We start from the raw sequence: 1,153,433 nt of genomic DNA on the forward strand, positions 1-1,153,433 counted from the left end.
AGAGGTAGGAAAATGGACAGGCCATTTAGGAAGGGAATTACCGAGAAGGATACCCTTCTTCTGCCACAGTTACTAAGCGGAAAGAACTAAGGTTCTACAAGCCATTCTAGAGACACAGAGTGGAACAGAAGCAAGGGACACAGCTACTTTCCAGAGGATACTTTGCAAAATCCTAGATGCAGATGTGTTCATAAAAACCCTTTGGGCCTAAGTCAGTTTGAGTTGGTATTCTGTCATTTATAACATAAAGAAGTCTGGAGATCACACTGTATTCAGTTAAATAATTCTATAGACATTTTCCCTTCTTCTTATGTGCTGTGTCTGATATTCTCACCTGATATGCAAGTTTCCTGAAGCCCTTTCAAAGGACTCAGTCTCCTTTGTTACTTATTATAACACATAGCACTATCCCTGGTAATAAGTGCTCAATAAATAACTGGTAATTAATCCTCTGTCCCTCAACCATCCTCTACCATTTCTGCATTTGGGTCTCTGAGGTTCTAAGTGGAGGGTATACTAGTGGGTGTATCCAATAGTTTATTTGTTTGTTTGCTTCCTTTTTCTGAAACTGAGTGTGTGTTTTGAGAGAGACGTATTAAGTTTTTGTCAACAGATCGAGACCATCCTGGTCAACATGGTGAAACCCCGTCTCTACTAAAAATACAAAAAATTAGCTGGGCATGGTGGCGTGTGCCTGTAATCCCAGCTACTCAGGAGGCTGAGGCAGGAGAATTGCCTGAACCGAGGAGGCGGAGGTTGCAGTGAGCAGAGTTCGCGCCATTGCACTCCAGCCTGGGTAACAAGAGCGAAACTCCATCTCAAAAAAAAAAAAAAAAAAAAAAAACCAACCCTTCACTCCCAAACACACACAAACACGAGAACAAAAGCTGCCTCTTCAGACATCTCTATATCTCAGTAGGTTCATTAAGAGTGTTAAATTATACGCTGCTGAGGTGTGAATTACCACTCATTATCTACATGACTTGAGTAAAGTATGTCACCTCCCTGTGACGTAGTGTTCTTATATGTAAAGTGAATTCATAACAGACTTTACTTCATCAGGTTATTGCAAAAGTCAAGTCATTAAATACATATGGAATATTTAAAACTGCACAGAGTAGGTTCTCAACAAATGCCAGATTTATATTGTAGATAAATGTAAGGATGAATAAAGACTTTTCTTCATAGGCAAAGAAAATCACACCAAATAGTAGATGAATAGAACAAACAAGCAAAACAAAACAACAAACAAAAACATTCTCATTTTCTCTCACAGGTGCCATGTTTGTTTTTCTCTGCTGATCACTTAAAGGAATTGTAGAAACCATTATTGGTAGAAACTGAATACCTTTTTCTCATTTATCCGGTAGCAGAATGCTACTCACTATGGTTTAGAGAATACTCTTTTAATTTTAACACGAGTGACTCTCATGGACTGCCCATTTAGTCAAGATTGTTACTCCATGAGCACCAGCTCCATGGCTGCCAACAGACTAGGAAAGTGTCTGCGTCACTCAGAACCTAACTTGGCTCAATCTTGGGCATTGATCATTTATCGCAGTAGACCTTTGCTGCCTGAACTCATCCTCTTACCAACTCACTAAGAAGGAACCAGTCTTTGCCTTTTCCTGAATGGATCTCATCATCACTGCCTCTTTTTATTTGCCCCCAAACTTGCACTTTCCTTTCTTGCTGTCTCCCTACTTAGTTTCCAAACCAGTGCCTAAATTTCCATTTAGGAAATTTAGCCTGATGGCTTCCTGTTTTAACAGGGAAAAACCACTTAAAAATTGGAGAAAGAATGTAAGACTTTTCCAAGAGAGACCATAGAATAGGCAGTAGTGTTCAAACTTAAAAACAGATTACTTTTTTTTCAAAGGGGAGAAAAAGCCTGCCAAATCTCAGAGAAAATATCTTATATCCTAATGCAAGAATCATTGACTGGTAGGAAAATTTAGGGATATAAGAGTAGTCTAGTAGAAATTATGGCTTTGGTGATTACTTGGGGTACAGCCTTGGGAGAGTGACTTAGCTTCCTTGAGCCTCAAATTCCTGGTCCATAAAATGAGGATATAGTAAGGACTGTCTGAGAGAATGGTTGTGGTGATCAAACGTGTTAGCATGTAAGAATGTATAAGTTGCTAGACAAGCAGCATTTTTCCCTCTGCTCTTTCCTTACACATTTTCTCCTTAATAAAAAATAGTAATTTACCTAAGAATAAATTTGATTAATTTCAAACTCTGCATTCTATCCTCAGATTCTCCAGAACTTCTAAATGATTTTTTTTTTATTTTTACCCATTGTTTCGTTTTTTTTTTTTGTGCAGTAAAGTTCAGTGGGTTTTGAAAATTGCATACTGTTATTTATTCACAGATATAGTGTCACAGCATAGTTCCAATGTCCTATTCAGCTCTTCTTCTGTTTCTTCAGAACTCCTTGCAATCAGTTTTTGATGACAATGAAATAAACTACCATAAACATTTGTGTGCAGGTTTTTGTGAGAACATCAGCTTTCAAATCATGATTGAAATACCTAACAGTATGATTTTCAGACATATGACAAGACTGGATAGAGCTTTGTAAGAAACTGACATTCTTCCAAATGGCTGTCTTATCTAGTGCCCCCTCCAAGGAGTATACGATTTCATAGGCGTCTGAATCTTTGATTGACTTTGGCTGTGTCACAGACAGACTCTAAGGTATATCACACTAATATACACCTCTGGTATTTATGTCCCTGTGTTATTCCTTCCCCTTGAGTAATCATGGATCTGTGACTTGATTCTACTTTCACCAACAGAATAGAACAAAGTGATGGCATGTCACTTCCACACTTACTTTATGTTATATACATCTGCATCTTGCTAGCAGACTTGCTCTAGAGGATTTCCTTGCAGGATTTATGAAGTAAGTGACCATATAATTAAAGCTCACATGGGAAGGAATGGGGATCGGCCTATAGGAATTACAGGTAGCCTTTTGGAGCTGAGAACAGCCTCTAGCTGACAGCCAACAAGAAGCAAGATCCTCAGTCCTACAACCATAGGAAGATAATTCTGCTGACAGTCTGAGCTTGGGAGTAGATTCCTCTCTGGTTGATACTCTATGTGATAACCTGGCCCTGGTCAACACTTTGACTGCAGCCTGTTAAGACAACCACATGGAGGAACTAATTATGCCCATATTCCTGGCCCAAGGAAACTATAGGTGCAATTTTCATTATCATCTGTCTTAAATGTTACTGGTGTACTCATTAATTAATGAGTTAAGTAAAATATTGACACTTGTTAATTTGATGTTGTATTAGTTAGGATTCTCCAAAGGAACAGAACTGATAAGACGTGTATAAATATGGAGGGAGGTTTATTATAAGGGATTGGCTCCTACAATTATGAAGTCTGGAGAGTTGAAAATCTGTAGTGTGAGCCAGCAGTCAGAGACCCAAGAGAGCCAAAGGTGCAGTTCCCAGCCGAAGGTAGTCTGCTGGATAATTTCCTCTTGCTCAGAGAGGCCATCTTTTTATTCCACTCAAGCCTCCAAGAGATTGAATGAGGGCTGCCCACATTTTGAAGGAGAACCTACTTACTGAGATTCACGAGTTTAAGTGTTAATCTCATTCCAAAACACTCTCCAAGTTGATGCATAAAATTAGCTGTGACAGATATTTACATGAGAATGAGGATTTTTAATAAATTATCTTTTAACAGAAGGATAAGATGTGTTAGCAGCCATGTGGAAGTGTTGTCATTTCAGAAGGCTTCACTGTGATGTGAGAGGACAAGTCCTGTGGAAAATCAGAACATTCCAGGAAGAGGTACCAGTGAGGGGAGGGGCCTGATGTAAGAGTACACTTCTCTAAAATAAACAGGCAGGAGGCCGGTGTGGCTGGCACAGTGAGAGCACAGGACAGGGGCAGGGATGGAGGTTGGAGCTGTAACGGAGCAACAGACCATAGGCTACAGCAAAGATGAAGGATGTGGGCTTGTAATTAGAGTGAAATGGTGAGCCATTTCATGGTATGAACAGAGAAATGATTAGTTCATTTTGCAATATCTTTTTGTTGATATTATTTCAATTAAAATAGGCCTTAATGGTAGAAAGTTACCTTTTCAGGCATGTCCAAGATGCCATTTGAACTGCAGTTCAAAGTATTTAAGTGAATTATCGAAGATCACAAAGGCAGCAAGTAAAGGAGACAGATCTGTTTCTCTTTTCCCCATGATATGCTGACACCCAGTCACTCTCAGAGGGAATAATCAAATTAGTCTAAATAGGAAAGACCCAACTCCTCGTTTCTTTTTGGTGAGCTCAGGACTAGGATTTGTATGCAGTGATAAAAGCCACTTCTGCCTCCTACTAATGCTCTTTGACTTAAAAATGTCAGCTTGTTCATTTTCCCAGATTTCAATCTACTCAGTGATATAACGAAATATGTTTTTTCCCCCTTTCCTCCAGTCAAGAGGATAAGAAATATTTCCCTGGATGATGCTGTTACAATATTCAACAGCAGCTCTCTGGAGAGAAAGGATAATTCACAATCTTAAATAAGATATTCAATTTGAGATCAGTTAAGTGGTTATTTGACTGAAAGGGATTTGACAAACAGGAAGCACTTCTCATCTTCGGGTAAAGGAAATATTCAGTTGAATTTAATTAATAGTGGGATTCTAAAAACTGGAAACTCTAAGCTCAAGTGTGAAATACAGGTCTGTGACTCCCAAGTGCATTTTCTCAGAGATCATGGTTAATATACACACTGTAGTCATGCATTTTATTAACAGTTATGGTCTTGATCAATTCACTTTAAAATCACACAGCTTTCAAGTCTGGTAATTTTAGGTGTGGAAAAACAAACATATGAATAAATGTTGGCACTTAGATTCTTTAGAACTCCCCAGTAAGCATATCATGCCCTGGCACGGAAGAAATGCTTGCAGGTTCAAGTGAGCCCATTTCTTTGGATTGTCTTTGTAAGGATTTCTTCATGGGGCCTGGTGGCTCAAAAACAAGATGGCATTGACCAAAATCTCCATGATGATGAAAAAAGGTATACAAGTTCTAGCAGTGGGAGATAGTGGGTAGCTAGTTTTGCACTGTGAATATTTTACGTGTTCTAAGTATGGGAAGACCCAGGTCACTTCCCCATTTGTCCTTTTGTTCCCCACCGTTCTTATCCCTGGTGCGGAAGAAGGCTTTCAGCAGGACGTAGCAAAATGCTACTCTGAGAGAGTGTGGGCATTAGAAAGTAAGAAGCTTGCTTGTTTTTGCTGCACTTCCTCCATGAAGAACGTGAGCATTAGAAAGTAAGAAGTGGGCCGGGCGCGGTGGCTCAAGCCTGTAATCCCAGCAGTTTGGGAGGCCGAGGTGGGTGGATCACGAGGTCAACAGATCGAGACCATCCTGGTCAACATGGTGAAACCCCGTCTCTACTAAAAATACAAAAAATTAGCTGGGCTTGGTGGCACGTGCCTGTAATCCCAGCTACTCAGGAGGCTGAGGCAGGAGAATTGCCTGAACCCAGGAGGCAGAGGTTGCGGAGAGCCAAGATCGCACCATTGCACTCCAGCCTGGGTAACAAGAGTGAAACTCCATCTAAAAAAAAAAAAAAAAAAAAAAGATTGCTTGTTTTTTGCTGTACTTCCTCCGTGAAGAATGTGAGCATTTAACACAAAAGATGCATAGTGGAAAACTGTAGCTGCTGTGAGGCGAAGTTATCCCCAAGAAAAAAGTGATGGAAAGGAAGAGGGAGATGAAGAAGGGACATGTGAACTCTGAATGGCTATGTGAACCCCGGGTGCCCATGTAACATTAAAGTGGAGGCACAGAGGGTAAGATAAAAAACGATTTTCTCTGGCTTCTGAATATTACGGGGCTCACACAAAGGTTTCTGAGACAATATCATGCCTTTCCACATTTATAGGGCATAAGTATACGTTAATATTTTTATTGTTGTTGTTGTTGAGATGGAGTCTCACTCTGTGGCCCAGGCTAGAGTACCATGGCATGATCTTGGCTCTCTGCAACCTCCACCTCCTGGGTCCAAGTAATTCTCCTATCTCATTCTTGGATTACAGGCTCCCACCACCACACCTGGCTAATTTTTGTATTTTTAGTAGAGATGACGTTTCACCATGTTGGCCAGGCTGGTCTCAAACTCCTGACCTTGGGTGATCCACCTGCCTTAGCCTCCCAAAGTGCTGAGATTAGAGTTGTGAGCCATCATGCCAGGCCCATATTTTTTTAAGTTCAAAAGAATACTTTACATATAATATAAGGCTTAAAAAATGAGTATATTCATTTATCTTTCAGTTCTTCCAGTGATGTCATGTAGCTGGCTCATAAACGCTTGTAAGAACTGATGGCTAAGTTTTTCAGGAACTCGTGAGGCAGTTATTAACCACAGGTAGCTTGAAACTGGCCAGGCAGAAATATTTACACACTGGAATCCAGCAAATGGTACACATCAGGGTTTCCACTCACTCACCCATAGAGTCAGCTGTTAAGCTCTTTCAGCACACTACTGAGGTTTTCCTCTCAGTGCTCAACTCCACGCCATGTGTTTTTTCTTCACTCCCTATCCTGCTGATAACCACCTTCTAGATGTCACAGACAGCTTCACTCCTATTCTGCTTATAACCTTCTTTTAGATGTCGTAGACAGCACAGTCTCTGAACACAGTTATCCCCACGCAGTCGACCTCCTTCCTGACATTTCACAGCATGTGGCACTGCAAACTGACCTCATCTTCCCTTTCCTCCTGCTGTGATGTCCCGTGCACTTCTGAACTCTTTTCGGGATTCCTTTCAAAAGTCCTGTTTTTTTCCTCCTCCTTGTGAATGTATGCATTTTTTAAGAGGCTAAACTGAACCATCTTCACTCCTTCCCCTTTGGCCAAGTCATTCCTTGCCTAGTTTATATTATTGCTTGTTTATATTATTGTTCATCCTCTATTTTTCATGGTTCAGTTCCAGGTTAGTATTCAAACAGCCTTCTAGGTGTTTGCACATGGGAGGCCCACTGATACCACAAAGTCAACCTGTCCAGAAGCAAACACATTATCTGTCTCCTCAACATGTCCTCTAACTTCTTTATTCTTGCCAATGACATCATCCTCTGACCAGTCCCATCTACCATACCTGATGACCACAGATAATTTATAAATAAGAAAATTTTGAATAGTTCTTACCATGTAACTTACTGAAAGTCTTGCTAAAAACAACCCTCATAATTTATCCTCAGTATGCTCCTCCTGACGTTTCTCTTGTTTAACACACTGCCTTAGCTCAGATCTCCTTATTTGGCCTCTTGACCCTTACACCAGACTTCTGATTTGTTTTCCTGCTCCAAATGTCTGTTGGAATGGGAGGCACCAGATGTAAGGTAAAAATCCATAAGACATTCCAATGTTGTACCATCTATGTTGGTCTTATTAGTAATTCATGTCCATACATTCTCCCCCTTTAAGAGGTGGAACCCAATTCCTTCCTCCGACTCCTGTCCCTGTCCCTGCTTGAGAGCGAGCAGGACTTAGTGACCCACTTCTAAGAACAGAGCAGAAGTGACGGGGTGCAGCTTCAGGAACTAGGTCTTTAAAAGCACGAGGCTTCCTCCCCATTCACTTTCTCTTGGAACACTCTCGGGGAAGCTTGCCTCTATGTCATGAAGACATTTAGGCAGCCTGTAGAGAAGCCCATGTTCTGAGGAACTAAACGTTCCTGTGAAAGCCATGAGATTGAGCTATCTTGGTGGATGCTCCAGCCCATTCAAGTCCTCATATAATTGCAGTACGGGCCAACAGTGACCACAGCCTCATAAACCCTGAGTCAGAATCACCTCGCTTACTCACTCCTGGATTTCTACCTCTTGAAACTGTAGAAATAACAATGTTGTTTTAAGCTGCATAAATCTGGTGCCATGCCTTATGCAGTGGTAGATAACAAATATATCATCCATCTTATACTCTGCTCCAAAGTAAACTTTAAAAGCAGAGTTCTGAGCATACCACTTCACTGCTAAACAGTTCTAAAGGCTTTGCAATTGATTTTCCTCTCAATAAAGACCTATCTTTTTAGTCTGGTAGTTAAGGTCTTCCATGATCTATCACCAACATTCAGCTTTATATCCCAGAATACTCTATTGCCATTGCTGTTTCAGCCAGTCTGGAAGATGATCTATTCTCTGTTTAATATGCTCTGTATTTTCTATCTTAATCCTGCTCCCAGAAGAAATGTAAACATTTTCGTGATGATCACAGAGGCTTTTAGCTTCATCATTATTTAAAACCTTTTTTCTTAAGTAAATACAGACATGAACGCTTCTCTTAAGTACAGCAGAAAGATAAGGACCTACAATGAAAGATGAAGATAAGAATATATTTTGAGCTGGCCAGGCATGGTGGCTCACGCCTGTAATCCCAGCACTTTGGGAGTCCCAGGTGGGCAGATCACTTGAGGTCAGGAGTTTGGGACCAGCCTGGCCAACATGGCAAAACCCTGTTTCTACTAAAAATACAAAAATTTAGCTAGGCGTGGTGGTGTGTACCTGTAATCCCAGCTACTCAGGAGGCTGAGGCAGGAAAATCGCTTGAACCCAGGAGTCAGAGGTGGCAGTAAACCAAAATTGCATGCCATTGATCTCCAGCCTTGGCAACAAAGTGAGACTCTGTCTCAGAAAAAAAAAAAAAAAAAAAGAATCTGTTTTGGATCATCTGGTATTTCTGCAGATGAGGACACTGGAAAACTGTTCTGGTTGTTCAGGAGTGTGACTCTGTCCTCTTTTCTGCTCCCTCTCTCTATGGACTTTGGCCCATTTCTTCCGGAGCTGCTGCTCTCTGAACTGCCCTGTCAGGATGTCCACCACTCTGGCTGTGCTTGACCATATGGAACCTCCCTGATATTTAAAAAAAAAGTGCCCTATTTCATTCCTCACGTGGCTAGAGAAATTTATCTCTAATCCTTTTATTCTTTCTCTTTTATTTGTTATATGTATAAGTGCTGTTCTTCATTCTTTTGCTCTGAGAAAAGTATGCTGATGCAAAAACAGTTAATATTTTTAATTTTACCAAAAAAAGACAAAACTCTATCGCAGTCCTTAGACACTAGTAGCTGCTTTAGCAAAGGCAGCATTTTGACTTCTCCTGCCCAGTGCTTTTGGGTTTATGATGGCGGCGTCTCAAGTCCTGTTACATTCTGTCCATTTAAACAATCTTAATTTAGTCATGTGAATAAATTAAGGCCTGTTCTGACTAGCCTTTCCCATGGGAACAGAATAGTTAAGCATGCATTAGCCATCTGACATGCCTTTAAAGTAGGCAGACCTCGTCCTGAGGTGCCAAACAATACTCGTTTTTTTTTTTTTAATCTGGAAAATAGTTGTATTTTATTCTTCAAGATCATCACATATTTGTGTGAGAATTCTTAGACAATGACAATCTACCAGCTTTCATATATATATATATATATATATATATATATATATAAAGTTCTACTGGCTACCTACATTAGAAATTAGAACAATGTATTTCAGCAGAGAAACTGAAGCTTAAGAGAGAGAAGTGATTTGACCAAGGACACTAGGAGAAAAGGGGGAAGGAAAGGGACAAATGCCAGTTACTTACCTGCCAGGCTAGTGTAGAGTCTGGGGTACTGATGACGTGTGCTGGGTAATTCTATGTGCCTACTTGGCTAGGCAATGGTGCCCAGTTGTTTGGTCAAACACAGTCTAGATGTTGCCATGACGGGATTTTGTTTTAGATCTGATCAGTAGACTTTGAGTAAAGCATATTAACCTCCATATTGTGGGTAAGCCTCACCCAGTCAATCACCTTACAAGAAAGACTGTGCTCGCAGGAGGAGGAATGAATTGTGCCTTAGGAATCGAGACTGCAACATCAACTCTTGATGGGAGTTGTAGCCTGCCAGCCTGTTCTGTGGATTTCAGCCTAAGGCACCATTATCATGTGAGCCAATTATTTAAAATAAATCTCTCTAGGCCAGGAGTGGTGGCTCACACCTGTAATCCCAGCACTTTGGGAGCCGAGGTGGGTGGATCATGAGGTCAGGAGTTTGAAACCAGCCTGTCCAACATGGTGAAACACCATCTCTACTAAAAATACAAAAAATCAGCCAGGGTTGGTTGGAGTAGCTGACCCCTACCTGTAATCCCAAGTAGCTGAGATTATAGGTGGGCGCCTGTGATCCCAGCCACTTAGGAGGCTGAGGCAGGAGAATCACTTGAACCTGGGAGGTGGAGGTTGCAGTGAGCTGAGATCATGCCACTGCACTCCAGCCTGGCGACAGTGCGAGACTCCGTCTCATAAATAAATCAACAAACACACACATCCTATTGGTTCTGTTTCTCTGAAGAATCCAAACTAATATATGACAATACTGCTTTGTGCCATGTTTATCATCTATTAATCAGGTATAAATATTTGTACTATTGTACTGCTACTAGTATTGCTTACTACTGCTATAGTTCCTAATCCGCATTTATTGAGTGCTTACTACATACCAGACCCTGCACTAAATATTTTCTTTAGATTATATTTTTAAACCACATATTAACCATTTGAAATTGCTGTATATTACATGTTGTGCAATTGGGTTGAAGGAGAAGAAAATAAAAATTAAAATAGAAGAGGAAGGACCAGGAAAAAAAGGAAATAAAACCTTGCTGGCCCACAACAGTCAGTAAGAGGGAGACCCAGGACATTAATTCAGATCTGACTCCGTAAGGCATACTGGTACCAGTATCCTGAACTTTGGTGCAGGAAAATCCATTAGTATCTTGTGAATCGAGGCTCTGCTACTAGGGACTCCATGCACATTGATAAAAATCTCCTTTTGTAATCCCATTGACTAGCCTTACTAGAGCAATATCTAAGTAGCTTGCCATGATGAGAAATACAAATAAGGATGAAATACAAATAGTTATTACAAAAGGCAGTCTAGGAGTCACATCTACAGAATGGCTTGTTTCTTTAGAATAATGGAAATACATAAGAGTCACACTCCATTTGGTTTATTTATGTGGCATCATTGGGCCGTTAAGGGTTTTACAAAAATAAGCCTTGGTTTTTTTTTCCATTTAAAAATAACTGAAGAATTTCACTTTAAATGCCAAAAAGCATATTAATAATTGTCAATGGATCTTTAGAAACTATACCCTTGGCCCCTTCCCCCCCAAAAAAGACTCAACATAATTCAAATGATCTTTCTGAAGCAGAGTCACCATTATGATCATATCCCTTTTGTTTACAGCGACACCCTTCAGGACTGCGTACGAATTTAAGACTTTTTATTGAGACAGAGTTTTGCTCTGTCACCAGGTGCCAGGCTGGAATGCAGTGGCACAATCTTGGCTCACTGCAACCTCTGCCTCCTGGGTTCAATCAATTCTCCTGCCTCAGCATCCTGAGTAACTGGGACTACAGGCACGTGCCACCATGCCAGCTAATTTTTGTATTTTAGTAGAGACAGGGTTTCACCATGTTGGCCAGGATGGTCTTGATCTCTTGACCTCATGATCTGCCCGCCTCAGCCTCCCAAAGTGTTGGGATTATAGTTGTGAGCCACCATGTCAGGCCGTTTAAGACTTTTTTATTCCTTCATTAAAGTACCCTCGATGTCTGGGATTTTTTACATTTCTCTGCCTCTTATAACTTTTTTTTTGTTTTTTTGAGACATAGTTTTACTCTGTTATCCAGGCTGGAGTGCAGTGGTGCAATCTTGGCTCACTGCAAGCTCCGTCTTCCAGGTTCAAGAGATTCTTGCTTCAAGAATCCTGCCTCAGCCTCCTGAGTACCTGGGACTACAGGCACATGCCACCACGGCTGGCTCATTTTTGTATTTTTAGTAGAGACAGAGTTTCACCATGTTGGCCAGGCTGGTCTGCAACTCCTGACCACAAGTGATCAATCCGCCTTGGCCTCCCAAAGTGCTGGGATTACAGGCGTGAGCCACTGCTCCCAGGCCTCTTTTAAGATTTTAATTTTCTTATGCTATCTGCTGGCACCTCTCACAATGTTATCATCAGTCCTTATTGCTTCTTCTATGCGATTTAAATCCCAAACCATTATGTTTACCAACATCCTCTTTTTCAAAGAGAATTGTTATTCTTCAGGCTCCACATACCACATTTAAGTCTTCTTTATTTCTGGTTTCTCATGTTTAACATATTACCAAATTGTCCTGATGCCATGTCCTCTAATTATTCTTTTTTCAAAGTTTTATTTTGTTTTTAATTGAAACGTGATTGTACACAATTTAATTCTTAATGTGATGTATTCATACATATAATTTTCAGCCAAGATTTATTAAAGTGTAAGCATTCTCCTGTCTTCCCTTCTAGTTGTTTAAAAGGAATCTTTTGGAATGAAGAATCAGTTGAATGAGTAGAGACTAGACCAGAGATTAGATTTATGCAGTAATCTAAACCGATTTACACAATAAAGAACCCAGGGAGGTGAGTGCACCCCCAAGTGGAAGATAAAGAAAAAGCAGGAGGAAAGCAGGTTTGACTGAGACTCCCAAGCAGTTGTGAGGGGAAAATTGGACGATGTAAAAGAGGTACTTTTGAGAATTGTTGCTAGAGTTATGAATCACGTCCCCAGCAATATTCCTTGAAAGAAGCAAGTGAGGGTTAGAATTCTTTTTATTACTAGTTGATGACTAGATTTCTACTTTAAAATCAGACACTTCAGAGACTGTCCTGTGATTCAGTATTCAGACTCAGTTTGTTGGATGAGTGAATGAATAGATTCATAAAGAAATGCTTTATTTTTTTTCTCTCTTATTTAATTAATTTATTTATTTTGAGACAGGGTGCCACTTTGTCACCCAGGCTGGAGTGCAGTGGAACAATCACAGTTCACTACAGCCTTGACCACCCCTGGCTCGGGTGATCCTCCCACCTCAGCCTCCTGAATAGTTGGGACTACATGTGTGCACCATCATGCCTGGCTGATTTTTTGCCAAGGCAGGGTTTTGCCATGTTACCCAGGCTGGTCTCGAACTCCTGGACTCAAGCAATCAGACTTCATCATCCTCCCAAAAGGCTAGAATTACAGGCATGAGCCACTATGCCTGGCTTCAAATGCTTTATTTTTCGTGGCTTGAGAGAACCCATGGCTTTGAAACATGGATTTTGTGGAAGTTATTTTTCTCACAGTTCTTGAATTTTTTTCTGCTCATTCTAAGGATCTTGGCTACATTCTGCCCGGATGGGGATAGAAGAAGGTGCCATGGAGAAAAGAACCAAGACTAGCAACATGGCTTAGGAAAGAAGATGCAAGAGTCTTTGCTTTGCTGTTAATTTATGTGTCCATGAGGAAATTGTTGAAACTTGGTCATATGAGGTGACTGGTCAAGTCGATGGTCTAGCATGATGCATAGCACATAATCAGCATGCAAAAATACTTAGAGAATAACTTCTAATTTCCCTTTAATCTCTAGAATTCTGTGCATCTATAATTCTGGTGAAGCAGTGCTGACTTGATTCTTAATATAGATCTCTCCTGAACTCTGAAAATTTAAACTCAAGCTGAGTTACTTTCTGCCTCTGCTTCCCAGAAGTGGATGGCAGTTCCATTTGTAACGCCTTTGAAATTATGCAGAGTGGGCTACTGCAATATACTTGATAAACCATCCTGGCATTGCTTTTGTTTTGTTCCTAGAAACTGCCTACCACACATTTTACCAAAAAGAGCACATCTGCATATACACAAAGTACACAAACCTGCTGGTTCACCAAAAATTTCATCAGCAAAAGAGTTCAAGGCAAGTTGGTTACTTGTTCACTTGCTTTATTTGTTGTTCCCTAAAACTATCCAGAACTGGGACCAAGTCATGGTTGATAAAGGAAAAGCAGTAATGTTGAGGATGTGGAGGGAAAGAAAGTGCAGATAAAAATTTATTTGAGACTGATAACAAATGGAGTTACTTTTATTTATGTGGCCCTTCTTCATGCCAGTTTCTAGGGACTCTCAAGGAATCTCTGAAATTACTACATAATCCATCACCAGAGAATTTGGAGGAACTGGAAGCCCCTGTGTCCCAGAACCAGTGCACCAAGGATTAAGAGCATGTTAGGAGTCGCCAGTCACTTCAGTCTGGGAGGTTAGGATGCTTTTAGATCTAGGTCTGGTGTGTCTGAGATTAGCTCTAAACACATATTTTTGGTGAATCTCAGCTATTAATTTGTCTTCACTGCATGTCTCAGACGTGGGGACCTAGCCTTCATCTCAGAGTTTTGCTGAGACTCCAGATACCTGACAATGGCCCCTTGAACCCAGATGTCCTGATTTGTCTCTGTCACCTTCTGTCCTACAGAGTTAGCCTTTGCCTACCTCCCATTCAGGTCCCTTATTCATAACAGACTGAAAATGATTATTGTGGATACTCAGGGGCCAACTGGAATATGACCACCAGCTAAATTCCTGACATAATCACTGATTGGAATCAGAGGTAAAGTGTTTCGCCTATGGGCTTGGGCCTAGCGCAGCCTAAGTTTTGTATGCCCCTTCAGACACTACATTAAATTCCAGTGTCTCTCAGATTGGGTCAGTCCTGCCTCCCCAGTCCTCTCCTGTCTTGCTTTCTTATTCCTTCCCACTTGAGTTCCAAAATGCCTCGTTACTTATCAGGACATCCCAAACTAGTTCTTTGCTATTTGCAATAATACTGTAGGCTCTCATCAGTTAAAAAAACAAACAAAGCCAACACAACCAAAAAATGCTTGGTAAAATGTTTTCAGATATAATAGAGCCACAGGCTTCATTCTGTATTAAAGAAATGTCCTACTCATGGGCCAAAGTGAATAAGGAAGGTCTTGCCCTACAGTGAGACCACTGAAGAGAAACTTCATGCATAATGATGAAAATTATGTAGGGGAGCCCATCTCCAATAGGCTAAGCCATATCTGGATAAATGACTTATATGCAGCACTCTGGGTGCTGTATGAGCTGCTGGGTTTCAGATGACTTAGTGCTGGTATTTGGAAAATACTTATTCTATATCCGCTTGTTTACCAAAGTGAGTAGCAAATATCATTTCTTTAGTTCAAGAGAGCTTAGATGGTCCATCTCCCCTGTGCATCATGTCAACTAATGTCCAAAGGAGTAAGTCTCTATTTGTGTAACCCCAAACTAGGGCTGAGGAAGAATTTGGCATCTGCATTTAGAAGAATAACTCCTTTCCTCATGCAAACTCTTTCCAACAACCACATCTGGAGCAGAGAACTGCATGAACGTGGAGTTTTGTTGTGAACCGTCTCTTATTCGTGGCTTACCTGTATAAGTAGAATGAAAGAGGATTAGGAATCATGGGCTGGAATTCTGACCTTACTACTCCCTGGCTATGTGATCCTAGACAAGTGAACTGAACTTTCCAGACTGATACTTCCACATTATAAAATGGGCATAATTACCTTAAAGTGTTTGCAGGTTTTAAATCATGGATTCCGTTATTCCTTATAACATAGTGAGTGTACCATGAATCACCTACCTTTAACTCTTCCTTCCTATAGCCCATTGACCTCTACTTGTATCAAACTTCATTCTTCTGTCTCAACACCATTGAGACTACGTTTGCATAAATTCAAGAGAGCTAAAAAGATACAACATTTACAGTACATTTGGAAATAACACCTAGAATGATGTACTAAACAAATGAAACATCTTTCTGATTTGCCTGCCATATTAAAACGAACAGAATCTGCCCTCCTGGATTTCCTAGAAGCCATGTCAGATAATTTCTATAGAAAAATCCCATCTCAGGTTAATTATTTCCCATATGCTTGCCAGTGTAGTACTTTGGTCAGAGAGATCTTACCAACTTATATCTATCCTCCCTCTCCAGATGCCCAGATTTGATTCCATAAATCCCTAGGGGCATCTATTAAATCCCAACCAGGAGAAAAGCTCTGTAGAGCAAGAAGGAAAAATTGAATCTTTTCTAGGCATTCTTCCAGACAGAAACTTGGCCATGCATGTCACTAAGAACAACTGTGTCTGCCTTGCTTTTACACCATCTGAAATGCAGCCCACTGAAGAATTCGGTAAACAGTCTATGTTATACTGAGCAGTCTTCTCAGATTTAATGGAGCACATGAGTGGACTTTGATATGGAACAGATCCAGCGGGGTTTCTAAGTTTCCCAAGCTTCAGGCCCACCTAGTTTTGAAGGCTTCTTGACTCATTCTGTGAGTTAGCCCAACGCTTCAATTATTATATGCCCTAAAGGTGAGACTGACATCTTATTCATCTTTTAGGAAGAAATACAGCACAGAAGGAAAGTGAGCATCTTGGTGTCATACAGACCTGCTACTCCATGATCTTCTTGAACAAGTGAGTCATTTCAGTTCTCTGAGCTCAGTTTCACTAAATGTGAAAGAACACCATTCCTACTTTGGGAGTTTATGTGGATTAAATGAGATAATGGGTACACAGATGACACATGATGTTCAAAATGGTGGCTGTTTTTTACTGTTTTTTCCATCATTAATATATTTTTCACTCACAACTTCCTCATTCTATACTTTTGCTTCATTCACATCTTTTATTTTTAGGTAATGTTTAACTGTTTGCTTGGGAATCAATATCTTGGTAGCCTTTGGCTCTTTGGACTTAGTAGTCACAGGTGCTCACACTGGTGTTTGGCCCTGGACTTTTCACTGCGTCTTTGGTTCACTTACATCCTATCAGCATTGCTTCTGTGTCCTAGCCTTGGTCAATGAGAATCTCCTGCCTCCAGTTATTCACCAAATACTTGCAAGTGTGTATATGTATGTGTTTGCATGTGAGGTATTATATCTTGGTGCTATTACTAAGTAAGTAACGTTGGCATCCTTCTTGTGGCTGAAAGTAAGAGGCTGCTGGTTGGGCAATTAAGAAGGCTGCTACGGCCAGGTGCGGTGGCTCAAGCCTGTAATCCCAGCACTTTGGGAGGCTGAGGTGGATGGATCATGAGGTCAAGTGATCGAGACCATCCTGGTCAACATGGTGAAACCCCGTCTCTACTTAAAATACAAAAAGTTAGCTGGGCATGGTGGCATGTGCCTGTAAACCCAGCTACTCAGGAGGCTGAGGCAGGAGAATTGCTTAAACCCAGGAGGCGGAGGTTGCGGTGAGCCCACACCATTGCACTCCAGCCTGGGTAACAAGAGCGAAGCTCCATACCCCCCACAAAAAAAAAGAAAGAAGGCTGCTACACAAGTTAAGGCAAGGGTATCTTCCAGCAGCTTTTATCTTCTCCCCTAGAAATAACTCTGCTGCCTTCACTTCTCTTGCTTACCCCAGTCATGATTACCGAAGAACAACAAAATCTTCAGACAGCATTGATTTGCGATACTCAACACACAGCCAAGCAATGGGTCTAGGCTCATTAATAGTACATGTTTCTGTATGTTTATGATCCATAACTAACTACTATTATTGTATTATTGTTTTACATCTATGCAAGAGTGTTCACTTCTATGTGCATGTTCATATATCTAAATAATGTGTAAATACCTATGCATATTTACATTATACTATAAAATTTTATTAATCACATACATGCATATGTGTCTGTATATATATGTGTGTACATATACATTACATATATACACATGGAACACAAAGTTAAACAGTTTAAAACTTTTAAACAGTTGAAATCTCATGAGTTAACCTGCAGGTGCCACAATTGCAAAATAATATTTGTCTTTCAATATGAATTTAAATTGATAAACAAGGTTAAAAAAATTGTCTTACCTAGGGAAGTTGTTTTTAACTTATTGAAGGAATTTAAGTATATGCTATCAACAATTATGAATTTTCCTATAAACGTTACATATCATTAAATATATTATTTGCAATAATTACAAAATTTATTAGCAAATACTAGAATAACTTAAAAAATATATAAACAAGGATGAAGGGATTGAAATACACATAATTTTACAAGTTAGAAATAACTTGTGTTACTATTTTTCATCATCTTCTGTCCCTATTTATTTTCTGTACAAATTATAATACTATGTAAAGTCTTACATGCTACTTTCTCTTAATATCATGTGAAAAATTTCTCATGTCCTTAAATATTCTTTAGAGAATTTTAATGGAAACACTGTATTTTATTATATGCATATATTATTGTTAACTAGTTTATATAGTGCTTACTGAATCCTTTTTCTGCATCTATAAGCTGTTATTAATATTCACATAAACAGGAAGTATGAAAATAAATATAAATGCATACATTGAAATATTTACTTAGTATTATTTATAAAGTGTCTTATGATTATCTAGAGGCCTTGAGATTATTTTTAAACATTTCAAATCTGTAGCTGTTTTGCTTTTCTTCAAATACTTTATAAATGTCTTTGTCATACCACATTTTTTTGTTTGCTTGTTTTCAGAGACGGTCTTGCTCTGTTGCCCAGGCTGGAGGGCAGTGGTGCAATCTTGGCTCACTGCAACCTCTGTCTCCCAGGCTCAGGCAGTTCTCATACCTCAGCCTCCTGAGTAGCTGGGATTACAGGGGTGTGCCACTATACCCAGCTAATTTTTGTATTTTTGCTAGAGAAGGGGTTTCCTTAAGTTGCCCAGGCTTATCTCAAACTCCTGGCCTCAAGTGATGCACCCACCTCGGCCTCCCAAATTTCTAGGATTACAGGTGTCAGTCATTGTACTTAGCCAGCCATGCTTTTCTTTAAGAAGGGGTTCTGACCACATCTTAACATTCTTTGGGCCAAAGCCTGTTTCTAAATATTTGTTGCTGGTGTAGGTGGAAATTGGATGATGTTCCAAGGACTGTGTAAGTGAATAGGGCTGCTGGTCCCTACCACAAAGGCCTCAGTCTGAGGTGACAATTTTAATGAGGATTGGCAGTATTTCCTCATCTGTTTCCTCTGCTGTCAGGTAGGGCTTCTTCCCTCTACCAGTAGTTTTAAACTACCACCTAAATTACAGTCAGTTCTGCTATCAAGCATTTTTTGAAAATGTAAATTTGTTCTAATGTAATTGATATATTAAGGAAGAATTTGAGGATAATTCAAATGCTGTGTTTGCTTATGTGTGATTTTGTCAATGAGAAAAACTAAATGAATGCAGAAAATTACACTCAGCCAAAACCAGCTGTGTAAAAACACATAGCGCATGTGCGCGTGCACACACACACACACACACCCCTCAAACATCTACCAGATGCTTCCATTTGCCTTGTGTATTGCAGTCATATTATCTATATTTGATATTACAAATTTCTGTCTGATTTTAGGTAACTTCCCTTCTACCACTTCATAACAACTCACATGAAGTCAGGATTCCAACACCCACTCTTCTAAGCAAACTTCAAGTATTTTCAAGGTAAGTGTTTTATTTGCGTATTTCTTCACCATTCAGTGTGTGTAAAACTATGCTACCAGTTTTATTTGGTTTGTTCCTTTTTTAAAATTGTGTTCACAGACACATTACACTGAGATATGACTAAGTTTTTGTGTGTTGTGCCCCAGCCCCATCTTTTCCCCTAAGGTTTATGGGCTTCTTTATGCCATTTGGCATAGTGAGGTGAATTTGGAAACACGTATATTACATAATAGTACAACTGACTGTATATATGATCTCTGGGGAAGACCCCGCATACGTGCCATGGAAGACCTATTTTCCCTTAAACTCAGAAACATGTCTAATTGCTGTTTAGGTTCAAACTTGTTTCCTGGGTGCGGTTGTTCTAAGGTTGCTTTTGAACATATTGGGACAATGCAGGTGTCTAAGTGGAGAGATACAGGTATCACCAGGTATTATGCTAGTTTCTAGCCAGTGTCTAAGTGGCTGTTTCCTTTTTAGCCTTCAGATCCTGAAAAGGTTTTCATTCAGCATCTAGACATTTTTCTTTCCGAGGACCAATTCTTTCTGTCTCCTGCCCCACCCCAAGTCACTCTGGCCAACATGTCACCTATCACGTTTAACATTTTGATATGTTAAAATTATCTTATATGTATGACAGCATTGCATATATTATATTAAATCATACTATTTGTTCACTGCTCCTATTCGGATATTACTTCATAAAGGCAGACACGTTATCGGCCTTGTTCACAAAAGATTCTTAATACCTAAAGCAGCAGCCACAGCATACTGATCAATAAATATCTGTGTTTAACATGTGTTTAACATGAAAACTTTATAACAGCCATTTCCTTGTATTTGTCCATCTGGAATTATTTTGCACTTCCTTACTATGCAAGCCTCAGACTCACATGCATTTTCATAGTACTGTTAACTCCTTGGGAAATAGGTAAACCAATTATATATTAAAACAGAAATCAAACTTAGACCTTTGTTTTTTAAGCTAGTTTCTAGTCAGTTTTTTCTTCTTATTCTTCTTCCTAAACTACAATTATTTCCCTTAAATTAGTATCTAAGAATAGCTCCGGGAATACAGCAGCTTGAGTGGTAACAGAATATGTTGATTCTTGACAAGCACCAACTGAACATGTAATTAGAGGTGCTAGCTGTGAAGCCACCTCAGAGATCATCGCTGAATAAAATGGACTTGCTCACAACACGAAGCTGAAAATCAAGGGCTGAGTTCCAGCAGACATTTATCTAGTGCCCCCTAATGGCAATGCCCAGTCCTAAATGCTGAAAGAATAAAATGAAAAAAAAAAAAAAAAAAATGATCCTCCTTTAAAGGAGTGTAGAATTTGGTGAGAAAGGCATAAGTGCCACATATTTGCATACAGCCAAGTTCTAAATATGTGATGTTTAAAGGGAAGTAAGTGAACAAAGTGGCAGAGAAAGAAGCACCTACTATTTATCGTTTATTTATTTATTTATTTATTTTGAGACACTCTCACTCTGTCGCCCAGGCTGGAATGTGGTGGCACAATCTCAGCTCACTGCAACCTCTGTCTCTTGGGTTCAAGTGATTCTTGTGCCTCAGCCTTCATAGTAGATGGGATTATAGGCGTGCACTACCACACCTGGCTACTTTTTGTATTTTTAGTTGAGATGGAGTTTCACCATGTGGCCAGTCTGGTCTCAAACTCCTAGCATCATGTGATCTGCCAGCCTCGGCCTCCCAATGTGCTGGGATTACATATTAGTTTTTAGACATAAGATCCTGCTCTGTTGTCCAGGCTGGAGTGCAGCGGCATGACCACAGCTCACTGCAGGCTGGGACTCCTGGACTCAAGCAATCTCCCCCAACCACTCGCCTTGACCTCCCAAAGCTCTGGGATTACAGGTGTGAGCTACCATACCTAGTGCATTAGGGTTGGGGGAGATGCAGTGGTTATGATATGGGCTGGTCATGAAAGGGGTGCTGTGCCAGTCACCTGCCTGTGTACTATCAAATCCATTTCCCACTCCCCACTGGGAGTATTCCAGAAAATATTTCCCAGGCTCCACTGCTGACTGGCTTGTGATTAGGGTGTGCAGTTAAAAGGGTTGGCAACAGCTGAGAGGAACAGAGCAAGGGAGAAAGCAAGCTACTTCTCCCTACTCCCCTGTTTAGGCAGCATCACAGGACAGGTAGTAGTCACATCTCCTCCATGGCTACAGCTCCTGCCAGACAAGTCCTCCGTGACTTCAGCTTCAACCTGGTGGTGCTGGCTCCAGGGCTCTGGTAATACCTGTATCTCTCCAGCACCAAGAAGTGAGAGGCATCCTACTGAAGAAAATCTTAGGGTTGCCTCACCTGCTCTGATTTGGAATTTTTGTTCTTCCATTAACCCAGCAACAAATTTTCTGCATTAACTCCCCTCTGTTTGACATGTATAGGGATGCTTTCTGTTTGCCTGACACAGGTGATAAATTGCCCCTGATAGGAAGGAGGTGTGCATGGGATCTGGCCTGGAAAGGAATAAAGATTCAGGAATTTAGTCTGTGGGAATGGAAAGGTTAAGGGTCACCTAGAGCAACAGGGAGTTTCACACATGCCAATGATTGAGCCAATGAGGCAACACCACTCTGTCTGGCAGGCCTTTAGGAAGACTAAGGAGGGTTTTGTCTGTACAAATGTTTCAGCCAAATATTTGGGACTCTTGGGAATGACTCACCCACTCATAGTATTTGGAAAGGCAGAGCTGGAAGGGATCTTCTGTGTCCAAATTATATGCATCAGAGCCCTAAAGCTCTTATATGTTAAAATGATTTGCTCAAGGTCACACAGCTGGCATAGCCAGAGGGGAACTCCTCCTCCCTGCTTCCAGGTCCACAGCTGTTTTCACTCATCTGCTGTTTTACCACTCCCCATGTTTCAGTTCATTTCATGCAGGGTTGGTCTTTCGGTAACCACAAGGTTATGAACAAATTTGAATGGAATTGTTCCTTCAATAATATCTAATTCTGAACTAATAATAATGAATACATACTCATTCTAAAATAACTATTTTGGACTAGTTTTTAAATCAAAGTAATTTAATAAAGTAACAGACTGTAGAGTTCATTGAAGTCCAAGTAGAATTCAGGTAGTAGGTACATTCTGCCCTGTTAGGGAGAGAAAAAAAAAAAAAAAAGCAAAAACCCTCGAACCTGTGGTGTTTACTACTTAGGCAATTAGCGTTCATGAAATCCTGTAATGTAACACTTCTATATTTAGAATGAACACCAAGGGTTTAGGATTAAAAAAAAAATACCTGAGACAAAGACTTAGAGACATTATCTGTTTAATAAATATGATTGTAAAAGCAATAAACAAGAGCAATTATACATTACACTACATAGTATTTAACAAAAAATACATCAAAAAAGTCATTTTAAAATTAGAAGTAGTTCCAATACTATAAGAAAACTTTTTTTTTTAAATTGGCTTCCTATAAAAATAAGTTGGCAAATGAGAGATTTCAATGCTCAGTTGGATTCCTGGAAAACACAGAACAGCTGCCAAGCACCCCACTGCTCTCAAAGTTGCTGTTTGAAACTTCTGAAAAAAAAAAAGCAAAGCAAACCTCTGCATTTTGGACAGTGAATCCAATTAAAAATAAGGCAAGGGAGAAAATGTTGGTTGGGTAGTTCAGGGTAGAACATGCACAGTTTGCCTTCTGGGATTTTGGAAAACGTTGCAGAATTGGATTTTTAGCTTGCCCTGAATCTTACCTTCCAAATACATACTTCCCTACACACTCCTCTGACCTTAAGCCCACCTTAAACACACCCCTTGTGTGTTTGTTTGCACCTGCTTTTAGTGAGTAGGTAGGCACTTAGGTCCCTCCCATTTGTAGGCTCTCCTTACTGCCTTCTCTTTGAGATTCAGCTGGAATGGCCTAGGACAATGGTTCTCAAACTCCAGTATGTATCACAGTCACTGGGAGGGCTTGTTAAAATTGATGGCCAGGCTCACTATCGCTTAGCAACAGAGAACACCACTATTTATCCCCTAGAGTTTCTAACTCAGTAGGTATGGGGTATGGATGGAGAATTTGCATCTCTAACAAGTCCAAGTGATTCTGATACTACTGGTCCAGGTACCACACTTTGAGAACAACTGGCCAAGGTCATAAGAACAATGAGGTCCTCTCTGAGCAAGTACCTTGCCTCACTAATCTCCTACAGATGGGAGGGAGCTTTGAGGAGAGGCACATGAGGACCCTGGAAATGCTGAATCTTTTGCTGGCCATCTTTGGTCACTTTTCAAAATGCCAGGCATCTCATGTCTACCTCTATTTTTAATTAGGATTTACAGCTTATTCTTCCCTGTTATTCTTCCCTGTGTCTTTCCATTCATTTATTCAACAAATAATTTTCATACTACTACTCTAGGCAAGGCACTGTGCTAGAATAAGACTGTTATTCTTTTTTTCATACTTTTCTAATTATGATGAATTGAACTGCAACTCTGAGGATTCCCTGTGCTGGTTTGAGTGAGCCTCTTTTAGTTTTCCAACACTTTGTCCTCCAGATTAAATTTGGGAGACTCCAACTGAAGAGGATCAATGAGGATGTTTCCTATGAGATAGGAAGCCTGGCAGGTTAGGAATTAATCGAGTTCTACAAATAGGTGGCTGCCTCAGGCGTGACCAATTTCCCAGATTCATACGGGGTCTCCTCACCCATAAACATCTCTGCCTGATCCCCTTCTGACAGCAGCTTTGCTATTCTTTCTGTGCCTGAGCTACATAAAGTCATGGACATCCGGATCTTCAGGACACCTCATTATCACCAGGGCCTGTGTTATACTGTTGGCTTAGGGACAAGGCAAAGGAGGAAGCTGAACTCACTAAAAGGTTTATCAGAACTTCTTACTCCTATAATTTATAGTGGGCTTTGCCCAGACCATAATACTAAAGGGACCTCTGCTGGACAGGCTTTTGTTTCCCTCTTTCTCTGAGCCTTCTTTCATGATAACCCTGGGAAAAACTGGGATTTCTTCAGGCTTTGCGCCAGTCTTTTTTTTTTACCAATCAGCTAACTTTTTTCCTTTAATGATACTATGATACTCAGAGGTCAGAGAGCACACATGAAATCACTGAGATCATCCTAAATATCAAACTCTCACCCTAATGTAAGACAAAACCCCCTCATTTATTCTCTCAGACGTTTTGACACTCTTAAACATGAAGTCCATTAACCTGCTTCTCCTTCCAGTTAAAATCAATTTCACAAACATTTCTATTCTATTGTGAGAGTGAAATGTTGGGTAACAGCAACCATCACAGGAGGAAATCGCCCTGCAAAATCATCACACATTCAAAACATTTCTCGCAAGAATCTTCTAGAATCAGGTCTCATGAGATTTTGGTTGTGAGACCACCACAATTCATCTCTATGCTTTCTTTTCCAAAGTACATGGCCAGGTTTGAATAGCTTTGCATAATATCAACTCTTTCACATACAGTATATGTTTCCAGGTGGGAAAAGGCAGGTTCTAGAGGAAGAGACAAGGATACATGAAACTGAACCCTGCTGTGCAGGATACAGCGAGGTCCATGGGCACAGACACTGGCATGCTTGGGAATGTACAAAACTGACAGAAGGAGCCGAAACTTGCAAGTGGTGGAGGCAGGGGTGGCAGAGGCCAGGCCGCTATTTAGGAAACGTTAGGGTTAATGTCCAGAATCTAGCAACATGTTTGGGAAAAATAATTGACAACAGTTGAAGGACAACTTACTTGGGGTTTGGAGGGAAGAGATTCAAAGACATCAACAGATCATGGCCACACAAGGATGATTGATAGACACATGTGAAGGCAGGAAAATGGACTAATGGGGTTCCATTTCCTACTGCAGTGGGGCAGGAGTAGGGAAAGCTGCAAGTGGAAGCAATCATGGTGGGAAGAGGTAAACAGAAAACCAAGGTCCGTTTCTGACATGCTTTGCCTCCCTTCCTTCCCTATTCTACCTGCATACAGGGATCTTGAACTCCCATCTTTGTTTTTGTGGCCACAGAGAGTACAGAAAACAGCCTTGTGGCCACTGCTGACCAACAGAGCTACAAAAGCTAACTTAGAAGGGAGATGACAATATGGAAAGTGGAACAGAGAAACAGCTCAGGGTTTCAAACTCCTGTGCATGTCTTTGTGTCTTATGAAAGGGGCTGGGGTAGCTAATCCACCCATCAGCCCTTAATGCTAAAATAGCTGATAAATCTAGAGCCAAGAATATTTCCAAAAATACATGCAGATTTCCTTGGCCTATATATGTTATGAATTTTCTACAAACACGACCGATCAGAAAAAAGAGGAGAAGAAAGAGGGAGAGGGGAGTGTTTTCCATTAAAATAGAGCACCTGTACACTGCCCCTCCACACATGTTCTCAGAGTATCGTCCACATGCACAGGCTTAAAGCTAAAAACCCTTGTTGTCTGTGTCTGAAGAATTAAAAAGTCCCGATGCAGTGAGTGTTTGTTTGGATTTTGATATTGTTTATATTTTATATTATTTTGTTTTTGTTTTGTTTTGTTTTACTGGCGTCCTCCATTCAAACATTTACATAGGGATTTCTTTTGTGCTTTGATTCTCAGCAACTATGGAAATACTTCCTGGCAAAATAGGAAACAGAACAACAAAGGAAAGAGAAAACACAAAGTTAGTGGTCATGAAGGATGGTGTACTTGACAAGAGCGAAATTCTTTCCTGATCAGCAGGTCGCCTGTAGCCTTTGGGGGTTTTCCTTAAATTGCAAATTGTGCCCCAGCAGATCCCCGCTTTGGCGTTGAAGGCGGAGTGGCGTGTCTTGCTCTTTGCAATCGGAGAGATGAGTCACCAGGTTGAGTAGAAGGGGAGGGAGGGGAGGGTAAAGCTACTCTCCTAAGAGAAAACGTGTAACACTTACTCATTTAATGACACTGGAAAGGGAAAGGTGTCAGAGACTGCAATGTGCTGAGATAGCTTCCTGGTGAAGGAGGAATTGCTACTTTAATAAAACAAACACAGGCTATGCTTTATACCCTACAGAAATGCAACTGAGAACCAAATGATACCAAAAAATGCACATAGACGCTTCAGGAATGAGTAGACAGGGTGAATGCCTCTGTGGACTTGAAGACAGAAAAGGCTTTTTTCTTTTTAACCCTCAGCAATTACACTTTTATTACCTTGTCTCCCCAAATAAAAGAAAGTGCACTGTGAAAATCGGACACCAGATGTGGCTGCCACTGTTATCATTACCTATGATAGGAGCCAGTTACTGCATTTAAATTTCTCCTTAACACAGCCACAGACCTTTCTCATTTTTGTTTAAAGAGGGTCATGTTTCCATTTATACACTCATTTTTTTTCCAAGTAAGATTAAAAATGTTATGTAAAGGCCAGGTGGTCTGGCATGATGACATTACAGTGGAGCAGAAATGGTTATACGGTAATTTATCCACTGTTGTCAGCAATGCAGGATCTGGCTGTGATCATACATACAAGTCTTAGGAAGAACCAAAGAGAGAAGCAGATCAGCACTAGTGGCTTCATGGGTTTGTCTAACTTCCTGGAAAATTCTTTCTGCAGTAAGTAGCAGGATCTAGCAAGTGAACGTCAGACTCTCCATACCTAGTTGTTGGATTCCTGTGCCTACTTCACAGGCAGAGAGGGCTCCGTTGAAATATGAGTAAGTCTATTTTACAATTTCTGCTAAGGGACAGTCAAAAAAGAGGAAGAAATTTGCTAATCTGCTATGTAATAGTCTCACATACCAGTGTGGTCTCTCTGAGGTTGCTCCACTCCCTGGATGTCTGCAAACCTTATGACTCTTGTCCTCAAGTTCTTAGGTGCCATATCTCCTGAGAGAAAGTTCCTAGCTACCACTAGATGTAAAAAAAAAAAATTGCCCTGGATGATGAGGCTGGTCATTCTCATTACGTCACTCCTCTACTAGCGTTCTGAAGCAGTTTGCCCTCTTTAGAGCTGTATCCAGTTGAGGCCACCGTGTTTCGTTCTAGTCAATACTAACCATGTCCTGCAAACCCTGCCCAGTTGTCTGAGCCACCAGCTCTAGCCTCTGAGGCCTCTCCTTCTTATATATTATTATAGCAAATGCTTTGCTCTTTCCCCATAAACATGTAACATTTTAACATTGTAAGCCCAATATTTTAGGGAGGGTTTTGCAAAAGGAGGAATAAACTAATGAGAGGGGAAAAAAACTAGATAGAAGCAAGAGGTTTGTTATTATTTTTCCCCATCCCAATGAGAGGAAGCAGGGAAAGAGCCATCTTAGCTGTTTCTCTCAGGGGTGTTAGAGCAGAAGAAAGTGGTTATGTCAAGCCAGAAAGGGGTTAGAGAGAGAGTCAGCCATTGCCTACTCAGCTGAACAGCTGATGGCTACTGGGAATCATTTACCTATGAGTTGGGATTCCACCTTCTCATCTATAAGCTGGCCAGGCCTCCTTAGTTCACTCTGAGGGACACTGGGCCTGCTTTCAGAGTGACTGACTGGACTGATCATCTCTTGTTCTTTCTCATTCTGCATCTGGGCATAAGCATTAATGCCCGGGATCTTCCTAAAATATTAATAGAAACCATCACTGCTATGCACATCACTGTAACACATGCTTCTGGACCTGTCAGGGAGAAGGAAGAGGCTGGGGGTGAGGAGATGTGGATGGAGGGACACGCACCTTTTAAACTTGTAGATGACAAATACTGCTAGCCCCACAAACACCACTGAGAGCAGCATCAGCATGGCAGATCCACTGTGGGTTGGAGTGAGGTCCACCAGGGGGGCTGGGGGGAAGACAAAACACGGTCATGAGCAGAGAACTGGGCAGGTGAGACTCTGAGACGCTCAAACTCTTCACGCACAAGCACGGTAAGTCCTGGAAAAACAGGTGGGGTATACACACAAGATGCATGTCACATGGCTGACCTGGGATGCATCTGAGCCCACCCTGCGCCCACCCCAAATATTCCTGAACTACAGCAAAGCAATAAAAAGCACAGACCCCAGGGCCAGGCTGCCTGGATTCAGTCCCGCTCTACCTGGCCATGTGGTCTTGGGCAAGTTACTTCACCTTAATGTACCTTATGTGGTAGAAAACAAAAATTATGGTACATACTTCATTGGGTTCTGATGAGGATTAAGTGAGCTAATGTATGGTAAGCATTGAGAAAAGTGCCAGGCGCATATTAAGTCATAATAATTATTACATTTTTTTTTTTTTTTTGGAGACAGAGTCTTGCTCTGTTGCCAGGCTGGAGTGCAATGGCGCGATCTCAATTCACTGCTACCTCTGCCTCCCCGGTTCAAGCGATTCTCCTGCCTCAGCCTCTCGAGTAGCTGGGACTACAGGCGTGCACCACCACAGCTAATTTTTATATTTTTAGTAGAGACAGGGTTTCACCATGTTGGCCAGGATGGTCTTGATCTCTTGACCTCATGATCCCCCCCATCTCGGCCTCCAAAAGTGCTGGGATTGCAGGCATGAGCCACCGTGCCTGGCCTAGATTTCATTTGTACTGCTGCTAGTATTATTATTAATCAATATTTATAATATATTTTATTATGCTCTGAGTGTAAGCTTTTTCTACTAAGCAAACAGATGGCCAATAAAACCACCTAAAAAAATATTTTTGCGAATTCAACCACCCCCTCACCCCTACTCCAGCAGTTGTCATGTGAGAAAAATAATTGGAAAGTTGTCATGAGAGAAATAACAGTGAAGTAACGGAACGTGCTTATATTTTTGTACACAGGAAACTGACGTCCAGGTGAATATTTTACAAGAGCAGCCACTCAGACGTTGAAGGAGGGAAATGCAACCTGGTTGTTTCCACACTTCCCAAAAGCTCCAACAGCCCACACCAAGACACTCCAGCCTCTCAAATACCGTGAGTTTTTCTCTCAGACAAACCAGAAGCCTCTGCGTCCATACAAGAGTCTCCCTCCCTGAGTTTCCTCTTAAAGTGCAGTCTGGAAAACACCTCTGTCCACCTCTACACCTTCCCCCATCTCACAGTCAAACCTGTCATACTTGTAAGACTTTGCAATTAATTTCTACCCTCTTAAAATCTGACATTTTGCAAATGTAGCATAGTTCATGCATAAAAGACAAGTCACATGTACTCCATGGAAGCCTTGGTGCTGACCTTTACCTTCCATCAACTTAAGCAAAGCCTGATACCCAGAAATACAGGTGACCTTTAATCACCATTTTCTGTAGTTTTCTCTGGTGTGAGCTGAGAGGGCAGCGCATTAGTCACCCAGGTTAAAAAGTTCAAGAATAAGACTATAATACTGATGGTCTCAGACAAGACTCAGTGGCTTCTGCTCTGGCTGAGTTTTTCAGGATTACATCTCAGCCACTCTGTGTTGATACTGGAAAGCATCTTCCAACTAATCATACAGTTTTGATAAAAAATGAAAGCCACCCTTCCTTCTCAGAAAATAGTCATTTCAGGAGAGTTGGTTTTCAGGAAGCACTGAATAAGAACTCCCCACTATTTTCTCTTCCCTGTAAGCCAAGCATCACCTCAGTTTTGAAATGGGACTAGATGAGTTTGTGTGTAAAAGATGGTTGGGGTCTCACTGCCATGAAACATCCAAGGCAAAGTTTCTTTCAGTTCAGAATTAGAAGAGAAAGCTCTCGATGCCATCGGCAAAGAGGTCCAGAAATTCTTCAGAACTCACGCTGCAATTAGTAGGATGTCATCGGGGGAAGAGAACACCATCCGTATGTTGTAGACATTATCACAATTGATTTCCACAAATGGAAGGCAGGGACTATGATCCCCATCAAACAGATAACAGTGAAGTTCTCATTGATTAATGTTATTTTACAAGGACTTAGAACTAGTAAACAGAAGAACTAAGACTTGAACTTGAATCATCGCGTGCGCGCACACACACACACACACTTTCTATATACTCAACCCTGGGCTAATATCAGTAAAAGACATATTGCTGAGGATGGGGATTAGGACTAAGACTATAACACAAGAAATAAATTAACAAGCGGCACAAGTTAAAATGCTAAGTTTGAAAAGGAGCAGTAGGACTAATAAATCATGTACTCTTAAGTTTGGAAGATAGGTATCTGTACACATTTATGCATATGTATGTATAGGTGGATGGATATTTATATGTATGCATGCAAACACACACACAGAGAGAATACAGAAATGAACCTACCACCCAGCTTCAACAACCATCAACTGACAGCCAGTCTGATTTTATCCACTCCCCACAATGTGAAACCACTGGATTATTCTGAACTAAATCTTGGAAAACCTATAATTTAACAACCTGTAACTCGAAAAGATCTCTCTCTCTCTCTCATTATGATCATAATAACATCACATCAAAGAAGTTATAGTAGAAAGATGTTTTAAAAGCAATCTTCTAATGCAAACCCTTAATATGTCATGGAACAATGGAGGCTCAGAGAGGGGCCACAGATGATTAGGATGGTGAGAGGTTGAATCAAAGCTAAACTTTTCACTCCTAGCTAAATACTCTTTCTGCATAACCCGAATACCAGGGATATGAAGCAACTAAGAATACTGAGCTTGCTTGAAAAGGTTGGCATTTGAAATACATGAAAAACTAAGAGAGAAAATTACTTTGTCCAAGCCCTGTGCAGCACAGAAAGCAAACCTTCATATGTGTGCACGCGCACACACACACGAACTCTTTTTCCTTCTATTTCCTTCCTCTTATCGCCCCATCCCCAGGCTAAACCTTTCCATTCCAAATCATTTACACTTAAGTAATTAGCATATTATTCTGGGAAAATGAACTTCTGTATCCCAGTTCTAAAATGTATGTTATCCATTCGCCTTCCCCATCTCTGCCACTTCTCAGAGGCAGGAAGCAGGAAACAGCAGTGGTGAGAGACTGACTGCCACTGCCCTCTGTGTTCCATAGGTGGCTTCTGCTTGCTGATCTGTGCCTGAATATAAACAGACCTATTATCGCTCCACACTACAGCAGCACATTTCTTAGTTTGCCCAATACTTAGGTGCATTTGTGTGTGTTTTGCTGAGGAATGGAAACTTGTGATAAATGGGCTTTAGCTTCTTCTGTGGAATTAGCATAAATTAACCCTCTCCAGTTGCAGCTTAAACAAGGTAGCAGTGTAGGGGAAAGTGCTGAGCAATTTTTTTTGCCATTATTCATGCACAAAGTAAAACACGGATACAAGCAGTATTCCAAATGACTCAACATTTCTAAGCTTCACACATGCACATGTCATTTCTAAAATCCTTTGAGAAACTTGGAAATGCACTGAAATTTTATATATTATTCATGAGGATCTGGGATGGTGATGATGGGAACAGTTACAATAACAACAACAGTTTTCTTGTGAAAAGTGATTGCCACATAGAAAGTGCTAAATAAATGCTCATAGTTGCATGTATGAGAACAAACCCAAAATTCCACATGTGGGGTTAAGTAATGATATGATCCCTTTTCAGAATCAGACCTGGCTCTGTCACTTACGGACTAAGTGCTTAAATTAAATCTCAGTGGTCTCATCTGCAAAAATAGTATTGGCACAGAGTACATGCCCAATATTTCTAACATTGTCATATTATTCCTAGCATATTTCTGAAACCGTATTCTTCTACAGAAAAAAAAGTCCTGAAAGATGAGTTTCATGGTGAGATAATTTTGGGCAATGATACATATGACATTCCTCATATGGAGATTCACACTGCACATCAGTATATTAAAGGGTCACAGCAACCACTGCAGAAAAGAACACATTTAACTCTACCATAGTCTATCATAAACTCATTAGACCACAGATCCTTTGCAGACCTAGGATCCACAGAACACTCTAGGAAATGCCCCACCCCAGGCACTACATTCCCCCTTCCTGCAGTTTGGCTTTTTTGTTTGTTTTGTTTCTTGATGAAGTCTTGCTTTGTTACCTGGGCTGGAGTGCAGTGGCACGATCTTGATTCACTGCAACCTTCTTCTGGGTTCAATCAATTCTCCCACCTCAGCCTCTCAAGTAGCTGAGATTACAAGCACCCACCACCACACGACTGTTTCTGCACTTTTAGCAGAGATGGGGTTTCACCATGTTGGCCAGGCTGGTCTCGAACTCTGACCTCGAGTGATCCATCCACCTTGGCCTCCCAAAGTGCTGGGATTACAGGCATGAGCCATCACACCCAGTCCCCCTTGCTGCTGTTTTGCCCTTTGCCTGGTTTATTTCCAAGTTTTAAAGTCAATAACATGGTAGCATCACCCAGGGAAGCCATGCAGAAGACCCTTATTGCTGTCCTGTGTTCATTTTCATTCTATCAAAAGGACTTTCCTGGAGAACTGCTACTTGCACTATAATCCTGAAACTTTGAACTATAATTCTAATCCAGAAGTTAGTGTTGTCAGGATATTGCAGAAGTAATTTACCATACCTTGATTTTCTTTTTTCCTTTCCTGTCCCCAAAGTAGATTCAATTCAGGACTGAGTTACATGCCTTGAATATCATGAAATCCATGTAGACTGAATTTTTTTTTTCAGAAATTACAGTGCTATGGGAAGCCCAAGAACTTCATGAAGCATTCAGAAGTTTCAATAGTCAAATCAATCAAACAGAAGAACGGATATCAGAGACTAAAGATCAACTCAATGAAATAAAGCGAGAAGGCAAGATTAGAGAAAAAAGAGTGAAAAGAAATGAACAAAGCCTCCAAGAAGTATGGGAATATATGAAAAGACCAAATCTATATTTGATCAGTGTACCTGAAAGTGACAGGGAGAATGAATGTTGGTATGCCTTGCGAGGTGTGGAAGTTATCCTGGATAATATCCTGAAGAATGTTTTCCAACTTGGTTTCAAATTTAGGAAATACAGAGAGCACCACAAAGATATTCCTCAAGAAGAGCAACCCCAAGACACATAATCATCAGATTCACCAGGATTGAAATGAAGGAAAAAATGCTAAGGGTGGCCAGAGAGAAAGGTTGGGTAACCCACAAAGGGAAGCCCATCAGACTCACCAGCAGAAATTCTACAAGCCAGGAGAAAGTGGGGGCCAATATCCAACCTCCTTAAATAAAATAATTTTCAACAGAGAATTTCATATCCAACTAAACTAAGCTTCATAAGTGAAATAGAAATAAAATCCTTTAGGGACAAGCAACTGGTGAAAGATTTTGTCACCACCAGGCCTGCCATACAAGAGCTCCTGAAGGAAACAGTAAACATGGAAAGAACAACCAGTACCAGCCACTGCAAAAAACATACCAATTTGTAAAGACTATGGACATTATGAAAGGAACTGCATCTATTACCTTTGAGCTCCACATTAGCCAATTTTTGGTGTAGGCTTCTATCCCCACTGTCAGTGTGGCAGAGTAAAAGAAGACCATACATATTATTTTCTAAAATAAGACACTTTAAGAATGAAAGGGGGTGCTATTAAAGCTTGTGCTGATGTACCACAGATAACCCAGGACAGTCCTGATCACTCTGGGTATAAGATATTTGGTGTCAAAAGGGTAGCTTGTCCTAGGTTCTGACATCTTCTCTGTATTTTGTATGTGTTATCCTTTCCTGTTTTTTCTTTTTTTTTCTTTTTTTTGACAATTTCTCTTGACTATCTGCCTTGCCTTCCCCTGGGGAACTGTATTTCTGATGCATGTTTGTGCCCCTGTTTCTGTTCATGTGACTGTTCCTTGCTGGCCATTCTCTAACCAAAAGTTTCCAGATACATCCTCTAGCCTGGCTAACTCAATCTAGTTATCCTTGTGTTTATTTCAGCCCCTTTTATGGTCCCCCATAATCTCAAAAAAAAAAAAGAAATAGTGAAGAAATAATTTATTAGAAGCTAGGCCAGGCATGGTGGCTCATGCCTGTAATCCCAATGCTTCAGAAGGCCAAAATGGGTAAATCTACTGAGGCCAAGAGTTTGCGATCAGCCTGAGCAACACAGCAACACCCTGTCTCTACAGAAATTAAAAATATTAATTGGGTGTGGTAATATGTGCCTATCATCCTTGCTACTTGAGAGGCTGAGGCAGGCAGATCACCTGAGCCCAGGAGTTCAAGGCTATAGTGAGCTATGATGCGCCACTGCCCTCCAGACTGGGCCAGAGAACTGAATCCTGTGTCTGCAAGAAAGCCAAAGAGTAACCTCATTGCTGCTCCCTAGTAGGCACATGAAAATATCACATTTACTCATATTGAGGAGGGATATATATCTATACGATAAACCCATTATTGTTTATCATAAAACCATAAAGATTAAATAACTAGGAAAATACACTGGTTCTATGTATCTGTGCAACTACCTCATTATTTGAATAGAAAAAACATATATTTGGGGAAAAAATAAAAAGAAGAAAAATAAAAGGAAGAAAACCTATTGGTACCATGGTTTTACTTTCAAAAGACTTGTAAAGGATTATAATGTACATAACACAGTGACCAGAAACGAACGAGAAAGACAAATGTATTGGCTGAGGAAGAATTTTACCAGTACTAATTTCATCCCTAAATGGAAAACGTTATTGCAACAATTTACTTCACTTTACAGGTCAGAGCTCCAAAACTCCTATTCGGCATCTGCATCTATAACGTTGGCTTAGATTATATGGTAATTTCTACAGCTTCTTGAAGAATGCTAAGTCTTTTTCTCAATGTGGAACTGTAGTGCAGAATTCATGATGTATCATGACCTAGGTAGAAATTTGGAGTTTCTTATTCCCTCCCAAACTGACTCATAACATATCCGGTTGTAGCAACTGAAGCCTAGAAATATTAATTCTCTAATAGCTTTATGATAATATCTTTTCATTACACCTGCAAAAGAAGTTAAACCAGTCAGCAGCAGCCATAGAGGCCAAGATAAAAAAAGATAACAGTTTTATTAAAAAACCCACACATACCCTTGACAAAGGACAGTTTATCTAAACCAAGCAGCTTAAATGAGGCAAAGGATAGACAGACAGGAGCAAGTGGAAGCAATATTCCTGTGTATATATTTTTTGCTTATGTTTTTTTTATTTAACCTGAGATTTGAGGCTCTTCCTTTGATAAATATTAACCCTTTACCATTTTTAGCATGTGTGTCCAGAACTCCTGATGAATAGTGACCAAACTGAAAAGCCAAGGGTAGGGCCACCTCTGAATTCTGAAACATGTACAGAAATATAGTGAGGTATAGCGGTATCATTTTATGCTCACACTAGCACATGAACAGCATCAGGATAATATTATTTAACTCTCATAAAACTCGCAGCTGTTCAATTACATCTGCCACTAAGATTGCAGTTCACCCTTTAATCATGTTTCAGCTGCTTCATGGCCACGGCTCTTGGCTGCCCTTTGCCATTCATCTAGATTATGGATATAATATGTCCCAGATTCAAAGGCATGTTTCATTTTCTCCCCTTACTCCCACTGTCATTTGCCCATTCTGCCAATTAGGTTAGCTCCAAATATGCCAAGAAATTAGATTTTAATGTTTATTACTAATTTCCTCCCATGCTTAATATATCAGGCTCTTCTTATGTAATTCATGCTTCTGTTTTAGTAGATGCCCTGAGTTGTAAATCAGATTTACTACTGGAGATAGTCGCTCACCTTTCCTTGTTATACAGATGGATTTCTGTCTCTGAAAGGCTGTCTAACAACAGTTGTTGAGGCTGGTGAAGAGGCCAGCATCATAAGCATCATCAGGGGAACTTGCTAAAAATGAAGCTTCCTGGCTTGTCGGGATTCTTCACTGTGTGTGGTGAGGCTTGGAAAATCTCTATTTTTATAAAGCTTCCTAAGTTAATTGCAATGTAAAGTCACGTTTGAGAACAACTGCTATTTATAACAGATTATCTCCCACCCTGAATTGGAAAGAGTTTTCTAACTCTGGGGCAGGGTTTCACGTATCTCAAATGCTTTGAGGGAACCACTCAGCTCCAGCTCTTCTAGTACTTTGGGCAGAGTTCCCACCACCCAAACTACAGTTCATTTGCCCAGTAAATAAATCTTATGAAGTGCAAATAATCCCTAAAATGTTGTTGTTAGCAATTTAGGAGGCATCAATCTAGTAAGGCTTTTGCCTTCTCAAATAAAAGGTCAGCGTTGCCCCTTGCTTGCTGTCTTTTTACTTTCTATTCTCATAAAAAACCTTACATATTCTGTCTTAGAAGAGTCAACAGGTTTTCAGGTAATTTTCTATTCCCTCCTTCTCCCCACCAAATATAAGGACTAAATTTACTCATGACCAGGGGTTCTCATGAGAACAAAGATAGAGTTTGACAGAGCTTGAAAGATTTGAACCAGTAATTAAGGCTTTAATTTATCACCTGTCAGGAGATTACCCCACCTGATTATCTGCTATGGGATGGTAAATTAAAATTCACAGTGAATGTATATTCTGGTCTTGGTCTTGTCACCTGAGTTTCCACTGCCTATTTCCAGCTTCATAATGGGGTTATTCATTTAAATGCTTAATGACATCCAACCCAAAATGAACCATCAAATTTATCCTAACAACAGTAACAACAACAAAAAAGCTCCTTATCCTAAGATTTACCAAGCAAATGTAGAGCAAAAAAAAAAAAAAAGGCAGGGGTTGCAATCATAGTCTCTGATGAAACCAACTTTAAACCAACAAATATCAAAAGAGACAAAGGCATTACATCATAGTAAAGAGACCAATGCAACAAAAAGAGCTAATGATCCTAAATATATATGCACCCAATACAGAAGCATCCAGATACATAAAGCAAGTTCTTAATGACCTACAAAGAGACTTCGACTCCCACACAATAATAGTGGGAGACTTTAACACCCCACTGTCAATATTAGACAATGAAACAGAAAATTAACAAGGACATCCAGGACTTGAACTCGTATCTGGACAAAGTGAACCTAATACACATCTACAGAACTCTCCACCAAAAATCCACAGAATATACATTCTTCTCAGCACCACATCATACTTCTTCTAAAATTGACCACATAATTGGAAGTAAAACACTCCTTAGTAAATGCAAAACAATAGAAATCACAACAAACAGTCACTCAGACCACAGTGCAACCAAATTAGAACTCAACATTAAGAAACTCACTCAAAACTGCCCAACAACTACATGGAAACTGAATGACCTGCTCCTGAATGACGAATGGATCAATAATGAAATCAAGGCAAAATTAAAGATCTTCTTTGAAATCAATAAGAAAGAAGACACAACATACCAGAATCTCTGAGACACATTTAGAGCTGTTTCAAGAGGGAAATTTATAGCACTAAATGCCCACAAGCTAAAGGAGGAAAGATCTAAAATTGACACCTTAATGTCACAATTAAAAGAACTAGAAGAGTAAGATCAAACAAAAGCAAAAGTTGGAAGACAAGAAATAACTAAGATCAGAGCAAAACTGAAGGCTATAGGGACACAAAAAAATCCTTCAAAAAAATCAATGAATCCAGGAGCTGTTTTTCTTTTAAAATATCAGCAAAATAGATCATTAGCCAGAATAATGAAGAAAAGAGGGAAGAATCAAACAGATGCAATAAAAATGACAAAGGTGATATCACCACCCACAGAAATGCAAACTACCATCAGAGAATACTACAAACACCTCTATACAAACAAACCAGTAAATCTAGAAGAAATGGATAAATTCCTGGACACTTACACCCTCCCAAGACAAAACCAGGAACAAGTTGAATCCCTGAATAAAACAATAACAAGGTCTGAATTGAGGCAGCAATTAATAGGCTACCAACCAAAAAAAGTCCAAGACCAGATGGGTTCACAGCCAAATTCTACCAAATGTACAAAGAGGAGGTGGTACCATTCCTTCTGAAACTATTCCAAACAATACAAAAAGAGGGAATCCTCCCTAACTCATTTTATCAGACCAACATCATCCTGATACCAAAACCTGGCAGAGACACAACTAGAAAAGGAAATTTCAGGTCAGTATCAATGATGAACATTGATGTGAAAATCCTCAATAAAATACTGGAAAACCGAATCCAATAGCACATTGAAAAGCTTATCCATCACGATCAACTTGGTTTCATCCCTGGGATGCAAGGTTGGTTCAACATATGAAAATCAATAAACATAATCCAGCACCTAAATAGAACCAAAGATAAAAACCACAATTATCTTAATAGATGTAGAGAAGCCCTTCAACAAAATTCAACAGCTGTTTATGCTAAAAACTCTCAATAAACTAGGTATTAATGAAATGTATCTCAAAATAATAAGAGCTATTTATGACAAACCCACAGCCAATATCATACAGAATGGGCAAAAACTGGAAACATTCCCTTTGAAAATTGTCACAAGACAAGGATACCCTACTCACCATACTTATTCAACATAGCACTGGAAGTTCAGGCCAGGGCAATCAGGCAAGAAAAAATAATGGGTATTCAAGTAGGAAAAGAGAAAGTCAAATTGTCTCTGTTTTCAGATGACATGATTGTTGTTTAGAAGAACCAAAATCTTTATCTCAGCCCCAAATCTCCTCAAGCTGATAAGGAACTTCAGCAAAGTCTCAGGATACAAAATCATTGTGCAAAAAGCACAAGCATTCCTGTATACAAGTAATAGAGAGTCAAATCATGAGTGAACTCCCATTCACAATTGCTGCAAAGAGAATTAATACCTAGGAATACAACTAACAAGGGATGTGAAGGACCTCTTCAAGGAGAACTATAAACCACTGCTTAAGGAAATAAGAGAAGACACAAACAGATGGGAAAACATTCCATGCTCATGGTTAGGAAGAATCAATATCATGAAAATGGCCATACTGCCCATAGCTATACCAACCAAGCTACCATTGACTTGCTTCAAAGAAATGGAAAAATCCACCTTAACTTTCATATGGAACCAAAAAAGAGCCCACATAACCAAGATAATCCTAAGCAAAAAAAAAAAAAAGCTGGAGGCATCATGCTACCTAACTTCAAACTATGTTACAAGGCTACAGTAATCAAAACAGCATGGTACTGGCCAAAACAAAGATATAGAACTGGTTCTGGTACTGGTACCAAAACAGAGATATAGAACAATGGAACAGAACAGAGGCCTCAGAAATAATGAAACACATCTACAACCATCTGATCTTTGACAAATTTGACAAAAACAAGCAATGGGGAAAGGATTCCCAATTTAATAAATGGTGTTGGGAAAACTGGCTAGCCACAGGCATAAAGCTGAAACTGGATCCCTTCCTTACAACTTATACAAAAATTAACTCCAGATGGATAAAAGATTTAAACATAAGACCTAACACCATGAAAACCCTAGAAGAAAACCAAGGCAATACCATTCAGGACATAGGCATGGGCAAGGACTTCATGACTAAAACACTGAAAGCAATGGAAACAAAAGCCAAAATAGACAAATGGGATCTAATTAGACTGAAGAGCTTCTGTACACAGCAAAAGGAACTATCATTAGAGTGAATCACCAACCAACAGAGTAGGAAAAGATTTTTGCAATCTACCTATCTGACTAATATCCAGAATCTACAAATAACTTAAATTTACAAGAAAAAAACAACTCCATCAAAAAGTGGGCGAAGGATATGAACAGACACTTCTCAAAAGAAGAAAGTTATACAGCCAACAAACATATGTAAAAAAGCTCGTCATCACTGCTCCTTAAAGAAATGTAAATCAAAACCACATTGAGATACCATCTCACTGCCAGTTAGAATGGCAATCATTAAAAACTCAGGCAACAACAGATACTCGAGACGATGTGGAGAAACAGGACTGGTTTTACACTGTTGGTGGGAGTGTAAAGTAGTTCAACCAGTGTGGTGATTCCTCAAGGATCTAGAAATATAAATACCATTAGACCCAGCAATCTCATTACTGAATATATATCCAAAGGATTATAAATCATTCTATTATGAAGATACATGCACACATATGTTTATTGCAGCACTGTTTATAACAGCACAGACTTAGAACCAACCCAAATGTCCATCAATGATAGACTGGATAGAGAAAATGTGGCAAATATACACCATGGAGTACTATGCAGCCATAAAAAAGGATGAGTTCATGCCCTTTGCAGGAACATGGATGAAGCTGGAAACCATCATTCTCAGCAATCTGACACAAGAACAGAAAACAAAACGCCACATGATCTCACTCATAAGTGAGTGTTGAACAATCAGAACACATGGATACAGGGAGAGGAACATCATACACCAGGGCCTATTGGGAGGTGGGGGGCTCAGGGAAGGATAGCATGGGGGTAGGAGGGCTAGCAGAGGGACAGCATTAGAAATACCTAATGTAGGTGACTGGGTGATGGATGCAGCAAACCATCATGGCACGTATATATGTATGCCACAAACCTACACGTTCTGTACCACTAAATAAATTACCATATTGTGCCACTTGAGTTGTAAATTTCTGTGTGTACTTTGTTAAAGAGAGAAATGATAATGGAGTTTTGCCCAAACCTGTTGTTTAAAAAAAAAAAACACCCAAATATTTCTATCAGCTATTTTTTTTCATTTTCCAAATTCATTATACATTATCTCAAATTTGCATTAATAAAATTTCTTCATTAGCACACAGTGAATGATGGACAACAAAGTTTATATTATTTTTCATGAATTTTACCTCTCTTCCTCTGCTCATAATTTTACCATCAGTAAATATACTAATTATTAATATGTGAGGGTACATATCTAGAAGCCCCAATCCATGTCAGACAGCACATAATTTTATACATAAACCATATACATAAACCATCTTTCTGTGCCTTTGTGCAACCTGGCCCTTCAACCTGCAATGCTTATTTACTCTGTTTCCCATTACTGAGTATATACCCAAAGGATTATAAATCATTCTATTATAAAGATACATGCACAGGAATTGAATAGGTCAATTCCTATTCAACCTTAAAGACTCAGCTTTATCGAATCTTCTGCATGGAATATTTTTCATTCTCCTCATTTAGAAATTAGTAAAGGTTCATGCAACTAGTATTTTGTGCCTCAGGTCTAACCAGCTGTGAGTGAGGGCCCTCATTCATCTCATATCCCCTGATAAACTATAAGTTTAAAGGAATAATTGCAAAGTAAGACAGAGTCATGTGACAAATAAGATGATAAATCTGAAATGGATCCTGCCCTTGAGTAAATTTCAACTTACTAGGGGCAATGAGAAAACTTTTGGCATTTTGGGGACATTTTCTTAACGGCTCAGGTTTGTTGTTCTACAAGAAACTATACAGATCCAGTGGTTTGCATTAGATTCAGAGCCTTTCAGATTCTTGCTAGAAAAATGCTCCCTAAAACGACAACACAGCTGTTTTTTGTTTTTGTTTTGAGATGGAGTCTCACCCTGTTGCCCAGGCTAAAGTGCAGTGGCATGATCTCAGCCACTGTAACCTCTGCCTCCTGGGTTCAAGTGATTCTCATGCCTCAGCCTCCTGAGTAGCTGGAAGTACAGGTGTGGGCCAGTAACCTAGCTAATTTTTGTATTTTTGGCAGAGATGGGGTTTCACCGTGTTGCTCAGGCTGGTCTCAAAATCCTCACCTCAAGTGATACACCTACCTTGTGCTCCCAAAGTGCTGGGATTAGAGGCATGAGCCAGTACAGCTAGCCCATCATAGCTCTTAAGTAATCAAAACAGCATGGTACTGCTACCAAAACAGAGATATAGAACAATGGAACAGAACAGAGGCCTCTGGGGCAACATCACACATCTACAAACATCTGATCTTTTGTAAACCTTACAAAAGCAAGCCAATGGGGAAATGATTCCCTGTTTAATAAATGGTGTTGGGAAAACTGGCTAGCCATGTGCAGAAAACAGAAACTGGACCCATTCCTGACACCTTACACTAAAATTAACTCCAGATAGATTAAAGACTTAAACATAAGACTAAACACCATAAAAACCATAGAGGAAAATCTAGGCAAAACCATTCAGGACATAGGCATAGGCAAGGACTTCATGACTAAAACATCAAAAGCATTGGCAACAAAAGCCACAATAGACAAATGGAATGTAATTAAACTCCAGAACTTTTGCACAGCAAAAGAAACAATCATTAGAGTGAACCAGTGACCAACAGAATGGGAAAAAATTTTTGCAATCTACCCATCTGACAAAGGGCTAATATCCAGAATCTACAAAGAACTAAAACAGATTTACAAGAAGAAAAACAAACAAACCCATTCAAAAGCGGGCAAAGGACATGAACAGACACTTTTCAAAAGAGGACATATATGAGGCCAACAAACATGAAAAAATGCTCATCATCACTGGTCATTAGAGAAATGCAAATCAAAACCACATTGAAATACCATCTCATGCCAGTTAGAATGGCGATCATTAAAAAATCTGGAGACAACAGATCTGGGAGAGGATGTGGAGAAATAGGAACACTTTTACACTGTTGGTGGGAGTGTAAATTAGTTCAATCATTGCATAAGACAGTGCGGCAATTCCTCAAGGACTTAGAAATAGAAATTCCATTTGATCCAGCAATCCCATTAGTGGATATATATTCAAAGGATTATAAATCGTTCTATTATAAAGATAGATGCACATGTATGTTCACTGTGGTACTGTTTATAATAGCAAAGACCTGGAATCAACTCAAATGCCCACTGATGACAGACTGGACAAGGAAAATGTGACACAAATACACCCTGGAATACTATGTAGGCATGAAGAAACGATGAGTTCCTGTCCTTTGTAGGGACATGGATGAATCTGGAAACCATCATTCTCATCAAAGTGACACAAGAACAGAAAATTAAACACTGCATGTTCTCACTCATAGGTGGGTCTTGAACAATGAGAACACATGGACACAGGGAGGGGAGCATCACACACTGGGGTCTGTTGAGGGGGCCTAGGGGAAGGACAGCGGGGGTTAGGGAGGTTGGGGAGGGATAACATGGGGAGAAATGCCAAATATAGGTGACGGGGGATGGAGGCAGCAAACCACATTGTCATGTATGTACGTATGCAACAATCCTGCATGATCTGCACATGTACCCCAGAACCTAAAGTATAATAAAATATATATAATACAGAAGCCCAGGGCAAATGCATATGCAAGAAATGGGGAGGGTGAGGGAGATGTCACAAAAGATTTGGCTGGTTTGTTAAGGTGAGGAGGGTGCAGTACCAGGTCTGTTACCCAGAGCTCTGCCATGAAGTGAAACTGCTCTTATACTGAAAACATGTCTTCCACTGACCAGAGCAATAAAAAAGGACCTGTGATTCAGTCTCTTTTTCTAACAATCTCCTTCCATTCCTTCTCCCATTCTCTCTCATCTCTTATTCTAAGATGTAGGACTCCAGGAAGGATGGGCCCAATCTTCCTTCAACTGCCCATCCCCCACATGTATATATAAAGAATTAAAATGCATATTTAAAGAACACTTGCTGTAAGGAAAAAAATTTAAATATAGAGATTCCCTAGATGCTTCTTGTAGGCATCTAGGGAATAAATGCAAGTATCCACTCACCAGTGACTTGATTAGAAGTAGCATGTCATGGAGACAGGTTCACAAATGAATAAACTCAATAAATTGTATCTGAAGGTTAACTGCAGGAATGGGATTTTGAATGTATGTCCACAGGCTATAAATTATGCATACAATTATTCATAAAAACAATACTTGTTGAGCACTTGATATGTGCAAGTTCTCTGTAAGGTATAATGATTAAGATGATATGAAGATACGAAGAAGGTGACATAAAGATATGATAAACCATATCCACAAGAAATCAAAGTGATGCGTAAGATGGTGGTCAGATCATCATCCCCAGGCAGATAGAGATCTAAAAATTCATGTGATTTCAGGCAAGGAGAAGATGTTCAGGCAAATGCTGGCACTGAGGTGAGCCTTAAAATACAGATGGACAAGGGGAAATAGGTGAAGAAGCGGGGAGAAATATTGCAGTCTGGAATATCATGAGCAGAGAGATACTTTTGTCAAGACAGCGATGCTTCCAGTCTAACACTAGCTTGATTGCTTTCTATTCCCTTTTCCAACTTGTCATGTTGTTTTTGCAACATCATAGCCTTGGTCTGCTAAACATGGATGCCAGCTGCCATCAGGTACTAAAAGTCAAAGGAAACCACTCAGCCCATGACCCTCCGTCAATCTTCTGAATAACATGCTTTTCGTTCTCCCTTATTCTCATACAGGTTCAAATCTCTCCTTTCTGCAAGAGAATTTCATAACATACCTGTCAGGAGTGGTTAGAATCTTAAGAAAAACTGTATGAAAACCAAGAAGCACAGAAATGGCTAGGAACAAAACAAGGCCTACATTGAAAATTTAGCTCAGCTTAGATACCACAGTTAATGAATTCCCAAATGGAACATGTTGGTGGATGGGGGGCAAACAAAATCCAGTCTCTAATGGCATTCGGATATCTGCAAATACTTTCCTTGTTCCTATGAAAGCAAACAGGGAACTGAATTTGAAAACCAAGATAAGGCTAGTAAATTCTTAAAAAGAGACAGTTCTTTCTCCTTGGAGACAAACCAAATTATGCATTTGCTTCTCTCACCAACAGCATACTCTGGCTCAAACATTTTTAAAAGAAAGCTGCTGAACATCTGCTGAGCAATTAATGGGATGAAGCAGCATGTTGTAATGGTCCCTGGGAAGATATTAGCCATCCTGCTTATGAGACATGAAATGTTGCTAACAATGGTTCTTTCTGTTTTCCCTTTTTAATTTTTATTTTCCTCTGCCTTCAGCGGGGATGAGAGAAAGGGAGATAGAGACGAGGTGGAAGTTCTGCATCTAATACTCCTCCCCACTGTTTCTCTCTCTCTTTTCAGGCTTCCTACTCCTTCTTTCTCTTGCCACCAAAATATTACTGTGTTAATTTCAACCTAATAAAAAAAACTGTGGTAGCTCACACCTGTAATCCCAGCACTTTGAGAGGCTGAGGCGGGCAGATCACTTGAGCTCAGGAGTTCCAGACCAGCCTGAGCAACTTGGTGAAACTTCATCTCTACCAAAAATACAACAAACTTAGCTGGACATGGTGGCATGCATCTGTGGTTCTAGCTACTTGGGAGGCTGAGGAGGGAGGATGGCTTGAACTCAGGGGGCAGAGGTTGCAGTGAGCACGGCACTGCACTCCAGCCTGGGTGACTGGGTAAGACACTATCTCAAAAAATATATATATATATAGAAAGAAAGAAAAGAAAAGAAAAGAAACTGTGGCAAGTGTCTCAGCCCACTGATACCCTACCAAAGTGCCAATTTTTCCATGAGTGAAAGGTCCCTCCACTGCTTTTGTATATGTAGGGTCTACCATCCTGTGCAAATAGTTCTTTCAATCATTTAGCTACAGGTAACTTAGGAGCAATCTCCAACAAGGAAAGGATCCCTCACAAATTTTACTTCCTTATCACAATTGTTGTGCCAGTTGACACAATTTGTCTTTTGCATATGAAAATCTATCCCAGAGTGATGTTCACCTGTGGATACTGCCAGTTTTAACACATTATAATCATCAGAGCCAAACTCAATATAGCAAAAGTTTCCAAGACTCAGTTACTCCATGAGATTATCTTCATTTACTTATCAAATTGGAGCTGATTATCCACATATAAATCTATATCTACTCCAGTTGCTGAGCTTAGCCATGATAAAAAACATAGTAATGCCAGTTGATCAGGCTTGGACTTGTACAGCCAAAGGACCCTACTATTGAAAATAACAGGAAAGGTTTCTACAATGGTTGGAAGTCAAATAATTTTCTCACTGTCTCCAAATTGGTCCAGGCTACGAATGGGCTTTTACTTGGAAATGGATTTTTTCCCCCTTTGGTGACCTTGTGTTACACATATCTATACTGCAAGCGGTTCTTCTTCAAATCTCAGTGTGCATATCTAGGTTCCCAAAATATACCTCCCTTTTGCTAGCCCTTCTTCTTGGGAATCTGAGTCCTGCTTTCCAAACTCCTAGTTATAGAATAAACTACAAATATGAATTGGAAACATGTTTCACTTCTTCCCAACTTTGCATTATTTTCGCCATCTGGAGTTTCTACCAGTGGGATTTAACCTCTCGTGGTATCAGGAATTGACTTCCCTTCCCACAAGGAGCTATAAATCCAAGGGCCTTAGGATGCCTTTGCTATATTCAGTTTCTCTGGCCAAGCCAACTGGCCAAACCAGTCTCAGCTAATTACCCACGTTTTGATCTCAATATTTCAGTTTCGTCCCAGCTCTAAACCATTTGTCATTGAAGAAAGTGTTCTTAAGTAACATTTAAAATAAGATTTCATTTTTTAAAAATACCACTACTCCCTAACGTTATGGTAACATATCAATCTTTTAAATTGTTTTAAATTTACACATAACAATTATACATATTTATGGGATACATAGTGATGCTGTGATACATAAGCATGGTGATCAGATCTGGGTAATAACATATCCATCATCTCAAGCATTTATCACTTCTTTGTGGTGGGAACATTCAATATCTTCCAAAATAATCTGAACCAACTTTAGAGCATAATGCAATAATCAGTCAAATAAAAACCAGGCATAGATAGAGAAGAAGTATGGAGGAAGAAAAAGAGTGAAATGGGAGTGGCCTCCAGGAATGAAGAATGGGAGAAGTAGGGTTAGTTCCCTGCCTAGCTTGATCTCCAATGCTCTCCTGTTCAATGGAGGGAGGTCTCTGGTAATCCAAAAAGGGACTGTGTTCTGATATACCAAGCGTAAAGATAGTGTTCATTCAAAGACTTGTTATGTTGTAAAAGCAAATTTTGCATGACAAAGAATGGACAAGTTGGCCACATCTCTTCAAAAACAGACTTCAGTGTGGAATATCAAGCTTAGTTGTTTTTAATTTCTAAACTCAAAGGGACCAAGTAGTGCATAATGAGGTTCAGGCTAGATGGTCTGATAAGATTAAATAAGTTAGTAAATCTTTTTAAACCAATGTTCAACGGTTACTTTCTACTCAATTGACAACATTTGTCAGTGGCTTGGCTATTAGGAGGACTACAACTCTTGTTTCTGAAATTTGATCATTCTCCCATACAATGAGTCATATGTGACTCTGCCATATGCTACTCCCATTCATCAAACACCAACGCTCAACCCTCTGGGTAGGAAAAGGCCAGTCAAGATCATCAAATGCCTTGAGATAAGTTGGCAGCCTTTTCTTCAAGAATTTTCACTAGCATATGATTCAGAAAGCGGCTTTTACCAGCAAGAGTAGTTTATGAGGGCGGAGATTCTGTCCTTAGTGCTGACAACATTGCTTGGCCCAGCATAGGCAGCCACTTGGTAAGTATCTGTTCAATGGATGTTAGGATGACAAGATGCAGAACAGGAAATCAGCCCTACTCAATCCTACTTGCTCCTTGCAGTCATCTTTTCCAAGGACACTCAATCAGTCACACTTCTGTTCAAAGGTCTCAATGGCTTCCCAGACCTTTGATGGCTTACTCACTAAAGTAGGCACAAATGGCTCACCCTGGCATGTTTTCACCCTCCACACCTCCATACCTCATGCTGAGGAAGAGTGAATGTTAAATATTCATTTCTTTAAAATAGTGGAATTGAAAACAACAACAATAATAATAAAATCTTATATGCAATCCAATAAGGAAAAAAGATAAAATCCAAGAGGGGGAGAGGTCAATGGCCAGCCTGCTTGGCCTTCCACTCGACCTAGCAGTGCCTCGTGAAATCTCAAGGAAACCAGAGAATGGTGCTGATAATAGCTACCTTTTGTCCTCACTTGTTCAGCATCCTCAAATCCCTTTAGACTTTCCTGCCTTGGTGCTTTGGTGCTTAGAATGACCTCTTGCATTTAATCCTATCCATCCTTTAAGGTTCTTCCTTATAACCTCCTACTCCACAAAACAATCCTGTATCATTTTGACAGCATATAACTCATCTCTGCTTTAAATTTTCTATACAACTTTAGGTGATAAGAGTAAAAATAAATATTACAGCTATGTTCCAGACACTATCCTAAGTGCATTACCTGAATTAACCGTCACACAATCCCACTAGTATAGATGCTATTACGATCTCTGAGACACACAGAAGTGAAATCTCTTTCCCAGAATTACACAGTGAGGAACAAAGCCAAGATTGAAACTAATGCTCTGACTGGGAAAACAAAATCCAAGTGCTTAAAGATGCTACATAGCCTCTCTCTATAAGAATTTATGCAGTTTACTCATTGACTGCCCCCCACTGCCTACTCCTCCCATCCCACAGTACCACTGCCTTTGTAACACCAAACTTCCCCACACCACAACCAGGTTGTAAGTTTTGTGAAGACAAAGACCATCTCCCACTGGTGTTTTTACTCCATAGAGCACCAGCATGGTACGCTGCAAAAATAAGTACTCAATAAATACTCTTACTTTATGTTATTATTAATACATCACAACAATATATATTTCTAAATGCTTGTGTTATAATCAAAAACTATTCTAAGTTACTTGTGTTATCATCTATTCTAAGTAACTTGTGTTTTCATTGAAAAACTCTCCATAAGCTTAGATGGAGAATCCCCCATCCTTACCACCACCTTTTACAGGTGAAGAGATAGAAGCTCAATGACATTAAGTAAATTGTAAGATCATGACCAATTCCAGGTTCAGTTCCTGGGTATGGCCCTGTACCACTCCTAAGTTCCTGCTATTTCTACTGCACTAGATTATCCAGAAACTTAAAGAAAGCAAATTTTTTGTAACATGAATATACTGAAAATAAAACTTTGCAGAAAGCCCCCACAGTGAAATGTATTTGTATGGTTAATGTTATTTTCAAGATTGCTGTTGAGATAAATGAAGCGTGCTTTCATGTGAGATGTATATATGTGGTTCACTGACAGTTTTTGCCAGACACTAAGTAGAAAGTGTCACTTTTATTTTTTTGAGACAGAGTTTCACTGGGTCATCCACGTTGCAATGCAGTGGCGCAATCTCAACTCATTGCAACCTCCGCCTCCTGGGTTCAAGTGATTCTCTTGCCTCAGCCACCCAAGTAGCTGAGTCTACAGGCATGCACCACTATGCCCAGCTAATTTGTGTACTTTTAGAAGAGACAGGGTTTCACAATGTTGGTCAGGCTGGTCTCGAACTCCTGACCTCAAGTCATCCACCTGCCTCGGTCTCCCAAAGTGCTGGGATTACAAGTGTGAGCCACCACGGCCAGCCAAAAGTGTCACCATTTTCTGTTGTCTAATCAATCCTCCATTAAGGCAGAAACACCAAGGAAGGGAACCTTCAAGATCTGATGACTGATTTCTGATTAGCATTGTTACCATCTGGCCTTTTTATGAGGAAGAAAGCACAGACTGGGATTCTCTTTACCAGAGCCACCAGCCAGAACCCAGGGACATGGACACTGACCTGCTGTTAAGTGAGCAGCATGGACCAGGACTTGGACCCCTGGCTTCAGCTCGAAGTGTACTGAGTTTTGGTTGAGCTTGTGGATCAGCAGTTCTGATATCTGAAAAAAGCAGCATAGTTAGTGCCACTGAACGCATCATACTGATTACAAACAAATATGCTTAGAAATATTTACCATATTCACCAAGACATCACAATTATTATATCTGCAAGTTATATAAATAAGGTTGATATGACTTTGATTTTTTAAATTCCAGAATATTCAGATACAATTATTTTTAGCATGACCTGTCTTTACGTGCTAATTGCTACAAAATAGGAGAAACTATTAATGAACGAAAACAATTATACTCTTAAAAATTATTCTGTATGATCTTAGAAAACTTATCCCTAGTATTTTGAGAGAACATTTGTTATGCATAAGGACTTAAAAGAAGTAGATATATACAATTTACACATTCTAAGATTCACATAAATTCATCTTACTTCCATTCTCTTTCCCAAACCATGTGATTTTCACAAAACATTTTATGAATATTTATTGTATGGTAAATAAAGGTCTGCTAATTCGGAATTGCAGCAAAGTAAAGCCATAACATAAGTAACAAATTAGCTAACCTTTATTTCATGCTTATATTATCTAAACTGCTTCTCAGGCTGACACATGTGTACTGGGCAGACCGATGGAATTCTCGACTATGAAATATTTAACCCCAACCATGGGACAAATAACTTCATTTGGATAGAAATAGTATAAGGTAAGGTTTTATTGATGAGGTAACATTTTGTTTAGATTAGAAAACCTAGCTCCATTAGCTGCTTCTTTTATAATTTCAAGGAATTTCTGAAAAGCTACAGTGATAATCATACTGCTATTATTTTTATCTGGTCTGCTAGCCCTATTTTTAATATTCAAATCATCAATTTAATATTTTACTTAACATGTTATGTTAGTCTAATTAGATGCTTTCTGACCGTCATTCTTCTAATTAAGTTCTTAACTTTTGTCTTTTTCTATTTGTCTAGTTTTACTTATTCCAGTGAGTTGCCAAAATGACACCTTTAATCCCTTTACTTGCTAAGTAGGTCCTGATGGCTTCATTTGGAAGCAGAAAGTCACCTGCAGAAGCCCCTGATTGGCAGCAGAACTGAACTGCCCCACAGATAAACTTCTCTCCTGAACAACAGGAACAGAGGATGACCGTCACTGCCCAGTCATTGAGCACCTGGGATCCTGTGCAAGCCCAGCCTTTCAAATGCTGTCATTTAGCAAACAATGCAGAAAAACAAGATGGTCATAAAACTACGTTGAAAACAAAACCGACTTTATTCTGTATATTAGGCTACTTCCTTTGTTGGGGGCTGGGAATCATCCAGAATGATCCAGGCTCACAGAAGTGGATTTCTGGTCAGGCGCGGTGGCTCACTTTGGGAGGCTGAGGCAGGTGGATCACTTGAGTTCAGGAGTTTGAGACCAGTGTGGGCAACATGGTGAAACTCTGTCTCTACTACAAATACAAAAAATTAGCCGGGCATGGTGGTGCACACCCGTACTCCAAGTTACTCAGGAGGCGGAGGCTGGAGAACACTTGAACCCAGGAGGCAGACGCTGCAGTGAGCCAAGATCACGCCACTGCACTCAAGACTGGGCAACAGAGTAAAACTCTGTCTCAAAAAAAAAAAAAAAAAAAACCCCACACAAAAAAAAGAAGTAGAAAAGTGTATTTCTAACCCAGACTGCATAGAATAGTTTTCCTCTGTGTTCTTATCTTCTGTTTATTTTTATTTTTTTTTTCGTTTTTGTGTGTTCTTGTCTTTTAATTGGCAGAATCTTTATAGGAATCAGACAGTGGAATTTGTTAGAGAGGTCTATCACAAAAGTTTTAGCTATGAAATAGACACACATACATGCACACAGACAGATACAGAATTGCATTAACTATTTGGATTTGTTTCAGTTTGCAACATTGTTTCATTGGCTCTATCTGTATCATTTACAAAATTTTAAGAAAGAAATTTAAATTTAAAAATTATCTGGTAACAGAAAGTATGTTTCATATATTTAACTTTCATCAAAGGACATACAACAAGGAACACACACTTTGTGGCAAAAATATGCATAAGAAACAAAACTAAATGAAATTTACACTGCATACAAGAATAATCTCAATTAGAATCATGTACTTTTCTACTGAAATGAGTATGAAACTGTTGACAGATTTTGACAATATTTTAAATGTTTTCCGTAATTCTTGAAGAAGTGTTTATCCCGTGTTTTTTCCAAAGATTACAAGTTGTTACTTATCTTCTAAGGTATATTACACATGCTGTGAAGACTATTTTTGTAAAGGTGATTATTTCTTACTATTCTTTCTAGTAGAGCACATCTTAGGTGTTAGTGTTGGCATCTTCCTGGAAAGGACCATGGAGCTTAAAGGAAATACCAAATCTTGTTCAGTTAATATTTGAAGAGTTGAGACTAGACTTTAGCTTTGTTTGACTTCTAATCCTAGGGTATCTCCATTAAAAATATTTTCCTTGAACAAGCTGACAGAGAGACAGCAGGACATAGCTGAAGAGAAGTCTAGCAGAGTAGGTTTACAAGATGGGAAAATACAGTATTTTTATTAATTATGCTGCCATTTCTCATTCATCTGTGAAACACCCAAGTTAAAACATCAGCCCCAGTGATCAATACGGGCTATAGGAGTAGCCATTTCCTAACACCATCCTCAGAGGGCCACATTCTGTTCACCAGTTATGTAACTGGTAATACCTGGGAGAGTCTTTAGCTATGGAAAGGAGCAGAATAAACTGCTTTCTACTGAAAGGTACAGCAACAGCCTAAATGAGAAGAGCAAACACTTGCCTGATACTCAAGTGAAATACTGTGTGATTTCTAGGAGAGAGACTGAACCTGCTAAGGCAAATTGAATTTATTTCCTTTTCTTTTTCTGTCTGGTGAAAAGCGTGTTGGCTTAACACATTTTCATTGATCCTGTATACACTCATCCCTCTTCTGCTGCTTTCCAGCACAGTCCATTTTCTATTCCACATCAGCTAAGCAAGCACGACAAAGAAACAACACATTATTCTTGGTATCTGTCTATGTTGTGGAATATGCCTATGATTCAAATGCAACAACCTACATTTCATGTAAACTACCACTTAAAAGGACAGTGGAGACTCAATTCGAATTTTAGAAAAGCTAACATCAAAAGGGTGTCTTGGGAGGGACCCACTACAGGGAAAACACCAATGTTCCTCATTGTCTTGTGCACAAAAGATGAAGACTGAATGCAGCACTCAGAATCAACTACATGTGGCTGTGGTCACGGCCTTGAATGAAGAAAGGCCATTTTTTTGCTTACACATCATATCCATTGCAGCTATGCAGTGCTGTTGGGCTCACTGTGGTCACACGGGGACATTGGCTGGTGGAGTGGCCATCTCAAACATTTCCATTTGCTACTTATAGCAGAAGAGGGAAAAGGAGCTAGCAAAATTCTACAATGTGCATTTGAATACTTTAGCTTGGAAGTAGCACATACCACTTCTGCTCCCAAAGTCCTGAGGCTCTGCCCCAGCAGAAGAGACTCGTGTCTACAGCCCCATCATGTACCCTGAAAGCAATGGGCTGGAAATATTTAGTCACCTAGTGATGGTTACCACACAAAAAAACACATTTAACACCCAAAGATTTTCTAATGAAACCAAGAGGGCAAAACACTGTCGGACGATCAGAATGAAAGTGGCAATTATTGAAACATGAAAAAGAAGTTCTAAGGACAGTAGTTTATAAATTCATAGAATATGTAACCCAAAGAAGTGGCACAAGGTAAACATACAGATTCAAATGGGCTTAGGCAAATTTATTAATGGCAAAGCTACACTGGACCAAAATACTAATATTTATTCTGAAGGTGGTAGGATGAATGCAAATCTTACTGAACATAAGAGCATTCTGGTGCCATGTTTAGAGAGTTGCCTGGGATGACCTGGGAGCAGATTCAGTTGGTCCATCCTGATACTATTGCACTATTAAAATCTCTTCAAGTAGCAGTTGAGGAATATTCCTTTAGGGTTAAACAGAGGAAGATCTTTCCCAATTCATACAATACAATTTTTGCACTGAATGGCAGGGAAGCAATGAAGCCAAATACTAAGTTTTAATCAACACTAGCTCACTCAACCTCATTCCTTCATAACATGCACACACACATACAACCACAAATTTAGCCTGATTAGTTGCCTTAGGGGTCTCGTGAATGATGGTGCATGAAGAAACAAATCAGCCATAAACATGTGTTTCCTTGCATTTCCCATCACCCACTTTAAGCTTTTCTCTGTCTCCTCGGTCTTGCCACACTGGTTCTGGTCCATCTCTTACCTGCTCCACTTTTGGTTATACTTCTCCTGCCTCAGTGACCTTCCTTGTAAACACCAGAGTATAATTCAATTTCCCATGTTAAGAAGATCTGGACTGATAAGCAAAATATGTGGATACACAAAAAACAGAGAGTATTAATTCCATTTCATAATAAATGTCTAATTTCTTAAAATGCTGTCACCCTGCTCCATGTTCACATCTGCCTTTCCTTCCTTCCTTGGTTCAGGTTCTGCAACTGCCAACTGTGTAGAGGAATAAAAACAGCCAAGGAGGGAATATATCTATACATTTTTGTGGTTGACATCTTTTCCACATCTTTTTGGTTTTGTTTCAGTGTTCTAATGTCCTTTAAGGATTCTGAAAGACAACACACATAGGCTCCTTATCTCTTCAGCACAGCATCACAAATAATTGCAATAGAGCATGGTGGTCTTCTCTCCCTCCAGGAGAGGCAGAAACAAATTTTCTCACCCCTGAGGACTCTGAGGGGAGCAAGGGAGTGGGATGCTTGAGGGGCAGGATTGGCTCCGCATCTGAGCAGCTGGCCTCAGGACAGCAGCATGAGCTACCCTTAATCAGGCCAGCTCAGGGCGAGAGAGCTTTTCTTCATTCACCAGAGATCCTCAGTAAAGACTGGTGGAACCCTCCCAGACAGAGGTCACTTGATTAACCCAGCCTGCCTCATCCTGATAACAGGGTCAAGTACTTCTCATTGTGAATAATTTTCAATTTATTTTACAGACAAGAGAACTTGATGCAAGACAGCACATCTGCTCCCCAGGAAGGCTTTCAGAGGAGGCTAAGGAAGAAGGGCTGAGAGTCCTTTGCTGGGGCCCTGCCCTCCATTCTTTAGGGCACATCTGTCTAGAAACCCAGTTCTTTCACTGCAGGAGTATCTGTACTGCATCTTTACAAGAAAGGGGCCAAGGCGTGAAATGAGGGGATAAGGATGACCCTTCTAAAGTCTCAGCTGAGATTTAGAGAACAGCTTTCAAAGGAGGGGGTTCATTTCTGTTGTTTGATTTTGCTTTGCCTTTGTCTTAAATGTCTGTATAATTTATGCGACAATGGACGTCAGTCGCATTTTCCTCCCAGCATTCCTTCTCCCTTCCCCACATTGTTCTTTGAGGAATCCATGTCCTTGTCTAGTCTTGGTCCATTTGGTTCAGGGAGGGCATAAAACATCTGAGTTGTCACTGACAGCACACTGTCGCCATGACTGCAGGGATTGGCTAAGAGATGCCCACTTTATACACAGTTAAGACCAGTGAAAACTGTGAACCTGCAGCTCTCACTGTTGCAATCAGATGAAGGTACTGTCTCTGGATGGGGTTGATACACTGGCTAAACAGTAGGTGGGGATGCCTGTGGCCATCTTTTCTTTCCTAAGTGTTGGCTGCATTCTCAGGCCAACTTCCCATATGGTAGCCAGGAAAACAGATGGAGAGACAGGAAGAGAGGAAAGTAATTTGGTGACCCTTTTGAGTGGTTCTGAATTTATCTATGCCTCAACTGTATCTCTGGACTTCTCAATTTAATAAATTCAGAAACTCACTTTTTTCCCCTTAAAGTTACATGACTGAGTCAGAGCAAAGAATTAAAGGAACCCTCCTGGACTGAAAACTATGGGTCCCCAGGAGATGCTCCTGTCTCACAGGGTCTAGACATGTGCCTTGGTTTAATAAGTTGATTTCATGAGCATTTTTTCATCGGGGTAATAATGTTCTCCACAACTAAGACACTAATTTCTGATGTGCTCTGTTTGGCATTTGTAAAGTCACTGTGTCTACTTTGGTTTGAGTCCTGGAATAGGCTGATACACTAGTAATTTCCTTAAACAAATTTACAGTCTCCAGCTTGGTACTTTACTTTCTTTTCATACTATAAATCTGCATAAGTTGCATGAGCTCATGCCATTCATGCACATTCTTTCCCTATTGTCCTTGTTTTTCCCATTTTGTTAATTGCCTTCATTAATCTTTCTTCCCTTACTCCCACCATCCTCTCTTCGAATACCTGCCCTTGGCTATCCCAGTCTATTTAATAGGCCTAACTGAACTTGGTTTTTTCATTTTCCACATCTCTTCTTTCCAAACAATAAGGATGAATGTAACCATTGTCTCTATACCATCAGTGAGCATTCACTCAAGGCCAAGTACTTTGCTGTATCATTTCTTTAATCCTCTTCAAAACCCCATGAGATAGGTGTGGACTTTGGCTCAATTATTCAACTTTTCTTTCCTCACTTTCCTAACGTATAAAATGGGCATAATAAATATCAGAGGGGAAACTAGAAACTGGTTGATATTTATGTAAGCCTGTGTTCTTTCTAAGCAGACAGACAGACGCCTCTACATGTGTGCCAATTCTAAGTCACACACCTTCAAGCAAGCTAGTTGGTTTCAGATCTCTGATGACCTGGTTCACCAATGACTGATACGGGCTGCCTCAAGGGCCATACTCAGCTCTCTGAGAATGCCTTTGCAGGAAACACCCAGAAGAGACAGAGAATGAAGGGAAACAAGAAGTCTAGACAAAGCAGATGGTCAAAGCAAGACACAGCCATACATAAGGTTAAGGAGTTTCACAGAACAGACCCTCTTCTTTCCAGTTTTCCCCTCACAGAATGATGCAGATAATACAATACTTTTAGAAGAAAAAATGGAAAGTGTGAGAAATAAAAGTGCATAGATGATATGGTAACTGGGAATAAAGGTGACTCTAATTCTGTACCCTCTTCCATACTTGAAAAGATCACAATCTGGATTTCATGAAAAACCAGTAAGATTTAGAGGAGGTACAACTGCAAATGTTCATATCTAAAAGCCTTGGATGGGGATCCAGTTCCCTCTAGGTTCTTGGCAGTGCTGTGATAAGAAATAATCTATTCTTTCTCCCACCAAAGTGCAGTGCAGATAATAATTTGTAGAGTATGATGGGGAGCTGAGGTGTGGAGTAAGGTTAGATGCAAATCTGAGGGGTTACCTGCTGCCCACCCTTCAACTCCTCTTCATTGGGAAATGGGGTTCAACAGGGCTTTCCAAGAGAGCTCTGCTCTTCATTACTTGCACACAGAGAAAATTATACAGGTGAGCCTTCCGCAAGTGAGAAATTGGCAGCTGAAAAGAGGGTGTATGCTAGAAGGTGGGCCATGCCGTAATTTCAGGGTTCTTGTTAATAAGACTGTTATAGAAGATTACCAAGTCATCCTGGTAGACTAGAGATCATGGGGCTAGATTATGGGTTTATTCAAAGTAAACAGAAAATCTCCAAGTACTGGAAGGGATATAGCCAATATTTACTCAGTGGCTCAGAGAAATCTTACTGTTAATCTATTTACCTTAAAACTGAGCAATCGAAATCATTTGGTTTCTAAAAGGGCAACTAGACTAAGACTGATCATTTTAACTGAATGAATGAAGAAGAATAACAACATAATAATCTCCACTACAGACATGGGAGAAGTTTTTAAAGTTAAATGGAGGAAAGGGAATAAAAAAGAAGACTAAATGGGTCAGGAGAAAAAGAGAAACACACAGAGAGATACATATACACACACACACACACACACACACACACACAGGGACACTCACTCTTGCTCTCTCTCTCACACACACACATACACAGGGACTCTCTCTCTCTCTCTCTCGTGCACACGCGTGAATGTTCCAGAAGTTAGTGGAGATGAGAAGGAAGTGAACCCCACATGGGCAGTAGAGGTGCTCTGGAGCCAATGTTACTCATTACAAACACAAATTAGATCATAACAGGATGAGTTATTTGTATAAAACGTGTACCTTTAAAAAAAGATATGCATGTCATGTCATTTGATTCTCATGGCACTGTTGTAACAAGAAAGATATTGTTCAGCAAGTTGCTTTTTTTTTCCCATGTGATATCATGGACAATTTTTCTCTGTCAGCATACAGAGATTAACCTAATGCATTGTAAACTCCACTGAGTATGCCATACTGTAAATAATTTAGCCATTCCCTGTGATATGGTTTGGTTATGTTCCCACCCAAATCTCATCTTGAACTGTAACACCCATAACCCCCACTTGTCATGGGAAGGATCTAGTGAGAGGTAATGGAATCATGGGGGCAGTTACCTCCATGTTGTTCTCGTGATAGTTCTCATGAGATCTGATGGCTTTACAAGGGGCTTTGTTCACTTCACTCTACACTTCTCCTTACTGCCACCATGTGATGAAGGATGTTTTTGCTTCCCTTCCACCATGATTGTAAGTTTCCTGAGGCCTCCCCAGCCATGCTGAACTGTAAGCCAATTAAACCTCTTTCCTTTACAAATTACCCAGTGTTGAGTATGTCTTTATTAGCAGTGTAAGAACAGACTGAGACACCTACCATGAATGCTCTTGCATGTGTCTCTGGTGAAGCTGTAGTTAGGATCACCAGTTTATGGGTGAGAAATGGAGGCTCAGGAAGTTGAAGACTCCACAAACGGTTGGTGCCCTCACTCAGACTAGCAATGGTATAGCTTTGACTGCAGAGAGAAGCTGAAAACATCTCCTGAGGACTCACCTGCTCCAAGTCGTCAGCTGACCTTTTGTTTTCTCCCGCTGGATCCTGGTAGGGCAGGACAAAGAGTTCAGCAGTCGTGGGTAAGCCGGGGAGCACCGCCACCAGGATGTGCTGGCCTGGAACCCCTGTGGCCTGAGGGACAGACACAGGGGCTCACATAAGTGCTGCAGAGAAGAACACTGAAAAGGGACCAAGTATTTGGTGGGGGGGATCAGGGGTAGGCAGAAGACATGGAAGGGGCTTGAAAGCAGAGGTCTGGCAGCAGGTATGTGAGAGGCAGTGCTGGGCTATAGGTGCAGGCTCCAGAGTCAGGTTGTCTGCGATTTAATCCCAGATTCAACACCATGAGACCTTAAGCTCATTGCTTGTGTTCTCTATGCCTATATTCCTTTAAATAGAAGACAGGACAGTCATAGTACGTGCCTTGTTCATAGGAGATTTTGAGGATTCAATGAGTTACACCTGAAGTATTTACAATAGAGCCTGGGATTGAAATGTTAGCTCTTCCTCCTAGAGGGCATCTCCAAGTGGGGAACCATGCCAGTGAGGAAGCCCTTCACTTTATCATCTGCCCCTCATGCCTTAGCCCTTTCTAACCTAACTCTTCCTTCATCATCCCTCTGGAGTCACTCTTTAAACAGACCCATCACATCCTAACCACCTAACCTAATAGGACATCCCCATATCATAATTCTCAGGAGGTCCCTGTTGACATCTCTGCAGCATCAGACCTCATGACCAGCCCTGTTTTCTAAAGCACTCTGAGCCTTCCACTTGGCCACACTGAAGCTTCAAGTGTGTGGACTTCTTGTTTATCCTAGCTCACTCTTCTCTCTCTAGAGCTTATACCCCAGGTTTTACCCTGAATCCTCTCTCTAGATGCTTCCAGAATCAATAGCTATAATCCCAGCTTCTCTCTTCAACAGTCCAATTCAGATCATGTTCCCTTGTCCAAAACGCTTGCAAGAATTCCCATTGCTAACAGGATTAAGGACATATTCAAGCTCTTCACCAATATGATCCCATGCTTCCTTTCCAAACTACCCACAATGCTTATGCTTTTGCCAAATGGGATGATATACAGTTTCTTAATATTTCAGCCTGTTCCCACAAATGTTTCTATGCCCACCAGAATGTCTTTTCCCTGCTTTTGCTATTTAAAGCTTATTTATTTTGTTATTTCCCAAGTAGGTGATTATTTGTTTTTGAACTCCACTGTGTTGCATTTTTTTTAAGATATAAGAAATTCCAGGTATTAGGTCCTCATCAAATGTTCTAAGCTACTTAGCACAATGCCAGGTACTTCCCAGATGTGTTGCGCTAAGCAATTTATATTATTGTCTGTGACCTCCAACAACATTACTATTATAAGTAACTTACAGTATTATTTTATGCAACTTCCAACAACAACCCTCTGAAGTAAATATGATTATATCTCACTTTGCAGTGAGGACATATCACAGGCTGGGGTCCTCAGAAAGGTGACCCTGAGTTTAGAAGGCAGGATGTTTATTAAGAAGTGCTCCTGGGAACAACACCTATGAGAGCAAAGGGAAGGAAACACACACGGGCAAGGGAAAAAGTTGAGCTACAATGTAGGCCCATGACAGCCTCAAGTAACCCTGGAGGGAGAAAGAACGGCCCTGCAGAGTTCTCTTATGTTGGGCTGAGATGGCCAGGACTTTACATACCTGCACCAGCCTGTATCAGACAGGAGCCACCCTAAAAAGTGACATGACTTGGAACCAGGCTGGTGAAGACTCTGCCCATAGCCCTCCCAGAAAAGACAGCAAGTGTCTGCCTGAACAGAGACCTGGCGGTACATCTCAATTTCCACTCCAGGAAAGATGGTGGTTGTAGGAATACTGGGATAGTGGCTCAAGGCCACTGAAGTGACTGTTGATGCTTCTGAAGGCTGGTCTGACTGTGAGGCCTGTGTTGGGACCCAGAGCACTGTACCTCCCTTCTCCAGACACAGACCAGCTCCTATTATAGCAAACCCCATACTGTTTTATGCCCTTACTAGACTGTAAACTCAGAGATTAGGCCTGTATAATCTTCACTGTACATAAGTGTTTATAATGACACTCAATTAAGATTTCATTGTGAAATGTCAATAGAAAAAGCCATTTTGATGACGAAAAGGCAAACAATTTTATGCCAAATTTTGTTTGGTAATAAATAGGAAGAAAATTGCAAATAAGCTGACTCTCAGTTATACCTCTTATAAGGTTTATTAGTGGACACTTGGTAATGCGGACCCTTGGGACTTAAGAAAGTGGCCAAGTGCAATTACTGATTCCAAAGTCAGTGTAAAATGCTAGGAGCCACGCTCTGTGTCAGCTCCCTCTTGGGACTGGTTAACTAGGGAGCCTTGGAAACTGGAAGTTAGTATCACCACCACCACCACCACTGCTGCTATAACCGCGCCCTGCCCTAAGGGACATTAAGTCAATCTGTTTATTCTGCGTATACCTGATTATGCTATGCAGCAGGCTGGAAATAGTGATGAGCAGTCATTTCTAGCCTAATGGACAGCTGGTAGGAAAGGTGGAGGTACAGGGTGTCTGATCTCTTGGTAATAAATGTGAAGAGAGATCAGCCTGGAAGGCGGGACATTGCTGAGCTAATGCTTGGGTTGATAAATCACCTGGGGCAGTTGACCAGATGGAGGACCTATGAGGACACAGGTACATAGAATGCTGCAGATAAGAAGACGTGGGCAGTGGGTTCATTAAAAAGCATAAGTCATCCTTCTTGGACAGCAGAGGACAAAAACCAGTTGTTACCTTAGAGACAGACGGCTCAGGGCAGAAAGGCCTATTCCTTTTAGGGTTGTAGTCTAGCAGTTGTGCCTCCTGTTGCTGATAATGGGTTACCACCAATTATGTCACAGATGCTGAGAGCCATGGAGTGGGAGGTGGGTGGCACTGCCCACGGGCACATGAAAATACCCTTTCTTTACCCCATTATTCCATCTATCCCTGTTTCTCCTGGGAATAAGGCAAAGGATGGCCCTAGAGTGAAGTGGTTAGGAAACTACAAAATCAAGATTCAAACCTTGATGGTATGACTCAATAATCTGATTTATTTATTTATTTTACTTTTTGAGATGGAGTCTCACTCTGTAGCCCAGGCTGGAGTGCAGTGGTGCGATCTTGGCTCACTGCAACCTCTTCCTCCCAGGTTCCAGTTCAAGCAATTCTCCTACCTCAGCCTTCCATGTAGCTGGGATTACAGGCACAAGCTACCATGCCCAGCTAATTTTTGTATTATTTTTTTTTTTTAGTAGAGATGGTATTTCACCATGTTGGCCAGTCTGGTCTTGAACTCCTGACCTCCTGATCTGCCCACCTCAGCCTCCCAAAGTGCTGGAATTACAGGCATGAGCCACCATGCCTGGCCCAGAATCTGATTTTTAACTGTATGACCTTGGGTGAGTAATCTAATATCTCTAAGTTACATTTCTTCACCTACAGAATGGGAATAATCACAGTTTCAACATCATAAGCTTCTTTGTGAGATTAAATGTGTTAAAATAATGCAAAGCACTGAAAAGAGTACCTAGAATATCTGAAGTGCTAACTATTAACAAAGGTAATGAAGACAAAGAAGACCAGCTCCTTGCAAGGGGCTGGATGTGAGATCTGTTTTCTGAGCAGGGGTGATCTGAATGCCTTTATCTCATTGTCTTTTTGTATCCTCCAGCACCATGTCCTGGGATATGAACGAATGTTCAGTGAACCTAAATTGATTTTCGTTCTGAGCTAAGAATATGCCCTCGGAGTAGATAACTCACCTCTGATTTTCCACATTTATACAATAAGTTCAAGCTGCCCCATGAGCGGCTACCCCATTCCTCTGCTCGTGAAAGTAGAATAAGGGGCTGGGCATTGTGACTCATGCCTGTAATCCTCGCACTTTGGGAGGCCAAGGCAGGTGGATCCCTTGAGGTCAGGAGTTCAAGACCAGCCTGGCCAACATGGTGAAACCCCATCTCCATTAAAAATGCTAAAAAAAAAAAAAAATAGCTGGGCGTGGTGGCACACACCTGTAATTCCAGCTACTCTGGATGGTGAGGTGGGAGAATCACTTGAATCTGGGAGGTAGAGGTGGCAGTGAGCTGAGACTGCACCACTGCACTCCAGCCTGGGTGACAGGATGAGGCTCCATCTCAAAAAAAAAAAAGGTAGAATAAGGAGGAGGGGGTGTGCCTAAAAGAAGATGTCTTCTCCAGTTGTCAGTGACATTGCTGAACGAGGGCTAACCCACAGCCACGTTGGTATTCTGTCAGAAACCTAAGGAGGCTTTGTTAAATACACAAAAGCCCAGACACTGGACTCGGGCCCTGAATTTCAGTTTTTTAGTTTCATCCTCTGTTAGCTATAAGAGTTTAGGCAAGATAAGCCACCTCATATACACAATGTGGGTAACAGTTCCTTTTGGGGGCTGTTACAGTACAGAAATATCTTTTAAAAACGGGAGCACTGTAATCCCAGCACTTTGGGAGGCCAAGGCGGGCAGATCACGAGGTCAAGAGATCGAGACCATTCTGGCCATCATGGTAAAACCCCATCTCTACTTAAAAAAATATAAAAACTGGCTGGTCATGGTGGTGTGTGCCTGTGGTCCCAGCTACTTGGGAGGCTGAGGCAGGAGAATTGCTTGAGTGCGGGAGGCAGAGGTTGCAGTGAGCCAAGATCATGCCACTGCACTCCAGCCCGGTGCCTGGCGACAGAGCGAGACTCTGTCTCAAAAAAAAAATGGGGACATAGAAATATGTCTAACCATCATATACTGAATACTCAGTGCACTGTTAGGCTCACAGCTGTGGAAGTTGGAACCTGAAACCACTCTTACTAATTGTAGTCACCCAAGGACACTTACATGCTGAGTCCCTTCACTGGCGTGTACAGTAGCTGGTTTTATACTTCTCAGTGGCCTAATTGAGAACTCTGCTACAGAAATGTGGAAAAGTTTAGGTTGTCCCGTCCTCCTTCTCCTAGCAGAGTAAGAGTCACAGCGGGCAAGGACCTCATGTTTATCCACAGTTCCATGGCTGTATCTCCTTTCTGGCCTTTGATGTGTCTGCATGTGTGGCCTTAGCTGTGGAGATATCAGACCCATAAGGTGAACTTCCCATGGCCTCTAGCTTCTTCTTCCTGCCATTCTTTTTGTACGAAGCTCCCCTTTCTGTGAAATTCTTCAAGGACAGAGAAAAGGCACCTGGGCAAGAGAAGACACTGTGTGCACTCACTTCCACCAGGGACTTTTTGATGACTCGGCCGATGTCCCTCCTCCACTCAGGGATGTCCGGGTTGTAGTCATCCAGGTTTGGAGAAAAGGACAAGCGAAGGGACCGGAATTCCTCTGGGGATACAACAGTAGATGGAATACTGTAAGTCACACAGTCTCATCGAGAGGTTTGTCAGACTTTATATTTTATGCAAAATAGAGGGTCCTTTCCCTTGACACTTACCATAGAGACCTTTTAAGTCACTACCTTGTGAATATCTCACCAGTCCCCTCTTTCCTTCTACTTTTTTTTGTTTTAAAAAGTAGAGAGTTTAATAGGCAAGAAAAAAGGGAGAAGAGGGAAGAAGCTCCCCCATACAGAGACAGAAAGAAGGGGGCTCCCAAGTCCCCTTCAGAGAATCCTGGCTCCGCTTTACCCTCGGAGGGAGATAATTGAACCAGGTGGAGGTGAGGAGGGACAGCAGGTACAGTGGGGTGCCAGCCTCCCCCTTCCTGCCATGTCTGGGGATCCCCTGCACACCTCAGCGGGCATCTCTGGGTCTCTGCTCCTTCCACTTCAGCAGGGAAAGGCCTCTCTTTTCCATATCAGGCACACCAAGTGCACCCGACCTGACTCTGCTTTCTGGGTTTCTCGGGGCTGGGGCTCCAACTGCAGGCTGCTCTGACTGGCTCTTGCCCCAGTCCCCAGTAACTCTACTGGGGGAGACCCCACGTGTGGCAAATACCAGTCAGTTATATGAGAAGTCAGGAGAAGATACGTCTGATTTGCATAGGGCTCAGGGGATTGGTTTGACCAGGCACGTCATTCATGCAGACCAGGAAGAAAATGGCCCTCCCACCCTAGCCTTTTAATATGCAAATGCAGGGTGCCATGTTACTATACACAGTTTGGGATATGTGGGGGCAGCCAGGCTGACAGATACATGTGAGGGCAAGGGCAAGAAGAGGACAGGGAATCACCATGTTTGGGTGAACCCAGTTATGAATGGCCAGCATTTGCATATCAAAGGTTGCCTGCCCAACTCGAAGAGCCGGTAGCCCCTTATTTGCTAAACCAAACCCCTAACTTTGTTCCATGCCTATATTTGCAGGCTTTGCCTATTATTCCTAGATCTAGATTCTGGACTCCTGGATAGCAGATGGTCTGGAGCAACCTCAATGCATGGCAGGTTTATGACCCTGGACCTTTGCACATACTGTTCTTCTGCCTAGAATGCCCCCTTCTCCCCACAGTCCAGGTACAAAATATTCAAGCTCTAGTTCAAGCACTCCCTGACTCACTATCCTCCCACGTCACATTTTAGTTTTCTTTTTTATGGCACTACTCTGTTTGGTACATACTTTTATTACTATTACAGGATTATGGAATATTATGATGACGAGTTATTTATCATTATCACTGAAATCATTCTATTGCTATTGTTTGCATGGAAGTTTCATTTAATGAAATTTTATGTTATTCAGGGATTTTCTTCATTGTCTCTGTAGCACCTGAGTTAGTTCAGGTTCTCCAGGAAGAAAGATGGTGATTACACAAGCAAGGATTATGTGAGGGGAATTCTCTGTGCGAGAAAGTGTGGAGGAAGCCACAGGAGTCATGGAGAACCATCAGACCACTGTGCATACATATAGAACAGTCAGAGAGGAAGAAAGAGTGGGTGACTACTCTGTAGTCTGAGGACAGCTCAGCAAGCCTGTTCAGGAGTCTCAGAGCCAGCGTCGGCTGGTAGAGGAGTCCCCTGTGTCCCAGAAATAGTTCAGCCTTAGTATCCCTGCCATACTCTATCACTGGTGGGTTAGGTAAGTCCCTAGAAGGTGGAGCCTTACCCCTAGCTTGGTGATAAGCATCAGAGCACAGCACTGGCCACCTTGGTCAATTACACTCTCCAAAGTTGGAGGTCTGTGAGGGACATTCTTGTGGCCTCCACATCCCTAATCCAGCACAGTGTGTGGTACATGGAAGACTGAGATCATATGGCTCCCCTGAAACCTTCCAGTGGCTCCACAATTGCATTTAGAATAAAATCTAGATTCTTACCACAGCCTTTCCTTCCTTCTGTCCCACGTGGCTTCCCTGCACTCTCTGTGCTCCAGGGCCTGTGCTTCCCTGTGCTCCTCAATCCTGCTGGCTCCAACCAAAGCAGCCTTCTCCACTTTATGGAACTGCAGCAAACTCAGCTGCCTCTCATCACTCAGTCTCACCCTGAGAGGCCTTTCCAACCACCCAACCTCAGGTAGCCTCCCTTCCACCATCTTATGCACCCTTCATCACTGGACCCTTTGTGTCTTTTTCACATTCAGTGCTATTTAAATTATTTTGCTTTCATTGTTATGTCCTTCAAACTGCAACAGAAGCTCCATCAGGAAGATGGCTCTGTGTTCCTGGTCCTTGGACAATGTCTGGCACATGGTAGGTTTTCAGTTACTATCTGTGAGTCATTTAATTAATAAACATTTGTTGAATGAATGTAGCTTAACTTACAGTGGAGGCTCCTTGAAATGCATGCATTTATTTATTTAATACACATTTCTGATGTTAAGCATGCCCTTTTGTTTCACTAGGGTCTAAGCGATATTGGGGATGCCAATTTACATTCAGGAAGCCAAAAGCTCTCTAGTAGATTTCCTAATAATGCTAAGGAGTTATCAAACACATGTTTAGAAGACTCTGACAGTATATGGCGTATATTCATGGCAGTTACTATATTCCAAAGAGGTACTGTTCAAAGCTTGACCATTTTATGAGTCACTGGTTACCTATGTGAATATTACCTGACGGAGAACAATGAAATGTGGGTTAAATAGTGTGGTAAACAGCAGTGCCAAAGAATCACCCACTGAGTCCTCAGTTTTTTGCTATGAAGGTATAAGTTTGTGTCATTCTCACTTTCTCTATACCTCTTACCAAACTGCAAGACTTCATCTACAAGGGAGAATGTTTTTCTTAGTAAAAGGACACAAATAAGAAAATGATGCAGCTCCCTCTGTAAATACTTAGCATACTAAACAGCATGGCAGGGAAGGAGAATGGCAGGGAACCATTGTACTTAAGTTGATTCAAGAAATAGGGTATGTGTGTGAAAGGACTGAAAAGGGTAAATACCAATAATATATATTTTTTGCAGCTGTTGAGAAAGATTAATTCTACACATTTGCATATTTTTATTTATAAGCAATCCTGTGCCCTGGAGCAAATGAAAAGAAACAATGCAAACTAGATTTTCTTTGTTTTGATTTATTGTGTGGCTTTGGGTAGACAAACCTTCCCCTATCAATTTCCCAAATGGGATGCTTTTTTCAGTCCCACCATGACAAACTTCCATGTTCCCCTCAATTTGACTAAACTTTAAACAAGTTTCTGTTTTTCCTGACTGTAAGCCCCTGTACTTGATTTTCTTAGAGCATTTAGTCTAGAAAACTTACAACTGTAAATTCCTTCTCTGTCCCTTGAGATGTAAATCTTCTACAACTCATGAATGTCTTTCTCCAGGACCTGGGAGCCATTCCTTTGAAATATAATCATCAAGAAACATAGCACCCCTCCCTTCTCCACGGGAGGGTAGGAGACTGACTTCCCTAAGTAGCTATTAACTCACAGATGGTCTAATCACACCGAAAACCCAAATGCTTCCTGAAGTCCTCCGGTATTTTCCCACTAGCTATCCCAGCATTTACAAATATTCCTGCCATTTCTTTCACTTGGGTTTAATCTTTCCTGTTTATCTTTGCCTGGTGCAACTTTTGTTCAAGGAGTCACGCCTGTCATTAAAACTGTCTGATCATGGAGCTAGGTGTGGTGACTCATGCCTGTTTCTCAGCACTTTGGGAGGCTGAGGAGGGAGGATCCCTTGAGGCCAGGTGTTTGAGACCAGCCTGGGCAACATAGGGAAACACCCCCCAACTTTCCGATTATGTAGATGAATCTCTGGATAACTCATCTGAATGAAGACAAATTAACAGTAGCTGAGGGTACAGGAATTTGATTAGAAAAGGAGGAGAACCTTGTCCAATCTCTTAATGAAGAGATGTGGAATAACCTATTTTTATAAAGGGTGATTCACTCTTGGGTGATGCCTTTATTTATTTATTTATTTTGAGACGGAGTTTCGCTGTTGTTACCCAGGCTGGAGTGCAGTGGCACGATCTCGGCTCACTGCAACCTCCGCCTTCTGGGTTCAAGCAATTCTCCTGCCTCAGCCTCCCGAGTAGCTGGGACTACAGGCACGTGCCACCATGCCCAGCTAATTTTTGCATTTTTAGTAGAGATGGGGTTTCACCTCGTTGACCAGGATGGTCTCGATCTCTTGACCTCATGATCCACCCACCTTGGCCTCCCAAAGTGCTGGGATTATAGGCGTGAGCCACCGCGCCCGGCCACGATGCCTTTAAAGAAACTACGAAAGAGGAAGTAAGCATAGCAAGGCATGCGAGTTCTTACAAACATGCCCTCTGGATTCAGAATCCTTAGGCTCTGTTTATGTTTCCTCATCTGTAAAATGCATAATCATAGAATATTTCCCATATATCTGAATGGATTTAATAAAGCAGATCACATATACCAAGTGCTTAGAACAGATGCCAGTGACCAGTAAAGTCTTCATCAGTGTTAATTACTACCACCAACAACACTGTTATTACCATATCTGTCACCAATGAGCAGATGACTTTAAGCAGCAATTCCCTATGTCTGGGCCATAATTTCCATCTATAAAGAATGATGGGCTAGACCAGATAAGGCCAAGATTTAAGGTTATCTCCATGATCCTAATGGCATCACCAACATGCATAACCAAGAGGATATCTGTTGGGCTAATAGGTCAGCGTCCATTTGTGCAACTTGTGACATCTGAGATGGAGAGAAAGGGGAAAAAAAAGCATCAAGTGGAAATAAATGAGAGTCAGTTAAGTAGGATGGTTGCAGTGCATAGGCCCTGAGTCTAGAGGGGCTGGGATGCAAGCCCAGCTGCACGACATGCTAGCTGGGGCAGGTTATTCACCACTCTGAAAAAACGGGGATCATAATACTGCCTGCCATACACTAGGCAGAATAAATGCATTCCCAGCACACAGAAAGGAGATGGAGAACGGAAGAGAAGCAGACTCTGCCCCACTCCCTCCCTGATGGGACACTGTGAGGAAAATCATGGCCCTGGCTTACTTCCTATTATCTGGGCTGATCAAGCCTTTCAAGAGTAAAAGAGAGAGAAGAAATTATAAAATCTAACACCCAGCCATCAAAGGAAAGTGTCCCTAAGGCCTTTTGATCTTTAGATGTGCTTCAAGTTGCTTACAAATTATTTTCTGACTTAGAAGGTCAACTTGGGAACATGAGCATTAACAGAACCTGACTCCTCACAGGAAAATCTAGTCCCAGGTATTCTCATAAAAATTATGAGAACTGGACAATTGATATTATTTGGAACACAAGCTAGGCTGTCTCTCGCTTTTTTTTTTTTTTTTTGATATGGAGTTTTGCTCTCATTGCTCAGGCTGGAGTGCAATGGTGTGATCTTGGTTCAGTGCAGCCTCTGCCTCCTGGGTGCAAGCCATTCTCCTGCCTCAGCCTCCTAAATAGCTGGGATTACAGGCATGCACCACCATGCCCGGCTAAATTTTGTATTTTTAGTGGAGATGGGGTTTCCCCAAATTGGTCAGGCTGGTCTCAAACCACTGACCTCAGGTGATTCACCTGCCTCGGACTCCCAGTGCTGGGATTACAGATGTGAGCCTCTGTGCCTGACCTCTCTTGCTCTCTTTCTCATCCTTCCTTCCTCCCTTCTTCTGCCTCCTCTCTCTGCACAGCATTTCCTTTTCCCATCTGTCTAATTTTCACTTCTCATATTTCAAACGCTATTTTTTCAGGAATCATATGTGCCATTTCCATACTAATAATGTACTAGTAACACTTAATGCATATCCAAATGACTATCTTTCTATACAAAAAAAATTTACCAATATGAAATCAATCCATCAAGTGCTTTTTTCTTTCCAGTTTTCAATGACTCCATCTTTTCATTTCAGGACATTTTCATTCCATCTAATACCCTGACCATATTCAATTTCCCCAACTGATCACAAAATTGTTCTTTATAGATCCAGCCTATGGCTATGCACCACATCTGATCATTATGACTCTTCCATAACTCTGAATCTACCAGTGATTTTTTTTTAATGATACAGATTTGTGGAAGAGATTTTTCAAGTATTTAGACAATGGCAGATTTCTCTTATTAATCAAGAATTTTAAAGTTGAACTTTAAAAAGAGATTCAACATTAGCTATTTTAATTTGTAACTGGTATTCAAATACCACTAACATTCTAAGTGAAATGAGTTAGCCTCACACGTCATAAAATCCACTTTATGAGCAAGTATACAGTCCCTCTCCCTCAAAGAAAGCAAATCAAGCCGTTTTTGGATTCTGTGACACTGTTTTACTAGTGATTCAAATTTCCCTAGAGGAGGACATAAGACTTGCCTCAGCTCTTTCTCAGCTACTGGCCTCCATTCTCCAGGTAAAATATAATGCTGGGGGATGGTCTCAGGCATCATGGCACAAGAGAACCTCCTCTGAGCACAAGGACAGCTGTGGATCCATGAGATGGGCACTCACCGTATACAGCGATGGTCTTTGTGTCTTGTAGGATGGCATTCCCAGCTGAGACCTGCACTGTGATGGTATTCATTCCTTCTGAAGTAAATCTGAAGGATATGCTCCCCTCCAAGGTGATCAAAGGCTAAAACAAACAAGGGCCCAGAGTGAAAGGAAAGCTATTTAGAGTTGAGACAGCCACCAACTCTGAGCCAACAATGGGCTGTCCTCTAACTCAGGAGAGCCTCTTCCTGATGGACCACAATGGAACTGAGTCCACCTATACCTCCCCATCCTCTCAAATCCAAAACAGAAAAGAGGTTATTGGAGCAATGACTCCCAGCAAGCCTGCCTATTCATTGTGAATTCCTGGTATCAACCTGATTCAGGGCTGGGGAGATGGGTAAGTCTTGCTTGCTGGTGGGATATATGTCTCTCTTTCTGCATAACCTACTCATATAAGCAGATCCCAAATACAAGGAAACAGTCAAATCAAATGAGAACAGGGGGCTTATATGAATCCAGATTGAAGCAGCAGTCACTGAAAATCTATCAGCTGTCAGGTGTTCATCTCCAGGGTGTGGGATTTCTGTAGAATTACAATGGAACATGAATCCCATACACCAAAGCCATACAGTAGTTAAACAGCAGTGGCCTTGTGTGCTGGCCCTCTCTGAGAAGCCCCATCAGCAGTTTCCTGGAAGTAGCTGCTGCTGTGGAAACAAGTACTAATTGGATAGTGGTTTGAGGATTCAAAACAGAAGAAAAAAAAATTGGAGTGATGCCTGCAATACAGTTGAATGCTGGGGTCCTAGAGGAAAAAATATTAGCCTACTGACCTCCCTCGACATACTCCTCAAACATTAATTTCCCATCTTTTCTTAATTAATTTAAAAATCAAAATTCATTTAATTCTCTATAAGGCAGATAGAAGACTAAAGCCCAGCATGGGAAACCTTTTCGGTGGGTCCCTTGAGAATCTGGTTTTCTTCTAAAAGGAAAGATAAAAACTGATAATAAGAGATACAAAAGAAAGTTGTTCAGTACTTTCACCTTCTAGTACTGCTTATCAGGGAAATGATGTAGATTCCTTCTCTTCCACTGTGGATAGAAAGCCCCATGTGGGCTGAATTAACATGCATATTTTCAGATGAAATAAAAAAGAGCCTCTTTTCAGCCTAGTTATGGTTGCAGTAGAGGTGAGAGGTTCTTTCCTCTGTTGAGGTTCAGGGGAGGCTTCCTCCTGGGCCTGTGCAAAATTATGTCTCCAGCTAAAGCCAAGTTTCAGCTCCAGAGTAGAAAAACGTTTTTATTAAAATAAGAAACATCACATTTAAAGAGCAGTCATCATGTGAAGGCAGCTCTGCTGGAAGAAGATGGAGCGTTTCAGTCCAGAGCAGTTCATCCCAGTGTCTTTTGGGACTTCAGCTCTATTGTCTTACTTACATTTGGAAGCACTTTAATTTCTGAGAATGGAATGAGTTCAAAACTGAAATAGACCATGCAGCCTGGTGCAGAGGAAAGAAAAATGAATGGAGGCATCAGAAGGCCTTACATTTGGCCTCTTATGAAGTAGCGGGAAGAGATCAAAGGAAACCGCTCCAGCTGCGTCACCCTCACTTTCCTCATGTGCAAAATGAAGGACTTACATTAAATGAGGTGTGAGGGCTCTGCGAGATTTAAAATTGCCACTGACTTTTGAGCATAGGGAATATTTGGGAAAAAAGCATGAAAGTTAAAGCCGACCTAAATAAGTAAGAGGTTTGATTTGGGGTGAGGAGGTCATTGGGGTGGGTCGTAATGGATGGAAATCTGTCACTTGTGCCTGTCTAGCAACCGGCAGCTTCATTTTTTTGTTGCTCTTTTTTTCTTTTTTTCTTTTTTTCCAGATGGAGTCTCGCTCTGTTGCCCAGGCTGGAGTGCAGTGGCGTGATCTTGGCTCACTACAACCTCCGACTCCCAGGTTCAAGCGATTCTCCTGCCTCAGACTCCTGAGTAGCCGAGACTACAGGTGTGTGCCACCACACCTGGCTAATTTTTTGTATTTTTAGTAGAGACGGGGTTTCATCAGGTTAGCCAGGATGGTCTCAACCTCCTGACTTTGTGATCCACTCATCTCGGCGTCCCAAAGTTCTGGGATTACAGGCATGAGCCACCGTGTCCAGCCCCAGTTGCTTTGTGTTCTTTCGGTCTCCCTTCTCCCCTTCTGCAGTTCATGTGGTTCTGAGGAAACTGAGTTGCTCACCTCCCTCTCCACCCCTAGCACTGTGATCAAGGCCTGGTCAATAAGACTTAATTTCAGGACTGTTGTTACAACCTTCAGAAAATAGAGTTTAATTTCTCTGCTAAGCTAGAACTGCCAAGAGTCACTGCAAAGAGAAGTGCAGCTGGGGAAAAACGTCCACATAGAGGAAGGCAGAGATGAAATTCAGGAGGTGGAGAAGGGCCAGAGAGAGAGAGAGATAAAATAATGATAAGATACTTGAGCACCAAGGGAGCTTGTCTTTGAAGCCAGGACTGCCCGACACTCTTGGGTTTATAAGCCATTTCATTCCCTTCTCTGCTTAGGCGGTGTGATGTGACTTTCCATACCTAGACCGCATGTGGAAGGTGACTCACCTCCGTGTTGTTCCCGTACCACCACACATAAGTGAGGGTGCCCACTTGGCTGGGCCACAGCACTGCCGTCGCGTTGACCTCTTTGTTCTTTGTGGTGACAAAGGGAAGAGACAGGTGCACATGCTCCAAGGGACCTGAGGCACAAAAGAAAGAGAGGCCATGGAGGGGAAGAGCTTCCTCTGCTCTGTCCTCCCTGCTCTGAAGAGAACACACATTTACTCTTGAAGCCTCCAAAACCTGGCTGCCATATTCCCTGAAAGAAGGGCGCAGATGCTCCCCTACTTTTGGAGAAAGAATACACTGAGCACAACTGCATCTTGACATTTTCCACTTACCAGTTCTAAAACCTGAGTGAGCTGTGTGGAAAAGTTAAAAAAATAATTAGAGGTAATTTAGGAAGTCCTCAAGTAACAGGCATCATCTGAGATTTCACAAGGAGATGTAATCTTTCCAACAGGCTATATCCTCGGCAGTGAACCAGAGTCGTAAAGACCTCATAGAATCCATGTTGGTGAAGAGTGGGTGGACAAATCTTCAAACCACTCTCCATGTAATTACCCTTCATTGTCTATTGGGTTTTTTTTTTTTTTTTTTGAGACGGAGTTTCGCTCTTGTTACCCAGGCTGGAGTGCAATGGCGCAATCTCGGCTCACCGCAGCCTCCACCTCCTGGGTTCAGGCGATTCTCCTCCCTCAGCCTCCTGAGTAGCTGGGATTACAGGCACGCACCACCATGCTCAGCTAATTTTTTGTATTTTTAGTAGAGACGGGGTTTCACCATGTTGACCAGGATGGTCTCGATCTCTTGACCTTGTGATCCACCCGCCTCGGCCTCCCAAAATGTCTATTGGGTTTTAAAGGTCTATGTATGTGTAAATGTGTTCGTGCATGTGTCTGCAAAACCGTCTAGTTAGGTAAGCACGGCACACACACTGTGTTTGGGGTTGAATTGAGCTCATTGAGGACAGAGGTGTATGAGAGCAGATAGAGAGCTCTTTGGTTCTCAGGAGATGCTCATCTAAAATGCAGAATGATTTTTATCTACGGAGGCCTATAAAAACTGTAAACCTCAATTAGATGTGCCAACCCTATTCAAAGATACGAATGCCCCCTTCATAAAGAACCACTAGGACCTTTCCTTTGACCCCCAATCTTCTCTATGGGTCACTGTTTCCAGGCAAAATGCAGGTTCCTACGCATTTGCCATCCCCATCTTGGTCCCATGAGGTGGAGGAGAGAGCAATACCTTGGGCCTATTCACCCAGTTTAATTACCTCTTCTTCTGCTTGCCCTTTAAATGTGTTTCCCAGAATCCTGTGTTGAGACTCTACATACTCTTCCACTAGGCACCACCACCCACACCTTAACCTTCAAATATCAAACATATGTGCAGGGCTCTCACACCCCTTTCTGGGCTCTACCCTTTCTGATGGGCTCTAGACTTCTTCGGCTCCAGAAGTCAAATGTTCTCAAGGACCTGTTATTTCCCTCTCCCATATTCTCTACCGTTTGGTGATTAACGCTCATATTTATCCAGGGCCCACTGCAGAAACAGAATCTATTTCAATTTCTTCTTTGTCATTCACATTCATTTAGGAAACTAACAATCTAGCTTCATAAATATCTCTAAGATATTATTTATCTCACCCTCCGCTGTCTGGCGTCCTGGTACATATTCTAAGCACCTTTCTCACTTCCCTTCCAGATTTTCCTGCCTCTAACCTTTCCTCACTCGAATCTATCCTCCAAATAGCTGCAACAGTGATTTTTCTACATAGCCAAGTTGATCATGTTACTCATACTTGTTCAAAATTAAGATTTCCATGATCTGGCCAAGCGCAGTGGCTCATGCCTGTAATCTCAGCACTCTGGGAGCCTGAGGCGGGTGGATCACAAGGTCAAGAGATCGAAACCATCCTGGCCAACATGGTGAAACCCCATCTTTACTAAAAATATAAAAATTAGCTGGGTGTGGTGGCTCATGCCTGTAGTCCCAGCTACTCGTGAGGCTGGGGCAGGAGAATCACTTGAACCTGGGAGGTGGAGGTTGCAGTGAGCCGAGATTGCACCACTGTACTCCAGCTGGGCAACAGAGCAAGACTCCACCTCAAAAAAAAAGAAAACAAAAAGATTCCCATGATCCAATTATGATAATGATGGTAGCTAACACATACTGATTTAAAATTTGTGAGACAGAAGAGAGAGGCTGAAAATGTCTTGAGGGTAATAATTCTTCATATTTATCTTCACACACAAAGACTAGCAGTTTCTAAGACATAGGAGATGCTCAACTACTCACTGGGTAAAACAAATGATGTAACTTTCTATGTCTGCCTTTGTTCATGCTACTCCCTCTTTCTAGAATGAAAAGTCTGGTGATCAGCACACAGAATAAAACTGATCTTCTGGCTTACAAAGCTTATGTTGAGAAGCAGTAGATTATAAGTCAGAACAGTTCAATGAAATAATAAAAGGGTAACATTTACTGAGTGATGACTATAACTAAATGTTCTGCTAAGGACTCTGTTTTTCTTATTTTATCCTCACAAAACAATCTTATGAAGTAGGCACTAATATCCTTCCCATCTAGAAATGAACAATGTAAGGTGACTTTCCCCAGGTCATACAGCTAGGAAACATCAATTCTACGGTGTGAAACAAAGCAGTTTGGTTTCAGAGCCCTTGTTCTGGCCAGATAAAAAGTGATTGAAAGAGCCTTTCCAGTCCTCTTTTAACTAAGTAGCTGTTAAGAGTTGATGCTTTCTGTAATCCCAGCACTTGGGAGGCCAAGGCGGGCGGATCGAGACCATCCTGGCCAACATGATGAAACCCCATCTCTACTGAAAATAAGAAAATTACCTAGGCTTGGTGGCATGCACCTGTAGTCCCAGCTACTTGGGAGGCTGGGGCAGGAGAATTGCTTGAACGTGGGAGGTGGAGGTTGCAGTGAGCCGAGATCATGCCACTACACTCCAGCCTGGCACCTGGAGACAGAGTGAGACTCTGTCTCAAAAAAAAAAGAGTTGCTGCTTTGCTGCTTTCTGATAAGGTAAATATGTCCCAGGCATCGGTTGGAAAATGAACTTTCCACTTGCTTTCATTTATTACAAGTTTTGCCATTTTCCCATCCAATGGTTTGTTCCAGTGAGCCATGTCCTGGTCCACCTCATAGCCTTTGCTTCTACACACCTTTCTTATGGCACCTGTCAGTCTTCAGGTCTCAGTTCCAGCATCCCCTCCTCTTTGAAATTCTCCCTGAGTCCCTCCATCTGAGTTAAATTAATCCATTAGAATATAATGTCTAGATAAGCTGTGCTAGAAATGCTAGGTTCCATTCTAAAGAGGTTCATTTTGTCTCTTACATACAAGCATTTTTTTAAAAGTCACAAACCAGAGTAAGAAAAATGCTTATATGTTATTGTATCAATGAAAAAAAGTTGAATATTGTTAGTAAAACATGGTAATTCATTAACTCAGGATTTTTTTTTTTTTTTTTGAGACAATGTCTCGCTCTGTTACCCAGGTTGGAGTGCAGTGATGCGATCTCGGCTCACTACAACCTCCACCTCTTGGGTTCAAGCAATTCTCCTCATCCTCCCTAGTAGCCGGGACTACAGGTGTGCACCACCACACCTAATTTTTGACACCTGGCTAATTTTTGTATTTTTAGTAGAGATGGGGTTTCACCATGTTGGCCAGGCTGGTCTTGAACTCCTGACCTTGTGACCCTCCCAAAGTACTGGGATTACAGGTTTGAGCCACTGCACCCAGGCTCCACTCAATAGATTTTGAGTCCTGTGATCTGTTGGGTATTATTCTAGGTGCTGGGGATATCTGACATTTGGTGGAGCTTAGGTGTTTCTGAGTGAGGAGGGCACTGAACGCATAAAGCAGAGGTAGGTGATGAAGTGCTAGTTTTGAAAGCGTGGTCACAGAAGGCCTCAGAAGAAATGGCATCTGAGCAGCAACTTGAATAAGGAGAAAGATAGCACCAAGTGTCTATTTGGAAAGTTCCAGGGTGAGGGTAGAGTAAGTGCAAAGACCATGAGGAAGAGGGGAGCTTGCCATGTTTGAGAAATTTTTTATTTTCACATAACCCCATTTTGGTCAATGATTTTTCTTTTTGAGATGGAGTTTCGCTCTGTCGCCCAGACTGGAGTGCAGTAGTGCAGTTTCGGCTGACTGTAACCTCTGCCTCCCAGGTTCGAGTGATTCCCCTGCCTCAGCCTCCCGAGTACCTGGGATTACAGGCACCCACTATCACGCCTGGCTAATTTTTGTATTTTTAGTAGATACAGCGTTTTACCATGTTGGCCATGCCGATCTAGAATTCCCGAACTCAGGTGATCTGGCCTGAACCTCTTAAAGTGCTGGGATTACAGGCATGAGCCATCGCACCCGACCAATGATGAATTTTCTAAGAGAAATTCAAGACACATAGTATGTTGGCCTCGAAGCCCCTAAAATATGTATGTGTGTGTTTGTATAAGTTCACGCTTACATGCATATACATTATATATGCATACACATATGAACTGTATCTTTTAGATTCCCACAGCCTCTTATTCATTTACTTTTCACAGGTTTAAAATACCTGGATTCTACTATCCAAAAGCCTATTCTTTGACCATCTCTGTTCATCACAGAGGGTGCAGTATGCCCTAATGGAGCTGCAGAGGTGAAACTCCAACCCCCGGAGGCCCCCAGCTGGCTGCATTTAAGCAGAGAGCTGACTGGCAGATGCAGCTCCATCAGACAGGTGCCTGCAATGCAAAAAAGGGACAGTAGGTGGCGCTGCATCATTCTACATGAATCTTCCTGAAAAGGTGGTTGAGAGAATTGGGGAATTACTTGTGTGAATTGGGTTTCCCTTCTCTTTTCTTGTTTATAGCCCTCCTGTGCTGCAGGAAACAACTGACACCTGTGAGGCTGCACACTGTGTGTGTGTGTGTGTGTGTGTGTGTGTGTGTGTGTGTGTGTCTGTGTGTACTGGCTGCTGGCCTGTCTGCAGCATTTATGTTCTGGAGACCTTTGAGCACCTAATTAAATATTGTGTATATATCATATTGCTATTCGTCTGCAATGTTTAAAAAAGCTACTAGAAGAGATAAGAGTGATTCAAACTATAAAGCTGAGACCCTAAAACAGTTTCTCACACTTCACTGTACCTACAAATCATACTAATCTGATCAAAGCAGATTATGAGGTCATACTTCCAGGAATCCTAATTCGGTGGTCTGGAACAAGACCTAAAACACATATTTTTATTATTTAATTTTGGGGCAGGCTGCTCATTAAATCACACTTTACAAAATCCTAGTCTGACGTCTGCTGGACAATAAAATGATGGTATAAATAGCTGAAAAACTATGTGAGTTTTCAAGCAACATGGATCATTTTACTCTTAAGATGGGGCCAGAAAGACACCTATACATGGCTCCTATGTAAGGGAACAGCCAAGAAAAACGGGTTAGGAAGGACTAGAAGATCTGTCTTATCTTTTTGGTTTTTTTTTTCACTTCCGGTTCTGCAAGTCTGCAGTCTTCAATGACTTTTTTTTCCTGCAAGACTGGCTGCGACAGGGCAGCCTTCTGAGCATAAATCTGCATGCTCTGTAAATCCTCTGCCCCATCCAACTGAAACCAACACTGGCTGTAGCACGTGTCTCATTAGTTTGCAAACTAGCAGAGCCAGTGAATACTATCCCCAAGGAATTTCCAACTGTCAGGCTACAACAGATTACCAGGCGCCCGGCAAGACTGGCCCACTGCTGGAAACGCTACACAGGAACATCGGCTCCCTTTGTTTCAGATGACCTCTGCAAACACACCTTTTTTTCAAATCTTCTGGTTTGGAATCAAATCACCTTTCTGCACTGGAGATTGGTAGGAATGTGTGTGTGAGAGACAGGCAAAGGGCTTTCAGGATTGCCCCAGAGGGTAGGAATGGACGAGGGGCAGAAGACAGGCTTGGGGAGCTAAGAGTTGCTAATTCTGCTCTCCCTCAAAATCCAGTAAGTCCAAATGTATATGCTACTTTGTGATGACAGAAAAATCAAGTTTTACTAGATGCCAGGGTACCACATATTTTGTTTGTTGGGACTTTCGGGAATGAGATGTGCATCTACTTGACAGAGGAGAAAATCTAGGCTCAGAGAGATAGCATGACTTTCCCAGGAGTTTGAACCAAAATCTGGACCGAGTCAGAATGCCTGACTCAGTCCAGTGCTTTTTTCCCCCTATAAAGCCACCTCTCACTGCCATATCATGGCACTTGGGCGCCAAATAGTCACTCATGACACCCTCCAGCTTTAAGACGCCTGAGAGTGTGACTCAATTATGTTCTTGTTCCGACTTCCTTTGAGCATAAAGTGATACCAGAGTCACAGTGCTTCTTCAATCCTTGATTTCCATCTGAAAGAAAAGGCCAGAAGTCTATTATGGGATAGATGTAAAGATGAGCAAAATGAGTTTGTGTGCATAGCAAAGCACCCTGGCTCCTTTAGGAGGGAGGTGCTAACCAAGCATGTCAGAATCTGCTGAAACAGGTATGACATGACTTTTAGATGTATGTGAGTGAGCAAACAGCTTCAAACACGATGGCTTTCAACACAATGAGTACCAAAGACCCAGGCTTAGAAAGAAGATCCGATATATGCGGGATGCTTATCCAACCACTTAACCCAAGATGAGTCTACCAAATTAAAGTCAGAATACGAAACATTCCATTACAAAGTATCTTCCTCTAAGGTTAAGGTCAAATATTTTGTCCAATCAACTAGGCTAATGAAATCAAAGAATTGCAAATGAATGCAGAAACTGTTTTCTTTTAGAAGTCACGGTTTCTGCAGCCAGTAATCTTGGGCAGGGACAATCTCCATGTTGTTCTCCTTTCGAGGACTTCCTTAACGAGGGAGGAGTCTTGCAGGGGGCAATAGACACCTCCAGGCGTATGAGCACACACACAGGAATGAGAGAAAGCCTGCAGAGTGACAAGGAGGTAAAGCTATGGTATTAATGGGATACGCTGAAAAATTTATCAGAAGCTGATACTAGCTTTTAAATCAGTATTTACATGGTAGATGTATGACCAATTTGTGGTATACAGAACACGAGTATAATCTGTAATGAAGCTAGCTCTCCAGCTAAATTCCCCCTTACAGAATAAGCTGTGAGGCATGATACGATCTAGGTAGGAGCCATTCTCGGCAAATGTGCCATCATTTTTACTGCAAGTTATTTTTGCTACTAATCGTTAATGTTAGTGAGGTATTGTTAAAGATTTAAAGATGATCATTTCTGTGATACCATCACTGTCATTTCCCTACATACTAACGTATAGGGAGGTGGTATGTCTTTGTAGGTGACACGTCTAAGTAAGTGGAAGCCCATATAGGATGACTTAGGGATGGCAGTTAGATGGAAGGGAGCCCACATGATGAGTCCTAACCTATGTAGTTGTATAACAAGCACATTGCCTCTAACCAAAACATTTATGTTTCTTCAAGATGATCTGTAAACAGTAGGGAACAGATGGTAAAAGCTGAGGGAGACAGTTCCTTCATTCCCAAACCACTCTTGGTACTGACACTGACCTTAGTTATTAAGAGCTATGGTCCTTGCGGCAGGTGGGCCTGAGTCCGGAGCCTGGCTCTGCTAGGCAGTCGGTCCACCACTTCAAACAAGTAATTAAGCTCTCTGAACCTCAACACTTTTCGTAAATAGGGTGACTAATAGTGCCTACTTCACAGGACCATTTTGAGAAGTGAGATAATATACATTAAGAGCCTGTTTAGCACACAACGCCTGGAATATACTGTAAACCGTAGCCAAAAATGGGCAGACTGAGTTGGCATACAGAGAATCATGTGCAACTTTGTTTAGAACCAAATAAGGGAGTGCATGTTTCTTTGAAACACCTCTGTCATGAGAGTTCAGGAGACAGAGATCAGAATTACAGACACGTTAGAAAGACTGAACAAGCAATACATCTCTTGGTCATCTCTTAATAGTCTTGCCCTCTCACTGGACCACAGCAGCTAAAACAGAAAATGTTCTAATTGATACTTTCTGTACTCAATTTTGCTCCATGGGCAGTTTTGTTCCAGAAGAGAAGCATAGAGTCATATTGCCTGGCCTTAAGACTCGTGGACTAAAACTTGATATTTGAACAAGGCCATTCATACAAAGGAGCTACTTTCATTTAAAAGAAACAATTTCCTTAGTAACCAACACAAGTTCGATGACAGGGAAACCCCTTACACCTAACATATTAATGACACATGTTTTAAGCACACATCACTTAGAAGTTATTATTGTCTCATCATACTCACTCATAGCTTTAGAATCCTCCATGGGGGAAAAGCTTTAGCATTTCTTTGAACTGTTTCCTACCATAGTTTCCTTAACACATTTTTTTTTTTTTTTTTTTTTGAGACAGAGTCTAGCTCTGTTGCCAGGCACCAAGCTGGAGTACAGTGGTGTGATCTCGGCTCACTGCAACCTCCACCTCCCAGGTTCAAGCAATTCTCCTGCCTCAGCTTCCCAAGTAGCTGGGACTACAGGCACATGCCACCACGCCCAGCTAATTTTTGTATTTTTAGTAGAGACAGGGTTTCACCATGTTGGCCAGGATGGTCTCGATCTCTTGACCTCGTGATCGGCCCTCCTTGGCCTCCCAAAGTGTTGGGATTACAGGTGTGAGCCACCACTCCCGGCCTAAACACTGTTTTTATACTCTCTCTTTACACCACTTTCTCTCTAACATGAAGTCATCCACAGACAGAAGCCCAGGAAACACATTAAAAAAAAAAGAGGAGCAAAACTCTAAAAGGATTATTAGCAAAACTCTAAAAGGATTATAGCAACATATTATGAGAAGACAGAAATAATCAGATAAGGAGAAATGTCTTTACTTGTGCTAATTCTCAATGCATTGGATTGAGTGGTGCATGTGGAATTGCTTTCAACAATTTCTGACACCCACCCCCCAACCAAATTTCTTTGTTTCAACCAAACAGTTCTGCAGGTTGCTCAGACCCAGCCTCCAAACCCCAGGGGAGGCAGAGTCAGTGCAATCCAGAGTCCAGGATTATTCAAATTCTACTCTTTGATTTTCTTCTCTTACTTGTTTCTTCCCCATTCCCCTTCTGCTAAAAGATAACTAGTGTACCTCTTCTAGATATAAAATTCTGAATTCAATTTGAAAAGGACACTATTTAAGAGAGGTCATAAACCAACAACAGTAATGACATACAAGTTACATGTAAGTACAGGACGGCGCTGTCAGAACCCAGACTGTTGTCCACCTGCACGGTCACACGGAAAATGCCCACGTTCTGATAGACGTGTTTGATCCCATCTTCCATGGAGCTGAGATTCACGTAAGACACCGCGATACCATCGCCGAAGTCCACTTGGATAAGTGTCCGCTGAACGTCACCCTGAAAAACAGCCCAATGTCAGAGGGAAGGAGTCAGTTTCCGGCTGTTCCTGCCTTGGTGACTGGGGACTGAGGCTTGGGCTAGTCCCCGGCTCAGGCATGATGGCAGCCCTGGCTCACTCCTATTAGCTAGGAGCATCTGCCTGCCTTTGACAGAATCCCTGTGACATTCCCTGGCAGGCAAGCGTTTGCTGTGATGGATACACTCCAAATCTGAAGGACACCAACTACTGTAAGTTTCAGGGGTTTGAAAATTAATAGTGCTTATCGGTTGCAACATGATACTCAATTCCTCCAAAGGCTTTGGTAACAGCACCCACAAAGATAAAAGGTGTACACACACAACTTACTGACTTGTACTGACAAGGTCATGGACCACCCCTCAACCCAAATCCCCCTCATTATTTCCTGTGCCCTAATCGTATGATAGGAAGGATGGAAGACACCTTGTCTGATATCTGATATAACACTGGACTCAGCCCTCTTATTAGTTAAGATAATAATGGTTAATTCTTTTATGCTTTAGCATTTCAAACTATCAAAATGATCTCATGCTATTCTTCACAGATTCTTAGTCTAGTCTGGAGAGAGGGGTAGGCAGTCTTCCCCTACTTTACAGATGAAGACACTGAAGTCAAAAAAGATGTCATCACTCGTTCAAGGTTAACACAGCTAGTAAGTGGTGGTCCTGGGATTCTAACCCACTTTCTGGACTTTCAGATCATTCATTACAGAGAGAGTATAGCACTGTGGGCAATAAGGATCCCCTGGGCATGAATTCTCATGTGCCATAAACAAGCTGGATGACTTTATGCAAGTCATTCAGCTCCTTCAGTCTCAGTGACATATCTATGAGTTGGGCTTAATAATATCTGTCTTAAAGGGTTGTTGTAAAAAACATGTGGCCCGGAATGGTGGCACACGCCTGTAATCCAAGTACTTTGGGAGGTCGAGGTGGGTGGATCACCCGAGGTCAGGAGTTCAAGACCAGCCTCGCCAACATGATGAAACCCCATCTCTACTAAAAATACAAAAAAAGTTAGCAGGGCATGGTGGTGGGTGCCTGTAATCCCAGCTACTTGGGAGGATGAGGCAGGAGAATCGCTTGAACCCGAGAGCTGGAGGTTGCAGTGAGCGGAGAATGTGCCATTGTACTCCAGCCTAGGCGACAAGAGTAAAAATCTGTCTCAAAAAAAAAAAAAAAAGAAGAAGAAAGCAGGTAATTGCAGATGTATTAGTAATCTGAAACATGCTACAAAAAAAATACATGACTATATATCAACATAGCTGTAAAAGACCTACAATGTCCTTTTAAAGAGTAATTGAAATTGTATGATTTCAAACGTGCTGTGGGTAGGCAGAAAAAGATACATTCTGCACTGTAACATCCCAGACCTGTAAAAAAAGAAATGGGCTTCAGAACAAGAGTTTAGATTCTTAAGGAACAAAGTTGCTTAGACCCGGTTGATAAAAACCAGCTTCCCCCGCACACAGTCCCCCCTTTAACAATTTGTTGCTGTTGTTGTTAGCCCTTCCACTTTCAGAAAACAAAAACAACAAAAACCTTTGAACTGGAGATGTATTTTCGATTAAGTTGGGTTCATATGGTATCATATTTTTTGAAAAGGCCAAGTTTAAAATGTTGACATTTAAAAGATTAATTCACAGGGAAAAGAAAAGCAGTTCAAATCCTATGAATCTGTGTGACCTACTCCTCTGCTCTATGCCCAGCCAAGCATTGTGTGTGGGGCCCACGGCAGTGGACTCTCGGTTAGTACACAGGCACAAATTCTCCCCTCGGGTGAAAAGAGAAATTCCATTCAAAATTACAAAATAAATATCCACAAGCCCAGACATCATGCACTTACTTGAATTCCCTTCACTAATAAATATAAATGTCAACTATTCTTGCTGACATGTCCTTCATTTAAACAACCAAAGTGGACTGATGAATTTCTCTTCTGTTTCCAGTTAGTTTCCACTCCTAGGTTTTCAACAGAGTTGTGGGGAAGCCAGCCCTAGGTGTGGGCATGGGGAAAGAGCCCTCTTTTGAAACCAGTATCTTTGGGAAATAGCAAGGGTACCGAGGTTATCCATGGAATAAAACATGGAAGGCAGTTTTCATTAGAGGCGGAGGTGGACATGAGGGAAGAGGGAGAGAAACAAGTTTAATGTACTTTGCGGCAACAGAGTGAGTAGAGGCCATCTTTTGCAAGAGGACAGGGGAAATTCACACCTTCAGCAAACTCTACTTCAGTCTCCACTGAGAGAGCAGACACTCACACTGCTGGGAAGAATACAACTTTTGGCTGCCATTACTGAGTCTACCTTGCCTTGCCCATTATGTCTGGTCTTCATCACTTCCCTTTAGTTGCCCTGGATCGAGACCATTTACATAAAAGCCTTCCAATTTCTAACTCTCTTGATGTCTGCTGTCTGTCTTGCTGCATTTTTTTTCCCATGATAGGATTCTTCATTCTCCATTCATGGAATGTTCTCTGTGTATTATGTTTGGACTAGTGCCTCAGTAAGGCTTCCATTACAGAGTCAGGCTATTAGGGTGTTAGGTAAGGTATTTTACATATAATTATATAATAGATCATAATTTACATGATACAGTCAGGTATTAGATTTAACATGCACGTGACAGCTCCTGAAGACAAAGGCATGGAATACTCCAATCAAATGTGACGTCCCCAGGACCTCCTGATGTTGGGACAGGCCTCTGGGCTTGGACTCTGCACCAGGAGATAAGAATGTCAAGGGGCCATGTGTGACAGCAGATTATATTCCTGCTGTCACTTTCCACTAAAGGGGAACAAATTGGATTCCATGCCTCTCCCTTCAGGAGCTCTCAGGTGAGTGGTAAGACAAATACCATTGTAACAGCCTCACACTGCGGCTCATCTGTCATTAGATTCTGGTGTTCCTGGGCTCAAATGACCACTGGAAGCAAGGATGCCAGCCTCTTTCAGAGAATAAGAAACCCAGCAAAGGGATGACAACCTAAGTCCTTATAACTATGTGACTGGGCATACTCACCCCACTGGCTCTCTGATAATTCATTTGTTCACACAACTGTCAGATATTTACTGAGTGTCTATCTCATGTCAGTCACCAAATGGAAAACTATTATTAAGCAAGCAATAACCAATCAAGCAAAACAAATATGGCCTGGGCTTTCATGATCTTACAGACCACTATTGAAACACATGTACTTTATTTAAATAATCACACAAATAAAAATTATTGCAGGGGTGACATGAAGGGAAGATACATGGAGTTCTAAGCTTTTGCAACATACAGGGATGGAGAGCTGAGGTGATTGGGAACTTCAAAGAAGGCTTCCAAGAGGAAGTTATGTCTGAGCTGAGAAGACCTGAAAGAAGGTAAACCAAACGAAGGAGATGAGTAAGGGGGGCACAAGTGAGAGACAGCAGGTCAGGGGAACAGAGGAAACAGATGTGCAAAGGGCCTGTGGTAGAGGGAAATAGTACAGATGAAGAAATTAAGAGAGACAGAGGAAAAAGAGAGAGAGAACAAGCACATGTTACCTGGCCAGGTGTGGTGGCTCACGCCTGTAATCCCAGTACATTGGGAGGCTGAGGTGGGCAGATCACAAGGTCAGGAGTTCAAGACTAGCCTGGCCAATATGGTGGAACTCTGTCTCTACTAAAAATACAAAAATTAGCTGGGCATGGTGGCACACCCCTGTACTCCCAGCTGGTCAGAAGGCTGAGGCGGAAGGAAGAATCGCTTGAACCCAGGAGTTGGAGGTTGCAGTGAGTCAATCGAGCCACTGCACTACAGTCTGTGTGAGAGCAAGGCTCCATCTCAAAAAAAAACCAAACCCAAAAACAAACAAACAAACACGTTATCAAATGAGGTTAAAGATAAAAATACCTTTTAAGACTTGTGGTGCAAATTCTTGATTTTTATCTTTCTTCTAAGAGCAATGAAAAGCCATTAAGGTGCTTTAATTTTTAAATGTTTTAAAAAATTTAATTGATAAGAATTACACATATTTATGGGGCATATGTAAATTTTCAATACATGTATATAATGTGTAGTGATCAAATTAGGATAACTGTGATATCTACAACCTCGAACCTTTTTTATTTCTTTGTTGGAAACATTCAAACTCCTTCCCTCTAGCTATTTTGAAACATATAATAAATTGTTGACAATAGTCACTGTGCTATAGAACACTAGAACTTATTCCTCCCGTCTAACTGTGATTTTGTTCCCATTAACCAATCTCTCCCTACCCAGACTCTTGTAGCTACCATTCTACTCTGTTTCTGAGATCAACTTAACGATTACTGAGTTCTAAGGATTTAAGGAAAGATGGCATGTTATTTTTAACTCAAAATGATCACTCTGGCCAAGATACAGAGAAGAACTAGAATGGGATCCAAGTGTGCTGGAAAGCCAATTTGGAGGTGTCCTAGGGTAGAGGATAGATTTAAAAAATTTTTTAAAAAGCTCCAGCAGAAAATTATGTGCACTTTTCTGTCAAAATTAACTCTCATAGTTTATTGGTTTTGAAATCAGTGATTCTGAGCCTTTGATAACAACATCTCTTTTAGAAGTTTCATTTTTTAATCTGGATGCCCAAGTGCTACCCAAGACCCAGCCACTGTTTTGAGTCCCCTGGGAGGATTCCCAGTCCTGCTGCAGTCTGAGGTCTGCAGCTGATGCCGGGCTGTAGCAAAGGCCAAGACTCTCTAATTCGGATTGTTGAATGTTAGGTTTTCTTGCGGTCGGATTCATCTTAAAATGAACAGTATAGCACAAGCTAATGTTATTCTTATTTGATTTTAATATGATGAAAAAGCTTTACCAGGATGCCTTAGGATTGTAAGTGCTAAGGGTGGGAATGAAAACACTAAACTCATTGTTTGCAGACTGGTGCAAAATCACTAACAAAGGTTTCATGATCCATGCAGCCAAGATGAGCAAACTTCCCTAGGAAAATGAGTTGCTGGGTGGTACTAGGGCTCTGTCAACTCCTCGGGGCTGGGATGAGTCTTGTTAATGGCTGTATCCCCAGTGCCTTAAGGCAATGCCTGCAAATGATCCTTTTTCATTCCATAAAATTTGAAAATTGCACATTTCTATTGTGTGTGCCAAAATTCTTTCTTATATATTATCTCACGTGGATGTTAGAACACGTAGGAGATAGATAGGACAGATACTTATATTTGATATACCAGAAAAACGAGCACAGAGGGGTTAAGTAAGATGCAAGAAGTCATGCAGCTAGTTAGGGACCTAGAAAAGGGTTTAAGATGATCTGTGGCTTGACTTGACCTATTCAGTTCAGTTCTCTTCAAATTTAATTGGAATTACTTGCAATATTTCTTTCAGACCAAGAAGAAGGTGGTAAGAAAGATAAAGCATTATTTTCTTTTCTTGCTTGACTGTATTCCTGGCTTTGACTCGCTTTTCTTCTCTAACAATAAGTTGGCATTTACTCAGTACTCTGCTTCTGTCTCCCCGCTAGTAAAACGGTATCACGTTTAAGCCATAAAGAAGATAGAGACTATGAGAAACAATTGCTATTCACAATCAGTAGTCAGGAAAGCCTTGTGTATAATTAATTGAAAAAATACTTCAATCTAATAAATCAAAAGAAATCATTTCTGAAACTAAATCCAGGCTGGCAAACATCAAGACTATTATAAAATTCTTTAGATCTAATGCTCTTTAGTCACATGGCTTAATACAGACACAGAACTGAGAAGACTAGTTCAAAAGAAGTGCCTGAGAAAGGCACAAAAACCACATGAAATCTACCTGATGATTCTATTCTCCAAGGGCATCGCTGACTTCTAGAATAGAAAAACAAATATATCAAATGGCCACCAGGAAGCCAAAATTAACCTGAGCAATGAAAGGTGTGTGAACCTATCAGTTCCTGTAACACAGATTCAGATAAGAGTGGGAAAATAAATGCTATAGAAACGCAACATGGACAGCCTCAGTGCAGAAATGAGACTCTAAGATGTCCCTTAAGGCATCAGAGACCCATTGCAGACTGAAGCAGGCTCTTATATCAGAGCTTGGTCCATGCAAGCATGACAGGGGCCTCTGACTCAAGCTTCATCAACATTTTTCTTGGAAGAGAGCAAAAACTACACTGCAGAAAAATCACTAGCATAACCCATTTTTATTAAAAAATAAGCAGCAAATAACACAGTAAATATACCATAAATCTGTGTGTGTTTGTGTGAGTACAGAGAAAGGTGACAGAAAAGGTAACCTAGACTGTTAATACTGATTACCCTGGGAGAGGGGTGAAGTGAGGGGCAGGAAGGAATCAGCACGATTAAAAGAAAGGAGGAGTTAATGAGAGGAAATAAATATTCCTCCAAAGTTAAAAGGGGGTAGAGTACCATATAACACAAGGAACATTATAAAATACAACACTATACCTCTACTATTACTGTAAATAAGCAGTGTAACATAGACTTCGTTTTGATTGATGATGGAATACAACCAAAGGATTTTTGTTATTTTTGTGTTCTTTTGGCCACAAAGTAAGATTTTTCAAACATCATTAAGTGGCATTGAGTGACAGAAAAGAAACCAGATATTTCAGCTATTTCTTCCTATGATGAAGGATAGTTCGGCAGAGTAGAGAGTATGAAATAGAAGTAACCCATCATTTGCCCTGCAAACCCTACTCTAGGGAGGTAGACTCAGGTTAGCAGGGTCTTGACAAGGAGTGGGAAAGGAAGTAACAGTTCGATGTACTCTGGCATTCAGAGAAGAGACTTCTTCAGCCAGTGTAATATATACATGCAGAGAAGAGCAGTCCTGTGCTTATTCAATAACAGTAAACTATGGCATGCGACTTTGTACACAAAGTGAGAGTGCAAGTAAGACTGATCTAGTTGGGTGCAGTAGCTCATGACTGTAATCTCAGCACTTTGTTAGGCTGAGGCGGGAGGATCACCTGAGCCTAAGAAGTGAAGGCTGTAGTGAGCCATGATTGCTACAGTGCACTCCAGCCTGAAAAACAGAGTGAAACACTCTCCCCTTAAATAAAAAAATAATATCGAGACCATCCTGGTCAACATGGTGAAACCCCGTCTCTACTAAAAATACAAAAATTAGCTGGGCACGGTGGTGCACACCTGTAGTCCTAGCTACTCGGGAGGCTGAGGCAGGAGAATTGCTTGAACCCAGGAGGCGGAAGTTGCGGTGAGCCGAGATGGCGCCATTGCACTCCAGCCTGGATAACAAGAGCGAAACTCTGTCTCAAAAAAAAAAAAAAAAATAGAAAAAAAAAAGGAAAAGGAAAAATGATTGTTCTACAAGATCCCCTAAGGGAGAGAGAGCACTTCTTGAAAGCTTACTGTGTCAGAAATAATAGCAACTACTTTCCATATATTTTCTTATTTAATCTTTGTATTAGTCCATTTTCACACTGCTATAAAGAACTGCCTGAGACTAGGTACTTTATAAAGAAAAGAGGTTTAATTGACTCACAGCTGCACACGGCTAGGGAAGGCCTCAGGAAACTTATAATCATAGTGGAAGGGAAAGCAGACACACTTTACCAGGCAGCAGGCCAAAGAGAGTAGGAGGAACTGTCAAGCACTTATAAAACCATCAGATCTGTGAGAACTCACTCTCTACCATGAACACAGCATGGGGTAAACCACCTCTATGATCCAATCACCTCCCACCAGGTCCTTCCCTTGACACATGGGGATTTAGGATATATTTCAAGATGAGATTTGGGTGGGGACACAGCGCCAAACCATATCCATCTTCAACCCTAAAAGAACTCAGACCTGTTCAAATTTGCCTAGAGACAAAAGACTCATTTGAACCAGCACTCTCCAAGTCCAGCACTCTCATAATGTGTTCACAGAAAACATTCAGACTACTCTGTGGTGCTCATTCCCAGATGGGTATTAAACAACGAATTCACTTATGTGTGAAACCAAAGAACTGTTGTAAGCTTCACTAACTACAATCCTTTAGAGTAATGCCAAGCCAATGTGGATCTACTTGAAAATAGCGATGTAAGATGATCCCACTGTAATATGCCAGGCTCTGTAAAATACCCCAGAAGCTGCAAAATGTGCTTGTGAGGATTCCTGGTGGTGTGAATGTTTGACAAAGCATGAGATGACTCATCAGGAATCAACTGTTGTAACTGCGTTGGACCTCCTCATGTGACATTTTATAATAGTAAACTGAGCTTTTCTAGAACAGGACAAAAGAGTCTAGGATAAAAGGCAGCTGCACATGCCCTATCTTCTGTTCCGAAGTAAGTTATGTGTCCTCTCTGACTTCTCTTCCAGAAAGTTTCCTCACCAGAGCAGCTGGGACAGTGTTCCCAGGATGTCTGGTTTGAATTATGCCCTAGAGGCTTTTCTTCAATTTCAAAACTGAGCTCTGGACAACAACTCCAAGATGTCAAAATCCCTGCATAATTACAGAATACTGTCAGCCTTTTTCCCGTGCCTGTTCAAAAATGGTTTTGTAAAGCACGTGTCTTTCTCCAAATGTTCAGACCTCCTGAGCTTCTCTACAAGCAAAACCCACAGTGAACTTAGATGCTCCGACATGGAGGATGAAGAATCACCAGAGTGAAGAGGATGGTGCAGAGGGTTTTTAAATTTTTCTGGAGAACTCAGATCTGTCAAGGCCAGGAATGCCAGAGACCACACTTTGAACACACCAAATCATTTGCCTAGATTTATGACATTTCACATTTTCTAAGATGAAATGAAGATGGCTGATTTTTCAGGCCCTTCTATGAGGACTCAGATCCTTGGGACTTGCCTAACTAAATACCCCAAATAATTCTGGATCTAATGTCCAAATCAAGACATTCCAATAGGAACATCACAAAGCGGTTTAATCCTTCCTTTGAAAATGGGCAATAGTACCATGTATCTGACTCAACCCCAAATTTCCCTATTATGTCTTCTGTACTTAGTGTCTGGCTTAAAATGGAAACGAATGCATAAGACAGTAGTAATACTTAGCTTGTATAAGCAGATAATGACTATGAGCTGGGGCCTCTGTACTCGGTCTAGATATTGTGGTGTAGAGAGGGGTTCAGAATTTTGACCCACTGCACTTTGGAAGCACTTTTTAGATAATAAGGGACATTGCTATATTGCTACCACTGCAGGGTGGCTAGAGGTTACATCAGCAGGCTCTGGCTGGACAACTAGGGGGCTGCCAAATGACATAAATCTTATAAATGTTTTTGAATGACTTTTGAAATGTACTCATGAAGTAAAAACGTTCAGCTACATAATCAGAATGAAATTATATATATTTTTTAAATAGTAGGAAGTTTCCTGTAGGAATAAATCTCTAGACAGCCAGGTTTTCCTAGTAGTAAATTATGTAACAGAAATATGTTAGCTTTATTAGAAGGAAAAAGAAAGAGAAAAAAGACATGGTATATTCATTGGGAAATGCAGAAATACATAAAATGATGACAAAGAAAATTAAAATCACCCATAATTATATCACCCACAGATTACACTAACATATTGGTGAATACCATTTTAATCAACGTGCACATGGACACAGATACCACCCCTATAACACTGGAATCACTATACTGTTTTTAGCATCATGCAGTCAGCATGTTTAAATAGCTGAAATTTTTACACCTAGGATCACTTGGTGGTCTTAGCCAAGTAATAAGACCTCTTCTATGAAATGGATATATGATCTCTTGCCATGGAAGTCACTTCATCCCCGTTCTAAATTATTAGGTTGTGGTGAAATTTATTTTACAGAGGTGCTGCCTGTGAAAGAGATGCCCTACAAAAGTCAGGTGGCAACTGGGAATTAGAAGACCTAGTTTTATGTCCTTCGACAAACACTGTTTATTTGGACCTCTATTTCTCTACCTGTAAATTAAAGGTGGGAAGACATCATGATCCTAATTGTCACTTCTGAGTCAGATAATCTAATTTTTACAGTTCTATTATTCTTGTCATTGGCATTATTGTGCATCCAGACATATATATTCTAATGTCAGTTGGAGCTGATGAGATAAGCTCAGATCTCAGGTAAAGAGGCAGAACTCATTCAAGTGCTGCTGTCATAAGGTGGAGACTTTCCCTTGCAGACCAGCTTGAGGACTGAGCGGCTGTGCAGAGGGTCATGGAATAATGAATGGCAATATGCAAAACCAGAAGCCTGAGGAAGTTACTCACTCAGGCAAGGATCGCATGGTGTGGTAAAGCCCTGATTCAGGGGTGGTGACCACCCATGTGGATGAAGTGGGACATTAGTGTTGTCCGGGCCTAAAGCAAGCAGACTAGGAGACTGAAAATCCAAACTGAAGACTATTTCATGAATCCTGCCTCTGGAATGTTTGCTGAATGCTCAGTAATGAGCCAGGTATCTCTCTCTACGTATCAAGTCAGACTAAAGTTCTTAGCAAACATCTTTTCCTTGAGACCCTAAAAAAAAACAGTACCCTTGGATTAGTTTTGAGGGGAGAGAAAAGTGGAGCCTTAGAAAGTGTTGCTAACCAATGCAACTTGAACTTCAGACATTAGGTGTCTAGCTAAAGTCAACCTATATTGACTGCCTCATTTCCTTCACCAACAACAAGCGAGAAGAAATGAAGTGACTCAATTATCTTGCCAGAGTCGAAGAGAATAAAGCTGAATAGAGCAAGGAAAAACACATGAGAAAGCCTCATATCTCCATGGCTCATTGAAATCAGCGTCTGCTCCTTTGTGTGGAAGGAGAAAACAATTGAGGTATCTATGTCAGAACTAAGCAGGCTTAGAAACTGATACCTGCCTCAACATAACACTGCCTATTAACTCTTTGTGCTACCACTAAAGGCTCCAAACAGCCTTTTCTCCAGATGAAAAAGTAGGTCAAATTCTGTCATGAATTCAGACACGTGAGTATCTTGCAGAAATTTTATCAACAGCCATTTTCTCTACCATCTGATGGCTGACATCATCCTACAATATTTATGAAGTGTTATTACACTCTGGGTACTTTAATGCTCCCATAAGTCTTTCAATGTATGTGAAATTACAGACCATTTAAATCTGTCTAATGAGGACACAGTCCTCACATTTTGGAGTTAAATCTCACAAAAGTAATAATCATGAATTTTCCTTATTAAGTTTCAGTCTTTGTATGTAAATTAAAGTATTAAGACAATGAGACACAGATCAAAGTTTTAATTTTCGTCCCTTGCCTCAGATTTAATTTAAAAGTCTTAAATTATGCAGAGAATTGCATCACTTTATTCTTACAGCTGTTGAAAACAGATTTAATTATCTTCCTTAACATGCAGACACTACTTCTGCCTACCAGTTTTCTCAAACAAATGCCTCCCAAATCAGTTTTGTTGAGTTCTTCAGACTGATTAGGCCCTTTGCCATCTATCCTGTGCCTTCAGGTTCTCGCATTGGATTTCTCTGGGAAGCTGAGTTATCGTGTTGAAAGTCTACAAGCTCATTAGGTGCTTATTAGTGGTCCAGAGGACATCCATCTTGAGTGGGTCTCCAAGCACAGAGATGCCACCTCTCACTGCATGCTTGGATGTCAGTGCAAAACACCTCCAATCAGCTTCCTAAAAGTCATGCATAGTTTGAAAATGTTCGGCATCTTAGACTCAAGTTTATAGACTCCTCTACTCCTCTTCCAGTTGGTTCTTGGATTGTTCTTTATTTTTAAGGCAATAATGATTCCTAATGCACTGTGTGTGTGCTTGTGTATATGTGCACACATCTGTATTTTTCGTGCATCTGCCACAATGAGTCTGGGATGGAAGTGACTGCTCCTTTGGTTGTGCTACTAATGAAGGTTCTGTCATGAGGATACACTTGGAGAGAACCCTAAATGCAGCAGGAAATGAGGCAGGGGTGGTGCTGGTGACATTGAAATTTTTCATTGACCTCAACATCGTTACGTAGCTCTCTGAGTAATTCATCAGGTGAACCTATCTGTGGGATTTTGGAGGAGTTGTGTTATGGAGGAATTTCTGTCATCGAGGTTTTGAGGATGACCTCATATGCTATTTGCAGGAAAGAATTCCATATCTTTCACATATCAAATCTGTAATATTACGCTTGAGTACACACAACTGTATATGAAGTTACAAACTAGTATCAGTGTACCTAGCCTTTGATTATTTTCTGTCAATAGGAAGTTCTCCTCTTTGCCCTGGTTTTAGCAATGTTTTCATTGATATTCTCATGCTCAAATTAGGACATGTACTAGGAGAGGATTAAGGAAGAGATTTAGATTTCAGATGAAGACTTTACCATGTTTTGATTGTTTTTCAAATGTTAAGAGTCTTTTCCTTTTAAGTTTGAGTTTTATCTCTATGCTTCTTGGAGAAGGCCATGCAAATCCACATACATTTATTGAGTTTCTATCAATGTGTTAGGCACATTGTGCAGAAATGTCAGAACTGCAATCAGGAGTGACATGAATTTGACCTTAAAGATATGTATAGTTTATTGGGGAATGCCAGAAATAGTATTACAATAATAATGCAATAAATTATTGCATTATAGTTTCTTATATTCAAATAATTTGTTATTAATCTTTTTGTTTCCAATTGCTATAAGATACTAGGTACTTTCTACTTCATGTCATTAGGTTTTTATTTAAAACTCAATATAACAGAGGTCCTAATTAACCCAAAACATATATGCCCACAAACTAAAGTACATTAATGAATGAAAAGTATATGACATAAAATTGGCACTTAGTAAAATATTTGTCAAAGAACAAATAAATAAAGACAAATATCGAACTATTTGCTGAGACAGTAGATTCCTCAGGTCTCTAGTACTTTAGATGAAATGCAAAAAAGATGGAGATTACATGGAAGGGTTTGTATGCAAGTAAATGGGACAAAGAAAAGAGGCTTAGATCAGTCCCTAATCCAACCTCGACCCATAAAGGGAGACAAGACTGTAGGAGAAAGTTGAACCGTGAGTTAACATGGATAGAGGCACAAGCTTTGGTACTCAAATGACAAAAATATTGTAACAACTTGGGGAGGTACAATCTTTTGCCCTCTCTGCATTAATCATACTGTAATGTCATATCAGAACCTAGCAGGGACCTCTAAGTTTTTTTGGTACCTGGAGGACTTGTTGTTTTACAGGCATCAGAAACAGGACTTTAATATCCCTGTTTTTATAAAGAAATGGTACCAGAAATGGGGCAAGAGTCAGACACTATTTTCAAAGTAAATTTAGAAGCATCAAATTCAAATAAAAAATGTACTCACATAAATTTTGAGGAGAACAAAGACACCATGTATTCCACTAGGGGCACATGCCAGGGATTTTTTGTTTTTGTTTTAGATATAATTTAAAAATATTATGGCCTAATTTATACCCAAGCCTCTAGAGAAATACATGTATTCTAAATTCCTTGGGTGCTGCATTCATATCTTGTGTTTTTGCAATATTCTTTAGAATAGATAAAACAGTGTCAGGCACACTAGACATTCAACAAAGGCATCATTTTCCAAAGACGGGAAACACAGAGAGGATTTAGCATCTGTCTTTCCTGAATGAAACGTTCTGCCACAAAGGGATCCCAAACCATTAATATTCTCAGAGAAGCCAGAAGGAAAGTTTTGGTACATTTATTGATTAGTGTCTAAGAATGCAAGAGCCACAGGCCAAACTGGCTTGGTCTTTGATGATTTGGCCTTTTCTTTCTACTCCTTGATCTTTATGACTACTTACAATCCCAGCCATGGGTTTCTACAAAGGCTTAAGAGTTATATGAAGTTCTTCCTTAGAAAATGTTTCCTTTACCATAGAGAAGCAACAGAAAGACAAGATACCACAGTTCCTGGATTAGACTCTAGGCTCTTATAGTTAGCAGTTGTGTGATCTCAGGTAAGCTACTTGCCTTTTTGTGCCTCAGCTGTGCCATCTTATAAAATGACAATAATGGTAACACCTACTTGCATAGAGCTGCTGTAAGATTTACATAAGATAATTCAGGAAAACACTCACGAACTGGAACAGTGGTACTCAATAATTGCAGGATAACCACATTATTATCATTGTGTTGAGTGTCAATTCTACCCAACTTTTCAGAACTAATCTGTGTCTCTTCATTCTGCATTGCTAATCACGTGCACCTTCTGTGCCTACATATGTAATCCAGAAGGTCACAGAGAAACTGAGGGTTTTTTCTGCAAGGAGGAGTCTGAAATATTAGCACAGCATCCCACAATCACATGTGAGGTCTCCAAGGCCTCCTGATACGAAGAAGGTGATCTTGGCTCAGTGCTCTGCAGCAGGAGAAAAGAGCGCCCAAGAGGCCAGATCTGACAGCTGGAGGCAGCAGATTTCATCCCTGCTATTGAAGCTTTGCCCACTCAAGTGGAATGAACTGACTTGTTATCTTCTTTCCCTTCTTGTGCCCAGAAGGCATGAATTCACACATCTTGGAACCAGATTCCCCAGTCTGTTCCCACATCACTCAACCCAGTTTGAGATGCCTGGTGATGATCTTCGTTACATGGAAAGCAGAGTTGAACAGCTGAGAGCCAGGCCTCTGTCTCTGACCTGTGTTCTCTATCATCTGCATAAAGGTTGGAGCTGACCAGAAGTGAAAGTTCTTGTTTCAGATCTTCCTATACTGTGTTCCTAGAAATGGAAAAACTTTCCGAACTCTGCCTTAGTATGAACATCGGCTGCTTCAAAAGATGATTCCCCTCTGGGTATCATGATCAGGTCCCTCATGTCTCTGGGAAGAGAACCTTCACATTCACCAGGCAGGTAAACACAGGGTGGAAGTTTGGCCCTAAGAGTACCAGAAACATTTTTCTTAATTTTCCTTTTTTGCCCAAAGGTCTAAATATAGAGTACTATATTTTATATGGATTTCCAAAATCATTTTTAAGTAAGCTTTCTGTTGAGTAAAATATACATTAAAAACATACAAATCACTAAACATACAACTTCTCACGCCTGTAAATCCCAGCACCTTGAGAGGCCGAGGTGGGCGGATCACTTGAAGTCAGGAGTTCAAGACCAGCCTGACCAACATGGTGAAACCCCATCTCTACTAAAAATACAAAGATTAGCTGGCGTGGTGGTGGGCACCTGTAATCCCAGTTACTCAGGAGGCTGAGGCAAGAGAATCCCTTGAACCTGGGAGGCGGATGTTGAAGTGAGCTGAGATCATGCCACTTGCACTGCAGCCTGGTGACAAAGGTAGACTCCATATCAAAAAATAATAATAAAATAAAATAAAATTAGTATAATTATAAAGAAATGTATTAGTATAATTCCTTTATATTTAATGTGTTTTGTTTGCTGTTTTTAAGAAGTCTTTGCATAACACAAGGTCATGAAGATACTCTTCTGTGTTTTCTTTTAAAAATGTTAGTATTGGCTTTCAAATTCTGATTGAAACTCCAGTTATGTTTGTATATTATGTGAGATAAAAATCCATGTATTTCCATATGGATATTCAACACCATAGCAGCCATTTATTGAAAGGATTATAATCTCTCCACTGTACTGCAGCATCTCATTTGTCATAAAGTGTGTGTGTATACATAAAATATATTCATATATATATATACACATATATTTCTTGACTCTCCATTTTCTTCCTTGTTCAGCTTGTGTATGTAATATATATATATATATGTGGTAATGTCAGTCATCCAAGTTTGTGGGTCACCTTCAAAATTATCTTTGCTTTTCTTCGGGTCTTGACATTTTGTGTAAATATTAACATCATCTTGTCAATTTTAATACACAAAACATGCTGTAGATTTTTATACAGATTGCTTTGAATTCAAGTAAATATGAAGAAAATTGATGTATTTTTATAATACTGTGTCTTCCAATCCATGATCAGGGTGTATCCCCCCATTTGTTTAGGTTTTTCTCAAAATTTATTTCCAAATGTGTTGTTTTCTAGGTAGCACTATTGAAAGTAAGATTTTAGATCTGAGTATAAATATTCATTGTATTTTGATGCTGTTATAAATTTTACACACACACACACAATTTTCTACTTGTTTTGAGGATTTATATGTCCAGGTATCAAGAGTTACCCTAATTCTAGTGAAAATATAATGTGTTTGAACTTAGTCATTAACATAGGTTTGAAATTCACACCAAGGGAACAGAAAAGAGTGCCTAGAAATGGAGGCACACATAAACAATCAATTGATTTATGACAAAGGCTCATAGCAATTCAGTGTGAAATGAATAGGCTTTCAACAGTGTTGGGACAATTGGGTATGAATGTGGATGAAATATAGAAACCTGAAACAGTCCTATTCAAGATGAATCATGCACATCAATGTGAAACCTAAAGAGAAATCTTGTGGTATGACGTTTCTTCACAACGTTGGTTTAGGTAAAGACTTAAGCCTGACAAAAAGCACTGAAGTGACAAAAATCACTAATTTTCAAAATGTAATTACTGACAATACTTGAGTATATAGCTATCATTTAAAAATTTTAATTTTAATGTGTTTGAGATAGGGTCTCCCTCTGTCAGCCAGGCTGGAGTGCAGTGGCGTGATTATGGTTCACTGTAGCTTTGAACTCCTGGGCTCAAGTGATTCTCTCACCTTAGACTCCCAAGTAGCTGGGACCACAGACACATGACACCATGCCTGGCAACTTCTTTAAAACTATTTTTATTTTTTTGGTACTTGCCCAAGCTGTTCTCAAACTTCTGGACTCAAATGATCTCCCCTCTTTGGCCTCCCAAAATGTTGGGATTCCCCACATCACACTTATACCTACCATTTCAGTATTTTTTTTCTATTTGTCTCAACTGCATTATGTTCTTTTTTTCTTTTACCTGCCTTACTTTGGATTAATGAAACCCTTTTAAAGTTACTGCAATTACCTGTCAGCAGCTTGATGATAAGATTCTCTTACTACTCTTTCAGTTGTTACTCTAGATGCTGAAGCACACATTCTGGATATGTTGGAGTCTAATGTAAATTAGATTTTTTTTTTTTTTTGACAGGGAGTCTCACTCTGTTGTCCAGGCTAGAGTGCAGACACTGCGTGGGGTAGGAGCCCGCAGTCTGCCCCTGCACGTTCCCCTAGAGGTTTGAGCAGTGGGGCGCTGAAGAAGAGAGCCACAACCCCATCACATGCCTGCGAGGAGGACAAGGGAACATTTCCCGTGTTGATATCTCCATTAATGTTTATCTGACAAACCATCTGTGTTTTCTGCAGCACTTCAAAGATGTCATTCCATTTTCTTCTGGGCTTTTTAAACACTTTTTGATTTTAGACTTCAGCAGTTGGAATGTTAATAGCTAAGTTATTTTTCTTTGCATATATTCTTCTTGAGTTTGCTGATTCTGTTAAATCATGAGTTAATATGATGATATCTTTCATAAGGCTTAGAAAATTCTCAGCCTTTATCTTTTCAAAAATGATTCTGGTTCCTTATCTCTCTCTTCTCCTTCCGGGTCTACAGTTGCAGCTGTGGTAGACCTTTTTACCATTTTCCATTTGTCTCTTATTATTTTTCTCCATGTTATATATCTTTCTTTTATGCTCTAGATAATATATTTCCTGCTGTCCTTCCTTTCATTTAACCTCTATTCACATGTGTTCAATCTGCTATAAACCTAGGTTTCTAATATCAGTTATTATATCTTTATTTTTACAACTTCTAGTTTGAATTTCTTATTGATTACTGCTCTGGGGTTCAATTTTCCACATTTTATTACATTCATGAACATATTAATAATTGTTATTTTACAGGATATCTTAAATAAACACTGTTTCATCCAACTGTTGTTCTTTTCTGGTTTGTTTTCCCCATTGGTCTTGCTTCTTGACATACCTGGATTTTTTTAAATTACCAGCATTTTACATGAAAAATAATAGGTAAAGCTCTGGTTTATGTTATTTTTCACTAAAGAAAGTTTACTTTGGTTTCTAACAATCATTTCAGAATGTAAGAGAATCACTTTAAGCGATTCAGAGACTGAAGTGATTTCGGATTGTATTTCTGGGTGCACAGGGCCTGTTCTTATTCAGGTTTGCCTTTACTCCTACAATAGAGATTTCCAGAAGTACCACAAACCAAGTCTTAAAGCTCATTCACCAGGGCGCTCTTCCTTGATAGGTCTTGAATTCAAATTTTTATCTCCCCAAAGGGTAATACTTCTAAAAACTCATTTCCTGTATTACTTAAGTCACATGAAATACCTCAGGGAAAAAAAAGGTCCTGGATATGTGCTGCTCCCTAGTGCTTTCCTTCTCTCTGGGATATGACCTCATCAGTCCCAGTTTTGGAATATCCCCAAAGTCAATTTTTTTTATCTCCCAAGCCTTGTGAATCTATTAACACCTGTTTAGCCAACACTTTCTACTTGGCTTTGTACTGGAAATCTGAAATCTGAACCTCTTCTATAGCATGTCATATGAATTGGTCAAGTTCTTGAAAGAAAAATACAGCATAAAATGTTGCACTCACTGCAGTAAAGAATGGCGATCATTAAAAAATCTGGAGACAACAGATGCTGGAGAGGATGTGGAAAAAAAGGAACACTTTTACACTGTTGGGAGTGCAAATTAGATCAACCATTGTGGAAGACAGTGTGGCGATTCCTCAAGGCCTTAGAAATAGAAATTCCATTTGACCCAGCAATCCCATTACTGGGTATATAGCCAAAGGACTATAAATCGTTCTACTATAAGGATACATGCACACGAATGTTCATTGCAGCACTGTTTACAATAGCAAAGACCTGGAACCAACCCAAATGCCCATTAATGATAGACTGGATTGGGAAAATGTGGCACATATACACCATGGAATATTATGCAGCAATCAGAAATGATGAGTTCATGTCGTTTGTAGGGACATGGATGAATCTGGAGAACATCATTTTCAGGAAACTGACACAAGAACAGAAAATGAAATACTGCATATTCTCACTCATAGGCGGGTGATGAAAAATGAGAACACATGGACACAGGGAGGGGAGTACTAAACACTGGGATCTATTGGGGGGAAAAGGGGAGGGCCAGCGGGGGGGAGGAGCTGGGGAGGGATAGCCTGGGGAGAAATGACAAATGTGGGTGAAGGGGAGAAAGGAAGCAAAACATACTGCCATGTGTGTACCTATGCAACTGTCTTGCATGTTCTGCACATGTACCCCAAAACCTAAAAATGCAATAAAAAATTTAAAAAATAAATAAAAGAATTTTAGTTTCTCAATCCTCTTCATAGTTCTCTCAGCTCCTAGTTCTCCTTTTCCTCCTCCTCCTTTTTCTTCTTCCCTCTCTCTGTCTCACTTGCTCTAAATATATACGCAAATATTTGGTTTACTGCACGCTAATCTCTCATAGCCTCAAACAGAAATCCCCAAAGATTATTTACGTGAAATGTGAGCAACTCCAGTTTGCTTAAGTTGGCCTGTATCTTTCTAGTTCCAACTGAAGACTTTTTGGGCACCTTAGTATTTAGAATACTATTAGATATAATTGAAGGCGCTCATTAAGGAGATAATCAGGAAAGGCATATTGGGTTATAGCAGTGGTTCTGTAAATGGCCCTTGGACCAGGGACATGCACATCGTTTGAGCTGAAATTTCAAATTCATTATTTCAGTTATTTTTCTTATGAGAACTAAAATACTAAAAATTTTCATCAAACCTGACAAAGCAATTATAACTGCTTCATCTTTCCACCTTCATGTCGCACTCCAGAACCTCCAACTTTTCTGTCCCTAGCCTTCATTGTTTTTGCTTTTCCTGAAGCACAATGCACAACCTGTGAACTTGTTATAAATGTATATTCTTGGGGACTACTCCAACGTACTGAACCAGAATCTTTAAGGATGTGGCCAAGAAAACTGTGTTTCCACATGCTCTCCAGGCGATTTTCTTATACATGGTAAAAACAGAGGGTCACTGAACTATTGGCAATGGAAGCTGGAAGTCAATGTTATATATTTTAATACTGGCGTCATTACCCCTTAAAATCCCTTCATATTCACAGGGCTTTACACAATGGTAACCATATATTAAGTACCCAGAAAATGTGGTTGAGGATCAAACTGCTTGGTTTAGTAACTGAGATGATTTAATGTAAGTATTTATCCTTTAGAGACTATCTTTCTCATTTACAAGATGACAGAATTCCTGTGTATATTCTAAAATATGTAAGATAAATTTCATCTTATCCACCATCTAAATAGACATTTCAGACAATCATAATCTGGCAAATAATAATTTGTTTTTAATGATATACCTGAAGTGCTATAAAATACAAACTCTTAACTGCCAAAGAAATTATACTCAATTATGTTTAGATTGGCCTCAGTGCTAATATGAATGACCATCATGTTGCCCTTGGAAAAGAAAACCCTGAAGGCTGAGAGGATGAAAGTATTAGCATCTCTTAGGTTAGCTGAGTATGTGTATGTATTAAATAATTTCAGAAATATTACTTATGTATTCTGAGAAAATGGATTTTGCTAAAAGTGCCAATAAGGCAAGGTTAAATGCAACAGATCCTCCAAAAGTAAGAGATTAAGTATGAGTGAAGAACAACTTGTGGTGAAATGTCAGTAATTAAAGAAATAGATCAGGGAAGGTGAAGTGATAACAAAAACTAAGAAACCGGAAGTAAAATAAAAAAAATTAAATAGCATCTAAAATTGACAAAGCTGAAAAAGATATGTAAGCTAAACTGTGGTCTATTAAGAAAAAACACTGGCCCTAGAAAGTAGGGGGGAGATGGGAAGCAGTCCTACCTCTTCTAATTGCACCATGAGAGTAACGTTGTGTCCTTGTTCCGCTGTCAGCTTTCCATCAGCTGTGACTATCCGCAGCCCCCGCGGGGCTTTTCCTGGGCACTTCTGGGGTTTGGCAGTGTACTGTTCCCTTACTCCATCAGTGCAATTATTGGAAACCACCTTCCTGTACCTAAATGGAAAAAAGCTCAAGTCATAAACCAGCTCATTATAATGTGAATCATTCCCACATTTTTAAATTAGACAAAGTGCCTAGCCCTGAGGACCACGAGTAAGCACCTAACCATCTTTCATGCTACTATGAGGAGTAGCATTAATTCATATAAAGTGCTCAACAGAGAGATAATCACAGTCACACATTGTATCTATTTCTAGCATTTTAGTTGACTTTCATGCATCTATTAAATTAATGAGTCACTTCATTCTGGAGTTGTAGGAAATACACAGAAATAGAAGATATAGCCCTTTCTCTCACTAGGTTTATAAGATAGTTGGAGAGACATTAATGGCTAATCTAGGAGATAATTCAAAGGCCATATAATTAAGGACTAGCATGACTAATAAATATTGCAAAGGAATTTATAGTTCAGAGAAAGAATAGGTTATGATGGATATATGACTCAACATTCATAGATCTCATAGAGACTGCTATAGTAATGGTATAGCACAGAAAATACTGGCTTAATTTGATATTTCTACTCAATAATTCATGAGAGATTATATGGGTTAAACGATCAAACCTCACATTAAAGAGATTTCAGCTTTTGCAGATTGATCTCTTTTGCTTATTTCTTCTTTTAGTTTTAACAGGAAAAAATTATTCTGCAAAATCAACCTATATAATTATTCAGATTCATAGTAAATTAAAATTTGCAATTATAGGATGACAAAGCTTTAAGATTTTTTTTTTTTTTTTTTTTTTTTTTTGAAGCAGAGTCTTTCTCTGTCACCCAGGCTGGAGCTCACTGCAACCTCCGCCTCCCAGGTTCAAGCGATTCTCCCGTCTCAGCCTCCTGAGTAGCTGGGATTATTGGCAAGTGCTGTCACATCCAGCTAATTTTTAAAAATTATTTTTAGTAGAGACATGATTTCACCATGTTGGCCAGGCTGGTCTGAAACGTCTACTTTGTGATCCACCTGCCTCGGTATCCCAATGTGCTGGGATTACAGGCATGTTCCACCGTGCCCAGCCAAACTTTAAGGTATTTGAGGTTCAGTGTTATCTAGTCATTATCATTTTATACTGTTGGGTCTGGAGCAACCACTTTATATATGTATATATTTGATTTCCCAGGTTTACTTGCCTGGAGTTAGTGGTAGAATCCAAATGAGAAGCAATCAAAGCTTACTTTCCACTCTTCTAGACCAGAGATCAGAAAAATGTTTGTTATGAAGAACCAGATAGTAAATGTTTCAGTTTTGCAGGCTATGTAAACTTTGTCACAACTACTTAACTCTGCACTTACTGTATGAAAGTGAACACAGACAACACATACAAGAATGTATGCACCTGAATTCCAGAAAACCTTTATTTACAAAGCTGACATAGTTTTCCAATGCATTTAAGTATAACAAATGCCCTTTCCTCTGCAAGAAAGTCCAAGGAGACCCTGTCTAGAAAAGTGCTTTGACACTGTGGGTCACTACAGTGTCAATTATTAATGCTTAACTCATTTCATATGTTAAATGTAAGAATTAAATGGGTTAATGTACAAAGAGTACTTAAAAGTATTCTAATACTTAGCAAGTGCTCACAAAATATTACTGATTATTACTATTTAATATTATTACTATTTCTCTTCTCTGTTCAAAACCTTCATGGACTTCAAATGACCTTAGGGTGAGTTGTAAATTCTGTAATCCTGGGCATAAAGCCCTTTTTTTTTTTTTTGAGATGGAGTTTCACTTGTTGCCCAGGCTGGAGTGTAATGGTGCGATCTCAGCTCGCCACGACCTCCGCCTCCTGTGTTCCAGTGATTCTTCTGCCTCAGCCTCCTGAATAGCTGGGATTATAGGCATGAGCCACCACACCTGGCTAATTTCGTATTTTTAGTAGAGACAGGGTTTCTCCACGTTGGTCAGGCTGGTCTCAAACTCCCAACCTCAGGTGATCCACCTGCCTCGGCTTCCCAAAGTGCTGGGATTACAGGTGTGAGCCACCATGCCCAGCCTCCACTAGCTAATCTTATTCTATTCTCCTGGACTCTTTCTTCCTCTTAGGCCCATATCCATTCTCTTTTTAATCCTCTTGAGAGTACTTCTTTTTTTCTCTCTCTTTCTGCTTCAATGTACCCCTGCATGCCCTATCAGCTGCCTAAAATTTACCCACCCTTTAAGGTACTGCTTACTTCCTGTCTTCTCTAACACAGTTTCCCCGAATATAGTAAAATGGCAGGAATTTCATAGAGTGCTTACTATGTCCTAATTATTATGCTAAGTTCTTTACATACATTAACTCATTTATCTTCAAATATATCCATGATAAGGAAGATGCTGTAATGATTCTCAAAAAAAACAGATGGAGGAATTGACGTTCCTAGGTGCCAACTAGTTTTCTCAAGATCAAACAGCCAGGACCCGAGACAATTTGTCTCTAGAACACACCTCCTCTTTATTACTGCACTGTACTGTAGCTTTAAATGGAATAAGATTATCCCTCCTCTAAATCCTTAAAGGACTCCTTATGATTTACTTGATAGGAATTCCTCATACCTTGTATGATTTTCTTCCTGGTGTGACTTTGTGAACTTCAAGCTCCTTGAGGGCCCCCTTGTGTTTCAGATATATAAGGCTGGTAATCAGAAAGTCTACACTGGTAACTAGACCAGTTTAAATGTGAAACTATCTGCATAGCAATTGATTATTACATCCCCAAACCCTCCAGGTATCTCACTCACGAACCCAGCTATGCTGATCCCTGTCGTTAGAGTACTTGCTTCTCACAATTTAGCAACCTATGGGTTAACACCTAAGCCCATGGGGGGGGGTCCTCCAAAACTCTGCTCCAGAAATAAGATCACTGCCCATTATGGTTGATCATTGTTATGCCTAAGGAATTTGAACATCATTCCATCTGATTTTTTGTTTTATTGAGACAGTCTCACTGTTACCCAGGCTTTACTTGGCTCACTGCAGCTTTATCCTGGCTTACTATAGCTTCCACCTTGTGGGTTCAAGCAATTCTCTTGCCTCAGCCACCTAAGTAGCTGGAATTAGAGGCATGTGCCACCACAAATGGCTAATTTTTGTATTTTTAGTAGATATAGCATTTCACCTTGTTGGCCAGGCTGGTCTCAAACTCCTGGCTTCAAGTAATCCACTCACCTCAGCTTCCCAAAGTGCTGGGATTAAAGATATGAGCTATCACACCCAGCTTCATCTGATAATTTTTAAGAAATCCTTTGCTTATGAGTGTATGTATATTAAAAGAGAAAATAAAGGCAGTTGAGAGAAAGAAGGAAATAAAAAACAAAATGCAGGCACTGGAGAATGATAGCATCCTGGCACCAGCAATGGTAGCAAGAAAAATGACCAGTGATGCCACCCAGGTTAATTGTGCCATCTCAGTTTGTTTCACATGCATCACAGACTGCCTACAGGTTTCAGAGGGGAGGCTCTATGCAAACTGAAGTCAGGTTATGACTTTTAATCAGTCAGCATCCAAGCACATCTGTGACTCTCTCTTGGTGAGCAGCTAGAGAAGCATTGGCTCACCATCACCACTAGCATCATCAGCTAGAGAACATTCTTCTGTTTGTTACTGTCCTGATCAATCATTACCTTACGCTTTCCTGAATCCTGCAATAACAAGAGTTCTGCTTAAATCCAAAGCACGAATCTATCCCCCTGGGACTCTGCCACAGAGAAGACTGTTGGTAATTTTTTTAAATGCTCATTAAAAACCATTCTGAAACCATTTTATTTCCTGTATGAAAATGGCATCACATTAGCCTACCAGACCTGTCCCTGAAATTTAGTAGAAAATTGTGCCGTAATACAGAGTTCATTTACTCAAGAAAGCACACACCTGCTTTTTGCATTACAGAATGGTTCTATTTTCATCCCGGCAGCTGTCCCCGGGTCTGAGTTACATAAATGAATAATGCATTTAATATGTTATTAAATGGGGCTGCTACCTCCGTAATAACAAGGCAACTTATGATTATGTTGGACCTGCGCTCTGAATATTACTGGGATGCATTTAGTTGGTAAAGCATTTTTCAATCTGCCAAGAAGAAAAGTGCTTTGTAATGACAAGGGAGTCTTTGTACAATTACTGAAAAGGAAGCATTCTGCAAATGTGCCTTTGATATTACTGATGGCTCATCAGTAGATAGGAGCTTACACTCCACCCTAATTTCAGCTATTCTCTTCCCTCCTATCTTGATATACCTCTGTAACATTTTCCTTTTTGCCCCTACCCTTTTTGATTTTGCTTCTGTGCTGCCTGGCAGTCTTAAAAAAGATGAAGGCTATAATTATCTTTGTGAAAATAAAACTGGACGAAAGCATTAAAAGTCTTTGTAATCTGTGACTTTTCAATTTACTAGGATTTTTTTTTTTTGACATTTTGAGGTGGTGATGGCCAAATACAGATGTGTATAAGTATTCAGTATATGTTGAGGTGACCGTATATTCTAGCTTAGATCTCAACCCTGTCTACCCTTTAGTATCAGCTGGGGATCCTTTTAAAATAAACGAATATCCAGGCTCTGTAACCAGAAATGCTCATTTGAGAATCATGAGGATCAGTTTGTTTTTGTTCTTAAGTTCCCTGGTGATACTAGTTAGCAGCCAAGGTTAAAGACCACTGACATTTAAAAAGTCAAAAAACAATAGATGTTGATGTGGATGTAGTGAAAATGGAACACTTATATATGGTTAGTAGGAATGTAAATTAGTACAAAGTAGCACAATGTCTATGGAAAACAGAATGGAGATTTATTAAAGAACTAAAATTAGCTCTACTATTGAATCCAACAATCCCACTACTGGGTGTCTACCAAAAGGAAAAGAAGCTATTATATCAAAAAGACACCTGCACAATTCATGACTGCAAAGATATGGAACCAATTTAAGTGCCCATCAGTTGATGAGCAGATAAAGAAAACATGGTATAGATACCCTGTGGAATACTATTCAGTCATAAAAAGGAATGAAATATGTATTTTGCAGCAACTTGGATGGAGCTGGAGGCCATCATTCTATTTGAAGTAACTCAGAGATAGAAAAATCAAATGCCACATTTTCTTACCTGTAAGTGGGAGCTAAGCTATGGGTACACAAAGACATAGACAGTAGAATAACGAACTTTGGAGACTCACAAAGGGTGAGGGAAGAAGGAGGGTGAGAGATTTTTTAAAAACTACATATTAGGTAAAATGTATGCTACTTGGGTGATAGATGCACTAACATCTCACCTTCATTACTACACAACCTATCCATGTAACCCAAACCACTGGTACTCCAAAAGCTTTTGAAATTACACACACACACACACACACACACACACACACACACACACACAAACATATATATATGTTATATATCCCAACAATGTATAACATTTTGTGTGTGTGTGTGTGTGTGTGTGTATTTTTTTCAAGAAAATAAATGAACACCACTGACTTGAAGGTTAAAACTAAATTGCCTCAGTTTAAATTCATGCTCTTACCCTATGAATTTGGGCAAATTTACCCATCTGCTCTCAAATCTTTGCCTATAAATTCCGGATAATTGTGGAATTTTTTCCTAAAGTTCTTGGGAAGATCAAATGAGACAACGTATTGAAAAAGGCTTACCAAAGAGTTTGGCACATTTAGAACTTAGTAAATATTAAAATATCAAAAGTTATGAAAAAGCATTTACATATCAAATATTAACTTGCTATTATATTTCAAGTTCCTCCCAAAATAAAAGTGACCTCCTTATTGCCAAGATCATTTTAAGATCAAATTCAATTATGTCAATTCCTTTCTTAAAATCATTCACAATTTCCCATGGGTTTATTCTGAAGCGTAAAGTTCAGGTTTAAGGTAGAGATCCACAACCTGACCTTGATGCATTTTTCTAGCATCAGCTCATTCCATGGCCTGACATGCTCCCTGAGACAGGCCGTTCTGTCTACTAAATGCCTTCTTTTACTTGTGCTGTTCTTTCTGCCTGGGATGCTGTTTCCTACTGTCAAACTTCTTCTACTCATTCTTTTAAAAAACAGCTTCAAAATCATGCTTTTTGTGAAACTGCCTCTTCCCTTTTGTCACAGTCATTGTCACATGTAGGTGAAACTGGAACTCTAGGTCTTCTTGTACCCCAGGAGTGTTACTGTCATTAAGCAACAGTGTTCCTTATTTGCACTCACAATAAGAAAAACATAAATAGTTCAATTTCTTGGCTTGTGCTATGTGCATTTGCTTTGAAGGGAAAATACTACCTTGTTACAATGATACTGGACTTAATGAAGCAGGAGATGAAGGAAGACTTGGGGATGGAGAAGAGGGCTAGTTCTGGGTAGAGTGGGTAGCTAAGACTTAAAAATCTTCCAAATCTACCACCTTAGCAATGTAGGTGTGCAATGACAAAACAGCTATATGTGTATGTTCATGTGTGGGTTTTTTTTTTTTTTTTTTTTTTTTGAAACGAAGTCTTGTCCTTTCGCCTAGGCTGTAGTGCAATGGCACGAGCTTGGCTCACTGCCACCTCCATCTCCCAGGTTCAAGCGATTCTCCTGCCTCAGCCTCCTGAGTAGCTGGAAATACAGGCATGTGCTACCACACTCAGCTAATTTTTTGTATCTTTTTAGTAGAGAAAGGATTTCACCATATTGGTCAGGCTGGTCTCAAACTCCTGACTTCATGATCCACCTGCCCTGGCCTCCAAAGTGCTGGGACTACAGGTGTGAGCCACCACACCTGGTCCATGTGTGCAAACTAAAAGGGCTATGTAACTATAGATCTCCAACATGAAGATACAGGGCTACAATGGCATGGCTTAACAATTAGGGTAGAGAGAGATTCTTCTACTCCTGCATCCAGAAAAACTGCTTCTGAAAAAGTAGTCGTGGTGGTGGCCTCGATTTCCTGACCTCCAGTGAATAGCGATTATACCAGATGTGGCTGACAGACCTCATTGGTGGCTGTACCTTAACCATTGTGACTCTTCATCCGTAGACACAGGCAGCCCAGAAATGGCCATTATTCTTTAACTGGGATCCCATGTGACAAGGTATGCTCAGGGGTGGCAGTGTTTCCACATATCCACAATAATCTCTACGTAGCAGCCATGGCATCAGCAATCAGGAAGAAGAGAGCTCCATGGGTGGCTAACCAGGTTTTCCAAGTTTCTCTCTTCAAGGCAACAGCTCTTTGGACTATTTCCCTCCACTGAGTAAAGAGAACTAGGAATTAGGGGACAGGGATAAGACAGAAGACTAGGTAGAAAGAAGAAAGCTTCTCTTGCATTAAACAGGATGGAAGCACACGTCATTTAATTTGAATAGTATTAGGAATGTAATTTCATTTTGGACTTGAGCTTAATGAAATGGGACATATGGCCACACACACTTCACTAAATCACTTAATATCAAGAATCATATTGAGAATGGCTCACAGAATCCACTATCTGGGCGTACCAGTTGTACAACTAAGTTATATGAATTTGTTTTCTATCTTTTGAGCACCTTCAGTCCAAGGAATTCTAATACTGAATCCTTTCAACTGGTCACGTAAATGTCAAAGCTCGATGGGGTCCTCAGGATCAACCAATATAATCCCTTTGTTTTTCACATAAGGAAAAGGACAAAGTTTAGAGAGTTGCACATCACACAGGGGATGACCAGCAGGTCTGGGACTCTGGACTAAGTTTGGTGTTCTCTTGCCACTGTGCCGTAACACCTGGATAAGAATCGTGAATGCCAATGCCATTGAGGTGGGCAAGAATCACCATGTGAGAAAGCAGGTCTCCACGTACATACACTGATATTCACCTTTCTCTTCATTTCCCAACCCCAATGTCATCCATGAAATGATGGAAAACCTCATTTAAGAAAAATGCTCTGAAGAGTCAACCCTGTAGCAACAAAAAATTATTGAGTGTCTGCTGTGAGGCTGTATGGTTCTTGGCTATGAAAACAGCTACACAGTCCCCTGCAGAGATGAGTCTGTAAATAATGCAAGTGATTTCCTTTCTGTGGACTTTAAACACATGCACCACTTTTAGGGCCAACTATTCTCCTTGATGCACACTGAAAAATATCCTTGAGAGGAGATCTGACCAAACATCCAAATCCCCACAAGGCACCCAAAGCAGAATCACCTGGAAAAGCCCAAAGCCCCTAAAGACACTGGGAATCGCAAATCTAGGAAATGGCAGGTTAGCAGAATGTTTTATGGTTTATGTAGAGAGGAAGCTTTCAAATTTTATTTTTAATTGACATTCGTTATACATATTTATAAGGTACAGTGTGATGTTTTGATACATATATAAATTGTATAATGATTAAATCTATCACATCCAACACCTCACACATTTATCCTTTCTTTCTGGTGAGAATATTCAACTTTCTCTCTTCTAGCTATTTTGAAATATATCAAATAATATTATTAACTATAGTCACCCTACTGTGAAATAAAATACCAAATGTCATTTATAAAAAGCATCTTTTAAAACATTCCAAATGTATGTTGATAGTATAAAGAGAACTATTTTGCTAGAATTTATGTGCGTATTTTTTCTTGGACCCACTATATATCTGTATATAGATACTGATTTTAATCTTTTTAGAAATGTATTTATTGTATAAATATACCCATTGAAATTGCTTGAACCTGGGAGGCGGAAGTTACAGTGAGCCAAGATCCCACCACTGCACTCCAGCCTGGGCAACACACTGAGACTCTGTCTCAAAAAAAAAAAAAAAAAGAAAAGAAAATCCCAGAAACTAACCCTGAAGAGCAGTAAGAACTGTCTTTGTACCTTCTTCCATGAAGAATTAATGCCCCCATAAAGACACTCTACAGACAGAAATTTCTATACATAATTTTTAAAGCACATCTAGAAATATCTCTAGCTTAATAGCAAGAAGAAATACTTCCTTTGAGAAGACTATCCTGGTTTCTTAGAATAAACCAATATCCACTTTATTTTATATTTACAGAATCTTTAACCACTGGCATGAAACAAGCATTGCCCTAGTTAATCTCGCAACCTAAATTTTGCAGTATGTTCCCTGGTTCCAAAACAGTACAAATAAGACTTAACCATATATAAGTATAACTAAACGAGCTTGTGCTTGTGGATGTGCATGCTGAGATATTTATACACCAAAAGAAAAACAAAGAGGAACAAATTTGGGGTTATTTCAGCACTAACATGAAACAAAATACAATGAATACTGATTTCATTTCATTTGACCAAAAGGAACTCATTCAGTAATCAGCTAAACACATTAGCTGGCCTGAGAGGCATAAAGGGACAGACATGTCTTGGTGTACAATGCTTTCATCTCTTTCTAATTATGTCACTTTGTGAGTCCATGTAGGTTATTACGTTTGTTTTATTAATGAGAAAACAAAGACTTACATTAAATATGCCCCAGATATTAGTAGTGCAGTGACAATTTAGCATCATATATATGTCTGGACTGTGGATTCATAATAAAAATAAGTTTTTTCCCTCCTTTCTCTTTACTCTAGAAGAGCCTTCGGACAATAACTATTGGAGATGGCACACATTTTATAAGGTGATGACTATGTGCTAGGCATTGTGCTACATGCTTTACATACCGTGTCACATTTAATCATATTCTGAAGGCAAACAGCAAAATGTTGTAGGTTAAGGAACTAATGTTCAAAGAAACAGAGTCCCTTGCTAAACATAACAGTAAATTGCAGAGGTTAGACTGAATATCCTTAATTGTTTCATTCCAATTACTCTCTTTTTCACCAAACAAAACATCCCTAATTCTATTTCACTCTCAATCCATAACAGGCTGAGGGACCAGTACCAGCCTCCTTGCTTTCCGTCTTCATGGAAAATGCCATGTAGAAGCTGTAAGGGCGGAGGGTGAAGAGAGGCAGGGAGCCAACTGTGGAGAACACAGCAGGCTCTACTGTTCTACTGTGTGAATATGAGAAACCGTGATACCACTGGAACAAGGAGCCAGAGTGGTGGTTACAGCCACCTGAAGGGACATCCTGCATCTAGTTCACTTCTTATTCCATCCATCCTAAGTCCTAGCCAACAACTCAAACAAAAATTGTGCAACCATTCACTTCTACATAGTGAAGCTGATAAGTATTTTGGCATCTCATCAAAATAGCATTTCTATTGGGCACAATAATTACGAATGCCAGGATTTCTCCATCCTGGAGAAGCAGGTAAACCTGAGAACACTGCTATATACACAGGGTAATAAGTGGACAGTGAAAGTAACCATAGACATTGATAAAGTGAGGTATTTAAGAACATTTTTTTAAAAAAAGAAAGTCTTCCTGCATGCTTCCAAGTAAATTCTCAGAAAGGTGATGCTGGGAGGTTTGGTCAACCACCCCACTCAATTCACTTTCCCACTGCATGTCTGTACCATGTGCTATGCTGTAAGAAAAGGGTGAGACAAGTCAGGTGCCCAGGGAGCACCATTTATGAAGGCACTTACAAATGGCCAACCCTACACTTGCAATTCCTCTGTGCTTCATCCCAGCCCTGAGGCTAATACAGATTCTGCACTAACTGAGCATGAGGTGACCATGGATGGCTTATATTCGGCATTAGAGACAGGGTTCACAGTGGCTGCTTAACTCTATCAGCAGGCAGACATTGGCATCCAGGCTTGCCCTTGAGAAAGCTACCATTGTGACCCTTCCCCAGGGTCATCTCTTGTTCTTTTTGCATGAAATGACCTTCCTCACCTTATTAATTTGGCTAAATCCTACTTCCCCTGCCCCCCAGCTTTCCTTTACAGAATGTACTGGCATTTGAACTTTAAAGGAGGATGGTAGTTAATACAAATGAATCTCTAATTTGTGGGATTCACTGGCAGCCTGTTTTAACCCTTACAAGGGAGAGACGTGGCAATGCCTGCTACTCAGGTCTGAGAAGTTACAGTTGGCTGAGTGGAATTTGCATTATGAGCTAGCAGAAACACCTCCAGTTGCCAAGAGACTTAATTATCTTTGTATTATTTGTATAAAAAGTATTATGGGATGAGAATATTAACTGCAGCAACTGCAGCATTATTTACAGTGGCAGAAAAAACAAACAACCCAAGCATCCATGGAGGAAGGAAGACTGGTAGTACTGTAATGATACTTAATACTATGGAATGAAAGAAATGAGAAAGTACCCTTATATATCCTGACTTAGAAAGATGTTAAAGACACATGTTCGCATGAAAAAGGCAAATGGAAAAACAATACATCTAGTAGGAAATCACATGTAAAAACAACCAAATTAGTTTGTTTGTTTTCTCTTGGCACAAGTATTTGCTAGCAAATGCAAAGAAAAGTGATTAGAAGCCAGCATATCAAACAGATCACAGTTGTGTAGGGAAAGGGGGCCGGGACTTGGATGATATTGTAAATTGGCTTTGAAACATATGAAACATACACATTGGTTTTGTAACTAAATATTTTTAAGTAAAAATCTGAATGTATAGTGGCAGTATTATTAGTGGCTATGATATTATATACTGAATCTGCTTAGAAAGTACCACTGAATGAACACATAGCCAAATGACACCTGGGGTGAGGGGCTGGAGTGACATTAAGGAAGGCAGAGTTTCTTTTCCAAGTTCACCTACATTTTACCTTTTGCCAACTCTTGAATTGGCTACAAACACTGCAAATGGGAATTCAGTGGTGTGAGGCCTTCTTTGTAGATGACTTCAGGCCCTTGTTCCAGCTAAGGGTCTTTGTGTTCCTAACGCAAAACATGTAGTTTAGACAATATGCTGATCAGTGGGGTTATTATTGATATCCATTCCCTTGACTTCAGCGTGTAAGGCCCTATTTGGGAATCCATTCCTCCACCTATGAGCACCTTACTTATGAGAGCAGGACATTAACCAAAACTCCTGATGACTGGTATTTATCATATGTTCTATTTATGCCAGCTTGCTCACAAATGCTGATGTTTTCTGCAAAATGTTCAAGTGGAACAGGCAAAACCAGGGGATGTGGCGACTTAACAAAAATCATTTGGGGTCAGATGCTATTGTGTAACACCCACTGAAGTGAACAAGCCCCTGAGAGTGAAGGTGGAGTCCTAGAAGGTAGTGTTGTAATTTTGTGACTACTAAACATAACAAATGCACTGACAAACATGTATATATCTGAACACTTACTGCTAAGTCACATTTTAATTAACATTATAATTCTAACTTTAGATGGCATAGATGGTAATTCCCCTTTGAATATAAGATCACTTAATCATCTCTGATGCTTTATTTGATATTAGTCAGGATGTATAAGATCTCAGTGAACTGGAGAGTGAGGGGTCATGGGCGTCATTCGGACTTAGTCTATGATTAAAAAGCATCTGGAACAATTTCATCCCTCTGTTTCAGCCTCCTATCATCAAACTAATATAAATTTCTTGACTGACTGAGTTGGTAAAAAAAAAAAATCCGTTTTTAAATTACCTTGAGGAGTTTCCAATGCCCTTTACAATGTCTAAACGTGCTGGTACCTGCAAGTAATAAAACTCCTGTCTTTGACATTCTGTCCCTACTAAGTGTAGTTATTTTATCAGTCCTTTTCATTTTCTTCCCCGTGGTACTATGCTAAGACCTCGCTGACCCATTGCTGTGAAGGTGTTGTTTGTATTTTCCTTGGATGTTGTGTTATCATTCAAATAAGTGATAGCTTACTCCTTTATTCAAAGGTTCTAGGAATCCCTAACATCAGAAACAGAAATCGTTGCAATCATTTTCGGTATCTTTTCCCTCCTTGAAAAGAGTAGTATCTGTTATTTGATAATCTTTTTAAAAAAATATTAAACATATTTAAAATTTCAAATACAGAGTACATAAATGGAAGTCTCACCTCCTCAAGTGGATTCTCTGTACTGTAGCTGGCATGAGAAAGGAGATGAGGCTTTGTCAAGTAGAACTGGCAGACTGGTAAGCATCCTACCTCCTTATTTCCCTTCTTCCTTCCCTTTCTCTTTCTTGCTCTCTTTTTTTTTAAGATATGGGGGTCTCTCTATGTTGCCCAGGCTGGTTTCAAACTCCTGGACTCAAATGATCTTTCCATTTCAGCATCCTGAGTAGCAGGGATTATAGACATGTGCCATCACACCAGCTTCTTTATAACTTATTATTATCAGAATTGTCAAATATGAGTAAAGAAAGAAAAATAATGTAATTAATTCCCATGTGCTCATTAACCCATCTCCAAAAATTATCAATACTTATCTGTTTTTTAACATGCTAAAACAAAACTCACACAATATGTATCTCTAAAAAATAAGGCTGAGGGATCCCAAGATGGCCAAATGAGAGGCAGCTCGGGAAAGCAGCTCCCAGTGAGAGAGACACAGAAGCTGAGTGGTCTCCACAATTCCAAACGAGGTACCAGGTTCATTTTGTGGGTCTGGTTGGACAGTGGGTATAAACCAAATAGGGCAAGGTGAGGCAAGGTGGGGCACTGCCCCACCCAGGAGGTGTGTGCAACTTACCTGAGGACCAGGGGATATAGTGGTCCTCCAGTCTTCAGTTCTGGGACTTCAGTTCAGATACAGTGCTCCACCCAAGCCCTCTACTAACCCGCAGAACAGGAGATCTTCACTGGGCTGAAAAGCCTCAGTGAGCTGCCTGAACAGGGCAGAACAGCAACTTTGGCCATTGCCAGGACTGTCAGCATAGATCTAGGCAGAAGCACTGGCTGACACGAAAACCAGAAAGCAGGCAGGACGGAGCCACCTGCCCCGTAGAAAGAAGGGGAAATGAACGCAGGGAAACAGCCCATACGGCAGGATGCGTCACCCTCCCCCGCCCTGCACAAAGCCCAGCAGGCTAAAAAACTCTCCCTCCAGAGTTTCACACTCAGAACATCAGTTAGACAGCGACCAAGAACGATCCAGCTCTGCAGGGGAAGGGAAGCCGCCATTGCAGAAGCCGGCCTAATTTTCCTGAGTAAATAAAAGACACAACAGCTCCACTGAATCTGTGGCAGCCCAGCAGCGCCTCTGCAGGCAGACAAAGGAAAGGCCACCTCCTCAAGCAGCTCCTTGAGATAAGAACTACATAAATCCAAGGAGATGGGAAGAAAGCAGAGCAAGAAGAATAAAACCATCAAAAACCAGAATGCCTCCCGCGACCACGAGATCACAACTCCTCATCAGCAAGGAAACAAAGCTGGACGGAGAACGAATTTGACAAATTGACAGAAGCAGGCTTCAGAAGGTGGGTAATACCAAACTTCTCTGAGTTAAACTAAAACCTTGAAAAAAAGGTTAGACGAAATGCTAACTAGAACAATCAGCTTAGAGAAGAACATAAATGACTTGATGGAGCTGAAAAACAAGTTCTTCACAAGAACTTCGTGAAACATGCACAAGTTTCAATAGCTAAATAGATCAAGCAGAAGAAAGGATATCAGAGATTGAAGATCAACTCAATGAAACAAAATGAGAAGGCAAGAAAAAAGAACAGAGTGAAAAGAATGAACAAAGTCTTCAAGAAATATGGGATTATGTGAAAAGACCTAATCTACGCTTCATTGAAGCACTTGAAGATGATGGGGAGAATGAATCCAAGCTGGAAAACACTCTTCAGGATATTATCCAGGAGAACTCCCCCAACAGTGAAGGCAGGCCAACATTCAAATACAGGAAATATAGAGAACACCACAACGATACTTCTCTACAAGAGCAACCCCAAGGCACATAATCGTCAGATTCACCAGGGTTGAAATGAAGGAAAAAATACTAAGGGTAACCAGAGAGAAAGGTCAGGTCACTCACAAATGGAAGCACATCAGACTCACAGTGGACCTCTCAGCAGAAACCCTACAAGCCAGAAGAGAGTAGGGGCCATATTCAACACCCTTAAAGAAAAGAACTTTCAACCCAGAATTTCACATCCAGCCAAACTAAGCTTTATAAGTGATGGAGAAATAAAATCCTTTATTAACAAGCAATTGCTGAGAGATTTTGTCACTACCAGACCTGCCCTACAAGAGCTCCTGAAGGAAGCACTAAACACAGAAAGGAAAAACCAGTACTAGCCACCACAAAAAAACAAAAACAAAAACAAAACAAAACAAAAAAACAAATGGTAAAGACCAACAACACAATGAAGATATTATGGCAACCAAAGAGCAAAATAACCAACCAGTAATAAAATGGTGGGATCAAATTCACACATAACAATATTAACCTTAAATGTAAATGAACTGAATGCCACAATCAAAAGACACAGACTGGCAAACCAGTTAAAAAGCCAAGAACCATCAGTGTGCTGTATCCAAGAGACCCATCTCACCTGCAAAGACACATATAGACTAAAAGGGATGGAAGAACATTTAGCAAGCTAATGGAAAGCAAAGAAAAGCAGGGGTGGTAATCCTAGTCTCTTACAAAATGGACTTTAAACCATTTTATCAAAAGAGGCAAAGAAGAACATTACATAATGGTAAAAGGATCAATACAACAAGAAGAATGAACTATCCTAAATATATATATGTACCCAATATAGTAGCACTCAGATACATAAAGCAAGTCCTTAATGACCTACAAAGAGACTTAGACTCCTGCACAATAATAATGGGATACTTTAACACTCTAGTGTCAACACTGGACAGATTAATGAGACAGAAAATCAACAAGGAAATCCAGGACTTGAACACAGATATGGACCAAGCAAACTTAATACACATTTACAGAACTCTCAACCCCAAATCCACAGAATATACATTCTTCTCAGCACCACATCACACTTCTCTAAAATCAACCACATAATTGGGAGTAAATCACTCCTCAGAAAATGCAAAAGACTGGAAATCACAACAGCCTCTCAGACCACAGTGCAATCAAATTAGAACTCAGGATTAAGAAACAAACTCAAAACTGCACAACTTCATGGAAAATGAACAACTGGCTCCTGAATGTCGACTGGATAAACAACGAAATGAAGGCAGAAATAAAGATGTTCTTTGAAAACATACCAGAATCTCTGGGACACATTTAAAGCAGTGTCTAGAGGGAAATTCATAGCAATAAATGCCCACATGAGGAGCAAGGAAAGGTCTAAAATCAACACCTTATCATCAAAATTAAAAGAGTTAGAGGAGCAAGATCATACAAACTCAAAACCTAGCAAAAGACAAGAAATAACTAAGATCAGAGCAGAACTGAAGGAGATAGAGACACAAAAAAACCTTTAAAAAACCAACAAATCCAGGAGCTGGTTTTTTGAAAAGATCAACAGATAGATAGATTGCTAGCCAGACTAATAAAAAAGAAAAGAGAGAAGAATCAAATAGATGCAATGAAAAACGATAAAGGGGACATCACCGCTGATTCCACAGAAATACAAACTACCATCAGAGATTACTACAAACAACTCTATGCACATAAACCAGTAAATCTGGAAGAAATGGATAAATTCCTGGACACTTGCACTCTCCCAAGACTAAACCAGGAAGAAGTTGAAACCCTGAATAGACCAATAACAAGGGCTGAAGTTGAGGTAGCAATTAATAGCCTACCAACCAACAAAAGCCCAGGTCCAGATAAGTTCACAGCTGAATTCTACCAGACGTACAAAGAGGAGCTGGTACCATTCCTTCTGAAACTATTCCAAACAATACAAAAAGAGGGAATCCTCCCCAACTCATTTTATGAGACCAATACTGGGAAGAAACACAACTAAAAAAGAAAACTTCCGGCCAATATCCATGATGAAAATTGACACAAAAATCTTCAATAAAATACTGGCAAACAGAATGCAATAGCACATCAAAAAGCTTATTCATCATGATCAAGTAGGCTTCATCCCAGGGATGCAAGGCTGGTTCAACATACTCGAGTCTATAAACATAATCCATCACATAAACAGAACCAAAGACAAAAACCACATGATTATCTCAATAGATGCAGAGAAGGCCTTTAACAAAATTTAACAGCACTTTATGCTAAAAATTCTCAATAAACTAGATGGAACGTATCTCAAAATAATAAAAGCTATTTATGACAAGCCAACAGCCAATATCATACTGAATAGGCAAAAACTGGAAGCATTCCCTTTGAAATCTGGCACTAGACAAGGATGCCCTCTCTCACCACTCCTATTTAATATAGTATTGAAAGTGTTAGCCAGAACAATCAGGCAAGGAAAAGAAACAAAGGGTATTCAATTAGGAAAGAAGGATGTCAAACTGTCTCTATTTGCAGATGACATGATTGTATATTTAGAAGACCCCATCATCTCAGCCCAAAATCTCCTGAAACTGATAAGCAACTCCAGCAAAGTCTCAGGATAAAAATAAATGTGCAAAAATCACAAGCATTCCTATACACCAATAACAGACTTAAAGAGAGCCAAATCAAGAACGAACTGTCATTCACAATTGCTACAAAGAGAATAAAACACCTAGGAATACAACTAACAAAGGAATGTAAGGGACCTCTTCAAGGAGAACTACAAACCACTCTTCAGTGAAATAACGGAAGACACAAACAGATGGAAAAACATTCCATGCTCATGGTTGGGATGAATCAACATTGTGAAAATAGCCATACTGCCCAAAGTAATTTATAGATTCAATGCTATCCCCATCAAGCTACCAATGACCTTCTTCACAGACCTGGAAAAAAAACACTTCATACTTCATATGGAACCAAAAGAGACCCCATATTGCCAAAGCAATCCTAAGCAAAAAGAAAAAGCTGGAGACATCATGCTGCCTGACTTCAAACTATACTACAAGGCCACAGATATCAAAAGTGCATGGTACTGGTACCAAAACAGAGACTTGACCAATGGAACAGAACAGAGGCCTCAGAAGCAACACCACACATCCAGAGTCAACTGAACTTTGACAAACCTGAGAAAAGCAATGGGGAAAGGAGTCCCTGTGTAATAAATGGTGTTGGGAAAACTGGCTAGCAATATGCAGAAAGCAGAAACTGGACCCCTTCCTGACATCTTACACTAAAATTAACTCCAGATGGATTAAAGATATAAACATAAGACCTAACACCATAAAAACTCTAGAAGAAAATCTAGGCAAAATCATTCAAGACATAGGCATAGACAAGGACTTCATGGCTAAAACACCAAAAGCAATGGCAACAAAAGCCAAAATAGACAAATGGGATCTAATTAAACTCCAGAGCTTCTGTACAGCAAAAGAAACAATCATTAGAGTAAACCGGCAACCAACAGAATGGGAAAAATTTTTGCAATCTACCCATCTGACAAAGGGCTAATATCCAGAATCTACAAATAACTAAAACAGATTTACAAGGTAAAAACAAACAAGCCTATTCAAAAGTGGGCAAAGGATATGAACAGACACTTTACAAAAGAAGACATCTATGAAGCCAACAAACATATGAAAAAATGCTCATCATCACTTGCCATTAGAGAAATGCAAATCAAAACCACATTGGGATACCATCTCATGCCAGTTAGAATGGTGATCAATAAAAAATCTGGAGACAACAGATGCTGGAGAGGATGTGGAGAAATAGGAACACTTTTAATACTGTTGGTGGGAGTGCAAATCAGTGCAACCACCGTGGAACACAGTGTGGCTATTCCTCAAGACCTAGAAATAGAAACACCATTCAACCCAGCAATCCCATTACTGGGTATATACTCAAAGGATTATAAATTGTTCTATTATAAAGACACATGCACATGTATGTTCATAGTGGCACTGTTTACAATAGCAAAGACCTGGAACCAACCCAAATGTCCATCAACAACAGACTGGATAAAGAAAATGTGGCACTTATAGACCATGGAATACTATGCAGCCATAAAAAATGATGAGCTCATGTCCTTCATAGCGACATGGATGACTCTGGAAACCATCATTCTCAGCAAGCTGACACAAGAACAGAAAACCAAACACCACGTGCTCTTACTCATAGATGGCTGTTGAACAATTAGAGCATGTGGACACAGGGAGAGGAGCATCACACACTGCGGTCAGTTGGGGGGGATTAGGGGAGGGACAATGGGGGGTGAGGAGGGATAATGTGGGGAGAAATACCAGATATAGGTGATGGGGGTAGGAAGGCAGGAAGGCAGCAAGCCACCTTGCCATATATGTACCTATGCAACAATCCTACATGATCTACACATTACCCCAGAACCTAAAGCACAATATTAAAAAATAATAAAATAAGGCTTTTTTCTTCTTAGACTAACCAAAATGCCTTTATCATGCCTAAATATGTAAGTATAATTGTTTAATATTACTTATGGTGGTTAACTTAATATGTCAACTTGACTGGGTCACAGTATGCCCAGATATTTGGTCAAATGTTACATTTCTGTATTTCTCTCTCTCTCTCTCTCTCTCTCTCTCTCTCTGTGTGTGTGTGTGTGTGTGTGTGTGTGTGTGTGTGTTTTCTTTTTTTTTTCTTTTGAGATAGAGTCTCACACTCTGTCACTCAGGCTGAAGTGCAGTGGCACCATCTCGGCTCACTGCAACCTCCACCTCCTGGGTTCAATGATTCTCTGCCTCAGCCTCCCAAGTAGCTGGGATTACAGGTGTGTGCCACCATGTCTGGTTAATTTTTTGTATTTTTAGTAGAGATGAAGTTTCATCGTGTTAGCCAGGCTGGTCTTGAACTCCTGACCTCATGATCTGCATGCCTCAGCCTCCCAAAGTGCCGGGATTACAGGTGTGCGCCACCATGCCTTGCCTTCCCTTCAGCAGAATAACTAAAGCAAATCGACTTCTCTAGTGAGGGTGGGCCTCATCCAATCAGCTGAAGGCCTGAATTCAACAGGCCGACAGTTCCCAAAGTAAGAGAGAATTCCTTCTGCCTGATGGCATTCAAACTGGAACACTGGCTTCTTTTTCTGCCTTCAGACTTGAACTGAAAGGCTCTTCCTGGGTCTCAGGTCTTCGGGCCTTTGGACTAGAACTACAACTTTGGCTCTATGGTTTCAGGCTCTTAGACTTGAAGTAGAACTACAGTTTTAGCTCTCCTGAGTCCCCATCTTGCTGACTCACCCTGCAGATCTTGGTACCCACCTATCTCTGTAATTGAATGAGGTAACTCCTTTCAATAAATCTTTCTTTTTTCTTTTTCTTTTCTTTTTTTTTTCTTTTTTTTTTTTTTTTGAGACAGAGTCTCACTCTGTCAACCAGGCTTAATCTCGGCACACTGCGACCTCCACCTCCCGGGTTCAAGTGATTCTCCTGCCTCAGCCTCCTGAGTGGCTGGGACCACAGGTGCATGCCACCGCCACCATGCCAAGCTAATTTTTTTTTTCATATTTTTAATTGTGATGGGGTTTCACCAAGTTGGCCAGGCTGGTCTCAAACACCTGACCTCAAGTGATCTGCCTGCCTTGGCCTCCCAAAGTGCAGTACTGGGATTACAGGCATGAGCCACCATGCTATGTCAATAAATCTCTTTCTAAATAAATATTCATCCTGTTGGTTTTATTTTTCTGGAACTCCCTAACTAATACATTACTTCAACCAATATATGTTCAATTTTCCTCAATGGCTCAAATGTGTCTTTTTTACAGATCATTTGTTTGAATTAGAATTTAAATAGGTTCCACACAATATTTTAAAGTTTATAGATAACAATTACATTTGAGACAAGTTTATGAGTTTTTTCTTTTTTATAGTATTTCTTAAATAATATTGAATAAGCCCCATGACACAGATTATTAAACACCAAATTTCAGAATGTGGTTCCACATTTACAAAGATCAGAATGCATGCTTTAAATGGGTCAAGATTGAACATAGAGAGAAAGCAAAATACATTCCTATTAACCATAGTATACTCTTAAAAGTCAATGAGCTCCTTTTGTGATTCCAGGTTCCACATCTATAAACCAGGAAATGCACGTATGAAATATCTATTCTATTTGGCCTTCCTCGTAGATACCATGAGGGTAAAAGATAACTTCACATAAATAGTTTGAAAACAAAGTATCAAAAAAATGGAGACATTTCTATTTTAATATCATCATCATCATCATCATCATTTTCATCCAAGAAACATTTCTCTTTTTAATTTGCAACCGGGATCTTATTCTCATATGAAACTTGCACTATTAGTGCAGTTGTGCTTCATTGTTAAAATGAACAAAAGCAATTACACTGTGCTGTAAGAAAATAAGCTTGGTCTTTGATTAGAAGTCATTCTGTCAGTATAACATGTGCTCCAAAGCAGCAAAGGTTGGCCTCTCAAGGTCACTACTCCAGACACTTACCCAGTACTGTTGAGGTAACTCTGTCCCAAGCTACAATCCTTCGACAGAGAGGATGGGTTGAACCAAAATGCCGGCAGGCACTGGCCATTGCTGTGTCGCTCGTAACCATAATCACTGTTAGGAAAGAGCAGAGAAAAACCTTTCAGTAGGTGGCAAAACTGCTGAAAACAATCCCATGTCTGCCCACAGCCAAGTTCTGCACTCATCAATTAGTCAAAAAAAAAAAAAAAAAAAAAGCAGCATTGCCAGAGTCAATGACTTCTCAAAGATAGACCTCTTTTTCATAGAATATCTATCAATTATTCAGGAAAATATCCTACACAACCAGTCATTGCATTTAAACAGTCTTAAGCTGAGAGAGTAGATGTGTTCTCATTAGAAGGATACACAATACAGATGGCTGGGCCCACAGAAAGCTATACTGAGAAAACGGGTAGTGGTGGCACTCAACCCTTGGTGAAAAATTCATCACAGAGTTTAACACGGCCACATGTGGCACAGTCCTCATTACTGGTGATGCCTTTGGGATGCTCTTCCAAGACATCTGGATCTAACAAGCAGAGCTGAGCCAGGTCCCTCTGTGTAAACTCCATATGCTTCAAAGTTACAGCCAAAAAGGCAATGTCCTTCAGGAGTGTCTCGAGCATTCCCCTAAGGAAAGGTTTCATCTCAGGCAGTTAGCACTGCCAGTTGGGACTAAGTGCTGTAAATCCCCTCTCTGCTTTGGAAATAGTCAAAGACTTTTCCTCTCAGCCTCCTCTCCTTCCTGCTTCTAGGGTCCTTTGAGTTGCCTGATATTCTTGGCTTCTGGCAGATGAACCTGGGCGCAGAGAATGACAACAAATTGCACCTCCACATGCACAGACAAATCACAGGCAGCAATCAGCAAGCATTAGTATGAATTGGCCCATCTGTGTAATGGAGGTGAGATGCTGGCACACAAGGGTCAGGAAGGGAGAAGCAGGCTCAGCTCAGGGGCCTGTGACCAGGCAGCTGGTACTTAGAATTTTGCACATATCAGCTGGATTTGGTGCTGGTTCAACGCAGCATGGGGAGGAAGACTTCAGAACCTATAGGACAACCAGTGTTCACTTCAGGGAACTGCTTTATGAATGCTGGAGAGGGTCAGGCACGGGCATATGGGGAACTGTCCAGGAGAGAGCCAATCCAAGGAGAAAAACTCATTGACAATCACCTTTCATTACATTATAGCCAGGTGTAATCATCAAAACTCCAGCTACTGGGAGGAGCCCAACAAGGTCATGATGAGCCTTTCCAAATATTTTCAGAAATCATGCAGTTACAGAAATCCCACTGGACCAAAAAACCTTACAATGGCTTCCTTCATGATTCACTTCCCATTTCAGCTAGTGGGATGAATAGCCGATTCCAATCACAAATGAATGCAAAGATTGGGCCAAGACAAGGGTATTAGGGATGGGGGAGAGAAGAAGTCTAACTGCTTTTCTTATCTGGTATTCCTTTCCCGTTGACTAGCTTACAATTGAAAAAGAAACATGACAACCACCACAACAACAAAAAGACTGGCTTATTTTGGATCCAGTCTTCTTTGGAAAGCAAATGTTTCAAGGAGAAATCAGGAAATTGGGACATCTCATTTTTTTTTCTCTTTGGTTTTCTACTAGAGAATAAATTTGCCTCCTGCTAAAGAATGGCTGTTTTTTTTTTTTTTTTTTTTTTAGACGGAGTTTTGCTCGTTACCCAGGCTGGAATGCAATGGCGTGATCTCGGCTCACCGCAACCTCCACCTCCTGAGTTCAGGCAATTCTCCTGCCTCAGCCTCCTGAGTAGCTGGGATTACAGGCACGCACCACCATGCCCAGCTAATATTTTGTATTTTTAGTAGAGACGGGGTTTCACCATGTTGACCAGGATGGTCTCGATCTCTTGACCTCATGATCCACCCGCCTCAGCCTCCCAAAGTACTGGGATTACAGGCATGAGCCACCGAGAACGGCTGTTTCTTAAGGCAAAAGCTATACCACTAATGTAAGATGCTAACTTCCTTTGCAAATCTTCCTTGAATAGGGTAGATGAAGAAGCATTAGTCGCTTCAGAAAGAGGGATGTGATGAATAACTTAAAATCTCATGGTAGTTTTCCCTGTGAATGCATTTCAGGGTGTTAGTCCCAAAGAGTAGTACAAGATAAAATATTTTTGTCACTGTCATAATGTTGCACTGACTAAAACAGAAGTCACAATTGGGGCAGCCCCTGAAGATCTCCTTTTGAGTTCCAATGTAACTGAAGCTCTGTTGCCCTCTGGCTGAGCCCAAAGAGATATTGGCTCTGGGCTTGGCCAATATACACCAAAGGGGTACAGCTGTGGGTTATTGGTGGCCACTCTTCTCAGACCTTCTCAGTACTATTTATTTAGAGAATATCTACAGATGTCTACCATAAAAGAAGGATTAACTTTTCTAAGATATGTGATGCGTATGTGCGCAGTATCTCAGTCCAATCACTGATATTTTAATGATTCAGTATGTAACCTGAGATTGCTATACAACTAGAACTAAATTGTTAAAGAATGATTAGTTCTTATGCGGGTCAAGTATAAATTCTTTAACGCATTTGTACGTATTTAGTGATCACATTCTCTAAATTAAAAACAAATAAAGGAAAAGCAAAAAAAGAGGAAAAAAACAGTGGAAAATACCAAGGGAGTTACCACCTACTTGTCCTCAATAATTTGTAAGCCTTACTTGAACAATGAACATTGACAATAAGGGAAGGGCTTCACTGTGCCCACACGCTAGCTTTCTGCTTAGCAAATGTCTCAGGAAGAACTCTATGGCACTCTGAGTTTAGTTTAACCTCTCAGTGTCTCAGTACTTCTCCAGTTTAAACTAGCTTAATCCTGGTAAACAAGAAGTCTTCTTTATCACCAGGTTCACCGAGTTACAGATTTGCAATGCCATTGCATCTATTCTTGCCCTGAGTTCAGAAAGGTCTTCCACGAATCTCATATGCTGTGGTCAGCTATGAATTGAAAACTTTCAGGGACAGAAAATTTACTGCCTTAAAAGGCCATTATTCCACTACGGAAAATTCTAGATTCTAGAAAGCTTTCATCTAGAGCACAAATAGGTTTGTTTGCTTCCTAAAAAATCCACTCTGTTTGGCTGGGCGCGGTGGCTCAAGCCTGTAATCCCAGCACTTTGGGAGGCCGAGGCGGGTGGATCACAAGGTCAAGAGATCGAGACCATCCTGGTCAACATGGTGAAACCCCATCTCTACTAAAAATATAAAAAAAATTAGCTGGGCATGGTAGCGTGTGCCTGTAATCCCAGCTACTCGGGAGGCTGAGGCAGGAGAATTGCCTGAACTCAGGAGGTGGAGGTTGCGGTGAGCCAAGATCGTGCCATTGCACTCCAGCCTGGGTAACAAGAGCAAAACTCCGTCTCAAAAAAAAAAAAAAAAAAAAAATCCACTCTGTTTTCACTGTTGCTGTTTGAAGGAGCACAGAAAGAATCTGCTCTCTTTTTCTTTTGTTGAGACATAGCCTCAGTCTGACACCCATGTTGGAGTACACTGGTGCAATCTCGGCTCACTGCAACCTCCGACTCCCAAGTCAAAGCGATTCTCCTGCCTCAGTTTCCCAAGTAGTTGGCATTACAGATGCCCACCACCACGCCCAGCTAATTTATGTATTTTCAGTAGAGACGGGGTTTCACCATATTAGCCAGGCTGGTCTCGAACTCCTGACCTCAAGTGATATGCCAGCCTCAGCCTCCAGAAGTGATGGGATTACAGGCATGAGCCACCACTACTGGCCAAATAAGCTCTCTTTTTGTCCTAGGAATCTATCAGTTATATGAAGACAATTACCAGCCATCTTCTGAGTCCTCTTTCAGTCTAAAGAAACTCTTGATTTTTCCATATACACATGCACATAGCTAGTAAACTATAAGGTAATTTTATAAGAAAATGAAGCTAGCCACTTAGCCCTAGGCATGATACCATTATTTCAATTCTAAGCTTTCATTAAGGCCCATGTGGATTTGATACACTGAATGACTCCACAAGATAATTATAGGAGCTCACCAGTCAAAATCAGCCTCCGTGCAGACACAGGGTTTAGATTCCATAGCTCCGGCATATTTTCCTTGCATACATTTCCTCTCTGATTTTCGCTTCTTATATATCCTTTTCGCTCCCATGATACATGCTTCCCCCTGCAGGGAGAGAAGGATCACAGACACTTGGGCACATAGCTTGGACTTTCCCTGCCCCACATGAGGGACATTTAGGGAGACATTGACAAATCTTAGTGTAATGTAAACTTTAGTAGCCCTCTTTGTGCTAACGACACTTTCCTTTTGATGTCCAGAACCCTATTATACAACTTCACTATAAAGGCAATCCTAACGATCATTGAGGATTATTAAATAACATCCTTAATTTTGTGTGTATTTATCAAACCTTTATTTGGCAAAGTGTTAGGTGCAGTGCTATGAAGGACACACAGATAAGTAAGACTCAGACTGTATCTAGTATATTGCCAACAAATCTGTAGTAATTAAGTTCAATTCTCCTATAATAAAAGATTTATACAGTTGGTCATTTATGAGAGCATGAAAGAGGAGCATTGCTAAGAAATATAAAGATTCATTTTGCCTCGATTTATTATGCCTCTGCCCACACAACTTTACAGCACAGATTTTATGTTCCTCTACCAGACAAGCAAGAGAGCTAAATTCAGTGTTTTCCCACAAAATAAATAAAAGCTTCGGATATCACAATGCTTGTGCATCCTAAAGGAGAAAATATCAGGAATGTAAATGAGTGATTTCCTTGTTGAGCCTCTGAACAGCGTAGGTGTATCCAGCTAATGCCGAGCCCACTATCAGACACACTCCTCCTCTTGTGTTTCTGAAAGACCAGAGTAGAATGTTGCTTCATCTACTGTATAGTGTCTTGCTTGAGCAAACTCCCTTTAACTGGCTTCATTACACGTCTACATTTAAATATATGACTTAGTCTAGGTTTGGGGTGATATGATGTTTTTCTGCCTGAAGATGGTGATGATGTTGCAGCGAGTACTTCCACCACATCCTTGGAGAAAGCTGCAGGATGACTTGTACCTTGGGAAATCAAGGGAGAGACACTTCCATCTAAGCATTTTGATATAAGCTGATTAGGTGAGAGGCCAAGACAAAGGAAAGTTTCCTGTTAATAATGCTGCATTCTCATACCAGGAGTACCATGCAAGGAGGCAAAAAACACTACATAGTTCCAAGGAATCAAGGTGAAGGGGAAGAAGGACTTCTCCAAAACACTGCCCCAGCATAACTTTGTTATTTTATGTCCCTGTTTGCATCCCTGCCCCCACCATGCAACCATATGACATTCTCAGATGAATTATGTGTGGATCTCAGTGCTGAATTGCTATTTCATTTTAAGTTATAAGTCTAAGCCAGCACATTTGAATTTTATCCCATTATATCCTAGCACAATAAAAAACAGAAATGACATCACAACAAGCTATAAATGGTGAGTTTGTTCACTGCTGTGGAACACAAAATGTGTAAGAAAACAGTAGATGGACATTCTGGCATAGAGCATCCTCTTTCCTATACCTTAGCGACTAGCTTTCCCCCAACATGACCTATGCTTCCTGCCCAGGGCTCAGTCTCAGTTCTTTTCCTCCTACCTGGCTGTGCAGCTGCCAGGGTCTGTAGTCCTCTTCGGCACACCGTCTATCAAAAATGGACTTGTAGTCTACTTTGACCAGCTGCCATTCAGAGCGGTGGCTGAAGTGTCCAAACACTCTGCAGAGTTCATGGTGATAAAAATAATCACAACGATAACAGTGCGATCAGCAGTAACAACAGAGAGCATTTGTGGAGTGTTCACCCTGAGCTAAGCATGTTACATGAATCATATCATTTCATCCTCAAAATGCATTCATGAGGAGGGTACTTTTTATTTTATTTTTGAAACAAAGTCTCGCTCTGTCACCAGGCTGGAGTGCAGTGGCAGGATCTCAGCTCACTATAACCTCCAACTCCCTGGTTCAAGCAATTCTCCTGCCCCAGCCTCCTGAGTAGCTGAGATTATAGGCACACACCACCATGTCCAGCTAATTTTGGTATTTTTAGTAGAGTTCACCATGTTGGTCAGGATGGTGTTGATCTCCTGACCTCGTGATCCACCCGCCTCGGCCTCCCAAAGTGCTGGGATTACAGGTGTGAGCCACTTCACCCAGCCGAGGAGGGTACTATTACTGGATCCACTTCACAGATAATATGAGGTTCCATGAGTTTTGTTAACATTGCAAAACACAAAATCAAGTCATAATAACAGGTAGAACCAGAACCCACAGTGTTTGATTCAAGAGCCCACTTGTACATATTGTGCCACAGGAGTGGCTGGGAAAATATGCTTGAGAAACAATCATAAATACTGTATTCTATATGGTCCAAGATTAGACTTCTAGGTTATCTTGCTAAGATACATAATTCCCATGGTTTCCATGCAATTTTACCTTCCCACCAGCCCCTAGTGAAAATGATCAGGAGAGCCAAGTACTTATAATGCTTTCCTACACTGTGCAGTCTACTCTCTTTATTCAGAGAGACTCAGGTATTTACTGAGATGTTTGAATCACCAATCATAGGTTTGAAGAAAAGCCATGAAGTGGCCTGTTGGGTCATCTTTATAAAATCCCTGCTTTGAAAATATAAAAATTGAAGACAGACAAATTATGGAATGTATTGCTAATTTAGGTATGATTCCCATTGACAAAAGTGTAGCCATTGGGCATATTGGATTTCTGTTGTTGTTGTTTTCTATTATTAAAAAAGTAGTAGTGGTAGGGGAGGGAATTAGAAAGTGTACTAAGTATTCACTTTGGCTTGAAAGTTTTCATTGATGATCAGATCAACTATTTTACAACCTTCCGTTCCTGTTTTCTATGTCCAATTTTCCAAAGGAAGGAAATATCAGTTTTATACTTTAAAGTCCATGTATTGAAACCCATAGGCAGCCAAGTCACTAATTTTTCACAAATTAATGATCATCACATTCCAGACAAAAATGAGTATAAATGCATTTTCATAAGAACAGAATGTTCTCATGGTTTTCCTAATGTGCCTCACAATTGAGTTAGGTAAAAAGCTCAGGAAAAATACAATGCTTTGTAGCATTTTGATGAAGCACTATGTTCTGAATTAAAGTGAAATCATTCCTATATACCTGAGATTTTCTACATATTCAGGTTCATTATTATTAAAGTTTTAAATGCACAGCTTTATTTCTTATTGAAATAATCACTTGTAATTTCTCTAAACACCTCAGACTGGGTCTCCAAAAAACTATCAAGGAACCAAGAAATAGCTGCCCACATTTTTCTTTCCTATTTGTTGTACACTCTTGCAGTAAGATGCAACAACCTCAAACCTAATAGATGCAAATCAAACAGGCATAGCTATAAAACATTTTTGTGGACTATTCTTTTCTATGAAGGCTGGAACACATCATAGCTTTCAACTTACGTCATGATGAGAGTCTCTTCTCCAGGCTCACCCAGAACCCCATCCACAAAAAGTGGTATAGATGTGAAACTGTATTTGCTCCAAGATCTCCCTTCATCAAAACTCAACCTAATGATATAAAATGCATCAGTAATCAGATCTCCAAAGGGAAAGAAAAGTCATTTCAAAGCAAAGATACTGTCAACCAGGAAATAATACATTTTAAAAGTAGCTGGGGGCATCGTCAAAATGAGCCTTTCATATGAATAACCATTCTTAATTATATTAGAAGATAGAAATAGAGTTAGCCAAGCTATCAGGACGCAGATGTATTAAAACATCAATGAAGGGAGAGCTACATTAAATGGGAATAACTGTAAGTTTTTAATAAACTTTTTGAAAGTTTGGATATTTTATTATTTCTGAGACTTCAAGCTCTCGACCCTTTCCAAAACCTCACTACCGTCTAACAAGTCTTCCAGGTGATCCTGACGAGTGATGACCTTGTAAGATTTACTTAGATTTCAACCAACCCATCTCTAAGTGACAAATTCCTAAGTGTGTCTTTCTTATGCCCTTAAATCCGGCTGACCTCACTGAATGAATGAGTACAAGACAGACTTTTGAAAGGAAGAGAAGATAATTCTTCAGTCCTGATGGTCACTGAAATGATCTAATTGCGCGTCCTCTCTAAAATTCAAATGTTGAACATCTAATTACCAACGTGATGATATTAGGAAACGGAGACCTCGGGAGGTGATTAGATCATAAGGGTGGACCACCCATGAAAGGAATTAGTGATCTTATAAAAGAGGCCTCAGAGAACTGCCTTGCCCCTTCCACCATGTGAGGACACAGAAAAATGGTACTATCTATAAACGAGAGAGTGGAGTCCTCCTTAGACACTGAATCTGCCAGCACCTTGATCCTGGATATCTCGGCCTCCAGAACTATGAGAAATTAATTTCTGTCATTTATAAGCCACCCAGTTTATGGTATTTTGTTAGGGCAGCCCAAATGAACTAAGATGGTCACTCAGGACCTTTACTTTTGCTCTGCGTTTCTTTATGAATGCGCTTGCCCAAGCTAAGCCTTATTTTTCTGTTTTGCATCTTTCCCTTCAGTCATCAAAGTAACTAACAGTAGAAGGAAAATCAGGCTTTTGATCTTGGACAAACTCATATATGTGGAGAACCACTTTCAAAAACACAGATGAAAGAACCTATTGATAACTCCTCTAGAAGTTAGGCCTTATACATCCATCAGTGGGACAGGCACAGGCAGAATTGTGGATTATCTCCTCAAAAAAAAAAAAAAAAGACAAGGAAGCAACATCAAGAGAAATGAGACTCAAGCAGAATTGTCATGAGTCATCAAACTGACTGTTTTTGTAGTAAATATGTTACTAAAATGCCAAGGGTTTAGTCCAGGTCCTGTTAGGTTTGAAGAAAAGCCATGAAATGGCTCTGCGTGGAATACAAAAATGGATACAGATATTAAACTCCAGGAGATGTTATTTGCAAAAGGTTACTGCAAGAAGTCAACCTATTCAGAGACTATACCTGATCATGAACATTGTTCTACATGTGATCGTGCTGAGAGGATAATATACGGTTAAAGGTGTGAGTGTGAAAGTATTGTCACATTTGCAAAGTATAATGCAACTTCTCTCTCAGGAAGTAAAACTTCTCACTCTCTCTCTCTCTCTCTCTCTCTTCCCCTTCCTCCTCTCTGCACTCCCTCTGTTCTTCTCTCCCTCTCCCTCTCTCTCCTACCTCTACTCTTAACATTCTGAAACTGGTCCAACTGTCCCACAGAATTGATGATTATAGTTTTTTTGAATAAACACAGAAATTGATCGTCCCCATCTTAAAACTTGAAAAAGATATATTTTTCTTTTCTGAGTTCCCTTCTCAGGAAACCAACCATCAGGCCTCTCAGGTAGTATAAAGGAGCTGAAACTCACCAGATAAAGGCATCTGGCCAATAAGAAACCAGACTACTTGCCCATCATGATTGCCTAATTGACAACTTCCTTCCTGTTGACCACCTCCTCTTCCTCACCTCCTCTTCCTTACCCCTCCCTAATTCCTGTTTTCCCACACCTAGTTACATTTCTTCCCTTTATATAAACCCCTAATTTTAATAATCAGAGACAGACTGATTGCCCTTCTCCTTGGCTGCAGCACCCAATTAAAGCCTTCTTCGCTGGCAATATTTGTTGTCTCAGTGGATTGGTTTTTTGTGTGGAGAGTAACAGGACCTGGACCAAACCCTTGGTCTGACATCTGCTACATTCTGTGCTGCACAAGGGTTTAAGGACTTAAGAGGGAACAATGGGGATAGACACAGACATACAGAAAGCTGGGCCAGGGGGTTCAGGAGGTGAGAATGCTACTATCTCCAGCTCTGACCTGTTTTGGTGTATTTTATTTTATATGTTTATAAAGCACATAGCAGAGGGAGGGTGAAGTTACTTAGAACAGCCTGTGGTTATTATTCTTATACTTTAATTAACATACTTAAGCTAAAAACTATTTTGCATCAAGGTTAGTGAAAGCTGGTTATATTTTAGGCCCATTTGTTCTCTCCAAGACATACACATCCTCCCACTGTGGTTTTACTTCCCTGAAGTTCAACCAAAGTTCACAGCAGCCTTGCTGCTGATCCCCCCCACCACCCCTAGGGAGTGTACTACTTCACCTCCCTACACCCTGGCATTTTGGTAACAGATTTACTACAAAACAGTTACAGTTTGATACCCTGACTCCTAGACTGATCTTAGCAGTGTAGGACCATCAGGTACAGATCTCACAGGCAGCAGATGCCCTTACCAAAGATGCCGAATTGGGAGAGATGTGTGTTTCATAGCAACCAGGACTCCACCTTGATCCAGGTACAAAACACTGTGCTCTTCTTCAAAGATCTGGATGAGGAAAACACATACATAGACCCACATCCACATCCACACATACCCAGGCTTCAGAGAATCAGTATTCATACGAGAACAAAAAATCCTTCCCATGATATAAATAAGTTTCCCTAAAACTTCACAAAAATAAAGTTATAGAACAGTTCTTCCCAACATGGGCTACTGTACCACTGGTGTTATTTAAAATAACTTTAGGTGTGCATAAATTTGAAGAATGAATATTCATGGGTTCATGCTTATATTCTTTCATTTTCATAATTTCTATTAATTCCCAGTTATAATGATGTCAGAATATTGGTTAACTGTCATATATTATACAGCTCCAGATAGAGAGAAGCCTACAGATCATTTACTCCAACAGTCTCATTTTCATAGATAAGAAATCTAAGGTTTAGAGAGATGTGGTAACTTGCCTGAGATCATGCATATAGTAATGGATGGAGCTTGGACTTGCTGCATTACAGTGACCTCTCCAGATCTATTATTTTGAAGTTTCCAACTGTTATCAATGAAAAGTGTTCTTGTTTAATTGACAAAGGCTCCACCAAAATCATGGTGAGTTCTGTTGTCATCTTTGGGTACATGTGTCATTGTGTCTTTCTCCAAAGGTAGAGAAACAAATTTGAAGTCAAATGGAGAAAGACTGGAAACAATATCTAGATCCTTTCTATGTAAGATGTATGCTGTCTTCTCAGTCAGATTATTAATATAGCCTTGCCTGAAGTTACATTGTAGACAATCTTCTTCCAATTTGTTTATTTCTTATACTCAAGATGCACCCCAAGACTACAGAAGTAGAGACCTCTTTGCCTTGTGTGGGGTGTTGGAAAGAAGAAAATGGGATCCTGGATCTCTAGCAATTCTCCAGAGGACATTTATTTAGAATAGACTAAGTTTCTACATACCTCCAAGATCAAATGCTCTGAGGTTTCTTATGCAAATTTCTCCCCTTTCTCCTTCTCTCAAAATATCAGAATCCCACTGAGGATCTATAAAGGATCTGAAGCTAAGAAATGGCAATTGGACCATAATGTGGACATCTCTGTCTAAAATTTAAAGCAGAGTGCTCTCATTGCTAAGTGTGATTACCTGTACATTAAATTTCAATTTACAGTGCTACAGTTATTGTATGATAATTAAACATCAGTAGGTTATTAAAACATATTTATTGAAGTATAACAACCATGCATTTGGCACATATCTTGTTAAGATTGCTAAACCTCATTAAATGCCTGTTTTATAAGCTATGGGTAATCTAATTTTCATTCAGAAGAAAGGCAGGAAGCACTTAAGCTAAACACACTGGTTTAAAGTATTCCACTTCTACTTTCTCTGACATTTGCATCCTGATGGTTATTACTATGTCTTTTGTACATGAGATTTAAACAACTCAGAACACCACCTGGGTAATGGCCATTTTGATATTTGCATTCCTTCCTATTCCGACTTCAAGGCAAGGGGAATTTATGGAGCCAACTCAGCATTAGGGATGTAGTCTACCCTTAATGCCGCATATTTCCTATATGATAAACCCTTAGGAATTCTAGTTTTCATTGATGGGAAAAATTTGTCAGACTTAATTTGGTTTCATTGTGACTTATACACATCCTTACATACAAGCTCTGAATAAAGAACAACTTTATTAAGTGATAAAAAACAAACTGCATAAATATCTGCTAAACTCAAAGATTTAAGATTTTTATTAAAAAGGGAAAAATAACCATATTCAGTCTTCAGGATTTATGTGCAGCACTGCTGAAAACATTCCCAGATTTGAACCAAGTTGGACAATTTTATGCCGCTTAAACTTTAGCAAGTTGGCCCAGGGTATTTTCTTACCTGCCTCCAAGTGTTCCCTGCATCTGAAGAGACAAACATGCTGATGTCAGTGTCTGATAATTCAGAACCTATATTACCTAGAAAGAGAAGGCCACCATTAGTGCAAAGAACTTTCTGCAACAGCAATAATGGACTATACTGGCAGGCGCTTTGCCTGAGAAAGATTTTAACTGCAAGCATTCTGTCTGTGCAGGGTTTTCTTCAAAACTTGCTTTAGAGCCAGTGGTTTAGGTGCCTTTCAAAAATAATTTTAGCTTGCTTATTAAGTTCCAAGTACAGATATACAGCTTCTTAAAATAAACACTATATACCACAGCCAGCAAACCAGGGAAGTTTCTTACCTGATGCCACTATAATGCTTGGAGCTGTGTCTTTGCTGGCAATGATCCCTGATGTGTAGGGATTCTCAGAGACCTTCAGGTGAAGGTGTAGTGAGCAATAGGGCTGAAAAGACAAATAGTAAGTGTCATAAAATCACATAATCAAAATGGTCATTTGAAGCTCAAAACCAGGTCATCCATCCATCCATCCATCTAACCAACCATCCCATTTACCATACATCCATGCACCACTCCAACAACCCTTGCACCTATACTTGTACTACCCACCATCTTTCATTCCCCCAAATATCTAGTGTCTACTAAGTGTAAAACAGCCTTCAAGTTAGTAAAGGAAAGACCACCTTCATTTTAGGTATAATCGAATTTGATCTTTGTCTTATCAGACCTTACAATTTATATAGAGGACATGAGATCCTTCTACTAATTACCATAAAGAGAATACTTTAACAGCCATAAAAATGTATAGAAAAAATAGTATGAGATTCTAGAAGGTGGAAAGACCATGCTGAACTTTGAATCATGAATGACTCCAAAGGGAAAACAGTTCCTGAAGCAAAGATAGATAAGCTATGAACTGTAGGTAGATGTTCAAGAGATTGAACAATGTTTCAGGCCTGAGTAACAGCAATAACAAAAAAATAAGAAGCAGAAAAGCTGAGTAGCACAGAAATGGGATATGAATCCAGAAAAGAAGATCAAGTGAGGCCTGGGAGGATTTTGAAAAAGTCAGTTGGCATCTCTTAGTCACTTTCCATTTGAGACCTTGGTCTCTGTTATACAGAAAAGGCAAATGAAACTATCCCAAAGCCCACCAAACAACTGATCCAGTATCTCTACCAGGATATGATCAGAATCAGAATTATTCAACATGAAAGTCATACTTGTAGACAAAATGCACTAGTTGTAAAAATTTAAATGAAAATATAAGGGACTTGTTTATCTGTGCAGAAACCTTGATCAAATTATCTGATTGAAATATCAATAGTTTTCAAGCAAAAAATGGATAATAAATATTTTATGAATTTTGTTTAAAATAGTTCTTACACTGAGTTGTCAAAAAATACAAGTTTGTGTTTGAACCTACATTTCTTTTCATCTCTCAGAAAGATTACTTTCTAATCTTATCAACTTGACTTTTTGGAATCACCAATGCATCTCTGTTATTACTTCTATGCTGCTCTGTAAGTTTCAGCCAGCAGACATTCAGAGATCTACAGATACAATGATTAAATTTATATAGGATGGAGTAAGTGACAAAGTGAAAATGAAACTCAGGAATAAAAGCAGCCAGAATGCTGGTGAAATAAAACAGCAGATCACAATTTCATATTTTCTTTACTGCCAACAAAGTAAAATTCTCAAGGCGTAATAATAGTAATAAATCATTGCTTTTGCATAAAAATTTCATGTAAATCTTTCAATAAAAGGAGTTTTCACTTTATAATGTTCTGTGATAGTAAAAAAGACAGCCGGTATAAGAAAAAATATCAGGCCTAGCTGCTTGGCTTTTATTTGTCCAAGTGGAAGACTAGAACTGATACAATTAAATGCTGTGGATGCTCCAGAACAGCATAGCACAACATTCAGATGATGCTAAGACAGGATAAACCAGGAGTGCAAAACCAGTTTTCTATTAAGTCTTCCTTATAACTGCAGTCTATCAGGGTCTCCCCTCTTCTAATCTACAATTTATTTCACTGTGCACAATCTTGTATTATTTATTTCAGGTACATACAGTTATATCACTCTAAGAATATACTCTATAAATAAAGATAACTCATTAAACACTGCTTTGCATCTTTTGTGAAACCTAACATAGAATCTAAACAAGATAATAAATAGAAGCTTGCAAAATCAAGCAATGTTTTTTTGTTCAGATATGAAAGACATCACTTTACTATTTTACTCAGAGCAATGCCAGGAGTATGTGGGCTTGATTACAAACCACGTAATCTGAATAATGTTGTGAGCATCTGTATGGCATTCCAAGAAGTAGACTACTGCTTGGGGATTATCTCTAGACATATGAGCTTAACAGAGGAGTTTGCACCACCAAATGGAAGACATCCCTAGCCAAAAGAGTACCCAATTTGCAATCTTAAGCCAGTTGCTTGCCACAGGTGAAAGATTTTGAAACTTGTTTGCACCAGACCTAAGGATTACTTGGTAAGGGGCACTTGTCATTACAAAGGAAAGATGTCAGGCTGAGCATGGTGGCTCACACCTATAATCCTAGCATTTCAGGAGGCTGTAATGGGTGGATCACTTGAGGTCAGGAGTTCAAGACCAGCCTGGCCAACATGGTGAAACCCTGTTTCTACTAAAAATACAAAAATTAGCTGGTCGTGGTGGTGGATGCCTATAATGCCAGCTACTTGGGAAGCGAAGGCAGGAGAATCACTTGAACTTGGGAGGTGGAGGTTGCAGTGAGCCTAGATCGTACCACTGGACTCCAGTCTTGGTGACAGAGAGAGACTCCATCTCTAATACAAAATGAAAAAAAAAGCCAAAAACAAAAACAATGGAAAGATGTCTTTTTTTCCATTGGCTATCTCAGCATGCCTCTGTTGCTATGGCGTTCAGAGGGCTGAGATATATTAATTTGAGAAGAAAAGACACCAGTTCACACAGCAACAGCAACATTAGAAATGATCTTTTGATGCACGTTTTTCTTCACTTCACATTTGTGGTACTGGATTGCCCCCAGCTGGTATAAGGAGAATATTCTGTGGCTTTTTGTTCTTTAATTTTCTTCAAGGAAGTTACATAGTCTACACAAATGTTTAAGGAAAAACAATGTGAGGTGATTCATCTTCACTTTTTTAACTTAAGCTGCTGTACTGACCAGGTTTGGATATTTGTCCAAGTTAAGTCATAAAAAATTAATATTGTTTATATTAGTATATTTTATTACAACACTTATCAAATCCCTTTAAGCCCCTGGAGGAAAAAAGACAAAGAACTCCCTTGTTTTTTTTTTTGTTTTTGTTTTTTGGTGATGGAGTCTTACTCTGTCACCAGGCTGGAGTGCAGTGACATGATCTCCACTCACTGCAACCTCTGCCTCCCGGGTTCAAGCAGTTCTCCTGCCTCAGCTTCCCAAGTAGCTGGGACTACAGGTGCACACCACCATGCCCAGCTTCTTTTTTTTTTTTTTTTTTTTTGTATTTTTAGTAGAGATAGGGTTTCACCATGTTGGCCAGGACGGTCTCAATCTCTTGACCTTGTGATCCACCTGCCTTGGCCTCCCAAAGTGCTGGGATTAAAGGCCTGAGCCACCGCACCCAGCCTAGCTCTCAGTTCTTATGCACATTTTGCCCAGGCAGGGGGCACATTACAGCCCCCTTCTTTCTCTTATCTTCCTGACTTCTTTTCTCTCATTAGCAAATATGTGCTGAGTACCTATACATGCTAATAGTCACATAGTTGCTTTTTTCTTTCCAGGGTTATCTCCAAGTCAATAGAGTCAAAGCACAGCCTGTTGCAAGGGCTGTTCTCTATTTTCCTGCCCTTGCCACATTAAGAAACTATACGAATATACACCCAAACCAATGACAGCAGCTGACCTGCAGAGGATAGAATGGCCAGCACACATGCTTGGAAGCTGCCCTTAACATCCTTACACAGTCACTGGCCATGTCACATCATCAATTGGTAAATTCTAGGAGCAGCTAGATAGTTAGTCTATAATTTTTCTGGGTCAGGTACAAAGTTCGAGCATCTGATGCAAATTAAAGACCAAAATAAAATGCACACAGAGAAGTACACAGAGTTTTTCACTTATTTTCAGGGAGTCTGCAAACCCCTGAAACCCACAAGTGGACCTCTAGTTACTAGTTACCTTTCTTTGCCACATTCTTTTAACCAACAAAGGATTTTGGCTATTGCAAGTGTTCAGTTAACGTCCGTTGAATTTAACTGATCCACTGTTTTTCACTTCGAATATTTATCATTTAATCATCTTGTCTAACTGAAACATTGTACCCTTTGACCAACATCTCCGCATTTCCCCCGATTTCTAGCCTCCAGTGACTACCATTCTGTCTCCGCTTCTCTGAGTTTGATTCTTTTAGGTTCCACATAGAAGTGAGAGTCGCAGACTTGGTGTTTCTGTGCCTGGCTTATTTTTCTTAGCATAATGTTCTCCAGGTGATGTTAATTATCTACTGTGTTTCTAGCATTGTGGATGCCCCCTGGGGAATTACCAAATGACAGAAGACATTTTCCCACCATGTAATAGATCAACTTTAAAAGGTGTTATTTTATTTTATTTTATTTTATTTTATTTTATTTTATTTATTTATTTATTTTGTGACGGAGTTTCGCTCTCGTTACCCAGGCTGGAGTGCAATGGCGTGATCTCGGCTCACCGCAACCTCCGCCTCCTGGGTTCAGGCAATTCTCCTACCTCAGCCTCCTGAGTAGCTGGGATTACAGGCACGTGCCACCATGCCCAGCTAATTTTTTTGTATTTTTAGTAGAGATGGGGTTTCACCATGTTGACCAGGATGGTCTCGATCTCTTGACCTCGTGATCCATGACCTCGTGATCCACCCGCCTCGGCCTCCCAAAATGCTGGGATTACAGGCGTGAGCCACTGCGCCTGGCCGAAAAGCTGTCATATTATTTAAGGGTCAACCAGCTTCAAATCCCAATTCTTTCTCCCCGGTCCTTGTATCAACTGCCTTTGGATCCTGTCTTCATGGTATCTTTATCTCCATGGTGTCTAATCTGAATGTTGTACTGAAAAGACAAATCAGAGCTTTCATAACAAACGAGCTCCCAAATAGTATCCCCAACACTCTCCCTCCCAAAATCCACACTCATCTGTATAATTTCTAACTCTGAATTGGAACTTGAATTTATTAGCTCTTCCATAAAGAGTCAACGGCAAAAGGAAGAAGGCCCCTGGATCAACTGGCTGGGTATGGGAAATTCAGCTCCAGTCCAAATCAGCAAAATATATACAGTTACAAACAATGCAAGAAAGGTGAAAAGCAGATTCTCCTGGGGCAGCTGCCTCCCCAGCCCCAGTAGAAAACTGCCAGATGAATCCACAAAGAAGTCAGCACCTCTTTCCAGGAAACGCTGTGCTTTCCCTTAGGGCCCAAGCATTTGTCTCAGGCTCAGTTCAGCTCACATCTTGCCTCCTGGGAGCCCAATCCTGAGGCCTGGGAGGCAGGTGGACCATGACCTATAATACTCCATCTAATTGTACAATGCAGTCTTCAGGGGAAAGAAATCCCAGCTGGGCCCTCCAGGCAATCAGTCAAAAAGTCCTAAAAATACAGCCCAAATTACCCTAGATGTCTTATTTCTATAGAATACATTTTTACCAGGAACATTCCATTTGGGCTGTAATTCTGAACTTATTCCACATCTGTAACAGCCCTGCTGGAAAAATTTCTTTTCTAATCACTAGGTTGTGCTTTCGGTGACACTGTCATTTTCCAAGTACTCACAATCTAAAATCACTTTTTATCTCGTCTCTGCCACCAGCTCCCAAGCCTAAAGAAGGTTTTTAACAGTCTGGGTCTCCTGTAGCTCAAAGATTTTCTTTCTTATTTTATGCCTTTGGTAGATTTTTGTAAAATGATTTTGGTCTCTCATCCCTGCTGCCTTTGTCCTTTTCCCCTTCTTACCTGCAGCCTGCTTTCTGACACTTGGGTTGAAACTACATTAAACAACAGGGTTAACAAAGAAGGAAGACTGGAAGACTCCCAAGTTCCATACATCTGTATCTTAATAATCCATCTTTCCTTCATCTTAATGAGCCTCTTGCTTTGGTTAACTTTGGGTCCAACTTGAGCCCATGAGTTTCAGAAGGTAGACACTGGGACAAATCCTCCAGTGGACTCTCAGAGGGAATGAACAGCTTCCATTAAAGTCCCAATGTGAGACTGAAACACCTTTTGATGGAGTGCATACCCCAAACATGGCACCCCCAACAGCATGTATGTTGAGCCCCTATACCATGTGGCAGGTTTGATACCTGGAGCTGATTCTTTGGAATGCCGAAAAAGACAGGCACCATCCCTGGGCTCATGAAGCCCACACTTAGGTGGGGAAGATGGGCAAGAAAATAAAGCACTACATGTGCTGATTTCAGATAACAATAAGGACCATGAAGAAAAAAAGTCAGGACAAATAAACTTTAGGGGGTGCTCAAGAAAGTTCTCTTAAATTAAGATAATGAAGCAAGGACCTGAATGCCAAGAAAAAGCCAGACAAAGAGAAGGACATTTTGAGAGAAATAACAACGAATGCAAAGACCCTAAGACATACATGAACATGGTGAGCTCATGGTACAGAAAGAAATGCTCCCTTCTCCACCTTGGCTTACATATAAGGAAGAAAGGAAGGAGGGAGAGGCTGGAGACCAGGGAGGAGAACCAGAAGGGGCCAGATTACATGGGGCCTCATTGGTCATGATAAAGTATTTTTATATATTCTACAAGTATTAGAAGACATTAGAAGGTTTAAATAATGAAGGGATACCATCTGGGTTTTCAAAAGTTGAAGTTGAAACGATTTACACACAATTTTAAGAAATAGCAATCTAATATATAGTAAAATGAAGTGGATCATTGGTTGTGCTGGGCTGAGAGTGTGCATTCTAACTGCAAAGAGGCACAAAGTTATTTTTTAGGGCCATGGAAATGTTCTGTCTTGATTGTGTGTGTCAAAATTCACTGAACTATACTCTTAAAATTGTTATGTATATATATTTTTTCCCTCAAAATAAAGTTGATTTTTTAAAAAAACATGGTCCTACTGGCTTCTGTCTAAAGAGATTCCCAGGTAAAAGTGGGAGGACCAGTTAGAAGCCTGTCGTTGTGGGAGGTGAGCAACAATGCTGGCTTGGATTAGGACAGTCCCAGTGGTGACGGAGAAGTAAGTTGACACCACATTTATATTTTGGAGGTACAACAGTAAGAGTTCTTACACTGGGTTGAGGGTGAAGCAGGGAATACCTTGCTAAGCACTTTAAGAGCCATTTTTAATGTTCATTTATGATGCCAGAGTGCCTAGGCAAGCCCATTAAGTGGCATGGTTAACTCTCTCTCAAAAACATTTAATCTCCAAGGTGTGGGGTAGAGACCACCTTAAGGAATTGGCATAACCCAAGCATCTTTGGTTAAGCAGCACTAGACTCCAGCTTGCTATAGAGGAACTAGGAAGATGGCCTTGTTTTTTAAAATGCCACTGAACTGTGCCTTGCATATTCAATAAATAGCTGCTACATTTACTTACTCTGTCACTGGCATGGTGCACTTACTGTTAACAACTGGCTTTTCCCCGCTGTTTGTTGCCAGCAAAAAGGATAGAAGCTGAGTGGGAGGTTGAATTTTAGACTGCTTCCCTGATGCACAGTGACAACTGTGATATCCTCTGCAACTAATAAGGTCAAGCTATGGCTCCTGGCACCTTCTCAACTAGGAGGGTGACCCACCTACAGCTGTGAGAGATGAACCTGCAAAGTGACTGTCCAGACTTTATGAGATGGAAGGAAGCAAGCTGAGTGTGGATAACATCAAAGTCAGAACTGCATGAAGAGTGTGAACAACTATATACGTGTAGTACACACACACACACACACACACACCCCTCCCCTATAAGCCCTTCTTACTCAGATGAAGTGGTCTTCCCTCTAGGTTTACATGATCCGCTCTCCTTTTTCTAAATTTAGACAGAGCTTCTGAATTGTTTTACAGACACTGAGAGTATTATTAATGTTTTGCAATTTGCCTCTTCCTCACCTCCTTCTGCATTTACTCGGTACTTTTCTGTGTGTCAAAGTTGGGGCAGGCATCAGAGACAGTAGGAGGAGTAAGATGTGGCCCTGCAATATTCCCTTTATTAATTCAGTCACATTCAAGTAGACTGACTGCACACTCCTTGAAAGCAAGATTTATCTTTGATCCTCCTTTGGATGACATCATATACCAAATATATAAATAAATTCATACTAATCTATGTACTACCCAAATGTAAGGCAAGTAAAAGAAAGCCATACTTTAAAGCAGGGGCCAGCAAATCTTTATAAAGGGACAGATAATAAATATCAGGCTTTTTTCACCATGCAGGCAATAAATACCTTTGGCTTTGTTCACCAAACAGTCTCTGTCATGCTCGATTCTGCCTTTGTAGAGTAAAATCAGCCATAGACAATACGTGAATGAATAAGCGTGACCGTGTTCCAATAAAACTATATTTAGAAAAACAAGTGATGGGCCATATTTTTCCCACAGGCTATAGTTAGCCAACTTCAGCTTTAAGAATAAGACATAAATGAAAAGAACATATTGTAAAGAATACCAATAAGGGTATAAATCAGTGGTTCTTACCTTTTTTGAGTCATAAACTCCTCCGAAAATGTGATTAAACATCTCCACAGGAAAATACACCTACACAATTCTGCATTCAGTTCATCAATTCTACAGCTGGATTTATGTATTATTAAGTTTTGTAACAGGTTACTCATGAGAAAGTAGGTTGTTCAGGGTGTATCCTCACCAGGGATAGAAACTGTCATATTCTCCCTCAAACTACCATTTGAGTCCTCATCAGAACTGGGGCAGGATGCAAGGACCCTGGAAAGGCACAAGAAATGTGCCCATGTTCTCCCATCTCTGTGGCACATCACACTAGGCAGTGCTGTGAGTTTTCTATACACTTTGCCTTCATGCCCTTCCCTGCCAGCTTTTGTTCACCAACTGAACAGAAGTCCCAGAACTCTCCTCATCCTCTGTTAAACATCCATTTCCATCCCTCCACCGTGAGAGGCATTCTGCCTCAATATGAAGACTCACCAGCAAGCAGTGCACGGGGTCCCCCCTTAGATCCGTGTCTGGTGCCTGCAGCAAACGCCAGTCTCTGCCTTTGTTATACGTGATGAAAGTCTTCACTTGGTTGTCAATCTTCTTGTTAGCCAAGAACATTCCCTTTATCCCTGCTACCTGGGAAAAATTGACATGGCTGAAAAATACATCAATTTGAGAAGGGATATATTTGTTTACTAATAAAAAAAGCTGTCAAAGTCAGCTGAGAGCACTAGTCTTGGAAGAAAGAAAGACTGCCGATGGGAGAAGCAGGGGACACTCAGGTATAATGACTTCCCAGGCTACTGGACAAATAACAATAGATTGGTGATCCTTATCATATGGAGGTCACAATAAGAGTTTGACAGGGACTTCTTATTACCCCGAACATAGGCTGACAGGAGCCTGCAGTTACCAAGCGATAAATTCTCATACTTTCAGCTCTGTTGCTCGGTAAGTAATAATAAATAATTGTATGCTAGTGTAGCACCGAGTCTTAAACACATGATCTCACATAATCCTTAAAAACAGTCCTCTTTGGCATCATTTATTCTATTTCACAAGTGAAGAAAGCTCAGGCTCATCCAAATAAAGTGACTTGTCTAAGGTCACACTGCCCAAGGGCACACAATAAGTATCGGACTCAGGATTATAAACCCACAACTCTGTGGCTTCACAGCTCATTCTCCTAATGCCTACCTCAATTACCAAGCTATCTGCAGGCTTTGGCAAGTGAAAGAGGTCAGTTAAAGCTCCTAATCCAATTCCTGTTGCTTTATTTCTGTGTCAGATTTCTCTGTTAAGCCACCAGAATACACTGAAAATAAGAGGACAGCTTTAAATTTAAATAAGTGGTAGTTTCCCTAAATCTTCAAATCGTCCCTTACTTTGTTTTTACAACACATTGTTCTCACTCTAAACAGATGCTATTAGTTACTTGGCTCTGAAAATATGATTGCTTCCTCTCTTCTGTATGTCAGGAAAGAAGTAATAATTAGTAAGCTGTCAAAAGTTTGCAAAAGCAAGTAATTTTGCATGAGAAATTTTTCTTGTGTTTTGGAGTTTATCAAACACATTCAGGCATATTTTACTCAGCCTGCAATTATAACAACCTAGGAAAACTGGAGGGCAGCGAGGAAAAGGACTGAAATGTGCTGCGTAATGTGTTGCAACATTGCACATACATTACCTCATTTAATACTCAGAATAACCATGGGCTAATTATTATTAGCCACATTTCAAGAATGAGGAAATAAACACTTTTACTGGGTGGCCTTCTGGAACACACCTAGGGAATAAGTAAGCTAGCAAGCATAGTTGAACCTACTTAACTTGGGCCCTTTATATTAAAACATGAAAAACTTCTAAGCAGAATAGTGAAGCAATAGCTGTCACCTCTTCAGACCTCACCAAACACCAAGCACTATGCCCAGTACTTTACTTATAAAACCTCCAATACTCACTACAAACCTGTATCTGCAGCTTTTACCCCAATGCTACACGTGAAGAAACTGAGATCACAGGAAGCTGAGAAACACCCAAATCTGCCTGACTTCCACATCGTTTCAACAAATACAGCTGTGAATCTGTCAATTCTATGAGGCTGGGTTTCAATCGATAGAAGACACACATTTCGCCTTTGCTTTCGACAGCCAGATCTCATTAGTGTGTACCTGCTGATCTGGCATCTGGGATAATTTAGAGTTGGGCCAAATCCGTACTCTTTTGAAAAAAGTATGTTAAACAAATAAATGGTATAAATGAGTTGCTGAGAGGAATACTTTGAACTATTATACTCAGGAAACAAGGTGCATTCTGGGCAATCAATAGCAGCCAGAGCAAATTTCTTGTGCATTGTCTAACCTCAACAAATATGGAAGGCATAAACTCCAGGAGCACTCTGCCTCCCAACAACAGTGTGTTAATTACAAATAATATTTAGTCATTCGCTACATCGCTACACCAGCTCCACAAGGACTGCTCACCAGGGAACTCCATATTGGTTTTGCATATGTTCAAGAAGCTGTTACATACTTAAATAGGAATAAACTGCCAGTTCTTTAAAAAAATTAAATTACGTAAATCAGAATTGCACAAAGTCATACTGGCCTTTCCTCTATACCACTCCCAGAAATGAGAAATGACCCTGTCTTAGCCATTCAACACTCTACAGGGTTACAATAAGTGCAGAAGGAATAAAAATGTTACCAATCCAGTCGTTTCATTGCCCATTTTCCTTCCTGCCCTCTCCCTCTTCTGGCAAGGGTGCCAGTGCCAGGTTATGCAGGTTTGGGAGCTGGTTCATTTGATTTGCAGAAGTGGTGACTTTATTGGCCCCCGACTGCTTGGCATTACCAAATGCCACTTGAGCAAAGAGCTGTGCTTTGTAATTCATCTCTGGCAGCTTGGCCTTCAGGTTTATCTTGAGGAATAAAAACTTGGCAATGTAAAGGGAATGTGTATCAACAGGGGATAGAGCTGGAGAGGGTCTGCTTATTGCTCATTTTCCTCTTGCAGCCCAGACATTTTATCCATTTAATGTTGGATTTTTTGTTGTTTTCTTTTGCTGCTTTGGTCTGGTCTGCAAAGGTAGTCAGCCCTACTCTGAAGTTTTTGTGCTATTCACTGTTCCTTTCCCTCTGAGTTTGTTCTCTGTGTCTCATGGAAACCCCTAGGCATGAGCCACTTCCCTCCAGTGCTCTTTTCTAAGGTCTGATCCTATGTTTCTCAAAACCTCTACCCTCTCACTGTAGGACTTTGGATATCAAGAGGGCTAATATCAAGCATTAGTGCCCCAAATGTGGAATGTGTGTGGGTGTACATGTGTGTACCTGTGTATCCATGAGGTATACGTCTCTCTTTGTGTGAGTGTAAGGTCTGGGGTTCCATTGAGGATGAGGGGGCATGTTTATGTTTCTAGATTACCTCTCTGTATCCACACTGCCTGCATACTTATAGAATGGACTGGGGCTGAGGGATGGGGTAGGGAGGGGTAAAGTAATATTCCCAACGGAAGCCATGTCTTTCCATAGACACAGAATATCTGATGACGAAGCTCCCATGGGAATGGTACATCCACTGTTGGAAGTCTGTCTTCCTTTGGGAAAAGAATTGGTGCCTTTACTGCCCTTCTGAATTCTGCATAAACATCTTTGAGAATGCTGAGTGTGCTAGAAAGCTACTTTTGTCTCTTTGCTTCCTGTACAGAGAAATTTGCTACGTCTCAAAAGTAACTGTTATTTCTTATTATTTAATATCATATACATCAAGACATCATTTTAATTAGAGTTTAAATATGAAGTGTTGTAGCGCAAACCTTAAGCCCACAAAGTACATCAGTGCATTTCCTGTTGCCAACATGACGGTCTCAAAACACTTCCTTCCCTTCTCTTATCTGACGCTCTTTGTTCACAAAGGCCACCCTCAACTCCCTTGGGCAGCCTCCTGACATGCCTCCATCTTCTCATCTCACAAGATTCAGCTCATTAGCCTTTTCCAAAAACCGGAATCTATTTTCATCCTGATTATCCCAACACTACTTCTCTCTCCTTTGTCTCTTATACAGATAATTCCTGTATCTTGGCTGTCAACAATAGTGGAATCTTCTTATGGGACTCAATCTTCCCATAAACATCTCTAGTACTTCTTATACTCTTTATCATCTATTAATTCCAATTTTGTCTTATGCTGTGTCCTCTCACATTATGGTCTCCCACTCTAATATAACCATTGGATTGTCATTCACTCCACCAAACTGCTCTTTAAAATAAGTAACAGTAAAGTAACCCTATACAAAGAACCCTATTTGTCTGTTTGTTTGAAACAGGGTCTCCCTCTGGCATCTAGGCTGGAGAGCAGTGGTGTGACCGCAGCTCACTGCAGTCGAGACCTCCTGTTCTCAAGCAATCCTCCCACTTCAGCCTTCCGAGTAGCTGAGACTACAATTGCACACCACTGTGCCCAGCTAAGTTTTTTTTTTTTTTGGTAAAGACAGGATTTTGTCACATTGCCCAGGCTGGTCTCAAACTCCTGGGCTCAAGCAAGCCACCTGCCTCAGTCTCCCAAAGTGCTGAGATTATAAATGTGAGCCACCATGCCAACCCCTGTTTTTGTTTCTACTGAAACAGGTTGCAAAAGTTCTGCATTAGAAGATCTAACCCCAAGCCTCTGGTAACCATGACTGGGGAGAAGATGCCAGGAGGGGAAATGGGCGTGACTACTAATGGTTGTGGAGTTTCTGTATTAGACATTGAAAATGTCCTAAAATTGTGGTGGTGGCTGCACAGCTCTGTGAACATACTAGAAACCACTGGATTTTACATTTTGAGTAAACTGTATGTGTGAATTATATCTCAATAAAGATGTTTTAGAGGAAAAATATAACAATAACCATAACCCAAATCTACTGACTATGAAGTGTCAGGTACCACAGGTTGAACATCCCTAATCCAAAAATCCAAAATGCTTCAAAACTTAGAATGCTTTAGGCACTGACATGATGCCATCAGTGAGACATTCTACACCTAATGATATGTGATGGGTTACAGTCAAAACACAATCAAAACTCTAAAGAAAAGAAAAATATTTAAGGTGATGAATAATCTCAGGTATACTAATTTCCTATTTACTAATCATATAAATGTATTAAATTATTATATACACCCTGAAAATGTGAGCCTTTTATGAATTGATAAAAAATAAATTTCTAGAATACGAAAAACTGTTTCATGCACAAAATTATTAAAGATATTGTTTAAAATTACCTTCAGGCTACATGATAAGGTATATATGAAAAATAAATTAATCCTGTGGTATACTTGGCTCCCAGCTCCAATATATCTCATTATATGTATGTAAATATTCTAACATCCAAATATATCTAAAATCCGAAACCCTACTGGTTCCAAGCATTTTGGATAAAGTGTACTCAACCTGTACATGAAAGGCTTTGCAAACATGAACTTGTCAATCTCTCCATGCATTAGAGTTCAGATTATCCTCATTTTACAGATGAGAAAACTGAAGTTCAGATTTGGCTGAACTCTTGCCTAAGGTTTTCCCCCTAGAGAATCTTCGATGTGGACTCCAAGTCAGTCTGTCTAACTACAGGGTCTATACCCTTAAGCCTGTGGCTGTACTGTCTCTTCGAACTTCTCTCTCATCCTAGAGTGTCCTGAGAGAAATATCATATCAGAATGTTCTACTCAAAGAAACTGTATTTTATTCATTTATCAGTACATTTACTCTAGTCATTCAATAAATATTTTCTGAGCATCTACTACATATCATATGATCTTCTAGGCACTTGAGGATATAATACATAGAATATCTAAGCAACTATTTTTTTTTTTTTTTTTGAGAGTTAGAATGTGCTAGGTGCTGGGAATTCAAATTTCTTTGGTGATTTAAAGTAAGAAACACAGCCAGGCCCACTGGCTCATGCTTGTAATCCCAGCACTTTGGGAGGCTGAGGCAGGTGGATCATGAGGTCAGGAGTTCAAGACAAGCCTGACCAACATGGTGAAACTGTCTCTGCTAAGAATACAAAAATTAGCCAGTGTGATGGTGTGCACCTGTAATCCCAGCTACTCAGGAGGCCGAGGCAGAAGAATCACTTGAACCAGGGAGGTAGGGGTTGCAGTAAGCTGAGATCATGCCACTGCACTCCAGCCCAGGTGACAGAGCGAGACTACATCTCAAACAAACAAACAAACAAACACAGATATCTCCCTTGCTTATTAGGTTTACTTTCTGGATGATTCTGTCCTGTTCTTATGGGATTAGTCGTCCCATAAACATCTTCAGTACTCCTTATACTCTTTATCATAAATTAATTCAAAGGAGCTTATATATTTGTGTAAGAAAACACTTCACAAAATCCCTGCAAAAGCTAAGTTGAGAAGACCCCAGTGCAAGAGTTTTTGCTTATTTCTGCCTTTAGTGCTGACCAAAAGATGAATACTGCCACCCTCTGAGTCTCAGACTTAAATTACAAATCCTAATTGCCAAAGTCTGAAAAAAACATTAAAAACATGAAACAACAACTGTGGCAAGAAAAAGAACATTTTCATGACCATAATTTCTTTGGGCTTTCTGATGGGATATTTTTCTCTTCTCAAGAGCGGATACCAGGCAGGAGAAACATGAGGCCAGGGGTGCCTTCACAATCAGGGAACTCATTGGCCAAGAAAAACCTCAATGTTCTTTCCTTCTCCGTTGCCCTAACCAAACAGCACCCTCCTCCTCAAACAGCACTCTCCTCCTTAAGAGACAGTAGCCTGAAATCACAGTACGTTCTTTTAATTAATTTATTTATTTTTTGAGAAGGAGTCTCACTCCGTTGTCCAGGCTGGAGTGAAGTAGCACCATCTCGGCTCACTGCAACCTCCGCCTCTTAGGTTCAAGTGATTCTCTTGCTTCAGCCTCCCAAGTAGCTGGGACTACAGGTGTATGCCACCACGCCAGCTAATTTTTGTATTTTTAGTAGAGACAGGGTTTCGCCATGTTGGCCAGGCTGGTCTCAAACTCTTGACTACAGGTGACACACCCACCTCAGCCTCTTAAAGTGCTGGGATTACAGGTGTGAGCCACTGCACCCAGCCAATAGTACATTCAATATCCTGTAATAAATGTATCTTGAATGGGAGAGCATTTTTCTTCCTTACCTCCTATCCTAGATTGTAAGAAGCAGTCTTTCTCCAAGAAATCAAGGTGTATGTGATATTACCATGACCACTGAGTTTTCTCTTTAGATAGAGGGTACTCATAATGGACATAAGACACTGTGTGTAACAGAACATACCCTGGTCACTGGCTGTCCTTCATGACACCCACCAGGGCTCACTCATGTATGTACACAGTCTTTTGCTTCTGAGTTTGTCAGCCAGGTGGCTTCACTCCCAACACAACCCTTCCCACTCAGCTGCGGTGAACTGTCATTGTCTATTAAGCCAAAGTGCTCTTCATCATCATTAATTAATATTCCCTTCCCAAAGGAGAGAAGGTATCATCCAAACCTGTCAGACTCCCCCTCATCATCCACCGCACACAAATATATCAGGCATCACTCTTCTCAGATACACTCAGCACCTTTCCTTTGCTCCGGCCACTGTCAGACATACGGTCTCCTGTTCCCCAACTCACAAGATGCCACTGGAACACTCATTCTATTCAGGTATGATGGAGTTTTAGGACACTTGTTTCCAAGCTTTCTTACACAAATACATCCACCAGATAAGACTGTGAGCCATGCGTAAATACAGCCTGAACTTATCTGTAACTTGGTACTAAAGCTGCTGCATAGATAGATCTCAGGCAATCAAACTTCTGATTCTCTGTTTTACATTGACTTTTCTCCAAATCATTTTTTTTCTTCCGGTCTTCTGTTTTCCACTGGAATGCAAAGTCTAACCCTGTTTACTCTGCCCTTCTCTGTTCTTCAATCTTCATGCTATTACTCCTCCAAACCAAATATAAGCTCAGATGCTGATCCTTCAGGGTAAATATGACCATTTGTAGTTAAGAGTTTGCATACTCTAGCGTTTAGGTCCTAACTCCGCCACCTACTATTTTTGGGGTCCTGCAAAAGTTGCTGTATTTTCTCTGCCTCCATTTACATATATCTGAAGTGGAAGTGACAACAGTCCCTACATCATAAAGCTAATGTATGCATTGAATGAGACAGTTATGAAAGGTTCTTTACACCATGCCTGGTACAAAGTGGCCCCAAAATCAGCCATTATTAATGATATCAACAAAAAGCCATTTCTAGTATTTTTGCTCTGATGCCAACTTTCCTGGCTCTCATTTCTTGATTCTCTTGAATGGAGTCCAATTCACACTGATGGAAAACTCTGGTATTTCAATAACTAAATCACATAAGACTTTATCCCCAACGCTTTGTCCCCAGCATCTCTCTCTCATTCCACATATACACATAGTCCTAGAGTAGAGAACACAGAATCTGTAGCCAGATTCCAATATACGTGCAAACAAAATGCTCAATGTTAATGAGCACAGTGCCTCCATCTGCATTTTTACAAAGACCCATCAGCAATGAACATCCTTGATACACAGACCCATCCACACGTTTATACATTATACAATTCACCTCGGCTAAAATAGCCTGAAGAACTCACAAATGCAGGAATAGCACATAATTGGCATGCAGAAGCATACAAACAAAGAACAAAGGCCATCCTCCTCAGCTACCCCAAATGTGAACGGACATGCACTCCATGTAGGTTATCTCTATAACCCCCACCTCGTGTGTTCTCATCTTTGCTCCTTAGTAATTCATTGATGGATTTTCTTACTTTTCATTTATTTCTAAGCTCTCATCATTCATTACAATTCTACTGGGAAATTCATGCTGGATGGCTTTCAGCTTCCTGCTAGCCAGAACAATCAGATTTAAGGGAACATTTGTGCCAGGCTCCGTGTCAGCCAATATTCTTTCTATCTAGGTAATCAGCAGACACGGTGCTACCATTCTGATCACATCAATTTCAATTCAAGTTGCTGTGAACTGTCAGGCTAATAAAACAAAGACTCCTGTCTCCCAGCCCCAGGATGCAGAGCACCTTTACATAATACAGTCATACCACTGCTCAAAATGATGATAAGAGCCAGAAGTTTCCCTACAGATAGTGAACTGCAAGAGAGGCACAAAGGGGAAACACAGGATCAACAAAGCAATGTATGGCATGTCCAGAGGTTGCCCTGTTTCCTCTTTTCATTCCATACCTGTTACAGATGGTCTGAATTCAGAAAAAGTCACGAAAATAGTTGCAAATAACAAGACACTGCAAAGCCATTCCTGTCTAAACATGTCATTTTTTCCCCATCATCAAGGAACCAATTAAAATGGTTTCTATTCCTGGCAGGAAACAAAATTTATCCAGAGAATCAATTCTATATTGACTCAAAAAGAGGGAAGAGGATAAGCAGGAAGGGGAAAATGGAACCTGAAAATTGGAATACTTTTTTTGGGAGACCAAGGATAGAATGAGGTTCGGGAAAGAAAACTGAATGATTAAGCTGGGGCAGCTGCTTTGACACCTTGCCAGTGGATGCTCGGCGCAAGAATCCTTCCATTTAGGCTGGTCACGGTGGCTCATGCCTATAACCTCAGCACTTTGCGGGATCAAGGCAGGCAGATTATGAGGTCAGAAGATCGAGACCATTCTGGACAATATGGTGAAACCCCGTCTCTTTATTTTTATTATTTATTTATTTATTTTTTGAAACAGAGTCTCACTCTGTCACCAGGCTGGAGTGCAGTGGTGTGATCTCAGCTCACTGCACCCTCTGCTTCCTGGGTTCAAGCGATTCTCCTGCCTCAGCCTCCCAAGTAGCTGGGACTACAGGCGCACCACCAAGCCCAGCTAATTTTTTTATTTTTAGTAGAGATGGGGTTTCACCATGTTGGCCAGAATGGTCTCAATCTCCTGACCTTGTGATCCACCGCTTTGGACTCCCAAAGTGCTGGGATTACAGGCATGAGCTACCGCACCCGACAGAAACCATGTCTTTACTAAAAATACAAAACAAAATAGCTGGGTATGGTGGCACGTGTCTGTAGCCCCAGCTACTTGGGAGGCTGAGGCAGGAGAATCGCTTGAACCCAGGAAGCAGAGGGTGCAGTGAGTGGAAAGCACGCCACTGCACTCCAGGCTGGTGACAGAGCAAGACTCCATCTCAAAAAAAAAGAAAAAAAAGGAAAGAAAGAATACTTTCACTGTAAGTGCTGAATCAAGGCAAGAAAAAACATGGCATTTCAACAAAACACACTTCAAGTTAAAAATATGTATAATCTATTTACAAATGAAAAAAAGAAATGTGGTAATTTACACTTGTTTGTAAGAAGACAACTACTTGGTGTAAAGAATGTCATATGGCCACACTAACTGCGATATGGGAAGATGCAGAAATCCAGAATAATATAAATGTTTTCGGGCATTTAAACAATGTGGGTAGCTTTAAAGGCTATGATAGAACACTGCAGTGGTGCTTGAACATACTGGAACATAATATTAATGATGCTATCTATAATTTGTTGAGCATTATTGTACTTTAGGCACTGTGCTCAGTGTTTTAAAAGAATTAACTCATTTAATCCTCAGAAAAATCATATCTAGTAGGTATCATGTTTATCTCCATATTTTAAACAAGGAAAGTGTGGCTCAGAAATTACAGGATTTAAAAATTAGCCAGGTGTGGTGGTACATGCCTATAGTCCCAGTTACCTGGGAGGCTGAGGCAGAAGAATGGCTTGAACCCAGGAGGTGGAGGTTGCAGCAAGCCCAGATCACACCACTGCACTTCAGCCTGAGTGACAGAGCAAGACTCCACCCCCAACCCCCCCACAAAAAAAAAAAAGTTACTAGATTTGTCTCAAAAATACATATAAGTCGCGTCGCTACGATTTAAGTTAAGGCAACCTAAATCCAAAATCAGTATTCTAAATTAAATTTTATTCAACATGAAGTTGAAACTAAATCATCACAGTATGTAAATTTCTTCTAGAACACAGTTTGAGGCTATATGACATTATATTGATCTGAAACATGGGCAGGAGAAGAAGTGGAAAAACTTATGAAAGTATACCATCTCATGTCAGTTAGAATGGCGATCATTAAAAAATCTGGGGACAACAGATGCTGGAGAGGATATGGAGAAATAGGAACACTTTTACACTGTTGATGGAAGTGTAAACTAGTTCAACCATTGTGGACGACAGTGTGGCGATTCCTCAAGGATCTAGAAACACAAATACCATTTGACCCAGCAATCCCATTACTGGATATATACCCAAAGGATTATAAATTGTTCTACTATAAAGACACATGCATATGTATGTTCATTGAGGCACTGTTTACAATAGCAAAGACTTGGAACCAACCCAAATTCCCATCAATGATAGCCTGGATAAAGAAAATGTGGCACATACATACCATGGAATACTACACAGTCATAAAAAGATGTGTTCATGTTCTTTGCAGGGACATGGATGAACCTGGACACCATCATTCTCAGCAAACTGACACAAGAACAGAACCAAACACCGCATGTTCTCACTCATAAGTGGGTGTTGAACAATGAGAACACATGGACACAGGGAGGGGAACATCACATACCTGGGCCTGTTGTCGGGTGGGGCAGGATAGCAGCAGGTTGGGGGACTGGGGAGGGCTGACAAGGAGAAATACCAATGTAGATGATGGGGCATGGATGCAGCAAACCACCATGGCACATGTATACCTATGTAACAATCCTGCACGATCTGCACGTGTATCCAAGAACTTAAAGTATAATATAAATACATAAAAAGAAAGTATGGAAAAGCTTGTAGTGCCTTTTTCTAAACACATACACATAAACCGTACCCTATCCTAGTCTGCCACAATTTCTATTACAAATACTTCAGCTCTAAATTTGGCATATAGTTTATGAATATGCTTTTATACATACAGAGAAGTTTAGATAGTAGAAGAAAATCACTAAGAACCTCCGAAGGAGAAGGAAGATAGAACACATTAAAAATAACTACAATGATAGGTTAAAATTTCTTAAGTGAAATGAGTTTCTTTCATGCTGGATATACCCTTACTTCTTGTACAAACAACCTCTTGACTTACTGCACCTATTCTCAACTAAATGATAGAGTCCTTATGGCTGCACATATTTAAATCCACTTCAGATTTTTTCAGATAGAATATAGGTATACAGTTGCACTTCCCAAATTCTGAATGTTTTCAAATAGCTTATTTGAAATATAAGGATATTTGAAATATAACCTATTATAAATCCGTCATAGCGCATAAGACTGATAAATGGCTAAACTCCATCCCAAAGCTGCAGTGTTCTTTCTAGCTAACTGTGTCTTCAATGGCAATTAAAGCATTGGTATTTATCATGAAAGCTAACCAATCCAACAGACATGATTTTCTTTTGAATCTTGGACATTCTGAGAAACAAAGAGTCTGCTAAGCTCTGCTCCTTTTGTTGTCGTTGTTTGTTTTATTTTCCTAGATTAAGGAGAAAAATACGTGTTAATCTGATCTCATTCTCTGACCCTGTGAGATAAAGGCCATTACCCAAGGGAGCTTATTTAACCAGAAAGGTGTTCAAGTCCAAAAGGAGTGTCTTCTGACTGGATGCAGGAGACCCTATCACCTTCATTCTTTGTTCTGAGAGACAAGGGAGTGCCATCCACCATCCCTTTACTCACTGCCCTGTCTGCCCTTCAGAACTATGTCCAAACCTCAGATGCAGACCACTCTCATCAAACCCTGCAATTGACTGCCTCCCCAGACATTCTGCAAGTCTGCTGGGCCTTCATGTCCTGTGGAGTTTATCAAAAAAGAATCCCTCCCAGAGATGTTCTGTGGATTGCAAAATAACTAGTAAAAATGTTCTGCAAATCTCTCCACATCCCAAGAGAAATGAGGCCACATAAGAAACTGCATGAAAATGAGCAGGAAAACAGTCCATGCCAGGCTTCCATCAGCCAGTTGGACACTGCTGTGGCTTAGGACCACATATGCCTCATGACATACCTCATAGAGGTCGATCATGACATTGCCCTCAGGGCCTCTGCTGCTCTGGACATTCTCCAAGGCCAGGGTGAAGTAGACACCACGTGTGTCTGAGATGTAGAGGTTGTACGTGTCATTCTGGTTCCATTCTTGGACCGCTGCAAACACTTGATTCTCATCAGTGCTGATAACATGCATGTCCTGCAAAAAGACACAGGGTCATGAAGAGCAAGGAAGAGTTTTATACGTTAACCTGGCAGACATCCAAAGAGTGTGGAAGCAAATGAGAAATACCAGAATAAGCACGTTAATGAAAGATAGCTTCCTTTTGCATATGTGATAAATAATAATTAGTGAAGTGTTAATCATCTATTTCTTTTGTCACTTGTGAGGTGAGGCAATACAGTCATGAGAAAAGAGGATGGAGGGATGTTTGGGAGCTGTTTTAATTGCCTCATTACATAATTGGAAAAATTCTTTAATATGTATGATTTGGAGAATCAATTGTCCTGATATTTTTGCCAAGCATAAATATGATACTTGCTCAGAAGGCATATATGGGGCAGATACGAGGAAAAGCTGGGGGGATCGAGAGAAAATACACAAACCCTGCATCTCTCAGCGTGGTTCATGGACCATCAGCAAGGACATTACCTGTAAGCTTGTTAAACATGTAGAACCTTGGGCCTCACCTGGTGAATGGAAATCTACATTTTAATAAGATTGCTAACTAATTATCACGCATATTAAAGTTTGAAAAGCACTGCCCTAAGGTTCAGCAACTCCCAGCCAGTCTCCTCTGCCCTCAGCCCTAAGAAAGCTCGCCGGAGAAACCCAAAGTACCCTTCATGTTGTGTGTTCAAAGACTCAGCTGCTCATCAAAACCTAAACTGAGAGGTTCTGCAGGAATCCTCCAGTGAAAAAGGGTAAAAGTCTGCATAACTGACAATGTTTTCAGGCCCTGGTGGTCCTGGAAGATAGAATGAAAGCAAAAGTAGCAAGGAGGCAGTGAGCACATGCTCCTGGAGTGGGAATTTCAAATTCTTTCCCGCCCCATCCATAACTCTAGAGAAGTACAATGGAAGCTACCACAGACCAAAGCTTGCTGACTCAGACCAAGGCCTGCTGTCCTCTTTAGGGGATGTCTGTTCATGTTCTTCGCTGCATTTTACCCTCTGCTGAAGAAAGTAGACCTAAAACAACTTCTAAAATCCAAAAATTAAAGATAAGTAACCAAAACAAACAAAAACAAAGCTTGCATATAACCACAAAGGCAGAAGAGCAACGTAGGACGATTCTTGCTTTTTGCACAGCTTAGTACTCAAATCTTCCCACCGCACTGTATTCTATTTTTGAAAAGCTTCAGGAGATCTGACAATCCTCCTAACAATTTCAGTGTGGGGAAATTCTACCTAACTGCGAACCTAAATTTCTCATGGTCACATATGCCCATGCTCTCAATCAAGCAGCATTTCAGCTCAGACCCTGCTCTAGACGTATAGGAACAAGACTCCCTCTCCTCTTTACCCTTTATCACAGTAAACTCAATATCCCAGAGGGAGATGTCCATATCCAAAGGGCTTCATATTTCTCACCTCTACTCAGGTTCCGTATGACATATTCGAGTTTCATAACAATTTTTGTAGAAAGAACCGCAAGTGGAGAAGCCAAAAAATGAATCCTGCCCATTAATCTAATGTGCTTCTATCTATTGAATGTCTGTTTACATTTCTTCTGATAATTACAGCTCTCTCTAGGTATCTGCAGGGGGACTGTTTCCACGGTTGCCCTCAGATACCAAAATCCAGTGAGGCTCAAGTTCCTTATATCAAGTGGTGTAATATCTGCATGTAACCTACACATGTCCTCCTGTACACTTTAAATCATCTCTGGTTTACTTGTAATACCTAATACAATATAAAGGCTATGTAAATGGTCGTATCAATTATTTAATATGTATTACTTTTTATTATATTGTTATTAATTTTTTGAATATTTTCCATATAATACAGAACCTGAGAGGCACAGGTCCTCAGGCACAGATGTATGTTTTTTTTTTTTTTTAAAAACAGCCTCATCCTTCTCAGATATATTTCTGTGTTAAATCTAAACATTTTCTACTTTATTCTACCAGCAGCACCAGAAACGAGCTTTTAGAACTGGCATTCAGAATACTCCATTTCTCTGGCAACCGCAACTGAATAGGTAATGGGCATGTGACCCACATAAAGTCAATATGACTTGTTTCTAGAATGACTGTGGAGTTACTAAGGAGAGACAAAATTAGTATCTCACTATTGGTTTATAAGCAGTAAGAATAAAAAGGAAAACTCCAGATCTGCTGGAGACATATCTTGGAAGTAAAGGATGATGCCAACCCTGATGAAAACAGGGTCAGAGCCTCATGCCTGTAATCCTAGAACTTTGAGAGGCCAAGTCGGGTGGATCACCTGAGGTCAGGAGTTCAAGACCAGCCTGGCTAACGAGGTAAAACTCTGCCACTATTAAAAACACAAAAATTAGCCAGGCACGGTGGCAGGCACCTGTAATCCTGACTACTTGGGAGGCTGAGACAGGAGAATTGCTTGAACCTGGGAGATGGAGGTTGTGGTGAGCCGAGATCATACCATTGCACTCCAGCCTGGGTGACAAGAGCAAAACTCCATCTCAAAAAACAGAAAAAAAAAAGTAGATGAAGAGAGATGGCCCAATCCTGTAACATCTTTTGGTCCCTAAATTTGGACATTTCAGAAGCTGATCCTACCTCCAGACTTTGCAGTTAAAGAAGACAGTCTAGCCAAGTGGCTGAAGAATGGACTGGAGTAAAACTACTTAAGTTCAAACCTTGGCTCTGTAACTTAGCCGTGTTAATGAAACTCTGTGTCTCACAATTTCAACCTGCAAAACAGATAGTAGAATTCCCCATGGAGTGCTGAGGATGGAATCAGTTAATAAGTGTTAAGCTCTTCTAATACTGCCTGGGACTTAGCATATGCTCTAGATATGTTAGCTATCCTGTTAAGTGAGCCCCTACATCCCCTTCGGTGATTAAGCCAGGTTGAGTTGGCCTTTCTGTTTACTGCAAATATTCAAGTCCTAACTATATACATGACAAGAAGTGGTTCACTAAAGTGTTTTTGTTGTTGTTTAAAATAAAATTTAAAATTCTTTGAACCAGGAGAAGCTATACCCGAGTGTTTGGTTTCTTTCTAATGGAGAGACTTGTCTGTGGAAATTGGCTTCAGAGTTGTTCCTGCATTGAAGACCAATCCTCCCATGGCTCCCCATCCTACAGGGAAAAGACCTCACTCTTTACCTTGGCATTGAGAAGCATCATACAACTATTCCCAATTCATCCTCCCTTCCTTGTCAGTAAGATGCATCATAATCCCTGAAGCCAAGTTAAAATATTTCAATAATAACCTGACCTCTGCATAGCTAATTCCCACTTCTGTGATTTACAGTGAATTTCTGCATTGGTGTACCTCTGAGTTTCTCACAATAAACATTTGATTAAATAATCCTAGGCTGGAAGAGTAAAGTGTATCACCTTTACAAGCCACTTCTCCCAAGCTTTTATTTTGTAGAATTGGAAAGGAAAACAGAGATGCATCAAATGTTGTGGTCTCAGTCACTTAAAGAACTGGTCACACAATGATAACAGATTTTAATGGCCATCTCTAGATATGGGCTGAGTTCCAATCCTTCCTTTGCTACAGATAATTATGTTGAACAGCCATTTTCAAATGATATTGGTGTTAAATAATTTATTTTATTATTTTTTCTTTTCTCCAAGTCACAATCCTTTGCTCCAAGAACTAGGTCTTAAGTATTTTAATTGAACAGTTTGAAATATTTATATATATTCTTTCTGTTTTCTCCTTCCCTAAATCCTCTTTCTATGGGTAAAAATGTGCTTTTTCTCCCAAAGTGGCACTTTATGTTGAATGCTTTAACCGAATCACAGGATTTGAGAGCAGGATGTGATCTTACAGATTTTGTATTGAAGCGTTTTCTAAAGTCCGCTCTGTAGGATAACAATGTTGTTAGAATTTTAATAGATTTGAAAAGGAAGAAGGAATCCTTTGGTAAAACATTTTAATGAATGGGGAATTAAAGAGTTTTCTTGCTCACTGGACATTCCAAACCTTCAACATACCAGCAAGGCACTGCTACTCTCTCGGCAAGAAACACCATGCAGTTTATTTCTTTTTTTCAGATATATTTGACCACAGAACCAAATTCTTAGAAAGGAGTACTAAGAACATTTTATTCTAAGGAACACATATGAGAAAATATTGTTGTGAATCTAAGCTCCTTATTTAAAAAAAAAAATGAGGAAAAGAGAAACTGACAAACTAGCCCAAGGTTTCAAAGCAAGGTAGTGACAGGTCTGGGTCCCTAACCCGGGTTTCCCACTGCAAATCAAACAGCCTTCACATCACCTGCATCCTGGTCCACATCCATCTTCCCTGACAACTAGTCCGTACTAATAATATTACCTTGCCTTTAGTATCTGTCCTCCAAAAGGCTCAAAGCACTGTCATATGTATTCCCTCATTTATCTCACTTGAGTAGCTCAGAATGGGTTTCAAGCAAGTTAAAGGAAGGAAGACTGTCACTAAGGTTCCCTGTCTGGAGGGCTACATGCTCTTAATGGCAACAGCAATATTAAAATCTCCCCACCCGCTATCATTCTTTACTACTATATTATTAAATATGTCTTTAGCACAGCTCAGGGTGACTACGGTCTTTCAAGAGCTGATACAATGGTAGTGGGTGATTAAAGAAAACTGAGCATAGCTCAAGCCTGTAATCCCAGCACTTTGGGAGGCTGAGATGGGTGGATCACGAGATTGAGACCATCCTGGTCAACATGGCGAAACCCTGCCTCTACTAAAAATACAAAAAATTAGCTGGGCATGGTGTGCGTAACTGTAGTCCCAGCTACTTGGGAGGCTGAGGCAGGAGAATTGCCTGAACCCAGGAGTTGGAGGTTGCGGTGAGCCGAGATCACGCCATTGCACTCCAACCTGGGTAACAAGAGCAAAACTCCATCTCAAAAAAAATAAAATAAAAAATAAAAGAAAACTGAGCATAAACATGCCAATTTGTCTCGATTCCTTTGGTTGGCCTGAAGCTTTGTTCATTTCCAGTTGCACCAGCCCTGACTCTGACAGAAGGCCATGAAATAGATGTAACTTTGTCACAGATCACTCCACCCCAAGCTGGGGCTTCGAAGGTGTAACGGGACCGTAATAAAGAATGTCGTTGCCTTAAGTAATAAACACCCATCTGGACCAAATAATACATTCATTTGCTGTACTAGCCCTCATTTTTTCTGGGAACAAGCTAAATTAATCACTGCATTCTACCTTCAGACCCAGATGAGACTGAGTAATGGACCACGGTCTTCTGGGAGAACAGAAGGAAGAGCACAGATGCAAATTCAGGTTCAAAGTAAAACGTTTTCTTTCCATACTGGCTAGATGCCACCGGGGCCAACCATCAGCAGTGATTTGTGTGATGGCTATGAACAAGCAATGCAAAGTATTTGTTTCCCAAACTTCCAGCAATGAGTCTACAAATGTTTCTGTGATTTTAAACTATGATTTCTAGGGTACCTTAAGTCAATGAAATTTTCTTCTTCTTTTTAAAATTTTTAAAATTTTTTTAAAGACAAGGTTTCACCATGTTGGTCAGGCTGGTCTTGAACTCCCAACCTCAGTTGATCTGCCCGCCTTGGCCTCCAAAGTGCTTGGATTACAGTCATGAGCCACCATGCCCAGCCAGGAATTTTCCTCCTAATGCTCCTGACAGTATATGGAATTTTGAGGGGGGGGGGCAGGTGATGATGCTATGTTTTAATAACATACACTATTAATTTACCTTCAAGATAAGAAAATATAAAAGTACTACCTTGAGAGTCAGGAGACTTGATTTCTAGCCTCAATTATGTAACAAATAGCATTTGATTTGATCAAGACTTATTCCACTTAAACAGTTTATTCTCAGCCGGGTGCAGTGGCTCATGCCTGTAATCCCAGCACTTTGGGAGGCCGAGGAGGGTGGATTACGAGGTCAGGAGTTCAAGACCAGCCTCACCAATATGGTAAAACCTTGTCACTACTAAAAATACAAAAATTATCCAGGTGTGGTAGCTCAAGCCTGTAGTACCAGCTACTTGGGAAGCTGAGGCAAGAGAATCGCTTGAACCTGGGAAGCAGAGGTCACCCAGTGAGCCAAGATTACGCCACTGCACTCCAGCCTGGGCAACAGAGTGACACTCCATCTAAAAAACAAATAGTCTATTCCCAAGAGTACGCATGAGATGAGTGTCTCCAATCGGCTGTTTCCTGATATGGTCTCCATTCCCACATACCTCGTGAAAGACAGCAGCACGCCATAATTCTTTTTTTCTAAGGTGCAAATCCTGCAAGCCTACTACTTCATTTATTAGTCAATCAAAGAAACAACAATTTATTTCGGTGCTCAAGAGGAAAGAAAACCCCAGCTCTGTTGTATTTATTGAGTTAACATGTTCATTTTTCTGACAGACCTTCCTAAGAGATTATCAAGGGTAATTTGAACAGCATTCAGTTTTCCTCTTACATAGTGATGCTATCCAATTCTTATCTAAGGCACAACCTCAGTGTTGTAAATTCTTGTCTTATTGGAAAACAAAACACTTCAGCCACGTCAAGAACAACAAGAACTTAAATGTATACAGACACAGACATACATACAGTTCCAGATAATTACCACAGCCATTAATCTCTCAGCAGCTGAAAATAATAACTATGAACACAGCTATCGTTCTTTGGAATTAATAGTGTAACTCAATGTGTGTTATTACCTCTAATGGGCTGAGGCTAACAGCCCACCTTTCACTATGTTAGGATCAGGTAAGGGTGGTAAGAAAGAGAAATTCAGCCTGGAGAAGCCAGAACAATCTTTTACCACTGCCTCTCCCAGGAGAGGAGGCCTGCTGTGCCCTTGTGTTATGTCTAGCATATGACTTCCCAGGCAGCTATCTGGTGTTGGTTCAAGACAGCATACTACAAAGTCACAGATGAAAATATTAGAGAAAGAGGCATGGAAACTCAATTAAAAAAAAAGTTATGTGTGTTATTTGTGCATCCCAAAGGCTTCAAAGTTGAGCTATAACTCTATTTAAACCTGCAGAGTCCCTTTCTTATAGCCACATATGTCTCCCTTGCTCTAGGATTAAGGCACAATACATTTACAGTTTCTAGTCACTTTAAATACATCATGCTGGCAGCAAGATGCCAAATGCACAGCTCTGAGCTCCGAAATCAGTTTGACCTCCACTAGGTGGCACTCCATATTAACGCAGTTCAGCACTTCTGGAAAGACAGCCCCGGGATGTCCGCAGCGGAGGGGGTTTAACTTTTGTTTGCCACTGTTTTCCAAAGGATATGCCTTTGGGGAAGTCTAAAAAACGAACTGTGCCTCAGAACTCTACAGACAACCAGGCTCATAAGTTTACAGGGAGCTGATTGGCAGAGAGGGAAAGCAAAGGCTGGTGCCACGCCACGGCATCGCCACTCAGTAAATAACTGATAATCAAACGGCACAGAAATGGACCGCAGCTGTTGCACCGACACACAACACATCCAAAAAATATCTTCTGTCTTGTTAGAAAACCAATAGATACGGCTTGAAAACCTTTACTATTGAAAAGCAAAAGCAAATCAATTATTAATTCATAAGAATGCTCCTATAGCAACAATGAGAGGAAGGGAAAAGAAGGGAAGGGGAGGGGAGGAGAGGGAAGAGGAGGGGAGGGGAGGGGAAGGGAGGGAAGGGAAGGTTGGAGCTGAGACTACAAGTGGGGGAAGGAAGGGAAGGTTGTAGCTGAGACTACAAGTGGGGGGGGAGGGAATGAGGTGGGAAAGGGGGAGGGAACAAGAGGAGGGTAACGAGACTGACCAAAGACAGCAGGGCAGAGTGAACTTGTGAAACAGAGATGAGAAATGTAAAGAAGAAATGACTATGAGAGTCTAAAAGAGTCCTTGGGAAAGGGGATGGAGAATGGCTTCTGTGAATAGCAGGCAAGAGTGTAATGAAGAAAGGGATTCAGGTCATACCTTGGGCAAAGCATATTTCGGAAGCTTCATCTGGGCAAACGCGTTCCTTCGGTAGGACACGTAGTAATGTGGCCGCCCTCCTGATGTCAGCTAGATCATAAAAGCAAGACTGTGAGAGGAGCTACTATAACAGGTACACGTCACAGAGCAGCCACCTGAATGGAAAAAAGTAGCTTCCAACACAACAAATGGCACTAATGTCTATTGCGGACAAGTGTAAAGTTTGGCATTCAGTTCAAACACAACTTATAAAGAGTACGTGAGCCACTCAGAGGCCCAAACTGAACCAACTAGACAAAAACACAATTCTTAAGTTTGCACTGTGGCTCAGATGCCAGAACGCATTTTGAGTTGTTTTTTGTTTTTTTTTTTTCAAATGATACTAACCTTGGGGCACACTGGCTCATTGCTATCACCGGCCCAGGTCTCTGGATCCAAGTCTATGACCCTATAAGCAGGTCCCTGTGCTGTATCAGAAGGAAATGGCCCAGCTCAAACAGTGGCAGAGCTGGAGCCTCACATCTCTGGGCACTGAATTCCAGTGTGATGGTGCTACATTGATGATTACGAGCATATGGCACAGACAGGAATGCTGGCACCTTAGACAGAAAACCAGGCTAGGACTGTTGTCCAAAGTCACTCTAGGTCTCTTCTATTTTATTATTATTATTTTTTAGATGAAGTTTCCCTCTTGTTACCCAGGCTGGAGTGCAATGGTGCCATCTCGGCTCACCGCAACCTCCGCCTCCCAGGTTCAAGCTATTTTATTGACTCAGCCTCTGAAGTATATGGGGAGAGATTACAGGCCCCTGCCACCATGTCTTGCTATTTTTTTTTTTTTAAGTAGAGACGGGGGGTTTCACCATGTTGCTCAGGTTGGTCTTGAACTTCTGACCTCTGATGATCCACCTGCCTCGGCCTCCAAAAGCGCTGGGATTACAGGCATGATATGGCCTGATAATAGCCATACCAGGCTTATTAAAAATTTTTTAGAGACAAGTCTCAGTTTATTGCCCAGGGCTAGAGTGCTGTGGCATAATCATGGCTCACTGTACCCTTCACCTCCTGGGCTCAAGTAATCCTCAGCAGCTGAGACTACAAGCAGGTGCCGCCACAGCCAGCTGTCCTCCAATCTTATCCAAAGCATGCAGCCTAATGAATCCTGGTGGGTGTGAGAGAGGGCAGGAAGGGGTGTGGTCTCCACCCCAGCATAAGAACAACATGCAGGGCACAGTGTCAAGGGCACCACCACCAGTCTCTCTCTCTCTCCTTCGCAGCCACTCTTAACCCTCATAAATGCCTGGAGTTTGAATGGCAGCTGGAGTTTGCATACTCAGAATGTCAATAAATGTGAATGTTTATCACATTAGGAATGTGACTTGGAAAGTTATCTTCACCATCATGTGGCCAGATCACCTCTTGGGTCTAATGAGGGGTTATGGGATGTTCATGGTGGCATGGGTAAAGACTATGAAATTCTAAATGCAGAATTTCTAACTGTTATTAGAAACCAGCAAAGGTTCCTGGGAGCAGCACTGATATATAAATGAATTATAGACAGAACCAATACGTGTAACTATTCAAATGTCACTTGACAATTTGATGCTGAAAATTTCACAGTATTAATTACTAATTTCCCTGAAGAATAAAGAAATGGGGACTGTGTGTGTGTGTGTGAGAGAGAGAGAGAGAGAGAGAGAGAGAGCATTTGTAAAACATTTTAAAAGTACACAGGCTGGTGGGCATTTAAACAAATTGCTTCCTCAAAGCATGTAATTAAATATTCTAAATCACAATTTATTGTCCAAATGAATATAATCCTGTCTAGAATGGGTCTCAATTGTAGTGAAATTTTATATCTATGTATAAGCTATTTAGCAATTGTCCCTTTGTCATTTTTAACATGGAAGGCAGTAACTAAATTTTCTAACACATTGCCCGCACAGGCTTAAATTTTCCTTGAATGCTGAAAAGCAGTGCAGCATATTTACTTCTTTTCTCTACTAACAACTCAGAAAACTTCAGCTTCTCACACTGTTCCCCACTCTCTCGGGGTGAAAACCTGGCTGAATACATACGCTCTGAAGTGTCTCTATTCCAGTCACAGTTGGTGCACGACCATAAAAACTGATTACTCTCCCCCTGGCCTCTGCCTCCCACTCTCTCCAGCCACCCCACAGCTTCCCTTCCCATTCTTGCTTCTCCATTTTTAAGGTGGGTATTGGGGAGGGGGCTGACTGGCTGACCCCTCCCCAGATAGAAAGAGACTGACATAGTTGTTCAGTCCCTTTGATAACTGGGAGCTTCTTTGGAATGCAGGTGTGGGGGACAGATGGAACTGCACATCATCCTAGAGACAATCTCACTCACTCTCTATGCGGTGCCTTCGTGACCCCATGTTGATAAGATCCTCCGGACACAGCCCAAAGAAACTAATTACTATTCTACTAGTATAGAAGATTCCACACTCAGTCATTATCCTTTTGTTGAAAAGACAGTGATTTCCCCCTCTCTCCCTCCCTCCTTTCTTCCCTCCCTCCCTTCCTCTCTTAATGGAGTGTAAAGCAGGCAAAAGGGACTGCAACAGGGATAGACAAGGGAAAAAAAAAATGTTTTTGAGACAATCAACAGAAGTGGATCTTTCATACCTGAACAAACACATAATCATCCTGAACAATCAAAGAGTCTGGGTCAATGTAGCCCGGAAAAGGTTTATTTCTGTTGGCCTCTGTACAGTTCTGCATTCGGCAAGTTAGATAATGTGAATCTGAAAAAAAAAAAATATATGGGGTTGAGGGGGATAGACAGTCAGAGCTTAGAGTCCGAATGGATATTTGCTATTTCCCTTACCATTTCCAATTCTTTAAACAAGCCTCACAATCTTTGTTGAATACGTTATTGTCACTGTTATTGTTATTTAAAGTATTACCATTATATTTCTTACTTACTTGCTCTCAATACCACCTACATCATCTTCTGGTGCTTCCATCAAGTCTTGATATCCTGGAATACTACATTCTTGCTAACTATTTTTTTCTCTCCCAAACCCAGGTGAAAATATTTTCAAAAACTGGCAGTAATACTTGTGATTTCATAGTCAATTGTTTCACATTAGTAGGTTTCACCTTCACACTTTGATCTTTGACAAACAGGAAAACACACATACATCTGATCATTCATCATCTAATGATAAAATGATGTTGTTATAAGTAATAAGAGTCTAGGTTAAGATAAGGGATTCTCTTCCACAATTCATTCGAAGTAAAACAGAATTGGGAGGAGTTCCTTGAGCCAAGACTTTGTTTTATTTTACAGTTGTCAATTGAGACCCTGGATGTCACCTGACGATAAACACAGTATCAGTAATGACAACTCTTACATCAATTTGGTCTCTATTGCTGGAAATATATTTTATCAGGGAGGCTATTTCTGTGTTTTGACCATACTATCCTGGCTTCTATCTAATCAGATTATCTTATTCCCTTACTTAAAGCTCCTTTTGACTGGGCACGGTGGCTCACACATGTAATCCCAGAACTTTGGGAGGCCAAGGTGGGTGGGTCACAAGGTCAGGAGATTGAGACCATCCTGGCTAACATGGTGAAACCCCATCTCTACTAAAAATACAAAAAGTAGCTGGATGTAGTGGCACATGCCTGTAGTCCCAGCTACTCGGGAGGCTGAGACAGGAGAATCGCTTCAACCTGGGAGGCTGAGGTTGCAGTGATAGAGCCACTGTACTCCAGCCTGAGCGATGGAGCAAAACTCCATCTCAAAAAAACAAAGCAAAACCACTTTTTGACTCACTGCATTTAGAATAAATTCAAACTCTCTACCACCCACCACACCAACCCTCCAACCTCCCCAACTGCCCACCATGCTAATCTTCTCTACTCTCTCTCTGATTCTTCGAATCCACCCTACTTTATGTTCAGGACGTTGGCCAAACGTTCTACCCCTTTAAAGACTCTCATTTGTATTCCCTCTGCCTAAAATTCTTCTCCCCAGGCTGTTCCCAAAGCAGGTTCTAGATTTCAGCTAGCTCACTGTTACATCTGAGGATCTTCCATGATTCTTCTTTATCACACACCATCCTATTAGTTCTCTCTATGGAATTTATCACACTATGAAACTACCTTGTTCATTCTTTCTTTCTTGCTGAACTCTGCTCCCATTACAATGGAATCTCCATTAAGACAAATGCCTTTCTTGTTGTTGCTGTTACTCATTGTTGTGCACTCCAGATGCTAATACTGTTCGCGGCACATAGCAGGCAATAAATGAATATTTGTTGGAACATGCCACATATTGAAATATATCCTTTTGAGTATAAAAAAGTTATTTTACTTGTTTTTGATGCTTAACGAGGAGGTGGGTTTGATTTTCAGATATCAAAGACTTATGCAGAAATCCACTTTTAGAAATGAAAATATAAGAATATGATTATTTACAGGAAATGGATGTGGGCAATGGTGTGTTGAGACAGCTAAGCTAGATACGAGGATTCACTAAAGACTTCTCTTAAGAATATCAGGAAGGCAGAATTGTCCAGGACCACCTTTACTTAAGGAACTTGTGTGCACCTGTATTCTGCAAAGAGTGCCAATGGGGGGGGGCATGCACTCTTGCTCCCTCTGACCAATGACCAATGGTTGCTGATAAACTCTCAGAAGATAATGGTAGAGACTCTCACACACCATCTTCCTTCACCCGGCTGCCATTTCCAAAGACAGGAATAGCTCTCAAGTGCTTTAACCTAATCTAGTCTAATCCTAACCTAGTCTAATCCTAGTGAAACCACCTCCAAAATTAAAGAAAAGTTCTCTGTTCTTCCTTCCTCATCTCCTTTTTCAGGCATCCCTGTAATTTCATTTTAGAGCAGAACATAGGATCCTTTTCCTTAAAGATCTTTTTCCTTAAAGACTCATCCCTTTCCAGAACAACCCTCCCACTGGCACACAAAATCTTTACCTCACAATTTTACGGTCCACCAGAAAGTTTACAGATTTTAAGTGACTTCTCTTTTCCAAAATGTAGCTTGGGGGTCATAGAAACAATGGAGATTGCGACAATAAGAACTAGGCTTGAAATCTGATGTGGTTATTTATTAGCTGTGTAGTTCATAGGAAATCCTTTCATCTTCCTGAGTCTTGCTGTTATTGCAATACCAGGGGTCCTGTCTTGGTTCTTCTGCTCATCATACAAAAAGCCAATCACTGAGACAATGGGTATTGCTAAGAAAGAAGACTATAATCAGGTGCCACAGTTGAGGAAATGAGAGATAAGTCTCAAATCTATATCCCTAACCAACTAAAATTAGGAATTTATACAGCAGGGAAGAAATGTAACCACGTGTGGGAAAACAGGTATTAAAGAGGTGTAAGGAAGAAGAGCTGGTCAGCAGGAAGCAAGCTGTCAGTAAGGCAATCAGGATGGGTGAGACGTCTAGTGTCTCACTGTCCAGATGCAATGATCTGGTAAGCTTCAGTTCCTTGATGCGATCTGGGAGGACTGATGGTTGGTTTTCTGAGAAAAGAATGCAGATAAGAACTTGGATAATAAATGTAACTTTCTCAAGTTTTAAGACTGGGATGATCAATTTCTGTGTTTATTCAAAAGAAAGTATAAACATCATGTTCTATGGGACATTTGGGCCAGTTTCGCTGCCTCCTTCGTCCATTAAAAGAGAATGTCAGTATCAACTATCTTGTACTTTAGCTATAAGAATTAAAATAACATATATGCTAAATGTTTTGAAACTCAAACTCATACAAATGTTATGATTAAGAATAATATTTCTGTTTTGCTACCTTTTATAATGATAAGTTTGGGGAACACACTAGTCCTTAAAAAGATTAGTTAAGCCAAATTTAAATATTCCAGTTACATTTCTGACTCAGGTACTCTTGGCAAGCTGCTGAACACCCATTCTTCTCTGCCTTATTGCTGAAAAAGGCAATTCTGGATCTGTCAGATCATCTTTTCTCCATGTGACTCAGAAGCTCCCATAGGCAAAGACGGATGTTGTCAGTCTAAACCCACTCAACCCTTCCTTCTCTACTTAACATTGGTTGTTTTAGAAGAGGTCATTTAAACCTGCTACTGGTGCATGAGAAGTGAGGGGAGAGCTTTTAAGAGGCGTCTGAGAGATATCAGAAGATAGAGCAGAAGATCTCCTGCCTCTGTAAACACTGTGTCTTAATGTGAATGGTTCTAGGCTTCCGGTTACCCAGAGAAGCCAATCTTACAGTCAAGCTTACATAATGAGTATGACAACCAGATGGAAAGTACACTTTCCCTAATGACATCATTGAGCTGTTGATGGTACTGAACCTAAAGCTGCCCAACCTCTGTGGTTCTTGTTATGTGAGATAATGAACAAAAACAAGGGTTAACACGGTGGGAATTTGATTAGGAGGTCTTGAGCTTCAAATTACAAATACAATTTCCAACTAGAATTTCTAAAACTAACATAATGAGGACTTGATGCATATACATTTCTTATTTTATCTGTATTAGTGTCTGATGGCTCTTTTCTTTTCCTTAAGACCTAAATCTCCTCTTCAAAGGTCCCTGTACAAACTTAAGATGGAAAATATTAACACCCCCTTTTCATGTTTCTAACTCATCTATACAAAAATTATTGATCTAAGGGATTTAGGGGGAAAATAAAGATAGAATCGAACATTTGTTGAGCATCTATGAGCCAGGCAGTCTGAAGCATGTTCATACAGATCTAGCACATTTAATCTTCACAGCACTACAGGGTATACCAACTGATTTTGCAGATAAAGAGAATGAAGCTAAAAGAAATAGTGATTTGTAGAAATGGTAGTATGTGGTTGCAACGGGGTTAGCCTGACTCCAACTCTGGTTTATTTCTACTATACTATATTGCATGAAAAATCCCTGCGAGTTAGGGGTCAATTTTTGTTAAATATATTTTGGCTTCTATCCAAGAATCAAACGGATACCCCTAGATACAAAACAAGACCACCTTAATATTTTTGTATGGTAATTTGCCAAAATGAATCAAGATACTTAAAAATGCAGGACCAGCCTGACCAACATAGTGAAACCCGTCTCTAATAAAAACACAAAATTAGCCGGCCATGGTGGCATGTGCCACTAATCCCAGCTACTTGGGAGGCTGAGGCAGGAGAATCACTTGAACTCAAGAGGTTACAGTGAGCTGGGATTGCAGCACTGCACTCCAGCCTGGCAACAGTAGCAAAGCCCCATCTCAAAAAGAAAAAAAAAAAAAATGATATCCTTTGACCTAGAACTTATTTCTGAGAATTCTGAGGAAAAAAATCTAAGATCAATGCAAATGTTTTTAATGTTAAAATTTTAGAACTTGCATATTTATCACTGTTATTTATAATAAAAATTTTGGAAAAAATGAAATGGCCCACAATAGAAAAAGAACTTAATAAACTATGGAACATTTAGAGTTTGCTATTAAGATCCTGCTTTTGTGAGGAAATGCTTAATACATTTTATATTGTGGAAGTCGGTTACCAATTAGTAATATTACACCAATGTTAATTTCCTAGCTTTGAAAATTATGCCATGGTTATGTAAAATGTTAACATTAGAGGAAGCTGGGTATAGAGTACATATATTCTGTACTATCTTGGGTAACTTTTCTGTGTATGTAAAATTATTCCAAAATAAAAGTTTTTTAAAAAGTAGGTTACCAAAATATGTGCATTATGGACCTGAGTTTTTCTGCAAGTTGTATATATAGATATCTATAAATATATGTTTGCACAGGAAAAATGAATAAAAGATACATATGAGATGTCAACAATAGCAGAGAGGCACTAATGTGAAAGAGCTGGACAATCTGTAATAACAAATCCCTAGTCCAGCCCCTCACAGCTGGGCAAGTAGAGGAGGGGATAGTCACGGTGGGCTTGTAAGATCAACGTTCTCTGATTTATCTTCTTGTTCTTTCACTACTTCCCATTCTACATACTGCTGTTGAGCTGTGCAATAAGCCTATCTTTGGTCTGAGAATTACCAAGTATAAAAGTAGGTGACACAAGAAAAGCCCGGGAAGAGGTCTTCAAACCACTTTTTGCTCAGAGTGGCTCAAAGTGAAATTTGCAACCTGAAGGGGAAATGATCCATTCTGAACAGCCTGCCCCTGGTAAAGTGTTCCTGGTTTGTTCCCTTTCTCCTCCCAATGGAAACAGAAAGAAATTGGCTGCGCTTCATAATGAGGGACCAATCACTCTTATTCCCCTTGGGGCTTGCTGTAATAGCATTAAGTATGATGAACTCTTTCCATATTCAATTCTGGTGAGTGTGTGATGTGATTCCATAGGAAGTATCTTGTAATTTGGCATTAATTAATGTCAATTAATGCATGGAACTGCTAGACATTAGAATTAATTTCATTACTTTTCCTACACAGATGTTTTCCTTGCCATAGGTAATTAGGACACTAGGCTGTTCTTTTCAAGCATCTTCACTCTGCAACAGCTGCTGCTTAGAATAATGCAATCCCCATCCACCCAAAACCTGTGCTGATCTAGGGAGCGGAAGCTCTTTTAAAAAGCTAAGCTCTGAACAGAGAATCAGAAGTTTAAATGCAGGCTCAAGGCCTGCTAGCTTGGTAAACCAAAGTAAATCACTCCATGTCTCCAAACTCAGATCTAGAAAATGGGAATAAACAATATCCATCTTGCCAGAAGTTATGACGTTTGATGACATTAGTCCTGAAATGTATTGAGTCAAGTGCCTGGTTAGGCTGTCCTCACATAATGGCAGCTATAGCTGGTATTTAAGTTCTCTCTCTTTAATCACCAATACTACTCACTGTGTCTCAAGCTAACCACCTATAAAATACTAAGGATATTTCTACCCGAAGCAGCAGTGGCTTCCTCCCTCCCTCTTTTTATTTTATACAAATCTCACTGGGTCATTCAGGCTGGAGTACAGTGGCAGTGATCTCGGCTCACTGCAACCTTCACCTCCCAGGTTGAAGCGATTCTCCTGCCTCAGCCTCCTGAGTAGGTGGGATTACAGGAGCGTGCCACCAAACCTGACTAATTTTTGTATTTTTAGTAGAGACGGGGTTTCATCATGTTGGCCAGGTTGGTCTCGAACTCCTGACCTCAGGTAATCCACACACCCCCGCTTCCCAAAGTGCTGAGATTACAGGCATGAGCCACAACTGGCCACTTCTTTCTTTTTTGGTTCAATTTTTGTTTGGGTTAAAGTTTTTTTTTAAGTAAGTTTTTAAAAACACCACGAAAAAATATTCTCCTTGTATAATAATTAATACAAATACAAACATTCTGCATAGGCAGCACAGGGTGTGGTAGTGGTCAGCAGACAGCACTGCAAAATAAATAGGCCTACAAGGAGAATGTGGAAGTCATCTTTGCACCCAACACACAGGCCAATCAGTGGGCATTCCATCTTCCTGTTGGAGTGATCTTCTAGGTCCTAGCTCCATCTCCAACATGGCAGGCAACTCTGAGAAGGTCATTTACCATGCTTGGGTTTAGACTATTTCCTTACATAATAAGAGTTATTAGAGTTTTAGAAACAAAAAGAATGTTAAAAATCAGACTGTGACTTTAAGATCCAACAGATCTTTATCATAAACGATCCACTGAAACCTGTTTCCTTCCCACTGCTGTCAAAACAGAACACAGCTCTGTGATGTTGCTGGCAAGTCCCTGTCTTGAGGGCTTTGCTATTTCTAAATAGCATGCTTATTCCTGGCTGACACCCTATGTTCATTCAGAGAGTTCTGCTGATTTGAGTTGCCTTTTCCTTTCCTGTTACTCAGTCCAAATACTTCCTGGACCTTCTTCTGTGGAGTTTTTCCTGGGGCTCAGATAAACCTTTCCTTCGCTAGAATGTCTTCACTGATAACAGCAGCAGCAGCATTAACCTCCAAAATAACCAGAGCAACCTCTCCTCAGGGTCAGGAACTGTGCTAAGTGGATCACATGTTTTTTCTCTCTTAAACTTTGTTAAAAATTCAGGCCGGGTGCAGTGGTTTATGCTTGTAATCCCTACATTTTGGGAGGCCAAGGTGGGTGGATCACTTGAGGTCAAGAGTTCGAGACCAGCGTGACCAGCAGAGCAAAAAAATATATTACAGATCTCTGGGATTCAATCCTTCCAGTCTATCATTCAACAAGTATTTATTTAGCACCAAATACTTTAATTTACCCTAATATTGTAGAAGTTTAAGCAAAGCTAGAAACTAGGCAGGCAAGCATAAGCACTTTAAAACTCACCTATTCCCATTGTTTCCGTTTGGAAACCATTTAAATCAACAATTTAAGCAATCTGTTTAAAAGCAGAGCAGATTTTAAAGCCCATACAAGCACACATAACTTATCCTTTTGTTCTTTCTATTGCTCTGTTGTTTTGAAACTTTTATATTAAATGTTCTCAACACACAGACATGCACACACACAAACATGTACACGTGTCAACCTACTGCTGTTCATATACACTTAATTGCTATCAGGATTCTAGTGCCTTCTGTCACATGTACCAGCTAGAAATTGAGAATGTCAAAAGTGAGATTCTAGTCTTGGCTCCAGAAATTCTACACAGAGGATAAGACACTTCTGTGAATATTGTAAACTTCCATCAAATGTTCTAGCTTGGCATGATGAGCTTGTGACTTAGCACTGCTTTCTTCTATGACATTTATTGATTTGAGACCAGTGTAATTGATTAAATTTCGTATTTTATTGTTGGCCTTTGGGCATTTAGGAGGCCATGACTACTACAGGGAAAATTCTGGGATCATAAAATTTTGCCAAGCATGAAACTAAAAACTGGGAACATGGCAGAGAAAACAGAAGCATATTACTAGGTGGTTCCAAAAAGTAACTGTGGTAATTGCCAAAAACTATAATTACTTTTGCAGCAACCTAATAATATAAATACAGAAAGATCACTGTCCAATTACAACGAAGCAGGGTGAGTATATTCTAGGAGAAGTGGAAGTGCTAGGGGCTTGCCGGTGAGACACAGCCACCCCTCATACCTCTGCACAGATGTTTTACTCTGTGCCGGAAACTTTTCCTGTGACACTGAATGTATTTGACTTTGCATCACACAGAGCTGTGGACTTGTTATTCCCCCATGGCCTATATCGTTTTCTTGAGGACACAGACTAGTCTACTATTCAGTCTATGTTATAGAGGGAATTACTTTTGTCAGGGATGGGGACATTATGGAAAAGCTAAGGAAAGCCTACAAGGCTGCCTGGAATGGTGACGAGGATAACTCATCATTCCAGAAAGAAGGAGCACTGGGCAGGAGCAAAGAGGCAAGAGAGAACGGGAGATGTTTGGGGAACACAGGCTGTTTGTTTTGCAAGAAAGTCCTCCTAGAAACCCACACTAACACCTAGTTTAGTTGGGTAAAGACAGAAAAGTATCCACAACGTCACACTGAATCATGGAGAACTGAGAAGCGTATCGCGTAACTTTGCAAGTTAAATTTACAAAGACAGTAGGGAGCCGTAGGAGAGTTAAAGAAAGACAGAGACAGATAGAGAAGGATAAAAGGAAGAAATCAAACAGGAAAGAAAGTGGAAAGGGCAGAGAAAGAAATGAAACCATTTAGCTCATGGAGGAGAAAGCATACAGTTTCCAGTTTCTTCTCCACATGTTTAATTTTTATCTTTTGAAGGGGATTGAGGGAAGAGGGTGTGCAAATTTACTCAGATGTGTCTACATGCTATAAGATTAATTTCAGAACAGAGACACACTGCCTCTAAGACATGTGCTACATTCAGTGAACAATTTCTTAATTACTTTTATCACCCTCCATACCAGGTATCATACTTGAAACATAGGAGGTGCTCAACAAAGAACAGTATGGAAAAGTCCTCGTCTCAGATAGTGGAATAAAGACAAATGACACATCTGCCTGCCCCTCCCTCTAATCCAGCCACCTGGCCTTCTGTTATGCCTCAGCCATGCCAAGCATGCTCATATCCCATAGCCTCTGCATGTACTCTTCCATCTGCCTGGAATGCCCTTCCACCAGACAGACACGCAGCTCTCTCCCATACTTCCATATAGACTTGGCTTAAGTACCAAATGCCACCTTGTCCAAGACTTCTTCCTGATGGTCCTCATTCTCTCATCACTCTCTATTCTCCGTACTCTGTTTCTCTCATACATTTGTAGATCCACTTCTCATGCAAGTGCATCATGCATTTTTTAATAACATTTTCCCTAACTAGCAGGTAAACTTTACGAGAGCAGAGCCTGCAGTTCAATTCCTTATCATCCCTCATTCACGCCTAGAAGAGCGTCTGATGTGGCGTAGATGTCCAACAATATTTTTTGAATGAATGAATAACAGGTCCAGAGTGAAACAGACCTGGCTTTAAATCCTAACTCTGAAACAATGGAAAAAAAAAAAACACTTAATCTTTGTAAGCCCAATTTCCCCATCATTAATATGAGGAAAATAAGAGTAGTATCTACCTCCAAGGGTTGTTATAAGTAGGGCAGCTGAAAAGTACCTAGTGTGCTCATAGGAGATAAATAACAGGAATATAATGCATGATCCTAGCATCACTGTTACTTGAGAATTTAGAGAAAAAAGGAAGGAAATAGATGAATAAATGCCAAGGTCTTTATGATACTACTTTTTTAAAAAAAGCAAGAATCAGAAACATTAGAAATTTTTCAACACTTGGGGATTGCCACGTCTGCATGTGGCATGGCTTGCTGCTATGGTATTCTGAGGGATCCCAAGGACCAATCAGATGCCTAGATCTTTGTCCTAAAGTTAAGGGCTATGAGTGAGCAGCTTTTCATACACCTCTGTTCTCTCATCCTCAGCATGGAAGATAAGGGCCCAGATCTTCTTGCAGGTGGGTGGGCAACTGGGAAGCAGAGGAAGTGGCCTATAATGGCTACAAAGAACCCAATCTGAAAGCCGCCCAGCTGAGCCTGTTGTTGTACTGTCACTATCAGGCTTTTCAATGCTGTGCTAGGAGGCCTGTGTTATCTTATTTCATGCTTTTCTGGTTGGTTGGTAGGGTTGTCTTCAGGCTACTAAATCAGAGGCCACATGGATATCACTAGTCATTGAAATCAAGATCCTTTTGCACTATGAAACATGGTGTCAGAATAACACTGCTAGGAAAACAAAAGCAAAGTACTAGATTCTGGCTATACTAGCTAAACCTTGATGCTTTATTTGGGGATAGAAGAGAGGTAAGAATGTATGCATTTTCTTAGCATGTTGTGAAGTGGTGAGGATCTATCAGAATCTGAAGCTGAGTTCTGACTTCTGAGGGGCAGGCAGATGGAAACTTCTAAGATCTTCCAAGCTCTACCTTGGAAGCTATTAATAACTTGCAGAAAAAGGAAGATTAATGAAGACTATGAAATGCAGGGTCTAAGAATGGCAACTGTTGTGCTAATGTTGGGACTTTGGCTGAGGCGGGGGTGCCAATTTGATATTTTTAAAATTTATATCAATGCCAAAGGTTTTGTCTTCTCTATTCAAAAGATTTGACTTTTTGAAGTTCACTGAAGAAGAGATAAAGGTAGAAAAGAAAAATTCTCAACCCCATTCCTAATTAAATACATACAGATTAAAACAATAAGGATATGCCTTTTTAAAATTTGCTCTCTGGTGGATTATATTTGAAGTCTTTGATAATGTCCAGGATTGCTGAGAGCTTGCAAACACAGACATTCTCATACTGAGAGACCATTCACTGTTGCAAATATTTCAGGAGGCAGTTTGACAATATCTACAAAAATTAGAAATGTATAAACTCTCTGACCCAGGAATTTTCCCTCATGAAATTCTCTTTCAGTAATGTTTGTTGCTTACACAAGCTTGAATGCTTACTAACCAAATAAACAATATGAGTGTATGTGTATATATTTGCATAGTTTGAAATAGCCAGAGGTATCTATATCTACAAAGATCTCTATAATTTAGTAACAACTAAATTAGATTTGTAAATTCAGTAATTACTAAATTATAGTTGACTTTATAGTGGGGTTCTATATATCAATTAACCATGAAGTTGCTAAATTTATATGTGCTAATAGGGAAAGATTTTTAACTTGCTTTTATATTCACAAACACTAAATTTGGCATAACAATTTTTCAACAAGTTTTTGTGAATATATGTGTGTGTATACATATACATTTTAATCTGTATAAGCCTAAACAATTTCTGGAGAAATACAGATATAATATATACAAATTATATGTGTATATATTATAGCTATATATACATATACGTGTGTGTGTATATATATAACTTCTTACCTTTTCATTGTTATCACTGCTATTTTTGTTGATATAAAAGTAAATCTGTTTTCACAGTGAAAACTCCAAAATACTCTGTAGCTGAGCTATTGAAGACTTTGAGAACTGAGGTCTCTATTACCTCCCTAAAGCATTTCAGCAGTGCTTACCTTATCCAGATTTTGACATACTTACTGTTCAATATGGAAAGTAGGTTGGAAAGCTAGAGGATAGGAAGTAGAAAACAAGATTTCCAGTTCTCACCCAAGACCAGAATGAGCGGGATGCACAGTTACATAAAGTTGTGAGCTTCTTTTATTTGATTTCAGCCTGTTAAAATGCTAGTTTCAGGTTCATCTCAGAGTTCTTGGGCAGTCATTTCACAAGTCATCTTGGGCGGATGGTTAAAGGGCCAAGGTTTGTTGTTCCCCAGTGAATGAGATTAGTCCTTGGGAAAGTAGTTATGAGGTTACTCAGTCATGCAAATAAACACTGAGACCAGTAATTGTGTCCCCTGTTCCATGTCCCTGCTGGCACAAATCACCACCAGTACAGACACATTCAGGTTACAGGTTGGGCCTTTTATTTTGGAAATAAGAGGAAAACGCCATAATGGCCAAAGATAGTATTGCAGGTTCTCTTACAGAAGACCATAATATACAACTATATGCCCATGTGTAATTGTCGTGAAAAATTTTCATAGAAGTTGTTATTTTCCTCCAAAATCAAATATGCATAAAATGTGGCACCCCATTTCAGAGAGTTATTAAGTCTCTTGCACTCACATCTGTTAGTGCTACAGGACTCCACTGACCCAGTGGTTAAAAATTCTTCTTTCAGTAGGTATACCTAAACAGTGACACACTAATATATTTATTAATTCGACAAATATTAAATGTTTCATCTGGGGGTGGTGGCTCATGCCTATAATCCCAGCAATTTGGGAGGTCAAGGCAGGAGGATCACTTGAGCCCAGGAGTTTAAGACAAGCCTGGGCAACATGGTGAGACTTCATCACTACTAAAAAGGTAAAATAAAATAAAAATAAATGTTTTGGGCTCTGAGCTATCTTTTGGACATAGAACAGAGATTAAATAAGATACAACTAGCCAGGCATGGTGGCACATGTCTGTAACCCCAGCTACTCAGGAGGCTGAGGCAGGGGAATCACTTGAACCCGGGAGGTGGAGGTTGCCGTAAGCCAAGATCTTGCCATTGCCCTCCAGCCTGGGCAACAAGAGTGAAACTTCATCTCAAAAAAAAAAAAAAAAAAGATACAACTTTTCACACAGCTTTTAACCCAACAGTTTGGTCCACATTTTCTCTTTAACTATATGGATTACACACACATATACACAAATGCACCTATTTTAGGCAAATCAACAGAATACAGGTTTCCTTTTTAATGTACTGGGCTCCAACCATGCACACACATACCCACACACACACACAAATGAATACTTAAACAATAAAATATTTGCTTCCTGATTGAGGACCTGTCAATTTGTTATCTTTGAACTCAGAGGCCAATAATAAACGTCATATCCAATAAATATGTTCAAAAATGTCCAATAATACCTCCTATGATTGATTGTAATTGAGTATGCTTTTTATCGCACCTCCCAAAGCAAAAAGCAATACAAGAAGGAATAACATCCTTGTCACAGATGTAAACTATAAGATATCCACATATTAGAGGATAGTTGGTAAGACACGTCAGTGCCAATCATAGACTCTCACAGAACAAAAGCTTTCTAGAGGATCTAAGATAAAGTACTAGTTTATGTAAATAAGCACACATTCCCACACAGACACTTGTCATTTGGGGGGCAAAGGTTCAGAATCTGTGCCAAGGACCCTATCAGCAATCTGAGAAAGCCTGTGGACCCACTTTTTTCAGAATGTTTTTAATGCATAAAATAAATTAACCAGAACAAAAGAAAAACTAATTCAATTACATTTAAAGTTATTAAAAGATTAAAAAATAAATATATAATACCCTTATAGGTACTTTTAAAATTAATATATTACATAACAAGATCTATTGGCAGGTCTGATAACTACAATAATTTTGAGGAAAGAATCAGCATAAATAATATTTTCTGATATGACTGTACTATGATATAAAATTTGTGATTTCTATTGCGACAAAGTCACTCATATTGTTAATACTACTCCAGTTTATTTCTAACTCTTATAATTGAAAGTAATCTTGTAAGTTACAAGGTTTGTAAAAATAAAGATATATTTTTTTGTCTCATGTAAAAAACTAAAGCTTTCCAGAGCTCACCTCCCCTCACATATGGGGACTTCAATGGAAACAGAAATTAAGTGTAACATGTAATCTATGGACATCTGAAATGAGACCAAGGTGAAATTTTGAATAAGCAATCCACTGAGGAGAGAGATAGCATGGGGAGAAATGCCAGATATAGGTGACGGGGAGGAAGGCAGCAAATCACACTGCCATGTGTGTACCTATGCAACAATCTTGCATGTTCTTCACATGTACCCCAAAACCTAAAATGCAATTAAAAAAAAAACCACTGAAGGACTCACAACAAACTCCATGGGGAAGAGCCCAACTGGCAAGTGTGTCAAATATCTTAGTGTCTTGACTACAAAATATGTCAACACACTAAAATCAGAAAATAATTTCTTGTTCAAAGTCAAGAACACGATGGTCAGGTGCGGTGGTACACACCTGTAATCCCAGCACTCTAGGAGGCCGAGGTTGGTGGGTCACTTGAGGTCAGGAGTTTGAGATCAGTCTGACCAACATGGTGAAATACCATCTCTACCAAAAATACAAAAATTAGCTGGATGTGGTGGGAGACACCTGTAATCCTAGCTACTGGGGAGGCTGAGGCAGAAGAATTGCTTGAACCCGGGAGGCAGAGCTTGCGGTGAGCTGAGATCCCACCACTGCACTCCAGGCTAGGCAACAGAGCGAGACTTCATCTCAAAAAAACAAAAAAAAAAAACCATTATATTATTGTAGAGTATATCTGGTATACACTCTACAAGATATACAACCTAGAATAAAATCAATGGGCTCATATACATAAACAATAATGATGGGGGCCAGGTACAGTGGCTCACCCATGTAATGCCAGTACTTTGAGAGGCCAAGGAGGGTGGATTGCCTGAGGTCAGGAGTTCCTGAGCAGTCTGGCCAACATAAAGAAACCCTGTGTCTACTAAAAATACAAAAAGTCAGCTGGGCATGGTGGCGGGCACCTGTAATCCCAGCTATTAGGGAGGCTGCGGAAGGAGAATCATTTGAACTTGGGAGGTGGAGCTTGCAGTGAGCTGAGATCAAGCCATTGCATTCCAGCCTAGGCAACAAGAGCATGACTCCATCTTAGGAAAAAAAGAAAAAAAGCAATAATGAGTGGAGAAAAAAAAGAGAGGATCTCAATTAGGAAATGAGAAGAAAAAATGCCAGGAGGAGTGGCTCCTCATGCCTGTAATCCCAGCACTTTGGTAGGCAGAGGCAAGCAGATAATTTGAGGTCAGGAGTTTGAGACCATCCTGGCCAACATGGAAAAAAACCATCTCTACCAAAAACACAAAAATTAGCCTGGTGTGGTGGAGCATGCCTGGAGAGCCAGCTCCTCAGGAGGCTCAGTCAGGAGGATCACTTGAACCTGGGAGCAGAGGTTGCAGTGAGTCGAGATGGTGTTACTGCACTCCAGACTGGGTGACAGAGCGAGACTCTGTCTCAAAAAAAAAAAAAAATGAAATGAGAAAGAGATAACACAGATATGAAATTCCCAGTGCAGTTGATGAGACGTAGCCTGATTTTAATTAATATACTGCCAAGTTTTGCCAGCTACATTTGCCAACACCTTGCTACCCTGACCTCTCTATGCTACTTCCTTCCATCCTCCTCCTCCCTGCTTTTTTTTTAAACTGGAACCTTGGTTGCTAAGACAATCTCTCTCTCTCCTTAATGCTGTGACAGGACAGCTGTTATGCTTAGACCCTCTCTATCAACTGGTAGGAATTTTTTTTTTTTCAGTTTTGTTTTGACAGGGCTAACTTTTCAAATTAAGTCCCTTTATTGAATTTTCACCCTTGGATAGTTTCTGAAGATGCTGCCTTTGCAAAAAAAAAAAAAAAAAAAAAAAAAAGTAAAATAAATAAAATTAGAACTGATATATTTCATGCCTTGTGAAAGCTGAGCCTGAGATGACAGTTTGGCATTATCAACCGCTGTGCCTTCAGGGAGCGCAGGAATAATATTGGGTGCTGAGGAAATGTGCAGATCACGGAGAGTGATGGCCTCATTGTTTTTAGGATACAGGGTTATGTGCACTGCATGCCACAAGTCAGAAAACAGCAGCATGCCCAAAAGCTTGAAAATGAAAGCAATCCAGATGCTACCAATTCCATCCAGAGCTTCCTAAACTAGGGGTGCAATCATGGGAAACAGACCCTCAATTGCTTTCACTAATTTTCTGTTGTGGAACTTTGCTAGTCAAAGCATGTTTCACAGACCAGCAGCACAGACCAGGGCATCATCTGGGAGCTTGTTAGAAATGCAGATTCTCAGGCCCCTACTGAATCACAATCCAGATCTTAACCAGGTCCTGAGGTGGGTAGTATACATGCTGAGGTTTAAGATGCAAGGCTCTAGTATTTTCAGATAACCTGGTAAGTGAGGTGAGGTAGCCAACTGGTAACCTTGGCAACTGGTCAGCTAAGTATGCAGTCATTCAACATATGTTTAGTGAGCACTCTCTATGTGAAGATGCTGTGACATGTGCTGGAGATGTTTTTGTTTTGAGATGGGATCTCACTATGTTGCCCAGGCTGGAGTGAAGTTGCTATTCACTTCACTATATGTGTTCGTAGTGCACTACATCCTTGGACTCCTGGGCTCAAATGATCTCCCTGCCTCAGCCTCATGAGTAGCTGGGACTACACATGTGTGCTACCATGCCTGGCTCTGGAGATACAATACTGAACATGATATACATGGTCCCTGCTCTCATAAAACTTACAGACTGGTGGGGAGAAACAGTTGTGATCAAATAATCATGTAAATAGAAAGTATAATTTCAAACAGAAAAGGATGTGATTAAAAAAACAGTTGTATAAAAGCAAGCAAAATAAGAATATTTAGATGAGTTTAGGAAAAGCTTTCCTAAGAAATAGGTGATGAACCTGAGGTCTGAACCATCCACAGTAATCAATTATGCGCGATTGGTCAGGGTACAGGTAAGAGAGAACAATATTCCAGATAGAGAAAACAGCATGTATCAAGGCTTTATGGCAAGACAGACTCCTGTATGTTCCAAGAATTGAAAGCATGCCTAAAGGTCTGCAGGCAAGGAGTGAGGAGAGGGTAGAGGAGATTAGGCTGAGGAAATGGGCAGGCACAGGTTATGCTGGGGCTATAGGGCGAGATGAGAACCTAGCTCTTTATCATCAAAGCAACTGGAAGTAAGCAAGACTTTTAAACAATGATATGTTTACTTTTCCCTTAAGAAAATGTTGATCTCTGTTATGTAGCAAGAACTGGAACTTGGAATCCAAGATAACATCGGCTGGTCCAAGGAAATGAAGTCACCACCAGAGTGAGCCTACCGAGGAGGTGGGAAAGCAGCTCTGACCTGTGGAGCTCATTCTGTGACAGGCACAGTGCTGGGCATGTTGCATGTGGCAGCTTTGCCCGGGTTGCAGAGAAGGATGGCCAGCCTTGCCCCCTGACCTGTGCCCACATGGACTCTGTCAAAAAAATAGATTCATTCCCGCAGAAGGGAAACAAAAGCTTTAGAGGTGAGAAAGCTCACGGAAAATGCACAGTAATGAAAAACTTGTGGTTTCTGGGGAGTTTGGGTTGTAGGGGTGACCTGCTTTGTTTGGCTGTAACCTGGCAAAGTACAAGATCTTCTGCCTTTGTGTTCAGAAGAGCTAAAGACTGGTTGACAGGCACAAATGGCAGCGATTTGGATGCTTGAGAATTGTGAGAGAGATTTTAGAAACTGGGAATGTCTTGGAAATGAGATTATTGCTCTCTGGGCAGCCTACAACAGCCTCATTGCTCTGTGGTAATTGTGGATAGTCCATTCTCTTCCTCTCCTCCCTATCTGAGTCCCGTTTCTTTCTCCCTGTCTTTTCTCTCCTCACTCTCTTCTATGTACAGTTTCCCCTTTTGCTCAGTTTCTTTTACCCCTCTCACCTGGAGTGCTCTATCCTAGGCCTACCAGTACCCTCGCAAATGCTTAGCCCTTCTGAGGATCCTCTGTACCAGAAAAGGGATCCTCTGTACCAGAAAAGGGAAGGAACCATCCACTGTTGGTGTTCAACTGGTTGACAGGTCACGCACTGTGAGAAATGTTATATGCATCGGTTTCTCGAATTCTCACCTGGACGGGCTTTGTGAGACAGACATCACTCTCCTCTATTTATTTACCATAAGAGCTTAGGCATATTATTATTTAAGCTTTCTACGCCTTTGTTTCTCCATATGTGAAATGAGAACAACAGCCGACAACGTTGTCATGAGGCCATGGAGCGTAGTCCTGTCCTTCAGTGCAGCACACCCATCCAGAGTTGAGGAGAACTACTGAAGGGGGAGCAATGCACTCAGCTGCCTCCCTCCTGCTGCTTCTGATGAGGGGGCAGGGGGGGTACCCAGAAAAACTCTCTCTTAATTCTTTCCAAGTGTTTTGTGAATCTCCGAACAAGAGAGTGAGGCACAGCCTGGATGATGTCTGACAAAATAAGGAGACTGAAGAAACAACTCAACACAAAACAAGAGCAGTATCAACAACAACAAAACACTTCAGGAAGTAGGAGTTTGGAGATTTTCTCTTTACCGGGAAAGACACTTTGATTGGATGAAAGGGCCGTGTGAGTGTCGCCACTATCCAAATAGACATATTTCTGGATAATCTATATATTTATAAATTTAAATATATATAAAATATATATTTATGAAAAATTATTAAGACTATTTCACATCACTGAAGACAAGCCTTCATGCCAAATCACGTGATTATTGCCACTGCGCCATTCATTGTGCCTGTGGACCTATCCTTAGCTCTTCTGAACAGAGGATACCTGCACTTCACTAGCGTAGAGTCAAAAGGAGCAGATCACCCCTGCAATCCCAAATCCCCAGAAAGCACATATCCACTATGACTATGCATACATCCTGAGATTATTACACAGACTCGGTTCATGACAGATTCATAGAACTAATATCACTATGAACATTGCAGCAAAGTTGATTTACTTACGACCATCCACAGTTCTGGCCTCAAGATGCACAAGGTCTGGTTCTTTGTTTGACCCCATCACAGACCTAAAAAATGGAGAAATATGAAAAGAAACATCCACATTAATGACTTCACCTGTCCTTTAGAGGAACTCGGCAGAGCCCCCAGACTTTTAATATCCAGAGGCATCTAAACTCACAGTCCTTCGAATATATCTACTCTATTTATGTATCCAGCCTGACAGCAAAATTTCCACCTCAACTAAAAACGATAATGAAAACGTCACTTGATGAAAGCCAGGCTGCACTCTAGCAAGGATGTTGCGTGTTACTAGCTGGGACTTGCAAACAGGCCGGACACATGTTGTGTGTGTACTCTTGCAGCAACCCCAGTGACAGTGTATTAAACCTTCAGAACTTATTAGCAGATGCCAGGCATGCTTGTTTAGCTGGGTGACTTGAGCAGTAATTTACATAGCTCACTAATCTAATTAATTTTTTCATTTGAAACTTGCCAAACCACCTCCTACTGACCTATGAACAAATCCCATGACTCCATCAATGTAGCAGCAGTTACAGCAGAGTGACCATTCTCTGTATTGTCAAATCAGTGTGAAGAGAAATATATAGATGCCCCTCACTTTGATACATGCCTGAAACCATACGCATAAGCAAAATCAACGCCTATTTAAAATGCCTTGGAGACACGTTATTTTGTGTAATCTTGCAGTGAGCTCTATTAAATAGAAAATAATTATTATTCTGTAACATAAATAATATGGCAATCATGCTTTAAGATTTTTATACAAGATTAACTAAACTTGGGAACATCTGGACTTTTTGAAAAAAATCAGGTTTTGCAGAACTTCCATTTCTACACAGAAAACAGGCTTTGGGGAAATTCCATTTCTACACAGAAAACAGTGAAATGCCTCTAGATTGATACCTCTGCCTGCCCCTTGCCACTTAGCCCAGGCACTCAATCAGACTAGAAAATGCAGATGTTAAAAGGACTTATCCCTCCAGGGCCTAGTGTGGTATCCACCACTCTACACAGACCGGGTCCATGTCACTTTTGCTGGCCCATCTCCTGCCACACTGAAAAATGTTGCCGTTCTCTGAAAGTGCCACATTCATTTCCTCGCCCCTCTGTGAGCCTCTATAAGCTTCTGTTTTCAATTTGAGATGTTCTTCTCTGGCTTCACCTAACCCTCTGAACTGTAGTTTAAGAAACAATTGAAAAGTCACTTCCTCTGTTAAATATGTCTCATTTACGACAGAGAAAGCCTTTTCCTCCTATCAGCAAGTGTTTGTTATAAATCCTGTAAGATCCTTATTAGAGTTTGTTATAAAGAATTTTTTTTGGCCAAGGGCCTGGCTCATGCCTATAATCCCAGCACTTTGGGAGGTCAAGATGGCTGGATCACAAGGTCAGGAGTTCAAGACCAGCCTGGCCAATATGGTGAAATCCCATCTTTTCTAAAAATACAGAAATTAGTCGGGTGTGGTGGCAGGGGCTTGTCGTCCAAGCTACTCAGGAGACTGAGGCAGGATAATCGCTTGAATCCAGGAGGCAGAGGCTACAGTAAGCCAGCAGCATGCCACTACACTCCAGCCTGGGAGACAGAGCAAGACTCTGTCTAAAAAAAAAAGACTTATTTTTGTTTTTTTCCAATGTGAGGACATACCCTTCCACTAACACACAAACACAAAAGATACACACACAGAGATACCCAATAAAGGTACTGGAGGGTCTTCTCTTTACACACTTTATATTCATAGGTATAGTTCCTGGTATATAATAGAGAGTCAAATGAGGAATGAAGGATTAACAAAAGGAAAGAAGTTAGGAAGAAGCGCAGGGAAGACAAGAGAAAGGAGGTAAAGAGAAAGAAAGCGAAGGAGCTAGAAAGGTCTGGATTTTCTGAAGTTAATCGTTAATCATTGTCCTGGGGGTATTCCCAGAACTCTACTTACTTAAACTCATTTTCCCAACTCAGAGAATCTTAGGGCTAGCTAGCTTAATCACTCTTCATCTGGAGAGAAGAAGTCTCCTTAAGGCCCTGCTGCGGCTGTCAGTAAGTTTTCTCTGATTGATACATGGCCTGAAATCCAGAGCCTCAGCTTGGAACATTAAATCCTACTTTCTTCTTCTCCCAGGAAACAGGTATTTCCTAAAAAGGGTTTCATAATTTCCCTCATATAGACATGGGACAACCATTTGGACATTTTAATCACTGGAATCTTCTTGAATCCAAGCAGCAACTAATACTAATACTGCAGCGACTAGTAGGCTATGGGTGGTGACTCTTCCCACACTGAGGCATTAACTGGACCTGCAGGTGGTGACTTCTGACAAAACCACAGTCATGAGCATAGAAAATGAGGCCAGGTGTGGTGGCTCATGCCTATAATCCCAGCACTTTGGGAGGCTGAGGTGGGCAGATCACAAGAGTTTGAGACCCACCTGACCAACTAGTGAAACCCCATCTATACTAAAAAAAAAAAAAAAAAAAAATTAGCCGGGTGTGGTGGTGGGTGCCTGTAATCCCAGGTACTCAGGAGGCTGAGGCAGGAGAATTGCGCGAACCCGGCAGGCGGAGGTTGCAGTGAGCTCAGATTGCACCATCACACTCCAGCCCGGGTGATAGTGCAAGAGTCTGTCTCAAAAAAAAGAAAAATCAATGAGCTGCTTGAAAAGCCTCTGCCCAGAAAGCTCAGCAGTTAACTGTTTTAGCTCAAAACGGACGGTTACATGTTGTTCAACTATAAGTCTCATCCTTGAAATGACTACCACCATTTATTCTCAGGAGAAGCCCAGCATCCCAGAAACACAAGGTTAAAAACCAGCATGCAAGCCTATCTGCTTGGCTTATGGCTAGTGTCAATGGGAGGTAAAATAATTACCCCGGATTCAGTGTAGCTTTCCATGAGCTTATGGCCTCCAATAAATAATAGCAGTAGTTTCTTAAAATCTTGCATTACCTTTAATGGCAAAGCTATTGTTTCCAGTGACCTCCTCCGCTGCCTTATCAACTAACAAAAAAGAGGCAAGAGCAAAACAGGGTTCTTTGTTCTCCCCAAATCTACCGTGGCTAACAAACCTCCTTACTCATTTGTTCATCTGTAGTAAACAATAACAACAACACAGTAAAACTTTACATATGAAAGGCAAACCACAGTGTTTCCAATAATTTTTTTTTTTTTTGAGACGGAGTTTCGCTCTTGTTACCCAGGCTGGAGTGCAATGGCGCGATCTCGGCTCACCACAACCTCTGCCTCCTGGGTTCAGGCAATTCTCCTGCCTCAGCCTCCGAGTAGCTGGGATTACAGGCACGCACCACCATGCCCAGCTAATTTTTTGTATTTTTAGTGGAGACGGGGTTTCACCATGATGACCAGGATGGTCTCAATCTCTTGACCTCGTGATCCACCCGCCTCAGCCTCCCAAAGTGCTGGAATTACAGGCTTGAGCCACCGCACCTGGCCATTTTTTTATTCGATGATGTGCTCACCCTTAGACCTGTGATCCAAGAGGATCACAGGTGATAAAGAATGATTGCTCCTTTTACTTTATGGCCCTAGTGAGTTCTTAATTGCTGAGGCCAGTCAACGCTGAACATCTGTACAGGTCCTGATTTTAATGGTCCTGTCATTGACAAGATACCTTGGAAAAGCATATCACTGCAGTTGACCCAAATGTTATCATTACTATAGCCTATATATGCTCCTAAATTTTTGTTGGAGCTACAGAGTTCAGTGGTTTTCTGCGTGTTTTAAAACCAACTGTATTTCCTCATCATCGTTAAACATCACCATCATCATTATAATCATTAAAGAAAAACAGCATCAACATAGAAGTTAATACAAAATGAACTCTGCATGGCCTTACTTGCAGAATGAGAACTTGAGACTGATATTCAAGCAAAGATGCTGGCAAATCTGACTTCTGGTATTAAGCACAAGGGATTAGGCACCTTTGCTTTATGCCTCTAGGTTATATGGCACACATCACTGTCATAGTTGATAATGATTTGCCGCACGTCTGCATAAATGACTCGTTTACTACACTGAGCTCCCAAAGGCAAGTGTTCTGTCTTTTATCACTGAACTCTTTATGCTTACCGAAGTACGAAGAAACAAGTTTTCTCAGTAAATATATACACAACATTTTTCACCAGTCAATATTTACTCATGTCCAATATAGCATATTACTCATTTCGGGGACTCAGAAAGAACCTCTCTATAAATATACAATAAAAATTTTGTCTAGGAGATTTTAATTATTAAAAAAGAGGCAATGGGTAGATGTATCTTGTATGCCTTTATATTGCCTTTCTGTTGAACTAGGAAAATGACCTCCCTACTTGAACTGAATTTTATGGAGGGGAAAGGGAGTCTTCCTGTGCACATCCTGGTGTCTGCCTGGGATCTCCTCTCATCCTTCTGCCTTCATAACTCTTATCACTGTGGCTCAGCTGCAGATGACTGAAGTTGAAAATAGGCTTCTCAGTGGGGATGCCACTGAAGCCAAGTTAGTTATCCTTTCTGAGGCTTCCAGAATGATGCACATACTTTTGCACAGAAAAAAAAAACAGGCCATGTTATAACTGGTGACTCATTTGTCAACCTCCTTTACTGACAGACTCAAACTTCTCTGTATCTCTGTGCTAGGCACCTGCATGCCACAGCCAGATTATCAAAAAGCATTAACTGAATGGTTTTGAGGAAGGAGAAGTGCGTAAACCAGCCATATCAGCATGTATTAATTTATCTATAGATGTAATTTTTATTAAGTTAATAACTCCGTGCTGTCAGTTTTTTTTTAGTCTCTAAAAAGAAGTTAACATAATTTTTCCTATAATATACATCTTTAAGTACCAACAAGATCGCTGGCACAGAGCTAGGGATCAATAAATACAGATAATCAGATAACTCCTTCTCTTCTTTCCCCCTTCTTTCCTTCCTTTTCTTTATTTCTTTTTTTGTTTTTAAGACAGAGTTTCCCTGTTTTGCCCAGGCTGGAGTGCAGTGGCACAATCTCGGCTCACTGCAATCTCCACCTTCCAGTTTCAATCGATTTTCCTGCCTCAGCCTCCTGAGTAGCTAGGACTACAGGTGCATGCCACTACTCCTGGCTAACTTTTCTGTTTTTAGTAGAGAAGGAGTTTCACCATGTTGGCCAGGCTGATCTCAAACTCCTGACCCCCTGATATGCCTGCCTTGGCCTACCAAAGTGCTGAGATTACATGCATGAGCCAACGCGCCCAGCCCTTTTCTCCTTATTTCAAGAAATGGGCAGGGAATGTTAATGCTCACCTAAGAAATTAAAACTTATGTTGGCACTAAAAAATTCCTGACATATCATGGATGCCTTGCTAACAGAAATGATTTATCACAATTATTTATTTTCATAAGTCAATAGACAAAAAATGAGTCAATGGCTTAGATATCAATTATATAAATAAATAAAATTCACTGACTTATTTATTCATTTATTTCGGCAGTGAAACATTCCAAAGCCCTATTATGCAACAAGAACCAGGGCTACAAAACTACTGCACTTAAGCACTTTAGAACTCCAGAAGAGGCAGTAACCCAATGGAGCAAGGGTTCTAACATTCAAGGTGCTATTTGGAGACACAGGAAGAATCATCTTTCACCTGCAGATGGAGACCTGGAGGACAGGGAAGGTCCAGGAACCCTTTGGAGTAAATGAATAGAATCTTCAAGTATATGCAACAATAGAATCAGTGGACAGAAGGAGTGAAGAGCATTCTATTTAGAGACAAAGAGCAGGTACTAGGGCCTTAGCGCAAAGAGAAGATGACCCATAGAGGCATCCATTGTAAATCAATAGGCTGAATCCAGTGTTTTCAAAGTAGATTAGTAAAAGAAAACTGAAAAGTTACCAGGGGCCCAAGCAAAAGGCAGTTTCTGCATAATGCTAAGGCTCTGTGTTTGATCCTGAAAGTCATGAGATGGCACCAAAAAAAGGTAAGCATGTTAGGTTTTAGTTAAAGATCAGATCATTGAAGATGTGTGGTATTATTTCTGAGGCCTTTGTTTTGTTCTATTGGTCTATATCTCTGTTTTGGTACCAATATACCACAGAATACTATTCAGCCATAAAAAAGGATGCGTTCATGTCCTTTGCAGGGACATGGATGAAGCTGGAAACCATCATTCTCAGCAAACTGACACAAGAACAGAAAACCAAATACCGCATGTTCTCACTCATAAGTGGGTACTGAACAATGAAAATACATGGACACAGGAAGGGGATTATCACACACTGGGGCCTATTGGGTGCTGGAGGAGAGTTAGCATTAGGAGAAATACCTAATGTATATGACAGGGTGATGAATGCAGGAAACACCATGGCACATGTATACCTTTGTAACAAACTCTCGTGTTCTGCATATGTACCCCAGAACTTAAAGTATAATAAATTAATTTTAAAAAGAAAGGTAAGCATACATTTATAAGCAGCTGAAAAGAACTTCAGTCCTGGTCTGTGTGTGGTCCTCACTATTGAAGGAGTATGAGGGGAAGCTGCACAGGTCATGCCAAATCAGCTTTGTGGATGAAAACAAGACAAAGATCACTGCAGCCTCCTGCATGTATGCTTCTAGTATCTTAAGTAGGTGTTCACATAGGAATCAGAATAAATCGCACTCCGATATAGTACACCAGTGATGTGAGCAGCGCAACATCAGCCTTCTGAAATAGAATCGGCCAAACGCAGCCTTTGTAGACATTTTCTACGGAGAAACTCAGAAATGTCACTAGTTTATCATTCGCCTGGCATTTTGTCCAAGTTTATGGCAGCTGAATATAGTGCTGAATAAATGCTGCAGAGCCACAAAATGTCCTGACGTAGATAACTGCAGAGAGAGTATTGCAAACTAAATATCATGATGGGACAGCACCTATTTATTCAGATTTAGAATTGCAGTTAATGGCGTATAGAAAGGAATGAGGAGGACCTGCAGAGGAACGGAGGCTGGAAGGATGGAGACCCCTGCCTTCCTCTTCATGTTCCCACAGCCCCTCTTCATAAACAAAGCCCATGAGAGCAAGAGGGCCTATCTGCTACCAAAGCACCTGGCAGGTATTGGCAGTGAGATACCTTGGTTTCCTCTCCTACAGTCGAGGGTTTCCCTTTCACCTGCCACTATAATTAGGCCCTCATGCAAACATCATCAGAATACCCTGGTTAAGGCCACAGCTTATATTTTTAAAGAGAACATCTTAGCCTGAGGTCTCATCTGATGTCCAGGAAGGGAAAATGGGCCAGATAATCTACAAAGCAGCCTCAGGTGCCATTTAACCTCTCATTTAAGCCTAAGAAACATGTCTGCTTTCTGCTTTTATTCCTCTGGCCCCTCAACACTGTCACATTGGTTTCCCAGAACCAAAATCACCTATTAAAAATAACAAATAGACAGATCAATCAATAAACAGATGGATAAAAATGATGTTTAGTCCCCTGAATGCATAATGGCCTATCGAGAATCAGCACTGCCAGCAACCTGGTCTTCCACATGCTGTATTTTGTCATCCTTACTCACCAAGCCAGAAGCCCAAGTGTTGATTTCTATGATGTCTGCAGCAAAGTGTGTCTTTCTGTGTGTGTGTGTGTGTGTGTGTGTGCATGTGTGTGAGTATGTGTTTGTGAGAGAGAGAAAGAGAGAGAGAGAGAGAGAGAGAGAGAGAGAGTGTGTGTGTGTGTGTGTGTGTGTGTGTGTGTGTGTGTGTGTGTGTAGGGAAGCAAAGTGAAGTATGACAGTCTTACCCAGAATGATGAAATACATAAAGCTCAGGAGGGCAGTGAGGGGGTGAAGATGTTTATTGCACAAAGGGCTTGATAAATAGGACTTAAAGTTGAAACAACAATGTTTAGAAACAAGCAATTTGTTTCTGGAGACATCACAATGACCAGGTCTAAACCAACCAAGACGAAGTTTTCTGCAGCAGGTCTCCCTTTCCTTTCCCAACTTCATGACTGCTTTTTCCATCAGTGTCTATATTTTCTTGTTGTTTCCTTCTTATTTTCCCACTTTCACACCCTCTCCCTTTGTCTTTGTTGTTTCTTAAAGATGTGTTATTAAAAAGCGGGGGGAGGGGGGCGGGCACAGTGGCTCACCCCTATAATCCCAGCACTTTGGGAGGGCGAGGCAGGTGGATCACTTGAGGTTGGAAGTTTGAGATCAGCCTGGCCAACATGATGAAAGCCCATCTCTACTAAATACAAAAATCACCCAGGCATGAGGGCGTATGTCTGTAACCCCAGCTACTCAGGAGACTGAGGCAGGTGAATCACTTGAATCCAGGAGGCAGAGGTTGCAGTAAGCCTAGATCATGCCACTACACTCCAGCCTGTGAGACTCTCCTCCCCACCCCCAGAAGAAGAGATGTGGGAGTCTATAGAAACACACCAAGGACCATGCCCAGATCAGAGCTCCTGATCTCCGAACAAAAATCACAGCACCAGTGAGATACAGAGAAATGCATTTCAGCTGATCAAAGAGCATGATATTAAGGTAAAGGAAAAGCTTAAAATATTTTTAAGAAGATCTCTTTTTATCTTTTTAAACTTTAGTGGTATCATACCCTACGTATTTTAAGCAACTTGTTAAATTTACTCAATAATATATCTTGGAGATGGTTCCACACCAGAACATAAAATTAATGAGATAAATCTCTAACTATTTTATTGCAACCTATTAAATGAAAATATCCTCTTTATTCAGTTGTTGTCTATTGATAGGCCAAAGAAAAAATATACGTAAATGGAAAAAAAAAAAACAACTGGAGATACACATTAAACATTCATAATTGTAGCTCACTTTTGGTAGAGTTTGTGGGTTGTGGGTGATAGTCAAAGGGATCCTTGTACTTACCAGTAATTTGAGAATTTTTATAAGGAAGATGTATATATGCAATACTCTAATAATTAATACAACTGTACTATTTAATACAAAGAAAATATACTCCATTTGGAAAATAAAGTCAAAGTGGGTAGTAAATGTGGGCAAATCACAAAGGGAGAGAAAAAAGGATGAGTGAATTTTGTGTAGGGAGGAGATGTGGGATTTTCTTAAATCCTGAACACTTACAAGTCTGACACCATCTTGGTAAAAGGCCCAGGAAGGTGAAAGCCTGGAAGAGTTTTGGTCAGAGAAGCAGTGCTAAGGACCTCCTGGAGGGGGCGTGCTTTTGTTGATGTTAAGTGCAGAGTAAGAGGAAGGAGGCTGGAGATCCCTGCATAGGCCTGGAGGGACCACGGTAACTGAAGACAAGGAGAAGACAGAACCTCTCCACTTCTCTTTATCCATTTCTGTTAAGGACAAAGAACTTCAAACTAGAGGGAAGAGCAAATATAAGTTTAAAGGAACTGCTCAGCATGGTGGCTCACATCTGTAATCCCAGTATTTTGGGAGGCTTACGTGGGAGGAGTGCTTGAGTCCAGGAGTTTGAGACCAGCCTAGGCAACAAAGCCAGACTCCATCTCTTTCAAAAAAATATTTGGCTGAGCATGGTGGCTCACGTCTATAATCCCAGCGCTTTGGGAGGCCGAGGTGGGTGGATCACAAGGTCAGGAGTTCAAGACAAGGCTGGCCAACATGGTGAAACCCCGTCTCTACTAAAAATACAAATATTAGCTGAGCATGGTGGCTTGTGCCTGTAACCCCAGCTACTTAGGAGGCTGAGGTAGGAGAATTGCTTGAACTGGGACCTGGGAGGAAGAGGTTGCAGTGAGCCAAGATCATGCCACCGCACTCCAGCCTGGGCCACAGAATGAGACTCTATCTCAAAAAAAAAAAAAATGTTTTTTAAAGGCCAGGTATAGTGGCTCATGTCTGTATTCCCAGAGTCTCACTATACTGCCCAGGCTGGTCTTGAACTCCTGGACTTAAGCAATTTCTCCTCTTTGGCTTCCCAAAGTGCTGAGATTGTGGGCGTGAACCGCTGTGCCCAGCCACGGACTGTTTTAAAAGCCAAAGTTAGAGTTGGGCGTGATGGCTCAAGCCTGTAATCTCAGCACTTTGGGTGGCTGAGTCGGGTGGATCATGAAGTCAAGAGATCGAGACCATCCTGGCTAACATGGTGAAACCCTGTTGCTACTAAAATACAAAAAAATTCGCCAGGCATGGTGGCATGTGCCTGTAGTCCCAGCTACTTGGGAGGCTGAGGCATGAGAACTGCTTGAACCCAGGAGGTGGAGGCTTCAGTGAACAGAGATTGTGCCACTGCACTCCAGCCTGGGTGACAGAGCAAGACTCTTTTTAAAAAAAAAAAAAAAAAAAAAAAATGCAAGGTTAATGGACTATGTATTTGAACTATATATTTCTATGGTTGGGTAAATATTAAAAGTAATAAGAATAGGTCTTATTAGAATATAAAGAATTATGAGTCCAAAACTGAGAGAAGATGGAAATTCAGAGAAGCAAGTCCAGAGTTTGGCTCATTTTTCCCCTGGGAAAAACTGTCAATTACAAAAAAGGTGTCTTAGCTGGACACGGTGGCTCATGTCTGTAATCCCAGCACTTTTCGAGCCCAAGGTGGATGGATGACTTGAGGTCAGGAGTTTGAGAGCAGGCTGGCCAACATGGCGAAACCTCATCTCACTAAAAATACAAAAATTATCCGGGCATGTTGGTATATGCCTGCAATCCAGGGAGGCTGAAGCAGGAGAATTGGTTGAAACCAGGAAGTGGAGGCTGCAGTGAGCCAAGATCACACCACTACACTACAGTCTGGGTGACAGAGAGGAAATCTGTCTCAACAACAGCAACAACAAAAATTGAAAATTGGAATCTGAGCATTTTGCTGCTGGAGATAATGTGACCCATGGAAGTTATATTCCATAAGGGAATTCCAGAACAGCTCTCTCCACGTTTTGTTTGAACACATCAAGCAAGAGGGGAAAAGTAGACACACCCAATAAATGATGGTTTATTAGACACAAGTTGTGAAAATGCAGTACAGTGAAAAATACTGACTTTTGAAAATATACACACAATAGAAATGAAAATAGTAGCAAAGAATAATCAGAAAGTGAATATCTTTTTCCCACACCTCAAAGAATCACCAACTACCCCCCTGGGGGAAAGGTGCAGGTAAGTTACCATAGAGACTTTGCTCTAAATGGAGGATTCCTGGAATATCCTTCATATTTAACACCAGGCATGGCAGATGGTTGATTCCGAATTAAATTTTTAATGAATAAATGAACAAAATTTTAAATATGTTTACTGAGTACCTACAAATGCTAGGTGTAGTTCTAAGCATTAGGGATTAGGGGTTTAGCACTGAATAAAACAGAAAAAAATCTCTGCACCTCATGAGGCTTACAATTCAACAGGGAAGACAGGCAAATTAAAAATAAACATGTCAGGTGATGCTCATATCTTGAAAGCTGTGTGAGGAAAAATATATAAAATACAAGGTATTAGCTACATTAAAAAAAAACCCATTGTTCTAAGGTGTCAATCAATGGCTGATGTCCATCTATTAAGTGTGAGATTGATGTCATACAGGGCCGCAAGGCTGTGCTCTTGTTGCTATCCTGCTCATCAATTGTCAACAGCTTGGATGAAAATACATGTTGTGTGCCTAGAAAATTCATACATGACACAAATTCAGGAAAAACAATGACAGGATAAGAGAAAGAAAGTGTTATCTCTGAAAGCGATTTACTTGCCTAAAGGGCATATAGCTAATAAAAGATACCATCAGACTGGAACCTAAGCATTCTCATTTCTCTAGGGCTCCATATACCACCTAGAAAAAGGATAGTGATAATAGTACCTAATAACATGATTGTCGTGAAGGGTAAAAAGATACATGTGTAGCTACTACTATTGTCAACAGTATAAATTAAGGAATCCTTTAGAGACAGAAAGACTGTTAGAGATTAACTAGTTCAACCACCTCCTGTTCCAATTAAACAAGCCCAGGTTTCCAAAGAGTAAATACCATGTCCAAAGTCATACTGCTCACAGTGTGTCAAGGTTGGAATTACTAACCCTGGTCCTTAACTAATCTCAATGATTCTTTTCATGGAAAAAAAAAAAAACATTTACGTTTCAGTGTCTGAGGTAAGACAGTGTTAACTAGGAAGGTAATGTGTGTGTCTTACATACTAAAAAGATGAGAAGCCAGGCACGGTGGTTCATGCATGTAATTGTAGCATTTTGAGAGGGTAAGGTGGGTGGATCACTTGAGGTCAGGAGTTCGAGCCTGGCCAACATGGTGAAACCCATTTCTATTAAAAATACAAAAGTTAACTCGGGGTGGTGGCATGCAAATGTAATCCCAGCTACTTGGGAGACTGAGGCAGGAGAATCACTGACCCCAGGAAGCGGAGGTTGCAGTGAGGCAAGATCATGCCACTGTGTGATCCTGCCTGGGTGACAGAGAAAGGGTCTTTGTCTCAAATAAATAATATATTATAAAATAAATGGATAAATGGGAAATCCTGACATTCCAACATCCTGCAAGAATTATATGTATTGGAAGTCATGAGCCTAGACATATTTGAGGGGTCCCACATCCCAAAGATTGGAAACAGACTAGATATTAATTTCTTCAGCTTACACCTTAAATAGCAGGGTTTCTAAGTGCAAAGGTGGCTTTTCTGCAGTCATTTGCAACATGACTCATAAATTCTAGCCCTTCTCAGATAAAACAGTGTCAGTTTCTACATGGACAGCTCAGGTCCCTGGCCTGCAGGTGAGGCGGTTTAGCTATCCTTGTAGTCGCTTCTCCACGCTACAAGCTTTCTCTTGCTTTATTGCTGGGTATTGGTACTTCCAGAAAAATACCCTAAAAGGCTACTGCCCTCAAGTACTTCAATTGAGAAGGAAAAGAGATCCAGTCAGCAAAGCTTGGAAGGAAGGAAGAATGAACTTGGGTTAGATACAGGAGGAAAGCAGATTTATTTTCATCACAAAGACAATTTCTCAGATGTGAAATGGCAGCTGTTGAGTATCCCTTAGCTGAAGTACTTGGGGGACCCAAAGATTTCAGATTTATTATTTTTTTTTCAGATTTTAGAATGTCTGTATTTACATACTGAGATATCTTAGGGATGGGACCCTAGTCTAAAAACAAAATCCATTTATGTTTCATAACACTTTATATATATAACCAAAAGATAATTTTATATAATTTTTTTTGAGATGGAGTCTAGCTCTGTCACCCAGGCTAGAGTGCAGTGGCACAATCTCGGCTCACTGCAGCCTCCATCTTCTGGGTTCAAGTGATTCTCATGTCCCAGTCTCCCAAGTGGCTTGGACTACAGGCACATGCCACTACACCCAGCGAATGTTTGTATTTTTTAGTGGAAATGAGGTTTCACCATGTTGCCAATGCTGACCTCAAACTCCTGACCTCAAGTAATTTGCCCACCTCGGCCTCCCAAAGTGCTGGGATTACAGGTGTGAGCCACCACATGTGGCCAGTTTTATAAAATATGTTTAGTAGTTTTGTGCATAAAACCAAGTCGTGTCTGCATTTCAACCAGAACCCAGAACCCATGGCACAAAGTATGATAAGAAATTTCCCACTTGTGACATCATGTCATCACTCAAAAAGTTTCAGATTTTGGAGCATTTGGGGCTTGGGGTTTTCAAATTAGGAATGTACTACCTGTACTTTTTATGCTGATGAAAAATTTCTGGAGTTTTTAGTACAAGGTGTGAAGGGATTTGGAACTGGGTAAAGACAGGGATGCTATTTTGTGAAAATATTTTGAAGGCTGTGCCAGTTTGCTTTTGAACTCACATTAACTGCTTAGCCAAGGAAACCAGTGTGATTACAAAAAATGAAAACACACCTTTTAATTTATCTTTTTGGTCTGTTTTCAAGTCCGTAGTCCACTCTGGATGTGAATTCCTAAAGTTGGATTTGAAAATATCTCAATGTGACAGAAAGAAATGAGAGAAAAAGAGGAAGGAAAGGGAAAGAGAGGGAGTAAGAGAGAGCATGGGAAGCCGGGCGCCGTGGCTCATGCCTGTGAAATGCTCATGCATTTCATGAGGCCGAGGAGGGCTGATCACGAGGTCAGGAGATGGAGACCATCTTAGCTGACACAGGGGAACCCCATCTCTACTAAAAATACTAAAAGTAGCCAGGCGTGGTGGTGGGCGCCTGTAGTCCCAGCTACACGGGAGGCTGAAGAGGAAGAATCACTTGAACCCGGGAGGTGGAGGTGGCAGTGAGCCGAGATCGCACCACTGCATTACAGCCTGGGTGACAGAGTGAGACTCCATCTCAAAAAAAAAAAGAGAGAGAGAGAAAAAACATGGGAAATAGAGGATAGGAGAATGAGAAGTGCAAATGAAGTCATCGCAGACAGAATGAGGATAAAAAGAGAGGAAAGAGAAGCCAGGGAGAAGAGACTATTCGCTGTGACTATTCCACAGGGGTCAGCATGCCCTCCTGCTGCTTGGCTACCACCAATCCCACTCCACTACCACCCGTTTGGAAATATGTTTCACTCCCTTATTATTATTATTTAATTTGCTTACTTATTTTATTTATTTTTGAGATGAGTCTCATTCTGTCACCTAGGCTGCAGTGCAGAGTGCAATGGTGTGATCTCTGCTCACTGTACCATCTACCTCCCAGGTTCAAGGGATACTCCTGCCTCAGCCTCTCAAGGAGCTGGGACTATAGGCACACACCACTATGCCCAGCTAACTTTTGTATTTTTAGTGAAGACAGCGTTTCACCATGTTGGCCAGGCTGGTCTCAAACTCCTGACCTCAAATGATCCGCCCACCTTGGCCTCCCAAAGTGCTGGGATTACAGGTGTGAGCCACTGTGCCTGGCCTGTATAATTTATTTAAATAGCATGCTTTAAAAATAATACTGCTTTAAAAAATACAACTGAAAAAGGAATATGTATTCATTGAAAATATAATACTAAGTATACCAAAGTACAGAAAAGAAACTAAAACGTTCTCACAATCCCTCCATCTAGAATTAACCACCTTTAATATTTTGCTGTTGATCCTTTTTTATTTTTTTGAGATGGAGTCTTTCTCTTGTTGCCAGGCTGGAGTGCAGTGGTATGATCTTGGCTCACCACAACCTCTACCTCCAGGGTTCAAGCAATTCTCCTGACTCAGCCTCCCTAGTAGCTGGGCCTACAAGTGCACGCCGCTACACCCAACTAATTTATTTGTATTTTAGTAGAGATGGGGTTCACCATGTTGCCCAGGCTGGTCTTGACCTCCTGAACTCAGGTGATCCTTCCACCTCGGCCTCTCAAAGTGCTGGGATTACAGGTGTGAGCCACTGCGCCTGGCCAGTACTTTTTCAGTGTTCGTGTAGGCATTCCTTTTTCTTTTCATGACTTTTGCATCATATCATGAACACAGCATAACATGTAACCTAATGTTAGAATACACTGTTTTGCCCATTGTACAATATTCTATAGTTGACCTAACTTGTTTTCTGATCACAGAGTATTGGTAATTTCTATCGTTTTACTTTCAGACATGGTGCTGCACTGATGACCTTTGTAGGTAAATATTTTATGTATCTCTAATCTCTCTGGTTTTTCAGCAGGAAGAACTGTTATAAGAGGAAATACTGTAGTCTTCCCTTATCTACAAGGTGTAAGTTCCATGAGGTATAAGTCCATAAGGAATAAGAGTACTTAAAATATTTAGAATATTTATCCTCTTACTTTACTGCATTCTTCACATATTTTTTAATTGGTCAATTTAGAACCTGCATTCTTTGTTTTGGGAATTAAAATGACTTAAACACTGGTTAGCACCCTTCTCACATGTTTGTTTTTTGGGAGCAGCCAGGCTTGCTTTTTTCCTTGGCTAAGACGGAGGAGAGACAGGGAAAGGTAAAACTGAGTGAGCACGTGCATATCTGTGACGCATGCGTGCATGCATGTGTGTGCATGTGCGTGTGTATGTGTATAACATCTTCCTTTTGGAAAAGATGTGTGATTTGCTCAACTGAACATAGAGGAGAGCTCAGAACTACTGAGTGAGAACCCAAACCTCCACGGTCAACCAAGAAAATCAGTCAGAGAACGGCATTTTCTTCTGAGGTCTCCATTCCAGGTCAGACTCTAAAATACTCCTTAAAAAAAGACAAACGAAAACATTACTAGACCGAAAAGTCTTGCCCTTAATTAGTAGGTCAACAGGGATCATCTGGACAATAGCTCGGAGCCAGGGCAGAGGGACACCTGAAGTGAGAAAGGGACATTGGTAAAGAAACAACAAAACACCATCCAGAAACGAGCTTATTCACCATCTTTTTTGGTCTCTTCATTGACTGAGCAACTAAACAATGGTATAATAAATAAAAGGTCAAGAAGGAACAATTACTCCTTCCAGAAGAATTCCAGTTAATAAAAAGAAATGATAAAAATAAAGACGAACTTCATTAGAAGTACTACAGCAGTAATCATTACTAAAGTTAGTGGGTAAAATGCATGGTCTCAAAGTATCTCTCTGAAATCCTGATCAATGATCTGGATATATTAATACATGTTCATGAAATTTTTGATACTTATCCTGCCAGGAGTCAGAACTTAATACTTCTGCCCTTGAGTGTGGCTGAACTTAGCTACTTGCTTCCAACAAATAGAGTATGGGACAAGAAAAAGAGTAACTTTGCAATGGAGAAACCTGGGAGACACCACCTTCACCAAGTAATCAGAGTTAACATCGTCAGTAATAAGACATATTGATGGCCGGGCACAGTGGCTCAAGCCTGTAATCCCAGCACTTTGGGAGGCTGAGGAGGGCGGATCACAAGGCAAGGAGTTTGAGATCAGCCTGGCTAATATGGTGAAACTCCATCTCTACCAAAAATACAAAAACTAGCCAGGCATGGTGGCAGGTGCCTATAGTCCTAGCTATTTGGGAGGCTGAGGCAGGAGAATCACTGGAACCTGGGAGGCTGAGGATGCAGTGAGCTGAGATTGCGCCACTGTACTCCAGCCTGGGCAACAGAGCGAGAATCCAGCTCAAAACAAAAAAGACATATTGATATCTTGTACTCCTTGATATGAAGTGATGAGAAGGGTGCATCATTTCTGTGATATTCTTCCCAACAATCTATAACCCAGTAATCGTGAGAAAATATCAGACTAACCAAATTTGAGGTGCATTCTACAAAATATCTGACTACTACTCTTTAAAATTGTCCAGGTCATCAGAGACAAAGAAAGACTGAGGAACTGTCATGGGTTTGAAGAGATTAAAAAGACATGAAAAATAAATGCGATTTGGGATTCTGGATCGTATCCTGGCTCAGGAAAAAAAAAAAAAAAAGGTGGGGGCATATTAGTAGAAAACCTGGAGAAATTCAGATATTCTCTATTTTCATTCATTGTCTCCTACCAATGTTAATTTTTAAATGGTGAACATTGTACCATGGTAATATAAGATGTTAACATTAGGTAAAGCTGGGTGAATAGCATATGGGAACTCTGTATTATCTTTGTAACTGTTTTGTAATTCTAAAATTATTATTAAATAAAAGGGAAAAAATCCTATGCCCAAATCTTGTTATGGACATGATGAATTAGAGCAAAGCTAGAATTTCCTATAAACAGGAAAGTAATCTATTTTTAATAAGTCAGTGTCATCCCATGGAATGGACTGGTTATGGTATCATTGAAGCAGGCAAACAACTATATCACTTCAGCTTTCCTAGATTTATGACTCAGGTATTTCAGCAATCACAAGAAAATACAGCTCCTTCATTTTTCAAAAAAATAAATGTTAAGATTGTTACAGTGGCTCTTATTTCCAGGATGTTCTTATTTTTTATTTATTCGTAAGCAGAAAACAATGCAGAGAGCCAGAGTTCTTATTTGTTCTAGGGCTTCCCTGGTTGCCACAGAAAGAGCCTGATTACCAGATGACAACATAAAGATGTTGGGTCTGGGAGCTGTTGAAATGTGAGATTCGACGTGAGGCTGTGCCTGATGTGGTTGTCTGCTACGTCTCTGTTGGATTCCTCTCTCTTAGGCATCTTGCTTTCCTTGGCTACTGAATTACTCAGGAAGGCTAACTGATCATAGAAGGCACATGGAAGAGTTGGTTTGCTCCGTGAGATGGTGAAGCAGAAGCTATCCCAGGCGCATAAATATTCTAACAAGTTTCATCCTGTCACAAGAGCCATAAAGTTGCTCTGTTCAGCACATAATGGCTTTGTAATTTAATTATTGGTAGTATTTGTCTTCTGGGATTTATCTGCCTTAAACTTCATCATTCATGTAAAACCCTTTACCATAAATCTCACAAATGCAGGTCCTGTCCCCCACCCCAGGACACATCTTGCTATGCCTGTGAAAACCTTGACAGTGTTCTCTAAATTATGGAATTGTTCTGTTTAGAGGTGTTGATGTTTTAAGTGCCAAAGTCAACAATAAAATATAGTGAGATGGGTCCATTTCCTCTAGTTATTCTCTTTAGAGAAAGAAAGATCCTGACAGACCACACACCATTCTCAACCCAAAATGTTTTCATTCATTTCTCCAGCACTTTTTAGAAGAGATTCCTGTAAGTCTATAGGAGGTCAGATGAGATGACTTCTAAGTTCTCTTTGATCCTGAGATTCTGATGCATAAATACGTCAGGGCTGGTCACTTACATAGATTCAGTAGTCTAACAGTTGGTTTTAGAATTTTCCTCTCTCTACTCTGCCTTTCTTTTCTGCTCAAATAATCAACCTTCAGTTTTTCAGTCTTCTCTACCCTTCTGTCTTGAATTTAGCATTGCACAGCTCAGTAGTTATCTACTATGACAACCCTATTTAACCTTCAATTTGAAAATGTACTGAAAGATACAAAATGACAGCTAGATAGGAGGAATAAGTGCTAGTGTTCAATAGCACCACAGGATGACTTCCATTAACAATAATCTATTACCTATTTTCAAATAGCTAGAGGAGAGGATAGAAAATGATCCCAGCACAAAGAAATAAATGTTTGAGAAGATGGATATGCTAATTACTCTGATCTGATAACTATCCATTATATGTATCCCATAAATATGTACAATTATTATGTCAATTGAAATATTAAAATAAATAAAATAAACAATGCCAACTCATTCCCATTATCCATCATTTTTCACTCACTCAGAAAATATTTGTTGAGCACCTATTCCACCCATTCCAAAATACTAATATTTTTCTCATTTTAACATCTTTTACATCAGTAGGTATCTTACGATTGTTAAAATGTGATACAGGCATACTTCGTTTGATTGCACTTCCATTTTATTGCTCTTCACAGATACTGGGTTTTATTATTTTTGTTTTTTTTAAAAAAAAAATTGAAGGTTTGTGGCAATCCTTCATGTTGTAATTCTATCAGTGCCATTTTTCCAAAAGCATTTGCTCACTTCATGTCTCCATGTCACATTTTGGTCATTTTTGCAATCTCGCACACTTTTTCATGATTATAGCATCTATTATGGTGACATGTGATCAGTGATCTTTGATGTGACTATTGGGATTGTTTTGCAGTGCCACAAACAACAACCATACAAGAGTACCAAACTTAACTGATAAATGGCGTGTGTGATGTGACAGCTTCAGAGACCAGCGACTCCCCTATCTCTCTCCCTCCCCTCAGCCCTCGCTGTTCCCCCAGTAGCAATAATATTGCACCATTCACTTCTTTGTGGTGGTCTGGAATGAAACCCACAATATATCTTGAATATACCTGGAGTTTAATTGGCAGCATTTTTTTTTTTTTTTTTGCTGATACAAAAAATAATGATGCATCTTTATTTGATGAAAATTTAGACTTTCTAATATACAGTATGTGCCAGGAACTAGGCACTTTTCTGTCTCAGCTCTATAGTCAATTTCTTCTCACTTGTGTGTATGTGTATATAGATGTGTGTGTGTGTACGTGTGTGTGCACACGCACACATGTGTAAGAATCCTTTTGTCTTCTCTCACATTTACCTAAATTTTCTGCAAAAATATGTCAATATTGATTACATTGATTAATTTCAGTATTTTGCTTTCAGGTTGTAGAGGAAAAGAAAGTATGACTCAACCAGAAGAGATAATGTGGCATATGCAAATATTCTCATTTTGGGGGAAGTTATTTATCACATTTAAGTTATACTGGGGGGGACAGAAATGCCACCACGCTAGGTAGAAGCATAATTTTGCTTTTGTTTTTATTTCGGAGTTATATATGGTTTAAAAATACCCGCACAGGTGACATTTTTTCAAAGGGTAGACTGTGATTTAGTTCTGCCTGAACTATATTTCTCAGAGTCTCTGTATGGTTTCCTATTAGAATTCGCCAAAAGGAAATGTGAGATTTGGAAGGCAGGAGAGGAGTAGCAGTCAATTCCTTCCAAAACTCTTTTTAGTTAGAGGTAACAGGAGGCAGATGCAGATGTCCTGACAGGGTCTAGTTTGCCCTTGCTCTTCTCTTCCCAATTCCATGCCCAGGTTTACTTGAGACTGCCTGCCTTGTGACCTCATCCCCAAACCTATTTGGCTGCAAACCCACTGAGCAGTAGCTAGGCAGGGTCAATATCCTTCCTTATGCTTCTGTAGACATGCCCTTTGTCATCCTACCTGAGCAGCTGCAAGCCCCTTTAGGGAAAGGACTGTGTTTCTTATGTCTTTGTAGCCAGAATTTGGCTTGTAAAATTACTCCACTGATATTAATTAAATGAGCTGGATAATACAAAATTGAGAAGCTACACATAAAACTGTAAGCTGATTTTCTATCCACTATTTCTGATTCTGGACAACAAAGAAGTAAAATACAACCACATATTAAAAATTCCCATTGAAAATATAAATTATTCATTCAATGGAATCCAAATGACATTGCCACGTTTCAGAAACAGGTTAATACCCAACTCTTCCCTATTCCTCTTCGCAGAAGCAGTTAACATTACTCATCACATATGCATCCAGCCTGAATGACCTCGTTTTAATCCTTACAATGAGTATACAAGGAAGACACTCTTATGAGAACTATTTTACTGATGAATACTGTACGGCTTAAAGAAGTTAATTAAAGAGCTCAGTGTCATACCCCTTGAAAACAGGATCTGGCAAAGGTATTCTGACTCCAGAACTCTCACTTTTACACATTAAACACCATCTCCTATTGACTATAGGCAACATTCAAAGTCTATGATTAAATGAACAAGGATAATCATACAAAGACATGATGCAAACCCAGAGACCCTTAATTTGAAAGCTAAGTGAGGTGTGATAACTAGGACCAAGTCCATTTCTTCTAATACAATTCTAAATTAAGAAGACACAATTAGGAGGATTTTTTTCCCCTCTTACCCTCATTCATGGCAATCACTCACATTGTACCATCATAAGAATTCTTAGTGAAGTCTCTAGAAGTGACTGAGTATCTATTGTTCAAAGATAGAGAAGCTGCAGTCTATGGGGACAGGCATCATCAAGATAAGGATGACAGGAATCAATGATGGACATTAGTGAATGAAGGTCGCATGAAAAGTGATGGGCTCACACTGCAGCAGGGGAAATTTAATTTAATTTGAAGGGAAAACTTGCTAATCACAGGAAAAGATTAGGAAGTGGAGGAGGTGCAAAAGGGTTGGCAAGCACCATTTATGTGGAGATCATCAACAATAAAAAAAGAAGAAGAAGAAATCCCACACCTCTCAAGGTAATGAAAATCCTCTTATCTAGCAATCCTAGTGCAGGCACTAGAAATGCCTCAGTATAGACCTTGGGATGTGATCTCAGGGAAGATTCTCTGCCACTTCTCTCGGCTCCTTACCCAAACCATACAGGATTCTACTCAGAGGGCAGGGTCTCAGAATCAGAAGAGACTGCCTGGGAGAATAAGGGAAAGATAAAAGAAGAGCAAATAAAGTCCATTTTCTAAAGAAAGGGGCTTTCTGAGTTCTCCTGAACTCCATGTTCTGAAATACATAAAGACCTATCAATATCAGCAGTAAAGGACAGACTCGCACTGTGGAGCAACCTAGAATGAGTCATTCTGTTTTTGCTTGAGTTTCTCTGCTTACAGGGATCTCATTACTCCTTAGGACAGCCTAAGGAGTTAATAAATGGCCTAGTACATAGAAAAAAAAATTTTATGGATCTAAAATTTTCCTCCCTTCAACATATACTTCAGTGATTTAGAATTCTGGCATTTTGGTGTAGAAGGAAATACAGAGGTTACCTATGACGGCTCTCTAATATAACTAATGAAGTCTACTCAAGGTAGTACAGTCTGTGTGTTGACGGATGTATGTGTGTGCACATACAAACATGTACGAAGCTGATCAAATTTAGTACCCTGTGTGTGTGTATGCACGAGTTTCTGCTGCTCTATTTACTGCAGTACACAAGGTAGAAATACATTAAAGGCAGAGTCTTGAAGCTTAAAGAACTTATCTTCTAGAAAGAAATGAAGACAATAAAGAGATATATTTGGGGAACATACTAAGTGCTAAGTTACTTAATGGTAATAATGATAACATGATTTTTAATTCTCAAAATAAGACTTCATAGCAGGAAATTGAAGCTTAGGCAGGTGAAATTGTTTCTTAGAATCACCCAGTTAATTAATAGTAAAGCTGGAAATTTAAACCTGAATGTTCATCCTAAACCCACACTCTTCCTACCAATCCTATATGTAGACCTGCAATACAGTACATGGTATGATATATTACATTTTTTCTGTGACATCATCACATTTAAATTCAGAGAAGAAAGAGATTTCTTTTGTCTCTAAAATCAGGAAGAACCAAAGAAGGCTCCATGGTAGAGGTAGGCATTCGTATAAGGCCATAGGGTCCACTGTGGGTCCTAATAATGACAAAGATCCTCACATAGCATCTTTGCATTCAAAGACTAAAACTGTCCTGGCTCATATTAGGTGCTAAAAATTAATCACTGCTAAAATAAATAAGGACTGCTGTAAGAAGTACTGACAGATCCATAGACTTAATAGTGCTTACTATTACTTAACCTGCCTCCTGGAATTTAGCATATGAAATTAGAGTGGGTAGTAGGTCAGAAAACATACAGACCAGCCCCACTGGCAAGAATCTAGTAGTTAGATTCTTCCTCTTCAATTTATGTTGCAAACAATGAGAAATGAGACAAATACTTGACTGGGGAGACACTAGAGTCTTTAGGCAATAGTATGATATAGGGAGATGAACTGAGGGGATTTTTTCATGATTTCTAGGTGGGGGGTTGGTGGTGGAGCTAAACCAGGGTAATGCTAAGGAGAATGGAAGAGGAAGTGGTGAGGGATAATATTAAGAAGGTAGAACTGATGCAACGACTTGGAAATCCACAGATTTAAGAAGAGGTAAGAGAGCAGAGATAAATATGACTCTAGGGTGGTCAGGCTGGGATATGAGAAATAAGGAAATATGGAAGCCTATTTTTAAAAAACTGATTTGAAATGGTAAGATATTCCACTGCCACCTCAACATAAAATTGAAAGTGAGTGATGTTATTCATTTTGAAGTTTTCTGCAGACGATGACCTGCTTCATAGCTTTGAGTAAGAGATGAGGCAGAGTATCTTGGGGAAAAAAAATCCTACTTCCTTCAGAACATATTATCAGTGTATCTGGTCATTTTTATATAATAGAGTTTTACATTTTTTCTCTCCTTTTTCTGTAACCTTATTAGACTTCATCCCATTTCTAGTTTGCAGAACGTGGAGAGAAAAAAAAAAACGAAGAGGTTCAGACTCTTGCTACTGACTCCACTAAATCCACTGGGTGCACTGAGCGGGGGCTTGCCGGAGGGAGGGGTAGAAAAGAGCTACAGCCATCTCACCCCACATTCTCGAAGTCTCTTTGATGTGGGTGGCTTAGAGAAGTCGTGACGGTGCTGTGCTGAATGGCTGGTATATCTGAAGGAGGAAGAGTAATGGCTGTGGTGACCTCGTGTATATAAAACAAACTATCAAACACCAATAAGGGGGAAAAAAGCCTGTAATTGGCTCGGCAGCAATATTCAACAAGGCCTTGAGAACGAATGGGAACAATATGAGTCAGAATCAGAGAGGGGCTATTTTATATTGCGGAGTCTTTCTGATCATAGACAGGTATGCTAGCAAAAGTTTATGAAGCTGCCTCTTTTGCGTCAGCCTTGACACCCAAGGGTAGAGGAGAAAATTTTGAGTAGTGATAATAGGCCAGATAAACAAACAAACAAAAATCACTTCAAGGACTAGGGGTGATGCCCAGTGGATGAGGATAAAGCATCTGCCAGTGCAGCAGTTTTACATAAAAAGAGAGCTCAAGCTCAGCCAGGCTTTATTGGTCCATAGCGCAGTGGGGGCCATGAAGATACAATGGAGGTAGATTATAGCAGGGTATCTAGTTATCACAGGCTCTCTAGCCAGACATACCTGGGTTTAAATTTCATTACTATTGTCTACTAATGTGGGACATTAGGCAAAATTATTTAACCTATATAAGGTTTTGTTTATTTATTTATCTTGTTTATTTCTCATCTAAAAAAGAGTACTGAAATATCTATGGATAATGGGTACCTCTTGTTGATGCTTTCTCATTATCCTCCACCCTTCTTTTGGTAAAAACCCCTTAGTCTCTCCTGGGGCATCATATTCCTTACTTTCTGTCCATGTGGTTTAGTAAAGTTGATTCTAGTCCCAGGTCTATCTATGGGTATTTTACCTAATTAGAGCCCATAAGATTTCATCCTAGGAGTTTTTCTGGAACAATCAAGAAGTCCTTTTCTTTTACATTGGAGTGAACTGGGAAGATATAAGCTTCTAGAGGCCACTGCAAAGAGAAAGTCTGCCCTAGTAAAGCTAAAACAGAGGAAAGGAGAGTGGAGTGATGGAGAGAGATCAAGGTCTGATGCGTTTAAGAAGCCTATGGATGTAGTGGAGTCTAATAAAGTTCCTTCTGACTTTCCAGACCCATGAGCCAGTATCTCTTTAAAATTATTTTTCTTCTTAAAACAGGATGCATTTTTCTATCACATATCTTGAAAGAGTCTTGATCAATAAACTATTTCACATCAATTGTTTGAGGGCTGATTTAAACAATATATGCAAAATACTTAACTCAAGGCTTGGCACGCAGTAAATGCTCAAAAAATGGGACTTGTTGAAAAAGATGTGAAAGGGGAAGTCACTCACATTGACTGGCACTGAACTGTGGTGAAAAAGAAGAATGTATGCATGCCAAAATGCATTGAGTGTGGCATAAGGCTAAACATTTATCCTTCTGCTCTATAATACAGATGTCATATGACCCCCAGAGGGACATCACTGAAACAAAGCTGGCATTCCAAAATAACAAAGGTTCATTGCTAAACCAACTCTTGATTTTCCATGTGTGAATCAGTCACAGAAAATATGTAACGCTATTCAGCTATCCCTATTTCCAGCCAGCTGTCCGTATGTCAGAGCAACGTAATCAATAAGATAATGCTGAACCTATTTTTAATTAAGTGAAACAGCCCCAAGATTGCCTTGTCTTTTCCATAATTAATAGATTGCTGAAGAGTTTCTAATGAGAACTGCCTTCCATTGCTTTATACTAAACTTGATTCAGATCCTAAGAAACCACAACAATGATCCTCAAGTAGAGAATTTGGCTTTTGGTAGGAGTTTACCTTATTTAAAACATTTGGATATCACTGATCATCCACCTCCATGTTGCTTGTTTACTGTCAAATGCAACACCTTAGCTTTTACCTAATGAAATGCTGAACTAAAATAAAATTTTAGAATTTAAAGCTTTTTCTCCTATCTTTTATTGGAGGATGGGGAGAGAATAAGTCTTGAATTAATGGTTTCATGGCCCTCAGATAAACCAAACACCAAGTTTCAAAACCTGGCTGTTACATATTATGTGTTACGTTGGATAAACTACATCACTTCACTTTCCTGTTTCATCAAAATGGGGATAATAACTGCTACCATATAATCTTGTTAAGAGGATCAAATAGCATGATTTATCATGTGCCTAGATCAATGTGTTACTCGACAAATACAAATCCCCTGATGGAATTTTATCCTGATGACACTCAGTTCTCCCATCTGCCTTTCTTCCCCTAATAAAAGAATCCATCTTCTTTTATAGTAACATAATCTTTTTTCAGTCTTTTTTTCCCTTTTTAGGAGTTACATTTTCTCCAATCTTGAACCATGCAGTTTGACTGGGTCTCAACCCCAAACCCTACTTCAATTCTTGGGGTAGATGTGTGTCTGCCCTACATGAGTAATGAATCATCTTGTCTGTCCTTGATCTAAGCCAGACCTCTCAGATTCACTCCCTGGAAATAAAGAAAAAGAGACTGGCTTGATGGAGCTTCTAAGTTGTTAAAATGTAAGCCTAAAGCTGCTAGTGTCCACTGCTGTCACAAAATGGGGAAAGCAAACACAATAATGAAGACAACACAGATAAAACAAAACTAGTAGAGATAGAAAAGCAGCCACTTTTAATAATTATTAATATTATTAAAAAGCAGCCATTATTAATAATATTAACACTGTTAGCCAGTGGGCATTCAATATGATTCTTAGACACAAGGCAAGTAACCAACTCACAAAAAGCATCCCATTTGATGAAATAGGTATTAATTATCTTACAGAGGAGAAAACTGAGTCACACAGAAGTTATGTAACTTCCCCATAACTTTTTTACTTAGTAAATAGCAAAGCTAGAAATTAAACCTTACTGTCCCTAAACCCCTTAACCCACAAGTTGTACTGCCTCCCAATATAATTGATTTTCTACATAGGAAAGAATAAGACCACTGTTACTGCCAGTTAAATTAAAAGAACACCAATTCCATTAATGGTAAAATTATGTTGTCTCTTAAATGATGTCCTATATATGTAGATCAGTTTTAGAAACAATGTGAACTCCTTGGAGGAAACTTCATATTTATGGTTGCTCTGGTACTATTAATAAAACCAGCTCAATATTCCCATATACTGTTCTTTTGGATAAACATAGAAATTGAAACTTCTCTGCTGTTAAAGCTCAAAACTTGTATTTGTTTAATCTGAGTTCCTTCCTCAGGAAAGGATCTTCAAGCCTCTCAAAAAAAATAGTATTAAAAAATAAAGTATTAAAGAACTGAAATTCACCAGATGCCTCCTTGCCCCTCCCTAATTCCTGTTTTACATACTGTTACATTTATTTCCTGATATATAAAACCATACTTTTAGTCAATCAAGGAGATGGATTTGAGACTGAGTCCTCACCTGCTTGGCTGCACCATCTGATTAAAGCCTTCTTCCTTGACAATACTTGTTGTCTCAGTGATTGGCTTTTTGTGCAGTAGACCCTTGACCAAACCGCTAGTGCTTTGGTAACATTACCAGAAACCAATATGATAACATAAGAATAAGTTGTTACATGCCATGCTTATTTCACAATCAGAAATTATTACTTCTAGGGGTGGCATGACCATTGCTATTAGAAATAAAAATAATTATCAGTGTGTTAGGTGATGAGAGAAAAATATGACTTTGTCTTCAGTGTGTTAGGTGATGAGGGAAAAATATGAATTTGTCTTCATTTCTTCTCTAGGGAAATGTTATATTATTACCCATGATAACTTAATAATTTAACACTAGAGAAACCCTCTTTTAGTCCTATACACACTCCCAATAGCCAGGCTCCAAGCAGAAATGATTAAAGGAGGTTTCTTTTAATTATACTTGCTGAATTACCCTACATAGCCCCGTAGTTCCTACATAAAGTACCTGGTTTCCAGAACTTAATCTAATAAATATTGCTTTGACTGACAACTTTTCTGCCAGCCTAAGGTAGTTTCTCAGAGTTAGAAAATACAGACCACATGGGCAAAGACCAAGAGATTTTCGTCGACTGTCATGGTACTGTGCAATTTACGAGTTCCCATGCCTTCTCTAGAAAAACCAACCAAGCTTAAGGAATCCGTATGAGCCATGTGACAAGCCCAGTTGGCACTGTGGTCAAAAGAACTTTGGTTTCTCATCATTCATATGCCTGAGTGGGCTAGATTTCCAGGGCTCACAGTCCCAGTCAAGAACATAAGGCTTAGAGGTAGAGACAACAGCATTTGCAAATTTAGTAGAGCATAGCTTTTGGTGACAGACAGCCTTCATTTGAATTCTGGCTCTGGCATTTTACTGCTGTGTGACCTTAGCCAAGTTACTTCTCTATTCCATAGGTTCCCTAACTGTTAATGATAATAATGAAAAGTGTGCTTCAAAAGGTTTTTATGAGGATTAAATAGCTTGCGTTTAAGTAGTGCTTGTTTCACTATTAAGACTTGAATGGGCAAGATGCCTCTCTGTCCTCAAAAACAAAAGGAGGTTTTATTTCTTTTACATAACAGATCAATTAGAATTCATATACAAGAATATGTAATGTTTTTATAAAGGTAATTTTACGGCATTTGATTACAAGAGCTTTGCTAATCAAGCTTTCACATCAAAGATCTCTTCTTCAAGGATTAGGTAAGGAAATACTGCAATTAACACTGGCGGAAGCACTGGCAAAGTCTGCTCAGGTTATCATAATGCATGAATAAGACCTCTGGTGAAACAGAAAACATTGTATATATGTACCACTTACATGGGAAATATTCTGATCTCAGTTCCTTTTTCCTGACCATCCTTTCAGTCAGTATTTTTCATTGTTTCTATTGGTAGGAACCAACTTCTGCCAAGTCCTCTGAATGGCTACTTCCTACCCTCTAGTTCTGGGTATCATGTACAGATATTTGCAGTGATTTGAAAGTAGAACCTGAGAAAAGATTTGTCCCTCAGACTTCTTCATTAGCAAAGTGCTGACTCCATTTTCAGGACAAACCAGGAGGACAACATTCATTTATTTCAGTCCTTCATTTGCTTATTTTCTGAGGCCTTTCTAGGTACATATAGCACCACCAAAATAGGAGAGAATGAAAGAAAAAGACATGAACCCTCTCTTCCATAAACTAACTTTATACTTTATAAACAAAATACACAGAGATGAAGGTTTCTCATGAATATGATATAAAATTAGTAAGGGAGAGAGAAAAAAAACTCTGACCAGAAAAGGAAGATTCAGTAAGAGACAGAGTTGAGTTTCTGGGACGGAAGTTGTCAATTTGGACATTAGAAGCAAGGCTCATGTAATCCTGAACAACAGCAGTAGAGGGAGAGAGGTAAATAAGCTTCTCATGCAAAAAAACCTTTAGTTATGAATGTCTCATTATGATAGGGGGAAAAAGTGGTATCTTGCCATATAGAAGTCCCTATGTGTTATCCCCTAGCCAGTTTGTTTGCAAATGGCTTGTCTAACTTTCTCAGGCAGTTTTGCTAGCTTTTTAAGAGATTTCTCTAATGTAGTTCTCTGGCTTTCAACTCCCACAGGGGTTTTAGGGCAGTGTTTGAAAATGAGAAAGATAAAAATGCATTCCTCTTAGAAGTTCATATAAAAGCGAAAGAATTGGAGTGAAGGTGGGAAGCTATTATATACCTTGGTGATCTATTCTGCCTGTAACTCTAAAGGCTGATGAGAGGCAGTGTGATTTCAGGAGGAATCAAGAGGAGATACTTCCACTGCCTTCCTTGCAGGGAGCTCATTGGCTCCAAAAAGGTCACTGTCACAGTAATTCTGAATGACATGAATAAAGGATATTTAAACTCTTGTCTGAGCTAGGTTCTTGTAGCACAGTTTATAGTAGTAAAAGTCTGGAAATAACCTGAATGTCTTTTCCACAGGGAGATTAGAGAAATTAGGGTAAGGTAGAAAGAATCTTGTCTTTTGGAGGAGGTAGGATGTATGTTCAAGGATACTGATAAATATTAATATAAAAATCCACCAGAATGTTCTGTGCTTTGTTCTTTCATTGCCAGAATCTAAGATCTTAGAGACTTAAAAGCCAAAGTTAACTTCTAATATATTCCTTGTTTACAATTTTACCCACCCATTTCCACGAACAGAGCCACCTCTAGTTAAATTAGGGGGACGAACTGAAGTGCTGCTATTTTCTTTGTCTCTTTCTTTCTCTTGCTGCCCCTTCTCTTTCTCTTCACATATTTCTCTTTTCCCATACACACATCCCACTAACATATATAGCTTATGTTTTGCTTTAATAGGCATAAGATTTACCTCTAACCTATATTCTTAGAGAAAAATGATATGTAGCCAACTAAAAACAATGATATGTTCATAATAAACTGCATCCCCTCAAAAAAAACAAGGCATAGAACAGTGTGCATAGCTACCATTTATATAAATGTGAGTATCTCTACCTATATATATTAGGGACTGAATATTTGTGTCTCCTCAAAATTCATATGTTGAAAGCCTAACCCACTATGATATGATGGTATTTGCAGATAGGGTCTTTGGGAAGTGATTAGGTTTAGGTTAGATCATGAGGATAGGGTCCTCATGATGAGGTTAATGCCCTCATAAGAAGAGGAAGAGAGATCAAAGCTCTCTCTTTCTACCCTGTATGGACACAGACAGAAGGCAGTCATCTGCAAGCCAGGAAGAGGATCTTCAGCAGAAAACAAATCTACCAGCACCTTGATCTTGAACTCCCTAGACTCCAGAACAAGGAGGTATAAATGTCTTTGGTTAAGCCACCCAGTCTCTGGTATTCTGTTCCAGCAGCCCAAGCAGGATTAGACTACACACACACACACACATACACACACACACACACACACACACGTCTGGCAAGACACAGAACATTTCAGAAAGATCACTGAGAAGGTAGCAATGCTAGTTGTATCCCACATGACAAGGAGAAGGCTGGCTGGGCACAGTGGCTCATGCCTGTAATCCCAGCACTTTGAGAGTCCCAGGTAGGTGGATCACTTGGGGTCAGGAATTCAAGACCAGGCTGGGCAACATGGTGAAACACAGTCTCTATCTAAAATCCAAAAAGGTAGCCAGGTGTGGTGGCATGCACCTGTAGGCCCAGCTGCTAGGAAGGCTGAGGCAGGAGAATCCTTTGAACCCAGGAGGTGGAAGTTGCAGTGAACTGAAACTGCACTCCAGCCTGGGCGACAGAGTGAGACTCTGTCATAAATGAATGAATTAATGAATTAATGACAAGGAGAAGCCCTAGAAGATCTAAAATCAGGAATTGGAGGAAGATCTACTTTTAGAGTAAATAAAACCTACTTATTCACACTAAAAATCTTCATATGATTATGCAATATATGTATATATGTTTTAATAATAAAAAAGTCACTATTAGAATTTTTTAAATGTCTGTCTCAATGTCTCCACCAAAAGTAACAAAGCAATTCTCATAAAGTCCCTGCAGTTCACTAACTTCCATCATCTATTGGGGGTTTTTCAGAAAGACTGTGACACATTTTTTTTTTTAACATTCTCTTAAAATGTTCCTTACTCTAATATCACATCCTGCCCTGAGGGGGATGTGAGCATGTCCCATTAAGAACAGACCTTATGTGAGAACATGGGTGAGAACAAGACTCCAATGGCCATTTACTAGGTCATATCTGACTAGGTCATGTCTTAATGTGCTACAAGATAAAGTGAGACTTACCAGTAGAACCTGTTTGGTACAACCCCTTCTTGGATAAGCTGCCACCTTCTCCCAAATTCAGCAGAGCTGTATAACTGCAAAGAACAGAAATTACTCAGCACTATGGTTCTATAGTACATCAAATACACAAACGTCAGTTCATTGGATCGATACTAATAATAATACCTAACATTTATTGAACACCTGCCATATACAAGGTGGGTGCTTCACACATGTACTATCTCTATTCCTTACACAAATTCTGCACGGCAGATTCATATCTTCATTTTATAGTTGAAGAAACTGAAGCTTTGAAGGATTAACTGACTTGTTAGAAATTACATGTCGAATAAGTAGTTGAACGAACTGGAATGCACACCCTGTTCTGCCTGGTGATAATGTCAGCTGTGCCACTTGATCTAGCATGTGCAAAGAGTGCAATATCTAGACCTGGTTCTGAAGAGCACGCAATGTAATCTGAACCTGGTTAACATCATGAGAAATGCACAAGGCAGCCAATGATAAAATAATGTGGGAGCCAATTCAAGGATGCTTCCCAGACACTGTGGTAAAACACCTGGAACCTGAATGAATACAACATTCCAATGGACAAAAATAGCATTATTCACAAAAGGAGCAGCATGCGTCAAAGTGATAACATAGACAGGGACAAGACAGAATAAGCATAGCTTATCTAAGTAAGTCTGGATAGACAGGCTTAGGGCAAGTTGCAGAGGTAGGAATTGATTCTGCAGAAGCTAAGGAACCAGTGCTGGTTTTTCTAACAGTAACCAGAGGGACCTCAGACTAGAAAACAGCAATCTACGTTGACTATGCTGTTACTAAAATCCAATTTCCAAGGGCTTCACACACATTACCTTATTTAATCCATATGCTATCTCTGTGATCTATGAAGTTATTATGTCCATTTTACAGCTGCTACAATTTCAAATCCATTTTCTACCTTGCTTCAGTACTTTCCAAGGATAGCTGCAAAGAGTCACAGTTCATGAAATAGAGACTGACCTTTTGCATACTCCACACTTAAAATGCCTTCTCTGGTGTACTGTTCTTTGTTGTTCCTTGTCATCCTGCTGCTGGCTGATAATCTTTACATCACCGTGGGACCCCCTTCTGCCTCTAGAAGTGTCCCTTGATGACAGCCAGAGAATCCTGTTGCTGTAGGAATTCTAGTAGTTGCTATGGGCATCTAGCTACTGATTTGAAAAAATATGTACCATTTACAACAACCCCTTTCTATGTGCCTCATCTGTAACCCACCTGTACCTGATTCTTCTCCCATTGCATTTGCCACCTCCCACAGTGAATGGATGGTGAGTCACACTGTACTCAGTACCACGATGGCTCAGCTTTTCTCTCTTACTCCCGCCCAACCCTCAATGAAGGGTCAAAGGACTCACCAAGCAACTCACCAAAGCTGCCACATGCACCAGGTATGTCGAAGGAACAACTCAAGTGAGTATTTACTGACTCTTTTTTTTTTTTTTTGAGATGGAGTTTCGCTTTTGTTACCCAGGCTGGAGTGCAATGGCGCCATCTCGGCTCACTGCAAACTCGGCCTCCTGGGTTCAGGCAATTCTCCTGCCTCAGCCTCCTGAGTAGCTGGGATTACAGGCATGTGCCACCGTGCCCAGCTAATTTTTTGTATTTTTAGTAGAGATGGGGTTTCACCATGTTGACCAGGATGGTCTCGATCTCTTGACCTCGTGATCCACCCGCCCTGGCCTCCCAAAGTACTGGGATTACAGGCTTGAGACACTGTGCCCAGCCTTTACTCACTCTTGAAACAACCTGTTACAACATTGTGTCCATTGGATCAGAGCACAGCCTGAAACCAAAAAAATCACTGAACTATCTGGATACCAAAGTGAACAGCTCAATTGGTTCCAATTACACTTCATTCAGACATCTAGCCAAGGAGAATCTGTAACTTTTTCTAAGTCTTTCTTATTATTCATTCTTTGGCCATCATGCCCAGGGGAGAATGCTTTCCCGGGTACATTTCGTGTTTGATGTATTTTATGAGTGCCAAGGAGAGACAGGTGACAACTCCCCTCATAGAGATAACAGGATGGGACAGGTCACATGTTCCTAACTCAGAACCCAAACAGCCAGTGTATGTATAGCCTGCTTCCTGTTCCCAGCATGTCCTCAACACCTTGTGTCTCAACACAGGGGCTTGTAAAACAATAGCAAGCACCCAACCCAAAAGTATCCACTTCTCTCCCCACTTGTCTCTTTTAAGCCCAGAGCCCTACTTCTCTCTGTAAGTTTACAAAAAACAGAGTTCACACCACTGTGCTGTGCCTATGTCACATAGATCTATCTATATTTACATATAAAGATTAATGCAAATGTGAAAGTATCAGGACAGTTCAAAATAATATGTCTGTGTACACAGGCTGAATCATATCCATGCTGCAAGGATGATATATAAACTCTACGTGCTCCTTCGGCTATGCCAAGGGATTGCTATTCCTGTTGCCATAGAGAATTCATCTCTGTGAGGAACTGTTTGTGGTTCTTTTTTAGTTTTTTTAAATGTATCCCCTAAGCTTGGATCTGGAGCCTGTGGACCACTCAGGTATGTCCCATGACACTTGTTTATATCTTCAAAGATCAATTTTGTTATTTGTGAGCACCTAGAGGCCCCTCCAACAGTGGGTATACAAAACAATCCCATCAACCAAGCCTCTCTTATTCAGCTCAGTCAGATTCCATTCAATTTACTTTCTCCAAAGGTACCTTTCTGTCTTGGTAGGCTGGCTCTGTCGCCTTCCCACACATGCCCTGCTCTGCCTTCACTGAGGCTGCCCACTCTGGCAGACGTGTCTTTAAGACTTTCCTTCTTCAACACCAGTCTTGTTGTCAGAGCCAGATGAAAGGCCACCTCCTCTATGAACCCTTCTCTACCTACTAAGATTCCCACTGGTCTTGCTCCAAGAGCAGATGCTATCAAACTACCAGCCAGGTATTTATATTCAACTCTCTTAATGGCCTTTCAAGAGAATCTTCCACGAACAGAAGGCAGAAATTCCTTTCTATCTAAAATTACTCTAAGACCACTTCTTGCCTCTTTAATGAGACTGCAAAGCTTTTAGATGTTGGAAATCTTATCCTTCTACGTGAACAGGTGCCTCAAACACAGATGATAAAGGAAAGAGATAATGATTTTGCACCACGTGAATTTCCAAGACATGTTGCTACCTAATAAAGAATCCAGGTTTCACAACTGGTGGACAAAGGAAATTTATCAGAGGAATACGTTCTGCTTCCATGGATTTTTAACCAAAGGTGTACACCTAAAAATCAAACAAAACACACATACACAAAATCCTATAAATGTCAGTATATTTGAAACTCCCAAGGATTTGAAATCAGAATCTTGCATATTCACTTTTAGACAAAACAGCTCTGTATTCTCCACCTACTACTTCAAACATTTTTCTCACTAAACAGTTAATTGTCCAGACTAGTATTTTACCAACTAAAAAAGAAAACAACAACTCTCTGCCATTCAAGTGAATGTGTTAATTAAACCTACAGAGTCTGGCAGCAAAGTTCTCCTCCACAAAGAAGGGAATGGTATCAAAGCATTTTACCCAATGACTATCTCAGCCACCCGTGGAAGGCTTTCCCTGTAGAATGAGTCAATGTCCTTTAATAAAATTCATAGTGTTGGCAGCACCTAAGTAAGATGTATTTCCCTCCCTGTCTGTTTCTGGCTCCAAGGTTTCTTCTGACTGTCAGAACACAGAACTGAGAACTATTATTACTATCTGTCACATCAGAGAAAGCAGCAGCAGCTTTCTCTAGCTATGCCAAGCTTGGAGAAAGATAGAAAGATGAGGATGAGGATGAAAGAGTAGTCAGACTAGTTTTAGGAGGGCACTGTTCCCCTACCAGTGCCATGTCATGAACTTTAAAATGCCATCCTTAGAGGGTTTGATTTTGTTTAGCTAACCTTAGCATAAATGTTGAAAAGAACTGAAGGAGCAGAAATTTTAGAGAATGGGGAAAGATTCTGGTTATATCTGCAGTAAGAATGCAACACAGAAAATCCTTTCTAAAATCATTCTAAAATATCTGTGACCACTTGCATTATAGATACAACTTAGTGCACACAAACCAACACTCACCTGTGCTCAAGATCTATTAGCAGCCTTAGGCCCTAACCCTCCATACTGTCTTTATGCTGGTCTGGGGGCTATTCGCATTCCTCTCTCTTTCCTGACATGTTCCTCTTCTGAAGGTTTTCTTTTTCTTTTCTTTTTTTTTTTTTTTTGCGACATCTTTCACATTGGCTTGTCTCCTTGCCATCTGTCTTTGTTTTCTTTAAGAAGAATGCAGATAAAAATACACTTAATTCCAAAAGATGAAATTGCCAGGGTTAGTTTCATCGAGAGCTTTGAGCCAACTGTCAGGCATCTCTGGCACCATCCTCTGGATGTCTTTAGAGCTGAGAGATTCTTCTCAATTTCCTCTCTCGAAAGGTACCTCTTGGTCCTGGTGGGCTGGCTCTGTCACCTTCCCACACACGCCCTGCTGTGCCTTCTCTGAGGCTGTCCACATTGGCAGAAGTGGCTTTAAGACTTTCCTTCTTCAACACCAGTCTTGTTTTCAGAGCCAGATGGAAGGCTACCTCCTCTAATAACCCTCCTCATTCATAGTTGGGTGATTGGCACTGGCTATCAGGAATGACAAAAAGGGATGCCACATAGGGACAAAATAGCTTGGGGGAGGGAAAGAATGGGATGCACCAGTTTTGCTCAAGATTCCTAGTCTACAGCAGATGAAGAAGGGAGGAGAGAAGGGTGCAGCCATTTCCAACTTTCATTTTCCATCTTACCATTCACATTTTGGCTAAATCCTTAGAAGAGTGACAACTTGCTACCAGATAAGAAATCCAGCTCCTTGTGGTTATCCACAAGCTTGCAATTGTCAGTGTCCCTACAAAGGCTTTTCAATACTCCTAAATTGGATCAGTGTGTCCTCTCTTTTCAGATTGTTAGACAGGTGCACGTGATGGAATTTTCTTTTGCAGCTAGGAAATGAGTAAAAGAGCATCCATTTCACAGAAATTTGTGCTAGGAGAATTCCATAGAATCTAAGAGTTGCGATAACGTTTTAAGTCTTTGGTTCATGGGACCAGATGTTGTTCACCACAGTTTCCCATGGCAGCTTCCCTGGTCAGGGGGCAGTTTCCTGGGGCTCCTGCACACAAACTCCTTAGGAGGCGTTGGCGTTGGCAGAACACATCCTGCTGTCAGCTCTTTTCAAGGTTGCCTGCCCACTCCTCTTTCCTTCTCTGCTCTTAACATTATGGAAGCAGGGGGCCTGCAAACTGTGCTTCTTGAAAAGGCTGACAGAAAATCCTGCCAGTTCTATTTTATTTGCCTCATCTTAATACTGCCCAGGGGATGGCCTGGGTACAAAGCACTCATCCACCTCATGATGCTCTGGTTCTCACTGCTATTCCTGCATCCTTTTTAAGCAAGAAAGAGATGGTACCTTAAGGACTTCATATAAATTCCTAATGCCAGGCCCGAGGCATCACAAATATCAAGTTCTTTTTCCCATCAGCCTCAATAGGAAGAAAGAGAATCAGTCCAGAGAAAAATGCAGTCCTCAGAAGTATGTTCGCATGTTCTGGTTCCGCAGCATAGGAGGGGCCAGAAACACGCTAAGGGGAGCCAAAATCTGCAGTAGTTAAAAGGATTCCACAAACTTCACCAAGAGGTGACTTGACTCTTTACCTTGGCTGTTCAGTACAGGGAACAGACAGTGAGAGAGCCATGATGCCCAATCCAGAACCCACACCCAACCCTGCCCCAGTAGATTAAAGTTTCTCAAAGAAAAAGTTAGCGTATTAGTGACATCACAGATAACCTACAGTAATGTGTAATATTTTGTTCACAGTGTTGTAGTGGCTTGTGTTGAAGAGGAAAAGTTTGGAATTTGCAAAAGAATTCACAGTGGGCTTTGTAGTACAATCAACATGTTTTAGAATGCAGATGTACAGAAAGAGTGCTCCAGGGAAATGGGTCTGTGCAAATAAATAGAGCAGCAAAACTCAGGGTGATGGTCTCACATGTGTTTGGTCAATAGCAAGAGACCGTTTGGCTGGGATGCATGACAGAGAGAAGTGGAAGCGGGGGCTATAAAGAAGCCTGGAACCAGGCTGGGTAGGTGTAATCTTACCAATACTTTTGGGGAGCTAATATAGACTGGATCCAAATGTCATTAAGATCAAAAGATGAGCGTATCAAGGCTAAGCATTCAGATTTTGCTGATGAAGGCTGGGCAGGAATGATGGCCTATTGCTGGTTCCATCAATGTCTCCTGCAGCTGGATTTATCAAATTTGTCACCTCCCATTCTCTGGCTGTCACTGAAGTCTGTCACATGCCCTGCAGTTGAGGGTGGTGCTCTCAAGCTTGGAAGATAAGACTTACAGAACTGGGGCTGGCTGGGAAGGGAGGGTCAATATGACTGTGGGCAAGTTTGATTTGTGAACGCCTCCTGTGCATCCAGGTCTGGAGGCGTAGAGAAAAATAATAAGATAAAATCTTAGCCTTCAAGTTTTTCTTTTTCTTTCTTTTTCTTTTTTTTTTTTTTGAGACAAAGTCTCACTCTCTTGCCCAGGCTGGAGTACAGTGGCACGATCCCTGCTCACTGCAACCTCTGCCTCCTGGGTTCAAGCAATTCTCCTCTCTCAGCCTCCTGAGTAGCTGAGATCACAGGTGTGTACCACCACACCTGGCTAATTTTTGTATTTTTAGTAGAGGCAGGGTTTCATCATGTTGGCCAGGTTGGTCTCGAACTCCTGACCTCAGGTAATCTCCCTGCGCCTTGGTGTCCCAAAGTGCTAGGATTACAGTCATGAGCCACCGCTCCTGGCCCCTTAAATATTCTTAAAGAGACAAGTGTTGGTGGCATAGAACAGATGAAGAACTAGCTAAACCTTTGGACACACAAATCTCTTTCAAAGCCCAAAAACTACCAAATAGCACCATTGTGCCTGATCAAACCTCAAACTCAATCACTTGCTTTAAAATGTTCATTTCTCCTTATTCCTGTAGGTTCCCCGCCCCCCACCAAATCATTAGAAACATGCAGATCAAACTGTTCCAAGTAGCAACTGAAAAATAATCATACAACCTGTTTAAACATGGTATCTAAGGTGAATGCAGCTTGTTTGCATATGATGGCATTTCAGCTGGAGAATCTGTTTTATAAACAAGCGTTAGGGTTGACATTTAGCAAGCTCCCTGGTTTCCACTCTAATTGCCAGTTTTGTACTTGGAAACTTAAATTACTTACATATTCATGAGATTAGAAATCGGCTCTGAGATTGGGAAGTTTCAAGCACATGAAAATCCTGCCAAACCAGCATGCTATAGAAAGCTCAACATATTTCTTATAAAAAAAACGGAGTGCCTTTTAACTTAATGCAGTGCCTTGGGGAAACGTGAGGGCATTAGGTAGATATCAGTTTCCAAAGTGTTTGTGCTTGTGCAGAAATCATTTGAATATCCCCAGGGGGTTGAATTTCAAGGATCAATTTGTCTTTATCTCAATCTTGCCCTTTTGACATTAAGGGGCTGCCAAGTCTATTCAAAAACAAATAGAGTTAATGTGAAGATAAATACTGTAATATTTAATGGTTTACTATTATTATAATCAATAATATTTCTAAGTTCTACATATCCATCTGTCCTGTATCATTCATTCTGCTTCCGCAGGACCTTTTAGTGATTTTCTAAAAAGGTATTTAAATTAAATTGATTTAAGTGCCTGTAGCTCTATGTACCGGAAAGACACTGAGATAAGACAGCCTCTGACGAAGGCAGGCTTTGTCTAATTCCAGCTGCACCACACCAGGGGTGCCCTCTCTCAGGTCTTTGGATAATACATTGCCTGGTATCTACGCCGTGTTTGCTATGCGCCAGGCTCTGTGAGAATATTTTGCATGCATTATCTCAGTATCATTAAATAGTGCCATGAGCCAGGTATTCTTATTTCCACTTTATAATTGGAGAAACTACATTTAAGTGACCTGCTGAAGGTCACAGAGCAGTGGTAGGACCTGACACAGCAGAGATGACCCTCTTACCAGCTTGCCCTATTGTCAATCAGTGTTGAGAAGCCTAAAAATGACTGAGATTTTGAAAGCACTGGCCTCTATTTCCTTATGAAGTAGCCATTATTTCCCAGGGACTGCCCGGCATTCAAAGCAGCCATGATAAGTATTGCCCTTCTGTGAGGGCTCATGCAGGAAAAGAAAGGAACAATTAAAAGGAATAAAGATAAGCTCTTTTATTTATACATATGTTTACAAATATACATATAAAATATATATGAAACTTTAAAACCATTGCAGAAGCTGGGCGCGGTGGCTCACATCTGCAATCCTAGCACTTTGGGAGGCAGAGGTGGGTGGATCATGAGATCAGAAGTTCCAGACCAGCCTGACCAACATGGTGAAACCCCGCCTCTAGCAAAAATTCAAAAATTAGTCGGGCATGGTGGCACGCCCCTGTAATCCCAGCTACTCAGGAAGCTGAGGCAAGAGAATTGCTTGAACCCAAGAGGCAGATGTTGCAGTGGGCCGAGATCACGCCACTGTGCTCTAGCCTGGGCGACAGAACAAGACTCCTTCTCACCAAAAAAAAAAAAAAAAAAAAAAAAAAAAAAAAAAAATTGCAGGATTGGTAGAGAAAGAAGGTAAAGAACTAAAATTAGTTCTTTTCAAATAAAATTCACTTTTATGCATGTTATTAAAATTCTGTCATTGGCTGTTTATCAAATTGGCAGTCCATGTTTCCTTTTCTATCAACATGATTTTAACTGATAAAGTCAGCCTTCATTTATGTAGAGAATGCTGTTAATATTTAATATTTCTGGCCAGGCACAGTGGCCAGAAAACTGCCTGTAATCCCAGCACTCTGGGAGGCCAAGGCAGATCACTTGAGGCCAGGAGTTTGAGACCAGCCTGGCCAACATGGTGAAACCCCGTCTCTACTAAAAAAAAAAAAAAAAAAAAAAAAATTAGCCAGGTATGGTGGCAGGTGCCTGTAATCCCAGCTACTCAGGAAGCTGAAGCAGGAGAATTGCTGGAACCCAGGAGGCAGAGGTTGCAGAGAGCTAAGATTGCACCACTGCACTCCAGCCTGGGCAAGACAGCAAGACACTGTCTCAAAGAAAAAAAAAAAACTTAGATTTTCCATTATTTGTAAACAGAATCTCCCTATCAAAGCCTGTTTCCTGACTTTAAAAGCATGTTTTGGTTTTGCATGTATCTCCCGAGGCAGGAGAACCACTTGAACCAAGAAATGTTGAAGGGAAGGCCAACATCCAGGCCTCAGGATTTTCTATGTATTTCATAAACTGTGCTCCTTTGGAATTTACAGAAGATCAAGACTGAGGCAAGTTTCCCTCCTGTTCTTACTTGGACCCCTGACTCACAGAGCTCCAAAATATGTGACACGATATAAACTTATAAATATTCTAGAACTACCACAAAATAAAGGGTGGCCCACCAAACTGTCCTAAAGGTTTTATTCTCCTTCTACAAAACTGATCATTTGTTTGAATGTCCTTTTTTCAAAAAAATCACAAAAAAATATATTTAACATCTTCTCAAGTAAAATCAAAAGGGATATCTGTGAACAAAAGAAAAACAAAGAGAATGGGAAAGATGAAAAGACAAACACAGGGCAGCAGAAGGGGTTTATTCATCCTATGCAGTGTTTCCTTTTAAATTTTTAAGGTCATTGTTAAACACATAAAACTAAGAAAACATTGGCCAGGCGAGGTGGCTTATGCCTGTAATCCCAGCACTTTGAGAGGACAAGACAGGTAGATCACCTGAGGTCAGGAGTTCAAGACCAGCCTGGCCACCATGGTGAAACTCCGTCTCTACTAAAAACACAAAAATTAGCTACTTGGGAGTATAAGGAAGGAGAATCGCTTGAACCCGGGAGGTGGAGGTTGCAGTGAGCTGAGATTGCACCACTGCACTCCAGCCTGGGTGACAGAGTGAGACTCTGTTTCAAAAATAAAGAAATAAAAACAAAGAAAGAAAGAAAACATCACATTAAAAACAAAGCAGAATTACTTCTCTTAAAAGAACACATTCTGAGGGTCTGGTGACTTTGGACCCACCTTCCTACGTGGCAAGTACACCAGGCTAGAGCTTGACAACATCCCTCCCTTCTTCTAAATGAACACCTGGCCCTCCACCTTGCCACAGTCTGGACCCAGCCTGTTTTATTCAGTTGTACTTCTTGCCTGTTTGTGTAGGAACTGCAGTCTGCCCTAGGTGGTCTTGGCTGCCCACGAGGATGGGAACTGCACAGGACAGGAGAAGAGCAGCCCTTCCTGCTTATGGTCAGGGGCAGCAAGCCCTTCTCCAGAGCCACCTGAAGAAGGAGCTGGGATTACGGACAGCAAGGGGGCCTCTGCTCTCCAGCCACTCAGCACCGGAGTCCTGACCATGTTCATGTTGGTTTCACAACCCACTCACCATTTTACAAACCACTTCTCCATTGCAAATCCTGACAGAGGCACCAAGAGCCCTGCCTCAGCATAGACAGCACAGCTGAGGTATATACAGTTTCTCACACTTCTCTCCTTTTCTTTCTTTAATTTCCTTATAGTCACATCTGTTCTTTGTTTTCTCTTATTTCAAATGTTTCCCAACACATCATGTTTAGTGAGGTGTTTAAGACAGACTGAGAGATGCCGTTGGAGGCAATGTTTCACAGCACAGTTTGTACACTAGTTTATTGCCAAATTAAAATAAAGATGTAATCTGGCAGACTCAGCCTTCTGCTAAGCCTTCCTTGGGTGGCTTCCTGTATCGAGGCAAGAAAGTCAGGAAAAGCTAGCACTCAAGTGAAGGACTGTATCTCCTTTCTCTGATCTGCTCAGTTTCCAAATGCAAAGAAATTTTTAAAAATGGACAGAATGCTTGGTTTGACTACTGCTTAAATTACAGAAATAAAAAAATAAATAACAAAAGCAAGCCAGATTTCAGTGCTCCTATAAGTGCCACGAAATTCTTCATACTCTCCACAAGGATCCACTGTTTTAAGAAACATGAGGGGTACGACTTTATACAGCCAGTAGCCCCCTGTCCATTTGAAACAGAATCTCTGTAATACCTATAAATCTATACTGTTCCCTTTTTTGAAAATTTCAGGGCTTTCCAAAGGCACATCCTCACAGAGGCCCTTCACATGCCAAGTCCAGCTCCTATTTCTTTACTTGGTAAGTCTGAGGGCAGGGTTTCCTGTGTAGCCAGGCTACTTATTTAAGAATTTCAGTGAATGAAAGGGTCCATACCTTTTCCTCTCAGTAATTCAGCAGTACCTGGATAGCCACATCACCAGACAAGATAGCATTTACCTCTTGGCAACTATGGCAATCGTTAATTTTATGTGTCAACTTGACTTGGCTAAGAGATGCCCAGAGAGCTGATAAAACTTATCTGGTTGTATGAATAAGGGTTTTTCTAGAAGACATTGGTGTCTGAATCAGTGGGCTGAGAAAATCCACCCTCCCCGGTGTGGGCAAGCCTCATCTAATCGTTGGAGTGTTGAATGGAACAAAAAGGCAGAGGGAGAGTGAATTCCCTCTTTCTTTTTAAACTGAGATACCCACCCATCTCCTCTGGCGCTCAGACATCAGAGTTCCTGGTTCTCAGGCCTTTGGACCTGGACCAGGACTTACACCATTGGTTCCACCCCCATCCAATTCCCAGGCTGTCCAACTTGGACTGAATTATACCACTGCTATTTCTAGTTGTCCAGCTTACAAAAATGGAGATCTTGGGACTTATAAGCCTCAATAATTGCATAAACAAGTTCCAATCTCTCTGTCTCTCCCTCCCACTCTTTCTCTGCCTCTCTCCTTCCCTTTTTTTCTCCCCTCCCTTATCTGTTCTGTTTCTTTGGAGAACCCTGACTAATATAACCACCTAGATGTTGAATATTACAAATAGATTTCTCCAAGTAAAAAGGAAAAATATCAAAAAAAAATCCTGGTTTTGTGAATTCCAAGGATGGCCATACACATATTTCCCTGATTAAAGCTACCTTTTAAAATCTTAATATTGCCTCCCATAGAACTGATATCCAGTAAAATTCTGTCTTGAGCCAGAAAGGAAAATATGTTCAACGAAACTCTTTGAGTCCCTTAAAATGCCCATATTAAAGAGCTTCTTATGGGATTTAAGCATCCAAGACCAAACACAGTTAGAGTAGAGTATCATAGCTCATATGGGGTCCATCTTGCAGGCCAGAGCTCCAAACTCTGTCCTTAGGATCTTAAAAGTCTTATTCACTGAAGAAGAGAAAAAGCCACGTCAGGGACATAAGGGAAAAATAAATGTGTGCAAAAGACGGAGAGTATGCCTTAAAAAACAAGGAAGTCAGCAAATTAAGAAAAAGAGAAAAGAAGAGGACCCTGTTCATAGGAGTTGCCACCTCATTAAGACATTTTCTAAGGGAATGTTCACCACAGTTTGATATAAAACACCATCCAGCAGAGATAACTAAGATCCTAGCTAGGAGAACTGCAGCAGCAACATTAGCAGCTGTCACAGAAAAACTGACGAGCAATACTTACATGAAAGAATAAATGCACCTGTTTCCGGAGCAAGTGAGGTCACCAGCCAGCCACCACCAGCACATGTTCCTCCTTGTTACCACATCTCATGAGCACTAAAAGCTTCATGACGCACGGTGACTGTCAGCTTTTATTTCCATATCACTGACCCACCTGAGTGGCCACAGATCCTCTCAACTTGATTTCCAGCCAATGCCATCAGCTAATGGCTGCAGCTCACTCCCTTCCAGCAAATGCCCCACTCCCTACTCTGTGATTTAAGCCTAGAGATATGGAAGTCTTCTTGGATTCCTACTTATATAACTGGCTATCCACAATTTGTCTTTTTCAGTATGATTTATCCTTCATTCTCTCTTAAAAAAGCAGAGAGGTCGGAACAGAACAGAGGTCTCAGAAATAACACCACACATCTACAACCATCTGATCTTTAACAAAGCTAACAAACACGAGCAATGGGGAAAGGATTCCCTATTTAATAAATAGTGTTGGGAAAATTGGCTAGCCATAGGCAGTAAACTGAAACTGGATCCCTTCCTTATACCTTATACAAAAAATAACTTTAAATGGATTAAAGGTTTAAACATGAAACCTAAAACCATAAAAACTCTAGAGGAAAACCTAGGCAATACCATTAAGGACGTAGGCATGAACAAAGACTTCATAACTAAAACACCAAAAGCAATGGCAACAAAGGCCAAAATAGACAAACGGGATCTAATTAAGCTAAAGAGCTTCTGTACAGCAAAAGAAACTATCATCACAATGAACAGGCAACCTACAGAGTGGGAGAAAACTTTTGCAATCTATCCATCTGACAAAGGGTTAATTTCGAGAATCTACAAAGAACATAAACAAATTTACAAGAAAAAAAAAACCAACATCAAAACATGGGCAAAGGATAGGAACAGACACTTCTCAAAAGAAGACATTTATGCAGCCGAGAAACATGGAAAAAAGCTCCTCATCACTGGTTATTAGAGAAATGCAAATCAAAATGACAGTGAGACATCATCTCATGCCAATTAGAACGGCACTCATTAAAAAATAAGGAGACAACAGATGCTGGAGAGGATGTGAAGAAAAAGGAATGCTTTTACTTTGTTAGTGGGAGTATAAATTTGTTCAACCATTGTGGAAGACAGTGTGGCAATTCCTCAAGGATCTAGAGAACCAGAAATACCATTTGACCCAGTAATCCCATTACTGGGTATATACCCAAAGGATTATAAATCATTCTACTATAAAGACACATGCACACTTACATTTATTGCAGCACCATTCACAACAGCAAAATCTTGGAAACAACCCAAATGCCCATCAATGATAGACTGGATTAAATGAATATGGCACATATACACCATGAAATATTATGCAGCCATAAAAAAGGATGAGTTCAGCTGGGCATGGCGACTCATGCCTGTAATCCCAGTGCTTTGGGAGGCTGAGGTGAGTGGATCACAAGGTCAGGAGATGGAGACCATCCTGGCCAACATGGTGAAATCCCATCTCTACTAAAAATACGAAAAAATTAGCTGGGCATGGTAGCACATGCCTGTATTCCCAGCTACTCAGGAGGCTGAGGCAGGAGAATTCCTTGAACCCACGTGGTGGAGACTGCAGTGAGCTGAGATCATGCCACTGCACTACAGCCTGGGCAACAGTATGAAAAAAAAAAAAAAAAAAAAAAGAGTTCACGTCTTTTTCAGGGACATGGATGAAGCTGGAAACATCATTCTCAGCAAACTAACACAGGAAAAGAAAACCAAATACCACATGTTCTCACTCATATTGTGTTGTGGGAACACAAGGACATGTGGAGGGGAACATCACACACTGGGGTCTGTTGGGGGATGGGAGGCTAGGGGAATGATAGCATTAGGAGAAATAACTAACGTAGATGACGAGTTGATGAGTGCAGCAAACCACCATAGTACGTGTATATTTATGTAACAAACCTGCACATTCTGCACATGTCCCAGAACTTAAAGTATAATTTAAAAAATTTTGAAAAACAGCAACCACCACAAAAACAGTTCAGTAGAAAGCCTGGCTCTTACCCATCTGTTCATCTCAAAATATCACCTTCAAGAATGAGAACCCTGGCTGGGCGCGGTGACTCATGCCTATAATCCCAGCACTTCAGGAGGCCAAGATACCAGTGGATTACCTGAGTTCAGGAGTTCAAGACCAGCCTGGCCAACATAGTAAAACCCCGTCTCTACTAAAAATATAAAAATTAGCTGCATGTGGTGACATACACCTGTAATCCCAGCAACTCGGGAGGCAGGGGAACTGCTTGAGCCCGGGAGATGGAGGTTGCAGTGAGCCAGGATCACACTAACTACTGCATCCTGGCCTGGCTGACAGGGCATGACTCTGTCTCAAATTAAAAAAAAAAAAAAAAAGAATGAGGCATTCCGTAAGTATTCCACATAGGTATTCCAATACCCTGTGGAATGTCAGGTAGCCCTTTACCCCATTTGTAGAATATCCACGAGTTATACTAATTAGTGATTTTGCCCATTGAGTAAATTTGTTAACCTCTTGGATATTTAGATCCTTAGTCTCATACAGAAAAAAAAAAATAATAACAACAAACAGAGGAAGACCGCTTCCAACTCTAAAATGACAGGATTCATTGGTTCTGTGGTCACAAAGGATACCTTTTGGTTCTTACTCTTAGCATCTGGTGCCAGGAGTGTTATAATACCATCCCAGCTAGTCTTGTTGTTGTCCTCATAACACCACAGTTTATACTCACATTACTCTTGTAATCTATAGCTCTAAATATATCATTCTCTGGACCAAACTTTCTGAAGGCTCCTAATTAAGGAAACAAAAATTAATTTTCCTAGTAGACAGAGACAAATAATAAAGATTAGGTTCCAAAATGTGTGTGTGTGTGTGCGCGCACACATGCACGCATGCATGTAAATTATAACTAGCTGTAACAAACTTTAGTTTCAGCCAAATAAAAAAATTTGCAATTTTATAAACATGTTTTTTACCATTTGATGTTTCTGACATTGATTTTGTAAAAAACTGGCCTCCCCTACTCTTAAAACAGAAATCCAACATATTCATCAAAGTCCAGCTGAAGTTATTTCATAAGACCTCTGGAGTAGAGATCACTAGATCTCCATCTCCTGAACTCCGGACTACCAATTTAATGTAACTCATCCAGTCACTTGTATATATTATGCATCAGTGACAGAACTGCCCTTTTGGCCTCTCTTAAACTATTGGTCAACTCATGTGTGTCAGTCATCTATCTCTAAGATGGATAGAATGTAGTTATTTCGTATCAACACCATATCATGCATGGCACTTAAAAGAGATGGAGCATCTAATATTTGTTTCTTTTTATATCACTTTAAAGGGTACCTACAATCATAATTATCCATATAAACACATTTAATGAAAAAGAAACTAACGCTAAATACTATTCACTATATGTAGCTGGGTTGAGGTCACAGCCCAGGTGTCCTAACTGGTCTCGTATCATCCACTCTGCCACAGGGACCAGGGGGAGACACTGTTTGAAGTGCTGGGACGTAAAGGGTTACATATTTAGGCATCTCCTCCAGCATAACTGCAAAGATGCAGAGTTTTTACTTAGGCAGGTAAATCTGGCCCTCACTGTGCCTCTGGCATCAGGGGGGGAAATTAACCAACTGTCGAATAAAATACAATAACCCTGTGGATTAAATGACTAATACTCTGTCTGAGCTGGTCAGGCTTTGCCTCTGTTAACTGCACCATCCTGGACCAGATGCACTGTGGCTTGACTCCAGAAACAAAATTGTACATTCTGCTGAAAGGGTAGCCAAGCTGCTCAAGAGGGAAAAAGAAAAAAAAAACTAATTGTAAATTCTTTCTATTTTTAGGCTTAATGTGCATTTTATTTGGCAGTAGGGGCAGCATGAATAAAATTCCAAACTTAAGAATTTAAATTTGCTTCCTTTAAAATGCTCCTGTCAGTAGAGACCTTGGGAAGTGGCTTACACCATTCTCCTACCTCCAAAAATGCCACACATCTATGTAAACCCAGACAAATAACCCGCCCCCAACATCCTCCTCACTTAGCTAAGTCCAGTATTTCTTTCAATATATGTAATTTCTAATTCATGATTCCTCTAAGGAGAATTTTCAGAATGACTTCACTGAATAATGCATTTCACAAAGAGTATTCTAGTATTTCACCAATTATCCCTCTGGCTTTTATGGCTAGAGTCTCTCTCACATTTACCTGTGTATATGCTGTTTCTTTTCATTTTAATTTAATTTTACTTGCTATTGCTAGCCTTTTATTCTACCCGAGAATGCGAGTTCTTTAAAGGCAGGGACCATAGGTACATATATGTATGTATATGCCGTATTGAGTATATAATACATTTTACAGGATGACATTTCATGGGATGTATGCACACATATACACACACAGGTAATACCAGCAGCTCATTTAATCCTTTCTTTTGAAGTGGACTTTTTCTTCAACGTTATCACCAAGTGAAGAAAAGTTCTGAGATGACTAGGTTCTGCGTAAGGTTAACTATATACATTATTATTGTTCCTCTGGCCATTTCTCTCAGTGTTTTAGAAAATCCCTACTTCATGTTCTTAATCTTTTCAAGGTTATGCTTCCCTTTAAGAGTCTGAGAAAAGCCATGGGTCCTTCACCTAGAGAAATGATCACCTGTCCACAAACATAAGACACTGTCTCCAACTCAGTGGCGGTCAGAGGCTCCTGACTGCCTGAAGCGTCTATGCTAGGAACTGCTTCTCTACCATGCCTTACTTAGCACACCTAACCTTTATTTGGTATGTGGTTTCAGACATTTACATGATTTAATCATGCAACCGGAGACTCTCCTTGCGTTCCTTTGTCCCATAGCACAGAGGTCAGGCTACGGCTCTGAACAAAAATGATCATTGAGGTGAAATGGAGAGATGATTAAATTAACACTATTTTCCCCAGAGAACCATGCTTCATTATCTCAAACAAGGTAAGCATGCTCACCTTTTGGTCTTGACTGTATGCCAGAATCCAGTCTTCTTGCTTGGGGTGAAAAAGCAAGCTTTGAATGTAGAAGTTCAGACGGTATTTTTGATAAGTTGCCCCTTCATCTGAGCTGATCAATAAGCTGCTCTCAATCTCTGGGTCTGTGAGTAACATTATCTGCAGCAAAGAATTGTTGGAGAAAGAAACAACAAAAAAATTAAGTTTACCAAATTGCGAAACTTGAAAGTTAGCTCAATTTTGACAAGGGAAGGACAGGGCCAGGACCTTGACTCTGTCAGGTTGATTCTTCCATCTTGGACCAGTGCTACAAAAATACATGCACAAAGAAATGAAGGAAGTAGAAGAAGCTGGAAGAAACAGGGATGAAATAGATAACTGTATTCTCTTCTCTTTTAGGGGACTCCTTGTTTTGTTTCAAAGGTTATTTCCTGAACCTGGGACACTTACCCTTGTTCCCTTCTTCCCACTGTGCCATATCTACTTTCCATTTTGGGAGACTTAAAGACTGGTTAGATAGTCTGTTGTGGGAAAGGTAGAAAAGAAAGAGGATGGAGTCCACTGTTTTTCTTCCCTAACTCAAATCCTTTTACTCCATTTCAAGAATATCCTGACATCCTAACTTAGCTTGATTTTCTGAGTCGTAAGTCAAAGTCTAGACTCTAAAGCTTTCTCTAGGAATTTTACAAAGGCTATTTTACCCCACCATCCTCATCTCCTTCTAACCTACTACATAATTTACTTATTTATCTTGTTTCTTGTCCATATGCCTTCTACTAAAAAATAAACTTCGTGCCAATAGAGAGAGCTGTCTGTGCACTTCACAGATGTATTCCCAGCAGCTGGACTAAGGTCCAGTATGTATTGCACACTGATAAACATTTGTCAAAGGAAAGAATGAATAACTGACTGCATGAAAAGAGTTTCAGAGAGTCATGTGGACTTAGAAAGATGCCCAGAACACTCTGAGATATGGATGGAAGTTTCACAACTTCTAAGTCCACATGACTCTCTAAAACTCTGAAAGAAAAGTTGGTTGCCCTTCACAATCTGTACCACAGAAGAAGCTATAAATATGTAAAAATTCACAGCTTCAGATGTTTTACACTGTCTCACTGGGATGCCCAATTTTGTCCAGAGCAATGGGATTAATCATAATGGCATCAAGATGGAGGAACTGCCCTCGAAACTGCTTTAAATCCTCTGGTTTTATGCCTCCGGGAATGTGTGATAAAGTACTTCATTCCTGACTCTGTGAGTCGTCTTTAACTCAGTTAAAGTGTGCACCTGTGTCTCCAGACAGGTGACTTTAATGCCACCCACTGACTTCTTCCCCATCAACTTACTAATTGGCACTTTCTGAATTTGGTTCAGGGAAGCATGAAATATGTGCTTAATGTGTTCCTATATGAAGAGAAATCACTGCGGCCCAGGGTTTAAAGATTACCAGCTGAGGATGCTGCACTTCCAAGAAACAGAGAGAGAGAGAGAAATAGAGTTATATCTTAAAAGAGCAGAGCGCCAGGCAAACACGTGAAGATTTCTCAAACATTTGGAGACAGTCATATTAAAGCCTCTGAACAGTCAGTGTCATCTTTGAAAGTGGTGTCCTGTCGCTGTAAATGGCACAAGAGGATTGCATACCCGACACTCTGCCCAAACTCTGTTTATGTTATCCAGGATGAATTTAAGGTTCCTTGCTGTCCTTTCAAACTCCCTTTCTTGAAGAGGAGAAAAGGGATGTAATGGGGTGAAGGCAATGCTGTGGCTGTCAGCCGCGCTCCAGACAAGATGAAAAGCGCACACAAAATTGAAGACTAATTGCCTCTTGTACCATGTTCCAGGAAAGCCACTGCCCACCAACCATAAATTCTGACAAAGTTATGGATTTCTGTGTCTCACATTCACCAAGCAGACAGTGTTCCCTCATCGGATGGCTGACAAGGAACCAGGTAATCTGCTAACAACAAACTCACGTGGCTTCATCAAAATGTAGTGTACGCATTAAGCACATACATTTAGATGGCTCCTAAATCCACAGGAATATTTCCAGGTGAGTTCATATTTATGTGCACATAAAAGCTGTCATTTTGTGAATAACAAATAAGCCATCAAATGATCATATTACTTTGTGTCTCCAACCACAATTAACAATAATGTAAAACAACCTTTTTGTGGTACTGCCAAAAAGTAATTTCCATAATAATAGGAAGAGGCTCAATTTTATAGAACAACTATTGTCTCAGGCAAGGTAATGTTCCCCCCTTGATTTTCTAGTTCCCTATTAGCCAGAATACGGTTTCCTCTTTCCACATGAGTATAGATTTCAGCACCTGCTTCTCCTGGCACAACACTTAATCAAAATAAAATTAAACACAATTATCAACTAGGCCTACAGAATATTCCCAAAGCAAGCTGATTTTTATCAATCACTTTAAAATATTTTTGATGCTCATTTATATTCCAGGTGATCAGACTGTATAAGACATCCTGCATCAGGTAATATTGGGTGCAAGTGGCACAATAATGTAAATATTTCCCAACAGATGGAAACATAATATTATAAAAATAAAGCTACTCATATCCTTGGCTTTCTTTCTGGATATTGAAAATATGGAGACCAATATCCCACCACCCCACCTTCTCTATGCAGCCCTCACCTAAAACTCTCCATTTGAGAATTTGACATTTTGGAAACAGTGGAAAATAGTCAGAAATTTCCCCGTGAGCTTTACAGGTATGTCTGTGCTACAGAAGCATTCCAGTGGTTGCTCTCTCAAATTTCTGCTCCATTCTACTCAACATGAACAGGTCAATCTGGATCCATTTTTCTATGGTCATTTTTTTTATTGCAGAAACAACTCCATAAGATGTCCAGTAGAATTCAAAACAAAAGAACAACAACGACAAAAAAAAAAAAAAAAAACATGGCCCTATCATTGCACGTTAAACCATGTTTGTGTTTCTTTCTGCTTTTTTATCCATATCTCTATATCCTATCATGGATTGAGGATTGTATTCTGTGTGTGTGTGTGCGTGTGTGTGTGTGTGTGTGTGTGTGTGTGTATGTGTTGTTTCAAGTTTGACATTATGACTCATTTTTTTTTTTTGAGACAGTGTCTCACCCTGCTGCCCAGGCTGGAGTGCAGTGGCACAATCTTGACTCACTGCAATCTCCGCCCTCCACCTCCCAGCTAATTGTTGTATTGTTAGTAGAGATGGGGTTATGCTGTGTTGGCCAGGCTGGTCTTGAACTCCTGGTCTCAGGTGATCCACCCACCTCAGCTTCCTAAAGTTCTGGGATCACAAGCATGAGCCACTGTGCTCAGCCCTCAAAATATTCATTTTTAACTGAGCCATAAACATATATAAATGCACACATTAACACACATGACTGTGTATAATGTACTCCAATTAATCACAACCTTCACAATAATTAAATTATGATTGTCATAATGGCTGAAACACAGTATGTACTTAATTATTAAGTGAATAAGTAAAACCTTATTATTTTAGTCTTAAATTCAAATTCTTTAATAATTTTGCTTCAAATGAACTGATGTCTGCCCTATCATTTTATCAGTTATAAAATGTAAATAAGCTAATAAGTAAATAAAACTTACTGAGATCTAAATAGATCTACATAGAAAAGGTTTAACATACTTTAGAATTATGTACATTTTTTATAAGAAATGCAATCCAGTCTTTAGACATAGATGATACTGTTTATAAATAAATAAGTCTTGTCTTCTCACAAGATTTTTCTACTCAGAAATATTTTCAAAATAGTCAGTTCAAAGTAGCAAATATTTTTCAAAAACAATAGATTATATTTCTTAAACATGCCTAACAATCCCTATTTTTGAATGACCCTTCATATCCCCTTCACACTCTTCATGTACTTTTGAACAAATAATGTTTTCTTGTGTTTACTTCTCTGTATTCTGGAGTATGTTCTGGACAACAACATTTTAGGAGGCCTTTGTAAAAGGCATGAATCCAAGCTTTGCACATTCCTAAGGTAAGCTCTCTAAAAAGTGAGGTCATTGTTTGCCTGGAACAAAGCTTGTTCCATAGTAGGTCCACATATCATTGTAAATTCATAAATGAACAAATGAATGAATGAGTCCTTTTCATTCCTGCCTTCTGCTGTCAGCCAGATAACCCTCTGACACTGGGAGTTCCAGTCCCCTTGAGTAAATCCTCACTGTTCTACTTGAGGCCAGGAGGGTGAAGATAAAAGGAAAAGACTGCCTTTAACAGGAAGTAATTATTTTATTCAGATCCACCCATGAGTGACTAAAACCAGTTTACTTAAGGCTTGCAGGGTGTGTGGAGTGCCCCCCCCAGCACTGACTGCATCTGCAGATGAACGGCTTCCATGGAAAGTCAATAATGGCAACACAGGATCCTGCCACCCAACTGCAAGCAATCATTCATCACCCACCTCAGGAGGAAGAAGAAACCTGATTTGCTTTTCCTAGAGTAGACAAATGAACAGGAAATGCAATTTATGGATTTCAAATACATCACTTCTGTTATTATTATTATTATTATTATTTTGATATTAGTCTTTTTAACAGCTTGGTGTTGTCAAAAATTAAATTCACTTTCACTGTCTTTGGCTTGCTCCAGATTCAACATATGGCTACAGGAAGTAATTCTACAAAAGGTTGGCAGGCAGCTTTCTGATCCTTCCAGTTGTCTACTGTGGACCTTCTTCCCAGAGGAATGCTGTACTATTTAGTTTTCCAAATTCTTTTCCTAGATACATTGTTCTAGGAGTTCCACCATTTATTGGTTGATGTGAAGTGGAGTTAAAGAGTTCCTCACCACCTCTGGGCATACGCTTTCTGCACCATCTCTTTGGTCCCAATGGAAAAGGTATTTATTTTAATGGAAAAAGTTCATTATTTGTTTGCTCATTTGTCTGCTCTTTGTCATAAATGGGCTGGAATCCAGCAGAGGTAATGTGCTGCTGTGCGGATATCTCTCTTGCTTTGCTCAGAGCTTAACTCAGCTCCAGATGCCCATATCACAGGTGCATAATAAATGCTTTTCATAATGATAATGACAATGGCAAAGAAAAACAGCAAGAGCAGCAATTAGGCACTCCAGTTATCTACTACGACCCACTTTATTCGAACAGAAATATTTCTCTCTATAAACAGTATAAAAGGCTGTTTGCAAACCTCTGGTCTCAACATTAAAAACGAATTAAGCAAAATGTAATCAGCAAAAGTAAGTCGCCTGCTGACCAATGAGAGTGGAAAAGCTACTTATTCCCAATGTGGGCTGAGGATGTATCCTTCACAGATGAGCTGAGGGGAAGAGCAGTAAGTATTTATCAGTTTGCAACTGTTTGGAGGACAATGTTAGAGAAAGTTGAACAGGATCCCAGAATGATCCATGGAAAGGAAATCACAGAAATACCAACAGTGAAGGAAGGAGAGCAAGGTGATTAAAAAGAAAAAGGCTCAAATTAAGCACACAGATAGAAATGAGTCTGTAAAAGGATGGAAATGACACAACCAATTGCCCTAAATCCCATCCTTCCGAACTTGGCGAAGCTCACCTATGTGCCATCTTTGTTTATTAGCACAAAATCATGTCATTCAATACTAAGGGATGAAGAGCACATTTGGACAACAGACCATCTACTTGTGACCTGGAAGGTAATTCACTGAAATAACTGGGAAACTTTGGCATTGTATTTTAAAGGATTTTTTCTGTCCTTTAGCTTTCAAACAGGTTTTCTAATGAGGATCCACAGACTTAGACTTTTTAAAGGGAAGAAAACAAGCATAAAACAATTTTTTTAAGACAAGATCTCACTCTGCTGCCCAGGCTGGAGTGCAGTTGCACAGTCACAGTCCAGGCTCAAGGCATCCTCCCATCTCAGGCTCCCAAAACACTGGGATTATAGGCATGAGCCACCATGTAGGGCTAGGGAGAACCATTTTTTTAAGGAGCATGTAATTTCAGTCCTTCACATGTGTCTTAATTGCCTTGCCAGGAGACCCAACCCATTAATTATTATTTGTAACAATAATGAGGAGTCATTCAGTGCCTCTTGCTCAATTCCACAGAGTACACAGGAGATGAGTAAGGTTTACCAGCAATGACAACACATGGGTTACAGTCCTTGGAGATGATTAAAAAAAGCAAAAGGAAAGGACATCTCTCTTATTTTGCTTGGGACTACTGAACAGAATCCTCTCCTTTGAGATAGTTTAGAGAAACCCAAACTTACAAACACCATTTTACCATGAGACTCTGCTTCCACCACTGTGAATGGCACTGAACTTTTATAAAGGAACTATATATCCATGTATACACGCCCATGTCGGATTGACCTGCAGGGCTGAGCATGGGGCTGGTGCACCACAGACTTGTGTTCCACAGGAAGATACATAACCTAATCCTAAGCCTGACTCTAGTCAATGTCTTCATAAATGTGTACTTTCCCTGACAAAAGAGAAAAGAAGGGACTGTGCTTAGTGTAGATCATTCATACGACGAAAAGAAGGGTGCACTACTATCACAAGAAATAGTAGGGGGCCTGGATTTAAAAACCTGGACTTGAAATTCTTCTCTGTCATTATCAGTTGTGCCACTTTGAGTGCCTTATAGCTCATTTAATCTTTTTTTGAGTCTCAGCTTCCTATTGAAGGTAGTGATACTATAAACAAGTTGCCATTTATAGAGCTTCTGTTGTGTATCAGGCTCTCTGCTAAACCTTTAGACTCTATTATTTCATTAAATTGTTTATGAAAACTACTTCAGGTAGGTATCATCATGTCCATGTGACATCGGGCTTAGAGAGATGAGGCAATTTGTTCAAGGTCGCACAGCTAGTCAGTGGTAAGGTTATCTATGTCATGCCCTGCATAGATTTGTGTGAAGATCAAATAAGATTATCTGTGCAAAAGCACCATTAGGTTTTGTGCAAATATTACTATGTTTACCTCACAAAGGATGGCATGTTTAGTACTTTATGTTCTGCTAAAATATGATAGGTGAATTCCAAAAAAAGAGAGGGAGAGAGATATAAATCTGGCATTGCAAATATCTCATAAAATATTGCCTAGATGAAAAAAGAGGCAATAAGAAGTGGAGTGCAAGATAATGAAGAATTTCAGTAACAGGTGTTATTTAGATAGTATATTCTTGAATAAATCATTTCTTGGTTTTAAATATACAGTTATAAGATCAAAATGGCCCGTCATGGTTCATACCTCAGATTTTTCGCAATGGCTCTGGTTTCTTTTAGCCTGTCCTCAGGCTAATAATCCGGTGTTATTCCTCTACAGATTTGATTTTATACTTTATCATAAAAATGGATGGGAAAAGGACAATAGAAATGGGCTAGAATCTCTGATGTCATGTTATTATTGGTGGAGAAACAAACATTTTCCCACATGCTAGTTCACAAAGCAGTTTATGCTAAAGCAAATAAGAACTATTACAGAGTGACTGTTTTCCTAATAAATGCATACCATGCTTGTCATTTTAAAAAAGAGACTCATTTTTCTAGAGAAATAGCTATTATTAATATCATACTGAGGTGATAGTGGGGAATATGGAATATTCACTAATGCTTAGCATTGGGTCATCTGGTTTAAAAAACTAAACATGGTATTTTAGAGAGAAAGAATGATATACACATTCAAAGAATGTTTTTATTATTGCAGTCACTATGAGAACTGATTAAATGCCTCGAGAATATTTGAGCCACCCTTAACAATCCCATCATTATCCCATAGCCTCATCTCCAACTCAATCACAACAGACTTCCATTGTCATTACAAGTCCCAAAGTAACTTCTCTCTTAAATCCTCAAAGATCCATAAATGCCAAAAGGTTACATCATTTAAAAATGTTAGCTGCTATCAGAAGGAGCCATGATGCTAGGATAAACAGACATTCATCTTCTTTGCTCACGGGACTTTACAAGAATTGATGTTCATTTAATGGTAAGAAATCTCTTTATTCCACAAGAAATGATAAAGACATTCAGGTGAGAAGGAAGAGAGCAGGAAAGACAAGCTAGCAGTGTATTTTAACATTAAGTGATGGAAACCCATTTTTGGTAAAATCTGTAAGTTGTGCACTTGATTCTAGAGTTTGAATAAGTATCAAGTTGAAAGTCAGAAAAGTAAAATGAAAAGTCCATAGACATTAACCACCTCTAAAAATCAGTGCACAGAATGCACCCACATTCTTTATCCCTTACTGTATTTGTATCATCATCCTAATGATGGAGTTCGGGAAACGCCACCCAGTGCCGATTTGGTATACTGATTACTTCAAACTGAGGGCACTGAGGGTCCAGCCACTGCAGGGGAGAGCTTTCTCTGAGCTCTCCTTATCTGTATAAAGATTGATCCTCCTAAAATAACTCAATTGTCATAAAATCCTTCCCCAGGAATCTCATCAACCAAAGATGAACTCAGATTACAGAAGAGACTAGAAGATGACATTACACCCAGACTGGCTAACACCTATTCTTCTAAGGGCCCATTCATCTTTCCCAAAATTCATTTACTTTTCCCTAAATTGCCTGCATTCCTCCTCTCCTCCCTCCCATGAACTGGGTATATAAGCTTTTAGATCTCACTGGGTTTTTGCTATTCACTTTTCTTACATGTGATGCCTTTGTACATGCAATACATATGTATACCTGTTCTCTTATTAATGCATCCAGTGATGGCTTATTTCCTGGACTCAATTATAAAACACTCAGAGGGTAGCGGGAAAATGTCCCCTCTCCTACACTAACAAGTACATTTAATTTTACTTATATTAATGCTTCATGATAAACTGACAAATATACTAGGGTATACTGGGGAAGATTAATGAAGTCTCAGCTGCATGAGACCTTGCTAATGTATTTGATTATTAAAGCTTTCCAGAAAAGACTATTAAGACCACCAGGGGTTTCTCTTATACAGGATCTGCAGATTAGTGAAGTGAGAATCGCCTGTGCAGCTCTACTGCAGAGCTCTTTGGAAGATGGGCCTAGAAGGGTCTTCCAAGCAGAAGTCTCTGATGTTAACAATGAGGTCCATTTCATGTAAATTTTTCCTTCTCTCTTCAGTTATTTAATGACAAACATTGATCATCTCAAGTTGCTGAGAGGTGGAAAAGGGTCAAATGTGCTTAATTGACATGCCAGAGCATAATCACATCATCTGCTGCTTTTCTCTCTTTATTCTTTTCCTTCAGTCACAGCAGGAAAGATAGTAGTGCAGTGTTTTATGAAGATGACTTTTTTTATGACTGCATTTTCTAGGCAGTTCAGTTTCTTGGTTTAATTCCACCTCAGTACACATACCTCAGAAGCAGTAGAACCGATATAGTATACTAAAGAGAAAAGGAATTCTGTTCCACTTATGCATAGTATAACAAACTCTCTCAGAACAGTGGCTTCAAATGAGCATTGTGTTTTATGGTTTTGTGGGTCAGGAATTTTGGAACAGCTGAGCTGAGTAGGGAGTCTCAAATCCACATGATGTCAACTGTGGTGGCCAGAGCTAGACCTTTCACTTCCAAGATGGCTTCTTCATTCCTGTATCTGGCGTTAGCCTCTCTTTCTCTCTGCATGGCATCTCATCCTCCAGGGACCCCCATGTCGCTGAACACCACATAACATGGCAGTTTCATAATAGGTGAATTTCTTATATAGCAGTGGTTTCCTTCAGTGTGAATGTCCCACAATCAAGTGATCCAAAGGACTAAAGTGGAAAGTGCAAAGCTTTGCAATGATCCATCCACAGAAATCCCAGGACATAAATTTTGCCATATTCTTGTGTGTTTGTGTGTGTGTGTGTGTATGTATGTATATGTGCATGCACACACAGAAGGCAAGCCATACTGAAGATATGTGAACACAACTGTCTTCTGTAAAACGTCTCACTTATAATTTTCTTAAATGAGAAACTTTATAAGTTGCAATTGTTAAATTCAATATGAATAAAAATGTTTTCCTACATAGTATTCCTAGAATATAGGTATCTTGAAGTTGCCAGATTTTTCATTGGTGTTTGGCTATGAAATAGTTCTTACCTTAAACTTTTGAAGGCTAAACGTTTCTAATCTTATGTCAATTTAAGGTGAGTATATTTATTGAAGACCTAGTGAACTGCATTGTTTAGTCTCTCTCAGGGACATTAACAGACACAAGGTTGAGTAATTTCAGTGTGTGAATTTTCAGGGTACATAAATTACCCAGGTTAAATTATATAAATTATAGAAGAATAGACCAGTTCGATGTTCATTAAAGTGTGCATAAGTAACTCTCTAATAAGAGAACCTATATCTAAGCATTATAATCCCCTCATTTAATTAAGGATCTGATACCATGAAATATGGGTTTCTTTTCTTTTTTGAGACATAGTCTTGCTCTGTTGCCAGGATGGAGTGCAGTTGCACAATCTGGGCTCACTACAATCTCTGCCTCCTGAGCCAGTTCAAGGGATTCTCCCATCTCAGCCTCCTGAGTAACTGGGACTACAGATGTGCGCCACAATACCCAGCTATTTTTTTTTTTATTTTAATAGAGATGGCGTTCCACCAGGTTGGCCAGAATGGTCTCGATCTTCTGACCTCATGATCTACCCACCTTGGCCTCCCAAAGTGCTGGGATTACAAGCCTGATCCACTGTGCCCGGCTGCAATATGGGGTTCTTAAGAGCAAAATAGGCTGGGTACAGTGACTTACACCTGTAATCCCAGCACTTTGGGAAGCCGAGGTGGACAGATCAAGAGGTCAGAAGATCGAGACCAGCCTGACCAACATGGTGAAACCCCATCTCTATTACAAAATACAAAAATTAGCTGGGCATGGTGATGCGCACCTGTAATTCCAGCTACTCAGAGGCTGAGGCAGGAGAATCACTTGAACCCGGGAGGCAGAGGTTGCAGTGAGCTGAGGTTGTGCCACTGCACTCCAGCCTGGCTGACAGAGCAAGACTCTGTCTCAAAAAAAAAAAAAATTAAAAAAAAAAAAGGAGCAAAATAGTCCTTGTTCCTCTATGCTCACAAGAAAAGCATCAATATCATTTACAACATAAACTAGAAATTGAAAATCGGATACTTAGTGTTCCCTTCAGTTTGAAAAATGGATCTTAAAATAAACCTACTGATTTTTAGGTAGCCTTGGGCTAACAACAACAAAAGGCCATTTAGGTCTGAAAGTAAATGGTAAATGTGTTATAGAAACATACAGAAAGTTTCATTTTTATCATGCCCAGGCCCATGTAAACCCATCTAAAATGTTTATCATTTTTTAAAACTGTATTTGCATCCTGTTGCATAGCTCGATTCCTACTGCCCCTAATGCCAATGCTATAAAACACTCATCTGCTCCAAGTTATTACCAACAGGGAATCCGCACTTTAAGAAAATAACCACAGAATCAGCTCTCTTGACTTCAGTGGTATTTCTCAGCACCCCAAAAGTATTTTGTATTTAAAGAGAACAAAAATTTTCCCTTCTTTAAACCTTTGTAAACAACACAATCTTTTATGTATCTGGGCTGGTATATTTTATACAGTTCGTCACCACAATGACTTATAGGTTAGGATCCTCATCAAGCAGAATAATTCCTAATCAATTATTTGATTAGCTACCATGGCTACCACGCAGTCCAATTATAAAAGCCCCACTTCCGTTTTGTGACTATACAAAAGCCAATTTCAGACCCAGGTTCATATTCATGATGGATCGAATAAGCTCATGAATATACTATCATTTTAGAAGTTGGCTGATCTTGATTGAAGAGTTGCCTTGATCTTTTGAGAGACAGTACATAGATGGTTTGGCTTTCTTTGAATGTGTCACAAATAGGGTGAACATACATTACAGGTTGCCTTTGAAAGTCTTGGCTTATTCCTATTGCACCATCATATATATTGAAACTGACACTCAGATATGATTTGCATGATAAATTATTCGGTCATCCTAATGATAGGAAGAGTTCTTTATTCAGACCCTCAGAGAATTTCTTCCAAATGTGAATTTTCCAGATAACTGATTTTTTTATAAGTAACCACACTTCATTAAAAAAAAGATCCTCAAACTTCTAGATAAATCCTTAATGGAATATACTAGCTATCATTTTCTTTCTCTGAAACTCAGGATAAAGAAAATATACCTCAATTAATTCATTTCACTACAATTTACTGATGCTTTATGGAATTACTGAGGTGTTCCTTTGAACATAAAATAAATTTTTAGTTCTAGGAATTCTCCTTCCACACCTCCCACCACCATATTTTTCCAATGTCAAGCAGGTTCTTTCAACTTGAATCTAAATAATCTGATGATGATGTATTTTATCAAACTAAGACACATTTTCAGAGTATATCTGTCTTAACACCAATTTAGCGTTTTTTTTTCTCCTATAAATCTTACTTAAATGTCTTCATCACTAAATGGATCCTTGCCTGTATAACACATTAGGTGGCTACTTCCCAGTTCTTAGCCATTCTAGACTTTGTCTTGCAGATGCATCCTATATGAATGGCAGGATCTTCCTCATAGCCTCAATCATCATGCCCTTTTCTGATGGCCACACTTCACTCTGTCAGGATGCAGCTCGGTCCTGCTCCTGGTGAATCGCTTAAATGGGGTGTGTATTATAATAGTTCATTCTCACACTGCTATAAAGAACTGCCCATGACTGGGTAATTTATAAAAAAAAGAGGTTTAATTGACACACAGTTCCACATGGCTAGGGAGGCCACAGGAAACTTATGGTCATGGTGGAAGGCACCTCTTCACAGGGTGGTAGGAAAGAGAAGAAGCAGGTAAGAGAGGAACTCATCAAACAGTTATCAAACCAACAGATCTCATGAGACTTCACTCACTATTATGAAAACAGCATGAGGGGACCACCCTTATGATCAAGGTCTCTCCCTCAACACCTGGGGATTACAATTCAAGATGAGATTTAGGTGAGGACATAAAGCCCAACCATATCTTTCTGCCTCTGGCCCCTCCCAAATCTCATATCTGTTCAAATTTCAAAACCAGTCGTGCCTCCCCAACAGTCCCCAAACATCTTAACTCATTTCAACATTAACTCAAAAGTCCACAATCCAAAGTCTTATCTGAGACAAGGCAAGTCCCTTCTGCCTATGAGCCTGTAAAATGAAAAGCAAGTTAGTTACTTCCAAGATACAATGGAGGTACAGTTAATGGGTAAATTCTCCCATTCCTAACGAGAGAAATTGACCAATAAAGGGGAGCTACAGGCCCCATGCAAGTCTGAAATCCAGCAGGGCCATCATTAAATTTTAATGCTCTGAAATGATCTCCTTTGACTGTATGTCTCACATCCAGGTCATGCTGATTGATGCAGGAGGTGGGCTCCCATGGACTTGGCCAGCTCCATCCTGTGGCTTTGCAGAGTATACCCACCCTCAGCTGCTTTCATGGGCTGGTGTTGAATACCTGCAGTTTTTCCAGGGGCACAGTGCAAGCTATGAGTGGATCTACAATTCAGGTGTCTGAGGACAGTGCTCCTCTTATAGCTCTACTAGGCAGTGCCCCAGTAGGCACTCTGTGTGGGGGCTCTGTTGCCACATTTCCCTTCTGCACTGCACTAACAGAGGTTCTCCATGAGTACTCTACCTCTGCAGCAAACTTCTGCCTAGACATCCAGGCATTTCCATATATGTAGGTGGAGGTTCTCAAACCATAAGTCTTGACTTAGTGCACCTGCAGGCCCAACATCACGTGAAAGCCACCAAGCTTTGCGGCTTGCACCCTCTAGAGCAATGGCCTGAGCAGTACAGCAGCCCCTTTAGCCATGGCTGGGATGGAGCGCACCAAGTTGCTAGGTTGCACAGAGCAGCAGCGCTGCCCTGGGCCCAGCCCAGAGAACCATTTTTCCTTTCTATGCCCCTGAGTCCCTGATGGAATGGACAGCTGCAAAGGTCTCTGACATGCCCTGGAGACATTTTCCTATTGGTTTGGAGATTAACATTGGCTCCCGGCTACTTATGCAAATTTCTGCAGGCAGCTTGAATTCTCTCCAGAAAATGGGTTTTTCTTTTCTGTTGCATCATCAGACTGCAAATTTTTCACATTTTATGCTCTGCTTCCTCTTGAATGCTTTGCTTCTTAGAAATTTCTTCTGCCAAATACCTTAAATCATCTGTCTCAAGTTGAAAGTTCCACAGATCTCTAAAGCAGGGGAAAAAATGCCACGAGTCTATTTGCTAAAGCATAGCAAGAGTGATCTTTGCTCCAGTTCCCAACAAGTTCCTCATCTCCACCTGAGACCACCTCACCCTGGACTTCACTGTCTATATCACTATCAGCATTTTGGTCAAAACCATTCACCAATCTCTAGGAAGTTCCAAACTTTCTCACATCTCCTGTCTTCTTCTGATCCCTCCAAACTGTTGCAACCTCTGCCTGTTCCACAGTTTCAAAGTGGCTTCCATTTTTTGGTAACTTTGTATCAATAGTCCACTCTCCATAGTACCAATTTACTGTATTAGTCTGTTCTCACACTGCTCTAAAGGAAGGCCAAAGATTAGGTAATTTGTAAAGCAAAGACATTTAAATGACTCACAGTTCTGCATGGGTGGGGAGGCCACAAGAAACTGACAATCATGGGCATCTCTTCATGGGATGGCAGGAGAGATAAGAGGCAAGTAAGAGAGGAACTACCGAACACAAAACCATCAGGACTCTTGAGAACTCACTCAGTCATGAGAACAGCATGGGGGTAGGGGGACAATTCCCATGATCCAGGTCTCTCCCTCAACACCTGGAGAGAACAATTCAAGATGAGATTTGGGTTTGGGACACCGAGCCCAACCACATCACGGTGTCTCCTCAATCCATAAACAATTGGTATTGGACTTAATTCCTTTAATTTGTTACTGAAACACCAGAGGTTTGGTCTAGGTCCTGATGCTTACCACACAGAAAGCCGGACACTGAGATGATGAGTATTACCAAGGAAAAAGGTTTTAATCAGGTGCTGCAGCCAATGAGTGGGGAGCTCAGTCTCAAATTCATCTCCCTGACTGACAGATATAGCAGGGAAGAAATGTAACAGTGTCTAAGAAAACAGGAACCAAGGAGGGGCAAAGAGGTAATCATAGGGAATGAGGGGTCCATGGTAAAGATGTGATAAATCTGGTGAGTTTCAGTTATTTGATAATTTTTTGAGAGGCTTAAAGGTTCTTTTCTAAGGAAGGAACTCGGATAAAAGAAATGGAAGCGTCAAGCTTGGATTGACCAGAAAGGTCAATTTCTATGTTTATCCAAAAGGACAGTCTATGGGACTACTGGGTTGGCTTCAAATTCAAAATAGAAGAATAAAAACAAAGAGCACTCCTAGTGATGAAAGGACAGGTTTTTAAGCTACTTGTCTGATGTCTAGCTCTTGCTATGTATGAATCTTTTGGTCAAAGATATAATAATTTTGTTTCTTTTTATTTAGTAATCTTAGTTGCTTTAAAGTTTAGGTGTTGTATTCAAATAAAAACAAGAAAAAATATGTACTAATATAGAAATTTTTGAAAAATGTCCGTAAAAATGTACTCAGAATAAAAGAACAATCACTTAAGTATCACTATGCAGAAATTATTGTCACTGACACTTTGGGACTTGTTTTCACAATCTTCGTTTTATGCATATATAGACACACACACACATGTAAATGTTTGCGGGTGTCAAAAAGAGACAAAAAGAGAGAGAAAGAGAAATTTATATCACAAGAGGGTATCACATGACACTTCCTGCTTTTTAATGTGCTTTTCCCATTTTAAAGCCACACTATAAAGATTTTTTTTTTTTTTTTTTTGAGGCGGAGTTTCGCTCTTGTTACCCAGGCTGGAGTGCAATGGCGCTACCTCGGCTCACCACAACCTCCGTCTCCTGGGTTCAGGCAATTCTCCTGCCTCAGCCTCCTGAGTAGCTGGGATTACAGGCATGCACCACCGTGTCCAGCTAATTTTTTGTATTTTTAGTAGAGACGGGGTTTCACCATGTTGACCAGGATGGTCTCAATCTCCTGACCTAGTGATCCACCCGCCTCAGCCTCCCAAAGTGCTGGAATTAAAGGCGTGAGCCACCGCGCCTGGCAAGATTTCTACTGTATTCAATATTCCTTTGCATTATCATTTTTATTGGCGAATAGAATTGATCATATAAACATGCCACTATGTAATTAATCTCTTATTTACATTGTTTCCAATTTTCACTAATATTATGCTTCATGTAGATTAGTATTTCTGCATGTCAATTACTATTTCCACAAGTAATTTCCTAGAAGTGAAATGTATGGATAAAGAATATGAATTTTACAACCACTTTTGATACATACTACCAAGTATTTTTCAGAAGAGAATACCAATTTATACTTCCTTGGTCAGGACATTGGAAGTTCCAATCACAACACTAGGTTTTGTCTGTCTTTTTATAATGTTTTCTGAGATGACTAGAGAAAAAGATGTATTTTGTGTTAATACACACTGCCTTCATTCCTAATGACCGTGAAGTTTTTCATTCTTTTTCCCTCCCTTTTATCCTTTGGTCACTTATGTTTACTCACTTGAAATCCGCATTTGATACACTGACTGTTCATATTTTTCTCCATTTAAAATTATGGGTATTTCTCTTTTTCTTATTGATTTACATAAATTGCCATTCTTCATGGTCTGTTTATAGGTCTGCTAATGTATACTTTTTATCTTCATTTACGTTTCTGGAGAAAGACAATATAGTAGCATGCTGCACGTATTATACACACATCGACATGTGTAATCCCAAGTGAGTATTTCAGGCTCAAAGACACAATAAGAAATTCGAAACTAACTGCACAACATTTCAGTAATTGTGTTTTCTAAATAAAGGAGCTATAGAAAAACATTATTTCTCCTTTTCGTACAACGTCATCAATTCCCAAAGACTTTCTTGTCATCCATGTATCACAAATTATAAGATGTTAAAAAAGAGTGCATTGCACAAGAAACTCGAATTCATTAAACTACTGTTTAAGAAGATTTTATACTCTCATGATGTTTTTCATTTAAGCATTACATAGCACTTTACAAATGTTAATTAGGATATTCCAACTGGAAATTGAAGCAAACCTCAAGAGAGTGAAATTAGGCATGGAGAGGCAAAATAATTCCTCCACGATTATTCCAGAGCTTCCTTGGCAGTTCCGTGGCTCATACCCAAGCACCTGGTTTTCCCGGCCTTCATTTTAACCATTAGAGCACATAATAAGCAGGTTTTCTGAAGGATAAGCTTGGGCTCAGAGAGTAATTAACTAATATTTGTCTAAAACATCTGCCTTATCTATAAAATATTTTAATTAATATATATAAATACTCAAAAGTTAAAACTATTAGATTCATTTTTTTAGGCCTTTAAAGGAAAATTGAAAAACATGACTTTTAAAAAATCATGACATTTTGAGAGGAAAATTTCATTCTTTGTGGGATTACACCATTTATTTAAAAAAATCTAAGTAGTTTCTGGAACCAAGTGACAGTCCCTATGCTTAAGACTTGGGTTTGAATAATGAAAAAGCCACTAAAGGCCTTATTACAACAGAAAACAACACAAAAATAACAGATAAATGAACATACAGTTGCAGAGCTATTGACACGTGCAAAATTTTAGTAGAACATGGGAAAGTACTTTTTTTCTGTTGCTGGAATGAGAGAAGAAACCACAGAACATCTGACACAAAAATGAGTTTTGAAGGATGTACAGGCGTTTAACAGAATGAGTAGGAAAGATTAATGACAGGTGAATCACGTATGCAAAAACAGAGGAATGCGGGCATGCATTACATGTTTTGGTAATGGCAAGTTCCTCAGTTTGACTAAAGTTAGGCAGTCTACAGCCAAGTTTAAAGAGCCTTATTTCACAAGTAAAGGAATTTTGACTTAAATAGCAACAGAACCTATTTATTCTGGGGCATACATACAGAATCAAGATTTTTAAGCAGAGGAATAGAAAGGGTATAGCTCATTCACAATGATCACTTTGGAGGTAATACGGAGATTGCGTTAAAGACAAGAGAATGCGGGGCAGGAAGCTCAAGCTAAGAGGTTATTACAATGGTTCAGCTGAGAGGAGTGTTTCAGAAACACACAATAACCGCCTTAGACAAAATAAAAACACGGTTAAATCACAGCAGATGACCAATGAAGCATTACCTAAAATATGTCCACCAGGATTCCAAGCCTACTGTATAGTTATTTGCAGCCACATTTATCAGTACTGGTGATTCTGAAAATACTTTTCCAAAGCATACTACTTATAAAGCTACAGCTCAGTCTGACAACCAAGCCTCTTTAAGGATCTAACAGGAGGAGAGAATAAACAAATTATGTCTCCCCAATTTAACACTTGCCAATGTAAATGAGCACAGGTGCCTTTTCAATGTTCAACAAATTCTTCAAGCCACAGAATGTGAAACTGACACAAAGGAAACCATCAGGCTAAAAAGAACGATTTCAATGAGATTTCAGTGAGAAAGTTTTTTGCTTTGGCAAGTAGCATAGTGAAACACAAACATTAAAACCCATAGTCCATGGACTGACTCTGACCAGCACCCAAGTTCTGTTTGATGCAGATAATATTAGCCCAAAGAGCGTTGTTTAACAGATTTTCCAATAATGTCCAGTATTGGACATTATTCCCATATGGCCATACTCTACAAGAGCTCTAGAGCTGCTATCCCCTATAGAGAGGTCATAAGCTCTCAGGTTACCACCGCCCACATCATCTTTTGTTATTCTGTTAAAACTAAAGCAGGTCTCTGTTGGCAATTTTTATTGATCTAAGAGGAAAAGGCAAACATTCTGAGCTAAAACAAAGTACTGTATCCTTCTGGCTGTTCAAATAGAACAGCAAACAGCAGACTTAGCTGGGAGAGAGCACATTAAACGCTGGAGATATCCCTCACTTCCCACAATTCCTATGCCCACTCTCATTGTTTTCCTTTTCTTAAAGTTTCAGTATCCACAGATCCCTAGCCACTGCATTCATCTATATTATCTGTGCAAGTCAATAGGTATTTGAGTTGAGACTCCTGTAGGGGCTAAGATCTTAAACTTAATTATGAGTCCCAATCTGCTCATTCATATGACCTTAGGAAATCACCGACTATGTCAGATCCTTTATTTCTATAGCTTTGAAATGGGGCTAACAATACACCATTCACAGACTAGGTGTTCATTATGATTTAATGGAATGAACAGAATCAATGTAGCATTTTCTAAGTGAAATTAAAAGTTATAACATCATAAGAATTCAGTAATGATGTAAATCGGAAAAGTATCAGAACAAAGAAAATAAAACAGGTTCCGCTGGTTTATTAAAGTCTTTGAAAAGTGGATCCTGAAGCAAGAAGAGGAAGATACATTTGCCGAATGTATTCAAAGATAGAATCTGTTTTTGCCCAGGAAGCTTCTAGAGAACTAAGGTTCTTTGGGATACTAATGATTGAATAGTATCCTTTTTTGGGATATAGCAGATACTCGAGAGTTATTAATTCATTCTTAGAACTGGATCTAGAATTTCTGTAAGGTTTAGATCAAATTCAGTTTCTTCAAGTTTATCTGTGAAAACAAGACGCAGAATAGTAACAATAGTCATGCTGGGACTAGACCACGTGATGTGGGGTTGCTGGCTAAAAGAGAGGTAAGAAGTTTGGCTATAATGATCCTTTCTGTTTCACGAGATGATCAAATCCACATCATTCTGAGCCACTAGAATAATGGATGTTTGTGCTATCTTTGGTATTTATGGGGATCAAGCTATTTACTACATATTCTGAAGTTATTCAATATAATCAAGGAATTTTGCTACAACTCTAGAATTAAGGAGATTCAATGGAAATATTCTGTAAAGATGGGTCAACCTCTAAGAGACAGCAGGGGGAGGCAGTGTGCTGTGGAATGAGATACGGGGTCTATCTCTGCCACTGTCTAGTTCTGAGACATTGGGAGAAAACCAATTATCATCTGTGAGTACAAATTTCATCATTGTCAAATGCTGAGTTGGAAAAGAAAGGTTCTAGTGATCTTTCAGTTCAAATGTGGTTTCTCTGGGGTGAGAGATACATGCTAGTGAAGTTATGAGCAAACCTAATTTTAGTGAATCAAATGTTATATACCTATAAATTAACATTACATTTTCCAAAAATGCCATTTCTTGCCATTAATTGATCTTCTTGTGGCATCGGATCTTAGCATTTGAGTCTTAAGTTTTGCCCTTATTTAGCAAAATGTACAAGGACTGCCTGCTATTTTTTAAAATGCCTGTGTCGCTTCTTTGTATAAAGTAAAGAATTTCTACATTTACACGGTGACAGTTCAGATTTTCTAAAATCAAGGTAAACCTAGGGTAACAAGGACACAGCAGACAGAAAGTCTGTGCTAAATGGAAGCTCTAAATTATAGAAACTTCAGCATGTTTCTAAATCTAAGATCAGAAATTTTCAAGAAGATGTAGATCTTCTTGACACACAACGTTTCTCACCAGTCCTTTTATCAAATTTGTTTTTTTCCCTGAAGGTAAATACTTTCAGTGCTGCATTATACTCATAAGTCCTATCCCAGGAAGGCTCAATTGCTGATGATACTTATAAGATTATATTTACTTCTTTGAGCTAAAATGTAAAGGTCTTTTTCTTTATTTAAGCTCAGCTTTTAGGCTAAATTTCTTCCTTTTTCCTTGGAAAGAGAGAGAGAGGGAAGAAAGAAAGAAAGCTAGGGACAGGGACAGGGATGGGGGAGGTGGGGAGAAAGAAATGGAGCAGAGTTTAAGAAATAGAAACTTTTACTAATGGATCTGAAACTGGTTCCCTGAATCCTAATCAAATTTAATTTGTCTCATCCATTATTGAACTAGACTTTCCACTTAAACCAAAAGTAAATCATCTTACCTAGAAATGAATGGACCTTTATCAGACAGGATAACAACCCCTGTTTTTACTTATCTTTCATCTTTATTCTAAGAGATTTAGTAAGATTATTTACCGGGGAAAACAGTGCCATTTTGCTCCGGCTCTTTTTATTTGCATCAATGTGTTTCAAAAATCTCTGAGCATTTTGGAATTCCTAGACAATGGCATTTAACCCAAATAATCATTTTTTTTTCAAAGATCCCATTTGGCTAAATTTATCTAAGACTGAAAAGTAAACTACATGATACTGTTAACTCTTGGAAATCTTGACCTGTAAAACACAGTCCTTTTCAGTTCAACATCTATACTTAGGTGATTTTCACAAAAACTGCACAGGTTTTCTTCTAAACTGTGAATACAATCCTTTTCCAATTTAGTCTCTTGCTGAGGAGTGTTTTGGCTGCACTAGAATATGTGAAAACAGAGGGTAGAAACAACCAACCAGGTGCATCCATGAATTTTTAAACCAGGTCTGCTGAAAAACATGCAAAACAAAACCTCTCCAAGCACCCTTGGGGTAAAACACCAGTCTGAATATTATCCAGTATCATCTTTGTGTTTATACCAGCCCCAGCAGATGGCCAATTTGCTTTCACCACCTTCAGTCCATGCAGCCAGATGTTCCCGGATGGTGGCTTTTTCAGACTGCATCTCTGATTGTACAGTCCAGGCACCCAGGGAACAGGGCAACCCCAGAGTGGCACACAGATGTAACAAGTAAAAATAACTCACATAACCCTCTAAAATATGTTTTTAAAATTAACAGTAGGCACAGATGCGCTAAGGTATAAAGCAATCTGATGCAAAAAGTTTACAGGACCTTTCCTTGAAATATGAGGTACCACTTCTTATAGGCCTTGATATGGTTTGGCTGTGTCCCCACCCAAATCTCATCTTCAATTCCTACATATTGTGGGAGGGACCTGGTGGAATGTAACTGAGTCCTGGGGGACAGATCTTTTCCAGGATGTTCTTGTGATAGTGAATAAGTCTCACGAGATCTGATGGTTTTATAAGGTGGAGTTCCCTGAGAGGTGACTTTCCTCTTCCTCCATGATTGTGAGGCCTTCCCAGCCCCATGGAATTCTAAGTTGATTAAACCTCTTTTTTTTGTAAATTGCTCAGTCTTGCCTGTGTCTTTATCAGCAGCATGAAAACAGACTAACACAGGTCCTAAAAGGGGAATTGTCTTCTGTCAGTTTATTCATCAATTTCCTGCAAGAAGCCCAGGATGCCTAGATTCAGAAGTGATTGAAAACAGAACTATTATATGCATGGCCACAAATGTAGCATTTGGCTATAGGGATCAAGCAGGAACTATTACAGGGAGTCAGGATTGTCTGCCTGCCCTATTTTTCTACAACTTAGACAGATCAGGCTTTTGATTTTGACGCACTGCTACAACTGGATACGTTGTCTCATTTGTAATTGACCTATAGAGGGTGATACCTTCTAACACTAGCTATAATATCTCAAGCAAAAAATAATAATCTATTAATAAATAAATTAATGTACCAGTAGGACTCACCCACCATATAAAGTAATTGCTCATGTCCATGAATCATTTTGAAAAATAAAACAATGGCCAGGTACAGTGGTTTATGACTGTAATCCCAGCACTTTGGGAGGCCAAGGCAGGTGAATCTCCCGAGGTCAGGAGTTCAAGACCAGCCTGACCAACATAGTGAAACCCTGTCTCTACTAAAAATACAAAACCTAGCCAGGTGTGGTGGTAGGTCCTTGTAATCCCAGCTACTCGGGAGGCTGAGGCAGCAGAATCACTTGAACCTGGGAGGAAGAGGCTACAGGGAGCCAAGACTGCTCTACTGCACTCCAGCCTACATGATATAATGAGACTCTGTCTCAAAAAAGAAAAAAATAAACAGAAAGGAAAAAAGCATATGCTAAATGATACTTACATAAAACATACGTGTGACTGTGAGACTTCCTAAAGGCTGACACCTCTGTTTAACAGAATATTTCTAAGATTGTACACAATACCATATACAAGGGATTGCTGTGTCTGTGTGTTATAGTTCACCAACACACCACCAACAGTAGGGACTGGGGGCCAAAAGTTACATAGTTTCTAGGTCAATCTTAGAAAGAAATAGAGAGTCTCCTAGGCCTTCACAGGGCTGGATTAGGTGACCCTCCTCTGTCCTTCAAAAGCACCCTGGGGTTAATGCTATCCCCAAATCAATTCTATTTTGTCATTATTTTCTCATTTGTGTATCTCCTCTTTCAGACTGGAGTATCAATACCATACAATGAACCTTTCCATCTTTTGTTCACTTCTCTAGGGCCTGTACATAGTAAGTTATTAATCAATGTCTGATGACTGAATGGACAATAACAAATTTTTTTAGTTTTATATTTATTCATAAATTAACTCATTATGTATATGAACATCTAATGTTCACATACTATCATATTAAATATGTGGTATTCACAATTTTAAGGAAAGCAAGAAGGACAAGGGAAAAAACAGAAGAAAATAAGGAAGGAATAAAGGAAAGAGAAGGAAGGAGAAAGTTTCTAAATAGTATAGTTTGGGGAATTAAAACTTTCTAACAGTGCTTTATATGTTAACCATAATTGGTCTATTTCTTTTTCTTACTAATTCATAAAACATCATAGTCATAACAAACACTTAATAGCCCTTACTATGTGCTAGGCTCATTTTAAGGGATTTGTATATATTAACTCATGTAAACCCATAATTCTATTGGGCAGGTACTATTAGCATTTAGGCTAGTACACTGAGGCACAGAAAGGTTTCATGACTAGCCCAAGATCACATAGATAATAAGTGACCAGACCAGGATTGAATGTAGTTAGTTTAGCTCCAGTGTCAACACTTCGACCCATTATGCTCTATGGCTTCATCTTGAATATTCAGACATTTATTGAGCACTTTCATTCTCAAAGTTCAAGTCATTTGGTCAGGCACAGGAGGGATATACAAGTCTAAGCCATTGTTTTATATTATTAGATCCTTTGCCAAGTACATATCAATCTTCTAAGACAGCAAATAGCATATGAAGAGTAAAGAGAGAGTCCCAAAAAGAGCATATATACTGTAGGAGTACAGAGTCAGAAGAAATGTTTAAGGATGATATAACCATGGAAAATATTATGAGGGCAAGAAGATGACCTTGCCTTCAGGGAGACTTGCATATACAAAAGGGAGAGAAACACATATACAATGGAATAAATGCTTAGCAACATTTGAGTAGCAGGGACTACAGGCACATACCACCAAACCTAGCTTTTTTTTTTTTTTTTTTTTTGAGATGGAGTTTTGCTCTTCTTGTCTAGGCTGGAGTGCAGTGGCATGATCTCGGCTCACTGCAACCTCCACCTCCCAGGTTTGAGTGATCTTCCCTCCTCAGCCTCTCACATAGCTGGGATTACAGGCATGTGCCACCACACCAGGCTAATATTTGTATTTTTAGTAGAGAGTGGGTTTCACCATGTTGTCCAGGCTGATCTCGAACTCCTGGCCTCAGGTGATCCTCCCACCTTGGCCTCCCAAAAGGGATTATAGGCATGAGCCACCATGCCCAGCTTGACTTTACACTATTTTTAAAAACTCCATTAAAATGCTGGTTTGAATGCTAATTATGATAGAAAGGAAAGAACCATCCTTTACTCAGGAATTATCTCCTTTCTGATTAGGGAGACTGGGCTACTTCTCTTTCACTTGATCACATGTGATGGCCTCATAGTCAACATATGTTGACACCAACCTAGAATGCGAACCCTGAGCCCAAACCTCTGCTCACCAAACCAAAATTAGCCAGCTTACAATATTTATAAGAAGCTTATGCAATGTACGAATAAGTGAAAAGCAAGAATGAGGGTAGTATTCTTGATCAAACAGATTTATGGTAACACAATTATTCATCTAAACACCCATGTCTTTACAAAGAAGTATATTCTGTGTTACAAAAGGGACATACACTTATATGGAAAATGTAGCAGAGACCTAACCACACTTAGGAGAGTATTTATTGTAAAGGCTACTTTTTATCCAATAATCATTCACCTACAGATAAATGCAGAAACTTTGATGCCCAGCATTAGTTTTCATTCTCTCAATACTTCGTATGTTTCAGGGATTAGATTCTGTCCTCCTGATAGCAGAGCTGAAGTTTGCTGGTCAGACTCCAATCTGCTCTTGGTACTGGTCATGCTCAGTATCTTCTCTCCAACATGTATCAGCTCTTTAGGTCTCATTATCTCAATGACACATTTTGGTGTCTCTCCAGCTTATATATTGTTTACTGACTGATGCGAATAATGCAGAGAGAGTAAAACATTCTTTGAAAGTTATGAACAACTAATACAAGAGTTTCTAAATGTAGTGTCTGTCAGAACACTACAACCAAGGAATGCAATGAGATAGATTAATTACTGTGCATCTTCTCCCTGGATCCCAACCTTGGCTTGCAGCAGAGAATTGCTGGGAAGTTTCCTATCACGGCTGATTTCTGCAAGGACATTTTTCATATCAAAATCTCCAGACATCTGCTGTACAGATGACTCATGTGAACAACTCTGACATGTGGCCATTTCACAATCAGCCTATCTTACAGGTTCAATTCCAGGAGAATATGGGGCCAATATGTGGGAACAGTATCTGAAAAAGAAAGGCATTTCAAACCTGAGTGTTTCATTAGTAAGAGGAAGTCAGCTGGGCAAGCCACAGGTAATCTAAACAAATTATGGGAGAGAGTGAAAAAGTACTCATCATAATTATTGTATTGAAGGAAATCTCTTCATTTTCAACAACGAGGACAGTGTGCTTGGGGACAAATTTGGCTATTTGCCATATCAGCTGTAGTTTGGAAACATAATTAACAACTGTGTATGGATATGATCTTGTGCTCTTGGGGAAAATTTATAGTGAAATGTTGTTTTTCAGAACAGAAAACTGAGGATAATGTGGAATTTGGACATCTGTAAACATTGGTTGGGAAGGAGAAACTTCTAGGTCAGCAATATCGTGAATCCGGTTTACGTATTTCTTGGATGTCTTCTTGGACAAGAGATGGGCAAAGGTATTCTAGCAACACACATCCAAAAACTATGAAAGAACTCCGTTCTAAAGAAGCAAAACAACCAGAAAGATCCCTGAAATCCCTCAGAAACCTACAGTCAAGTAATACTATTCTTCAGTGTAGAGGACTTTGGGTTTAAACCATCAAAGTGAAATCCTTTCACAGAAGTATCTGAGTAAACTTTTGGTACTTAAAGAGTTTTATCAAGGGGAAAAGGGTGCTTATTTCAGCAACTTAGGAATGTGGAAATTCTTTAAATTCTCAGGTGCAGATTCCATCTGCCTCTTAGCCTCTTACAACCAGGACAGTACTGATATAAAAAATTGGTTATTTTATTTTTTATATTCCTGAACCTCAAATTTTCATATTTTAATATGCTTGACTTATATTTGTTTTTGTTTTTTTGAGGTGGGGTCTCGCTCTGTCACCCAGGCTGGAGTGCAGTGGCGTGATCTTGGCTCACTGCAGCCTCCACCTCCGGGATTCAAGTGATTCTCCTGCCTCAGCATCCTGAGCAGCTGGGATTACAAGTGAACACCACCACACCTGGATAATTTTTGTATTTTCAGTAGAGACAGATTTTACTATGTTAGCCAGGCTGGTCTCAAACTTCTGACCTCAGGTGATCTGCCTGCCTCAGCCTCCCAAAGTGCTGGGATTACAGGTATGAGCCACTGTGCCTGGCTTAATGTATACTTTCTGATAAACTGTCTTGTTTCAATTCTACAACTTCCGTTACAGATATGTCTTCGTGTCTCATTCGTGGTGAACAATGTAGATCTTACATTTCTACTAGGTAGTAGGTTTCATTTGCTAATTTCTTTCACTCAAAGTCAGCTGCCTGGTAAATAGAAATGTATTCTCTCTTTCAGCGGTTTGCTGCCTCAGACGCCTAAGTATTTGCACTGCCTCTACTCCTGCTCCTCTCTGACTTCCCAAAATGGACATTTAGTCCATTTTCTGCTTAAAATTTTCAATGCATTCCAGTTGTTCAGCATAATATTCAAACCCCTCAGCAGGCTGGTAACAAAATCTTTTATGATCTTACTCCTGCCTCCCTCCTCAGCTACTCATAACTCTATTTCTCATATCCACAACTCCAGGTTCCCCTCATGAACAGTGTATGAGCCTGCAGATTCTCTTTCTCATTGCTGTTTGCTCAGCCAGGCATATATTTTTATTCCCCTCCGAAAATAGCTGAATTCTTCTTTATGTCCTTAATCTTATTTACAGATTACTTCCCTTGGAATGTCTTTCCCAACTGTCTATCTCAAATCTGGGCCAGGTACTCATCTCATGGGCTTTTAAGGAACCCTGCCTCTTACATGTCACAACCACTGGAAGTAAAACATTTAACACGTAATATGCATTTTCCTCTATATTGGAAACTATAGAGAAAATGTATCTGTCCATCTTACCCCTTAGCTAGAATATTGCCTCACATATAAATATTCCGTAAGTGCTGGTTGAATCAGTTAAAGAACATGACCTTGTTGGAGACAGGGCTGGGGGCTCAGGATGGGACCACAAAATTTTGGTAAATATTGTCGAGTGGCCTACAAGTAATCTGAAAACTCATGGTGGAATTTGACTCCCTCTTCAGATATATTTTGTATCACTCTTCCAAGTCCATTCATCCCCATCCCAGAATGAAAACTACAAGACACCTGGTTCATTGTCACTAGTACAGGGTGTGAGATTGGGTCATATTCCTTCTTCAACAGAAAACTCTTAACCAGCTTAGGAATGCCGCACCAATAGAAGCAAGGTCCACCTCTGTGAGGCTCTGCCATTCACTTTGGAAGTAAAGGTGGGGATGGAAGTAGGCACAGGAAGCTGGTTTCGTGTCCGTTTTTGGGAGGCCGAGGCAGGTGGATCATGAGGTCAAAAGTTCAAGACCAGCCTGACCAACATGGTGAAACCCCATCTCTACTAAAAATACAAAAATTAGCCAAGCATGGTGGTGGAAGCCTGTAGTCCCAGTTACTCATAAGGCTGAGGCAGAAGAATTGCTTGAATCCAGGGGGCAGAAGTTACAGTGAGCCAAGATCATGCCACTGCACTCCAGCCTGGGTGACAGAGAGAGACTCTGTCTTGAAAAACAAGAAGGAGAAAGAAGGAGGTTGGGGGGAAAATAAAAGGGGAAGAAGGAGAGGAGGAAGGAGGGGAAGGAAGAGGAGGAAGAAGAAGGAATAAGAAGAAAGAAAGAAAGAAAAGAAGACAAAAAAGGTAACCATTTATTTTCTCTGCTTCAGGTACATTGAGCTACTGTCCTCTGCAGATCCAATATGGAACTTCACATATAGATACTACTCTGGCAATTTCTGCATCCTAGACATTTGGGTTTATTAAGCTACAGTTTCACAGGTGAGGCAACAGGTGAGGAGCAATACCACCATCTGAAAGCTACAAGATGGGAATCAAAATCAAGGTAGGGAAAATGTACAGCATTTAATAAGAATGGCCCCCTTGGCAGGGCACAGTAGCTCACGCCTATAATCCTAGCACTTTGGGAGGCCGAGGCGGGTGGATCACAATGTCAAGAGATTGAAACCATCCTGGCCAACATGGTGAAACCCTGTCTCTGCTAAAAATACAAAAATTAGCTGGGCATTGTGGCACTCACCTGTAGTCCCAGCCACTTGGGAAGCTGAGACGGAAGGATCACTTGAACCTGGGAGGCGGAGGTGGCAGTGAGCCGAGACTGGGCCACTGCCCTCCAGCCTGGCGAGAGAGCAAGACTCTGTCTCAAAAAAAAAAAAAAAAAAAAAAAAAAAAGAAAAGAAAAAAAGAAAAAGGAAAAAAGAATGATTCTCTTTAATACAGAGAAGCTGTAGGTGATGACGGAAGGCACTTGTTTTTAGAGGTCCACAGAAGTCTTTCACTTTAATTAGAAGCCAATTAAAAATGCAATTGTTTCAAATTAAGTATGTGTAAGACATTTGTTTCTAACTTCAGATTTTAAAATTCCTTATTAGAAGTACCAAAAATGAGGCTAGACATGATGGCTCACACCTGTAAGGCCAGCACTTTGAAAAGCCAAGGTGGGAGGATCACTTGAGTTCAGGAGTTTGAGACCAGTGGGGGCCAAGTTCTGTTTCGACAAAAAAAATTAGCCAGATATGGTAGTGCACATTTGTGGTCCCAGCTACTTGAGAGGATGAGGTGGGAGATTGCTTGCGCCTGGAAAGTCAAGGCTGCAGTGATCCACGATTGTACCACTGTACTCTAGTCTGGCTGAAGAGTGAAACCCTGAGAAAGAAAAGAAACTAGCAAAATGAAAATCCTAACAATGTAGTTTTAAGAATATTCTTTCTACAAGGTAAACGGAAGCAAGAAACATTGCTTAACCACAACAAAAATTAAAACAAACAGACACAACTTAAATTCAATCAATAAAGTAAAAATAGAACCGTTACAAAGAACAAAAACATTTAAAATTCATAAAATAAGAGAAATGCTAAATATAAAATACTTTAATAAGGAAGGTGATAACGTAATCTAATTTTGAAATATTTTTAAGTAAAACATAAGGCTCAGTCTATGGCCATACCACCCTGAAGCAGGGTCGGGCCTGGTTAGTACTTAGATGGGAAACCACCTGGGAATACCAGGTGCTGTAGGCTTTAAAAAAAAAAAAAAAAGATAAGCTTCAGTTACCTAGGAAATTCACCTAAATAGAGCACTGAAATTTCCTAGCATAGTGTACTTGCAAGCGATAGTGAAATATATAGACCTCTTAATGAACATATATCACAGCAACTCCTGGTACAGAAGTGTACTCAGAATTAAAGCAGGTGGTTTCAGAAAGAATATCACTGTTTCTGAAGATACATAACCTATTACATAGGATATAAATGCACTAAGGACATGGTATTCATTCATATTTACTTTTGCAAACTAGCTACTGATTTTGTATTTTCAGAATTACCATCCATTGATGCCCTAAGATTATGTACAAACTATAAATATGAGAAAGTGAATTTCAAAACCATTTGTATCAACCTCAGAACCCAATTGTAACAACCTTTTAAACCTTCCTGAGCACTACAGATTTATCATTCCCCAGACCTTCCAAAGGACTTGAGAAGGTATTTTATCTCAATATACAGCAGTTAGGTTCGTTCACTGTAATCACTTGCTAATGGACATCGTAGCTGCAAATTAAACTGAAATGGTGTTTAGAGATAACACATCAATGGGTTAGATTAAAGGATATTATCAAATAAGTATCACAAAGCCTGATAAGGGTGGTAGAAAACTAACCAGGGAGATTTGAAAGGATTAACTCACTCCTTGAAGAGGTACCTCTGATGTTGTGAGGCTATGAATGTATTACCTTTGCGGCCCCCATGCAGAAAACCAGCAGCTGCAAATTACTACTTAGTTTTATGAAGTAAAGGTCAAGTAAAGAGAGCAGACTGCAGTAGACATCAAAGGAACTATAATATGTTAAGTAGAAAGGACCCCATGACCTTGAGATAGGAGAAAGGACCCCATGACCCATGATAGGAGATCTTAAGGTTACTATCCATTTAACTCATTTAAAAAAGATTCTATGATGCTAAATGCTTTATTCCCAATGCCAAGATTAGACAACTTGCCCAAGGCCACTCAGCCTGTTGACTCACTTGCCATTTGTAGCTTCCAATACTGAGCTCATGTCATGAGAGAAACGATTTATTTGCCCTACAGTATCTAGATGTGGCATTTATTATTCTTTTTCTGAATATATATATATGTATATAAAATATATGTATATAAAATAATAATCTAAAGGCAATAGCTTAAAAAAAAATCCATGGAGGAGCCTCTGCCCATGGGTATTCAGAATAATAATAAAACTACAAATTAGCAATCAAAGTCCTGAGGGACTACATCCCATTTGATGAGAGAGAAAGCCTTTCAAATAAAGAAAACTCCACCTTCCCTATTATTCATGACAAATGCATAATTGCTTGGCTCTTTTCAACATCCTGCCTTACTCACTTACTATCATGCTATAAGTGGAGCTGAGAGTCTGTATTTTAATTCCCACAGTCCCGAACACAATATCAGTAAAGGCATGGGGAAAAAAAGCACATATGTTCACCATCCTACTTCTCTTCATAATTTAGTATGAGATTAATTCAGGGAAACCCAACTAGTTTTCCATTTCTTTCTTATCCTTCTCTTTAGATTACTTCTGTAAGTAAGTACTTAGCTTGTTGGTTAATGACACTATCAAAGGTTTTCTGCTAACATAACCATCTGCTTTGAAGAAGGGAGGAAGGAAGGGAGGAAGGGAGGAAGGAAGGAAGGAAGGAAGGAAGGAAGGAAGGAAGGAAGGAAGGAAGGAAGGAAGCAGAGAGAAAGAATCTGTCAGTCTGGAGAGTGAAGGGACTGCAGATAAAGAACTTTCCTTCTGTCTTTTTTTTTTTTTTTTTTTGAGACTGAGTCTCACTTTGTCACCCAAGCTGGAGTATAGTGGCGTGATCTCAGCTTAATGCAACCTCTGCCTCCCACATTCAAGGGATTCTCCTGTCTGCCTCCCAAGTAGCTGGAACTAGAGGCATATGCCACCACACCTAGCTAATTTTTGTGTTTTTAATAGAGACAGGGTTTCACCATATGGGCTAGGCTGGTCTCGAACTCCTGACATCGTGATCTGCCTGCCTCAGCTTCCCAAAATGTTGGGATTACAGGCGTGAGCCACTGCACCCAGTCAGAACTTTCTCCTCCTAATGTTTGTGTATAGACAAAGACCACACAGCAGCACTGAATGGTAAAGTGTCTTTGTTGAAACTTTAAACTTCTACTTAAGTGGCATTTAAGACATGATAAGATAAATTGTTTCATTGACTAAACTCTGGGACCCCCCGATTTCATCTCTTCTCTAGGAGCCCCAAGGCCCTATTGCCTGCCCCTGCTTTTTGAGCTCAAATGTTTGTAAATACATGCAAGAAAAGTACTTTCTCCTGGTTGGTGATTTCTGGCTGTGGTTTTGCAGGTTTTTTCACTGAGATGTAAAACAAAGGTCCTGACTACTCAGACATTTAAGGAAGACTCCCTGGGTACTTTCTGCAAAAGGTAGTAATATTAACAGCAATTGCCCTGGCCAGACTCCATTCCAAGTAATTGCATTCCACCAGGTAGTTTGTAACAAAAGCCTCTTCCCCTGCAGTCTTCTGCATCTCTGCCAGGGATATAGCAGCAGCTGAGCTTCAACTATGTTTGGGTCAAAACAGTTTCTGGAGTGAAGTCGTTTAAGGAATACATAAAGTCAGCCCCACCTGCCACAGACTCCTTTAACGTCTGCGAGGATTGCTATATTAGTTTGTGATGTCAATGCATTCTTTACCTCTTCCCATTTGCCAAGTTTCAGTTCAAATCTTGTCTCATCCAAAGAGTCCTTCAAAAGCCTCTCAGGTTGAGATCAATTGCTCCCTTTTCAGTTTCTTCTACACGGTATTAGTGCCGGGTTTTTGTTTTTTGTTTTTTTGCGATGGAGTTTCGCTCTTGTTGCCCAGGCTGGAGTGCAATGGCACAATCTTGGCTCACAGCATCCTCCACCTCCCAGGTTCGAGCGATTCTCCTGCCTCTCAGCCTTCCAAGTAGCCGAGATTACAGGCATGTGCTACCACGCCTGGCTAATTTTGTACTTTTAGTAGAGATGGGGTTTCTCCATGTTGGTCAGGCTGGTCTCAAACTCCTGACCTCAGGTGAGCTGCCCACCATGGCCTCCCAAAGTGCTAAGATGACATGCATCGGTGATTGTGCTTGGCCTAGTGCTTTTTTTTAAATATTAAATTCAGAGCAATAAATGCACATCCTTTTTTTTGTGACCTCCTGGCCCTCACTCTCATGCAATGAGCTAACAGAATATGTGTTATGATCAATATTTAGAGATAAAGAAAGAGTGGCGCCCAAAGCTGGGTGGTTTTGTGTGCACAACAGAATAAAGTGTATTTAAGGCAAAGTGATTGAATGCCTTTCGTTAGCTGGGGTGGTAATCAAAATCAGAGGACTCTGCTGCCTTCATCCCATTTAGAGATCTTTTTTCTCATTCTGTAACTCCCTCCACTCTAGAGGTGGCAATTTCTTTGCATGTGTTTGGATAAACCAAGTCAAAAGAATAACTAAAATAAAATCCCCCAGGAATCAGGAAGCAGTTGCCTCTTTTACCGCCAGCTTTAAAGTAAATAAGACATGGGATTCAAGCCAAGTCATCAGACGAAGATTCAGTCTTTGCATGATGATTTTCTTTTTCCTAGACAAGACTTTTTTCTTTCTTCTTTTTTGTTTTGTTTTTGTGGTTATGGGGGGAGGGATGAGAGTGAGGGGTTTTAGATATCCAAGTTAAAAAAACAAAACAAAACAAAAAACCTTCCCGACTAAAAGTCTCCAACTTCCTAGACTGGAAATGAAGTTGACCTTGGGCTTGGCACAGGGACAGAAGATGCCAGGGATGGAGGAGCTCACTCTTTTCTTGGCTGAGATGCTCTGCAGCCAGGCTGCCCTTTTGAAAAGACAGCATGATCCAATCTGTACTGGGCTCCCAGGAAGGCTCTCTCATAATGCCAGGATCCCCCTGCTAGCCCTGTTCAATTCTACTCATCATGGCAGGATCTTGTAAGACACGGCAGCCAAAATGCAAAACGGAGATTAGTGACAGCCCAGCTTTGGCAGCACTGGGGCAGAGGAAGGCTGAGCTCCTAAGTACAAAAGGAGGGGCTAGGAAAGGGGACATCTGGTGGTATCTGGACCATTTATTCTTCCATTAGTTCTACAACCTTCATAGACTCCCCTTCACTATTAAAAAAAAAAAATCTCCAGAACCTGTTTGTAGGCTATGAGCACCTGGCTCTCTATTAAAGTGAAATAACCCTCCTCTGTGTATTTGTGTCTGTTTCTTTTCAAACAAGAGTCCTTTTCTTCCCTTGTGTTTTGTTATTTCACTTTGAGGCGCATCTATTGCTTGTGAAAGACGGAGAGGAGGCACTATAATCATGGAATAAAGCATGCCCATGATAATAGCGTCTTCCTTCTATGAGGAAGTGAAAATGTTTTAGTTAGCCGGAGCAGTGGCTCATCCCTGTAATCCCAACACTTTGGAAGGCAGAGGCAGGTGGGTCACCTGAGGTCAGGAGTTCAAGACCAGCCTGACCAACATGGCAAAAGCCTATCTCTACTAAAAACACAACAATTAGCCAGGTGTGGTGGAACGTGCCTGTAATCCCAGCTACTCCAGAAGCTGAGCGAGGAGAATCACTTGAGCCTGGGGAAGCAAAAGTTGCAGTGAGCCGAGATCGTGCTACTGCACTCAAGTTTGGGTGACAGAATGAGGCTCCGCCTTGGAAAAAAAATGTTGAAGTTCAGTGACAGGCAATCGCCCACTAGTCCAAACTGCCTTCAAACTACATCAGTACAAACTCAAAGCAATGATAGCCCCTCTTCACTCATCCTGCAGACAAGGATGCAAGTTAGAATTTATTCCCAAATTAATTTTTTTGAAATACCTGAATTTTTTTTTTTTAAGTTTTGCTTTTAAAGGGCTGTTTGAACAGTAGTTTGTATCTAATAAGCCTGTGTGGAATGCTTGTGTTTCACACCAGGACCGAGCCACTTGCTGTGCCAAGGAATAAAGTTAGAACTCTGGAATAATGGAGTGGAACTTTCAAAAAACAAAATTCCAAGAAGCTCCCCTCCCTGAGCTTAACAAATGCCTTTGAATACACCATAATAGTAGCCTCCCAGGGCTCTGGCAAGTTCAATTGCTAGTAAGCATTCTGTGCCATAGAGTAACTAAGAATATGAATTCCAGTCCCTACTTCATTCCTAGGTGGAAGAGCAGAGGGGAAAGAGCTGCCTGCATGCCCTGCTCTCCTTCTGCACTCCTAAAAGCTGTGGCTACCCATTCCCTTAAATTTCAAATGCTCTGACCATGTCTATGTACTCTCTTTCACCCATCCAGCGGCCAAATGCAAAATACAGCTGTCTTTCCAGGAGAGAGATCATGAACCCTAGTTTTTATGTCGAAGGGACAAACGGAGAGAAAGGGTATAATTTCAAATCAAAACTTCCACCGTCCAGTAGTGGATGCCTAGTTTCAAACGCATAACTTCAATACTTTATCCTTGCATCACCAACACCAAGAGCCTTTTCATTAAAAAATATATATATAACCAAGAGTTTCACTGAAAAATAATATCTTCCTGTTGGCACAACTCACCTCTGTTTAGTAAAGTGTAGTATTTGGCCTACGTGCAGTAGAATTGTAGAGAGATGGAAAAGTGGCACATGCTTGTTAAAATGCAGATTCTCAGAACTAATAACCTAGAATTTCTGAGAACTAGGCCCCCAGAATCTGCAGTTTAACAAGCTCCCTAGATGACTTTCATAATACGCCGAAGTTTAAGAACCTCAGTAGTAGTGTAGCCACTTCACCCCACTAATCCCTTGGAAGGTAGCTGGGCATATCTTTAGGATTTTCATGTATACTGGGGAAAGCAAAAGGTATCAAAACATTCAAGCAGCAACACTCCGCTATGAATGGCTAAGAAACAGAAATTACTGATCCTGCTTGCTTCACTGGGCAGTTGCTATTAACTCCCATGCACCCTTGAGGAAATAATTGTGGCCCTAGGGAGATTATACTCTTTAGTTACAATGTAGAGAATGTGAATGTTAACCGAACGCTCCAGAGAATCTCCAGGTTGCCATAACCTTGCATGGTTACCAGCTACATGACCTGGACAATCCACTCACTGAACCCTCATTTCCTCCACTTTAAAATGGAGTTTATCGTACTTACCTTGATGATTTCAGAGTTCTGTTTTGTCTCTGCATCGACTATCGCCATACATGCGAATGTTCTCAGTACATTTCACATATGCATGTCTTACAGCTTACAGCTTATTATAATCACCGATTTGAGAAGCAGGAGCCATTGCTGTTCTATTTCTTCTTGAAAAAGTGTGAATGTGGGTTACTTGAAATACCACTTAGCTCAAAAGGCAAAGATAGATTTCTAGTTCCAATTTAGGTGTAGTTGTAAAGAGTTTTCTTTCTAATATTTTCTTTATATCTTTCCCTGTGATCATTTTAATAGTTTCTTTTATAAATCTGATATAGAAAAAGTGGGAGAGGGTTATTCACTAGGGTCCTTTTTTTCTTTTTCTGTTTTTGAGACAAAATCTCACTCTTGTTGCCCAGGCTGGAGTGCAGTGGCACAATCTAGGTTCACTGCAACCTCTGTCTCTCAGGTTCAAGTCATTCTCCTACTTTAGCCTCCCAAGTAGCTGGGACTACAGGTGTGTGCCACCGCACCCGGTTAATTTTTTGTATTTTTAGTAGAGACGGAGTTTCACTGTGTTAGCCAGATCTCCTGACCTCGTGATCCTCCTGCCTTTGAAGTGCTAGGATTATAGGCATGAGCCACCACGCCTGGCCTAGGGTCCATGTTTTTCATGTTTAATAGAGTTAATGCAATATACATGTATGCATATTATGTATATTTTAATAGCTATTTATACTACAGAGGAAATTTCATGGAATAATAGGATCTCTCTTTTTTAGGAAACTGAGAAAGACTAGTAGTTCCTACAGAAAAAGCAAGTGCCTTACAGATTTAATGGTAGTATATCTCAAAGGTTAAAGGTAATGATAGAGTCACAAGATTTGATCAGAGCCTACAAATAAAGTTGCACAAGGGAAAGAACAAGTCCTTCCCAGCATGCACATGCAATAATGCAATAACCATTTCTCAGTCGTGCCTTCTCCAAAAAGCATCATTTAGAGCAATGGAATCTAAGCAGATCCCTACACCAAACATCGGCGAATTGGATTGCTCCTCGTGCCACTGGCCATAGATACAGTGAGTAGGATAGGTGCATTTCTGATAAGCATTTCTCCAATGGAGAAAAGAAAGCCAGAGTAAACGAATGTATATTTTGAGTAAAGAGAGGCAGCTGTAGGCCACCAGGAAATCTTAAAGTCAGAACAAGAAATAATGTCGTTACAGAAAGGGCATGACAGAATTGAAAAGTACATTTCCCTGCCACTGAAAATCTATCTTGATTATCACTGGCAACTCTAATCTTAGAACTATCAAGGGCCAGGAGGAGTGGGCTCACGCCTGCAATCCCAAAACATTGGGAGGCTGAGGCAGGGGTCTCGCTCGAGCCCAGGAGTTTGAGACCAATCTGGGCAACAGAGGGAGACCATGTCTCTACAAAAATAAATATGAAAAATAGCTGGCAGAGGGGACAGTCAGTGGTGCCATGTGCCTGTAGTCCCTCCTTATACCAGAGGCTAGGGTGGGAGGATTTCTTGAGCCCAGGAGTTCAAGGCTGCAGTGAGCTATGATCACACCACTGCACTCCATCCCAGGCTACAGAGTGAGCCCTTGTCTCAAAACAAAAACAAAAGAAATATTAAGGAGAAAATCCATCAACTTTCTTTTATCTATTATAGTCATTCATCTATGCATTTATTTATTCATTTATTTATTATCAGGTATTTACTGAGTCCCTCCTAGAAATCAGTACTGAGACCTGGAGTTACAACAGGGTTTTCTTGGGATCCTCAGTATAGAATCTTTTTTAGACTTCTAAAAGCATCAAGCTTATCCTATAAATCTGTCAAGGCTGTTATCCAGAAACGATAAAACAGGAGGCTGAGTTATTTTACAGAAGGCAACTTAAAAATATGACATAGGGTTTGCCTTTACATATTTTCTGTGCTTTGTATTTTACCTGAGATTATATAATTTGTATTTAAAACATGAAATTATTCAAAGATCTACAGAGAAATCAGCCTGAAGAATATTAGTAAAAAGTCACCTTCCATACAAGAAAACTGGAGCAGTGTTAGGAAAACAGTAAACTATGACAGAACATAGACCAGAAATGCAAAGATGGGGGTTCTAGTTAAAGGCAACCAGTCACTAACTAGGTCTCACGCATAAAGCAGCAATGCCTTACTTAACCTCTCCTATCCACCTCATGGTATTTTTGTAAGGATGAGTTGATTACACATTCATACACACAGCTCTGTAGTTCTATAATCATTCTGAAAATATACATGTGGTAAATATATAAGGTGGTCTTATTATTCTGGCCTTCTTTTTTTTTTTTCTTGAGACAGAATCTTGCTCTGTCACCCAGACTGGAGTGCAGTGGTGCTATCTCAGCTCACTGCAACCTCTGCCTGCTGGGTTCAAGTGATTCTCCTGCCTCAGTCTCCTGAATAGCTGGGATTACATGTGCATGCCACCCCGCCTGGCTAATTTTTGTATTTTTAGTAGAGATCAGGTATTTCCGTGTTGGTCAGGCTGGTCTAGAACTCCTAACCTTGTGGTCCTCCCACCTCGGCCTCCCAAAGTGCTGGAATTACAGATGTGAGCCACTGTGCCCAGCCTCTGTCCCTCTAATAAGTGATATTTGGAAAGAAAAAAAAGGAAGGAATGAAAGGAGGGAGAGAGAGAAGAAAATAAATGAAAGAAGCAATAAACTAAGCAGTTGTAAATAGGTAATATCCAATATTAACAAGGCCCTCTCCCACATATTTATTTCAGAGTTATTTACAATTCCCCCAAGTTAGGTATACATGGGAAGAACATAATGAAACATGGGCAAAACTTTGTATTTATAATAAATGAAGTCAAATGGTTTGGGTTTGATAATCTTCTGGGCTTTATTAAATGAGCTTGACCAGTTTCCATTGGTGCCTAGGTAAGAGAATGCTGGCTTGGATCTCCAGGGAGCCAAATGTCCTCCTACTCGCCATGTTATACTCCCAGTCTATAACACCAAGGCCTGTGGGATGGGATAAGTGAGATGCTGTGGGTCTTGGAAATTTTTAAGCCCTCATACAAGTATAATCTTCACAAGTCATAAAATTTCAAATAGTAAATAGAGAGCAGGAGCAAAGAAATATAACTGAAGAAACCACTTCCTCTGCAGATCAAACAATTAATTGCATTTTCTCCATGTGATCGTCGGCACAAAAAGTGCAAGGAGGAAGTGGGTGGAAGAGGCCAGTTCTTTCTCTCAAGCTTTAACTTGCTTAGATCTGGAATTTTAAATCAAACAGGGAAAGGCAAATTTCAAGCTCCATTTACTTTTTAGCAAATCAGGACTTCTTGTCTCAATCTGAGTATACTGACTTCTTTCTGGGCCACTGTGTTTATATTATGGCCATTTCCACCAAAATAACTTGGTTGGTAGAATTTGGCTTTGAATCCCATTAAAATGTCAGCAGCATCATATCCTTAGCACAACAGAAGGTAGTGGAAATAGAAGAGTGAAAAAAGTTACAAAGTTATAAACCTTTCAATACCTTTCCATTTTTATTTCCCTAAATTAACACGTCTTTAAGGCTACTGGTCAGAAGTACCAATCTTGCTGCAGTGAACATCTGTGATTCAGACAAACTACTTTTGCTTCTAAATGGCCTAATCCCATATTTGATTATAGGAAGAAATTTATGTTTAACTAAAAGGTTACCACCTTAGCAGTGTGCTGGCTACTCATACAATTTGACAGGTAGAGGGCTCGGTGTCTAATGTCCCACATGCTGGGACTTTGGTCTCTCTGTCAGCTTGCCATAGAGCATACCCAGCTATGCCTAGGGCAGAATAGCCCTGCAATTAGCAACAAACCATCATCAGGAAGTAATTAGAGAGCTCTGCTGTGTTTTGAAGCTGGGATAATCCTACAGGCAACTTCCCAATTGTTTCCTAATTCTTTTATTTATTTAGGGTCATTATATACGTTGACACAAAAGGTCATTCAACTGAAAATGATTGGTAATTCTGGTGGTCTGCCCCTTCTTTTAAAGAAAGCATACATTTTCATTTGCAGGTCCCTCTCTTGTTTGAAGAAAAATAGTAATAATGAAAAGAAGACTAAAATGAATGTATTCCACCAGTTGCACTGGGCATTGAGCCAGAATTACAGCAAGCACTGGCACTGCAGGGGTAAGAGGCAATGGATGTTAATTGGTGCCTAGGGCTAAAGGTCAGCTCTCTTGAAACAATGGGCATCTATGGTAGTAATTGACTGAGTCCTCTGTGGGAGTCTGTAAATGTCAGCAATGTACTTCCAAATGGAAGCACAAAGGGCTTGGACCCAAGGAACAAAGACAGTATTAGCCAGTGGAGAAAATATGTAAATCAGTTGGTTAAATAATGCACTAATAAAGCAAAAGTGGTGGACACACACAAACACACCAAATAACAGAGATTCAAAAGAAAACAGATTACTTCAATTGCAAATACGTGCCTTCCTATAAGATCCAACCTCTTTCCCCAGCACATGTTCAGCTGTTTTCCTGAACAGCCTCAAATCCAAACACTTAAATTATCTGAGTCAAGTTGGATGGGTTTGTCTCCTAAGAAAAGCTACATCCATCCCAGTAAAATCTGGATGCTGATGGGGATAGCATCTGCATTTAAAGTTGCAGTTACTCTCGTTCAAGGGACTTTGGGCCCTTTTTAGAAAGTAGTAGAGAAAAAGATGAAGCACTAGTCATTGGAACACCAGACGCCTCCTGCTTCCCCACAAATGCTTGGCTGCTGCTTTTATTGCCATGTTTTACTGCATGTTTCTCATTTCCTCATCTTTCCCAATATGTACCCACTCCTCTGATCCAGAGCACGTCCCCAGGGTCCAATGAGTTTACAGAGACTGTGTTCTCTAAATCAACGATTTGCATAAACGGTCTGTCAAAGGCACATTTTATAAGCTTTAGGAGGCAAAAGAGTAGAGTGTGTAACCGATTAAAATTTTAGAGAATGAAAAATACAGTAACTTTACCAGTCTAAACTCTATGCTCATTTGTTACCACATACTTCTGTCAAAGGAACATTTTATAAGCTTTAAGAGACAAAAGAGTAGAATGTGTAACCGATTATTAAGATTTTAGAGAATGAAAGATACAGTAACTTTACCATTCTAAACTATGCTCGTTTCTAACCACATACTTCTTCCTTCCATCTGTGAGCTCTCTGCAGACACCACTGTGTTATACATGTCTGTATCTCTACTGGCTAGCAGACAATAAATATTGGTTTAACTAAATTTTATTTTTCTGTTGTGAATGTCGTGACTTTGTGTTATGCTGATCTGCTCCACTGGTCAGCTTAAGCCCTTTTATGCTGCTTCCCAGACTATTTGAGATTACAGCCCTCTCTGAATTCTTAAAGCCTTTGTCATCTATACAATCCACTCTCCTACCTTATGTTATTTAATTGCATCCCTGCACTGGGATGGTAAATTCCCTAAGAGTAAAGCAAGGTTCATGCTTCTTTTACATTAACCTTTGTACTTACAGAGAACAAGGCACAAGCCAGGTGTTCAATGAAACAAGTCAATTAATTTCTTCTTAATATTCTACCTCCGAATTTCATCAATAGTTCTGACTGGCCAATAGTACCTAAGATACACACTGAACATATCAAATCTATAATAAGATGAATTTTAGTTCTATTAATTCAATATTAATAATGTCACCATTGCCCATTTACTGATTTTATAAGCAAGACAGAAAGAAAGTTTATTGCAATTGAAAATAAATTGGTTGGGCACAGTGGCTTACACCTGTAATCCCAGCACTTTGGGAGGCCAAGGCAGGCAGATCACCTGAGGTCAGGAGTTCGAGAACGGCCAACATGGAGAAATCCCGTCTCTACTAAGAATACAAAACAATTAGCCAGGCATTGTGGCAGTCACCTGTAATCCCAGCTACTTGGGAGGCTGAGGCAAGAGAATTGCTTAAATCGAGGCGTCGGAGGCTGCAGTGAGCCGAGATTGCACCATTGCACTCCAGTCTGGGCAACAGAGTGGGACTGTGTCTCAAAAAAAAAAAAGAAAAGAAAAAAGAAAAGAAATTACATTATTACATCAAACCTGTAATTCAAATGCGTCATGAGGACTTTCTTAACGTTTAATTAGTATAGTCAGGTATCAGTAGAAATTAACATGTTTTCAGACTCAAAATAGACACTCTTAATCATTTAAACCCCAAAACTCCAAAATATGCAGTGTGCTTTTGGGAACACTAGTTTCTCGTTGTACATACACTGAAAGACTGTTTTCATCTTCCTTTTTCCTTCTCCTTTGACAAATATTTTCATCTCTGTGAAACCTTCCTAGTCGCTAGAGTTCTATGTACATAGCTATCATGATACATACGTTCCGTGCTGTAAGAGATTAGATATTCATCTCCTCCACCAGACACTACAATCATTAAGAGCAAGAACAATGTCTTGTATTTCTATTTCCTAGTTCTTAAAAAAGACCTGGAACAAAACAGGCATTTAATAACCTTCTGGTTGAGTTGACAAAAGACAGCATAAGGCAGGGCCGTGTAATTTGGAACAATTAAGAAGAGTAACAGTGAAACTAACATGTGTTGAATGCTCCCTAGGTCTTAGGCACTGTTCTTTGCTGGTTTTGACTCTTTATTTCTCCTAACTACCTTAAGATGTCGACACAATCATTATATTTCAGCTGAGAGAGGAGGAAACTGTGTCATGGAGGAGTTTACAACAAACAGACCAACAAATACAACGTTCTCTAAGGGCACACAATTAGTATGTAGCTTAGGTGGAATTTAAGGCCAGGCCACAGGTTCCATTATATTAAACATTGCACCACAACTAATGATGCCCTCAGCCAAAATTCAAATGACCACCTTCAAATAACAGCGACAGGAAATAGACACTGAGTTGGTATACGTGACAAGTGCAGAAAATACAAGGTATACTTATAAATATGAGCAAGCACTGCATAGTGCTATGAGGGAGTAGCTGAGAGAGAGAGCATTAAAAGGACAAAAATCCATTATGTGTGGGCAGCAGCAATGGTATTTGAATCTGCTGCAGGGGAGCTAAGGAACCTAGACTTAGGCCTGCCACAACCCCACGCTTGAGTCATAATTGTGTTTTCCTTCCTGGCAAAATCAATTTCAGCCACAGCCATCAACATTTTTTACCCCTTTGAAACCACTCAGGAAGAACAGAAAGATAAGAGTGAATTGTACTCCCTCCGAAAGTCTTAGTATGTTCCTGGTAAATTAACTCTCCTCTCTCTGAGAGATCTCAAGAGATTCTGAAACTTCTACTGCTGAAAATATTTAGAATTTCATTATTTATTTTTCTTCTACCCTCTGTCTTCATTGTGCTCTTTCTATTAGCATTCTCCCATTACTCTAGTTATTTTAAATTCTTCATAATAATCTCTGCCGTCTTCTCTCTTGGCTTGACCTCTGTATCCTTCCTCCTGTGCCTCTTCTCTTATCTGTGAGAGGTTGTGTATTTCAGGTATTTTCTTTTTACGTATCTTTTTTTTTTTTTTTTGAGATGGAGTCTCACTTTGTGGCCAGCCTGGAGTGCAGTGGTGCGATCTCGGCTCACTTCCCACTCCCCGGTTCAAGCTGTTCTCCTGCCTCAGCCTCCAAGTAGCTGGGATTACAGGCATGTGCCACCACACCCAGCTAATTTTTGTATTTTTAGTAGAGATGGGCTCTCACCAATGGTCTTGATCGCCTGACCTTGTGATCTGCCCACCATGGCCTCCTAAAGTGTTGGCATTACAGATGTGAGCCACTGTGCCAGGCCACATATCTTTTGGATTCATTCACACTGTCATTTTTCCCCACTACAAGCATGTTCACTTCCTGGTGGCAGATGCTGTCAATCAAGGCAACACTTAGTATTCTGTTTCCCAAACACACATACTGCTTCAGAAAACCAAGAAAAGATTTTTCTCTCCCAGCTGTTACATCATATATATCCCATGCAGCAGACCTTTTCACCTATGAGCATCAAGCCTCCTTGTTACCTACAAGCTATAGGTTTTGTTCAGCAAAACTTAATTTAAGTAGTCGACTTGAAAGGTTAAAAAACAAGATGCACATTAGAGGGCGAGGATCCCTTAAAATAGGGAAGTAGATGCTATGAGGAACAGAGGGACAAAATGAACAAAAGATTTGGTCAAGGGAAAGTTCAGGTCAGCAAAAGAAACATTTGATTAGAAACCATTTAGCCCCTGAGGCTGGTGGTGCACTCTTAATTTCTCCAGGGGAGAAATCGTGGTTTTATTAAAGATTCATCCACATTGACTTTGTTTTCATGAGAGCACCAGGAGAAAGCTTGGGGCAGTTCTGATACATTGGAGTGAAACATCTCCACCCTAGCAAATATGGCAAATTTCCGGTAGCGGCCAGCATTCATCTCCATCCATCATAAAAGCAGCACCGTCTATTAACTAGAAACAAGTGTTCTAGATACAGTATGTCAAACACTAGATGATGGAAACCCCTGAGAAACCACAGGGAGTGTGCTGGAAGCAAACAGACCAGAATGTTGAAAAGACCTCTGACCATTTCCCACAGCAGAGCATAACTTGGAACCAACCAGAAATAATGCATTTGACCTTCATAAAAGGGTAATAAATGGGCATTTAATATTTGGCCAGCCAGGCTTCAGAAAGCATGAGATCTAATAAGGACAGACAATGAGACAAAAATAAATAAGTAAATAGTTAGAGGTAGATAACTTAAAAAAATTGTTCTCAAAGAAGATTACGCAGACAGTCTATCATGCTTATTTGAAGAATGGTCAGCCTTTGAAAGGTTTCATTTCTGAGAATTTCTGATCACTCGGCCACAGAGGCAACCTATTTTCCACGCACTCAGTGACATGAAAAACACGCAGTTTCCAGATCAATCCAACTTCGTAATATTTACAGAGTAATTTAGACTGTCATTACCTTGGTTAATTTCATTTATTAAAAAGGTATAAAACCAAAAGGTAGAGTTCTATTTTTTTAATTAAAAAAGCATTATCTAAACATAGAAAAGATTTATAGGTTACCTTTCTATTATCTACCTATTTATTGATCTAGCTAACTACTTGTATCTTTTAAAAATACATAAATATAGCTAATACAATTTTGAATTGTAATATCAATAACATAAACTTGATCAGCATACAGATATAACTTAGTTCCTAAAGTCACCAATTCATTATTAATATGTAATGTACTGGATGCTTATCCTATGTGACAGACATAACACCTTACAAATGAAGAATAACAAATGTGCTATGTTAATAATGCAAGAAGCTTCTTTCTATCAAAAAAGTGCTTAGTACTACTTAATGCCACATGAAGTAAACAGTAAACTACCAGGTAACCTGATAAGTTCTAAGAACCCAGGCAGATTAGCAGATATGGGGAATGAGGAAAGACAGGAGGAAGGAAAAAGTAAGTTTTGGAATATATGCACTGATCAGAATTTGTTACCTGAACCTGATTTATCATTAATTTTTTTTACGTCAGTATTAGAGAGACACAGATAATATCTCACAAAAATCAACTAGGTACTTACTGTGTAATATAACACATTGTACTAAAATGTAAGAGCTTAGTTTTATTAGCATTTAAAAATTTATGAATGTTATAATAGGTGCTTTGATTTATATAAACTAATATAGGATACATGGCAATTTCAGATAGGTCAGTGTACAGAGAGAAGAATATCCTAGATCAGTGTTGTTTTTCTCTATGTTCCAAAGAGCCCAGAAGTTCCAGAGGGTTCCCCAGGGTCTTCTTAGAGTGAGAAGGGGTTGTCTAGTGGGCACCACTCCTAGCACTCCAACCCTGTTTCAAAGAGAGCATTCTGCACTTACTATTCTGTAGCTTGTTTGAAACCCAGGGGATAACTGTTGGAAAATCACTCAGAGAAAAAAAGACAGATGCAGCATGCTTTCTTGTACTTTATGTTTTTAATGCACAAGAAGAAAACAGAACAATGCTTCATGGACTGAAACATAAACACTCAGCTACACCCAAAAAAGGATCAAAGGAGAAGACCTTTCCCTATGGCCATGATTCCTCAGGTTATGTGTAGGGAATTAAGTATTTATTCACTAAAAAGTCACTCTTATTAAAGTTTGGAAAATGCCACTTCCACTATGTCTCAGAATTCACAAATGGTATTTATTTTATTTATTTTTTTTTTTTTGAGTCGGGGTCTCACTCTGTCTCACCCAGGCTGGAGTACAGTGGTGTGATCTTGGCTCACTGCAACCTCCTCCTCCCAGGTTGAGGTGATTCTCCCACCTCAGTCTCCCAAGTAGCTAAGATAACAGGTGCCCACCACCACACCTGGCTAATTTTTTGTATTTTTAGTAGAGATATGATTTCAGCATATTGGTCAGGCTGGTCTTGAACTCCCAACCTCAAGTGATCTGCCCTCCTTGGCCTCTCAAAGTGGTGGGATTAAAGGCATGAGCCACCTCACACATCCCATTTTTTCATGAATGAAACATACATTCTTTTTAAAAAGATTAGAGGCAAATGGATGATCTTGTGTACAAAGGGACAGATCAAAGAGGGTGGAATGAGCAAGTGGTGCTTGTCCACCGAGGGAATGTCATGCACCCCCTTTGATGTATTATACAATATGCTGGCTCCCCTTGGCCTCACTAGATAACGTCAAGTGAGCGCTATGCAAAGTCCTGCTATTTTAAATATTAATCATGTTCTTCTTGGTTAGAACAGACAAAATTATACATTATGACCTAGAAATGACTAAAACCTACAGAGATTCTTCAGTGTTCTTGTTTATTCACTTGAAATAATTAATTTTATAATTAGAGAAAATAAATGAGTCAAAGCTGACTTCACAGAGCACTTCATTTTTTAAATTTCAGCCTTGGAGTCCAAAAGCCAACCAAAGTTCAATTCAAATACTGAGTCATGTATTAGACATCTACTGTATACCAAAATCCTATGCTCAGCACGTTGAAGGATACATAGCTGATTAAGGCACTGTATCCCATCTAGGACCTTGCATTCTAAAGGGAGGATCAGACATGGTCAAAAACAACTATAATCAGAAGTGAGAGTAAAGCGCTAGAAAAAAAGGAAAACAGATGTGTTGGAGATGAGAGGAAGTGAGCAAGCCTCATTAGGGAAATTGATTAGAGTTTACAGAAGAGGTGGCATTTAAGGTTTACTTCCAAGGTCTAATGATCTTAGTTTATCATTCCCCAGTTCCATGTAACTTCAGAAACGTCACCAAACTCCCTGGGACTCAGTTTCCATATCTGTTAAAGAAACGAGTAGAATTTTAATATCCCAACATCTTTTAGGCTCAGATTCAATGAGTATAAATATGAGATTCTTCCTAAGAGAAGATGGTGGATACTATCAACTACCCTTCTTTGCTGTCCTCAAGTCACATACATAGGTCTGGCATGATGGCTCACACCAGCACTTTGGGAAGCTGAGGCAGATGGATCACCAGGGGTCAGGAGTTTGAGATCAGCCTGGTTAACATGGTGAAACCCCATCTCTACTGTCTCTACTAAAAATACCAAAATTAGCCTGGTGTGGTGGCACATGCCTATACTCCCATTTACTCAGGAGTCTGAGGCAGGAGAATCACTTGAACCCAGGAGGCGGAGGTTGCAGTTGTGCCACTGCATTCCAGCCTGGGTAATAAAATAAGACTCCATCTCAGAAAAAAAAAAACAAAAAAAGGCTAGGCTCAGTGGCTCACACCTGTAATCTCAGTACTTTGGAAGGCCGAGGCGAGTAGATCACCTGAAGTCAGGAGTGTAAGACCAGCCTGACCAATACGGCAAAACCCCATGTCTACTAACAATACAAAATTTAGCCAGGTGTGGTGGCGAGCACCTGTATTCCCAGCTACTTAGGAGGCTGAGACAGGAGAATTGCCTGAACCCAGGAGGTGGAGGTTGCAGTGAGCCAAGATCACACCACTGCACTCTAGTCTGGGTGACAGAGTGAGACTGCACCTAAAAAAAAAAGTCACATACATGACATACAAACCACCCAAACAAATGACAAGAGGAATTAACCATGTTCAGATATAAAGAGACAGTAAGTCAATAATCAAACCCTCATTTAGAAAGTGTCACATACAAAGTGGTAATTAAAACCTAAACATCTGGAGAAAACGCAAACAGTAGTTAATGCTGGTATGTACCAAGAGACCTGTAGGAATGATCAATGTGTTCCTCTTTATAGAATGAAAGTCTTGCAAGAGTCTCTTAGCAGGAATGATGTAAATTAAGTGGTGCTAACACAGAAATGAGAAGAAACTGGAGTGTGAAGGGGGTGCAGAAAATGTAAAGAACAAATACTGTCTACATTTTTTCTTTGCTACAATATGTGTGCTGAGAATTCACTAAGAGAATTCCACTTGGGGGTTTTGTTTTTTGTTTTGTTTTGAGAGGGAATCTTGCTCTGCTGCCAGGCTGGCATGCAGTGGCACAATCTCGGCTTACTGTAACCTCCATCTCCCAAGTTCAAGCAATTCCCCTGCCTCAGCCTCCTGAGTAGCTGGGACTATAGGTACACGCCACCACGCCTGGCTGATTTTTTGTATTTTAGTAGAGACAGGGTTTCACCATGTTGGCCAGGATGGTCTCCATTTCCTGACCTCGTGATCCTCCCATCTTGGCCTCTTAAAGTGCTGGGATTACAGGCGTGAGCCACCATGCCTGGCTGGGGTTTTGTATTCTTTAATCCTTGAAGATGTTACAGGATCCCTTGTGAAGGGATAAACGCTAAGGCTGGTTGGGGGTGATGGGAAAGGTGTTGCTGATGAAGAAACACAGAGTATATGGAAGTCTTCTTTCTAGGTAGAATACACATAAACTCAGAGACAATTTAAGAGTGAAATGGAGATTTCAACTTTTTTTCTTTGCTACATTTGTATTTGTTCATCCCATCACCTTCTGCATCCCAGCTGTTCCTCTCAGGTACAGGTTAAATCATCTTTTCTTATAGCAGACTGTATATGGCCAATAAACCTCTGTTGACAAACAAGCCTTGGGATTTATCATGAACTGGAGTCGGGGGAATTGTTCTCCCTCTGAGACATGGTGACAGCCAGCCAGACTGCCTTTCCTGTGGCACTAGGACCACTCAGCCTTGTTCTTTTGGGCCAACATCATATATCAGAGGCCAGACGCAGGGTTCCTTTGAAAGACAGTGTGAATGATCTAGGCTAATACCTAGGAGCCCTCTTTCTATCTCTGAATAAAGATTCCTTACACCGACGTACATTGAGATTACAGTTTTTACTGTAACAGACACTAGTCAAGGAAAGCTGCTGTAATTTACAGCAGGCTTGCAGGAAAACAGCCAATGGACGATCATTAATTTAAACTGTAAATAAGATCCTGTTTTATTCTGGACTCTGATCCCCGGTAGTGCCCCTAACAAGCTGCCTGCAAAGCCAAGGCATGAAGCCTGCTGCTTTAAACATGATGATCGAAGAACTGCTCTTGTCCGCATAAACAGCTAAAAATAGCTACAAGAAAGTGAAGGCAAAACAGGTTTCAGGGAATGCAGAGAGTTACCCTGATGCTGTCAGTTTTATTCCAGCTGCTCCCAATAGTGTGAAAAGCAGAGAGAAGTACCTGGTACAAAAGATTTTAACTTGCTAGATGGCACCCTGGAGACCTGAAAGAATTATACAACTTTTTAAAGGATCCTGCCCTTTTCACTGGAGGATGGCACAAGTCCCAGGAGAACTGGAGCAAATTTGAGCACTGTCTTTGTTCTGCATAATTAACAGAGCCTGAAATTCCTTTCTTTTCTCTTTTTAACATAAATTCTCATTGATCGGAGAAAATATATTCACACTTTAAAATGTTGTGCAAGTACTATCTCTTTGATTCAAATATGTCCATTGGGTAGGCGGCGTACATATTTCATGGTGATAAATTCACCTCATAAGTAGAAAAACTGTACAAATATACTACTATGTCAACTTTATTGATTTTTGTACCGTTGTTAAGACCTTCATTGTCCTCCAATATTTCTTAAATCTATCAGCATCTCAGAAAATGACTCTGAAGGCCTCATTTATCTGTACAGGAAAATATCCCTTCCTTTAGGTTCACTTATAACATTGTGATTTAAACAGCTTAGGACCACCTCTGCTCTGAAGGGTAACAGTCCTAGAGAAAGCCATTCCCTCACAGTCACACACAGGGACTTCCCTTTTTCTAAAACAAGGGTGTGTCAAGTCTTAAGATCAGTAAAATGCCCATGGCTAAATGCCCTTTTAAAAGTCCTTCAAATAACTATGGACTAATTATGCAGTCTGATTAATGGTGTAATGACTTGAGTGGATTCAATGGTTAGCCTCTGCTGTATTGCCTCTCTGTTTTCCTTCTAGTCTCAGCAGTTACATCTGGACTCGAGAGTCCCACTGCTTAAGTCTTGCTCCTGAAAACAATCCTGGAGTTTCTAGGTCATCACCGCATAATCTCCAGCTACAGAAAAGCTTATACTCACATTCGATATTTGGCATATTTTTATTTTTTCATTTTTCTCTCTAACAGCATCAATAAAACAGAGACTATCATTAGATTATTCTGAGGTCTCTTTAAGCCGTAAATTTCTTCCATTTCCCTATATGACTTTACAAATGGAGAAAATGTAAATGATTCACCCAGAGTCACCTGTTAGGTAGAATTAGATTCAAGGCAGAAACTTGGATTCCTGAATCTCAGTTCAGGGGTCTTTCAATTACAGAAAGTCATACCACATTTAGTATAGAATACAGGACCTTTGAAGATGAGTCACTGGCTTATTTCTCTTTATATCCTACAGTGCATAGTGCATTGCCTAGCATACAGTTTGTTGATTATTAAATTAAATTTGCTAAAAATGTGAACAAGAAGAAAAATCAATAGAGATTACAAAAATCGATTCAAAGCCAACAAACAACTAAATCTCATTATATAAATAAAAGATATTAGTTCAGTTACTCAATATGGGACTGCATACAGCAGATCAAAACTGTTTAGCTGTAATTGTTGATGAAGTAACCAGCCAGTAAAAGGAAGATAGGAATGTTCGAGGTATAATCCTAAATTTGTGAGGTTGACATTATTGGCTGTGTGGTACTCTGGCCATCAGCCACACATGGCTATGTCAATTTAAATGAATTAAAATTAAATGAAATTTAAAATCCATTTACTCAAATTACACCAGCCATATTTCAAACACTCAACAGCCATAAATTGTTAATGTCTAAAGTACAGGAGAGCTTAGAAGAACATTTCTATCATCACTGAAAGTTCTACTGGACACTGCAGAAAGAAAAAAGAATGAAGAGAAAACATTAATTAAGCTTTTACTATTCTGTGCTAAGCACCTGAAATGCCTAATTTCATACAGTCCTTATGACCTCCCGCATGAGGTAGGTACTATGTAATTGTCCCCCTTTTAAAGGGAATGCTGCTGTGCTTGGAGAGACTAGGTACATCACCATGCTTATATACGTAGTAATTGGTTTAGCTGGGTTTTTACTGGTCTTCTGACTCCAGAGTCTATGCTCAACGGAAAAGTTATGCTGCTTCTACTGAAAAACTTGAAATGCCTACAGCCAGAGAGAACATGTTACACTTTATATTAGTTATTTTTAATCCTTGATATCTATCAGAAGCATCTGGGGAGCTTTATCAAGATACAGTTACCTGAGCCCCAATCCAGAGCAAGAGTGGTGGGACTAGAGCTTGCACATTTGAAGACCACTAAGTCTTTTTGATATGCAGCCAGAATTGAGAGTGATTGCTTGAGAGACATTTTTATCACCTTCCACAGTCCAGTTGGCAAAACGTAGACCCTACCCAAGGTCACTAACAGTAGCTAATGAAAAATCTGAGATGAGAACATATACATCACTGCTACCTTCATAACACGTCGTGGTTTAGGGTATGTTCATGAATGACACATTTCTTTTCCCTGATTAATATTACTCGTTCATGTAATGTATGTAACACTTAGCAGTTTTGTCAGAACTCAGAATTTGATAATGCAAGTTTATGAAAACAAAGGTATAGATGTAGAAACACTTCTCTTCTGAGACAAATAATGTCTTTCTCATTTAAAAGTAATATTTTCTTCCTAAAAAATGACGTATGTGAGGAGTAGGTAAGCAGTCTTAACAGGAGACATATGGCACAGAGGAAAAAGCAGGACTGACTGCTAACGAAGATACCTTAATTCTAGTCCCAATTGTGGCTGTAACTCTGCAATGGGCACAGACTATTTCTTTTCTCTGCATCTCAGTTTTCTTATCTGCAAATAAGGGTGTCATATATGATGTTCTCCAAGGCTCCTTGCAGCTAAGATCCATGCTCAGAAGGGACTAACCTTACCACTCTTTCCACGCTACCCTATTCTGCTAAGCACATTGCATTCATCCTGACATTTGTGTGCAGACTAAACAAACATTAAAAATGAAACTTCCTATCTGCTGTAGGACAATGCATTCAGTTAAATTCTACTTAATCCGTTTGTTCCATGTTAAAGAAAAACTGGGACATCAGAGGAAAAGCCATCTTTCCTGCTGTCTTGTCAAGGCTCATTCTAATTCTTATGATTGACTGGTCGGAACTCTTACAAGAGAATCTGCAGCATCCACTCAACAAGACTCATTCTTTGTAGCTGCCTTTCGGAAATGGTAATGATCTACCTATCTCTCGCCCTCTGACATTCACAGCTGCTGATCTGAAAATTATGATGTGTCAGACATTTTACAACCTTAACATCCATCAACTCATCCTAACATTTCTAATCCCAGCTTAACTGTAATGGATTTTTAGGTAGCTAGAGAGGTTAGCCACCCAAGAAAAAAATCACATCATGAATGAGTAGCATGCCGAATATACATTTCTTACCTTACGCTTGTTGGTAGGACACACGTAGAGATAGCTCAAAATGGTTTTCAAACCAACTTTATCATTCAGCTTCTCATAGGTTGTTCCATAATCGGTTGACCTATAATTCAAAAAGAGCATTAATGAGGACAGACATATACATCATTTGGCTGCTTGTTGGTATAATGCATGTTTTACATTGTAGAATGGCTCTCGGGCGGTTTCTAAATGATTCATGTAGTATATAATGATGCTTAATTATGTACACAGTAGCATCATGTGAGTGGTTAAAATTTGCATTTAAATTGAATTGGTAAAAATTAAAACTCCATCTCTCTACTGTTCCTTAATGTATGCACATTGCATAAAAAATGTGGTTAATTTAAAAAGATTAAGAGATGAGGGTGTCCCTTGACTTGACCAAAAAATTAAAAGAGTTTTTAGGTAGATATGACACTTCCAAACTTTTACTTTATGTTTGGCACCGCAGAAAAGCCGGTTCTCCTGATTCACCTACAAATTGTGTTTTCTCTGATGAGTCAGGAAATATATGGTAGGTCAGTCCCTTGAAAGGTCAGTCAGTCTTTTCTTACTATTTTAGAGCAAGAAAATGTCTCAATAATAAGAGAAATTTTACAAATTTCTTACTCCATGGACTTTTCCTGTGTTAAGCAATCTGGAGTCAGGAGGACATCACTTCTTGTCCCTGACTCTGTTTTTCCTATAGAGCCTCTCATCTTTAGCCATTGGTCAATACATTATTCATTCAGATTAAATAAACTGACTTTAATTACCTTCTCTATGAAGGTCTACTCTAAGAATTTTAATCTTATATCATCATGATAACTATGTATAGTAGGGATTATTATTTGTATTTGATGAAAATGATTGAGAGAACTTCAGCAATTTGTTCAAAGAAATTAAAAACATTTCCTGATAAATGGGACAGCTAGATATTGAATTCAGGTATTTCAGCCTAAGCCCTATGTTGCTTTCATTATATTTCAGCTTTTTTTTTCTTTTCTTTTCTTTTCTTTTTTTTTTAATTCAAAGAAGGTAGGGCTGGGCACAGTGGCTCGTGCCTGTAATTCCAGCACTTTGGGAAAGCAAGGCAGGTGAATTCTTGAGGTCAGGAATTTGAGATCAGCCTGATCAACATGGTGAAATTCCATCTCCACCAAAAATACAAAACTTAGCCTGGCGTGATGGCACGCATTTATAGTCCGAGCTACTTGGGAGGCTGAGGCATGAGAATTGCTTGAACCCAGGAGGCGGAGATTACAGTGAGCCTAGATCATGCCACTGCACTCCAGCCTGCACCACAGAACAAGACTCCATCTCAAAAAAAGAAAAAAAAGAAAGATAGATATAAAATTTCCCCTTAGCTTTCTTTTCTTACTTAGGAGATTGTCGATAAAATTCATTCATTCATTTACATTTGTAGCACTTCAAGACATACCAGACAGTGTTGCTGAGTGTAAGAACAAAGCACACAGCCCCTACTCTCAATTATGTCACAATTTGAAAGAAATAAACAAATAGTTAGAATGTGTTAAGTGCAAAGACAGAGATATGAGTTCACACTGCTTAGAAATTAATGTTGATTTAATTAGAAAAATACAAAAAATGTAACCATCTTAATTCATTTCTGAACCTGATGAAAGTTACAAATTCCTACAGGCAATAATGACCAAGTAGAAGGGTATGTTAACAAGCTCAGGATCATCCACTCAGTATGAACGGTGGACCAAACACTGGCAGAAAGCTGCATAAAAGTGATCCTGGAGCTAGGAATTAAGGATTTATTCTGGCTGGAGACTCAAGACATTTCTTCCTAAAATTTATACATAGATGGCAAACAGAAAGAGTCAACACTTTACAGGATTTAATGCCATTCCCAACATCACTGAGGAACAAAATACTATGCAAAACTTCTTGAAAGAGCTATGAACCTTGAAAATGAATACATTTAGAAAACCAAATTAGAAAGAGCATCACAGACTAAATGTTACCTTTATAACAAAAATATGTCACTGGCTTATTTCAGGATGAGTCTCTGTACTACAATCAAATATTAGCTTGATAGTTAGAATATCTGAGGAACGTTCCAGAACTATTTCATAGGATATCTTCTTAATGAATCATAACAAAATGTCTTAAAATCTTCCTTCCATATCGATCTTTTTCTCCAAAATTCATAGCTTATTGGAGGAAATTCCCTGCTATTCTCTAAGAAACATCTTAGCCTTGTTTCCTAAGCCAGTCCACTCTTTTGTTTGTCTGTTTTTAAGATGGAGTCTCACTCTGTCACCCAGGCTGGAGTGCAGTGGGGTAATCTCAGCTCACTGCAACCTCCACCTCCTGGGTTCAAGCAATTCTCCTGCCTCAGGCTCCCAAGTAGCTGGGAGTACAGTCACACACCACCATACCCAGCCAATTTTTGTATTTTTAGTAGAAATGGGGTTTCACTATGTTGGCCAGGCTGGTCTCGAACTCCTTAGGTGATGTACTGGCCTCAGCCTTCCAAAATGCTGGGATTACAGGTGTGAGCCACCGTGCCCGGCGCCCAGTCCACTCTTGGTATATATTTTTCCCATTCTTATCTTAGCCTCCCGAGTCGACGTTCTCTCTCTAGTAGGTCTTATGTGTCTCCCAAATCTTGCTAGCCTTATTTTATCTCCTTTTATTGTACAGTTTCTTTTATATTCATTATTCTGAATAATACTCACGAGTTCCAGAACAAAAACAGATACAAAATCTACTGATGGGTGGAAATCAGCAAGACTTCATTAGAGACAAGGGAATAGATCAATTTTCCTAGTGGAATAATGAGAAAAGAGACTAAAGAAGTAGGAACTAGTCTATAGAGGGTGTGATGAGTTTCTTATAATTTCTATTATAAGAAACTCATCACACCCTCTGTAGTTTCTTGATCCCTGAGCATCAGTGAATATTTTTACATTTAAAAAAACATGCCATAGAAAGGTAAATGAAGATTATACTATAAGGATTCTACATACAATCATCCTTATTTGCATGCGTGTGTTTCTGAGTGGGTGGGTGAGTGGGTGCGTATCAAACTCTAATCTCAAAATGTGACAAGATGACAATAGAGTGACTTAGTCAGATTTACATTAGCAACATTTTTTCAGAAAGATTACACTACGTTATCAGACATTTTTATCATATTGTAACATAATTCACCCCTCAATCCAGATGCTTCAAGGTATCTGTCATTATTTTTTGGTGCCATCTCGTTTTTTGATTCTACAAAGCTCAGAAGTTACCCCCAAATTTGATAATTCTCCACTTGAGCAGAACTGCATATTTAAACACTATGGCTTTGTAATAAGCAATTGATAGAGAAAATGATGCATTTTCACACATCCAAGTGGTATAGATTAGCAGCTGTCCAAGGGTGTCCCACAGAACTAGAATTACATGGAGTGTTGACAAGTTCCATCGGCAGAACCAACAATCAGCTGGGGCATACATTGGTACAGTGGAGGAGAAAGAATAGTAAATACTTTCAAACCAGTTGGTAAATAGTTACTGCACTAAGTTCTCTGAGTAGTTGTTCCAGTAAGTCTTATCACCATAGCCTCTCACTCAGGAACCTCTTAAGTTTCTTCACAGTACAGCAACCAAGAGATTGAGGTCTGGCACAGCAGAGGTCCCAGAAACTTGCTCCAGCACCAAGACCAACACCTGTGCTATCTGTCGATGCCTTTGCCAATCAGGCTGCACCCCAGTAGGGGCACGGTGACCCTGGGTTGGCACTGCATCATGAAGGCAATTTCTAGTGCCCATCTGTAAGCCCCGATTCACAGCTAAAAGATGCTTTCAATTCTACTTGCCCAGTCATTTACGGGAGCTCCAAAAGAGCAGAGGAAACAAAGAGATGGTCAGCAGATGGGCTGGTGAGCCAATGTGCTGGTTAAATATTTTAACTACCATCCCCAGGTATGGGAGAGAGGGACATTTTCCAAGAACAAAAAACATTGCAAAATTTGTGATTAGGCAACATTTAATTTTCCTTTACTTCCTAACTTTTCACAAACTGTATTATTCTAATATACAATGAACCTCTTAAAAGCACATTTCATACAACATTTTCCAAATATATTTGAAGATAGGATCTATTTCTGAGAGATATATAATGAGATTAGTGTTCTGAGCAACACATTTCGGGAAGCACAAGATCAAAGGCAAAGAAAGAAAAAGAAAGGCATGGATCTTAATTTCCTAAGAAAGAGGAATTATAAAAATATCTTAAATGCAAATTGCAAACAGAAGTGCCAGCCTCTATTAACCATAAAGTGACTACTGTTGTTATCTTAAATAGTCATAATTAAGATGTGACATATGCAGCCTTGAATCCTTGTACGATTTTTAAAAAATCATTTCAAAGCAAGCATTTTTATTTTCAGGCTTTGTTTACAGGTTGACTTATCTAGAAATGAAAAAGAGAGCTTCTGTCAACACCTATACTGTGCCAGAAGAAGCTAAAAGCTTAACAAAATAAGCATTCTATGAAAAGAAATATGCAAGTGATTAAATTAAGGCTTGCTTTCTTTTGCTTTTGATCTTTAGTCCTTATACTACTGTTTTTACAAAGATATCTTAGTGACTTTTAGAACTTTTGAAAGTATGTCTCCATTTAAGTATTTATTATACACACAGAGCTGAAATAAGTTGCTTTGCAGAGTGAAGAAACCACATATGAGGCAACCCACCTGCCTTCCAAGAGGTTATGATCTTTTTGAGATAGCAAAATCTCCTACCACACTTGAAAAAAGGATCAGTATAGGACACAACTAGTTTCCATAGGAGTTGCAGAAATGTAATGTGTGACTGGATTTCCTTCACTATAATTTTATGCCATCAAATGTGATACTAAATACAGAATCACTGTAATCTAAATTAACCTATAAGCACAATGATTGGCACATAAGCAAATGATAAATGATAGCTTTCGTTATTAATTTCTAACATTTTTTTCTTGATTGTTTTTGGCGGTCTTTGATTAATACTTACTAAAACCTATCACATGAACCCTCAAGGAAAACCCCAATCACTGAAAATAATTTTGATTTAGGTTGCTTAGAAGAAAAGATATTCATAAACTATTATAACATTTTTAAAACATAGAATAACTTAGTCTATCATATCTTGAAGAATATGTGCTAGTTTTATATGGTACTTGGATCAGAGAGTTAATGGTAAAAACTGAAATATGAGAATTAAAGATTCCACATTCTGCTTCTATAATAAGTATGTCAGAATTCTACTGCTGCATAGACTATTGTGTTTAAAAATCCTAATAGAAAATATAAAAATGAATGTCCATTGGGTACATACAATGTGATCTGAGCTCTTCACATGCAGAATACTACGAGATAGACGCTGATATTAATATTGCATTTACAAATAAGGAAGAGTAAGAAGTGTAACCAATCTACTTAAGACTAAAGAACTTGGAAGGTGCTGAGTGCACACTGGCCAGCATCCTTAACTCCATACTGCCATGCCTCTATCAAAAGCCATGAAAAGAAATTTACAGGAAGTTAAGGAGATGTATTCAGAAAACCTAGTTGAGCAATTTTTAGTAAAAGAAATGTTAATTAAAACTCTTTGAGATTTTATATGCTGTAGACCAAAGCCTGACTTTTCTTTATACCTACTAAAGGACAGGTCTGCCAGAAAGAATTGATTGGAAAAAAAAAAAAAAAAACAGTTTATAAGCAGAAACTCTCACAAGGATCTATGAGGAAAAGAAGTTATATCCTTTATCTGACCTAGCATGGCTCCTGTGAAGGTTGAAAATATGGACCAAGTGATTGGGGTCAACCAGTTAATGGTTGATGATACCTCATTAAGAATAGCAAGATGTCTCAGCCTAATAGAAAAAGCAAGTTATTGAAGCAAAACACAACTGGAGTCAGTCACTCCCTGTGACCCACTGCAGTGCCTACATGACTTAGTTGGATTCCTAGCCCACTTTTGTTGTCCAGTGCAATGCCAATGTGTCAAAACTAGATTCCTATTCAGCTTTAACTCAGCTTATATTTAGCAAACAGGATGTCTGTGGTCAGAAGTCCCTTCTTGGAAAGCAACCAGCTGAAGCTAGCAAAATCCACAACTGCAGCTTACTCAACCTCTGAAGAACTTCTAGCTTTATTATAATCCAGTTTCCATGCTGAATGACACTCCCACCAGCATCATGACAGTCCACAGTCGCCATGGCAATGACTGGAGGAGACCAAGAAAAAAACAGAAAAGATGCAGCTCCTTGATTCCGGGAAAGTCTCAGTCCCTTCAAAAGAAAAGCACAAATATTCCTCTCCTTGCTCTTAATGCCCAACCACTATGTTAAAGTTACCCTGTATTTACAACTGCCTGGTTCTCAGGAGCTGAGAAATTAATTTGTTAGCTCCTTTGTCCACTTCTCCAATTCCATAGTCACTGAGTAAAGACAGTACTGCTTGACAATCACTTTGTTTTGTGTATTGGCTTTGCAACAGCGAACAGGAAAAAGCCCCCTTTGGGGTAACTGAGAGCCCCAATAACATCATTACCTAGAAAGCTGTCAGTGCTCTGGTTTCTATAACAAATCAATCTCTCAGTACTCCACAGAATTTCATGTTCATTCCAATTGTCACCTAATAGGATCGTAAGATGCCTGATACCCAATCTCTCTCTTCTGCCTGCCTCCTCCCCACCCCACTCCCATTCCAGCCCTTTCCTTTCACTTGAAAAGCTCTTTCCTCAGATTCGTAATAGACAACTGTCTTATTGCTTTCTGAACAATGCTCATGCTATATGAAGTAACAGCCTCCCTCACCCCACCCCTCAGCACACTCTGCCCTTCCTAGGTGCTTTTATTTTCACTCATACTATTTATCCCTATCACATAGATTTTTACTTATTTGTATTGTCTTTCTCTATGGGAACAGGGCTGAAGTCTGATTCGTTCAGAGATGCCTTCCTAGCAGTCAGAACAGCACCCTGGGCACAGTAGGTACTATTTGTTTTTGACTACTTGCTAGCCTGATGGATGCTTGCTTTTCTTGTGTTACCCAGATGACTTCCATGAAATAAAAACTGAGAAGCTCATATAGTTTGGCAAGCACTTTCGGCGATGATAACTCCTGCTGTCAGAAGATACAATCAGCTGTATGGAAAGAAAGGAGACTAGGGTGGTGACTAGATGCTACGCCCTCTACTTTTTCAAATTAATAAACTTGGTTTTTAGAAGAGATTGAGGTCCACAGAAAAACAAAGCGGAAAAGAACTAGTTCTCATAGACCTGACTCCCACACATGCACAGCTTTCCCCATTATCAGTATCCTCCTTCAGAGTGTTACATTTGTCACAAGCAAAGAACCTACAATGAAGCATCATTATCACCCAAAATCCATAGTTAGCATTAGAGTATATTCTTGGTGTTACACATTCCATGGGTTCTGACAAATGCATAATGGCATGTATCTACCACTTGATATCATAGAGAATAGTTTCACCAGGTCAAAAATGCTTGATCCTCTTCCTATTCATTCCTCCTATCCCCTAGCCGATACTAACCACCGATCTATTTACCCTCTCCATAGTTTTGCCCTTTCTAGAATGTCATACATAGTCATATCTTGTTTTATTGCACATTACTGTATTACAGTTTGCAAATATTACATGTTTTACAAATTGGAATTTTGTGGCAACCTGCCGGGAGCAAGTCTGTTGGCAACATTTTCCGACAGCATGTGCTCACTCCATGTTTCTGTGCCACGTTTTGGTAGTTCTTGTAATATTTCAGTCTTTTCCATTATCATTATATCTGTTATGGTGATCTGTGATCTTCAATGTCACTATTGTAATTGTTTTGGGGTGCCCTGAACCATGACCATCTAAGATGGCAAACTTAATAAATATTACGTATGTTTTGACTGCTCCACCAACCAGCCATTCTCTATCCCTCTCTCCCTCCTTCTTTTTCCCCTAACCCCTCAGGCTTCCCTACTGCCTGAGATAAATGATATTGAAATTTGGCCAACGAATAACTTTACAATGTCATCTAAGTGTTCAAGGGAAAGGAAGAGCTGCACATCTCTCACATCAAATAAAAAGCTAGAAATGGTTAAACTTGGCGAGGAAGGCATGTGAAAATGCAAGACAGGGCAGCAGCTGGGACTCTTGTGCCAAACAGTCAAACTGTGACTGCAAAGGAAAAGCTGTTGAAGAAAATTAAAGGTGTTACTCCACTGAACACAAGAATAATAAAGGGAAACAGGTTATTGCTGATACGGGGAAAGATTCAGTGGTCTGGCTAGAAGATCAAACAGCTACAACATTTCCTTAAGCCAAAACACAATCCAGAGTAAGGCCATAACTCTCCTCAACTCTCTGAAGGCCAAGAGGTGAGGAAGCTGCAGAAGAAAAGTTTCAAGCTAGCAGAAGTTGATTCTTGAGGTTTAAGGAAAAAAGCCTTCTCTATCACGTGTAAGTGCAACGCAAAGCGGCAAATGCTGATACAGACACTGCATCAAGTTATCCTGAAGATCTAGCTAAGATCGTTGATGAAGGTGGATACAGTAAACAACAGATGTTCAATGTAGATGAAACAACACTCATCAAAAGATGATTCCATATAGGATTTCAAAGCTAGAGAGAAGTAGTCACCGCTGCCTTCAGAGCTTTGAGGGAGAAGCTGACTCTCTTGTGGGGGGCTAAAGCATTGGGGACTTTCAGTTGAAGTCAATTGTCTTTTCTCATTCTGAAAATCCTGGAGTTCCTAAGACTTACCCTAAATCTATTCTGCTTGTGCTCTATATATGCAATGATGAAGTCTGAATGGCAGCACATCTGTTTACAGCATGGCTTACTGGGTATTTTAGGCCCATTATTGAGAGCTATTGCTCAGATAAAAAGATTTCTTTCAACATATTACTGCTCACTGATAATGTACCTGGTCACCCACGAACTCTGATGGAGATGTACAAAAAACATGGATGCTGTTTTCACGTCTGCTAATACATTATATTCTGTAGTCCATAGATCAAGGAGCAACTTTAATTTTTAAGTATAATTATTTAAGAAATACATTTTGTAAGGCTACAGCTTCCATAAATAGTGATTTCTCTGACAGATCTGAGGGAAAAAGAAACTGAAAACCTTTTGGAAGGGATTCACCATTCTAGAAGCCATTAAGAACATTCATAATTTATGGGAGGAGATGAAAATACCAACATTCGCAGAAATCTGGAAGAAGTTAATTCCTAGACTCGTGGATGATTCTGAGGGGTCTGAGGCTCTGGTGGAGAAAGCAACTGCACATGTGGTGACCACAACAGAGATAGAAGTGCAGCACAAAGGTGTAAGTGAACTGCTGCAATCTCATGATCAAACGTGAACTGCTGAGGAATTGCTTCTTATGGATAAGCAAAGAATGTGGTTTCCTGAGATGGATTCTACTCCTGGTGAAGGTGCTATAAACATTGTTGAAATGACAACAAAGAGTTTAGAATATTAAATAAACTTCGTTGATAAAGGAATGGCAGAATGAGAGAGAATGAACTCCATTTTTCAAAGAAGTCCTACCCACGGTACACTGATATCAAGACAGCATTGCATGCTACAGAGAAATGTTTCATAAAAGGAAGAGTCAATTCGTCTAGCAAACTTTACTGTTATCTTATTTTAAGAAATTGCCACAACCACCCTAATCTTCAGGAAACATTGCTGTGATTAGTCAGCAGCCGTCAACATCACTGAAGACTCAGATGACCACATTTTTCAGTAATAACAAAGTTGTGATTAAGATATGTACATTGGTGGCCAGGTGTGGTGGTTCAAGCCTGTAATGTCAGCACTTTGGGAGGCTGAGGAGGGACGATGACTTGAGGTCAGGAGTTTGAGACCAGTCTGGCCAACATGGTGAAACCCCGTCTCTACTAAAAATATAAAAATTAGCAGAGTATAGTGGCACACGCCTGTAATCCCAGCTACTTGGTGGCTGAGGTGGAAGAACTGCTTGAACCCTAGAGGCGGAGGCTGCAGTGAACTGAGATCACACCACTGCATTCCAACCTGGGCGACAGAGTGAGACTCCATCTCAATTAAATATATATATATATATATATTTAGAGAAAGAGAGAGAGAGAGAGAGAGAATCCATCTCAATTAAATACATATGTTTGTGTATATGCACACTTTTTAAAAATATACATATAAATATAAAAAATATATAAAATGTGTGTATGTTTTTAAAATATATATATTGTGCGTGTGTGTGTGCATATATATATATACACACACACATGCACTTTCTAAACATAATGCTATATGTATACACATATATGTGTTTGTGTATATATATATATACGCATCCACAGTTTTTCTAGACATAATGCTATTACACACTTAATAGACTGCAGTATAAACATAACTTTTATATGCACTGGGAAACCAAAAATACATTCACTCGCTTTATTGTGATACTTGGTTTACTGCATTTGTCTGGAATCAAACCCACGGTATCTGAGGTATGCTTGTAGTTGAAATCATACAGCACCAACCTGTTCAGACTAGCTTCTTTCATTCAGTGATATACATCTCAGCTTCCTTCATGCCTTTTCAGGGCCTGAGAGCTTTTTTCTAAAGTGCTGAATAATGTCCCGTTGTCTGCATGCGCCATAGTTTCCAGGCACCTACTGATCTCGGTAAATCTCAGTTGCTTTCAAGTTTTGACAATTATAAGTAAAACTTCTATAAACATCCCAGTGCAGAATTTTGTGTAAACATGTTTCCAACTCCTTTTGGTTTCAAATCCTTTGCTAGATGGTATATTGAGTATGTTTTGTTTTGTAAGAAACTGCCAAACTGTCTCCCAAAGTGACTGTATCACTTTGCACTCTGACCAGCAATGAATGAGTGGTTCATTGCTTGCTTCACATCCTTGTTGGCATTTGGTGTTCTCTGTGTTTGAGATTTTGCGTATTTTAATAGGTGTATAATAGTGTATCATTGTATTTTTTAATTTGCAATTCCCTAAAGACATATGAGGTTTAACATATTTTTATATGCTTACTGGACATCTGTTTATGTTGTTATTTTATTATTTTATTATTTATTTTTTTGAGATGGAGTCTTGCTTTGTCACCCAGGCTGGAGTGCAATAACATGATCTTCGCTCACTGCAACTGCCGCTTCTCAGGTTCAAGTGATTCTCCTGCCTCAGCCTCCTGAGTAGCTGAGACTACCCATGTGCACCACTATGTCTGGCTAATTTTTGTATTTTTAGTAAAGACAGGGTTTTGCATGGTGGACAGGCTGGTCTCAAACTCCTGACCTCAGGTTATCTGCCCACCTTGGCCTCCCAGAGTGCTGGAATTGCAGGCATGAGCCAATGTGCATGACCTATGTTTTTTTTTTTTTGAGGCAGAGTCTCCCTTTGTCGCCCAGGTGGGAGGGCAGTGGCATGATCTCAGCTCACAGCAAACTCCACCTCCCAGATTCAAGCAGTTCTCCTGCCTCAGCCTCCTGAGTACAGGAGCATGCCACCACACCCAGTTAACTTTTGTATTTTTAGTAAAGATAGGGTTTCACCATGTTGGTCAGGCTGGTTTCAAACTCCTAACCTCATGATCTGCCTGCCTTGACCTCCCAAAGTGCTGGGATTATAGCAGTGAGCCGCTGCACCTGGCCCAGATAATAATTTCTTACTGTTAAGGTTTTTTTTTTTTTTTTTTTTCCCGCCCAGGCTGGAGTGCAATGGAGTGATCTCAGCTCACTGCCTGAGTAGCTAGGATTATAGACATGCACCACCATGCCCGGCTAATTTTGTATTTTTAGTAGAGATGGGGTTTCATGATGTTGGCCAGGCTGGTCTTGAACTCCAGGTGATCCACCCACCTCGGCCTCCCAGAATGCTGTGATTATAGGCATGAGCCACTGTGCCCGGCCCTTATTGAGTTTTAAGAGTTATGTGCAAGAGATAGAGAGAGAAAGAGAGAGAGAGAGAGAGAGAGAGAGAGAGAGAGAGCGTGTATTTCCCCAATTTACTGAGATATGATTGACAAATGCAATTGTATTTATGGTATACAATATAATGTTTTCATATAGTGTACATTTTGAAATAATTACCACAATCTAGTTAACTGTAGTCAATATGTCAATTACCCCAACCATTAACTGTGTGTGTATGCAGTGAGAACACTTGACTTCTCTAGTAGCGTATCTCAAATATACATTACATTAATATTAACTAGAGTTACTGTGTAATAAATTAAGTATCCTAAACTTATTCATCTAATAATGGAAAGCTTTTATGCTTTGACTCATATTTCCACTTTCTCCCAACCCCCAGCCACTAGTAACCACCACTCTACTCTCTGTTACTATGAGTCTGGCTCTTTTATAGATTCTACATGTAAGTGAGATCATGCATCATTTGTCTTCCTATGTCTGGCTTATTTCACTAAGTACAATGTTTCCCAAGTTAATTCATGTTGTGGCAAAAGGCAGGATTTCCTTTTTTAAGGTTAATATCTATTATTATTTAATATCCATTGATTTATCAAACACTGAGGTTGTTTCCATACCTTAGCTATTGTGAATAATGTTGCAATGAACACAGAAGTACAGCTATCTCAAGATAGTGACTTTATTTCCTTTGGGTCTACACCCAGGAGTAAAATAGCTGGATCTATATGGAGCAAAATTTAATTTTTTAGAAACCACCATACTGTTTTCCATAATGCTACATATTTACATTCCTACCAAAAGTGTACGAGGGTTCCTTTTTCTCCATATCACTTGTTATCTTTTGACATTTTGATAATAACCATCCTAATCGTTGTGATATTTCATTGTGGTTTTAACTTGCATTTCTCTGATTAGTGATATTGAATATTTCAGATACTACTGGATTTTTGTATGCCATCTTTGGAAAAATGCCTATTCTGGTCCTTTGCCCATTTTTAATCAGGTTTTTTGTTTAATTTTGCTATTTACTTGTATAAATTTCTCACATATTGTGTTGATTGTTTTCTTTGCTATGCAGAAACTTCGATTATTTTAGTCCCATATTTTACTTTTGGTGTCTGTGCTTTTGGTATCGAATTTTAAAAAATCATTTCTAAGACCAATACTGAGGAGTTCTTCCATGTTTTCTTCTAGGAGTTTCATAGTTTCAGGTCTTATGTTTGTTTTTAATCAACTTTGAATTAAGTTTCATGTATGATATAAGATGAGGATACCATTTCATTCTTTGTAGGTGAATGTCCAGTTTCCCCAATATCATTTATGGAATTTCTTTGTATATTTCATATGACAGTCCTTTATCTGATAGGTCTTTATACATTTTTCCCAGTTTGTGGCTTGTCTTCTCATTCTATTGGTATTGTTGTTCTCAGAGATTTAAAATTTAATGAAGTTTGGATTATCCAATTTTTTCATAGATTGTAACTTTGGTCTTGCATATAAAAAGTCATCACCATATCCAAGGTGATTTAGGTTTTCCTCTAGTTATCTTCTAGGAGTTTTATACTTCTGCATTTTACATGTAGGTCTAGGATACATTTTGAGCTAATTTTTGTGAGGGCTTTAAGGTCTACATTCAAATTTCCTTTTATTTGTATTTATTTATTACTGCCTGTGGGTGTGCAGTTGTTTCAGCACCATTTGTTGAGAAGACTTTCTTTTCCTCATGGTATGGGCTTTGGTCTTTTGTCAAAGATCAGTTGACTATATTTATGTTGTTCTGTGTCTGTGCTCTCTATGCTGTTCCATTGATCTATTTGTCTATTCCTTCACTATAACTAATTATCTTGATTACTACACTCTATAGTAGGTCTTGAAGTCACATAGTGAGTGCGCCAATTTTGTTTCCTTCCCTACTACTCGGTTGACTATTCTGGGTCTCCTACCTTCTCCACGTAAACTTTAGAATTATTTATCAACATCCACAAAATAACTTGCTAATTTTTAATTGAGGTTGTGTTGAATCTACAGAGCAAGTTGAGAAGAACTGACATCTTGGCAACATTTAGTCTTCCTGTCCATGGATATGGAATATGCTTTCATTTACTCAGCTTTTTAAGTATCTTTTATGAGAGCTTTGTAGTTTTCCTCATATAGATCTTTCATGCATATGTTGTTAAATTTATGTCTATTTTCTTTTTCACTGTGTTAATGTAAATGGCAATGTGTTGTTGATTTCTAATTCTGCTTGTTCATTACCAGTATATAAAAGTGATTTACTTTTGTATATTAACTTTATATCCCATATTCTTGCTACAATTACTTATTAGTATTTTTTGCATTGCTGATGACTCTCTTTTATACATGGGCACTTAAGTCTCTGCAGCAAAACAACTTTTATTTCTTCCTTTTCAATCTGTGTAACTTTTATTACTTTTTCTTGTCTTATTATATTAGCTAGGACTTCCAGTGCAATGCTAAAAAACAGTGGTGAAGGAATATTCTTGCCTTATGCTGATCTTAGTGGGGAAGTTTCTCACCACTGAGATGCTAGATGAAGGTATTTTGTAGACCTTCCTTGTCAATTTAAGAAAATTCCCTCTATTCCTAGGTCACTGAGACTTTTTACAATGATTTGGTATTAAATTTGTTCATTTATTTTCCCTCATCTATTGGTATGTGATTTTTCTTTTTTAGCCTCTTGATGTGGTAATTACATTATTTGATTTTTGAATATTAAATCAGCTTTACATACCTTGGATGAACCCCACTTGGTCATGGTGCACAATTCTTTTTGAATATTATTGGATTGAGGGGTTTTGCATCTTTGTTCATGAGAGACAATGGTCTGTAAGTTTGTAATTTTCTCATAATGTTATTGTCTAGTTTTTTATATTGGAATAATACCAGCAGCATAAAATGACCTGGGAAGTATTCCCTCTGCTTCTGTATTCTGCAAGAGTTTGTAGAAAATGGGCATAATTTATTTCTAAAATGCATGGGAGAATTCACCAGTGAACTTATTATGCCTGGTGCTTTATATTTTGGAAGAAAATTAATTATTGATTCCATTTCTTTAATTGTTACAATCCTATAATGTCAGATTTCTACGTTTTCTTATGTGAGTTTTGGAAGATTGTGTCTTTCAAGAAATCGGTCCACTTCTTCTATTTTATTAAATTGTGTGCAGAAAAGTGTTCATAATAGTCTATCTTTTTAGTGTCCATAGGGTCTGTAGTGCTCTCTCCCCTTTCATTTTTGACATTTGTAATTTGTGCCCCGTATCTTTTTTCTTAGCCTGGCTAGAAGCTTGTCCATTTTATTGTTTTTTTCCAAACAAAACAGGTTTTGGCTTTGTTAATTTTATATTTTCAGTTTTGTTGACTTATGCTCTAATTTATTATTATTATTATTATCTTTTCTTCTGCTTATTATAGATTTAATTTGTTCTTCTTTTCCCTAATTTTCTGTGGTGGGAGTTTATTGATTTTGTATTTTTTTCTTTTTAAACATATACTTTCAACATTGTAAATTTCTAAGAATGGCTTTCATGCATCCCACAAACTTTAGTTTTATTTTCATCTTCCTTTCCTTCAAATTATAGTTTAATTTCTCGTGAGATTTTTTCTTTGATCTATGTGATATTTAGAAGCATGTTGTTTAATCTCCACTCATTTTGAAATTTTTAAGCTATTTCTTTTATTGATTTCTAGTTTAATTTCATTGTTGTTGGAGAACAGACATTGTATGATTTCTTTTTTTTTTGTTTTGAGATGGAGTTTCGCTCTTGTTACCCAGGCCACAGTGCAATGGTGCGATCTCGGCTCACCACAACCTCCGCCTCCTGGGTTCAGGCGATTCTCCTGCCTCAACCTCCTGAGTAGCTGGATTACAGGCACGCGCCACCATGCCCAGCTAATTTTTTTGTATTTTTAGTAGAGACAGGGTTTCACCAAGTTGACCAGGATTATTTCTATTTGTTTCAATTTGTTAAGGTATGTTTTATAGTTTAGAAAGTGATCTGTCTTAGCAAGTGCTCCATGTGAGCTAGAGAAGAATGCATAATGTGTTGGTTTTAGGTAATATTGTCTAGAGATATCAATTTTACCCTGTTGGTTGATGGTGCTATTAAATTCAACTGTGTCTTCATAATCTCTGCCTACTGAATCTGTCCATTTTTGAAAGATGATGTTAAGGTCTCCAACTATAATAATGAATTCATCTTTACACTTGCAATTCTAATCAGTTTTTGCCTCATGTATTTGAACACACTCATGTTAGGCATGTGTATATTAAGGACTCTTATGAGTTCTTGGCATATTGACCTGCCTCCCTTTATCATTATGTAATGCTCCTCTTTATCCCTAATTTTCCTTGCTCTGAAATCTGCTCTGTGTAAAATTAATATAATGACTCCAAAGGTATATCGTTCTCTCTCCATTTACTTTTAATTTGAATGTATCTTTATATTAGAAGTGGGTTGCTTGCAGACAACATACAGTTAGGGCTTGTTTTTCTGGTCCACTCCAACAATCTGTCTTAATTGGTATATTTAGACAACTGACCTTTAAAGTGATTATTGATGTAGTTGGGTTACTACCTATCACATTTTTACTCTTTCTCTTTGTTTCTTTTATTCTTTGTTCTACTATATTTCCTGCTTTCTGCCTTTTGTGATTTTAATTGAATATGTTATATGAATTTATTTTCTTTCTTAGCTTGTTATTTCTTTTTGACTCTTTTTAGTGATAGCTGTAGAGTTTGCAATACATATTTACTACTAAGGAAGTCACTTCTAATAACACCACACCACTTCATGGGTAGTGCCAGTCATCTATCATAACAACATATTCCTAATTCTCCTTCCTAATCCTTGTATTATTGATGTTTTTCATTGTACCTGTACATAAGTATACTTAAGTGTGTATATACATATATACACACACACAGATATACGAACATACACCATTGAATACATTGTTGCTATTATTTTGAGCAAAGTGGTATCTGTGAGATCTGTTACTTAGAAGAATAAAGTTCTTTTTCTTTTTGTTGTACATTCATGAATTCGTTCTGATGTTCTTCTTTTCCTCACATAGATTTGAGTTTCTGTCCTATGTCATTTTCCTTCTTCCTGAAGAACTTCTTTTAACATTTATTTCAAAGCAGGTCTACTGGTAACAAATTTCCTCAACTTTTGTTTGTCTGATCAGTCTTTATCTTGCCTTCACTTTTGAAAGATAATTTTGAAGGGGACAGAATTCTTGGTGTTTTACATTATTTTTTCCTCTCAACATTTTAAATATTTCATCCCACTCTCTTCTTGCTGGTATAGATCTGAGAAGTCAGATGTACTTTTCATCTTTGCTTCTTTAGAGATAGGAGTTCTCCCTTCTGCCTTAAAAAAAGTTTTTTATTTTAATCTTTGATTTTCTGAATTTTAAATGTGATATACCTAAGTGGGATTGTGGTGGTTTTTGTGGTTTTTTTTTTGACATGTATCCTGCTTAGTGTTCTCTGAGTTTTCTAGATCTGTGGTTTGTTACATTATTTTGCAGAAATTCTGTTATCATTGCTTCATACATTGCTTGTTTCTTTCTCTTTCCCTTCTGTTATTCCCATTACACATATATTACATTTTTGTAGTTACCCACAATTCTTGCTCTGTATTTGCTTTCTCTTAGTCTTTTTTAAATTGTGGAAGTTTCTAATGCGATATCATCAATTTCACAGATTCTTTCCTCAGCCATGTCCAGTGTACTAAAGAGCTCATTAAAGGCATTCTTCATTTCTATTACATGGTTTTGATTTCTAGAATTGCTTCTTCATTTTTTTCTTAGAATTTCCATCTCTCTGCTGACATTATCCATCTGTTCTTGCATGTTGTCTGCTTTTTCTGTTTAAGTCCTTAGCATGTTCATCCTACATTTAAAAAATTATCCATTTTATAATCCCAACATTCATATTACATATGACTCTGGTTCTGATTCTTGTTTAATCTCTTGAAACTGGATTGTTTGCCTCTTAGAATGCTTTACAGCTGACATGACGTACTGGGTAAAAAGAACCATAGTTGATAGGCAGTTAGTCGTGTGGTGGTAACATGAGGAGGTGAAGAGGGAGGCAAAACATTCTTTAGTTCTCTGATTAACTCTCAGATTTTTGGGGAGCCTTTGCCCCTGGAATGTGAACTTGGCCAGTGCTTCTCAGATCTCTCCCCTGCTTAGGGACAATGTAGTAGCTAGAGGACGTTGCAGTTGCGTATTTCCCTCCCCCAGTCACTTATGGTCTGCTAAATCCCCAGCAGGTGTGGCTCTGTCCACTAGCTTCTCCTGAGAGCAGGTCTTGTTAAGACAGAATGCTCTGGCACATTTCAAAATGGTTACTTTTGCTCTCTCGCTGATGGACGTCCAAAGGGAAGTTCCCCTCTCAAGAGTCACTGTGGAGAGCTGGTAAAGCTCCTGGAGGTAAAACTCACAAAAGCATGAGGACCCCTCTATGACTAGGTCACCAGAAGGTTCTTAACTCTCGGACATGTCCAGGCTGAGCCTCCAGCAAACCATCAACTGCTGTTTAAGTTTCTGTAACTAAGCACTGGTTCCTGTGGAAGTTTCTGCTTGTGAGTTTCTGCTTGGGTAAACTGCGATTTGCTGGGTCTGCCTGTTGCTCTCTCCAATTCGGGGGACAACATTTGTCCTGTGACTTCACTTCTAGGATGATCTAAAGCTAATTGTTCAGTTAATTGTTCAGTTTCTTCAGCTTTTAACTTGCTAGGAAAATTGAGAAACTGTGAACTTCTTAAATGCTGGACCAGAAACAAGGAGTTCACCCCTCTTCCTTTTAATAAGAACATCTCTGCCTGGCACCTATTCCCCGATTACTCTAAGTGCCTTGAAAGCAGTGAACATATCCTTGTTCATCCCCAGATCCCCAGTCCCCAGGACGGTGCTGGCACAATCAGGCACCTTCTCCACATGACGGGGGAATGAATGCATGATGCCTAATGGGCACATCCTGAACCAGGGAGGAGCCAAGCTGCTCCTTCAGTAAGTCTTTAGAAAGCATACAAATATCCTGACCACCTCTTTCTCTACCCAAAGTCCCACAGAGGGAAGACGCCTTATTCCAGACAGACAGAGCCATACTGCCAAGGCCACAAAGCAAAGACTCAGGCTATAGAGGGAAGCTTGGGGACAGGAAGCATCAGGGCATTACTCAAATCACTGCCAACAAGATGTCCTGAAAGCGGAACAGTCTTCACCTCTAAATCAAGCAGCTGCGGCATCTGTGTTTTGTTTCTTCCCTAAACTCATTAAGACCAGCCACTTTCGTTGCTCCTACTCCATTTGGCGGCATAAAAATAGCTCCTAAAGCCAAGGGCTCAGTGGCTGCATCACAGGCTCTGCTCCTTGGTAACTTAGGATGCATGAGGTTAAAGCAGTGAGAATAATTTAGGGTTTGGAAAATGTTTGCGAGTGAGTCGACATTTAAATAACTTCATTATCATTCATTGACAGATTTTTTTTTAACCTGTCAGTGCAACTGATATTTCTATTACCATGTTATAACAAACCCCTGCACATTTTAAATACAGTCACTGGATTCCATCAGTCTACCCACTGTCAAGAAAATATCTTCAAATCCATTTTTCATAATACCTCAAGAATATAATAGGCAATCTACATCAAACGATGACGTGGAGCTGAAGGAAATTGTCTTTTGCTTTCTAAGGATTCTGCCCTGAAATACGTTTGCCTGTCAGCCTAAACATATAATTTAAATGTGCTGCTGAGACATTATGGTGCATCCTGAGCTGAACGAGCTTCCCTCTCTTTCCTGGATTCCCTAAGCATTTCAGGTTAACTTGCAGAATTCGCTAAGGGAATTAAACAGTAGGTTCAGGGGAAGTCATGTAGAATTAAGATAAGAAATCTGGGTGTATTTGATTGGGGCTGTGTGCAGACAGTGATTTTCCTGCTGCAGGTTACCCTTACCACTGACATGTCTGCTGGTTGGTTGGTTGACTGGTTGATTGATTGAGATAGAGTCTCACTCTGTTACCCAGGCTGGAGTGCAGTGGCACAACTTTGGCTCACTATACACTCTGCCTCCTGGATTCAAGCAATTCTCCTGGCTCAGCCTCCTGAGTAGCTGGGACTAAAGGCACCTGCCACCATGCCTGGCTAATTTTTGTATTTTTAGTAGAGACAGTTTCACCGCATTGGCCAGGCTAGTCTCAAACTCCTGACCTTGGGCAATCTGCCCAGCTCGGCCACAAAAAGTGCTGGGATTATAGGTGTGAGCCACCACGCCCAACCAGACTGCTTTAAAAAAAAAAAAAAAAAAAAAAAATCAGCACTTTTAATATGAGAATTTGAATTTCAGATCTCATTTTCTAAAGGCAGGGATAGAAAATATTTATCCTTTTACTTTCCTTTCAGTCTATCACAATTCATTCATAAACTTCAAGGCTGGACTCAAATATACCTTCTTTCACTGAACCGTTTCACATCCCTCTCCTGAACAGAATGCCTCTCTCCTTTATACTGTATGTGATTCATTTGAAGCTCCCCTTATTGGTCTTTATATGCTGCCATGTATTACATTTACATGGATCTGATCTCACTTACCAGCTGGCCATCTACTAGGAGCGAAATGCATTTATGCTTACTCCTCTGCATCTCTCTCCACCATCCAGTTGCTTCCTACAATCCAGAGGTACTCAGTGTTGCTGGATTGAACTGAATACACTATCCTGTAAAGAGGTCTCATTTATCGTCAGAAAATCTAACTTGAAAAATTTCACATTTGGATTTTGCATTTCTTTTTGGAGGGTTTGGAAGCAAGGAAACTTCCAGTTGAGTTTGTGTTGAGTGGGAATAATTACGAGACATAAATATAGGAGAGATTAGTGACTCACCAAAGAAGAATTCATACAAATGCATATGCAAAATGTATTATATATTAGTTTGTTCAAATGTCTATAAATATAGCTATGGAAAATAAAATATGCATTTGTCAGTTATAAGGGTAAAGATACATTTGGGAGGAGAGGGCCATATCTTGCCAGCTTTATGATAGGTTCTATTTTTTTGATACAACCCCCATCTCCAGGTACTTCTAGTCTGACAGGTAGAGCATCCTTCATCACACTGAGGCCAAATCTTCATAGGCTGCAGTACCCTACACTAATAAATTATGTGGCTTATGAAAAACAGTGAACATTTATTCAATGCTTAAGATACCACACACTGGGCTAAGCACTTCCCAAGGATTACCTCACTGAATTCTTTAACATCGCATGAGTTTAGTACTGGTATGATCCACATTTTACAGATGAGGAGACCAAGACTTAAGGAAGATGGTCAGCTTGCCCAGTGCCACACAGGAGTGATGAGCATGGCCTAGGTTCAAACTCAGACAGTTAGACTCCAAAATCAGCATTCTTAACACAGAGGTGTGGTGACTTGTCCATTCAGATGTGGTACTGTTCATAGAAAGATGGAACAGTGTGTCTGAAAAAGAACAGATTTTTCCTAACGGAGCTCCCAGAAGTCACATCATCTGACTTCTGAACAACAAACCACTGCTGTTTGTAATATTGGCCGGCTGTCATCCTAAATTCAATATTTTACTAGAATGAGGACCCTTAGTCCAAGCTTCTAGTAACCCAGGACTCCAACTGTTTTGAAGGTAACAGGCATTACTGCAGACTTCCCCCACAGTTGTAAATGCACTGTACTTGAAATGAAATGACATACATATACATATGCTTTGTCTTAGAGCCCTGGTTTGAAAATGAATTGGAGCTGCAACTGCCCGTTGTCACCTGCTGTTTCTACCAGTGTGTTTCACTCTCTCACATGGTACTCTTTGTTGTCTGAAGTAGTGTTATTATCTTGCCTTAAGAATATGCAAAAATAAAGAAAATACTTACCAAATGAAGTCAATGTTACTTGGTTCTCCTAGATTTTCAATCTAAACATACATATGCAAATTATAAAAAATATATTCTAGAAGGACAAGCTACTAAACATATAGCAGTGACAATGGAATCTGCTTAATTCCTTAAATTTAAAATGATTCAAATATTCTCAACTGTGTAAGATGTTCTCTAGGTGTCATAATCTAAAACCAACTTGTGAGGGTTTTTCTTTTTTTTGCCATAGATGATAGGATTTTCAGTCTCTTATGATGCAGGTTTAACTGAGCTTTTACTACCTTTCGTTTTCTAGAGGTTAAATGAGGTGAAAAATGAGTAAAAAAATGTCCTTATCTGTAATTGGAGACAACTTGACCAGCAGCTGATCTCTAGCCTTGACGCTAACATTTAAAAATTCCAGCATCAAGGAGTTTTAGGGAGCTGAACATCTATAGTGAAACCTATTACACACCTGAAAAGTTAAGCTTATGGATAAATATCATCCCCAAATCACTGGAGACATTTAGGGTCACAGTGTCAAGGTGGATGTACATCTTCTTTGTTTATTACATTCTGTTTTCTGCTTAATTTCTTGAAGGGTGAAATAATTGATGCTATCCAGAAAACACGATTTGCTCATTTGTGCATATTACAATGTCTTTTAATATTACCATTTATTTTGTCCCTACCCATTACTTGAGGAAACCTAAAAGTCCTAGTAAATGAGAGCTTCAGTGACATTTTAGAAATAATCTCATCTCTCTTCAATGCTATTTTTTTTAAGTGGCAGAAGAGTTTAAGCCAAAATCTAGTCCTCATTAAAACACCTGCTCTCCATTTCAACCCCTACCCAACACACACAGTTTATCTCCCCTATTAACTGTTTAACACTTTCATACAATTTTACGGCACCAATAAAATATAGTTTTCATATAATACAATAAGTTTCAGCATTCTGATTCTGCAGGCGAAATAGCTGAGACATAGATTAAAGTTAAGTCAAGCATTTGTTGAGACCAAAGTCACGAAAAGAGTCCAGGTTTTCTGATTCTCATGGTAAGATATTTCTTAGAATTATACATTATCAAATATGCAAAGGAACTTTCAGCTCATCGATTAAAAAATTCTGTAGCTTCTATCCATTTTAGAATTAACTATTACTATAAGACATGTGACGATATTTCTGTAGAAGTTTATTTTCCCCAAAACAGAAACAAAGAGGGCTAGAAGTGTAAAAAACTGGACTGACCTCACGCAGGCTACATATCATGCTGGTTGTGAACAATCAAAGTCTTGGGCTTTGGGTGAACATTTTGCAGCATCTGTTACCAATGATTTAGGTCTTGTCTTTGCCACAGAAAGAACCAAAGCCAAGAAGAATCTGAGTGTCTTCGTCTATACTGTGTCCTGCTACAGTTAAGAATCACATCAAACTGAAAACTGTAGTTACATTTGGGAAAGTGGCAAGGTCTAAGAGGATATTAAAAATAAAAATATTGGCTGCGTGCAGTGGCTCATATCTGTAATCCCAGCACTTTGGGAGGCCAAGGCAGGCGGGTCACCAGGTCAGGAGACTGAGAACAGCTTGGCCAACATGTAAAGCCCCATATCTACTAAAATTCAAAATATTAGGCAGGCATGGTGACACAGGCCTGTAATCCCAGCTAATCAGGAGGTTAAATCAGGAGAATTGCTTGAATCCAAGAGGCGAAGGTTGCAGTAAGCTGAGATTGCACCACTGCACTCCAGCCTGGGCGACAGAGCAAGACTCCATTTCCAAAAAAAAGTTTACAGAGAATGCATTTCAGCATCCCTCACGAAATAGAGATTTTTTTTTTTTTTTTAGCCAAGATACCCTTCAGTAACTGATCTCTATCCTTCCAGTCTGTATGCAGGGATTCCTAACCAACTCAGAGGCAATAAATGTTTCACAAAATCTGGATGGTACAGCTGACAGGGGGTGGAGATCTAACATGCACCATTACACTAGACACACTGGCATTTGCCCACAAGTCCCAGGAGAATTGCCAGATTCCTACTGCCTTCAGATTTTCTTTTTAGAAAAAAAAAAAAAAATCAAAGTAATACAAAAAACGCTGCCAGTCCCATCTCACTATTTTTCCAGAGTTCTTTCCCTGAATTCTTGAATGCTTTGAGATGAACATGGTATAGACGAAAACACTCAGATTCTTCTTGGCTTTGGTTCTTTCTGTGGCAAAGACAAGACCTGAATCGTTGGTAACAGATGCTGCAAAATGTTCACCCAAAGCCCAAGACTTTGATTCTTCACAACCAGCCTGATATGTAGCCTGCGTGAGGTCAGTCCAATTATTAGAAACTTAGTGTAGAAAAAAAATCAAAAGTTGGCTGACTAGAAGCAGCTAGTGTGCCTGGCTCTTATGGAGAAAAATGAAAGTGGTGAGTAAATATACCTTCAACCAAAACAACCAGGTGCTTGCATTGGGACTAATCAAGGAAACAACTCGACTCATGGAGAACAGGGAAAAGCAAAGCAGAATGACAGCCCACCCGGGAGCAAGACAAAGCCAGGGTAACCTCCCCCACACAGGGAAGCACTGAGTGAATCTGTAACTCGGGAAAGCCTCACTTCTCCCATGGATCTTTGCAACCTCCGAGTCAGGAGATCATCATGTGAACCCACTCCACCATGGCCTTTATTCCAACACACAGAGCTAAGTAGAGTCCTGACAGAGCAGCCACTCAGGCACATGCAGAGACCCAGAAACCTCAGATACTCTGGCCTTCTGTGGGAGGTTAGACCCTCATACACACCTTTAGGAAAAGGCTTACTCCAGGGAAATGAGTAGCATCAGTCTGCAGGTCTCACTTCCACAACACCTCACCTGCTCACTTGGAACACCAGCCAGCCACTGGTAGCAACAATTGCATCTCACTGAGCTAGAGCTCCCAGGGTTAGGGGTGGGGGTAGGGGGTGCCATCTTTGCTGTTTGGCAGACTTAGCCTTTTAAGCCTTCGGGCTTCAGAGAGACCAAGGTAACCAGGGGTTGAAGCGGACCTCCAGCACAGCACAACTGCTCTGTGAAAACGTGGCTAGACTGCTTTTTAAAGAAGGTCCCTGATCCTGTTCCTCCTCACTGGGTGGGGCCTCTCAAACCAAGGTCTCCAGCCACCCTCAATGGTGTTCACTGGCCAAGAGAGGCTTCAAACGTCCCTGAGACAGAGCTCCCAGAGAGAGGCGTGGGTCGCCAACTTTGCTGTTTTGGTGACTTAGCTGTCCTGCTCTTTGTGCTTTGGAGAGACACAGGTGACCACAGGCTGAAGCAGATCCTTGGCACGCGGCATACAAAAAGGTGGCGACAGCTGCTATACAAAAACATGGCCAGACTGCTTTTAAAGCAGGTCCCTAATCCAGTTCCTTCTCACTGCATGGGGTCTCCCAACCAGAGTCTGCAGCTACCTCCTACAGGTACATTTGAGCTGACAATGGTTCCATACCTTCCTGGGACAGAGCTCCCAGAGGGAGGGGCAGGCAGCCACCTTTGCTGTTTTGCAGCCTTCATTGTTGATACTGCCAGGTACTAGAAAATCTAAGGTGGCTAAAAACTGAAGCAGACCTTCAGCATACCACAGCAGCCCTATTAAAAAGTGGCCATATTGTTTGGGAGCCCAAGGTAGGTGGATCACCTGAGGTCAGGAGTTCAAGACTAGCCTGGCCAACGTGGTGAAACCCCATCTCTATTGAAAACACAAAAATTGGTCAGGCATGACGTAGTGCGTGCCTGTAATCCCAGCTACTAGTGAGGCTGAGGCAGGAGAATCGCTTGAACCTGGGAGGTGGAACTTGCACTGAGCTCAGATCACGCCACTGCACTACAGCCTGGGTGAAAGAATGAGACTCTGTCTCAAATAAATAAATAAATAAAATAAAAAGTGAGCAGACTATGTGGATGCCTAATGCCTGTTCCCATATCTCCTCACTGGGTCCTCTAGCCACCCCCAACTAGGGCTACTGAGCCAATAGCAGCTCTGCAACTTCCTGGACAGAGACCCCAGGGGTGCCTGAAAGTCTCTATGCCACTGACTCTGCAGTGGGACTGACCTTGCTACCCTCAAAGAAACAAAAAAGCGAAGACCCTAAGTGCCTTATCCACACCTCCAACAAGCTCCAGTCAACTCAAGGAGAGGTCACTCCGTCTTCTATGGGTCCCCTCCACCTCTACTCATAACCAGACAGGGAACCTCCAACTTGGGCCCATAGCACAGACTCTCCATCCTGGGCTGATTACACTGAGCGACTGCTGACCTGTATCTCTCTGGGGTGGAATCCTCATGAGAAAAGCAAAAGTCCTTTGGCCATGCCACTACTAAGGTCTCTTCCTCTGCTATCTCTAAGTTGGAGAAGGAACATAAACCTTGAGATGGCCCCAGAGCTACAGTGAGTGGGCAGCCCAGGAGTGCCAAGCTGAGATCTACAGCCAAGACTCAAGGTGGAGAACACTTTCAGAGCACTGAGAGAAAACAAGGTTGCAACTGTGAGGAAACATGGGGGAGCCACACAACCAAGAAAGGGTCTACCAACTGGCAAATCCACCTACACACCATCTACTGGATCATACCTCAAAGCTTCTGCACCAAAAATACCTTGCTAACATACCCCACTGTGAAACCAAAAACAAGGAGTCAGCTTCAAATAAAAACCATGCAGAAAGCCTTGACCCTGGAGAATATTTAGAAAAGACATCCAATGACTCCACTTAATCTATACTGCAGTTAAAGGACATCCACATGCAGAGATGAGAAAGAACCAATGCAAAACCTCTGGTAACTCAAATGGCCAAAATGTCTTATGTCCTACAAATGACCACACCAGTTCTACAAATGACTGCACAACACTAGTTTTCCAACCAGAGTTCTTAACCAAGCTGAGCTGGCTGAAATGGCAGAAATAGAATTCAGAGTATGAATAGAAATGATCATTGAGATTCAGGAGAATGACAAACTCCAATCCAAGGAAAGCAATAATCACTATAAAACAATACCCAGGAGCTGAAGGAGGAAATAGCTGATATAGAATGACCTAATATATCCGACAGAGCTGAAAAACACAATACAAGAATTTTACAATGCAATCAGAAATATTAACAGCAGAACAGAACAAGCCAAACAAAGAGTATCAGAACTTGAAGACTGGTTATCTGAAATATGACAGTCAGACAAAAAGAAAAAAAAAAGTGAAAAAAAAAATACCTCCAAGAATATGGGATTAAGTAATGAGGCCAAATCTACGAATCACTGGCATCCCTGAAGGGGAAGATGGGAAGTAAGCAATTTGAAAAACGTATTTCAGGATATTATTCATGAAAACTTTCCTAATTTTGCTAGAGAGGCCAAAAGTTAAATTCAGAAAATACAGAGAACCCCTCTAAGATTCTACACAAGAAGATCATCCACAAGACACATAAACATTAGATTTTCCAAGGTCAAAAAAAAAAAAAATGAATGTTAAATATAGCCAGCGAGAAAGGGCAGGTCACCTACAAAAGGAATCCCATGAGGCTAACAGCAGAACTCTCAGTTAAATCCTTATAAGCTAGGACAGATTGGAAGATTATATTCAACATTCTTAAAGAAAAAAAATCTGCAACAAAGAATTTCATATCTGGCTGAATTAACTTCCTAAGTGAAGGAAAAATAAGTTCCTTTTCAAATTAGCAAAGGTTGAGTGAGTAATGGAACACTAAGTATAGTAAGGAAAGATCACTACCAGCTAATACAAAAACACTCTTAAATACACAGACCAGTAACAATATAAAGCAAGGACAAAAACAAACCAGAATAACAACCAGCTAACAACACAATGACAGGATCAAATCCACACATATCAATGCTAACCCTGAATGTAAACTGGCTAAATGCCCCACTTTAAAGGCACAGAGTGTCGACCTGGATAAAAAAGCAAGATCCAATGAAATGCCGTAAAGGTGCATGTTTATCATCCCAGCTACTCGGGAGGCTGAAGCAGGAGAATAGCTTGAACCAGGGAGTCAGAGGTTGCACTGAGCTGAAATTGCACCACTGTACTCCAGCCTGATGACAGAGGGAGACTCTGGCACAAGGGGAAACAAAAAAAAGAAGATTCAAAATAAAAATTAGGCCAGACACAGTGACTCACACTTTGGGAGGCCGAGGCAGGCAGAAGGTCAGGAGTTCAAGACCAGCCTGACCAACATAGTGAAACTCTGTCTCTACTAAAATGCAATACACACACATACACACACACACACACACACACATATATATATAGCTAGGCATGATGGCAGGTGCCTGTAATCCCAGCTACTTGGGAGGCTGAAATGGGAGAATCGCTTGAACCTGGGAGACAGTGGTTGCAGTGAGCTGAGATCATGCCACTGTAGTCCAGCCTGGGTGGCTGAGTGATACTCCATCTCAAAAAAAAAAAAAAATTAGAAATGATGAGGGAGGTGTTACCACTGACACCACAGAAATAAGAATTACCATCAGAAACTACTACAAACACCTTCATGTATACAAACTAGACATCCTAGAAGAGATGGATAAATTTGTAGACACATATACCCTCCTAAGATGGAACCAGAAAGAAATTACTCCTTGAACAGAGCAGTAACAAGCTCTAACATTGAATCAGTAATAAACAGCCTACCAACCAATAAAAGCCCAGGACCAGATGGATTCACAGCCAAATTCTACCAGATGTACAAGTAAGAGCTGGTACCTTTCCTAAACATTTCCAAAAATTTGAGGAGGAGGGACTCCTTCCCAAGTCACTCTATGAGACTAACATCATTCTGACACCAAAACTAGCAGACACAATAAAAAAAGAAAACTTCAAGCCAATATCTTTGATGAATATCAAAGCAAAAATCCTCAACAGAATACTTGCAAACTGAATCCAGCAGCACATCAAAATGCTAATCCACCATAATTTAGCAGGCCTCATCCCGATACAAGGTTGGTTCAACACAGACAAATCAATAAATGTGATTTATCACATATACAGAACTAAAGACAAAAGCTACAGGATTACCTCAATAGACGCAGAAAAGGCTTTTGGTAAAATTCAACATTCTTTATGTAAAAAACTCCCAATAAACTACGTATTGAAGGAACATATCTCAAAACAATAAAAGCCATACATGTAAAACACACATCCAACATCATACTGAATGGGCAACAGCTGAAAACATTCCCTTAAATACTAGCACAAGACAAGGATGCCCTCTCTCACTGTTCTTATTCCACATATTATTGGATGTCCTAGCCAGATAAATCAGGCAAGGGAAAGAAATAGAGTGCATCCAAATAGAAAGAGAAGCAGTCAATCTATATCCCTGTTTGCAGATGACATGATTCTATATGTACAAAACCCCATAGTTTTGGCCTAAAAGCTCCTTCAGTTGATAAACAACTTCGGCAAAGTTTCAGGATACAAAATCAATGTACAAAAATCATAATGATTCCTATATAGTAACAAGCCAAGAGCCAAATCAGGTACACAATTTGATTCACAACTACCACAAAAAGAATAAAATACTTAGAAATACAGCTAACCAGGGAAGTGAAAAATCTCAAGAATGAGAATTACAAAATACTATTCAAAGAAATCAGAAAAGACACAAACAAATGGAAAAACATCTCATGCTCATGGATAGGAACAATCAACATCTTTGAAATGGTCATACTGGCCAAAGCAACCTACAGATTCAATGTTATTCCTATCAAACTATCAAGGACATTCTTCACATGACTAGAGAAAACTATTTTTAAATTCATATGGAACAAAAAAGGGGGCCAAAATAGCCAAGGCAAAATTAAGCAAAAAGAACAAAGCTGGAGGCATCACATTACCTGACTTCAAACTATACCACAGCACTACAGTAATCAAAACAGCATAGCACTGGCATAAAAACAGGCACATAGACCAATGGAACTGAATAGAAAACCCAGAAATAAAGCCACACATCTATGACCATCTGATTTTCAACAATGCTGACTAAAACAAACAATGGGGAAAAGACTTTGTATTAAGTCTTTAATACAAAGACTTTAATTGAACACCATTCAATAAATGATACTGGAATAACTGGCTAGCCATATGCAGAAGACTGAAGCTGGACTCTTTCCTTACACTGTATACAAAAATCAACTCAAAATGGATTAAAGACTTAAATGTAAAACTCGAACCTATAAAAATCCTGGAAGACAACCTAGGCAATAACCATCGTAGACATAGGAACAGGCAAAAACTACATGATAAAGACACCAAAAGGAATTGCAACCAAAACAAACATTGACAAACTGAATCTAATCAAACTTAAGAGCTTCTTCACAGCAAAAAAGAAAAGAAAAAAAAAACAACTATCAACAGAGTAAACAGACAACCTACAGAATGGGAGAAAATATGTGCAAACTATGCATCTCACAAAGGTCTAATATTCTTTATCTATAAGAAACTTGAATGTATAAGAGAAAAACAACCTCATTAAAAATTGGGCAAAAGACTCAAATGAACCCTTTTCAAAAGAAGACATACATTCAGTCAACAAGCATATGAAAAATGATCAATGTCACTGATCATTAGAGAAATACAAATCAAAACTACAATGAGATACCATCTCGCATAATTTAGAATGGCTACTAGAAAAAGTCAACAAATAACATGCTTGCAGTGTTGCAAAGACAAGGGAACACTTACACTCTATTGGTGGGAGTGTAAACTAGTTCACCAATAGTGTATAAGTGTTGTTGTGGAAAGCAGAATGGCGAGTCCTCAAAGAGCCTCAAACAGAACTACCATTCCACTCACCCGCAAGGAGCTAAAAACAGAACTACCATTCCACCCAGCAATCCTATTATATATACCCAGAGGAATATAAATCATTCTACCATAAAGACTCATGCACATGAATGTTCATTACTGTACTATTCTCAGTTACAAAGACATGAAATCAACCTAAATGCCCACCAACTAGAGACTGGATTTAAAAATGTGTGGTACACATACCCCATTAAATGCTATGCAGCCACTGAAAAGAACAAGATCATGTCTTTTAGGGGAGCATGAATAGAGATGGAGGCTATTATTCTTAGGAACAGAAAATCAAATACCCCATGTTCTCATAAGTGGGAGCTAAATGATGAACACTCATGACACCAATAAGGGAGTAATGGACTCTGGGGTCTACCTGAAGGTGGAGTGTGAAATGAGTGTGGAAAAGAAAAAAATAACTATTGGCTACTTGGCTTAATACCTGAGTGATGAAATAATCTGTACAACAAACTCCCATGACACATGTTTACCTATGCAACAAAGCTTCACATGTACCCCCAACCTAAAATAAAAGTTAAAAAACTTGGTGTAGCAATGTAGTGTTATAGTTCATTCATTTATTCATTGAAAAATTATTTATGGAGAGTCTCCCATGTTCCATGACTTGTTCTGGCCACTGATGAAAGAAAAGAAAGAAAGAAAGAAAAGAAAGAAAGGAAAGAAAAGAAAGAAAAGGAAAGAAAGAAAGAAAGAAAGAAAGAAAGAAAGAAAGAAAGAAAGAAAGAAAGAGAATAAAATACAAAAATTATTTCCTCATGGAGCTTAAATTATAGTGGAAATAGAGTATGAATGATAAACAAATGTATAAATAATTTTTAAAGGAATGGGATATACCTGGAAGAAAAAGGAATCAACGTTATGGAAAATAGATAGTAAAAATGGAGCATACTACTTTATACGGCATAGCAAAGAAGGCCTCCCTGATACGGCATTTGAGAATAAATCTAAATGACATAAGTGGGCCAGGAGCATGTGTTGAGGAAGTATTTAACAGGCAGAGAGAAGGTCAAGTGCAAGGACACCAAGACAGGCCAAGCTCAGGGTATCTGACTTATGACCAGGTGGTGAGCATACCTGGAGCAAAGTCTGTAGGTGAGTAAGAGAGTTACAGCAAACATGGTCATTCACCAACATAACTGTGCCTAGACTTCAATAAGCCTTGCAGACCATATGAAGTCACTGAAAGGTTCTGAGAAGGGGGAGGACATGATTTTACTAAGGTTTTAATAGGATAATGGCTCTGGAGTTACACTTGGGATCTTAGCTCCCAAAAGCAAAATGGGGATAGGCATGGCTATTCTCATAAGGGTGTTCAAAAAGTTAAATGAGATACTTCCTAGGAAGTTCTCAGCATGTAGTAAGCTTTTACTAATATAAGCAGTTACTACTGTGGTTGCAATAGTTAGTCATAATAATTTGCTCCCAGGGAACAGAGCCAGGAGACATAATCTGAGGTTCCAAAAGACAAAATAAGGTAGGACAGAAATTTATCCCAGTTTTGTACCTATTCATCTTAAATCTCAAAGGAGGAAACAAACAAAGAAAAAAAATGGAAAGTGAAAATGCATCACGATTTCTTAAAATTAATTTCCTTGATATATATTCTTAGAGGATATTTAGCAGGGCATGTTAATCATAGTGCAACCTATGTTATTTACATGTTGGGCTTCAAGGACCAAATGACTCCGTACTTGAAGCCAGGTATCATTTTCACAAAACTTAAGAAAACACTGTGAATTGGTGAGGAAGGTGAATTGGTGGTATATAATGTTAGAGAACAGACTTTCTGACACCATGGTCTACATAAACTCTTTCTAAAACATTTTGGCCCTATGACTTATGTATTACCCCTGTTAAAGTCACTTACTTTAATTTTCTACATATATTTTGGCTTTTTAGATTCCTGTTTTTCAAACTATATTTCTCTCATACTCTCAAAAAGTAATATATCCTCCAATTCTCCTCCATTAGGCAGCATTTCCAATTTTCAATAGCTGGCTCCAATTTCTAATTGCACCAATAACTCCTTCACCTCAAGGCCTTTGTACTTCTCTCACTTTAGAACATTTAGTGTTTATATGCATACCTTACAAGAAAAGGGATTAGGAGTCACCCTTCCAAAAAGAGTCAGTGCCAGGGCTTGTCACAGTAATGGACTCTGAAGTTGCCAATGCAGGTTTTGCCAATGACCTGCTGAGTCACCTTGGGCAAGCTGCCCAACCTCTCTGGGCTGTGCTTTAAAAATTCTGATTGACCTTACAAGGTTGCTGGGAGGAATTACTAATCAATCTGATTGTGAAACAGTCAATAGAGAGTGCTTTACAAATATTTACTAATATACAATGAGCTCACTGCATCTAAGAGCTGGGAGATTTGCATAATCACAGAAAACTCCGTCTGGATCCCACAATAACAGTCAACATTGTGCCTGAAATATTTTTTTTAAATGTTAAATATTACCAGCATTCTGGGATGATTTCAGTTTCTTATCCTAAGCGAGGAGGATGAATTAGATCAGGGAAGCTTTAGCAATCACTTACCAGTCAAGAATACAATGATTCTAGTCCATTAAAATGGCAAAATTATATGCAGAAAATAAATTATTACGATACTCATAATAAGGTGTGTGTACAACTAAGCTTCTCATTCAACAAACCAAGTGAACTGAGGACAATATATAGCAGATACTGTTTGGGGTACTTTGGATAAATTGCTCAATAAAACAAGCAAGGATCCTCCTCTTCAGGAGCCTGCATTTTAGCCTAAGAGATGATCAATCCAACCAATATGACTATTGACATTTTCTTGTTTACATAAGTACTCAGATGAAAACAAAACTGTGTTTCAGTGAAAAGTGACAGTACTTTACATTGGATAACCTTGGAAAACCTCTCCCAGCAGATGACATAAGCTGGGAGGCACACGACTGTGCCCTGGAAGCAGAACCAACTACAAGTACAAATGCCTTTAAGATGTATTAGAGGAACCACAAGAGAGTCATATGCTTACAGTTGAGACAGTGATGAATAGAAAGAGACAGGCAATTGCTAGATCATATATGGCCTTTATTGGAGTATAGGATAAGACATCTGGATTTTATTATGTGTAAAGTAAGAACTTACATGTGGGATTTCAGCAAAAACATGTCATGAACCAACAACATTTCTGTGTATTTTTTCTGCTTGTTTTGTTTTTATTTTTAATGTATTATTTTATTTATATAGCTTTTGGGGTAAAAGTGATTTTTGGTTACATGGATGAATTAGATAGTGGTGAGTGTACTCATCACCTGAGTAGTGTACAATGTACCCAATATATAGTATTTTTATCCCACACCCCGCTCCCATTCTCCCCTTCGGAGTCGCCAAAGTCCACTATATCACTCTGTATGCCTTTGCTTACTCATGGCTCAGCTCCCACTTCTAAGTGAGAACAAATGGTATTTGGTTTTCCATTGCTGAGTTATTTCATTTAGAATAATGGCTATTCAAGTTGCCACAAAAGATATTATTTCCTTCCTCTTTACAGCGGAATAGTTTCCCAGGACATATATATACCACATTTTCTTTATCCATTCATTAGTCAGTGGGCACCTATGTTCGTTCCATAGCTTTGCAATTGTAAATTGGGCTGCAATAAACATACATGTGCAGGTGTCTTTTTCATATAATGACTTGTTTTCCTTTGGGTAGATACCCAGTAGTGGGATTGCCGGATTGAACGGTAGATTTACTTTTAGTGAAGGAATCTCCATACTGTTTTCCATAGAGGTTGCACTAATTTCCAGTCCCACCAGCAGTGTATAAGTGTTCCTACACCAACATCTTTTGTTTTTTGACTTTTTGATAATGGCCATTCTTGCAGGAGCTAGAAATTTAAATGAGAGACTCCCTAGGCAGTTCTCAGCATGTAGCAAGCCTTTATCAATATAAACAGTTACCACTGTGGTTGCAATGGCTAGTCATAATCCTTTGCTGGATATACACTATACACTGAGAGATAATGGCAGGAGTAAGGCGGTATCTCACTGTGGCTGTAATTTGCATTTCCATGATGATTAGTGGCATTGAGCATTTTTTTCATATGTTTGTTGGCTATGTGGTTATCTTCTTTTGAGAAATGTCTATTCAGGTAATTTCCCCATTCTTCGATGGGATTATTTTGGACAACATTTTTGAACGGTAATTGTGGTCGTTGAATAAAATAAAGAGTGACAGAAATAGAAAAGTTGGGAGGCCAGTTAGGTGACATTGATGGCTTAGACTAGGGACTTATGTTAGGGGTCATTTCTGGGTTTTATTTTTCCGTTAGGAATATAGGCTATGATCAGTTATCATTTGCCTCAAAATAGAGTCATTTATAATTATTTTTATTTATAAATCAAAATAATTTCCATTTATTATTTTCTAGTTATATCTTTCAATATTTCTTCAATTTAAGCTCTTCTTCAGAATAATCCTGATTCAGTGCCTGAACCTTCCTTTTCACTTAGAACCAGGCCATTCCTGAAGCATTCTGGTTAAAGATACACTGTAAGGAATGCAGCTTCTCTGACATTGAGGGTGCGGTTTTTATAATCAACATGAATAATTCAGCAGTGCATTATTTGTGCTTTATTATCGTTTACTTCAACTTGAACTGTAGTTAGAAGTTATGGACATTTTTTTTTAATCAGCAGAAGCTCATCCATCACTCTGCATCCCTTGCATCTACCAGGTTATAAAATTCGCTATTTATAGCAACAACTGCAATGTGAAATGAGAATCAGTATTTTGTTCCTCTGACATCTAACCTTAGGTCAAGCACAGGACCTAGAGATAGATTTTTACAGGAAGTGAAATGAAAGCACATTGCTGAAGATTAATGCCAGTCTGGGTGCCCAAGGGAATGCCCTCTCTGGCTACTTCCCAGAAGAAAAATGATCGATAATGTGGACTGTGTGTCAAATCTATGCAGAGCGGTGGCAGTGGAATGATGGACAGGCTGCCCAAGTGATCTGGCATCAGAGTGCATGAGCCTAATTTTCTCAAAATGAGTTATGATCTCCTAAAATCCTGTTAAGAGATTGTTTGGGAAAGAAGTCTCCAGGACTCATTATTTAATTTGTTCAGTCTTCAGCTCTTTATTTTATCGTTTATGTGGTTAGCTCTGCTCTAAACTTCTTTCCCACATCTCAATATAACTTCTTGTGTCTCTTGCAAATACTCCCAACATGAACAGCAATTTTAATCAGTCTTTCTCTTCTGATAACTAAAGATGTGGCATTTTCATGTCATTAAGAGGTTTTTCCAGAGTAAGCCTCTGGAGGACAAAGAGTGTGCCTGGACTGTTTCCTTTGCAAAGTGCCTAGCATAAATTCTTTACTAATTAGACATTTACCTAATGATTCTGATAATTATAGGGCTAATGAGAATCACTGGCTATTTTTAGACCTTAAAAAACATTTCAACTCTTTTGAGTTTGAAGCTGTTTGAAAATCTTTAGGGAGAACTTTTCTTTTGCTGCAGCTTGATTTTTACACAAATTAAGAATAATAAAAAAATCTTCTCAAAAATTCAGGGATCAAACTCAGTCTGGTTAACAGGCTCTAAGAGAAAATTCAGGTATCAGTCTACTTTTGAAAAAATAGAACTCTATTTAAAGAATAAAGTGGGGATGGGCACAATGGCTCATGCCTGTATTCCTAGCACTTTGAAAGGTCAAAGAGGGAGGATTGTTCGAGGCTAGCAGTTTCTATAAAATTAAAAAATAAAAGTTGGGTGTGGTGGTACATGCCTGCAGTCCCAGTTTCTCAGTGAGTTATGGTTGTGTCACTGCACTCAAGTCAGGTGACAGAGGGAGTCCTTGTGTCAAAACAAAATAAAACTAAGTATAAGCCCAGCAAAACACATGGGTAATGTTTAGTGACAGGTGGGAAATAAAATAAGTATTTGATCTATATATCTAAGATTTGTGGGATTAGAATTCTAGATTAGGACTTGGGAACATGCATGTCCTGGCAGAACCCAGTTCCTCTGGGAAGCTACGCTCAGGGTACAACTTCAGAGAGCAATTACTCCTAAAGATGAATCACCTTCAAAATGCAGAACCGTGTTCTGGTTCTGTGGTGCAGAGAGGAGAGGCAAAGGGAGGAGACACGCCACAGAAAAGCAGAAAGATTCTCCCATAATGCCTGGTGGGGTTCTCCCAAAGACATACCCTCGCAGACATACCCTCACAGACATACACTCTTACAAACATGCTCATCTAGGCATGCTCACAGACATCTCCTCACAGACACGCTCTCACAGACATACCCTCACAGACATACCCTCTTACAAACATGCTCATCTAGGCATGCTCACAGACATCTCCTCACAGACACGCTCTCACAGACATACCCTCACAGACATACCCTCTTACAAACATGCTCATCCAGGCATGCTCACAGACATCTCCTCACAGACACGCTCTCACAGACATACCCTCAAAGACATACTCTCTTACAAACGTGCTCATCCAGGCATGCTCACAGACATCTCCTCACAGACACGCTCTCACAGACATACCCTCACAGACATACTCTCTTACAAACATGCTCATCCAGGCATGCTCACAGACATCTCCTCACAGACACGTTCTCACAGACATACCCTCACAGACATACTCTCTTACAAACATGCTCATCCAGGCATACTCACAGACATCTCCTCACAGACACACTCTCACAAACATACCCTCACAGACATACCCTCTTACAAACATGCTCATCTAGGCATGCTCACAGACATCTCCTCACAGACACGCTCTCACAGACATACCCTCACAGACATACCCTCTTACAAACATGCTCATCCAGGCATGCTCACAGACATCTCCTCACAGACACGCTCTCACAGACATACCCTCACAGACATACCCTCTTACAAACATGCTCATCTAGGCATGCTCACAGACATCTCCTCACAGACACGCTCTCACAGACATACCCTCTTACAAACATGCTCATCCAGGCATGCTCACAGACATCTCCTCACAGACACGCTCTCACAGACATACCCTCACAGACATACTCTCTTACAAACATGCTCATCCAGGCATGCTCACAGACATCTCCTCACAGACACGCTCTCACAGACATACCCTCACAGACATACTCTTACAAACATGCTCATCCAGGCATGCTCACAGACATCTCCTCACAGACACGCTCTCACAGACATACCCTCTTACAAACATGCTCATCCAGGCATGCTCACAGACATCTCCTCACAGCCACGCTCTCACAGACATACCCTCACAGACATACTCTCTTACAAACATGCTCATCCAGGCATGCTCACAGACATCTCCTCACAGACACGTTCTCACAGACATACCCTCACAGACATACTCTCTTACAAACATGCTCATCCAGGCATGCTCACAGACATCTCCTCACAGACACGCTCTCACAGACATACCCTCACAGACATACTCTCTTACAAACATGCTCATCCAGGCATGCTCACAGACATCTCCTCACAGACACGCTCTCACAGACATACCCTCTTACAAACATGCTCATCCAGGCATGCTCACAGACATCTCCTCACAGACACGCTCTCACAGACATACCCTCACAGACATACTCTCTTACAAACATGCTCATCCAGGCATGCTCACAGACATCTCCTCACAGACACGCTCTCACAGACATACCCTGTTACAAACATGCTCATCCAGGCATGCTCACAGACATCTCCTCACAGACACGCTCTCACAGACATACCCTCACAGACATACTCTCTTACAAACATGCTCATCCAGGCATGCTCACAGACATCTCCTCACAGACACGTTCTCACAGACATACCCTCACAGACATACTCTCTTACAAACGTGCTCATCCAGGCATGCTCACAGACATCTCCTCACAGACACGCTCTCACAGACATACCCTCACAGACATACTCTTACAAACGTGCTCATCCAGGCATGCTCACAGACATCTCCTCACAGACACGCTCTCACAGACATACCCTCACAGACATACTCTCTTACAAACGTGCTCATCCAGACATACTCTCACAGACATGCTGGTCCAGACATGCGCTCAGACATACTCTCTTACAAACATGCTCTCACAGACACGCTCTCACAGACACGCTCTCAGACACGCTCTCAGACACGCTCTCAGACACGCTCTCAGACACGCTCTCAGACACGCTCTCAGACACGCTCTCACAGACACGCTCTCACAGACACGCTCTCACAGACACGCTCTCACAGACTCTCTCTCACAGACACGCTCTCACAGACACGCTCTCACAGACACGCTCTCAGACACGCTCTCACAGACACGCTCTCTCAGACACGCTCTCACAGACACGCTCTCACAGACACGCTCTCAGACACGCTCTCAGACACGCTCTCACAGACACGCTCTCACAGACACGCTCTCAGACACGCTCTCACAGACACGCTCTCACAGACACGCTCTCAGACACGCTCTCACAGACACGCTCTCAGACACGCTCTCACAGACACGCTCTCAGACACGCTCTCACAGACACGCTCTCACAGACACGCTCTCAGACACGCTCTCAGACACGCTCTCACAGACACGCTCTCACAGACACGCTCTCACAGACACGCTCTCACAGACACGCTCTCAGACACGCTCTCACAGACACGCTCTCACAGACACGCTCTCAGACACGCTCTCACAGACACGCTCTCACAGACACGCTCTCAGACACGCTCTCACAGACACGCTCTCACAGACATACCCTCACAGACATACCCTCTTACAAACATGCTCATCCAGGCATGCTCACAGACATCTCCTCACAGACACGCTCTCACAGACATACCCTCACAGACATACTCTCTTACAAACGTGCTCATCCAGGCATGCTCACAGACATCTCCTCACAGACACGCTCTCACAGACATACCCTCACAGACATACCCTCTTACAAACATGCTCATCTAGGCATGCTCACAGACATCTCCTCACAGACACGCTCTCACAGACATACCCTCACAGACATACCCTCTTACAAACATGCTCATCCAGGCATGCTCACAGACATCTCCTCACAGACACGCTCTCACAGACATACCCTCAAAGACATACTCTCTTACAAACGTGCTCATCCAGGCATGCTCACAGACATCTCCTCACAGACACGCTCTCACAGACATACCCTCACAGACATACTCTCTTACAAACATGCTCATCCAGGCATGCTCACAGACATCTCCTCACAGACACGTTCTCACAGACATACCCTCACAGACATACTCTCTTACAAACATGCTCATCCAGGCATGCTCACAGACATCTCCTCACAGACACACTCTCACAAACATACCCTCACAGACATACCCTCTTACAAACATGCTCATCTAGGCATGCTCACAGACATCTCCTCACAGACACGCTCTCACAGACATACCCTCACAGACATACCCTCTTACAAACATGCTCATCCAGGCATGCTCACAGACATCTCCTCACAGACACGCTCTCACAGACATACCCTCACAGACATACTCTCTTACAAACATGCTCATCCAGGCATGCTCACAGACATCTCCTCACAGACACGCTCTCACAGACATACCCTCACAGACATACCCTCTTACAAACATGCTCATCTAGGCATGCTCACAGACATCTCCTCACAGACACGCTCTCACAGACATACCCTCTTACAAACATGCTCATCCAGGCATGCTCACAGACATCTCCTCACAGACACGCTCTCACAGACATACCCTCACAGACATACTCTCTTACAAACATGCTCATCCAGGCATGCTCACAGACATCTCCTCACAGACACGCTCTCACAGACATACCCTCACAGACATACTCTTACAAACATGCTCATCCAGGCATGCTCACAGACATCTCCTCACAGACACGCTCTCACAGACATACCCTCTTACAAACATGCTCATCCAGGCATGCTCACAGACATCTCCTCACAGCCACGCTCTCACAGACATACCCTCACAGACATACTCTCTTACAAACATGCTCATCCAGGCATGCTCACAGACATCTCCTCACAGACACGTTCTCACAGACATACCCTCACAGACATACTCTCTTACAAACATGCTCATCCAGGCATGCTCACAGACATCTCCTCACAGACACGCTCTCACAGACATACCCTCACAGACATACTCTCTTACAAACATGCTCATCCAGGCATGCTCACAGACATCTCCTCACAGACACGCTCTCACAGACATACCCTCTTACAAACATGCTCATCCAGGCATGCTCACAGACATCTCCTCACAGACACGCTCTCACAGACATACCCTCACAGACATACTCTCTTACAAACATGCTCATCCAGGCATGCTCACAGACATCTCCTCACAGACACGCTCTCACAGACATACCCTGTTACAAACATGCTCATCCAGGCATGCTCACAGACATCTCCTCACAGACACGCTCTCACAGACATACCCTCACAGACATACTCTCTTACAAACATGCTCATCCAGGCATGCTCACAGACATCTCCTCACAGACACGTTCTCACAGACATACCCTCACAGACATACTCTCTTACAAACGTGCTCATCCAGGCATGCTCACAGACATCTCCTCACAGACACGCTCTCACAGACATACCCTCACAGACATACTCTTACAAACGTGCTCATCCAGGCATGCTCACAGACATCTCCTCACAGACACGCTCTCACAGACATACCCTCACAGACATACTCTCTTACAAACGTGCTCATCCAGACATACTCTCACAGACATGCTGGTCCAGACATGCGCTCAGACATACTCTCTTACAAACATGCTCTCACAGACACGCTCTCACAGACACGCTCTCAGACACGCTCTCAGACACGCTCTCAGACACGCTCTCAGACACGCTCTCAGACACGCTCTCAGACACGCTCTCACAGACACGCTCTCACAGACACGCTCTCACAGACTCTCTCTCACAGACACGCTCTCACAGACACGCTCTCACAGACACGCTCTCAGACACGCTCTCACAGACACGCTCTCTCAGACACGCTCTCACAGACACGCTCTCACAGACACGCTCTCAGACACGCTCTCAGACACGCTCTCACAGACACGCTCTCACAGACACGCTCTCAGACACGCTCTCACAGACACGCTCTCACAGACACGCTCTCAGACACGCTCTCACAGACACGCTCTCAGACACGCTCTCACAGACACGCTCTCAGACACGCTCTCACAGACACGCTCTCACAGACACGCTCTCAGACACGCTCTCAGACACGCTCTCACAGACACGCTCTCACAGACACGCTCTCACAGACACGCTCTCACAGACACGCTCTCAGACACGCTCTCACAGACACGCTCTCACAGACACGCTCTCAGACACGCTCTCACAGACACGCTCTCACAGACACGCTCTCAGACACGCTCTCACAGACACGCTCTCACAGACATACCCTCACAGACATACCCTCTTACAAACATGCTCATCCAGGCATGCTCACAGACATCTCCTCACAGACACGCTCTCACAGACATACCCTCACAGACATACTCTCTTACAAACGTGCTCATCCAGGCATGCTCACAGACATCTCCTCACAGACACGCTCTCACAGACATACCCTCACAGACATACCCTCTTACAAACATGCTCATCTAGGCATGCTCACAGACATCTCCTCACAGACACGCTCTCACAGACATACCCTCACAGACATACCCTCTTACAAACATGCTCATCCAGGCATGCTCACAGACATCTCCTCACAGACACGCTCTCACAGACATACCCTCAAAGACATACTCTCTTACAAACGTGCTCATCCAGGCATGCTCACAGACATCTCCTCACAGACACGCTCTCACAGACATACCCTCACAGACATACTCTCTTACAAACATGCTCATCCAGGCATGCTCACAGACATCTCCTCACAGACACGTTCTCACAGACATACCCTCACAGACATACTCTCTTACAAACATGCTCATCCAGGCATGCTCACAGACATCTCCTCACAGACACACTCTCACAAACATACCCTCACAGACATACCCTCTTACAAACATGCTCATCTAGGCATGCTCACAGACATCTCCTCACAGACACGCTCTCACAGACATACCCTCACAGACATACCCTCTTACAAACATGCTCATCCAGGCATGCTCACAGACATCTCCTCACAGACACGCTCTCACAGACATACCCTCACAGACATACTCTCTTACAAACATGCTCATCCAGGCATGCTCACAGACATCTCCTCACAGACACGCTCTCACAGACATACCCTCACAGACATACCCTCTTACAAACATGCTCATCTAGGCATGCTCACAGACATCTCCTCACAGACACGCTCTCACAGACATACCCTCTTACAAACATGCTCATCCAGGCATGCTCACAGACATCTCCTCACAGACACGCTCTCACAGACATACCCTCACAGACATACTCTCTTACAAACATGCTCATCCAGGCATGCTCACAGACATCTCCTCACAGACACGCTCTCACAGACATACCCTCACAGACATACTCTTACAAACATGCTCATCCAGGCATGCTCACAGACATCTCCTCACAGACACGCTCTCACAGACATACCCTCTTACAAACATGCTCATCCAGGCATGCTCACAGACATCTCCTCACAGCCACGCTCTCACAGACATACCCTCACAGACATACTCTCTTACAAACATGCTCATCCAGGCATGCTCACAGACATCTCCTCACAGACACGTTCTCACAGACATACCCTCACAGACATACTCTCTTACAAACATGCTCATCCAGGCATGCTCACAGACATCTCCTCACAGACACGCTCTCACAGACATACCCTCACAGACATACTCTCTTACAAACATGCTCATCCAGGCATGCTCACAGACATCTCCTCACAGACACGCTCTCACAGACATACCCTCTTACAAACATGCTCATCCAGGCATGCTCACAGACATCTCCTCACAGACACGCTCTCACAGACATACCCTCACAGACATACTCTCTTACAAACATGCTCATCCAGGCATGCTCACAGACATCTCCTCACAGACACGCTCTCACAGACATACCCTGTTACAAACATGCTCATCCAGGCATGCTCACAGACATCTCCTCACAGACACGCTCTCACAGACATACCCTCACAGACATACTCTCTTACAAACATGCTCATCCAGGCATGCTCACAGACATCTCCTCACAGACACGTTCTCACAGACATACCCTCACAGACATACTCTCTTACAAACGTGCTCATCCAGGCATGCTCACAGACATCTCCTCACAGACACGCTCTCACAGACATACCCTCACAGACATACTCTTACAAACGTGCTCATCCAGGCATGCTCACAGACATCTCCTCACAGACACGCTCTCACAGACATACCCTCACAGACATACTCTCTTACAAACGTGCTCATCCAGACATACTCTCACAGACATGCTGGTCCAGACATGCGCTCAGACATACTCTCTTACAAACATGCTCTCACAGACACGCTCTCACAGACACGCTCTCAGACACGCTCTCAGACACGCTCTCAGACACGCTCTCAGACACGCTCTCAGACACGCTCTCACAGACACGCTCTCACAGACACGCTCTCACAGACACGCTCTCACAGACTCTCTCTCACAGACACGCTCTCACAGACACGCTCTCACAGACACGCTCTCAGACACGCTCTCACAGACACGCTCTCTCAGACACGCTCTCACAGACACGCTCTCACAGACACGCTCTCAGACACGCTCTCAGACACGCTCTCACAGACACGCTCTCACAGACACGCTCTCAGACACGCTCTCACAGACACGCTCTCACAGACACGCTCTCAGACACGCTCTCACAGACACGCTCTCAGACACGCTCTCACAGACACGCTCTCAGACACGCTCTCACAGACACGCTCTCACAGACACGCTCTCAGACACGCTCTCAGACACGCTCTCACAGACACGCTCTCACAGACACGCTCTCACAGACACGCTCTCACAGACACGCTCTCAGACACGCTCTCACAGACACGCTCTCACAGACACGCTCTCAGACACGCTCTCACAGACACGCTCTCACAGACACGCTCTCAGACACGCTCTCACAGACACGCTCTCAGACACGCTCTCACAGACACGCTCTCAGACACGCTCTCACAGACACGCTCTCAGACACGCTCTCACAGACACGCTCTCAGACACGCTCTCACAGACACGCTCTCACAGACACGCTCTCACAGACACGCTCTCACAGACACGCTCTCAGACACGCTCTCACAGACACGCTCTCAGACACCCTCTCACAGACACGCGCTCAGACACGCTCTCACAGACACGCTCTCAGACACGCTCTCACAGACACGCTCTCACAGACACGCTCTCAGACACGCTCTCACAGACACGCTCTCACAGACACGCTCTCAGACACTCACAGACACGTTCTCAACATGCTCTCACAGACACGCTCTCAGACACGCTCTCAGACACGCTCTCACAGACACGCTCTCAGACACGCTCTCACAGACACGCTCTCCGACACGCTCTCACAGACACGCTCTCAGACACGCTCTCACAGACACGCTCTCACAGACACGCTCTCACAGACACGCTCTCAGACACGCTCTCACAGACACGCTCTCACAGACACGCTCTCAGACACGCTCTCACAGACACGCTCTCAGACACTCTCACAGACACGTTCTCAACATGCTCTCACAGACACGCTCTCAGACACGCTCACAGACACGCTCTCACAGACACGCTCTCACAGACACGCTCTCACAGACACGCTCTCAGACACGCTCTCACAGACACGCTCTCACAGACACGCTCTCACAGACACGCTCTCAGACACGCTCTCACAGACACGCTCTCAGACACGCTCTCACAGACACGCTCTCACAGACACGCTCTCAGACACGCTCTCACAGACACGCTCTCAGACACGCTCTCACAGACACGCTCTCACAGACACGCTCTCAGACACGCTCTCAGACACGCTCTCACAGACACGCTCTCACAGACACGCTCTCACAGACACGCTCTCACAGACACGCTCTCAGACACGCTCTCACAGACACGCTCTCAGACACTCTCACAGACACGTTCTCAACATGCTCTCACAGACACGTTCTCAACATGCTCTCACAGACACGCTCTCAGACACGCTCACAGACACGCTCTCACAGACACGCTCTCAGACACGCTCTCACAGACACGCTCTCAGACACGCTCTCACAGACACGCTCTCACAGACACGCTCTCAGACACGCTCTCACAGACACGCTTTCACAGACACGCTCTCACAGACACGCTCTCACAGACACACTCTCAGACACGCTCTCACAGACACGCTCTCAGACACGCTCTCACAGACACGCTCTCACAGACACGCTCTCAGACACGCTCTCACAGACACGCTCTCAGACACGCTCTCAGACACGCTCTCACAGACACACTCTCACAGACACGCTCTCAGACACGCTCTCACAGACACGCTCTCACAGACACACTCTCAGACACGTTCTCACAGACATGCTCTCAGACATACTCTTACAGATATGCTCTCACAGACATACTCTCACAGACACGCTCTCACAGACATGCTCTCACAGACACGCTCTCACAGACATACTCTTACAGACACGCTCTCACAGACATACTCTCACAGACATGCTCTCACAGACACGCTCTCACAGACATACTCTTACAGACACGCTCTCACAGACATGCTCTCACAGACACGCTCTCACAGACATGCTCTTACAGATATGCTCTCACAGACACGCTCTCACAGACATGCTCTTACAGATATGCTCTCACAGACACGCTCTCACAGACACACTCTCAGACACGTTCTCACAGACATGCTCTCAGACATACTCTTACAGATATGCTCTCACAGACATACTCTCACAGACACGCTCTCACAGACATGCTCTCACAGACACGCTCTCACAGACATACTCTTACAGACACGCTCTCACAGACATACTCTCACAGACACGCTCTCACAGACATGCTCTCACAGACACGCTCTCACAGACATACTCTTACAGACACGCTCTCACAGACATGCTCTCACAGACACGCTCTCACAGACATACTCACAGACACGCTCTCACAGACATACTCTTACAGACACGCTCTCACAGACATACTCTTACAGACACGCTCTCACAGACATACTCACAGACACGCTCTCACAGACATACTCTTACAGACACGCTCTCACAGACATACTCTTACAGACACGCTCTCACAGACATACTCTCACAGACATACTCTCACAGACATACTCTCACATACTCTTACAGATATGCTCTCACAGACATACTCTTACAGACACGCTCTCACAGACATACCCTTACAGACATGCTCTCACAGACACACTGTCCTGCTTTCCGGAGGGTGTGACAACCCTCAGGGTAGTAAGGAGGGTTCCAAATGTCAATTTGTCTGACTCCAAAGTCCTATTCCTACTCCTAGTCTTTACCAGATACTATCTAACATACAATCCAAGAATGAATGAATATTGCTGGTTTTTCTACTTCTTAACTCCTAGTCTATGAATATCTCCTTGGTATGAATGGCTGGGTCATATATGACTTCAGGTCTCTCCTTCTAGCAAGGTAGTAAATTTTTATGAGCAGACAAAGAGCAGACAAGGTTTTTGTTGTTGGTTTTTTTTTTTTTTTGAGACAGAGTTTCACTCTTGTTGCCCAGGCTGGAGTGCAGTGGCATGATCTCAGCTCACTGCAACCTCTGCCTCCTGGGTTCAGGTGATTCTCCTGCCTCAGCTCCCTGAGTAGCTGGGATTACAGGCACCCACCACCACAGCCTGCTAATTTTTTTGTATTTTTAGTAGAGACGGGGTTTCATCATGTTGGCCAGGCTTGGTCTCCAACTCCCAACCTCAGGTAATCCACCCACCTCAGCTTCCGTAAGTGCTGGGGTTACAGGTGTGAGCCACTGCGCCTGGTCTTGTTTATTATTATTATTTTTTAAGATCCAGATACTACAATCAATATTTCCAAACTAAAAAATTCCCTCACCTTGCCACTGTTTCTCAGCTGGGGTACCACTGCTTTCTGGGGGACTCCTTGTGGGAGGTTATAAACTTGTCACAATAATTAGGGATATATACCACAGGGGTCCTGGGGATATGCTATGTTCTGAATGCTTGTGTTCCCCCTAAAATTCATATGTTGGAACCTAATTACCAATTTAATGAATGATATTAGAACCTGGAGACCTTGGGAAGGTGATTAGGTTATGAGGGCAGAGACCTCACCAATGAGATTAACACCCTTATTAATAAGGGGCTGCCTTGTCCCTTTCTGCCATGTGAGGACTAAAAGTTGCCATCTATTGACCACAAAAGGGGCCTTTGCCAGACACTGCATCTGTCAGTGCCTTGATCTTGAACTTCTCAGCCTCCAAAACTGAGAAATGTTTGTTTTTTTAAAAAACTACCTAGTTTATACATATATATTTATAGCAGCCAGAATGGACTAAGATAGGAAGTTGATGTCATCACACATAATTTTTATATGTCTCTCTAAGTTTTTGTGTAACTGGGAAAACATCTCTAGAAACAAATTCTATTTTACATATAAAATTCTTTATATTTTTTTGCTGTTTTTACGTATATTACAATTTACAGAATATGACTCTCATGTAAGTGAGGGAATACTGAATTCTTTTTTTAAAAATTTCAGCAATAACTTTATCAAGAGTAGCAGTGGTGAGCATGACATTTATGAAAGTCACGTAACCGAAGACCACACTGCTCATGGAACTTGCCAACCTACTAGCTTGTATCAGTCTTCATAGCTCCTCTGACAACTCTATTACTTTTGGCGATATAATGTCTAAACACTCACACACTAAAATACCTTTTTAATCCATTCAGTTATTATATATTACACTCCTTTTATCTCTACATTGTATTACAGGTAGGGGATTATTTTGTTATTTTTAATCACATGTGTAGGTGAGTGTAAGGAGACAGAATTTTCCCTCCTCCTCCCCTAAAGATGTTCTTCCCTAATTAATAGGTTAGATTATATGAGAAAAGGGACTTTGTAGATACAAGTGTGGTTACTGATCAGTTGTCCTTAAAATCAGATTATCCTGGATTATCCGGGCAGACCTGATAGACTCTCATGTGCTCCTGAAGGCAGAAGAAAAAGGAGAGAATTAAAGTTTGGGAAGAACACCCTCTGCCATTATTGAAGATGGAGAGGACCAGGTGAGGAGAGCTGTGGGTAGTGTGCAGGAGCAGAGAACAGGCCTTAAGCGACAGCTAGAAAAGGCACAGTGAACTCAGACCTGCAGCATTTGGACCTGGATAGCACAGAAGAAAATGCTTCTCCAGAACCCCCAGATGGGAGCCCAGCTAGCTGATATCTTAATATCAGGTTTGTGATACCCTAAGCAGTGAGCAAGCTGAGTTCATCTGGACTTGTGATCCACAGAATTGTGTGAGGTAATATACGGATGCACTTTTAAGATGCTACATTTATGGTAATTTGTTAGGAAGTAATAGAAAGCTAATACAGTTTCATGTATTAGCAATAGAAAGCTAATACAGTTTCATGTATTATTAGTTCCTTTAAAGCTAATAATGACAGCACAAGGTGGTTGGTGGCTGGAATGCAAAGTGTTCACAGTATCATTATTTGGAACCTGGGACAGATATTGATCAAGCTCCAGTAAGTTCAAAATGAAGTCTTTAGGTATGAGAGTTCCATTTTACTTGTTGAATAAGCATCTCTGTTCTTCCTGATAGTCAAAGGCATAAAAATAATTGTTATACTTTGTCTTATTACATTTAAAGATATTATGAAATAAAGACTAGCTTTGGTGCTAAAAAAACACTACAATATCATTTTTTGTGTTAAAAGAAAAAAATACCTATGAATCTATTTAGGAAAACAAAATTTTTCAGTTGAAGAGTTCCTAAATATGTTACTGAAAGGCATAAATGGGCCAACTTTATAAAGGACAGTCTCACATTTATGGATCCAGGAGAAGAATGGAATCTTGTTAAAAAAATTCAGATTCATGGGTTTCTTCCCCAAAGCTTCTAAGTCAACAGGTCCTGGAAGTACTCAGAAATCTATAGCTTAATAAGCTTTCTAGAATTAGTTCAATCTACTTTGAGAGAAGGTTTAGGTAAGGGAATTATATGAAGGATGTTTGAAACTCCATAGGATAAACAGGTAAGCTAAAAAAAATAATAACAATGAAGAAGAGGAGAAATGGAACAAAAATAGCAGTATACCTTTTTGTGCAAACTCAGCGACTACCCTAAGAAACAAGCAGTAGGCCCAGTTTCAAAAACAGAATAAATCCCCTCAAAAGACATGACGAGCAATTGCGTTTGAACAGAAAGGCTATGCCATCCAGCAAAATGACTTTGGGCTTTAGGGACAGCTAGACCTTCATTAACATCCTTCCTGGTTCACTCACAAGGCAATGACAGGAATTTTCTCCATCTTTTTCAGTTTTAGTGTTTTTCTCTGCACAAGAGGAACAACAGTGCCTAATCCCTAGGTAAGTGTTGAAGATGAAAACAACCATCATAATTTTAGCAAACTGTAGCTATTTAATAAACATCTATTCTTTTGTCTTCTCTCTGTTAGAAACAAAGGCTCCAAAATATATTCCAAATTGACTAATCCCACTCTTGGTCTTTAACCTTTTCAGAGAAAAAAGCTTGCATCCCATTATTTTTTTAAAGGCCAGAAAAGGAAATTCATTAACATCTCTTAGTCATTTGTTCCAGTAACATCATTTATACCAGAAATGCCTTCTTCAAATCCCACCTAATAAAACTCGAACCTATTATCTATCTACAACATGTACTCATGAAGAAGAGAAGAAATTAAAATGTCTAGAGACAGCTAATGTCGCTAGAGACCAATGGACTTAACAGCAAGAGCTGAGAAGATTCAAATTTGTTGCCACCTTACTAAGCTACTATTTTTAGAATAGATTTCTTACCCGGTATCCTATTTATCCCATGAACTGGTAATAATTATGGTAACAATCCCCCTTTCACATGCTTGCATTCATTCAACCAAGAGGTACCGAACATTCTATTGTATCCCATAGGCCCTGTAAAATAAGTGGGCACAGAAATGAATACAAATGTGTTGGTGCTTCCTAGGATCTCTGAGGGCAAGCTTAGCTAGAGCAAAATCTAAGTTACTACCTCTTTCAGATGCTCCATGGAGACAATAAATACCTAAGTTCTCCGCCTCTGGATTTAGTACAGCTGCTTCTGAGTTATTCTTTGTCATTCTCAGGTTCACCAAGATACCTGCAGAATGAACTGCAACTTCCCTGGCTCTACCACTATATTGTGAATCTGAGCCTACTATTGGGAATATGATCTACCAGGGGGTGTCCAATCTTTTGCCTTCCCTAGGCCACACTGGAAGAACTGTTTTGGGTCACACACAAAATACACTGACACTAACAATAGCTGATCAACTAAAAAAAAAAAATCACAAAGAAACTCATGTTTTAAGAAGGATTATGAGTTTGCATTGGGATGCATTCAAAGCTGTTCTGGGCTGTGAGTTAGACACGGCTGGTCTAGATCAACATTTGGAAAACTTTTTTCTGTAAAGGTCCAGGGTCTTGGACCTTTGGTTATGTGGGTCATACTGTCTCATTTGCAATTTTTCAACTCTCCCATTATAGCATGAATGCAGCCATGGACAACATATAAACAGACAGATGTGGCTGTGTTCCAATAAAAAATTATTTCTAATCAGGTGGTAGGCAGAATTTGGCTGTTGTTGACCCTGGTCTAGATACTTTAGGCTAAAATTCCTAGTTGCTGACTTTTAGCCCTTTAACCTGTGATTAGAGGCACACACACTCACACATACACAGTCTATTTATGTGGAGGGGGAACAAAAACACAAACACAAAAACAAAACAGTGGTTGTCCTGACAGAGGAATTCACTAGAGAATTTTAGTAAGAAGGGGATTAACTACAAATTACACTGTATGTAGATGCAGCCCAGGACTGTATTGGAGCTCTGGACTAAACAACCTCCTGATGATGGTTGAGATGGAACACTGAATGACTTCCCTTAAAAAAAAACACACAAAAAACCTAGCAAAACTTTTATAGAATCAAGTTCCATTCTGATTATACTGAATGACCATCACCACATACATATGATACAACATTTCATCTACAGAAGCCATATGATTGCAGAGATAATTGTCGAAAGACCTGAAGAAGTTCTACAGAAGGAGCCCTAGCATCTTTGGAAGATATCCACCCCATATGTTTTCCTCACCATTTGTGGAAAGCCACTGACATTTCAGAGTAAGATGTTGTTCAATTTGATTTTAGAAGAGCCACTTGTAGCCAACCTGAGATACATGTACCATCAATATAAGATGTTATAAGCCTTCAGAGTGCCTCTGAATGACAGGTGAGGTTGATAAGTTTAGAATATATTGTCAGGAATTTTTATAACATCTTCAGGTTTTGGTTTTTTGTTTTTTAATCCATTGATTTTGCAGATTCTATGCCATGCTCAAAGATTGAATGGGGGACATAGGAGCCACAGTGCAAAATCATTTAAACATCTAATTAGCAAATCTATTAACCAATGGTCCTGGTTGTATATCTATTGCCAGCTCTACTCATTTCTTTGACTTAAGCTTCTCTGACTCACCAGGAAAAAGAAAATGATGATGTTTCTGACCTTGGCCAGGTGAGATGACCTTTCATACAGTGTCGCAGCAGGAAGAACCTGGCTTGTTCACTATTTTTATATATTGGCATCTGCAATCCAGCACAGAGTCTTGCTCAAAATTCACAAAGCACCCATAGCTGGAGTTCTGAGCCAATAGACTGTTATTTTCTTTGCTGAGAATGTTAAGTCATATCTCAAGCCATAACATGTATCTACAACCTTGCTTCCTCTCCCTAATTCTGTAAACTACTTGGCATCTAGGAAAGTTGTTGTAACTTACTCTGTCCTCTCTTATTTCCTCTCTTCCTTTCGCTTCCTTTTATTACTCTTATTCTAAGCATATTTATGGCACTGTGAGACTTGAAGTTCTTGGATTCCACTGATATGAAAATTTAAGCATTAAATTCCTTTTTACAAGATTTTGAATAGTCTAGCCACCGCCGATTGTAGAAAAAACAACTTCCTCTCAAATAGAGTGCTGAGATAATGTGAGATTATCTAAGCTATAACCACCTTTCTCTGGAAGCATCAAAGATTGTCTTTTGTATTATATTCTGGAAAAGCTCTCCCTCTCAGCAGATGAGGCACCTTAACCTTCACATTCTATTTTCTTTTCTTTTAAATTTATGGACAGCATTTAGGAAGATTTCAATTCCCATTAATAATATGTGCAATTGATCTACACTTAAGAGAATGTAATCATGTCTTGGTGACAAATTTAGCTTAAAGCAGAGCTTCACTTAGGACTTCCAAGTAAATTTCCATTGAAAAGGTCAGTTTCTAACATTTGTCAGTTAAAGCCCATACCAGATAAATTAAATTTTCCTCCACTTGTCTGCAGCATGAACACTTTCAACGCTGAATATCACCAGTCGCTGTCAGTTAGGAAAACTGTCACCCTGTCCAAAAAAATCACAACTGAGAATATTTTAATAGATCTGAATATTTATTTATCAAAGAGTTAGAATATTTTTTCTTATTAAAAAGTGGTCTATCTCATGGTGACAATGAAAAAATAAAACACTATCTTACTGGATGCTCAGAAATAAGTTCAATGGTATAAGTATGTGAACATCTATTACTGAGGAAAGAAGTCAGGGTAGGGCCTCATCCTTTACTACAGCTTATGAGTTTCACTGGGACACAAAAGCACCTGAGCAATTAGAAATTAACATGTAATCATCAAGGATAAAGCTTGATAAAATCATGGATCCCTTATTACACTAAAGACTGTATGCTTTTGGATAGCAGAAAATCTATGCTGTTTAGAATTTTTGTTCAAGGCTTTATAAAACAAGGGGGATATTGTAAATAGCCAATTTAGACAGAAGCTAAGATAGAGCTACAGCAATTGTATAATTTTTTTCCTCTTGCTTCTCTATATTTTCTAATTTTCAACAGTATGTAGGGATTTTTATTAGAAATATAATAAAGTCTTTAAGAAGAAAGAGGGGATATTTGAAGAAAAGGGAAATAAAAAATTAGTTTTCAATTTCCTCTAGTCAGCCTCAGATCAAATAGAACTGGATGTTCTGGTTTCTCTCCTTTTCAGATCTCAATAATTGAATGCTTCATAATTTCCTCTGAAGAAAAGAATTCATGGCCAAACATCTAAAAATGACTTTTGCCCATGAGGTCAGCAGCAAAGGAAAGAGATTTGGCAGGTCTTACAAGAACCCTTCTTTCACTGTTGCAGCAAATCTGAGCAACTAACAAAGCTATCTGGAGGACACTGAAGGAACAGACAGCCTCAGAGTAGGGGAAGCAAGGATACTCATTGTATAATTTACATACTTGTCTTCTAATATAGTGGAAGAAAGGTAATGGTAGCCATCTGATATGGGTTGGCTGTGTCCCCACCCTAATCACATCTTGAATTGAAACTCCCATAATTTGTACATCTTATGGAAGGGACGGGGTGGTAGATAAGTGAACTATAGGAATGATTTCTACCATACTGTTCTGGTGGTAGTGAATAAGTCTCAAGAGCTCTGATGGTTTTATAAGGGGAAACCCCCTTTGCTCGGTTCTCATTCCCTTTTTTGCCTATCACGATGTAAGACATGCATTTCACCCTCCCCCACGATTGTGAGGCCTCTCCAGCCATTGAAACTTTTTCTTGGCTGGGGATGCTAGCTTACCACTGTAATCCCAGCCCTTTGGGAGGCCGAGGCAGGGGGATTCCCTGAGATCAGGAGTTCGAGACCAGCCCGAGCCAACATGGAAAAACCCTGTCTCTACTAAAAGTACAAAAATTAGCCAGGCGTGATGCCACATGCCTATAATCCCAGCTACTCAGGAGGCTGAAAGCAGGAGAACTGCTTGAACCCGGGAGGTGGAAGTTGCAGTGGGCCGAGATCATGCCACTGCACTCTAGCATGGGCAACAAGAGCGAGACTTCATCTGGGAAAACAAACAAACAAAAAACCTCTTTTTTATTATAGATTAACCAGGCTTGAGTATGTCTTCATCAGCAGCATGCAAATGGACTAATACACCATGGTGGATTATTTCCTACATTTTTTTCTGGATTTTTAAAGTAATTCTTAGAATCAAACATCACACACACACACACACACACACACACACACACACACACTATCATCTGTATTGAGTGACAAAGCTAACTGAGCTGTCCCAAGATTATAGAGGAGGCTGTCTTTTCCAAGCACCCTGTGATTACTATCGATCTGTTTGACTCATTGCAACTCAACCTTACCAGGCTGGTCATGAAAGAAGGACGGATGTTATTAAAGATCCTGAATCCTACTCTGCAGGTACCACTCATTGAAAGTAAACTAAATGTACCAACATTCAGGCATACAGAAAGATTATGCAGCAGATCCATTCCTTTTCTAGAATCTAGAACCTATAGTGCCATATAGTTCAGATAGATTTAAGTGGAAGCTTCTACTGTAAAAGTGTAATATGGAAGCTCAAATGTATTGGACTAAACACATAACTGAGCAAAGCAAAGGCTGCAGTAGTTGTCTTCAACAATCAGCAGTTATTTATTATTTATTAAACTGTCATGTGCCCAGGACTATGCCAGGCACTAAGCAGAGAATGTTTAGAAAAGGATGACCAGGGACCTAGAGACTGTGACCTTGAAAATATAATGGTTTGATAAATTAGAGTCGATGGCTTCTAAACAAAGTGGAAATATCAATTACAACAGGTCCTATCAACAGATTCACAAACACCAAGAGAGTACCAATGAAAGCACATATCAATCACATGAGAGAGTATTAATGTATTATTACTAATTAATATTAATACAAATATTGTTTAACAACTGGCCATGATTGCACTATTTTAATACATTTAATAACATTCAGCAAAGTGTTAGAACTAAGCAACTGTTGATATATTTAAATGAAAATTACATTTAAAAATGTTAATTTATACTATTTTGAAGTAATATCACTATTTGAACTTGGTAATAATGCACATCATCTTTATAGAATTTTGGTTTAAAAAATAGAGATCAAGATGGCAAAATCATGCCTGACATTTAGTAATCTCAGATGGATTAGAGAGTTATTAGAAAATGAAAAATGTTATTACTTTGGCACAGACTATAAGTTTAAATATAACCTCAGGAGGCTGAGGCAGGGTAATTGCTAGAACCCAGGAGGCGGAGGTTGCAGTGAGATGAGATTGAGCCCCTGTACTCCAACCTACACGAAGGAGCAAGACTCTGTCTCATAAATAAATAAATATAACCTCCCAATAAAGAAGCACATATAAAATGCTTAGAAAATAGAAGGGTTTTAATAAGTGGTATTTATTAGCAGAAGACAACTAATTAGCTGAAAGCATACCCATACACTGACAGTTACAGAATCACTCTGAAAAGGACGTAGGATTGAACACTTCGGAGATTTGCTCTCTTAAGCTACATGCTATAATGTTTACATGACTACATTTTTCATTACAAAGGCATTGTTTTCTAACACGTGGGCAATTTATTGATTTACACCATATTCAGTATTCTTTCTCTTGCATACAGATACACTCTAACTGAAGATAGAGCGGCTATGTAGACAAGCTGCAAACTGAATGCTCGCCTGGACAGGGTTTCACTCTTCCCTCTAACACTGACTTATTGTGTAACATGAAGCAAATTCCCAACTCCCTGGGCCTTAGTCTTGCCAACTATAAATGGGGATAGTGCCGGATCCTCTCTGCAATCCATGGTGTCATGCAGATAAGTGAAATAGAATCTGAGAATGTTCTTTGGGTTTTATAGAAAAGTGTGAAACTATTTTTCCGTTCTTCAGAAGCTGATTTGAGGTAATAGTTTATAGAAAAGATGGAAAAGAAAAAGAAGTAACATATTATTGGCCAAATAAAGAAGTTAAGTCTCAGGCCTTCCAACTTCATAGTCTCCTTTGTAAGATCAAACCAACCAATGCTGCTGAACAATTGGAAGGTATTTGGTGCTGGCGCCTGTACATTAAGGAAGTGAGTGCCTTTAAAATTTTTTTCATGGTAGAAATAGCACTGGAAAGGAAGAAAATACCAAGACTATCAGTGACACAAGAAAAAGAACCATGACAGCCCTGTTTACCTTAAAAGTAGGATCACAATTTTGTTAGTACCTGAAAACCATAGATGACCAATAAATATTTCTTGAATAAAATTCTTTAATCCTGGTTTTACTAATGCAAAATCAATTAGCCTTGGTGACATTACATAAAACGAGGGTGGTGATAATGCGCCTTGTTGGCTTCACAAGTTTCTATTCCATGACCAATTTAAGTGTCACTTCAGTGACCATCTCAAATGGAAATAACCGACTCTCCAACTGGACTGAATATCCTATTTGCACAGCAAAAGACAAATATAACCGACAATGCAAAGCATGAAATGATAGCTTATCTCCTCAAATAGACTATAAGCTGGAAAGAGTGGGAGAATCGACATCCTAGAACTTGCCCCAAGCATCGTGCCAGCCACTGCAGGAATGGAACAGAGTTTACAATGGAGAAATTAATTAACCACAGATGTGAAAGCATCTGTAAAATTTGAAAGTATTTAAAATCACAAACTGCAGTTTTAGAAAGGTTTATGTGACACAATAGTACTGGGAATAAAGATGTGAAAAACATCAAGGTCATTCCAATAAATCCTTTTTCTAATAGGAGGTTAAAAACAATTAAGAAAAAATACTTATTTTTGTGTTATGTATTCAGAGATTAGAAATGATTTCTATAGGTTCAGAGAATTCTGGGGAAAGGCAAGTTGTTGCTTTTTGAGATACTAGGTTGAATATCCTCATCTCTGGTTCCCCAGGCAACCAAAAGCTTGACAGAAAGCCCAATCTCCTTGCCTCACCACATTTAGTGCCCTAATGGACAGACAACCCAACCACTGCTCCTGCCAACTGTCTTTTCAGCACAGCAATGAGGAACCAAGAAAGACAGACAGCAACTGTAGAGCCTTACCACCCCAAATGGGTTCCACTAACCCGCCACAATGGCGTCACCTGGGAGCTCGTTAGGAGTCTAGAATCTCACACCATATACCATCGATAATGAAAGAGAGCCCCAGGTAATTTGTGTGTCCATTAAGGCATAGAAAGCACTGCCCTAGACCTAGCTTGATATTAGAACATCCTGCTTTTCTGAAGACTTTACACTACTGTTTCTCAAAGTGCAACAGGCAAGGGAACAATTTTCTAGAGTAAATTATCTGGGGTGAATTATTTTACAGAAGTCTAAAAAATACATTCTTCTTGCCGGGCGCGGTGGCTCAAGCCTGTAATCCCAGCACTTTGGGAGGCTGAGGCGGGTGGATCATGAGGTCAACAGATCGAGACCATCCTGGTCAAGATGGTGAAACCCCGTCTCTACTAAAAATACAAAAAATTAGCTGGGCACGGTGGTGCGTGCCTGTAATCCCAGCTACTCAGAAGGCTGAGGCAGGAGAATTGCCTGAACCCAGGAGGCGGAGGTTGCGGTGAGCCGAGATCGTGCCATTGCACTCCAGCCTGGGTAACAAGAGCGAAACTGTCTCAAAAAAAAAAAAAATATATATATATATATATATATATATATACATACACACACACACAGACACACACACATACACAACACATACCTCCTGAAGTTACTGGGATGGCAAGCAGAAATCTGCATTTTAAATAATCACTCAAGGTGATTCTGATGCACAATTAATTCTGTGCACTACTTTTCCTTGGAGACTGAAGACCCTTGGCTATTTCCCCCTCATTTCCCTCTCTCACTTTAAATTCTGACATTTCAGGTTATCTTTCTCTCTCTCCCCCCACTCACCATTTACAAACATGGAACCTTTTTTTCTATCTCTAAATCATCCAGGGATTGTTTTCCTTTAATAAAATGGCTACGCTCTTGATTAAGGAATGTGATAAGCCACCATCAATTACCTTAATTGATCTGACATCCTGATTAGACCTAGAAAGGAGAAAATCTCCTCAGTGGAGCCTTATTAAAAAGGAGAAAACAAAACAAAGGTCTATGTAATTAAAATGTGATCGCTGGCGATGAGTATGTAAAATCAGCCCTGAGAGGCATTAGTGATGAGAAAACTTTTCTAAATGACAGCTTAGGAAGACAAAGGAATACAAACTGGTCAAATAAATCAGTGGGCTACTGGGGAGAACGCTAAACGGAGACATAAGGGACCATCTCAATTCTTAAGTTACCAGAAGTTTTGAAATTAACAAATCCACTCTTGGCTTAAGGTGTAGAGAGCCCTAACACTGGCCCAATTTGTACCTCTATGAACCCAAGTAGATTGTCAGTTACTGGCACCATTTGTGTTTTTACACACACAGACACAAACACACACACACACACACACACACACATATGTGTATATATATATATATATTTTTTTTTTTTTCCCCTGAAAAATCATACTAAAAGTAGAAGCTTGGGACCACATCTCAATAGGAATTGAATAAATCATCCTAGGAAGCAGGGTTAGTTCGGAGCATCAGTTTTGTTTTATAGTAACCATGACTGCTCCAGCAAAAAGAGCAGCACTCAACATGTGTTCCTGATCCAAGGGTAATTTCTCTAGTGGTATTTATGATACATTTTCTTCTCTGACTCACTCTTTGTGGAATATATCTTCTGAATTTATCCCATACTTGAGTAACCTCCAGGACTTCAAGAACAGGAAATCAAGGGTTCCCGTATTACTTTATATAACAAAAATACCTAGGTCCTAAGAGTGCTAGGAAACAAAATATTATTAATTAGGATGAACCGTCACACTGGAGTGTTTGATTAAATTAATCAAACTGATGATTGGTCTGGAGGGGATAGGAAGCTGTTTTTATAGTGCACCTAGTAAATTGTGCTATTAACCAGTGGCCCCTTAGAAATCTGAAAAAAAAAAAATATTTTTAGATGAAGAAGTTAGCAAAAAGTTGTAAACTAATCAGAATGAATGAAAATGCCTTTTGTACAGTAGAGATCAAGTAGGTATCAAATATATGAATGAGTGGACAGATTTGAGTTTCCTGTTCTCTTGACCTGTATCAAGACAACAAAGTAATTAGAAATTTCAGTTGAATTTTTTTTTTTTTTTTTTTTTTTTGAGACAAGACTTTCCTCTGTTGCCCTGGCTGAAGTGCAGTGGCATCACCATAGCTCACTATAAACTTGAATTCCTGGGCTCAATTGATCCTCCCACTTTGGCCTTCCAAGTCACTGAGATTACAGGCATGAGCCACAGCGCCCTACCAGGGATCTTCTTTAAACTAAGTATGATGATCCTCTTTGACAATTACATAGAATAAAGATTAAAACAGACCAAGGGGAATCAACATCAAAGAAGATTTTTGTCTTCATTTAGGACTTCAACTAAACCAATCCATTTTTTTAATGGATGTTAAAGACATACAGGGGCATTAACAGATCTGTAGTCTTATTTGACAATCTACTATTCCCATGCCTAAATCACTTAAGAGATGTACTGTGCTTTCACTTTGCATGAGGGTCCAGAGCTGGGGAGCAGGAGATAAACCATTCCTTCTACTAACACAGCATTCTAAATTGAGTACACATCAAAATGGCCTTAATTCTGACCAATTCACTTCAAATGTAACATTCTATTGAAAACTACATTTGCATGTGACCCTGAATATGCTTCATACAAAGCCTTCTCTAACTCAGAGCAAAGGTTCCTGGCACTTTACAACCTACATGAGTTTGCTATTAGGCTGATCTGCAGATGTGAAATTGAATGAAATGGACCAAGATTTCTCCTAAAACTAAATCAACTGGAAACATGTGTCAACAAGTCACCAATACTCCTTGGCGACCCTAGAGTTAAACAACAGTTCAAACAGGATTGCAACTGCAATCTACTTCTCTTATTTGTAAACAACCTTTTATCCTAAGTAAACCGGGAGTTTGACTTAGTATAAACAGATGTCACTATTTACCCACCACTTCAAATAGTCTCTGGACAATGCTCTCCATCACAGCATATTAACTGGAAAGCTCAGCGACTATGTAATTTTTATGCTCCACAGAACACCTAGCACATTTCACTCTTCTGTGCAAGCACTTACCTAACTTTTTTCACAGTTCAAAGCTTTAAATTTGAATAACAAAGTTGTACATACATAAGTTGGGACTTTACTAAGACCCATGATTTATCCATCTGTTTATTCATTGATTTATACATTCATTCTACTTATTTCACAATTTTTCATGGAGTCTCCTCGAGGCCAGATATAAATATAAATGAGGATAGTTCAACCCTTCCGGAGTTCATAGTGTGTAGTATTACTGGTCAAATAAAGAAGTTAAGTCTCCAGCCTTTGTATTTCTACAAATCTCCAGATAAATTAAACTCCATTTACCAAAAAAGATTAAGAACTCCACATTTCAATTAAAAATTTTAACTGTCTTTTGTATAGTGTCTGAAACTTACTCAATAAAATCACAGGGGAAAAAAAGGCATTTTGAAAAAAATTTTTTTTGAGATAGAGTTTCGCTGTTGTTGCCCTGACTGGAGTGCAATACAAAGGCATGATCTTGCCTCACTGAAACGTCCACTTCCCAGGTTCAAGCAATTCTCCTGCCTCAGCCTCCCAAGTGCTGGGATTACAGGCAGGAGCTACCAGGCCCAGCCTTGAAAACTTTTATCAATTGCCATTCCCCTATCATCCTCCAAGCACAGGGCTTTTGGTCACCTTCAAATGCTTTCAAAAATAATAATGGATGAAGCCAACAAAAGGAATGAGAAACATTTGTTTTGATCTAAAATATTTAATTTAGCTCAGATTTTATAACAACACATACATTTAACTATATTTAATTATGTTTTCCCTATTAGTCTATAAGCTCCCTGAGGGCAGGGGATATGTACTTCTGATAATTAATATATTACCTGCACCTAGCACAATGCCTGGCATATATTACATGCAATAATTATGGAATAAATAAGTTAATGATGAAATAAATCAATGCAGAATTATTTTACGCACCAAATATTATAAACAAATAGCTTTCAAATTAAAAGATGACATCGCCACATGCTGCATGCAAAAAGTTATTAGACGATTATTGCAGATCATTTTAGAGCACCAGGAAAGGTAATTTCCTTTTCTTTTGTAGAAAATTCACAGGGAAAAAAATGCAAGTTGAAAAAAATAGGAGAAAGAGTGAAGGAAGAGTTCAGCTCAAATGACAAACTAAACATTTTTATTCAATACTTCATAGCCTTCAAAAATGGATAATTATCTCTCCAGCTCTTTGGGCCAGCAGCATGAGGTTGAATACATCATCAGTTCTGATATAAACCATGAGTTTGCAAGGAAACAGGAAGTTTATCTTATAAAATGGAGCTTTTTATTTGCACAGAAGCTTTTCATTAATAACAGAGATGGACTTTCAACTAGTTAATACAGCTGTGGCTCTCTCCCTGACATATGGAGCTCTTAAAAGGAAAAGAAAATACAAATAAGGAGGATTTTTCAGCAACTTCAGTTCCTTTTATCTCCCAGAGGGGTGCGTGGAAGCAGCAGGTGGCAAATTCATTTTTATCTAATAACATTTGATCATACAACATATTTTATTTCCACAGTTGATGTAACTTAATGAAGAGCAAATAGGGAAAATACATCAGCATGTAGGAAATTAGTGGGGCATGTGTGCATGTGTGTGCATGTGTTTAAGTGTGCATGTGTGTGTAAGGAAAATAGGAAGGTAGAGATAAGAGGAAAAGATTGCTGTTACATGTCTGGGTAGAAAACTGTTTTTTAAGTCATTAGTTCCAAACCATGCTGACAGCAGTTAAAAGGAATTATAAGGGCTGGAGACACCATCTTTATTAAATGAGATCTGGTGATCTCAGGCCAGGTCCTAAAAGGAATACACATACAAAAATAAACATCAAGACTGATAACAGAAATTTTGGAGACCTTCAAGGTAGACTTATAAGAGCTGTGTAGAATAAACCTGTGTAGCCAATGAAGGAAGACGAGGAATTGAGGGAGTCATCAATCTGACAGTTTCCACCAAGTAAAGCAGATGCTCATGAGTTTCAAACAAAGTTATACCTAGTTTTAGGTATATGTAACACCAGAAAAACAAGGCTTTCTAAGCAAGCAAAAAAAAAAAAAAAAAAAAAGACTTGGTATTTTATCACATTACCGACATCGCCAAGGATCCTAAATTCTAGAAGAAAGCCAGGAGCTCTTGCTAGTTCGGAAACACTCAAGGAAATCTTGAGTCAACAGTTTTGTCACAAGCCTTGGATTTCTCAACTCACAGAATGGAGATAATGAGAGTATATACATCATATGGCATTTGAGAGGATTACTTGAGTCTTTTTTTAAAAGGACCCCAATATATTAACTTTTTTATGATAGATATAAACCAGATGTTCACTGAGAGAATTCCTGATGAAGAAAACCAGCTAAATTTGGCCTAGTCAAGCTTTCATATCACGCTCACCCTATTTCATTTGTCAGGTCAGTGTTAAGACCTCAAAGCTAGATGATTTCCTGCCTACCTTGCTCAAGTCTGTTTTGTGCTTTCTCTGTCCCTTCCCTTTGTAGCAGCGGTTTTGAAACATCTATAATTCCCAGGAAATTATATGAAACAGCTGTGCTAGACCTATCTCACCTACCCTAGACCATCACTAACTCTGTACATGACCTGTGACTTTTAGGTTTTGTTTAAAAGGTAAAAATAAATTGAAGATGGCCAGGTGTGGTGGCTCATGCCTGCAATCCCAGCACTTTTGGAGGCCACGGTGGGCAGATCACCTGAGGTCTGAGGTCAGGAGTTCAAGTCCAGCCTGCCGAACATGGTAAAACACCATCTCTACTAAAACTACAAAAATTAGCTGGGCCTGGTGGCATGCACCCGTAGTGTCAGATACTTGGGAGGCTGAGGCAGGAAATTGCTTAAACCCAGGAGGCAGAGGTTGCAGTGAGTCGAGATTGCACCACTGCACTACAACCTGGGAGACAGAGTGAGACTCAGTCTCAAAAATAACAAAAAAAATTGGAGAGGATGTGGAGAAACTGGAACACTTGAATAATATTGGTGGGATTACAAAATAGGTATAACCATTATGGAAAATTGTATGAAGTTTCCTTAAAAAATTAAAAATAGAACTGCCATTTGATCCAGTAATTCCAATTCTGGGTCTATGTCCAAACAGGGCCTCGAAGGAATATTTGCACACCCGTGTTTGTAACAACACTATTCACAATAGCCAACAAGAGCAACCCAACTGCTCTCTGATAAACGAACAAAATGTCATCATACATTTACATATATATCCACAAACATATATATGCATACACACATATATTTAGCCTTAAAAAGAAGAAAATTCTGAAACATGTTAGAATATGGATGGAACCTGAGGACATTATGTCAGTGAAATAAGCCACTTACAAAAAGACAAACACTGCATGATTCTATTTATATGAGGTATCTAAAGTAGTCAAATTCATAGAAATAGAAAGTAGAATAGTGGCTCTCAAAGATTAGGGGTAGGGGAGAAAGTGCAGTTGCTTAATGGATACAGAGTTTGAAATTTACAAGATGAAAACTTTGTGAAGATCTTCTTCAAAATAATGTGAACATATTTAACACTACTGACTGAACTGTATAGTTAAGAAATTAAGATGGTTAATTTTAGGCTATGTTTTTTTTACCACGTATTTTAAAAAACAGATTAAAATGAACTTTGAAGACATACTAGATCCGCTCTCTCTGGAAAACTTCCCCAACTAGAGCCCCAACCCATCACAAATTACAAATATTAATACTTTATATAACTGAAACTCAGCATTGGATTTCATAGGGAGAGATGAAATGACTCAAGGTCACAGGTTCAGATGTTCTTACATATTACTCACTATTTCCATAACTTATGCCCAAAATACTATTCTTGTTTGTTTTTTGAGATGGAGTCTTGCTCTGTCACCCAGGATGGAGTACAGTAGCATGATCTCAACTCAGTGCAATCTCCACCTCCCAGGTTCACGCACTTCATCTACCTCAGCCTCCAAAGTAGCTGGGATTATAGGAGCACACCACTACGTCCAGCTAATTTTTGTATTTTTATTAGAGACGGGGTTTCACCATATTGGCCAGGTTGGTCTCAAACTCCTGACCTTGTGATCTGCCTGCCGTGACCTCCCAAAGTGCAGGGATTATAGGCGTGAGCCACCGTGCCTGGCCATTTGTTTAAGGCAGGGTCTTGCTCTGCTGCCCAGGCTGAAGTGCAGTGGTGTCATCATAGCTCAGTGGGCTCAAGCAATCTTCCTGCCTCAGCCTCTCAAAGTGCTAGGATTACAGGCATGAGTCACCATACCTGGCCCCCAAAACTGTTTAGTTTATGTACTTTGGTCCAGAAATGACTACGGTTTTAAGAATTTATTGTCTATGATCAATTTGCTGTTGACTTTTATGACCCTCTAACTTTTCATTTACCTTTAATGCATGTCCGACATTAAAAAAAAAAAAAAAGATGTACCTTTTCCATTCACGTCTCTTTGGCCTGAAATCTTAATTATTTTACAATCCTAACATAAAACAAAAAAAAAGCTTTTGTGGCTGGGTTTTTTCCATACTGTTTCCACACTGGAAATTTGCCTCTGTGTATGTGCATGTGTACATGTATGTGTGCTTGTGTATGTGACTCAAAAGCCCTTATTCCTCCCCAAGATTCAAATTTCCTTTCAGGAAATTAACCTCTCTACTACTAAAAAAATGTTTTGAATAGGATGGTTAAAAACAGGGGTCAGAACTAAAGGGGCTAAAATCCTCCTCCTTCCACTATGGAAAGTCACAGAGTGAGACTGTAACCAACAGTCAATGGGACACACATGAGTTCAGCACTTTGAACTCTTGAAAACATAATGGAACAAACATTGGGAGTTTGGGTATTTGCTAAACAGCATCCTGACTTGTTAAGGTTCCTATTTTTTCAGTCGTCTGGTGCAGCCTTGGCCACTGGTCATTCCTACACTGGGACCCATGTTGATTCAGTGAACACTAGTTATCCTGCACATAAATTCCCCTTTAGTGAAATTAGCCAGAGGTGATTGTCGTTGCTTTCAACCAGAAAACATTGCCTGACAATGTTTATTTGCACAGCTCTTTCAAAAGAGCAATTCTTTGGTTGTAATCTCAAGCTCCTAGGGCAATGTGAAATCCCCTTATTCTCCTGGTTCCATATGGAAAGGTTTTGAAAATGTTTCCATGTTTCCAATTCCAGTCTTGTCATTTTGCTCTTCAGATTTCTTTAAATCCATTCTGATCAGATACTGTTCTGCCCAATGATGTCCTACAAACATCTATTAAACCTACTTACAGCAGAGCCTGCTCATCACCACCTAATTAGATGTCTGATAGCCAACTGCAGCGGGATTGCTGTCCTTCTGCTGGGCTTTCCATGCAGGAGTTTTACAGGTACATTAGGAACCAGTTAACCACCTGCTTCATAATCTTCTTCCTCTGTTTACTCATGAAAGAACAACCATTTCAACCAATGAGCGTGGCACAGGAAACTTCCCAGTGTCAAACAAATGGCTGCTGTCAGTGATCAAAAGATAATTTTTGCGTAGGGGATCGGGCGTAGTCGTCAGGGTGCAAATCTAGGAGACACTGCTGAGACATAGATGGTGTGGTTGAAAGCAGCCGGAGCCAGACTTGTGGGGGAGTGGAAGACACAGGGCTGCCAGCCTGATTACATCATTCTTCTTATTCCCTCTTGGGTTTTCCTTCCTTATTTATCTCCAAAGAAATAGCTCCTAATTTTGATGACCAATTCTGATGGTTCTTTTTCCATTCTAAGCCATTCATTGTTGCCTTTATTATCACCTTTTCCCACAAACCCAAAGGCCCATTTATTTATACTCTGTCTCCATCTCCTAAGTAAAGGAACTCACTGCCTGATCTTGACTGCTTTCATCCGAATAGTACTGCATTTTGGCCTAATTTCTTTCTTCAGTTTATAGATTAATTGATTTTAGATTTACATGGTCCTGAGTGGTTTGCCAGGAAGATTTTTACTCCATAAATCATTCATTTCTCACAATGATCTTTCCAGGTAATGAAGGACCCATTTCAAAGTCCTACTGGTAGAACGTGGTAGTGTTGAGAACAGAGACAAAGTCATATTTTTTCTGTAACAATCATAATCCAACCCTGTTCTAACACATTTGCTCTTCCTGGCAGTCTACACATGAATCCAAGTGGCAGTCATGAGGTTCCCTCTCTGAATTCTTCACTAAGCCCTGGGGATTTAACAGTATGGGTTTGGTAAGAAAAGTAAAACATTCTCTAGGTAGTAGACTGAAAACTAAAGTAGGCATTAATAAGAAAAGTGATGGAAGGAATGGTGGATCCTAAAGAAAGATAAATAAACAACATCCTGCCCTATTACATGTCCCAGTTCTCTCCCCTCAAAACCAGCCAACTGTCTCTCCAGGACCCGGTGTGGATGAGCTGTGAGATTATGAAGTCAGTTGTCTAGTCTGAAGTTCTGAAAGTCATCCAGGGCTGCTCCAGTTTACTCACTTCCTTTTCATTCTACCTCTTTACTAATACTTAAATCCATTCTGCCACCAGGGCTTACTTTTTTTTTTTTTTTTTTTTTTTTTTTTGCAAAAATTTTTACAGCAGCCTCTGAACTGGTCTCCATGCTTCCAGGGTCGCATTTCCACAAAATATCTTCCAAACGGCACTCAGAGATCTTTCTGTGTGTAGTCTTTTAAGGACTTTCAAGATAGATTCAAAATCCCTTAACTTCCTTCATAAGTTCCTGGCAGCAGCATGGATCTTTAGATTCAACAATTATCACCTGCCCAAATGAATGCTTCCTTCCAAGTTTACAGGACTTCATGTAAATAGCAGAATAAGCCACGTTATTTCACTATTCTATCCTTTTGCACTCCATTTATAGTATGTATGTATATTTATATCTACACACAAACATACACACATATACATTTTTTTTCCTCCTTGAGATATCCATCTCTTCCTCCTATGCCATTTCTTCCTTCTACCACCTACTCCTCATACCTCAAGGGACATCTCCCCTGACACCAACCCTCCCAAACTGCACACCAAAGAGGCATACTTTCAGTTGTGAATTCCCACGATTGCTCCTATGAATTTTCATCACATCCTGTTTTTGCATTTGAAACTGTGTGCACTTAACACACTGTTGGCTTACTTCTCTGCTTGTAAAAACAAAACTATGAGCTACTTGAGTTCAGAGCCCGTGTCTCAGTCATTATATCCCCAGTGCCTTTCCCTGTGTCTGGTAACAATGCCTGTTGAATAGAACAGAAATCAAAAGCTATATTGCTTTTGAGACAGGACATCGCGGTCACAGCAGTGTGTAGGTATGGACTATCCAGGGATCTTTAGTCTCTCTGGTATTAGAACCGCAGCAAAGTTTTCAATCTTCTACCCATATATCCTTGGGTAGGACACAATATCCACTTACATTGTATTAACAGCCCTACTGCTTTCTGTGGCTTTTCTCTAGTTGCAAAAGTCTCCTTCCCCTTCAGTGATTACAGAGTAAGGCAGCACATGTGGTAGAATTAACACTCACTGTAGCAGCCCTAAACCAGTGGCCAAAAAGAGGTTCTATAAATACATAAATCTTCATCCCTCATATCGGATAACTCAGAGGTGTGCTCTCCTCTGACTCCTACACTCTCCCAGTGAGATTAAGCTTCCAACATTCCCAATGGTGAGTGGCTCCAATGGCTCCATAATATTGGCTGACTTTCCATCCCTAACTTCCCCACTCTCCAAACTTTATTTTCAGAGATCATCTTGCAAATAAATGACTTATACCAGAATCCTACCCTCAGAATCTGTTTCTGGTTGAACTCAACTAAGACAGTATCCAATACTATGTTTTAAGTTTGAAAACAATTATAAAACTCAGAAGTAGAAATTCATATCATCCTTAATACACAAATGAGGAAACTGAGGCACAGAGAGATTAAACTTCAATACATTTAAAGCATGTAATTGAAGGGACAATCTATCATAAATAGGTCTGCACATTTCGGTTTTGTTTTTTGTGTGTGTGCTTTTTTCCCCGCTAACTTTCTTCTTCTGATCTCTTTAGCATCATTAATGAAAAATGCTTACATATCAGTGTCTAATGGTGCCCCTGATTCAAAAGGCAGCCCTCTGGGGAAGGTTTATAGCCCAGCACATAAAATAGCTGAGCCTGGCAACTCAGTAGAGTGTAAACTAAATCTCTCCCTAAAATAACACAGAGATCACTCAAGGGAGTCTCAGGAGCAGTGCTGCCATTGCGATTACGCAAGGTAGGAGGGATTCATTCAGTTATTAGGAAGCAGCCCTGCAATGCACAAAGCAAAATTACATTTCTACAGTTTTGTTTTGTAATTTTTATGTAAACCAGACATGGTAGAGAGCTATATAAGAGATAGAAATTTGCCTACAACATAAATAATGGAGAGGAAAACACATCAAAGTGTTCAACTTTATAAGAAATTAAAGGTGTGCAAAGCTGTTTGTTTTTGTTTAGAAAAAGGGTCCCACTTTGTCATCCAGGCTGGAATGCAGTGGCATGATCTCAGCTAACTGCAGCCTCCTACCCAATTCAAGTGATCCTCCTGCCTCAGCCTCCCAAGCATCTCAGACTATAGGCACATGCCACCATGCCTGGCTAATTGTTTTGTACTCTTTGTAGACATAGGGTTTCACTATGTTGCCCAGGCTGGTCTCTGACTCCTGAGCTCAAGCTTACTGCTCACCTTGGCCTCCCAAAATGCTAGGATTACAGTCATGAGCCACTGCACCTGGCTGCAAAGTTGTAAAAATTAGAGTTTACTATTCCATCACAATATTAGCAAAGATTAAAATATGATAATGTACAATGCTCAGGTAATTAGTAAAATAGGCACTCTGGTATAAAATCATTGAGAGTATAAATCGGTGAACTCCATTTGAAAATGTAGTTGGCATTTTATAACAACAGGTTTCTTGATACAGGCCCTAAATTTTGACCTAGCAATTTTTAAAACAGTCCCTAATCTTTAGTCCATTATTTTTCCCCATGGATTTGCCTTAAGAATACAACCCATACCCACTACATACACACAACAAAAATTGTCCCGAAAATCATCAAAACATTATTTGTAACAGCCAATTAAAAAGAAATCATCTACATACTCACCAAAACAAGAAAAAAAATAAATGATTTAACCATGCATTAAAATACTTAAATATTAAGGTTTAAGATTTTGAAAACTATAAAATGGCATGATAGAGAGCTTAAAAACTGTAGAATAGGCCAGGTGCAGTGGCTCATGCCTGTAATCCCGGCACTTTGGGAGGCCATGGCAAGCGGATCATGAGGTCAGGAGTTCAAGACCAGAATGACCCAAATGGTGAAATCCCGTCTCTACTAAAAAAAGTACAAAAATTGGCCGAGTGTAATGGTATGAGCCTGTAATCCCAGCTACTCAGGAGGCCGAGGCTGGAGAATCGCTTGAACCTAATTCATCCTCCGAATCTGAAGGGTTCATGCTTCCTTTCTCCTTCCATTTTAATGTTTCCAACCATAACATCTACCATTAAAAACTCTTGGGGTTGTTGGGTATGTGCTAATTTTAAGGGTTCAGGGACTCTTATGAAAGCATTTATTTTTGCAGTTTCCATTAAGGTGGCAATTGACAAGTATACAAAGCAGTAAAGCCAAGGCCATACATCTGGTAATGAATTGCTTTCCTGGCTAAGAAAAACAAGGTTTACTGTGAGTGCCAGTTGCTTCTTGTCCTAAGAGTTGCAGCAGAATAAATGTTACAGAACATAAAACTACAACCCAAGACAATCCTGTTGTCACTTCGCTCTGTGTTAATGTCCCATACCATCGTTTCTCCATAATCAACAAATTTGCCTGAAATTTTGTAAATGAATGAACATTGTTTGTTTTGGAAAGATCAAACTGACTCAGCGGGACATTTTCAGAGAAAAGAAAGAGTGAAGATTTTGAAGGGAAAGCAAAAATAAATCAAATGTATTTTTAATTACTTTTAAATGACATTAATAACAACATCCTCAGTAGGACAAAGAGATAAAATTCTACCTACTATGAGATTTTGCATTAGCTTCGGAAAAGGTTTTCTTTCTGCTTTGGTTGGTTTTGCCTTAGGGACTGGTCTGTAGATATTTGCAAATCTCTTAATTTATATCCCTGTTTGTATGCATGGGACAAAATAGTTTTATTTGCCTATTTATTGTGGTCTCTTTGAGACAAATGATGGCTTGCATCCTTACCACTGCTTTCCTTATAATGACTTAGAAAAATCATCCTTCTTCCCTCAATCCTCACTTAGAGTCCAGAAATCAGAACTCTCAACTCTTGAAAAACACAGATGTTTTGTGCTTATAGATGAAAGAGATAAATTAATTGACATTGCCTAATTTTATGAAGTTGCTACTGAAATCATGGATATAATTCAGCCCCTTTAAATTTCTCTCCAGAATATTTTCAGTAGTAGATACCAGGGAAATCCTCCACGCAGTACAGATACAGATCTGGTATCACCATCTGTCTTATAGGTGGTCATGGAATTTGCCAAATTAATCAGACTTATACCAAATTTAAAAATTAGACTTGGTCTAAACATTTGTTTAGCAAACCTTTATTTAGTGTCTATTATGGTCATGGTATTTCCTCAGTTCTAATCAAGACACACAAGGGCCTTCTAGGAATTTACCATCTAACGGAGAAAAGGAAATATAACTATCAATGGCTCAGCCCCAAGAAGAGGAAAAACAAAAAAATGCCACAGAGAGGAATGCATGTAAGTACCATGGGCGTTTACTGAAAAATCACAGCTTTGGGTGTGTGAGGCTTGTAGAGGATTGTTGAGGAGAGCTAGCCTGGTACCTGAACTGAGACTTGGCTAGATCATTAACTGTTTATGTTATAACTTCAGAGCATCCAGATCTCCATCCCATACTTTGGACAAACCCACAAAGTCATGAAAAGATGCACAGCCATAGGGGCGAAATGCAGCCAAACTGTCTAGGTAAAATTTTTCTAAACATGGCATAGTTTAGCTAAAATCTACTTAATTATCCCACAAATAGATCCAACCCATTTTGGCCCGTTTGTATTGAGATACTCCATCTAGAACAAGAGGAAAAGATGGGACCCAGAAATTCTGTACTGAATAATGTTAATTTGCTAACTTTAATAAGTAAAATCACATAATTAAATATATTTTAAATAAAAACAATGTTCTACTCAGAAATCAAAAATGCCCTCCAAAAAGTATTGAGTGAAAGAGAAATTAACAACTGTAATTAAAGACCAATCTGGAAATAATGAAACTGCAAACGCTGCTGTCAAACATGGAATATAACACAGCTCTACTATGCAGATAAATAAATGTTTAACTTTAAATACTTTCATAAAGTTAAAAAGTAACTATTGAATTGAAGAACACAGAAAAATAACCATAATCCTAAAACAGTAGGAAGAAAGAAATAAAAGGAAGTGCAGAAAAGGTTGATATAGAGGAGGAAAAACAAAAGATAAACATTAAATTGCTCAACAAATCCAAGAGTTGTTTCTTAGGGAAACATAATTAGTATATTAAGCATTAATGTATGAATCTAGTGAATTTATTTAGAAAATTACGTTGGAGAAGGAAAAATACATGTGTAATCTTTATAGTTTTTTTTTCAATTCCATGTTGATATATTTGAAAATCTAGGTGGAATAAGTACATTTCTAAGAAAATAGATATCAAAACATAAGAAACATGTAAAGACGTTATCAGAATTATGGAGCAAGATTAGAAAACTATTCCTTCCTCCTCTCTACATCACCCTGGTCATGAAAATTTTGTAGTAGATGGGTGTTTTGCAAGTGATTTAAACATATATAAATCTAATTTTCACTCCAGGTAATTTTCTAATTAAAATGGTTATAATGGAAAGGAAAGCATATTTGCAAACAAGCTGAGGGGGTTACAGCTGGTTTTCAATATTACTTTTTTTTTTTTACTTTGGTCAAATCCCCACTTTTGTGAGCCTCACCTTCTTCCTCAATAACACAAGCAGAGGGTGCACGTTTACAGACGTGTGCCTGTATGCATTTGTGTGTATATCGGAATAAGTGTTATCACATGTCTGTGAACTATATCAAACATTGAAACACTGAATTTTAGAAATTAAAAGTTCTAAAATGCTTTAAAACAATCCCACAATGTATTATCAGCCTCTCTCATAATCTACTGCAAACTTTTCATACTATCTTTGAGGTCATAACTAACTTAATTTCTAACCTCTTGTAACTCGGTCTCATCTACCTCATATCAACATCCTTCTATCCTTTGGGAAAACTTTTAGATTTAACAACTTGTATTAGTCTGTTTCATGCTGGTGATAAAGACATGCTGAAGACTGGGAAGAAAAAGAGAAAAAGAGGTTATTGTTTGTTTGTTTGGAGACAGAATCTCACTTTGTTGCCCAGGCTGGAGTGCACTGGCACGATCTTGACTCACCACAACCTCAGCTGCGTGGGTTCAAGTAATTCTCCTGCCTCAGCCTCCCAAGTAGCTAAGATTACAGGTGCCCACCACCATGCCTGGCTAATTTTTGTATTTTTAGAAGAGTCAGGGTTTGGTGATCTACCTGCCTCAGCCTCCCAATGTGCTGGGATTACAGGAGTGAGCAACCCTGGCCAGTCAGAAAAAGAGGTTTAATTGGGATTTATAGTTCCAATGAATGTGGAGGCCTCAGAATCATGGTGGGAGGTGAAAGGCACTTCTTATATGGCAGTGGCAAGAAAAAATGAAGAAGCAAGAGCAGAAATACCTGCTAAACCCATCGATCATGTGAGACTTATTCACTATCAAGAGAATAGCACAAGAAAAACTGGCCCCCATGATTCAATTACCTCCCACTGGTCCCTCCCAGAACATGTGGGAATTCCAGGAGATACAATTCAAGTTGAGATTTGGGTGTGGACAGCCAAACCATATCACAACTACAACTCAGTTAGAATAATAGCAGGTGAGTCTTGTTTGAAATACAAACCTAAGAATCCAGAATACATAAGTTCAATATTCTGCTTGGATTTCAAAGCACCTGTAATCAATAGTGTATAGAATGTTCAACTGTAACACCCAGAGGAAGGGGCTGAGTACTTAGTTGAGAAAATGTGCCATGGACTAATTGCCATAATGTCAATAAATCAGCATTCAGACACAATAAAGGTATTATTATAGGCCTAAAACAATGCTATTCCACCTTGCCTTTTCTTCCAAGTTAACATATTGACAAAGATTGAAAAAGAATGGTAATACCCATCACTGCCAAGTGTGTAGGGAAACAGGCACCAGATAACTTGCCAATAGACACATATTCAGTGCAACTGTCATAGAGAGTAATTATGTATGTGATTTTGCTTGAATCTTTGCAAGGTTTTCTTATTATTTCCTAGCAGTGACCTTGCTAGGTCAATGGGTTTTATCCCAATATTTCATACAATAATAGCACACTGGAAAGAACCTAATGCCTAACAGGAAAACTGCTAAATATTTTATGGCAGATCCATTAAATATTGTCACATATTAAAATAATACAGATTGATACTGACTGACAAGAAAATGATTAGTACACACGGATAAGAGAATAAAGGATACAGTTCAAATATATTGTCATTGAACTCACTATCTGTGTCCATATATACAGAAAAATAGAAGTATATATACCTAAATATTAACAGTTTTTATCTTAAGGTGCTAAGATTACAGTGGATTTTATATGATTTCAACTTTTTAATATTGAAATTGTAAACAGTAAATGTTACCGATAATCAGCAAATATGTTCTTATTTTGATAACAAAAATGAGTATCCATGAATAAAGTTAAAAATTATGTCATATATACAGAAACTCTATTCATACTCTATTCATTCTCTATTCCAGTCCTATTTCCAAATCTCTTGGGAGAGTTTTATTAATAGCCGCAGACCATTATCATTTCTCTGACATCTTAAAAGTATCCATTATTTGTCACTCAGCATATGGCACCTTAAGTTCTTACTGACCATTTTTCTGGGTAGAGGTCTCTCTGCACAGGTCAGAACTGTATGTCATTATTTATATGTATGTACTTACATGTCCCTATATGTATTTGAATCCCTGGCCTCTAAACGGCAGCTGATGTAGTGTCACAATCAAGCATTTTCATTTTTTCCCCTAATGGTGTTGGGTAACAGTTCCACAGGTTATGAGCTGTAGGCATATGCAAACAACCCTGTCCTAACTTCCTAACTGGTATATGTCTTAAATATGGTTTAGGAGTTTTTACCATTGACCTGTACTAAGTTGTTTCATGAGCACATAATTATATAGAATATAGATGTTGAACTTGAAGCTGATGTAATAGCCTGTCAAACACTGATAGCTTCCAGGAGCCCTCCACTGAATCCTCTTTTATTCTAATGAGCATTTACGTCCCTTCTCTGAGCTGGAATGAAATACTTCTGTCCCTTCTCTGCTTGGGTGAATGTGACCCCTGCGAGGCTCAAGCTGGATGCATCTTCAGTGGGATTTGTTATCCATTCTGTCCATTCTTCCCCAAGGGCCCAGTAGCCCTTACACACAGCATGCCCCGAGCAATGGAGGAAGCCTGCCACAGAATGGCACTCTTTGAGGCAATGAAAATTACCATAGGTCAGCAAGCTGCACAGCTCTGCTTTTCCCAGTCAGCCTTTGAACAGTTCATTTGTGACTTCAAGAACAACTCCAACCTACATCTATGAAAGCCATTAAAATTGGCCATAGGCATCCTTCAGCCCCTACTACTCAATTTCTGTTTATTTAGCCATCTTTAAAGTGTCCATTTACTTCATTTTTTATCTTCATGGTTCTTGTATCCTCCTTGTTTTCTCTGCTTCTTCAGATGCTTTGGAAGAAATGTTTGTCTGTCTTCCAAGGTCAGTTCATTCTTGAGATGCACACCTCAGCTAACCACACAACAGCCAATAGGCAGGCAGTTCCTTGCTCTCCCCACCTTCCTCCTTCACTGGGTGCAGTATCCTAGGCTACTTAATGTTTGGGAGAGGTTCTGAAACAGGCTTTTGAAAATCCACAGAACACATGGTCTTTGAGGACTGCATTCAATTTTATGCTGGCTGCCTGGCTGCCTTGCTTGCCCTCAATCTATTGCTCTCATGCTGAGGACCCTTGCTGATTTCACTGGGGTGAAAAGAATGCATTTCCTTTTGTCACAAGTCACCATCTTTTCCTTGCAAAGTAGCTATAGGTATAGAGTGAAAGGAGAATACAAATGACATCAAGAGAGAGGGAGAGAGAAAATATACTCAGGAATAGAAATTGAGAGAGAGAAATGCAAACTCACACCCAGATGGTTAGAGAGAGAGGAATTCTTTGCCCCCAGACCATGCATCAGTCCAGCTCTGAAATTCACATTCTCATTTCTCTACTTCATCTCTGCGAAACAGCATCTGGGCATGCCTTTACTAGTTACTATGCATTACTGTCTAAGTGGGGTGGGGGGTGTCCTTATCTACCCACTTGACAGCTTAAAATCCCTTTATCCCACTTCCCTCCCAAGAGTTTTGTGCATTCTGAGAATGATTAATTTTCAAAATTATTTTTGGCTCCAACCTGGTTTCTCCATCTCTTTTACAAGTCACCTTCAGTGGACCTCCACTGGTCCATGAAATTCATTCTCCTTTCCTTAATATCTATGCACATACACACACACATGTATATATACACTGACCAAATGATATCTATTGCCCCAATATGATGGCAGGTATTGCTATTCATGCAGTTGCTGACATGGGGGAAATGGTTAAGTCTCCAGAGTTTGTCACAGTGGGGAGGAATCCATGTTGTCTATCATGGCAAGAAAAATGACTTTAAAAGCCATCTTGCAATTTTCACTCACTCCTACCTACATAATGGAACTTTTAAAATAGCCATACCTCTCTGTTTTAGAAAGGGAAAATAACTTACCTAAATATATAATGAAAAGCAATCCCATTCTCTGCAGCCTCTACCTCTATATTAATATCTGATTTTGCTCTCCTTGGCACATGCAACAAGTTTTAAATATAGTTGAGGTGGAAGATAATTGGGCTCTGGATACAAGAAGTCTGATTTCCTACTGATGTGAAATTTGGGGTAATCTACTTAATAATTCTCTGCCTCCATCTACTTCATATATATATATATATATATATATATTAAAATATATATATATATAATATACGCACACACACATATATATATTTATTTATACACACATATATATAGAGAGAGAGTTCCACATTTTATATAGCTAATGACAGTACAGGATTGTGGGGTTGTATGAGGCTTAAATGAGAGGAAAAGGTGCTCATCGGCACCTGGCACAGTTAATCCTCTGAAATGTTTGCCTCAGACAGGAGGTTATGCAAGAGGTCTCATCCAATCAGTCGCTGAAGAAATGTACAGTACCCAGATAGATTATTACCATCGATATCAGTTAATATAACCGTCTCTCACAGAAGGCAAACATAGCTCTAGTAATTTGTCAGTTGTTTTTCAATAGCACAGTTTTCCTCCACTGAACATATCAAATTGTTATCTACTGAAGAATGATACACATACAATGATGAAGTGACCGGAGCAGTACTCCCAGCCGTGGTCTACCAGCAGGTAGACATTTAGAGTGCTACCAGCAGGATTCTACCTGATCCTGGACCATGGCATGTGCTATTTATTTATTTATTTAATTCAACAATCTTTCTGAGCTTTGTTCTAAGATAATAACCATTAACATCATAGGTCTAATGAACTGTTAATCATTGCTTAATGTGCATAAGTAGCAATAACACATTTTACATCTGTCTATGCACATTTCAACTATGGTAACTTTCTGGATTTGGAAGCAGACTCATAAGACTTGAATTACTGTCCCATCTAGGTCTTATATATTTTTGATACCTGTTCTTGGATAAATCACTTGGACTCTCTAGGTGCTTCATTTGGTGCAGTTCACAGATCTCTTGTAAAGATTAAGGAAGAAAATACATGTCAAAGTATTTTGTAAACTATAAGGCACTGGGCAAGTAAATGGTGTTAATTTTCAGTAAATGTCCAAGAACTCTTTCTTGCAGCTGATGACACCAGATTAGCTTTCAACAACAGAAAAGCTGACTTTTCGAAGGGAAGTGAACATCCTTCATTCATAAACCCCCTCACTGATGCGTCTCACTCAGGATTTATAGCACAGTGTACCACTACCTGGTGAAACACTGGGACTCCCTTCTGTAGCACCAGTGGGGTCACTGCTGGTACAGATAACACCACCTTGTGTCCACTGAGGAGAACAAAACCTGTAAATATCCGTTTCTTCTCCTCTTGAATTTTGTTTCTTTCAGTCACTTATCCTCAGCCCGATCCTATTTATAGATTAGCTGCATGCATCAGTACCAGAGAGCCAGGATCATGAACTCAGTTTTGGGCAGTGTAGTCCCCACAGACGATGCCACTGACCCCACTAAATACTGTCAGCACCTGCAGTCACAGCATTGGCACTTGGCATTTCTCAGCTGGTCCAAGAACTCCTGTGGCTTTACATAGTATTTACACCAGTGGTTCTCAATCCTGGTTGTACATTAGATTCACATGGGGAGATTTTTTTTCTTAATGCCAATAGCTGGAACCCTTCCCAAACCAACTTATTAATCAGGATCTCTTGGTGGAAGTGGGGGACTCAGGCATCAGTTTATATTAAAAGCTCCTCAGAAGTAAAGGCTTCTTGGGAACTGTTGCTTTAGGTTAACTGTGGCCAGACGGTAAGGCTGTACCTACTGAGCGTGGAGAAAAGTAAGAATGAAATCCAATTATTGTGCTTAGTTTGGCCAAATCCTGTAAGTCAGAATAACCGAACAAGAAACAAAACAAAAGGAAGCAAAACACAATTGTGCCAACCCGAGAGTCCACCTGTACTGTTTCCTCTTATGACATGATTCTTTTATTTCTTACATGGGAAGATCTTACTAAAGTGTGAATTTCTGATTCTCACTCCCAACGTAAAGGTAGCAGAATCTCTGTTGGCCAGGGAATTTGCATTTCAACAGGTACCCCAGAGCATCTAAGCCCACAAAAGTTTCAGATCACTGTTTTCTAAGTGATTGCATCAAGGATCCCTGTATAATCCTTCTGGGGTTTTCTGCCCTGGTTGTACAACAAGAAGAAATATAAAATATAGATTGCTGGTTCTACCCCATGCATCCTGGTATGGTACCTGCTGAATTTTTAAAAAGATTCATGTAAAGTTCTGATTAAAAGATTGTGAGCCTGTGTGATAATGGCAATGTCCCTGGACTGTAAAGAGAAAAAAAAGAAAAAAAAAAAAAAAAAGCAAGGCTTACAGTGCTAAAGCATCTTTTCTTTGACCAGGTGTCATTTCCAAAACAAACTCCTCCATGTCAATTCTCTTCAGAGTGAGAAAGAGAGTCTCTTTCCTGTCCATTTGTCTTTTACACACAGAAGGGAACACAAATTTAGAAAGTATTTAAAGCAGTGGGCACTTCGAATGTTCATTATTCAATGCCGGAAGCAAAGGCTCCCCGGGCATTATTAAACACATTGATGAACACTGTGACTGGATTTAGAGAGAAGAAAGATGCTGCTGGAACTGCAATACACCAATTCCTCATTTAAATGTCTTGTAAATAAAGACCCAGGAACTGACTTCATGGATTTTCATGTGGAGGCAATAGTATTTACATCTCAAAAGCCTACTGGACAGCTTTCTCAGTTATGCTGGCTATTGGGGATTCCTGAATGAGCACAGGATGAAATACAACTTAATTCTATCTATTAAGGAAAGAGGGGTTTCATAGCTGGGTGCTGTGTATGGTGAGGTTATTATGGCATGAACAAATGCAAACTCAAGCCAATTACTGCTCTAAATGTCTGGTGTGCTTTTCAGTAGGATTTTAATGCATGCAAAATGGAGTACTGGTTCTTGTCTCAGCTCATAAAGTAACACAGAAGGATCACTTTTTCTGTAAATGTTGAAGGCAGGGTGAAACCCCCAGAGCAGGCCTCTCAAATCCCACTCAGCAGGTGGCCGCTGGAATGGGACATCTGAGGGACAGAAGCCTAAGAAATGTCCTTTGGTTGCCATATTCTTTTAGGGGGCAAAAGAGAAAAATAAGAGCCCACCTGCCACTCATAGAGAAAAGAAAATACAAGTTGAGTCCCTTCTGTGCTTGTAAGTACTCCCCAAACCCAACCAACCAATACAAACATCTAGCTAGTGGGAAGATGGCTGTGAAGTTCCTGCCTCTCCCAAGTCTGTGATTGACTTGAAAACACTGTCGTCAATCATCCTAATAAGCACTTATAAAGTAAATCAAAGGCTATTAAAACACTTTTGACATTCAGCTTGCTTCCTCAAGCAAACCATAAATGCCCAGAATTTACAACATTTGCTGAAGGGAGGGAGGAGGATGCTGGGTTTTAAAAACAAATTTATTGGCTTGTTTCTTATGCTGGTTTTTTTCTCCTTTCTCCCCTTGGGACAGTGATAAACTAAAACTGCTGGATGCTGTTACAGACCACTAAATTCGTAGTTAAGGTTCATATCATTATCCAAGCGATTCTGGATTTCATGGGGGTGATTTATAACTATGTGCTAGCAAAAAGCCACAAAACACTGTGTCTTTTAACTAAAGGGGCCTGGGGCTATATGACCAACATCTATACACAAAGTGCCAGACAGTAAAATAATACTGTATGTCACTCCCCTCACATTCAAAATACTGGACAGAACCAAGTAAGACTGTGAAATAAACAAAGATCAATAGCGGCCATGCTCTGTCATTAACGTGCATGGTGACTTTGGATAAGTCATTTATCCTCTCTGGACTTCAATTTCAATTGAAAAAGGCATGGATTGATCTAGATAACTTTTAAAGTCCTATTCCAAGTTACAGTTCTATTATCAAATTATCCAATTAGCTCAGGTCTCACATGAATGACTAGTGTCAAATCTTAATTCTCATCTCTGCAAATTATGGCAGGTGAAAGTGGTGACCCCTCATGCTGGCAAATCTGATTTCTAACGATTCACTTTCTTTCTCCCTTCAACACATGCTCAACATTGGTCTTCGATTTATACTCCTGTTGGCTCCCTGCTCAGTTTCCAATCAGTGGTGCTTTCAGCAGGATGTACCACAATTTTAAGCATGTGGAGTAACAGGAGACTGTGACTGGGGCAAGCTAGTATCCACTAACAGAGGGATGAGTGTCAGCTCTTCATTAAGCAGGAGCACAGTGGTTGCTTATCTTCAGCTCAGTTCCAGACCTGCATTTGGTAATTATACATAGGTGTCTCAAACTGATCTCAATATCAACTTTTCTAAACCTGAATTTGTGATATTTTCCCCCAAAATGGGTCCTGTTCCAGAGTTTCCTCTCTCAGTGAATGGTACCACTATCCATCCTGCTAGGCATGCTCTGCACCCAGCCTTCATCTTTGATATCTCTATCCCTTTAACTGGTTCCTCCCCAAGCCCTATAATTTACTGCCGGAAAATTTCTTGAATAGAAACAAACCAATGCATTATTATTATTATTTTTAAACAGAGTCTTTCTCTGTCACCTAGGCTGGAGAGCAGTGGTGTGATCTTGGCTCACTGCAACCTCCGCCTTCCTGGTTGAAGCAATTCTCCTGCCTCAGCCTCCCAAGTAGCTGGGATTACAGGCGTGTACTACTATGCCCAGCTAATGCATTTCTACCAATACCGCCTTAGCTTACGCATTATCCCTCCCCTCTTTCTATATTTTCCTACATGATTTGGCAGCATTTTCTCTCTAGTCTTTCAAATGCATATTTGCCCACTTCTCCCTCTCCTCATTCTACTCCACTGCCATCCTGCCCATCTGCCACCTCCTCCTCCTCCCTACCTGTACGGCCTCATTTCACACTCTACTCTCCCAGGCCCACTCTACTCTAGTCATCCTGTCATTTCCATTCCTCTTTCTTGCCATGCTTCTTGGATCCACATGGTGATTTCCCAGAGAACTTGATATGCATAACATATTTGGGGAACACAGGAGACTCACACTGGAAAAAAGCCAAAAACTGAGAGTTCATGGCTGTTTTAAGTGGAAAGAGTGGCCGCATTACAAATGTCTGACTTCCAATAATTTATTGCCCCCTTCCAGTTTGTTGCACTCCCTAGAGGATTTTGGGACACTTGGAGCAAGTGAGTCACAAAGTAGGAAGAGCAAGCCATAACCTATTTTGAAGGCACCTGGCTCCAAATCCTCCTCCAGGAGGAGCAATGGAAACTTCTAGGAGGAAGCCAATTGATAAGCACGTGGAAGGAAAAGATTGCTTGCCATGAAAGGTATCCTAAAAAGCTTGATCCCTCTAAGGAGACTTCTTTCCAACCCTACTTCACCCGGTCAATTTCTACACCCCTCTTGCTCTTCACTTTGCTGAAAATATCTTCCCTGTCACTCCTGCCTAGGTAGAGTCTTCTAGTCATAGGCTTTCATAAAGATAAAGATCTGCCCATCCCAGTACTTAAGCCCGTGAATACTTTATTCAATTATTTTATTTTAGTGCACTCCTTTTCATTAGAATATAAACATTCTGACAGGTGAAATCATTTCTGATTTTGCTCAGTAATACATTTCTAAAGTCTAATACATCATTGGCACTCAAACTAATGAATGAATGAATGAGGTGGAAAGTTGATGGAAATTTTTTTCCATTATACTATTGGCCATTCCAGGTCCAAGTTTTTGTTTCTAATTGTGTATATGTGTGTGTGTGCATATACATATATATACATATACATATATACACATACATATGAGTATATGTAATATACAATTATATATTATGTATAGATAATGCATGCATATATAATGATGTACATATATGTATAATTACATATAATGTATTATATGTAGTTATGTGTATATATGCATATAATTACATAATTATATATAACTATGTAACTATAACTACATACAATATATAATTATATAATTATATATAATTGTGTGCATGTATACACATAACTATAATTGTGTGCATACATATACACACAAGTACACACATATAAACAATCAGCAATGAGAAACTGGACCTAGAAAAACTATATAATAAATTATATAAATACATATTTTTTTCCCATGAGCAATTTCTTTTACATAAAGTTGCTTATATCAGCTAAGAAGAGGGTTTACTTTCCAATTTTTCTGTTTTCCTGTCATTTTTTACCTGGCCAGCTGATTCTCAGCTGAAGTACGATGTCCTCAGAGAGGTGTCCCAGACCATCCAATCTAACAAAACTCCTTCCGTTCATCTCTCAGGGCAGCTCTCATTTTCCATTCCAAATATGATTACCCCAACCTACAGTGAATTTTGTTTGTGTTTATCTCTTTAACATTTGTGTGTCTTGATAAACTCTAAGCTTCTTGAGGACACGCACTACATCTATTTGCTATAATTGTCATTAATACCCAAACCTTGCAGAGTTCCTGGTACATAGTTGGTGCTCAGTAGGTACTGTTGACTGAAAAATTACTTCAACTAAATGCCCTATAATTTTGGTATGCTCTGCATCCAGCCTCTGTATCTCTTGAGGAAAGACATGATATTATTTTCCTTGTTTTGTATCCCCCATGGTACTAAACCCACAGTTAGATTAGGCTGGGGATTCTTAACACTGGAGGACAGGTGATGCTTTTCATTTTCTTTTTTTTGAGACAGAGTCTCACTCTGTGTCACCAGGCTGGAGTGCAGTGACATAATCTTAGCTCACTGCAACCTCCGCCTTCTGGTTCAAGCAATTCTCCTGCCTCAGCCTCCTGAGTAGCTAGGATTACAGGTGTGCAGCACTACACCCAGCTAATTTTTGCATTTTTAGTAGAGACCAGGTTTCACCATGTTGGTCAGCCAGGATGGTCTCGATCTCCTGACCTTGTGATACACCCACTTTGGCCTCCCAAAGTGCTGGGATTACAGGTGTGAGCCACCGTGCCCAGACAGATGATTCTTTTTCCTGCATGGCTGCCCATGTCCTACAGCATGTTTAGCAACATCCCTAGCCTCTAGATGCCAGTGGCATCGCCCACACCCCGTGTGACAACCAAAAATGTTTCCAGACATCGCCCAATATCCTCTGTGGGCAAAATCCGTCCCCTGACACCCTGCTGAGAAGCAGTGGATTAAGTGCTTAATTCAATCAATGCTGATTAATAGATTGTAAGGTGCCCTGGCAATCTCTAGGTTCTAAAGAGTCCCTCAGACTCTGAAGAAATTGTTCCACTACAGCCAAGGTATAGAACAAATATCTAAAAATAAGTGACAGCTCCTACAAGTGGTGCGCGCTTCAAGTGCCTGAAACTGATGCCAATTTGGCCAGGAGCCTATGCTAACTTCTTCCTTGGTAATTGTTTTCTCAATAGCTGCAGCTCATTTTCAACATCCTTGAACAGTACATAAATTTTTATCTTATTTACTATTCCCTGAACTCGCCAATTAAGTTTCCATCACTGTACTTAAAAAAAGAAATCTCCCGGCCCGGCAAGATGGCTAATGCCTGTAATCCCAGCACTTTGGGAGGCCGAGGTGGGCGAATTATGAGGTCAAGAGATCGAGACCATCCTTGCCAACATGAAAAAATCCCATCTGTACTAAAAGAATAAAAACTAGCTGGATGTGGTGGCATACACCTGTAGTCCCAGCTACTCAGGGGGCTGAGGCAAGAGAATCACTTGACCTGGGAGGCGGAGGTTGCAGTGAGCCAAGATCAAGACACCACACTCCAGTCTGGCGACAGAGCAAAACTCTGTCTTAAAAAGTAGATTAAAAACCTCCTGTCCAAGGCATCCTCCTGAGGGCAAGAATATGCACCTGTTTCCCTGTAGTGCCTTCTGCCAGACAGCAGCTGAGAATCCAAGCAAAGATGCTTCTTAATAGTGAATATCCTGGTTGAACTTTGTCATTTGCTATGTGCTCTCACATACAATGTCTCACACAAACAGTATGTGTGTGAACAGGAGAGAGGGGAGAGGAGGAGAGCAGAAGAGGGGGAGAAGGAGAACAGAGAAGAGGGAGAGATGGGGAGGAGGGGAGAGAGGGGAAGGGAGAGTATTCAGTGGTCAAGGTAGTGAAAAACAAGCAATTATCTCCCCACCAGAAGTGTCAATATCTGTGTTCAGATGAACAGAATAGACAAAGCTGAAAAAATTTCATACTGAATTTTACTGAAAAATGAAATAACTACTGGATTACTACTGGGAGCTTTCTTCTTTCTGTTTGTTTTTTTCTGGAGACAGAGTCTAGCTCTGTCACCCAGGCTGGAGTGCAGTGATGCAATTTTGACTTGCTGCAACCTCCGCCGCCTGGGTTCAAGCCATTCTCCTGCCTCAGCCTCCCGAGTAGCTGGGACCACAAGTGTGCACCACCACACCCAGGTAATTTTTGTATTTTTTTTTTTAATAGACAGAGTTTGCCACATTGCCCAGGCTGGTCTGGAACTCCTAGTCTCAAGTGATTCACCCACCATGACCTCCCATAGTGATGGAATTATTGGCATGAACCATCACGCCTGGCCTGCATATTTTACATTTGAATATCTTCTATAGTTCTGACTACTTAAACACTTCTATATAAAGAGGTGATGGTATAGCTATGCCCTTCTCACTGAAGAAAGGTAAAATATTTGCTAAGCTCACACAGTATCAGTGTGAGGTACTTCAACCAGGTCTTCTGATTTTAAATCATATGGGGTTTTTCCCCTTTTGATTCCAGTGTCTCTTAAATGAAAAACATCCAATACTCCTACTGATTTCTCATCTCCTATCCTGCAAGTTGTCATCTTTTTCAGTCTCGTACTCTGGAATGTGGTCTGCCTGGGAACATGATATTTACTGGGACCCCTGTCCAGGAACATGTAAGGATTCCTAAAGAGATACACATTGCTTCATTTTTAGACACCTTGGTTTAAGTGGCATGGCTGGATTCTGATAGCTGCATGTGTAACCCACAATACCACAGAGGATGAAGTGGAGAAAAATGCAAATTCCCTGAGCTACTTGGTTCAGAGGATGCCTAATGGTACAACATAGTAAATGTCATGAAGCTACTCAAAAGCAGGATGTGTTTTTAGTTCTCACTTCTAGGAAAAAGAAAATACATAAATAAAGTCACGCTTTCTTCTATAGATTGGGAGCAGCAGAATATGACTGGAGTGACCATGTATATCCTGGTTTGCTCAGGACAATCCTAATTTATTCCCATCGTTTTAATAATGCTCACTCTTAAAAGGGTTCTAGATTGATGGAGATAAATGATACAGTCATGCTATATATGGCTTGAGTTTCACAATGTACCCGATTGGTTTAACGTATTATCAGGTTTCAGTTTTAGTCACTTTTAAAATGGGTATGCTTCCTCCTCATTGATGATGTTAGAAAGCTGTATCATCACTTCCCAAAAAAGCAGCTTTGGACAGCCACCACTGTTACCCCTGAGTCACCACTTTATGCCATAACAATGACCTCAGCCAAGAGAAAAGCAGAGAGTGAGCATGAGCTTCAGGGTGCCACCACGCACCCACTGGGACTTAAGGCCAGCATCCACATTCAAACCGATGTCTGCATCCACAGTGGTGAGCAAACATGACCAGGGACTTAAAGCATGGTCTTTCTTTAGGTCTTATTTGTCGGGAGCAATCTCCCTTGCTCCCGCATATAATCTCTGGCAGGCCCCTGGGCTTTCTACTTATTCTTTTGTCATAGATAGTCCCAGAGTCACTTTAAATCACAAGCACTGTCTTAATTCCGTAAATAAAATGTCCTGCTGAAGACAGTAATCAAAATCCTGTTTACAATCCACGCTTTTCCCTCCCACCTCCTCATCCTCCCACCCACCCTGTCCCTGAATTCCTCTACCCATTTCAGGCTGACACCTGGACTGTGGAAAGGGTGTGTGGTCATATGCTCTTAAAGGAATCTAATGGAGTTTCTTTTTTGTGTGTGTGAGACAAAGTTTCACTCCTGTCACCTGGCTGGAGTGCAATGGCGCAATCTTGGCCCATGGCAACTTCTGCTTCCCTGGTTCCAGCAATTCTCCTGCCTCAGCCTCCTGAGTAGCTGGAATTACAGGCACACACCACCATGCCTGGCTAATTTTGTAATTTTAGTGAAGACAGGGTTTCACCATGTTGATCAGGCTGGTCTCAAACTCTGGACCTTAGGTGGTCCATCTGCCTCAGCCTCCCAAAGTGCTGGAATTACAGGCATGAGCCACTGTGCCCTGCCACTAATGGAGTTTCTTGACTAAACTTGCTGCTTTGCACTACGAAATCAGGAGAGAAAAGCAGGTAAAAAGTGAGGGCCGTTCTTATGTGGCTGGGTGGTTTCCAGCACTCTGGGCCCGGCAGATGGTGAAAGTGACTCTTTCTCTTGGTGTGCTCTTTAGACTCTCTGGCTGGATCTCTGCCTGTGGTCTTGTCACCTGGGTGGATGCATCTCCAGTTCAAGTAGCGGTGGAGACACCCTCCCCAACTGCCTATCACCTGGCAGCACAACTCCAGTCCTTTTCACTGTGAGGCCTGCTTGTCCCTCCAGGCAAGTCTGATAAATGAGACCTAAGAGGACCCCAGGCACGCTCGCCACTGCATGCTCCTGGGAAAACACTCCCATGTTTATGGCTCCAAGGCATCACAGCAAGAATATCTCTCTCTGGCTCACTGTCTTGGAGGTGGTCAGCTCTTGATTCTTCCTCTTGATTTCCCAGGCAGGCATCAGATCTCAATCTACAAACCACTTTGATTATCTCAGGCAACTGTTATGTTCCAGTTTTTATAGCCCCAAATTTGGAGAGATACAGGTGATGCGCTCTTGAAGCCCATGCATTCACTTGGCTCAAACTGAGGTGAAGACTCCTCCTACCACTAAGTACTGGGGACAGAAAATAGCCTAGAACTCTGATGACTCTTTCTCAAGTTCTCTGCACTCAGCTCCTTACATACAAGACCTACAGAATGTCTCTGCTTCCCCGGTCCTTACTAGCCTCCACTGATGCAACAGGAACCAAATTCACAAAATAGGGAAAATGGAGTTCAGAGCATAACTTTATCTGATATGCCAGAATTACAATATTCTCTCACCTTCTCCTCTCTTAATCATTTCAATATTCTTTATCTGATTCCTGTATTTGATTGAAAAGCACAAATGTTATCAAATAGGTTCCAAGAATCATTTGCCTAATAAATCAGTGCAAGGGCCACAGGGAGTGGGGAGGAGGGAGAAAGTCTATTTCACACATGCCTTGGAACCAAGACATCCATTGCATTAGTACCCTGTAGAAACAATAAGGACTCAGTAGAAACTGTAACTTAAACTATAAACCCTCTGTGGGTATGAATGCTAAGGGTCTGGTGCCCCAAAAGGCAAAAACAGGTAAGCAAGCCGACATCTATCCTCCACCCATTAGGAATTCACTCTGAACAATGCTTATTTCTTTTCTATGTTGCCTGAGTTTCCAGAAAAGCTCTCTCTAGGGTCTGACCTCATATAATTCACGGACCTTATTCCCATAAGGGAAATCTAAGAAATTGCTTTCCAGTGTGCTGCATCTTATACTGACTTGAGAAATCCCTTCTGATCTGCTGAACTTTTGAAGTCCCAGAAGTAGAAAAACATTCAGAAATATAAGAAAGGTCAAAAATCTGAAAATGCCACTTGTAAATGGACAGTCTTATTGAGTAGACAGGTCTCCTCAGGTGGTGAACAGAGCTTACATTAGAGCTTAGGAAGGAATGAAAGGGATAAGTTTCTTTCCACTTTAATTTTGAGCAAAGGCAAAGTTATGAATTCCGAGGGCTCCAGGTGACATGTGCTAAACATACAACTACCATGGAGCACTAACATAGAACCTCAACAAAGGAAGAAATTACAGGGTTGCCTTGCTGGGGATGTGGGAGATAAGACCAGTTGACTTCTCTACATGAAGACTACAGCAGACTCTGTCATCTGGCTAGATCTTCTGTCATCCCCTCAAGGGCTTCCAACAATAAATAAACACAAATAGACAAAGAAAGAAATGCCTGTTGATAATAGGGTCAAAACTTTTATACCATCGAAAAATGACACTATTAAAAGACTTTTTTTAAATAGGCTTTTTTAAAGGGTAGCTTTAGGTTCACAGCAAATTTAAGGCAAAGTACAGAGAGTTCCCACATAACCCCATCCCCCTTCCCTTGTACACACACAGCCTCCCCCACTGTCACATCTACCCCAGAGTGGTACTTTCGTTGCAACTGATGAACCAACACTGACATATTATTACTGCACACCCACAGTTTACATTAGGGTTCAGCCTTGATTTATACATTCTACAAGTCTGGACTAATGTATAATAATAATGTGCCCACCATTTTAGTATCATATAGAATAGTTTCACTCCCCTGAAAGTCCTCTGTGTTCAACCTATTCATCCCTCCCTTCCTGCAACCTGTGACAACCGTGGACTTTCTTATTGTTTCCAAAGTTTTGTCTTTTCCAGAATGTCATATATTTGGAGTCGGATAATACAGCCCTTTCAGATTGGTTTTTTTTGCTTAGTGATATGCATTTAATTTTCCTCTATGTCATTTTGTGGCTTAATAGCTCATTTCTTTATAGCTGAATACTATTCCATTGTATGGATGTACCAAAGTTTGTTTATCCATTCGCTCACCAAAAGGCATCTAGTTGCTTTCAAGGTTTGAATGAATGTTGTATGAATATGTAAGTCTTCATCAGTTCAGCTGGGTAAAGGCAGCTTGATTGCTAGATCTTATGGTAGATTATGTTTAGTTTTTATAAGAAACGGCAATACTGTTTCCAAAGTGGCTGTTACCACTCTACCTTTTCATGAGAATGAGAGTTACTGTTGTGCCACATCCTCACCCAGCATTTGGTGGTGTCAGTGTTTTGGATTTTAGCCACCCTACTAAGTGTAAGGAGCATATCATTGTTTTAATTTGCAATTCTCTTACATGTGTGTTGAACATCTTTTCCCATGATTATTTGTCATCTGCTTATCTTCTTTGACCAGTTATCTGTTCAGATCCTCTCCCCTTTTTTTGTTTGCATGTTTTTTTGTGTTTGATTTTTCAGAGAGCTTTTTTTATTATTGAGTTTTAATAATGCTTGTACAGTGTGGATAAAAGTTCTCTTTCAGATATGTCTTTTACAAATATTGTCTCCCAGTCTGTGGACTGTCTTCTCATTCTCTTAACAAATGATTTTTAAATAATAATCCACTTTTTAATTAAAAACAATTTGCTTTAGTGAGAAATGCATGATGATGATAGCGTCTGAGGAAATGCTCAATGATTGAAAGGAACATTTTATTTTATTAGATAAATGCCCAATATGGCTAAAAAAAAGAACATAGTAAAGTTAAATAAAAATTTTGACAGTTTTTAATATTATAAAAATTTCAGTTATCTATGTACGTATGTATGTATGTATGTATGTACGTATGTATGTATGTATGTATGTATCTAATTTGCATTGGGCAGGAGCTAATTCAACACATAGGGAGGCAAAAGAGGAAATTGAAAAGGAAGTTTAAGAACAAGAGGATGGGTGGTAAGAAAGGACATTGTCAAAAATAATTGTCCACAATCCTCTCTGTTTTTATAGATGTTGTTGCTGCTACTAGTGAGCCCTGAGAAACAATCAGAATCGCAAATCTTTTTTTCTTTTAACCTTACATTTAACTCCACAGATTTCTTTTTATTTTAAGGCAACCTGATTGCAGCGTAAATTAATGCTTTTTATTTTGATAAGAACAGACAAACAAGATGTATTCCTTGTGTAACTTTCTTATCTCGGGTCTAAATATTTTCATTGTTTTCAACAAACTTCAGATGCCCTCATCTATGCAAAATGACAATTCTTTTTTTTTAATTGCATTTTAGGTTTTGGGGTACAGGTGCAGAACATGCAAGATAGTTGCATAGGTACACACGTGGCAGTGTGATTTGCTGTCTTCCTCCCCTTCACCCACCTCTGGCATTTCTCCCCATGCTATCCCTCCCCAGCTCCCCCCCAAGCTGTCCCTCCCCTATTCCCCCCAATAGACCCTAGTGAGTAGTGCTCCCCTCCCTGTGTCCATGTGTTCTCACTGTTCATCACCAACCTATGAGTGAGAATATGCAGTATTTCATTTTCTGTTCTTGTGTCAGTTTGCTGAGAACGATTTTCTCCAGATTCATCCCTGTCCCTACAAAGGACACAAACTCATCATTTTTGATTGCTGCATAATATTCCATGGTGTATATGTGCCACATTTTTCCAGTCCAGTCTATCATCGACAGGCATTTGGGTTGGTTCCAGGTCTTTGTTATTGTAAACAGTGCTGCAATGAACATTCGTGTGCATGTGTCCTTATAGTAGAACGATTTATAGTCCTTTCATATATACCCAGTAATGGGATTGCTGGGTCAAATGGAATTTCTATTTCTAGGTCCTTGAGGAATCACCACACTGTCTTCCACATTGGTTGATCTAATTTGCACTCCCACCAGCAGTGTAAAAGTGTTCCTACTTCTCCACATCCTCTCCAGCATCTGTTGTCTCCAGATTTTTTAATGATCACCATTCTAACTGGCATGAGATGGAATCTCAAGGTAGTTTTGATTTGCATTTCTCTGATGACCAGTGATGATGAGCATTTTTTCATATGTTTGTTGGCCTCATGTATGTCTTTTTTCATAAAGTGTCTGTTCATATCCTTTGCCCAATTCTGAATGGGCTTGTTTTATTTTTTCCTGTAAATCTGTTTGAGTTCTTTGTAAATTCTGGATATCAGCCCTTTGTCAGATGGGTAAACTGCAAAAATTTTTTCCCATTCTGTTGGTTACGGATTCACTCTAGTGACTGTTTCTTTTGCTGTGCAGAAGCTGTGGAGTTTGATTAGGTCCCATTTGTCTATTTTGGCTTTTGCTGCCAATGCTTTTGGTGTTTTGGTCATGAAGTCCTTGCCTACTCCTATGTCCTGAATGGTTTTGCCTAGATTTTCTTCTAGGGTTTTTATGGTGCCAGGTCTTATGTTTAAGTCTTTAATCCATCTGGAGTTAATTTTAGTGTAAGGTGTCAGGAAGGGGTCCAGTTTCTGCTTTCTGCACATGGCTAGCCAGTTTTCCCAACACCATTGATTAAACAGGGAATCCTTGCCCCATTGCTTGTTTTTGTCAGGTTTATCAAAGATTGTATTGTTGTAGATATGTTGTATTGCCTCCAATGCCTCTGTTCTGTTCCATTGGTCTATATCTCTGTTTTGGTACCAGTACCATGCTGTTTTGATTACGTTAGCCTTGTAGTATAGTTTGAAGTCCAGTAGTGTGATGCCTCCCACTGTGTTCTTTTTGCTTAGAATTGACTTGGCTATGCGGGCTCTCTTTTGGTTCCATATGAAGTTCAAGGTGGTTTTTTCCAGTTCTGTGAAGAAAGTCAATGGTAGCTTGATGGGGATAGCATTGAGTCTGTAAATTACTTTGGGCAGTATGGACATTTTCACGATATTGATTCTTCCTAACCATGAACATGGACTGTTTCTCCATCTGTTTGTGTCCTCTCTTATTTCGTTGAGCAGTGGTTTGTAGTTCTCCTTGAAGAGGTCCTTTATGTTCCTTTTTAGTTGTATTCCTAGGTATTTTATTCTCTTTGTAGCAATTGTGAATGGCAGTTCGTTCTTGATTTGGCTTTCTTTAAGTCTGTTATTGGTGTATAGGAATGCTTGTGATTTTTGCACATTGATTTTATATCCTGAGACTTTGCTGAAGTTGCTTATCAGTTTCAGGAGTTTTTGGGCTGAGACGATGGGGTCTTCTGGATATACTATCATGCCATCTGCAAATAGAGACAATTTGGCTTCCTCCTTTACTATTTGAATACCCTTTATTTCTTTTTCTTGCCTGATTGCTCTGGCTAGAACTTCCAGTACTATATTGAATAGAAGTGGTGACAGAGGGCATCCTTGTCTAGTGCCGGATTTCAAAGGGAATGCTTCCAGTTTTTGCCCATTCAGTGTGATATTGGTTGTTGGTTTGTCATAAATAGCTTTTATTGTTTTGAGATACGTTCCATCAATACCGAGTTTATTGAGGGTTTTTAGCATAAAGGGCTGTTGAATTTTGTCAAAGGCCTTCTCCGTATCAATTGAGATAATCATGTGGTTTTTGTTTTTGGTTGTTTATGTGGTGAATTTCGTTTATAGACTTGTGTATGTTGAACCAGCCTTGCATCCCCGGGATAAATCCTACTTGATCATGGTGGATAAGCTTTTTGATGTGCTGTTGCAATTGGCTTGCCAGTATTTTATTGAAGATTTTTGCGTCTATGCTCATCATGGATATTGGCCTGAAGTTTTCTTTTCTTGTTGAGTCTCTGCCGGGTTTTGGTATCAGGATGACGTTGGTCTCATAAAATGATTTGGGAAGGATTCCCTCTTTTTGGATTATTTGAAATACTTTCAGAAGTAATGGTACCAGCTCCTCTTTGTGTGTCTGGTAGAATTCGGCTGTGAACCCATCTGGACCTGGGCTTTTTTTTGTGTGGTAGGCTCTTAATTGCTGCCTCAACTTCAGACCTGGTTATTGGTCTATTCATAGTTTCAGCTTCCTCTTGGGTTAGGCTTGGGAGGATAGAGGTGTCCCGGAATTTATCCATTTCTTCCAGGTTTACTAGTTTATGTGCATAGAGTTGTTTGTAATATTCTCTGATGAGGCTTTGAATTTCTGTGGAATCTGTGGTGATTTCCCCTTTGTCATTTTTTATTGCATCTATTTGGTTGTTCTCTCTCTTCTTTTTTATCAGTCTGGCTAGTGGTCTATTTTGTTGATCTTTTCGACAAACCAGCTCTTGGATTTATTGATTTTTTGAAGGGTTTTTCATGTCTCTATCTCCTTCAGTTCTGCTCTGATCTTAGTTATTTCTTGTCTTCTGCTAGATTTTGAGTTTTTTTGATCTTGCTCTTCCAGCTCTTTCAATTTTGATGTTAGGGTGTGAATTTTGGATCTCTCCACTCTTCTCATATGGGCACTTATTGCTATATATTTTCCTCTAGAGACTGCTTTAAATGTGTCCCAGAGATTCTGGTATGTTGTGTCTTCGTTCTTGTTGGTTTCGAAGAACTTCTTTATTTCTGCCTTCATTTCATTGTTTATCCAGTCAACATTCAAGAGCCAGTTGTTCAGTTTCCATGAAGCTGTGCAGTTCTAAGTTAGTTTCTGAATCCTAAGTTCTAACTTGATTGCACTATGGTCTGAGAGACTGTTTGTTATGATTTGTTGTTTTGCATTTGCTGAGGAGTAATTTACTTCCAATTATGTGGTCAGTTTTAGAGTAGGTTTGATGTGGTGCTGAGAAGAATGTATATTCTGTGGATTTTGGGTGAAGAGTTTTGTAAATGTCTATCAGGTTTGTTTGTTCCACTGAGTTCAAGTCCTGGATATCCTTGTTAATTTTCTGTCTGGTCAATCTGTCTAATATTGACAGTGGAGTGTTAAAGTCTCCCATAATTACTGTGTGGGAGTCTAAGTCTCTTTGGAAGTCATTAAGAACTTGCCTTATATATCTGGGTGCTCCTGTATTGGGTTCATATATATTTAGGATCGTTAGCTCTTCTTGTTGTATCGATCCTTTTACCATTATGCAATGTCCTTTGTCTCTTTTGATCTTTGTTGCTTTAAAGTCTATTTTATCAGGGACAAGAATTGCAACTCCTGCTTTTTCTTGCTCTCCATTTGCTTGGTAAATCTTCCTCCATCCCTTTATTTTGAGCCTTTGTGTATCCTTGCATGTGAGATGGGTTTCCTGGATACAGCACACCAATGGGTTTTGGCTTTTTATCCAATTTGCCAGTCTGTGTCTTTTGATTGGTGCATTTAGCCCATTTACCTTTAGGGTTAATATTGTTATGTGTGAATTTGATACTGCCATTTTGATGCTAGCTTACTGTTTTGCCCATTAATTGATGCAGATTCTTCAGCAAAATGACAATTCCTTCCCTCACTCACAAGATTTAAAGAAACACATACTTCCTAAACTATATCTACTTCAAAACGTATTTTTAAAATTGTATTTTTATACACTGTATCATATATACCTCGTATACTTAAAAATCATTTTGTAAAGATTGAATATTTGCAAATTAAAATATCAAAGCTCTGGCAGTGTTGCTCATTTTGAGAGGAGGAAGACACACAATTCTGCATAAGTGACTGTCCTCTCTTTTATTTTTATTTTGTACAGCAGTTTTGTACAGCCCTTTCTCCTATCCTGTCTGCCTCTGTCAGAGGCCAGAGCAGCCTCAGATTTTCCTCCAGGGTCCACTGTGGGCCAGCACTCTAGCTGCCCTCTCTGCATGATTACTGCTGCACAAGGTATAGCATTTGCTCCATGCTTTGGGATTCCTGGATGGGACCCACACTAAACTGGATGTCCTTGCAGCAGAAACTTACCGAAATTATACTGGCTCCCTGCTTAGCATGAAATTGGCTTGAAACACAGAGGCTAAGGAGCAGCCCCTCCTGATGGCCTCAAGCTTGCTTACTGAAAAGGAACCTCTTCATACCCCAAGACAAAGTCAGACTGGGTCTCTCCAACCCCAGCGGCAATATCTTTCCTCACCGTTACCTCCACTTAACAATTGCTTTTGAGAAGTGAGAATGTTTCAGCTCAAACAACAAGCTTTTACTTTTATATCTAGATAACCAGAAATTTTTTCATGCAGCATTTGTATATAATTGTTCAAGTCTATTTCTGTGTTTTTATGATGAAATTGTACCTTCCTAGCCAAACAACACAATAGAAAACAATCACCCTGTATATTTGAAGGTAACACTGAAGCCCCTAAGGGAGGGTCCATTCTATGGAGCGGTCAGGCCAATGATGTCGGTAAGAATTGGAAAGGCGCTGCAATTACAGGTTTATTGGGTTTATAACATCGGGAAGAACCCACACCAAGACAGTGGATCACTCATCAAGGCTAGTTTACTTTCTGCAGAAAGGGTGCAACTCTCTGGCAATGTTGCCATGAGAGCACACCAGAACAAAGGAGACAGGGGTATTTGTAACTTTCATAACCTGACGCAATCGCCCTACTGCTGTGTCCAGTTTCTACTGACTGGATCAGGCCCTCACATTCTATGCGTGACCCAATTGGCTAAACACTTGAAAATTTCCTGAATAGATAAGGGGGAAAGAAAACAAGAAAGAAAAGGAAGAAGAGGAAACTAGCTAAGAGAAGGTCACGAGGGTTTTCAAATATAGAATTTCATGCACCAGGGTTTGGAAGTTCTGTTCAGACATGCCGGCCTGAGTCAAGGTAGCTGATTTAAGATGTAGCTGATTTAGAGAATACATGTACATGGGTATATGTTTCTGCTAACAGCAGATAATGGCCATAGAGCAAGAGATTGTAACTCCTTATAATGTAATCTAAGATATAAACTTTGAAGAGGAACTTTCTCATCGCTCACATGGGCTCTCTAAAACTGTGGTGTTCCTGGACAGCAGTGTATAAAAAATCTATGAAAAATAAATCATGTTTTATATACTTTACCAGAAATTTGATATTTAAACAATTCTAAAATAAGACACTTTGAAACAAAAAAGAGACTTAAAAAGATAACAATTTCCTAGTTGGTAAATCATAAGACTCATACTAGATATTAGCCATCAATGTACAACACAGGAATAGACCAAGATACGGCAGGTCCATTCCATCCCAGCTAAAGCACAGAGTTATTTGTATCCTTAGAGATACGTTTATCACAGCATTCTTTGTGGTACTGAAAGAATAGAAACCACCTAAATAATAAGCAGGGGATTAATATTTTTAAGATAAAAATAAAGTAAATCCATAAGAGCCATTAAGCAGCCATTAAGAATATGTGCTTTTTAAATAATTCTGTGCCTTGAATAAAAAGACGAGACTCAAAAAGAACTGAGTTTTTTAGTAGCTTGCTTCCTAACCAGCTACTTAATACTGAACTCACGACTTGATCTTCCTGAGCCTCAACTGTCTCATCTGAAAAGTGGGGACTTAGAAAAGTAACTACCTGAATGGGCTGTTGTGAGAATTAAATGAGATGACACCCTTGAAGTGCTTAGCCAATGATAAAGTTAGCTCTTATTGAGCATTTACTATTATTAGGTTGAGGCAAGGAAAGTTGCCATTTTTTTTTTTAAGATGGAGTCCCTCTGTCACCAGGCTGGAGTGCAATGGTGCAATCTTGGTTCACTGCAACCTTCGACTCCCTGGTTCAAGTGATTCTCCTGCCTCAGCCTCCGGAGTACCGGAGATGACGGGCACGCGCCACCATGCCCAGATAATTTTTTGTATTTTTAGTAGAGATGGGGTTTCACCATGTTGGCCAGGATGGTCTTGATCTCCCGACCTTGGGATCCACTCACCTCGGCCTCCCAAAGTGCTGGGATTATAGGCCTGAGCCACCTCACCCAAGCAAAATTGCCATTTTTATAGTTCAAATATAGTCAACATTTGAAAATCTCATACAGTTAAAACTAATATATTAAGAAAGAAATGGTGAAATCCCGTCTCTACTAAAAATACAAAAAATTAGCTGGGCATGGTGGCGCGTGCCTGTAATCCCAGCTACTCAGGAGGTTGAGGCAGGAGAATTGCCTGAATCCAGGAGGCGGAGGCTGCGGTGAGCTGAGATTGCACTCCAGCCTGGGTAACAAGAGCGAAACTCCGTCTCAATAAATAAATAAGACAGTATACAAACTAGAGCATAAAGTCTCATCTATGAGAACAGACACAGATATAGCAGGTGTTAACTCTGAAGTAAAATAATTAATGGATTTTAGTAGCATTAATATATTTTAATCTATTTGAGTAGCATTGAGATGATACTAGATCAAGGGCCTCAAACCATAGCCATTCTTTCTCTAAATTTCTAAGGAATACACACACACACACACACACAGAGAAAGAGAGAGAAATAGACAGACAGACACACAGACAGACAGACAGACAAATGTCTATGTTGGTTGTAATATCAATTTATCCATCCAATTACTAGAGTGGAAGATAAATAGAAAGAAAAAAATACAATAATACATAATCCAATACTACATGGCTCAAAGTTGTCACCAGAGGTTTTTGGAGGTGGGTAGTTGGATGACAGTGACAGAACAGAAAAAAGCTGAGTGGTGATCCTGTCACAGCCAGGCCCTGAACCTCTAACCCTAATAGCCCACAAAATCAAAGCCACATGTGAGCATGCGACCTCACATCTCACACAGACTATGAGCAGAGGTTTCCCACTCTCCTGGAAAGGGAGAAAGGGGAGTAGAAAAAAGGAAGGGCTGAAGGCTGTCTAAAAGGGGGATGGGAATTAACAGCTTCTGACCACCTACTCTCAGTATCTATTTTTTGTCTATATTTTTTGCCTTTTAGCAAATAAACTTTCCGCATTTTTCAATTTTTTTCAGTGAAAATAGACATACCTATAGATTCACTAAATTATAAAATTAAAATTATATATATATGTATATATATATATATATATAACTTTATAGGAGAAAAGAACAAGTCTTTTTAAAATTGTGGTTACATGCAATTAAAGCATACTGACTCTGAGACATATTAAATCATCCATAAGAAAGCACAGGCTTTCCTAGGTATGAAAGCAGCAGCTCCTTCTGTGTCACTTTGTCTCCATGAATATGCTTCAGTAGTTAATAACTGCTTCATGTTCAAGGGTGGCTTAGCCTTAGAGGAGAGACTTAGAAGGGGATTATACTTTTAGATCAGAAGAGAACGATTTTTTTCCCCAGAACAAATGATTTCTAAAACCCTTAGAAATTGTGCATTATGCATCCTTCCTCTATCTTCTTTCCACTCTACATTTTATGTGGATATTCCTGTGGCAGTTGATAGAAAACACAAATCACTAAAGGAAAGAAAGAGAGAGACAGAGACAGAGACAGAGAGACAGACAGACAGACCTGGGATATCAGAATTAAAAAGAGATGTGAATTGGCCCGTTACAGAAAACTGAGATCTACAGAGATGTGGATTATGTTTACTTTCCCGCCCTCCTACCATGGCCTTTTATAAAACGAAAAGCTCTATCTCTTTTCTTTTTCTCTCTCTAAAGATGAAGCCACACTGAGACAGATTAGAGTGCTAATCAGCTTTTGGAAAAGCAGATCAACCAAAAAAGCCTATACTGCAGACTTTCTGGTTCATTTTCCCTCATTGTTTTAGTAGCCTGAGTGTATGGGAAATCAAACTTTGTCAACTTAAGCTGCTGTTCCTGGCTGAATTTTGGAGTAGTCAGCAAGGTTCCTATAACAAACAATTGGCCACACACAATTGTGAGGGCACAGGTGCGTGCATGCACGCATGCACGCGCACACATGCACACACACACACACACACACACACACACATCAGAGTGCTCAGTTGTTGAGATGCCAGCAAGAAAGACGAAAATAAATGGAGTGTGGTCATTAAAATTCCTAAACTAATAATTTTGAGTATGGTGTAAAATGAATGATTGCTAACAGAGAAGGGATGGGAGGACCTCTTTTGCTTAAGAAAATTAATTAATTAAGGGGTTAAGACTGATTGGTTAGGAAATCACCAGGAAAGGTCACTCCTAACAGAGTCATTATGCTTAGAGGAAGCAGTCATCTGCTTACCCTGCAAAATAACTGCTGAATATCAAATACAAATTATTTGCAGACCCCTCAGCTATCTTTGCTTCATTTTGCCAATGGGGATACACGGAAGCTGGGATTATATGTTCATGTGTGTATTGATGTATTTGAGCGTCTCATTATAAATTATTATCTTCACATTAAAGAAAACAGCCAGCTCACAGGCACAGCACCAACATAGGAGGGCTTTGTAGATCACATGCTTGGATTGGGTGTATTTTGTTTCACCTTGCTTCGTTTTGGTTTTTTCCTTTAGTAGAATTTGGAAAGACATGACGGTTCTCAGGAGTGAAGATTTTTTTTTTTTTTTTTAATAATATGGATAGTCAGGTAAGGCTTCTAGGTGAAATTTCTATCAAGAGTCCAGGGGACTTAGTGTTCTAATGCTTCCCCACTAACTCTTTCTGAAACCGTATCTGCTCAAAGCCTTCTCAGTGAAGACATGGGGAATCCACCCTTCAAAGACAAGGTAATTTCAGCAGATCTCAGGGGAGTTTTGCAATCAGAATTTCCTCAGATACAACTGTGATGGAACTGGAGACAAAATATATTAATGCAGATATTGTGGTTTTATAGTCCCCACCAAATACTACAAATTACAGCTGTGTGATTCTGGAAAAGCCACATGCTGTGGAGCGGAATCCTGGAAAATATACACTGGTTGTCTAATTTCCTTCCTAGTTTTAAGAAGACTCATAAAAGTCCTTGCCCTATCCTTCCCCTCCTAGAAGACTCTCAGGGACCAAAAATATTTAAGCCGTATTTGTACTTGAATCTTATTTAGGGAGGTCCCGAAATACTTTTTTGGATCGTAATTAATTTAATGTTGATAAGCCTATTCGACATACACTGCACTAACCTAGTGACATAGAAACAAACCTCGTCCTGCCATCAAGGGGTTTACAGCAGCAGCGGAGCAGAAAAGCGGTGAAATATACTCAACACAATGGAGCTGAAAAACCACTGCAAGGGCAGAACCTCAGAAGTCGGAACTCACTGAGAAGAGCATGGAAGGGTACAGGGAAAACACATGGTAATAAGGACTGGAAACTGTTTCACCACGCTGGTCTCCAGCGGAAAGTCCTCTGAAAGCTGGCAATCTCCCCAAGTGCACAAATACAGATGTTTGCTGGTTCGTAACTCCTGAACCAGAGAGCCACTAGCTCAGAGGCATCATCATGGGAAAGCCCTCTGCAGTTTTCAGGGACAGTGCCTTATGAATAATGGAAACTTTCAAGAATGATTTTGGTTTAAGGACAGGAATAAGTCCTTCTTTTGGGGTTGTGTATGTCAGCACGCTGCCATGGTAAATTATCTGCAGACCATGTAGTCTATCAAAATGAGCATGCTGCTGCTCATTTTTCCTGCCTGCCAGGCTGTTTATTAACTACCATCCATTATTTTAAAAACATTTCTGGACTCAATGGTAAGAGCAAAAAGAGAAACAAAAGGGTGATAGGAGATAAATGCACTGCAAATACTGGTCGTATATGCCAGCAGGATAGGAAAAATATCTCGTAGGGAAAAACAAAGCCAATTCTTCCATAACAGCAGTAATATTCACAGGCTTGCATGCTTTCAGGAGGCTTACGAAAGCACAAGGTCTGGGGGCATTGAGACTTATACTCTGAGGATGCTTTCAGGGGGAAAGCCTGCGTCAAGCAGATCAGTAGTCAACCCCCATTTACAGAGCATTGATGTTATGTGACTTTTTACCCTCTTCCATATACACTGGTAGAACTATATTATTAATATAGCCTACAAATACTATTTTTGAGAATTACATGTTGTTCTTTGATATATTTGATGATATCCTGAAGATTTTTAAAACAGAGTAGAAAGCACTGTCTTCAGTAAAAAGTAACTTCACACTGGGCTGCTGATAGCTCCCTGATACTATTCACTTGGCATCTAATCCCCCTTTCCTGAAGCAACTCACAGCACTGATGTCGACCTGTGTTATTATTGGAATCTTGAGTTGTTATTTAATTTTGTCACTGGTGACAAAGCATACGTATCTGTTGCTGCCTTAGGGTGATAGTGATCTTTCTCCCTAGTTCCACATGTGTGTATGCCTGTCTCCAGCACAACTCATGCTTGCTTCTTGGACAAAATGGCACCTTAGCAAGACTCAGGGAAATGAAAAATGTTAACTATCCAAGGAAAACAAAGAAACATAATTCCAAGAAATCTAGACAAAGTTTTGCTTTAAGGATGCCCTTGACAAACACGCAAAACGAGCTTGTCTGCTCTACATTCCATAGAATCAGAAGTACCTTCAAGGTGAGCACTCCCCTCACAGCAATAGTAAATTTTAGCTGGTTTGTGCCAACACAGTTGCAAGCTAAATGCTTAAGTGGGATTAGACTCCAATTCCAACCGCTTTCCAGGCACTGCCTCCTCATTTTATAAAGCTACAGAATGATTACCAATAGCGGTTATTCTGAAACCAATCTGAGACCTGGGCCTCTGCAATTTAAAGCATATCAGTGATCTTTGTCAGCATCCATTTTTCCCATCCTAATTTATGTTTCTTTCACACCACAAAGGATCTAAGTTTATGATTTACATGGACAGCACGATCGTGTTCAGGTATAGATGCAAAAGAGATTACACGTGGATGATGAATTTGCATCCTTGGAAATGCGGAATATTTTAGCCATGACAAATGGCAAGATGGGAGAACACGTACACTGAAACCAGGAAGCCGAGAAAGTATCAGCAACATTCATGAGCAGCTCAGTCCAGCAAACCCCAGGAAACTAATGGGCCAAAGTTCACTGATTCTGTGGGTTTTTTTTTTTTTTCCCCAGATTAAAATCACCTAGGTAGCTTTTAAACTACCTGTGTCCTGAGCTAAGCCCTAGAGATTCAGATTCAGTTAGTCTTGGGTGGGACCACACACATACTATTTTAAAATGTTGCCCAGAATATTTTAATTTTCACAGGATAAACAGCCACTGAGCATAAAATGTATTTAGCATATTTCCAGGCTTACGATCAATAGAATGATAGCTAAAATAAAATCAATGATTTATTAATTCATTGATTTATTAAACAAGTAGTTAAGAATACTCACTATGTGGTAACTCTGGTGCTACAAAACCAAGAAGTTGCAAACTAAACACTTACTCTCAAGGAGTCCAATAGTGAACTACAATGATACCTGAACAGACAGTTGTATCTGGGATGCCCCCCACCCCCAGCTATGGCAGAGGACATCACAAAAGCAAGTTTTACCTGCTCCAACTCCCAAGTAAGGATAGCTAACAACCACAGAGCACTCTACAACTTGTAGAACACAGGGAGCATCATTAACTTTACCAAATATTAATAGCAACTTCAACTATGAAAAACGTTTTCAGCTGGACGTGGTGATGCATGCTTGTAATCCTAGCACCTGGGGAGGCCAAGGTGATGGATCACCTGAGGTCAGGAGTTCAAGACCAGCTTGGCCAACATGGCAAAATGCTGTCTACTAAAAATACAAAAAATAGCTGAGCCTGGTGGTACACACCTGTAATCCCAGCTACTCAGGAGGCTAAGGCAGGACACCCACTTGAACCCAGGAGGTGGAGGTTGCAGTGAGCTGAGATCATGCCACTGCACTCCAACCTGGGCAAAAAAGTGAGACTCTGTCTCAAAAAAGTTTCAAAAGTCAAAATATAGTAGACATTGGCACAGATGTGGTGAAAAGGAGACGTTGATATACTGCTGATAGGAATGTAAATTAGTACAATCTCTTTGGAAAACAGTATGGAGATTTTTTTTTTTTAATATCTAAAAGTAGACATACCATTCAATCTAGAATCCACTACTGGGTATCTGCCCAGAGGAAAAGAAGTCATTATCTGCAAAAGACACCTGCCCTTGAATGTCTACTGCAGCCCAATAAACAATTGCAAAGATATGAAATCAACCTAAATTCCCATCAACCACTGAGTGGATACAGAAAATGTGGTATATATACACCATAGAATACTACTCAGCCCTAAAAAAAAAACAAAATAATGTCCTTTGTAGCAACTTGGATGGTGCTGGAAGCCATTATTCTAAGTGAAATAACTTGAGAATCGAAAACAAATTACTGTATGTTCTCACTTAATAAGTAGGAGCTAAGCTATGGGTACATGAAGGCAAACAGAGTGACATAATGGACATAGGAAACTCAGAAAAGGAAGTGTTGAAAGGGAATTGAGGGATAAAAAACTACATATTGGGTACAATGTACACTACTAAGGGGATGGATGCACCGAAATCTCAGCCTTCATCACTATACAATTTATCGATGTAATCAAAACCACCTGTACCCCAAAAGCTATTAAATTTAAAAACACTTACGAATTAAAATAAAGAAAGTAATTTTTGAAATACTCACTTACAAATGAGGAAACTGAAGCTCAGATGCATTTAGGTATTTGATCGTTAGCTCTCTTCCCAGTCAGCTTTTGTAATCACAAGACCTGACTTTCAGTTATGCTTCTACCTCTTACAATGTGCCTGGTGAGTCCTTAAAATATTTGATTTACTTTTCAGTGTAACCTAATTGATGAAATTATTATTATCCCTACTATAGAATATGGAAATAGAGGTCCAAAAAGATAAGGTAATTTGGTGGAGATAATATTCTAATATTTACCATTTTAAGTCCTCTAATTTAGCACTCAGGAAATACCTGGCTTCCTACCTGCAAAACAATAGTGGGCTTCCCTGCATCCTGCAGGATGGTTGCATAGGTACATACATGCCATTGTGGTTTGCTGTCTCCATCCCCACGCCCCACCCCCAACACCCCATCGCCTGCATCAGGCATTTCTCCCGATGCTATCCCTCCCCATCCTCCCCTCCCGCCTTTGCAGTCCCTCCCCTCCCCTCCCCCTCCCTCCCCACCCCTCCGGCACCTTGCCCTGTGAGTGTTATTCCCCGGGCCCGAGTGTTCTCATTGTTCATCACCCACCTATGAATGAAAACATGCGGTTTGGTTTTCTGTTCTTGTATCAGTTTGCTGAGAATGATAGTGTCTGGATACATTACAAAAAAAATCCTAGAAGAAATGGGGTAGCAGTGTTTTATCATTAGCATTCCAAAATATGTAAGGACACCTGCTGTAAGGAAGGCAAATATCTGGGGCAACAGTTATTAGTAATATAGAATGTTAGAGCTAGGTTGAAAAGCAGTGTGTCTAGTATAAGGTCTTTTTGGCTAACTGGCTGCACCATAGGCCATATCCTAAATCAAGCCACGGCGACCCCCACGGCGACCCCCGTGACCCAAACCTACACTTCTGGATGGCCTTCCGGAACTGGAAAATCTGAAGTAACTGGAAGACCACAAAAAAGAGGAAGAATAATCAACCTTGGTGGCACCTAATTAACTTAAGACATTCTCTACTGTTTCTGATTCCCGCCTCAATTGATAAGGCAATTGGACTCTGTAACCAACCTAGCTCAACCTCATGACTCCAGACCCTACAACCCCCTCCCAGCTTACAAAAACCACCCTAAACTGTCACTTCTTTAACGTTCCACTGCCTACCCCAAACCTCTAAAACCAACTCCTAATCCACTGCCCTCCACTGACTCTCTTTTCAGACTCAGCCCTCATGCACCTGGGTGAATAAACATCCATGTTGCTCACACAAAACCTGTTTGGGGGGTTTCTTCATTCAGAGCACACATTTTAACATCTAGTAAAAATTTTTCTTAAAAATTCTATGAAATGAAACAATTTGCTCAAGATCACACAATTGGTGGCAGTGATAAGTTTAGAACACAGGACATGCTCACACCTACTCTCAATATGCATAGAACATAGTATTTACTTTTCACAGGATTCATCAAAGTGATAATGTCACTTTTAACTGTTTTGATTGTCTTTGCAAAAGTTTGAGGAAAATTCAAGTAGGTGAAGCTATTTAAATTTGCATTTAGAATTTCTAACATTTCTAGAAAGTACTTTGAAACTTAAGAATTAAATTTAAGAACTGGTAGCCTGTAAACTCAAATTACCCCTATTATCATCTGATGGAGCATATCTGAATGTTAAGTATTCTTTACTGCCTCAAAAATCTGCAGAAGTGATCTTTGCAGTATGGTACAGGAAGCTATCTATTCTTAAATACTGACTAATTGCTGAAAATCTCACTTTCCCTTTTCTCTAATTTTTGGCTTGGCCTCAAGCCATCAGTTGTGCTTAGACTTTGGGACACAGCCCTTCACCAGTCTTTTTCCTTCCTGTTTCCATTTGCATCCTGACCAGTATCTCATGGGTATCAGTTGCATAATCATCTAAGGCAAACAGCAAGATGGTTGCTAACTATTCCATGGAATTCTGTTCCTAGAAACAGCACAAAAATGAGATGAAATGCAGTGAAGAGCCACTCAAGTCCAAGACAGGAACACAGATTTGGTTAGATAATCTCAGAACGGGCCTTTTTTTTTTTTTTTTTTTTTGAGATGGAGTCTCACTCTGTTACCCAGGCTGGAGTGCAATGGTTCCATTTCAGCTCACTGCAACCTCCACTTCCTGGGTTCAAGCAATTTTCTGCCTCAGCTTCCCAACTAGCTGGAATTATAGGCATCCACTGTCACGTCTGGCTAATTTTTTGTAGTTTTAGTAGAGATGGGGTTTCACCCTCTTGGCCAGGCTGGTCTTGAACTCCTGACCTCATGATTCACCTGCCTCGGCCTTCCAAAGTGCTGGAGCCACTGTGACCGGCCAATTTTCTCTTAACCCTAGTGCATCTTTCAGTGGATCAACACCAATACCTCTGGCATCAAGAAGAGAAGAATGTATAGAACACGACACTAATGGAGGGAATTTACATTTAATGAGATTCTACTATTCATCTGGAGCTTCAAATATCTTTTTCCTTGCAATAAGTCTATATGAGATATATATGTCAGGGAATAGGCTTTTGTGAAGCAGAGCTACTGTTCAGGAATTTCCTGAACTCTGATTTCCTCCATAGATCAGATATGACCTTGATGATGAAAAGTTTGGCATAAACCCCTGAGAAAAGCTCTATCTTCATTCCCTTAAGAGTAAGCTTCAATTGCAAAGACTGTTCTTGAATAGAATGCAAGATTCAACTCTAAAGCCATCATGAAAAACCAAAATAGTTGACTTCTCAGACATGGTTGAAAACTATTCTTTAAGGACAAAATTACTATCAATTCTTCATGACGACTCAATTTCTGATAAATTCATCCTCTGGTTCAATATTTAAACTCAAACTAATCTTAAATTACCCTATATGTATCCACTCTAATCTGAAATTCTGATCTAAAATACTGAAGTACTAACAACCCCATTTACCAGATGATATGGTTTGGCTGTGTCCTCACCCAAATCTCATCTTGAATGGTAGCTCTCATAATCCCCACATGTTGTGGGAGGTACCCATTGAGAGGTAACTGAATCATGGGGATAGGTTTTTCCCATGCTGTTTTCATTATGGTGAATAAGTGTCACGAGATGCGAATTTTTTTTTTTTTTTTTTTGAAACAGAGTCTTGCTCTGTCACCCAGGCTGGAATGCAGTGTCACAATCTCAGCTAACTACAACCTCCACTTCCTGGATTCAAGTGATTATCCTGCCTCAGCTTCCCAAGTAGCTGGGATTACAGGTGCCCACCACGACGCCTGGCTTTTATTTTTTATTTTTTTTACTTTTAGGAGAGACAAGTTTTCACCATGTCGGTAGGCTGGTTTTGAACTCCTGACCTCAAGTAATCCACTTGTGTTGGCCTCTCAAAGTGCTAGAATTACAGGCATGAGCCATCACACCTGGCCAATCTGATGGTTTTATAAAGGGCAGTTCCCTTGCACAGGTTCTCTTGTTTGCTGACATGTAAGACATGCCTTTGCTCCTCCTTTCCCTTCTACCATGATTGTGAAGCCTTTCAGCCATGTGAAACTGTGAGTCCATCAAACCTCTTTTTCTTTATAAATTACCCAGTCTCGGGTATTTCTTCATAGCAGTATGAAAATGGTCTAGGCTGGGTGTGGTGGCTCACACCTGTAACCCCAGCACTTTGGGAGGCCAAGGTGGGCAGATAACCTGAGGTGAGGAGTTCATGACCAGCCTGGCCAACATGGTGAAACCTTGTCTCTACTGATAAAACAAAAATTACCCAGGCATGGTGGCAGGCTTCTATAATCCTAGCTACTCAGGAGGCTGAGGAAGGAGAATTGCTTGATTCCGGGAGGCAGAGGTTGTAGTGAGCCGAGATCACACCACTGCACTCCAACCTGAGTGACAGAGCAAGACTCCATCTTAAAAAACAAAAAGAAAATGGTCTAATACACCAGAGAAAAATGAGGTCCAGAGAGGGCAACATTAACCAAAGCTTGGATAGATTAAGTATCCATCTCAACACTATCTTCTCTACAAAGATAAATAATTCATAAGAAAATAAGTAGATGGAGAAACTAGGGCTAGCAAGGAATGTCAAATCAAAGAAGAAAGCAGGTAGCTGGGCATGGTGTCTGACATCTCTAATCCCAGCACTTTGGAAGCCCGAGGCAGGTGGATCATGTGGTCAGGAATTCAAGACCAGCTTGACCAACACGGTGAAACTCCATCTCTACTAAAAATACAAAATAATTAGCTGGGCATGGAGACTGGTTATCCCAGCTACTCAGTAAGCTGAGGCAGAGAATTGCTTGAACCCCGGAAGCAGAGGTTGCAGTGAGCTGAGATTGTGCCACTGCACTGCATCCTGGGTGACAGAGTGAGAGAAAGAAAGGAAGAAAGAAAGAGAGAGAGAGAGAGGAAGGGAGAGAAGGAGGGAGGAAGAGAGGGAGGGAAGGAAAGAAAAGAAAAGAAAGAAGAAAAAAGAGGAGAGGGGAGGGGAGGGGAGGGCAGAAGGCAGTCCCAGGAAGTGGTGGGAAGAGGAACCAAAATTCAAATTCTCAATCTGCTCTAGTGTACAAGGCCTATTTCAGGAGCTTAGCACATCAAATCGATGCTTGTCATTCATTACAAACTAGCTTGGTACCTGCACCTTGATCTTTGCCCTACTACAATGAGTCTAATAAGAGAAAAGGCCTGAAGATATTTTCAGTCTGACTATATCCTGTAGCGTTTTATGTTTGGAGAGATGGGGAACATGGATGAATTATTCCCAGGAGCAGAAGTGGCAAACTGATGGATCTAAGGCCACCATGCCAGCTAGTAAAACTAAGCTAATCAGGACCACCATGGCTGAAGCCATTGCAGATGGTCCCAGCGTCCTGCAGTCCGGATGTAGCTGATCTCACTATCCCTTCCTCCTTCCTGCATGTCCTGGCAACAGGAGGAACAATTGTATCATGTGCTTAGATGGGCCAAAGAATAAGCAGGCAGTGACCATTTTACAACACAAATAAAATGGTTATTATAATTAGAGTCCACAAATTCCTATGTCATATCAGCAACTCAGCATCAACCTCTGATCTCCGGGGAGCTGCCAAAATGGAAATTCAGAGGCCAGACCTCTATTAACAAAGCAGCACTTGGTGTCAGCAAAACTCTGACTGCCAAGGTTACTGTCCACTGGGATCTCCTGCTGCCTAGCAAAAGTATAGCCTCCATGTGGTAACATTAATTTGTTAAGTTTTGAAGAGACAGATTGTTGGGACTGTTTTTTGTAACCCTAAAGAAAAAAAGTCCCATGCAATGGAGAAGGAAGAGAATAGTGTAAATTCTGACACTCTTTTGAGGTCAGAAGTGACAGATTCCTAACTGGAAGAAGGGCAATACCAAATTTAAGAAAAATGATCTAGGAAATGGACAGCTAATGGCAAAATAAGAACGGAAACTAATATCACAATAAATACCAATCAAGTTCCAAAGATTTCCAGACAACAGTTTCCTTGCCCCACCAAAGAGAATGTATTCATTCACCTGTAGGCATGGCTAATCCAAGTCTTCAATTATTTAAAGGGTGTATGTTTGGAATACTGCACTGAGTATAAATTTCCTCATTAATTTGGTTTAGGGTTGGGAGTTGGGGAAGACAAACTCATGAAGTCATCTTATTTCTTTCAAACTCAAATAGTTAAAGCAAAGTTCATGCTGGCCTGACTCAGTGTTCTCATTTGAAAGGGGCGATGATACAGGACATTCAAGATAAATTCCTTGCAAAAGTCTTTTTAAAGCTTTGGTCCCCAGAAGTGATGGCAGAAATAAATATACATTTTTTTGAAAGAAAACACAGTCCTGTGCCTTTCAGGAATTGATTGCATCTCCTGCTTCTGCAAGCTAAGAAGTCATAATCCTCTGCAATCACAAATTGTTTGAAGCCAATAAAGCAAAGGTGATGACCTTGCTAATACATCCCAGCAGGAGAAAGAAATAAAGCTGTGCTGAGGAATAACTCTTCAGCATGCCATTTCCCTTTGGAGAGAGGAGAAGAGCTGAAAGTGCCCCAGCTTGATTTACGGGTGAGCAGTACCGTATTTTGGAAACTTACTTGAAATAAGAAAAAGGTTTTCCTAAAGTTCTCCAGTAATGTTGCTTTCATCTTCCTTTTCCTACGATATTCAGGGCAATGCCCTTGAGCCCTGGATACAGCATCAGTGCTGCACATAGCTCTGGTGGTCTATGCTCAAAGTTGAGCCAGGTCTACAGTGGGGTCCTCTATCCTGCTTCCTAAAGTGAACTCTCAGGAGACAGCACAACATACAGTCCTTGGGACTCAGAATTCAATGGGCCAGACATTACATGTGAACAAATGTACCTCAGCTTTATCATTAGATTAGCTTCCAGCACTCACAGAGGCATCATTAGAGACATTCAGTATAACAGTGTCAAGCTACATGATGAAATTAAATTAATATTTGTCACTTTTCTCAAGTGTAATGGCAATAGATTAGAGCAACACATGACATTTGGGTAAACTATCTTCTGTTAACCATCGATTACTTGTGCTATCTAATATGGGACACACTTTATATGAATTAAATCCACAGATGACACAGATACTATATTTTTTACAATTCTCCTTTCCTCATTACATTTAACCCGGTGCTCCTTGTTACTGAACATACTACTATACACTGAGGTCTGTACTTGGTGTTGGGTATAGAAAAGTGAGTAAGATAGTATGTATCCTTCAGAATGTTCCTCACAAAGGTAAGAGATGTATAGAAAGTGCTTACAATTTAAACCAATACATCCAAAAGGAAAAATATGTGCAACAGAAAGAGTTAGCACATGAGCTACTTTATTCTCTGTGTGGGTCAGGCCCAGTGGCTCATGCATGTAATCCCAGAACTTTGGGAGGCCGAGGCAGGTGGGTCACCTGAGGTCAGTAGTTCAAGACCAGCCTGGCCAACATGATGAAACCCCATCTCTACTAAAAATACACGAATTAGCTGGGCATGGTGGTGCACATCTGTAATCCCAGCTGCTCAGGAGACTGAGGCAGGAGAATCGCTTGAACTCAGAAGGCAGATGTTGCAGTGAGCCGACACCATGCCATTGCACTCCTGCCTGGGTGACAAGACCAAAACTCCATCTCTAAATAAATAAATAAATAATCTGTGTGGATAGAGGTGGCTAGGGAAGGATCCCACAAAAGACGGTCCTTGTGGGATTTGAAGCCTTGGCTCTGGAGCTAGACTGGCCTCAGATCTCTTCTCTACTGTGTAGTATCTTATAACCCTGTTTGAGTTACCTCTCTATGCTTCAGTTTCCACGTCTACAAAAAAAGGGTATAATGACAGTACCAATCTCATAAAATTATTTTGATAATTTGTTAATACATATAAAGCACTTGATGGCATGCCTGGCATATAGTAAATTTTCAGTATAAATGGCTGACAGTATTACTTTTTAGGGAAATTGAATAGAACGGGAAAGGCATTTCCAGCAAAGACTACAGAAATATGAGATCTGAGATTGTGTCTGTAAGTTTCATATTATTAATATATGTTTAGTAGGTGATACACACTCAATATCAGTGTCACCATAAGCCTATTAGATAAGTGTACTTTTTCTGATGAGGAAATGTAGCAGAGAGACTTAAATAAAAAAAATCAGGACTCAGTCTCAGAGCTAGCAAATGGACAGAGCCTGGATTCCTGCCCAGACAGTCCGAGGCCCAGTTGCTGACCCATGACCTGGATGGCCTTCCAAGAGCATATGTGTCTCGGCAGAACCTATAAGTAGGTTGTGTGTGTGCTAGACGCACATACAATACCCTTCCTTTATTGAGAATTTTAGTAAGTGAAGTGAACAATGCCAATAAATGTGGCTCCTCATAGGAGAGGGATTGGAGAAGCCAAAGAAAGGTCAACTGAGACTCCAGAAAACTTAACTCTAAAAAATATATTTTTAAATAGAAAAAGAAATTTGGAATGGGCTTCAGAGTAAGTTGTAGGGAAAAGAAAGGTGACTAGCAAGAAAATCAGTATTACTTCAACCTAACATCTGAGCAACTCATTCTGCGTTGACAATGATGTATCACAGGGACTGCCAGTTGTGGTTAATCTGTAAGTCTTAGCTCTGGGAACAGGGAGCTGCCTGGAGAAAATCTCCCATAACCAGGATAGAGAAGGCTGCTTAGTGCTCCCCAAAGGTGTGGAGGTGGGCTGTCACTCACAAATAACTCAGGAATGTGGGGGGAAATTGACAAGTAGATCTAGTTGTTCCATATACATGCAGAAAAATAGCAGCTCCTGCTCCTAGAGAGCTGAGTGGATTTAAGAGCAGCTTTTATAAAAGGCTTTTCTGAATAACTCCACTGGCCCTGACCAGTTCCCATTCACGGAGTTCCCTGGGGACAAGATATGTTCCACATTTTATCATACAAAAATTCACACTCCTTTGGGTATTATTTTTAAGGGTTCTTTAGGCTCTTAAATATAAATGGATCGGGGTCCTACTGTTTCACTGTTTGTCCTCCTCCCACCCCCATCTTCCCTTTTCTTCTTTCTCTATTTAGTCCAGACCTCTTATCTACCACTCAAGCCCCTCAGCTCCCCAACCTCCTGTCTTTCCGCCTGGAATCATAACCAAATGCCTTCTTGCATGTTGTACAAGGCTATCCCAGGGTGTAGCCTTATCTGGATCTCAGCATTACACACCAGCACAGTGCATGCCAGTCCCTGAGCGGCCCCTCTCCTGTCTCCTTAGTAGCTCTTCCAAAATGTCAAGTCCCATCTCATGTCCGTCTCACATTCAACATACACCTAAATGGCAGGATACCCCTCAACCTACATGGCTCAGGAAAGCTGATGTGTGGGAGTCCTTACCTGGGCCTCCTTGCCTAGTAAAAGGAAAGCTCCACTCTGCCCACCCCACACCCTCTCTTATCTACTATGGCTGGATAAATTCCTCCACCTGGGCTTGGATTCCATACCTTCCCACTCAATTCTCTAGCAGTTCTATTCTTTACAAATTTTTCTATATTTTCAATCTCTTTTCACTGATTTCTCCCTGGAAAATGTTAACATGGTCAGATTTGTGCTCACTTAAAGAAAGGAAAATGTGGCTGGGTGTGGTGGCACACACCTGTAATCCCAGCACTTTGGGAGGCCGAGGTGGGCAGATCACAAGTTTAGGAGATCGAGACTATCCTGGCTAATATAGTGAAACACCGTCTCTACTAAAAATACAAAAAAATTAGCCAGGGCATGGCGGTGGGCACCTGTAGTCCCAGCCTCTTAGAAGGCTGAGGCAGGAGAATTGCTTGAACCCGGGATGCGGAGATTGCAGTGAGCTGAGATCACGCCACTGTACTCCAGCCTAGGTGACAAACAAAGACTCCATCTAAAAAAAAAAAAAAAAAAAAAAAAGAAATGTTCCTTTAGTCTGTCACCTCTATCTCCTGTCAGCAAAATCACGTCTCTTCCTTTTATTTCTCTTCAAGCTCCTTCTTGAAAGAGTTGTCTCCATATCCTGTCCCCGTTCCCTGACTGCTCATTAACTAGTCAGAGGTGCTCAGGGGCCATCACCAGGGCAGACAGATGCACATTCTCAGCTTCTTGTAACCCAACACTCCCTCCAGCACTTCTGCTGAGCCAATGTCTTCTGCATTGACAAATGTGGTGGCTACTTCACACATATTTTTCTTACTTGACTATCTGTGCTGTTTAATGTTCTTCTCACTTGTTCCTCTGCCTGCCTAATTTTCCTTCCAACTTTCAAGCAGCAACTCCTCCAGCTCCTCCTCAGACTTCTGCTTGTCTAGGAACTGGGGCTCTCCTTAGCTCTTCTCTCATTTTCTTCTGCACACTCTCCCTTGGCTCCTAGAAACACAGCTTCTACTGCTCGAGCTCCTGCCTTCCAAATTCTGTCTTCACATCAGTCCTTCTGCCTGGACTCTAACACCATGTATACTTTAATGATCTGAAAGTTTCCATTTGAATTGTCTAATTCTACCTCAACCTCAACATGTTAGAAAACAAATTAGTAGTCTCTTCCCCTCATCCCCATCTCCCATCCCAACATTGTCTTCCATCTTCTCCTAGAAAATAATCTCACCACCCTCTGGAATGTCCAAGACAAAAATGAGAAAGTCACTGCAGATATGTCTCTCCCTTTAACCTTATCACTCACCCAACGAGTGGCCCTGTTCATCTTTCCCTTAAAAATTCTATTGAAATCACACCCACCCTCCACATGGCACACTCCATTTTTCCACTCTCTAAAAAGGTTGGCCCCTTTTCATCTTTCACTTTTTACTTCATTGACGACTGTGTTCATGGTCACCAGTTTTGTTCTTTGCCAGGCAAATCCACAACATACCACCAAGTTAATGTTTTGTGTGTGAAATTCATATCTCATCAACCCTTTTACTTGCCCCAAACCTTTCAAAGATGCATTACTTCCTCTGGGACAAATGTTTAGGATACTCAGCACGGAACTGACCCATTCCACACATAGACCATATTGTGACTTAGCGCAATTTCCTCAATATGCCATGCTGCCAGGTCCTAGAGGGGCCTGAAATACAGGAGGTATTCACTAAATAATCAGCCTCCCTTACTAGTCTAATTCCTACTCCTTCTTTGAAATTCAGTTCAGGTCTCTTCTCCTCCAGGAAGTTCTTCCTTCCCCATCCAGAGAACCTATGGTACTTTTACTCTGGCCCTTGACATACTGATGCAATCTCTCATGTATTTATCTGTCTCCCCACCACACTGAAAATTACTTAAGGATAACAATCCAATCTTATTTATATCTTGATTTATACCAGTTACCATGGGTCCATGTATGTATGTATTTATACATTCAGTTAATTTGCCAAATCTCACTTGAATACCTTGTGACAAGCAATTTCCTGGACACAGAAAATAAGACAGACAAGGTTTCTACCCTCAAGGAATTTATATTTTAATGGTGGCATCAGACACTAGGCAAGTAATAAATAAAATCATTCTAGATCATGACACATGTAGTGAATGAAAGAAACAAAGAGCTATGGTAGAAAAAAGCAAAAGCCTAATTTATTTATTTATTTATTTATTTTGAGACAGTCTCACACTGTTGCCCAGGCTGTAGTGCAGTGGCACGATCTTGGCTGACTGCAATTCTCCTGCCTCCACCTTCCTAGTAGCTGGGACTACAGGAGTGCACCACCACACCTAGCTATTTTTTTTTTTATTTTTAGTATAGACGGGGTTTCACTCAATCTCCCGACCTTGTGATCCGCACATCTCGGCCTCCCAAAGTGCTGGGATTACAGGCGTGAGCCATCGCACCCGGCCCTATTTTTTTTTTTTTTAAGACGGAAACTTGCTCTGTTGCCCAGGCTGAAGTGCAGTGACATGATTTTGGTTCACTGCAACCTTTGCTTCCTGGGTTCCAGTGATTCTCCTGCCTCAGTCTCCCAAGTAATAATCACAAGCCACCACACCCAGCTAATTTTTTGTATTTTTAGTAGAGACAGGGTTTCACCATGTTGGCCAGGCTGGTCTCAAATCTCTGGCCTCAAATGATCCACCCACCTCAGGCTGCCAAAGTGTTGGGATTACAGGTTTGAGCCACCATGTTTAGCCAAGTCTACTTTTAATAGTATAAATACAAATGGCTTCTTAAAAGTAAGTTGGTATTTGGAAGATAAACTGAACAATGAGGAGGAGCTATAGTTATGCTAAAAGAATAAAGAGACTTTATGTTCCTAGAAGGTATAAAAGTATATTCTGAGGATCTTCTGGCTTTCTTTGTGGCCAGTACAAGACACTATACTCAAATAGGACTTAATTTCCATCGTTTGATTACTTATTAATAAGCTTAAATTTTGACATAAATGGACAAACCAAAACATCAAATACATAGGAAAGCCTCCTGAGGGACTATGAGGATGCAGAAGGTAACTAGATGGTGATGATATGTAACTCAAGGGATTTCATAGACGTAGAATTTTACCACGTGGTGTTCATATCAATGTACCGAAATGGGAATTAATATCCCAAATACTTCCTGAATCTATAACCAGGTTTTATATCAGAATGTCAGTTGCTTTGCTTTTTTTTTTTTTTATTTGAGACAAACTCTGGCTCCATTGCCAGGTGCCAGGCTGGAGTGCAGTGGCATGATCTTGTCTCACTGCAACCTCTGCCTCCCAGGTTCAAGCAATTCTCCTGCCTCAGCCTCCCAAAGTAGCTGGGACTACAGGCGCTCACCACCACACCCAGCTAATTTTGGTATTTTAGTAGAGATGGAGTTTCACCATGTTAGCCAGAATGATCTCGATCTCTTGACCTGGTGATCCATTCGCCTCAGCCTCCCAAAGTGCTGGAATTTTAGGTGTGAGCCACCTCGCCCAGCCACTTTGCTTTCTCTAGTAAAATTTTTTACCCTTGCTTTCTGAGCTCATGTTGGCAAAGTCATTAGGATCTCAGGACAGTGTTTGATTTACTGTATATTTCATCTATTACTTGCTAAAAGGAAAAGCGGTGGCTCAGCAGGGTGCCAATCACTGAGGCAAGCCAGGAATGCTGGGGTGCAAACTGAGGCCAGACTCTCACAGATCTCAGGAAGGTCTATAGCATCTTTGGGATGAATACATGCAGATCTTTGTAGAACCACCTTTCACATGTGAGTTATAGCATTTTGTTAAAAATCAAGGGGGCTGAATAGAAATGTCTAGGGCTCTATGGAAATAACAGATTCCCCGGCCTCAATCTCTGGATTTTTCACACTTGGCACTGGTTATGCGCTTCTTCTTCGACTGCAATGTGATGGAATTTCACTAGTTCATGTAGCACATTATTCATAACTGTATCACCTACACATAAGGCATTAGGTTAAAAATTTAGGAAAAAAGTAAGACATAGGCCAGGCTTTCAGTGACATTCAACCATTTCTTAAATACTGCTTCATAGCAAAAAGCATTTAATGCCACTTAATATGACCAGTTCTATTATGGGTGTGAACCAAATGAAAATAAGACATGCTCATAGTCTGTGGATTACCAGGTTAGTATGTGATATGGTTTGGCTGTGTCCCCACCCAAATCTCATGTTGAATTGTAGCTCCCATAATTACCACATATGGAGGGTGGGACTTGGTGGGAGGTAATTGAATTATGGGGTAGGATTTCCCCCATACTGTTCTCTTGTTAGTATATAAGTCTTACAAGATCTTACAGTTTTATAAATGAGAGTTCCTCTGTGCAAACTCTCTTGCCTATTGCCATGTAAGATGTGGCTTTGTTCTTCCTTCATTTTACACCATGATTGTGAGCCCCCCCGCCAGCACTGTGGAACTGTGAGTCAATTAAATCTCTTTCCTTTATAAATTACCCAAGTCTTGGGTATGTCTTTATTAACAGCATGAGAACAAACTAATATAGTATGGAAACATCACAATAATTTATCCTTAAGTTTTACCCTGCATTTACTACACTTCTGTCATTATCCACTGAAAGTCTGCCCTTTACTAGATTTTGGGTTTTTGTAGGGCAGGAACAATTATTTACTTATATGTTTACTCCCACTGACTACCTAGTACACTGCATGGCATGGCATAGAGGTCTAAGAGATGTTTGTTGAACTAAACAAAATCAATATACATCTGATAACCATTATAAGTCAAGGATACACAATTCACTACGGTATTAATGAGAAAGAAGCAATTATCTTTGTCTGAGGAGGGAGAAAGAGAGATCCACAGTGCCACAGACCAGTACACATATGAAAAGATGCTATTACTTGGGGTCAGGAAAATACCCACTAAAATACATTGAGATCAATACATCATTTTCACCCAAAATACTGATTTAAAGGTTATGTATTGAAAATTCCCATCCTGATGAAAGCCTGGGGAAATCTGCAAATGATTACTGCTTGCAGGTGTATGATTTGTTGCAACCTTCTTGGAATGTAATCTCGGTTATCTATTTACAATATAAATGCATACATTTTGATACAATGATATCATGTTAAGGATTCTATCATACTTTATAAAGGTAAAACTACCAGAGGGAAAGGATATGTTTACAGATATGTCTATTGGAGCACTGTGTGTAATAACAACTCTCAAGGAAATAAACTAAAGAGCTATCGGAAAGGCAATGGAGAAACATTGCAGCACAGGCATTCGGTGAACAGTCAGGAGCCAGCTCAGTCCACTAGCAGGCTATAAGACCATTGAGAATGTTCCTAAATTTTTCTAAGTCTTACTTCTCTCATCTAGAAACTGAAGCTACAAGCTGGGCGCGGGGGCTCATGCCTGTAATCCCAGCACTTTGGGAGGCCAAGGTGGGCGGATCATCTGAGGTCAGGAGTTCAAGACCAGCCTGGCCAACACGGTGAAACCCCGTCTCTACCAAAAATATGAAAAAAATCAGCCAGGCATGGTGGCAGGCACCTGTAATCCCAGCTATTCAGGAGGTTGAGGTAGGAGAATCACTGGAATCCGAGAGGCAGAGGTTGCACCGAGAACACGCCATTACGCCATTGCACTCCAGCCTGGGTGACAAGAGTGAAACTCCATCTCAAAAAAAAAAAAAAAAAAGAAGAAAGAAAAAGAAAGAAAGAAAGAAACTGGAGCTACAAACAGTGCCTATTTTATGGGGTTGCTAAAGGGATATAAGCACTGAAAACACTTCTTGGTATGTAGGAAGCAATACATAAGTTAATTAGGCATGCAGTTGTTTAATTCAATATACTGTATGATATGCATACTCTGGGTTCCTTACAAGCCTGGTCCTTTTCTTTTTCAAGGCATTCATCTGGACAGACACCCAAAAGTCAATGTTAAGTGAAATAAATCAGATTATCATAGTCCAGTGTACAGTATACTTCTGTTTTCTTAAACAAATGAAAAAGTAGTCCTAAGGTATGAATATATCTGTTGGCATTTAGTTGAGTCATAAAAATATGAAGAGAAAAAAATCTGTAACTCAATGTCACAGATAACAGAGAAGCTGGATCTAGGTAGTATGTAAGAAACTATTAACATTCTTTTTAAAATTTATCTGTATTTTTTTCTGGCTCCTTGTAACGAGCATACATTATTTTTGTGATTTAAAAAAAAAAATCAAGGTTTAGTAAAATAAATGTCAGCAAGCTACAGTGGCTCCCACCTGCAATTCCAGTGTTTCAGGAGGCAGAGTTAAGGGGACTGCTTGAAGTCAAGGGTCCAAGACCAGTCTGGGAAACAAAGCGAGACCCTGTCTCTACAAAAAATTGTAAGATTAATCTGGGCACAATGGCATGTACCTGTAGTACCAGCTACTTGGGAGGCTGAGGCTGGAGGACTGCTTGTAGCTACAATGAGCCACGATTGTTCTACTGCCTGAGTGACAGAGCAAGACCCTGTCTCTTAAAAATAAATTAATTGTATAAGTTCAGGAACCACAAGTAGTTCCAAGTGACACAAATACGGAATGAGAGTTACGAAACACAAAAGAATCTAGAATCCAAAGAGCCACAATCCAGAAAACCTCCCGATCCTGACTGGGAGCTTGACTAGCTCCCTAGGACCTTGGAGAGGTACTAAACATTTGCATGCACAGGTGTGAAGAGCATCATTCAATCTGTGTGACATGAAGAATTCTCTTGCCTGGAAGTTATCACACTCTGACTTTATTATTCTTGTTTTTTTAGGGTGTGCATATAGCCTTGTGTTTACGGCTCAGTGTAAACTAGACTCGGTAGCAAAACATCCTTCAAAGCAGGGTCTAACAGTCTGACCCTTACTACCTGCTGTTCTTCCCCTAGATGTGGTGTGGCAAGAGAAAGGATGCTTCAGCTGTTGGGTCTCACCCACAGGGCTGGCAGGGGGCTCACAGCACGCAGATGAGTTCCCTTCAGCTTGAACCTAAGGAGTTCTCCAGAGAGCACAGGCTGCCTTCATCTCCACACAGCCTCTGCCTCAAGGCTATACACAAAGACTACTGGGGAGCTCCTCTTGATAATCACTATGTGTAAGGACCAAGAAAATATGTCTCCTGAGAAAATGGGACAGGGCCGGCTATCAATACAGAATCACATCAAAAGCCTAACACATTCTATCTCCTTAAACCACACTTGCCTTTGTGCCCCTCCAAAAGCAGGTTTTTCTGTTTGAGAAGCGCATACTTCTGGATATCTAGCCAGAAGCTTGTGTCTCAAGTGGATGTGAGAATAGGGACACTGTATTGGAGAGGTCAGCCATGTCAGGCAACCTCTAAGACAGGCAGGCATTGCAGGTTGCGTTGCTTTAAGAGGGTAGACTTTCAGCTCCTTCCAGAATTGCCTAGGGCTTTCTCACCAGCTAAGCCTCTCTCAACAGAGTGCTGATTGCCCTAGTACAGCAGGGAAAAAAAGAGGTGAATATATTTCATCTCAGAAGTACTGTATCTAGATTTTGACATTTTCTTTATCTCAACCTTTAAGCTTATCTTGCGTCAATACGGTAAAACCACCATTCTCTCCAATTCTCAAAGCTGAATTCGCTAGAAAGTGAAGACACAATTTAAAGGTGTAGTTAATTGTTGTGCATCAAATCATCCCCCTTTCCTCTCAGTTTGACTCCCTGGGTGAAGAACAACACAAAACGAAACAAAAATCAACAACCTGCTCCAAGATTAAGGTGTAATCAATGACAAGACCAACTGGGAGCAAAAGCTCATTAATCTTGTACGGCGACAGCTCGCTCTGTCTTCCCTGGTTTGTCGACATCCAGCAAGGCTTACAGCCCCAGGACATCACTTTAAGGTCAATGCCCTCTTGGCCCCTTGCCTACCCTACCACCTTCAAGGGCATCTGCCAGTTGCCCCTTCCTGATTCTTCAGCTGCTAAAACTTGTAAAGAATAAGGGCTCAGTTGAAAAGCACATGTGTCTATTTGATTGGACAAGAAGCCATTTCTCTGTTGCCCATTGTTTTTCAGGAGTGAGGCAAATGCTGCTCAGAATGTTACAGCATGTAGAAAACACTACTCACTCTGTATATAGTGTTTGCATGTGTGTGTATATATACACACAACACATATATAGAAATTATATCATAATTTACACATATATTTCTATAAAATCTTATGTTATTTGTTTGGGTATAGAAAATTTCACCAGAAGGCAAAGCTCTGGAAGATAGTTAGGAAATGAATGAATGGAGTTTGCTAACATGTTGGTAAGTCTGTAGGCTACTACTTGCTAATTGTGGGACCTTGGGCACACCACAAAAATGAATTCAGAGGATGTAATAACTCATGTCTAACACTCACCATTATGCCTGACACACAGTGAATAATCAATAAAGGGTTTTTTTTTTTTTTTTTTTTTTTTTTTTTTGAGACAGAGTTTCACTCTTGTTACCCAGACTGGAGTGCAATGGCGCGATCTCGGCTTACCACACCTCCCAGGTTTAGGCAATTCTCCTGCCTCAGCCTCCCGAGTAGCTGGGACTACAGGCACGTGCCACCATGCCCAGCTAATTTTTTGTATTTTTAGTAGAGACGGGGTTTCACCATGTTGACCAGGATGGTCTCGATCTCTTGACCTCGTGATCCACCCGCCTTGGCCTCCCAAAGTGCTGGGATTACAGGCTTGAGCCACCGCGCCCGGCCCAATAAAGGTTTTCAGTATTGTCATTATTACCATTATCGTCACCACTAGAGCAGCCAGGTGCTGGGTTCAGGACCTCAAAGTTGAGTTGAGAAAATACACACATGAGCAAAGTAAAGAAGCAACACTTAGCTCGTATTTTAATTATAACACTTACGGTTGTGTGTCTGTCTGTCTATTTACATTATATCTATCTTATTCTGGGATCTGGCATTTCTGGGCGGCTGCTTCAGTAATATATTCAATACAATTACCTAAGGAGGGTTACATGCAAGTGTATTTCTCTTTCACCTTAACTGTCCACAGATCTTTGTCCTCCTGCTGTTGATCTATGTACACACCCACCTTCCCCTCCCTGCACTAGATCAATCCAAGGCATAAAGGAGTTAATCTATAACTCGCTGTTGAATAAACAAAATACAATATAATAAAACTATCTTTGGATGACTATGCAGTTTGTTGTGTTCACTGCTGTTTGAAAATAGAGTTACTGAGCACTAGCTATATGCTAAGTCCCAAACTCAGGGCCATGGGTACCCTGCAGATGTCCAAGACTTGTCTGAAGTCACAGTCCCCAGTTTTTGGCATAGGCAGGTTTTCTGAGCATAAAGTATTGAAACCACCTCAATAGTCCTATAGACATTTCTTTGGATAAACATAGGAACTGACCCTTCCTGTCTTAAAGCTTGAAACATAACATTTGTTTCATCTGAGTTCATTCCCCAGGAAAAGACCTGGAAATCTCTCAAAAAGTATTAAAGAACTAAAATTCACCAGCTTAGATGCCAGACCCCTCATTTTGTTTCCATACCCTTCCCTAGTTCCTGTTTTCCAACACATTGTCATATTTCTTCCCTGCTATATTAAACCCCTACCTAACTTTAGTGAGTCAGGGAGATGGATTTGACACCGATCTCCCATCTCCTCAGCTCCAGCACCTGGTTAAAGCCTTCTTCCTTGGCAATAATTGTTGTCTTGGTGATTGGCTTTCTGTGCAGTGAGTAGCAGGTCTGACCCTGGGTCAGACACTGGGTCCCTGGTGTTTTGGTAACAGTATGAGCCAGTGCAGGACAAAGTCAGTTTGTGCTAGACCATCTAGTTTCCCTCAAGCAAGGCTTCGCCAGAGAACTCAGAACCATGAGGCTTTCTCTTGCTGACCCCTATCCTCCACCCATCCAGGCCTCTCCCACTCCTCTTCTTATTAGCATATCTATGGAGGTTCCCTAAACACTGAGTATGGGTACTGTGAGCTGTTCAAAAGTCCTACCGAGGTATTATATATGAAGTATCATATATGATGCTATAATATGAAGTCTTAGACATAATTTCCCCCTTATTCTCTCTTTTCCACATTACATTTTGTATAAGGTACATGCCATTTGTGTTAAACTACTAAAATGACCAGGCGTAGTGGCTCATGCCTATAATCTCAAAAGCTTGTGAGGCTGAGGTGGGAGGGTTGCTTAAACCTAGGACCAGTCTGAGCAACAAAGTGGGACTCTGTCTCTACAAAAAATAATTTAAAAAAATTAGCCTAGGGTAGTGGCAAATATTTGTAGTCCCTGCTGAGGTGGGAGGATCATTCTCATCTGGGAGTTTGAGGCTGTAGTAATCTCTGATCATGCCACTGTGCTCCAGCCTGGGTGACTGAGTAAGATGCCATCTCAAATAATAATTTAAAATAAATAAATAAAATGAGCAGTTTTTAACATATCACATACTTCCAGTAGTCATCCCAGCATGTGACATATGTTAAATAACTATTTTGGGTACATTTTAAAAGTATACTATGTATCTATGGGTACTGCGTGTGTGTGTGTGTGTGTGTGTGTGTGTGTGTCTGTGTGTGTGTGTGTGTACATGGTTATCTCTCAGTATCCGGAGGGGACTGTTTCCAGAACCACCCATGAATGCTAAAATCCACAGATGCTCAAATTTCTGATAGAAGATGGTGTACTATTTGTGTATGACTTACTGACCTTCTCCCTAGTGTGTGTGTGTGTGTGTGTGTGTGTGTGTGTGTATTTTTTTTTTTTTTTTCAGACAGAGTCTTGCTCTGTCACCAGGCACCAGGCTGAAGTGCAGTGGTGTGATCTTGGCTCACTGCAACCTATGCCTCCCGGGTTCAAGCAATTCTCCTGCCTCAGCCTCCTGAGTACCTGGGACTAGAGGTTCACACCACCATGCTCAGCTAATTTTTGTATTTTTTTTAGTAGAGACGGGGTTTCACCATGGTGGCCAGGATGGTCTTGATATCTTGACCTCGTGATCCACCCACCTTGGCCTCCCAAAGTGCTGAGATTACAGGCGTGAGCCACCACGCCCAGCCCTCCCTAGTATATTTAAAATCATTTCTAGATTACATGTAACACCACATACAATATAAATATTATGTAAATAGTTGTTGTACTGTAGTTTTTACTTGTATTCATGACCGTGTTGTTATTTTTAACTTTTTCCCCCCAACAGATTTGATCCAAGATGGGTTGAATTCAGATGTAAAACCCATAGACAGGGAAGGCTGACTATTTATATAGGTACAGTCATGTATCACTTAATGAGGGGGATACATTCTGAGAAACATGACCTTAGGTGAGTTTCTCATTGTGTGAAGATCATGGAGTGTAGTTACACCAACCAAGAAGGTATAGCATCTAAATATCTAGGCTGTAAGGTATACCCTCTTGTTTCAAGGCTGCAAATCTGTACAGGATGTTACTGTGCTGAATCCTGTCGGGCAATTATAACATCATGATACTTGTGTACCTAAACTTATCTAAACATAAAAGAGGTACAGGAACAACACAGTATAATTTTATGGGACCACTATTGTGTAAGCTGTCATTGACTAAAATGTCATTATGCAGTGCATGACAGTATACATCCTGCAGTGAAACTGATCTTAACATTGAGAAGCGTGCAGGTCATTCTGGCCACAGTTTCCGAGACTTCACCCAAGTAGACTGTGCCTTCAGAAGGGAAGCCTGATACTAATGAAATGTGATGCTTTTTGTTTTGTTTTTTTTGTTTTGTTTTGTTTTGTTTTTTGATATGGAGTCTCTCACTGTCACATGGGCTGGAGTGCAGTGGCACAAACTCAGATCACTGCAACCTCCACCACCCAGGTTCAAGTAATTCTCCTGCCTCAGCCTCCTGAGTGGCTGGGATTACAGGCATGCACCACTATGCCCAAGTAATTTTTTTTGTATTTTTAATAGAGACTGGATTTCACTCTGCTGGCCAGGCTGGTCTCCAACTCCTGACCTCACTATCTGCCCGCCTTAGCCTCCCAAAGTTCTGAGGTTACAGGTGTGAACCACCCTGCCCAGCCACTGTTTTTTAAATTACCCCTTTCCATTAAGTTTGAAAAGGACATTTTTCCTAGACTGGGCCATCAATAGCAATGCCCCATCATGGAGAGAAAAACATACTGAACATGAGCTTCCACAATCTAAGGCAACCTGCTCCTCAGGCCCCTCAAGCATGCTCTTACCACTGTGCGGGTAGAGAGCTGTGGTTGCTGAAAGCCTCTGTCCCACTGAGATATAACTGCATTATCTGTTAAATTTCTAATATGTAGGTTACACTTTATAAGACAGATCCACAGCAGGTAAAAAAGCTGGCTTTTAATGTTACACATGGAGATAGATTTCCATTAGAGAAATCTATCAGGGGAGTATGAAGTTGCTCAGAGTCACAGAGATTCTGATGAAGGGTTACAGAATTGAAGCAATATGGTAGGTGCTGGCTCTTTAATGCACTAAAAAATTATGCTTTCATTAAGGCCCCTACCAAGCTTCCCACACTTTCAGTTACATCCCTGTAACTAGGACTTCATCCAGATCTGGCAGGTTGGTTTTCAGACTTCAGGCTGTCTTGTGGCTTGAGGGTTGGGTTTCACCAGAGACTTGCCTCCATCTGCCTAGGAATTTGTCTGTTGTCTACCACTATCACAATTAATAATTTTTCAAATGAATAGGTACAAATCCCTTAGCATAGAGGAGCTCCTTGAATACCAGCATGACTGGGCAGCTGGGCTACCAAGGGTCTATAATCATGGATGGGAAACTCCTCATAAACCTAATATGTATTTGTTCTTTCTACCTATGGCTTTCCCCATTTAGAGCCTATAAAAATCTCAGCCTCAGCGACACACTGGGTCTACCCGCTTTCTGGTTGGGACTACCACTGGGTCCCCTCTCCACTGAGAGCTGTTTTGTCACTCAATAAAATGTCTCTGCCTTGATCACTCTCCAGTTGTCCATATAACCTCATTCTTCTTGGATGCAGGACAAGCACCCAAGACCCACTGAACAGCAAGTGAGAAAGGAGCTGTAACACTATAGCCTTCCTGTCTTCTGCTGGCACCAGGCAGCTGCCCCACACCATAGGAAATGGCAGTAGGGCCAGGCCAGCCTACGAGCCACAGGCTGGAGCAGAGCAGTGGGACTGAACGAGCTATAACTTGTATGAACTGAAACCCACCCCCACTCCATTTACTGCTCTGTGGGTGCTGGGAAGGAGAGAAGAGCTGTGACCCTTCTGGGGGGTCCAGACCTCAGGGCTCCCCAAGCCAGGGCTGTGCCATGCTGTAACACCCCCTTTGGGGTTCCCTGGTTGCTGGTGTTTCTGAGTTTAAGAGCACCACCGCATTCCCCTCATCCAGACACCAGCGCCCAAGGTGGAAGCCCCTGGCTGTACGAGGGGTTCAGCCACAGCCTTGCACAGAGCCAGTGCCTGGAGCTGACCACCCCACCATAGCAGCTGGTACGCCTGGCTTGCCCTTGGGGGGCATGATTTATAGACTATTCGTGTGAGCTGAGTGCAGCCTGATGGACCAAGAGGGCAGAGCAAGGTCAGAGGACACAAGCAAAACTTGAGCAGAGGTACTGCCAGCTGTGGAGGCCTCTAGATGGCAAAGAGGTGCTGAAAAAACAATGCTGTATCATTACCACACTCTCTAAGTGTGAAGTCATAAAGTATGAATCCCAAAGATAAGGGTGTACATGAGTGTGGGTATGCATGCCTGTGCTGCTGGTGAGCTGCAGGACCACCACGGAAGGGAAGTTAGTAAAACAATGTTGCCCTGGTAATGAGCCTCATCCTGCAGACCCAGAAGGTGTGCTGATCCCTTCTGCAAAGAGACTTCCACTCTCACTTTTGCTCCATTAAACTCACAGGTCAGTGAGAAGGTGGAAACCAAAACTCATACACAACCTATTGTACAGGTTAGCAAACGAATCTGGCTGGCTAAAAGGAGGGGTCTATAAAGAAGGTAAAGCTCTGGCCTGCCCGGAGATAAAGCCCAATGCATCCCTAAAGGAAACAGAAGAGAGAAAATAAGGAGTGCATAATACCAGGAACCTTCCTATCAGGAAAAAGTGGGAGGGAGAGCAGTAGGAGGCATCATGATTAAATAACAGGTAATTATTAGCTCCATTTATCTACATACCTCCAAAGCGAGCTCTCGGTGATGCTCCCCAGGTTATAGTCATAGAGCTTTGTCAAAATGAGAATCACCTGAAGGCAAAAGAAGAAATCATGGTTAGTCTCAAACAATTACAATCTCTTAGAACTGAAATGGCCCAAGGGAGGGCTTAGGATTCCTTTAATGGGCGCTTAACGTAATTGAATGAATTGTTACAGCATTTGCTGCACTGACTAGGAAAGGGTTGGTGTGCCTTTCTGCCTTTCACTGAACTGCTTAGGTCTGTTCTCTCCCCACCTTTCTCCCTGTCACCCTGCAGCAAGGGTTACCTGCCCCTCCAGGCATTTCTTTCCCTAGTGAGTTTAACCGTTTTAGGGAAGGCTGGAAGAGCTGCCAAATACACATACCACTCAGGTACTCACTGAGCAGATGCCTGGGAGAGAGGAAGGTCAATGATTTGTTTCCAGTCCTAGTAGCTGGGTGCATTGAGCAGGTTACCCAATGTACCCAACTACTGTTTTTTTGGGGGGTGGGGGAGATAGCATTACTCTTTTTTTTTCTTTGAGTTGGAGTTTCACTCTTCTTACTCAGGCTGGAGTGCAATGGCGCAATCTCGGCTCACTGCAACCTCTGCCTCCTGGGTTCAGGCAATTCTCCTGCCTCAGCCTCCCGAGTAGCTGGGATTACAGGCACGCACCACCATTCCCAGCTAATTTTTTGTATTTTTAGTAGAGACGGGGTTTCACCATGTTGACCAGGATGGTCTCGATCTCTTGACCTCGTGATCCACCCGCCTCAGCCTCCCAAAGTGCTGGGATTACAGGCGTGAGCCACCGTGCCCAGCCCTGGGAGATAGCGTTACTCTTAATCGTTTCTTTGAAAGACAGAAATACTAACATTCTTTCAAAAAATTCTTTGGATTCTTTTTGGGAAACAGTATTTCTTTCTCCCCCCCGCCAACACCTGCCCCCACAGGGTTCAATTGCCCTTCCTCAGCCTACGGAGTAGCTGGGACTACAGGCATACACCACCAAGCCTGGCTAATTTTTTGTATTTTAGTAGACACGGGGTTTCACCATGCTGGCCAGGATGATCTCAACCTCTTGACCTCGTGATCCACCTGCCTCAGCCTCCCAAAGTGCCAGGATTAACAGGCGTGAGCCACCGCACCCAGATAAAAAATAGTATTTCTTTTTGGGAAATAGAATCAACATTTAATGCTATTAATGCAGATAATTCTTTGAAAGAATGTCAGTATGCTCATTTATTAAGGGGGATGATGAGTAATGCTCTCTCCCAGAAAGAATTGCTGTTTGAAGTTAAATTAGGAAATAAATACAAATTACGTATCAATTAGCATGGGGTTCTTCAATGTTAGTTCCTTCCCTTTGCCCTATGTGAGCTTCGTTTTAACTTTCTTCTGACTTCCAATTTCTAGGAAAGCCATTAACAGAAGCCACATTGGCAGGACTAACCAACAGCATTTTAACAGGAGTAAATCTAGGTTTCATAGGGTCCCGATAATTACCGTGTATTCTGTTTTTTACAGAACCCTCCATAAAATCAAAAATTAGGAACAGGTCTCAGGAAAGCAGCTGTAGAATTGTGGAATGCTAAATTTAAGCTATATTCGCTTCATAGTAAATCCTCCTCTGAAATTGAAAGCAGCACTATTTTCAACTTTACCCAGAAGAGCCTAAACTATTTATTTCATCCTTTCAGAATTCAACAAACATTTATTAAACCCCAGGATTTTGCCTGATGCCAGAAGAGAACATAAAGAAATACAGATTCAGTCTATGAGTCCATGATCCGGTTGGGACAGGACTCATCAAAGAAAAGGGAAGTTGATAAAGAGCTCTACACCCTTTCTCAGTCACATAAAAACCCTTCCCATTACAGCTGCTCCAGAAGACAGCTTCTTTTGGAGTCTGCAGCAATGAACAGAGTCAACGGTGGCTCACACCTGTAATCCCAGCACTTTGGGAGGCCAACGTGGGCAGATTGCCTGAGCTCATGAGTTTGAGACCAGACTGGGGAACATAGTGAAACCCAGTATCTACTAAAAAAAAAAAAAAAAATTAAAAAAAAAAATTGGCCAGGCATGGCAGCGTGCACCTGTCGTTCCAGCGACTGGGAAGACTGAGACTGGAGAATTGCTTGAATCCAGGAGGCAGAGGCTGCAGTGAACTGGGATCACACCACTGCACTTCAGCCTCGGCAACAGTGAGACTCCATTCCAAAAAAAAGAAAAATAAGAAAAGAAATACAGGAGCCCAAGGACACTTGGGAAGATTCCACAAAGCAGTGGATTCCTAACCACTGATTTCTCCACCTTTTCCTTGCTCTTCTTATGTAAGGGAAAAACATAATGAGTTTGCTCAGTTTTCTGTCAAAGTTCATATTTTACTCCTGGTACTCATAACCTAGAACATTTGGCCCAGCCCAGCTGTTTCCAACTCAGCAGAAAAATGTTGACATTGATTTCCTGGATCCTTCTCTGAAGGCCAAGTGATCAGTTCTAGCTACAGTGAGCAGAGCACATTCTAACCTCAAATTCCAGGGTTGCAAGCTGCTGAGGAATGCTGAATCCTTCCAAGTTCCACTCTACTAGCACAGCATTTGATTTACTGAAGGCACAAGCATAAGTGAACACGTTCCTAACTCGTTTTAATTTCACAGCAAGCAAACTGGAACTCCCTGACCTTAGGTTTTGAGTTCAAGGAAGAAAAAACTACTGTAACTTACAAACAGGCAGAGATCCCCAAGTACCTGTCCTCTAAGGCCACCCCTCTCCTGAACTACAGCACAGCTTCCTTCCTTCTAGGTCCTGTTCAAAACTTGCTTCTTTAGCAAAAGGTGAGCATGCGTGAGGTGCGAGGCACCCTACAGGCACATCAGATGGCATGCCTGCGGTGGGGGCATATGCTCAACAGATCCATGTGCCAATTAAATGGCTCTCAGTGCTAAATTTCAATCACTGCCCTCCCAGGAACACTGATCAGTGGCAGCAGGGTAGCTGTTTGTTTGAAGATACAGGATGGTGATGCTGCTCCACCTCAGTATGATTTTGCCGAATAGGCCTATAAATCCCCCACCAAGAAAATAGGGGTGTGGGCATAAAGCATTTCTAGGTAGTTGCTCTCCTGATACAATACCGCAGTAAACTAAATAATGAAGTTCAGCTGGTCACAGGCAGTGTCTCCCATTCAGCTGATGAGGGAATTCAAAGGCAGCCCGGAGGAGGAAGCCTTTAACCCAGCATGTAGTGGTATGGAGCCACTCGCACACGCACACAGAAATTGTCTAAGCAATCCCGGGGCAGGCTGGCAGGGAGGTAGAAGTCGCTCCCTGCCTCTTCTTGCAGGGCTAGTAAAACTGAAATGCCAGTGATACACTCAGGCAGTTTATCAATACTGCACCAGAAGAGGTGCCCTTTCTGGCATTTGAAAGCACATCTGCTTGAATCAATCTATTTAATCTTTCTGTTTTCAGAAAGAGAGCAAGAAAGAAGGGAGAACTGCTAACCTTTAGTTATGTTTTCAATCGATTATTTGAGATTTTTCTTTTTTCCCTATACTGCCTATGTGCATTCTTTACCATCGTATTCCTGAACAATGATGCATCCTTATGTTAGCTATGTTTTGTTCTTTGTTTGCTTCTGTGTTCTGGGAATGCTATTTAACAAATCAGTTCCTGTGAAGGGAGCCAGAGAAAAAATCACTACATTCAAATGAGAAAATGTGAAAAATGCAATCGCCTCCGTATTCTGGTCTTATTCTGTTGTTCTTTGTGTGTTTTTCAAACTTAAAATGGAACAAAACGGAGCTATTTTGTTTGCTTTTGTTTTTGTTTTGATATGAGGGTCTCACTCCATTGCTCAGTCTCGTCTCAACTCCTGGGCTCAAGGGATTCTCCCACTTTAAGCTCCCTAGTAGCTGGGAGTAAGGCTCAGGACATCATATTCAGCGTTTGGTGGAACTTTTTAATTAAGTGAAATGTTGTGTGTGCTTAAATAATATACAAATAATTTGTTTTTATTCATTCAGCACACAACTTTCATGTATAGAAAACTCTGGGTTCAAGCATATAGCATTTAATTATAAGTCCAATCAAAAACAAGGCTGTTTTGATGAACACATACACATCTCAAAATGCATATGAACACATATACCTCCACACAAAGTGGCATATCCATCAGCATTGCATTTATTTCTGTATCTTGTTTTTGTTAGATAGCATTTAAACATCCCTGATTCAAAACAAATGTTTACCATGTGGTACTAGCTTTTTGAGGTCTCTCTCTAAATCCTAGGATATCATCTTCAAAGAGCTATGACCCAAATTATCTAAGACTTGATACCTCCACCTATGGTGTACCAGGACCTCAGCATCCAGTTCTTTCTGGGACTTTCCACGGTGACATGTTTCAAATATCCCTGTCACCTGTCTAGGACTTGCTTTCACCACATGACTTCTGCACTTCTTCTTTCAGTGGGACTCCTTCTTGCCATATCTGTTGCTCACAGCATTTTTGGGAGGAACTTTACTTGGTCCATACTTATAGAGAGGATGCTGGTGCCCTCTCTATAAAAACTCAGCAAGCTGCTGTTTTCAAATCACCCATTCCTTGAAGGGTGCTAGAAACAATGCCAGGTCAGGTTCTGTGCAGAAATGGGAGAGGGTCTCCAAGGACTGAGCAAGGGCTTCTTCTCCCACAGCACTGAACCAAATTTTCATAACCCAGGCTCCCAAACTATCACCCCCTTGCGTAGGCCCTTCCAAAGCTCTTACTGAATAATTCCATCAATGCTAGCCCTCACTCGCTCTGGACAGGGAGTTGAGAAATCATCACCAAGGACTCTGTGAAAGGAAAACGTCAATTCATTCCTCCCTTCTTGCCCCAATCTCTTTCTGCACTGGGTTACAGAACAAAAACATTCACAAACAGATGCTGGTATGTGGATGACTAATAAGAGTGTTCCACCGTAAATTACCAAAAGTCAGTGCAAAATATTCTGTTGCATCAAATGGTAGGGCAAGAAGCCTTATTTACAGGTATGCATCGAAATGAATGAACCTGCCAGCAGCATAAGACAGGCAGTCTCTACTAGGCCAGTTATCAGTCATGTAACACCTTTGACTATGACGGCATTGTTTCTATTATAAAATATGACTTAGAAATGAAACCTCAAACATTTAAGGAACCTGAGAACACCTTCCTGGTAATCTGGTTCTACACACAGTACACTTTTGAAAACTTGTGTATTAACAAAGTACTAGATTGCAGAGAGTCAAAATTTCTCTAAGCTTTTCTAAATAGAGGCATAGGAATTTCTACTTCTTTTCTTAAAAACAAAAACACAGTGTCTTTCTCCTTTGCTTTACTAAAGAATTCACCCCACAGGAAGTGGGATGGAAGTAAGGCAGGAGACTAGAGGAACTTATTTCCTGGTCCCGGAAGGATGAAATGAAGAAGCCTGCAGAACTAGCAGATGGTGCCAACAGCAATCTCTACTTGCCCTCACTGCTCCTCAGCATGAGACCCTCCCCACCAGTGCCATGACAGTGGAGAAATTCCAAAGGAGTGGAATTTACCACTCCTTTTCTGGAGATTTGCAAATAACCCACCCCCCAATTTGCATGGGTAATTAAAAATGGGTATAAATATTGCTACTAAACAGACCGTACACTGCTACTCTGGGTACACTGCCTATGGATTAGCCCCACTCACTTAATAAACCCACTTTCTTCTACCACCCGCTCACTCTTGAATTCTTTCCTGAGTGAAGCCAAGAACCCTTCCCAGGCAAAGCCCCAACTGTGGGGTCCACCTGCTCTGCATCAGAAGGTTGAAGGGTGTCACTGGATTTGTAATGATACTTAGCCTGGCTACTGCTCTTCCTCTCAAGGACATCTTAGAAAATAGGGACATATCACTTCACTCTTCAATTAATAATGATTTGCATTTTTCTTTACTCTCTCTGTGTCCCACTGTGGAAGCAGTATCTAATCTCAAAAGTATGGGTTTGGGATTAGGGTAAAAGATCCCATAATCATTTTCATTCCTTAAGGTCTGTATTTCCAAATTCTGAATAATGTAGATGGTGACTGGGTCCTAGTCTACAAAACAACACCATTTCCTTAGTCTTCCTCTCAACTACTAGTGATTCGGGGATGGCATGGGCAGGTGCTTCTAGACTCCACAGAGCTTAGCCATGCTAATGGCCATAATCGCTCTTGCTTGAGATGGGCCACAGTCTGGCTTGAGTGAACAAGGGAAAAGCTATATTGAAGATGCCAGCGCGTTGGGCAGGGCTAATGCTGGCTAGCTTGGTCCTGCCCCCACCATCTTCCAGCAGGTCTTGGTGTTTTTTTCATCATCCAAGCTCAAATAGCCACCTCTCTGCTTATTTTAGCAGCTTGCTAGAGACAATTTGGTTAGAGTATTTACAGATCTTGATGAAAGCAAATACGGGTAAGAGAATAATAAGAGGCATGAAGAGATTTAGAATAATTTTTCCGGAGAATCAAAGAGTTGGATAAAATAAGAGAAGTGTGTTCAATGGCCAGAAATTTGTTTTTGTTTTCTTTGCGCTCCAATTTTAGGGAAAAGAAGTAAACTCACAACACTAGTTTTCCTTAAAATGCACATGTTCCAGATTGTGTGTCTTTAGCTCGGTAAGTATTTGACTTTCCAACTTAAACAGAGGTTCTCATTTCTTTTGGGGAGCCATATATCTTTTAAGAATATGATCTGATAAAATTTATGAACATAAACAATAAATATAACTTAATAATTTTACCCATCGCTGGAATCCTGGGGGGAGGGTCATACATTCAAACATAAGAACTTATATAATTCTCAGAAAATAAAAGCTTTCTTCAGAAGAAAAGAAGTTTCAGCTCCAAAATTCTGCACATTTAATTTAATAAACATTCAGTATGCTTTGTTAAAAGATGAAAATTTTAAAATACATGCTGTGAGGATACAAAAAGAGGAATGAGATTTGAGTCCCTAAAAGCTCAGTCTTTTGGAGAGACAGACCTGTACTTAGATATTTACAAAATGTGAGGAAAAAAGATGTGAAGCAGGATGAGAGTGTTTATTTTTTGTTCTTTTGAGATGGAGTTTTGCACTTATCGCCCAGGCTGGAGTGCAATGACATGGTCTTGGCTCACTGCAACCTCGGTCTCCTAAGTTCAAGTGATTCTCCTGCCTCAGCCTCCTGAGTAGCTGGAATTACAGGTACCCACCACCACACCCGGCTAATTTTTTGTATTTTTAGTAGAGACAGGGTTTCACTATGTTGGCCTGGCTGGTCTCAAACTCCCAACCTCATGATCCACCTGCCTCGGCCTCCCAAAGTGCTGGGATTACAGGTTTGAGCCACCGCACCCGGCCTGTGTTTCTTTCAAGGAGCAAGAAAGAAGGGTGTAATCAGGAGACAGTTCTCAGCAAAGGATGCATTTAAGACAAATCCCAGAAGATGTTTGTGATTCTGTTAAAAATGAGAAGGTACAGAAAAGGTACTGTAAGGAAAGGAACTAGGGGAGAATGCTCAGAGAGCATTAAGAAAAGGGCAATTTCTCTGGTTTACCTAAAGGTTAGAGTATGAGTAGGGACCCACACAATATCAAAATCCAGAGGTAGGCTTTGGCTCTATTGTGGAGAACCTAAAATATTAGACTAGTAGTGTGCTCTGCTCAAAACAGAAAAGGCTTTGGAACCAGAAGATGATGAGATTTTGATTTTTAAATTTTATGTATTTATTTTTTTAGAGGCAGAGTCTTACTCTGTCACCCAGGCTAGAGTGCAGTGATGTAGTCAGAGCTCACTGCAGACTCAAACTCCTGAGCTCAAGCGATCCTCCTGCCTCAACTTCCTGAGTAGATGGGACTACAACACTATTCCTAGCTAATATTTTAACTTTTTTAGACATGAGGTCTTGATATGTTGCCCAGGCTGGTCTCTAAGTCCTGGCCTCAAGTGATCCCCGTGCCTCAGCCCCACAAAGTGCTGAGATTACAGGTGTGAGCCACCATACCTGGCCAAGACCAGATGTTGAATCCTGCATTAGCCAGCAGATCTATTAGAATGCTATTTGCAGCAAGAAACAGAATGCTGACAGTGACTCAAGCAGTAAGTGGTTCATTATGTCATAGAGAAGGAAGTCCAGAGTTTATGCAGTTCCAGGACTAACTTATCCCGACAATGTCAGCAAGGACCCAAGAGAGTCCATGTGTCCTCTCTGACAGGGTCAGCACTCAGTGCTACTTACCCTCACGTTTGCAAAGTGGTCATAACATTTCTTTTCATCACCTGAAGATGTAGGTATATTCAGCAGAGTAAAGAAGGGCTCCTGGTGTATATATGGGTTTTTGTTGTATTTTGTTTTCTACCTAGGGAAGAAACTCTTTCCCAGAAGCTGTGCCAGCAAACTCCCTTTACCCTCACTAACCAGGATTCTGCCACATGCCCATCGTGGTTGCAATAAAGACGGAGAAAACAAGGAAATGGTATTTCCACTTGACATTTACTATGATCAGAGGTGGGCTTTGCCAGCAAAGAAAAAGTGGGGAGTGGCTGCTGAGTAGCAAATAGTAGGGTATATATTGTGTGATTTTCAGTAAGTCACCTGAATCCTGAACTAACATCTAGCGTTTATTTGGTGTCTACTGTGTGTGCCAGATATCATAATTAAGAAATGTCAAATATCTCATTGTTTTCTGATGATGAAATTGCGCCACAGAGAAGTAAGTTAAACTACGGAGCTAGTCATTTAAAGTCTAACTCACGTCACATATGAAATCCTAATCACTGTGCTAAATTTTCCTTTCTGGTATCCTGTCTAATATGGGTATGACAATTATTAGAGGCAAGCCAGAACCACTGAAATGCCCTCACTTTCTGTTCATTTCAAAAACATTTATTGAAGCCCTGATATCTGTCAGACATGGTACTAGTCTCCGACCCCTTTCTCTCACTGTGCCTTCTTCTAGACACTGATGGAATATCTCTTCCTGATCATAGACAGGCTTGAGTTTTTACTCTTTACTGACTTCAAGTCAATGGCATTTTGTGGTCATTTTAAAATTGAATTATTAATTTTTTAAAGTTTTGAAACCTGGTGAAATCCTCTTTAGGAATTGATCCTTCCATTTAAATTACTGGAGAACTTGCTTGCTGCCAGATCAGGGGTCCCTGACAGTGAATGCACATGCAGCTAACTGCAGATTTCCACAGATGGTTTTACAGTATCATCATTTTAAGATTCAAGCGAATGCATTATTACACTCTTTTTGAGTTAGCAAAGGGGAAAGATATCAATAATGGCTACGCTGGATGAAGGTGCTCTAGAGGGGAGTTGAAAGGTCGAGAGAGAGACATGCGCATGCACACACCACACACGCCCAAACACCTACACACCCACACACCTACACACACGGACATCTGAAGTTCATCAGACCAAAGTAATCTGGCATAGACAAACATACCTGAAAAAATGAAAAACCAGTAGAAACAGTGGGCTAATCTGGGGTACAAGAAAGCATCCAGAAAGCAGTTAGTGGATTTTTGCTTCTGAGAAGTATTTAATCCCTAAATGCCCTTTACATTTTGTAGCAGCCTACACATAATTTAATGTCATGTTTATTTATGTAATATCCTCTGCATGGCACTGAAATTGAGTGAGTGAAACAGCCACTATAACCCCTCTGGGGAAATTAAGAGGCAAGCCAAGCAATAGTGATGCAGACAGAGCTAAGGACATACAAATAACCAAATCAACATTAGACACAGCAAACTGTAGCACATGGAGAGCCCTCGTGAAGAGCAAAATGGGGGAATTTGCTGTATCCTCCTGACTCTGTTTCCCCACAGAGCCAGAGGCCATTTGTAGCTAAGACTTAAAATCTGCACATGAATTGCAGGAAGGACTCTTCCTATCTCAGAGCTGCCATGTGAGAAATGCTGCAGCTCTCACTCAAGGGAACTCATGTCTTTTCTCCCTTTGCTGAAAGCTAAGTTTCTTTCTGTTAGTAACAAGGCAAAAAATAACAATAATTCTTATAATAAAGCTAAACTATCAGACTAGTCATAGAGCCAGGTCTTAATATTTAGCAAACAAATATAAACTTGTCAAATCCTCTAGACCTAAGTTGCTTTTTGACACAAATCTTGAAAATGCAACATTTGACCTTTGACAGGGTTCTTCTGTTTCCCAAATTCAGAGACTCTATCCACTCAGAAGGAAAAAAAAAAAAAAGCACCCCCTCCAAAATCTGTTAATTTCTCATTGCCAAACCAGAGAGACTGAGGATACTTCAGTCCTGTTTCCACCTCTGCTGCCTCTTTGCCTTTTTTATTTTAAATAATAAAAAGAGGATAATTCTCAAAACCTATATCCATACATAGCACATAGTTGACCACTGCATATTCTTATTCCTCTTGGTAAATTATTCTGCCCCAAATGATTTTGATTTTTTGAGGGGGCATTAAAACAGGAAAATAAGGGACATGCTAAATTAATTTTTTTTTTCCAGAAAAGAAAAAAAAAAACAAATAGCTGCACCAATGTAATCCCAAAAGAGTACCAAGATGAGATAATTATACAAAATGTGAGGAAAATGCATATTCAAGACAAGATCTTTCTACATATGGATAGTAAAACAGAAAAATGAAACAGACCTAGAGACCAAAAGCCAAAGCTTCAAGACATTAAATTAGCTGGGGCTAGGGAATAGGGGCAGAACCTGGCAACTGACTGTGGTTGTCCCCATAGCTGCAACTGGAGGAAACCATGTAGCATGTCCTGTACAAGCCCATTGTTTTATAGTTAAAGAAACACTCTAAACCCTGTTCTCATTTCCCTTCAGTGCTTAAAAGGGAAGAGAGATGATATCCAACCTCCTTCAAGCTAGAACTTACTCAAATTAGCTCACTTGATATACAGCTGCAAAAACACATAATGCACAGAATTCTCCGTTTACAGCTCTACGACAGTAAGAAAATATGTATTGTATTATCTTCTCTCTGAAAGTTTATTTTAAAAAAAAGAGATAAGGTGTGCCAAGTACTTAAGTAAGAGGGATACAAGACGGATTTGGTAGGAAAGAGATGGAAGGGAGGTAAGGGCAGGAGAAATTCTCTTCCAGCTTTCCCGACGTGATGATCTAAGAAAGATGTATTTCCACGCTCTCAAACCAGTATCTGCCTGAATTACACACACTATCTAAATGTTAAGACTCTTCCTATGCGAGAAGCCATACACAAAGTGAACACACCATTAAGCAGTTAACGACAAGGGGCCCTTCGGTTCCTATGACTTTTTATATTCAGCTTCAATAGGAAGAAATGAAGCAAGTCTTCCCATTTCCACTTTGCCATCTTGTTTTTTTTTTATGCTGTTTATTCACAGGTCTAAAGAAGTCAACCCAATTCTAAAAAGTATTATTTCTCAAGGTTAACCCAAGACACTTGCAGGAAGCTAATAAATAATGCTATGCATATTATGGTGATCCAAGTGTCAGAACATAAACCTCAATAAGAAATCAGAATAAAAACTGAAAAGAATGGAAGCTTTTAACTTTTTCATTTTCTCCTCTCATTTACCATAAAGTACAACTAACAAAAGCAACAAGAATAAAACACCAGCGATAGTCAATATAGCAAGTATCAGATCTTGTCTTTTACTCTGGGAAAATCTTAGGCAAGAAAGGAATAAAAACATTTTACTCTCTTAAGAAATTGTAGACTTGGCACAGTGGCTCATGCCTGTAATCCCAGCACTTTAGGAGACTATGGCAGGCAGATCACAAGGTCAGGAGTTTGAGACCAGCCTGAACAACAGGGTGAAACCCCATCTCTACTAAAAATACAAAAAACTAGCCAGGCATGGTGGCACGTGCCTGTAATCCCAGCTAATCAGGAAGCTAAGGCAGGAGAATTGCTTGAACCCGGGAAGCAGAGGTTGCAGTGAGCCGAGATCGCGCTACTGCACTCCAGTCTGGTGACAGAGCAAGACTCCATCTCAAAATATATATATATATATATATATTTATATATATATAAAATAAATCAACAATAACAACTGAATTCTCTATTAGCGGATCTTTTGTTTGTTTTTATCTGAGTGCTAAGGTGTGGCAAGACACAATTTGCCTAAAAAGTAATTCAAAGCTTAAAAAACTCTGGCTTGAAACTAAAATTAACATCTTAAAATTTCAAGTAAAAACTATTAATAAATAACAAGGCTTTCTGTTAGGGAAAAATCCCAGGGAGGTTAAGTGATTTTTATATATTCCTTGCCTTTTAGTCACAGAACCAAAATGTTTCCATGTGATTCGAGTTCTAATTCTTTACAATGGCATGACTGGTGGGTGGGTATAAAAATTTAGCATTTTGTTACTCTTTTAAAAGAAACTTAAAATTGGAAGGGACTGAAAAGATTATCTAACTCCATCTAGCTCCAACCACCTCATTTCACAAATAGTGTAGGTTACACTTTTAGAAGAACCAGTTCTTGAATAAGGAATATCTGAGAGCAAAGAAATAATCTTAATATACCGTTTGCTGACTCGGTCCCTGAAGCAGGCCTAGGTACCTAAGGAGGGACTGGCTTGGTTCAGTTCTAAGATGGAAGAGTTGGGAGCAGTAGATCTAGTATCAGGACCAGATCCAGGTTTTGTGGGAATGAAAGTTACTCAATGTTGGCCTCCTCTTTAAGAAAAATAATACAAAGTCATAAATAAAATGAGGCCTACAATTTCATATTTACTGGCCCAAGAAATTCGATCACAAGAATTTAATAATGACTTAGAGATTGACATACTTTTCTTCTGAGATATCTTCAGTTGGTTTAGCAGAAATGAGTATACAGAAATGTTTTCTGATTCTACCCTGGCTTCCTCTCTCCACCTGGAACAATGGACAACTCCTCAAACTCCCAATATTCATAGGAGCTGGTGCCCATGAAGACTCTGAATCTTAAGCTTCATTAGCTTCACTGTAAATTCACCTTTGGATAGGATTCCCCATTAGATGCTCATTAAGCCTTTTCAATGAAACTATCCATTTCAGCAGTCCCAGACTATGAATTAGGAGATATGAACCTGAGCCCAGGCTCTGCTGCCAACACTCTGTGACACTAAGAAAGTCAATATACCTCTTTGGGCTTCAGTTTCCTCCATGGCTGCATGACATGTTTGCCAGGGTTCCTTTTAATTATAACACTATTCAATGCTGAATACCTTGGCCTACTGTATCTTCAGTGTTGCCGGTCTTAGTAAATGCTATTGCCATTGTTCAAACTAAGAATTCTGAGTTTTCCTTAACTCTTATCCACTTCTTCCCTCCAAATGTAACCAATCTCTAAGTTTGTTGTTGTTGTTTGAGGTGGAGTTCTGCTCTTGTCTCTCAGGCTGGTCTGCAATGGCGTGATCCCTGCTCACTGCAACCTCTACCTCCTAGGTTCAAGCAATTCTCCTGCCTCAACCTCCTGAGTAGCTGGGAATACAGGCACCCACCACCACACCTGGCTATTTTTTAAAATATTTTTAGTAGACATGGGGTTTCGCCATGTTGGTCAGACTGATCTTGAACTCCTGACCTCAGGTGATCCACTCACTTTGGCCTCCCAAAGTGCTGGGATTACAGGTATGAGCCACTGCACCCAGACAATCTCTAAGTTTTATATCCCTCTCCCATCTAACCTCTCCTCAACCTGATCTGGGCTACATCAACTCTTATCCAGAAGACTGCAATGCTTCCAACAACTTTTTTTTTTGAGACTGAGTTTCACTCTTTTTGCCCCGGCTGGAGTATAATAGCAGGATCTTGGCTCACTGCAAACTCCACCTCCTGGGTTCAAGCAAATCTCCTGCCTCAGCCTCCCAAATAGCTGAGATTACAGGTGCCCGCCACCATGCCCGGCTATATTTTTGTATTTTTAATAGAGACAGGGTTTTACTATGTTGGCCAGGTTTGTCTCAAACTCCTGACATCAGGTGATCCACTTGCCTCAGCCTCCCAAAGTGCTGGGATTACAGGTATGAGCCAACGTGCCTGGCCTGTTTCTGACAACTTTTCACAGCATCTCATCTTGCTTTCCTCAGGTCACCCTTTACATTGCTGCTGTCAGGGTGTTTTTAAAAATAGCAGCCTAAACAGCTTTCCCCACTCCTTAAAACATATCTGTGGCCTCTCACTGACCTTAAAATAAATTTTAAATTTCAAAATATGACTTCTAAGTAAGAATGGCCTGACTCCTATGCTCATGTTCAAATTGGATCATGCCAGTGCCCCGTATCCTCTCACAATTCCATGTGAACTAACACGTAATATTGTCTCACTGACATAAGGAACTTCAGTATTTGTTGATCGTCTGACTGAATGACTGTAGTTATATTGATGATGGGCTTTTCCAGGCATTAACAACATGTTTCGGTTACATGAGCAATTATTATAACTAGCCTCTTGAGTCACATCACCATACCCTGAGAAACTGCAATCTACCAGCATTGCTGTTTTATCAAATTCCAATTTTAGGAATGACATTCCAAATACTTTGGATTTCCTCTTGAAAGCTTAGGCTGATTAAAGGATTAAATGTTACGCATAATTCAATGCCGTGTAACCCTTTTGTGAGGGCTGAGTAGTTGTAAAACATGTCTATGATCTAATCCAAAGGTTTATTGATTTTTTTGTCCTTTCATTCAAGAGTGTTAGCTTTCATGCACAGCTCTGTGGGATTTCTGAAGGTTGGCCAGGACACTGCAGAGATCCACTTCCCATTCTGTCAGTTTCTTCTATTTAGGAAAAGACGGCCCTAGGTCAGTGCAAATTTAACAGGGTACAGATTTGGAATTAAAGTCAGAATTCCAGATCTTTCAGCTATTTCCTTTGAGACCCTCACAATTTCTTCCTCTGCTTAGCCAATAGAGTATATACGATGGCAGGGCAGGGGCTAATGTTAGAGGTTGAAAGGGCTGGATTCTGGTTACAGAGCCAATTTTAACACCTTACATGAGTTTAGTTAATTCATTTAACCTCTCTTTATTATTAAAGGGGATTGATAAAATTAGAATTCCCTAGGCTGGATGCCGTGGCTTATGCCTGTAATCTCAGCATTTTGGGAAGCTGAGGCGAGTGGATCACTAGAGGTCAGGAGTTTGAGACCAGCCTGATCAATATGGTGAAACCCCATCTCTACTAAAAACACAAAAATTAGCTGGGCATGATGGCATGTGCCTGCAATCCCAGCTACTTGGGAGGCCAAGGCACAAAAATCGCTTAAACCAAGGAGGCAGAGGCTGCAGTGAGCCGATATCATGCCATTGCACTCCAGCCTGGGTGACAGAGCGAAACTCCATCTAAAAAAAAATTAGAATCCCCCTTCTGGAGATACCATGATCACAAAGGTGGTTTTCCCAGGGCGAGCCTTATCTATTGCACTCCAGACGTGCTGACCTCTGCGACATCCCCAAATGTGGGAAACTCAACTGTATAATTTGTGGTATTGGGGGACTGAGTTCATGCTTTCCCCTGGTATTTTTCTGAAAAAGAAAAAAGAAGTAGAATTCCCCTTCTAACTGAATTATCATGAACTGACTTTGAGTTTTTAATTTGTCGTTCTCCTAAGCATTTTGAATAACAATCTATATACCTTCTCAACTATCATTTAAAGCAATATTTCTTATCTTTCTTCTTTTCTTTTGGCCATAGAGTTTGAGAGCAACTTGCCCAAGATCAGCTAGATGGGAGGGCTGAGATCTGAACCTGAACAGTCTGAGTCCAAAGCTCAGTGCTATAGACAAGAGTAAACAGATACCTGCTCTCATTACCCATCATAGCTGTGTGGAGACTTACAGAGCTGACAGGTTTGAGTTGAATGTTTTAGAGATGAATTACTACGGGAATAAAGAGAAGGGAACAATCGCTAGCTAGATGCAGGTGGGGACATTTTCAAGCTCTTAAAACCAGCTAGGTGCTTTACACACAGTATGTCACTTAAGCCATTCTACAGCACTGGGGAGATGTTTTTGTTGCTCCCTAACAAACAGAAGAGGACAATTGGCTGGGGCTTAGGTAGTACATATTTAATCCTGGAGCTTCTTGGCTTCTCATCTGGAAGCGGGTCCTTGAAGGATGGCTTGTTTTAGCTCTTCCATCATCCAGGCTGAGGGGTCATCTTTGTATCATATTCACTGAGATCTCTGTGGACTCCACAGGCAGAGAGCACAAACCCTTGCTTGCCCCTCAGCAGGTATAAAACATGAAGGGGTCATGTTCATATAAGAAGAGCGAAACTTCCCAAGAATTTACAAGACCACCTGTCTTCTCCTCTGCTAATGGAAGACTTTCTTGAACTGAAAAATCACTCCAATGTCCACAATTCAAAGAAAGGAGACTTTCAGTAAAGAAGGTTAAGCAAAGTGGAAACAAATGATACCTCTATTCAATGTGGGAAGTCAGTTGCAAGAATGGGTAAGTATGTCCTGGATGCTTCTCTCAGTTTATAATCCCTTAATCCTAAATCAAGACACCAGGGAAATTTAGAAACCCAATACCCTGTCTGCCCCAGAAAATGCAAATCCCCTGGGAAAGAGCCCACTTGTTTCCTGGCTTTGTGACAGGGCTTGGGGCCGATGTGAATCACTCTCTGCAAAGAAAAGGAGCCATTGCTTACAACATGGAGAAAGAGTGCAAGGGGATCTTGTAGGTGACTCACAGAGCCCCTGGAGGCAGGAGAGACCAGCAGGTCTGCTAGAGCTGTCTCCTGCTGCTGCTGCTGCTGCTTGCAGCTCTAGGAAAAAGAAATCTATTTTCTTGAAAATAGAACCTTTTCTATAGGTTTTCTTCAGTTTCCCACCCCCCCCCCCTTAAACTGTCTAAGATTAATGTGGCGAAAATAAAATGCCCCACAGGCTGCTTATTTTGACGCTTACTACAGCACATAAAATGAAGAATTAGCATGGAATGAATAATTTATTTAGTGCTTTATGTTGTTTTAAACAAATCATTTCCATGAAAGGAATGTGTATTCAAGCAATAAATCACTGTTTAGCACTCTGTCAGGAGGAAAGATACCACTTGGCAGAATTACTGAATGGCAGTGCCTGGCAGGGAGGCAGGCACAATAAAGATAAAGGTGATGTCCTTGCATAAGCGGAATCTGCTTGGATCTAGAATAGGTTGGAGTGAGAGTCCATCATGAGACCCTTTCTTCCATTTACAAAGGTGGTTTCATGTTATGACTGGCACAGAATAACTTGCGATGACATCATAGCTATTATTATTTATTTTATGATTGCAATTACCGTGGGCCAAACACCAGGCCTAAGTGATGGCGCTATTCCATGGCAACAGAACAAGGAGTTCTCTTAAATTGATCTTTGGGGTCTTCAGATAATTTTATATAACATGTTAAGTATTATGATAAAATTGTATGCAAAATGCCTAGTAGGAGGATGGGAATCTAGAAAGGTTTTATAAAGATGGTTTCACTGTAGCCAGACCTATTTAGCCAAAGGGCTAGAAAATGTGAAGCACATTCAGTACGGAAGTCTTTGTGACACCAGAGGAATGCAAGTGTGAAGCTCAGAGATGTTTGGGTGGAGAGTGGGTATGGAGATGTGGTGCAGCTCATGAGGGTGAAGATGGAAATGACAGAAGGGTGACAGGGGAAGCTTCAAGAGAGATCCACAAGATGCAGGATGATGTTCACAGGCTCTAGAGACTGTAGCCCCTGGAAAAATCAGCCCTAGACACCAGAAATCAGAACCCGATTCAGTCTCCTAAGCAAGGTTTTGAAGCTGTTATTTATTAGCCTTGCTAATTACCAAACCTATCTGCAGAGGAACTACAGGAGGGAAAACTGGTTCAGGTCAAAAGAAAGAAGGACCCTGGTACTCTTCTTAAAATCAAGTCAAAGGTGGAACTGCTCTATTACCCCAGCTTTATGCAGTTTGGAGAATGAAAAGGCAATCCAAGGGTTTGTTGAGGTTGGAAACAAAACAGTTTTTTGGGAGCTAAACGACCTCAAATTACACATTTCATAACATCTCTTCTTTTTTAACTGTCAATGCCACAAACAAAACCTGAGGACTAACACTCACATCAGCAATGCCTGTAGCCTCCATCACTCCTGACAACTCCTAACAATTAGTCCAAGCTGATAATTTGTACCACTGAGAATACAGAAGGCCAAGGGTTTGGTTTTTACACATCAAGGGAGACAAAACACTCCCATTCTCTCAACTGCTTCAGGGAGTTTCTCAGTTATCTTATTTCCCTCTGATTTAATTGATAATAGTAACAGTATGTCTGCCTCACAGTTTATAGATATCCAAAATTTCCCAATCCTACCTTAAATGGTTTAAATGAGAATGGACTCTCAGTTTCTTTTAGGTAGTTTCAACTTTGCCAACATTTTGCTGAAAGCTGAAAATAACACTTCTGGCTAATAGAATGAAGGTGACAGGCACTGAGAAATGTCATGAATCTGACGCCTCTCATCACCTTAACAATATTTGCTGTTTTATTAAAAAAAAAAAAACTATCTTGGTGTCAGCATTTAATTGGGCTCACAGAAAACTCAAAATGTTGCTGGTTCCCAGCCAGCCAGAAATGCTTCACCCTCAGGAAGAACTTAATCAGTGAACAACTTATCTATTGAAGGTTTACTATGTTCAAGGAATTGCTGGTAGACCCTGTGGGAGAAAAAGATGCACAAAATGTAATTTCTGCCATGCAGGAATTTACAATCTAGGTAGAATCTGATTGTCACTCTCCTCTTCAGAAACACTGAAGGTTCCTTTGCCTCTACAGGATTAACTCCCGATTCTTCAATAAGACATCCAAGGTCCTTTGTATATGGCACATTATCTCGTTTCTAGTTTTGTCTATTACCACTTCTTGCAATTCTGCAATCCTATAATAATGACCTTCTAGGTATTCTGTGAACAACAGTGAATGTTCAGGCACCTGGAGCTTTCTCAATTTCCCATACACAGATTAAAAGTCATCTATCTCCTGGCTGGGTGTGGTGGTTCATGCCTGTACTCCTAGCACTTTGGAAGGCCAAGATGGGTAAGTCACCTGAGGTCAGGAGTTCGAGAGCAGCCTGGGCAACATGGTGAAACCCCGTCTCTACTAAAATACAAAAATTAGCTAGGTGTGGTGGTATGCACCTATAATCTCAGCTACTCAGGAGGCTGAGGGAGTAGAATCACTGGAACCCGGGAAGCTAAGGTTGCAGAGGGCCAAGATCATGCTATCGTATTCCAGCCTGGGCAACAGAAAGAGACTCTATCTTAACAAAAAAGAAAAAAAAGCCATCTTCTCCATGAAGCCTTCCCAGTCTCTCTCTGGGCAAGAAAGTCTGTTGCTTCATCTTTTTGTTTACATTTTTGTTTTAAATGTAAGTTCCAGGATACAGGTGCAGAGCATGACGGTTTACTACATAGGTATACATGTGTTGTGGTGGTTTGTAACACCTATCAACCCATCATCTAGGTTTTAAGCCTTGCATGCATTTGTACTAATCCTCTCTTTCACCTTGCCCCAAAACCCCCAACTAGCTCCCATGTGTGTTGTTCCCCCTCCCTGTGTCCATGCATTCTCATTGTTTAACTTCCACTTATGAATGAGACTGTGCAGTGTTTGGTTTTTGGTTCCTGTGTTAGTTTGCTCAGAATGACGGCTTCCAGCTTCATCTGTGTCCCAGTAAAGGACATGATCTCATTCTTTTTTATGGCTGCATAGTGGCATATATGTACCACATTTTCTTTATCCAGTCTATCATTGATGGGTTGGTTCCATGTCTTTGCTATTGTAAACAGTGTTGCAATAAACATACATGTACATGTGTCTTTATAGAATGATTTATATTCCTTTGTGTATATACTCAGTAATGGGATTGCTGGGCCAAATGGTATTTCTGGTTCTAGATCCTTGAAGAATCACCACACTATCTTCCACAATGGCTGAGCTAATGTACCCTCCCACCAACAGTGTAAAGCATTTTTGTTTCTCTACAGCTTTGTCAGCATCCATTGTCTCCTGAAATTTGTAATGATCACCTTTCTGACTGGCGTGAGAGAGTATCTCATTGTAGTTTTAATTTGTATTTCTCTAATGATCGGTGATGATGAGCCTTTGTTAGCCAAATAAATGTCTTCTTTTGAGAAGTGTCTGTTCATATCCTTTGCTCACTTTTTGATGGGGTTTTTTTCTTGTAAATTTGTTCAAGTTTTTTGTAGATTCTGGATATAAGCCCTTTGTCAAATGGGTAGATTGCAAACATTTTCTCCCATTCTGTAAGTTGTCAGTTCATCAAAATGAACAGACAATCATCTGTGCTTCTTTAGTATCATATTTCTATTATGGCTGAAGCAAATTACTTTCATTATTTGTTTAGCCTGTGTCATTCATGGATTTGTTCCTGCTAAATTTTGCTTTGTTTTTATAATTTCTTGTGTTACCACAGAAGCTGACATAAAGAAAGCACCAGTATATATCCTCAATGAACAATTATACAATATACAAATATGCATCTTTTAAATATGAGCCAATATGGGACAAATGAGATTATTTGTACTAAAATACCAGCAACCTTGACACATAGTAGGGCTTCAATAATAATTTCTTTAATCCACATCATAAATGCCCACTGAATATCATAAAGAATGGTGAACTGAGAATTGCTCTGTAGAATGGTAACACACTCTTTAAAATGTCAGAGTTCTAGTGAGCATGATACGTTTGTGGTTCATCATTTTAACCAGTCTGGTTGGAGATCACAATGGTGTTAGAAAATATGACTAGAAAGACAGAGGATGGCATTTGTGAGTGGTCTCTAATTCCAGGCTAAGAAATCCCTAGAAGTCTTTATGTATATGATAAAGTATGGAAAATGATTAGAGATTTTTTAGCACAGAGGTAACACATACAGTACTAGAAATACAAAGTTTAACCTGACAGATATGTAAGGAATAGATTAGCAGGTTATTAAAGTTTTTCTTAAAAGACTAAATAGTAAATATTTTAGGTTTGTGGACCACAAAATGTTTGATGTAACTACTCAGTGCTGCAATTCTATCACAAAAGCAGCTATAGACAATATGTCAACAAATGGGTATGACTATGTTCCAACAAAACTTTATTTACAAAACAGGCAATGAGTCAGATTTGTCTGCCAGGCTGTAGTTTACCAACTCCTGGACTAGAGAAATAAGTGGTAGAGAAGGCATTTAAGAATCTATTCAAATGTACTAGTATAAAATTTTGGAGGCCTGGCCCAGAGTGGTAGGAGTTTTAAATGGAGCCAAAAAAGAAAAAATGTTACAGGAAAAAAAGAGGGTGAATAATTGCATACTTTATGAGAAAAGGTAAAAAGAATGTACAATATCTTCTCATGGTTTTAAACAAAGAGAACTGGGGGAGTAAAGGCACCTTTGACAGGCAAGGTCTTCTTAGTTACCCACGCTAGAGAAACTTCCTTAGGATGTTTGGAAGACGGCAATTTGCAAAGACGTGTACGTGGAAGCCAGAGTCAAGATAATCATAGAATTCTAGAGAATTCTGATGCTACAGGGGGATTTAGAGATGATTTGGTTCATTTTATATTTTATCAGATGACCTGACCAGCAAACAACAGTGGCCTCAATCATGTTTGGGTTGTCCCACACAATATTAGCCCTCAGTATATTTCTAAAACAAAGTGACTCAGTCCAAAAAAAAAACTGGATGATCTGGAAGTCCTAGCTTACGTTCCCACATAACAAGATTAGCTGGAAGAGTGTGGCAGCTACCCGCTGCCTGAAGGATGAGGGCTCTCCATTCAGTCATGGAGCTCTCTACCATCACTCAGGTGGCCCTCTCAGGCATTGAAATTTGCATGGGCTGACTACTATGCACAAGCTGATTTTGATGTGTAGGCTGTGGAGTCAGACTGCCAGGCTGGTACCCTGACTCTGCCATTGTGGCAGGTAAGTTAACCTCTAAATGCTCCGGTTTCCTCATCCTGAAAGTATAGAATATTGTCAGCTCCTACCTCATAGAATGATGATGATGATCAAGTGAAATACTGTATGTAAAGCTCAGCCACACGGTAGTCCTTCAAATATTAGATATTGTGGTTATATCACGATGGGGAATGAAAGCTTTTAAAAAGTTAAATTGCCCAAGTCCACACTGGCAGTTGGTGGCAGATCCAATAACAGAGCTCATTTCTCATGAATCTAGAGCAATTTCCAAAACCCTGAGCATATTCCACCAGAAATACATTGAGGATTATTAGTAAAACCTAACCAAGGCATGCCCTGAAGCAAGAAGGAAAACAAACAAAAAAAAGCAAATCAGAGATGATGTTGGGCCAATGTGTCTTACTACGTCCATGGGTTATCCCCAAATATAGCACACTGGAACAAACATAATAATTGTATGTCTGTGATCTACTTTTTTGCCAAAGCCACATAAAGGAATTATAAACACTTCCTCTACCATTGGTAACAGAGCAAAAACAAGGCCATATAGTAAATCAAAGTTTGGTGACTTTTAGTTACATTCTATCCTGGAGGACAGTAGTAGCTAGAAACACTGGCAAAAATACCCTGGAGCAACTCTGTCCTGTTCATAAATTCTCAGTCCCTGCCTGTTTCAAAAGTGGAAGAGAAAAAGTGCTAAGTCAACCAACTTCCACTAATTAGTTCTATCTAGTGACTGTAAATCAATGACAAGCAAACTTCTCATACCTTCACCCAGGCTGAGAAGTTTTTCTGCCACTCACCATCTTATCACTCTGCCTGTAAGTGGCCTTGCTGAGCTCAGTCTAAATCGCATCCAGTGATCCTGTTATATATATTCCTTCTTTTCTGCAGCCTATAAGAAAATATGCTGGTGGTAGCTGTTTGTAATAAGCTGAAAGCTTCGTGAGACCAACTCTAATGCAAAGGTCATATTTTCTAAGCTGTTTATAGATTGCAATTTGTAAGGTTATAATGTCACATGCTGTCAATAATTCAAAGTGGAGAATTACAACTGTTAACAGGTCATCAATTCTTCATTCTTCTCCACACTCATTCCCTGAAGGGCTTTAATTTATTTCATTTAAGCTTGACTCCTTGAACTTTGAACCAAAGGTTTCATTTGTTTATGTTGGAAAAAAAAATAGATGGCACAACGCAAGCAATTCCTTAACAAATTTCAAGGGATCTGAGCCAACAAAAAGATCACAATTTAGATGGGAATGAATCAGAAAGTCCATTTTCCGGGAGTGCAGTGTTCTAGAAAACGCGTTTATGTTGTCAGCATGCAAGAGGCTTAACTTACCCCTCCCTCCAGATAAATAAATAAATAAAACAGGAAGGAAATGTTGCTGAAAACACTGAATGCTAAAAGCTAAAGGACTTTCAATATGTTTGCAAGAATGCATTTCTGGTAATTGTGTGCCACCAGGAATCTATCCAAATGCTTTCTTTGGGAGAGTAATTAAATCTGAATTCCAGTGCGACTGTGAGTGCTAAGCTTGTTGCACCTGGCTTTTTGAGGTTAAAAACTTTTTTGAGTATCTGATGAGAGCTATGGATGTAACATAAACTGCTTCTAATAAACGCCAGCTAGAAAGAAAATTCTGGGAAGACCTTCCGAAGTGCATTTACTTAACTCTAGGTAAAGAACTTCAATTATAGAGATGCAGATGATCTTTCTCATACAACCAACATTCTTTCAAAATAGAGCACAGAGGCAGATGATGTAATCTTTTCCCTTGGGTACTTATAATCTCAGAGGACTCAAAAGAATAACTGATTTTTCATCTTTGAGGGTTTTTTTCTCATCTCCAGCAATAGCCTGAGGCATACCAAAATATGGTCATGCTCAGGAAAATAACCAATATCCAAAAGATGACAGCGGGACAGGGCTCTCCATTGCATTGCCAAGGAGCACAGAACAGACTGTTTGTTCTTCCTGTCCCTTTCCTGTGAATGCCCTCCCAGCTACTCGATGCTCCTGGTGTCTATTAGGGTTTGAAGGTCTCATGGATCAACTACAAGAAGCCCAAGAAACAGTGTAAGCCCAAAACATCCATTGCAGGTTCCTGCTTTTGTCGAGTTCCAAGTTCCAGGTCACCAAGAACCAGGCATCAAAACATCAGCTAAGGCACAGAAATTTTTTCTGTTAAGGATTTAGGTACCTAGGAGTTGTCAGGTATAATTTTAAAAAACTGGAACATAGGCTTCGATTAGATTGTGTAGAAAAAGTTGAATTAGATTCTTTAACCAGAAGAAAGTCCATTCATTACTGAAATCTAGTGAATGAAAATATAATCTTTAGACTCAACCAAGACTGAATGCCTATGATTTTCACTGTGCTCACGTGTAAGGATAATATTAATTTGTTTGTGTGTGTATACATACAGCTAAGTAAATACTGACATAGAGAAATTGCTAAGAAAATTGTACTTCTGCCTTCATGGTAAGGATACTTTTTCAACATACTGTATATTCATTAGCCAAGACAGCTTAGCTTGAGATTTCACAGTATGTTAGTCCGTGAAATGCAGAAATGTAAACAGAGAACTGTGCCCAGTTTCAAAGATGACAAGCTGGTTTAGATTTTAAGGGGGAGTAGGGGGCACATGTCTTTCATCAAACTATTACCATTTCCAGAAATCTATGTGAACTCGATATTTAAGAACAACATCTTTTCAAGGCATTCAACTGTTAAGACAACCTCTCTATTGCTTTGAGTTTCCTATGGATTTGACTTTGCCCTCAGTTCCTTAAAGGGACCAGCATCACAGGCAAAAGATACAGCCAGGACGATTAAATATTCTAGAAACAAGAGCTTTAGCTTGCAAATTGCAGTTTACTAAAACTGCATTGCAAAATTATCAGAATATTATCAGTTCAAAATTCACCCATATTAACATGTTGCTCTCCTAGTGTTAATCTCTTAAGAATAGAAAAATAACCAAATAAAGAAGATTTAATTAGTCCTGAAGGCGCAGCCTATTCAGAGCTTTTTGATACTAGAGATCTTATTATATTCCCCTTATATCACAAGTGCCTATCTTCCTGGCACAGAGATTTAATAACTGTTGATCAAATGAATGAAATACCAAAGGTGCTAAGAACAAAAGAGATGTAAATGAGTGTTGATTTTTAAATACTTATTTTGGTATCAATATACAGCTTATTTTCTCATTATCTCATAGGAGGTTTTACACACACACACACACACACACACACACACACATATATATATAGAGAGAGAGAGTTGCTATTATTTACAGTTATACTCTAGTATTATTTTCTTATATACTATACCTCATAGGAAGTAGACAACCTAATGTATAGAATTCTAAAATCAGAGGAAATGGTTCTTCTCTTTCCATAGGACATTCAGGACCCTATCAGCACTGCTTTTATTCTGTGATGCAATAATTGAACACAGTCAGCTATCTAAGTAGGAAGTGCTTCCTATTTCCCAAGGATTTGTCTTCTTCAATACTAGCGGTTCCATAAGCAACACTGACCATGGTCTCTGAAACCAGATTCTGCCCCGATTCGTAGCCATTCTAAGGAATTGTGTTCCCTGGTAAAGATTTAAGTTCCTACATATGTTGCCATCTGTGCTGATTTTACTACAAAACACTGAATTGAAGAACTTAACACAGAAGAGCAGCAACAGCAAAACTGAAGCCTAAATCACGTGAACCATAGAAATTGTGGGAAATTTTCTAGCGGGGCAGCGTAATACTTGTTACCTTTAAGTTGGCCAGAGCTTTAATAGCAACTTGTAAAGGTCACACCTAACTTGGTATTCCTAAGTAGGTTGATAATTAACAAGAAAGCCCATGAAATATTTTAAAGAAAGGCCGGTTGTTAAAAAATTGTAAATTTAGGGATGGCTTTTATCAATTCCTAGGTCAATGGAAATTAAAAATACACATTATGTATCCCAGAACTTAGAGCACATATTTAATAGGCTGACATATTTTAGTCAATTATAAAAGGGAACCATAAAGACAAGGACATCCTACTGAAGTATCTCAATAATCAGAAAGTCAGATTTTAGAAAGACAGCATGGCATCTTAAAGGTGAGAGAGATTAGTTTATATTTTTTACATATTTCTCCCAGGGACACAGCTTATTTACTAACTCACAAGCAAACTGCTAACAGATGTCTAAAGCATTTCTGATTCCTTTGCAAAACTTTCGACGGAGCTAAACAGACTTAACTTCTCAGAAATTAAATAGTGATTACCATTCTTAATTGTCAAAGTTACCATTTATCACCATCATTTGTGTGGTAGTAAAGGGTAAGAAACTAAATTTTATCTTTATAGACACATACTTATATACTTCACAGCAGATTTCAATCTTGAAACCTCATGAACACAGGAATATGATGAAAACATTAAACATGAACTGCCTTCTCATTAAGTTGTTGAAAAATATAGGACAAGCAGGTGGGGCGTGGTGACTCACTCCTGTAAACCCAGCACTTTGGGAGGCTGAGGCGAGCAGATCACCTGAGATCAGGAGTTCAAGACCAGCCTGACCAACGTGGTGAAACCCCATCTTTACTAAAAATACAAAATTAGCCAGGCATGGTGGCATGCACCTGTAGTCCCAGCTACTCAGGGGGCTGAGGCAGGAGAATCACTTGAACCCAGGAGGTGGAGCTTGAAGTGAGCTGAGTTTGCACCACTGTACTCTGACTGGGGCAACAAGAGTAAAACTCCACCTAAAAAACAAAAATAGGGCAAGCAAATCATGTATTGTCAGAGTTCTATGATTGCCATGCATGTCCTCCAAAGACTTGTGAGTAGAAACATTACATGAAACATGTTATAAACCAAGTTGAAGTTATCACAGGCCTTTGATTTAAAATTACAAAGCATATTTTTTCTCTTATAAAATATATCCTTATGTCTTATGCTACACAGAAAACCCGGAATTATTTATGCTCAAAAGCACTCTAAATGCCTTGAAGAAAAGTATGGAAAGAGGGAAGGAAGTGAATGTCTACAGAATGCCACCTATGTGCAAACCAGCACGTGAAGTCTGTTCATGTAATATTATTTCATTTATGCTTTCACAACAGCCCTATGGTTATTGGCCATCTTATAGACGATGAATATGTGACATAGAGTCCCTTTTCCCAAGGGTTCAGGCATTAAGCATAAGACACAGGACCCAATCCTTGTCTATCTCTTCACAGATCTAGTATGCTCCTGCCACATGCTTGTGTTCTACTGGTGATCATGATGTAACAATTAAAAGTTAATAATCAAGGCCAGGAGTGATGGCATGTGCCTGTAGTCTCAGCTATTTGGGAGGCTGAGGCAGGAGAATCACATGAACCTGGGAGGCAGAGGTTGCAGTGAGCAGAGATCACGCCACTGCATTCCAGCCTGGAGACAGAGTGAGACTCCATCTCAAAAAAAGAAAAGAAAAAAGTTAATAATCAAACTCATATTAGGTAACAGTCATATCTAAAATGAATTTTGAAACAATGAATACTATGAATACCATCATATTTAAAGTAAATTTTGAAACAATGAATACCAGGAGCTTGATTATGATATGGCTAGATGTGGGTTCCTTTATATCTATATTAAATGCATAAGTTTTTAAAAAACAAATTTGGGAACTTTTAGCACATACATGATATATACGTACATATAGCATGTATATGCATTTATGTATAACCTATATATACACATACACATGTAAAGCAAATATATACACAAACACACATATAAAAAATACATGCTAAAAATCACCAAATTTGGTTTAAAAAACTTACATACTTAAGAAGCTCAGCAAATCCCAAGTAGGCTAGATATAAAGGAAACCAAACAAAGCATATCATGATCAGACTGCTAGAAAAACCCAGTATTCATTATTTTCCTAATTCATTTTAGACATGACTTATCTAATATGGAGATGATTCTTTTTTTTTTTTTTTTGAGTAGGAGTTTTGCTCTTGTTACCCAGGCTGGAGTGCAAAGGCACAGCCTCAGCTCATCGCAACCTCCGCCTCCTGGGTTCAGGCTATTCTCCTGCCTCAGCCTCCTGAGTAGCTGGGATTACAGGCATGCACCACCATGCAGCTAATTTTTTTGTATTTTTAGTAGAGACGGGGTTTCACCATGTTGACCAGGATGGTCTCGATCTCTTGACCTCGTGATCCACCCGCCTCCGCCTCCCAAAGTGCTGGGATTAAGGCTGTAGCCACCACGCCTGGCCGAGATGATTCTTAAGAATACATATACAACCATATGCGTGCATGCGTGCGTGCGTGCGTGCGTGCATGACTTTTGTATACCCCATCTCTCCCTCTTTCCTTTCTGGTACTCTATGTACCCAGACTGTAAACTGCTTCATATATTCTCACAGGTCACGAAAGCTCTGTTTATTTTTTGAGACTTATTTTTTCCCTTTGTTCCTCAGATTGGATAATTTCTATTCGTCTATCTTCAAGTGTAATGACCTTTCCTTACAGTCTCCATTCTGCCCATTTGATAAATATTTTCATTTTAGACAGTATGTTTTCACTCCTGGAATTTCTGTTCTGCTCTTTTCATGGTAGTTGTCATTTCTCTTCTGTGACCCGCGGCTATTCTCTCATCTTTTCCTTCAAGCCCTTAAACATATTTACAGCAGTTGCTTTGAGTCTTTGCTGTTAGCTCTGTCAACTGGGCCATCTTCAGGCTGGTTTTTCTTGGTTACTTTTCTCCTTGACAATGGGTAACACTTTCCACTTTCTCTGTATGACTAGTAATTTTTGATTGTTTGTCAAACATTACTGATGATGTTGCAAGGAACTGGATCTTTTCTTCTTCTGAAGAGTTTTTTCACTCCTAATAGGCTTTTACAAAATCACTGGCCGAGTGCCTCACACTTGTAATCCCAGCACTTTGGGAGGCCAAGGCGGGCAGATCACTTGAGGTCAGGAGTTCAAGACCAGCCTGGCCAACATGGTGAAACCCTATCTTTACTAAAAAGAAAACAATTAGCGGGGCATGGTGGCAGGCACCTATAATCCAAGTTACTCAGGAGGCTGAGGCAGGAGAATTTCTTAAACCCAGGAGGCAGAGGTTGCAGTGAGCCAAGCGTGCCATTGCACTCCAGCCTGGGCGACAGAGCAAAACTCTGTCGAAAGAAAGAAAGAAAGAAAGAAAGAAAGAAAGAAAGAAAGAAAGAAAGAAAGAAAGAAAGAAAGAAAGAAAGAAAGAAAGAAAGAAAGAAAGAAAGAAAGAAAGAAAGAAAGAAAGAAAGAAAGAAAGAAAGAAAGAAAGAAAGAAAGAAAGAAAGAAAGAAAGAAAGAAAGAAAGAAAGAAAGAAAGAAAGAAAGAAAGAAAGAAAGAAAGAAAGAAAGAAAGAAAGAAAGAAAGAAAGAAAGAGAAAGAAAGAAAGAAAGAAAGAAAGAAAGAAAGAAAAAGAAAAGAAAGAAGAGAAGAGAAAAGAGAAGAGAAGAGAAGAGAAGAGAAGAGAAGAGAAGAGAAGAGAAGGGAAGAGAAGAGAAGGGAAGAGAAAAGAAGAGAAAATTACTGGCTGATAAACTGGAACGTATAGAGGCTTAGCTTCACACTTTCTTTGGATTTTCACTTAGGCTTCTGGAAAATTCCTTTATTCTGGTATATAGTCTTTATTTGTAAGGTGTGTTTTAATGGAAGGCTTGGGTACTTACTAAACTACTCTAAAATGGCAAAATTCAAACTCCAAAGTCTGTTTTCCTGCAGTTACCAGAAACTGAAATCCTTTCTCAGCTCTTTCAGTCATAACAGCAGTTTCTATCTGCTGCTCCTTAGAATTCGGGAATCGCAGATTTTGAGGTTTTAACTTCCAAGGTTTCTTCATTCTTGGAACTTCTCCACAATCTCTAGCCACTTTGGAAGCCCTAAGTTCTACCCATGGACATGTTGTATGCTGCAGCTCTCTTCTTGACACACAGCCACCCAATGCCTTATGGACCCGGGAGTGCCCTCAGGGGAGAAACTGTATAAACATAGTTCCCCCTGCAGTGGTTCTCCTCTTTCATGGGTTAAATCCCTTTCGGTTTCTGTCTGTTGTTGATCTGTCTCCAATGCCTTCAAACATATTTTCTTCCTCCTCAGAATGTATAATTATTATCTGCAGAAAACCTAGTAATAAACTATTCCAACATCATTCTGGAGCTCCTTCAAATAACAACTCAGTCTTTTTCAAGTGCTATCTACTTTCTTAACACTATTTTAATTAAGATAATAATTATTATATCATAAAATCACTTGCTCACTTACGCTATAGGAAGATTTTTCTTTGCTTTTCTGAATTTATCCAAGGTGAATTCCCTCAGGGCCAACTTTAACAAAAAGTGATAAAAACAGAAATATACTGATCCTGTTATAGTAAAGGCCATTTCACCAGACTCATCTTCTTCTCTCTCACTATATTACAGAAGAATATGGCAAGCTATCAATCTGCCATTTCTTTCTGTGCCCTATGACTTTTCTGTATTGTGTCCAATTAAGCCATCAAAAGAAGTAGTGGGAAAGGCAGATGCTGATCTCTATCTTACCTGACAAATTTGGACAGCACCTTTATTCTATAAATTAAGAATCACACCATACTCACTTTCACCTGGGGAGCAAAGGAATCTAGCCGCTTACTTCCAAGTTCTAAAATGGTGGTGGATGTAAAATTATTGTTTTTTTCAGATGTGTAACCAGGAAAAGGACAGCATTCATCTCTCAGCTGATAAGAAGGCTGGTGGATGAAAAATATATCATCTATGGCTAAAGTAGAACGCTTAACAATGGTTGGAATTAGAGGGTTGAGAATTACACCAGTCTCTCAGTTGGACTTCTTAGTGCCTAAGAAAATCTGCCTTCTTCTGGAGAGAATCCTGTATCTAGGGAGCTACTGGGCCAAAAAGTGAGTAAAAAAATCTTTTTTTTTTTTTTTAAGAATTCTGCAAGAAGGTCACCTTTTAAGGCCAGTGTGGGACAGCTCCTAGAAAGCTTTTGCCTACCTTTCCAGAATTATACACTTGCATGATGCCTGGGAATTGGTAGAACAGAAAAAAATGCATTAATATTTAACACTCATATAGCACTATAAATGGTTGTAATGCTCTACAATAAATAAAAAATCAGGTCTCAAAATGTGCCTTCTTAACACAATTGTAACATTGAAATATCTTCAGAATTTGTAATAACCTCCCGGGGGGGAAAAGGTAGAAGTCCCATCACTTAAAACCATAGTATGTTAAGCAAAGTGGTGGAGGCTATTGCATAATACATAATCTGGTACTGATGAGACAAGGATCAGACTTCCCTAGGGGGGCCTTTTTGCCTTTAATTTAAATGGTGTTAGAATACTGCAAGTGCCAGCCGGGCATGGCGGCTCGCACCTTTAATCCCAGCACTTTGGGAGGCTGAGGTGAGCAGATCACAAGGTTAGAAGTTCGAGACCAGCCTGACCAACATAGTGAAACCCTGCCTCTACTAAAAAAAAAAAAAAAAAAAATTAGCAGAGTGTGGTGGTGTACACCTGTAATCTCAGCTACTCAGGAGGCTGAGGTGGGAGAATCAGTTGAATCCAGGAGGCGGTGGTCTCAGTGAGCCGAGATTGCACCACTGCACTCCAGCCTGGGTGACAGTGCAAGACTCCATCTCAAAGAAAAGAATATTGCAAGTGCCTTCCCCAAAACTCCCCTAGAGGCTGCCCATCTCCTTTGGCAGTACCCTGATTCTGTCGAGTCTGCTAACAGAAGTAACCTTGATGTACAGGAATTTAACTCTCACTCCTTTTCTCTACTACCCATCTTCAAGCAGGGTCTGTTCCTTGTTTCCATTCAGCAAGGCACTTTTGACACTTTCAGGCCCACTCATTATGCAATTTTCTCACTAGTCTTTCCACTTTCCGATCCCCATCCTCTCTTCCTTCTTGCATAGGGCTTTCTGGTTGCAGCAAGAGGAAGGCACTGTACCCCTTCATTTATATAACCCATTCCAAAGTAGAATTTCTCTTTATGTACCCATGTTTTCTTAATTCAGCCAGATTCATGTTGCTGTTAATGTTAAAGGTCAGTTTTGAACAGGTCAAAACAAGGGCCACCTTACAGACATTCCTTTTGCAATGAAAACACCTCTGGGGTAGTATGAAGCTTTCCTTTTTAGATGACCTCTCAGAAGCAAGTAGCAAGAGGAGGCTGTTACTCTCCTCACTCACCTGATCCAGTCATGATCTGAGCAAAGCAAACATTTACCCAATTCTAAAAACAAGTCCTTCTTACAGATGTGGAAGTCTACTGCTATTTCAAATTATTCTGTCTCTGTGTGTGTGTGTGTGTGTGTGTGTGTGTGTGTGTGTGTGTGTGTGTGTGTTTTGAGATGGAGTCTCACTGTGGCCAGGCTGGAGTGCAGTGGTTTGATCTTGGCTCACTGCAACCTCCGCTTCCCGGGTTCAAGTGATTATCCTGTCTCAGCTTCCCAAATAGCTGGGACTACAGGCACCTGCCACCACACCCAGCTAATTTTTTGTATTTTAGTAGAGACGGGGGTTTCACCATGTTGGCCAGGATAGTCTCGAACTCCTGACCTCCTTATCTGCCTGTCTCATCAAATTTTTCTCTTTTGGAGATGGAGTCTTGCTCTGTTGCCCAGGTTGGAATGCAGTGATGCGATCTCGGCTCACTGCAACCTTCGCCTCCCAGGTTCAAGTGATTCTCCTGTCTCAGCCTCCAGAGTAGCTGGGATTACCAGTGTGTGCCACTGCATCTGGCTAATTTTTATATTTTTAGTAGAGACAGGGTTTCACCACGTTGGCCAGACAGTTCTTGAATTCCTGACCAAATGATCTGCCCACCTCAGCCTCCCAAAGTGCTGGGGTTACAGGCGTGAGCCACCATGCCTGGTCAAATTTTTCTTTCTTCAGAATGAATGCTGCTACTTTTGTCATGATGTATGATAGTGTAAATCACAAGGGCAAATGGGGATCAAACGTTTGTAAGTAAGAATGACGGGGCCGGGCGCAGTGGCTCACGCCTATAATCCCAGCACTTTGGGAGGCCGAGGTGGGTGGATCACGAGGTCAAGAGATCAAGACCATCCTGGTCAACATAATGAAAACCCGTCTCTACTAAAAATAGAAAAATTAGCTGGGTATGGTGGTGCGCGCCTGTAGTCCCAGCTATTTGGGAGGCTGAGGCAGGAGAATTGCTTGAACCCAGAAGGTGGAGGTTGCAGTGAGCCAAGATTGTGCCACTGCACTGCAGTCTGGGTAACAACAGCAAAACTCTGCCTCAAAAACAAAAAAGAAAAGAAAAGAAAAGAATGACAGGACTTAAGGAGACTGGAGAAAATGTCGGCCTTCATCTGCCATTTTCCATTTCTACCTGCATCCCATTTATTTTATATACATGTATATAGTTAATGCATAAGGTCCACTTCTGAAAAATTGTGAGTACACTGTTAAAATAGAAAAAAACCCACCAATTAAAGTAAAATGATTGCAATCTCATTAAAAGAGGTTGTAACTTAAGAAAATGTATAAATACTTCTTTTAATTGAGGCATGCTACCCTTTTGCAAAACAAATCACGATTTTAAAATTTGTGCTTTTCGCAGTTATAATAGTGGCTAAAATAATCCTGCTTAAAGGGAGCCTCATGCATAGCCATTGGTTACTGGAGCTCGGTTCTTCTACATCACGTTGAAAAGAAAACTGCCACTTTTTTACCTGTTCAGTATTCCATGAGACTAACTAATCTGATTTATGCTTATGTCCACCCATTTGTCAAATACCAGGTACAGCATGGAACTTTATGTTCCACTGCCTTTGACTTAGTTATATTTGACATGGAAGGCCCTTGGGATACAGGAGAGCTTTCCATCCACACCCATGCCTATTCAGCACATGTTCTGGCAGCGAGAGTGTTATTTCAGCTTTCATGTTTTCCGTTTGCAGAAGTCAAATGGCTCCATAATTCTCCCCAAGGTGGCATGTTTGACAAGCTGGATAAGAAGATGACATCCACATCCTGGCCTTTCTATTCCTCAAATAAATGAAACTAAAACATGAAACAATGAGAACACTTCTAGTTGGATTTAACAGGTGAGCTGGGCTGAGATATTTGAAAGTGCACAGATCTTAATTATAGTGGGCAATTCTTACTTGAAAACTGATTTTCTCTGAACAGATCTTCTCTATGTGAGTCTCCTACTTACACCTGCCAGCTCCACTGACAAAAGTAGTTATGCCTTTTGAAACAGACTCAACAGAACCAAGAAAGGGCAAATCCATGATTTCTGGCTTTGACTATCACCAATAGTGATCAATTTTTGATTAAAAAAGTTTATTACTCCTGGAGCAGAGCTGGATTTTAACTCCCAGGTACATTATAAAAATCACTAGAAGGGGGAAAGGGAAAAGACAGACAGGGAAAGAGGAGAGACAAGAAAGGAGGTGGATGCAGTTGAGGTTGTAAAAAGTCATTTTTGCATTTTTCTTCTGTAGCTTCATTTCAGAACTATGTAAACGTCTCATTAATTTCTACATTTAGAATCTGATTCCGAGAGTAAAAGTAAATTACTCTTTTGGGTCTTTTTTATCTCCACTTCCACCAGTGACAGATCTGAAAAAGATGAAATACTTTATCCAATTAAACTTTGCATGTTATAATGTGACTCACTGTGAATACTGCCTCAAAAACCTAAGAGTGAAGAGAAATAAGGAAAATAAAAAGGTGAAGACTGAGCAATCAACACAGGATCACAGTGGACAAGCTGTTGGATGCTTGTTTGTATTTACTTCTCATTACACACATCTCTCAAGCACTGTTCTGCAATAGCTTAGCTTAAAAGCACAGGCAAGGACAAAGGAGCCCCTGGCTTCTATATATGCGTCCCAATAGTCACAGTGCTCAGACCTCCTTTCCTAGTCATGATATTGAGGAATTGGAGTGGTCTTCTGCATAAGCTCAAGCCAGGAAAATAGAGCCTGATTTTGGACTTACAAGCAACAGATTATGCTAGAGTAAAAAAACACCATAGGTTTACTAAAGTTATTTCCAAGATGGAAAACCTATAGGTAGTTCCTAATTATCTGTATTGCACACCCTCTTTTTCTAGTCAACTCTAAAATCCAGCTAATTCCTTTTATTTTAGGAGATGGAGTCTTGCTCCAAGATACTGGAGTGCAAGTGGCACAATCAGAGAGCTCACTGCAGCCTCAAACTTCTGAGCTCAAGCGTTCCTCCCACCTCAGCTTCCCTAGTAGCTGAGACTATAGGTATACACAACAACACCTGGCTAATTAAAAACATATATATATATAGAGAGAGAGAGATGGGAGCTTGCTATGATGCCCAGGTTGGTCTGGAACTCTTGACCTCAAGCAATCCTCCATCTCGACTTCTCAAAGAGCTGGCATTACAGGCATGCACCACTGCACCAGGTCTGACTAATTTCTTATAGAGCTTTCATGTCAGGTTTAGATACTGTATCTTGAGCCAACATTCTAAGCACCTCTTTAGATGCCCAAGTAGGGCTGGAAACCCTGCTTATACATCTCTTTTCAGGAAATCTTTGTGCATGGGCTCTGATGGTAGACTCCTCACTTGCTTCAGTTTGTGAAATCAGCTTTACACAAACCTGCACTGGTGGTTTTTATTATATCTCAGGGCAAAGTATATTCACACTTGAATATCACTCTCAATGCAGCCCTCTTACTTTTTATCAGTCCCATTTTACAGGTGATAAAATTGAGGGGCAAAGAGATAAATGACTTAACTATCAAGGACACAGAGGAAATGACAGAGGCTGAACTCTGAATTAGAATTTTTGACTTCTAGAAGAGTATGCAGGAATTTCTTTTAAACAATTATTCTCCTAAAGCTAAAAATGGGATAGTAATTTATTCATTCTGAAACAAGTATTAGGTCAAACCTGGCACAGTATCATATCCCAAAGTTCACAGTTGAAACTGTCAGTACTGTTTGAATGTATATATAAAAGGAAATAAACACTCTTTTAAAAGTTGAAAAGCAATGAAGTAAATTTTATTTTTCCAAGGATGTAACATAAAGAAGGGAAAACTTCATATATAGAAGGGAAAATGAGGCCAGGTGCGATGGTTCACACCTGTAATTCCAAAAGTTTGGGACGCTAAGGTGGGCAGATTGCTTGAGTTCAAGAGTTTGAGACCAGCCTGGACAACATGGTGAAACCCTGTCTCTACCCAAAGTACAAAAAATTAGCCAAGCGAGATGACACTTGCCTGTAGCCCCCGTTACTCGGGAGGATCGCTTGAGCCTTGGAGTTGGGAGACTGCAGTGAGTCAAGATTGTGCCACTGCACTCCAGCGTGGGTGACAGAAGAAAAATAAAAAAGGAAAAGAGAGAGAAAATGAGAAGCAAACAAATTCGTAATCTATAGTCTTAGTAAAAACAATAAACTCACTTTGCTATTAATAGAGGCCCATTAAAACTAGTTAAATCTAGTCCGGAGGACTTTCAGGAAACCTTCATGATATTGAAATTCTCCTATCTACAGAACTGATTTTTTTTTTTGGGAGGGGTCATCTCTTTATGTAAAATGACTACAGCATGACAAAAATCTGTCTAGAATATGCTGAATGTCTTAGAAATTAGGAGTCAAAGAAAGTAATGTAATCAAATATTGGGTTTTCTACCAATATATGTTACTATTCAGTATGTAATTCATTGCTAAGTAATCCGGGAGTTAAGAAAATAGGATTATACCATAGAAGTATCAAATAAGGATGGCATAGATACAATTACAGCAATCAACACATATTTAAGCCAGCAGAGAGTTTGGAAAGGGACTCTGAAACCATTTTTTTCTTGAAAATGCTATCAATTTAAATGGCAATTCTGATTTTAGCAGCTGATTAAAACTATTTCAGACAGAGGTCTATGCCACTGAGCTGTTTTTGCCCTTAAGTAAAAGTAATGGTTCAGATTCAATTTAAATTCTGCTGGCAAATATGCTATTTAGCATTATTTGAATGTGAAAATACTGGTAAAGGTTTAACAACTCAGGATATAACATTCTGAAATGGTGCTGAATATTTTTGAAGAGAAGGAGAGGATGAAGAGGCAATAATTCATTGAGAGCAAACTGGCTTAGGAGTTGACATTTCCTAGAGGCAGGCAACAAAATGTATTTTGCCCTTGCTGTCCACTCTTTCTGCACAAAATGCAAAGTGAAGCTATCCATCTCTGTCATAAAAATTAAATGGAAACCATGTCAATAGAATGACTATTAGCAATAACTGAAAGAAGGAAAATAAAACACATAGAGAAGAGTGAACATTAGCAGTTAAAAAGTAAGAACAGAGTAACGGAGAATAGAACAGCCTTAGAAATGAGTTTGAATAAGAAGGTACTGCATGTCTCTGGGTGGACAGGAAAAGTAACGGGATATGTTCAGCAGGTTGTATTGTTTTGTTCCGTTTGGTTGTTTCTGCGATGCTCTGTCATGGATTATCAAAGTGAAGCTACCACCAGGTTATCCTACAAATTGGGAATGTATTAGAAAAAAAAAATCTTGCGTGGGCACGGAATTTCATGTTCACTTCACTGGGTGAGATATATGTTCATTAAGTTATCTGAAGTGTTTTTGTTTTGTTTTGTTTGAGACAGAGTCTCACTCTGTCACCCAGTCTGGAGTGCAGTGGCACGATCTTGGCTTACTGCAACCCCACCTCCTGGGTTGAAGTGATTCTCCTGCCTCAGCCTCCTGAGTAGGTGGGATTACAGGTACACGCCACCACGCCTGGCTAATTTTTGTATTTTTAGTAGAGACGGGGTTTTACCATGTTGGTCAGGCTGGTCTCAAACTCCTGACTTCGTGATCCACCTGCTTTGGCCTCCCAAAGTGTTGGGATTACAGGTGTAAGCCACCACACCTGGCCTGAAGTATTGCTTTTCTAATGCATCAAATTGCTCTTTTCTTCTTGTTAGGGCTACATGGGAAGTTGAGCTCTGACACTGCTCAAAAAATATTAGTCATGGTAGAAACAGAAAGCAATTGCAGCGGCAGTCATAGCGACAGAAGCAGCAACAATAATAATGCAAAGCTGAAAGATAATTTTTGAAAAAAGACAAAACCGGCTGGGCGCAGTGGCTCAAGCCTGTAATCCCAGCACTTTGGGAGGCCAAGACGGGTGGATTACGAGGTCAAGAGATCGAGACCATCCTGGTCAACATGGTGAAACCCTGTCTCTACTAAAAATACAAAAAAATTAGCTGGGCATGGTGGCGCGTGCCTGTAATCCCAGCTACTCAGGAGGCTTAAGCAGGAGAATTGCCTGAACCCAGGAGGCGGAGGTTGCGGTGAGCCGAGATCGTGCCATTGCACTCCAGCCTGGGTAACAAGAGTAAACTCCATCTCAAAAAAAAAAAAAAAGACAAAACCATGATTCTCATACAGGCATAAAAAGGATATGGGTTAAAGATTTTACTTATAACAAGGGAACCTGACAAATATTGTGACCAGTCAAAGAGAAGTTCAAAGAGCACCACTTTATACAGATTAAAAGAACGTAGAAATGAATGTACAAATGCAGGCAAAACTACCTGGGGTCAGGGCAGTCAACTAAGATTCTATAGGATGGAACAGAATTTGTCTGTCTATAGCTAAAGATTATTCTGCACTGCTATCATTCACCTACAATTTAAAGAATTATCAAATAGCTTTCATAAATCGGATAACTACCAGAAGGGTGTGCTAAAGACAATGTATCCATTTCCACCGAGGCACATTTTCTCCCTATACCAGTGAATTATTTGAGCTCAAGCTTGGACCTCAAGATGCTTAGAAATCAGTTACAACTGCACATTAAAGTCACAAGCACAAGTTCTCTCAGACATCATCCTGACCACCACTTGGCTTTCATTGTACCAAAAAACCAGAAGCATATTGTTTTCAGCCCTACAATTTTCCCATTTGTAAATGAGGCATCACAGTGATACAACAGCAGGCAAAAAGAGTAGTGATCATTCTGGATGACATGACCAGCAAGTGTCACCTGCACAGTGTGATTAGTGCTGATATTCTTTGGAAAGATAATAAAGCCCAATTTGTAAGGGACTTAAACTCAATGTTTCCAATACTCAGGAAATGTTGCTTAGTGCCTATCTTGCAGTTATAAAGTAATATCCATGATGTTTTCTAAAAATGAAAGGAAATATGTTTAAAATCACAAGAGAAACATATGGGACTCAATTTTCATTGCTATTTTTTTCTTGGATTTTCTTTTCATTTAGGGAAAAGGAAAGAGGTAGGAGGAATGCATAACATTCTTTTTTGCATCCTTTTTTCTTTATAAAGCTGCACCAGATTAGCCTGGTCCTTTAAGCCCTTACATATAGCGCTGCAATTACAAGGCAGGTACCACATAAAATTACTCTCTGCTATTCGTTCTCCTGGTAGTGTTAACTCTCCTGAAGGCAAGAACTATGAATTACTTACCTTTAGACTCAGCACTCTGTCTGGCCCACAGTGGGTGTCTTACAAATAGTTGGTGAACTCTGCCCATACCCTGCTTTTAGTTTTTACACTGAGCCTCTCACTGTATGCCTGCCCTCACCTCTGTGTCTCTGTGACTGTCACTGCTTCTGAACTTACAACTCATTTTCCCAAGCTTGCAGTTTTGATATACTCCTAAAACTTCACTGCTGTCACAGATTCTCGTATTTGGACCAACTGATTTTCTCTTAGACTACATCTGACTGAATTACTTATGCTGCCCACAGAACAATCCTCCCCAACTCAGCCCCCAGTAAAATACTGCCCAGTTCACCTCATCTCTAAGCATGTTATACGCATCCAAATAGTAGCCATGTTCCAAGTCATCTGAAGGAACACTATAAATGAGACAAGAGAGTTTCCTTTATTGAGGAAATCTTTCCAAGTGCCATCAAAAATGAGAGAATTACATACTACTTTACTAACAGCTTTCCCGAAATGTTTCTATAGACACTGTGGATTAAAGCGTAAGAGTATAACCTGACCATTTTGCAGAACAAAAGGAAAAGACAGTAAATAAATTCAAAACCGTGCTTCTCCTTGGTGAACCATCTCTCTCCACCCTACTAAACTGCATTCTTTCTCCACTGTCTCCCAAGCTCCTTCTCCACTACCTTCCAATAACCTGCCTTCTCAAATGCCCACTTCCCCAAGCGGCAAGCGCATGAACAGGGAAAGGAAAGAGGAAGGACTTTGCATTCGTGAACACATTTTCTGGTTACTTCTCAGATTCAGCAGATGCGTTCACTGTCTGCTTCTAATTGAGAAGACCTCAGTTGAATGCAACAGATGAGCAACGTTGCAAATAGAACAGAAGATCAGAAGCTTAATGCACAAAGCCTCCTTATGGGAATAATGTCAGGCCCATAATTTCATAAGCATATTCTAATACATACATCCACATGTGAATATCCACTGCTTTTACATAATTTGCGGGCTTATTTAAAAGTGCCTGAGCTAAGGGTAGTATAGAACTATTCATGCAAAACAATAGCTACAGGAATAAGCTCAGCTTCTGAAAGCCCATGCCTTGGCCATGTCAAAATAACAGCACTCAGAAAGCTGGCTTGGCTACCTGAACTACTGGGGTCATTCACAATGGCCTTCCTCATCACCAGGATTCTCAGCCTCTGGCTTATTTCATATTTTTTATGTTCAATTAAGAAGCACATTTTGTTTTTGCAAGGAGACCTGGGTAGGGGTAATGGAGCAAATGGCACAATTTCATCTCACATTCCTTTTCTTAAAGGTGCACTTTAATATGACAGCCAGTCTTAAACTATTTTAAAGCCTGACAACTTGACCTGGAATAAAAATAAGCTGTATTGGATACTTTCAGATACACAGTTAATGCAAAATCACTATTATCTTTTTTACATTAAGAGAAGGGCAGAATGCCATCCTCTTTCATTCGCCAGTAAATCAAACTGAATTATTCTTTGGCAGGAAATGTTTCCAAACTAACCCCCTACCATATACACACACCATTACCTCATTTAAATAACTGGTGGTTTTATCTCTTCTAAAAATAACCTTTCTAATACACTGGGCTCCAAAAGTTTAGGACTTTGCAAAGATGAATTTCTGGTTAGTAAAGCTAACCGTCTCTAGAGTAGAATTAGACTGCAAAGACAATAAATGAGCAATTAAGAAGCATGTCCTTGTATTATTTTTGAGTTCTCCCATTTGTTGCTGACTATAGAAGTTTGGTGCTGAATAATTCTTAGGATCTGAGGTTGGTCAGCAGTGACTCTAATTCTTCAGAAGTAAGTGGTAAGAAAATTCGAAAGTACCACATTTTGACAAATGATGACAGGTCCTAAAATGCCTTTCCAAGAGCCTGCATTAAAATAGAGATTTAAATAATTCAGGTTTAAAGGAAAAAAAAAAAAAAAACAGGTAATGCCCAGCATTTGCAGACTGCTAAATACAGACACACATACACACTCATGTACACACACACACACACCCTGACAAATATGCATATACATAGATCACTGCCACCACCAAACATACATATGCACACACATGCACACACACAAACAGGCAAACATCATTTGTCTTCTCTAAGATCAGATCTCCAGGCACTAAAGTCTGTATTTCACACGGAATCCCATTTGCCGTCTTCTACTCTGACAATTTTGCATCTGCTGTGTCCTGTTTCATTAACTGGAGCTCATCAGAGCCACATCAAAAAGTGAAGATGCATGGTTTCTATTACCATTTATAGCACCATTTGTTTCATTTAAGAAAATGTGCTTAGTCCCTGGCCTTAAATTACACAGAAGAAACAGGATTCTGGAGTTCAGGGTACATATTTATTCTCTCGTGTCTTCACTTTGTCAGAGGAGAAATCACTTTGAGTTGACTTACAAGACAAACGGTTTCCATTTGCACCAGCAGAAGCTTGGCTCTGGCAAACAATAACTTAGCTTCAGGGACTTCTGAGCCATTCTTGTTTCCAAATCAGGGACTGGCCTCCAGATTATACCTCCCTAATTCAGGCTTTACAAATTCAGCCAAGGGCTGAGCTGAAATTTACTTCCTCATGATGAAAATGGGATTTCTCAAGTGTAACAGGATAGGGGAAATTTTATTATCTAACAAATGATACCAGAATTCTTCTTAAGAGTAACATTGATTTTGGTTGAAAATATATCCTGCATCATGGTTTGCTTTTTTTTTTTTCATTTGTTTGTTTGAAGAAAAAAGATCTCAGCAGATATCAGCTGGGCCACGCATCACAGGAGAGGAAGTTTGGGGTTTTTAGAGGCAAGGTAGAAAGAACCAAGTGAGGAGGGAAGCAGAGAAGAGGAGGAAGGAGAGAACTCCCTTATGATAGGGCAGAAAACTGTGCTTCAAGTGACACCACCTCACCCTCTCCCCTGAGAAATTAAGTCTGCAAACTAACAATGATTTGAAATACATGATTTTTAAAAACGTTACTGTAGAAACCACAGAAAAGTTTATACCTTCTTGTGTGCAGTGCACACCCAGCAGTTGATGTCAAAATGGTCCTGAGAACACGGTCCCATCCTTCCCTATAAAACTGGCTGAAATGTTGGGAAGATCTTTAAGTACAAGAGTCAATTTTATCCCAAACCTGAATTTCTGTATGCTTCCAGCTAACACCTGGCTTACATAAAATATAGGCTTCAATTAGTTTGTACAGGCAAAACTGAGCAAATAAATACAAGATAATAAACAATTCTCATATATTTAAGATAGTCTTCAACATATGGACCCAACAAAATATGAGGCCAAAGTATGAAGTATGAGACAGGGATGAGGGGGAGGGGCAATGCCAGTTTAGGGACGGGTAGGAAAGGAAGATATCAGCGATCATTTGAGGGAATACTAGAAGATGGGTGTGATTTGTAGAAGCAAAAACAGAGGGAGATGCAACAGAGATCATGTTATGAGAGTTTTTTTATATAAATTTCTTGACCTCTTGCCACATTGCTTTGAAGGCTAATAAAAATATTTTCCTAATGTCTACCAGTCTAACCTCCGGAGGGACTAGCCCAAGTCTTGAACACAGGAACTCCTTAAAATTAATGTTTAATTGAATCCCAAAATGAAGCTCAGCATAAAAATAAGCAGAGAGGCAGGAAGGGGCAGAGTGTAGACAAGGCATTTTTAAAGGTGTAGTTTGCCTGGAATTTAAGATGTGTGACAGGGAATGTTGCGAAGAAAATATGGTTATGTTGGATGGGTGCCAGATGTAAAGATCTCCACAATGAAGCGTCATTACCTCTTTAGGAGTGAGGAGCGCAATGGGAGGGTTCTTGCCCAGCGAAATGCAGGACGAGGCCCGTTTCAGAACAATTACTCCAACATCATATTCAGAACAGAGGGGGGTCAAATTTGCTGGTGGGGAAGCTTGATATAGAAGCCTTTTTAGTAATCTATTTGTAAGCAAAGACGTGGGGGTTCAGTCTGGGGTAGGAGTAATAGGAAGGAAAGAAATATGACATTGTAAGAGATAGAAATAAACTACTTAATTAATTAATTAATATTTCTGAGATGAACTTTCACTCTTGTTGCCCAGCTGGAGTGCAATGGCATGATCTTGGCTCACTGCAACCTCCGCCTCCTGGGATCAAGCGATTCTCCTGCCTCAACGTCTCGAGTAGCTGGGATTACAGGCACCTACTACCATGCCCAGCTAATTTTTGTATGTTTAGAGAGACTCAGTTTCACCATGTTGACCAGGCTAGTCTTGAACACCTGACCTCAGGTGATCCACCCGCCTTGGCCTCCCAAAGTGCTGGGAGTAAGGCATGAGTCACTGTGCCTGGCCTTATTTTACTTTTGCTCTTTTTTAGATGGAGTCTCTGTTGCCCAAGCTGAGTGCAATGGTGCCAGTTTGGCTCACTGCAACGTCCACTTCCCGGGTTTAAGAGATTCTCCTGCCTCAGCCTCCCATGTAGCTGGGATTACAGGCATGTGCTACCATACACAGATAATTCTTGTATTTTTAGTAGAGACAGGGTTTTACCATGTTGGCCAGGCTGGTCTGGAACTCCTGACCTCAGGTGATCTGCCTGTCTCGGCCTCCCAAAGTACTGGGAATATAGGCATGAGCCACCGCGCCCTGCTGAAATAAACTGTGTATAAACAGGTATTTGCTTCAAGTCAGCTTAACAGCTATTTATTAAGCATCTACTGTGTCCTCTGGCAAAGGCAGTTAAACCTGCTCTAAAAGGCTTCATACCAATCTGTTGTTATTGCTTATATGTGAGATTTGAATTGGACGAGAAGGAATTTATTAACTTTTCTTTGTTCGTGTACTTTCTTTTCCTTTGGCTTCTTAGAGTAGTAATGTGTCACATTTAGATTCCAAAGGAAAAAAAACAAGAATATATAAATTTAAAAAAATGTGTTACACAGCAAATGAACACAGCGAAGGCCACTGAATTTGTATGCCAAAGAGAAGAACAGCCCTGAGCAAATTAAAAATCATCCTTATCTCTTCATTAAAGTGGGCCCAGGAGCATCACCACAAAAGGTGTTAAGCTATTAGTTTGTGGTTTTGAATATAGCCCCAAGTAATAAAGCCATGTTTCAATTTAAAATGTTACATTTTTCATGCTTCTCATTAAGTCAAACTAATATCACTCTCAATAATTCTGAGTAAGGTCAGACTATATTGGAACTAAAAATAACTATGGAATGAGTGACTCTTCCCAGTCTCCTTTAATTACTGGGTCAGAATAGGACCCTGGGAAAGCTCCTACCTGAGCCTAATTCAGGAAGCTATGAGAAACCGCCAGTCTTTGGGCTATTAGATGCCTTGTCTCTCTCACTGTGAGCAACTGTCTCCAACCCACATAACACATAGAGAAGCAGAAACTATAGCTAATGAGTTCTCATTCCTATAGCTGCAAAAACCTGGAAGAATGTAAGAAAACACAGCATAGCTTTCCTGAAAATGCTGTATTACATGAAATGCATGTCTGCTGGAATTGCAAACTCACAAACTAAGATAATCATGCCCAGAAATTCCAGGCCACATTCCACATAGAGAAAGTCATCTGTGTCTACCAAGAGGCAACCAGAAGGATCCACAGTTGTCTCTTTATAATGAAACAAGTCTGATTTGAAAACCTAGAGGAAATAACAAAGCTTATTTTTAAACACAGGTGTAAAAGTGCCAAATGCCTTTTGTCCTACTAATTGCTGGCATGCATCATTCAAGGTGGGGGCTCTTACTGAGATTCCATTAGAGGACTGACAGTCCTACAGAAATCAGCTTTAGTTCCTATCACCCGGCCCACGCATTACTCTGAAAAGTTGTTCTAGGCTGGGCACAGTGGCTCACATACTTTGTAATACCAGCACTATGGCAGGTCAAGGCAGGCAGATCACCTGAGGTCAGGAGGTTGAGACCAGCCTGGCCAATATGGTGAAACCAGTCTCTGCTAAAAATATAAAAATTAGCCTGGTGCAGTGGTGGACACCTGTAATCCCAGCTACGTGGGAGGCAGAAGCAGGAAACTCTTGAACTCTGGAGGCAGAGGTTACAGTGAGCCGAGATTGCCCCACTGTACTCCAGCCTGGGCCACAGGGCAAGACTCCATCTCAAAAAAAATTAAAAAAAGTTGTTCTACACTAGGTACATAGCAGCATAAGTATTATATATGCAGCTTACATCAGCATCCTTGCAATGGGGGTAAGAATATAAGAACATGATGTATATTTATGTATAGCCAACGTATGCATGTGTTGTGTATATAGACAGAATGATAAATTCCCATAAGAGAGAATGTGTGTAGTAATCCAGAGACTCACTTCCTCTAAGCTATCTCATACAATAAGAATATTAATCTTTTAAATAGATGCCTAAGGGAGAATACTGAATCAAATGGATTCTAGTGTCTGTTTCAGACGTAAAAATCTAGCCATCAAAATGAGCCATCATGAAGTACTGAAATCCTTAGGGTAATGACATTATCTGAAGTGTCAGTTTAATTCTGGATGGAGTCTCTGGCCTTGTGAATGAGGCTGCCTGAGATGAAGGCATCTCACAGAGGGGATCCTACCTCTGGCTCAGGACTAGTGTGCCTCCCGTTACATCATTAACATGGCCCTGAATAGTTGGGAAGAGGGAGGAGGCAGGAAATATTATGATAGAAACTTATGATTCAAAAGCAATCCATAGAAAATCCCTTTTTAAAGCAAAGACTACTACTGGCATTGTAAGTAATAATTGTATGTAATAACTCCTGATATCCAAGTTTGGATTTTTAAACAGGTGTCTATAATCATTTTTCAATTCCCTTCTTTGGTGATTCATGTATTAGTCTTTACCACACTGCTATAAAGACATACCCAAGACTGGGTAATCTATAAAGAAAAAGAGGTTAATGGACTCACAGTTCCACATGGCAGGGGGAGGCCTCACAATCAGGAAAGAGAATAAAGGAAGAGCAAAGGGACGTCTTACATGGTGGCAGGCAAGAGAGCTTGTGCAGGGGAACTTCCATTTATAAAACCACCAGATCTCATGAGACATTCACTACAATGAGAACACCATGGGGGAAGCCACCCCCATGAGTCAATTATCTCCACTTGACCCCACCTTTGACTTATAGGAATTATTACAATTCAAGGTGGGATTTGGGTGGGGACACAGAAAAAAAGTATCATTTCCTGATTAAACTTCATAATTTACCAGAAGTGTCTACTCTTCCGGAAAGCTCTCCTTATACTATTCTTCTATAGGTCCATGCTTTGGGTTGTGGGCTGGCATCATTAAAAATGTAAAACTTTTCATCTGCACCATAGTTGAGGCATTTTTAAAGAACAGAATTATAAATTCCCATAAATATGGGAATTTATATGTGTGTGGGGGTGGGCCTGTCTGTGTATGTGAAAGAGAGTTTCTAAAGACAGCCAAAGCAGCGACCTAACAAAACAAAACAAACAGCAAGTCATCCAGCCCTGATGAAACTTTCTCCAGTTGCCTGCCAATATGGAAAGATATTTTAATGCAAACCACTGAAAAACAATATGCCTATACACAGTAAGAGCCCTGCGGTGTTCACAGCTAAAAAAAAATTCCAGCTACAGTAATCAATTCTAAGGAAATAATTGAGATATGGTCAAAGATCTGTGCATATGGGAATCCCATCACAGCAATATTTATAATAGAAGATGAAAAGCCAAGACAGGCATGATGGCTCACACCTATAATCCCAGCACCTCTAGAGGCTGAGGTGAGAGATTGCTTGAGTCCAGGAGTTTGAAGTTGCAGTGAGCTATGATGGTGCCACTGTATTCCAGGCTGAGTGAGCATAAAGAGACTTTGTCTCTTAAGGTGGAGTGGTGGGGGGGAGGCGGTGGCGGTGGTGGGGAGCTGAACACCAAATAAACTTTAAAAACCAGAGAGAGATTGATCTAAATACAGAAATTTCAAATGTGGAATAATGAAGATATGAGAAATCATGGTTTTTTGAAAACGATTTCACAAATAAAGGCTGAAGAAAAAAATTTAATGGACAGGTATTATTTTAAAAACTGCAAAAGCATTGTGTTCTAAAAATTGTATTCCTCCTTTTTTCCATATGAATACCTACATATTATATGTCCGTTAAAATAAGTGTTAACATAATTATCTCTTGGTAAAATTCTGCACAATTTTCCTTTTTTGTACTTTTCTGTACCCTACGTATTTTCTACAATAAGAATATTTCACTGTTGTAATCATGGGGAAATTTTATTTAATGAGGTGGGACAATATTTTAAAATGATAAAAATTGGCATATGATCCTCACATATTTTCTGACATTAAATTTACATGAAGATTTTGGTCCCATTTTTTCATTCAAGTTTTTTGACACCCAACTATAACTATCTAAATGAGATGAGAACCTAGAATTTAGAATCCATAAATATTTCAATTTCTATACTATCATGATGGAAAATTATATCAATTGCCCATCCTTGGTTTTGTGGTAATTTGTTCAGGGCTGAGGTGTGTAAACTTTAGGCTGCATTTTGACCCACCTCCCCTTCGTATTTTCCCAGCACTATCCAATTTAATACATAACACAGCACAGCGGGTTTGTTTATCTCTTTCTGTCTCTCCTATTAGATTGAGTTATTCCAAGACTGAACTCTCATTCACATATTCAACACATACTTATCGATACCTTCACATACCATAATCCTTATTCAAGGTCCTGGTGGTAGAACAATGCAGCAGGGGAGAGGGGATGTGGATGACCAAAAACTCTTACATCCTTGCGTGTCTGTATCCCAGCTGGCCCTGTGCTTAGCACCTGGCAGGTACTAGAAAAGCAGCTGTTCAATGAAAGAAAGAAGGAAAACAGGGAGGAAAAATAAGTGTATTAAATCACAACAACAAAAGAATAGGTGGCACAGGGAGACACTATTTAATATAAGTAATGAAGAAATGAAAGAAACCCAGGACGGTAACAAGTAGAAACTCAGAACTATTTCTTTCTGGAAGGCAAGAGAAATTGGACTTTGAAAGAAGACAACATGAAAACAGTAACTTTCAGAGTACATCTCGCAGAACTGCAGATTCTATTATTTTCATTTAATAGTTTCATTTTCAAGATTATAATTAAACAAACTTACATACTCCAATGTGTTTATAGCAAATCTTGGCATTCCAGAGATAAAGTGTTAATTTTTCTAAGTCATTTCCTTGTATCTCCGTGTCCCAACTAGACCTATGCTTAGCATCTAGTTTGTTCTCAATTTTGTAGTAATTAGTTTTTGTGTTAACTTTGGTCTAAAACTTCCTCTGCATTCCCTGTGTGATCATTTGAAATTTCTTCCAAAGTTTCATTGACTATGAAGGTGGTAACTGGGTGTGGTGATTAAAGACAGTCACACATTCTTTGACCTCCTCCCAGGGCAAAAGGGTGTCTGTATCTTGTCCCTTTAAACTGGTACAGGCTCTTGTTTTGACAATAGACTGCAGCAGAAGTGACACCGTGCCATTTTCCAGATGAGGCATTAACAAATTGTCAGCTTCCACTTCTGTCTTTTGGAACTCTGCTTTAAAACCGAGCTGCCATGCTGTGAGGAAGGCCAAGGAACTCTTTGGACAGATCCTAACGAAGCATAAAGAAGTCCCCTGGCTGAGTTCCCAGCAACAGCCAGCACCATCTTACCAGTCATGTGGGTAACCCATCTTGAAAACAGATTCTCCATCCCCGGCTGAGTCTGTCTAGTTCACACCTCATAAAACTGCCACTGCCAAGTTTTGCCCAAGTTGAAGATTCATGACCAAAATAAAGAAATGTTGGGGTTGAGGCCATAAAATTTTAAGGTGGTTGGTAACACAGAAATAGGTAAGCGAAACATTCTGAATGGATCTTTAGAAAACATTGTAAAAACTCACACGTGTCTGTGTGTGTTCTTTACACATGAGCCTTCTAGCAGAAAATACACTAAGACCTTCAGCACATCTATGCCACACACATCCAACTGAATACCATGCAAGGCTCAGACCTGCATCATGTTTACATGATAGCTGTGCAGTAACAAATGAGCATACAACATATACTTCACTTGATCTTAGCCAAAAGGCCAAAGTAATAAATATACAACATATTCTGCTAGAATTTCAGTACTTAACTAAATTTTAGCTCCTCCTATGATAATATTATAAAGTGTTTCGTATGCTGTCTAAACTAAGATTTATTTGTTTATTGTAGGTTAAGTAATTATTCACATTAGAAATGGAGCATTAGTTTTATAAATTTTTTTAAAAATTAGACTGATAACATCAATTAGATTCAAAACGAGAGAGCAGTTGTTTTTTTTTCCCCCGCCCGAGACAGAGTCTCTCTCTGTCACCCAGGCTGGAGTGCAGTGGCACGATCTCAGCTCACTGTAACCTCTGCCTCCCACGTTCAAGCAATTGTCCTACCTCAGCCTCCCAAGTAGCTGGGATTACAGGTACGTGCATGCCTTGCTATTTTTAGTAGAGATGGGGTTTCACCATGCTGGCCAGGCTGGTCTCGAACTCCTGACCTTCTGATCTGCCTGCCTCAGCCTCTCAAGGTGCTGGGATTACAGGCATGAGCCACTGTGCCCAACCCATTTTTTTCTATACTAACATGATATGATTTTTCATCTAGTGCTAATGACAACTTTAATAGTATAGAGAATAGTGCTGCCAGCATTTTTCATAAAGCCACTCAGAAAGACAGTACAATAAGCATTTCATTGGTTTCAATTTTTAAGGTGCTAAAAGTCCAAGCCCTCAATGTAATTTATGCAGTACAATTTTGCAAAATGGTGTTCTACCAAGTCACAAGGTCATTTTTACATAAAACTCAAATATACATTCTAAATTTTCTCTGGCACAACTGAACATGTAAATGTTATTTAAAAGTGCATGCAAAGATAATTCAAACATGTTGATTAAAATGCAGTTGTAGCATTTCAGATAAATTGTTTCATCACATGAAAGGAAGACGTATCTACAACAGACAAAAAGTTAATGCCTGTAATATTGTCATTGCAATAAGTAGGTTGATGACTAGGTTGTGTTAAGAGGTACAATTGAAACAATATTTAATAATGTATTTCAGCGATTAAGCTAACACAGTGCATTCTGCATATTGGATACATTTACTTAAGTCTGGGTTATATGAGACCATCAGAATTCAAGCGCTTAACCGTGGTTATTATAATTCTCTATTTTGCTTGCTTTGGTAAGCTGTGGTCATACAGAGATACCAGAAAGATTTGTTATTTGGTTAAATTATTCCACATTTACATAACAAAAATTCTGAAGCGTTTGAATTAGTTTTTTAAGTACACAATCAAGTATGGCAAAAATGCAGTGACATCTGCATACAGATGTTGAAAAAATAATAGGATTAACTGTAAAATATTGTGACCCTGTAAGAGCTACTCCCCAAATATTATCAGGTTGTTTTTGTGTATTGCATGGAGTAGCTTTTTCAGATGGCATCTTCAATTACAGTTTCTTAGATAATGCAATGTATACTGTTCATAAATTATAGACGTTTTAGAATTATTTGGGCAGAGAGTTCCAGATGTTTTAACTGAAGTCTTGAGCTCTTCCAACCAACATGAAGGGCAAGCATGAATGTTTACATTGAAAAGAGAAATAACTACACTTTTTGTTTCTCCTTAAAATAGAATATAGATTTTAGTACACAGAAAAAGCATAACACAGGACACAATGTTATTGAGCTTAGGACTATGGATAAAGTGATGGGAATGACATTCAAAGTTGAGTTTGTACTCAATATATAAAGCAAGATCAATTCTTCTGTTTCATGTAGTTGCTGAGGCAGGCAGCAAATTATGCAAGATTTTCAAAAATATGTGATTGAAAATATCACAATCTCATAATATGCACAAAAGTATTTTCTGACAAAAATGTTAGACTTATTAAGAAACCTGTTTTTTGACTTCCTTTAAATGGCACTTTCCCCTATTGAGAAGTGGAAATAATTATCAGAGCTACAAAAGAACACCTGCACAGGGAGAGACTATGTACTATAAGCCACGAAGTAAAAGAAACACAGGAGGGTAACAAGTAGGAACTCAGAAGTGTATCTGGTAGTGATTCAATATGGAAAGAAGACGAGTAGAAAACTTGAAGTATGTTTTAAGATTGAAATTTGAACTGCTGAAAAACTTAGGATGTGACATTATGTATGGAAGCCACTATAGTCTCAATTCTGGAAAAACTAAGATAATCACTGCATCAAACATATGTCTAAAATTATTTATAGTCATACACACACCTGTTTTCAAATTTTTGCTCATCAAAATAACTTCAATATTTGAAGCTATGGAGTTTGTAAGCACATTTGTTAAATGAAATGCTGTTTTAATCTTTTCTGAAGGATGGAGTAGGAGAGATTTCACAAAAGATTTCATTTATGAAATTGGTTCCCTGCTAAATAAGTTTGAAAACCCACTGGGCCAGAAAATTTTTCAAACAGTTGCTCTGCAGGACAGAATATGAAAGAAAATCCCAGCCACGCTTAATCACGCTCCACTGAGTTGAGGCCTAGTTACTTACTCGTAACTAGGCATAACTTTTTTTTTTTTTTTTTTTTGGTCGTTTCTCTGAATGAGTTCTTCCATTTTATGGAAAAGAAAACGCTATCAGTTAAACACCCTGCGTCGGTGAATATCCATCACTCAGTTCATCTCTCCTGCAGATGTGCTTCTCCACAGCTTTGTGATGTCAAGCTGTATCAGGTTTTTGCCTTATGCACAAAGCACAAAACTTGGACTATCAGCCCAACTCAGGAGAGTTGAGTAGGAGCTGATAGAATAACTGAGCTAACCGTGGGGGCTGTGGTCATTTTGAGGCCTCAGATCTCTGAACACGTTGGCTGTCCCCTTCCTTTTGTAAGACAAAGTTCATAAGCAGTTTCCAATAGAGACAGGGGGCAATTGTGGTGTCTACTGGCAGAGTTCTCCTGCACGGCTTCTTTTCCGCTGTAATGAACATATCTTGCAGATAATTTTTGTTTCTCTCACAGAGCTTTCAAACCAGATATCCCCCCACTGAGATAGGAACACAGTGATTTTTTTTCACATGCCCCACCAGAAAATGTCTAAGTCAACTGAACCACATGGAGCCAAGCCTTGTTATTCTTCAACACACTGTAGCATCTGCCTAGATGGATGAAAGCAATTCCCACACACTGGGATGAGCAAGAGGAAAGGAACCTCAAGAGAAAAGAAAATAATAATAATTCTGTCCTAATCATCAAGTTATTTTGACAGGTGACTGATAAATAGCAGCTTCCTTTATGGACCTCTTAACTTTTTTGGCTGTGGACACAGCAAAGTCCTCTTTCTTGGGTCTGATTTAGACCCACTCTCCCTTTCACAGAGCATTAGCTACAGCATGAAAAGCTTGTCAGTTCATATTTCTCAAAGCACTTTTCACTTCTTATGCCAATGCCGCCTCCTATGGGGGAATAATTGAAAATCTGCAATGGAAGGAAGTGATTAAACTCACCAAGAGCAGATGATAAGAAACAAGACCTTCCACATAAAAGGGAGAAAAGCATGTTTGTCTCTTTAACACAAATTCATGCAAGCCTCAGACAATTGCTCTCCTTCTCTTGTAAATGCTGTGTCTTTGCCTCTGCCCTGCAAGCTACTCAATGATCATTCGATTAGATGCTACATGGACCCTTGTTCAACCATTATAGCCACAAGGTGGCTCACAGCTATCCATAACTCCTTGCAGAATTCCAGTGCTCCAAAGAGCTTGACAAAGTTACCTCTTGCAAAGCTGGACCAATGAGATGCTTAGAGATTTGTCAGATAATACAAGAGATCAGACAGAAAATTTTACCTTCACCTTAAAAATCTCCTCCTCACTCATCTAACTTCCCCAAACACCAAAAGCCATTGACTACATGTGGGGTTCTGTATCCCCAGGCTGTCCTGGAGGTCCTAAGTAAAGAACAAGCTAATTTGCCATACTTGGAATATTTTGGGGTATAAAACACTGGATCACAAGGTGGTATGTTTAAACATTGAGATATCACAAATTTATATTTATAAGGACTGGTGAAATAAGGAGATCTTCATTTCTAAAAGAACAAAAAGAGCCCACAAATATGTTTACTGTTTTGTCCTTTAGTAATTTTTAATATTAGAAGCAGTTCCCTGAAGACAGCATGTTCAAATATGCCCAGACAACAGGTAGAATCAACTGTTACTGCAGATTTTGATTTCATGAGTTCCTCCAAGACCTTGTCTAAGAGTAAAATGGGGACCTTTTTGCTTAGTTGCAATTTCACACTTTCCTTCCATTTTCCAAGTTGTGGTTTAGCCTCAAGGAATCGCCTTGGGTATCAATCTAGTCTCATCCCTCACACACCACCTCTTCCCTACTTTTTGGCTGGACATTTGAGATAAGTCAGCAGGGACTTGCAGAACTGCAGTGTAGTATAATAATTAAAAGCCAAAGTCCTGAGGTTGAACAGCCTTGGGAAAAAAAAAATCAAACAGGGATGCTTACAACTCATAGGGCTTTCGGGGGAAACAATGGAGATGATACGTAAGTGTTTGATAATAATAAATAATAATAGCTAATACTCATTTAGCTTTTATTATGCTAGCACTTTCTATTAACCTATTTCGTGTTCACAGTAGCTATGAGAAAGATATCATCATCATCCTCATTTTAGAGGTGAAGATCGAGACATGAAGAGGTTAAGAAACCTGCACAGAGAGGTTAAGTTACTTGTCCAGTGTCAGAAATAGTTCATGGAAGAATCAGAATTGGAACTCAGGTCATCTTCCTCCTCTAGTGTCCACATGCCCCACCACTACTTTATATAGAACCTGGTACAGAATGTCTGCTAACTCACTGTGACCCTTTTCCTCCATCACTTTCTGAATCCTATAGTTCCCCCGAGATAGCATGGGATACCTTTTGTTTCGTTTGAGATGGAGTTTTGCTCTTTCACCTAGACTGTAGTACAGTGGCATGATCTTGACTCACCTCAACCTCTGCCTTTCTGTTTCAAGCGATTCTCCTGCCTCGGCCTCCTGAGTAGTTGGGATTATAGGTGCTCACCACCACGCCCAGATGATTTTTGTATTTTTAGTAGAGACAAGGTTTCACCATGTTGGCCAGGCTGGTCTCGAACTCCTGACCTCATGATCCACCCACCTCAGCCTCTCAAAGTGCTGGGATTTCAGACATGAGCCACCATGCCCCGCCATCTTTATACATTTATAACATTGTACATGTTTTGCAAGTTTGGCAAAGTTCCTCTCTTTCTGCATTTCCTTAACTAACTCTTACCAAATACTAAGGATGCATCTCACGCTATCAACTCCACTAAGATGCTTGCACCTGTCTCTTCCAGGCTGAGTTGTTTATTGCTCTTCCATGTCTCCTTAATGCCACTTCATGTCTTGACCTGCTATTATCCGTCAATGTGTCCAATTTTCTCCCTTGAGTTCCTTAAGGTCGGGGAAACAACATTCAATTCCATATCCCTGGGGCTTGCGGAGTACCTAGTACACAGTTGGTAGCTAATCAATGTTGAATAAATGAACAAATAGAAGTCTGAGCACTGCCCATAGGCTTCTGTCAGGCTCCCTTCACAAAACTAAAATGCACCTGCCTTAGGTATCTTTGGAGGAGGTAAGGCAAGGGATCAAACGACTAGGAAAAGTCGGGTAACATGGGTCACATTTAACTGAGTCCAGGCTTCACTGAAATTCAGCAAGAAATCTTGCATGAGTTAAAACAAATGGTGGAAAATCGCCACACTGTCTTCCACAATGTTTGAACTAATTTACACTCCCACCAGCAGTGTAAAAGTGTTCCTACTTCTCCACATCCTCTCTAGCATCTGTTGTCTCCAGATTTTTTAATGATCGCCATTCTAACTGGTGTGAGATGATATCTCAATGTGGTTTTGATTTGCATTTCTCTAATGACCAGTGATGATGAGCATTTTTTCATGTTTGTTGGTCTCATGTATGTCTTCTACTCTAAGGACGTATGCACACGAATGTTCATTGCAGCACTGTTTACAATAGCAAAGACCTGGAACCAACCCAAATGCCCATCGATGATAGAATGGACAGGGAAAATGTGGCACATATACACCATGGAATATTATGCAGCCATCAAAAACAATGAGTTCATGTCCTTTGTAGGAACCTGCATGAACCTGGAGCCTATCATTCTCAGCAAACTGACATAAGAACAGAAAACGAAATACCGCATGTTCTCCCTCATAGGTGGGTGTTGATCAATGAGAACACATGAACACAGGGAGGGGAGCACTACACACTGGGGTCTGTTGGGAGGAATAGGGGAGGGACGGGGCAGGTGGGCAGTTGGGAAGAGATAGCATGGGGAGAAATGCCAGATATAGGTGAAGGGGAGGAAGGCAGCAAATTACACTGCCACGTGTGTAGCTATGCAACTATCTTGCATGTTCTTCACATGTACCCCGAAACCTAAAATGCAATTTAAAAAAAACAATTTAAAAAAATGGTGTGGAAAGGTTTCAGATCTAGCCAGAAACTCCACTGAGACGGAACCTGCCTCCAAGTGGAAGGCAATCAGATCTGAGTTAGCCTGGAGTCACATACAGATAGGTAGCAGGAGACACTGACTTTTTCTTTGAGTAGGCTACTAAAAAGCCATTATCCATTGTATTTGCTTTCATTGCTATTCTCTCCTTTCCTGCAGTATCAGTAGGATTAACATCAATAACAGGGCTGTCTTTGTATTTACACATTGTAATTAAGCCTAGATGAAACCTGAAGAGCTCTTTAGGGAAATTTATTAGCATGCAAAACCACCTCAGCTTGTAGGCTACCCTTGGCCAGTGGTTGGAAGACAGAATTAAATAAAACATCCACTGTGCAATGACGCCATAAATTCCCTCCAGGACTCCTCTTGCCCACGTGCCTGACCTCCTCATGCTACAAGGATACAGATCTAGGTTGCTGAAGATTCTAAAGTTTATCGTGGTCAAATGTCTATAAAAATGAGTCACCCATGTGACTCCTGACTCTAGTTCCTGCTAATTTAGAATCTCTAGATTGCTGCAGAGAAGGCCCACCCAGTTATTTTTTGATACTCTTGGAGATGACTTAAAAAGAGAAAGAGAGAGGCAGAGAGAAACAAAACAGAAGAGGAGCAAGGAAACATCTTCCCGCTTTTTTTCTGGCCTTGCTTAGTGTTGGAGTCATCAGCCCTCCTGTGGGGGCCGCTGTTCATTTTTGTGGATACTTCAGAGCTGTTAAAAAGTTTCAAGGTGTCAAAGTTTGCAAAGTTTTCTGTGGCAAAATGAGAAACTAGGAAATGCCAGAATACTTATTTCCTCCTCGATGTCACAGTCAAAATGGTACTGAATTCCCTTGCATTCTGCAGTCTTACAGCCACAGTTCTCAAAGTGGGGCCCCTGGAACTACAGCATTGGCATAACCTGGGATCTTGTCAGAAATGCAGATTGTCTGGTCCCGTCTCAAAATTTAAGTATACTGGAGGTGGAGTCCAACAGTCTGTGTTTTAACAAGCTTTCCAAATAATTCTGATAGACATTCAAGTTTGAAGATACTTCACAGCATTTCTAGAGAAAAAACAAGTTTCACTTTTTTAAATTTTTATTTTTTATTTGTTTTTTTTTGAAACTGAGTCTGGTTCTGTTGCCAGGCTCGAGTGCAATGGCGCAATCTCAGCTCACTGCAACCTCCACCTCACAGGTTCAAGCGATTCTCCTGCCTCAGCCTCCTGAGTAGCTGGGACTACAGACGCACACCACCAAGCCCAGCTAATTTTTGTGTTTTTAGTAGAGACATGATCTCACCACATTGGCCAGGATGGTCTCGATCTCTTGACCTCATGATCTGCCTGCCTCAGCCTCCCAAAGTACTGGGATTACAGGCGCAAGCCACCATGCCAGGTTCTAAATTTTTTTTACCCCATACACTTACTGCATACAATTTGATAAGTTTGGATATGTACACGTTGTTAAACCACATTATTTTCTCCCTCTAAGGATGCTGATGAATTCCTAAAGGAAGGAATAGGCAACTGTGACTGGAATATGGTCAAAATCATCCTTCCCTTGCAACCACTAAGAGGATATATCACTGTATCAATATCTCATCCTTCCCTTGCAACCACTAAGAGAATACATTACTGTATCAGTATCTCATGAGTTCTTTGCAGGAGGCTCCTTAGACCCTTGTAAACACTGACTGATTCCACTAGGGCAGCTACACCCTTTCACCAGGGTCCCCTATGCCTAAATCACAGGTAGAGACCAATTACGCTTAACCCTGTGATTCCATGAAGGAAGTCATTCATTCAACTTATTCTACAAATATTTACTGAGCACTTACTATGCACAAGGTACTATTCTTCTCTTGGGATATGCTAGTCAACAAAGCCAAGACCTCCGCTGTTGTGGAGAGATAGAAAATAGATGGGCCTTACTCAGTAAGTACATTGTATGGTATGTCAGAAAGTGACATGAGTTATTGCCATCACACACACACAAATTGAGCAGGGCAAAGAGGTTTAAAGTGAGGTTCTTAGGTTTCATTCAGAAGGTGGTATTTGAGCAAGGAGTTCCCAAAGGGGAGGGAGTTAGGCATGCTAGTAACCCAGGGAAAAGCATTCCAACCCATAGAGACAGCAATTACGAAGACTCAAAACAGAAACATCCCTGTCTTGGACAGTGACAGTTCTACTGGAATTAAATTACTGAGAACTGATATGCTGCATATGAAAACAATATCCATATAAATAATTTCAAAATGGAAACGATAATAATATAATACCATACAACACATGGCCTCCTGGCTCTCCCAATGATCTATAGTCTTCAACAACAGGGACAGATGTTTTGCAAGGAATCTTTCCCCATTATCCCCTTGAAAACGTTTGATGAATCAGAAGAGTTCCATTTGTATAATTTCTGATGAAAGGCAATAGATTTTTAAAGGTCTCACAGAAGCAACTATCATCTATAAAATACCTAAGTCAAAACAGGCTAAATATAAAAACTATATATTGGATATAATGTATATGACTTGGATGACAGGCACACTAGAATCACTGACTTTATCTCCACACATTTCACCTGTGTAATCAAAAACCACCTATACCACAAAACCTATTAAAATAAAACAAATGTTTAAAAATACATTATTAGCAATCATTATGAATTAATATGAAGGCCAGGTGTGGCGGCTCATGCCTGTAATCCCAGCACTTTGGGAGGCTAAGGCGGGTGGATCAAAGGTCAGGAGTTTGAGACCAGCCTGACCAACATGGTGAAACCCCATCTCTACTAAAAATACAAAAAATAGCTGGGCTTGGTGGAACACACCTATAATCCCAGCTACTCAGGAGGCTGAGGCAGGAGAATTGCTTGAACTTGGAGGCAGAGGCTGCAGTGAGCTGAGATCACACCATTGCACTCTAGCCTGGGTGACAGAGCGAGACTCCATCTCAAAAAAAATAAATAATAACATGAAAAGACAACTGGCCAAGCAGCATTAAGAATGTCATAAATAATAAAAAGTTATGCTATCAGAAATGAATATTTTGAGTAAGTCTATAATTAAGATAGTGTGAAAGAATAGACAAATTGACAAATATGGAAGAACAGAGAATTCAGAAATAGGCTCACAAGATATAGATGCATACTTTATGACAAAGGTTGCACTGTAGAATAGTCAGAAAAGATGGCCTTTTCTATAAATGGCACTGGTTCAACTGGATACATCTATATGTGAAATCAAGAAATGAATCCTTTGCACTATACACAAAAATCAATTCAACTAGCCGGGCACACTGGTGCACACCTGTAATCCCAACGACTCAGGGGTGCTGAGACATAAAAACTGCTAGAAGCCGGAAGGCCGAGGCTGCAGTGAGATGAGATTGTGCCACTGCACTCTAGCCTGGGTAACAGAATGAGAATCCATTAAAAAAAAAAAATCAATTCCAGGTGATTGTGTATTTAAATGTATAAGACAATGCAATGAAATGTTTAAAAGACCATATAAAAAAAAAGTTTGTGACCTTGGAGTAAACAAGAATTTCTTTAATAGGACACTTAAGTACTAACCATAAAAGCAAAAACATGGTAAACTGTTTTAAAATTGGAAACCTCTACCCATCAAAAGAAACTGCAGAGTGAAAAGGGAAGGTATCAAGTAGGAAAAGATAACTGCAATCCATATAAGCCATAAAGGACTCATACCATAAATATATAAAAAATTCACAGAAGGAAAGAGCTAAACAGCTAATAACAATTTTTAAAAGTTTAGTTTCACTATTCTTAGGAAGACTCAAATGAAAATCATAGTGGTATTCTGTACACACCCATTAGACAAGTCAAGAATATGAAGACATGGAAATACTGACTTGGTGAGATGTGGAGCCACTGGAACTCTCCTACACAGCTGATGGAAGTGTAAATTGCATTAACTACTTTGCCAAAGTGTTTGGCAGAGTCTACTAACAGTAAGCCACCCCTATGCTACAACTCAGAAATTTCACTTCTAGATATAACCAGCAAAAATGCATATATTTGAGCACTAAAAGATGTGCAAGAATGTTTGTTTCAGCACTATTTGCAGCAACTAAAAACTAGAAACAATTCACATGCCCATAAACCATGAAACTCATAAATTAACTCTGGAATATCCATACAATAGAAATTGTAAAGCAATAAAATAAGCAAACTACTGCTACATGAAACAACCATATAAATCAATCTCAGAATTGCAAGTCTGTGCAAACAAAACAAAAACACAAAATAATAGTGTGTAATTCTATTTACAAATGGAACAAAAACAGGCAACATTAATCTACGGAGTTGAAGTCAGGAGTGTAGTTAGTGTTAATGGGAAAGGCAGTGATGGAGTTCAGGATTCACTTCTCCAAAATATAGTACTTTGACACTTGAGGAAACAACAAAAGCAGAAAGTCACTCTCTGATCTATTTACCTTCTACCCTGAAGCAGACCACAGAAGCACTTTTTAAGTTTTACAATTTTTAATTTTGGGTTTTCTTTGTTGTTGTTGAGACAGCATCTCACTCTGTCATCCAAGCTAAGGTGCATTGGCATGATCTCAGCTCACTGAAATCTCCACTTCCCTGGTTCAAGCAGTTTTCCTGTCTCAGCCTCCTGAGTAGCTGAGATTACAAGCCTGTACCACCATGCACAGCTTTTTTTTTTTTTTTTCCCAGTAGAGATGATATTTTACCATGTTGGTCAGGCTTGTCTTGAACTCCTGAACTCAAGTGATACACCAGCCTTAGCCTCCCAAAGTGCTGGGATTACAGGCCTGAGCCACCACACCCCAGAACAAAATAATTTTCTGATCTTCCTCTGAAGCAGGTTATAAGACTCTCAAGAGACAGGTGCCCATCCTATACCCGGAGGAAAGGAATGTCATTCATAGAGACACAAGGGCACAGAGAACAATCTGAACACACTGGTCTTGCTAAGATGCCCCTAGTTGATTTCCATTAGATCACATGCCCTTTGTCTAAGCACACTTCTCCACAACTCCCTACTCTAATGAAACCTAAGCATAAAAATAGAAAGGGTTCCCTGTTCTCTGAGTTCTCATTTCTGAAGGCTCCTATGTCATATAAAACTTATATTAATTAAACTTGTATGCTTTCCTTTGTTAATCAATTTTTTATTATAGTTGCCTCAGCCATGAACGTAGCAATAGGTAATAAAGAAAAAAAAAAGCTTTTCTCTTCAACAGCAGGACGAGATTTTCTGGAATGCTAGGAGTCTTCTGCCTCTTGATAGGCATGATGATTGTATAGGACTGTTTCTTTTATAATAACTTATTGAACAGTGAATTCATGATTTTTCCATTTTTCTGGATATGTTACACTTTAATAAGAAAGAATACTTTTAAAACTGAAAGAAAAATAATCTAGACTTGTCATAGTGTGGTTTGGTGGAAGAACATCACACCAAATAACTAGAAGTTCCAACTTCTAGGCTCAGCTCAGCTCTGCTATTCAATAGCTATATAATTTTAGGTAACTCACTTTACCAATGTGAGCCTTGTTTTATTTTTATTTATTTATTTATGTTGCATCTGTGAAGAGGATCCCAGCTCATATCTCAGCTGTAAATATTAAATAAAATTACAATTGTGAACTCCTAAGCATCACATAAATATATGATGACAGATTAGTGGGTAAATTGTATTTGTAGACTGTAGATCTAGCCTGTAGCCAATTACATAAGGTCTATATTTTTTTTAAATAAACCTTTTTTCAAAAATCAGATTTGTCATTATAAATTATGGTTTTCAAATTACTATTATTTAAATACTAAACAATCATGCAGTTCTTGGCTCCAACTCCTGATGGCAACAGCTGAGTAAGGGTTGAATAGTGTCTATTTTTCAATGGACCATGTACACTGGATCACCATAGGCCCTATCATTCATTTTTATTGACATAATGATGATTACAAAAATATGAGTTCGGATCCGCTGAAATTGTTATTGCTAGGATTTTTAAAAACTTGTCTAAATTAGAAATCTCAATCGGATTGCAAAGTTCCAGAATAAACCTCTGTTTCAGGATCTGCTGAAAGAGACAGCCCATTCACTCTGCCGTTTCTCTCCTTTGATGAATAGTTCAGTTCTGCAGTCTCCTTCTAGCAGGCAACCCATTTAATGCCCTAACGGTCCAAGCACGGGAAATGCCATTCAATCAAAATGTGTAACTAGAATTTCAGAAATGCCAAAGGCATGCTCAGATGGGCCGTGCATGTATTTCCAACAGCAGGTATCTGTCAGGCGTGCGCTTCATGAAGTGTGCTGTACTGAGCCCACTGGGGCATGACTAGCTCTGCCCTTTTGAAACTTACAATCTACTTAGGGAGACAGCTACTGCACAGAAGTCTGTTGGATAGACAAGGAAAGTAAATGCCAGTACACGAGCTGCAAACAGAGTGCGTGCTCTGGGGTTCCAAGGAAGGAGCAATCATGGTGAAATATAGATTTATATTTCATTGCGTTTTAGAAGCATTAAACATATGAACCTAAAATTCAATGAGCCAAGACCATCCCACTCCTTCTTCCTGGGCAGTGAGCACAAAGGCAATGACCACTAAGATGAAGTCAATTTGGGATAAGTGCTTTTACCTCAAATTATCCAACTCACTCTGCTCAGACAAGAATGATAAAAACAAGATATGAATAGGACAAATGTCTTTACCTTTTATGCTAAGCAAATGCACAGCTTGGCATCTTAGGACTTCACTAATGGCCTCTAAAATAAAAATGTTCCTTCCTTTAGAATTGCAGGTAGTAAATGGACTGCAGTATAGAATCAGAACAAACTCAAAATGAGTAGGCCTGTGGGATTCTGTTCAAAACGGATACCCAAAAGTGTTATCTGGAATATCTGTCCTCTTCAGTGCTCTGGGAAGGAGGAAGAAGGAAATGACTGGCATCCAGAAGTTTGAAGAATTTAACTTTGGTTTTTACAGATGTTAGCATACTAAAGACACAGAACAAGGCTTAAAGGAGAAAAGTTGCTTGATTTGGCATTTCTAAATGTTTTTGTGAGTAAACATAATATATTAACAGTGATCAAAGGCAATGTGCCTCAAAAGGTGCTTTCAGGGAATTCTGTTTAGGGATTTATTTTTTGAACCTAAGCTCTCAAACAGTATGGGAAAATAAACGGGCTGAATATGTGTGGCCTGTTTTTCTTCCTGTTGTAGCTTACCCTATTCATCAAGACCTTTCCAAAGAATTTTGGAGGCTATGAAAAATTTCAGACTTGATTGGGTGGTTTATTCAGAGGACGTTATTTTAAGGAATTTTGGATAACTCAGAGCAGGAATCCCTAAACTTTCTAAGCACAATATTTGTTTCTACAGCAGTAAATTCTCAACTTAATCAACTTGACTTTTCCCATCTTTACATACATTGTACACACTTATAAGATACAGAGTTTTCATTTGGGTAGTTTCTCCAGGTTTTTTAATAAAGAAGAAAACGATTTTAAAAAGTGAGAAAGTCTTCCCATTTATTAAATGTCTATTGTAGTCCAGATATTTTGCATACAAAGAGAGAGGCATAGGGTTTGGGTAAACACATGAGCATACTACATGAAACAACAGCTTTGCATTTGGGATCATAGGATAAATGCAAACTGTGTTCTTATACTAGCTACACCTGGGAAGGAAGACCGGCTATGGGGAAAAACTGAATTTAAGAATAAGCACATTTATCCCAACTCCTCCTTCCAAATGCAGGGCAGTTTTAGAAATTTCACGTTTCTTTGTGACCTTCTTGATCTAAAAATTGGTTCAGAGCAAGTGTGTTAGAGTCAGGAGGGCTGTGCCTCGACACCTAATTCTATCATTTCAAATTGTTATAGAGAATTGATACAGTATCTTCCCTAAGAGTCAACATCTTTCAATGAAATTTCACAAACTCCTTCACTAGCCTGATCAATTATTTACATTGCTTCCTAAAGTTCCATGTAAACCAACGTTTACCTTGGTTTAAGTAAATATCATCTTCTATTCTACTTTACATGATAGGGGAATTTTTTTTTCTTCTTGAGATGAAGTCTCTGTTACCCAAGCTAGATAGAGTTCAGTGGCAAAATCTTGGCTCACTGCGACCTCCACCTCCCTAGTTCAAGCGATTCTCCTGCCTTAACGTCCTAAGTAACTGGGACTATAGGCATGCACCACTATGCCTGGCTTGTTTTTGTATTTTTAGTAGACAGGGTTTCACTATGTTGGTCAGGCTGGTCTTGAACTCCTGACCTCGTGATCTTGCCTGCCTCAGCCTCCCAAAGTGCTGGGATTACAGGCGTGAGCCACTGAGCCCGGCTGGAAACTATTTTTTATAAATACTTTATATTAAGATTTTCTAGAAGATGCAGTGATTTAACAACCAGAAAAATGTTATTTTCGCAAACATAGAAGCAGAATAACTCTGCCATCTCTGAGTTGTGGAGATCGGTCTGATCTCCAATATATGAGCAATTAACATTTGAGTTACCTTTCCATGAGAAGTTTTGATGAAAGTTTAATGGCCCTCTCCCTCATTTCCAGGATGGATGAAGAAGCTGAAGGGAAGGAATACAGAGGTTTCAGAATCCAAGAACGAGTTGTTATTGGCATACCCTCTGCCATATGCAAATTTTGGGCTTCTCTTCTCCTTTCTATTTAGCATGTTCACTTCTTCCAAAGAACTTTGGTGAAAGCAGGGTTAACTAACTTGGATTATCATTAGAATAACACAAATGATGACACACACTGGTCCAGTGTCCAGACTAATCTTAAATCAAGACTAAGTGGAACCATGACTGAGGTCCAGTGGTAGCTGTAAAGGACAAGTGAAAGATTATGTAGCAGAATTTCTGAATGTTAGCTTTAGTTAGAAAGAACCCTTGGTTAACAAACATTGAGGCCTCATATGTGTCAGGTCCCATATGCTGGACATAATGAGATCCTTAAGGCAAGCTCCTGGCACTCAAGGAATTCATAAAGTAGTGAGCTCAAAGATCTCTAACAGTAATTAGCATGTCTAACACCTCCACTGACACAATGAGGCAGTGGACACAGGTGACAGAACAGTAAACAAGTGACTTAACTCTCCCCAGAGTAGTCAAGGTTAAACACTGGTGATTAGATAGTTCAGCTCCACCTTCATTTTGCCTGTGGGTTAACTGTGTTCTACAGAATTGCACAGTAAATTGACCAGTCAGAAGAACAACACAGCAGAGGTTCAGGGTTTAGGGTGAAGAAAGCACTTGAATCTCTTGTTAAAATCTGGATTTCTAGGTCTTACCTCCAAGATTCTGTTTAAAGGTGTAGGATGGGAAGAGCTGAAACACACAGGATAGTCCTCCCTCTGGTACAGCACGACACACTTGAGGCACTTTTCAATAGAGTAAAACCCCAGTAATGAAAGGTTTTGGCTCTAGAGTGGGAGGCCTGGATCTGAATCCTGAGGTGACACAGGTTCAGAGAGGGAAAGCGGCCAGTCCAAGTTCACAGTGCAGTATGTGTTCAGTACAGAGAGTCAATAATAACTACTTGCAGTGCTATTGTAAGCGTTACAGCACATAATGTATGTAAACTGCTGAGTCCAGAGCCTGGAGGTATATAATTCTAGCCACTATTAGCTGCTGGCCACATAGTGTGCTAGCACAGACTCAGGACCCAAACCCCAGGTCTTTTGATTTTCCGTACACTGCTCTTTCAGCACCGCACAAGGATTTCCAGGAAACATTGACCTTCCTACAACAAACCAGAACGATCAAGAGCCCTCTCTCTCAGGCTAATAACTTTTCTTTCATTTTCTGCCACTCCGTTCCCAAACAATTTCCCTGGGGTTTTTAATAGGTTGTATTCATTTTAGCATTTCAGAATTTTAGGCAATATATACCCTTATTTTTCATGTACCAGATTTAACCACATAAACATGTGCTAGAGAGCACAGGTATCCATGAGAATTTTTACAGTCTTACAAAAATAATAATACAAACTTATACTAATAATTCAAGATAGTACAGGGTTATTTATTAATATAGAGACCAGAAGGACTAATGAAGTTTAAAACAAGGAGAGATCAATTTGTCCTAAAATGGGAGGAAAAGGCCTCAAAAAGGTCATGTAACCTTAGTCAAGCAAGGAAGGATAAAGGAATTCGCTGTTGTTGTTTTGAAAAATTTCAAATATTTACAAATGAAGAGAAACTATTTTCTTACTTCTCAAAGCTTTCAAATGTGTGGTCAGAGGATCAGCCACGTCAATGTCACTGGAATGTCTGAGTTCATTTGTGTTGTTGTTAAAAAAAAAAAAAAAAGAAAAGCAACAAAAAATCAAACCTAAAGCTGGGTGATTTATACACAAGAGAGGTTTATTTGGACCATGGTTCTAAAGACTGTACAAGAAGCATGGCACCAGCATCTTCTGCTAAGGGAATCAGGCTGCTTTCACATTCATGGTAGAAGGCCAAGGGCTGATGTGTACAGACCCCATGGTGAGGGAGGAAGCTATAGAGTGAGAAGGGAGTTACCAGGCTGTTTTTAACAACCAGCTCTCACGGAAACTAATGAGGACTCACTTATTATCACCAAGACGACATCAAGACATTAATGAGGAATCTGCCCCATGATCCAGTTAAATTCCATTAGGTCCCACTTCCAACACTGGGGATCAAATATCCAAACTATAGCATGGAAATTTGGTAGAAAAACAAAATTCCATGCCAATTCTAGATATCTGTAACAGGAATCTGCATTTTAATAAGATCATGTGATTTGTGTGTAGGCTTTGAGGAGTAACAGCATAGTGAGCACAAAAGTACCTATCACCCAGTTTCAACGATCACCAATAGCTGGTCAATCTTGTTTTACTTGTGCCTCGGCCCATTTTCTCCTTTTATTTTTGGATTATTTTAAAGGAAATCCCACATACTCTATCACTTCATTGGTAATTGTTTCACAGAGTACACCTTTAAAAGACATGGTCCTTTAAAAAAAAAAAAAGACTGCAAAACATTTGCTATACCTAAAATGTAGTATTTCCTAACTATTAAATATTATGGAAGGATTTAGATAGGTAGGGGAGAAGAGGATACTCTATTTTGGAAGAATCAGCAGAGGTTTAACCAGCTTGGGACTAAGGGTTATTATTGCCAGTAGTAGTGTGTTGTGAAGCTGAATAATTAACCACAAAATCACCTGATGTGAAATACAGCGTGTTACCAGTAAAATTAATTATGTCCGATGACATTTGTCAGGTGTAATACCAAGGGTCACACATCAGAATATAAAAAGTAAAAGGCACAGTCTTATAGATGGGCTGCTTACGGAGTAAAAGGCACTGAAAATGTTAACACTTTCAACCCTACAAATGGTTAGTCTATTAAAAAAATAAATTTCTAACATTCCAGCTGAAAGTTCTAGCTAAAATAGATTTAGAACTATCAGCCTGTCAAAGTCAAAAGAACGAATCAACCCCAATAAATGCTAGCTTGGTTATAAACAGTTCTTGAAGGCTCAAGCAGACTCCAGCTAAACCTTGTAACCTCTTTAGGCTTTCAAGGATAGTGCTTCTCTTTTGAATCAGGTGACAAATGGCAACGGAAGGCTGGCCATGAAATAAACTATCCTGAAAGCTATTTGGCTGGTTAGAGGGGGCCAAGTGTAGTGGTATTTTTTCATGATGTTTAGTGTATTTGCATACAGAGAGGATGAAGCAAATCAGATACATTGGATACAAGACCCAAAACAAAATAACTGATTCCAGGGTAAAACAAAATACACAATTTCTGTTTCAAGGGTACTCCAAAGGGAATTCAAAAACTTTGGCATGTTTCAGGAAGATAAATTCAGATAGTCAGGCAAAGGTTAGTTTCTATAGGTCCCCTAATGTCAGGCTGAGGAGCTGGAACTTAATTCCACCAGGCAGTAGGAACCACGGGAGTCTTTGATGTGATAAAACCTTCAGGAAGGTGCATCAGCAAGCCAGAGAGCCCTCAAGTGGGAGGACCAGCAAAGGGATTGCTGAAATAATCCTGACATGAAGAGATAAGCCCTGGAATGGGTGAAGAAGGTCAATTGAATGTCAACCTAGAGATTTACATCAGCTTCTCTTCACACAACATAAAAGCTCTTGTCTCTCCCATCCAGGACCCCATGAATTCCAACCTGAAAATCCACCGTATGTTGCAGAATTAAGATCCCCCTCCCCTACATTTAAAACAAACAAACAAAAAAAAAAAACAAAAAAAAAAAACACAGGCATGGTGGTAAGGAATAAATGACATAAATCTGCAGACTTTCAAACAAGTTTGCATTAAATTTCCTTTATATATTAGAATGTTTCAGAAAGTTTAACAAGGTGGAGAAAAAATGTTCACCTAGATTTATTTAGGTGAACCAAATAAAGCATTTATTAAGAGGAATAAGTTTATTTGAAAGGCATGCCCTGATTAAATCTTGTAGTAGAGGGTACTCTTAAAAGAAAGTTTGGGGTTTTGTTAAAGAGAAAGAGGCAGAGAAAGAAGAAAAAAAGAGAAAAGAGGAGAGCAAGTGTCATGGGGGGCGGGGGAGCTGTGCTGAGTGTGATGTGACACCTTGCCATCCCATGACCCTTCACATTGGCAGTAAAGCCACCAAATTACAAGATAATTGACAAGGGTCAACTTGAACATCTCTGAGTTTGAATAAATTAAAGAGCTGATTGTCAACAAACCTGAAACCTAGCTTACATGTGCAATTAGATTTCTGTAAGTCAAATCTGAGAGCATTTCTTAAAGGAACTCTCTAATGGGTCTTTTAACAGTATGAATAAATCATGCCCCAATTTATCTAGTTGGTAATTAAGGTGCTCAACTATCAGGGTTTCTAAAAAAATTTTACATATATAACAGAGTGGTCCTGTAACTCCTCTCTGAAGGTATGACAAGAAAGAGAAAGCCTGGTTTTGTGATTTGTACGATATTCACTGTTTAAAATAGAGTCAGGGGATGGGGTAGGGATGGAAGATTTGGAAACCTTCCAGGATCTGACTGAGTGATATGCCTCCTCTCACCTGGATAATGATGTTGTTAGGGGCTGACTGTGGGATGAGTGGGGTGATGGTGGCTCTCCATTCCTCACTAATGTCCCCATCCGAGCATCCATTTTCTCATTTATGATCTCCTTGACACTGACTCTATTTACATGACATAGGGATTAATCAGCCAGGAGTTTTTTAGCTGCTGGAATCAGGCAATCCGTGTAACTCAGCGTGGCAGCGTGACATTATCACCAGCTAAGCAATATTCGTTCTGTATGATCACCATCTCCAGGGAACGTGCTGTGTGATAGGACTTCAGGTGCTGAAGTCGTAAACCATTACACTCATCCCCGAGCAGCTGTATGACACCTTTCCTCAAGGACAGCCACAGAAAACCACACTCTGGATCCAGCCTGATTTATTAGCAGGAACAGTAAGGGCACTGCAAAAGTTTCAGTCACCAGCTGCTGCAGGGAAAGCTACCCTTTCTCCACTTCTGCGGCAGGTCCGTATACACGGAATTACTTGAGACTCCAAACACGAACCATCATCTCTGTGGCAAGTGGATTTCTGTCAAGGTACCCCTATCACCACATCACACTTACTCATTGTCCTGCCTGTTAGCCCCTGGTGAGAATGTGAACACTTTGATGGGAAGAACAGAGACATATTCCTTTGTATTCACAGTTCTCTACCTGACGTCTGGTACAAGGGAAGTCACAAAATATGTTTGGTGAGTGAGTGAAAGAATAAATGAATGAGTTTTGGTGAATGAGATAATGGTTATTTTATCAAGGAAGAAAACAGGAAGTTGGTGTTAAATTTGCTTTTCTTCTTGTCTTATTTTATCCTTCATGAATTGAACTAATAAACTTTTTTTTTTTTTTTTTGAGATGGAGTCTTGCTCTGTCACCAGCAGGCTGGAGTGCAGTGGTGTGATCTTGGCTCACTGCAACCTCCTCCACCCGGGTTCAAGGGATTCCTATGCCTCAGCCTCCTGAGTAGCTGGGACTACAAGTGCATTCCACCTTGCCCACCTAATTTTTGTATTTTTAGTAGAGACGGGGTTTCACCATGTTGGCCAGGATGGTCTTGATCTCTTGACCTCGTGATCCACTTGTCTTGGTCTCCCAAAGTGCTGGGATTACAGACATGAGCCACCACACTCAATCTGAACAGTTCTTAATAGGAAGGAGGTGCTTTCTAGATTGACTTCTGCCAGGTAAATATGTAGCCACTGTTTCTTAATCTGGTAAAGCTACTCACATGGTTCAAAAGGAATTCCAGGCCTTATGCTAATATATATTGGAAGAAAGCATTAAATAGTTTCTTAGATGACTACCCTTAAATGCTGAATTCCCCATCCTTTTCCTCAGGTGAAATAGGAGTCAGGGAACAGAAAGAGGCTCATATTCAAACACACCTGGGTTAGACTCCCATCTGCACCACTTCCTGTCTCTGTAACCTTGGCACACTTGGTTTCCTAAGAGCTTCAGTTTCCTTATCTGTAAAAGGAGAGTTGTAATCTAGACCACATAGTCACTACAGTAGAGTGTAAGTGAAATACTTGGTGTAAAGTTTCTAACATATTGCCTGGGACTTAGTAGGTGCTCATTAGTAAGAAGACATCGCTTTAATCAATCAGTTCTCTTGAGAGAGATTAACAATATTTGGTTTGTGTGACTAATGGGGCTATATTGCTTAAATCCTCAGGAATCCCTTCAGAATTCAAATCAAGCACTATTGTAAAAACCAACCAACAATTTAACTGTGGCAACAGTATTTTAATTATGTGCTACGTCTGCTGGTGTACCCCAAGGTTTGCACAATTCTTTCTCTCATTCTCCCTCTGTCCTGTTCACTGAAGGGCACCACAGATTGCATATGCTTACTTCTAAATCAGAAAAGAAGGAAGTAGGTATGTGATCTCTGCAAGCCACTTAACCTGCTTGACTTCTCTTTGTTCATCATTAAGATGATTCAGTTGGACTAGACAATCTCTTGGGTCTTTTGGCTCAGTGGTTTGTGATTCTAGGAAATGAGCACTCACAAGTTCCTAGATACCAAATCAGCAAGTCAGTCAGGTTAAAAAAATATTAAACCAAATGACGCCAAATAATTGTCTTAACTTTGCTTTAGTGGGAAGATTACTACACAGTAAGCCCATATATAGATATAGATATTAGATAGATACTTTGCTAGATGCTCTTTTATGGAATGTCAATCAATAGTAATACTTCCATTTCCGCAAATTCCTAGATTAACCTGACTTTTTGTTTTTATGAGAGGATGTTTTGGTCATTCACTGGCAAACTAGCACCATTCTGTAATACTGGGAGGATACCATAAAGGTATTTGCGCGATGGCCAATATTCTCTTTCCCTAGTTAGAAGAATGGGTTCACCTGTTTTGGAGCACATTCATCAAAAGAATTCCTACTGAATCTACCCATGTGGGAGCTCACATCCTCCTCACCGTACACTTCTCATTCACACATTCAACTGCAAATATCACTCTTAGTATTCCTTTTCCTGCAAGTCTCCATAACCACAGAATGCAGCAAACATTCAGTGAACGTTAGCTCCCTCCGTCCCAACAAAACCCTAAGAGAGAAAGGAGGGCCTTTTCATTTTAAGCCTACTGCCTAAATTCTCAATGCATCATTCAATTAATCCAATAAACATACAACGAAACATTGTTTTGTGTCAGGTAAGAATTAGGTACTCTAGATATGGGACGAAGAAATTAGGCATTGATATTTTAGACATTACAATTAAGAATGAGTAACAAATATTAGCCAAATACACCCACACATACTTGCATGTACATAAGCATACAAATTCATTCTACTTTCTCACTCCTATCCAAGTTTTAGGTTGGCAGCCAGACCCTTTATCCTTTCTTGTACTGGGGACTTACTAGTGTTGAAAACATAAGCCACATTCTAGGTAGAGGGAACAACTTAAGTGACATCTCTGAGTGAAAAAAGAACATTGCAGCAATCAAAGAGTCGATGGCAGATGTGTTTGGAGGGCAGGGAGTGGAGAGTAGAGGAGCCTAAAGTGAGCCTTGGAGGGAGACACACATACAGCGAGCAGTGCCATGTCACGGAAGAACTTAGAGGTTCTCAAATTATTTTAACCGTTTTGCTACTTGAAAAAAATTAAAAACATCAAGAGTGGTCTACTCTGTGTTGCTTTTTTAAGTTTTAAGAACACCTCTGCCAGGCATGGTGGCTCATGCCTGTAATCCCTGCACTTTGAGAAGCCAAGGTAGGGGGAATCACAAGGTCTGGAGTTCGAGATGAGCCTGACCAACATGGTGAAAACCCATGTCTTCTAAGAAAAAAAATACAAAACTTAGCCAGGTGTGGTGGCACATGACTGTAATCCCAGCTACTCAGGAGGCTGCGACAGAAGAATTGCTTGAACCTGGGAAGAAGAGGTTGAGGTTGTAATGAGCCGAGATTGCTCCACAGTATTCCAGCCTGGGTAACAGAGTGAAACTCCATCTCAAAACAAACAAAAAACTCTATTGTTGAATCATGTGCCAGTCTCCACATTCAATACGTATGTACCAGTTGACCACACACATGCATAACAGCATTATTAAAAATAATGACTGTCATTTATTGAGAATGAGAATGCAGAAAGTTCTGGGGTAAGTACTCTACATCCATCACATAATACTTCATCTTCTATCTACACACCAAAGTAGGCACTATTTTTGTCCCTAAGTGAAAGATAAGCAAATGGAGTTAAATAACTTGCCTAAGGTCAATTTGTAAATCCCAGTTTGTAGAATTCTAAGGTCTCTATGCTTCTGCGTCTCACACTTTGTGTCTCAGTTCTCCATACCGATAGCTCTGCTATCTGGACAAAGGAAAACCACAAATATAATGGGTGTAGACACATATTCATAAGAGGTTTTAAAACTGAATTTCACAGAAGTAAAAAAGCAACTTAACCTGGTGTTTGTTTGGAGGTATATTGAAAAGTTAATGTAAAAACCCAGTAGTGGCAAAACTCCCCTGATTTTAAACAGGATTAAAACTTTTCTCAATTAATACAAGTCATTTTAAAGGCAGACCTCATTTTTATCTTATGCCGAGTTTAAAACTGAAAAGATGTTTCAAAAACCAAAGAAATAGAAATGGAAATAAAGGGGAAAGCTAATGTAAGAAAAGAAAAAAATGATCGGGTGGGTGGAGAACTAAGGAAAACGACAAAATCACAAGAACAAAAGAGGAACAGGAGAAACAGCAGAAGGACGAATGAAAAGGATTACCCTCTGGAGGACACAGGAAATGCCAAATCTTCTGCAATTCACCCAGATTTCAGAATTTCATGCTTCCCGTTGCTCTTCTTAGAGAAACAATTAGATTAAAAACTGCTCACAGTTCTAAAACTCTTTACTCAGAAACTTTTCTAAGAGAAAAAAAAATACAAAACTTAGCCAGGTGTGGTGGCGCACTACTGTAATCCCAGCAACTCAGGAGGCTGTGGCAGAATTGCTTGAATTCTCCTGAATTGTTTGTCTCTGAAGGGAAAATCTCAGCTTACAGGGAGGGTAATTCATGCAGGCTGAAGCAGAGGTCTAAATATAAAATTAGACCAAAAAAGTCAGAAGTTTCCCATCTTGGTTTGAAAATATTGATAGAACAACTATGTTTTCCTAACCCCTGGAATAACTGGAGACCATGAGAACTATTACATGTGTCAATAGTTTCTTCTTCATTTATAGCTAAGCTACTTAATTTGGTTTCATCAAAAAGTAACTTTCCAGTGATCCTTTTCAACCCTTGCCAGATTTTTTTCCCATTTCTAATGCATTTTTTCTAGCCATGGCCCATAATACTCATCAAATTAGCAATCTGAAAGCAATTGATCATGTCCATAATCATTTCAAGAATCAATGCCTAGGTCTTGGAGGCACAGAATAATATCACTTGGCAAACTGCCTTGAATGACTTTACTTCTATTCTTATTGAAAAAGACTGACTTTCCTGCAAGGTGTCGTGACATTAGTAGAAAAGAAAAACATTGCATTAATATAGGCTTAAAATGTGAATGACAACCAATCTGTATCTCTCTTTTTTGGGGGGGGGGGTGTGGGTGGAGGGCAGGGTCTCACTTTATCACCAAGGCTAGAGTGTAGTGACAGGATCATAGTGCACTACAGGCTGAATCTCCTTACCCTCCTAAAGTGTTGAGATTACAGGCATAAGCCAACACACCTGGCCAAGATGGCATCCGCTCAGAGCCTACCCCTAACACCTCATACCATATTTGTGTTCCACACTAAACTCAGCATCTTCTCTGCTTCTCTTTAGCTCTTTTCTTAACTTTTCTTCATTAAGACACCGTGTTTCTGCTTTCCAAAGCCAGGAATCTGGACTAACTTTGACCTATTCTTCTTCATATGTTATTCGATAATGTTTAGAATCTCAGACATGTGCACAGCCCAGTGTAACCATGGAATGAAAGGAGTGCCCACAAGAATCAACAGTAGCATTTGCAACCTTTTGATAGAGCCAAGAACAGAGAGCCTTACTGCTTCTTTATGGGACTAAGATTCTGAAGGATTGCAGTTTGAATCAGATCTGTTGCCCCAAGCTGAATTCCATATATACAAATAAATATAAGACAGACACACAGGTCCATTAGTAAGGACTCTCATTCTAACAATTAACAGGCATCAGCTGTGACTAATTTAAGCAATAAAGGGCAAGTTACTAAATTGATAAAGAGGCATGGTATGGATTAAAAGCCTTAAGGTCTAAAATTAGAACATAAAAACCACCAAGATCCCTGTAGTGCTCTTTGTCCATGCTTTTCCTTGATTTATCTCTGCTTATCTGCATTGTTTTTTCCTTTCTTTTGCTCTTCAGGTCACATTCTAGGTAGACACCATGGCCAGCCTAGAACTCCTAGAGTTTGTTTTCTGTCACTATGGAAATGGCTGCTGTCCCTCAATTCTACCTCCAGTTTGCTGGAATAGGAAATCGGACTGATATCAACCAGCAATGAGCTAGGAGAGCTGAGTCACTTACTATAAATAAGCCTGCTGGGAATCTCTCCTTGTTGCCCTATGGGTATGTGGAAACATCTCCAGAAAAGAGGGGTCTTGTGAGTTGGACGGTTCTCCACAGCATCTAATGCCGCAGGGGAATGACAACAGAGCTGTTATTGCTGAAACTGTTCACTGAGAGAGGCAATCATTCAGGGCTGAAACAACACACTTACGGCTCCTTCCCACCCACTCTCCACTCAGTGCACCTTAAACTACATGTTACTCTTACACTCACTGCTGCAGTCACCAATCTAGAAATGAGAATTGACTACTGGAAGGATTTTTGCCCCAATCACCAGTGACCCTGTCCACCCTGAAATCTGCCTGTAGAACAAGCTCACCATCTTCTTTTTTAAAGGAAGGCTTGTGTATTTAGTCTGTTCTCATACTCCTATAAGGAACTACCTGTGACTAGGTAATTTATGAAAAAAAGAGGCTTCATTGACTCACAGTTCTGCAGGCTGTACAGAAGGGCTGGCTGGGGAGGACTCAGGAAACTTACAATCAAGGAGGAAGGCAAAGGAGAAGCAAGCACATCTTCTCACGGCCAGCAAGAAAGAGAGACTGAGCAGAGAGGGAAGTGCGGCACACTTTTAAATAACCAGATCTCGTGAGAACTCACTCACCATCACGAGAACAGCCAGGGGAAATCCACCCCTATGATCCAATCACCTCCCATCAAGCCCCTCCTCTAACACCGAGGATCACAACGTGACATGAGATTTGAGTGGGGATGCAGAGCCAAACCATATCAGCTTGTTTCTAAAAACCAGTATAATCTGCTGTGTGTTCCCAATCTTATTTTTCATGTAGCCTCAGTCTCACAGCTACAAAAAGACAATAGTATGATTCTTGGCAGGTGCACAGCACAGGCTGAGCAAAGTGTCTGATCTCTATAGAAAACAGGTGATGATAGAGAAGTTGAACAAAAACACATTTATCTAAAAGTAAACACCAGTTTCTATATGCCAAAAACTATGCTAAGCTCTTACTCCAATTAACTCAGCAAACTGCCATATAACAGTTCAATAAGATAGAAATTCCCTTACAGACAGATCAGAGAGATTAAATACTCCCATTAACATGATAAAGAAAGCTGCTGGAGTTTAGCTAGCTAGTTGTTTTCCCCTTCTTGAGGCTTATCAAGGTTTTTGCTGCTTTTTTAAAATTATCACCCCCATTCTCTTATTTTCAGAATTCTGCAATCTCTATTACAAGTAAGTGGGTTTCTGCTTCCAGGAGAACTTTCTAGCCATGTGGGGTGAGGGAGCCTGGAGCTGGTGAGCCTCAGGATAATGAAATACAGAGTTAAGCAAGGCAGCTGCATGTGGCACGTTAATCACTCCTAATGCTCTGGGAGAAGTGAGATACAATTATAAACCAGTTAATCCCCTAGTTCATTGGTAGTGGGGTGGGAAAACTGTTAATCAGTATCACAAACACATTTGGAAAGAGGTTTCCAATAGACAGCTTGGAGAGAACAGAGATAGGCAGATCAATTCAACAGGAAAATCTCTTATTTGTCACATCTGGACGCACTCCGGTCAAGTCTTAATTAGATTGTGTAGTAAAGAAGGTCTCATAAACAGAATGTTGGGGAGGTGTAGAGAGGGAGCTGAAGGCTGGTGAGTCAATACAGTTGGCCGTGCTCCAAGTATCAGAAAAGAGCCCAGAGTCAGGAGCCGCAGACATTGCTTCAACAGGCAAATATGACTGAGAGACATTTGTGCGCTTTCCACCTTTCTTTCCTTTATACGTCAATTTAGAAACAACACTAATAGCGGGCGTAATAGGTGGCTCATGCCTGTAATTGCAGCACTTTGGGAGGCCGAGGCAGGCAGATTACCTGAGGCCAGGAGTTTGTGACCAGCCTGGCCAACATGATGAAACCCTGTCTCTATTAAAAATACAAAAATTAGCCAGACGTGGTGGTGTGTTCCTGTAATTCCAGCTACCTGGGAGGCTGAGGAAGGAGAATTGCTGAAACCTGGGAGGTGGAGGTTGCAGTGAGCCCAGATGGTGCCATTGCACTCTAGCCTGGGAAAGGAGTGAAACTCCATCTCAAAAAAAACAAAAAACAAAAAACAACAAAAAACCCCCACAACGCTCACAGAAGAAACAAAGCCTCTCTGCAGCTCCATCTGAAACCTAAAGAATGAACCAACTCTCCAAGCAGAAATGAGTTAGTTAGACACTGACTCCCAGACTTTTTTTTTTTTTTTGAGACAGAGTCTCTCTGTATTTCCTAGGTTGGAGAGCAGTGGCACCATCTTGGCTCTCTGCAGCCTCTGCCTCCCAGGTTCAAGCGATTCTCCTGCATCAGCCTCCTGAATAGCTGGGACTACAGGCGCCCATCACCATGCCTGGCTAATTTTTTGTATTTTTAGTAGAGACAGGGTTTCACCGTGTTAGCCAGGATGGTCTCTATCTCCTAACCTCGTGATCTGCCTGCCTCCGCCTCCCAAAGTGGTGGGATTACAGGCGTGTGAGCCACTGCATCTAGTCGACTCTCAGCCTTTTCCACCAGCACTCCTTTTACAATTTTTCCCCATAAACAGCATGTTTTATTTGTTTAATCAAATATAAAATAAATTAATATATTCACTCGTTTTTAACTAAATATACAAGAATGCTAACCTGTTCTCTGGATCATAGTGATGTAATCCACGTAATCATCATCCAGTTGAAGAAATATCTAAAAGCTGAATGACTTCACTGTTCTGTATAATCAAGAACACAAATGCACGTACAGTTTTAATTGGGCATCTGTACTATAAAAAAAAGCTTAGTATATTTATTACCACCTTTTTTTTAATCCCAAATAATTTCTAGATTGGATGGAATACACTGACCCAGATCCAGATGATTTCCAGGCCCCTGACATCTTTTTAGATGAGGAGACATACATTCTGTGCTAGTGCTTTCCTTTTATTTATTTATTTATTTTATTTTTGAGATGGAGTTTCTCCCTTGTTACTCAGGCAATGGTGTGGTCTTGGCTCACCGCAACCTCTGTCTCCTGGGTTCAAGCAATTCTCCTGCCTCAGCCTCCTGCGTAGCTGGGACTACAGGCATGTGTCACCTAATTTTTGTATTTTTAGTAGAGACAGGATTTTACCATGTTGAACAGGATGATCTTGATCTCTTGACCTCGTGATCCACCAGCCTCAGCCTCCCATGTGCTAATGCTTTTCTAAGGCACCTTAGAGCATTTCTTCCAGTGAAGCTTCAGAAAAACACAACAACTTCACATGTAACATTATGCATGGTTCTCTTTGGTGGAAAGCACAGTGAAGCAGGTGCTATGTCTCTCAGCAAGAATGTCTCTTCTCATTACATAATTAAATGAGAGTACCTTCACCTGGACTCAGCAGCTTAGTACCCTACCATTCAAGTAACACCATACCAGCAGAATCATGCTTTTGCAGAATGGAGTGAAAGAAACCTCATATTATCATTAGTAACAGATTCAAAGTTAATCAGGAAGCTATGTATAGTTTTAAATCTTCTGGAGCTCCACGGTCAATCCGATTTTCTACAGACAAGGCACAGGGCTCATCGACTGACTGCAAGAACCACCTACAATTTGGGCTTTTCCTCTTCTAACTTGTTTTGCCTGTCAATGGTAAAGCTCATAACTCACTTAAGAGCTATTTCATATCTGAAGATGATTAAATCACTAATGTGTGCTAGAATAGACTAATAGTTAAAGGGACGACACTTCTAGAAACCGACACACTTAAGTGCTTTACTTGGATGGTCTCATTTATTCCTCACAAATATCCTATGAAGTCAACCTTACGTATAGTTCCCATTTTATATATCAATATTATAAAACAAACAATACATATAAATATATGTTATGTATGTTTATAACACATATTATATATAGTTTGTAAATAATATATATATTGTTTATAAGTGTAGAATCAGGATTTGAACGCAGACAGTGTGATTCTTGAGCCTACATATTTGTACTATCCCATAACATTGTACTTACTAGGAGTAGAATAAAATTAAATGCCCATCTGTAAGTATATAATCTAGCCTGCATGAAGAGAAAAATGTTTAATACTTTAGTCATAAGAAATGTTGAGTTATTAGATCCTTTCATTTTGATACAGCAAAAAAAATGCTATGAATAAAGACAGTATAACAACTATCTTCATAGAATTGACATTGATTAGACATTCTGAGTAATCTACAGATAATGTAATATAATGTGTATAGGCTTTATGGAAATAGAACACCATTTATATAAGGACTTTTATATAAGAACTTGAACATCTGAAGATTTTGGTATTCATGGGGGTCCTGGAACCAATCTGTCATGGATACTGAGGGACAACTGCATTCGTGAGGTAGAAATGAGGAGTCTTGACCCAGTGCCAGTATTCTCTATGTTCCCACACATACATAATACAGACCTATTCAACACTGAGGAGAGAGTTGATGACACTGACGTAAATGAACTTAAGTCCTCTGCCCACCAAGCCTAGAGGTGACCTCATCAAGCTATTTGGGTTGACTGGCCCAAAGAGTCATTGCATCTCCCTGAGCTGGTTCCATGGGACTGATCTAAATGGAAATTTCAACACGTGAGAGCTATACCTGAGAGAATAGGCAACTGCCTCAGATCCAAAGCATTGAGACCTTTTAAAGCAGTGCTTCCTTCTTCTTCTGCATCTCACGAATATCCTCTGTTAAAATATCTGTATTCAGACCACCACCAAATTCTCATTTGAGTAAAGGAAATCTTGTGGTCAAGAAAACGTCAAATTCTAAAACATTTAATTGGGTGCTATAATCATCCTCCTTATTGTTCAGGCTTCTATTTATAAAGAAGGCTCCATTCTCGCTGGTTTTCTATGTGATCATTTATGTTTTAAATTAGGAACGAGGCTGGGCACAGTGGCTCATGCCTGTAATCCCAGCACCTTGGAAGGCCAAGGTGGGTGGACCATCTGAGGTCAGGAGTTTGAGATCAGCCTAGCCAACATAGTGAAACCCTGTCTCTATTAAAAATACAAAATTTAGCTGGGTGCAGTGGAATGTACCTGGAATCCCAGCTATTCCAGAGGCTGAGGCGGGAGAATTGCTTGCCCAGGAGGCGAAGGTTGCAGTGAACCAAGACTGCACCACTGCACTCTAGCCTGGGTGACAGAGTGAGACTGTCTCAAGAAACAAAAAACAAAACAAAAAATTAGGAACCAAATATATGACGTCAGTCTTCCAAAAAGCTCAGTGATGGTGAGATGCTTCCATGGTGACAAGTTACGTAACTAGGGGTGGAGGGCATGCTACCTACCGCAAGCTCCTGGGGAAGAGCAGTAGGCGATGTACTCATTTCAGAACTGCATACAGCCCTGACAGCTCCAGAAGAATTAAACAACCATAATATGTTTGCATTTCTATCTGGCTCCCGGACTCAAAGAAACTTGAATAAATATTGGCACATTTTATAAATGAGCTATGGGAGTGGGGAAACCCAGCATCCTTGTCATATAAAATCTGTTTCAGGCAAAATCATAGGGAAACTTGGTGCAATTTTCAGAATATTGAACATTATATTGTTTTTCCTGCAAATGACTCATCCAATTCTTATAATATCCCTTCGAGGTAAACACCAGAAAAGGATCATTAGTCCCAATTGCTTTTGCTAGAGAGGCTAATAAGGAGAAATTTGCTCATCAAGAGCCAACCAAAATTTTAAAGAGAGAAACTTTCTTTGTGATTTGTTTTGAGGTCACTTTTTATTTATTTATTTATTTAGAGACAAGATCTCACTCTGTTGCCCAGGCTGGAGTGCAGTGGCGTGACCTCAGTTCACTACAGCCTCTGCCTCCCAGGTTCAAGCGATTCCTGTGCTTCCTGATTAGCTGGAATTAAAGACATGCACCACCAGGACCCGCTCATTTTTGTATTTTTAGTAGAAATGAGGTATCGCCATGTTGGCCAGGCTGATCTCAAACTCCTGGCCTCAGGTGATCTGCCCGCCTTGGCCTCCCAATGTGTTGGGATTACAGGTGTTAGCCACTGCACCTGGCCTTTTGTTTTTAATTCCTCCATTTAGTTATTTACAGCCAGGTGTCACCAAACAAAGCTATAGGGGAGAAACAGAGATTCATCAAAGACTGAATTGTAACTTCTTAAGTTTCCCTGGATAGGGGGAACAAAGGAAAAGAAAAACAATTTTCTCCTACAGCTGTAGAAAATGTGTAGAAAAAGACGTAGAGAGAAGGAGCCGAGAAGGAAAAACAAGCAAGCCCTTAGCCACGTGATGTACATGGGACCTAAAATCAGACAGAGGTGACTTCCCACTCTGAATCAGCTGCCTAGTAACTATGTGGCATCAGGCAAATGGGGATAAAGAGTAAAGTAGACCCCAACCCCCCAGGGGAGTGGTGATGACTAAATGAGATACTGCATGTTTAATATTCAATATCATAAATTCCCGCTCACAAGTCAGCAACAATTAGTTCTTTTTTGGAGAATAACAGAAAAGTTACCAAAACCAAATTTCAACCAAAATTAAGGCACGATAGTTTTTCAATCCTGAATGTTAATAAAAATGCCAAGGAAATGCCTTTAGAGTTGATGCGAAATAGGAGTCATTTACAAAGAGAAACAAAAAGGACTAAGCACAATTAAGTTAAATATGAAAATAATCTAAAAAGTGTAAAATAAAAAATGGATAACTGTCTTTCTTCCAAGTAGACAAAAAGAAAAAAGCTAAAAAGGGGGACAAACTTCTGAAAGCATGCCAAACTCACGGAAAATTCTGGCCCTATATAATGCTGCCCTCTTGTTCATCCTGCAGAAACTTCTAAAACATAAATGTGCCAAGGATATTTTAATATTCTTTAGCATGAGCCAAAGTCACTTAAATGTTCTGGTCTGATTCTTTCCTACTTCTCAGAATAACAGAGCTCAGCCCAACCTCTCTGGAAAAGCGGCAGGAAGAAGCATCCTTCTTTCCTCTCTGGCTCCCCTGCGGGTTCAGCTGGAAGGGATGGGGAGCCTCAGTCTCAACAGCCACCAATTAATCACCTCCTAAGAGCTCAGCAGCTGACCTGTTTTTTTTAAAGAGAATAGACATCTTCCACCACTGCAATCTATGTCAAATAGAACTAGACATCTGACCACAATAACTGAAGGTTAAATAAACACATTTCTTCACAGGATATAGTAAAATAAGGCTATTTAGTAACAACTAAGGCCCCGGAACAGTGGCTCATGTCTCTAATCTCGACAGACACTTTGGGAGGCTGAGGTGGGAGGATCATTTGAGGCCAAGAGTTCAAGACCAGCCTAGGCAACACAGTGAGGCCCCATCTCTACCTAAAAAGAAAAAAATTAGCCAGGCTCCTGCTTAAATCCAGGAGTTGAGGCTGCCATGAGTCAGGATCACAACACTGCAGTCCAGCCTGGGTGACAGGGTGAGATGCCATCTCTAATAAAAATAAGTCACCACTAAACTTAGTAAGCCAGTGGCAAAGTGATAACATTTATATCTTTCCAGGATTCCTAAGTCACTGCTATCACCACACTAACCATGATATACAACAGCCAATGATGCCACCGAGAAATGCCCTATTCTATGACATGTGTGTTGCTTTAACTAATGGCCTTGGGTTTTGGGGTTTTGTCTTCTTCTTGCCACGTTAATTTTCTCTGGGGACTTATGCTCAGATCAGTAGGAACTTCAGCAGCAATTTTCTTTTATTGACTTTGGGTTGCAGTCCATATTTAATTATGCCAGATAATTACTGCAGAAATACTGTATGGAATCCAAATCACATATCCAGAACACACGGACAGAACATTTGTGAATTTACCACTTACTGTACTTGGCCCAAGACTCAAGGACAAATTTCTTCACTGAGCAGCTGGGATGTCACAAGTAAAATACCTTCTGAGTTTAGTATGTAAAGCCAATCTTGAGTTTATAAAGACAAGAAAAACACCTTTCTGAATTTAGGCCAGTGACAAGGAGTCCTAAGCCTCAATGTCCCCTTCTGCAAAATGATAATGATAATATCAGCATGTATCTCATAAAGAAATCTGATTAGGGTTGTCGTAAGGATTATATAAGATGATGTATACAGAACACTTAGCATAGTGCATAGCAAAGTAGCCAAAAGGATTTCGTAGTATCAACAGCGTCATTAGTACTTAAAAAACTAATGAGAATGGTGAAACTCTCTGCAAGTTAGATGGTATTTACCAAAGTTGGAAATGCCAATACCTTTTAACCCAGCAGATCTATCTCCTGGTATCTGTCCAAGAGAAATAATCACATACACAGCCCAAGGAGCAATGTAAAAGGCTGTTAATATAATACATTGTTTGCTATAACAAAAAAAAAATCCTCAAATAACTAGATGGAGGGAAAACAGGAAATTGTTTTTGCCTATTATTGGCAAAATCATTAAATAATATTTTATCAGTACAATGTAATACTATGCAACAGTTGTAAAGAATAAGGTAGATTTTACATGTACTGACACATATAAACACCTCTAAGATTATTGCTAAACAGGAAGAAAAATGCAAGTTTAGAACAAATGTGAATAGGAAATACTTTGAAGTTAGGGAAAAAAAGTTTAGAACAAATGTGAATAGGAAATACTTTGAAGTTAGGAAAAAAAAACCCAGTAAAATACAATATATTCCCACAGAGTGATTTCCCCAGGACAGCGCATTGGAAACAGGGTCTCCCTTTCTGCTGGAGTTAAGCATGTCATGATGTTGTCTACCTCTGCCACTTTTTGAAATGTCCTAGCCAAGAATGAAATATATTTAGATAAATGTTGAGTGGAAAAGCAAGAAAAGACAACTTCTAAAGGGGATTAAAAGAAAGAAAGAAAAGTGAGACAGGAGATTTCTGATAACTTCAGCATTAGGATTCAAGGGGGCCTGAGGCTAGGTCTGTCAGCTTGACAATTCTAGTTACAGGAGCAATAATTCCTCTAGTTATGGAGTGAGTTTTAGTCCCATGTGTGATTTTAACTTGAAATTGAAATACACTCAAACTCCTAGCTTTTTTTCCTTCCCCCACACCCATGGTTTTTAAACATTTTTGTTTTTATATTCAAACAGAATTTTTTTTTTTTTAATTTTTTATTGGATTATAGGTTTTGGGGTACATGAGCAGAGCATGCAAGACAGTTGCGTAGGTACACACATGGCAGTGTGCTTTCTTTTCTTCTCCCCTTTAAACAGAATTTTATATAGAAGCCCAGTATGCAAATCCAGCTATGTAGTTGTATGTATTCTGAATTTAGACCAGGGGCAGGAACTCTCTAAGCCTCAATTTCCCTTTCTGCAAAATGAAATGAGGTCCAGCCTGGGTAACAAGAGTGAAACTCCGTCTCAAAAAAAAAAAAAAAACGAAATGAGGAAGTGAGAACACAGACCTCAGAACCATCAGATAAGCCTGAGAGACAAGGCTTTAGACCACGGGTCTCTGTTTCCTAGACAAACCAACGAGGGTTAAAGTGCCTTGATTTCTTTATCCCAAATAAGAATAATATGTTCCTTATGTGTCTTTTAGGCTTTGGTACATGAAAAGCACAGCTCTTAAGGCATTTTGGAAAAATGTAAATCTTTCTTAAATTAAAAATTCTTGTTCCAGTTTCAAATGTGAGTCCATAATAAAGATTTCATTCACCTTAAAATGCACTATTTCAAGCAAAGATATGGTAGCCTTCAAAACTCCTCAGTGCTATCAACCCTAATGTACAGCAAACCCTTAAGCACATCCCTTGTAATTGTGCTGAAATAATCACAGTAGGTAAAAGGTGATGACAAGTCAGACAGCCACAGATGTCCTGTTGTGGTATAGAACTTGTATCTATACATTTCTTTCTGTCGTTGAGACCGGTGTAATCATTTCTGGCTTTGTACTTAGAATTACCCAGCAGTTCAACATAAACAAGAGCTATGAAACGATAATAATAACAATGAGTAGCTCTACCCTGGCAAGAAAGGGCCTGGCATTTACCAAATTCTAAGAGAGAAGTCTTTAAAAGAGAGCTTTTAATCTAGAGTTATAAAGAGCTTTGGAGAGCATGTAGAACCAGATTGGCAAATAAGTATTCTCTCTTATGCTAACTCGGATCTGTTGGGTCGTGACTACTCTTTGAGGCCATCCTACTTCCACAGGAATGTGTTGTGACAGATGGGCAATATCTTCCTTTCACATGGAAAGGCAGAGGGCTGGTTCTCATGCTGTGTCTAGGGAACCCCTGATTTAGCTCAGGCTTCCATTTTACCAGCGGGGAAGTGAATTTTTTTGTTTGTTTGTTTGAGACAGAGTTTTGCTCTTGTTGCCCAGGCTGGTGTGCAATGTGTGATCTCGACTCACTGCAACCTCTGCCTCCTGAGTTCTATGGATTCTCCTGCCTCAGCCTCCCTAGCTGCTGGAATGACAGGCACCTGCCACCACACCCAGCTAATTGTTGTATTTTTAGTAGAGACGGGGTTTCACCATGTTGGCGAGGCTGGTCTGGAACTCCTGACCTCAAGTGATCCATCTGCCTCGGCCTCCCAAAGTGCTGAGATTACAGGTGTGAGCCACCATGCCTGGCCAGAAGTGAACTATTAAACACTCACACAACTTTGTGGGCAAGAAGGCCACGTTGGAGCTTCTATGACTATCCCAAGAATAAATTTATTTGTTAAGATATTTAAACTAGATTTCTCAATTTATCCCAAAGATCCCAGACTTCTAATTCATTCTTTTTCATGCTCTGTCACCCCTCAAATACACTGTTAAATTAAGTTAAAAAGTTTTTGTCAGAAGGAAAAAGTAATAAAAGAGAATTCTGTAAGACAAGTCTTTTTAATCATAAGAAAATATTTCCAGGGAAATGTTAAGATCTCTCTCTGGATCCTTAGTCATTAAGATCTAGGCTGGGTAAAAATCTGGAAAGCATCTAAGGAAAAAGAAAACCCCCTTCACCCCATATCTCCAGGAAGGAGGACATGCAATGGGAATTTTAACAAGACTTTTCTGTCACAGGTTTTCATTCAACATGCAAGTTTTACGTTGGAAGGTAAGTCTTACAATGTTGATTCTGCCATTTGAATGATTCATGTTCTCCCTTGCCAGATAAAACGATGCTCTTTTCATAGAGACATAAGGAAAACAGGCACTTCACTGCACTGAGTTTCAGGAAGAACAGCAAACACAGCAATACGGTTTGGTTCTGATTTTCTTTCACATTATTTAACAAATGAACGAGTCTTGGTACTCACTGTGGTGGGCTTCTTACCTTCCTGTCAAGACCCAAAAGCTTGCTAAGTGTCTATTTCTCTGTTGTCTTCAGCTGTCTGAGGTTATCATGGCCCCCATGCCACCCTCCTCCCTGCCAGGATCTGGCCCTGTCTTATCCCTTCGGCCTCATGTTTCAGCACCACCAGACCCTGCTGCTCAGCCCTTCCACGGGAAACTGTCTGTGATGCCTATTAAAGTTGGCAATGGAGTGTTTCGTTGTGGGATTTGGTGAATAACACCTATCTTTAAGATAAAAAGCTCCATAAAAGAAGATCTGTGGCTAAGTTCAGTAAATAGTCTGGAATTGAAACAAATCATCTCTCCAGAAGCCCTGCTCACTTCACATCTAAGTCTTTGATAATGTTCCATAAAAGCAGGAATGCCACAGCTTGTCCATATTGATATTCTCCCAGTGGGGTGTTCACATCTTTCCTTGCTGGGGTTCCCATTCTTGTTCCACAAACAACAGGTTGCCTACAACCATCAATGTCAATTCTTCTCTAATTTGTCTCTTCTCTATCCTGCTGGAAACAACAACGAAAAACCCTGTGACAGAGCACGATGTATAATGAAATCGGGAGATCTTTCTTTTAAACCATTTGTTTGCCATATTTTTCTGGTGATTTGCACCTTGCTTCTCAATCTCAATCTTATATAATGAAATAAATGCCTAGTCATCTCCTTATTCAACAAGACAACAAGGAAAAAGAAAAGAAAGAAGTTAAGATATCCTGTATGACTAACATTGGCTAAATTATGTGTTTAGCCTTATGGATTCAAAATATAAATAAATAAATAAACACACACACGTGCTTCCCCCCCACCAAAGAAAACTCACAAATAAATAAGAAATGTGTCCTGCTTTTAAAAAAACAAGCATTGTAATTTATGAAGTAAATGAATAAATAAGAAATAGGTCCTGCATTTAAACAATGATCATTCTAGGCCAGGCCCGGTGGCTTACGCCTGTAATCCTAGCACTTTGGGAGGCCAAGGCAGGCAGATCATGAGGTCAAGAGATAGAGACTATTCTGGCCAACATGGTGAAACCCTGTCTCTACTAAAAATACAAAAATTAGCTGGGCGAGGTGGCGTACGCCTGTAGTCCCAGATACTCGAGAGGCTGAGGCAGGAGAATTGCTTGAACCCGGGAGGCGGAAGTTGCCGTGGGCCAAGATCACGCCTCTGCACTCCAGCCTGGTGCCTGGTGATGGAGCGAAACTCTGTCTCAAAAACAAACAGACAAACAAAAATATGATTATTCTAATTTGTAAAAAAAAAAAGTGACAACTAAACAAATGCAATTATGTATTATAGGTGCTGAATCAGACAGATACAAAGGGGGGCCAATTTTATATTAAAGGGTTAACACATGCTGCAGGAGATGGGTGGCATGTGATACAAGGCTTTAAGAATGCATATGAAACTGATAGTCCTCTGAAAGAAAGAGATTTTAGGCCAAAAGAGAAGGATGAGCATTTGAGTAACTTCAGATCCTTCAGCATGGGGTATCAGGCCTTGAGAGACACAGGACCATATCACGAAGGACCATCAATGCCAGGTTAAAGAGTTGGACTTTATTCTGCAATGGGAACTGCTAATGGGGACCAATTCAGTCAGATTTTTGTTTGAGGACAGTGCCTATTAGCTTAAGTGTGTGTAAGACTTACATACCTCAAACACTGAGATTCTGATAGAAAACACCTGATTTCATTATGAAGGCCCCTAGGAAGCTGAATTTTAATTAACCCTAGCAGTTTTCATGTAAGTACTCTGAGGTCCATACTTTTCCTAAATTTGCTGCAAATAGGAAATTGCAGCTGGCACTATTGACCAGAATGAAAAGGTCAGTAAAATGAATCTGACCTTTCCCAATGTTCCTACTGCATAACTGGGAGGTTTTTCAGGGTATGCACTATCTGACTTGAACTTTATATTTGTCGAGTGTTATAGGGCATGGATAGCTTGGGCCCAGCCATGCATTCTGGTTTACAATTGAGCTCATCATCAATTCTCCACCGAAAGGGAAAAGGGTCAACCTATCCATTAGGCAGAGTTTGCAGATTGCCTAAGGCACATGTTTTAAGGGGCCATGCCAATGTTTTAATTTATTTTAAAGTCAGGAAATAAAACGTTTAAGTTGAGAAAAATATTCAAATAAATAACAGGTATTTATGTATGTGTATGTGTGTGTTTCTTTTCTGTGTGTGTGTGTACACACACACACACACACACACACACACACACACACACATATATATATATATATCTTTTTTTCCGTTGGGGTCTTACTCTGTCACCCAGGCTGAAATACAGTGGTATGAAAACAGCTTACTACGAGTTTGAACTCCTGAGTTCAAGCAATCCTTCACACCTCAGCCTCCCAAGTAGGTGGGACTACAGGTGTATGCCAACATCCCTGGCTAATTTTTAAATTTTTTGTCTCATTATTTTGCCCAGGTTGGTCTTGAACTGCTGGCCTCAAGCAATCCTCCTGCCTTGGCCTCTAAAAGTGCTGAGATTACAGGCATGGGCGACTGTATCTGATGACATTAATATATTTATCGGTAAATATACTTAACATATTTATGTTTATCAATAAATATATTTAATATATATTTCTATGTTCATAATAATATATCTATATACATACAATCAAAATACATTTTCATGAATAAAGAGACCCCCAAAGGCAATAGTGCCTAAAATCTACACAAATCAACATACAACCCAGAAAGGATGGGTGAGGAAATGCAGAGGTCTACAAACCCTTTACACATGGGGCACTGACAGGAGTCTTACGTATGTCAGAGGGTAGAAAAAGAAGCATATTTATGATGTAAACAAGAAGCAAATAATCTGACAAGAGAAGGGGCTTTGATTCCAAGGAAGGGATTATTTGACTTTCCAAATTCCTGTATTAGTTGCCGAAATCTAAAATCCTCCCAGAAAAAATGCAATCTTGAATTAGGATCAGCCTCTCATGAGGACCCAAAACACTCCAGGTCTACCAGTGAGAACAGAGGGTATGAAAGAGTGTAAAGTAAAGAAGTCTTAATACTTCATAAACAGTCCCTCTATCATGATGGGGGCTACATATTTGAATTTCATAAAGATTCCAGGAAAGGACCATCTGGCTTTCTATTTTGTTTTTTTGTATTTTATTTTATTTATTATTTTTGAGACAAACTCTCGCTCTATGGCCCAGGCAAGAGTGCAGTGCCGCGATCTTGGCTCACTGCAACCTCCACCTCTCGGGTTCAAGCCATTTTCCTGCCTCATCCTTCCAAGTAGCTGGGACTACAGGAACATGACCCGGAAAATGTTTGTATTTTTAGTAGAGACAGGGTTTCACCATGTTGGCCAGGCTGGTCTTGAACCCCTGACCTCAAGTGATCTGCCCGCCTCCCAAAGTGCTGGGATTACAGGTGTGAGCTGCCATGCCCAGCCAGCATTCTATTTCATTTTAGATAAAATTCAGATGTCAGTAGAACAAGTAATTAAAAACAAAAATGTAGTTAATGTTGATAAGCTCACATGACATTGCAAAACTCTTTCCACTTTAAGATTGTCTGTACAGCCCTGATAAGTTATTATTTTGTTACTGTAGCTTTAACTCACTTTTCTACCTGAAATTTTATTATTAGGCAGGGTATCTATTTTATGTAATGAAAATGGGTTATTCTGAATATCAGAAAAAGTACTTCACATATTTTTGTTAAAGTTGCTCTTATATTCAAACTTCTCACTCTGGCATTCGAAACCGTTCAACGCTTGGCTACAAGCTAACTTCACACTCTGTTCTCTCGATAGTCTCCTGCTCTTTTACTGCACTCTAGCCAAAAGGGACCATTTGTTACTGCAGTGCCTTGCCAATATTTTCCCAACATTATGTCCTCACTCTAGTTTTTTTTCCCAAGAATGGAGCCCCATCTTTACTGGGCCCATCTCTCATATGCCTATTTAGGAAGCTTGCTGGGTGCGTTGGCTCATGCTTGTAATTCCAGCACTTTGAGAGGCAGAGGTGGGCAGATTGCCTGAGCTCATGAGTTTGAGCCCAGTCTAAGCAATATGGTGAAACCCTGTCTCTAAAAAAAATTACAAAAAATAGCCTGGTGTGGTGGCGCATGTCTATAGTCCCAGCTACTCAGGAGGCGGAGGTGGGAGGATCACCTGAGCCTGGGAAGTCAAGGCTGCAGTGAGCTGAGCTGCGATCATGCCACTCTTCCTAGGTGACAGAAAAAAAAAAAAAAAGCAAGGCTTTACTGTTGTGGCCTTTCCTTCTAAGTCTTCTGATACTGTTTTGTACTTTTCTTATTGGCTCAATTATTTTAACATTGTATTTTAGCTTTTATTATGTATTTTCTGTCTTGATTATCAGACTGAGAGTGAATTGCAGAGAGTGGGCTTTACTACAAAGCACTACATGTAAGTGGTGCTCAGTAATACCCGGCAAGGTCATTGTAACAGCATAGATTACCTTAGCATATAATCTCACTGTCTTTCTATTTATTGTGCCTCATTTTCTTTCATGGTATTTAACACTACTTTCTCCTACAGCCTACATTTGTTAATTTGTGTTTCAATTAGGGTATAAGTTCCATGAGAATAGGAGGGTGTTGTTTGATTCACTGCTGTAGCCCCAATGCCTATAACTTTTTAAGAGTTGTGATATTTGCAACGTAATTTTTTTTTTTTTGAGATGAAGTCTCACTCTGTTACCAGGCTGGAGTGCAGTGGTGCAATCTCGGCTCACTGCAACCTGTGCCTTCTGGGTTTGAGTGATTCTCCTGCCTCAGCCTTCTGACTAGCTGGAACTACAGGTGCACACCACCGCACCAGCTAATTTTTGTATTTTTAGTAGAGATGGTGTTTTAACATGTTGGCCAGGATGGTCTGGATCTCTTGACCTTGTTATCCACCTGCCTCGGCCTCGCAAAGTGCTGGAATTACAGGTATGAGCCAGTGCGCCCAGCAAAGTCAATATTTTTCAATGAATTATTTAATAATATCTAATAAGAACTTACAAATAAATATTTTATGGGGTATATGAAGATGGAAATGTCTCATGATCTTCAGAGTTAGCCATCTTCTCTACGGAAGCTTACTTTACAGTAACTTTTCACACACATTCACACTGTAGGTGAGAACATTTTTTTGGATGGAGTAGAAAAGCAATCTGTATTCAGCTGAAAGGAAAAATCATAGAAGAGACAGAACCAGAAACAGAAGGAGTTATTTTGACACAGTCACATGACACTAAGGCCATGTTTAATAACAGTAGTGGTAACTTTGTGTTTCAGAAACGTGTACTAAGGTCTCTTTAGAAGGATAATAGCAACAAATTAAGGGCAAAAGAGTATGTCTGAGAGAGGAGCAGATGTTATACACCCCAGGGCAGGTGGCAACCGCTACTGGCTGAACCACAAATTTCAGCCATCTAAGAAAGTATTGGCTGGGTGCAGTGGCTCATGCCTACGATCCCAGCACTTTGGGAGGCCAAGGAGGGCGGATCAGGAGGTCCTAAGTTCAAGACTTGGCCAATATGGTGGAACCCAGTCTCTAGTAAAAACACACAAAAATTAGCTGGGCGTGGTGACATGCACCTGTAGTCCCAGCTATTCGGGAGACTGAGGCAGGAAAATCGCTTGAACCCCAGAGGCAGAGGTTGCAGTGAGCCGAGGTCATGCCACTGACTCCAGCCTGGGAGACAGAGCGAGACTGTATCTCCAAAAAAAAAAAAAAAGAAAGAAAGAAAATATTTTGTCTGCTGCGTTCTTGGATTTGGACCTGCCACAAGTTTAAGTACTAAAACTTACTCATCGTTACATTTCTATTACTGGAAAACTCCAGCTTCTTTAAATAAGAAAACTTTTCCCTTTGTTTTTCACTTAGCATTGAAGTTTATCTTTAATGTATTATTCAGGTTTGGGCAATGATTAATTAATCAGAACCCTTTTGTACTGGGAGAATAGAACTAGGCTCTTGGCTAAATAACACCAGATGCTCCAAATTAGATTCTGTCAAGTAGATGACAGTGTCAAACAGTATTGTTAATTATGCAGTAAAAATTACAAGAGGCTAAAGATGAATTTGAATTTTTAGGAATAAAAATTTTCCTGGTATCTTAGATATATATATGATGCTACCAAAATTCCAGCCCTGGCTAATGTTTTGTGTGAAGAGAGACTAATCAAGAAACAAAATGTAATATACTTCAGCTTAGAATTTTGGCTTCAAGCCCATTTAAGGAGGGATACCCGTGTATAAACGTAGATTTTCCACAAGTGTACAGACTTATCGCAAGTGTTTCAAAGAGTCTCGTCCACTAAAACATGACCATGTGAGAACAGGTCTAATCCATCAGAAACCTTAACTTTCAAAATTAGCATAAGAGGGAGATTCCGTCAAAACAGATACATTTGTTAGTTATATTTCTGAATCCTAGGTATTAGCGGATTCGGCCTAATAGCTAATGCTTACCTATAACGGTTAATTTCTTTCCCCTTTTTTTTTCCTGCAACTTACTATTTAGGGCCGACAGGCTTTTACAGAAAAATGGTCACTTTTAAACACTTGACAGAGAAAATTACACGTGAGAAACGAATCAATCAAAGAACAGGAGTGTAGGATTCAGACATAAGAAAAATTCCTTTTCCACAATCAGAAGCAGTTTATTCCTGTGAGGAGAAGTACTTTCTGATTTGGAAGGATGTATTTTGATTGTAGAACAGCTCAACAGAATCCCCAGAGAGAAGAATGCCACTCTATTTAGGTTTTATTTCCAGAACCTTCTAGACCTGCTAAAGGTAGGCACAAAATGGCTTTAGTGGCACCTCTCCTCAAAACTGGATTCTGTATAGAATTTAATATGCCACAAGTTCATCTTGTCAGCAGTTGAACCAAAGCTCCTGTGTACATTCAAGAAATGGATCAAGGGACATTTCAGGACACTTTGCTCAATTCTTACAGCACAGAAAAAATGGGACTGGGTATTTTCTTTTCAGAACCAAAAATACCACCCAGAGCTTCTGGTTTTTTTTTTTCTTTTTACCCCCAGGACAGCGTTTCACTTTTGTTGTCCTGGGTGGAGGTCAATGGCACAATCTTGGCTCACTAGCAACCACTGCCTCCCGGGTTAAAGTGCTTTTCCTGCCTCAGCCTCCCGAGTGGCTGGGATTACAGACATATGCCACCATGCCCAGCTAATTTTGTATTTTTAGTAGAGATGGGGTTTCTCCATGTTAGTCAGGCTGGTCTTGAACTCCTGACCTCAGGCGATCTGCCCTCCTCAGTCTCCCAAAGTGGTAGGATTACAGGAGTGAGCCAGTACACCCAGCCACCGCCCAGAACTTCTTGTGTGTGTGTGTGTGTGTGTATATATATATATATACATATATATATATATATACACACACACACACAAACACATATGTATAACTTAAGTGTGTGTGTATATATATATATATATATATATTTTGTTTTGCAGGCTAGATAGTGAAGCTCTCTACTGTGTCAAAGAAGAGTGGGCTGGGGCCAGGTGCGGTGGCTCATTCCTATAATCTCAGCACTTTGGGAGGCTCAGGTGGGCAGATCACAAAGTCAGGAGATGGAGACCATCCTGGCTAACATGGTGAAACCCCGTTTCTACTGAAAATAGAAAAACTTTAGCTGGGCGTGGCAAGGCGCACCTGTAATCCCAGCTACTCAGGAGGCTGAGGTAGGAGAATCACTTCAACCTGGGAGGTGGAGGTTTGCAGTGAGCCGAAATTTTGCCACTGCACTCCAGCCTGGTTGACAGAGTAAGGCTCAGGCTCAAAAAAAAAAGAAGTGGGCTGAATTTTCCAACTGCTCAGGCATCATCCCTCCCTCCACATCTTTACAACAATCTAGATGAGTCTTCCTTATGCATTCATTTATCCTTTCAGTCTTTTATTCATTAAATTATTTAATATATAATATGAGCCAGGCTCTGTGTGGCATAAAGTTCCCTTCTTCCCTCTTTAATTTCTTTTTCTCTCCCTCCCTTCCTTCCACAAATAAGAATTGAGCACCTACAATGGATCACTCTTTTAAGTATTAGGCATACAGCAGTAAGCAAGAAAGTCTAGAATACAGTTCTCTAGGCGCTTACAGATGAGTGGATGGCAGCACACAAGTAAATAGAAAAATAATGAGAACATTTCAAATTTCGGATAGCCATGTGTTATAAGGATAAGAAAACAAGACACTGGGATAGAGAGTGCCTAAAGTTGATGTAATGCTTTAGATCTTTCCAAGGAGCTGAAATCTTACGTGCCACAAAAATATCTAGTAGATGAGCAATTGTTCAGGCTGTGAGCTGAGAGCCATTTTCTCAAGTCCATAGTACAGAAAGTACAGTATGTGTCTAGAATATTGAATAGGAACTCGTAAGATGTTTACAACCCAGTGAGGGGGTTTCAAACGTGTTTCTAGTTGTCAACGCCATTGGATATATGAAGAAAGTTTAGACACTTTCTCCAGAAAAACACCCATCCATGCTTCTAGGAACACACTGAATATTCAGTATACTATCTCAGAGGGTTCATGGATCTTCTAAAGCTCATTTATATAAGCTCTGCAGATTCAGGAACTCTTGTCAGAGTGGTAGAATAATTTTTGCTGTTATGATGCTGCTTTTAAAATATGATTGAACTAATTTGTACTGGGTTGCATGTCTGTGCCAAGTATTTTCAGATACATTAATAATTTAACATTTATAAAATGAAACCAAGAATTCCAGAGATTCAGTGAGTTGCTTAAGACATGCTAATTCATGAAAGGGCTGGTATTTGAACCCAACTTCCTCAATGCTAATCCTGCCTTGCCACTAACTTTTACTTGACTTAGGGACTAAGGGAATTGTTAGCACAGGCTGTTCAGTAACATAAATCATCTCTGTGTCCTACTCTGCCTTGGTCTTATGGATTACTGGTTTTGCACAGAACTGCTTTACAAAGTCACCCTATGTGGACTTTCACATTCTAGCCTCAGCCTGGGCTTGGATCTTTTGTTATTCATGCTTCAATTGTTGCTACCCACACCTAAGAATTTAGAATTTAGTGTCATCTGCAGGTTTCATTAGCAAGCTGCTTATTACAGCTCTTCCAGGTCATTAATGAATCTGCTAAATATGTCTGGTTCTGGACCTCCCAGTGGAGGCCTGCTGGTTACTTATGAGAGACTCATTTATCATTTCTCAGCCCTGGGAATCTACAGACAGCCTCAGACTTGGGGATGACACTCCAGTCCAAATCAAGGATCATTTTCAGATTTCAAAATCCGTCTAATCAAGTTGCATCTCAGGTAATCGAACTTTGAGAGGTATCACTTGCTGCTTCTAACAAACATGATCATATAAATGATCAACCTACTAGGATGTTTTTTACAGCTAAAGGGGTATAATTACCGAGCAACAAAGCTAATGAAACTCTACAGAAAAAACCAGGTTGAATGTCACCTTAGTTATCTACATCTTCAGATTAAAGTATCATCTACCGAGCACCCACTACTTGGCAAGCACATTTGTAAGTATCAGCACTTTAAAGGATGATGCAAAGACATAAGTTAAATTCCAGCCTCCGTAGTCACAGAAGCGCTTTCAGAACAACTACGTTACAGAAATCTGCTGGATCCCAAGGATTTATTTCCCTCTTGTTCTCACCCATCTCTATGAATTCTTACTCTGCTACCTGTCAACTGCTGTTCTATAATGGGAATATTTTTCATTAAATTTTGTAAATTACATTATAGTAAAATAGGCCCTTATTAGAACATTAGTGATAGGAAAGGACCTAAAATCAGTATTTGTAGAAAATGATCCTTTCTTTCCCACTGAGTTCTACAGAGGATTCACGGCAATCAAACTCTTTTTTCTCCTCTCACCATTTTTACTGAAAGCCATGTGTCTCCTTATTATTTTAATGATGTAATCCATACAAATCAAATATCAGCCACTTTCTGAATATGGCAAAACCATGAGTCAATGATATATCTAACTTTGGCTACGTTTTCTATGTATAAATCAAAAGCCTGCAGGCAAAACCCACTGCTTTTTTCACTCAATTATTTCACTCAACTGCCTAAGAAACCCTGTCCCAAGCCAAATTCTCCTATTTAAACTCTTTAATTATGATTTCCACTAGCAAAGTACTGATGCATTTGTCTTTCCAAATAGGTACCCCCACTTGAACTTTAAAACGCATACCTCCGGGGAAATCCACTTTACACATTTATGATTCATTAGACTGAAATAAGAACAGCTTTTAGCAGGCTTTTTGCCATTACTGGAAGCCTTTAAAATCTTTAGTTTTAAGAAAAACAATCCACAGGTCACAATTTACCACAAACAAATGATGTCAGACAGGCAAAAGTTAGGTAGGTAGTTGTATATAATCTGCAGAGCGAGACAAACATGAATATTTATTCTTTATCAGCTGTACATTTTTTATTCAATTAGAACTTTAAGTCAATTGAAAAAAAAAGTCTCCAACTGGAAAAGAGAGTTGACTTGTATTTCTGAAGAGCTACAATATTTGAAACTCACATATGGACAGCAATACAAATTCTTCCCACTGAGTTCACTGAAAATGTTTGCAGAAATCTGCCTGGGGCAAAAGAAGAGGCAAATCAAATGATTCAGAAGCAGAATAGGTTTCATTATAAAGACAAATAAGCAGAAGCCCTGGAGTCTTACGAAGATTTTGCTTTCTTACCTTCACTGCTAGGGGTTTCCAAGAGCTCCTTCAATCATATAGTTCACCTCCTACTGCACATACCTTTTCTGCATTTCTGAAATGTACACACCTGTCTGGCAAAGAACATTCATTTCTCCACAAAGTCCCTATGCGGTGCAATCACCATTGAAGTCGGTAGTACTCAGCCTTTGTTGCACACTTTAGAATCCTCTATGGGAATAAAAAAGAACACTGCTGATACCAGGACTCCATCCCAAACAGATTCAGATGTAATTGATCAGTAGGATCCAACTATGAGAATTTTTAAAGGCTCTCCAGGTGAATCTAATATGTATCAAGTGTTGAAGCTACTGATGTAGATGAAATTTGTTTTTAAATTTATTTTAATAGTTTAAATTTATTTCCCCTCTCTGAATCATACTGCATATTCTTTCTCAACCATTTGTTGTTGAGTAAATCATTTGTTGGTTGGGAAAGAGTGTACAATATGATTCAGAGAGAGGAAACTAGAAGTTGAAATCATCACAACAGGTGTGATACAAGGGAACACGTGAGCAACGATGTACATCTTTTAAACTTTACTATTTTTACTGTGATAGTTTGGTGAGGCAGACCCTGGAGCAATACAGAATTCTAACTGTAATAACAATTTTTTTTAAAAAGGTACATGTAATAATTGGGAAATTTTATTGAGGGGTTTCCTGAGGAAGTTTCAACTGAAATCTAAAGAATGGGAAAAAACGGACCAGGTAAAGACAGAAAGAGTCAAGGTAGATAGATTCCCATGTAGCTATCACCTGTGTGACAGAAAAGAGCTAGACACGTTTGGTGGACAGAAAGAAGGAAACTCTGGCTGGAACTGAATGCAAAGGGGATAGAATTTTAACAGAGAGTCAAGGATAACCAGGGAAATGTCACATCCAGAGCTTTGCTGAAAGTCTAACTTGACAGCTTGGAGCAGGAAGTGAAATGGGTCATCTAAATGCTGTGACCTCTACTCTCTGGGACATTCATTCATCAATAGCCAAGCAGCAAACCGCAGGGCAGAGCTATGCTAGCCAACAACCAGTATGTTCAACATTGTGAAATTCAGCCCCAACGTTTATTTCGATCTGATGTGAACAAATTATTTACCATCTTTTTGCTGCATCTGTATAAGGCAATTAATAGTGAACTTTCCTCCTCAGCCTTACTAAGTGAAGATAAAACGGTATCACATTTGTTGAGCCCTTGTCAATTCAACATGCCTAATAAGGGTTAGCCACTCTTGTTAGAACTTCGAAGAGCAGATCAGGTAGTCAGAGACACCGACATGAACACAGCTACCTCTGATCCAACAGAGAATGTGCTGAGGACCATGGGCAGCTGAAATATAATGCCAGAAGAGTGCAGAGTGGAAGGGATTAATTTTGAATCATGGGACCAGAGAGGACGTCATGGGGAGCGAAGCCAGTGTCTGAGAGAAGCCTTGAAGAACACACCACATCACCTTCCCAGTTTCTTCCGGTTTATTTCTTACATCACCTACTCTTTTATCACTGTTACTTTCTGTGTTCTAAACAACATCAAGCTATTAGTAATCTCTCATGCTAAGCCAGAAATTAGAAGCGAAGCAGAGATCTGGCACAGGGGAAAGAGGCATTGATATAAAGGAATACACAGTGAGTTTAAATTATACAAGCAGGGCTTAATAGATGTCCAAAGATTTCCTGAGTTACTTACAATGAAGATAACTTTGGTACGTTTCTATTACTTGTAGGGAAATAATTGTAAAAATCACTTTTAAAAAGCAAAGCCAGTCTTGTACTTTTACCCTTCACCAGTGAGCAGAAAAGATTGCTCTGAGCGTATGAGAGCTGCTCTAAGTGTGCTCCGCAGGATCTGAACAGGTGATGGAACTCGTCTGTTGATACATGAAGTTCTGCACTTTTTTTTCCTACCAGGCAACAACAATAGCCATTTGTTTCAAAGGGAAGGGAGACCTATCAGAGTGACAGGAGACTAGAAAAATAATACAGCTGGACATTTCTAATTAACACCTGGAGTGCCTTGTGGTTCCTTCAGAAATAGAGATGACATCGGGATATACCAGGCACCAGTCTGCTAAGAGCACAGACGAGCTCAGCATGAGCCACATCAGGACAGAAACAAGGCTACGTATTCTGTTCGATGGAGTTTCTATCAGAGCCAGTCCATTACTACCTTTTTTATTCTGAAGACTGAAGTCAGCTAAGGGGACTGCTTTGAGAGATGACCCTTCTTTACAGACCCCGCTTCGACTATTTGAGCTCCAGCCATGAAGAAACAACGCTATTTAATTTCAGAACCCAGTAGTTTCTTTATGACATTTGGCAGAAAAAAAAACAGTGAGAAGTTGTGGAATGAGCTGCTTGTAGACATTGGTTGTTAAAGGGTGAAAGTGTCGGGGGGGGGGTGCTTTAATCACAAGAAATACCCCATCAATCATTATGAAAAATGTGGTTAGGAATGATAAAGGACCCCATAAAGGAGGCTAGATGAAGCAATGTACTTTTATGGCTTAGTAAGCTGAGCAATAGGCCAGGACTCTAGAGATTCTAAACTATCACTATGTCCTGAAGAACAAGTCACTTACTCAACTCTGCTGTCTAGCCTCACTGGAGCAGGACCACTATCCCACCTTGCAGGGTGACACAGAAGGAGAGTGAGGAGCCATCGGTCTCCAGGGCATAGATATAACATCCATCTCTTGCCTCTGAGCTTTCCTTTCAATTTTAATTGTTCTCTACCAATTTCTGAGAAAGAGAATGATGTGCCAGGTATTCTAGAGGCACAGAAACTTGGCTTTGTAGAAGGCAGCAACCGATGAGGACGGGAAAACTACCTCTTATCATATGATTAGCACATAACCATTGATAGCTAATTCAAAGGCTTATAGAAAGCAAAATAAAGTTTCTCTTTTTCACTCAACCATTTGGAAGTGATAAAAAGCAAGAGGACAAGAAATGGAGGAGATAAGCTAATTCAATTTGCAGATGCAATGGTAAAATAAAACTTGTTCTCTGCTCACCCAAACTTCTTCCAGGAGAGACAGAGAAAGACAGAGTTCTGTGTCTAACTTTGCTGTAGTTTTATAGTATGTATCCCTAACCCAATAAATGTGGGAGAGGTTCATGTCACCCAAAAGCCAGATAATTGACACATTTCAAACAAGACAATCGAAGCTGAGTTGATGTCTATTTCCTATTTATGCTTATCCCTAGTTCACCATGCTCTGGGAGGCTTTCTTGTCGCCATGTGAATGGAGACCTTCCTGGTTGGCTCCAGCATCCAGTTCCCATTTTCCAAAACCTCAATCACTTGACCACTGACCTTTCTGCGTCCTAAACATTATCATTAAAACCTCAAAGAGCATAACTAGGACACACAAAGAAGTAAAAAACACACCCCTAGAGCATGAAAGACTAGACAAAAATAAAATCAGCACTGTTGATTCTTAAATAATCAGTGGATAACCATTTTATGAAAGATATCCATCCCCAGAAAAAAAAATTATTCATAAAAGGAGTTCCTTGAAAACAAATCTTACTTACAAGGGGCCATCATTATAAATTCAGCAAAAGTATTTTTTATTATAAACACACAGAAACACACAACTCAATGTCTAGGTTTAGTGCTTAGAGAAAGGAATTGATTAAGATAAGGCCCTGTTCTTTCTATCCTTGGCATTATAAAATGCTCTCAGTCTCTGTCTCTTGGGAGTCATATCCTCAGATCTGGGGCTCATCTTTCCCTATCTACCTTTGCAAACAAGGGCCCAAAAGCACTCAAATCCTAAGCCCAACCAAAGTAATTCTTTCTTATGTTAAACTGAGCCAGATACAGAGTTTCTACACATGAGCTGTCACTGTGTCTCCTCTCTCTTCGGTCCCCTCTCTTTTTCTCTCCCTCTTTCCTGCCCTCTCTAAATCTGGTTTCTAACAATGTCTAATAGAACTGCACTATTTGATTTGCCAGGCATTTTTCTTGCTGTTGATGGAAAAAGAACACGTATATCCTTTTCACAATGCAGCTATCAAAGGACAGAAATAACAATCTTCCTAGAGCGGAAATATGCCCATAGGCTTGTGTTTTATTTGCCTGTTTAGAGAGGAGTCTCACTATTTTCCCCAGGTCAGAGTGCAGTGGCTATTCACAGGCATGGTCATCACACTCTACAGCTTCAGATTCCGGCTTCAAACAATCTTCCTGCTGCAGCCTCCCAAGAAACTGAGACTACAGGCATGAACCACTGTGCCTGGCCTTAGAGGCCTTGTTTTAAAGATATCTAAGAGACCGAAGGTCAATTTCTATTCAACATAACAGAGAAATGGAGATTTCTGGTTAATACACATTCTGATTAATATATAATTTTTATTTAAATAGCCAACATAGATTGTCAGTCAAAAAAGCCAGAAGGCTGGGTGTGGTGGCTCACGCCTCTAACTCTAGTACTTTGGGAGACTGAGGCGGGTGGATCACCTGAGGTCAGTAGTTCAAGACCAGCCTGACCAAGATGGTTAAACCTGTCTCTACTAAAAACACAAAAATTAGCTGGGCATAGTGGTGGGTGCCTGTAATCCCAGCTACTTGGGAGGCTGAAGCAGGAGAATCACTTAGATCTGGGAGGTGGAGGTTGTAGCAAGCCGAGTTCATGCCATTGCACTCCACCCTGGGCAACAGAGTGAGACTCAGTCTTGGAAAAAAAACAAAGAAGAAACAGAACGTGTTAGTATACAATTGTTATTTTGAGATGGAGCTTCACTCTTGTTACCCAGGCTGCAGTGCAATGGCATGATCTCAGCTCACTGCAACCTCCACCTCCCAGGTGCAAGTGATTTTCCTGCTTCGGCTTCTCGAGTAGTTGAGATTACAGGCATGCACCACCATGTCCAGTTAGTTTTGTATTTTTAGTAGAGATGGGATTTCTCCATGTTGGTCAGGCTGGTCTTGAACTCCCAACCTCAGGTGATCCGCCCACCTCAGCCTCCCAAAGTGCTGGGATTACAGGTGTGAGCCACTGTGCCTGGCCAAAGATAATATAGCATTAACAATAAAATTATGTTGACTATAATTTTCTTTGATGATTCAGAAGGTACTCCAGCCTGTTTTACTGTCTCAGGAAGTAAGAACGCCCAGTGCAGAATCCTGAGTTTGAGTCTCAGCTCTGTCACCCATCTGTATGGTCTTGAGCAAGTTACTCACTACTTTTATGCTTCACTTTCCTTATCAATAAAGTGGGACAGCAATATTTACCTCACAGGGTGGTGAGTGAGTATATAGAACTGTGCCTGTCACATGGAATCCAGAAAATAAATGCTAGCAATCACAAATGTCGCAATTACTACATACCATTATATGAAAGTACTGGCTGACACAAACTCTTGGTTTCTAGTTCCAGTTACTTAAGATTTTATTTTCAGGTAATACAATTTAAAGCATTTCAAATCTTACTTCGTTTGAATATCAAATGACAATAAGGTAAACACAATTTTGCAGCTTTTTAAAGAAAGCTAGGGACGTCACCAACTCTAAAAGCACCTTGCTAATAGCGCTGCACCAGGTTTTTATCATGTGCTAAAGCTCTTCCCTGTAATGCGTCTTGTGATGGGAAACCAATATGCAATTTTTATATTCTTATTGATCTGAATTTGTTTCTGTGATTAGTGCTCGTATAAAAAATTCCTTAGCCTAATCTAAATCATCTCTAACACAAGACATAAAAACCTGTCTTTGTTGTTTTCTCATTGGAACCTAGGGTTACAGGCAGGCCAGCCAATAAGCTCAAAACAAGAGACTTCACTCCAAAGCACTAGAATGAGGCCAAAAGCAAATCCCACGCACACATTATAAAGACACTCTTTCAGCAAAAGTGACAAATGCAAGCAGTCTAGCTTCGCTGAAACTGTGACATGATATGGCTGTAGTTTCCTACACAATCTTATTTTTCAATGTTCTCTATTCCAAGATAAGGACCTTAGAACAAAAGCAATTACTTTGCTTTGTTTTACACTGTTTAGAGGCATTATCTCTGGTAGATACAAAGGCTCTATGCCGCCTGGTAGCTGCTCAGATGCCAGAAGAGATGCACAAAAATCCCAGTAAAACAAGAAGCCCAGATTTCCTGTGAGGTCATAAGTGACAACAAAAGAAAAAGTCACTGAAACGCTGTGAATGTCAGGTTCAAGGACCTGCAGCTCTGCTCTTGTAAAGAATCCAGGGGATTCTGTATAAAGGATGGGCCTGTTTAGGGCTTTGACTATGAGCTTTATTATGAAAGGACCTTTGCAGCAACAGGAGATGAGACAGTAATGAATTCTGTAAAATGAAAGGGACCTCGGAAGTCCGTCTGGCCCATCCTTCTACCATCAAGCAGGCTTATGATCCACAATCCAGACAGTAGAGACTCTACTCTATTTTATGCTTTTGGATGTTAACAAAAAAGTAGATTAAAAAAAAAAAAAAGAAACCTCTGTAATCTACTCACAGACTGGAGAGTAGACATTCTACTAAATGAAACAAAATTGAATTACAAAGTACATTAGAATGCCAGAGATTTGATTACGAGAGGGTTGAAGAACGCTTCTGACAGATGACACAATGATCTTTAATCTACCGTTCGTCCTCATACACAGAATCCTTAGCACATAGCTGTACTCTAGCTGACAAATCCCCTGCCAGACCTCATCTCTCACACACACACAGTATCCCATATCAGATATGTACACATGCACATTGGAATATTAAATGTAGACAGAAGGATGGAAATGACAAAAGGATGTAAAGGTTACATTCTGTCCTCAGAATGTTTTACCCATCTGATTTTCAATCATTTATAACACATCCAATGATCTCTTTTCCCCTCCTCTATAAAACTGGGGTACTGGTACTGAGGAGGATTCTTGTGAGGTTAAAATTAATTAATAGACAAGAAAGCCATTTGAGGATAGCAACATGTACAGGGAGGCAAATTTCTTTGCTATAATTTTGTATTGTCATGTACTTAGTGCAGTCTCAGATGTAGCAAATATGAAAACAGAGGCTGCCAACCTTCTCTGCCCTCTGCTCAGATGGGATGGTTCAATCCTCATATTTCCCAACGTGTCCTCACGCCCCAGGGACCCTCCTTGGGATCAGAATCATTTTTCTGTGATCAGGAAAAGGAGGTGTCCAAGCGTTATCTTTGCCAAGAACCCTTTTCCTTTACTTTGTGATATTTGTGACCATGAGTCCCCTTCTCACAGTTTTCTCCTCCCTCCACACTTGCAGTCATGTTTACTCTTAGACAAAATCTTTTTACATGAAAAAAGTACTAAATGTAACTCATTTTGGCACTTCTGTTATTATATCATGTCCTTCTTTTCAATGAGATTTTTAAGGAGCTTTAAAAAATATTTTTGTTATTTTTTTTTGAATCACAAGCCTCTAAACTAATGTCTTACAAATTCTCAATAAATGTGTACTGAATGAAGTCCCTACATTTTCAAATATCTCTTCCTTTTCTCTTTCCAAGTTAAATAAAAAATGTATCTTCTGTTTCAACTCCAGCCAGATATATCTATGAGTAAAAAATAACAGTAATTTTGCCTGACAAGTATAAGAGCTATGCTAGTGATATATTCCATCAGGAAAAAAGAAAGACAATTTTAAAGAAAATTAGACATAAAAATGAACATTTCACTCTTCACAAAGTAATCTGATGGTGTTTAACAAGATTTTTTCCACATCTTATCATCTATATCAGGGAAGAACATATACAAATAAACAAAGGATAAAAGAAAAATAGCTTGTTCAAAAACATCCATAATGAAGACTTATGACCTGAAAACTGAAGTGAATAAATTCCCAAGCCAACATTAGTATGGCATCATAACAAGGAGCTACATATCTAATTAAAATGCTTACTTTCAGTGTATGTAAAAAAAATTGACTATTTTTCTAGTTAACAGTTTAAAAAATTTAGAACACAATTTTTTTTAGTAAAATTGATAATAAAGGTACCTTCCACCAGGTTTTTCAATATCTCTTATATAAAGACCAATGCAATACATCCCATTTAGACTACAGTACAGGAGGAAAAAAACCCTATGTTCTTCCCTTTTTAAGATGATAATATTCTTCCCTTTTTAAGATGATAATATTCTTCCCTTTTTAAGATGATAATAAAAGCTCCGTAACTCATTATGTTTTCCTTTTTTGCATGTTGTGAACAAGTCAGAACAAAATGTAGGGCTCCAATATCATAGATCTTCAGTTCTGGTATAATTATTCTTTCACTCCTTTAATTATTTGCTGGCTTTATTTCTCATATAACTTCTGGCTTCATTTTCTCTCTCTCATATAATGTTAAAATAACTTAGTTATTTTGGAAATAAGTAGGGCATACTAAATACCAGAATGAATCATTAAAAACTGCAAATCTGCTAGATTAACTGGCACTGGAGAAATACGTTAAAAGAATAAGGTTAAGTGAATAATATATGTGGAATAAATATTAGAAGCTAATCTGAATGGACATTGGTAGCTAACCTTTATTGAGATTTTACTCTGCATTAGACACTGTTAAATGTATGTCACACTTTATTATATCATGAATCCTCACAGGCACCCTCTAAGGTAGGTATTGGCACCCCACCCCCAAGTCCCTCATCTTTAGATGAGGAAGTGACACACAAAGGAATTGAGTGATCTGTCCAAATTCATATAACAAGCTACCTGCATATAATTTTAATATGCAGGTTTTTTTCTTAAAAGAGCTGAAATTTGTAACAATAATATTTATTTATAAGGAGAATGGACATTGAATCTAATCTTTTCTAAATTTCATGGAAAAATGCAAGCTATCCCTTTGATATTCAGCATATTTTGTGAACATTAACAGTTTTAATTTATTAATATTTAATAGTATTGTTTTCTAGTATTTCAACATGACATGGCAGAGGAATGAGGTGGATGAAGTTAGTTTGGGTGGTGGCACATGTAGGTTATAATTACAGTTACTTTAATTATAATTATAAGCATAATTATAATTATGTAAGGCACCTTTTTAATTAAAATACACATGAAAACAGAAGGAAGATGTAATGTTAAATCACCACAGGAAGCTAGAAGTCTTGATCATCTACCTGCCATAGCTAACGATAATTAATACAGCCTGGGACATAAGGCTGGGACTCGAGGTCAGGATATAAGAGCTAAGAAACTAGAAGTTAGCTGCTCAAACACCCCAGAGAGATTTTGACTCTGCCACAAAAGAGAATGCAAGTACTCTACTATGATCAGATTCACCAAGCACCTGGGTTTATGACATGCCTTTATCACCTCCTTTCTTCTTACATCAGTATCTCTTTTCTCTCCAATTCCCATAACTCAACAAGATCAAGAATGCTGCATCTTGAAATGTGAAGTCAGTGGTAAGGAAGTGTGAAGACACAGGTGTTTCCTAGTAATTCAATGTGGTGTTTTGTTTCATTTTTGTTTCTTCAAATAATTCTTTATGCCAAGGGGGAAAAATCCATATTGCCTCTTTCAAATTACCCAGGAATAAATATGCTTCTATAAAGCCAGACAATCAGCTAGGGGAAATGGATGACCTTTCCTTGACTCACAAGAACTTTACTAGGTTCTGTGATGAATGACGGAGACACTACGAAGTTAGCTAAGAGAGGAATGTGTGCTAGTATCATTATATTTCTACACACATGTTTATGTACATATGTAAAACATGCATAAATAAATATAAATGTAAGTGGGTTAAGGTAGGTAAGGAAGAGCATCAACACAGAAGGAGTTACTTCTGATGAGTAGAATATGGGAGTCTTTGTTTTCTTCTGAAATTGATTTTCCATTTTCATGTTTTCTAAAATAGGTAGTACTTTTAAAATAAAACTTTTTTAGAAAAAGATGCAGAAGAAATTGGTGTACTTGAACACTTGTATATTATTATTTCTAGAAGAGGAGAGGACTCCAAACTTATGGATAGCTGACAAAGTTCTACAGAACAAATCATTTAAAATCATTTAAAAGCTGGTGGCTTCTTCCATTCTGGTGAATAAAAAGTAACCATGTGTACCACCATATCCAGAAAATCAATTCTCAAACACTAGGATGTCTGACACTAGAAGATGTTTAGTATGATTTAATATCCTTTTGATAGTTTAAAAGGAAATTCAAAATCTCATTGTTTCTCATTGTCATCACAATAGACACAAATTCTCACTGACTATGAGTCTAAAATAAGCCTGGTTATTTGAGTATTCATTGTTGTGTTCTTCCTGAAAGGGACTTAGCTTTATATTTACCAATTTATATATTATAAGCACATATGGGTACATAGCTGAATGGATTTGCAACTTTTCCTCATTCCTCCATGTTCCCATTGAGAAATAGAAAGTTCCTGACAGTAACTCTCTGGCTGCATTGAAATCAGAGTGCATTTTAAAATGCTTGAAATGAATGGGAAGACCAGTAAAGAAATCAGATTTAAAATCTTCAGTAGAATTCAACACTTTCTAGGCCTCACTGAGTCGAAAGACATTAACCAACCATCTTCATTATTTATACCCCTATTCTGTCTCCACTCTTTTCACTAATAGGTTTTGTTCCCCAATGTTTAAAGTCCTTCTAGACAGCAATCTGTGGTTTTCAATTCTCCTTTTGAAAGGAGTTGAAGTCATTTCCATTTTAACATTTAAACAATTTTTCTTGGCTAGGAATAGAAAAGATTGAATATGGTACCAGCATCTGGGCCTTCACCCTCTTAGAATCCTAAACTCTGATCTGGAAGGGACACTAGAAATGATTTACCCTTATTTATTCCACCTGTCTCCTCCCTCACCCACAACCAATTAATACATTTGGCTTGATTAATTCCTAGTCTTGAACAACCTGACACTCAAAGATATACTTTTCCTAACCAGGGTAAATGGTGAGGAGAGACAAATCCACTCGACCTCACTGTTCCAGTTGTTCCCAAGGAAACACTGTTTGGGGGCCAGCGGTGATCATCAGTCAAGTGACTGCTCTACGAAGACTTTCCTCCAGTCTGCTCCCCATCAGGCTCCAGTTTATGTAGGTGACCTTGTGTACTGACCTGCATTTATATGCTGGCATTTTATTCATACCTAATCCTCTGAAGGCATAGTTTTGAACAGCTATCCAGAAGTGAGATCTACTAAATTCTTTCCTTCTCTTCTCTTGCACACAGCAACCTGTTTTGGTGTTGATATACTAGGTTATATTTTTGTGTAATTATACCATCTCTGTAAGCTCTCCAAGACTCTATTAGACATGCCTAGTGGTCCTGGAATAGATTAAAAGTAGTAACTATTTTTGCAAATAGCTTCTATCTCTATGAACTTCATCCATCTTCAAGACAACCATGAAGGATCAGTTATTGTGATTCTTATTTATTTTTATTTATTTACTTATTTTTCTTTTTTTTATTTCTATTTGTGAGATGGGATCTCACTTTGTCACCCAGGCTGGAGCACAGTGGCATGACCTTTTCTCACTGCAACCTCTGCCTCCCGGGTTCAGGTGATTCTCCTGCTTCAGCCTCCTGAGTAGCTGAGATTATAGGCATGCACCACCATGCCCAGCCAATTTTTGTATTTTCAGTAGAGACGGGTTTCACCATGTTGGTCAGGCTGATCTCAAACTCCTGACCTCGTGATTCACCCACCTCAGCCCTCCAAAGTGCTGGGATTACAGGCGTGAGCCAGTGCATCCGGCCACTGTGATTCTTATTTAATAGAGGAAGAAAGTGAATTTCAGGGTTTGTGCCTAAGGACACCATCTAAACAGTGGCAAAGCAGAGTAGAGACCCCGAAGGAAGGCAATTCTAATCCCCACGCACTGTTTCCTTGGGAACAGCTGGAACTGTGAGCTCGAGTGGATTTGCTTCTCCTCACCATTTCCCTCAGGTAGAAAAAGTATATCCTTGAGTGACAGGTTGTTAAAGACTAGGAATTAATCAAGTCAAATGCAGTAATTGATTGAGGGGGTAGGGGGAGACAGAGATGGGACCGATAAGGGTAGATAATCATTCCTAATATCCCTTCCAGTATGGAAATCCAAGAAATGTCTGTAACATGAAAGAGCATTCTCTTTCCCTACCAACACCAAAGAGCCTGAGAGAGCTCTGCACACACTCGGTATCCCTAAGTAATGTTTTGGCTCAGCCATGAGAATGCAGCAAATCACACTTAATAAAAAGAGCCGTGGTTAACACTGAGTACCTCAAAACTTGTAATATTATGCTGAAAATTTTCTTTTCTTTATTTTCTTTTTTTTTTTTTTTTTTTTTTTTTGAGACAGGGTCTGGCTCTGTCACCCAGGCTGGAGTGCAGTGGTATGATCTCAACTCACTGCAACTTCCGCCTCCAGGGCTCAAGCCATCCTCCCACCTCAGTTCCTCAAGTAGCTGGGACTATAGATGCAGCACCATACCCAGATAATTGCTTTTTTTTTTTAATACTGTTTTTTGTAGGTTTCTCTATGTTGGGGTTTGTTTATGTTGCTCAGGCTGGTCTCAAACTCCTGAGCTCAAGAGATTCACTTGTCTCTGCCTCCCAAAGTGCTGGGATTACAGGCATGAGCCACCACTCCCAGCCCTATGCTGAACATTTCATGCATAATCCCATTTTATCCTGCCAGAAATGCTAAGGATGAGCACTATTATTTCTCTCATTTTATAGATTAAAAAGTTGAAGTTCAAGCTCCCAAGCTCAGTGAGTAGAAGAAACAGGATTCAAACCAAGCCTGTTAGATTCTAGGACCAATTACTCAACCAACACCTTCTCATTCTAATAAATACATATTTCTAAATCTTCATAAAATAAGCACTCAGTCCCTACAGAGACTGAATCTTTGAAGAGCGGAGGAACTGTTAATAGTCACTAATATTTGTACAACTTTTTTTCAAGTGTTAAGTGTGCATCAAATTAATCTGCCCGACTCCTCTTCTTACTTGGTCTGGAACGAAGAGGGCAGTTGTAGCTCTGAGTCCATGCTTGGGGTTCCAAGCATCATGATCACTTCCTATTGCCATTTATTCATGAAATGTCTCCTACATTTCACTGGGGAGTTGTCACTGTACTTTGATCCAAGAGCCTCTAATCCTTTCAGGCGGAAAACTACTCTGAGTTGCTACCATGTTCATTATCCTTCACTTGCTTTATCAAATAAAAATGTTTTTGAGCGAAATGGGAATGTGTTATGCAAGCCGAAAGGAAATCTAGAAATATTACTTCGTATCTTTAGTCTTCCTTTTCAAATATGATGTCTATCTGAAAGTGAAAAGCCAGCCATCTGCTACAAATGAGTCTATTGCCCTAGACACAGGAGACTCAAGGCTAGTGAGGAATGAAGTGCAATGATCAAGAATCATTTAGTTAATTACTGTTAAGCTTTGACTCTCATTGTAAGATTCAAATACCTACTTTGTTGTGGTAATTTAATAATTTCTATTATTATTTTTTTAACACTGTCCAAATCCTTTTAGGAAAAACTCAAAATGGGACCGAGTTCTCTAAAAAAAGATTGAGAACTATAAAAGGAGGGAGAATAAATAGTGCAATCCTAACCATGTAAGTGGAAGGAAAGGAGAATTGACAACTGTTGACTTGTCATCTTGGGATATGGAAAATCATCTTTCTGGCCATAGTTGGGCCCTATGTAATACAATCTTGCTTACTTCATTAGCTAATACTAGAGGTGGGATTATCACAGAGAAGTTCTAGCCCTATTGGGTAAGCCACAGCTCTTTGCTAGCTGAGAAACAACTCAGAGAATAAAAAAATGAGAAATGTGGAAAGGGTATAGTAAAACCACAAAGAGTTTATTTGTAGGGTAGCATTGTTTTATGGGAGCTGGCTGAAACTCAAACTCATACTGGAGATGAAGCAGCTCCAGAGATTTCAGCTGTGGGATTTTGATGTCATTTATTCTGTATTCTGCCATTCACGGACTCACTGGCTCTCTAAATGTGTACTGTCATTTCTCTTTACTCTACTTACTGACATATTAATAGTCTCCCTGGATTCAAATCCAAGCCTTAGGAAAAAGAGTGGCTGATTAGTTCACTTTACTTTTTTTTTTTTTCCCAACAGGTTGCTGTGCAGTCTGCAGACACATAGCTAGGTAACCATCTCCTGATACTTGACTGTATCTGGAGAAAGATCATATTGGCCTCATAGACTTGTTCCTTCTGCAAAACTGCAGGCAGGAACGTCTCTTTGAAATGGAAAATAAATTAGTCCAGCACTCCAAAACATCCTGGTGTAATTTTTGTATCACATAACTATATTGGTAAGACATATTAAATGCTGTGTGCTTTTTAGGAAGAGTAGGCATGAAATTCAGTCTATAAATACAACTTTTTAGAAACTGCTATGTTCATTATTTTATATAAAAAGATTAAATTTATTATGAAGAGAGGCATGTAACAGCACATAAAAGCAACTGGAATCAGACTGTCTGGGTTCAAATACCTGTTCTTTCAGTTATTTAGTGTGTGATCTTGAATAACTCACTCTACCTCTCTGATTCTCATTCAGTTTCCTCATCAGTGAAATGGATATAATAAATAATACCAACCTCATATAAATTGCTGTGATGATTACATATTTGTTAAATAAATAAATATATGCTAGTATTAAGAAAGTGCCTGGCCCATTGAGAGTGATATCTCAAGTATTACCATTAATGATGATGATGACTCAGAGCTCCTATCTCACAAAACTGCCAAGAGGAAGAAGAAAGAAATATAAAAAGAAGAGCTGCTTCCATGGCAAGCTTGGTACAGAATAGTTTTGTTTGCCCTCTTAAAACTCCCTCTCTCATTCATTCTCCGAGGTTTTGCATGCTCCTACCAAAATGATGTTACTGAGAGCCATGAGAATTGCCTTCCATAATCATCACCCTCCTTCCCCTCCCTAGTTTGGAGGAATTCTTTCTAATCTGCTTTGGGGAAGGCTTTTCCTACAGATCCTGAATCCACTCAGGATCTGGGCTTTTGAAAAGAAAGACTTGAAAGAGCTGTCAATGACAACATTGCTTTTCTTACTAATTTCCTCACAGAGGCGACTGAACTCCCAGCACACTACCTGCTTGTGTTGGTGAAACAGTGGAAGATGACAAGGGGGAAACCATAGATTAATTCCTCAGGATATTATGAAGCCACACATGCCATATACCAGATAAACCTTATGATAAATCACTAGGAACCAGGTACTAAACATGGTTACTCTTATTCTGAAGGTTCAGTGACCAGTAAGTGTTAAACAAGCATTACTTCAGGCGTAAGTCTGTCTGACTCTAAACTTCCAAAGGTTAGAATCCCTTTCGGAAAGCTCACCATGGACCGGGTGTGGTGGCTCATGCCTATAATCCCAGCACTTTGAGAGGCCTTGGTGGGAGGATCACGAGGTCAGGAGATGGAGACCATCCTGGGTAACACAGTGAAACCACATCTCTACTAAAAATATAAAAAAATTATCTGGGCATGGTGGTGCATGTGCCTGTAGTCTCAGCTACTCAGGAGGCTGAGGCAGAATTGCTTGAACCTGGGAGGTGGAGGTTGCAATGAGCCAAGATTGTGCCACTGCACTCCAGCCTGGGCGACAGAGTGGTGAGACTCTGTCTCAAAAACCAAAAAAGAATCCCAGCACTTTGGGAGGCCGAGGTGGGTGGATCACGAGGTCAAGAGATCGAGACCATCCTGGTCAACATGGTGAAACCCCGTCTCTACTAAAAATGCAAAAAATTAGCTGGGCATGGTAGTGTGTGCCTGTAATCCCAGCTACTCGGGAGGCTGAGGCAGGAGAATTGCCTGAACCCAGGAGGCAGAGGTTGCGGTGAGCCGAGATTGCGCCATTGCACTCCAGCCTGGGTAACAAGAGCGAAACTCTGTCTCAAAAAAAAACAAAAAAAACAGAAGAAGAAAGCTCACCATGATCTTTTCTGTTTCTTGGGGTAGAGGGTGGCATCACCCAAGTACAATAAGCAATTATATATGAAACCTAGCTGGTAAGAGACAGCACATTATTGATATATCCCCAATGGTGCCTAAACACATAATTGATATTCTGTTGTTGCAGCTGGTTATTTCATCCATTTTTCTGACCAAAAACTGAGTTCTCAATGCAAAAGGTGTCTTGAATTTAGTCTGACATGAAGGGTATGCTGTTGATTGAATAAGCACTTCCAGAGAAGGGCAGCATTCTGCAGCTAAGGTGCTCATCCAGTATCTGCAGGGAGAGATCTATGACCCAGAGAAGAGGGGATATGATCACAACTGTGACATCTATCCTTAACCTATCAGTGCCTGTAGAGTTGAATTCACCTCTGCAATTTCCATATTTCTGAAATTCCATTGCAGACTAAATTTTTTAAATTATGTTCTTTCTTTTTTCTTTTTTTAGATGGAGTTTCACTCTTGTTGCCTGGGCTGGAGTGCAGGGGTGCCATCTCGGCTCACTGCAACCTCCACCTCCCAGGTTTAAGTGATTCTCCTGTCTCACCCTCCTGAGTAGCTGTGATGACAGGTGCACACCACCACACTCAGCTAATTTTTTATAATTTTAGTAGAGACTGGGTTTCACCATTTTGGCCAGGCTGGTCTCAAACTCTTGACCTCAAATGATCCACCCACCTCAGCTTCCCAAAGTGCTGGGATTATAGGAATGAGCCACTATGCCCTGCCCATGTGCCATTTTTAAAAACCACCTTTGAATTAGATAAATTAGTCTTTGTTTGAAAGTAGTAGTATTCTTCCAAGCAATGTCTTGTGCAATGATTATCATCTTCAATGCAAATAACTCATATTTATCAGTGGCCTCTTTAAAAAATAAAATAAGATGTAATTCACAGATCCTAAATGTTACTATGTAAAGGCATGCAATTCAGTGCTTTTCAGTATATTCAAAGATTCGTGTGACCATCATCACGCTCTTACTGCAGAACGTTTTCATTACCGCAAAAGAAACTCCCCACGGTCTCAATTCCCAAGTAGTAACTTCCCACTCTCTGAATTCCCCAGCCCCTGAAAACTGTTAATTTACTTACTTCATGTCTGTATTATTTGTGAAAGTGCCTACTCAGGACATTTCATATAAGTGGAATCATATAATATGTGACTTTTCATGCCTGTCTTTTTTTTGTGTGTGTGACAGAGTTTCAGTCTTGTTACCCAGGCTGGAGTGCAATGGCACGATCTTGGCTCACTGCAACCTCCATCTCTTGGGTTGAAGCAATTCTCCTGCCTCAGCCTCCCAAGTAGCTGGGACTACAGGCATGGGCCAACATGCCCAGCTCATTTTTGTATTTTTATTAGAGACAGGGTTTCACCATGTCGACCAGGATAATCTCAATCTCTTGACCTTGTGATCCACCCGCCTCGGCCACCCAAGATGCTGGGATTATAGGTGTGAGCCACCGCGCCTGGCCATGCCTGTCTTCTTTAACGTAGTGTAATGTGTTCAAGGTTCATTCATGCTATAGTATATATCAATACTTCATTTTTATAGCTGAGTAATGCCCATTATCAGTTTATTTAGTCTTGGGTCGTTTCCACATTTTTCCTAGTACGAATACTGCTGCTATGAGTATTCATAAACAATTTTTTTTGTGTGGACATATGTTGTCAATTCTTTGGTGTACATAGCTAGGAGTAAAATTATTACATCATATGTTAACTCTACGCTTAACTTGGTGAGGAACTATCAAACTGTTTTTCACAGTGACTGCACAGTTTTACACTTCCAGTTAATGGCCTCTTTCTGCACTCTTGAGAGAAAAAGAGTTAATGAAAAATAACAGAAAAAAATTGCAGAATTTAAAAGCTAAGTGTCACGCACTTATTCTCCATTTAAAGCATCTTTCCCTAGGCGTCCTACCATGATTTGGTGGCTACAAAATCACAGTTCCAAGAAAGACAAATAATTGACTTTCATCATTTAAAAAATCAATTTCTTTTATTCTTTAAATCCACTCTGCTGACTCTCATAGAACATGAGTAATATAGAAAAATAAAACCTCATTTGTGATTGAACTGTAGCAAAATTTCACGATAAAATTTCAAAAAACAAAAATTGTCATTATTACTTACTAAATGACTATATTACCGAATATTCTTTCGGAGAATCTAATTCATGTATACAGACACACACACATACACACACATATATACATATATATATGTGTATATATATATATATATATACACATGTATATATATATATATACACATATATATATAAAATATATAATGTGTATATATAATATATAATGTAAGAATAGCTATGCGATATAAAGAGATTTATATAAATCTCACTCCCAATAGTTATTTTAATAGAAGGTAAGAAATCTAAAAAAAAAAAAAGTTGTCCTATAAGTGAGGGTTGCTACTGACCTCAGTCAGTAACCAGGAAGCTCTCATGTGGCCTGTACTAGGTGCTTGACACTAAGTAATGCAAAAATGCAAAATGTAAACATTTGCTTTGGCTATATCCATTCTGGGCTGGGCACAAGACAATGACCAGCAGGAGTCAGAGTCATAGCCCATCTGCCTCAGAGTCAAGTTGCCAAAAGAGGGAGCATGGACCTTGGCAGAGAAAAATGGTTTTCCTCCCCAGCACCAGTCTTTACAGCAGAAAAAATGCTGTTTTTTAATAAAGTGGTTATTTTTATTTACATTCACTCCCCAAATAATTCTCAAGCTGCTGCTTCTTTTTTTTATCCATCTATATTTCCTTTCCTACCATGATAGGGTTGAAGTTTTTATGGGCCAGGGCTCCACTGAAAATTTAACAAAAAGAAAACTTCTCTTTTGAAAAGTGTCTGTGTACTCCACTTTTACACGGAATTGCGAGAGCTTACATGACTCCCCTGAAGCCAGCCTACGAACCTCTTCAAGGACACCTGCCTGCATTAAGGTGAGTCATTTCACCCCTGTAACACTTGCAATGTGAATGAGAATGTCCTCCTACAGTTGTTCTGATGATAAATGTGATCTTTCCTTTGTTGAAGTGTCGCTGGGGGCACCATATCCCTGGAAAATCAACCCTCTAGATTAATCCACTTCCTTGGATCTAAGAACTGTACTTAGTAAAGCACCCCTCAATTAGCATTCTGCCAGCCGGCACTATTAACAAAGACAGGTCCTAACACTCATAGGAGTCAGTCCAGTCAGCGGACAGAAACCCCGTCCGCTGTTTAACAGTTACTTAAACAGAGAGAATTTAAATGGAAGAATTGTTAACTATTATACTATTGTTAACTAGGTAATTGAAGAACCTGCAGAAAGCAGCTACCCCAGGGCTGAGGGGAGAATAGGAAGAGGTTGGCAGTATGAAAACTCAGAAACGTAGAGGACAGACCCAAGGAGTTTAAACTTTGAAAATGGGATGCAGCATGGCTTCTCTGGCATCTCTGGTGGAACACCATGCAATTTGTTCCCGGAGTGCTGGCAAAACTGCAAACTGGATAAAGTTGCAGCTATAGGAAAAAACTCCTGCTGCCCAGGTGAAGATGCATTGCCCCCGTGAAGCTCAGGATAACAGGAAGGAGACAGGGAGCAAGCAGGGAGCCAGCGCTTACCCCCTCCTCCAACCCTGTAGTCTTCCCAAAGCACCCTCTATTTGCAGAGCTTAACACAGAGCCTGCAGGCAAAGCAGGAAGCCTGCAGAGGTCTCTTCAGCTTCCCAAAGCAAAGTGCAGAGGGGTAGGTTTGAAGCTAATAATAAATGGCACGCAAATTATCTCAATGAAAAGTCTCCAGATTTTGTTAAATTCTGAAATCAGCAATTGAAAAATTTTTCATCTACATAATAGATGCCTTGAAATGGCTAATAACGGTACCACCTGTACTGAGCACTTGCTATGTTCTAGAGCTTAATATTTAGTTAACTTAATCTGCAATTTCACTTTATCTTCATAACACAAATCCCCTGCTCTCTGTATACACACACATACATGTATACAAAAATCTATAAATACTTGCACATATTTATATATACATACATAAACATATATATATATATATATATACACACACACACACATATAGACACATGTTGAGAGAGAGAGAGAGAGAGAGAGAGAGAGAGAGAGAGAGAGAGAGAGAGAGAATGAGAACACTTGCATTATTTGGGTTAATTCTAGAAATCTAGTTTAATATTTATTCCTAAACAGAACAAAATAAATAACCAAAAAGGAAGCACCAAGATTCCATGATTGGAAAGTTTGAATAATTGCCCAGAACCTAAATGCATATCTGACCTCCAACCCTGTGCTCTTAACTACTCTATATTACTAGCCACAGCCAGCTCAAGAAACCAGATATCCTTCTAAAAGGCCACTTTCCTAGTAGGGCACTCAGTGATAGTCAATGGTACTGATACAAAGGCCCCTTGTGCCCTAATACTGCAGGGTTACTAGAGTTCACTGGTCTAGAAAAGCACCAGGACATAGGGTGATGCCTGCTGTGTTCCTACTAAAACCCATTCACTGTCTGGTCTCAATTACTTTTAATTACAATGAGCTACTGCTTTAATTGCATCTAGGGCAGATATTCTTATAGAATTCTTTCCTAATGATACTACTTTAAACATAGGAAAAGATTTGTAGAGATGGGATCAGCCAAGGTGGAAAGACCATGAATAAAAGGGTAAAGAGATGCAACTAATTTTCTAAGGAGCATTCAGCTGACTTTTACAATTCTTTAAAAACACATTTAAAAATACAGCAAAACCCTATGAGAAAAATCTCCTAGACATTCATTTAATGCATGTATTCAATAAACATATTTATCCAGCACCTATAATTTGCTTTATAGAAGTGATTCATATATGGCCCGTCCCTCAAGGATTCTACCCTCTCATTGAAGGGATTCTACCCAGTAATTGAGTTTACCCTCAATTAGACTTAGAGACATGAATTCAATAACAACTACTACATGTTGAATACTAATGCTGGCCAGTCACTGTTCAAAATGTCTGATATGTATTAAATCACTAAGTGTTCACAACAATCTATAGGGCAGATAGTATCCCTATTTTATAGATAAAGAAACTGAGGCTCAGAGAATTTAAGCTATTTTGCCCAAGTCCCATAGCTAATAAATGCTGTAGGAAGAATTTAATTTTAAGTATTCTGACTCCAAATGTTCACTGTTTACCTAGGACATGTTCCCTCCCATAACGAGAAAAAAGAAATGCTGAATGTCATCTAGTACTATGGACACCAATGCTATATGGTTGGGAAATCAAAGAAGGCTACTTTGAGAAAATACATTTCATCTGGGCTTGGATTTTTTTTTTGTTTGTTTTTATTTTTTAGTATAGACTTTATTTTTTAGAGCAGTTTTAGGTTGAATGAAAGGTACAGAGCTTTCCCATACATTCCTTGCTCCCATACATTTACATCTTCCTCTATTATCAGTATCTCACACCAGAATGGTACATTCATGATGAACCTACATTGACACATCAATATCACCCAGAGTACAAAGTTTACATTAATGTTCATTCTTGGTGTTGTCCATTCTATGCATTTGGACAAATTAATAATGACATGTACCCACCACTGTAATATACAAAGTAGTTTCACTGCTCCAAGAATCATCTGTGCTCCACCTATTCATCCCATGTACTCCCCCAACACCTGGCAACCACTAATCTTTTTACTGTCTCTATAGTTTGGTCTTTTCCAGAATGTCATCCATATTTGGAATCACACATTATGCAGCCTTTTCAGATTGGCTTCTTTCATTTAGTAATATATATTTAAGTTTACTCCATGTCTCTTCATGACTTGATCGTTCATTTCTGATTAATGCTGAATAATACTCTGTTCTCTGGATGGTGCCACAGTTTATTTGTCCATTCGCCTACCAGAAGGCATTTTGGTTGCTTCTGTTTTAGCAATTATAAACAAAGCTGCTATTAACACCAATGTACAAGTTTTCAGGTTTTAAATTCCTGTAGATAAATTCCAAAGATTACAGTTGCTGGATCATGTAGTAAGAGTATGATTCATTTTGTGAGAAACCACCGAACTGTTTTCAAAAAGTAGCTGTACTATTTTCCATGCCTACTAGCAATGAAGAAGAGTCCTTGTTGTACCACATCCTCGTCGGCTTTTGTTGTTGTCAGTGTTCTCAATTTTGGCCATTCTCATAGATATATGTAGTGTATCTTAGTGTTGTTTTAATTTGCATTGCCCTAATGAAATATGATGTGGAGCATTTTTTCATATGTTTATTTGTCATCTGCACAACTTCTTTGATGACATGTCTGTTAAGTTCTTATTGTTAAGAGTCCTTTGTAAATTTTTTTTTAATAAAGTACATTCTGTGACTGTTTTCATTGATAACAGTAATTCACCTTTATTGATAATCGTTTATTGGTGGTTAGAGAGAAGATAGTCAAGGCACATCTATTGAAAACTGGGATGATCTACATCTCTATAAATCAGCCACACTGATTTGACATTTTAGTAAGTGCAGTTGCAAGGAAAAAACTTCAACACAATCCTTGGGAATTTTGTAAACTGGGCAGTTTGGTTTTATATCTAATCAGAATATATTTAATTTTATATGTTAAAATAGAGAACTTGAGGTATGGAGCCAGAAATGGTGGCTCCATAATTAATCCCAATTTAAAAATTCATTTACTTATTAGAAAACAGCATGGTGCAGTGAAGAGAGTTTGGAATTAGTCTGGCTTTGCTTTCCATCTTTTGTATGATGAAAGGGATTGAAACCAAAGCCTAATGAAAGCAAAGGCCTTATATGTTGCAGTTTAAGTGCCTTCTGAATCTCAGTTTTCTCATCTGTGTTGAAGTTGACGTCAACACTTCCTTTGGAATAAATGTTCTAGGGACAGAAGATGGCAAAGCATATTTGATAAACATTATCCTATAGGAGAAGGATTGTTGATACTCTCACAGAAAAAATCATGAAGAGTGTCAGGAATTTCCAAATTCACAGAGAAATATTTCTTCAGGCTCCTGAATTTCTCCTTTCATATGCTTCTAAAGTTACACATTTCCTATGCTCAGATTTACAGAGAAATTGTCTATCTTTGTACCTTTCAATAAACTTTAAAAAATATATATATGGGTAGCAACTTTTGCAGTAGCTGAGGAACTTGGTGAAATCTATTCTTCAATCATTCTTTCTTGTTTCCATACAAATTATATGGTGGGTGTGTTCCCATCAAGAAAAGCTACAGCTGAATTCAATTTTCTGCTCTTTACTGTCTCTATAGTTTCCATTTTCAGGCAACGATTTTCTTAGGGAGCTTCACATTCGTTTTATTATTGTCACCAGCCATCTCAGCTAACCTTCTTCTGATGCCCTTTTGTGAAAAGAAACAAAACTATTACTACAAAAGGGTGATACCACCAAAAAGAAAAATTGAGGATATAGGGAATAGCTACTAATTAAGTGACTTTCTGTACAGTGCTTGAAATTCAAATACTAACTTTGACAAAATTGCCAATTATCTTAGATCATGGGCTTCTGAAAGCCAGCTACCCACAAGTTAGTGACACTGGAAATACTAAAGTCTGTTGCTAGGTTTTTGGCATTGTGTTTGCTAGCACATCAGTACTGTGAGATTGTATCTAAATACTTATGCTCTAGCGAAATAAACTTTGCAATATAGCCTTCTTGGTGATTCACAGAGGATATTAGCATATTAAAACCTCTAAACTCCTACAATCAAGAAATCGATTTAATATTGCATAAGCCAGCATAGCCCAAACATATTTGACTTTGTAAGCTTTTTTAATATTTTGGTTAACACTTATTAATATTTTGCAGCACTGGTCCTTCTCATAGTAATCTCTTACAAACTATATGCACAGTACACCAGCAAGCACAAAAGAGTAACACACAGTGTTTGAACAAAACTCTAACACACAATGTTTAAACAAATTTTAATTAATTCATCCAACAAACATTCACCAGTAATTACTAACATATAAAAGCAAATTGTTTATGCACATGGTTCATAAGCATAACTCATTCTCCTGTTGTGAGTCAACATTTAATGAACCCAGTGTTGGGCTTTTGAGAGAACACATAGCTCTTTGTGGGTAAATTAAGGTACATATTTTATTTTAGCTCCCATTGAGGTGAACATCATGGTGAGGTGGACTCCCCTAGGTGTTCCCAGGAGTTTACTTATCTGAGGTTCCGATGGTGGCTGTTTTTCCACTACATCCCCAAAGCCACTTTTCACAATGTTGTAGGAGGAGTCTGGGACATTGGAATGAATAAAACATTTTCATCAAGAGAATAGTTAGTATGTTGATTCAATATATTTAACTCCCTTGTGAAAAATCTTATATTTCAGTGCTCTCATTTGATATGTGCACTTTACCTGTTATGCTTTTCAAGATGAAAGCAGCTTGATTATTTGCGTGTGTTGCTTCCAATGACTCTACCTCAGAGGGATTTGCTCTATTTTTTAACAACCAATCATTTTTATCTCCCTTCATATTTTTAGACTGTCTCCATTGACCTAAAGTTTCACAGGTTTCTGTTTTATTTTTCCCCTCTAATGTGTTATTCACTTTTCTCCTGTGGTGTCTCTGAGGTCTTGTATACGGTTTAGCCATTTTTCTTGTTTTTGAAATAATTAATTATTTAAGTAATCAAATCCTCAACATTGAATACGACTTAGTACTTACTTTTGGTCCAATTAGGTGACATATTTAGGCTACTTGTATAAATTCTAAGCTTAGTCTGTAAAACTGCTACTACCTATCTGCCACCAGTTATTGTCAAATTCGTAAATTAAAAGAAACAATTTTCTGTGATTTTTTTAGATGTTTACATAGAACAAGTGCCGGATGAAACTCAGGAAAACATACATATTTACACAGACAGTTAATAACTGGTGATGTTTAATGTTTGTTATTAGAAAGCACTGCATTAAGCATTTCACATATTGGATCTCATTTACTCCTCCTAAGAATATCTTACATCAATTTTTCAGTTAAGAGAACTAAAATGAAGAGTTGGGTACATGGATCAAGGCCATTCTGCTGTGAAACACAGAAGCAGGTCTCAACACTGAATCTCTCTGACTCCAGAGCTTTCCCTACTAACCACTATCCTTTGCTGCCTCCAGAAAAGGAAAATGTACTCTAAATATGCTACATATAGCAATGGAAAAGAAGAGATTTAGATGAGAATATGGTAATTAGAAGAGAAGGGGCATTTAGGAAGAAAGTTAGGCAAATGTTGAGGAAGAGAATTAGGGTGAGAATTTGAAAAATCAGGAAAATCATTTTCACTGATTTTGCAATTCCTAACCATCATTTAACGTCTGGGAAATACATGGTCCTCATCTGTTAAATGGGATTGTTGTTTCCTAATCACTTATAATGAAATAAAGTGTTAGGTGAGTAAAGAGAAATTAGAAAATTTTAAAGATCACTCAATATTAGTTTCAAGTGTCTTTCCAATATGATATACAACATTAAATACTATGCAAAATACTTTGGGACAGTGGGTCTATTTCCAGTAATTCACCAATAAAATTATTTTACTATAGCAATTTAAAATGTTCTAAAACCACGGTATTAAATCACTTATACTCAGTAAAAGGAGGTTCCATGCAGGAGTAGTAGAAGTGGTTGGGAAATTAAAAGAAAAAAAAAGATTACTCCCTCAATTTAGCCTAGTTATAACCCAGCTTCCCGATAATTCAAAACAAGATTAGAAATGAGAAGCTAATTTATCACTCAAGGGACAGGAAACTGTTTGTGGACATTGAATTATGGGATAGGGATTTTGCACGTGAATGCCTTCTGCATAGATTCTTGCCCAGATCTCAGGCTGAAGAATTCTCTAGTGATGAAAACAACTGCAAAAATAATGAATGCCTTTGTTCTGGACACACCTCTCCCATTCAGTTGTGTTCTCTATCACTCCTTCAGTATCAGATCTTCTCTGCCTAAACCTCTTCATTTCTCTCCCCCATCTATGCCCAGCAACTCTTCATATTTGGAATTACCTAAAGCTTTGTACTTGATCATTTTTTCAGGACTAACACTGAACTTGACTAACCAACATTCCTCTCCTCCAAGCTTCCAAGTAAACTACATCCCATATTTCCTAATCTAGCACTTAATGGTAAGGCCACTATTTCACTGTGGTTGTATTTGTGTCAAGTACTCTCTGCAACTAGCTTGAAATCTTCTGAGGTCAGCTGTCACATTTTATCTTACTGTATTTTTCACAAATTTACAAAAAAAGGTACTCAAGGAGTTAAGTGCTTAAAAATGGTGTTGAGATCATAAAGAAACACTCTGAAAGACATGATACCTCTCATTAAATAGAGGATTTTTACCATTCTTTGGAAGAGTCCCATGGATGTGCCAATACCAGACCCTTTCTGGAATTATGTTATTATTGTTAAGTGACTACAAACTGCATGTTCTTAAAACAGCCACATTCTATATTGTTTTTAATAGTGGCGGGTTGGTATTGGTGCTTCCCCTGATCTTATACTTATTCCCGAAGAAGATAGGAAAGAAGTGAACGATCACCACCTGCTCTAGTAACCACCACTAACAACTTTTTGCTACCTCTTGCCAGTGTAAGGCCCCAGAAAACAGAAAGGCTGCTAGAGGCTGAGATGTCAGGAATTAACCCTCGGAATAAACTTTGCACCCCAGTTCTGAAAAATGGGTGTTAAATATTTGAGGCCACAGATACTTCAGAAGCAAACCAGGAAAGCCCAGAGTGAGAAAACTCAATGGATCTGACCAGAACCCTAGAAAAAGGACAGCTCTGTGGAAGTCAGAATACTTGCCACAGACTTCACCAAAGGAGAACTCCAAGCTAACACAGAAGCCAGGATTTACTGGCCAATAATTAAGGTATCTTGGATGGACCCCAGCTCCTGCCTTTGGCTAGCTTACAACTTTCCTCATGAGCGGCTCCCACCTAAAAGATTAACAAAATAAAATGTATGATAAAAAAACAAGAGAGATTTAGCTTTCAAATTGTAACATAATTATGCTCATGCAATCTAAATAATTCTCAGCTGTCTGAAATTCCTCAGAGACCCAACTGAATATATTACAAACACTCTGGTCATAAAGCCCACGTTTCCCGGCAATAAAATTGCTGAAATAAACATTTGGGTTCTTTTCCATTTTTAGGACCATTTTGAACAACCTGCTTCTAATGCATTTTATTAGCTTCCTCAAAGTCTTCCAATGAATGGCAAAAGCCCCAGTGCTTTGTCTGAGTGGCTGACATTAAGCCATAATGTTTTCCAGTGTGCTGTCTTCTCACTGCCAAGCAAGAGCTTTCTGTTATGTTCTCCTGCATTAAATCTCTCCCAGAAATACTATCTGCAACGTATACGCAACTAGTAAAATGGGATTATCTCCCTTGACCCCAAGTCATTCCAGCATTAGCCAGAAGGGACTGGGAACACTAATAATAATTTCAATTTAAAGACAATTTGCTTCCTTAGGTTAAAAAAATAATGTACTTTACTCTTTGAACAACCACCCACAAACACTTCCCTGAGTCCCTGTGTGGTCTAGTAACAACATATTTATTGATAAGGTTTTCCACTGAGTAATCAAACACTGAATCATTTTATGAAGAGCTTTGTGCATGCAAAGACTTCAGCAGTTCTGTAACCAAAACAAGGAAGTATCGCACTTCCATCGGAGGCATTTTACATATAAGAGCTAAAAGTTGCTCCACTGCTATATTTCAAAAAGCAAATTTTAACAAGTTCTTCTTCTTCATATCCTTAAAACCCAGTTATTAAAACAATAACACACAGTCTCTTAAATAAATTTTAATCTCATGTTGTTAACTGACCTCAATAAAATCTTATAGGAAACTCAAAAGGTACCTTTGTTAACAGGGTGTCAGTCCTCACTGGGATCCTTTCTATTCTGCACTTTCTGTCTTTCATGATTGTGGCTAATATATTTCTTAAGAGATACTGTGTTAAGTATATTACATTTATCATATTTTGTCACACAATCGTGAAAAGAGATATCATTGCTATTCCCATTTTATGCATGAATCAATAGAAGTTCAGATAAATCAACTAACTTGGTCATACTTTAGTAAGTACCATAACTACAGTTCAGTTTCTAGTTCTAAAATCTGTACCTCTAAGCACTCTTGCTAAACTGTCTTTTTAATCTTTCCCTATCTGTACTAGAAGAATTTACTCTCATCAAACTTTACAACTCAATGGATCATGCTAAAGTAAGAAGACATCTGAAATTTTTTCCAGAAAAACGTGTCAGGTCACCAAGTCACAGGCTAACTCCAAACAAAATGATCTAGTAATGGCTGGGCACCGTGGCTCACGCTTAGAATTCCAGCGCTTTGGGAAGCTGAGGCAGGTGGATCACAAAGTCAGGAGTTTAAGACCATCCTAGCTAACACAGTGAAAACCTGTCTCTACTAAAAAAAAAAAACAAACAAAAAATTAGCCGGGCATGGTGACATGCTCCTGTAGTCCCAGCTACTCGGGAGGCTGAGATCATACCACTGCACTACAGCCTGGGAGACAGAGTGAGATTCTATCTCAAAAATAAAAAAAAGAAAAAGATGTAATAGGAATCCATCATTAATTTCTTCACAGGGAATTTTCTGTAATTTATTGAAACAGAGGAAAGTTGACTTGATTGTTTTTTATATATAATGTGAACGTGCCTATTACTATACCAAACCATTGTTACATAGACCCACAAGACTTTCCATTTAGGGAAACTGTTCTCCACTATCCCCCAAGTCAGTGTGTAAAAGACTTGGGAACTTGAGTGCTGCTTTCTTTCTTTGCATTCTATAGCAATTAATTCTCTCCTTACCCTGAAAAAAACTACTAATAGTTCATGTATTGTTGCTTATGGCTATCACTTAGTCTATTTATAAATGCAGCAGATTTTTGAGACAGTAATTGTATAACAACATAAAGAAAAAGAGTGAAAAAATGTATGATCACAAGAAAAACGGAATAAGGAAGTAACTGCATGAATAGCATCAACTGAAAACACAAGAGCAACTCAAAGATCATTGGCCCTTCCTATGGCTATCTCAGTCATGGGTGATTAGCATGAACCAGAAACCCACAGAAAAATTCACAAAGGAAACCATTGCTGTGAGCTACATGAACTAGCGGGAAGGTGCTAGAAAAATTCTCTTTGTCTTTGGACTCACAGCAAAGATAACATACAAATACTGTGTTTCTATGTCTGGGAAGAAAGAAAATCACAATAAAACTGATGAAAGAGACTTCCCCCAAAGAGACAGTGGCACTTTCCCATTTAGCATGTGTGAAGCCATAGTCTTAATTGTCCAATTTGTTGTGAATAGCATAGTTTTCCTTCATTTTAATTTCAGGGTTTGTTTGATTTTTAATCACACCTGCACTTCCGGAAACTCTCAGAGCAAAGATTCTTCTGTCCTCAAGGCATGGTTTCCCACCTGTCAGAACAGGGCCTTGTCTGCCCTCAGAGGCTCTCAAGAGGAAATGAAATGGCCCTGAATGTTTGGAACTTTACTTTCCCTATGCTTTAAGAGGAGATTTTTGTTTGGTTGGGGTTTTTTCGTGTTTTGTTTTGTTCTGCTTTGCTTTTAAACATTTTTGTCACTGTTGTTTATACTACTTAATTATCATTTTAATTCGGACACAGTGCTGTTCAAAGGTGAAGACTTATGTTTCATTTTGTTTACTACCCTGAAGAAGCAGTGTTTCTTTTTTCTTTTTTTTTTTTTTTTGAGACAGAGTTAGGCTCTGTCACCCAAACTTGAGTGCAGTGTGTGATCTCAGCTCACTGCAACGTCCGCCTTCTGGGTTCAAGCAATTCTCCTGCCTCATTCAGCCTCCAAAGTAGCCGGGGTTGCAGGCGTGTGTCACCACACCCGGCTAATTTTTGTATTTTTGGTACATATGGCATTTCACCATGTTGGCCAGTCTCGAACTCCTGACTTCAGGTGATTTGCCCACCTTGCCCTCCCAAAGTGCTGGGATTACAGGTGTGAACCACTGCACCTGGCCTGGTGTTTCATTTTGTTTTGTTTTACAAATAGGTCCTTCAAATCCAAAGACCAAGAGCTGGATTTCTTGATGTAAGAAGAAATCTGTGAAAGCCAACTGCTTGAATACAGTATTTTAAAGGGTTTGTTATTATTATTAAAGGAGAGGTAACAAAATAAAGATGGAGGTTTTCTCTTCCAGTTTATTGCTTCCATCTCTGCGGAGATGTAGGAACTGTGGTAAGTAGATCTGAAAGGAAGACTACTTAAATCTAAAGCAACATCCCATGATGTAAAATCATTGCAGACTATCAATCTTACAGCTCAGATATTTCAAATTAGACTTCTGGTTGTGGTTTCATTTCCATTTTTTTTCACTAGATTTTCAAATGATTTTGATTGTCAGTTTGCACTGTTTCTCATATTATTTAAATCCCATTCTACTAAACATGTTTTTAAGGTAAAACCCTTGATGACTAAGACACAACCACTTAGAGGACAAGACATTATGAGTCATACTTTTTTCCTTATCTTCAGAAGGCTAAAATGTGACCATTAGTGGTTTGTTAATCCAAGGAATTCTTCAGATCAATTACTTGCACTATTCTAAGAAATGAGACACATCTTCAGAAGATTCTCAGTCTACTTCTAGCCTTATAGGTGAGCATACCTATTTTAAGTGAAAGCCTTTCTTCTTCACAAGGAACTCACAGCTTTTTTTTTTTTGGATATGGAGTCTCACTCTTGTTGCCCAGGCTGGAATGCAGTGACATGATCTTGGCTTACTGCCACCTCTGCCTCCCGGGTTCAAGCGATTCTCCTGCCTCAGCCTCCTGAGTAGCTAAGACTACAGGCATGCGCCGCCATGCCCAGCCAATTTTTGTATTTTTAGTAGAGATGGGATTTCACTATGTTGGCCAGGCTTGATCTCCTGACTTTGTGATCTGCCTGCCTCAGCCTCTAAAAGTGTGAGCCCCCGCACCTGGCCAAGAACCCACATCTTTAAAGGAAAGAGGGCAGGAGGATGAGGGCTGTATACGAGCAACCTAAAAAGAGACCCTTGAGAGGAGAGGGGTGACTCATGCCGATCTATTATGATTCTGACTGGAATGGAGTTACAAGAAGGGATTGAGCATGACACCAGGGCTGTAAAATGGGGACTCTCATCCTGCTGTGAACCTGAAATGTAAGGAATTTTGGATATTCACTCAGGTTTGGATAACAATGATATATTCTTCCATTTTCTACCTAACACAACTTTCCCAACTGTATTCATCTAAAATCATCCAGAATATTACCTAAAGCTGATGTATTCACAGTAGGGAAAAAGTTTATAAATGGACAAGAACTATACTATTTCTTAATCTCAGAAGACAAATCTCTATTTAAGCCACAGTATGTATAAAGACCACAGATGTTAGTGTTTGTGTATGTATATGTATGGGAAGAGAAAAGAGGAGAGAGGAAAGAGAATTTTCTGGAGTAAAAAAATAGAACTTGAAAAAAATAAAATGAAATTTTATTTTTATTTATTTATGAATGGTAAATAAGTCTACAATAGTTACAAATGCAAGTGGATCAAATCCACACTTTGATTTCACCATCTGAAAGGTAGAGGTACAGTAATGCATTCTTTGATGTATTTCTTAACTAACTTCCTGACCCATAATGAGACTTAAGTAACTTCTACAAAACCACAAATACAAATTATTCAAAAGTTACTATGAGTTTATTTTTAAAAACTACAACATCCAAAGTTATTTGGGGCTCTAATCTATCCCATTTCCTGAAAAACACTAGAATCAATAGGTCATGAGACTCTAATTACAAGCTTATTAAAACATTGATGATCTACCAGATATAAACTCTAGGGCATGCAAAATTTCAGAAGCACAGCTTCTGAAACCGGCGTCTGGTTTTGATGAGCCTTCAGAACAGTGTGAAGCCCTCAAAGCTCTTGTTTTATTGAAGAGGTCTTGGGTTCCAGATTCATAAAATCTTAGAAGCACAAGTCTCTTAACCTATTTACAACTGAAGAGAAAAAGGAGAGACAGAAAGACAAAGATAGATGCAGATAGACAAAGATGTCACTAAGAATTTCTTCTGCATCTAGATTTTTCTAAATCATTCTATCTCAAAGACTCTGAAAACTACATTGTCTTTTTAGGAAAGCCTGATTTGTCCTTTAGTAATACCATTTAAACACAAGAAACAAAAACTGGCCAGAGTATCAACATATAATATCTCTGTTGACTTAACATGGCTCTCCTCAAATTGAGGTGACTTATCATTAAGACTGAAAATGGTTAGTTTTCTACAAATAAACGTGAAATTTACTTCCAAAATACAAGAACATGATGAAAGCTCATTTTGCAGCTTGGCTTTTATGGACAATTCATGCTGTGCTTTATATTATTAAATGCTTAAATAATTTATTTACTATCAAATAACATCCTCATTAAAGGTACCAATAAGGGAGATAGATGTCACTCTGAAGACATATGGGATAAAAAAATGCCAGGGGAAGTTTTGAAGAAAATTGGATAAGTAAAACAAGTTTCTGAGAGCTCAGAAAATAGAGAAGTGTGTTGACACCCAAACATACGTGACACATTGAAGATGGATTTAAAGATTCTACTTGGCTGAACACTGTAGAATTAGACAAAGAATCCTTTTTAACAACTACAAATGTTTTTCTCAACAAGAGTAGACAACGAGCATTTTCTATTATGCTGAGGCAACTGCATTAAAGACACTAGCTCTACATTTTACAATCACTCACAAAGCAATTGGAATTTGACAATAAAACAAACCAAGGCCTTTTCCCCATTACCAAACAAATTTCTAAGGTGCATTGTTGAAAAGAAGAATGTAGTTGAATAAAGAAGTCCAAAGCCTGGAAGTGACTTGAGGTTTAAAGCACTTCACAGATACTGTCAAAATAAGGATTTTCAAAGCTTGTTTTCACAGTGAAGAGAATTCGGGCACTGGAGAAGCATCTGTGTAATCTCCTCTAAGCACAATACCTAGAGGGCTCATTGCTTTCCAGAGACATGGAATCATTTGATAGTTTCACAACTCAAACAGAAGTCCTAATCCAGTGTATATTATTTTAAAGCCCAGCCAAGACTACAAAAAAATGTGAATATACAGATGCAAAATGAATCCACTTCTCAAAGCTTGGACATGAGCAGATGATGCATTTTAATGACAAGGTGAATTATTTTGGGAGGTTGAGGGCAGATACCTAACCTCACTTAAAGACCAGTTTTTAATAACTAAGCAAAGTTACTATACAACAGCTAAAAATGTTGAGATATCCTAAAATTATCCTCTATTGTTTACACTTCAAATAATATATTTATCAAACTATAAATAATATGGCATATTGAAGACCACGAATTAGGACTCAAGTAGGTTTAGAGTCAACATTTTCAATATTTTCACTTTGTCATTTCTAGCTGTGGACTTTGGGCACATCTGAATTATCTCAGGTTTTATAGTTCTCTCTTTTTCTAAGCAATTGAAAGAGCGCATACATCATAGTCATTAGGTGTACTAAGTGACCTATCAGCATGGCTTGGGAATGCAGCACTCTGTTAGTCACACTATTTAACACCACCTAGAAAATATTGCCAGATATAGAAAGGACACTAGACTGAGGGTTTCAATTCTGGATTTTATTTTTTTTCCTCTGTGGATTCATCTCTTTTACTTTAAGTCAATCTTGGGGTTGCCTTTGGTGAGACAAATAATTGTCTTCTATAAAATAGAAGAAACTCACTACATTTCACCTGCCACCATGTGACTTGGCTGTTCCCTCCAACATGGAGCCTTATCGGGAGGATAAACAATCCTTTTTTCTTTCTCCTGGAAAACATGGCATTCCACAGTGGTTCTAGCCAGTCCAGCCTTATTAGGTAGCTTTATCCTTGATCCATATGCCTAGTTTTCCTGGAGAAATGTGTTTTCATTTAACAAATTAAAGACAATGTTATAAAATGGAAAGTTTCTGATACATCTATGTTTATTGGTTCTATTCCTTCCCAGCGGCAATATTAGGCAGTTTCGATCTATTGGAATAGTCACTAGCTCCTCTCTAAATAATGCCAATATCTTGAGTCATGGTAGAGACCGAATAAGAATGTACATAATATACCTACCCTCTGGCCAATGCTCAATACATAGCAATAGGGAAGATAAAGAAGGTGATAAGTAGCACAAGATTAACTGGAAAGTGTCTAGAACCTTATATAGGGAGGACCATGAGGAGTCAAAAGTTTGAAAAATAAAGGGTGTCATGCATCATGAAGACATGAGAAACATGGAATTAATAGTACAGGAGGGAAAATAAATATCGGTTTAGGTCTCCTAACTGTTTGCAGAAACCTTCCCATAGCCCAAGCCTGTTTCCCTTTTGGTTGCTAGAGTTGCTCGATTGCTATGGGTTGGATGATTGACTAACCAGCTGAATTTTTTTTTTTAAAGGCTTCATTTTGTTGCTGTTGTTCCCACCCTTTCTCCTGAATACTCTATACAGTTTACAGGGGTAGTGATTAAATTCACCATTTTATCCATGTGTCTCAGAATTGTGAGACAAAATTAAGATACACATTAGGAAGCCAATCACCTCACCCAGGAAACTCAATGAACAAGCAGCTTTTACTCAACGCACTGCATCTGGATGCAGCCCCTGGTGGGACTGTGGGATTTCCCTGACTGGGTGGGGCATGGCAGGCACTCTGTCTGTCTGTCTGACGTCTGTGACTGGATTTGGTATACTAGAGTATCTCCAATTCACAGGAGAAGTAATGTAAATTGACACAGAAGGCCACTGATGTAACAAAGTAGGCATATTGTTCAATTGTTTGACCCACCTTTTCTCAGTCAGCTCTGATAGCTACTGCTGGATAATCAGCAGCTTTTTGCCTTTACCTCTGTGAGCACAGATCACTGGAAGAGATATGGACAATGGAACCAAGCTGGGACAGTTAGCATGTGTCTGCTACTCATCTGTAATTTAGATGCACAGTTTGAGTTACATAAATTATAGGGCCTTAGAATAAAATTTCATGAACAACTTCGATTGTCGCCCCTGAAGTTGTCAGGGTTCCTCCATTGCCTGGAAACTTCCTGTTCAGCTTTTCATAGAATTTTAAGGATCCGTATATTTTCCAGTGAGTGCCTCCTACATTGAAGCTAATTTGAGAAAGTAATTATTTGCTATTACTATTATTTGATTATTAATTCTATTACTAACATTAATAGATACATTCATCTTACTCAAATTGCAATTACCATCTGACTTAGAATCTTGTGATGTGCAAAGATTCGCATGGAAAGCAGGCAGGCTGGACCAACTGCTATAACCTCCAAACCGTCAATAGTCATAATCACCCAAAGCCAAATCCCTTTATTTTTCATTTAAGTATATCACAGATCTTTTTTTTTAAAAAAATTTCTTTTTAATTTTGTTTTGCTGACATCCTTGTTAAGGCAAACTAGAAGTTAAAGCCAATGGTTTCATAAAATTAACAAATAATAGTAAACTGATATTATTTGACAAGAATAAAAAATGTTTATGGGGTAAACAAAAAGTAGCGTAGACATTCTAGTTACTATGTGATCCCCACCCAACACATATGAGTAGTGTACATAGCCAATCTTTCTGATCTTCAGAAAAGACCAGTTTATGCTATCCTAGACACGTGGAAATCTATCTTGTCTAAAAATTTGCAGAAATTAAAACCTATTTTCCATGTGCTTTAATATCATCTAACAGATACTATTTCTGGGGAGTCAAAAAGTATATTTCCTTCTCACTACTGTATCCTCATCACTTAGCACAAAGCCAAACCTACAGCAGGGGACTCAAACCAGTTCTTATATAAATAAATTGATGAAGGAATAAACAAATGACAAAGAGGTAAAATAACCCAACAAAAAGACAAAAGAATTTAAGCCTGATTCTGTCAGGCAAAGGCAAGACAGTTATTCCAGGTGTAAAATGAATACAGTGATATTTGTCACATGTTTATTTTCCCAAACCCCATCTCTAACCACAGAAAGCACTGAACTCAAGAAAAATGGCACAAAACTAGATTCAAGATACTGGAAGTTCCCATAGTCTTAAAATGAACCCATCAATGTCTAGCAATACTTATTCCATCCATTGGTACAATTTTTACAAGGGCTCTCAGATGGCTGAGGCTCTTTTCAGATTTAAAATTGTGAAGAGGGCGCTAGGAAGAAGAATTACCCATAGTCCCACCAAATCCCTTAAGTCTGTGTTTATTTCACTTAGTAACTCACTGAACAATGACACAGAGGCATTACAGACTAAAAGGTGGACAGCCAGATGGCTTCCACACAGAGGGGCTCAGGTCTCTCTCTGGGATAAATAAGCTTTCTTAATCTCTTCCCTCTCACTCACGATTCCTTGTACAGGGGGCTGGACCATTGAGAGCACCTTTCCCAACAATGGCCTGTCACAGTTTATGCATCCCTAAAGAGAACCCTAGTGAAGCAAAGGCCTACTTGGACACCATGAGAGAAGAAGTAAAGGAGAAAGGAAAATAGAATAGGACATGTCAGTCTCCAGCTACCACTTAAGTTGTGGAGAAATCAAATGTTTCCCTTTTGTAACTAATCATTTTCAGCAATGTCCCTGAAGGAAGAGAGCACAGAGTAGTTTGGATTTGTAATTTGGGTTGGGTCACTGCTTCACTAGCATTACCTTTCTTGTGAGCAAAATAATGGTAGTACTAATGATGACAATTATGACTGATAATCATAATCATTTCTATCTTCCAATATATTTGGAGATATTAAATGACAGAAGGTAATTACTTTGTAAAATAAAAAGCTACAGATAGATGTCAGTTACTATTTTTCAACTGTGCAGAACCTTCCAACACTAAGCCTAGATACTTAGCTGGGGTTGGGAGATTCTGGGCATGGTAGAGATGGTAAAATTGGAAACAACAGCCTCATTGACTGCACATATAATTGGAAAAAAATCAAAGCCCTTATTTTAATAAACGGCGTTCTTGAAGGGTTGGGCAGTAAGATTCTGAGCTGGGACATAGAAGCCTGGTTATTCCCAGTGGAAGTGATATGGGTCTAGAATTGATTGTCCAAAACAATATGGCCAGGTATCTAAAGTATGCATGTAGGCATGCACACACACACATACACACACACACACACACACACACAAAATTGGTGAGTGAAATGAAGGAAAAGATAGCCAGTGACTTAGGAGAGAGTAAACACATAGGAAAAAACCCTCTACTTCCAGGAGGTATCTGGAGGAAAAAGTAAGAGCAAGGGAGACCCAAGCCCTCTGTTACAGTTCATCACAGGAAAATACCAACAAAAGTGGTTCAAGCAGCACTCTTTACTACGTTTTGTCACAAATCTCATCAGGCAGCTGCTGCTGCTATGACTCTTCTACTAATCCCTTCCTGCTTATGCAACGGAGCTGGTGAGTAGCCCCATTTGAGCCTTCCCTGATAAATCCCATAATCCTCACCACCTGCTTATGAGTTCCCCAGCATTGGTGATGACTGACACCTTAGGATTCAAAGCAAATGCTGCTGTTCCGTCTCACTTTTCTGTGAGCCAGCCTTCTGATGATAACAATCCATTGTTTCATCATTTAATGTGGTCATATAAACAGGAGGAGGATGGCGGAGACTAAGATGGGACATTAATTTCCATTTCCTGGAGGATAACTCTTCTGATGTTTCTAAACCTATTCCTCTGGCCTCCTGACAGTCCCATAAGCATGGGAAGATGAATGGAGTGTCTATTTTAAAGTTATCTTTAACATTTTAGGCATGGGCATGGACTTCACATTCCAGAGACCGAGTTCATTTGCTACTACATTAGGGATCCAGGTGGAGGAGAATAAGTCACTGAGATTCAATCATCTTCTGAAATAATGCTTGACTGAGAGTCTCTTCAAGATAGAGTAACCATTGGAGTCCCTCATGTGCCTCTAACAGCTGGACTTCAGTCCTTCAAAGCCTAAATGAACCATTTGGCTACATTTTATTTTCTTCACCTCATTTCACTCTTCCAGATGGTAAAATGAAAAAATCTTAGTATTCTCCAATGGCCAAGTAGCTGCTACCGGTTCATGACCCATCACTCACTTTCTGATTATCCTGTCTTTCCCTTCTTTATGTGTGAATGAGCTCCTACATAATGCCATCAGAGCACACAACACTGCACATCAGTACCCATCAGAGCACCTACAGGACCCAAAGAGGCCAGTAAATCTAAGAGATTTCTGAGAAGAGCTGCAAAGGCAATTTAAGAATATTGAAAGTTGATTTATGAAGGAAGATAAAAAGATCTCTTGCTTAAGCCAACTGTGAAAATGTGGTAAAGCAGCTATGTCCACACATCTGAATTTCAGAAAGTTCAGCTTCTAAGGAGGACTAGAAGCCATACTAAAGGCAACTAGAAAATTGGAGCTTAGGAAAGAGAGACTCTCAAACTGCATGATATGCCCTCTGTGCGATTCTAAGATGCCAAGAACGTTTCAAGAGCTGATGTTGCCCAAGACTGATATAAGCTCTTTCTGCAATAAAAACCAGGATGAGAGACAAGAATTCTTCAGGAGATTGTCGTTTATGGTTATGGAAGCTGAGTGGTATTGAGGGATAATATCATCCATATTGCATGGTGAGAGGCAATGTAAGCATAGGGCTTGGCACACGACTTAAGTGCTGAATGCATGACAGCTAGTGCTGCTCTACTCTCAATGGTATCGTTCTCTGTGCCTTGCACATGACAAGGCAGCAGTCCAATACGCCTGCCAGTCAGATGCTGAGCTCCTTCATTCTTCTTACTGAGTTCCCATTCAGGAATCAAACATGTACTACAGATTAGCAAAGAGCAGGCTTAAGAACTAAGCAGCCTGCTGTGAGAGAACTATCACAACTTTATTTTTACACCCTTTTCTCAATAACCGTAAGATGCCAAGTAGTATATCTTTTTGTGGCTTTTCACTAGAAAACCAAGTCCAGGACTTGAGAAACAGAAGGCTTTATATTTTACTTCTAATACCTATGCCAGACAAATCCTGAGAGCACTTTCAGCTTTTTGGAAAACATTCCCAGGTTCATGGGCTAAAAGAAGACCATGAGAAAAAAAAAAAAAAAACCTAAATGCTTCATGATTCCAACTTCTCTCAAGTTCAATAAGAAAAGAAACCATGACAATAAAAATGCCAGGTAATGATTTAAGTTTTACGAGCTAGGAGCTTTCTTTGGTACTTTTCAGTCATTTATCATTTAATCCTTACAGAAGGCTCACGTGGCTTATGCTTTAGTGAAATTCTTCAAGATTCCCTTGCTAGTAAGTGCTCGTACAGCAATTTGAAGTCAAGCCACCTGACTGCAGAGCCATGATTTGTTTGTTTGTTTGTTTGTTTTTGAGACGGAGTTTCGCCCTTGTTACCCAGGCTGGAGTGCAATGGCACGATCTCAGCTCACCACAACCTCTGCCTCCTGGGTTCAGGCAATTCTCCTGCCTCAGCCTCCTGAGTAGCTGGGATTACAGGTATGCGCCACCATGCCCAGCTAATTTGTTTGTATTTTTAGTAGAGACGGTGTTCACCATGTCAACCAGGATGGTCTCGATCTCTTGACCTCGTGATCCACGAGGTCAAAGTGCTGGGATTACAGGCGTGAGCCACCGCACCCGGCCCCAGAGCCATGATTTTTTTAAACCATGATGCAGTACTGGTACCCAAAATGTATGACCGATTTCCACACACATCCCCAGCACACACACACTTCCTCCGACCACAGTGCCGCATCCCTGCTCTGAAGCATCTCTACATGCTTCAGTTTCTGAAATAGTGTCCTGAATGGCATCTCTTCATTACACCTTCTCCCCTTCAATCTATTCTCAACTAGGGCAACTCACTTAAAAAGCGAGTCCTTCATATCACTCCCTGTTTAAAATCTTCCTCGGAATAAAGGCCACATTCCCCATGATGGACGGGAAAGCCTTATGTAATCTGTCTATCAATACCTCTTCCACCATGACCTCTCTGGCCTTATCTCTTTCTGTTCTCTCCCTCACTCACTCTGCTCTAGCTCTTGTAACTTTATCTTCTTGCTCTTTCTTGAACACAGCAAGGTTATTCCAGCCTCAGGAACTTTTTACTCACTTTTCCTATGCCTGGACCGCTATCCTTTAGAGGCACACGTGGCTCACTCCCTCACCACCTTGAGATTATCCAATTCTTACCACTCTATTCAAAACTTAAAAATCCCACTTCTCCCAGACACTCTCACATTCTCCCTTGCTTTATTTTCTCCATGGCAGTAATAATCATACAATACCCTTCATATTTCCACAATGTATATATTTTCTCTTTTTTGTGTGTGTGATGGAGTCTTGAACTTCTGATCTCATGATTCACCTTTCTCGGCCTCCCAAAGTGCTGGGATTATAGGTGTGAGCCACTGTGCCCAGCCTATTTTTTTTTTTCCCTTGAGACAGAGTCTCGCTCTGTGGCCCAGGCTGAAGTGCAGTGGTGCGACTTCAGCTCACTGCAACTTCCACCTCCCAGGTTCAAGCAATTCTCCTGCCTCAGCCTCCCGGGTAGCTGGGATTACAGGTGCGTTCCACCATGCCAGGTTAATTTTTGTATTTTTAGTAGAGGTGGAGTTTTGCCATGTTGGCCAGGCTGGTCTTGAACTCCTGACCTCAAGCGATCTGCCACCTCGGCCTCCCAAAGTGCTGGGATTACAGATGTGAGCCACCATGCCTGGCCTCTGTTTTCCCTTTTTAAAATCAAGAATATAAGATCTATGAGGGCAAACACTTTTGTTTCTTTCATTCTCTGTTTGTTTCTTTCATTCCCAGCACACAAACAGTGTCATATGGTAATTATTTATCATATGAATGTATAATATATAGTCTTAAATATTCTATGAAACATCTTTCAATCAAATAGAGAACCTTAAGTTACTAGGAAATACTTTTTGTTAAGAATTCTTCCAAATTGACCTTAAGAAGCTCCAATTTATTACTGCAGTTGAAAACATTTCTAAATATTACTGAAATCACATTTCTGCTTCATAATATTTTTCCTTAAGCACTTCGTTCTCACAAAGAATATGCTATGAAGGTGAAGCATATAATTTCAAAAAAGGGGGAATGACAGATATAAACTGTAGAATAAAAATTATTCACCTGTGACTTTCAAAAAATGGCTTTTCTTCAAGGCCGCAGATCATACAACAGATTTAGAGCCCAAGACATTTTGACTGGCAATAATTAGATACAGGAAATAGAAGTGGCTTTTGTTTTGAATTTGTTTTAAAAAAGACTCCATATGTCAGTAGTTGGTAATATCAGAGAGGACCATATGCATTCAGTAGGGAATGATAAGGATATAGATTGCCAGACCAAAAGAAAGAGTAGCATTTGACTTGGTGGGAAGATCCCTAAGAACGAGAGAAGCAACACGGTTAGTTGTTAAGTATGGTCCCTGACACAGCCAGCCCCTTCACTCTCTGCAGTGAAAACTTTCGGTTGGGAAAGGAACACAAACTTCATAGACAGGTTTGATGATCTCGGCAAGGGAAACTCATTGCCTGACCTTCTGAAGATGGGAGAAGGCAGTTTTTCAGAGCGTCTCACACCAACATGGGGCAGCTCTATGCTGCTAATAAGATGTAAAAATTCCCCCTGACCTACTGTAGGACACAGCTACCTAAGGGCACTGGCTGGTCATTAAGGAAAGAGGTGAAGTGACTGTGGAGGAGAAAGAGTTAGGGCAAATGGCCCAAGCTAGGAATTAAGTGGCAGTCACAGCCAGTCTTGGGGAAAAATACAGCACCAGCAAGTATTATGACGGGGACTTAGTCTAACAGAGGACTGATGCCAATGCATAATACAGACATGGAAACAAGGCAGTCTGTCTCATCTGCAGTTGCATCAGACACAGAGTCAACATGAAAGGCCAAGGGACAACATTCTTTATGGAAGCCTGCAACAACCGAAGGGTACACATTGACCTGATGCCACTCCCCCACTTCATCATACTGCATGTAACCATGAAATTCATAGTCTCCCTGAACCCAAGCAAAGAAGAAAGAGCAGAGGTAAGGAAAAAATCGCTGAAAGTATACGTGTCTGTCCTAAAGAGGAGGATTTACCCAAAAGGCAATGGATTTTAACTGGAAGTCAGTAAGGTAAATTCAAGTGGCATATCAGTATTCCTTCCTTAAGCAGAAATGGGTGCTGCTGAGCAAGCAGTATTCAGTTATGGAGAAATAAAGTTATATTTCTACCCACCTCAGTCATAGTGTATAAATTTTAAATCTACTCTATAGGTGAGGGCCAGTGATTTATCAGTGCTGAGTTTTACAGTAAAATAAAAATTTTAAAAGTTACCAATGGCTAAGTACAGGGCAGAAATCATGAGGAATATTAAAAAAAGTTACCTCCCATCCAAGGAGAAACATGGTAAAAGGTGATTCAGCTAAAATATTATAAGCCAAATATGAAAAAGACTGTGCCCTGCTTACAATAAACCAATAATTCAACCCCAACACAGTTATTTCAAATTGGTGAGTGGAATTCAATTTGCATAAAAAAGAAGAATAAAGATACACTTTACAACTTATCCAGAAATTTTCCTCTTGTATAGGTGAAACCCTCACTGCCTATTCCCCATTTCCATCCAACTGGAAACAAGCATATCCATTATAAAATACACAGTACTAAGTTGACATAGTTACTCATGGTTTTCTAATAGAGGAATTGTATCTTCTCCAGTGTTTGCAGTCACCCTAAATGCAGATAATACATGGTTAAGTTATTGTTGCAAGAAGCAAGAAATAGTCAAAATTATGTTTCAGTGGCATTTAATAAATGAGGAATAAGACGGTGAAGCCTTTGTGCTTTGCTTTAACAAGTTTTAAAAGGTAAAAGGGACTGGCTATGAGGTGAGCGGATTACTGAAATCATGTTTTACCACATGCTATTGATATGACTTTCAACTTCTTTACACTTTCATTTTTTTTCACCTTTAAATGCTTAAGTAATTAACTATAGGGAACACAGAGGCACTCAGTAAAGGTTTGCTGAAACTATCAATATTCTTTTTTTTTTTTCTTGAGACAGAGTCTCACTCTGTTGCCAGGGTGGAGTGCAGTTGCACTATCTTGGCTCACTGCAAGCCCCCATCCCAGGTTCAAATGATTCTCCTCCCTTAGCTTCCCGAATAGCTGGGACTAGAGGCATGCACCACCATGCCCAGCTAATTTTTGTATTTTTAGTAGATATGGGGTTTCACTATGTTGGCCAAGATGGTCTTGATCTCATGACCTCAAGATCTGCCCACCTCGGCATCCCAAAGTGCTGGGATTACAGGTGTGAGCCACCACACCTGGCCAACTATCAATATTTTTAAAGGCCAAATTCCTAACCAAATGGATCATAAACTCATTCTTAACCCAACATTATCTCCATGAGCTCTTTTTTCCTAGTTTCCATTTAGATTGCCCATCTCATTTTCTTCATTCACTTCTCTGTGCTCTCCCAACACTAATTTTCTCCAATCTTCCATATTATATTTAACAACAATTACTATGCTTCAAGGAGAATAACCTCTCTCAGTATTGAGAGCTTTCTGCAGAGTCACAGAAACATGCACACTCACTTTTTCCATGTCCAATTGTGATGAATGCAAAGTTCTGGGAAATGACTGGCCCATGTTAGGACACAGTTTTCAATAAATGAAATGAATGAAAACCTCTGTGCTCAGGGAATGAAATCTAGGAGTACAGCCCAATTTGTGATTTATTTTTAACAAGCAAACAAGAAATGGAGAACTTAAAAGACACATTTTTGGAATCAGAAATCTTTCATATGATTTATTTATTGCATGCCTTTAAGCAAATTATTTATGTATTCTGGGCCTCAGTTTCCCCATTTGTAAAATAAAGGGGGAAAAAAACTGTCTGGATCATTTCTATTTGCCTTCCAGGTCCTTCCCTATTTCCTTCTCCATACTGTGTGTCACAGGATGCCAGCTTTGGTGCTATAAAAACTGGGCCCCCAAGGGGCCTGTTTGAGTTCCTGGGAGCAACTGTCTAGGGTTCCAAGGCTAGAATGAAAGACCAAAGTCTTTATAGTCTATCCCACCATCCCACTTCATTCCTAGCCCCAGCCTCTCTGCCAAGCCACTACTTAGCAGGGGCCAAGTTCTCACCTGTGCCTGCAACTCTCCTCATCTGTGCCCTCCCTGCTATTGTGGTTCCCTCTTGATCATAGTTACCAAACTCTCGGCCTCTTTAGGACTAGAGGTGGTAGTTGCACACTGACTAGTGTCTGAATGCCTTCTTATTGCTTGTAAGTTTCCTTTAGTTTTGACTTTTAAGTAGTCCCTTCATGGAGTTTACTTAAATTTCTAATTTTCATTTGAGTGTACCATCTCTTTTCTGCCAGAATCCTGACTCACACAAAAATCTACATCCTTGAGCTATTATAAGAATATGAGATAATGTAATACAGGTAAAAATGGTCCATTTTCTGCCAAGGTGATCGATGAATATCTGTTAAATCTTACATATAGAACAGTTATTTAGGCCAGGCGCGGTGGCTCATGCCTGTAATCCCAGCACTTTGGGAGACTGAGGTGGACAGATCATGAGGTCAAGAGATCGAGATGATCCTGGTCAACATGGTGAAACCCCATCTCTACTAAAAATACAAAAATTAGCTGGGTGTGGTGGCATGCACCTGTAGTCCCAGCTACTCGGAGGCTGAGGCACAAGAATCGCTTGAACCCGGGAGGCAGAGGTTGCAGTGAGCTGAGAGTGTGCCACTGCACTCCAGCCTGGGCAACAGAGCAAGACTCTGTCTCAAAAATAAATAAATAAATAAAACTGTTATTTTTTTACCTATAACAGGTCATGTCTTAGTTATATGCAGACAATCACTAGGTAAGCTGCAGAGTGGCCAATTTTTGTAATATCTAGTTTTTCTGGTTGTTGCTGTTTATTCCAGGCATAATATCCAGGTTGCCAAATATTAGTATGTTATTTGCATGTCTTTTTTTACCAACTTCTCTCTACCTAGCTCTTTTATCTTTCCTCTCAAGTGAACCTACCTTAGCTCCTTAATCTCACACCACGTTCCTGAACAGTTGCACGTCACTTAGTGAAAATAAGAGGTCCAGAAACAACTATTATTTTCTGGGAGCTGCTTGTCACACTGAAGAAGTAGTCAGTTTTCCTAATGTAGACTGGTGAGCTGTCTCTAGCGTCTAAATCAGTAATTATATGTTTTGGTTTCTTTTGTTTTTTTTTTTCCCACCATTCACTATTTAGGCTATCTCCATAAAAGATCTGGTGTGTGCATGTGTATCACTTGTCAGGAATGCATGTCAAATTGAGAATTTACTGTTTTCTGTCTGGGCTTAGCCAACACCTCATTGTTAAAAATGACACAATTTTATAAGGAAAGAGGAAATTTAATTAATGCCTCTGTGGCATAACTTCTAACAATTTTGAAATGACTTCTTTCTGGAATTGAAATTAGTCCCTTGATGATATCACTCTAAAGCTCCATATTGACAATAATTAGATTTATTTTTGGTAGTCTTTACACATGCGCGAGTTCCCCCATGTGGCCCTCATGCATTACTCTTGGAAAACACATATGAGTATTCTTATTTTAAGAATAAGACTGTAACTTAGAGGTGTTAAATTTCAGGCACAAGGTCACTAAGTAAACAGCAGGCATAAAACTAGAACTCAGATCTTTTGACCCCAAATTTCATTCTTCAACTCAGTTAACTATTCATAAACAACCAACCGATGCTGCGTACAGTACTGAATTAGTCCTAGCACAAGCTTCTGCCCCAAAATAAATAAGATACAGTGTCCATTAATTAAGAAAGTTTTAGTTGCTTTCTAAACAACCTATAGTGGAGGCATATATAGTATTAAAGGTATTGACAAAATTCCACAGCAGGCCAGAGGATACAGAAAAGGAAAAACACTGAGAGTAACAAAGTTGAGTTCAGTCTTGATTGGCAGATAAAAGTTTTTCAGGGCAGTTTGATACAGTATATATTTTTTCTCCATTAACTGCATAGTATATGATATATCTCTCTTTATGTTAACTCAAATTCAATTCTCCTGGACTCTTGATTGAGAAGATTTTTGAGGGTGAGACCACTGGAAAACACAAGAAGTCTACATGTCCATCTCTTAATATGTAAACCTTTCCATGAGCATTTCCAAATATTGACCTAATCAATAGTTAAACATGATTCCGTAAAGGAATGGTCTGTGCGCTATGCATAGACCTTTAGTCTCTAGCCACATATAACCATATAAATTTAAATTCAGTCAAATCAAAATTAAATTAAGTTTAAAATTCAGATTCTCAGGCACACTAACTACACTTAAGAGTGTATTAACAGTCACATGTGGCTAGTGGCTACAATGTTGAACAAGGCAGGTATAGAACATTTTCATCACTGCAGAAATTTCGTTTTTGTCCTTTGAATTTAATGAATTTACATAAAAAACAGGTACTCATTTTAATTTAAAGAATAAAAATCTTTCAAAAAATACAGAGTGAAAAGATTTTAACCAAGTTTACATTTCTTTTTGCTATAATATTTAACAACAATTCATCTCATCATAACGTAATGCAATGTGTAAATGCAGCACCCATTACAGTCATGAAACTACATTTAAGGATGTGCATTGTTAACAGTGGCCCTTGAAGGAAATGGATTTATCTTCTATTAAAAATTCTATGGTATATAAGCATTACATAATAATGCTACTTTGCCACGTTTTGTCTCAAGAACTATCACAAAAGTTTTCTGGAAGTAAGTCCATATAAGGATTAAATATTTAAAAGGTGAAATGTTCCTTATTTCAACTTTAGCAAGATCTTTTCTTTTTCATTAAGAGACACTTTAATAGTTGTTTTAAAGCAAAAGCTGTTAGAGTCTAGATAGCTAAAGCTGTACTCCAGAGTTCAAGCTTACAGGTAAATTTATTGTAAGTAGTTCTCAATACAATATCTTCCCTCCCTATACCCTTACCCAAAATCATATATTGTTCTTACAAAACTTTGGTGAAGAGTATAAATATATCCAGGAAGATATATATGCCATACAATAGCAAGAACAGTAAAGCCCAACTAATGATTCTGAGTCTTAAAAATAGAAGGCAATTACAATGTACTCAAAGTTACATTAAGAAAAGCTTTCATGGGGGTAATACTGAAACAGTCAAAAGGTTAAGAAAATACTGATATCAAAGTACAAATGGCTACAATGTTAAAATAGAGAAAAGCTGCTATACAAGAGCCTCTTGAAAAATCAAAAATAAAGACCACAACAGGAGTCAGGATGATTTTCCTGGTCTACTCATGAATTTTAGTCTTTAGAAGTCTGGTTATGCTGACATCTAGAAGAGTTTCTTATCACATTGGATGGTCTCATTCCAACTTTGTAGGGTGGGTCTTCCCCAAGGAACCTCTGATCCTGGTCGCATCTTGGTTATTGTACAACTTCAAAGTAATGCAATATTGCCATGATGTGCTGGGGTGTGAAGACGTATCCTTTGCATAGTGCCATCCCCACAATGGAAACCAGCGTGGAATTGAACACCGTCTGTTCTCAGGGCTCCAGCATCTCTGTTATGTGCCTCCCGCAATGCGGTTCACACGTCAGTCTCAGAAATTTTTATTAAACACTGCTGGTATGCATTTGAAATTTGTTTTCTTAAAATAACTGAACCAGGCCAGGCGTGGTAGCTAACGCCTATAATCCCAGCACTTTGGGAGGCTGAGGTGGGTGGATCACAAGGTCAGGAGATTGATACCATCCAGGCTAACACCGTGAAACCCACCTCTACAAAAAATATAAAAATTAGCCGGGCATGGTAGCATGTGCCTGTGGTCCCAGCTACTCGGGAGGCTGAGGCGGGAAAATTGCTTGAGCTGGGAGGCAGAGGTTGAGGTGAACCGATATTGCGCCACTGCACTCCAGCCTGGGTGACAGAGTGAAACTTCATCTCAAAAAAAAAAAAAAAAATACTGAACGAAGGAACTATAGGTTAATCTAATAAAACCATAAAAAATGAAATAAAATATTATAACTAACTGATCTAGATTCATTCTTTCATATGCTTTGTATGGATTTAGCACATACACATTAAGTCCCTACTGTGTGACCTGAATTGTACTTGAAGTAGATTAATTAGCAAAATAGACATGACTTCTGACCTCATTATTCTCAAAACCTGGAGGGAATACAGACAATATAACATGTAGTTTCGATAGAATGTGGTTACTTGCTCTTACCTCTAATTTTGTTGTAATCACAATAAGTGGAAACTTTCTTACATTTGCACATGAAGAAAGGAACAGACATGTCTGTCCTTAAGAAGCTGCAGTCTTTCTCGGTCACATAAACCATGATGTTAACTAAAGGAAAGTTTCCTTCCAGAAATTTCCAGGTTTTTGAGATGTGAATTTAGCAGCCAGCATTTAAATGTTTCTACCTCACATATATTTGAAAAATATGAGTTTTTCAAACATGGACACATTTTATAAAATGTAATAATAAGTAAGTAAATAGTCTCTTAGGCAGCCTTTATGATACAGTCAAAGCTATCTTGTGTCTAGGGACATCAGAGAAAACAGCAGGTATTGAAAATCTCAAAGAGCTTGAAAATCAGCCTTTGGTTGGGTAGGTTTAAAAGTTATCCTAGTTGGTGTGGGAAAGGTTCTTTTCTTCAGCTGTTTGAGCTGAACAATCTTCAGACGAGCAAGCACCAGTTCTAACCAAGGATTTTGGTGGTTAGTGGGCTGGATCTTGATTACTCTCTCCTGACACTATTTTAAGATCCAACTCCTACAGACGGTTTGGGAGAAAGAACAAGGAAAGACCCACATAAGAGCAAAAATTTATCTGTCAAGATTCTTAACGTTACTTCAAACTTCTCCCTCTTTAACAAAATAACAGTTCTTTCTGCTGAGAAATAATGGACATGTATTTTTAAAAATATTTTTCTATAGACAGGGTCTTGCTCTGTCACCCAGCTGGAAAGACCAGTGAGGGAGTCATATAGCTCACTATAAGCTGGAACTCCTGGGCTCAAGAGATCCTCCCACTTCAGCCTCCTGAGTAGCTAGGACTACAGGCATGCACGACTGCACTTGGCAACCATTTTTTTTTTTTTTTTTTTGAGATGAAGTTACACTCTTGTTGCCCAGTCTGGAGTGCAACGGCACTATCTCGGCTTACTGCAACCTCTAACTCCCATGTTCAAGTGATTCTCCTGCCTCAGCCTCCCGAGAAGCTGGGATTACAGGTGCCTGCCACTACACCTGGCTATTTTTTTTAATATTTTTAATAGAGACGGGGTTTCACCATGTTAGCCAGGCTGCTCTTGAAGTCCTGACCTTCAGGTGATGCACCTGCCTCAGCCTCCCAAAGTGGTGGGATTACTGGCATGAGCCATTGCACCCAGCCTACTTTTTAAAGAGTCTGTAGAAACAGGGTCTCACTATGTTACAACCAATGAGCCAACCCTGACATAATTAACCAAAATCCATAGTGTACATTAAGGTTCACTGTGTTTAAACTCTTATCGGTTCTGACAAATGTATGATGTCATATAACTACAATTATAGACTTATACAGAATAATTTCCCTAAAGTAAAATTCCCCTGTCCTTCACCTAGGCATCCCTCCCTCCTGGCCTCAAACTGCTGTCCTCAATCAATCCTCCTGTCTCAGTCTCTCAGACTGCTGGGATTAAATGAATGAGCACCAGGGCTTAATATGCTTGAATAAAAACTAGTAACCTCAAATTCAAGAATGTTAAATAAAATATTTCCAGGAACTACTCAACAACTCTTCCATGGGCTAAGAGTGTGTGTGTGTGTGTGTGTGTGTGTGTGTGTGTGTGTTTGGGGAGAGTTGACTCAATATTCTTTATTCTAAAAATAACTGAAATGTCTTTAAGTATGACATTTTCCAGTTAGCTCTAAGTTCTGTCATGTTTCATCAACTCTCATTTGGCCCAGTTTGTACATATATGCAACCTACATGGCCCATTTAGTCTTTTGAGTTTGCAATCTCTGATCTATAATGACTCTGCCTATTACCTTTATTTATTTCAATAGAATATTTAGTGTTTGTTTTCAGAATGGCCTGGATCAAAGAGAAGAGAGCTTTCTAGACCTTATGAAACTATATTTATCCTGATCACCATTTCTCCCTAATGACTAGCATAATGCAACACATAATATGTATTTGTTATATCAACAGGTAAATAATGAATAAGTGCATTTTAGTAATAGTCATTGCATTTTAAGCACTTGTCATTATTAAACCTTCATTATTTAATTTTATTAATCATTTAGAAACTGTGGAGCTGGTTCTGATATGAGGGGATCTAAGCTACAGAAAGGAAAACATGGCCATTCTCATGCAAGCCAAGCTCCGTGGCTCACTGTCCTGAAGCTGGTTTGAGACGACCCCTGAATATAGGGAAGTCAGGAAAAATGTCAAGGTGTTGGGATCTGGATCAGGATATAAAGAACAAACAAATGTTACCAAGTGAAGACTGATTTCCAGCAGCAGAAACATATTGGATTGTCAGTGGCTGACACTTTAAATGGTATTAATTTCTTGAGTTACATATGAAAAAGGAATCTAGGATTTGTTAAAGGTGCTTTATTTTGCTTCCTATGCTCAATGGGCATTTCATTAGTGTTTTACCTAAGCACTATAAAGAAGAAAGGAGGAAAATGCCTCCTAAAGCCAAAAGACTCTGAGCATCTACATCTTAGATGCAAAGCTGTAAACTGCGGTTCTTCAGCTTAACTCAGGCTTTTCTATTTTGATAACTAAATAGGCTAAAAATGCATACACAATTAGAGGGCCAAGTATTTTAAAGAGTATATATTATAATATGTTATAAAATAAAATGTAAAAATCTTTCAATCCCTGTCCGCAATATTTTGTTAGTATTATGCTAACCCTACTGAAGAGTCACAAAAATTGCTGTAATATTGCCTCCAAATGCTTGTTATCAATCTTCCCTCTTCAGTGAAATAACACCAAAATAATGCAGATAACATTCTCTGCCTATCTTATTCTTTCTAGCCCCATGCCTTTCTCCTTCCAACACTCCAGCCTGGCTAGTTATCCATAGTCACAGGAAACTCAGGAGAATATGACCAGAAGGCCTGCGGTAATTTTTATAAATGTTTGAATTATTATATCTTGACATGGTTTCATCATTTAGACTTGGGCATTTTTATTTAAACTTATCACAAGCAGAGAAAGAGTTGGGTCTGCTCTGAAATTAATCATCTCTGCATTGCATTTCCCACAAAACGATATAAGAAACAAAGGAACAGAAGCCACGCGAACCCAGCCCTTGATGGGCAAATAATTGGCCTGGCTTGGCTATTGTCATTGTGGATGGCAGTGGCCTCGACTAAGAGCATATTAATATACGCTCTCTAGACAAACAGAACACTGGAAGTCCTGCCCATCCCCAGGCCCTGTGAAATTCACAAAGCCTCAGCTTCTCTTCCTCATTGCTTTTTACCATCGCTTCCTCAGTATAAGATCTCTTTGTCCAAAAATACTGATTTTGATCTTCCTACTTTTAAATACTGTAGAGTGCCTAAGGCTTGAAAACTACACATTTCTTTGCTCTTGGTTCAATATGCTCAGTGGGAGAAATTTGTCATCGGAGTTGTTGCTGTTGGAGAAATACAGAGATCTCCTTTCCCCTCAGTCCCCAAAGCATCTGTTGCCTGGACTTTTGTTTGTATTAATGAAATATGCCATCTGCATTGTGCAGGCACTTACATTTCAGTAGGAAGTAGAGAGGGGAATCCCAAAGAGGAACCCAGTAGCCATGATAAAACTTCTTTGTGCTCCTTCATGTAAAACTCAAAGACCAAATCCTTCTAACCACCCGCAGCCATAGCCATGGGCTCCATTTTAGAGCCAGGAAATGTCAAATTACAACAGATCATCATTTCACTGCAAGTTACCTCAAAGGCCACTCTTCTATCTGGATAAAAGATTGAACTCATGGTTTTTCTTCTGCCTTAATGGATGGTGGATTCGTCAGAAAGTTTTTGGACACAAACAATAGAAACCAACTCTATGAAGCTTCAACAACAAAGAGAATGTACTGCCAGTGTAACTGAGAAATTCAAGGAATGAATCCTCAGGTCTGACTGCCTCAAGCTGCTAACTGATATTCTTAGGAATTAGTCTCTCCCTACCTCTTAGCTCAGCTTTCTTTGCTTTGGGTTATCTTCAAGCAAATCCTTATCAAGTTCAATCCTCTTCCACTGCATTTTACCTCTCCTGCTTTGTAACCCCAGTTTGAAAGAAGTTCCTATTATCCACTAGTTCCAAAAGAAGTTTGAAAATCCAATACGTTTGGCTGAAAGGTCGGGCTTTGGTCATCTTCCTTCTCCTGAAACAATGTTTCTAGCCAAGGGAAATACTGCGGTTTCACTGGCAGACCAGCTTCACCTCTCACTCAGGATCTGGAGTGTGGGAACCACTCTATTACACACGTGCAGCCTGAGAGTGGAGAAGGGTAAAGGAACGTTAAGTGTGATGTCCCCAACATAAAAAGCATGTTTAACAGGCCAGAACCAGAGATGTCCATTCCAGAGAGGGATGGCGGAAAGACCTTCCAGGATTTGGCAATTTTGAAAAGTACTTAGCTTCACATGACCCTAGTATGAAAGAGCTCCCCCTTTTTTTTTTTGCTCTGCTGTCCTTTAACAAATTCCCTAAAAAGTGCAGGAAAGTTTTATGTCTAGATCCACAAGTACTGCCTATCTTTTTTCATAGATATATGAGATTCTAAGTTATTGGAAAGAACAGGTCAAGGGTTTGTTGCCCGATTTAAGAAACAAAGAGCTGGCAAGTGTGAAATAACCTTACCTGCGTGCGAGATGTAATCTGGAAGAAATGAACTGGAGGAGCCACGAATGGCCTGAATGCCTGTGGTATATTCAGTAGAATCAACAGAAAACAGAAACACTGGCCAGAAAGTGTAATTTTATTCCTCAATAATCAACCTATATTTGAAAAGTATATGATAATTATAATACTGATAATACTGATACTGATTTTAAAACTCAAAGATTTAACATGTATCCGGTGAGTGGTAAGTTAATAACTGTGTTTAGCACTTAACATATCTAGCCTAAGTGAGGAATTGAGTTTGGGGTGAACAGAGACGTGGCTCCAATGAACTATCTGGAGGGTCAGGAAAGCCTTAGGACAGAATGTGGTGTCTCAGTTAAGATCTGAAGGGCAAGCAGAAGTCAGAATGTAAGGAAGGCTGATCTAAAAGGCAAACAGAGTATATTAGGGTTCTCTAGAAGGACAGGATTAATAGAATAGATGTATATATGAAGGAAAGTGTATTAAGGAGTATTGACTCACACGATCATGAGTTAAGTCCCACAATAGGTCATCTGCCAGCGGAAGAGCAAGGAAGTCAGTCTTAGTACCAAAACCTCAGAAGTTAAGAACCCAACAATGCAACCTTCAGTCCATGGCTGAAGGTCCAAGTGCCCCTGGCAAATCACTGGTGTAAGTCCAGGAGTCCAAAAGCTGAAGAACTTGGAAGTCTGATGTTCAAGGGCAGGATGCATGCAGCATGAGAGAAAGATGAAGGCTGGGAGATTCAGCCAGTCTACTCCTTCCACATTCCTCTGCCTGCTTTTATCCTAGCTGCACTGGCAGCTGACTAGATGGCGCCCACCCAGATTGAGGGTGGTTCTGCCTCTCTGGGTCCACTGACTCAAATGTTAATCTCCTTTGGCAACATCCTCACAGACACACCCAGGCACAATACTTTCCATCTTTCAATTCAGTCAAATTGACACTCAGTATTAACCATCACACAGAGCATCTACAAAGTTCTTGTGGTAGGTCTGAGAACATAGTCATCAGGAAGGAAGGGGTAATTCTTGTTGGCTGAAGCATCAAATGAGAAGGGTATAAAGAGGGGAGAGAAGCATAGAAAAAGCCCAGGAAATCAGAAAGGCAGAAAACACATTCACAAGCTAGACTGGATTTGGACTTCTGTGGACCTCCCAGAGCTGATCAAAGCAAGAGATGGTTATGTCTCTGCTGCTGGGTGCAGAAAATGAGAAGTTAGGATGAGGATCACCTTGTTAAATATTCTCAAAAATCTGAATACTAGATATATTCAGATAACATCCATGAGGCTCACTCTTACGATAGTGTTATACTGAACAGACTTGACCATCATTCGACATTTGACAAAAGCAAGATGCTTTTCCCCAATAGTAGTCATGCAATAAGTTAATCAATCCAGCTACAGGATAAGTACCTCGTTTTGGTATTTCCCAAATGTAGAACAGTGCCAGCATATCACAAGCCCAGTAAATGTTCGTTTAATAGATGCTATGAACAGATGAGTATTAAATGCCTTTTATTTTGGGTCAAACCAGATCTGACAACTACCTAATTATTCTGCATTTATTTATCTCCCAAAGAAGTGCTCTTCTTCCACAAACTATATATCTAAATATTCAATGGCATTATAACAAAAACTATTATATCTGTTAAATATCTTTGGGGATGGCTTTTGTAGAATTATACTCACCTCTCAGTATCAGAAATAGACAATCTCCTTTTTAACCATATTTTTAATAAAATTAAAATTATCAATCTTAGAAATATATGTATACTATATAGAATGCATGTTTATGCCTCCCCTCCCAAATTCATATGTTTAAACCTTTTACCTGGTGTTATGGTATTGAGAGGTGGGGCCTTGAGGAAGTAATCAGGTCTTGAGGGCAGAACCCTCATAAATGGAATTGGTAACCTGACAAAAGAAGCCCCAGAGATCTCTCTTACCCCTTCTGCCACACGAGGATACAAAGAGAAAATGGCCATTTATGTACAAGAAAGCAGGCCTTCACCAGATACCTAATTGACTAGTGATGCTATTTTGGACTCCCCAGCCTCCAGAACTTTGAGAAATAAACTTTTGCTTTTTAAAATCCACTCAGTTATGGCATTCTGTTATAGCAGCCAAAACACTAAAATAGGAAACTAGTACCCAGAAGTAGGGGTGATGCTATCCCAAAAACCTAACAATGTCCAAGTGACTTCGAAACTGGGCAATGGGTAGAGGCTAGAAGTGTTTTGAAGTGCCTGCTAGAAAAACCCTACATTGTTGTAAAGAACCTTTAAAAGTGATTCTGGGTAGGTCTCAGAAAAAAAAGAAGAGATGCAGAGAAAGCCTTAATCTTAGAAAATACCTATGTAATCCTAAAGTTAGGAATATGAAGGGTAAAGCTCATTCTGATGAGGTCTCAGACAGAAATAAGGAACATGCTACTAGACAGTGGAGGAAGGTAATCTTCATTATAAAATAGATAATTTGGATGAATTGTTTTTGTGTTTCAGTGTTTTGCAGAAGGTAGTATTTGTGAATAATACTGGTAATTGGATACCAGGCTGAAGAAATCTTTAAACAAAGCACCAAATGAAGTGGCTTGGCTCCTCCTAACTGCTTAAAGTATGAAAGAAATGAGGAATAAGAGCTCACCTAATTGTATCTCCCACAGCAACAAAAATTTTTCAGCCATCCATAGACAAAATAGCCTTTGTGGGAGCCTTGTATTAATTTAGGAGGTTGTGAAATTTGAGGGGAGCCCAGTATTTAGTAGGGCCATTTTGAGAGGGTAGATTCGTGCCCAGATGGAAGACTTGCTGACCATGGTCCTGGCTGCAGACCTGGAAATGGCTTTATCCCCTTGTGGACTCAGCTATGGCCACATTTGGTCTTGGTCTTATTATAAAAACCATCAGCAAAGAGATCCAGAAAAATTTATGTACACTAGTACCTTGGCTGACAGGCCAGCCAATGTTGAGTCCAGATGTAGACCCTGAAACAGTTCTGAAACTCATTTTTAGATTCTCTTAGCTGTGGTTTGAGAGTAGACCTTCTCAACCAGGAACCCAGAGGGAGAAATGCCTGCCTGAGTCCCCAAGATAGGCTTGCCAAACAGCCCACAGCAGATCCTGAAATGGCACTGAAACTCAGCTACAACCCCTCTTAGCTGTAGTGTGTGAGCAATCCTACATGCCCAGGCATCTGGAAGGAAATATACTGATCTGTGATCCTAGAGACAGGACTGCAGACCTTAGTCTCAGCTGTATATCCTGAAGCATCCTTGTGTATATTAAGCTGTTCCTGCATTCCTATAAAGAAGTATCTGAGACAGGATAATTTACAAAGAAAAGAGGTTTGATTGGCTCACTGTTCTGTAGGCTTTACGGAAAGCATGGTGCTGGCATCTGCTATGCTTCTGGTGAAGCCTTAAGGAGCTTTCAATCATGGTAGAAAGCAAAGGGGAAACAGGCATACCACATGGCAAAAGCAGGGGCAAACGAGAGAGCAGTGGAAAGGTGACACATGCTTTTAAATGACCAGATCTCACAAGACCTCACTGACTATCAGGAAGATAGCACCAAACCATGAGGAATCCACTCTTAGGACTCAAACACCTCCCACCAGGCCTCACCTCAAATATTGGGAATTACAATGCAACATGAAATTTGGGCAGGAACAAATATCCACACTATATCATTCTACTCCAGTCCATCTCAACTCTCTTGCCCATCTCATCTTGCAAAATATGATCATGCCTTCACAACAGTCCCCTGTCTTAACTCATTCTAGCATTAGCTCAAAAGTCTAAAATTCAAAGTCTTATCTGAGACAAGGCAAATCCCTTCTACCTATGAGCCTGTAAAATAAAAAACAAGTTAGTTACTTCTAAGATTCAATAAGCATACAGTCATTGGATAAACGTTCCCATTCCAAAAGGGAGAAATCAGCCAAAAGAAAGGGGCTACAGGCTTTACACAAGTTTGAAAGTAGCAGGGCAATCATTAAATCTTAACGTTCCAAAATAATCTCCTTGGACTCCATGTCCCACATCCAAGGAGGTGATGGTGCAAGGGGTGGGTTCCCGAAACCCTGGGCAGCTCTCCCATTGTGGCTTTGCAGGGTTCAGCCCCTGAGGCTGCTCTTACAGGGTGTTGAGTGCCTGAGGCTTTTCCAGGTGCATTGTGTAAACTGCCAGTTGATTAACCATTTTGGGGTCTGGTGGATGGTGGTAGCCTTCTCAGAGATCCAGTAGGCAGTGCCCAGTGAGGACTCTGTGTGGGGCTACTAGCCACAAATGCTGCCCTAGGAAAGGTTCTCTGTGAGAGTTCTCCTGCAACAAGCTTTAACCTGGGTACCTAGGCTCTCTCATACATCCTCTGAAATCTAGCTGGAAGCCAAGCCTCCTTAACTCAGGCACTCTGTGAATCTGCAGGCTTAACACTACATGGAAGTTACAAAGGCTTATGAATTGCTGCCACGCCCCCCTCCCCCGGGCTCCAAAGGAGTAGTCTCAGCTGTGTCTGGGGCCTCTTGAGCCACAGGCTGGAGCCAGAGGGTCTTGGATGTGGGAAGCAGTGTCCCAAGGCTGTGGAGGGCAGTGTGTTCCCGGGCCCTGCTCCTAAAATCATTCTTTCTTTCTGCTTATACCTCTGGACCTATGAGGAGAGGGGCTGCCACAAAGGTCTCTGAAATACTTTTCCCCATTCTCTTGGATATTAACACGTGTCTCCCTTTTAGTTATGCAAATTTCTCTAGCAAGTGTTTGCTATGCAGCCTGCCTGAATTCCTCTTCTGAGAAAACTTTTCCTTTCTCTGTCACATGGCCAGGATGCAGATTTTCTAAACTTTTACACTGTTTCCTGCTTAAATATAACCTCCAACTTTAAATAATTTATTTGCTCCTGCATCTGATAAGTAGGCTGTTAGAAGCAGCCAGGGCATATCTTGAACACTTTGCTGCTTAGAAATTTCTTCTGCCAGATACCCTAGGTCATTACCCTCAATTCCAAACTTCCACAGATCTTTAGGACATAGATCACAACACAGCCAACTTCTTTGATAAGCTATAACAAGAGTTCAGTTTCTTTGCTCCAGTTCCCAGTAAACTCCTAATTTCCATCTGAGACCTCAGCAGCCTAAACTTCGCTGTCCACATGACTATCAGCATTTTGGTCACAACTATCTAAACAGTCTCTAGGAAGTTCCAAACTTTCCCTATCTTTCTTTTTTATTCTGAGCCCTCTAATTCTTTCAACTTTTGCTAGTTACCCAGTTCCAAAGTTGCTTCTAGATTTTCAGGTATCTTTATAGCAATACCCAACTATTTAGTACTAATTTTCTGTATTAGGCCATTCTTATATTGCTATACAGAAATATCTGAGCCTGTAATCCCAGCACTTTGGGAAGCTGATGCCTGCAAATCACCTGAGTTCAGGAGTTTGAGACCAGCCTAGCCAACATAGCGAAACTCTGTCTCTACTAAAAATACAAAAATTGGTTGAGCATGATGATGTACACTTGTAATCCCAGCTACTCAGGAGACTGAGGCAGGTGAACTGCTGGAACCCAGGGGACAGAGGCTGCAGTGAGCCAAGATTGCACCACTGCACTCCAGCCTGGGCGATGGAGCAAGATTCCATCAAAAACAAAAACAAAACACTGAGATGGGGTAATTTATGAATAAAAAAGATTTAATTGGCTCATAGTTCTTCACACTTAATAGCAAGTTTGATGCTGGCATCTGCTCAACTTCTGGTGAAGTCTCAGGGAGCTTTCAATCATAGTGGAAGGCAAAGGGAGAACAGGCATGTCACATGGTAAAAGCAAGAACAAGCTAGAGAGTGGGGGGGCAGGAGCCATTCACTTTTAAATGACTAGATCTTATGAGAACTTGCTCATTATCACAAAAATAGCACTAAGCCATGTGGGATCCACCCCCATAACCCAAACCTCTCATCAACTCCCCAACTTCTACCAACACCACTGCATTGGGGATTACAATTCAACATGAGATTTCAGTGGGGACAGATATCCAAACTGTATCACTGTGAGTTGGTTTTAGTCCCTTTAATCCATGGCTGGGTTCAGGACTACCTGCCCTGGTTTATATTCAGTGACCTAGTAGTGGCCCTCCCAGGGACCTGGAGGAAGTCACTCCCATTTGTGCTACTGGTAACAGGCCTGCCATCTGCATACCTTCAAGTGTTTCTTCATCCCAGTGCCAGCACTACTGACCAAGGTACTAATGCAGTCTTGTCCACCAAGAGGACAGACAAAAGCCATGCCCACTAGAGACACTGGTAATAGGCCTGCAAACTGGATCCCCTCATGCACTCATGTGATCCAGCTCAATCCTCACAAGACTGCAATCCTATAGGCAATCCCATCAGCTCAGAGACACAACATGAAAAGGCTTTTCCCAGCAAAACTAGTCTGTAAAGACTAGAAGAGGTATTTGCTCCTTCAAATACAAGGCTACAGAGATAACAATGAATCAGGCAAACATGACACCACCAAAGGAAACTATGAACATTCTGTACTTGACTCCAAAGAAATGGAGATCTACAAAATTCCTAAAAAATAAAAAATAATCATCTTAAAGGGCTCAATTAAATATAAGAAAGCATAGACAATTTGGGGAAATTAGAACAATGCCTGAACCAAATACAAAGTTTAATAAAGAAATATAAAGCATAATAAAGAACCAAAAAGAAATCCTAGAGCTAAAGAACAAAATGACTATATTAAAAAGTTCAACAGACAACTTTAACAGCAGACTCCATTATGCAGAAGAAATAATTAGTGAATTCAAAAACAGGCCATTTGAAATTAGCCAAGGGGAGAGCAGGGGAAGATGGCGCTGTAGAAGCAACTCAGGATTGCAGCTCTCAGTGAAGGCACAGAGGGTGAGTGCATGCCACATTTCCAGACGGATCTTTTTTGCCCACAGAACGGGGAAATTCCCAGGTGTAGGAGAGACACGGGATGCCAGTGCCAGCTGTTTTGGCTGGCATGGCCGTTTCGGCTGGTGCCGCAGCGCAGCAGCACTCTGCACAAAACGCACTGGTCTGGGTGCCCTGTTAAACTGGCAATTTGAGATTTAGGAGGGCAGATTAGCATATTCATCCAATTAAGCGAGACTTGGACAGTGAGCCGGGTGAGGAGATTCCCAGGAAGCAACGTTTGAGCCGGCGCAGTGGGTCGCTGCATGGGAAATCACGCAGATCCCAGTGCCCATTCAGCAGGTAACTGAAACACCTGGGAGAGAGTCAGCCATTCAACTTAAAGAAAAAAAACAAAAGGGCACTGAGGCAGGGAGCCTGGTGATCAGGCTCGGCAGGTCCCACCCCCACAGGTACAAACAAAATGGCGATTCGAAAAGCTTGGGGTTGAGAGTTTCACAGTAGGCACAGCTGAACCCAGGATGGTGCAGCTTGGTGGGGGAGGGGCGTCTGCCATTACCAAGACATTCCGCCCCTACTGAGGTACACTCCCATTGCTGACGCATCCTGCTGTTGCCGAGGCAACCTGTCATAAGAGAGAGTGTGCCCCAATACTGAGATGGGCCACCATCACCACAGCAGTTCTAACCACACCCATGTAAGCAGGACTACAGGGAATTACACTTGGCAGCAGGGCGGCGCCCACAGCAAAAGGGCGAAGCCCACGACAGCAGGGCAGAGCCCAAGGCTACAGGGTGGACTCCACAGCAGCAGGGCGGAGCCTCGGCAGGCAAATAGTGACTAAACTGCCTCCTAGCTGGGCAGGACAGTGCAACAGATACTCATAAATAAAGCCCTAACTCCCTGAGACAGAGCATCTGAGGGAAAAAAGGGGTTTTATGAGTTCTGCTGCAGCAGACTTAAACGTACCTGCCTAGCAGCCCTGAATGAACAACGGAGCTCACAGCTCAGCACTTGAGCTCCTATAAAATACAGACCATCTCCTCAAGCAGCTCCCTGACCCCTGTATATCCAAAGAGTCACCTCAAAAAGGACTGATCAGACTGACATTTGGCGGACATCATTCTGGGACAAAGATAGAAGAAGAAGAAACGGATAGCATCGCTCACTGTTCTGCAGCTGCTACAGGTGAACCCCAGGCAAGCAGGGCCTGGAGGGGACCTCAGCAGTCTTACAGCAGAGGGGCTAGACAGTTAGAAGAAAAACTAAGAAACAGAAATACTTCATCATCAACAATCTGGGTGTCCACTCAGAGACCCAACGAAAAATCAGCAACTACTCAGATGACAGGTGGATGAATCCACAAGGATGGGAAGAAACCGGCGCAAAAAGGAGGAAAACACCCGAAACCTGAACACCTCACCTCTACAAAGGACCAAAACTCCTCACGAGCAAGGGAACAAAGCTGGACAGAGAATGAGTGTGATGAAATGACGAAATCAGACTTCAGAAGGTGGATAATGAGAAACTTCCATGAGCTAAAAGAACATGTTTTAAATCAATGCAAAGAAACTAAGAACCTTGAAAAAAGATTTGAAGAAATGATAATAAGAATGGACAACTTAGAGAGGAAAATGAATGAATTGAAGGAGCTGAAAAACACAGCACGAGAACTTCGCGAAGCATGCACAAGTTTCAACAGCTGAATTGACCAAGCAGAAGAAAGAATATCAGAAGTCGAAGATCAACTCAATGAAATAAAATGAGAAGCCAAAATTAGAGAAAAAAGTGCAAAAAGGAATGAACAAAGTCTCCAAGAAATGTGGGACTATGTGAAGAGACCTAATCTACATTTGATAGGTGACCAGAATGTGACAAAGAGAATGAATTCAAGCTGGAAAATACTCTTCAGAATATTATCCAGGAAAATTTCCACAACCTAACAAGGCAGGCCAATATTAAAGTCTAGGAAATACAGAGAACACCACAAAGACATTCCACAAGAAGAGCAACCCCAAGGCACATAATCATCAGATTCACCAGGGTTGAAATGAAGGAGAAAAAGCTAAGGGCAGCCAGAGAGAAAGGTCGGGTCACCCAAAAAGGGAAGCCCATCAGACTCACAGCAGATCTCTCGGCAGAAACTCTACAAGCCAGAAGAGAGTGGGGGCCAGTATTCAACATCCTTAAAGAAAAGAACTTTCAACACAGAATTTCATATCCAGCCAAACTGAGCTTCATAACAGAAGGAAAAATAAAATCCTTTGCAAACAAGCAAGTACTCAGAGATTTTGTCACCACCAGGCCTGCTTTACAAGAGCTCCTGAAAGAGGCACTACACATAGAAAGGAACAACCAGTACCAGCCATTCCAAAAAGATACCAAATGCTAAAGAGCAACAACAAAATGAAGAATCTGCATCAGCTAATGGGCAAAACAGCTTGCTAGCATCAAAATGGCAATATCAAATTCACACATAACAATATTAACCCTAAATGTGAATGGGCTAAATGCACCAATCAAGACACAGACGGGCAAATTGGATAAAAAGCCAAAACCCATCGAGGTGCTGTATCCAGGAAACCCATCTCACATGCAAGGAACACAAAGGCTCAAAATAAAGGGATGGAGGAAGATTTCCCAAGCAAATGGAGAGCAAAACAAGCAGGAGTTGCAATTCTCGTCTCTGATAAAATAGACTTTAAAGCAACAATGATCAAAAGAGACAAAGAAGAACATTCCATATTGGTAAAAGGATTGATATAACAAGAAGAGCTAACGATCCAAAATATATATGGACCCAATACAGGAGCACCCAGATATATAAGGCAAGTTCTTAATGACTTACAAAGAGACTTAGACTCCCACACAATAATAGTGGGAGACTAACACTCCACTGTCAGTATTAGACAGATCGACAAGACAGAAAATTAACAAGGATACCCAGGGCTTGAACTCAGACCTGGAACAAGGAAACCTGATAGACATTTACAGAATTCTCCACCCCAAATCCACAGAATAGACATTCTTCTCAGCACCACATCACACCTACTCAAAAATTGACCACATAATTGGAAGTAAAGCACTCATCAGCAAATGCAAAACAACTGAAATCATAACAGTCTCTCAGACCATAGTGCAATCAAGTTAGAACTCAGAATTCAGAAACTAACTCAGAACTGCACAGCTTCATGGAAACTAAACAACTGGATCTTGAATGTTGATTGGATAAACAATGAAATGAAGGCAGAAATAAAGAAGTTCTTTGAAACCAACGAGGACGAAGACACAACATACCAGAATCTCTGGGACACATTTAAAGGAGTATCTAGAGGAAAATATATAGCAATAAGTGCCCATATGAGAAGAGTGGAGAGATCCAAAATTGATACCCTATTGTCAAAATTAAAAGAGCTAGAGGAGCAAGATCAAAAAAACTCAAAACTTAGCAGAAGACAAGAAATAACTAAGATCAGAGCAGAACTGAAGGAGATAGAGACATGAAAAACCCTTCAAAAATCAATAAATCCAGGAGCTGGTTTTTTGAAAAGATCAACAAAATAGATAGACCACTAGCCAGACTGATAAAAAAGAAAAGAGAGAACAACCAAATAGATGCAGTAAAAAAACGATAAAGGGGAAATCACCACAGATTCCACAGAAATTCAAACCATCATCAGAGAATATTACAAACAACTCTATGCACATAAACTAGCAAACCTGGAAGAAATGGATAAATTCCTGGACACCTGTGTCCTCCCAAGCCTAAACCAAGAGGAAGCTGAAACTATGAATAGACCAATCTCAATATCTGAAGACGAGGCAGCAATTAAGAGCCTATCACTCAAAAAAAGCCCAGGTCCAGATGGGTTCACAGCCGAATTCTACCAGACACACAAAGAGGAGCTGGTACCATTCCTTCTGAAACTATTCCAAAGAATCCAAAAAGAGGGAATCCTTCCTAATTCATTTTATGAGACCAACATCATCCTGATACCAAAACCCAGCAGAGACTCAACAAGAAAAGACAACTTCAGGCCAATATCCATGATGAACATAGATGCAAAAATCTTCAATAAAATACTGGCAAGCCGATTGCAACAGCACATCAAAAAGCTTATCCATCATGATCAAGTAGGATTCATCCTAGGGATGCAAGGCTGGTTCAACATACACAAGTCTATAAACGTAATTCACCACATAAACAGAACCAAAAACAAAAACCATGTGATTATCTCAATTGATGCAGAGAAGGCATTCGACAAAATTCAACAGCCCTTTATGCTAAAAACCCTCAATATACTCGGTATTGATGGAACATATTTCAAAGTAATAAAAGCTATTTATGACAAACCAACAGCCAATATCATATTGAATGGCAAAAACTGGAAGCATTCTCTTTGAAATCTGGCACTAGACAAGGATGCCCTCTCTCACCACTCCTATTCAATATAGTACTGGAAGTTCTAGCCAGAGCAATCAGGCAAGAAAAAGAAATAAAGGGTATTCAAATAGGAAAGGAGGAAGCCAAATTGTCTCTATTTGCAGATGACATGATAGTATATCTAGAAGACCCCATTGTCTCAGCCCAAAAACTCCTGAAACTGATAAACAACTTCAGCAAAGTCTCAGGATATAAAGTCAGTGTGCAAAAATCACAAGCATTCCTATACACCAATAACAGACTTAAAGAGAGCCAAATCAAGAACGAACTGCCATTCACAATTGCTACAAAGAAAATAAAATACCTAGGAATACAACTTACAAAGAACATAAGGGACCTCTTCAAGGAAAACTACAAACCACTGCTCAACAAAATAAGAGAGAACCCAAACAGATGGAGAAACATTCCATGTTCATGGTTAGGAAGAATTAATATTGTGAAAATGGCTATATTGCCCAACGTAATTTACAGAATCAACACTATCCCCATTAAGGTACCATTGACTTTCTTCACAGAACTGGAAAAAATCACCTTGAACTACATATGGAACCAAAAGAGAGCCTGCATAGCCAAGTCAATTCTAAGCAAAAAGAACACAGCGAGACGCATCACATAACCGAACTTCAAACTATACTACAAGGCTACCGTAATCAAAACAGCATGGTACTGGTACAAAAAAACAGAGATATAGACCAATGGAACAGAACAGAGGCATCAGAGTCAACACAACATATCTACAACCATACAATCTTTGACAAACCTGACAAAAACAAGCAATGGGGCAAGGACTCCCTATTTAATAAATGGTGTTGGGAAAACTGGCTAGCCATGTGCAGAATGCAGAAACTAGACCCCTTCCTGACACCTTACACTAAAATTAACTCCAGATGGATTAAAGACTTAAACATAAGACCTGGCACCATAAAAACCCTAGAAGAAAATCTAGGCAAAACCATTCAGGACATAGGAGTAGGCAAGGACGTCATGACCAAAACACCAAAAGTATTGGCCACAAAAGCCAAAATAGACAAATGGGACCTAATCAAACTCCACACCTTCTGCACGGCAAAAGAAACAGTCACCAGAGTGAATCAGCAACCAACAGAATGGGAAAAAGTTTTTGCAGTTTACCCATCTGACAAAGGGCTGATATCCAGAATTTACCAGAACTCAAACAGATTTACAAGAAATAAACAAACAAGCCCATCCAAAAATGGGCAAAGCATATGAACAGACACTTTACAAAAGAAGACATACATGAGGACAACAAACATATGAAAAAATGCTCATCGTCACTGGTCATTAGAGAGATGCAAATCAAAACCACATTGAGATACCATCTCACACCAGTTAGAATGGCAATCATTAAAAAATCTGGAGACAACAGATGCTGGAGAGGATGTGGAGAAATAGGAACACTTTTACACTGCTGGTGGAAGTGTAAATTAGTTCAACCATTGTGGAAGACAGTGTAGCGATTTCTCAAGGACTTAGAAATACAAATTCCATTTGACCCAGCAATCCCATTACTGGGTATATATCCAAAGGACTATAAATCGTTCTACTATAAGGACACATGCACATGAATGTTCATTGCAGCACTGTTTACAATAGCAAAGACCGGGAACCAACCAAATGCCTGTTGATGACAGACTGAACTGGGAAAATGTGGCACATATACACCATGGAATATTATGCAGCAATCAAAAATGATGAGTTCATGTCCTTTGTAGGGACATGGATGAATCTGGAGAACATCATTGTCAGCAAACTGACACAAGAACAGAAAATGAAACACCACATATTCTCACTCATAGGCAGGTGATGAACAATGAGAACACATGGACACAGGGAAGGGAGTACTAAACACTGGGGTCTATTGGGGGGAATAGGGGAGGGACAGCATGGGGTGGAGCTAGGGAGGGATAGCATGGGGAGAAATGCCAAATGTGGGTGAAGGGGTGGAAGGCAGCAAAACACATTGCCATGTGTGTACCTATGCAACTATCTTGCATGTTCTGCACATGTACCCCAAAACCTAAAATGAAATAAAAAAAATAAAACTTATGAATTGTTAAAAAAAAAAAAAAGAAATTAGCCAAGTACAGGACCAAAAAGATTTAAAAATATTTAAAACATGAAGAAAGCGGTAGAGACATATGGAACAAAAATCAACTGTACAAGTATATAAACTGTGGGATTTCTGGAAGGAGAAAAGAGAGAGAGTAAGGAACAGAGAATTACTTGAAGAAATGCTGGCTGAAAACTATCCAGACCTTTGGAAAAATATGAGTATTCATATTCATGCAGCTTAACGTATCCCAGCTAAGGTCAACCCAAAGAAGACACTCCAGGACACATCACAAATAAATTATTAAAATTCAAATACAAAGAAAATCCTGAAAGCAGCAAGAGAAAAGAGACTTGTCACATATAAGAAAACCCACATAAGGGTAACAGCAGACATCTCAACAGAAGCCTTTCAGGCCAAAATGGAGTAAGATAATATATTCAAAGTGTCAAAAGAAAAAACTGTCAACTAACAGTACTATACTCAGCAACTGTAATTCTAAAGGGATTCTTTCAAGTTGAAAGAAAAGAGTTATTTTTGTTTCATGTAACACATGAAAACATATTAAAATATAAAACTCTCTGGCAAACTTATGTATGTAGTCAAATTCAAAATACTCCAATATTAGAATGGTGGCTTACAAATCACTTTTAACCCTAATATAAAAGTTAAAAAGTATTAAAAATAACTATAGCTATAAGAATTTGTTAATGAACACACAATATAAAAAGATGGAAATGTACTATCAATATAAAAATAGGAAAGGGACAGTAAAAATGTGGAATTCTTGTATGGAAAATAAGGTAATTTGTTATCAGCTGAATTATAATACTATAATTTTAGGATATTTTATATATGCTTCATGGTAAGGTAACCACAAAGCAAAAAAAATCTCTGGTAGATACACAAACGATAAATAGAAAGAAAACAAATGATACCAATAAAAACATTCAACAAATCACAAAGGAAAACAGAAGAGGAAGAAAGAAACAAAGGAACTAAAAAATTATAAACAATTAACAAAATGGCAATAGTAAATCCTTACCTATCAACAATAGCTTTAAACATAAATGAATGTAATTCTCTAAAGATACAGAGTGGCTAAATGGATTTTTTAAAAAAAAGATCAACAATATGCTACCTAAATTAGACTTGCTTAAGCCTAAAGACAAACACAGACTGAAAGCAAAAGGATAGAAAAAGATATTCTATGAAAAATGTCAATGAAAAGAAGAGCATGGATGTCTCTACCTGTATCAGACAAAATAGATTTTCAGTCAAAATCTGTTATAAGACACAAAAAAGGCAGCTACATCATGATGACAATTGTAAATATACATGCAAGCAACATTGAAGCACCTAAACATATAAAGCAAATATTAACAGAAATGAAGGGAGAAATAGACAGCAATCAAATAATATTAGGGGACTTTAATAACCCATTTTCAACAATGAATAGATCATCCAGACAGAAAATTAATAAAGAAATACTAGGCCAAAATAGGGTAAGATAACATACTCAAAGTGTCAAAAAAATGCCAACTAATAATACTATACTCAGTAAATGTAATGCTAAAGGGATTCTCTCAAGTTGAAAGAAAAGAGTTATTTTTGTTTCATGTAACAACATGAAAACATATTAGAATATAAAACTCAACACTTGAACAACACTATAAAACAAGTGGACCTACCAGACATATAGCAAACATTCCATCCAAAAGCAACAACTACACATTCTTCTCAAATGCACATAGAACTGTGTCCAGTATAGATTACACTTTGGGTAACAAAACAATTCTTAATAAAAATGAGAAGACTGAAATCAACCCACATATATTTTCTGACCACAATGGTATAAAACTATAAATCAATATGATAAATAATTATGAAAAATTCACCAATATGTGGAAATTAAACAACATACTGTTGAACAATCAATGGTTCAAAGAAATAAATCAAACAAATTAAAAACATTTGGGATAAATGAAAATAAAATATAACATACCCAAATTTCTGAGATGTGGCAAAACTAGTGCTGAAAGAACAGTTAGTGATAAATGCCTACATCAAAATAAAGAAAGAACTCAAACGACCTAGTGTGATGACTCAAGGAACTAGAAAAATAATAAACTAAGTCCAAAGGGAGCAGAAAGAAAAATATGATAAAGACCAGGGCTGAAGTAAATAAACAGAGACTAAGGCGAAAAGATCAACAAAACGAAAAGTTGGGTTTTTTGAAAAGATATAAATAGTCAAAACTTTAACTAGGTTAACAAGAAAATAAAGAGAGCTTAAATAAAATTAAAATTATAAAGGAGACTTAAAACGGATATTACAAAAATCCGTAAGGGATCGTAAGAGGCTACTTAAGTACCATTATTCCCCAATAAATTGGATAACTTAAAGGAAATAAATTCCTAGGAAGATGCAAACTACTAAGATGAGTCATGAAGAAATAGGTAATCTGAATAGACAAATAATAAGTGAGAAGATTGAATCAATAATCAAAAACCTCCTAATAAAAATTCCAAGGTCAACTATACCAAGTGTTTAAATAAGTAATACCCATATTTCTCAAAGTCTTCCAAAAAATTAAGGAGGAGAGGACATCTCCAAACTAATTTTCTGAGGCCAGCATAACCTTCAAACCAAAGCCAGGTAAAGATAATACCAGAAAATAAATTACAGGTCAGAAAAATTGATGAACGAAGATAGATGCAAAAGTCCTCCACAAAATACTAGTGAAACAAACTCAGCAGCACATTGAAAGGATCATACACTATGTCAAATTGGAAGAATGATTCGACATATGTAAATAAATAAATGTAATGCACTACTTTAAAATAACAGGACAAAAAGCACATGACAGTCTCAATATATGCAGAAGAAGCATCTGACAAAATTAAATGATCACTATAAAAATTCTCAGCGAATTACATATAGAAGGAGTTTACCTCAACACATGTTAAAGGCCATATATGACAGGCCTATGGGGTAGATTCATACACAATAGTGAAAAAAATGAAAGCTTTTTCTCAAGATCAGGAGTAAGACAAGCATACACACTTTTATCACTTCTATTCAACATAGTATTGGAAGTCCTACTCAGAAAAAATGTGTAGTAATAAGAAAGAAAATGCATCCAAATTGGAAAGGAAAATGTTAAATTGTCTCTGTTTGCAGATGTCATAATATTATATATAGAAATACTTAAACACTCTACCAAAACCCTGTCAGAACTAATAAATAAATTCAGTGAAGTTGCAGGAAATAATATTGACAAGCACATGTCAGTTGCATTCTATCACCTAATAAAGAACTCTCCAAAATAGAAATTGACATCATTTACAAAAGCATCAAAAATAAAATACTTAAGATAAATTTGGACAAGCAGATGAAAGCTATCTACACCAAAAACTATAAACACTGATGAAGGATATCAAAGAAGGCATAAACGAATAGAAACATATCCCATGTTTATGGATTGGAAGAATTAATATTGTTTAAATGTCCATATTGCTAACGGTGATCTACAAATTCAGTGCAATCTCCATCAACATTCCAATGACATTTTTCATGAAAATAGAAAAAGACAATTTCAAAGTTACTATAGAACTACAAAAGACCCCAAATGAGCAAAGAAATTTTGAAGAAAAAGAACAAAGCTAGAGGCATCACATTGCCTGATTTTAGAGTATATTACAAAGTCATGTGATCAAAATGATATGATATTGACATAAAAACAGAGACACTGACCAATGTAGCAAAATGGAGATCCCAGAAATAAGCACACACATACGTCATCAAGTAATCTTTGGTGAGGGTGCCAAGAATACACACTAGGGAAAAAAGTCACCTCAATAAATGATGCGAAAACAATATCCATATGCAAAAAATAAATTCTTCTACTTACACCATATGTAAAAATTAACTCGAAATGGATTAAGCTTAAAAGCTCCATGACATTGGTTTTGGCAATGATTTTTTGGATATAACAACAAAAGAACAGGCAATAAAAGAAAACACAAACATATGAGAGTACATAAAAATAAACACTCCTGCACAGCAAAGAAAGAAACCCACAGACTGAAAAGGCAGTCCCTAGAATGAGAGAGAATGTTTGCAAGCTATCTGTCTAATGAAGGGTTAACATCCAAAATGTTTAAGAAACTCATACAACTCAATAGCAAAAAAAATAAATCCCTGATTAATAAATGTACAAAGGACCTAAGTAGATATTTTTATTCAAAGAAAAAATAGAAATAGCCATTTGTATGAAAAATATAAATAGGTGTTCAACATCACCAATAATCAGAGAAATAAAAATAAAACCACAATTAGATACCACTTCACACATATTAGGATAGTCGTTAGGAAAAACACAAAAGGTCATTATTGGTGAAGGTGGGGAAAAATGAAATGCTTGTCCACTGTTGATTGAAATATAAACTGGTATCGCAATTATGTAAAACAGCCTCTTAAAAAATTAAAAATAGAACAACATATATGATCCAGTAATCTCACTCTGGGACTATCTCCAAAGAAAATGAAATAAGTATCTTAAAGAGATAGCAGAATCTCTTTAAGAGATAGCAATGAATATTGTAGCATTATTCACAGTAGCCAATACATGGAAACAATCAAAGGGGCTGTTGCTGGATAAATGGATAAAGAAAATTTTAAACACACACACACACACACACAATGTATTATACATAATACACATACACACATACATATATACATAAGCAGTGAAATATTATACAGCTCTAAAAAGGAAATACTGCCATATATAAAAACATGGATGAACCTGCAGGACATTATACTAAGAGAAATCAGCCAGACACATGAGGATAAATACTGTATAGTTTCACTTATATGTAGAATCTAAAAAAGCCACACTCATAGAAACAGGAAGTTACCAGGGACTAGGAAATGAAAGAAATTGGGAAATGTTGATCTAAAAGTATAAAATGTCAATTTTAAGATGAACAGATTCCAGGGATTAAATTTACAGCATGGGTGGTAATTGATGTATTAATCAATTTGTTATAATCATTATACAATGTTTATACATATCAAATCATCACATTGTACACACTGAATACATATGATATTTATTTGCCAATTAACTCTATAAAATATAAAATGAAATATCAACGTGGAACTATTATCAACAATCTCGTTATCAGTAGATTTATTAACTGCCTTGGTTTAATTTTAACCCGAGAGCTTGGTGTTAATGAATAATCATGGGCACTATACACAAAATGATAGAATACAGAGTCACACAATTCCTGTTGATAGCAAAATTTTTCAGAATTAAAATCCAATTTTCAGTTTAAAAAAATGAGAGAAATGAATTAAAGGAGAACTTAAGGAGATTTGAAAAATTCTTAGCCTATCCCTGTTGCAAAAAGTGAGAAAACATGTTTATCAGAGAACACTAAGGGCATGGCCAACTACTATTTGAAAAGAAAATTAATACAGATGTGAATTATGAACTTAATCCACCACCCAAGCAGAAAAACTGCCAGTTGGATCTGAAAAGGAAAGACACAAAAAGTAATGAAGGAAAGCTACCAGACTTAGTTGTTTTTGCAGCATGGGACCAAAGAGCTATATATTTGAGAACAAACATTATTCTTCAAGACAAGAAGAACAATGACCCTGGGATGCAATTCAGAGACCACCAGGGCTGCTTTCTCAGTTTCAAAATGGGGAATCATTGCTTTGCTTTCAACAGGCCAAAAGCTTGTTCTCAAAGCTGTGAGATCAGGACCCCCAGAACTGTGAGGGCATGAGTACCCAGGAGAGCCCTTGGGGTGAGAACCCTGAAGAGTTTCAAGTATAGGACTTCTTCTCTAGTGGGTCTATAGACCTTATAAGGTGGAACGTTAGCTCCAGTGGGCTTTGGAGGCACAGCATGGAGCCACAACATGGAGGCACAGGATTATTCTTGAGCTTTAAGATCTCATGAAGTTTGCCTTGTAGCTTCAGCTTACTTGGGCTCTGCTATTCCCTTTCTTCTTTCTTATTTCTCCCTTTTGAAATGAAAACATCTATCCTGTGCCCGTTACAGGATTGTATTTTGGAAGCGCATAATATGTTTTGTTTCAAAGGTTCACAGCTTTAGAGAATTTAGCCTCACAATGACTCATACCTCCAGTCTCACACATACCTAATTTAGAAACTACTTAGAAGAGACTTTGGACTTAGAATTTACAGTTGATGCTAGGATGAATTAAGATATTTGTGGCTAATGGAATGGAATGGATGTATTTTGCATGTAAGGAAGGATATGAATTTCAAGAGGCTATGGGCATAATACTATAGACTGAATGTTTATGTCCCCCCAAAATTCATATGTTGCAACCTTATTCCCAGTGCAATGATATTTAAAGGCGGGGCCCACAGGAGGTGTGTTGGTCATGAGGGCAGAAGCGTCATGAATGGGATTAGTGTCCTTATAAAAGAGACTGTAAAGACAATTTCTCCTACCTTCTACCATGTGAGAATACAGCCATCTAGGAACCAGAAAGTGGGATCTCACCAAACACCAAATCTGTTGGTGCCTTAATCTTGGATTTCCCAGCCTTCAAGACTGTGAGAGATAAATTTCCATTGTTTATAAGCCACCCACGGGCATTATTAGGCAGACAAAACTGACTAGGACAATGTGTTTGTTTATTTTTTGCTTTAGCTCCTAGAAAGTTTGCAGTAAATTTGGGCAACAATCCTTCAATTGAATGGGACCATATCATAGGCATATGCCAACGACATATTTATCCTTGAGCTTTATTGTTTTCCTTCACTGATTTACCTAACATCCAATTTCCTTTGATTTAAAAATTAACTATGACATTCCATAAGTCTGCGAGGGACTTTGCAAAAAATATATATAAAAGGATAAACAGATCGATGGTGACTATACAGATTAATTGATATCTAGGTAAAATCTATTCAGGTCTTTTCACCCTTATCCATTTCTACTTCTTTTTAGACTTTGAGGATACCTGCAGTTGTAACCACATTTTTTCTTGTCAAAATACCCATATACTGAGTATGTCAGCATTTTGGTCTCCTCTATTTCTAGGTACCATAAAATAGCATATAACTGTATCTGAGCAACGGATACAGACAAGACAGGACATGTATAATTTCCAGGTCAGAATACTTATAATGTGAGGTCATCCAAGGCTCTTTTCTCCAGTCTCAGGAACCAGCAATGCCACCATTGGTGGACTCTTTAACACTTGGGTCTTTGATAACTATGTAGAACAAAGCTCCCACATGACTCACACTGGTCATATTGTTCTTTGCTGCAGCATCAGCTAATGTATCCTGAAGGCTATATACCGTAATGAAATGAGTACACAGCCAGTGAAATGAAGTGTTCCAAGCCTCCAAAGTAGCTGAACTGGTAGTATAGGAAGTGAAGGGAAAAGGCAAGATATCAAAATTTCACTGCAGATTTTGAGGTACACTTTCAAAGCTCTGCAAAAGAATTAGTAAGTGTTTAGAGATGAATCACAAAAGTGACTAGGATAGACACAGATACAGCAAAGAAATATTAAATGTGCTTTTATTGTTTACCTAGAGAATGGTGGTACTTTGTACATTTCATGGACTCAGCTGAGGTATTGCAACTAGTTTTAAAGAAAGGCTATGGTTTATATATGAGGGTTGCGTTTCAAGAGTCTCTAGCAGTAATCCAATTTAACCCTTCAAGCGAATAACAAAAACATGGGATTTGCAATCAAGGGAATAACAAAAACATGGAATTTGCAATCAGAAATACCTTACTGTGGCTGAGGTTTTGAAAATGTTGCTCTGCTTTGCTTGGCCCTGGTTTTTGTTTTATTAGGAAAATGGAGAGTATTACACCTATATATGGTATTGCTGAGATAATCATATTAAAAGTCCAAGAACATCTTTGGCCAGCAAAAAGTTCAATTTCTTAGAAGTCTTCAAACATTTTATTTTACAAATAAGAAGTCTAATCCACAGAGGATTAACCTAGTTGTCCATGTCACAGAGCTAAGAAAAATGTCTTCTAATAATCTATAGAATCCAGGGTATCCCTATTTCCTGAGGAATAAACAAGTAGATAGGCCATAAATTAAGGCAAAATTAATTTCAGATAGATAAAGGAGTGATTGTATTAGTCATCCAAAAAATGCACTGGTAGAAAATGAAGGAGTTGAGAGTCTCTATGGAGCTACCCATTTACAGCCAAAACTGATCACAGCGAACCAAAAACCTGCCCTCCCTTAGAAATACCTTCCATGGTTTCTTCCAGTTCATTTCTGCATGTATTAACATCTTTTCAAAGCACAAAGCACATGTCATCTAGGGTAACTACCAGGCTTTCCATCATGGCCTGCCTTATAATATATCTCCTGTGTTATTATCATTCTTATTGTTTATTAGACTTCAAATTGGTTTTACCTTTGCAAGTGAATATATTTAATGTCAGAAATAATTAGAAGTCAATATTTTTGAGGGTAAGTACTGAATGAATGTTAACTACTTGGCATCGTCATATATCATATATAAATGTATCATACATTATACATCGATACACCATAAAGCATCTCTTACAGTGCTATATACCTAGCAGGTGGGTCATTTGTATTTGCTGAATAAATAAATAAATACATGAATAAAGTAATAAAAAAAATTCACTGCCTGTAGGCAAGTACCTGAAAGACATGATTGTACAGTATTATATTATTCTATTCTCTGATGGGAAGAGTCTGATTTAGACTAGAAAATTCAAAACAAGTAAGAGGATATTGAGACTAAGCAAATCACAGCAGTGATACTTATTAGTTTACAGAAAGAGACCAAAGACTTATAACATGGGTCACTTGAAATCAGGATAAAGCAAAGGTCCAGGAAATTCACAGAAGTAGGCAATCTCATAACTCACAGGATAACCTAATAGATCTTTCCCACCTGTTATTCCTCTAAGGGAGGAATCTTTCCATGAAACCAAAGATGACTAACTTGAGAAGCAAAGCATGATTGCTTAAACTGGCCATGCATCACTGGCACCAAAGCGCTACAACTGAAAATGCGGCAAGCAGGCTCTCCATATTCAAGCAAACCCATTTAATGTCCATACAACACCCTTTCCTGTAACATGCTCCCCGTAGGGGAGACACAGTGAGGAGATCCCTAGATTCCATGTTTCAGGTCTCAAGTGAAAAAAAGCAAGAACAATTTATCTATGCTAGGGAGAAAAGGGAGATGGGCATAGGATGGCTTTCCTTAGGGTCTATATGCCAAAGTACCAAGGATAAGGAGAAAAGCAACCAGCACTTCAAAAATGAGGTGCATGTTGGAAGATAACATACCACAGTGAAAATCACAGGTGTCTTCGGAGCTGAAGTCCTTAACCTTGTAACATGCTACTTAGTGTCTATAATCTCAAGCAGATCATTTCATATTTCTGAGCTTCAGTTTCCCTTAGAAACTGAGGACAGTACCACCTGTTTCTCAGTGTTTCCATGGGATGGCATGCTATTATCCTTGAGAATGTCTGGCATATAGTAGCTCAGTAAAATGTAATCCCTCTCTGTCAATCTTGAGAGCCATTTTTGACAAAATAAAAATGTGAATGTGGAGAAGATCCCTAAAAGGCATGGACCTAGGCAAAGCGGGAGCTCAGAGCTAGAGCTGATTATATGGGCAGAAGAAGCATCCCCACTGCTCTCAATAAAAGACTTGGGCTCTCAAGGGCAAAATGCATATAATGACATATTTTGGACCATCTCTTCTAAGCTTTTAAGTTATTTAAAGGAAATACAACAAAGCAGGCTAGATGGTGCCTGTTATCACACCATTGTTAAGACTGGAGGGAAATGCATTAACTGTAAAATGGCTAACTGTGATTTAACAACATTATCAAACACCATGATTCTACAGTAAAAAAAAAAAAAAAAAAATCTCAGGTATTCTTTAAGTAACATCATATCAATTCCCCAGGGAATATCATTTAGAGAAAAGATGAAACTGATATAACATTACATACAGTTGGAAAGTTGTTACAAGGGACAAAATCACATTATTTTCTTGTGTGTGCATCTATATGCATAACAAATATAAAATCTCTGAAAGAAATACACAGTGGTTCCTTTTGACACAAGGACTGTCTGTGGTTTGGACATAGACAGTGTGTCAAAGGGGAGGGGCTATCAAAGGAAACCAGTATTTTTATCTACTATTTTCACCTTTTAATAAAAAGGTATTTATTGTATAATCATAAAAATGAAGGAAAAGAAAAAAAGAAGGCAAGCACATCTACCTCCAAAAATTCGTTTGGTAGACAGGGAATGCCCCAAGGGAAAAAGCAGCAGCCACCTGACGGTGCTATGAATGTAGACGTGACCCTCTGTCCCTAGTGCTGGTCTTGAGAAGTGCTACGGAGACTGGCTTTGGCTTTGTCTGTTCCAGAGGGCACAAAGAGGTCACCTCACTAAGGGAAAGTATCCTTTCAAATGACATTCTTGTTTCTGTTTCTCTGTTCTCACTCCTAAGCACAATACAAGCAAGTGCCTGCCATTCCTGACCTTGATCAACCCTGATATTTCTTCCACGTACTATTTCTTCCATGTACTTTTCCTTCAAGTAAAACCATTAGAAGTGTGATTTTCATTTCCTTCCTTTTTCCCATTCAGAAAGAGAACTGTTGAGTGGTAAGTGGCAAGAGTTCCACTCCAACGTCAGGGTTCTGTGGCTCTTGCCTCTCTGATCACTTAACCAGGAAAGGCAAGGAAGAAGCTACTCAAACTAATTATAGATAAAAATAGCATGGCATTTGAGTGTCTGTGTTTTTATCTGAAGAAGGAAATAATATAGGACCCTAATCTTAAATTATGCATACACGGATAACTGTAGTGTTTAGTGATTTTTGTGGATAAAATAGCTTTTTACATTAACTTTCTTTAACTTGGACACTGCTGGCACAATAGCTTGATGGCACCTCTGTGTTATTATAAAATGTCTATTATGGACTAAAAGCAGAAAAGAAAATAGTCCTGTTTCAGCCTCCACAGTGAGAGACCAATTTAGCATTTGTCTTCTCTTCTGAATTTGCAGCTGGAGATAAGCTAAGAATTGGGCATGAAGAGGAAAAGGAAGGAAAACTCAAGTTGAAATAATGATAAGCAAATGCTCAGTGTTGTTGATGCCATCCTAGACATTGTTAGAGAGGCAGAGACAGTATCAGTCCCTTTGACAAGCCCCTTCTGTTCACTGCTACTGCTTTCCCGGAGATGCTTTCTTTCATGTTTACGACAAGAAATCATATTCCTCTACACCCACAATTTCCCCTTTCTTTTTTTTACTTCGTTAAAAAATCTAAAAAGCAAGAGGCAAAAACAAACTGGCAACAAAAAGAAAAAAAATGAACAAACACAACAAAACCGAATGAAGCCCAAAGTGTCTGAAGAGCCAAAGCAGCTCCCACCTTTCGCGTGGGTATGTGGCAAACACTCTCAGTGCCTTGTATTTCCCCAATAAATAATAAAATCATTGGTACTTTTGTACTCACAGTTTTGCCCACATCTGATGTTGAATGCTTAGACTAGATGAACTAATATGCATATGTAACGAAACAATAGAGAAGATTACCATACCGTTCAATAAACGGTAAAAGAAACTCAAACGGACTGGAATTATTTGAATGTTAATTCTTGAAAGTAAGTTTAATTACAGAGCCTTGCAGTGGATAGATGGAGAGTCACAAGGCAGAACCCCATGAAAGCAGGGAATATGTCAAAATTAGCCCAGCACTTAGCACAAGAGAGAAACACAATAAATATAATGTGTCATAAATAAATGCCTGCAATTATAAACAAGAAATGGAGATGTGTCCAGAGTGAAAGATGATATTACTGGATAATTTTTAGAATGCTTAATTTAACTCGAAATGTGAGGAATTTCTTTTACTTATAGGATATAGCTTGGTGTTTAATTTTGCAGGTCCTGGAGACAGATAATAAGCGTTTACACCTATTCTTTGTCATTTAACATGTTACCTACTCGTAGCTTCAGTTTCCTCATTTGAAAATGGAGACAATGCAACCTGTGAAGGTTAGAGTGAGAATCAAATAATATACGAAAACTTTTTGTACCATGCTTCAGTGCTAGTGTGTTTACAGGTGTGTATTCTTGTTCTTGCTGAGCACGGGAACCCCAGAAAGAGAGATGCATTCAGCTGGCCTCCAAGTTCATGAATCATTCCAAAATTAGGTCCTAATTTTGACCATTGCCTGCAATTGAGACAACTCCGTCTGAAATGTATTTAAGTCTTATTCCCTTTGCAACCCTGGTTCCATGTTAGAATGAGGTATGTAATTAGAAACCTGTCAGATAGGTAACATAAAATGGAATTGGGACCAGTCAGGTTTTAATTTTTCCTTTCTTCCCCCAAACAGGTGACTATGAACACTAGCTCCAAAATCTTAACTGAGCTCAGAAAACTGAAAAGGAAAGCAAATGACCATGAATGGCATCAATTCTTCCCTGCAAACATTTTCCTGGGAACGGTGGTCAATGTGATCTGAGCACTCATTGGGCAGTACAAAAAAAGGTAAAAGAGAAAGAGGTAATCTGCGTCTGTGAGTCAGTGATCCATCAACTCCAGGAATCATGTAAGAACAAAATCGAAAGTGAAAAACAAACAAAACGAAAAACAGAAAACCAGCCAAACCTGGAAAATAAGCGACTGTGTATGAAACGTGTAATTTTCTCTTTACAAAACTCACAGAGCAGACAGCATTTCTCCAATCTAATCAAGGAAGTGTCAGCATTTTGGTCAGCAAAATACAATTGTGGAGAGCTGAATCCTACCTCACTACGCATTCCACTCAGCCTTCTCTTTTTTTTGAGACGGAGTCTTGCTCTGTCACCAGGCTGGAGTGCAGTGGTATGATTTCGACTCACTGCAATTCTGCCTCCCAGGTTCAAGCGATTCTCCTGCCTCAGTGTCCCGAGTAACTGGGACTACAGGTGCGCACCACCACGCCCAGCTAATTTTCTGTATTTTAGTAGAGACAACATTTCACCATGTTGGCCAGAATGATCTTGATCTCCTGACCTCGTGATCCGCCTATCTCAGCCTCCAAAAGTTCTGGGATTACAGGCGAGAGCCACCACACCTGGCCCCGCCTCAGCTTTCTTAAAGCAAAAATGCGCATTTTCTCCATTTAAGAAAGGACTGGAAGCTTCGCCAATTGCTCAGCTAGAAATTTGCAAGGATTGTAATGACATTTGACTACTTCAACATGAAAACTGCTTTGGGAACAACTTAAAGCATCCCGCCTGGTTGTGCTTGCTCTAACCAGGAAGGAATTCTTAGAAGTCGGGATATGGATGTTCACTCACAGTCACTGCTCACTCATCTTATTAGTGGTGACTATATAATTTTTGCATACAGAAGAAATTGCTTAATGTATTTGCATATGGGAAAAGTCTCTCCAAGTCTCACTTTTGGGACTGCATCAGAAGGCTAGGAAGTGAATAATGAAGGTGAAATAAGGGGAAAAACAGGCTTTAGCCAACTTGAAAATCAGTATTTCTCAGTCATAACAGGAAAACTAATTCAGTACCACCAACACCTGGTGGTTTATGTCTTAATTGAATCATTCTGGTCTTTTTTTTTCCCCCCTCTTACTAATAACTGAAGTTTAATAGGATTTTAACATTTCCAGCAAAGTGGCACATATCCCTAGCTCTCTCAGAAGAGGTAATTGACCACGATTCTATTAAACTCTCATTATGGGAAATGCTTCAGGTCCCAGAAGAAATGCTACCAATGCTTCTAAATTGGAATGTTCTTCCTTCCTTTGTCCCTAAGGTGATTTTCTAGTAAGCTAACATGTTGGGCAAATGTCTATAACACGTGATTAAACATGATTCAGTCGAATTAAATACTTATTTAAGGTCACATTTATCTCTGCTTGACTTTATTACCCCTTTTTGACCTTGTCCCTTGTCTTTCCTTCCTGAATAAGACTTTGCTTTGGAAGCATCCCTTGAGTGACAAATTCCTTTTTATTTTAGGCTCACTTTAAGCTTGACCTCTTCCAAGAAAACCAAGGATCACTTCATCCTATCTAAAACAAACAAACAACAAAACACACACCAGTGTCTGCTCCTAAGTTTTAAAATTACAATTAAACACTTAGATCACTAGCCTAGAAAAATATGACTGACTTAGAGTTCCAAGACATACAGTCAGCATCTTTGAAAAACTGCTCTGCACCACTCAAAAAACTGATTCATAAATAAGAAAAACATCTTCGATAGACAGGTATCTCCCTTATTCAAATTCTTAGATTTAGATTGTAATCAAATTTTAATGAGAAATAAAAATAATCGGGCTTCCTGCTGACCTTTAAAAGAGAAGACCCTTGAGATATTCTGTATTCCATTAACTTACTCTAAACCATTTTCAGCCTTTGGGAGGAAGTCAGAAATCCTCCTTAGAAACTTTTCTTTGCATATCTGTGGAGAGCTTGTCTCCATGTCATCAGCTCATTATGAAACACGAAGGAGACGGGACACAACAGTTCTGCTCATTGCAGAAGCACTTCTTTTGATGGATGTGGATTTTATCTCCTTTAATTGTGGGCATTTCCCTGCATCCCAGTTGAGAGGGAGGATCTGTGACCTCAACATAATTGCATTAATGAATCAGTTCCAAGCAGAAGGGACACAGTCTGTCCATGACAGAAAAACAAGCCTAAAAGATATGTTAGAAACTAATGAGCAAATTGGGAACATACTTGTAAGCACTCTGCTTGCCGTAAATAGCAACAGCAAGGGAACAGCATACAACTTAGTGCCATGGGCAAGTAGCCTTTCCTCCCCAGCCTGCTGCCGTGAGCCCAGCAGTGGTTAACATGATTTACAGATCTTTGATGGCTTTGAAAGTAAATGAGATGCCAACCTTAATCTTGTTCATAACAGGCTAATTATTCAAAGATACACAATTGCAAAAAAAAAACAAATGCTCATGTTATGTTGGCTCTTCAAAAAGGTTTGCTGATAAAGAGCCAGATCTTGCCATTAGGTAAAAGAGATTCTAGATGGATACTAATTGATTCAGGATTCCATGCCATTTGGGGCATTTCTTTTTCTTATGTGACTTGAACCAATGGGCATTTCTGCTTGAATATAATTCCCTTCTTTTCAGCACCGTAATTGAAATTCCAATTTTCCAGGATATATCTGTTGGGGCCTCCATAGGTCTTGACTCCTCCTTTACTTTGATTTCCTTAGAATACATGCTACGTATGGGTGTTTCTATGTCGTTGACATGTCTTTCCGTTCATTTTCTTAAGTATTCTTGCATCTTTTTTGTGCAACTTCCCCACAGGCATAACCTTGTCTATGATTTGGTTAATTCTTAGGACAGCAGGGAAATATAATCGTGTTCTTGAAGATAGGAGAGGAACTTAAACAAACTGGCTCTAGTGAAGTCCTCTGTATGTACCTCATGCCTTTTCTGATTTTGTATCACCTCGCTTGTGCTTCCAGCCTGCATAGACAGCTTTCCCCTCTGCCCCTACGCTCAAATGCTGCCTTTCCATTTGGCTCTGTTCAGATGCATAAAGTCTTACCAGATTTCTCCCACTTGGTAGGTAGGGCCCACCTCCACCTCTGAATGTGAGGTACACTGCCTTATATAATAGACAGTGGGGTGAATGGGGCAAGAAAGGCTGGTTTTGGAGTCAGGCATAACTGGCTTCAAATCTTGCCTCTTTCCTTCACTGGCTGTGTGAACTTTGGCCAGTAATTTACCATCTTGGAACCTCAGATTCTTCCTTGTAAAGTGGTCACACTAATAGTGATATCACCTCAGCTATTTCCTGGATGGAATACAAGTATTTCTTCAGAATAGCTATGAAAGGGACTGGAACTCAGGGGGAGCTCAATGCATGATATATTTTATTTTCCTTCCGACATTTCTACCTGTAAGCTCTTCAAGGTAAGTATAGGGTCTTACAAATCTTCATAGGCAGGAAACACATTCCAGAGCACTCAAGTTTCTACTTAGGAAATTTAGATAATCCTTTCCTCCAGATAAATATAATCCCTTCTTCCAGATAAAAATAAACTAAGCCTAAATCATGTTCTTCATGAGAAGGAATTTACACAAAAGAAACAAGAAACTAAAGTGTCCTTTGGGAGAACAGAACATTGGGTTGCATGATGTCCCATCTTGCTCTCACAGTTAGGGAGGTTGCAAATATCAGGAGTGACCTTTCATGGTCACTGGGCAAGGAAGAAAGGCAGAAGGGGCAATGGGTCCAGATTTGGAAATCATCAGTCCTGTATGTGTTTGACTCCATCACTGTCATTTACCTGCTGTTGGCTTTGGGTAAGTGTCTGAACTTGTTTTCTCATTTCTAAAATGGAAGTAACAGCGCTTTGCGATGATTAAATACAATGAAACAAATCCATGGAATGTGCTTAGCAAAAACACATGAACAAACACCTGAACCACAGCACAGGGAATTGCTGACTGCTACCATTAGCTCCTTAAGGAACTTATTGCTAGCTGGGACTTCATTAATTCTAATACCCCTTTATCAAGGAGATGGAGTGTTTCTTCTACTCTTACCTTGCTTTGTAATGCTGTTGCGTGACATTGATTAACATTAGTTGTTTGGCATTTCTCCCCACTGCCCTTTAGCTATGATCCTAATCTCCAATAAGGTGTCCTGGGTCTTATTCCCAGGTGGTGCTACTATTCCTGGTGATGAGGCTCTGATAAAAATACATTAAATTCTGCAAACTTTTTAATAAGAGAGTTGCCTAAAAACATATAATGCACGTCTGAAGTCCTTTTAAACCAACAAATTATTTTCAAAAAAGAAAAGGATGCTCTTTCTCAACACCAATCTCTGAGCATGAACTTGTACAAATATCAAGGCAGTAACAAAAGTTTACTTTCAGATTCAAGGCACCAAGTATAAGTCTTGCTGTAGCAAACTTCTTCAGCTGGTTGCTACTGACAGCAGACTGGGTGAAACTGTTCTGAAGTACCACATGCATGATAATAGCTGTCTAGATACAGCAAATAGATATAAGCAAATGAATGGTCTTGGAACTGTCTGCTGTCATTCATTTAAAAGAGAATCTCTTGGAGGCTGACTACCTTTGTTCAAAAATAAATTTAACTAGAATTTAGTTGCTGTGGGACGAAAGAACATAGAATAAATCCATCAGGCTCAAGCGAGAGCTGCCAGTTCCTTCAACGTTAAGAGAAATACAATGATTGGGCTCAATTGCTCACTGGCATAAAAAGAAGGGAGAAAAAAGAATGTACAAATAACTCTGTTGTTATCAAAGGCTGCACATGAGCCTGAACAATAACGTAATTGCCTTTGTTCATTAGGGAGAAGCCAGGTGGAGATGGTTTAATGTATTAATTAGGAAAATATTTCACATGAGCATAATTTAAGTTTTTAATTTAACCCACTCTTTCCAATTTGTCATTTAACGTGAAAATGGGAGTGTGTTTTTGTCATCTTACATTCCAAAGGCTTCTTCCAAACAAACTTCTTCAAAGGAAGATCTTCAAGACCCTTTCCAACTGCTCTTCTAATTCTCCTTTCTCATTGCCCCTAATAACCTCTTTGATGCCTTGGATGAGATCTCTTTTACTTATTGATTTTAGTCACCCCATCACTCACTCTTTCGCTATTGTTGGATTCTATGTGAGAGACCATTGAACGTTTCTTAACTTCACAAAAGCTTTGCTTTGCTCAAGCAGTAGTTTCTGTGCTTGTTGATGGACATTTATCCATTAGGAATGAAATCGTGTTGCTCTGTGTTACAAGGAGGATCCATCTCATATAACTTGAGCAGACTTAACAATGTCTTCAGTATGTCCAAGTTTTGTATACATTCTAGAGGAAAAGAATGAACTATCAAGGAAGAAAAAAAGTTTCAGATGGAATAGAGGACCATCAAGCTGGAGGGAATCACCGCTTCACATGTCCTCGTATTAAGATTTCATTGTGAGTTAAGAGAACCCAAACTTTCTCAGTCAAACCACCAGTAATGAGAAAATCTGGAAGACCTGAAAACCCAGACACTCAAGCATCCTTATGGGTAAAGGAAATTAAAAAAAAAAATGTTTTTCATCTTATGGCTACTTTTATTTGCAGAAGGAACTAGTTGACTCTGTTATCGAGTTACAAACTGCAGAGCAACAAATAATCAGCATTTCTCAAAATCAAGCTTCATACTTCTAATATCTTTAAAGTAGAAAACATAATTTCTTATTAAAGGAGTAACAGATGTTAAATAATTTTGAGAGGTAAATTATGTATTAAATGATTAATAAAAACCTTCCAAAATCTATCCAGAAGAGCAAAGCCTAGGAGTAACTTGTTTAGAATTGTAAGAGGAGTTCAACATCTTAACGACAGCCTCACACAGCTGATGATGCTTCTGCCCAGCTGATGATAGCTCTGGGCAGCAGACAGGCAATGAATGGGAGCACAAAAATGTAGTATTTAGGCTTAGAACCTCTCTAATATCTTTTACTCCCACTTTAGCCCTTACCCTACCTGAAGGTGAACAGATTCCCCTACGGACACTGGGCCCCAGAGCTCCTTCCTAGCAGTAAGTTTTTTGTTGCTGTTTTTGTTTTTTAAATCTTAAAGGCTAGATTTCTCTTTTAATTGGAATTTAAAAATACATAAATGGCTGGGCATGGTGGCTCATGCCTGCAATCCCAGCACTTTGGGAGGCTGAGGTGGCAGATCACCTGAGGTTGGGGGTTCTAGACCAGCCTGACCAACATGGAGAAACCCCATCTCTATTAACATACAAAATTAGCTGGGTTTGCTGGTGCATGCTTGTAATCCCAGCTACTCCGGCGGCTGAGGCAGGAGAATTGCTTGAACCTGGGAGGCAGAGGTTGCAGTGAGCTGAGATTGCACCATTGCACTCCAGCCTGGGCAACAAGAGCTAAAACTCCATCTCAAAAAAATAAATAAATAAAATGTACTATCTTAACCATTTTTCAGTGTACAATCCAGTGGTGGTAAGTACCTTACGATATTATGTAGCCATCACCACCATCTATTCCAGAATGTTTCCATCATTCCCAAACAGAAACCCTGGAGTTATTCAACAGGAACTCCACATTCCTCCCTCCTACTCCCCTGGTAACTTCTAGCCTACTTTGTCTTGAAAAATTTGCCTACTCTATGTAACTCATATAAGTGAGAAAAGCTAGAATTTGAACTCATTTTTCTTTTTAATTTAATTTTAATTTTATTTTGAGATGGAGTCTTGCTCTGTCGCCAGGCTGGAGTGCAGTGGTACAATCTCAGCTCACTACAACCTCTGCCTCCCGGGTTCAAGCAATTCTCCTGCCTCAGCCTCTGGAGTTGCTGGGACTACAGGCAGGTGCCACCACACCCAGATAATTTTTGTATATTTAGTAGAGATGGGATTTCACCACTCTGTCCAGGATGGTCTCCATCTCTTGCCCTCATGATCTACCTCCCTCAGCCTCCCGAAGTGCTGGGATTACAGAAGTGCACCACTGTGCCTAGCCCTGAACTCATCTTTCAGTGCCTCCTGTTGCAAACACTATGTGTAGGTGACCCGGCCCTGTATACTCTTGCCTGCTCTTTATCATACCCTTCCTTAGTTCTGAGCATCCCTGCACTTTGGCTTCTTTTGCGTTTCTTTTCACGTCTGTCCCCGGTGTTGACACAGACATTATTATTGGCATGTCCTCTTCCCAGGTCTCTTACTGAGATCTTTCACATCACATTTCTACCTTTACCTCTGACCCCACTCCTGTTCCTCCAAGTCCTACCTCTTTTTCCTAAAACAAATCTATCAACTATAGAACCTCTCTCAAAAACTGCTGCTCCCAGCCTAGCTGCATACCCTCTCTTGGATGCTGCTTCCACAGTCTAGCTGCATACCCTCTCTTGGATGCTGCTTGCACAGTCTAGCTGCATACCCTCTCTTGGATGCTGCTTCCACAGTCTAGCTGCATACCCTCTCTTGGATGCTGCTTCCACAGTCTAGCTGCATACCCTCTCTTGGATGCTGCTTCCACAGTCTAGCTGCATACCCTCTCTTGGATGCTGCTTCCAGTCTAGCTGCATACCCTCTCTTGGATGCTGCTTCCAGTCTAGCTGCATACCCTCTCTTGGATGCTGCTTGCACAGTCTAGCTGCATACCCTCTCTTGGATGCTGCTTCCACAGTCTAGCTGCATACCCTCTCTTGGATGCTGCTTGCTCAGTCTAGCTGCATACCCTCTCTTGGATGCTGCTTCCACAGTCTAGCTGCATACCCTCTCTTGGATGCTGCTTCCAGTCTAGCTGCATACCCTCTCTTGGATGCTGCTTCCACAGTCTAGCTGCATACCCTCTCTTGGATGCTGCTTGCACAGTCTAGCTGCATACCCTCTCTTGGATGCTGCTTCCAGTCTAGCTGCATACCCTGTCTTGGATGCTGCTTCCACAGTCTAGCTGCATACCCTGTCTTGGATGCTGCTTGCACAGTCTAGCTGCATACCCTCTCTTGGATGCTGCTTCCACAGTCTAGCTGCATACCCTCTCTTGGATGCTGCTTGCACAGTCTAGCTGCATACCCTGTCTTGGATGCTGCTTCCACAGTCTAGCTGCATACCCTCTCTTAGATGCTGCTTCCACAGTCTTGCTGCATACCCTCTCTTGGATGCTGCTTACACAGTCTAGCTGCATACCCTCTCTTGGATGCTGCTTGCACAGTCTAGCTGCATACCCTCTCTTGGATGCTGCTTCCACAGTCTAGCTGCATACCCTCTCTTGGATGCTGCTTGCACAGTCTAGCTGCATACCCTCTCTTGGATGCTGCTTGCTTCCAGTCTAGCTGCATACCCTCTCTTGGATGCTGCTTGCACAGTCTAGCTGCATACCCTCTCTTGGATGCTGCTTGCACAGTCTAGCTGCATACCCTGTCTTGGATGCTGCTTGCACAGTCTAGCTGCATACCCTCTCTTGGATGCTGCTTGCACAGTCTAGCTGCATACCGTCTTTTGAATGTTGCAGCATTTTCGTCAAAACTCCCTCTCTTCTGGGCAGACACAGTGGCTCACACCTGTAATCCCAACACTCTGGGAGGCCAAGGAGGGCAGATCACCTGAGGTGAGGAATTCGAGAACAGCCTAGCCATGGTGAAACCTGTCTCTACTAAAAATACTAAAATCAGCCACGTGTGGTGACCGGTGCCTGTAGTACTCAGGAGGCTGAGGCACAAGAGTCTCTTGAACCTGGGAGGTAGAGGTTGCAGTGAGCCTAGATTGCAGCATTGCACACTCCAGCCTGGGCCACAAAGCAAGACTGTCTCAAAAAATAAGTCTCTTTTTTTATACTTTAGAATAATGCTCGGCAGAGTCTATGCTACACAGAGGATGCCATCATGAAAATCTTTTGTGACTGAGTTATTGTCAGTCCACTTTACAGACTAAGCAGCTGAGACACAATGATGGGTGAGAAAAATCTTTTATCATCCTTGTCCGCTTCTTACTTGCCCACTGTCCTCAGCCTCCTTCCAACATGACCCACTGCTGTTGGCCAAAATATAGAAAATTTGTCTTCCATCATTGTTTCTTTCTTTGGGAAGAAAGTAGCAAAGTAAAACCTAAAAAGTTAAACCTCTCAGACTCGACTCTGTAAGAATTTGTAAAGAATTTTCTTTTGCCTAGCATTTAATGGCTTCTAATACAGGTCATTTTCTCTCTCTTTCTCACCCTCTCTCCCTCTCTCTCTCTCTCCCCTTCTCCTCTCCTTTCTCCTCTCTCTCATTTTTCTCACCCATCATCCTTACCTCCTCAAGTCAGGTTTTACAAACTCCTGGCAATCTTATTATTTATTCCTACACCCAAGCTTTACCTGTAAATAGACAACTTCACATTTTCCTCATCAAAACCTATCCTTAAAAATTCACTGACAGCCCCTTTTGTTTAGTACTATCCCATCCTCTCTGCTCTTAATGCCGGTGCCATATGTTAATTTACACAACATACCACTTAACTTTTAAATTAGTAGTTCTTTACTTCTAGACTCAAGCTCCTTGAAAACTGGAGTTACAATGTTATTATACCATGTACCCATCATGGTGGCGAGCAATCTTTAGCACACATAGACAGCAAATACTTGTTGCTTGATTCAGTCACACAGTCACAGCTGGGCTGCAGTTTATCTCCATCCTGTCAATGAAATAAAGGGCTGGCTAAGCAAATTAATACTGTAAACATAGAGAATTTTGCCTATTTTAATATGAAAATCAACACACTATTTTAAGCAGCACTTCCGTGCCTACTTCCATTCAAAGAATCAATGTGCTGATTGTGATTATTGTCTGTTTGTTAAAGCATTAACCAGATTCACTAAGATTACCACGTTCAGCAGCCCCGTTGTTACTCTATGTGTATAACCATATTTCTGCTATTCTTCTTCTCCTATATTTCAAGAATAAAATCAAGAAAAATGAGATCTTGGAACAACTAACTCAATATACACACAACCTTTTCCCTTCCCTTGAAACAACAATCACACTTTTAGAGGAGTCAGAGCAATTTTGCCTGGTCCCTCTTATCAGTGTGGGGACAAAAGGAACATTCCTTTCACCCGCTGAAGGTTCAATCTCTGGAATAAACTAGATAGGAGAAAAGAAGTATAAATTTATTACGTTCGTATTCACGGAGTCCCATAAAATATAAGACTCAAAGAAAGGCCAGATTGGTTAAAGCATAAATAGCATTTTGAACTACAGAAATAAATAGAGGCTTGAAGGCTCCTGAAGACAGGCGATGAGAAGGTGAGGGGAGGAAGTGCCCTGTGAACAAAGGTTGTCTTATCATGCGGATAAAGGTTTACAGGCAGCAGTCCTCAGACAAATAGGCTCCATGGACCTTTGGTCTCCTTTCCAGTAAGCTAATCTTTTGTTTGATACTATAGTGAGGGGTGGCAGGGGAAAAAAAGATATTATAGGGAGGACCCTCAAGGCAATTGCATTCCTTCTGGAGAAACTTTCCTTACTCAGATAAGGGAACTTCAGAGGAAGGCCCTCACTCTGTTTCCGGAGGGAAGTGTAGATTGCAGGAGAAGGTCAGAAAGACCTTTATTCGAGGCTATTTCTAAAGCCTTTCAATATCCTTCATTTCAGAGTACTCAGTGTGCCGAAGCAGTACATTTGGGGGTATCATTTTCTGAGTCCCAACATCAGGTATAGAAGATGTTTTAAAGAGTTAGAAACCTGGGCTGCTGGAAGGCCTTGATGGGAAGAACGCCGCCACTCAGCCTCACTGCATTTCTAACTTTCTTCCCTTGTGTCTGTTTCGCCAGGCTTGGTGCATGTATGTGACTGTCGGCACTTGGAGACAACTGTTGCAGTTTTCTAACAATCAGGACTTTCAAAATCTGCCAACCAAAAAAGCATCTAGCTGTAGCCTTGAAAAGAAGTCCAATAGATCCCCAGCTTTCAACTTGAGATTTTCTTCTGTCTTTTTCTGTCTCTCTAACAAACATAAATAGCTTATTTAAGCAATGCTTTGCACTGTGTCAAAAGACTGCTGAAGGAAGAAAACATGTAGAACTAGAGCTTCCAACAAACTTTGCCACAAATTGCTGACACTTCTGTGTGAGTCAGAATTCTTCTCCCTATACACTGCTAGTGTTGCTGTTACTACCAGTACTAGTAGTACCAGTAGTAGTACTAGCAGTAGTAGTGATGATAAAGGAGTCAGAGGGTCTTCCTGGCCCTGGGAAAAGTAACTGGCATACTTTCTCTCTAATGGGTTGGGAGCCAGGGAGAGTCCGAAACAGGTATCAGGAAGGACAAAATCAATTATATGGAAACGATTAATTCCATGAAGAAGTAACTATCATTTTACTACAAATATTTTACAAGTTTTTAAACTTTACATTTTTAATGCCTACTGACAAGCCTCCCCTCTTTCCAACTCTGATTAAAGTGAATCATTTAAGACTCACATTCCATCATACCACAGCAGCTTACTGGACCACAGTGTGAGGACTGGGGAGGGATGAGAAATGGGCCAAGTTAGCAGAGGAAAAGTCAGGATTGTTCCCAGATACACTATAGGGAACCCTAAGAGATTTTAAGGGGAGTGACATAATCAAATGCATCTTTCTAAAACTTAACTCTAGGTGCTCAGATGATGTCTTGGGCCCTTCATTGAATGCCTGTAGCTTTGACTGTGATAAGAAACACACAAGGAAGAGATGTGGAAAGGAGAAAAAGGTGCTGCGGAAATGACACTCATGCTTTTCTGCACATAAATGTGTACAAATACCTTTTTCCATGAACTTCATGTGGGTGAGCATCTGCCCAGTTTACCACTCAATGCTGAATCCAGGACCTAACACATAGTAGGTGCTTCCTAAATATATATGAATTGAATTCAAATAGTGAAAAGGGGACTATGGGAAAGAACCAATACATGACACATAATCCTTCATTATGGTAAATAATTTTACCAAATAATTACAGTAAGATAATTAGTGTCTTTTAATGATGTCCTTTCTAAAACTGTTGGAAAATTATTTGCATTATTCACATATGTACCTCTCTCCCCTATTGAAATATGAAGTCCAAAGGCTGAAGACTATCTTTACTTTCCCACATGGCACTGAGCACAGCACTTTGCAAATGGTATGTGCAAAATTAAATGCACAAAAGTATAAAAATGGTCTATATCCTCTTCTCATTAAGCATTAAAGAGGCAACAGTATCATACACACATGTCAGGATTCCTTTCAATGAAGAAAATATATACCCAGATAATTATGTGACCAAACATAACTTTAATTGTATCAAGTAAACACAAGTTGCTGGAAAAATCATGAACATGCACTGACCAAGCTACGCTCCTTAACCAGCGCCTGTCAATCCAGAAGGGTGCTCCTTAGAGAAACTCTGTTATAGAGCATACATTGGAAGTTTCCTAATGACTGCAGCTATCAGAGCATCTGATTAATGCTGTATTGTCCAGAAAGCAATTATGTCCAAGCATTATTCTCTACAGTTTTGTAGAAAAAAGAGAATATTAAGATGAAATGACATATAGTAAATATCCAGTAAAGTGCCAGGCAAGTAGGGTACCCACGATACTAGAGATCCATTTTTGCATTTCTGTTTCTTTTAAAAGTATTATTAAAATCACATGTCCTTTCATAAAATAATCCCAGGTGATTTCTAGAATCAAAAGCCAGAAGACAGATTAGAGAAGCTACTAAAAGCAAAGAGGGAACAAAATACAGATATTACATATGGTTGTTATAGCAACTGAAAGCAGCCCCTGATCTTTCTCTTACTCTTTTCCACCCCTCACCATGATCCTGTTTTCAAATAAATTACCTCTAGTTTTTCTTTTAAGTTGTTCATCAAGATGAAAGGAAAAGCTGGCCATTGTTTAGTCTTAAAGACTGCAGTTGCAGAAAAAAAACTTTTAGGAAGAAACAAAAAAAGAATGAAAAGAAAAGATAAAATCAAGGAGACAACATCCAGAAATCCATTTATGCAAAACTTATGAGGATATTTTTCATCAAAGTCTTTTTACAGGAGTGACTTTGGAACCCATATGCAGGGGACAGGGCAAAAGTCCTGGCTTTCTTCACACAAACGATGTGCTGAAATCTTAAAAACCAAACGGAATGAGAGAACAGAGCTCAAACAAAAGGTCTTTATTTTTCTGAGCCAAGTTAGGGGTTCCACGTAGCCTGTGACAAAAACAAAATGCATCGCATTCAGATTGCATGCCATCAAAGCTTGAAAGCAGCAGGTTTTGCTAGACCAATTTGGGCCTGTAATTGTCAATGTTGGGAGGACACAAAACATACTTATGTACTGAGCTGTGTGATCGAATCGTTTGGTTTTGGGGAATCATAAATGTTCAGTAGTAAAGAGTCTTGGAGACCTCAGAGTTTCTGTGCAGAAAAAAATTGAGGCATAGAGAGGGAAAATGACTTGTCCAAAGTCACAACTGGTAAGCGAGGGGGCCCAATTAACAATAATATCCAACACTTACAAGGTGCTTCGATACAGCAGATGCTGTTTTTCTTTCATTTTGTTTTGAGACAGAGTTTTGCTCTTGTTGCCCAGGCTGGAGTGCAGCAGCACAATCTCCGCTCACTGCAACCTCCTCTTCCCAGGTTCAAGCGATTCTCCTACCTCAGCCTCCTGAGTAGCTGGGATTACAGGTACCCACCGCTACACCTGGCTAATTTTTTGTATTTTTAGTAGAGATGGAGTTTCACCATGCTGGCCAAGCTAGTCTTGAACTCCTGACCTCAGGTGATCCACCCACCCCACCCTCCCAAAGTGCTGGGATTACAAGCATGAGCCACAGCGCCTGGCCCAGCAGATGCTGTTTTAACTGCCTCACATATATCATTTGATCTTCATACCCACATTGATTATTAAGTCCAAGTTAAATAGGAGAATAGAGACACAGGGAGGCGAAGCATCATGGCCAAGATCACCCCACTAGTAAGCAGGAGTACGAGGTTTCAAGCACAGACTATGTGACCTCCGGTTTCATATTCTCAGCTAACTCAGTCTACACTGGCAGCCTCTCTGCACTCCACCAAGCCTCCCTTCCTTCCCCTACTTCCTTTTACAAATTTAAGAGAACCAATCAGCTCCACCTAACTCTCTACCTGGGAACAAATTCCCTTCAAATCACTCTACCTTAGACAGATATAAGACCACAGTCTAGCCTCTACTCTAGTTAAAATCTTGCCCAGTATTCCATTTTGGAAAGGAAATGTTGCAGCAACAGAAGAATCTGGGGCTCTGTAGTCATAAGGCTTCCGACGGGCCCTTTAACTCTTGGTTCACATAAAGGTATCCCTTATGTAGTTACCAGTCTGGAGACACAACTGTCACTCCTCTAGCCTCGAAACCAGGCACAAGAGAAGGCTGAGTGGTAGGAATGGCAGAGGACGAAGCAGACCTTGGGTGTTACGCAGACAGTAGGTGACACAAGTTCTGGGAGCATTCCAAGGCCAACTGTACTGATTCCACTGGGTCCCAGGCTTTTTTGACCTAGAGGAGCAGTTTAATCCAATCTCATCCTGTCCTGGATGTTGGCATACAGTATACCGTTCCTTCCAGCCACACTCTGCACCCTCTACTCCCCACGACCCAAATTTCAACTCCTTGAATTTTTTTACTGCCCTGCCAGTTTAGGTTAAATTCCCTCGATACGGACTTTCCTAGAATGTTTCAAAAGTGCTGCAATAGTATCAGTTGCAAGAATATTCATAGCAAAAATATCTGGCCCAAAGCTGAAAACTACTCAAGCATGCACCATTGAGAGAATGAGGCTGGGCAGGGAGGCTCACACCTGTAATCCCAGCACTTCGGGAGGCTGAGGAGAGCAGACCACCTGAAGTCAGGACTTTGAGACCAGCCTGACCAACATGGAGAAACACCATCTTTAAAAAAGATACAAAATTAGCCAGATGTAGTGGCATGAACCTGTAATCCCAGCTACCCGAGAGGCTGAGGCAGGAGAATTGCTTGAACCCGGGAGGTGGAGGTTACAGTGAGCAGAGATTGCACCAAGCCAAGATTGCACCATTGCACTACAGCCTGGGCAACAAGAGCCAAACTCCATCTCAAAAAAAAAAAAAAATTAATACTCTTATTTATTTTAAATCCTTTTTTATCTACTACATTCCAAGTTCCATGAAGGCAGAAGCCATGTGTATTCTGTTCATTACAGGATCTCTGGATCTCTGACACCTATTATTATGTTCCTGAAATATAATAAGCCTTTTATATGAGATAAATGAGTTATTGAGTGGATAAATTTCCATTGTTATCACAACAATCACAGCCAAAATAACTTCTCTTATATTTTCATTTCTGCAAATGGTACGGTGTCTGGCACATAGTAGGTGCTCAGTTAGTATTTTAAATAAAAGAACACATCCTCTATCTCCTAAATGATCTCTCCACCCCTCAAATCCTTTCAAATTTCATGTCTAACCATTCTTATTTTCATGACTTTCCTTAGTTCATTCTTTATTTAAAATATTTACTGGCTCCCTACTGCCCATAAGAGAGACAATACTTGGTGACTAGGATCCGAACTATCTTTGCAGATTCATTGCTATTCTTTATGAAGATCCATCTGTCCAAAGAGAATGTGTTTTCCTACTGCATCCTTTTCATATACAGTTTCCCCCCTCCTATTTTTCCTCACTTGCTCCAACCCTCAGTAATCCTATCTTGCAGTAATCTGCGCCCAGGGTTGATGGCCTACACCACTCATCAAAATCTTTTACCCATTCTTGTTTTAAGATTGGCAGACAGAGACATCAGTTCACGTTTACATTTTATTTCTCATGTAGATTATTCACACTTTGAGGACAAAATATCTTCTTTCAGGCTTAGAAATGATTTTTAAGAGTAAAGATTTTCAGGGCAATTTAATTGTTCATGAGTGCACTTCAACATGTACAGAGCACATCTCAAAATTTTAGATTTCTCACTGAAGCCATATAACATATTTTGAGAGGGAAATATATATATATATATGCTAGGTTCCTGGGTAAGGGGAGCCTCAGTGCCTCTATGCAGTCCATACTTTCTGCTGTCCTTCACTGAAACTGACCTACATAAGCAAGCTGGAACAAGTGTTCGTTGCTTCAAGCTTTCATTCTGGGGACAAACATATGCCTTTGCTAGACTTTTCACTCTTTTCCTCTTCTCTAGCTACATAAGATGGAGTTTTGTGTGGGAAATTCCTCTGGTGTCAACCACATGAGGGTAAACAAAATCCATCTCCCCTGGCAAAGTTTCTCAATCTAATTTCTGTAATTACCTATCTCCCTAATGATGCACTTGTTTACAGATTAAAGCTATGAATCTAAGCACAAAAACAAGATTAAATCTGATGAATTAAATTCCCATTTGCTTAAATCATCTTGATATTCTTTCTTTAAAAAGAAATTCCAGATATAAAAGAAGGTAAGTCACTAGTCTTGGAAGGCCAGAAACATACTTTTAAAAATAGGAACCGGCCGGGCGCGGTGGCTCACGCCTGTAATCCCAGCACTTTGGGAGGCTGAGGCAGGTGGATCACAAGGTCAAGAGGTAGAGACCATCCTGGTCAACATGATGAAACCCCGTCTTTACTAAAAATACAAAAAATTAGCTGGGCATGGTGGCGCGTGCCTGTAATCCCAACTATTCAGGAGGCTGCAGCAGGAGAATTGCCTGAACCCAGGAGGCGGAGGTTGCAGTGAGCCGAGATTGTGCCATTGCACTCCAGGCTGGGTAACAAGAGTGAAACTCTGTCTCAAAAAAAAAAAAAAAAATAGGAACCAAGCAAGCAATAATAGGCAGAGACGTGCACTTAGTTTAGCTATGCTGTTACAAGACTGGCTTATTTGGAAAGTCTAAAGAAAAAAAAAAAGTCAAGACAAAATGTAATTTCCATTACTATTTGTCCTTCTAAAAGCTTTCTTAAATGAAATAAAAACACTGCCACCTAGACCCTGTGATCTGGTCCTGAAGTCAATTGGTGACTGAAGCAATTTCTGGCAAATTCTAGGGAATGCCAGGGAGATTGGGAAGAAAGAGGGGGAAAGAAGGAGAAAAGGAAAGATGGAAAAAAAACAGAGAGTAGATTCTTAAAGGTACTGTCAGGCCCTGACACATATACACAATCAGTAGAGTTGGTGAAGCCTGTATACACGAAGCAGTTTCATCACCAAATGACTGCTATGATGCTCCCCATATTTCACAAGACACAACGTAGCCAAGCCATATCATCTAGTCTTTTGGCAAAGTCTTCAGTGAACTATTTATAGTGATTGCACAGTCCTTTCCCAGAAACCTGGAGTGACCAACACATAATAATAACAACCCAGACATAGCTAATAACTGGCTCATATTCAGCACCTCCATGCACCTGGCCAAGCACTAAGTGCTTCACGTATGTCCTGTCATTTGGCTGACACCACACTCCTATGGAGTTGCTATCAACAATCCTATTTTGCATTTGGTGAATTTGAGATCTAGAGTGTTTAAGCAATTTCTTCGAAGTCACCTGGCTGGTAAAAAGTGGAGAAAGACTCAAGTCCAGGTTCATGGGCCTCTAGGGATTCTCTAAAGCATGGTGTTCCACTCCTCCATCAGATCAAAGCTAACAATGTAACAGCATTCAAATTAAATCCATCTTGACCTCTCAGCCAGTCATGTTGTCCAGTTATCCACCATTCAAAAAGAAAATACATGTGTATCTATGTTGATGTGAACATACATTAAATATCTCCAGTTTCAGCTACCAAACTTTCCTTGCAAACTCTGTGAAGTTGGGTTTACCATATCCTACATATTGATTCCAGCAATACAGGGCTTCAAAGACTTCTAAAAGTATGCTATGTTAAAAGGTGTTAAAATTCAAACTTCTAATTCATGACATACGCAGTTTTACTGTCAGCAATAATTCCACAATACCATTTCTGTGGTTCACTTCTTTGTGGTTGACTTGTAAGTGTTGAGTTTTCAAACAAAGGAACAAACATTTGTTCTTATTGGCCCATGTTGTCACAGACTGAGCTAAAACTCCACCTGTTTACTGTGAATGCCTATAATAATGTTTTCCGAGTAAAATTCATTCCACAACCTGCCTTCAGCAAAAAATTTTTACATTATGAAGGCCAGTTGTCTTATCAACCCTTGTGATAAATAATCAATATTATGTATATATTAATAATCAATATTATGTATCTATTAATCATCAATATTGTGTATATATATATTCTTGTATAACTAATCAATATTATGCATATATATTCTTGTATACACCTATACATAGTCCCATAAGAAATTGCTTTCAAGACATCTATAGCTATAGGGTCTCAAAACATCATTCGATATCCCAACATCTAACATACATAGTAACTAATTTTGGCTCAGCATTGGACAAAATGCTTTACATGCATGATCTCTTGTAATATTCAGGTTAATCCTGTTAGTGGCTACAATATTAGTTTCATTTTATGAATGATGAAATGATTTTGGAAAAATTAAATGCCTGTCCAATAATTTCCCAATTAGTAAATGGCAGAACCAGAAATTCAAACCCAGTCTTCAACCACCATATTACACTGCCAGCATTTTGAATGCTTTGTGAAAAGCAAGGGCATCCACTCTCTGAAGTCCTTCATACCATATTTAGTTTGGTCTCTACAGTCCCCAGATTTCTCATCTGTAAAATGAGGACACTGGAGAAGATGGCCTCAGAGATCTTTCTTCTTCATAAGTGACCCAAGCTACGTACACTCTGTTACGAAAATCAGACTGGCGAAAAAGCAAGGAATGAAAGTGTCTGGCAAAATCCCATGTGCGTTCAGGTGGAGTTCATAACATTCTGGACTACACAACCCCTTGGGCAAAGTTATATCTGGCCACTTTTGTAGAGAGGAACTCCATGGAGGGGAGGGGCACATACATGTTATACAACACTGAAACAAATCAAAATTATTATTGTCTCTTCCATGTAATAACAAAAACTTCAGCATTTCCTCCCAGAGCCTATTGTTAACAGTGTTCATACTCTCCAAGCTGGGAAAGTATGCAGTGAGCCCAGTGGGGATTATTGGACTATTTTTTAAAAAGGTGGTAGTTATGTAACACGGACTTGCTCTGGGGCAGTGCTCAGATCACTGGCTCAAAATTGTTCCTGGCTCATTATCATATAATAAAAGGAAGTTATTATTACTGCTCCTAGTCTGTGTGGATGCAGAAGTCCCACGCAGAGTGCGGCGGTAACGGGCGTGGGGCAGAGGAATCCCTTGGGTTTTCAGTTGAGGCCCTAATTGGGTCTATTTTAAAGACCGCCTGTGACAAAGAGGAGCTTTTGCTTTTGATCATGACTCCCTAGATGCCTGGCTTTGTGCTGCACTCAGGAGCTTCCCCCAGCACAGTCCCAGCAGTACGTCCTGCGCCCAGGGAACTATGCTGAGGCAGCAGAGTGATTTTCTGTCTGTGCCACCTTCACTCCATTTCACTGAATATTGCACAATCAAAAACACCAGCATTCACCTTCTTATAAAATAGTCTCATTCCTTCTCCTAGACTTGCAATGCTATGGGAAAGCAGTTTCTGGCAACTTAAAACACACCTGAATCTCCTTCATTCTAAGGAGTGGGAAGATAAAGTGGAGGAGGAAGAGAGATTGGGGCACCTTGAATTATCCTCCTCAACCAATTTAATCACTTTAATCTCTCATAGGTTTCCTATTCAATTCTAGAAAAATGAATCCAAGCTTCGCCCTCTTATTTGCTACTTCCCAGGGGCCATTCTCCATTTTCTTGGGGTTTCCATGTACAGCCTTTGGCAGAGGTTTGGGAGGAGGAAATAATATTAAAATGTGTGCCCAGGAGATGAAGATTCTAACAGTTCCCACTAGTGATTGATTTTTGCGAACATCAGCTTGTGGTGGGAGCTTGGATTTTGTGGCACAGCAAACCCGTGCTGCAAGAAGCAGCTGAAACCGCAAGTGCTCTTCTGGCCTAAGTGTTCAGCTACGCTCAACAATGTTTTAAATCATCTTCATCAACTGCCATGTCTCAAATACTACTGGGAGAAAGGCACTGTGGTAGGCATAGTGATGAAAAAAGTAGATGTCCTCTATTCCTTAAACCTACTTAATATTCACTTTGAATATTTATTAAACATCACCTGTACACTCAGAAGATTTATCCACAGCCTACACTTGTATATTTTATTTGTGCACTGGTCTATACTAAAATGTCTTAGTATGGCTCAAATGCATGCTTTCTTTTTGTTATTTATGTATTTTTTTTTTTAGATGGAGTTTCACTCTTTTTGCCCAGGCTGGAGTCCAATGGCACAATCTCAGCTCAACACAGCTTCCACCTCCCCAGTTCACGCGATCCTCCTGCCTCAGCCTCCCTAGTAGCTGGGATTACAGGCATGTGCCACCACGCCCAGAATTTCATATTTTTAGTAGAGATGGGGTTTCTCCATATTGACCAGGCTGGTCTCCAACTCCTGACCTCAGGTGATTCACCCGCCTCGGCCTCCCAAACTGCTCAGATTACAGGCATGAGTCACTGTGCCTGGCCCAAATGCATACTTTCTATTCCAATCATCAGTACTTGAGGGTACTGTACAGTTTCACCTGCAGTTCTTCTCCTAGCTCTTCTTTAATGCCATCATCACTAGATCACAAGGAGTATCACATCAACAGGTTACGGAACCGACAGGGCCTTTGTTATTGTCCACTCTGGCATTGTCATTTTGGAATGAAAAAAAAATAATAAGCCCAGAGAACTAAAATTACTATCATTAGATACACAGGAAATTTGTGGTAGAACTGGGGCCACGACCAGGGTATCCTGACTCCTAGCACAGGCATCCCTGTATCTAGTTTCCAAAATTGCTAAGGACACATGTTATACCTCCAAAAGCAAAAGACAAAGTAGTATATAACAGATAAGAGATACCATCTTGGTCATAAGTGTTTGTGACAGACTGCGTGCACTGGCCCTGCCCTCTATAGTGTTATCTTGAGAAAGTATGTGTAAAAATCACAAGACCATCAGTATTCATGGTCAGGCACTCACACAATGCCTTGAAAATGAGTTCAATGGATAAATGGCTCCTGCAAGTAGCTTTGCAACTGGTCTCCCTTTTTCCAGTGTTTCACCCACCCAGTGTATTTTTGCTACATATGTTTTTCTTCCAAACTAAGATGCTGATTATCTACTCCTTCATACCCTCACAATAAGTCTAAACTTTTTGCTTTGTTTAGTTGGTTTTGTCTTTGAGTCAGGGTCTGGCTCTGTCAGGTTGGACTGCAATGGCACAATCTTGGCTCACTGCAACTTCCACCTCCAGGGCTCAAGCCGTCTTCCCACTTCAGCCTCCCAAGTAGCTGTAGAGATGGGGTTTCACCATATTACCCAGCCTGCTGCTCTCAAGCGATCCACCCCCGTCAGCCTCCCAATGTGCTGGAATTACAGGTGTAATTCCAAGCCCAGCCCCAAACACTTTCAGTCTAGTTTGCAAGGCCCTTCATGATATGATGCCAGTTTTTCTCACCAGCCTCTTCTCCCACCCCATCTTCCACTCTGCATTCTCCCTTCTTTTCATGGGCTGTTCCCTTTTATGCTCTGAGGTGCTGCACATGCTGATTCTTCTCCTTAGAGCTTGCTTTTCTCATGTCTGCATCTGGAAAATCCTATTTATCTTTCATATTTACCAGAGACATCATATGTGATATCTTCTTCAAAATCTTTGCCAATACCCTCCCCTTACTCCACTCCCATTTGGCTAGATTCTCCTCATCTGCAAATACCTGTGTATTGCACATACCAAATTATATTTCAACTATTTATTTCTCCCATTAGACTTTGAATCACTTGAAAGGAGGACGATTTCTGTGTTCTTAGCCCTGACAAAAGTTAAGCAAATGATAGGGTTAATAATACTAAAACGAAGATGCAGAGTTAGTAAACAAAACTCAGAACTGTTGGGTGCATGCATCCATATTTTTAACTATTACCCTCTCCTTCCTCCTGTAACTCCTTGCTGACCACAGATGATGGGCCTGAGTATCAAAATGGTCAGCCACAGAGCTAGGCACACAACTGCCCCATCTCATCATATACAAGGCATATCCTTGTGGAACATCACCTGGGTTTAAAGAAAAAGCATGATCCTGCAGCTACATGGCCTCTGCCAAACAAACAAGAGCCCATGGCCTTGACATATTGGGCACTTGTTAGTGAGCAGCGGAGCCCCAACTGAAGAACCAGGTTCAGCACTGTCTCGTAGGGAACAGCTCCACCTGCTGAACTCCTTGACATTCCTCTCTCTCTTCAGCACAGCTTTGCTAGAACCTATCTACATAAGAGCGATCACAATTTTGAGAAATGACAGCATCACGATGGGGACAGAGAGACATTTTGCATTCAGTCACTTGCCTGCATTTTTTACAGGATTATAAGGATATATGTGTGACAAATATCCATACCACGCTGTTTAAAAGGGGAAAAAAAAGAATAGTTATGTCAATATACCAAGGCTTTCTGCAGTGTCTCCTTGAAAGAATTAAGCCAGCAGGACGCATGGTGCTACTTAATCCATCTCCCTCTTCAACAAGGTGGCAATAATCTCTATATTCCAGTGGATGCAGGGGGAAGTGTAAAGCATTTACATTTCTCTGCTCATATCCATCAGCACACAATGTGATAAACACCAGTGTGGGTGGTAGTGAGAGATGAGATGGGGCAAGCGATGAATAAAGCAGAGTGTTTGGTTGGAAAGTGCTGGGAAAACATATTAGGGCATTTCCTGATGGTAAAAGTTAGTTAAACTACCAGGAATTCAGGAAAAAGTAAATGTCACTGAATTAAATCACCAAAAGAAGAAAAGGAGGATCCTAGAGAAAGGCCAGAGACCCGCAACTTCTGGGAAGGAAACATTTCGTCAGTCATCCCAGACTGGGAGATTTACAAAAATGGCTTTGTCTAAAAGATGCAAAAAACATTTATTATCCTGGTTTTGTTTCTTGATGGTGGTCCAAATACTGCATTGTAAGAAACCCTGTTATAGTCTAAATCAACGTGCAAGAAAAGTTACCCACACGTACCAATTGTTTTAACAAAGAAATGAAATGAAATTATAAACTCATAATTTTAAAAAGAATTGAGCATAAATAAAATTTAAGTAGGTCTAAAAATAATAAAGTCCATTAAAAATACAAACCAGTTAGCTACAGGGAAGTTTTAATAATAAATCAAGGTCAGACAATCCAAATTTGTTCTGATTGAATCCAGGCAACTTAAATATTAAGGTGAAATCTAACAAGTTATAGCAAGTGCACACACATGGTCTAACTAAAACAGTTTCTGATTTGTGAGGAAAAAAGAACAACTTTTAAATAGAGAGAAGCATTTTCCAGGTGAGAGAACAAACTATTATAAGAAGAAAGCCCAAATTCTTTGCAAAATGACTATCATTTTAGCTCTATTTTAAAATCAGTGCCTTATTTAACTATTACTGAACTTCAAAGAATTTCATCATTTTTTCACATGCACATAAATTGTTTGTTTAATCATACCAGTGGGGCAAGCATCCCGGTTTTCACAGGAAAGCAGCCCTGCAGTATTATTGCATCCTCATATAAGAGAATTTGCCTCAAAATTTGAAGACAAAGCAGAGATGCTGAATGCAATTATCCAGTTTCAGGTATAAGTATAGCTTATAATATAGATGTAGAAGCAGAAGCAGAGACATGTGTGTCTATATAAATGTCCTTCACATACACCCACACACACAAATACTAATTCACCAATGTCCATGCTAAGGAGAACCTTAAGTGTTGTCTCTGCAGATATAGATTTCTGTAAACGCATTTCTATATGGTATCTAAACCATGACAACCAGCACTCCACCTGTTGCCTAAAAATGTTCATCTCATTTAAAAAAAAAATATTTCCTCTAAATGTTTTCAATTAACTCCAAAAGAATGAGTTCGCTTTGAGGGGTTTGAAAAGCCTACTTCCCAAAAAGAATCCTGATCATAACATCTCAAAGCCTACAGAGCATGAGTAGTTTTGACCATGAATGAATCCCCAGCACCTGTTGTATGCCTGACACGTACTAGGTATAATTAACAGTCACAAAATTCAGAAAAAATCTGAGGCTACTTGAAGATGATATATCACGGTGTTCTAAATGCAGTAGAATGTAGTGGTTAAAAGGTGAGCTTTTCAGACCCCAACTCCATGGGGTCTAAACTCTCTGGGGTTTTCTAGACCCCAACTTCCCAACTCCCAATTATACCATCTGCTTTCTATGTGACCTTGCATGAGTTATTTGACCTCTCATTCTAGGTTATGTAGCTTAACCTAGACTTTTTAGAGAATAATGACTGGGACTACTTCCTATTATACTGGGAATAGCACAATTCCTTGTACTCATGTCTAGGAAATAATAACAGTATCTACTTCTTATTGTTCCAGAATGTGTTTCCCTTCAAATAGTGCTTGGCACATAGTAAAAACCAGTGAGTGTTATTTGTTATTATATTAACTATCATCCAAGTCCTAAGTATATAATAGTCCTTACCTACCTTTAATTGAAATTCTACCATACCCAAACTCACTTGATAAACCCAACAACTCTCAATTTATCCCTTCAGATAAATGTGCCTGTAAGAAAATGTAGGTCTAACCTACAATCCTTTCTCTTATTGTCACAGTGCTCTCAATTCAGTCCATTATCACAACTGGAATTGTATATTTCTTATAATGCAATATGTCCTCATCATTTTTCAAATGTTCTTGCTCGGCTGAGACTTTGTACCACAGGGGCTGGTTTCTGCATCAGCTCCTTAAATGAAGAGCATGAAGCTATTTTCTCTCAGGCCTTTGGCAGTGCTATTCCCGACCAGGCAGCCATCAGCCCATCCTACCCACTGGAACAGCATGCTTCATCAAATTGTACCCCTACCCTCCCTGCCACAAGGGAGCTATGACCTTCAATGTATCTGATTTGATCTGAATCTATGTTCCTTTCTCTCTCTCTCTCTCTCTCTGTCAATCTCTCTCACTCATTGTCTCCTTCTCTCTCCCCTCTCTCTCTCTCCCTTTGTCTTATTTTTGGCCACTTTTGTAGAACAATTTGGATGAGACAACTCAGATAGTTTATATTTCAGGAATCAAGACAGTGAAAAATATCCAGGCAGCCTTTCTTTATGGTATATCAATGCTGATCATTTATCTTCTATACTAAAAGAGGTAAATAAAAAGATTCTATGTTGCTTTAGTGTCCTGAAAAAAAAAATGCTTATTGCAAACCATCTATGTGCCAAATACTGGCATATAAAAATAAATGAAATGAAGCCTTGCCCTTGAGAAACTCACTATTAATCGGAACACACATTATATGATGCTTAGTGCTTGGAGGGAGATATAGAGACTATGACCTAGCACATAAGATCAGATCTTTTCTTCATAACATTCAGGCTTCCCTTCTTGAAAGTGTTGAAGAATTCCTCAGAAAGTAGGTGATATCCAAATGAGGACTTAATGGAAAGGATTTAAGTGGCTACAGACATGGGAGACTGAGTTTTTAAACAGAGGCAGCAAAGTTTTAAACATCTTGAGCAAAGGGGCAGGGACGGAAAACAGATGATTCACTTTGTGACCGGAAATCTGCAATGCTCAGGAATATGTATGCTTTTGAGCCAGGAAAACCAAGGGTCCACAAAACACTCTGAAGTTGGCATGCAGGTGACAATCACAGGACCTTTACTGTGCCTCACTGCTCACATTCTCTCCAATCTCCTCAATCAGGACTTGGCAAACTTTCCTGGAAAGGGTCAGAGAGTAAATATTTTAGGTTTGTGAGCTATACAGTCTCTGTCACAACTATTCAACTTTGTTGTTGTAGCAGGAAAGCAGCCATAGACATTTGTCAGTGAATGAGTGTGGCCATGTGCCAATAAAATTTTATATCAAATAATTTTCACATATCGCAAAATATCATTCTACTTTAGATATTCCAGTCATTTAAAAATGTAGTAACCATCTTTAGCTTGGGGGAATAAAAAAACAGGTAGTAGGACAGTTATAGCCCATGGGCTACAATTTGGCAACCCCTATGTTAAACTACCTCAAATCCTACCTGCAACAAAAGACAAATTAAGTCTTTCCCTCTAATGGGGAATGCAAACATTTCTTTAAAGGTATTTTCAATACCCGCATTTAAGTTAAGTAAGAGGTACTAGGCTACTTTAAAGTTGATGAGCTTTTAAGGCAAATACAATTTTCCCTTCTCCCTGCCCTAAGATTTTAATCTAAATTAAATGAATATCAAGACAACTTTCATAGAGGGTATTAAACCAAGGCTTAGGTGACTGGAAGGGTGCTAATTCTTACTCTTTGGGGATAGACATTTATTTGTCTCAGGACATATTTGGGATCTGCTGAAAAGCTCTTTCTCAACTAATTTTTGTCTTAAAATGATGAAATTCCTAAATTGATTCTCTACTACCCAGCACAAAATGCTAAGCAAAAATTTCTGAAGTGACAACACCGTAAAGCCAAATCAAGACCTTGTAACATAATCTCAAACAGTCTGCTAAGACTTACAAGCAAGGAAGGAATGAAACTGAAAGACCATAAAGATATCTCTTCCACTACTCACTGGCTGGCAAGCCAGTCCTGAGAGTGCATATGCCCTCTGTCTCTGACTATACATACATTTCCTCCCCAGCTTTATCCTTTCTGTTCTTTTTTTCTTTTATTTAAAAGATAGACAAGAAGTACAGAAAGGGCCAACCAATTAAAACCTAACCTTTTTTCTGGGACTTTTCCATGTATTTAGTGTATATACACTGTACACTAAATACATGCAGTGAACTATTCTACTGCATTTTCTTACTACTGTAAAAAAAAGTCATGCTTTAATCATAAGTGATAACAATCCAGTTCATCCCAATATACTTGTCTCTAATACTGATTTGAGAAGCATGTCCAAGAAAATACCAAAAACAACCACTTTTAAGTCTTTAAAAGGAGAAACATACAAAATAACCAATAAAAAAATCCCATCACCATTGTGCTAATCAGATTTAGCTGTGAAGAGAGATGCCAATGCTTTAAAATGGATTTGTGTATGTGCATGTGCATGAGCACTCTTGATTGTAAGTGTTGGTGGGGTGAAGATTTAGGGGAGCAATTTATCTCTAGAAAATCAGATTATTTTGTCCAGATTGAGGACAAGAACTTGACAGGACACTCTAAGATGTGGAATCTAATCTGATATTTTAAAACACTGTTAGCCTTGGTTCCAAATATCTTAGACATTAAGACTACGAAGAAAGTGTTCTCCCAGTCACAGCTTGGTGATTGTGCTAACAACCTAAGACCAACCCAAGACCCAAGATATAGAGCATTAAAAACAGGTACAAATGGCCTTTTCTCCTACCCTGCCCTATTCTGTCTGCAAAATTCTTACTCTTGTATAAAGACCCAGCCTAAATGTCATTTCACTTTAAAACCTTGCCTCCCACTCTCAGGCAAAATTAGCTGTCCCCTACTCATCTTTGCTCCCATAGCACTTTGCACAAAACTCTATTACAGCTATTATGCACTTATCACAGTAAATTGCAATTTATCTGTTTATGGGTCTATTTCCACCAGAATATGCACCCTCAAGGGTAAAGATCAGATCTTATTCATCTTTGTATTCCCAGTACTCAGCACGGTGCTGACACAACAACCACTTAAAACATGTTTTAGTATTTTTATTATTAAAGAAATGCATGCCCATGTTAAAAATTCAGAACTGGTATAAAAGGAAAGGTTAAAAGTTTTCTTTCCACCATCTAGAGCATCAGTCACACTTTAAAATGAAATCATTCTTAAGAGATTCTTAACAATGCATAAATACTACATGAACCTCTTCCACTCCACACTCCTCTGACCAACATACAGCTTCAAAGCCATCACACATGCAAGAGTGGTTGCCTCTGCTAACTGTCTGACATGGTTGGGTACAAAATCACTCAAAGCAAAAGGCAAAAGAGGCACTGTGCTTTTGGAAAGGCACAGTCTTCTTAGGACCCAGTTCTTCTACACCCTTGACTTGATTATAAGTTCTTCTCACTCAGTGTTATGGTTTAGCTATGTCTTCACCCAAATATCATCTTAAATTATAGTTCCCATAATCCCAACATGTCATGGGAGGGACCTGGTGGGAGATAACTGAACCATGGGAGCAGTTACCACCATGCTGTCCTTGCTCGTGATAGTGAGTGAGGTCTCATGAAAGCTGATGGTTTTACAAGGGGCTTTTCCCCCTCTTCACTCTGCACTTCTCTCTCCTGCTGCCATGTGAAGAAGGACATGTCTGCATCCCCTTTTGCCATAACTGTAACTTTGCTGAGGCCTCCCAAGCCATGCTGAACTGTGAGTCAATTAAAAACTCTTTCCTTTATAAATTACCCAGTACTGGGTATATCTTTAGTAGCAGAATGAGAATGAACTAATACAGTAAATTAGTACTGAATAGTGGAGTGTTGCTGTAAAGATACCCAAAAATGTGGAAACAACTTTGGAACTGGGTAACAGGCAGAGATTGGAACAGTTTGGAGGGCTCAGAAGAAGACAAAAAGATATTAGTCTGGAACTTCCTAGAGAATTGGAGGGTGCAGAAGAAGACAGGAAAATCTGGGAAAGTTTGGAACTTCCTTGAGAATTGGAGGGCTCAGAAGACAGGAAGGTGCGGGAAAATTTGAAACTGTCTAGACACTTGTTGAATGGCTTTAACTAAAATGTTGATAGTGACATGGACAATGGAAGTCAAGGCTAAGGTGATTTCATATAGAGACGAGAAACTTGTTGCAAACTGGAATGAAGGTCACTCTTTGTATTAGTCTTGTTTCATTCCAATAAAGACATATCCAAGACTGAAAAGAAAAACAGGTATAATTGGACTTATTACAGTTATACATGGCTGGGGAGGTCTCAGAATCATGGCGGGAGGTGAAAGGCACTTCTTACATGGCAGCAGCAAGAGAAAATGAGGAAGAAGCAAAAGAAAAAACCCCTGATAAACACACTGAATCTTGTGATACTTATTAACTATGGTGAGAAAAGCACAGGAAACACTGACCCCCATGATTCAATTACCTTCCTCTGGGTTACTCCCACAACAAGTGGGAATTCTGGGAGATACAACTCAAGTGGAGATTTGGATGAAGACACATATCACTCTTGCTATGCAAAAAGACTGGTGGCATTTTGCACTTGCCCTAGAGATCTGTGAAAGTTTGAACTTGAGAGAGATAATTTAGGCAGAATTATTCTGGTGGAAGAAATTTCTAAGTGGCAAAGCATTCAAGAGGAAGCAGGGAAATTGAGGCGAGGGAGAGAAATTCAAGCTTGCTGAAGAAATTGGCATAAGTAATGAGGAGCCAAATGTTAATCACAAAGACAATGGGGAAAATGTCTTTAGGGCATATCAGAGACCTTCACAGCAGATATTTCCATCACAGACCCAAAGGCCTGGAAGGCAAAAATACTTTAGTGGACCTGTTCTGTGCAGCCTTGGGACATGGTGACCTGAATCTCACCTGCTTCAGCTCCAGCTGTGGCAAAAAGGAGACAAAGTATAGCTTAGGCCATTGTTTCAGAGGGTGCAAGCCCTGGGCCTTGGCAGCTTCCATGTGGTGTTAGTCTTGTAGGTGTTCAGAATACAAAAATTGAGGTTTGGGAACCTTTGCCTACATTTCAGAGGATGTATTGAAATGACTGGATATCCAGGCAGAAGTCTGCTACAGGGGTGAAGCCCTCATGGAGAACCTCTGCTAGGGCAGTGCAGAAGGGAAGTGTGTGGTTGGGTTCCCCACACAGAGTCCCCATGGGACACTGCCTGGTGGAGCTGTGAGAAGAGGACCATGTCCTCCATTTTCCAGAATGGTAGATCTACTGACAGCTTGCACCATGCATTTGGAAAAACCACAGACACTCAATGATGGACCATGAAAACAACCTGGAAGGGGTCCCACACATAGGACCTAGTGAGAGGTAACTGAATCATGGAATGGTTACCTCCATGTTGTTCTCATAATAGTGAGTGAGCTCTCACAAGATCTGATGGTTTTATAAGGTGCTTCCCCTCTCCTCCACTCTGTTCCTCTCTTTCTGCCCCCATGTGAAGAAGGATCTCTTTGCTTCCCCTTCCACAATGATTATAAGTTTCTGGAGGCCATCAGGCCATGCTAATCAGTCAATTAAACTCTTTCCTTTAAAAATCACCCAGTCCTGGGTATTTCTTTATTAGCAATGTGAGAATGGACTAATAAACTCACTGACACTTTTGCATTTTATTTTCACCCCTTACTCTTTTGTGATTCTCCTGCTTTGTTTATTTGCCTCCATCACAGCTCTGTCTTTGTCTCCCCACATAGCTTTCTTTGTCTATAGTCTCTCTGTCTCTCCTCTTTCCTTTTTCCTCCTCTACTCAGTCTGCCTCTGCTCTCTGACTTTCCTTCTATCTCTCTCTCCATTTGTCATGCACTTATGTTCCTTCTCTTCTCTTTTCCTATCCTCTTCCTCCTTCATTTTCTTCCTTTCCCTTTTCTTCTCTCTGTTATTCATTCTCTGTCTTCGGTATATCTGTTGTTGCTCTCTCCCTATCTCCTCTTGTTTTTTGTTTTTCCATCTCTCCTTGTTCTGGAGTTCTCCTTCCAGTCAGCACCCACAATCAATAAACATGATGACCATGGCCTTATGATACTAATATTTCATTTTTAAGAGTCGAGACTTAAATGTTGTATATTGGTGCTTATGTTGCTGTGAATGTATGCAGATATACAAGAGTACACATCTTTATTATGTATATATTTATACGTACTTATATGATGTGGAGATGGAGACCAAAATCAGGACAGAGATTGGGTTTTAAACTAAAATATGTGTTGTTTTATTGGCTGAATGGAGGTCACTGAAATTTCTGAGATATATATAGTCAGGTTGGTGAAATCACCATAGATCATTCTCTCTGGAATCAACAAAGGCAATGATAAACAAAAGGCCTGGTAGCACATGCTGCTGAATACCCAGGAGACAGACACAGAGTGATCTTTCTATTTTGCAAAAGGCCTGGACACCACACTGTCTCCCAACAATAGTGATTAGAAGGGAAACAGGCAACTTGAATGTGAGCTCTATGCACAGTTGTTGCCTGGAATTCAATTTTAATGAGGCCAAGTCCACAAACTCGTTTGCTCTCTCTTTCATTTATTTTCATTTTAAAATAACTTTTAAAAATAATTCAAGCAATACACATTTATTGAGAAATGACAGAAAGAATGAACAAACACAAGAAACCTTGTATAGAATACTAACATTCATCATAATCACTAGCAAACATTTTGAGTCTTATGTGTCCTGATTTTTTTTCACAAAAGTTTAATTTTACAGTATCTAATAATTGAAAAAATCTGTCTCAAACCCTTACAATTCCCAGGTATGTTTCTCTTTTTTTGAAATGGAGTCTCACTATGTCATGCAGGCTGGAGTGCAGTGGCACCATGTTGGCTCACTGCAACCTCCACCTCCTAGGTTCAAGCGATTCTCCTGCCTCAGCCTCCTGAGTAGCTGAGATTTCCAGTGCCTGACACCAAGCCTGGCTAATTTACTTTAGTAGAAGCAGGGTTTTACCATGTTGGCCAACCTGGTCTCGAACCCCTGACCTCAAGTGGTCCACCCACCCCAGCCTCCAAAAGTGCTGGGATTACAGGTGTGAACCACAGCACCCGCCTCCAGATATATTTCTAGAGACTTGAGATATATGAGAGAACAACATAGACAAAAAATCCCTGGCTTAATGGGTTTAAGTTTGTGCCATTTTGTAATCTTATTCTGATATTTTGTGGACAGTTTCCCAATTAAAATTATATAATAATTTATATGATTACAAAAGATTGATTATATAATCAATGATTATATAATCATTATATGAATAATGAAGTCATTAAAAGATTGATTATATAAATTTTTATGAATGTTATAAATTTATAACTCATAAAAGTTTATATATTATAAACTATTTAGAATTTTATAACATTCATAAAAATTTATATAATCAATCTTTTAATGACTTCATTATTCTACAACACACAGGTACAAAGTTTGATCATAAAACATGGAAAAAAAAACTAGCTTTCCCAAGGAAATAGCAGTAGAATAGCAAATAATTTAGTAAGCAAGTATTAAGTGGAAACAGCTTGAGATGCTGAGAGGGATGCTAAAAAGATTAGGACAGTGCCCCAATCTTCAACATAAGGAAACAGAACTGGAGTGAGAGAACTTAAATGCAGAAACAGAAGCAACATCACAAGTGTCATATTACAAACATCTTTTAGTAGGCAATACAGGAGCACTATTAATATCAATGAAACAATAATAACAACTAACCATTACTGATGATTTAGTATATGCCAGATGTTCCAATAAGAAGTTCTATTACCTCAGCCGGGCATGGTGGCTCATGCCTATAATCCCAGCACTTTGGGAGGCCGAGGTGGGTGGATCACCTGAGGTCAGGAGCTCAAGCCCAGCCTGACCAACATGGGGAAACCCCATCTCTTCTAAAAACACAAAAACTAGCTGGACACGGTGGCAGGTGCCTCAGCTACTCAGGAGGCTGAGGCAGGAGAATTGCTTAAACCCAAGAGACGGAGGTGGCAGTGAGCCAAGATCATGCTATTGCACTCCAGCCTGGGAAACAGAGCAAGACTCTGTCTCAAAAGAAAAAAAATAAAAAGAATTTATATTATCTCTGTTAACCATCAAGTGTCCATATAAGAAATGTACCATTATTATCCTCATTTTACAGATGAGGTAACTAAGGACAGAGTCATACAGAGTTACAGAGTGAACTGCACAAGTTCACATAGCTAGTGGATAGTAGAGTCGGCAATTAGCCCAATAAATTATGTTGAATTTTAAATCATGAATATTTTTTGCCACCTAGGACTTATTTTACCCATGGTTATGTGGACAGCCATGAAAGATAATTTTTTAGTATACACTGAATGACAGAAATTTCACCTGGATGACTCTGCACTGTTCCATGTGATTTATAAGGCCTTTCATTCCACCAGGTATTCGCTGTAGGGGGTCACGGTTTCTACGGAGAAGCTGATAAACACTGTGGGATGCATCTCTCCATGGGAAAAATTAAAGCATATTAACCCAAAATTATGCAGTTAATGGAAGAAATCCATGGACTCTTAAACTCAAGTACAAATCTCAAGGAAATAATTTTCAAACCTGAGTGTTCCCAAGACTCTCCTAGGGAGTTTCTAAAACATACAGATTCCCTGTCCCGTCTCCCCATCAGGACATTCAGAAGCAGGACCCATGAGGACAGTCCTTTGTGAAATGCTGCCCCAGGCACCTATGAGTGAGCCCATGCCTGCCCAGTTAAGAATTCTTCTATTATTTCAGCAAAATACAAGTCAGGGCGAGCAGGTCTGCAGATGATAAATTTCTAAACCAGGGTGCTGAATGGGCCTACAATAGCCAATTTCCCTTTAACAACTATAATCAAGAATGTACAATGGGAATTGCTGAGATAAGGGGAAGATCTTTCACTTTTATTCTGCCCCCCACCCTGCCCACCCACCACTTAGCCCCAAACCAGCAAAGGTCCTGGAGCAGAAGGATTGATGGCTCATAATTTTATGTCTCAACAGCCCTTGTCACTCTGGTTAGGGAAAAATGACTAGAGGCATCAATCCATTGGTTCCAGGGCACATGATTAGTTGGTCGTCTGATAACATGATTCTCACTAGCACTTTCTTTAAAATGTGTACACATTGTGTACACTGCCACTCTAGGGTCATTAGTCAGCAGGGAGAAACCAAACGGCCCATCCCACACATCCTCCCAGGATAACAGGATGACACACATTAATAACCCCCAGAAGCCACTTGTGGAAATGGACAGAGGTTAGCGCTTCAACCCAAGCTGCATCATGGAGTGGCTTATTGTCAAGTAAAGTGTCAGTGACCTGACAATGGGGTGAAGTGAAAACGAGACCCCCCAAGATGTGTCATTCATACCAAGAGTTCCCCTACCATCCCGTCTGCACTGAATTGTGGAGTTCTTTCTAAAGAAACTCAAAAATAAACCCATTCAAAAATAAACTTACACAAAAATAAACCCAAAGCATGATTTAGCAGAAAGAGCTTTGGTGCCAGAAAGGGCAAAAATCAAATCCCAGCTCTGCCACTTGCTAGCTGGTAACTTTGGGCAAATTGTTTAAGCTTAACTTCTACAGCTTTCGAATGAGGATAACAATATGTAGTTCATAAAGGTATTGTGAGAATCGAGTGAAATCATATGATGATGTTCTGGATTATATTTCCAGGGAAGCTGCTCACTACATTGGTGGTTATTCATATCATTATTGTTACAGGAGACTTCTGTTACAATCAATGCGTCTTATCTATATAGAATTGTCCCTGATATTTAGCAAACTTTTCTTTGCTCTCTTCTACCACTCTCACCCCAAAAGTTAGAATTAGAAAAAGCAATAGGTGGCAACTCAATTGTAATACTTGAGCGAGTAAAACCCATTAGCACCAACAGGCACTCCTTTAGTTTGGCTCCATAATGTTGACTGATACTCTAGGTTTCCTACATGGAAAGAGGTAGTGAGACCACCTTTAATATTATTTTTAACTAGATTTTATCTATATAAGAAAATAAAGAAAGGAAGAAATGGCTATACCTCCTATCAACCCCAAGCTGCTATTGCAATAGACCCAGTCATAAGTAATCTCATCTCTGAAATCCATTGGCAGTGGAATACATATGACAGACAGGTTATTACTGGGAACCTCACTTCCAAAAGGTCCCCTCATCACTCTTTAAGGTAACTTCAGAGGCTTAAACAAGGGCATGACTTTTCATGAGGGTACTTTTTTTGAAGTCCAAGACAAATTGAAAAGCTGAACCCAGAACTCAGGAGCTCTACAGCCAATATTCACTCTTCTTCCCACAATGGAAAACCTTATGGATGCAGGTGCATGGGTTTCAGACAAACCATGAGGCTAGGGTGCAGCTATATTCTAACTCTTGCCTGTGGCAAGCCAGCAGTGGCCCAAACCAAGAAGCAGTCCTACAGCGTGACCAAATGTTACTGGACCTTCTTCTTCCACTAACTGATCTACTTAATAGCAACCTCTTGGTTTCTTTACCTGAGAGTGGAGATAACATTTTGCTTTCCTAACTTATAGAATTGTGGTGAGAAAAAATACATTAAGTAATGGAAGTAATGTGTCGATCTTTAAAAACTGGAGCATTTTGCAAAGAGAAAAAAGGGGCTATAACTTATCTAAAGTGGTATAAAAACATTCAGGTGTGCTATAAAAATAGACACAATATCTTTTATGTGTGTGTAAAATCTCACATAGGATTTTGGACAGAGCATTCACGTCCTTTTTTTTCTTATCTACATTCTACAACAAGCTCTGTTCTTTCATTATAAACATTGCACAGTAAGATTCCACCTGTGTTTCTTTCCAACTGTTTGCCTACTCCATCCAAACAACTGGAGCAGAATTTGAGCTCCTTGAGAGGAACCACCACACTTTCACGGGGCCTGGCCTCACCTCGCAATGAACATAGCTCTTCTCTCTCATCCCTTTGGCCACTGCAGAGCTGAGCCAGTTTCCCCTCCAGGAGACACGAGTGCCTTTTCTACACTTTTTAACCACAAAATAAGGAATGGTAATGGAGACATACACAAAAACAGGACAAATATTTTACATACATTTAGTGGCTGAACATGAGCTGGCAGAGAGCCAAATTAATGTAGCCTTGAGGCAGCCTGAGCAGTGATCTCTCTCATCAAGAACTTAAACAAAAGAAAGTCCTTTTGTGAAAACTCTGTATGGAAAATGTCAAGGTAAAAATGAAACAATGATGACTCCAGCTAAGATTTAATGTGCAAATAAGGGCAGTCATATCGCTCAGTGACCATAAGGGCTTTTATTTTCCTACAGGGCTTGGAATGTACCCAAATTTAATACAAGATTGATGTGTATATTTTTTGCTTAACTCATATTTTTCAATCATTCCTAAGATTAAAACTTTAGTTAAGCATAGTTTTTAAACAAAGTTAAGTTAAATTCCTGGATATAAAGAGGAATGTTTACATCTCTTCTCTTGACTTTCGGTCATGACATCCATTCAGCTAAAAATATCTTTGTAATAATTTCCAACTGTTACTTACAATCTTCTTTACATTTCAAGGTTCATCTGAAGTACCTACTCCACAATCCAGCTTGAAGGCCACCCCAGCTAGAAGATGCTCAACTCTCTCCTGACCTCCTACAGCATGTTCTGTCTTAGACAACGTGCACCTCCTGCTGTCGCTTAAGAAGTTTCTTTCTTTCTTTCTTTCTTTTTTTTTTTTGAGACGGAGTTTCGCTCTTGTTACCCAGGCTGGAGTGCAATGGCGCGATCTCGGCTCACCGCAACCTCCGCCTCCTGGGTTCAGGCAATTCTCCTGCCTCAGCCTCCTGGGTAGCTGGGATTACAGGCACACACCACCATGCTCAGCTAATTTTTTGTATTTTTAGTAGAGATGGGGTTTCACCTTGTTGACCAGGATGGTCTCGATCTCTTGACCTCGTGATCCACCCACCTCGGTCTCCCAAAGTGCTGGGATTACAGGTGTGAGCCACCGTGCCCGGCCAAAGAAGTTTCTTGGGTATAAGACCAAGAGCTCGCTGAGGGCAGGAATTCTTTCTTTTCATCTTGTGTAGCATTTCACAAATAACCCTATGCCAGTGAATGACAAACATTAGGAGCTCAATAAATATTTGTGGAATTAAAAGTAAATATGATAATTTGTGTAAGGTTCTTAGCATAATGCTAGCACATAGCAATTACTCCTAAATGGGAGCAATTTTTATTCTCATATATAAATGAGATTAGTATATCTGCTTTTTTTTGCCCTAGCCTATGAATTTCTAAGGTCTCTCTTTAAAAGAATGTGGATATGATTCTGAGAGTCAATAGTCATGCCAATGTTCTCTAGAAAATCTCATTAAATATCTAAGAAATTTTTACTTTCCAATTTCACATTAGGCATTTTTTGGGGGTCCAAAGATAGCAAGTTCCTTAACATGAAGATGTAATATAATAAACCTAATAAACTATGTTTTGCTGCAAACCCATGTGCCCAGATTGAAATGTAGTCCTTCTGGGAGCTCAAATTACTTGATTTCCCCTAAATAGATACGCATATGAACTGAGGAAAAAGGAAGAATCTTGTGAAATAAAAGGTTTGTTCCCTTACAGGTCAAGGGTATAGGTCATTGTGTCATTTCTGCATCCCCAGCACTCCCTAGTGCACTTTACTTAAATGCAGCAGGTACACAGTATCTATACAAACAAGGGATTAAGTTAGTTTTGACCTGTCAAGGAGTTTAGTCTGTTAGTGTCATTTTACAGAGGATGAAATCGAGGCCACAACATTTCAACGTGCTATGACTATATATCCAACTTTTGTATACAGTTAGGATTATAACCCATAATTCTTAGTTCCAGTGGAGAACTCTTTCTTTATGTAAGAAAAGTAAGTAGCATTTATTGAGCATTTACTATGAACAAAGCACTTTGTATACATGATGTCACATCTTTGGGAATAAACCTCCCAAAGATATACTATTCCCATATTTTAGATGAGGAGACTGAGGTTCAAAGAATTGAAGTGACTTACTCAAGGCAATGTGCTGGTTAGCAGAATGGCTAAGATTCAAACTCTAATCTGTTCGCTTTCAAATCCACTGCCTTCCAAATCACACCACATTAGCATTCATATGGCATTAAGTACTGATCAGAGAAGGAATTATGTGGGCTTGCTAAAGAAAGCTAAAATATTTTATCATTTTACTTTGTAAAATGTCAGCTCCCCCTCCCCAAAATAAACTATCAAAATGTATAGCCAAGTCAAGCATTCATAGCCAACCTGTCTGTAACGTCAGATTTGTCAGAAAAGGAACATATTCCTAAAGAACAACTGAGCTGAAAGCTGAATGATCACAGGTTACCTCTTGCTCACTGAATCACCAGGTGCAGATTCCATGTCTCACTGAAGATGAAGAGGTGGGTGGATGAGAGAACAACCAAATCACTACTTAAGGTAAAGGGTGCAATGTGACAGGCACATGTTAATGTCCTTGCTTTTCTACAAGGAGACGGAGCTTCCAGCTAAGAGTACGTCCTCCTCCACCATCATCAGAAATTAACTCAAGATAGGATTATCCAAAATTCAGATTCCAAAAGGTCTGAGTTTTTCTGTTCTACTCTAAAGTCCATTGGAAAAGCCCTTCTGTGCAGTTTGGGAGTAGCACCATTCTGGGTGACAGTCTCTGCTCTGCCACTGACCTCCTGTATCTGTTTGGCAATTCATTTAGCCTTTTGGAACCTCAGTTTTCTCCTGTATGTAATGACAATAATAACACGTACTCTTGACATTTCTGTGAAAAATAAAGTGAGATGATGAATGTATGGCATCTACCCCAAAAGTCAGCCCAGTTTGGGACTCAATATTGGGTGATAAATGTCAAGTCCCAGAACATCTAGAAGCAAAGAGGTACAGAGAAATCAAGCAGTCCCTCATGTGCTATGATAAATGGAACATTAAAGCTCTCATCACAAGTCAAGTAAAACCCTCTGTGAACAAATCTGGTAATACAGTTGCCAGTGAGAAAGGGGCAGAGTGGCGAGCTGAAATATTAAAACTAACTTTGGCATAAAAATATGAAAAAGAGATATTAACACTTGTCACCTACTTACTACCTACAAAGGAATTTATGGAGATTAATGCTGTAGCACTTTAAAATCCCTTGGAAATAAGAAATAAACACATACACCATTATGCATACATATAAAGGCAAATATATATTTTAACACTCTTAGGATTACTATATAAATTTAGATCAGGGCACAGCATGCCTGGGATGAGTAGGGTGGGAACAATATGTTCTTGCTTACGACACCAGGCTCATGACAAATGATTCATACCCAGCACCTTTCATGCCAGAAGATCCCCCCAGGTGTTCCACCAACTCTAGCAACAGTTTCCATCAATCGAGACTTCAGTACAGAGGAATCATATCACACCCACAGATGAGGCAAAACAGACATGTCTTTATACAACTGCTCAAGTCCAACAGCTGAGGGGGCAGGAAAGAGAAGGGAAGGAGGTGAGTGAACCATCCAGAATTCCTCACCAGATTGACAGGCAGCCTATAATTATCATGCATTTGCACCTTGAAGGCAGGTGTTGTCATAATCAGAGATTCTTCTCAGCAAAAGCTTTTTGCTAAACATGAGAGGGGTTTGCAGGATGTGCACTGCCTGTGGCCCTGAAAGGGTTTTGGAGCAGATTTATAGGGGAAGACATCTAAATGTGAAAAGAGATGAGTCCCCCCAAATCCCCCCCTAAACCAGGCCTTCAGGTTTAGATGAGCAGATTTTCCACTCTGGGGTAAAGCGAACTGTTGCGAGAATTCCAAACAGGTGTGTGAGGCTTTCAGGTCACACTACCCTCTTATGTATAGCCTGGCTCCTAATTCTCTGCTGTTAATCTGACAGGCATTGCCCCCGCTTTACAGATCAGAAAATCCACATTCAGAGGACACTAAACTTGCTCGGATCAAACCACAAATAAGCAGAACTGGAATCAGGTCTCCACTCTGCTTTGCATTCTACAAAACTGCCAAAAAAAGTTTCTTTCTGCTTTCTTTTCCTTTAAACATATTTTAAACTCTCTCTGAGTCTGGTCCAGATACGTAGGACTGGCTTTGTTTTAGAGGACATGGATAAAGACTATTTCTCTTTCTCCACTATTTGCATGTATATACTTAAAAAAGAAAAAGTAAAAACACCTTTGTGTGTGATGACCAGGGCACAGACTGGGTCAGGAGAGGTCTTTATGAAATAAGAGACTTCAGAGGGCAGATATCTCACCTCATTCGTTAACATGATTGGAGTGATCAAAACTTTTAACAGTCATCTCCTTATTTCCAACATTATCTTAGACCCGCAGCCATGTTCAATGCCCTGACCCTAATAAGCCCTACTAGAATTTTAAGCACCATTTATTATTATTTTTTTAATGTTGGCAGTGCTTGGCACCATTTCCTAAATGGAAGTTAAAAATTTGCCAAAGATGTATTCTACTTTACTTTCTTTCCAACATCTTTCAAGAGATGAGCTAAAAAAAGAGGTCTAATGGGTGAGTGATATTTTACAGCTTGAATTACATTAAAAGCCAGAAATATTTTGAGTCCAAAGTCTTTTACTTCTTAATACAACAAGAGCTAACATGTTTGATGTGTTTAAAATCTCCCCTGAAAGCCAGAAGCTTTGAGTTAATCACTTAAAGCAGTGCGAAAGTTATTCAATCAGTTTAAGAAGATTCAAGTTCAAATTAGAGGATTAATTTTAGTGGCTACGATATGAGAGATACAATAGTTAAGGTAAGGAATGAGGGCAAGGGTCTCCAGAACCTGAATGGAAAGAAATTCAGCTTCATTTATTTGATCAAACCACTCCTGAGAGAACTATGTTAAACCACAGCCTCTGTCATGAAAGATGAATTGTAGGGAAAACGCTGCTCCTACTCTCGGAACAGAGACATCAATACAAAATATTATCTATCATGATATGCCTTAATACAATTTATATCTATGGACCCAAGGAATTAATAATGACAGACTAGTGTTTTAAAATGTTCACAACTCACATTAAAAAGCTGACAATGAGCACGACTCACTAAAGTGGCACTTCTCTGGGAAGGTTTCTGGCAATTACATCACAACCGAAAATGTGTCTAAAGGTACCAGGCTGCATAGATTGTGCATATCACAAACACTATAATCTCAATTACCTGGTTGAAGCTGTAAAAGTTGGAATATTTCCCCCCATTTTACCCATCCTTGGTTTTTATGCTCTTTGCTGCTGCCTGGAGAAGTTTCCACACTTTAAAATCATTTTTAGTTATTGCAATCAAAGCTAGTTATTTACTATTTCAACTCATTGAAGTTTCTAGGTTCAATTTCAACGGGAGTAGCTCCCTTGGATTGCAGACATGCAAGCTTTTCTGAAAATCTAAAACCTTTCCTGATATGACCAAAGCTCATGGACTTGCATCCTAAGTCCCTGGAATCCAGCCTCCTGGAAGTCAGCAAGCTCTTTCCTGCCTTCATAAAGGGAATGTTAAGTCTTTATCTGTGTTCTTCATTAGAGGAGGTCAGGCAATGGGGGAGAACAGGGAGTTGTTGTCACTGGGATATATCTGATCTTCCTGAGACTGACCATGCCGGAAAACAACCGCTCATTCACGGGCTGGAAAGCCCCAGTTCTCAAAACACACTCACTAGTGCTGTTAGAAGATGCTGGAGAGTTCCTGCCCTGAAACTTGCATCCACTTGGTCCCCTAAAGCAGAGGAGCCACTAAAGAACACCTTATACTCTCCACTGCCGTTCTCCTCCCTTGTGGGGAAGAAGGGGTTAGGAGCTCTGCATGAAATTAAAAATAAAATAAAATAAAACGCCTACATATATGGGTCTTCTTAATCTTCCTTGAGCCAGTACATAAGTCTGGCAAGTAAAGGGAAAGTCATCTGAGGAAATGTCAGCCTGCCTGGAAATTTAACCCTTTCATTTCTGTATTAGGAGTACTTTAACCCCTCTGTTTGCCTGGTCTTCGGTTCCACACACCAATGCGACCAAGGCAGCAGGAAACAGAAATTTGACTTGTTGGTTTGAAGCTGTGGCATTTGGAGAGGACCCTGATGATGTTGGTGGGTGAGAGAGGTAGAGGCTGGTCTCCTAGTAGGTGATGTTAACTCTTGGGGGAAGTAGGCAGAGACTAATTTGCAGCATCTCCCAAGTCCAGAAACCCCATTTCCTCCAGTTCTCCATCAGATCACACAGCAGACTTTAACCCTTTCCGTCTTTCCACCCCTTTGCCCTCAGTCCCATCTACTCACGCTGCTGTTGTGGCCAGACCAGTGGACCATGGCTTGGTTGTGTGCTGAGTCTCCGGTCAGCGCAAATGTGGTGCTGGTCAGTCTCAGCTCCTCCATCCGGAAGCGGGTGGCTTTGTCCGGGTCCTGCTCCCGAGTCCCAGGCTCCTGCTGCCCTCCATCTCTTAGCACTCCCCGGGGGCTCCGACTCGCGCCCCCTCCCAGTTCTGCCTTCTCCTGATCCGCTCCGCTCCGTCTCCTCCGGCTGGAGCGTACAGCAGCCGCCACGGATGCCCCAGTGCCCCGAGCCCGCTCCAGGGACAGTGCTCGGTCCCCGGGGGCCACTGAGAACAGGGGGCGCACTACGAGGGGCAGGGGCGTGGCAGGAGCCCTGCCTGGCGGCCCCTGGTGAGAAAAACCCCTATGGGTCGAAGCCGAGCGTGCGGCCGAGCTGGGGTGCGGCGAGGGGCAGCAGGAGCCGCCGCCGCAGACGCCTGGGGCGCAGAGGACCAAGAGCCCCGCGCCGGCGAGGAGCGCGCTCAGCCGGGCTGGCGAGCCGCCGCAGGCGCCAACTTTTCCCATCGCGGGAGCGGAGAGCAGCGGAGAGAGGGGTCCCAGACCGAAGGTGACGGCGCGGGACTCTGCACTGGCGGCTGTGGGGAGCCGGCGCTCAGGACCCCAACTCCATCCAAGTTGGGCCGCGGTGGGGGCGGGCGGAGGCGGCTCCGGGCAGGTGGCCGCCGCTTGCCCGGGCTGGGCTTGTGCCGAGCGCGGGTCCGGACGGAGCGAGCAGCCGCCGCGTGGGGGTGGAGCTGAGCTGAAGTCACTGGCGGAGCGGGAGCTGGCGCTGGCGGGCGACGCGGGAGGGAGGGCGGGCGCTGCCGGGGCTCCGGGCGCCGCGTCCCGCGGCAGCGCTGCGCTGCGCACCGGGGCTCCGGGCGCTGGAGGCGCCACCGGCGACCTCCCCTCAGCCTCGCCGGCGCTGCCGCCTCCTCTCCTCTCCGCCCTCTCTGCGCCCCCGCGGCCGCCGGTCCCGGCGCTGAGTCCGCGCACCCTGCCCGCGGGGGCAGTGAACCCCGGGCTACCGGAGCGGTCGCTCAGTCCGGAGCTTCCAATTCCTGCTTAATTTTTTCTATCAGTCTGTGTTGCTGTTTCCTTTTCTCTCTCTCTCTCTCTCTCTGGTCTTTTCCAGTTGAGGAGATAGGGATGGGTGGGCTTCTGCTCCTTCCTTCTCTTACGCTTCCTGAGTTGGCATCTTGACCTTACCCGGAGCAGAGCCTGTGTGTCCCAGCCTGGGGGAGATCCCGGAAAGACAGCAGCAGAGAGTGATGTAATTAAATGATCTCGTGTGTGTGTGTGTGTGTGTGTGTGTGTGTGTGTGTGTGTGTGTGTAGTTTGGGGAATTTTTTTCTCCATCAATTAAAAGGCTTAGATTTCTCTCCTAACCTTCTAAAGCATTCACTGAATTTGAACCTAATTTTCCTGCATGCAATCATAGGTAAGAAAACACTTTCCTAAACCTAAGGTTCCACTACGCGGATATATCTTGGTTTCCCTAAGAGACTGCAAACTCATTGCGGACAGGAAGATCAAATTTCGAGCAACTTGGAGGAAGTGACCTGTTTTTTGTTTACCATTTTATCCTCAGTACTTGGCACAGTACCCTACATGGGAAGAAATTTGCCAGTCATTAATTCAATAAATATTTATTGTGAATCTAATACATATCTGGATAACAAATAAATACAGGAAAAGAGGCACAGTACTCAGAGTTATTCTGTGTCATTCGGTGCCTGGCCCAGTGCTGCTGTATCCTGCTTTGAGATCCCTATCAGCAGCTCTGTGATGGTGCTCTGCCACTGGTTTGCTTTGGGACCTGAGACAAATCGCAATCTCTCAGATTCCTAAGCGTTAAAATTAAATGGTCATATTAGATGACCTTTAAAATCCCTTCTGCTCCTAAAATTATATAATTGTATGATTATAATATTTGCCTAGCCTAGCACCCCTGCTACTGTTCATAAGTTCAGATGAAGATTTATAGCAGGTGAATGGGCTTTGAAAATTGCAAAGAATTTCTCAAAATCCAATCCTTTTTTTCAAGTAGACAATTTGCTTCTAAGCGTTGAAATGGTTTCACATTTCTTTGCAGTCTTCATATACGTAATATTCTCTTATGTACATAGTTTTTACGTTGTTTAATGAATATTTACTGATTGAATAAATGAATGACACAACAAAATAGTACCGATTCCGGTTTCTAATTACAATTCTGTTCATTTTCACACTTAGAATGATAACGTCACTGAAAAATGTGAATACTGTGTTTGTGATGAGGCCAAGTTCAAAGTAATATAGAGTGATAATTATTCTTCAATTAGTGAAATTCTTTCTAATGTTGCCCAGGAAAACTTCTGTGGTATCAATCCAATCCAGAGAGGTGTTATAAAATATTGATCTAAGTTATTGTTCTTATGACCAACGCAGGAAAAGTGCAAATGCAAGGAGGGCAGGCTTCTCAGCCAGTAAATTTGAGTACATAAAAGGACAAAAGAGTGTCCCGATTGTCATTAAAGAAAAAATACAAGCAAAATCACCTTTATGCCTGGATCCTCCAAAACAGAAATGGCTGTCTGGCAGGCTATGGCCTCTAGATGGAGGAGAGGAGAGCCAGAGGTCTTCTCTTCTCCCCAAATTGCAAATGTTCTTTGTCAAAACCCAGAGCGGTCGTTTTTTCTTTCCTCAGAAAGGTTTTTAGAGCTTTACAGGATCATTTGCTTAATGACTTCTTTCTATGCCCTGCTAACCTCCTTTCCAGTCTGGATAAGTACATGGGAATTCCTCCAAGAAAGGAAAACCAGATTAAAGAATCAGAACCCAAATAAATTCTCATCTAAATATAGGGCAGAAGAAGCAAAATGGAAGAGAAGAAATTAGTGGATTCAGATTTCCTGGCCTTAGTCTATTATTGCCCTACCAAAATGTATGGTATTTTGGTTTCAAAATGGAAGCTCTTCCTGAAGAATGCTGGTACAAGTACAGTTGATTTTTTTTCCTTCCCAGAACCTACAACCTCTTTTTGAATGATCCCTTTAAAGTGAAAGCATTTGCAGTCCATTTGCTGGGAATTCATAGAGAGCGGGCAAGTTTTTACTGCCTGATTTTAATTATTCATTTGAGACAGAAGTTACACAAATGTGGATGATATTGGCTCCAAGTAGTATTGTTCATACATAGGTAGACAGATTCATTTTCTTTTTTTATGGCCCTGCCCCTATTTACTTTTGCCAACAAGCAGAAGAGGAAAGTACCAGTAATTTCCTCAATGATTCCCTTTTTCCAGAAGACTACAGTAAATAGTCTAATCATGGAGGGAAGTCTATTTCAAGATGTTTCAACCCAACAACCCACAAAGCAATTCAATAGATTTTTATTAATAAATATAATAAGAATGAGTCATTTATTAGGAAAGTAATTGATACGAAAGGCTAGTAGATAAAATAAATCTGTAATTCCAATAAGTAGTGCTTTCGTTGTCTACGTGACGAATATGCCATGACTTAGTCCCAGTTATCATCATTTCTCACCAGGACTACCACAACAGCCTCTGTGGCTCCCTGTATGCCACAATTGCATGACTCTATTCCTTCTCTCCAATAATTGTCTCTAAAGATGGCACAGGTCCAAGGGCACAAGCAGACTGAGGTCATCCAATTTTGTGCAAGAGGAAAATAATAGAATTTGATGTCTTTAATTTTAATCAGAAATATTAAAATTTAGCCTTGCTAAAATATTTATTAATTAATGTGCATATGTTACATAGCTTTATATACAATATAAACATGTGTGTATATGCATATACATATATACATCGACGTGTAAAGAGAGAGACAGAGGCAGACAGAGTAAGAAGCAGAGACAGAAAGACAAAGAAAGAATATGAACATTTAGTCACCGTATACTGATTGGTGTGCACAATCAAAAGTATGGACACTGTCCTACAAAGCAGCAAAAGTAGTCTTTTAAAAGGAGTATAAAAAATATACTTCCTGCCAGCTTCCCATCGCAAACAGAGTAAATCCAAGTTTTCCATAGCTGACCAGGTACTCACTTCTGAATCACACTTGGCAGGATTCTGTAGCCTCATCCTAATACCTCAACCATCGGGGGCTATCCTTTCCTCGGATGTGCCTAGCTTTTTCCAATTCACAACCTTTGCACATTCTGTTCCGCCTCCCTAGAATGTCCACCCTCCATCCCCACATCACATCGCTGACTCCTCTTGTTTGAGATCTTCACTTTCAATATACAACCTTAGAGAGACTTTTCCTGACCCTCTCCCTAAAGAAGAAATTTATTCCACATTTTCTGTATCAGTTCTTACCAGATAATTCTTAGTGTATATTACAGCATTTAATTATTTTACTTAAACCTGTTTTTTGGTAGTAACTTCCAAAGAAAATCTGCATGTGGATAAGGCTGTATCTTCCTTATTTTCAACTTCCTTTTCAACATTTCTCCCAGTGCCTAGCTTATTAAGTGACCAATAAACAATGGCTGGCCAGCTGGGTGGCACCCGTATAACAAGCGTAGGGACACAACTCTTAATAACTTATATTTTGTCAATCAGATATATACTCTATGCCAGAAACTATGCTACCGAATTGAAAAGGCTCGTGCCTTTTTCTTTTACACGAAGTCAATCTCAGATAAGTACTACCATCTTTCCCACCTCACAGGTGATATTAAGTAACGATCCAGAGTCACACAGCAATTAGTGCAAAGAGAAGGCCTCTACAAGGCAGTCTTATTCCTAGAATGTTCTTGATTTTGTGAAATAGTTTCTACTTTAAATCCAACTAATAACAGATCATACTTATTGATGATTTTCTATGTGCCAGGCACACTAATTAGTTTGAATCATTTTTAGTAATGTTGAGCAAGCAATTAGGAGAACAAGTGCTCATGTTTTTTTAGGCCGAGGGGAATATATGTGTACTCCATTTCTATTTGCTTTTATTTTGTGTGGGTAAGTAATGTTAAAGAGAGTGGTATATCCACTCCCCACATAATCTTACATCATAAGCTACAGGTTAACTGCCTCACTGGTTTTTTGTCTTCCCTTCTTCCTAAGTCTCTTTGATTTCTGATGGTTACTTTGGCTTCAGTTTGCACTAAATCACTTTATACGCCTCATCATTTGAATGATGTCTTAATAGTTCTCAAAATACTTGGCTCCCCTTGGATACCATTGAGACAAGGTGTCTTGTCTTGCATTTTAGATCAATTTCATGAAGAACCACAGAAAGAAAACTGGGGAGAATAATGTGCAGGCTATTCTCATTGCCTGCCAACAGAAGGTGGAATTTTTTAAACCGCCCCTTTAAATACTTTCAGTTATCAACCAATACACACCTACCTCTGAATCTAGTCATTGTATCTCTTCTCATACACTCAATCTAAGTGGTACCAGTAGGAGAACATAAGCCCTCTTATCTTTAAAATAGGGCTAAGATTATCCACCTAACTCATAGGATGTTATGAAAGTTAATTCAACTTTGGACACCCCTTGGGAATAACAAACTGTCTTGGATTTGTGTAACTTCTATCTCATCACGCCTCTGAACAGTTTTTTGTTTTGCTTTTCTCCCCCCTAGTTTAATAAATCTTGCAGCAGCTCCAAAAGATAGGTAGGGGGCAGTTTTTGCCTGTATCTTACAGAATGAAAAGAAATTTATCTAAGGTCACAGACTTAGAGACAAGACTTAGAACAGTTTTTTTTTTTTATCCTTCCCCCCCACTATCTTGTCCAATTCTGTTCCCTATTTGTACATTCATGTATTAATATTCCACATTATTTTTGTTTAGCTATGATGCAGTGCTTATACAATCATTTCAGGTTTCAAAGGATGGTTTGCATAATTAAAAAGGAAAAGAGAAGCATGAAATAATATCACTGTCATTATGTAAACTCACATACGCATATATATTTTTCCAATTTAATATTCATACTTAAAGTGAAATAGATAAAAATATACTATGATTAAATAAGTTTATTTAAAGATTGTATTATTAGATTTTTTAAAATATACTTTTACCAAAAAGTCTGTGAACACATGAAACAACTTTATTATAGTCTTAAAATGATCTGAAAACTGTATAATATAACTTCTGGAATCTTTGTTTCCTGTCTTTCTCTAGCCTGTAAGTCTAATATAAAAAGGCTTTGATGTACTAAATCACGAAACCAACTTCATAACACGTTTTCTGGTCCAACTTCCCTAGAAATACAAATAGGAAAAATAAACTCAGTTTATTTTAAACTAAAATTGGAGCTACATTTCCCTTTTGTTGCTTCAGGAATACTGACTGGAGGGGAAGAGACAAAAGAAGCAGAATCCTACCTCAAAAAATCTCTTTAAAGTCCAATGATTGCACAATCAAAAGCTTCTACATGGTAAGAAGTCTTTGGTTATTTTTGTCCCCTTTAAAAAGAACTAATCCAAAGATGAATGAGGTTAATATAAAGCCAAATTCAGTAGACTTTTGGGGCATAATATTCCAGCAGAACACAATTCTATAAAATGCACAGTAGCCATTGAAAAACAAGATCTTTGGGACCTCTCACTCGGAGCAAAGAGTATTTTGCAGGAGAAGGAGGAAACAAATCAAAGAATAAGTAGCACGGTTGGACAGACATTAACTATTTTATATTGCTTCTCATGTCTCTGTTTGATCTGGACCAAGAGCAGGATTCCAGTCCAGATATTCCCAACAGTGTGCTAAACTGTGGCAGTGGCACAGAGGGACACTGAAGAGGAAAAGAAGAGAGGCAGTCAAAGGCACAAGGTCTGTTGTGTTTGTCTGTCTCCTGCTGAAAGGCAGTGCAGGGCTTAAAATCCTAAACTTGAGAGTCAAAATCCTGCTTTTAAATCTCACCCACTAACTGTACGTTATCATTTGACTTGTGGAATTTCTGTTGCTTAATGTGCAAAATATAGGTTATATCACCTTCCTTATATAAGACTGATTTACATGAGACCAAGAGAAGACTCAATACATGTTAGCAGTTAAAGTTGTTTCATACTTCAAATACCAATGTCAGTGTGACACTGTTCTTCAACATGCTTTTCTAGATGGAAGACAAAGAGTTAAAATCCGTTCAGGTTTTAAAAAAATCAATTTATTTCCAGCTAGTGTAAAAATACAGTTTAAAGACCACCATACCCCAGAAGATATAAAAAGAAGAATAGAGAACAGGTGTTGGAATGCAGAAGTTTCACTTTGGAAGCAAATTGAAAGGATGGGATAAACTACTGCCCTTCTTAGTTATGCCAATCCGGTCGTCTTCGTGAAACACTGTACCATCAGTCTGCATCTTCATAAGCTTCTAGGACATCAACAGTAGATTGAGCAATAGACTGAGCTTTTAACTATACACTTGAATTATTCTTTGTAACTTGAAAATTTAACTTTAGAAAAGACCCAAGAGAATTCCCCCCCACCCGCCTTTTTTTTTTTGAGACAGTCTAACTCTGTCCCCCAGGCTGGAGTTCAGTGGTGCTATCTCGGCTCACTGCAACCTCTGCCTCCCAGGTTCAAATGATTCTCCTACTTCAGCTTCCCAAGTAGCTGGGATTCCAGGCTGTGCCACCATGCCTAGCTAATTTTTGTAGTTTTAGTAGAGATGGGGTTTCACCATGTTGACCAGGATGGTCTCAAACTCCTGACCTCAAATAATCCACCTGCCTCAGCCTCCCAAAGTGCTGGAATTACAGACATGAGTCACTTCGCCCGACAGGAAATCCCATATTTAATACTTCCCTTATTCAACACATGCAATTTATCCTGTGGAGATACTGTAGAGTGTGAAGCTATGAATGAGCTTTAATTAGCTGCCTAGATATTGATCCATGATTGTTGAAAAACTGTTATTACGATGCACTCAACTACTTTTACCTACTCAGTTAATATCACCAGGTGTATCTCTATGAGGTACATCATTAGCTGAGGCCTGTTCATTTCCTAAAAGGAGCTGTGGTTCTGCAGGGGTGGTTTAATGAGCCCCTATCTGAGAAGTCAATCAGTTCATTGTAAAACTGGTGTTTTATGCCTGCTATCCAAAGGCTCGACTTCTGTAGAGGTCTTCAGCCAAATTCTTTTTCTCTTCTCCATTTCTTCGTCTCTAGTCCAACTCCCTGATCTAGATTTTAGTAGCTTTATCAACTTAGAGTTACATTAACTACTTTTATTTCTTTGATACCTACTACCATGGATTTTATCCCAAATTGATGGCCTCCATCTTTGCAGCATGATTCTTAGTCTGTGCCTGCCATGTCCTGTGCCATCATCCGGTAGATCTTGGCATGATGTTAGGAAATGTTTGAAATGTATCCACAGACACTTAAAGGTTCTCATTATGGAGATTATGTTTTAATGTACTTTGTGGTTCTGTAGTTGTGGTGCTAAGTAGATAAATGGTATCTCTTTTTCTATATTCTCTTTGTACTCTGTGCCTGTTCTGACATTGTACTTTTTTAATTCTAATTTTCTAAGTTAGCATCTCCTCCATTAGACTGTAAACTCCTGGAGGTTAGAGGCTGTGTCATGTATCTCTTAACTTCAGTCCATAACCTAAGGCAGGCACAGAGAAGACAGTGTTTCCTGAATGAGTGAATGACAAAGCTAATGTTCTCACATCTTTAATAGACTTTCTTAATATTGTCAGATGATCAGCACTAGGATGAATCATAAACACCCACCACAAATGTCACATAAAGCTAAATTTACACCTAAGAGAAAACTTGAATCAATGAATATGGCAATTTAAGGCAAAACATCATCAACTGAAAATGTTCCTCCTTTCTAACCTATTGCTATTAGCTGATGTTAGTTTAAAAAGAACCCTGTCCGGTAACACTGACAACGTTTGTTAGCATTTTTTAAATATTTGAAAATTGTATTAAAATTTAACCCACATCCATAAGACTCTTAACATCTTAGCTATATTTTGTTCCTGTGATTTTATTTTTCACACAAATGCAACCATGATGATGAAGATAGAAATCTTTCTCAGCATCCAAAAAGGATCCTGTACCTTCTCAGTCAATAACACCCATGTGCATCCATCCTGACAAAAATAATGCCTATTCTGACTTCTATAACTATAAAATAATTTTGCTGTTCTTGAACTTAGTCAATTAAATCAATCAGTTTGTACTCTTGTGTCTAACTGTGTAGGGGTTGTTAAATGAGGAGATGGGGATCACGGAGTACAAAGTTACAGTTACGTAGGATGAATAGGTCTAGAAACCAATATACAATATGAGGATTATAGTTATTAATATTGTATTGTATACTGGAAATGTGCTAAGAGAGTAGATTGTAAGTACTCTTATCACACCAAAGACAGTGGTAGGGAGAGGAGGAGTATCCATGTGAGGAGATGGATATGTTAATTTGCTTGACTTTAGTAATGATTTTACTATGAATATATACATTAAAACATCATGTTACACATCACAAATACATTCAATAGAGCTAAAAGGAAAAAGAACTACTTAATATGATGTAATCCAATTCATCAATTACTTCAAACCTTTTCTTTATGGCTAATGCTTCTTATTTTAAGTTTAATAAATCTGTTCCTACCTTGTGTTTGTGAATTTTTTTCTAGAAGCTGTGTTTATCATTTATATATATTATCCATCTGGAATTTCTTTTTATGTATGTGGCATGAAGTAAGGTTGAAGGTTCATGTTGTATTATATGGATATTAATGAGCCCAGAACCATTAATTTAAAATTAAAAATTTTTTTTCCTATTGAATGCCATGGGACATTTATTGAAGTCAACTGGCTACATATGTGTGTCATTGTTTCTGAATTTTCTATTCTCTTTAATGGATCAAGCTTGTAAAATTTTGTGCTAGCAAAACACTTCTTAATTAATGCAATATCATAATACATCATAAAATCTGGTATGAAGTACCTTAGTTTTTCCAGAGTGCTCTAGAATCACATTGTCAACTTCTAAGAATGATGGACTTTTTAATAGGATTGCATTGTATGTATTGATAAATTAGTATTTTAAAAGTGTTAAGTCTTCCCATCCATGAATATATTATTTTTCAGAATTTATTTAGATCTTTAAATAATCTTAGCAATATTTGTTAATTTTCCAATATGGAAATCCTGAACATCTTTCCATAAATTTATTTTCAGTTATTTGAGGTATTTGGTGGCATTGTGACTATGCTCTCTTTATCTTAATTTTCAATTCATTATTGCTAGAATATAAAAAATTAATTTTATATTGACTTTTCATCTGGTGAAATTGTTAATTATACTTATTAATTTTAATACTTTTTAGGGCCCTTTAGAATTTTTATGTACTTAATGATATGTGCAAATTAAAATTTGACTTCTCTATTTCAAATATATCTACCATTGGTTGATTGGTTGATTATTGTTTGGCTAGGAAGATGTATATGATATTGCATAGAAATGGTGATAATTTACAAGACTGTATGGGGAAAATGGGCTCAAAAAATGAGGGGGAAAGGTTTTATTATTTCACTGTGAAGTATGCTGTTTACTGGAGTTTTTTCTTACAAATGACTGTATCATATTAATTTTTAAAAATCTTAATTTACTGAATAGGTTTTGAATTCTATTATATGCTTTTCCACATCTTGTAATATAGGCATGTGTTTTTCCTCTGTTGTGTCAATATTAACTAATTATAACATGGGAAGCTAATCTTAGATTCCTAGAACAAACTCCACTTGAACGAAACATTTTATTTTATCATATTGTTGAATCTGATTTCTCTGCATTTTGTTTAGGATTTTTACAAGTATATTCATGATATATCCTGTCTTTTAATTCTCTTTTGTATAATGTCCTTAATGGATTTTGAAATCAAGGTTTGGTTGGGACCATAAAGCAAACTGGTAAGAGTTCACATTTTCTCTATGTTCTGGGGGAGTTCATGTAAGATTAGTGTTATTTCCTCCTTATTTGTTTGGATCTGGAGTTTACTTTATGGGAAGCTTTATTTACTATTTATCAACCCATTTAGCCTCCCTTCCTTCCTTCCTTCCTTCCTTCCTTCCTTCCTTCCTTCCTTCCTTCCTTCCTTCCTTCCTCTTCCCTCCCTCCCTTCCTTCTCTCTCTTCCCCCTCTCTCCCTCCCTCCCTCTCTTCCTTCTTTCCTTCCTTCCTTTTTCCCTCCCCCTTCTTTATTCCCTCCCTCCCTCTTTTCTTCTTCCTCCCTTCCTTTCCCTCCCCTCCCCTCCCTTCCTCCCCTCCTGTTCCCTTCCCTTCTCTTTCTGATGGAATCTTGCTTTGTCACCCAGGCTGGAATGCAGTGGCATGATCTCAGGTCACTGCAACCTCTGACTGCCAGGTTCAAGTGATTCTCCTATCAGCCTCCCAGGTAGCTAGGATTACAGGTGTGTGCCACTACACTTGGCTAATTTTTGTATTTTTGGTAGAGACAGGGTTTCGCCATGTTGACCAGCTGGTCTTGAACTCCTTATCTCAAGTGGTCTGCCTGCCTTGGCCTCCCAAAGTGCCAGAATTAGAGGTGTGAGCCACCATGCTTGGCCAATTTATTTCTTTTTGTATTTACTTTGGTACATTGTGTTTTTCAAATACTTTATCTATTGTATCTGAATTTTCAATTCTATTGACATAAATTTATTTTATTATTCTATTACTCTTATAATCATTTTGCTATTTGCTAGAGCTATGTTAATGTCCTCTTCTTGATTTCTGATATGAGTAATTTTTGTTTTCTTTCATTTTCCTTGATCAAACTTACTAAATGTTTACTGGTTTTATTAATTGTTAAAAGCAACTTTGAGTTTTTCTTGTTTTGCATATTTTGCTTTATTTCTGTTTTTTATACATATATATGTACATATATTTGAAACTTTATATTCCCCTCTAATCACTGCTTTAGCTGCATCTCACAAGTTTTGATATGACCCACTCATTAACACTTAGTTTAACTTTTAAAATATCTCCATTGTTATTTCTTTTTTGATTAATGAATTTTTAAAAAGGATTTCCTTCCTTCCTCCCTTCCTCCCTCCCTCCCTCCCTCCCTCCCTCCCTTCTTTCCTTCCTTCCTTCCTTCCTTCCTTCCTTCCTTCCGTCTCCTTATGTCACCCAGGCTGGAGTACAGTACAGTGGTGTGATCAATGCAGCCTTGACCTTCTGGGCTCAGGTGATCATCACACATCAACCTGCTGAGTAACTGGGACTACAGATGGGCACTACTATGCCAGGGTAATTTTTTTTATTTTTTGTAGAGATGGGGCCTCACTATGTTGCTGCTTAGGCTGGTCTTCAACTCCTGGTCTCAAGCGATCCTCCCACCTTGATGCCACCAAACCCAGACAAGTATTTCTAATTATGTTTTTAAAAAACTTCTAGTTTTCTTTCATTGCAATCAGAAAGAATATTATAAAAATTCATTTATCTGAAATTTGTTGAAACTTGCTTAATGGCCTTTGCTATGATCAATAATGGTAAATGTTCTGAGCACACTTGAATTAATATGTATTCTGCAATATTTACACTTAGTGTTTCATATATGTTCATTAAGTCAAGTTTGTTATCATGTTGTTCAAATATTCTATAATTTTATTGATTTTTTTCTGTTTAATTTGTAGTTACTAAGAGAGATGTATCAAAATTGCCAATCATATGGGTGTGTTTCTCTTTGATTTGTTTTCAATTTGTTATAGGTATTCTGAAGATGGGTTATTAGGGTCAAATATATTAAGAACTGCCATATCAACTTTTAAAACTCATTCTTTCATTATTATGAATTCTCTCTCCTATCTATATTATTTCTTGCCTTAATACTGACTTTGTATATTAATACAGTTTTGCCATTTTTTAAAGTTGTACTATATTTATTTTCCATCTTTTTGCCTTCAATCTACTTTAAAGTATGTCTTTTAAAACACTATATTGTTTTTTCTACCTGCCATTCTTTGGCTTTTTTATAAATTCAGCTTTTTATTTTGAGATAATTGTAAATTCACAGTGGTGGTGATAAAGAAATACGGAGCATTCCTATGTATTCTTTGCCCAGTTCCCCCAATGGTAACATCTTTTAGAATTACAGCCAGCATATTGATATAATGACATCTTGATATAAAGTCACAATACGGAACATTCTCATCTTCACAAAGATCTTTATGTTTTACTTTAAAACAAATATGTATTTTTGGCAGGGCATGGTGTTTCACGCCTGTAATCCTAGCACTTTGGGAGGCCGAGGCAGGTGGATCACCTGAGGTCAGGAGTTCCAGACCAGCCTGACCAACATGGAGAAACCCCGCCTCTACTAAAAATACAAAATTAGCCCAGCATGGTATCACTTGCCTGTAATCCCACCTACTCAGGAGAATGAGACAAGAGAATTGCTTGAACCCAGGAGGTAGAGGTTGCAGTGAGCTGAGATGATGCCAGTGCACTCTAGCCTGGGCAACATGAGTGAAACTCTGTTTCAAAAAAAAATGTACTTTTAGTTTACAAATTATAATTGTATACATTTGTAGGATCTGTTTCACAGCATGGTCATTCTAGTTAATAATAATGTATGGTATATTTCAATTTATTAATATATATAAATTGTGCCTATTGATGGTAGACATGTGAGATTTTGATACCTTCATGTAATGTGTAATGATCAAATTAGGATATTTAAAATATCCATCACCTTGAATGTTTATCATTTCTTTGTGTTGGGAACATTTTGAATATTCTCTTCTAGCTATTTTGAAATTTTCAGTAAATGGCACATATATACTGTGGAATACTATGCAGTCATAAAAAGAAACAAGAACATTTCTTTGCAGGGACATGGATGGAGCTGAAAGCCATTATACTCAGCAAACTAACATAGGAACTGAAAACCAAATGCCGCATGTTCTCATTTATAAATGGGAGCTGAATGATGGGGACACATGGAGGGGGAACAACACCCAGTGGTGCCTGTTGGAGCATTGGGGGTGGAAGGAGGGAGAGCATCAGGAAGAATAGCTAATGGATGTTAGGCTTAATATCTAGGTGATGGGATGGTCTCTGCAGCAAATCACCATGACACACTTTTACCTATGGAACAAACCTGCACATCCTGTACATGTACCCCAGAACTTAAAATGAAAGTTGGAAATAAATAAAAGAAATTTGCAATATATTGTTAACTGTAGTCACTCTACTGTGCTAGCAAACACTAGGACTTATTCCTGTCTAACTGTATATTTGTACCCATTAACCAATCTCGCTTCATCCCCACCACCCTTCCTAGTCTCTGATAACTATCATTTTACTCTCTACTGCCATGGGATTAACTTTTTAAACTCCCACAAATGAGTGTAAGCATGCAATATTTGTCTTTCTGTGCCTGGCCTTAATGTTACGACCTCCAGTTATGTTGCTGCAGATTACAGGATTTCATTCTTTTTTTATTTTTCATATATATATATATATTTTAAACAGAGTCTCACTCTGTCAGCCAGGCTGGAAGGCAGTGGCACGATTTTGGCTCATGCTTCCTGGGTTCAAGCAATTCTCTGGCTGAGTAGCTGGGACTATAAGCACACGCCAACACATCCAGCTAATTCTTGCATTTTTTAGTAAAGACAGGGTTTTTGTCTTGTTGGCCAGGCTCATTTCAAACTCCTGACCTCAAGTGATCTGCCTACCTTGGCCTCCCAAAGTGCTAGGATTATAGGTGTGAGCCACTGTGCCTGGCTTCCATTCTATCTTCATGGCTGAATAGTAGTATTTCATTGGGAATATATACCACATTAAAAAACATCCATTCACTCATTGATAGACACTTAATTTGATTCCATATCTCAGCTATCATGAATAGTCCTGCAACAAACATGAGGGTGCAGGTATTCCTTTGATATACTGATTTTTTTTCCTTTGAATAAGACCCAGCAGTAGGATCACTGGATCATACGGTAGTTCTAGCTTTAGTTTTTGGCAAAGTCTCTATACTGATTCCCATGGTGGCTATACTACTTTACATCCCACCTACAGCATATGAGAGTTTCCTCTGCATCCTTGACAGCATTTCTTATTTTTTGTCTTTTTAATAATAGCCGTTCTAACTACAGGAAGATGATAACTCATTGTGACTTTGACTTGCATTTCCCTGATAATTAGTGATGTTGAACATTTTTTCATATACTGTTGGTCTTTTGAATGCCATGAAAGAATTTGTATTTCTTGTTTTCACTACAAAGAAAAGCATGTGAGGTGACAGATATGTTAATTCGCCTGATTTAATAACTACAATGCATACATGTATCATGTTGCCCTTGTATAGACACCACATACTCTTAATTCCAAAAACCCATTAATTTGTTCTCCATTTATATAATTGTATCATTTCAAGAATGTTATATAAAAGGAATTGTACAATATAAACCTCTTGAGAATGACTTTTTTTTACTCTGTATGATTCTCTGGAAATTCATTCAGATCACTGTATGTCTTCAGCAGTGTAATCCAATGGGTTGTACATTTTTAAAATATTTTCAAAGAACCAGCTCTTTGTTTCATTAGTATTTTCTACAATTTTCTGTTTTCAGCTTCATTGGATTTCTGCTCTTATATTTATCATTCACATATTTATTCTTACTTTGAGTTTATTTTTCTGTTCTGTTTCTAAGTTTGTGAGATAAGAGTTTAGATTTTTTTATTTGTGATTTTTCCTCTTCTAACACAATCTCAGGCAACACTTAGTGGTGGGGACAGGTGCTGAAAAATGCTTCCCTAGGATATTTTGTAGTTGTGTAAACATCACCGAGTATACTTGCACAAGCCTAGGTGATATCTCCTACACACCTAGGCTATGCGGCATAACCTATTGTTCCTAGGCTGCAAACCTTCACAGCATGTTGCTGTATTGAATATTGTGGGCATGTGTGACACCACACATGGCATGTGTGACACCATGGTAAGTATTTGTCCATCTAAACATATTTAAAGATAGAAAAGGCAATGTAAAAATATTGTATAAAATATTATTGGTGTAACTGAGTTGGACACTTACCAGGAATGAAACTTGCAGGACTAGGACTTGTTTATGTGAATCAGTGAGTGTGCAATGAATGAGTTTGAAGTCCTAGAACATGCTCTACACTACTATAGACTTTATAAATACTGCACACTTAGGCTGCAATCATTTATTAAACATATTTTTCTTTCTTCATTAAAATTAACCTTAGCTGACTGTATTTTTTAACTTTATAAATGTTTTACCTTATTTAACGTTTTGACTATTGTAATAGCACTTAGCTTAAAACACAAACATGTACAACTGTAGACAAGTGTTTTCTATTTTATATTCTTACTATTTAAGCTTTTTTCTATATTTAATTTTTTTGTAAAAACTAACATATAAATGCATATATTAGTCTAGGCCTACACAGGGTCAGAATCATCAATATTACTGTGTTCTGCCTCCATATCTTGTCCCACTGAAAGGTCTTCAGAATCAATAACACCCATGGAGCTGCCATCTCCTATGATAGCAATGACTTATTTCTGACAGAACTGCCAGAAGCAATTTTACAGTTAACTTACTTTTTTATATATATATAAGTAGATGAAGTACACTCTAAAATAATGATAAAATACACAATGGAATATTATTCAGCCATAAAAAGAATGAAATCCTGTCATCTGCAACACCATGAGAACTACAGGACATTATGTTAAGAAAATAAGCCAGGCACAGAAAGCTAAGTTTTGCATATTCTCATTCATATGTGGGAGCTAAAATTGAAAGCAACTGAACTCAAAGATAGAGAGTAGAATGATGTGACCAGTGGGTGAGAAGGGTAGCAGAGATTGGGGCGGTGGGGAGTGGGGATGGTTAATGGGTGCAAAAATATAGTTCGATAGAATTAATAAGATGTACTGTTTGATAGTATAACAGGATAACTAGAGTCAATAATAATTTATTATATATTTTTAAATAATGAAAATAGTGGAATTGGAATGTTCCTAATACACAGAAATAATAGATGCTTGAGGTAGTGAATACCTCAATTACTCTGATGTGACTATATTATGCATTTTATGCCTCTATCAAAATATCACATGTACTCTATAAATATATATACCTATTAGGTACCCATACTAAATAAAATAAATTTCAAAAAATATGCAAAAGACTTGAATAGACATATCTTCAAACAAGAAACACAAATGATCCACAAGTAAATTAAGAAAATGGTTTACGACCGGGCGTGGTGGCTCAAGCCTGTAATCCCAGCACTTTGGGAGGCCGAGGTGGGTGGATCACGAGGTCAAGAGATCGAGACCATCCTGGTCAAAATGGAGAAACCCCGTCTCTACTAAAGATACAAAAATTAGCTGGGCATGGTGGCGCGTGCCTGTAATCCCAGCTACTCAGGAGGCTGAGGCAGGAGAATTGCCTGAACCCAGGAGGCGGAGGTTGCGGTGAGCCGAGATGGTGCCATTGCACTCCTGCCTGGGTAACAAAAGTGAAACTTCTTCTCAAAAAAAAAAAAAAAAAAGAAAGAAAGAAAGAAAATGGTTTACATCATTAATCATTAGGTAAATGCAAATCAAAACCACAGTAATGATGGTTAATCCACCTTTAAGTTGTTATTACTGTGAAATTAAAATAAAAAGTGTTGGTAAGGATGAAGGACTATTGGAACCCTTGCACACTGTCATGGGGAATATAAAATGGTGCAACAAGTATAAAAAATAGTATAGAGGTTCCTCAAAACATTAAAAATAGACTACCATATAATTTGGCAATCCCACTTCTGGACAAGTATCCAAAAGAATTGAAATAAGAATCCAGAAGAGATATTTGCACTCCCATGTTCCCTTTATTATTTTTCACAATGGCCCAGATGTGAAAACAACTTGATGAAGAAATGGGTAAATAAAATATGGTATAAATGGAAAGAATTAGAGATGCAAATAAATCAATGCCAAAGCTAGCAGAAAACAAGAAATAACCAAAATCAGAACTGAACAGAATCAAACTAATGTACAAAAATCCATTGAAAAGATCAACGAATCCATACTTGTTTTGTTTGAAAAAAAAACATACGAAGACATGCTGCTAGTTAGACTAATAAAGAAGAAAAGAGATAAGATTTTCAAAACCCAATTAGAAATGACAAAGGGGTTGTTAACACTGACCCCACAGAAATAGAAACGATTATGAACACCTATATGCACACAATCAAGAAAACATAGAAGAGATGGATAAATTCCTGGACACATAAAACCTCCCAAGCCTGAACCAGAAAGAAATTGATTCCCTGAACAGACCAATAATGGGCTCTGAAATTAAATCAATAATAAATAGCCTATCAACTGAAACAAGCCTAGGATCAGGTGGATTTACAGGTGAATTCTACCAGATGTACAAAGAAGGGATGGTACCATTCCTATTTAAACTATTCCAAAATATTGAGGAGGAGGGACTTTTCTCCAACTCACTCTGTGAGGCCAGGATCATGTTGATGTCAAAAACTGGAAGAGACACAACCAAAATAGAAAATTGTAGGAAAAATATTCTTGATGAAAACTGATGCAAAAATTTTCAATAAAATACTTCTAAACTGAATTCAGCAGTACATCAAAAAGCCAATTAGTAGGCTTCATCCATGGGATGCAAGGTTGGGTCAACATATGCAAATCAATAGATATGATTCATCACATAAACAGAGCTAAAGACAAAAAACACATGACTGTCTCAACAGACACAGAAAAGACTTTTAATAAAATTAAGCATCCCTTCACATTTAATATCCTCAATAAACAAGATATTAGAGGAACATACTTCAAAATAATAAGAGCCATCTATGACAAACAAACTCACAGCCAGCATCATACTGAATGGGAAAAAGCTGGAAACATTCCCCTTGAAGAGCAGAACAAAACAAGGATGTTTTCTCTTACCACTCCTATTCAGTATGGTATTGAAAATCCTGGCCATAGCAATCACTCAATAGAAAGAAATAAAGGACATCCAAATAGGAAGAGAGGAAGTCAAATTATCCCTGCTTGCAGATAATATGATTTTATATGTAGAAAATCCCATAGTTTTGTCCCCAAAGCTCCTTCAGCTGATAAACAACTTCAGCAAAGTTTCAGGATACAGAATCAATGTACAAAAATCACTGGCATACACTAACAGCAGTGAAGTCAAAAGCAAAATCAAGAATGCAATTATATTCACAATTGCCACAAAGATAATAAAATATCCAGGATTACTGCTAATCAGGGAGATGAAAGTTCTCTACAAGGAGAACTATAAAACACTACTCAAACAAATCAAAGATGACATAAACAAATGGAAAGACATCCCAAGTTCATAAATATGAAGACTCAATATTGTTAAAATGGCCTTACCACCCAAAGCAATTTATAGATTCAATGCTATTCCGATCACACTACCACTGTCATTCTTCACATAACTAGAAAAAAACTATTTAAAAATTCATATGGAACCAAAAAAGAGCCCAAATAGCCATATCTAAGCAAAAATAACAAAGTTGGAGGCATCACGTTACCTGAAGCCTGCTTGATCGTAGTGAATTAGCCTTTTTATGTGCTGCTGAATTCAGTTTACAAGTATTTTGTTGAAAACTTTTGCATTGGTGTTCTATGGCAAACTATACTACAGGGTTGCAATAACCAAAACAGCATGGTTCTGTTACCAAAACTGACATATAGACCAAGAGAACAGAATAGAGAACCCAGAAATAAGGTCACACATCTATGACTATCTGATCTTCCACAAAAGTGACAGAAACAAGCAATGGGAAAAGGACTCCCTATTCATTAAAAGGTGCTGGGGTAACTGGCTAACTATATGCAAAAGACTGAAAAGGGACCCCTTTCTTACACCATACTAAAAATATTAACTTAAGATGGATTAAAGACTTAAATGTAACTTACAAAACTATAAAAACCCTGAAAGACAACCTAGGAAATATCTTTTAGGCACAGGCAAAGATTTCATGACAAAGGTCCAAATGCTACCGCAACAAAAGCAAAATTGACAACTGCATTCTAATTAAACTTAAGAGCTTCTGCACAGTAAAAGAAACTATCAATAGAGTAAACAGACAATCTAAAGAATGGAAGAAAATATTTGCAAACTATGCATCTGACTAAGGTCCAGTGTCCAGTATTTATAAGATACTGAAACAAATTTATCAGAGAAAAACAAACAATGTGATTAAAAGGTAGGCAAAGGACATGAACAGACGCTTTTCAAAAGAAGACCTACATGCAGCGAACAAACTTGTGAAAAAAGCTCAATATCAATGATCACTAGAGAAATTCAGATCAAATCCACAATAAGATATTATCTCATACCAGTCAGAATGGCTATTAATAAAAAGTCAAAATATAACAGATGCAGGAACATGGATGAAGTTGTAGGCCGTTATCCTTAGCAAACTAATAGAGGAAGAGAAAACCAAATACCACATGTTGTCACTGATAAGTGGGAGCTAAATAAAGAGGACTCATGAACACCAAGAAGGGAACAACAAACACTGAGTACTCTTTGAGGTGGAGGCTGAGAGGTGGGAGGGGAGCAGAAAAAATAAGTATTTGATATGAGGCTTAGTACCTGGTTGATGAAATAATCGGTACAACAAACCCCAGTGACGTGAATTTACCTGTACAACAAACCTGCGTTTGTACCCCTGATCCTAAAACAAAATTTAAAAAAAGAAAATATGATATGTACATATAATAGCATATTATTCAGTTTTCTATAAAAGTAAATTTTTGTATATATAGCAACATAGGTGAGCCTTGAGGACATTATGCTAAGTGAAATAAACCAGTCATAGAAGGACAATTACTGCATGAATCCACTTATAGGTGATATCTAAAGCAGTCATACTCAGAAGCAGAGAACACAATGTTGGCTCCCTCGGGGCTGGGAGCAGGGGTAACTGGGGAGTCACTATTCAGTACATGTAAAGTTTCAGTTATTCAAGATGAATAAATTTGAAAGATCTACTCTGCAAGATTGTGCCTATAGTTAACTATACTGTATAATACACTGAAAAATTTAAAAGGGTATTCTTATCACAAGAATACCCTCTCAGGGTGTTCTTGTCGCAATTTAAATAAAGCAACAGAAAAGACATTTAAAGTTTTAGAGTGTGTTTAGTTTCTGAAGTTGATGATAATGTGTCTCGGTGTGGATTTATTTTCATTTTTCTTCTTTCTATTCACTTAGTTTTTGGATCTGTGCATAAGTCTTTTGTCAAATTTGGAATGTTATCAGCCATTATTTGTTTGAATTGTTTATTTCTTCTCTCTCTTCTTCTTCTGAGATGCTGATGACTCAAAGGTTAGATCTTTAGTTGTAGTCCCTCTGGTCCCTAAAGCTATGCTCAACTTTATTCATCGTTTTTTCCATTTGTTAGTCAGATTGTTTAATTTCCATTGCTTCTTTTCCAGTTTTGGTCCTGTTTTCTTCTGTCCACTCCATTCTGTTCTCGAGTCTATCTATTGAGTTTTGTGTTTTAGTTATTTCATTTCTTCAGCTCTAAAATTTTCATTTAGTTATTTGTATATTCCCTTTCTTTGCTGTGCCATCCTGTTGATTTGTTCAGACTTTGTATTTTTACATTTGTTCAAGAGTAATCATAATTGTTCATTAAAATATTTTTAATGGCCACCTTAAAATTGTATTCAGATAATTCTAACATTTCTGTCACCTTGGTATATGCATCAACTGCTTATCTGTTTTGCATTGAGACTGAGATTTTTCAGGTTCTTAGTATAATGAGAGATTCTTGGTTCAAAACTGGTCTCTTATTTAAGCCTTCTGTTTCAGTTACTTTTTCCCAAACAAGGGGAAGAATGCGGGTAGGGTGTGGGCTGCCTCATTACTGAGAGAAGAGAAAAGAATTCCATGTTCCCCCTCAGTCTCTTTAACATAGATGGGAGTGTTTTCTTCTATACTTCTGGTTGAGGTGGGAGTTCTGGCTCTTCACTAGGCCAGCACTGATACCTCCCGGACTGGAAGGAGTTTGATATGTTTTAGATGTTTATCTCCTCCAAATTGCATGTTAAAATGTGACCTCCAATGTTGAAGATGGGCCTAGTATGAGGTCATTAGGGTGGCTCCCTTATGAATCGCTTGGTGCTGTCCTTTTGCTAATGAGTGCATTCTCTCTCTGTTAGCTCACACGGGAGCTGGTTGTTTAAGAGTCTGGCACCTGCCACCTCTCTCTCTTACTTGTCTTCATGCCATGTGACATGCTGTCTCCACATTGCTTTCTGCCATGATTGCAAGTTTCAGGACACCTCACCAGAAGCAGATGCCAGCACCATGCGTCCTGAAAAGTCTGCAAAGCCATGAGCCAATTAAACCTTTGTTATTTATAAATTACCCAGCCTCAGGTTTTTATTTATAGCAATGCAAGAATGGACTAACCTGGAATTTCTGATATTTCTCCTTGCATAGCCTTCAATGACACCCAAGTGAGAGTGGCCCTTGCCACCAATGGGCAGTGATGAATGTTCCACCTCCTCATTGATCTTCTCTAGTCCAGGATCCCCACATGATATCTACGACAGGGAGAGAAGTGCCTCTTTATTGCCTGGTGGGAATGAAAATCCTGGCTCCCTACATTGTCTTCTCTGCTTGGGGGTTCTTGGAACACTGTGTTAGAGCATGAGAAAGATGCAAGTTTGGTCTCTCCACTTGGTATTAGCTAATATGAGTGGGATGGGGCTACATTTTTCTTTCTGTGATATTTGGCTTGAGTAACACAGTTATTAAGTAAAAGTTTTGTGTCTTACTAGCCTGCATCTTTTCTAGTCCATTAGCTGGAGAGACCTGGTTTTCATTAGGACTTTTGTGTGTGCACCTGTTGGCATTTCTAGGTTGCCAACTTTTTCAAATCCATATCTGTAATATATGAGGTAAAAAGAAAACCAGGGAATTCACCACTATGTCATGGCTTATACTTCAAGGCCCCTAGCTGATATCCCATCTTGTTTCTACCTTTCAAAGTTATTTTATATTTGCTTAATATATAATGCCTAAGGTTCCTAAATGTACTACCACCATGGATATGGAGGATGTCTACTCCATCTTCCCAGTGAGTTTTTGTCTTTTAATTGGATAATTTAGTATTTAATATTTTATATTCTTTGCTATTGCTGCATAGTGCTAAGACATCACCTTTCAAACTATTAATTTAAAGCTAACATCAAAAACAACAGTCTTTTATTCATATTCATCCATTTGAAGTTTGGCTGGGGCTGGGTATTTTTTGTGAATTCAGCAAGAAGTGGCCAAAGGTGGAAGATTGTTCACACAGGTGGTCTATATGTGCATCATCCCCCTTGGATCAGCAGGCTATCTGAAGTATTTTCTTCTTGTAGTGGTGGCAGAAGACTCAGAGGGCAAGCACGACTATCAAAGTATATTTCAAGATTCTTTTGTGTTTTGTCTGCTATCATCTCATTAGCCTAAGCACGTTGCATGACAGAGCCCAAACCCAAAGATCTAAGAAGCTCACGCTATGCTCCACAAGATCAAAGGAAGTCACACAACTAAACTGTGATCTCCAAATTCTAATTAAGTAATGATGCCCGGCTAGAAGTTCATGATTACACTTTCTTTATTCATTCTTGATGCTTGTTTTCACTGTTTTGCCAGTTTTTGAAAATTATTGGCCAGTATTTCTTCAAATATTGCTTCAGAATCTCTTTGCCTCTCCACACTTTCTAGACTGCAATTAGAAGTGCATTAAGAGTGTTATGCTTTTTTATGTATTTTCATCCTTTTGATTATAGCAATCTTACATGATTTCCAGTGAAATAGTGTTTTTTCTTCTATTACATTCTACTGAATTCTTAGGCTTAAACTACGATTTTTTCAGTGGTAAAATTTATAATTGACTTTTTTAGGACTTGCAAGCATTTTCCTTCCTTCCCTCCTTCCTTCTTTCCTTCCTTCCTTCCTTCCTTCCTTCCTTCCTTCCTTCCTTCCTTCCTTCTTTCCTTCCTTCCTTCCTTCCTTCCTTCCTTCCTTCCTTCCTTCCTTCCTTCCTTCCTTCCTTCTTTCCTTCCTTCCCCTCCTTCCTTCCTTCCCCCTCCCCATTCCCTTTCCTTCCCTCCCTTCCTTTCCCTCCCTCCCTGTCTCCCTCTATTTCCTTCCCTCCCTTTCCTTCCTTCCCTCCCTCCCTCCCTCCTTCCTTCCTTTCTTCCTTCACTTTCACTTTTGCTTTCACTCTTTTTTTTTTTTAACAGAATTTTGCTCTGTCACGCAGGCTGGAATGCAGTGGTGTGATTATAGCTCACTGCAGCCTGGACCTCCTGAGCTCAAGCAAACCTCCCATCTCAGCCTCCAGAGTAGCTGGAACCACAGGCACATACCACCACACCTGGCTAATTTTTAAAATTTTTTGTAGAGATGAGGTCTCCCCATGTTAGCCAGGCTGATATCAATCTCCTGGGCTCAAGTGATCCACCAGCCTTGGCCTCCACAAGTGCTGGGATTATAGATGTGAGACACAGCAGTCAGCCTTTTCCTCTATTTTCTGGAACATATCAATTGTACTGATCTGAAAGTACCTGTCTATGTGTAATGTGAATCACCTGTGTATCTGTTTCTATGATCTACTTCACATTCTCTCTCTGTGTCTCTGTTTCTTTGTCCTGTTTTGTATGCTTGTTGTAAGCTTGTACTTTCATTTGGGTCCTAGACAAAATACAAATATTTAGGGGCTGTAAATGATATTATCTTTATCACAATTGTATAAATACTTATTCTGGATGATAGATAGAATACACAACCTTTATCTAGGTGAGATTTGGCTTTAGAGTTTGTTAGAGCTGCTGTATGTTCTGGGGTCTCAAATAAAACTATGAAAGGGGCTGTTCTACATCAAAGGTCCTTGAATTTCAACTTTTTTATGTGTCTCTAGCACTGTATAGTGTCTGAAGTCACTGTGAAGCTCAACTCTTTAATATTCCAGCAGCTGCTAATTTCTGCTAATTTTCTTGAAGTTTTATCCTACAATATGCAAATCTTGAATTGCAAATAACTCAAGGGCAAATTACATGCATATTTTATACTCAGTTACACATTTCCTTTATTTGAAATATTTGTCCTTAAAGTCCTAGCTGCTTTGTCCACCCTAAACTCAAGCTTCTGTCTCCTTGGCCCAATGTGCTTGCTTCTTTTTATTAGGAATATTTTCTTCCATGCAGGTGTTGACAGATTCAGGAATAAAACCTTGGGAATATGGAGCGTAACTCATTTTGTGAATTGTAGCCTCTTGAGTCCTCTAGACATAGTTTATTTTCAAGGCTTTTTAAACAGTTATTTTATGTTATTGCCTAAGTTTTACAGTTGTTTTCAACAGGGGGATTGGTCTGATTTAAGCTATTAAATAGTGGCTATACACCAGAAGTCCAAAATATCAAAAGGTTTTTTTGTTTTCATGTGACCCCTTTAAATACATCACTGGATTTCAGTTATTGCCAAAAGAGTATGACATTTTTATGCTAGAGATTTATTTTTATTGACAGGACGATGGAAATTCTTGTCCATCCTTGTCACATATAGCCCTTAACTTGATTTTGAAACAGCTAATTGGAGGAATGAAAATAACGAGGAAAAAAGATTGCAATTATAATGTTCTGTGAACACTATAGTTTTTTTTTGTCATTAAAGATATAAAATATCACCCATTTTCAACCATCAGCAAATAATTTCAGGATGATTCAGATGGAGACTTTCACTGTTAAAGAAATGTATTGTTTTCCCTTACTTTGTAAACTGTAAAGAGTAAACAGAAATGAGTAATACTATGAGACAATTTGTAAGTATCTACCCACATTTGTTCAGCAATAATTGATAAACTGTTGGAGACATAAATTCTCATGCCCACTCTGGACCTACTAGATTATAAACTTCGGGGATGGAGCCCAGTCGTCTGTGCTTTACAAGCCCTCCAAGTGGTTCTGATGCATGCAAAAGATTGAGAAGAACTTTGCTCATGTTGGTGGCCCAGAGACTATACTTCAAGACACACTGTTCCAGAAAAACATTACCTGGCATGCAATAGGTATTCATAGATGTTTACCAATTAGTTAAATAAACAGACACGATTGACAAGCAAAATTTATGCATACTGCTATTTAGACTCGCAAGTTGGAAGCAAAGCTTTTAACTCAAAATAGCATTGGGATCACAGATGTTGGTTGGACAGGTTACATTTATTGAATCTTTTTTTTTTTGCGACGGAGTTTCGCTCTTGTTACCCAGGCTGCAGTGCAATGGCACGATCTCGGCTCACCGCAACCTCCGCCCCCTGGGTTCAGGCAATTCTCCTGCCTCAGCCTCCTGAGTAGCTGGGATTACAGGCATGCGCCACCGTGCCCAGCTAATTTTTTGCAATTTTTAGTAGAGACGGGGTTTCACCATGTTGACCAGGATGGTCTCCATCTGTTGACTACGTGATCCACCCGCCTCGGCCTCCCAAAGTGCTGGGATTACAGGCTTGAGCCACCGCGCCCGGCCCATTTATTGAATCTTATATAAGAACTTCACACTTACAAGTGTTCTGTATTCCTCAGTGTTAGGCAACTCCAAAAATGGTACTAAAGTGGAGTTACCCTTGCATTTTGTTGCCCTATCGCAGTGGGATTTAATGTGTGGTTTCCAAACCAGCAGCTTCAACATCACCGGTGCACTTGTTAGAAATGTAAATTATTTGTCCTGAGCTAAACTCAAGGAATCAGAAAGTTTAAGAACTTTCCAGAGGATTATAATGCACACAAAAGTTTAAGAGGCATTGCTCTAGGATATGTATTTTTTAAAATTGGCAGTGAATCACACAGAAAAGCTAATTAAAGTTGATATTCTAACTAGGCATCAAGGTACAAGAGATGAAAACCTCTAAAGTAACTTTCCAGATTAATATATGGAAATGTTCAAAGGAAATTCTTTAAACTAGCTCCACAAATGTTGAAACTCTTAGCTAAATTATACATATATATATATACACACACCCTTCTCTGAATATTTATGTCAATAGCTATTTGTATTGGTGTGTTTGTGTCTGTATGAGTGTGTGTTTTTGTGTGGGTATACCTACACACATACACACATATATACATATCAAAAAAAGGGTTTGTGAGAAAGATCCAGTAACTCTGGAAGAAGGGTGCTCCAATTACTTCACACCAATCCTTGCTAAGTAGGCATTCCTGAAACAACAAAAGAAACTTAATTTTTTTTTTTTTTTCTGAGACGGAGTTTCGCTCTTGTTACCCAGGCTGGAGTGCAATGGCGCGAACTTGGCTCACGGCAACCTCCGCCTCCTGGGTTCAGGCAATTCTCCTGCCTCAGCCTCCTGAGTAGCTGGGATTACAGGCACGCGCTACCATGCCCAGCTAATTTTTTGTATTTTTAGTAGAGACGGGGTTTCACCATCTTGACCAGGAAGGTCTAGATCTCTTGACCTCGTGATTCACCCGCCTCAGCCTCCCAAAGTGCTGGGATTACAGGCTTGACCACCGCGCCCAGCCAAAAGAAACTTAATTTATGGCTCCTGTGACTAAATATCACAGACTAACTCGCACTAATGAAATGGTCCTGGGAGGGCTATTTTGTGGATATCTTGCAATAAGCTTGCATCCCGAAAATTGGTTAATACAAAGGATATATAGGATTTTCTCTTGGACCAGAGGTGGATATATGGAAGAGTGACATTCAGCCTGTGGTCATTGTGGCTCCAGCCCAATAGTGCCAACAAGAGGCTTCAGAAATAAGAGTTTCAACTCCTAGCAGCAAAAACTAAGGTGCATCCCTGCATATCTAGGGACGGCTGAAGTTAGAGTAAGCCACTGCCCACAATATGATACTGAGGGTACAGGATCTACAGACAGAAGGGTCAGCAAAGAAACTGCAGAGAGTCTCTGAGAGCATCCAAAGAAAACAATTTTGCTCTAAATAGCTGCCAAGTGTACAGAGCAGAAAACTAGCTTACAGAACTATCTTCTGAAATAAAAGATTCCATTTTTCTTTTCTGCTCCACCCTCACCCTGTTCCAGCTATGTAGGAGTCAGAAACTATCTAGCAAGGTGTGGTGGTGAAGGAGTGAAAGCACTAGGTAATGAAATAAAAAATAAATCCACGCTGTCCTCTTTTTCCACAGCATCCTTCAGGAGATGAGGGCTTCTGCAGGCTGGGAGATGAGAGCATTTTAATGCTAAATCGAATTCAAAATCTACACTAATGTTTTGAACTGGACATTCCAATTTCTGAATTGGGACCAGTTAGTTCTTAAAGTAGCTGCTCTAGGCTATTTTATTACCAAAGGAAATGAGTAAAAATATCATGGACTTGAAGTTTTCTTCCAGGGGCAGAAAAATTATCAGAACTGAAGAATGGCGAGAGACAAAAATAAAGTTGTGTTTTGATTATGTCAGGAGTCGTGCTCATTGAACACACTGGTTACACACATATTGAGCCTTAAACAACTTGAGTCGAGTCCAGAATTTCTAAAAACATCAGAGCTGAACCAGTTCTGTGCATGTGAAGCCTGTCCTAACAGCAAGTCCACATGCAGACACGTGCCCAGATGCTCTAAGAAATGTTGACTGTGAATTTCATGTTTAAAACAGTGTATAAAAATAAGGAACAATTTTGTAGGGGCGAAGTGGTGTCATAAACATGGAGATCCCATTTTTGTTTCTGGTCCTTTCTTAAAAAACTAGATCTGTCACTCACTAGCACTGATCTGGAAGAAAGCCAACATTCCTTAGGTCTTATTTCCTCCTTTGTGTAATGAAGGACCGGGCTAATTTTTAAATGTTGGCAGTTGTGATTTCATGACATCAGTATAAAAACAAATTAACATCTGAAATGTGCATTTTGTTCAAGCTCTGGCAACTTACTCAAAGTGTGATTTTTAGCAAGTTTTCTTATTTCTCTCTGTTACAACTGGCTTACCCATAAAATGCCTGGCTTGCATTTCTACAGGTGGCTGTGCACCTCAAAAAGAGTATGAGTGTTTTGATCATCAGAATGATGGCCTCTGAAAATGGCCATGCCCTCATCCCTGGAACATGTGAATATATTGCCTTACATGGATAAAGGGGCTTTGCATGTGCAATTAAATTAAAACCCAGAGAGGAGTAGGTTTTGTAGGATTATTCAGGTAGGGCTAATCTAATCAAGTGGCTCCTTAAAATATGATAGCCATCCCCAGCTGCAGTCAGCAGGAGACATAATCATAGAAGAATGGCCAGAGAAATGCAAAGTTGGTGGCTTTAAAGATGGAGAAAAGGAGCAACAAGCCAAGGAATGTGGATGGCCTCAAAGGCTAAAATTGGCAAGAAAAGGGATTTTCCTCCAGAGTTTCCAGAAGGGAACAAAGTTTTGCTAATGCCCTGATTTTTACCTACTGAGACCCATCCAGACTTTTAAGCTCCACATAATAAATCTGTAATGGTTAAGTAAATAAGTTTGTGGAATTTATCATGGCAGCCACAGAAAACTAATGCAAGTGTGAACATTATTAAAAGTTCAAAACTCTATACAAACCCAGGCTCTGCTGTTAGTAAGACAGATATTCTAAAATGATGTGAAATGAACATTGATTTTTTTTTTAATACTGGAATACTACCAAAATGTACAAGAAACTCTGAAGGTTATCTAGAGAACATGCTTCTTTCACAGCTCATTCTTCTTTGATCTAGATGGTATATTCCTTTCTTAAATATTTCATGCACAGAAATTCAGCAAATACTTTTAGTCACCAATTCCAGAATATCAGAATTTTTATTATGTCAAAATTCATTTTATTTTAATAAGGACAGATTTTTAAATTAAATTAAATTTTAGACAGAGTCTCACTCTGTCACCAGGCTGGAGTGCAGTGGCACGATCTCGGCTCACTGTAACCTCCACCTCCCAGGTTCAAGTGATTCTTTTGCCTCAGCCTCCCGAGTATTTGGGACAACAGGAGCACACTACCATGCCCAGCCAACGTTTTGTACTTTTAGTAGAGACAGAATTTCACCATGTTGGCCTGACTCAGCCTCCCAGAGTGCTGGGATTATAGGCATGAGACACTGTGCCCAAGCCAATATGGACATATTTTTAAAGAACGTAATTAATTTATTCTTGGTTGGGCTAGCATGAAGAATAACAAAGTCTTCTCTATACATTAATGTGGGAATCTATTCCCACATTCAATAAGTTTTGAGCTAATGCCAAAGGGTAGCCCCTTATTCTTGTTTTTTGATAACACCTGCAATTTATTTGGATATTGGGAGTATTTGAATTTTTCAGTGTTTGGTGATTATCTTTTTTTATTAAAAACCCACCATTCTTGGGGAACATCACACACTAGGGCCTGTTGGAGCGTGGGATGGTTAAGGGAGGGAGGCAGGGGATGGGGAGGGATAACATTAGGAGAAATACCTAATGTAGATGATGGGGGGTCGGATGAAGCAAATCACTGTGGCACATATATACCTATGTTCAAACCTGCACATTCTGCACATGTACCCCAGAACTTAAAGTATAATAATAATAAACACCCCTTTATACTGTGCTCTATGATACTGGACTTGGGACTGTGAAAATTACGTTTCTCCTTTGTGGGCTGGCTTGCTGTTAGGCTTGACCAACAAGAAAAGCCAGATAGAATTGTAAGGCTGGGAATGACAAACTTGCCCCTTACTGTTTGTGTCACCACAGAAACTGCTCTTCATCCTGGCTGTGGGGGTTGGTTTCTGTATCTGCGGCTGCTTACACGTTGCCATTCTTCCACACTACAGAACTGGTCCCTACTGTTCCTTCAGACATATCAACATGTCTGGCTTAGAGGTTTGAGGTCCACCTTGATGGGGGTGCATTTCTGAGATTCTGAGACACTAGCTCCAGCCTGACAGACCCTGTTTTTCTAGGACTGAATCTCAGCTCTGTGGGGTTCCCTTCTCTTCCATCTTTTTCCATTTGTTCTCCCCACCCTAGGGGTCATAGTTACTTGCTCTGTAATCTCTTTTTGCCTTTTCAGTTATCTAATATCTGGGTAATTAAATCTGCTTTGTTAAAATTTTCATCAGTTATTCTCTATTCTTGACTCGTACCAGAATAATATAGAAATGGATAACAAGAATGGTTCCAGAAAACTCTCCAAGATAGGAATTCTAGATTGGTTTGTCTATGTCTTTGGGCTTCAATGCAGTGTTACACTCCTTGATATAGGTAGGCAGGGCTGGAAGACTAGTAACCCACAGCATTTGGTGAAATGATAATTAGTTAAATGATCATCCTGGTTGTTTGTGGTTCAGTGACCTCTGAAGCAAGGCATTTGGGGATGAAATGTTGGCTACATTTGACTATAATGGCATGATGGATGATAACAAGGATTCTGGTGTGGAATAACTGCTTCTGAGTATTGTGGAGGGCTTAAAGAAGGAAATCACAAACACAGGCCATTGCTAAGGAACCAAAAGACTTCTGTGGTTGCTCCCCAAAAGAATGTTGTATTCTTGTAGCCACAGGGTTAAATTTAATAATCTAGACACAGGGATTAATTGTGAAAGTTGCAGAATATCAGTTTACATTGGATTCACAGCTTTGTCAAGTATCTTGTGAAAGTTAGGAGATTCATTGAATAGTACTGGGGTTATAAAATTAAGGTTAGGAGTCTGTGAGTGGACTGAGATAAGGCTGAAAATCTTGAATTGACAAGTTATTTGAAATTCTTTTTTCCTAATAGAAAAAATGTACCCTCTTATGTCTGAAGAGTCTTTATATCTCCCGGTTGATAACCTTATAATAACTTTGGAGAAGAGGGTGTCTTATAGGAGAATGCCTATTCTTCTCATGTCCCACCATATATACACCCTTATTGCTACTAGAGTCATAAATTAGAATCCTAGAGTCACATCTTAGAATCCTTTAGGAGAACAAGCACAAATTATAATCCAGAAGAAAATAGCTAATATTCTAAACAGTTTCCAAGGTTTTGTTAATTTACACCAGCAGAAACTTGGGAAATATATATGAGAATGAATTTTAATAGTGTCTTTGACATCTCCTTAAAGATAAAGCAAGGTTGAATATACTATAGAATGAGTATTTCTGTCTCCCTCTCACGAATTCATGAAGTCATATATTGAAAAACCTAATTTCTATGCGACAGTTTTTGGAGATATGGGATTTGGGAGTTAATGAGATCTTCAGTCTAGAATGTTTATGACTGGATTAGTGGTTTTATGAGAGGAGACATAAGAGAGCTAGATCTCCTTCCCTCTCTAGACTGTGTGAAACTACAGTGAAAAGGTGGTTGCCTACAAAGCAGGAAGCTGGCCCTCCTTCACCAGACATCTCATCTTGGACATCCCAGCCTCCAGAACCATGAGAAATAAATGGATCTTTTTTAAGCTACCCAGTCTATGTGCTTTCATTATAGCAACCCAAACTGACTAAGACCGAATATAATCCTTGATTAGTCTAAGTATTTTGATGTATGCACATTTATCACAAATACTAGACTTAATTTTCACTAATCTAGAAGAGCAGACCAGTTTTGTTGGTTGACTGAAACTAGAACTTAATGGTTTCCCTCATTTAATGTGATTGAGATGCTCAACTTCCCTAAAATAGAATAAAAGAAAGAATTCAGACTTTCAGGTAGATGTAAATGTGGAATGCTATTAGTATTTGAGGCTTGGATATTCATCATCCCCCCCCCATGACATCCCTTAAGCATCCCCAGAATACAACTGGTTTACTAAGGCTTTGAGATATACAGTAGTAATGAGAGTACTAGTGTCCTTGATAAGCTCTGTGGTCACTTTCTTATCTAGGCTGTGTATAAAGATGAGAATTAACTCCCTGATGTCAAAGGAAATGATAGGATTTCAGAAGAACAAAAGACAGATGGCAGCACATAACTACCTTGGGCAAGGTAGGAATATTTACCATAATGAGCTGTAAGGATGTGGTGGAAATCAGACTACTTGGACACATAGGGAAATTTTGAGGTTTGTTAATTGATGAAAATGCTCAGGAATAAATGGTTGGCCTAATAGATACTACTTGAGTCACATAAAACAAGCAAGCAAACAAACAAACAAAACTTCTAATTCTAATGGTTTAATTGCTATCATTGGGAATCAGGAAGACTCATCTAATTTTTCTTTTTTTTTTTTTGAGACAGAGTTTTGTTCTTGTTACCCAGGCTGGAGTGCAATGGTGCGATATCGGCTCACTACAACCTCCGCCTCCTGGGTTCAGGTAATTCTCCTGCCTCAGCCTCCCGAGTAGCTGGGATTACAGGCACGTGCCACCATGCCCAGCTAATTTTTTGTATTTTTAGTAGAGACGGGGTTTCACCATGTTGACCAGGATGGTCTCGATCTTGACCTCGTGATCCACCCGCCTCGGCCTCCCAAAGTGCTGGGATTACAGGCTTGAGCCACCGCGCCCGGCCCTAATTTTTCTACCACAGTCAGTTCACAGACCTGCAGCCACTTGTTTAATGGAGCAATCACTTCTTTCTAAGGATGGGACCTGCCATGTTGCCACAAGTATATATGTAAACATTCCTCCACCTTCCCCAACGGTTATGGAGCACTTTAACAAAGGAAATATAGGGGTGATCCAAGATAGCCAAATAGGAACAGCTCTGGAGTGCAGTTTCCAGAAAGCACAACGCAGAGGGTGAGTGCTCACTGCATTTCCAAACAAGTTTTCATTGCCCACAGACCAGGAGATTCCCCGCCGAAAACACCACGAGTTTTCAGCACAGCTGGTGCTGTGGGTAGGCACACAGAAAATCACACAAATCTGGGCAGCCGTTTCAACTGGTGCCTGGAACGCCTGGGAGACAGGGCCACCCATTCAACTGAATGCAAGGGGGCTGAGACAGGGAGCCAGGCGATCTGGCTGGGCGGGTACTACCCCCACAAAACAAGCAATCCAAAATGCCCTGGATTGAGAGCTCCGCAGCAAACGCAGCTAGACCTGGGATGGTCCAGTTCAGTGGTGGAAAAGGCGTCTGCCACTACTGAGGCAGTTCACACAGCAGCTGGGCAGAGCCTATGGCAGCTCAGCAACACCTCTGCTGGCAGACTGTGACTAGACTATTCTTCACTGGGCAGGGCATCTCTGAAAAATGGCAGCAACATGTCAGGAACATATAAATAAAGCCGACCTTCCTAGGTCAGAGCACCTGGGAAGAAAGGCAGTTACGAGTTCCAGTGCAGCAGACTTAAATGTACCTGCCCAGTAGCTCTGCATGGAACAACAGAGCTCCCAGCACAGCACTTGAGCTTCTATAAGGGACAGACTGTCTCCTTAAGCACCTCCCAGACCCCCATATACCCAAAGAGACACCTCATAAAGGAGAGCTCAGACCGACATCTGGCGGGTATCCTTCTGGGATGAAGATAACAGAAGAAGAAGAAACCGGCAGCAACCCTTACTATTCTGCAGCCCCTGTGGGTGATCCCCAGGCAAGCAGGGTCTGGAGTGGACCTCCAGCAGTCCTGCAACATAGGGGCCTGACTGTTAGAAGAAAAACCAAGAAGCAGAAAGAAATAGCTTCAACATCAATGAAAAGGATGTCCACTCAGAGACCCCATTCGAAAGTCACCAACCACAGAGACCACAGGTAGATAAACCCACTAAGATGGGAAGAAACCAGCACAAAAAGGATTAAAACACCAAAAACCAGAATGGCTCTCCTCCAAGGGATCACAACTCCTCACCACCTAGGGATCAAAGATGGATGGAGAATGAATCTGATGAATTGATAGAAACAGGCTTCAGAAGGTAGTTAATAACAAACTTCTCTGAGCTAAAAGAACATGTTATTACCCAATGCAAAGAAACTAAGAACCTAGAAAAAAGGTTAGATGAGATGCTAACTAGAATAAACAGCTTAGGAAGAATATAAACTATATGATGGAGCTGAAAATCACAGCATGAGAACTTCACAAAGCATACACAAGTTTCAATAGCTGAATCGACCAAGCAGAAGAAAGGATATCAGAGATTGAAGATAAACCCAATGAAATAAAAGGAGAAGGCAAGATTAGGGAGATAAGAGTGAAAAGAAATGAACAAAGCCTCCAAGAAATAAGGGATTATATGAAAGACCCAATCTATGGTTGACAGTTGTACCTGAATGTGATGGAGAGAATGAATCCAAGCTGGAAAACACTCATCAGGATATTAGCCAGGAGAACTTTCACAACCTAGCAAGGCAGGCCACCATTCAGGTCCACGAAATACAGAGAACACCACAAAGATATTCCTCAGGAAGAGCAACCCCAAGACACATAATCATCAGATTCACCAGGGTTGAAATGAAGGAAAAAATGCTAAGATCAGCCAGAGAAAGGTCGGGTTACCCACAAAGGGAAGCCCATCAGACAAAGTGGATCTCTCAGGAGAACCCCTATAAGCCAGAATAGAGTGCAGGCCAATATTCAACATTCTTAAAGAAAAGACTTTCAACCTAGAATTTCATAGCCCCCCAAACTAAACTTCATAAACAAAGGAGAAATAAAATCCTTTATGGACAAGCAATTGCTGAGAGATTTCGTCATCACCAGGCCTGCCTTACAAGAGCTCCTAAAAGAAGCACTAAACAACTAAAGGAACAACCAGTACCAGCCACCCCAAAAACATCAAATGGTAAAACCATCGACACAATTAAGAAAATGCATTAACTAATGGGCAAAACATCCAGCTAGCATCAAAATTGCAGGACCAAATTCACTTCTAAAAATATTAACCTTAAATGTAAATGGACTAAATGCCCCAATCAAAAGACACATACTGGCAAATTGGATAAAAAGTCAAGACTCATAGGTGTGCTGTATTCAGGAAACCCATCTCACGTGCAAGGACATACATAGTCTAAAAATAAAGTGATGGAAGAAGATTTTTCAAGCAAATGGAGACAAAAAAAAAAAAAAAGCAGGAGTTGCCATCCTAGTCTCTCATAAAATGGGCTTTAAACCAACAAGATCATAAGATACAAAGAAGGGCATTACATAATGGTAAAAGGATCAATGCATCAAGAAGAATTAACAATCCTAAATACATATGCACCCAATACAGGAGTACCCAGGTACATAAAATAAGTCCTTAATGACTTACAAAGAGACTTAGACTCCCACACAATAATAGTGGGAGACTTTAACACTCCACTGTCAATCTAGAGAGATCAACAATACAGAAAATTAACAAGGATATCCAGGACTTGAACTCAGATCTGGACCAAGTGGATCTAATAGACGACTACAGAAATCTCTACCCCGAATCCACAGATTATACATTCTTCTCAGCATCACGTTGCACCTACTCTAAAATTGACCACATAATCGGAAGTAAATCACTCCTCAGCAAATACAAAAGAATGGAAATCATAACAATTTATCACACCACAGGGCAAGCAAATTATAAATCAGAATTAAGAAACTAACCTAGAACTGCATGATTTCATGGAAACTGAGCAACCTGTTCCTGAATGTTGACTGTATAAACAATGAAATGAAGGCAGAAATAAAGATATTCTTTGAAACTAATGAGAAAGAAGACACGACATACCAGAATCTCTGCAACACATTTAAAGCAATGTCTGGCGGGAAATTTATAGCATTAAATGCCCACCAGAGAAGTGAGGAAAGATCTAAAATTGACCCCCTATCTTCAAAATTGAAAGAGCTAGAGAAGCAAGATCAAAAAACTCAAAAGCTAGCAGAAGATAAGAAATAACTAAGATCAGAGCAGAACTGAAGGAGACAGAGACATAAAAACCCCTTCAAAAAAAATCAGTAAATCCAGGAGGTGGTTATTTGAAAAGATCAAAAAAACAGACAGACCACTAGCCAGATTAATAAAAAAGAAAAGGGAGAAGAATCAAAGAGATGCAATAAAAAATGATAAAGGGGATATCACCACTGATTCCACAGAAATACAAGCTACCATCAGAGATTACTACAAACAACTCTATGCACATAAACCAGTAAACCTGGAAGAAATGGATAAATTCCTGGAGACGTGCAACCTCCCAAGTATAAACCAGGAAGAAGATGAAACACTGAACAGACCAATAACAAGGGCTGAAGTGGAGGCAGCAGTTAATAGCCTACCAACCAAAAAAGGCCAGGTCCAGATGGGTTCACAGCTGAATTCTACCAGATGTACAAAGAGGAGGTGGTACCCTGAAACTATTCCAGACAATGCACTAAGAGGGAATCCTCCCCAAATCATTTTATGAGACCAACATCATCCTGATACCAAAACCCAGCAGAGACTCAACAAAAAAAGAAAACTTCAGGCCAATATCCATGATGAACATTGATGCAAAAATCCTCAATAAAATACTGGTAAATCAATTGCAACAGCACATCAAAAAGCTTATCCATCACAATCAAGTAGGCTTCATTCCAGGGATGCAAGGCTGCTTCAACATACGCAAGTCTATAAATGTAATCCACCATGTAAACGGAACCAAAGACAAAAACCATACAATAATCTCAATAGATGCAGAGAAGGCCTTCGACAAAATTCAACAGCCTTTTATGCTAAAAACTCTCAATAAACTAGGTATCAAAGGAACATATTTCAAAACAATAAAAGCTATTTACGACAAACCCACAGCCAATGTCATGCTGAATGGGCAAAAACTGGAAGCATTCACTTTGAAATCCAGCACTAGATAAGGACGCCCTCTCTCACCACTCCTATTCAATATACTGTTGGAAGTTCTAGCTAGAGGAGTTAGGCAAGAAAAAAAATAAACGGTATTCAATTAGGAAAGGAGAACATGAAATTGTCTCTATTTGCAGATGACATGATTGTATATTTAGAAGACCCTATCATACCAGCTCAAAATCTCCTGAAACTGATAAGCAACTTCAGCAAAGTCTCAGGATACAAAATCAATGTGCAGAAATCACAAGCATCCTATATACTAATAACAGACTAACAGAGAGGCAAATCATGAGTGAACTCCCATTCACAATTGCTACAAGAGAATAAAATACCTAGGAATACAACTAACAAAGGATGTAAAGGACCTCTTCAAGGAGAATCACAAACCACTGCTCAAGGAAATAAGGGAAGACACAAACAGATGGAGGAACATTCCATGCTCATGGTTAGGAAGAATTAATATAGTCAAAATGGCCATATTGCCCAAAGTAATTTATAGAGTTAACACTAACCCCATCAAGCTACCAATGACCTTCTTCACATAACTGGAGAAAACCACTTTAAACTTCATATGGAACCAAAAGAGAGCCTGCATAGTCAAGACAATCCTAAGCAAAAAAGAACAACGCTGGAGGCATCATGCTACCTGATTTCAAACTATACTACAAGGCTATAGTAATCAAAACAGCATGGTACTGGTACCAATACAGAGATATAGACCGATGGAACAGAACAGAGACCTTGGAGGCAATGCCACACATCTGCAACCATCTGATCTTTGACAAACCTGATAAAAACAAGCAATGGGGAAAGGATTCCCTATTTAATAAATGGTGCTGGGAAAACTGGCTAGCCATGTGCAGAAAGCAGAAACTGGATCGCTTCCTGACACCTTACACTAAAATTAACTCCAGATGGATTAAACATAAGACCTAACACCATAAAAACCCTAGATGAAAACCTAGGCAAAACCATCCATGTCATAGGCATAGGCAAGGAGTTCATGACTAAAACACCAAAAGCATTGGCAACAAAAGCCAAAATAGACAAATGGGACCTAATTAAACTCCAGAGCTTCTGTACAGCAAAAGAAACAAGCATTAGAATGAACCAGCAACCAACAGAATTGGAAAAAATTTGCAATCTACCCATCTGACTAAGGGCTAATATCCAGAATCTACAAAGAACTAAAACAGATTTACAAGAAAAAAATAAAGAAACCCATCCAAAAGTGGGCAAAGGATATGAACAGACACTTTGCAAAAGAAGACATATATGATGCCAAAAAACATATGAAAAAATGCTCATCATCAGTGATTATTAGAGAAAAGCAAATCAAAACTACATTGAGATACTGCCTCACTCCAGTTAGAGTGGTGATCATTATAAAATCTGGAGACAACAGATGCTGGAGAGGATGTGGAGGAATAGGAACACTTTTACACTGTTGATGAGAGTGAAAACTAGTTCAACCATTGTGGGCGACAGTGTGGTGCTCCCTCAAGAACCTAGAATAGAAGTTCCCAGAAATAGATTGACCCAGCAATCCCATTTCTAGGTATATACCCAAAGGATTATAAATTATTCTATTATAAAGACACATGCACACGTACATTCATAGTGGAACTGCTTGCAATAGCAAAGACCTGGAACCAACCCAAATGCTCATCAACAATAGACTAGACAAGGAAAATGTGGCGCATATACACCATGGAATACTATGCAGCGATAAAAAAATGATGAGTTCGTGTCCTTTGTAGGGACATGGATGAATCTGGAAACATCATTCTTAGCAAACTGACACAGGAACAGAAAATCGAATACCACATGTTGTCACTCATAGGCAGGTGTTGAACAATGAGAACACAGGGACACAGGGAGGGGAGCATCACACACTGGGGTCTGTTGAGAGGTGGGCCAAAGGAGGGACAGCAGGGGGTGGGGGGTGGGGAGTTCAGGGAGGGACAATGGGGAGAAATGCCAGATGTAGGTGACAGGGAATGGAGGCAGCAAATCACATTGCCATGTGTGTACCTATGCAGCAGTCCTGCATGATCTGCACATGCACCCCAGAACCTAAATTACAATTTTAAAAAAAGAAAAAAAAAAAAAGTAAATATAAAAACTTTGCATTCATCAGGCTCAATAGATATTACATCTGATCTGTGTATTGGTGTGTTCTCGCACTACTATAAGAAAATGCCAGAAACTGGATAATTTATAAAGAAAAGAGGTGTGATTGGCTCACAGATACACAGGCTCTGTGAAGCATGGTAGGGAAGGCCTCAGGAAACTTACAATCATGGCAGGAGGTGATGGGGAAGCATGTATGACTTGCATGGCCAGAAAAGGAAGAAGAGGGCAGGGGGAGGTGCTACACACTTTTAAACAACAACCAGATCTCATGAGAACTCACTGTCATGAGAACAGCAAGGAGTATATACGCCCCCATGACCCAATCACCTCCCATGAGGCCCCTCCTTCAACATTGGGGATTATATTTTGACATGAGATTTGGGTGGGGCCCATATTCAAACCATTTTAACCTGACAATAATTCCTAGGAATCCATAATGTGACAGTGTTCTACAAGTTAATCAGAGGCCAATGGAGTTTAGGCATAGATGGAGTTTTGGTACAAGTTTGAATTACAGTAGGTTCAGTAATTTTATGCATGCCCTGTGTATATTTGTACAGTTCCTGAGTTCCCGAATAAGTAATTCTAATAGACAGAATTTTAAATGTCAGAAGGCACATATTATCTCTCTGACCCATAGACTGACTTCTATTGTGAAAGGAAAGCCAAGTGGAAGCCCCTGGAATTTCTCTTCTACCATAATACCAAAGGAAAAACCATTCCATGTCCTTATAGGATTGCAGTGGTTAGTGCTACCACTAAAATCTTGAAATATTTGTAAATGCTGACACCTATTGTACCTCATTTAGTATTCCTATTTAGCCTATGATAAAGGGATATGTATCTTTAAGAACAAATGTGAGTATCAAAAACATAGTTAGGTCATAACTGTAATGGTAGCTGCTGCTGCAGATATGGTAGGTAACTTGAGAAACAAATCAGCACAGCCGCTGGCAACTACAACACATCTCTTCAGCCAGGACATGCTTCTATTCTCTATTTCAGTTTGCAAGATCTATTCATCAGAGGCAGTTCAATTTTACCCCACAATTCATCTTCACAAACTTGCTTCCTGCCAACACCAAATCTTTTTCTGTCACTCACAATATAGGCTGCAGAAATCTTGAATGCCTTAAGAATGGCCATTATGTTGATGGTTTTGTGCCAATCAGATCAGATGAGCAGAAAATATCAATTACTTCAGTTGCTTTGGTAAGACTCCTGCAAGCCAGATGGTGGGAGATGAACTTTATGAAACTTCAGTGACACGCCATCTTTGGGAAATTTCTTAATGTCTGATGGTCTGAAGTTTGTTGAGATAGCCCCTTCAAGGTGCGAGACAAATTGCTTCCTCATGCACTCTTACTATTAAATGGGAGGCACAGTGCTTGGTGAGGCTGTTTGAATCTTACAGGCAGTTTAGACACATTTGAGTTTGCTCTTCTGACCCTTTTACTGAGAAATCCATTGGGCCACAGTGACGTCAGCTGTCCAGTACTCTCCTCTCCATAACTTGACCTCCAAGCTCCTTGGCTATTACTCCAGCAGTAGCTCCTCATGAGTGGTTCCCATTCGAGCTGTGAAGGAGCTCCTCTGAGTTTTTGGGGTACCAGTACCAGACAAGCAACAGACGGTGTTTTCTCAAAGCCTGAGTGCCCAGATTTCTGCAGATACTTCTAGCCTGTAAACTTAATAATCCCCGCTTCTTCTCTTTGTTGACCCAGTTTCAGGGATAGTAAGGATAGTAATGGTTTCCTCTGCCTCTGTGATACCTCAAATTCTGATTCTTCTTTTTTTTCAGTTCTCTCTTACCAGGTTAACGATACATTCTATTACATTCTTTCTGTTAAAATAGGAGTCTTGTTTCCACCTTCTGGCTGGTACCTTACTGACACTTCAATTCAAATATGTTTGTGAACTTGACTTGGCTAATGGTTACTGACCATTTCTTACCGAGGAACTGAAGGAGGAAAATGTTTCCAAAAAACAAAATGTGATGCTTTTCTATTCAGAGAATTAAAACAAATAAACAAACAATGAATAGTGATGCTACATGTACGAAAGCCTCTCATTTAACCTCTCAGATTATGTAAGTACAATTCTCATAAATGCACAATGTCTTAGCTAACTAATTTACATTTTTATTTGGTTCTATGTTTTGCTCTAAAGTTCCCTTAAACCATTTCTAAATTTAGAAATGGAAACATTTATTCTCCAGAATTTTGACACAGCTGGGTCTCCTTTCTCCCTTGCATCTGCGACTTCAAATTCTTTTAGCCAATAAACAATAATATTTTCATCATCTGCATTGCCCTCCTGTAGCTTCCAGGCTAGAAAAATAAAATGTGATAGTGAATGCATTTGGTTTTATCATTTAGACTATCTCTCAGAATGCCTCAGATTTTATTCAAACTTAGGATATTTCGAATTTGGGGGTTGATGATGGTGACTGGTAGTTGGTCAAAAAATTTTAATTAGATCCAGAGGGGATTTTGGCATGTCTGTATGGTTTAATGTTAGAATTATTGTTTGTTTAGTGCTCTCGATATGGTGATTTATAAATATGAGGATAAACTTGGTTTCCTAGTTTTCAGCTTCTCCTGTTTTTCTCATGGTTCTCTTGCCCTCTTCTCATAGAAAGGAGATGTTGCCGTCCACTGAAAGACATGAAGTCAGCAGAGACCTAGCATTTCCCAAGATCTTCCTTGCAGATGTGAGCCTCCATGCTGAGGAGACTTCTCTACAAAGTGATGGCAATAATTTTGGGAAGGCACTCAGAGTATGCAGGGGATATAATTATCACACTGGGGACACCTGCTTCATGGAGTTACCATTTTAAAGAGAAACCTGTGTAATGAGAAACAAAGTTTCCTTTAAAAAAAAAAAAAAAAAAAGAGCGGGGACTCCACGTTTGGGTCCCCTTCCACGAACACTCACTTTCTTGGAGGCCATCTTTCTCTCTCCTGGATTTTCCCTCTGGAGTCTCCTTCCACACTCTCTCACGGAAGCCTGTCTTCCCCTCCTAAAGTCCATCTCTATTCCCTTCCACTCAATGTGGAAGCTGCTTTCCTCCCCTGGATTCCATCTTTCTGGATTATCTCACTCAGTGTGAGAGTTAGCTATTTCTTTCTCTCTCCTTCTCCTGTTTCTCTCTCTAAATAAATCACTTTCTACAACAACAACAACAAAAAAAAAGAGCCTCAGATATTCAGAAATGCTACCCTTTCCAGATTTGCTTTTAAAGGAAAAAGAAAATAATCTCGTGAAAAATGAAAATATTACTTTCAAAAAAGTAAAAGGAAAGTGTTACAGAGGAATCTCAATGGGTACAAAATCTTAGTAGTCTAGGAGAATCATTTAATGCACTTTTCACACATCCTTTATTTTAAATTAAATTTATTGGAAGCGTGTCAGTGTCTGAGAAGCTTTGACTACTTCATCACAATGAAGGGCAAAAGGAGCTGAGTTTGAAGTTGGATTGGAGTTACTTACACTACGGGAATGTGTGCCTTCTCTTACACAAGACAGAATATACAGTGACCAATGGCAAGAAACGTTCTCCACAGCACTTAGGATAACAGGATTTGGTGGTTCAAAGTTTAAACCTTAAAGTCAGACAAACAAAGTTCAAAATTTTAGCACAAATTCTCCAAAAGTGGTTCCTAGTCACCATTTCTCAAGTTCATAGTTTGTTAAGATGACTGTCAAGACTTGGGTAACAAGTTGTTAGCATAAGACCCATCTTGATCTAACACTAGGCAACTACTCTTACCTAACAGCCCGTTTTTACTGCACAAATGAACTATAATAACATGCTCCACACTAAAAAGAATGGTTAACTCGATTTTCTGCTTCTGGGATGCAAAAGAGAAAAAATTTCCTTGTTATAACTCTAGTTTATTTATCCAGAAAGTAGCAATTATAATAGTGCCTTTACTGTAAAATTTATCTGTGAATTAATAGTGATCATTCTTTTAATTCATGGTGCACTATGTGTGTCATGTCTGATTTATGGTAAAGCTTCAATAAACGTTAGCTGTTACTATTGTTATTTTAAGAGAAAGATGTGTAAATAAACCTTTTGTTGTTGTTGTTGAGACAACAGCCTGCCTCCCAAGCTGGAGTGCAGTGGCAGAGACAAGGTTCACTTCAGCCTCAACCTTCTGGGCTCAGGCAATACTCCCACCTCAGCCTTTCAAGTAGCTGCAACTACAAGTGTGCACCACCACACTCAGCTAATTTTTATGTTTTATGTAGAGATGTGTTTTGCAGTATTGCCCAGGCTTGTCTCAAACTTCTGGGCTTAAGCAATCCACCCAAAGTGTTGGGATTACAGGTGTGAGCCATTGCACTGGTTCCTGATCCTATTTTGACATGAGTCACATAGAACACTGATGCTTCATTGTCTAGATTAATAGTGGATTACTAATGGGCACAAAATCTTTCCCAATGTATTAATAATATTTTTAATTTTTTATCATTTGACTCAGTAATCCCATTAGAGGGTATATACCCAAAGGAATATAAGTCTTCTATTTTAAAGATAGATGCACATGTATGTTCATTCTATTTACAATAGCAATGACATGGAATCAACCAAAATGCCCATCAATGATGGACTAGATAAAGGAAATATGATACATATACACCATGGAATACTACACAGCAATAAAAAAAAACAAGATCATGTCCTTTGCAGGGACATGGATGAAACTGAAAGCCATTATCCTCAGCAAACTAACACAGGAACATAAAATCAAACACTACATGTTCTCACTTATATGTGGGAGCTGAACAATGAGAACACATGGACATAGGGAGGGGAATAACACACACTGGGGCCTGCCGGAGGAGTGTGGGGGGTGGCAGGGAAGAGCATTAGGAAAAAGAGCTAATGTATGCCGGACTTAATATTGAGGTGATGGTTGATAGGTGCAGCAAACCACTGTCACAGGTATTTACCTACGAAACAAACCTGCACATCCTTCACATATATCCTGGAACTTAAAAAAAAATTTTTTTTTTTTTGAGACAGAGTTTCGCTCTTGTTACCCAGGCTGGAGTGCAATGGCGCAATCTCGGCTCATGGCAACCTCCACCTCCTGGGTTCAAGCAATTCTCCCACCTCAGCCTCCTGAATAGCAGGGATTACAGGCACGCGCCACGATGCCCAGCTAATTTTTTGTATTTTTTTTAGTAGAGACAGGGTTTCACCATGTTGACCAGGATGGTCTCGATCTCTTGACCTCGTGATCCACCCACCTTGGCCCCCCAAAGTGCTGGGATTACAGGCTTGAGCCACCACATCCGGCCTAAAAGAATATTTATCATGTAGCATTTCCTGATTTTGAAAATTATACCATGATAATGTAAGAGGATGTCCTTCTTCTTGGGAAATATATGTTGCATAATTTTGGATAAAAAGGCATAATATTTCCAACTTGCTCTCAAGCAGTTCTGGAAAAATATGTGTGTGTGTATACACACATGCACACAAGTAGAACAAATTTGTCAATATGTTAAAAATTGAAGAATTTAGATTAAATGTATATAAATACTTCTTGCAATATTATTTGAAGCATCCTAAGTTTGAAATTGCATCAAACTTTCCAATATTTTAAAAAAATAAGTAAGTGAGCCTAGAGCCTGGCATGAATTAAGTCCCAAAATTCTTAACCTCCCACTGTCTTGGCTGGACAATGTCCTCTGCATTCTGCCTCCAGAGGGAGCAGTATCTTCCCTAGACAGTAGACTTGGCCCTACTCCTGTTTTTTAAAATCTCCATGCCTTTCTCTCTTTTCTACCTGGAGTAACAGTCTCCCTTCCCTCTGATGGTCTAAATCCGTATTTCCAAAGTAAAACTCAGGCTCATATTATTTATATTAAAGGGGCCTCCCCAACATTTTAGTTTAGATCACAATGATTCCTCTTTCCCCAAAATGTATTATACTTTCTATTTCATGTCTGCAAATAATAGCTCTAAAATATTTTGGAAGTGCCTTTATCTCCTTTCATTTAGAAGGTCTAATGCTTCACTACATAATGTAGTGGAGTTTCGTCGGTTTTTTAAATTTCCACTCTCAGCTACACTATTCCTAATCCGTATCACCCTGTGGAGTTTGGCAAACCTCTCTGTACCTCAGTTCAGTCTGTACAATGGGAATAACAATAGAACCATACTCACAGTCTTACTGGAGGATGAACAAGGTTGATTTATGAGGTGATGTACAAAAAGCACTGAGAACAGTGCCTTTCATGTTGTAAGTGCAATCCACTTTTTAAAAAGAGCTATCACAAGGCTAACGCAGGGAAGAGATATTTTACTATGCCCTTGTTAATAGGTTGACTGATTTAGATAGTCTTTATTTTTCTCCATATTGTGAAATTTTAAAGTCTATATCACAACCCTTTTATATTAGTTTTTCATAGCAACTATTATTCTAGAGATAAAGATTTTCTTAAGAAGGTAATGAAACAAGCCAGCCAACAACCAACCAACCAATAAAAGCAAGCCCACTCCTCACATGGCATGTTACTGTAAGAAGAACAAAAAACTAACTGCTAAAAAAAATGAATAAAGAAATCCTTTATACACAGTAATTGACACTCATTGCTATTTTTGACTATTTTCACACATTTCAATGCTTGGGATTGAAATCATTTCAGCTAAAGAGCTTCTCTGAGTTGAGAAGCTTGGATTGATGTTTATTATTTGCTTGGCAGCAAGAGACCTGGCCCAGCTTTAAAATGAGGGGGCTTATTTTTTTTACTGAGTCAAGGCAATGTGGGAGGACACCGCCTCGAGTTTAGGGATCTCTGGGACTCTTGTGAAATTTGTGAAAGTTAAATCAATACATGGAACATTTATAACATGCTGCACTGAATTCTCCTGGGGTCAAATCTCTGTCTTTAAGTCCCTTAACATCTAATGTGTGTGAATTACAGTTATACAGGGTAATATGACATAATTCATAAGAGAGGCAAAAAGATTTGTAGATTCACAAGAAACAACCATCAGAATCACTTGAGGGACAGTGTTCAGCAAAAACTCGACAGATGTGGTGTTGTAGAAAGCATGACCTTGAAGTTTGGATGGGATTTCAAAACCGAAGAGAAGGGTGAGGAAATACTAATGAGTTGTGTTTGTATTCATGAATATGTTAGAACTGGCAAACAATGAGACACCATCCTCAGGCGGTAGTCAAGAAAGACAGAAATTAATAGTAGTAGACTCAAATATTTAATTAGAATGCCTTTGGTACATAGAGAGTACTCCTAACTAAATTGTAATACAAATATTCATCTCATAAACCATGAAAAAGTGATTAAAATCATAAGTCAGTAAAAATCCTTATTTATCAATCTATATGACATAATAGACAGTTCAGTAGCATGAACTAGGAGTTTAGAACTCCACTGAGTTCCATTGGTATTGATTCCCCAGATGGTAGGTGAATGGGCTATTTTTTTTCCTACAAAATAATGCCTTTAGCCTATGCTCAATAAATCATATACTCTGAGATTCTGCAGGGGTGGTAGGACTCAGCCAGCTGGTCCTCTTGTGACAATGACCCACATTCACATAATGGTCACTGCAGTAGGAAGTCTGGAGCACAGCAACAATGTGAAACTGGCCAGCCCATGAGGTCATGGGGCTGCCCACCAGATGGCCTCTGAGCTCCAGTCTCCAGCTGAAGCTGAATGAAATAATTAACGGCCACTGACATGAACATCACACTCTCAAAGCTCTGGCAAGATAATGATGACCTTTTTCTCCATTACATTTTTCATTGTTACTTTCTCCCAAAAGATAATACCTCTGAAGGCCAAAAGGCCAGAACAAGAGGTCAGGCTGGCAAGGATAAACACGGAATTGATTAGAAATGGGCTCTTCCTTTAGGATTAGAAATGACAATTTAGCACGATGACTCGTACACATTAAGTAAAAGGAGCTTATATTAAAATTATTATGATCCTTTGCTCACTATTTCCCTCTTCTAACTATGCAGTTCTACTACCTTTCTTATTATGTACCATGTTCTTCTCAAATTTCCACATTGGTTTTGAAATCCAAAACATTGATTTTGAAATCTAAACTGATTATGTCACCCCTCTGCTTAACCCTCTGCAAGGTTTTCCCACAATTCTTAGACTAAAGTCTCTATAGCTGGAGTTACGAGCATGATCTCATGTCTCTCTTCTTCTTAGCCTTATCTCTCGTCATCATTTCTTGTAAATCTTTTTGCTGTAACGCCACAAAAAGAGGTTTCTTTAAACTGCTGGTAACTTCCCTCATAAGCCTTCGCACAGGCAGTTCTTGATGCTTGGAATGCTTAGCTCCTTTCTTCTTTACCTAATCGCCTACTCATCCTGCAGATCTCAGATGAAGTATATTTTCACAGAAAAGCTCTCCTTGACCTTCCTGATAAGCTGTCATAAACTCTCATATCACCACATGCCTTTCTTTCTCAGCATTTATTACAGTTGTGTCGATTTTTTTCAGTGATAATTTACTAATGTCCACTTTTCCCTCTAGACTATATGCTCCATGAAGACAGGACAAATGTCATCTTTCCAGACCTCGGTACCATATTTTGTACACAGTGGTTTTCATAAATAATGTTCTGTTCATTAAACAAATATTTATTGAGCACCACAGAACTAGATTCATGACAATTGCTTAAAATGAAAAAAGAGAATAATGGTCATAGAACTATAAAATTGAATCAATATAATATAAAAAGGAAATGTATAAAGGATACAAATTACTAAAACAAGTTCAGTCTTCCACAACGGTAAGTTTTCTTGTATGACTCATTTTGTGTGTGTGTCCTTATTGTCATAAGCTTCTGGTTTCCTACGGACAACACACCCATGCATAAATCCAGGACAACCTTTGAGACACCAAATCAGTAGTAAAGACTTGTGTAGAGCTCTGGGTAAATCGGCTCATTGAAAAAAATGTTATACATATTTAATATAATCATAAATACACATAGTTTTGAAAGTTTACTTAAAAGTATCTATTTGGCCAGGCACAGTGGCTAACGCTTGTAATCCCAGCACTTTGGGAGGCCAAGGTGGGCAGTTCATGAGGTCAGGAGTTTGAGACCAGCCTGGCCAAGATGGTGGAACCCCATCTATACTAAAAAAAAAAAAGGCCGGGCGCGGTGGCTCACGCCTGTAATCCCAGCACTTTGGGAGGCCAAGGCAGGTGGATCACTAGGTCAAGAGATCGAGACCATCCTGGTCAACATGGTGAAACCCCGTCTAAAATACTAAAAATACAAAAAATTAGCTGGGCGTGGTGGCACGTGCCTGTTAATCCCAGCTACTCAGGAGGCTGAGGCAGGAGAATTGCCTGAAGCCAGGAGGCCGAGATTGCAGTGAGCCGAGATCACGCCATTGCACTGCAGCCTGGGCAACAAGAGCGAAACTCCGTCTCAAAAAAAAAAAAAAAAAAAATTAGCCAGGCATGGTGGCATGTGCCTGTAGTCCCAGCTACTTGGGAGGCTGAGGCAGAAGAATCACCTGAATCCAGGATGCAGAGGTTGCAGTGAGCCAAGATGGTGCCACTTCACTCCAGCCTGGGAGACAGAGTGAGATTCAAAAAAAAAAAAAAAAGTATCTATTTAAATTATGTGTCGTGGAGTAACAATAGCTGGTAAAGAATAGCTAGATCATCTTATCTGCACAGAAATGATAGATAGTACCATAAGACAGGGTGAGAAAAGTACAAAAATAAAACTGAAAAAAAGAAACGAAATAATTGAACCAAGACACCGAATGTTGGCTGAAAGAGAATTTTACAGGCTAAGCCTATTTATGTCACTTTAGAAGTGTCTACAACAGCATTTTTTAGAATGAAAAATAATTATTTTCAAATAAAAAAACTAACTTTTAAGAAAAGGTTTGTTTTCACTTACACTTGAAAGCATCAGTTTGAGTGTTTGAATCCATAATTTACTGAACTGTGGAACAAATATACTATATGACATCTGCCTGAGGCATTGGATTGTAAATATTTCATGGCTTTATAAATGTACCATGATTAAGTATGTTTTAGTAGTCAACTGAATAATGTTTTACAGCATCAAAATGAAAAACTTTTTTTTAATCTTTATCTGGATGCTTTGAAAATGTATCACAAAGAGCATTTTATTTCTGACATATTAGGACAAAAACCAAAATTCTGGTGATTCCAAAGAGAAAAGGAAGAGAGTCCTCGGTCTTGGTCTACAATTCTCTCTCTCTCTCTCTCTCTCTCTTTCTCTCTCTCTCTCTCTTTTAAGATTTCTCTCTTTTAAGGAGAAATCCTTTGAAAATTCTAATTACAAATTTTCAGCTAGCTGACAAATTTGTTCTTATATCTGTGGTATACATAATAATATCCCAAAGATGTCCACATCCTAACCCCTAGATATGTAAATATATCATTTTACATGGCAAATAGACTTTGTAGATGTGTTTAAATTAAGGATCTTGGGATGTGATGTGATCATGGAATTAGGGATCATAATTAGAGGGAGAGGTTGGAGGATGATACGCTACAGGCTTGAAAATAGAGGGGGCCACATGCTAATGAATGCAGGCAAATTCTAGACGCTGGAAAAGGAAAGTAAAAGGATTGCTCTCTAGTATCTTGAGAAGGAATGCAGCCCCGCCAACACCTCAATTTTAGTTCAGTCAAATCCATTTCAGACTTCTGATCTCCAGGACTATTAGTTATTCTTTGCTTTCTTTTAAGCCACTAAGGCTATGGTAATTAGTGACAACCATAATAGAAAACTAATATACTATAAAATGACATATATTTGGTACTCAGAGTGTAAATTAAATACATTAATAATGAGTCAAAGAAATCAAATGTTAAATGGGCCTCCAACCAATGAACGAAACAAATAAAATTAAAACATTTTTGAACCCATTATCTTACAGTGTCTTTAGTAGTCAAACATACCTAATCAGACTATCCATTGGATCTTCTGAAAACTTGAAACAATAGACAAGTTTGCTTTGAACCCCTAATTCCATGTCCTGTAGAAATCCAAAACTTTCTAGCCCTGAAATAATATAGCACTTAATGGGAGTGATAAGGCAAGTTCAGGAATGGTTATAATACATCAGAGAAATTGTATGGGCACAAATTTTTAGAGTGGGGTGGGAGAGTGGGGGTAGGGGGGGAGAGAGAGAGAGAGAGAGAGAGAGAGAGAGAGAGAGAGAGAGAGAGAGAGAGAGAGAGAGAGAATGAATAATCAGTTGAGAGAACAAGGGTTTTCTTGTTAAAACAATAGCAGTTTAGTGAATACCTTTATAGGCAAAGGAAATAGTGTGAATGAGTAAAGATGTGATGTTAGGAAATAATGAGGCAGAAACAGAGAAACTTTGTAGTTGTGAGGAAAGAATGTAATCGGTAGTTTGATAGGAATAGTATTGAATCTGTAGATTGCTTTGGGCAATATGGCCATTTAAATAATATTATTCTACCTATCCATGAGCATGGGATGTTTTTCTACTTGTTCGTATTGTCTTTGATTTTTTTCAGCAGTATTTTATAGTTCTTATTGCAGAGATCTTTCACCTCCCTGGTTAGCTGTATTTCTGGGTATTAGTTTTTTGTGGCTATTATGAATGGGATTATGTTTATGATTTGGCTATCAGCTTGGACATTATTGGTGTATAGAAAGGCTACTGAATTCTGTACATTGACTTTGCATCCTGAAACTTGGCTGAAGTTGTTTATTAGCTCTAGGAGCCACTGAACAGAGACTAGGGAGTTTTCTAGGTATAGAATCACACCATCTGCAAGGACAGATAGTCTGACTTCCTTTCTACCTTTGTGGATGCTTTTTATTTCTTTCTCATGTCTGATTGCTCTGGTTAGGTCTTCTAGTACTACATTAAATAGAAGTGGTGATAGTGGGCATCTTTGTCTTATTCTAGTTTTCAAGGGTAGGGCAATACTACCAGCTTTTGCCCATTCAATATGATGTTGGGTTTGTCATAGATGACTCTTAAAATTTTGATGCCTAGTTTGCTGAAGATTTTTAACACGAAGAGATGTTGAATTTTCTTGAAAGCCTTTTCAGCATCCATTGACATGATAATGTGATTTTTGTCTTTAGTTCTGTTTATGTGACAAATCACATCTATTGAATTGCACATATTGAACCAAACTTGCATCCCAGGAATAAAGCCTACCTGATGGTCGTGGATTAGCTTTGTGATGTGCTTCTGGAATCAGTTTGCTAATGTTTTGTTGAAGATTTTTGAATCTAAGTTCATCAAGAATATTAAGCTGTCATTTTCTTTTCATGGTATCTCTGTCAGGATTTTGTATCAGAATGATGCTGGCCTCATGGAATAAGTTAGGCAGGAGTCCCTCCTTTTCAACTTTTTTGTAATAGGTTTAGTAAAATTGGTACCACCTCTTTTTTGTACATCTTATAGAATTTTTCTGTGAATCTGTCTACTCAAGGGCTTTTTCTGGTTGGGAAGATTTTTATTAGATTAAATTTCAGAATTCAATATTGATCAGTTCAAGGTTTCAATTTCTTGCTGATTAAACCTTTGGAAGTTGTATGTTTCCAAGAATTTATCCACTTCTTTTATGTTTCCCAGTTTGTGTGCATGAAACTGTTTGCAATAGTCTTTGAGGGGTGTTTGTTTGTTTTCTGTATTCCTGTAGGATCAGTGGTAATGGCCCCCTTGTCATTTCTGATTGTCTTTATTTGGATCTTCTCCCTCTTTTTTTTTAAATTAGTCTAGCTATTGCTCTATCAATCTTATATATTCTTTCAGATAAACAACTTTTGGTTGCATTGATCTTTTGAATGGTTTTTGTGTCTTGATTTCATTCAGTTCAGTTCTGATTTTGGTTATTTCTTGTCATCTTCTAGCTTTGGGGACACTTTGCTCTTGTTTTTCTAGTTCCTCTAGGGGTAATTCCAGGCTGTTAATTTGAGACCTTTCTACCTTTTTGATATAGGCATTTAGTGCTATAAATTTTCCCCTTAATACTGTTTTTGCTGTGTCATAATGGAGTTTCCTGATTTGCGTCCCACGTCTGGGACCTGTCCCTTTTTTATTGGGATGGGGATATTACAGAGTGGGCACACCGGCACCTGAACATCCTTCTGGAATGCACATGGACACTTATGTGCAGCATATGTAAAATGATCTTTACAGAAATCTTGTTTACACATATCACATTTTACTGGAAGAAAATCTAGCTGCTTGCAAGTTTTTTCTGAACAATGCTTCCCCAAATCAGGAAACTCCATTATGAGATGCAAAAACAAAGACATAATATACCAGAATGTCTGGTATATTATATAATATATAATATATTGTTATTAACATATTGTATTATTATATTATATATTACATAATATATATTATATATAATACCATAATATAATTATTATATTATATGTATCAATATAATATATTATATATATAATATACCAGACATTCTGGTATATTATGTCTTTGTTTTTATTTGTTTCAAATAATTTCTTGATTTCTATCTTAATTTCATTGTTTACTCAAAAATCATTCAGGAATAGGTTGTTTAATTTCCATGCAGTTGTATGGTTTTGAGAGATTTTCTTAGTATTGATTTATATTGTTATTACACTGTAGTCTGGGACTGTACTTCATTCCATTTTGTTTTTTTGTTGTTTTAGTTTATCGAGAATTGATTTATGGCTGAACACATGATCAACTTTAGAGTATGTGTCATGTGCAGATGAGAAGAATGTGTATCCTGTTGCTGTTGGGTGGAGTGTTCTGTAGATGTCTGTAAAGTGTTGAGTTTACGTACTAAATATGTTTCTTTAGTTTTCTTCCTTGATGATCTGTCCAATACTGTCAGTGGAATGTCGAAGTCTCCTCACTATTATTGTATGGTTATCTAAGTTTCTTTTTAAGTCTATAAAAACTTGTTGTATAAATCTGGGTGCTCCAGTGTTAGGTGTGCAAATATATAGGATAGTTCAGTTTTCTTGATGAATTCAACCCTTTAACATTACATAATTCCCTTCTTCGTCCTTTTTGATCATTGCTGATTTAAGTCTGTTTTGTGTGAAATTAGAGTAGCAATCAAACCTTTTTGTTGTTGTTGTTTTCCATTTGCTTGGTAGATTTTTCTCTGTCTCTTTACTGTGAGCCTATTGGTGTCATTGCAAGTGACATGGGTCCCTTGAAAACAGTGTTGGGTCTAGTTTCTTTATCTAACTTGCCACTCTATGCCTTTTAAGTGGGCATTTAGCCCATTTACATTCAAGGTTAATATTGATATGTGCAGATTTGATCCTGTTACCATGTTTTTAGCTGGTTATTATGTAGACTTCATTGTGCAGTCACTTAATAGTGTCAATGTTCTATTTGCTTAAATGTTTTATTGTGGTGGCTGGTAATGGTCTCTCATTTCCATGTTTGGCACTCTTTAGGGACCTCTTTAAGGTAGGGCTGGTAATGAATTCCCTTAGTACTTGCTTATCCAAAATGGATTTTACTTATTCTTTGCTTATGAAGCTTAGTTTGGCTGGATATAAAACTCCTGATTGAAATGTATTTTGTCTGTGAATGCTGGGCTGGGCATGGGGGCTCAAGCCTATAATCCCAGCACTTTGGGAGGCTGAGGTGGGTGAATCACTTAAGGTGCAGAGTTTGAGACCAGCCTGGCCAACATGGTGAAATCTTGCCTTTACCAAAAGTTCAAAAAACTTTAACCTGGCCTGGTGGCACACTTCTGTAATCCCAGCTACTTGGGAGGCTGCGGCATGAGAATTGCTTGAACCTGGGAGACAGAGGTTGCAGTGCGCTGTGCCATTGCATTCCATCGTGGGCAACAGAGTGAGATGGAGTCTCAGAAAAGAATTTTAAAAAAAGAATGCTGAATATAGGACTGCAATGTCCTCAGGCTTGTAGGCTTCTGCTGAAAGGTACACTGTTAGCTTGATAGGGTTCCTTTTGGAGGTGGCCTGCCCCTTTTCTCCCCTTGTCTTTAATATATATATATATTTTTATGTTGTCTTTGGAGAATCTGATGACTATGTGTCTTGGGGATGGTCTTTTTGTGTGGTATTTTACTCCCTCGTTTTCAGGGATGCCAATGAGCTGTAGGTTTGGTCTCTTTACATAATCCCATATTTCTTGGAGTTTTGTTCATTCTACTTATTCTGTTTTCTTTACTTTTGCCTGACTGAGCTGATTTGAGGAACTGTTCTTTGAGCTCTGAGTTTCTTTCTTTAGTTAGGTCTGTTCTGCTGATAATATTTCCAATTGTACACTAACATTCTTTTAGTGAGATTTTCAGTTCTATTGATCAGTTTGGGTCTTTCTTAAAATGGCTATTTTGTCTTTTTTCTCTTATATGATTTTACTATATTCCTCAGACTCCTTTGATTGGGTTTATCTTTCTCTTGAATCTCAGTGATCTTCACTGCCATCCAGATTCTGAATTCTACGTTTGTCATTTCAACCATTTCAGCCTGGTCAAAAACCATTTGCAGAAAAGAAGACATTCTAGTTTTTGAGTTGACAGTTCTTGTGCTGGTTCTTTCTCATCTGTGTGGGCTGATGGTTCTTTAATTTTTGAAGTTGCTGTCTTTTGGATGGGGCTTGTTGCTTTTATATTCTCTGTGGTCCTTGAGGGTTTGATTGCAGTATTAGTTGGGTTCAGTCAACTGGCTTCATTTCTGGATGCATTTTAGGGCCCAGGCTCTGCTCAACACTCTTGGGCTTCACGCTCTAACCCTGGGGTGCTGGGATCAGGCTTGTTCTCTGGCCCTCAAGGTTAAGCGCCAGTTGCACTGGAATGTCTGAGGTGTTCCTGGTCCACTGACAACAAACTCTGATGGTGGAGTGCCAGCAAAAACATTTCACTGGGGCAGTGGCCGTAAGGTCCGCATTTGCACATGTGTGCAAGTAGCAGCTGGGTAGTGGTGTGACTGAGTCTGTGTGAGTACCTGTGCCAGCAGCAGGGCAGGAGTGTGGCAGGGATAACGGGGCAACAGTACTTTGGGGTTCATGTGCTTGCCCTGGTGGCAGTGGGGCAGTGGAGTCTCTGTGTGTGTGTGCACTGGCAGGGGTGAGGCTACGGTGGCAAGGTCTGCACATGGAAGCACACTGGCAAATTGGTGGGGGTAGGCTGTGATGGTGCACAGCAGCAAACAGATGGGGATAGGCTATGGGCAAATTGCAATGGAAAGGCAGTTGGGGGAAGCTGTGAGCGGGTGAATGGCAGTAGCAACCCATCTGCCAAAGCTCTCTGGTAGTTAGGTGGAATCTGCCAGTGAAGAAGCTGCAGTGGCAGCTGCCAGGAAGTGTCCCCAGCAGAATTCAAGGTTGTACTGCAAGTGGGCATGACCAAGGAGGGGCCTCAGAAGAGGCTAGCAGACAGTGAGGTCCTCGGATTAGACTGGCCCCATCCCATGTGCAAGACAGCACTGCTCTGTCCAGGTCTGACAGCTAATAAAGGCCAAAGACACTTAGAAGAGCATGGTGAGATTGAGGGGATGGATGCCTCCGGCTGTGCTCCACTGCAGCCATTCCTACACAAAACGTGTTGGGCTCCACACAGGATGGTGGACTGTCCCTGCCATTTCTTCAAGCACCACTGCCTGCTAGCTCAATTATCCATGGGGCTGTGGAGTCTCCTTCAGCTAGGATTCTGGAGTTCCATAGTGAGAATGGGCCACTCCTTGCCTATTTAATGCACCCTTTCCCCAGGAACCACTGAGGGCTAGGAATGGGTCCTAGTACTTGGCAGCTCTGTGTAGGGCTCCCAGCTTCCCCACTCCCTTTCAGCTCAGGCTCTGTGTCCACCCTCCATCCACTCCCAATGTCTTCCTTCCAAAGATCTGCTCAGAGTGTGCCAATCTTCTTGATGGGCTGGTCTCTAAGTGGGAGTTGCTCTTCTTGGCTGCATCTAGTCACCCATCTTGGCTCCTGAGGCTCATGTTTAATGTTTACATATATTATTTCCAGCTTCAACTTGTCTTGAAGAAAGTAAAGTTTAAGGAGTTACATAGTATATTTTGAAATGTCTTACATGACTACATACATATTCATAATATTTCCTCTCCACACAATGTAATGACGGAATTATTTGCTTACGAGACTTTGATAGTTCTCTTTGGATGATTTTTTTTTGTTGACCTATAATTACTTATTCTCTCCTTGTTAAAAAGAAGGCTTTTATGTAACATGGAGCCCTTCCATTAAAGACTTCATTTCCCTTTCTATTTTGTACTTTGGTGTCACCAGGAGATCAAGCGAACTGTTACCCAGATGTAGTTGAATGATCAATGAAATAAAAAAATCATATATTTTCTTCATTGAAGGCAGTGTGGGAGGAAAGAAAAGTCACGTGACTTTAAGTCATGAGGGCTGGAACCACATTTAACAGCTTTTAGCCAGTTATGGGTCACTTGCCTAGGCTAGCTTCAATTTATCGAATTATAAAATTGGGATAATAGTATGTGCTCTTCATCCCTCTCCAGTTGTGAGTGGCCATCTGGTATAGTCAGGTATTTCACATGTTTTAAGGATTGCTGATATTGGCCAATAATAAATATTTAAGCCAGAAAGGACTTTTAGAAATTCATTGCTGCCTTTTCACAGGTCAGAAGAAAAAAAAAGAAAAACAAACACTGAATGTACCTAAACTAAACCAAAAATCTCTGAAGTCCAGGGAGTTAAATGACTTGTCCAAAGTCCCATGATCCTTTGAAGCTGGGTCAGATAAAAAGCCTTTTGATCTCTGACTTTGGGCCTGGGCATTTTCAGCTGCACCACCCTCAGTCCGTATTTTGAGGCTCAACACAAACCTTGTTCTCTCTCCTCTTACTGGGAAACAAACAAAAGTAAAAACTATACCTCTGAGTCATTCATTGAGTCAGTTGAGTTCAAATTTGTCTCGAGTCTGGCTGCTTTGTGACCTTTCCTGTTTTCCATTTATTCAGGCACAAGAAGGAAGGCAGTGCTCCCCAGATCTGCTGGTTAGCATCATTGAGAAGTCTCTTATTTGCACTCCTGTCAATGTCAATTGAAGCCAGGAAAGCCTGTGTTTAGGATAATAACTGGTCTGAAGTTTATGAAACAAGGTGGATATCAGCTTTATGAAACTCAGGCAAAAAGCAGTATCTTTTCTACATCTTGCTATGCCTTTCATTTTAGAAACCTTTATACTTGGTGGCTACTAAAAAATGTTGTAAATAGTAAAAATAAGGCAAAAATTAAAATAACTATTGGAAATATCTTCCAAGAGCCATAATTTTTTGCTAATATTCTGAACTTCTTTAGTGATGTAATGACAAGGGAGGATATACTTACTACTCTCTCTAGTTACAAGTTTATTTTCTCTTTTTTTAAAGAAAGTGAAAGATTCTGAGTATGTGCTTAAGTGTCAACACGTTTAAAAATCACCTAGCTTGTTTATGCATTGGAGATTTGGACAGCTAAAACGCATGGCCACAGCCAAATCCTCAAAGTTAGGGGTTGTTAGAAAGACACAATTTTTGTGAAATGCAAACTTCTGGAAAATAAGTCAATTATACAACTTTCCAGAAGTCTATCCCACTTCATCTATTCACTTTTGCTCATAAATACAAAAAGTTTGTAACAAATGTAGGGATTTGGTATTTCAAGATATTCTCATCTCTCATGATTTGGTACCACTCAAACTTGGCCTTTTCTTTCACTTCTCTAGTTCACAAGCATGATACATTAATCAAATTAACAAGCCATTATTTCTGACACACATACTTTCACTTTTCTTAAAGAAATATTGAGAACCTACTATGTGTGAAGTCCAATTTTAGGCTTTTAGCTGAGAAATAACACCATTTGATTTATCTTTGTTAAATTTTACTCCAGATTAACAAAAATATACTGATGGCTTGTTGTGATCCAGGCCACATAACAAGCAGTGGGAGCAAGATGGTAATGTATGCTCCTCCCCCCTCCCCAACACCTCTAAAGAGCTTACAGCTTAATTGAGGATTTGGCATGCTAAATATTATGATGGCTGCAAGCCATGCTGGGTTGGGAGACAGACTAATGAGAGATAGTTTCCTAGAGGACATAGCCCTGGGATGACTCTTAAAGAACAATGGCTTAAAAAAATGATTAATGGTATTGAAAGTTCAAACAGCTCAAAGAGGGTAAAGAACCAATCAAACTTCATTATCCCTTGGTGAAATGCAAAACTTTGCAGAGTTTCTCCTTTCCCAAATGTCTTCAATCTTCAATCTTGAGTTCTCATGTGCATATTCTTCATGCGCCATTCTTTATTAAAATACTTGATCAAAATGTTGCCTACTCTCTAAGAAGCATTTACTGATTTCCAAAGAAAAAACTCAGTTGTTTCTAATTGTGTATCTAATTGTCTCTAAATAGACTGGAGGACTTTTCCAGTGGCGTCTATACAATCTTTCCATTGTATTTTGTAATGTGCACATAGCCCAAAAATTTTTAATCACCAATTCAATTTTTCTCATACAAATGCAAACACCATTTTAGTAAGTTCAGCCTTGCAGACATTCTTCTACAGTTATTAGGTTGCCATAAGTTCTATTTGTTACACACCTTTATTACTGACAACTTTTGGAGTAACTAATGTTACAACTTCTCTTTCCTTATACTTGAATGCGTATTATTTTGTAACTATAGTCTTAAATCTGATAGAGAGCTCCAAGTTCATCTATAATTTTCAATCTTGTTTGAATGTTAAAATAAACATGAGACCACTGAGCTGGACATGGTGGCTCATGCCTGTAATCCTAGCACTTTGGGAGGCCAAGGCGGGAGGATTGCCTGAGCTCAGGAGTTCCAGACCAGCTTGGGCAACATGGAAAACCTCCTCTCTACTAAAAATACAAAAACTTAGCCGGGTGTGGTGGCATGCATCTGTAGTCCCAGCTACTGGAGAGACTGAGGCATGAGAATTGCTTGAATCTGGGAAATGGAGGTTGAAGTGAGCCTTGAGCCAAGATTGTACCATTTCACTCCAGCCTGGGTGACTGAGCAAGACTCTGTCTCTAAAAAAAAGAAAAATATGAAAAAACAAAACAAAATCAGACCACTGAAATGTAGTGGAAAAATAATCGTCTTTTATATATATAGTATTGGCTCAATTAGATATCCACACAGAAAAAAAATCTTTGATCCTTTCTTCATACCCTATGAAAACATTGATTTTTCATAACCTGTGCAAACATTAAACATAAGACCTAACTATGAAAAATAAATTTAAATCTTCTAGATGAAAACATAGGAGAATAACAAAAATGTTGAAGTAGGCAAAATTTCTTAAACAGAACACCAGCACAAATCATAGCATAAAAGATTTATGATTTGGACTCTGAGGTAGGTATAGAGATGTGAAACCCAGATACCTCTTTAAGAAAAAAGTTGTTGTTCAGCTGCTGGGAGGGCTGTCAGTAGACAGTAACCAGCCATCATCTCACTGTAGGGATTGCCTTGGGGGCAGTGAGTCAGTTTGTTCAACGCTGTGTTTTTCCAGAGACATCTATGACAAGAAACTGATTGAGACAGAGGCATAGATTCCTGCCATTTTCACCCAAATGCAGAACAATTCTAAGAGGTTATATGTGCTCCACCGCTTTCTTTGCATAGCTGAGACTAATGGGCCTTCATTATTGCCCAAATTCTCCCTTTCTCTTTTCTTTCTGCGGGTGTCGATTCAAAGGATGGTCTCTACAATCATTAGCAACACCAGAGTCTCTAAAAAAACTCTCTTGTCTGGAGAGCCCAAACTGTGTTAGAAGTCATTCAAATTAAGAACTTATGTTCTTCAATATATTAAGAGAGTAAAAAGGCAAGCTACCACCTGGGAGAAGATATTTGCAACTCATGTGGCTGGGTGCAGTGGCTCACACCTGTAAACCCAGCACTGTCAGAGGCCAAGTTGGGAGAATAACTTGAGGCCAGGAGGTAGAGACAAGCCTGGGCAACATGGCAAGATACCATCTCTAAAAAACTAAATAAATAAATTTAAAAATTATCCTGACATGGTGGGTGCACCTATAATTCTAGCTACTCAGGAGGCTGAGGCAGGAGGATCCCTTGAGCTCAGAAGTTTGAGACTGCAGTGGGCTATGATCACGCCACTGTACTCCAGCGTGGGCAGCAAAGTGAGACCTTCTCTCTAAAATTAAAATATTGGTATATATTTGCAACATATATATCTGAAAGCTGTTTTACATCTAGAATAAAGAACTTTTACAAATCTACAGGAAGATGACCATTGTATTAAAAATAAAGGAAGGAATTAATCAGGTACTTTTCAATAGAATATCTAGATGGTCTATAAGCAATTATTCAGTCATCAGTGAGATTACCAAATTTTTTTTTAAAAAACCTAAACCTATGTAATACCCCTATACACTCATTAGAAGGTCTAAGGTTATAATAATTGACAGTGGCTACGTATTGATAAGGACATGGAACAACTGGATAACTCATATCTTGCTGATGGAAGTGAAATCTGTTCAACTACTTTGAAAAATGTTTTGGTAATACCTACTGAATGTAATTATACAGCTACCCTCTGCCTCAGTCATTCTACTTTTGGGTATAAACTCAGGAGAAGAGTGTGTTTATTTTCTAAATGACTTGCACAAGAATATTTACAGTAGTACTATGTATAATAATAGAAATTTTAGTAGTAAATCAAATATCCATCAACCATAACACAAGTATTAAAATTGTGATACATTCATGTAATTGAATAATAAGCAGCAATAATAAATGAATGAGCTACACAAAACATTATAATTAGATTGTACATCCTTAATGTTATGTGAAAGAAGCCAGACACAAATATAAGACAGACTGTTTGACTTCAGGGATCACAGGTTCTTCAAACATGAGCAAGTTGTAGGAAATCATCATGGTGGTTTGCTTGGTGGAGGAAGCATTGACTGGGAGGGAAACACTGAGGGAGTCTTCTGGAGTGGTGGAGTTGTTTTAATGTATTTTGATCCAGGAGGTATTTACGTAGGTATATGCATGGTAAAAATTCATCAAACCATACACTTAATATATGTTCACACTATTGCATATATGTTATGCCCTAGCCAAAAAAAAAAAAAATCTATTAAATTCTCTCTCTTTTCTCTGTCTCTCTCTCCAGACTGTACTACCCAAAGAGCGATTTAATTTGACCTAGATTCTGTTTAACTTTGAAAATCACCTCTGGTGATTCTAATCCACAGCCAATTCTGTGCCAGAATACTACATAGGTGAAGTTAGGTTTTTCTTGAGGTATCACATCTGTAGGCACATGATGTCCACAGTGCTTTCATTGATAATGTACATTTGGATTACTCCACCATAGTATTGTCTAGTATTTTTGCTATATAATTATTGCCACTTTTCTTCACCACAAGTCATGAACACTTGGTTGGGAGACCCCTTAAGATGATGCAAATACTCTTGTTCTCATCAAAATTTTCTCATAAGTTTACTATCCCTTGACAATTTTTGCCTAATCTAATCTTTAGTATGAAGGTTTCAGAATGATGACTTTCTGACTCTCATACTCTTTGCACATTTATTCACAGGAAGTTGGCATTCTATTGTAGGCAAAAACGTTCCCTTCTCCCTCACTTATTTATCTAGTCATATGTATAAGCCTGTTCTCATACTGCTATGAAGATACTCCCTGAGACTGGGTAATATATAAACAAAAGAGGTTTAATCAACTCAGAGTTCTCCATGGCTGGGGAAGCCTAAGGAAACTTACAATCATGGCAGAAAACCAAGGGAAAGCAAGGCATTTCTTACACGGTGGCAGGAGAGAGAGAGAAGGGGGAAATGTCAGACACTTACCGAGCAACCATATCTCATAAGAACTTACTCAATAGCGTGAGAACGTCAAGGGGGAAATTAGCCCCCATGATCCAATCACCTCACACCATGTTCCTCCCTTGACACATGGGGATTGCAATTAGAGATGAGATTTGGGTGGGGACACAGAGCCAAGCCATATTGCCATATCACCATACAAACTCACAAGTTACTATTTTTCCAATGCATACTTCTTTTGATGATCAAGTTGTCACTTCAAACTGGCTCCTTAATCATTGTAACATACCCTCATATTTTTTTCTTACTATTTTCTAAATTTTTCTCCCCAAAAGATGTTCCAGGCTCACTTTTAATCCACCCTTCTCTGGAATCAGCTGTTTGAGTTCTTTGCCCATTTAGAGGTATCATGATCTTTTGAAGTTGACACCTCAAAAGGCAAAATCATGTCCATCCACAAAAATGAATATTTGTGAGGCAAATAGCAGATGTGTTAACACCCTCATAACATGAACCCTCTGTGTTAACCAAGTTGGCCCCTTGGTATGTTATGTATATCACATCCGATCCTGCCTCTCTGCCATTGATCATGCTGTTCTTACCATCTGTGACACCTTCTCCACACAGGCACAGATGCTATGAGAGTATTTCTCGTTCTTTAATGCCATTTATACTAACCAAACTCTTTCCCCTGACTGATGTGGAAGGCTATGGAGACCTCTTTATATGACTGCTTTTCTTGAACTGTACTGGTTGGCATCATATTTGGTCTGTACCTTTTTGGGTAAAACTAGCAGACACTTCTCAGACTAGATTAGCAAATGAAGAAGACATCCTGGAAGATCCCAACGGTATCTCCTTGAACCCAAGGTTGGTCTTTCATGGGCCTACTGAACTTCAGCCAGAATCTATAAGTCTTGGGAACCCAAGCTGCTACTCTATCCATCTCAATTTCCCTCTTGATCCTCCTCTCTATTTTCCTGTGAGCATTTTTTTATACTATATTTATGGAGAGGTTTTGTGAGCTACTCCATTGTACATACTTCAGTTAGGAATCATTCATTTCTTGCAAAGTTTTTCAGTTTACATGATCAAGCTCCCAAGACATGCATTTCTTGCATATCCTTTCAATTCCAATGATTAAAGCTCCCAGAAATTACAGTTTTGAAGAAAGATATCCTATTGGTTCAGTTGGATTTAGCTGTACTCTTGAGCTCATCAGTTTTGGCCAATAAGTGTGCCTTTGTGGGTGGTATTAAAGAGATTCTAAACCTTAGAAGTGGAGTGGAGGGTAGCATGGGCTGTGTGGACAATCAACAAAAAGTAGAAGTCTACTTTAGCATTTGATAAAATATTGTGAATTAGTCTGTTTTCATGCTGCTTACAAAAGAAAGCGGTTCAATGGACTCACAATTTCATGTGGTTGGAAGGCCTCACAATCATGGTAGAAGGCAAAAGACACATGTCACATGGTGGCAGATAAAAGAAGATAATAAGAGCCGAGTAAAAAGGGTTTCCCTTTATGAAACCATTCCATCTCAGGAGACTTACTCACTACCACATGAACAACATGGGAGAAACTGCCTCTGTGATTCAATTATCTCCCACTAGGTCCCTACTACAACACAAGGAAATTACGGAAGCTACAACTCAAGATAAGATCTGGGTGGGGACACAGCCAAACCATATCATTCTATCCCCACCCCTACCAAATCTCATGTCCTCACATTGAAAAACCAATCATGATTTCCCAACAGTTCCCCCAAAGTCTTGACTCATCTATTTCTGTGCATTAAGTCAAAAGTCCACAGTCCAAAGTCTCAACTGAGACAAGGCAAGTCCCTTTACCCTCTGAGCCTATAAAATCAAAAGGAACTTAGTTACTTCCTAGATAAAATGAGTGTACAAGTATTGGGTAAATATGGACATTCCAAATGGGGGAAATTCGCCAAAACAATGGAGCTACAGGTCCCATGCAAGTCTGAAATCCAGCAGAGCAGTCAAATTTTAAAGCTTCAAAATGATCTCCTATGACTCTATGTCTCACATGTGTAATTGTGTAAAGTACAGTAATTGCATCTTCTAATTGTGTAAAGTATAGTAACTATACTTTATAGTCCCACTGATGCAAGAGGTGGGTTCCCATGATCTTGGACAGCTCTGCCCCTGTGGCTTTGCAGGCTATAGCCACCCTCCTGGCTGCTTTCACGGGCTGACATTGAGTGTCGGTGGATTTTGCATGTGCATAGTGCAAGCTGTCAGTGGATCTGCCATTCTGAGGTCTAGAAGACAGTGGCACTCTTCTCACAACTCCACTAGTTGGTGCCCTAGTAGGGACACTGTGTGGTGGCTCCTACCCCACATTTCCCTTCTGCATTGCCCTAGCAGAGGTTCTACATGAGGCTCCCACCTTGGCAGCCTCCCTGGGCATCCAGGCATTTCCATAAATCCTATGAAATCTATGCAGAACTTCCTGAACCTCAATTCTTGACTTCTTTGTACCAGCAGGCTTAACACCACATGGAAGCTGTCAAGGCTGGGGGCTTCCACCCTCTGAAGCAAAAACCCAAGCTGTGCCTTGGCCCCTTTTAATCATGGCTAGAACAGTTGAGACACAGGACCACAAGTCCCCACAGCAGAAGGACACTGGGCCTGGCCCACTTAACTATTTTTTCCTCCTAAGCCTTGGGGCCTGTGATGGGAGGGGTTGCCTCAAAGGTCTCTGACATGTCCTGGAGACACTTTCCATTGACTTGATGATTAACATTTGGCTCCTTCTTACTTATGAAAATTTCTGCCCAAGGCTTAATTTTCTCCTCAGAAAATAGGGTCTTGTTTTCTATCACATTGTCAGGCTGTAAATTTTCTGAACTTTTATGATCTATTTCCCTTTCAAAACTGAATGCCTTTAAGAGCACCCAAGTCAACTCTTGAATACTTTGCTGCTTAGAGATTTCTTCCACCTGATACCCTAAATCAACTCTCTCAGGTTCAAAGTTCCACAAATCTCTAGGGCAGGGGCAAAATGTGACCAGTCTCCTTGCTAAAACATAACAAGAGTCACCTTTGCTCCAGTTCTCAACAAGTCCCTCATTTCCATCTGAGACCACCTTAGCCTGGATTTTATTGTCCACATCAGTGTCAGCATTTTGTTCAAAGCCATTCAAGAAGCCTCTAGGGAGTTCCAAACTTTCCCACATTTTCCCATCTTCTTCTGAGCCCTCCAAACTGTCTCAACCTCTGCCTGCTATCCAGTCCCAAAGTTGCTTCCACATTTTTGGGTATCTTTTCAGCAGTGTCCCACTCTACTGGTACCAATTTACTATATTGGTCCATTTTTATGCTGCTGATAAAGACATACCCTGAGAACTGGGCAATTTACAAAAGAAAAAGATTTAATGGACTCACAGTTCCATGTGGCTAGGGAGGTCTCACAATCATGGCAGAAGGCAAAAGGCATGTCTCTCATGGCTGCAGACAAAAGAAGCAAAAGAAGAAAATGAGAGCCAAGTAAAAGGGGTTTTCCTGTATAGAACCTCATATCTCATGAGATTTATTCACTACCATGAGAACATTATGGGGAGAACCACTCCGATGATTCAGTTATCTCCCAGTGGGTCCCTCCCACAATAGGATAGAATTATAGGAGCTGCAATTCAAGATGAGATTTGGGTGGAGACACAGCCAAACCATGTCACCCTGCTTGAATCAATCTTCCAATTGTGTAAAGTATAATAACTAATATTGACTTTGCGACAAAGTCACAAATTGTCCCAGGGAATGGGCATTCTCTTTTATTTTTTTCCTTCCCCTTACATTTGATAATCACATTTCTTAGATTGATTTTTCTACCAACAGGTTGTGTCCAGGAGCAGGAATAAGGTAGAAGACACCTTGGTATCCTAGTAAGTAAGAGGATATGTGGTCAGAGGTGCTAATTTCTACAGCATGGTGACATTGCCAAGAATGACGAAAAGAGCCCCCACCCGTGGGATAATCTAATTTGATGAGAATAAACTGGGATAGAGTGAGGAGGAGCTGGACTAATTACTTCACTTTGAACAAGGGAACAAAATACTCATAAAATTAACACAAGAAAGAGAGACCATGTAACCTCTGCGGTCAAGTAGTAAAGTGTCATAATAAAGTTTTCCAAATGGTTGTCAGGTAAGACAGAACCAGCTGGTGGGTGTGCATGCCATGGCCTCAGCATCTTCAGAAAGGTTCATCATAGGAAATTGAGCTGCTGGAATGAGGCTTTGGCCACCAGCTCCCCTTTCTAGGCCAATTTCTATTTTCCCAGTAAAAGTCTCACTCCCTGTTACAAAAGAATACTGTTCCAGGTGCATAAAAGGAACAATATTCTTGGTATTATTTTTAATTTGCCTCAAACAACTTCTCAGAAATACAACATAAACATTTAAGAACTACGACAAAGTGGTTCAAACGTCAACAAAGATTTTCTTGAAACCCAGTACAAAGATTACTGGTTCAACACCATATCCCAAAGTGACATCAGCAGGAGATTTGATTGTAAGACTCTACATTCTCAGAGCATTGTTTAGAGTCCTTGGTTTTCCAGCTTTGATGGAGATCTAGAAGGCGTTCAGAAGTCCGTGTGCTTACATTCAGAGCAGGATGAACTTTACAAATTTCAGTTTCCTCCATTAGTGACAGGCCACAGATCCCAAAGTATGCATGCAAAGCATCTGGATGACTGTCTGGCCACTTGGCAAATCCTCCTGCGAGGCAATCTTGAGATGATAAGATGTAATTTCTATTTTTCTCAAAGTTAGTATATTGGAAAATTTTTAGAAGCTTTAGAGTTGCTTCCACCCAAAAAGAGTAACAGCTGTCTACAAGCTTATTAGGGCTTCCATGATAACCATTTTGCTGCCTCATTATACACCACCTCTTTATCCTGTTCAATTCTTTTTCTGAAAAAACTTCTTCTAGTTTACCCATCAGACAGAGTGAGGCAATGCCACAAAAAGTAGATCCTCCATGAGATTCAAGTCCAGCTCCCTGTGCCAGGCCATTGTCATAGGACATACTTCTTCTAATATAGGTGATGGCTTTTTTCACATCCATGCCTGACCAGTTGAGCATATAGCAAATACAGGAAGCACAGTACACAAATCGCATGTCATTTTCACTGCCTTCGGCTACTGCCCAGAAACTCCCATCTTCCAGCTGAAGGGCTCTCAAAGAGTTAAGAAAGTCAGTTACATCTTAGTACTAATGACGGCTGGAACCAGTGTTATTTGCCATTTTAAATTTGTATGTGGATTATGAGGTCTTGTTTTGTCTGGATTTGAATTCCCCATGGTTCCTGGCATAGTCTTGGTTATACTGTGAGATTTTCCAATGATTTACTTCTTTGTCCTTATTGTGCCCACTTGGCTCATGTTTCTACTACTTGTCTAAGGAACTGAGTGGGAGTTGGAGTCAGGAGAACGAGGGCTGTCAAAGTCAACATAAATATGAAATAAAATTCTTTCTTTATTAAGAGAATTTCAAGTTTCAATAGTAAAGCTAAATTAGACCTCGCTGTGTAGTTGTGGTGGCCACTGGCTACTGTCTGGGTAACTTTGGCCTGTACCCCATGCATTGAAGGTGAGGACTTTTAACTTTAACTTGCATCAGTGATGAGATGGCTTCTCAAAAATATAGAAACAAGATAGAACAATATAAAAATTTGCCCTTGGTCATCATTTAACAGACTGTACAAAACTGTTGGGCCCTCTTCTCACAAGTCCACTAGCTGGTGCCCCAGTAGGGACACGGTGTGGTGGGACACTAAACAATTCTTGGCTTAGTCATTTAATATCAATTTCTTATGCACTTACTGCATGTAAAATGCTAAAGAAGGATAAAACTAATACTAAAAAACGTAGGCTGGGCGTGGTGGCTCATGCCTGTAATCCCAACACTTTGGGAGGCTGAGGTGGGCGGATTACGAGGTCAGGAGTTTAAGACCAGCCTGGCCAACATGGTGAAACCACGCCTCTACTAAAAATACAAAAAGTAGCCAGGCCTGATGGTACATGCCTGTAATCACAGCACTTTGGGAGGCTGAGGCAGGTGGATTACAAGGTCAGGAGTTCAAGACCAGCCTGGATCACATGACGAAACCCTGTATCTACTAGAAATACAAAAAGTAGCCAGGCCTGGAGGTCTTTGCCTGTAATCCCAGCTACTCGGGATGCTGAGGCAGGAGAATCACTTAAACCTGGGAGACAGAGGTTGCAGTGGAGCTGAGATCCTGCCATTGCACTCTAGCCTGGGCAACAGGAGCAAAACTCCATCTCAAAAGAAGAAAAAGTAAACAATACTTGAGTTAGTCATTTAATATCAATTTCTTATACACTTACTGCATGTAAAATGCTATAACATATAATGGAGAGCCCATGTCAAATTAAAGGTGACACTTCATTAATACATGTACATAGGTGTACAATCTTTCCCCAAGATTACTGGGACTTCTGAGAGGATAGTAAATTGCTACTTTTTGTCAGAAAGGAAAAAATAAACCATCAATTCAACAATCAGGGATTTAGAAAACACAACCAATTTAATTTCCCTCCACACTTTGAGCAAATCTATCAAATATTAAAAGCATTTTCTTCTTCTTAAGATCTCTTTTTCTTCTCCTTATGCTCCTCTTTTACTTCTGGCCCCAGCACTCTAGTTCTCTCAACCCCAGTATAAATTTGAACAAAAAGCAAAGTCTTGTGTTCTGAAAATCAACATCTGCAGAAAGGAAAAAAAGAAAAATCCAAATTCTGAAGAGCTCTGGAATTTTTCCTTCTAATAGCACCTAATTAGTCATTTAGTTATACTAATGGTCATAGACACTTTCTGAGACATTTGGTTTCAGCTACACTAAGCTTAGGCAGAAAAGCAAGTGATGAATGAGTACTGTGTAAGAAGGGACTGATCAAAGAGTTGTAAATCGCTTTTCTGTACTCACAGAGGCCACTCTCAAAGCATAATCTATATCCCCTCAGATTCTCTTTTATAATGTCTGTGTATCCATCTCCCATTACTATGTTGGTTCTTTTCCCCTCAACAGCAGGCTGAGAGTGGAACTTAATATGAAATCAGACCTTTGCTTTGCTTCTTCCCTTTATTTCTGGTATTGTCTAACTCTCTTATAAGTCTTCCTGGGAGAAGTATCATACACGAATCCTTAGTACTCATACACATTACTCATACACAAATCCTGAGTACAGGCCTCAGTCCTAGGGAGCTTAACATAAGACACTTGGTACCAGAAGTGAACCTAGAAAGCATTTTCTAAGATGGGATTTTGGAGTTGGACTACTCACAGGCATGACGACAATAAGGACCTCATTACTGGCGCTACATGGACTCTTAGTAGCTTTTGCAGGCTGCAGCAGTGTAATTGCTACAACTTCCACCTGCGGTGAAGTGAGGCTGCACTAGTTTATGTAGTAATCTGACACTTGGAAATGAATAAGAGGAAATGGTAGTTGTAAGGACAGTGGAATTGTTTGGTTGTCATTAGGTGTCACTGAAAGAGAAAATTACAAGCTCAAGTCAATCGTTTATCAAATTAAATGGCTTGAATACGTTTGATGCCATTTAAATGGACACTCGTCTTCTGTAGCTGAAGGACTAATTGTGCTGAAGATCTGAACTGGGGCTTAATTTTAAGAGATTTTTAGGGAAGGTGAATTTTCATTCTCAGCAATCTGCAATAGCAAAGTCAGGGTCCTGATAAATAAGGGCCCTGACAATGAAACTTGAGATAGAAATACATGGGTAGATGTACTTGACCATTTTTAACCCCTATATTTCATTGAATGCTATGGGCCTGCCTTCAGAATGCACCAAATCCTGCTCAGTAGAGGACAGAATTCTCTTCTTGCTTGTTTAATATGCTTTGAAAGTCTTGTCTTCTACAGATGTACTCTCAATTTCCCTCCAGGCCATCAGATCAATTGCCAGGTTCAGTTGTCAACATAATTCAAATGGGAAAATGCCATCCTTTCTAAGGGAGCATGAGAGTTATTCAGCAAGAGAGCTTTAGAGCCTGGTTTACATGTACTAGCAGATAAGTGAACGATGTAGTTCTGAGGTAGCTCTTGAGGGTGCTGAACCTGTGTGTGTTTGTGTGTGCACATACACATGCACAAATACAGAGCTAGATAAAAGAGAGTTTATCAATAAGGGTGCACTCCCCTGCAGCTCAGAATTTAATTAATTCCTGGCTAGGGCCTCTAAAGCTAATTCTGAAACACTGCTAGACTCGCTCAAAATTTAAAAAGGTAGGGGAGCCAGACTACCCTGAGAGTATTACAGATGAACATACATAAAACCAGAGAATCTACCTGCTGACTGTGTTTCTATAACAGTCCTAGAAGAAACTTGGTGTAACAAGATGAAATGAAAAAATCTCAACAAGTGGTAAACAATATTTAAGACATGGCAGAAGAAAAGATCAATGAATTTGAAGCCATAGCAATAGAAACTATCCAAACTGAATATATAGAGAAAAAAGACTGAATATTAAAGAAAACATCGGTGGCTATGGGAAATTATCAAGTTGCCTTGATGCAAGGCAGGTTCTTGGCTTTGCCTGGAAGGAATTCTAGAGCAAGCTGGTGGCAGAAGGAAACAGCTTTATTGAAGCAGCGGCAATATTACAGCTCTGTGACTGCTCCTATGGAGCGGAGCTACCCCACGCTCAAGGTGCTGAGAGTCGCAGCCTAGGGAGTAGTTTTGCAGTCATGTTTATAACCATTTTAATGACATGCTAATTAAGAGATGGGTTTTTCAGGAATAGGAAATGGGCAGTAACTTCCAGTTGTTGCCATGGCAATGGTAAACGATAACGGCACTGGTAGGCATTCAAGCGGAGAGGGGTTTTCTGTGCCTCTACCCAGTTTCAGTTAGTCCTCAGTTTCGTGTAGAGTCAAGTCCCGCCTGCCTACTAACTCAGCCTGATTCCCCTATAATAGGCTCTCAGGAAGTCAGACAGGACAGAGTGAAGAACCACAAAACACCTCAAGTAGGAAAAATACAAAGAAAGTCATATCAAGCTACATCACAATTAGATTTTTGATAATCAGTGAAAAAGCGGATTTCAGAAGCATCCCGGGGACAAGAGAAAGTAGGCTAAACTAAGTGGATATGAGATAGGACTTACTATACATTACCGGTAAAGCACTAGGCAAGCAAGAAACTCTTAAAGGAAAAATATTCTATAGAATACTGATTGGCTTGAGTATCTTTGGTGACATTTAAATGAATCCTCATCTTCTGCAGCTGAAAGACTAATTGTGCTGAAGATTTGGACCAGGGCTTAATTTTAAGAGAATTATAGGAGAGGTGAAATTTTAACTCTTAGCAGTCTGCAATAGTAAAGTGAGGGCCCCGAGAAAGGCCCAGCAAAAATATCTCTCAATCATGAAGGCAAAGTAATAACTCTTATAGAGGAAAAAGTAGCTAAGAAAATTTGTTACCAGTAGACCCACAGTAAAATAAATAATTAAAAGAGTTCTTCTATAAGAAGGAAATAATACTAGATGGAAATTTAGATTTACACCAAGGAAAGAGCAATAGAAATTGTTACTATGGGACTAAATATTAAAAACAAATTTTATCTTCTTTAAAAAATTTTTGAACAGATTATTGATTGTTTGGACTAAAAATAATTCTATGCAATTTACAACATCTATAGAAGTAAAATCTATGTTACAAATAATTGAAAAACTTGTACCTTGAAAGTTCTCAAAATATACATGAAATAGACTAATATCATGAGAAAGTTTAAAAATATGTATATAAGAAATATGAGAGCAGCAGTTATAAATAAAACAAAGCATAGCGCAAAAGCCATTAGTACAGTTAAAAAATACAGAGTAAAAATCAACAATTTACAAGAAATTAAGGCAGGGAAAAAATAAATGAATAATAGGTAAAATAAGCTTAAAACAGTTAAACAAATAGCAATATGGTAAATCCAATCATATGATAGCTGTATTAAATATGAATGTTCTAAATATTTGAATTGTAAGGAAGACTTTGTTTCACTTGATAACTAAAACAAGAACTATGTATTCTCTTCAAGAGATAATTTTTAAATATAAGGGCATTGATAGGTTTTAATTAAAAGGCTTAAAAACAGTGAAACATACAAACACAATGTCTTTCTTGTGGGCTATTGCTGTATTATTTTTGGAGAGAGGTGTATGAAGACCAGTTACATCCTGCAGATTATAGCAATAGGGGCTGATAGCTCATCTTGCTAAATTTCCTCTTGAAATTTTTACTCAGAAATAGTGCCCAATGATCGTTTAGAAAATGTTTCACAGCATGCAATAAACGTAATGGGAGAAGTAAGTGGATTTCAGTGGCACCAGTGGTAGACTGGAGGGGATGCTAGTTCTGTCTTGCTCCTACTCCCTCAGAGCCATTTTACGGTTTCTGTAAGTCCACTCTCAGCTTTTACGTGCTCTGCTTCGCTATGGCTCATCTTTGTGACTTTCTTGAGAAGGCTGACCTTGGGCTACTAGAGCCTCCAGACTTGCAGGCTCATAACAAGGGTTCCTGGAAGCTTTTATCTGACTGGCATCTCTTAGTCACTGTCTGAAAGGTCAATGAAATCTCAACCTCTTTGCCTGAAAATGGGGAAAATCCTGAGTTGTAAATCTATTCCAGAGTACACAATGAGGTCAATCAGGTTGTTTGTTTGTTTTTTGTTGTTGCTGTTTTCTTTTTTGTTTTGCCAAAGATCAAATATTTTCCTGGTTTTTCTCCCTGGGAGCATGTTCTTAAATTATCACTTGCACACAAATTCTCATCTTAGGGTCTGTCTCTGGAGAATCCAATGTAGGACACCACTATTTTCATTTTTTCACACCTCTTTGATTAACATTGTCTGTGATATGTGCATATTACACTTTTTAAAAATCAATTAGGGTTTTAAAATAACTGATTTAGTTCAAAATAACTGGTGGAAGTCCTCCTTTGGAGGTATCCTTTTAGTCCTCATTCTGAATAAGTCACCTCTAGAGAACTGGCACAGATAGAAAGGTCAGGATTAATTTATTTTTCTCTGAAGAAACTGTTTAAAATTGTGTGTGTGTGTGTGTGTGTGTGTGTGTGTGTGTGTGTGTACATACACATAGGGTTAGAGACTTAGAGGGAGAAGCAGAGGAGAGAGAGAATGAGCTAGAGAGAAGAACAATCACCAGTCAGACAGGGATGTATAGACAGCATCTCTCCTTTCAATGCATTTCAACATACATTTATTCACCTCTAACATACGTGTGGGATAATGATGAATAAGTCACTCTCTATCTTCTGAGAGCTCATGGTTAATGGAGAAAAGATACATAACCTTTGGTAATTCTAAGCCCAACCTTTGGTAACTGTAATCCAGGGCGCTCTGTGAAGTGTTCTAATGAAGATAAAAATTCCCTGGTACCCAAGATAATGGAGAAATAGTAGTCAATGTGTGATTCCTAGAGGATACTTAAGAATATGGAATTTAATATGACCTTGAATTCCAAAGCAGTTTTTTCCCCCAAGAGTGAGGCTAAAAAGGCCTCAAAAGCTGTGGTTTTATACTTACCACATGTCAAGTAAAAATTTTTATGGAGTTCTTATTTGCAACTGATATTTCATAATAGCTGGTGTGAAGATTTATCAAGATTGTTGAGTCATTTCCTGAGTTTGTGGTGTGACTGTAAAATAATGACATTGATTTATTTAAAAACATAGGCCATGATTTGTGTAAAAATAGGTATTTCCTGTGCACAAAAATTCTTAATCTCTTGGATTATTCCTGTCTTCTCTGTAAAACGGGGTTTATAATACCTTTCTTACAAATATTGGAGCTGTGCTTTATTTAAAGTCCCTAGTGTGATCCCTGTATAAGAGATTCTCAGTAATTATTTTCTGTGATTCCATTATGAGGTACACCATTCCCAGGGTTAATGAACAGTAAGTTATTTTTTAGAGAATTATCAAGAAATAAAACCAATTTCTACACATCAGTGATGTGCCAAGTCATACTATAGCCTGAGGCAGAAGAAAAAGACAGTAATAGGGATTCTGTTTCCATTTAAAAATTTTTATGTATTATTCAAGATTGTTTTTGCATTAATGTTGATTTAAAAGTGTTGGATTAAGACATGAGTTCGATTATTGGCTTTTTTGTAAGTTTCTTAAATGTGCCCCTGAGACAAGTGCCTCACTCACCTCACCTTAGTTCTAGGGTCAAACACATTCTCCTTATCTTATTGATGTTTCTGCTCTTGTATTGGAAGTCATGCTGTGCTGCCTAGATTTCCCTGGCTAGGGGTTAGAGCAACCAGTCCCATGGAGGCTGAGAGCTCCTGGCAGCTCACACTGCTACTGAGTTCCTTCCAGATATTGCCCTTAACTAATGGTAGCTGCCTTGTCTAGATCATGCTGCCCGTCTCAGGGGCACCACATACAGTGACTGGTAGGTGTGGGACAAAAAGGTAAAGCCCCCTTGTCCCAGGTTCAGAAGACTCTAAAGGGTTATCAAAAGTCGCTAGAAGATTGTTTGAGGCTTTTGTTGTGGCTTCTTCCCAGCATAACTTTTCCCTTTGCTCAATTTTACTTCTTCCACTTCCCCAGAAGAGTTGATTCCAAGAGCATTCTCTGATACATTTCCTGGCACCCAGATCCATCCCAGAATCTGACTCCCAGGAACAAAAGTTGTGACAGTTGTGACCAGGAGTGGTCAGAAAGAGGTCTTAAGATGGGATTTCAGAGCTGAAGAACCCACATGCAGGCTGCAGTGAGGACCCAGTACCTTCACTGGTGTTATATGCAGCATAGATAGGCCCTGGCACAAGATAGCAATATATTATACGTTTTACCATCAGGGGGAAACTGAGATGGAATTTCTGTGAAAAGAAACACACTAGGAGGTGTAATATACCTGCTACTTGATAAATACTGGGAAATAGAAATTAGAAGTACAATGTTACTGGATGCAATAGATAATCTGAAGAAGATAATAAAAGGCTGAGGGTGGTTCATTAGTAATTAAAAATTGAAATGAAAGCCAGAGGACCTCCTTGTAAGTATTTATAGATATTCATATATCCTACAGCTAGAGGGAAAAAAAAAGAGGACAGTCAAAGGCCTTACTCAGAAGACTAATGGAGCTTCAGAGAGGGTGGAGGGTTCTCAGGCCTGGAAGGTCTGCTAACCCAGGGTCAGGATCCTGATTGGGAAGAAATAAGACTTTAAGGAGTAGGATTAGGCTGATGAGCAAAAAAAATGTTGATTCCTAGATTTCCTCTAATTCTCTATGCCTACAGAAGGGTACTGCTTTTCCCTATTACTCCATACCTTCACCCTCTACACTGAAGATTATTCAGAAGCCTCTGCCTTGCTTGATATGGTTTGACTGTATCCCCACCCAAATCTCATCTTGAATTGTATCTCCCACAAATCCCACGTGTCATGGGAGAAACGTGGTGGGAGGCAACAGAATTATGGGGGCAGGTCCTTCCTGCACGGTTCTCGTGATGGTGAATGAGTCTCGTGAGATCTGATGGTTTTAAAAATGGGAGTTTCCCTGCACAAGCTTTTCTCTTGTCTGCCACCATGTTGGATGTGTCTTTCACCTTCCACCACGATTGAGGCCTCCTCAGCCATGGGGAACTGTAAGTCCACTAAACCTCTTTCTTTCGTATATTGCCCAGCCTTGGGTATATCTTTGTTGGCGGTGTGAAAACAGACTAACGCAGTGTTAGACAGCACTTCCATTCTTGGCCACCAAATAAATAGCCAAAGTTAATTCACAACATGATGTACCCAGAAGTTTCTGGGGTTGTTAAGGGAGAAAGAGATTATGAAAAGAACTGCAAGGCCTAGCAAACATACACAGGGTTTGGGAGAGTATATTTGGAACTAGACTCTGACGGTGTGAAATAAAGCATGGTAGAATATAGTTCCACCTTGGGAGATTCGACTTGGGAGAGTTTCTTGATATGAAGCTTCTGTCTTGGGATTTGAAGCAAGCAAGGGCTCTCACTGAATGAAGAAGAAATGCCAGAATTTTTGTGGAAGAAGACAGATGAAGGAATCAAAAGACATAGAGAAGTGGACTTAGAATTACATACTATGTAAATCTTGAAAATCCACTAGAGGAATGTTTTTCCATGGGAAAACTTGAAAGATCAGCCATGTTTCAAAGCAATAAGGAGTGTGCTGCTGAACAGAGAACCAGTGTCACTGAGAAGCTCAGAGGTCACTATCCTCTCCTGCCCTGAGTTACTACATAGTCTGAAGAGATGTAAGTCACCTGGGCATTCCCACAGAGCATCACAGTAATAGATTTATTGATGACATCATGCAAATCAGACCAGATAAGAAGTGACAAGTTCACTAGAGGACTTGGTAAAAGACATGCACTTTAGAGAGTGGGACGGAAAAACCAAGACTATTTGGAAACTTGCTACATCAGTCAATTATTTAGGGATCCAATGAGCCATGGCAGGAAATCACCTTCAAAGTAAAGGACACTATTGCATCTCACAATGTCGAAAGAAGCAGCACATGAAGAAGGAAGCACAATGCCTGGTAGACCTTTCAGCAGTTGCATTTTGGGAACACTGCACTGACAAGCATATTGGGGCATATGAAAGGCATCAGGAAAACACTGTAGTAGAACCAGGGTCTGGTGCAAGCAGCCCTGCTGCCTGTTCTCTATGACGTGAAAGGCCCTGTGTATTAGAAATGACTGTGTTAGGAAAAGATGCAGGAGGAATTTCCAGCAAGGCTAAGTAGGAGATTCACAATGTGACAGTGTAGTGTTTTGGAGCATGACCAGGTAATCTGCAGTAATGTATTAAGCTTTTAAAAACAGCCCTTGGCAAGCAACTGAACCCTAATAGATACAGGATATCTGATAATGAGACATTAAAGTCCATTCTGGCAGAAGTGTTCACCATGAGCTGGGTTCAGGTACACCCTCCAAGCCACAAGGACATGAAGGTCCAGCAATAATACACACTGAGATGGAAGTGGTACATCCAGAGCTGGGCATGAGCAGAGGTATGGGGCACAGGTAAACTGCAGGCAGCCTAGACTCCTGTATTATTCACCACTATTGCCCCGGTGCCTTTCTATCAGTCCCTGCTTGTGGCCGCATGAGAGGTCTCCATATTCTCTGATAGATAAGCATGAAATCCAAGCTTAGTTACTGTGTACAATCAAGCAGACTAAATGACTTGGCCAAATGATATCAGTCAGCCTCTGTAATTGGCCACCCCAGGGCTGTCACCATAAACTCTTGAACCAAGTAGCCATGGTAGCAGGCATGGAAGCAATGTCTGGGGCCAACAGCTTGAGCTCCCATTTACAATGCCTGCTCTAACTAATCTAGATGCTGAATGTCAAACTGTCCAGATAGAGACAATACTGAGTAGGACACCATCCTTTGAGAAAAACTAACTACTTACCTGGTGCCAAGTGTGTCAATTTATCCTCTTTCAATCTGTAAAGGGTAGTAAGCCTGCTTGACGTTGAGAGTGGATACTCCCTCCCCATCTCCCTCCTCACAGGCCTCTACCTTCTCCCGCTGGATGAGAAGGAAGGTAAAGAGAGATAAAATAACAAAGAACTGGAATGTGTGGTCAAGCAGCTTGCTGATGTTACTGACCAGGCCATAATGAGGCCCAAGGACTGGGAAGATATCTCCCTTTTCAGTTCCCAGCATCTAAGCTATCTATAAGCCTTGAAAGTGTTGCAAAGAATGTTATCACTACTGGTCAGAGCCCGGAACTGGGTCACGTCCTCCATATTTACACGACCCAGACCCCCTCTTGGAAATACCTCTTCCACCTAATAATTTACTGCCTTCGTCTTCTCTCCAAGAGTCCCCTCTCCTGCCTACTCCTGTGCACGCCGCATATAAACTAGCAAATCAATGAAGCCAAAGATCGTGGGGTCAATTGGCCAATGGGCAGTGACACAGTTTCCCCTCCATTTCCCCCTTATAGTTGTAAACCTATAAAAAGGAAAAGAAGCTGCTCCTCAGGGAGCTCAGTCATTAAGGCATTAGCCTGCCACAGCTCATGGCTGAATAAAAAGCTCCTTCTTTTCTCAGTTCATTGTTCGAGAGGTTTTGTCTGCTGTCACTCCTGCTACAATGTGAATAGGTTTTCTTTTTTCACATGTAAGGAATAGGTTTAATTTTGGGGCCCATGGACTCTCCCTTAGCCAGTACTACTGCAATAAATGTGACAAAATATGTGATTCACCACTGTGGGATTCCAGGTGAGACTGCATTAGAGGAAGGGTCCTACTTTTCAGCAAAGGAGATGCAGCAGTGCACATATGACCAAGCTAGCCATTGCTTCAATTACAAACACATCACCAGAAGTTGCTGGTCTGCCAAAGTGATGAAACAGCTTGTTGAGGGTATAGCTGAACCCCCAGCTGGGAGTGAACACCTTGTGAGGGTAGGCACCATCTTCTAAGATGATACATATCTTCTAAATTATTGCTTTTTATCTTGCACAATGTCTCTAACAGCTACAGTCCATGGGTCTGGTAAGTAAGAGGTAGAAATAGTGGTGGTCCACCACGGAATCCCTCCCAGTGATCCACGTGGAACAGTTTGTTTTCTGTCTTCCCAATCTTGGGCTCTGAAGGTTTAAAAGCCTTGGCTGTCAGAGAATTAATGCATCAAAAAAGGAATAACTAAGAGAACCATTGAATTGTAAGCTATGACTACATCCCCATTACTTTGGGCCCCCTGAACTGAGGGACAAGCAGGACAGGGAAGGTGGTGTCACCATTACAAGGGTAATGAATATGATCATTGGGAGAAAGTAGAGATAATTTTCTACCATGAAGATAAATAAAAATATGATCTACATTTTTGTCTCTTGATACCAGTGTGGGCAGTTAATAGACAAGAGCAATAGCCAGAGTCTGAGAAGGGTCTTAAGCTCTTAGGAATACAGAACTGGGTTCCCTGACTGGTAAGCAATTGAGACAAAGAGGAATCTAGAATCCATAGTAAAAAAGGAGGTGATGGCCAGCCATGGTGGTTCATGCCCATAATCCCAATACATTGGGAGGCCAAGGTAGGAGGATTGCTTGAGGGTAGGAGTTCAAGACCAGACTGGGCAACACAGCAAGACCCTGTCTTAAAAAAAAAAAAAAACATAAAGAAAGGAGGTGATGAGAGCAGTTGTGGCCTCAAGGCAGGAGGTAGTAGCAGGGGTAACTTGTCCTATCCTTCCTCTTGAAATTTACTTTAAGGAAAGATGTCACTTGAACCTTGAAGAAGTGGCTTCCAGATGTATATGAAGCAAGTGAATCCAAGTGACTCACAGGAAAAGCTGCTGTGTATGCTGCATGACACCTTCAAATCCACCTGCTTCATAACTGAAGCTCTTATTTCTCCGACTGCACGTGGTTTTGGAGACTAATATTTTACAAATGTACCCTCCAGATCTTGCCTTTGGCTGAACAGAAAAACCTTTCCCAGCATCTTCTCTGGGGGCAAATATGGAGATATACAGGTCCAACACAGCCATATCTAAATTTACAAAAACTCCAGAGAGTGTTTCCAATCTCAGGGTTCCCCTTAAGATCAGCTGAGTCCTTTGTTAAGACTGCATCACAATCAACTTTCTCCCTAACAATTCTGCTTCCTTCACTTCTTCCATAGGTGTCGATCTCGAGACCTTTCCTTAAAATCTTTTCCAGGGTCTACTTCCTGGTGCCCTGACTTTTGACAGCTTCCCTCCCCAAACTAAGCCATCCCCACCTTAAAACTCACTCTTCTGCTGTCTCCTAACCCACTTGCATATAGGCTGAATTCGCTAAAATTCCTGATTTTATTCACTACCTTCCCACTAAGTGGAGACTCGTTTTTAATCTGTGGTACTGATTTTGCTTTCTCTGTTCAGCAAACTTGCCCTTTGCAATTAATTCCAAGGTTGTAGTCCCTGTGTCCAAGTGAAAGTAAAAACATGGTCGCATTATTTGCCTGTTTCAATAATGTCAAACCTCTTGCACCTGATGTTTGATGGATTTTTTTTTTAATTGAGAAGCATTTGAATTGAGAAGACCTGAGACTTCTAAATGTACTTGTCACTGCTGAGGCATCATCCTCAAAGACAGCATGAGCTGAGGATGCACAGAGGGCATACTACCTAAGTAAGATGAACATGAAGAGGCATTTTGGAATTCCGTTTTATGCGTTAGAAAATAAATAAGCCCAGTTCAACCTATATGGGAGAAATCAGGGGAAAAGAGGAAAAGTATAGCCTGCAGTCTACTCACAAGGGTCATTCCCAGGGTTTTTCATCTTGAAAATATTTTTTTAAAACTATTAATTTCTCCAGAGGAGTCTCTTGCTGTTACCCAGGATGGGAATACCAGCAATCGTGGCTGACATCTTTTCTCATACGGCGTTTAGTAAAATTAAACTGCCATTCTTCGTTTCTCCTGATGGCTTCAGTACTGTACACATTTCGCAGAGAGGTTTTTTTTTCCTCTCTTTTCATTAATATTGAAGAAGGTCTTGGTGGGTTTAAAGCCCTTATTTTCAGATTGGCATCTTGAGATGAGACCTAGGATACTGAGGTAAAGACATCAGGACAAGTGAAGGCTGGCAGCATAAATGAAGAACACATTTTCTCCCTTTAATGACTTGGAATAGTCTCTAAGTATAAAATGCTTGTGAGAGGTTCAAGACCAAAGTTGGCTTCATTCTTGCTGAGGGATAGACCTGTGAACTATGTCCCAGGATAATACCAAACAGACTGGAGATGAGGAGTGATCTTCATACCAGACAGGTAGGGTTGCTAGCAAGACAGTTACTCACCCAGGTGATCACATATCCAAACTGCTCCCCCAGGGGCATTCCTGGAGGAAGCATTGTGTCACCCTTCTTACTGTTTCCGTTGCTGAAGCTACATCACAGAGTGTGTTTCATGGATTCAGGACCTGACACAGCCCTCGAATCAACTGGACTCTCCAAATATAACAACATGGTGTAGAAATTGTTGAAGCTGCCATTGCCCTCACTCACCTTCTCACAGCAAATCACCCATCCAGCTTGATTTTGATTAAATCATCAATTAGGCTAGCTTGCTGTGGAGGGTCTCCTCATTCAATTTCTTAGTCTTTTCTTACCTCTTATTTTCTCATTTATATAGACTCCTAAAGCACTCATACTGCATCCCTTAGGCCCAGCCCAGATTCACATTCTGTTCTTTCTCTAATATTATTATTCTTAGTTCAAACCCATATCCCTTCACCCTACTAATAGCTAAATTTACATTCCCTAATTAGGTTCAGAAAGTTCTGTGGCTATCAATCAGTCACCTGTCCTTAGAAACAAGTTTACTTAGCTCAGAGTTAGAAAAAAGCAAACTAATAAAAGAGATTCAGCTGGAGATAAGAATGAAGTTTTATCATTTTTGGAATATTTACCTTTTAAAGGAGGGTATGGAATAAACCAAGACTACATTCCCTGAAAACGTACTTGTGTCTTATTCATGTTTCTGTGCCCCTGTGTTTTCAATAATGCCTTGAATAAGTGGAGGGTTCAAATAAATTTAAATTCACTGCAATCAAATGGAATTAATGTTACTGAATGGAACTCTATATTCCGTGTAGCTGCTTGTCTTTGTAGTTAAAATCAGAAAGACTCAGAATCTGATTTTAGCTGCCATATAGTTGGGGAAATAATGCCACACTCCTCTTTCAATTTCCTCATCTATAAAATGGGCATAACAATATAATAATATAAAATGGGCAGAATAATATGTGGGGTTTGCATGAGATATTCGTAATGTGTTATGCATAAAACATTCACATAGGTAATGCATGCTAATAATAGTCACAATAATAGGAATAATAATACAAATAATTATTTCCTTCTCTTGTGACTGTGAACTTAGGGTCAATTTAGTGGGTCAGTCCTCAACTATTTCTTTGATTCATTTGAAGTGCAAAAAACCCTAGAATTTCTAATATGTAAAATCCCATTATTATTTTCTTTCTAAAAATAATCCAAGGGAGTGAGATCATTGTGTATGAATCTTATTAAAATAGAGAAGTTGGCAAACTTTTCCTGTAAAGACCTAGACAGTAAATAATTTAGGTTTTGAAGGCAACAAATAGCCTCCGCCATAAATATTCACCTCTGCCATTGAGCCATAAATAAATGGGCATGGCTGTAGTCCAATAAAACTTTATTTACAACAACAGGAAGTGACCTGAAGGAAGTGAAGCCAAAAGAAAGTACTGAGTTAGTGAAATTCACCATTGAGTGATGCCTCATTTGAGTGACTTTCAAGGGCTTGTTTTCCATCCAGCATCCAGGGGATTCCACTCTATCCTTATAATAAACTGTACATACATGCTTAACAACAACAACAAAAACTATACACACACACACACACACAAGTGTGGATTTGGTCTCTGGGTTATTGTTTGCATAGAGCCTCTGGGGTCACAGTGGAATACATGAATCAGGGTTGATTCACTATAATTCCCATTAAGGGCTGACGGGTGGAACTCTAGAAAAAGGCCATCCTCTTCCCACACAGAGGTGACCTAGTTGTATCAATAAATAAATGCTTGGCACAGAGGCCAGTAAGATATCAATTGCAAGACAATCCCAGGACATGTAGCAGGACATGCAGCCAAGGTAAATGGATTCAACAACTAACTTCAGTATCTCAATCTAGTGTTTTCAAGTTGTGTTTCTTTGTCGGGAAAATGCTTGATTAGAAAATCAGTTAATGTCCTGGGCCTCCAGTTTTAGTCTATTGGACCTTAAATGGAAAAGAAAGAGTAGAAAGGATTTGCTTTTCTCCACAGATACAAATGAGCGAGAATCTAGGGCGGAAAATATTGTCTTTGATTTTTGATGTGCATTGTCTCATACCCAGTGCCTTCTTTCACACAGGCTATTTATAGGATGTGTCCACAGCCGACTTAAATATGACACAAAATCAGTGACTGCGAGAGGCTCACCCCACTGAGGAAGAGAGGAAGACTGGAAGAGAGGGAAACCTGAATTTCAACCAGGTTACCACTGAAAGATTACATGGGAAAGCTCTGACCAGGCCACCAAGCTCCCTGATCTTTTCCTCCAGCCTTTCAGTCTAAGTAAAAACAATGCAGACTTCAAAACAAGTCTAGCAGTTCCCACTTCCAAGGAGACACCAGACTTTTTTTTAAAAAAGAGAAATTTAATGGCAGAAACTGTCACCAACTAAGATAATTAAAATGATCAAGCACCCAGAATAGAATCTTCAATACTGAACAATATTCTAGTCTCTGACCCATCACAAAAACCTAACAGAAGGACCAGATTGTTTTAAAAATTCACTTCTCAATGATTATTTATACATAAACTTACACCAGTTCAATCTGAGTCTGATGATAATAGGACAAACATAATTATAAATTGCTCCACCTTCATGAGCACATCAATAGTTTAATTTGCATATGACTAAATGACAGTATGTGGATTGTTTTTTTCCTTTTAAAATTTGAGGCTGAGGTTGGCAACACAAATTGCCAAACGAAACCAGATTGCAGAAGCCAGTCTATCAGAGCTTTCAGAAAATCATAAGGGACATTAAACTTGAATGAACATTACAAGAGCTAAAACTCAGCTTGAATTGATGCATGTTCATTTCAATTGCATTTGATTATTCTTGGTATGTTATTACTATGTTCATAACTGTTGCGATATTTCAGTACAGAGTCATTTCTGCCCAAATGTAATATGGCTTGAAATCAAGAATGCCAACAATGGTTTGCATTGAGCACCCATTTTAGAGGCAATTCCTCAGGCAGTATTTCATTCTGGAAGCTCAAAGCAATATGTTGGTCAGAAACTGAACACTTGTAATTGGAGAGAAAGATCTCGTGGGAAAGAAACACTGAATTTAAGTGTAAGCATTATCTTTCATAATGGCATGTTCATGGCTGCTTCTGCAACTACAGAATGTACCAGGCCCTTGGACAAGGTGCTGTCTCTGCTGTAAACACCTCCCTTACTTTAGTCTCCCTGGCAAATTCTTCCTCTTCATTCAAGTTTCACCTCGAATAGATATTCCTTTTGATTTCTCCATGTAGGGTTGATTATAAAAATGTATAAATCATAATGATAGCTTATAACATTTATTATTTTCATGTGTGTAAACTTATAAGGTTTATTTATAATGTGGCATTTTAATGCAAATTCAAATATGGATTTTAATATTCTGTCTACATACCCATCCTCTGCAATGGACTATGAATATCTCGAGGGGGGAAATGTGCTTTGCTCAACTTGATATTTGCAGTATTCAGCACAGTGATGACACAGAATAGACACAATAAATATTAGCTGAATAGATTTCTACCTCTGTGAAATGAGGATAGTGGTATCTGTGCTTTCCATCTTGTGGATTTGTTGTAAGAATCAAGTGAAATAATGCGTATGAAAGTTCTGTGTCGACTAAAACATACTCTGCACATATCAGAAGTTCTGCTAATCTCCCAACTAGAGAAATAGAATCTGTATGAGCAATCACAGAGATTCTTGTTAACACAGTTGGGATCCAAGCTCCTTTCCTCCTCAGCTGCTCCATAAGAATAGAAAAATCTAACTCATCCTATGTTAAAAAGCAGGAGTGTTCATTGTGGTTTTTCTGAGGAAGATGTAGAGACTAGAGAAATGTAGGGCGTGGCAAGATGATGAGGTGTTCCGAATTTAAAATCCCATTACATATTTATTTGCAGATATTCTTCTACAGTGTACACTTTGCCAAACAGGTTTAACTCTGAAATGTGAAGTCTTTCCCCTCCTCTGAAGGAGTTCATTAAAGAGATAAAGGTTATACGGCTCTCTCTGCTTCCCTGTGAAGAAGGAGAATGTGCATCAGCCCAAATGTTTACCCACAATGAATTAAAAAATAAATTGTGTATATGGGTGCAGTGAATTGCTATACGGCAGTTAAAATAAACTGTTACTAATGCTATAACTTGCATGATACATATAGCAAAAAGAGCCAATGCGTGGACAGAAAACACGCTATGTGATTCTACAAAAGTGAAGTGAATGAATAGGCAAAAGTAGTAGTGGTGATGGCAGTCAAAATATTCTTGATCAGTTTTTGAGTGAGAAAGGGACTGAGAGAGCCCCAAGGGAATGGAAATGTTTCATGTGTATGAAAGTTATTGAGGTGCCCATCTAAGATTTATGCACCTCACTCTGTGTATGCAATTTCTCAATAAAAAGTATGAGAATACAAAGGAAGGTGAACCTGCTGTTGGGATGAAGTCCATGAGGATGAGCAGAGACAGAGATTCCCTCTTCTCTCCTTTTAGATTAGACTGGTGGTCCCTAGAGGGAAGAGATAATGGCTGGTTTCCCTGGCTCTGTATCTCTGTTAACATGCTCGTTCTTTTGTTTGTAGATATATTTTGGGCTGCTTTCAGTTTGTTCTATGATGAATAAAGCTGCTCTGAACATAATTTACATGGCTTTTTCATGGTCATCTGCACCAATTTCTTTGGGGTATATACTTGGCTATGAAATTGTATGTGGCACATAATAGGTGATGAATGAGCATTTGTTAAATAAAAATAAATATATGAGGAAACTGATGACTAAAGAATCTTAAAAAAGATTGTGCAGAGTGCAGGGACTTGGCTCCTTTTAGGGGAAGAATGTTGGGAAAGGCTGGTGTTGGGATGGGAAGGGAGATTGGACTCCTAAAGCAGGACCTGATACTCCCAGGGGCTGGCTTCAACCCAGAATGAATATATGTAGCGACTCTGCCCTGAGATGCAGGCTAGAGCAAGTGGGGTCAGGTAGAGCCTGCTACGTGGGTGTGCTCAGCAATCACTGGTGTGGCCCCTGTCCCTTTGTGTGAGTCACTGGAGTGGTCCAGGAGGAGCAGAAAGAGGTACCTATCTCTGGCTCTGCTCATAGATGCTCTATTATCTGGATAAGTCACTTTAATTTTCTGAGTGCCCCTTGGGGTTTTCTCAAAATCGGTAAAAAGTCAGATCACTGCACATCTCTGACATTCCCGATGGCAGAGGAGAGTGAGGGCGACTGCTTGTGGGTTGCAGCATAACCTCTAAGCCAGTAAGACTTAAAGTTTTCAAATTTGTACAAATTTGCTCATTTGAACGCATAATACACCTATGTATGTGTTTTATTATCAAAGAAAGTTTATTCACAAAGGCTCCTAAAGGCATAGAAATCTGAAACCCAAGTCATGCTTAAGTCTCGATTTTTAAGGTCTCTTGGCATTATTATGGTATACTCTGGACTTTGGTGAATTCAGCACCAGATCATCTGCAAAGCAATTTCCTCAAGTTCAAGAAGACAATCCTCCCTCCACCCCTGTCAAAAATCAGCTGGCAATTAAGTTAGCTTCTATTTCATAGTATTCCAGCCTGAAAATTATTTTTTGGTTAGTAATTTATGAGCCAGCAAACTTATATAAGTTTCTTCATTATTTCTTTGAATTCAAAAAAAATCATTCTTTGTTGACTGATAGACTCATGCCTTTAGTTTTATTTGTATTTATTTATTTATTATTTTTGAGATGGAGTCTCGCTTTGTCCCAGGTTGGAGTGCAGTGGCATGATCTTGGCTCACTGCAACGTCTGCCTCCTGGGTTTAAGTGATTTTCCTGCCTCAGCCTTCCAAGTAGCTGGGATTACAAGTGTGCATCACTACGCCCGGCTAATTTTTGTATTTTTAGTAGAGACAGAGTTTCACCACTTTGGCCAGGCTGGTCTCGAACTCCTGACCTTGTGATCCACCAGCTCTGGCCTCTCAAAGTGCTGGGATTACAGGAGTGAGCCACTGCACCCAGCCTAACTCATGCCTTTATACTTACCCTACATTTCCAAATCTATGATCAAGTAAGATAGACATCATTAAGTGAAAACTTTCTCCAGTTTCTAAAAAATCATGCCATGATCATTTCTTTGTGCCTGTGACAGTCAGCCCACTTACTTTCTGACAATAGCTGTTGAAAAACTTCATTTAGAATTTGTATTCATTATTTTCATGTTTTCTTTCTCTTGTAATTAGCTTTATAATTGCAAGACTTGCTCTGACAGTAGTAAACAACTGTGTTTACCATTTAAGACGAATGTCTGTGCTTCTGAGAATTAATAGATGATGACAAGTGCCAGGATTTTGTAGCAAATTAATATATTCTAATATGAAAGTTGCTAGGGAGACTTTGCCAGCTTTCCTCCTCCTGCTATCTCATACTCAGTGAAAGCCTATGAGGGGACAAAGAGAAATTCTGCTTGGGTTGCAGCCCTGGGAAGAACATTTCCACAATGAAAATAGAGAAATTAAAGAACCCTTAAATCAGAAGGCTGTCTCCACTCCTTGAGATAGGAAGGGAGGAGCCCCAGTCCCAAGCAGGTGAATTTGTTAAATATATATAAAGAAAGGACACAATTGTCAGTTTGAAAGACCACCTCAAAGGCACATCTCTCAGTATCACAGGTAACACATAGAAAATAATTTTTCAGCCTTAGAATGCCAAATTATCAATATGTTGTCTCTTGAGAGAAGCAATTCCACATGAGAAATAGGAATTAATCTGAAGAGGAAAGAAGCATGATACTACCTTTACAACAGAGTTTTAATTTACATTTGACAATACATGCCATAATTACATGTATTGCAACAGATCCCTGAAACCAACTTGTGTCTCATGGAACAGTAATTCATATTTATGGATCATTGCTAACCCAGTCTTTGCAACATACATGATAGAAACTCCCTTGCTGAATGAAACAGCCTCTTGGAATCAGCATCATGTATTGTTTTTTTGAGCTGAACGAAAATAAATAAGAATATAAGATGGGCATCAATTATCCCTGATCCTCAAAAAAATTAGAAAATAACGGCCAAAAATGAATCCAGAGAGACTGATAATGTCTTGGTTCATCTTTATCAAAACAGACGTTTTAATTTTATTTAAAGATTAAAATGAGAATTATTTTATGATAAAAAAATGTGAGGGTTATCATCAAGAAGCAAGTTATTTGCTTCCAACTGCAGTTGAATTCATATATAAAATAACTATATTCACATACATGTTACATATAATATATATGCATGTATATATATATACACACACACATACACACACATATATATATATTGTGTATAATGTATGCATGTGTGTGGTTAAAAAAATGCCTTCAGAAAAGCTTGCATACATCCAAAGGGTACAGCTTAGCATCCCAGACTGAAACTCAGATCGTTACCCATACTCCAGAATCCTACCCACACACTCTCTCTCAGTCTTTATTGCCCCCCAGGTAACCTCTATTCTTACTTCTAAAATAGATTAGTTTTGCTTCTTTAGGAAGTTATAAAAATAAACTATCTATGATTATCTACTCTTTTATATCTGTTTTGTTTTGCTCAATATCATGTGTATGAGATCCATCCCATCCTTCTGCACATAGTTGAAATTTATATTTATTATATATATTATCAATGTTGTAAATATGCTACAAAGCTTTCTTCTACTGTTGATTGCTATTAGAGAAGTTTTCTTAGATTCATTTTAAATGATGTTTGAATGAACTTTTACAGTTCTATAATTGAAATACATATTATATTATATGAGATACAAAATAATATGTTAAACTACAATTTGGGAGAACAAACAAATAGGTGACAAAGAAAAATTGTATCAGACAGAACTGAACAGGCAAGGAAGATTTTAATCAAGAATATTACAATAGGTGAGGGAGATTAAAGGCAACTCCACTGAAACAAAAGGCAGGTGAAATTTTAATCACTGGAATGAGCTAGTGGGAAAGCACTGGAGCACATTAGGGTGGAGATCAGCTTGGTCCACGTGATTAGGCCCTCTGTGTTTGCTAATTGGCTCTTATTGGAGTTAGTTTCTGCTTTCCCATAAAGACAGGAGATAAGGGCACTATCTTTCTTGATGATTACATTTCAAAGATATGGCCCCCAGATCCTTAACAAAGACCTTGGTTGTAAAACTGGCAAGAGGCTAGGAGAAGATTTACATCTCAAAAGGGCAGAGAAAGAATTTATAATTGCAAATTTTCTAAAGTAAACGCTCCAGGAAAAAAGGAAGGGAGGCGCCTATGGTGGGGAAGAAACCTGTTAAAAGTTTAGTCAAACTAAGGGGAACGCTAAGGTAATATTGATCATAGAAAACATGTTAAAATATTATCAGATAACGCCATTGCTGGTTGATTTATTTTTTATTGCATTTATTCCATTCTGCAATTTTCAATTTTTTTCTATCTGTAAGAAATATTTTAATCAGCCTCATTATAGATTATTGACATCTAATAACTGAAAAGGTACAATGTACAATCTATGGTGCAAAGCAAAACAAGGCTTCTCTGAGTAACATGCCCCAGCAGGAAGAAGGAAAAAATGAAGTCAGTGGACAAATGATTTATGTAAAAGTTTGATCACTGATCGCTGGTTTGCTTTTCTTCTCCGACATGAACTGATCACCCTGAGTTCGTGTCAGAGAAGAAAAGCAAACCAGCTCTCCAATCCTCCAATCCTTTTGATGACCTGTACAAGCAGAAGAATATACAGTTTTCAAAGAAATGTGTCCAAGGAGAGACACATTTTGATGTCCAGTATGTGACCATCATAATTTAAAACATGAGGGAAAAGAGACACACAAAGATGGCAATAGCGCAAAACTAGGATAGTATTAAAATGTTATGCTACAGCCCTGGAGGAGTTTCATCTCAAGTAATAGTGTCAAAATTATATTTGGATTAATTCCCCATAACTCTCGGGTTTCATGATACTTCAACATATATCTCTACGTTGCACATTATTATTTCTAACCGTCCCTTGCCCAACTTTTCTTTACTCTTAGATTATTAATTCCATTCAGAAGTCCTATTTTAGAGAATTTATTTAAACATCAGAAATACAACATAACCAACTTATTATGAAACTTTCCCACTTATGACCTCATAGGTTTGTTTACCTCGTACTAGCAGACTGAAACACCACTGCTGAGCACTCTTTCTTTGGGGGAGAAAGTTTGAAAAAACTGGGTTAAATTAATAAAAAAAAAATAGGTTTCTGTATGTAAGCATTTCTTGGAGCCTTGAGTCAATTGTGATGCTTCAAGGAGGTTTATCATGAAACATTTCTAATTATTTTTGACTAAGTAATTCTTTGTGTGTTTATGTAATTGTGTGTGTATTTATGTGTGTGTACATGTGCATATGTGAAAACTATTTATCATACATGGAATATACAATAGTTTGATACACACTGAGGACTAAGCTCATTTTTTTTTTCATCTTGCCCAGATTCCTAAGAGGTCTGTGGAGTCATGTCCAACAAATCATAAATTTTCATCAGATGAGTTTTATTTAACCCTATATATCATGATTTACTTTCCAATCTGACTCTGGCATAACATTACGTGACAAGGAAGAAGGTCGAATTACTTTACCTCAAAACATGTTTCTTTGCCATATTTTGAAAGGGCCCTTCAAAGCTGTCCTTTGTGGGGGGAAATTTGCATCTGTAAAGAATCTCTATAGACATAGCTAGATCCTTTTCTTCCAGGTCTTCTCAATCCTGAAGAGATTAATTTAGAGTCTAGTAGCTTTTAAAGATCATCTATTGTGTCTAAGGGCAGCCACGATAACACATAAAAAGAACCTTGGTCTCCACAATCTTTTGTCTTAACCTGAATATTTCCTTTTTATTAATTTCAAGTCTTTAGACAACTCACTCAATGGTCAACCAGAAAATGTTTAAATTTACTTGTAGCCTGGAAGCACCCCTGCCCGCACCCGTCCCCCACTTTGAGTTGTCCCACCTTTCTGGACCAAACCAACACATTTCTTGAAGTGTTTGATGTCTCATACCTCCCTAAAATGTATAAAACCAAGCTGCACCCTGACCACCTGGAGCACATGTTCTCAGGACCTCCTGAGGGCTACATCATGGGTGATGATCACTCATATTTAGTACGGAATAAATCTCTTCAAATATTTTACAGAGTTTGACTCTCTATCCACAACACTGATTAGCATCTCAATGCTCAAGTGCCTACAAGGATAAGGCATCTATTGCAAATGAGTAAGGGAGACAAGGTAGGAACTTTGGACAAATTGGGAAGAGCATGTTTATAAAAAATGAGCAGCCACTGCTCTGCACCCACTGATTGCTACCATGCAGAAATTGCACCATAGTATTTTCAGATCTTTTGTTTTTCCAAGAGAAGAGAATAATCCAGTTATTCATGTGAAATTTTCCTATTTTTCGATATTAGCAAATAATTCAGAGGTTTTTAAAACACTTACAGTTGAAACAAAAGAACCTGTCAGATACAATACACAAGCTGCCAATTTGCAACCTCTGAATAGCATGCATCTGCCACTTTGTGACATCCTTTGCATACCACAGTCTTAAGAGGATATTTAAATCATGAATTTTATTATGCAAATTTTATGTGCAAAAAGAAAATGTTAATTCTTTTATCGAACATTACGTACCAGGCACTATTTTGAGCCCTTAAACCTATATTTCATTTAATCTTTACTTTGGGAAGAAATACATGGTTATCCCTAATTTTCAGACCACAAAATAGAGGTTTCACATAGACAAAGTAGCCTGTACAGGTTAAAATACTAGCAAGTAAAAGAGATAGAATGGAGGGTACACCTGACATGAAGTCTGATGCCTGACCATTAATGCTAGGCTGCTTAACTCTTCGCTTCTATAGATCTGTGTATGTATAATATATGTCCAGTTACTGCCTCTTTAGTTTATAAGGTTGAATGTAAACTTGTTGAGGACAGAAACCATACTACATGTGTATTTTTCCTCATACCTTAACATTTTATTAAACATATAAGATTTCTTAGCAAAAGCTGATTTAATGAATCGATGTTGGATATGGGCCTGTTTAGATTTTCTTGCTCTATTACAGGAAATAATACATAAAGCTGAGCATTTTATTGGCTCTCAATGAAGAAGTCAAGTATACCTTTTGAGTAATATTAAAGTAGTATAGGGTCGTGGACAAGACAATACACTTGTCTTCCTGTCAATAACCTTGAATTTGATGTGACCTTATCACTAACTAGTCACTGTATACCTTAGTATTTTCATTTCTAAATTAAAAAAAAAAAGATTAGAAATATCCAATTTTAATAACTGTATGGTCGGCTCACATTGTTGGGAGATCAAGGTTGAAAATTAACTTTTGTTCCAAGTTTTCATAACACTGTATCACTTAGGACACTTCCTATTATATTAGGAAACCCAATTCAAGTAATCTTAATCCATAGAATATACTGACTCCCAGACTTAAAGTTGAGTTAGGGCTGGCTTCAGATGTGGCTTGAATCATGTCACCAGGATTCCCTCCTCTCCATCTCTTAATTCGCATTGCTTTTCATTGTGTTTTAGCTTTATTCTCAAATGGCTTTCTTCTTATCATGTGGCTGCAGAAGGTCCACTTATATCATTTCATCCTAAGGTCAAGCTGAACAGAGAAAGCTTCCTCATCCCTATGTCTTGACAACTGTGCAGATCCAGGCTCTCATTGGCTCCAATGAGGTTAGATTCCTATCTGTGAACCAATCACTATCACTAGGGAGATTAGATCTGTTTATAAGCTTATATCATAAGAATCCACATTAGAATCTCCTGAGGAGCTTTGAAAAGTACTTATTCTTTTTCCCACCCTAGAGAAATTAACTTAGAATAACTATAAGTGAGAGTCAGGCATTAATTTTTTTTTTTAAAGCTCCCTTTGTGATTCCACTATGAATCCTGGTTTGACAAACCCCAGTACAAATAATATAGGACCCAAACCTGAAGTTGTAACTAAGGCAAGCTTGTTTCAAATACATGATCTGAGCCTTGGTAAAGGGTGATTCTTCAAATAAATTTTGGGCAACTCTTTAGCAGATGTTTGATGCATATTGGATTTTAAAAATCTTGGGCTCCACTATTTTGAATAAAACAAATTTGGACTCCTTTTTTTTTTCCTCTTCTGTATCCCTTTTTTCTTCCTATCATAAAGTGAGAGAAGATTCCCCTGGGCTCCCACAGTCATGTGGCTTGTCATATCAAGTGGCCTGAGCACTGGGGGTTAAAACCTGAGGACATTCAGGTATCCATGTCTCTCTTCAAAGAAGTTTTATCTGTACTTTGGTCATCAATGGATGCATTAAGGTCTCCCCCAGAGATGGCTCCATGAAACACTGCCCTGTTCTGCAAATTTACCTGTGACTTTCATCCAGAGCATTGACATCATTCTTATGCTCTCTTGAGAGTTAATTATTTTTATAAATAACTGACATGTTCTCCTGAAGATAAATGTATCCCCAGATTCATGAAAATGTAAATTAGGATTTTTAACTACAAGCTCAACGGGCTGGACTCATTCTCTGACAATAAAGCATGTCAGAGCAATTTAAAGCATCTAGAAAAAAACAAGCTGTGCTTTAAAATAATACCCAGACACCTGACTGCATCTTTGAGAAAACAGACTTTAGCTGAAGTCCATGCATCAGAATCTCAGAAATTCTGAAGTGCTCTCAATTCTAGGGAACTCCTTTACATCCTGTCAGTACTGTAGCAGGCATCTTCTGTGCAAAATAAACTCTTTCATAGTCTGAAAAGCTAAAGGTATTATATGTAAATGTATTTCCCTCCTAGGCATTTCCACCTCTGGCTTCTCTAACATTCCTTGCACAGGGGTCCAGCCTGTTCACAATGTTCTCAACAAAGATCTTCAGAGACATAACCACTGATCATAAAAAGAGAACATAAATTCATACTTACGTTATGGCAGGCACTGCCCCAGTTCTATATAGTAAATGCTTTCTCTACACCCATATGAGCAAAGTAGCATTCTAATTCGCTTCCAAAGGTGACAAACCCGAGAACCAGAGAAGTTAACTAACCGGTTTTCATTTTACACAGCTACTAAGTTGAAAAGTTAGGCTTGGAACTAGGGACATTTTATTATACCAAACCTCAAGTGTTAACCTATCAAGGAATCTAATTTAGTTTCCACAAGCAGAATCAGTGTCTGACGTTTTGAACTTTTTAAGAGTAGTGCCTTGTTCATTGTGGAGTACCCTGGACCTTGTCCAATGCTTGGCACAGACTGGGTGATCATTAAAAAATGGTCAAATGAAACAGATAGGCAGGTGGGTAGTCAAGACACATTTGGCTGTGAAAGGATGTTTTAACTTCCTACTCTTTTAACTCATACTCAAATTTGACAGCTCTTTGACCAACTAAGTCTGCTATCATCAAGGAAATAGAAGCTTCCATATTCCTCCTGACAGGTTGCAGGCACCAGATTATTTCTTTTTTTTTTTTTTTTTTTTTTAATTGAGACAGAGTCTCACTCTGTCACCCAGGTCGGAGTACAGTGGCGTGATCTCGCCTCACTGCAAACTCGCCTCCTTGGTTCAAGTGATTTTCCTGCCTCAGCCTCCTGAGTAGCTGGGATTATAGGCACACACCACCTCACCCAGCTAATTTTTATATTTTTAGTAGAGACAGAGTTTCACCATGTTGGTCAGGCTGGTCTCAAACTCCTGACCTCGTGATCTGCCCACCTTGGCCTCCCAAAGTGCTGTGATTAGGGATGTGAGCCACCATGCCCGGTCGATTATTTCTTTTTACTTGTTCTCAGGCCAAACAAGTAGCGAATGCTTTTCTGAACTCTGTAACTACTTCCTTTCCTGTTTCATCTGATGTCTGTGTTTTGTCCTTATCACGGAATCAGTGCATATAAGAAAATGTATAGTTTTAAACACATATAAGACAGTAAGAAAAATCCAAAAAAAAATCAATGATTAAGAATTTTACCTGTGAAGATGGAAAAAGGAATAAAATTTCATAATAGGAAAAAATCATATAAATGTAGAAATTAATAAAGTTTCCAAAAACAGAAATTTTAATAAAATTGATATATGGATTTTTGAAAATAATAACAATAACATTAGTAATTCTGTAACTAGGCTGATGAAGTACAAATAAAGAACAAACTACCAATATCAGAATGAAAAGGAGGATATTACTACAAATCGTAGAGTCATTAGTAAGACAATAAATAAAATTGTTTCATTTCTGGAAAGGTCATGTGAGACGATCTGTAGACCTGCTCCCTAGGGAAACAACCGCAACTTGTGAGTATTAAAAAGCAACAACAATTTAAATTTTCTGGAAATTATCCGATTGGCATAGTATGAAGGATATTTACTCAAGAAATCGACTAAATCTTAGAAAGAACAGTGACTTTGTGGAACTTGATCTGTGACCTGGTGCCTCCCCCTACCTTCCCTAGTACAGCAGGGTGAACCACTCTAGATGGGGATAGCCAAAAAGATGATGGTCCCTCTATCCTCTGTTCTCAGTCAAAGAATGTGGACTTTCACTGGAATAGACATGTTCCCCATATTTCACATCACCCCTTAGTTGTAAATAGCTGAGACATGATTCCTGGAAAGTGTGGCTGAGAGGTCAGGGAATCCCTTCCTGTACTCAGTCCCTAGTCATTGTGTGGAGGTTCTACTTTAGGTACAACAGGGCTAGAATGCTGAGCCTTTACTGGTCTTACTCCAGGAGATTCTATGTTAGGGAAGGCAAGCCAAGAACATCAGAAGCTACTGACCCTGCACACAATTCTCTACATACAAAGTTGAAGTGTCATTTTGAGAGAAGCAGATTTTCTATTCTTGTCCACAGGTTTGGAGATGTGTCTTGGAAATTTTGCTAAGGAGAGGAGCTGTGCATAAGAAAGAGCTCAAAGCTCTCTCTGAAGGAATTGATTTCATTTGAGAAAGAGGGTGGAGTAGTTGAAACTAAAGCCATTCTTGAAAACAATGTGGATTTTGGTGATAGATGATGAAAGGTAGACTAATAGAAGAGAACGTCAGCAAACGTGAAGATACACTGGTAGATATTATACAATCTGAGAAGAGAAAGGAAAAAGAATGAAGGAAAATGAACAAAGCCTCAGAGAAACCTGGGCTACCATGAAGTACACTATCATATGTGTTATGAGAATGACAGGAGAGAAGAGAAGAAATAAAAATGTTATTCAAAGAAATAACAGTTTAAAACTTTAATTTTGATGATAACATTAATAATTCAAAATCTCAGTGAAGTCTGGGTAGGAGAAATATAAACAGACCCACATCAAGACACATCATAGTAAAAATATTGAAAGACAAAGATAAAAATCTTCAAAAAATTAAAAGAAAACAGAAAAAAAAAAAGGAAGAAACACTTTCAGAATAATATGAGGTCATATTATTCTGATGCCAAAAGTAGAAAAGAAACACGAAATAAAAGAAAATTGCAGTCTAATATCTCTTATGAATATAAATCCAAAATCTGTAACAAGATACTAATAAACCATATGTAGCAGCATATTAAAAGGATTATAGACTATAATCTAGTTGTATTTATTCCAGGAATGCATGGCTTCTTTAATATGCAAAAAATAAATTAATGCAATACATCCCTTGATAGAATAACTGACAAAACTTAAATGATCATTTCAATACACATAGAAAAATCATTTTATAAAATTTAACACTGCTTTCTGATAAATAACCAACCAGGCATGGAAGAGCTCTTCTATAACCTAATAAAAGACTCCTATGAAAAGTTTCCAGCTAAGATCAGACTTAACAGCAAAAAACTGAAGCTCTTCCCCTAAGATCAGGGGAAAAAGCCAGAAAGACTTCTCTCTCAACTTCTATTCAACTCTATACTGTACGGTCTATACAGATACATTAGGTAATGTATGTAAACAAGTAACATCAGATTAGAAAAAAAAACTATCTCAAATTGCAGATAATAGCGTCTTGTATATAGAAAATCCTAAGGAATACACTAAAAATCATTAGTGCTAGTAAACAAGTTCAGTAAGGTTACAGGATACAAGGTCAATATAAAGAAATCAATTGTTTTTCTATACACTTGCAATGAGCAATCCAAAATTGAAATTAAGAAAGCAACTACAGGCTGGGCACGGTGGCTCATGCCTATAATCCCAGCACTTTGGGAGGCAGAGGTGGGCGGATCACGAGGTCAAGAGATGGAGACCATCCTGGGCAACATGATGAAACCCCATCTCTACTAAAAATACAAAAATTAGCTGGGTATGGTGGCGCATGCCTGTAGTCCCAGCTACTCAGGAGACTGAGGCAGGAGAATTGCTTGAACCCGGGAGGTGGAGGTTGCAGTGAGCCGAGATTGTGCCACTGCACTCCAACCTGGTGCCTGGAGACAGAGTGAGACTCTGTCCCAAAAAAGGAAAGCAACTACATTTATAATAACATGAAAAGGAATAAATAGTGACATATATGTGACACAAAGGGCAAAAAATTATACTCTAAAATTACAAATACTGATACAAATTAAAGTCTAAGTATATGAAAAGACATCTCATGTTTATTGACCAGGAGACTTGATATTTTTAGGATGTAAATAATTTTCAAATTGATTCAAAAATTCAATGAAATGTCTTTCAGAATCCCAGCTGTATTCTTAGTTGAAATTAATATACTAATTTAAAAATCAATAAGCAAATTCAAGCATCCTACAAGAGGTAAACCAAACCTAAGAATAATAGGTATTCTTGAGGAAGAAGAGAAATCTAAAAGTTTGGAAAATATATTTGAGGGAATAATCAAAGTAAACTTCCCTGGCCTTGCTAGAGAGCTAGAGATTCAAATTCAAGAAGCTCAAAGAACACATGGGAAATTCATTGCAAAAAGATCATCACCTAGGCACATATTCATCAGGTGATCAAAAGTTAAAATGATAGAAAGAATCTTAAGAGTTGTGAGGCAAAAGCATCAGATAACCTGCAAAGGAAAACCTTTCAGAGTAACAGCAGATTTCTCAGCAGAAAGCCTACAAACTAAAAGCAATTGTTGTTGTATTTTTAGCCTCCTTAAAACAATTATCAGCCAAGAATTTTGTGTCCAGTGAAACTAAGCTTCATAAATGTAGGAAAGATAAAGTCTTTTTCAGACACACAAATGCTGAGAGAATTCACTATAAGAACTACTAAAGCACTATAAGAACTACTAAAAGGAGCTCTAAATCTTGAAATACACCAAAATAGAATCTCCTTAAATCTCACAGGGCCTATAAAATAACAACAGAATAATAAAAAAAACAAGATATTTAGGCAACATATAGCACTATGAAAAAAGATATTCCATGTAAATGGACACTAAATACACAAATAGACATCCAAAAGAAGCAAGAATAGCTATTCTTACATCAGACAAAACAAACTTTAAAACAACAGCAGTTAAAACAAAGAAAGACATTATATAATGATAAAAGGACTAGCCCAATGAGAAAATATCACAGTCTGAAATATATATGCACCTGATAATGAAGCTCCCAAATTTATAAGACAATTACTAGTAGACCTAAGAAATGAGACAGACAGCAACACCATAATATTGGAGGACTTCGATACTCCACGGACAGCACTAGACAGGTCATCAAGACAAAAAGTCAATAAACAAACAATGGACTTAAACTATAGCCTAGAACAGATGGACTTAACAGATATTTACGAAACGTTCTACCCAACAACTGCAGAATATACATTCTATTCATCAGCACATGGAACATTCTCCAAGATAGACCATATAAGTCACAAAGCAAGTCTTACAAATTTAAGAAAATCGAGATTACAGCAATGACTCTCTCAGACTACAGTAGAATAAAATGAGAAATCAACTCCAAAAGAAACACTCAAAACCATACAAATATATGGAAATTAAATGACTCACTCCTGAGCTATCATTGGTTCAACAATGAAATCAATATGGAAATTAAATAATTATTTGAACTGAATGATAATAGTGACAAACTATCAAAACCTCTGGGATACAGCAAAGGTGGTGCTAAGAGGAAACTTCATAGCATTAAATACCTACTCAAAAAGTCTGAAAGAGCACAAATAGATGATCTAAGGTCACACCTCAAGGAGCTAGAGAAACAAGAAAAAACCAAACCCAAGTCCAGCAGAAGAAAAGAACCAAGATCAGAGCAGAAAAGCTAAATAAAATTCAAACAAGCAAATAAAAACAATATCAAAGATAAATGAAACAAAACTGGTTCTTTGAAAAGATAAATAAAATTGATAGATCTTGAGAGGAATTAACCAAGAAAAGAAGAGAAAAGATCCAAATAAGCTCAACTAGAAACAAAACAGGAGATATTACCACATAAATAAAAAAGATCGTTCAAGGCTACTATGACCGCCTTTAAGAGCATGAATTAGAAAACCTAGAAGAGATGAATAAATTCCTGAAAATGTACAACCCCCCTAGACTAAACCAGAAAGAAATAGAAACAGCAGAACAATAACAAGCAGCAAGGTTGAAATGGTAATTAAAAAGTTACAACAACAAAAAAATGTCACGGCCAGATGGATTCACAGCTGATTTCTATCAGACATTCAAAGAATTGATACCAATTGACACTATTCCAAGAGTTAGAGAAAGGGGGAATCCTCTCTAAATAATTCTCTGAAGGCAGTATGTCCGTAATACCAAAACCAGGAAGGGACATAACAACAACAACAAAAACGAAACAAAAAACAAAACTACAGACCAATATCGTTAATGAACATAGATACAAAAATCCTCAACAAAATACTAACTAATTGAATCCAAGAACATACCAAAAAGATAATGCACCATGATCAAGTGGGTTTCAAACCAGGGATGCAGAGATGTTTTAGCATATACAAATCAATAAGTGTGATACACCACATAAACAGAATTAAAAACAAAAATCACATGATCATCTCAATAGACACGGAAAAATCATTTGACAAAATCCAGCATCCCTTTATGATTTAAACACTCAGCAAAATCGGCATAGAAGGGACATACCTTAATAAGAGCCATCTATGACAAGTCCATAGCCAACGTTATACTAAACAGGGAAAGATTGAAAGCACTCCCCCTGAGAACTGGAATAAAACAAGGATGCCAACTCTCAACACTCCTACTACTGGAAATCCTAGCCACAGCAATCCGACAATAGAGAGAAATAATGGGTATCCAAATCAGTAAAGAAGTCAAAACGTCACTGTTTGTTAATGACATGATTGGACACCTAGAAAACCCTAAAGTCTTATCCAGAAACTCCTACTAGTAATGAATTCAGCAAGTTTTCAGGATACAAATTAATGTGCACAAATCAACAGCCCTGCTATATATAAACAGTGACCAAGCTGAGAATCAAATCAAGAACTTGACCCTTTTTAAAATAACTGGGAAAAAAAAAGAAAGAAAGAAAATACTTAGAAATATATACCTAATCAAAGAGGCGAAAGGTCTCTACAAGGAAAACTACAAAATACTGCTGAAAGAAATCATAGATGACACAAACAAGTGAAACCACATCCCATGCTCATGAATAGGTAGAATCAATATTGTGAAAAGGACCATACTGCCAAAAGCAATCTACAAATTTAATGAAATTCCCATCAAAACACCACCATCGGGGTCCAAAGTGGCTCCGGCCGGAGGTCGTGGCACTTGCGAAGGTGAGGTCATGAGTTCAAGGCTAACCTGAACAACCTTATAAGCTCAAACTGATTGGCAAAAAAAAACAAAAAAAAAAAAACAAAAAAAAAAACACCACCATCACTCTTCACAGAACTAGAAAAACAATCCTAAAATTCACATGAAACCAAAAAAGAGCCCACATAGCCAAAGGAAGACTAAGCAAAAAGAACAAATCTGGAGGCAACATATGACCCAACTTCAAACTATACTACAAGGCTATGGTGACTATGGTCACCCAAACAGCATGGCACTGGTATAAAAACAGGCATATAGATCAGTGGAACAACAGAGAACCCAGAAATAAAGCCAAATACTTATAGCCAACTGATGTTCAACAAAGCAAACAAAAACATAAAGTGTGGAAAGGACACCCTATTCAACAAATTGTGCTGGGATAATTGGGAAGCCAAATATAGTAGAATGAAACTGAATCCTCATCTCTCACCTTAAACAGAAATCAACTCAAGATGGATCAAAGACTTAAATCTAAGACCTGAAACCATAAAAATTCTAGATGACAACATCAGAAAAACCCTTCTAGACATTGGCTTAGCCAAAGACTTCATGACCAAGAACCCAAAAGCAAAGGCAACAAAAACAAAGATAAACAGATGGGATTTAGTTAAACTAAAAAGCTTTTTGCACAGCAAAAGAAGTAATCAGACAACTCAGAGTGGGAGAAAATCTTTGCAATCTACACATCTGACAAAGGACTGATATCCAGAATCTACAAGGAACTTGAACATAAACAAACAACCCCATCAAAAAGTGTGCTAAGGACATGAATAGACAGTTCTCAAAAGAAGATATACAAATAGCTAACAAACATGGAAAAATACTCAGCATCACTAATTATCAGGAAATGCATATCAAAACCACAATGCAATACCATCTTACTCTTTTGAGAATGGCCATAATATTAAAAAAAAATAGATGTTAGAGTGAAAGTGATGAAGAAAGAACACTTTTATACTGTTCATGGGAATGTAAACTAGTACCACTATGGAAAACTGTCTGGAGATTTCTTAAAGAACTAAAAGTAGATCTGCCATTGATTCAGCAATCCCACTCTTGGGTATCTACCCAGAGGAAAAGAAGTCATTGTACGAAAAAGATACTTGCACACACGTTTATAGAAATACAGTTTGCAATTGCAGTAATATGAAACCAGCTTAAATGCCCTTCAATCAATGAGTTGATAAAGAAAACGTGGTGAGTGTGTGTGTTTATGTACATCATCTCTTATCTATATACATATAGATATAGATCTCTCTCTCTCTCTTTCTATCTATCTATCATCTATCTATCATCTATCTATCTATCTATCTATCTATCTATCTATCTATCTATTCACCATGTAATACTACTCAGCCATAAAAAGGAAAAAATAATGGCAATTGCAATAACCTGGATCAAATTGAAAACCATTATTCTAAGTGAAGTAACTCAAGAACGGAAACCAAACATCATACGTTCTCACTCATCAGTGGAAGCTAAGCCATGAGGATATAAAGGCATAAGAATGATACAATGCACTCTGGGGTCTCAGCAGAAAGAGTAGGAGGTCGTGAGAGATAAAAGTCTACACGTTGGTAGGTACAGTGTACAATGCTCTGGTGATAGGTGCATCAGAATCTCAGTAAACACTACTAAGAACTTATTCATGTAACCAAACACCAGCTGTTCCCCCAGAACCTATTGAAATAAAAATATTATATTTATACTATACTGTAGTCTATTAAATGTGCAATAGCATTTGTCCAAAGAAATGCACAGATCTTAATTAAATACTTGATTGCTAAAAATCCCTATAGGTGAAGACGGCTTTATTAGTCAATTCTCCCAACCATATTAAGGAAAAAAATAGTATGAATTGTACACTAATGCTTTCAGAACATCGAGGAGAAATAAACATTTCTGAACACATTTTCTGAGACCACATTTATCCTGACAGCAAACCAGATAAAGACATTATAAGGAATAAAAATTACCAACCATTCCCCTCATGAATATAGTCAAAAAATAACTTTATAATAGTATTAGAAAATCAAATCCAAATTGTGTAAAAATGATAGTATATTACAGCTGATTGTTATTTATATAAAGAATGCAGGATTAATTTAACCAAGCAACAATCAATTTTATTTATCATGTTAACAAAATGAAGAGAAAACCCATGTGATTATTTCAATATATGCTGAAATAGCATTTTGAGAAAAGTCAACATATATTCATTATAAAAAATGAAACAAGGAGTAGAAAAGAACTTCTTCAAACTGAAAAAGGACATTTATGAAAAGCCATAGCTAAAATCATACTTACAAATGAAAGACTAAACACCATCTGGTTAAGATGGGAATAATACAAGGCTATCACACTCTCAGCAATTCTATTCAATATTGTGCTGGAGGTCCTAGTCAGTTTCATGATGGAAAAAGATGAAATTAAAGGCATAAATACTAGAGAGGAAGAAACGTGGCTGTTTTAATGTACAGATTATATGTCAATAAGTTTTTAAAAAATTTACTAGACTAAGAAGTGAATGTAGCAAGGTCACATGATACAAGTTTCATAATCTTGATTTAATTATATTCCCATGTACTACAATAAACAATCAAAAATAAAATTAAAAAAGCAATAACATTTATAATAACATCAAAACATGAACGACTTAGATATAAACAGAGCAAATAGAATAAAATATTGCATGGCCAGAAGACCAAAAATTACTAACAACTAAAACTCACATTTCTACAAGAAATGTTAAAATATGTAACTAAATGGAGATATATGCCATAGTCATGGACTGAAGACTTAATCCGATTAAAATGTCAGTCCTGTCCAAATGTATCTACGTATTCAATACAAACCCTGTCAAAATCCAGGTAGTACTTGTAAAACTAGATACAAACTGATATTAATATTTTTAAAGTATAAAGCATATAAAAATATTCAAGATAATTTTGAAAAGAGTAAGTTGGAAAAACACAACACCTGATTTCAGTATTGCTATAAATTTAGAGTAGATATGACAATATCCTACTTCCATTAAAAATATATAGAGAAATAAAAGGAATAGAACAGTCGGATCAGAGGAATTGTGTGTGTGTGTGTGTGTGTGTGTGTGTGTATGTGGGTGCATGTGTGTATGTATGTGTATTCAAGTGATTTACAGTAAAAGTGTCAGGATAATTTATGAAAGAATAACCTTCTCAAGCAATGAAGGTGGAACAACTGGTTATCCATTTGGAAAAAACATAACCTTGATTCTTACACTATATAAAAAAGTTTACTCAAACGGATCACATAACTAAACTGACACCATACAATATTAGACAATAATAGGAGAAAATCTTTATGATCATTAAGGCATCACAATTTTCCTCAATAGGCCCTAAAAAGGAAGAACCACAAAAGAAAAACAAATTGATGAAGTAGACTTCGTAAGATTTAGCTTTAGGCCAGGTGCAGTGGCTCCTGCCTGTAATCCCAGCTGAGGGGATTACTGGGAGGTTGAGGTGGGCTGCTGATAATTGGGAAGCTGAGGTGGGCGGGTCACCTGAGGTCCAGAATTCGAGACCAGTCTGGCCAACATGGTGAAACCCCATCTCTACTAAAAAAAAAGAAAAAATTGAAAAATTAGCCAGGCATGGTGGTACATACACACCTATCATCCCGGCCACTTGAGAGGCTGAGGCAAGAGAATCACTTGAACTTGGGAGGTGGAGGTTGCAGTGAGCTGAGATTGAGCCACTGCACTCCAGCCTGGGTGACAGAGCAAGACTCTGTCTCAACAACAACAAAAAAATGCAGCTTTTTTATATATCATAAAAAGTTTAAAAATTAGCACAGACTATCTTAATGGAAATGAGTTTAGTATTAACTGCCACTTCGAAGGGGTGTTGTGAGTGTGAAGGGCACAAGGTAGAGGCCTTGACAGTGTTGTCCAAGCTTCTTGGGCTGTAGAGCACATTTCCATAAAGATACATACATTTTAGATTCAATTCCCCCATCCTTTACAATGCTTTTATGGTATTGATGGCTTCAAACACTACCTATCTCGTTTTTTAATTGTATGTTTAGAAAGGCTGGGGGTTTACAACTCAATATTTTTCATAGTCCTGTTTATGAGAGCTTATTAGTCAAAGGGAAGCAAGAAATATTCTTCATACTCTTGTAAACATGAATATTACCTGTTACTCACATAATTACTGCCCTTGAAATCATGATTACGTTAAAAACCCACAGAGTGCTGCAAGGTATGTTAAACAGCTAATGTACTTAGGCACCATGCTAAGTGATTTGTACCTATTGTCTCATGTTTTCTTTATGGAAACCTTGAGAGGCCCGTGATATCCTAAATTTATAGATAAAGAAACTGAGGGTTAATTAGGGCCACTCACTTGTAATGTGTTACCCTATATTCGATTCCACATTACTCTCATTCAATACCATACAAATTATCTGACTAAATGTACTCAAGTTCATTCATAATTAGATATGATCCAATAGATGCCCTGTGACAGAAGCAGTGGCAATGAACCAGGCCTATTTCATTCTTACAATGTTTCAAGGTTATATAAAACACCTATTTCTTCTTGAAAAATCTTTGGCATGTGAAAAATCTCTGAAATATCTTTGATCATGGAATCACAAAACTAGTTAGCTAGAGGCAAAGTGAAAATATTTCAATTCAAACTCCTTCCTGTTTGACGAAGTATAAGATGCCTTGCTCAAAGTCACGTTGGAAGACTAGAGGCTTAGCTTGCCAAATTCCCAAGTCTCTCCTTTTGCAGTGATTCCAACTGTTTCCATTAATACGCTAGATACAAAATCTGGGGAGGATGAGAATGCACAGTGATCAGAGGAAAACAGGCAATTCTGGGGCTTTCCTTACCGCACACCAAGAAGGATGGTGAGGATGTTATAGGAGCCGGCAGCGAGTCTGCCGGAGCGGATGGTGTGGAGGAGGTGGGTGAACCAGAGGCAAATATCATCAGCATCAGACTCGGGACAGACAGCTTATTGATTTTCTTTTTACTTTAGTCACGACGCACGTCGGTAAATAGCAGATCATGTCGTGGGAGCTAAGCTGGAACCTGGCAACATCAAGAAGAAGCGAAACCTTGAAGGGAAGGCAGACTCTTGCCGCAAACATCTCACATCTATCAGTCCCTCGTGTGCAGCTCTTTAGGTCAGAGGAGGTAACTAATAATGGCATTTGGCCAAGTACTGCAAAGTGCCACAGTTTCCTGCCTGGAGTTTTATAGTTCTTTCTAATGTTCACGTTTAGATGAGAGGAACAAGAAAGCTTGGTTATTTCCTTCCTGGGAGGAAGCTGGTGCAGGTACCTCCATTATCATGTAGTAGATGAGGGGTGTAAGCACAGATGGGTGGAGTCTCTGTTTATGGCCAAGCTTCTGCTGAGAAAAACCTCTTCGGAGTTCTGTTAAGTTCATAGGTCTTGACTTCCAGACAGCCAGGCGCGACTAAATTACAAACTATAACTGTCACCCAAACATTTTTAGTGCCTCAAATTACCAGATGATGAAAGGGGCCTTGGGCTCTGATCACTAGGAAGATCTAAGGCTACCCCGTTATAAAAGGACTCAGTGAAGCATATGTTTGGCTCCTAAACGATCTGCATGGAAGTCTCTTGGCCAGCATTGGTGGCAAATGAACAAAAGCAGCAACTTCATCCAGAGAAAGGCCTGCTAACATTTTTTTTTTTTTTTTTGAGACAGAGTTTCACTCTTGTTACCCAGGCTGGGGTGCTATGGCGTGATCTCGGCTCACCGCAACCTCCGCCTCCTGGGTTCAGGCAATTCTCCTGCCTCAGCCTCCCGAGTAGCTGGGATTACAGGCACGGGCCACCATGTAATTTTTTTTTTTTTTTTTTTTTTTGTATTTTTAGTAGAGACGGGGTTTCACCATGTTGACCAGGATGGTCTCGATCTCTTGACCTCGTGATCCACCCGCCTTGGCCTCCCAAAGTGCTGGGATTCCAGGCGTGAGCCACCGCGCCCGGCCGGCCTGCTAACTTAACTGGGAAAGAAGGTCTGTGTTCCTCCACCCGGAAGTTCACTTGTATCAGCAGAGGCCCCAGGATAGAGGGAATATAAAATCGATGGTAGAAAAAGAAAATAAGTATCTGTTTACGCCTAGAAACCAGCTGTGGTAGTGAGGATTCTAATTACTATCACACATCTCCTTATACATTTCATCCAGGTAAAAAAAAAAAAAAAAAAAAAAGCCTGCCTGAATCCTGAAAAATCTCCTCCCAGAACTAACATAAGTAGATCAAAGTGCCCCCAAGAGGCGGATTGTAGCAGACACAGTGTGGCATTGCTCACACCGAATCCCTTTGGGACTAGCACAACCATTGTCTCAGCTGCCTGTAGGTGAATAGCTGATAACTCAAACCCTGGTTGCTCTTCTTAGCATTTGCACTTGGCTGAAGAGAGCCATTTGTCCCAGATGGGGCAGGCCTCATCAGTGAGTGGGACATAAGAGGCAGAATGGCTTGGAGGATCAGTGGAGACCTTTGTTGTCACTGTACAGCAGCCGTATTTACTCCCATGCCCATCCGGCTTCCTTTAATTCCCAAAGGGGTTGATTTTGACAATAACTCCCTGTGTACTTTCTGTACGCATCTTAGGAAGCTAACCTGTGACTTTTACACTTTCCCGTGCCTTTCATGCTTTGCTGTAGTTTTGTACTTACAGCTGGGATAATTATTCTTCAGCTTTTACTACGCTTTTTAGGCAAATATATGGGCAATAGATTCTTCTGGATTAGTTAATGTGAAAATACCTGTACATGGCTGTACATTGTAGGACATATTCTCCCAGGAATAAATTCTAGAATGGGACATTTTTTTTTCTCTTCTTTTGGCACTTTACATACATCCTTCACTTTGCTTTTTGTTTTTAATTACTCATATAATTAAATCAGCTCGAAGGTTATTATTCTTTTTTCTTTTTTTAAGGATATATGGGATGCTTTATGAATTTGCATGTCATCCTTGTGCAGGGGCCATGCTAATCTTCTCTGTATCGTTCCAATTTTAGTATATGTGCTGCCGAGGTTATTATTGGTTTTTTTTTGGAAGGTAATACATCCCCTACTCTACTCCCCCTGCATCTGAATGCTCTTAGCATTTTCACTGTCTTTTAAATTGTTTACATGTCATTTGCTTACTTGAAGCTTTCTTTGTAAATTTTCCCCCTTGGGATTCTTAAATATGATTGAATCTTGACAGTTAAAAATGGTTAGCATTTCTTCAATTTTTTTTCTTTTGAAATGTCTTACTTCATGCCTTGTATATCTTTTCGACATATTTCATGAGTTTTTTATAGTTTTCTTTTATTCTATTTTCTATCATTTTTGGTCTCTGCCTTAAATTTAGATATTTTATACAGGCTTTCTGCTATTTCAAATCTGACATTATATATACCAAATACTTAATTTTAGTGATTGAATTTTTCATTTCTAAAATTTTTGTTTGACACATTTTCATGTATTAAGTCTTTGTTGAGAATTTCCCTCCTTTTCACTATTTTTTGACTATATTAATTATAATTATTTTAAAGTTCCTGTCGGGCAAGTCTAATTGTTGTTTGGAATTTTCCTTTTTTTTTCCATTTATTTGGTGGGTGGCACCTAGTCTTTGTGTTTGCTATATATTATAATGTATTGATTGGATGATGGACTTACAAATGAAATGAAGTTGGGAATCTTGATGATGCTTTCTTCCTGCAAAGATGCTTGAATTTTGTCAGGCAGGTCATGTTGCAGGAAGTAAGCTTTATTCTCCCAAGAATGGTTCTAGGTTTTCTTGATCTATTTCAGTTTTGTGTTTAATTCTAGAGAATGGTCCTAACTTCTAAAGCTAAGGCTTTTGGGGATATCAAAGAAATCCCAGGGTTTTATTAAGGCCCTTCTTGGCCATGTTTGAATTCCAATTTTTATCTCCCCAGCACTGAATGACTGCTCCTATCTCTGCTTCTTAGATTATATTTTGTGTGTGTTCCGTGGAGTTTTCCCAGTGCATGAAGAATTTTGGGGATACTCACTGAGAATACAAATGAGAATATTTGTATGGAGATTTGGGGACTTCTATGTGATTTTCTCTCTTCCACGAGTTTGTCTCTTATAGTTCTGCCATCTGGTGGTCCTGGAATTTGATCTCTGACACTTAAGATTATTAAATCAACTGAAATTGGTATTCAGTACTTAGAGATATATTCTCTGCCATGCATAGTGTAAAATGCCCTCAGAAAAAAGTCAAGAGTAATGTGTTGCTCACCTGTGTATTTTCCTGATCTTTCATATAATGGCCCCTCAGGTACTGTTTGAGTTGGTTGTTCTTCAATGCAAACATATAACCATATGTATCACACATGTATGTATGTGTATATGTGTAGTTGGCTCTCCATATCCATCCACAGGTCCACATCCATGGATTCAACCTACTGTGTATTAAAAATGTTTTTAAAATATTGCATTTGTATTGGACATGTACAGACTTTTTCCCCCTGCCATTTTCCTCCCAAAAAACATAGTATAACAAGTGTTTATATTTACATTGTCTGGGTTTTATATGTAGTCTAGAGATGACTTAAAGTGTGTAGGAAAATGTACAGAGGTTATGTGCAACCATACACCACTTTGTTTCAGTGACTTGAGCCTCTGCAGATTCTGGTGTCCTTAGGAGGTCCTAGAACCAAACCTCCACAGATACCAAGGGAGGACTATATTGATAATTCTTTTTAGTGGGAGAGTTTATTTAATCCAGTTTGTAAGCTGGATCTCTGCCTTTGCTGTTAACTTTATTCTTTTATCTTTTACCTCAATGTGGCTTATCACTTCAGTGAACTGAAATATTTGTTATTTTCTGAACATTGCTCTTTCTTTTCTTTTATTTTTGAGATGGAATTTCACTCTTGTTGCCCAGGCTGGAGTGCAATGGCATGATCTCAGCTCACGACAACTACTGCCTCCCAGGTTCAGGCAATTCTCCTGCTTCAGTCTCCTTAGTAGCTGGGATTACAAGCATGTAATACCATGTCTGGCTAATTTTTGTATTTTTAGTAGAGAGGGGGTTTTACCATGTTGGCTGGGCTGGTCTCAAGCTCCTGACCTCAGGTGATCCACCTACCTTGGCCTGCCAAAGCGCTGGGTTTAAAGGTGTGAGCTACTGTGACTGGCCCACCTGTTTCTTTTCTCTCACCAAGATGAATTTGTTGATTTTCTAATATGATACCAACAATATCTGTTGATTGCTTCCATGGAGGATTTTCATCTTCTATTATAATCAGATGCTTATTTTTCTGACTTCTTCTCTAGATTGTGAATTTCTTTTGTAAATTTCAACATCTTCAGAGTCTACTAGTATAGTGCCCGACACATGATATATACTAGGTCATTCTGGAGTGAGTTTATCAACAAATATTTTTGCTTCTGTCACTACAGATTTTGTCATCAAAGAGATTGCTAGAAAGAGGTGATCTTTGAGCCCTATTATTCATTGAAGAGAAGGGCTTGATGAGATTGGAAGTCTCTTAGTCACTATCAGTCCGGGGAAATTTCCCAATAGGCAACAGGCACTAATCCCAGGTTTTCATGTTAGTTGAATTATTTGGACATATTAAGTACAGTAAGATTATTTAATCCCAATTCCACCTTCCCTCCTTAATTTACATTGTCCTCCCCCCCTCACCTGTACATCCTCATAAAATGCAACATATTCATCCTATCTTGACTGATACTATTTAGCCTTATATATTTCTCCTTTTCCCCATATTTGGGGAAATTCAATGTAACGTTCAAGGGTCAGGCTATGTTTCCTCCATTTCATAAAATTTCCCTAACTACTGCATGCCTCACTGCTTCCTTGTGTCTCTGAATATATCATTAGGCTTTCTGAAAGTCATACTATTAGTTGCCAATTTTTTCTGTGGATTTAATTTTGTCCCCATGATAGATACTGCTTAAGGAGAGGTAGCAGGTGTTTTATCTTCCTCTTATTTTTTCAACACTCAATAAATCAGTATATTGGTGAGCTTACAAGGGAATCCCAAGAAATACTGTCCAATTAAATGTTTAGTCATATGTCTTTCCTGGCTGGGAATGTTGCCATTATATTCCTAATAAAATATTTCCCCTACTTTATGCAATATTATCTTAAGAGCTTAGTAACTTTGACCTTATCCAGTTTTCCATACCTTTACTACTCTTTTATTTACTTAGCGTTCTTTCTTATATTGAATTTAAATTCTATCAACACTATTCACCAATGTACCCTTCGCCTCATCCCAAACATGAAATCATTAGTTAAATGCCCTACATAAGCTTTATTTTTTCCTGATATCGGTAAAAACGGTTATTTTAAATAATTCTTTCTGTGCCACCTGAATTCTCCTGCATATCACTATGGCTATCCTGTCCATTTGGGGATTAAGGCAGTCTTATATTCATTCTACTCTGTCTTCTTGAGCTGAAGAAATACATTGTACTGTAATTAGATAACATTCCTGGTGTGAGGCAGCTTGGGTAATTAGCCCAAGCTCCATTACTTACCTTTTGTCTCAACTCTGCCAAGCAGTAGCAGAAAGAGTATTCACTTATGCATCAAACCCAGGTCTGTCTGCAAGTGATCCTCAGAAATACATTTAATTTCTTTAAAGCTCAATTTTCTCATCTGAGAAAAATGTGTGAATATTAATATGTGCCTGCTGGGGTTTGTGTGATGATTAAGCAAGAACAGAAATCAAATGTTCTTGTTATTCCTACCAAAGGAAATACTCAGTAACAAGATGGCATGCTTCTTCTTATTTTAATGTTATTATTATACTTACTACTATACCAGTACCACTATTTACAATGGGCCCAAGTAACTGGACCACCTCCAGATCTTTCACTTCCTGGCAACTTCTAGAGGATTCAAAGAGTGTTCCCTGCTGACTCGCTCTGGCCTGGCATCTGAGACTCCAGCTCTATTGGCTGCCTGTGGAGGCAGCTGTTTCCTACAAAGGCAGGTCTTTTCTCAGGGAACCATGAGAGCAGAGAAACACAAAACAGAAATTGAAAGAAGCAATTCTGTTGGTAAATTTGTTCTCTGAGATGAATATTTCCTAATAATGGAAAAAGATATACAGTAGATTAAGGAAACACATATTAGTTTGGGCAGGTGAGATGGCAGCACCCTTCCTGTCAGGGAGAAAAGAGAAGTGAATGTCAAGTAGTTCACCTTCAAAGGGCAACTGAGCAGAGGTCTGATTAATTTCTTTATTGAGGCACATTTTTCTCCAGAGAAAAATTCACTGTATTTAGGGCATTAATTCCAAATCCTCCAGTTGCCACTTTTGCACATGTCATCCATTAAGCCAGAGTTTTGAGTTTTTGATGGTTATTTATCATTGGCAGAAGGAACCCATCAGCTGCTGTAGAGAGCAAGCTCTTGTCCATGACAGTGGGGTGGTAAACATTGCTTGGCCTTTTTGCTGATTTTAATCAACAGTGAGTAGTTGCTACCCCCACATGCTGCTTGCACAAAGCACATGGAGAGGTTTTTAAGTGCCCCAGTCCATGATGGTGGAGGTTGAGTTGATAAGGAAGCAGGGAGCAGAGAGCCCTGCAAAGTGACCATGGTGATGATTGGGTACAAGGTAAATTGTCTTCATCCAGTGACATATAATCCAAGATAGTTTCCATGAGTATTTTCCTGTGCATGAAAATCAGTTGCAAGTAGATAAGCAGCTGCTGTTTCTGGAGATACTGATTAAAACATTGTATTTACACGTGGTATTTGGCCAGATATCTCAGTCCACTTGGGCTGCTCTAACCAAATTCTATAAATGAAGTGGTTTATAAACAACATAGGTTTATTTCTTACAGTTCTGGAGCCTGAAAAGTCTAAAATCAAGGTGCTGGGAGGCTCAGTGCTGGTGAACTTCGTGGTTCATAAGTGGTTGTCTTCTTGCCGTGTTTTCACATGGCAGAAGGAGGAACAAGCTCTCTGTGGTCTCTTTTATGATTACGTTAAACCCATTCAAGAGGACTCTGTCCTCATGACCTAATCACCCTCCAAATATTTCCAAATATTAGACTTCAACATGTAAAGTGAGGGGGAACCATATCGACAATCTGCAGCACCAGACATTTATAGAGTACTTGGGTGAGAGGCACTAAGTATTTAATAATGAGAGTCATCAGAGTTTTTCTTGAGGCTGAGGTCTCAAAAACACTTGAAAAGTCAGAGGATATAAGAGAAAGGGGACAATCATATATATCTATGCTTGAGTTCCAACTCTGCTTCTTACAGCTATGAAACATTGACAAATGAGTTCCCCTCGATGAGCTTCAGGTAACATGGATAAACTAAAGCTCAGAAATGGAAAATAATTTTTCAAATAGAGTTAATAATAATAATAATACCTGCCTCAAGAAGCTGTTTTGAGGATCAAGTGAAACGTGTTTGTTAAAGAGCCTGTATTAGTTATCGCTGCTGTAAAAAGTTATCACAAACTTGGTGGCTTAAAACAATACGAATGTATTATCTTACTGTGCTGCCAGACAGAAGGCCAGTGCAGTGTCAATGGGCTGAAGCCAAGCTGTTGGAAAGGCTGTATTTCTTCCTGAAGGTTCCAGGAGAGAACCTGCTTCATTGCCCTGTCTAGCTCCTAAAGCCTATCTGCATACTTTGGCTTAAGGCCCTCTTCCTCCATCTTCAAGGCCAGGAATTGTGGGTCAAATCCTTTTTCATCATGTCACTCTGAATGCCTCTTCTGCTTCCTTCTTCCACATTTAAGAACTGTTGGCTGGGTGCAGTGGCTCATGTCTGTAATCCCAGCACTTTGGGAGGGTGAGACGGGTGGATCATGAGGTCAGGAGATCGAGACCATCCTGGCTAACACAGTGAAACCCTGTCTCTACTAAAAATACAAATAGTTAACTGGGTGTGGTGGCACACACCTATATAGTCCCAGCTACTCAGGAAGGTGAGATAGGAGAATTGGTTGAACCCAGGAGGCAGAGGTTGCAGTGAGCCAAGATCATGCCATTGTACTCCAGCCTGGGAGGCAGAGGGAGATTCCATCTCAAAAAAACAAAACAAAGAAAAGCAAAAAAAAAAAAAGCCCAAACCTCTTGTGATTACATTGATTACATTGGGTCCACCTGGCTAAACTAGGATCCTCTCCCCATCTTAAGGTGCTTCACTTAATCTGATCTGCTGAGATCCTTTGTCATGTAAGGGGGTTCAAGGATTCAAATTCAGTCATTTAATTTAGGACTAACATTATTGTTTCTACCGCAGAACCCCACACCTGTTGGAGCTCTGCACACGGTGCTATTGGCTTATTGGAACGTGATGGGTTTTTATTGAAAAACTGTAGAGGGATGACAGCTATGTTTATCTCACTTTCACCATTGTCTTAGAAGCTACTTCACCTTTTCCTTGAGCCTAGTCTGTTACGAGATGGGTTAGTTCATTTATCTCCATGCCTTGATAGGTCTATTTAAAATATTTTGTGTTTAAAACATTTTCTATAATATTTTGCAAGGCTGGTGTCAGGCTTCCAGATGTGGGGACAATGAGCCAAATTGAAAGTTATCAATCAAGCCTTCATTCCCTGAGACAGTGCATGTAAGAGGCAGATGAAAAAATAGGTGCCAGATCCTCAGTGTTTCACCTTTCCCCGTGGAATGGCACCACGCTAGGGTTGGATGGCATGCAATGCAGATGAAGGAGTTGTCTCACTGCTGAGACGCCATGAAGAAAAGGCTTTCACTTTTTTCTGGACCCAGGGGCCAGACGAAGGGATTGGGAGAAAAGCAGGAGTGGAAATGTATTTTATTTTCAATTGTCAAATAATATTCATTAGATTTATGGGGTATGATGTGAGGTTGCAAAACATGTTTACATTATGAAATGTTCCAATCAGTTTAATTAACATATTCATACCTTAAATACTTATCTCTCTTTTTTGGTGGTGATAACATTTAAAATCTGTTCTTTTAGCTGTTTTGAAATATATAATACATTACTATTACTATTTTTTGAGATGGAGTTTTGCTCTTGTTGCCCAGGCTGGAGTACAATGGCATGATCACGGCTCACTGCAACCTCTGCCTCCCAGGTTCAAGTGATTCTCCTGCCTCAGCCTCCTGAGTAGCTGGGATTACAGGCATGTGCCACAACATCCAGCTAATTTTTGTATTTTTAGTAGAGATGGGGTTTCTCCATGTTAGTCAGGCTGGTCCTGAACTCCTGACCTCAGGTGATCTATCTGCCTCAGCCTCCCAAAGTTGCTGTGATTATAGGCGTGAGCCACCGTGCCCCACAACATACACTATTATTGACTATAACTGCCATGCTGCACAATAGAACACCTGAGCTTATTCCTGCCAGCTAAGTGAAACTTTGTACCCTTTGACCAGCTTCTCCCTTTCCCAGTTCACACACCCCACCAAAGCCCCTGAGAACCACCATTCTACTCTACTCCCATGAGTTCAACAGTTTCAGTTTTGACATGTAAGTGAGATTATGCAGTATTTGCCTCTGTGCCTGGCTTATTTGACTGACATCATGTCCTCTAGATTTATCCATGTTGCTGCAAATGACAGAATTTCCTGTTTTTAAGAGGCCGCATCGTATTTCTCTGCATTTAATACCAATGAAAAAAAATCCATCTGTTGATACTCATTTCTTGGGTGCTCAAATGCAACATACACAATGTTTTCAATATTCTTTTAGAGACCATTTTTTTTCTGACTGTGCATACCTTTGCTCACAAAATGAATTTATTTTATAACAACACAGGCTTAATGTTGATTTATTTGTTTCCTTATCTTGGCTATTTTGAGTAATGCTGTAATGAACAAGGGAGGGCAGATATCTCTTTTACATACTGATTTTAATTCCTTTGGATATACACCCAGTAGTGGAATTGCTGGATCCTATCTTAATTCTAACTTAAGTTTTTTAAGAGACCTATATACTATTTTCTGAAAAGATTATACTAATTAATAGTACCACCTATAAAGGTTCCCTTTTCTCCATAAGAAGTGAAAAAATTTTGAGTCAGAATGAAGAAAAGTTATGGCCCCTGATAGAGAGGCCTTGGGAGAGGCTCCTGTGAAGTGCCTTAGAGCCTCCAATATGGAAGCCTCTAAATGGCCTTGACTGAGCCTGAGTCTTTTGACTGCAGTTTCCTTCAGAGAACTGCAGTGCACTGACTACGTACGAGGTCTTGTTTGGGGTTTCCCTCATAAGGCCTGTCAGGCAAAGCCCTGTAATTGCCTATGGTAGGACCTGAAAGACCACTCATAGGATTTTGGCCTGGAGCCAGACTCGGTACCTGAGATGCATTAAAAAAACGAAGAAATAGGCCGGGTGTGGTGGTTCACACCTGTAATCCCAGCACTCTGGGAGGCACAGGCAGGAGGATCACGAGGTTGAGAGATGGAGACCATGTTGGCCAACAGGATGAAACCCTGTCTTCACTAAAAATACCAAAATTAGCTGGGTGTGGTGGCACACGCCACTAGTTCCAACTGCCTTGGGAGGCTGAGGCAGAAGAATCACCTGAACCTTGGAGGCAGAGGTTGCAGTGAGCTGAGGTTTCGCCATTGCACTCCAGCCCGGTGACAGAGCGAGACTCAGTCTCAACCAAAAACCAAAACCAAAGAAAATATTAATTGACCACAGAGTAGTTGCTATAATACTTTGCAGTGATAAAATAGGTACTTTCTTACAGAAAAAAACCATTACTCATTTGTGGGTAGAAATGACACTTAGAATTGCAGGAAGTGATGTGTATAAGTAAACATGCTTGTCATGAAATGTTACATACTGACCTTTCCACGTGCAATTTGCATAAAACTGCTATAGAATCAGGCCTGGAATTAGAACTTGAGTCCTAAAACCCAAATCCAGATTTTTGCTTGTGAATTTAGGCTGCCTCTTGGTAACTGAAGTGAGGATAATTCTTTTTTTTCCTCCCTAGTTTAATGCATGAGGTAGAAGAAAAATCTAGGAGTCTGTTGGTCTATACATATAGCTGATTTCAGTAGGATGTATAGATTTTAGCTTAGAGAAAAATGAGGCTGAGGCTAGACAATCTTTTATGATCATTTTCTTCATTCCCATTTAGCTGAAGCTGGAACATTTCTGGGAGCACATCTTCCATGACTTTGTCCAAGTGGGTTTTAAATAATTCAGATGATTGCCCTCTTACTCTACCATGTAATGAAGCTATTAAGGACTTCTTGACATGAATTCTTATGTTCAATTCTGGAGAAATTTTCTTTTAGTCAATTTAACCTCAATAAGGAGAGATCAATAAATATAAAAATTAAAAAGCAAGAAAAGAAAGCAGTGGCTTAAAAAGGACAGGGGTAAGGGAGTGGCATTTTGTTTGTTTGGTTTTGTTTTGGCTGGAGGGGAGGAAGGAATGTAGACAGGTAGTGCCAGGACACATTAAAGGAAAGGATGAGTTGAGGAGAGAGAGACATAAAATATGTCTCTCCAAATGGATTTGAGGAGGCACTAGCCGCCAAGAATCAATAGCAAATTCTCTGTCTAATTTCTTCACTCTCCGTGTGAAATGAACCTCAGGGTGCTGATTTTGGTAATTTCTGTGGATGTATTGGAGTCTCAGGTTGTTAACTTCAAATTGATATTTAACCATTTAAAAATCCATTTGTACCCATGTTAATCTGCATATCAAAGACTGGAACATTAGCACCAGAGAGTTTGGGGAATGGAGCAAGAAAGGTAGTTGTGAAAGAGATTTATCTCTTCCAAATTGAAAACTGTAATATATCTGTTGCTTTATTCACTCACAACCACTTCACTCCCCTCCTCCATCCCTGAAAACACCCTCTGGTCCTCAGTTTTGAACCTCTGAGTTCTCAAGGTACTACATTCCTACAACGGATAGGAGGCTGGCAGGTAGCACTCAAGAAGGCTCTGTCATTTCCAGAGATTACAAAAAGCAGCAGATTCTTCCCCATTCTACCTGTTAGGGTGGTGGGGAAGCAGAGTTTCCAGGTCGGTGCCACGAAGGTAAAGGCATCTGGTGGCATTCTTAGTGTTTGTTTGTAAAAAGATCCTCAGGCGTAGGAGTGATGTTCAAAGAACTATTTCTTTGTATCACCCCAAAGCTGCAATATTTTAAGCAGAATCAAGACTTGTCTCATCTTATATCGATTCAATGCCATGGTCTTGTTAATAGTGGAAGGCATCCAGGTTCTTGTCATCTTGAAAAAATAATTGAATGAAATGCATAAACCAAGCAAGGAAGGAATGAAGGGATTTATTGAAAATGAAAGTACACTCCATAGTGCGGGAGTGGGCCCAAGCGTAGGACCTTAATAAAGGCCCCTTTTCCAGAATTTTTGGGAGTATAAATACCCCCTAGAGGATTCCATTGGTTACTTCGATATGCCTAATGTAAATGGAGAGAATGAAGTAAAATTACAAAATTATTTACTTGGCCTATGCCCTATGGAGAGGATATTTCCTGTCATAGCTGAAGTGTGAATTGATTGGCCTTAGTTCCCTGCCTCCAGACCCTATTTTCCTGCCTCAGTTTTGAGGCCCCCAAGATATTACTCTCTTGTAAACCCTCCATCCGTCTCCTAGCACAACTAATGTAGTTTTTGGAATAAAATTCAAAACCTTTAACACCAGACCCTGAGTCATCTGGTCCTTGCTTGTCCATCTGGCCTCATCTCTGGCCATGTTCCCTGCATCCTGTCCACACTGGCCATGACAAACATCCTAAAGAGTGGCACAAACCTGGAAACCATTATTCTCAGCAAACTGACACAAGAACAGAAAATCGAACACCGCATGTTCTCACTCATAGGCAGGTGTTGAACAATGAGAACACATGGACACAGGGAGGGGAGCTTTGCACACTGGGGTCTGTCGGGGGGAACTAGGGGAGGGACAGCAGGGGGTGGGGAGTTGGAGAGGGATAACATGGGGAGAAATGCCAGATATAGGTGATGGGGAGGAAGGCAGCAAACCACATTGCCATGTATGTACCTATGCAACAATCTTGGGTGTTCTTCACATGTACCCCAAAACCTAAAACCCAATTATATATATATGAAAGAGTGGCATATGCCTCCATACCTCAGAGGCTTCCACACCTCAGAGGCCTCCACACACTGTAGTTTCCTTGGATTTTACTGTATTCTCCAGTACCATCCTCTTTCTCCAAGGAAACCCCGCTTCCTTTTTGTATTATTGCTTAATTATCACATTGTTAGAGAAAAGTTCTCTGACCACCCTTACTCCCATACTAGATCAGATTTTCTGTCATGAGTTCTCATAAGATCCCGTACATTTTCTCCCAAAGCAATTATAGTTCATCACACTATTGCATAGCTAAACATGCAGATGTATCTTTTCCTACTGGAAAGAAAACTTTGCAAAGACAGAACCCTGTCTATTTCACTCTATGGTACCACTGGTCCTTAGGGCAGTGCTGCTACACAGTACAATATACAGTTCTTTGTTGGATTAGTAACTGTGTGTTACAACCATATCTGAGAATGACTGGAGAGCAACTGCCCAAATTCAATGATCTTTGTGGGACCATTAAAAATAATTGAATTGAGCAAACAAAGCATTTTCCATGTGGAAACATGTTTTCTGCCTTTTTAAGTCATCCAAGAAATATTCCAACTCTGTGCAACTATATTATTATAATTCCCATTTATACAACAGAACACCCACACTACATTTCAAACACATAGAATATCTCTACTTAATAGTTTCCTTTTCTATTGCAGATTGTGGAAATTTTCTCTTATACTTCTGTATCTTTTCATATATATGTCCATGTGTGTTTGCATTTGTGTGCGTGTGTGTGTACTTTTCATTTCTAGTTCGATCTGCAAACTGACTAAAAAGCATAAATTTATATTTTACAACAGAAAGTGCAAGTAAAATCTATTCAGTGGTATACTGAAGCCAGGTTTTATTGGCTTGTGAAAACCGATTGTGTGCTCTGACCAACTTGGTTCATTCATGTCAAATATGTAATGTGAAATCAGAAATGGTGGGGGTATTTACACCATGGAAATTGGCCAACACTAGAAATCAGGGCTATTTTTTTTTGTTTACAGTCTGTTGCTAAGCATTTGCCAGCAAAAAACGGTTATAATACTAGTTAAGGATAGCAATAATTTCCTATACCTTGAGAAAATTAATAGTCTATCAGTATAGTCTACAGTTAGTGGATTGCTAACGGTGATATAACAATTAAGAGATTCAAATTCATGTAGATGGACTGACTAGATTAGATGAGTGAAGGGATTCCCTGTTAGCGATAGGCAACATTTCTCCATGTTCAGAAAGTGAATTGTTCAAAAATGTGAATACAGAGAACTGGTAAATTTAAAATCCAGGATTTATAGATGTCAATTTTAAAAAGAAGCAATGCTAGTAATTTTAGAAGGAGAAATCTATTCCAGGATTATTGCTGGGATAAAAGGACATGGGTATTTGTAAAAATATGTAGGAGTAAAAAATATTTGATGGGCTTTTTTGAAGAAAGACTCGGGAACTTGAAAATTATGTAAGCAGAAACATAAAAATTTCCTAAAATAGTTATTTGTACTAAGTCTGCATTGGCAAAGTGCATTCCACACAAAGTGGTAGAGACAGTTGAAAACAATGAATCTGTTTCAGAAATAGGGTTTTATAATCACAATTTTTAGAAAATTTATGAGTTGAAATGGAAAGTTTAGCCAAGCATGATACTATAACAACCTAAATTTAACTGCCAAAGATCCAATAAAAGATGACCAGAAATGAAGTACAGAGCTCAGCCCAAATCTGTGGGATCTAGCGGGACTGATCCCAGTCTTACTTCCTGTGTTGTCCTCAACCCTTGTGATTTCCTTTCACCTAGACTCTCATTGCCTGTTTAACCAAAAAGACAATGAGATTTTGATGCTTCTGGTAGTCTTTATCTTCAGAATGTAGCATCTTTAGCTAGTCTCTTTGCTATCTTGGTACATAGCATAAAACATGGCTGAAAGATATGTCAAGTGTGAAAACAGTCATTCTCTGTATTGAAGTCACATTTCATTATTCTCACCTCCAGACTTTTTTTTTTTTTTTTTTTTTTTTTTTTTTTTTTTTTTTTGGTCCTAATGCTGAACAGCTTTAAAATTTCAGGCCTGGCTAATGTATGCAGACACCCTCTCATGGGATGTTAAAGCACCACAACATGTCTCTGCTGGGACTAACTAAGACAATGGGATTTTTTTTTTTTTAAATCAAATAGTAGTTCTCAGCCATGCAGGTTGTCCAGCTTTGTTCACTGCTGTGTGTTTAAACTAAGCTTGCTTTTGAGTTACAGTGTTGGTTGCCTGCTTAGTGTTCCTGGGTCCTAAGGTTTGAGGGAGTTCCGAGAGGACATCTGTCCTCTTATTGGACTCTGTGGTGGACCCTTCAAAGACTTTTGATTTTTAAGGTATTTGATATTTAAGACTGATTTAGTTCACACTGATTTCTGAAATCCACCCAGAGTTATTTGTGTTTCTGTCTTCTGCTTGTGAAATCGTAGTTTTAATATATAAGCACATAATCTGGAGTAAAGAATAAGTAGAAAAAATAGACCCTTTTTCATTTCATTATTGTTATTATATTTATTTTTGTTGTGGTGGTTTTAGCTAAACAATTAGCAGGGAGCTAACCAGAAAAACTTATGACTTTGCTTTTAGGTTGGCTGGCAAAGTGAAATGTGGTCTAGAATAGAGTCTAATCTCTGTGTTGCTGCCACCTCACTGAATGACTTTGAGCAAGTTATTTCATTCCTTCAGGTGTCTCTTTCTTCATCTGTGAAATAAATATCTCAAAAACTCTTTTTGGCTCTAATATTCTATGAAGACATAGCACAGAAGCCAGAATACCTTAGAGAGTCTGGAGAGGGAGAGAGCTGCTCTAGTCCAATGAATACTTGTTTAAGACTGAAGGAAAGATCAATAGATATTAACTGTCAAAAGCTTATGCCTTTATTTTATCCCGAAAAGGTGTATCATCTGTACTGTATCCATATATAATGTTACTACAACAAGACAAGATAAGAGAAAACAGCAGGGGACACAAAACTACTTCTTACTGTTTGTCAGACACTGCTGAATGCTTTGCCCATACCATCTTATAATCCAATAGCTTAATGAGGTAGGCATTATTATCTCCACCTTACACATAAGCCTTAAAGAGGTTAAGTAATTTGCTTAATGTCAGGTCACTAGTAAATTATGCACTTTGTGTTCCAATCCAACTCACTCTGATGTAAATAACATTGCCACCCTAAGAGGGAAGGAGACTGGTGCCACCCCATATTTTTTGTTAAGTGGCTGGATCTAATACTTGGATAAACTGATTCTGGATAACTTTAGAGTCCCACTCTATAGATTCTGGAGAACTCTACGGTCTGTCTCAGTACAGATTGTAGGAGATTTTATTCTGGGAAGAAACCTGGAACTTACATGTATCTTTCAGTAGTGTAGCTCTCTGACTAAACAAGAAAAATAAATCTTGCTCATATCATAGTACTGCTGTTTGCCCCTTGGGGGAGACATCATCTCTGCCATGTTCACCAGCAGTGTCTCCAAGGCCATGATCCTTCAACTCATCATCAATTTTCTGGTTGAAATTGATTGATTGAATGGTCCCGTGCTTAGAAAGCAACAAAGCAATTTTACCCTTAAACCATGTCGTATACTCAGCTCACTGCTAACTGCAAAGACATTTATCTATAAAGTAAACTCACTGTGCTGTTTGTTATTTGGCTTATTGTTCTTTTTTGTGCATTAAAATGACAATATACTGGAGTTAATGTGCTTACTGTGAACTCAGAAAGAAGACACAGTGTATACTTAGGTAATCTTTAATTCTCTACCAGGAGGGTATGCATGATTTGAGTTGTCTGTGAAACAATGGAGTATGTTAAGCTATCCGCCTAATTTTGGAGTAGTCTTCACTGACTAGTCAACCCTTGATAATGTGATGAAGGCATAGGTTCTCCATGTCAGACAAATCACTCAAAGTTACATCCTTTAGAAATTCTAAGCTAAAAGTGACCTAAGGAACACTCTAGTCTACTTTTACACTGGCTAGGGCTGAGATGTTGTGCCCAGTGAGAATCTAATCCAGGACTTTGACCTCAGTAACAGATATCCTTCTGTATTCATTGGTAATTAGTTTTAAGTTATAAGAAAACTCTGGAGCTAAAGAATAAAATTGAAATGTACTTAAAGGTTAAGTGAAGGTCTCAGTGAGGCAGGAGACAGCTTCTGAGTCTCAGGAAGGAAGGGAAGCAGAAAAGGGAAAGGTTTTAGGCATGTAGGGAGCTCCTTGCATCTCTCATATTTCCACTTTACATGAGCATTTTGCCTTTCTCCGGAGACTAACTTTTCCCCAAGACTCACACTTAATTACATGGTAGAAAGGGCTGTTCTTTGTCTGTGTAGATTAAGAGTAGTTATTCAATGTCAATGGAAGTTTTTCGATTGGCCCAACTTGTATTGGATGTTAGACTAAATGATTGGTTCTGATGTGTCATTTCTGCTTAGAAGAACACTAACATTCACACTCTTGTTAGGCCTTTATGTTGGGCGTATGCTATCCTTTGGGCATCGGCATATGATTCGCTTTGCTCTGGCTAATGGACTTTAAAAGGATATGACAGCAGCAGAAGCAAACTGTGCTCAGCAGGTTGTCCTTTTATGCTCCGGTGATCTGCCATTAGAAGAATGTGCTCTATATTGCTAGTGTCCTTCAGTCTGGACCTTAGAATACACATACATGGAATAGACATAAACCAAATCTGCAACCTGGAACTAAGCCAATTCAGATAACCCAGACTAAAGTCATTCTGCAGACCCATAAAATATGAATAAGTACTTGTTGTTACAATCTTTTGACACTTTGGCATGTTGTAGTATGTAATGTTATTGTGCAATAGTTAACTGATAGAGAAATTGGTACTGAAAGTGAAGTGTTAACAGGTGTCTAAAATCTTGTCTTTAGGACTGATGGTAATCAGTGAGAAAACACTGACACGAAGCTGGGAAAGCAGCAATCCATTTTATGTGGTGGCAACGTATTTGGTAAATCTGTCTCTCACCTGCGGTAAATCGGAAGACAGAAAATATTCTTAATAAGGTTGAACATTCTGCCAGGTGGTTTGGAGGCTTAATAAAGAAAATGTTACTTGATAGCTACTAGGTGAATTTGATAAGTTACATCAAGAAAAAAACTGAAATCAGGAAAAAAGACTTGTAAATATAAGTGATAAGGAATATATACAGTCCATATATTCTAAGATTTACAAAGTTAAAAAGTAAATCTACAATTTCAAATATTTGGCCATTAAGAAACAAAGTTTTAGGATGCATTCCAAATTGTGAACATTGTCTTTAAGACATAGCTTAAGAGCAAAGAAACTTCATGATGTGGTTGCCATATTCTTTGTTAAGAACTTCTGGAAGGATTAAGAAGATACAATGCTATACTTTTGGCTGAAGAAAAAACATTCAGAAGTATAAAAGGCATGACAACACGGAAGCATGATAAACCCAATGTTTTCTTAATTGCAGATTTAAAACTTTTTTATACAGAGAGAAAATGGGAATCTCAAATTACAAATGGCTGAAGGATTTCAAGTGATGTATAAAGGTTCTTTATTTACTAGCTTTCTCCAGCCTTGCTTCCATCAGGTTTGACCTGTGTTTCTCTGACCAGAAAACCTGAAGACACAGCTGGATTTCTTGTCCTAGGCTACCTAGTCAAAATCCACACCTTGTCTGATGTGTCTTTCTCTTCTGTGTGAATAGATGATAATACAGTGAGACAGAGAACAGCTGAGAAGAGTCACCTACAAGCTTTTAAGAAAGAGATGGCTGCCAGACAGAGGAAACAGAATGCCTCAGCATTTTATTGTGTTCAGGAAAATTGTCAGAACACCTAGAAAGACATTTAAATAATAGTGAGTTCTGGTCAACAAAATGAAAAACAAAAGAAATGTGAGTATCTTTCTTTTCCTTTTTCTTTAATCATTAATTTTGAAATACAAAGAAATATATAGAATTATTGAGAAGAGTCTCATCAAAGTTTTATTTTTCCAAGTCTATTCCACACTTGATAAAGACATGCTTGGGGGCCAGAGCAAGCTGGGTATAGAGAATAAGCAACAGAATGCTCATGTCTTAATGTCAAGGCTCCATTGGCTTATAACTCAGACAAAAGTCAGATGCCAAGGGGATTCTGCTGGCTCCATCTATAGATACTTGGTAGATGTTGAAGCTTAGATCTTAGTGTAGGTATACATATTCTTTTTGTCTCTCAAAACGAAAAAATGGGCCGGGCGCGGTGGCTCAAGCCTGTAATCCCAGCACTTTGGGAGGCCGAGGCGGGTGGATCACAAGGTCAACAGATCGAGACCATCTTGGTCAACATGGTGAAACCCCGTCTCTACTAAAATTACAAAAAATTAGCTGGGCACGGTGGTGCGTGCCTGTAATCCCAGCTGCTCGGGAGGCTGAGGAAGGAGAATTGCCTGAACCCAGGAGGTGGAGATTGCGGTGAGCCGAAATCGCGCCATTGCACTCCAGCCTGGGTAACAAGAGCGAAACTCCGTCTCAAAAAAAAAAAAAAAAAAAAAAAACCAAAAAATGGGATTCATTAAGGTAATCAGAATGAAAACCGATAGTCACATACAGCATGCTAGACTTTGAGTCAAAAGACTTGTGCTCTGGGACGAATATAATCTAGACTGTGTAACACATACATACTCTTAAATTTTAGTTTTATTTCTCCATTGGTAAAATGGGGAATAATGAGAGGCAAAGCAAAATGCTTCTGTATTAATCTAACAGAAAAAAAGTTTCTTATCTTTTATCACTTCATTTCCTCCATGACTGTCTCATAAGTGTTCTGGTTGAATAGTATAAGATGCAGCTTATGCTTGGCTAATGTCTATTGATGTTGACTTTCTAGATGTAAAACAAGGCCCTTCCTTTGGTTCTTCTGTGCTATATTAGTGAAGCTTTTCAACTTGATGTGATCCCACATGTCCAATTTTGGTTTGGTTGCCTGAGTTGTGGGGTTTAATTTAAGAAACATTTGCCCAGACTAATCTCCTGGAGAGATTCCCCATTGTTGTATTGCAGCAATTTCATAGTTTGAGGTCTTACATTTAAGTGTTTATTGAATTTGTATTTGATGTTTGTGTATGACAAGTGATAAGGGTCTAGTTTCATTCCTATGTATATATATATGTATATATATCCAGTTTTCCCAGCACCATTTATTGAAGAGATTATCTTTTTACCCAGTGTGTGTTTTTGGTACCTTTGTCTAAAATGATTTCACTATAGGTGTGTGAATTTGTTTTTGGGTTCTCTATTCTATTCCATTGGTCTATATGTCTGTTTTTATGCCAGTACCATGTTGTTTTGGTTATAATAGCTCTGTAGTATAATTTGAAGTCAGGTAATGTGATTCCTTGACTTTTGTTCTTTTTGCTTAGGAGAGCTTTGGCTATTTTGGGTCTTTTGTAGTTTCAAAAATTTTAGGATTGTTTTTTCTATTGCTGTGAAGAATGTCATTGGTATTTTGATGGAGATTGCATTGAATCTGTACATTACTTTGCATACCATGGATATTTAACAATATTTATTCTTCCAATTTATGGACACAGAACCTCTATCCTTTTTTTTTCGGTGTCCTCTTCAATTTCTTTCATTGGTGCTTTATAGTTTTCATTATAACTATCCTTGACTTATTTGATTAGGTTTATTCATAGGTACTTAATTTTATTTGTGACTACTGCAAATGAAATTACTTTTGATTTCTTTTTTTCAGATTGTTCACTATTAACATACAAAATGCTACTAATTTTTATATGTTGATTTTGCATTCTGCACCTTTATTGAATTTGTTTATCAGCTAGAATAGTTTCTTTGGACAGTCTTTAGGCTTTTAAAAATATAAGCTTATATCATGCTGCACATGGTGGATCACGCCTTTAATCCCAGCCCTTTGGGAGGCTGAGGTGGGTGGATCACGAGGTCAGGAGATTAAGACCATCCTGGCCAAAATGGTGCAAAATGGTCTCTACTAAAATACAAAAAATTAGCTGGGCATGGTGGCACACACTCTAGTCCTAGCTACTCAGGGGGCTGAGACAGGGGAATTGTTCAAACCCAGGAGGTGGAGGTTGCAGTGAGCCGAGATCGTACCACTGCACTCTAGCCTGGCAATAGAGCAAGAGTCCATCTCAAAACAGATACATATAATATATATACACACACATACATAGGAACATATCTAAACATAGGAACATATCTAAACATAATGAAAGCCATATATAATAAACCCATAACTAGTATCATACTTTATATATATATGTGTATGTGTGCGCACACGTGCACGCACTCACATGATCTGAAAACAAGGGTAATTTGACTTCTTCCTTTCCAATTAGGATTTCCTTTATTTCTCTTGTCTTATTGTTGTGGGCAGAACCTCAAGAATGTGGTAAATAACCATGGTAAAAGTGGTCATCCTTGTCATGTTCCAGATCTTAGAGGAAAGGCTTTCAGTTTTTCCCAATTAAGTATGATACTAGCTGTAGGTTTACTATACAGTTTTCATTATGTTGAGATATGTTCCTTCTAACCTCAGTTTTTTGAGGGTTTTCATCACAAAGAAACATTGAATTTCTATCAAATGCTTTTTCAGTATCAGGTGAAAAGGTCATATGGTCTTTGTCCTTCATTCTGTTTGATATAATGCATCACACCGATTGATTTATGTATGTTGAACTATCCTTGGCATCCTTCATGTTTTGGGAATCCTTTGAGTAGGATTGGTATAAATTCTTCTTCAAATGTTCCACAGAATTTAGCAGTGAAGCCATTGAGTCCTGGGATTTTTATTATGGCTTTGATCTCATTACTTGTTATTGGTCTATTCAAGTTTTAGATTTCCTCCTAGTTCAATTCTTATAGGTTGTTTGTGGCTAGGAATTTGTCCTTTTTTTTTCTCAGATTTTCCAATTTATTGGCATATTGTTGCTCCTAGTAGCCAGTAATGATACTTTGCATTTCTGCAATATTGGTTGTAATGTCGCCCATTCAATCTCTGATTTTATTTATTTGCATGTGCTCTCTTTTTTCTTAGTCTGGCAAAAGGTTTGCCAATTTTGTTTAACTTTTCAAAAAACCAACTTTTGGTTTCGTTGATCTTTTATATTGTCACTTTAATTTTGTTTATTTCTGCTCTGATCTTTATTATTTCTTTTCCTTTTACCAATTTTACATTTGATTTGTTCTAGCTTTTTCAGTTCTTTAGGATGCATCCTTAGGTTGTTTATTTGAAGCTTTTCTTCTTTTGATGTAGGCAATTAAAGCTATACATTTCCTCTTGGTACTGGTTTTGCTGCATCCTATATATTTTGGTATGTTGTATTTCCATTATCATTTTTTTCAATAATTTTTCCACTTTCCTTTTTAATTTCTTCATTGATCCACTGGTTATTCAGGAGCATGTTAATTTCCATGTATTTGTATAGTTTCTAAAATTCCTTTCATTAATAATTTCTAGTTTTAGTCCTTATGGTCAGAAAAGAAGCTTAAAATTGTTTCAGTTATTTTGAATGTTTTAAGACTTGTTTTGTGACCTAAAATATTGTTTATATTTACAATAATCCATGTGCTGAGGAAAAGAATGTGTATTCTGCAGCTGTTGGATAAAATTATCTATTATGTGCATTTTTTTCTTTTTTAAAATTATACTTTAAGTTCTGGGATACACGTGTAGAATGTGCAGTTTGTTACATAGGTATACATGTGCCATGGTGCTTTGCTGCCACTATCAACCCGTCATCTAGGTTTTAAGCCCTGCATCATTAGGTATTTCTCCTAATGCTATTCCTCTCCCTGCCCCCCACCTCCCAACAGCCTCCAGTGTGTGATGTTCCCCTCCCTGTGTACATGTGTTCTCACTGTTCAACTCCCATGTATGAGTGAGAACATGCAGTGTTTAATTTTCTGTTCCTGTGTTAGTTTGCTGAGAATGATGGTTTCCAGCTTCACTGGTGTCCCTGGAAAGACCATGAACTCATTTTTTATGGCTGCATAGTATTCCATGGTGCATATGTGCCAAAATTTTCTTTATCCAGTCTATCACTGATGGGCATTTGGGTTGGTCCCAAGTCTTTGCTATTATAAATAGTACTGCAATAAACATATGTCTGCATGTGTATTTATAGTAGAATGATTTATAATCCTTTGGGTATATACCCACTAATGGGATTGCTGGGTCAAATGGTATTTTTGGTTCTAGATCCCTGAGGAATTGCCACACTGTTTTCCACAGTGGTTGAACTAATTTACACTCCCACCAACAGTGTAAAACTATTCCTATTTCTCCACACCCTCTCCAGCATATATTCTTTCCTGACTTTTTAATGATCACCATTCTAACTGGCATGAGATGGTATCTTGTTGTGGTTTTGATTTGCATTTCTCTAAACACCAGTGATGATGAGCTTTTTTCCATATGTTTGTTGGCTGCAATAAATGTCTCCTTTTGAGAACTGTCTGTTCATATCCTTCACTCACTTTTTGATGGTTTTTTTTTTTTTTTTTTTGTAAATTTGTTTAAGCTTCCTTTGTACTTCCTGGGTGAGGTGACACCCTACCCTGCTTCTGCTCACCCTCCATGGGCTGTACCCACTGTCTAATCAGTCCCAACGAGATGATCTGGGTACTTCAGTTGGAGATGCAGAAATCACCCGCCTTCTGCATTGGTCACACTGGGAGCTGCACACCAGAGCTGTTCCTATTTAGCCATCTTACTTCAATCTTCTCATGTGCTCTTCGGTGCATATTAAGTTCAATTAATCTTTCTTGAGTTTCTGTCTGGAAGATCTGTCCAATGCAGAGAGAAGGGGATTGGAGTCTTCAGCTATTATTTTATTGGGGTCTACTTCTCTCTTTAACTCTAAAAATATTTGCTTTATATATCTGGGTGGTCCAGTGTTGGGGCATTCAAAGCTGTTATATCCTCTTGCTGAATCAACCCCTTTATCACAATATAGTGACCTTTGTCTCTTCCTATAACATTTGGTTAAAATCTGTTTTGTCTGGTATAAGTATAGCAACTCTTGTTCTTTTTAGTTTCCATTGGTAAGGAGTATCTCTTTTCATCCCTTTAAGTCTATATGTGTTTTTATAGGTGAAGTGCGTGTCTTGTAAGCAACAGATTATTAGATCTTTAGATTTTTTTTAATTAAATCTATTTAGCTACTCTGTCTTTTGAATGAAGAATTTAGTCCTTTTCCATTCAGTGTTATTATTCATCAGGAAGGACTTATACATGATATTTTATTGTTTTCTAGTTATGTTATGGTCTTCTCTGTCTTCTCTCTTTTTTTCCCTGTCCTCATTTTAGTAAAGGTGAATTTCTTTCAAGATGTGATTTAATTTCTTACTTTTTATTTTTTGTGTATTCATTATATCTTTTTTGGTTTGACGTTACCATGAGACCTGCAAATATTATCTTATAACCCATTATTTTAAGCTAATAACAACATTGTTTGCTTAAACAAACAAGCAAGCAAAAATAAAACTAATATATATTCTACACCTTAACTTTATCTTCCTGCTTTATAACTTTTGCTTGTTTCTATTGATATATTATTGCAATGTGTATGTTCTAAAAAGTTGGTCCTGAACCAATTTTGATCAATTCATCACATAACCTTTCACTTACGATAAGAGTGGTTTATGTACCACAGTTACAGTGTTATAATATTCTGTTATTTTCCTGTGTACTTACTCTTAGCAGTGAATTTTGAACTTTCAGATATTTTCTTATTTCTCATTAACATCTTTTCTTGCTGATCGAAGTAATCCCTCTAGAATTTCTTGTAGAACAGGTCGGGTGTTGATGCAATCCCTCAGCTTTGGTTTGTCTGCGAAAGTCGGTATTTCTCCTTCATGTTTGAAGGCTATTTTTGCCAGATATACTATTCTAGAATACATGTTTATTTCCTAAAAAAAAAAAAAAAAAGTTTAAGTATGTCGTGCTACTCTCTCCTGGCCTTTAAGGTTTCCACTGAAAAGTCTACTGAGAGTCCATTGTATGTTGTACGTTTCGCTTCTGTTGCTGACTTTGGGATCATTTCTTTATCATTGCACTTTGGGAGTGTGATTAATGCCTTGAAGTGGTCTTCTTTGGGTTATGCTGTTTTATAATCTTCTTGTACTTGAATATTGATATATTTCTCTAGATTTGGGAAATTCTCTGTTAATGTCTTTTAAAATAAAATAAACTTTCTACTCTCTCTCTCTCTTTCTCTCTCACTCTCTTTATTTTTATTTTGAGGTAGAGTCTCACTTTGTCACCCAGGCTGGAGTACAGTGGCACAATCTCAGCTCACTGCAACTTCTGTCTCCCAGGTTCAAGCAATTCTCCTGCCTCAGGCTCCCAAGTAGCTGGGATTACATGAGTACACCACCACACTCCACTTGTTTTAGTATTTTTTGTAGAGATGGGGTTTTGCCATGTTGATCAGGCTGGTCTCAAATTCCTGACCTCAGGCGATCTGCCCACTTGTCCTCCCAGAGTGCTTGGATTGCAGGTGTGAGCCACCCTATCTCTTTTTTAACCTCTTCTTTTTGGCCAGTAACTCTTTGGTTTCTCCTTTTGAGGTTATATTCTAGATCCTATTATACTTCATCTTTAAAATTCTTTTTTTATTTTTTCTTCTCAGACCATGTATTTTCAAATAGGCTGTCTTCAAGCTCACCAATTCTTTCTTCTGCTTGATCAATTCTGCTATTAAAAGACTCTAATGCATTCTTCATTGTGTCAATTGCAACTTTCACCTCCAGAATTTCTGTTTGATTCTTTTTAATTATTTTAATCTCTTTGTTAAATTTACCTGATAGAATTCTGAATTCCTTCTCTGTGTTATCTTGAATTTCTTTGAGTTTCATACTTTGAATTCTCTGTATGAAAAGTCACATTTCTGGGATGGAATGGATACTTGTAGATGTTTATTTGTGTCTGGGCATTGAAGAATTAGGTATCTATTGTAGTCTTTGTAGTTTGGGCTTGTTTGTACTTGTCCTTCTTGGGAAGGCTTTCAAAACAACTTCAGATATTCAAAAGAACTTCACTGTTGTTATCTAAGGAGTATCTGCTTTAGGTGGCACCTCAAACCCAGTAATTCTATGGTTCTTGCCGACTCGTGGAGGTACCAACTTGACGGCCGTTTAAGAGACCTGGAAAACTTGTATGGATTATGAGGCAGTCTTTTGTTCCCTACTGTTACTTTATTCCAAACAGAGTTTCTCTCTATTCTGAGCCATCTGGATCTGGGGATGGAGTGACACAAGCACCGCTATGGCCACTACTACTCTGTCTGTGCTTGGTCAGACCTGAGGCCAGCTTAGGACCGGGTGTCACCCAAGGCTTGCTGTAATTCCCTGGCTCTGATGTTAGCTTAAGGCCCGGGGCTCTACAATAAGCCAGTGGCAAACTCAGCCAGGCCTGGTGTCCTCGTTCAAGAGGTGAGTTCTGTTCAAGAGGTCCTGGGTGGGTCTGGAGGTGCTGTTCAGGAGCCAGAGCCTAGAGTAAAACCCCTTAGAAGTCTATCTGTTGTTCTATTGTACTGCAGCTTGGCTGGCACTCAAAGCATAACACACAGTCCTCCCCACTTTTCCTTCCCTTTTCCAAAGGCAGAGGAGAATGCATGTACACCATGACCACAGGCTCATGTGGAGTATTGCCATACTACTGCTGATGTTCCCTTAAGGGCCAAAGGCACTTTACTCAGCTTGTGTGGAATGCTGCCTGGCCTGGGACTCACCTTTCAGGATGGTGGTCCCCTCTCTTGTGCAGAGCAGGCCTAAAAGTGCCATTTAAGAGCCCAAGTGCTGGAATCAGGGACCCCAAGAGTCTGCTTCGTGCTCTACTCACTGTGACCAAGCTGGCATCTAAGGTGGAAGACAGGGTCCTCTTGAAGTTTCCCTTCACTTTTCTCAAGCAGAAGTAGTAGTTGGGAATGTGCTGAGTCTCTCATTTGAAGTCGGCAAGTCATACACTCTCACCCAATGCCAACTATGTACTACTTGTGCATTGCTGTTGGCTATTCAGGGCCCTAGGATTCTTCAGTTAGCAGATGATGAATCCTGCCAGAACTGGGTCCTTCCCTTCAACGCAGTGGGTTCTCTTCTGGCCAAGGGTGTATCTGGAAATGTTATATTGGAGCTAGGGCCTCACAACTATGACTGGTGCCCTATCCTGTTGTGGCTGAACTCGTATTTAGAACGCAAGGCAAAGTCTTTCTCACTCTTCCCTTTTCTCCTCAAGCAGAAGGAGGGAGTCTCTTTTGGAGCCACAAGCTGTGCGGCTAGGGTTAGGGCAGGGGTAATGCCAGTGTTCCCTTGGCCGCGCTGGCTGTTGTCTCAGTAGGTCACATGCCTTTTTCCCAGTTCACTGGCTCTGAACCAGTTCAGCATTAGAACTTGTCTAGGAATTGTAGTCCTTGTGGCCTAGACTGCTGCTCAAGTTATTTGGGGTCCCACAGTACTTTAGCCTGCAGTTCCAAGGCTTGCAGGAACTCAAGTTCTGACCCCTGGGATCAACAATTCCCACCTGGCCAGGGCTGGCTTAAATGCTTCCTCTGTGGTTGGACATCAGCTGACTTTGGTCCAGTTTTGCTTACTGCTATAACAGGGCATTGGTGAGTTCAGTGTCTCATAATTTCTGTGCTCTCCTGCTTCCCAAAGCATAGAATCACACTCTGAACCAAGTTGCCACTGCTCGGAGATGGGAGAGGAGTGTTGTTGGTGATTCAAGAATGTTTTTCCTACCTCTTTAGTGCCTCTTGCAGCTATATGAAGTTAAAATGAGGTACTGTGAGTTCTTACCTGAATCTTGGTTTTTAGGAAGGTGTGTAGATAGTTGTTAAATTGGTGACTTTGTAGTGGGTACCATAAGTGGAATCTTGTATTCCACCATCTTGCTCCACCTCAAGTCCAAAATTCTGTGGAAGGACATTACTTTGGCACGAGTATGAAATAAAATAGGACTATTTGACCTTAAACATGTGGTTGGAGTTAATAAAATTACTCGATGGAGAAATCCTAAAATCCATAGAAAAGAAAACTAATAATTCATTATGTAGGGTCACTGGACACTTTTAAAGTGGACAGTACAGCAGAATATACTATTTCAAATTGCTAGCCCTTGTCTTTTTTAGAAGTTGTCACAAAGTAAAATAGAATATTTTTTTAATATTTCAAAGAAAAATGCATTTCAAAGGAAACAGCTAAGAGAGTGTTTAAAATCACCAGGTATACTCCAAGAGAGAAATCTGCAAGCAAAACTATCAATTTTAAGTGAAGGGATGAAGCAGGGAAATAAAGGCTTTCTGCTGCTCTGTGAGATGTGATTATTAATGATAGTAGAATCTTTCCAAAAGGCCCCAGTGGGTCATGTACTGTGGCTGTGTTACAATATCAATTCAAAACACACACCTGTTGCTTCTTGGATCTCACTGACTGTTGTCTAACCAATATCACATTTTTTTCTCTTATTAACCATCAGGCTAAAGTCTCATTTCTAAATAAATTAAACTACTGCAAAATGTCAGAAAAAGGAGCAATCTTCACCCCAATCTCTCTCACTATCGGCATTTTGTATTTCTGTGTGTTTGCACAGTTTTTCTTAATGTTTTAGGGGTTTTAGCATTTTTATTTTTTCTTCTTTCCCATAAGGTTGCCGGGTGCATTGAAGGAAGAAGTAAGAATTCTATTTCTTACATGGTCTTTAAAAATGAAATTCAGAGGAATAAATATTTATGATTATTTCTGAATTGCTGTGTTGTATATTTATTGTATCTCCATAATGTTAAAATTTTCAGATATTTTGCTGTTTTATCAACATGATGACTATTTGAAAAAAGATATATTAAGTTTTAGGCACTTTGAAAGAGGCAGAGTTGATTAGAATGTAGCTAATGCTTTCGCAGAAGTTCTAGGTGAAGAAAAATAACATAAGAGAAAAATATTTATCACATACATAAAGTAATTTCCTTTATCTAAAGTTGCTTAAAATGCCCAAATTTGAGCATACAAATCTATCTGCCCAATAACAGCAAATATAGCATCTGCATCTTTTTCTTCTCTTACATTAAGAACAGTACTTGGCATAGATTAGGTGTCCAGTTATGTCTACAAGCTTTGGAACTACCAGAGAGAGATTTCTACAGCCATACAGAATACAATTGGACAGCTAAAAATACATTAGACACTTTACTATCAGGGTGGCTACATAAAACAAGTTTGGAAGTATTTTCTGTAATTCTATTACTTGGAAGAGTTAACAAGGATTGTTATTAATTCTTCTTTGAATGTTTGGAAGAATTCAGCTGTGTGGCCATCTGGTCCATGCTTTTCTTTGTTAGGAGTGTTTTTTTTTTGTTTTGTTTTGTTTTTTTACTACTGCAATCCTTTCATTTGCTATTAGTCTGCTTGGAGTTTCTATTTTTTCTTGATTCAGTCTTGGATGGTGTATGTTTCCAGGAATTCATTTATTTTTCCCAGGTTCCCCAATTTATTGGCATTATAATTGTTCATAATAGTTCCTGATAATCCTTTTTACTTATGATCCTATTTATTCTGTTAAGCTGCCTCTTTCATTTCTGATCTTATTTATTTGACTCTTTTCTTTTTTTGTTTTTAGTTAGTCTAGCTAAGGAGTTGTCCATTTTGCTTATTTTTAAAAATAACCAATCAGTTTGATTGATTTTTTTTAAATGGAATTTAAAAATTCTCAATGTATCCCTGGTCTGATATTCATTATCTTCTTCCTTCTGCTAACTTTGGGTTTAATCTGTTCTTTTTTTGTATTTGAGGTATCAAGTAGGTTGTTTATATAAGCTCTTTCTTTCTTTTCTGTTTGGTTTTTCCTTTTTAGAGACAGGTCTTACTCTGTCATTTAGGATGGGATGCATGGGCATGATTGTAACTCACTGCAGCCTTGATCTCCTGGGCTCAAACAATCCTCCTGCCCTAGCCCCATGAATAGCTGGAACTGCAGACACACATCACCACTCTTGGCTAAGTTTTAATTTTTGATAGAGACAGGGTCTCATATGTTGCATGGGGTAGTCTCAAACTTCCTGCTTCAAGCAAGCCTCTTGCCTCTGCTTCCCACAGTGCTAGATTAGTCTTCCTTTCTTTTTTTAAAATGTAGCTGCTTATTGTTACAAACATCTATTTTATTATTGCTTTTGTTGTATTACCATGAGTTTTTTTTTTTCCAGATTGTGTCCAAATTTTTATTTGTCCCTAGATGTTTTAAAAATTCTCTTTTGATTTCCTCTTGGACCCAGTGGTTGTTCAAGAATGTTATTTAGTTTTCATATGTTGATTAATTTTCTCACGTTCTTGCTGTTATTGATTTCTACTTTTATCCAATTGATTAAAGACCTAAATATAAGACCTAAAACTATAAAACTATTAAAAGAAAACAAAAGAGAAGTGATCCTTGTTGTTGGCCCTGACAATGATTATTTGGATATTACAGCAAAAGCTCAGATAAAAAAATTAAAAACAAACATGTGGGACTCAGTCAAACTAAAAGCTTCGCTATAGTAAAGGAAACAAATCACAAAATTAAAAAGGCAAGCTTTTGCTAGCCATATGCAGAACATTGAAACTGGACCCTTACCTTTCACCACATGTGAAAATCACCTCAAGATGTATTAAATACCTAAATGTGAGATCTAAAACTATAAAAATCTTAGAAGAAAACTAGAAAAATCTCTTCTGGACATTGGCCTAGGCAAATAATTTTAGACTAAGACCTCAAAAGCAAATGCAACAGAAACAAAAATTGACAATTGGGACCTAATTTAATTAAAAGACTTCTACACAGGAAAATAAACTGTCAACAGAGTACACACAACCTACAGAATGGGAGAAAATATTTGCAAACTATATTTCTGACAAAAGAGTAATATTCAAAATCTGTAAGGAACTTAATCAAAGCAAGAAGAAAAATCAAATAACCCCATTAAAAAGTGGACAAAGAACATAAACAGACACTTCTCAATAGAAGACATACAAGCAGCCAACAAACATATGAAATAATGCACAATGACACTAATCATCAGAGAAATGAAACTTGAAACCACAATGAGATACCATCTCACACCAGTCAGAATGGCTATATTAAAAAGTAAGAAATAATAGATATTGGTGAGCATGCAGAGAATAAGGAACATTTATACACTATTGATGGGAAAGTAAATGAGTTCAATCCCGGTGGAAAGCAGTTTGGAGATTTCTTAAATAACTAAAACTAGAAATACTATTTGACCCAGGAATCCCATTACTGGGTATTTGCCCAAAGGAAAAGAAAATCATTCTACCAAAAAGACAACTGCACTCTTGTTTTTCACAATAGTATTCACAATAGCAAAGGCATAGAATCAACCTAGCTGTCCATCAATAGCAGATTAGATAAAGAAAATGTGGTAGGAATACATCATGTAATGCTACATAGCCATAAAAAAACAAGATCACGTGCTTTGCAGCAACATAGATGCAGCAGGATGCCATTATCTTAAGTGAGTTAATGCAGAAACAGAAAATCAAATACTACATATTCTCACTATAAGTAAAAGCTAAGCAAAAGGAACACATGGACATAAAAATGGAACCAGTAGACACTGGGAACTCCAAACTTGGGGAGGGAGGGAGGGAGCAAGAGTTGAAAACCTATCTATTGGGTACTATGTTCACTGTGTGGTGATGAGCTCAATATAACAACCTGTACATGTGTCCCTTGAATCTAAAATTTTAAAAAGGCAGTTTGGGATTAGGAGAAAATATTTGCAAACCATATATCTTATAAGGGATTAATATCCAAAATATATAAGGAACTCACACAACTCAAGAGTAAAAAACCAAATAAACTATTTTTTTAAATGCAAAGAATCTGAATAGGTATTTCTTAAGACAAGAAATCCATATGAACAACAGGTATATGAAAAGGTGCTCAGCATAATTAATTATCAGGGAAATGCAAATTAAAACCACAATGAGAAATTATCTAGTACCATTTAAGATGCCTACTGTCTAAAAGACAAAAAGTAAATATTGGCAAGGAAGTAAAGAAAAGAAAACGCTTAAATGTTGTTGGTGGAAATGTAAATTGGTATAGGCAGTAAGGAGATTTCTCAAAAAATTACAAGTAGATCTGCCTGATGACCCAGCAATTCCTCTGTTATCTTTAAGTCCAAAGGAAATGAAATTAACACATTATAGAAATATCTGCACTTTCATGTTTCTTGCATCATTATTCACAACTGCCAAGGTATAGAAATAACCTGCACCTATCAACAAATGGCTGGATTAAAAACATACAATATATACATGTATGCAACAGAATATTATTTAGCTTTTAAAAAATCATTTGCAACAACATAGATGAACCCAGAGGACATTATGCTAGGAGAAATAAGCTGGGCACAGAAAGAAAAATACTATATGATCTCACCCATGTGTGAAATCTAAAAAAATAGTGTTGGATAAATAGAAACAGAGAGTAGAAGTGTGGTTACCAGGGGCAGGGAAGGGAAAAAATGGTGTGAAGTAAGTTACCATTATTGCCTTATTTATTCTACCTAAGTACAAAGATCTATTGTATAGCACGAGGACAATAGTTAATAGTATTGTATTGCATACAGACAATTTCCTAAGAGAATAGATTTTAAGTGTTCTTAACACAAATAAAAGGTTACTAAGGAAGGTGATGGATATGCTAATTTGTTTGACACATAATAATAGTTTATAAACTATATATAAACTATATAAAACTATGAAAACATCATGTGGATACCTTTAATATATACAATAAAATAAAATTTAAAAAGAAGCATAAGATACAACTATTCAACTCACTGGAGATGGTGAGATGATTCATAATTCAGAATAATGTAAGACTTTAACAAAGGGCATGAACTTACAAAGGACATGAACTTCAAAGGACATGAACAGAGACTTCTCAAAAGGAGACATTTTTGCAGCCAACACACATATGAAAATAACTCAACATCACCTATCGTTAGAGAAATGCAAATCAAAACCACAATGAGATAGCATTCACACCAGTCAGAATGGCCCTTATTAAAAAGTCAAGAAACAACAGATACTGGTGAGGTTGTGGAGAAATAGGAACACTTTTATACTGTTGGTGGGAGTGGGAATTAGTTCAAGCATTATAGAAGATGGTATGGCAATTTCTCAAAGATCTAGAGGCAGTAATACCATTTGATCCAGCAATCCCATTAATGGGTATGTATCCAAAGAAATATAAATCATTCTGTTTTAAAGATACATGCACACGTATGTTCACTGCAGCACTATTCACAATAGCAAAGACATGGATGGAATCAACCCAAATGCCCATCAATGATAAACTGGATAAAGAAAATATGGCACATACACACACTAGAATACATAAAATACACTGGAGCCATAAAAAAAAAAATGAGATCATGTCCTTTGCAGAGACATGAATGAAGCTGGAAGCCATTATCATCAGCAAACTAATGCAGGGTACAGAAAACCAAACACCAGATGCTCTCACTCATAAGTGGGAGCTGAACAATGAGAACACATGGACACAGGTAGGGGAATAACATACCATGGGGCCTCTCTGCAGGTGGAGTGGTGGGAGGGAGAGCACTAGGAAAAATAGCTAATGCATGCTGAGCTTAATACCTAAGTGATGGGTTGATAGGTGTAGCAAACCATCATGGCATACTTTTACCCATGTAATAAATGTGCACATCTGCACGTGTTACTCCATAACTAAAAATAAAAATATTTAAAAAGTCTTAACTGACAGCAAGTAGAAGGCAGCAATGTTCCTTAATCTGCAGCCTATTACTCAGTGTTTCTCACACAAATACTTCTCAATCATACCAAACATCAAAGAACAAGCCAAACTTTACATAGAAACTTGAGACTCCTATTAAAAATAAAGGTTTGGTGGAATGTAAAACTGTGGCTTTAACGTATACATTTATAAATTTCTATTTTAAGGATGTTACACATTAAGTCTTTTATAAACAGAGCTACATGCATTTCAATATCCTCACTCACTTGAATACATATAAAAATATCATGTGAGTCACAACATTTTCCTTTCCACTTGTTTTCCCTGATGTATTTGCTTTGTTCAATAAAAATGGGATAAGTATCAAATGTTACAGTGTTCTAAAAGATATCACAAAACCCACTCAAAACTGTATTAAAAAATAGCTGATATAAAAAGCAAGGAAGCAGAGTCATTATTGCCACAATATCTTCACATGTGTATATTACGGCTTTACAACGCCGGGCCCTCAAAACTGTAAAAGGTAATGTAGCTTTCGAAAATATGTGCCTTCCTATTTCAAACTAAAGTTGCATTTCTCTTCAGTTTCTGACTATGCCACCTGGTACCAGGGCCCACAAATGACTCTTCTTCTAGTAGCAATTGATGTGATGGCAGAGCCATTATTCTCTTTATCCTCTGAGCAAGGACTGGCCTCACCTGGTCTAACGCTCCAGCCTAATTTTCTTTGGCTTCTTCACACATTGTGTACCATTTTAACTTCAGTCTCGGTTAAGATCTCACTGATTACTGAATGCCCTATATATGTCCTTTCCTCCATGCCCTTAGATTTATAGTCAATGATGATTCAAAGCCCAAGATGAGTTACACCTAATTTATCCTTCTGCACTCTCATGCTATTTTGCATACACCTTAAAACGTAGTAATGGCCTCCCATACAATCCAAAGTCTTGACTATGCTCTACAGTGTTCTATATTGTGGAATCCTGTTTACCTCTCATTGGTCAGTTCCTGTTTTTCTCCTAACCGACCAAGCTCTGGCCACACTGACCTTCTTTCAGTTTCTCAGAAGCTAAGTATCAGGGCTCTTGACAGTTTCATTCTCATAACATACAACTAGCACAGGCATCTTTGTATTCTCCATGTGTCTACCTTCGACTTAGCCATGGGTGATCAGCTTCAGTTAGACTTAGAAGCAGCCTATGAGGGTGTTTAATAGTTTATTCTCTGTTGAAAATGTGACAATTGTAGATCTGAATTCTATTTCTTACTTGAGATTTAAACTTGAAAAAAATTGCTTAACCTCTAAAGCCTTAGTCTCCTTTTCCATAAAATGAAAAAAAATAATTTAAACAGAGGACTGTGAAAAACATAAGATAATATAATAAATTTCTTGAAAATGGAAATGATAACATAATTTAAAAATCTTTCCAATGGTTTGTAAAGTAGGGTAGTGTCTATATAAGAACAAATGCACAAACATTATAAACTCCTTGGAAAACAGCTGTGTTAACACTGGCTAAATTATTTTCAACATGACCACAAAATACAGGAATATGGGGATAGAATCACCATCAGCCAATGGGTGTAGTAATGATGGTATTATAATGTTTGCTGGGTCACAAAATGCAAAAACGAGTTTTCTAGTATTGATAATCCCCATATATACAGAAAAAGACACGTGAATAAACGTGCTCACTAGAGCCTCAGAGCCAACTTGAAAGCAACTGCAGAAACCCAGAGGCTTTGCAAACTCCAGAAATGAGTGACTTCCGGGGGTTGGTATAGGCCCTAAGGGGGAAGTATGCTCTGAGTCACACAGCCTCTCAAAGTCAGTCATTCAAAGTGTCCTTTCCTTAAAATCTCCACACTGAGGAGTGCTGCTATCTAGACAAAAGAAAGTCCAGAAAAATAGTGAAAGAGAAAAACATGATTAGGAGCCATTAGGATATAAGGAAGCATAGTTTGAACATCACACCAAAACAACAGAAAGGGATACTCTAGAGCCACAAAGAATGCAAAAACAAATTTATTATATAATGAATAACAGAAGAATTTTGAAAATCATATGAAAGTTCTTATAAGAAAAAGAGAATAAGTAGCAGAATAATATTTCCACATCAGTGAAAGCATGCCAGAAAAAGATGATAATTATATATCAAAGAAAAGATAAATTACGCAAAGATAATGACACAACATATATAACATAAGTCATAATTAGAAACTCTTGGACATGTCTTAGATCTTAGTAAGGAATTGTACATGAAATTTATATATTTTGTAATTAAAATTACTATGAATGAATAAGAGAGTGAATAATAATGCAGAAACAAAGATGAAGAAACATAAAAGGATTTAAGAGGAATTGATAAATTTAAAGATATGCAAGAAGATTCAGCATGATATAACAGGTGTCCCAGGAGAATGACCAAAGTTACAGAACAAAATGAAGAGTAAAAACTGTAATTCTAAGTTTCTTTTTTCTGAAAAATAAGCAGGTTTAAAAAGGCTAGTGCATACCTAAGGAAAATTGACCTTGAATGACCAATATTGAGATATGTTTAGTAAAATTTCTAGACTTTAAAGAAGAAGAAAAAGAAAAACAAACAACAAACAAAAACACTTCTGGGTATCCCAGCAAAGTGACCACAACATTTATATGTGAATGAGAATCAGCTTATCATCAGTCTTTTCTACAACAACATTTTAAGAAGTGTTGTTTCCAGAAGAAAATATGGTGATACTTTTAATATTCCCAAGGAAAGAAAATGGAATCTAAGGATTTTTTTAATCCAGACAAATTGACTTCCAAATATGAAGATGGAAAATAAATTATTATGTACAATCTATGACTCAGGGAATATTTTTTTCTATGAGTTCTAGAGGGTTCTACTAGAAAACAAACTAGAGACCATCAAAAACAAATATCTAAAGAAACATAAGGACATGAATACAGAAAAAAATTATTTTGATAATTTTTATAAATAAGCACTGTGTGTGTGTGTGTGTATATATGTGTGTGTAGTGTGAATATGCTTACTTCTTGATAGGGAAGTTGGGAGGACTCAGAGGATTTCCTTAGTGTGAGCAAATAAAAGATGAAAGTGAGTTGTGATGGGTGTGAGCCTGATAGGTTTTCCCCCTAGCTGGAATGCTCCCTAGTTAGAGATTGAAATCCAAGAGGCTGATTGGAGTGGACAATCCCAAGTTGGAGGCGGGACACCAAATAGATTATGAAACAGAGAACAAAAAGTTTAAGAATCAAGCAAGACAACAGCAAATAGAAAGTAATCTCGAAAGGTTTTCACAAACAGCATTGGAGAGTTTCTCCTTTACTTGTGAGTGTATACATAGGCCATAGCAATATCAAGTTGTTTTAAAGTTTCAGAATTAGTTTCAAAACCGTGGGTTGATGAGTATCTAAAAAGTGGGAGAGACATCTATATTAGTTACAGTTCCTTAGAGAAACAGAATCAATAGAATGCGTATATATAGAGGGAGATCTATTTTAAGGAATTGGCGTACCAGGATTGTGGAGGCTGGTGAGTCCGAAATCTGCAGAGTACATCATCAGGCTGGAGAGAGGCTGAAGGCAGTTGGCTGGCAGAATTTACACTTGCTTGGGAGAATTGAGTCTTCTCCTATTAAGGCTTTTATGTGATTGGATGAGGCCCATTCATATTATAGAGGGTAGTCTGCTTTACTCAAAGTGCACTGATTTAAATGTCAATCTCATCTACAAAGTACCTTCATCAAAACATCAACACGATGTTTGACTAAGTATCTGGGCATCATAGCCTAACCAAATTGACACATAAAATTAGCCATTATTGCTTCCTAGATTACAAGAACACCTCACTTGAGTCAGGAATTGAGATTGGCAATATACTGGACATGTAATCCTGAAATGGTGGTTTCCGACTCCTGAATTACATTCAACGGCCACTGCTTCCTGTCCTTCCATATCACTGGGAGGAATTGGCAAAATGCCACTTCCATTGTATCAGTTATGCAACTTACTGTGGTTGTCAACTTTTTGATGTCATTTTTTCACTTTCCTTCCTTTTCTTATGTCCTGCACATCACTTTTACCCTGTCAGTATGGTCTATTATATTGTGTCATGAAAACAGGAAGTATCCAACCCCTCCTTCTTCATTGTTTTTGAATAGAAAAATTCCCATCTGGTAGACCTCTCTTTGTGTCAATTATTGCCAAATATCTATTTCCAGCTCTGACTTTTACCAACTTTACCTGATTCCTTAACATTTTCCCATGAAGAAAAGGCACTGAAAACTTAAAATGGCCAACACGTAACAATTGATTCCATCCATAAACTGTACTTCTTCTATTTTCTCCATGTCAATAAAGCCACTTTTTGCATCCAATTGTTCCACCTAAAAATCTTAATTTCTTGATTTCTCTTTTCCCCTCAACCAACACAACAAAATATCACACATATTACCAAATTCGTTGAACTTTTTTTTTTACAACAAATATGTTGAAATTATCTACTCCTCTGTACCTCTTCTACTCTCATTCTGCACATGCCATAATCACTTCTTACCTGGATTACTACAATAGTCTTGTAACTAGTCTCTTTTCCTAGTATTGCCCACTCTTCCTTACCCATTTTTCACTGTGTAACTAGAGGGATCATTGGTAGTATAAGTCAATGTGGTTGTCATACTTAAAATTCTTCAACTGAATGTTTCATGCATTCATGGCGCAAACATAAAATGGAATCGCCACTTTGGAATATGGTTTGCTAATTACTCATGAAGGTAGACATGTACTTCTCATAAAACAAGGAATTGCACTCCTAGGTAGTTATAGAGAAGAGAATACTTATATTCGCATAAAAACATTTATACAAATGTTCATAGAAGCTATGTTTGTAACAGCCAAAAGCTAGAAACAAGCAAACATCTTTTAGTGGGTAAATGGATAGACATAGCATAAAGTAACCATAAAATGGAAAACCATCCAGCAACAAAACGAACTGTTAACCATCCAGCAACAACTAGGGCGGATTTCAAGGTATAATAAAGTATGTACATTATTTTTGATGCTTGGCTGCTGACACTTTCAAAGTCCACTACTCCTTCTCCTCTTGCCCCATATATGGGCCAGCCGATAAGAAAGCTTGAAGTACCTTTCTTTTAATACCAGTGGAAATTTCAAACCACGCAAGGTCTGGACAGAACATGGGAACCCACATCCCAGTAAAACTTTCTATCCAATGTACAATAAAAAGCAAAGCCAGTAGCTCGTTTTTTTGCTTGTTCAAGATAGTTTCAGACCTATTTGGAAGCATGCTCCGCTTTCTCCCAAAAGCCTCATTATGTGAGCATTAAATGTTTTCATACCCTTTTGGTTAGTGTGGAGCATCTAAACCAAATTTCAGGTCAATTTCTCCTTTCATCTCTGTAAGATGAACATAATAAGGGTATTATGCTGAGTAAAAAAAAGCCAACTGAAAAATGTTATATGTTGTGTGAATCCATTCATATGACATTCTAGAAATGAAAAACGTGTAGTAATAAAGAGCAGATCAGTATTTGTGACTGTAAAGGGGTAGCTGGAAGGAGTTTCTTTGTGGTGATAAACAGTTCTATGTCCTAATTGCAGTGTGAGTTATATAAATCCATACATGTGATGTGATTTCATAGTAAAACACACACACACACGCACACGCAGTTCGGTCTGCAGTTTAGTTAGTAGGGTTTTAGTAGTGTTGTATCAATGGACATTTCTTTTTTTTCTTTTCTCTTTTTTTTTTTTTTTTTTTTTGAGACGGAGTTTCGCTCTTGTTACCCAGGCTGGAGTGCAATGGCGCGATCTCGGCTCACCGCAACCTCAGCCTCCTGGGTTCAGGCAATTCTGCTGCCTCAGCCTCCTGAGTAGCTGGGATTACAGGCACGTGCCACCATGCCCAGCTAATTTTTTGTATTTTTAGTAGAGATGGGGTTTCACCATGTTGACCAGGACGGTCTTGATCTCTTGACTTCGTGATCCACCCGCCTCGGCCTCCCAAAGTGCTGGGATTACAGGCGTGAGCCACCGCGCCCAGTCACATTTCTTGGTTTTCACAGTGCATAGGTACTACAGTTATGGAATGCCGTCTATATTACTCTGATAACTTCTTGTAGGCCAAATTATTTGAAAATAAAAAGCAAAGTAAAACAAACATAAAAACATCCTTTTTAATGTTTTCTCATCTTCTAGAGTACAATCCAGAACTAGACCTCGAAATTCTGACACCCTCTGTCTCTGTCTCCGCCCTTAATTTTATCTCCCATCATTTCTCTCCTTTGCCCACAGAACAGCCATATCAGCCCTCTTCTGTTAGCTGGAGCATGCCAGGCTTATTCTTACCTTAGGACCTTTAGAATAGCTTTTCTCTCTGTCAGGAATATTCTTCTGGATTTTCATGTAGTTCTCGGACAACACTAAAGACAAAAAAAAAATCACAGAAATATCTAGCATCATGTCATTTACAGTGCATGGGAAGAGATCGCTATTGATCATATGATACTAACAAGAAACACTTGATAAACGCTACAGGCAAGTGGCACATGGTTCTGTGAGCAGCAACAGTAGGGACGCCAGATCCAGTGTGAGGAGGTAGTGAAAGCCTCTGTGAAGGAGTGACTCTTGAGCAAGATGTGAAGACTACGCTGAATTTAACTATGTGAAGAGCAGCAGCCGAGAGCTCCCGATAGCCGGGCATGGTGGCTCATGCCTGTAATCCAAGCACTTTGGAGGCCAAGGTGGGTGAATCACCTGAGGTCGGGAGTTCAAGGCCAGCCTGACCAACATGGTGAAACCCCATCTTTTTAAAAAAATTATAAAAAAAAAGGAAAGAAGAACATGTTCTCACTTACAAGCGGGAGCTGAATGATGAGAACACATTGAGGGTGGGGGTGGACAACAGACACTGAGGTCTGTCTATGGGAGGGAGAGGATCAGGAAGAATAGCTAATGGTTGCTGGGTTTAGTACCCAGGTGCAGCAAACCACCATGGCACAAGTTTACCTATGTAACAAACCTGCACATCGTGACATGTACCCCTGAACTTAAAAGTTGGCAGGGAGGGAGGAAGGAAAGAAGGGAGGGAGGGAGGCAGGCAGGCAGGTTGGCAGGCAGGCAGGCAGAGAGAAAGAAAGAAAGAAGGAAAGAAAGAAGGAGAGAGAGGAAGGGAGGGAAAGGAAGAAGGAAGACAGACTGAGAGAAAGAAAAAGAAACAAAGAAAGAAAGATAAAAAAGAAAGAAGGAAAGAAAGAGAGGAAGGAAGGAGGGAAGGAAGGGAGAAAGAAAGAGAGAGACAAAAAGAAAGAAAGAGGGAAAGAAGAAAGAAAAAGAAAGAAAGAAAGAGAAATGAAAGAAAGAAAGGAAAGAAAGAAAGAAAGAAAGAACAGACCAGGGGGCCTGTGACTGATGGGATGGTGGTCGGAGAAGAAGGAGGGGTGTCACAAGTAGCGGGATAAAAGTCAGGGACCTGGGAAGAAGCCATATCACTTAAACCTTAAAAACCATATAAAGGATGATTTTGTTAAGATCCAGATGACAAAAGACTCCTCTTTGTAAGGCTGGCTAGAAACTAAAATTCTCCACTTAGCAATTCATTCTTTTCAACTTAGAGTTTAAACACAGATGAGAGGGAATTCTGATAACTTGGTGTATACGATTTCTCTGAAAACAGGTTTTATTGGGGGATGAGTGAATGTTTTCCCTTATTAAAGTCTTGAGTGAAGGAAACAAAAATACTGTGTGGTTACTTCATGCTTCAGTTCACAGAGGCCCTTATAGCAATCCCTCAGTGAGAGCAGGAGAGCAACATATCTCCTAGTGGTTCCTAATGACCAAAGCCTTCCTTATCTCTGGATGATAAGGGTCACATCTAGGACCTGAGGGTCATAAAGCAGCAGCTCTAAAGCTACCTTTGTGATCAGAAAAGCCAGCGAGAGCTCAGGCCAATTTGATGTGGTGTGTCTGCAGAGCAGCCGTGGAGCCTGTGTTTTTACATTTTCATAAATTACAGGAGACAGAAAACAGCTATTGCTTGGAGCACCTGAGTATTTGAAAATAAGAATGATGGCTGGGTGTGGTGGCTCACACCTGTAATCCCAGCACTTTGGGAGGCTGGCGCAGGCAAATTACAAGGTCAGAGATGGAGACCATCCTGGCCAACTGGTGAAACCCCATCTCGACTAAAACTACAAAAATTAGCTGGGCTTGGTGGCGCGTGCCTGTAGTCCCAGCTATTCGGGAGGCTGAGGCACAAGAATCGCTTGAACCCGAGACGCTGAGGTTGCAGTGAGCTGAGATCACGCCACTGCATGCCAGCCTGGTGACAGAGTGAGACTGTCTAAAAAATAAGAATGACACAAGATTTGGCCCAAGTTAGCCAGGTTGCTAAGCAATTATGGGCATGTTTTTTTGTGATTCTAGATTTCACCTTCCTCTGTCTCTTTGCGTTCCTTGGTTTGAAGTGTTACAGTTTCTTTTTCCTTTCAATTCTCCTGTCCTTCTTTCTGTTTTTCTGTTTCCTCCTATCTTCCTTCTGCCTTTCCCCCTGATTTTGAAAAGGAAAGTCACAGGTGTTTGATGACCCAATGCTCACTGTACATCTTATAGTCCCTAGTTTGATCATTAACAACCAGTTTCCCATTTTTACAGATGGTCACTGTCCACAGGCATCAGAGTCAGTTATACCTTCAAGAATAGCTAGTAGCTTTCTTCTTCCAGTTAGTCCCAGAAAATACAAACTGATTCTCACCTGATATCACCCCAACACCTGTTTTTCAAACCCCTGCTCCTTTGGGGTTTAAGGTCTCTGACGCAATGACCAAAATTCATGACGGCGGCTTGAAAACCAGTGGGAGAGAGAGGCTGCCCATGTGCCCTGACCCAGACCCTCCAATTCAGTGGGGTGAACTTGCAGGAGTCCAAGAGCTACCTTTAATGGGTAGGATGTATTTTCTAGTGCAGTGATTGATTACTTCCTCTATAAATTATGGAAAACCTCCTTAGCTGAAACCAGTGTCTTATTGAGAAGTCTTTGAATCAGTAAATGCTTTCAGCATTCTCTGGGCAGTAACGGCATTGCTGAAGCCAGAGAGAAATGCGGCACTATCCTTTGTGATAATAACACCTTTCTAAAAATCAAAAGTTTACTTGCTAAGGTCACAGCAGAAAGATTTAATGCAGTGGCTGCAACCCCGATCAGCAGCCATATCTACCTTGGTCCAAAGTTGAGCTTGTTTGAAAAGCCAAACTATGGAGAAATGACTCCTTAGGGTACCCAACTGCATAAATTGAAATGCTTAAGTTTTCTCTTGTGTTTTTATGTGGGCAGGAAGATATTTAATTGTTGATTGATGTGGGAGGGATGGGGAAAGAGAGGATGGGGCAGAGAGAAATGAAAGGAGCATATCCCTGCCCATTTGCTTGGCTCAGTTTTGGTTACTGAGAGGAGAATGGTTAGGGGATACTGTGAAGAAGCTAGTTTAATTGGAGTTCTGTGAATCTGTGGCCAAAGCAGTGTAAATTTGCAGCTCAGAACTCACAATGCTGTGTGGAGGGTGGAAAGAACGATTTCCCAGTGCTGCAGGAAATCCCACTGTTAACTTTGTGACTGATGGACTTTGGAGCATGGAGCCTGGCTCCCCAGATACAGGCTTTGGTGTTCTCACAAGAACAGTAAAGGGAAAGGAATAAGACATAGAAGGAGAGGCAGATTAGAATAGACTCACTGGCTGATAGATGGGCCATAACTGGAGACTTACAGATTCTTGGGAAAATTCTGATGAGGTATTTTGTTTACTTTATTTTCCTGGAATTAAGGATAATTGAGGACTTCAGTAACATTAAGCAAAGCTTGGGGCCCTTGTGTAGAAAGAGCATAGGCCAGCAAGGCCAAAAGTCTAAAGTTCTGAGTTTGGGTCCTGCTTCGACTCCTAACGAAATGTAAGCTTTTGAATGAATTGTTTCCTTTTTCTATGGGCTGCAGGGCTCTTTTCATTTTAAAGTGAAGACTTTGGGGCTAAAACCTATTAGCTTCTTTCAGGTCTTGTAATCTAAATCTTTTTCCTTTCCTAAGCCAAAGAGAGCTTTGAAAACATTAGAAGCATTCCAATCAAGTTGCTCCCATGTTTACACCCGTCCAGTCACTCCCATTGCATATGGAATGAGACCAGAGCCTGGTTCATGGTCTCAAGGTTCTTCTGCCCTGGCCCTTGTCTCCCTCTCTGGCCTCTCTATTGTTTCTTCTAAAGTCTCCTCGCTCCTGCTTCATGGGTCTTCTTTGTATTCTTTTAATCTTCTAAGTTCATTCTTACCTCCAGACCTTTGTAGGTTTTCTCTCCTCTGGTTGGAAGGCTCTTCTCAGAGATTGTCACAAGTTGGATTTTTATCATTATATTGAGAAATGGTTCAAATGTTTGTCAAAGGGACCTACAAGTAAAATCATAACCCCCACCCAGACGTTGTCTCTCGCATTTTCCTGTTTTAGTTTATTCATAGCACTCTTGATATTCTGTAATTATCTTGCTTGTTTGCTTATTTGTTCTAACTCTTCGTCACTGAAAATTAAGCCTTTTGAGAACAGGAAACTTGGTTGTCTTATTCAGCACTTAGAATAGTGGCCAACTTATAAAAAGTGTCAAAAATCCTTTATTTACTGCATGAAATAAATGAATAATAAATAACTCAGCATCCTCATTATTGAATGCTCACAAGAGTGTCTCAGAAGCAGCAGCGTCTATAAGGACTTGAAAAGGGACCCTTTTGAACTTCAGCTTAGATTTCAGGATATTGTTTACTCTTTCTATGGTTTTGAGTACTGATATATAAAATATGTGACTTACTCACCTAGATTCAGCCAAAGTGAAATCTGAAAACACCAAAGGAATGTTCTCGAATCATGTGACGAAGAGTAACATTTATCGATGACTTAGTCTGTTCAGGGCCTTGTGCAAGGCACATTGGTATTGTTTAGCTCCTTTTATCCTCACAGCAAAATGGTTATACCGATGTTTTAATCCCCTTTTTATTCATGAAGAAGCTGGGACTCACAAGCAGTAAGTCACCTGTCCAAGTCTCATAGCTAGTGAATAACAGGTTGAGAATTGTAGGTCAGAGAAAACCAGATTCTGTCTCTACCAGACGGCTTCCCACATCTTTTATAATGTTACTGCTATACCTGAAAGGAATTAGTTTTGTGACATTTTAGGTCACAAATGCTGGACCTAACTCCACAAGGAGCCCAAAATTGCCATCTGCTCTGGCAGACAACTGAGAAAAGAGGGCTGTTTTCATTGAGAGGATGTATAAAACCAAGGTCTTTACCACTTTTAGTCAATAAAATCTTCATGATGCATTTTTCGTGACTGTTCTGGAGAAATTCTAGTTGGGAGTAATTAGCTTTAACACCTTTAAATGTCTGCAACACTTTCAGTCGTTTAGTGTATTCTAAGTGTCCACCTAATCTGCAGTACATTGACCATGAACTGTGAATACCAATTTCCTCCAAACTCCAGAAGAGAACGCACCCCAGCGAGGAAGAAATAATGGAATCAATATATCGTAGGATATCTGATGGCTATGTATGAAGGATAGAAACTCATGAGGGTGAAAAGAAGGGAGAAGAATAGGGAAGAAGATACCAGGGAAAGGTAGGAGAGCCAAAGAAGGAATAAAATATAATCATTATGATTTTAACCATATAGTAACACACATTTATTGAACTTGAATGATTATTATATTCTAGTTCATATTCTATGAGTTTTCAATTGATAATTCATGCACACGTCAAAACAATTCTATGAAGTTGGCAATATTATCCATATTTTGAAGATGTGGAAACTGAGGCACAGAAAATATAAGTAACTTGGTCAGGGTCACTGATATATGCAAGGAACAGATGCCATATGCACTGGGTGCATTTTTAAGCAAAATGGTATAAAATCTGATGTCATGGCTAACCTTAAATACATTTTCTTGGGGTGGAGTTATGGAGAAATCATTGTTTTCCTGTGTGTATGGTGCATTCAACAAGTCTCCTACCCTCAAATATATTTCTCTTTAGGCTATCAATGATAAATGAAACATCTTAAAAGATGTATTTCATTGTAATAACTACTGCATAACGTATGGTTTTAATGCAAACATGGTATAACTATGCATATTGAGTAGCTCTGAGTAGCTCTCCTCTCTTCTTGGTTATAAAAATCAATCAGAAACAGGGAGAGGTACAATTAACAGTAAACCTGGAATGGAGAACGTGTCTTAGACCAGAGGATTGAAAAAGGCTTTCTCTTTCTTTCCCTGTTGAAATGAACTGAACTCTCACCTAGTGACAGGATGAGAACATGGAGGATGGTAGATTTGCTCTTACAGGTCTATCCTGATCCTCACATCAAATGGGAGATGTAGCCAAGACCATTCCTGGGGCTTTTCTCTTCATAGAGCATGCAGCACAAAGAAATTAAAGGTTAGGAGATAGGGCTTACCCAGTCAGGTAAGCCACTCCTCTTAAAAAAAAAAAAAAAAAAAAAAAAGAATGCAGAGTGAAGCCCTAGAGAATGGAAGCACACCTTCAATACTATTTTTTCATTATTGGAATCAAAGAAAGCAGATAAACAGCACTCCTCATGAAGTACAACAATCCTTTTCAACTGACACCATCCAAGAGGAGATAGCAATGAACAGAGAACTAGAAGTTGAAATGCCTTGGTGTTGAGGAACTGGAGATATCCTGTACATGGGTATCAGTTGAAGAGGCCTGAACTGTGAATGAATCCTCAAGTGCCCAGAACACAGCATGGAGGCTGGATTTAACTGTGGTGTGTCTGTGATACCACATAGGGGGAGAAAGTTGAAAGGGGAACTGGAGAAATGCTAACGATAATCTGTTCTCGTTTTCTAAATTTTACTGTTGGCATCTGCCTCTAGCGCAAAATGTAGACTGAGAATATCACCTCATGTTATTAAGAATAACAATGGCAGCTGCCCTGATTTCATATATTTTTCTAGGCAGCAACTTATATTTAGTTACTGCTGTATATGGATACTAAATATATCTGTCATAAGAAAGCAATGAGTGGTTGCTCTGATCACTGATAATTCTTAAGGTACTCAATGCCATATTATTAATATATTGGCCACTTTGAGTGACAGGGAACCCAGAAAATAACATGTCATTCCCTAGTTTTCTATTGTCACTTGGTGATAATTAATTGCAATACAGTAAAAACATAAAATGAAGCTGGTGTTATTTATAATAATGTCAGTGGAAACAAGATAAGTTGGTATTATAGATGCCATTAAACATTATTCAGATACGAAAGGACTGCTGTGAATATAGGAGGTCCAGTTTGCCTTGTTGAAAATGGAGCTTCTCTTTGCAGGTAAGATTTTTTTGTATGAATGCATGTGCTTCTTCAAAATTCTTGTTGGATCTAGACCTGCCGGTCATTGCATTAAGCGGAGCCTTTGGGAGGTGATTAGGCCACAAGGGCAGCCTCAGAGATGGGATTGATGCCTTGTAAAAAGAGCTTGAGGAAGAGAATTAGTGCCTTTTGCCCTTTCACCGCTTATCATGGGAGGACACAGTGTTTGTCCTCTTTGGAGGATGCAGCTATAAGGTGCCATCTTGGAAGCAGAGAGAGTGCTCGTCAGACATTGAATATATTGTCTCCAAACAAAGAAACAAAAACCTCAGTTTCTCTGGATTCCAAGACATTTTCATTATATAATCGTTGTTGGTATATTTACCACAATACAAAGTCTGTAAACATAGGTTTATTTATATGACTAGCCCCTATTATGTACCAGGGACTCTGTTATGGCACTGGAACACAGCTAGCTGTGAGCAGAATAGACACAATCTTTGACCTTGGGGTAAGAAGTGAGACAGTAAGACATCAAACATTACTATAAAAGCAATAGAAATCTATTGAAAAATCTGAAGCAAAAGTCTGACAGCATCAGGCTTATTTAGTATTAGACTCTATCTACCAGTCTGCGGAATGGAATAGAAAAACAAAGACGTAATCAAAGAGCATGACAGAGGAACAAGAATTATGATGTTGAAGATAAAAAAGAATGCTTGGGAAATACATTTAGGAGGGTGAAGCCTTAATTTGGTGTTTCCTTAAAGACAGGAGAGGAATGAAAAGAGGAGTAAAAAACAACTTCTCATTTTCTGAATTGAGTGACTTAGTTGATGTTGATTTTCACTGCTGGGGGAAAAGACTGTTTTCATTTCTGGTGATATACTCAGAGAGAGGTGTCCTGTTAGCAGTGGGACATTAAAGTTCTGCCATAAGCTGCAGTATCTAGAATATGGGTAGTTAACTAAGCTGTATCAGTGAAGGAGTTCAGCAATAGATCAACTATAGAATGCAAAGGAAAGAGGCTTAGAGAATAATAAATGAAAGATGAAAAAAGGAGAAAATAGGAACAAATCCTGCAGAGGGCACTGGGTATGGGTCACAGATTAAGGGAAGAAAATGAAAGGAGTCAGTTTATGAAAGAGGGAACTGTCGACAGTGTTAAGTAATGTCAGAGAGTAATAAAGATAAGGGGTGAAAAGAGTTCATGATGTTTCAGAAAATGTAAGTTATTTTTGACAGAGGAATGAGAAGTTCTTATAATATTATGAGGGAAATAAACTGGATTATAGTCGGATGAATAATATATAAATACAACAGGCATAGATCAATTTTTCAGGAACTTTCTTTATGGATAGTGAAGAAATAGGGCTATAGAGGGTTCTTTGTGATCCCAGAAAGGCTTTCTAATTACTTTAAGAAATATTTAGAGAAGTGGCTGGACAGGGTGGCTCATGCCTGTAATCCCAACACTCTGGGAGGCCAAGACAGGTGGATTACTTGAGGCCAGGAGTTCAAGACCAGCAGGACAACATGATGAAACTTCATCTCTATTAAAATTACAAAAATTAGCTGGGCGTGATGGTGCATGCCTGTAATCCTAGCTCCTCCAGAGGCTGAGGTAAGAGAATCGCTTGAACCCAGAAGGCAGAAGCTCCAGTGAGCTGAGATCATGCCACTGCACTCCAGCCTGGGAGTGAGACTCCGTCTCAAAACAAACAAACTATATATATATATGGAGAGAGAGAGAGAGAGCGAGTGCGAGAGCGAGCAATATATGTATATGAACAAAAATTTATATATATGTATATATATGTATATATGTGTGTATATATATGTATACATATATATACATATATATATATGTATATATATATATATATATATAGAGAGAGAGAGAGAGAGAGAGAGAGAGAGAGAGATGTAACTAAAGATAAAGGGTAGAAAGTTAACCAAGTCTCAGAAGGGCAGGTAGAGATTTAAAAAATATAAATGGAATGATTAGTCTTAGAAGGAGAATGGACACATTTCTTGCTGAAATAAGAGAGAAAGGGGAGAAGGTGTGTGCTGATGGAGGCCATCTTATGGGTGCTGGGTCAGTATGTTGGGACTTTTTAAAGAGACTTCTGTTTTTGGGGGGAGGGGGATTTGGAGCTAGCAGGTACTGATGGAGGACCACAATTTGTACAAGGGATTTCCTGTGCAAAGATGCATGGTTCCACCTGCATCATCCCTCAGTCTTTTCCTTGTGTGTAATTTTACACACTAACCAAAATGAATTCTGTGAAAGCAACCTGGAAGACAGATGTGACAGCCAGAAATAAGTTCCAGACCTGTTATGAAGCAATTCTTCTGATTGGCTGGGTAACAAATTTTTAGAAATCTTTAGAAACTGCAAGCTGAATCCATACACATAATTTCATCCTCCTCTTCCACTGTTTCATACTTAAGACTATGTTGAAGGGGGGCCGTCCACTCCAAACTATGTGATTGTATATTCCTCACTTAGACATTTTTATTTAGAGTTCTTATCCATAATATGGAGGAAATAAATACCTCACAGAGATATTGTGAAGATAAAAATAGAAAATATGTGGAAAATTCTAGTATGTACTCTTCAGTTACAAGAAAATAAATCCCCACATCAACTACCTTAAATAATAAAGGGAAAATACAAATAGAGGATGAGGCTCCCTCATGGAATTCAAGGATAGGAAATCTGCCAGGCTTTGCAAACCTAACCAGAACCAGGGACTTCAATGCCTGGTCCTTCAACAAGGATTCATTTCTTGTCTCTTGCCTCTGATCACCTCTCCATAGCTGCTTCATTTCCACCCCACCCTTTTTTTATTTATTTGTTTTGAGATGGAGTCTTGCTCTGTTGCCCAGGGTGGAGTGCAGTGGGCATGATCTCAGCTCACTGTAACTTCTGCCTCCTGGGTTCAAGCGATTCCCCTGCCTTAGCCTCCTGAGTAGCTTCCCAAAGTGCTGGGATTACAGGCATGAGCCACCATGCCTGGCCTTCACTCCACCTTTTAATGCAAAATTTCCCCTTCCATTTCTCTGGTCATTGGAGAGAAAATGTGTTCACTGATAGTTCCAGATCTTATTATTTCTCCCATGGACAAGGAAACCATGAGGAAATAATTTCTTTTTTTGGTCCAAAAAATGATGGGAAGACAATTGCATAGTTTGGTCTTAGTGTCTAACCTGAATCAATCAACTGTAAGCAGAAATTCAGAACGTGCTGCAAAATTGTGCTTCTTTATGGCAACCTTGAGGTTGACGGTGGGGGTGTGGGTGGAGTAGGGGCTATTCCCACAAAAGTTCCAATTTGAACAGAAGAAAGAAACAAAATATCAATATGCAAATAATGATGTGCCATATCCATGGATGATATTGGTGCAATCATAAATAATTGGCTATTATGAGTGTATATTATAATCTATTATCCACTGGTCCCTGTATTCTTCTGGATTATTCTTTCCCCCTAGGGTTACATTAAATGAACCTATCCAGGTATTTTTATTGTTCTATTTTATATTTTATCATAGGGTACTGGAAGCATCCTTCCCTGCCATTTAATAGAACGAGTTCCACAATCACACACGCACATACATGCACACATACAGCAGACACACATCAAACGTGGGACAGGAGGACTCCCATCCACGTTTCCATATTCTCCTCTGATTAGCATCTCCCTTCTCACATTTTTCTCCCTCTTGCTGAGGTGCCCTTAGAGCATCTTGCTAAGAAGTATTGCTCTGATAAACATCAAATTATTCACTACCCTGTGGGCAATTCCAATAATTTTGCCACTTGCTTCTTTAATTAAAAATAAAAAAATATAGATCAATTATGATTCAGAAGAAATAAGAACAAATTATAAAGCATTGCTGCAAACACAGCCTTAATTAAACATATTGTTTATTAAGTATACTAATTCCCTTCTACAAGTCTTTGAAATTTGTGTTGACTTTCAACTGAAATAGTCTCTCCTCAAAACTTAATAGTGCCCAGGCACGGTGGCTCACGCTTGTAATCTCAACATTTTGGGAGGCCAAGTTGGGTGGATCACTTGAGGTCAGGAGCTCAAGACCAGCCTGGCCAACATAGCAAAACCCCTTCTCTACTAAAAAAAAAAAAAAAAAAAAAAAAAAACACGAACAAAAATTAATTGGGCTTGGTGGTGGGAGCCTGTAATCCCAGCTACTTGGGAAGCTGAGGCAGGAGAATGGCTTGAACCTGGGAGGCAGAGGTTGCAGAGAGCTTAGATTGTGCCACTGTACTCGAACCTGGGTGACAGAGCGAGGTTCCATCTCAAAAAATAAAACAAAATAAAATATAAAAAAGCTTAGTAGGGCTTCTTTCCTTACTCTTGCAGGTGTCCTTCTGTTCAACTGTCACCTTTTCCGAGAGACAGTTCTTAAAGGACACTTCTGGGAATGGCCTGTCCTATTAATCCTTATTTATTAGACTTCCTCACTGAGACTACAAGATCCATGAGGGCAATGCTCTTGTCTATTTACCATTGTATCCCCAGCACAGAGAACAATCCCTGACATAGAGAAAGAGTCTGAATTTTTTTTTAAGACATATAAAAATAAGTGACTAAGAGAATCTGGACCTTTCAGAAACAATGTAAAGATGAAAATAGGGATTAGAATCCTGATTAGATAGCAAAACAACCTAAATCCAAAGAGGCTTTGTGATGGACCTGATATGACACTCCTGATAAGGACTGAGAGAGACTAGAACAATTAGTGATTATACATTGTTTTTCCTTTTAAGCAGCACATATTGCAGACACGATCTGGGTAAGTTTCACTGAGGTGCTACAGTCAGCGTGTAAAGGAAGTTGGATTGGCATCTGGGCCTCTGAGTCACAGAAAGATGGGTTCCAATACAAGTGAAACGTAACTTCCCCCATTTCCTCTCTCTTTCCCCATGAGTCAGCTGGAGGACGACAGGATAATTTCCAAATTACAGGTTGAACATGGTGGAACCATAATTTGGTTAGCCATGATTTCTGAGCCACCACTTTAACAAGAGCCATTCAAGAAAGCTATACAGCCTGGAACATCTGCGTTGAACCTTTCTTGTCAGATGTAGGAAAAATAAGCCTTTCTTGTTTAAGTATTGTTATGCAATAGTTACTTAATTTGTGTCTGGGTCTCCTCCTGGAATGGGAGTAGTACTATCTACCTCACGGACCAGTTGTAGGTCCTAGGTAAATGTATGGATGTAAAGTGATTAACCCAGAATGTAATCTATAGAAAGACTTCAAAAATATTAACTATTACTATTATCATAGGATGTGAATGAAAGTAAGAAGGCTTCCACTTGGAGTTCAGTGAATGATCTGATAGGCCTCTGGAAAAAAAAAAGCAAAGTCCCAGGTCTAGTCCTTGGCAAGAAAATGCCCTTGAAAAGTGATAGAGGACAGGAAAAGTCACTTTCAACCTGGCCATGACCAGAAAAATAAAATAATACAGGACTTGCCATGCTGTCTCAAACACAGGGATCACTTCTGATCAAGTATCAGCCAGAAAGGGCTCCTATTTGGAATGGTTTAGTTACAGTTCTCTTTATGGGGCCTTTGGGCAAATTGGAAAATGTCACTTTCTCCAGGAGAACAATAATTAGAAAACCCCGGTTCTACAGTGTGAGGGAATCCCATGGTGACCACCTTGCGGATGAGTGAGGCAGAGGTTCCTGGTTTGACAAGAAGAGAGATCCTGACCTAAGTTTCAGCTTTATGATCTCTCTGCCTAGGGAAGCTCTGTGCAATATCCTGATACTGCAGCGGTTCTCAGAGCTGGTGTCACTGAGTGAGCCTAGGCTACAAGCCGCAGCACCATATTTTGGGAAACCATTCATTGCTGCTGAAAACCAGAATATGAGAACCAGAGAAAGGATAAAAGCAGGAATTGTGAGGCTATTGGGCTGTAGACTGAATGCCACTTTACTAGCCTCCTCTTAGAGTGAGGCTCTGGAAGTTGTTCAAGAGAGAGATTGCTCTTTATTTTGACAGTTTTGTTGCAAGTAAACACCCACAGGAATTGAGGCCATTCTTCCCTCCCAGATTATGTGGACACTTAACTGTTTTTATTGCTTCTTTTCTACAAAAGTTGGGAGGCTCTTGTTGGGCTATGATGTTTGCCCTCTAGATGTGTTTTCTTTTTCCTGTGAACACTCCCATCTCCACAGTTTTGCACTTGTAGGTCAAGGGAATGATTGGGAGCCGAGAAATTGCAGTTCCATTTTACCCATTCTGCCAGGAAATTGGGATGACAGAAAGAACTACGATTTCTGCTCATGTACGCTATTTTCTGATATTGTTGGGAATTTGGAAAACATTTGCTTATTTTCTGTGCTTTAACTCAAATTGGCATAATGTGTAATGTTTCTGTACCTGCTCAAGGAACTTGGTGGCTGTTGTCAATGGTATCCAATGTAAGCTCTCTGGCTGGATGTCTAAGTTTCTCTGTTTGTTTGTTCATTCTACACAGTTCACCATTATTTTTCTCTTTTTTCAGAAAACTCTTTTCCAGGCAGCTTAGTCTCTTCATTGGTAGACATCTTTGCCAAAAGTCTTTATTTTTTATTTTAAAAATTCAATTTAGTTATAGCAAGTAATACATGGATATTTGCTTCGGGAAAAATGTTAAATATTAGAGAGCTTGTGTGGCAGAGACTGGGTGGTTTTTCATCAAATCTATGTTTTCTTCATTGTCCATGAGCTAACATCTGATTTCCTTCACGTAAAGCATCTTTAGACAGTGGCACCGAGAAGAGAATGAGCTTCCACCATTTCCTCTCTCTTTCCCTGTCAGTCAGCTGGAGGATGACAGGATAATTTCCAAATTACACGTTGAACATGGTGGAACCATAACTTATTTAGCCATGATTTCTAAGCCACCACTTTAAGAAGAGCCACTCAAGAAAGCTATACAGTCCGGAATATCTACATTGAATCTTTCTTGTAAAATGTAGGAAAAATAAACCTTTCTTGTTATAGGACTCTGAAAGTTGGGGACTCATTGCTATAGAGATATCCTATTCTACATGTTGCAAGATCTTTCACTCTCAAGATAGTGAATTGACACTGTGTCCCTTAATTAACTAAAAAAAATTTAACCCCATCTCCATAAAAGTCATTAGTAATAGCCATCAAAGAAGAAGACAGTTACAGAATAATGCAAGAGCCCTTAAACTTGTCTGGCTATTAGAATTCCCCAGGTAACCTCAAGAAACAAGAATGCTTGGACTCATCCTCCAGATCCATTAAATCAGATTCACTGATTTAATGCCCTACATCTAAATCAGTGAATCTGATTTAATGGATCTGGGCATAGGTCTAAATCAGTGTTAGCATTAAAAGAATAAACCTCCAAATGAATCTAACATACATGTGGAATTGAGAACTGAATTTGATGGACCTCAGAAACAGGCAGCACATGAAAGAAACACATGAGTGTAGAGGGAGGTGGGAGCCACAGGGAGACTCTGCTTCTCACCTAGATCCCCACCAGCCCTATGTATCAACAACATTTTGAGGATTTTTACTAATGCACTCAATTGGGAAAAGAGCATGATTAATATGTATAAGTGTCAGCTTTTTTTTTTTCAACTAAAGAGAATTGGAACCTGGTGAAAAATGTAATAAACAGACTGTCTCTAACAAAGGCTGAAACTTCAGGGTGATACACTGAACTGTGGACCCAGCAGTCCCATTACTGTGTGTATATCCAAAGGAATATAAATCCTTCTGTTACAAAGACACATGCACACATATGTTCATTGCAGCAGTATTCACAATAGCAAAGACAGGAAGTCAACCTAAACACCTATCAACGATGGACTGGATAAAGGAAACTCACTACATATACACCATGGAATACTATGAAGCCATTAAAAAGAATAAGATCATATTCTTTGCCAGGACATAGATGGAACTGGAGGCCACTATCCTTAGCAAACTACTGCAGGAACAGAGAACCAAATACCACATGTTCTCACTTACAAGTGGGAGCTAAATGATGAGAACATACAGAGGAGAACAACACATACTGGAGCCTATCAGAGGGTAGAGGGTAGGAGGAGGGAGAAGATCAGAGAAATATAACTAATAGATATCAGGCTTAATACCCGGGTGGTGAAATCATCTGCACAGCAAACCCTGTAACACACATTTACCTATGCAACTAACTGGCACATGTACCCATGACCTAACAATAATTTTTAAAAAAGAAATGTGGAACTGATATAATTTCCCTGGGTTCCTTTTACCCAGGTGACCTAGGTGTTGGGGAATGGGAAGGGTAGGTAGGGAGAAAGAAAACAAAAGAAAGAAAAGAAAGAATTATGAAAAAATAAAAATAGATCTAAAAGAAAAATATATTTCAAGGAAGAGAAAAAGTTATTCACAATTTCTCATCTTACATTACTTCATAAAATTAAGTTTCTGTTAATAAAATAACTGAAAGACAAGATAAAAAGGCGACAGAAGGGGACGGCAGAGAATACTGCAGGTTTTGGTAGCAAATTCAAAGCAACATCCAAAGAAACACATGAATGGAAACAAGGAACAGAATTGACAACATTCTGAATTGAGTTACTGACAGAAAGAAAATGTCTAATTACAGTAAGAACATATCAAATAAATTGATAAACACCTTTCAGTGTAAGGATAATTGGCATATTTAAATAAATAGGAAATATAATTTACTCAAATAAATAATAAAACATGTCCAGAATTTTAAAAAACTGAATCCAAGTATTAAAAGCTTATGAAATATTCCATGAAAATTTGATATAAATTCAGGCTGCCGGTTCAACTACTGAGCATCAAGAATGCAGACATTTCAGGCATCAAAAATACAAAAGAACTTATAAGGTAAACACAAGTCAGATTCTCTATAGCAACAATGTTCTGAAGGTAAGAAATCATGGTCTAAGAATATTCCAACACTCAAGATATTCACCTATAAAGGCAACAGGCGGACCCTCAAACACATGAAATATCCCAGGGAATGAAGCATCCATGAATCCCTCTAATTAAAAGAAATCCAATGATCAGATCCAATGATCTTGTGATACTAAGAAAAGGAATCTCACAAACAAACGGACAAACTGCACATTCAGGATACATGGTGGGCAGTTAATAAATGCATAACACAAAACGATGTCAAATTTTGCTTACAGAACAGACTGTTAAAAGAAAGTTTCCATGGAAGATAAAGCATCAGAGGGAAGAGGTGAGGTAAAAGGAGCTTGTCTTTCACACTCGGAGTGAAGCGGTATTACATTAAACTGAAACACAAGGTTTAAGAAAACACTTTCTCATGATTTTTTTCCCCCTTACTCTCTTTCAACCTTTAAGCTATAATATCTCTATGGTATGGCATCATATATGTTAAATTCAAGAACTCCTTTAGTTTACTCTCTTCTGTTAAGTTAAACAAAATTGACATTAATACTTTTCTTTTAAAAAAAGCAACTCACTACAGTATAAAGTCATACTTAATAATTCCTGTATAACTGTCTATTCATAATTTTGAAATTGTGTCCACCTAATATAGAATATAGTTACTTTCTGAGTGATGTGACATGGGAGCATTATATTAAATGCGTAGCGTGGAACATTTAAATATTTAAAATAAATGTGTCATTTTTACAAATGAAAAAGTAGAAGCAAAATGCAATAGTTAGTGGTAGTAAACTCTAGATCTAAGGGTCCATATTGTTTTCTTCTTGTTTCTGTATTTTTAATTTCTCTTTCCTCACTCAAAGAAGATATATATGTAAAATACCTTTCAAAATCTTGTTCCTATCCTGGAGATACCTGTTTTTATACTACTACTATGGTGTGTCTCCTTCCAGAAACTTTTTCTATGTAGGTACTAACATAGTTATATATGGAGTCTCATTTTTATTTGTTTATGTAATATTTTCATACTGCATATTTTCTTTCACTGTTTTTTCCTTTGAATTGCTAAGTTATGATATCTTTACATAAAAGATAAAGATCTATCTTATTTTACTCTAAAGTATTTTATAATATAGACAATCACAATTTCTCTAGCTATTCTCTTATATTTTTGGTTATTTAACATGTTTCCAAGTCTTTGCAATTTAAATAGATGCTAAAATAAGTATCACTGTGAATATTTTTGGGGTCACCAGTAAATTTTTCTCAGGTAGATGCTGCAAAGTGAAAATAATGGATTATTAGGAACAAATATTATTTTTGCTATCCAAAATGTCTTTGCAAATTTACATTCTCACCAGAATTATATGTTTGTAAACAAAGTTCTTCTCCAATTCTAGTCCATCTACCAACTCCCTACTTCACCTCACATTTTTCAGCTCCTACCTTCAGAGTCAATTGATGATCCAGTAAATGTTTATTAAGAGTTACTCTCTTTTTCTCTGAGTATCATGGTTTCATGTGGGATAAATATTAATAAATAATTGAGCCAATGTGTGATGCATGTTCTGTGACTAAGTAGAGAGGAAAACTAGGGAACAATCAACCCAAGCTTTATAATGTGTCAAAGGAAGTTTGAATTGTCTTAAAAGGTAAGAAGATTATGGTCTCTGAGTATAGCAGGAGGGTGAATCTTCCTGGAAAATACGTTCAAATAAAATATTTAAAAACCAGGGTTACAGTCACAAAAACTTACATCTCAGTCAGGTAACACCTAGGTGAAATTGGTCAAGGATAAGAAAAAGAGTATAAGAGAGAAGATAATGCCCTGACCTCACTGTTGGTGCACAATAGGAAGGGTGCAAATAGTGACCAACTGAACAGCTTAGGCCCCACCTACAAAGCAAACAGTGACTACACACATCTTCACTACCAGGAGCTTTTAAGGATCCAGTGTTGTCCGGTATGATTTTTGCAAGAGAAATTAAAATTTTGAATAACTATGTAGAACTTCTTGATTTTTATATGTGGGTTATTGATTCAAAAATACACACATTTAAATATTGTGAAATTTGAAAAAAAATTTAGAGTAATAAACTTACTCTGATTTGACCGAGACTATCCCAGCTTTAAAATTAAAGGTCCAGGTGAACTAGGACAGTTGGTCACCTTCATCATAGGACCACTCCTTCTGTGGTCCATATAGAACTCCTCATTTCTAGGAAGTGTAAGGGGTTCCATTTCCACTGTGAAGTTTTAAGGGAAAGTATTGCAGACTGGGGTTGGAGAATTCGTAAAGGCAATATCATGTGTATGTATTATTTGACATTAAAGAAACAATAACTGTGCTTATGAAGAACTAACTAGTCTGAAAATTCACTGCAGCTCTGAAGAAGCCGAAATCTACTACCTAGTTAATTGGTTCATTGCTGAAATTAAGTCAAGATGTAAATTCCTCCACAGTCACAGAAAATCCCTAATCCTCTGTACAATGTTACTTTGCAATTATTAAGGATGCTACTACTTTGAAATTCTTCTTCTATGCCTCTATTTCCCCTACTACAGAAGATTTCAGCATGTGTTCAGATTCTCCGGTACCACCAGCAACCAGTTCTTAGGTTTCTCTGCTCTTCAAAAGATGTAGCAGGAGCAATAAATATTATTTTTGATGAGAACAAAATTCAGCACTCCTATCTAAGGATTTGAGTTGCACTGATCACCATAGTAACTAGACAAAAATATGATTTGAATAATACATTTGAAAATGATGTCTTACAGAGGCCATGCCTGGGAGGAACAGAAGAAAGAGGGAGGGAGCAAAAAACACACAATTTCAGTCCTTCATAGAGTAATGTAAATATTTGAATTAGGAAAAGCCAATGTTGAATCATTAAGAGTTCATTTTATAGTGAAAGAAAGTGAGATGCAGCGAGGTTTTGCGACTGTTCCAAGTTCACCCAGTAACTATAGTTGGGGCTTTAGTTCCTGTCTCCTTAATGAAATATTTTTGTTAAAAAATATTTTCCTCAATATAAGCTAATTTAGTGGCAAATAGTCTTTTCTTTAAAATTTTCTCAAAAATGTAACAAGCAATATTGCATATTGCACTCTGTTTAGTGTTCTTTCAAAAGCCAGTGTTGACATAGGGATTTTATTTGGCATATGATTCTAAGACACACTGGAGGAAAAGGTGGGGAGATGTTGATTAGTAAGAGGAGGCAGTCAATAGAGGATGCATTGTCAAGCCAAATCACTGTTGGGTGTTCAAAGTCTAATTCTTCTGAAGAACTCTGGAAGCCAGTATCATACATGTTCAGTGTTATTTCACCCAAAGAATGAAAAAGCACATGCATTTGCATGTTACTACTAATTAGTCCTTCATTGAAAGTTATTCCCAAGCGGTATTGACTCTCTAGAGTGGCCAGCATACCGGACATGTAGCAGACCAAGCAGAAGTGATCAGAGAACACTTCAGATAAAGAGGAGCATATGACTGTAGTTGGGAGACAGTGGGTCTCCCATATAGAGAGCATATATGCTAGGCATCACATACTCCAGTACAGTTCACCTCCTACACCATGTATCTCAGCGCTCTGTTAGTTTTACTTTGCCCTGTCACTGATGAGAGAGAATGAGAGAGACACAGAGAGAACTATAGTTTTTGCTGCTGCCATTGTTACTAAAACATCTACACTGTATACTTTTTTTTTAACCAACCATTCTAAAATCCTCTTCAGACTTTCACAGCACTTTGGCTACTCTAAATTGATTAGGCTGTAGCATAAACCAGACCTGTCTTCCTATGAGGTATGGTCTATTTATTATGACCTTGTTAGGTTCAGGTTGTCGTAGTTGCCCATTTGTGGTTATTACTGAGGATAGAAGTAAAAAGCATACTCAAGTGAATACCCCAAATTGCAGACATAAATCCTCCTTCCCATTGTACAGCAACAACCAGATCTTCTCATGATAATTGGGAAGATTACCGCTACCGGAATAGCAACTCCTTTCTTTGCCTGCTTATATAATGGCAATAAGAGACCAAATAGCCAGTAACATCTATATTCTTAGGTTGAATAGAAGTTTTATTTTGTCCCTTAGCAGAAACATTCTCACCTTGGAAAACAGATTTTTAATACAGCTGAACAAAGTCCCTAAATGCATCACCGGGTGTGATGGTGAATCCATTCCCAATTCCACCTTCAGGTTTCTCACCCACATGTTTTCCCTACTGGGGAAATTACCTCATATAGTGGCTGTTGTTTCAAGGTATAAAACAAAATTTTAAAGGGCAGCACCTTAACATCTCAGAGAGCTATTCCCATCTACTGCCTTAGATATGCTTTACAAGGTCATTTCAAGATTCTATTAACTGGTAATGTCTGAGAGATTATATTGGAGTATGAGTAGATCCCATGGCCATTTGCATTATTGTGCACCTCCTTCACAGTGAAATGGAGGTCATAATATTTAGCACATGATGAAAAGTTCTAATAATGTATTCACATGATATGCTATCATTAGGTGCTTAATGTATACAAGACCAGGTAGCACTGCAGATATTGTTTTATTCATTCACTTAATTAAGTATAAGTGAGTTTATACTAAATGAATCTTATATGCACAGCTTGTTGAATTCTTCACATGTAATCACCTGGGTAAATCCAAAACATCAAGATAGGCACTATATCCAGAACCCTGGAAAATTCCCTGACACCCATTTCAACTCAATACTTCCACAGAGGTAGCCTTGAATTAAATATTCTCACATGTAGATTATTTAAACCATTTCTGAGTATCATGTTGTACTGTTTTTTTTTTGTTTTTGGCATCTTTATTAAATATAGTTTGTGCATGTCATCCATGTTATGTGTATCAATAATTTCTTTTTTTAAATGAATATACACTGATTTACTCATTCCACTGTTAATAGACATTTGTAATATTTTTAGTTTTTGGCTATTGTAGATAATGTTATGCTTGCATTTTGGAGGATTTATGTATAGTTTCTCTTGAGTATGTTTCTAAGAGTGGACCTCAAACATAGGTATATATTTACCTCTTGTAAATTACAAATTTGTGTTTCCAAGTAATTGAAGTAATTCATACTCCCAGTAATATCTGAAGGTTCCAGTTGCTATTATTTCTGCTAGCATTGGCACTATATTCTTTATTTGACTTACCTGGTGGTTTGTGGTGTTATCACATTATGCTAATATTTGCATTTCCATGATGAGTAGTGATGTTGAGCAAATTTTGATATGGTTATTAGTCATTTGGTTATTCCCTATGTTTTAGGTTTTTTTTTCAGTTAATGATATTTGACAATTACTTTTGTATTCTGAATATAGATGAGTTTAATTCCGATGCAAATATATTCCCTAAGTGTTTGGATTAGAGAATGATGTACTTTGATAGACAGATGTTCTCTTTTTTTTTTGAGATGGCGTTTCGCCCTGTTGCCAGGCTGGAGTGCAGTGGCGGGATCTCCGCTCACTGCAACCTCTGCCTCCCGGTTTCAAGTGATTCTACTACCTCAGACTGCTGAGTAGCTGGGACTACAGGCATGCACGAGCACACCCAGATAATTTTTGTATTTTTTAGTAGAGATGGGTTTTCACCATGTTGGCCAAGATGGTCTTGATCTCTTGACCTTATGATCCACCCGCCTCGGCCTCCCAAAGTGCTGGGATTACAGACATGAACCACTGTGCTCGACCTAGACAGATATTCTTAATAGGCTTTATTGAACTTCAGAACATTCATTTATCTACATTATTCAGAAATTGAAAAGGCAAAACGTAGACTTTATAGATCATATAGTTGTTCTAGTTAACTATTTCTCTGTCTTCTCCTTTCCCTCAATTGCATCTTCATCAGATTTATAGTTTTTTTTAATTGCTTTAATCCCTTCAAAGAACCATTTATTGGCTTTGTTTATCCATTGAATCTTCCTTTAAAATTAACTTTATTATATCTATTGTTGTCTCTTTTATTTATTTCTATTCCATTTTTTCTACTTTTTTTGTTTTCATTTCTTTCAATTCTGTTCATAATTGGAACCTGAGATATTCAGTATTCTCTTTATTTTGTATTTGAATTTTGACTGCAAATTTATCTTCTAATTGCTGTTATAATTTTCCAACATTTTACTATGATTATTAGGAAACATATAGCAATGATTAGAAAAATTTATGGTAAATAACATTACTTACCTCTATATTTTACTATTAATATTTCACTATATTTGTCTGATAATATTCCTTCCTTCCACCTTCTTTCTTTCATTCCTTTTTTTCTCCCATCTATCCTCCACATATATCATCTTTATCCCAATTACAAATGTTATTTTTCTTACATCAAAAAATATACTGTAGACATCTGTACCCCTATAAATGTTACTTATAAAACTAGTTTTTGATTTTAAATTTATTTTTATATAAATTTACATAAAAGAAAGTACACAAACCTTCAGTCTATATTTAACTGAGCTTTGAATTCATATAGTGATTGCATATAGATATCACCTAAATTCCTACCAAATTATAGAACATCATCACTTGAATTGTTTCCAGTTTGTGGCTCAAATTAAAGTATAATGAAAATTCTTTTACAATTCTTTACAATTATTTCTATCAACATAAGTTTTTATTGATTATTTGTAATCATCTAGGAATCACACAGGAGATGTATGCTGAGTTTTATTTTAAAAACTGGTAGGAAAAATTTGAAAGTGGTAGTACAATTTTATATTTTCTTTTACAATGTATGAAGATTTAGTTGTTCCACATCTCTGTCAACACTTGGTATTGTCAGATTTTTACATGTTAGTCATTCTGAGGTGGGAGGGGGCATGTAGTATCATCTTGTTGTAGCTTTAATTTGTAGTGTCCTAATGACTAATGATCAATATCATTTTAATACCACATATTAATGTGCTTAGTGGCTATTACATAATTTATTTTATGAAGTGTTTGAGTCTTTTGCCCATAAGATAATAGATTGATTTTAATGTAATATTGGCTGGATCTTATTTTATGGATGTTTAAATAATTTTTATATCTTTGATACTAGTCCTTTGTCATATATACCTTGCAAATATTTTCTCCAAATAATTAGCTTAGCAACCATTATCTTTAGGTTATATTTTGTTTCAACTGTGTGTAGCGTAATTTTATTTTATAGTTATTTATTTTGTTACCGGTCTAAAAAGCCTATGTTAAACCTTAAGTAATAAAGATTTCTTTTGTTTGTTGTTTTAAATGCTTTATGATGTTACCTTTAGGTCTGCTGATTTTTTATATCATATGAAACTGGGATAAGTTTCATGTTTTTTCATGTACATATATTGCACCATTTCTAAAACTGCTTATCATTCAATTTCTATTTGACAACTTTGTAAAAGAGGAAAGGGCACTATCAAGTTTAGGTCAATTTCTGGACTATATAGTCTGTTCTATTTCTCTATTATTAATTTATATTCCAGCATCAGCATATCTTGATTATGGTAGTTGTATATTAAGTGTTGAAGTCCTCAAATTTTGTTATTTTTCCCAGTTTATTTTATATAATCTGGGTTCTGTATGTTTCCTTATACAATTTTGAGTAGTTTGCCAAATTTTATAAAAACTTCTACTAACATTTTGATTGGAATTTTGTTGTTTGTAGAGCAGTTTACGCACAATTAAAACCTTAATATATTGAATCTTTTAATCCATGAATACTATCTTGCCATTTATTTAGAACTTTTAAATTTTAAACCAGCAATCTTTTATAGTTTTCTATATAAAAAGCTGTTTAAAACTTAGTTAAATTTATTCTTAAGCTTTTTGTTTTGTACACCGTTATACTTTGAATTTTAGTTTTTTGACTTGCAGTGCCAAGCATCTGGTGCTAATATATATAAATTAATAGATTTTTATACATTAACTAACTTACATATTACAAATACTAAATCATCAATAGATTTTGTATATTCATTAATATTATCTATATAAACACTCAAGTTACCTGCAGGTAGAGAAATGTTTATTTTATTTTTATTTGTTATTGTACTTTAGGTTCTGGGGTACCTGTGCAGATCATGCAGGGTTGTTGCTAGGTACTTACATGGCAAGGTGGTTTGCTGCCTCTATCCCCCTGTCACCTATATCTGGCATTTCTCCCCATGTTATCTCTCTCCAACCTCTCCACCTCCGATGTCCCTACCCTAGCCCCCTGCAACAAACCCCAGTGTGTGATGCTCCCCTCCCTGTGTCCATGTGTTCTCATTGTTCAACACCTGCCTATAAGTGAGAACATGCCTATGTTTCCATTCCAAATTGTTATGCTTTTATTCATTTTTCTTGCTTTATTCTAATGCTTGGGACTTTCAGAATAGAAGGGATAGGGGAGTGCATCCTTGCTATGTTCATAAAATTACAAAAACAATAGTCAGTCTTTCATTATGTGCTATAGGGTAAGCTTTAGAATTTCATTGATTGTCATTTTTATAATTTTATAGAAATCTAACTATAAAACCTGTACTCTTTCTTGTATTATTTTTCCACAGAGCATCACTGTTTCGAGATTCATCAATGTTGCTGTGTATAATTCATTTATATATATTTCTCAATATGTTCCTCATTTCCTTATATTGTTCACTGTGTTGGACAGATGTAACAGAACGTTTTGCCTGTCCACTTCTTGATAGACATTTGGTCTACTTCCAGTTTGGGTTATTACAAATAAAGTGGCTATAAATATTGCCATACTAGTCTTTTTATGAACATGTCCTTTGATTTTTCAAGAATAATTGTACAGAGGTTGAATAGCTTAATTGTATGATAGATGCATATGTAAGTTTTTAAAAATCTTTCAAAGTTGTTCAAATTCTTTATATCATTTCATATTCCCTCTAGAAATGTATGAGGGTTCCAGTTTCATCACATCCTTAACAACACTTGGATTATTAAGTCTTGGATTTTAGCTATCATAAAAATTATGTGACAGAATTACATTATGGTTTTCACTTGCATTTTACTAGTGACTAATGAAATTGCGGCTTTTTCTTGTGTTCGTTTGCTGTCCACATAGCATGTTTGGTAAAGTGTCTCTTCAAATTTGTACTTTTTAATTTAGTCCTTTGTTTTGCTATTAAATTTCAGGTTGATTCCAACTCATTTATATAACTGTGTGCACATATATATTATGTGTAAGTATTTTCTCACAGTCTGTGGACATCTTTACATTTCTTTTTTCTTTTCTTTTTTGTGACAGATTTTCCCTCTTGTTGCCAGGCTGGAGCGCAGTGATGCGATCTCGGCTCACTGCAACCTTTGCTTCCTGGGTTCAAGCAATTCTCCTGCCTGAGTCTCTCAAGTAGCTGAAATTACAGGCACCAGCCACCATGCCCGGCTAATTTTTTGTATTTTTAGTAGAGACGGGGTTTCACCATGTTGGCCAGCTGGTCTCAAACTTCTGACTACAGGTCATCCACTCGCCTTGGCCTCCCCAAATGCTGGGATTATAAGCATGAGCCCCGCGCCTGACCAAGTGTTTTTAACAGTATATTTGATGGCCTTTTAATTTTTAAATTAAGTCTAATAGGTATAGGTGTAAGTGTTATTATATGCATACAAATTTATAATTTTAATGTCTTCTTGTTAGAGTGATTTGTCATTTCAAGAATCTCCCTCTTTTTGGCTTTTAGTATATCTTTTTATAAAAATATTCTTTGCCTGAGATTAGTATAATTACACTGTATTTCTTTTCTGTTAACTTGATTGATATCTGATTTTTTCATTCTTTTAACTTCTGTTTTCTTAAAATTTAAGTTGATTTACTTATACAATGCATTGATGTTTTTCCAGTCTGAAAACCTTTTTTTAATTAAAATTCTTCTTTCATTCACATGTAAGGCAAATGATGACATGTTTGTTATTGTGTATGTCATCTTGCTATTTTAAAAATATTTTATGTTATTAATTCCTCACCTTCTTTTGCACTGATCATTTACTTTATACTTTTTATTGTTTCCTATAATATTTATTTATTCCCTATTTATTTATTAGTTCTGTAGTGGTTTACCAGGAAATTTTTTAAAAGGCTGTCTTTAACATATACAGTTTATATTTGATTATATTTTTTGCCATGTCCCATTTAGAGCCTTACCAAGTTACAAATATATTAGCTCTCTTGCATTTTTCTATCATGATACATTCTCCTTATGTTTATTAGGCTAAAAATTTTGCTATTGTCATGGCTGTAGATAGTTTCATATTTACATTTATATTCTCTAATAAGTGAATCTTCTATTACTTTCTCATTCTTTTAGACTGGAAAGAAAGGAACATTAATATAATTCCTACAGGCATAAAAATTAAAATTTTGTGAAAAATTATAAAAATTAAAATTGTGAAATTATGTCAATATTTTAAAAATATTGAGTGGAGCAAACAATATACTTTAAAAATAAAACTGGCCAAATCTGACAGTAAAATAAATATAACATTGAAGATTTTTATGTCCGTTGACGAATTTGAGAGTATTATTAAAAAGCAAACTTCCACCAAGAGAAAAACCCAAACCCATGTGAATTCATTCATGATTTTTCCCCAAAATATTTAAGAAGAGCCTGTCATCAGTCTTAAACATTTCCAAGGAATAGAAAAGGCAGGGCAAATTCTAACTGTCTTTTTCTGAAGCTAGCAGAATTTTGATTCCAAAATCTGACAAGGACATTACAGGAAAGGAAATTACAGACTGTACTGGATGTCCCAACCAATGTCATAGGGTAAAAAAATGAAAGAGAAGTCATATGAATGGGAACAGAGAAGATACAAGTATCATCCTCACATGATCTTATTTTTGTACCAAGAAATCTAAAAATGAATCCCAAAAAAATGATTGTACTTAGTAAGTGAATTAAATGAGGTCCCTGGATTCAAGGTCATTATAGAAATATAGAATGTATTTTATTTAGTAGTCTATAAACAAAGAAAAATATACAAATAAACAATAAAAAGTTCAACTTTATTTTGAAATAAACTTTTCATTTTAAAACACTTTTAGATTTACAGAAAGGAAATGTGAAGATAACACAGATAGTTCTCATATACCTCTCCTCACACTCTAGCTTTCTCTATTATTATTTACAACTTGTTAGTATGACACATTTGTTGCAGTTAATGAGCCAATATTGCAATAAAATCATTAACTTATGTTCACACCTGATTAATTTAGTTTTGCTGACCCACTTTACTTTTTCTGTTTTAGAATCCCATCCAGCATACCTCATTATATTACATTGGCTTGTCATTTCTTTTTTTTTTTTTTTTCAAGTTTTGCCTTTAAACTTAACTATTTCCTTAGAATAATGCCCAATCATAGCCTTTGGAGATGCATTACTCATACTTTCTAAAAACTTTTATTTTACACTCAAGGAGTGCATATGCAGGTGTGTTACAGAGGCGTTCTGGGCATTGGTGAGGATTCTAGTGTACTTATTACCTAACTAGTGAACATCATACAACATAGGTAATATTTTAAACCCTTGTCCCTATCCCACACTTTTCCCTTTTGGAGTCCCCAGCGTCTATAATTTCCATCTCTACATCCATGTATTTAGCTCCCACTTATAATTTAGAATCTGTGGTATTTGATTTTCTATTTCTGAATTAGAATTCTTTGGGCTGCAGCTGTTTCTTGGACTTCTCTTGTTTTTGAGGACCTTGGAAATTTTGAGAAACACTGGTGAGGTATTCTGTAGACTATCGCCTAACTGGAAGTCTCATGATTATTTTATCATATTTAGACTAGGATTATGGTTTGGGAAAGCCAAGGAACCTAGAGATAAAATGATAGTTTCATCACATTTTATCAAAGAGACATGTTATTAACATAACTTATTACCGTTGATGTTGACCTTGTGGAGGATTTTTGCATTTATGTTCATTAATGATATTGGTCTGCAGTTTTTTGTTGTTTTTGTGTTGCCTGGTTCTGCTGTTAGGTTACTTTTGAATTCATAGAATGAGATTGAAAGTATTTTCTGTTATTTATTTATTTATTTATTTTTGAAGTGTTTGACTAGAATTTGTATTAGCTCCTTAAATACGTAGCAGAATTCATCAGTGAAGTCAACGGGTCCCGGGCTTTTAATGGGATACTGTATTATGGCGTCGATTTCTTTACTCACTATTGGCTTGTTGATAGCTTCTATTTCTTCGTGGCTTAAACTTGGTAGGTTGTAGACATCTAATAATTTATATATTCTTTTGAATTTTTAAATTTGTTGTTGAATAGTTGCACATAACAATCTCTAGTGATTCTTTGTATTTATATAATCTTAGTTATTGTTTCCCCTATTTAATGTTATTTATTTAGATCTTCGTTTCGCTAAAGACGTACAGATTTTATCTTTTCTAAAAAGCAATCTTTCTTTTGGCTGATTTTCTGTACTCAGTTTTAGTCTCAATTTCATTTATTTCTGCATGATTTTTAGCATTTCTTTCCTTCTGCCAATTTGGGGTTCGGTTTGTTCTTATTTTTCTAGTTTCTTGAGTACACTGTTACGTTGTTTACTTACAGACTCGACTGTTTTGATATAATCATTAGTATGTACTTCTTAGTATTTAGCAGTACCTCAGCACTGTTTTGGTTGTATCCCCCAAATTTGACTATGTTGCATTTTCATTTTGATTTGTTTCAAGAAATGTTTAAATGTTCTTTTTAATTTCTTTATTGACCCATTGATTATTCAGGAGTATGTTGTTTAATTTCCATGCCTCAGTGTAGTTTCTGAGGTTCTTCCTCTTATTGATTTCTAGATTTATTATAGAAAAGATACTTAATATGACTGCTACTTTTTTGAATTTTTGAAACTTCTTTTGTGGTCTAAGATATGGTCTATTTTGGAGAAAGTTCCAGGTCTGTGCCCAGACTTTGCAGAGTTAGGTATTGTAGTCTTCAAAGTCTTGGCTTGTTTGTCCCTATCCTCCTTGACAAGGATTTCCAGGGACTTTTGAAGGGATTTGAGCTCCAAGTCCAATATCCCTGTGGTTTTTGCAGACTCATAGCGGTATTGCCTTGGTGGTCTTGGATAAGATCTGGAATAACTCTCTTTACAAGGCAGAGACTCTTTTTTTTTTTTTTTTTATTTATTTTTATTGGATTATAGGTTTTGGGGTACATGAGCAGAGCATGCAAGACAGTTGCGTAGGTACACACATGGCAGTGTGCTTTGCTTTTCTTCTTACTTTCTTCCAAACAAAGTCTCTCTGTGTCTGTGCTAAGCCACCTGGAACCTGGAGTGTGGTGATGCAAGCACTCCTGTGGCCACAACTACTGGGAGTGCACTGGGTCAAACCTGAAGCCAGTACAGCACTGGTTTTGTCTATTGTAACCACTATCTGGCTACTACCTATGTTCACTCATGGACCTAGGGCTCTATCACTAGCAGTTGGCAAAGCCAGCCAGGTCTGCATCCTTTTCTTCAGGACAGCAAGTTCCCTCAGGCCCCAGGTGGGTCCAAAGGTGCTGTCTAAGAACCAGGGATTGGAGTGAAAACCCTTAGAAATGTGCCTAATGTTCTAGCCTACTGTGGCTAAGCTGGCACTCAAACCATAACATGAAGCCCTTTCTGCTCTTCCCTCCCCTGTCCACAGGCAGAGGAGCCTCTCCCTGTGGACCCTATTACCACTGGCCCATGGTGGGTTTCTCCAGTCCACTGGAGACTTTCACTTAAAGCCCAAGGGCTCTTCAGTCAGCTTGGTTGGCCAGGTCTGGGACTCACCCTTCAGGGCAGTGGGCTCCCCTCTGGCCCATGGCAGGTCCAGAAATGCTGACCCAGAGTCTAGGTCTGGATTTGGGGACCCAAGAGTCTGCTTGTTGCTCAACCCTGCTCTGGATGAGCTGGAACCTAAGGTACAAGACAAAGTCCCCTTTACTTTCTCGTCTGCTTTTCTTAAACAGAAGGAGTCTTCTACTGTAGCCACCACAGCCAGGAACGTGCTGGGTCACACCTATAGTCAGCACATCTCAGAACCCCAGAGCCCCGGTATACCACCTGGACATCACTGCTGGTTATTCAGGGCCCAGGGCTATGTAGTCAGCAGGTGATGCATCCTGTCAGGACTGGGTCCTTCCTTCAGGACAGTGGGTTCCCCTTTGGCCCAGAGTGTTTCTTGAAATGTCTGGGAGCTAGGGCCTGGAAAGGGGGCCTCATGACTTTGTGTGGCACCCTATCCTACTGTGGCTGGACTTATTTCCAAGATGCAAGATAAAGTCCTTTTTATTCTTTGCTCTCTACCCCTTATGCAGAAGGCAAGCGACATTTTCCTTACTGCAAGCTGCACTGTCTGGGTCCAAGGAGGCATGAGGACAAGCATTTCTTTAGCTACCCTGGCTTGTGTCTACCTAGCTCATGTGCCACCCTAGTCCTCTGGCTCTGAGAATTTGCAGTCTTTGTGTCTTGACTGCTTTTCAAGTTTGCTTGGGACTTCAGAGCACTCTGGCCTGTGGTACCGAGACTCACGGAGAAGCTACTGCTGACAGATAGGATGGGTGATTCTCCTCTGGCTAGGTCTCATCCAAATTCTCCCCGTCTGTACCAGTAATGGCTCAGCCCAGCAGAGCTTGGCTGTCTGCTATGACAGGGCAGCCCTGAATTCAATGCGATGTCCGCCAGTGTGCTCTCCCTTCTCCAAGTGTACAGATTCTCTCTGGCTGCCGGAGGGTGGGGACAGAGACTGTGTGAGGCTGGGAAAGATTGGCATCTGCTATCCAAGACTGTCTCTGACCCTCCTCAATGCCTCCTTCAAGGAGATGAAGTTAAAACCAGGTATTGTGATTGCTCATCTGATTTTTGCTTCTGGTGATGGTGCTTTTCTGTGTGGAAAATTGATTGGGCATTCCTATGTGGGTAAGAACACTGTAGTCTCCTATTCCACCATCTGGCTTCACTCTGAAGATGGTCTTTTGTATAATTAGGCTATGCAAGTTAGATATCCATATTGGAGAAAAATGAATCTGAATTTCTACCTCATACCATATATAAGAATAATTGCCAGATGATTGGTTGTAGACCTGAATTAAGGAAGACAAATGAAAGCTCTAAAGGGAAGTAAAGGAGAAAACTTCATTACCTTGGAGTTCACTAGATTTTCTTGTAGAGTGACAAGGAAAGCACTACTTCAAGAAATGAAAGAAGTAATACATTTTGCTATATTACAATTCAGAACTTTGGCTAATTAAAACACAGAAATTGGAGGCAGAAATGCAAGGAGCAAGAAGATATTTGTGGTACATTGGGCAGAGTAATCATATTTACTGTTAACTCCTAAAATTCAATAAGAAAAATGAGAAATATTTCAGCAGAAAAATGGACACAAACATGTTTATACACTTGACAAAACAGGATACTGAAAAGTGCTCAACCTCATTTATCATGGAGAAATGCAAATTAAAATTGTAAGACAGCACTACAAAACCATTAGAAATGATAAACTGTTACAGATGGAAAATATCAAGTTCTAGTCAGAGTAGTAAAACTCTCATCCTCCGATAGTGGGAGAAAGGGTAATTTGGTACAACTATTTTGGAAATTGGCACTACAATTCAAGCTGGACCTATTTATACCCTCTGAACTAAAAAGATGACTCTTAGTTCTATGTCTAAGAGAAATGTGTAGAAACATTTTATGAAGGACATAAACTAGAAGGTTTTTTAATAAGCAAAACCGGAAGCTGTATAAATTCTAATCAACAATAGAATGAGAAAAAAATTTTGTTCTATTCACACTACAGCAATGAGAATAAAAAATTCATGAATGATCTCATAATAAGGACAAATCATATTTTACAAACATAATGTTGAGTAAAAGAAACCAGACACAAAAAGTAATAGAATTCCACTTGCATAAAGTAAAAGCAGACAATACTAACATATACTGTTGGAACTCAGAGTAGTGCATACCCTTGGGGGATGGTGACTAGAAGACAGCATGAGCAGAACTTCCGGGCATTATTAATGTTCTACACTTTATCTGGATGGGTTTAGTTTGTAAAAATTCACTAAACTGCCTATTTATGAATGGTGCTCTACCCTTCAATCATATGATATACCAAAATTAAAAAACACACATACACAAACTATCATTTTGGGTTGAGCTGACCTCACAGCTGTGTACTTCTCTGGTATAGGTACTCTGGATTCCTCCTACATCGAGCCCATCAAATGCTCCCTTTTCCAGTTCAACTGGCTGTCTTCTAAGGAGCTAATGCCTGCTTTCTTGTACCACAGGCTTTCAGTTTTCCTCTCTGCCTCTCGTGTACCTCATCTCTTAGTTCTGCAAATAATGAAAGAAAGTGCATTCTCTGTAGTCCCTATTATTTTGTTTCTTACTCACATATCACCCCATTGTCATCTTTTCTGTGTTGTTCACCTCTACCTGGAGATATTAGAATTTGCACATAGCAGGTATCCAGACATAGCTGTAATGAAGCCATGGTGTTGATAGCAAATCCCAGAGCCATAAGAATTTTCCTATGGACAGAGAACTAATTTATCCACTGCAGGATCTTTGAGACATGACTTCTTTGAAGGAGCAGGATGGTAGATACTGGCCACACCTGGTTTTACATCCCACTTGTAGTCTCATGGTTTTCCTTATCCATTGAGTCAAAGTTCACTTGTTTTTAAGAGTGGTTGCGGCTCCAGCTCATCACCTCTATGGATCTTCAGAGTCTTTCTCAATGTCTTTTCTCTAATCTCTCTAGGAATCATTTGGAAACAGATGAAAAATGTCCAATACTCTCCCCTAGCAAGAAATTTTTTTCACACTGTGAAATATGCATTTTACTTGTGTTGCCTGTGATAACACAATTCATCTTACCCAAACCATTAATTAATAATACAGTGTTTAACCCCCGTCTCCTTTGGATGACCCTGATCTGTCAGAATGTTATTTAAAAGCATGCTTCCAAAATGCCATCACTTATGCTTCCTTGGTTATTTTAATTTTCTTTTATTGCATCTTGGCAATGCATAAGCATATATTGAAAAAATGAGACATTATACAGCATGAGTTAATTAAACAGTTTTAAGAGATCCTGGGGCAGTGCTTTTAGAGGTAACAATGGCAAACTCAGATAAATTTTGAAAAAAATTACCTTGTGTATTTTTTCTCCCAAACACAACAGAAATTATAAATATGTTGGAAAGAATTTTTTCCTCATCTTTTATTTTTTATTCATTTTTTTGTTCTTCTAAAAAGAGCAACTCTTGTTCTAGGCAAGAGAAGAGGCTGATTACCTTTTACTGGTGGATCAGGAATTACTACTTTTTACCTGTGGATCAGGTTATTCTAGAACAGAGAAGCTGTTCAAATGTCTATGACCCTAAGTGCCACTTATACATGTGATTTATTTCTTGGCTGATATTCTTTTATTTTTTGTGACAGGAAGAGAATCAGTGAATGGTGTTTCCAGTTCACCCTTGACCTTTATTTTAAATCTGCATAGTCGTTCTTCAAATGTCATCTCTAATCATGCATTCTTTCCTTGAGTTTGTGAGTCCATCTAGCCTGATGCAGTAACAGATTGGGATGCACTTGCATACTGGCGCAGTTAGTTTGTGAGCCCATCTAGCCTGATGCAGTAACAGATTGGGATGCACTTGCATACTGGCGCAGTTAGTTTGTGAGCCCATCTAGCCTGATGCAGTAACAGATTGGGATGCACTTGCATACTGGCGCAGTTAGTTTGTGAGTCCATCTAGCCTGATGCAGTAACAGATTGGGATGCACTTGCATACTGGCGCAGTTAGTTTGTGAGTCCATCTAGCCTGATGCAGTAACAGATTGGGATGCACTTGCATACTGGCGCAGTTAGTTTGTGAGTCCATCTAGCCTGATGCAGTAACAGATTGGGATGCACTTGCATACTGGCGCAGTTACTTGCATTCTGGAATCAAACAATTATTTTAACTCTCAGTGTTCCTGTTTTCTAGCTGTGTGACCTTAGCTAATTTACTTTCTTTCTCTGAACTTTTAATTTCTTAATCTGCAATACTGGTAGATGTATAGTAGTTATTCCAAATGGTTACAGTGGATATTATATGTGTGTGTATATATGTAAGTTATATGTATGTGTATACAGAAAATAAATTACATATATAAATATATATATAAGCTATTATATGTTATAGTTACATATAACTACAATATATAACTATCATAAATATAATTATGTAACTATAATATATAGTATTATAGTTTTATAATAGTTTTAATATTATATATTATATTGTATAGCTTTTATAACAGTTATTATATATAACTATATATTAACTATTATTATATTATCACCAATTTATGGTACTGAAAAGTTGGCTTTTCTTAGTTCAGAAAGAATTCCTCATCTACAAATATATTTACCTATATATCTCTAAGAACATCATACTTGCTGATAACAGAACAAAACCATTGTATTAGTTGGGGTTCTCCAGAGAAACAGAAGACATAGGAGATTGATAAGTAGATAGGGAGGGAGGGAGAGAGGAAGAAAGAGAGAGAGAGAGAGAAAGAGAGAAAAAAGAGATAGAGAGATATAGAGACATATGAGAGGGGATTTATTATGGAATCTAAGAAGTTATATAATAAACCACCTGCAAGCTAGAGAACCAGGGAATTTTATAGCATAGCTCAGTCCAAGTCTGAAAGCTTGAAAATGAGGAGAGCCAATGGTATAACTCTCAGTCTAAGGTCAAAATCTGCAGCATTCTGGGGGCTGCTGTGCAAGTCTTGGAGTCGGAAGGCTGAAGTGTCTGGAGATCTGATGTCCAAAAGCAGAAGAAGATGGGTGTCTCAGCTCCAGAAGAGACAGTGTGCATGAATTTACTTTTCCCCTCCTTTTTCATTCTTACCAGACCCTCCACTAATTGGATGGTGCCTGCTCACACTGAGTGACAGCAGATCTTCCTTACTCAGTCTTCTGATTTAAATGCTAGTCTCTTCTGGTAAGAACATCACAAACATACCCCCAAACAGTGATTTACTAGATATCTGGGTATCTTTTAAACTAGACAAGTTGATACCTGAAATTAACCATCAGGACCATCCTAAAGGCTATTTTTAAGTTAGTGTGTGACAGTTACTTGCTTATGACTGTCTCTTTTTTGTTTATTCTTGTAATTCAGATGCCCAGAGGGCCTCATGGTCACCAGATATCCAGATTAAACTAATTTAAAACAAATTGAACCTAATTTAAAAATTAATTTAGTCCTACCGCCACCATCAATTGGATAATATGTGAGGCAGTTTTCAAGATTTCAAGAAAGCGCCATGAGACTTCTGATTCAACATTACTTCTGATTCTGTAGTCTGAATCACTACATTTCTGCTTTTCTGTGTGTACCCTCTTCCTAACAACTCTCAGCTTGAATGAATCTCAGTACTTTATTGTGACTAGTAGATCTGTCAGAGGACTTTTACATCTCCTGAGGAGATCTGACTGGGGGAAGGAGCTGACACTATGCTGTGCCAAGCTTTCACTACCTTTCTGGTTGTACTTTCCTCTGCTTATCAATTTTCTTTCTTTCCACTTTGCTATGGATTATTCCCAAGAATTCAAATTTTGCTCTGCCTATAATGCAATTTATCTTCTCTCTGATATCTTGACGTTTTGGCTCCCACTGTTCCCTTCTATCCATACAATGATCAAGATATTCCTTTTCAAATAAAAGAGAGCTTTTTCCCTGAGAGAATTTCAAGCATCAGCTGTTAGGATAATACAATTTTTCTTTTTGAAAAGCTATATGAGGAAAACTATAAAATACATCCCGATGGATTAAAATGTAAACTTGAAAAATGAAAAGGCACTGACTTTGTGTTGCTTAGCACTCTCAAAGTCATCAAAAGTTTAGTTCTCCCTAAGCAATTTATAAATTTTGAGTGATTCCAAAGGAAATGCCAACAAAGTTTTATGGAGCTAGAAAGTTAGTTTTATAATCTGTATGGAAAAATAAACAGACAAAAATAGTTAGGGAAATACTGAAAAGAAGAGCTATGAGAGAAATTAGCTCTATCAGATTCAAAAGCATTACAAAGCTTCTGTATGAAACTGTGCTACCCACAAATGAATAGGCAGGGCAATGCAATACAGTGAAATAGGACAGAAATTCAAGTAGACACAACTACCTATGGAAATCTACTATGTAATACATTTGGTATCTTTAAAGTCAAAGATAGACTTTAAAGTGAATAATTACATAAGTATTTAAAAATTCAGAGTATTGGGTCTAATCATCAGATCATACACAAATACAAAAATTAACTATGCAATTGTAAAAGAAAATTCAATTTCTTTATAACCTAAATGTTAAAAAAAGCTCTATGACTCAAAAATCTGGAGTTCATAAAAGTAAAGATTGATAAATTTGATTATAATTAAGAGAAAAATAACTTTTTCATGTTAAAAGCATTACAAGGAAAATTAAAGAGAAAAAAATTGAAAAATATTTGTAACATAGGTAATAGAGAAAGGTTGATATCCTTAACATAAAAATAACCTTAAAAATTTGAGAAAAATACTAACTATTTCATAGAAAATTAGGCAATAGATGCAAAAAGTAAGCCATAGATGTGAACAGACAATTTACCAGGGAGATATTAAAATGGACCTTAAATTTATGAGATATTCAAATGCAAATTAAAGCTAAATTGAGATACCATTTCTCACCCACCACATTGGCAACAATTTGAAAGTAAGTGCAACTTGGGTAAGGGAATTTGGCAATATCTAACAATACTAAGTGTGAATTTGTGTTTTGTCCCAGAAATTACTCTTCTAGGAATTCACTCTGAAGTTACACTCTCAACAACATAAAATTTGCATGGAAACATTTTAGCATTATTTTAATTATCATATATTGGATGCCTAAATATCCAGACAAGAGAATAAAGAAAATTATGAACTAAAATGATGTGATTTCTAGTATGAAGAAGTCTAAACACGGGAAAGTATATATCCTGTGTAAGATATTGTGGAGAGAAGAATATCATATCTCTTTACAAAGTGAAATGGAGGGAGGACAATGTGATAAACAACGAAGCTGATAGTTACAAGGACTTCAGGAAATGAGAAAAAATGAGAAAGGAGTGACATCATATGATATAAAATAGATACATTTATATAAAGAGATACCATAGTTATCTATTTTGAGCTATGGAAACACCTTGATGCTCTAAAAAAATATCAAAAACAAAAAGATTAAACCTACAAAGGAGAAAGAGCTAAAATTAAAAGTATATACAGACCAGGATATTTATGAAAGTAACTTTTGTCTATTCTACTATAATCTGATACATATAAAGCTCACAATATTTTATTATTTTTCTTTTTTCTTGTTCTTCTATTTTAGATTGGAGGATACACGTGCTTGTTTGTTACATGTGTTTTTTGCATACTGGTGGAGACCAGGCTTCTAGTGTACTGGATACCCAAATAGTGAACACTGTATCTACCTATAGGTAAGTTTTGAATCCTTGCTGTCTTACCATCCTCCTTCCTTTTGGAGTCCCCAGTATCTATTATTTTCATCTTCATGACCATGTATACCCATTGTTTAGCTCTCACTTATAAGGGAAGATGCAGTATTTGGTTTTGTTTCCATGTTAGTTTACTGAGGATGATGGCCTCCAGCCCCATCGATGTTGCTGCATAAAACATGATTTCACTAATTTGTATGGCTGCATAGTATTCCATATTGTATATGTACCACATTTTCTTTACCCAGTCAAACATTGATAGACACATAGGTTGGTTCAATGACTTTGCTCTTGTGAATAGTGATACCCATAGTGAAAAACATACAAGTGCAGATGTCTTTTTAATATAATGATTTGATTTCCTTTGAGTGGACATCCATTAGTAGGATTGCTGGGTTGAATTGTAGTTCTATTTTAAGTTATTTGAGAAATCTCCATACTGTTTTCTATAGAGACTGAACGAATTTACATTCCCTCCAACAATGAACAGGTATTCCCTTTTCTCCACATCCATACCAACATCTGTTATTTTTTTACTTTTTAATAGCCATTCTGACTGGTGTAAGATGATCTCAGATTGCATTTCTCTGATAACTAGTGATTTTGAGCATTTTTTCATGTGTTTGTTGGCTGCTTATATTTCTTCTTTTGAGAAATGTCTGTTCATGTCCTTTGCCCTGTTTTAATAGGGTAGATTAATTTTTGTTTTTTTTGTCTTAATGAGTTTCTTACAGATTCTGGATTTTAGTCTTTTGTCCGAGGCATCACTGGTAAATGTTTTCTCCCATTCTGTAGTTTCTTTGCTTATTCTGTTGGTTATTTCTTTTGCTGTGAAGAAATCTTTTAGTTTAATTAAATCTCATTTGTCTATTTTTGTTGCATTTGCTTTTGGACCCTTCATCATAAATTCTTTGTATAGGCCATCGTCTGAAAGTGATTTTCCTAGGTTCTCTTCTAGGACTTTTATAGTTTCAGGTGTTATGTTTAAGTCTTTAAACGATCTTGAGTTTATTTATATAGTGAGAGATAGGGAATCCAGTTTCATTCTTCTGCATATGGCTAGCTGATTTTCTCAATACAATTTATTGAATACGTTGTCCTTTCCCCAGTATTTATTATTCTTGACTTTGTCAAAGATCAGTTGGTTGAGACAGGTGGCTTTATATCTGGGTTCTGTATTCTGCCCCATTGATCTATGTGCCTATTATTGTACCAGTACCATGTTGTTTTAGTTACTGTACCTTTGTACTGTAATTTGAAGTCAGGCAATGTGATGTCTCTGGATTTGTTCTTTTGCTTAGGATTGCTTTGGCTATCCAGAGTCCTATTTTGTTCCATATGAACTTTAAGATTTTTCTCCCTAATTCTGTGAAAAATGATATTGCTAATTTGATATAGATGGCACTGAATCTATAGATTGCTTTGGCGGATCATTTAAAGGATAGTGATTCTTCCAATCCAAGAGTGTGGGATGTTATTCCATTTGTTTGTGTCTTTCATCAGTGTTTGGTAGTTCTCCCTGTAGAGATCTTCCACCTGCTTGGCTAGATGTATTCGCAGTTATTTGATTTTTTAAATATGGCTATTATAAAAGGGATTGAGTTCTTGATTTGGTTCTCAGCTTGAATATCATTGGTGTGTAGAAATGTTATTGAATTTTTTACACATTGTCTATAGTCATGCCATCCAGAATGCACCTGATTTCATCTATTAGATTTTCTTTTCTTAAAAAAACAATTTAACTTTTATTTCAAGTTCAGAGTACACTTACATGTGCATGTATGTTTTATAGGTAAACTGGTGTCATGGGGGTTTGCTGTACATATTATTTCATCACCCAGGTGTTAAGCCTAGTACCCATTAGTTAATTTTTGTGATCCAAAACTCACAATATTTTATTAAAACTATATTAATTTAGACTAAAAGCACAGAGACAGCTCTGAAAAAAAGGGGCCTCTTAATATCTAATCTTCTACAGGGAGAAACAAGGCCACTTAGCTACAAACACAAGCCATGTTTCTTGGAAAAGAAAAGGTAATTTTGAGGGGGAAGGAGAGAACCCAGAGTCTGGATAAAAAGCCACAGGCGGCCATTGTGTGTGTGTGTCTGCACACCCATATTGGGAAGTAGGGAAAAATAACTTTCCTGTATTTTTTTTCTGATGTTTTGATTATGTTTGTTTTCTCTGATTCTCCCTGGCACAGTCATATTCTTATCTACAATCAAGGGAAAGGATAGTAATACTTATTGCTTCTGTGTCACTAAAACACCATACTATTGAACCTTTCAGCCTTAAAATTTTGCCAATAATTACTCTTGAAAAAATCCAGTGGATTCCATAAAATTATATCAAATTTCTATATATTTTCAATGGCAAACCATTAAATTTTTTCATTAAAGATTTGTTCAGAGATAGGTTAATTCTGTAATTATATGACTTAAAATATTGGAAATATTTTTTCTATTAAATTGAAAAATGTTAAAAATTTTTTTTTAAAAGTCACTAGGCCTTCCAATCCACGGACATGAGATCTGTTTACATTTATTTATATCTTCTTCAGCAATGTTTTGTGGTTTTTATTGTATAAATCTTCAACATCCTTGGTTAAATTAATTCCTGTGTTATATTCCTTTTGCTGCTATTGTAAATGGAATTGCTTTTATAAATTCCTTTGCTGATTGTTTAGTCTATAGAAATGCAAATTATTTTTATGTGTTGACTTTGTATCCTGTTATTTTGTTGAATTCATTTATTAGTTCTAACAGTTTTGTTGGTGGAATATTTAAGGTTTTCTACTTGTAAGAGCATATCATTAGTAAACAGAGATAATTTTACTTATTTCTTTCCAATTAGGATATTTTTTACTTCTTTTTCTCAACAAATTTTTCTCTCTGGCTAGAATGTTGAAAAAAAAGTGGTGTAAACAGGTGTCACTGCCTTGCATCCAATCTTAAAGAAAATGCTTTCAGCCTTCCACCACTGAGTATAAAACCTGCTGTGGTTTTATATATGACTTTTATTATATTGAGGCAGTTTCTCTCTATTCCTGGTTTGCTGAATCTTTTTGTGATGAACATGTATTAAATTGATCTAATTGATACAGAAAAAGCCTCTGTATCAATTAGATCACCATGTTTTATTTATCTTTTATTTTTAATATAAGAGTAAAAAGGCAAGCCACAGAATGGGAGAAAATACTTGCAAATTATATATTTTATAATGAATATTTAGATTACTTAGAGAACTTCTAAAACTTACTAACCAGAGCAAGAAAATGATGCAGAAATGGGTAAAAGACTTTAATAGATATTTCTCCAAAGGTATACAAATGACTGATAAACACATGAAAAGATATTGAACATCATTACTTCATAGATAAATGCAAATCAAAACTAGAATGAGATACCATCTTATACCCATTAGGATGGCTACTGTATTAATAAATAAATAAAAAACAGAAAATGACAAGTATTGATAAGGATGTGGCATGGAGTACTGGAACGTTTATGTTGGTAGAACACAAAATGGGGCAGCTATTGTGAAAAACAGTATGATGGTTCCCCAAAAAATTAAAAATAAACTTAGGATATGACCTATTAATCCACTTTTGGGTATATACACAAAATAATTGAAAGTAGAGTCTTGAGGAAATTTTTGTATGTCTAGGTTCATAGGAGCATCATTCACAATAGCAAAAATGTGAAAGAAACCCAAGTATTTATCAGTGCATGAATGGATAAACAAGATATGCTGTACGCACAGAATAAAGTATCATTTAGTCTGAAAAAGGAAGGAAATTCTAAAGTAAATGATGGTTTCCCAGCACTGGAGTCAGGAGGAGAGGAATAATTGTTTAGTAGGTATAGAGTTTCAGTTTTACAAGATGAAGAGTTCTGGATTGTTATGGTTGCATGATGTTATAAATGAGTTTAATACAACTGAAGTGTACATTTAAAGTGGTTAAGATGGCAAATTATATTTTGTATTATCTTACTACAATTATGAAAAATTGGAGACAAATAATTAGGATGGGGCATGCTCTTTCTTTTCCTCATACATATAAATATTTTTCTCTAGATAATAATGACCCAGACAATATGCATTTCATATATATTTAATAATTTTACATATATCATTTTATTTGGTTCAGAAAATTGTATTATTAGGTATTGCTAACTCAAATTTATAGGTTTTGATTATACATCTCTGAGGTCCATTTAATTGTGTGGAAGGAATCACTGGTCTATGGACAAAGTTGAGATGTGATTGTCTAACTGACTGGAAGATTCATTCTCACAGGAGATGCAGGAATGCTGCGGAACATGTGCCAAGTTCCCATCCCTAAAACTCAACATCATTAGAGCTCCTGGTGTTTAGGGTATGGAAGCCATAAAATCAAATGTTCCCTTTGATGGTAGCTCACATAATAGTACAATGTGGAGAAAAAAGAAAACAAAGAAATTGGCTCAGGCTTACCAACCCAGGCTAGTTGATCTTTTTTGGTGATTGTAATGATTATAGTCTCTGAGGTTTTGCCTCTGAGATTTATACAAATAGAAGACTGCTCATTATTCCATGGAATATATGTGCCTTTTTTTTCTTTTATGTAACTTTGAGAAGACAGCTTTAAAAAAGAATATAAAATATGCATTTATTTGAAATTTTTGAGAGTCTCTGTTTCATTGGAGTTAATTTTAAATTTAATCAGTAATTATTGAGTTGAAATTGAATGTTATAGTTCTCACAGGATTTTCTGAGCCCCTAATTCTGCCTACCCAACTCCTTTAGCATAGTGCTAAATAAAGGTCTGTGTTGAATACTTTTTGGTTCTTCTTTCACTTTATCCCACTTTCAGACTTTCTATTAGAATTCACTTCTGACATTGTATTCTCAAAATAAACACTCATGTCTATCCATCGCCATCCTACTTTTCCATCAACCCATGGTCTCAAAACTTGAGTTATCTGTGGAGAAACAGACACTGAATTTTACTGCATTATTCAAATCTACTGTCATATATAGGGAGAGGGGGCAGGTGACATGGACACATACATTATAAAGACAGCCTCAAGTTGGGTAGAGATGAAAATAGTGGCACTGTTTTCTGATTCATGACCAAAGAAGCTATTAGAAAACAGGCACAGTCTCCCAAGAATCAAAATAAGAAAGCATTGGGATGTGTTCTGGGAGTTTTACTAAGTGAGACAACATAGCTGTAATTTCATAATCATAGCTACTTTAATGATTGCACAGAAATTACTCTTAAGTTCTAATTCTGAACTATTAGAAGTTATCTTCAAACTTTCAGGATTTTCTTTCAATGTATGAATTATCATTGTAGATTGCTATAGAGGTTTCAAGGATAGGAGAAACTCAGTTATTTTCTCTGAGGATAATTTGAATTTTAACATCTAATTATCAATAATGTGCTCTATAATAAAATTCATTAGCATTTCTGTGAGAGAATTAGCAAATTAATAATTCTCATATCTATGATCAATTCAATTTTTTTCCAAGGAATATTCCACAGTTCCTCTCAATACCAAACATCATTGCTAAAGGTTTGAACACATTACTACCACATAAAATACCATGTTCTACACAAATATAGTACTTAAAAATCTAGGGGTATTCAGACTGTAAGTAACAATACATACTGCCTCTAATAAAAATAACAATGAGCTCAACTATGGTGGCATTTATAGTTAAATTTGAAAGTTGAACACTTGTAGGCATGATATGGTTTTTACAACAATGTCAGAAGGAACCTAAATTCTTTCTACCCTTCCCTTATCTCTAAGCTGGTGATTCTACTTTTTAAATTTGCAACACGATGTCTTCCTTCAGGAAATAATTTTTCATATAATAAAAGTCCAAAACAGGAAAATGAGGATAGAAAGAAAACATGGTTTTTCCTTATGACTGTCATTTTATCATGGAGTATTTTCTAGAAGCCCTCACATCAGATTGATCCATATATCTCATTGATCAGATCTATGTCAAATAGATTCCTCCAACTTTAAAGAAGTTTGTTTTTCAGCCCTTTCTCAATATCCAGCACACAAAGAGTAAAATTCATAAAGTATGACATCGAATTTAAAAATTATAAGGCATGAAAAGAGGTAGTATAAAAAGACCCATAATAATAAGAAAATCAATCAATATGAGCACATCAAGAAATAATGAAAAATTATAGACTTCGTAGATTATGGCATTGCAACAGCTATTATAAAACACTATTATTACTGCTGTTATAAGAATACTTATTTTCAAGAAGCTGTAGTAAAAGTTGTACCTATTAAGTAAGGGCAGAGAGAATATATTTTTAAATCTAGAATTTCTAGAGAAAGGAACTACAATTTCTGAGATATAAAATATAATAGAGGGGATTTAAGGTAAATTATGATTATTAAATGGAATGATATAACAATAGAAACTATCTAAAATAAAACACACTGAGGAAGATAAAGACTGAAAAAAATGTTGAGGTCATTAGTGAGCTTTAAGATAACATCAAGGAGCTTGATATACATGTTATTGAAATCTCTGAGAATAAATGAACAGAAAAGGGAACAAGCAGAAAACGTTTGAAGAAACAATAGATGAAAAATTTCCAGACTGATAAAAACTATCATCCCACAAATCCACAAAGCTTAATATAACCAAAGTACAGAAAATACAAAGCAACCTACACAAAGTCCCTTCCTTCAGACTTCTCAAAAACAATATGAAGAGAAAACCTTAAAATCAGCCAGTGGAGAAACAAATATATGCAAAGGAACGAAGATAAAAATCAGAACAGACTTCTCTTTGGAAACAATGCATGCCAGGAGATAGTAGAGCAACATATTTAAAGTACTGAAAGAAATCTGTTAAAGTATCATTTGATACACATAGTAAAAATATATTTCAGTAATGAAGGGGAAAAAAATTTTGATACATCCAACCTGAAAGAATTCATGAACAGGAAATACTACAGAGAATACAGGAGGCAGAAGAAAAACTCTACCAGATGGAAATTTGAATGAACATAAAATACTAAAAATAGCAAAAATTTATTCAAAAAATATTATTTGAACAGCCTTATATCTATTAAAGAAGTTGAATTTATAGTTTAAAAATTTCTCAGAAGATTCTGGGCCATATGGCTTCACTGATGAATACTATCAAACATTTAGGGAAGACTAATATAAGATCCAATGTTACAATTTGAGATAAAAAGAGAGGAGATACTACTCCAGACATCATTCAATGAGGCAAGCAATCAGCATTATTTTGATACTAAGACAACATTACAAGAAAATAAAGTTTTTAATGTCCCTCATGAACAGAGATAAAAAAATTATTAATAAAGTACTAGCAAATAGAATTTAAAAATATTTTAAAATGAGAACATCATAATCAAGTGTAGTTTATCTCAGGAATCCAAGGTTGTCTTGATATAAAAACAAACAAACCCAATATAATACACTGTTTTAACTTAAAGAAAAAAAATTCATTCAAGGCTGAAAATCAACAAAATCAAATATCTAATTTCAATCTGTGTAAAAACTCTGAGCCAAGTAGGAATAGAAAGGAAGCTTCTTAACCTGGTAATGAACATCTTTGACCAAGCTGTTATGAAACTTAATGGTGAAAGACTTAATGCTCTCTTTACTTTTATTACTGGAAGTTCCAGATAGTACAATAAAATAATAAAATGAAAGAAGGCAATAGAAGTCCAGATTGCAAATTAAGAATTAAAACTGACTTTATTGGCTGCACACGATGGCTCATGCCTGTAATCCAGTACTTTGTAATTGCAGCCAAGAAGGGGAGGATCACTGAGGCCAGTAGTTTGAGACCAGTCTGGGCAACATGGCGGGAGTTCTTCTCTACAAAAAGACAAAAAAATTAGCTGGACATTATGGCATGTATCTGTAGTCCCAGCTACTCAGGAGGCTGGGGCAGGAGGATTGCCTGAGCCCTGAAAGTCAACGCTGTAGAGACCCGTGATTGCACTACTGGATTCCAGTCTGGGTTGCATAGTGAGACTTTATATCTAAATTTAAAAAGTAATAAAATAAAATAAAATAAAATTAACTTTATTAATAGGACATATGATTACCTATGTTGAAAATTTTATTAAATCTAACAATGGCAAGGTGAGTTTAGTAAGATGGTTGAATATGAAATCAGTATACCAAAAGAAACCAATTGTGTTTTATATAAGAGAATAAAAAATAAAAGTTTCTAATTAAATATACCATTTATAATGTCTCAAAATATAAAATACTTAGTGGTAAATCTGATAAAAAGGTACAAATTTTATATAGCGAAAACTAGAAAATACAGCAGACTGAAATTATAGATGTACATAAATGAAGAGCTAGAACATGTGCATGGATTGGTATATTCAACATTATTAAGATGTCAATTCTCTACAAACCCAGCGGGCAATCATTGGTAGAAACTGACAAATTGTTCTAAAATTCAGAAGAAATTCAAAGGATCTAGAATTGCCTGTACAGCTTTGAAAAATAATAAATTTGGTGTCTTTACATTCCATTATATCAAGACTTTGTAAATAAAACTAAATCATCAGGATAATGTATAATTAGCCTAAAGCTTGACAGATACATAAATAAAACAAAATAGTAACAAATTATGGAGTCTAGAAATTGATTTTATTCATATGGGCAATTGATTTTTGATAGATGTGCAAAGATAATTAGAGGAAAAAGAATAGGCATGTCAATAAATGCTTCTGGAAAAATTGAATATCCAAGTCTAAAAACCAGTAAAAGATCCTTATACATATAAAAATTAACTCTAAATAGATTATAGACTTCAGTGTAAAAAACCTAAAACTATAAAAATGCAAGGTGAAAACACAGGAACAAAGCTTTATATCAGGCAGAGATTTCCTAGATATAGCAACAAGAATAAGATCCATAAAAAGAAAAATATGATAAACAGCATTTCAAAAGACACGGTTAAGAAAAAGAATATAAAAGCCACATTGGGATAAGGTATTTGCAAATGATATATTTGGCAAATGGCTTGTATCCAGAAAATATAAACAAGTTTTCATTTTTAAAATAGATATATCATTATTGTTCAACACCCGCCTATGAGTGAGAATATGTATTGTTTGATTTTCTGTTCTTGTGTCAGTTTGCTGAGAATGATGGTTTCCAGGTTCATCCACGTCCCTACAAAGGACACGAACTCATCATTTTTTAATGGCTGCATAGTATTCCATGGTGTATATGTGCCACAACAATGAGAACACATGGACACAGGGAGGGAAGCATCATACACTAAGGTCTGTTGGTGGGGACTAGGGGAGGGACAGTGCAGGGTAGGGAGTTGGGGAGCGATAAATAGGGAGAAATGCCAGATACAGGTGATGGGAATGGAGGCAGCAAACCACGCTGCTATGTATGTACCTATGCAACAACCCTGCATGTTCTTCACATGTACCCGAGAACCTAAAGTGCAATAAAATATATATATAAATAAATAAAATAAATAAATATATCACATTTTTACATATATATGGGATACATTTGATATGTTGTCACATGTATAGACTGTGTAATGGTCAAGTCAGGGTATTTTGGGTGTCCATCACCGCAAGTATGTATCTGTTTCATTTTGTTGATCCTTTGTATTCTCTTTAATCTCTAATTTGTTCAATTTTTCTCCGATCTTTATTATTTGTTTCCTTCTATTAATCTTGAGTTTTGTTTGTTCTTGCTTCTGTAATTCCTTGAAGTATATAATTAGATTGTTTATTTAAAGGTTTCAATTATTTTGACATAGATATTTACTGTTAATACTTCCCTTCAGCACTGCTAATGAGGACAGGGATGCCAGGTGGGTCAGTTCTCAGGCCCTGGTGGTGGTAGTGGTGGGCTGAGTGTGCCTGTTTTGAGTCTCAGGGTCGTGTGCACTGGTACCAGTGTTGGTGTGACCCAATAGGGTTATTCTTGTCCTACAGGCAGATTGCTAGAATGCTAGCAGTGGCAGCAGTAGGCCAGGTAGGTCAGTGCATTCTTGGGCCTGTCAGCAGTGGCTGTGGCATTTTCAATAGCAATTAATAGCAGTGGTGGGACAAACCTTTCACTCCCAAGCAATTCATATAGTTGTGGTTGGTGGCTGTGACCGGCTTGGTGAGGCAATCCCTAGGTCCATAGGTGGTACAAGCAGTGGTGGTAGCGGCAGGTTGGGTGGATTCATCTTCAAGCCCCAGGAGGAATGCTTAGAGGCAAATGGTGGTGGAGTGGGCTGGATAATCCCCAGACCTCAGGACAGCATGCTTGGGCCCTGGGGTCGCAGAGTTGGTACAGGCAGTCCTGTTCCCAGGGACCTTGGTGGTACATGCAGGCTCTGGCGTGGTAGGCATGGGTGGGGTGATGCACAGGCCCCCAGCAGACTTCATGGGTGGGAGCAGGGACAGCAGCAGTTGTGCTGCATCCTCACTACTGGGGAGGGCAAGGTTGCTTTTGGGGACAGCAGCTGTAGGAAGGTGCCTGGTAAACACAGGCTTTGCTCACACTTTGGCCCCAACAGCATTCTGCAGTAGTGGTGGCTGTGAGTAGAGGAATCTGCTCTTGGGTTGTATAAATGTGTGTTCACTCTGCTGCTACAGGCAATGAGGTTGCTGCCAATGGCTGGTGTTTTAGCCCTGACAGCAGCAGCCAGTAATGGCATATCTACAGGTGGGGGATGTCCATGGGGCTCGATGATTGTGGAAGTGCTGGGGCTTCTGAGCCCCAGAGCAGAATGCAGTCTGGTAGCAGCTGCTGGGCTCTCAAAATGGGACATTGCTGTGGAGTCTGTGGGATGCAGTGTGAGCTCCATCTCTGGTGCAATGCTACTGCACAGTTTCTAGTCAGCAACCTATGTTCATCTCAGAGTCAACAAGTGTGTAAAATCGCTCTCTCAGCAGAGATTGCAGGAGTCCTGCTATGGGAATGTTGACTGCTGGAGGCCTCTCACTTACCCTTTCCCCATAATGGGAGCCAATGCAGGCTTCTAGAAAATCCCAGCAAAATAGGCTGCCTTGTTTCCCTCTCCTTCCTTACTTTAGGTATTTCCTGTCACTTCTGTTGAATTCCATTGTTCTAGATTAAGAAACTTACTCAAAACCACACAACTACATGGAAACTGAACAACTTGCTCCTGAATGACTACTGGATAAATAATGAAATGAAGGCAGAAATAAAGATGTTCTTCAAAACCAGTGAGAATGAAGACACAACATACCAGAATCTCTGGGACACATTTAAAGCAATGTCTAGAGGGAAATTTATAGAATTAAATGACCATATGAGAAGTGAGGAAAAGTCTGAAATCCACACTCTATCATCAAAATTGAAATAGCTAGAGGAGCAAGATCAAGCAAATTCAAAAGCTGGCAAAAGACAAGAAATAACTCAGATCAGAGCAGAACTGAAGGAGATAAAGAAACAAAAACGCTTCAAAAAAAAATCAGTAAATCCAGGAGCTGGTTATTTGAAATAATCAACAAAATAGATAGACCACTAGCTAGACTAATAAAAAAGAAATGAGAGATGAATTGAATAGATGCAATAAAAAATGATAAAGGGAATATCACCACTGATTCCACAGAAATATACACTACTATCAGGGAGTTCTACAAACAACTCTATGTACATAAACCAGTAAATCTAGAAGAAATGGATAAATTCCTGGACACTTACATTCTCCCAAGACTAAACCAGGAAGAAGTTGAATCCCTGAATAGACCAATAACAAGATATGAAGTTGAAACAGCAATTAATAGCCTACCAACCAAAAAAGTCCATGTCCAGAAGGGTTCACAGCCAAATTCTACCAGACATACGAAGAGGTACTGGTACCATTCCTTCTGAAATTCTTCCAAACAATACGAAAAGAAGGAATCCTCCCTAACTCATTTTATGAGATCAACATCATCCTGATACCAAAACCAGGTAGGGATACAACTAAAAAAGAAAATTTCAGATCAATACCCATGATGAACATCAAGGCAAAAATCTTCAATAAAATACTGGCAAACTGAATGCTACAGTACATCAAAAAGCTTATCCATCACTATCAAATAGGCTTCATCCTGGGGATGCAAGGTTGGTTCAATAAATGCAAATCTATAAACATAATTCATCACATAAACAGAACCAAAGACAAAAACCACATGATTATCTCACTAGATGCAGAGGCCTTTGAAAAAATTCAAAAGCCCTTTATGCTAAAAAAACTCTTAAAAACTAGGTATCGATGGAACATATCTCAAATAATAAAAGCAATTTATGACAAACCCACAGCCAGTATCATACTGAATGGCAAAAACTGGAAGCATTTCCTTTGAAAACTGGCACTAGACAAGGGTGCACTCCCTCACATTCCTATTCAATACAGTGTTGGAAGTTCTAGACAGAGCAATCAGGCAAGACAAAGAAATAAAGGATATTCGACTAGGAAAAGAGAAAGTCAAATTGTCTCTATTTGCAGATGACATGATTGTATATTTAGAAGACCCCATCATCTCAGCCCAAAATCTTAAAATGATAAGCAACTTCAGCAAAGTCTCAGAATATAAAATCAATGTGCAAAAACCACAAGCATTCCTACAGACCAATAACACACAGAGAGCCAAATCATGAATGAAATCCCATTCACAAATTCTACAAAGAGAATAAAAAACATAGGAATACCACTAACAAAGGACATAAAGGACTTCTTCAAGGAAAACTACAAACACTGCTCAAGGAAATAAGAGAGGACACAAACAGATGGAGAAAGATTCCATGCTCATGGTTAGGAAGAATTAATATCAGGAAAATGGTCATAGTGCTCAAAGTAATTTATAGATTAAATGCTATCCCCATCAAACTACCATTGACCTTCTTCGCAGAACTGGAAAAAACACCTTAAACTTCATATGGAACCAAAAAAGAGCCCACATAGCCAAGACAATCCTAAGCAAAAAGAACAAAGCCAGAGGCATTATACTATTTGACTTCAGACTATACTACAAGTCTACAGTAATCAAAACAGCATGGTGCTGATACCAAAACAGAGATCTAGACCAATGGAACAGAACTGAGGCCTTGAAAGTAACACCACACATCTACAACCATCTGGTCTTTGAGAAACCTGACAAAATCAAGCAATGAGGAAAGGATTTCCTGGTTAATAAATGGTGGTGAGAAAACTGGTTAGCCAAGGGCAGAAAGCTGAAACTGGATCACTTCCTTACACCTTATACAAATATTAATGCCAGATAGACTAAATATTTAAACATAAGACCTAACACCATAAAAACCCTAGAAGAAAACCTAGGCAAAACCATTCAGGACATAAGCATAGGCAAGGCCTCCATGACTAAAACACCAAAAGCATTGGCATCAATAGCCAAAATAGATAAATGGGATCTAATTAAACTTAAGAGCTTCTGTACAGCAAAAGAAACTATCAATGGAGTGAACTAGCAACTAACAGAATGGGAAAAATTTCTTGCAAGCTATGCATCTGACAAAGGGCTAATATCTGGAATCTACAAAGAACTAAAACAGATTTACAAGAAAAAAAAACCAACCCCATCAAAAAGTGGGTGAAAGATATGAACAGACACTTTTCAAAAGAAGACATTTATGTGGCCAACAAACATGAAAAATGCTCATAATCACTGGTCATTAGAGAAATGCAAATAAAAAAAAAGTGAATGAATAGCTACTATGAAGTATGTAAGATTCAGAAAGGATGAATGATTTATAGAAAGTTAAACACTGGACCTTGTGTAATAAGTTTCTAAAATAATTCTTCTAATGTTCCTTTTTTACACGGGGCTCAAATGTATAATTAGCTTTATGTTGAATCTTGTCATGTGTGTTATTCTTGACTCTTCACATAAAACATGTGTTAGTTTTCCAGTGCTGCTATAACAACATGCCTCAAACTGGGAAGCTTAAAACAACAGACATTTATCATCTCACACTTTTGGAGGCTGGAAGTCTGAAATTAAATTGTTGGCAGGGCCATGGTTCCTTTGAAAGCCTGTAGGGAAGAATTCTCTTTCCCTCTCCCTAGCACTAGCAAAGGCCATCGACCCTAGCATCCATAGACGCAGTTGCATCTCTACATTCATCATTACATGGAATTCTCCCTATGTTACTATGTTTACATAACTGTCTTCTTCAAACAACACCAGCCATATTGGATTAAGGTCCACCCTGACGATCTCATCTTGACCAAATCTGCAAAGACTCTATTTCCAATTAAATTCACATTCACAAGAGTTAGTGATTAGGATTTCAACATATCTTTTTCTGTGGACACATTTCAATCTGTAACAAGCTACAAATCCTTTATAGACAAGGAAGGTGTTGTTGGTCCTCTTCAGGATCACCTGGGTCTTCTAGCATACTGCTGATCACATTCATATTTGATGTTTGGTATAGAATATTGGTTTTGTAGAATATTAAACATAAAAAGACTCATAGATGAGAAAACATCTTTAGACAGATGAATAACAAGTTTGGGACATGCTCATGTACATTAAGATCCATCCATTAATGGGAGAATAAGACTCTTGTACAAAGAGTTAAGCAATATGTGCTTTCCTGTCTGTGAGACAACTTAACTAATTTGAATACCTGGTAACAATGTTCCTTTATCAATAATAACAGATATCTCTTCTGCCTATTCTACTTGAATATTGCTTTTATAAGAGTATAATAAATATAAAAAATGTTTAAGGCCATACAAATTCCTAGGTATCAGTATTAATCTAATCCTATATTGGCATAGCACTCACTGGTGTCTTGGTAAAACTATGAAGATATAGCGGATGGCTGGTGTTCTTTTCAGATTCACTTGAATCTTTTTTTTTTCTTCTGGGCCTCCAAACCATATTTCAGCTTCAGTGAGTTTTGCACTTAAAGGCTTTCCACCCAGGACTTTCTTCAGTTTATGCTCTTGGATTCTAGAGGCACTTTACTTTTATGAACATCCAGCAAGTCCTTGGGGTTATACCATGCCCTGTGTTCTACAGAAGCTCACAGCCAATATATACTTGGTTAGGGAATACAAAGGCCCAGCTGTCTTTTATCATTGTGGGTGAACTGAAAAATTTAAACCCTAGAGCTTCTCATGTAATCAGACTGAGGATGGAGCTTCAGTTGAAATTGAGTCTTAGTTTGGTTTCTTTTTTTTCATAAATATACTTTTTACCATTCACTTACTAGTTCCATTTGGGGCATTTCCTTAACAAAACATTTGAACATGTACTCTAACTCTGGTGGCTCCTTTAGACAATATGACCTATGATAGTTGGTACCTTTTTTTTGTTTGTTTTTGTTTTGAGGCACCGGCTCACTCTGTCACCCAGGCTGGATGGAGTACAGTGGTAGGATTATGGCTCACTGCAGCCTTAATTTCTCAGGCGCAAGCAATCCTTCCACCTCATCTAGTCATGTTATTCAAGAGGACACAAAAGATACTCTCCTGCTAAAATAATAAGAAGCATGCTGGAGAAGAATGCATTGACACTGGTAAGCAGTGCAGCTATAGATACCATTTTAAAGCCAGAGGTGATAGTAGGAGATGCTGTTAAAGAACTGGGTTCCCTAGTTTTACTGGGGTAGATAGGATTCTACAATGGCAGAAGCCAGGTGTTAGAACATAAATGTCAGAAGTACAGTGGGCATAATTACCACACACATTCAGTGGGCCTTGATTTGTGGAGCTGGCTGACAAATCGCATATTCTTCAGTTCAAAAGAGATGGGCAGCTGAGTATCTGACAAGAAATTGCCGTATATATAGAATAAAATAAAATATTTTAAATTATATATAACATAAATTTTACATATTAATAATAAAAGATAAATCATAGATTAGCAGAAGGTTTGTGTCAGATGTGCCAATGAAATACATTATACCGTGCCTGGTTTCCAGATCTGAGCTAATTCTCAGTCACAGAACAAAGCATTTGAAAGAGAGGTGAATACATCTTGAGAAACAAACAAACAAATAAATAAAACCTGTAGAAGCTTAGCAATTGCAACGGCAGTGATTCTTTCTAAAAGTCGATGTTCCTTGAATTGCCGAATTAACTGTACATAAGAGGAAGCAGGATACTTAGATCTCTACAGAGCCAGATACAAAGGCTAGGCTGAAACAAGGAGAAATAAAATTTTATAAGGCTCAGTAGTGGTGTCAACTTTGCTGGAAAATGATGCCAAAGTATGTGATCAAACATCTTCTCTGGATATTTCTGCCAGGATGATTTTGAACGAGATTAATATTTAAACTGGTAGACACTGAGTAAAGCACATTGCTTTTCATGATGTGGGTACATTTCATCCAATCAGTGTAGGCTTGCATAGGACAAAAAACTGACTTCCCAGGAGCAAGAAGAAATTCGGCTGGCAGCTGGCTTTCACACCTGAAGTGCAACACTGGCTCTTCCTGGGTCTCCAGCCTGCTGGCTCACATTGCAGATGTTGGACATTCTATTTCTACCCTATTTCTCCTCTTTCTTTGGAGAATCTTCACTAATACAAGCTCCTTCCAATAAAGTGAAGTGTATGGGGTTCAAGTAATGAGTAGAATCCAGGCATGAGTCAGTGTCATAACGTTGTTATTAGATGTCTACTTGCAATTCTGGAAAATTTGAAATCATTCAAGAGATGCTTTATTATGACATTGAGTTTGTAAGACAAGTTCAGACACTAGGATAAAAAAGAAAGCGCTTTTAGGGACCCCTGATAAAGTAAGAGTGCCTGAGGGTCAGGTAACGAATGGATACCTGGCTTAGGCTGCAGCGCAGTTAATCGCTTCTTTGCTTCCCAAATGCATAATTTTAATGGACATAATTAAAACTTGGCACAAAACTCACATTGGTTCTTTGACATGCTGAAGAAAGAGCTGTTGTTGTAGGAAAGGTGAAAGCCTAGAAAAATATGTCTTCACCATATTAAATCAAAGGCAACTGAATTAGAAGGCAGACATGAGTGCCATCTTAAAAGACCTGGATAACACAGGAATGGTGGTCCTCATTATTTCTCTCTTTAATTCACCTGTATGACTCCTCAAAAATTCAGATGAGTCATAATTGACATTATTGGATTGCTGTAAACTGAAATAATTAATAGCTTAATAGCTTCAAATGCAGCTCCATGACACACACACACACACACACACACACACACACACACACACACACTATGATCAACTGTATTAATAACCTTAGACCTACTGAACAGGAATATGAAGTGCTTTGGGTGCACTGATAAGACATGTACACACCAGATGGTAGGAGATGAGCTGTACAACTCTTTAGGGTTCTGACACATTAGAAAAGTTTGGAGTTTTTATTTTAATTGTTTTGTAGAGATGGGGGTCTCCCTATGTTGTTCAGATTGGCCTTGAACTCCTTACTGTGCTCAAACAATATTTTTACATCAACCTCCTTAGTAGCTGGGAGTACAGGCACACACAACCATGTGCCCGGCTCAGAAAAGTGTTTAGGGCTCAAGTGGCTTGGGGCATTGATGAGACAGCACTCCAAATTAAGAGACAAGTGACTGTTCTCCTGATTGCAAGTGACTCTCTTTATCACAGGAAAAGGAATACAGACGTTGGTAGATCAATTCAAGTGTAAATACTGCACTTGGAAACATTGCGATGTCTCATTTACACAGTGATGCTGCCAGCTGCCAGCTGGGCATGAGGGCCAGAGGAAGAAAGGGATTTGCATTAGGTACAGTCTATGATAGAAGCAGCCCTATTTCCTGGACTATATCACCCAGTGGATATTACGTAATCGATCTTCATTGGGTAAAGGTACTGTGTAGATCTCCTGAAGGACCCAATAAGAACAGAATTCTAGGGTTCAGGAAAAAAAGCCGTATCTTCTGGAGTAGATAATTATTGAACATTTAAATAGTGGCTCTTGAGGACCTACTGGGCTATGGTAGAGACCAAGTAACTGGCCATGATACAGCAAGTGATATGGTTCGGCTTTGTGTCCCCATCAAATGGTTTATTTTTAATCCCATAATCCACATGTATCATAGGAGGGACCTAGCAAGAGGTAATTGAATCATGGGGAGGGTTTTCTCCATACTGTTCTCCTGATAGTGAGTGAGTTCTCATGAGATTTGATGGTTTTATAAGCATCTGGCATTTGCCCTACTGGCACTCATTCTCTCTCCCACTGCCTGTGAAGAGGTGCCATCCACCATAGTTGTTAAGTGTCCTGAGGCCTTCCCATCCATGTGGAACTGGAGTCGATTAAACCTCTTTTCTTTATAAAATACCCAGCCTCCGTTATTTCTTCATAGCAGTGTGAGAATGAATTAATACATCAAGTAAATATAACCAGTATTGTCCATCATGAACTGAGAGATTTTATTCCCACAATCATAAGATCAGGCAGGGCCAATAATAGTTTAGTTTATAGTTAAAGCAGTACAACAAGCATCAGCCCTCAGCAGGATGAAATGGCACTAGTAAGCTGCATGAAAAAGGGGACTAATGTTATTGCTCCCTAATCTCCCCACCCCTGCTAGCCCTCCTCTAGCCCCCCACCGCCAACAGACCCCAGTGTGTGATGTTCCTCTCTCTGTGTCCACGTGTTCTCACTGCTCAACACCGGTCTATGAGTGAGAACATGCGGTGTTTGGCTTTCTGTTCTTGTGTCAGTTTGCTGAGAATGATGGTTTCCAGATTCATCCATGTCCCTATGAAGAACACGAACTCATCTTTTCTTATGGCTGCATAGTATTCCATGTGTGCCACATTTTCTTTGTCCAGTCTATTACTGATGGGCATTTGGGTTGGTTCCAGGTCTTTGCTATTGCAAACAGTGCCACAATGAACATACGTGTGTATGTGTTTTTATAATAGAATGATTTATAATCCTTTGGAGGCAGCAAACCACCATGATATGTGGGTACCTATGCAGTAATCCTGAAAGATCAGCACATATACCCCTGAACTTAAATTTCAAAAGAAAAAGGGGACCAGATTCCCATGTGACCCACTATTGTTGCACCAGTGCTGTTCCTCTAAACTTTCATGGCTTCTGAAAAATTCTGCATGACAATCTGAAGGAGAGGAAAAATACAACCAGGCCTTTGTTCACTAATGGGCTATCTGTGTAAATTATTCTAAGGCAACAGTAATAGATTAATGGTGCACTACATCTTGCTTATGGGTGTCCTTGAAAGACAGTGAAGAGGACAAATCCTTCCAGTAGGTAAAGCCTAAGGTATTGCATTTTGCGTGTGGGAAAAAGGAAAGAGCCCCAGGGAATTCTAGGGAGTAGCAAATGACTGGATTTTTTTTCAGAGGCCTTCAAGGATTATGATTAGAAAATCAATAGGAAAAAGTCTCTGGAAAAGAAGTATATGGATGATATATGGGGAAAACACAATGTATAAGGATCTTTGTATTACATTTTAATTTGCTCCAGAAATAATGCATTTCAGAAGAGAAATATGGACAGACTTACACAGAAATATGGACAGATTTATCATATAGAACTTGCATACTTATATCCCAGTTACATTCTTTGTAAAGGTCTAGAAGACACTTCCTTCATTTTGAAGGTTGATAAATATATCAATGAGAGGAATACATTGAAACTTGAAACACTGTATTTTCTCTTCTTTGTAGGCTAGGTAGGACTGGGGTAATTCTCTAATTAGATAAACTTTCTCATTTTACTAATAATGACTCTGGGCAGGTGAACCCCAAAATTGGGCTTACCCCAGGAGGCTTCTTGTCTTCACTCAGGAAAGAATTCAAGGGCAAGTTGGTGATATTAAAACAGCAACTTTTATGGAAGGAGCTTGTGAACAGCAGCAGCAGAACTACTGCTCCCTGTGGGGGAGGGCAACCCCATAGGTGTGTGCTCAGAGCAGCAGAACTACTGCTCCCTGTGGGGGAGGGCAACCCCATAGGTGTGTGCTCAGAGCAGCAGCTTAGTTCTGCAGTCATATTTCTACAAACTTTGAATTATAAATAAATTAAGTAACGGATTATGCAGAAATTTATAGACCAAGTCGGCAACTTCTGGGTCATTGAGTCATTGCCATAGAAAAGGGTCGTAACTTCCAGGTGTTGCCAGGGCAATGGCAAACTGACATGGTGCACTGCTGGGTGTGTCTTATGGGGAGATGCTTTCACCACTTCCCTGTTTTCTCTAGTCCTGAATCTGCTCCGGTGTCTGAGCCCCATCTCCAGAGTCAAGCTCCACCTTCTACCTCAGTAGATGGTATTCTCGAGCAGCAGAGGCAAAGTGGCACAGATAAAATTATTTTCAAAAGGAAGCAAAGAAGTATAGGTAATCAGGATTGTTTTAAACTTCAGAGACCTGTGGCTACGGTTATTTAAAAACAATTTTCTTAGGAATTATATATCTAGGAATTCAAACGAGAATATATTTCTTAAATATATATAATAGAAATATTCCAGGTCTATTGGCCCAAATCCTAATTTAAATTATCACAATTGAAAGTCATGATATCTCTCCTAGTTTTCAGGCTCAAGCTAATTGATATATACATCACCTTCCTTACTGATTTTTTATGAGGCATCTAAAATTTACTCTCTTGGTTATTTTGAAATGTACGATTTTATTGATTCTAATCACCTTGCTGTGCAAGAGATTTCAAAATCTATTTTCTTTTCTACCATCTTTGTATCCATTGACTGACAATTTCCCATTCCCTCTTTTCCTATCCCTCCAACCTCTAGTAACCATCATTATACTCTTTTTCTCTATATGTTAAACTGTATTAGATTTTATATATACATAAAGTCATGCAGTATTTGTCTTTCTGTGCTTGGCTTATTTCACTTAGCATAATATCCTCTGATTCATTCATATTGTCACAAATGACAGGATTTACCCCTTCTTAAGGCTGAGCAGTATTTTATTGTGTGTGTATGTATACATCTCACATTTTTAATCTGTTCATCCATGGATGAACAGTTAGGTTGACTCCATATCTTGGCTATTGTGAATAAGGCTACAATGAACATGGAAGTACAGATATGCTTCTGAAATACTAATTTCAGTTCCTTTGGATATATACCCAGAAGTGGGATTCGTGGATAAGATGTTAGTTCTATTTTTAGTTTTTTGAAGAACCTCCATACAGTTTCGTAATGGTTGTACTTTCTTTCCCACCAACAACAATGCATAAGAATTCCCTTTTCTCTGCATTCTCTCCAAGACTATCTTTCATCTGTTTGCTAAAAGTCATCCTAGCATATGAAGTGATATCTTACTGTGGTTTTAATTTGCATTTTTCTAATGATTAGTAATGCTAAACATTTTTTAAAAGTGTACCTGTTTACCATTTGTATATTTTCTTTTGAGAAATACATACTCAGGTCTTTCACCCATTTTTAAAGTCAGGTTGTTTTCTTACTATTGAATTGTTTGAGTTCCTTATATATTTTGGATATTAACCCGTTATTAGATGCTCAGTTTGCAAATATTTGGTGCTATTCTGTGCGTCATCTCTTTGCGTTCTTAATTCTTCCCTTTGCTGTCTAGAAGCTTTTCAGGTGGATGTCATCCCATTTGTCTGTTTTTACTTTTGTTGTCTGTGCTTTTGGGATTATATCCTAAATGTCATTGCACAGACCAAAGTCATGAGGATTTTCTCGTGTTTTGTTTTTCTAGTAGTTTTACCAGTTTCAAGTATTGTATTTAAATCTTTAATCTATTTTGACTTTTTTGGCGGTAGATGGTGTAAAATAAGCGTCTAATTTTATTCTCCTACATGTAGATATCAATTTTTTCCAACACCATTTATTAAAGAGAGTATCTTTTCCTCACTGTGTATCTTTGGCACCTTTGTCAAAAATCAGTTGATTATAAATACATGGATTTATTTGTGGGTTTTCTATTCTGTTTCATTGGTCAGTGTACCTGTTTCTGTGCCAGTACCATGCTGTAGTGATTATAATCGCTTTCTAATATTTGCTTGAAACTAAGGAATGTGATGTCTCCAGCTTTGCTCTTTTTGCCTAAGACTACTTTGACTATTGAAGTCGTATGTGGTTCCATGTGAATTTAAGCACTTTTTTTTTTTTTGAGATGGAATTTCACTGTTGTTACCCAGACTGGAGTGCAATGGCACGATCTTGGCTCACTGCAACCTCCGCCTTCTGGGTTCAAGCAATTCTCCAGCCTCAGCCTCCCGAGTAGCTGGGACTATAGGCATGCACCACCATGCCCAGCTAATTTTTATATTTTTAGTAGAGATGGGGTTTCACCTCGTTGACCAGGATGGTCTCGATCTCTTGACCTCATGAACCACCCGCCTCAGCCTCCCAAAGTGCTAGGATTATAGGCATGAGCCACAACACCTGGCCCATTTTTTTTATTTCTGTGAAAAATGACATTCAAATTTTAGTATGGATTACATTGAATCTGTAGGCCACTTTGGGTGGTAATAATTTTTTCACAATATTATTTTTTCTAATCCATTAACACAGAATATCATTCCATTAACTTGTATTTTCTTCAATTTCTTTCATTAGAGTTTAATGGTTTTCAATAGATAGGTCCTTTATCATGGTGCTTAAATTGACACCTAAGTATTAATTCTGTTGCTATTATAAATTATATATTTTTTAAATTTCCCTTTTGGATAGTTTGTATTTACTATACAGAGTGCTACTGATTTTTGTATGTTGATTTTGTGTCCTGTAACTTTGCTGAATTTATCAGTTCTAATAGTGTGTGTGTGTGTGTGTGTGTGTGTGTGTGTGTGTAGCCTTTGTGTTTTTCTCTATATAAGATTATGTTGTCAGCAAATAAAAATAACTTCATACCAGTATATACTTTAAATCTTCCTTTGTAACTTTCCCAAAGGGAACCATGACACGACTCCAGTGACTGTGTACCATACAAAAGGGAATACCCAGACACGTTTGCTATTACTAGACACTGGTTCTGAAATAACATTAATTTTTCATACTCCCAAAATGCCACCACAGATGACCAAGGTCATGACTGTGGTGGCCTTAGTTTACATCCCATTTACAGTCAGCTCAATTGTTCTACAGACCAATCCTGTGCCTATTTCCCTAATTCTTGAATGCATGATTGGAATAGATACACTTGACAATTGGTGGCTTTTAAATGCTTGGCTTTTAAACATTTCCCTCTAGGTTCCAACTTCTCCACCTACAAGGGTACTTAAGGCAGAATGAGTAGTGAGTGACTCTTTCTCTGACACTGTGAAATTCCCTTCCAGATGTTCAGTTCGTTGGCTCCTCTCACCTTATTCCTTTATGTCCATAATACTTGTGATGGCTGTTTCTTCCACAGAAACTCAACTGATACAATCAGTAAAGATATAGAAGATAGTAAAGTAACAAGCTTGACCTAATTGTACATATTTGTATGTGCATGTGTGTGTGTAACAATGTGTAATACAAACTGGATTCGTTAATGACAAACTTCACATAATGTGATCATCTCAGCAGATGGAGCCAACACTTTTGGCAAAATGCAGCACTTTTTAATGCTAAAACTCTTAGCAAACTAATTAATAGAACTTCCCTATCTAATTAGATATTTTTAAAATTATTAATAACATCAAATGGCAGTATTAAACTCACATATGTTATTATTAATTCTAAATTTAAATCGACTAAATCCCCCAATCAAAAGCCACAGACAGGCAGATTGGATGGAAAGCCAGGACCCATCAGTATGCTGCATCCAGACCCATCTCACATGCAAGGATACACAAAGACTCAAAACAAAAGGATGGAGGAAGATTTACCAACCAAATGGAGAGCAAAAATAAACAAATTAATTAAAAGCAGGAGTTGCAATTCTCGCCTCTGATAAAATAGACTTTAAAGCAACAAAGATCAAAAGAGGCAAAGAAGGACATTACATAATGGTAAAAGGATCAATGCAACAAGAAGAGCTAACGATCCTAAATATATACACACCCAGGGCAGGGTGCGGTGGCTCACTTTTGGAGGCCGAGGTGGGTGGATCACGAAGTCAAGAGATCGAGACCATCCTGGTCAACATGGTGAAACCTCGTTTCTACTAAAAATACAAAAAATTAGCTGGGCATGGTGGCGCGTGCCTGTAATCCCAGCTACTCAGGAGGCTGAGGCAGGAGAATTGCCTGAACCCAGGGGGCGGAGGTTGCGGTGAGCTGAGATTGCGCCATTGCACTCTAGCCTGGGTAACAAGAGCGAAACTCCGTCTCAAAAAAAATGAAAATTATATATATGCACCCAATACAGGAGCACCGAGATACGTAAGACAAGTTCTTAATGACTTATAAAGAGACTTAGATGCCCACACAATAATAGTGGGAGACTTTAACATCACATTCTCAATATTAGACAGATCAACGAGACAGAAAATTAACAAGGATATCCATGACTTGAACTCAGACCCGGAACAAGTAAACTTAATAAACATTTATAGAACTCTCCACCCCAAATACACAAAACATACATTCTTATCAGTACCACATCACACCTACTCTAAAAGTGACCACAAAATTGGAAGTAAATCACTCCTCAGTAATTGCATAGCATTTCACATTTTATGAAATATTGGTTTAAATGAAATATTGGTTGGCTGCTTGTTTATTATTTTCCTCCCTTATTCCTTCCTGTCTCCATTGTTAAGCACATTTATTGGCATAAAAGAGGTTTTCAATACCCATTTTTAGACTGCATTCTAGCCTGGGCAATAAAACAACACTCCCGTTCTCTCTCCCTCTTTCTCTTCCTCTTTCATTCTCTCTTTCATTTTTTTTATTGTTTTTTTTTTCTTTTTTTCTCTATTTTTTTCTTTCTTTAAAAAAAATTAAAAAAAAATAAAATTATTAATAGTAATAAAATGAAAATTGTGTATCTATAGTTGAGAACAAGAAAAATATAGAAAGCTCGTTTCAATTATTCTATTTAACATTTTACTAAATATCCACCCAGTGAAATAAGGCAGGGAAAGCAAAATGAGAATGGGAAAATTAGAAATAAAGCAGTTATTACTTACAGAATCAATAATTGTGTATTGCCAAATCCAAAAGAATCCATAAACAAATTAAAGATGAATAAATGATGTTAATAAGATGTCAGAGCACAGGCTAATAAAAATTCATTTTACATCTTTTAAACTATTTTTTATTTAACCTTAAGTACCAGGATGTGTATGCAGAACGTGCAGGTTTGTTATACAGGCAAACATGTGCCATGGTGAATTGCTCCACCTATCAACTTGTTACCTAGGTATTAAGCCACTCCACACACATTAGCTATTTGTCCTGATGCTCTCCCTCCCCTCGCACTTCCCCCAACAAACAGACCATGGTGTGTGTTGTTTCCCTCCCTGTGTCCATGTGTTCTCGTTGTTCAGCTCTCACTAAGAGTAAAAACATGCAGTGTTTGGTTTTCCGTTCCTGTGTTAGTTTGCTGAGGATGATAGCTTCCAGCTTACAAACAATGATGAACACACATGTATAATACCACAAAAGCATAATAATGGAATAAGTCTAGAAAATAAAATATGTGCATGATTTCTACTCTGAACAATTACAGATCTTCACTGAAAGTAATTAATGAAGACTGCAATAAATATAGGGGTATACCTTGTTTGAGGATTGGAAGATTCAGTAGAGTAAAAATGACAATTCTCCCAAACTCAATCTGAATGTATAATAGTTTTGTATACCCCATAGTTCTGCATATGCCAGAATATAATCTTTACATATTAAAAAATTAAAAACAAAAGTAATTATAAAAATGAGACAAAAATTTTCTTACATCAAACTAACTATAAAATTCATATGGAAGTGCAAATATACAAGAAGAGTTAAGGTAATCTTGACAAAGAAAGCCAGAGGACTTATACTACCAAATAGAAAGGCCCATCTTAGGGAGTGCATGAGGTAATGTTCTACTGACACAGAGACAACTGAGCAGGAAACAGAATATGATCCAGTAACAGTTCTGCAGAATTTCAGTTAAACAACTTATGACAGACCTGAGACCTTAGAGAGGAAAGGATGCTCTTTTCCTTTAATGCATGGTGCTGCTTCAATAGACAGACCAAAGGAATATGGAAAAACTGTTTCATCTGTCCTACACACCATTCACAAACATCAGGCCTTTTAGAGGAAAATAGAGGAGAATGTCTTGATGACATCAATGTGGGCCAACCTAGGAAAAGCAGAGCTTGCTATTCAAATAAGAAAAAAATGACAAATTTAAGAAATCCTCTAGGCCGGGCACAGTGACTCACACCTGTAATCCCAGCACTTTGGGAGGCTAAGGCAGGTAGATCACTTGAGGTTGGGAGTTTGAGACCAGGCTAACCAACATGGAGAAACCATATCTCTACCAAAAATACAAGATTAGCTGGGCATGGTGGCACATGCCTGTAATCCCAAACACTGGGGAGACTGAGGCAGGAGAATCACTTGAAACTGGGAGGCAGAGGTTGCGGTGGGCCAAGATTATACCATTTGCACTCTAGCTTGGGCAACAAGAGCAAAACTCCAACTCAAAAAAAAAAAAAAGAAATCCTCTATGAAAAGGTATCACTTAGAGAGTGAAAGTTCAATCCAAAAAGATAGAGGATACATTTATATACCTATACCTGGTAGTAAAGGATTTGTATTCATTATATATATATATATATATATATATATAATATAAACGTACATACACACATATATACATATATGTATACACACACATATATTTGTAGAGAAACATATATATACATATGTAAATTTACAAATCAATGAAAAAAATGAGAAAAAAGTTGAAGATTGGGCAAAAAACCACTAACAGGTATGCCACAAAAGGCACTTTTTAATAACATCTATGAAAAGATGCAGCTTTAGTAATCAGTAGTAAATATAAATTAAAAAATATAAGAAATACTACTTTACTTCCACCAAAATAAGAAAAATGATAAAGCTAAAAATATCAAGTGTGCTACAAGCTGTGAAGCCCCCAGAACTCTCATGTACTACGAGTGGGAGCGTAAATTGGTTCATTCACATCAGAAAACTTTTTGTCAGTATCTAGCAAAGTTAGATGTATATGCATAGGGGTATACACACACATATATTTTAGACCCATTCCATTCTTATCTATGTTATTCAAAATAATGCATATATGTTTAAATTATGAGATATGTACTAGAATGTTCACATCATCATAACTTGTAAAGGCCAAGAACCGGAAACAACCCAAAAGCTAATCAACAATTGAATGCGTGATGGTGACATGCTTTAAAGCAAGGGGAATGAACAGTCAATAATTATATACAATATTGATAAATTGCATGCACAAACTGTTGAACAAAAGAAACCAAACTATGTCCTATAGTTTGTACAAAAAGAGTACACTCATATAAAGTTCAAAAGAAGTCAAAACGAATCTAGAAGTGAGAGTAATATTTATCCAAGTGGACCCCGTTGCTGGAAGTAAACACAAGGAGAGTATCTTGGTGCCAGTAATGGTCTGTTCCTTGATCAGGGTGGCACATTCCGTTTGTGAAAATCCAGGAACTTTGTACTTACGAATGTGTGTAGTTTTCTGAACCCATTACAAGTCTAATTTTTATGCCATAGAGTGCATGTGCATAAAAACAACAGCTAGCTTGCTGAGCTGTAAGAGGTAGAATTAATCTTTGGTGAGGTAAACCCAGTGCATTCTGCATTATATTACCCAGCTTTCCTTGAACACAAAACTACAGCATGACAAGACAGTGCAGTCTGTTATTGTGAAGCTGATAAAGTAAATGTGGTTCTTCCTCTTACAGGATGAGCCTTTATGATGACACCAAATCTATCCAGAGTCAAACGTTCAAGTGGCTGAGGAGCAACATTTCTAGATCTTTCTATCTCCCATAGTCAAAAAGTCAGAATAACAAAAGGCATCTCAGTATTTTCCTCTACTGTATATTATAAGGAGGAGCTAAATCTGCCATCTGCTTTTCTTTTGTTCTGAGCTAGATCATATTCATATATCTTTTGGTTATTGCTTTTATTTATGCTTTGCAACATAGATGAACTTACAGATGAGAAAGAAGGGCTATTATTCCCCTAGAAGGGTGATAAGCAAAATCCATTTAGAAATATTTCTTGAATAGTGGTTTGTGACTGATGGATTCTGCATGCAGTAAACAGTGACACCACAGCTCTCATGACCAGAGGGGAAAACCGCCATCCTCACTTTCTGGCTCAACTGAACAGGGGTTCTGGCTGCCAGGGAATGACAAGTCATCTCATTTGAAAATTATACTCTTTCATGAAAAACCAAATGGAAGTTTAAATCAGAGTAAAATGTGGCACCCTAGGAACTATCTCCAGTAATTTGGCATTGTTATACACACTCATACAATCAGATTGAAAGCACTTTGCTATGAAAATGTGGAAACCTGGGGTCTCAGCCCAGTGCCGTCACAAATTTGTCATTTGACCTTGCTGTTTACCCAAATGGGGCCTCAGTTTCCATATCTGAAACTAACCAAAATTTAGATTAAGAGATCTCTGTCTCATCTTCCTTTAACAATCTTGAATAAGGGAGGCATACTTTTATAGCATCATGTATATTATTAAATGATTTCCATGGGAGAGGATAATTAAGCTAGTAATATTAAGCTACTCCTTTGTGTTCCAGATGTCTAACAGGCATTTAACACAAGAGTAGTATTATCAATGCCATAATCTGTTCTGGGGTTTTCTGTCTAGCATTTAATGATGATAGACATCTTTGAACATATGAAAAAAGTCATATGTTTTGCACATTACTCTGTATTGTTTCACAGATGGGTATATTTTTCTCATTAGCATTACATTGGCTGTAGAAAAGGACTGCATGGTTTTTAGACACATCCAGGCAAATGTGTGCTCATATTTAATGAGCACTCCTTGTCCTCCTTCCTTGTTTTCTTGTATCACTAACTAGTGCAGTGACTGTGGACCAATCACTCCATTTTTCTCAGCGTAGTTTTCCCGTTTCATATATTAATAGATTTTGTTTAGATCAATGTTTCCCAAAGTACATTTGGCAAAATATCAATCCCCAAAATAGTTCTGTGATTAAACAAATCTGGGAAGATAACATATTTGATATTCCCTATATTTGCACTTGGAAAGTAACCATTAATATTCTCAAGGCCCTAAAGAGTTCTGTGATGCAGAAACCTGCTTTACTTTATTTCAGAGTTTAACTCAGGTTAATTTATTGAGAGAATTCTTTATTCTTTATTATTATCATCAATAATGATCCCTCAGATGAAATGATCTAATCGACTTTGGGATCCTTCAAGCTTGATAATCTCTGATATAGTTTGGCTGTGTCCCCTCCCAAATCTCTGATTTGTAGTTCCGATAATCCCCATGTTTCATGGGAGGGACCGAGTGGAAATTATTGAACCATGAGAGCAGTTGCCCCCATCCTGATCTCATGATAGTGAGTTAGCTCTTATCAGATCTGATGGTTTTATAAGGGACCTTCTTTTTCACTGGGCACTAATTCTCTCTCTTGTCGCCCTGTGAAGAGTTGCTTTCCACTGTGATTGTAAGTTTCCTGAGGCCTCTTCAGCCATGTGGAACTGCAAGTTAATGAAAGCTTTTTTCTTTATAAATTACCCAGTCTTAGGTAATTTCTTCATAGCAGTATAAGAATGCACTAATACTATCTCCTAGGTCCCTTTTGGTTCATATTTCAATGTAATATAAAATGGTGTTTATTTCTCTAGGTATATTAAGCATCTATTAAAGTGGGCTTGATATTAATATTTCTAGTTCTAAATTCAGTTTTGCAATGGCCATTGTGTGACCTGAGGCAAAATCATAATTTCTCTGGGCCTCAGTTTCCTCATTGAAACACTATAAGGATATTATAAAATTTTTAAAAATCATACAAACATGTAAAGTATAACTCAAAATCAGATAACTTCTCATGCTGTAAAAATGAAAGCAGAGTGAAGAGCTGAGTTTGAAGCTATAATAAATATGGGAAGTCTTAATCCCATATACATCTCAGATGTTTTCAGTGATTTTTGAAATATTAGAAAGTCGAAGTCTGCTTTGAGTGTTAAATGAGATAGTTTCAGGATAAAAATAAATTAAGCCCTCCCCTCCCCTTCACATAAATGAAAGTCTTTTTTTTTGAAATTGTTACTTTCAAGATTATGCAATGCTGTTTCTACATAAACAACAAAACAACTATCATGCTATAATAGGTCGTAGAGACTAGAGATAATCATAGAATAGGAAGGCACAACAATTCTCCAAGGCAGCCAGTGATGTTCAAGACCCAGCCCTGACTTCTGAGAGCTGAAACTAATGGATATCAGAACTGGGATGGCCTCCCCAGTGTTCAAACACTCCCTTTAGTGGAAAGTAAATCCCATCTATACAATCCTTCAAAAATGGTTGTCAAGGACAGGAAATCCTTCCACAATAAATCACTTCATTCTCCTGTAAAGAGGAGGACATGCTCTTGTATGCCCCCATATGTTTTCATAGAAAAAGTTATTTGGGTAGAAAGACAGCTACAAGTACTATCTAACAGAGGACATCATAATGACTGATTAAAACCATGCCTGTCTCTGATACACCTCTGAGAGGAGAGTTGCGATACTTAGACAAAGCACAGGCCACTGCCTGAAAATCACTCCTGGTGTAGGACTTCAGGTCATTGTAAGAAATGTTTGATATAACAGAGGCTCAAATGGGGGCACTTGTCAAGTTAATGGATTCCTCTGTATCCTGGAAAGGAGAGTGAAGCTCTCAATAAAGGTTTTATTTTTCCCGTGCTCACACCCATGATCTCTCTCATCTTCAGCTGGGTTTGGAGGGAGAGCCTATATATATACATCATGGCCCTAAAGCTGCTTCTTTGCTTTCCTCAGCTGTCCTCTTTATAAATCTTATGTTGCTATTTTAATTTCCCTGTGTGCCTCATTTGTTATGAGACTAAAGCCCCTTGAAAACAAGGGACATACCTTGTACTTCAATAGTTTCTCTCTCAGCACTTAGAAGGAGGCTGGTCTCAGACTTTGAGCTGAGTTTAAAAAAATGTATATTATCTAACTACTTCTATACACACATGTTGAAAGAGAATAAATGAATGAACAAATGATATGTAAATTTATGGAGAAATCCTAATTTTATTTTTTCAGATTAAATATTTAACGTCTTTTAAATGTGATGTCAAAAATTATATACTTTTACATAATTTATTAGAGGAATTGACTCATGTGTTGATGAAGCTGAGAAGTTCCAGGAACTGCCATCTGCAAGCTGGAGGACAGAAAAGCTGTATCGAAGCCCCAGGAACTTCAATGCTGAGGGCAGGAAAAGATGGTCGTCCCAGCTCACACAGAGAAGGACTGTGTTTAACTTTTATCCACCTCTTTGTTCTATTTGTGCACTCAATAGAATGGATGATGCCTGCCCACACTGGTAAAGGCAATCTTCTTTACTAGGGTTACCAATTTAAATGCTAATCTCTCCAGAAACACCATCACAGATACACTTGGAAGCAAGCAATGTTTTGCCAGCTATCTGAGGCAACCCTTAGCCCAGGCAAGTTGACATAAATTAATCATCCCAAGTCCACCCTTTGTCAAAATGCCACCCATATGCATCTCCTTAGACTGTACTTAATCTCCAAATAAAAATAATAATGGTTGTAATTTTCCCTGACTTAATCCAACTATCCTACATTCAACCCAAACCACATAAATCCCTGCCTCAGAAGAGGTAAAGTCCTTGGGTGATGTTTAATATTTTCCTGATATTGTGTAAATTAAATATTATGCTGTAAGATTAATAATGCCTAAATAATGATATATAGTCAATACGTCTTATACGATAAGCAAATAAGAGGAAAGAATACATGGACATTTGCTTAATAATTGTGTGTGTGTGTTCATATGTGTGTGTGTGTTTGTGTGTATCTCAAAATAAGGAAGAAATATTCATGACAATTACAGTCCTCATTTCTGTAACTAGTCACATGGTTGTAACTGGTATTCAAAACTGCCCCTTCATTTACTACCCATTCTGTATTCCCTTTGCCTTCAGCACATACTGTAGCTGTTTTTTGTTTGTTTGTTTTTTACCTGGCAGGGTGAACAAAATCTTTATTCTTGAAGAAAGTGGGTCCTTTGTGGTCTTGCCTAGATGGTGGTGCTGGGTTGTTTTCCACTGACCTGAATCACAGAGCATGCATACTAACAGCCACCCTAAGGTATTTCCTGTATTCTAGACACACCCTTTCTTACTTCCATTGTGGAACAGTAGTACAATGTTCCCATGGTAGGTTAGATCAATTACTCCAGCCAACACCAGAGCTCTCTTCTCGGCATGTTGACTCGGAGGCATGAGGAGCACAAAGTGGCCAGGTGGCAGTCTGAACTTCCAGTTCAGTGAACTCATTATTGTTCTTCCTGGTGAAAACATTTTTCCCTCTGGAATTAGGACCTCTAGGCCTTTAGAGCATAAAGCCCTTGGGAGCATAGAGTGTAAATTTTGTTAGTGAGTCACTAGGGGTAAGAGTGTGTTGCCACCCCTTGATTCCTGGACTCATAAATCCTAGACATGGGAGAAACAGCACCATAAATTGGATGCTGATTCAGAGCATATACAGCCTTCTGGAGAACTTTGCCCCAGCCCTGAAATATATTGCTACCTAGCTAGTGCTGTAACCGAAGCTCCAAAAGGCCATTTCACTGTATTATCAAACCAGCTACTTCAGGATGGTGAAGAACATGGTAAGACCAGTGAATTTCATTAGCATGAGATTACCACGCCTCTTTTGTGGTGAAGTGAGTTCCTTCATCAGAAACAAGTTGTGTGGAGCACCACAATGGTTGAAGGGCTTTATATATGCTCACTGATAGTAGTTTTTGTAGAAACACTGCATGCAGTGAAGGCAAGTCTACAACCAGAGTAAGTGTCTATTTCAGTAAAAACCAAATGCTCCTGCTTTCGTGATGGAAGTGGTCCAATATAATCAGTCTGCCACCAGGTTGCGGGCTGATAACCCAAGGGACTGTTACCATACTGGGGCTCAGTGTTGGTTTCTGCTGCTAGCAACTTTGGCACTCAGTAGTGGCTGTAACCAGGTTGGCTTTGGTGAGTGGAAATCCATTTTGCTGAGCCCATGAATTACCTTCATCCCTGACACCAGGGCCATTTTATTGAGCCAATTGGAAGATAACAGGGGTGGCCGGGGAAAGAGACCAACTGGTATCCACAGAATCGGTCAATTTATCCATTTGACTACTGAAGTCCTTCTCTGCAGAGCTCACCCTTTGGTAAGCATTCACATGTGATACACCTTTCACATTTTTTGTTCACTTGGCGATATCTGAATACATAAACCTTCCCCAAATTTGTCACCAATATTTCAATCACGTTTTTCCAAATATCTGACCATTCAGCTTAACAATTAGCCACAACTCACAAATCAAAATATAATCACAAATCTGGTCATTTCTCCTTCCAAGAAAACTATGAGGCCAGTAAACGGTAAAGTTTTGCCTACTTGGAAGATTCTTCTTTCCCAGTGTCCTCAAGGACATTCCAGAGAGGGACTCTAGTGCTGCAGCTGTCCACATTTAGGTGGTACCAGCATATCATGAGGACCGTGAACACTATCATGTGTAAACCAGGCCTTAGTCTTATCATCCTCTGTTAACTGATCATAGGGAATTCCCCATAAGGACACAGTGTGGGTTGGGAGAGAGAAGACAATATGGCAGGAGCAAGAACCATGGACATTAGAGACACTTTTTCACGTAACTTACTTGTATCTTCAGGGTCTGCTGTGAGCTGATTATGCATACAATATATCTGAGTGATATGAAGAGTTGCTATGCAACCTCAGCTTTATGACTTGGTGAGTCAAATAGCACCCAGTTGATGATGGGCAACTTCGGTCGCATAGTAATTTGGTGGACTATGGTCAAACATTTTGTTTTCACTAAGGCCCAGTAATAGGCCGAGAGCTGTCTCTCAGAAAGAGAGTAGTAGATGATGGCAGGGCCTTGCTCTATAATCCTAAAGGATCATGCTGTAATTCATCTACAGGGGCAGGCCAAATGCTCCAATTGGTATCCTTCTCTGCCTCTGGCATTTCAGGCACCATTGATTTTGCTGAATCACTTGGCTCAAGTGGCAGAGCACATTGCATAGCAGCCTGAAGCTGTTGCAGAGCCTTATTTCCTTCTTGGACTCACTTATAACTAGCAGCTTTTCAGGTCATTGAGTAAAACATCCAGAGTAATACATCCAAATAAGAATATGTTGTCTCCAAAATCCAAAAGGCCCTGTAGGTATTGTGCCTGTTTCTTGACTGAGGGAACAGTGTGATGGAACAACGTATTTCTCACCTTAGAAGAGATTCCTCACACCCCTGGACCATTAGAAATTTTGCTGACGTAGAAGTTCCCTGGATTTCAGTTGAATTTATTTTCTGCTCTCTGACATGCAACTATCTTACCAATAACTTTAGCATCATTTTTACTTCTTGGTCACTGTGTTCAAACAGCATAATATCATTCATGCTACATCTTGTAGGAAAAAAAGATCATCAAGAACCCTGTGAAGAAATTCTGACATAGGCCTGGAGAATTTTATACCCCTGAGATAGGACAGCAAAGGTATATTGTGGGTCTCTCCAGCTGAATTCAGACTGCTTCTGGTGTACTTTATGGACAGGGTAGAAAAAAAATTGAATTTTCCAGATCAATAGCTGTATACAAGGTACTAGAGGATGTGTTAATTTGTGCAAGCAATGAAACCACATCTGGTACAGCAGTTGCAATTGGAGTCACCACTTAATTAAGCTTGTAACAATCCACTGTCATTCTCCAGGATCCATCTGTTCTTTGAACAGGCCAAATAGGAAATTGAGTAGGGATGTGGTGGGATCACTACCCCCATATCTTTCAAGTTCTGCACCAATCTGTACAGTCCCTCCAGGAATGCATCACTGCTTCCGAGGTACTATTTTCGTAGGTAGACGAAGTTCTAATGGCCCCCACTTGGCCTTTCTCACCATAATAGCCCTTACTCTGCAGGTCAGGGAACCAATACAGGGATTCTATCAGCTGCTAAATATGTCTATACTATTTATGCATTAAAAGCTGGGGAAATAACCACAGGATGGGTATGGGAACCCACTGGGTCCACTGTGAGATGGTCCTGATCAAAAATTGTATTGATCATATGACCTCCATAAGCTCCAACCCTGGATGAAGTGACATGGTGATGTTTTAGATCTTTTGGAGTCATGTTAGTTCAGAGTAAGTGTCCAGTAGTCCTTAAAAGTTATGTTTATTTCCTTTACCCCAATGCCTACCTGTTAAAAAGGCTGTAGGTGCTTTTGGGGAAGGCTGGGAAAAATATTAGCAGCTTAAAATAAATTTTTGTTAGTGTACCAGGGCCCTTCCTTGATGGGGAATAGCCTTGCCTTCACTCAAGAGGTTCTGGGTCTGTAAATGCCTTAGGACTTAGAATGGACTGAGAGGCTTTGGCCTTGTTTATATGATTTGAGTTAGACTTTTGTTCACTTGAACAAGAACTTTTCTGCTTACAGGTCAAATAAAAATTGAGTAGACTTCTTATCTATTTCACTTCTAGCAACACCAGGATTAACTAGCCAATACCATAGGTCTGCATGAGTCAGATTATTTGGAATGCTGCTTTGAATCTGCTAGACATTAGGGAAACTTTGCCCAACTTTCTTTTGCTGGTTGGGTGCCTCCACTTGGCCCCTGTCACTCTGGGACAATTATTCCTATTGTATTTAGGTTTTCCAATTGAATGACTTCAGTTCTTACTGTGAGGTCTCACAAAGAGAATATTCACAGACTTCAAGGAGGCTGGGACTCCATTCATAAATTTATATCTCAAAATTTTGTTGAAAGGCATGTCTTCTGGAACCTGCTAGTGTGGGAGAGTAGGTCTTATATGACAAATCTACTGTAATTCCAGTCTCTCCAAGTCTTAGAATTCTTTCCTTTACATTAAACTAAGAAAGTTTAACCATTTATAATTCATTCACTGAGAGCCATATTTTGATATGTGTTTCAGCCAACCAGCCAGCCAAACTGTTAGAGCCCTTTTTAACTCTCTAAGAAGCAATGCTAAATAAAAATTATTTCTTTAGTGGGCCCATGTCAATAAATTTGGTTTGATCCAACTTTATGCTCCTTCTACTATTATTACATACCCTTGTTATTACCCCATCCAGGTTCCCTAGATTTATGCTTGTATAAATTAGAAAATTCAAGTTGGTATTTTGGATTATAGCATACTTATTAGAGGTCACACATCATACCTCACCTTTAGGGGCCTGCTAGGGTCTAGATATAGGTCTGGATGCAAGGAAGGGTGCTGGGAGTGGGTTGGGAGTAGAATCAGCAGAGTCTTGCATGGTAACTGTTTTAGGGGAGGCCATTACCATTTTCTCAGTCAATGAAGGGTTAATCCCCTCAAATAAATGTGGAAAGACCAGTGTGGGTTACTACTTCTTCTAGAAGAAAAGACAAAAAAAAAAAAAAAAGACAGTTCTTCCGTTTTCCTCTTTTATTCCTTAGATTATATCCTAATTGAGAGCACAAATATATCTGCCTCACTTACCCCTGAATTCCAATAGGAATTGGCTCACATAATTATGAAAGCCTAAAATTGCCACAATTTGCTGCCTATAATCTGGAGAACCAGAAAGGTTAATGATGTTACTCACCCTGATTCCTAAGCCCCAGGAAATAGAAGCAAGGATATACCTGAGGACAGAAGATGAGTATCTCACTTCAAGCAGCGAAAGAATGAATGAACACTTCCTCTGCCATTTTGTTCTATTCAGGCCCTCAATAGATGGCCTCCACATTGTTAAGGGTGACATTTTTACCCAGTCTACCAATTCAAATGCTCATCTCTTCCAGAAGCACCCTTTTAGGCACACCCAGAATTGTCATTGTATTACCAGCTTTCTGGGAAAATCTTAGTTCAGTCAAGTTCACACACAAAACTAACCATCACACAAACATATAAAGAATACCTTTGTAAAGAATAGAAGGCATTACTAAACTTACCACCTTGACACTTAGATAGAGAACATCTATATATGCCTTTCTGTGTACTCAGAAGTAACTATTATAGTGATCTCGGCATGTCCATTACCTTCTATTGCTTCCTTATGAATGTCTAAGAAAATAAATTATTGATGTGGCATCTTTTTAAATGATATGATAATGAACGTTATGCATTCAGTAAATTGCATCTTTCTGTATTCATATGCAACTTGCCTTTTGCAGTCAACATTATGTTAGGAAATAAAATCGTGTTGATATATATGTCTATTCTGCATGCTGTGGTATGCTGTTCAGATTTCCGTTTCACGATCCTCAGAACTGAGCTACTCATTCGTTCAGCAGCTGGCTGTTTTGGCTGCTGATCACTCTCTGCTGAGATTCTCTCCAGGCATTTCCTTCCCTAGATTCCCTTAGCCAAAGGGATCTGCCTTGCTCCACATTACACCTCCCCAGGAGCAACTGTCTAATGACTCGTGGGTGAAATTACAAATATATAACCCCCTTTCCTAGTCTTTGGATGACTTTGGAAAGTTAACCTATTTCAGAGCTACACATGGGATTAGCTAAATCTTTGTTTGATGACATCACATTAAACATCTCCTTCTGCCCGGTCCTACTTCCTTCATTCCATCATAGGTGTTGTTCCCAAAAGCAATCACTAATACATTTTCTTGGTACAATGTCTGAGTCAGAGACTGTTTTCTGGGAACTCGGCCTCAGACAATACTTTCTGTATAAGTTGTTTTTATTGCTGAGTAGTGTTCTACTGTATGTCCATTACAATTTATTTATCCATTCGACTATTATGGGAATCAAGACTGCTTTTAAAATACTCATAGATCTTTCTGTGTGCATATTTGAGGAGAAATATATAAGAGTACCCCTAGAAATGTATTTGTTGGATTATAAGTTTTCTTACCCTAATTTTGTAAGGAACTATGTGGAAACTCCAAAAATGTAAAATTTGCATTACTCTGAATCTTCATATTAAAAATTTCAGTTTTCCAAAACTAGCTCTTGGAACTCTGGGCACTGACTTCTAACAGAGGATATTCTTTGCTGCCAACTTGCCCTAGCATTGTTTTTCAATGCTCTTAGAAAATCTTTGGTGTCTACTCAAGGACAAGGACCCTGTTCATCCTTGGCTCAGTGAAATTCCTATTCTACAGCTGCATGATCTGAAACTAATGTCGTTTCCCAGTGTACAACATGTAAGAATTCCTTATTTGTTTAACTTTGAACTGTTCAGAGCTCTTTCATTTGGTACACATGTTCAAACATAATTGAATTTCACCTTGAAGATTAAAAAAAAGCTGTGTTTATCTAAATACTATCTATGTTAACGTAACTTTTGGGGAATCTAACGCATATGCTCCTCTTCCTCCTGTGTTTTGACATCCTTAATATCCTGTTTGTGGGATCTTAATACCTCCAGCAATAACATTGCTGTTTCGATTATCTGGTTCATGTGACAAGCTGGGCTTCAAATTAAGTATGCTTATCTTCAAGTTTATTAATATTCGAATGTTTACGATACAGTTTATTAAAAACATTTGAACTCTGTAGTAGTCAGGCTATCCTTCAAAGAAAAACATATATTAATTGATTATTATTGTTTGAGTCCACTGCCTAAAACAGAGCCTTTTGTCTCAGAGCTGACATTATTACTGATGTTTTTATCTTTACCAACAGTTAATTTTGTCTCCAGAGTCCTGTACCAATGGGTAATTCCTACAAATAAAGTAGGAATTTATAGAGTTTGAAAAAATTTTTGATGTACATTTACATATCTATGTATTTATATTAGCTTTCTAACAAGACTTTAACTTTGCTAGTAATTTTGCATGAAATTTAAATCAATGTAAATGTGAATTACACAAGATATTTCTGTTATATGACTTCACTGAGACCCAGAGGGTGGAAACCTCCCTTCCTGTTTCACTAGGAATGTAATAGATGTAGGAACAGGACTCAGTTCCAGTTTATTGTGTCCCATAGTAACTCTTCTGACCTCCTCTTCCATTGATACGTAACAAGAAATCCTGTGATCCCTAGAATGAATCATTTTATATCTATAATATGGAGGCCAAGACTATCCAGCTTTTGTTCCTGTCGGGTTCATTCCTTGCCTGGAATCTCTCTGCTCTATATTTGTGACTGTCTCACATGAGATGGAAGCTCTTGCATACAGACACAGCTTTTAGTACTATATGGATAAAGAGCAAAAAAAGAGCAATAAAACTCTGTGTGCAGTTTTCATTAACTTACATGACGGAAATACTTATATAGCATTTTGTTCAATATGCCTTTTTCTAAGGAGAAATAATCAGACATATCGATTATGAACTAAGAAAAACAAAAATAAAAAAACTTTCAACAACCCATGTTCAGGAAACAGGACATACAGAATACACTTTGCTTTTCTGATTCCAAGGAAAGCTCTTACTGTGACATCAACCTCTAAATTTTTTGATTGAGTGTAGAGTGTTGTAGTAGATGGAGTTAAAATTTTAGAAACAGATAATCTAGGATCTATATGCCAATTTTACCTTGGATGAGCTATCTGATCTTAGACAAGTGACCTTAGCTCTCTAATTACTGGGTTCTTCTACTGGAAAACAGGAAACCATAACATTTACTTTAAAATGCCTGGTGAGGATTAATGACAATATATAAAATTAAGTTAGCCCAATGCCTGGCTCATAAAAATGTAATGATAAATGAGAAATATATATAAAACTAATTATATGAATATAATTATTTCATTATTTCTAAGCATATTATAATTCTTGAAACTCAAGTACAAGCAAAATATTCTCAATTCTTTTTTTTTTTTTTTTTTTTTGAGATGGAGTCTTGCTCTTGTCCCCCAGGCTGGAGTGCAGTGGCACAATCTTGGCTGATTGCAACCCCTGCCTCCCGGGTTTAAGCGATTCTCCTGCCTCAGCCTCCCAAACAGCTGACATTACAGGTGGGTGCCACCATGCTTGGCTAATTTTTTTGTTTAATTTTTTGGTTTTATAGAGATGGGGTTTCAACATGTTGGTTAGGCTGGTCTTGAACTCCCGACCTCAGGTGATCCGCCCACCTAGGCCTCCCAAAGTGCTGGGATTATAGGTGTGAGGCTCCGTGCCCAGCCTAATAGCCTTAATTCCTAACACCTACAGTGGCAAGGGACCATGTCTCACCTTGAGAAAAGGGAATCAGTGGACTGAAAGAAAGACATGTTTCATGTACCCAAGAAATAATGAATGTATAGTCCCCAGGGAAGCACTCACATGGTATTGTCAACAGACGCCAATGTTTGACTAGGGAGAGTTCAGAAGCAGTATCCAACTTCCTCTCTGGGTGATTCCTACCTTTCCTGAATCAAAGCAGCAACCTGACCTGCTGGGGCCACCAACACTCTCCTGCAATCATATTTATGTCCACAGGCTCCGCAGAAACATCTTCCACACGTGCCTCCCTGCTTTGGTGTCTATAAAAGTACCTGGATCCTGTCTCTGGCCACACTTAGGATTTTTGTTTCGGTCCCTTTTCCTGCTTCCTCTCATTTTTCACTTCATCCCCCTTGCCTCACATTTCCCTGCCTTCATAATTGCACCTGGGGTATATATACTGTGTAGAGACATAGCAGGAAATCAGGAAACCCCAAAGTGAACATAAACTCAGCCAAGAAAATCATCAGGGACTGACTGCAGCAGTGACAAGGCAGCATTTGCTCACCTTCAGGAATGATATATTCATTTCCCACCTTGCCTACCCCTGCTGTGATTTTTCTGGGGCACAATTTGCAGCCCTGAGAAGGGAGATGCTGTTTTGAGAACTTAAAAGAACCCACAGACTGCTCTGTTCCACAGACTCCTTGGCTGCCTCCTGGCCCTCAGTTTGCAGTAGACAGAGAGCCTGAAGTATTTTCTGCACATTTTCTGTGTGAGGTCCTCACCTACTGAGAGTTTCTCTCCCACTCCCACCATTTCCTCCCACCCTTTAGAAACAGGAGCACTGCCTTAGGACACAATCATTTTCTTTTCTGAAAATTTTGCCACCTCATACACGACTGCCTAATTAATGTTTCTGTAAAGGACACTGACCTTGGATCAGGGTATGTGGGATGGATCTAGGCTCTGTCGCTCACTTGCTTCATAATGTTAGGAAAGTTAGCCTCTCTGATCCTCCGTCTCCTGATTGTTGAAACACAGATAAGCTCTTACCCAAATGGTAGTTGTGAGGTATGAATGATTTATATGAAGATGACCGATATATTGAAATTGCTTCATGAAGGTTAGCCAGAGTTAATACCATGTCATTCTTCTGCTCAAGGGCCAATAATGGCTCCTTATTCTTTAAAGGCATGGGTGGAATTTCATTTGTCTTCTGTCTTCCTACAGGCATCTACAACCCCAGATTGTAACTATGTGACTGTGACTCTCCTGTTTCCCCTTTCATGTTTCTCATGTATATATAAATAATATACATATTACTTTCCATGGGCTGATCACATTTTTCTGCCTTGCATGCACACTGAGCTCCCTTTCCCCTCATTACCTTGGCTGAGCTTCTCCCTACAGGGCTCTCTTTCCCATGAGTTTATTGACAAAAATGTGACACAGCCACAGAATCTGGTCACTTCCGTAGGTGGATGTTTTGCTAATTTAATCATTAACTTTGCATTTATTCATCTACTTATTCAATAAATTATTCCAAGAACTCTGTGCCAGACACATTGCTTGGGATTCAGAGATAAATAAGGCAGCTAGAGTTGTACTCTCAAGTAGTATATAATCTAAAGAAGAAAATAGTGAAAAATGGACACAGAGAAAATTGCTTACCTTGACAGCAAGCAGCAGCTTCTCTCTTGGTGAGAGACAAATTTGTTCGGTCATTTTAGTTAAAGGTTATATGTAGAGGGCAATGCTCTGGGTATCTGATGCTAACTGTCAGTAACCTAAGCTTATAAAGGAAATGGATTTGGAGTTTCCAGGGAAGCTGTGAAGGGAGAAGATGAAGAGAAGACATGGTACAGAGATGCAGACACCCTTTTCTGCACATGCAGACCCTATCCTCTGATTTCTCCCAAAATATTTAGTAAAGCATATTTTACTCTAAAATGTGTGTAGTGAATGCTATTACCTGGGATGCTTATGCTGCTGGTCTGAAGACCACACTTTCAGGAGCACTAGTTTCTGAAGGATCACAAACCTGTTTCTAAAAGGATGAGCCATAATTAGACTTGGGAAGACCGTCAAGATAGGAGACAGAGCTGGCTTCCGCTAATTTGTGAAATTAGCTAAGTTTGTTTTTGGTTCCCTAAGGTTTCCATAATCATAATTGCACTAATAATTGTTGAGTACCCCGTATTTGTTCACTGCAATCCCAGAAGTAACGTAGGACCAAAATTTATTATTTCAACATGTCATCTTCCAAAGCTTCCATGCCCCTGTGATTTACTTTTCATGATTGGCAAGTGCAAAATATCTGGTAATTATATTCTCACTCAGTCTTTAAGATTCAATCCAAATTTTACCTCTCTAAGGAGTATTTGTGTTTAACACAAAGACATCCGAGATACTGAGATAGAGATTCGACAGAGATATTTCAGGGAATGGACCCAGGTGGGAAAGGATTCAGGCCATATAGACAACCGCTTACTACAACTTCTGTCCACCGAAACTCAGTACAAGGCCCACCTGTTAGTGAAACACACTTTACTTTTCTTTCTTTTTTTTTTTGAGACAGAGTCTCACTCCATCACCAGGCACCAGGCTGGATTGCAGTGGTGTGACCTCAGCTCACTGCAACCTCCACCTCCTGGGTTCAAGCAATTCTCCTGCCTCAGCCTCCCAAGTAGCTGGGACTACAGGTGTGCGCCACCGTGCCCAGGAAATACACTTTTCTTTTATGACAAGCCATACCCATATGCTTGCAAACACAGACCCATACCACATACGCTCACACAAATTAACACATACATATTCATGTGCATTCATACTCTGAAAGAAACAAAGCCAAAAATTAATCCTGCCTTTTCTTTTGGTTGATTCTGCCTGATTTGTGCCAGGGGAGATCCAGTCTAAATATATATAAATGCTAGAGTTTCTCAGTTCAATTCAGTTTCTCTTGCATACTTTAAATAATTTAAGAGGAAATTACTGTAAACATTTTATTTAAAATTTAATAATTTTAATTGTTTTATTTTTAGTAATGTTTTATTAAATAAAAACATTTTATTTGTTAGATCTTAGATTGTAAGCATTTTAAAGCTAGAAAGTAATACTTAATAAATATTAAATTTACTAATTTAGTAATTATAGATTAAGAAATTTAGTAATTAAGTAAATTTCGTTATTGTGGATTAAGAAAATAACTGTCCAGTAAATAACCATTTTACTTGAAACAGTTAAAAGATGTAAAAGATAACTTTTTAAGTAGGAATACAAAAAGAGTTTATTAAAAATTTTACTGGATCAAATGGATGTTTCAAGTTTTAGGAGACAGAAGTACAGATCAAACTATCTTCATTTTATATGTAAAAGTTCATTTTAAGTACCAGCAAATAGTGAAGCTGGGGAAAAGTCTGATATAACTGGATTATCGGCAACATCCTTTGTGTCACATTAACTTGGGCATCAGTGAATATAAGCCTGGTGTCTGTACTTTTCAGTACCTTCTTCCACATTATCACCCTCAGCTTTAGCTGGGCATGAATATGTTTTTATATCTATCCTCATTGCCACCACCCCAGGCCCTTTGCACCCCAGTCACCATCCTCTTCCATCTGTACTAGTCTCATAGTCTCCTAGCTGGTGTCCTGTAGCTACTTTTGCACACTGTAGCTCATTCTCCTCACTAGATTTAGAGTAACTGCTTCCAAACCCAAATGTGACTTTAGGAGAATGAGCTTAAAAAAAAAAAGAAAAAAAAAAAAAACCAAACCCTCAATGACTTCCCATAATTCCTTAGGACAAAAGTCTATATCTTTAATAAGCTCTCAATATTCAATATTGTTTTATCCCTGTCTCCCTTTGTATTTTGAGACTGCATAGAACCCTGGGAGATCCAAAAACTGGTCTCTTTTCGGTGTCTCAGAGAACTTGTTCCAGCATCCTCTGCAAATGGTTGACCTTTGCAAACACCTGTTCTCTGCCATGAATGCTTTTCATATGTCATCCCCATCCACCCCTTTATCTATTATTTCCTCTTTATTCTTTAGATCTTTGTTCAGTCATCCCTTCCCAAGGGAAGCTCTCTCTGAGTCTCTTTTCCAGGTCTTATCCCCAATGTCATACTCTCAGAACACATATAAAATACTTAATACATTTTTAAACTGACATCTTTATCCTCTGCTAGACTATAGTCACTATCAACCCAAGCACATGTCTGTCCTCACCATTGAATCCCATTTGTCTCAATGACGGGACACAGAAGGATTTCAATAAAGTCATGGAAAAATGAAACTCAGGTTGGTGTTCTCACTGGCTTCTTAAAGGAATGAGCACATTGTGATCCTGCTCCTTATCCTCGAGAAAGATCTGAGGAAAGTCCCCATTTCCAGTTAAGCACAGCCTATCCTCTCTTAACAGCTATTCCTAGTTCTGTCATTCATTGACTCAATTTATGCTTTCCATAAGCATGTATAACAAGTATCTGTACTTTCCTTCTATGTGTAGGAAACTTCTCAGCTCATAAGTATTGAAAGAAGGCAGAATTTACTTTCCAGGAGGAAGTGAAGATGCTAGACACTTTTTCAACTTCTATAACTAGAATGCAGGGATGTGATCTAGACGCTGCAAAACAATTGCACCCACATCTACTTTGATTTCAAAGCTAGTGAGGCAAAAAACGTAAAACACAAGAGGTGATGGAGTTCATTTTGGTGAAGATGACAGCAGTAAAAAAAAAAAGGCATAAGCAGGATCTGAAAGCAGTAGCGGTAACAGTTCACTCACTCTTAGGTACCTGGGCACAGTGGTATCGTCATGGGACATGTGGCATGACGTTGAGACCATTTTCTTTCTGTCTGTGTGGTATGCAAGCATGACTTCTCAGTTCTCTAAGAAATGCATTGAACTACTCAATATGTCTTAGTAAATTCATTTTCTGCTCAAATTAGGCAGAGTCAGCATCTTGCAATTGCAACAGAAAAACCTAACTCACTACTCCCATACATATAGTCTGAAAAGAAAGACAGGGAAGTAAATAGTCAATTGCAATGCAATGTTACTCAAGGGTGTATTAAAACCTATTTACAAATGGTCCATATGCCTATATCAGGTCCTAAGACAAGCTAGACTCACTAGTTGCTTGCCAACGGTATTTAAGGGAAGCAGTAGTTCCTTGAAAAAGCACTCTCAATATAAAATAAGATTTCCTTTTATTTGCAACACCTTGTTTCCAAAGACATCTGCTGTTTCCTAGGGGTGGAAATTCAGTGGAAAAACATATATTTAGTCATACTGTTTGTCATAAAACCTCTGTACTACAAGGGACTCAGAATCACCCAATCTAAACCCAATTTTTGAATTTCCTTTCTTATTCTGCAATGCCCAAAGTTGCCGTTACCCTTTGGCTTTGAATATCTCTAGTGACAAGGAACTTGCAATACCGCATCAAGGAAACTCTTATCATTGAACAGTCCTAGATTTGAAAAGTTAGTTCTCAAATTAACTCAGAATATGTTTCTATCCACTTTGCTCATACAGAATAAATCTATTCACTTTCCCTCAGTTTGCAGTTTATATCATTTGTCATCTTATTTTCCTACAATTTCCTTTTTGGTCCATGTTAAAATTATAGTACAATGCAGAGCTTAATAAATAATAGCTCGCTTTGCTGCCAGTTAGGATGTAGAAAGTTCTCAAAAACCATCACTCCTTCTTTAACAATACAAAAGCCTGAATAAACTGAAACAAAATAACATCTTCTTTTAAAGCCATTAAAGAATCTCAGACACAAAGAAACTTAAACTAAATTGCAAAGAGAATGAGTCTATTCCTAGGTGAGCAAGGACCCTTAGCTGCTTTTGTGCTTGGAATTAGTTGCTATTCTTTTTATGGGTAAGTGGAACAGCAAACCTACAATATGTAAAGGGACTTTTCTGAAACAAAGGGAAATCAGGAAACTTTTAATGACATTATGGGTTAAGTACTGTAATAGTGTAGACCCTTAAACATAAAATTTTCTCTCCTCACAGTTTTCACTTCTTGTAGTGCTTAGATCTCAAAGGCCAGCTGTAGAGAAGAATGGAACTCATCCTCAAAACACTCCAAACTGAAGGTGAATTGAAACTAAAGCTTCAGGTTGCCCTATTCAGATTAGAATCTGATTAGCCCTTCCCCATAGCTGCCTGACAGAGCAAAGAGCATGTCTCTGGAAAAACAACACGATTATTGTCTACTTAAGTCTCCAATGTTTTATAACAGTGTCTACCATGCAACAAAAAATATTATAGAATAAACAACAAAGCATGGAAATACAACCCATACTCAAGGGGCAAATTTCCCAGTAAAGAAAAGAAAAATCTGTAGAAATACTCAAAAACAACCTATGTATTAAAATTAACAGGCAAGGACCTTACATATTTCACATATCTGTTAAAGAGTTTGAAGTGAAAAATAGACACATGGGAGCATAATGGGAAATTTTGACTTAAAAAATGAAAACAGGAAGAAACATAGAGGCATTCCTGAATAGTTATAAAAAACCCCAACATCTAAAATTAAAAATTTATTAGAAAAGATTAGCAGCAGAATGACACACAAGAGGAAAGATGATTGAATTCCAGGATAGGTCAATCAAAATTATCTAAACTAAAAATCAAAGATAAAAATAAAACAGACCATTAGATACCTGCAGGACGAAATTAAATGATTTAACTCCATAAATTAGAGTTACACATGGAGATACATTGAAGATATAATGAAAAAGAAGCATCCCAAAGTAAAGAATGACATCAGTCCACAGATCTAAGTACTCAGTAAGCCCCAAGAGAGAAACAGAAAGAAGGTTACAGCAAGGTAAATAAAAAAACGTTTTTTTTTTTTTTTTTTTTTTTTTAATTGTAAAAGTGGCATAGAAAAAGACACATACTACATTTCTGGGAACAAAAATAAAAATGCCACTTGATGTTTTATTTTGAACAAAAGACAACAGGTTTATTTCTTTAAGGTGATTTAAAAACTTGACAATCTAGAATTCTATATATTATGGAGAAACATAAAGCTGAAATAAAACAGTTTAAAGAGTTAGAAGCCAGGAGACCTATATGACAAGAAATGCAAAAGCATATTCTTTAGGTTGAATACAATCTGGGTAGATGAAAGCCAAACCTTTATAAAGTAATAAAAAGATCAGAGTGGCAAATATGTGGTAAAACATTATTTTGAAAATTTATACTGACAGAATGAATGACTACATAAAGCCAAAGCAAACTGCAAAGCATTACAGAGTTCCCAACACATAAAGAAATACAAGGGTTCTGCTTTCTCCATATGCTCACCAATACTTGTTATTTGTGTTTTTGATAACAGTAATCCTGAGAGAAACAAAATGACATCTCATGGTGGCTTTGATTTGTATTTCCCTGATGTTCGTATACTGTTGGTGGGAATGCAAAATCGTGCAGCCTATATCAAAGAACAGAAGAGAGGTTCCTAAAAAATTAAAAATAGAACCACCATATAATCCAGCATTCTCACTTCTGGGTTTTTATCCAAAAGAACTGAAATTAGGAAACTGAAAACTTATGGAAGTTTCGGTGAGGTATAAGTGACATATAGAGATCTGCACATATTTAATATATGCAATTTGATAAGTTTAGACATCCACAAACACCTGTGACACCATCACCAAAATCAAGTCAAAAGACACATCCAAGACAAACAAGTTTATGCCGCTCAAATGGAACATACCTGGAGCCCTGCTTATCTCTTGCGTGGATGGTTTCCCCTGTGTCCTACCATGTCTCAGTAGAACTCCTACACTCCTACTGCTGCCAGATTACTTAATTCAAATAATTCTTTCTATTAGTATTTGCTTACAAAAGTTACTGACCAACTACTATGTGCCAAATACTATGCTGGACATGGGTTATACAATATAAAAACAAAAACAAAATTTCTTATGTTCAAGGAACTTATAATCTGCTTAGAAGAAATCTCCAAGTCACATTAGGCAGACTGGTAGGAGGTTAAGAACCTGAACTCTGGCATCAAAAAAAAAATCTTAGTTCTTAAAACACCAAAAGCAATGGCAACAAAGCCAAAATTGACAAACGGGACCTCATTAAACTAAAGAGCTTATTCACAGGAGAAGAAACTATCATCAGAGTGAACAGGCAACCTACAGAATGGGAGAAAATTTTTGCAATCTAGCCTTCTGACAAAGGACTAATATCCAGAATCTATAAAAAACTTAAATTTAAATTAAAAAATCAAACAACTTCATCAAAAAGTGGGCAAAGAATATGATCAGACACTCCTTAAAAGAAGACATTTATGCGGCCAGCAAACATATGAATGAAAGCTCATCATCACTGGTCATTAGAAAAATGCAAATCAAAATTATAAGGAGATACCATCTCATGCCAGTTAGAATGGCGATCATTAAAAAGTCAGGAAACAACAGATGCTAGAGAGGATGTGGAGAAATCGGAAAGCTTTTACACTGTTGGTGGGAGTGTAAATTAGTTCAAGCATCATGGAAGACAATGTGATGATTCCTCAAGGATCTAGAACCAAAAATACCATTTGACCCAGCAATCCCATTACTGGATATATCCCTGAAGGATTATAAATCATACAATTATAAAGACATGTATGTTTATTGCACATGTATGTTTATTGCAGCACTCTTCACACTTGGAACCAACCCAAATGCCCATCAATGATAGACTGGATAAAGAAAATGTGGCACATATACACCATGGAATACTATGCAGCCATAAAAAGGATAAATTCATGTCCTTTGCAAGGACTTGGGTAAAGCTGGAAACCATCATTCTCAGCAAACTAACAGAAGAACAGAAAACCAAACACCACATGTTCTCACTCATAAGTGGGAGTTCAACAATGAGAACACATGGACATAGGAGGGGAACATTACACACCGGAGCCTATCGGGGATGAGGGTTAGAAGAGGGATAGTATCAGGAGAAATACCTAATGTAGATGATGGGTTGATGGGTGCAGCAAACCACCATAGCACATCTATACCTATGTAACAAACCTGTATGTTCCGCACATGTGTCTCAGAATTTAAAGAATAATAAAAAATTTAGTTCCACACACAGCCTATTATTAACCATGTGATGTGCCTAACTTATTCACATCTCTTTAAGCATCAGCTTGCTCAATGTAAAGTTATTTACTTCATGTGAGGATAAATGAGATATTTAGTTCAGTGTGATTTTGTAGGAAACAATAAATATTAGCCATTATTGTTAAGTCTAATAATAGAAAAGTACTCTGGTTATTGTGAAAATACAGTGGCAGGGACGAGGGTAAGCAAGGAAAGTCAATATTTAGCACTTGGCAAAAGTCCATTTCCACACTGCCGTTTTAATCTTGTCTTCTTTTTAATTTGAATTTTCTGTTTCAGTTAGGTTGCTCAGCACACAATTTGTGCACACCCCATGTGCACAACCCTGAAACCAGTTTTCTTGTCTGGAAGGTGAGGATGGTGATAAAAATGTCTCTCTCAAAAGGTTATCATAAGGATAAAGTGAGAGGATATAGAAGTTAAAAACACTCTACAACTCTATTATCAGTTCTCCTACTATGACTTTGCTCAAGTGATTAGTTTTAACTGAAAATGGCCACCTATTCTTGATTGTTGAAACCCTAACCATTACTAAAATAAACCAACCCACCCGAGCAACCAACCAAACAAACACAAATAAGAAAACAGAAAACTCTATTTGGTGTTTTCTAACATGATTCAGTTCAAGTTCTTCCACCTTGAAGAAACTCTGGATCACCTCATCTCCTTTCTGTTAGGTAAAAATTTTAAGCCATTTTATCACATTGACAACGTATTATATTAATTTATGCGTGCATGTTTCATAACCCTTCTTTAACAATTAAAATCATGGGCTGTAATGAAAGACTGTTTGGGTTCAAATCCCAAATCTTTCTCTTAAGAGCCATCTGATTTGGGCAAGTTATTTCAGCTGTCTTTGTCTCAGCTTTCTTCATAAGAAAAAAGAGCATACTAACAGCGTCTATTTCGTAAGTATAATATGAAGACTAAATGTGTTAAAACAAATCGTTGCCTAGAACCGTTCCTTGCATATAGTTCACCCAATAAGTAATAAGCCACCAATATTATTATTGAAGACAAAGACTGCCCTTTTTCTGTAAAATGTCAACAAGTAGTTTCAAAATTACAAACCCGTAAGATAATGGTTTCTGCAGCCCAAACAATGCTCCAGCCTCTTATAACTTATTACCTCCCCCATTATTCCAGCAACAGTTTTTTAAGTTCTGGGAATTTCACTGTATCCTCCTAGGCAATTCCCCTCCCCCACCACTTGATCTAATGTGGATCACCTGAGACATGGTAGGATGCAGATGAAGCCCATCCAGGCAGGAGCTAGATGAGCTCCAAGTGTGTTTTATTTAAGCAAAATAAACTAGGTTATGCTGGATATGTCTATTTTCTCGATTTTAATGTTAGCATCACAGGTGTTTGTATATGTCTAAACTCATCAAATTGTATGCATTAAATACATGCAGTTCTTTCTATATCAATTATACCTCACTAAAACGCCCATGATTTTTCAGTTTCTTAATTTCAGTTCTTTTGGGTAAATATCCAGAAGTCTTATTTCTAGATCATTGCTGGTAGTGATTTTTGAAGGAAGAATAATAAAATAAGAAGTAACAATAAATGGGCTTTTGATTAGTTCCTATACTCAGTAAAATTATTCCACTTGGACAAATACATCTAGCAGCCAACTGAAAAAAAATACTATTCTGTGATACTTTAGATAGCTATCATGACATTCCGTTCGTATCCCCATGGACACCTTCAAAGCTCTTTCGAATACCCACCGAAAGAAATGAAGCGTAAATTTTAAGTTAACTTTCCACCTTTAGAGTTTATCATGGCTACCAATTCCTCAGTCCTGGTAAGAGTTAGTCTCTACTTTGGCTTCCTCATGGGAATCAAAAGGGGCTGTGCTCTGGTCAGTGAACACGAGTGGGAATTACCTCCATTTCCATCGCTGCTGGACCTCACCAAGATGCAGTCTGTCGGACCGGACCTCACCAAGATGCCGTCTGTCAGACCGGTGAACATTCCTGGTACCTTCTTCTGGGCCTAAGACTCCCCAGAGGAAAGCAAAACAAAACAGTCTTTCCCTCCCATCCTGTCTCTTATTCTACAGAACCAATGCCTTCTTCATTAGTTAAGTTCCTACAGGCTTTGACTAAGAAAGGCAATTTTCTTTAATGGCCTCCAGCTCTTTCTCTCCATCGGGGAGGCAATTTAGATGGGGTTACTCTGGTAGAGTAATTGAAACCAAACTTTTATCTGTCACTAAAAAGTTGCCTTGGTATTTGTATTGATGTGTTTGAGATGGATTCAGTTTCATGCTGTGAACTTAAAATGCCTGCAGGTTGCACTACCCAGTTCTCTAAAAACAAATGTACCCTATACTCTCCCATAGGTTATCCATGGTGTTACATTTTCCAGTTACCTTTGATAGGTGTTACCTTTTACATAATGGTAAAAGGATCAATGCAACAAGAAGAGCTGACGATCCTGGATGTGTACCCACCCAATACAGGATACATAAGACTTGTAAAGAGACTTGGACTCCCACACAGTAGTAGTGGGAGATTTCAACATCAATATTAGATAGATCAATGAGACAGAAAATTAATAAGGATATCCTGGACTTGAATTCAGATACTGAACAAGTAAACTTAATAAACATTTATGGAACTCTCCACTTAAAACACACAAGATAGGCACTCTTAGCAGTACCACATCACACCTACTCACAGGTTTAAATGAAATATTGGTTGGCCATTATTAAGCATGATTGATGGTATAAGGGAGGTTTTCAATACCTATTATCAGACTGCATTCTAGCCTGGGCAACTAAACAACACTCCCGTTCTCTCTCCCTCCTCCTCTTCCTCTTTTTTCCTTTTCTTTCCTGTTTTTCTCTTTCTTTCTCTCTTTCAAAAAGAGAGAAAGAAAAAGAAAGAGAAAAGTAATAGTGCTGAAAGAATTTTTACATCTATAGAAAAATCAATGAAATATTTCATGCTGATTAAACTTTACTCCTATCAATTTTGAGGGGTAAGGTAGCTTAGTTGTCTCCTGCAAACCAGTATATTATAACAAGAAGTAATTTTTCACTTTAAAAAGTAGTGATGGTGGCAGTAGTGGTGGAGAAGGAAGAGGAGAGGAAAGGAGAAACACGTCACTTTTAATATTTCTTATGTTGTTTTTTTACTTTTTTCCTGGAATAATAAGAAAATTAGTTTTGATATTTCTGGGCATAATTGAATGAGTTATGCCTTGAAGATACCAATGAAAATAATTCTTATGAGATTTCCTCTGTTTACTTGTTTTCCTATTAATTTGTCCATTCCTTAATTTAGTCACAAAATATTTTAAGTGCTAACTCTGACCGAAACTCTGTATAAGACCCTGGGAAACAGTAGCAAATGATTTACCTGTCTTCCTCATTCATGACTTACAATTTAATGGTATATATAGATATTAACAAAATGTTAACAAAATGATTACTTGTGATCTATATTAAAAAGGAAATAAACAAGATGGTATAAGAGAATATTGAAAATCGGGGGTCCAAAGTGGCTCCCGCCGGAGGTCATGGCGCTTGCGAAGGCGAGGTCATCAGTTCAAGGCTAACCTGAGCAACCTCATAAGCTCAAACTGATTGGCCAAAAAAAAAAAAAAAAAAAAAAGAGAATATTGAAAATCTTGGGTAGGAATATAGCAAATACCATCTGGTGGGAACGTTGGTTCCTATCTCCTACTTATACGACTCTGAAATCATTCCCTTCATGAAACTAGGAAAGAAATGTTGTTCCTGTGAAGACGTACCTTAACAGAATAGAATGTGTAGAGGAATTGCCAATGAAAGTGATGCAGAAAACTTCCTGGCCTTCCTATATTCCTGAATGTAGTTAATAATGTCCCTGATCATGCCGATTCACTGGCAAGGTTTGGAGATTTACATTTTTAAATACCATATATATCTAGTTGCTGAACTGACTGCAACTTCTAGTGCCTGAGAGACTTTCTGCTCTACCCTTGCCTCGAGAGGATTAAGTGAGAATTTATGTCATGCCTTGTTTATGAAAGCCCATTTAAAGCAAAAGTTGTACTTCGGCTCTCAGATCAAAATGGCTACTTCTGCTTCTGAGTAATGTAAATAATCTGACAAAGTAGAGATTTCCCAAGTCCATTTTGTGTTCAGAATTTGCAGGCAAGTTCCTCAATATCCTGACCTCTTATTTCCGTAGGAATATGCCCAGAATTTCCCGTACTTTCTTTCTTCATTAACCCCGCAACTGTAACTATAGCCAATTGCCTAGCATTCCCTTCCTACTCACAGTCATAGCTCTTCATGGTATGGCAAAACACTGTTCAAAATGTGTAGTTCTATTAAGCACCCGACATGTGCCAAGAATTGTGTTTTTTGTATGTGATGGATAGAGACAAACTAGAACCAGTTCCTACTTTTAAAGAATTCAATGTGAGTGGGAATATAGACTCTCTAAAATGTATTCTTAATGTTGTGTCATATATTTAGTATTTTCCTATTTGATTATAAATTCTGTGTCTCTGAACTGTGATTTCTAATAATACTAAACCCAGGAACCCTGTGCTCAATAATCCCAGGTGTAGCCTATTCTTCTGTGAATTATGCTCTTCCCAGATGCATGGAAGTACACCTTTCAGATGCCGATGGTTATCATTCTTTCCTAAAGAATTGATTGTGTGACTGACATTCACTGAGGGCTTGATTCTCTTAGCCTCAGAGCTATAACCCAGTTGCTTGTTGAATTCATTCCCATTCTCTTTCCTCATCCATTTTCCACTCTAGATTTTATTTACCAATGCAGATAAAGTGTATACTTTATGGAGCTCTTTTAACTTTACAATTAACTTCTCAAATCCATTATCCTGTCACTGTTTGTTAATTCACCAACATATTCCTTTAAAAAAGTAGAATTTTAAAAATATTATATATGTTTATTTTTATCTTGTTTTACAGGAATCTTTGTAGATTGCCTTTTGAGATTTGATTCATTGATCCAAGATCACCTGAGAAACAAAACTTTCCTGGACTTTCTGTTAATAATTCTTTGTAGGCTTTATATTATTTTATAGCAATTTTATCTCTGTGATGGGAACACAGAACATATTAAAATAAAAACAAAGTTAGATGAAGGCACATAAACATACACAGCTGTAAGCATCCTCGGGGACTATTCACAAAATCACTCATTTTATGGAGGAAAAAACCTCTGAAACTCAGAGATTTAAGACATTGACTATGGCTACACAAAAACTCAGAGAAAATTTGGACCAGATCTGAGTTCCCTTATTGTGAATATCTAACTTGCTTCATACAGCACCGTATCTGGATTTAAATTTACTTTGTGCTGTTTATGAGGTATTGTACATAGAAGAATTGGGAAGTAGAAGAGGTGATGTTTAGTTTTGGTTCTGTGGTTAAAATAGAAGAATCCAAGGAGGATCTGTGAAGGGTTTGAAGAATGAGATTCTGGATTTGTATGTTAAAAACAGAAACCATGATGGAAATAACAACAGTAAATACTGTTTATCAAGACCCTATGCCAGTCATAGATCTAAGTATTTAACATATATTATCTTACTTAACTTTTACAAAGCCCTATGTGGTAGGAATCTTTATTAGTCTCATTTCACTGAAGTGGAAACCAACACTGACAGAAAACTTGCCAAGAATTTCTCATCAAGCAAGTGGCATGACCTTGAACATATTCTGAGTCTGTGCACTTGGTTGCTCAGCGAGAGGAAGGGAAGAAAGAGAGCATGTGCATGGACTTCCTGTTTTCAGCCATACAGAATCTGAATGAGTAATGCAATTTGACATCTTCCCAGTTAATCCTTGATTATTCTGATGTTTCTCAATAAAAGGAAGGTGATGGGGAGATTTGTTGCAGAAATGTCCCATTTTGTAAAAAAATACAATAGTTTGACACTCTTCTCCTTAGATCTCAGAATTAAAGAATATATCAAAGTCATATAATTAGACAGTTGGCCTCTATACAACCCCTACTTACCTGTCTCTCAGAGGTGGGTGTCTTTTCAAGGCTCAAAAGAAATAATCTATTTTTTTTTTTTTTTGTCTAGGCTAAATCAAATATCCCCATTTAACTCAGGAAAAACTTAAAACATTAAATTACTTAGTAAAATATTTAACAGGTTCGGTATACATTCAGAAAGTAGAAAAATATATATTTCCTTCAAATGTTTACCATAATTGTGAATTGTTTATATAATATCTGATATATTCTCTTAATTTCCAAGATGGTGGAGGTGCTGTTTGTACTGTGTATACATCCGGCATTTTCTTCTATTACATAAATATTTAAGAACTTTTCCATATATCAAGGTCTGTGTTCCAAATATCTTAAAAATGAATGGATTTCTTAAAATGAGAACAGGAATGGAAAGTCATTTGAGACGAAGACACAATTATAGGCTCTAGTTTCCTTCTAGAAACTTGAAACACCATTGGTGATAAGTACAAACTTTGATATCTGATACCATATATATCTCATTCTGAATCCCAGACAAGAATTCCATTAAGTTGAAATGATCTGAACGTTCCAATCAAAGGAAAGAGATTATGGAACTTCTTCAGTAATATTTCCCAACCATGCATTGTCTATACAAATAGACTTTAAAGATAAAGACATAGAAAAAAACTAAAAGGATGGACTGAGGATACATAACACACAATTTTTAATTAGAAGAAAGCTGGGCTGGCTATATTAGTATCAAACAAAGTAGACTTTAGGAAAAGAAATGTTACCAAAGATAAAGAGAAATAATTTCAAAATTATGAAAGGGTTAATTCACTAAGAAGACACAATATTTCTAAATATTATGCACCAAATAGAGCTTCAAAATACATAAACACGTGTATTTACCAAAAGTCTTACGCAAAAATATTTACAGCATCTTTATGTATGTACTTTTTTCTCTACTATATTCTTTTACTTCTTGCTTGCAAATATCAATTTATTAAGTCAATCACTAGGGCTACAACTACAGATGTTTACAACTTCAAATTTGGTTTACATTTTTTCACTTTTTTTAAAATTCAGGAGTACATATGCGGTTTTGTTATATAGGCACATTTTGTATCACAGAAGTTTGGTGTACAGATTGTTTTACTACCCAGGAAATAAGTACAGTACTAATAAGTGATTTTTCAGTCCTCACCCTCCTGTCACCCTCTACCCTCAAGTAGGCCTCAGTGTCTGTTGTTCCCTTCTTTGTATCATATGTACTCAATGTTTAGTTCCCACTTATAAGTAAGAATTTGTGGTATTTGGTTTTCTCTTCCTGTGTTAATTTGCTTAGTACGATGGCCTTCATCTCCACCCATGTTTCTACAAAGGATCTCATTCTTTTTTATAGTTGCATAGTATTCCATCTTCTTTATCCAGTGTACCATTAGTGGACATTTAGGTAGATTCCTTGTCTTTGCTCTTGTAAATAGTGCTTCAGTGAATAAATGCATGCATGAGACTTTATGATAGACTGATTTATATTCTTTTATGTAGATACCCAATAATGCAATCACTAGATCAAATGGTAATTCTTTTTTCAGTTTTTTGGGAAATCACCAAACTGCTTTCCACAATGGCTAAACTAATTTACATTCCCACCAGCAGTGTATAAACATTACCTTTGCTCCACAACCTTGCCAGAATCTGTAATTTTTTTGTCTTTTTAATGAAAATTATTTTAACTGGTGTGAAATGGTATGTCTTCATGGTTTTGAGTTGCATTTCTGTAATGATTAGTGCTATTGAGAATTTTTTCATATGCTTGTTGGCCACATGTATGTTTTCTTTTGAAAAGCATCTGTTCATGTCCTTTGCCTATTTTGTAATGAGGTTATTTGTGTTTTCCTTGTAACTCAGTTTAAGTTCCTTACAGATTCTGGGTACTAAACCTTTATCAGATCCATAGTTTGCAAATATTTTCTTCCATTCTGTAGGTTGTCTGTTTAGTCTGCTGAAAAACAGAGTTTCTTAATTAGTTCCTATTTGCCAATTTTTTGTTATGTTACAATTGCTTTTGGCATCTTCGTTATGAAATCTTTGCTAGGTCCTATATCCAGAATGGTATTTCCTAAGTTATCTTCCAGAATTTTTATAGCTTTGAGTCTCACATTTAAGTCTTTAATTCATCTTGAGTTGATTTCTGAATATGGTATAAGGAACAGGTCCAGTTTCAATCTTCTGCATATGGAGAGTCAGTTATCCCAGCATCAGCATCTTTATTTGTAATTTAGAAAAAACCCTGAAACACCCAAATGCCAATCGATTAATATTTGTATATATTAAAAATAATGAAATACATCTGAGGAATAAAAAAGCTATGAATTATTGATATAAGCAAAATGTACATCAATTTCTTTGCTTCTTTACATGTCTAGTAATTTTTATTGGATGTAAGAAGTTTTTAATGTCACATTGTTGAGTGACTTGCTTTTCTCATCTTCTTTGAGGGTACTTTGGGATTTTTTTTCTGATGCCAGTTAAGGTACTTGTTGATCTACTTGACACTCCGTAGATTGTTTTTATGCTATGTTAGGGTCTAAATAGTAATAATCATTCTAGGTCTAGTTTAATCCACTTCATAAAATGTGAAATTCTTATTGATGTGAAATTATGAAGTGGGTTACATCCATTTCATAATATGCAAGAAGGGTGTAACAGAATAGAGTTAACTTTAGGGGCATCTATGAATAACCTGTATTTTGAATAAGTTTTCTTTATGTGTCTGGCTGAATTTGAGCATCTCTTAGCTTTGTGTGGGATTTAGGAAGTTTTCTGAGCTGACAGCTTTCTGGTAGTTATCATTTTGACCCCAGAAATTGTTCTTGTTCATCCTCATTTTCTTTAATCCTGCATACTTGTTGCTACATTTTTAGGCAGACTCAAGAAATCTCTTATAGTACCTTCATTTCCAGCCACCTCAGTCCTAGAACTATAGTTTCAACCTAGGGAGACCGCTGCGGTCTCTTTCCGCCCATGCAAATTTGTCTGGAAAGTGTTCCTAGGTAGATAGCCTGGGGTTATCATAGGGCTCAGCTTGTTTATTTCTTCATATCACACAGTAATATGGCTTGATACCCAAAAGTAGCTGTTTCATAGATTTTGTTCAATTTTCTACTTTAAAATTACAGGATGATGGGAAGTCCTGCTTTTGAAATAGGTGCATAAGCAGCTACATTGACCTGCTTCTTGGAAAAACAAGTGTAATTGGTAAAGTTTCTAATGTAAAAAGAGTTAAGGTTTGGGATTGTCTTGAGAGCATACAACAAATGAAGAAGCATTTTTAATTTTATTTATTTTTATTTTTCTGAGTACATAATAGGTATATATATTTATGGGGTTTATTTGGTACCTTGATGCAGGCATGAAATATGTAATAATTATATGAAAAATGAGGCATCAGCTGGGCGCGGTGGCTCATGCCCAGCACTTTAGGAGGCCGAGGTGGGTGGATCATGAGGTCAAGAGATCGAGACCATCCTGGTCAACATGGTGAAACCCTGTCTCTACTAAAAATACAAAAAATTAGTTGGGCATGGTGGCATGTGCCTGTAGTCCCAGCTACTCAGGAAGCTGAGGCAGAAGAATTGCCTGAACCCAGGAGGCGGAGGTTGTGGTGAGCTGAGATTGCGCCATTACACTCCAGCCTGGGTAACAAGAGCGAAACTCCGTCTCAAAAAAAAAAGAAAAGAAAAAAAAGAAAGAAAAAGAAAAATGAGGCATCTATCACCTCAAGCATTTGCTTGTTAAAAACAATCCAATTATGCTGTTTCAATTATTTAAAGAAATGCAATTAAATTAATATTGACTACCCTGTTGTGCTATCATATGCCAGGTATTATTCGTTCTTCTAGTGACTTTTTACACCCACTAACCATCTCTATTTCCTCTCCACCCTCCCTACTCCTCCTCCAAGCCTTTAGTAACCTTCCTTCTATTCTCTATCTCCATGAGTTCAATCGTTTTAATTTTTATCTCCCGCAAATAAGTGAAAACATGTGAAATATGTCTATGCCTGGCTTATTTCACTTAACATAATGATCTCTAGTTCTATCCATATTGTTGCAAATGATAGAATTTTACTCTTTTTATGGCTGAATACTACTCCATTTTGTGTAACTACCACATTTTCTTTATCCAAGTCTTGGCTATTGCGAACAGGATGAGAGTACAGCTATCTTTTAGATATACTGATTTTCTTTATTTTGAGTATTTAGCTAGAAATGGGGTTGATGGCATCTTTATTTTTAGTATTTTGTGAAACCTCCAAACTCTTCTCCATAGTGGTTATATACATTTACATTCCTACCAACAGTGCATGCGAGTTCCCTTTTTCCCCACATCCTCGCCAGCACTTGTCATTGATTTCCTCTTGGATAAAACCAGTTTAACTGGGGTGAGATGATATCTCACTGTAGTTTTGCTTTGCATTTCTCTGATGATCAGTGATATCGATCATCTTTTCATATGCCTGTTTGGCACCTATATGTCTCCTTTTGAGAAATGTCTATTCAGATCTTTGTCCCGTTTTTTGATCTGATCATGAGATTTTTCTCCAGTAGAGTTGTTTGAGCTCCTTATATTTACTACCTATTAATCCCTTGTCAAATGGGTAGTCTGCAAATATTTTCTCCCATTCTGAAGGTTGTCTCTTCACTTTGTCATTTGTTTCCTTTGCTTTTCAGAAGCTTTTGAACTTGATGTGATTCCATTTGTTCATTTTTACTTTGGTTGCCTGTGCTTGTCGGGTGAAGAAGCATTTCTTAAAAGAAAACCCATTAAACCCCAGTGAGAACAGCAAGAGTCTGTGTGATATAAGCTACAACTTGCTCCTCTCATCCTGATGTTCCCAGTTCAGCATCACTGATGCCCCACTTTGAGAGGATGTGGTAAAGAAAAACAGCATTCCTTCTATCCTGAACTACAAGATAAAGGATACGGTCAATATCTCCCCAAGAAAGGTGGGCATTTTTCATTCGCATTTCTACAAGGTCACTCCCATTCTCCAAGCAAATTACAGAGGATCAAATCCAAGAGAGTGTGGCCAAGAGTGAGGCCCTTCTTCCCTTTACAAAGAGAGCAGAAGCTCTACACTATGCATGGCAGGCTAATGACAGTAGGGCTGTAATTGCCCTTGTCCAGCTCACTCACAGAGTGAAGTTTCCTAGTGGGGAAAGGCCAGCCAGAAGACTAGAAGGTCCTTCCCCAACATGGCTCCCTTCTCATAAATCAAAAGGACTCTACAAGAAAAGTGGATCACTGTTCCTGAACCTGCAGCTTCAGATCAGTAATTCAGAGAATCTCCTGATGGGCAGAACTAGTCCACAAGGGCAGAGAGCTCTGAAGTTGTCCCCAAATAAATAAACTTTATTTGAAAAGAGCATGGAATAGCTTAAGCCTAAGGGAGATCCCCTCTTTCCCCTAGTTAAGATTTGATGGCAAGCAAATGAAAAAAGGCATGCAGCTAAACCACAGACTTGCTAGTTTACCAGAGAGAATGATGGAAAGAGACCACTAAGAAGAGCTTCTGCAGGGACAGAACAAACCTCAAAGTCTAGTCTTAAAAACTACCTCAGCAAAAGAGCTCCAATTTAATTGACTCAGATTGTGTAGTAATTCGTGCCACAGGGCATAATTGCTAACACTGGCATGATCAAGCGTCAAATAGAGGAAACCAAAAGGTGGGTGTGATACCAACAGGGACATAGAACTTAACAAAGAGATCAGGGAAAGAGTTGCAGAGAGACGTGCTCAAACCGCTCTCAACTCAGGTTGACTCAGCTCATACTGAAGACTGTCTCTCTGATAGACAACTTCAGACTTAGTAGTTTTTGTTTTAAGAACTAAGTTTTAGATGTCTGCTGTACAGCGTAAAATAAATGATAGAGCATTTGTGAGATTAAATGGACTGACATTTTAAAGCGTTTAGCATAGTGCCTAGTGTGGGGTATTTGGTTTATAATGTCAGTTGCTCCTCAGAATCACTGAAAATAAGACAGTTTATAAACTCAATATTAGACATTAAAACTTTTATCTATGCATATATTCCTCCCATTATGATGGTTCCCAGAGAAGGCAAGAAGAAAAGAGCTTGGTTCCTAGCTTTAGGAGGTTACATTCAATCCAGGGTGACAGTAAGTGGAATTTAAGACGAAATGTAGTTACTGTGGCGGAAGTAAGTATAGAATGCAATGGAAACACATTGGATAGTAGAATGAATCTGGCCTAGAAATGGGTGAATTGTGGGGTGGACTTAATGGAGAAGGTTTTGATTTGTAACTTAAGTTGTGCAGAGGTTGCTGTTAGACACAGGTTGAACACATTTATTTCTTTCATTTTTAGTCCTTCAGGTGTATATCTAGATGATTACTGAGATAGACTGCAGCAGGCAGAAATCAATGAGAAGAAGGATTTCATAAGAAAACTGGAGGCTGCACCCTCATACCTGTAGTGCTGGTAAAATTATTTGTTTCCCATTTACTCTCAGTAGACCACAGTGTTTCAAGCAGACCTCACTAGCAGAAAAATCCACCCTCCACATGCTTCTTCCTAGGAATTGACTTTAGTAAGTCAAGTGCTCCTCAAACCTGCACAACATTAATTCCATGGCTGTTCTTCTATTGCATTGTTCTTCTATTGATATGTTTCATCATATCTCATCTGCTGACGATTAGATGAGAAAATGCCGAGAACAAAAAAAGAGACTGTCAAATACAGCCCTTATATTTGCTAATAGAGAGGAAAAAAATGGTGCGTGAGCTATTATTGGTTTTGCTCAGACCCCTTATTCTCAACCTCTGACTGTGTAGTGCTGTGTGCAGATCCATCATTATTCCTCTAGAAGAAAAGAAAGGGGACTGATAATGGATTATGAATCATTTCTCACATTCCATGATGAACATAATATAATAAACATAACTGCCAAGTACTATACTAGGTCCATCAAATGTTCATTCCCTAATTTATACTTTAAGTATTATATCTGAATGAGTAAGAGAGAAGAGATACTTGTCTTAGTCTGGTTTTCCCATAGCAGACTGTAACAAGGATTCCAGGCAAGGAGTTAATTTGAGAAATGATCCCAGTGAAGAGGGTAAGTAAAACAGAGAAAGGAAGCATCTTTCTCTGTAGAGGGATGCTTACCAAGAAAGTTACCATATCCCTGCTTAGTATAGCTTATTATGTATGCAAATTGAATCACATGTAATTATCTATCCCACATAATTAGTTATATTTCTATCTATATCTCTCTATATGACTATAGTTATAGAGTTATAGTTATATATTTACATGGTTAACTATATTAACCATGTTATATATATTTACATAGATTATATCATGGATAATCCCATCTCACACATGTATGATGTGTGGAACAGGTTCAAATGCCTGGTTGATTTTAGGATATGCATTATTATTCTTATTTAATGTTTTAGGAAACTTGCAGAGAGAGGTGAAGTTCCTTGTACAAGGTCAAACTTGTCATTAGGAACAGAATAATAATAATCTGAAAACCTAGGGTTTGCAGTTCACAAATTTTCTAGTTCTGAAAGTTTAACCCATACTTCACACCCATTAGGATGGCTACTACCAACAGAAATTAACAAATGTTAATGAGGATGTGGAGAAAGGGAACCCTTGGGCACTACTGGTGAGAAGGAAAATGGTACAGGCACTATGAAAAATAATATGACAATTTCTTAAAACAATTAAAAATAGAATTGCCGTAAGATCCAGCACTCCCAATTCTGGGTGCATATTTCAAATAATAAAATCAGGATCTCAAATAAATATTTGCATACCCCTATTTATAGCAACATTATTCACAATAACCGAGAGGAGGAAGCAACACAAATGTTCATCTACAGACAAATGGATAAACTAAATGTATATACAAACAGTGGAATATTATTTGGCCTTAACAAGAAGGAAAACCTTACCATATGCTATAACACGGACGAACCTTGAGGACATGATGCTAAGTGAAGTCAGTCAGTAACAAAAACGCAAATACTGTATCCTTCCACGTGTAAGGTATCTAAAGTAATAAAATTCATAAAAGCAGAAAGTAGAGTGGTCGTTGCAGGGACTGGGAGGAAGAGGAAATGGAGAATGGTTGTTTAATGGGTATATAGTTTCAGTTTTACAGGATGGAAATGCTCTGGAGAATTGTTGTACAACAAGGTGAACGTACTTTACTAAACTGTACACTTAAAATGATTACAATGATGAAAACAATGAAATTGTATATTTTAGATAAATACATAAAGCTTATACTATATGAATTAAGCCTTAAGAAAGCTGCTAAATAAAATTTCAAACCAGTTTTCTAGTTAGTTCCTTAGAACTGGAGAAGCCTTGCTTTGCATGTAGTTCGATCACCTACTCAACGCAGGAATCTCCTCTTCTTAATTCACTACCTTCTAGATAAGCTAATTCATCCTGGATGACCCCAATTATCTGGAAAGAAAATTCCCCTTATAATTGAGCTTAAATTAGCAAATAGGTAATAACTACCGCTAGTCTGAAGACTCAGGAAGACCATCAAGATCCAACTCCGCCCTATCTAGTCTTGTAACTCTGCCTCAGAACATGTCTTTTTTTTTTTCCTGTGACATATCTCTTATGATAACGAGAATGTATGTAGGATTCAAAATAAAAGGCGTCCAAACATCTAACTATGAATGGTTTGAAATTTGACAAGAATATTTAAAGTTGTTCAGAAGAGAGCTGAATCCTCCATTCTTTCACACCTTCCCCTGTATTTGACATTTACACTCTGTTAATAAATCCAGAGAGGAGGGTAGGAAAGAGTACTCAGGATATTAAGGATGTTTCTTATACTGAAAATTTGTAATGCAAAGGACCATTGGAGTGTCAAGGATGTAATGCTGCTCATATGTCAGACCACGAAATTTGCTGGGCTGTTTCCTATTCTTTCTTTTCACAGATCTGTCTCCACATGAAACATTATTATCATTACCATCATGCCATGACTTTGACCCTAAGACCTTAAATTTGCTTTCTATATGCTATGCCTTAATAAAATTGATATACTGTCTATGTCCTGAGTACTGCAAGGGTTAATTAAAATATGCAAAGTACTTTGAGGCCTCGTCCTTAAAGATGTGAGCTGAGTGCATTATTATTACTATAAATACAAATTGAAAAACACAGTCACATTCTCCCTGTAGACATCTCTACTGGAGATTTTTCCTTCCAATTCTACAGTGCTCATGATAAGGTGATAACATAAGCAATCTAGTGGCAAAATGTATTTTTATCTTCATTCTGGAACAATGATTTAACCTCTTGAGGAACAACCCAAAGTTAAAATGTATATAAATTTTTCCACATGTCACTCCATGGAGTTTAATTCAGATAGCAGAGTTTTTTTTTTCATCCCTTCAATTTCCCACAGGCAGGGATAAATCAAGATAGAGACAAGGTCTCTTTTGTACCAAATATATTTTATTATCTAATCTTAAAGCCTGGAAGATGATTTGTACCAATGCCCAACAAGTTAGTCCAACTCCAAAAGGCTCAGTGCGTGCTGAGACGAATTGGAAATGCAATGTCATAGGAGAAAATAATAATAAAAAAATTGAAATCCAGAACCTAATCAAAATTAAATACCCTGAAAGGTACTAAGACCCTGTTTTTTATGATTTGGTTAAAAATTAGGTAACATTATCAGAGTGATTTGGAGCAAATTGCTTAGTCTCTGTAAGTCTCATTTTCCAAAACCCATCTTATTCATGTGAAAATGGATCGAGGAAATGCTTGCCATGGAGCCTAAGGCAGATGATCAATAGTTGGTAGCTATTACTGGAAGGCAGTTTATGATTGTGGTTATGATATTAGGTTTTGAAGTCAGACTGCCCAGATTCGAATATAGACTGTGTGTGACATTTACCAATTGTATGATCCTAGGGAGGTTACTTAATATTCTTTGCCTCCTTTTTCTATTCTCTAAAGTGGAATTATAATATTGCCTGTTTTATATGATGAGGAAATTATATGAGGTAGTATGTTGACAGAGCTGGAACAATGCCTGACATATGATCAGCATTCACATGATCTCAGATGTCACTATTATTATTATTGCCATCACCACATCACAAATACAAGTTTTTAGGATATAAAAGCTATGACATTCCATACAATGGAATACTACTTATCAATACAAATTAACGACATGTATATGACAGTGTGGAAAGCAAAACTATAGGAACAAAAAGTAGATCAGTAGTTGTCAGGGGCTGGGGATGAAGAGAGAGGTTAACTATAAAGGGGTAGCATGAATTTCGGGGGTGACAAAATTGTTCTGTGATTTGACTCTAGTGGTTACAAGACTGAACGCATTTGTCAAAACTCACAGTACTCTATCCCCAAAAGAGTGAATTTTATCTTACGGAAGTAAATTTATAAAGGCAAATTAAAAAAAGTGACATACGCATTTTCTATTCCCCATGAACTCCATTCAACTCAAAAAGAAGTCTTTACTACACAAGGCTTTAGATTGAAGTTTTAAAAATTAGCATATAATAACATATAAGTTTGTTGCTGGAGAAGCAAACTATCTGCTTAATACGCTGCAGGACTTCCTTAAATCATTTGTAATTGAGTTGTTGACTATTTAGCCTTTCATGCCAGACAGTAGCTCCTTAATTCAGCCCCTTGCTCTCCCTAGTGTGTTACAGAGGGACTGAAGTATTCAATATTTAGAGGTGATGGATCTATTTATTACCTGGATTGTGGTGATTGTAACATATATATATTAATATATGTATATGTAGGTGTGTATATATATATATATATATATATGACGGTAACAATCTATATATACGATAGTAGACACATATATATAGTCTAAACTCACCAAATGGTATGCATTAATTATGTGAATTTTTTTGTATGCTAATTATACCTTAATAAACCTTGGGGGGAAAATCCTTTAGGTCAGAAAGTCTCTCAGATTATGGCATCTCATGTACTTAGTGAATTAGCCATTTTTAATATAGGAGTTCCTAAATTATTAACTTTTCCCAAGTCGATATTTGATGGCAAAAGTAATATCCTTGTGAAGTATTAAGTGGTTTTTGTGAAAAAGTTGAATAAGCTGACAGAGCCTAGTAATTACATTGTCAAAGAACACAGGATTCCACTTTCTCAAAGCCGTCTGTATTGCCTGGTTTTGGATGCACAGGCTGTCATGAGGGTGGTAAGATTTATGTCTCCTCTAATTGCACCATGGCAGCCGGTTTTACTCACAAGATATCTATGGTGCCCATTTTTCAGAAGTGTGCAAAATTCATGGCATTGCTTATGTATGTGGTTATGTACACAATTAAGAGAATAGCTTGCATGCTGATGGAACTAAAAAATCGAGCTTGTAGGAAGCCCTGGGGTGGTGCTGTTCAAATGTTTTAAAATATAAAACAAACTGTGATTTATTTATCAGCAGGAAGATTAAAAGCATTTTCCTTCCACAATAGTTTGTTCTGGATTCTAAACTCAAAGGAACTGCTCAACAGAGATGTGTTTGTCCTTTTTTTGTGCAATTTTCTGTGGTTTGCTTTCTTATGCATTAAGTATGGAGTATGCATTTTTAACACATTATGGGTATATCAAGGGCTGTTTGTGGCCTATTCATATAACCTTGGAAGTTTCACAGAAGTGTAGCTTAGGACCAAGGAGCACAGCCAATAGTTGCATTGTTGTTTTGAGCTGCTACATGTATCACTGGAGGACAATCAGGCTGGTCTGCGTTTATTCTAACACCTCAAATGCCCATTTGTTTTCAATATCATTTATTTAACGGAATTTACCGGACAACTATGGGGACTACCTTGTTTTCGGCTAAAAACTTGAGGCCAATACACAGCAACATATACGTCTCGGTTCTGATGATGCTTTAGAAGAGCATTGGGGAACTAATATTTTTGTTCATGAAAACGTAGAGGACAAAACAAAACCCTAAACTGTGAAGTGACATGCTGAATTGAAATTAATTAGATGCGTCAGTGGGTGGCACAGTAGAGCTTAGTTATTCAGAGTGCAGTTTTCAACATCGGCTTTCTTAAGTCTGAATCTGAGCTTTGCTGATAACTAGTTGCATGTCTGTGAGTCAGTTAGTTAAGCCACTGTTTCTTCATCTGTAAAATTAGGATTATATTACCTGCTTCATCAGCTGTTACATAAATTAAATGCAATTGCCTGTGTAAAGTGTCTGGCATTGCTCTAATTAAGGATGTGGATGGCACCCTAATTGAAAAATCCTATCCCTTACGAAGGCTTCGTCACTTTAACCCTCACTTGCACCTTGCAGTGTTGAATACTTTTGCTTTCCTCAATCATATGTCAGTGGGCTCTCTCGAAGTTTTCACCTGTCCCCCATTCATCCTCCTCATCTTGACTTCTAAATGTGTTTTTTTCTCATGTTCTTCTTTTCCATCTTAAATACTGATGCTCTCCAGAGCTCACTCTGGATTCTCTTCTCTCCTACCTAGTCTCCTTGAGCGGTCTCATTACAGTGAGACTTCATATAATATTAACTCATATGCTACTCAGCTAGAGGTCTGTATCTTTAGCCCACAGCTCTCTCCCTAGAGAGCACTATCCTCAACTATCTACTGTGCACCTTCGCCTAGGGTCTTAGAGATGTCTCCACCACAACGTGTTTGGCTAACCTATCCCAAACACACAACAGATTGTACTGCATCCTATCTTACTTTCATCACCGTCTGCCATTTTCATCCTTCCAGTGATGCAAACCAGTAACTTGAGAATCATACTCAATTTCTTTGCTCATCACCCTCTACATCAAGTCAGTTATAGAGCAGAATTGATATAAACTCCAGATAGATCTCAGCTCCTCCCTCTCCTCCTGAAAATCCTCTCCAAGCTGCCTCCCTGTTACATCCTTCTAATCTCAGTGACCCCTGAAGCCACTTCTCAGTCTCCACACAAGTAATTTCATGGAATCTCTCATTATTTTTATGTGTCAAGAAACTTCTAACAGAGTCTCTGTTTTATGATATTTCCCTTCTCTCTTGGTTTCCTTCTGCAAGACAACCACTGATTCAAAGATCTTTCTAAAGTTGCTATTCAAAATACTTAAAAGGCTGCCAGTAGGCTTTAGAATGAAGAGGAAAAAAATTCCTTTATAATGTGGGCCTGCAATCCCATAAACTTCCTGGTTGAGCAACTATGTTTTCTTTCTATTTGTAGTTACAGTGCATAATACAGACTGTGATTTGGTTTGACTCTCTTTCCCACCGAAATCTCATCTTGGGTTGTAATTCCCAGGTGTCCAGGGAAGGGTCTGGTGGGAGATAATGGGTCACAGGGACACTTCCCTGATGCTGTTCTTGCGATAGTAATTGGGTTCTCACAAGAGCTCATGGCTTTAAAAGTTTTTGGCAGCCTCTAATTTGCTCTCTCTTTCCTGCCACCTTGTTAAGAAGGTACTTGTTTTGACTTTGCCCTCTGCCATGATTGTAAGTTCCCTGAGGCTTCCCCAGCATGGAGAACTGTGAGTCAATTAAACCTCTTTCCTCTATAAATTAGCAAGTCTCAGGTAGCATCTTTATAGCAATGTGAAAAGAGACTAATACAGACTGGTTCCAAAATAAACACTTTGATGATTACTAGACAATGAATGTCAACCTCTTCAATTAATTCCCTGCCTCTTCAAATTCCACAATAAGAATCCTTTATTCTAGTTGTAGAAAACTGTTTGCAAGTCTCTCACACTCCTTGCTATTTTTTCATTCCATGTATTTGCATGTTCTATATCTGCATTTATTTAACTTCATACTATATCTTGGGGACTTAAGGAATGAACAAGATAAACATGGTTTTTGTCCTTGGAAAGATAGTAGTTTAGTAGGAAAAAATTTAAACAGGTACTTAAAATATAAGTGGAAATAGTATTGTTAAGTCTCCTGTAGATTTGGTTACAAAAGGAGAAAAATGATAATAAAGAAATAAGTAACTCTCATGTATATTCCAAGAACTATGATGAACCCAACAAGCAAGACATAGATTTTTAGTAACTGACATAGAAAGATGTCTGTGAAATATTATTGGATAAAAAGACTAGCTTACTAGACACATGCTTTTTATCCTTTATCCACCTTATTTACTTTTTTACTTTTTTTGTTTTTGACAGAGGCTTGCTCTGTTGCCAGGCTGGAGTGCAGTGGCATGATTTTGGCCCACTGCAATCTTCGCCTCCAAGGTTCAAGTGATTCTCCTGCCTCAGCCTCCCGAGTAGCTGGGACTACAGACACGTGCCACCACGCCCAGTTAATTTTCATATTTTTAGTAGAGATGGGGTTTCACCATGTTGGCCAGGATAGTCTTGATTTCTTGACCTCGTGATCCACCCACCTCGGTCTCCCAAAGTGCTGGGATTACAGACACGAGCCACTGTTCCCAGCCCTTATTTACTTATTTATTTTTTAATTTTTGGCTCAAGTACCACCATCTCTTGAAAATATTGCCTAACTACTTCAGTCACCCTCTGTGTTTTCATGCCACGGTAGCATAGGAAGTTTGCCAGACCTTTTAAAAGAAACTTTTTATTTTTCAGTAATTTTAGATTTACAGGAGAGTTATAAAAATAACACAGAGCTATCCTATAGACTTCATCAATTATCCTCTTAATTACCATGGTATGTCTGTCAAAATAATGTTCCACATCAAGTGATAAATGTTGTAAAACAACAAACAAAAAAACATAGCTCTCCGAATTATGTGTGCAGCACAGACCTCCCCACCCCACCCCCAGTGCATAGTCTGCCAAAGGTTGGACCCCTCTTGAGACTGTTAAATGGTCTGCCCCCATTTGGACAGGTTAATATGGAACTTTTTTTTTTTTTTTTTTTTTTTTTACTTTAGCCTCAATTACATACGTTTCTATGACAAGGTTTTGTAAGCACGGATGCTAGTTTCCAGGTGTTTGCCTCTTTCTATCACGCCCTGTATATAAAGGAAAAGGACAAGATCTGCTCAGTAGGTAGTCCGTTATCTTAAAAGATAATCGCAGAGAGCATCTCTATCATTCTCGCCCCAGTCAAGGGCCTGGGCATTTTTATCTTTTGTCCAATTGTCTAAGTACAGTATTGATCACCAGCCCTTTCCAGACTTTCCTTAAAAATAACAAAAGCAAGTAAGTTTAAATCATTTGAGGATATTTGAAGGGTCAGTAGATACCCAAGACCTTATGATTTTAAGCAATGCTTTCAAGCAGTTCCTATAGTATCTATACTTAACTAGTCTTTTTTTTAAATATATACACAAATATTTGAAGAAAGTTGTTAATTCTTATTGTGATGTTAATATTGATTGCTGTTCTTGACATAGACTCTGTTTGGCCCCTGAGTCACTATCTTCCTATGGCCCCTATATATCAGCTATGTAAATATTTACCTATATTGACCAAACAGCTGCTGTTGAGCAGCCCTGCACCAGGCACTGGGAAAAATAATCTTAAGCATAAAATACCCTGCCCTTGAACACAGAGCTAAGTGCTAGCAATCACTAGATTTTGTTGGATATGTTGTCTTAATATGGTCAACTGACACTAGTAAATTGATTTTACCTAGTCATAGTATGCTGTTGCAGGAAATAAATGATTAACAAATTATATTTGTGGTCACATGAATACTGAAAACAGCTAATATTTATTTAGCACTTAATATGTGCCAGGTATTCTTTCAAGTGTGTTCTATTACTTGGTTTACTAATAAAAAGGCCTGTGACCTAGAAAATATTGTAAAAATCAAAGTGTCACTACTATTCCTGAGTATGAGGCTACATCAAGCAGAAGTTAACTCTTCAACACAGAACAAGCTTCTGAAATAAATTTTGTGGTACAGCATTTATATGTTGGCGGAGGGTTAAAGATAATGAAGGCCAAAAAGGCCTGGAGAGACTAGCCAGAGTTCAGAGCTATATTTGGGATAAAGAGATGGGAGGGCCTCGGTCTGCATCCCAACCAAACTCATTGATGGCATCATCATTAACCCTAGTCATTGTCATTATTAACATCATCATTGCTACCAGTTCACATCATTTCATGATCACTTACTTCATTCAAGTCACTTTGCATGTATTATTTCATTTAATCTTCACCCAAGAAAAGCCTAGGAAGTAGGCATTATCATCCTCAATTTATAAATAAAGCAAGCAAGCCTCAGTGAGAACATATTACTTACAAATATTATTAAACTAAAAAGTTTTATAACTGGTTATACAAGAATTTGAATCTATACCTGGCTGAGTGTGAGTCAAAGTTCTTTCTTGTACTTTACGTGGCCTTTCTGTAGAATGGAATCATCATAATTCCCACCACCTAATTGTAGCCCCAAAAGCAAGGTCATAATTCATTCTACCTTTCCTTAAGGAAGCTAAAACATGCCAGAAATAACAAGGCCTAATGGACAGAAGGTGGTCTGTTTTTCTAAAAAGGAATGACATGTGTCTTAATGAAGGGTAATTAACTTCATGAGAGATTTCATACCATCTGCTTTTACATCACCATTATCAAGTGGCTTGCAAGTTTTAAAGTTTCCATTTCCTTTCTGTCATTGGCTTTTCTCAAACAGTCAAGAATGCAGAATCAAATCCTGTCTATTTAATATTTTCTGTCTGATTCACATGAGCTCTTTGAGTGCAGGGGTACTATCTTCTTTTACATCCGTTTCAGTATCACAATATTTGGTACTGGTCTGGATGTATATCAGATACTACAATTAATTTATTTAATTCTGTGAACATTGGGGATAGAATGCATTTCTGAAAAAATAGGGCCTTTCAAGTTAGCGGACACCAGGTTAATGTTGTTTTTGCCATTTAATATATGTCCTTTTATAAGAAGGTAATTTAGTAATCTCATTGTTCTCATTTGAAAAACTAGGATTATGTTCCACATAAAATGATTGTAAAATTAGAATAATATACACGATGCGAAAAAAAAATGTTGGTTGCTCTCTTGTTCAGAGTCGACATTAATATTCACTCTTGTATGTTTCCCCCACTGGGATTAGTTAAACTTCAGAGATCTTCTCAACATAAAGCTTCATACCGTCTCTACCCACTACAATGAAGTTGGTGTGTAGCTTATGATCTTTATATTGTTCCTTGCCTAATAGGAGAAAATAGCAAGCAAATAGATAATTTCAACATTATGAATAAAAGGAAGCAAAAATAGAAGAGAATCCTTAATATATAAAAGAAGAAAGAGAAGAAAGTTGGAAGGGGTTTTCAAGGAGTCACCATCAGTGAAATGAAGATGATTCTACATTAGAAGAGAAGTAGAGAACAAATGGGAGAATACAGAAAAAAGATACGTAGTCAGTCACAGGCTAGATGACAAAAATCTTATTAGCCAAGCCAATTCATGGTTGGCAATCAGGGGAGCGGATGATAATTGTACTTCAGTAAAATTCTTCTGGCCACAATGAAGACAATGATTGGTTCAGGGCAGGGCTTAAGCTAGCAAGACCTCTTTATGGGTTATTAAAGGTCATTAAAGTAAGAGAAATTATGGCTTCAACTAACAGTAGCAGCAGTAGTAGTGTTGTAGATAAACTGGGTTTTTGTCACATGACCAGGAAAGATTAGGCTCACAGACACTTTGAAGTGTGAGCAGGAATGGAATTTATTGGGTGAAAAGGTAAAAACTCAGCAAAGCAAGAGGGCTTCCTGTTAACAGGTCCCATCACACAGATTAAATCCCAGGTTACCACACAGGAACAGGAGAGGCCAGGCTCCTCTCCCCTGCAAACTGTGTGAACTTCCTGAGGCCCCACCCTGCTGTCCCAGTCCACAGATGGGCATTATTCAGAAAGAATCAGTCAGGGAAAAGGGTGGGGGCTTCATCCAGGGTGGCAGTCCGGTTTTTCAGCCTTCAGGCCATTTTAGGTTGGGAGGTGGGGTTTCACGGACAGACCCTTTGCTGCCTCCTCCTGTCGGTTAGTAGGAATGGGAGGAAGTTAGAGAGACTTGAAAAATGCTAAAAGGTAAGAAGAGAGTACATCTTTTGACTGACTCCTTTGAGATAAGTGAGAAGGAGAAGTAAAGTGGTTGCAGAAGCTGAATGGCTTTAACTGCAGAGATAACAGAAATCAGTGAACAAACAGAATTGGTTGGAAAAAGACAATAGGGCCTGTTGCGATAATCTTGAGGTGATGAAAATGAGTATTTGAGAGAAAACCCCCAGCAGTCAAGTATAAAAACTTGCCTTAAATTAAGGAAATAAATTAAAATACAATCTATATCTTTAGGATTTGTCAACATGTAGAACATAATTAAAGATAAATGTGTGAATAAAATGGTCCAGGGTGACAGTACAGAGAAAGAAGGAGATAGTCTGAACACTGAACTTTGAAACTAGAAATATATAAAGAAAAGACTTACTTAAAGAATTCTGATAAGAAAAAGAAAACACAAAGTTATAGAAGCCCACTATGCAAAAGTTTATCTAGGAAGGAGAAAGAAACACGTTAGTTTTTTCAAAGAAATCGATGAAGTATATCAAAATGGTTATCTAGGGATGTGGGTAGTGAAAATCCAGTAAAATTCAGTTAGAAATGGGGCAAGATAGTGTCTTAGTTTATCTGTGTTGCTATACAGAAATAGCCAAGGCTGGATAATTTATATAGAAAAGAGATTTATTTGGCTCACAGTTCTGTGGGCTATGTAAGAAGCATAGTGTCAGCATCTGCTTCTGGTGAGGATCTCGGAAGCTTCCACTCACAGAGGAAGGTGAACGGATCAGGCATCACATTGTAAGGAAAAAGGAAAGAGAAGAGAGGAAGATGCCAGACTCTTTTAACAATGAAGGCTCCTGGGAGTTAAAAAAAAAAAGAACTCACTCATTACCATGAGAATAACATCAAGGCATTTATGAAGGATGCATCCCCAAGGATCCAAAGGCCTCTCACCAGGCCCCACCTCCAACCTTGGGAATCATATTTCAACATAAGATTTAAAGGGGACAAACATCCAAACTATAGCACGTAGGGAGGAATCTAGGCACCTGAAACAGCTTGAAGAAAAGTGAAAGGGAAGAAGAAACCGTCTTCACGGTTTCTCAACCAACTAGGAGCAATAGAGTCTTATTAAATGATTTATTGAGGAGTTAATTAATTGTAAACTAAAATTGGAATGGTCTCAGTGTAAATATAGTCTTCACAATCCACTGTCATATGCAAGAAGATCCCTTAATCTAAATTTGGCTGAATTCACTACCATTATCGAGTTCCAAAATCATATGCCTCTGAGAAGTGATAGTCCGCCATCAGTACTTCCCCAGACCTGTCAGAGATCTTATTGGCCCGCAGTAGCTCCGTAACTGTGACAGTATTCATGGGTCTAGAACTTGCTGTTGTTATTCTCCGTTTATATTTGGAAGGAAATGCCCATCATAATCAAGTGATTTAAAAACAGTAATTTAGAGTTATCTTTTCCATCCAGACTTTATTCCTCAAAACCTTTCAACAGCAACTTTTTCCTACATTGTTTCAGGAATAGAGTAGGTGCAGAGCTTTCTCAAATCATGATGATCTGATCAATGGCTCTGTTAATAACTAGGTTTTTCTCTCTGGTGGCAGGGCATTTGTGCACCTTCTGTGGTAATGTGATTATCTGAGAACATAAGAGAATGCATGAGAATCTGGCTGATAGAAACGAGATTTGGAAGTTGTAAAGCAACCCTGGCAACCACTTAACACTGATAACTATTGTTCACTCTGCGCAATGTCAGCCAGCACAATATTTAATATACCTTTTAAAATAGTTATGAGCCTTTCAATTCAAAGCACAAACATAAGGATTTTTATTTTCTTGTGAAAAATGTGGGAATCTGGCCGCAGTGAGCTCACATTGTCTTCCTTTTCACTATCAGCAGGAGCCGAGTCCGGCTTCGCCTATAGTGTCTAGTCTCTACTTTCTCCACTTCTCCCTATTTCCCCTCGATCCTGAGTTCCAGTGAAAGTTATCTTTTGCTGTTGTTGCAATTATACTTAAATTTTCCCCTAATGTTTAGAGAAAAGTCAAATATTATTGGGATACACATACTTAGCAGAAGAAGATACATTAAGCTAGTGCATATAGAGGCACGATTCAACAAGAAAAGAAAGAAAGGGAGAAAGTGAAAGAAAAAGAGCACGTAAGTCTGTGGAAATGGATTTCTTGTTTATTATGCAAACCAAGTGTAGGCATGCTTGAAAAAACATGCTATTGAAAAAAAACACCAAGTAATGTAATGCAAACAGAAAACACATATAGATGTGCAAGAAATATCAAACCTGCTTAACAAATTTTTATTTCTGTATTAGTCAGGAGCCAGAGAGGAAATGTAAGTTAAACCAATTAGTTTAACAGAGGAGATTTAACACACAAAAAAGGTCAACTGGATGTCAAAGAATCACAGAGAGAGCAAATGCAGGAAGCAGCTGGAAGAAAATCAAGGAAAACGTTATACTTGTTCAGATTTGAAGGTATGGGAAAGGGCCTCTGCAAAGTTCAAATCAACCTCTGAGAAGGGTTCCCATGAGGCTGCAACCCAGACTTTTGCAGAAAATAGTGCCAGCTGGTTTGAGTGCCTTTGAGGAGACATGATGAGGCTTGTTCTGCCAAGGCTGGACAAACTGAAAACCATAATTCCAGGACTACTAGTTCTGGAAGGCACTGCTGTCACTAGGATGGAGAAAGTTGCTGAGTGGACACTGATGGGAACAGAAGGAAAACTAGAACTGAAATAAAACCGAAACAGGAAGGAAACAGAAAAGACTTAAGTTCTTCCATCCTCTTCAAGCCTTCCACCCTCCTTCTAGTGCCCCCGTTAGCTGAGCCTCTAGCAGTTGGCTAAATCAAAATGTGGTTTTCAGAGATCAGGCCCTAGCATCACAAAATAGTGTAAAGAAAGGGGTTTTGCAAATGAAAGTCAATAGCCTCATGGCTGCTACAACTATCTAGCTGGTCATTTACTGGCTAGAGTTTGTCATCTTGGTCTTAAAGATAAAATTAAAATATTTAACAGGCCCTTATATTTGTATAATATATTATGATCTATAATGTCCTTTTACAAATTGATTTGTGTCAGGTTTGTGCATTTAAGCTCCACAATTATGAAAGGCAGGAATGGTCAATATGGTCACCTCAATTTTCATTTTGAGGAGAAGGAAGTAGACAGAAGGCCACTGATATGCCAGTCACATATATGCAAAAGTCAGAATTGCAACCAAGATACTCTGTCTACCAGCCCATTGTCTAATCACTGCAACAGACTATTTCTATAAATCCTTAGGTAACTGGACTCCTAAAACGAATGAAGTTCATAAATCCCGCTGCCTTAGGGAAGAGAACACTGGTGTGTGGCATGGCTCATTGTCCCACGTCAGAGATGCAACTCATTTGTTTGCTGACTGGTTCTATTAAGTTCTGAAGAAAAAAAAATGAGTCTCCAGTGGAAGGTATTGGGCTATCCGAGGGCAATTGAATTTAATGTTTCCTGGAACACCAATTTTATGTCTTATAAAAACCCTGAAGGAATGCAACTCAGCTTATTACCTTAAAAGAACCATGTCTTGGTTCACAGGCTTTCTCAGTGCCAGTGAAGAGCATAGCTTCTGGGATGCATGGCGATATTTTCCTGTCATCTGTAAAGGGAGAATCTGAGTGAATTCCGGGAAAAACAAAACAAAACAAAAAGCTTCCCTTCCTTAAAAAAACAGCGTCACCAGCTGCCTGGAAATTGGAAAAACAGTGACACAAATCTGTCAATGAAAACAAGATGAAAGTCACCCTCTGGACTTGTACAGTGTACAACTTGAACTGCTGTAAGTGGTGGCCTGTATTTTCTCAGTTACTAGTTCCACAGACTATTCAAAAGTTTTATATAAGGCAGTGGATTATAGTTATACATAATTAGTGCTTGCTTCATTTCCATTATTGTGCTTGTCATATCCTTTAATAGCCTGATGGGTTTTATGGATGTCCAGACAGGAAGATAATTGCATTCCTCAGTTTTCTCAGACCACGGGGAAAAATAAATAAAACCTTTTCTTCAAGGACCAACCACAGGGAAAATATTCTGTGAAATGGACCTGAAACAATACGCACCTAAGAAACACCCCTCTTCTCCCTTTTTCACTACCCTTTACTTTGGCTTTGCTAAGGAAGAGAAGCCTACCATTTTTTTTTTTCAAATAATGATGTATACGTATCTGCTGGAGGCAGGTTGAGACAGTTACTTCTTATGCCTCATGACTCCCCAAGGAGATTTTTATTTCATGACTGATCCATATAAATGTGCATGGAAACACATGCAGATTCCAAATTTTGGATTTCTGAGCAAATACTTTCATTTTATGTTGCCAATTATCTCATTCTCTGCCCCTATAAAAAAAGGAATCACTAACCTGATAGGAGATATTGGGGAGAATCTGACATCAACTGGATTATCTGAAACAGGAAGGCGCTGACACTTTGCTGAAATGCAGGGAGTGGGGCCCATCTATTTGGCTCTAATTCTTTCTTTCTCTCTCCTTCACTCACTCATGACTATAAAACACATTTTCTACCCTAGAAATGGCATGGGCTTTCTAGTAAAGTTGTTAGCTCCCTTACGACTGGAGGGATTACAAAAATAACTAAGCCACTGCTTGCCAAGTATACTGGAGAGAAGTTTCAAACTCTGAATATTGAACTAGATAACACTGAAAATTTTGCACATCCCAAGATTCTATTTTTATAGATAAGTTCCACTAAATTTTAACTCTAAAATTCCAAACAAATGTATTCCCAAAAGACAGGATGGCATAGTACTTAGGATTGTGAGTCTGGTATCACGTTTTTGTATTGCATTCCCAGTTCTGCCATGAAATTTCTATTTGTTATGTTGGAGTTTCAGTATCTTTTCATATGAAACAGGAATAATAAATAAATAATAAATAATATTGATAAACAGAAACATTTTGAGCATTAAATGTAACAAAGCTGTAGAATACAGTGCTTGCCACCTTCAATCACTCAATGGGTATGATCTGTGATTATCATTATCAGTGAATGCAATCGAAAGCAGAAGGAACAACAAAGAATTTCTCCAGCAAAAAACTAACAAGCCAACAAAACAGTAGAAGGGCATTTGGGGAGAACAAAGGAATAAAGATCCTTTGTTGGCTTGGAACCATACGGATTTGGGGACAGATTTTCATCACACTCAGTCTGTTTGTAATATTGGTCTAAATTTTTAATATGCACCCCTAACTCAGGTTCCTCTTCCTGTGCATTTACAACAACCCTGTTCTAGGACCATTTCTTTAAGCACTAAGTAGGAGTTACAAAACTCCGAACTAAGTAAATATAAATCATTTAGTCATTCATTCCTTCAACAAAATATTTAATCATATCTGTCACACTCAGTGGATGAGGTACTACAGACCAATTAGTAAACAACACTGGCTTAATCCCTGGCCTGATGTAACGCTGGAGTTGGACTCACTGTTGGAGTGGTGGTAAATGAGGAGATGTTATGCAGGAAAATCTCTCTCTCTTTGTGTCTCTTTTTCTTTAGCAAAAATGGAAGCCTTCCTTTGACATATGACTTTGCAGCTCCTCTCAGCAAGAAGAGGAATCTCTTATTCTTTTAATCAGGGCTTACCCATGTCATTTGATTTGGCCAATGGGTATTTGAAAAACGCTTCTCTGTTTCAGAAAGAGGCATGCGAATTGCATGTCAATAGACTTTGCCATCTCTTGATATTGTTGGGAGCACTGCAATATATGTTTATATGAGTCAGAATAATATTTATTTCTTTGGGCAGGAGGGTTTTGATTTGGAAGTGGCATGAAGGAGCCTTCTGGAACTATTCCATATGTTTATCTGGGTGATGGTTAAACAGATGTGTGCATATGTAAAAGCTGAGCTGAAAAATTAAGGACTTACACTTATGTATATTGTCCCTGTTCATAAACACACATGCACATGCACACACACGTAATCAAGGGGCAATGGTCCATGAGGTATAAGAAAAATTGCATGAGTATCATAGTATCACAGGAGCTGGAGATAATCATGTTCAGCTATGATGAATATGGTCAAAAGATTGAGTAAGATGAAAATAGTAAGTTTGTACTGGATCAAGCAATGTGGGGGTTGTTGATATACGTGGTGAGAACAGTTTTCAAGGAAATAGTTGGGGAGAGATCCCATTTTGGAGTAGGTTTAACAGTGAATAGGCGGTGAGAAATTGGAGATGGTATCACATTTAAATAACTCTTAAATACTTTGTCAAAAGTAACAAACAAATGGATTATGATAAAAGTTAATTTGGGAGAGAGTGTTTTAAGATTAGGGTTACTAACATATGCTTGTATATTGATAAGAAGGATCTAGAAGACAAGACAAATTTGAGATAGCAAAAGAGGGGAAGGATAAATGAAGGAGAAGCATTTATTTTATTTTTTTATATAGTCATCTATAGTCTTACCAAGGAGAAGCATTGAAAAACCTTAGAATCTAAAATCAGATTACCACTGTACTATATTTTTATTGGCAACTTGCTCCATTAGTAGGAACTAATATATGTGTGGTGTTATCATTTCTATTAGTCCTGATCTACCCTTTAATGGATGAGTGGCCTGGACTCAGTTAATCCCTCTGTAATCCCCAGTTGTAAAGGAAGAGCTTTGACATAAGGATCTGTTAATTCTGTGACAGTTACAAACTCTAGCTTTTTTTTTTTTAATTTCATCTTGATCACTTCTGTTCTATAACATGCAGCCACAGTTTTCTTATAAAGATCACAAAAGATTACAGAAGGAAAATACCCTATTGGCCAAATCAAGTAACACACAAGCCTGGATTAAAATCGTAAGAGACTCTACTTCTTGTTGAGAGGAGCTGCGAAAGTCACATTACAAAGACGTGTTCTCACTTTTGCTAAATACAGAGAGAGCGAGACGACAGGGAGAGAGAGAGATTTGACTATATATCTTCTCCCCATTTACCTCCACTCCAACAGTGAGTCACATTACATTATGATGGCATGAACCAAGCCAGTGTTGTTCATCAGTTGCTTTCTAGTACTTCATCCACTGACTACGACAGATATTAATCAATATTTTGTTGAAGGAATGAATAATTGATTGATATGTAAGACTTCATACATAATACTCAAAATGTATTATTAATACATTGATGTGTAGGATTTGGTATGATGACACTTTGTGTGTAAAAAATAACAGTGAAACTGGTAATCAAAGTTTATCTGGGAGAGAGTATTTTTAAGATTAGGGTTGCTAACATAGACTTGTGTATTGGCAAGAAAGATTCAGGAGACAAGACAAATTCGACAGAGCAGAAGAGAGGAAGGATGAATGAAGAAGAGACATTTAAATATTGAGAATTTTCTGAAGAAGTTACCATTATATTATTACTGGCTACTTGCTTCATTAGCCAGTACCTGTGCGGTGTCATTAATACCTGTGTTATTAATTTTATTAGTCCTGATCCACGTTTTCATGACTGGGGGATTCAGATTCAGTGGACTGCATTGTAACCTCTGCAAAGGTAAAGTTTTGACATCCAGAACTATTAATTCTATGACAGTTACAAACTCAAGTTTCTTATTTCATCTTGATCACTCCTATTCTGTAACATGCAGCCACAGTTTTCTTATAAAGACCGTGAAAGATTAGAGACAGAAAATAGGCTAAAAAGCTCCCCCCAGGAAAGTAAGACTCATCAGTAGCGTTGTCTTCGGGTAGACTTGTCTTTAAAATTCCCCAAAAGGCCCTTGTGACTGTTCAAGTTTTAATCTCTCTCTTTCATTTCCACAAAACAAGTACATTTCCTCCTTCCACTGTGAAATTGTCTTGTCACTTGTGACACTAACTTAGAGAGAAAATCATTTAAAGGCAGCCTTTGCTTCTCTTGATCTTGTAGCATGCCTCAGCCAAGGCATCCTCACGTGCAAACATAGCTAGAGGGGAGAGTATGGGCTTTGCTTTCTGGATTTCAAGGAGAGTGGGAGGAGAAAGTGGGGAAAACCCCTGGTCAAGATCCCTATATCTTTTCATTTCATACTACTTTCTCTGACCTAGACCAAAGATGATTAGGGTTGAAAGGGACATTGGGGAACCACCTAATCTACCTATCACCCCAAATCATTTGACAGATGAGGAAATTGATTGGTGAGGTGATTTGCCAAGAACTTCAGTTAGATATTGATAGAGAGTTTCTCCAAGTCCCTCTCCTGTGCCTTGCTGTTCATTCATTGAAAAGTTTGCTTCAGGTGGGCTGGGCTGTGATCAACTCCATGTGGCTTTAGTGAATGATTCCTAAACCTGAGTGATCATCAGACTTAGCTGTAAATTTTTTAAAAAACCTACAGCCTGCCAGATCTCATTCTACACTGTGTGATGTCTAAATTTGTGCTAGTGTTCTTGTCCCAGAATCTGTAATTGAGCAGAGAAGAGTTAACATAACAAGTCTGATCTTTAGAAGGATCTTCTTCCATGCTGGTTCTTTGCTGGTAATTTAGTACTTAGATTCTGTACAATTCTCTAAGTGGTAAGAATATTTCCCTGCTTGGGATACTGATCACCTGATATTCTAGGAGTCTGGAGTTTTGACATTTTTTACCGATCATTGTGTCTATGTAACCCATCCCCAACAAAAATCCTGGACTCTGAGTTTCAAGTAGACTTCCTGGGGCATAAGAAGAACATGTGGGTTACTGCATTTCAGGACTGGAGGAAGAGTGTGCTCTGTGTGGCCCCTTTGGAGAGAGAATAGAAAGACTGCACGTGGATTTGGAAACTAGAAACTGCTTGATGCGTATTTTTTCACTGTGGATCAGGCTGTATCTTCTTACTGTGTCACTGCAATAAATCATAGCCATGAGTAAATTTATATGCTGTGTTCGTTGGGTCCTCCTAGGGAAGCACTGAACTTGTGGGTGGTCATTGGGCTGCTGAAAGAAATTACTTCAGCTGCGGTGGCACAAGTAGTGACAACAGTGTGGACGCAGACGTGTACAGATGTCTTCTGATGTATCCTATGAGCAACCAGTTTTGGAAACTTCTGGACAAAACCATATTACATAAAAATATACAATAATGGGACTGTTGCATTCTGAGGAATCAAGGGATAGTCTTTGTTTAGATCTGATAGACTTCTTAATAGTTTCAAAACCAAAATTTTGATATTTGCTATCCCAAATCATCTCTGCTGATATCCTTTCTCTTTCAGTAAATGGCAATTTCTGTTTCCTATTCTTAATTTTCTCAGGGTAAAAACATTCAAGTCACCCCTGCTGGCTGTGATGGCGCGTGCCCGTAGTCCCAGCTCCTCAGGAGGCTGAGGTAGGAGGGTCCCAGGAGTTGGAGGCCAGACTTGGTTACATAGTGAGATACTGCCTCTAAAAAAATAAAAACAAAAACAAGCAAAGAAAAAAGTCACTCTTAATTCCCCCCTTCTTTTCATGTCATATGTAAATCATGATTATCGCAGAGACTCACTTCTGATAACTTCATAGTGACTTCACCTTTATAACTCTAGATGAAATGATCCTCTCTGACCTGAAATGTTGCATGCTGCACACTGATCTCCTTCCACTTACCCCATGTCAGACTACTTGGCTCTTGCTAGCCCAATAAACCATATGTCACTTTATCTCACATCTATCCTCAGAAGACGCCAGTGGCTTCCATCTCAGTCAAAATAAAGTCTAAAATCTGTATCGTGTCCTAAAGTCTTCTTTATAGTTTAGCCCCCAAAACTGCTCTGTCTAATCTCATCCTTCTCTGCAACAGACCCTCGCCTCCGGCCACACTGTCCTCCTTGTGGTGCTTTTTAATTCGTTTGAGACACAGTTTTGCTCTGTCACCCAGGTTGGAGTACTGTGGTGCGATCTTAGCTCACTGCAGCCTCCGCCTCCCACGTTCAAGCCATTCTTCTGCCTCAGCCTCCTGAGTAGCTGGATTACAGGCACGTGCCACCATGTCCGGCTAAGTTTTATATGTTTAGTAGAGATGGGGTTTCACCATGTTGGCCAGGGTGGTCTTGAACTCCTCACCTCGTGATCTCCCTGCCTCGGCCTCCCAAAGTGCTTGGATTACAGGTGTGAGCCACTGTGCCGGGCCCCTTGTGTTTTTTAAGGGGACCAAACGTGCTCTTGCTCCAGTGTCTTTGTAATTGTTGTTCCCTCGACACACACTCTTCTCTCAAATGTCAGCCTGGCTCCTGTCCTCACTTTCCTCAGATCTCAGCTTTAATGTCACCCTGTCAAAGAAACCTTTCCTCAGCAGCCTAAGTAAAACCCCTCCTCATCTCCCCTTATCTATTGCCTGACCTGACTTCATTTTTCTTCCAAGCTTTCTGGAAGCCTTGAAATAGTACGTATGTTTGTCTATGTGAGTACTGACTTCTTTATCCTGGAATTTGTGGTAAGCTCCCCAAGCCAACACCTGGTTCTGTTCCCCGATTTATCCACTGTGTCTAGGACAGTAACTGACTCTGAGGAGGTGAGAAATATGCTGAATAAATGGATAAAGCAGTGGCTGTGCAGGGTGAATAGAAATTTTCCAGGAAAGGGGGATGATGAAGGCAGCGCATGCCCAGATGGACTTGAGTGAGAAGCATGACGAAGAGAAGATGTCAGACTGGTTGCTTCAGAGACACGGACCGTGCAGGTGAGGCACTGACATATTCTGCAGCGGCTGCAGAGAAGTCTGACCCCCTTTGGTCCTTCTTTTGCTTTCACTTTAACATTCCTTGCATTCAGAATGATTTCCTAAGTTCTCCATGACAAGGCTGATCAAGAACAGAGTGGACTGACACAAATGGTATGAAAACAGCTCTTTTCGGCCTGCCTGGCTGGAGGCCCTTGGTAAGCTTGTGAAGCCCTTCCCGCTGTGGCTGCTTCCATCGATGGAGCTGGACCACATGGGTTCTTCTCTGGGGCCCTGCAGGGCTGCATTACTTAATAGGAGGAATAGCCTTTGACCCGCCAGAGCAAAACATGCCAAGAGAGTATATTTCTCTTTCTTTCTTCTTCTTTTTTTTTATTTGATTTTTAAAAGAAGACTCTGAATTTCAAATAAGCCAAGACTACAGAGAAACTTGCAAGGAATTAAAAAACATTTCCAGACCAGGACCCAAAAACCCTTCAGAGTTTGAACATTTGTTGGGAGGGGGGTAAAAGTGCTATGCATTTTTAAAAGCAGAATTACAATAAATAGATACTCTCTTTCTCCTTTCTCTCACACACACACACTCTCTCCCTCCCTCCCCAGATGCTTTAGGGAATAATAGGGCAAGTAGCATTTCTATTACTGATAAAAATATATGTTTTATGCATAATCTGGAAAAAAATTGCCAGCTGGTCTATTATGGCTAGAAGGGAGCTGCCTTAGAAAATGAAATTCCACTCAGGTTATTTGGATATTTGCATGTTTTGCAAGGAAGACATCTTCATAATTATGGAAAGGGGATTTGGGGCTCAAGTTGCAGGAGCAGGTATAAAAGTAGATGCATTTGAGATCGCTTTTTCTTTCACTGTAGATATGACAGACTTAAACTGGGTTAGACATCTATTCAGATACAGTTATGCCCCAGAAATCTGAGGTGAGAATGGTTTTCCTTCATGGGGTCTTGCCAGCCAACACTATAACCTACAGCAAAACTCAATTACTGAGTAACAGCTGCATGTCAAAGAGTCATAGGGTTACCCCAGTACCAAAGAGCAGTACAGAGTAGTGGCTAAATATGTGCTCCGAACTCAGAACACTGAGATCAAGCGAGCCTCAATTCTGTCATCTTACCAGATCACTATCATTGAACAACTTAGTTAAACTTTCTCTTCTTCTGATCGGTCATAAGTGGAATTATTGCAATTATAAAATCAGTTAATCTTTGCAGATTCTCAGATTTTATAATTAGATAATGAAGGCCCAGACCGGGCGCGGTGGCTCATGCCTGTAATCCCAGCACTTTGGGAGGCCGAGTCCGGTGGATCACAAGGTTAACAGATCGAGACCATCCTGGTCAACATGGTGAAACCCCGTCTCTACTAAAAATACAAAAAATTAGCTGGGCATGGTGGTGCGTGCCTGTAATCCCAGCTACTCAGGAGGCTGAGGCAGGAGAATTGCCTGAACCTAGGAGGCGGAGGTTGCGGTGAGCCGAGATTGCACCATTGCACTCCAGCCTGGGTAACAAGAGCGAAACTCCGTCTCAATAATAATAAAAAAAATTAGATAATGAAGGCCCAATAAATGGACACTGTTATTATTAACCATCTGGGGCACTAATTCTGTACTAAATCAATCACGATGCCAGAAAATATTATTGTCATTTTGAATTTAAATGTGGTCTTCAGCTAATATTTATCAAATTTTTTAAATGTAATAGACACTAGTGAATGATGTGAATGACAAAAAAAGATGCTTCCTTCCTTTAATAATAATAATCCCAGCCTTTCTAGTTCATTGTAATTAAATATTATTAAACACGATAATATATAGAGAGGTGAGTATTGTAATGAACACAAACTAAATGTTCAAATATGAAAGCTGTTTAATGTTTTTTCATCTTTCAGGAATCTAGACAAAACATAAAATACGTAGTATGCCTTTGACCACTGTGTCAAAGTGAAGGCCTTTATTTAATGCTGAATGTAGGCAAGGCAGTTTGCTGAAGCTCTCACGAATATACAAAAATTTACTTAGTAGCCCTTGTCTTTAAATAGCTTCCAAACCAGTACAGTACAGCAGGAAAAAATGAGTTGCAAAAGGCAGTATAGGGGCCATTGAACAGTCAAGATGAAAGTGCTACAGAAACGGAGATGAGCGTGAAATGATATGAGAAAACATTTAACAGAGAATCTTTTCTTGTTTTATTTAGTCCATTCATCTGCCTGTCAGTCAATTAATATTAGTGAATGCCAATATTGTTCCAAGAGCCATACTAAAAGTAATGTTTGAGTTGGTCCTTAAAAGGTAAATAGGAAGGGTATGGAGAGCTTAGAGAAAGTGGGATTAATTTCCCTATGTATTTAATTGGGTGTCAATACAAATTTTAAAGGTCATATTCAATTTTTCCTTAGCTGTAGATGTAACTACTTGCTGATAATTCCCATATGTTTGTCCTCACTCCCAACTCCTCTCTCTGACTCTGGGAAAGTTGCTCTCTCCAGATATGCTAATAATATCTCAAATTCAACACATTCTTACTTATATTGCGAGCGTTATCTTTTCATAAAAAACCATCACTATGTATAGCTCCTGTTTCAACTAAGGGAGTTACTATCTGTTAGGGGAGGCTTTCTGCCCTGGTCCTGAGTGTCTTTGCCCATTCTTGCTGGGTACACAAGAGCATCTGAAGGTCTGATTCATCCCTAGCCCAGAGCCATTTCTGTTGCTAGTCATATAGGCATTTAAGCAGGCCAAGATGACTGCAACGTGACTACAGTATGAACCCTACTCCCCAGAGACTGGGGACTGTCCTATTTACTGCTTGCTGTAAAATACTCAGGACCCGTAGCTCTGGGTTCTTCAGCTGCAGTGCAACCCACCAAGTGTGTAGCTGCCATCTGGGCCCATCACATCACTCCATGGGCCTTGGGGACAAGAGAATTGGTGCCACCATGCCAAGACTCCTCCTGCATGCTGTGCAATGATTAATATCCTGTCTTATATCCACTGAGTCTCATTGTCTGCTTCTGCCTAATATTACCACTCTTTGCGCTATGAAATTGCTTTTTTTCTAATACCATCCAACCAATATTCCAATTTCTGCACTTCAAAAATTACCTCTCATCTTGCAACCATGCTGTCATAAGAGAATCAAAACCCTGCCAATCCAGAGATACATCCTCTGGCTTTATTTTTCTCTACAGATTGCCTAAGTTTATTCTTATCTGAGGACTTTTTCATCTCAGAGAGGTCATCTAATAATTTAGTAATTGCCTGTTTAAGGTTGAAGTAAGAGAGCCTGGATTTGAATCTAAGAAGCACTACCTGAAATCATGATTTGAATGGCTTCTTAATATCTTAGTGTCTTTTTCTCCTCTGATATAAAATTAAGTTAGTAATAGTAACTAACTTATGGGATTGCATAAGTATTATGTGAGTTAAAACATGTAAATCACCTGTGACAGTGCTCAGAAAATCTCAAGACCCAGTAAATGTTAACTATTATCATTATTTCATAAATGTTAGCCTTATGATATTTTATTTTTTATTTTATTTTATTTTATTATTATTATTATTTTGAGACGGAGTTTCGCTCTTGTTACCCAGGCTGGAGTGCAATGGCCCGATATCAGCTCACCGCAACCTCCGCCTCCTGGGTTCAGGCAATTCTCCTGCCTCAGCCTCCTGAGTAGTCTTTAGAACCATACCTCTCACATGCTTGAAGGTCTTCCTACTGATTTGACTACAGTTATATAAAGGAAAATTCTCAGTCCTTGGTTTTTTAAGATCTGAAGTCATTCTACTTTCCCCTAAATAATCTCTATCTAATGCAATGTAAATTACGTTGAATGTGTCTCTTCAAAAAGAACACGTTCTTTTATTTCCTTTTCATTGAACTTCTTCCTAGTTTTCTCAGGTTTTTTTCCTCCTTTACTTTCCTGTATTTATATTTCTTATTGCCCTTAAATGACTATGGCTATTCTATGTCTGAGCACAGTGAACAAAACATTAAAGTTTAATTAAAAATGTAAGAAAGAAAGAAAGAGAGAGAGAAGGAACAAGAAAGAAAGCATTAGAAATAGCAGTTTCAAGATTTTGTGCATTGAGAAATAATTATTTCCAAAAGATTTTCTAAGGGCCACTGTCATTATGACAATTCAGTGTTTTATATATGTTCACAGGTTATTTTTGTAATCTTAGGAGAAATAAAAATCCTTACTGGATAATCCTTATTTATGTGTATTTCTAAAACATACTCATAGTTTCCTGTATTGTTTGTTTCATGGAGAGCCCAAATCAGATTTGGATAACTTATCTGGGATTTAAACAAATATGTTTAAACATGAGTCTATCAAAATCCTTATTTACATGTAAGAAAAAAAAATATGCCCTGCTTTGCCCTAGAGAGTCCCAATTGATGCTTGTATTTCTGGTTTAATTATTAATACATCTCACTTTCAGTCTCAAAAGTATCTCAGTTTTGATGGTAAATCATATTGGCATCCTAGTTATAAGAAAGTTTTATGACTGAGGTTGTACAAGAAATAAAAAAGTTGCAATCAACTACTATTTACATGGTATAGGATATGCAGATAATCCATCAAAAGCATTTATTGAGTGTCCTCTAGGCACTTGGCTCAGTATTACATATTCTTTTGAATGATGAGCTGACAGGGAGATACCCTGCCCCACGGACTTTCTCTTTCCATTCTTAATCTGAGGCCATTTTACCAAAACTGGAGATGTAGGGTCATAGAATCTCAGGTAAAATAGTTCAAAACCATTCTTATGATTCTGAGTCTCTGATATCTAACTTGGACTTTCTTAAGGGAAGAAAGAAAAGCTCAATGCTACCTTATGTCAGGAATGGTCGGATTTGTGTTTTCAAAAAAAGTCATCAGGAGCTATCTCTACCTCTCAGTTTTGTTTATGCTATGTTGGTTTCATTCTCAAAATGGCTTTCTCCTTGCAGAGACCCTGTAAGATCCAGGCTGACATTCTTGCAACGACACATCCATCAGTGAGACTACTTTTGTTGACAAATCTCAAAGTTCATTTTGATGAGACAGTTTTTGAGCTATGACTCTGCATGTAAGTAGGAGGCTTAGAGACTGGATAGGTGGGTCATCTAGGCCTGGGTCCTATGCCACCTCTGGATATAGAGGAAGTTGGAATGAACCAACCCAAATCACATGAACTGATATTGGGAATTGTGTTTTTAGGACTAGAGAGGAGCTCTTATCAGAAAATACATGAGGAACAGCATAACTGGGAAATCACAGTCCACACATGTTCATCATGGTCAACCAACTGTAGACTAATTGTTCATCATTTATTTTCTTCATAAAATGCAGGTTTATTTTTTAATCTACAGGCTAAGGTGTTTCTTTTGGTTCTTGTAACTGAACATGTGTCCATGCATGTGCCTGTGCCTGTCCTTTCTTTTTTCTTTTTTCTGCATGAATCCCCTTTAAAGGCATAACTAAGGGTACCAGGCTTCCTCTATCTTGAGACTCTTCATCTCAAAGCTTTCTCCAGCCAACCATGGATAGGGGAAAGGTATGAAGGATTGGAATATGCATGAGCAAGTATAACGGGACAGGCCAGGGTGGGTGTGCATATATGACCTCCACCTACATTTCATTAGTCAGAATGGTAGGGCTATGGTTGAACACAACTGCAAGGGGAACTGAGAAACGTAATTTGTCTCTGAGCACAGAGGAGCTTAAACCTAATTCCCTGGATCTAATAAGTGGTTCCACTTATTTCCTGGTGTGAGGGGAAAAAAAGTCTATGCCCACATGCCAGAAAATGAGCTTCTTGCCTTGTTGTCTGTGCCTGAATGCCAGCTTTTATAGGGTTCCAGTAGTTTGTGACATAACATTCTGATACCTTTAGAAAGATCCCTTAGCCAGTACTTATCTGGTTTGCAAACTCACAGCCAATCCTGTTCTGGAGATCATTTTCCAGGCCAGTAAGGGCCTATTCTGACAGCCCTAACCTTATCACAACTCCATCACCATACAGACCACAGTAACTATTACTGTGTTGATTGCTGTTTACCAACTTGTTTTTACCGCAGGAGCCATTAGAATTTACTTTCCCATGTTCAGCAATTTTTATGGCATTATTTCCAGCCCTGCTTTAGGTAACAGGGATAACAGGCTGCCAACCCCTTGATAAGAATCCAAATTTATCACTAAGCTGTAAACATTGTCTCCTGGCAAAGCTTGGCCTACAGGGTCTAAGCCCTGAAGCAATTTTATTTTTACTCATTCTAAATAAAACTTGCGTTACTCAGAAGGTAATTCTGAGTGGGTGATCAGGAGACGAAAAGGACTAAAAAGTGAAGGAGAAGTGGAGAGGGGAAGGGGGAGAGGGAGAGGAAGAAGGAAAGAGAGGAGAGAGAGGGGGGGAGAGAGAGAGAGAGAGAGAGAGAGAGAGAGAGAGAGGAGAGAGAGAGAGAGAGAGAGAGAGAGAGAGAGAGAGAGAGAGAGAGAGAAAGTGAAAGGAAAAACTATCTGCAAAACTTTGGAATTCTTTCAAAGAAGAAATAAGAGAAAAAGTATGTCACCACCTGTCAGAGGATAAAAGAAAGTAAGAGAATAAAACAGGTAAAACAATAAAATAGAGAGCCAAGAAAGCACGAACAAGGGGCAGGTTATAAGTGAAAATGTATGTAGAGAAAAGATTATGGAAAGGCATAGGAGAGAGGCCAGATAAGAGGCCGGTTTGAATATATGTCTCTGTTTTCCTGTTTTAAACTTGTAACCAGCCATCACTGAATTCATCAGCAAGCACTGAATGATCATGTCCTATTTGCTCGGCACATATGTTATGCGTGTTCCCACAGATGCATGTTTTAAGGTGTATATACCATTTGAGCAATGGTGGATAAGGGGCAGAAGTGGAACAGATTCTTTTCAGAAGAGGGAAAAATCTATGTCACCTGGAGAACTCGGGAAAGGATTCATGGGGGGAATGAGTGTTCAGCTGATCTTAGAAGTTTGAGTATTATCAAAACATAGAGATAAGGGCTGAGAGCACTCTCAGTAGGAAGAGCAGAAGGATGTATAACGCTGGACTCAATCAGGAAATCTGTAGTACAGGAACTTCAACTGATGGAAGGATTCGACGGAGGAAGGGAAAGAGAGAAAACAGAATCAGATGAGGAAAAGTAAAGGAAAAAGAGGGCAGGATAAGAAAATAAAATAAAGAGAATGGAGGGAAAATAATTTTTAAAAAGACAAATTTTCAGACAGATTTTCTGGCTGTAGAATGATGTTGTTGGCCTCACAGGGCACTACCAAGAAGAGCTGGCCCTGCCCTGAGGCTAAGCGTCTATAACAGTCCACTTGGAGAGTTGTAAGCTGAGAAAGCACAGGCTGACCCTTGGTCAGGTGTCCTGAATTGCTGCCCAGTTGGCAGTGAAGATATGTGATAACCCTGAACATCACCAGCTGAAATGCCAGTGCTAAAAGAGAGGCAGGCATAAGCCATTCTCAGTCTAATTACAACATCTTTACTATGTGGTCATTTCAGATGCATCCTGTCTATTCAAATTTTGGTTTCTTTTTTTGCCTTTTAGTATGCTTTAAATTCTTTTTGTTTGTTTGTTTGCTTTTGTTTTTGAGATGGAGTTTTGCGCTTGTTACCCAGGCTGGAGTGCAATGGCGCGATCTCGGCTCACCGCAATCTCCGCCTCCTGGGTTCAGGCAATTCTCCTCCCTCAGCCTCCCAAGTAGCTGTGATTACAGGCATGCACCACCACGCCCAGCTAATTTTTTGTATTTTTAGTAGAGATGGGGTTTCACCATGTTGACCATGATGGTCTCGATCTCTTGACCTTGTGATCCACCTGCCGCGGCCTCCCAAAGTGCTGGGATTATAAATTCTTTTTTTTTTTAATAGCCAGACATGAGGTACCATGTCAAAGGGACTGCTTCAGATAGGCCTTCAGTAATGTGGCAGTAAGCTGTGGGTGTGGGAAGCATTCTACAGCAGATCCTAAAATAACATCATTTCCTTCCAAATCATTTTGTTATAAAACTTATGAGAAAAAAACATTAATCCCCAGCTGGGGTCACTGTTTATGTGAAGTTGGCATGTTCTCCCCATGTCTGCATGGTACTCCCTCATCTTACAGCTGTGCTTGCGAGGTGAACTGGCATGTCTAAATGGTCCCAGTCTGAATGTGTGTGTGTGTGTGTGTGTGTGTATGAGTGTGTTCTGCTATGGTATAGCGTCCTGTCCAGTCACCTGAGATTCTGAACTAGAATAAAGGAGTAAATAATTATCTTGTTTTTATTAATCTTTGAGAAATATACATGTAGCTCATATTTATTTTAATGTTTAATATTAGGAAGGCACTTCCTAATATTAACAAAACACACTGCCATGTGTGTACCTATGCAAGTATCTTGCACGTTCTGTACATGTACCCCAAAACCTAAAATGCAATTAAAAATAAAAAGAAATGTTTTGGGTTTTATTTAGAAGTTTGATGATGTTCTTATGACCAGAAATATGCCATAGAAACTTAACTCTTGCTTATGTCAATTAGCTCGTCATAAAATTGGTGTCTTTCTGGTCTGTTCACTTAATGTCACAATTTTCAAGAACCTATTTATGACTTTGAGGACATACAGTATAGTTCTCTAGGTTAGTATTTTAGTAAGCCTCTGGACTGAGAATTTTACAAGTGTTCCTCTTTGTTTTTCTCTCCTCCTAGACAGAACAGAGTGGCTAGAGAGGGCTTGAGTTGTGTGTTTCTGTTCTCATTGGAAGTCTAAACCCTACTGGAGTTGAGTATTTTTCTTCCCCCAGGTCAGTTAGGCTCTGATAATACCCGAGCAGCTTGGGTTCTGGTTAACTGGATTCCCCTGAGTGCAGTCCTCTTTTAAGAAGAACAGAGTGTTCTGTTGTATTTCAAAATGGTTCCTCTGGCTGGGCGCGGTGGCTCAAGCCTGTAATCCCAGCACTTTGGGAGGCCGAGGCAGGTGGATCACAAGGTCAAGAGATTGAGACCATCCTGGTCAACATGGTGAAATCCCGTCTCTACTAAAAAATATGCAAAAAAAAAAAAAAAAAAAATTAGCTGGGCATGGTGGCGCGTAGCTACTCAGGAGGCTGAGGCAGGAGAATTGCCTGAACCCAGGAGGCGGAGGTTGCCGTGAGCCGAGATCGCGCCATTGCACTCCAGCCTGGGTAACAAGCGCGAAACTCCATCTCAAAACAAAACAAAACAAAACAAAACAAAACAAAACAAAACAAACAAACAAACAAAAAACCCCAAAATGGTTCCTCTTCCCCTCCCTCTGCTGGAAACACAAGGAGATTTTTCTCTAATATTTTCTGTGAGAACTGGGTTGAGTCCCTAGAGGGAAAATTCACAAATGTGGAGGGTGGGCGGTATGACTGGTCTCTCTGGAGTTTTTAACTCTCATACTTGTCTGCACTGAGCCTCCAGCAATTCAGCAATTTGTCAATTACTTTTCAGATTTTCCTACCCTAGCACTGGTCCTCTTGCCAGTGTCCATCCGTGCATTTCTGCTCCAGTAAGCCTTCATTCCCTGTAGTTGCCTGTCTGGCTCTCCAATCCTGGGGACAACAGCAGTTTGCCCTTTGTCCTCCCCTCTCTTCCTCATCCAGCAGGAGTTTGTTTTTCAATTCGTTGAGCTTTTTACTTGTTAGAATAAATTGACGATGTCTAAGCTCTGTACATGTGGGACCAGAAACAGTAAGTGCAACCGAAGACTTTTAAACTGAGTTTTACCAATTTATACCCACCCAGCAGTGAGTGTTCCAGTTACCCTTCATCCTGATCTCGACTTAATATTGTCTGTCTTTATAATCTCAGTGATTTTGTTGGGTATGTGTAGAATAATTTCACAGCGCTTTTAATTTACACATCACAGGTGACTTAGGAAAGACCACTGTTTTTTATATGATTCCTTGTCATATCTTCTGTGAAGTGGTGGTTCAATTATTTTATAAGTTTTCTATTGGGTATTAGCCTTTCAATCATTAATTTGAAGGAGTTATTGTTATATGAATATTATATGTTCTTAATTGAATATATGTATTGAAAACATTTCTCCTTGTCTGTGGTTTCCTTCTTCATTCTCTTATTAGTGCTGCTGAATGAAAGTTCTTAACTTTAATGAAATGTATGATTAATGTGTTATATTGTGGTTAGTACTCTTTTTCTTCCCCAAGATAATATTCCTCAATTTTCTAAAGAAGATATACTTTTAAAATATTTAATTTATGATGATTTCCAAGTTGAGATTTTAATGTGTGGTGAAGGGAGAGATCAAGATTATAGCAATAGATAGGTATATACATAATACATATAGATAAGGAAAATTGACCTAGTAACATTTATTAAAAGACTTTCCTTTACTCTCAGAATATCTCTTTTAATTAACAAATTATTAATTTAAATATAGTCCAGTTTATCAATATTTTCTTTAATTTTTTTGTGGAAAAAAAAGCCAACCTCTGTGTCACAAAGATACACCCCTATGCTTTTTTTCTAAAGCAAATTTACTATCTTTCATATATAATTTACATTTGCAATCTATCTGGAGTTGAGTTTTTATTTTCTGGTAGAAAGAAGTATTCATGTCTGTATATGAGTATTTGTCCTAATGTGGATATCCCACTGATAGCACCCTATATTGATATATTCATTCTTGCCTATTTATACTACAGAATTCTCTTTTGCACTATAGGCAGACCATATAAATGTGGGTCATTGCTGACTTTCCTACTGTGTTTGAATGTTCTATTTGTCAATCTTTGTGCCAGCACTACACTGTTGCTGTATTAGTAGCTTATATTAGAAAGTCTTATTATCCCATAGTGTAAGTTTTCCAGGTTTGTCTTCCTAAAGATTGGCTTGGCTATTTTTTCCCACTATGAATTGCCATGTATATTTTAAATATGAATAAACTCATCATTTTCATTGCACCATGAAATCTATAATGTAATTGTATTCATTTTATAAAAATTTGAGAGAAATTGGAATATTTTGATAATAGTGATTTTTCCAATCCACATAAAAGATAAATGCCCACATTTATATAACATTAAACATTTTATATCAATCACATGTGATTTTTTGCATACTTTTGGATATTTTAATAAAGATTTATTCCCAAATACTTGATGACTTTTATGCCATTTAAAATGGTATTGATTTTTAACGTTTCGGGTTATATTTCTTTGTTGCGGATATACAAACTGACTTTTATATGTAAGCCTTTCTGCCTTGCTAAATTCACTGAATAATTTAATACTTTTCTGTAGGTTTCTCTAGATACTTTAAGGACATATTCATTATTTGAAAAAAATCGAGATAATTTGTTTTTTTAAATTTTTACAATTCATGCTTTCTATTTATTTTTTCTTATCTTATTAAAATGGTTAAAACCTCCAGTTTAAATCAAGGTGATTATAGAGGGCATACATTTCCTTGTCCATAACTCAGCAGGAAATCATTTAATATTTCACCACTCATAATGATATTTGATCATATTATGTACTCATATTTAAAATCAATATAAATCTGAAATTATCTTCCATTATTTAATGTGTATTTTTTGTTGTTGATAAGGCTTGATGGGGAGTGTAATTTTATCAAAGAACCAACTTACTTTCTCTGCTTATTTTACCAAGCACATTTAAAATTTTCGCATCATGATAGCTTCATAAATGTCTTATTTTTTGTGTCATTGTCTGTTTTTTTAAAAAGTTCTAGCTTCTTATAATGAAAGCTTTACTCAAATCCGTGACCTCACAACATATTTCTACCATAACAAATGCCTGAATGCCTTCATTTCAAGGTAGTCCTAGTCCCAGATGTCTGCTGCTAGAATTTTCTAAGTAGATGTCTTGCTTGCACCACGGCCTTCTATGCTAGTCTTTCTAGACCTTGAAACTGAACCTTCAACCCTTTCATCTGGATGTGTACTCAGGACCAAAATGTGGTTGTAGTTTCCGAGCATCCTAGACCATTCTGCTGAAATCTTAAGTTGTACCCATGTCCTCCTCACAAATTTATTACAATTATCATGTTAAGAAGGCAGATTGTCAGCTCTGTTCTCGCTTAAACATAAACCAATACCTGTCTCCCTCTACAGACAATGAGCTTCTCTATGAGTCTACAGGCGCGCACACACACACACACACACACACACCCACACCCACCCACACACACACACACAGAGCTGACTGAGCAGACCTATGCTGTTTGCTCAGGATATATGATGAATAAGTTAATGTCTGGCTCAGAGGAGGAACTCCAAATAATGAGGAAGAGTGAATGAATGAATGAAAGTGCCTACTTACATCATGATTTATTGATGTATTCAATAAATACATAATGAATAAATAATGACAATTTTGCAGTGTCAGACATGAAAGTAGTGGAAAAAGGTAAAGCATGTATAAACAGGCACAAGATACAGGTTTTCTTCAATTGATTTCTTATTCAAGAAAAAGAAAAAGACAGACAATACATGGCAATAAGTTAATTCACTTAATGTATAAAATATTGCATTTAATTAATTTGTGTTAAATTCTCAATCTACTCAAGAAATTGTGCCAGTCACTGTTACAGAAAAGAGGCAAAGTACAGAGATATCAATGACACTATCCTTGGTCTCCAATGGCTTAGAATCAAATAAAGAATATAATGTGTTTACTATTTAAACACTAAGATATTTTAAAATATGCTTAATGTGTGTCTTATGTGTTACATGTCCATTAAGGCCCACCCTACGTTGGGAATGTCTGGTTGCACTAAGATGTGCTACTCATCTAAAAGAAAGACTTAGGCCTGCATTTTGGAGGTAAGCCAATCAAGCAATGTTACTGGAGGCAACATTTAATAGGGTAGGATGGAAATAAGCAACATGGTCCAGGCGTTTGAAGTAGAATAACTGGCAAAAGTAAAATTTCAAGGAGAGGAACAAAAAATACTCCAACACACATATTGTTTAATTTGAATGTGAAAGAATCATAAGGTGGAGAGCAAGGAGAGGAAATGGGGGTAAGGATGGTTCATCTATAGGTTCACTTCTGGCATTTAGCATTCTCAGATCAGTTCAATTTGACACAACACAGTGAAATTCAATACAAATTTATTGAATGCAAGATTTTATACATTAAGGAATTCACTTACTGTTGTGATGCAAGTTTCATACCACTCATTTAGCCATTTAGTGTTTGGGATCCTTCAGATCAGTCAGCTGATCTGCAAGCTGGGTTATGACTCAGAACTTCACTCAGCCACACAAAGTGAAACTGTTATTCACAGAAATTTGAGACCACACTCTCTCCATTCTGGCAAGGAGGTTTTCTCTGGGCTATTAGTTGCTCAGAGAATCGTATTTCCTCCATGTGATCAGCTCATATTGATGGAAAAACAGACAAAGTAGAATACTTTTTTACAATTAGAATCTCAAAAGTATCTGCTAAGTGGTTGCTGTCTCAGGAGACAGGCTTAAATGGGATCAGAATGACTCAGGAGATGTAGATGGCAGTCCATCCAAGAGAGCACATTGTTTTCTCTCTGATTTTTGGCAGCCCGTGGGTGGGTACACAACCCCAGCAGAGAAGCACACAAAATTGACTTATAAATTATTCATGTATCACATTTTAATTCTAAAAGCTGAATATTAACTTGACTAATTGGCTCTCGGTTGGAAAAAGAAGAATTATGAGATATTATGTTTCATGGTTGTTAGCCAATTGTAAGCAATAATTTCAGCAAAACCTAACTCAGAAAAATATATTAAATGTTCAAAATCTTTATTAATATGTATTTTATTTTTTAAAATTATTTGACTGCATAATTATTATGTATATTGAGGAAAAACAAAAAACCCTAGCATGAAGAAAATAAATAATATTCATAAATCTACCACCTAAAAATAAGCTTTGTAAATTTTACTATGCAAAACTACATATTTTTCTTCAAATTTTTTCCTCAAAATTGGGCTTATATCATAGTAGCTGGGAACTTTTGAAAGTAACTAAATAAGATTATACTTTTAATAATATTTCAATAGTTTTATCATTTTCCACTGTGTAGATGTGTCATAATTTATTTAGCCAATTACTTATTGTTGAACATTTATGTTGTTGAAAATGTTCCAGTACTATAAACAGTGCAGTAAGGGACATTCTTATATTTGTAGCATTGTACAACTCTCCAATTATATACTTAGAACAAAATAGACGGTGTGATTGCTCAATCAAGAGGTGTGACATATATATTTTACTTAAAATTTCAGCTAATTATTTACAACCTTTTATCATATGCTAAGCCTGTAGCTTCAATTTCTGTCATGAGTTGTGATACAGATATATAAAAACAGGAATTAATCAAAAATTAACGAACACAAGGCAAAATTTTACTTAGATTTTCTTATGAGGTTGTGAATAGTCTTGCTGAAATAACTTATAATATTCATCTTTCTCTGCTAGGTCGATGAAATGATTCCTATCTTAAATAGCTGTTGAAATAACCAATACTTGTGATAGTGTTTGTATATAAAGATCTTTTGAAAAAAATGTTAAAAAATTTTATCTATGCTTAGGCTACATAGGACTTGTGACTCAGTTTTAAGAACTGCACATGAATTTAAAATTGCTATTTGAGAGATAAGCCAAAAACTCACCCAGGACCAATGAATTCTTGAATTCCTGGCAGAACAAATTGTAAAACTTCTCAGAGAGACACATGAATGCATGGATCAGCCATAGGAAAAAATAACTACATAAGATGAGATTTAAAATAATATAAACTAAAATTTATAGGATATAACTGATATGGGAGGGGGCAGGGAAGTGCTTGGAAGGGAAGGGCATGATGCTTGGCTTGGGATCCACCCCGGGCCTGTGCCCATGGACCTAGGTGAGGACAGGTATTTGTTTTTCTGCCCAAATATTACATTTCCCAAGACCACCCAGCCTGCCTCACCCTCATCCTGTGCCTGCAAAAACCCTGAGACCCAAGCAGGCAGAGACACAAGTGGCTGGACATGGAAGGGATGTCAGAGGAACATGTGGACAGAAGAGCACACCAACAGGCGCTGCCAGGCCATTGACCTGCTGAACAACTTGGAGTTTGGCCGTGGTGGACAGAGGAGAGCCTGGGTGGCTGAACAGACCAACTCCAGGGAAAAACCCCCTTCCCACTCCATCTCCCTTCTGACTCCCTCATCTGCTGAGAGCTACTTCCACTCCATAAAACCTTGCACTTATCCTGTAAGCCCATGTGTGATCTGATTCTTCCAGTATACCAAGGCAAGAACCCTGGGATACAGAAAACCCTCTGTTCTTGAGAAAAGGCAGGATGTATAATTGAACTGAGTAACACATGCTGACTCTGGACAGCTAAACTAAAAGAGTACCCTCTAACAAATGCACACCAGGGCTTCAGCTATAAACATTCACCCCAGATGCTGCTGTGGGGTCGGAGCCCCACAACCTGCCTGTCTGTGTACTACCTAGAGGTTTGAGCAGTGGGGCACTGAAGATGCAAGCCACACCCTCACTGCAGGCCCTGTGAGGGGATAAGGGAAATTTTCCGATTTCATAACCAACTGTTTATCTTAATAATCAAAAGGAAAGGAAAACAATTGAAAGGGGATTATGTGATAACTATTTAAAATTGTCCAATGGGGAAGAGAAGAAAAAATGGCAAATAGCAACATAAAAAACATTACAGAAAAAATTCACGCAGCTTAATGTAAAAAGAAGAGAAGAAAGTAAAGACTAGAGAATGTAGTAAGATGGGGAGAAAGGAAAGAGAAGAAAGATAAAACAAGATAACAAAGTAGAAAAGTAAATTAGTAAATGGAACCTAATTACAGTTGGATGTTAAAAATATATAACATTTTAAAATAATTTTTGTATACAGATCAAAAGAGATACACCTAATAAAAAGAGGGAGAAAACCCCCCAAGTAATCAGTAGGCAAACATCCAGTATATCAAGATTAATAAAAGGGAAAATCAATTTGAATATAAGGTTTTCTAATTACAAGACATGCATTATAAAGCTGCATGTTTTATTTTCTTTTTTTTTTCTTTTTTTTTGTGGGGGGGAGGAAGGCAGAAAGGGAGGGAAGAAGGATGGTAGGGAGGAAGGAAGGGAGGAAGGAAGGAAGGAAGGAAGGAAGGGAGGGAGGGAGGGAGGGAGGGAGGGAGGGAGGGAGGGAGGGAGGAAGCGGGGAGAGAGGGAGGGAGGGAGGGAAGGGAAGAAAGGAAATCAAGCAATGAGAGAGACATTGCCGACCTGGATCTAGAGGTTTACAAGTTGATTTCCTTTTTTTGAGAGAAGGAAAGAAAAAATAAAAATAAGTAAAGGAGAGAAAGAAAGAGGAAGAGAAAGAGGGAGAGTAAATGGAAATATTGCTTTATTTTGAAAAAAATTGGGTATTAATAATGGCCAATCAATGTTTCATTTAAGCTTATGGGTAGCTGTGATGTGGTATTGACAAGAATGTATATTTTGTGTATTTGAAGTGGAGAGCTCTATAAATATTTATTAAGTTTACTTGTTCCGGATCTGAGTTCGAGTCCTTGATATCCTTATTACTTTTCTGTCTCATTGCATCTAAGTCTCATATCTGGGTGTTAGGATTGTTAGCTCTTGTTGTTGCATTGATCCTTTTACCACTATATCTTTGTTGCTTTAAAATCTATTTTATCTGATACGAGAATTGCAACTCCCACTTTTTATGTATTTATTATTTATTTTTGCTCTCCATTTGGTTGGTAAATCTTTCTCCATCCCTTTGTTTTGAGTCTTTGTGTTTCCTTGCATGTGAAACAGGTCTGGATGTAACATGCCATTGGGTTTTGGCTGTGTCTTTTGATTGGGGGATTTAGTCAATTTAAATTTAGGGTTACTGCCATTTGATGTTGACTGGCTGTTTTATCCATTTGTTGGTGTAAATTCTTCTTTATGTTGGTGCTCTTTACTTTTTGGTGTATTTTTAGAAAGGCTAATACTGGTTGTTTCTTTCTGTGTGTAATGCTTCTTTCAGAAGCTCTTGTAAAGCAGGCCTGGTGGTAATAAAATCTCTAAGTTCTTGCTTGTTCATAAAAGATTTTATTTTTCCTTCATTTGTGAAGCTTAGTTTGGCTGGATATGAAATTCTGGGCTGAAGGTTCTGTTCTTTGAGGATATTGAATATTGGCCCCCAATCTCTTCTGGCTTGTAGAGTTTCTGCTGAGAAATATGCTGTAAGTCTGATAGGCTTGCCTTTGTGGGTAACCTGACCTTTCTCTCTGGCTGCCCTTAGTATTTTCTCCTTCGTTTCAACCCTGGTGAATCTAACGATTATGTGCCTTGGGGTTGCTCTTCTTGAGGAATATCTTTGTGGTGTTCCCTGTATTACCTGGGGTTGAGTGTTGACCTGCTTTGCTAGTTTAGGAAAATTTTCCCGAATAATATCCTGAAGGGTATTTTCCAGCTTGGATTCATTCTCTCTGTCTCATTCAGGTACACCTATCAAACGTAGATTTGGTCTTTTCACATAGTCCCACATTTCTTGGAGACTTTGCTCATTCCTTTTTATCCTTTTTTCTCTAATCTTTTCTTCACGTTTTATTTCATTAAGTTGGACTTTGACCTCTGATATCACTTCTTCTGCTTGAACAATTCGAGTGTTTAAACCTGTGCATACTTCTCGGAGTTCCTGTATTGTATTCTTCAGTTCCATGAATTCACTCATACTCCTCTCTAAGTTGTCTATTCTCAATAGGATTTCATCAAACCTTTTTTCAAAGTTCCTAGTTTCTTTACGTTGGGCTACAACATGGTCTTTTAACTCACCGAAGTTTGTTATTATCCATTCCTTGAAGAGTGATTTTGTCATCAGGATGCGCTCGTTCTCCATCAAGCCTTGTTCCATTGTTGATGTGGAACTGTGATCATCTTTAGAGGGAGAGGCGTTCTGACTTTGAGTATTCTCAGCTTTTTTACACTGGTTTCTTCCCGTCATTGTAAATTTATCCTCCTGTCGTCTTTGAAATTACCAACTTTCAGATTAGGTCTCTTGAGTGGATGTCCAGGTTGTTAGTTCCCAGGGCCAGAGCCGCGGCGTTAAAACTGATGGTGCTTTTCTGCCCAGGATTCTCCTGTCTGGCTTCCTTCTTGTGTTCGTAGTAGGCGACTCTGCCTTCCCGGGGCTCCAAACCTCGGTCAGAAGGGGAACCGGTCCCGTTTACTCTGCCGCATGTTTTATTTTCAAATGCACTCTTTAGTTTCAGAGACCCTTGTATTAATATGTCTAGACATATAAACACACTGGTATTTATGAATATTCACATAAGAGCATCTTATTGATACCAGCCATATTTATTATCTGATGGGATGCTGATTGTGCATTCCAGAGACACTGCTTATTGGAAAATCAAAATGAAAAAATAAATCTAAAGGTCAGTTACATCAAGAATGTTAAGGATAGCTTCTCTTGATGATATCTGAGCTTGCACCTAACTTATGAGTTTTTATGTAAGAAAATATCTCAGGCCAGAGTGTCAGGGAGAGATAGTGGACATTCAGCCTCACATGTCACTATACCCTATAGTAGCCAATACGGTGCCGTACACATAGGTCCCTGATCATTCATTTACCTGTTTAGTCCTTCACGTATATATCCTGGCATTCAGCAGTGAAGGGCTATTTAGGTTTTTGTTTTCCTAGAGGTAATAGTAGGGATTTAAACAGTAGCCCCTCTGAAGAAGTTTCTAGCAACAAATAGAATAAATTGTTAACTCAGAATAAGATCAGATCATTTGTTTCATTCAGTTTCCTTATCTTACATATCAGGAAACTCAGAGGATGTTACTGATCCTCTCTTACCAAGTCACATAGTTGGTTTGTAGCCATTATGGAAGGATCCTCATTACTAGTTGGATGATGGACATAATAATTGAGAGGTTGATCAATGGACTCCAGTTTAAAAAAATCTATCTCCACAACTTGAAGTTTGCTTTGTGACTTCAATCACTATTTATTTTAACATTCCAGATTATAAACTGAATTTCCAAGAAGTTAACATGTTGCACAATTCACCAGGTAATGATGAAATGAGTTCAGCCTGTTGGCCCTTAGTGCAGTGTGGGACACCGTAGTTTATAGCATTTGATAAAAAAGGGCTGTTATCAATATTATGATTAATATTTTGTTAAATTTACTACCACAACATCAGCTGTCCCTCCTTAGTTGTATAACATCTTCCAATAATCTGACTTCAGTCTTCCATGCTGGTTCCTTCTCATGCACACACTGGAGAATGCTTTCGCAGCCTGATTTCTCTGTCTGAGTCACATGCAGTCCCTTTTAAAGTCAATCCCACTTGTGTCCCCAGCATCAGCTCCTGAGCTACTGCACTTCTCCAGGGCTTAGGAGTTTAGCTCATTAGATACTAAATTACTACCACTGGAAAGTGACAAGTTTCACTTTGCAACCTTTTTACCACCATCGGCTCACTCAATAAAAACAAAAGGAGCCACAGAGAAGCAGAGTTTGGGGGACCATAAAGAAAATATATGTTTCAGGCAGTCCGTGTTTATCCAAGTGGCAGCATTAAGTGAGTTAATGCTAAGGAAGTAGACAGCTTCAGTTAATGAGACATATTATTTAGGGAAACAGAGCTGTCACTATTGCTTGCCAGGTAAAGCAGCGGATTTGTTACTTTTGAATGCTGGCTGCATTAACAAAGACATCATTTATTCCTATTGAGATGATCCCCCAGAGGTGCATGTTGGTTAATAAAGATAAAACCCTTATGTTGTTTGTCAAACAATATCTTCCCATCCTGGGAACCCTTCCGACAGCAACCTGAGCACTTATTCCCTGAGATGACTTGCTTAGTGTAAGATCTTCACGTGTACTTTAGAACTTGGGTGGATTCTCTTAACTGACCTCTGGGGCACTTTCTGTGTCAATGTGAGATCGACACCTCTGGTTGGCTGAAGCATGAAATCCAAAGAAAAATGCAAACAAACAAAAACTTTAAAAATTTCAGCCCCATAGCAGACTTGCATGTTTTCATTGGACAATTATCCAGCTTCCAATCTCCCTCTCTCCTCTTCCTAGCCAAACTTCCCTAGATGTCCCTTTCCTTCCTCACCTCCCCTTCACTCCCAATCCACTCCATTTTAGCTACAGTACCATCACTCTACCCAAAGAGGTTTCACGATAGTCAAGAATGGGCTCCATGTCACTTAAGGAATAAGTAGTTTTAGCTGTCTTCATTTTTGGCCTATTATAAGTATCAGACATTACTGATACATCCTGCTTCTTTAAAAGCTATAGCAAGTTAGTTTCCATGATTCTATACTATTCTAGTTTCCTTCATATCTCTATTGCCAAGTTTATTCCTCTTGACCCACAGTCATTAAATGCTGGTGTCCCTCAAGACTCATTGTATGCTTGGATCCTTCCTCTATCGACACTTTCTAGGAGACCTCACCTACAGCTACTGCCTTGAGTTCCCTCTTTTTTGCAAGGAATTCACAAAATGGCCCATGACTCTGACTCAGACATCTCCGAACACTGGACTCACTTAGTCAGTTAAATCTTTGACATCTCCCAAAAGATGTCTCAAAATCTTCAATAATTCTCAAAATGTCTCATCTACATGCCTGAGCTTCTTTCCCAAGCGTGGATCTCCTCCAAAGCCACTATACATTCTTCTCCCTCAAACCAGAAACTTAAGTGATATCCTGAATATAGCCCCTGTTACATTTAATATCAAATTTATCATACATATTATTTATTGCACCTCTTAAATGTTGTTCATATCTATCATTTTCTCATTTTCATCTTCTAATGTAGGGCCTAGCATGTAACAGGAATTCAATATTTAAACAATGAATGAGAGAATCTCTATCATCAACACTCTAGTAAAAGCCTAGCCTGCTGCAAGAGCTTCTGAATTGATCTCTTTAGTCCAGATTTGCCCCAGTATAAAAATTCTCCACTTTCCCACTTAACTAGAAGCTCCAAACAACAAAATAAGATTGTTGTTCACTTTTTCTCAGTGTAAATGAAATGTTAATCTTCAAGAACCACATCAATTATCCAATTTCCTTTCTTATAGGTCCATCACATCTCATGCTCTGTTGTTTCCCTCACTGCAACTTTCCCACCGGGCCGCTTCAGGTCCTTTCCACTCACCATACTCTCTACAGACATGGTGTCCTCTCTTGGGTCCAGTCCTCTACTCCACCCCAATCACCTACTGACTAATACTCACTCATCCTCTACATCCAAGCTCATTTTAGCCCATTTCTTTAGAAAAATTTGTAACAACCTCCCTGACAAGATCAATCATTTCTATGATGGCTCTAAAAGCACAAAAATGAAATCCTAACTTGTTAGATTTTTTTCTTTATTTGACTAATATTTGTAATCACATTTAAAATATATTTCCCAGAGCACAAGTTCATTAGGGTAAGGATGTCTTCTTAATTCACCATTGTATTCCCTAGAAGCAAATAGCTCAGTAGGTTTAATTTTATGTGCATATACATTTTATATGGCTTGGCCTATGTAATATATGTGTGTAAATAAAAATTTGTATATATTCTTTTTTGTGTGTATATATTACATATATGTGTCTATCTATATTGTGGTTTTAGACAATTTTTTGTGTCTGGGCTCAATTTTCTCATGTATTTAATGGGGCCAAAATAGTAATATCTAAAATATTTCCCTGTGTAGATGTAATAGAATAAAATATTAACAATTTTTACATAAAGTGACATTAAAATAATAATTACACGGCAAAAAAACCTCTAGACTCAAACTCAAAACACAGCAAAAAAAAAACTGAGATATTTGCAATATATATCACAGATTAAAAAATTAATGTCCCTAAATATAAAGAACTTTCTGAATGACTGAAATATTATAAAACTGTAATAGGAAATGGGCAAAATATATAAATGGATCATTCACAAGAAGAGTATAAACACAAAAAAGACATTTAATCTTCCACATAATGAGAAAAACAGAAAATAAAACTGTACTGACTTACCCTTTCTCGTGTATCACATAGGCAAAAATGAAAAAAAATCACATGGCAACATACTCAGTGAAGATGTAGGCAATAGTCACCATACAATTCTGTATGAAATAACATTAGTAAGTACCTTATGAAAATGAACTAGAACTTGTCAATAACGTATAAAACTACGTATGTTCACATTTCAAACCAGAAATTCAATTTCTAAAAATTACTCCTGTAGATACATCTCCAAATATGAAAAATACATATGTATGAGGTTATTCATTACAGCATTAATTATAAATAAAAAACACCAGAACAAACTGTGCTCATACATAGAAGAGAGAGTCAGCAAACTAAGTTATATCCACAGAATGGGCTCAATACATCCAGAATAGACTGATGAGGATGAGAAAGATTCTGATGATATAGAGTGATTTTCAAGAAATTCAGTTAAATGAAAAACCCAAATAGAAAGATTAGGAAAAGTATGATATTCTTAGCCAAGTCAATCTTAAACCAAAGGAACAAATCTAGAGGCATCACATTACCCAACTTCAAATTATACTAAAAGGCTATAGTAACCAAAACAGCATGAGATGACTATAAAGGCAGATCCATAGGCCAATGGAATAGAATAGAAAACCCAGAAATAAAGTCAAATACTTACAGCCAATTGATTTTTGACAAAGCGCACAAAAATATAAACTTGGGAAAAGGCGTCTTATACAATAAATGGTTCTGGGAAAATTGGATAGCCACATGTAGAAGAATAAAACTGAATCCCTATCTCTCATCATATACAAAAATCAACTCAAGATGGACTAAAGACATAAATCTAATACCTGGAACCATAAAAATTCTAGAGGAAAATTTAGGAAAAATTCTTCTGGACATTAGCCTAGGCAAATAAATTATGACTAACAACCTGAAAGCAAATGCAACAAAAGCAAAACTACACAAATGGCACTTAAAAATGCTTCCACAGGGCAAAAGAAAATAAGCAACAGACTAAACACACAACCTACAGAATTGGAGAAAAGATTTTCTACGCCTATAACAAATAATTAGTACCCAGAATCTACAAAGAAGTATTTAAACAAATCAGCAAGAAAAAAAAATTCGATTAAAAGTGAGCAAAATACATAAATACACATATCTCAAAAGAAGATATTCAAAAAGCCAACAAACATATTTTTTAAATGTTCAACATCACAAATCATCAGAGAATTGCAAATGAAAACCACAGTAAGATACCTCATTACCACAGCCAGAATGGCCATTATTTAAAAAGTCACAAAATAGTAGATAGTGGCGTGAATGTGGTGAAAAGGAAACACGTATACACTGCTGGTAGGATGTAAATTAATACAACTTCTATGGAAAACAGTATGGAGATTTCAATTTCTCATATAACAAAATGTAGATCTACCATTTAATCCAGCAATCCCACTGCTGGGTATCTACCCAAAGGACAAGAAGTTGTTATATCAAAAAGATAACTGCACATGTATGTTTATTGCAGTACAATTCACAATTGCAAAGATAAGGAATCAACTTAAATGCCTATCAACTGATGAGTGGATACAGAAAATGTGGTGCATACATGTATTATGGAATACTGCTCAGCTATAAAAAAAGAATAAAATAGTGTATTTTGCAGCAACTTGCATGGAACTGTAGGCTATTATTCTAAGTGAAGTAACTCAGGAATGGAAAACCAAATACCACATGTTCTCACTTACAAGTAGGAACTGAGGTATGGGTATACAAAGACATACAGAATGGCATAATGGACTTTGGAAACTCAGAGGTGGGAAGCGGGGGAGTGGATGATGGATAAAAAACTATCCATAAGGTACAATGTACATTACTCAGGTTATAGGTACCCTAAAATCCTAGATTTCATCACTATACAATTTATCCATGTAACCAAAAATCACTTGCAGCTCAAAAACTACTGAAATTGAAAAGTTAAAAATTGAAAAAAAAAAACAGAAAAAATACTAACAATCATACAGTTTAAAAAGAAGAAAAAGTACTTAAAGTCCTTGATTAATATCTACCTTTTCTGCTAGATCATAAATTCTGTGAGAATGGAGATTTTCTCTCATTTGTTCACCACCGTATGTACAGTACCTGGAATGTCATAGGTACTCTGTAAGTATTAAAATAAATTGAAAAAAATAGATATGTATTTCAGCACATTCAAATATAATAAAAACATATATATATATAAACATATGCTATTTTTTGTGTAAGAAAGATGGGGGAGTGAGAAAATATGGATGTATCTTTTTATTGTACGTATAGGAAACTTAATTTAGAGATTAATAAAATTGGTTGGTTACATTGCCTGAGTGAGAACAATGGAATGGGGAGAGGGTGAAGAATGAAACTTCTTGAAGCATACCATGTTGAACGGTCTTTTAGAGCTCTGCCAATGTTTCAAATAATCAAATGAAGGAAAATAAACAAAACAATATGTGGGAAGTCTAAAACAAAATACAAACAGAAATACATTTTAAAAATCATATTTGGAGAAGTCGTGTAGCCACGCTGGAGGAAGAGAAAGTGAGAACTAAATCAGGTAATTTTCAACAGTGCTTAGATTATACACTTCAGGCTAAAGACAAAATTAACTTTGGAAACATGTTGGACTCTGGTGAGTAGGTTTCTTTGTCACAAACAGATGGGTTAACAGTTCTAAATCAACTTTCTGTGTATTGTAGATCTAAGCAAATAAGTAAATATGTTGTAGATACTAGGAGCTAGATTTCTCATTGTTAGAGAAGGAAAAGTCAAAAGATAGTATGAGCCCTCTATTTGACTGAAAAAATTAGTGTGAACTGGATTTTAATATACATAAATAAAGAAGTAGTTAAGAATGGTTTGGGCTGCATGTGTATTCATATACATGTGAATGTTTATGTCTGATTGTGTGCATATATGTATCGTTAAATGTAGACCTGTTGAGAAATACATAGATATAAAACTATGAGTGTATATGTGTCCCTGCAAACATATTTGTATATCTATATGGCTTCTAACTCCATCCACTGAGAGAGCCTAGGAGTGATAATACCCCTGTAGCAGTGAGCATACCTAGTAGCCAGATCTTGATTTCAGATCATATTGTCCATTTAAAAGGTCCAGATATTTTGGAAAAACGGCTGATTTCAGGGAGGGGGGGGAACAATAAAGATGTACCTGAAATATTATTTTGTGTCATAAAGTGATGAATGAATACCAGCTCTGTGGGGAACCACTTGCTAAATCTGGAATCAATTGAGTATATCCAAATAAATGATAGTAAAAATTTTAACCTACACAATAAAGTAATAACTCATGAGTCCATATACATAAAAATAAATAAATAAATAAATAAATACAGCTCTTTTTTACAGCAGAAATTAAACTAATAAATGTAGGACAGATGAAATGAGAAAATCCAGTGGCAGCCATTATTATAATCATTGTTTTAGGCAAGACTCATCAAGAGATAATGAAACTATGGAGTAAAATATCGACCAGTATCTGTTTGAAAGGAAACTATTTATATAGTTTCCAAATGGGTAGAGATCCATTGCCTGAGTAGCCAAACATTAAACGGATGCTTAAAAGTTTCTCTGTGCCTTTTTAAGAACCATGTTTTGGCATGGCTATCTCAATGACACAAGGCTATGGATTGATTACATGTATTTAGGCCAAGGGAATGCTATTTGCATGGAAGAGACTGGTCTTTAGTTACTGAAATTTGTTTAATAATGGCATGTCTTTTGGGGGAACCAACATATTTACATATTAATCCTTTAAGTGGTAGTCTTAGTCCACAGCTTGGAAAGTGCAAATTGGCAGCATTAAACTACTTTGATCCAATTCCTCAATCTAATTTCCAAAAATTTCTCCACTGGCAGCTGCCAGTGCCCCAGGGTGCATATTTCACGTAATGAAGCTTTATAGCTGGAGCCTGTTCGAAGATGGTCAGCTGCCTGAATCCTATTGAAAATGCAGAGAGAACGGAAAGTGCAAGACTGATTCACACTTCTGGATGCTCAGACATTGCCCTGGTTGCTCTCTGGTTTGAAACAATTGGAAGGGAAATTTTTGTTCTGCATAGGAAAATCAGTCACACCCCTGAGGGAGGAAGTCATCCTCTGGCTGGTACCAACACAAAACTGAACCAAGGGGCACAAAAATTACTATTGTCAAAGATGATCCTATGTTTACAATAATTTCCTATATCTTATCATATTTCTTCAGCTTCAGGATAAGGCTGCTATTGGTACAGTCTTTGTGGCCATTTTTTGGGTTCAGAAAATGAGAATGTTTCTATGTCTCATCTTTCTGCTAAGACTGTTTAAAATTCAGCTTTTCTGACTCTAAAACCAGTGAGTTTTTCTATTGCACCTCTAACAATTTTATTTTTCCCACTAATTTCTTTTATATTTACACATGCACATACACACACACAAATGCATGCACACACACACACACACACACACACACAAGCCCTCTCCTTAAACAGGGGTCAGACTGTGGTACAAGGCTGGTGGTCTTAGAGAGAAAGGCAGATATAATGTTGGAGACCATTGCCTGATATCAGAGGAGACCTCAGTAGATACAGTCTCCTGTGATCAAAGATTGCTAAGTTCATTCTGATTCTAGGGCAGAGATGGTCTACCTACAGCTGGTAGGGTGGATCTGGGTCCATAGATTTAACTATAACTGTAATGAAGACAAGAGTTTCCTGGAACACCAAGGGTCCTTATGTTCTATATTCCTTCCAGTACCAGCACATGGCAGCCCAAAATAAAAATGGTATTGAAGTAATTGGAAATATTTGCAATAAAGCACCAAAGCCAAGATTTGCTATTTAAAGCTCAGTATTAACTGAAGCCAAACTTTCCTTGGAAACACACACACACACACACAGATCTATTCACTCGTGTAGAGATAAAAATGATGGATTGGCAGATGCACAGGTTTAACCCTTTCTAAGCAGAACCTCCTTTATTCCCAAAGGCTCACCACACTCTGGCTACCTCGCCATGGCCATACATGGCCTTTTCCAACAGGTAATTGTCTGAATATAAGGCTGCACAACTTTTATGAGGAAGTGTCAATGTCTTTTGGATTATAGCAACCAAACGTTTTTTGTTTTTTAAGAAAACGACACAGTGTTGATGGTGGTATGGCCCTCCGAGACCCCAGGGCCATCCTTGATAGTATTTTCTGTGTTCTCTAATTTCATCTCTGCTAAAAGCCATTAAGGGTGTATCAGCAGCCATAAAAGGTGGACTCCCAGGGAATTAATTGTAAGAAACATTTCTGGGGTTACCAAAAAGTCCTATGAGGAAAAAATACAGCTGACAGATTTATGGGATTTCTCTTAGAAAAGAGACCTTGCTGGACCACAGGTGGCAATATAATCTGCTGAATTCTCACACTGCAGGGCTTTGCTTTATACTAGAGTAATAGGTTTTATAAACTTAATCTCATTATATCTGTCAAGGTAATTCACTAGGGCAATTCAATATTTGAGGAAAACCTGCAGTGAACATTCTGAAAACTTAAAGACATGTTTTGTTTTCTTTATTTTTTTAAACAGCTTTATTGATGCACAATTCACACACTGTACAATTTGCCCTTTTAATGTAATTCCACGGCTTTTAGTATATTTACATAATGGTGCATTCCATCACTACAATCAGCTTTAGAATATTTTCATCATTCCCTCCAAAAAAACACTGCACTTCTTGGCCTTCAATCAAATTTGCCCATTTGCCCCAGCTCTACTCAGTAATATATTTCTGATATATTTGTCTATATATTTGATAGATTTGTCTATTCTGGTCATTTCATGCTCCACAGGTTAGCCCTGACTTCTTGATCATGACAGTCATGAGGTTCCATGGAATAGAGAGAAAAGAAACATGAACGGTCTCTTGAGGTCTCGGTTCAGAACTTCTAATGCATTCTATTGGCCAAAGTGAGTTAAAGATCAGCCCAGATTCAGGTGGTGGAGGAATATATTCTACCTGTCGATGCTGACTGGAGAAGCCATAAAGTCTCAGGAGAAAGAGTTATGGAGAAGTGGGGAACTGGAGCTGCCATTAAAAATTAGATCTACCATTGTGATAGTATATTTTATCAAAATTCTGCATGTGCTATGATCATTCTTAGTTAAAAGCATAAGAAGATATATTATTAAATAGTCTGGAACTGAGTCTTTATAAAATGACTAGGAAATCTGTGGCATCTAAACCAAACACCTATCTACATATAAAATTTTCTCTCTACCTTCTCACCAAGGCATCTCTCCAGAAACACCTCTCAGTACATCCCAGGTCACATGGACAACAAAATTAAACTCATTATCTCCTTCAGAAAATTATCGTTTTCTTCCTGTATTTTATATTTCAGTGAATAATACAATCAATTATCCAGTTATCTAATTGTGATACCAGGGAAGTATCTACGATTTCTGCTTCCCCTGACCTATGTACATTGTTCAGAAGTCCTACATTTCTTCTTTTTTTTTTTTTTGAGATGGAGTTTCGCTCTTGTTACCCAGGCTGGAGTGCAGTGGCGCGATCTCGGCTCACCACAACCTACACCTCCTGGGTTCTGGCAATTCTCCTGCCTCAGCCTCCTGAGTAGCTGGGATTACAGGCGCGCGCCACCATGCCCAGCTAATTTTTTGTGTTTTTAGTAGAGACAGGGTTTCACCATGTTGACCAGGATGGTCTCGATTTCTTGACCTCGTGATCCACCCGCTTGGGCTCCCAAAGTGCTGGAATTACAGGCTTGGGCCACCACGCCTGGCCCTACATTTCTACTTTTAAATTTGGCTGTTAATTCTTGCTTCATTTTTGCATTCAACTGCCATTGCATTATTCTAGGATCTCTTTATTTTTTTAACCTGAATTACACAACTCTTTGACTTGTTCCTCTGTTCCTGTTCTCATCTGTCTTTAATTCAATTATCCATAGATGTCCTGGTATAAGTTTAATAAAATGAAAATCTGATCATAGCGTCTCTCTGGTTAAATGTCATTCAATAATCTTCAACTGTCTCCCACTTAAAAATCCAGGTTTCTTACTACAGCATTCAAGGTCTTCTCCGATCTGACCCTTCTTACCTCTCTGATGGACTTTCATTTTCTTACTTTGCTGTGTTCTTGCTCAGCTCACTATCATGCACAGGTGCTTCCATTTGCCTCAGTGCTCTTCCCTCTAGTGTCACAGGGGAGAGAAGACCCATGGTATATAAGAGCAAGGACGTTAGAGTTAGATACTCTAACTCTGAATGTGGAGTTCCCACTCGATGATGAGCTACCCTTTTCTTATTAGCATAATAAAATGGAAATAGTAATGACATCTACCTCATAGGGTTGTTTGGGGTATTAAATGTAATAGTGCATGCAAATAATTTAGCACAGTTACTTCCACAAATACGTACTCCATAATGTGAAACATCAATATTAATATTGCTATCACCTCATTCTTTTGCTTCTGAAGACCCTAATTCATGTCTCGAGACTTAAAGCATACATCTTTGAGCACCCATTTTGAATGGAATTCTACTATCCCATTCTTATTCTTCCAGTGAGTTCCCATCAAATCCTGGGCATACCTTCACTATAGCACTCAACATGGAACTTTCCCTACCTTCTTGTATGCCTGTATCCCCTCCAAAGCCTATAAGTATCCTATAAGTGCAGGCATTGTGTCTTATTCAGTTTTGAATTCCTTGTGTCAGTAAATGCAAGATTCCCTTGTGAAGTTATGGAAAATCCAGGTCCAGCTTTAGCAGAAGTGAGTATATGCAGTCATAGATGGAGAGGTGGCTAGGGAATTAAAATTTCTTGGCTCAGTGGACTTTATTTACTCAATCAACTTCCAGGTCATATCCTGACAGCTGACTATTGACCAACAGAAGAGCTTGTAACTCAGGCATCTCTCAGAAACCTTGGATCAAAACAATTGTGATCCAGCCAAATCTTGGCTAAAGGCAAGGACACCTACCTTTGATTCTAAACCACTTAGTGAATTCCAAAGCTAGTGTTAGTCAGGACTCCTATATAGGTTTATTTATTATGAAAAATATCCATACTGAGAAACCAACATTTTGGGAAATTACTATTATCAACGTCTAAGAGAAACAAGCTGACCACATTTTGTTGAATGTAAATTTCCAAAAGCAACAGACATGAGAATGAGACCAATTTCCTATCTTATCAATGCAGGATTTCAAATCAGTTCTTTATTAATTTGACAACATTGCTTTTTCTAGAAAGTCACTATTTTTATTGTTAAGAATATGCTCTTGGCCAAGTATAGTGGATCACACCAACAATCCCAGCACTTTGGGAGGCCAAGGCGTGCAGGTCACTTGAGCGCAGGTGTTGGAGAATACCCTGGGCAATATGGCAAATTCCCATCTCTTCAAAAAATACAAAAACTACTCAGGTGTGGTGACACATGCCTATGGTCCCAGCTACTCAGAAGGCTGAAGTGGAAGGACTGCTGGAGCTTGGGAGGTTGAGGCTGCAGTAAGCCATGATCACGCCACTGCATTCCAGCCTGGATGGCAGAGCAAGACCCTGTCTCAAAAAGAAGAAATATGCCATTTAACCTTGAGGTAGCATTCTGCAATTTGTAGAGATTATTTTCCCTTATCTTTTATTTCTTAGTCTAGTCTCTGGATCTTGCTCATCAATCAGAAATGCATCTGAGGGGCTGAATTTAAATGATACATTTAACCTACATACCTCTTAGCAGGATTTTTCAGTGTAAGTCTCATTTTAAAGATCCTTGCTCTTGATTCCAAATTATATTTGTGACTCTTTCTCCTGATTGCTCTGGATTATCTGGCCATTATTTGTAGACACAGGAGCTTGAGAGGCATCTGGAATTTCTGCCTGCCAACTTGTGGTTTGGTTTTCAAAACCTAGCTCTGCTTTCATTATTTACCTTTCTTAAAACCTTTACAGTCCAACCCATTTTTTCTATTTGTCTTTATTCCAGAGAACATGGTTTATACAAACTACTTATTGCAAAAAACACTTCCGATCCTTTCATTTTCTATAAAGGGAGTAATATTTCACTATCTCCATGATATGTTTGTATCCCATACAGGAAGAACAAGTGAGACCTAGAGTGAAACATTTCAAATAGCTCTACTCTTTCATCACTGGACAGACAAATAGCTTACTGAATGTGAGTTTCCATATACTATTTTACTATGAAAGATAAGACATTTAGAAAGAGAAGACCTCTTATGAGGTAATTCCCTGAAACTCTCTTTACTTCATATTTTTATGTTTTATGTTTATTTGATATCATTTAATGTAACTATTTGTTGTATAGCTCTGATTTATACTTATCAAGGTAATTCTATTATAAAATAAATGAGACTTGAATTGATTTGGGGTAAATATACAGAAAAATTATACTCTTGGTTTAAGTTCAAATACTACTGGAGGAGTGAGAATGCAGGAACATGTGCTCATGTACACCTGACTTCCACCACATATATTATACACCAGGTTTTCCTTAACTAGGACCATTGAGGACTAAAGCCATACTGACACTTACATCATGCCTCCATACTACATAGAAATGTAACATATAAGCTTTTATGAATATTCTCTCCCCTCTTCCAAAACAAGTACCCCACATTAATACCCTCTTCTTTTCCTTGAGCTTATATATTCCTCCCAAATCTTGTATAAAATATAGCCAAATGTAACATTAAGCTTTTCTTCAAAGTCATGTATATTTAAAAAATTATGCAATTATCTGTTAATTATTAACAGATAATTTATTAACTTTGTGTCATAATGTCAGGACTGAATTAGGCAAAGTATATTTTCCCCCAGTCCAAAGGCTTCCTGTTAGAATCTACCAATAAAATGCAGGCTCCTGAGGAAGAGGAACAAAGGGATGTGTTTCCTTTTGTAACTGTTGCATCTGTCAGTGTCACCCAATGAAGGAATTTAATGCAGTAGCAGCACTTGATTTCTGCTTTTAACTTCTTTCAACACTCTTTAAAACCAGCTTAGGAGACCATCACAAGCACTAGCAGTCAGTAGGCTGAGCAGCACTTTTTTCTTGGAAATCCAAACCCAGATCCACAGGATCCCTTTGAGAATCTCCTGAATATCAGCAACAGACCAGCAACACTTACTCCAGAGAAGTCTCATCCCCAGTTCTGCAAGGTCCCTTCTCTAAGCTCTTGACATACCAGCAGTAACTAGGAGCCAACCTCTCTTCATTGATCTTTGTTCCACCTGTACATCACCCCTCCTATGAAATTCAACACATTGGTAACTCTATCTTTATCCATTTGTTCTCCTAGCCTTATGGGTATTAGTTATTTCCTGCAATTATTACTTTTATGTGACTATATTCCATTTCTGCTCTTTCATCATTCTACATCTTGGTTAACAATACTCTATGTAAAATGTTCACTGTTGAATTACCAAATGGAATATCTGTTTTCTTATTAGACTTTAATGTATATTGTATCAGTAGTGGCCCTAGAAAGCAGATATTCAAAGTTTGAGATTCTGGAATTGGTGTGGTTGTAACCTTGTCCTTAAACACAGAATCGGATTACTGACGAGTGTAAAACTGAATCTGAGTAATTTACAGCATGCAGTTTCTTTTATACTTCATTTAATTATCCACCTGTGTAACTCAGGAATTCAATGTAGGTTTAAATATTTCCAAATTAACTGAGATGCCTGGGGATAGAAAGAGTACCATATTTATTATTACAACAAAAAAATAAGCCAGACAAATTAAAATTAATTTCATGAGTTTTTAAAAATTCATCAGCAATCTGAGTTTTCAGAGTAAGCACCTAGCCCAAAATTGAAGAAAGGTAGGCATCTTTAGGCAGAGATGATGTATGAACACTGGGCTACTTGTTTCAGACACAACTGAACCAATCACAGAAGCCAGCAGAGGTCCTTGGTTAAATTGGCAGAAGCTAACCATGCAGTGTTGAGAATGTGAGGCACCTAAAAGCCATACAAACTGGGGAAGTCTATGACCTTTTCAGGGATTCTTCTTCATAAACTCCACTGAGGGCTCATAGACAAGATTGGAAAAAAGTAACTGAATGTTTTTTATGGTACAGAGCTGAGAGGAGAGGGGAACAGGAGTTTATGCAGAGAATAATTCTCCTCTATCTCTGCTCAGGAACAAAATCTTTAATCTATGCTGGGAAAGACAAAAACCACGGTTGCGCTTAAGATATAGGTGAGGATATATTGCAACTGAGGAAAGCAAACAGAAAAAATGTCCCTATTCTAGAGGGTAGGTAGGAATGTGTGCTGGGTTCAGAACTACAGCCAGAGTAAGAGCAGGATCAGCATGGAGGGCGCACCTGCAAGACCCAAGGCACCGTGGTGGCAAAGAGAAGTCATGAACCTGTGAATGGAGGAACATTGAGGGAAAACAGAAACAAAGCCAAAAGCCTCTGGGAAGTAGCCTCCCCTTTAAATAAAATGTATGGCTACAGGGATCTGAAGAGTGTGATTGGCTGGCAGCAATCATCATAATAGAAATCTCAACATTAGTCAAATGTATAACTAGGTTATTTCAAACCCTAGCACTAAAGGCCAAGCAGAAAGAAAATGTTCCCATCTCCAGCCATAAAAGCTGTTTACCTCAGTCTTTACTGTCCTGTACGAGATCTCTGGCTTTCAAAATCAAACCACATTAAGAAATATGAAAAAGCAAGAAAAAGCCAATATTACCAGGAGATAAAACCAGTCATCAGGACGAGACTAAGATATGACACAGAATTCAGGATTATCAGACGATTTAAATTAACTATGTTTAATACGATAAAGTTTTTAATGTAAAAGTTGAATAATTACACGATCAAGGAAGGTAGTTTCAACAGGGAGATGGGAACTGTAAGAGACAATCAAATAGAGGTGCTAGAAATGATAACCACAATAATAGAAATGAACAGTCACTTCAGCAGGCACATCAGAGGAGGAAAGAATCAAAAGAAACTGAAGATGTTTCAACAGAAATTTTAAACAAACAAAACAGAAGATAGAAAAAGAGAACAGAACAAAACATTAAGACATGTATATAACAATGCAAGTAAGGGTAATTAGAATCACAGAAGAAGAGATATAAATTAGACTAAAGGGATATTTGAAGAAATAGTGGCTGAGAACTTTCCAAACCTAATGACAGTCATCAGACAACAGATCTGAGAACCTCAGAGAACAGAGACAGAAAAAATACCAAGACCACTACATTTAGCTGTATCATGTTCATACCACTGGAAAAAGAGTCAAATAGAATGAATGCAAGCAGCAAATGAGGAAAAAGATATCCCATACAGAGTAACAAGCATAAGAATTATTGAGGATGTAGGTAGCTATTGTAAAACCAATGAATGTAGATGAAAATACAATGACATCTTTAAAATGACAAATTGAAAGACAATACAGACAACACATTCATCCTAGAGTTCTATTCCTAAACTGTGTTTCAATAATGGAGAAACAAAGACTTTCTCATACAAACAACTGAGGGAATTCATTGTCACCAGACCAATTCTACAGTGAATGTTAAAAAGGAGGTTTTCAGGCACAAGGAATATGATATCAAACAGAAACTTGAATCTAAAAGGAAGAGCACTGAAATTGGAATAAATGAAGGTAACTAAAAATTACTTTTCTCTTTTCCATTGCCTTAAAAGATAACTGACCATTTAAAACACAAATAGTTGATAGCATATGTAAAACAAAAATATCTGACAATAGCACAAATGATGCCGTATAAGTTAGAATATATACAGGTAGACCTCTACAGCCATAGCACCCTGAATGTACCTGATCTCGTCCAATCTCAGAAGCTAAGCAGGGTTGGGCCTAGTTAGTACTTGGATGGGAGAAAATACATTGTTATATGATCCATAAACAACATGTGAAGTGGTATACTTAAAAATGAATAAATTAAATATGTAAGATGGATTCAACCCTGGAGTAACCTCTAAAAGCATTTTTTTACAAATCATTATTTAGAAAATTACCAATTACAATATAGCAGAAAATGAATTGATTATAATCCAGCAAAATATTTGAAATATCTAGATGCTGAAAAAAAGCTTTGAGAAAAGAAAGCAAGAAGACCCAAATCAATAGTGAGCTACAGAATGTTCTGACAATTATTCTGACCTCAAGCGGGGAAAACACTTTCCGCAAATACTGAGGTCTAGTTAATAAATATCTAGAATGAAATATAAGGATGTATGAAATTTATTTAAATATATTAAAATGAGATGAATAGACTATGGACTCACGGACAGATACATAATAAAATACATATAGTAAAATGTCTCTTTTAAGGATATGGCCCCAGAAAACTCAGTCTGTTAGATGGGAAGATGCGTCTATGGCTACTGCCTAGCAGCAACCTTCTCTGCATCGTTCTTGTTGCACCTAGCCTGCCTTTATTTTCAAATCCTGTGATACATTCACTCTGTTGAAAATAGCTACTATAGTTTTAATTTCTTAACTGCACTCATATGCTACTCTAACACATCTTTTTAAAGAATTCTTCATAAAACAGTTTGAAGATCTGTTAACAATTGATAATAATCATTTTCTTCTTTCATAATTTTGGGTATTATTTATTCCTTACTTCCAGACCACGGGGCGGGCTTTTCAGATCAAACATTACTAAAAAGTCTAGTGTTAAGAAAAACCCTCAATACTTCTCAAATTTAGAGACATTATTTTATATCATATAATACTGACTACATATGATTTATACTTTCCCTTCCTCTTTTATATACATTGTTTCTTACAGCAATAGCAGCCATTGATAAAACTGGTCAAGTCAAACTCATTACTTTGTACCCACCCCAAACATGTACTTCCTCTGTGTTTCCCGCCAACACCATTCCAATCATGTAGGACAGAAGCCATATGGTTTTGCTTGTGATGACTCAAACTCTGCCACTGTGGCACAAAAATAACTATAGCTATTATGTAAACAAAGGTTATATAAGGTATGGTTATCTTCCAGTAAAACTTTATTTACTAAAAATAGGCAGCCAGCCTCTGGGAAGTAGTTTGCCTACCCCTGAGGTAGGTGATATACCCAATAATCACTTTTAACTCCTACATCCAATCAAATTTCATGTTTATATCAGTTTATCAAATATTCACAGAGTAAGTGCTCTTTACTGGACATGATTAATATACAACTCTTCTCTCTGAAGCAAGCTTCGTAGATATCTACTACTATGTACCCTTACTGTTCTTCTATAAAGAGCTTCATACTTGGTCTTCCACCTAATTTCCTTCTAAACCTTCAGATTCGAAGGTATTCTCTCTTTAGAGGTCATAGATATTTTATGCACTGATATGGCTTTGATGAATAGAGGAACACCAGGTTCTTCCTTTCAAGTTGAATTAGATGAAACTACATGGATACACGTGGAGTGGTTTTAAAGAGCTGAGAGTTTAATAGGTAAGAAGGGAGCAGGCAGAAGGAAGACGCTCCCCATATAGACACAGAGGGAAGGGGTGCTCCAAAGCCCAAAGAAGAGACTCCAAATTAGAAGGATACCAGTCAATTTTATGCAACGGCTGGAGGAGGTGGTATTTGATTTGCATAGGGCTCAGGGGATTGGTTTGACCAGGTATGTCATTTACATAGACTGTGAAAAACCTGGTCCTCCCACTCCAGTCCTTTAATGTGCAAATACAGGGCACCATAATGTTCTGCACATGTGGGATAGGTAGGGGCAGCCATGCTGTCAGGCAAACGTTGGGCAAGGGCAAGAGAACAATGGTGGGAACTGCCATGTTGGGTCGACCCAGTTTCTAACGGCTGGTATTTGCGTATTAAAGGTTGCCAGCCTGGGTCTAAGAGCCAGGCCTTTCATGTTAGACAAGAAACGATTTTTGGAGCTGCAAAAAAACCATCCAAGGACCCCTTTTCCTATCTGCCTAAAATAATTTCTTAAAAACTTAAAAACTGCTGTCACACCACAAGAGCATGTCAACATAGCCCAAGCCATGGTTTCAGAGAGAACAGCATTTCAGAGGTCACTTAACTTACTTTGTCATTAATAGTCTTATTGCAGAAGAATGCAAAACAGCTGAGTAAGCAGTGATGGACAGCACGAGTTCTTTGTTATTTCTGGGTAGTCCTCACCTCTAGTATAAATAGGGTTGTTTTAAAGCAGTGGAATCCAATCATAATGTTATTATCTGAAGATACACACACACATACACACTGAGTAATTACTGGCTCCTGCATTTGTTATGATTCTGGAAATGTAATGCATGCCTCACTGGCCCTGCTGATGACGTCTACAGGTGTCTGTCTTTGTTTGACTTTTTAAAAAGCTGGAAGCAATAATGCTGGATGTTGACTTGTAGTTAATGAAGAAAGAGATCTAAGACCTGAGACCTTCACTTATTCAGAGGTCATTTTAATTTACCAATTTTGTTGGCTTCAGATTGACAAAAAAAAAAAAAAAAGACTATTTCTATTGTCCTACCCTGGAGAGAAAAAGAAGTTAAAGAGGTGAATAAGGTTATGTGACCATCACAAAGTGCCCGTGCTGCCTTTCTGTAATGAAGGCATTGAAAATTGAAATTTATAATCATACAGGCACTCCCCGCTTTCTGAAACTGGTAACTCTGGTGATGCTTGTATTATTAGGCTTGCTTTACACATGGACCATAGTTTCCTGACCAACCAGCTCCTTTTGATAAAATTCAGTGTGGCTCTAAGTACAGTTATGCACTAAATATTGGCAGGAAGCCAAGCATTAATTGGATAAATATCATCCCTTCTGGAAAAATAGTTTTCCCAGGTTTTTCTCTTGTATCCCCACTTTCCGTTATCCTTCTCCCTTGAATTATTTGTACTTACGTACAATAGAAGGCACTTCAGGATTCAAGGATGAGTTGCTCTGTTGGTGATAGACTTTATAGGAGCCATCAGTCATAAAACTGGCACAGCTGTTACCATCATCCTGGAGGCACTTCCTTTCTGCCTTCCCTGATCCCTTGATTCCAGGCACAACTGTCTCCTTTGGGCACAATGTAATGTGGATTGGGCTGTATGTGTAGTAATTTTCCTACCTCATCACTGTATAACCTACAAAGTATCACTTTACTCATTTATAAAAGTGACAAGCTGGCCAGTCGCAGTGGCTCACACCTGTTATCCCAGCACTTTGGGAGGCCAAGGTGGGTGCATTACCTGAGGTGGGGAGTTGGAGACCAGCCTGACAAACATGGAGAAACCCTTTCTCTACTAAAAATACAAAATTAGCTGGGTGTGGTGGCACATGCCTGTAATCCCAGCTACTCTGGAAGCTGAGGCAGGATAATCACTAGTACCTTGTTTTGGTGAGCTGAAATCTTGCCATTGCACTCCAGCCTGGGCAACAAGAGCAAAACTCCATCTCAAAAAAAAAAAAAAGAAAAGAGAGGACAAGCCCATGGGATGGAACAAGCAAACATTAGAAAAGGTAATGGATAAGGGCCAGGGGCTGTGGCTCATGCCTATAATTCCAGCACTTTGAGAGGCCGAGGCAGACAGATCACTAGGTCAAAAGATCGAGATCATACTGGCTAACATGGTGAAACCCTGTTTCCACTAAAATTACAAAAATTAGCTGGGTGTGGTGGTGTGCACCTGTTGTCCCAGCTTCTTGGGAAGCTGAGGCAGGAGAATCACTTGAACCCATGAGGCGGAGGTTGCAGTGAGCTGTGATGGTGCCACTGCACTACAACCTTGCGACACAGTGAGACTCTGTCTCAATTTAAAAAAAAAAGAGTAATGAATGAAATGTAAATAGCACTGTGCATCCCACAACATGTCTGCTCGATACAAGGTAAACATTTTTAAAACCATGTTAGAGAATTTTAAACCTGACAGAGGCCTTGAGGACAACTGAGTCCATAGGTTCCACTGGCAGGTGCCTGCAACAGAATAATCAGGGATTTCTTGCTCCAAATACTGGTGCTCAGGCTTCCCCTAGAGCTAGTGAATCAGACCATCTCCTGCTTTCACGTTTTAAAACTGTCTTAGATGATTCTGATGAGCAGTCCAGGTTGTCAGACAGTACATCATTTATTCTTTTTTCCAATGATCAAAACATCCTCTCAGCAGCCAGCCCATTTGTTCCTCCAGCTTCCTTTCAGTGATAGTCAACTGACTATCTCCAGGAACAGGTGTGTCCCCATGTGACAGATTTGCAGAGTTCTTCCTTCTGCACACGTAAGAGCTGTCATCAGTACTGTCCATTCATTAAAGCCAATTCTAACCATGGAGGCTATGAATAAACATATTTGAGCACTTTTTGTTTTTATTTGAAAACCCTACAGTTATGTGAAAAGACTTACTTTCCTATATCTTTTCTCCCGTATGTCTAATGGATCCTGACAAAGCCCTTGTCCTGGAATCCCAGCTTCTTGTTTACTATATTTTACCAAATGCGCTTTCATTGCTGGAGTTGTAGTTGCCTTATCTTTATACTTCTCCGATAACTGTCTCTCTTTAAAGTATTTTCAATGTCTTATTTCAGTTACTTCTTCCACAAACAAGTTGAAAATATATTCTTGCCTGGAAGTTTTTGCAAAAGGAATTTTAGGTCTTTTTTATCTGTATGAATTCTATATTCTCAATCATCGTGTAGGTTTTTTAACATCAAGACTGATGAGAATCTGAAAACATAGAAGTGGGTAGGGTTGAAAGCATTAAGAAATCATATAGTGTGACTTTTTAATTCTTAGATCCATTTTAGAGATAGGACATCAACCTTCTGATGGATTAAGTGGTTTCCTCCTGCCTCCCACTACAAAAGGCTCCTTATATTAAGATATTACATTTGCATAATGCATAGCATTCAGGCTAACAGCCTGCTGACATGTTGTTTTAATTTTTCATAGCCATAATACACACACACACACACACACACACACACTAAATCTTTTACAATATATCCTCAGGAGTGGATCCCAGGAATGTGTCTTTCTCTCCTTCTTTTCTTCAAACTCTCTGGATTATTGAAATACACTAAAGTTTGAGAATTAAGTAATTCATGGTCAGAGAAGTGTGATAGCCTCTGAACTGGGCATCGAGATGAGGAGAGAATTGGCATCACTCCAGCAACCAGTGTTACTATAAATTTATACATATGAGGAATACAAAGTTGTAGGTCAAGCTCTTTAGAATTATGCAGGTTTCCTTGGCTCTGAAAACGGGAAAAAAGAAATGAGAAATAAAGAAAATAAGAACTTCCATGATTAAATATTGGAATGAATTTTGCTAATAATAATTGCTATAGGGTTCTGGGAATGGGCCAAGGAAGCATAATGGGAGCAATTTGGAAAGGAAGTGATATGATATGTTCAATCTTTACATGGATGGATAAAAGAGAAAGGGGATTTTGTGGTGAGAGGAGTGAACAACATGAATAGATGTGAGGTGGTAGCAAATATGGGGGTTTAGGTTAGTGAAGGATTGAGACGGTGTATTGAAGATAGAGACATATACAAACTCATGAAGGTGCTTGTGAAAGTAGTCAGGACACTGGTTGAGATCCTAAACCTCAGCGTACATTGTTACACCTTAGTGAAAAGGCTTTCTCTTGATCCAGTGTAGAGAATATGCAAGTCTTTCCATAACAGTGAAATCTGACCAGGCATTTGAGCAAGAGAGTCCCTTCTCCCCACCTAAGACTTTGATCTGGAAATGTGTGGACCAGCTTTACTTTGGGCAAAAGAAAATGAAAAAATATCCAAGGCAGAATAAAGTATTTGTGAAGCAAGGCAACCCTATTCCAAGAGCAGGGGGAAGTGAAAAGAGGGAAAATAAGTGGAAAGCCAGAGATTTACTTTCTCTGCTTGTCACTTTAGCTGTGTCTCAAGAGGCTGCTCCCCCACTCTGGAAAACCAGGCAGTACCTCTGTGGTAATCCGTGTGTGCAGCAGGCTCAACCTACAAAGCACAGCTTTATAAAATATAGTTGCTGAAATGGGAACTGGCAGCCTCATTCATTTTAAATAAGACTAAAACATAAAATCACATTCTTTTTCAAGGTTTCAGATTGCATTTAATATTTCCTATGCTAAATCTCAGATCAGTTGAAAAACCCACAGAAAATTAAACTTTTTTCTTTGTTTTATATTCTTGCAATACTGGCAAAATAAAGTTTTTGCCCTTCCTTTTTTTTTTTTTTTTAAATCCTTTAACCAGGTCAGTGTCATTCATTCACACTGCTTTGAGAACTGTGCTAGGTGGCACAGAGAGTATCTAAGGCATGATGTGGACAATATTAAGGAATTTGGTTGAGATCCTAGCTAAATATAGTTCAGTGCCAAGGAAGGTGTTTGTTTTATGAAAGGACTTCTGTAGGCATAAAAGACCAAAAACCCCCATAATCTGGGAAAGGTGCTGTCAGCCTTATTCCATGTCTGTCTAAAAATCAGTGTGATTCCTATTTTACCCACTAGTTTAACCTAGCATATTTGCACACATGCTCTGTTTAATGAATGTCTGTTATCATTTTAGCCATGCAACTTGAAATACCCCTTCACTAATAAAAGAATACCCTCATTTCCCCGTGAGGAGTTAGAACTTCTCTGTTCTCACGTGTGTGCTTTGGGTGGAGTTGAGTCTACCTCCAGCTCCGAAGGGGGCATCTGGTTTAGGCCTGAACCTCTTTTTTTGACCACAAAATTGGATGTACAGGTAGACAGAGGAATACACTGGAGCCAATAAAACTAATCTTAGGATATGGTTGAAACGACCAAAAAAAGGACGTCTATTTTTCTTCACCTTCTATAATTTCCACAGCCATCTTTTCATTGCAACGGGACAGCCTGTCTAAGAATAAGGCCAATGCAGAGAAGAAAGTGGAGCCCACGTACAGAGAGATGATGCATTGATGATATCATGTGCCCTAGATTCATGTTTCATCTGAAGGTAAATTTTACCTTTGATTTTTTTTGTGTGTTCATTAAAAAATAAAATCTTACATTAAGATACTGATGTAGCATTCAATGGTAAATGTCAGTGGTATGCTGACTGCCAAATATTTGCCAACTGGCTGGTGTGAGTCTCCGTGTGTGAGTCTGTGTGTGTGTGTGTGTGTGTGTGTATGTGTGTGTGTGTGTCTCAAGAGGGAGATGACGGTAAAGCTCTGATTTGCAGTGTTTGCTAATCTCCATAAACATTCTCCTCTGCCACCTTGGAGCTTCCAGCTTGAGGTCACTGAATTCAGTCCTGGGAAGAGATGTATACCGTAGATTCTTGCAAGCTGATGAGAGCTAGCTCCAAATATCACTGGTTAGATTATAAGCTAGCTCTCAGTCAAAAAAATTTTCTCCTAATATTTGCCAACCATTTTAGAAACATTGCACTTTTTACAAAAATCTATAAAATGTTGCTATGACATGGTGATACCTGGAACACCTTTCCAGTTTGTCAGCAGTGGATGAAGAATAACATCATCTCTCATTGACACAAGGGTAGGGGTAGGTTTAGAATACTCCAGATACATCATAAAACTCTTACTTAGTAATGGGAGGTAAGAGTCATTCAGAACAGAAGCATATGTATCAGAAAGACTTCCTATCTGTGTGGCAATATTTAGATTTATTTTTCATGTTGAAACCTGGGAAAGCCAATAACGTTTACTGAGTCTCCCTTTGAACATCTATAAAATGGTTGCTTACTAATACCTAAGTTATGGAGTTGTTAAGAGAATGAAATGTGATAACCTATGTGAAAGGGCGTAGCATAATGCCAAGAACACAGTGAGTGGCCAATAAATATTAGTAATAATGATGGTAACTATTAACATAAATAATCCACTACTTTCTTTTTCTCCTTTCCTTCTAGGAGCCCCATTCTACCTATACACTGGATATTGTCTCACAATGTATTACAGTCTTGTTCATCTCTTTCTTACGTTTTTTGGATTGGGTAATTTCTATTGATCTCTTTTCATTATCACTGACTCTAATTTTCTTTTGCTCCTCCAATTACTGGTAAGACCATTGGTCCATTTTTTTAATTTATATGTTTAATTTTGAGATCCTAGAATTTTCATTTGCTTATTTACAAATAGTTGATTTTCCCTTTGAAATCACTCTTTCTCTGTTAATTTAACACAGCTGCTGTATTGACATTTTTTAAATCAGCTGCTGGCCGGGCGCGGTGGCTCAAGCCTGTAATCCCAGCACTTTGGGAGGCCGAGGCGGGTGGATCACGAGGTCAAGAGATTGAGACCATCCTGGTCAACATGGTGAAACCCTGTCTCTACTAAAAATACAAAAAATTAGCTGGGCATGGTGGCACGTGCCTGTAATCCCAGCTACTCAGGAGGCTGAGGCAGGAGAACTACCTGAACCCAGGAGGCGGAGGTTGCGGTGAGCCGAGATCGCGCCATTGCACTCCAGCCTGAGTAACAAGAGCGAAACTCTGTCTCAAATAAATAAATAAATAAATAAGCTGCGTTTCCTCTGAATCTTGGCTAACATTGCCCCATTTCCTTACACTCTTGGTAAATTTTTATTGTCTACTAGACATTTTAAAGGTATGATATCCTGTAGACTCTGGCTTTAGTTATCTTCCTCTGAAGTGCATTTACTTTTATTCTAATAAGTAATTAAATTATTGATTGATCACATTGAAATCATGCATTCTTTGGTTTACACTTTTAGTTTGTTGTTTTTTTTTTTTTCTCCCTTGAGATTTCCCCTTAATTGTATATTCAGTCTGTAGTCCTGGGACCTAGCCTGTACTCCTAAAGCTTACCCCTTCTGGGGTTTCAATGGAAAACCCAAGGTGACTACTTGTCTGATGGTAGTATCCAAACTCCAAATTCTTTGTTTTGTTTTTTTAATCTGTGGTAGAGAACAGCTGAAATTTCCACTTGGCTTTTTTCGGGTATGTAATTATTGCTCTCTTCTGAGTTCTTTGGGGGTATGTGAAACTCAGGGTCAGCTGTGAGAGGAGTTCACAGGTGAATTTTGGAGCTCACCCAGGTGGTTCTCCCCTTTTCAGCACTAGTCTCTCAATTTCCAGATCCTGTGTCAGCTGCAGTCTTTGTCCTCTAACACAGGGGTCCCCAACCTTTTTGGCACCAGGGACTGATTTCATGGAAGACAAATTTTCCATGGACTGGAGGTGGAGGCAGAGGCAGAGTTGGTGTGTGTGTGTGTGTGTGTGTGTGTGTGTGTGGTTTCTGGATGAAACTGTTCCACTTCAGATCAGATCATCAGGCATTAGATTTTCATTAGGAGTGCGTAACCTAGGTCCCTCGAATGCACACGGTTCATACTCCTGTAAGACTTTAATGCCCTGTGAATCTGCAGAAGGCAGAGCTCAGGCAGTCTGCTCCTTTGCTGCTCACCTCCTGTGGTGCAGCCCAGTTCCTCACAAGCCACAGCCTGGTACTGGTCCATGATGGCCGGGGTGGGGACGGGGGAAAGGTTGGCACCCCTGCTCTAACCTACCAAACCAACAAGCCTGCAGCTTTTTACCTGAGTTTCAGCAATCATATACCACACAACAATGTGAAGTAACCTGAAAATAAAATCTGTAAAACATCCAGTGCCACTTCCTTTCTTCAAAGGTCAAATGGTCAAATGATCTCTAGCTTTTGCCTAATTTTTGTCATGCTCTAGTGCCTTCAAACAGTATTTTTACCATTTTTTTCAGAGTTTTAAAGATTAAGAGGAAGAACTGTATGTAACCCAAGATATTCTCCTATTCCTGGAACTGTAATCAACCCATTCCCTTTCTATTTGTACCATTTTAGGATGTTCCCGTATTTCTCACCTATTGAAGTTCCTCATTCTTGTATTTTAGAAATAATATGCTTTAAAAGCATTCTGGTACCTTAGAGTAGGTGAGGGTATAGCTTATGCTGAGTTCTTCACATTGAATGAAACTTTCCGAAGGTAGTTATTAAATGCCTCTCTTGGTTAAGCATTCACCACTAATTGCATTTAAATAATATATTCTGGTAATGAGTAAACATCAGTTTGTCCTACTGCTAAAAGTAATTTTTTCATATCTTTATTATGATCTAGGGTCCTTTTAACTAGCTCCTAGAGAATAGGTTTCTTACAGGTTTTAAGTGGAAAAGTAATTTCACTTTGGATATTTCTAGGGTGAGGTGACTGACATCTTCATGCATTTATGTATCATTTCTCAGGACTCAGAGCCACCTGAACCTGTGCAAAGACAATAACCTGAAAAGCAAGATAGATGCAGGTCTGGGCTACACAGAAACGGGGTGGCATCTTTGGTAGTGTCAAGCCTGGCCTCCTTTCATGCAGACTAAAGTGTGGCTTGTGTTGTTCCATCGGCCTAAGCTTTCCCACTTACCCTCAGTAAACCTAGGCTCCAACCCAGCTGCTTCTAAATTTGCTAAGTGTAAATTATCTCAGGCTGCTGAGAAAAAAAAAAAAAAAAAAAAGCCTGGGAACACTAAGGAATAGAGCAGAAGAAACTCTTCAAAACTATTTACCCCAGGGACTTAGGAGACAGCTTCTAGAATAAGCAACTACAATCTTGTCCTCCGTCTTTGTTATTTAAAAGAAAACATCAAACCAACACTATGTAAAGTTTAATTATTCTGACTAGGAGGGAAGTTCTTATCTCAGCTGTGATCTTAATTGAGATTGATTTAAAATCTAGCTAAGAGCTCTCCTTGACAGAAGATATCACAGAGGCAGAAGAGTTTAAAGTTACCCAGGGAACTTGGTGAGATCCAGAGTCCCCTTCCAAGTTGCTTAAGGCATCATTAGCAGAGGAAAATGGTAGTGACTTGTCTTTTTATGTTGTTTAGGATCTATATATACTCTGTTACCAAAAAATGGGCTAAACTGTGTCATCTGGTTCTTTTCAAATGGAAGTCCTAATTGACAGTCTCCAGACTATCAGTCCTATGTGTCAGCTATTATTTAAGTTATCATGGTATCATTCCAGAGAACCCATAGTCAGATAACACTTTAGATGTTTCATGTTTTCTATGTTCAAGAAATTATAAGAAGTTTTGGAGAGACTAGGAAATAAATTTAGCATCACAAACACCCTATATAATCTATGGTGTTATTGAGGATCTTGGTTATACATTTCATCTTTGGTTGTTTGCTTTGGGATGTAGCTGATTCAGCTGTAGGTGCACTAATGTGTGTGGACGTGAGCATTTGCCATTTAAATTCATGAATTACATGTCCATACATTGCAATAAAAGTTTCCATTTATCAATTCATTCATATTTAATAAACAGTAAATGCAGGTGTTAGGTTCAAGTTCAGGTTCCAGCCCATGCTGAGGTCTGAAGGGAGTGGGTGGATAAATAACAGATAGCAGAAAGTACACTCAGGGGGCCATAGGTAGATGAAATGCGGCTTCATCGGGCCACTCTCAGATCAGCAGCTCTCTTACACTGCCTGCTCTGTCCCGGCTGTGCCCACACACAGCTGCGTGGCCTGGTCTTCCTTTACGGTCAGCAGCTTAACTTTTTATGTGGGCACAAGTGGGCCAGGCTATGTCCTGGCTCCCCGCCGTCTGTCCGCAAAGACAAACAACTCTGGCTCTCTCTCTTTTCCTCTGGGTGCAAGCATGTCTGTGTCAGCAGGGCAATTATACCTTTTACAGACAATAGCAGCATAGGGCCAAGGGCTGGCCTTTCCATGTTATGGCTACATGGCTGGGATAACAAGTGAAGTTATATGCCTGCACTCTAAACCCGCTGAGTCATGCAGAATGTAAACATCCTACCTCGGTCTATCTTTGACCAACGCACCGCGATATTCCTTACAGCAGGGCACCTGAGGTAACTTGAAGCAAGCCAGAATTTGGTTAGAAGAGATAACTGGTTATGAGGGTGGGAAATGTGGTGCCAGGCACTTTTCCAATCAAACATTTTCCTCCTGAGTCTCTTACTGGGGCTGATTTTGCCATTACAGTTTACTTTTTTGGATTGGGTCATGGCTACTTTGAATGAACATTTTTTTTTAAGTACTGTATTCAGTGGAGGGGAGGCATGAGAAGTTTAGAACAAGAAGTTGACCAACTTTATTTTTAGACATGCTGATTTTTAGTTTTTTGTGGGCAACCAGATGAATGGGTCAGGTGGATACATTTGTCAGTATTCAGGGGACAGATTGTGGTTAGAGAATTATGTTTAGAAGGGTCTGTATATCCAAGTTAACAGAAGCCATGGGTGTTTATGTAATTGGCTAGGGAGAGGCTTAAAATTAAGAAGAGATTGTTGCAATTTTATGAATCAGATACTCTTATTCCAATTTCAATAGAAGAAAATTAGTCCCGTGGAGTTTACTTAATTTTTATTTAATCACTAAGTTGTGATGCCAAAAATAGAACCAAGTTTTTCTCTTAATCAAAATTATTATTTTTTGAGTGATGATCTCTTTCTTGTCCACAAATAGCTACTGGGGCCCAGCATGCAAGAAGGCACTATAGAGCTAAGAAAACAAGCAGGAAGCACCTATCAGCCAGCCGTCAAGAGTGGGACTGTATGAGTTTAGAATGAATCTCTTTGTCACCATTTACACCACTCCTCTCTTTTAGGGCTTTCATTGTATTATTGGTCACTTCTTTCCAAGTTACAGTCTGTAGGCCCTGCCAGAATCTTCTGAAGATGTCTAATGGTTTACTTTCGTTAAAGAGGAAAAAGCTGAACTTTTCAACCAAACCTTCAAAGTCCCCTGAGTCTGGTCTAACCATGCTTCCCAGTTTTATTTTACTCTTCCTCCCAGGATAGAGTCTCTTCTCCAGCCAGAACAATCTGGTCAGTATTCTCTTGTTCTAGTGATCTATTTCTATGTAATAATATGCCCCAAATTTAGTAGCATGAGCAAGAAACAAGAGTCTTTTTTTTTTTTTTTCTGAGATGGAGTCTCACTCTGTCAACCAGGCTAGAGTACAGTGACACCATCTTGGCTCACTGCAACCTCCGCCTCCTGGGTTCAAGGGATTCTCCTGCCTCAGCATCCTGAGTAGCTGGAATTACAGGCATGCGCCAATATGCCCGGCAAATTTTTCTATTTTTAGTAGAGACACAGTTTCATCATGTTGGTCAGGTTGGTCTCAAACTCCTGACCTTATGATTTGTCTGCCTTGGTATCCCAAAGTGCTGGGATTATAGGCATGAGCTACTGTACCAGGCCAATAACAATCATTTTTATGCTTACATCTGACAACTCTTGGAGTTCTCTGAATTAAGCTAGGTATTCCTTACTTGAATTTCTCATGCAATTGAAGACAGATGGCAGCTGGAACTGAAGCCATCTTGAAGGCTTCTTGATTTACAAGTATGGTCTATGAGCTGAGAAGACTTAAAGATCTGGGTGATTAATCTGCTAGATTTCTTCAGTAATCTTCTTTACGTATTATCTCTATGTGGTCTGCCCAGCCTAACAGCTTTGGTGTAGCTGGTGGATTGGGACCCTGGTGAATCAGGTTTCCAAAGACATCTACCCCATAAAAGAGAGAGCTAAGCAGAAACTGTCACATCTTTTATGATTTAACCTTGGAAGGTATGTAGCATCATTTTGCCACATTCTATTTGTTCTAAGCAAGTGACTAAGGCCAGGCTATATTCAACGGGAAGGCAATTACACTTCAGCTTTCAATTGGAGAAGTATAAAGTCAATATGTGGACATGCTTTAAAACCATTATCTCACCCCCAAAATCTTCTGTGCTTTCACGATTCTTGCATTGGTAGAGATACCATTTTCTTAGGCTGTCCCAGTTTTCCACTCATCTAAGCACTATATATTTTAATATCACTGTTAACTGTCACTTCCTCTGGGAAGACTTAAGTTAGTAATCACTGATGATGTCTGGATTACTTTTCACAGTACTCTATACTACATGCGATACTAGCCATCAGTTTTCATATACATGTCTACCTCCCCAACTAGAAAGATACAGTAAGATTTTAAAAGGTAAAAGCATCTTTCAAAGGTTAATTCATTGATTAATTCAGGATATTAAGGGGATATTTATTACATCACTATTATTTAATAATCGATAAATGATAAAAATTTCTTCATTACCTGGCTGAGCAGGTTTATAGGCAAAGCTCAGGACTGAGGACCAGGAAGCTTTGACTCTAATTTAGAAATTCTTGACAGAGCAAATCCCATTCTCTCTGAGTCTCAATTCTATAGTATTCATTTGAATTCTATAGTATTCAAATGCAAATAAGGTCCCTTTGGGCAGGAACTTGGAGAAGGGCAAACTAATTACCCTCACACTGCAATGTAATTTTTGGTTTGATATCCCATTTGAATTCAGCAAATCTTGGAGGCTGTTACAGTTTAGACTCTTCAGCCTTTTTTCTTGGTAACTAGGTGGCAGTAGCTTGGAGAAGCCTCTAATCTTGGCAAATACTCATTAAAATAAAAGGTCTCTTGGAGCCCCTGGGGGAAAACTTTATCAGGAAACCAATTAGTTTAGGTCCAACCCTTGACTCTTTCTGTTCAGAAATTTTAAAACTACTGCCTTATTTCCTGTTTTATTTTCTTAACCTGTAATTAATTACTGCCCATTACAAATTCCCAGACCACACGAAACATTTATCTGCAACATTAGGTCACTTGGAAGAAAGATTTAATCTGTAAAGAGAGGATACTGAGCGACTAAAGGATTTCAGGACTGAACATATTAACTCCAGCGACAGCTTCCTGATTTGGGGAATAATCCAAGACATTCTGTAACCCATACATACAGAAATCTTCCATCACGACTGTGAGCCACTTGAGAACAGCAGGTGTTCCTGAAATAACTACCACTACCAAGGCTAGATTTGGGGGATGGGGAGATTGTCAGGTCTTGGCCTTGATTCTGAAATGAGTGCAATCTCTTCCCATTCAGTTCTTCATCAAAGAACTGAAGAAGGACAGATGCAGCCACCTGTATCATTATTACAGATCAAACTAATTACGACAGATCAAACATATAGTGAAATAGTGAATTTTACTCAAATATAGTTTCAGAACTTAGCATCTTAGAACGTTAAAGATTTTAAAATTTTTATTACTTAGCCCTCACCCTACATACGAAAAAGGTTATCTATCGGCATGCCTTATTTCATTTAATGACTAACACGAGGTAAGTATTGTGATCCCACATTTAAAAGGAGAAAACTGAGGTTCAGAGAAGTTAGGCAGTATTTTAAGATCACAGATTATCAGTGGTAGAGATCTTTTTAAATTGAGAATCTGCTGTTTCTAAAATGCATGTTCTTTCTAAAATATGCACACACTACATCTATTCAAAAAATATAATTCAGTTAGAAAGTGCAATATCAAAGAACTTATTCAGATGTATTTTATTGTTATCTAAAGTATCTCAGATGGCTAACGTGGTGGCTAGCATTAGAGGGCAGACTTGGGAGGCAGTTATTGAATAATGAATACTCTTGCGAGACTCGACAAGAGAAAGGATACAAAGAAGTTGCTGAAAAGTGAAAAGAAAAGCTGAGCTTACTCTTAAAGAATGAGATCAGTCTGGGTACACATTTAATAGGAACTGAGTCTCAGAAAAGGATTTCCTTGTGAAACCAGGGGATCGTCCCCAGCCCCCAGTTCCAAAGAGGTTCTTGGCCTCTCTTACCCCGAAGAATGAATGGGGAAAGGCACCCCAGAGGGGTGGTGAGCTTACCATAGGATAAATATTGTGGACCCAAAGAGTTTTGTTTTGCAGGAGAGTGATTTATTAGAGAGAGAGAAAGGGGAGAGAGAGAGAAAGGGGGGGGGAGAGAGAGAGAGAGAGAGAGAGAGAGAGAGAGAGAGAGAGAGAGAAACACTCCCCAGAGAAGGATTTCCCTTCAGGTAAGGAGTAGCTGAAGTTTTAACCCTTGGGTTATTCCTGCCCCATTCATGTTCTCCTCCAATGAGGTGAGTTGTTTCAAACTTCCTCTGGAGTGATTGATCTTTGAATCTGATACCAAATTGGCTTCTTGGTTTATAATCTGAGTTACAGAGCTCCTTCCTCCCAGCGCTTTCTGGGATTTTGGTCAAAGCAGCCCCACCTGCTTTCCCTACCTAGCCAGGCGGCCAGGAAAAAACTTTGCATTTGAAACCCCTCTGGTTCCTGGATAGAGGCGTGGAGCCTGGGAAACCCCTGCCTTTGAAACCACGCCCCTCATGGTGGACCCTAAGGAGAGAAGACCCTCACTTGCACATGGGCTCCCATGAGCAAAGTGAGGAGTTAAGTCTTAGCAATTCAAACAATGAACAAAAGGTTCAATGTGGAATGGAATCATTGACAGTGGAGTATCAGACATTAACCTAATTGTAATACAGGTAGAGAAAGAAACACTTTTTAGTTAAGGCAGATTTTACTCCAACTGAAATCACTCCAAATGTGGGACCACATGTAAGGCTGAACTTGACCATTTCTTAAGGGACCTGACCATGCCACCTGAATTGACCTGGTGCAAAGCCTTATTCAAATGCCTTATCATAAACTGAAAATAGATTTTTCATTCTGTTCATCATATATTCATGTTTATTTTAATGTTTGTTTCAAGAAGATGGGCTATCACATACCTGTGATAGCAGTCTTACAGGAGGTTAACTTGTCAACATAATTTACATCAAGGGAAAAATAGAGTTTCTATGAATTTTGAAATTCAGAACACTTGTAATGCATTTTAGAAAATAAAGAGAAGTCATAAGAACCCTCCAGTGCAGCATATTCCAACAAAAAGTTTTCCAAGTCTGGTATTTCCAACCCAGACTTACATTTTTTTTTTTTTGTTAGAGCATGGGTTTACTTGTAAGTGACCAAATTTAGTGAAATTATGTCCACACTGCAAAGCCAACACTTACTCTACAAAGCAGAGAGAAGACTGAAGCAGCGAGGGCAGTCCTCTCCTGGACATCGGGGAATCCTGTTCACATTTGCTGGAGAACCCTAACACTCAGAGAAATGAGCTGGGAAAATTACACATCACTTTCCATCAGTCCTTTGTCTTCCAGTTTGGTCCTCCTTTTCTTCAACATTTTAGTAGATGATTAGGTATGCTCCAGTGCTTTAGGTCCCTAAGAACATTTTAGGAATGACAAAGGAGGCATAATATCAACAGGTGACTGCCACAGCAGAAGAGCCCAAAGCAGATCAGTTGGTGAAACAAAAGAAGGAGGTCTGAAGTTGAGTCACATTTCAACACATACTTACTGGCTGTAGATCATAACATCTGTACTCATATGACTTTCTCTTATGTGTATTTATTGATTGAATGAATGAGAAAATAAATGTGTATTATTTTTGCCTCCTTCTCTTTCCCTCTAAGCAAATTAATTTAGCGCCTACTGTGTGCTATGCCTATAATAAATATGACCCTATCCTTGTCCTCAATGATTGTACGATCCAATCGCAAAAAAGGTAATATGGAGGACTATGACTCAGGACTCAACATATAAGGAAAAGAATGATTCATTGGAAGGTTGAAAACAGAGACTGACCACCACAATGTGTTCAAAGGGTCAAAAATAAACTCCCAGCTCAATAGCCCAGGAGCATTAGCCTTACTTTCTAGAGTTGATAGAGGGACAGAGAAACTATATTTCCCAATCAAAATTCTAATGGCAGGTAAAATATCTGCCATTAAAATATTCAATGTTGGTCAAGTTTGATTTATGAATTATGACCCAGACAAATCAATAAATGCAACAAAGCTTTAGAATTCTAGCATTAAAGGTTCATTCCCCTGAAAGCAGAACAGCTTCCCTCTTTCCAGATTTTATGTCATTCTACTTCGTAGCCAGAAGGGACAATTAACCATCTTTTGAAGACCTTAATATTTGCCTACATTATAGATCATATAACCCAATCTTGGTTTCCCCTTGTACAATGGCAGTAAGCCCCACCTCAGGAGTCCAGACATGGGATATTCTCTAGTTCTGTAGTAGAAAGACGCTTCAAACTCAGCATTGAAAAAACCAGAATATTAGGGCCCTACAACACCCTCAATTCATTTTCATAGCAAACATGATGAAGAATCCAGTAAACACATAGCCTGAATCTGCATCATAGTCGTCTCTTACAGTGAAAATCACCTGTTCTTTTTGTATATGAAATGAAATTGAATATATTACTTGTTAATACTCTAGATATTTCATCTCATGGCTCTGCACACATAGACACATACATATACACATATGCACACACACATAGGAAGGGAAAGAAGAAACAGGCCGTACTCTCAGAAACATTACAGTGGTAAGCAGTGATTCGTGAGCCCCTTGAGAAAAAAGACTAAATTTTTAATTTCCATGTCCCCAGTGCTCACATCTGCCCTCAATAATTGCTTATTGAAAAACTGAACACACAATTCACTGTTCATTCACTGACTGTTTATTTATTTATTCATTCAAATGTATGTATTGAATACTATTTAGTAAAGGTAATGGCAAAATTATAATGGTGGAAGACAAAGATTATGCTGTAGGCTGGACTTCCATGGAAAGGATTTACCAGAGCTACATGAGAGAGTTAGAAATGGACAATATAAAGGAAGAAACAAATGAGGCATGGAAACAGGGAATATTTTACATAATGCATTAAAAGCCAGCTTAAGCATAGATTTATATGAAGGAAAATATGCTTCTCTGCACCTAGTAGGAATTTCGAGCTTGCTGGTAGTAAGCAGTGCTCTCCTCTGGTTCTCCCATTAAGATTTTGTACTATTCGATTTCAATGAACCACTTTAACATCCAGATAATTCAGTTCTATTTCTTTAGAAATCGTCCTTATTTTTTTCACTAATTATTTGGATATTTTCCATCATTTACTTTTGTAGTTAGCAGGTATTAAATCAAAAAGAAAAAAAAATATGAAAAGACCACCACTAAGAAAAAATGCTCCACCCTATGCATGCCTTATCATAAACTCTAGTGCCAATCTTTCTTAACCTCTTCCACGGCCAAATTCTCTGTCCTCTTTTGTACTACCATAGTGTTGCACTTGTACTTCTTTAACAAGGTTCCCATTACTTGGATTCCTTTCTTGGCTAACCCTGCACAAAAGCGCATCTGTTCTTCCCGGAAAAACATCTCTGATTCTCTGCATCTAGTCTGGGTTAGGAGCAGCTCAGTTTTCAGCAACCTATGTTAATATAAACAAGAGGTTCATGTTTCAGACGTAGCAGGGTCTAGGGTCTAAAATCATGCCACCAAAATACTTTCGCTTTGTTTTCTTCTCTCTTTCTTTGTTTGAATCATTCTGGACAAAACTTCTCCATATATTGGGCCCTGAAAACATCTCTGAAAGAAAACATTCGTATTTGAGATTTGCTTTAACAAAAATAGCAATTAACACTTTCATTGACCAGGACGGGGTCATGGGCTTACCCCTGGAACCAGGATGAGCAGTCTACCCAGCCTAAATTACAGGGACCCAGAATGAAAAGCAGTGATTTCTTTAAAGTCAGTTGGAAGGGGCTTCAAAATGTGATTACCCAGAGAAAAAGATAAACAATTATAGGGAGTTAGACAGAAGGAAGAATGAGTGACTTTGAAAGAGTTGGAGAACCATACTCAACAAACACACACAGGCATACATACCGCAAAAATGAAGAAATACCAGCTCTGATATTATAATAGCATTCAGCAACAAAAAAGGGCCATCTTTCCTTTTTGGAGCTGTTTATCTGGCAACTAACAAAAGGTCTTTGCTGAAATGATGGGTTTGAGACCCAAATTAAATTGTAGTTTTGTTAGGAGGTGCTGGACGGTAGCAGTTAGAGAACAGGCTTTCGGTAATAATTACCTTGATGCAGATATTGAGCCAGAATTCTGTGGACATTATCTCATTTAATCAGCCCAACAATCTGGATGATCATTATCTCTGTTTCACAGATGAAGAAATAGTCTTTGCAATATGAAGGAACCTGCTCAGAGTCTTACAGGTAGAGAAAACGGTCAAAAAGAGATTTGATCTTGGGTCTGTGTTTATAAAAGCTCTTGTCTATTCCACAGTGCAATGAGGGCTGCTTTCCTTTGATTAGCAGGCACAATTCCAGTTTTTCATTTGGCAGATTGAAATGTTCCATTTTCCATCATTTCTTATATATAAACCTTTCTGACTCTAGACAGTTTTTAGATAAAATGAACCCTCATTTTGCCGAGAGGCTTCTTCCTTGGGTATTTACTGATGAAGCATCATCCAGCAGCAGGCTGAAATCACACAACTAAGGTGTGTGTGAAAGTCTAGTTCTTCCTCTTCCCAAGAGGACTGATGAGAAGGTGTACACCTACAGCCTGCTCCTATGCCAGATTTTGGCTTGATTACCAAGATGTGCTGGCAACCGTGTGTTTGTTCACATGGTCTATTGGCTACTTGTCTGAACTACTGACCATCTGTGTATGAGTAGCCTAGGCAATTCTGGGGAATGAGCAGACCGAGATTTATCTGCACCAGTTGTAAGCAGAAAATAAAAATTCCTAAGTGAAGATTTGGTTAAAAAGAAGTGACTGGTGATAGGTATTGCTAATATTGCAATTTTTATGTTTTACTTGTTCTTTAAGATAAAGCGTAAATAACTGATGGAAGAGAGATGAGATAGACAATGAATTAGAAACACAAATGAGTTCATAAAATATTTGCCTGCAATGAAGTGGATTTGATAACTATGTGACAGTAAATATATGCAAATATAAAACTACTGCAACCAGAATTATTTTTAATGTGCTCCTTTTGATTTTTTTAATTGAAATCTATTTCGATTAAAGAGAGTGAATAATATCAATCTGTGCATTATTTCCAAATTCAGTCTGTATAAAACCTCGTATTCTTTCCCAACATATATTCTGGACAGGTGTTATTAATCTACTTCAGTTAAAACTTAACAAGGACCTACAAATGTGTTGGGGTCATGTTTTTCTTACTCTCTTTTCTCCAAAACCCAGTATCTTAGCTATAGGGTGAGATACTAGGATCTCTCCTTGTTATTTACTATTACAATCATCATAAAATTGGCTATTTGCAAGTAATCGTAGAGGTGCATATTGAAGAGTAATTGCAGCTATCCATAGACTTTGGGGAAGTAAAAGAGAATAAGAAATTAATCAAATATGGCATTGAATTTGGTGGGAAAGACCACATGACCTGTCTAATGAGGGTCTCTGCCTGACTCTCCTGCATCCACATCTCAGCTAGTGTTAGCTCCCTACCCTCTAAAGCTTGTATAACATAGCACAACATGGGTATTAAGAGTACTGAGTTGAAACCGTCTTGCCTAGATTCCTAGCTCCACCACTCCCAAGCCACATGACTGAGCATGAGCATGCTGCTCTTGAGATTCTTGATTTGTAAAAGGTGGATAATAGAATCTATGCATAGGGTGGTTATTGGGTGAGACTGGGAGAGCAAGAGATTGAGCCTGGTGCCTGAAAGGTGTAGATAGAGGTAGGTAATCAATACTGGTATTCTTTTATACTTTATGACAATGAATAATATCAATCTCTGCATTATTTTCACATTCAGACTATATACAAGCTCATATTCCTTCCCAACACATATTCTGGTGTTATTAATCCATTTAAGAACCTGAGACAGCCAATGTGCCTATGCTGTGCTGACATAAATCTGAATTGCAGCTCAGATAGGGAGTTAAACTGGAGGAAAAGTGGGGAGGTTGGTTAAGATGATCAGACTGAGAACAAAGATTGACTGATATTCCCGATAGCTTCTGTTAAGCTCATTTCCTTTTAGGAACACTCATCTTTCATTAACGCAGGATGATGATTTACAAGACCATAAAATTAGTTCATTTGGGAAATTTATCAATGCAATGGCTAAAATAATAAAAGTTTCAGATTCATATAGATGCTTCCATAAAAATGACAGTAAAATTTATCTATACAACTTAGAGTGTGGGGGAGGGAAAAATACAGAAAATATCAGCTGAAAGTTATCCTTAATGCATGAGGAATTACTATGAAATTTATTCTTTCACTTATGAGGAGATTAACTTCAAATCAGATAGTTACTGGATTCATGCCGGGTTTACATGTAAGTGAATGGGATTTAATGTGTAGCATCTACCTATAGTCCTTGATTTGTACAGGATATGATGAAAAAAACTTCTTTCATTTGGATTTTCTAAAAAATGTCTTAGCTCTAAGTGAAAAATAAATGTTTTCTAATTGGAATTTGAAATACAGAAAGAGTGATCGAAATGAGAAAAATTGCCAAATGCTCACTAAATGGGTATCAAGTGGGTCTTATGTTCCCCTAAGCAACTCTTGCTTGTTTACATTTTATAGAATCTACCAGCTCATAATAGTTGTGACAATAGGATGGCACTGACCCTCCAGTCTTGTTTGACTGAGCCATCTATTGCCCTTGATATAAGTGGAGCCAATACAGTCTTTTCTAGGTGTTTTGAATTAAGACTAGGAGAATTGGACATAGAAAGTCTTTGCTTAATGTGGAACTCTGAAATTATACATTTCAGAGTTCAAAGAAGCTATGTTCTGCAGAAATAGGAGTTTTATAACAGGGAAAAGAGTTCTGTTAGAGAGAGAAAATAGAGAAACAGAAGTTAAAATGTCCTAGGTTCTTTAAAGTTGTAATTATTCAGGATCTGAAAATTTCTGGAGGTCTTGCTGTGTGTTTAGCCAAGTCATAGTGAATCTGACAGGGGCAAACATTGCTGATGAAGACAATTATTTGACTGGATCATTTTCCTAAGCTTTCATGTCGTTTTTGTCGGATAGTCATGTTAGTGGTTGCAGGCTCTGTATGCTGAGCTGTTTACTTTGTTTTTTTCGACCGTCTCTAGCCTTTAGACATTAATCCCACTTCTAGGAAGAGGTTCTCTTTGAGCCTCAGTGAACAAGTCAAAGCAATTTCTGTAGCTTCCAATCGAAGACTGATATTCTTTTCATGGGCCGTCCATCACGTCAATCTTTCTAGCCTAGGTCGGGGGCGGGGTCACGAGATGGGTATATATTCCGTACGTATCTTCTTTTCAAACACTTCCTCTTCATGATTAAGCTGCCCTTTCCTGAGCATTATAATTAATCCTCACAAGAGACCCAAAGTAGATTTTACTATTTTCATTTTCAGATTGACACATTGAAACTCAGGAAATTAAAATAACATGTTTAATATTGAAGTTGGTACATTGAAGCATTGGAATTTTAAATAAGGATTACCGGTGTCCTAAACCAAAGCCCTTTCTAGGACCCTACTACCTCTTGTTTTTTCTCAGTTTCAGAACTTTAACCTTGGATTGATGGCTGACCTCGTTCCTTCGGGATTTTTGTAGTATTCGCTGCCAGGAACCATGCTAAGCACTTTTGAATTTCGTTCATCATCACAGTCTCAAGAGGAATGTGTTTATTAACATTTTAAAGATGGGGAAACTGAGTCTTGGAACTTGCCAAGGACACAGCATCCAAACTGAGTCTTGGAACTTGCCAAGGACACTGTTCTCCCATGCCACATCACAATGACACAGCATTTATAGATTGTGATGCTGGACGCCATTACCAGCTCTGTGTGACTGTTTTCCCACATTTATAGATTGTGATGCTGGATGCCATGCCCAGCTCTGTCCGACGGTTCTCCCACATTTATAGATTGTGAAGCTGAATGCCATGCCCAGCTCTGTCTGACTGTTCTCCCACACTTATAGATTGTGATGCTGGACGCCATCACCAGCTCTGTCTGACTGTTCTCCCATGCCACATCGCAAGGACACAGCATTTATAGATTGTGATGCTGGACGCCATGCCCAGCTCTGTGTGACTGTTTTCCCACATTTATAGATTGTGATATTGGACACCATGCCCAGCTCTGTCCAACTGTTCTCCCACATTTATAGATTGTGATATTGGACGCCATGCCCAGCTCTGTCCGACTGTTCTCCCACATTTATAGATTGTGATGCTGAACGCCATACCCAGCTCTGTCCGACTGTTCTCCCACATTTATAGATTGTGATGCTAGATGATGCCATGCCCAGCTCTGTCCGACTGTTCTCCCACATTTATAGATTGTGATGCTGGACAACATGCCCAGCTCTGTCTGACTGTTCTCCCACATATATAAATTGTGATGCTGGACGCCATGCCCAGCTGTGTGTGACTATTCTCCCACATTTATAGATTGTGATGCTGACGCCATGCCCAGCTCTGTCTGACTGTTCTCCCATGCCACATCGCAAAGACACAGCATTTATAGATTGTGATGCTGGACGCCATGCCCAGCTGTGTGTTACTGTTCTCCCACATTTATAGACTGTGATGCTGGACGCCATGCCCAGCTGTGTGTGACTGTTCTCCCACATTTATAGACTGTGATGCTGGACGCCATGCCCAGCTGTGTGTGACTGTTCTCCCACATTTATAGATTGTGATGCTGGACGCCATGCCCAGCTGTGTGTGACTGTTCTCCCACATTTATAGACTGTGATGCTGGACGCCATGCCCAGCTGTGTGTGACTGTTCTCCCACATTTATAGATTGTGATGCTGGATGCCATGCCCAGCTCTGTCCGACTGTTCTCCCACATTTATAGTTTGTGAGGCTGGATGATGCCATGCCCAGCTCTGTGTGACTGTTCTCCCACATTTATAGATTGTGATGCTGGACGCCATGCCCAGCTCTGTCCGACTGTTCTCCCACATTTATAGTTTGTGATGCTGGATGATGCCATGCCCAGCTCTGTGTGACTGTTCTCCCACATTTATAGATTGTGATGCTGGACGCCATGCCCAGCTCTGTCCGACTGTTCTCCCACATTTATAGATAGTGAAGCTGAATGCCATGCCCAGCTCTGTCTGACTGTTCTCCCATGCCACATCGCAAGGACACAACATTTATAGATTGTGATGCTGGACGCCATGCCCAGCTCTGTGTGACTGTTTTCCCACATTTATAGATTGTGATATTGGACACCATGCCCAGCTCTGTCCGACTGTTCTCCCACATTTATAGATTGTGATGCTGGATGCCATGCCCAGCTCTGTCCGACTGTTCTCCCACATTTATAGTTTGTGAGGCTAAATGATGCCATGCCCAGCTCTGTGTGACTGTTCTCCCACATTTATAGATTGTGATGCTGGACGCCATGCCCAGCTCTGTCCGACTGTTCTCCCACATTTATAGTTTGTGATGCTGGATGATGCCATGCCCAGCTCTGTGTGACTGTTCTCCCACATTTATAGATTGTGATGCTGGACGCCATGCCCAGCTCTGTCCGACTGTTCTCCCACATTTATAGATAGTGAAGCTGAACGCCATGCCCAGCTCTGTCTGACTGTTCTCCCATGCCACATCGCAAGGACATAGCATTTATAGATTGTGATGCTGGACACCATGCCCAGCTGTGTGTGACTGTTCTCCCACATTTATAGATTGTGATGCTGGATGCCATGCCCAGCTCTGTGTGACTGTTCTCCCACATTTATAGATTGTGATGCTGGATGCCATGCCGAGCTCTGTACGACTGTTGTCCCACATTTATAGATTGTGATGCTGGACAACATGCCCAGCTCTGTCTGACTGTTCTCCCACATTTATAGATTGTGATGCTGGATGCCATGCCCAGCTATGTGTGACTGTTCTCCCACATTTATAGATTGTGATGCTGGACAACATGCCCAGCTCTGTCTGACTGTTCTCCCACATTTATAGATTGTGATGCTGAACGCCATGCCCAGCTCTGTGTGACTGTTCTCCCACATTTATAGATTGTGATGCTGGATGCCATGCCCAGCTCTGTGTGACTGTTCTCCCACATTTATAGATTGTGATGCTGGACGCCATGCCCAGCTCTGTCTGACTGTTCTCCCACATTTATAGATTGTTATGCTGGACGCCATGCCCAGCTCTGTGTGACTGTTCTCCCATGCCACATCGCTTGCTCCAGATCTTTACTCCCTCCTTTATTTTCCAGCCATAATTAGCCTGTGTTAAACTGGGACACTTGGCTTAGTCCCATGGTACTCTCAAGACCAGATGATTCAATGTACTAACTTAGAGAAACAGAAAGGGAAATGGAGGAGGAGAGAAAAAGAGAAAAGAGCTGCTACTCGCACCTTACAAAAGGAACGAGCAACTTATTCAATAAACAAGAAATCCCCTCGATCTCAGTCATCCCTAGACCCTGAGGAAAAAAAAAAGCCGGGATGGCTGACTTTGAAGTAGCCTCCCTCTTCCAGCTGTCATAAGCTGACTTCAGCCCCCATGCTGGAAGCTGCCACCTTAGAGCTTGGCTTTTATTCTTATTCCTTCAATGCTGCTGATGTTCATCTCAACCCGATTACACCCTTTCTCTATGGTCAGGTCACTGAATAACTGATTATGTCCTGCAAGCCTTCCTTCTGCCCTCTCTGTTCCTTCCTTCTTATCATGCTTCTTCTTTGTTCCTTTGTTCATTCATTTTCTTCCCCATCACCCTCATTCTAGTCTTTCTTTCCTATCCTCTATGCCAAGCATTAGAGAAGGGAGAAGGGGCAGTAATCTACTCATCTGTGTGTTCTAGTCAACCACATGCCTTAGTATCTTATTTCTGTAGCAAGAAGTAATTTTGCAAGCACATTAAGGGACTCTTAACTATAAGTAAGTATCTCTCTTGTCTAGAGAAATGTACCGTCAGTTACTTACATTTGGCCTGCATTCTGAAGCCTGTACATATAACTGGTCTAGAGATTCTACTACTTCTTAACCTGTCTTCTTTCACCTGCATGGCCAGTTTATTCTCCACCTTTTCCACAGACCCTCTAAGAGAGCTCTTAATAAGTTTGAACCTGTGACAATACAAATGGAGAGCGTACAGACAGAAAGCAAAAAGAGCAGGCCGACATGCATATGCCATAAGCAAGTCAGCATGCTCTGTGCATAGCATAGAGTTTTGAACACAGCTACACAAGCTGGCTGTGAAAATTGGGAAAACATTAGGTTTTGGAAGGTTAAGCTCAGTTAATATGTGACCAATGACATATATTTTATGGGATACTAAGTGTTTTCTATACTAGCACTTATGAGAAAATTTCAGAATATGGCTTATAAAAATTATTTGTTTCAGATTATAAAGTCTTGATTTTCTGGGGAGTTTAAAAAATATTTCATATGAGGCCGAGTGTGGTGGCTGGTGCCTGTAATTCCAGCACTTTGGAATTTGAGACCATTCTGGCCAACATGGTGAAAACCCTTCTCTACTAAAAATACAAAAAATTAGCTGAGGATGGTGACGTGTGTCTGAGTCCCAGCTACTCAGGAGGCTGAGGCAGGGGAATCGCTTGAACCTGGGAGGCAGAGGTTGCAGTGAGCTGAGATTGTGCCACTGCACTCTAGCCTGGGCAACAGAGTGAGACTGTCTCAAAAAACAAATCTGTATGTATATGTTGCATGCAATTACAGATTTGCAAGAATAATTAATTACTGTGATTATTGAGTATAAAAATGCCCCAGGTTTTCAGCCCAACACATATCCACAACATTTGTAGGACAACTTGCAGCTTCTCATTCTTCCTATTCCCACTATTAAAGGTGAAATTTATCATTCCACCTTTCAGCCCCATGATAAATCTATTTGTAATTTTGTTAACAGCGTGCAGTCAAAGTGATAGTGTCCAAAGCCACTGTCACTATGCTGGTCCGACGCCTAGGCCTCAAGAGGCCTTTCCTGATTTTGATTTTATTCTGACCCCTGACTTTGACATGAGAACAAATCTGAGTTTAGTCTTCTGGAAAATGAGAGACAATTAGAAGCTGAGTAAAATTAGCCCATCCAAGACTGTCCTTGCCCAGTCAGCCCTGACCAGAAGAGTCTTAATGTCTCCCTCAGTTTGCCAACATTTTAGACAAGTTTGTTCCTGACTCTAGGCCCCTGACTTCCCTGGTTTTCTTTTTTCTTTTTTTTTTTTAGACGAAGTCTCACTCTGATGCCAGGCTAGAGTGCAGTGGCATGATCTTGGCTCACTGCAACCTCCACCTCAAGCGATTCTCCTGCCTCAGTCCCTGGAGTAGCTGGGACTATAGGCACACACCACCACGGCTGGCTAATTTTTTTGTATTTTTAGTAGAGAAGGAGTTTCACCACATTGGCCAGGATTGTCTCAATCTCTTGACCTTGTGGTGCTGGGATTATAGGCATGAGCCACTGCGCCCAGCCAATTTCCCTTTTCTTAGAGCATTTTCTTTAGAAAACTTATAAATGCTTTCCCTGCCCCTTTAAGATGTAAAGCTCAAAACAAAAAAACAAGAACAAAAAAAAAAAAAAAAACATTTCTGGACAATTTTACAGCCTGAGAATGTCCTTCCCAAGGACCTGAGACCCATTCCTTTGGAATGTAGTAATTGAGGAAGATAGAGTCTTAACTTCCAGTCTCTGTGGTAAGAGCCTAACTTCCATGGGACCTTGCTCCAAGTTGCAAAACTACCTCTTGTCATAAAGATGTGAGAAGTTGATTTTTCCCTTGGATAAAGCCAATCGGCAAATACAGGTGACCTATGGCTTCCCCCTAACATCCTCCAGGACTTTCTTACCAATTCACCCAGGGCTTCAAATCCCTCCCACCCTTCGTTGCAGCAAAATTGAGTTCAGGTTGAGTTCTGCCTTCTCTCCATATGGCAACAGATTTGAGTAAGGTTTTTCTTGCCTATTGAACTTTTTGTCCAGTAAATGTTTTGCTTTGACATTCCCCAACTGACATACCAATGAACTATAGGCTACAGATAAGTAAGTCCAGATTGGATCAGCTGAGGCTGACACATATCAGCAAATTTACCCAGCCAACTTGTAGCTTCTTAAGTAACAATAAGTGTTTTTTGTTGTAAGCCACTAAATTTTGAGGTGGCTTTTTATAAAGCAATAATTAACAGAAATTATGTAGCAAAAATTGCAGAAATTGGTAGCTATCCTGTGAGGGACTATCACAGCTAAACCTTAAAATACATACCACTGGTTTTGAGACAGAGATGCAAGTGAGAGCTGGAAATATGATGAAAAAATTATTATAAGTGGCTGGAAAATTTTCAACTTGTGTTACACATTAGTGAAACTATAGGTAAATAAATCATCTGCAGTAACTTGGCAGACAGGAAATTTATCTAACAATCTTATAAACATGAGTAATGAAATTTTCAGGAAATAAAAGCAAGAAACTATGAAAAGGTGAGCCAATGAAGAAATTAATCAGTTTTTCAAGCAGAATGTAGAGGAAATAATACAGGAGTCAAGAAGGCTTTAGAAATAAAACTATTTGTCATCTCCCACTTTTCTACTTGATAAAAGATATTTCAAAGTGGAATGAAGCCAGAGTGGGGGGCGGGGGTGGCAGATTAAATTAAGGGTGTGACTGTGGGATTGTTTATTAAGACTTCTTAAAGAATTAGCATGGCATCTAATGAACCCCTTGAGATGGTTAATTTTATATGTCAGCTTGGCTGGGCCAAGTGGCCATATGTGTGGTCAACATTGTTCTGAATGTTTCAGCATGGGAATTTTTGAAAGAGATTAACATTTAAATCAGTGGCCTTTTGATAAAGCAGATTGCTCTACATAATGGGGATGGGTCTCATTCAATCATTTGAAAGATGACTAGAGCAAAAATCTGACCTCCCCTGAGCAAGAAGGAATTCTGCTGCAGATGGCTTTTGGGCTTGAATGCAAAATCAGCTCTCTCCGGAGTTTCTAGCCTGCTGACCCTCTGAAGATATGGGACTCATCAGCCTCCGTAATCATGTGAACCAATTTCTTAAAATACATCTCTTTATCACCTATTTATTTTATAAAATCATCCTATTGGTAAAGTTTCTCTGGAGAATCCTGATTAATATACCCTGTTATCTGGACAAAATGTTTTCTAAGAATTTTAAAGGAATTTTTCCACAACAATCTGTCATATTCAAGGTAGCATTAAGACTAAACATAAAGGCTTGTCTTGAAAGTAAGTACGGAAGTGGCATTTATTAAACTTGAATGTATGTATTGAATTGAGTGAATTTATGTCAAATCCATAAAATTTCACTAATTTTAAAGGAATTATAAAGCCAAAGATTATGCTCTCCTTGTCTATAATTTTAAAAAGGTCTGTGGTCTTGAATTTACTACGGGCTAGAAGTGGGTTGAAAAAATGGCCCAAAGGATATATTTTCCAATATTGCCTTCATAAGAAACTAAAAGGGCAGGTAAAGAAGAACATCTTAGGAGTCTCTGGGGCCTGACCAAGCAACACTGCCAATCCTAAGAGACTAGCAACATCTGCCCAGTGTAATTTTCGCTATGAACTAAGAACTGCTACATCCCTCACATTCCTTCCCTCCTTGTATGGGAGAGTTCCTATTCAGTGCTGCATATTTTATATCTGGGATAGGTGGGATACAGCACATCTTTTGGATTCATAGCTCTTTAAATTAAGAGATGCCTTACTTGAAGGGAAGTAGACCAACAGATGCTGGTGTTTGAGTGGGAGGCATGATTGTATTAGACTTTAAGGGTTTTTGATCATGGATGGGTGTATTTTTCATGTGAGAGGATGTGAATAATTGTGGCCGGAGAGGAAACTATGGTAGCTTTATTACCAACATAGCGTGAGTTCCCCACTTGTCTCTACATCCATGCCCTCTGCCATCTGACTTTGGAGAAACTCTCATTAAGCAGTGTATTCTATTTCCCCACCTTTAATCTTTGCTGATCTTACGACTTTTTCCAGACGCTAGAATATGACAGAAACAACAGTGTGCCAGGTCTGAAAGCCGTGCATGTTTCTGCTGTTTTTCATGGATATCTGCCTCCACCGTGAGAACGACAACAAAAACCAAAACAAAAAGCTACTCTACTGGAGGATGAAAGATTACTCAGATCAGAGCCAAGATACATTATTAGTGGGGGCCATCCGAGATTTCTCAGCCCTTAACTGATTTGTCAGCAGACTGCCAACACATGAGTGAGCCCGGCTGATATTTGCCAAACCTGGCCTGCACTAGCATCACTGCTCACATCATGAGATTTATGTGAAATAATAAATGGTTGTGTTCAGCCACTGGTTTGGGGATCCCTCGTTGCATAGCAATAGCTCAGTGACAAAATCATATATCGTATTTCTACCATGGAAATCTGGGGTGAGGCATCTGTGATTGTCTCTCTCAGATGAGACTCTGTGCTTATCCTCTCCCAGTCCCACTGGTTGCCCTGTGGCTACTTTCCCACAGCACAACAGACAGGCTGTTGCCTCTGGCCCTTGCTTATCTCCCGCTAGACATAGGTTTCTCCTCTACCTCTTTCAACAGTTGCTCAAACACAAACATCTCTGTGAAACCTTTCTTAGCCAGATGATCTAAAACCATTCCCTGTCAGTCTTCTGGATTTACTTTCCTCCATCGTTCACATCCACATTCAACACACTCATGCCACTAAAATGAATATGCCATGAGGACATGGATTTGCTTTTTGTTTTTTGTTTTTTTGCATGATATATATGGTTAACAATACATGCATTAAGAATAAATACCTTAAAATAGAGAACAAAGAGTAAATTGAAAAGCAAGGAGAAAGGAAGGAGTAAGAAAAGAAGGAAAAATCAGTCATTGTAATAGAAGGAATACTAACAACATGTAACTGTGACTTAGAATTTATTTATTTATTTATGCATTAACTCAACAAAGCAACATTTACTACCATTTACAAACCATTTGTATTTGTATAAAGTGTGGTGATGAAAGCTAGGTCTGATAGTAGTGATAATAATAACAGTAATAATAAAAAAAATTACATAGGTCCCCTTCCTTGGGAGGCACATCCTCTCCCTTTCTTGAGAAGAAAGGGACTATTACGTGCGCACGGATTTAGAAAGGCCACTTGGAAAAGTAACATTTTGATTGGATTGAAAATATACATGGGATATCAACAAGCAGAGATAGTCATTTCAGATTGAAGTAAAAACACTTTATCAAGGAACATAGTTTATTTGGGAAGTGACCAGAATGTAATTTTAGCTATGGATGGAATGTCAGATTGGAATGAAACTGTTGAATTTTTTTTTAAGACCTGGTCTTGCTCTGGTGCCCAGGCTGGAGTGCAGTGGCATGATCTTGTCTCACGGCAGCCTTGACCTCCCAGGCTTAAGTGATCCTCCCACCACAGCCTCCTGAGTAGCTGAGAAAACAGGCACAAACCATCATGCCTGGCTAATTGTTTGTATTTTTTTGTAGAGATGGGGTGCTGCTATGTTGCCCAGGCTGGTCTTGAACTCCTGAGCTCAAGTGTGCCTGCCTTGGCTTCTCAAAATGCTGGGATGACAGATGTTAACTACCATGCCCAGTGAATATGTATACTTTCAAATATGGCAAGTCAAGAATTTGGAATCTTGTCTTTGGGCAATGCAAATCCGGTAAAACACAAACTTAGTCATGGTGAGACTACATTGCTTGATCATATTTAATTCTTACGTCAGTGTATAACATAATCCAATTTGAAAAGATAAGTGTTTTCAGATATACTAAGATTATTTAGATCTCTGGAAAGTGGTGGCATAATGCTTCTGATAGGGCCACTTAACAAAGGTCCTAAGCGGAGCTAGAGAGGAAGCCAGGAAAAACTCTTTTAGGCTTTTGAGGAATCTGTCTTGCTGTTGCTGCAAAACGGATGGAGGCTTCTGGCCAAGCCTCTAAAGCACCCTGCTACCTGTCCATGCATGAATCACGCTCTACTTCTAGATGTGTTTTACATTGAAAATGACATTCCTGAACCCACCATAAATAAATAAAAAACCTCAAGTCCTTTTTTCTAGTAGGGTAAGTCCTTATACACTAATCCAAATGTGCTCTTTTCACCTATTCATATGGTGACACAGTAATGCTACTTTATGAAATTACTGGCAAGGATTTAAGTTGCAGCCCAAGGCCAGCGAGCAAAGCTAATTAGGCCACCTAGGAATTGAACCCTGCACTGTAGACTCTGCATTCAGCCTCAACCATGGGCAACACAGTAATATTTTTGAGGCAATATTTTTCAGTCCTTTTGACATGAGTATGTAAAGAAATACCTGATCCAGTTAGGAAAACCTCAGTTTTCCCCAATGCACAGCTGGCAAAGCAGCAGAGTGGACGGGGACTGCTTCTGTCCTTAATATTTAAGGTAGAATTATTGTATGAGATCTTGAAAATCTGATCCATTTTCAAGTCTCAACCTTGTGCAGTAAATATAAAAAAATCAGACTGAAGTCTCTGCCACATATATTCAGCGATGTGTCTCTTCCGTCTCTCCCCAGTGTCACCCTACTGGATATGACCTGTTACTTCCATGATGGATTGAGCAGCTGAAGGAAGTACTTCAACCTGCCTCTCCATTATGGAGACTCCCTGGTACTTGACAAAATGCACTAGTGAGGTTCTGATGACCTGGGTAGGCCTCCCTTCCTGCTCGAATGGCCATGTACACACAAAAGCAAACGGTGTTAAAAGACAGTGATGAAGTGAGGGACTTTCCCTGCGTGATGGCCCTGAAAAGAAATGCAGAAGCTCACGTAGGGCACTGAAGACGTGTCAGCAGAACTTAGAGAAGCTGCTCGGCAGAACCCAAGCACAGAGGCAAATATGAAAACAAATGTCAGGTTTGCAAAGGGATGGCTATTTCCTAAGAAGAGCAGTGGAAGAGAAGCCGAGTCCTGGCAGGGTGAGTTTTGTGTAGGGTCCAGATTAGAGGAGAGGAAGTACACACGTTCACAAATTTTCTGAATGAAAAGGGGCTGCAGCACAAGACTGAGAGGATTGAAGTGTGTTGTGGACCCTATATTTGCCTGACATTCATTCCTCTTTTAATGGTGTTTCCTCCTGTTTTTTGTTGGTGAGCCTCTGTTTTCCTATACTCATATTATGTTTTTGAGATGAGGATGTGGTGTCCCTCCCTCAGCTCCAGGGATTGAAATGGAACCCATGTATGGTTCAGAGAATCACATCATACCAGCTATGATTTTTTTTCTAAGGTAGACACAATCCACTCCTATCAAAGACAATGAGACAATAAAATAATAATATCCAAGTCCTTTATTATTATTATTATTTGGTTAGAATTGTTGGGAAACACAAAACAATTGTTTTTTCTTCTGAACTTGAAACTTGTTTGCTGTAAGTCTGTAGCTGCACAGGGCCGGCATACACGAGAACTAGCTTCAAAATGAAGTCACAACAAAAAGCAACCAGAGCAGAAAGATGCAACACGGCTGATTACTAAAATAATTGTCTGAGGCCCTAGATCCATACTTGCCTAGACTTATTAGCTAAGTTGGCTAATGAGTCATATTGTGTGTTTAAATGTTCTAGGTTAGATTTCTGTCACCGCTAAGCAAGTGTTCTGACTTACACAAAGTATTAAAACATTGTTCTTGGCTATACAACCCCTAAGCGACAGAAGCATGAGCCAAATAAATTCTTTTTCTTTATAAGTTACCTAGCCTCTGTATTCCTTCATAGCCACACAAAATGACCTAAGATAATAGGGATTTACTTTACTTATGCTTATCTATTCAAATATCCCCATCTCAATACTCAAGATCTCACTTGTGTCTTCCCATAATGCTGATTATATAATAACAAATTTATTGAGGCTTTCCATTTACTCAACTTTGTAGTTAAACTAGTTTTACAGTTAGATCTGGAGTATAATATTTAGCAAAGTCACCCTGTTGCTTCAGAAGTGAAGGATCTATTTAAATACTTCCATGGAGTCATTCTAACTGTCATGTTAAGCCTTGAGTAGGTAGCTAGCTAACTTTGTGTATGTGGCATTCATTTTTTCATGTCTTCTAAAGCTGCCAATCAACTTTGTAACATTTATGATTTAATTGCTCCCATATGGTTAAATTCAATACAAGCTGATGTTTATAATGTTTATATATATTATATCACCATTCAATATAAGCTGATGTTTCCCCTTCATCTCATCTCAATTTACCACCAGTGAAAATCCTGGTGATCATGATGCTTTTGTGTCGGGTGCTGTCACCATTCTACTCACCACTAGCTTTGGGAGACATCGTTGTTGAACTATGAGTAGAGCAATTTCAGAAGCCAGGCCCAAAGCATTGTGGTGCAGGGCGCTTCCCATTTAAACACTCTGAAATCTGGCTTCTCTTAAAAGAAGATCCTAAGGTAAGGACTTGCATGCAGTTAGTTTTTTGGGGAAGTGACACCAAGGAATTAAAGATGAGGATTTCCAAGAGTGATAAATGGAAAGAAAGCAAGAGAATTCAAGGATGAGTTACTGACTTTATCACAACTGTAACTTAACCCCACTATAGATCCTCTGAGGTGACATTTAAAATAAAGATAGGAATTTTCCACCCAAGGGACAGACAGGGGCTATTATCCCCTTGCTCTTTTTCTCATTGATCATTGTTTCTCACCGGAGTGTTAAATTTGTTCTATGCCCAGATTTGTGCATGCATCAAAATGGTTGGGTGGTTTTGAACAGGTATTCAGTTCACAGTTGGTAGAAATATTTTGGGATAGAAATAAGCAGCTCAGAGAATGTGCTATCAGCTTATAACTACATACAACTAGTTCCTGCAGCAATGGCTAGAATAAACAGCTGGATGCACTAGGAAATTGGAATTTTGAGTAAAAGTGATAGCTCATAGAGCATATATTCCCCACTCATGCATCGACATAATCTCCAGTGCTTGTTTTGGGAGTTTACAAGTGCTTACATAATTTGGGGTCAAGGAACCACTCACTTCCTGCTGCCTGAAATTCTGCATTTCACTTTTTCACAATAGCCATATCTTTCATAGTCGTTGCTTTTTCTCTAGCCAGTGTACACTTATCCATTAATAATTTCTTTCAACAGTTTTGGTAAATCTGTCATGTGCAATGATGTTGAGGAGATGCAGTGATTGATCAGAGATATACTGCACCATCACATTGCTTTGAAATCACTAGGGAGAAAACTTTCACAATGTCGTATTTTTCTTACTCTTATTTCTGGAAACAAGTTTAGTGTCCTTGAGTTAAAGGATTCTATTCCAGGGTTTCAGGAATGAAATTTGGTTTAATTTGGTCAAACACAGTCTGAAAACTTTGGGATATTATTTCAATCAGTTGGAGAAAAGTTAGCAGACATTGAAGATAAAGTCTAGACTCAAAAATTCGGGTTTTTTGAGAGAACATTAGTATAGAGGTGGACCCTGATTCTAGGTCAGGGAACAAATGTTTTTGGGGATTTATTTTATGGCAGAAACATGTCATTTTCAGAGTTGACATGTGCTGGCATGTGGGAGGAGATAGAGAATCAGGAAAAATAACTAACGAGTACTAGGCTTAATAGCTGGGTGATGAAATAATCTGTACAACAAACTCCCATGACACAAATTTACTTATGCAGCAAACCTTCATATGTGCCCCTGAACTTAAAAGTTAAAGAAAGGAAGTTTCAACTATTATCAATGGATTTTAAAACCCGATAGTGGTTGATACTTTGTGAGACAGAAATTTGAATTTGAAATATCAGCTAAGCTAAGTCGTAGCCTAGCCTCCGCCCAGTATTCAAGTAGAAACACATGCAAGGACAGCATGGTGGGTATCAGAGGCCTTAGTTATTCATGCGTTTATAGAAAGCAGCTGATTTCAGGAAGAGAGACAGAGAACCATGTTGATCCTGGATCTTCTCTGGAACAAGGATGGGGAAGATAGGAAAGGATGGTGAATATGTGCCAAATTGAAACAAGCTGTGAATCTACCTGATCAAAATAGTTCCATGATTGATTCGTGGTAAGTGACAGAGGAGTGAACATCAGCACAAGTAACGTGTAATTAACATCCCTGGTAAGGGCAGCATAAATGTTATCTTGGTATGGTTTCCCTTTAAAGCCTATCATAAGAAAAAGGCTTATGAGAAGGTAGTTTAATTGTGAATGAAATTTCACAGAGCAGGTGTAGCAGAATGGGAAAATGAGGGAAAAAGTGAAGCCGATACAAGAGCAAAACGTTGATTTGGCCACTGTTAGGTAGGCTGATCTTCAGGTACATTCTGGGGAACTTATTAAATGAGTCTTGACTTTCCCTTCTTAGGGAATGAAAGGTGAAAACACACATTTCTAAGCCCCTGGCTCATTGGTCAATAGTAGCCCCCAACCATTAATTCACTGAACTTTTGTGTTGTGTGTTCATGAAATCAAATATGTTATTGCCAGTATCCCAGGCCATGACTTCATTAAGCAAGTGGTAAGAGGCCCAGGATCTGGGGAAGAACTCGAACAAATGTGGACAAAGTCTTTGTTGAACTGGGGACCACAACTGTGAAATCAGATAAAGGTCTGGGAGGAAAAAGTAGTGCACAGGAGGTACTTGATACATACATTTTGGCATCACTCTTTATCTTCTTATTTCCTTTGCAACAAGCCTATGCCGACTCCATGTATAAAACTTGACCAAATCTTGCCAGTTTAGCGGAGGTATGCACATAAACTGTAACATTCACAAGCATACTGTTGCTTTGAAATTGTCCAAGTCTGGATTTCATATTTGAGAATTAAATCATGCTGTTCAAGCTTAGGACACAGCTGCTAAAAGGCAGTAGTGTCAATGAAACAAAATTAACACTGCAGCATGCTAATAAAATGAGGGAAATCCTTTATTCTCTATTTTTAAAAAGATACTAGCCTGACCCATATTTAGTATTTTTTTCTGCAAAAATTAGTTTTCCCAGAAGCTTTTGAAAAGCAGTCTAACAGTAATGTAGCAGAAAAATGATAGATGTTAAGAAATTAAGGTGCTCTGGGTTATAAACTTGTATCTCTTTGTTTGCCCTACTCTTTTGATGAGCTTGCAAAGTTTTAGAACTCTGTAATTTAAGATGAAGTGGTTTTATTTCTTTCAAATACAGTGGAAATAATTTCCTGATCTATCATTAGAATGGTTTAATACTTTCATTAATCCACACATCATAAAGCATAAGGGGAGTTTTATACCTACTCCAATCAGTCACTGTGCCTGCTTCAGAATGGAAAATGGTTGTTTTCTGCTGATTCTAAGATAGACTTAAGGCTAATATCTTCATGAGCCTTCACAATTAGAAAAGCAAGATGAAGACATAGAAATGCTGTTGTCACCTCCTCTCCCTTGGCATAATTTGGATTATTGCTATGAGCAGCAGAATGTTTGCAAATATATCAGGGATCTTTGAATTTGTGAGAAGATATAGATATGGGAATATTGAGAGACTCCAGGGATGCCTCTGGGGCATGGAGGATTGGTTTCCTGACATCATCTATAGAAAACTTTGAAATTGAGCATCTCATCCTCCTGTTCTGTGGCCAAGAAGGTGGGCCAGGTTTGAAACTAGACAGCTATGTCATAGCGCAGGAAGTTTCAGCCACTGTTTCTACATAAACTCCACCTATGTTCTTATTTCACTGGCTTACTGAAAATATGGTCTACTGAAAATACATTCAGAATACCCTCCCCTCTTCTGACAGAGAGCAGTTGGTTTTCTATCCAAAATGGGCTAGAAAGAGGAAACAGTATATATACTATACTATATTATATTATATATATACTATATATTAGTAAAATTTTCAGTCCTCAGTGATATGGATTCCAATGGAGCTTTATTACCTTAGGTGATAACTTACTCTGGTATCATTGAGAGGAGTGTGCTAAGAAGAAGAGGACACTGAAGAGCTGGCAGACTGGTCAGAATTCATAGCAGCAAGGCTCTGAATACTAAAACATAGATTGTCCTAATGCAATTTTCACTGTGTAGCTCCCAGCCTTACTGCACAATGATGAATGGTATAACCTCAGGCATCCTAATAAGTGGTATGGGTCCTAGCACCGAGTAACAAAAATGGAGAACGTAGAAAAAAGCACAGAATGAAGAGTCAAAGGAAAGAAGTAAATACAGGTCAAGGATGGTAAACGCACAGCCCTCCACTTTCTCACACACAGCAAAAAGCATGTATTCCCATCCCAAACTCCAAGGACACTAAGTTCTAATCCTGGAGAAATACAGACTATCTAGAAAGAGGAATTATATAAACCACCAAGAAAATTTCCTTTTCTCCATTTGTAGAATATTCTTGACTTTAAAGACCATTTTTAAATTTTACATATGTGCTGCCTCAAGTGCTTGCATGTCCATGCCTTAATAATATCCTAGTTGGGCCAGGTGCGGTGGCTCACGCCTGTAATCCCAGCACTTTGGTAGGCCAAGGCGGGTGGATCACGAGGTCAAGAGATCGAGACCATCCTGGTCAACATGGTGAAACCCTGTCTCTACTAAAAAAATACAAAAAATTAGCTGGGAACGGTGGCACGTGCCTGTAATCCCAGCTACTCAGGAGGCTGAGGCAGGAGAATTGCTTGAACCCAGGCGGTGGAGGCTGAGGTGAGCTGAGATTGTGCCATTGCTCTCCAGCCTGGGTAACAAGAGTGAAACACTCTCAAAAAAAAAAAAAAAAAAAAAAAATCTTAGTTACATATGATATATTGAATTTTCAAGGTATTTACACAGAAATTACTTGCTTATTTTTTTACAACCACCCTGTAAAGTAAGGCAGGTATAATTGCTCCCATTCAAAGATTTTAAAATTTAAAGTAAGGCAGGTATAATTGCTCCCATTCAAAGATTTTAAAATTTAAAGTAAGGCAGGTATAATTGCTCCCATTCAAAGATTTTAAAATTTAAAGTAAGGCAGGTATAATTGCTCCCATTCAAAGATTTTAAAATTTTAAGTGAGGCTCAAAGAAGTTAAGTGACCTTTCAAATTTATATCTTTTAGATACTGAAGGAGCGAAGATCAAAGCACGTTGCTTCCCTGTATCTTCTGTATTGAAGTAATTGTCAAAGATTGATTTAAAGAGAAAAAAATATGTCTGTGGCTAAAAGAAAGTTGGAAATCATAAAAATAAGCAGTTTTAAAAGTGCCTTCCAGAGAGGAACTAGAGAGGTGTTTCCCAGGTTTCCTGAAGTCTTAGGTGTGACCTCTTTGGATTTGAAAGAAGCCTTAGGTAATCTATTTTGTCATCAGTCTGAACATTACATAATAATTCACCGCGGGTGAAAAGGAAACTTCTACTCTTTCAAGACAATAGTTTTATTCACTGAGACCTGACTACTCTTTTAGCTGACATATGTGGAATGGCTCCAAGTGTTATTAGGCAACAAAATAGTACCTGGCCTTGTCAAAACTGTGAAACCCAAAATCATTGCCTGCAGGTGTGCACTTTGCATTACTGAAATACTCTAATCCATTTGTGTATACACGGCTGGCTTCTAGTTTGAGGAATTAGCGAGGGTACAAATCTATGAGTTACTTTCTATCCTCTGATCCACAATTGACTTCTGAAATTGTGTGCTCACATTTCTTGGTAGAATAGAATAACACTACATCTTTTCTTTATGGGGGTGAAACAAATTCAGCAGAAAAAAATAAATCTACTGGGAATATATCATTCAGGAATCTTCCTCTGACAAAGGATTTAAGGTACCCCTAGCTTGTCACTGTACAAACAGAGTTATGCTAAGACACACATTTTGCTCCTTAGCCTTGGGGGGTAACCATTATTACCTATTTACGGATCGCCTGTTGAATGTATATTGCGCTAGATTGTCTGTTTTTCTTTATCTCCCAAGATCTTTGGAATAACTTGCGATGCAGTGACTCTAAATGGCTCAAGTGACTCCTTTCACAAGAGCAATATTTTGAGAAATTATATTATATTTTGTCTTTATTGATTTAATGCAGGAAAGATTACTTTGTCTCCAGGTCACAGAGTAAATTTGGAATCTCTACAGTATTATGAAAGAAGCCCTGGGCATAGATTAGGGAGGCTGGAAGTAAGAGGTGGAACTAGGAAAGAACTGAGAGGCAGACCTACCGTTAGGAAGGAAGCTGAAAGGAAATGAAGACCACTGAATTTATGACAGAGAATTTTAAAATAGGCTGTGAGGGTATTCCTTGGATTTACCTATCCCTAAAGTTATACACCAACTACAAATAGCTGGATTGTTCACCAGAACAAATGCCAGATGGAGGGATGCCAGGCTCTGTGCACAAATACACACACATTTTTTTCTCAATTATCTAAAGAATTTAACCCAAATGTTGTAACTTGACATGCAAGGCCACTCACCATCAGCCTTGTCACCTGCCATTTCTCCCACTTTTCTCCCTCTGTTTCAGCCTGAAAAGACCTGACGGGAAACTAGCTGTCCAGGACACTCATCTATAAACAGTACTAAGATAGTGCTCAGGTTGTTATTAAGAAAACGATTTCACTAACAGCAGCTCATTTCCAAAAAATTTACATTGGTTGTAAATAATCTTTTGCTGGGTTGCTTTGAGCCTATGCTGAAACGCCCAAAATACAAGCCTGAATTTCAGCCCCTGGCAACTATAATTCCATCTGTGATGAGTGTAACTCAGGAATGAAGTCTGGCTAGAGGTGAAGTCAGGGTAGAGTGTACTTTTCACTGTTATTTAAACCAAGCAGTTCCTTAACAATCCCCCTCTTTGACCTTTATCCCAATTAACAATAAGCCAGAACTTTTAAAATAAATGAATGTGCCTATATATGTGTGTGTGTGTGTGTTTGTAGCTGTGTGTATTTATATTAATATCAATTTATTTATAACCATCTCAAGGGACATCTGGCTATTAACCTATTCATATTCATACCTGTATTTATTGGGCCCTCCTCCAATTACACTAAAGCTCCCACCCACATCTTCCCCACATTCCTTCAACATGCTGGGTACTTCGTTGTTCTTGACCATCCTCCCCCATGAGAATAGAACACATTTAAAGTCCCCACCACTCCTACCTGGGTCATGGCCAATGATACCATTTTTCTACTCAGTGACTCTGCTTAAAACACACCAGCTTTTCCTTTGGTTCCATTTGCTTCTTCCTCTGGAATCTCATTGCACTTGGTTCAGATCTCAGTTTTACCACTTGCCAGGCTGACTCAAAGGCTCGTTTCTGTAATAGGCTTTGAGATCCCATGGACAAGGGGAGCACCTTATTTGTTTTTGTAACCCTGGCGCCTAACCCAGAACCTAGCACTGGAGAAGTGGTCTGTAGATATTTGTTAAATTACTTCTTAAGTTCTCTAATTTGGGTTGTAGTCGTGAATGAGTCACTAACCAACTATTTAACCTTGGGAGAAGCATCTCAATTTCTGTGATGTGATGCTTCAGAAAAAATAATAAGACTGCCAATGTCACACTTAGCTTGAAACAATTTTTTTTCTAAAATCGAAGAAACATGCTTTCGTAAAAGTAGGGAAGCACTCTGCAATTTCTATACTGATATTGACATAGAGCAATGTGGAGTAAGATTGATCAACGTCTGATCAAGGTCCAGGCTGGTACAGAGCATATTCTTGTAAAAGTTCAAGGTTTAATTATAGGTCCTGTCTTCTGACTCAAGAAAATGTGAAGTTAATAAACACCACAATTTGAAATCTCAGTTCTACCAAGGACATCTCCAAAGGTGACATTCATTGTCAGCAAGTGTGTGATGCTCAAAGTGCCTAGCAATAGTTCTGGGCCTGAGCATTTCTTGAGACACTCTGGAAAGTGGGAAATAAATCCTGGTATGGACTTTTACATTAAAGCTCAATATGACAAAATCTACTAAGAGGAATGCAAAGAGAAATGGCAGCAAGGAAGGAGTTTGCATATTCTCTTTTGAAATGGTATATAAAGTGAAATTCCATTAAAAAAGTAATTGTTACAACCAAAATATCTAGGTTTATTTATTATTACATTCTCTACCTCAATTATGAAAAAAAGAAATGAATTTAAAAATCATACTTGATTCACCTAATTATATTCATTGTCCACTGATGGTGAATATATGTTGTTTAGTTTGTTGTAAATTACAGATCAATTGCTTTTAAAGGTCAAATTATGGTGTGACAAATTACCCAAAACTTAGTTGCTTAAAATAACCATTTTATTGTGCTTGTGGATTCTAAAAGTTAGAAATTTGGTTATTATTCAAGGTGGTGCTTAGGTCTTTTTCATAATGTCTGGGTTTCAGAGTTGTGGGTGACTCAATGGCTGGGGGTTAAATTCTTTGAAGGGATAATTCATTCGTGCAGTTGGCATCTGGATGGAATGAGTGAAAGATTAATACAGCTAGTCCTAAACTGTACATGTGACAAGTCCATGTGACTTGGCTTCTTCAAAATGCGCATGTTTCAGAGTAGTTAGACTTTTTAGGTAGCAGCTTGAGGCTCCAAAGACAAGTTTTCCAGAAAATCAAGTAGAAGTTGCAATTGGCTTAGGAACCACACAGTGTCATTTCTGTTGCCTTGTACTGATTACATGCAAGTCATCTGCCTATGTAGATTCAAAGCAGAGTGGGCATATTGGTGAATATAGTGTCAACAATCCATAGGCCAAACATGGGGTTTCATGCCTGTAATCCCAGCACTTTGAAAGTCTGAGGCTGGAGGATTACCTGAGGCCAGGAGTTTGAAACCAGCCTGGGTAACATAGTGAGACCTCACCTCTACAAAAAATAAGAAAAAAAAATTAGCCAGGAGTGGTGACACGCACCCGTGGCCCCGGCTAATAGGAGGATGAGGTAGAAGGCTTGAGCTCAAGAGGTTGTCACTGGAGTGAGCTATAAATTTTCCTGCACTCCAGCCTGGGAGACAGAATGAGATCCTGTCTCAAGAAAAAAAAAATCACAATTATTAAAAATAAATAAACAAACTGCAACTATAATACCTTCTGAGAACAAACTTTATATCTCTCCCACATCCAAAATACTCTCACCTGTTTTGGAGACACCTGTCTTCCCTCCACTCACACCAAATATCCTTCATTTTATTACCAGGGTCAAAGTCTGGTATATCAACATTTAAGTCTGTTCCCATGTGCATGAGAAACCTCGTGTGTGCTCCTCTACTGTGATTCCTGTAGATCTGAAGAACCATGCTCCATAAAAAACAAGTTATTTGCCCCCTGGATAACAACATACAATGACAAAACAGATGTAGAACAACTGCTACAAAAGCTTTCATTCAAAAATAGGGCAAATGGGAGGCAGCCAGCGGTCACTGGGTAAAAGGATCATCCTGAAATTCAGCTGGACACACGTGGGTAGTTTCCTGATTAGGACTCACTCTCACTCCTTGGGTGTTATTCTCTGTGCCTTTTAGTTCTACCTTCTGAATCATTTTTCATAAGAAATAGTCTGCAGATGTAACAGTCATCACCCCAGCAACCACAGTTCCACTTCCTGTGATTTCAGCTCCTCCTGGTCAACTGTAGTCTGAAAATATTAAAGGGAAAATTCCAGGAAGAAAAAATTCATACAGTTTAAACCGCATGAACTTCTTCGTAGCATGATTAAATCTCGTGCCACCCCGCTTCACTCGTCCCTATCCCTCCTGGGGTAGGAATCATACCTTTGTCCAAACTTGTATGCCAGCTACACTACGTGACTGCTACTCACTTAGTAGACATCTCGGCTATCACATCCTCCATGTAGGTATGTAGGTAATGCAATGCTTGTTGGCAAGTAACCCTTATTTTACTTAATAATAATCTCAGAGCACAAGAGAAATTATACCGGCAATTTGGATACGCCTAAGAAAAGCTGTAAAGTACTTCCTTTAAGTAAAACAATGAAAGTTCTTAACTTAATAAGGAAATGAAAAAAAATGTTTTGTGAGGTTGCCAAAAGAACGAATCTTCTATCCATAAAATTTTGAAGAAAATAAATTTGTTCCAGTTCAGCTGTCTCACCTCAAACTGCGAAAGTTACAGCCAGAGTGTGTACTATGTGCTTCGTTACAATGGAAAAGGCATCAAATTTGTGGGTGGAAGACGTGAACTGAAATGTATTCAAATTTACACAACACATGGATTCTGGCATCCACTGGGGGTTCTTGGAATGAATTCCACATGTATAAAGGGGACTACTGTGGCCATCTCATCTGATTTCTCACTATGGAAAGTTGGGACCTCAAAAACGTCTCTTCATTTTGTGTAGTGTTCCTGTTTGTCAAAACTGGGACTTAAAAAAACTATTATATTACAATACAATTTTTGGTACTGTAATACAAACCATTGTGATGTAATTTGTAAAATGATCATGAACTTCCTGTTTATCATTTTGTAATCCACTCTATTAAGCCAAAGCCAAACCTACAACTCTCTTAGAAGTAATCTCTTCTTGACTTTAAACATCCTATGAGTTTCCTGTGAAACTCATTCCTTAAAATGCTCTTAAGGTTCTTAGACACACTATTGTTTAACAGAGGACTCTTAGAAACACTCTTGAGAATCTTTGGTGCCTTTTATGTGCCTGGAGTGTTATAAAGCACTGACTTAGCTCTGAGGTCTCAACAAAGGATCTTACAATTAAGGTCTCTACCTGACCTTTGCCCCAATACTGCTCATTACTTTGAGGACCTTCTACTGATTGAACAGAGTGAGCATTTAACGTTTCCTCCAGTTTCCATCAGACAACTGATTGGTTCATTCTTTAGTTCGTATCTCTCCTCCTCTGACTTTACTGTAGGCAGCTTGAAGAAGGCAGGTGGAACCTTCAACATTCTGTTTAACTAGATTATCAAGCATTCGATGTATTTTCTATTTTATGGGAGGTGACAGTTTTGCTGAACTTTCAGCCACTACATATCAAGATTCTCCTTTCTTCCAACTTCAAATAACAGTTTGCTTCCTATCCTTTCAGACTTCACCAACAGTCTTCTTGAGTCTTTTCCACCTTTCACCTGCCATCTGGTCTCAATGCCAGTGTCGCTTTTTTTATTATTGAATAATGAAAATGTCCAATCCCCCTTGCACATGATTTAAGCTGGGAAAATAGGGTCCTTGTTCAGGCCAAGAGTATTTCTTAAACCTTTGCAAAACAGAGTCTTTACTTTTGGAGGACTGACCTTTGCAGAGAATTTTAGACCTAGAATTAGTGGAGACCATTTTGCCACCATTTTTGTAACAGAGCACAGACTTGGCTATTTGACACTTGCAATGCCAGTAAAAAGTACAAAGTGCAGTGAAAGGAAAGTGACTTTACTTCCAGAGTTAGCAGTGGGCAAGGGGCCAGCTTATGGTTCCAGAAACCCCTTCAAACTTTGGGTTGGGAAGAGGATTTAAAAAACTAAAAAAAAAAGAACTTAGAATGGAAGGCATGCAGGAGGGATGCTGAGTATAAGTTCTCTGTACTTGTCCAAATGACTACCTTAAGCCACTGTCTCTTCGGAGTGCAGGCTGGTGTCATCTCAGCAATGGCTGGATTGTAGAATGGCTACCTTGAGGTAACCTCTGGAATTTTGCAAAAGTGCATGAGGTAAAGGAGTACGTAGTGGGAAAGAAAGGGAGAGCAGTTTCAAAGGATCTTTCAAGGCTATATTTTAAGACTAAGGAAAAAGGTTTCTGCAGCTTCTTTCAACGTTACATCTTGAGAGAGAAGAAAGGAGATGAGAAAAAATGTTTTAAAATATATTTTGAAGCTAAACTACTGTTACACATTTTGACTGCTTGATAAACAAGTATGAAGCAAAGTAAGCTGAAAGATGGAGAGAGAGAGATATTACTAATGAGCTTGTTTCCAACAGTGCCTAATGTCAGAAAAGCTATCTGGACTTTTCAGGGTCATGAGATAATTAATCTCCTTTTCGTTTAAATAATTTTTACGTAGGTTTTTGAATAATATATCTCTGAAAATACATACTCGACCCTCTACCAACAGGTGTGCTCATTCTGCCCATCCACATGGAAGGAAGGCTCCTTCCTCTCTCCATAGGTTAGTACCACCTGTCACTCAACCCTTGGTCAAGGCCCACGTCCACTGAGAAATCTCTTCTCTCAGCCCAGCAGATAGAAATGATATTTTCATCCGACCACTCATTGCACTAGAGATCTAGGACTCAGGTGCTTTAAGCTGTATCACATGGTACTCCAAGTTGTCTTTTTACAGTTTATCCCTTGGAGGAAAAAGTAAACTTGGTTAAAAGTCCCAACTGTACTGCACTTGAAAGTCTATAGCCCCTGTAATGACCTCTACTGAGTTAGGAGATCTACTTTCTCTTGGCCCCCTGGCCTCCGTCTGTGACACTGCATGTGATTTTTATTTCGACTTCTGATTTGGGCGCTTAAATTCCCTAACGACTTTCTCGTACATATTTCACTGATGTCAAGCAGGGATGAGTTCTGCAACTGAACATTTGTGTATCATCGGGAGAGAGTGCAGTCCATAGTGCAGTTTCCACCATCTTCTCCATTTCCCCACTACCTTTTTAGCTTCCTCCAACTCCTGTGTTCTCGGTCTCCACCCCCACATTCTAAGAGCAAAATAAATCCTTCTTATTTTACCCCACAGATTGGTTTGGTGGATATAATTTTTTGCTTAGTAATATTCTATCCCAAGGGGTTTGTCCAAGTATTTCTTCTAAAAATGTATAGTAAAACCCAAGAGAAACCTCAGTAAATACAATTATCTCCACCTCATTACCATTTACACATATGTTGGTTTTCTAGCCAAGCGTTTGGTAACTGTGGCATAATATGCAAAGGAGAGCAGTTTTAAGTTTAGATATGTTTGGGTGGGAATCCTGGTTCCACTGCTTTCTAGAAAGTCACTTTAAGCTTTATGACCACTGATTTTTTCATGTATTAATTGAGATCATGATATCCACTTCAAAGATGAACCAATGTGTATAATATGCCCTTGGAAGCTCCATATATGTTAGATGTCCAGCTCAGCTTCCTGTGTTCAGCACTTGTCACATTGCCTGGCGTGACCAAGGTGTTCAGTAGACAACTGATGATTTAACAATGGCAGCGCTCCTGGATTACAGCATCATACTGTACTCCGGATGCAGCTGGACTTCACGCACTGTGGTTCTGACTGGCTTTTGAAGAAACTCCAACTCCTTTTGGCCACTGGTAGCCTCCTCCCTGGCATGGGTTATACCTATATGTTTTTTTCCAGTGTACTAAATTTCCAGCCTTTGTTCAAAGCTGCGATTCAGAAATGTGAATAAAATATCAAAAGAAAAACAAAACAAAACAAAACAAAACAATAGGTTTTGTGGGAAGAAACTAGTAAAGAAAAGCCACTTTCTTCTGGGAAAACCATAGGTTCTGTTGACAAATGTGTGTGGGGGTGTGTGTGTACATATATTAGGCTGTTTGGGCTGCCATAATGAATAAATAAATAAACTGGGTGGCTTATCTCTCACAGTCCTGGAGGTTGGCAATAACTCAAGGCAATGGCAGATTGAGTGACTGGTAAGGGCCCACTTCCCGGTTCATAGATAGCTGGCCTTCTTCTCAGCGCATCCTCATATGGCTAATGATGTGAGGGAGGTCTCTGGGGTCTCTGTAATAGGGGAACTAGTCCCACAGGGCTTTATTGTCATGATGTAATCACTTTCCAAATGCCTGCCTCCACTCCACATATCCTTAACATTAGGATTACATTTCAACCACTGAATTTAAGGGGAACACAAATATTCAGGCTTTAGTAACACACACACACACACACACACACACACACACACACGCACACACACAAATAAATACTCATATGGACACTCTGAAGAATCACCACCTAGAGTAATGCCTAGTAAAATTCCTCAATGATGCAAAACAAAAGAAAATAACACAAAAACGTTAACAATGCCTATCTCCAGAGAGACACCCCATACTTACTGTCTGCCACATCTTTGGATGAATCACATTTTAGTATGCGCCAAAAAATTTGAACCCTCTTGTTTAAAGACATTATATTCAGCTAATAAAGATGGCAACATTGACCGTCAGTGGCCTGTCTCATAGTCTCCAGGAGTACAGTCCACATTGCATGTGTGGAAATAACAACATCTCCATTTTTGGTTCAAGGTATTGCAAAGAATAATTTAATTTTGCTTCAATAAAAAGAATGGTCTTGAGAGCTGCAGAACCCATGCCCCAAATGAGATTTGGTAATTTACTAAAGGAAAGAAAAACCCTTGAATAGGCATCAACTCTTCTTTGAGAAAAATAACAGAATCAATTAAAAAGTATGTCAGCCTCTCCTTGAAATGCTAAAACCCCAAAAGAAAGTCTTACTGCAGCTTATCAAGATAAGGAATTCAAACCTACTACAAAACAATGAAAATGTATCTCAGAGAGAGAGAGAGAAACACTAAATCACACCAAAAGCATCATACTGCGAATGTGTTTCCTTTCATGATCATCAATCAGTAATCACCTCTTTAGAAAGCAAGACACAAGGGATAATTAAAAAGGAGAATGGACACAATATCTGCCTCCTAGCGATCAACATCCCACTGATAAAATCAGACTTAGGGGTCATTTCCTATTGCTGCTATTCCTGTGACTACTTTTGCCTACAGTACGTTTCTGTGAACTTCAATGGTGAATTCTGGTTTGCTTTATTTCTGTATTTATTCTTTTTGTCTGTAAATATTCAACTGAGTGAGGCATTTAAAAGTTCCAAGCCTAAGCCAGCTGAAAATATTTTGTATTATCTGAAATCATTTTCTGTCATTTTTTCCTCTTATTCACCTATTCAGTTATTATCCAAATAGCTAGTAAATTGCCATTATGTCTAAAGTTCTGAAGTAGGTATTATAGATATAACATTGATAGACACACATATTTTCCCTCAAATGCATTTTAGTCTAGATACAGAAAGATAATTAAATGGACAATTTCCTTATAGTGAATTAAATGTTTAGAGGGGTTGAGAATGTGATTTTTGGGGGGTAACCCTTCCTGGTCAGAAATGTCACTGTGGTAGCTTTTTGCCACCTTGATTATATGTAACGTGTCAACTACAGTTCCCAGAGATCCATTTCCAGTGTGTTTCCAGTTAGGGGGAGCTACAAAACACATTACTGTGTAAGATTTGGAGAGTAGGAGGGGAGCGGCAGTCACTGAGTAGCTTCCACACATTGTTCGGGACCTGCTGATTCACCTCATTGGTGGGAGACAGCTGCTAGACCTGCAATTGCTGCACCTTTTCTGTATCCTCCTATAACTTTTCTGACCTCTGGGCCAGATGTGCATGTTCTGCTCCACAGCAAAGGGGCCTGGCTTCTGCAGGGTACTGCTAAGATCAAAAGCAACAAGAACTGACACATGTTTTTGTTTTGTTTTGTTTTTGTTTTTACTTTATTCTCCTGGGGCTCCAAATTGTGCCTGTGGGTTCCAACATATTCTTAATCTCCCCCACCCCTCAACATGTATAATCTCTTCTCAACTTCCTGACTCATGGACTTCAAAATCTAGCATCACAATGCAAAGACAATATTCTTACAGAAATTACTTTACCGGTTTCCACAACTGAGTGTGGTCTAATGTCTGTTAAAGGCAACTTAATATATATATTATAATATAATACAGTGCAGTCAATTTGTTAACAAAGATTTTCAGATGTAGGTCCCCATGGGGATCTGTAGGAGGATCTTAATAAGATTACCTGTCTCCTCTCAGGAGTGTTGTAAAATGAAATAAGGATCTATCTATCTATCTATCTATCTATCTATCTATCTATCTATCTATCTCTATCTGTCTATCTACCTACCTACCTACCTACCTACCTAATTATTCATCTTCATCTATAGATCATCTAAAACAGTACTGGCACATAGGGAGTGTCAGGTTATTTAACTACTCATCTCGTTATCCTGGCTTTCTTTAGGCCTAATCTGGGCTCAAGACTTATTCTAGGTCAGTGGCCATGAGTAACCAGCCCTTTTCTAGGATTATCTTTCCAGTGACTTTTCTAGGGTATCTTGAACATTTTTCTCAAGAGACATGAGAGAGAGAAGGGTCTGATCTTTCTGTAAGAAATATCCCAATAGGAGATGTGTCCTCTGTGGAATGCTGATCTCATCTCTGCTCAGCATACTCTTTTGAAGAAATCAATAGGTTTTGTTCTTAAGATGATATATGTTCAGAAATCTGACACTTCGTTTTTGTCACTCATACACCAAAAATAACCCCCTCCCTCTTGCCTGGCAGATTCCCCAGTCCTTCAAAATGAAGGCTTTAGAAGTGAGGATTTGCCATGAATATGAAAATTATAAAGTTGGCATTTTATGCAAGCAGATCATTTATCCAACAAAGTACTATGTGTAAATTAGAATTTATTTTCTTCTCCATCTCACACCCCCAATTTTTCATACTTAATTAAATTTATCTTTGTCTGATTTAACCTTCAGAAGTTTGTGTCTCCATGTTCTTCATCAGGGGCCTTCCTGCAGGATTCTGTTTTGGGTAAACTCTGCTACATGGATTCTTCTAGCAATGTGCCTGGAAATGGAAGCTGGGCAATTTGCAATCACATCATGTGTTCCAATACTAAAAAAGCCTCTATATAATTGCAATGCAATTGAATATGTTTAAAAAATAATACAAATAGAATGTTTAAAGACCTCAACTAAGAAGATTTTGGACGAATTTTTAAAATATGCCTTTACTTTAGAAATCAATGCACTTTGGTTAGTTTGTGAGAAGATGAATTTTCTTAAGCTATGATTAAGAATACATTTAAATTAAAATGCACTCATAAGATAGAACATGAGAACTGAAAAGTCTCATCCCACTTAAAACATCCCATGGAAGTAATTTCTTTTGTCTACTTACACATAGTTTATGGCATCTGTATTGTGCTAGAGGGACAATAACAAAGTTTACAACTCGGTGAGAACACCAAAATCAATTTAAGGTTTTTTTTCATCAGAGCGTATCTTTGTTTCAATCACCATGGGAAAGTAAAGGCTTAAACTTCTAAATTTAATTTTTAAATAACAACCACAAAGTTGTCTTCTTCTGTAAGAAAATTTCCTAGTGATTGATAATGGTGTAACTTTTTTTTTTCTTTGGAGAGCTGAAGTAACTTGTATAGTTTATCTTGGGGTTGTAATGGTGGAGGAAGATTTCACGTGAAAACTATTGAAAAAGATTAAATTATCTATGAAGCTAAAATTGTAGTCTATTATAATGATTATCAACACAGTATGCTATTTAAGACACCAGAAATCTTTGGATTAATTAACATAGCTTAGGAAAAGCTAATAACTTTACAGCTCTTCACGTCAATTACCATGTGTATAATTTGATGTTAAACTCTAAAGTATTGACAAAAGGATTCTGAAAATAATAGAGAAATAAGAATTGGAATTGTCAGAGGGCAAGAGCCACCATGCCTGGTTAATTTTTGCATTTTTAATAGAGACGGGGTTTCACCATGTTGGCCAGGCTGGTCTTGAACTCCTGGCCTCAAGTGATTTACTCACCTTGGCCTCCCAAAGTGCTGGAATACAATTGTTTAGGTTGTCTACTGAACAACTCTAATGGAGTCTCATTTACATTAAAAATCGATATAGACATATGTCTATCTATATTGATTTTTATGTATTAATATTAATATAGTAATAAAATTTATGTATACACTAATTTTCAACAAATGATAAAGAGAATTTTCTTATTCACATAAAAGCTAGTGATGGGACTCCATTAGTTTGTAAACAATTAGAATATAAATTGAACTAAATACATATTTAAAACAGAGCAGTAATGAATTTTCACCACTATCTCATCCAGTTTTCACATTTCACAGATGAGAAACCAAAGGCCCAACAACAGCAAGGTTAGTTACTGAGAATCTCACATAGAATTTAGCTAGAATAAAATAGAAATCTTCTTGAAAAGAGTCCTATTCTCTTTCTTTACATAGTTTTCCTCTAATGAGTTTGGAGACCTGGTTCAGAATACCCAAAACTGTCCAATCACAGGTAGTACCGCCATGATCGTGGAATAACAGGCATGGGATTGACGTTGCATAATAAGAGGCCAGCCCTGAGGAAGCTGACAAAACAGCACTGTTTCTGAAACTGTTATTTACTTTTTGATGTCCTTTCACTAAAAAAAAAAAAAAAAAAATTAAGAAAAGAAGACTTCAAGTTCGTTGTAGAGGAGAGGAACAAAATAATTGTCTGTGAAGAGAAACAAAACTGTGACTGAGAAAGAAGGCTCCACGAGACTTTTGTGGGTGATGCAGATTATGACCAGGGTAGGATTTAGGACCATCAATATACTTCAAAAGCACTTTCAAATGTATTCAAGTCAGGGAAAGCGAAGAGCCCAAGAAGGGACTGGTCACTAGAGACATCAGAGGTTACCATTGAGGCTCCATGAGGTTTGTATTAAATAATATTGCTAAAGGCATGATGGGACATCAATTAATGCTATAATACAGTAATGATAAAGTGATTACAATTACATTTCTGCAATGTACTTTATAGGCAAAAAGGAGATGAAGAAAATAAGATGCAAAATTCATCAGTGAAAATGTTGTTTATGGAATAATTAATCAAACAGATAAAAAATGATGGACTTCAAAGAAAATTTCTGCACTGCTACCTTTCATTACAGGAAGAAAGATGAACTTCAAACATACAGCTATAAAGCAAGTGCTTCTACCCTCAGCACAGATAATTATTTATAGAAAATGATAAAAAGAATTAAAATCACATCTGTCCCTATCGCAGTATTATGTAACACTCTAGAATCCTGAGCTTCCTACTGACATAGTTTGAGTTGTTCTTAATAATTTTCCTAATTTATTGAACATTGCTCTGTGTTCTTTACACACATCATCTTATCCCATTCAATCTTCACAAGAACTCTATAGGGTAGGCTTATTTCCACCATTTTGGAGATGAGGAAACTGAGGCTCACAGAGATGCAATAAGGGCCCAGAGTCTCACAGGAGAAAGTGGTAGAGTCAGGATTTGAAACTTGGTTACCTGGAGGTCAAACATTTTGCTTTTTCTACCACCTCCTGCTGCCTCTTATTAGGCCACTTGATTCTCTGGAAAGCATCAATACTTCTGCTTCTTAGGTTCTATGTTCTTTCTTTGGAATCCTCAAACATGTCCTCCTTGCACGCATAGCCTCTTTGAGCTGGAACTTTGCAAAATGAGCAAAATATAATAGTGGGTGAGAATGAAAGGCAGGATGACTGAGGATTAAAGAATCTGCAGAACCAGCTGACTGACTTTGCCCATATGTTGAGTATTTTGATTCATCTCTTTTGCTATCCATAGGCATAAATTGCACAAACCTGTACAGCTGACTGATTCTTGTCCTAGCCCTTAACTTCTGATGATGTCCTTTAAGAACAAAAGCCAGTTTCACTACATTTGCATTTGCTCATCCTTTAAGCTCTTTCAGTGAACTCTGTGTTTACTCCTTGGCTCTTAACATGTAAAAAATGGAAATGATTTTTTCCACGTTATTAATCCTGTTTTTAAAGAGTCAACAGTGTTTTCCCTTTGTGTTTTTGACATGCGGAAAGTCTATAACATTAGAGGACAAAGCCAATAAAAGAAACCCTGCTGTTGTTACCCTCTTAGCACCCTCAGATGCCTGTTGATATTCACGTTCAGATAGGAGAGAAAAGGAGGAAGCCACTTTAAATGAAAGCCCATATGCACAAGCACATACTCAGAACAAAAAAGCTGGAGGTGGGGAAAGACACCATATTGGGATGTGTCAAGGACTGGATTCATCCTTGAAACTGCACCAAGTGGAGAGCTTGGGTGGCAGCTGCAGATGTCTTATATCTTAAATGTTGAGATAGAGCTATGTCAAGAAAATGATTCAATAAATAAAGGACAGTTGCTTTTCTCGAGTGATACAGATCTTAGAGTCAGCCTCAGGTCAATAGGGCTATTTTTCTTCCCAGAGCAGGACACTTAGAGACACTGAATAAAAAATAAGAGAGAAAAACTGACTTCAGATAGTCTATCAGTGAAATATATAAAATCCAGGACATTTCAAACAGTTAGTTGTAACGACACTTCCAAAATTGATTGAATCAACCTTTAGATCCAGAGAAATGAAGTAAACAAATTTGAAAGCAAGTGAGAAAAGGATATAACCAAGGTCTTTAGAATTTGTTTTTTGTTTGTTTGTTCTGAGGCGGAGTGTTGCTCTTGTTGCCCAGGCTGGAGGGCAATGGCCTGATCTCAGCTCACTGCAACCTCCGCCTCCCAGTTCAAGCCATTCTCCTGCCTCAGCCTCCCAAGTAGCTGGGATTACAGGCGTGCACCACCATGACTGGCTACTTTTGTATTTTTAGTAGAGACAGGGTTTCTCCATGTTGGACAGAGTGGTCTCGAACTACTGACCTCAGTTTCATCCTCCTGCCTCAGCCTCCCAACGTGCTGGGATTACAGGAATGAGCCACTGTGCCTGGCCTAGAATTTCTTTATTTGGTAGATGTCATAGCCAGTAAGTGCTTGCAGATACTTTGACAACTGGATACAGTTCTCAGAAGATTTAGATTTTTTTTTTTTTTTTTTGAGACGGAGTTTCACTCTTGTTACCCAGGCTGGAGTGCAATGGCGCGATCTTGGCTCTGCTCACTGCAACCTCCGCCTCCTGGGTTCAAGCAATTCTCCTGCCTCAGCCTCCTGAGTAGCTGGGATTACAGGCACGCACCACCATGCCCAGCTAATTTTTTGTATTTTTAGTAGAGACGGGGTTTCACCATGTTGACCAGGATGGTCTCGATCTCTTGACCTCGTGATCCACCTGCCTCGGACTCCCAAAGTGCTGGGATTACAGGTGTGAGCCACTGTGCCAGGCCTAGATTTCTTAATTAAAGACATTCTCTCCACTTGTTAGGAAGAAACACATTAATATTTAAGGGAGAGAAAATTCCCAACTTCTACAGAACTTCCACAGACTTTTTTAGTGATAACTCTTATCAACATTCAGATAAAGTTTGGCAATACTAATACATTTTCACCTCAACTCTGACACTGTATGTTAGTGAAACTACCTCCACTTTTTCATTTATTTCCTCCTTACCTCTTCTTAGTGTAGAGTCCATAAAAGGTAAAATATTCAGTTTCTAAGCTCTTCTGTACTTAGAAATAGGCCATAAGACACAGTACTGGCCAAAAGCATATACTCAGTTGCTTTTTCCACATCTGTTCCATTATCTCTCTCTTCCTGCCAGAATGTAGACTGGGGGACCAGAGCACAGAAGCCTTTGTCAAATCCTGAAGTGACAGACTATAGAAACATGCCAAGGAAGGCAGGAGGAAAGAGATTAGGGGCCTGCATCGCAGATGCCATCACATAGAAGTTGCGCAGCTGGGGATTTCCTAGACCTGGGTTCCATTAATGTGAGGAAATAGGAGTTATGCACTAATATGGAATGTGTACTCACGTAGACATGCACTCACATGGATTATACAATGACACAGAACATGTGCTGGATGGTTTATGCTGTATGTGGGACATACACTAACCTGGGGCATGCACTAATATGGGACATGCATGACATGGGATGTACCCTAGCAGGGGATGGGCGTTAACATGTGTTGGATGCTAACATAGTACATGTGCTTATATTGGGTGTTTGCCAAAATGGGATCTACACTGCACAGCACATGTGCAGATATGGAGTGTGTGTTGACACAGGAGATGAGGTAAAATGGGAAGTGCACTAACAAGAACATGCATTGATATGGGACATGCTCCAATATGGGATATGCACTAACCTAAGCTGTGCGTTAACTTGGGATGTGCCTACTATGTGCTCAACACCATTCTCAGTACTGTTGAAATCGATTGTCCTATTTACTTCTACAGTTGTCTCTTTGATATCGCATATAATTTACCTCACTTCCAACCACCTTTATGAAATCACTGAATAATGCTTAATATAAAGATGATATTATATTTTTCTGGATGTCTGAGTTCTAAAATTTCTTTAGTTGAGCGCAACATGATATGTTTTCTGCTTTAACCATATTTACTCTAAGAATAAAATGGGAAATGAGACCCTTTTATACTATAAAGTGTGTATCTAAAATTATTTCTTACATTTACTAGTAAATAAATATTTTAAAGAAAATAAAATAGGATCATGCTCTGGCCCCATCTGTACTGGATTTATTCAGTTGGTGTCTAATACATTTTCACAGAGGTACAGGAAGTTCTTCATGCCTTTGTCTTCACACTTTCACTTTGGAGCCCACAGTTACGTTGCATAATTTTTCTTTGTGGCAGGCACCCAAAAGTTTGATGATTTGGTGGGAGAAGCTTTAAGACCCACTGGCTTTGGCCTTCATTAATTTCTTTTATAGAATGTATTTTTCTTTTCTCCCTTCAATGTAGTGTCAGCACTACAGTAACCTTCTTTGAGCCTCACGCACGTGTGTGGTGTGTGTGTGTGTGTGTGTGTGTGTGTGTGTTGAGTTATATGTAAGGTTATGGAATAATAAAATAAGCCACTGTCTGAATCCTGATTCAGTTCCTTCCTGGGCATAATTTATAAATTCCTTGGCCCTGATTTTTCAAGAGTTCATGTGTTACACCCAAGAGCTTTTAATAAGTGGCAGATGTGTTTATTCTTGAGTGTGAAACTATCTGTAATCTCACTTTTGCAGCTGGTTGATCGAGCGTGGGTGGGACAGAAGGGGTGGTTCCCATAAATACAGTAAAGATATAATAAATACTTGTTGAACTGAATGCCTTCAATTAATAGTCTGTGTAAAAAACTCTCAGCACACTCAGTATCAGAAAGAAGCTCACTTTTTACCCAATTACTGATAAAAGTATAAAATATGTTCCCGTCCAACATTGACATTTCACTTTTCACAATTCTTCCTGGGAAAGACACTCCAACCATTTGAATGATTGCCAAATGGTTTTTGCATCTGGACCTAATTTTCTATAGTTCACTAGTGATAGCATAAGAATCGTGTCAATTTTAAAAAGTTAATTTTTATAACAGCTAGTTCAGCAAAATTGGGAAAATTGTTTGCCTTATTTAAAAAAAACTGTGTAAGGACATGTACTTTCATTCCATGACTTTATAAACTTGCTCCTCTTAACATCTTAAAAAAAATATTGCCAAGTTCTGACTTGGCTGTAAGATTGAATCAAATTAGCCTGTCATAAGAGAGAAGACATTTTGAAATATACCTTTGTTTTCAGCCTCAGTCTGACATGTTGATGAAAGCAATTAGCAATGAGGTCTGCTACCAAGAAAGCAGCCTAGCCCAGGGGACACAATGCATTTGTGGGACAACAATTCAGTAATGAATATCGCTCTAATTTCCACTTAACTAGGCTATGTTCTCAGAAATAAAATGTACTTTTAAATGTTATTTCAATAATTAAACTTTCTCTCTCTCTCTCTCTCTTTATTTTTCATACTAGAGTAATAATCTAGAACAATATATTCACATGGTGAGCCAGAGCTGATGAGTAGATCCCAGTAAATCACAGAGGTCAGGCTGGTGTGGGACAAATACCACTCCCACCCCCCCAAAATTAAGCAGATTAAATTTCACTACTGAGCAACATAGTAACTAGAGATAACTAATGTGCCATTTTTAAATTCCCCAAATCCTCTCAAGCGGTACTGAAGCTGCTTATGAAATTTGAAGGAAGACAATTGTTTATCACAGGAAACTAAGAAAGGTAATTACCATCTTCTAGCTAGTTACAATACTATTTGAAAGGGCCGATTTGATCCCAAGCAGGTAACTAAAGCAGTACAAAAGCCGTAGTTAAGATATGTGACTGTCATTGCTTAGTTTTGTTTTCTAGATCGTTGGGCAGTTCAGATGAAAGCCAGGAAGAAATAAGTGTGCTTCCCAATTGATCTGCATTTACATTCCCCTCAGCCCATCCAATGGACGATGGACAGGCTTTATAACTCAGCTGTCAGGGTGAAATTAGCCTTGGGTATTACTAGCCTTGGTTTTAAACATCATTTGTAATAAAGTATGTTTCTATTCCTTCTCCCTGGGACAGAGTGTTTCCTGTTTGACCTCACCAAGTGCTCGAATTTTCCTTAATTTTATGTTTACCTTAACCAAAATTGTAATTTTTTTATGGTGGCAAAGTAAATAAATATTGGCTTGTGCTTCAAAATATAGTTATTCCATGTACTTTTCACAGTTAAATTGTACTTATTCTATCTAAAATTCCCCCCAACTGTTAGACATTAGGGAGAATGTATCACCTCCCTTCTAATGTGGTTGTGAACTAAAACATGGTGCAAGAGCCAGAGGGTGAAAATACTCACCAAGTACACGGTGGACTTGAATCAGAAAGATATTAGAGGGTGAAAATACTCACCAAGTACACGGTGGACTTGAATCAGAAAGATATTAGAGGGTGAAAATATTCACCAAGTACACGGTGGACTTGAATCAGAAAGATATTGGAGGGTGAAAATACTCACCAAGTACACGGTGGACTTGAATCAGAAAGATATTGGAGGGTGAAAATACTCACCAAGTACACGGTGGACTTGAATCAGAAAGATATTGGAGGGTGAAAATACTCACCAAGTACACGGTGGACTTGAATCAGAAAGATATTGGAGGGTGAAAATACTCACCAAGTACACGGTGGACTTGAATCAGGAAGATATTGGAGGGTGAAAATACTCACCAAGTACACGGTGGACTTGAATCAGAAAGATATTGGAGGGTGAAAATACTCACCAAGTACACGGTGGACTTGAATCAGGAAGATATTGGAGGGTGAAAATACTCACCAAGTACACGGTGGACTTGAATCAGAAAGATATTGGAGGGTGAAAATACTCACCAAGTACACGGTGGACTTGAATCAGGAAGATATTGGAGGGTGAAAATACTCACCAAGTACACGGTGGACTTGAATCAGGAAGATATTGGAGGGTGAAAATACTCACCAAGTACACGGTGGACTTGAATCAGGAAGATATTGGAGGGTGAAAATACTCACCAAGTACACGGTGGACTTGAATCAGGAAGATATTGGAGGGTGAAAATACTCACCAAGTACACGGTGGACTTGAATCAGGAAGATATTGGAGGGTGAAAATACTCACCAAGTACACGGTGGACTTGAATCAGAAAGATATTGGAGGGTGAAAATACTCACCAAGTACACGGTGGACTTGAATCAGGAAGATATTGGAGGGTGAAAATACTCACCAAGTACACGGTGGACTTGAATCAGGAAGATATTAGAGGGTGAAAATACTCACCAAGTACACGGTGGACTTGAATCAGGAAGATATTAGAGGGTGAAAATACTCACCAAGTACACGGTGGACTTGAATCAGGAAGATATTAGAGGGTGAAAATACTCACCAAGTACACGGTGGACTTGAACCAGAAAGACATTACCTGCATTTAGTAGAATACCTCAATTAAAATGACTCAGAATATGCTTATTTCTTTTATCACTAAGGAAGATATAGAGGGTCCCAGGGTTTATTCATTAAACATCACAATGGCACCATCAATTACCCAGGTGCTTCCATCATTCTCCTTAGCTGTGTCCAGCTTTCTGTCCTCAGTACTCAGATCTATGCTCTCCAGATCACAAGCTGGCTGCCACTCCTACAGAAAACATGCTCCCAGATCTCCACACCCAAAGGCAGAAAGGAGAAATGTTCCCTACATCTCTTCTGTAAGTCCCCTGCTTTTCTCTTCCATCTTACCTTCCTCCACACTTGATTTCTGTTGGTGCATATTTTCATGCTTCCTTGAGGTCCCATTGGTCTATGTTCTGTCACAGCTAATCCAAAGTAAGCTGTAAATTAAGTCTGTTATTTGAAATTTCCAGCCTTTGTAAGTAATAATGGGAGCACAGAAACTGACAAAAGGTAATAAACCACGTTAGTATAAATGATGCCCTAAACATTCAAACTCCAGCAGTATACACAGAGGATCCTGCTCTTATGTTGAAGTGGAAGGAGTGGGAAGAAAAGAGAAAAATTCAAAATCGGAAAGATATGCAGAAACCCTTAAAACAGGCTTTTCCCATATCTAAAATTTATCAATGGACATCAGTCAGAGAAAATTAATCAATAGCCAAATCTATTTTATTTGTTTGAGAAATCACATAAGAAGCTCTTTGGTGAAATATACTTCAAAATGCAGTACAGAAGCTGCATGGCAACTTGGCAGACAAGTGTCTCAAGAACCCACATGCTTGTATTGTGGGTGTCACACATAGGACATCCAAAAAGAGGCTTTGAGTTTTGGCATTTAAATGGTCAGAATATGGGAATAAAAATGTTAGTCTTTAGAAACAGATGTGATTTTTGAAAGATTGCAACTTATTTCCTTCAAATTCCGAAGTTTTGTTTTGAAAAATGTATGGTTTTTCCCCAATTAGTGCATATCTATCTTTAAGACATTTCTGCTTACATTAAGATTTGGGAAGCATCTTAGACTTTGAGAGCTGTTCTTTTCTGGAGATTACTCATAGGTATTTTTACATAAGAATTCACAGAAACATAGAATATCATTTAGAAGAGAAAATGGTACTTAAATCCAACACTTCCATTTCTCAGAAGAGGACATGTAAGCCCAGAGAAATGCAGTGACTTGCTATTTTTTTCTGAAGATCATTCACTATGATCAAGTGGGAGTTATCCCAGGAATGCAAAGATGGTTCAATATACATACATAAATAAATATGATATACCACTTCAACAGAAAGAAAGATGAAAAATACATGATTATTCCAATAGTTGCAGAAAAAGCATTTGACAAAATTCAATACCCCCTCCTGATAAAAATTCACTACAAATTAAGATTAGAATGCATATACTTCAACACGTTAAAGTCTATAAGAAAAACTCACAGCTCACATTATACTGAATGTGAAAAAGCTGAGAGTTTTTCCTTTATGATGAGGAATAAGACAAGGATGCTCAATTTCATCATGTATAGTCCACATAATACTAGAAGCTTTAGGCAGAGCAATTAGACAAGAGAAATAAATAAAAGGCCTCCAAATTGAAAAGGAAAAATATAAATCGTGCCTGTTTGTAGATGATAGAGTAGATAGATGTCTCTATCATATACAGAGAAAACCCTAAAGATTCCACTAAAAACTGATAGAACTAATAAATTCAGCCAATTTCCAAGACACAAAATCAACAAACAAAAAATCAGTACCATTTCTGTACACTAGTAATAAACAATCTGAAAAAAAATCAAGAAAACAATTCTTTTTATAACAGCTACCAAAAAAAAAAAAAAGACACCTAGGAATAAACTTGAGTGAAGAGGTGAAATATCTTTAAGATGAAAATCAATGATGAAAGAAATTAAATAAAACAAAAACAAATGAAAAGAGCATATTAGAAAATGTGTTCATGGATTTGAAGAATAAATTTTGTTAAAGAGGACATACTACCAAAAGCGATTTACGAGTTTAATACAATTCTTATCAAAATACCAATACATTCTTCAAAGTAATAAAAAAAATTCTAAAATTATATGGAACCACAACAGACACCTAGTAACCAAAGAAATGCTGAGCAGAAAGAAAAAAGCTGGAGGCATTACACTATCAGATTTCAAATATACTACTGAAACAGCATGGTACTAACATAAAAGCAGACAAATAGACAAATGGAGCAGTACAGAGAAGACAGTACAAAATTTTTACCTTACAATGAACTGATTTTGGATGAAGGAGCCAAAAGCATACGTTGGGGAAAAGATGTTTCTTCAATAAATTGTGCTTGGAAAATTGGCCATTATGCAGAAGAATGAGTCTAGATCTCTCTCTCTCTCTCACCATATGCAAAAATCAACTTAAAATGTTTAATTGAAGACTTAAATGTAAAATCCTAAATTACAAGAGTGCTAGAAGGAAACAAGGGAACTGCTTCATGACATTGGGCACTAAGACTTTAAAAATGCAGGTATCAAAAGCCAAACTAGACAAAAGGGATCATATCAAACTAGAAAACACTTGCACAGCAAAGGAAATTAATTAATATAATGAAGAGACAACCTACAGAACAGGAGAATTTAGATGCAAACTATACATCTGACAAAGGATTAACATCAGAATATATAAGGAGCTTCAGCAACTCAACAGCCAAAACCTCTGCCCCAAATTCCCCAAAACTAAAAAACAAATAACCACATTAAAAAATGTTCAGAATACCTGAATAGACATTTCTCAAACTAAGACATGCAAATGGCCAATAGGTATATGGAAGAAATTCTCCACATTGCTAATTATCAGAGAAATGCACCTTAAAACCACAATGAGATAAAACCTCATTACAGTTAAAATGGCTGTTACAAAAAAGACAAAGAAAACAAGTGTTGGCAAGAGTGGAGAAAAAGGGAATCCTTACAAACTGTTGACTATAAATTAATACAGCCATTATGAAAAACAGTATGAGAGTTTCTCCAAAAATTAAAAATAGAAATATCTACAGATATTCCTTCCCTTGGCATATATCCAAAGGAAGTAAAATCAATGAGGGATATTATTGCACCATTTCTTACAATAGCCAAGGTTTGGAATCGACCTAAGTGCCTAAAAATGTGGTATGTATATACAATAGAATACTAGTCAGCCAAAAAAAGTGTGAAATCTTGTCATTTGCAACCAAATGCACAGACCTGAAGGACATCATTTTAAGTCATATCACCAGGTACAGAAAGATAGATATCACATGATCTCACTCATGTGGAGAATCTGCAAAAAAAAAAACAAAAAGAGTTGATATAACAGCAGCAGAGGGTAGAAGAGTAGTTACCAAAGACTGGGAGGCTTTGGAAAAAGGGAGGGTGGGGAGAGACTGGCCAAACAGGTAAGCTGTAACAATTATATAGAAGTAAGTTACTGTGCTCTGTTATACAGTAGAATCACTGTGGTTAATAGTCAGATACTATACATTGCAAAATAGCTAGAAGAGAGGCTTTTGAATGTTCTCACCACAAAGAAAGAATAAATTCATGAAGGTGATACTCCTGATTTGTTCATTGTGTAATATATATATGTATCAAAACACCAAATTATATCCCGTAAATGTGTAGAATTCCAATGTGTCAGTTAAAAATACATATATTTTTTAAGTTTAAAAAGAAAAGAAAGCTGGCATCTTCAGACATTAGTTTTATAGTGAAATTCATGCCATAAGGAAATAAACACTAGTTTGGAAGTTGTAGCACCTGTTCTCAGGATGCCTGTATTCCACCTGAAGATATACAATTATAAATGAAACAGTTTAATCAGGAGTCACGTAAGATACTGAGCAGAATAATTCAGAGAAGAATTATCAGTAAAAGAGGTGAGGCATCTGCTTCTGGGAGTTTCCTCTGGGAGAACACAAGAAATACAAATTATAAGGGTAATCTATCAGAAAATTATAGGAATTTTGAAGATTTATTTGGTCTGCAGCAAATTATTGATTTATTATGATTTTCCACAGACAAAGGATATAACAAATAATTTAATGGATTCACATATACCTACCTCCCAGTTACAGAAATAGAACATTACTAATAGAGTTCAAGCCATCTGTAAACTTTCTCAAAATTTCATGTGATTATTTTCAATATATAGTTCTAACCATTTAATACACTGGAAGTTAATGGAGACAAGTATCATCAAAGGCAAGATTTCACAATTGCTTTCAATATATAAATGACGAATCCCTCGTGATGCATGTCGTATTACAACAAAGGAACCACACATAAGCAAAAATTGTGCCTTTTGTCTGATTATCAGTACAATGCCAAATTTCCAGTTAAACAATGGTTTCTTAGCTTACTAATAGGCAATGTATGTGTACTTTTCAGAAATATTTTGTCCACTTTTCCTGGATAAAAAAAATTATTCCTCAGAAGATTTCACCTGTGAATAAATGGGATGGCTGATTAAGAGGAACAAATGACAACTGGGCAATTAGGATTTAAACTCAGTCCTCCTGGCTCCAGATACAGGACTGTTTATCCACCATCATGTATTCCTTTTCTCATTTCAAAAATATTTCAAAAGCTTATGCTCTTTAGACCACCCTAGACTGGTTTCTAATACTGATTTTATCACACATATTTGTTTTAACTGTACTTTAAGTTCTGGGGTACATATGCAGGTCATGCAGCATTGTTGCATAGGTACACACATGCCGTGGTGGTTTGCTGTCACCATCCCCGCGTCAGCTACAACAGGCATTTCTCCCAATGTTATCCCTCCCCAACCTCCCCAACCCCTGCTGTCCCTCCCCTAGTCCCTTAACCACCCACAGAACCCAGTCTGTGACGGTCCTCTCCCTGTGCCCATGTGTTCTCATTGTTCAACACCCACCAATGAGTGAGAACATGTGGTGTTTGGTTTTCTGTTCTTGTGTCAGTTTGCTGAGAATGATGGTTTCCAGATTCATCCATGTACCTACAAAGGACAGGAACTCTTTGTTTTTTATGGCTGCATAGTATTCCATGGTGTATATGTGGCACATTTTCTTTGTCCATTCTATCATTGATGGGCATTTGGCTTGATTCCAGGTCTTTGCTATTGTAAACAGTGCTGCAATGAACATATGTGGGCATGTGTCTTTATAATAGGACAATTTATAATCTTTTGGGTGTATACCCAGTAATGGGATTGCTGGGTCAAATGCAATTTCTATTTCTAGATCCTTGAGGAAGTGCCACACTGTCTTCCACAATGGTTTAACTAGTTACACTCCCACCAACAGTGTAAAAGTGTTCCTATTTCTCCATATCCTTTCCAGAATCTGTTGTCTCCAAATTTTTTAATGATCGCCATTCTAACTGGAGTGAAATGGTATCTCAATGTGGTTTTGATTTGCATTTCTCTAATGACCAGTGGTGATAAGCATTTTTTTCATATGTTTATGGGCCACATAAATGTCTTCTTTTGAAAAGTGTCTGTTCATATCTTTTGCCAAATTTTGAATGGATTTTTTTTTCTTGTAAATCTGCTTTAGTTCTTTGTAGATTCTGGATATTAATCCTTTTTCAGATGTCCTCATTCCTATTCAATTTAGTATTGGAAGTTCTAGCCAGAGCAATCAGGCAAGAAAAAAATAAAGGGTATTCGAATAGGAAAGGAGGAAGTCAAATTGTCTCTATTTGCAGATGACATGATTACATGTTTAGAATACCCCATTGTCTCAGCCCGAAATCTTCTTAAGATGGTAAGCAACATCAGCAAAGCCTCAGGATACAAAATCAATGTGCAGAAATCACAAGCATTCCTACACACCAATAACAGATAAACAGAGAGCCAAATCATGAGCAAACTCCCATTCACAATTGCTACAAGAGAATAAAATACCTAGGAATACAACTAACAAAGGATGTGAAGGACCCCTTCAAGAAGAACTACAAACCACTGCTAAAGGAAATAAGAGAGGACACAAACAAATGGAAAAACATTCCATGCTTTTGGTTAGGAAGAATCAATATCATGAAAATGGCCATGCTGCCGAAAGTAATTTATAGATTCAAGTTATCTCCATCAAGCTACCATTGACCTTCTTCACAGAACTGGAAAAAATAATCTTCTTTTTTCTTCTTCTTCTTTTTATTTTATTTTTTTTTAGACAGAGTATCACTGCAACCTCTGCCTAGCAGGTTCAAGTGATTCTCCTGCCTCAGCCTCCCAAGTAGCTGAGACTACAGGCTAATAAATCCACCAACACACCTGGCTAATAAAATATCAACCTTAAACTTCATATGGAATCACACAAGAGCCCACATACACATAGCCTAGACAATTCTAAGCAAAAAGAACAAAGCTGGAGGCATCATGCTACCTGACTTCAAACTAAACTACAAGGCTACAGTAATCAAAACAGCACGGTACTGGTACCAAAACAGGGATATAGACCAGTGGAACAGAACAGAGGCCTCAGAAGTAACACCACACATCTACAACCATCTGATATTTGACAAATCTGACAAAAACAAGCACTGGGGAAAGGATTCCCTGTTTAGTAAATGGCATTGGGAAAACTGCCTAGCCATGTGCAGGAAGCTGAAACTGGACCCCTTCCTTACACCTTACACTAAATTAACTCCAACTGGATTAAAGATTTAAACATAAGACCTAACACCATAAAACCCCTAGATGAAAACCTAGGCAAAACCATTCAGGACATAGGCATAGGAAAGGACTTCATGACTAAAACACCAAAAGCAAAGACAGCAAAAGCCAAAATAGACAAATGGGATCTAATTAATCTTAAGAATTTCTGCACAGCAAAAGAAACAATCACCAGAGTGAACTGGCAACATGTTTTTTCTTGAGCAAACTAGGTAACCTATATAAGACTCAATTAGTCTACATGAAAAACAGAGATAATAGCATTATACATCTTTGTTATGGAGTTGCTCTAAATATTAAATGAAATAATGGTCTTAAAATGCTTAGCTCAGTGTCTGACATCAGGATATGCTCAGTAAATGATAGCTATTATTATTTCCCTTTCTCTGGAAGAAGGTGATTTGAAAATATAAGAGCAAACAGTGTTTGCATTTGAAATGTCTTTGTAGTGAAAGCGTTTGTCATGCATTATGTGAATCATGTGACTATCAAATGGAAGTAAACATTTCTGAGTGCTAGTTATCCCTGGGAGTATAATTGTAACTATGTTTGGTCTATGGTCTTTTAAATTATATATATTACATAATTTGTAAGATAATATACATTAACTTATAATGATAAATATTATAAAGATATATATTATCATATAAAGATATGTATTATCTTATAAAGGTATATATATTATCTTATCAATTTATAAGATAACATCTTATATAAGTTTATATATTATCTTATATAAGTTTATATATTATAATATATATTTAATAATATATAATCTTATATGAGATTAATCTTATATAAGAAACAATCTTATATAAGATTATATATTATGGACAATATATAAGATAATACATTAACTTGTATAAGATAATATTATCTTATATATTATATAATACATAATTTAAAAATTATGTATACATACACACATCTATATCTTTGCATACAAATATATATACATTCATATGTATAAGTATGTATTTTTGTCAATAAGGGTGAATCTTGGACCTTGCTTATTCTTGATTCATCTTAGAAATAACCCAGGCTATTTCAAGGGCATGGCAGATAATACCTTCTGTCCTCAAAGCCAAAATACTCCTAATGGCAAATCTACAAATCCTACTTGAAAATGAAATCTCTAAGACTATTTTATAGGAAGTAGAAAAAAAATGTAAAATAAGAAAAAAAAAGACCATTTTAATAGATGTTTGGGATGTGAAACCTTTCATTTCCAAGATGGTTGAAGAGATTCTGGCATCCTAAATAATAAGGTCCTTGCAAAAGTTCCAGGAAGAGCACTCTCAAGATGCATACACTAAGATATATATATAACTTTAAAAATTTGCATATGCAAAACCTTTTGCTTCTTCTTCTTCTTTTTTTTTTTTTTTTTTTGAGATGGAGTTTTGCTCTTGTTACCAGGCTGGAGTGCAATGGCGCGATCTCAGCTCACCACAACCTCCGCCTCCTGGGTTCAGGCAATTCTCCTGCCTCAGCCTCCTGAGTAGCTGGCACATGCCACCATGCCCAGTAGAGACGGGGTTTCACCATGTTGGCCAGGATGGTTTCGATCTCTTGACCTCGTGATCCACCTGCCTCAGCCTCCCAAAGTGGTGGGATTACAGGCGTGAGCTTCTTAACTTGTGCAAGTGATCAGTAAAAGTAACTTTGAGTCAATTTAGTGGCATTTTTACACAGAGCTTTACAAATCGGTTATTGTGAAAGTCAATTTCCACAAACTCCACAGGCCTTTCTTTCATCAAGCACAAATGCTATAAAGCAAACAAGAGCATTCAAAGAGAAATAGTTGGAAATATTATTTCATGTGGAATGCAAAGGAAGATTCATAAGCAAATAGCTAGCCTTCTCCAAGATACTTTGGTCTTTCAAATTATATATATTATATAATGTGTATATTTTGCTTTTCCATGAGACTTTGAAAACTTTTCAGGAAGAATGTAGATAACTGATGCCATTCATTGGAACTGCAGATTGTGCTGGGCTTAGTGTTGCCTCAAGAGAAAGCACAGGTAAGAGAAGGACAAGCTTGTTTTCCTCAACACAGAAAAAATAATTGCCAGAAACTTGTCAAATCGCAAGTTCTATTTTCTACATAAAACCCCTGACTTCCACCCTTCTCTTAAGTTCCATGACATTTTCTCTCTCCTAGCGCATACGCTAGTCACATGAATCTTCTTTCTGTTACTTAAGTGTACCAAACTCATTTCTCCCTTGGATCCAAGCTAAGTCCTCTTTTCTATTTTTTTTTTCTCCTCAACCACTTTATTTATTACCATTATTCAGAATAAAATTTCCAGCTCCAGAAAAGCTATCCTAGGAATCTAATACAAATTAAGTCCTCATGCTATTTACTTTTACAGTAGTCTGAATTACTCCTTTATAAAAATTCTATATTGTATCAATACCTTGATTGCCTATTCGATGATTGTCCCTTCACTAGAGTGTAGTTTAAGGCAGGCAGGGACTTTGTGTAGTTTATGAATTAATGTAGTCAAAGGATATAGCACAGTGTTTGGGTCCTAGTAATCATTAATGTTGGTTTAATCAATGCATGGAGAGGGATTTTTAACTCCCTTGAAGATACATTGTACTTGGCAGTCAACCACCTAGAAATAAGAATAAAATTAATAAATATGAATCTTAAAATGATAGGAATGCCTAGTCAAAAAAGAGTAAAATTAAGCCCTATTTGAAAATAATTGTGACCTGATAATTTATCATCTGTTTCAGTATTTTTCTTCTTGCTTCATTCCAATTAAATTGACATAAAACAAATATTGTTTCTCAGAAATTCAGGGGCACTGGGAAAAGGTGTTTGAAGATGATATTGTGTTAATTAAGGCAAAACTAAATGATACAGCCCTTTCTCTGGGAATGGACTGGGCTATCTCTGCAGAAAGCTGCCTGAAAAGTCACAACTAATGCCAGAGCCCTGTTGATGTAAAGGAATTAACACAATTCCAAATCCCTGCTTGTCCACAGCAACAAAGTACATTGTGCTCTCAAAAAGACTCATCTGGATACCTTGGCATGTAATTTTTTTTTTTTGAGATTGAGTTTCATTCTTGCTCCCCAGGCTGGAATGCAAGGGCTCAATCTCCGCTCACTGCAACCTCTACCTCCGAGGTTCAAGCGATTCTCCTGCCTCCACCTCCCAAGTAGCTAGGATTGCAGGCACGTATCACCACACTCAGCTAATTTTGTATTTTTAGTAGAAATGGGGTTTTGCCATTTTGGTCAGGTTGGTCTCGAACTCCTGTAGCATACAGTTTTTATTCTGTCCTTATTAAGTCAAGAACTTTCACGTTTTCTCTTAAAGGAAGTGATGGCAGTGGCAGCCATTTGGAGTGGCCCTTGCGAAGATTCCAGCCACAGCAAGAGAGGTACAGCTGGTGTTGCATACTTCATGCAGTGGGATCCAGGAACTGGTGGGACAGCCCCACCATACCCCCACACTGAGTTGGCAGGAAGGGAGCCCTGTGCTCCTAGGCACAGCTGCATCCATCCAGTTGTGGCTCCTAACCCAGGCATCCCTATGCTCCTGGGGGCCCAGGAAATTGCCCTCCACAGCAGGATTAGAAGTGCCTGCTTCCACTCCCTGGACTCTCCTGGCTCCCAATGCCTACTCTGATTTTGGAGAAATGTTGTGGCTGAGCCCTGGTACTTTCAACACCCACCTGCATGTGTGTACACTCAGGGTGGCACTGCCATGCCAGGCCCCTGCTGCCTCAGCCCCCCAGGACTTTGGGCATTGATGAACATGGTATTGCAGGATGAACCACTGACAAAACCCCTTAGTCACCGGAATGAAGAAGGAAGAGACTTTATTTAGCCATGGAGCATTGGCAGGCTTGCATTCCAAAAACCGAGCTCCCCAAAGAGCAGTTTCTTTCCTTTGTTAAGGGCTTACAATTTTAAAGGGGAAACAGGTGAAACTGTGTCATTGTCCATTGGCAGGACAGCTGACCTCACAGTCTTTGGCTTTCATTGATTTGCTAATTTATATTTGGCGAGCTCAACAGGGAAGAAGAGGAAGGGTTCCAGTGTAGCAGGATGAACCATAAACAAAGTCACTTAGACATGGGGTGAGGTAGGAAGAGACCTTTAATTAGTGGTGGAGCCTCGGCAGACTTACATCCCAAGTACCAAGCTCCCCAAAGAGCAGTTCCTTTTCCTTTTTATGGGCTAACAACTTTACTAGGGAAACTGAAGTGAAACTGTGTCATTGCCCATTGGTTAGGCATCTGACCTCACAGTCTTTGGCTTTATTGATTTGCTAGTTCATATGTGGCAGGCAGGGGAATGGTCAGAAGCAGGGGCAAAGACTGACAAAGGCAGTAAATTATTAGTTGGCAGAGGCATTTCCAAGAAGGGGTCTGGGTTGTGTAAACATGGAGTACATTATCCAGTATTGGGCTCTGGTAGGTAGAAAGAACATTCTTTGCAACATTTTCAAAGAATGTTTATAGATAGCATAGGCCCTGGGAACTGAAAAGAGAGCTATCTTCCCAGACCCTGGGCCTCATTATGGCCTGATCAGTGGTGTCAGCAAGTCGCCTGACTGCTGATTTCAACTTCTTGGTATTTTATCTCTCTTGCCCTCCCTTCCATCAGGAGGGTGCAGTGCTGAGAAATGGGGCCTCCTCTCTCAATGGGAGGGAGACCAAGGGGCTGAGGGCAGCACAGCATGGGCCTGCAGGCCTCCTTGGGAAGAACAGCCTGGGTGCCATGAACAACATGTTGATGGTGGGAGGCAGAAAGTTTCCTGGGCTGAAAGGGCAGATCCTGGTGAAGCCCCACCTTCAAGGCAGTAACAGCCTAACACCTGGAGGCTAGGCTTCCAGCTCCTGGTGGAGTCTGCCTCAGAGCGTGAGAACTTATGGTGCTTTTTCTGGGCCTGCCCATGGCCACCCATGGACCAATCAGCACATACTTCCTCCCTTCTGAGCCCATAAGAACCCCCAGACTCAGCCAGACACAGACAGACGTCAGGACTACCAGCGGTGTGACAGAACTACCCACTTCAGTCTCCTCCATGGGACAACCTCTCTGTGGAAAGGGGCTACCCACTACGGCTCTCCTCTCCTCTGAAAGCTGGAGACTTTTCAGGACGATCTGCCTGCAGAAAGGAGCTACCCACTTCAGGTCTCCTGAGAGCTGTTTTGTCACTCAATGAAGCTCCTCTGTGCCTAGCTCACCCTCCAGTTGCATGCATACCTTATTCTTCCTGTATGTGGGACAAAAACTTGGGACCTGCTGAATGGCAAGACTGAAAGAGCTCTAACACAAACAGGGCTGAAACGCTTCCTCTGCCCCTCTCACACTGTGTGTAACAGAAGAGAAGAGTTGTGGCTCTTCATGGAACCCAGACCTAGGGGATCCCCAAGCCACAGCTGTAACACCCTTTGTGGGGGCTCCCTGGTTTCTGGCATCTCCAGGCTTTTGGGTGCCACTGCATTCCCCCTTGTCCCAGAGGCTTGTGCCTAGCAGAAGCCTCTTACAGTACATCTGGTCCAGTGGCAGCCTCACATGGAGCCAGCACCTGAGCCAGTGACTAGTGTTGCCTGTCCTGCCACAGTAGCCAGTGTGCCTGGCTGTGTGCAATGGCTGAAACTTGTGGGTGCTAACTCACACACTCCGTGCTGCTCTGCACCTGGTTCACCCTTGGTAGGTGTGTGATCCAGGTGGTTACACAGACTGAGTGCAGCCTGCCAAGCTGAGTGGGCAGCAGGGGCCAGCAGGCACAAGCAATATTTAGGCAGAAGGGGCTGCCAGCCACAGAGGCTTGCAAAGTGACATTCTAAGGGTCCAGTGTCATAAGTGCTGTAGTGCTTCTCTTTGCCCTATCCAAATTGCCAGTAAAACTACTTTGGTGCTTTCAGGAATATCACTGACTAAAATAAAATAAGAGTTTCATTTAAAAGGAAGAACAATAGAGGAAATATTGGGAAGTCAATCAGCCATGCCTGCCACGCCTATGATGGTCTCATGCAGATAAGCTAAAATTGAGTAAAATAAGGTTTACTCTAATAAAAGTCCTCAATCCCATGACAGTCGATCAGATAATTGAGACAGCTGCTAAGTGACTAATGAGTGGGGAACAGAGACGGGATGGATAGGCTACACAAAGGTATGATTCATATCCTGGGCAGGAAAGAGCCAGGAGGCATGAAGTTTCATCATGTTATTCAGACCAGCACACAATTTAAAATTTATGAATTGTTTATTTCTGTCCTTTTCTGTGTAATAGTCTCAGAGCACTGTTGATTATGAGTAACTGAAACCTTGGAAAGTAAAACCACAGATAACGGGAGGCTACTATATATTTAAGCTAAGTAACACAACACTATGTGATACGTATATATAATATAGTCACTTTAGTGGCACAATTTAGCATATCTGCATCTCACACAGTTACCGATTTTCTCCCATGTGCCAAAAGGAACTATCATCTGCTCATTTAGCAAAGATCGTGAAACAATACACTATTATTTTTCCACCTGTTTATCCTACACATTTGCTGCATTGTATCCTTGAAGCTACATCACCCCATTTCACCTCACCCTATCCTGACCCTGATCACAATCATTTTATTTTCTATCTCCATATCATTTGACTTTTTTAAAAATAGGGTTCACATATAAGTGAAATCATATAATATTTTTCTTTTTTTTTGTCTAGCTTTATTTAGCACAATGAAAATTCTGTTCTTATCAGTATCTTTAGAAAGCACCTCGTCTGAGAAGTCTTCTCTTGCTTCCTTCCTGGGGAGCTCCATTGCCCTTTCTCTGTGCTTTCTAGTGGCACCATGACTCTCCTCTCAGCCAGCATCATGCTGCAGGGCAAACACCTGTCTGTCTCCTCTCACTAGATGGTAAGATGCTTGAAGGAAGGAATTGCATGAATTTTTGTACCTTCAGAACCATGACTATTATACCTCAATAAGCATTTGCTCAATGAGTAAATAAGTATATGAATCAATTACTATTATTTGCTTCATGGCCTGGATTCCTCCATAGCAGAAGTTTGTCTGCATGAGACTATCATAGGTGTGACAGGTGTGACTGGTTGACTTTTCAATATCTCTTCTATTCTTCTTCCCTTTTGATTATATTTCAGTCAGTGATATTTCCACCTAAGATATTACATTTTATATATTTTTTAAAGACTAGAAAGTTCATATGACATAGTGCTTGCCAATGAATATAAGCAAATATGTGTTGGAAATTTTCAGAAACATTTTGCTTTTTTATTTCAAGCATTACCACTTCTTGTTGCGTCCCTCTTTTTTTCTGCCTGTAATGCTGACGTGAGGCAAGGAAAGGAGAGGTCCTTCTGCAAGATGAGAGAGAAATCCATGTGTTGAGGTGCAGGAAGACAGAAAGAGCCTGGTTCTTTGAGCAGCCAGAATTACCTAGCCCTATGTGATTGAAAGTCATCCTCCATTTGAACAAGCTGTTATAATAGGGATTCTTTTATATAAAGTCTAATAAAATCCATACTGATAGCACTTAAAAGACTGCTTGAACTAATTGCTTTGGATAGAACAAATGAATAGGTATAGAATTATGATAATGGACATGAAATTTTCTGCTTTGGTCCCCAAACTTAACGCCTACAGGATTCAGGATCTATTTCTAGGTAAAAGTGATGATGTTGTCCTGTACCTTGCTGGGATTCAGTGATCCTTTGTGTTAAGTTCTATAATGCAGAAATGCCAGATTCTTCTATTATAATGTTCTTTCCAAGACTGTGTCTTTTAAACATGCACAAATTCAAGCTCAATCCCAGTTCTGATGTGAGATATAGATAATAGGTGTAGAATAAGGCAACATGGAACTAAAAATGAAAAGTTTTCTATTTCAGCCTCACTTTTTTGCCACCTGATGGTCAAGTTATATAATTTTTTAATGAGTTAAATCACGGCAGGGAAGCTGCAACCACCTGTCACTGATTTTCTACTGCAATTGTGACCAAAGCCTGAAATTAAAACTCTTTTGACTGTTTCCCCATTTACCCTTCCAAGTGCAGCCTACTGAGACTCATGGAATTAGCATCTTAAAGAAACCCACACATCTCTTCACACTCCTCAAAACCACTGCCAGCCACCCCTGCTTTCTCACAATTGTTCTCCAGGACTGCCTGTCTATAGCTGTCACCATTATTCATGCGACGCCCCCACTGAGCAGAGATGGAGAGAGAGATTGAGTTTGCTCACCAGTAAGTTGAGCTGTAAACTCAGGAGCTTCACAAGGATGGAGAGCCCAGAGCTTTGTCGGGCTGTGCTTCTGAAGTGACATGGAGTAAACTGCATTCTTTTTGTTCTTCACTTAGTGAAAGAAAGAAACACCCTTTGTGAAGTTGTCTCCACAAGGGCAGTAGCGCCTATGGCCACTTTTCCCTGGGGACCTTTAGAAACAAGGCTTCTTCCCCATCACTGTGTGGAGACTTTACGCTTTTGATCACAAGGCATATGTAGGCGATAAGCTCTCAATGGTAAATGTCTCAAAAATTACATCTGTAGACCAGATGGTTGTCAGAGCTACTCACCCTTAAGATCTAGGCAAGATTGCCTTAAATGTAGGACACACAATTTCATGGCCTTTGTGGGTCCACAGCTCTCTCACAAGATTTCTGTGAATTTCCATGTGGGCTTCAGCTTCCTTGATTTCCTCTGCTTTGGAGGGCTGGTAATTTTTTCTTTTGTCTTGGATTCTGATCCAGAACAAAGCTAGGTCCTTCAATGCTTTACCCATCAATTACCCAACTACACACTTAATTCACTCATTGTTACATCAGTGAAGACTTAGGGGTCATGAACAAAATATCACACATGGAAATAATACAGTAATCAACATGTGAGTCTGTATAAGACACTTTTCCTCCTGGAGGACTTCTTAGCATCCTGCAACTCAGTATTCAGGCCCAGTCTTCTCTTCTTTGTTAATTTCCCCTGTCTCTTCTCTAGTCAGCATCCTTCTTTGTTCTAGACTCACCACCAGATGCCAATCAGGGAATATTCTCAGGTGAGAACATTTCAGCTGTGCTTCACCAGATAGATCCTTGAAACCATACACACCCCCAAATCCTTGATTGCTGTGTGTGTATGTGCACCCGTGTGTTGTTGGATGTGTCAATAAGGCTCTCTGTTCTGAATAGACTGTGAGTTTTAGAAATTATGAACACAAGGTAATAGATACTCTAATATGCTATAACCAAACCACCTTTTCTAGATTTACTTTTACCTCTTAAATGACATCAGACTCTATCATCAGACCAAAGGCTTTATATTATGCTAACCACTGGCCATCTTTCTGAAGACTGGATGTTTGTACAGCACCCCACTGCAGCATAGAATGCAGATACAAAGGATTCGAAGTCATGACTTATTGAAGTAGCATGGATTATTGGAACTTAAGTCATTTTTCTATGTCTTATACTGGTGTACAAATATTCTGCTTTAAGAAAACCCCTATCCCAACTCCATAAGCTGATACCACTGAGGAAGCTGATACCTAATGTATATGTTTTATCTTTACAAGAATATTTGATGCTTTTTACTATACATTAAATATTATAATAATATGTTATATGAATATGTAATAATACCGCCATATTTCCAGTAATATAAAATAATTTTAGCACTAGTCTGTGCCAGGCATTTTCCTAAGCTCTCACAGAAATTACTTTATCTAATTTTACAATTCAATGAAGTAGATATTCTCATCATCCCCATGTTTCAGATAAAGAATCTAAGGCCCAGAAAGATAAGGTTAATAATCAAAAGTCATCAAACTAAAACATACAAAACTGAGGTTTAAAAACGTAGATCTGAGTGAATCTAGAGTCTACTTCTAACATTCCTAAAATGCAGTTTGCATCAGATTTTTATGAACACAGCTATTGCATAACCATGGCCCAGTGAATTAGTAAATGGGGTTAATATGTGGATTATAGGGTCAAACAAAGCTAGGGAGTATGTTTCCAAGAAGCACATCTATTTCTATAAACTCTTGAGCACATTGGGTACTCATAGAACAGATGAGTTCCTAATCCAAAGTGAAGAAATAACAGGTGATCAATACTTATATGCTTGTTGATTTGACCCAGTCTTTAGCAATACCCTACCCCCATTTCACCACCAAGTGCACTACTTTTGTGGGGAAGCTGTTAATATATAAAGGTCCATCTGTTCACTTGAGAATAAAGGGCCACTGTGAACCTAATCCAATGTGTGTTGCTTTTACTACTTTGAATACAATATCAGAGGTTAGCTCTGATATTTCCCCAAGTCTTTCTGGCATTTCTAGTTGAAGAGAGAACCGAAAATGGAGTGTAATAAACTTTATCACCCATCTGCATCTCAAATGCAATATACATTAACTAGGAAATGCACGTGGATTTCCAAGTGTGACTGTATTTGATAGTGTGGCTCTCTGGGAGGTAAATTGTCTCAGCCACCAATAGACTGCATTTTATAACTAATACGTTATGTTCTGCTGTGACAGACTCTCATTTCCCAAATTCTCCACCCCACATGGACCCTATTCGGCTGCATCAGTTGGGTGAACATTCTCCCCTTTTTGTGTTCTCTTTGGAGCATAGACATTGGGTATGAGTGTGTTTTATAGATAAAAAAATTCAGTGCTCCATTAATGAGATAATGTATTTATTTATTATGACAGTAAACAGAGCTGCAAAATGGACCATAAAGAAATAGATGACTTGCAGATTTCTGTGCCCAGCGTGTCAACTGTAATTGTGAGATAAATTAAATGATCCATCTGCTTCCCATCATCTACTCCTTTATTTCTGTCAGTATCCATGGTTTTAAACACCCAGTCAGAATTTTTTATACTAATTACTCATTAAAAAATTCCATATAGAATTTGAATGACTTTGTAATGCAATTTTGCCATCCCTAACATACAGTCTTCTTTCTAATACATTCAAATCTAATGACCATGATGAACTCTTTCTTCTTATTAATAGTTTTCACTTAATCATGCCAATACTATTGCATTTTTGCTTTATTAGTGTCTTATAGGCATTGCTAAAATAATACATCATATAATAGGTTTAACAGTAATCTAATCTATTACCTTGGTGGTGTTTGCCATTGAAGAAAAGGAAAGTAAACAAATGAAATAAAAACAAAATGAGCAAGTGAACAAAAAAATCTATTTCATGCAGGTTGGAACACAAGATTCAATCTGCCTTCAACTAGTATTCTGAGGTGAGGGTTAAAATAGCCAACAGCAACTGGAACTAATTATAATTGTACCATTTTTTAAAAACTTCATCATTATAATTATCTCACTGAGAAGCCATACATCAGAGCTGGGGAAGCAGCAATAACTTCTTTGCTTCTTAAATGCTTTTATGTTCACGCTCCTCTGCTCTGGAACTTTTGTTTGTTTTCTTAAACCCCCAGAGACATCCCTACCACGGCTCTATTAAAATATTTGCAGCATTTGCCATGAGGTCTGTGGAGAAGATACAAATATAAAGCTTTCTTTCAAAATGTATTTACTGGTATCTTTTTTTTTTTTTTTGACAAATGAAGTCCTTGTAAAGTGTTAAAGAAAAAGAAATAGAAAATATAGTAAATCAAAAAGAAAAAAGTAGAAATCATATAAACACTCACCTAGCAAATATAACCACTGATCACAATTTGTTGTCTATTCTCTTTTTTTCTCTTTTCTTTTCTAATAGCATTTATCTATTTATTTTGTACAGAAATTTTAAAAACAAAGTTGAGATACCATGAGGCTGTTTTCTAATGTTTTTCTCAATTAATGAGATAGTCCATATTTTCACGTCTATGCTGATTCACACCATCATTTTAATGACCACATAGATCCAAGTTATGTTGCCAGCTCCCTATTGCTGTATACTTAGGCTATGTGAGTATCGCCAGTATTTGGTTCAGTTTCTTTCTGATTACTCTCCTAAAGTTTAGTAAAAGGACTGCTATTATACTTCCCTGTAAAATGAAGATGCTTTGACCCACATGTTAGAGATTCTGTGGCTTAGTAACATGAATTCTTCCCACTCTTGTAAGTTACTTTCTTAAAATAATAGGAAAGATGAAAAGCAAAGATATTGTTAAGGGTTTGAGGTCAAATGCTTTGTTCAAGTTTCCTGCCTCTGAATTTCCCATTGTCATACAAGCCAACTTCCCTGCCAGGACAGGGTCTTGAGACTTCTATGATAGCCTTCACCTTGGTGCATATAGGGGTGCAGGAAGTTACGCTCCTTTCTATATACTATATACCATTGCGCATCTTCCTCTCTGTAGCTGACTCTTCAAACAGTGTGAAGTTTAACCACAAGCCTTTTGTAGTCCCTGTAATTAAATGGCTTGGGAGGGGGAACAAAAGCCTTATAACATGAGGTTAGCTTCATTTCTGACGATGTAACAGAGGTTATATTTTTGGGACATTTTTTTTTTTCTAATTTCTTTCTCTTTCTTCCCTCTCTCTCTCCTCCCAACCCCCTCTGTGTGTCTTTTTATATCTCAGCATAGAGCTTGCCAAGATACAAATGCTAGACAAGACAGTAGATTAGATTATTTTCCACAGTGGTTAATAACTCTCTGCAGAGGGTCAAGGAGGCACATGCACTCTTTGCTTGCCAAATAAGCCTGATCAATAATATCCATTCTTTTTGCTTGGTAATATGTTTCTTCTTTTTTTAAAAAAAATATTTTCCTTCTTTTCCTTGTCTTACTTTCTCATTTTTCTAGTTTATTTATTTCCAAATAGACTAATTGCATTCAGGTACTTGTCTTTGGACCTGTTTCTGAGGAATACAAACTAAGAAGACTCCTTGAGTCAAACTCTGCTCGTTACTCTCCACTGTTGCAGAGTGAGACCCATCCTTCTTAGCCCTTATAGCCAAGAGCTGTGACCTGCATCATTTCTCATGTTTGTGCCCACCTCACCCGATGGTGCACCCATGACTTTAAAAGTAAGATTGAGCTCCTCTTGTTCCCATGCCCTCCCCATATTACCAACCTTGCTTTTATAGTTTTTTTCTATTACTTCAGCTTGGTATGTCTTGTAAGAGAGCTTTCTTCTCATGAGTCATGTGATTTGGGCCAAGTAACTTTATTTTGGTCTCCTTTTAGCCATTTGTTATGATAGGAAAATAGTAGTCATTATCTTATAACACATTTGTGACAATTAAAAGAATTCATAGAGCACTTATCAAAAGTGTCCCACCTCTTAGGAAGTACTCAGAACATGTCAGCTCTCGGTACCCCAGCCCCCAACCATCCTATCTTTTCAATTCTATTTCAACTTCACCATCTCCTTCAGTAAATATTCCTTGTGCCCTCAGCTGGACATGAACATTCTCACTACTGACCTCACATTTTCTTGGTATTTTTCCCTTGGCATTTATTTTTACAAAGCACTTTCATTAAACATATTTCTTTCCCTAACTAGACTATATAAGGCTAAAGAACCTATCTCTTTCTTTTTATTAGGGTTGGTTGAATAATACCCCTCTCCATAAAAATATGTCTACTTTGTTTATTTATTTTTGTTTTAAGTTTTAGGATACATGTGCAGAACATGCAGATTTGTACATAGGTATACATGCGCCATGGTGATTTGCTGTGCCTATCAACCGGTCACCTAGGGTCTAATCTCCACGTACAGTAGCTATTTGTCATGATGTTCTCCTCCCCTTGCCATCCCCACCCACCACCGACAGGTCTGGTGTGTGTTATGTTCCCATCCTTGTGTTCATGTATTTGCAGTGTTCAATTCTCACTTATTAGTGAGAACATGCAGTGTTTGGTTTTCTGTTCCTGTGTTAGTTTGCTGAAGATAATTTCAACTTCATCCATGTCCCTGCAAAGGACATGATCTCATACCTTTTTGTGGCTGCACGGTATTCCGTGGTGTATATGTACTACACTTTTTAAATCCAGTCTATCATTGATGGACATTTGGGTTAGTTTCATGTCTTTGCTATTGTGAATAGTGCTGTAATAAACATACATGTGCATGTATCTTTATTATAGAATTATTTCTATTCCTTTGGGTATATACTCAATAATGGGATTACTGGGTCAAATGGTATAGCTGGTTCTAGAACCTTGAGGAATTGCCACACTGTCTTCCACAATGGTTGGTTAATTTGCATTCCCACCAACAATGTAAAAGTGGTCTTTTTTCTCCACAGCCTCATTAGCATCTGCTGTTTCTTGACCTTTTAATAATTGCCATTCTGACTGGACTGAGATGATATCTCATTGCTGTTTTGATTTGCATTTCTCTAATGATCAAAGATGTTGGGCTTTGAAAAATATGTTTATTGGATGCATAAATGTCTTCTTTTGAGAAGTGTCTGTTCATAGTTTTTCCTCACTTTTCAGTGGCATTGTTTGTATTTTTTATTGTAAATTTGTTTAAGTTCCTTGTAAATTCTGAAAATCAGACCTTTGTCAGATGAGTAGATTGCAAAAGTTTTCTCACATTCTGTAGGTTGCCTGTTTATTCTGATGATAGTTTCTTTTGCTATGCAGAAGCTCTTTAGTTTAATTAGATCTCATTTGTCAATTTTGGCTTTGTTGCAATTGCTTTTGGTGTCTTTGTCAGGAAGTCTTTGCCCATGCCTTTGTCCTGAAAGATAATGCCTAGGCTTTCCTCAATCATTTTTATGTTTTGGGGTTTTATACTTAAGTAAAAGATATTTACTTTTGAATTCCTGGAAACCATGTTAGTTACCTTATATGAAAAGACATAGATTTTGCAGATACTATTAAATTAAAGTTCTTGACATGGGAAGATCATTCTAGATTATCCAGTTTGATCTGATATAATTATAAGCATCTTTATAAACAGGTGTCAGGAGATCAGAGTAAGTTGTAGGAGACTGATGACAGAAACATGACATTGGAGAAATGTAGCCATAAACCAAGGAATGTCAGCAGCCTCTTGAAGTAAAAAGGTAAGAAATACTGTCTCCCCGAATCCCCCAAAAGAGACAGACCTTGCTGAAACCTTGACTTTATACTGGCAAAACTTATGTCATCCTTCTAACCTTTAGAAGTGTAAAGAAAAATAATTTTTCTTATTTTAAGCCACTAAGTTTATGGTAATTTGTTATAGCAATGACAAGAAACTAATACACCACTGATACAGTTTGGCTCTATGTCCCCACTCAAATCTCATTTTGAATTATAATTCCCACATGCTGGGGAGAGACCTCGTGGGAGGTGATTGGATCATAGAGGCAGTTCCCCCATGCTGTTCTCATAATACTGAGTGAGTTCTTATGAGATCTGATAGCTTTATAAGGGATTCCTCCCACTTTGCTCTGCACTTCTCTCTCCTGCTGCCTTGTCAAGAAGGATGCATTTGCTCCCCCTTCTGCCATGACTGTAAGTTTCCTCAGGCCTCCCCAACCATGCGGAACTGCGAGTCAGTTAAACCTGTTTCCTTTATAAATTAGTCTCAGGCATTTCTTTATAGCAGTGTGAAAACTGACTAATACAACCACACAATAGAATTCTTTGACCACTGTAGTTGTTAAATAAATATTTGATAAGTAAGTTAATTGCAAACATATCAAAAGTGATGAAAAGATAGAGTTCATTAAGTAATATCATTTGAAAATATCTTAATCAACTCTCAAGAAAAAAAAAGAAAATGCTAATTTCATAGCAATATTACTCTTCCAGGAAATAAAACACTTCAGTCTCATCTACCCATCTCTGTTAGAGGTAAGGGTGGATTCTAATGTGGTTTATCATTCTAAAACAGGAAAAGATAAATCATGACAAAATGGAAGACAGTGATAATTTTTTTTTGCTTTGTTTCAATGGCATCAAAAATCCCTAGGCAAATATATCAATTGAATTCTATGCTATGTTTACAAAACACATCTCATTTTCAGGGAGCTAAAACCTGCATAAGGAAATATTGTCACCCAGGCACATGCCTCTCCCAATTCCTTTCTCTGCTTCTAGATTTAAAAATCTGTTTATGGTACACACACACACACACACACACACACACACACACACACGCTCACATTAATCACCATGTTAAGGGAGGGACATGAAAGAGCTTCTGCCTTGTAATTGAAGAGCTCATCCTCATTGAAGAGCTTATCCTCATTCATCTACATGGGAACCCAGCACTCTAAGTACAGACACTGCCAATTTCTGAGACTAGGCCTGATAGCATTGCAAAGTAAAAATTAGGACAATGTTTATATCACAGAAACGGTGTACACCATTTGTTTTTTGTTTGCTCTTGCATTTATCCTTCTCCTTCTGTGTTTCTTGGGGTTTGCTTTCCCTGGCATCACACAATCAGTCAGTCAATTTGTATATATCAGGTGACTGAATGTCTACTAGCTACCTCTTACCCAGCACTGCTCATGCAAGAAACAGAAAAATCTGCCATGATGTGCATTAAGACCCTGGACAGTTCAGTTCTCAAGCTTATGGTAAGAATGAAAATACTTAAGGCTGGAAACTATGTCTTGAATGCTGCTCTATTGCTCAAATAATATCTAAAGACTTCAACAGTTTCTTTCTGAAGCATTAACATCCATAAGATACTGTCCAGATGACCAGAGTTCTCCATTGGCTCAGGCCAAATTCACGAGTCACACTGTTTCAACGTTTTAGGCAAAGTTCTTCTTTCTCATGAAATGTAAACATTTATTGGGAAAATCTCTGGACTGAGAGTCAAGAAACCCACATTAGAATGGCTGTTGTCAAAAAGATAAAACATAACAAGTGTTGGCAAGGATGTGGAGAAAAGATAACCTGCATACCCTGTCAATAGGAATCAAAATTAGTACCGCCATTATGGAAAATGGTATGGAGGTTTGTAAAAAACTGAAAATGGAATGATTATGTGATCTAGCAATCTCACTTCTGGGTATATATCCCCAATAATTGAAATCAGCTTGTCAGAGCAATAACTGCACTTCCGTGTTGGTTGTAGCGTTATTAATGATAGGCAACAAAATTGAATAAACTGAAGTGTCTATCAACAGATAAATGGACAAAAAGTTCTTATGTACATGATAGAATACCAGTTGCCTTGAGACAGTAGAAAATATTGTCATTTGCAACAACGTGGATGAACCTGAAGGACATTATATTAAGTGAAAATAAATCAGGCACACAAAAACAAATACAGCATGATCTCACTTATGTGGAGAACCTGAAAATGTAAAAGCAGTGAATAGAATGTTGGTTACTGGAGGCTTGGGTTTGAGGAGAAGTGAGGAGGTGGAATGGGGAATGGAGGAAAGTTTCAGTTCGACATGAGGTGTAAGTTCTCAAAATCTATTGCACAGTATGATGATGACTGTTATTATTACCCATAGTTAATAAAAATGTGTATTTCAACATTGCTAAAAAAGATAGATTCTAAGTATTCTTACTACAAGAAAATGATAAGTATAAGAGGTAATGGATATGTTAAGTTAGCTTGATATAATTGTGCCACTATGTGTACATGTATCAAAACATCACATTGTACCCCAAAAATACAATTACTATTTTTCAATTACAAATAAAAATTTTAAAGTGTAAAATCCACATTTTTTTCACTAACTCTGTAGTTATTCATAAGGATGCTTTGGGCTACTAAATGTACAAAACCCAATGTCAACTGGCTTAAACAATGAACACCTTTAATATGTGAAGAGTTTGCCAGTTCAAGGATCATTAACAGAAGCTTAGCGGCAGCATCCCAGTTTGTGCTCCTTCCTCCTACGCCTTTTCAGCCTGCGCTCCTTCCTTCTAGCCCTTTTCAGCTTGTGCTCCTTCCTCCTACGCCTTTTCAGCCTGCGCTCCTTCCTTCTATGCCTTTTCAGCTTGTGCTCCTTCCTTGCATGCCTTTTCCGCTTCTGCTCCTTCCTTCTACGCCTTTTCAGCTTGTGCTCCTTCCTCTTAGGCATTTGCAGCCTCATTGTGTTGTCTTGCACCTCAAACTAGCCTCCCTCATGGTCAGAAATGATCTACTATAGTTCCAAGTGCCATACTCATATGACATCTCACCAAGGTGTGGGACTTTCTCCTCTCACGTGTTTCTTTTTAAGAGCAAAGGCTTTACCAGAGACCCCACCAGAAGATCTATCCTGACACTCCTTTGGCCAGTCACATGAGTATCCTAAAACCAATCACAAGAGGAAAGGAAAAAGAGAAAGAAAAGAAAAAATAAAATGAAACAAAACAAATGGCTTATTTAAGCTAATCTAAGCAATATGTATTCCCTAAGTCACATGTGAGTGAATTAAGACCCTGGACTGGCTTTCAGGTAGGTAAATAACAGTGTTTATTATACTACACCTTGGATTAGTTGTATAAATCTACATATGGCTCTTAGGTAAATCAAAAATATATATATATGTATATGAATATATGTATATATATGAATATACATATATATATATATTTGAAGCATAATTCCTATCTTTTAGCATAGTGTCACTGAGGGAATCTAAGTGAACTGGTATTTACAATGGATCTGCTAATTGTGAGTTACTGAGATAGATCTGTAAAGCCTTCAAAGATGACTGACTGAAACAAGGTTTCTGCCGTAAAGAGTTTTATATGCCCTTTTGGAGAATCTCAGATAAATGGAAGAATGGCTATAAAACAAGCACATTATATAAAGCCACAGAAGAAACTTAAAGGTTTAATTTGGCCTAAGTTGAGGAAAACATCTAATTTAGGTAAGAGAAGACTGAAGGAGCCAAGATAGGCTTCACAGATGAGGTGACATTTTAGACAGACCTGGAAGGTTTGGTCGAATTCAACAGAAGAAGATGATGAGGCCCAGCTCTTCAAAGGGAGGAAGGCCATGAGGGAGATGGGTAGTCATTGTATCTGCCTCCTGCCTTCTGGTCATTTTTTCTGAGTAAGAATATCCCACTTGTTATCTGTAGAGGCATCTGCTCCCTGACCCCATGCTTTTTCGATGTAGATGACGTCATACACACCCTAGCCCCAGGAGTGTGTATAATCATAGGCACATAATTTAGGCTCAGCATTTTATTTTCCTGTCCAGAGTGGTGGGCTCAGGTTCAATCAGAGCTAACATTGAGACTCTTGTTCGAATTACTGAGAAAACAGACATCTTTGCCACTCGATTTGAACAGGGGAGTATGTAGGCCCAAAGAATCTACAGACATTTTGCCATCACTCAGATCTGAGACTGAGTCATCATGGAGTTGAAAGGTGGAGATGCTGACGCCTGGCAATATCCTATGAGCCCTCGGTGTAAACACATGAAGTGAAGCAGCATTAGTCTCTTCCATTACTTGGGTCAGTAAATTTATTCTGCCAGCCACAATTTGCTTTGCTTTCTGTAGCTGAAAGTCAGACAATATATAGTGACTCAATGGCTCCTCTTATTTACTTGGGATGACCAGAGAAAGCTTGCCTATTGCTGAGAAGTTTAGTATTAACTAAATCCATAATAGAGGACAAAAATTGAAAGAGCAGGCAGGCCCTACCATTAATACAAACACAGCTTTCCTTGGATGGACACCTTTCCTTAGCAGATAATATTTGTGGTTAACTGAAGAAAGTTACTGGAATGTATGTGTCGGTAGCAGGTACTTTTTGGTAAAGCAAGCTAACTGTTGCCAACAGAACTAAGAGCTCTGAATAAAAATGTCCCAGTGAAACACTTTAAAAATAGCTTTCTTGTGTTAAATAACTTTATGAATCAGTGCATATACTAGTCTCCTTCTTGAAGATCCATAATGAGCACACATACTTTAAATATAATGAGAAATCTTGCGATATATACTTTAATTAATTTAAATAGAACCTGGAAAAGATTAATGCTGGAAGCCTTTTAATAAGTAATAATAAATAATATTCTGAGGAATTAGTATACAGGATAAATCCTTGCAAGATCAAATCTACAGCTATTGTACAGAGTAAAGACTCAGATATGAAAACAATGCATCTGTGGTCGATTGTAAGAAATGATTTTATTTCAACTGGGGTTATCATGTTGTAGCCAAGTCAGTTAGAAGGAAAGCACCACACTCTGAGTTCCAACTGAGAGTCCTTTATTGCCAGTGACCAAGAGGCAGCTAACGCTCAAAATTCTCTTGGCCCCGAGGAAGGGGCTTGATTTCTTTTTATACCTTGGTTTAGGTAGGGGAAGGGGAGCCTAGCTGAAGCGAAATTTTACAAAAGCAGAATGAGCACGTTAGAGGGACACAGTTGCAGGCCAGGGTTATTTCCAAACAATCACCGAGCAGGTTCCAAGGAGAGTTATTCACAATAGCAGGTGTGCTTGCCAACCAGAATATAGTTAAATTGGTTATATGGTAGGATAAGCACAGAGTCAGCGTGATGTAAGCACAGCGTCAGTGTGGCCCAGTTATGCACCCGAGGAAGACATGGCAGGGAGGGAGAGGCAAAAATGGAGTTTACAGCTAAGATGGAGTCAGTTAGGCTAGCGCAGTTCGGCTGTCACAACCACTGGGGGGTGGGGAGGACACCCATTCAGAAAAGTTGGGATATTGTTTGGCTCCCTGTACTACTACCTTAGCTTTCATAGAAGCAGTGCCTATTAGAGGGGGACAGGATCTGAGCATCATCTCTTTAATGCGAAATGAAAAACAATAAACTAGGAAGGGTCAGTGATTTGCCCAAAGTCCCCAACTTGGGCCCTTAGCAGAGCCAGAGATAGGAGTCTGACCTCCTGACTCTGGCTAAGGAGAATATCATGTAGCTATTTGTTGCTAAAAGCCTTGGAATTAGACTGCTCATATTTCAATCCCAAGCTCTGTAATCTTAGATGTGTAATTTATTCTGTATAAGCCTCAGTCAACTTATTTGTACATTGAGGTTGGTAATAATTGTACCTTGATAATAGGGTCATTGAGTGAAGTAAATGGCACAATAACTTGTGAAAGTACTTTCCAAATACCTGTCTTATGCCAGGTACATCATCAAGCATTTTGCCCAATGCCTTATATCAGGGCCCATGCTTAGAAACGCTCTGATGTTGCTGTCTTTAGTTTTTTGACAATTTTGAGCAAAAGAGTCCACATATAAAATGTTTACCCCTTAAATTATTTAGCTGGTCCTGCTAGCCTAATGTTTGTCACATAGTAGATGTTCCACAAATATTAGCATAGATCAGAGGATAGATTATTAACATGCTCTAATTATCCTTTGGCAACATAAATAATTCTTTGAATGATTATTATCTCCATCTTTTTTATGAGATTTAAGACCCCTTTAAAGGCTTTTGTAATTTATTACAATATTAAGAGTTTAGTGATTTAATCATCATTCTAATTACTTGTGGTGATTATATAAAGCTTTCCAATTATTGTGAGATTTAATGTTTAACAACCTACCATACCCCTAGGAGATGAGTTAAGAAAAAAAATCAGACTTCCTGTTACATAAAACCATCCTCTTGTGCAAGGGCAGGAAACTTTCACTTGGCTTATAGAAGATACATGGCCTGTTCAGAGGGTGGCTGAAATTTCTCTTTGATTATATGGTGACTCTTTGCTAGTCTGTCTATGAATATCTAGTGAGAATAGCCCAACTGTACCTATTCCATAATTTCTCAAAGTACACTTTGAAAAGTACGTTCCATTTAAAACAAAACAAAACAAAGCAAAAACAACAAACCAACAAATAAAACTCATCGAATAAAGGGTATTTACAATCAAATAATTTTGGGAAGATTTCCTTCTACTATTTTTTACATAGAGAGTTGCATTGCACATGAATATATAAAAGAATGTACTATGGGCCACAACCACTTAATTTGGATTTAATACACACTAAACATATTATTTGATTCTGAATTTTTTTCAATTAATACCCATTAATATGAGAAACACACCACGAAGAGTGGAGTAAGGACTGCCAAAAACCTGCTCCACCATAATAGCAATGAGAACATTATCAAAATTTATAAAAATGCACTTTTTCAGAACTCTGGAGATTAACTTAAGGCTCACAAAACTATCAGAAGCCCTTATTCAAGAAAGAAAGACTAAATCTCAGCAGGAACAGTAAGTTTTGCAATGTCATAATCTGTCTTACTTCCAGGTTTGAGGTTATCTGGAAAACTAGTAGCCTCCGAACCACGTGATCTGTGAAGACCAGTAATCAGACATTCATAGGATGGGTCAGAAATGAGTTTGATGAGATCCTTTTACTCAAAAAATTGTCATCCCCAGAGAATTGTCACTGCCATTTCTGAGAGCTCACTGGAAAAATACCATTCACAAAGTTTGTTTTATTTATCCTAAACCAGGGCTCTGGGGAAAAAGGCGGAAAGGGGGAGGGGATAAAAGACTACAAATAGGGTGCACTGTATACTGCTTGGGTTATGGGTGCACCAAAATCTCACAAATCACCACTAAAGAACTGAGTCATGTAATCAAACAGCACCTGTTCCCCGATAACCTATAGAAATAAAAAAAAAATGTGGTAAGAAAATTATAAGGAAAATCTTTGTGATCTTGCATCGGTAATGACTTTTAGCTCCAACACCAAAATCAGAAGCAACAAAAGAAAATATAAATTAAACTTTATCAAAATTTAAATCTTCTGTTCTTTAAAAGACAGCATAGAGAAAATGAAAAGACAAATCCAATGCAAATCAAAATCACAATGAGATACCACTTCAAGCCCACAATGAATGGTACAATTAAAAAGATAATAAAAGTGTTGGTGAGGAGTGGGAGAAATTAGAACCCCTATAAATTGCTGGAATGTAAGATAGTGCAGCTCTTTTGGAAAACAATTTGGTAGTTCCTCAAAATGTTAAACAGATTTACCCTGTGAGTTGGGAATTGTGTGTGTGTGTGTGTGTGTGTACAATTTTATTTTATATATGTGTTTGTAGTCTACATATATAAATACACACATATGTATATAATATATGTACCTATATATTTCTTGTCTATATAAAATAAAAACATCCACACAAAGGTTCATAGCAGCATTATTCATAATAGCCAAAATATGTAAACAATTCAGTAACTAAGAGTTGAAGAATGTATTAAAAATGTGGCATATGATTAGAAGGCTGACACTACCTGACTTCAAAACTTACAACAAAGCTGCGGTAATCAAGACAGTGTGGCATTGGTAAAGGGGTCAACAAATATATCAGTGGAACAGAGTAGAGATCCCAGAAATAGACTCATACCATCAATAGTTATGTGACAAAGAAGTAAAAGCATTTCAAGGGAAAAATATTAAACTTTTCAATGAGTAGTGCTGAAACAACTGGAAATCCACACTCAAAAAAAATGAATCTAGGTACACACTTTCTACCTTTTGCAAAAGTCAACTCAAAAAGCATAAACGCAAATATAATATAAGAAGCTATTCAACTCTTAGAAGATAACAAAGAAAAAAATACAGATGACCTTGAATTTGGTGACTTTTTAGATATAGTAACAAAAGCATGATCCATAGAAAAAAAGGAGTAAGTTGGAAGCCTTAACTTGTGCTCTATGAAAGGCACTTTTAAGAGAGTGAAAAGATAAACAACAGACTAGGAGTAAATATTTGCAAAATGCATATCTGATAAAGGAATAATATCCAAAATAAACAAAGAACTCTTAAAACTTAATAAGAAAGAAAACGATAAAATTGAAAAATGGGCAAAAGATCTGAACTCAGCTTAGCAAAGAAGATAAATGTCAAATAAGCATATGAAAAGATGCTCAACCTTATATATCATTAGGGAATTAATTGCACATGAAAACAACGAAATACAACTACACACCTGTTAGATCACCGAAAGCCAAGGCATGGACACTATGAAATGCTGGTGAGGATACGGAACAACAGGAGGTCTCATTTATTGCTGGTGGAGAATGCATATAGTATAGCCACTTTGAAAATTAATTTGGAAGTTTCTTACAAAATAAAAATACTCAATCCACATGATCTAACAATCTTCCTCTTAGTATTTACCCAAATGTGTTGAAAATTTACGTGGACATAAAAATTTGCATATGAATGTGTACAGCAGCTTTATTGATAAATATTAAAATCTGGAAGCAACCAAGATGTTCTTTAGCAGGTGAATTTATAAACACTTTGGTACATCTGTGCAATGGAATACTATTTAACAATAAAAGGCAATGAGCCACCAAGCCACAAAAAGGAACAGAGTAATCAGACATGTATATTGGTAAGAGACAAAGGCCAATCTGAAAAGGTACATTCTGCATTAGTCCAACCACATGTACTTCGGGAAAAGGCAAAACTATAGAGACAGTAAAAAGTTAGGTGGTTGTCAGGGATGTGGATGGAGGAGGAAGAAATATATAGTTAGATCACAGGTGATTTTTAGAATAGATGAACTGTTATGTATGAAACTGTAACACTGGATATATACCTTTGTCAAAACACATAGATTATGCAACACAAAGAAAAAAATGTAAGCTATGGGCTTTAGTTAACAAGAATATCAATATCGGTATCGTCAACAAGGTCAATATTGGCTCATCAGATGTAACAAATATACCACACTACTGTAAGATATTAAAAACAGGAGAAACTGCAGAGGGAGGAAAAGGTGCATGTGGAAACTCTGCACTTTATGCTCAGTTTTTCTGTAAACCTACAATTACTCAAAAAATAAAGTCCATTAATTATTTAAAAAGAGAAAAATGTGCTATCTTTATACTACAGAATTATTCATCTACAAAACGAAATAACATAATGATGGATGCTGCAACATGTCTGATCATTGAAAACATTATGCTCAATGGAAAAAGCTAGTGACAAAAGACAAGATATTATATGATTCCATTTATTATATTAAATGTCCAGAATGGACAAACCAATAGATACAGAGTATAGATTAATGGTTTTCAGGATCTGAAATAGGGAAAAATAGAGGAAGACTGCTAGTAGATTTATTTGGAGGATGATAAAATGTTATAAAAATTTTTAGAATAACAATTGAAAACTCTGTGAATATACTAAAAGCATTAAATTGTACATTTAAAGAGGGTAATGATATCTAAATTTTACCTTAATAGGGCTGTTGTTAAAAAAAACCCCTAGAACAATATTGACCTAACACAGTACAATTTAATAACTGGAACTTCAGTGTAATTTTATTGCAAGTTAACTAATTTTGGGAAAAAAAAAAGATTTTGTGCTTAGATGACTAATCTTTTACAGATGCAGTAGCACCAATCACTAAAAACACGTTCAATTTAGAAAATATTGTAGTTTTCATTGGTGGATAAATTTGTTAAATGTATTCAAAATAAAATGTTAACATGTCATTGGAGATTTATAAAATAATAACAAACTACAAATCATATTATTATAATACTTGGGAAGTGCTCTTTGTATTAATAATATGGATTGAAATCTTTATGTGAAACAAGTGCACCTATACTTGATTATGGTACATAGTTTTTTATTCTAATGGGATCTAAGACTGGAGAAACCATATTCTACAACAGTGCTGTCCAGAAGAATTTTCTAAGATGCTGGAAATGTTCTGCTTCTGCATTGTCTAAATTGGCAGACACTGGCCACAGGAAGGTACTAAGCCTTTGAATGTGGTTGCTGCAACTGAGGAACTTTATTTTTACTTAATGTGCACTGATATAAATTAAAATATAGGTTTAAATACCAGCTACGGGTGCTAGTACTGAAATCAGTTGAGCAACAGGAGGAGAAATTGAGTGGCTTCTTTTATTTATTTATTTATTTATTTATTTTACTTCCTTAACTGTTCCACTTCTTCCTACCCTCATTAACCGTGACTAGTGTCAGTCATAAAATTTATACTAAATGAACTGGCTAAAAAACAAGTCATGATGGTTTTCTAAATCTGCTTAAACATGTATTTGCTATACTAGTAAAATAATAAGTTTTATTTTAAATTCCTTTCTAATGCTAATTTAAATTTAGATAAGTGTGTTATAAAGATAGTACAATCAGAATTAGCAAATATCAGATCCATTTTGAAATTCAAATCTTTTTGTAGGAAAATGTTAGAAGTTAATCAATCTCTTTAATGCTCTCATGTCAATTAATTAAATCAAACATGAATGTGCTCTTCTCTTTTTATATATAAACATTATATTTATAACATGAATTAATTAACTGTGGTATGCAATTAATAACATTCAAGAAGTTCAGGATTTCGTTAAGATCTACGTTACACTCTGTCTCTATTGATACAGACTGTGGGCTGTTTTTGTTTGGATTTGCTTTGTTTTTATTCCCCTGAGTATACAACGACATTGGCTCTCTGATATCAGCTTGAGACTTGTCAGGGTTGTCTGTGTTTATACAGTTTATAAGATTGTTGTTTCCTTTCATGCATTGTTAGGACAATTGTTCCCTATCTGGCAAACCTAATCAATGAATTCTTATGTCTTTCTTCTCTCTTTCTCCAAACCACAGCCCACTCAAGAACAGTTTAGCCCTGAAGTGGGCATCATATTATTCTTTTTCAAAAACACAGTTATTTTAAATCATGACTGAGAGCTTTGTGTCTTATATTACCATCATATTTCCATCTGTGGGAAAACACTTTTCTCTATTCAAAGACAAATACCTTTAGATATAATGATGACAGCAACCCAACTCTAGAGTAAAACCACTTGTAACCAGTTGCCTTTGGCTAATGAGGTAAGGCATACTGGATGTTAAATTCTACTTGATAGACAGAGAGGGGAAGGGAGAAGGAGGCAGCAGGGTTGGAGGACAAGGAGAAAGGGAGATGAGGGAGGAAAGTAGGAGGAAAGGAAGAGGGAGGAGCCAGAGAGCCTGAGAAAATCCTGCTTAACACAATTCCTTGTGCAGCATTGTACATCTCAGGATGAGAGGGAGATTCAAACTGCACCTACCATTGAGAGCTTCTGATTTGACTTGAGCACGGAGGGAGAATAAACTCTTATAAAATCATGACAGTGTCATGCGAATATTACATTGAATTCATTAACTCTTTCCCATGTACTGTTCTAGGTATTGGGGATACAACTTGGAGTTAGAAAAATGTGATTGCTGAATGCGATCAAGATGGCCAAATAGGAACAGCAAGAACAATGCAGAGGTTGGGTGCCAACCACATTTCCAAACAAATTTTCACTGCCCACAGGCCAGGAAATTCCCAGGTTGAAAAGTACCACAAGTTTTCAGCACGGTGGTTTCAGCTAGTGCTGGGTTGGTGCACAGAAACTCACACAAATCTGTGTGGCCCTTTCAATAGGTGCCTGCAATGCCTGGGAGACAGAGCTGCCCATTCAACTGAAAGGGAGGGGACAGAGACAGGGAGCCAGGCATTCTGGCTCAGCAGGCACCACCCCCACAAAACAAGCAATCTGAAATGTTATGGATTGAGTTTTGCAGCAAGCACAGCTGGACCCAGGATGGTCCAGCTCACTGGGGGGAAGGGTGACCACCAGTACCCAGACAGTCTGCCACTACTGAGACAGTTCACACAGCAGCTGGGCAGAGCCTGTGGCAGCTCAGCAACACTTCTATTGGCAGACTGTGACTAGGCTACTCAGTGCAGGGCAGGGCATCTATGCAAAAAAGCAGAAGCATGACAGGAACTTATAAATAAAGCCCACCTTCCTAGGACAGAGCACCTGGGAAAAGAAGAGGTTATGAGTTCAGCTGCAGCAGACTTAAATATACCTACTCAGCAGCTCTGCACAGAACAGCAGAGCTCCCAGCACAGCACTTGAGCTCCTATAAGGGACAGACTGTCTCCACATGCAGCTTTCCAACCCCCATATACCCAAAGAGACACCTCATAAAGGAGAGCTCAGGCTGACATCTGGCAGGTACCCTTCTGGGATGAAGATAACAGAAGAAGAAACCAGCAGCAGCCCTTAATGATCTGCAGCCTCTGTGGATGATCCCCAGGCAAGCGGGGTCTGGAGTGGACCTCCAGCAGTCCTCCAGCAGAGGGGCCTGACTGTTAGAAGGAAAACTAAGAAACAGAGAGATATAACTTCATCATCAATAAAAAGGATGTCCACTCAGAGACCCCATCCAAAAGTCACCAACTACAAAGACCGTAGGTAGATGAAGCCACTAAGATGGGAACAAACCAGCACAAAAAGATGAAAACACCAAAAACCAGAACGTCTCTCCTTCTCCAAAGGATCACAAGGCCTCCCCAGCTAGGGATCAAAGATGGATGGAGAATGAATCTGATGAATTGACAGAAACCTTCTTCAGAAGGTGGGTAATAACAAACTTCTCTGAGCTGAAAGAACATGTGCTAACCCAATGCAAAGAAACTAAGAACCTAGAAAAAAGGTTAGATGAGATGCTAACTAGAAGAAACAGCTTAGAGAAGAATATAAATGACTTGATGGAGCAGAAAAACACACCATGGCAACTTTGCAAAGCATACACAGGTTTCAATAGCCAAATTGACCAAGCAGAAGAAAGGATATCAGAGGTTGAAGATGAACTCAATGAGATAAAATGAGAAGACAAGAAAAGAGAAAAAAGAGTGAAAAGAAATGAACAAAGCCTCCAAGAAATATGGGATTATATGAAAAGAACAAATCTACATTTGATAGGTGTACCTGAATGTGACAGAGAGAATGAACCCAAGCTGGAAAACACTCTTCAGGATATTATCCAGGAGAACTTCCCCAACCTAGCAAGGCAGGCCAACATTCAAGTCCAAGAAATACAGAGAACACCACAAAGACATACCTCAAGAAGAGCAACCCCAAGACACATAATCATCAGATTCACCAGGGTTGAAATGAAGGGAAAAATGCTAAGGGAAGCCAGAGAGAAAGGTCTGGTTACATACAAAGGGAAGCCCATCAGATTCACTGCAGATCTCTTGGCAGAAAACCTACAAGCCAGAGGAGAGTAGGGGCCAATATTCAACATCCTTAAAGAAAAGACTTTCAACCTAGAATTTAATATCCAGCCAAACTAAGCTTCATAAGTGAAGGAGAAAGAAAATGCTTTATGGACAAGCAATCGCTGAGAGACTTCATCACCACAAGGCCTGCCTTACAAGAGCTCCTGAAAGAAGCACTAAACAAAGAAAGGAACAACCAGTACCAGCCACTCTAAAAATGCACCAAATGGTAAAGACCATCGACACAATTTTAAAAATGCATAAACTAGCAAGCAAAACATCATGCTAGAATTAAAATGGCAGGATCAAATTCACACATAACAATATTAACCTTAAATGTAGATGAGCTAAATGCCCCAATCAAAAGACACAGACTGGCAAATTGGATAAAAACTCAAGACCCATCAGTGTGCTGTATTCAGAAAACCCATCTCATGTCCAAGGACACACATAGGCTAAAAATAAAGGGATGGAAGAAGATTTATCAAGCAAATGGAGAGCAAAAAAAAGTGGGAGTTGCAATCCTAGTCTCTGATAAAATGTACTTTAAACCAACAAAGATCCAAGGAGACAAAGAAGGGCATTACATAATGGTAAAAGGATCAATGCATCAAGAAGAGCTAAGAATACTAAATATATACACACCAAACACAGGAGTACATAAAAAAAGTTCTTAATGACCTACAAAGAGACTTAGACGCCCAAACAATAATAGTGGGAGAATTTAACACTCCACTGTCAATATTAGACAAATCAATCAGACAGAAAATTAACAAGGATATCCAGGACTTGAAGTCAGATCTGGAAAAAGCAGACCTAATAGACATCTGCAGAAATCTCCACCGCAAATCCACAGAATATACATTTTTCTCAGCACCGCATTGCACCTGCTCTGAAATTGACCATATAATTGGAAGTAAATCATACCTCAGCAAATGCAAAACCATGGAAATCATAACAAACAGTCTCTCAGACCACAGGGCAATCAAATTAGAACTCAGAATTAAGAAACTAACTCAGAACCACACAGCTTCATGGAAACTGAACAACTGGCCCCTGAATGTCACTGGATAAACAATGAAATGAAGGCAGAAATAAAGACGTTCTTTGAAACCAATGAGAATAAAGATACAATGTACCAGAATCTCTGGGACACATTTAAATCAGTGTCTAGAGGGAAATTTATAGCACTAAATGCCCACATGAGAAGCTAGGAAAGATCTAAAATTGACACCCTATCATCAAAATTGAAAGAGCTAGAGGAGCAAGATCAAAAAAACCTCAAAAGCTAGCAGAATAAATGGAATAACTAAGATCAGAGCAGAACTGAATGAGATAAAGACACAAAAAAACCTTCAAAAATCAATAAATCTGAAAGCTGGTTTTTTGAAAAGATCAAAAAAATAGATCACTAGCCAGATTAATAAAAACGAAAAGAGAGAAGCATTAAATAGATGCAATAAATAATGGTAAAGGGGATGTCACCACCAATTCCACAGAAAAACAAACTACCATCAGAGATTACTAAAAACAACTCTATGCACATAAACCAGTAAACTTGAAAGAAATGGATAAATTTCTGGATGCTTGCACCCTTCTAAGCCTAAACTAGGAAGACGATGGAACCTTGAATAGACCAACAACAAGGGCTGAGGTTGAGGCAGCAATTAATAGCCTACAAAACAAAAAAAGTCCAGGTCCATATGGGTTCACAGCTGAATTCTACCAGACGTACAAAGAGGAGCTGGTGTCACTGCTTCTGAAACTATTTCAAACAATATAAAAAAGAGGGAATCCTTCCCAAATCATTTTATGAGACAAATATCATCCTGATACCAAAACTGGGCAGAGACTCGACAAAAAGAAAACTTCAGGCCACTATCCATAATGAACTTTGATGCAAAAATTTTCAATAAAATACTGGCAAACTGATTGCAACTGCACATCAAAAAGCTTATCCATCACAAACAAGTAGGCTTCATTCCAAGGATGCAAGACTGGTTCAACATATGCAAGTCTATAAATGTAATTCACCACATAAATGGAACCAAAGATAAAAACCACATGATTATATCAATAGGTGCATAGAAGTCCTTTGACAAAGTTTAACAGCCCTTTATGCTGAAACCCTCGATAAACTAGGTATCAAAGGAATATATCTCAAAACAATAAAAGCTACTTACAACAAACCTACAGCCAATATCATACTGAATAGGCAAAAACTGGAAGCGTTCACTTTGAAATCTGGCACTAGACAAGGATGCCCTCTCTCACCACTCCTATTAATATAGTATTGGAAGTTCTAGCCAGAGCAATTAGGCAAGAAAAAAAAAGGTTATTCACTTAAGAAAAGAGGAAGTCAAACTGTCCCTATTTGCAGATGACATGATTATATATTTAGAGACCCTATCATCTCAGCCTAAAATTTCCTTTAACTGATAAGCAACTTCAGCAAACTCTCAGGATACAAAATCAATGTGCAAAGATCACAAGCATTTCTATACACCAATAACAGACTAACAGAGAGCCAAATCCAGAGCTAACCCCCATTTACAATTGGTAAAAAGAGAATAATATACCTAGGAATATGACTAACAAAAGATGTAAAGGACCTCTTCAAGGAGAACTACAAACCACTGTTCAAGAAAATAAGACAGGACACAAATAGTTGGAGAAACATTCCATGCTCATGGTTATGAAGAATCAATATTGTGAAAATGGTCATACTGCCCAAAGTAATTTATAGATTCAATGCTATCCCCATCAAGCTATCAATGACCTTCTTCACAGAACTGGAATAAAACACCTTAAACTTCATATGGAACCAAAGGAAATCCCACATAGCCAACACAATCTTAAGCAAAAAGAACAAAGTCAGAGGCATCACAGTACCTGATTTCAAAGTATACTACAAGGCTACAGTAACCAAAACACCATGGTATTGGTACCAAAACAGAGATATAGCCCAATGGAACAGAATAGAGGCCCTAAAGGCAATGCCACACATCTACAACCATCTGATCTTTGACAAACCTGACAAAAACAAGCAATGGGGAAAGGATTCCCTGTTTAATAAATGGTCTTGGGAAAGCTGGCTAGCAATGTGCAGAAAACAGAAACTAGACCCCTTCCTGACACCTTACACTAAAATTAACTCCAGATGGATTAAAGACAAACATAAGACCTAACACCATAAAAACCCTAGAAGAAAACCTAGGCAAAACCATTCAGTACACAGACATAGGCAAGGATTTCATGACCAAAACACCAAAAGCATTGGCAACAAAAGCCAAAATAGACAAATCAGACCTAATTAAACTCCAGAGCTTCTGCACAGAAAACGAAACAATCATTAGAGTGAACTGGCAACCAACAGAATGAGAAAAAATTTTGCAATCTACCCATCTGACAAAGGACTTATATCCAGAATTTACAAAGAATAAAACAGATTTACAAAAAACAAACAAACCCATCCAAAAGTGGGTGAAGGATATGAACAGACATTTTTTAAAAGACATAATTGAGGCCAACAAACATATGAAAAAATGCTCATCATCACTGATTATTAGAGAAATGCAAATCAAAACCACATTGAGATACCACCTCATGCCACTTGGAAGGGCGATCATTAAAAAATCTGGAGACAACAGATGCTGGAGAGGATATGGAGAAATAAGAACACTTTTATACTGTTGGTGGGAGTGTAAACTAGTTCAACCACTGTGGAAGACAGTGTGGCAATTCCTCAAGGACCAGGAATAGAAATTCCATTTGACCCAGCAATCCCATTTCTGTGTATACACCCAAAGGATTATAAATCATTCTATCATAAAGACACATGCCCAGGTATGTTCACAGTGGCACTGTTTACAATAGCAAAGACCTGGAACCAACCCAAATGCCCTTCAACGATAGACTGGAATAGAAAATGTGGCACATATACACTATGGAATACTATGCAACCATAAAACATAATGAGTTTGGGTCCTATGTAGGGACGTGGATGGATCTGGAAACCATAATTCTCAGCAAACTGACACAAGAACAGAAAATCAAACACTGCATGTTCTCACTCATAGGTGGGTGTTGAACAATGAGAACACAGGGACAGAGGGAGGGGAGCACCACACACTGGGGTCTGTTGGGGGGGACTAGGGGAGGGACAGTGGGAAGGTGGGGAGGTCAGGAAGGTATAACATGGGGAGAAATGCCAGATGTAGGTGACAGGGAGATGGAGGCAGTAAATGACATTGCCATGTGTGTACCTATGCAACAATCCTGCATGATCTGCACATGTACCCCTAACCTAAAGTGCAATAAAAAAGAAAAAAGAAAGAAAAATGAGATTGCTGCTTTTAAATTTACATTCTGTGAGTTAGAAAATAGATGCAAGATTTAAATTTATTACTGTATTACCTTACTTCTATGAAGCAATTTTCTTACCAGTTACTTTTTGTTATGTAGCAAATCATACTCAAAGTTGGTAGCTTAAAACAGCAAACGTTTTTAGCTTGCAATTATGGGGGTCCATTGGGCAGTGCCTCTGGTCAAACTCAGCTGGGCTCATTATGAGTCTGCAGTTAGCTAGCAGTAGCTGGCAGATTGGCTGGCAGTTGGATACCTAGGATGAACTCACTCCCAAGTCTGGCATTTGGCTGGTTGTCAGATGTGGCAAAGATATGAGCCTGCAAGCTTCAGCTTTTTCACACATGCAGGGACGCAAAAGAGGCAATAGCCAAAGCTGCAAAAGATCATGAATCCTGGGTTCTGAACCAGAACAAGGTCACTTTTGCCATAGGCAAGTCAAAATGCCACAGCACAGTGAAAAGGGTAGAAGATTTAAACAGCATTTTTTTTTTGCAAAAAAACACCCACCTGAAGTTTTCATACACACACACACACACACACACACACACACACACACACACACACACATATATTTTCAATTGCACTTTAGATTCTGGGGTACATGTGAAGCATGCAGGATTTCTGCATACGTACATGCATGGCAATGTGGTATGATGCCTCCATCCCTGTCATCTATATCTGACATTTCTTCCCATGTTATCCCTCTCCAACTCTTTACCCTCTGCTGTCCCTCCCCTAGTCCCCCGCAACAGACCCAGTGTGTGATACTCCCCTCCCCATGTCCATGTGTTCTCTTGTTCAACACCCGCCCATGAGTGAGAGCATGTGGTGTTTGATTTGCTGTTCTTGTGTCAGTTTGCTGAGAATGACGGTTTCCGGATTCATCCATGTCCCTGCAAAGGACACAAACTCATCGTTTTTTTATGGCTGCATAGTATTTCATAGGTATATGTGCCACAGTTTCCTTGTCCAGTCTATCATCAATGGGCATTTGGGTTGGTTCCAGGTCTTTGCAATTGTAAAAAATGCCACAATGAACATACGTGTGCATATGTCTTTATAATAGAATGATTTTTAATCCTTTGGATATATACCCAGTATTGGGATTGCTAGATCAAATGGAATTTCTATTTCTAGGTCCTTCAGGAATTTCCACACTGCGTTCCACAATGGTTGAACTAATATCTAATTTACACCCCCACAACCGTGTAAACCGCATGTTTTAATGAGGGGTACTGCAAAGTACTGTGACAATTTTTTACACACAACTGCAGTCTCCATTGCAGATCTTTTAGTTCTGCCACCATTATTTTCTACTAATCGTTATTTCTGTTCACTCTCAAGAGCTGATAATATTTTTAAATTAAGAAAAAATGAAAACAGTAAATTATGTTTCTGTCGAGCAATATGTGCATAAGAGATTAAGTGAACGGGCAAAAGTCCAAATGGCACACAATTACTTCATGGCAGATTCAGAAAACTTTGGCAGGTGCTATTTTTAAAACCAAGATGCTCTTCTGTAGTGACAGATGCTGCTGCTCTGGGGATGTCTTTCAATAACAGGAAAAGATTTTAAACTGGTACGATCACGTCCCCAGAACAAAGGTACTCTAGGAGCTAGAAAGCCCTAAAGATATTGCTGTTACTGATCTTGGTTTGCTCTTTCAATGCATCCACAAAGAAGAGAATGTACACATGTCACAATTTATAACATTTGCAAGGCACTTTGGTGCAACCACTCAGGAGCATTTAATAATTTAAATTTTATTGATTATGGCATTGCTTCCATGGTATATTCCCCCACTAAAACCTCATAATCAGCCCCTGTTCAGGAATAAACCTTTTTTCAATTAGCCTCTAGGAAAGAAAGGGTTCTACCACAGTTCTGAGAAATCTGCAAATTTTAAAATGCAGTGTAACTAAGACATGCAATATGTAGCAGGAGTGCAGTCTGGGTGAAACGATCTGAAAAGAGAGTGTAAAAACTAAAAAAATTGAGTGATCAAACATAGTAGAATCCTAAAAGATCATAGTTACCAATAGTTATATAGCTTTCTATAGCATGTAGACCATCACTTGATGCCTGCATCCCTGTTATGAAATCCACACTGTAATCACTGAGGAGGGCAAAAATATTGCAGTCATGGAGAGCTCACTACTTTTATGTTTTTAAGTTTTCAAATTATCTACTTATGCATTTATGTAACTTTTTTCTTTTTTTTTGAGATGTAGTTTCGCTCTCGTTACCCAGGCTGGAGTGTAATGGCACGATCTCGGCTCACTGCAACCTCTGCCTCCTGGGTTCAGGCAATTCTCCTGCCTCAGCTTCCTGAGTAGCTGGAATTACAGGCATGCGACACCATGCCCAGCTAATTTTTTGTATTTTTAGTAGAGACAGGGTTTCACCATGTTGGTCAGGATGGTCTCCAACTCTTGACCTCGTGATCCACCAGCCTCGGCCTCCCAAAGCGCTGGGATTACAGGCGTGAGCCACCACGCCCAGCCCATGTAACTTTTTAAAGTCCATAATTTAATGATGATTCTCTTAGCAAGAAAAACAATGTCTGGAGACATTTTGGGTTGTCGTAAGTTTGGAGTAGAGATGCTACTGGCATCCACTTGGGAGACACCAAGGATGCTGCTAAACATCCTACAGTGCATAGCACAGCTTCCCACAAGAAACAAGGATCAGTTCCAAAATGTCAATAGTGTTACAGTTACAAAACCCTGAATCACATTCAAAAGCATGTGAAATAGACTACTTTGAGAATAAATGTATAATGTGGATATAGAACCCCAAGTCCAAGTAAGTAATCTGTTATTATTAACTTGCCAGGTGTGATGGTTAATACTGAGTGTCAACTTGATTGCATTGTAGGATACAAGTATTAATCCTGTGTGTGTCTGTGAGGGCATTGCCAAAGGAGATTAACATTTGAGTCAGTGAGCTGGGAAAGGCAGACCCACCCTTAATCTAGGTGGGCAGAATCTAATCAGCTGCCAGCACAGTTAGGATAAAAGCAGGCAGATGAATGTAAAAAGACTAGACTATATATAGATATAGTGTGTGTGTGTGTATGGGGATATATATACACACACACACACACACACACACACACACATACACATATCTCCTATTAGTTCTGTCCCACTAGAGAACCCTGGCTAATACACAAGAATATGGCTTTCTTTTACCTAAAGCATCCATTTACTTTTGGTCCAACCAGATATTGCAGGCTCATTATTTTCCCTTCCCCAGCTCTAGAATTAGCCATTTCTCCAAGAATCAGGATTCCTTTGATTGGAGAATGATATTTAGAAATCAAGATCTGGATTCTAGTTATGTTCATTGCTACTGTCATTACTTCTAGGCCCTGTCAAAGAAGATAAATAGGAAATAAATTGACTTATACTAACCCACACATATCAAGGCTTCTGGGTTTTTTTTGTTTGTTTGTTTGTTTGATTTTTGGTAACATCACTTTATTGAGGTAAAACTGACTTGTAAAAAGCTGTGCATATCTAATGTTTACATTTAGATGAATTTAGGGATAAATATGCATTCATGAAATCATCATCACCATCAAGGCCATGGACATTTCCATTAATTTTAAAATATTCTTTTTGCTTCTAGAATCATCATTATTGATAAAAACACTTAACATAAAATCTACTCTGTTAGCAAGTTTCAAGTACACCACACAGTAGTGCTAGCTATAGGTGCCATGTTGCATAGTAGAGCTCAAGGTCTTATTTGTCAGATAAACTCTATAGTTCTACTATTTCTAGTTTTCCAGTTCTTATTTATACATTGAGATAACACATTTATTTTTGCAAAATAAACATATTTTCTTATTCTATCTTGTATATGTCCTTGGATTTTTTTTTTTATAATAGTACTCAAAAATCTTTTTCTGCAAATAGCAACATCTGGGATAGCTTAAGTTCAGTTTATATAGACGTTTTTCCCCTTCAGGTTTGAGTCACATTTTTCTGTTCCCTGTATGTTTAGTAATTCTTTTTATTTTTTATTTTTGAGACGGAGTTTCACTCTTGCTGCCCAGGCTGCAGTGCAATGGCGCCATCTCGGCTCACTGCAACCTCCGCCTCCCAGGTTCAATCAATTCTCCCCCTTCAGTCTCCCAAGTAGTTGGGATTAGAGGCATGCGCCACCATGACTGGCTAATTTTGGATTTTTAGTAGAGATGGGGTTTGATCATGTTGGTCAGGCTGGTCTTGAACTCCTGACTTCAAGTTTGGCCTCCCAAAGAGCTGGGATTACAGGTGTGAGCCACTGTGCCCAGCCTTAGTAATTCCTTTATTGCATATCAAATATCATGCATTCTACACATTAGTGATTCTTGATCTCTCAATTGTCTTCCTCTAAAGACTGTTAAATTTTCTTATGGCAGGCAGGTGACTCATCTCATTTTGAACTGCTTATAGCATCCCAACTGATCCCTTGGACTTTCTTCCTTGTAAGAATATTTCAGTGTTAGGCATGGCACCAGGCTGAGCTTATAAATAAATTTGCATGCTTCTTCCTCAAAGTCTTGCTGTTTTCTGGAACTTGATTTAATTTTTAGTGTGTCTGTTGGCCCTAGACTCAGTTGTCTAATGTTTCAAGCCAGTAGGACTCTTGTTTTGTGTCCCAATCATTCTATGCCCTCAGCCATAGAGGATACCATATTAAGAGGATACCGAATAATCTCCATTATAATTTTCTTAAGGTTCAACTTCTTTCCAGATTTTACTGACTTATTCTGGCCTTCAAATAGACTTTTTAAACATATTAGTCAGTTTGTACATTTATCTATGGAAGGTTTAAGCTAATAAAACCTACACCTTTATTTTAAAAATTAGAACTCCCTTAAGTAGACTTTTGCTTATAAAATCATGTTCTCAAAATAAAGAAAAAAATGAAAATGTCTAATCTTGGGTCACATCAGTTGTGTTTTGTACATTAGTATGTATTCTTTAAAAATATACACTGTAGATTTTGTATTTTTGGGGGCTGTTTTGATGTGCTTATGTCAAAATTCACTGCTTCTCTTTATTATGATGTCTTATTATTTCTTAACATATGAAACAGAAAAATAGCCAGCAGTAAGACATGACTTTTAATATAAGTAACAATTCTTAAAATGCCAAAATATGTTTTACAAAAGGTGGTTATAAAGTGTCATTCTGGGCTGGGCGCGGTGGCTCAAGCCTGTAATCCCAGCACTTTGGGAGGCCGAGGCGGGTGGATCACGAGGTCAACAGATCGAGACCATCCTGGTCAACATGGTGAAACACCGTCTCTACTAAAAATACAAAAAATTAGCTGGGCACGGTGGCGCGTGCCTGTAATCCCAGCTACTCAAGAGGCTGAGGCAGGAGAATTGCCTGAACCCAGGGGGTGGAGGTTGCGGTGAGCCGAGATCACGCCATTGCACTCCAGCCTGGGTAACAAGAGTGAAACTCCATCTCAAAAAAAAAAAAAAAAAAAAAAAAAAAGATTGCTGATCTCTATTTTAAGGTTATTGCTGGTCAGTTGGATCGAAACTCCAAAGGGAGTAAGGTGTGATGAGGCATGTTCCACCTCTCTTATTGTCATGGCCTGAAATAGTTTTTCAGCTTTCTTTGGCTTTCTGTTGGCCAAGGTGGGAGGTGGGGGGGGGGTCTACTCAGTCAATTGTGAGGCTTAGAATTTTATTTTTGGTTTATATCTACTTAATGAATCCTTCATAAAACCCCAAAAGGAGCAGGTCCAGAGAGCATCTAGATAGCTGAACACATGGAGGTGTCGGGAGGGTGGTGTACCCAGAAAGGGCAAAGAAGCCCCACACCCTTTCTCCCATACCTTGCCCTACACATCTCTTCCATCTGGCTGTCCACCTGTATCTTTTGTAACAGTCTTTTTAAGAAATGAGTAACAATAAGTAAAACATTTTCCTGAATTCAAGCAAATTAATCAAACCCAAAGAGAGGGTCATGGGAACCTTGACTTATAGCTGATCAGTTAGAGGTACAGGTCACAACCTGGGACTTGTGACTGGCATCTGATCTACATCAAGGGCAGCCTTGTAACATTCAATCCTCAGCCCGCGGGATCTTCAGAGCCCTCCATCAATAAGCTCAGGAAATGTGCCTTCAACCCATCTGAGTCACTGCTATCACATGCAGGCAATGCATGTGGATCCTGTCAAAAACTCAGGCTTACATTTCTCTCTTTTTTTTTTTTTTTTTTTTTTGAGACGGAGTTTCACTCTTGTTACCCAGGCTGGAGTGCAATGGCGCGATCTCAGCTCACTGCAACCTCTGCCTCCTGCGTTCAGGCAATTCTCCTGCCTCAGCCTCCTGAGTAGCTGGGATTACAGGCACGTGCCACCACACCCAGCTAATTTTTTTTTTTTTTAATATTTTTAGTAGAGACGGTGTTTCACCATGTTGACCAGGATGGTCTCGATCTCTTGACCTCGTGATCCACCTGCCTCGGCCTCCCAAAGTGCTGGGATTACAGGCGTGAGCCACCGCGCCCGGCTAATGTGTGAACATGCAGTCATTATTTTGTTAATTCATTTAAACATCTATGTTTTTATGATAACCAGAACACTTAAGCTATATAGCTTATGATGGCACATTATGTATTGATTTCACACTCATTGATTAAACAATTATTCTAAACTAACACAGTTGTTGAAAAGGTTTATTTTACTTAAGAAATCCCTAAGTGGTATCTAAATATCTGATCATTATAGGGCATTTCAAGACAATCCATTTGTTAGAGAGTATTTGTCCATGAGGTACATGCTCTTTTAAAACTTAGTTCTTTCTCAATTATCTCAGATTTTAAAACAAATGATTTTTCTTCTCAAGGAAACTCATGCTTCTGATTTATCCCCAAAATATTTTTGGCTTCTCTCTCTTCCTCCCTGCTTCCTCCAGTTGTCTTTCCTTAAATAATAAAGAATTAAGGCATTAATTAAAATATAAAAGTCTATAGACTACTTGCCTAACTAACAATACCAAATGTCTAATCATGAAAGGGAATATTTTGCTTACTGAATGACTAATTACAAACTAAATATTAATGCAAGGATATTCTTTCTAAGTGTATTGTAAGGATTATTTGAAATCCCCTTAAATTGAATAATTTTTATGCTAAATGAAGTTCATATACTTCAGTTACGTGAAGTTCATGTAACTGAACTTCAAGAACAGAACACTGTATGAACTCCAAAACCTAAAGTGTGGAACTGTATTTTACTTTGAATCATAGTTGTATCTCTACCTCATTCTATGGAAGAGAGATTTTATAACATGTTAAATAACCTCCATAGATGTAAATGTAGTTCAGTTTCATGGAATTTCTCTTAGGGAAAATTTAGAAACAGTACAATTAGTTAAAGCTTACTTATTAGGTCAAGAAATAGGGATAGAGTCCTTAATTTTATATACAACCAGAGATAGAGATCATATAAGTTGGCTATTTTTTTTGCTTTTCTTTTCTGCTTTCTGAAAGTGAAATAAAGCTGTATTGACAAAACAAAGAAGTCACATGTTGCATAAATCTCTTTTACATTTTATTCTGGTTGGAAATTCAACTATCACTTACTTGGCTCTCTATAATCATCTACATTTTTATTTTACTTTTAATATCCTTGAACTTATACCATAAGAAACACAAAACTGAACCAAATAAACTAAACAAATTAAATGCCTATTCTTTGACATGCAAAATGGATTGAGGTCTTTTATTTTATTATTATTTAAAATGTCAGCAATGTTTTGCCTGCTGGGAACATGCATTTTCTATTTTTCAATCTCTCTCAAAACAACTTATTGCATGTTTCATGAATCATAATGGCCAGGGCTCTTAGTTGATGTTTTTCAAAATTAAGAAGCAAACACACATGAAGCTCATGGTGGCATTTTCTTAAGTGGTTGTGGCACATGCAGTGTTGTCAAGAGTTTCCAGGAAACAATGCAATGAGAGAAACAGTCTTGTAATAATTATTCTCTTATGTGTGACCTTCAGATGGAGAAATAATAGGAATTCATTGAAGGAGCAATCTGAGTTCCCTAACAGTCTGTTAATCACCCATCAAATCTGGAAACATAAATAATAATATGGTTATTACTAATTTTAACATGGAAAATGTATCTGATAACATGATGTGTATATGCCTGATTTCCATCCTTGGGGATACCTGTTTACTCAATTCATAGGCTGTCCTTTCATTTTGTGTGACATCATCTATGATTTTTAAATTAATTATTGTTCTTTCTTTTTCTCTATCTCTCTCCCCTACCATAAACTCCATTTTGAGAGTTAGCATCATTTTATCATCATGATAGAGAAAGATATAATATCAGGAAGCTTTTCCAAATAAGTGGGCTGCAGAAGTCACCATGGTGGACTGAACATAGCCTGGCCCATCCAAGAAAGGCTCTGTAACCCTTGACCCTCTCAGCTCCTGAGCAGCATGTACTAGTGGCTTAATAGCATCTACTTTTCTGCACACAGTTTCCATTCTCAGTGGACGTTCAGCCCCTAATAGAAGGAGATAACTAATGTGAAGTGGTTCGTTGACACTGGATTTACTATGATTTCTGGCAACCCAAATGGCTTTGGCTCGAATAATAGTATAATACTGCCTCGTTCCACTGGGTTCCAGTGGGTTCTCTTCTAATCCATTTTCAATTTAGTTGTTCTGATTATTTATTTCAGAGTAAGGCAAAATCTGTGAAACACATCAGTAATTGCTTTTCCAAATTACAACTTTGTAAGATTGCCTCCCAGAAGACATAGGGAGAAGAGGACAGGATGCAATCTCTGTTTAAAGAAAAATATGGATAGGAAAATGAAGCATTCAGTATGACATATCACATGCTAAAATCAAAAGAGTGTTTCTGAGAAAGTAATGCTATGTTAGGAAATAAACTGGAAAGATTTTGGGGGCATAGTCTCGCATACACTTCAGCCTTGGGATCCAAATGTCAAAATTATATCCAAGTCTATATCTACGTCTATTTCTGTATCTGTAACATCTACGTTTTTACTCCTGCAGTCTTAATGTCTTCCTTTGCAGGCTGCATGTAGAGAGCACTCAGACATTTTTGTTTTACCTGGGGAATCAAATATTTTCTTTCTGAATGATTCTTTAGTATCCAAGTGCTTGATTATTGTTTTTAACAATGGAATAATCATAATACAGATAATCAGTTTAGATCACAATTTCATTTTCCAAGCTATAAACCTAGACTATAGATAGACTATTTGTATACACAAAGCACAAAAACAGGCAGAGAAAAAAGATACAAGAACAAGTGAGTAAATAGAAAAGAATCAAGACGGTAGATTTAAAACACAGCCTTATCAAGAATCACTTTAAATTAAAGCATTTACGGAGCCCAATTAAATGATTATCAGTTTGGCTCAAAAAGCAAGACACAGGCATTTGTGATCTTAATAAAATCCACTGGAAATATAAAGAAAGACAGAAACTGGTTAAATGGAAATTGGTTAAGTGGAAAAGAATCTCACTCTAGCACTAATTAAATAAAAGCTAGAGTGGCTATACAAATATCCTAAAGCTAGACTTCAGAGCAAAGAATATTATCAGAAATGAAGACAGCCATTTTTTAATGACATTGGTGATGGCAATTTATTAAACACACACAAGAAATCCGAACGTTTATGCTCCTCTGTGCAGGTCTCTCCTCTCCTGTATTCTGCCCTGAGAACTTCAGCTGCCTTTGTTTCCCCTGACTCTCAGCTCTGTCTGCTCGACTCAAGGAGAGTGCCAGGGGTACTGGGTGGCCCCTGCCATACCTTGACTTAGATGTGCTCTCCCAGCAGTAAATTGTTAGTCATAGAGTTCACTGTGTTCATTCTTATTTTCAGGGGTCACTGTCTTCTACTGTCTGCTGTCCAATATCTTGAAAATTGTTGTTTTAGAAGAAAAGCAAAGCACACTGCCATGTGTGTACCTACGCAACTGTCTTGCATGCTCTGCTCATGTACCCCAAAACCTATAATCCAATAAAAAATTAAAAATAAATAAATAAATAAATAAATAAAATAAAAAGTTAAAAAAAAAAAAAAAAGAAAATTGTTGTTTTATTCATGTATTTTACTTTTTAAGTCGTTTTGTGCAGGAAGGCAAATGTAGCTCTAGTTTCTCCTGCTTTGCTGGAACTGAACTCTCCTATTTACTTTTAAATTTATTTCAGTGATTCACTTGCTCAACCAATCTATCCTGAATGTTGGACTCATACACACACTCACTCCACACACATTCACCCATATATACATATATATACCACATGTTTGTGGCCCCTCAAAATTTATAAATTTATATAAATTATAATGATAATATTCTTTGCTCTGAAATCTAGCTTTGTGATATTTATATAGTTTCTTCTTGAAACCAAATTCCCAGTGTGATGGTATTTTGATTCCCTTCATAGATGGGAATCTTTGAAGATGGTCAGATCATGAGGGTGGATCTCTTATGAATGAGATTCATACCCTTATATAAGGTGTTTCAGAGACCTCTCTCCCTCTTCTGCCATGTGAAGACACAGTGAAGAGGTGGTTGTCTATGAACCCAAAGTGGGCCCTCAATAGACACAAAAGCTGCTGTCACTTTTATCTTGGTCTTCCCAGAATTCAGAACTGTAGAAAAGTAATTTTGTTGTTTTACAATCTTTCCACTATATGGTATTTTTATTATAGTAGCCCAAATGGACTAAGACATGTATATATTCTCTCTCATAAAGATATGAAAGAGATGAGAGACATACAGACAGAGGGAGAGAGAGAGGGAGAGAGAGAGAGAAACTTCACACACTAAGCTAGTCCTCAAGAATAAAGAAAAACTGAAATATAGGCTATAGGCCCTGACATTGTAAGCTTACAGCTCTGTGGAAGATTAAAAAAAACACTGAATTAGAAATAGTGTAATAAAAAGTCAAAAATTAAACAATGAAGTAAAAATCATTGATTTATAAGAAGAATATGACAGGAAATGATGTTTGAACCTGTTTTGGGGTCTAGAGAAAGAAATGGGAGTGAAGGGTTCTAAGAGGAAACAGTGTGGTTGTGTGCATAGGTGCAGATCATTTGAAAGCATGACACTTAAAAAAAAAAGTTAAGTTCCTTCTTTGTAACTGTAGAAATCGGTCCTTCTATGTTGCCTGGGCTGAAGTGCAGTGGCTATTCACAGGCATGATCATAGCACACTACAGCCTTGAATTTCTGGCCTCAGTACTTTTCCTGACTTAGACTTCTGAGTAGCTGGGACTACAGGCACATGTCACTGCACTCAGCTTGGAAGCATGAACCTTTAAATGGACATAAAATAAAAAAATATACTTGTGGGAAACTGGTAGATAATGCCAGAAATCTGACAGATCATGAAGAGCCTGGTATGAATCCTAAGGAGTTTGAGCTTCATACTCTGAGATTTAGGAAGCCATCATGGGATTTTAAACAGGGAAGAAACAATTTATTCACATGTTAATAAAATCATACTGATAACAGCAGTGACGTGGATAATAAGAAAGAAGACTGCAGTCAACAGATTTGTGGTTTTTGTAATAATTCAGTTGGGAAAAAAATACATTGGTAACTTCTGTGGTTAATAAAGAGTTGATAGCTTGAGAAATAATTCAGCATCTATTGGTGATGATTATATTTGATATCTGAGAAAAAAAATTAAAAGAATTTCTGTGGATGGATACTAAAGAGAGTGATGCCATATACTGGGACGATGAATACTGAAGGAGACTGTTGGAAGGAAAACAGAAGTTCTGGACAGGACGTGTTGATTGAGGGAGCTAATGGATTTTCAGCTTATGGTGTACAGGAGATTGTTAGAAATACCAAGTAGAAATACTCTTTTAAAACCCAAGCTAGTCGTTTTTTTCCCAAATAATAGTGGTATATGTTTCACAGCAGAGATGAGACAGAAGGTGGGTCTGGAGACATGAGATTGGGAAGGATTGCAGAAAAGTAAATTAGAAAATAAAGGACAGGGACATGGTGCAGGGAAGAGAGGGGAAAGATGACAGACAATTTTAAAACATTTATTTTTCATAAAACTTGCTCTTGGTTTTGAAGGCTATGAAGTCAGTTCAAGTTCCTTGTTCTCAGCAGGATATCTCCGCTAATTGGAATTCCACTTTTTATGAAAACTGGGATTCATATGAATGGCTTTTATAGAAGAGTGCAATGGGTTTTGGGTAGCTGTTTTAATGCCAAAAAGGGCAGGTATCTCCACAGTGCTGTGATATTGTTTATAATGGCTCTGTATGGCCACCGATGAGCAGCATGGTGGATATGGATGAGAACCTCTGTCATAAAGATTTTCACCAATCTCCTATAGCTCAGCAGTTAGCTTCAAAGCCCCATCACCACTCAAATCAGCTGTCGTAGTATATACCACTATCCATCTCTCCTTCCACCTTGAATTTTTTTGGGACTAAGCTATTTGGAACCAGGCCAGCAAACAATGATGGAACACAGCGCTTTTGAGGAAAACCAAGCATGTTCTCCTGGAAAACTCGCGGCTCATGAAGTCAAGGGGAATGATGGAAAAAAGGCACAATCATTATAAATGGTGAGTAGAGTGAAGGGAGGCAGATTTCTTGCCTCAGAGCCACACCAGGGACATCAGTCATCTTGTAGCTTTCCCTAAAAGCTTGGCCAGCAGCAATGACACCTGTACTTAACCACCAAGATGATATATGATCTAATTTCAACCTTAAAATTGGGGCTTGCTCCAGAGTAAACAAGTCCCAATTTTATATACACTCTCTTTGGCCTTGTTGATTAGTTGGAAAACCGGAAATAAGGGGTGAGGGGGTCCTAAAACGGATATTGTTTATTAACATGCAGTAGTAAAAATCTTAAAGGTTAGAAAGAAAACATCTACCTTTGCTTTGCTTCCTTCCTTTCTTCTTCCTGCCGTTGTTTTTCCCTCTCTTTTCCTCTTCTTCCCCCAACTCTCTCTTTTATTCTTTTCTCCCTCTTTCCTTCCTTCTGATTTAAATAAAAATCCCATCACAGATAAGAGTGAAATAAAGGTCTTCATGTTTTTAAGTGGCAGAACACAATTTCTGTTCTCAATTTCCTTGTAAAGAGTTTAATGAGAAAAATTTGGGAGTTTTGTAATTCCCAGTAGTACAATATCCTATGCTTACAAGCCTCATTCCACCGAGAAGCAAAGAGCTGCAGTGCGATCAAAAAGGATGGGAATACTTTACAGGTGTACTGATGTCTGCATGGCAAAGTAGAAGAAGAACAGGAGCCAAATGAGAAGTGTAGCAATGGACAGCCTTGTCAAATATAAAGGTAAGGGCAGCTCATTCTGAGCAAATGCTTTGAACCAACCAGGACTCATGCGTTAAAGTCAATTAAAACCACAGGCTCCAAAATAATACTTCTGACCACAAATTAAGGATAGTTATGTAAGTTTAGTATAGAAGAAACAGGCGAGCACCCACCAGCATCCTTAACAACACAAATATTGGTGACAAATGCATCATAAATATACATCATAAATGGAGATCATTAACTATCTCAGATCTGAAGCAGGAAAAAAAAAAAAAAACCTGACCAAATTTATTATTCATATGTCTTTCCATCAAGGGCAATAATTTGTTAGCTATGTGATGATAGCCTAATTAAACCATTAGTGTCCATTAAAATGTGTTTTTGTTTTCACATTCTTGTTTTAAATATATTTTATTCCTTCAAATCAAGACTTTCCTCAAGTTCTATTTTTTATAATTAACCATTAATTTTAAGCATGTGATAAACAAATTTATTTTCACAGAAGTAAGTAGACCCCTACTTTATTAATCTGCTGAATGTCCCTCTTTCCCTTAATTCATCAATTTACTGAATGTTCTTCTAAACTCGAGGTACTTGACAGAGTTTCATCAGAAGCTTCAATATTTTGTGACTTCAGAATATTCTGGAACTAGATTATCTATCACTGAGTAAAAGTTGTTGAGGGTTATTCAAATTCTCCATTTAAGAGTGTAAAAGAAAGGTATATCTAATGGAAAATCACTTCCATCTCTTCCATACCTTTATTAAGTAAATGCGCAACTAGCCTCTTTAGTACTCCAGGTAATTTATATTCTCAAGCACAATTTGTTGCCTGTTTAAAATAGATCTTCATATTAAACAATTCAATGGTACCACTGGCCGGTTTTCCTGGATACTTAATCAGTGCACTTACCTCATATACAGTCATTATTTCCTCAGCTTGCTTTTTAGAGATACAATCTAAGGGAAAAGAGAAAGGAAAATCTCTAGTTGAATGTTAATATAGCAAAAATGCAGAGATTATTACAATCTTGATAAATAAAAGGCCCTTAGGACTGAAAGACCTATAAACTGCCCATTCCCCAGGCTATCTCCTGCCATTGTTGGCATGTCTTCCATGGGTCAAGGGTCTTACTTGCCTTCATTCCACCAAGACTTTAATCTCAGTGTAGTAGTGATGACTGAATTCTGGCTCTTGTGCATGACAAAGAAGCCAATGCCATCAGACCATGAGGCTATTTTGAGGTTAACTTCTACAGCCAGTCTTGAGGACTATATGTCTACCACCAACAGGACTCTCACTGATTTTTCACGAAAATGTAATATTTAAATATATCTTCAAGACGGAAATCCTGGAAAGATCTAGTTTATCTCTTTCCTGTCTGCAGAAAGTTTCAGTATACTCTACAAAGCATGTGTTCATATTTATATTTATACAAATATAAATTTATAAATTTCATTTTCATTTCATAAGTAAAATGTTCAACCAAGCAAAAGATTAAAAAAATACTTGTGGGGCCAGGTGCAGTGGCTCGCTCCTGTAATCCCAGCAATTTGAGAGGCCGAGGCAAGCAGATCATGAGGTCAGGAGTTCAAGACCAAAAAATGGTCAAACCCCATCACTACTAAAAATACAAAAATTATCTGGTTGTGGTGGCATGCACCTGTAATCCCAGCTACTCAGAAGGAGGCTGAGGCAGGAGAATCACTTGAACTCAGGAGGTGGAGGTTGCAGTGAGCTGAGATTGTGCCACTGCATTCCAGCCTGGGTGACAAAGTGAGACAGTCTCAAATAACAAAACAAAACAAACAAAACAACAAAACCTTGCAGATGGACATTTACCTTTGTTCATTTCCATCCTCTTTGTCTGGGCACCATGGCATTCATTGGACTAGAGTTCTAAGTTGTAAGTCAGCTTCCCTGCTTTCATCCTCTTTGTGAATGTTTCAGAATTTAGACTTCTGCTTAATGTAGTAGGATGGATAGCGTTATCACTTGATAGATAGCAACCTAGGCTCTCCTACTATTGGCATTTTTAAAATTCCTTCTAATTTTCTAGTATATGTTCCCTTTGCTGCTTATATTCTTAAAATGTGCTAATTTTTAAAATATTCATCTTCTAAGATCATATTTTCAGGGTAATAGCATTTACCCAGAGGAGTTATTTGAATAGTGAACAGAGCTGTGTTTCAAATGCAGCCTTCTCAAGTTAGTTCCCTTCAACTTTGCTTTCTGTCATGTAGGACCTGTCTGTAAGTTTACCATGAGTGGAGAAAGAACTCAGATGAGGCAGACTAGAGTTTAGAATTATAAATGAAGGGGAGTTATAAATGAAGGAGGGGGAGAGAGAAAGAGAGAGATGAGAGACAGAGAGATTGAAACAGAGAAAGAGAGGGAGAGAAAGAGTGGGAGCGAGAGAGAGAAGAGAAAATGAGAGAGGCTCAGCTAGTGAAATGGAATGCTTTTAGGCACTCTTAAGACTCTCATTTCACCAAGATTCTGTTTCATTTTTCCCACAACTCTCCAGTTAAGAAAGCAAGGCGAATATCTAAAAATTAATCCAAGCACATATTGGTACAGTAGGCTGTTAGGCAGGCATGAGCAGGGAAGAAGAGGGCCCCCGCACCCCCCAGGAAGGTTCAGGTGACCGTCAGGTAATGGTCAGGTGGTTGTTAAAAGTTTGTCTAAAGTAATAATTGGTTGTAGCCAGCACCAGGGAAAGGCAATCTCCCAGTAGATAGAAAACACTTGAAACTGATGATCATCAGCTTCCAGATAAGTTATCAGGAGTTGGGCAGGTGGGCTCAAGTATGTGCATTAAAGGGCAAAATGATGGAGTTTACTGGTATACGGCCTTTCTTGAGGACACTCAACTGGTAAAGGAAAACACCTCAAGTGAGCATGTGCTCAACTTCAGTAACCACACCGTGCATGCTCACCTCCCAAGTGCTGGCGGGCCCTGCACCTGCAGACAACCCAGCCCAGTGGAAGAATTAAGGGAGAAGTAACATGACCCCAGAAATCCGCCAATGTGTAAGACCCCAAGTCTAAGGTGGAACTGCTGACTTAAATCTTTCAAGTCGCCCACTTGGCCTTCTTCCAAGTGTACTTTACGTCCTGTCGTTCCTGTTCTACAGCATTTTAATAAATGCTCTCTCCTGTTCTGAAACTTGCCTCAGTCTCTCACTCTGCCTTATGCCCCTTAGTCAAATTCTTTCTTCTGAGAGGGTAAGAATTTAGATTGCTACAGACTCATAAGGTTTTGCTGCTGCTAACAATATCACACATGATTGACCTAATATTTAAGTGTGTGAAAAATGGAAAAAAAGACAATGAAATGCATCCGTTTAGAAACTCTAAAGATAAATGAGGGAAACAGTAACAACAACAATGCATATTTTTAAACAACCTGTGTTAGACTATGATCCTTGGAGGACATGAGGAATCACGGGAAGAAATGGTTTTAAAAGATGTAAGACAGGAAAAATGTCCAGAGGGAGGGCTTTCGTGAATAACAGAGCCATTATCCATAGGCAAAGCTTATTTTAATAGCGGCTATTAGGGCTGTTTATATTTTCATAAGACTCATATTTTACATTTTTAAAATTCTTTGACAATAATGAGATGATAAATGAGAAGTTAGGGAGACAGAAATATGAGAAAGACACAATAGGCAAAGAAGAGGGAAGAAGCTAGGCATAGATATACAGAAGCCCTCCCTTATCTACCAGATGTTCCAAGTCTCCAGCAGATGCCTAAGATTGCAGGTAGTCCTGAACTCCACATGTTTTATGTTTATATAATGTGGTAACCAAGAGGGCTTAGAAGTGACTATTGAGCAGGTATAGTAATCAGTGTGGATACACTGGACAAAGGCATGATTCACATCCTCGGTGGGCTGGAGCAGGACAATGTGAGATTTCATCATGGTACTGAGAACAATTTAAACACTCTGTATTGTGTATTTATGGAATTTTCCACTTAATATTTTTGGCTTATGGTTGACCTTGGGTAACTGAAATCCCATTAAGCAAAACTGCGAATAAAAGAGACTATTGTACACATATTGCTCAGGATTGCCTTAACGTTTCCCTCGGTTTGATTAAACTAGAGAGGATTCCTTCTGTCCTAGACTCCTGACTTCCTTTTTAGAGAATTTACTTTAGAAAACTCGTACTTAGAAATCCTTTTTCTGCCCTTTTGAGATGTAGATCTTTTAAAAAGCATCTTGCGAGTTTTATTACCCAGGAATGTCTTTCTCAAAGACCTGAACATCAGCTCTTTGAAGTCTAATCATCAAGGAAGAGAGTAGCCTTATCTTTCAGTGTCTGCGGAGGCTGAGGGCTTTAACCCAAGTTTGTCCAACTACCTCCTGTAATGAAGATATCAGAAAGTTTACTTTTTCTTTGAGTAATGCCAGTTAGCGAACATAGATGGCCTATGAGCTCTCCCTCATCCCAGTTCTTAAAACTCCGCTTCTGTTTTCAGTTTTATTGTTGTTTATTTGTTTCAGTGAGTTGAGTTCAGTTCAGACTCATTTTTGTCATTTTTCTGTATTGCAATAGGCTTTAATAATATCCCTCTTGCCTAATATTGCCCAGTTCACTTTTGGTTTGACACATACACTAAACATACTCCAAATTACCTTTTTCTTTCTGTTTTTATCTTGATGTAACAGAGAATGAAAAAATGTTGGATAAATACAGAACTGGTCTCCGCTTTGGAACATACCAGCTGTATCCTTAGACCCCACCATTGAGCCTTCCTCCCTTAATTTATAAAACAAACTGCCTTGCATGGTTATTATGAGAAAAAATGTAAAAATTCTGGCACAAAACAACCAGTAAACAGTTCCTGGCCCCAGTTTTAATCAGCAAATATGTTGCGTGCCCTATGGCACATATTCCAGATGTAACTCTTAAGTGCCTTTCCACTGTGGTGGTATCAGTGAGTAATATACTGACAAAGGAGACTTACTTTTTGAAAAAAAAAATGTAGCTTTCTCATGGGCAAATGCCTTTCTGGAATTAGAAGAGGTTCAGTGTTAAGATGGACTGCTTGGAGTGCATTTTATTATCATCTTCATGTCACATAGAAGTCACATACTTGTGATCAACAGCATACCTATTCCACATAAAATTGACCTTCTATCTGATATTTTGCTCATCCTGCATTTTACCTTGTCCACAGAAACTATGAAATTACACACACACACACACACACACACATACAAACACACACATGTGTACATGTGTGCATATCTGTATCTATCTATTATGAAAAGCGAAGTAAATAAGTTGGTTAATGAAAGTCGTTCTTAAGCTGGCATGCTGGTTTTGTATAAAAAACTATATCCACATCTGATAGATGTAACTCAGCAGCCAGGTTTTACTCATTATGAAAGGCAGAGATAGTTAGACTCTAACATGATCTCTATGTAGCTTTATATTTTTGTTTAGAGCAGGTTATTTTCCTAGGTGAATTTTATTCTAGCAGTGTAAAAACAGACTAATATAATATAGTTGTTCACCTATATGATGCCTTAACTCTATTACTGGGTATGTATTCAGGGGCAGCCTGTCTTTGGGAACATGGCAGGTTCTGTCTCTGATTTTCTGTCGGGAGAGGTTGAAGCATTGACTGGAAGTTATCTGGAAGCCCTGGAAATAGTGGAGCTGTGTAACTGTCCCTGGCTATAACACAAGGTGTTAGAATGGTATGGTAGGTATTGCCCTTAGTGAATTACTCCTACAACTTTTCAATATATTTAACTATTGTAATTAACAAGTGACATATCAATTTTTCCCCTGGTAGAGAAGTTAAAGAGCCTACCTATCTATAGTAATGTGCTCATTTTTTAAAAACTTAGCTGATTTTGTCCTTCACAATGGCAGACGTAAACTCTCTTATTAAAATTTAAGTTTCCAAGAGCCCACCCAAGTCTTCCTACAATACTTGATAATTCTTGGCACTTCATGACTTCTTTCCTTGTTCGCTTCCCCCTCCCCCTCCCCCTCCCTTCCTTCACCCCACTCCTCCTCCTTCACCCCTCCCATTCCTCTCCTTTCCCCCACCTCCTCTTCCCCTCCTCCTCCCCCTCATCTCCCCTTCCCCACCTCTTCCCTTCCCCTCCCACCCCTCCCCTCTCCCTCCTCCTCCTCCTTCTTCTTATTCCTGCTCCTCTTTCCTTTAATGCTTCTATCTTCTCTACCATATTCATAAAAAATGTGCTTACCATGCAACAGATACAGTATATAGAAGGGTAGGCAGTTTACTGGCATTTTCTCATTTGCTTCTCAGGAAAAATGTCTATGAAGCAGTCACTCTCACTGTAGCCATTATACACATGAAATACAGTGAGTTCTGCAACTTGCAGAAGGCTACAAAGTTTGTAAGTGCCAGAAATGGGAATGTCTAAAAGCTAAAGATGGGAGGGGCTTTAACCACTGTTCTATAAGACCTCTCATCTGAACATGTCAATGCAGGTGTCTTGGTACAAGCTGATTGATTGATTAGCTTCTTGTTTCATCTTTGAACATAGTAGGAAAAATTAGCCAGGCATGGTGGTGCATGACTGAGGTCCCAGCTGCTCAGGAGGATGAGGTGGGAGGGATCTTTTGAGCCCAGGAAGTGAAGGTTGCAGTGAGTCGAGATTGCAGCTCGCTGCACTCCAGCCTGGGTGACAGAAGTGACATCCCATCCCCCCCAAAAAAGAAAAACTGAGAAAAAAAAAACGAAAAGAAAAACTTTTTAAAGGAATAAAATAAGACTACAGTAGCATTAATGTACTGACAGTAGGACTGGCTTAGTAATGCAGGAAAGAAATATTCTTAACCAAAAGTAACAAATGAGTGTCAGCGTTGGGAAGAAAATCCAGAGAATTAATGCCCAATTGTTTCAATAAACAGGTAAAAGAAAGAAAAGTAATTGCTTTTGGAAGGTTTATTGGGCAAGAGGGAGGGGTTAAGCAAGACACCTATGCCTTTCCTACTATTACTGTTAATAAATATTTTGGTGCAATTTTATATTGCCATTTACAAAAAATAATTTTTGGAAGAAAAAGACCAAAATATCAAGGAATTAAAAATAAACTGGAAAGACTGGAACTTTTTCCAACGTTGATTTTATATCTCAACTGAACCTAACTCTTCTGCTTTTAATGAAGAGAAAAGAATAAAGTAAGTGTGACAACTTTGTTCAATTGTTGGCCAGTAGGCAGTGCAAGATTCTGATCCCTGATGGAAAGATAATTAATATAATGTCAGTCCTAGAATTATCCTGGCTAGCGATAATTTCTGTATCACAATTTGGGTAAAGTAATATAACTTAGTTGGTTTGCTGAGTTGAACTCAGAGTTCACAGTGCAGGAAAAATATCAGAAATCTACATTCAAATCCTTATGATCTTGGGGTTAACTACTAAGAAACATGTGTGAAACTCCCTGAGACTGAGCAAAGAATTATCAAGAAATGGAAAGTTAAATAATTCCAAGAGTTCACATGGAGATTGGGGGTTTTCAAGTTTTAAACAACTAGAGGGAAGAGTCATTATGAGCAGCTAGCATATTCAGTAGAAAGCCAAGAAGCGGCCAGCCGCGGTGGCTCAAGCCTGTAATCTCAGCACTTTTGGAGGCCGAGGCGGGTGGATCACGAGTCAAGAGATCAAGACCATCCTGGTCAACGTGGTGGAAACCCCGTCTCTACTAAAAAATACAAAAAATTAGCTGGGAATGGTGGCGCGTGCCTATAATCCCAGCTACTCAGGAGGCTGAGGCAGGAGAATTTCCTGAACCCAGGAGGCGGAGGTTGCGGTGAGCTGAGGTTGTGCCATTGCACTCCAGCCTGGGTAACAAAAGTGAAACTCTGTCTCAAAAAAAAAAAAAAAAAAAAAAAAAACGCCAAGAAGCATCTGTAGAGTCAATCTAGCTAACAAATAAAGGCTACTCTAAACTTATCCCAATGAAGCCAAAATTAATCTCAAAACAGTTAAGCTTTTCCATGAGTAATTTAATTGCCTGCTAGATCAAAGTTCAGTGACCCGTGAAGGTAGACATAACATAGAAGTCAAGCACACAACTTCAGAAAATTAACATTTTGCGACAAGAAAACATGACTAGTCATGATAAGAAATTTTAAAAATTTACCCGTAACCAAGAGAGAAATTAATCATTAGAAACATGCTAAAAATAAGAGATATTATGGGATTTGCAGAGAATGATGTTCCTATATTTATTATAAAAAATTCAATGAATTAAGAAAACAAATAAAATGCACACAGCAATGGGTAATATTAAAAGCAACCTAATAAGATTTGTAGAGATGAAAAATATTGTATCTTAGAATTAAAAAAAAAATCACTGGCATGTCAGCAGATTAGATACAGCAGAAAAAGAAACAATGAATATGACTAAGTAGTCATAAAAATTATATAACTTAAATCAATCAGGAAAATAAAAAGATTGAAAATACTCAAAAATCAGCGACAATATCAGATTTTCTACATATGCGTAATTAGAGTTAAAGAAGAAAAAAAGATAGTGATGCTAGGGGGAAAAAAAGCCAACAATGTACAAATTTTAGGAAAAATAAATCAGCCTGTAATGCCAAGAAGCTAAAATAACCTGAATCAAGAAATCACCAAGAAAGGGCATATTATAATCAGATTTCTAAAAAAATAGATAAAGACGAAAAAATTATAGCAGCAAAAGGGGAATAAAAACATTGCTTATCAAAGAATAAAAATAAAATAATATTACATCTGGGTGACATCAGTGCAAATGATGTTATAAGGACCTTGGAAATTTCTCTCCTCCAAAAACGTAGTGAGTAGACTTGCAAAAATTGTCAAAATCAAATTCTTTCAAAACTGTAAAAATTAACCAAATGCATGTATCAATTTGAGGAGCATTTATTTAAGAGCAATGACTGAACATTGGTAAGAATGGTGAACTTTGTGGTTTTAACTTGCCCTATTTCCCTTTCCCTGTCTCCAACTCTGTGGGAGCCTTGAAAATGGATAGCCCTGCCATCATGGTGAAAACTAAGAGTTGAGCCACCCTGGGGAGAGAGAGAACAGGGTTGGAGGGAGCTCCTTCAAAAACCCATTCCCCAAAATCATTCACATTTAGTCTGTCTGATACTTTCCTATTAAACTTTAGGCACTTGTCTTTTTTTTAAAATCTATACAACTTATATATTGTTGTGTAGGACATGTTGTTTTTGAATATATATATGATGTGGAATGGCTAAATCAAGCTAATTAACATAAGCACTCCTTCACTTATGTATTTTTGTGGTGAGAACACTGGAATGCTACTCTCTAAGTGACTTTTAAGACTGAAATATGTTGTTAAGAATTATAATCACTGCTTTGTTCAACAGACCTCTTGAACTCATACCTCCTTTATAACCTAAGTTTTGTATCCTTTGAACTAACCACCTTAGCTGTCTTTTATTTGGTCTGACTGCAAGCTCACACAGTGTGAGCACAATTTAACCCAGGAGTGTCAGCATTTGTGTGTGTGTGTGTAAGAGTGTATGTTTGTGTGTGTAAGAGTGTGTGTGTGTGTACCAGTTGTTTATCATCACACTTGACTGAGTTGGAAGTACGAGTTGGTGCCGAAACAGCTCACTAAATAAAAAAGGAGATATGAAAATAATAGTGGAAAATGCTTCTGAAATAGAGGTTCACAGAGGGCTATTTTGAGACTCTGATATGTATTTGGGAATGTAGAAGACCACATGCACATATGCATGGCTGTACCCATGCCCAGACCTATGCACATGCCCATGAAAAGACTCAAGAAGAAGACGATACACGTTTTTTTTTTTTTTTTTTTTAAGATGGAGTCTTGCTCTGTTGCCCATGCTGGCATGCAGTGGTGCAATCTCAACTCACTGTAACCTCTGCCTCTGGGTTAAAGCAATTCTCCTGCCTCAGTCTCCCGAGTAGCTGAGATTACAGGTGCTGGCCACCATGCCTGGCTAATTTTAGTGTTTTTAGTAGAGATGGGGTTTCACCGTGTTGTCCAGGCTGGTTTTGAACTCCTGATCTCAAGTGATCCATCTGCCTCGGCCTCCCAAGTGCTGGGATTAAAGGCGTGAGCCACTGCACCTGGCCAACTCTACAGTCTTACTTCCCTCTGACCTTGAGGCTCTGTGCAATCAAGAAATTAAGGTTAAGACTGAGTTGTAAACTTCCTGCCCAAGCTCTGAGAGAAAGGACTAGCACATGGAAAGTGGCCCTTGGCAGAAAGTAGCAGGAGTATTGGAGTCTTCAATACATCACTTTCAATGATATATAGAACAACTCCAAAGAAATCACTCAGGAAAAAAGAAGATTGAGATCACACTATAAACCCGTTAGATTAAGAGGTATCTATAGGACACTCCACCCAGCAACAGCAGGATTGTTCAGAATAAACCATATGTTAGGCCATAAAACAATTCTCCATAAATATACAATAGTTAAAATTATATAAAGTGTGTTTCCCAGCCACAGTGCATTGAAATGAGAAATCAATGACAAAAGGAAATACAGAAAATCATAAATATGTAAAATCAAAGATTACACTCCTAAGTAACCAATATGATGAAAAAACAAAAGGAAAATCTGAAAACACTGAGATTAATGAAAATGATGATACAATATATGAAAATATATGGGATGCAGCAAAAGCTGTGCTTAGAGAGAAATTTATAGCTGTAAATGTGTATACTGAAAAATAATGAAGAACTAGTCAAATGACAGCACAGAAAATATTAAAATATCTCCATTCACCTGAAAGAAAAATGGTACCAGATGCAACTTGGATTTAAACAAAAGAATAAAAGCCAAAAATGATAAATTTGAGAAAATGTATAATAAAAGAAATTAATTTTTCTAATTTAAGAGATAATTGACTTTAAAGAAAAAATAATAACCACGTATGGTGGGGTTTATAACATATACACTGGTATCATTATAACCATAGAGACATAAAAGAAGGTTGAGGGAATAATGTGAGTTTCATTATATATGAGGTGGCATGATAATTATATGAAGATAAATTATGTTAAGTTAAGGAAGCATACTATAAACCCTAGAATAATCAGTGAAAAATGATTAATGCAACGTTATAGGTAATCTGAAAATAGAGTATATAATAAAAAAGTCTAAATAATAGTTAATTATTCCAAATGAAGGCAGAAAAATGATACAAAGGAAATATAGAAAGGTTCATGATGAACTCAAGAAGATGGACTTAAAGCAAACTGTAGCAATACTTACATTAAGTGCAAATGAATGAAACACAGTCATGAAAAGTCAGATATCTTCAGGTTGTATAAAAAAACAAGTTACATCTACATGTATTCTCTAAGAAATGATCTTTAAATATAAAACCACAGATAGGTTACAAGTGAAAGAGATGGGACAGGATGCACCAAATACTAATCCAAAGAAAGCTGAGGTGGCGATGTAATATCAAAGAAGGCCTTAGGATGTTAACTATTAATATAGATTAAAATAACAATATTTCATAGTGAAGATAGTTAAGTGTTAAATAAAATACAAAGACCGAAATGTACATGAATTTAATAGCAGAACCTCAAAATATATGAAAAATAGCAGAAGTAAAAGAAGAAATAGAAGTATTTCTGTTCATATTGAGAAAAGAGGAGACAAAAAATTGAGAAGATAAATAGCACTATCAAACAAATTGGTTAACATTACATTTACAAAACATTACGCCCAACAATTGCATAGTACACATTCATTTTCAGGATATGTAGAAAATGCACAGAATAAAACATACTGGGTTATATAACAAATTTCAATGAATTTTAGAAACATTGATGTCATATAGAGTATACTCTCTGTCAAAAATGTAATTATATTAATAATAATTTTTTAAGTATTGGGAAATAAAGCCCAGGTATCTGGACATTAAATGATACACTTCTAAATAACTCATTGGTCAAAATGGAAATCACAAGGGAAATTAGAAAACACTTTGATCTGAATTGTAATAAAATATATCAAAATTGTGACATCTAGCTATAGCAATGATTACATAAAAATTTAAATTTTTAAATACACAAATATTTAAAAAAATTACAAACATACAGACACAAGTCAAATGATAATATGAAAATATTTAACATTAATATTCAAGAAGTGTAAATTTAAAACATAATGAAGTATCACTGCACATCACTGAAATGTTAGAGGTAATAAAATGGAAAATTTCCAAATTCTGTAGAGACACAGAATTAACTCAAATTCTAATATGTTGCTGGTTTAAGTATAAAATGATACAATTATGCTGGTAAACAAGTTTTTATATACTTTTAAAGTTAATCATCCATTTATCACATGACAAATAGACATGAAAATATGTATCTGCACAAAGTCTTATAACATATTCATAACAAATATATTTATCATAGCCCAAACTGTAAACTGTCCATGAATGAGTTCATTAACAATATTAAATATTCATAAAATAGAGTACTACTCAAATACAAAAAAAATAAACTGTTGATACATTGAAAATAAATGAATTTCACAAATATTTCACTAACTGTGAGAAACCACATAACTCATAAAGGTCTGAACTTGTGAAACAGCTCTGTAGTAACAGAAATCAGATCTGTGATTGCCTGGGTAGAGGAGATGGTGGGTGACTGAGAGGTAATACTGAGTATTTTTATGATGATGAAAATTTTCTACATCTTGAATTGTTTGGAGCCACAATATGCACCTCACCTACTGGTTTTAAGGAACTATGCTTTGCACCAATGGCAGGATGGCAGATATAAGTAATAAAAGTTCTCCTTTTATAGAAATCAAAATGCTGAAAAGTTAGGCAGCTTGACCAAGGTTATACTTGGAGAGTTACAAAGCCAGAATTTGAACTAACATAGTCTGTGGAATTTACAATCTTTTTCAGATTTAGCAAAATAACTCTGGCTACAGAGTTCAAGGAGGCAACATTAAGATAAGAGATACTGAAAGCTATGATTATGATTTTGATGAAAGAAAATGAAGATCTATAAAAAAAGGAGACCTCGTGTTAGCAATCAAGCAGATTACAGTAAATTCAAGCAGATTACAGACTTATAATCATAAAGTTACAATTCAAGTTAATAAATGCTATGAATAGTGTATTTCTATAAAAGTTAAATTTTAACATGTCAATATGGCAAGGAGAAGGTGCACAGCTGTTCGGTCAAACACTAATATAGGTGCTGTGAAGGTACTTTTTAAATATGATTAACATTTAAACCAGTAGATTTTGAGTAAAGCAGATCATCCTTCATAATAAAGATAGTGCTCATCCTATCAGTTGAAGGTCTTAAGGGTAAGATTGAGGTCCCCACAAAGAGGAAGAAATTCTTTTCCAGACTGCTTTGACTTCAAGACTGAAACATTAACTCTTGTCAGAATTTTTTTTTTTTTTTGAGATGGAGTTTCACTCTTGTTACCTAGGCTGGAGTGCAATGGCGTGATCTCAGCTCACTGCAACCTCCGCTTCCTGGGTTCAGGCAATTCTCCTGCCTCAGCCTCCTGAGTAGCTGGGATTACAGATACACACCACCAGGCCCAGCTAATTTTTTGTATTTTTAGGAGAGACGGGGTCTCACCATGTTGACCAGGATGGTCTCGATTGTGATCCACCCACCTTGGCCTCCCAAAGTGCTGGGATTACAGGCGTGAGCCACCGTGCCTGGCCCTCTTGTCAGAATTTTTGCAGAATTTCGACTTGCCTTTCTTTCCCTACCATCAATCAAATGACCAAGTTACTTAAAATCTCTATCTATCTATCTATCTATCTATCTATCATCTACCTACCTATCTTAGATAGGGAGTAAGAAACATATCTTATTGGTTCTGTTTTACCTGGAGAACCCTAATACATAAATTATAAAAAAATGACTTATTCTCCAGAACGATCCAAGATGGCTGATCGCTAACATCGCGGCATTGCAGCTCCCAGTGAAAGTGCACAGAACGAGAGGACACCACACTTTCAGACAAATTTTGGTCGCTCACAGAGCAGAAGATTCCCAGTGGAGGAGTAGCACGGGTCGCCAGCGTGACTCTTGTGGCCAGCGCAACAGTTTTGCTGGCACCTTGGCGTGGCAGCTCGTGGTGCAGAGTAAACGGGACAGGTTCCCCTTCTGACCAAGGTTTGGAGCTCCAAGAAGGCAGAGTCGCCTATTATGGACTCAAGAAAGAAGCCAGACTGGAGATTCCTGGGCAGAAAAGCACCATCAGTCTTAATGCCGCTGTTTTGGCCGGTGCAGTGGGTTGCTCATATTTCGGCCCTGGGAATTAACAACTTGGATGTCCACTCAGAGACCTAATTTGAAAGTTGGTAATTACAAAGACGACAGGTGGATAAATTTACAATGATGGGAAGAAACCAGCGTAAAAAGGCTGAGAATACTCCAAATCAGAACTCCTCTCCCTCTAAAGAGGATCACAGTTCCTCACCAACAAGGGAACAAGGCTTGATGGAGACCGAGTGCATCCCATTAAGAGAATCAGGCTTCAGAAGATGGATAATAAGAAACTTCTGTGAGTTAAAAGAACATGTTGTAGCCCAATGTAAAGAAACTATGAACTTTGAAAAAAGGTTTGACAAAATCCTAATGAGAATAGACAACTTAGGAATATAAGTGAATTAATGGAACTGAAGAATAAAATACAGGAACTCCGAGAAGTATGCACAGGTTTAAACACTCGAATTGTTCAAGCAGAAGAAAGGATATCAGAGGTCGAAGTCCAACTTAATGAAATAAAACGAGAAGACGAGATTAGAGAAAAAAGGATAAAAAGGAATGAGCAAAGTCTCCAAGAAATGTGGGACTATGTGAAAAGACCAAATTTACGTTTGATTGGTGTACCTGAATGCGACAGAGAGAATGAATCCAAGCTGGAAAATATTCTTCAGGATATTATTCAGGAAAATTTTCCTAAACTAGCAAAGCAGGACAATATTCAACCCCAGGTAATACAGAGAACACCACAAAGATATTCCTCAAGAAGAGCAACACCAAGGCACATAATCGTTAGATTCACCAGGGTTGAAACGAAGGAGAAAATACTAAGGGCATCCAGAGAGAAAGGTCAGGTTAATTACAAAGGGAAGCCTGTCAGACTTACAGCAGATCTTTCAGCAGAAACTCTACAAGCCAGAAGAGAGTGGGGGCCAATATTCAACATCCTTAAAGAACAGAACTTTCAGCCCAGAATTTCATATCCAGCCAAACTAAGCTTCACAACTGAAGGAAAAATAAAATTTTTTATGAACAAGCAAGTACTCAGATTTTATTACCGCCAGGACTGCTTTACAAGAGCTTCTGAAAGAAGCATTACACATAGAAAGAAACAACCAGTATTAGCCTTTCTAAAAATATACCAAAAAGTAAAGAGCATCAACATAAAGAAGAATTTACATCAGCGAATGGATAAAGCAGCCAGTTAACATCAAATGGCAGTAATCCTTAATTTCAATCGACTAAATCCCCCAATCAAAAGACACAGCCAAAACCCAATGGCATGTTACATCCAGACCTATTTCACATGCAAGGATACACAAAGACTCAAAACAAAGGGATGGAGAAAGATTTACCAACCAAATGGAGAGCAAAAATAAATAAATAAATAAAAAGCAGGAGTTGCAATTCTCGTATCTGATAAGATAGATTTTAAAGCAACAAAGATATAGTGGTAAAAGGATCAATGCAACAACAAGAGCTAATGATCCTAACACCCAGATACATAGAGACTTAGATTCAATGAGGCAGAAAATTAATAAGGATATCAAGGACTCAAACTCAGATCTGGAACAAGTAAACTTAGTAAATATTTATAGAGCTCTCCACTTTCAATACACAAAATATACATTCTTGTCAATACCACATCACACCTACTCATAGGTTTAATTGAAATACTGATTGGCCATTATTAATACCCATTTTTTTTTAGAATAAAGCAACATTTCCATTCTCTCTCCCACTTTTTCTTCCTCTTTCTTATTCTCCTTCACTCCTTTTTTTTCTTTCCTTCTCTAAAAAAAAAAAAAAAAATGACTTATTCTGTCCTGAGGCATTAGCAAAGGTATCACAAAGAAGGTAACAATTGGTGGCGGACAGGCACATTACAGTTTCTACCGTATGCTGGTCAGTGTTCTAAGCACTGCAGTTGTGCTATTTCAGTGACTTTTTCTAACTACTACACAATTTACAGATTGAAAAAAAAAACTTAAGAAAAATTAGGCACAAAAATTAACATAATTTACCCAAGATTATTTGGTAGGTAAGTGATGAAGCCAAGAGATTCAAATTCACACCATTTGATTCCTAAGACTCTTGAGCTCTGCCTTTCAAGGACTCATCTGGAAGAGTGAACAGCTGTTTACCAAATGCAACAGAAAAGGAGGGGTATAGTGGACAGAAAGAGCAGTGATAATGAAAAGACTGTATAGAATGGAGTTCTGTGAGTTCAGAATAAATGACGAAGGAAATATATGAGGGAGGAGAAGATGATATAAAGTGTTGAAGCCAGGATTTGAATGCTATACAATGTCATGCTGAATAATTTAGACCAACTTTGATAGGCAGTAGGACATTCCTGGTTTGCTTTTAAGATGGAGGTTTGACATTTTAGAGATAACTATTATTCCTTGAGACCTTGCCAGGAGCAACATATTATTCTAAGTAATTTAGATGTATTGTCTAAATTGACCCATTGTCTATACTTTATAACATCCTTGCAAGATAGATGCTATTTGAACCTCCATTTCATAGGTGAAGAAAGCAAGATCCTGAGAAGTTAGGCAGCTTGACCAAGTATATACTTAGAGTGTAACAGAGACAGGATTTGACCTAATGCAGTCTAATCGCAGAGCTTACAATGCTTTTGCAATTTAGCAAATAACTCTCGCTACAGAATTCAAGGAGGCAACATTAAGAGCAGAGGTACTAAAAGCTATTATATTTTTGATGAAAGAAAATGAAGATCCAAACAAATTCTCTGAGGATTACAACAAATTATGCTAAATAAGAGGCAGAAATAATGTCTTCAATTACATTTCCTACTCATCAAATAAATTTTGGATGATTGACTGGCTTCATAAATCATAAGCTACAGGTCTCCTAATGAGATTGTCTTTGTTATCTATATTTATTTATTTTATTACACTTTAAGTTCTGGGGTACATGTACAGATCCTGCAGGACTGTTACCTAGGTATACACATGCCCTGGTGGTTTGCTCTCTCCATCCTTTCATAACCTACATTAGGTATTTCTCTCAAGGTTATCCCTCCCCAGTCTCCCATCCCCTGCTATCCCTCCCCTAGGGCCCCACCCCTCAACAGACCCCAGTGTGTGATGGTCCCCTCCCTATGTCCATGTGTTCTCATTGTTTAAAACCCACTTACACAATATTTGGTTTTCTGTTCTTGTGTCAGTTTGCTGAGAATGATGGTTTCCAGATTCATCCATGTCCCTGTAAAGGATGTGAACTCATCATTCTATATGGCTGCATAGTATTCCATGGTGTATATGTACTACATTTTATTTGTCCAGTCTATCTTTGATGGGCATTTGGGTTGGTTTCAAGTCTATGCTATTGTAAACAGTGCTTCAATAAACATACGTGTGCATGTGTCTTTATAATAGGACGATTTATAATCCTTTGGGTATATTGTCAATAATAAGATTGCTGGGTCAAATGGTATGTCTATTTCTAGATCCTTGTGGAATCACAAGACTTTCTTCCACAATGGTTGAATTAATTTACACTCCCACAAACAGTGTAAAAGCATTTCTGTTTCTCCACATCCTCTCCATCTGGAGTCTATTGTCTCCATATTTTTTAATGATAGCCAACCCAACTGGCATGAGATGGTATCTGAATGTGGTTTTGATTTGCATTTCTCTAATGACCGGTGATGATGACCATTTTCATATGTTTGTGGACTGCATAAATGTCTTCTTTGAAAAGTGTCTGTTCATATCCTTCACCCACTTTTCGATGGACTTGCTTTTTTCCTGTAAATCTGTTTCAGTTCTTTGTAGATTCTGGATATTAGCCTTTTGTCAGATGGGTAGATTGCAAAAATTTTTTCCCATTCTGTTTGTTGCTGGATCACTCTAATGATTGTTTCTTTTGCTGTGCAGAAGCCCTTAAGTTTAATTAGATGTCTTTTGTATATTTTGTCTTTTGTTGCCAGTTTTGGTGTTTTAGTAATGAAGTCCTTGCCTGTGCCTATGCCCTGAATGGTTTTTCTTATGTTTTCTTCTAGGGTTTTTATGGTATTAGGTCTTATGTTTATATCTATAATCCATCTGGAGTTAATTTTTATATAAGGTTTAAGGAATGGGTCTAGTTTCAGCTTTCTGCACATGGCTAGCCAGTTTTCCCAACACCATTTTTTAAATAGGGAATCCTTTCCCTATTGCTTGTTTTTGTCAGGTTTGTCAAAGATCAGATGGTTGTAAATGTGTGGAGTTACTTCTGAGGCCTCAGTTCTGTTCTATTGGTCTATATCTCTGTTTTGGTACCAGTACCATGGTGTTTTGATTACAGCAGACTTGCAGTATAGTTTGAAGTCAGGTTGCATGATGCCTCCAGCTTTGTTCTTTTTGCTTAGGATTGTCTTGGCTATGTGGGCCCTTGTGTGGTTCCATACGAAGTTTAAGGTTGTTTATTCTAGCTCTGTGAAGAAGGTCAATGGTAGCTTGATGGGGATAGTGTTGAATCTACAAATTACTTTGGACAGTATGGCAATTTTCACAATACTGATTCTTCCTGACCATGAGCATTAAATTTTGTTCCATCTGTTTGTGTTCTCTCTTATTTCCTTGATCCGTGGTTTATAGTTCTCCTTGAAGAGGTCCTTCACATCCTTTGTTAGTTGTATTCCTAGGTATTTTACTCTCTCTGTAGCAATTATGAGTGGGAGTTTGCTCATGATTTGACTCTCTGTTTGCTTGTTATTGGTGTATAGGAATGCTTGTGATTTTTGCATATTAATTTTGTATCCAGAGACTTTGCCTAAGTTGCTTATAATCTTAAGGAGATTTTGAGCTGAGATGATGGGGTCTTCTAAATATACAATCATGTCATCTGAAAATAGAGACAATTTGATTTCCTCTTTTCCTAATTGAATACCCTTTGTTTATTTGTCTTATCTGATTGCTCTGGCTAGAACTTCCAACACTATGTTGAATAGGAATGGTGAGAGGGTACCCTTGTATAGTGCCAGTTTTCAACGGGAATGCTTCCAGTTTTTGCCCATTCAGTATTATATTGGCTGTGGATTTGTTGTAAATAGCTTTTACTATTTTCAGATACATTCCATTGATACCTAGTTGATTGAGAGTTTTTAGCATAAAGGGTTATTTAATTTAGTTGAAGGCCTTCTCTGCATCTACTGAGATAATCATGTGGTTTTTGTCATTGGTTCCATTTATATGATGGATTGTGTCTATAGATTTGTATATGATGAGCCAGCCTTGCATCCCCGGGATGAAGCCTACTTGATCATGATGGATAAGCTTTTTGATGTGCTGTTGCATTCGGTTTGCCAGTATTTTATTAAAAATTTTTGCATTGGCCTGAAATTTTCTTTTTTAGTTGTGTCTCCGCTAGGTTTTGGTCTCATAAAATGAGTTAGGGAGAATTCCCTCTTTTTGTATTGTTTGGAATAATTTCAGAAGGAATTGTACCAGTATCTCTTTGTATATCTGGTAGATTTCTGCTATGAACCAGTTTAGACTTGGACTTATTTTGGTTGGTAGGCTATTAATTGCTGTCTCAATTTCAGACCTTGTTATTGTTCTATTCAGGGATTCAACTTCTTTCTGGTTTAGTCTTGGGAGAGTGCAAGTGTCCAGGAATTTATCCATTTCTTCTAGATTTACTGGTTTATGTGCATAGAGGTCTTTGTAATAATCTCTGATGTTAGGTTGTATTTCTGTGGAAGCAGTGGTAATATCCCCTTTATCACTTTTTATTGCATCTATTCAATTCTTCTCTTTTCTTTTTTTATCAGTCTGGCTAGTGGTCTATCTATTTTGCTGATCTTCTCAAAAAAACAGCTCCTGGATTTATTCATTTATTGAAGGGTTTTTTTTGTATGCCTCTATCTCCTTCAGTTCTGTTCTGATCTTAGTTATTTCTTGTCTTCTGCTAGGTTTTGATTTGTTTGATCTTGCTCCTCTAGCTCTTTTAGTTTTGTTTATGGGGGTGGATTTTAGATCTTTCCTTGCTTCTCATGTGGGCATTTAATGCTATAAATTTCCCTCTAGACACTGCTTTAAATGTGCCCCAGTGATTCTGGCACATTGTGTCTTTATTCTCATTGGTTTTGAAGAACATCTTTATTTCTGCCTTCCTTTATGGACAAGTAATTGCTAAGAAATTTCATCACCACCAGGCCTCTCTTATAGGAGCTCTTGAAGGAAGCACTGTACCTAGAAAGAAACAACCAGCACTGGCCACTGCAAAAATGTACCAAATGGTATAGACCATTGACACAGTGAAGAAACTGCATCAACTAATGGGCAAAAAACCAGCTAGTATCAAAATGGAAGGATCAAATTCACACATAACAATATTAACCTTCAATGTAAATGGGCTAAATGCCTCAATCAAAAGACACAGACTGGCAAATTGTATAAAAAGTCATGACTCATCAGTGTGCTGTATTCAGGAGACTCATCTCACATGCAAAGACAAATAGACTCAAAATAAAAGGATGGAGGAAGATTTACCAAGCAAATGGAGAGCAAAAAAAAAAAGGTGGAGTTGCAATCCTGGTCTCTGATAAAATGGACCTTAAACCAACAAAGATCAAAAGAGACAAAGAAGGGCATTATAAAATAGTAAAGGGATCAATGCAACAGGAAAAGCTAACTGTCCTAAATATATATGCACACAATAGAGGAGCATCCAGATATATAAAACAAGTTCTTCACTTACAAAGAGACTTAGACTCCCACACAATAATAGCAGGAGACTTAACACTCCACTGTCAATATTAGACAGATCAATGAGACAGAAAACGAACAAGGATACCCAGGACTTGAACTCAGATCTGACCAAGCAGATCTAATTGACATCTACAGAAATCTCCACCCCAAATCCACAGAATATACATTCTTCTCAGCACCACATCGCACTTACTCTAAAATTGACCACATAATTGGAAGGAAATCACTCCTCGGCAAATGCAAAAGAATGGAAATCATAACAGTCTCTCAGACCAGAGTGCAATCAAGTTAGAACTCAGGATTAAGAAACTCACTCAAAACTGCACAACTCTATGAAAATTCACTCAAAACTGCTCCTGAATGACTACTGGATAAATAATGACTACTGGACAAAATGAAGTCATAATGCAAACAGAATAAAGATGTTCTTTATCTTTAAATCTATTGCTGAAAGGTGTCTGTGTTATAAGTAAGGTAATCCCCTCTTTATTCCATATTAAGCTTCTAGGAATCACCTTTATAGATTAAATGACTTCTTACATCCTAGAGCTGACAAACTAAATTATATTTTCTTTATAAAAATATTTACAAATCAGGCAAAAATATATGCTGAAGAATTTACCATTATAAACCTTTCACCTCTACACACAAAATACAATGTCCTGGCCTTTTTCTAAGCCTTGGGGAGGGCTTCCTCTGTTTACTGAAGCCTTAGGGCATGACCAAACCTGCTAAGGAACAACTATTTCTGCAATGAGCATTCTGTTTGCATTATGACTTCATTTGGTGCTACAATATAATGTGTACCTACCATTTTCATTTTGTCTAGGAACATTATTTCATGTCCTGTCTTAGTGTAACTATCAAAATTATTCATAACTCAGGAACCAAGTTACATTTTCCTGCATAGACTATTCAAATAGTAAGACTAAAGACAAATAGTCTTATCCACTCATACCCATTGCTAATTCTTTCCCTCATTAAAAATAGAAATGCTGTCCTGTTGTCTTATTGCAGAGGGTATCATAGAAAGAAAGTGATCACAAACCCATTTCCTCAGGATTGCAGTTTGATTCCAGTGGTGTATGCTTCCTGTGAGCAGCCCAGGATGTTCTGACTTCTTTGTAACAAATAAGTGAGTGAAGTTTTTATTTACTAGAAAATAGAGAGGAATCATTAAACCAAAATGGACCTTAAAACAAAGGCTAAAGATCCCAGGACTCTAAGTTTGCTGTGACTGGTTATGTAGATTGTTTACTGCACAAAGACAGTAAGTTAAGGGGTTGGTGAAGAGTGGCTGTAAGGTGTTATGTGTTTCATTTGATGAGTCCTATGGTGATGGGGCAACCAGAGGCGATCTCTTTATTTTATTTATTTTTAATTATTTTCTTTGTATGAATGTATGAGTTACAAGTGTAATTTTTTTACACGGACGTATTGCATAGTGGTGAAGTCAAGGCTTTCAGTGTATCCATCACCTGATTAATGATCATTGTACCCATTAAGTAATTTCTCATTATCCCCATCCAATCCCTATCCCTTCTAAGTCCCCATTGTCTAACAGTGCACACTCCATGTCCATTTATACACAATATTTAGCTCCCACTTATAAACTAGAACATGTATTTGTCTTTCTGTGTCTGAGTTATCTCACTTTGCACAATAGTATTTGTGGACAACCACAGGCAAAACTTGGTGTTCCCATATCATTGTTCATTTGCTAGTAAGTTAGTATATTTTTACTTGTAAGCACTAAAAAAATTTACCAAGAACAACATTGTGGTTGCATCATGGAAAGAACACAACCGTTGAGATGCTTAATTAAGATAATCTCTCTGTCTCTCTCTCTCTCTTTCTTTTAGCCTCATCCCATTTCTCTCTGTGTTAATGTCATTCTTCTCTACTATGTCATAGCTGCTTTCCACTTGACCAAATACATGATTGTTGAAAGCATCTGCATTTCACATCTTACAGATCATAGGGAGAAACTGACCTAATGATTTCCTTTATTCCAAAATTTGAAAAAAAATATTTGATAGGTAACTCATTTGTTGAGCTGAAGTCAGGGTCCTATCCTGAACCAATCAAGTATGGCCAGCAATTTTATATATTCAGCAGGGTTTTGGGGAAAAAAATCTTCTTAGACACTATAACTTGAGCTACGGAGGAGTATTTCAAGAAGCAGTGCTATGCCAAGAAAACGAATTAAATTCAGACAAAACACTTACGTGCTCATTGAAGGTACATAAACTAGGAAAATTCCAAAACATTCACATGGCATGAATTTACCTTCATTTAAAGAAAAGGACAAAAAAGAGTAGTGTGCTATACTCACCCAAACGCATTGACAACTCTTCACTGTAGTCCCACATTGAAACCCAATCTGGAAGTTCTTTTCTCACATTTTATTTTATTTATATCCCAGCCACTCCACTTCCTGCAATACCAGGCTCCATTCATGTCTCACCTCCAAAAACTTTGTACTGAGTTTTATATTCTGTCTTTTCTCCATTACTATAACTTTGACAAATAGGTTTACAAATTGCTTTCCTTAACAATATGCTGTTTTGCATTGCTCATTAACTGTTTTGGGTACATGGTTCATCTCTCCTACAGAACTTTAAGCTTCATAAATCTTTTATAATGACAACTATTGTTACATTAACAAGTAACATTGCCTTAATTTTGACTCCTGCTGCTTACATCATAATGCTGAGTATTCTGTTGAGAAACACACAAACAGGGAGAGATTTGGAGAATATAAGGATTAACACTAAATGTGCAAAGTACTTTGTAGATTTAAGATTCCCAAAGCAAGCAAAGAGATGGTTTCTTTTCTTTTCTTTTTTTTATTTTTCTTTTTTATTTATTTTTATTTTTTAGGAAGGGAGGAAGGGAGGAAGGGAGAAAGGCAGGAAGGGAGGAAAGGAGGAAGGGAGGGAGGAAGGGAGGGAGGGAGAGAAGGGAAGGAAGGAAATCAAGCAATGAGAGAGACATTGCTGACCTGGATCTAGAGGTCCACAAGTTGATTTCTTTTTGTTCTTTTTTTGAGAGAAGGAAAGAAAAAAAAAAAAAGGAATGAAGGAGAGGAAGAAAGAGGAAGAAAAAGAAGGAGAGAGAACGGAAATGTTGCTTTATTCTTAAAAAAATGGATATTAATAATGGCCAATCAATGTTTCGTTTAAACCTATGAGTAGGTGTGATGTGGTATTGACAAGAATGTATATTTTGTGTATTGAAAGTGGAGAGCTCTATAAATATTTACTAAGTTTACTTGTTCCAGATCTGAGTTTGAGTCCTTGATATCCTTATTAATTTTCTGTCTCATTGAATCTAAGTCTCTATGTATCTGGGTGTTAGGATCATTAGCTCTTGTTGTTGCACTGATCCTTTAACCACTATATCTTTGTTGCTTTAAAATCTATCTTATCAGATACGAGAATTGCAACTCCTGCTTTTTATTTATTTATTTATTTTTGCTCTCCATTTGGTTGGTAAATCTTTCTCCATCCCTTTGTTTTGAGTCTTTGTGTATCCTTGCATGTGAAATAGGTCTGGATGTAACATGCCATTGGGTTTTGGCTGTGTCTTTTGATTGGGGGATTTAGTCGATTGAAATTAAGGATTACTGCCATTTGATGTTAACTGGCTGCTTTATCCATTCGCTGATGTAAATTCTTCTTTATGTTGATGCTCTTTACTTTTTGGTATATTTTTAGAAAGGCTAATACTGGTTGTTTCTTTCTATGTGTAATGCTTCTTTCAGAAGCTCTTGTAAAGCAGTCCTGGCGGTAATAAAATCTGAGTACTTGCTTGTTCATAAAAAATTTTATTTTTCCTTCAGTTGTGAAGCTTAGTTTGGCTGGATATGAAATTCTGGGCTGAAAGTTCTGTTCTTTAAGGATGTTGAATATTGGCCCCCACTCTCTTCTGGCTTGCAGAGTTTCTCCTGAGAGATCTGCTGTAAGTCTGATAGGTTTCCCTTTGTAATTAACCTGACCTTTCTCTCTGGCTGCCCTTAGTATTTTCTCCTTCATTTCAACCCTGGTGAATCGAATGATTATGTGCCTTGGTGTTGCTCTTCTTGAGGAATATCTTTGTGGTGTTCTCTGTATTACCTAGGGTTGAATATTGTCCTGCTTTGCTAGTTTAGGAAAATTTTCCTGAATAATATCCTGAAGAATATTTTCCAGCTTGGATTCATTCTCTCCGTCTCATTCAGGTACACCAATCAAACGTAAATTTGGTCTTTTCGCATAGTCCCACATTTCTTGGAGACTTTGCTCATTCCTTTTTATCCTTTTTTCTCTAATCTTGTCTTCTCATTTTATTTCATGAAGTTGGACTTCGACCTCTGATATCCTTTCTTCTGCTTGGACAATTCGAGTGTTTAAACCTGTGCATGCTTCTCAGAGTTCCTGCATTTTATTCTTCAGTTCCATTAATTCACTTATAATCCTCTCTAAGTTGTCTATTCTCATTAGGATTTTGTCAAACCTTTTTTCAAAGTTCGTAGTTTCTTTACATTGGGCTACAACATGTTCTTTTAACTCACAGAAATTTCTTATTATCCATCTTCTGAAGCCTGATTCTGTTAATCGGATGTGCTAGTTCTCCATCAAGCCTTGTTCTCTTGTTAATGAGGAACTGTGATCCTCTGTAGAGGGAGAGGCATTCTGATTTTGAGTATTCTCAGCCCTTTTATGCTGGTTTCTTCCCATCATTGTAAATTTATCCACCTGTCGTCTTTGTAATTACCAACTTTCAAATTAGGTCTCTGAGTGGACGTCCAAGTTGTTAATTCCCAGGGCCGAAATATGAGCAACCCACTGCACCGGCCAAAACAGCGGCATTAAGACTGATGGTGCTTTTCTGCCCGGGAATCTTCAGTCTGGCTTCCTTCTTGCGTCCATAATAGGCGACTCTGCCTTCCTGGAGCTCCAAACCTCGGTCAAAAGGGGAACCAGTCCCGTTTACTCTGCACCACGAGCTGCCGCGCCGAGGTGCCGGCACAACCGCTGCACCACAAGAGTTGCGCTGGTGACCCGTGTTGCTCCTCCAAACCTCGGTCAGAAGGGGAACCAGTCCTGTTTACTCTGCACCGAGAGCTGCCGTGCTGCGCCGGCCACAAGAGTCACGCTGGCGACCCGTGGAGCTCCTCCACTGGAAACTTTCTGCTCCGTGAGCAACCAAAATTTGTCTGAAAGTGTGGCAGGCGTCCTCTCATTCTCTGAGCTTTCAGTGGGAGCTGCAATCCCGAGATGTTAGTGATCAGCCATCTTGGATCGTTCCCTTGAGATGGTTTTTTTTCTAAGTCTCAAATGGGTTACAGAACACTGAATAATATGTTAAAAGAAAGCTCAAACACTTATCATTTGTAAAGGCTCTAGCACAGCACTTTGAAGGACCAGTATTCTCTTTATCCTCTTCTTCATTTAAGGAACATCTTGGAAAGCAAAGGATAATAAAATATACAGAGGAAAAGGTATTATTTTCCAAAAGAAAATTGGAGTTTATGAATGCAAATTTTTCATTCTGAGCCTTGTCAGCTCAGATGATAAAAGTGCCTGGCATATAAGCTTACTAATTTGGACTAACTAAAATGACTGGCCATTTGAATTTGGTGAAAGCTCCAATTTTAAAGGGTATTTAAAAGCCGTAACACCTAAAATCTGAATTATTAAAATATCAGAAATCACTCAAGAGAGAGACTTTCCTGGAAATTTGCTTTTGAGACATAACTTTGGTTCTAAGAGATTGAAAAATCACTTGTATTTGGAAGTAAGATAAATTTTCTCTTTTGTACTTATTTACATTATTGTTTGTTGAATTTATTTGTTGAATACTTTCTCACATCTGTGTGTATTTTCAACTTTAAGAATCCATTCGCATTTAATCTTTTCTTGGCCCCATGAGTAAAATAAAGACACAATTATGACTCTCTTTCAGAGGCAAACGAAGAACGACTTAAAAATGCTCTCTGGGCCAGGTGCAGTGGCTCAAGCCTGTAATCCCAGCACTTTGGGAGGCTGAGGTGGGTGGATCACGAAGTCAAGAGATCAAGACCATCCTGATCAACATGGTGAAACCCCGTCTCTAATAAAAATACAAAAAAATTAGCGAGGCATGGTGGCGCCTGCCTGTAATTCCAGCTACTCAGGAGGCTGAGACAGGAGAATTTCCTGAACCCAGGAGGCGGAGGTTGCGGTGAGCCAACATCATGCCATTGCACTCCAGCCTGGGTAACACAAGCGAAATTCCTTCTCAAAAAAAAAAAAAAAATGCTCTCTGACTTGTCCAGGTTGCAGTGTGAATGAGGAGTGCAGTGGGAACAGAAATCCATACACACATGTCTTTCTAAGATCCCTGATGAGGTTACTACTGACCTGAATGGCAACATGACTAAGGCACCAAGATATTTTTTAAATAGTCATACTATATTCTGAAATGTTAAAGAGAAAAAAATAAGTTGATGTGTCCAGAAGACAGAAAAAAGCAATTACCTGGACAAAAACACCCCTCTCCTCTAGATTAACACATAAAGATATCAGGTGCAATGTTTAGTAGATGTCTGGGGCAGGAAGAAGGGGAGCTCTTTTCTGCTGATTTGAGTTAAGCTTGGCTGCACTTGAAGTTATTATTTTTTTTGTTTAATTGTTTCTATTAAAAAGATATATAGATGATAACTATATAAATAAATATTATCTCTCTTCTTTCTGAACTGGCAGGATCAGATAACTAAAAGCAAATGGATGATCTTTGTAGCTTACACCCTAGAATCCTCTCTCCTTTGCCCTTCATGTACTCCACTTCGGCAGAGCTATGTTTATGGAGCAAATTGGATTCAGTGTTTGCCTACAGCAACACATTTAGCTGGTGGCTGTGCAGGTCCAATTAACTCTTTTAACAATATGGGTGAAATGAGGTTATTGGATTATGTTTGTAGCCAATTATAATTGTTTTGGTTGAATACTCTGTCTTATAACCTTATTCACAGTTAAGAAAAGAGCATAGAAAAATATTTTATTGTGTGGAAGAAAATAGCCCAGGCAAAAATTGGAAGAACAATTTCTTTTTTCTAGATCATGAAACATGACCTCTTATTTATGTTTGGGCATAAAGTAAAGGATTTTTTTGCAGAAATAAAAATAAAAGCATTAGACCTAAAACACTTTGAACACACCTTATTTCCATCATTATCATTATCACTGTTTTCTCTCCATCATCATGAAAAGTAATGCTGTTGATGGGACACCATGTGACAGAAAGGAACACAAGGAACATAAGAGGGAGATGAAGTAGACCAGAGTTCTAAAGTTGGCTTTGCTACTGGTGATTCATAATCTCGCTGAACTTAATGCCCTCCATCTAGAAAGTGGAAATAATAAGCTTGTTACCACAATGATTAAGCAAAAAAAGTACGTGATGTGCTTTACCAAGAAAAAATAATACGATAATGGTTATGAAGTAGTGTTGAATGATACGAATTTCTTCTGAAATTATTTTAAACTATATTGCAAAGAGATTTTGTTGTATATACAGTCATATGCCACATAACAATGTTTTGGTTGATGACATACAGTGGTGGTTCCATAAGATCATAACAAAGCTAAAAACACTCTATTAGTGATGTCTTATAACATTATAACATTGTAGTGCATGCATTAGTCACACATCTGTGATTAATACGAGCATAAACAAATCTATGCCTCTTGTCATATGAAAAAATGTAGCACATACAATTATTTGTGTACATAATAATAATGATAATAAACAACTGTGTTACTGGTTTATTTAGTGACTGCTTTTCTGTCATTTTAGAATATTCTCCTTCTACTTATTAAAAAAAGTTTGGTAATCTCAGCAGTTTGGGAGGCCAAGGTAGGTGGATCATGAGGTCAGGAGTTGGAGACCAGCCTGACCAATATGGTGAAACCCCATCTCTACTAAAAATACAAAAATTAGCCAGGCAAGGTGACAGGTACCTGTAGTCCTAGCTACTCAGGATTATAAATCATCCTATTATAAGGACACATGCACAGGTACGTTCACTGGGGCACTGTTTACGACAGCAAAGACTTGGAACCAACCCAAATGCCCATCAATGATAGACTGGATGAAGATTAAGCAAAAAAAGTACAAATTAAGCAAAAAGTATGGAATACTATGCAGCCATAAAAAAGGATGAGTTCATGTCCTTTGCTGGGACATGGATAAAGCTGGAAACCATCACTCTCAGCAAACTGACATAAGAACAAAATCCAAACACTGCATGTTCTCACTCATAAGTGGTTGTTGAACAATGAGAACACATGGACAGAGGAAAGGGAACATCACACACTGGGGCGTGCTGTGGGGTGGGATAGCTAGGGGAGGATAGCAGGGGGTGGGGTAACTGGGGAGGAATAACATTAGGAGAAATACCTAATGTAGATGACTTGTGGATGGATGCAGTGAACCATCATGGCATGTATATACCTAGGTAACAATCCTGCATGATCTGCACATGTACCCCAGAACTTACAGTATTTAAAAAAAAACGCTTAAAAACAGTATGCTGTTGTTATCCCAGCAGCAGCATCATATATCTCCTGTTTACTGCATCTCTTAATTACATCCTGTTCTTTGTTGCTTGATTTAATCTCATCTTGTTGTATTCATCATGGCCTCTAAGCATAAAAAGCCTACTGCTAATATTGCCAGTCAGAAGCTACATCAAGTGATTGACCTGAAGACAAACTTAGAAGCAATTAAGAACTACAAAGGTGGAACATCAGTGATGATTACTGCTCACCAGTCAGACAGATCTCATTGCACTATAGCTATGATCTTAAAGTACAAGAACTGAGTGATAGAACCTGTGAAACAATCTGCTTCACTGAAGGCAATGAGACTAGCAAAAATTTCGGAAGGGCTATATCAGACATGGAGAAACTTCTAATGATGTAGATTGAAGGCTAGACACAGAGGTGTACTCCGCTCAGCACTATGATAATCATGGCCAAAGCAAAAAGTTGTTTGCAATGATGAAAGAAAAGTTTGAACTTGACTGTTTTGTTGAATTTCCTACTAGGTCTGGGTGGTTTAAATGATTCAAGAATAATTACTCATTACCTAATATGAAATTAAGTGGTGAGTTTGTGGGTGCTGATGTGAAGGCAGCTGAAAAACTTTGGGAAATTCTAGGTAAGCTGATTGTGGAGAAAATTTACTTGCTGGAACATACATTGAGAATAGCTGAAACTGCTCTATTCTGGAAGTGGATGCATGAAGGGACTTTCATCCATAAGTTCAAGTCAATGCCAAGTTTCTAGCCCTTTAAGGACAGGATAACAGTTGTACTTGAAAGGTAGTGTTGTATACTACACATTGAATCTGGCATAGTGAGAGTTACAGGGCCTGCAAGCTTATCAGTAAGAACACATTGCCAGCGTAGAACCGAAGAAGTCATGGATAAGTCAGCTGCTTTTCCAAAATTCCCTCCTGAATTGCCGTGTCAGCAAAATGGAGAAGTACTGTTTAGAAAGTAACATACTTCCAAGATTTTGCTTATTGTTGAGAACGATTCTGCACATCCTCCTTCACTGGTGATCTTCATCCTCATACCAAAGTAATGTGTCTCCCTCCGAATGCCAGTTCTTTGATCCAAACAGTGGGTCAAAGAGTTACAGTGATTTCTAAGGCTTATTGCCTGAGTAGGACCTTTGCCCAGGCTATGGCTCCAACTGAGGAAGACACTCATGCAATTCTGGCAGGATTACAATATCTATGATTGCATCATGAACCTTGCTTAAGCTTGCGGTGATATCACCAAGGGATGTGTGAATGGCATCTGGGAGAAAATATTCAAGAGTTTTGCACATCAAAGCATTTGCCAAGAGTGACGGGGTTGCGAAAATTGAAAAGGCGGTGGTTGAGATAGCAAGTAATGTTAACCTGGGTGTGGACAAGGATGATATTGAGAATCTCCTAGAGGTGATTCCTAAAGAACTGACTAATATGATGTCAGAACTGGAATAGGAATGCATTGCTGGACAAGAGGCAAGAGAAAGGAAAGTGCAGGAGAAGAAAAAGCAGAATAACCCTTAAAATATCCACAGTGAAGAGTTTAGCAGAAGTGTTTGTGGACCTCTGCAAGTTCCTTAAAAAGTTTTAAAACCTGGACCACCAACACCAGGTCATGATGCATTATCTTCTTACAGGCAAATATATGATTAAAAGAGAAACAAACTAAGCAAAGCAACATAAACGTATTTCAGAAAAGATTGACACCTCCTCGAGAAGATCCACAGATAGGTCTTTCAGGAGGTATTCCAGAAGAAAGCATTGTAATCATTGGAGATGACAGGCCCAGCGTCTTATTGCTGCAGAACACTTTCCAGTGGGACAAGGTGTGGAGGTGGAAGACAGTGAAACTGACGATCCTGACCCAGTGTAGGCTGAGACTAATGAGTGTTTGTGTCTTATTTTTTAACAAAGAATTTTAAAAACTGAAGCTAAAAACCTTACAAAATAGGCAAAAGATTATGGAAATAGAATAAAAGAAATATAATATTCTTGTACAATTGTACATTGTGTAGACTAATGACACTGTTTTCAGAACCTATCCTTGTTGTTAAGCAACACGTGACTATATTAAAACTGTTCCTAGGGAATGTTAAGAAAAATGCTGTTAACTAATCATTCTTTTACTTCTCCTTTTGCAAATATGCTATGCATGTGAATGGAGTTTTTCTAAAGACAATGGGAAAGTCCATGATACATGATCGGAAAAGTCACTATGATTAGGTGTATCACCAGAAGAACAAGTGGTTCTGTAAGGAACCAAAGTTAAATGCCAGCAACCAAGCCAATGAATGATTCTGAGCCTCGGGAACGTTTTAGAATATAGGTTTTATTATTTTTAGAATACAGGCTTCATTACTATTCAGTTATGATTAAGCCAAAAGATCAAAAAATGATGACCACTGCAAAAATAATCTGTTACTCACCATTCCCAAAAGGGGAGGGTGTACCACAGTAGAGAGAGCCATGTAGGGAACTGCCATGTTCGGCCAGGAGGCAGAGAGATGGGAAGATGGACAAGAGCCTTTAATTTGGCTTCTGCAGTGAGAAACAGATGAGATATAGTACATAGGTTTGGGATTGGCTAGTTTGAATAATTTTAGTAAATTATGGGGCATAAGGGTTATCTCTAGTTGCCTGGTACCTGGCTCTGGGATGATTCGGGCAGGTGGATAATGACCCTGACTGTAAGAGCCTAAAAGAGAAAGTGTTGGAGTCTGTGGGCTCTGAATTGGTTATTTTGCATATGAAAAATTCACTCCCTTAAAGGCAAGTCATTTACTATTTCTCGGAATTGATTGGCGTTGGGAGGGGCTGTCTTTCCAAATTCATTGAGGTCCCAGCTGTCAAAACATTAGAAGCCCATGCTTAATATAGGATGAATCCAAGAAATCTATTATCAGGTATTTGCAGTTGCATCTGTAGTACAGCTTTCACTCAAAAATGGCAGTAGCTATTTTTTCTGACAACCTGTTTAGGTGAGTTTTATTTGTACCTCCAATCTGCAAATGGTTAAAGAGATACATCAGTGAGGTTAAATAATTTACCCAAGTGACAGATACTCATTTGATTCAGGTTATATCTGGGTGAGACAAAAGCCCATGTTCTTTCTATTAGCCAAGAATGCCTTAAAGTCATTATTCACAGATAGGCCTGTGTGTTTGTAGCACCTACTCCAGACATCACGTCCTTGAGAAAAAGCACCCAGTCTATTGATCACATGATGGTAATTGGGACATTTATCTCCTCAAATATTTATCTTTTCTTTTTGTTGAGTACATTATAAATCTTATCTTCTAATAATTTAAAAATATACAATAAATTATTAACTGAAATTTTTCTATTAGACTACTGAATACTAGAACTTATTATTTCTGTTTAACTGTATTTTTACCCACATTTTCTTTATCCCCCTTTTCCCTCCCCAGACTTTGGTAATTACTATTCTACTCCCTTCCTCCATGAGATCCATGTTTTTACCTCTCACATATAAGTAAGCACATGTGAAATTTGTCTTTTTGTGCCTGGCTTATTTCACTTAATACAATGACCTCAACTTCCATGTGTATTGCTGCAAATGACAATATTTCATTCTTTTTAATGCCTGAATAATATCCCATTGTGTATACATACAGTAGTATCTTTATCCATTCATTTGTTGAGGGACACTTCAGTTGATTTCATATCTTGACTATAGTGAATAGTGCTGTAATAAACATGGAGTGTAGACATCCATTCAATGCACTGATTTCTTTCTTTTTTTTTTGTACATATACCCAGCAGTGGGATTGCTGGATCCTATAGTAGTTGCATTTTTAGTTTCTTGAGAAACCTCCGTACTATTTTTAATAATGGCTATACTACTTTACATTCCTGCCAACAACATAGGAACGTTTCCCTTTCTGTGTATTCTTGCCAGTATTTATCTTCTGCCTTTTTGGTAATAGCCATTCTAGCTGGAGTGAGATGATACTTATTGTAGTTTTAATTTGCATTTCCCTGTTGATTAGTAATGTTGAGGATTTTTTTTACATATCGTTTGGCCATTAGTATGTCTTCTTTTGAGAAATGTCTGTTCAGGTCATTTCCCCTTGTTAAATTGTACTTTGTTTTATATTGAGTTTCTTATATATTTTTGTTATTAATCTTTGTTGGACGCATACTTTGCAAGTATTTTCTCCTATTGTGTAAGTTATCTCTTAATTCTTTTTCATTGTATCCTTTGCTGTGCAGAAGCTTTTTAGCTTGATGTAATTTCATTTGTCTATTTCTGCATCTCTTGCCTGTGCTTTTGAGCACAAAAAAATCTTTGCCAAGGCCAATGTCCCATAGTGTTTTCTCAATATTTTATTTTATAGTTTCATCATTTCAGTCTTGTATTTAAGTGTTTAGTCCATTTTAAGTTGGTTTTTGTATATGGTGAAAGATGAGGTTCTAGTTTCATTCTTTTATATATAGATATCCAGTATTCCCAGGAAAATTTATTGAGGTTGTCTTTTCCACAGTGTATGTTCTTTGCCCCTTTCTCAAACATTAATTGGCTGCAATATGTAAGTTTATTTATGGATTCTCTATTCTGTTCTGTTGGTCAACTGTTTTTATGATGATAGCATGCTGTTTTGGTTAGTATAGCTTCAGAGTATAATTTGAAATCAGTGCAATACTTTGGCTTTGTTGTTTTTGGCTCAAGATTGCTTTGGCTGTTCAGGGTCTTTTGTAGTCCATACACACTTCAGATTTTATTTTAAATTCTGCAAAGAATGTCATTGGTATTTTGATAGGGATTGCATTGAATTTGTAAATTACCTTGGTTATTGTGGAGATTTTAATAATAATACTTTTTAAAATTCATGAGCACATCTTTTCACTTTTTGTATGTTCTCTTTAATTTCTTTCATTCATGCTTTATGGTTTTCTTTGTAGAGATCTCACATTGTCTTTAATTTCTCTTCTTCCTATTTATAATTTTCTTTCTAGAGTTCTTTTATTATTCTGGTTAAATTTGTTTCTAGGTGTTTTGTTTTCGTACATATAGTAAATGAGGTTGCTTTTTTAATTACTTCTTTAGACTGATGTTAGCATGCAGAAATGCTACTGACTTTTGCATATTGATTTGGTATTCTACAATTTTGCTGAATCCTATAAAATTATTGAATTTGTTTTCCTAATTGACATTTATAGAACCCTACACATAATGGCGAAATACACATTATATGGCATTCCCCATATATATATGCACCCAAATAAAACATATTCTTTAAATAAATTTAAAGATTAAAATCATTCAGAATGTGTTATCTGATCATACTGGATTTACATAAAATACATTAACAATAAAAAGTCTGAGGGAGAAAATTTAAAAATTAGAAAACATATTTTTGAAGATAATAGTAGGAAGGAGATATCAAAAAAAAAACACAAGAAAATATGTTAATTAGATGCTAATGAAAAATTCAATGAAATCTCTGTGAGTTGGCTAACAGGCAAATTTATAACTAAAAAGGTTCATGTTAGAAAAGAAAAAATATCTAAAATTAATGACATAATGTTCATCTTAAGAAGTCATAAAATAATGAGCAATATAAATGTAAAATGTGCCAAAAAGTTAAGCAGAAATTAATGAAATCAGAAATACAGAAAATTATTAAAAAGAAAATCTCATTCTTTGGTAAGATAAACAAAAGTAATAAACCTGTAGGTAGACTAATTATCAAAAAAAGAGCAATAACAACAGTACTATTATCAAGACTCAAAGACAGGTTAATGATGCATGCCTAGAGACATTAAAGAATAAAAAATTATTAAAATTTTTATGCCAAGTATTTTGAAGACAATGATTCAAATTCTTTGAATAATGTTACTTACTAAGATCAACACAAGATGCAATATAAACTGAAAAAACTAATGGTTATGGTATTTTCACTGGCAAATTATATTAACATTCAAGGAATAAATGACATCTATAATACAAGATTCAATAATAAAAAGACACGTGAATTGATTATAAGATGAAGGCAGAAAATTGAATAGACGTTTTTCTGGAGAAGATACAACTGGCTGATAAGCACATGAAAGGATCCTTTTAATATCATTAGTAATCAGGGAAGTACAAATAAAAACCAAAATGGGATATTACATCATACTCACTAATACAATTATGCCAAAAAGACAGATAATAAGAGTAAGCAAGAGAGAAAGTAACATGAGTAGGTAGAGAAATTGAAACCTTTATACATAGCTGGTGGGAATGTAAAATGGGGCAGACGCTTTGGAACATGGCATGGCAGTCCCCTAGGAAGTTCAACAGAGTTACCATATGGCCCAGCAATTCCACGCCTTTGGTAAATACCCAAGAGAACAATAACATGCCCACACAAACATGTACACACATTATCATAGCAGTGCTATTTATAATAGCCACAAGGGGAAATAATGTTTATCAACTGATGAATGGGTAAATGAAAAGTAATATGTCCATACAATGCAATAATGTTCAGGAATACAAAAAAATATTTATACATGCTAAAACATGACTAGTTCTTGAAAAGGTGATGTTAGGTGAAAGAAACTAGGCAAAAAAGACTCCAGATTATATTATTATATTTAAATAAAAATTTCAGAATAGGTAAATCTACAGAGGCAGAGATATTAGTGGTTGCTTAGGGATGGGGAGATGGATGATCAGGAGAAATGGTGAATGACTGATGATGGGTATGAGGTTTCTTTTGGGGATTATGAAATAAAATTTTGTACAATTGATTATAATGATGGTTGTAGAACTTGATGAATATATTTTAAAAACCTTGAATAACACGTTTTAAATGGGATGATTAATTATGTATATCAATTTGGTTAGGCATTGTGCCCAGATGGTTAAACATGTCTGGATGTTGGACTTGGTTAAACACGTCTGGATGTTGTTAGATAAAATTAGCAGTTAAGTAAGTACATTTCGAATAAAATGAATTACCCTTAATCCTTAATGTGAATGAACCTCAACCATTCAGTTGAAGGTCTTAGAGAATAGCTGATCTCTCCAGACGAAGAAGAAATTCTGCCAACAGACTGTCTTTGGACTAGAACAACAGTATCTTCCATAACTCTTCCATGGATCTTTGTAATGCCAGGCTACCTTGCAGATTTTTGACTTGCCAGATTCTACAACTGTGTGAGTCAATTCCTTAAAATTATACACACACACACACACACACACACACACACAAAACGCTAGAGCTTCTATTTTTCTAGAGGAGCCTTACTAATATAATGAGCAAATTGTATAGTATGTGAAATATATCATAATAAAATAATCTTTAAAAGCCCTTAATAAAATAAAAAAGCAAGCCATAGAATACAATAATTTTTTTGCAATACATATATCTCAACAAATGTGTATATTCATATTTATATAAAACAAACCTCCCTCAACCCAATGATAAGAAAAACAAGCTGATTTAACAACGGACACATATTTGCACAGATACTTTACAAAAACTAATGTAGAATGAGCAATAAGCACTTGAGGAAAATGCCCAACCTCATAAGTTATCAGATTAAGAGAAGAAAATCAAAATGAAATTTCTCCACACAAGTATTAGAATGGCAAAAATTACTCATTAATATGACATTCTGGCAAGAATGTAGAGCAACTTGAACTCTTATTAAAAGCAAAGTAAAATGATCTGAGTGATTTGGAAAAGTCTTAGTTATCTTCTTCAAAGATTAAAAATGCACCTATTGTATGAAAGCTATTGCAATTCTGTTTTTACCCAAGTAGTGTTTGTATAGGAATGTTCATACCAGCAATATTCTCAATAACCAAACCTACAAATAATCCAAGTGCTTATCATAAAAGAATTTATGTCGGGCATACTGGCTCACTCCTGTAATCTCAGCACTTTGGGAGGCTGAGGCGAGTGGATCACAAGGTCAGGAAATCAAGACCATCCTGACCAATATGTCACAACCCCATCTTTAACACAAAAGTTAGCTGGGCATGGTGGCACATGCCTGTAATCTCAGCTACTTGGGAGGCTGAGGTAGGAGAATAGCTTGAAAACCAGGGAGTCCGAGGTAGCAGTGAGCCGAGATTGTGCCACTGCACTCCAGCCTGGCAACAGAGCGAGACTCTGTCTAAAAAAAAAAAAATTTAGTTAGTGTTCTATTACAATTTTAACGATTATTTTTATCCTGCTTCTATACATTAGAACACTAAGAAATTCAGGCCATGTTTACTCTTCTTTACGTCTCTGTAACTGCTCTGCTACATGGGCCCTACTAGGCTCTCAATAAGTACTTTCTTAATGAATGAATAAACAAGCCATATAACTTCACATGGTTGTCTGCCTTCACGTATCCAGACAAAGGAAGACATCAGAATTTAAAACTCATTAGCCAAGCCAAGCCCAATAGTTCGCTCCTGTAATCCTATCACTTTGAGATCCCAAGGCTAGCAGATCGCCTGAGTGCAGGAGTTTGAGACAAGCCTGGACAACATAGTGAAATCCTATCTCTACAAAATAAACAACAACAAAAAAAGGTGGGCATGGTGATGTGTGCCTGTAGTCCCAACTACTCAGCAGGCTGAAGCAGGAGAATCACTTGAGTCCAGGAGTTTGAGGCTGCAGTGAGCTGTCATCGTGCCACTCCACTCCATCCAGGGCAATGGAGACCCTGCCTCAAAAAAATTTAAATCTAAATTTTAAAAACCCATTAACCTATTCTAAATGCATCATAAAAATGGAATAAAACTAGGAGGAAAAAAGGAAGCATTCTGAAGCCCGATTACTTCCTAATCGCCAATAATACATTAGTTTTTCCATCTTTTGAGTATGGCATCGATCTTACTTATGCTTTTCAATAAACAGTTTACTCTGTCTTTGGTACTAGATATTTTGAGAGGAATACTTGTTCTTTCAAAAATTAGGGTCATTCTCTAAGTGGTTATTGGAGTGCCACTAATTTTCTCTAACCAAGATCATACACTCTTGTCCAAGAGCACTTTTCATATCTAACTCAGATTTTGTATTGTTATGAATAAATGTTTATATACGGACAAGATAAATTTACGACTTTATGAAACATGGTTATTTTTTCTCAAAAAAAAAAAAAAACTAGAGAAACAGAAACATATTTCTAACCTAAATTCTACCTTCAAATCTTGCATGACATTACTTTTTTTTATTTCGGTGATTTTCTTAGGATTCAACAGATTTGATATGCACAAACTGTGTTTCTTTAGTTTGTATCAGGAGAGAGTTAAGAATAAGGTAACAGGCATGACAACCAATAGGGTTTTTCTGGCTCTTATTTCCATGCAAAGATCTAGATAAAGTTTTATTCATTTATATCTGTCAGTATCCTTCAAAGTTTTATTTATTTAGATAGTGTAGTCCCCATCACGGGCCTCACATGCCCTTGAACCAATATGCCACAACAAATCTTCCACCTGAAGTTGCCTAAGTGCCTAAGAGCCCCCTCTCTCTCCAAGGACAATTTTGTATGCTAGGCTCATAGCTTCCAAGACCCTGTAATGATCTCCTCTGAGCAGCTCGTGTCACAGAGAGCATGGCTTGTCCTGACAGGCCCTGCTGCCAATATGTGACATACTGCAGTCTTGGAGCCCCTGCAATCCTGGATGTTTTAAAGCAGTCTGAGTCCTGGCCATAGAGATTTTATTTGTGCTAAACTTTGCCACATGATTGTCAAGTAGGATCTTACTTTATTCTCCAATGTTTTGCAAACCATTTAACATAAGAAAATCTTTTTATTTTTGCTTAAAGCACATCTCTCTTGGGAGGCCAAAGTGGGAGGATCACCTGAGGTTGGGAGTTCGAGACCAGCCTAACCAACTTGGAGAAACCCTGTCTCTATTAAAAATACAATTAGCCAGGTGTGGTAGTGCATGCCTTTAATCCCAGATACTTGTAAGGCTGAGGCAGGAGAATGACTTGAACCCAGGAGGCAGAGGCTGCAGTGAGCCAAGATCACGCCATTTCACTCCAGCCCGGGCAACAGGAGTGAACCTCCATCCCCTCCCCACAAAAAAAAGCACCTCTCTCTTTAGGACCCAGATCTGAGTCCATGAAACCTGAACCAGGGGAAACTACCAAGCAAAAACCATGCTCTCTTCAGAATCAACCCTCTTCTCTGAGAATGAGACTTAGTTTGTAAGTCCAACTCCCTCTGCATAAATATGAGTTCTTTCTCGTGATGCAACCTGGGCCCATATATAAGTATGTAACTGGTGAGCTGTCCCGTTGCCAGTCATGACATGTCAAGCACACATATAGAATGTACCTTAAACTCAAGCTAGTGGTATCCCTGCTTATAATTTAGCAATTTTTCAGGCTGGAAGGACTCGAGCTATTGATTTGATTCTTCCATTCTGGGAAGAAACATTCTAGAAAGGAAGTACCACTCAGTCCTTCTGTGTAAGAACATAGTGTTTACCCACAGAAGGATATCGAATATAAGGAAATAACAGATCTGTATGTTCCTGTGCCAATCAAATCAAAGTCAAAATGGATGGAGAGGGTAGAGGTCCAAGTGAAACAATATTGAGAAATCTGTTCTAGGATGTGCCTAGGTAACATCAAGGGTGTAAAGGTCTCCTTCACTCTTCAATTTTTGACATTTAGCAAGTCATTCTGAAGCAGAGAACACATAATTGTGAGCCACAGGCACCAACCCATGGGTCAAGAATTGTCCAGGTGTGTCCCAAATACATTAATTGCATCCAGCACCCCATATTGTATAATTCCCTGATCAGATCCACTCTCTGGCTTCTCTCTTGATTCTGTAGCCATGAAACCCCACAGTTTTGGGTAAAAAGCATTCCTCTTGCATAGTTAACCTCTGCAACCCTCACCTCTATTTCTGTACCCCCATCAATTGAGGAAGGTGCCCTATGGGCACTGCTAATTATAATAAATGCTGATGATGCCGTCCTTGGAATTGTCAGAATTTACAACCAAGGTGTTGTTCTGTGGTTAGTAAGCTCCCATTAGAAATGCCTCTAGTGGCCTATATGATCTGGCTCTGCTGACCTCTCTAGCCACATATCTCCCGTTCGGCTCCTTGAACTCTGTGTTCCTGACATGCTGAGCTTCTTAATGCTTCCCACTATGTCATGACCTCTTCTATCTTTGTGGTCTCTTTTACCTCTGTCTCTGCCCAGGACACTTTCCCCTCTTCACCCTTTTGTCGCCTGTCAATCCTCATCGTTCTTCTTTCTAGTCTGAGCTCTGAGGTCTTTTCTCCCCAGAAAGCTTTTCCAGTTTCCTTAGATGAGGTTACATCCCCATCCCCACCCCTCTTTTTCTTTCATATCACTTATGTCTTTTGTAATTGTGTGTTTCTCTTCCTGTCTCGCCTGTGAGCTCCTTGTGGAGACAGGAGTGATGTCTCACATCTTTCTATCTCCCAAGCTTAGGCAACTGATCAAATCATAGAGGCACAATAAATGCGTGTTGAATAAACAGATTACGTCTTTGCCACTTTATTATTTCTGTAATTTCTGACTGAGTGCATCACTTGACACTCTCTACCTTTGTGATGCTGTTCATTTTAACAGGTGTTAACAGAAAATAAATTGCTATTGATGCAATTGTTACTTCAAATGTAAGACTGGCCTTTAAGCCCAGCTCTGTGTCAACAAAATGCAAGGACAGCCCACTGTTGGGAAGAATTTCCAGGAAGTGAACCAATTAGTTTCACATGCTTTGCTAAATATTTTATTTGCAATGCACGCTCAGGTTTTAAGTGCGTCTGTATTGGCATCCCACAATAATTGCTAGCTCACCTATTATTTGTTCAGCGAATGATTTGGTTAAAAGTACAACAAAACTAAAGTCAGAGAGATGATGAGAGGCTTGCAAGAAAAGGAAGGAAGAAAGGAAAGAAAAAAAGATGAGAGGGAGGGAAAGAAGGAGCAAGGGAGAAGAAAAGGAAAATAATTCCAGACAGGTTTAAAGATTGAGCTGACCCTGTCATCTAAATATGGCAACGTGTACATATTGAAGATAAATTATTTACTCACTGGTTTTGAGGAAATAAGCTAAATTATCTTCTAGTGACTCCTGACTAGCCAACTCCAGAAACAATTCTCTTTTGAGAAAAAATGTTTTGTGATAAAAGATACATTAACTATTTATTGTTTTTCCCGGTTATGGAGGTCTCAAGCTGCCTTAAATCTCATAGAAGAAATTTCAGGTTGAAGTTGATGATTGTATTCAGCTTCTTTGAACATGTCAACACGGAAATTGTCCCTGACCACACAGCTCCACCTGTTCATGGGCTGAAGAAGCTGCTGAGAAGTGGATTCTACATGTAAGTATAATAAAGATCTGGTGCTCTGGATACAGCATCACTCAGCTGCCTCAAATCACGGGACCAATGGGGAGAAATGTGGTGTGGCAGAGTAGAAAATAAGTTTCTTAGTTTCATGGTTTGTTGGACAACTCTATACAGGCTTCTGTGCAGAACATAAGGCAGAAAGACCAGTAAGTCCAGGAAAACGGGGAGGACCAAAGGTATAGTTGTATACTTAGGATTTAGAACAGATGAGGCACATGATTGGTATTTAATAATTATAAGTTGAATTAATTAACTTCCTACAGTTGTCTTGACTCTGTAAGGGAGAGGTATTAGCTCTGAAAACGTCTCACCTGTATATACATTTCACTCTCTCACTACCTCTTCTTCAGCCTATTGGATAGCAACTTTATCCAAGATACTTCTTGATGACCCTGTATTGCCAATGTGGTCATTTCATTGTCAGTGATGGACCTGCGACTCTCTCAATAAATCACTTTACTTTGGGGATGGCAATCTTGTAATACAAAAATCCTTTAAAAGCCTTGGTGGACTAATCAATGCTGAGCAAACCAAGACAGGAATCCAGAGTAGGCTGTGGGCACTGAGGAAAGTGACAGCCTCATCACAAGATAGTTATTGCAGGAAGGGGAAAGAAAATCAAAGCAGAAGCCAGCTGCAATTTCGTTTGTGCAAAATGAATTTTTATTGCTGTGAAAATAAAAGGTGATTCTAATGCTCACCTTTTTTCAAAGTAGTAACTTAAGCTCTTCAAAGAAAAGGGGACTTAGTCATAAATTAGGGTTACAGAACTTTAAACCACTTTAGGAAGGCCTGAGGGGAAATGAGGATGGAGAGGCACTCTCTCTGAATCCCAAATTGCATAGACACTGCTCCAAGCCAACTCCCAGGCTGTATTCAGTCCTGTCCTCTCAAGGGTAACCTGGTTTGGGAACTAGGGATTGTCTCCTAAAAATACGCCATTTAAATGACTATTTTTAGAAAGAATAGAAGATATCCTTGAAAAGGGAGATGGGAAAAGAGATGAGAAAATTAATAGAAGATCAGGAAGACAAGCTGTGAGGCTGAGGCAGCAGAATGCTGTTTGAACGGAATTGAGTAAAAGCAAATAGTAAGAGGTTAATTGTGGAGACTCTATGTTCCGATAGAGTGGGTGTGGGGAAAGCTGACCTTTGACTTTCTGTTTGTGAAGAAAACTGCTTCAAAGGACTGAGTATTTGACATTAAATTTACCTCTCACCTCATTCAGAAATATCTTTGGCTTCTAATGTGTTCTCCCTTCTAATTTGGTGGTGGTTTCATTTCTTTAGATCTCCATGCTGGCCAGAGCTTCTGCGCGCTGCCTTTGTACCAGGCCTGACCACTGCCAGCTCTGAGCACTTCCTCACATACATATTTCTCTTTCTGTTTCTCTCATGTCCAGTTCTTCCACAACTTCCCATTAATGCCTGCTTCTTCTATGGTTCCCTACCATGATTTCCTATTGTTTTATTTTTTAATATTGAGAGTGAGCATGTAATTCATCATTCCAACTAGAAAACTTGAAAGTGAATGAATGCTATTAATAATTTCTCCAGGTCAGTTATGGTGGCTCACACCTGTAATCCCAGCACTTTAGAAGGCGGAGGGAGGCGGACCTCCTGAGGTCAGGAGTTCAAGATCAACCTGATCAACATGGTGAAACCCCATTTCTACAAAAATACAAAAATTAGCTGGGCATGATGGTGATTTCTGTAATCCCAGCTACTCAGGAATAATCGCTTGAACCCAGGAGGCAGAGATTGCAGTGAGCTGAGATGGTACCACTGCACTCCAGCCTGGGTGACAGACCAAGACTCCATTTCAAAAAAAAAAAAAAATTGCTCCAAGAAATAGGCATAAGCCATCCCTGTCACTGGGCAAACCTAAATATATGATCAGTCTTTCCATAAAGTATATTTCCTGTGGACATATATGTGGCAACTTATTACTATGATCTTTTGATTTTTCTTTAACCTTTTCAAATAAATTTGAGTTGGGCCTTAATCTAAAATGTCATCTCCCATAGAGCAGAGACTCTGTATTCTTCTGTTGTTCCAATCATTGCAGGACACTTTGCTAGCAGGTGCGTAGCAGGAAAACAGTGAGCACACAGTGTGTGAATTTAAAATAAAATAAATGATTCATGACTGATGATCACACAGCAGTTGTCCTAAGTTTTAACTGCTCATTATGATTACCTGGGATATTAAAAAAAATCAAACATAATGATGTCTTGGTCACATCTCCAAATATTCTGATTTAATTGGCCATGTGTCTGACTTGATCACCAGGGCTTTTAACCATTACCAAGTGATTCTAACGTTCAGCCAGCAGTACAGACAAGCCCAAGGCACACCATTTCTCAAGCAATGTGATGATGAAAATATATATCCTGTGAGTATGGAGGCCAGGAAGGAAGAACCCTACAAAATCACATAATATCAAAAACCATGCATGTCAGAATTGCAGAATTATTAAGCACTCAGACTTTAAAGGTAGATAGATGCAGATTCAAATTAAATAGGACAAAAAAAAAACCATGCTGGACAGAATGACAAGGAGACAGCAATCCAATTCGCTATCTCTGAAAAGCACTGAAGAATAGCAAATTGTCCTAGATTTCTTTCAATCATTTCAATCTAAAATATTCTGAGGCCAGGCACAATGGCTCACACCTGTAATCCCAACACTGTGGGAGGTCGAGGCGGGTGGATCACCCAAGGTCAGGCGTTTGAGACCAGCCTGACCAACATGTCGAAACTCCCTCTCTACCAAACATACAAAAATTAGTCAGACATAGTCCTGGGCACCTGTAATCTCAGCTGTAATCCTCAGGAGGCTGAGGCATAAGAATCGCTTGAACCCAGGAGGCAGAGGTTGCAGTGAGCCGAGATTACGCCACTACACTCCAGCCTGGGGGATAGAGCGAAACTCTGGCTTGACAACAACAACAACAACAAAATAAAATTCTGGTTTGTGGTCAGACATAAATGCAAAATTGCTCGGAAAACATGGTCATCAAATTCCTATATCTCTAGTAAATCATCCTTTGCTCCACCTTGTTTTAGGAGTATGACTTCCCTTTAGACATTGTGTCTAAAGGTGGCTATTTTACTTGGCTGCTAATTATGACTCTAAAGCAAGCAACAGAGGTTAATATCCTTCCAAGACTTCCCACTGATTGCTGGTAAATGTCCATACCTTTGATGTTCAGCTTTCACGATGTGCTCCTTGCTCTTCCCTCCAGTTGTAGCCCCTGGAATCTCTACCCAGGTGTTCAGAATTGCAGTCCCGTGTTTCTTCTCACTGCTGCCAATGAGTCCCTTTTTACTGTGCCCCGATCATCCTTGACTGCAGCTGATGGAGGCATCCATTTGAAGTGTCTCCTTATATTGGCATTTTTGGTTTCTATATCTGTTTTTTTTTTTCATGGAATATGAGACTTGCAAAGGCAAAGACAGTTTTAATGCTCCTCTATATCTTAACAAAGAGAGAGCAGACCTATAGCAAGTTCTCCAAAGGGATGAACTTTGTGAAAGAAGAAATAAATATTGATTTTGCAATGTTACCGATAAAGGCAAACACAAAATTAGATCAGTGACATCTATGAGGAAAATATGTTTGCCTATTGATGAAGCAAAGGAAAAATTTCTACCCACAAATTGAAAATGTTGATGCTATTATTTTGTTAGACTTTGTTTCCTTTGCTTGGGAAGAAAGCAAAAACTTTCAGCAAATGGCTTCTTAACTAGGCAAAAAGCAGTTTATTTGCTGGACTGCCTGAATAAAGAAGGGAAAATAAGTTTAGTTGGTGTAGGAGCTTAAGGTTTTGCTGTCATAACAGAAGCAGTAGCATTTAATTTCCACTGAGAGAAGACAGGAAGGAGCGCATGACTTGAAATTCAGTGGACTCTATCATCTGCTAGCTACAGGCCATCGGAAAACTAAAAATGCCTCTGAACTCCTATTTTCTAATCTTTGAACTTTTTATAACAACACATGCCTTCATTTGTCTAAATTGTAAATTAAGTGACCACCTTACTTCAACACATGTGGCAAATAAATCTTCCATTTTCCCTGCTCTTTCCCTAAGTCAGAAGAGAGCAAAGCCAATCTTTAAGAAAACAAAAATGTAAACAATAGATTTTTTAAATTTTTTAATGTCTGGTGATATTGCTTAATTGAAATTTCATGAAAGTAGCTAAGACTATACTTAAATATATAATAGCAAGTGTATACCACATGAAAACATGTTTAAAGCCAGAATTTTACACTAAAAAGATCAATTTAGTGTTGTACATAAACATGAGCATAAATACGTCAACAAGATGCATGGATCAATCATTTGATTGAACATAGTGTCTTTCTCTGCTGAGGAAACAGTTTTATCCTCCTTACTCCCTTGGTTGGTTTGATATTTAACTCTGATCATCCAAGAGAAATATTTGTGGTGCCTGAAGAAGTGTAATCTGTAGGAGTCCCAGCTTTAACTCCTTAAAGTACATTTAATGAAAATCAGGTGACCCTGCTTGCCTTCAGAACGTAAAAAGGAAAATAAAACTATCCTTATCAAAAACAAAGAAAGAAGAAAAAAAAAACAGAAAAGAGCAAGAGAAAAAATGCCTTGTTAATTGTATAAATTTGCTAAGGACACCATAACAAAGTGCCATGATTGGAGTGGCTTAAGAAACAGAAATGTGTGTTTTCATACTTCTAGAGACTGGAAGTCCAGGCTGAAGGTGTCAGCAGGGTTGAATCCTTCTGAAGGCTATGAGGGAAGGATTTAATTTAGCCCGTTCTCTCTGGTTTGTAGACAGCTGTCTTCTTCTTGAGTCTTCACCTCATCTTGCCTCTGAATGTATTCTGTCCAAATTTTCTCTTTTTATGAGAATACCAGTCGTACTGAGCTAGGGCTCACCCTAATGACCTTATTTTAATTTAATAACCTCTCTAAATAAATACCTTCTTCTCAGATTCAGTCTAATTCTCAGGTACTTGGGGTTGGGATTTCCACATAAACTTTTTCAGGGGCACAATTTAGCCCACACACCAGCTTTCTTCTTTTACAAAGTAAAGGATGCCAACAAATGCAGCTGTTACTCATTTTCATCTTACTGTGTATTTTAGTCCACTAAATTTAACCACTTAAATGTAAATTTAAGCAAATGAGCTATTTTAGCTTTAAAAGATAATTTTCATGTCAAAATAAACCTGAAATTGTGAGAAAAGGTTTTATCCTTGCTTAATAGAATACCTAAGTGATAAATGATATTAAGGGTTCGCTGTATGTTGACCACCATAAAAAATTTCTCGTCAGAAATACCTCATTTAATCATGTGCTCACTGCAACAATGGAAAGTAAGTGAGGTTATTAGGGACCCCCAAATCTGTGAAAAATAGAGTTGTGGGAATGGGGAGCACCAATTCCTCAAGTGCATCACCGCGACTGTTGGTAAGAAGGGCTACCTCTATTTCCACTGCTTGATTCCTGAACTGCGTTCAGGCTTTACAGGCCACAGCTTCACAGAATCGTTACCGTTCTGTAAGTTTTTTGGATAATTTTGCTTGCTAATGCTCTGGGGGCAGGGAATGATAAACCATATGTAGAATATGTATCAAATCCAGTCAAGATGAATTATGTAATTTCCAGGATGGAAGGAATCCAATAGAATCAATTTGCCACCATGTGAACAGCTTATCTCATTGAGAGATGGTGTCATATCGGAACTCATTATTTCTTTCAGTTGGAGGCGGACATTTGGCAGCGACAAGAGCTAGACATGCCTTGGTGACTGCTAGCCCATGTTGTCGGGCCATGTGTAGCCTCCATTCCTGCTATTGTAGCTAGCTGCTCAATCCTTGCAGCATTTATGCCTGCATTAGTGTGCTCAACCAGCTGAGTTGTTTTGTTTACTTGATTGTTCAGAAATTTTTCTATGGTGAATGCAATCCAGTGGATATTAGCATGTGACAACAATGATCTTCACATTTCTTGCCCACTCCACAATGTCTAATATAAGCCCCTTTCCTAGAGGTCCTTGTCTCTGATCCTCCACTTTTTCTCTTACTAGGTCCTTGACTAACTAGTTAAGTTCTTTTGTTCAAGAGTTTATACATCCATATCTAGGGCCACATTTTCCCATCAAAAGCAGATTATGAAGTATTGCACTTGAGGGTCTGCCAGTTAGAATGATTTCCCCCTCACTGCCATCTTTTACGGCCACTCTTCCAGGTCTGTAGTACATTTGTCATCTATTTTCAGCATGCATGAACATATTGGGCTAATTCACCCATGAATCACATCCAACATTTCATTGCATTTGTTGGCTGGTTACCGTAGATATTGGCAGAGAGTAAGAGTGATAGATGACATGGGTGTCCAGGCAGCCCCACTGATCAGCAAACTTGTGCCCTACTCTTGCCTGATCTTGGAGACACTATTTTTACCTAATAATGCCCAAGCTCATGAATTTCTGTGTCAAAGAGAAGTCAGTCCATGATGAGTGGTTATGGCCATGTAGTCACACAATGTCATGGCTTAGCTCAAGAAATATAGCGCATCTACAATACATTCTAGTTCTTTTACTGAGGTTGAACATAAAACTCACATGGCATTTTTCCTATCACAGATAAATGTATTATCAAGGACAATGTGTCAGAACCTGTACCACATCCTTTGTATGCTCTAGAATCCACTCAAAACAGGTAGCCCTTTTGTGTCACTTGGTAAATAAGTTGAAGTGATTTCGTTCAGTGTGAAATATACTGCCTCTAGAGCCCAAAGAGGGCTATCAGGTTGTGCTTGTCTTTTAGCAGTGGGAGATGCAAGAAACAATAATTGATAGTTTATTTTGGAGCAGACATTCTGTCACACTCAGCACGATGGACTCCTAAAAACTCCAGTGTTGTAGGGTTTACCTCCCAACCTGGAGTGCATGTGTCTAACCAAGGCTTCCAATCTAATTTCTACTTACTGATCATTTGCTGTGATTAACACAATGTTATTAATATAGTGGAACAACATGATGTTATGCAGAATCTCTCAGTAGTAGAGATCATGTGAGACTTTATTGTACCAGATGACAAGAGAATAAACATAGCCATGGAGGATAAATATAAATATATACTGTTATTCATCCTGCATAAATGCAACTTGTTTCTGGTACTCATCCTTGGTGGGGATGGAGTGCAGTACATTTGCCAGATCAATAACCTCATACTATGCATCTGAGGCCTTTTCAACCTATTTTAGGAAAGATACCTCATTTGCATAGTATCTGCAATAGGATCTGTTGCATATTGGAGTGTGCAATAATTCATTGTCATCTTCCTATGTCCATCTGACTTTGTGGTAGGGTTACTAAATATGGATCCAAATGGGATCATCTCCCTTCATCCTTTAGGATTTTAAATATGCCACTAATTTCTGCTCCTTGCCTCAGGATCAGGGCCAAGACTAGGATGCATGAGCTTGAAGGTGAATGCTTTCTTGAATGTTGTGTCCTGTGTACTTCCCTGGCTTTATCATAGTCCTGGTTTTATTTAGGATGCAATATTGTTTTTAATTTTAAATTTTGGCTTCCCCCACTGTAACAGCCTTTGCCACATATGCCAGCTAATCAGTGGAAGGTCCTGCCAACAAACCACGTGTGTACCTGCCGACTCTAAGTTTGAGGACCAAGGGAATGATCACTGGGTGTGTCTATGGACCCGATGTAAGCTGGACCTGAGCCAGAATTTCACTTATGACCCAGCACAAGAACCATAATGATGTTTCTCATGTCTGGATTTCAATGTCAAATTGCGTTCTGTTTAACATTTCTCACAATTTCTTGATATTCTCCTTTCCCAAGTGAAAAATAGTCAATATTTGTAATCTTAGGTCTCTTTGGAACCAAAGGACTACTTTACTTTATTTACTTTTGTAATATTACGTTGTCTTTTCAGCTGAGGCCACGGTCTCTTCACCAATCAACGTATAATGCTCCTGAAAATTGGCTCCATTCCCTACACTGAGCAAAGGACTGTGATATTATTACTAAGGTGATATTCCTTAGTCTCTTGTTTATTTTTCACTTCTTTTGATTGTATAGGTTGAACAATGCCCTTATTTCCTGCCTATATTTGCTCCTGAAAAATACTATGTTCTATTAAGTTCTGTATGAGGTAGCCTGCTCTGGCTGTCATTCTGAGGTTCATCATGATCTTTGTGTCCACCTTCCTGATGTTTTAGCACTGCAACCCGGCTCCTGCCATTTTGGTGTCCTATCATTTCATTGCTATTAGGCAGCTGGGTTCCGTAACAACACCTCCTTTCATTAGCCCTGACAGTCATTATGAGTTTCTCAGTGATTCTGGGCTTCTCTCGCTAGCACATTCCTATTTCTTTGGAACAACGTCCTGTGTCCATTTCACAGAACAAATCCAACTGGCCTGTCATAGTATAGACACTCTCATATTTCCACTTTTCTGAGCCTTGTAATCCTTTCTTCCAATACCTACCTCTGCAGGTCTGGCACTTTCCCCTCAATTACTATGGGCCATCTCCCTGTCAAAGCTTTCAAGAACTATTCTACCTGCACCAAGAGTCTTTGCTGGGTGTTAAATCCTGTATTTTGGGACAGTGCTCATACATCAGTAACCTATTCTTGTCTACCTTTGTGTTCTTCTCCCTAGGTGAAGAATCTTCAGGATCCAGTCTCACATACTCTTCTGCCTACTGCCAGTAGAATCTGGCTTGGTTTAGTAGCTCCTGCAGCTCTGTGGGGCTAATGAAGGCTTTCCTGGCTAGTTTATGTTGTGACTTAATCCTACCTGTTATCTTGTGGTCAGTAGGGATGGCGAGGGTGGATTCTTAAGGGAAATTTACATTGTCTTGCAAGTCAGAGGCCTCTTCAAACAATGGGAATGCTAGTTTCTGACAGGTTCCACTTCTGCAGGTCCCGTTTAGGGATTTGTAGGGATTCAAAATTTAAGAATTTATCCAGATAACCCCATCCCAATTCTCAGGGTCTTACCACTCCTTAATTTGTGAGTTTACCCAAAAAATCTGATCTTTATTCTTAGGGTCTTGCTACTCCTTTGTTGTCAGAGCTCTGTCTAACAGAGCAGACTTAATATTTTGAGAAGCCAACCTTCTCTGGACTTCTGTTTCCCATATAACTGTGTATTGCACTTGATCCTCTGAGATTTTTCCAACCTCTGATTGCAAAACCAATCACCCTTGTCTTTAAATAGGTGATTAATAGCCCCTTACATTTCATTCATTGTCTTTCTTCAATACATTGATGAACTCTGAACATAGCCATCCTATTTCTATTGTCCTATAATGACTACTTTCTTGTACCTCTCAAGTACCGAGGATAATGAACTGTTGGTGCTCTTCATTTCACAATTGTCCCATCCCATTTCACTACTGGTCAAAGTTAAAGACCCATACTGCAAAAGGGGCTAACGATACACCATCTTTCATTGACAATGGAGTTTTTACTACCAGCCAGTGGGTGATCGTGCTCCAAAATACCGTTTTATTTTTATTTTTATTTTTTGAGACGGAGTTTTGCTCTTGTAACCCAGGCTGGAGTGCAATGGCGCTATCTCGGCTCACTGCAACCTCCGCCTCCTGGGTTCAGGCAATTCTCCCGCCTCAGCCTCCTGAGTAGCTGGGATCACAGGCATGCGCCACCATGCCCAGCTAATTTTTTGTATTATTTACTAGAGACGGGGTTTCACCATGTTTTAGAATGTTCATTTTGACCATTTACATCTCCAAGTGTCAAGTCAGGTTTCCTGCAAAACAGACTTTGAGATACAGGTAGGCATGCTGGTGTTTTATTTGGAAGTAAGGGATGTAAGAACAGAAACGAGTGAAAGGTGAACTTTAATCCAGTCATAATAGAGGCCTCAGCTAATCAAATAGAGTGCTATAAATTTGAGATGCCCCTTCAAAGATATCCCTAATTAAGTCAAGAGCCATACCTTTGTATCTCTACATTGACTTGTCCTTAGAGGTGAGAGGAAGGTGGCACGGAGAGAAGATGGGCAAAGCAGCTCTCTTTGGGCAAGGATAGTTTCTTGGGAGAAATTCAGCTGATATCCACCAGCAGCAATATTCTCTGAAGTTGGGTTAGCGGATAATTTAGTCCTAAAGGGGCGATCTCCGGGACACACCACCATTGTATGGTACTGACGACCTTACAGTTTCTCTTCCTGCTTCTCAGGAAATTTCATGTTTAGTTGAGAATAGCAAGAAGGTGTAACAGAAAAAAAGAGGCAAATGTGGTTAATATTAAAATAGCTTCACTGTTTTCGGAATAGTGATTGTTTGTTCTGCATATCTTAATGCTAAAGGGAAAGATAGAATGTGGTACAGTGCACTGAGTTTTTGAATTCTAGAAACCTAGGTTTAATCCCATGCTAGCTACTTTGGGCAAGTAACTTTGTATCTATGTCTCACTTTTGTCCTCCGTGTGCCTCTCTTGAAGAATTGGGAAATTTTCCTGGATTTCACACCTCCGTTTCAAAGTTTCCTGTGATGCTGGTAAGAGAAACTTAATAAATTGGATTTCTTTCCTGCTTCTACCACCATGCAAGCTAATCAACCAGCAGTAGGGATGGGTTTGGATAGAGCCATCTACTCCCTCCAAACAAAATACTCAGAGAGATATGTAGATGGCTGGCCTGGACTATGTGTTATGTACATTTTCTGATTGTAAAACATATGTTTTTGTCTATATGAAGCCTGGAAAGTCTCACTCCACAATTTCACATTCATTACTTGTACGCTCAGTGAATCATCTGTGCCCACCCAAAAGTAGGGGACAGTCTGAACGCAGAAAAACAGTATTGATGTGTGTGCAGTTTTTCACGTATTAAATACTCTCGGTAAAAGTCCTCAAACTTTAATAATCAGGAAAAATGCAGATATGTATTACAATTTCAGAACCACCAATGACTGGAGTTAATCATAGGGCCCAATGTATGCTAAAGAGGATTGACCCGATGTTGGATCTCTACCAGATGTTCAGGGAAAGACAACTGTTTTCTGAGCAGGTCACACCTGTTTTATCAGCAAAAATATGAGCCTTTAGGTGATCACACAGAAATTAAACAGTTAAGGATAAGTGACCTAAGAGGACTTAACGATTTAATCCTAACTAAAGAGCAAAGAGAATGCAATCTAAAAACACGATTGCAAGCAGGATTGTGGGTTAATGACCTTGTCCTTTTAAATTGAATGGAGCGCACATAGTCCTTGGCTGGAAGTAATGAATTATAGGAAATAAATACATATACTGGAATTTATGAATAAATTATTACAGCACTAATCACAATTAAATTGCCTTGTTTTAATATGATTTAGTAATTAAGCCACAAGTGGCTTACTGCCTGGTTTTTGCCTGAACAGGCACCAAATAAAAGTATTTGACTCAGCTAAAATATTTCTGAATGTATTTTCAAACTTTTAATTTTCAGTAAGTGGACATTGATAGGATATTAACAATATGTAAAAGAATTACTTTGTTCTTTTTTGTTTTTCCCTTTTAAGATATGCATCCGCATAGGAAAAGCATCACAATAATAAGCTGGGCAAGCCTCAGCTCTCTTGCATTCAAGAAACACTGTCATTGCTGACTTAGTTCTCTCCCCAAGAGGAAAAGTGTTTCCAAATCATTGAATTTCACCTGTCATCTATTCTGCAATACTGCATTAGGGCAGCTCTGGTCAGAAATGAAATAACAACTGTCCCCTTGATCTAGATATGTGTAAACCTCTCTTGGTTTCATCCAGGTCAGTTGCCTTCCTTCCATGTACTCACAGGAGGCTGTGAGCTAGATCACAGCTAGATCAAGGGGACAGTGTTATTTCATCTGTGTAGCACCATTCTTACCACATTCAGGTCACCTGCGCATGATTCTGCTGCTGGTCCAGATCACATTCATCTTGTATCCCCAGATGCTATAATACATTAGGTGCTCAATAAATATTCATCCATTGAAGGAAAGGAAGAAGAAAGAAAAGAAGGAAGGAAGAAAAGATTAGATGGGATTTAATGTACAGTTAAGTAAAATCACTGCTTATCTATTTGTATTGTTATTCATTAAAAAATTCTTAGCATTTGCCTTGAGCAGATATCTATAAGAATTAAAAAAAGAGAAAGAAACCTATACACAATTACATTAGGAAGGAGCAGGAAAAGATGACATTAAAAAATTGTCTATTCTCATCAAACTTGGAGCTTGATAAAATTTATATATACAAAACAAGCAAATGAACAGACAATAACAACAACAGAACAGTACAATAACAAAATTACTTGTCAGGCACTGCAGTGGTAATCATATTAATTTTTTTCTCTCTGTAAGCCTATGCAATAGATGCTGTTGTCATTACCATTTTAGAGACAATGAAACAGGTAAAAAGAACTTAAGAAACTTTTTTAAGGCCCCTTAGAACATAAGAGATGGAGCCCTTTTTTCTTACAATATAAGAGCTGGAGCCCTTTTTTTTTCTTTTTTGAGATGGAATCTTGCTCTGTCACCAGGCTGGAGTGCAGTGGCACAATCTTGGCTCACTGCAACCTCCGCCTCCTGGGTTCAAGTGATTCTTTCACCTCAGCCTCCCGAGTAGCTGGGACCACAGGCACTTGTCACCATGCCTGGCTAATTTTTGTATTTTTAGTAGAGATGGGGTTTCACTATGTTGTCCAGGATGATCTCAATCTCTTGACCTCGTAATCCACCCACCTCAGCCTCCCAAAGTGCTGGGATTACAGGCGTGGAGCCCATTTTTTGCCAAGACAATCTGGTTTCAGAACCCATGCACCAACTGATGCATAATATGATTGTCAAAATCATAAATATTATATGGTCAAAGGAGGAAGAGGTCATTGAATATTAATAACTGTGGTGACCAGAGAAAGTTTTACAAAAATGTCAAGAACTGTAAAGGGTCTGAAGTTTTACCCTACTGGCAAGCTCTCAAGTAACTAGTCAGAGTTTAATTTAGGGTACTAGGAGAAGATAGGAAACTTCTGGGTCAAAGATGATGGACAGTTTCTTTCTCATAGCAATGGCAGATGCCAGAACACTAGCATTTACACTGGCTATTCAATCCCTGACATTTAGGGCTATACTACAGCAGAAGATCCCTAAAGTTAGATAATGCAATTTTTAAACAGAGCACTGTAGGAAAATTGACCCCCTTGTGTCAGAGAGAGATAGTATTCTCATAGTCCAAGGGTGTAGGTAAACTGCTGTTTGCTATTTCTTTCAAAACTGTTCATTATGCCAGCATCCCTGAAATTTGAAAATATTGATATAATTGGATATAATTCCAAAGATTCTTTACAGATAAACATACTTAAATTTGATAAAAACCATTGTCAAAGAGCAATTAAAGGAAGTTGCTGTAAATATTGTATAAAATATTTATAAAAAACAATTATGCAATTACTAGTCATTTTAACCCAGTAATTCTAGTATGGGAATAAATACAAAGGAATTGATTCTGAAATTCAGAAAGCCTTTGTACATAAAGACATTCAGTGAAGTCTGTAGCAAAACTGAAAATGATAAGTATTTATTTATAACTCCATTGGAGTATCATTACTGTATTTTACCTGTCTAAATAACATTTGGAAATGTTTATAAGTTTTATTTAAGTATAAAATTCTGTTTCTCCAACTTGTTCTTAAATATGTCAGCATATAAGAAATATAGTATTTTATTTTTTCTTCTTACATTCATATCATATATTCTTAATTTTCTGCAGTGGTATATATTTGTTGCATGGTTAAAAATAGCAACAAGAGATTCCAAAGACTTTCACTTTAAATACACATTTAGCACATACTTCTTGGCATTGTGCCAGATATTTCCAGGGATTAAAGGGAAAACATGACATATCACTTGAGGTTAAGGAATTCACAATTTAGTAATTCCAAACAGAAAGATAAACCACTACTAAGAACAGAATGATACACATTTTCAAATAAGTTGCATGATTTGGCAGCAAACTGTAAGGAGCTGATTGTTCAAGGGAAAAGCAGATGCTTCATGCAGGAGACATTTACTTGTCCTGAGCCTTAAAGAGATTCTTCTGCCTGAAATATCCTGGGGTAGGGTCATCTGGGAGCTCTGAGGGTCTCCAACCTTGGTATAATAAACGAAGGAAGTTCCAGTTCAAAGTAAGGTTTAATGAAATAAAAAATTATCTTCCTGCTTGAACAAATGTAATTATTTATGCTAGGATACAGAAAAAGAGAGAAGAATTGCAAGGAGACTAGGCCCAGGGAGGGAGAGTTGGCAGAGTAAAAAGAGGTTATGATTTATAGACAAAGATGGCAGTTCACATTCTCTCCCTGGGGAAAAATCAGTATCAGTATCAAATAGAATAGCTATTTCTTTAACCAGAGTGAATGGGTAGAATTAGATACATCAAAGAAAACATCCGATTTGGGGGGTAATTTTCCATAATGAGTGAATTTGGAGGAGAATAGAGGAGGGGCAGATAAAATGTTTTAGAGATTTTAAGATGTCCAACAAACAATGACCTACTATCCTACTGGATTCTGAATGAATTGAGAATAGACTCATACATTGGTTTTCTTGGCTAAGTGTCCACTTAGAGTGGACATTTGGTTTTTCCCCAGGTCTGCCAAATAGTCTTTCCAACAAGAGTTGAGAAAGAGTTAGATACAGTGTGTCCCTGTCTTTCCTTGCTTAGCGATACACTAAATTTGGGAATGGCAGGAAGATGTGGGTTCTAATTGGAGTCACAGGCCTTGGTATTTGCCCATTTTCCCCTTTGCAGAAATTTCATAAGGAATATTTTCTTTGTGTTCTGGTGTTTAAATTTTCTATGTCTGATTGCTTTAAGCAATTGTGACTCCATGGACCAAGAACAGAAATACTTGAGCATTCATCTCGTTTTATCATAGTAAAATCCCCATTCAGAGGAAATTATCTTGTCCCCACGTGAAAGTTGGAATCAATAGCCATTCTGTGCACCACCATTTTAGTGAACAAGATATTTTATTAAATTAGTGTAGTGGATGTCGGAGATGTCCTTGGATCTTATCAATAATGAATAAGCTGTTGTTTAAAGAAAACAATATAGGCCCTCTCTTGGCAGATCTCAGGCTACGTCTCTGAAGGGACAGACTTTCTGAGTAATCTGATGATCAGATTTGGCCTTGCTGTTCCAGGCACCAGCCTAATGAAATTACACTCTTCTGTGCTCAGCCTGACTCACTGAGGAGGACAGCTCCCTTCAAAGAAGGCCTTCAGGTGACCTGCAGGAAGCCCTTGGGAAAAATGGAACTAAAGAAGACAAGGCTCACATGGAGCTAAGTAAAATATGAGAGTAATCTATGAGTTCTGGATAGATAAAGTTTTTTAACTGCTATATGTAAACGTCATTATTACTAATTACAAATACTAATAAAGTGGTTTCAATGTTTTCATTGTATTAACCATGATTTCATGCATATTCCCTGCATGCCAGATACAGTGCGCAGTGACATATTTTATTTATCCTGCAGCAACGTCATGAGAAAGATGCTGCTACCCTCATCATTTGTTTGGATGAGAAAATTGAAGCTCAGGAAATTAGTAATTGTACAAGGTAATGTAACTAGTGATTGGTGGAACCAGCACTGAAGTCCAGGTTTGTTTTATGCCGAAGCTTATAATCCTAATATTACACAAAAGCCTGTTAGTTCCTTCATTTACCATCCTGTATTAATGAGGCATACTGGAACCTGAGCCAGGTAAACTCATTTCTTTCCTAAAGAAGTACCCTATCCTATGACAGAAAGGAAAAAATCAGCAGCTGGTTATTTGTAAGATTTGGTAGAAGATCAAAATTTCACTGGTCTAACAACCTGTTTTCTATTCTACCTGTTTTCTATAGGCCTGAGATCCCTCTGAGTTACCACAAAAAGACTGTGTTCAATTTTCACCTTGTAATGTTTAAGAGGATACAGGGGCAGTGACAGAAGAAGAGAAATGACTCACTTCACCATCGACAGAGCTAAACTGCTTCTTAGGACTATTTCCTTACATCACACAGTACCTGACAAATTTCAAATAAGACAAAACATCAAGGAGAAAGGAAGAATGAAAAAAATCCTCTATTAAATAAAATGTAAATGTGAGAAGGGTAAGTTTGTTGTTTCTTTAATTTCCCAGAAAGCCAAGACATTGCTCCGTTGGTTAAGGGGAAATCTCCTCTCCTGTTACTCTTAAAGTTGGGATATACTATTTATATTATAAACAAATTTCTATCTAATAAAAGCAATAAAAACAGTAATGTCTGTTTAGCATTTTGACCTGTATTATCCTGTTTTGCTCTTACAAAAACATGTGAGAGGGTATTTTCATCTCCATTCTCAGGATGAGGACATTAAGGCTAAAACAGCAAATGTTGCACCTAATGTCATACAATTCAAAATTAGCAGAGCCAGTTCCGGACTAGCTCTTCAGTTACACATATCCTTTATGTTGTATGTTCTTCATGGAAACTGAGAAAGATAGAAAGAACTCAATCGTGAAGGTAAGATAGGAAAAGATATGAACTTTGACTCTTTTTTGCTGGGACATTTTTCCTGCTTATATCCAGCTCTTGGGATTTGAAATAAAGAAGAATATGTGTACTTAATTGTGGCCATTTCAAACCCTGGACACCCATTCCTCAATATCCCTTTCATTAAGAGGTGAGATCTATACTGTGAACTACCGATGTATTTATATTAGCTTTTACCAATTGGGTATGGCAGAGGGGCGTTGTGTGACTTTCATGTGTAGACTACATAAAACACACAATGACTTCCTTGTTCACTGACAGTGTCACGCTTAGGGCCATGAGCCACCACATAAAGTCTGTCTACTCTAATGCTTCCATTCTGGAAAGGTCATATGTAGGGTCTCCTGGCCACAGTTGCGCTGAACCCAACCTTCCAGCTATCCTCAGCAAGGTGTCAGGCCTATGCATAAAACCATTATGGACTCTCTAGACCACTGTGTCTGCCAGCTGTGTACCAGAAGTGACTTTTGTCAATGCAACATCGAACTGAAGAATCTCAGTCAATGTCTGTCTAAATTCTTTTTTTGTTGTTGTTTTCTTTTCTGGAAACGGAGTCTTGCTCTGTTGTACAGGATGGAGTGCAATGGCATGATCTCAGCTCATTGCAACCTCCACCTCCCAGGTTTAAGCAATTCTCCTGCCTCAGCCTCCTGAGTAGCTAAGGCTACAGGCACACACCACCATGCCTAGCTAATTTTTTTATATTTTAGTAGAGACAAGATGAGGTTTCACCGTGTTGCCAAGGCTGGTCTCGAACTCCTGAGCTCTGGCCATCTGCCCACCTCGGCCTCCCAAAGTGCTAGAATGACAGGCGTGAGCCACTGCGCCCAGCTGCCTGTCTGAATTCTTGATCCACTAAGGTGTGAGGTCTAATAAAGTGGTTGTCACTTTACACTACTAAAATTTCAAGTAGCAGTGATAGGTAACTGGAACAGTGTATGCCTGTGTGTTTGTGCTGGGATAGAGGAATACAGGCAATTCTAATGGTCTTGGCCCAGACATAGAAATTAGCTAACAGGGTGCTAAGGGCAGATCATCATCTTGATTTTAGAATGTGGCTCAGAGCCATCCTTGGTTTCTTTTTCTCATCCACCTTAGCTACCTGAGGGCATAGCGGCCTGAGTAGTTTTCAGATCACCTCATTGAGAAGGCTTGGGTCTTGGTAGAGATAAAGAAGTATGCCTCTCTTACTATTAGAATTTTAAAAGTTTTTATTTTTATTTCTTTTTCAATTACCCAGCAGTCAGAAAAAGCATATTATTAAATTCTGCTTTCAGTTGAGACGGCTTAACAGGACAGATTTTTATTTTATTTTTTTCAGTGAAAATGACAGATGCCATGTTTTTCACTACATAGTGTTCCATTTGAAAAGGAGAGGAATTTAGAGATTTTTGGCAGGGCCAAATAATAATGACTATTATTATTATTGATAATGCCAAATTATCATTATCATTATCATCAGCAGCAGCATCAAATGTCCCAAATAAATTAATCATCAGAAGAAAACAATAAGCCATATAATCACATTTCCTGCTTGTAACAGTGATAATTGCTCTGGAATAAAACCTAGGCTTTGATGATGGCCAATCATTGCTAGTTAGTCTAAATTTCAGAGAGAAACAACTCTAAATCTCCTTATACTAGGCAAACCAGCTTGAAGCTGAGTAGAAAACACACACACACACACACTCTCTCTCTCTCTCTCTCTCTCTCTCTCTCTCCATAGTGGCAGCTTTTCTTTGATGGTGATGAAAGCTGACATATGGCATTTGTCCCATGAGACAAATATTGAAAACTCGATCTGTGTCTTTAAATTGCCTCTGCACACAAGAAACTTAAACCTATGTAGGGAGACCACTCTTAGACAAATGTCTTAGTCTGCCTCTGCTCCCAAAGTGCTGGGATTACAGACATGAACCACCACGCCTGGCCTCAGATTCTTTTTTAACAATTCATTCTTTTGCAAATGAATCCATTCCTCTAGAGGAAGAACTTACCCCTTGGGAGAAAGGGCTTCATCTATTCATAGAAAATCCACTCTCGTGACCCAGATACCTCTTACTAGGTCCCCCACCTCTCAACTCTGCTACGTTGGGGGTCAAATTTCAACGTGATTTTTGATGGGTACAAACCACATCCAAATATGTGAGAAGTGGGGAATCAGACTCATGATTTCCTATATACTGAAAATGCAATCAGTTTTGGGTGCTGTTGTCTTGGTCTACAGCACAGCCCAATATAGTGTGGGTCATAAGAAAATAAGTTTCATATTCTGGCTTTAATTTCCATCTTGGCCCCCTCATTTCTGAGTTATCTTAGATATACTTTATCTCTCTAAAACTTCATATTACTCTCTGTAAAATGAGGACAATGATATGAGCTACCATATGGCATCTTTTTGAAAAGTAAAAGGGTTTAATGCAGGAGAAGAACTAACCTCAGTGCCTGACTTAAGTAAATGTTTCATATATGTTAGGCAAACAAAGATGAAATGGCAAGGCTGGATATGATCAGGTGGAGCGTAAGAATTCCTATGAGAAGCTACAGTTTAGGGTTATGCCAGGCCAGAGCAAAAGAGGCCGTCTGGAGTTTGATTGCTAATCTACACGGGCTACTCAAGAGGAGGAAACAGGCTAGAGGCATCTGCAGCAGAGGGGACCAGATGACAAGGAAGGTTTTAAGCAGATGGTGGGATGTAGAGCCTGGAATCATTTCAGACATGACATGTAATTGGCTAAGGGCACTTCAGGTCCCCTGGCAATTGATCCTAGTAAGGCTAGAGTTTTTTTTTAGGGGTAGCAGTGGAAGGAGCATCAAAAAATAAAGATAGCCAGATTTATTTTTCAAACATTTTATAGAAATCTCCATCTTTATCCTGTGACTCATTTCTTCTTTTGCTTTTATTTTCTCTCGTTCATTTTTAGAGACAAGGTCTTGCTCTGTCACCTGAGCTAGAGTGCAGTGTTGCAATCAAAATTCACTGAAGCCTCAAACTCTTGGGCTCAAGTGATCCTCCTGCCTAAGCCTCTTAAGTAGCTGGGACTACAGGCGCCCACCACCATGCTTAGCTAATGTTTTTGGTTTTTGCAGAGATGGGATCTTGCTTTGCTACCCAGACTAGTCTCAAACTCCTGGCTTCTTGCCTTGGTCTCCCAAGGTGCTTGGATTATAGGCATGACCTTTTATTTGTTTCTTTTCAGGCTTCATCCTTAAAATAGGACTTTCACTGTTGTAGTCTTTGTCATGGATTGGATCTATTAAGAGATGCTTTCTTAGTGTAATATGAGCCAGAGAGTCTGGAAGGTGTATTAACTTTATTTTAGGAAACGACCAAGCTATGCCCATTAATGTTGGCTCCCCACTCTCATAACCTCAGAGTGCATGTCCATATGCCCCAATCCCACCTCTTCTTCCACCAAACCTATGAAGAAATTGGCTCCAGCTAAATATTATTGAAGAAGACACCTGAGTAGAATGTCTTGCTTGGAAAAGATGACTAAGTCGATGGGACCCCTGAAGTTGAGAATTTGAAGAAGGAGTCTTGGTGGGAAAATCTTAAGTGGATGTGCGAGCTTCTCTAATGTCAAGATTGAGGCTCACAGTATCAGACCATATGCACACAGAGTTACAAAGAATTAGAGTCCCAGAGGAAGCATGCAAGAAAAATGAAATGAAGCAGATGAGGAGAGAGATCCAGAGTAGCCATGCGCAAAGCAGATGAAGCTTAGAGGAGTTCACGTCTTGCACTTCCTGAGGTGTGACATTCAACCTTCCTTGTGTTCTTGCCAACCACCCTCTTCAGTTGAGCTAGTTTTTCTTCCTGGCCACAAAATAAGTTCTAATGTCAAAAAGAAGCCTTGTTTTCCCATTGAACACATAGTTTGAGGTGCAAACATACCATTTTTTTTTTCTCCAAGAAGGGTCAGTGCACAGTGATTGATGCCCTGAGAATGATTTAGGGAAATCATACGCAATGACATTCCACAACAGACTGGACAGCCATAAGGAAGCCACCTTGTTTCCACTTAATCTAAAAGATGATACAGCACCTCTTCTTAGGAAACCTTTCCTGAGGTATAGTGGAGGCCTTCTGACTCAATAGAAACAAGCACAGTACAAGTGAGTTTGGCAGGTTAGGAAATGCAACACGCCCAAGCATTGGTCGGGTGGTGCTGGGTTCCACTTCTCTCAGCAGCAGTTCTCATATCTATAGGGTGCATAGATCAATCAACACCTTGTATTGTTTTTTTACATATTAAATATAATACAGTCTACAGAGCTTCTAATCTGTTCTTGGCAGCCGGGAGCTGACCTGCTGTTTCCTTATAGGGTGGATTTGTGTAAATTAGAAAAAAGATCTTTTCCTTTGAGTGGCTAAGTTGGCAATTGGAACACGGGCCGAATCTCAGCCTTTCTATTTCCTCTCTGCTGGGTGATCTTGTTTGAGGCACAGCCAGCATCAGAACATGTGGAGGCACTGAGATGCTGACACTTACTAACCCACCATGATTATGATGCTGCAGATCACATATATCCACATTCATATCCTTTGGCAAAACAGCAAGGATACATATGTGAAACTTGCAACAAGTATTATTTCCCACTGTAGAGACTGTTTCAAAAAGAAGAAATGGTAAGGATGAAAGCAAAAGGGTCATCAAGTTTTTCAGTTGGATGTAAAAATCAATGCAATTCACAGTGTTTTCAATATCACCAATTACATCTTTGGTCATAATCGAAAGTAGTTTGCACTTACCTATTACACATTATTATTTTAACCTGATGCTTAGCCACTTGTCATCCTTAGGACTGAAATAGAAGCCGATTAAAATTACAGTAAAATACACTCTGTGTTCCTGAAGTTTGACTACCAGCTGGGACATAGTTGATCAATCCATAATGCACAGTACATAATTCAAATTAACATTGAAGGTAACAAATGACTTGCCTAATTTCATGTATATGGAGAGTTAAGGTTTCTGATAGATTTATGAGATTCGACATGCTGATACTTTTCATTCACTGACCTTATTTTTTTTACTCACTTTCCACTGAGGACAGGAAGATCAGTTAATCTTCAAGCCCTTTGGATGATATTTCCCTGGGTCTCCATTGACCTTAAATCTATCAGAGAGGAATTTATTCAATCTGACTTGATGCTCTAAATGGTAGCAGTCTGAGGCCCTCAGTTGAAGTAGCTCTAAAAGCGACACAAACCTATCCCAATGGCATTTGCAGTTCTGATGACAGTGTACATTAGAAATTGAATGGAGACATTGTTTGAGATTTCCCTATAGGTTGACAGGCGTTTGACATACAACTCTGCATCACTGAGGACATTGGTTAACAACACAGTGTCCTCTTCTGACTTTTTAGGGGGTGGGGTTGATGGGAACATGAACCCAGAATCACATGATTCTCTCACCTCCAGAATAAGGTGGGGACAGTAATAGAGTAGGAGAAGCCCTCAAGTAAATGCTGAGAATTTAGAAATATCCTTCAGAAGCAAGGCAGAAACAACATATTTGTTCACAGAGTTGGAGAATGCCAGCTCTGTGTGTTGACACATGTAGAGTGGAGAGGTTGAGGAAGGCTTCAATCCAACCCCTGTCCTTGAATGAAAAAGGCTATAAGAATGCCAAGAATGGCAACGTTCTTCTGCAAACTGAGTTCTCTAGGGTTTGTTTCCATCTGTCTGCCTCATACAGCAGCGTGTCAGTACGCAACTCTGAACAAGAAAAAGAGTGGAAGGGTTTTCCGTGGGATATGTCTGCAAGTGCTCGGCACACAGATACTCAGAAAAGAAGTCTTCCCTCCTTCTTCACAAAGGACATCCTGATCCTCTCCAGCTGGCACTGAAGAAGGGAAGAGTTAACTCTGCCCAAAGAGAAGCTGCAAGTATAGATTCCGAGTCTGTGACAGAAACCTGCACCCTCGGAAGCAGCTAGTGTTCAGGAATCCCCTGTACCCTCTGTCACCCACAGCAGCCAGATTAATACCCATATCGATTGGAGGAAAGTGTCATCCTGGGAATGAGGAGGATCCTAGCTAATTCTCTATCAGAGCCACCTTTACCTGCAAGCAGTGTGGGTGTTCCCTTGGGCTGACCATCACATGTGTCCTTCACCCAGGTAGATTTCAATACTAGGTGTAGTATGTAGGATAAAAAACAAACAGACCAGAGTTGGAGACATTGTGTAAAGGGCTTAGCATCATGTCTGAAACCTAGTAATTCTACTTAAAGCAGAAGATACTGCTTTTACTTAAAACTCTACTAATAGAGAAGCATTTCTTAAAGTTAAACACAATCCCGCCCACTGCACTTACGTGCACAGTCATATGGATGTCAATTTCCCTGATAAATGTACTCATTAAATTGCCAGCATCAAATATAAGTCTGTACCACAGATCACCTTCCTAGGTAGTTTTTTCTGGGGAAACTAAACAGCCAGTCATAAGAAGGTAGAGGAAGGGACAAACAAGTAAGAAGTTCCAGTGTCCCAAAACTCAGTGAAATTTGTATTATTTAGAGAAAAACAGGAGTCCACTTGGTAGATATCATTTTGCTATCACAAATATGTCATTAACCGACAATAACTTTAAAGACCAGTTAAACCCTGTTAGGATAGGGAGTAGAAAGTCTTAAATTATAAAATGAAGAAAACTAGGACTTCTGTCCTGAACAGGAAAATCACAATGATGAGAAAGTGGTAATCATTCTCATAAAGAAAAAAAATGAGATAGAAAAATAAACGGGAAAGCAGAGAGGAGTCAAATGCCAGGACCAATTCTTTGGCTTCTAATGCTGAGCATGAGAACAATCTAAGTGCACAAAGCAGACCATAGATAATACTAAACTGTCATTGCCTGTTTTTGAAAAGCAGCATGAAATTTTCCTACTCCCTGACTGTGAGATTCAAGTGATTTGAGTGAAATATAAGGGTCATCATTGATTTACTGTCACTTGCCTGGGTCTGAATACTAGAATGGGGCTTCCTAGATAAGGGATCATGAACAAGTCACTTGATCTAAGTTTCAGTTTCCCTCACTCCGAAATGGAAATAATATGAGTAATTAACCAAAAAAGTTTTATGAGGATTAAGCAAGATGGGCTATGGAGAGCACTCACGAAAATGCTTGGGAAATATCTATTATTATTATATAATAATACATGATATTTGTGATGATTAACATTGGGTGTCAATTTGATTTGAATGAAGAATGTGAAGTATTGATTCTGGGTATGTCTGTGAGGGTGTTGCCAAAGGTAATTGACATTTGAGTCAGTGGGCTGGGAGAGACAGACCCACCCTTAATCTGGGTGGGCACCATCTAATCAACTGCCAACATGGTTAGAATGTGACATGCAGAAAAACGTGAAAAGATTAGACTGACAGAGCCTCCCAGCCTGCATCTTCATCCCATGCTGGATGCTTCCTGCCCTCAAACATCAGACTCCAAGTTCTTCAGTTTTGGGACTTGGACTGGCTCTTCTTGCTCCTCAGCTTGCAGACAGCCTATTGTGGGACCTGGTGACCATGTGAGTTAATACTTAATAAACTCATTTATATATATATATGTATATATATACATTATATATATATATACCTAAACTCACTTATATATATATACTTAATAAGTATATATTTTATATATATTAAATGTATATATTTTATATATATATTTATTATATATAATTATTATATATATTACATATATAATAAATATATATTACAGATACTTAATGAACTCATATATATACTTAATAAATATATATATTTATATATACTTAATAAAGTCATATATATATATATATATATATATATATATATATATATATCCTATTAGTTCTGTCTCTCTAGATAACCATAATACAGATTTTGGTGCCAGGAGTGGTTCCAGAGGAACACAATCACAATATGAAGGATGGAGTTCTTTTGTTGGTTTTTGGGTTTCTAGAGTTGTCTTCTTAATATGATTAGACCCCAAAATGCTAAGGACTCTACTTCTAATTGTATATAGAACACTGATAGCCCTTGGTGTGAACTGTTTAGAGAGTTATGCAGAATAAATGCATTTGACACACCTGATTCACCACTCATGAGAGGCAAGGAGTTGAATGACCCTGTACATAATACCATGGACCATATGTGGAGAACCAAGGAGCATAGTGAAGCTGGTTGGTTGCTCCTAAGTTCAATGGACTAAGTGATAAAAGAAAATGATGAACTCAGGAATTTTAACTCCCAGCTTCAGAAGCAGATACTGAGCCTCAAATCTGTTAATATTGTCCTGAGTGAGAGTTTTATCTCCATTAGAGAAAGAACTGAAATTGTGAGAAACAGATACAAGGTCTTATCATGCAAGTGGCTGACCTGCAATGAAGATACTTCACCAAGTGTCTACTGTTAAAGTGAGGGCATTGATTGAAAAAGAATGGAACCCTGAAACTTGGAATGAGTACGTGTGAGAGGACCCGGATACAGCCAGGAACACTGAGTTTGTAAATTCTAATGAGCCTTTTTTTGCAGGAAGAAACAGCTTTCCCATCTCCAGTAGTGGCAACATCCCCTCCCCAACCCATGCTGCCATCAGCCTTTCCACCTTTGTCTCAGAAAATAAACCCTGTGCTGCCTGAGGCAACAGTGATGACCACCCCTGAGGCAGTTACCACGCAAAATAATATTGGTTCTCCTCAGGAGCCATACCCAATCCTCCTGTTGACTTTAAATCTATAACTAGACTAATGTCCAGGCAGACCCCTTGAGGTGAGTTTGAGAGTGCTACCCATGAGGAGGTGCACTGCACTTACTAAGAATTGCTTGAGTTTGCTAACTTATATAAACAGAAATCTGGACAACAGGCATGGGAATAAACACTAAGGGTATGGGATAATTGCGGAAGAAACATAGTGTTGAATGTACTGATTTAGGCTCACTAAGTAGGGACTCTGGATTTAAAGTTGTAGCTCAGGGAGTTAAAAAGGATTCTAATAGTTTATTTGCTTAGTTAGCTGAAATATGGATCAAAAGATGGCCCAATGTGAGCAAGCTGGAAATGCCTGATCTCCCTTGGTTTAAGGTTGAGGAAGGGATCCAAAGGCTTAGGAAGATTGGGATAGTGGAGTGGATTAGTCACTTTAGAGATACTCATACCAGCTGGAAGGGTGCAGTTGATATAATTTTGACCAGTGTCTTACAAAATAGATTTGTGAGGGCATACCCTGAAACTCAAAGGAGGCCTGTAATTGCTCTTCTCTGTATGTCTGATCTAACCGTGGGAACGTCAGTCACTCAACTACAAAATTTAAATATAATGGGAATAACTTAATCCCGAAGTGGCAGGGGCCAAGTGGGAGCACTCAACCATCAAAGAAAAAGTGGGCATAGCTACGTAATGGACAGCAGAGGCCAAGAGGCAATCAGAACAGTCTGATTTGTGTAGAGCTCTGGCACTGGCTAATCATGGTGTTCTTAGAAGTGAAATTGATAGGAAGCCTATTACATTCCTGCTTAATTTATATCCACAGAAAGCTTCTAGGTTGAATGAACAAAAGACTAATCTAAATTATAAAAACAGAGAATTACAGTCCCTCAATCAATTTCCAGACTTGAGCCAGTTTACAGACCCAGAACGCCTTGAATGAAGGGGAGGCTGGGTCCCCTTGAGGAAGGACTCCACTACATTACCAACAATTTATGCTGTTAATCTTTCTTTCATTTTTCCCCAAGAAGACCTCCAGCATTTTCCCAGGGTAACCATGAATTGGGGAAAGGGAAATGATCAGACATTTCGGGGACCACTGGACACTGGCTCTGAGCAAACATTGATTCCACGGGACCCAAAATGTCACTGTGGTCCCCCAGTTAAAGTGACTGTGGAGGTCAGGCAATTGATGGAGTTTTAGCTCAGGTCTGATTTATCATGGGTCCAGTGGGTCCCCGGACTCATCTTGTGGCCATTTCCCCAGTGCCAGAATGCATAATTGGCATAGACATACTTAGCAGCTCCACATTGGCTCCCTGACCGGTGGGATGAAGGCTATTATGCTGGGAAAGGCCAAATGGAAGCCATCAGAGCTGGCACTACCTAGAAAAATAGTAAATCAAAAACAATATCACATCCCTGGAGGGATTGCGGAGGTTAGTGTCACCATCAAGAACTTGAAAGACAAAGGGTGGTGATTCTCACCACATCCCCGTTCAACTCTCCCATATGATCTATCTGCTAAGGTGCTTGCTGAAGGCTAAGGGAATACAGAATGGGTAGTAGAAGAAGGTATCATTGATACCAGGTCTGACCATGTGACCAACTGTAGAAACCAGGTCTGTAATTGTCATGAGTATTTCCTCTTTCTTTTGTTAAAAACACATTTGTGCCTGTATACACTTGTACTAAGATAATAGCTTCAATTTATTTTATTTTCCCTTTGTCATGTGACATAAAATTTATTAAATTAGTATCAGCATTTTAGTACTGCTAAATGCAATAGTGTTTGGGCTGGGGATACTTTATGCAATAGTGTTTATGCAATAGTTTTTGCGCTGGAGATTGGTATGTTTCTGGTTGTATGAAGGATAGCTGCTTTATGTTAGGCAGGGCATAATTATGACCTCATTATTGTCTTTGTTTGAAGATCACGTATAAGCTCAGGAGACGTGTATGAGTTCAAGTTGACAAGCTGTGGACTTGTGATGCCTAATTCTGGGTGTCAGCTTGATTCGACTGAAGGATGCAAAGTTTTGGTCCTGGGTGTGTCTGCCAGGGTATTGCCAAACGAGATTGACATTTGAGTCAGTGGGCTGGGAAAGGCAGACCAACTCTTAATCTGGATGGGCACCATCTGTATTAGTCTGTATTCATGCTGCTGATAAAGACATATCAGAGACTGGGCAATTTACAAAGAAAGAGGTAGAATTGGACTTACAGTTCCACATGGCTGGTGAGGCCTTACAATCATGGTGGAAGGTAAGGAGGAGAAAGTCAAATCTTACGTGGATGACGGCAGGAAGAGAGAGAGCGCTTGTGTAGAGAAACTCCCATTTTTAAGACCATCAGATCTTATGAGACTCATTTGCTATCATGAGAACAGTGCAGGAAAGACTAGTCCCCATAATTCAATCACCACCCACTGAGTTCCTCCGATGGCATATGGGAATTTGGGAAGTTACAATTCAAGATGAGATTTGGATGGGGATACAGCCAAACCATACCTCTACCTAAACAGCCGCGAATGTGGATAGAATACAATGCAGGCAGAAAAAACGTGAAAAGACTCCACTGGCCTAGTTTGCACCCTACATCTTTCTCCTGTACTAGATGTTTCCTGCCCTTGAACGTTGGACTCCAAGGTCTTCAGTTTTGGACTTGGACTGGTGTCCTTGCTCCTCAGCTTGCAGACGGCCTATTGTGGGACTTTGTGATTGTGTAAGCTAATACTTAGTAAACTCCCCTTTATATATATATATCTATCCTATTAGTTCTCTCCCTCTAGAGAACCCTGACTAACACAATACCACATAATATAATCATACATACTCATCACATATAATATATGATGGTAATATTTCATCATCATCAACACCATCACCATTTAACATACAGAAACTATGAGGCATAGATAGCCTCACAATATAAAGGTATGAAAAAGCACCACAAGATACCATGCATTTCCCTAAATTGCCATAAGCTGAGAGTTGGTCAAATGGAACACGAGTACTTCAAGAAAAATCTAACTCTATTTAAAAGCATTGAAAGGGTATAAAATTTTGCTGCCAGAAACAGAGAACTCTCAATTGAGAAGTTGCCCTAATTAGAAACCCCTTAATAAATCAAACAACACAAGGGCACCACTCAGATCTCTACCAACAGAAGATGAGCGATCTCGGGTCCCTGATCCCAAGTGGCCTACCCTGGCTTTGTGGTCAGGGAGGCTTGGGTTTAGAATGCTCAGCATGGGAGGCAAAGACTCTATGAATAAATGAGGTCCCAAATCACATAGGGCAGGCAGCTGCCGGCTTTCATGAGCATTAATTTTGCTTAATATTACAAATTTTAAATGCTACAAATACAAGCATGACAAATAGAAATGCACAAAGTGATCATTAGGATCTTAATGTGTGTGTGAATTTGCAATCAGAATAGGCACACTGCAAATAAAGCACTATTAAATACTCCACCATTTGCTACTACAATAATGTGTCATACGGCTGAAGTTTTTAAGTACTTTATGTTCTCTGCTGGTATGAAGTCATTAATCCCATTTATACAATTAATAAGGAAACCATGGATCCAAATTAGGGATCAGAGAAAAAAAACTGGAATTAAAGACAACTAATGGGTCATTTTTCTCTAAAGCTGTAATAATGCTTTGCTAAATAACACATTTTCCTCTAAACCCTATTTTAAACACTGCACAATCCACCATGAAAAAAACCTAATTATCACCACTACATCAATGATTTGAAGTTGGACAGCCACATATTGCCACGACCCAGAATGAACCTGGGTCCTTTAAAAGCCTCCACTAACACATTTATGTTTCCGTCAGCCCTAACAGGCTGAGTCAGCTTTTCTCCAAGTGCCCATGAAACAGGTTAGGAAGTCAGAGTGTCCACTTTGCAAGGTTGGCTATTTTAAAATTCTAGCCCTCTTTCACCAGGGAAAATAGTATTGCCTAATTAATGATTTAGTGAGTGAGCTCTGGAGTCGGACAGACGTGGTTTGAACACCAGCTCTGTGGCGGGTTGACAACTTTCTTGCAGGTTACTTGATGTCTTTGAGTCTAGTGTCTTTATCTAAAATGGGTGCAATATATGACCTATTTTTAGGGTTATCACAAATATTTATTTTTAATAATAAATGAGCAAATTCAGAATGAGAAGAAAAGAAAAGAAAGAAAAGTCAAGCTACATCTTTTCAAGGAAAGATCTAAAATAGAACAGATGAAAGAATTCTTTCCTTAGTCAGAATCTGAGGTCTCCTTGAAGTTAAATCAAAATTCCCTAATCAAGAAAAATGTGAATTTGAAAGAGACAGAAACTCCTTCCTAGAAACCTGAGCTTCCCAAAGGATGTCAGAGCAACACTTTGTATGATGTTGGTATTTTGGTGTTGCTGGTGGTAGTGTTTCTCTCTCTCTCTCTGTCTCTCTCCTCCTCATCCTCATCCACCATCTTTCTCCTCCCCCTTCTTCTTCTGATCTTCCTTTTCTTCCTTTCTCTCTCTCTCTCATTCTCTGTTTAAAAAACAGGAATTTCCCAAGAGAAATAAATGGAGAGGTGGAGCCTTGATTGTACACTCCAGCAGCAGAAAAAGTCTTCAGCTGGGAGCATATTAGAGAAAACCTGTGGCCTTTCTGTGCAATTAAAAGGCTTACTTAGAGAGTAATGCAACTGAAGTTACTTTTATTAACCACTGTGACCACACATGTCCTCAGATCCATTAGGGAAAGTCATAAGTACTTCACTGCAACTTGGGACTACTGGGAACACTTACCAGAGAGATAATAGATAAAGAGATTGGATAGATAGATGGGTAGATAGATGATAGATAGATAGACAGATAATCTCTATTTCCATATTTATCAGATAAAAATAAACTAAAGTGAAATTAAAGTAAATTTTGAACTTCAAATAAAGGCTGCTTTACCATGGGATGATGAGTTCCATAGGGCCCTCAAACTCTCCAGGGTCCTATGTCCCTTATGCTCTCTCATAGTGACATAACCCCAGTTCACTATTAGTGGTATCACCAGATTGAAGAAGTTGGCTTTTAGCTAAGGGAAGGCAAGGTAGCCTTGGTGTTGATATGGAAAGGATACAAAATATGCTTTCCTGCCTCAAGTATTTCCTCTATATAAATCCCATGAGGTTTGTAATTTCCACTTTTGGTCACTGACTGTGGAAAGACTTCTCTAGGTGAAAGGAGCACTTGGATCCAAATCTGGAGTCTTGTTCCCTGTCCTTGCCCAAGGCCTGCAACCATCTGAATACTGCCTACTCTTCTGCCTTCTCTCAGGGGGTTGATGTGAACATCAAAAGACTAAATGGGAGAAGTTTTGTAGCTAGTGAAGTCTGATACTGGTGCAGGGTACAGTTAAAATAGTATTATCTAAGTATAATGACAACGTTCCTTGCTTTTCCTGAGACTATTCCAGTTTATCCTTTCTGCCCAAGCATAAGTAGTAAAATTTACCCATTTAACTTTCAGAGAAGACAAACTGTGGTAATGAGGGAATATATTCTCTTCCAGGTTCACAACGGGCTGTAGTTTCAAGGGCAAGGTCTTCCCAGTGCCATGGCCCCACTCTCTATCTGGGGATTAGACGTCTTTGTTTAATTTTTGCAGGCACGGGAAGGAATCAAAGACCAATCACTCCAGCAGAAGTTTAAAGTAACTCCTTTCATAAGTCGAAGGGCTTGGAGAAGGAGGGAATTCCTCCCAGGTTAAAAGTCCCTGTCGCCGACATCCAGGCGGATTCCATACTTGGGTCCCCTTCCACTACCTTCGTGGAAGCTGCTTTCTCTCTCCTGCATTCCATCTTTCTGAATTCTCTCACTCAGTGTGAGAGCGGCTTTTCTTTCTCTTCACTCAGTGTGAGAGCTAGCTGTTTCTCTCTCTCTCCCCTTTTCCTTTTCTGTCTCTCTTTCCCTCTGCCTAAATAAATCACTTTTTGCCAAAACTTTTTGGGTCTGGTATTTACTCTAAAGTGCTCACCGTTGCTGGCAAGGTGTCCCCTTTCCCATTCTTGGGTAAGTGAAGGACAAGAACCTGGGGCACACCTAATCGGGAAGGGAATAGGGCCAGTGTCCCTTTCCCCTCTGGCAACAGTAAGTCTACTATTAAGTCACTGTATTTAGGACTTTTGCCCAAATTAAGCAGCGGGAACAAAGAGCAAAAGGATGGGTACAATTGTATGTGCCATGTCACTGTGACATTGGCTAAATTATTTGTATTGCAGGAACCTCGGTTCTATATTTTTAAAATGGGGATACTCACAGAAACTATCTCATGCTATGCATAATACTACAAATATAAATGAAATTAAATATTATTAATATGAAATGCAACTCCCTAAAAAGTGTAGCAAAGAGTCTGACATATCATAAAATTCAATGCATATTAGTTTACAAAACAAAATTACAAAACAAGTGGTAGATTTTCATAGTTAGAGGATGTAATGGAAAATGCTGGATGGGGCACTTCCTGGGCTGGATAGGCCAGAATGGGTAGGGAAATTGTAGGATGGTATGATGCCAGTCTTGGAGAGAAACGAAAGTCCTGTTCCTCATAGCTGTTGCTCTCCTGTGGGGTAAGTGATTTTGTAGGAGTTCGTTGTTCAAGGTGCCCTTCCACTCCCCAGGCTTTGCACTGCCCCAGATCTAAAAGGACTAACTATAAGATTTATACTCCAGAAACAGCCATTTCTCAAAAAAGGCAGAAAAGCTTGGTTTCTCCAGATGTTCACTGTTTAACATTGTTAGGGTCATAGCAAGGCAAGCCCATAGAACTCCCTCCACATTTTCCCCTGCTAAGCTGACCTCACAACAGAAACAGCCTCAAGCCTTGAAAACAGGGCACCTGGGTTCCAGGATGTGGTCACTCCCGGTTCTGGAATCCAGGATGGTAACCCAATTAAGCAGAATGTTAGCACCTAAGAATCAAGATGCAGTTTTTCTTAGAATAGTACCCGGCTACCTGCAAACCCCTATATAATTCCCATAGTCTGTAAGCCAGGCTACAACCTTCACTACCTGTGTTGAGGCAGCCAGCCTGGTAGGCTGAAATAAACTTGCTAAACCTGACCCCGGGTCTGCTCTCCATCCTTTCGGTCAACCTCACAGACATCCTTCTTCAGACAAACATAATCCAAGGAATTTGCAGAAAACAAGTAGCCCTGGAACTTGATTTGCCTCAATGAATATTCAGCAAACTGTTCCCAGGGCAGAAAATCTGCTGTGTGAAAAGGTATTGTTGTATATTTTGCCATGCATGGCACCTCCTTCTATTGAATTCTCAGCTTCAATGATTCAGACCTCAGGGCTAAAGAGGAAAGAAAAAATTTGCCTCCACCACCCATCTATTTTTTTCTATATAATATTCATGTTGTACTGGCTTCTTCCATCCTACAAAGAGGAGGAAAGATGATCTGTTTCCTAGCCATGAACATCAAAAGATGGTGAAAAAAATATTTAAATTGTAGTTAAGGATTTTTAATAATAATAAGACATATTCAGACACAAAAGATAAATAACATTGTCATATATGCTTGTCTCGATAGTACAAATTTAAAACTGGATGTAAAATTGCAAAGGTCCTTAAGTGTGGCAGGAGTATTTGCACAGATTCAGCTGTCAGAGTATGAGTTTAGGGAGACAGAACACTCCTGCAACCCATTAGATAAAGCAAATTTATTACTCAAAGACAGACTGCAAGGATAAACAGAAGCCTAGGACCTATGGTGAGCCAGTCCTCAAAGGCTCAGGAAAGCTTCGCAGGTCAATTGGAGTCTTGTCTCCATGTGCCCCATTTTACACCGAATCTGGAGGACCTTAAAAGCATTCTGCTTTAAGTTCTATACACTGAGTGGAACCTGGGTCAATAAGTAAACATGATGTAGAACAACCTGTTCTAGGAGGAAGGAGAACATACCCTGTATTTTTCTGGAAAGTTCCTCCTTATCTCTGGTTGTTGCATTCTTGGTAGAATCTGCCCAAGGATTCCAAGCACGTAGGGAAAGAATGGATTGGCCAAGATCATCAGGGGACCTCTCTTTCTGCGAAAATGATTGGAATGGACCCCATACTTAAGGTATATGACTACATTTTGAAGAACATACAGTAAGATTTAGAAAAAGGATTTAGATGTTTAAATGCATATTTTTCTTGTAATTTATGCATGTTCACATTGATATTTTCTCTCTTTCCTTCTCTCTCTCTGCCGCTACCTCTCCCTGTCTCTTTCTCACTCTCTCTAAACACACATACACAAATACATACACACAGGCACGCGTGCGCACGCACACACACACACAAGCAAAGAACAGAGTCTGCATTCTTTGGCATCTTTATCTCCATTTGCCAGTGTTTTTTAATATGTGGCTCTGGAACACTGCAGTGAAAACCATTTGGGATACTCATTAGCAATAACAAAATCATTCTGAGACTGCAACACAGACCAAACTTCCGAAGGAGAAGAAAAGTGGGAATTGACATTTAAAATAATTATTCAGGTGATTCTTATGCAGATGGTCCACGGATCAAACTTTGAAAAATAAAGTAAAACACTAGTATTCTTTCTGTGACATCTTTAAGAAGCAGCAAGACTAAAAGTTGTCTAGGAAGGATGGGTTAATATGTATAGATCAAATGTTGCTGATGTCTCTGGTATGTTGGCTTTAGAGAATTTTAGTACATTTCTTGGTGCATTGACTTTTAAAGACTTGCAACTGTAAATGCTTGCTCTGATCTTTTGAGATGTAAATCTTCTTCCAGCCATTTGTCAGTTTTACAACCCAGGAATGTCTTTCTCAAAGACAGGAGAGCCAGACTTTTGACATTTAGTCATCAGGAAAGACTGCCCCTATTCCCAGTCTCTGTGGTAGGGTAAGAACCTCACTTCCATATGTTCCAGTTAGCAAACATATATGGCCTCACTTTTACAAATCTCCCCATTAATGTCTTCCGGTACTTTTCCACAATTCATCCCAGTGCATTGTGGAAAAGTACTTCCTCTTGCTTCAGAGAACCGAGTTCAATCTTTCTCTCCTATTGCAATAGTCTGTTTCCTTATTGCCATAAAATCTTGAATAAAGACTTCTTCCCTGTTTAAATCTGTCTGGTACTATTTTCATTTGTCATCTAACTTTAAAATGATTAAGTTATAAGCCTATGTTTCTTTTCAAGTAAACATAAGATGTAAAGTGTTACGAATCTCAAACCATTAGTTAGAGTTCCAGGTTCTAGCTGTAATATTTGCCTAACCATTTCCCGGAAGTTTTTTTTTTTAATATTTTTCACCATCTGAAAAATAAAAATAAAGCCTGATTTGACAAGGATTCTATCAGACTTCACTTTTCTCAACACTGTTTACCTTTATAAATACTTGTTAAATATCTGGCTTTCAATACACTGTAAGCTCAATGAGAGCAGAGACAATATCTACCTTATTCATTCCTGAGTCCCCAGTGCCCAGTATAGAACTTGGCATTTAAATAGTGCTCATATAAGTCCATTCTCTCATTGCTATAAAATAAATCTGAGACTGGGTAATTTATAAAGAAACGAGGTTGAATTGGCTCATGTTCCTGCAAGCTATAATGCTGGCATTTCCTCAGCTTCTGGGGAGGCCTCAGGAGACTTACAATCATGGAGGAAGACAAAGAGTGAGGTGGCACTTCACAATGCTGGAGCAGGAGAATGAAAGACAGAGACTGAGGAGGTACCAGACACTTTTAAAGAACTAGATCTAGTGAGAACTCACTATTACAATAACAGCACCCGGGGGAGAGTGCTAAACTATCTTTTAGAAACCACCCCTTGATCCAATCACCTCCCACCAGGTCCTATCTTTAACACTGGGGATTATGATTCCACTTGAGATTTGGGTGGGGACACAGATCTAAATCATATCAATGCTCAATAGGTGATTTGAAGAAGTGAATAAAGTTAGATAACAAACGCTATAAATATAATGGGATGAATGCAAGAAAAAAATTAAAATTATATTGACCTTCATTTTGGGCTCAAATTAATGGAAAGTCCAAATATTCACTGAAGATAATATCAGAAAATCTGGATTTTAATTCTAGCTTTGACACTGATTCGAGTTATTGTATTAATCTGTTTTCACACTGCTGATAAAGACATACTCGATACTGGGAAGAAAAAGAGGTTTGCTTGGACTTATAGCTCCACATGGCTGGGGAAGCCTCAGAATCATGGCAGAAGGTAAAAGGTGCTTCTTCTATGGTGGTGGCAAGAGAGAATGAGGAATAAACAAAAGTGGAACCCTGATAAACCCATCAGATTTCATGAGACCTATTATTCACTATCACAAGAACAGCACAGGAAAGATGTAATTACTTCCCCCTGGGTCCCTCCCACAACATGTGGGAATTCTGAAAGACATTATTCAAATTGCAATTTTGATGGGGACACTGCCAAATCATGTCAGTTACCATTTTAATTGTTAAATTTCCTTGATTCTCAAGTTTCTCGCTATAAATACAAGAGACAGAGTAAATGGTTACTAAAATCCTTTACTGAATTAACCTCATAGACTCCAGGATGATCATTGACCCTCCTTCCAGCTATAACCATTTCATAGATCAAACTCCTGATATACAATGATTTATCCAGAGTTTCAGAACATGTGTGTAAATCCTGACACTTAAGACCATTATTCCCCTCCTCTGCTTTTCTATTTTTCCTTTCATTCTTTCATGTATTCATATAGTTACTAAATGCTTGGCCTAAAGAAAATCAAACATATTTTATATATTTATTACTTGCCTGAAAGAAAATCAAATATATATATATATATATATACGCATATATATATATACTCATATATACACACACATATATATACATATATACGCATATATACACACACATATATACACACACATACCTTGAATTAGGCACCCACATTTTGGCTGATTTCTCTATCTCTGATATGATTCAAATTCTAGTCATGCACTTGTTTCATTAAGTGATTAAAAATATATTTTTGACCTTGATGCATTATGTAAATGACTAATTTGCCTTGAAGTATGATCTTCTGGGAATAGAACTTTGATCTCCATGAGGTAACCAAACACACATCAGGGAAGAACACTCCTCATACCCATTCCTCCCTGAATCTCTTGACTTTCAAGAAGGGTTAATGTGCTTGTGTTTACTTTCTGACAGATTTCCTTGCCTTCACCTATAAATCAATAGCATCTATATCAAATTTACTTCCATAATGTAGAAGAGCAAAACCAATCTTCCTCTGTCCATATATTCATTGCCTCTCTTTTTCTCTCTCTCATTATTTTAGATCTGTAGGTATCAATTTATTCAGTGGTTCACTCATTAGCACAACAATGATCAAATAGAAAGACCCCAGGCATCAACCTGACAAGAGCAAGAAAACAGATGACTCTTGGAACTCATTTGTAATACAATAGTATTCTAGCAAGCTGTAAGTTTTTGACCTTAAGCAAGAGAAAGTTGATGACTTTTAATAGAGTTTTCTTTATAAACCTTTTTCTTTCAGCTTCAAAACTGCTGACTTTTTTTTAAGCCCCGCTTTTCTTATGATTGCTTTCAAAAGCATATTTCTGTTTTAAAGCTAGAGTTCACTTCAACAGTGCTTGGTTAATTGTATGGGCATTCACACTTGGTGGCAAGCCCAAGGCCTTCCTTGACAAGATACAATAGATCCCTAGAATACCTGCTCCCTTTCTATCCATATATCACACATATCCTAAACATGAGAAAGTACTTCTTCTGTTCTAATTGTCTAATAAGTAACCTTATACCAGCACAGTATTTTAGTTATAAAGCCCAGGAGTTAAGGTGTTTCTGATATGGCAGGAGGAGCAGAAAAGTGCAGGGTACAGAAGGGCTGGGTCCCTGGTGAGGGCTATACTCCTGGGCCTCTGCCTATGGTTTTAAGTGAGAACAGGTACTCCTGTTTCCATGCCAAATGTTGCATTTTCCAAGACCATTCTGGCCTGCCACCCACCCCCATCCTGTGCCCATATAAACCCAAGACCTGAGCGAGCACACACACACGTGGCTGAAAGTCGAAACCAGCAGACCAGCAGACAAGCAATGGCAGAACAATGCTGCAGAAAAAGGGAGCAGAGAATTCTGCATGTGGTCTGATTCCTCCAGGACACTGGGCAAGAGCTTGGGATACAAAAGCCTGTCGCACTGGCCCTCTGCCCTTGTGATAAGGCAGGGGGTCTGTTGAGCTGATTAACACACAAGCCATTTGCAGACCGCAAATTTGAAAGAACTGTGTAACACATATTCACTGGGGCTTCAGGAGTCACAGACACCCACCCATAGATACTACCATGGAGCCGGAGCCCAAAAGCACTTGCTGTCTCTGCTCTGCCTGTCTGCATGCTCCACTAGGAATTTGGCTGGGGGGGGGGGGGCGGGGAACCAAGCAGATGAGCCAACTTCCTGTTGCACCACCCTGCAAGGGGAATCAGGGAACTCTCCCATTTCACTTCTGTTAATATGGATCTGGATTCAAGCTCTACCAGTAATAGACAGTAGTAGTGAAGTTTTAGGCAAATTACTTACTTTCTCTAAGCCTTAGTTTCTCCTTAGCTCAACATTATTTACAAGAGTTCCTATGTCATAGGATTGTGGTGGGAATTGAATACAGGGCTTGTAAAGGAATTTAGAGATCCTGGTACATGACAAGGACTTAGTAAGCAGTGGTGGTGAATATGTGTGCTTTTGTTTTGCAGCTAAATGTCATTGCTGAGTAAACAAGATTTTTTTAGTTGGCTAAAGAAATTAACTCGACTATTGGCATAGGAAATATTGCAATTTGAGCCATGATAAGTGCTTCTTACTTACTATCTTATGAATTCCTTCTCCTTTTTGTGTTAGGCTAATGTAAAACCAGACTTTCTATATCCCTGGTCTATCTTCTCACATTCCCAGCTAGGGGAGTACCACATTTGCTCTCTAAAACCCTGTCTTCCATATCTATTACGCAGAGGTCTTCTCTCACTTCTTTCTTCCAGGCTCATGGTTCATTCAAAAACAGTCTTTCTCTAGAAGCTTTCCATATCTTCCAGAGGCACTGCCAATAAAACTAAAGAATGAACTTTAAGAAAACTTTAAACATGGTCTCAAATAGTTAAATTATTGGAATTGCAGACTTAGAAATATCAATCTGTACAAACATATGAAAAAATGCTCATCATCACTGGTCATTAGTGAAATGCAAATCAAAACTACATTGAGATGCCATCTCACACCAGTTAAAATGGCGATCATTAAAAAATCTGGAGAAAACAGATGCTGGAGAGGATGTGGAGAAATAGGAACACTTTTACACTGCTGGTGGGAGTGTAAATTAGTTCAACCATTGTGGAAGACAGTGTGGCGATTCCTCAAGGACCTAGAAATAGAAATTCCATTGGACCCAGAAATTCCATTACTGGGTATATATGTATATATATATGTATATATATAAAGAATTATGAATCATTCTACTATAAGGACACATGTACACGAATGTGCATTGCAGCACCGTTTACAATAGCAAAGACCTGAAACCAACCCAAATGCCCATCGATGATAGATGGGACAGGGAAAATGTGGCACATATACACCACGGAATATTATGCAGCCATCGAAAACGATGAGTTCGTGTCCTTTGTAGGGACATGAATGAACCTGGAGACCACCATTCTCAGCAAACTGACACAAGAACAGAAAATGAAATACCGCATGTTCTCACACATAGGAGGGTGTTGAACAATGAGAACACATGGACACAGGGAGGGGAGCACTACACACTGGGGTCTGTTGGGGGGAATAGGGGAGGAACAGTGGGGGGTGGGGAGTTGGGGAGAGATAGCCTGGGGAGAAATGCCAGATATAGGTGAAGGGGAGGAAGGCAGCAAATCGCACTGCCAAGTGTGTACCTATGCAACTGACTTGCATGTTCTTCACATGTACCCCAAAACCTAAAATGCAATTACAAAAATATATATATCAATCTGTCACCTAATAAAGAAAAACCTGATAGTCTTTGTCCCAAGATAATTTTCTAGAAATGTCATTTATGTCATTCTCAGGAATCAAAGCTGGCATCAAGATCCAGAGTAGGAGAATGGGTCAAAGACCCAGAGATAGAACTCTCTTGGCAGCACTGAGAGGTCAATTAATATAGCCTCCTTCCTTCCCTGTGGCAATCCCAAAAATAACCCAGTAATAAGGTAGGGTGAGTAATTATTAGCATTGTGAAGCTTTTCTAGAGAAAACTTTCTCTGTACTTCAATCTCTTACATTGCCATCTTCAACAGTGAATGATTTTTCTCCTTCTGTGACTTGATTCTGACCCTAATACCTTCTTTATTCCTCAATCCTTTTTACTTCACTATAGAAATCACCATTCCGCACAGATATTTAGACTCTTTTGTAGAGAGATGTAGTTAGCGTCATCTTTAGGTTACCTTCTTGTTTAAATTGTTTTTATTATGGTACAGACGTAGAATTCACACTGAACTGTTTTTTGTTTTGTTTTGTTTTTTTGAGACAGAGTTTCAGCTCACGTTACCCAGGCTGGAGTGCAATGGCGCGATCTCGGTTCACCGCAACCTCCGCCTCCTGGGTTCAGGGAATTCTCCTGCCTCAGCCTCCTGAGTAGCTGGGATTACAGGCAAGCGCCTCCATGCCCAGCTAATTTTTTGTATTTTTAGTAGAGATGGGGTTTCACCATGTTGACCAGGATGGTCTCGATCTACTGACCTCGTGATCCACCTGCCTTGGCCTCCCACAGTGCTGGGATTACAGGCTTGAGCCACCGCGCCCGGCCTGAACTGTTTTTAAGTTTACAGTTCAGTGATACCAAATACGTTTGTATTGTTGGACAATAATCCCCACCATCTATCTCCAGAACACTTCCTTGCAAAATTGAAACTCTATACCCATTAAACAACAAATCCCCTTTCCTCCTTCCCCTAGTCTCTGGGAACCATAATTCTATTTTCTATCTGTGATTTTGACTAATCTAGGTACCTCATATAAGTAAGCAAAATCATATATTGCCATTTTGTGCGTGTCTTATTTCAAATAGCTTAATATTCTAAATGTTGCTTCATTTTTATCGTATAATTGCCATCCTTTTTTAAGGCTGAGTAATATTTCATTGTAATAGTTTATACATATATCATCTCTTAATGGGCACTTAGCCTGCTACCATATTTTAGCTATTATAATTAAATGCTGCTATGAACAACGTGTATATAAATATTTTTATGAGATTCTGATTTTAATTTTTGTGACTATATACCCAGAAGTGAAATTGCAGGCTCATATGGCAATTTTTTAAAAAAATTCTATTAGTAGACACTATACTGATTTCCACAGTGTCTGTACCATTTTATATTCTCACCAAAAGGGCACAAGGGTGCCAATTTCTCCAGATCTTCATCAACAACTATTTTCTATTTTTTGGGTTCTTTTTGTTGATAGTAGCTATCTTAATGTGTGAGAATTGGTAGTTCATTTTATTGTTTTGTTTTCTTTTTTTATTTTTCTGAATACATTTTACATATATCTATATCTCTATAACTATATCTATATAGATATCAAGATATAGATATTTATAAAGCACATGAGATACTTGATATAGAAATACAATGTGCAATAGCCACATCAGGGTAAAACATTTATCCTTTGTTCCAATTATGCTATTTTAATTATTTCAAGATGTACAATTAAATTATTATTAACTATAGTTATACTGTTGTGCTACCACATATAGATCTTATTCTTTCTATTTTTGTACCGATTAATCATCCCTACATCCTCCCCAACCCCCCGCTACGCTTTCTAACCTCTGGTAACTATCCCTCTCCTCTCTATTTCCACAAGTTCAATTGTTTAAATATTTATCTCCCACACATAAGTGAGAATATGTGAAATTCATCTTTCTGTGTCTGGCTTATTTCACCTAACATGATGACCTCCACTTCCATTCATGTTGTTGCAAATGACGGAATCTCTTTTTTATGGCTGAATATTACTCTACTTTGTATAAGTAGCATATTTTCTTTATCCATTCATCTGTTGATGGACACTTAGGTTGTTTCCAAATCTTTGCTATTGTGAATAGTGCTGTAATAATAAGTATTGAAGTTCAAGCCTGGGTGCGGTGGCTCATGCCTATAATCCCAGCACTTTGGGAGGCCAAGGTGGGTGAATCAGCTGAAGGTCAGAAGATTGAGACCAGCCTGGCCAACATGGGGAAACCCTATGTCTTCTAAAAATACAAAAATTAGCCAGGCATGGTGGCGGGTGCCACCATGTAATCCCAGCTACTGGGGAGGCTGACGCAGGAGAATTGCTTCAACTTGTGAGGTGGAGGTTGCAGTGAGCTGAGACCACACCACTGTTCTCTAGACTGGGTGACAGAGCAAGACTCTGACTAAAAAATAAATAAATATTGGGGTGCAGATGCCTCTTCAACATACTGATTTCTGTCTTTTGAGTATATATCTAGCAAAGGGATTGCTGGATCGTATAGTATCTCTATTTCTAGTTTTTGAGAAACCTCCAAAATGTTTTTCATAATAATCGTAGTAATTTGCATTCTCACCAACAGTATATGAGGGTTCCATTTTCTCCATATCTTTTCCAGCATTTGTTATTGCTTATCTTTTGCATAAAGGCAGTCTCACTGGGGTAAGATGATATCTCATTGTGGTTTTGATTTGCATCTCTCTGATAATCAGTAATGCTGAGAGCCTTTTCATACCTGTTTGCCACCTGTGTGTCTTCTTTTGAGAAATATCTATTCAGAACTTTTGCCCAATTTTAAATCAGCATATTAGATTTCCTCCTGTAGAGTTGCTTGTGTATATTCTGATTGCTAATCCCTTGTCAGACAGATTGTTTGCGAAGGTTTTTGTGGGTTGACTCCTTACTTTATTGTTTCCTTTGCTGTGCAGATGTTTTCTATTCCTGCGTTAGTCTGTTAAGAATAATGGCTTCTAGCTCCATCCATGTTGCTGCAAAGGATATGGTCTTGTTCCTTTTGATGAGCCCATAGTATTTCATGGTGTTTATGTATGGTATTTTCTTTATCCAGTCTATCATTGATGGGTATTTAGGTTGATTCCATGTCTTTGCTATTGTAAATAGTGCTGCAGTGAATATACACATGCGTGTGTCTTTATGGTAGAATGATTTATATTCTTTTGGGAATATACCCAAAATTGAATTGGTGAATCACCACATTGTTTTCTGCAATGGCTGAACTAACTGCCTTCCCACCAACAGTGTATAAATGTTCCCTTTCCTCCACAAACTCACCAGCATGTTTTTTTTTTTTAAATTTTTTTAATAGTAACCATTCTGAATGATGTGAGATAATATCTCATTGTGGTTTTCATTTGCATTTTTTAATGATTAGTGATGTTGAGCATTGCTTTTTATGTTGGTTGGCCTCCTATATGTCTTCTTTTAAGAAGTATCTGTTATATCCTTTGTCCTTTCGTTAATGGGCTTGTGTATTAGTCCATTTTCATGGCGCTGATAAAGGTATATCTGAGACTGTAATTTAAAGAGAAAAAGAGGTTTCATGAACACACAGTTCCACATGGCTGGGGAGGCCTCTGTCATGCCAGAAGACAGAAGGTGAAAGGCATGTCTTATAGGTCAGCAAACAAGACAGGATAAGAGCCAAGTGAAAGAAGTTTCCCTTATAAAACCATCAGATCTTATGAGACTTATTCACTACCACAGAACAGTACGAGAGAAACCACCCTCATGATTCAATTATCTCCCATCAGGTTCCTCCCACAGCATGTGGGAATTATAGGAGCCACAATTCAAAATGAGATTTGGGTGGGGACACAGTCCAATCATATCAGGTTGTTTGGTGTTTGCTTATAAATTTGTTTAAGTTCCTTAAAGATTCTGGATATTCAGCTTTTGTCAGAAGCATACTTTGAAAATATTTTCTGCCATCCTGTAGGATGCCTGTTTACTCTGTTTAGTTTCTTTTGCTGTGCAGAAGCTTTTTAGTCTAATTTGACTCCATTTATCAATTTTTGCTTTTGTTGCAATTATTTTGGTGTCTTCATTATAAAATATTTGCCAGTTCCTATGTTCATAATGGTATATCCTAGGTTATCATCCAGGGTTTTTATAGTATAAGGTTTTACATTGAATTCTTTAATCCATCTTGAGTTGACTTTTGTATATGGTGTAAAAAAAGAGGTCTAGTTTCAATATTCCATATATGGCTAGCCAGTTCACCCAGTACCATTTATTTAATTGGGAGTCCTTTCCCCATTGTTTGTTTTTGTCAGGTTTGTCAAAGATCAGATGATTGTATCTGTGTAGCTTTATTTCTGGGCTCTCTATTCTCTTTCATTGGTCTATGTGCCTGCTTTTTGTAGCAGTACCATGCTGTATTGGTTACTGTGGCCCTATAGGGCTACAGTTTGAACTCAAGTAATATGATACCTCCAGCTTTATTCTATTTGATTAAGAATGCCTTGGTTGGCTATTTGGACTTTTTTTGTTCCAAAGGCATCACACTACCGGATTTCAAACTATACTACAAGGCCATAAGTCACCAAAACAGCATCGTGCTGGTATAAAAATAGGCACATAGACTAATGGAACAGAATAGAGACCCAGAAATAAATACTTAAAGCCAACTGATTTTTCACAAAACAAACCAAAACAGAAAGTGGGGGAAAAACATGCCTTTCAACAAATGGTGCTGGGATAATTGGTTAAGCCATATGTAGGAAAATGAAACTGGATCCTCACCTCTCACCTTATACAAAAATCAACTAAAGATAGATTACGGACTTAAACTTAAGACCAGAAGCTATAAAAATTCTAGAAAATAACAACAGAAAAACCCTTCTAGACATTGGCATAGGCAAGGATTTCATGACCAAGAACCTAAAAGCAAATGCAATCAGAACAAAGATAAATAACTGGTACCTCATTAAAGAGCTTTGCATGGCAAAGGGAACAGTCAGCAGAGTAAACAGACAACCCACAGAGTTAAATTTTTGAATTCTCTCTCTGAAAGGTCATATATCTCTCTTTCTTCAAATTATTATCTGGTGGCTTATCTATTTCATTTGGTGAGGCAATGTTTTCTTCAATGGCCTTGGATGCTGTCTATGTTCATTGATATCTGGACATTGAAGACTTAGGTATTTATTTAAGTCTTCCAGTATGGGCTTGTTTGTACTGTCTTTCCTTGGAAGACTTTTTAGATATTTGGATGGGTGAATGTTGTGATGAGTGTTTGGTTACTGCAGTTATATCTGCATTAGGGGGTTCCCTAAGCCCAGCAATGCTATGGTTCTTGCAGATTCATAGAGGTACTACATTGGTAGTCTTGGATAAGATCCATAAGAATGGTCTAGATTACCAGGAAGAGACTCTTGTTTTCTTCCCTTACTTTCTCCCAAACAAATAGAGTGTGCTTGTTTCTGGGCTGAACTGCCTGGAGCTATGGGAGGGGTAACACAAGCAAACCTGTGGCCACCACCACAGGGAGTCTGCTAGGTCCGACCTGAAGCCAGTGCAGATTAGGTTTCACCTAAGGCTCTCTGTAATCATTCTTTGTTTACTGCCTATTTTTGTTGGAGGACCTAAGGCTCTACAATCAGTAGGTGATAAACCCAGACAGGCTTCTGTTCTTCTCTTCAGAGTGACAAGTTCTCCTTGGCCCTAGGTGGTTTCAGAGATGCCATCAAGTATCCATGGCCCAGCCTGGAGTTAGATGCCTTAAAAATCTACCTGGTGGTCTATTATACTGCAGCTGAGCTGGCCAACAGAACCACATGACAAAGTTTTTCCCTCTCTTCCCCTCCTTTTCTGTCTTTCTTTCTTCTTCTTTTTTTTTTTTTTTTTTTTTTGAGACAGAGTCTCTCTTTGCTGCCAAGCACCAGGCTGGCGTGCAGTGGTGCAATCTCGGCTCACTGCAACCTTCGCCTCCTGGGTTCAAGCAATTCAACTGCCTCAGCCTCCTGAGTAGCTGGGACTACAGGTGCACACCACCATGCCCAGCTAATTTTTTTTTTTTTGTATTTTTAGTAGAGACGGGGGTCTCACAATGTTGGCCAGGATGGTCTCAATCTCTTGACCTCATGATCTGCCCACCTCGGTCTCCCAAAGTGCTGGGATTACAGGAGTGAGCCACCATGCCCAGCCTCTTCCCTTCCTTTTCTACAGGCAGAGAAGTCCCTCCCCATGTCCATCACAAGCACAGGCTCACCCCAAGTACTGCCAGGCTACCACCAATGTTCCCTTAAGGCCTACAGGATCTTCAGTCAGCTTATGGTGAATGCTGCCAGGCTTGGGACTCACCCTTTTGGGACATGGACTCACCCTGGCCCAGGGTATGTCCAGGAATGTCATCCATGAATTAATGTCTTTAATTGGGGGTATTAAGAACTCTCTTGCACTCTACCACACTATGGCCAAGATGATATATGTAAGCTGAAAGACAAAGTCCCCTATACTGTTCCTTCTGCTTTTCTCAGGGAGAAGGAGTCTCTTCTCGTAGCTACAGTGACTATGAGTGTGCTGCATCACACCTGAAGCTAGCACTTCTCAGAGTCTCACCCAACACCCACAGCATATATCACCTAGTTACTGCTGTTAATTACTCAGAGATCAAGGGCTCTTTAGTCACCAGGGATTGATCCTGCCAGGACTGGTTCCTTCCCTTCAAGTAAGTGGGTTGCCATCTGGTGCAGGATATGTCTAGAAATGTAGTTCAGGAGCTAGGACCTGGACTGGGGTCTCACAACTCTTCCCAGTTTTCTGTTCTATTGTGGCTAAACCGGTACCGAAGTTCCAAGGCAAAGTCCTCTTTACTTTTACCTATCCTTTCCCCAAGCAGAAGGAAGGGGTCTTTTTTGGAGCTGCAAGGTGTGCTGCCTGGGGTTGTGGTAGGGTCACACAAGCACTCCCTTGGCCACCCCAAATATCTGACCACTGGTATGGGCTATCAGATTCTGGCTATGTCTCCTCTAAATGCTCCCTCCATGGGCGTCAGTTACATTCTACCTGATGTTGGCAGCACTGAGTTTCAATGCAGAGTGCCATAACTACTGTGTTCTCTCTTCCTCAAGCATACAGACTCTCTCTATATACCATGTGGCCACTACAGGGGTCAGGGGGTAAAGGAGGGGTGATGTCAGCAATTGAAGACTGTCTTCCTTACTATCTTCAGTGCCTCTTTTAGAAATATGATGTTAAAACCAGGTATTGTGATGGCTCAACTGGTTTTTGTTTCTTATAATAGTGGGATTTTATGTCTGTGTGTGTGTGTGTGTGTGTGTGTGTGTGTGTGTGTGTGTGTGTGTGTGTTTAGATTGTTAAATTTGGCGTTCCTATGGGTAGGATAATTGGTGGAGGCTTCTTTTCTGACACCTTGTTACTCTTCCATTTATTGTGGTTCTGATTTACATTCCCCAATGATTATTAATGTTGAGAATGTTTTCATGTACTTGTTAGCTATTTCTATATTTTCATTGGAAGAACATCTATCTAAGACTTTTACTCATTTTTAATTTTTATTGTATTAGGTTTTAGAAGTTCTCTATATATTATGGATATTGATCGTTTCTAAGACAAATGGTTTCCAAGTAATTTCTCCCATTTTATAAGTAGCTTTTCCCACAGTGTTCATAGTGTTTTTTGATAAAGTTTTTAATTTTTATGAAGTCAAATTTGTCTGTTTTTTTTCTTTTGTTGCCTGTGCCTTTAATGCCATACCCAAGAAATCATTGCCAAATCTAATGTTAGAAAGTTTCCACTTTATGTTTTCTTCTAAGAGTTCTATAGTTTAAGCTCTTATTCGTCCTCTTTCTATTTATTTTTAAATGTCATATTAGTTAACATTCCAATTTTATTCTTTTGCATTTGTATGCAGGTATCCCCACATCATTTAAAAGACTGGGCTTTCCCCATGAATTGTCTTGGCATCCTTGTCAAAAATCATTTGAGCATGTATGTAAGAGTTTATTTCTAAGTTCTCTATTCTGTTCTCTTGGTCTATATGTCTGTCTTTGTGTTGATATCATTCTCTTTGATTACTGCAGCTTTGTAGTAACTTTTGAAGTCAGGAAGTCTAAGTCCTCCAACTTCGTTTTTCCTTTTCAAGATTTGTTTTTGGTTATTTGGGGTTACTCAAGTTTTTATGTAGTATTTTTTTTGCTATTTTTGCAAAACGATCTTTGGATTTTGATATGAATTGTATAAATCTATATATCATGTTAGGCAATTTTGACACCTTAACAATATTAAGATTTCAATCCATAAACATGGGATACTTTCCATTTATTTATATCATCTTTAATTTCTCTCATCAATTTTCTGTTGTTTTCATTGTACAAGTTTTTCACTTTATTCTTAAGTATTTTATTCTTTTTAAAGCTATTATAACTGGAGGTTTCTTAATTTTATTTGTGATTGTTAATTATTATTGTATAAAACTGCAACTGATTTTTGCATGTTGCCTTTATATGTTGCTACTTTGCCAGATTTCTTTATTAGTCTAACTTTTTGTTGTTTATGATGGTGGTAGAATATTTAGATTTTTCTACATAGATTATATCACCTAGCAACAGGATAATTTTACCTCTTTTTCTTACCCTATTACTCTGCTAGGATTTCCAGTACTATGTTGAATAGAAGTGGCACAGGTAGGCAATCTTGTCTTGTTCTTAATCTTGGAGGAAAAGTTTTCAGTCTTTCACCATTATATACAATGTTTGCTATGAGTTTTTACACACGACTTTTGTTATGTTAGAGTCTTTTTTTCTTCCTAGTTTATTGAGTATTTTTATAATGAAAATGCTTTGCATCTATCAATTATCATAACACATTGTTTTATTCTCTTTATTCTATTAATGCAATGCACTATGTTCGTTAGTTTTTGTATGTTGAACTATCCTTGTGTTCCAGGAATAAATCTTACTTGGTCATGATGTGTAATTTGTTTAATACACCATTTAATTTTGTTTGCTGGCATTTTGTTGAGGATATTTTGCTTTAATATTCATAAGACATATTGATGTATGAAGTGCTCCTTCCAGCCAGGTGTGGTGGCTCACACTTGTAATCCTAGCACTTTGGAAGGCCAAGGCAGGTGGATCACTTCAGGCCAGGAGTTCAAGATCAGTCTGGTCAACAAGATGAAATCCCATCTGTACTAAAAATATAAAAATTAGCAGAGCATGGAGGTGGGCACCTGTAATCCCAGCTACTTGGGAGGCAGAGGTAGGGGAATCGATTGAACCCGAGACAGTGACCAGAGACTGTGCCACTGTACTCCAGCCTGGGCAACAAGAGTGAAACTCTGTTTCAAAAAAGAAAAGTGTTTCTTCGTCTTTCAATTTTTAGAAAAATTTGAAGTATGATTGGTGTTATTTGTTCTTTAATAGATTTATAGACTTCACCAGCATTCCACCAATGAAGACATTGGGCTTTTTCTTTTGCCCCCTTTTTGCCAGGAGACTTTTGATTCCTGATTCAATCTCTTTATTATTTGCAGTCTAATAAGACTTTTTATTTCTTCATAATCCAGTTTTGGTAGACCTTGTGTTTCTAGTAATTTTTCATTTTACCTAGGTTATCAAACTCACTGCTTTACAATTTGTTCATAGTACTCTTTTATAAACCTTTTATTTCTTTAGAATTGGTAGTAATGGTCTCATCTTTATTTGTGGTTTCAGTAATTTCAAACTTTTCTCTATTTATCATAGTAAACTTAGCCAAAGATTGTCAATTTTGTTGGTATTTTTCAGAAAATCAATTTTTGATTTTGATGATTTTTGCTGTTGTTTTTCTATTCTTTATTTTTAAAATCTTAGCTCTAAGCTACCATATTCTCTTATGGTGGCTGTAAGTTTACTTTGTTTTTTATCCATATATTTTAACACTAGATTGCTGATTTGATTGCTTTATTGTTCCTCAATGTAAGCATTAATAGCTATAAATTTCCTTCTGGGCACTGCTTTCATTATATACCACAGGTTTTGGTATGATATTTCATTGGTATTTTTTAAATATGTTCTAATAACACTTGTGACTTCTTGTTTGATCTACTGGTGGCTTAATGGTGTGCCTTTTAATTTCCAAAAATTTTAGAATTTTTTTTTATTTCTTCTGTTATTCATTTCTAACTTTATCCATTGTGGTTGGAGAAAATATGTTATATACTATTTATCTTTTAATCTATTAACACTTAATTTTAACCTAACATATAGTCTATTCTAAAGCATGTTTCATGTGCACATGAGAAGAACGTGTATGCTGTTGTTGCTCACTAGTGTCCAATAAATGTTAGATCTGGTTGGTTTATTGTATTGTTTTATCTCCTTATTGTCTGTCTGGTTTTTCTATCCATTATTGAGGATGAAGTACTGAATTATCTATTATCGAGGAATTATTTCTCCCTTTAATTCTGTTACCCTTGGCTTAACGTAGTGTGATCTGTTATTAGGTGCACAGATGTTTATTATTATATCTTCTTGCTATATTGAACAGTTTATTAATATATGATGTCTTTATTTGTCTCCAATAATCTTTCTTAAAATTTAAAGTCTATTTTGTCTGATACTAGCATAACTATTTCTGTTCTGCGGTGGTTATTATTTGATGAAATATTCTTTTTCATTTTTCCACTTTCAACCCATTTGTGTCTTTGAATGTAAAGTGAATTTCTTGTGGACAGAATATAGTAAGTTATGTTTTAAAATATTCTAAAATCAATTCTGCAAGTCTCAGACATTTTACTGGAGAACTCGATCAATTAGCATTTAAATTCATACTAATTAGTAGAGACCTCTCATTTTGATATTTGTATTCTGTTTACCTTGTTGCTTTTTTAACCCTTTTTTCATGCATTACTGTCTTTTTTGTGAATGGTTCATTTTTGCAGGGCATATTTTATTCCTTTCTCACTTCCTTTTGTGTATAATTGATAACTGTTTTTCTTTGTGGTTAGCATGGAGATTACATTTAACATCTTAAAGCTGTAACACTTTAATGTTAACTTATATCAGCATAAGTCTAGTTGCATTCAAAATATCTGATCTCTTACAGTTTCATCCTTCTTTTCAATTATTGATGTCATAAAATTATGTCTTTGTACATTTGTGTCTAAAACTATAAACTAATAACTATTTTTTAAATGCACTGGTCTCTTAAATCATGTAGAAAACAAAGATGTGGAGTTGCAAATTATTCTTACAATAATATTAGCTTTTATAATTGCCCATACATTTATCTTTATGAAATATTTATTTATTCATACATCTTTGAGTAACTATCTGGTTTCCTTTTATTTCAATCTATAGGACTCTCTTTCAGATTTCTTGCAAGGCATGTCTAGTGGTAATAAGCTCCCTTAGAGTTTTTTTAAAATCTGGGCATATCTTAATTTCTCTCTGACTACTGAAGGACATTTAATGTGGGTATAAGACACATGGTTGATATATATTTTTTTCTTTTAGCACTTTAAATATATTTGGCCACTACCTTCAGGCCTCCAGAGTTTCTGATGAGATATTTTCATAACTTTATTGAGAATTCCTTGTGTGTGACACGTCTTCTTTCTGGCTGCTTTCAAACTTCTATTTTTGTCTTTTTGATTTTATTTCCTGATTCACATGGATGTAGTTGTTTTTGAATGCTCTAGTCACTAATACCTGATTCCCAAAAAGGAAAACAAGGGAAAATGAAGGGAGGTGTGAAAAAAAGGGGGTGGTGTCAACATGTAAGTTACTTCAGTCAGAGAGGGAGGACCTTGCAACAATGACGGTGGAGGAGGAGGACTGGACCAACCGCTTCCAGTATCTGTTAGAACCTTTGTATTAACAAGCAGCAATTAGTCATCATAGCATGGATTTCCAATATTTGGAAATATAGGATTCTTATTGTTCATTCTGTATCCCATAACCTAAAGCAAGCTGCTCCAGGAACACCTGTATGACTGCCTGCCAAGGAACAATGATGTGGGGGATGAGTAGATATTGCTAATATAAAAGCTGCATTAATTAAACCTAACTATATTTTACTGTACAAGCATTCTTCTGGAACTTTCAAGCGTTCAGTAGATTCCACTATTCCAAAGTAGTTACATCAGATCTATTCTTCTCATGTGATTCTTGTCTAGGTGTGGAGATGGATTTCTGGTGCTTCCTACTCTGCCATCTTCCAAGAGTCTTTTATTTTGCCGAATCACTTTGAAATCACATACATTCATTCTTGAATTTCTCTATCCTACAGATGTAAACCTTCATTTCTCCCTCTCTCTTGGTCTTATTTATTTGTCTTTTTATGATCTCCAGCATGACAGCACATGAAATGTGACTTTCTCCCTCAGTGGCTGAGGGAGAGATGGGATCTCTAGCTTCATTATTCTCTAGTAAGTCCAGATGTCGACTGTTAAGCAGAGGGCTTAGCTATTGGAAATCTTATTTTCCCAGGAAGATCGTTCAAGTAATATCAAATGAAAAGAAATGAATATGGATGTCCAAGTACTAAATTAAAATGTCAACCCTGAACTTTGGAAGACAGAGGCTTCAAGAGAAGTGATGATAAATTGTCATTCAGCCCTCACCAGTAAAGGAAACATTTTTTAAAAATAAAGTGCAGCCTCAAAAGAAAGGGATGAAGGTGTGTGGGCAGGTGCAAGGCAGAATGTCAAAGACATTTAGAACTAACTCTTTGTTTTGTTCCCGAGGCTAGCATTACATAATTATGCCAGCTTATAATACTGACGAGAAGGTGGTTTTTGTTATTTATTCCTAAGCTTCTTAGCAAATTATATTTAGATGATAGATTTATTTTTAGTGCTTTGGTGGCTAAGTCTGCCAGGAAAGTTTAGAAAAAAGTTCAGAAAACATACCAGGTATCAAACTTCATCTTTTTGTGCCTATCAGGAGACATTATTTCTATTATATCTCACCAGTTCCCAAAGCAGGCCAATACATATGGAGACTTTCACTCCCTCATACTTCCCTGTATAGAATAATCAAAGCTTCATGGTCCTTTTATTTTCTTGTTATGTAGAACACAAAATCAAGAAGATACATAGCCACCACTTGCTGGTTACATCCATACCTCATTTTATTGTGCTTTGCTTTATTGTGCCTCCCAGATATTGCAATTTTTACAAATTGAAAATTCGTAGAAACCCTGCATTGAGCAAGTCTGTTTGTGCCATTTTTTTCCCAGCAGCATGAGCTTTCTTTGTGTCTATGTGTTACATATTGGTAATTCTCACAATATTTCACAGTTTTTTGTTATTATATTTTCATGATGATCTACCATTAGTGATCCTGTTGTAATTGTTTTTGGTGCCACAAATCATACCCATACAAGTCAGCAAACTAAATTGATACATGTTTTGTGTGTTCTGACTCCTTTACTGACCACTTTTTCCCTGTCTCTCTCCCTGACTTCGAGATCCACATTCTGAAGATACAACAATATTGAGATTATACCAATTCATAACCCTGCTATGGTCTGCAATGGTGGAATGGTCTACCAGGGTAAAAGAAAAAAAAAAAAAAAAAAAACAGTTGCACGTATCTGACTTTATTAAGAAAGGCATGTCAAAAGCCGAGATAAGTTAAAAGCTAGGCTTCCTGTACCATCCTGTTAGCCAAGTTGTGAATGCAAAGGAAAAGTTCTTGAAGGAAATTAAAAGTGCTACTCCAGTGAGTGCATGAATCATGAGAAAGAAAAACAGCATCAATGCTGATATGGAGAAAGTTGTAATGGTCTGGATACACAATCAAATCAGTCACAACATTCTTTTAAGCCAAATTCTAATTTAGAGCAAGGCCTTAACTCTTTTCAATCCTGTAAAGGCAGAGAGAGGTGAGGAAACTACAGAAAAATACTTTGAAGCTAGCAGACATTAGTTCATAAATTTAAGGAAAGAAGCCATCTCCATAACATAAAAGTGCAAGATGAAGGAGCTAGTGCTATATAGAAGTTATAGCAAGGTAGACATAAGATCTAGCTATTTTTCTATGGTTATTGAAGAAGGTGTCCACACTAAGCAATAGGTTTTCAATGTAGACAAAACAGCCTTATATAGGAAGAAGATATCATCTAGGATTTTCATAGCTAAAGAACAGAAGTCAATGCCTGGCTTCAAAGAATCAAAACGCAGTGTAACTTTTGTTCAGGGGCTAATGTAGCTGGTGACTTTAAGTTGAAGCTAATGCTCATTTTTCATTTCAAAAATTCTAAGGCTCTTAAGGATTATGTTAAATCTACTTTGTGTATTCCCTATAAACACAACAACAAAGTCTGGAGCACAGCACATCTGTTTATAGCACGGTTTACTTTTAATTTTATGCCCACTGTTGAGACCTACTGCTTGGAAAAAAAAATGATTCCCTTCAAAATATCACTGCTTATTGATGATCACCTGGACATCCAAGAGCTTTGATGGAGAAGTACAGGAGATTAACGTCTTCCTGCCTTCTGACATGACATCCATTTTGTAGCCCATGATCAAAGAGTAAATTTTACTCTCAATTCTCATTATTTAAGAAATACAGTTTAAAAGGCTACAGCTGCCATAGATAATAATTTCTCTGAGCGATCTGGACAAAATAAATTGAAAACCTTCTGCAAAAAATTCACCATTCAGGATGCTATTAAGAATATTCACCATTCATGGGAAGAAGCCAACATATCAATGTTCACAGGAGCTTGGAAGAAGTAGATTCCAAATGTTATAGATAATTTAAAGGAGGTCAAGTACAGAAGTAAAGTCTGAAGATGTAACTGAGTTGCTGCACTCTCATGCTAAAGCTTTAATGAATGAGGTGTTGTAGTTGCTTCTATGGATGAGCAAAGAAAGTGGTTTCTAGAGATGAAATCCACTCGATTAAGATGTTACGAACATTGTTGCAATGACAAGGAAAAATTTAGAATGTTAGAGAACCTTAGTTGATAAAGCAGTTGCATGGTTTGAGAGTATTAATTCCAGTTTTCAAAGAAGTTCTACTGTAAATAAAATGTTCTCAAACAGCTTCACATGCTACAGCCAAATCTTTTATGAAATGAAGAATCAATTGTTGACATAAACTTCACTGTTGTCTTATTTTAAGAAATTGCTACAGCCACTCCAGGCTTCAGCAACTACCGTCTTGATTGGTCAGCAGTCATGTACATTGAGCCTTGATCCTCCACCTACTGTTTTACTAAACAGTTGAGAATAACTGAAGGCTCAGATGATTGCTAGCATTTATTTTTTAGTAATAAGTATTTTAATTTTAATTTAATTTTGTTTTTTTTGATACAGAGTCTCGTTTTGTCACCTAGGCTGGAGTGTAGTGGTGCCATCTCAGTGCACTGCAACCTCCATCTCCCAGGTTCAAGCTATTTTGTTGTTTCAGCCTCCCGAATAGCTAAGATTATGGGCATGTGAAACAATATCTGCTAATATAAGAATTTTTAGCAGAGACTGGTTTTTACCATGTTGACCAGGCTGGTCTCGAACTCTTGACTTTCAGTGATGCACTCATTTTGGCATCCACAAGTGCTGAGATTACAACTGTGAGCCACATATTTTTCAATTAAGGTGTGTACTTTATATATATATATATATATGGTGGCTATATATATAAATGTATATATATTTATATATATATAAACAATTCTATTTCACATTAAATAGACTGTAGTATCATAAATATAACTTTTATATGCACTGGAAAATCAAACAATGCTGTGACTTACTTTATTACAATATTCATTTTATGGCAGTAATCTGGAACCAAATCTGCAATATTTCTGAGGCATTTTAAATGTTTCTGTTTAATATAATTTATTTATTTATTTATTTGCCAGATTCTGGGAAGGAACCCTTTATTCAATGTTATGCCCTCCACCACCTACCACATACATGAAATACATACATACAAGAAGTGAAGCTCCTTATGGACAGGGGAGATGGACTTCCAGAAATAATGACTCTTTCTAAATATGTCATAAATTAAAACACCTCTGAATACCTTTCATTCAACTACTTGATTATTTTTTCCAAGGTAGAGATGATATTACCCTTCACCTCTTCAAACTTTTAATGGTTCTCTTCTACCTGGACATCGTGAACAAATGCCTTTCTGAATCTGGCCCCAATTTACCTTTTGGCAAATTTACTTTTTGACTCCAAATTTACTTAGGAATTCTACATCCCAGTGAACCTAGATTACTCTCTACATGGGAACAGTTTTCTGACTACTCTAACTATATTTTGTTGATTTTATTTTTACAGCATTTCCAAGAATGATCTTATTTCAATACATCTTGTTAGGAACCATCTAAAATGTTTTCTGCTTCATGAATCTTTTCCAATCTAACTCCCTCACAAACTTATGAAAATTTCCCCTTTTTGTACTTCTGTAACATTATTGCCTTGCATATTCTTGAGACATATATTGTTTCCCTGATTTTAGTTGACAAACTATTTTATTGCTATACTAGTATACAAGTTCCTTACAGGGGTTGATCTTAAAAACTTTGTATTGCTTGAAGTGTCAGACAGAATGCCTTGTTCATAGAAAATATTAAATACATATAATTTCTACAATTAGACTGAATTTAAAACAATAACTTCAGTCTAATCAGAATTTAATTTAATATGAAAATTTTAAACCTACTACAAAATTTAATAAGTCTTAGTGGCCACAGAAATGCTAAATTTTATGAAAAATAGATCAAAATCAATATGACATCTCTAAGAAAAAAAGATTCATAAAGATGCCAAGTATATCATTTGCTCGAAGTTCTCCTTGATTCCTGGGAGATTTTAAAATCAGGAATGTATACTGGCCAGAATTTCAGAAAGAATCATTTTGTAAAAATCTAAATCAATCATAATGTTTTAGCAAAAAGTAATTGATAATATAGACATTGTTTTGTTTTGGTTTGTACTTTAAAAAATTTTTGAGTTGATTAAAGTTGCTATAACTGGGTACTTATTTAAAATCAAATGAATTTCAACTTATGACTCATACTAGAATAAATCCCAAATGGCCCCAAATTTAAATGTAAGCAATGAAATCAAATTAGCTATAGAAATTACAGGATAATATTTTGAATTATATTTTAATTTTAGATTTATTAAACTTTTTTGACTTTTGAGGTTTCTATTGAATTTAGAAGACTGTATTCAATTTCAAAATAATAATAATAATAATATTTGAATATCAAAAACTATCATAAGCAAAGTAAAAATATAATATTTGAATATCAAAAACTATCATAAGCAAAGTAAAAATATGGGCGGCAAAATGGAAATAAAATTAAAACTCTTATTACAAGCAAAGGGCTACTTTCTCTAGTATAAAAAGAACCACTACAAGCCCATAAGAAATAACAAATATTCAGTGAAAAATGATTAAGGTTATTATTGAATTTATCAGAAATAGAATTAAAATGGCATTAAACTGAAAAAATGCTGTCACAAAAAACAAAATACATTCAAAATAAAATTATACTAAGACTTTTTTCTACTTATAAGGTTATCAAATTTTAAAAACTATGCTACATGCCAAGACTCTGGAGAAAGGGGCAATTAATTACATTGCTAGTAGAAGTGTGTATTCATATAATTTTTATTAAGCACAATATGGCAAACATATTAAAATTAGATGCACACAACGTTTTAAGGAGTAAATTTGCTTCTGTGAATTTAAACTAATAATATTTTCCAGTCAGTATGAAATGATATAAATGTAAGGGTATTTATTGCATTGCCACTTGTATAAACAAAATTTGACCAAAAGCAATGTCAATCATTAGTAGACTGATTCATCTGATTCATCAGCTAGTGATTCAACAGTAGAGCAGATGTACAAAAAAGAATGAAGGATCTCTTCATGAACTGATTGAAATAATCTCCAAAAATTATTTTTAAATGATAACAATCAAGGTACAAATCAATGTCTATATGGAAAAAAAAGAAAACAAGAATTTAACTGGGTTTATTTATGAAATGTATCTAAAAAAAATACAATAGAAAGTGATAACTTTGTCTCTAGGAAGAAAACTGGCTTCTGGAAGTTCAAGAGAAAAATAATTTTCACAAATAAATAATGAGAAAGGATGGTGTATTCTTACAGTAGAATGACAACTAAATATTAATGATGATGGAGTTAGAAAATTATCAACAGATACGAACACTAATAAAACAGCTTTACTGGGAAAATAATGTTTATGCTGTCTTAAATACATCCTTACAAATTGTTAATTACCAAGACAAAAACATAGTAACTCTTTAAAGGAAAACCTTGGCAGAGACCAATTTCAAGAAATTATCAAATTAATCATCATTAATATTGGCACAAACTACCAACATATCTTTCCTGATGATCCACTGAGAAGAATACATGAACACTTCTGGCAAACAACACCTGACTGTGACTTAAGCATGATAAACATCAGATAAACTCAAATTGAAGGATATTCTATAAAGTACCTGGTCCATGTGTATTTCAAAAATATCAAGGTCAAAAAAGCTGCAGATTACAGAGAAATAAGTAGACATAAATAACTAAATGCAGATTTTGATAATGAATTAGATTCTAGATTTGGAATAAAAAGAGACATAAAGACATTATTGATACCGTTCATGTACACTTTTATTGGATTGGTATTCTTTATTATTGTTGAGTTGTAGGAATTGTTAAATATTTTATATAGAAGTCTTTTGGGATAAATATATTTTCAAATAGTTTCTTTCAGTCAAGTGTTTTTCATACACGATCTTAGCAGTTCCTCTTGAAGAGAAGAATTTGTTAACTTTAATGATGTTTATTTCTAGATTGTTTGCTCATCGATATCAAATTAGAATGAACACATAAAATTTTATTTTTGAAAATTGTCTCAAATTATTAGAATAGCATTGAACCAAAAGAACTATTTGAGAAAGTAAACATCTTACACAATTTAAGCCCAACCTATGACATTTTATCTTTTTTTTATTTTTATTCATTTTGTTTTTTGCAGTTTTTAGGTTAATGGGCTTGCCCACCCATTCTACTTAATTTATTCCTAAATATCTTATATTTTGATACTATCTCAATTTTTAAAATTATCATCCCATTTCACTGCTGAAACTACATTTTACTTTTATAGACTGAACTTATAGCTTTGATCCTTTAATATGTTAAACTCCTCTAGTAGCTTCTTGTAGATTTTTTACGTAGACTATAATGCAATATTTAGCTAGAAACAATAATTTATCTTTTATTTATTTATTCTTATTTTATTGCATTGGGTGGGGCTTCTAGTAAAATGTAGAATAGATTGGTGAAATAAGACATTCTTAATTCTTTTCCATTTAAGTGGAAAACACTCATTCTTTTACCATTAAATGTATTAGTTGATATTAATTGCAAAGTATTTTGTTGCTATTTATTTGCATATTACTTAGCTAGTTTGATGA

General features: G+C 38.9%; 1 protein-coding gene, 1 long non-coding RNA gene, 2 other non-coding genes and 1 pseudogene across 9 annotated transcripts; 2 read left to right on the forward strand and 3 right to left on the reverse strand.

Moving 5' to 3' along the window:
* Positions 1-22,634: 22,634 nt before the first annotated feature.
* On the reverse strand, positions 22,635-636,544 carry SORCS1 (sortilin related VPS10 domain containing receptor 1). Of its 6 annotated transcripts, none has more exons than XM_035269021.3 (27): positions 635,774-636,544; positions 417,479-417,546; positions 290,276-290,375; positions 237,535-237,693; positions 219,883-219,956; positions 188,361-188,425; positions 169,479-169,597; positions 166,831-166,920; positions 158,741-158,920; positions 146,172-146,318; positions 137,359-137,461; positions 137,018-137,094; positions 135,081-135,172; positions 132,268-132,375; positions 130,425-130,542; positions 128,816-128,946; positions 124,749-124,862; positions 103,335-103,506; positions 82,389-82,575; positions 73,135-73,268; positions 70,537-70,660; positions 63,926-64,038; positions 58,669-58,800; positions 49,735-49,834; positions 28,027-28,132; positions 27,749-27,909; positions 22,635-22,908 (listed from the first exon to the last, which is right to left on the reverse strand). In XM_035269021.3, the coding sequence occupies exons 1-27, from the start codon at positions 636,329-636,331 to the stop codon at positions 22,829-22,831; spliced, it is 3,612 nt and encodes a 1,203-aa protein (XP_035124912.3). In that variant the 5' UTR covers positions 636,332-636,544; the 3' UTR covers positions 22,635-22,828. The 6 variants fall into 6 exon arrangements, with proteins under 6 accessions (XP_035124912.3, XP_035124913.3, XP_035124917.3 ...); XM_035269022.3 differs by having other exon boundaries at positions 22,635-26,230; XM_035269026.3 differs by lacking the exon at positions 635,774-636,544 and adding an exon at positions 465,673-465,778.
* Positions 432,840-433,001, forward strand: LOC118146622 (U1 spliceosomal RNA). Its single transcript, XR_004732469.1, has one exon. It is a non-coding gene; the product is annotated as a U1 spliceosomal RNA (small nuclear RNA).
* A 66,384-nt stretch (positions 636,545-702,928) lies between the features above and the next one.
* On the reverse strand, positions 702,929-716,072 carry LOC100402761 (geranylgeranyl transferase type-1 subunit beta pseudogene; annotated as a pseudogene).
* A 28,075-nt stretch (positions 716,073-744,147) lies between these two features.
* LOC118146497 (U6 spliceosomal RNA) lies at positions 744,148-744,254 on the reverse strand. The gene has a single exon (XR_004732357.1). It is a non-coding gene; the product is annotated as a U6 spliceosomal RNA (small nuclear RNA).
* A 349,841-nt stretch (positions 744,255-1,094,095) lies between these two features.
* On the forward strand, positions 1,094,096-1,110,787 carry LOC103796808 (uncharacterized). The gene is made up of 4 exons (XR_624670.5): positions 1,094,096-1,094,604; positions 1,105,116-1,105,171; positions 1,109,840-1,110,258; positions 1,110,547-1,110,787. It is a non-coding gene; the product is annotated as an uncharacterized LOC103796808 (long non-coding RNA).
* Positions 1,110,788-1,153,433: the final 42,646 nt, after the last annotated feature.

The sequence above is a fragment of the Callithrix jacchus genome, chromosome 12 (assembly GCF_049354715.1).
Source record: "Callithrix jacchus isolate 240 chromosome 12, calJac240_pri, whole genome shotgun sequence".
Lineage (NCBI taxonomy): Eukaryota > Metazoa > Chordata > Mammalia > Primates > Cebidae > Callithrix > Callithrix jacchus.

Coding starts and splice junctions, on each gene's coding strand:
- SORCS1 (XM_035269021.3), bottom strand. CDS start 636,331: ATGGGAAAAGTTGGCGCCTGCGGCGGCTCGCCAGCCCGGCTGAGCGCG. Junction 417,547..635,773: donor GGTCTGGCCACAACAGCAGC/GTGAGTAGATGG, acceptor TTTTGCCTTCAG/GTGATTCTCATTTTGACAAA. Junction 132,376..135,080: donor CTCCCAATTCGGCATCTTTG/GTAAGGGCATCT, acceptor TTATATCATTAG/GTTGAGTTTTGATGAAGGGA.